We start from the raw sequence: 1,153,433 nt of genomic DNA on the forward strand, positions 1-1,153,433 counted from the left end.
GACATTTGACCAGAGAATGAGTATGGATCTAAACAAAACAAAGGCCTCATTGTAACATATGCATACAGCTCAAGACAGACTGTTCAATGAGTGTTTCAGAGATAGTAGGAACTGCAGATGCTGGAGGATCTGAGAGAACAAGGTGTAGAGCTGGATGAACACAGTAGGCCAAGCAGCATCAGAGGAGCAGGAAGGCTGATGTTTTGGGCCTAGACCCTGTTCTGAAGAAGGGTCTAGGCCCAAAACATCAGCCTTCCTGCTCCTCTGTTCAATAAGTGGAAGTTTCTTTACATTCTTATGAAATTTGTTGTTACCATTTGCCATTTGATTATAAACATTTTGACACACTTATACAATTGATGTCATATTAAAAATCTGCAACAGTCCCTGGTTGAGATAAATACTTTCCATTGTAAGGCTCATCAAAATTCTGTTGTGTTCACATCCAACAACCATGTCCATGGAAAATGTGAACATGTCCCTCCTTTCAGCAATTATTTCTTTGTCACCCATTAATAAATATCTTCTTCTACATACATCATCGCGTTTATATCTATTTCAGTAGCTAAATGACTCCCTCAATGGGTATGAGGATCTAAATTAGCTTAAATATGTTTTGTTTTAACTCTGAAAGCCTCAGGCAACCACCTAGCCCGCTAAATACCTGTATGCCCTTCTATATACCTCTATCTAGTCACCTTAGTAAATTCTGTACATATGGGCATCACAGGCAGCATGCTGTACAACTGTTAGTGACAGAGGAGTACTTTGTGTATTTATTTGGATGCATGAAGAAAAGCTTGGTCCCTGACGTGTATTTTTTATGTTTAGAGAGCACAGGTAGGACTGTTTGCTTTGAGCTTAATAACTTATTGCAATATGACTTTGGAAATTTCCCACCAAAATCCTGTGGTACATCCAAACACACATTATTTTTAACCAAAGGTATGCTGTATTCATAAAACTTGTAATAAAAAATACCAAAGCTTTTCAGAGGCTTTGCGATAATATTCAACTTGTCCCCATACAGAATGTTCCACTCAATATGCCTACAAAGTAATTCAAATTGGCTGTTGCAGGAAGTGCAAAAATAGTAACATTTTCCTCTATACTCCATGTTACACACTGATATACCTCAAAACATTTTCAATACTCTTGTTTTACAATGTCCCTGAGGGGTTTTCTGATTTCCAGCCCCTCTGTACACAATTACTAAACACCTTAGACAACAACCTTACACCACTGCATTTCTGCAGCAATTTCCCCAAGTTTTAGTCGATTTCTCAGCACTATTTTTTGACCTTGGATTGTGCCAATATAAACCATTCAGCTAAGGACAACTCCCTGCACAGGAAGATCAACTGGCTTCAGGCAAACCAAGAAGCATTTTTCACTTGGTTGATAGACATCCAAGAGCAGTTGATGTTTCCCTGAGTGTGCTTCCTTGGCAACAATCTTTCGGGCACAGAGTCCTGCAGGAACTGCTTGGGATAAATCTCAATAAAAACCACTGCAACTCTTACCAAACCTTCTTTGCAAAGGTAAATTTCACAAGGACGTGGACAACAGTCTTTTCTACACCACAACCACCTCACCAACAGCTTCCAAAGGGGCTGACACTCTGGAAAGGTTTTGACAGGAAGAGTCTTTCCCACCACCAGTCATTCTATATCTTGGTGCTTGTTCATAAGTTCTGGCAATGAGACATGCAGCAAATGACTTTGGTAGTCTGGTCAGGCAACCATTTGACAGGATCTACCATCTCCTTTTCTTGCAGGGCTGTGAGGGCATTACATTCTGGCCATTGCCAGATGGCCTTGTGGTCAAAGGTGATTTTCTGAATAAAGCTCTCCATGTGGGACAGGTGTTACGACATAGTCCAACTCATTGGAACTGTACGTCTAGACCAATCCTTTGTATCACCAGGTACAGGTAGAATCTCAGCATTTGATGATACTGGTTTGTAAACAGAGCTGCACACACAAAGTGGCCACCAGGAAGAGGGTGATGTTGGGTATGACTCCTTTCTCTTTATCTAGAGGTTTGTGTTTCACGTCTGGATCATTTTTGGCTTCCAGATAAAGCAGATGATGGCTAATTTAAACGCCACAATGCAAGAGAGAGGAAAGGGCCACATCTGCACTGTGTACTTCCATACTGAGATCCTGATAACCAGTTTCTTGCCTACAATGCACAGGGAGAGTCGCTCATACATGTCCAGTTTTTGTCTGACCTTCCCATTTTTAACGTGTACCCCAGTACATCCAAGCCAAATCCCCACCACCTTCAGGTAATCTGTCATGACTGTGAAGGAGACAATGAATTGGTCACTCTATTCCTAAAAAACATGGCACTGTGTTTGTTTTGATCTACTTTGGCACCTGAGACCAAGCCACATAGATTGCAGGTGTTAACCAGCCTGGGCACCAATAGTGGATTGAACAGAATACGGTAATGTCATCCATGCACAGCGGAGCTTTGACCTGTGTGCCTCTATTACTTGGGATAATACTCTCTTCTGCCTGCATCTTTCCAGGTAGTCATGGCAAAGCCTTCTATGCATCACATGAAGAGAACAGAGAAGAAAGGGCAGCCCTGAGTAACTCCAGATTTAATTGGAAAGATTTCTGTTTCCTTCCAAATGAAACTGTGTCAGTGATGTTTGTGTGGAGTAACTGGATCCAATTGTGGATTCTATCCCTAAACCCATTTTGGAGAATGCATCTTTCATTTAGGTGTGGACATTCTGTCAAATACCTTCTCATAGTCCAGACTGATGAGGTAGGTCCCTTGTCTCACACATAAGCGATCTTAACCCAAACTAGTGCAAATCTCTCTCAGATTTTCCTGCTGGGTACAGCACAGCTCTGGTCGGGGTGAATCACACAATTCCGGAGCTCCAATTAGTGACAGCCTCTAACAGAGTTTGAATTCCACTTGCAGCAGTGAGATAAGTCACTAATCCTAATTTCTCTCTTTTCCCCCTTCCACTAGGCAACAAAGATGATGATGCTTTCCTGGAGTCAGCACGTTTTGCTTTGTCCATCCCTCTCTTCTGAACAACTCTGAGGATGAAGGACCTCTTGACGTTTCCCTGATTGCTTTCCACAAGGATGTGAAGATTCGCAGAGGGACTTCATGGTTCTCTAAACTTTGCAAACCATTTTAAGATGGTCCATGTTCCCTGTGATCAGCAGACTCACATTCAATTTCCATCACTCCTACCACATCTCTGGTCTTCCTTTAAGTGACTTTCAGCCGGTAGAAGGCAATGGTCAGAGAAGAACGCCAGCCTGAAGTCAATGGGTCTAAGTGTGACAGCATGAGACACAAACAGGAAGTCTGAACAGGGACAGTTAGATCTGTCTGGCCATAACCAGGTGACTCTACATTGCGCTCTGACTGCAGAATTGTTGAAGAAGATGTGCAACTTGGAGTTTCTTATTGTTTCCATCAATATAGAATCATAGAATTCCTATAGTGCAGAAAAAGGCCATTTGGCCTGCACTAACACTTTAAAGTATATGCCACTGAGACCCTACCCTATTCCCACATTCCCACATTCCACCTAGCTTACACATCCCTGGACACTATCGGCAACTTAGCAAAGCCAATCCACCTTACCTGCACAACTTCGTACTGTGGGAGGAAACCCACACTGACATGAGAAGAACATGCAAGCTCTACACAGACAATCACCCAAGGCTGGAACTGAACCCAGGTCCCTGGTGCTGTAAAGCAGCAGGGTTAACCACTGAGCCACTACATCACCCACCACCAACCTTTGGGTTCACAGCCAAAAGGAAATTGTCTGTGACTTCCAGTTTGCTACACGACTTCAGACTGCCCAGCATATTCTAGGTAACCACAGTGCTGCCATAGCAAAGTGAGAATGAACATGAAGGATTCCTCCTTTACCATTCACTTCCAGAAATACCTTGCTATTATTATTGCTAAATACCTCTGCTATTAGCTGCTGCAGATCCTGAAAGCATCTCAATTTCGGCGCAATTCACAACAATGAACTACTCTGGTTGCTAGATGAAGTAATTTATATTACAATTAAGAACAGTTAAGATTGTTAATTAATACACCTCATTCGTATTTACCCCCTTTTGGGGCACAATTGGTTATAGCCAACGCTCTACTGAATACAATCTCTAAGGTAAGTAATACATGTCCTCTGAGCCAGGAGGTCTGGGTTCAAGTCCCACCTGTTCCAGAGGTGTACAATAACATTTCTGAGCAGAATGATTTAAAAAAAAATCTTTGCACACTGCTGTGGTTATGTAGGTAAAGACCAATTTCTAGTTGGTATTCTTACATATCTTGGCTTTATTATACTTGGAAATCAAAGTACCAAATTTGCTACTTAGTGCCACTTTCATTTCAATAATACAACACAGCACAGAAACAGGCCCTAAGGTCCATCAAGCCTGCACCAATTCCTATTCCTTATTTAGACCTGCTACTATTGCCCATATGTGGTTTCTATCCCTCTGTTCACCTCCCATTCACACATCCATCAAGATGCGCCTTAAATGTTGCTAACAGGCCTGTTTCCACCACCTCCACTAACAGTGTTTTCCAGGCACCCACCAACCTCTGTGTGAAAAATCTTCCCTGCACTTCTTCCTTAAACTTTACCCCTCTCACTTGAGCCTGTGCCGCCTTGTAGTTGACCTTTCCACCCTGGGAAAAAGCTTCTGACAATGCTACCTATCTATGTCTCTTAATTTTGTAGACCCCCTTCAACCTCTGTCTTTCCAGTGAAGACAATTCAGGTTTATCCAAACTCTCCTCATAACTCAAACCCCGTAGATCAGCAACATTCTTTCACGTCTTCTCTGCACCCTGTCCAAAGTATCCATGTCCTTCTGGTTGTGTGGTGACCAAGGCTGCTCACAATATTCCAAATGTGGCCAAAGTTCTATGCAGCTATAAGATAATTTGTCAATTTTTTTGTTTGTTACCCCAGTCAATGAAGGCAAGCATGCAGTATGCGTTCTTGTCCACCATCAGGGAAGTACAGTGATTCAATAGTTGGCATTGCTGCCTCATGGTGCCAGAGATCCATGATTGATTCCAGCCTTGGGTGACTGTCTCTGTGGAGTTTGCAAATTCCCAGTGTCTGTGTGGGCTCCCTCTGGGTGATCTAGTTTCCCCCCACAATCCAAAAAACTGCAGATTGGGTGGATTGGCCTTGTTAAATTTCCCATCATGTCTGGAAATGTGTAGGCTAGCTGGATTAGCCATGGGAAATAGAGGGCTGGGGGAGTTGGTCTAGGTGGGATGCTCTTCAGAGGGTCAGTGCATACCCAATAGGCCAAATGGCCTGCTTCTACACTGTAGGGATTCTACGAATATCCACCTGTGTTGGCATTTTCGGGAATCTGTTGATCTGTATGTAAATGCTCCTAAGGATTTTGCCTTTTTTTTGTTATAATTTACACCTGAATTTGATCATCCAAAATGCATCAATTTTCATATTACTGGAAACTTGAGACGCTTTCATGCTGATGTGAAATTGGTATTATAATTATACTCGTGGTCCCAGTCTCCACTGTAACAATTTCTATATCCATTGTCTTCTTGCACAGTTCGTGGTTAATAGATGAAGTAATTTACATTACAATTAAGGACAGTTTAAGTATCTTAATTAAGGCACCAAACGTCCATGTAAACGAGAGGCTGACAATCTGAACTTGAAATATGACGCCAATTTGCATAATATTAGCTTGTATTCTCTTGAGTATGGAAGATTGGGGATGATCTCAACTCATAAAGAGATTAGAAGATTTGATAGCTCAGATGAAGAAATATTATTTTCTCTGATGAGGGATACTGTACAAGAGAAGTTAGAAGGTGCGAGCAGAAATCTTGTATTATCTGCTCAACGGTGAATGCTGGGTTAATTAATATGTACAAGACCAGAAAATGTGTTTTAATCTGTTTGTATAGGATCAAGGATTATAGGAAAATGCAAGTGAATGGGATGAAGACACGCATTAAGAATAAATAAAGGTGAAACAGACTGAGAATGAATAACTTCCTCATATAACAACTATAAACAATTGTTCCAACAGTGATTAAAACATACTCCAGAGAGAAAAAAAAGAGGCAGGCTGAGATAACAGTGTCAAATTTTTAAAGTTTCTGTTTCATGTTTTCTAAAACCTATCCGCATGTCTGCGTTTTAATCTGTCGGAATAAGAGAACCACCAAACTTCAGGACAGGGCTGCGGATCGGAATGTTTTCAAATAAAAGCAAAACACTGCGGAGATAGTAGGAACAGCAGATGCTGGAGAATCTGAGATAACAAGGTGTAGAGCTGGATGAACACAGCAGGCCACGCAGCATCAGAAGAGCAGGAAAGTTTGAAGGGTCTCGACCCGAAACGTCAACCTTTCCTGCTCCTAAAACACTGCGGAGACAGGGCTCGAAACATTAACTGCTTCTCTCGCTATAGATGGTGCCGGACCTCCTGAATTTCTCCAACAAGTTTCTGTTTTTGTTTCAGATTTCCGGCATCCGCGGTTCTTTGTTGAGAGAACAGAGTTAAATAGTTGCAGAATACAGAGTAGGTTCCTACTTCCTCATCCACGGCGGGCAGCGGTCCCAGGGGCGTGGCCACGGGGGGGTGGGGAAAATCACACTTAGGGGTTGGGTCTGAGAGTGGTGATCTCACCATAAGGGGGCGGGGTCTCACTTGGGGGTGGAGTCTCTGAGGGGCGGCCCCGCGGAGGAGGGGCGAGGTTTCACTTGGTCGCCAGGGTCTCTGGGAAAAGGTTGCCTCGCCATAAAGAGGCGGGATTAGAGGGCGAGGGGCGGGGTCTCGATGCAAGGGGCGGGGCCCGCAGTGCTCATTTGCCTCTGATGTTCGGATTGGTGCGCGGTTGCCACGGTGGCCGCTGCCTTTATAAAGGCGGAGCAAGCGGCGGATAGTCGGCAGCAGTACGGGCGCTTTGGATTGTGTGGTGTTACTGATGTCTGTCCTTGAGAGACCACAAGCCGCTGAAACGCTTCCCCTGCATCAAGTCACCATAGCTATTCCACCCGTACGTCAAGTCCCAGGTAGTTGAAGAGTTTGCAAAGTAACAGAAAAGTTGGAGGCAAAGGCAAACCAATAAAGCGGCTCCACCATGTCTCTGGCTGTGAAGGAAAGAAGCCAGGTTCGCCTGGTCTTCCTCGGGGCGGCGGGGGTGGGGAAGACTTCTCTGATCCGGAGATTTTTGCTCGGCACCTTCGAGTCGAAGTACAAAAGGACAGTGGACGAGCTTCACAGCAAAGAGTACGACTTGGGATCCATGAAGGTCAGGATCGAAATCATGGACACCAGCGGCAGCTACTCATTCCCGGCTATGAGGAAGCTCTCCATCCAGAGCAGCGATGCTTTCGCCCTGGTGTATGCCGTCGACGACTCCGAGTCCTTCGAAGCGGTGAAAAGTCTCCGGGAGGAGATCCTCGACATCAAGGAAGACAAATACACGCCGATTGTAGTGATCGGCAACAAGGCGGACAACCTGAGCGACAGGCAAGTGTCCAGTGAGGAAATCATGTCCTTGGTGGAGCTGGAATGGAATAACCGCTACCTGGAATCCTCGGCCAAAGACAACGACAACGTACTGGAAGTTTTCCGAGAGCTCATGCGGCAGGCCAACTTACCGAGCCGCCTGAGCCCGGCCCTGAGGAGGAGGCGAGAAACTTTCCCCACGGAGAACCATGCCCGACCTCCCATGAACAAAACCAATAGCTGCAGCATCTCCTAAACACCTGGCATCCCAGTGGACGGACTTTTCATTTCGATTGATCCGATCAAAATTCCACCGTACACAGTACATCCATTTGTTCACCTTTACTGGAGTTTAAAACCAGATTCCAATCCGGGTTTGGAAATACGAGTCTCCAAACTGGAGAAAATTGTGCAACTGAACTTGTTACGGTGCTAAAAATACAACGGGAGCATTCGGCACCTATCTCAGAAAAAAATAATGTTACTATTGATTAAGCTGGATTTTGGTTTGGTTTTATTTTGAAGATGCTGATATTTATTCATTAAACTGAACAATTGATGCGTGCATTTGAGGCAAACTCATAACAGGTTAGATGTCAGCCTGTTGTGCAGTATCAGCATTGATCTAAGTTTCACATAGAGTTTGTAACATGCCGTGCGGCCTGGGGGCTTTGTTTACAGAGTTTAAACCACCACCGTTATTTGTTAATTAAGGAGTTGACATTTATTTGCACTTCTATGTTAGTAGATTTTGTCGTTATAATGTTACTGACAATACATACTGTTTTGTATATTTATTTTATAAAGTTGTTAATAAAGACTTTATCTCAAACAATTTGTTGATTTTTGTCGCCCACTTGCTTTGGACGCATCTTTTTTTTATATCTGTCCTCTCAGGAGTTCCCACAGTATATCCTGTGCTCATACATATTCAACCAACAAAATTGTTTCCTTATTCATTTTATGTTAGAAACAGAATTGAAAGGCTTTTACGAAAGCACATTCTCAGTAAAACTCAAAAGCAGAAGAGTCCCTGGAACAGCAATGAGGGAGCACTCGGAATTGCATGTCAACGACAATACAAGAGGTAACTAGGCCATGACTCTCGAGCACCGGGAATGCGGTCAATTCTACAGAAACCGACAGTAGCCTCGTAGGAGCTTGGGGTTTGTGGGTAGGCTAACGCCACTCCTATTTTATCCTGTTAAAAAATACTCAAAGAAATACACTTTAAATAAACATAGCTTTCATAAGCTGTACATCAGAACAAAGTTCGCAACCGCGAATTACACGGATGAAGACTGCAATCAGAGACCAAAGTGGAAGTTTCAGATTCACTGATAGCTCATTACTTTCGGAGATACATAAACTACATTGCTGATAGATTTTTTATACATTTAGCTGGACAATCCTTTAATCACAGTTTTTGACCAGGTTAATGTCACTGTTACTAGACAAGTACCCAGGATCTCCACCCCTTCGTCTTGCGAGGCAGCTGTGGCCCAAGTTTGGGAAGTTGCAGGACTCAGTTACGCTGACAGAATTTCCCTTCGCTCACCATTGTTTCGCTTTGACTGTTTTCTTGCTAGAGGGAAGATGTGTGCATATTGTTAACCACTGTCTGGGGAAAAATGCACACTATCTTCAGCCTTTCCCACAGATTATTGAAATCAAAGCGTGCTCTATCCCCTTGAGACTGCCCAGTTCAGTCTTTAACAAGGTCACCTCTCTACCACCTAGCGGAATATCACCGATTTACACAGAATATTTCTTATTCATATAGAATGATTGCGAATGTTTTCATAGCGCCCCCCTTTGGCTTTTTATCCAAACAAATCAATATACACTATTTTAGGCTCGCTATTTCTTTGCAGGCTATTCTCGTTTGGTGAGCAAATAACCGCCGAATCACTCGACTGCACCCTACCCTGCACGACTCGATGCACGCATTTTCCGGACTGTGCAGCGATTGGCGACTCTAAAACGATCTTACCGTGTGTAGCAGCGGTGCAGGGGTCCGGCCAGCTAGCCCGATCATTCAACATGATCACGGCTGATCTAATACTTAAGTGACTTTTACCCACCCCATCCCCATAACCCCGTAAGCCCCCGGTACTCAGAAATCTAACAAGCTCCATCTTAAACATGCTGAAAGACTGAGTATCCATTGGCCACGGTGATAGAGTCCTAAAGATTCACAACCCTCTCGGTAAAGGCAAAATCCTCTTAACTTCAGACTTGAGTGCCATCACCCTTCTGCTGAACTTTGCGTCTGGTTCTATTGTCCAACCAGGGAAACATCTTGTGATAATGGGAACTGCAGATGCTGGAGAATCCAAGATAACAAAGTGTGGAGCTGGATGAACACAGCAGGCCAAGCAGCATCTTAGGAGCACAAAAGCTGATGTTTCGGGCCTAGACCCTTCATCAGAGAGCTCTCTGATGAAGGGTCTAGGCCCGAAACATCAGCTTTTGTGCTCCTAAGATGCTGCTTGGCCTGCTGTGTTTATCCAGCTCCATACTTTGTTATCAGGGAAACATCTTACCAGCATCTACCCCATCTCTCCCTTCATGTATGTTGCACATTTCAATGAGATCACTTTTCGTTTTTCTGAAGCTGTAACGAATGCAGACCCAATGTGCCCGATCTCTCTGCCACCCTAGGGAATAATTTCTTGAACCTTGCACTCCAACATGGCAATAACCTTTCGTGAGATGAGAAGACCAAGACTGCACACAGTCTCACCAAGCTGGTATACATTTGAAGCAAGACTTCACTAGTCCTGTACTGAATCCTCTTATGATAAAAGTAAATATTCGTCACAGCCTATCTACTAGCTTGCTGCACCTGAATGTAAGCCTTCATCAGTGACTTATTGACAAGGACACACTTTACCATTTAAGTATTCTGCACATGTGATTCTCCTACAAATGTGGATAACCTTTCATTTTTCCCCATTATATTCCACCTGCCGCGTTCTTGCCCATTCAATACTGTTGTCCAAATCCTCTTGAAACAAAACTACTTTTACATTCTCCTCACAACACACATTCCCTTTCATCATCTTTCTATCATCTGCAAATTTGGAAATGTTATGTTTGGTCCCAAACTCCAAATCATTAATATATATTGTGTTTAGCTGGGACCCAAGCTCTGATCCTAGCAGTACCCTACTAGTCAGTTTGCCAATCTGAGAGTAACCCTTTTATTCCTACTCTCTAGATGCTCAGAAAACAATCACTAATCCACACCAGTACATTACCTCCTATCTTATGAGCTTTATCTTTTCCAACCAGCCTCCTGTGGGGGGAGGCTTCTGAAAATCACAATTACCATATTCATCAGCTCTCTTCAGTTTTGTTAGGAACAAAGAACATCGTACCGTTTGCAATTACACACAGTTCTATAATCTTCAAGCCCAAAAAGATTAATTTCCATCTGAAAATCTTCAATTTAACCTCCAAAAGGCTAGATTCAGACTTCAAAATAATTCCAGTAAAAGATCTAAGTCCTTGTCTATGTAAATGTTAAAGGAACAAGGAGCTTTCCCTGAACCACTATATGCCTCATCCAACTGTCTCATCTGAGTGAGAGAATGGGTGTGAACACCAACCTTAGCAGGTGTGGGATGCAATGCCCAGTGAATCCTATTCCTGGTCCAGGGTGGAGACAGTAAGAATTGCTGATGCTGAAGTCGGAGATAACAGAGTGTGGAGCTGGAGGAGCGCAGCAGGCCAGGCAGCATCAGAAGGGCTTCGCAGGGGGGCTATAACTCACTTTTCTGAAGAAGGGTCCTGACCAGAAACATCAACTTTCCTGCTCCTCTGATGCTGCCTGGCCTGTGATCATCCAGCTCCACACTGTTATCCCTGACCCAAGGTGGGGTGCATTATGGTGTGGGAGGAGTTCAGGGGAAGTGCATGGCAAGCCCCTCTCTAAATCTATGCTTGTTTCCTTTCAGCTACCAGGTTTCAGGTGCCAGTTAAGCAGTTTTATCGCTGAGGATTTCGGTTCACAAGAAATTGAATTGCAAATTTCCAAATTCATTCCAATGAAGCAGCTGAAGCCAGCAGATGAAGGGAAGATTCTCATTCTACCTGCATAGATTCAGTTCAGTTTCTACATATGAAAGGTTAATGTTCAAACCCATAAATCTCAGGAAGTAGCAAAGATTGAAAGTATGACTGTGGTCTATTGACTGACAAATATATATTAGGCAGATCATTTTCTCTCCTGTGTAAACTGTCAGGATTGTTTTTATATTAACAAAGAAATATGTTTCTTTAACACCAAACCATTGGAAAGAAAGTAAAGGATTTGCAAGTGATTTGTGTAGGAAGTGTTATTGAACAATACTGCGCTTTCTGAACTCAGATTACTGTCATCAACTTCAAAATGTGAATATGAGCTTTATTATAAGTATTTTTAAAAAGCTCACAGCCAGGTTTCAGTTTTTCTAACCATCGTTAGAGGCTTGACTAGCAGCACGGAAGCACAGCAAGCAGTTACTACACACACAATAAAACACTGAACAAGTGAGCAAACAAACAAGTCATTTTATTTTACTTTACTTGGAAAAGGTATATAATTACAGGATGATTACAGCAGTGAATCCACAGAGGAGGAAAACTACATTGTGATGGAATTTTGTACCCCAAGTGACAGTTAATAAAAATCCATAATTTGGTTACACGTTTCAAAGATAGATTCAAATAACAGCTTAAACGAACTGTGTATTTCAGCCTCTCACTCACAGTGCAGCTAGGAATCTTCAAGAAACGAATGGGCAAACTAATTTTTAAAAATATCTTCAAAGTACTACTCTTTTACTTTACTACTGCTCCTAAAAAATATCAAATGCCAGTTTCTTAAAAATAAACCGTTGCTTATTTAAAAGGAGAGGGGAAAAGAAAGAATGGCTCTCGGGCACAATTAATGCCACTCTTTTAACCAATACGTTTATATATATTGGGCAAAATTGTAACAATTGATTCTTTCAAATCATCTCCTTTGAACTGCAATTTTGGCATAATACGAGGAGAATTGCTGCAGAAACTCAGCAAGTCTGGCAGCATCTGTGGAAAGAGAAACACAGAGTCAACGTTTTGAGTCTGATGAGAGTCTTCTTCAGGGAGGAAACTTTTTCCTCACTCCACAGATGCTGCAGACCTGCTGAGTTTCTCCAGCACTTTCTCTTTTTCCCAGCATCTGCAATATTTTATTTTTATTTTTAAATTTATTATGCATGCCCTTGTGTTGTAAGTGTCCAATCATAGGGTTCTATCAGACAACTGATAACCTGCTACACTCTTAGGCTACATCTGTTACTAAACCCAGGAGTCAGTTACAATTTGTAAGTGGATCAGAAGTTATAGAAAACACATCTATCTTCTACTGTCAATAAGCTGTAAGCAACATCAATCTTCATGAAGTTAGAAATTTTATCAAACCAAAAAGGTTAAAACTACATTTACAAGAGGTTGATCAATTTTTATTATGCAGTAATTTGGAAGTATTTTTTAGGTCAGCTTTTGTTCCGCACAAGATTTGGTTGTGATCAAGTCCTGGTGAAATCATTTGTTTCCAGTATCCTTTTGGTTGTTTACTACACTTACTTTAAGCAAGTTTCCAAAGTCCTCAAAATGCCGGTAATCATAAGATGAAGTGAACTTCACTTGTAACATGAGGAGAAATAATTGCAATCAAAAATGATTTTTGTATCAGCAGCAGATTGGGATATATTACAATTTGTCCTCCACCAAGTTATCAATACAATAATAAATAATTGAGTGTCAAGTACTGATCCTTGTGGCACTCTTCTAGTTATGTCTTTCCAACCTGAAACAGACCTATTAATCCTGAATCTCTGATGATGCTGCTTGGCCTGCTGTGTTCATCCAGCTCCACACTTTGTTATCCTGGATTCTCCAGCATCAGCATTTCCCATTACATCTAATCCTGAATCTCTGTCTTTGTGTCAACTAATCCTTAATCCATACTATTATCCCAATATCATGAGCTCCTTTCTTGTGCAATAACTTTCTATGTGGCATTTCATTAAATGCCTTCTGGAAATCCAAATGTCATGTTATGGCACAGACAGACAGCCAGCCCAAATCAACCTTTCAAACTCTGTATTTGCAAGATAGTAAAATTAAAATGAAGACCCCCAATAGTCACTCCTGTGGTTCCTAACCATATATTTGAATAACCAAATACGTTGTGAATAATTCATTTCAGACATCAATTATGAATCTTCAAGACTTGACTATTTATTAAGTACACAATAACTTCAGCAAAGAGAATATTAAACAGCACAGTGACTCATTAATGCCCAAACTTTAAACCTGAAACATATGCTTACAGCACCCAGTCACACAAAAGACAGACAGACAAACAAATACAATTAAGGCATTAATGAAAGAAATTAACATAACTGGCCAGATTGCTTGAATGTCTGAAATGATGTGTTGTTCACAGGCAAAGATACATATTCCTTGGTTTCTCTTCTGAAAATATCAAGCAGGCTACCTTCTCAGTTCATTCAACCAAAGGCAACAATACTTCTAACCCAGCTTTCTACTCTCTGGCTACTAAGCGTTCATGTAGCAGATCAGGCAGCGAGCTTCCAAATCTCATGCTGTCTCATCAGCAGCCAAGCTCACCATCTCTGAAAAACACAGTTCAAGAAACTCTTCATTTCTGGTTCTGCCCTAATAAAATGAACTTCTTTCCTTCCCCTATTCCCAAATCCTCCGCCTCCGCCGCATCTGCTCCCACGATGAGGCATTCCACTCCCGCACATCCCAGATGTCCAAGTTCTTCAAGGACCGCAACTTTCCCCCCACAGTGGTCGAGAACGCCCTTGACCGCGTCTCCCGCATTTCCCGCAACACATCCCTCACACCCCGCCCCCGCCACAACCACCCAAAGAGGATCCCCCTCGTTCTCACACACCACCCCACCAACCTCCGGATACAACACATCATCCTCCAACACTTCCGCCATCTACAATCCAACCCCACCACCCAAGACATTTTTCCATCCCCACCCTTGTCTGCTTTCCGGAGAGACCACTGTCTCCGTGACTCCCTTGTTCACTCCACATGCCCTCCAACCCCACCACACCCGGCACCTTCCCCTGCAACCGCAGGAAATGCTACACTTGCCCCCACACCTCCTCCCTCACCCCTATCCCAGACCCCAAGATGACTTTCCATATTAAGCAGAGGTTCACCTGCATCGAAAAGGTAAAGTTGCAAAAGTTATTTTAATATTAGGACCAAATTATAAGTTTGAATCTCATGAGAAAACTGGACTTTGTTCATTCATATTTTAAGTATAATAAAATCATGTTTGATGGTTAATGATAGGCTTTGTTAGACTCAAGTCTTTATTCACCACTTATCAAAAATAAATTGCAAATCACCTTTGGCAGAATGCAAGAGAGGGAAATCAGTGATTGCAGTCAACTTGGCAGTATGTCTTACAGTGTTAGTTCCCAAGTTACATAATTGTTTAATGTTTCACATTCAATATGTCACTTTGCCTTCGATAGACATGCTCATGATATCATCGCTACATGGTAGCATGTGAGCAGAGAGTATAAAGATCTCACACTCCATCTTACCTCGAGTCAATTGAAGCATGATACTCTATTGTGAGCATGCTGCTCTTTTGTACATCACCAGCCTAATGATCCAGATACTGTCTACTTGACAAATGTAATTTAACTGTAAATGTCTTTAGAACTCTTTAAAAACAGAATATCTCTGTTTAGTTTCTTCTGTTACAGACAAAAACATAAACAATAGTATTTCTGAAGAAGGGTCCAGATCTGAAACATCAAGCTTTCCTCCACCTCTGATGCTGCTTGGACTGCTGTGTTCATCCAGCTTCACACCGCATTATCTCAGATTCTCCAGTATCGGCAGTTCCTATTATCTCCATAAGCAATAGTACATCAGTTAAAAACACCATGTTGGAGACAAACTCACACTCAATTCTTTAAATAGATAACGAGCAGTAAAAGGTATCTTGTCAGCCCCAGCAGCAGAAGCAACTACTTGCAAATATTCCAGCAGAATGCTGAGAGATATAATAACCGATTTAACCTTCTTCTTTGCACTGAGGTCTGCAGCACATTCAAAAAGTGAAATAAGAGAAAGGTACAATTGTAAAAGGTCAGAAAAATCATGTCAATGGAAAGACACAAATAAAACTTTTTTTTAAACCTTTGCAAGATTGTAATACAGTCAGTCAAGTGGAATTTGTCAAATTACATTCGCAGTAATTACCATTATTAAAATCTGCATTTGAATCGATGGAGAAAACCAGAAAGGACATGAATAAATCAAGTTATAATTACTAACCAACCAATATGTTAGCAATTTCCAGCAGCCAGCATTAATCAGGTGGCTAATTGGGACCCAGTAACTCTCATAATGTGCATCTAAGGTGCATACCTGCTTTTGGTCTCCTAAACAAAGATCAACAAGTTGGTTTATCAGTGAGGTCTATTTGCCCTAGGGTTCTGGTTGGGTCAACCATGCTTGGACGGGCCAGATCCACCGAGGGTCATCGTTCCAACGATCAGAGATGGGCAGGCAGTGTGAATATGGGAGCGCTCAGCATCCTGAAAGATGATGACATGAAGAGATTGTTCCTTCTCCAACTGAGGCTTCATGGCATTGCCCTGTCTCCTTGTGAGGAAGGGGCACCTGCAATACGTGCCTTGTTCCCCATTCCTCTTCAGGTCCGTGCATCTCTCCAGCAGATCCTGAGATTATTCGACCTTGCTCTCCCTGGCAGCTACTAATTTGCCCAAGGCGGCAGACAGTTGCGCGCGCGCACACACACTGCACAGTTGCAGCTTCTGGGCAATGAGGATCATCATGCCACATGCCCGTCTGCCACTCCAGCTCCTCCACTTGTATATGGACAAAATTCCGGATGGCAAACACTAGATGTCCTCCTTCCTGGGGCTGAGCAGGTGCCTGGTGTCGAGCAGTCTTCCAAGCAACAGTATCCTGGCAGGATGTAACCCTGCTAATGCCTCTCCAAGACTTCAGAACTCTCAACTGAGTATCTCTCAGCAGAGGGAGGCGATACCTGTAAAACACGAGATAGAAAGAGATGCTATGGTTAGAAGTGCTGTGCAGTGAGCAACAATGACAGAGGGATAAGTGTGAGAGTTGCAATGGAATGAAGAGTAGTACTTACTTGGTTAATGGGGTATGGCCTCCTCTGCTGGTCCTCCAGAAACATGGAAGACCTCCTTTGCACCGCCCTCTTAACCAAGATAACCAGGTTTCTGTCAGAGAATCGGAGTGACAACTTCTCATTGTCCAACACCTTCACAATCTGTCCTTGACAGAGTAGGGTAGCTTTAGAATGCCAGTGATTGTCCGAGAGCACAGCAGTCTTTTAAAAATGGCTTGTGTTTTAAGGATACCAGCATGTTGGCAAATATCTGATGAGTGCAGAGCTGTTCCGGGAATGGTGTATAGGAAGATGGGGCCGAAAGGGATGTGAGGGACACAATATGGGAAGGGTTGGCTGTTAAAGTGACGTTGGTAAGATATGGTGATTAGCTCTCCAATAAACCCAACTCATCTTGTACTTAGCCAAAAATGGAAGATTCAGCCCTAAGGATTATTGAAATGTTCTCTTTTAAAACAAAGAATAATTCATAAAAGCAGGTTTAAAGTTATTGCATGATATTTTGACATGTGTGGACAATTCTGGATCTATAAATCACAGTTTAAAAATCTATAAATTGTAACTTAGTGGTAGTCTTATTTTATCTAAAATAGAGTGTTTAATGAAAAGTTTGAACAATAATGTTACGGATGATTGCTGAAAGTTACAAGCTCAGGAATTAGCATTGGAATATTGGTGTCCAAACTCTCTATTCCTCGAAGAGTTAAAGCCCATTTGTGTGGACTCAACATAACTCATCAGAAAAGAGTCTAGGCCCGAAATCGTCAGCTTTCCTGCTTCTAAGATGTTGCTTGGCCTGCTGTGTTCATCCAGCTCTACACCTTGTTATCTCGGATTCTCCAGCATCTGCAGTTCCTATTATCTCTGATATAACTCAGCACTGAATAGGTTTTGTAAAACCTGTACAAAAAAATTTGTTTGGACAGTTGTTTTATAATGAGATGGTTGTTTAATTAAATGACCAACATCTATTTACATTCCTCTAATGAACACTTCCCAGAAGGGAGATTATCTTCATTACTTTTTGTGTTTCTGCATGTTTTAAAACTACTTTCTTTCATTGTATCACTATGCAATTTCATCCTCTTTTGACAGCAAAATGCTTTGTTTAAAAAAAATCCCTTGATAGTCACATCACTACGACTCATTAAATTGCATTTCAAATGTTCTGTATCTTGAATATTTAACTTTTAAATTACAGAGTGTGCTGAATTTATTGCAGAATAATCCTGTTAATTTGAATCTACTGATTCCCATGACAATGAGCTGTAATTCCAAAGATGCTTTACAAACTGAACAGTGAGAAAGGAAATAGCTTATGAATGAAATAGAAATCCCAGTAACCAATGACATCTGACCTAAGTGCATCATAGCTGATCAACAGATGCTATGATTTACAATGGTCACTTAGACAAGAATACTTAAAACCTGTTTTAATTGAATTGCTGTTTGTATATTCATTTACGTAGTGATAATATTCAATGAAAACAAACTGGTGAAACACTCTAATCTTCAGTTTACTGAGACTGTAAGTACATTGAAGCCCAGTGGCAACATTGGGGAAAGATTTGAAACAAATCTTAAGCCTCTTAAGAACTGAACATAAGAATGCATCAGTGTATTTTATTACAAAAAGGATCAATAATCAAAGCCTAAGAAAAGAAATAATGTAAATAGTAACAAATAAACCAAAATCCAAAAACTGGAACATGACTTACAGATTTACTGGTACTGAATGAACATCCATTGAACTTTATTCATACTTTGCTTTTTTAATACTGAGATAAGTGCAACCGCCTAACCTAAAATCATAACGGTTAGCTTTGTCTCCAGGTGTCCAGCTTATTGACAACGCATCTTCTTGCAAATAAGAGCAAAATGAAAAGTTTCACGAATGGCAACAAAACTGTGGGCAGCGGTTATCATGAAGTAACTCAGTTCACTATAGGCTTCTTCACCACATCCCCAGACAGAATGAATTGACCCTAGAGCTCTGAATTCATTTCTAGTTTTTTTTAAATTGGCATCACTGCAGAATGCTTTCATCACGTAGCATGACAAATTAATTTACAGCAACAGCAGATAATATATTTTAAAAGTTAGAAAGACAGCTTCTATTTTAATTCTTTCAAGCTAACATTTTTAAGATGACACCTGTACTTTGAAATTTCACAGATTCTTATTTAAAAAGACTGACTTCTCTATTCAAAATATATTTGCAATGTAAACCTATGCAGTATCTGATAGACTGATTACTGTGTTAATGATCCTGTGTGCTTTGCTTGACAGGAAACTTGGATCGTTTTCTCAGCTTTTACTTGGATAGATTAGGTGTGCTTATTTTAGTTCGGTCTTCATGAGGTAATAATCAAATGACTATTGTTTACTATTTAAATGCTTATTAGCTTTGTAAGATTATATTTGCAAATGTGACAACTTTATCTGTAAACGTGTAACATTTTGGGTTGTTTCTATTCTTTATGCTGACAGCATCCAATTACATTCCATTTAGTTGAGATTTATAATAGGCGTGTAAATGCATGATGTTAATCAAACATACAAAGTCAGATATTCACAGCCCACTTGTTTATAAATATTGCACGTGGAAATTAATATATAGTATTGATGCTCATCTTTAGTAACCATTAGACTGTTACATAGAATTAATGGATTTCCTGAAGCAGTACTACTGTTAAATTGGAGGACAGGTTTGTTTATAACACCATAGAATTTGATGGTACAGATGTTTTGCTTTCAAATGTCATTCATGAAAAAAATACATTGAGGAAATAATATCTATATGTATTTGGTTACCTGTAGCACATTCAAATTGCAGGTCATCAGCAATTGCTTATATTTACAAGAAACCTGACAAGATAAATGGTTAATTTAGAAGTTCAATTGATGCAGATGTTGAAAATGGAACTTTTAGCATAAGTACAGGCTTAAAGTTTGAGAAGATTTGTAGCTCAGGTTGTGGACAAGGTTAAAGAGTTGATTGCTGAGCCGGTGGGTTTGGCTGCAAACATTTCATCACCCTGCTTGGTAACATCATCAGTGCATCTCTGGTGAAGCATCGGTGCTCTGACCTGCTTGTTACTTACATGCTTCAGTTTGCTGGGGTGATTGGTATTACTTCCGGTTTTGTTTCTCAGTGGTTCATACACAGGGTCTAATTCAATGTTACAGAGATAGTAGGAACTGCCGATGCTGGAGAATCTGAGATAACATGGTGTGAAGCTGGATGAACCCAGCAGGCCAAGCAGCAGAGGAGCAGGGAAGTTTGACATTTTGGGTCGAGACCCTTCTTCAGATGATTTTCTGAAGTATGGTATTGCATGGTATTTTATGGCTGCCCATAGCTTTGCTTCCACTCATTTTGCAACATCTGAGAGAAATATTACATAGGCCAAACTGGAAGAAAACTGACAATACAGATACATGAACACCAACTAGCCACCAAGAGACACAACCGATTCTCACTTATCTCACTACACACGGACAAAGGAGGACACAAATTCGACTGGGACAACACATCCCTAATCGCACAAGCAAAACAGAAATTCACCAGGGAATTCCTGGAGGCCTGGTATTCCAAACGGAATCCATCAACAAACACAATAAACACTTACTCTGCCCAGTCCGAATGTAGTGGCAGCCATTTTTCCTTTCCATTGCACATTTGTGATTTTGGATGAGAATGTACAGACAGCGTTTTACAGGGTGAGCTGCAGACTCAGTCTTTCAATCCAGCCAACCTCCAAAACCTCATGCTCCTGTCTGCATTCCCTGTTGATCTCATGTTTGAGCTCTCTCTTTGTGTCGTCATTGTGTAGCTAAGGCTGAATCTGTCATTCACAATTCCAATATGCCTATGTGGGGCATATCAGAAAAGAGTAGCTCGTTGATAATGTGAGCAATCAACAGTCACAGAACTTAACCCTAACCTGAACCCTTTCACAGTCCTCAATATGGTGGGATATGGTGACCTCTGACAGGGAGTGCCATGGGATACCTATTCATTAATCTTTGACACAGTGGACCTGATTCAGACGTATATATCGCAAGCCATGTCATGCAAATACATCTGAAAATTCTAAGTGTGGTAGCATAACGAAACCTTGACAACCCACTCTCACATCACTGAATAAATGTAATATTGCATATAAGAATATGTTCTTCAAAGTGAGGGGAGAGCAGGCTTCATGAGGATGCAAAGCCATGAGAACCATGACTTTATGGATTACTTCTGTTTCACACAGGTTACTATGATTAATTCATAACAATCAAGGTCACATGTGGCCAGGCTTATTCTTCAATGTAGTTGGTCTTTGCATGAGGACGTCATGCAGAAATCTATGATCACAAGTGCCTGATTAATATAATTGCCCCTTCAAGGGTTTCATATCACGCTGTCTACGGGAAAATAAACACTTACTCTGCCCAGTCCAAACGTAGTGGCAGCCATTTTTCCTTTCCATTGCACATTTGTGATTTTGGATGAGGATGTACAGACAGCGTTTTACAGGGTGAGCTGCAGACCCAGTCTTTCAATCCAGCCAACCTCCAAAACCTCATGCTCCTGTCTGCATTCCCTGTTGATCTCATGTTTGCGGTCTCTCTTAACCCTGTAAGTGCCAAGCCTACAGCTTAGCCATGCCAAAAATTGCGAGATAGTTCTTTATCAACTTGTTCTGACTTATTATTCTTACTGGAATAGGTAGGGCTTGAATTCAGGCCTCCTGGCACAGAGGTATGGTAACTACGCAGTGCCACAATGGCCACCTTTAGAAATAACTTGTATTCATAGATATTTTTAAACAGCCTGTTAAGATGCGTTATGACACAGCTCTGGTGGGACTTGGACTCAGGCATTCTGGCTCTTTACAGGTAGGGACTCTACCATTACACCAAAAGAGGCCCTAAAGCCTACTTCACTTGAAATTCCCTGGCAATCTCACATGCATGAACTAATCATGCACAAGTCTGCCTAGTTTGCAAGATAAATGGGGTTAAGTGTTTTCAGGCGAGTATGGCTGAAGCCCAAATACTGTTATAAACCTTCCCCTTGGACTTCAGGGTAGTGGTGACAGTCAATGAATCCCCTGTTCCCCATTAACTGTACCTATATATCAATATTCAAATCTCTTTCACCCTGATGTGTTGCTGACTCCCTCATAATTATTGTCCTCTGTTCAACCCAGCATACTGTCTCCAATTCCTACAGCTTCTACACTACAGCAGTGGCCCCTGACAACACCACCTCAAACACCCAACTTTATTTTTGGTGAACAGATCCCAGTACTGACCATGTCCATCTCCCTTCCCTTCCAACCAACTTGGAACAATAGTCCTGACTGATAATTGACCAGATCCTTGACTGACGCACTGTTAATTTCTGGACTGGTTACACTGGACCTGCAGAAGTGACCCACCACATGGACTGTAAAAACACAGAACTTTTGACCCTGAACAGGCCATGTGATTGAATGGCTGACTCACTGACTCCAAGCCTCTGGGCCGGGATCAGATGATACCCTTGACGGACTGTGGCAAGAGCTCCTGTCTGATGGCAGCCCCCTTGACCGCCAATTGCTCCCCTTTGACTTTGAAACATGGCCTTTTCTTTGATGTTTACGTAGAGTGTTTGCTGTCTAAGCTGTTGGCACATGCTGCGGGTGTGACATTGGCGTGCCACCGTTGCCATAAAGCAATATACCCACCCCCTTGAATGGCCAGTGCTGGAAACATGACAGGCTGCCTGACTTTGTGTTTATACTAAAACAAGAATACTGAACTTGTAAGTTCTGAATGGGCATGAACATTAAAAGAGATAAGTCAATGAAGCTGTAGGCATCCAAACAAATGCAAAATAACATGCACTAAGAAAGCAAAATGAGCACAGAGATACCAGTTTCCAGTCTCTCCTAGAACAAAGGAGATTGTTTAAAACATTCAAGGGAAACCTCAGTGAAAGAATGCAGTTTATGAAACTTCCACCGGGTTGTTTGATTGATTATTCAAAGACTAAGGCAGTTTAAACTCAGCTGTGGGAGTATAAGGGAAAAGAAAGGCGGGAATGGAGAACCTGTTAAGTCAAATCCACAGATTTGATCAAGAATTGGAGAATTTCTCTAGTTTCTCAGTGACCGGTATTGAGGAAATGGAACTTTTTTTTGCCAGATGTTTAAATTATTTTTAAATTGTCTTACATGTAAAAAGCTTGGATTGTTTCCTTTCATTTGCATATAAAACTTGCTTTTTTGCTAAAAATAAATTGACCCTCACTTTCTCCTTCAAGGGTATTCTACAGCTAACTACTCACTATGTGAAAAAGTCTGTCTTAACTACACTTTTGCAAAACACTTTAAAACTGCGCCCCCTGGGTCTTGATTAAAAACATAGAAGATAGGGCTGAATAGCCTCCTCCTTCACCTTTGAGCCTGCTTTGCCATTCATCACAATCATGACTGATCATCCAATTCAATAGCCCAAGCCTGCTTTCTCCCCACGGCCTTTGACCCAAGTGCAATGTCTAGCTACCTCTTGAATACATTCAATGTTTTGGCATCAATTACTTCCTGTGGTAATGAATTCCACAGGCTCACCACTCTTTGGGCAGCGGGGTAGCTCAGTGGTTAGCACTGCAGCCTCACAGCACCAGGGACCCAGGTTCGATTCCAGCCTCGGGCAACTGTCTGTGCGGAGTTTGCACATTCTCCCCATGTCTGCGTGGGTTTCCTCCGGGTGATCCAGTTTCCTCCCACAGTCCAAAGATGTGCAGGCTAGGTGGATTGGCCATGGTGAATTGTCCATAATGTTCAGGGGTGTGTGGGTTACAGGGGAATGGGTCTGGGTGGGATGTTTCAAGGGGCGGTGTGGACTTGTTGGGCCGAAGGGCCTGTTTCCACACTGTAGGGAGTCTAATATCTAATATAAAATGTCTCATCTCCATCCAAAATAATCTACCATGAATCCTCAGACCATGGCCCCTGGTTCTGGACACACCCACCATTGGGAACATTCTCCGTGCATCTACCCTGTCTACTCCTGTTAGGATTTTATAAGTCTTTATGAAATTCCCCCTCATTCATCTGAACTCCAGTGAAAACAATCCTAACCTATTAATCAATCCACATATGTCAGTCCCGCCATCCGTGAAATCAGTCTGGTAAATCTTCGCTGCACTCCCTTGAAAGCAAGAGCGTCCTTCCTCAGAAAAGACCAAAACTGCACACAATATTCTACGTGTGGTCTCACCAAGGCCCTGTATAACTGCAACACATCCTTGCTCCTGTACTCAAAACATCTCACAATGAATGCCAACATACCATTCGCCTTCTTTACTGCCTGCTGTACTTGTGTGCTTACCGTCTGTGACAGGTGCACAAGGACACTCTGGTCCTGCTGCACACTCCCCTCTCCTAATTTACAGCCATTCGGGTAGTAACCTGCCTTGTTTTTGCTTCCAAAATGAATAACCTCACATTTATCCAAATTATACTGCATCTGCCATTGATTTACCCACTCAGTCAGCCTCTCTAGGTCATGCGGAAGGATCTCTGCATGCTCATCACAGTTCAACTTCCCACCCAACTTGGTATCATCTGCAAACTTCAAGATGTTGCATTTTGCTAACTCATCCAAAACATTAAAATATATTGTGAACAGTTGTGGTCCCAGCATCAATCCCTGTGGCACACCATTAGTTACTGCTTGCCAATTTGAAAAAGATCCATTAATTCAAAGAACAAAGAACAAAAGAAATCTACAGCACAGGAACAGGCCCTTTGGCCCTCCAAGCCTGCGCCGATCAAGATTCTGTCTAACCTGTCATCTATTTTCTAACGGTCTGTGTCCATTTGCTCCCTGCCCATCCATGTACCTGTCCAAATATATCTTAAAAGACGCTAACGTGTCTGCGTCTACCACCTCCACTGGCAACGCATTCCAGGCACCCACCACCCTCTGTGTAAAGAACTTTCCACACATATCTCCGTTAAACTTTTGTTCTCTCACTTTGAATTCCTACTGTTTCCTCTCTACCAACCAGTTTTCTAATCATCTCAATACACTTAACAAGGATTTATCAAATAAAATTTCATCCCGGAATCCAACTTGTTAATAGTTATATCAGTTGGAATCATAACAAGTGGGGGTGCTTTCTGGAATCTCATTTCATTAAGAAGGGATCAAGAAGAATCTGTCTTTCTTTTAAAGAAATGGGTAAATGGGGGTGTTAGACCATGCTGTGGTGAAATTTGTTGCATTGATCATGAAGGCAGTTTCAAATTCTGAGAAGAATTTGAAGTGGAATAGAGAACAGTGGATTATGTAAAGAAAGCAATTCGTTCTAGCTTTCTTTATTTTTGATTGTAGACCGAAGTGAGAAAAGGGTGCTGCTTTAAACCAAGGGAACAGTGACATAAGAATGCTGCAGCATTAGAACAAGTTATTGGAACTCAACGAGTTGTACTTAAATTGTTGCTTTGTCCAAGCACTTGGGGAGGTTTGCCAGTCAGAGCGATCCCCTTTTTAAATTGGGTAGAAAACAATCAGAAATGTGTGCATTGGACAGAAATCAACAGCATTTCAAAAATTCTCCAATCAGCTGCTTGCCAAGTGGGCTACCTTTATGTAAACAATACAGGAGCAGAAAACCTACCAGCTCAAAAAAAACACCACATTGTTACTCTCTGCAAGGATTTGGCACAGAATTGGAAGACAGTTAGCTATTCTCACACATCATTTGCCTATAAGCTGCTGTCTCTAACCAGTGATTAAATGACTGAAAATATTGGTGTGCCAACTATGTGACAACAGTACAAAATTGAAAGAACATGGGAAGAAGAAAAGAAGAGATCAGGACTTGGAAGAAGCAGGACAACTCAATTAATCCTCTGTTTGGTGCTAGTGAACTGTGTTATGCTGATTTTTCTTCTCCATCTACTACTTTTTTCGTTTGTCTGTGTCTGTTTGTACGCATGTGTGGGGAGTTTGGAGTTATAAGCTGATAATTCATATTTATTTTGCTAGAACTGATTTATTTGTAACAAATAGCAATTTCTTGATAAGCACAAACCTTGTCAATGTTTTCTATTAACTGCCATTAATGTGACAGGAAAATTGGGGCAACTTGATCAAGTCTTCAACATTTGTGGCCATCCTATAAGTAGTAATATCAGCTCACTTTACTAAGTGAAGGCAGCTAAACTTGGACAGCAGTTAAATTGATGGTCAAAGTAAAAGTAGGGTCTTAGAACAAAGATCCTTGCAATGATTATCCAGCATTTAGAATTAGAAGCTGATCTGAAATTGAGATGACACAGCTAAAGTTAGTTAGAATAGCTAGAAATGTAAACCAAAAAGAAGTGTTCGAAGAAAAAGAGAGACATTGAAGAAAAAGAGAGAAGAAAAACTGATTGATGGAAAAGGAAATAGAATTATATTAAAAAAAATCTCCAACTCCAAGGAGAAAGGGAAATAAACGCCATGAGTTTGGCCATAGAAAAAGCTTAGAGTAAGGAAAGAAGAGGTAGTAGCTCAGAGGATAATTTTAACTCAATGAGGGATTCCATTTGACTTTGAATGTATACCTAGTGCCTATATTTACTGAGAATGGAGTGCAAAGATATTTCAATTCATCTGAGAAGATAGCTGAATAGATAGAGTAGTCAAAAGATGCTTGGATTTTAATGTTACGAAGGGTTTTACACAAAGCTATGATTGTGCAAGGAGGTTTGCCAAAAGAAACATTGGTTGATGTGAGGCTGTTAAAAAAAGAACACCAAATGCTTAGAGATTGGCTCTGAAGCTTATCATTTAAACTTTAGGACTACATGAAAGAAGCTTAATTAGATATTTGTAGAAAAAGAAAATTTCTGGGCAATGAATGGTTTTAATCACTATAACTAGAGTAATTTTTTCTTACATTCATAAATATTATCATTATGAAAGAATTCAGAAAGTGCCTACCTACAAACCTAAAACAAAACTGATTTGTATACGCTTAAGGTATTAAAGATCAGAGAACCAGTGGTTCTGGCACATACCTATGATATCTTGCATATTTTCTAATGGGGAAATGGTTTTACAGGAATCCTTAAAGAAGTTGGTAGAACAGAAAATCTGCAGATGGACTAAGTAAATCTTGGAAAAGACACAGAAAGTCACTAAAGTAAGAAAAGAGAAAGGTTAGAAACAAAAAAAGTTATATAAAAGAAAATAACATTCTTCCATTGTAATAAGATTGGGCAGACCAAAACTAATAGTTGGAGATTAAAGTGGCAGACCAATTGCCAAAGCAGTAAAATCTAACTGATTCTCAGAAACAGAGAATTGGAAACGGAAATAAGTATAAAAACTGTAGCAGAAGTACAAACAGAATATGATTTCTTAGATTACACTAAGGGAGAAAAGACTATTCCTAGTTTACAGATCGGCATATGTAGGCTATGTAAAATCCCAGTAATCAATTAAACCTGTGCCTTAAAAAAAATTGAAAAACCACTTAGCAGTGTCTTAGTAGATTGTGTAGGATCCCTACCTAAAAGCTGGAATGGGAACCACCATCATTCAACCATTATGTTTCAACAGAAGTACGGCCTGTAGAAACAAAATTGCGAAAATGGTACTGGAAAAGTTCAATTTCTCACAAGATGTGAATTACCCAAAGAAATATGATCGGTTCAGTGTTAAAACTTCATATTTCAAATATTCAAAGAAAAGACTGTTTTGGAAAAAAATAATATATATTTTCTGCTTATCACATGCATCAGAAAGCTGGCATCAAACTTTGAAGACCATGGTTACGGCTTATCTGAATAATTGGGATAAAGGGGTTTCCTTTATACTGTTTATTATTGGCAACGCTCAGAATGATTCCACAGGATCCAGTCCTTTGGAACTGAAATATCAATATGGGGTGAGGGGATAATTTAAACTGATGAAAGAAAACCAATTGATTAATCTAAGCTCAGAGTCTATGTTGGCTTGCAATCTATATTTTGGATTCCAGAGGGAGACTTACCAAAGCATGAGAGTTGGTCAAGAAACATTTGAAGAGTGTTCAAAACACAGTGACAACTACAGCAGTTTAAAAGTCTAAAGTTAAAACACTTGTTGCTGGAGTAAAGGTGTTGGTGTTCTTACTTGTCCCTAGGGCAGGACTAACATCAAATCAAAAAGAAACTTGATAATTGTCTGCCGAGTCAGACAACACAAAGAGTCAGCGAGGTTATGCCATTGCATTAATGGGACATTATAACAGATGACAGACAGGAGAATAGTGTGTTTTCAGCAATGGAAAAATAGGGAATACCAAGTGTGGACTTGTTGGGCCGAAGGGCCAGTCCCCACACGAGAGGGAATCTAATCTAATTTAATCCAATCTTCTCCCATCCAAACAAATTGCAAGGGATGTTTTCTTGGTATCTTTCCTCTACACTCCCCCCCCCCCCCCACCCCCACCGCCCCCCACCAACAACAGTTTTTACAAAATAGGGAATACCAAAAAAAAATCAGGCCAATTGGAGAATGCACCAGAAATTTAAAATTCAGAAGTTCATGAATCAATCAATCAGGCCGGATAATGTGCATACACTTAAATTAGATACAAAAATGTTATATTCCAGAAAACTATCAAATGACTAACAAATGTTATTACAAAATGATGGCTGGATTTGTGTGAATATGCCAAGAGAAAAATCCTTGGCTGTTCATGTTGTGTTGTGTGTGTGTGTGTGTGTGTGTGTGTGTGTGTGTGTGTGTGTGTGTGTGTGTGTGTGTGTGTGTGTGTGTGTGTGTGTGTGTGTGTGTGTGTGTGTGTGTGTGGGGGGGGGGGGGGGGGGGGGGCGGCAGGAGGAAAGATACCAAGAAAACATTCCTTGCAATTTGTTTGGATGGGAGAAGATTGGATTAAATTAGATTAGATTCCCTACAGTGTGGGGACTGGCCCTTCGGCCCAACAAGTCCACACTGCCCCTTGAAGCATCCCACCCAGACCCATCCCCCTATACCTACACACTCCTGAACACTACGGGCAATTTAGCATGGCTAATCCACCTAGCCTGCACATCTTTGGACTGTGGGAGGAAACCGGAGCACCCGGGATGAAACCCACACAGACACGGGGAGAATGCGTAAACTCCACACAGACAGTCGCCCGAGGACTGGAATGGAACCCAGGTCCCTGGGGCTGTGAGGCTGCAGTGCTAATCACTGAGCCACCGTGCCACCCTAAAAGATTAAACTCGTTGTAGATATGACATCATTGAACCAAGTCAGAGTTGTTGGAGCCTACCAGTCCTGGTGATGGCACTAAATGGGTCAAAAAGATTCAATATTATCGCAAAGATAACACTGGAAAATAAAACTGGCTAAAACTTTGTAATCCATAATCGGAAGACCACATTGAAACAATTGGATATGCACAATTTGCAAAATTGACTTACTATATGGATACTAGCAAATTCCACTGACGGATGGAGCCAGAGAAATATATTTTATAACACCAGATGGCATTTTTTAAAAACAAAAACAAGCCATGCTATTTAGAATAAAAACATGCACCAGGACATATTTCAACACTTGACCAATAAAGTGACTGAAGCACAATAACTGTGGCTTGCATTGACAACATGGTTGTTGTCAGGGAAGTACATTTACACCATTTGACTGAACTGTTACAAAGAACAAGTTTAGTTATAAATCTAGCTAAAGTGAATTTGTCAAAGTGAAATGACTTATGCGGGCGGGCCCATATTCCTCCAAACATTTCTTATTCATACACTTATCTAAATATCTTTTAAATGTTATACTGTATCATATTCATTACTTCCTCAAAGTTCATTCCACACATGAATCACTTAAACAAAAATGGCTCTCCTGTTATTTTTAAATCTTTCTCTTCACCTTAAATATGTCCCCTAGTCTTGAAAGCCTCCACCTGAGAGAAAAGACACATGCCAATTCATCTTACCTATACCCCTCATGATTTTATAAAACTCCATTAGGACACCTCTTAAACACCTATGCTCTAGTGAAAAACGTTTCAGCCTATCAAACCTCTCCTTATAACTCAAACCCTCCATTTCCAGCAACTTTCTGGTAAATCTCTTCTGAACCTTCTCCAGCTTAATAATATCCTTCTGATAACAGGGAATCCAGAACTGCACACAGTACTCCAGAAGAGGCCTTACCAATGTTCTGTACAACCTCAACATAGTGTCCCATCTCCTATATTCAAAAGTCAGAGCAATGCAGGCAAGCACGCTCAATGCCTTCTTAAATCACCGTATCTATATAAGATGCAAACCTCAAAAGAATTATGCACCTAAACCAGTTTCCATGGTGTATATCCCTATGGCACTATAATAAACCCCTACGTCTCTCTGTTCTATCACACTGTCCAAGGCACTACTTTTAGTTATACAAGTCTTGCCTATGGTTGATGGACCAAAATGCAAAGCTTTGCATTTATCCAAACTAAACTCCATTTGCCTCGCATCAGCCCCTTGACTTATTGATCAAGATCTTTTTGTTTTAGGCTTTAGCATGCCATAACTCCTTTAAAAATCTATGAAGGAACATATAATGTTTGAATAGATGCAAGAATGTCAGAGCACTTTTACAACTTAAAAGCTTTGCTGACAACTGTACAGTACTGGTTTGCCAGATTATTAGGAACCATTCAAACTGTCTGATGTTGTCAGTGACATTAGTGTGGTGCATTTTTGCAAAGATAATTAAATAAGACTATTCGTCAAATGAGTAGAATTAGACCATTCAGCCTATCAAGTGCTCCATTCTACAATGAGATCTTGGTTAATCCAATAATCCTCAACTCCCCTGTACTGCCTTTGCTCTATGACCCTTGACTCCCTTATTGATTAAAAATCTCTGTCTCAACCTTTGATATGTTTAATGATGCAGCCTTGACCCCCATCAGTGGAGAAGAATTCCACAGATTCAATAACATATAAAAGAGATTTGTCCTCACCTCAGTCTTCAGCATGCAAGCCCTTATTCTGAGAATATGCTCTAACGTCCTGGACTCTCCCAGGAGGAACAACCTCTTTCCATTCACCCTATCAAGTCTTCTAAGCATCTTGATATTTCAATAAGGTTACTTCTCATTCTTTTAAATTCCAATGAGTACAGGCACAATCTATCTTCAGAAGACAGTTTTTCCATACCCATTAACAGCCTAACGAACTTTCTCTAAACTACCTGAATGCCAGTTTCTCTATCCTTAAGTAATAGGTCCAAAACTGCTCACAATATTCCAGTCATAGTCTGGCTCGTGACTTCAGTTTTTTTGACAAAGCTACTTTTATACCCCACTTCCTTTGAAGAGAAAAATTCCATTTGCCTTCCATCTTCTCTGTCAAACTTGGATATTCGATTTTTGTGATTCATGCATGAGGTTTCCGAAATCCTTCTGTTCTGTAACATTCTTCAGTCTTTCCCTATTTAAATAATATTCAACTCCTCCACTCTTCCTGCCAAATTGTATAAACTCATTTTTCCACACTATATTGCATTTGCCACGTTTTTGGCCACTTGCTTATCCTACCTACACCCCTCTGTAGACTTTATGCCATGCCTTCCCACCTATTTTTATGAGCCTGTTGTACATTCACTTTCCACATTCAAGTAGTTAATATATTATTATGTAAATAACTGTCACCCCAGCATTGATCTCTCTGGTACTCCACAATTTAGTGTGCCATGTTAAAGATGCCCTTCTTATCCCAATACTGTCTTCTATTTGTTAGTTAATCCTTTATCCATGCTAATATATTACGTCCAACATCACAGGCTCTTATTAAGTAGTCTAATGTGTGATACTTTACCAAATACCTTCTCAAAATCCATATATATTACACCTACAGATCTCCTTTTATCTATACTGCTTGCAACTTCTTCAAAGAATTCTAGTAAATTTGTCAGGCATGATTTTCCTTTCAGGAAGCTATGCTGATTCTGCTTGATCATATTGGGTATTTCTACGAGTTCTATGACATCCATTATAAGTGAGTCTAGGATTCTTCCAATAACATACATTGAGCTAACTGGCCTATAGTTACCTTTGTTTTATTTCCTTTTCTTAATATAAATGTGTTACACTAACGTTATATCTGAGTCCTCTGGGACTTTTTCAGAATCTTAATTCTTGGATGATTATGACCATTGAATTCACTATGTCTGTAGCTACTTCCTTTTATATCCAAGATTGCATCTAAATCAGCTCAAGGACAGTTTTCAGTCTTCAGCTCCATTAGCTTCCCTAGCACTTTTTCCTCCAATGATAGTTGTACTTATTTTCTCTTCTCCTTTGCCAATTGAATGTTTACTAACTTTGGAATGCTCTTCGCATTTTCCACCATGAAGGTTTATGCAAGGTATTTATTCAACTCCTCAGTCATTTCTTGGTTCCTCACTATCACTTTCTCAGCCTCATTCTCTATGGGGCCTTTATTCACTTTCAATATATAAAAAGGAAATGCAATATCAAAGAATTTCTTGCTGTCCATCTTGATATTACTTGTGCATGTACGTTCCAAGTTTGTATTCTCCTTCTATTAATTTTTGGTCACCTTTTGGCTTCTGAAAATTTTCCCAACCCTCTGGCTCACAACTAAATCTTTGCCACGTTGAATTTGTTTTCATTCAATTTGATGCTTTTCTTAACTTACCATGGTTGGCTCACCCCCTTGCTGGAATATTTATCTTTGCTGTGAACCATGAACTATTTTCTTAAACGTCTGCCTTTGGTCCTCAACCGTCATTGCAGCTAAACTCCTGTCCCAGTCCACTCATGCCAGTTTTTCCCTCATTCCTTCATAATTACCTTATTTTAGCTTACCAGGGCTATTTTCAACTCAAGTTTCTCCCTCTCAAACTGAAATGTTAAATTCTGACATGTTATGGTCGCTATTTCCGAGGGGCTCTTTTACTCTGATATAATTTATTAAACTTGCCTCATTACATATCAACAGATTCAAAATAGCTTGATGCCTGGCTAGATGCACAACATTTTGTTCTAGGAAGCTGTGCTGAATACGCACTATGATTTCTTCCTTGTAATTACCCACTTCCAATCTGACTGGCCCAGTCTGCAAGGCGAAAGTCACCCATGATTAAGTTACTGACTTTGTTATATGCCCTCATTATCTTCTAATTTACTTGCTGTTCCACCTAATTAAGATTACATCTACCTGCCTCCTTTCATGTGGATCCTACACTTTCCAATCAAATATCATTTTTTAACTAGTTATTGCTATTCCATCACATACCAATGTTTCTTTCCTGCCTGTCCTTTCAAAAATTCACATACCCCCAAACCTTTGGTGCCCAGCTTTGATGTTCTTTTAATCACATCTGGATTAAAAAAAGACAAAGACACTCAGATGAAACTGACTACTCCAACTGAAATAGTTAATAGCAGAGGGGATATGAGTCTCCTTGAGGTTTTACGCTATTTTGAAGGATACATCACCAATGTGAATTAAACTGCTGTTATTTAAATGGCCCTCAAACATTTGATTTTTTTTGAGGCAAGTAGTAAATTGTTTGAACAGGATTTAATCCTCCAGCAATTTAAAAATGATTCATCTGTCTGGAAAAGTAAATATTGGCAATTGAGTGCTGTTACAGAAACAGACTTGTGTGAACTATCAAGCACTGTGCTGGCAGCATTGAACATAATTTTTATGGGCATTGAAAGTTCTTTACAGATCTGGATGTGAGTTTGCTCGCTGAGCTAGAAGGTTCATCTTCAGATGTTTTGTCACCATTCTAGGTAACATCATCAGTGAGCCTCTGGTGAAGCGCTGACATATCCGACACAGGAAATGACATCACCAACCCAAGGAAACCTAAACAGATAAATAGAAAGCAGGACATAACACCAGCACTTCACCGGAGGCTCACTGATGATGTTACCTAGAATGGTGAAAAAACGTCTGAAAACGAACCTTCCAGCTCAGCGAGCAAACTCACATCCAGAACTTCAACCTGAGCTACAAATCTTGTCAAAATTCTTTAGATATATTTTCATTCTTCTTTGGGGAGGTATGATGAAATGTATGATTTATATGTAATTTTCTTTTAAATCTACAAATTTCATAGGAGATTCTGTTTTGCCATGTTTCAAAATTGTTTGAACCGTTATATATCGATGGTTTTGTTTTACTTTTATTTGTTTTATGTAATAAACTTGTTTTATTGTTAAAGTCAAATCTGCAGCCTTGTATTCTTATATTTCAGTGAAAGACTGTAATGTTGCATTAAAAAAATACAAATCGAGCGATCTGATTTGTCCAGTTTTAACCTAAGCTTGACTCTTAATAGTTCTTATTTCATCAATTTCTTCTGCATTCTCAAGCACCAGCTTTTCTTGGATTGTTTTACAAAGTATTTTAACACTAGCTGAATGTTTCACTATTCCATTGTAGCACACTGCTGTTTAATGGCCTGAACATTTGGGTCTTATTGATGACAAAGGCACTAGCATTCAGAGTTATCAGTTACTGTACACATAGGCAGAATAATGCAGCAATCCTAAAGTCACTGTCAGCGATTCTATATTTCTCTAGGGAATGCATTATTGAAGTACTCCCTGACTGCAGAAGAGAAAATCATATTATGACATTAGCTTTAATTATTTTTGCTGATATTTTTGTTGGGAACGCTCAAAAGAAAGTACACTCTGGTTTATGAGGTCTACCTGTAATTGAACAGCAAACTCTCTTTATTGTCACTGGCTCCAGGTAAGCTAATTTTATAATGGTGGGAGGTCAAATTTCTCCATAACCAATAAAATAGATTTACAAAATAGTGCAATTTTTAAGTTTATCTTTAGGTCAGTTCCTATCTTCATTCAATTACATTCATTTACTTTAATATCTGAATATATAGATTAAAAGGACATTATAATCCCAATTTTTGTTTTGGGTTCCGCGGGAGAAGCACATTGAACCTGAAATACAATTCACCAACACAGGAAGAGCTGAGGAGACTGTTGGATTCCTGCGCAGGCTGAGCAAAAATCCTGTCGCAGAATTCGAGCATTATCTCAAAAATTAAAACAGAAGAGTAAAATATAAAACGTCCCATCCTCACCCTACACACTCACCACTCCCTAACCATGTCAACCCCTGCTACCTAATACCTTCTTCCCCTTATGGGCCCTCAGATTTCCTGTTCTGTTTTGTCAACCCATAATTCCACCCACCACTCATTGAATGCCTAATATTGAATTGTACCCATGCAAACAGGTAATGAAACAAGTCCATATTAAAGTTCTATCTTATAGACCATATTCTATTAAGAACTCTCACTTTTACAAAATATATGACATCATCAGGTTTGAAAGCTCTAAAGGGTTTAGCCACAATCTGCTCTACTGCTAAGAATCTCAAAGCATAAGTGGCAAAACCTCTCCTTCTTCTCCAAGGATTTCTGACCGCCTTTCATTGTAAGTGACTCCCAAACTCCCCCATCCTACCACAAAAAAAAGTCTAAGGACCACTTCCAAAAGGGTACAGTGGCTGTCCAAACAAATCTACAAATAGACTTGCTTTCACTGGTTCAACACGCATATTGAGTTCCATGCAACAGTGATGCTGCAACTCCACTTCAGCGGAAACAGCCAGCGACTCATAAGGCTAGCTGCTTCCGTAAAACATACATGCACAAAACAACCAGGCCTGTTTCTGCCAGAGACAGTAAGAACTGCTGACGTTGGTGTCGGAGATAACACAGTGTGGGTCTGGAGGAACACAGCAGGCCAGACAGCATCGGAGGAGCAGGAAAGTTGACGTTTCAGATCCAGAACCAAAAGGTCAACTTTTCTGCTTCTCTAATGCTGCCTGGTCTGCTCTGTTCCTCCAGCTCCACACTGTGTTATCCAAAGCCTGATTCTGCCCCTGTGAGTGCCATGTTTGGCAGTGGAATGTGATTTCTGACTACCTACACTATTTGAGCTACAATGAAAAGTTCTTTGTCATGGCAAAAACATGGCCCCAAGCATTTTTAACTTCCAACTGGCAGGGTGAATATTTCAACATGGCTGGTTGCTAATTTGCTGACACCGTTGCAGCTATATCAAGACAGGCCTTTGTCTTGGCTCCCGAGTTAAACAGCTGTTGAGAAATGTGTAAAACAGTGATAGAGAACACAAGATCTTTGTGGGGAGTCTTCTTTGAGGACACATTATTCTGCCTATGTGGGAAGTCAATGTGATAATTCTGAATGCTGATGGCTTTGTCGAGAATAATACCCAAAAGTCCAGGCCATTAAATAAATGTGCACTACAATGAAGTAGTGAAACATTCACCCAGTGTTAAATTATTTGGCAAAACAGTTCAAGGAAAGCTGGTGCTTGGCTATTGACTGAAAAATTTAGTCTATCATCTACGTACTGGTATTATCACTGGGCTATTAATCCAGAGTTCTAGTAAGGTTCTGGGGAGCTGCTTTTGAAGCCTGTAATGGCAGATGATGGACACTTAATTCAATAGAAATCTGGAATCAATAGTCTAATGATGACCACAAAACTACTGTTGATTGCTGGAAAACCCCAACAGATTCACTAAAATCCTATAGGGAAGGAAACAACTGGCTTTACCTGGTCTAGCCTACGTGTGACTCCAGACTCTCATTCGTGTTGTTGACTTTTAACTGCCTTCTGGGCAATTAGAGATTGGCAATAAATGTTAGAAATTCACATCCCACAAATGAATAGAAAAAAAAAAATTGCACACTGAATCCAGATACTTTATCTCAATTCTACAGTTGCATAAACTCCTTGTCCTATTTTATTACCAAGACTAAGCAAAAATGCTTTGTTATTTTACATTTAATACAATTTTGATGAAAAGATAACATAACTGCAAATTCTCTTATCAGTACTACTTTATCAACCAGATCTGTATAAAATGAATTGTACACTGATATCCATCAAATTCTATTTAATAACAATAATCATGCTAAGCATTAACCTGCAGATTATAAATTATCATTCAAAACTGAACTCTGCATTCATCTGTAATCTTATTCATATGCACCTTGTTTGCTCTTGCCTGATTATTTCAAAACGATTAAAATACATTCAATTCTGAACAATGAGAACAGTACTTTTTAAATAAAAAAACCAATGGACCAGAGTATTTGACTAAATGGAGAGCAATTCAAAATTAATTCTGGTTTTGTATTATATACTTGAATGCAGCATTGTTTAGCATTTATTGATAACAATGAATCTCCAGTGCAAAACATCATTCCAGTTTCGTCTTCAAAAACAAAAATCCTGTTGAAATCCAATGCTTAACTTGTCGGAGTTAATAGCTCGTGTGTCAAGTAAAAGCATATAGCTTGAAGAGGTAAATGGAGGCATAATCTTTTATTCATTGTTGATTCAATAATACATACTCTACCAGCAAAAATGAAAAATATGTTTTAACATTACAAGGTGAAAACTTGATTTGGATGAATATTTGCTGCACAAAGTATGCACGCACTATGTTTGTCACAACTTTTCAATGCTCTGGCTTGTGTCAGTTCTGCTGCTTATTCTGTTACAAGGAAACATGCAAAGGGAGGGGTATCCATTAAAGTAAACAAATGGACCAAACTTGTTTACTTCCATGGGTAATTCCAAACCAAGCTTTAATTTCAAATGCATTTAAACACCCTAATGTTCCCACCTGAAAAATCCTTGTTTCTTTAAACTTTTGTTTTCATTTTTCATTTAATGAAGCTAATTGTGCTTTGTTATCTCAACAAAGTAAAGTTTGGACAGTTTGTTTAAAAACAAGTTCCACTTTTTAACAAAATCACAAATTCCGCTTAGTGCTGGAGGTGGCATTGACATTTGATATCTCACATCCACACTGAACACTTCCATTGGGCTCTGAAACTGCTTAAAAGTGAGTAACTAATTTCAAATTACAACAGTGCTTGTAACATGCTTGTACTGGAGTTTGAACCCTAGTAGATTATATACAAAAGCCTGTTATTTATACTATACAACAATCTAATTCTTCAATACAAATTTTGAGGTCAGCAAACCTCCATGAATCATTTGGCAGGTTAGGATAGTCAAATTTCACAATGTGTACTGAAACCCAAAACAAATGCCACCATATTTCCCTCACAGCACCCCCCCAAAAAAGGGAGGTGCAGACAAAATTCTTCATTAAGACTTTCAATAGCAACTTGGGATTATAAGTACAATTCCTCTTCAAATCAGACTACACCAATTTGGAATGCTGGTGTCACTTTGTAGTTACAGATTAAAATATTTCATTTAGTCACAGGGTTTTGTATAGGCTGCACCTGACAAGCAAGTGGGTGGATATAAACTGCCAACATATTATATATATATATATATATAATACATACATACATACACACACACACACACACACACACACACACACACACACACACACACTCACAAACACATTCACTGGTACCAGACCAGGGTGTGAAACTCATGGAATGGTTCACTGATTAGTTTAACTGGCAATTTTGTCAAAAGATTTTCAACATAGCACTATATACTTAGGGAAAAAAAACTTTTACAAGCTTTCCTAAATTATTTTAAAATTCTTGTTTTTGTTATTGTTTATTAAGTATTCACCATTTAATGTTTCAGAGCCACTTAGAGCACCATCTTTGTAGAGCTGATGGGGCAACCTTTTTAGTAAACTGAGTGTATCCAGTTAGTGCAATACATTGTGGTAATTGCTATCTCAGAGTAAACGAAGAATAGAACAGAAAGCAGCTTTACCACAACATACTGAACATTTGGGATCTGCTCAGTGTAAGTGAATAAAAATTATCCTTCATTTCCTAAAGATAATGCATTAATTGATCTTGTACAACTATAAGGGAATAAAACCTGTAAATGATAGTTCTCAAGAAGCCCAATACGTTCAAGAAAGCAATCTTCTGTGCATATGTTTTACAATCACATTCCGTGAGGAGAAAATGTTAAAAGCCACCAACTTTAAAAACAAAACCTGGATTATCAACATTTGCAATTCAAAGGTAAAAATGAAATAAACACAGACGTTCATACCCTTTTCTTCCCTCAAACCCCCTAAAACTTTAAAGTCAGGTTTTTTTTCTACTACTCAAGACTATTTTCGGCTTGGAATATACATAATGGCAATGAGATGTAAATACCTTCTGAGAAGAAACAAGTAAATACACTCTACTAAAATTCAGGAAAAACAAAGTCTTGAACCCATTTGTGCATAGTTCATGATCCTCTTTTAACCAGCTTTCCACTTCCATCAACAGCTCGACAAAACCAATAAAACCTATCCAAAGTTAATGCACAAGTTACCTGATCAAGGCAGGCTGGGACAAGGAGAGTTTATAAAGTAACATACCTTGCCGTATGTTAGTCCATTGTCTTTAACACAATCAAAAGCATTGATTTCTTTTTAAAACATAAAGCATTTCATAAAGCACTCTTCAAACATTGTTGTGTCCATTATTTGGTAAATAAGTAACTGCTACAGAATAAACAGGTATTTTCTTCTTTTCTTCAGTGCTAGAAGTTGGGTTAAAATACATGAAATGGCGTGGAGTAGCTCCCCAGAAAATTCAGGCCTTCCTGAGACATCATCCACTGTGTGCAAGAAAGTGAGCAAACATTTATGAAGGAAAAAATACACAACAATGGCCAAAAAAAACAACACTGTTCATTCCCAGAGTTCTGAAGTAGCACATCTTCATTCTGAAAATAGGTTTTGATGGAAGAGTAATTGTCCTTTTTTCATTTTATTTTTCCTTTCTCTAAGGTTCCAAAAAGTTTGTAAACAGGAGGATACCAGACATAGGCACCTCCAAATCAGTCACAAAAATATGCAGTCCAAGTGCTTCCCATTGCCTGCTTGCAGGCTGGGTCCACTCTATCGTGTAGCTATGGCCACAGTTCAACTAGAGCATTTTTATTTTTTTTTAAGTTTTATACTCTGAAAGAAAACTGGTGCAATACTCCTGTAATAATTCTCTTGCATTAGTCCACAAAAAAAGCCACTAAAGGTAGGTATACACATCATCTCCAGAGCACACACTGTTTAAGAGCGTCCTTGAGTAAACATTTACACATGAATTGCTGCTGGCCCCCTTTGTAAGATTAGCTGGAGGGGCTGCATACACTCAGTGCAAAGTTAGAAGCTAATAATTTGACCGACAAGCAAATAAAAGCATATACTGTATAAAGAAACAAAAACACACTGATTTCATATGCACTCACACATCTGAACCATTGTTCTATCTCTCTCTCTCTCTCTCTCTCTAACACACACACACACACGCACACATACACACAGACAGACAAACAAACCTTTTTTTGTTTGAGCCTATTTGTGATGACAACATCTTGGAAGTGTAAATTAGACGGTTTTCACATTTCATTATTGGCCTGCTTGATTCAAGTATTTGTGTTGATATGTTTTTGGGATCAACGAAATAATGAAAGCAAGGGTAATGTGCATACTAAACCCAGGCTCACAAAAGTAGACTTTCCATGCCCCTTCCCCTCCCTCCCATTTCCCTGCCCACCCTCCACACCCAACCAAAAAAAGGTTGTGGATCAAGGGTCAATATGATGCCCAAAATCGGGTTGTTTAGTGCTGATTGTTAGCTCCACAAGATCGTCGGTTTTCCCTACATGGATTCTCCACTGAGAAGATCACCAGGTAGCAAGGTGTTTATAGGCGTAGGGCTGCCAATTACTCTGGTATCATCACTGTTTGGGGGCCCCCATAGGCTGCTGGAGTATTGGGGGACACCACTCCATAGGAGGTCATTTGCTCCTTTCCCACTCAGGCTTGTAGTATTCCAGTGACCCAGATCATTGCGGACCAATCCGTGAGAGTTGGTGCTTGACCCAAGTCGGCTCTGATTGGTTCCTGTGTTAGACTGCCAGCTAGAGGTCTGTGTCAGTGTTTGACCTTGTGCAAAGAAACGGTTAACTTCCTCATCACTAGCAAATTCAGCGAGGATGGTAGTGTTTCCCAGAACGCACCTGGAAAGAAAGGAGGGTTGAACATTACAGACTAAGACATTAACTCAAACACTTTAAATGATAACTGGTATTAAAAATAACCTTTAAAGTGTAGAATTTACCAGGAATTGTTACATCTATTGCAAAATTTGAGCTTCAATTTTTAAACTGTGTGTACCAAACGTATGTATTTCAGTTTCTTCAATACTTCATAGCTAATTAGCAACTTGTTTTTCCGTGACAATTTAAATACTCACACATTAAGGAAATTGAGGTTTTTTTTAGCATTGTGACCTTTAAGAAAATGGCAGAGAAAGTTAAATCATTCTAATTCTGTTTCCTTGGGCTTTCAAACTACTGGTATGCAGGGGGCACAGAGCCAGCAGGTCATACCTGAACGAGAAGCAGATTGAGTGCAGGAGTGAACTTGGGGTAGATGGAAAAGAAGTACCTAAGAAAGGTTTATCCTATTTTTAAGAAGTGTATTAGGCATTAATTGAATTTTTCAGTACTAGGAAGGCTTTATTCAGATGGATAAAGTTTTTTTTAAATGAGTTAACCTTGTTGCGGCTTATAAATATAGGAACGGCAGGCTGCTTTAATCTCAAGAGTGCATATCTCCTGTGCTATGTGAAAACTCCAGGATGTTTCCAATATCCTGGATTACCATTTGTGCAGGAAATGTCATCAGTTGCAGCAGCTTGACCACTGGGTTTAAGAACTTAAGCAGCAGCTGGTACCACTACAGTGCATATGTGAGAGAGAGAGTGATGCGACTGGAAGTTTTTGGATATGATCATTCTGCAGCTTAACAGTATATAGGAAGAGAGGCACTGAATGGCCTCTAAGGCTAGGAACTGGGACGTGCTGTCTGAGAGTGGTAGAGGAAAGTCCAATCAAGCATTGAAAGAATTAGATGATTATTTGAAAAGAAACAATGTGCAGAATTATAGAGGAGGACTAGAAGTTAGCATTACAGCACTGGAGAAAGATGTTCCAGTAGGGCCAGGATAGTATCAACTTAGCAAGAGCTGAGGAATTTTAAGAAGTGTGATTATATTACTTAGTACATAATTTTGCTTAGCATAGAGGAATAAATTTGCAAAGATATAACAAAGAGGAGTGAAAACTGTCAAGTAGTTACAATAGGGACTTCAAATTGCCTGAATATAGACTGGGGTAGCAGTAGTTTAACAGGAAGGAGGAGGAAAAGTTCTTGCCATGAACTCATGACATGATCAGTTTGAAAATACAACTGAAGACCAGAGTGAATATAAAAGGGTTGGTGGGGGGGGGGAAGAGAACAGAAGCAATTTTAAAAATAGCAAAGATCAAGTAGAGAGAGAGACCGGCAACTAATGCAGAACTTCAAAACAACAATAATAAGAAGTTGGTGGAGTGGGGGGAACGGCTGGCAGATGAAGTTCAACGTGGCATATTTTGGTAGGAAGAAATGCAGGTGGTATGATGAAAATCATTTCCTTTGCAACATGTGGCTTGGATATGGGATGCACAATCTGAGTGGTGGAAGCAAGTTTGATTGAGGCAATTTAAATTAAAAAGAAGTATAACTCTAGATTGGATGCACGAGTAGAGGGACCTGAATGTACAGATGCTTAAATCATTAAAAGGTAGCAAGATAGGCTGAGAAACTGTAAACAAAATTTAATACAGTATCTCACACTTCACTGACAGTGGCGGAGAGTACTGACCAAGGAGGCTAATTTGAACTTGATAGGCACAGGTTGAGCCTTTGGATGGATGTGAAGGAATGAGTTGAAAGGGGTACAGAACAGGTTGATGAAAATGGTTACAGATATAAATAATTATAGAATTACAAAGATAGACTGCAGACACCTCAGACTTCTTTGCTTGTAGAGAAGCTAACTGGAGATTTGTGTGAAGTATGTACAATCATTAAGGCTCTGGACAGAAGAAACAGGACAAAATCTTCCTCCTCATGAAAGGATCAAGAGCAAGAGAGCACAGATGTAAACAAACGAGTAAAAGAAAAGGCAAGTGGTGCGAGGAAAAACATGTTCTGTAGCAAATTGCAAGGATTTGGGATGGACTATCTGACAGTGACAGAGGCAAGTTCAATCAAGGCATTCAAAAGGGAATTAAGATGGTTCTTTGAAAAGGAACAATGTGCAGAATTATAGGGACATGGCTGGAGAACGGCACGAAGTGAATTACTTATTTGGAGAGTACCTTAGGAACATTTTGCAAGTTTTTCCAGGCTGCATGTATAGGCTTTCATAAGCTGGAATAAACTTTCATTCAACACTGGTCATTAATTTGAAGAAAAATTCATAATTGAAATTTTTTCAGTCAGTTACTTTTCTGGCGGCTGCATAGGAATCAACAAATGTTGGTGGTGGAATTTTTAGATGTTGACTTCTCAACTGTTTAGTTTGGAGGTTTTTATTTTAAGTATAAGATCAGGCACTGTTCTACACACATTGCTTCCCTAGAGTGGGTAGAATAAGCCTGCAAAAAATCAATAAACTAACATCCAAGGTTCAGAGATAGTTGCACAGACAAATTTAGTAAATGAGTGGATAGATTGATGTAGGAAGTTAAATGAAAAGAAACAACTAAGGGGAAGGACAGGAAATGGAGACCTGATCACAAACCATAAAAGGTTGGCCCATTTGCACTGAGCTGTGGGATGGCCACCAACAGGTAGATGGCAAGCAAAGGATTTGCAAAAAAAAGGGGTGGGGAGAGTCAAAAGTAAATACATTAAATCAGGGCTAATGATAGGCTGAAGGAATAGTGTGAAAGGTTTCTTTTTACTTTTACCTGTCTTTTCCTAAACTTCAAAAGGGGCTTGTTTCTAATTTAAACCCAAGGAACATTAAATTATGGTAAAATCGAACACTAAAGTAATCAAAAAAACTTGCATGTGCAGAGACTTCTGGGCCTTAGCTGCTTCTTCCTTGGAACTGTAGCGAACCACAGCATTTCCTTGGGTCAGGTTCAGATGGAATGTTATCAATGGACCATGCTGCATGCATAAAGTCCGCAAGGTCGATCCATCGATCTGTAGCAAATAAGTGAGCCATCATCACTTGCATCAGTTTGAAACATTCACACGCGCAGTAACATCCACAACTTAATAAGTTTGCTTGGCACGTTACTGCAGAAGCAGGAAACCTCACAACATTCAAGTAATATTTAGATACAGTCTTGGAATTCCAAGTCATACAAGGCTACAGGCCAACTACTTGCAAATCAGATTAAAATAGTGTTCTTGAGCAATATAGATTTGATGAGCTGAAGAGCCTTTTTGCTGTGTTGCAGACTCCATGACTTTAAAACTAATTACTCACTTAAATTTAGTTGGAAAAATTATGGATGCTGGTAATCCAGAGCAAAAACAGAAATTGCTGAAGAAACTCAACAGGTCTGACAGCTTCTGTAGAGAGGAAGGGGAGTTAATGTTTCAGGGTCGAGTTTCAGGTCCCTCTGAGTTTCTCCGGCAATTTCCGCTTTTGTTAACTTACTTAAATAGCAGTCATCACTTGACAAACAAAGACATTTCAATATTTAACTAAATGGAAAGTAGCTAACTAAAATTACTAAATTACCAAATCCTATACCCTCCAGAATCTGAGTAGTTGGTTGAGTAACATTATGGAGATTAATCAAGTGAATTAAGATGACTATAAACTAACAAATCTGTAAATCCAGCTCAAAAAAAACAAAACACCCCTGGAAAAGGAAAATAAACCATGTAATGCAACTGTCTTCAGTTGTTCCACTAGGTAAATTGTCCCAAAGCTCTAGCAGTCTATGAAAGAGGAAAACTTTTAGCTGTGGAAAGGAGAGCAGAATGGAGAGGGAAAAAAAACAGCTGGCTCAATAGTTACATTCTGGGGTTTTACAGAAGCTAAGGATATCACGTGAAACAATGCTACTACATTTCTAAATTTCCTAGTATATAATTTTCTCAGAACAAACTGTGCAAGTCTAAACTCCAACATCTTTTCAGACAGTCACTCACAAAGGAGATTTTTGAGATTCTCCTCAAGGTTCTGCACTGGGGCTTGAACCCATAACCATCTGACTCAAAAATTATTGCTGTAAGTAGTGATGAATTTTTAAAATAACTGTATCATTGGACTTTTTTTCTATTGTTGTTCATGTAGCATTTTGATTGTTCAATATCGTCTAATACATGTTACCCAATAAAATCTATTTATTGCGTACTAATTCTGCAAAATTTCTAGCTGCGAAAGCTATCAGACATAATTGGCATCTCAGCCTAAACTTTATAAATACCATTTAAAATAGGCTTTGTAATAAACTTGGAAATCAGATGAGATTATAATAGGATTATAAATCTGTTATGGGGCACACACTGCAGGAATAGTTTGGCAGTTCATTGGATGATAATTAAATTCTATAAACGTAAATATGTACATTTTCTGTTCAGCTACACTGAATTTGAAAATTTTGGACGTACTGATTTTTGAGCTCAATTGTAACTAATGACATTTACAACAATGAAGTTATTTTCACATTACACTATTGAATTGTTACCTGGGGTGTGAGGTTTCGGAGAACCAGCCAGCTATTGTTTCTTCCAGAGCTGTCAGTACTCCAAGCAGAATCTAAAAAGGCAAAGGGCACATTACATACTATTGACTTTAATTCTGAGACTATCTTCTATGCATCAGAATGGAAAAAAAAACGATAACCCTTCTTTCGTGAAGACGGTGTCTAAATGGCACTCAGAGGAAATCTAATGGATTCATGGAGCAAAGTGGCACTTCATCTTAAGAATAGGAATGCGATTCTTTTCTCTGTTCTGAGTAAGTTAGCAAAGGTCATCAAATATGGAACTCAAGAAATACCACCCTGCTTTTGATGATTATTAATTTTCAGAATAATAAATTAGTAAAGGGTCCTGATAAGGAGCAATTTAATTTCATGGTAATGCAACACTTTTTATGCCATGATCAAGGGAAACCAGGTAAGTTTAAATTAATTTTCAAAGAAAGGCAAAATGCCAAAATAATCTCCTTGTTCCAGTTGGGAAATTCAGCACTAAAAACTAAATTCTCATGCTAAAGGGGATTTTAAAAAACTTCCTTTCTGCAAACTTAATTTACTTGCAAAAATCAGACAGCTCAAGTTATACACCTACAGAGCAGAGAGAATAAAGAAGTGCTTTAAAGATAGGAAATGCACTACCTGAGTATATAGTCATTTCCTGGTTCCCCTTAAAGAAGAATTCCTAACTTTGAGGTGAAGTGTCACCTTACTCCACATGTCTTCTGGTTCATTTACCAAATGTGTACTAGAAAAATGATCACAGACTAATATACGAGATTCTACAAACCATCAAATATTGGACATGGAATAGAGTATAGAAAAGTTTTCTGGTTCTGAATTGCCACTTCTTGAAAAATACCTAATACTTTAATATTTCATGATCTCAACCTGTTTCAAAATGTAACACAATTACACAAGATAATTAAGTCAACTGAAGCTTGAACACTATTTGTTATTATAAAAATCGTAACATCCAGTAACTTAAAAATCACAAAGCAGCAGAAATGTGGAAATTCAGACACTGCGCAAATTTCAAATGCCTTAGAGCACAAGGCATTGCAATAATTCAAAACTTACTGGAGGAATAAGAGCTTGGCCAGCTTGAGACAAGTCCAAGTGAACTGACACCCCAGGATGGCGATGGCTTGGTGTTTGTCAGGCCTGGTGGTGGCCGAGTGTTTTTGGATCCTAGCGGCACTTTCCATAATTCATGTGATAGTGACGGTTGAGTTTGAGCAATGGGTCCAGGTGACCAAGTGGACTTATCTGTCAGTTTAGCTGAAAAGCAAAAAGAATTCTCCTTTGGACAAAGTATATTTGGCTAATGAATGTATTAATTTCAATTCCAGGTACATAGCTCTTCAAAATATATAGATCTCTGCATTTATTTTAGAGCATGCTCCCATTTAGCCTTTGAACACTGAAAGTCCTTTTGAATCTCAAAATACAGAGCTCCCCTAGAACTTATAAAACTTCGGTCCACTTATTATATTTGAGATTATGAAACAATACAGATAAACACAGAACATATTCAAAAACACAACTCTGAATAGTAACGTAATTCAAAGTTTTAGAAAAGCAGTAACAACATTACTGTGACCTCTGTTGCTGACCATTTCAAAGATTCAAACTCTCAATATTATTACCTTGACGTGTACGGTCAAAGAAAAAGTGAAAATATTCAGAAGGTTCACAAGTCTACTAACACAATTTGTCTTCTGCAGAAAGTTGCTGGGAACATCTAAATGCGTACATAGTTTCACGCAGCAGGTTAAATTTCAGTAAGTTACAATATTTAAATCAGGGTTTTCAGATTTATTCAATTTTAACCTAAAAATACTCAAGAAAAAAAAACCTAGAACAACACTGGGTTGGAGACTTTGCTTGCCTGTGCCAATCCATCAGAAATATTTCGCCCAGCCTATGACAAAGGTCCCTGGAAAAGAGAATTTGTTATATATATTTCCCCAAATTGTTCTTTGCACGTATCCTGTCTTCAAATTAACTCAAGTCATTCAAATCCGAAACGGTGCAAAATCCAAATTTTCATGAACGATGGACCAAATCAAACTTCTCTGCTAATCTGCGTATGCAATTAGAAATTTTGGTAGCATGATTTCTATTTGTAAATCTCGCAGAAAAGTCAATGAAATACAATTCCAGCAATCTCACAACTCTACGAGACGACGACTGACTGTGGAATGTTGAGAAGTGATCCACTACTCAAAACCACATCTGAAAACACTGATTTTTACATAATCCAACACTCAATCAACAGCTTCATTAGCCACAAGTGCAGTTCAGGAACTCATACTCACCTTCTGTGAATGACAACTGATAGAAATAATGCAACCAAATCTCAAAAACTCATCACCAACCAAGAACACAACTTCATAAAGTTGGTCATCATGTCCCTTTCAAATTACAGCAAGGATTCTGGTGCATTTCAATGCTTTCCTTTCTCAAATCAAATTTGCTCTTATCAACTCTACACAACTTAACTTTCTGATGCAATGTTCCACAAATTCTATCCATGAAAAACAACTAAAATACAATGAAACACAAGTTAGGAAAGTAGTATTTGAGAGGCAAATATTTATCAAAGAAAGAGCTCAAGCCTGGAGGAAAACGGCAAGCATACAGACAGGAAATGAAAACAGATATTTATTAGGCTGAGGACAGAAAGAACGGGGCAAGAGTAGGTGGTGTAGGAAAGTACTAAAAGACAAGAATAGCTACAATCACAAAACTGCATGAACTTTCCAAAAGAAAATGCTTTTTTAGTTTGGCGTAACAGAAGAAAGGTTTGTTAATTATGCTAAACTTCAGACAGACAACAAACTCAGATGAAATACCTCATCTCACCTTTGCAACTATTTACTACACCGGGCTCAATCAACACAAAAAAAATCAGGCACAGAAAGCTCCTATTAAATAGTTACATGTTTTCCCATAAAATATATCTACTTTCTACATAGTAATTATGACATACTCACTGAGTCAAAATTATGGGACTTGATACTAAACTACAAAGCTTGAGTAAAATCTCAGATGACCACAAAGCTGCAAACAGCTGAAGAGATCAGCTGCAAATGTGTGGTCTTTCACTCACAGATATAGTGCTGAGTGACATTCAACAATCTTATGAAGGCATGAAAGATGAGTGAGAATATAAAGTGCCAATCCCCTTATTCTGACTTGACCAGTTTTCTCATACTCAGTACAACCCATTTCTCTCATGAACGACCTTCGCAAATCTCCACATGGACAGCTGTCATAGCATTAGGCTCATGCTGCTGCCATCCCACACCCATCTTCACATTCATTTTCCACAAATGCTGTCCCTTAATCCTTTCAATTGCAACCCACTTATCACAAAGCAGAGAGCAGATGTGTTGTTGCACAGAATAGCCAAGAGCTCTATGGAGAGGAAGAGAATGGAGAGCTGGTCCTTCAGTAACAGCACTCTGCTTGCTGCAGAAGATGCATTAGGAATGTAGAGATAGATACCCAGTGACAGAATCAGACACCACAGACACGTGGCCCACAACAATTACTGATTTTTATGGTTTGTCACCTGTAACTGAAACATCATCAGCTGCACAATGACTACTTTAAACCTTCCCTCCTTACCAGTTTTTAATTCACATCTTTTACCTCCCAGAGGGGGTCACTGATAAAAGAATTATTCCGAAATGACACACTTCAGGCATTATTTAAACATGCTTTAATTTACTAGAGGGGGAATGGAGGATTCTGTCTCTATGATTGTCATTATATTTTAGGCTTTGCATTGATGTGCCCACCTCCACTAGAAGAGTTGTCACCTAGATGGAACATCAGTCAACTGAGTATATGTTGGGCATCAGTGTCAGTTTGTCAGCTTATACAGGAAGGAGAAAAGTCTTGCCTTGGCTGTTCAACATCTCATTGAAATTCAAAAAAGATTTTTCACACTTTTGGTTGACAAAAAGTGCAGCTGGGCCACAAGTGGAACGATGGAGAAAGGAAACATGGAATTGAGGACGCTCCTCAAGATGCTTCCATATCTTCCAATGGAACCCACAGGCCGAGTCCTGATTCAATGACCGACTCTACTCCTGCATTGGGGGTCGATAGGACAATCTTTGGTTGAGTCCCTTGCGGGTTCTGAAATCCAGTGGACATCAGCCAGTAGCACCTCAGCAAAACAGTAACGGAACCAGCAGCTTGCCTGTAGTCCTGCTAAAATGACAAGGCCAAGCATATAAAGGAAAAGAATTTTATAGTTTCAATGAGGAAAATGAGTGATTGCAAAAATGTTAACATTATTTTAAGTGTTTATGAATTTTTAGGTTAAGTTCAAGTCTCCATCGGTCAGTCGTTTCCATTGCCCACATGTAGATACCAGCAATGAACTAAATAGTATGTTGAGAAGGTCTGAGACTCCGGGAAGACTATTGCATAGCCATGCCCAGAAAGATGAAGGAGACCAGCCATGACTATCAGTGAAATGCAAGGATTACTAACCATGAAAAAGCATTGCAGCATTGCAGTGGGGTGTTGGACCAAGTGGGTTTGACATTGGAAAGCACAATGGCTGCTGGCCTCAGGCTAACAGAACAGTGTCTCAATTGGGCCAGATGCCAGACATTTCTGATAGCAGGGTGTAGAACCGTTGGGCAAATGTGGTTACACCAGGTTCCACCTCCTGCAGAGTGGGCATCACCTTCTTCCTGCCCCTTCAGATCCTTCTGCTGGGCATGCTGTGCAGAGCACAGAACAGCATTACCACTTGGGAGGACATCCTTGGTGGTGTTCCCTGTAGGGGTCTCAGAATTCATCCAAAAACCAAAATTGCATCTTCAGTAGTCCTTGACCCTGCATCAATGGTTGGAACCATCTGCAGAATTTCCTTGAAGTTTGGAAGAACTGATTTTCACAGAATGAAGGCATCATAACTGATTCCAAAATAGCTTGCAAAGATGTGCATAATTATCTTCTGGAATTTCCATGCATACAAGAGGAACATTTAAGGAGTGGTTGCAAGTCCTAGGTGATCTGAGAACAGCGATTGATACATTACTCCCTAAACTTGCAAAATTTCAGCCTCTGCCATCCAAGGCTCTTTGCTGCCAAGTCCTAGCAATTGCCAAGAGGACGTAATAAAGGTGGCATTGCTCAATTGGGAGATACACTTGTCTGCAGCACTTTGTTAAACTTTACACTGGCCTCCAGCACATCACTGGAAGAAATTACAAGCAAAGAAATTCAGGTTCTGGTGACCTTGATAACCATTGGCAAAACAACTCTGGTTGGTCAAACACACAGCTGTTCGCTGGATGAATACAGATATCAGCAATGATGTGTTGAGAAGGCCTAAGGCTCCAGACAGACTGTTGCTTAGCCATGTCCAGAAAGACTATCCTCAATCTGAATATCCTCTGCTGAGAATATTTACCTTTGCATGTTCATCTTGCATGCAAATGTGGTTTCACTGTGACCTATAGAGAATCAACTGGCCAAGAAGAGAGCTGCTGTTACTACTCGCATCTCCCCCGTTCTCGTGAGCTTGCTCCCATCTGCTTATGTTTCTCATCAGAGGTCCAAGATCTTGAGTGAGACACAAGTGACTCTTGTGCTACTGTTAAGGCTGGCAGTTTGGAAATACGTATTATCATTTCTAAAAAAAATTCCTACATAGAACATAGAACAGTACAGCACAGAACAGGCCCTTCAGCCCACGATGTTGTGCCGACCATTGATCCTCATGTATGCACCCTCAAATTTCTGTGACCATATGCATGTCCAGCAGTCTCTTAAACGACCCCAATGACCTTGCTTCCACAACTGCTGCTGGCAACGCATTCCATGCTCTCACAACTCTCTGTGTAAAGAACCGCCTCTGACATCCCCTCTATACTTTCCTCCAACCAGCTTAAAACTATGACCCCACGTGTTAGCCATTTCTGCCCTGGGAAATAGTGTCTTGCTATCAACTCTATCTATGCCTCTCATTATCTTGTATACCTCAATTAGGTCCCCTCTCCTCCTCCTTTTCTCCAATGAAAAAAGTCCGAGCTCAGTCAACCTCTCTTCATAAGATAAGCCCTCCAGTCCAGGCAGCATCCTGGTAAACCTCGTCTGAACCCTCTCCAAAGCATCCACATCTTTCCTATAATAGGGCAACCAGAACTGGACGTAGTATTCCAAGTGCGGTCTAACCAAAGTTTTATAGAGCTGCAACAAGATCTCACGACTCAAACTCAATCCCCCTGTTAATGAAAGCCAAAACTAAAATTACCCCCAAAGCAATTAAGACATATTGTCACACTAAGTCCCATGAGTAAAAGCCCTCACTAAGGCAAAGAAGCGGCTTTCTTGTTTCAGTATTTAAAATCTTTTCAAACCCTATAGGTTTCCAACAGTACATGAAATGTGCAAGGTTAAATGTGGAAGTCACCAGATTCACACTTGCTGCCTGGCTTACCAGTGTTTTTACTGTCTTTTAACCAGTGTGTGCAAATGAATCCATGCTCTCTTTGTCCCAATCTCTTGGAGACATGAATTTGAATCCCACCATGGAAGATATCGAAATTGGAATTGAATAGCCGAATGATGACCGTGCAACCACTGTCGATTCTTGCAAAAACTGATCTAACTTTTAGGGAAGACAATCTACCATCTTACTTTGCCTGGCCTGTATGTGGCTCCAGACTCTCAACAATATTCTTCATTACCCGCTAGGCAATTAAAGGCAACAAAATTCTAGCTTAGACAGCGATGCCAACATTCCAAATAAACACAAATAATCACATACACTATAGCTCTTTCAACCCTAGCCTGGTAAATCTCAACTTCCTTCCTCTGCGTATTTTCCTCTCGACTTCAACAAACACACCACAATTCTCTGAGTTGAATAATCTCACCAACCTGTGGAAAGGAGTTGGTTCTAAACATTTTATTTGATTGGTTAGTAGCTATTTGATATGGTGGCCCCTTGCTTTGGATTGAACCACAAGAGGAAACAATTTTTCTAAATCTACCATATCGATACTTCATAGTATTGAAGGACTAATATCTTCACTATTCTACAGAAAGAGCTCCAGCCTACTCAAAATCCTAAATCTAAACCTCTTTTTTAAAAAAGTGTGTCAACAGATGAATGAAATTTTTCCAATATTTATCAACTCAAAAAAATTCTTGCCTTGAAATTCTACATACCTCCAACTTGAGTAGCAAACAGAAATATTTGCAACCTTTCTCCATATCAATAAATTCTGATTAAAAATGCCATGATGTCTCATCGTAGTATTTCTTTACCACAAATTTCTTACCAATCACGTGAAACCATATTTGCATGCAAGACACCAACAGTGGCCTAGCAAATAGCTTACACATATTTCGCATAAATTTTTCACTTTTGTATTGATTCCCTTTTTTGCAATTTCTTCCCGACATTCACCTTTAACAACATAACCAACATCATACCAAAAGATCTGTTTCTCGGCTTACTAATGATAGTAAACTCGTCTCACCATTTTCTTTTCAGGTGTGAAATGCTTGTGTATTTGCATTTGCATTTTCCTCATCTCCATCTCAGAAACAAATTACACCTACACCTTTCCTACTACTCAAGAGACATTCCATTAGATTTCTCTTGATTGTCAATAACTTGTCTTTTCATTGTCCCTCTTTACTGGTCCAGTAATTATTTTACACACATGGTCATTGTCAATAGCATTGAGTCAGTCTAATAATTTCTAACTTATAAGGAATTAGGCTGAGAGTACTCAGCACCATTTTAAATAGATATTAAACTTTCAACTCAGTAACACTGACTAGATTTGAACTGCGAGGTGAAAATACACAACATGGGTATTAATTCTCGATGACATTTCTCTTCTATTCTGTTAATATTCCTTGAATGACAACAAATCAGAAGTGTACGACAATACAAAGTATTAACCAAATCCGTATCAGTCGAAACAAGCAAAAGGACAGTTTTTTCAACATTTAACATCAAGATAGATGGCCATCATGGGCTAAACAAAAACCTTTGCGTGTCTAAATAAGGCAGGAGAGTACATTGGTTTGCCTTGGCCTCAGCCAGGTAAAAGAAAGCACAAACACAAGCGCTTTGCGCAGGGACAGCAAGAAAACCTGAGTATCAATGATCCAGTAAAATAAACAATGACTTAAAAATAATTCACTGACAACTCCATATTTTGGAAAGAGATAATGAAGTAGAACAAACCAATAGAAAAAGTAGCACATTTTGTGTTTCAATATATGACTTCAGTAGCACTTGCAGAGGTTACAAGTAGAAATCAAATATCTGAGCATGAGAACTTAGTGAACTTATATATTTTGGCTCTGTTTACAAGTGTTTCAAGATTGGCAGATCAAAACCGAAAAGGTTTCCAAGTGTGGAATGAAATTAAGATTCCTTTCAGGAATGTGTAAAATGGTAAAATGACATTTTTGTGTGATTAATGAATTGAGAAAAAGACTGCTTCAGAGTTTGGTAGCTATGATTGGTCTCTGTAAGAATCTGTTTACATTTTTGAATGCAAGCATATGGAATCAAAAATGTTTTCTAGTATAAACTGGAGTACCTATTTGCAATCCAATGTGTTGGTTCTTAGTATTTAGGTTTACAGGGAGATTGTATTTTAAATTTGTCCCTTCCATGCCATTTCACTTGAACGTTACTGTTTTTAGAACCAGAAATCCCACCGAGCATTGAGAGATTCGTACTAACATTACTCACAGTACTTTATCTAACCATACTGACAGCATTTTAGAGTGATTTCACCCTCTCAAACTTGAAATTGCTCCAAATCTTCCAACTTGAGGCCTCCCTCCATGCTGCAGCAGCTTGCCCCATCCACCACACCTTAGCTTGAGTAAAAAGTCAACCAGTCACAGCACACATTCAGGAGATTTCCATGGTACACAGGACAAGCCCAGGCCCAAAACAGCTGGCCTGTGGCCCGCACCAGTCAGTAATATCTTGGCAGCCCCTACACCCTGGCCCCAACTCAATAGCATCACCCCTTGTCCAAGTCAACAGGGAGCTAGCCACTTCCAACTACAACCGAATTCCCCCGGTCCCCACCTCTCACCTCATAATCCCCTTACCGGTCATCCCACTTCTCCTTCTTCTCCCTTCCTTCTACCCACTGGTGACAACCTGTTCCATACTAGGCAGTACCTTCCTGAAGACTGGGACTCTGTAGCAAAGTGCAGCCCACAGCTAACAGAATAACACAGGAAACACTTTGAAACCCATATGAGCAGCCTTCACATTAACTCAAATAAACTCACCAGTGCCCTTCTCATTTTCCCACCAGCAAGCCACAATACAACGCAGGAACCCTATGGTACTGGGCAGCACCCCAGACAGGGATGGGGTCAGGAACAAAATGACTGAGCTCCAGGCTGCCTGCTGAGGTAGAGGACAAAGAGTCCTCACTCCCAGCGCAGACCATGGCTCCACTCTCAAAGGGTCTGCAGCTACAGCAGACACTAAGTAGAGAGCTACATTTCAAATTATAAATGATCAAAGTATGTTATTTTAGCAGTTATTAATTTACCAACCAAAGAAGTAGGCATTTACTATATTTCAACTTACAGATATGTTTTAATTATTTTCTGCAAAGGAAGAACTACGGATCCTAACTCCAGTTTTAACTTAAGTTTAACTCCGATAGGAATTACTGCTTCACAGGGTCCTTTCACTTAAAATAATGATTTTCAGGAATGCAACTTTGCCTTTGGGTGATGACACTGTGGACACATGGAAAAGGGGTCACTTTCATGAAGATACCATCATTCTAGAATGGACAAGGAAAAATTATTATTGCATATCTAATGGGAGGTGAGAAATTCCTGAAAAAGTTTAACAAATGTCAAGGCATTAATGCTGAATTGAATCAAAGCAGTAATATAGAAGAATTTAGAGATGAATTTGAATTTCATGATGCTCTACACTCTATCCAATTACAAGTGAGGGTTATTTTTAATGAACCAGTTGTATGAATTCACAGAAAAGAAAATTATGTGCCTGATGTTATATTAAATTCCACTTTATGAGCTGACTTTCTATATGAAAGAGCACATCTATTTGTGCTTTTTAAACCCATATTAAGATTGCTGCAATCCTGCTCATTCCTTATGAAGTGGTTTAGAATGGTCAGCAATGGAAGCAAAAGAACCCTACCTGCAGTATTAGGTGCAGATGTAGAGCTGCTGAAGGAGCTAGTATAGCCAGAGGCACTGAAGGACCAGGCACTAGATGAAGGCAGCGTGGCGTTCTGAGATGATGTTGGGGATGACCCTGTATAAACAGCAAAAAAGCAACTAAGGAAATGGAAAATGATTTAAATTAAATCTCAAAATGATCACTGTATTTTGTAGTGAAAAACACGGGAAAATCAAAGGAATGGAGAAGGATGACTTTCAATGATAACATACTACTGTTTAAATTCAATTCACAAAATTCCTCAGTGTGGAAGCATTTCAAGATGCTTGGATTTTCTTTCATGTTTGTGAAAATAGCAGACTAGGTTAATAAATTCTCAATCCATTCTATTTGTCTAAATTCCAACTAAAAATTTGTTATGGACCTTGCCTGCCAGGTACAAAACTATGTAAAAATGGTTGAAGTGCTCCATTTTGTAGAAAATGCAAACCAGGCACTTCTTCATTCAGCTAATCAGAAGTACTAACAAGTCTTGCTCTTTGAAATTCTGCACAGTCCATGATACAGAAAATGCACAAAGAAAGGAACAGAGTGACAAAGTCCAACTCAAAACATTACTGTCACATGAAAACATTATAAAACTGAGCAACAATAAAAGCAGAACGGCGCAGAAATAGTGAAGATAGAAGGAATAACAATATTGCAGGAAGCAAGCACTATACTGTATAATCTTCAGAAATTAATTAGTATTACAAATGGATTTACATCTTTTAAGAAAAAGTTACTCATAGTGTGAGTAGATTAGGTTTTTAGGTCTATTTCAAGCACTTTTTGGAGTTTAAATTAACCAGCAACAGAGCAAGAAACATCACTCTACATCAGAACTCAGTTCAATTTCTGGGTGATGGTTAAAGTAATTTAGAATCCTTCTCAAATGAATCAAAGAATCCCTGTTGCGTAAAAGCAGGTCATTTGGTTCAGAGTCCCCACCAACTCTCCAAAGAGCATCCCACCCAGACCAAGCTCCCCACTACACTATCCCTGCATTTCCCATGGTTATTCCACATAACCTACATATCTCTGGGCAATTTAGCATGACCTATCCATTTAACCTGCTCATGTCTGGACTGTGGGAGGAAACTTGAGCACTTGGAAGAAATTCAAACAGGTACAGTGAGAATGTGCAAACTCCAAACAGACAGTCGTCCGAGGGTGGAATTGAAACTGGATACCTGGTGCTGTGAGGCAGCAGTGCTAACCACTGCACTGCTGTGAAAAATGCCATGGGCCCAGAGCTTGATTTCCCATATAACCAAGCTGAGGAAGGATGGCCAAACAACAGAGAGGGGGAGAGAGAGGGAGGGAGGGAGGCAGGCAGACAGAAAAAACCTTTCTGGAAGTCAGAGGCAAGTCTAACAAATCTTAACTGTATTTGAATATTTAAATAGTTTTCCTGCCAAGTCATATTTCTGAATGCAATTTATGAGCGTAAATGAAATGAGTGAAGAAGAGTTAAGTTTGACTTAGAAGTATCTGTGCTCATTATGTCTTTAATATCTTTAATGTAACTTGACTACTCTAGAGAGGGTGTAGCTGTTAGTATTTGTATTCTTTGACTTTACTGTAGTTTGTTTTTAAGCTGTCAACATATTGGCTTCATTCTTTTAGTAAGCACCTGTGCTTTTGGATTCTACAAGTAAAACAAACAAACAAACGTTACTGGATAGTACATTTAAAAAACTAAGAAAAGGAGAAAAATGATGGTCTGAGCTCTTGAGCTTGCTCTGTCATTAAATAAGATTACAGTTTACACTCTAGCTCAAGACCACTTTCTCATAATTCTCATAAATAAATCTGGAAAACTACAGCTTATAGTTAAGTAGTCATATGATTAAGAAACTGGCAAGTTGCTCTTTAGAACATTGTGTGCCATTTTTATAAAAGGGTCAAATCTAAAGTTTCAGGTTCTTCAGCATACTTGAAAGTTAGTGACATTCATTTTACAACATTAGCCTAACAACAGGTGTACATGGATTACTTCTGCACATTTGAGTTAACCTTCAAGTGCATTTATAAGGCATTTATTAAGCCATAAAGCATACTGTGTATTTTATAGATTTTTCCTTACAAATAAAACGTGTCTTAACATTTTCTCAAGGAATCTATAAAAAACCTCTGTGCAAATTACTTGAATTTGCATAGACTGTTTTGTGTGCCACACTTCAGTCCTATTCTGTCTTACCTCCACTCCTGTCCCTGAGCAGGTAACGATCCACATCCCGGATAGTAGTATTAATGGAAGGTCCACTGGGGACACTTCCAGGTGTAACATTAGGATCAGTCTCAGGGTCGATATTCTGTAGTCCTTTCCATGGCTCCCCAGGACGAAACTCTTTAGTAGTTAGGAAGTAGGCAGTAGAACAGTAAATCACTATTAATAGTTAAGTAGTCACATGAACTAGTAGTTTTAATATATTATTGATAGGTTTTATCTAATGTTTTAAAAATGAAATGCTACACTAAAAATTGATTTCACAATGTAGTATTTTGTATTTCTCTTTTTTTTAAAACTCCTCGCCTTTTTTGAGGGCATTGCCTCCTTGCTGGGATATAGTCCCATAGCTGCCAGTTGCCCTTCAACTCCTCAGTTATAAAATTCATATAAACCCTAACAGATCATTCAAATCTAAAAGGGCATCAGAGCCAAGTCTGACTCTGTCACTGCCAATGCCTATTAAATTAAAAATTGCTGGATAGTAATCAGCATAAAAATCATCAAGATTCTCCATTTCTCAAGCACTGAATTCAAATGTCAGTTCAGTGGAGATCAGCTAACTCAAAGGCTAGTAATTGAATTTGTGATTACCTTCCTCAAAATTACTCAACTCTTCAAAAGATTACTTAGTAAATTTATTCAGCTGAATGAGTACAATAATTTTGTTTTAAAATACAACATAACGTAATTCTGACTAGATATACAAAGAAAATAGTTCAGTGGCAATTTTTTTTTTTGAAAAAGGCTGCCAAAATATTTGCCCATAAATTTGAGGATGACAAAGAGATTAAAATGAAAGTTCTTATTTTCGGACTTGACCAACTGCCTTAAATAATATTTGAAATTACAGATGTTGGTCCATTTATCTGGTTTTATGGGCCCAAGGTTTCTGACAAGTACTGTTCTATCAATATGGCTGTGTGCAAGATCCTGGTGTAAACTTAAAATCAACATATTAAACTTTTCAATTTAGTTGCTGGAATGTATTACCAATATTTATTGTTATTGTATTTGGCAATGAAATGTCTCGTAATAAATAAATTGCGAAACAATCATATTCACTGCCAAAAAGGACAGCCACACATTACTAACTTGAGCTTTAAGACCATAATGTGTTCTCCAAACCCAGTTGTGCATGTAATTGAAATACCGCACAATCACAAAGAAGCTCTCACATTTACTCATATCAAAAAAATATAAACTTGAGAACATCTTTCAAATTAACAGCATGCATGCCATTGCTGGCACCCTATAATGATCTTTTATATGATCATCTTTGAAGCAATATTTAACTAATACAGTATTAACAATGCTAATAATTGTAGGTACATTCAACAGATGGCTTTGAAAATAAATTAGTCTTTTAACTATTATTGTGAGGACTAACCTAAACAATACTAGCATTTCAAAATGATTCTCAACCACAGTGGCCCTTTGAAGTAGCAACACAATCCTTATGTACACAATAGAACTGTTTTTAGGTAGTATAGTACCACATCACACTTCAAATATCAAGTTTATAACCTTACAGTTGTTAAACGTTTTTCATGGAAATGTTATTTTTAGACTCAGTTAAGAAAAACTTTATTATTAAATAAGGTAGCAAATTCCATGCTTAAGTTTGAAAAAGCTATATGTAAAGTACTGTTTCTTCGAAGTTAATCAGAAGAAAACTAATTAGGTCAAAACTAATCATAAATAATAAGGTATAATATCTTTATATCTGAAATAATAAGATGGGGCATTTATAGAATCCCTGCAGTGTGAAACAGGCCATTTGGCCCATCGAGTCCACACAGATCCTCTGAACATTATCCCACCCTTCCTCATATTTGACATAGCTAATCCACCTAGCCTGTACATCCCTGGACATCATTGTCAATTTTGCACGGCCAAGCCACCTAACCTGCGCGTCCTTGGAGTATGCTAAGAAACCCATGTAGACATTGGGAAAATGTGCAAACTCCACACAGACAGACACCCGACAGTGGAACTGAACCCGACTCCTGGCGTTGTGCAGCAGTAGTGCCGACCACTGAACCACGATGCCATCCCAGGCAAAGCATGATGCACATGATTACTCCACTCAAATGAAAAAAATTCCAAAGTTGATGCTAAATCTACCGAGCTAGTATGTCAAATAACCTGAACCCACACATGTTTTCCAGGCCATGCTTATATATACTTTGGTTCAGTTTCCTCAAACTATAATGTCACAATTTCCATGTCTCAACATGTGTAATAGCATATCAACTTGCTGAGAAAAATGAAACATCAAGTAGGCGCGTGGAAAGTACAATCTGGCTGTGGATATTATACCTAATTGTTCCTTGGGAAATATGCCCCAAATGCCTGGATTCATATCAGTAGGTAGAGACTTTTTTTTTTACAAAAGATATGTGATTATGCAATGATGTGATTGTCACAGTCGATTCCAAGCAAGATCATAATCTTGATCTGCTAAGAACAGAACCAAACTGTAAGGGTATCACTAAAACAACTCCTCTAATATAGCACAATTGCCTCCAGAAATTCTCAGTATGCATTTATAAGCTCCTATGGCGCAGATTAATTCTAAAGATTTTGTAGGGGTCCAAATGAATGAAATATTTCACTTACATTATTGAGTGATATATGCACTAAGTTAGCAAATCTCGTTTAACACAGTTGGCATATTTTTTCCAAGTTACTAATTTCTCTTTATGTGTAATAAATATACAGGTCTCAGTTAAACACAACATTCTTAACACCTATTTTCTTTTTGCCAGTCTTTGGGGTTTACCTGGTGGCCAGTTAATGTTGGAGCCATTTGAGATCTTATCGGCAGGGGATTTGGCACGTGTCCAGCTATCACTGACTGGTACCGGTGGACTGGCTGGTGACTCACTGCTGGTTATCAGATCATATGGACTGTAGGAGTCCTCAAGGGAGGGCTTGCTTGTTGGACCAATATTGAGACCTCCAGGGATAGCACCTGAATATGCGTCAAGTGGGATAGAAAGGCAAGGTCATGGATATAAAAACATTTTTCTATGGACCTGACTCTGAATCTCAACAGTAGCTAAATTAGACCCAGTTAGTTTTATTAAATGCTGATGTAATTCAGAATGAGACTTTGATGTTCTATTGCTTCCTTTATTACAGTATTAAATCTCTTCAGCACTAAACAAGTCTTGTAGGTAAAATAAAAGTAAAACAATTTATTACAGTTAACTTTGAAAATATCACAAATGAAAAAATGTTCTGTGGTCTACTGTCCAATCTGATATTTGTAGAGAAAATTCGGTACTCAAAGGGATAAAATACATCATTGCATGTTTTCAAGTTGTCCTCTGTTTTAGCTGGATGTGCAGGACAAGAAAACCAGCTGGCTGTGTTGATGCTGATAATGAATAGTCAGTTTGCCAAAACCAATGTTTTATTCATTTTTAGAAACGAATCACATAGCATGTTCTCAACATTTTAAATGTGTACACCGGAAGGTAAGCAAAGAGCAACAGAGCCTATTTATTTTCAGTTTGCAAAGTCAGTAATGGTCATTCAGTTACATTCTTGCATTTTCCAACAATTTATTGAGACTGTGCAAAAATTTAAAACCAATTGACAAATGGAGTATTTTGGCCTGCAAGTACTCTGCCCTTAAGGGCTCTTACCATGCTTGTTCTGGCTCTGGTCCAGTGGTAAAGAATTGCTGCTTAAATTTTCCATAGAGTTTGGGTGGGTCCACTGCCTCAATCGAGATTGGGCTTGAGCTGAATCCTTCATGGATAAACCACCACTCAGCTCCATGTTGCTTACATTCATATTCGGGATCAATCCAGCTGTAAGTAAAATGCATACTAAAGTGAAGTGTAGAAGCAGTTTGGATCATTCAGCCTACGAAAATGGTTCCCTCCATAGACCGTGCAGACTTTGCTTCATTGGATCAATCAACTGAGAAAGTCAGAGGCAAGTCTTTAAAATGTTGTGATTATGTTCTTTGTGTAAACTACATAATAGATTATTAATTAAACCTTAGAGCTCATTTTGTTAAAAAACACTGTTCCTTCCTTTGAAAAAGACACTGATCTAGGTTTAAGAAAAGCCAATAATGATGACTAGCTGGTAGCAGAAAGGTGACAGGTAGCTTGAACATCCAAAACAAAATCGTTTGAGCAGCATTAGGAAGAATGGAGTTTACAACTGTTGAAAAATGACACAAGGTTTAAATCAAAATGGAAACAGGAAGGAAGTGTTTTAATTTGTACAATGCCTTGCACACCTTTAAAACATCCCAATGTTGTATAGGGGAAGCATATTTGTTTCTCATTGTCAGCATGTGTGGTAACCAAGTCCCATTAACAGTAGATAACACAGTGTGAAGCTGGATGAACACAGCAGGCCAAGCAGCATCAGAGGAACAGGAAAGCTGACGTTTCGGGTCGAGACCCTTCTCTGTAACAATTTTAACCCCATTAACACTACATTAGTTCTGTTCACAGGAACAGAAGTGGGCCATTTAGCTTGTTGAGCCTGCTCTGCCATTTAATAGGATCATGGCTGTGCTACTGATAAATTGTTGCTGATCAAACACTGCTTTAAATACTCAAAGACTGAGCTCCACAGCTTCTTGGATGTGGAGAATTCCAAGCATATACAGGCATGAGTGTAATAAAAATTTCCCCTCATCTTGATCTTAAATCATTATTTGAAATTATGACCTCTGGTCCTCGCTTCCCCAACCAGAGGAAATATCACACTGTCTATCACTTTGAACATGTTGTAGGTTTCAATGAGATCACCTCTTGTTCTTTGCAACTTAGAGTATACAGGCCCAATTTGCCCAATCTCTTGTCAAAGAACAGTCCTGTCATCCCAGGAACAAATCTAGGGAATTTTTGTTGCAATGCATTTGCGGTAATAATATTTTTCCCAAGAAAAGCAGACCAAGACTGCATATTGTATTCCAGGTATAGTCTAAGCTCCTACACAACTGAAACAAGACCTCACTAGTCTTGTACCCATATTCTTTGGTGATAAAGGCAAACATTCCCAATAATATTGCCGATAGCTTGCTGCACTTGTACATTAGCCTTCAGTGACTTGTTGACAAAGGCACGCAAGTCTCTTTGCCTATCCATACCTTGTCTCCAATTGTCCAGCAGCTCCATGAGGCAGGACTCATTCCCAGAGCCTGACTGAAGTTCCAAATCACATTAATTAAAGGGCTCTCATTCAGCCGTGCTAAGACAGACTCGCCCCGAAATGTACAGTTGTGTGTGGAGCTAATATTCAGGTGCAGTGGATAATCACCAAGGCTAACAGAACATTGGCCCTTATTTCAAGGGGTTGGAGTACAAGAGTAGGGAAATCATACTAAAAGTGTACAAGTTGCTGGTGAGACCAACCTGGAGGACAGAGAGCAGTTTTCATCCCCTTAGTTAAGGAAAGTTATAATTGCATTTGAGGCAATTCAGAGAAGGCTCACTAGCATGATCTCTGGTATGGAGGGATTGTCTAATGAGCAAAGACTGAAGAAATTGGGATTCTACTGAATGGAATTTAGAACCATGAGAGGTGATTGCATTGAAACAAATGATGCTTAAGAGACTTGACAGGATAAATGCCAAGAGGGTGTTTTCACTCATGGGAGAGTCTAGGTCCGGATAGCATAGTCTCAGAATAAAAAGGTGTTAATTTAAGACTGAGGTGAGGAGGAATTTTTTCTCAAGGGTCTTTGTAACTCCTTGCCATAGCCTGCTGTGGGACAGAGTCTTCGTGTGTATTTAAAACTGAGATAATTAGATTCTTGATCAGTAGAGGAATTAAAGTTATGGGGAAAAGGCAGGAAGGTGAACATGAAGAATGTCAGATCAACTACGATGCCACTGAATGGCAGTCCAGGCTTAAGGGGCGAAATGGCCTACTCCTGTTCCTATTTCTTCTGGTCTTGTATTATTTTAGGAAACTATGCAAATATATTCTATGAATTCTTCCTCACTGCTTCCTCTGCCAATCTGACTAACCCAATCCAAAAGATTAACGTCATCCACGATTGCTTTTGTTACACGCCTTCATATTCTCCTGATGTATTTTTTGTCCCACTGTACAGGTGCTATTAGGGGACCTGGGTCAGTTCACCAATGTCTTCTTTCTCTTTTCTTACCTCCAAATGTAAAGATTCACATCTAAGTCAAAATCACTTCTTGCGATTGTACTTATTTTATCCCATACCAACAATGCCACATCACCAATCTTTCCTTCCTGTCTGCCTTTTTGAACAGTCACATATTCATGAATATTTACCTTTATATTATACCTTTGATCTCTCTGTAACTACTCTTCAGTAATGGTTATAAGGTCATACTCATTAATCTGTATTGGTGGTCACAACAGACAGTCTTCTTCTACGAAATGTAATGCTGATTGAAGTGTATTTTTACAACAGCAGCAAAGAGATTACACAGTTCTGTGCTTTTCAAAGAAAATAGAACTTTAATAATTTTAAAGTGCTAATTATTATTCTAGAAATGTACTTACCCAAGGAATATGCAGGGAAAGAATTGGGTGACGTTTGCTGCTCTTTGGTCTGCAGGTCTGAAAGGCTGGGAGATGGGTGATGACTCAGATTATCAATGGTTACTTTGCCTGCAGATGGGTGCAATGGTGGATGTGGAGGTTGCTGTTTCATAAGCAAGGCCTGGGTCAGCTGCCGCTGGTGTTGTTGGATCTGCTGCTGCATGTTGTTGATTGTACGTGCAACCTGGCAAGAAACAAAAAAAAAGATCTTCAGAAATACTGTGAATGCTAGGTTTATTTTTCCAGAAGACAAAATTCACTTCCAATCTACTTATAACACATTATTCGGTTTTAAGAATAGCTAAAATACCAACACCCCACATGGGATAGCCAACTTTATTAACGGCATGCGCATACTTTTGAATTATCATCTACAAGAAATGTGCTAAGTAGATCACACACCACTTAGCTATCTTGGCTGAAATACACTCACCACACCCAATGGTAGGGCTGGGGCTAGGAGAACTGGCAAGATTATAAATTAAGAAAAACTGCCTTCGTGGCAGATTTGCCCAACCTGCTACAATTTAACAGTAGGTGGAGGCAGCATTGGGTGAGCTGCTCTTCTGTAGCTCAATCAGTGCTCTCAGTTGGGCAGTTAATAACCAGTTGAAAAATGGCAGGTCATCACAGAGTGGATGAGATACCTACAACCGACAGAAAGCCTGGCAGATTTAACCCTGCTAGCAGCAGCTCAGGGCAAGACCCCTGTATCAATCAAAGGCCACACTACACTGGCTTGCATCCCAACATCTGAAAAACCCTCTTTCCAACATGCTACCACATCAGGGTATGCCAACCTATCCTAGGAGAGATTCCAAACTTACCAGAGTTTGGGGGAACCCATGATATCACATCCTCTCAGGCCTCCTGCAGCATCAGCTGTGATGACCACCTTGGTAAGCCATTGAGTTGCTGGTTTCCAATTGTCCAGCAGCTCCATGAGACATGACTCACTCTCAGAGACTGACTGAAGTCCCACTTCATATTAATTACTCTCACTCAGCCATGCGGAGACAAATCTGCCCCTCAAATGCACACTCGTGTATGGAGTGTACCTAATGTATAATCCTGCCAGATGACTGTTGATATAGAAACTATTGCAGTTGCATAGTTTTATCACATAACCATACCTATGCATGTAGCACTGTAAAAGCATCTGGACGGTATGTCACTCCATCCTAATTTCTCACAGGCAAAGCCGTTATGTTATGTAAAGCTATAATGAGGCTTTGGTACTTAGTTACAGTTCTCATTGCTGCTTTAAAAGTGGTTCAGAGAAAGCCCAGGATAGATCATTTGCCTTTCCGATACCAAGAACCCATAAACTTTTAGTTTCAACAACACTGGGGTGAAAACAAACTAACCAATGGCCACAGCCGGCACCATGCTGACCAGAAATCTTAATTCGAAGTGAAATGTGCTGGAAATGAAATAGCAATGGATATCAGATAAAAGCCAGAGATTAAGGTCAGGCCTGTCAGGCAGAGAGGGTGCTGGAGGGATAAAAGGCATTACAATCGTAAGAATGTTGTTAACTCCCCACAGACACAGGGGGTCTCACATTCATAGAATTTTCTTTGCTTAGAATTCCCATAGCATGCAAACAGGCTCTTCGGCCCAACAAGTCTACACCGACCCTCAGAGCATTCCAGCCAGACCCATTCCCCACAACCTACCTAATCTACACATCCCTGAACACTATGGGCAATTTAACATGGCCAATTGGCCTACCCTGCACATCTTTGGACTGTGGGAGGAAACCGGAGCACCCGGAGAAAACCAATGCAGACACGTGAAAAACGTGCAAACTCCACACACAGTCGCCCAAGGGTGGAATCAAACCCAGGTCCCTGGTGCTGAGAGGCAGCAGTGCTAACCACTGAGCCGCTGTCTCCTCGAAAAAGGGAGAACCCACCCAATTTCAGCTTGACAGCTGCTTGCCAAAGAAATATTGCCAATTTGTTTACCTTGCTTCTGTTTCCCCGGCATACTTAAGATTGTGGAGGAGTCAGAATGAAGCACTTAAGTGGTCATTAATTGGCTTAAAGAGTGCCAACAGGCCCAAGGGCTGCCAAGCTGATTGACATATTTCCCATCCAAAAATATTAAATATCAGAGACAGATGGAAGGTGGGTTGGCCACTGGTCTTACGTTGAGAGCCTCCTGCTTCCCCCCGCCCTTGCCACTTCAACTTCTGCAAACCTGGCCAGTCTTGAAATATGCAAGTGCAGATCTGTAAAATTGATGCCATTGAACTGTTGATCTTATAAACAAATAGTCTTTTAACAATTTGTGATCAGACGGGAAAACAGATCAAAATGTTTCAGATAAAAGCTTGTATGGAAAAGAAATCAACACATAAACAAATAACAAATGCTATTTTATTTCAAAAATCGAGTGGGCCAAAATATTTAAATACAATTGTAACATTTCTGTAGCATCTGATGTAGAAATGAACTAAACAAAAGTATGGAATATTTGAGATACTTCTAGAGTAGGTTTTATCGAAATGAAACTAAAAAGTAAAAGCTATGCCACAAGAAAAGCTTTCCACTAGTTATAAGACTGAAGAGACTGATTTGGTTAATACAGCAAGGGTTCTTTGCTAATTTGAGTTTTCATCTCTGTCAGCACCCTTATTTGGACTTGCTGCCGACACAAGATGACTGGCTGAATATCTTATTTGCTGTGCTTACAACGCTCAACAAAAGGAAAAAAAAAGGAAAATTAACTCCTTCATGATTATTTCAGCAAAATCAGCATTAGTATATCCATATGATAAACTTGGCAAACCTTGGGGCATGAAGTAGCTTTTTTGGGTTGAAAAGCAATACTACAGTGCAATCAGCAGGCCAAGCAGCATCAGAGGAGCAGAAAAGATTACCATTTGGGACATCTGGGATGTTTGGGAGCGGAATGCCTCATCTCGGGAGCAGATACGGTAGAGGCGAAGGAATTGGGAATGGGGGGGGGCATTTTTACAGGAAGGTGGGTGAGAGAGGGAATATTCTAAGTAGTTGAGAGAGTTGGTAGGCTTAAAATGGGTGTCAGTTTCCAGGTGGATGCCAGAGATGGAGACAGAGAGGTCCAGGAAGGAGACAGAGGTATCAGAGATGGTCCAGGAAAACTTAAAGGTTGGGATGGAAGGTGTTAGTGAAGTGGATGAACTGTTCCAGCTCCTCGTGAGAACAGTCATCAACGTAATGGAGGAAGAGATGGGGGATAGGGCCAGTGTAGCTATGGAAGAGAGATTATTTCACGTACCCTACAAAAAGGGCAGGCATAGCTTGGGCCCGTGCAGGTACCCATGGCCACCCCCTTGGTCTGTCGGAAGCGGGAGGAATTAAAAGGAGAAGTTGTTGAGGGGGACGATGAGTTTGGATAAGTGGATGAGGGTCTCATTGGAGGGGGACTGGTTAGGCCTGCGGGACAGGAAGAAGCGGAGGGCCTTTAGGCCATCTACATGGGGAATGCGGGTGAATGGGGACTGGATGTCAACAGTTAAAAAAAAAGTGTTGGGGACCGGGGAATTGGACGTTCTGGTCGAGGTGGGGAGCATGGGTGATGTCACGGATGTAAGTAGGGAGTTCCTGGACCAAGGGGAGAAAATGGAGTCCAGATATGTGGCGATAGTTTCGGTGGGGTAGGAGCAGGCAGAGACAATGGGTTGACCAGGGCAGTCAGGTTTGTGGATTTTAGGAAGGAGATAAAAGCAGGCAGTGCGGTTTTGGGTAACAATGAGGTTGGAGGCTGTGGGTGGGAGGTCACTCTAAGTGATGAGGTTGTGGATGGTTTGGGAGAAGACGGTTTGGTGCTCGGGGGTGGGGTCATGATCAAGGGGGTGATAGGAGGAGGGGTCAGAGAGCTGGCACCTGGCCTTGGCAATGTAGAGACTAGTGCACCATACTACTACTAAGCCAGCCCTGTCTACGGGTTTTATGGTAAAAAGAGGGGATTGGAGCGGATGGCTGCACGTTCTGCGGCGGTGTGGGGTTTAGAGTGGGTCGGGGTGGGGGGGGGGGGGGGGGGGGTGAAAAGAGGTTGAGGCACTCGATGTCTCGACAACAATCAGAGATGAAATGGTCGAGGGAGGGTATGAGGCCTTGCAGTGGTGTCCAGGAGGATGGGGTGTGTTGGAGATGGGTGAAGGGGTCAGTGAAGGGAGGGTTACGCTCACGGTTGGAGAAATAAGTGCAGGGGTGGAAAACCTGCTCAATGTCCAAACAAGAGTTGTGTTCAATGTGTGGGTGGAGGGGGACAAAGGTGAGTCCTTTGTTGAGGACTGACCGTTTGTCCTCAGTAACGGGGAGGTCGGGGTTGAAGGCTTGGCAGGGCTGGGTATCATTGTCTTGTCTAAAGATGCTGGCTGTGAAGGCGTGGGCGGAAAAACGTCAGTGGTGGGTGGAGCGCTGTCGGCCAGTAAATCGAGGATGTTGGCGGCAGCAGCGTCTTCGATGTCTGTATTGGCCTCGGAAATGGAGGTGGCAGCGTCAGCAGCAGCGTTGATGCTGTTGGTTGTATCGGAAGTGGCATAGCAGGTGACAGATGTGACGGCATCTGTGGAAACCGTTGGTGTTCCGAAGGCAGCCACACGTCTAATGGCGGTGGGCACATGATGGGGGAAGGTTCTGGGATGATAGCAAGCACCAGAACCGCCTACATTGCTCCACCCACTGCCTTCACAGCCAGCATCTCTTGACAAGACAATGATACCCAGCCCTGCCGAATCTTCACCTTCCCCTTACTGAAGGCGAACGGTCAGTCTTCAATAAAGGACTCACCTTTGACCCTCTCTACCCATACATCGACAAATACAACTCTCGTTTGGATATTGAGCAGTTTTTCCACCGCCACTGCCTCCGCGCTTATTTCTTTAACTGTGAGCCTAACCCTCCGTCTACTGACACTTCTCCCGCCTCCAATGCACCCCCTCCTGCTGGACACCATCCCAAGGCCGCCTACCCTCTTCATCTCTAATTGCTGTCGAGACATCGATCACCTCTACCTCTCCACCCCTCCTACCCACTCCAACCTCTCCCCTGCAGAACGTGCAGCCATCTGCTCCAATCCAGACCTCACCATAAAACCCGTAGACAAGGGAGGTGTAGTTGTAGTATGGTGCACTGACCTCTACATCGCTGAGGAAAGGTGCCAGCTCTCTGACCCCTCCTCCTATCACCCTCTTGATCATGATCCCAACCCTGAGCACCAAACCATCTTCTCCCAAACCATCCACAACCTCCAACCTCATTGTTCCCCAACCCTGCAGCGCCCGCCTCGATCTCCTTTCCAAAATCCACAAACCTGGCTGCCCTGGTCGACCCATTGTCTCTGCCTGATCCTGCCCCACCAAACTTATCGCCACCTATCTGGACTCCATTTTCTCCCCTTGGTCCAGGAACTCCCTACCTACATCCATGACACGACCCACGCTCCCCACCTCCTCCAGAACTTCCAATTCCCCGGTCCCGAACACCTCATTTTTACTATAGATGTCCAGTCCCTATACACCTGCATTCCCCATGCAGATGGCCTAAAGGCCCTCCGCTTCTTTCTGTCCAGCCGGCCCAACCAGGCCCCCTCCACTGACACCCTCATCCACTTATCCAACCTCATCCTCACCCTCAACAACTTCTCCTTTAATTCCTCCCACTTCCTACAGACCAAGGGGGTGGTCATGGGTACCCGCATGGGCCCAAGCTACGCCTACCTCTTTGTAAGGTACGTGAAACAATCCTCTTCCAAAGCTACACTGGCTCTAACCCCCAACTCTTCCTCCATTACATTGACTGCATCGGTGCCGCCTCGCGTTCCCACGACGAGCTCGAACAGTTCATCCACTTCACTTACACCTGCCATCCCAACCTTACGTTTACCTGGACCATCTCTGACACCTCTCTCTCCTTCCTGGATACCTGTCTCCATCTCTGGCATCCACCTGGAAACCGATATCCATTTTAAGCCTACCGAGTCCCACAACTACCTAGAATATTCCTCCACTCACCCACCTTGCTGTAAAACAGCCACCCCCTATTCCCAAATCCTTTGCCTCTGCAACATCTGCTCCCAAGATGAGGCATTCCACTCCTGAACATCTCGGATATCCTCTTTTTTCAAGAACCGCAACTTTCCCTCCCCAGTGATCAAAAATGCCCTTGACCGTGTCTCCCACATTTCCCGCAACTCATCCCTCACGCTCCCTATTCGCAATAATAACCAAAATAGAACCCCCTCATCCACAGGTACCACGCCACCAACCTCCAAATCCAACACATCATCCTCTGACATTTCTACCATCTGCAATCTGACCCCACTACCAAAGACCTTTTTTTCCTCCCCACCCTTTATGCGCTTTCTGGAGGGACCACTCTCTCCGTGAGTCCCATGTCCACTCCACACTCCCCTGCAGCCCCATAACCCCCTGGCACTTTTCCCTGCAACTGAAGCAAGTGCTACACCTGCCCCTAATCCTCACCGCCATCCCAGGCCCGAAGAAGGTTTGCCACATCAGTTAATGTGGCGTACTGTATCCCTTGTTCCTGTTGTGGCTTCCTCTACATCAGGGAAAACAAGTGGAGGCTTGGCGACTGCTTTGCGGAACACCCGCGCTCTGTTCACAACAACAACTACACCTCCCAGTCGCGAACCATTTCAACTACACCCACCGCCCCCTCCCAACCACTCCTCGGGCGACATGTCCATCCTGGGCCTCCTGCATTGCCACAATGACGCCACTTGAAGGCTGCAGGAACAGCATCTCCTATTTCGCTTGGGAACCCTGCAGCCCAAGGGTATCAATGTGGACTTCGCAAACTTCAACATCTCCCCTCCCCCAACCACATGCCAAAACCAGCCCGGCTAGTCCCCGCCTCCCTAACCATTCCTCCCACTCAAGCCCCACCCCCATCTCCTACCCACTAACCTCATCCTGCCTCCTTGACCTGTCAGTACTCCCTGGACCGACCTATCCCCTCCCTAACTCCCAATCTACATTCACCTTCACTGGCTCTAACCCCGCCTCTTTGACCTGTCTGTCTCCTCTCACCCTATCTTCTCCATTATCCATCTTCTATCTGCCTCCCCCTGTCTCCCTACTTATTTCAGAATTTTCTTCCCCTCCGTCATTTCTGAAGAAGGGTCTTCACCAGAAACGTAAAACTTTCCTGCTCCTCTGATGCTGCTTGGCCTGCTGTGTTCATCCAGCTTCACACCATGCTATCTCAGATTCTCCAGCATCGGCAGTTCCTACTATCTCTATATTGCAATCAATTCACAAATTAGCAAAAATGGATTCTATGCTTTCCAAGGATTTGCAAGATCATTTTTACACCAATGATATGTATAAAAATCTAAAATCTTTCATTTGTGTTTCAACTCATTTGATATGTAATAGAATCCTGCGTGCAACTGCGTATTTTGATATTTTATTTCTTACAGGTTGTGAATTTTTTTTTGATAAAACTGATTTCTTGTTGTGGTGCTACAGGAACACAGCAAACCAGGCAGCAGAGGAGTAGGAAAGTTGATGTTTTGGGTTGTGGCCTGAAGAAGGGCCCCAACCCGAAACTTCAACTTTCCTACTTCTTTGATGTGGCCTGGCCTGCTGTGCTCCTCCAGTTCCACACTGTTAACTGTGACTCCAGCATTGGCAGTTCTTACTATCGCAAATTTCTGAATGTGTTTTCTTCAGGGTGCAAAAAGGAAGGAATAAAATTTAGGTGCGGACTTATTTTTAACAGTCTTTTCTACATAATTTCACCAGTACGCATAAAAGATGCACTGAACTGTTTTGAACCAAGGGGATAATACAAAGACAAAAGTTCTATTATTCCTTGTCAACAGTACTACATCATCAGCTAGTTTAGCTAGTTGCTGACAGTGATCTCTGTTTAAATACCAAAACAATGAAGAGAAGCAGGCTGATCACTATATTCTCAAATCTATAAGAGGGCACAAACATGATGTTTATGAAGATAATTCAGTGATTTGAAAAATCGTTAGTTAGATAGGTCAATCATGTGCACATCTCAATTCGTAGAGGTTTATACCAGAAAAAACCTCTTACATGCACTACTGTCATCGGATTGCAAAATGTCTTGTAGTTGGGCTGCAAGTTTGTTATACCTACTTGCTGCTCTTGTTGTCGAATGGTTCCAGAAACATTACGTTGGGCCTGTAACATCTGCTGCTGGAACAGTAAACGCTGGTAGGCCTGCAAGTGCAAAATGAATGTGAATAATACCTCAAATTAAAGAGGCCAATGAATTTCTGGAAGTATTTCAAAAATATGATACAAATGTTCCAGGTTCATCTGGTAAAAGTGCATCCAACCCTTTCCGCTTAATTTCCTGTGGAAACTGCAGCTTTAGTTTACTTTCCTGAATTCTCACTGCATATCTGATTCACTAAAGTCAAACTCCAATTTATTTAGAATTAGCTGATTGAATTAACATTAAGCCCATTTCTTCACACCAATTTCCCTCGAGGAACCACACAATTTCTGTACTAACTTATTTACTTTAAGAATAGCATAATTTGTTTCTAAAATGCACTTTTAACACTGCCATATTATTGTCTAATAAATAACAAGGATTCAGCTACTACTACTTGAATATTAGTGTGGTATTTTCCAAGACGATTACTTCTTGCACACTCCGCTGACACTTCTACTAGCATATGGTACTGGGGAAGGGTTAGTTGATGTAGTTTTCAGTCACCAATCCTCCTTTGTCTTGGGCCCAACTGATGATTAATGGGAATAGGGTACACCTTTGAACAGCATATAGAGAAGAGGCACTGATGTTGAATAACATGACCGTTTATTGCACAAAAGCAAAAGTGGAATTACATTTGTTCAGACCAAACTACCAGAACCTTAGACAGCTAGTTCAGAGGTATCTGCTCATTATAAAAGCTAGAGTTGAACTCCTTGTCTCCATCCCCAGACAATTTGTGACATCACTGGAATGATAAACCCTTCAGAACAAATACCTCACATTATGCATCTCCCTAATAGCTTTTCTCCCCAACTTGAAACACAATCATAAGTATAACGATACTGTATTTACCTTGAACCCATCGCTCCACCAACCCAACTGTGACTTCACAAATACAAGTGGTTTTCATGTCTCACTTTTCTCAGAATGAATTCTCTTTGAGCTTGGACGAGGACGAATGGCAAGTCTATTATTGTCAGGATCTTAGGGTACAGGTATATCTACTCCCTCTCAAAGCTGGACTGGAATATCTTGTCCCTAACCATAGGGTATGAGAGACATCTGTACTATGGGCAGAGCCAATGCAACACTAGCATTAACCTCTTCAGAAATATTATCTTAGACAACAATTTGATTCCCTTGCTCACACTACTTCGATTGTTTCAAAATTGGGAGTGCTCCATCTCAGGGAAAAAAGGAAAAAGTTAGGGGATAAACGTCAAACAATTTAAGGTAACCATTAAAATGTGTGTCATTTTTTGCCAACAGGAATTATATTGACACAGGCTATGGGAATGTACGGAGTTCAGAATTTTTCACTTTTTGGGCTCAAGGGCAGCATGATGAGTATGGAAACTATGGAACAGAATACAAAGTGGTCCACAGAATCAAACCAGTAGAGCAGCTTCACTGTCAATACATCCATATTTTAAAAGCTGATTTGATCCTGCCGAATCCGAAATTAAAATATATGATTGTTGTTTCAATGAATTTTTGATTACCTTTCAGTTTTCCTACAGCCATACTAGTCTGAAAAGCATCCATTCCCATCAGAATTCAGAAGCTAAGCAGACTCAGGCCTGGTTAGAGGCTGTGTGGGCATACCAGGTGCAGTAAGCTAGGGATGGCACAGAGGTCAGTGGTTAGCGCTGCTGCCTCACAGCACCAGGGACCCAGGTTCAATTCCACCCTCAGGCGACTGACTGTACGGAGTTTGTATGTTCTCCTAGTATCTGCATGAGTTTCTGATGGATGCTCTGGTTTCCACCACAGTCCAAAGATGTGCAAGTTAGGTTGATTGACCATGCTAAATTGTCCACAGTGTGTCAGTTGGTGTGTTAGCCATGGGAAACTGAGGGTTATAGGGGAAGGGTGAGGGGGATGAATCTGGGTGGGATGCTCTTTGGTGGGCTGGTGTGGACTTGTGCTGAATGGCCTGTTTCCACACTGAATGGATTCTGTTCTAAGTTATCACTGTCTTAATGGTTCCAATCCACATAAATGACAACAGCAACATTACTTACCAGCTGCAGCTGATAGAGTTGGTTTAACATAGTCATATGCTGAGGATTAATTGGCGAGGCTAATAGTGCAGGGTTGAGACCCATGTTTTTTGCTGCAAACTGCAAGAGCTGTGCTTGAACCTTTAGTGAATACAGAAAAATGCGTAAGCATTTAGCAATCATCCAACCAACATTGTGTACTTTTAAAAAAGCCTTTCCTGAAAGTTGCTGATTCCTTAGGCATTTCAATTTCTGCACTTTTTAAAATAACGTTTGCATAGTTTTAAAATCTTGTTACAAATATCTTGGGGGGAAAATACTACACATCATATTTCAAATCCTTATCATAATCCAAACATGCCAATTTAATCAATTTGACAGAAAGGTATGATATTCAAATTTTATTGCAGATACTTCAATTGTGAGCCAATTGATATGCTTCACAGCTAGACTCATGCACTCACTATGAGAAATAAAACAAAAAAATATCAGCTAGAATGAGTTGTACACTGGTACTGGGAGGTATAAAATTGAGGTACATTGTGTGCTATATATCATTTTCCCCTGGCCTAAAAGAAGTAGCACGACAAAGGTCCTAAAGAATTCTGGAAATTTGGTAGATATGAATTGAACACATTAGCTGGCTGCTCATGGCGAGCAATTTTATGTACCTGAGGGGATAGAAACTGAGGCACTTGAGCACGAAGACTAGGCTGGGATGAGTTAAGAGGTTGCACTGGCGGCTGCGGTTGCTGCTGCATGGTCCTGGCTTGTGCTGCTCCACTATTGCCAAACATACCTAGATTGCCACTCTGCAATTACAGAAAAGAAAAATGACAGAGTATCAGACAACCCCAAACTGGAAACAACCGTACATCTTGGGTCCAATATGGATGTATCTGAAGCATTTTGGAGGAAGATTACCAAGGTAAAACAAAGGAGGCTGCAAAAAACATGTGTCATTCATTTCGTAGCTTCAAAAAGTATAGCCCAGTTCACAAACTGCAACCAACGAGAATCGTTTAAATTAACATTTAATTCAATACCACAAGCAGCAAACAGGTATACAAGAAACGCTAAAAAAAGCTAGCAACCTATATTTCTTAACCTTTTAAAAAAAATATATTGAAAAAGTCAGATGGATGACCATGAAGGAAACATGTCCAACACTTAGCACACTGAATTAAGGTAGGAATTAAATGTCAAACTCCACTTTTGAACAAAAATGAACACAGAAATGTTAGCTTTTCTCACTTTTAACCTTTTATTTTTAAATAAAGAGGTGGAAAAGATCTGAGAAAGACATTGAGATCTTCTCAACAGAAATTTTATATGGAAAGCCGTTTCAAAACAAAGTTTAAATAAAAGTTTACATGCACTGGGTGCAGTTACTGTATAGGTGATGCACAGCAAAACAGCACAAGTTCATTCCTTCAAGGGGATTCAATTCATGCTAGAATAACAGCTGTGCTTTCTTGTCAACCGCTGCCAGCACAACCATATGAGACAAGTATTGCTGAAGATAAATTATCTTCAATTATGACGGTTAAGTTGGTTGAGAATGTCAACCACATTGACATTTTGAGATAATGCACAGTTTGGATGGGATAATTTTTACCAGAATTGGCTTCAAATCAGCAGTCAGCCAGAATTATGCAAACATTCAACTCCAATTAATCTGAATGAATATGAACCATTGCAAATGTAGGAACACAAGTAAAAACGGATCTGGTGTTAGCCATTTGACCTGAGGGAGCTGTTCCATCATTCAGAAAAAGGTCATGGTTATCATCTTCCTCAACTCCATCTTTCTGCCTGAACCAGCATCCCATGAAAATCACAGACAGGTAAGAACAGGAGTATCCGACATCCTGTTCACTCAGAGCTGTCAAGGTCAAGGACTTTGCACGGGTAAATAAAGAGTGGCTTGCTGACAGGATATTGGCCTCTATACAGTTATTTCAGTGGCAACAACAGAAAAGCACAGTCATGAAGAAATTCATTTGCAACAGCTGCTTTTAAGTTGGGGTAAGCATTTCTGGCATCATACCGTTCCTTGGGAATCTTGACTTGTCCAATCCTGCTGTAAAAAACTATGCCCAGTATGTGGAAAGAATGCACTACTTTTTCCAGGCAAGTGACACTGGGGCAATTGAAAAGCAAGGAGTAATTGTCCTAGAGCTTGTGGGCCCACAGCTTTGTTTGGCTATTAGAAACCTAACTTTCCTTCAGGCACCAGACAGTAAAACCTTTCAAGAGTTTAGAGATTTAGTTGAGAAATATTACATTATGTCTCTGATCGTGTTTTTGGGATCCTTAAGGGGTAGGGAGAGCAGCCCCAGGTCGTGGTCCACATTGGCACCAACGACATAGGTAGGAAGAGAGACGGGGATTTAAGGCAGAAATTCAGGGAGCTAGGATGGAAGCTGAGAGCTGGGACGAACAGAGCTGTTGTCTCTGGTTTGTTGCCCATGCCACATGCTAGTGAGGCGAGGAATAGGGAGAGAGAGGAGTTGAACACGTGGCTACAGGGATGGTGCGGGAGGGAGGATTTTGGATTCTTGGATAATTGGGGCTCTTTCCGGGGTAGGTGGGACCTCTACAAGTAAGATGGTCTTCACCTGAACCAGAGGGGTACCGATATTCTGGGGGGGGGGGGGAATTTGCTAAGGCTATTCGGGTGGATTTAAACTAATTCAGCAGGGGGATGGGCACCAAAATTGTAGTTCGACCATGGAAAAGGTTGAGAGTAGGGTGGTCCGAAATAAAGTTTCAGGGAAGAAAGATGCCACCCCGCAAGCAAGAAGTTAGATTGAAGTGTGTCTACTTCAATGCCAGGAGCGTCCGGAATAAGGTGGGTGAACTTGCAGCATGGGTTAGTACCTGGGACTTCGATATTGTGGCCATTTTGGAGACATGGATAGAGCAGGGACAGGAATGGTTGTTGAAGGTTCCGGGATTTAGATGTTTCAGTAAGAACAGAGAAGATAGTAAAAGGGGCGGAGGTGTGGCATTGTTGGTCAAGGGCAGTATTACAGTTGCAGAAAGGATGTTTGGGAACTCGTCAACTGAGGTAGTATGGGCTGAGGTTAGAAACAGGAAAGGAGAGGTCACCTGTTGGGAGTTTTCTAAAGGCCTCCGAATAGTTCCAGAGATGTAGAGGAAAGGATAGCAAAGATGATTCTTGATAGGAGTGAGAGAGATAGGATAGTTGTCATGGGGGACTTCAACTTTCCAAATATTGACTGGGAACACTATAGTTAGAGTACTATAGATGGGTCAGTTTTTGTCCAGTGTGTGCAGGAGGGCTTCCTGACACAGTATGTAGATAGGCCAACAAGGGGCGAAGCCACATTAGATTTGGTACTGGGTAATGAGCCCGGCCAGGTGTTAGATTTGGAAGTGGGTGAGCACTTTGGTGATAGCGATCACAATTCTGTTATGTTTACTTTAGTGATGGAAAAGGAGAGGTGTATACCACTGGGCAAGAGTTATAGCTGGGGGAAAGGCAATTATGATGAGATTAGGCAAGATTTAGGGAGCATAGGATGGGGAAGGAAACTGCAGGGGATGGGCACATTAGAAATGTGGAGCATATTCAAGGAAATGCTCTTGAGTGTCCTAGATAAATATGTACCTGTCAGGCAGGGAGGAAGCTGTAGAGTGTGGGAGCCATTGTTTACGGAGGAGGTGGAATCTCTGGCCAAGAGGAAGAAGGCGGCTTATGTTAGGATGAGATGTGAAGGCTCAGTTAGGGCACTTGAGGGCTACGAGGTAGCCAGGAAAGACCTAAAGGGAGAGCTCAGAAGAGCCAGGAGGAGACATGAGAAGTTGTTGGCGGATAGGATCAGGGTAAACCCTAAGGATTTCTATCGGTATTTAAGGAATAAAAGAACGACGAAAGTAAGATTAGGCCCAATCAAGGATAGTAGTGGTAAGTTGTGTGTGGAGTCAGATGAGATAGGGAAAGCGCTAAATGAATATTTTTCAACAGTATTCACTCTAGAAAACAACAATGTTGTCGAGGAGAATACTGAAATACAGGCTACTAAACTAGGTGGGATTGAGGTTCACAAGGAGGTATTAAAAATCCTTCAGAGGGTGAAGATAGATTAGTCTCCTGGGCCGGATGGGATTTATCCTCGGATCCTCTAGGAAGCCAGGGAGGAGATTGCCGAGACTTTGGCATTGATCTTTAACTCGTCATTGCCTACAGGAATAGTGCCAGACGACTGGAGGATAGCAAATGTGGTTCCCCTGTTCAAGAAGGGGAGTAGAGACAACCCTGGGAATTATAGACCAGTGAGCCTTACCTCAGTTGTTGGTAAAGTGTTGGAAAAGGTTATAAGGGATAGGATTTATAATCATCTAGAAAAGAATAAATTGATTAGGGATAGTCAGCACGGTTTTGTGAAGGGAAGGTCGTGCCTCACAAACCTTATTGAGTTCTTTGAGAAGGTGACCAAACAGGTAGATGAGAGTAAACCGGTTGATGTGGTGTATATGGATTTCAGCAAGGCTTTCGATAAGGTTCCCCACAATAGGCTATTGTACAAAATGCGGAGGAATGGGATTGTGGGAGATATAGCAGTTTGGATCGGAAATTGGCTTGCTGAAAGAAGACAGAGGGTAGTAGTTGATGGGAAATGTTCATCCTGGAGAGCAGTTACTAGTGGTGTACCGCAAGGTTCAGTGTTGGGTCCACTGCTGTTTGTCATTTTTATAAATGACCTGGATGGGGGCGTAGAAGGATGGGTTAGTAAATTTGCAGACGACACTAAGGTTGGTGGAGTTGTGGATATTGACGAAGGATGCCGTAGGTTGCAGAGAGACATAGATAAGTTGCAGAGCTGGGCTGAGAGGTGGCAAATGGAGTTGAATGCAGACAAGTGTGAGGTGATGCACTTTGGTAGGAGTAACCGGAAGGCAAAGTACTGGGCTAATGGTAAGATTCTTAGTAGTGTAGATGAGCAGAGAGATCTCGGTGTCCATGTACACAGATCCTTGAAAGTTGCCACCCAGGTTGACAGGGCTGTTAAGAAGGCATACAGTGTTTTAGCTTTTATTAATTGAGGGATCCAGTTCCGGAACCAAGAGGTTATGGTGAAGCTGTACAAAACTCTGGTGCAGCAGCACTTGGAGTATTGTGTACAGTTCTGGTCACCGCATTATAAGAAGGATGTGGAAGCTTTGGAAGGGGTGCAGAGGAGATTTACTAGGATGTTGCCTGGTATGGAGGGAAGGTCTTACGAGGAAAGGCTGAAGGACTTGAGGCTGTTTTCGTTAGAGAGAAGAAGGTTGAGAGGTGACTTAATTGAAACATATAAAATAATCAGAGGGTTAGTTAGGGTGGATAGGGAGAGCCTTTTTCCTAGGATGGTGACGGCGAGCACGAGGGGGCATAGCTTTAAATTGAGGGGTGAAAGATATAGGACAGATGTCAGAGGTAGTTTCTTTACTCAGAGAGTAGTAAGGGAATGAAATGCTTTGCCTGCAACGGTAGTAGATTCGCCAACTTTAGGTACATTTAAGTCGTCATTGGATAAGCATATGGATGTACATGGAATAGTGTAGGTTAGATGGACTTGAGATCGGTATGACAGGCAGGTCGGCACAACATTGAGGGCCGAAGGGCCTGTACTGTGCTGTAATGTTCTATGTTCTAGCCCCCAGCCTCCTCTAATTCTAAGACACTATCAATTTTACTCAGCAATTTGAGAACCAAGGAAATCTGTATTGGGATTTTTGACTAAGTTAACACGATTGGCATAGGCATGTGACTTTGGTTTAATCCTTAATGAAATGCTGAGACACTGGTATGTGGGACAAATGGTACAATCATACAGAAGCACCTAACTGAAGCTCAACTGGACTTTGAACATTCACAACAATTGGCTTTATTATTGGAAAATGCGGCAAGTGAAGCACATGAGTTGCAGGGTATTTCGATCGAAGTGGACATCCTTACCAGTCTGATTGGGTTTATGGAGCACCACTTGAGTGAAGTCAATTATATAGCCTTACTCAGGCCAGATCCTGAACAGATGGACTCTCGGTCATTCCACAGCAAAACTCCAAAACAAAGCCAATTTCCAGCCAAGCAATTAAAATTTTCTTCTGCACAGGACAAACAAGCCATTATAGTTGCTGCTGGTATGCGCACTTGAGACACCAACAGAATTCACAAGCTAACAACCAGGACAGTGCATACCCTGGAAAGTCCACCCACATCTGGATTGGAACAGTTGATTTGTTTAGCAACATCCAAATCAAAACCAAATTAAAATAAATGTCTGATTAAATGATCACTTAGTTCTAATGGAGGTTGATACTGGCATGACTGTTACCGTGATTGCAGAACTCATCTTTAACAAAATTCACTCCGGACTCCAATCTTTAAGTTTGCACAAGACCTCAGCGAGACTGAGAACTGATATTGGTGAACGTTTACAGGTTAAGGCTATAACTTTGGTTCCAGTCTATTAGGAGAAGCAGCTGGTTCGGTTAGCACTGACTGTGATAAAAGCATTGGGCCCAAGCTCGATGGGGTGAAATTGGTCGAGAAAGATTCATCTAGATTGGTTCAACATTTTCAATTAGAAAATGGGTGCTTGTATGAAATCTTAATTGAAAATCCAGACTTTTTTTCAGGAAGGTCTAGGGACCATCAAAAGAGCCAAGGCCACCTTGCGGGTTGACCAGGAAACAATCTCACAATTCTGCAAGGCCCACCCAGTGCCATTTGCCTTACAGGCAAAAGTAGAGGCAGAAATCAGAATGCTGGGAAACGATGGAAGTTTGTGAAGTAGGCAGCACGATTGTACCAATTGTGAAGCCTGACGAATCAGTCTGCCTTGTAGGGGGTTTACACTGATAGCAAACTGTTTTTTGCCGCTGGGTAAATATCCAGTCCCTTGCATAGAGGATGTACATGCAAAGCTGGCGGTGATGGGCAAGAGGATTGTCCTTCATGAAACTGGACATGAGCTATTCGTACTTGCAATTGTGATTAGATGAAGATTCCAGACATATGCTACAATAAGCGCTTGTACCAATATATAAGACTGCCATTTGGGATATGGTCAGCTTGTTCAATTTTTCAGCAGACAACAGAGAACATTTTACAAGATCTACCCCAGGTTACTGTTTATTTAAATGATGCGCCAATATCAGGTAAGACCAATAAGGAGCACTGACAGAACTTGGACATCATTCTTAGATGTTCTTTCCAGGCAGGTGCATGCCTGTAGAAAGGAAAAACATGTTCCAGGAACCCCAAATGACCTAACTGGGCGACAGAGTCAAGAAGACTGGGCTACACCCGCTCGAAAATAAAGTGACAGCAATCAAAGATGCCCAGAACTTAGGTCTTTCCATGTGCTGGTAAATTATTACAGATAGTTCATACACAAGCTAGCTTCCATTCTGGCATCTTTGTATCAACTCTTGAAAAGACCAGCTTGGAAATTGTTGCAAAGCCAAGCCACAGACTTCAGGGAAGTGTAGAAACAGCCACCATCCTCTAAGGTGTTAGCACACCATGATGCCAAATTAGATCACAATCACAGAATCCCTACAGTGTGGAAACAGGCCCTTCAGCCCCACAAGTCTGCACCAACCCTTGGAGCATCCCACGCAGACCCATCTCCCTATAACCCGCACACCCTTGAACACAACGGGCAATTTTGCATGGCCAATCCACCTAACCTGCACTTCTCTGGCCTGTGGGAGGTAACTGGAGCACCCGGAAGAAACCCATGCAGACAGTCGTCCAAGGGTGGAATCGAACCCGGGTCCCTGGCACTGAGAGGCTGTAGTGCTAACCACTGTGGCACCGTGCCACCCCATGTGGTACCTCCTTGTACAGCATCAGAGTAGTATTATCTCATAGATGACCCAATGGAGAGGAATGCCCAATAGCGCATCCAGAACATTGGCTAAAGCATTAATAGAACCAGACCGAGAAGGAAGGTTTGGTGGTCATATTTGGAGTCAGGAAGTTCCACCAATACCTTTACGGATGTAAATTTGTATTAACAACGGACCACAAACCCATTATGTCTACCTGAAGAGGAGAAAGCAGTGCCACCCATACCTTGAGGCCAAATTTGGCAGTGGGTTCTAATACTAACTGCGTTGAATTACAAGTTGGAACACTGTCTGGAAAGCCAAATCGCAAACGTGGATGCATTGAGCTGCCACCTGCTGGCAGACACCGCCAGTGGTACCACCACTGGAACAGTCTATGATAGTTTTAAACTTCTTGGACACACTTCCAGTCACAGCTGACAATATTACACTTTGTATGCAGAAAGATTTCATCCTGGAAAAGTTCAAAAGCTGATGGTAATGTGGGAAACAAAAGGGCATTCATAACCAGAATTGAAACCTTTTTTTTGGACCTGGAGAAACAAGATCACAGTTGACCGCATATTATTATGGGTAGCAAGAGTGATTGTCCTGAAGAAATGTTACCTCCAGAGGCTGAACTCCATCGGGATCATCCAGGAGTTGCCAAAATGAAGATGTTGGCAAGAAGCCATGTCTGGTAGTCAGGATTAGATGCAGACATGGCCAAATCGGTGGGACAGTGCCCTCAAGGACAAAAGCTACTGCCAGCAGATTCTCCACATTTGTGGGAATGGCTGGGTAAACCCTGGACTTGGCTACACATTGACTATATCGGTCCTTTCATTGGTTCAATGTTCTTAGTCATTGCAGATGCCCACTCAAAGTGGTTGGGTCTGCATTCGTCAAACACGGGGGCAGCAGCAGAAAAATTGCTTGCATCTTTTGGGATTACATGGATTTTTCCCAGAAGTGTTAGTCACGGATAATGGGCCATCATTTACTGGCATGGAATTTGAATGAGTATTTCTAAAAGTCAAATAGCACTCAACATACAAGGACAGTTCCATACTTTCCATCTTCCGAAGCTCTGGCAGAAAGAGAAGTCCAAACTTTGAAGGCAGGCTTAAAGAAACAGCCTACAGCTTCAGTACACACCAAAATGTCCTGGTTCCCATTTGGCTACAGGACAACCCCTCATGCAACTACGGGGATAGTTTCAGCAGCATTGCTAAATGGAGGAATATTCCACACCAGGTTACACCTGATCTTCCTGGCCCTGATGCAGGGTGGGGTGTGACAGGAGGTCAGGTCCAGTGACGTATATGATTTGGGGAGGTGTGACATTCTGAACAAGCATGAGGACCCTTTGAAATTGCAAACTTGCCAAGGGTGTAGGAGCAAAAATGTACCTGGCTCCTTTGCAACCTTTCCAATTGTTCCAGAACCCATAGGTCCTCCCTCTTCATCAAGAGTTGAAGATATCTCAGAATCTGAGATGGACAAAGTGGATGTTGCCACTTCTACCACCTGAAGAGGAGAATGAATTTCTTCCGAGATGCTCCAGATGCAAGAGGTGAGCTACTGTGTGTTACATACTGCCCATCCAAGAGACAGAGCTAGAGGAACATGACTTGATGCTAAAACTCACCAGAAAGAGCTACGAAATAAAAGAGCCAGCCTACATCCTTGGACTCATTGGGGAAGGGATGTAGTAACTGTAGCAAAGTCAGCAAGGTTGACACCATAAAATGAGTTCCCTGATTGGACCAGATTAATAGCCCCAATCTAGAGGCCTTGACTGACAAATAAGAAGAGGTCTGTCAGACATCCTGTTTACTCAGAGTTGGCTCCGAGGGAGTTGGATCAGTATCAAAGAACAAGGCAACACAGGGACAGCTCTCCATGCCTGCGCCAACACATTTTGCCCTTCTTTCCTAAAACTGCCTTCACTTACAGGATCCGTATCCCTCTATTTGCTTCCTATTCACATATTCGTTCAGGTGCTTCTTGAATGCTGCTGTTGTGTCTGCTTCCACCACCTCCTATCATGGGCTCTCCACGTGTAAAGGAAGGGTGACATGGTGACAGGATACTGGCCTCTGGAATTATTCCAATACTCATTGGCAAAAAAAAATTACTGGCCTTGCAGGTTATAAAAGCTCAAAGATGGGAGTCAAGACTACAAGACCATAAGAAACAGGAACAGAAGGAGGCCATTTAGGCCCTCAAGCCTGTTCTGCTATTCAACAGGATTATGGCTGATGCAACATTTCTCATATCCACTTTCTTGCATCTTCCCCATAACCCTTGATTCTCTGACTATTTGAGAATTTATCTATGTCAGCCTTAGCATCCATAAGGATTCTGCCGCCAAACGCAGCAATTGCAACTGAGCTTCTTACATTATTTTGCACAATAAAGTATGATGTACGGTAAATGCAGTGATATGCATAATTCTACTTTATAAAGGGCTTTACACAGCTCCACAACTTCAAATACGAATTCAGATTTTGGAAATATTAGAAAGCCTTAAACTAGAAAAGTCTCAAACATTTTGAAACAACAGATCCTTTAAAATTAGCAAATAATATTGCAAAATTGTAATAATGATGGCTTTTATATTGGAGGAGTAATTTAGCCATCTTCTCTGCACGATCAAAAATCACAAGTTCAGCAAAACAAGAGAAATAATGAGCAAAATTGTAAACACTCAATTCCCTCAAACTTTACTGGTATTTAATTTTAAAACAGCTAATGCTTCAAAACAAAAAATGCATGAAACTTACATTCACAGAGATTCTTTATAAATTTATAAACAAATGAACTGAAACATTTTTATAAAACACCAAAGGAAATCTGAATAGCAAATTCTCAAGGCTAATGACATGTGTATACTAAAGAGTATCAATAAATGCAAATTTACTGATTTGACCTGAAGTAGTGCGCAACAACATATTCATTCTTCAAATAGAACAAATCGAAAGAAGGGATTCCTGACATGTATTTACCAAATACGCAAACTAATTTTATATACATATTTACTTTCTCCAGCTTGTTTTGGAGCTATTTTCCAAGTGAAAAGATTGTATATTAATAAAATCATGTTTACAAACAAAATAATTCGATGAGACAGCAGGAGGAAATTGGAAAAAGTGCTCGTTTCAGTTTGAGTTGGTCAAGGTGTATCATATTTGGAAGGGAACATGGGGGATGAAATGCATCTTTAAGATGAACAAATTACAAGCTTAATGCAAAATTAAACCAATTACATTTTTCAGGCAGAATAAAAAAAGCACATGTAATCACCACAAAATGGCATGTAGATTTCTTGATATCTGCTCAGAACAAAATATTTCTGCTTTCTCTAAGTTCAAGAAGCTTGCTGTTTTAACACGGAGTGGGTTAAAGCAATAATTCATGAATGGCCAAGGCTTACCTGTCTAGAAGAATTCAAGTTTTGCATGCCCAGCCCCGAGGCAATGGCACCAAGGGCCTGATTAGGGTGTGCACTGTTTGAAAGGGCAAGCTTCAGGCTTGGTGAAGGCAAAAATGGTGAAGTAGGGGGCTCTTCCACTAGGCCGCCATCCTGATTAGAGAAGGATAGGGTGAGCTGTGCAGTGCCAACCAAGGCACAGCATCATTAACAGGGAAGTGCAATGGATGTCACAAGCACATAAGAGGAATTTCATTGGTTTAAATAAATATTGGATTAAAAGGATGATGGAAGTGTGTGTTCCAAAGACAAAATGATGATGGGTTGGGAAGATAGACAGAAAGAAGGAGATAGAGAGAAGAAAACAAAAAAAAAACAGAGTTAAAGCGCATGACTAAAAAACCTTATGTATGCTAAAGATGTATGTGCAAAGATCAAAAGCAGCAACTGCTGTAACATTAAATGAACACGCTGCAGGCACAAAAGAACACCAGTGACAGGAAATTCACAACCTCTATTTCATAACATTTGCCTTACGCTGAAACTAACAAGTGTACGTGTCAATATCTGAGATTGTGGCATGCCATAATACTTGCAAAACTTTTGATTATATAATACCTCACCTCCATTTAAATAGAAACCAAATATGTATCATTGGAAATTTCTTTTGATGCAGGACTGTAACTATTCACTGGTCGATGTTAAATGTAGGTATAAAGATATTTTTCTGGCAAGTTAATGAACAGTTATAATTTTACATAAAATCCAATAAATGTATAACAAGCTATTACCAAAACAACCAAATGTGTTAAAGATCATGTTTTGCAATTAACATTAACAACAGAAAACTTTCAACATAGAAAAGATTGCCAACATTTTCAAGTAAAAGTGAAAAAATAAACACTAGTAGACAAGGGATCAAATGCTCATTAATGTAGGAAGCAATTAAGGGCTATAGCACATATGTTACATATCCAAATGTTATAGCATTAGGGCGGAGGTTGGCATATTAAATGTCAACAGAGGAACTAAAAAAGGTCATTTGTGCAACCAAGCAAACTTAATTAAAATCTTTTAGTGAGGAAATGTGACAAATAGACCATGACTACTAAGGGCTTAACATATAAAAGTTGTGTGATTCATTAACAAACAAATAACAGACGATCCAGAGTGTGATAGATTACTCTTCATTTGTCTGGATGGGTATAGTGCCAACATTTAATACATTCGGCATTATCCAAAACAGAGCAGCCCATTTGACTGGCATCCTGTCCATCATCAGCAACATTCAATCCTTTCACCACAGACATACAGTGACAGCAATATGCATCATCTACAAGATGCACTGCAGCAAGTCACCCAAGCTCCTTTCACAGCATCTTTCAAACCTGGATCTTTTACTATTTGGAAAGGTAAACACAGCAGATGCAATGGAACATCATGACCATGCTCTGTTCCAAGTGAGGATGGTATGTCACTTGGAACTATTTCACAGGTCCCTGATTAATATGTGGCCAAAGTCCTGGAAGTTCCTTCCCAATAGCACTGAAGGTGCACCTAAACCCAAGAACAGCAGCGGGCAGCGGTTCAAGACAATAGCTAACCATCTTTTTTGCCCAGGCAATTAGAGATGTACAATAAATGCTGGTCAATCCAGTGCCACATACTTTCTACGAATGTATAACAAAGAAACCTTCCCCAAAATATACTAAGAAGTAAAAATGAGAGATTTTTACTGATATCCCTGCATGCTCCAGATTCTTGAAAACAATAATTTTTTAAAAAGACGTCTCTTTGAAACATTACAGAAACACGTTCATATTGTGTTTAACTTCTAAATAATATCAGTCAAACTGTAATCTGATCACCATTCAATCATTTGTCTCCCCATTTTTCTGTATCCACAGCTGAAGGCACTAAACCTCAGTAAAAAAAAATGAGTCAATTTTATAACCATAGCTTTGACAAACCTAAAGTATTTTGTGAATCCTGGTAACATGAACAATCGCTATTACAAAACATTTAAGTCTCCTGGGGTCACTTGCAAATAAATATTTTAACTGTGGAAAGTGGTTATAACATGGCAAAATAGATCTCCTCTCAAAACAGGTTAATAATACATTTGACTTTCTATAGCAACATGTGAAACACAAAAAAAAATCTTGGTCAGTTCACAAACCAATGAAGTGAGAAATCCAGATTTTTAAAAACGGAGCCGAAGTATGTTGGTTCTCTTAACTAATTGAGATAATATGTGCTATAAATAGTTAAACACATTCTATTGACCATACTCCAAAAAGTACTACTTCAAAGAGAGTCTCATTTCACACCATCTTTGTCAGTACAGAACGTTTATGAAAATACAAAACCAAATACAGTAATTGGATTCTGTCCACTTTGCCAGATTACATTACAATTCCAATTTAAAACTTTACGTATTTACTTTTGAAAGGGAATTTTCCGTTCCTGCAGACCACCCTGTTAGGTCTCAGAGTTGCTTGAACTGCTATGAGGTGCAAGGATTTTCCAGTTTAGTTTTCTGCTCAGAGTACAAAACAATGCATAAATATTGTGTCATAACCCAGACAGCTGGTGATTTAAAAAAAAACAAAGCAGTTTTGTTCAGTTGTCTAAGGAACTTGACATCAGGACATAACTATTTTTGGTTCATTTTCTGTCATTTATTCATAACAAACCTTGTCAAAAAAGGTGGGCCGATCCATGGAAGACTCTTTGGGGATAGTAGGTGGTCGGCAGCCAAGTGGTTTAGAAACTATTCCATTGTAATCTGACATTCCCATTCCACGTTTATCCAACTCCACTTTTTTTTCTAAGAGTGTACCTGGAAAAGGGGAAAATCCATCTTAACATAAAACAAAAAGGAAAGAAAAGAGAAGACAAACATTAACTTCAACTAAAAATATCATTTGGTGACTGTCGGTAAAATAACAGTGTATACAAAAATGGGTTGAAGAGACTTGTTTTGTGCTGTAGACTTCTATATCTCTAAGAAGAACCTAACAGAGGTCATGTTGTAGGAAGCATTTTGAAGGTAGAAACTGGCATTATGTTCATAATTTACCACAGTAACATATGGCAGATCATCTGGTGAACTTTAAACATAGAAAGTCTCAGAAATTTCCATAGGGAAGATACTGAATAAGTATAACTAAAGATAAATATGGTAAAACAATTCATAGTTAAATTTGTGAAATTTTCAAGCACAAAAACCAGAAGGTCTAGTATGATATGCATTTCAAAACACTGCTGAAGTCTCACAGACACAAACCATAGTTTAAAAAAATCTTTGCAAACGGAATACTGCTACCGCCCTCAACCCGCAGGGCATGAAGATGACAAATTATTCTAGACACATTTAAGAAAGTAAAACTAGTAAACTGTAAACTTCAAAAGCAATCAATTTTATCAACAAACCAAGTCAAACTTCATGAAATTGCACAAAGGGTGGAAATTAACAATCACAAGAAGCAGGTAAAAATCAAAAACATTTTGATTTTATGAAGGAAAGATCATGTGAACAAATCAGAGTTTTGATGAAAAAAATGCAGCTGCTATTATAGACAGTCATAAAGCATGACGATACAAGACATGTTAGACACATTAAGGCTTGTATCACTGGTTCAAGATAATGATCAGATGAACAAAATGTACCTCATCACCTTTAAATACTGAGGAATGACCTTAGCTAATGTAATCCATGTTTCACAGCTTGTATCTTTTGGAGGTGGACCCTATAGAAAAGGAAAACAAAAAAGGGGAAACGGAAAACAGAACTTTCCAGTTTCCAGGGACTGAAACTGAGATCAGAAACAAAAACATCTGAAACAAATGAAACTGGCTGAAATCAAATAATAGGACATGTCTGACTTTAGATAATAGTCTCAACAATTTTTTTTCCCATTCACACATGGGATATTCGTGACGTTGCCAGAGCCTGTATTTATTGACCATCCCTAGTTGCCCTCAAGGTGGTGTTAGCAGTGAGCCACCTTCTCGAACCATTGTATTCCATGTGGTGTAGGTGTATCCACAATATGTTTGTGAAGTGAGTTTGAGTTTTGATTCAGTGGCACTAGAGAAAGAGTAATGTATTTCCAAGTCAGGATGGCGTCAGGTTTAAAGGGGAACTTGCAGGTGGAGGACCTCCCATATATTTAGGGCGGCACGATGGCTCAGTGGTTAGCACTGCTGCCTCTCAGCACCAGGGACCTGGATTTGATTCCAGACTCGGGCAACTGTCTGTGGGCAGTTTGCACATTCTCCCCATGCCTGCGTGGGTTTCCTCCAGTTTCCTCCCACAGTCCAAAGATTTGTAGGCTAGGTAGAATGGCATGCTAAATGGCCTGTAGTGTTCACGGATGTGTAGATTAGGTGGGTTTATAGGGGGATGGGTCTGGGTGAGATGCTCTGAGGGCTGATGTGGACTTGTTGGGCCAAAGAGCCTGTTTCCACAATACAGGGAGTCTATGATCTTACCCCTTGACTTCCTAGATAGCAGTGGTCATGGGTTAACATAGAACATTACTGCACAGTACAAGCCCTTCGGCCCTCGATGTTGTGCTGACCTGTCATACCGATCTCAAGCCTATCTAACCTACATCTTCTCAATATCAACCAAAGCAAGCCCTCTCAAAATCCTTTTGTATTTCAATAAGATCATCCCTCATTCTTCTAAATTCTGACAAATAAAGGCCTATTCTGTTTAGCCATTCTTGATTAGACAACATCTTCACCCTAGAAATCAGCCTAATGAATCTCTTTTGAACTACCTTCAATTCCAGCATATCCTTCCTTAAATACAGGGAGCAAATTAGTACGCAGTACTCCAAGTGAAGCCTCACCAACATCCTGTACAATTGTAACAATTCTTCCCGATTCTTAAACACAAATCCCCAACAATAATGGCAAAAATTCAACTAGCATTTTAATTACTTGCTGCAGCTACAAGTTAACACTTTATGTTTTGTGCATAAGAACACTCCGATCCCTCGGCGTGACATTTCTTTAAAGTCACTTTCCACTTAAATATTTATAAAGTGTTATTGAATTTCTGCATGTCTACAATGGCACATACTGTTATTACTGAGCATCTTGGGCTGCGGGGACTGAATATCTGTGAATGTGAAATAAATGATGGAGATGGACTGCCAGGAAACAGAAGACGGCTAAAGACCAGAAAGAAGGTTGCTGTGGTAGGAAACTTAAATGCAAAGGGGTTAGAACAAGAATGGTGACCAACAGAAAAAGGTAGAGATGGATGATCATTGTGGTGGCCCTAAGTAAAATGAGAAACACTGACATATCCCACGATATGCCAGAGAACAAATGGGGTTTCAGGATAAATACAAGTTCAATAGAGAGCTGTGACAATTGCACCACAGCAGCTGAGACAATCCACTATATTCTAAAAATAATGTAAATACCTTACAACATTCGTTTTAAAAACATAATTTCATCTTATCTCTCAATGCTAACAGATTCTTAAAAAAAAATCCAAAATGCAGATCTGAATTCACATCTTAGTCAAAAGCTAATTGGGTCTTCCTTGGGCCATAATCTATGTACAAAGTTTTGTTGACACCTGTCCACTAGTTTTTGAGCTATATTGATTGCAGCCAAACAGACTAACAACTGGAGCAAAAATGCTACCTCTACCCACCTTCAGGAATGGAGATTAAAAATGGAATGAAATAGTACAGGAGACAGAGATACAGATGAAGGAAAATAGGTGATAGTGATAATGGATCTATTGTCTGCAATCTTCTAAACATCCAAAATTGTGGAAATGCCAAGGAACATTGAAAAGTCACAAATGTTACGCCTCAAACACAAAAAAAAAGACAGAAATCAAGAAACTATACACCAGTTAGCCAAAAAGCTGCCACTGGTAAAACGCTTGAATACATTTAAGTAGTTGCAACCATAAATATGCAAAACAAATAATGTCAAACACAGTCAACATTGAATTATGGAATGGAAGTCACCTTTAATAAAATTTATTTCAAATTTTTGAGGATGTAACAAGCAGGGTTGAGAAAGAGGTACCTGCAGATGTGGTATATTTTGTTTTTCAAAATGCATTAGTTAAGATGTCACATATGAAAGTTACTGCACAAGAGAAGAGCTTATGGCATTTAAGGAGGACTCTAATTAACAGAAAACAGAAAATTAACAGAGTCATGGGGTCATTTTCAGGGTAATAAATTAACTAAAGGCTGTATCACATGGATTAGTATCAGGCCTCAACAAATCAAAATCTGCATTAATGACCTGGATAAAGAGGCTGAAGGCACTGCAGCCAAATATGTTAACAATACTAACCCAGGTGGGAATACAAGTTGTGAGGAAGGCACCAAGTTTACGAAATGGTTTCAAAAGTTAATCTACCAGATAAACTTGTGGTAAATGGAGTGGAATGACAAATAGAAGTCTCTCTATTTTGATAGGATGAATTGAAAGGCAACAAGTGATTTAAAAGAAGACAGGCAATAAAATGCTATAACTGAAAAACCTGACTGCCCTCAAATATATAACCAAATATAAGTATGCAGATCCAGGAGCTCGGACATTAAATATATGTTGGCTTCAATGTAAGGTAAATGGAGTATAAAAACAGAAAACTCTTTCTCCACACACAGATGGAGTTTGAGAGACTAAACCTATAATATGTCCTATTGTTCTGGTCTCCATGTATCTGAAGCAGTTCAGAGAAGATTCATCAAGTTGATTCCTAAAATCAGAGTGTCACCTTTTGTAAGAAGGTTGAACAGGTTAAGTCAACACACACTGGAGTTTAGGAGAGTTAAAAAAAAGGTGTTCTTCAGAACACTGGGACAGCACGGTGGCTCGCACTGCTGCCCCATAGCGCCAGGGATCAGGGTTTGATTCCACCCTCAGTCAACTGTCTGCGTGGGTTTGCTTCAGGTGTTCTGGTTTCCTCCCACAGTCTGGAGATGTGCAAGTTAATGGAATGGCCATGCTAAGTTGCCCATAGTGTTCAGGGATGTGTAGATTACGTGGGCTGTAGAGGAATGCGTTGTGGGTCAATGTGGACTTGATGGGTCGAAAGGCCTGTTTTCACACTGTAGGGATTCTATGAAAATTTCATGTAATATCACATTTTGAGGCAGTTTAAGAGAGGATCATTTCTGCATCACCCCTCGCCCACTTGGGGAGAATCTAGAACTAGGGGCATAGTTTCATAACGTCAGTTTACGTTATGAGGAAATATTTCCTTTTACAAAAAGGGACATGAATCTTTAGAATTCCCTACTCTGGAGAGTTGTAGAGGCTCAGTCACTGAATATATTCAATGTTTGGGTAGATAAATGTTTGAATGCCAAGGGAAGCAAGTGTCATAGGATATGGATGGGAAAAAGGAATTGTGGCTAAGATCAGCCATAACTGTTACTGATGTTGAAACAAGTCCAAGGGGTCATATGGTTCAGTTTAACTCAAAGACTGAAGTTCACATTGGGCATGCAGTGGGATGGAAACCATGTGACAGACAGGAACAAATTTCCAACAGCGCAAAACATTAATTATTCTATCATCTAAGCACAACTGGTCTGCTGGGATGAATTTTACAATAAATTTTGCAGGGCCACAGCAGATGGCTGAATATAGCAAGGTCACATTTTCTTTTTGTTTTTGAAATGCTGGCAAAAAGCAACTCCAGAAAAGATTCATCAATTCAACAATAAGCCCAAGGAAGGAATGGTTAACATTTTTGATTGGACCAGCTATAATCCATGATCAGATCAGAGACACAAATACACACAGGTAAGGAATCAGGCCACCTGAAAAAGCAATTTGTAAACCAAATCAATGGTCTTCTGTATGGAGAACAAATATGACCCCAGAAGGTTTTTTTTAAGGAAAGGTTGAGGGAAACATGGGTCGTAGTTAGCACCAGCTAAACACAGAAAAGACATCTGTCATTAAGCCTGAAGGCCAACTAAATCTACAAGATCTAAACGGAGAGCGCAAAAGTGGGCTTGTCTTTAGAACAAAGTACAGGATGGAGGATGACTTTTAAATACATAATTAGATGGCTACATAAGTTGCCCAGGTTCTTGTTTTCTCTAATTAACTAAACAGTCAGGTCACCTTATGCTAATGCAGTGAAAAGCCATTAAAGATCAAGGAACAGCCATTAATCACACATGCCTGTTGACTGGCCACAAGTAGATACCACTGACTACGCAGTGGGAAGCAGAACTCAAAGTGGCATGGTTTTTATTTATGGTTATAAGGATGCAATATCACTTTTAAAGCAATTGTCGTAGATTTCAATGAAACGTTTTACGTAGAGGAGATCAAGTCTGAATGCTATAACTAGTGAATTAATGAAACTGAGCAACTGAATGGGGGGTAGCACTCACGCCCATTATAATTGGGATTGAAAGTCTTAATTATATAATTTGTTTAATACATTGTGGGCCGTTTTCTTAAATTGGGATTGACAGGTCTGGCAAGGCGGCCTAAATCAGGCTTAAAAATGTTATTTGTAAGCTAGGAATTAAATGCCTAATGATTATGTTTATGTGTCAAAGTTTCTGTAAGAACAAGGTTCCACTTCAGCACTCTTCCTTCAAGACTTACCCATAGCTTGATCTAGATTCAGGTTATTACTTTTCAGAGCCTCTTCTGCTGGTTCCCTCTGTAAGATAAATACAAACAGTGGTACATTAGTTCATTACTGGCATCAGAAATTCAGCTAGATCACAGCAAAATAAATGAAAATATTTGGATACAGTTAGATTGGAAGACATGGTATCACAAGAATATCATTGATATAATCTAAATTTCTGTCAAAGTTTGATTTCTTCCTAAAAAGTTAACTTCAGTTACACACATTTGTCATGTAGGTAACCACAACAGATCTGAATCTAACCCTTGCAAAGGTTGCCGAAATTTGTCATTTTTGGTATCGTCTGACTCAGACAATAGGAGGCCGAAATTTTATCTGAAATTAACTGTGTAATTTCTGGTAAGTTTTATTGAAGGCTTCTCTGAGCCCTGGTGAGATTTCTCTCACTATTCTCCAAAACTTGCCTTGTTACTTATGTACATGCTGCTTCTGCACCCTGCTTATTTTATCTTCCCTCTGACCACAGGAGGAAACACTCTCCACTGCTAGGATCTTCTGGGATTTCCCAGTGTCAGTGACATTTTTAAATCAAGTTATGCCTCAGGTAGTGCTGCCAGCTGACAGTTGCTCTTCAGCATATACATAGTGGGAAGGGGGGGGGGGGAAAGGAAATGCTTAGGGCACACGTCGAATGGCTAATAATTCATTGAAAATACAAGTGCACATTCACAAATCTATTGCTATTTAAGAACCATCCTATACATGTTACTTGTAGCCTCATTAATCCTAGAATATTATCTAATCCCCAATACCCTTCTCTCCCCAGTCCAATCCCTGTCCACGAACATCCGTGATTCCTCTGATGCTTCAGTTGGTTTCAAAGCGTTCAGTTTGCAGGTTCCAGCTGCAGCCTCCGTACCACAGACCTGCAATCCTCTTACATGTCCTTTCCCCACCAGGAGGGTCGTCTTCTTCCTGGTGCAAAGGCTTGAACCATTCCTACCTACCACCACCTTCCTCCGCTCAACCAAACTCATCCTCACTCTCAACAGCTTCTCCGTTAACTTCTCTCCTTTTCTTCAGGAGAGGGGGTGGCCACGGATACCTGCATGGGCCAGAGTTATGCCTGACTCTTTGTGGAGTACGTGGAACATTCCTTGTTCCAGTCCTATGCCGGTCCACACCCACAAATCTTTCTCTGATGATATCAGCTCATTCTCTCTCTTATCTGGAATTGGAAAAGTTCATTGATTTCGCTCCAATTTCCATGCTGCCCTCACTTCCACCTCGTCTATCTCTGACTCCTCCCTTCCCTTCCCTTCTTCAACATCACTGTTTCTATTTCTGAGGACAGACTGGCCACTAATATCCACTATAAACTCACTGAATCCCACAGCTAGCTAGACTACACATCCTTGCAACCTCCTCCCTGTGGAGACTCCACTCCATTCTCTCAGTTCCACAATCTCTGTTGCATATGTTCAGATGAGGCCAACTTCAACAAGGGAGCCTCTGGAATGTCCACCTTCCTCCTCAACCAAGGATTCCCCACCACACTACTGACAGGGCCCTCAAACGGGCCTGACCCATCTCCCACACTTCCGCCCTCACCTCCTCTGTTCCCTCCTACAACAGCAATACGGTTCCCCTTGTCCTTACCTACCATCCCACCAGCATCCACATCTATAAGATCATCAGATGCCATTTCTGCCACCTCCAGACACATACTTCCCTCTCCTCCCTTATCCGCCTTCCACACAGACCATTCCTGGTCCCTCTTCCTTCAGCCCTGACAACACCCACAGCCCCACACCACATTCCCCTGCAACTGGGAAAGGTGCGACATCTGCCCATTTACCCCCTCCCTCCCCTTTATCCAACAGCTCAAATATACTTCAGCTGCATTTCCCAGAATCAAGTCTACTGCATTTGCTGCTCAATGTTTTCCCAATGTAGAGGAGACCACCAAGTGTAGACTGGATGTCCACTTCACAGAACATCACTGTTCTGCTCACAAAGAAGGCCTTGAGCTACTTGTTGTCTGCCACTTTAACACACCATCCTGTTCCCTGGCCAACATGTGTGTCTCTGGCTTGCTGCAGTGTTCAAGCAAAGCCCAACGCAAGCTGGAAGAACAGCCTCATTTTCCACTTGGGGACCCTGCAGCCCTCACGACTCTATATAGAGAGTTTAATAATTTTAGGGCCTAACTCTTCCACATCGCAGTCCCATATCCCACACATTAGGTCTTATTAACACATAGTCTGCCATTACACACTACCTCTTGTTAGTCCCTAACAGTCCCCATTAACAACTACTCACAATCCTAGCCAGATCGTTATCAACTCCTTTGTTTATCCATTGCTACTCTCTCTCTTTGGGCTCTATCCTATTCTTTACTCCCTACCCCATTCCCCTCCCTACTTTCTGCATATAAACTGACGTCTTCCCAGCTACCATCAGTTCTGAGAAAGCGACATGGATCCGAAATGTTAACTCTGAACTTTCCTCCACAGATGCTGCCAGATGTGCTCAGCTTTTCCAGCAACTTCTGTTTTTGTCCCCAGTGCCCATTATAACTTGTAGCTCTCTCTTAAAAGCTAGCATAGTGGTGATCAAGGATGTGCACTCCAGTAGTAACCCACTTCCTCCAAAGCTGTTCCTCCTCTTACAGGTTGGGCTTCCTCTCTTCACAACTATTCACCTCTATATATCCCAGCATACTACATATAATCCCAAGCTTGGAGTCCTCTAATTCCCCTATTACAGCAGTAACCCCTGATAACCCCTCAACTTTCATAAAGCTGACCTCTTGGACTAACAGGCCACCCTAACTGTCTTGGACAGATATCCCCAACTGATTAGTGATCAAACCCTTGACTAACTTGTGCACAGCTCCTTGGCTGATGTACCATGAATCCCAAGACTAGTTGTACTGGACCTGCAGGATGAATCATGGCCCACTTCCCAGAACGCATCTGGGGCATCTTCACACTGACTACTCAAATGGTCAACTCTTCATGCCCAAGTCCCCGGACTAGGCACAAATGCTGCTCTTGCCTCACTGTGCTGATACTACCTAGCTGATGATTATTTCTTTTGACTTGACTGAGGGCTAATCCTCACAGAGTTTGAGACATGGCCATTCAGTTGAACCACAGTATTTTGTGCGCACACTGCTGGCATATAGTACAGGAATGACATTGACATACCATTCATTGCTATTCAGGAACTGAACCAGGGTATATCTAAGGTTTCAGTGATAATGGGAACTGCAGATGCTGGAGAATCCAAGATAATAAAATGTGAGGCTGGATGAACACAGCAGGCACAGCAGCATCTCAGGAGCACAAAGCTGACGTTTCGGGCCTAGACCCTTCATCAGAGAGGGGGATGGGGTGAGGGTTCTGGAATAAATAGGGAGAGAGGGGGAGGCGGACCGAAGATGGAGAGAAAAGAAGATAGGTGGAGAGGAGAGTATAGGTGGGGAGGTGATAGGTCAGTCCAGGGAAGATGGACAGGTCAAGGAGGTGGGTACCTAACGTTTCTTGCTTGCTCTCTTAGTGCTCGCTCACTTTGCACCTACGTGGCTGCTCATGGCATCTTTTCCTTGCCTTTTTTGCTCCCTCAGCCGTAAGTTAAAGGCTCATGTATTTCTGCCTTACATTGCTACTTAGTGCAGACACAAACTCAGACAGTTTGTCATGGTTTTGAGCATTGATAAGTCAAATGGCAGACATAGATCTACAACACAGGAAAAGACCCTTTGGCATGTTGTGTCCCTACTATTGTCAGGGACAATTAACCAGCGATGCTCACATTCCATGGCTCAAAAAAAAAAGTATCCAACCCACTGATATTCATGGTGTATCCAGTTCCCTAAAACTTGGTGGTGTAAATAATTAAGTAGAAGGCACTGGATTTGATACAAAGCTTTGCAAAAGTCAAGACAGAAATAAGGTGATAATCTACAAGAATTTCCTTCCATGGATTCAATGAGGTCAGGATTTTCCGTTTTTTTTTAAGGAGTTTGGAAAAAGCCCAGAAAGTTTAAGCAGCTGGCAGAAGGACAAACACACCAGTTTTAGTTTTACAATAATTAAATCTACGTACTTATGGTCTGCACAATAGTCAACTTTGACACCTTTCAAATCATAACTTCCCAAATTTGACCTTCGCCCCTCCTGGGTTTTTAATGTTTCACCACAGTGAACAATCTGCATGTATCGTCTCAATCCTTCCTTAAAGTATCATTGGATAATCTCAAGTGCCTAATTGTAATTTGCATTTTTTAAACGGAGCAATCAGAATAGCTGCTCAACATGTTTCTCTAAAATAATCACTAGCTCTCCTTTTTTTGTTCAGTGTTTTGCATTACTGCTCCATTTAACACATACCTCTAGAAAGAGGTTTCCTACTAGCAAAATCAGTTAGATTAAGTGATTGCAAATTCAGCTGAGTCATAAGAAAATGCTATGGATGCAATCTTAAGCTTGTGTGAAGAGGCCCATTCTGTCTTCATGAAACTTTTTTTCCCCCCTCAAAATGTTGCTTCAAGTTTCTACAGTGGCTTCTGAGCTCAACCCAACATGTCAAGGTTTGTTAAATAGTCTTCTTGGGGAAGTTCCATGTCATTTTTATATTGCTATATGAAGCAGTTTTATCTTTACAAGGTCCATGACAGACAACAATGCCAGTCAAGGGTGCAAATTTCCTGAATCTGCCTTTATTACACTAATTTGGTATTATTCGCAAAATTCAAAACATTGCTCAAAAAATTTCCTTAATCAAATTCAGTGTTTGAGTGAAAACTCAGAGCTCAGGTGTGGACTGTAGATGTTGGGGTGTTTACCGAGCTGGGAGATTTGATGGCAGCTGTTTCCTCCCCTTACTAGGTGACATCCTCAGTGCTGTGGAGCCTCCTGTGAAGTGCAATTGTCTTGTGCTGGTTCAGATTTATATGGTCTGGTTTTTTGCTACTTCTGGTAGGTGCCGTTTTGGCTCTGCATTATAATGTTTGGTATGTTAGGTTTAATTCAATATATTTGTTGATGGAGATGGTGGACAGACTTTGGACAAATGGTGGAATCAATGGTGAGTTACCTGCTGCAGGATTCCTAGTCTTTGATCAACTTTTGTAGCCACTGTACTTCTATGGCTGATCCAGTTCAGTTTCAGGTCAATTGCATTCCCCAAGATGTTGATAGTTTTTTTTGGGGGGGGGGGGTGTCCAGTGATGGGACTGCCAACAAATGTCAAGCAGCATTCAAATAGATTGTCTCTTTTTGAAGACAGTCATTGCCTGGCATTCATGTGATGTGAGTGTTACTTGCCATTTGTCAACCCTAACCTGGGATTTTGGCCAGGCCTTGCTGCATTTTAGCAGTATCTGAGGAGTTGTGAACAGTGCCGAATACTGATATTCTGAGGAAAGGAAAGTTATTGAAAGAGTGGCTGAAGATGGTTAGACCTGGGGACACAACTCTGAGAGACTCCTGCAGAGATTTACTGGAGCTGAGGTGACGTGGCTCCAAAAATCAACTTCCTTTGTGGCAGGTATGACTCAAAGTTGAGAGATCTTCCCCGATTCGGACTGATTCCAGTTTTGGAAGGCTCCTTGATGGCACACTCAGTCAAATGCAGCCTTGATGTCTGGAACAGTCACTCATGCCTCACTTCTAGACTTCAGTTCTTATGTCCAAAATGTAATGAGATGAATGGCTCTGGCAGAATCAAAACTGGGCATCAGTGAGCAGATTATTGCTGGATTAGGTCCTGCGAGACAGCACTGTTGATGACCCTATTCAGCATTTTGTGATGCCTGACAGCAGACTAATGGGGTGGTTACTGGCTCAGAAGATGCCAAATGTACAGGAACAGCTAGGCTAGAGCAGCAGCACTGTTGCCGCAATGTTGTCAGGGTCCACAGACTTCAAGTATCCATGCCTCCAAGTGTTTCTTGATATCAAGCGGAATATATTGAATTTGCATTAGACTGGCACATATAATGCAGGGGACCTCTGGAGGAGGCAAGATACAGCACTTCTGGCTGAAGACTGCCTCACTCCCATCATTGAGGTTGGAGATTTCTGTGTAGACCCTTCCTCCAGTGAGTTGTCTGATTGTCCACCATCATTGATGCGATGGGCAGAACTGCAGAGTTTACACCTGATCCAGTGGTTGCAGGATAGCTTAGCCCTGTCTCGTGGATGTCAAAATTTGAGTTAGTAGATCTGTTCAAAGTCTATTCCATTTAGTTTGGTGATAATGCCACACAACACAATGTACGGTAGTCTCAATATGAAGGAGCAACTTTGTCTCCACAAAGGCTGTGCAGTGGTCACTCTTACTGATACTGTCATGGATAGATGCATCTGCAACAGGTAGACAGACAAGGATGAGGTCAAGTACTCTCCCCACTCTTGTTGGTTCTCTCACCGTTTGCTGCAGTCCCAGTCAAGCAGCTGTGTTCTTTCGGATTCAACCAGCGTGACCCGTAGTGCTGCTGGCAAAACTTTCTTTGTGGTGGATACCAAAATCCTCCACTTACCACCCTCAATGCTTTCTCCAAATATTATTCAACATGAAGGAGTTGCTGGCCCTGATTCCGTGAGCTAATTCTCAGGTTTGTTTATATGCATCTATATATGAATTTCATATTTAAAAGATTTCTGGAATTGGAGATGGAGGTTCAGACTCGTGTTCTCCACCTACAACTATGGATCAGGCCTAACTGGTCATACTCTAAGGTCTGCACACAAAGACTGTAAATCAGGCAAACTTTGGTGCAAGGAATCTGTCAAGGCCAAAAATGCTGAAGTGCTGGTATTGGCCAAGGACAAAAATCACAAAAGTTATAGTCAAACAGCTTTATCGGAAGGCACTTGAACGAGGGAGACTGCGAAAGCTTGTGTCTTCAAATAAACTTGCAAGGGCAAAGATACAGGGGCCTATTTGAAACTTCACCCCCTCCTCAAGATAACCTACCTTTGTTTGTTTCCAGGCCAATCCATAAAACTAGAGAAAAGCCAGTACATCATCATCAGCAGGAGGTCTTTTTGCCAGTGTTTGACCAGAAACATAATGGAATTCAATGCTTACGATTTCCAGGACAAGTACTCTCTTCCACTCAAAAGGTTGAATCTGTAGGTGGCTGCACAGACCGATGCAGCTTCTGCAGGATCTGTTGCACTTGGGGCAGGTGGAAGTTGTGGGAAGGGGTGGGTCAGGCATTGGTGTGGCAGCACGCTCCTTACGCCGTTTTTGCCTGGATTCCACTTTCTCCCCAGTGGCAAGTCTTGAGGTGCTCAAAACCTTCCCAAATGCTCCTCCTCCACTTTGGATGGTCTTGAGCCAGTGACTTCCAGTTGTCTGTGGAAATGCTGCACTTCACCACGAAGCCTTAAGGGTATCACTGAAGCACTTCCTCTGTCCACCTGCCGTTTTGGAGGTTGGAGGAGGGCATCTATTTGGGGACTCTCATGTCAGTCAAGCGGATGACCTGCCCAGCCCATCGCATCCGATCAAAGGTGGGCAGTGCCTCAATGCCAGGGGTGTTGGCCTGGTCAAGACGGTGGTGGTGTTGTTGTGTCTTTCTTCCTACCAAATTAGCAAGATCTTACGCAGGGAGTATTAGTGGTACTGCTCCATTACTTTGAGGTATCTGCTGTAGACAGTCTATGTCTTGGAGCCGTACAGGAGGGCAGGAATCACAACAGCTCTGTAATGCCTGAGCTTGGTATCAGATCTGATGCTGTTGTACTTGAATACCCTTTTCTTCAGGTGGCCGAAGGCTGTGCGAGCACATTGGAGTTGGTGCTGGGTCTCTTCATCAAATAGTTGCTTTGGCCGACAGGACATGAGATATTGGAAACAGTCAATGTTCTCTAATGGACCGTGATGATCAGGGTTTCACTTCCGAGTGAAAGGACAGGTAGATGGAGGACCTTTGTCTTATGGATGTTCAGGAGGAGACCCATGCTCTCGTAGGCCTCCGTAATGGCGCTGATGGTGGTCTGGAGTACATCCTCAGAATATTCTGACACAAGCATCATCTGCGTACTCTAGCTCAGTAACACTGGCTGCGGTGACTTTGGTCTTGGCTTGAAGACAGCAGAAACTGAATAATTTCTCACTGATTCTAGAAGTTAGCTTCGCTCCAGCAGGCAGCTTGTCAGTGAGGTGAAGTATCGCAGCGAGGTAGACAGAAAACAGTGTTGGAGAAATGACGCAGCCCTGCTTGACAATGGTCTGAACAGGGAATGGATCAGAAGTGGAGCCATTTGTCATTATCATTACTTCCACATCATCACAGAGCAGGTGATGGTTGGTGACAAACTTCATGGTGCAACCAAGTCAGAGACACTCCATAATGCTTCCCAATTGACAGCAAAGGTCTTTGTAAGATCAAAGGCGGCCATGTACATGGGTAGGTTCTTTTCTTTGCATTTCTCCCACCACACTGCACACTACTACACCGCCATCTGTAGGGGGGCTGTGCTGTTGGCACAGGACATATTCAGGGATATGAATGGTGGTGTCAGGGACATTGCAAAGTATGGGTCTGACTCTGTCAGGATGTTGCTTGAGAAGTTTGAGACAGCTCTCCCAATTTTGGCATGAGCCGCTGCATGTTTGGAAGGAAATCTTTGTTAATAGCGCGTTGCTCGCCATTGTCATTTGCAGTGCCTAAATCACAGCAGGTAGCCCAGTCAACTTCATTTTTTTTGGTACATTCTAGTGGTTGATACAACTGAGTGGCTTGCTACACTGTTTCAGATGGTGGTTAAGAATCAACTACATTGCTGAGGTCTGGAGTCATGTGCAGACCAGACCAGGTGAGAATGGTAATTTCCTTCCCGAAAGAATACTAGTGAAATAGATAGGCTTTTTTTTTGACATTCAACATGGTCATCGCTAGATTCTTACCTCCAAAAGTTTATCTGAATTCAAATTCTACCATCTGCTACGGTAAGATTCAAACACGAGTCCCCAAAACTTTACCTGCGTCTCTGGATTAATATACTAGTAATAATGCCACTAGGCAGCAGCACCCGATCATCAGTACTGTGACATTTTTTTCCACTAGTCACTCTTTAACTCAGCCATTATGAAACAGTTGTGAAAATAACTGTACTTGCTGATAAACAGAGAGAGGCTGACTAAGTCCAACAGTAATGTTTCGACTTTTGACTTGCACAGGAAAGATTCTGCAGCCTTCAAACGAGAAGCAATTGGAATTGCGTTAAAATATCCGAATTGTAAGACTTTTTGGTGTGTACCCACGCAAGAATTAAAAGATCTAATAAAAAGATACTTACAGGGAAGCCCATATCAGTCAACTGTTTTATCAGGCGGTTCATAAGCCAAGTCTCCTCTTGCTTATTTGATGCTTTCATGCCCTGAAAAATAGGCACCTTGTTCAGATTCTTTTTCTCCCCCCAACAGTAACATCAACAGCAGTCAAACTCATGACTTCCACCATTAGCACGAATGAAGTATTTCAGCAAATTTCCAAAATCAAAATAGCATAGAAGCAACCTTTTGATGCACTTTCTTGTTGGCATTGCCCCAGCCTGAGGAATTGCAGGAAGAGTTGCTCTCCTGAGAAGCCGCGTTATTCCACATTCCCATCTCCCCATCATCCTCTTCCCAGTTAGAATGATGGCTACTAGTCAGGCCGATTTCATCTCCACCGCTGACCCAACCTTCTTGCATAGATTTGGAGGCTGAATAATACAAGCAAAATCATTTACTTGTCACATAATCAAAACCATTTTAGGAAGATTAAGCTTATAACCAATTCCAGTTAAACATCCCTGCTCTGTTAAAGTCAAAGTATATCTTAATTTTGCAGTTTTTATCATTTCCACCAGTTTCCTAGTTAAGGCACATCAAAGATAAAATACAATCCAACACTATTTCACAAATAAAAAAAACTTTTGGAAGGATTTTGGGCTAGTGGGATTCTCAGCATGTTGTTGACCATGGTTGGGCAAGATAAGCAGGAGGGGAGTGGAAGTGGGGAGTGTGGTGTTGTTCGCGGAAAGATTGAAGGAAGGCAGCACCCTCAGGGTATGGCACCCACCCCTCCTCCTTTTCCCCCTCTCCTTCAGGCATGTACCATTGGTGACCACCAACTCACTTCTGGGTTTCTGGAGGCAAGATATAAGCTGAAAGAATTTTGTAAGGAGCCTCAAAGAATCTGCAAGAGCGGATGGAAACAGGAGGTTGTACTCTTTGGCAGGAAATATACAAGAACAGATTTACTTTTTAAATTGTAAGGTATACAGCATTCTTCAGGACAAGAAGGTATGAAGTTGCTATATGTGAATCACAAAATATTGTCAAGCAAGTGATTACGCAGGCAAAAATAATGTTGCCACTTCTCAAAGGATAAGCAGTATAAATGTAAGGAAGTCTTTCCTCAATTGTACGATGCATTGGTGAGACAGCACCTAGAGGGTCACAAGCAGTTTCCATCACCTTAAGGAGGGTCAAACAGTTCACAGAAGGTTCATTAGGCTGATCCCTGGGTTGAAAGATTAAACAGATTGGGTGCACATTCATCAGCATTTAGAGGAATGGGAGTTGAACTTACTGAATCACTAGCTTCTGAAGGGGCTTCACTGCATAGACGCTGAGATGATGTTTACTGACATGAAATCTACAAATAAGGGGGCAGATTTTAAAAATAACACTTTTCCTGTTTAAAATAGAGATGGTCAGTAATTTCTTCTGTCAGAGGTTATTATACTTGGAATTTTCTTCTTCAAAGAAGAGTGAAGTTTGGTATGTCGGACGTTTCAAAGGCAACACCAAGGCTTCAGTGGGGATTGTAGAGTTAAGGCCACAAATCTATCAGCTAGGATTTTATTCCAAGTAGTCTCAACACAAGTGATCTACTCCTGCTCCTCCTTAAAAAAAATCTTAATTCAATAGTTTGTAGGTCAGTACTGGGAAACAATCAGGAATATTATTAATAAGTTATTAAAAACCCAATTAGCACCCTAATGTTGTTCTTGATGAAAACCTGATGCAGCTATTCTAATTGGTAGTATGTTTGAGTCAATCCCACATGTCAGATTGTTAATATTTCCTTAAAGAAAAAAAAGCCAATTAACATTCAACGTGGCCTATCAACACTTTTCAAAAGGAAACTGCAAAAGAGAAATTATACAGCTTTCCCAGCAAACTACTCAAATCCAGAGGGGACCTTTTTAAAAATCCACTGCTGTGCACACATATCCAAATCTGACATTTTGCATGGTTAATTTTTGACTGGTTGTATTGGTTAGCATCAGATTTCTGTGTTGCCAGTAAGCTGGAAACTACTGCAGTCTTCCAAACCAGCCATAACATTTTTATATTTATTTGAAGTATTAATGGAGTCAAACTTTACTATGAGTGCAGTCAATCAATATCCTCTATTCTAATATAGGAAATTGTATTCTAAGCTCATTGTAGCTTGTCATACTTGTGCTCGAGTCCTCTACTCCTTCAAGCTCACAGTCCAATTAAACAAACCACTTGGACCTAAATTTGGCACTTCCAACACGTGGCTGGTGTATTTTATAAATGTGTTCTAACTTAGAAATAAATCCGGTTGTTCCTTGCTTTCCCTGAGCCGCACTTCCTTCCCTACGAAAAAATTCAAGAGTACACAGATATAATAGCCTTCAAAATGAGAGAAAATAGTATGTACCAAAATAAACAATTTTTGAGCATTGACTTTTTTGTGTTGTTTGCAAGTTAAACAGCTGCATTTTATCCTGATTGACGTTTTTTCCATCATTGAGTATTTGTATTGACTTTGTATTCTACAATTATATTTCAAATTATGAGTTACAATATCGTATTGCCCTAGTTATATTACAAATCAAAGCTCTGAGACAATCAGGTTCACCTGCTAAGACCTTAAATAGCTCTCATATGCCTTGGAATTCAACCTTTTAAAACAGCACAGCAACGCTGCAACATGTTACAACTCGAAGTATTTTTCTCTGATTGCACTTTCCACTGGTATTTTTAAATTAGTATCATTGCAAAAGAAACTCTTGATCATATAATTTTCAAATCTAATACACGAAGCAAAGTTGGTACGCTACAAATGTCATTCTCATTAATTATCACCGTACATAGAAAATCTTAATCTCTAATGCCTAGACAGCCAAGACAGACACAATTGACTGTATGGTGTCTTTGCTTAACGAATTTCTGATTCCATATATTAGTGCTAAATAATTACTACTGAAATTTTGCTTAATGAAGGACTTTATTCCCACGTATATTTTTAAACTTCCCACTTCGTTTCATTCATCGTGATGATAATCACATCCTGTCTCTCATATTGGGTTATGCATTATCAATGTCTGGGAATTGTGATTGACGACAGTATTATTATTCCCAAAACTTTTGCATTTAACATATTTCTCAATTAGAACAAAAAGGCTCTAAGAGCCATTTTAACTAATTAAAAATTTACCATATGCCAACTAAGGTTGACAGATACTGCGACTCAGGTGCTCTTAACAGATACTGAAGATTTTTCACAGAAAACTGTGGAATTAATCTCAAACTTCAAGCAAATAACGAAGTGTTCTACTATAAATGAAAACCCCGTAGGATTACAATGTATAATAAACTGACATACATGCAAAAACTGTACAAAGCACAAATGCTGTTCTCACCCACATCAGTCGGCAAACAGGAATAATGTATTATTCCAATAAAGTGAATCCATAGTCCTCACGGAGAAACACAGCAACCTGCTCTCAACAACTTTATTTGTGTAGAAGTGCCAACTGGTGTGGTCACTAAGCTCACCAAAATAAAGAAATACTCAAATTTTGTTACCTGGTTTGCACATTGTTGGGACAGTAGCAGAAGCATTCCCTCTACCAAAATTCCCCGTTGACTCTGCAGAATTATCTGCCCAACTTGAGCTGCCGTTGGGAGGTTTGCCCCATGCTGAAGTTCCATTATCGACCGTGGTAGATGGTAGTGGCGGCTCACCCCAAGAGTTGTCAGTCTTCGTAGGAACACTGAGTGTTTCTCCCCAGCCTGGGAAAACATTAAAGCCTACATCATATCAATCCAAATAGACGGCATATTATCCAAAGGTTCTCCCATTTGTCCGATCATGCAATCGGAGCCAATTGGTTTTCATTAATCCAACACACCCTTAACAATTAATTTAACATGATTTAGTTTAAATAATTGGTTATTCTGAAGGTTCAGTATCTTTAGTGAAGATAACCAAATACCAAAGTTGAAGACCTGATTTGGAACCACTTAATTTCAATACACAAGGGCAGCGTTGCATCCTTTTCTATTAAGATATTTTTGTACCAGTTTGCCCCCATTCACATCCTCTCAAATGTTCTCTACAACTTTCCAATAACAGGAATTGAAGTATATTCAATTCAAAAGAACTAATTTCTCTCCAGTTATCAACTTGTTGAATATTCTGAGAAAAAAAATCTTGGTTTGTACAAAGTAATTACCAATCTCCAGAGGATGGTTGCAATCGTCTGCATCAACTGATGATTTTGGAATTGGAAACAAAATATTCAGTTCCATGTGCTAAGGACTTCATGAAGGCCTGGTATTTATCACTGAAATGGTTATTTTACCAGCAAATTACGAATTCATTTTTTAAAGAAATGACCCCTTAACTCTGTCCATCAGTGAGACAGTTGGGGTTTATGATCAAAAATGATTGGACCTACGTCAAAGACCTGCCGCTTGTAAAATATGAATAAGTACAATTGAGCAAATTTGATGGTCGTTAAACATTCTAATTTTACTGCATTGCGAATTCAAGATAATGAAGCTGTTTTGATTTGGCTTGCTATGTTATCTCAGTTTATGAACATAAGGATTAGATCATTTAAATCATTGAGCCACTGAGTCATTCAATTGGATCACGTTTGATCTGTACCTAAACTTTATTTATCTAAGTTTGTTATCATTTGATACCCTTACCTAAATAAAAATCAAACCAATTTTGTTTTCAAAGTTACAGTTGTTCCAGGACCCAGAAATTTTGGCGGTGCTAAAGTCGGGTAAAATAATGCCTTATAACTCCTTTCCTAGAGGAATTTTGTGAGAAAACTAACATTGTGCATCTATATTTGGCTCTCCCAGCAAACAGTTTCACAAATTTTTTTTAACAATTTAAGCACACTGTGCATAGAAGATTGAGTGATAATCTGATCAATGAAATAAAAGCCAATTTTCTGCAAACTGTCCTTAGAAATAAACTTTACATTCAAATGAAATTTGATGCTACAAGGTTAAGTGTGAATTGGAGACTTTCATTGGATCCAAAAACCAAGTCTGTACGAAATACATAAATATCGCACTGCTCATTTTTAAGTTAGTGCTTTTGTCAATTATCCATCACAACTTGAACAAGAGTAAGTGATATGGAATCCTGTAACGATCCTTGGCTTTTAAAACTATTCTTTCCCAATTTCAGTTGACAATCAAAAATTCAGAAAAATAAAAAAGTTATGATCTTTTCAATATAATTATATATGTCTACATTAGCCCACTATGTTGTATAAACTTTCAGTCCAACATGACTGTTCTGATGTTTATGTTCTCTTTGAGCCTCCTGTCACTTTCTTATCTAAGGCAACGATAAGCGTATAGATTGTTACAGCTGACAACTCCACAGCAAATAAAAACATTACTTTCTTGAATTCCCACAGACATATACACTTGTCAAATATATTAATTATACATGAAACTTCTTTTACCCCAAAAAGTGATAAGAATGTGGAACTCAATACGACTGGTTAACCATAGTGAGACAGAGACAGAGAGCGAGGGCGAGGGCGAGCAAGAGGGAGCGCGAGCAAGCAAAAAGGATAGATGGTTATAATTGTTGACTTAGATAAGGTGGTGACAGGAAGCTCAAGGAGAACATAAACATCAGAAGTGTCATGCTGGATTGAAAGTTTATACGACATAGAAATGGGCTAATGTAGACGTATATAATTATATTGAAAAGATCATAGCTTTTTTTATTTTTCTGAATTTTTGATTGTCAACTGAGATGGGAAAAGAATAGTTTTAAAGGCCAAGGATTGTTTCAGGATTATATTTTGTACATTCATTTCAAGTACTGTTTACATAACTTTTTGAGAAAGCAGTAGGGAAAACCTAGTTACAGATAAGTTGGAGCCAGAGGCTGTGCATGAATAGAGAAGTGACTGGCAAGAAGTGGCCGATAAATAACTGGTCATCAGTCTACAGTCTAATGACAAAAGCCTCCTCCCTGCTCATAACTATTTGAAAGGCTCCCATGTAACTGAACAGCTTGGGATGTGAATGCTCATGGTAGGTGCCATCTGACCTCTCAAAGGGAAGGAGCTGCAGAAAAAGCATCTCAGTCTTGTAGGTGAGAGATAATGGGAACTGCAGATGCTGGAGAATCCAAGATAATAAAATGTGAGGCTGGATGAACACAGCAGGCCAAGCAGCATCTCAGGAGCACAAAAGCTGACGTTTCGGGCCTAGACCCTTCATCAGAGAGGGGGATGCGGTGAGGGTTCTGGAATAAATAGGGAGAGAGGGGGAGGCGGACCGAAGATGGAGAGAAAAGAAGATAGGTGGAGAGGTAGGGAGGGGATAGGTCAGTCCAGGGAAGACGGACAGGTCAAGGAGGTGGGATGAGGTTAGTAGGTAGATCGGGGTGCGGCTTGGAGTGGGAGGAAGGGATGGGTGAGAGGAAGAACAGGTTAGGGAGGCAGAGACAGGTTGGACTGGTTTTGGGTTGCAGTGGGTGGAGGGGAAGAGCTGGGCTGGTTGTGTGGTGCAGTGGGGGGAGGGGACGAACTGGGCTGGTTTAGGGATGCGGTTGGGGAAGGGGAGATTTTGAAGCTGGTGAAGTCCACATTGATACCATTAGGCTGCAGGGTTCCCAGGCGGAATATGATTTGCTGTTCCTGCAACCTTCGGGTGGCATCATTGTGGCACTGCAGGAGGCCCATGATGGACATGTCATCTAAAGAATGGGAGGGGGAGTGGAAATGGTTTGCGACTGGGAGGTGCAGTTGTTTGTTGCGAACTGAGCGGAGGTGTTCTGCAAAGCGGTCCCCAAGCATCCGCTTGGTTTCCCGAATGTAGAGGAGGCCACACCGGGTACAGTGGATGCAGTATACCACATTGGCAGATGTGCAGGTGAACCTCTGCTTAATGTGGAATGTCATCTTGGGGCCTGGGATAGGGGTGAGGGACGAGGTGTGGGGGCAAGTGTAGCATTTCCTGCGGTTGCAGGGGAAGGTGCCGGGTGTGGTGGGGTTGGAGGGGAGTGTGGAGCGAACAAGGGAGTCACGGAGAGAGTGGTCTCTCCGGAAAGCAGACAGGGGTGGGGATGGAAAAATGTCTTGGGTGGTGGGGTCGGATTGTAGATGGCGGGAGTGTCGGAGGATGATGCGTTGTATCCGGAGGTTGGTGGGGTGGTGTGTGAGAACGAGGGGGATCCTCTTTTGGCGGTTGTGGCGGGGGCGGGGTGTGAGGGATGTGTTGCAGGAAATACAGGTGACACGGTCAAGGGCGTTCTCGATCACTGTGGGGGGAAAGTTGCGGTCCTTGAAGAACTTGGACATCTGGCATGTGCGGGAGTGGAATGCCTCATCGTGGGAGCAGATGCGGCGGAGGCAGAGGAATTGGGAATAGGGGATGGAATTTTTGCAAGAAGGTGGGTGGGAGGAGGTGTATTCTAGTTAGCTGTGAGAGTCGGTGGGCTTGAAATGGACATCAGTTACAAGCTGGTTGCCTGAGATGGAGACTGAGAGGTCCAGGAAGGTGAGGGATGTGCTGGAGATGGCCCAGGTGAACTGAAGGTTGGGGTGGAAGGTGTTGGTGAAGTGGATGAACTGTTCGAGCTCCTCCGGGGAGCAAGAGGCGGTGCCGATACAGTCATCAATGTACCGGAGGAAGAGGTGGGGTTTGGGGCCTGTGTTGGTGCGGAAGAGGGACTGTTCCACGTAACCTACAAAGAGGCAGGCATAGCTGGAGCCCATGCGGGTGCCCATGGCCACCCCCTTGGTCTGTAGGGAGTGGGAGGAGTCAGAAGAGAAGCTGTTGAGGGTGAGGACGAGTTCGGCTAGGCGGATGAGGGTGTCGGTGGAGGGGGACTGGTCGGGCCTGCGGGACAGGAAGAAGCGGAGGGCCTTGAGGCCATCTGCATGCGGAATGTAGGTGTATAGGGACTGGGCGTCCATGGTGAAGATGAGCTGTTGGGGGCCAGGGGATTGGAAGTCCTGGAGGAGGTGGAGGGCGTGGGTGGTGTCACGGACATAGGTAGGGAGTTCTTGGACCAAAGGGGAGAAAATGGAGTCCAGATAGGTGGAGATGAGTTCGGTGGGGCAGGAGCAGGCTGAGACGATGGGTCGACCAGGGCAGACAGGTTTGTGGATTTTGGGAAGGAGATATAAACAGGCCGTGCGGGGTTGGGGAACAATGAGGTTGGAGGCTGTGGGTGGGAGGTGCCCTGAGGTGATGAGGTCATGAATGGTGTTGGAGATGATGGTTTGGTGCTCGGGTGTGGAGTCATGATCGAGGGGGCGGTAGGAGGTGGTGTCGGAGAGTTAGCGTCTGGCCTCGGCGATGTAGAGGTCAGTGCGCCATACTACCACTGCGCCACCCTTGTCTGCGGGTTTGATGGTGAGGTTGGGGTTGGAGCGGAGGGACGGAGGGCTGCCTGTCCTGCAGGGGAGAGGTTGGAGTGGGTGAGAGGGGTGGAGAGGTTGAGGCGGTTAATGTCTCGACGGCAGTTAGAAATGAAGAGGTCGAGGGAGGGTAGGAGGCCCATTCTTTACATGACATGTCCATCATGGGCCTCCTGCAGTGCCACAATGATGCCACCCGAACGTTGCAGGAACAGCAACTCATATTCCGCCTGGGAACCCTGCAGTCTAATGGTATCAATGTGGACTTCACCAGTTTCAAAATCTCCCCTTCCCCAACCGCATCCCTAAACCAGCCCAGTTAGTCCCCTCCCCCCACTGCACCACACAACCAGCCCAGCTCTTCCCCTCCACCCACTGCATCCCAAAACCAGTCCAACCTGTCTCTGCCTCCCTAACCTGTTCTTCCTCTCACCCATCCCTTCCTCCCCCCCCCAAGCCGCACCCCCATCTACCTACTAACCTCATCCCACCTCCTTGACCTGTCCATCTTCCCTGGACTGACCTATCCGCTCCCTACCTCCCCACCTATACTCTCTCCACCTATCTTCTTTTCTCTCCATCTTCGGTCCGCCTCCCCCTCTCTCCCTATTTATTCCAGAACCCTCACCCCATCCCCCTCTCTGATGAAGGGTCCAGGCCCGAAACGTCAGCTTTTGTGCTCCTGAGATGCTGCTTGGCCTGCTGTGTACATCCAGCCTCACATTTTATTATCTCAGTCTTGTAGGTAGCCAGTTTAGTTCCTTTCATCAGTTGCTGTAAGTTAGGACTTTGAATTAATAAAACTTATAAAAAGGTCTCTAGCTGGCGCTTCATCTAGTATGTCAATGGCTCATAATTGTTTACGAGGCATTAAAATCCATTTGCAACAAATAGTCATTCTTGTTCAGAACAGGAACCTGGACTGAGCTTTCTACCAACACAGATCTAAGGTAGGTACATCGGGGGATTTCTGTTACTCTTTAAAATCTTTACCTTTTGTGAGGACTCTCCGAATAGCAGACCTCGGATTTTCAGCATGCTACTCCAGTGAGATGTAACATTTATGCACATTAATTTACAATTTAAAATAATGTATTTTGCTATGATACAAATCTATAACATAATAATTGATACAAATAAGTTTCCAGTTGCAGAGTCGGATTTTAACAATGCATTAGTTCAGAAAAACATCAAAGTAGTTTTGTCCAACGTATTACAAAGGTGAGAACCCAAATTATCATTAACACCAGAAGACATGAAGAACATAGATGTCTACAAAATTTAACATTTCAAAAACTTAACGTCTGTACGGTTAAGGCGTTTTAAATTTTAACATACAACCGAGTGCAGTGCACTGAACACCACAAAATATGTATTCAGATTTGAAGACCAGGGGATTACGTTATCTTTTAAATACAGTGCCCATTCAATTGAAATTAGTTTTATTTTTGATTTCTTGAACTTGCAACATAGACATCATAATTAAACAAAATGAACATTTCACTATGGCATATTTAAAGAAGCACTGTTTAACCACCAGGGGGCAAAGATTTCTTGAAGCATGAATACCTCCATTTTCTTGTGTTTTGTTTTGTGCTTCTTTGCACTTATACCTAAATTAACAGACATGCTCAGCTAAGTCCAATTTTCTCAGTATTTACTTTATTGTAAATGAGTCATTAACACCATATTGTATTGACCATAGCATTTGCAGTTATTTTTTCCATTTTTGATGTATGCCAAACTAGCTTGCTGCATTTAGAACTGAACCATAAAAATGTTTAAAGTAACCATGCAAATATTTCAGGAGTTAATGGCTATCTAGCAATCATTCTAGATCCATTGAAGTAGCTTTCAAAAGAGTCATTTCTTAACAGTCGGTGCATTATTATGCCACTGCTGCTATTCAGGCAAACTCAGCCACTAAATAAATAATGTTGTATATTTTGCATCTTGCAGTTTCGCAGAAGTAAGTGTTTATGGGAGAGAAAGCTTTTTTCTATAGTGTTTAAAATGTTTGCTCCATGCTTCTAGATTTAGCTTCAAAATAAATACTATAGTTCTTTGCTTTGGCAATGTCTACAATTTATTTACTTTTCTCCACATACAGACTTAAATAAACTAAGCACAGGGAACATCAATAATTAACAGTCCCTCTTAATTAAACACAGAAAGATGGAATACCATAAAGAGCACCTAAACTTTATTCAAAAATACCTTGTAAATAAGTCAAAGAGAATTCATGTTCCTTAAGCCATTTTCTATAAATATGACCTTTTCACTTCGCACAAAATACATTAGTAAATGGAGGGAAATGTGCCCTTGAAATTTGGGATTCACTTTTAATTTGTGCTAGATTTTAAACAAGACCTTTATTTTTGGGATCAAGGAAGCACAATGTGCTTATGTAAAAGGTGAAGTCACTATCATTTTGCAAGACCACCGGGCTGCTCCTTCATTAGAGAGAGAAAACTGGTGGTGGTTTAACATGAGGGTCATAGGTTGAGAAAGAAAATACTTCATGGTAATCTCAGTCAGTGCAGGAACTGAACCCATACCATTTGCACTACTCTAAATCGCAAACCAGCCATCCAGCCAATTTAGCTAACTGGCACGCTGCTTATGTGAATACAGCATTAATAAACAAAGCTTTTTTTAATGCAAGAGAAAGTGCATGTCTCAGTGCAGCAGAATATTTAACACCTGTTGCTGAACCTTCTCTGCAGTGTTCAGGACTGCATATGAATTTCTGTAGTTTATGATTTGTCATTTGAAATAAGGTAACGGTTCTAATTTTTTGATTTTGTTGCAACTTTGAATGGTACCCACCATTCCAGAATATAGAAAGCACCTAATTATATAGTTTAGGCCTAGTAATATCCATATTCAAGAAAATGTTTTTATTCTGGAGGTATGTCAGAATAGGTTACATAACAACAGAAACATTTGTGACATTGCCTTTGCAACAGGTTCATTAACAGGGTGTATGTATATTTCACTGAACTTAAAAATTATGTTAACACCATTAAAATAGCTTCTTGGTAAATCTATTTTCAAAATACTTAATTGTTTAACTTTATTAATTCATGAAGAAAAATTTCACGGAATCATTGACTCCCTACAATGTGGGAAGAGGCCATTGGGCCCAGCAAGTCTGCACCAACCCACCAAAGAGTATCCCACTTGGAACACCAACCCCCACCCCTAACCCTGCATTTACTTTGGCTAATCCGTGTCTGTACATCCCTGGACACAACAGGGCAATTTTAACATGGGCAATCTACTTAGCCTGCACATCTTTGGTCTGTCGGACGAAACCAAAGTACCCAGTGGAAACCCACACAGAGGGAGAACTTGCAAACTCCACCCAAGGCTAGAAACAAACTGGGTCCCTGGCACTGAGAGGTAGCAGTGCTAGCCATTGTGCCACCATGCCACTCTTAAAAAATATTAGAGACATATTTCTTCATGGGTACATTAGATAGGCTGAACTCATTCAAGAAACATGTTCTGCCTCTTTTAATGCTCTCTTTAGAATTGGCACGTGCAGAAATCTGTTGCAGTAACTAAGCAAATAATCTGGACATACAAGTAGTGCGTTTAATATTCAGATAGTAACTGATAGAAAGCATTCAAAATTAGTCAAGAAAAGCATCTGTTACTGGAGTTACATTTTAGGAACGAAAGTATTTTCTAGAATGAAAGGTAAAAGAAAGCGCCTGACCAATTGATTAAATTATCAACTGTTTTCAAGGAAGCCAATTTAAGCGTAACAATATACTTAACCAAAATAACTTTAGGAGACTACAACATTTTGGAACACTTTATAACATATCATTTTCCATTAAGAATATATAAATATAACTTTCAAAAACAGCAGCACATATCTTCACATTTCTCCCATTAATGACGTGATCATTTAAAACTCTGCTACAATTTTACTTAAAAATTACATCTTTAATTATTACCTCTAGACCACACTTAAACTTTGAGTTCCATAAATGTTTTGAAATCTTTACTTGGATGAACGAAACAATTAAACGTCAATCATACAAAATTATTCTAGCAACCATATACACAAATATATGGAGGCTTAAATTAATAGCCTTGCTTCTAATCCTTTATTGTCCAATAAGAGCAAAAAACAAGTGCTTTAACTGCTGCAGAGGAGAGACCATGGTCAGGAAAGTGTCAGCTGTAACCAATGATGCCCCCAGGAAGTGGTTATGGTTTAAAAAAAAAAATCCTCTATGGATTGTATTTACTCATCAAGATGGCTCTATTTCAGATACGTTGATTTAAAGCATTGGACCTTCATTACCTGCAGGACTTGCCCAGTACCGGATCTTCATTATGACTTTCAAGAATGTTGCAGTTGTATGAAGCTTGTCAAGGTCTTTGAGGACTAGAAGCATCTGCCACAAGTGAAAATCCTCACGGCAGAGCCCTTACTTTGTCTGCAGTCTGAATGGGATTGAGTACAGAACCTGCAACTCTATAACTCACACTCCCATCTCAGACATACCGACATACCCAGCAAGGTAATGCTCACCAGGTTTGGAACTGCACTGGTGATTAACCCACTCACTAGCAAAACTCTGAACATCTCATAGGAATTAACTTGCAACATTAATTGATGCAGGGAAAAAAAAAGAGGGAAACTGAAATATATGGCTCATCAATATCGGCAGGACATAAAATGGCAATTGGAGGGTGTTCTGTGAACTTGAACTTTGCTGCTTAAATTAAGTGGAAACAAGTGGGTCTGGCAAAACATGGAATCTAAAGACTGCATTCCCCAATTACAACACTCTTCTTCCTCACAGATAAAGTGACATTTTTGCAGTATCCCAAAGCCGAGGTAGACTGGTGGGAGGGAGCAGTTCCAATGCTAAACTTAACTACTTTTGCAATGATTAGTTCAAGAGTGGCTGACCTGCAAAGAAAAATGCTACTCATGGTTTGAAATCTAGCAATCTAGACACAGGATACCAAATATGCAGTTTCGTTAATGAAACTGACGTTAAACTTTCTACAAACACAATATAAATACATTTTATATATTCACTGTCCTCTACATGTCCTACGACACAGACTTCAAATTATATGACACAGCATAGGAGACAACTTTGTCTATCATGCTCCAACAACTATCCAATTAATCCCATTTCTCTGTTATCATTCCCAGAACCTAGTAAACATTTTCCCTACGTGCACATATTCACTCTATTCCTTTCAGTAACTACTTATTGAAACTGCTTCCATCAATCATTCGGGTACAGTGCTGGACCACAAGTGCTTCTTTTAGCAAAAATCTTAAAATTTGACTCCTCTGGCTATGTTTCTTACCTGTTTTGTCAAAATACTATGACTTTGAACTTCTCTCTTAAATCTTCCCTTAATTATCTTCGCTCAATAGAAAATAGCAGCAATTTCTCCATTCTATTCATGAAAGACTCCATCACTGGTATTGGTGGTTTATCATCATCTTCTAAAAGGGCAGTTAGGGATGGACAATAAATGCTGGCTTATACAGCAGACCCACAATCAATGCTTGGCATGAAATTTTATCTGCCATGGGCCTACCCAAATCAACAATCTATTACGTTGTCCTGAAATCTTCCATTATCCGCATTGTTTACTACATTTCAGTTTCATGTTATGTCCAAACTTTAGAAATACACACTGCATACCAAAGTTCAGATAATTATTTTAATGGTTTCTGTTCAGTAACCAACTAAGCAGAACAAAATGAATGAATTTTTTTTTGTTTAAAAAAGATTGGTGATCACATAGCTACTCATTTCACATACAGAATATTGTGCACATACACCATTTTAGCACTTAGTCATCTAAGTATCCTACAATAAGTACAAGTTCAACAAAAATTGGATTCAGAGTACTTATACATTTTTACGCTCTGGTGTAACATTCTACTAGCTAGAAACTAAATTTAAAATTTTAGTTTAAAATTTCTCAAAATTTAAGAAGGATTATTGAATGAATGGAAGGTGCAAGTCCAGGACTGATTTATTGTCATAGCACTACAGGCAAATCCCTACCACGTAGAGGTCCTGGCTTGGGGGCTTGTTCTGTGTGGTGTAGGTTTGGTCAGCCAAAATGTAGAACTATTGTTGAGTGCATTATTTTGTTCAAAGTCTTTTGCAGGCCACTCACTATACCATTTATTCTTTTCCTGCGTGGCAGAGAGGGGAAAAAGCAGTAAGAAAAAGAACTGGGGTTCCATCTTTAAAGATGAGGCACGTTGAACTAGTATGCATCCTTTGCAGGTTTTACGGAAGGCAGCATATGGAATGATTGCCTTCATTACCCAAGACATAGAAAAAGGAGCAAGGAAGTCTTGCTACAACTTTAAAGGCATTGGTTAGGCCATAGATGGAATATTGTGTCCAGATTTAGTTTGCCACAATAATGGAAGAAATTATTGCCCTGGAGAGGGTGTGGTGGCAAATGTGTCTAAGACCAGAAGAGATAAGTTTAAAGTGTGGAGTAAGTGGCTTCAAGAAGATCTGAGAAATGTTTTTTCTCAGATAGAAATACGGAATGTACTGCCTGACAGGGTAGTGGAGGCAGGTATCCTCGCAACATATAAATAGTATCTGGAGGAATACTTAAAATGCCAGCACTTAGTGGGCTATAGACGAAACACAGGTAAAGGAGAGGAGTGTAGTTTAGTGTTTGTGGTCAGCACAGACAGGCCCAAAGATCTGTTTCTATGCTGTATGACTATTACTCCCAGCATCTAAAACTCCATGTTTAGAAAGCTAATCAGAAAATGGTTCCTATTACACTGTGTACATATATATTGACTGTGTGCCAGACACACAAAGAAGTCAATTTAACCTGCCCTAATACATGAGAGACTCATTAATTTCAGAACAGCAAGTGATTGTGACAAATCAACTGCCTTCCTTCTTTGCCAGATAGAAGAACAAAGCAGCAGACCTTGACAGGTATCAAGATGGGATAAAATTACTTTTAGCCTTCCATACCTAAACATAAGGATCGTAATTCAAACGACAGTGTGCATTCTGCAATTTTTCTTTCAGGAATCAATGTTAATCTCAGTTATGTTTCCAGAATTTCATAAAAATATCAAGATTCCATCACATAGATCAACTTAAATACATGTTTGTAAAAGAAAATTGAAATGGTAGTGAATCCTACCTGGGCCAAGTAGTGGGGATCGGTTTTGTGTGGCATTTGACTGATGGGGCTGAGGTGGTTGTTCAGCCACAGTGTTGCTACTATTTTGATTCACAGGATTGTTTCTATCCCACATGTTTACAGTCTTCTTATAGTTGGTTGGGTCTCCCCAAGCAGAGGTACCATCATCGATCTCTATTTTGCGGCGAATGGATGGTGGGGAAGGCTCTTCCCAGCCAGTGGGTTCGCTGTCCTTCTGTTTTGCAGGTAAAGGTCCACCAACCCAACCCGAATTAGACTGTTTCACAGAAGCAGCTCCTCCCCAGTTGCTAAGATTATTATCCTGAAGTTTATTTCCCCAGTTCTGTGGTGCACTTGATTTTGAAGGCTCTCCCCAGCCTGTATTTGAACTTGGTTTGCTGTTGGTACCATTACTCCATCCGCTAGCCTGTGATCTGGTTGTCTCATTCCAACTGGGTCCAGTATGGTTGTTTTCATTCTCCCAACTAGATCCATTTTTTTTTGCCTCACTTAAAGGTCCTGCAGCAGTATCAGTCCAATCTCCTCCTCCTCCACTCCCTGCTACTCCCACTCCTCCTGATGTCCAACCTTGATTGGTTTTCTGTCCTTCACCCCAATTTTGAGACTTGGGCTTTTGAGAGTCTGCCCAGGATGGTGGTTTCTCCTCCTGATTAGAAACCCCACCCCAGGCATGGCCACTTTTGGCAGCAGCAGAAGTAGAATTAGCAGAATCTCCCCATCCCCCCTGGCTATTAGATACTTTGTCACCCCAACCTGTGTTATCAGACATAACAGTTGGTGGAAGATTTCCCCAACCAGATACTAAAGAGGTATTCGTACTGCTCATGCTGGACCCATCACTTCTTGCCCCTGAGTTTGAAGACTGGGCAGCAGCAGAACCCCAGGCCTCAGTTCCATTGTCATTTTTTCGCTCAGACCTAGGGGATTCTTGAATTTCCCAGGAAATATTTTGCTTTACTGGTGTCTGTCCCCATCCAGAATTACACAAGACTCTAGGGTCATGATCTGGCTTTGACATAACACTCTGGACCAGCCCCTGCTGTTCATTCATCCCTTTATCGGCCTTTCGTCGGCTACTACCATGTCTTCCTCCACTTCTGCTGGTGCTTCCTTCATGATGGCTACCAGCACTCTCATTACTTCCCTCACTACCGGTGGCACCTAAATCAGAAGATTTGGCCAAAGAGTTAATTTGTTCATGACCTTGTTGCAAAGCAGGTGTTTGGTTGTTAACACAAAGACCTTCCCACCCTTTCCCATTTCCATTTGTTTCATTGCTGGAATGCTGGTTTGAGAGTTTTCCCCATTCTCCATTTACACCATTGCTAGTGTTCCTGTTAGATGGTGTGTTACCCCAAGCTGCAATGCTACTGGGACCAGAGTGCAAGCCCCCAATGGTACCAGCCCTTGTCCATGGCAGTACCCTAGGACTGGTAGGGGGACCAGAGTCCCAAGCATTGTTTCCAATATCCTTTTGCACAGCATTATTGGAATTGTTTGCTAATGTTTGTTTAGCACTTAAACTTAATGCAGAATTCACAGTGTCTCCATTCCCCTGACTAAATGCAGAGTTACTGTTGGTGGTTGTAGGATTAGTATGTGGCACTCCCCACACTGAGTTGCATGAAGGATTGTTCATTCCTTCGCCATTGCGCCCACTGAGTTGAGAAACTACAGATGACCCACTACCACCAGAAAGGTTTTGAAGATGAGATGGGTTTATTTTACCCATGCCTCCTGTCATTGCCCAGCCTCCTGGTACAGAAACGTTAGGCAGTCCATTTGCTTGCATTGCATTGATAGGATTTGGTGAAGAGTTTATGGGGTTAGTGTTATTTGGTCCATCAGTGTTAAGGTTCTGAGGTTGTATGCTGAAAGACACGTTCTGTGAAGTGGACGTTTGTGTATCTGTGCTCTCTTGCTGCAGCAAATTTCCCCAGGTATTCAAAGTACCTGCTGAACCATTATTAGGGTTACCATAATTCTGATCAATGGGATTACTTGGATTACAAATATTTGAAGTGCTTCCTCCTCCAACAGTTCCTTGAATTTCCTGACCAACTACCGGCCAAGCAGCTGGATTGGCGTTGGGATTAAGATTCAGGTTAATACCAGCAGTAGACGTAGAAGTGCTCCAACAATTTGGATTTACACTTACGATACTATCCATCTTTCCATTTCCACTGGGAGCAGAGCAGTGCCCTACACCAGGGGCAGATACTGGGGCAACAGCCCACACTCTGGATGAATTTCCATTTCCACCATTTGCTCCACCTCCAATGGCACTCTGGTTTGAACTGCTTTGGACAAGCGCTCCATTGCCACCATTATTGCAATTTTTGTTTTGTCCATTGAAATTGCCTGGTGCACTCCCTGTAGCCATGCTACTATTATCTGAGCCACAGTTTGAGGCAGAGTCAGTGTCTGTGCATTCTGAGGCAGTTTCAGTCTCGTTTCCAGAAATGGAAGGCCAAGCCTCTTTGTCACTTCCGTCTATTATCACTTTATCCCAGATGCTGTTTGGTTCACTCCTAAAGGGGGGCTGTCCCCAGTGGGAATTTTCATATTGCGTTGCCAGACCACTGTGGCTAAGATCTGGAAAAGACCAAAACAGAAAGGTAAGAAATATTCTGTATCTATTAAAACAAAAGAATCACATGATGCAACTGCAGACCAAGTTGTATTAAAAGCAAATTGTGATTGCATCTATTCATTTTGATAATGGCTCAGCTCACAAGCTAAACACTACAAACCTAGACAAAAGGGAGAGATAAAAAAAAGTAAATTTGAGAACAAAGCTACAATCAAACATTGGCTACACATTAACTGCTCATAATTCTAATATATTAACAAAGTATTGTAAAAATGATTGACAAAAACAGATGTCTTATATACATGGAAGCCTTTAAGACAAATTCTTCACAATTGTGAAATAAACTGGACTGCAAAACTATGATTCTGATTGGTGGTTTAATGTACGAGAATGACTTGAATGAACAGTCTCAGTTCTTCCCTTCGCCCATCTGAGAAAACATGTCGACATCCCTTGGTTACAAGCAAGACAGTGACGTGAAGGATTGCAAACCTAACCATTTTCATACATGCCTTTGCTCCCATGTTGTTGGTCAGTCCAGTTTTCTTCATTCAGGTATTAAAACCTACTGAAGCTGAATTCTATTACATTAGGATAAGGATTTCAAAAGTGAAGGTCAGAACGCCAAGTGGGGTCGTGAGCTCTGAAGAATGGTTGCTGTGGAAATCTGGCCAAGTTAAAACAACTGCATACTGCATGTAACAAACCCCTGCTTTTTCAGTAATACACTCTCTCAGTTCTCACTGATGGGTCTTGATCGTATTAAAGCCTTAAAATTGGGCCACAGTTCAAAAACATTTGGGAAGCACTGCTCCACTTCACCACCTCATTACTGTAAAACTACACGTACAAAATCTAATGACCTGATAATGGAGCAGTGCTCAAAAAGCTTGTGTTTTCAAATAAACCTTTTGGACTATAACCTGGTGTTGTGTGACTTCTGACTTTTGTCCACCCCAGTCCAAAATTAGCACCTCCACATCATGTACAAAATGTAGTATTCTGAGCTGCAATTAATTCAAATAGTCAGAAGACTAAAATAAAAGTTACATCTGCCTTCCCTGTTACACTCTGCACACCTTGGTGTCCTCCTTGAATCCAAATTGAGGCCTATGAAACCCACTAGAAGCTGATATATAATGGCAAATCTGCTTTTCTTGTTAAATCATCTACATCGCAAACACCCGCTGGTGTAACAGCACTGATCTCTAATCCTGCCTCAAACTTATTTTTTGCTGACACTCTCTTCCAAGCTTTTGCCACTTTAAGGCTTGATTAATAACTCCTGGCCAACCATCCTCCCTCTTAGTAAACTTCAGCTCCTCCAAACTCCTCTCGGTAGCCCACAGTGTACTAAGATTATCTCAACTATCATCTGCTTAAAATGTGCCAATTTTGCCCCTAAATGCTTCACTTTTCCCTATGTCTGTAACCTCCGACAGCTCATTAAAAATTCTGCATGCCTTTACCTCAAGCTTCTATGTAACTTCCCACTCCCTTCAGAGATAATGGGAACTGCTGGTGCTGGAGAATCCAAGATAATAAAGTGTGAAGCTGGATGAACACAGCAGGCCAAGCAGCATCTCAGGAGCACAAAAGCTGACGTTTCGGGCCTGGACCCTTCATCAGAGAGGGGGTCTAGGCCTGAAACGTCAATTTTTGAGCTCCTGAGATGCTGCTTGGCCTGCTGTGTTCATCCAGCTTCACACTTTATTATCCCACTCCTTTCAGTCTGCTTTTGACAGCTATGCCCTGAACTATTAAAAACCCAAGAACCCAACCTTTGGAATTCTTGTGCTCTGCCTCTTCGTCTCACGTTGCTTTTTTGTGACTCTCCTTAAAACATTAAATTTGACTTGGCTTTGGTTATCTCATTTAATAGCTCCTTTGGCTCAGTGTCAATTTTATCCAATTACAGTTCTAAAAAGGAATCATTGGGCTACTGAATGCATTAATGGAGTGTTTTTCATAAGCTTCACCCTGAACTCACAATTAGAATCGGAGAATCATAGAATCCCTACAGTGCAGAAAAGAGAGGTCATTTGGCTTATGAAGTCGACGCCAACCCTCTGAAGAGCATCCCACTCAGCCCGATACCCTTAATCCCACATTTACCAAGGCTAATCACCCTAGAATGTACATCCCCGGACAGTATGGGGCCCTTCATTATGGCTAATCAAACTGGCCCGCACATCTTTAGAGTGAGGAGGGGGGGGAAACCAGAGCACCCAGATGAATCCACACAGACACTGGGATTGAACCTGTGTCCCTGGCACTTTGAGGCAGTGGTGCTAACTGCAGAGCCACCATGTTGCACTGTGCAAATGAGATTCTAACTCTAGCATCTTTTAGTCATTACTTAGCATCTTGGTCCAGTAAGGTCTGCATTTGCACGAAGGTCATCCAGTTATTTTCTTCAGTATTCCCCCCCCAACTTGTATTTCATCTTTTAAATAAATTGCAACTTTGGCCCACTAAGTTGTACTCACCCACAGTAAGTGCACCTGACCTCAACTATACAGCTCTTTTCTCAAATTCTGTTGTCACTTCAACTTCATTCCTGCTCATAAAAGGTTTTTGTTTAACTGTAGATGAAACTATTAATCTCAGAATTCTCCACATTTAATTGGAGAAAAATAATCAAAACTCTTAAGTGTTTGTTAAAGCTGAAATCTTGTGAGCTATACATTACATAAAGCAGCAGCCTAAATAAAGATAGGCAGCTGCTAATTTCTTGCTAATGCACTATATGAATCAGTAGCTAATGTCCAGTAAGCTTACAGACGTCTTAGTCTTATACACCCATAACAGTCCAATTGAAAAGCAGCACAGAGAACATCCGGGAAGAAAATTATACGCAAGCTTTCTTGGTAACGTGACAGTGAAGCTAAATAAAGCTGACATTCCCTTCCATTTAGAGAGGGGAGGAAAGAGGATTACGGGAAATGTCTAATCTTTATATGTCACAGACATTAGATATCAATATACTCCTATCAAAGAAAACTGGAGGGGAGTTTTCTTTTCAAAGCTTGAAAACCTCAAGTGGGAGCCTTACACTTTTCTACTGGATCAGCTTCCCTTTCCGACTGCTGCTGCAACAAGTAGTTCAAGAGTAACCATACTAAATTACAGGGAGAAAGAAATTGAGAAAGTCCACTGACAGACCATATACAACTGAAAACTCTCAAACGAAAAGGGTCAGGGCAAAGCGCTGCTTTGTGAGCACAAATTGTATCTTAAAAATAGTATTGATTATTTAGAGATTCAAACACAAACTAAATTTCATATTTCTATGGATAAAGTATAAAAAATACAATTACTGAGGCATTGTATTAATGCAACAGCTCCTTAATAACAACACTACTGATTTACATGACTTTGAAGTTGTCTTAACTCCATTCTTCCATGTGAAAATGTATTACAGGATTTTGGTGTTTAGAACTTATAAATATTGAAATAAAAAAGGATTAAACTAAACAGATGTGACTGTTCAAGTATCCCAAGCTATCAAATACAACGTTCACTGAAGCAGCCCTCACCGGGGTCATTTCTTCAATGCCGTATTCCCAGAGGATAAGTGCAAGCTTTCTCCAAAACAAGACAGAACATTCCATGAGTGGAAAAAAAACAGCTGTTCCTCAAGAGAAACAGACATTGCACAACTCAGCAAACCATGTAATAACAGTACAGAAACCAAAATTAACCATTTTCACTGCTCTACCTGCTGTCTCATAACTATGTACTCAAGCAAAAGCAGACAGTTTACTAAACAGCTACCTCACTTGGGCAATGACGGAGGGTAATACAACGGTGGTCAAGGGATTTACACTATCACTTTATTACAACTGAAATATAGTGCAAGTAGATTACCTGGTTCGTGGCCAGAAGCAGCCCCAAGACATGATTCAAATAGTGACATCAGGTCAAGAATGCCAATGTAACTACAGGGTTCAAAAGGCCTATTTAGTTCTGGACTCATTAGCAACTTGAAATGGTGGTTAGTAACCAGCCAGAAGAGGCTCAGCTGAAACCATACAATACAGAAGCAGAATGAGGCTATTCGACCCATTGGGTTTATTCTGCCATTCAATCATGGCTGATATGTTTCTCAATCCTACTCTCCTGCCTTTTCCCCATCACCCTGGATCCCCTCGTTAATCAAGAATCACTGTCTTAAATGCATTTAATGACTTGGCCTTCAACAGATTCACCATCCTCTGGCTGAAAAAAAATTCTCGTCTTGGTTTTAAACGGTCATCCCTTCACTGTGAAGTTATGGACTCAGGTCCTAGAATCTCCTACTAGTGGAGGCATCTTCCCCAAATCGATTCTATCTAGGCCTCTGTGTTCTGTGAGTTCCGTGAAATAGGTAAGTATACATTAAAATTATGTTAAGGTTTTCAGTAGCAATAGATCCAAATGAGGAAATCTTGGGTTTTCCCATCCCTGGGATTTAATCTCCATTCCCCGGCCCTGGCCCTGGCCCTGGCCCGAGTGATCCAGACCCTTGCTTATTGTGCCTACCATTCCAGGTTTGAATTGAGACTAAATATTTGTATTCCTTCCCTTTCCTATTATTTCAATTTTTTTCTACTGTCTCATTTCCCTAAAGGCACATTTACATGCTGAAGCATTAATTCAAGCTTTCTCACAGTGCACACAAGACAGGCTATTCAAATACTGGGAAAATCACATTACATTTTAAACTGTTCTCTCCACACGTGCAAATACGCTCCAAAGCGATGCAGGGGAATAATGATCAGTGGGAATGTATACCTGTTTCTTTTACACCTCACCCAGGGAAACCCAACAAATTTTGTTATTAGAGATAATGGGAACTGCAGATGCTGGAGAATTCCAAGATAATAAAATGTGAGGCTAGATGAACACAGCAGGCCAAGCAGCATCTCAGGAGCACAAAAGCTGACGTTTCGGGCCTGGACCCTTATTCCCTTTGTAAATAGGATGTGGGCATTGATAGCTAGGCTAGCTTTTATTGTCTATCTGTAATTGCCCTGGAGGAAGTGGGGGTGAACTGCCTTCTTGAACAGTGATAGTCCTTGGGGACCTGGCACACTCAGTGAAGTTGAGGGAGTTCCAGAAGTGTGGTCCAGCAACATGAAGGTAAGCAATTTCTAATTTAAAAAAAGTAGTGTGGGGCTTGGAGGGGAACTTGAACATGGTGTTTCCATGCATCTTCTGCCCTTGTTCTGCCAGTTCATTGTTCATTTTAGTTCACAGGGAGGTTCACAGTACTGGAACAGCTTGGCTAGATTTGCAGCACATCTTCAGAACTACTGATGGAATGCTGTCAGAGGCCATAGCATTTGCAACATCTGGTGCCGTCAGCCAATTTTTGGTATCACATGGAGCAAATTGAATTGGTTGAAGACTGGCAACTGTACTACTAGAGACCTCAGGAGGCCAAGATAAATCACCAACTTGATGTTTCAGAGGTTGAAGCAAATATTTCAGCCTTGTCCTTCGCACTGATATCATTCAAGGTCAATGTTTGTGGACCCTCCTCCTCCTGTTCATTGTTTAATTGTCCATCATCATTCATGACCGGAACTTGCAGGACTGCAGGCCTTAGATATGATCCACTGGCTGTGGGATTACATAGCCCTGTCTGTTTCATGTTGCTTCCACTATTTGGCATGCAGGTAATCCTATGTTGCAGCCTCACCAGGGGCTGAGGCCTGGGCTGACCTGATGGCAAAGGCAGATTGGGGGAAACAGATTATGGTTGAATAGAATTGTGCTGTTGACTCCCCACAACACCGCATACATGTCCGGTTTTGAGTTGCTAGATATTTCAAAGACTGTTCCATTTAGCATGGTGGTAGTGCCACATGACACAATGAAGGCTATCCTCAGAGTGAAGAGGGGACTTCACTTCCACAAGGACTATGCAGGGGTCAATCCTACTGGCACGGTCATGGATTGTCACACTTGCGACAAGTAGATTGTTGAAACAAGGTCCATTAGATTTTTCCCTATTGTTGGCTCGCTCATCATTTCCCATAGATCCAGTTTGGTAGCTATGTCCTTTAGGATTTAGGTAACTCAATAATCACTAGCAAGCCACCCTTGATGATGGTGAAGTTCCACACCCAGAATGCATTCCAGGCCATTGCCATCTTTAAATGCTTCTTCCACGTGATGTTCAACGTGGGGAAGTAGTAATTCACGGGGGATCTGTGTATTTGTGTGCAATTCTGTGTTGTTTGTGAATGGGATTTGTGGAGTGTGTCTGTGTGGGCCCCCAATGGTAACCAACAGGTGATTCCCTTGCCCATGTTTGACCTGATTCTGAGATTGCATATGGTCCGGAGTTAATGTTGAGAACTCCCAGAGCAACTTCTTCCCATTGTGCCACTGCTTCTGATGGGTCTGTTTCATTAGCAGGACAGAATATACCCAGAATGGTAGCATCTGGCACACTATGGTATGATTTAATGAGAAGGACCATCTCAAGTAATTACCTGACTAATCTGTGGGGCAGCTCTCCCAACTTTGGCTCAGGCCCCCAGGAGTTTTGTGGAGCAGATGCTGTTGAAAATAGAAAATTTCCTTATCCGAAGAACTTATTGAATAAGATTGGTCTTTATGACTATGGACAGTGGTTACATGCTGCCATTATGCTTGCCTTTAATTTCAAATTTTGCTTAATTAATATTTCACCATCTGTCGCAGTGAGGACTAAACTCATATCCCCAGAACATTAGCTGGGTTCCTAGTTGAGTGATTTTATCATTAAGTCACCATCTCTCCATAACTGCAATGCTTTAGTAACAAGCGGCTAACCAAGCAGAAACCAGTAACTGTACCTGCAACTTCATTCTGTGATATGTATTAGTACCAAAGGCCATGCTATTCATTAAGAGAATAGAATAAGATACTGGATTTCATAACCAATTACAGGGAAAGTCGAGGAAACAATTTGAAGCACATTCTGAATTACATGTTGAAAAACTAACAATTACTTTACCTAATTAACCTTACTATTCATAATATTGTGCATAAGAACCCACAACTGCTACTCAGAATTATTTCAACTGGATGTTAAAATGTTATGCTAAAACTTGTGTTATTTTATTGAAAGCAATCACAACTAAACATCATTCATAGCAAAATTGAATGCCAATGACAATGTACACAAATGATTTTATATCTTCCAACTGTTTAAAGCACCACAATAACCTTCAGAGAATAACAATAAGTACCAAACCTGCAGTCCTTAGTTTAACTATTTTTAGAAAGATAGTGTTGGATAAGTCTAAAGGGACAGTATGATTGACTGATAAGTCTTTTATCGGAAATCAGTGACAACAAGATTTAATGAGGCAATAAGCAATTTTCAAAATGAGTAGTATCATCTAAGCAAAACATTTGTGAATAAACATTTTATTACTGTGTGAGTGCAAGATTCAATACATCACTTCCACAAATAACCAAGTGTTAGGACGCCATTTTCTCAGTTTTAACAGACAGCTACTTCAGACAGCACTCGGTGGCTTTCTAATTTAATGCAATATTGTCAGAGAACAAAGCAGCAATTAGTTGGTACTTTTCTGCTATACAGGGGACTGCTGCGAAAAATACCTGACTGAAGGTGACGCCCAACCATCCTAGGAAACGCTACATTTTGTGCAAAGTTGCCTTCATGTCTGCACCTACGCTCCTGTGCTCTGTTTCAATATGTCGTCTGTGTACTGTTTTAAGCCTCATCTTGTCCACATGCCAGAAAAACTACTCTTGTGTACTGTACGCTTCTGACAACCTACATTTGCTCAGCCCTCCCCACTTGGAAATGCCCTTCTGAGGTGGGACTCAATACTAAGATATCAGCGACAAAGAATCTAGCTTGATTATTTAATTACTGATGACATTAAACTTATCTTCCTTTCTTTAAATTCTTTAACTGTCACAAAACATTTTCTCCTGGCAAAGCAATTAACACTAGCCGGTTTCCTTGAAAGTCAGCCAAGAAAAAAACCGCATTCATTGGGTGGCTGCATGCAAATAAGCTCTGTTGTATGCCTTATAAAAACATAATCTGGCATACCACTACAGCTTTAGCGTTCAGTATGGAAACTAATACATAAATGGGCTTTATGCCAGTTGCTTGCTTTGTTTAATCTAGTCCACGCTGCAATTAAACATTAAAAATATCTATCATTAAATCTATCATTTGAAAAGGTTGTTTAGAAAAAATAGCCAGCAAGTCCACTGTAAAACATATTTTATTTGCTATCATTAGCATTTGCTAGAACACACCCACACGGACATTCTCAAGTCCCTGGATAGAAAGGCACGCTGCGTAGTTTAGTTACAGTTCATCAACATATGCCAACGTCCATGCAGGCTAGTATGAACAACAACTTGCAAACAAAATGCCTTTATTGCTTGTTTGACTGCAAGTTAAATCAGACTCTGCAAGAGAGAACCCGACAGAAAAATTAATCATGTTGTGAAAGTGCCAAGGTGACCTGAAAGTCATGGAAAGCTGCCTATCTTTAAAAGCATTGAGCACAGACTTGCAACGTGGTTGCTAGGTCACAACCCCTTCTTATCCAGATTGCAGCGTAGACTAAGCCTGAAGCTTAGGCACCATCAGGTTCTGCAAAATATGAGCAGCTCACAGCTGCTCCATCAATCAGCAGTGCAAAAGAAACTGAAAACAGTGTCTGCACTCAAGACACAAGCAACCACAGATGAAACAGAAAACAATGAGAAGTCTTTCTTCTACATGGTTTATTTTTTGTTGTTATGGAATTTGCAGAGTCAAATGTAGTACATTCGCTTAGCTGCAAGGGATCACCTCAATCATTTGCATATGGATACAAACAAAGATATTCCACTGAACAGCAACTTGCATTTGTGTAATATTTAACATAGCAATCTAGCAGAAACATTTCAAAATAGTGTAGTGTAATCAGACAAGTGACAGCAAACAAAGACTAAACACATAACTAAAAGCTTGTTCGTGGGTCTTAAGTCGTATCTTAAGGATGAGAGACAACTGGAAAAACAAAGCTTCGGGAAGGAATTCAAGTTTTACATGTCAAATAATTAATGGAGAGAAAGAACTGGAGGATACATAGCAGGCCAGTTTTGAACGAAGGGAGCTGGGAAAAATTCCAGATAAACACGCAAGACGATTAAGAGGGCAAACAATTTCCTTTTGAAATTTAGTCTGACTTGCAAACTCACCAGAGCGCTGTAAAATCACGGAATTTATTTGCTGTTAACAGCTGCAAATGGAAGCTGAACGAGAACAGGGTTTCTGGCTTCGTCTGTGAATTGTCAACTTTGTTACAGAGGTACCAAAGTCGGTGAAGGAATTTTTTTGTAAAAAGCAAATTGTTAAACAATCCACACAGAAAGCACTGGAAGTGGCAGGGAGGTAAGAGCAAACAGAGAAAGGTGGTGATTGTAGCACCATTCTCTTGACTAGGTCACCACAGACACCATTGGGTCTTAAATTTTTGACCTGCTTTTCAAATTTCCGCATGCCCCCACCATTCCTAGCCACAAGTTTTTTTTGAAGTTTTTCCACTTATTCACTGTTTATGACCCCTCACGTACTATTTTTTAAATTGTAGAAGACTTTCCTTCTATTGTGTTTTTTTTTCAATCAACTTACTCTACATTTTTAAACCTTTCCTTGTTCTTAGCACCCATATGTGGCAATCTTTAATGTAAAAAGCTCTCTCCTCACCATAACCCACAATTTTCCTGCCTTCAAGTGCTTATCCTGAGGACTTCTCTCTATCTCCGCTTAAAGTATATGTAGAATTTCAGATTGTCCATTGGTACTAATGTAGTGGCATAAGTATACCACAAGAACAACAGGGAAAGCTGATATCAAGTTTATGGGATATACAATTCAAAGGCATGGGGGAGGGGGGCGCAGGAACTGAGGGACCTGGGCGTATACGTATTCTGATCTTTGAAGAACAGTCACGATAGGTACAGACAGCACTAAGAAATGCATATAGCGTCTTTGGCTTCATTAGTAGGGGCACAGAGTATAAGAGCAAGAAAGTGATGTTGGACTTATATGAGACACTTCTCAGACCTCAAATGGAATACTGCTTACAGTTCAGAGTGCCACATTTTAAGCAGAATGTGAATGTATTGGATAGAGTGCAGAAGCAGTTTACAAGAATGGTTCCCAGGGATGAGGAACTACTGTTATGAGGATCAGTTCAAGAAATTGGGTCTGTTCTCTGTGGAGGGAAGATAGTTTAAATGAGATCTGATAGATGGTTTACAAAGCAATGAGCAAGTTGGATATAAGATCATAAGACATTAGGAGTGGGAGTAAGGCCATTCGGCCCATCAAGTCCACTCCGCCATTTAAATCATGGCTGATGGGCATTTCAACACCACTTCCCTGCGCTCCCCCCGTAGCCCTTGATTCCTTTTGAGATCAAGAGTTTGTCGATCTCTGCCTGAAGGCATCCAACGTCCCAGCCTCCACTGCACTCTGCGGCAATGAATTCCACAAGCCCACCACTCTCTGGCTGAAGAAATGTCGTCTCATTTCAGTTTTAAATTTACCCCCTCTAATTTTAAGGCTGTGCCCACGGGTCCTAGTCTCCCCGCCTAATGGAAACAACTTCTTAGCGTCCAATCCTTCTAAGCCATACATATATGCAAGGAGAAACTGTTCCTGCTTGTAAATGGAACAAGAACATGAGGACATGGATTTAATATAATGTACAAAGGAAGCAAGGGTGAAGGGAAGAATAACATGTTTATTCAACATTGATAATAGGAACTGCAGATCCTGGAGAATCCAAGATAACAAAGTGTGGAGCTGGATGAATACAGCAGGCCAAGCAGCATCTCAGGAGCACAAAAGCTGACATTTCAGGCCTAGACCCTTCATCAGAGAGGGGAATGGGGAGAGGGAACTGGAATAAATAGGGAGAGGGGGGAGGCGGACCGAAGATGGAGAGAAAACAAGATAGGTAGAGAGTATAGGTGAGGAGATGGGGAGTGGATAGGTCAGTCCAGGGAGGATGGACAGGTCAAGGAGGCGGGATGAGGTGATAGGTAGGAAATGGAGGTGCGGCTTGAGGTGGGAGGAAAGGATGGGTGAGAGGAAGAACAGGTTAGGGAAGCAGAGACAGGCTGGGCTGGTTTTGGGATGCAGTTGGGGGGAGGGGACGAGCTGGGCTGGCTTTGTGATGCAGTGGGGGGAGGGGAAGAACTGGGCTGGTTTCCCCTTCCCCCACTGCATCCCAAAACCAGCCCAGCCTGTCTCTGCCTCCCTAACCTGTTCTTCCTCTCACCCATCCCTTCCTCCCACCTCAAGCCACACCTCCATTTCCTACCTACCACCTCATCCCGCCTCCTTGACATGTCCATCTTCCCTGGGCTGACCTATCCCCTCCTACCTATCTTGTTTTCTCTCCATCTTCGGTCCGCCTCCCCCCTCTCCCTATTTATTCCAGTTCCCTCTCCCCATTCCCCTCTCTGATGAAGGGTCTAGGCCCGAAACGTCAGCTTTTGTGCTCCTGAGATGCTGCTTGGCCTGCTGTGTTCATCCAGCTCCACACGTTGTTTATTCAGCAAGTAGTTAGAGTATGGAACGCACTGCCTGGAAGAGTGGTGGAGGGAGGGTAGTTGTGGCACTCAAGGTATTGGATGATTATTCAGTTAAAAAATGTGCAAGGGTATCGGAAAAAAGCAGGAAATCAGCACTAGGTTTTGATGCTCATTTAACAAGCAAGTGCAGGCACAATGAGTGGAATGGCCTACTTCTGCATTATAACATTTCTGTGATTCTGTGTCTTCACTATTATTCTACACGACCATATCCAAATATAAAATTAAAATTATTTCAGTACATTTGCAAGTGAAAATAAAGATGAAATATATTGACTGCTAATTGCAAACATTTGATTTCATGCAGGAGTAGCATATAGTAATATACAGAGTATCCCATGGGACAGGCTGGGTTGAAGGTTTTTTTAAATCTCAGTTATTATTTACGCTTCTACAAACTTAACTGCCACATTCATATTCCAAATCACTCAAATTTTAATTCTTATCCTATTGTGCATGATACATGAAAATACATTGATGTTAGGACAGCCAAATTTCATGCTGGAATTACAGAACTGCTCGAACACAGGAGGTGGTAACACTGCCCATTGAGTCCATGTCAGCCATTTGCAAGAGCAATTCAGTTTGTTCCATTTCATGCTGTTTCCCTGTAGCCTTGCATTATTGTCCTCTCTTCGGGTGCTTATCCACCTTCCCTTTGAACGTCACAAATTAATTTGCCTCTATCCCCTGTCAGGTTCTAGATACTAATCACTGACTGCATTAAAAAGTCCCCACATCTTTGTCAAATCATAAATCAACCTTCCAATGTGAAGAATTTCTTTTTGCCTACTTTATCCATCCTCCTCATGATTCTGAACAACTTTAACTGAGCAATTAGCCTTATATCAGTCATCAGCAAAGTGTTGGAATGTAAGAAGAAGGCTCAACAATGTGCTTAGAGAAGAATAGTAAAATAACAAGTCGAGATGGTTTTATGATATTTAAAAAGTGTATGACAAACTTATTGAAGTTGTTTTCCATTCAGTATGTAAGTAGGATAATAAATTAAAGGGAACCAGTGAGTGTAGTATACTTGGATTTGCAAAACAAAAATTGAAAAAGATGCCAAATAAGCAGTTAATAGACAAGAAAACAGCCAAGATCTTCTCTGGATAGGTAAGAACCAAATATATCCTGCAAGATGTACATCAAGACCTCTCAAAGGTCCTGAGAATACTACAGCACTATGTGGTAATTGCCTGGTAAAACTAAGTTTACAATAATCTCGTGTCCGGAAGTTTCCAAAAAAGTCCTCAAAGTGGAGTTAGAAGCACAAACTTCAGCGAGTTTGATATAATTAACTTAATACTGAAACATGCAATATTAGAGAATTAAAATCAGCTCTAATACTTGGCTAACTAACAACTCTCACCACCTCCTCCCAAACCTCCCTTCATGGTATATGGGTGCAATGGTTATTAACTCGTAATTGCCCTTAAACTGAGTGATTTACAATGCCATTTCAGAGAGCTGGTGAGAGTCAGCCACATTCTTGTGGGTCTGAAGTCACATGTAGCCCCAACCAGGCAACAATGGCAGATTTCATCCCTGAAGGAACACTACTGAACCAGATAGACTTTTATGACAATCAATATTAGTTCCATCATGATAGCTGTAACACATTTCAAATTTAAGTGAATTTAAATGCCATTACAACATTTCAACCTACAACCCAACAGCATTAGTCAGAGGCTCTGGATTACTAGTCCAGAGACGTTACCATAATGTTACCACCTCTTCAGATGTCTGAGTGTACAACTGTGTGTCAGTTATTTTGGGAAAATATAGTTATCTTGCTAACTTATGCTTGTTATCTTGTGCCAATTTAAATACTGTAATATCCAGGAAATTAATGCTTTCCTTATTTGTTGTGGCTTTTGGTTTAATGGAGAGTTCGCAATTATTGAGGAAATTGACAAATTCATATGAATTTGTCAGAGTCAAAATACCGTGTATGGCAATGCAGAAACTGCTACTGCTACATCATTAAAAAGTGGAAGGGCAAGAGCATGCTCTGATGTGAAATACTCATTTAAGAAAAACATGGACAATATTACACCAGGCTAAAAAAACTTGAAAGGTTCCTTACAAATATTAGAAAACAATTCAAATTCAGACTATTTCTTTTATCTCCAGCAAGAATCTTACAAATACTCAAAATTTGAACAGTCCTCACTATCTTCACAGTAAAACTTATGCTCAGACAGCATGGCTGCAACTAGTTTCCTTTCACTGATTTCTGCACATTCCTGCCAGGCACCTAAAACAAACTGCAAACTAAACTCACGATTACTTTGATTTCAGAGTAACAATGAGTTCCCTAAGATTGGTTTCCAGCAGTTTGCCTACCAGACTTCTTATTAAGAAAAAGTGCTAAATACTTATATATTTCCTCATTTATTTTGTTAAGAAATCTTCAGTCTAACAAAAAGTTCTGACATAAATTTGGATCTGAGCAAACTGATTTCCCATGTGAAAATTTGAGGACAATGGTGCTTTCCATCATGTATTAACCTCAACACAGTAGCAGGATCACACATTCAGAATAGCAATGGGAACTCAGAATCCCTAATGCATATACATTCCACATCTCTGCAGTTCCTTTTATATATTTCTTCATAACTTTTCCAAGGACACGTTGGTTAGTGCTTATTGGAAATGGTTGTGGACAAACAATTTTCTTCCTTTCCCCATGACAGCTGACATGGTAAACAATTCTGTGAGTTGGGATACTGTTCTCTGCTTTTTAAACCTTTGTTGACACTCATCTGCAGGAAAGCCATCCTCCTCCTCTCTGCTATAACATCTCATCTTCCAAACCTCCTTTTCATTCGAATGTTCTTGGGATATATTGTTACTTCCCAGATTGATCCATCATTACTACGTGTTTTAGTTTGAATTTTTCCAAGCAAGTTACTGGCTGTGTCATACGAAGGACACAGTCCTCATCAAACTTTCAAATGACATTTCAAGTGACTGTAACTATGTTGCAACAGCACTGCAGCCTTTGCCACAGTCAAAACAATCTTCTTCTAGTGCCCTCCTTCTGTTGTTCTGCACAGTGGACCTACACTCACTTAGTTCGCTTACCTACAAAACTGCAACCAGAGCATTGGCAGGAAAAGATATATTTATTACCCCTACACCTTTAGGAATCTATCCTTGGCTCACTCCTCTGTCACTTTCTCGGTATCAACAGCAAGGTCATCAGGATCTTAAAATCAGTTCTGAAAACATCCAGTATAACCTATCAATTATGTCAACCTTGTACCACTTCTGTGTTGTCAGTTGACTGGACTTTCATTGTGATGAAGTTTATAAGGTAATGAACTATATCTTTTAAGGTAAAACAGATGAATTCACGGGTCCTCTAACCTTCTGAATTCTGCACAAAAACAAGCATTTGGATTGTTAGCTAGCTAGTGGGATTGTTAAGAGATTAGAGGCTAAAGTGGGAACCTAGATGTCTTACTAGCAAAAATATGCAAGCTACGCATACTTGTAGATGTATCCATTCATGATGGTATCAGTAAGAGAGACCACACAGGCATCATGGAGACCAAGTCCCACCTTCACACTGATAATACCTCACATCATGTTGTACGGCACAGTGACCGTGCTAAATGGTATAACAACAAGACTGAAATCCAAGAGATGCTGTATGCCATCAGCAGGAGCAGAATCTCCAACACAGTATGCAACCTCAGACTGTCAATTCCCCCATTCCACAATTCCCCATCAGGCCAGGGGATCAATCCTGATGCAACAAAGAATTCAGGAAGGCAGTTCAAACTTGGCATACTTAAAAAACGAGATGTCAACCTGGTGAAGCTACAAGACTACTTGCGCACAAAACAGCAAAAGCAAAATATAATAGACAAAGCTAAGCAATCCTACAGCCAATGGATCAGATCGAAGCTCTACAGTCCTGCCACATCCAGTCATAACTTGTGGCAGACAATCAAATAACTCAGGAAGCTCCATTAATATCCCCCATCCTCAATGATGGCAGAGCCCAGTATACCAGCGCAAAAGGTAAGATTGAAGCATTAGCACATCTGGCTGAAGATCGTTGCAGAGTGGATGATCTATCCACCTTCTCCAGAGGTCCCCAAAATCACAGATTTCAGTCTTCAGCCAATTTGATTCACTCCCTGTGATAACAAGACATATTTGGAGGCACTGGATACTGCAAAAGGCTACTAGTCTTGATAACATTCCAGTAAGAGTACTGTAACCTTGTGTCCAGAACTTGCCATGTCCCTGGCCAAGCTATTCTAGTACAGCTACAACTCTAGCATCTAACATAAAATCTCCCAGCTATGTCCTGTGCACAGGAAAAAAAAAGACAAATCCAAACCAGCAAAGTATGAAAATCATGGGGCAAACTTCCCCAGTGGTTGGAGTCATACCTGGAACATATGAACAGGGTTGTGGTGGTTGAAGGTCAGTCAATTAAGCTCCAGGACATCTCTGCAGGAGTTCCTGGGGTAATATCCTAGGCCCAACCACCTTCAGCCACTTCAGCAGTGACCTTTCCTCCATCAGAAGATCAGAAATGGGGAACTTTGCCAGTGGTTAGACAATGGTCAGCACCATTCACAACTCCTGAGGTCACGACACAGTCCATGACCAAATGCAACAAATCCTGTCTTTGGCTGACAATTAGCAAGTAACAATCATGCCACACGAATGCCAGACAATGACAATCACCCCCATGTCATTCAATGGCATTACTGTCACGGAATCCTTGACTAATCAACACCTTGAGGTTACCACTGACAAGAAACCGAAATGGACTCAACATATATGCAGCAAGTTACCTGCTGACTCCCCCAATCCCCAAAGCCTGTCCACCATTTTCAAGGCACAAGATGAAATACTTGCACTGGATGAGGGCAGCTACAACAACACTGAAGAAGTTGATCTGCATCCAGTACAGAATAATCTGTTTTGGTTGGTACCGTATCCACAAACATTCAGTCACTCCACTACTGACCCTCAGTAACAGCACAGCGTACAATCAGCAAGATGTACTGCAGGAATTTGCCAAAAATCCTTAAACATCACCATCCAAACCCGCAATCATTTCCTTCTAGAAGGACATGGACATCAGATACATGCAAACACAACCACCTGCAAATTCCCCTCCATGCCACTCACCACCCTAACTTGGACATATATTGTCACTGGGTCAAAATCTTGCAATTCACTCCCCAACAGCATTGTGGGTCGACCGACAGTAAATGGACTGCAATGGTTCCAGAAGGCAGCTCACCACAACTTTCTCAAGGGCAACAAGGGATAGACAATTAATAAGGATAACTGAACCAGCTGCCCATGTCACCTGAATGGGAGAGGGGTAGGTATGAGTAGATAGGTAAAGCTGATTAATTAATTCAGGGCAGCTGCATTAATGGTTATTAGAAGGTTAAGTCTCCAAATTGCAGGGAATGTCAGATTTTGTAAATGCTTATACTTTAAACTACCACTTAAGTTCAGGATAGAACGGATTTAGGAGATCTCAAGTACAGACAATCATACTTTGGCATGGAGACAGAAGGTTATAAAATCTTAGCTGCTATAGAGATGGGCCTTCAGAGGGGAAAGAGTACACAGCAAACCATCGGTGTCATGTTTTGTACCTGGCGATTATCTTCAGAAATTCCACAATTTTGGAACGATTTCTGCGGAGCTAACATTTCAGGTCGAGTGATCATTCTGAAAACATCAACTCTGCTTTCTCATCACAGCTGCTGCCAGACCTGCTGAGTTTCTCCAGCAATTTATTTTTGCTTAGATACTAATGATCTGATTGGGCAACATTAGCATCAGTATATGAATGGGGAAAAAAAAAAAGAGTGTTTCACAAACTTCTTGTGTTTCTTTTGAACATATTACTAACAAATTGATCAAGGGCAATCAATGGACTTAGTAAATGAATTTTCAAAAGGCTTTTAATAAAGTGCTCTACAGAAGGCCGATTAGAAAAATTAAGGCTTATGTGATACAAGATAATGTACAGGCATGGATCAATATTGGCTTACGTACAGAAAATACAGCAGGAATAAATGGGACATTCCAGCATTGGCAGGCTGTGACCGGTGGGATACTGTAATCATCAGTATTTGGGCCTCAGCTGTTCAGTATATATACATGATTTGGAATTGAGGGCCAAATGTAATATTTTTAAATTTGCAGCTGATACAAAACTAAATGGGAATGTGTACTGTAAGGAAGATGTAAAGCAGCTTCACAAGGATTTGGACCTGGTTAGTAAAATGGGCAAGAACATGACAGATGAAACATATTGTGGAAAATGTAAAGTTATACACTTTGTTAAGAGGAACAGATGTGCAGAATACCTCTTAAATGTTAAGAAGTTGTAAAGTGTAGATGTACAAAGGGACACAAGTGTCCTCGTCAATATGTCAATGAAGGTTAACGTACAGGGACAGTTAGCTGTTAGAAAGGCTACCGAGAATGTTAGCCTTTATTGCAAGCGGATTGACTATAGAAGCCGTAAGACCTTGCTTCACAATAATTGTATGGAATCATACAAATGTCACAGTACAGAAGGCCATCTGACCCATCATGACTGGATCAGCTCCTGAAAGAACTACCCAGCTAGTCCCACTTTCCATCTCTATCACAGCAACCCTCTTACTCCACCACTTGTGAATTTATCCAGCTCTCTTCTGAAACCTCTGATGGAATCCACCTCCACCACACTCCTAGGCCATGCATTCCATTTCTCATCTCACCCAGAGTTCTCTTGCTGACAGTCTTAAAATTGTGACCCCTAGTTACTGGTATACCAACAAGCGGAAACAGAATATCCTTCTGTTCTGTCAAAATTGTTCATAATTCTGAATACCTTAATAAAGGTAACTCAAGTCTACTCTGCTCCCAGGAGAATAAGCCCAATCCCCCTAAATTTCCCTTGTTTCTAAAATCCTTTATTCCCAGTATCATTATAGTAAATGCTCTTTGCACTCTCTCTGTGGCTTTAACATCCTTTGTTAAATAAGGCGCCCAGAACTGAACACAATACTCCAAATGTGGTCTGACCGATAAGTTATAGAGGTGCAGCATCACTTCCCTGCTTTTACATTTTATGCTTCTATTATAAATTCAAGGATCAAATCAGCCTTCTTAACAACTGTTTCAACTTGCTGGGCCACCTTCAGAGAGAATCATGCATGTAAATCCTGAGGTCCCTCTACTCTTGTACTCCCCTCAAAAGCTGTACCATTGAGCCTGTACTATATCTTCATATTTCTTCTACCTCACATTCCTCTACACTGAAGTTTATTTGCCAGGTGTGTGCTTAATTGACCAACTCGCCAATGTGCCTCTGAAGTTGCTCAGCATCATTCTCACAATTCACTATTCTCCTTAGCTTTGTTTCATCTAAAAATTTAGGGAATTTGCCCTCAAAACCCATCTCCAAATTGTTCATATAAATCTAAAAAAGCAAGGGTCCCAACAGTAACCCTGGGGGAACATCGCTTTCAATTTGTCTCCCAACTTGAGAGATACCTATCTATACCTAGCCTGTTTCCTGTCTTTCAGCAAAATTCTAATCCATGCTGCCATGCATGGACCAGTCCCAAACGTTTCGAATCTGGTAACCAATCTGCCACATGGCAGCATATCAAATGCTTTCCCAAAGTCTAAATATGCATGGGAATGCCACATGCTATCACGACTTGGAATGATATTGTAGTACCTTCATTATCACTGGGTTAAAATCCTGGACCTCTCTTCCTGATAGCACTGTTGGGTATCCCTATAACCAATGAAGTGCATTCGTATACCCCATTAAGCTTATTACCATGTCTTTTCGGGCAATTAGGAATAGGCAATGAATACTGGTTTTGTCTGTAATACTCAAATCCCATAAACAAACAAAGCATGTTTGAGACTGTTCAACAAATTTGAGATAATTGTAAAATTACATCAAATAATACACATTTTGTCTTGGGTTTACAAGGCAGGCTGATTTGAGAACACTACTCTGCCAATTACAAACAGCTTAAGGACTATGCTGTTAAAATCAATCAACCAATCATTGTGATGTACAACAGACACCTAGCAATGTGTATGAATTTGCGTCAACATGTTGTTCAAGTGTTCAAATGGCAAAGGTATTTTTGGACTTACAGTAGCACTCAGATAGTCATTGTATAATTGTAGCATCAAATGACTTGTTGAACGTGTTGTTCAAATTTTTAAACTAAGTTGCTTTTCCACAACAACTCAGGGCGGACTGGGAACTGTACAGGTCTGAAAATGGTGGTCTTTGGCCTATTTGCCAGTTCATACAATACACAGAACGACAATCTTATCAAGATAGCCTATATTCCAAAGGTTGACTTTGACGTGCTTTATTTCTGTGTCAAACTTGCAAGGTAGGCAGTGATAATGGGAACTGCAGATGCTGCAGAATCCAAGATAACAAAGTGTGAAGCTGGATGAACACAGCAGGCCAAGCAGCATCTCAGGAGCACAAAAGCTGATGTTTCGGGCCTAGACCCTTCATCAGAGAGCAGAGTTTGCAAGGTAGGCAAATGGCTAAGAGCTGTTATTACAAAATACTTGATGAAGCCAATTTAATAGCACGTAGCTTTATAAATCCCACTGGTGAAAGTAGTCTTGTGCTGGACTGTAAAGGACAGTCCATTTGTAAAAGGAAAGGCAGTCAGCTAGATCAGTATTATCAACTCTGAGGAGGAAAAATAAGGGCTGCTTAACCTGAGAAGCTGGAAGTAGCAGAGTTTGCTGATCAGACCCAAGGTGTGTGGTCGTGCTCATATTTGCAAATGGTATCCGTAACAGCAAAATTGCAAAAAACCTCATTTGAAAGAGTTTCCACATCGGCGGTTTTAAGTATTATATTCCGAATTGTAGATTATGTCATCTTTATTTGATAAGGGAAACTGAATTCCACCCCCCCCACCCGATGAATTTGACACCTTTTCATGAAAGAATATCAATTACTATTGAAACAAATTGCTTTATGTTAAAGTCTACATACACTGCCTCATTTGGAATAATTATTTGTCTGACAGAAACGATGGAATCTTCGAGATTTATTAGAGCTCCACTGCCATTCAATTTTTCAGTTCATAAGGCTTCAGACCCACGTTTGGGTACCAACAGTTCACAGAATCATGGATTTTACAGCACAGAATGAACCTGAGCCAAAACAGTGATCTGATTAATGCCAGATCATGCCCTTTCAAAAAGCCTGGCCACTATGTTCCTTTAAATATTTATCCATTTTTGACAGTCATCATTGAATGTGGTAACACCATTATTTCACACAATGGAATCCAAGTCACGTGAACTCCTGTGTCAAAACAAATACATCCTTTTATTTGTGGCTATTTTGTCATCTAACATAAATTCACATACTGTGCTTATTGACCCATCTGCTGTGGGACACTTCTTTTTCCTCCCCCCCGTATCGCTCTACTCAAAGTCAAAAAGAATTTTAATACATCTATTAAGTATCCTCCTAACTTTTTATTCTAAAGAGAACAACCTCAGCACCTATTGCTTCTTCAGGCAATTCATGTATGACACCCTCGGCACAATCCAAGTAAATCTCATCGGCATGTGATGTCAGGAACTGAACCCAGTGTTCTAGTCAAGGCCAATGTTCTATCATGTTTTACCATCACTTCTGTATGTGTGTGGTTCATGTGGCTATCATATCAAACTCAATTATTTCTATTTGGACTACTATTTCATCTATCTTGTTATGAGTGTTCCAATCATTTTGATAAAGTGCCTTTAATTTCAAACTTACTCCTCAACATTAATCAGATGTTTAACCTTCAGATTACACTATCCACAAATAAAAAAATTTCAAAATGTAAAAATCTTATTTGTCAACATTGCACAACTTGTTCTTTGCTTTGCCGAGTTAGTCAAAAGTTTCTTTTCCTACACAGCTTTCAATGATTACAAGAAAATGACTCATCAATTTGTGATCCTCCTCGTGGAGGCAAGAAATGGAGAGACAGGCAAAAGAATGCTGTTTAAAATAGCAACCAAAAGTAATCAGACCAAAATTTTCTGACTGACCAAAGGAGATTCTTCTGTGGAATGCTCAGAACTTTCTACCATCTTAAATGTCAAATATTTCAATACACTATAGCCAGAAACCTTGATACCTGTATTACATTAACAAGTGTAACTGAAAAACATCGTGCAGCTGAACGAGCTTGCCTTAAAATGTTCAAATCTTATTTTGACTCTCAAAACAGGAGGGAAGATGAAATGAGAACATAAAAAATTTGGAATTTTAACCACTATTTAAAATGCAATGCTGTACACACAACAAATCCAGAATTCAATGATACATTTCGAAATGTATGCTTAAAAACTACAAGTATCGCTATCACCCAAGCCCAATACCCAAAAGGTTCAGCTTGAATTTAACTCAGAAGTTATTTTTTAATTGATCGCTCATTTGTGCGGTTGGCCAAGCACTCTTACCTGTCTGTCCTTTGCCGGGATGCTGGAGTTGCTGTTGTCCACCTGATGCCTGTTGAACACTGTGCTGAGAAGAATTTGCTGCCACTTGCCCTGTACCTTGTGCTAAACTATTGCTGACGACAGTCCCAGGTGGCAGTGGCTGACCCCTTTTCAATAGCTGTTTCTGTTCTTGATGCCGGAAGCGTGGCGGCACTTCACGAGGTGGGTAGCGGGACAAGGCCTGTTGCTGACAATTGATAGAAGCTCGCTTGCCATTGCTTCCACTGCTGTTAGTAATGGTGGTCGTGGAAGTGCTGTTGCAGGAATTGGCAGGCTGTGGCTGGCTTTGACTGATCTTGGTAGGTTCTGGCACTGGAAAATAAAATTAAAACCACATATTGTGGTTTGAAAATTTGACTGGAAGAAAACTCACATTTTTCTGGACTCTTTCTAGAATTTCAAGTTAATGATTTGTTTTCACTTTAATATTCTAGCTTACACACACTAGATGTTGCTTTGGGCACATTACTGTATTTAAAAATACTACAGTTATATATCTCGCTGGAAACATCACAATTCAATTAATTAAGAAATCAAATATATGTAACGCAGAATTCTGTATTTTGCCCAAATGAATCAAAAACCATTATTTTTCATGTGCCCATTTAAAGGTTACACTTTATCTCAACAGAAAGCTTTGAGCAAGATGTCTTAAAAACCAGTCCATTAATTCCATGCAGAGACAAACAAGTTCCATTTAAAACTAACTGAGCAAAAACAAGAAGTATTTTATTTCTTGGTCCAAATCTGTTGTAAAAGTCATGGTTTTCACTCCGCACATTCAAGTCCTGAACTGTTTCCCATTGGACCTGCTAGTCAGTGATAAGCAGAGACTAGTCCAAGCAACAAGCCAGTGAACTAAGTAACTATTGTTTTTAAAATCCTGAGCAGATGAAAACATTATTGAACAACTGTTCATTGCAACTTTTCAACTCTGATGCCAATCTTGCACTTTGAATTATTCACCATCTTGCATTCAAATTTAATAGTCCCATAGTGCATCTATGTATTGTAGTGAAACTACTCAAAGTTGAATGGCAACAATATTTACAACAGTGTTCTCTTAAAACAAAACAGTCATGGAGAGGAAGTGAAGATATTAAACAAAACAGTTTTATCATAAAACCAAAAGGTCATCAAGGGACTAATTAAAAATCATTTAAGAATAAAGATCAAAATTACTTAAATCTAAAATCCTTTTCAATTGGATTGGTCGAAAGAATAACTCAAATTTCTGGGGTTTCTTTCGTCCAACAAGTAGCTACTATTTAAATAAGGTCAAAATAAATTTCTTAATGGTGGCCTCCTTAAAATTCTAAGGGTGAGGCGCCCCCATTTTTTCTTAAGTGTCAGGACAAGCATGCTTCTCACTACCTACTTATCAACTCAGAGACGAAAGCAGCACCGAAGAAAGTTTCTTGGCAAAGATCACTAGACAAGGCCTATTCTTAGGGGATCCAGGAGCAAGTCATTTTATCTTCTCTTTGGAGGCTAGATATCATGGTGAGAGGCGGGGTTCAAAAGGTTAGGGCAAGTAGGTACGTTTCAGAGGCTGCCACTTTGCCTGCTTTCCATGCCACTGAATAGCCCTCACTGAGACCAATGAAGGCCCCCACCAAAAAAAAACCTCAGACTGCAAGTCACTGTGGTATCCCAGCTGGAAACCTGCAATTTGCACCCACCGGGGAGGCAGGTGGTTAGGAACATGACGAGTTGAGGTTCTTGTATGGCCATTAATTGACCACTTAAGGGTCTTGATTGCTGGCGAGTTGAGAATGTCACGCATGAACCTTCTTATGCAGCACTGAATTGCAGAGGTAGCAAGACAGGAAGGCAAGTTTGTCTCCAGAGCAAACTCATCCAATTATTTCCTTCTCACTTCCTCCAGGGAGGAAAGAAACAGTCCAAAGATGTCCAGAGTAAGTAGACTGGCCATGCTAAATTGCTCATAGTGTTCAGGGTTATGTTGATTTGGTTGGTTATAGGTGAATGGGATGCTCTGTGGACTTGTTGGGCCAAAGGGCCTGTTTCCACACTGTAGGAATTCAATGATTCTATGAAATTGAAACAAAGTTCTTAACAGAGTTCAATACTCTCCGTATGTAAATTCAAAACCATGCTGAAAAGCACTCTGCACACTGTACCTATTCCAAGCTCCATTCATCAGTTGTATCTCATCAAATCCTAAATTCCATCCTGCAGATTCCTCCAATGTAATTCTGCCATTACTCCAGGCTAGCAGCAGGCAAGCTTTGCACCTCTCATGCTTAGAAAACAAGTGTGCTGCATATTCCCTCATTAGATTCGCCAACTTTAGGTACATATAAGTCATCATTGGACAAGCATATGGATGTACATGGAATAGTGTATGTTAGATGGACTTGAGATCGGTATGACAGGTCGGCACAACATCGAGGGCCGAAGGGCCTGTACTGTGCTGTAATGTTCTATGTTCTAATTAGTGAAAGCACAAAATCTATCTATCTTTTTCCCAGTTCAACTTTTCTTTGAACCCCTACAGGCTATCATGTTTGGTCTTATCACTATAAATCCTCTTAGGGCCAAACTCTTCAATCATGCCTTCAGCAATGGCCCCTAATCTTTCTTATTCCATCTCAGAAGTAACCGACTTAAGGACCCTGGTGTATTTTATTTCATTAAAATGGTAAAAAGGTGAATGCGACCTGAAGTCGTTCAGTGTAAATGTATAATGTGGATGGTAATATATTTGTTTTGAAAGTGTTAAAAGCACATTTTAACAATATGGAATAACGCAAGAGTCATATGAAACAGGTGGATATTTGGCACATTGAATTTCCCCATGGAGAGCTGGCATAGACCCAACCGTTCCTACCACTCCTACAAGACTGCAGATCCAATTTCCAATTTCCCCATGGAGAGCTGGCATAGACCCAACCGTTCCTACCACTCCTACAAGACTGCAGATCCAATTTCCAATTTCCCCATGGAGAGCTGGCATAGACCCAACCGTTCCTACCACTCCTACAAGACTGCAGATCCAATTTCCTCTTGAAATCATTAATCATCTCGGTTGCCATCACCCCTGTAGTCAGCAAATTCTAGATAATTTAGACTTACTGTGTTTAAATGAAAAGTCTTTTTTTTTATATTCAATGGTATCTCATTTCCAAGACCCTGAATCTGTATCCTTTGTTCTTTGTACCACCAGCTTACAGAAAACCCTCAACTGAACTCCATCAATTGAAATGCTTCAGATATGGCAGAGTGTACAAATTCATCAACATTTGCAAAAGGGAAGCCATGCACTTTTAATTAAACATTTTAGTTTTTAAAAAATATGCTTTTAAAATGCTTTGACCCACAAAGCACATGTATACAAACCATGAGTAGGGGGTAGAATACTGAAATTTCCAACTAATACCCTCTAACTTACTTATTAGTCAAGAATTCACTGACAACAACCTTGAAAATACTGAACAACACTGCCTCCATTTCTTCTGGGGAATAGAACTTCACAGACTTTCAATCCTCAGAAAAAAACAAACAAACATTCTCTCCTTTCTCTTAAAATGGGGAGATTTCCTATTTTTAAACCATGTCCCCAGTTCTAGTTTCTCCCACAAGGAAAAATATGCACATCCTGTCAAGTTCCCTCAGGATCTTGAGCGTCATAAAACCACCTCTCATTTTTCCAAACTCCACGTATCAGGTCAAATTTGACTAACTGCACCTTATAAAGAGAATCTCTGCATCCCAGGAATGAGCTGAGTGAAGCTTCTCCAAACTGATTTTAATGCAATTATATCCCTTTTTCAATAAAACAGACGAAAAACACAGTATTTCTGATGTAGATTCAGCTGTAAAACTTCCCAGCTCTTACACTTTATTCCCTTTACAAGAAGCATTTGCTTTACCTTCCTCATCATTTGCTGAATTTGCACAGTAATTTACTAGAACAGATTCCTCTCTTCCTCAATTCTACAAATCCAAATCAATTTAAATGATATGCTACTTTTCTATTCTTTCTGCCAAAATGGACAAGTTCACATTTTCCGACATTTTACTCTGGCTATCAAAATGTTGCCCATTCACTTAACCTATCCATATTGGTATGGATATCCTTATGCCCTTTTCACAACTAACTCACCAACTTATTTTGGTTTCACCTGAAAATTTAGCGACCATACATTCGATCCCTTATCCAAGTCTTTGATACATTATTCAGCATGCAATTTCAGTTGGCATATAAATTCAGCAGTAAGGCAAATGGAATGCTGGCCTTTATCTAAAAGGGGATGAAATACGGAACTTCTCCTTGGACATATAAAATTTTCTCCAAGTAAAAGGTGTAGCCAGTTATCCATAAGAGTCCCAATTATGCCCATCTCTTTGTGGGCTATGTGTAACATCTGATGTGCCAGTCCTGCTTGGGGATGTCACCCACTACTCTTTCGCTGATACATCACGCAGTCTTTGGTGCTGTTTCCTGCTCTCATCTAGAATTGGGAAAATTAATCAGTTTTGCTTTCAACTATCATCCTTTTCTCCCTTCATATAATCCCATCTCTGACTCACCCACGGCACCTCCTCAAGCAATCACACCTCCTCACTGTTCAAGGGCCCAAACATAGTTTACACTGGTGAGACCAAACACAGGATTGGGTGATTGCTTTGCAGAACATCATGCTCTGTTCATAGGAATGACCTTGATCTCCCAATTATTTGCCATTTTGATAAACCACCTCGCTCTCACACTAAAATTTTTGACCTGGGCCTGCAGCATTGTTCCAACAAAGCACAACGCAAGTTTGAGGAACAAATTTTATTTTGTACTTAGCCACCTTACTGCCTCAATATCTCAATACTGAATTCCATAACTTCAGAAAATGACCAAGCAAGAAGCTTTCTCCCCAGAGTGGGGGACTCAATTACTAGTAGTCATGAGTTCAAAGTGAGAGGAAGAAAGTTTATGGGAGATATGCGTGGAAGGTTCTTTACACAGAGGGTGGTGGGTGCCTGGAATGTATTGCCAGCGGAGGTGGTAAACGCAGACATGATAGTGTCTTTTAAGATGTACCTGGACAGGTACATGGATGGGCAGGGAGCAAAGGGATACAGACCCGTAGAAAACAGATGATAGATTTAGACAGAGGATCTCGATCGGCTCAGGCTTGGAGGGCCAAAGGGCCTGTTCCTGTGCTGTAATTTTCTTTGTTCTATGTTCTTCATTTTTCTTCCATTCTTTCCTCCATGTCCAGATTATTTTGCTCAAGTACACAGGAGGCATTATCTCCCTTCACATTTTTACACCCACTTCAAATCTCTTTCTCTTCTAACCATTAACAACCCTGGTTACCTTTACCGCTGGGCCTCTATACCATCCGTCGCCTTGCTGCTCCTCTAACTCAGTTCAAAAGTAATATTAAAAAAATTCCAAGATCTTTCAGTACTGAAGAAGTCATAACAGATTTCAGACTTTAACTCTGTTTCTCTCTCCACAGATACTGCCAGACCTGCCAAGTTCCTCCAGCCTCTGCATCTGTTTCAGATTTTTAGCATCTACATCAAAATGGAAAGTCTTGCTAAAACTATACAAGGCACTAGATATGACACTGTTAGAATACAGTGAACAGTTTTTGTCCCCTTATCTAAAGCGGTAAGCCACCACTGAAGGCAGTATAAGGAAGGTTTTATAGATTAATCTTGAGTATATAGGGAGTTTCTTGAGACGTTGAGAAGGTTGGGCTGTACTCATTGGAGATCAGAGATTGAGACCTTATTGAAACACAGCATTCTTAGGAGGTTTGACAGGGTAGATGCTGAGATCCTGTTACCCGTTGTGGAAGAGTTGAGAACTACAGGGCATATTCTCAAGTTGTCATCTAGTTCGGGCAGAGATGAGGAGGAATCTCTTCTCTTGGAGGGTCACAAATCTGTGGAATTCTTTACACAGAAGGGTGTCAACGCTACAGCATTATGTATGTTCAAAGATGAGATAGATAGGTCTTTAATCAGTAAAGGGAACCAAGGGTTGGAAGGGAAAAGATGAAGTGAAGTGGAGTTAAGGATTATGTTATCAGCCATGATCTCATTGAATGGCGCAGCACACTCGATGGCAATAATGTCCTACTTCTGTTTCTACATCTGGAGGTCTTGTTGGAAAACTGATGTCACTTTCCGAGTAATTAATTTCTCTCACTTACCTCATTTTCCACTTCTGTGAGTTTCACTAGGTTCTTTCTGCACAATTTATAGCATAGCATCTGGCAATTTAGTCACATCAGTTGATGCCAGGATTTATATTCCATACAAGCCTCCACTTGCTCTTGTTTTCTCATCTTACTTTGCCTCTCTTATCACCCACTCCTCTTTCCTCATTTTTGCATCAAGCTTAGTCTTAAGTGCATCAATTCTACACACTGCAACTATTCATCAGCAAGATACATACTTTTTACAAACTAATTTCTCCTAATTTCAATAAGTTAATTGTCACCATATGTTTAAACTCTTAGAGTACATTTGTCTTCATGCAGAAACAATTCTTTACAAATAACCTACTGGTCCCCTTCATAATCGCTTGGTAGTACAGAAATTAAACTTTGCTAAAATGCAACAAAAAAAATGAGGTTTTTTTTATCTTGCACTCATCAGAACTAGGATGCAAGATACAGATGTGAGAAACAGGACACCATTTTATGCAGCATGAGGTGATGGATCTGATTAATTGCTCAATCAGTGGCATGGAGATATAGCAAAAAAAGTTATGGTCAATCTTTGTTCTCAAACCACATCTGTCATATTTTGTTCTGGCATATAGATCTATTTAAATACCAAAGATCAGTGGATCAACATTCATAAGCACACGCTGCAAGAGAACAAGTCAGAAACACCAGACATGCTTTAGAAGGAGATGCCAAACTGATGACATTACAATACAAGATTATATGAATGCTAAACAGCAGATGAAGCATTTAAACATTTGAATTTCTTATTTTATCAAGTCCCCAGCAGGTGTCATGGTAAGCTTTAGGCACAAATCAGCACCCATGCCAATTAGCATTTCAAGTTTTAAAATATTCATTTTATGACTGCTGTTGCCTTATATATTTGGCTCTAATACACATGTGCACAAAATTATTTCACAAACAGCAACACTGATGAAACAACCACTGCCAGAGATATCAGCCAGTAGAAGACGAGTCAAGAATACTAACTCTTCTGCCTGTTAGTTTCCAAAAACTTGAAAAATCCAAATGCTAATATTTCTCAGTAAGTAAACACAAGTAAAATGACTAGGAAAAGTAGCTCACTGATAGCTACTTGGGCGGCACGGTGGCTCAGTGGTTAGCATTGCTGCTTCACAGCACCAGGGACCCGGATTCCATTCCACCCTCAGGCGACTGTCCATGTAGAGTGTGCACATTCCCCACGTGTCTGCAAGGGTTTCCTCCGGATGCACCAATTTCCTCCCACAGTCCAAAGATGTGCAGGCTAGGTGGATTGGCCATGCTAAATTGACCATGGTGTTCAGGGGTGTGGAGACTAGATGGGTCTGGGAGGGATGCTCTGAGAGGCAGTGTGGACTTGATGGGCTCAAGGGCTGTTTCCATACTGTAGGAATTCCACAGGAATATAAAGAAACACGGGGAGATATGACAGTCTCTCCAGCCCCTACTACAAGGCATATCTTTGGCTTCAACTCAACTTACCTGTCCATTCCCAATTTCTCTTAAATCCTTGAAAAACCAAAAATCTGTCTATTTCAGCCTTAAATATATTCAATGACAGAACATTCACAATTCATTTAAGTAAAGAATTCCAAAGATTCAGAACCATTGGAGCAAAAGCATTTCTCATCATGCTCCTAAATGATACGCCCTTTATCCTGATATTATACCTATGTTCAGCCTCTTCAAAATCACATAATGTAATGAGATCACCTCCCAGTCCTTCCAAATCCAGAGGTAATAGACTCAGTTTACTCAATCTCTTCATAAGGAATAACATGTTCATGCTAGGAAAAAATTCAGTAGACCTTTGCTGCATGGTCTCAAATAAGAATGTCATTCTTTAAATACTGAGCCATTTCAACAAACTCCTGGCTAATATTTCACATTCTACCCTTGGTTACTGGAGGTCATCCAAAATACCGCTGCCATGTCTTAAATTGTAAAAAGTCCCAGTCAACTACTGGCCCTGTGCTCACTGACCTACAATCAGCTCCCGTTAAGCAACATATTAATGTTAACGTTTATCATTGTTTTTAACTCCATTCCTGGCTTCCCGAGTATTCCTATTTATAACTGGTGAAGCACGGGCAGCTGTGCGTTAGTCGTGTAGGCTCCAAGCACAATTCCTCCCCACATTGCTGTCCTCTTATAAAACACTACTTAAATGGCACATCTTTGACAGTGGTCTAAATAATTTCTCTACCGTTCTTCCAGCATCCTTCCCATCTACCACCTTGTTTTCCACCACTCCCCTGTACAGCTTCCTCTTCATCCATTCTCACAGCCGCCTTCTTGTTGATCCTTTGGCAACTGCAACCCCCAATACCATACCCTTACACAACTCTACCTGACGCCTCATTTGCCTGCACCACAATCCAACCTTATTTACCATCATGCACACCATCCATCCCCTTTCATTCTTGTAGTGCGGTCCATCCCGAGGGACCTTCTCACGTTTTAGTCTTGCCTGCCCAGCCTGGTAAAACACTAACGTCTGGCCTGGCAAAAAATTCCCTACCAGCTCCAGCAAAAGCTCCAGCCATGATAAAACGATGTCTGGAACATACTTTCCTAACTGTTTATTGCTCCTCCTATCACACACTGACTGGTTAATGGACTAGTAGTCCGGTGGCCCAGGCTAATGCTCGGAGTTCAGGTCTCATATTGCAGTGGGTGGAATTTAAATTCATGTATAAATCTGGAATATAAACCTCATCTCAGTTTCCTGACAATCACCATCACTTACTACCATTGATTGCATAAAATCATTCTTGGTCAGGAGTGTCCTTCAGTGAACGAAATCTGCCATCCTTAATACCATGGCATACGTGCACCATTAGACCATGGCAATGTGGTTGAACTAGCCGAGCAAACTATTTTATTGAAGAGATGGGCAGGTATGGTCTCACAAAAGCCCTCTACAACAATAGCAAGATTTCTTTTTCTTGCATTCCAACGTCCTTGGAATATTGGGCAACCTGCTATTTGTTTTCCAAATTACTTGCTTTATCCGCATGTTAAATTTTCATTTTCATTTTCCTCATACAAGTGCATGCAAGTCTCTCCGAACCTCAACATCTATCAGGTTCACACCTTTTGAAAAGTATTCTGCTTTTCTGGTCTTACAATCAGAGTGAATAACAATTACACTTCATTTGCCACCTTGTTGCACACTTGCCTATATCTCTTTACATTCTCTTAAGTGTCTGTCTGACAGTTTACATTACTACCTTGCCTTGTTCAGTCAACAAACTTAGACATTGCTGTCTCGGTTTCCAACTCACTTAAATAGGCTGAAAGTAAGCCAGACTTCACTGATCTTCACAGCACTTCTTTAGTCACACCTTGCCAACACAAAGATGCTCCATTTATCCTGCCTCTTAATCTTGCAGTTATGCTAAATATTAACCAGCTGAAAGGCACAGTCTCCAATGATGAAGCAGTTAAAATTTAAAATGCCTAAGATGTCAAAATTGAAGGAACAAAAATATCTCAGAGCATTGTAGGACAGAAGAGATTACAGCCATAGGTAGAGGCAATAGCAGGGTGGAGAGCGGTTCAAAGCTGGTTACAGTGTTGCCTCAAGTGCCAAGGATTCTTGTGGCATAGCGGCAGTGCACCTGTCTCTGAGACAGAAGCCTTGGTTCAAGTCTCACCGGTCTCAGATATGTGTCACAACATCTCTGAACAGAATGATTAAAATTGCCTGTTGTAGCTACTTGTCCCTATGCACCTTTAATGGAGATTTATACACATTTATATTTATACACCCTTATATACAAGGTAATTACTGTTCTGATCAAGTAGCAACTAAGTTTCCAACAATGGCATGAGTTCAGAGTGAAAAAAAACCTAAAAGCACTGTCGTCCATTCACTTTAAACTTAATCAAACTTTGGATTTGAGGGCAAAGAGGTGAGCTAGATTTTAAGATTCATAGCCACTCCTGTTGAAGGTGTTAAGGTGGCTCCAGCTCAGTAGCAGATTTACAATGTCCAAATGGGACCTTTATCTTCAAAAATGGTCATACAGCAAACCAACACTTGACATGCAAGATGCAGAAAGCCATGACAAGTAGGGCAAGACATTTTAGTTCAGCATCATCACACAATGGATCTGATTGAATTGGCAAATCATCATTTTACATACATTGAAAGGGATCACTTTTTTTTGAGATGATATATTGAAAAAGGAGTTGGACTGCTACACAACAAGCACCAGGATAGTATTACAACTTGAAAGTCAAGTGCAGATTTTTCATCTGTTTAATTCAAGTTGATTTTTGAAGCAGTGAGGGGGAGAAATTGAAATTCAGTGGCACCAAGTGTCTTGAGTTAGGCAAGTCCTGTCTGATAGCAGCTCTCTGATTGGTGAAGCTGCAGAGAGTTAAAAGCTGGAGCAGCTAAAAGAGAAGTTTATCCAATCACTGTGAAATTGAAGAACAATCAACATCCGACACACAACAGGCTGCTACCATTGCTAAAATTCAAAAAGGACAGAGATGATTTAACCTATACTTGAAATCCAGACTTTTGATCTTCAGAGTTTTGTTTACCTTGTTCATGTTCTTGACCCATCTATAATATGTATCAAATTGTCAGCCTTTTGTCTATCTTAAATATAAATAAATGAATGTCTAACTATTAGGTTTTCTGAGGTTATATTCTAAGTTTCATAGTAGTGGATTAGAAAACCTCTCTCTTGTCTAATTATTGTTAGTTAAATGTGTTACAATAAACAGTTATTTTCTGATATGATAAAATTTGGTATGAACTGCTTTTGTCCTGATAGCAGTCAGGCAGGCATTTTGGTCATCTTGGTGGTCTCATTGGAATTTTATACATTTTGGTATGGCTCGTGAAAAATTGAGACTCCAAGTTTTGGTACTCTTTTCCCATTTAAGACCTAACAGTAAGACTGATAACTGTAAATCCAGGCGTTCCAAGACTCCCAACAAAATGTGTACCTTAGCAAAACAATTCATATGAATATAATTAACGGGAGTTCACTGCAAGAAGTAGAAGCGGTTTTTGCAACAGATTTGATTGAAATTTAATTTCAAAGTGCAGGTTTCACACCAGACTATATATCCTTTACCATCACTTTTGGTTAACATCACTACCTTATCTCTTCATCTCAACAAGATGGATGAACAATACAAAAACTTGTTATGTGAACCTCACATTATAGTGCAATGCTTCTGCATAAGCAAAACCTGCAGAGAAATAAGCCAAAAAATATTTCAAATCATTGTTGGTTTTCTGTTAGTTTTTTTCTCCCCCTTTAAATCATCAGCATTCTTGAACAACTGGCTCGTAAAGGCTGATCTGTCCCTCTCATTTAAGTGCTTATGTGAAAGTATGCATATTGGACGGATTTCAAACAGCGTTTCTGGTCACTTCCAAAGTCTCGTTCCATTTAACTTAGCCAAACTTCTAACATCAAATTGTGTAATTTATGAAACAGTTATAACTACATTTGATCTTTTATATCTGCTGTTTTGACAGCTTGTTCAGAGATATCAATTCAGCAAGGCTACAGTCTCCAAAGAAATTTCAAAAGAAAAGCAGCACAGCACCCACACAGGAAACAGAATTCTATAACCTCCCTCAGAAGGCCTCGTTAGAAAATGGATATAAGTATGTAAAAGTCGGTGTCATTTTACAGTCTGCCTTCAAGTGCTGTAGAACTAAAAACACTGACTGTTGCCCAATTCTTATGGTAAAAATAACAACTTTGTCAATCTTGGCGTGAAGAGGGAATGGAAATGACCAGAGACGATACAAGTGTGACAATTTAAATACTACAAGGACTCTCAGATGTAGAGTACACATTCCAGAAAGGACTGAAGATTTCTAGGCACTGTTACTTCAACTGTCAAACCAGCTTCAACACAAGATCTACTTCCCCTAATAAAATTACTCACAGCCTCAAACAGGTAATCTGAAACTTCTTTTAATATAGATTACTTTCTAAAGCAGCAATCAAAGCTAAAACAAAATTCTTGACATTTGTTTCTGCATTAGACATCCATACAAAAGTCACCTCTCCTCGCAGTAAGGCTTAGATCCCATTTGGCTCCAATTAATGTTCAGCAATCTAAAGTCATAGTTCAATGTTCACATAGTTCCCCAGTAAGTTTCTACCTTGAGGGCTGGGAGGAGCAGTGGAAACAAGATACAAGGATGAAAGTCAGTCAAAATCTTCAGTCCACGAAATTACACACAGATGTTGAAATTTACTCATGTTGTCCCATAATCCACAGATAGCAAAGTTCCCCAAAAATAACAAACTCCTCAATAAATCAGTTAAGTGCCTGAAGTACTTACCCTGTTCTATTTATATTTGAAAGCACTGAATAATGGAGTAAGTCATTAACTGACACTACACAAAATGTCAATTTTACAACTGTTCATGCAGCAGATGATTAAGAACATGAGAAATAAGAGATCACCATATGGCACTTGAGCTTGCTCAACCATTCGATATGATCATGGATGATCCTCAGGTTCAACACTACTTTCCTAACCACACCCTATATCATCTAAATCCCTGAAACCAAATATCTTACTGCTGTGGTCTCAAATATATTCTGCAATGCAGCATCTACAACCAACTAGAGTAGAAAATTCGAAAGACTCATAATCCTTCAAAAGAATGAATTATTTCAAATCTTCGTCCCAAATGATCTGCACCTTATCCTGAAAATGTGCCCTTGTCTCCTAACTTGGCAACCTGTGGTCCATCTTGTTGCTTGATTGCAAAGTCCTCCAATATTTCACTAATTAAAGGTTTCTGGTATATCAGCTAGGAGTAGGAATAGGCTATCCAACTGACAAGCTTGCACTACCATTAAATAAGATTACAACTGATGTGATCAATACACGTTCTCACCTACTTTTAATAAGCCATTCATCCCTTTGCTTAGCAAGAATCCATGAACTCAGTCTTAAAAATATTCAGACTCCGCTTCCACTGCCTTTGAGGAAGAGATTCACAATCTACCGAGAAAAGTAAACTCTAATTTTGATCTTGAATGTGCAACTCCTTATCTTTAAACAGCGACAACTCGTCTAGATTCCTCCACAAAAAAAAATTCTTTCCATATTTCAGATCTTCAAGAGAGCAGAAGGAATCCATGGTAAAATGAAAGTCAAAACCTTGGAGATTTCCAACAATTCAGAGAGGGTGATATTATTGTTGGCCTGACTGAATGCAAATCAACTATTTCAATGCTTCAATGCACTAGAAGAAATGCTGCTCCCAAAAATGGAAATCAGGGCAGCAGAAAATTAAAAGTAAATTAATGAGTTTTTACTTTTCAAGCTGATCAAGTTTATTGGATTATAATGTAACATGCAATAACACCCACAGTAATAAGCAGTGATTTCTTGGTCCTCCACACAGCTTAGATTTTCCACACTTATTTCAAGTTCATAAAACAAGATAATTGATCTTTTTATAGTTATTTGTCAGATATTTGGTGTACTATTGTGAAAATCTGGCAGCAGAAACTGGGTAAATATTGAATTAATTAACAACTATTGGCAAAAAAGAAATTATGTTTGCCAATCATAATTAATGACTTTCTTTGGACTTCAAGCAGGATAAATCCAGTGATATGTGGCATTACATGGTTTAGAACTCAATATAAAGAAAATAAGCCAGTTTCTTCCAATAGAAATGACAGCAACATTACTTGGGTAAAACTTACTCTGTCATTACTTCTAATCAAATAAATTTACTTGTCCCTCCAAATACATTCTAAGTAGCTCACAACAGTCTCTGGTCAAATAATGTTATCCAATGGCTATTTGTTAAGCTGATGAGTACAGTGAAACTCCTTAAAACGTAACTGCAGTCATTGACACTGCCAGTTATCATGAGTAACTCTTTTTGATCCTCATGTGGATTACTGTTTGTTTTATTTAGAATCTTTGGGCATCTCAATTACCATCATTCCCTTATGCAAGTATCAAGTGAACTTACCATCCATTCATCTTTATTAGCAAATACCCTTTTGCTATGTTTTGAGCAGTCGTGTGTATTTTTCATTCATAATAATAGTCATTCTCTGAATGCAAAACAAAATACTCCTTGGGACACAAAATTAAAGAATGTTAAAAATATGTTGCTCAAACTAAAATGCCATAAGGACAAGCTATGGTCTGACATTTTAAAATCTGAAAAAATACCCAGTAATGAAGAATATATATTTTACTTAAAATAAATAGACAACCATCTGGTCAAAAATCAATCAAAACCAAAACTAAAGTCATAATTTAGTGGAATATGTGGGATATTTTGTTTCGGCCCTCCCCAGATCTTATAACCTCTCTCTTTGTGCTATATTGATGACTGTATCAATACTTCTTTTACTCCTTCCTTGAAGTGAAAAATGTTATAACTTTACTTCAAAGATTGCACCCCTCCCTCACCTTCACATGGTCCATTTCAGTCACTCTTTTTTAAATTTCCTTGATGTCATCCTTTCTGGAGTCAAGGTGTCTACTACAAAGTGACCGATTCCCAGTTACACAACACACACTTTCATCAATCTCACATCTGATCAAGATGCGATTCCATTCTCCATCTCACCTGTTCTGACTGGATCACTTTCAAGGTAATCAATCAATCTGACATTTCCTTTTTCTTCAATCAAGAATTTCCCTACACTATGGTTGACAAGTCACATTAAACATCTTCTTGTTCCCACCACTTCCTCTCCTTCCTAGACTGGATGGAACTCGCTTCGTTGTCATCTTCTACTCAGTTTCACATCTCCCCTCCATGAGCATTGTGACGGGACTGCTCTATGACAGTCAGTTTTCCATCATCTCCAACACACATGCTTGTCTTGCCTTGCAAGGCTAGATACAATGAGTATCTCTTCACTTGCCAATAGATTTACTTCTTTCCAACTATTGAAAGGCCCAAACATTCTTCCCAGACAAAACAGTGATTTACCCTGTACTTTTCTATCCCTCACGCCCCCTAAACTCAATTTGGTACACTGTGCTCACTGCTCCCCACGAGATTCTCTTTGTGGAGAAGTCCAAGCCAGACTGGACAATCGCTCTGCTTAATGCGCCCATTCAATGCATAAAAATGTTCCTGTGTGTTCGGTCACTGGCCACTTTTATTCACTGGTTCACTCTTAATGTGGACTCTCTGCCTTCTACACTTTTACAACAAACAAAGATGAGAACTTATAAAACAAAAATTAGAACTTTTGCTTGGGTTCCTTACATCATTTGATCTCAACATTTTCATTCAAAATTTCAGACATATCATCTAAACTCTTTTTCCTAACAGATGTTGGCAATGATTCAACTGTTGCCATTCACAGCTCCTCTAGATCCTTATTTTGCTACTGCCCATTACCACTCCTTTAGTCTTGTAACAGCTTTTTTGCTGTTATTTCACCATGTCTACTACCTACATTATGATGACATTCCTATGTTTTAAGTCCTCTCTCCTTTCTCCCTTTTCTGTCTCTGAACTTGCTTAAAATCTGTTACTATTATAATATTTTCAAGTTTTGCTAAAAGATTGACCTGAAAAATTAACTGTTTCTCTCTCCACAGATATTGCCTAATTGTTGTGTATTTCCCTTTAGGTTTCAAACGTCTAGCGAGAGCAGAACTTTTCTGAAATGTGTCGGAATGGTTTATTTCTATAACCCAAGATGGTAAGTGGCATGAATACCAACATACCCACTACTAAAAACAGCAAGCAAGACACAAAGTTAACATTTTGAGTCGTGTATGACTTCTTCGGAACTGTTGTGAACTGAAGTGGCATGATATTGGACTCAAACTGTTTTTTCATTCTCTCTCCACATGTGCTGCCAGATATGGTGAGTTTCTTCAGCACTTTCCCTTTTCATTTTACGTTTCCAACATCTGCTTTTATGCAAGTCATTAACTTCTACATAAAATTCTTTATTGCGATCAATAGCACAAGTAATCAACACTGCTTTTCAGACTGAACCATTGATGTATTTAACCAAAAGGAGCACTACAGTCTATTTTATCTGAAATTATACATACAACCAGGGTGGTATTATGAAAAGTCAATGCTGTGTAAACACACCTTGTTAAGCCTCCTTCATATTTCAGCAAAGGTAAGCAATAGGAAAGGTTTTTGAGGTTAGGATTAAACACATTAATGGAATTCTAGTCTATTCTAGTCCGCAATAAGTTGTATAATGCCCAGTTTAACTACTGAAAAAAATTGGATGTAGAACGCAATAGTATTGCACTTCTGACATTCACAATCATTGCCTTAAGCTCACAAAAACTTGATTTTTCCATCAAGACCATCTCCAATTTCATTTCTTTTGATAAAAGAAATGTATACTTTGTAGCCTTTCTAGGCTATAATACATTGGAAGAAAGAGTCTTAAGGTCACAAGGCAGGCCATACATACGTCAATGACCAAATTTATTCTGTGCAGATTTTAAAAGACCAAAAATTGACAATGCATTTTCACACAAACTGTTAAATATTTCTACATTACGTGTACTCAAGCCTCAGATTTATATCTATACTGCCAAAAAGGCAAATGACTGGCAATATTCTATTTATGAAATCCGCATGTGTTGTTTTCACATCTGATGGTATACTTTCATGCAATGTACATACTTACTTCTTGGTCTTGGAAACAACTGTGTAAACAAAGTGATGCCAGTGCTGTCACAATGCCACAACATCTGGTGGCAGCAAATTTCATCCGAAGCACAAAACTGGTAAAGTTGCCACGGTCGCAAATGATCATAGAGCTGTTGTCTTACTAGAGATGACTAGGGGTGGTTTAACCAGACAGTCACCACCCGTCAGGTGAGGGTAGAGGCGGAGAAGGAGAGTCTTTCATTATAACCTCAGCCAGTGTGGAATTGAACCCATGCTGTTGGCAATACTGCAATGCAAACCAGCAAACCAGCCAACCCTCCCTTAAGCACAATGTACTAGAGAAAACAAATGTAAATGGAGGCCACTACAGCCCTTATATTGAGTTGACCATTTTTATATTAGGCCATTTGATAGGCTGAGAGCTCAACTTGGCTAAGTCGACAATGCACATTATTACTGGGGTCATGTACATTTGCTCACTAAACTTCAACTTCAAGTGAAATAGTTCAATGGTTAGCAGGTTTGCACCATACCAAGCGTTCTGAACTAATGTTTCCTGTTTCACACAATAGACTAGACCGGAAACAGAATTAAAGATGAGCAATATTTAACAAAGTGTGAGGCTGGATGAACACAGCAGGCCAAGCAGCATCTCAGGAGCACAAAAGCTGACGTTTCGGGCCTAGACCCTTCATCAGAGAGGGGGATGGGGGGAGGGAACTGGAATAAATAGGGAGAGAGGGGGAGGCGGACCGAAGATGGAGAGTAAAGAAGATAGGTGGAGAGGGTGTAGGTGGGGAGGTAGGGAGGGGATAGGTCAGTCCAGGGAAGACGGACAGGTCAAGGAGGTGGGATGAGGTTATTAGGTAGCTGGGGGTGCGGCTTGGGGTGGGAGGAAGGGAGGGGTGAGAGGAAGAACCGGTTAGGGAGGCAGAGACAGGTTGGACTGGTTTTGGGATGCAGTGGGTGGGGGGGAAGAGCTGGGCTGGTTGTGTGGTGCAGTGGGGGGAGGGGATGAACTGGGCTGGTTTAGGGATGCAGTAGGGGAAGGGGAGATTTTGAAACTGGTGAAGTCCACATTGATGCCATATGGCTGCAGGGTTCCCAGGCGGAATAGGAGTTGCTGTTCCTGCAACCTTCGGGTGGCATCATTGTGGCAGTGCAGGAGGCCCATGATGGACATGTCATCAAGAGAATGGGAGGGGGAGTGGAAATGGTTTGCGACTGGGAGGTGCAGTTGTTTGTTGCGAACTGAGCGGAGGTGTTCTGCAAAGCGGTCCCCAAGCCTCCGCTTGGTTTCCCCAATGTAGAGGAAGCCGCACCGGGTACAATGGATGCAGTATACCACATTGGCAGATGTGCAGGTGAACCTCTGCTTAATGTGGAATGTCATCTTGGGCCCTGGGATGGGGGTGAGGGAGGAGGTGTGGGGACAAGTGTAGCATTTCCTGCGGTTGCAGGGGAAGGTGCCGGGTGTGGTGGGGTTGGAGGGCAGTGTGGAGCGAACAAGGGAGTCACGGAGAGAGTGGTCTCTCCGGAAAGCAGACAGGGGAGGGGATGGAAAAATGTCTTGGGTGGTGGGGTCGGTTTGTAAATGGCGGAAGTGTCGGAGGATAATGCGTTTTATCCGGAGGTTGGTGGGGTGGTGTGTGAGAACGAGGGGGATCCTTTTGGGGCGGTTGTGGCGGGGGCGGGGTGTGAGGGATGTGTCGCGGGAAATGCGGGAGACGCGGTCAAGGGCGTTCTCGATCACCGTGGGGGGAAAGTTGCGGTCCTTAAAGAACTTGGACATCTGGGATGTGCGGGAGTGGAATGTCTTATCGTGGGAGCAGATGCGGCGGAGGCAGAGGAATTGGGAATAGGGGATGGAATTTTTGCAGGAGGGTGGGTGGGAGGAGGTGTATTCTAGGTAGCTGTGGGACTCGGTGGGCTTGAAATGGACATCAGTTACATGCTGGTTGCCTGAGATGGAGACTGAGAGGTCCAGGAAGGTGAGGGATGTGCTGGAGATGGCCCAGGTGAACTGAAGGTTGGGGTGGAAGGTGTTGGTGAAGTGGATGAACTGTTCGAGCTCCTCTGGGGAGCAAGAGGCGGCGCCGATACAGTCATCAATGTACCGGAGGAAGAGGTGGGGTTTGGGGCCTGTGTAGGTGCGGAAGAGGGACTGTTCCACGTAACCTACAAAGAGGCAGGCATAGCTGGGGCCCATGCGGGTGCCCATGGCCACCCCCTTGGTCTGTAGGAAGTGGGAGGAGTCAAAAGAGAAGTTGTTGAGTGTGAGGACGAGTTCAGCTAGGCGGATGAGAGTGTCGGTGGAGGGGGCCTGGTCGGGCCTGCGGGACAGGAAGAAGCGGAGGGCCTTGAGGCCATCGCCATGCGGAATGCAGGTGTACAGGGACTGGACGTCCATGGTGAATATGAGGTGTTGGGGGCCAGGGAATTGGAAGTCCTGGAGGAGGTGGAGGGCGTGGGTGGTGTCACGGACATAGGTGGGGAGTTCCTGGACCAAAGGGGAGAAAATGGAGTCCAGATAGGTGGAGATGAGTTCGGTGGGGCAGGAGCAGGCTGAGACGATGGGTCGACCAGGGCAGGCAGGTTTGTGGATTTTGGGAAGGAGATAGAAACGGGCCGTGCGGGGTTGGGGAACAATGAGGTTGGAGGCTGTGGGTGGGAGGTCCCCTGAGGTGATGAGGTCATGAATGGTGTTGGAGATGATGGTTTGGTGCTCGGGTGTGGGGTCATGATCGAGGAGGCGGTAGGAGGTGGTGTCGGAGAGTTGGCGTCTGGCCTCGGCGATGTAGAGGTCAGTGCGCCATACTACCACAGCGCCACCCTTGTCTGCGGGTTTGATGGTGAGGTTGGGGTTGGAGCGGAGGGAGCGGAGGGCTGCCCGTTCTGCGGGGGAGAGGTTGGAGTGGGTGAGAGGGTTGGAGAGGTTGAGGCGGTTGATGTCTCGACGGCAGTTGGAGATGAAGAGGTCGAGGGAGGGTAGGAGGCCTGGGGGTGGTGTCCAGGAGGAGGACTTGTGTTGGAAGCGGATGAAGGGGTCAGTGGAAGGAGGGTTGGGTTCCCGGTTGAAGAAGTAGGCATGCAGGCGAAGACGGCGGAAAAACTGCTCTATGTCCGACCGTGACTCTCCAGCATCTGCAGTTCCCATTATCTCTGATACTATTTTAACCTCACTGCGAAGCCTCTTCCAGGGATGCCTAACCTGAAGAAGTTACCCTCCTCCCTCCGGACCAACCTCAGGGAATCTCTCTCCCATTGCAACTCTCTTGTAATCTCTTCGGCCTTGAAACTGCTCGACCATGTCCTGAAGCAAACCAGGTACCACAGCCACATCACCTTTCTCAGCACCTGCCTACGGAACCAGATCATCCCCAAGGGACTACAGTCCACATTTCAGCCTTCCCAATTTGGCCCCAACCGTGACCACCTGTACACCCAGAACATTCAGACCCTTCAGAAGCGGTTCTCCCTGCGAGTCCTGAAACAGACACTTGCAGCTATGCGCCGGCACCTCCAGGCACTGCAATCCAGCCTGCCCCAGCTCAGAGCCTCCCTCTCCCAGACCTGCAAAGGACCCCTGCTGTTTTTTATCCTCCGCAGGATCCACAGACTAAACACCCAGTTCCACTCAGCTTTACTGGACACCAAAAATCGTAAGTACAACCAACTCACGGGCCCCTGCCACCCACAAGAGGATTCCTGCGCCTCCCAAATCCCGACTCTGTCCCTGTCCCTGCCCCTCCCCCACCATGCACCCGCCGCCATTGACCATGAGGACACGGCCGGAGACCCCACCGATGACGTCACATCCGCCCCCGCCGGCCACAGAACTTCCGGAACCGCTGCTGCAGTCACCACCTCCACGTCCAGGTACTACAGCCCACACACCACCCTCACCTCAGCTGCTGCCGCCCACCCCGATCCTCCCACCGCCGACGGAACCCCGCCCACGGTCGACGCCGACGGAACCCCGCCCACGGCCGACGGAACCCCGCCCACGGCCGACGGAACCCCGCCCACGGCCGACGGAACCCCGCCCACGGCCGACGGAACCCCGCCCACGGCCGACGGAACCCCGCCCACGGCCGACGGAACCCCGCCCACGGCCGACGACCTCATCGCTCCGCCCACAACCTCCACAGCCTGCAACCCCAGAGAAGACAGCCACACTGAGCCCTGCCGCATCTTCACCATCCCCCCAGACCTCCCACTGACTGAGGACGAACGGTCAGTCCTGAGCAAGGGGCTCACCTTTGTCCCCCTACAACCACACATCAACGAATACCAGTCACGGTCGGACATAGAGCAGTTTTTCCGCCGTCTTCGCCTGCATGCCTACTTCTTCAACCGGGAACCCAACCCTCCTTCCACTGACCCCTTCATCCGCTTCCAACACAAGTCCTCCTCCTGGACACCACCCCCAGGCCTCCTACCCTCCCTCGACTCTTCATCTCCAACTGCCGTCTAGACATCAACCGCCTCAACCTCTCCAACCCTCTCACCCACTCCAACCTCTCCCCCGCAGAACGGGCAGCCCTCCGCTCCAACCCCAACCTCACCATCAAACCCGCAGACAAGGGTGGCGCTGTGGTAGTATGGCGCACTGACCTCTACATCGCCGAGGCCAGACGCCAACTCTCCGACACCACCTCCTACCGCCTCCTCGATCATGACCCCACACCCGAGCACCAAACCATCATCTCCAACACCATTCATGACCTCATCACCTCAGGGGACCTCCCACCCACAGCCTCCAACCTCATTGTTCCCCAACCCCGCACGGCCCGTTTCTATCTCCTTCCCAAAATCCACAAACCTGCCTGCCCTGGTCGACCCATCGTCTCAGCCTGCTCCTGCCCCACCGAACTCATCTCCACCTATCTGGACTCCATTTTCTCCCCTTTGGTCCAGGAACTCCCCACCTATGTCCGTGACACCACCCACGCCCTCCACCTCCTCCAGGACTTCCAATTCCCTGGCCCCCAACACCTCATATTCACCATGGACGTCCAGTCCCTGTACACCTGCATTCCGCATGGCGATGGCCTCAAGGCCCTCCGCTTCTTCCTGTCCCGCAGGCCCGACCAGGCCCCCTCCACCGACACTCTCATCCGCCTAGCTGAACTCGTCCTCACACTCAACAACTTCTCTTTTGACTCCTCCCACTTCCTACAGACCAAGGGGGTGGCCATGGGCACCCGCATGGGCCCCAGCTATGCCTGCCTCTTTGTAGGTTACGTGGAACAGTCCCTCTTCCGCACCTACACAGGCCCCAAACCCCACCTCTTCCTCCGGTACATTGATGACTGTATTGGCGCCGCCTCTTGCTCCCCAGAGGAGCTCGAACAGTTCATCCACTTCACCAACACCTTCCACCCCAACCTTCAGTTCACCTGGGCCATCTCCAGCACATCCCTCACCTTCCTGGACCTCTCAGTCTCCATCTCAGGCAACCAGCTTGTAACTGATGTCCATTTCAAGCCCACCGACTCCCACAGCTACCTAGAATACACCTCCTCCCACCCACCCTCCTGCAAAAATTCCATCCCCTATTCCCAATTCCTCCGCCTCCGCCGCATCTGCTCCCACGATAAGACATTCCACTCCCGCACATCCCAGATGTCCAAGTTCTTTAAGGACCGCAACTTTCCCCCCACGGTGATCGAGAACGCCCTTGACCGCGTCTCCCGCATTTCCCGCGACACATCCCTCACACCCCGCCCCCGCCACAACCGCCCCAAAAGGATCCCCCTCGTTCTCACACACCACCCCACCAACCTCCGGATAAAACGCATTATCCTCCGACACTTCCGCCATTTACAAACCGACCCCACCACCCAAGACATTTTTCCATCCCCTCCCCTGTCTGCTTTCCGGAGAGACCACTCTCTCCGTGACTCCCTTGTTCGCTCCACACTGCCCTCCAACCCCACCACACCCGGCACCTTCCCCTGCAACCGCAGGAAATGCTACACTTGTCCCCACACCTCCTCCCTCACCCCCATCCCAGGGCCCAAGATGACATTCCACATTAAGCAGAGGTTCACCTGCACATCTGCCAATGTGGTATACTGCATCCATTGTACCCGGTGCGGCTTCCTCTACATTGGGGAAACCAAGCGGAGGCTTGGGGACCGCTTTGCAGAACACCTCCGCTCAGTTCGCAACAAACAACTGCACCTCCCAGTCGCAAACCATTTCCACTCCCCCTCCCATTCTCTTGATGACATGTCCATCATGGGCCTCCTGCACTGCCACAATGATGCCACCCGAAGGTTGCAGGAACAGCAACTCCTATTCCGCCTGGGAACCCTGCAGCCATATGGCATCAATGTGGACTTCACCAGTTTCAAAATCTCCCCTTCCCCTACTGCATCCCTAAACCAGCCCAGTTCATCCCCTCCCCCCACTGCACCACACAACCAGCCCAGCTCTTCCCCCCCACCCACTGCATCCCAAAACCAGTCCAACCTGTCTCTGCCTCCCTAACCGGTTCTTCCTCTCACCCATCCCTTCCTCCCACCCCAAGCCGCACCCCCAGCTACCTAATAACCTCATCCCACCTCCTTGACCTGTCCGTCTTCCCTGGACTGACCTATCCCCTCCCTACCTCCCCACCTACACCCTCTCCACCTATCTTCTTTACTCTCCATCTTCGGTCCGCCTCCCCCTCTCTCCCTATTTATTCCAGTTCCCTCCCCCCATCCCCCTCTCTGATGAAGGGTCTAGGCCCGAAACGTCAGCTTTTGTGCTCCTGAGATGCTGCTTGGCCTGCTGTGTTCATCCAGCCTCACATTTTATTATCTTGGAATCTCCAGCATCTGCAGTTCCCATTATCTCCAATATTTAACAAAGCCCTTTTATCATATTGCTCATTAATAAAAGTATTTATTTTAAATTGGACAAATTCTTATAACTAACACAAATATTTATAGTTCATCTCCTACTTACAGGAAATAACTGAGATAATGTTAAACTTCATGATTGAGTCATTTTCCCCATAATGTGATCAGAAAGAAGTTTACCTCTATGAAGAATTAGTAGCAAACAATAGCTAACCTTTGGTTTTATGTTCAGCAGCCTGAAAGAAAGAACAGAAAAAAAGAGAATTGGGTTCAAAATAGATTTTGTACTAAGTATAAGCAGATATGATTAATGCCAAATGCAGTACCTTTTTTTGAGCAGCTTCCTTCTTTTTCTTCTCTTCTTGCTTTTTCTTTTTCTTCTCTTCCATCAAACGGTCCTCTCCTTTAGTTTCTTGTTCTTTCTCACTATTTCATCAAACAAAAACATTGGAAAAATTGAGCAGAAGTCTAGAAGCAGATAAAAATCAAAAACTCATACTTTCAGAATTGTAGCAAATGAAATACTCAAAAAAAATTGATACAGTTAAATCACATTGGTGTTTCAAAGTTGGTCTTCCCCACAAAAAGTCTTGAACTGTTACTACATATTTCACTTTCTATAGCACTGCACTAAACATACTATGTTGCTTTCAAAATTATAACAGCTAGACATTTCCAGGAAATTTCAACAGTACATGTCCAGTTCAACACTTCAGTGATTTAATTCTCCTTTTAATTGATACTCAAAATTAATTATTATGATGTACCAAAGTTAAAAGTTTTTTTCTGAAAAACCACTGGAGGAATAAAATTCTGTTTTAGTCCAATATGCCAAATCGGTTTAATATAGGCATTAACAAATCAAAGTATAATTCAGGAGACACCTCCTTGGTCAGAATATGGAAGTCATCACCAAATAAAGCAAGTGAAATAAACAATGTAGATGCAAAGCGCAAGATGGAAAAGTACACAGGAGAGAAGTAGAAGTAGTAGTGCACAATATGTTGATTACCAGGGATGAAGAGAATAAAATTATTGAAGACTTCTAGGGAGTATAAACATTTGCTGGTATGCTGTAAATTCTATGCAACTAGATGATACAATGAGTCCAGCTTTGACACTAATTTTCATTTTCTACGACAGCTGATATCTTTGAGTGACTTGCTCTATATTACAAAATAATATTTGATCCAGCACCAAGCATCTGCAGTTTAATGTCTAATATTTTGTTTACTGTTAATTCTAAACATATTATTTCAATAAAATAGCTATGATCAGCTACATTCACGAATAAAATCTTCAGTGCACAAGTTACAGTCGTCAACCATCTTCTAATTCCATATTATTTAACAGATCTGCAATTCAAAAAAGACCGCAGTTTTTCCTCAGCCCATACAAAAAGACTTGCACTGCTTCTCAGTTTGATTACTGCTTGAGACTACAGAATTACAAAGCACTCTAAAATCTATATTTGGAGACTTGTACAAACTACTGCTTTACTCCCTTTGTCATCTTCTGCACAGGAAATTGGTCAACAGAAACATCAATCACAACTGACAGAACCTCTTGTGCCCCAATTCCAAACACCAAAAGATGAAATAAATTGTTCCAAGCTCACACTTGAGGTGGTGTCAGAGGATGCGGATGAGCAAACGATAAGTGAGCGAGAGCACTAATTTGATCCCTGCTGAGCTAACAGAAAAGGTTGACTGATGAGGATGTTAGAGTTGATCTTGTCTATATGAAATTCCAAATGTGTTTGATAAACTGCCTTGAAACAGGTTTACCAGAAAAGTTAAAGCCCATAGCATAAAATAGATAGTGAGAATATGGATTCAAATTTGAATAAGTGACAGAAAAAGAGCTTTGGTCAATTTTTATTTTGGACTGAAGCTAGTATAGCAGGATTCCCGAGGGGTCAGAATAAACACTGCAGTTGTTCTTGATCTGTGTTATTAAGGACAACTATGTTTTACAAGGCACCATTTCAAAATTTTCACATTACACAAAACTTGAAAGAATTCTGAAGGATGGGAGTGATCATGATGGAATTCAAGAGGACAGCATCAGGCTGGTAGAGCTCAGGTGCCCACAAGGGTGGTAGAAGCAGAAACAATTATTCCAAAAGGCAAATAATGGGTACATGAAGAAAATAAACTTGTATCAGGTCTTGGGGATTGGGGGAGGGGAAACATTTCAAAGACAAGTTAGCGAGAACTTAAAAGTGCTAAACGGCCTTGTTCTGTGTCCTAAATCACTGCTTCCACGTCACACTGCTTCCACGCAGGCACATTCAGACAAAAAAAGTCCAGATATATCCAATACATTCCTCTTGCAAACATTATACAGTTAAGTTGCAATGTAAAATATGTGAAGAAAAGTTGATTTCCATGAGTTGCACATGGAGTTTTACAATGACTTTAAATGGGAATGTACACTGTATTACATAATTGTTCCATAATATATGCTGAAATATACCAGTTTACGTATAACATCTTAAGAAATTGTGTACATAAAATTTCTGAAGTATATAAATCCAGATTACCATTCAATTTGATGCAATTATTAATAACAGCATGCTGTCATCTCGAGAGCCGCAAACAATCAATGTCATGTTTGCACACAGAAGAAGATCAAGCAACATTTAGAGAGTTATCATTTGAGAAAATTTAAATTGTTATCCAAAAAAACAGATATACACATGCATTATCAGTTAGATACAGGACGACTGAAAACAAAAATATGCAGCTTATTTGGAATGTTATTCAATGTCCTATTGAATTTAATAAATGTGGGTCAACGATTCAGCTCCTGCATATTTCGTCACCACCTCTCTCTACCCAACAGCTTTCAAAGAACTTGTAACTGCTGAACAATTATAGGGACCAAAATTCCTCAAGAGAGACCCCTTGTCCCCCCATTCACACTTCACTTCCTGGCTTTAACCACAGACCAAGTTTGCATTACTTAAAAGGAAGGATGTGACTGGCACCTGGAGCAAAAAAAAGTGTCCAGCTAACTTCTGTTATTGACCAGGTCAGACCCCCCCACAAAAAATTTTAAGAAGGTAGCCTAGATCCTAATTTTTTTCCCATTTTAAAAGTAGACGTGAAGTGGGTGTTCCAGGTATGATGCAACTGGCCAAATCACTTGGCTTTAAGCAAAACACTATTTATTTAAACACTACAGTTAAAACACAAACAAAAGAAAGTGGAATGTTTATTAACTGTTGGAAAACTTAACCGAAAACTCAATACAGTAACTTCAATAATCAACTGTTCCAACACAGTAACATCCCATAAACACACCTCTTGGCAAAAAGGTAAATTCAAACACAAAATCTTACAGGCAGGAGGGATCAAAATCCCGAGAGATTTCTGAACAAAAATCAGAGGAATCCTTTACTGGAGCTTGCAACATTTCTGGTACTCAAAACATCTTAGGGCTGCTCCAGCTAAAAACAACCAGAAAAAAACCTGGACTGGGAGAACTGGCCACTCCCTTTATATTGCTAATCTATTACCACCTAGACTCTTCTTCACCTTAGCCTTTACAACCTTTCTTCAAAAAAAAGTATTGGACAAAATAACCTTTTTAAAGTGACAGCATCATCACACGTTCCCCTGCTTGATGTGGTACAATGTCTGCAGCTTGGTCTTCTGGTCCTGAACTTGAATCTGACGTTGCTCAAACTGCAAATGTTTTCTACAGATGTGTTTGTTCTGGATCACTTTGTTGTGCTGTGTTCCTTTTCTGAATTAGTGTTGCTGTTCATTTTAGAATGCTGTAGATTATCTCAGCTTTTATGGTGCAACTGTTAAAATGGGAGCACAGTTTTCAGAGTAGATTGCTGGATACGGATCGGCCTAAAGTCTACTTTAATGAAAAGATTTTGTTTTTCAGTTTTGTAATGACTAAACATCAACTAAGCAGATTTAAATAAAAATTGAATAGCTGGGTAATTGTGATAACCCCAAGTTATTATAATGTGGAATGGAATATAGACTACACAAAATTGAAACACCCTTAATAGATGACAGTAGCAAATTGTAAGTGTTAATTTGAACGCTTCAAATCAGAGGTGTAGTAAAATGCAGGAATATGAGGAGGATGTGGTTTTTGTTTGAAACTGACTTGAACTGCAATGTTTAGTATGTCTATAAACGTGCAACTAAAAACACCACAAAAATGGGTAACTTGACAAACCAACACAATTTGAAAATGCTCATCACTTTCGTTTTGCTGTTCTTGCCCTACCCCCGAAAAAAAACTGACTATAAATGTTTAAAAGAAGTTTAATTTATATAAATGATTTGGGTGCAAACATAAGAGGTATGGTAAGCTGGCAGATGACATCAAAATTGGATGTGTACTGTACTGCAAAGAAGGTTACCTTACAGTATCACAGGATCTTGATCAGATAAGCCAATGGGCTTAGGGATGGCAGATGGACTTCAGTTTAGATAAATACCAGGTGCTGTTTTGGTTTGGAAAGGCAAATCAGGGAAGGATTTATACACTTAAATGGTAAGGTCCGAAGGACTGTTGCTGAACAGAGACCTGGGAGGGCAGGTTCAAAGTTCTTTGAAAGCAGAGTCGCAGGTAGATGGGACAGAGAAGGTGGTGTTTGATACACTTGCCTTTATTGGTCAGAGCACTGAATATTGGAGTTGGGAGCTCATATTGTGGCTGTTCAGGATACTGGTTAGGCCAATTTTGGAACACTGTGTGCAATTCTGGCTTCCCTGCTATAGGAAGGCTGTTGTGCAACTTTTAAATCTTTTCAGAAACCTTTCAAGCATGTTGCCGAATTGGAAGTTTGACTTATAGGGAGAGGCTGAATAAGCTGGAGTTATTCTTCCAGGAGTGTGGGATGTGGAGGGATGGCCTTATAGAGGTTTATACAATAATGAGGGGCACAGATAGGGTAAATACACAAGGCCTTTTCCCTGGGGTGGGAGAATCAAAAACTAGAGGGCATAAGTATAAAGTGAGGAAAGAAAAGATTTAAAAGGGACTTAAGGGGCAACTTTTTCACGCAGAGTATGGAGGAGATGAGTACAACAATTAAAAGGCATCTAGATGGGTGTATGAATTGGGAGGATTTAGAGGGATATGAGGCAAATGGGATGAGATTTATTTAGGATATCAGAAATGGCATGGATTAGTTGGTCCGAAGGGTCTGTTTCCATGCTGTACATCTCTACGACTCTATAATTAAATACGTTAACAGAAGACCAGATATGATCATATTGCTTGCTTGCAGTGCAAGGGTAATGAAATTACACTTAGACAAAATTAAATGAACACAAACGTGAAAGTAGTAAGCAGAAGGAAGGTCATTTGGACTCTTCCAGCCTCCACCATTCAAAAAAAAACAAGGTCGACCGGATTTTGATTTTTCACCAGTTTTCCACCTGTCGCCATTTTGTCTTTATTTGATCATGGAATCAGGGCATTGCTAGCTATTTCAGGATACAATCACTCACCCCTAATTGTCTTGAAGGCAGTTAAAAGTCAACCACATTGCTGTGGGCCTGGAGTCACATTTGGGGCAAACCAGGTAAGGATGGCAGATTTCCTTTCCAACAGGACAGTAGTGAACCAGATTTTTTTGTGGCAATCAATGCTGGTTAAATATATGTGTCACTACGCTAGTATTCCTTTCCAGATTTTATTAAATTCAAAATTTCACCATCTGCCATGGTGAGATTTGACACCATGTCCCAAAAATACTGGCTCAAGGTTCTGGATTGCTTGCCTAGTCACATGACTGTGATGTAACTGATTAATTTTCCACAGCATTCAAAATCAAGCATGGTATTTATGAATGCTGGCTTAGAAAGCAAGGGATAATTGGATAAAACCATGCAGATTTACTTCACACCCCAATGTAGATCCTTCCCAGTTGCTCCATTGAAGAAAGTTTTCAAGTCAACTTTAATTCTTTATCCCTCATTCTCGACCCTGGCATCAATGGAATAATTTCCTTCAACCTATCCAGATCTCCCATCATTTCTAGAAATCTATTTGCTAAACTTTCTCTCATCTGAGGAGAGCATCTCTGGTTTCTTCACCCTATCTGCAAAAATAAAAGTTCCCCATTCCTATAATCATTTAGTCAATCATGTCTGCACCCTCTCTAAGAGCACTTGCTTTGTCCAGAATTGCACATAGGAAGGTAGAAAATAGGAGCTGGAGTAGGTCATTCATCCCTCCAAGCTTGCTCCGCTATTCAATATGATGATGCTTGATCATCTGACACAGTACCCTGTTCCAGGTATTGTCCCATACCCTTTGATGCCTTTAGTCTCAAGAGCTGTATTTATCCCTTTTCTGAAAACATTCAATTGCTTTGGCCTTAACCACTTTCTGTAATAGAGAATTCCACAGGCTCACCACTCTCCAGGTCAAGAAACTTCTTCACATCTTGGACCTAAATGGCTTACCACACATCCTTAGACTCTGACCCCGGTTTTAAAATCCCTGATTATTGGGAACATTCTTCCAACATTTACCCTGTCGAGTTCTGTCAGAACATTCTGTGAGATCCCCTCGTTCTTCTAAATTCCAGTGAATACAGTTCAAATCGATAGTGTCTCTTCAAACCATCAGTCCTGCCATCCCAGGGATCAGTCTGGTAAACCTTTGCTGCACTCCCTCCATGGACAGAACATCCTTCATCAAACAAAAGTTGCCAAAAATTGCACACAATACTCCAGTTTGGTCTCACCAAGGCTCTGCACAATTGTAGCAAGACATTCCTGTTCCAATAGTCAAATCCTCTCACCACAGAGGCCAATGTATCATTTGCCTTCTTCACCATCTGCTGCACCTGCGAGCTGACCTCCAGCCATGAGTGGACAAGGACTCTTTGCACCTCCTCCTTTCTGAATCTAATGGCCATTCAGATGATAATCCACCTTCCTGTTTTTGCTTACAACCTCACACTTATCCACATTAAACTTCATTTGTCATGCAGATGAGACTCTAGTCATGGTGAATTCCACTTTTTATATTCCATACCTTTAGGAGTTTTACTATGGATCACATAGATGTTTGTAAAGCAAAGACAAACAGTGCTGCATATTAAACAAAAAGCTCACTTATTGAAGTGAACGGTGGCACTGAAATCAAAGGGATACAGAGTTCAAAAAAGCCCTAAAATAGAACAAGTCAACCCTTTGCAGCAATTGAGATGCGTGAAAAAATTAATTTTGCAAAGAGAAAAAGGTGGTCTGGATGCTTAGATCAGACAGCCAGTTCACTTGAAAGTTTTACTTTCATCAAGATAGTGCCCCCTTTCCCGCAGTCCAAAATCAAGGACAAGCCAAAATCTTAATTCAGAGGTGGCCCATGTTTCCTCAAGCATGTTAGCAAATCATGCATCAAGGAAAATGGAACTATTACAACTTAAATGCAACATGAGCAACTTTGAATACAGCCATAAATCCAGGAATTCATCATGGAAAAGGCTGAGTAGAGATACTTGTCTGCATTACATCGCCAATCTGATGTATGATGTCGTATGTGAAGATGTCAACTAATATGGCTCTCTGTTATCAATCTTTGAATCAACGTCATTTTTCCTCTACAAAATTTGACTGAAGATGTACATCTGCATCATGCAATGCCTTCAATAATTGAGATCAAACCACTCCAAAGTGGCTTTTTATCTCATCTGACACTAAAATTTAAGTTACATTCTTAGCTTTATTTTTGAGTGTCTGGTAGTCAAAGTAATTTGCTTACACCATGAAAATGTTGGCCAAATAGAAGAACTGAACTGTCTAGTACACGATTTAAATATCATAATTTCTTAAAATGAAATTTCAAGTTTCTCCTTACCATTACTGAAGCATACTCACTGTCAAGAGACATACCGGTTAAATGGCCTTTTACAATTATTGCTCCTACAGTCAGAAGCAACGTAAATTTCAACAAACAAAGCAACTTAATTAATTATGCTACTATACTTGCAATATTTATGGCCTCAAGTGTGAAAGTGGCTAAAGTTGCTTTTGCTTGCAGACACTGACAAGGCCCTATCGGAAATTGATCAAAACTGTTCAGAAGGCATCACATAAATCACATCACAGTGCATCATAAGGCTTGCATCAAAATTGTTTTTGACTTTTGCATTGTTTACCATTGGGTGGCACTCTCTGTTCCCATTTTCTGCTGTAGTTCATTGACCAAGGCCCACATAATCAGACAGTGTAGTTTACAAATACATAAAACGAGGAGCAAAACTACACAACAGCAATTTTTGAGATTTTATTGGAATATAAGGCAGTGCAGCCAAATATTCCCTTCTGAATAGTGCAGAACAAACTAATTTAAATTATTCACAATATATTAAGGATAATAACATTGCTGTGGACAGCTCACCTTTTTGCTGCGGCAAAAGTATTTCAATCATAAAATGAGTTACCAAGAACATAAGGATGACTTTCTAATTGAAAATTAGCTAAAAATATGATGTTTCTTTGGAATGTTATCAGTCCTGGAGAAAAGAAAAACCTACGTATATCAGATTGTGAACTGGACACTAACAATACAAAATTATCAACAATGCATTTTAGTCATCAGAATTGTAAATTTTAGAATCAAACTCTAGTTGTTTCCCATGGAGTTGATTGTCGGGGAAACAGGACAATGAAAAGGGCACCAGTCTTAAGTTATGAAAACACGTGATTGATGAATTTTATGTAATAAAAAGTGAGTCTGTTTATTGTAGGAGGGAAAATGAGGAATGGAAGAAAACAACTTAAATACATATATCTTAAAAATGAATCAAATAGGCTTCAGTGGCCAAATCTTTAACTTCTCAAATGTACAATTAAATAAAACCAGGCAATCAGTTTTTGGATAATAAAATGTGAGGCTGGATGAACACAGCAGGCCAAGCAGCATCTCAGGAGCACAAAAGCTGACGTTTCGGGCCTAGACCCTTCATCAGAGAGGGGGATGGGGAGAGGGAACTGGAATAAATAGGGAGAGAGGGGGAGGCGGACCGAAGATGGAGAGTAAAGAAGACAGGTGGAGAGAGTATAGGTGGGGAGGTAGGGAGGGGATAGGTCAGTCCAGGGAAGACGGACAGGTCAAGGAGGTGGGATGAGGTTAGTAGGTAGCTGGGGGTGCAGCTTGGGGTGGGAGGAAGGGATGGGTGAGAGGAAGAGCCGGCTAGGGAGGCAGAGACAGGTTGGACTGATTTTGGGATGCAGTGGGTGGCGGGGGGGAAGAGCTGGGCTGGTTGTGTGGTGCAGTGGGGGAAGGGGACGAACTAGGCTGGTTTAGGGATGCAGTAGGGGAAGGGGAGATTTTGAAACTGGTAAAGTCCACATTGATACCATATGGCTGCAGGGTTCCCAGGCGGAATATGAGTTGCTGTTCCTGCAACCTTCGGGTGGCATCATTGTGGCACTGCAGGAGGCCCATGATGGACATGTCATCTAGAGAATGGGAGGGGGAGTGGAAATGGTTTGCAACTGGGAGGTGCAGTTGTTTGTTGCGAACTGAGCGGAGGTGTTCTGCAAAGCGGTCCCCAAGCCTCCGCTTGGTTTCCCCAATGTAGAGGAAGCTGCACCGGGTACAGTGGATGCAGTATACCACATTGGCAGATGTGCAGGTGAACCTCTGCTTAATGTGGAATGTCATCTTGGGGCCTGGGATAGGGGTGAGGGAGGAGGTGTGGGGATAAGTGTAGCATTTCCTGCGGTTGCAGGGGAAGGTGCCGGGTGTGGTGGGGTTGGAGGGCAGTGTGGAGCGAACAAGGGAGTCACGGAGAGAGTTGTCTCTCCGGAAAGCAGACAGGGGAGGGGATGGAAAATGTCTTGGGTGGTGGGGTCGGATTGTAAATGGCGGAAGTGTCGGAGGATGATGCGTTGTATCCGGAGGTTGGTAGGGTGGTGTGTGAGAACGAGGGGGATCCTCTTAGGGCGGTTGGGGGTCAGGATACTGCCCATTCGTTAAAAACGCTCGAATTAAACGCCATAATAAGATCGCTGACCAGTTGCAGAAACACGTCAGTAAGTACGGCTGGACATCGTACGTGGAGCCCAGGCTATTCGACAAACAAGGCTCCCTATGGAAACCCGATCTCATATTTAAGAAAGACAAGAAGATCGCGGTCGTAGATGTCACAGTGCGGTACGAAAATGACAATAAAGCACTGGAAACAGCATGGCGAGAAAAAGTGGAAAAATATAAACATCTGAATGCCGAGATCACGGAATTGACAGGAGGCGCGGTGCCCAGCTACTTTGGCTTCGTGATGGGCGCACGAGGCAAGTGGTCGGAAATGAATAACCGCCTCATGACATTCCTCGGCATCGAGAGATATGACACGTTCGCCCAAAAGACCTCGAGACTCACTCTGTCACTGACACTCGAACTTCTGCAACTCTTCAGTGACAAGTGAGGAAAAACCCCCTCACACCCCGCCCCCGCCACAACCCCTCACACCCCGCCTCCACCACAAACGCCCTAAGAGGATCCCCCTCGTTCTCACACACCACCCTACCAACCTCCGGATACAACGCATCATCCTCCGACACTTCCGCCATTTACAATCCGACCCTACCACCCAAGACATTTTTCCATCCCCTCCCTTGTCTGCTATCCGGAGAGACAACTCTCTCCGTGACTCCCTTGTTCGCTCCACACTGCCCTCCAACCCCACCACACCCGGCACCTTCCCCTGCAACCGCAGGAAATGCTACACTTGTCCCCACACCTCCTCCCTCACCCCTATCCCAGGCCCCAAGATGACATTCCACATTAAGCAGAGGTTCACCTGCACATCTGCCAATGTGGTATACTGCATCCACTGTACCCGGTGCAGCTTCCTCTACATTGGGGAAACCAAGCGGAGGCTTGGGGACCGCTTTGCAGAACACCTCCGCTCAGTTCGCAACAAACAACTGCACCTCCCAGTTGCAAACCATTTCCACTCCCCCTCCCATTCTCTAGATGACATGTCCATCATGGGCCTCCTGCACTGCCACAATGATGCCACCCGAAGGTTGCAGGAACAGCAACTCATATTCCGCCTGGGAACCCTGCAGCCATATGGTATCAATGTGGACTTCACCAGTTTCAAAATCTCCCCTTCCCCTACTGCATCCCTAAACCAGCCTAGTTCGTCCCCTCCCCCCACTGCAGCACACAACCAGCCCAGCTCTTCCCCCCCCCATCCACTGCATCCCAAAATCAGTCCAACCTGTTTCTGCCTCCCTAGACGGCTCTTCCTCTCACTCATCCCTTCCACCCACCCCAAGCCGCACCCCCAGCTACCTACTAACCTCATCCCACCTCCTTGACCTGTCCGTCTTCCCTGGACTGACCTATCCCCTCCCTACCTCCCCACCTATACTCTCTCCACCTGTCTTCTTTACTCTCCATCTTCGGTCCGCCTCCCCCTCTCTCCCTATTTATTCCAGTTCCCTCTCCCCATCCCCCTCTCTGATGAAGGGTCTAGGCCCGAAACGTCAGCTTTTGTGCTCCTGAGATGCTGCTTGGCCTGCTGTGTTCATCCAGCCTCACATTTTATTATCTTGGAATTCTCCAGCATCTGCAGTTCCCATTATCTCTCAATCAGTTTTTGGATGTCACTTTAGACACTGAGCCTAAAAGTAAAATGTTTATAAGGCAAAGTTCAGACAGAGTCCACACATTCTGAGCACCTCATCACAAAGCAATTTAAATCAATTGCAGATCAGTCCTATTGCTTCTTTCAAGGGAAAAAAGTATTTGAAGTAGAACAGTCATATGTTCACCTACCCAAACTTATATGTGGAAACAATACTTAGAGACCCCAAGTTATGCACATGGCTACTGTTGAAGCTGAAATGCTAAAATTATACAGCCACCAGGTTTAATTCTGGTGATAAGAAAGAACCAATCAACCCAGTGAGGCATCAGTTTCCAACACTTTTTTTTAAAAAACAGAGCCTCCAAAAGACTAACCCTGCCCTTGTGGGCCTTCTCCACAGTGAAAAAATCTATTCCTTCAGAAAGCCAACAAGCTGACTGGTCAGAACCATCCCGAAGCACAGTGGATCTACTTGGATCAATGGCTGAGTTATAAAGTATTGATTCCAGCTACGTAACACGACTGGACAAGTCAGATTCCAGAATTAAATCTAGCTTGATAGATCATTTGAAAATTTTACTTATCACTAACCCAATCACACAAGACTGTACAGTTTAACAACATATTTCACAAGATAAAAACAAAAAACAAGTTAAAACATGGAACGGTCTTTTAACACACAGCAAATTAAAATGTGTGCACCCCTACTCCCCAACACTATGATTTCACAGAGATTCAAATCCAGAGAAATTACTCTTCTATTTCAAATCTTCAAGTCTGTACCAACTGATTCTCCCTAGTTTGGTCTGTGAATCTCCTATTTATGCCACTATTTCACCCACAGCAAGTGCTAGATGATTTGTATCCTAGGCTATTTTAAAAAAAAGCTAAGAGGAAATAGCAAATACTGAGGATCATTTTCCAATCCTTACTAAATGCAGGCAAGACACCAGAGGATCGAAGTCTGCAAATAATGTACCATTATTTCAAAAAAGGATGCGAAGGATAGGCCAAATAATTATGGGCTGGTCAATCTGACCTTGGTGGTGGACAAATTACTTTACTAATATTGAGTGATAAGATTGACTTACTCAAAGGCACAAATTAATCAGGAATAGTTAGCATCATTTTAAAGGTCATGTTTTACTAACAGACTTGAATTTTTTGAAGTAACAAGGTGGATTAATGAGAGTCTTACAGGGGATGTTGTCAATAAAGATTTTAGTAAGGCACTTGACTAGCCACTCATGGCAGAGTAGTCAGAAAAAGTAAAGTCTTGAGGCAGAAGGGAGTGTGCCTAGTTGGATCCAAAAATTGGCTTACTGACCGGAAATAAAATGAAATGGTCGATGATGGTTTTACAAATGGAAAGCAGGTGCCAGTGGTATTCCACAGGGCTTAGTTTTGGGTCATCTGGACTCAAAACGTTAGCTTCCCCTCTCCCGACAGATGTTGCCTGACCTGCTGCAACTTCCAGCACTTTTTCTGCTTCCAGTACAATTTCCAGCACCTGCAGTAATTTGCTCCTGCTTAGTTTTGGGTATATTAAACAATTTAAACTGAATATGCAGGTATGATAGGAGGTTTATAACTGACAAAAATTGGCTGGATAGTTCATAGTGAAAAGAATGCAAGTCAATTATTGGGAGATATCAGCAGTTTGATTCATTGGCAGAAAAGTGCCAAATACAATTCAACCTAGAAAAGTGCACGACTATGCATTTGAGGAGGATAAACAGATCAAGGCAATACACAATAAACAGGAAGGTGCTGTGAAGGGTAGAGGAAGTGAGATGTTAGGAGAACTGGAGTGCATGTCTGCATGACTGTGAAGGCAGCAAAGAATGTATACTGGTTGCCTTCCCTCATTGTACAAGATATTGAATACAAGAGCAGGCTCGTAATGCTTTAACTATAGAAGATATTAGTCAGACCACAACTGGAATCTTGCTGACAACTCTGGTCATCCCCATACAAGGGGAACAGAATTGCTATCAGGAGAGTCCAGAGAACACTGTCAAGAATGTTCTCAGAAAACTGTAGGCATAAAGAAAACAAAAAATGGAAATTATTGGAAATTGCTCAGCAGATTTAGCAGCATCTTTAGAGAGAAAGCAGAGTTAATGTTTCAGATCCAGTAACGCTTCTGTAGGTGAGGAAGGACTGGATAGGTTTGGATTGTTTTCCCCAGAACAGGAGGCCAATGGGAAAAATCAACAGACGTGTAAAAAGTAATGACGGGCTTGGATACAATAAACAGCAGAAACAGGTCTTCCAGTAGCAGACAGCTCAATTACGAGGGTGGGGTATTTCAGGTGACTGGTAGAAGAACGAGGGGACAGGAGAGAAAAACAAACTATCGTGAACTTGCTGCTCAGTTTGGTGGGTGACTCAAAATTTGAACTCATTTAAAAAGGAACCTGGATCTGAAGTGAAGAGCTGTCACCTGCAAGGCTACGGACCAGATTCTAGAAAAAGGAATTAGAATGGGTCACTAGTTTATTTAGCTGGAGCAGATCCAATGGGTTGAATGGCCCCTTTCGAAGCTGTAACTGTTCTATGGTATTTAAAACAGAGAGATTAAAGCTTCTCAGTTTTTAAATTATCTGCAGTTTTCTAGCCAAACAATGCTGGTCTGGAAGTTGCAAAACTAAACTTGGCTACTGAGACGACCCTTTCTCATATCTGCTCTAAGCAACCTTTTTCAAGGAATGAAACTGTAGTCTTCTGATCTGAATCTGGTCTCCTCTGAAGTGTCTTAACAAGTTTCAATCTCTGGGCTACCTAAACCAAATAAATCCTTCATTTTCTGAACTGAAGGCAAGCTAATGATCTTCAATGTTTACTCTATTTATAATAAACCAAACGTTAATTTTTTTTATTAACACTCTAGGGGTTCAGTTACCTGCTTCCTGACACATATTAGATTGGATTACATGTCTGGAAGGAGTGGCTGACGCAGTTTTCCTTTTTAAAAAAAGATAAAAATCTGTATGCCACAGTTTTAAATTCCAAACTCAAAACTACATATAGTAAAATGTTTAAAAATCCTTTCATGACACAAGTTATTGATCTCTAAAAGCTACCATGCAGTTCACAGCTTCAACCATCAGATTATCTCAGACCTCACGCAACTCAACGAGGATGAAAACTATCCAATGACTTAATGAATACCACGACTAAGAGCTCCACAAACAGCAGTGTTAAGTACACAACTTCACTCTGATGTGAAAGTGCATTTACACAAGCCCCCTCGCTACAGCAAGAAATGTATTATACCCAGGAACATTTGGCTTCATCACGTGGAGTAATAGAACACCAGTGTCATCTTCAGTGAACCCTTATTGCTCAAATCTCTGTTTTGAAACATAATGTAATGGTCACCTGCTTTCTACAATCCAGAGGATCTACATCAGTGCTCCCCAGATTTATTTCCATGATCATCCTATTTCAAGGCTTGAATATTTGCTCCATCATTAAGAATGGAGACGTGAGAAGGACACAGAAGGTCTCTGGATGCAAGAGATTGGGTGTGCAGAGCTCTGTAGTGGCTTATGATCCAAAAAGTCAAACTCAACTTCACGTGGACCCTGCCTCCCATTTTAGGAAACCCTGATCCACATACAGCAATTCTCATACTAACTGCCTTGGTATTCCAAATACCCAGGTCTAAGTCTAATATTGCAATCGGGGTTTAGTTATGCCATTAAATTATTGTCATAGAGATTAAACTGTGCTTCAAACCTAACAAAAAATAAGAAGTATGTCTATTGCTCAAAATCCTGACACTTCAATCAATGCAAGAGACATTTGTGCAGGTTCCAGGGTAGCACGAATCAGCTCACCAGAACTTTAAATTTGCCAGGCTAGTACATTGTGTGTGTACAGCCTGTCAGGACTTCTGAATGGTCTTAAAGTACAACATTGGCTGCTGTTTGCATCAGAAGATGTAGTCTATAAAATCTTACAGTACAGATGAGGTTCTTTGGGAGTCAAAACTACCAAACCTACACTAAATCTACAGTGATCCTACTTTCCTACACTTGACCCACAGCCTTGAATGTTATGACACTTCAACAGCTCCAGCTTCCTTCACTCAACCTGAAACATTAACTCTGATTCTCTCCTCAGATGCTGCCAGGCCAGCTGAGCTTTTCCAGCAATTTCTATTTTTGTCTCTACTCGTTGTAAGTGTTATGAGGTTTACCATCTCTACTCCTCTCCCAGGCAAGACATTCTAGACCCCACCACCTGCTGGATGAAAATAGTTTTTCTTCAACTCCCCTCTAAACCTCATGCCTTTAACCTTAAAACTGTGCCTCCTTGAATTGAGCCTTCAACTAATGGAAACAGCTAATTTCTACTTGCCAGGTCTTTGCCCCTCCATCAGCCTTCTTTGCAATAAAGAAAACAACCAAAGTTTATTCAGCCTCTCCATTTTATTAATTATTTCTTTCCCCACAGATATTGTTAGACATGTTGAGGACTTGAATATTTGGTTCTTTTCACTCATCTGTTCTCACAGACAGGCATAAAAACGCTACTCAAAAATAAAGAGAGTTCTGTTGGTGCAATGATACATATTTACCTTGAATAATATCGGAAAACAATGTAATTTATCAGTTATCTCTGCAGCTTATGATAACTTGTTGTGGGAAAACTTGCCCTCTACGATCACGACTGTGCTTCAAACATAATTGATTATAGTTGTTCAGCGGTCTGAAATGTTCTGAGACTGTGGAAGTTGCAAGATAAAAATCAAAAGTTCTTCCTTTCTTTTAAAGCAAACCGGAACAGCACAGTAACAGCATCCCAGGTTCCACTGATCAGCAAAGTTAACGGGTCAACAGTGCCCTGAAATACTTGGTATCTTAATCCACATACTGTGAAGGTGTAAATACATGGCTCATTAAAATGTAGGCAGAGAAAGCCATGTGTCAGGTACAAGACCCTACTTATGTATTGGGCATGTAAGTTGAAAGCAAGGTTGGTACTGAATTTATACAAGGCACAGTTTAGGGCCAAAGTTTTGACTTCTTACTCGCTCAATGTGTGCTCTACACTTTCCACATGCATTAATATTTAGTGGTTTTATCTTTACAATCGTAAGTACAAGGAGGCAGTAAGCTGATAATGGTGATGACAGAAGTCATAAAACTATAATTCTGAGAAATATAGACATTTCTAAAATTTGATTACTTACGTGGTTATCAAACAAGGAATACGAAGACACAGGAAAGGATCATAACTGCACAAAAAGCTTTATTACATAGAGGATATTTTAAAAAGGTAACAGGTTCAAATAAAGCAAGGATCATGGGAAAATGGGTAGAGGGGGAGAAGAACAGAGGAAAAAAAAAGCTCGAACAATAAATTAAAAGCAACAAGAAGCTAGAGACTGTGAGCTATTCCTGTTCTTACTTGGTACCACTTCCATACACTCAAGAGATGTAAGATCGGTGAAGTCAACAGTTTTAGTTAGATTTCTCCAACCACTTTATCAATAGGAACCAGGTACATACTTGACGGAAATCAAAAGGCAACAGAGCTTTCATAAATGTCTACATTTTGCAAAACTGTAGCAGTTTAACGACGTGCATTTTTCACCGTTCGCTACTATTGCATTCAATATCTCTGAGTAGTATTTCATTCTAAATATGTGGACAGATAGAATCAGCTGTTAAGGCAACAAGAGCAGAGGAATGATGCACATGTTCAAATAAAAAGTGCTGGAAGTGGAACAAAAATGACAAGTTACAGTGAAGATACATTTAAACCAACACATTCAGTAATAGAATGAAAAGAAAGATTGGTTTGTTGCTGAAAGCCTCCAAGAAATACAAATACGAATATGTCCCGCTACTGAATTTGAGTCAAGGGTCAAGCTAACCTACACAATCAGAGCAAGTTTAAGTGTTTTAAAGCAGCAGACAAAAAAAAAAGTTAAGGTGTTGCATTTTTGAATAACTGGATGTCAATGTTAGGAAAGTACAATAAAAGGGACTGGATAGAGTGTAGAAATTTCAACCCTGAATAGATAATTATTTAATCAAAGGAAGAATACTGCAGATATTGGAAATCTAACAAGAATAAAATGCTGGAAATAATTAGCAGGCCAGGAACTGTCCGTGGAGAAAAAAAGCAGAATTAACTTTACCACAACACAAGATCATGAATGTACGATGGTATGGCAAAGGAAAACTGGGGTTACATTAAAAGAAGTCCTGTAAAACTGCTTTCTTATCCAGTTTGAGCAAACAAGATCAGAAGCTATCTTTACCTAATCTTGGAAAATGAACAGATAAAATAAACAAGGCAAGCAGGGAGCATTCAGTAACTTTTTACAATCAACAAATTTGAAATGCAATTAAGAAGATCCTTGGATAGTGAAAAGAAAACAAACTTTAACCGACAATGACAAAGTTTTCGCATCCACTGGATGTCTCAAAAATGCTTTGAAACTAATGAAGAATTTTGAAATGCTGTCATTGTTGCAATATAGCAAATGTAGTAGCCAGTTTGCATACAACAAAATTCCACAAACAACAATGTGTTAATGAACAGATTTTTTGGTCATGTAGAGTAAACATTGGCCAGAGTATTGGAGACAACTCCCATACTATTCCTCAAAATAGTGCCATGGGTTCATTTATGTCCACCCGAGCATGCAGATGGGCCATTAGTTTAAAGTCTCATTTAAAAGAAGGCACCTCTGATAGTGCAGTTGTATTGGAACCTCATGACCCAAAAGCAAGCATACTGTAGACTGAGCTATGGTTAGCATTTAGTTTCAAGCAATTTAATTTCAATTCACCACAGTTAAAAACAAAAGGTTGCTTTTGCCATCAATTTTTCAAGAGGGCTGCGCAATCAGTGTATACAACGTCACTGCTAGCAACTCAACTGCTTATTTCAGTAACACTGCGATAGCCAAAACTATTGCAAATTGAATCGCCCTGATTAATCAGTGAGCAAATATGCCTTGCAGTGCAATGTTGTCATCAAGAATCTCCAACCAATGATAAAAAGAAAGAAACAGACACATCCATTTTCCCTATCCCGCTCTCAGCGCTGCAGTCAACCTTTTGGTCATGGCAGCAAGCAGGGCAGAGACTGGAGTGGTAACTTCAGTGCGGAGCACGTGGAAAATGGGACAGCAACTACAGCATCAAGCAAAGTGGTGACCATAATGTAAAAAGGAGAATAGAATACTATTGGGGTGGAATGGGTTCTGATTTCCAATTCTGGGTATTCATTGGTGATGTTAAATGGCACAAACTTGCTGTTCCAGGGTAGTGATAGGAGACACACTGTTTAAAAAAAAACAATGAAAGTCCAGATAAAAAAACAAATCTGACAAATTTAAGAATCTGCAGGAGAAGCTGCAATTATGTTTTGTTCCAACAAAGTCCAGGCAGCAAAAATGGAACTGAATCCAATGTGATTCAGCAAAGATGGAACTGCAGTGAAGAGAATTCAGAAATAAAGTGGTGAATTAAGAGGGGCCAACGTGTTTCAGTAATGCAATGCTGCCAATAACATGTCAGCATTTTGTTTGTGGAACACTTAACAGTGTGCAAAGGAAACACCGGTTATTTTTAGGAAAGTAAAGCAATGACAAGTGTGTATTCTAAACTTATTAGAAATAAACATTCAATATTTTAGAAGCGCAAAAAATCAGCGTCAACTCTATGCCTATGAATGCTGTTAAGTCAATGTTAAGGCATTACAATATCCTCAAAATATTTAATCACCAATGCAAAATGACACTGGCTCACTGCATATGTTTATTAGTAACTCAAAGCAGCGCACGTTAATTTAAACAGCACACTTATTAATTAGAAAAAACCTTGTTGAATTGTGTTTTCCGAAAAGCAGTGAAGGGAACCAAGACAGCATGATGATTAGACACTGCCTCTGGAATGAGTCTGGAAGTCTGTTCTGTTGGCTCCAGGAGTCCTATGCAAAATGAGTTCATCCTATATTGACAAGTTCCCATTTGGTACAAAAGATACCAATTTGGCAATAAGAGGCAGCTTCAGGCAGACAACTGCGTGTAGTGGGAGAAACTAGTTTGTACAGCTTCTTCCTGTAGGTGAGTTGTTATAGGTCATTCATGAACAATGTGCATAGCTCAGATCTGATCTGTTGGCTGTGGAATTGCTTAGCTCTATCTTACACTTGCTGCTTATGCTGTACAGCATGCAAGTCATCCTGTTTTGTAGCTTCACCAAGTTGATACTTCAATTTTACATATGCCTGGTGTTCCTGGCAAGTCCTTCTGCACTTTTCATTGAGCCACTGTCAACAGTAATGATAGTAGGGGGATCTGCCATGCCAATGAGGTCACAGATTGTGTTGGGGAAGATTCTGCTGCTTTTGGCCCACAGCGCCTCATGGAAACCCAGTCAAGTTGCTAGATCTGTTTGAAGTCTTTCCTATTTAGCCCTTTTACCTTCAATGGTCACTTTTCCTATCATGGACAGATACACCTGCAATATGCAGACTGGTGAGGATGAGGTCTAGTCTGTTTTTCTCCACTTGCTGGGTTCCTCACCATCTACTGCAGAACCAGCCCACTCGCTACGTCCTTTAGGGCTCAACCAACTTGATCAGTGGCACTGCTGCTGTCGAGCTACTCTTGGTAGTGCACACTGACATCCCCCACCTATGATACATTCGACACCATTGCCACCTTCAACGCTTCCTCCAAGTACAGTACAGAAATTTGTACTAATTCACTAGCTGAATGCAGTGTGTAGTAATCAGCAGGACGTCTCTGGGCCCATGTGTATCCTCATGTCATGGTGAGTTGGGAAACACCCAAGTGATGGTGATGTTTGGGATATCTGGGTCTGTAAGGTAGAATTCAATGAAAATGACAAATTTATGACACAGCTCTCTCTCAGATTTTAGTAAGGAGGACTTTGTAATGTCACCAGGGCTGTGTTTGCTGCAGTCAATACTGTCGAAAACTGCCAAGTAACAATTCTATTCAAAAAAGGGAGGCAAAAAGTAGCTAACTATAGGTCGATTAGCCCGACAACTATTGTTTTAAAAGTATTGGAACTATTAAGGAAGTGACAGCAGAACATTTGGAAAATTATAATCTAATTAAGCAGAGCCAGCATGGCTTCAACAAAAAGAAATCACATCTGACTAGAGTTTTGAGGAAGTCTCAACCAGAGTGGATAGGAGGGAAGCAGTAAATGTATTGTCATACAGTCGTAGATGTACAGCATGGAAACAGACCGTTTGGTCCAACTCATCCATGCCAACCAGATAGCCTAAACTAATCCAGTCCCATGTGTCAGAATTTGGCCAATATCCCTCTAAGCCCTTCCCATTCATATACCCATCCAGATGCTTTTTAAATGCTGTATTTCTACCAGCCTGATCACTTCCTCTATCATTTCATCCCATAGATTCACTACCCTCTGCATGAAAAATATGCTCCTCAGGTCCCTATTAAAACTTTCCTGTCTCACGTTAAAGCTATGCCCTCTCATGGGGACCTTGATTATTCATCCTATTCAGGCCCCTCACGATTTTCCAAACTTCTGTAAGGTCACCTCTCAGCCTCCAGCACTCCAGTATTTGGATTTCCAGGTGTACAACAAGGCACCTGACAGAGGTTAAGTCTTCAGGTAAAAGCTCACAGTGCGAGAGTTAATAGATTGGCATAGATAGAGAACTAGTCAATGGGCAGGAAACAGCAAGTTCTTTTTTCAGCTTGGTGACCTGTGAACAGTGGGGTGCCACAAATATTCAACACACTGACTTGGAGGAACGAAGTGAATATACTGCAGTCAAATTTGCAGACGACACAAAAATAGGTGGAAAGACAGGTTATGAGAGGGGTACAAACAACTGAGAGAGAGATATTGGTAGGTAAAAAGTGACTGGGTAAAAAAATGTCAAAAAGGAGTATAATGTGAGAAAACGTGAAATTGTTAATTTTGGAAGGGAGAACAGAACAACTGAATATTATTTAAATGCAGGAAAAAAAGTAAAAAAGGTACTTGTAGTACTTTTACACAAAACATAGAAAGCTAGTACATGGGTGCAGCAGATAATCAGTGAGGCTAATGGAAGATTGGTCCTTATTTCAAGAGGTCTGGGGTTTAAGGATAGGATAGTCTTACTGCACATATACCAGGTGCTACCGAGACCACATTTGGAATGTTATGAGAAGTTCTGGTCCCCTTGAGGAATTATATCATTTTATTGTGGCAATTCAGACAAGGTTTACAATGATCATCCTCAATATGAAGATATAAGCCTTTGCTCATCAGACAAAATAGGTTGGGGCTTTACTCACCGGAATTTAGAACAAGAGGTGATCTCAGTGAAACACACTGAATCTCACTGAAACTTAAGGGGTTTGACATGGTAAACGCTGAGAGGTTTCCCCACAAATGTTTAAGACCAGATGTCATAGACTCAGAATAAATGGGTGTCAATTTAAGACTGAGATGAGGAATAATATCTTCTCAGAGGACTGAGCATCTTTGGAACTCCTTGCCACAGAGCGGTGGGGCAGAGTCCCTGTATATGTTTAAGGCTAAGCAAGATAGGTTCTGAAGGAGGATCACTGGGCCCAAAACATTAATTTTGCTTTCTCTCCTCACAGACAAAGCCAGACCTGCTGAGTTTCTTTAGCAATTTCTGTTTTATAGCATCCACAGTATTTTCTTGTTTCATAGGCATAGACTGTTGATCAGTCAGGGAATCAAGGGTTATGGGGAAAATGTAGGAAAGTAGATGATACAAGGAATGTCAGATCAGCCATGATTCTATACCTTCTTACGGATGCCACATGATCCGTTCAGTTTCATTGTTTTGGTCTTTTAAAAAAAAGGACTCTCATGAGGGGTTACAATGGAGTGGCTTTCTGAGTAATTAACAGTGAACCACAGTGCAGTGGGTCTGGAATCACATGTATGCTAGGTAAGGACAAATTCCTTCACTAAATGATTTGTTAACAAAATGGGTTTTTTGCTTGGATAATCCGATAATCAATAAACTTTAAATTGCAGATTTTAATTAAATTCAAATTCGAACTTGGGTCCAACAACACTTCCTCGACTACACATCCCAACCAATATTTATCTTTTAAATCAATACTACGATTATTAGACTGCTGTTTGTGGGAGACTGCTGTGCACATATTGGCTGCCAATATTCCCAGGCTACAAGGATGACTGCATTTCACCTGCTGTAGCATAGTTTAGATGTTCTGAGGTCATGAAAGGCATTATTATAAGTGCAAGGATCTCTTTTCTTCTACATTTAAAAATTCTCAGACTCCAAACAAGAAACGAAAGGCATACTATACTTCAATTTTTAATCATTTTATAGAAGAGAATTGGAACATACACATGGGGTTAAACAAGACTTGCAAAATAATTCATGGAATGAGTTATAAAAATCCATCATTTAGAAAAAAAACATAATGGAAGACTTTGACATTGCACAGACATAAAAGTAACTCAAGAGCCAAGGTTGTTTTGCAGGAGTGAATATCACTTAAGTATATTGTTCAAAGCCCAATTACACCTCAATAAAACAAAACGTAACTTGCTCCAAACATTCTCAAAGTGACAGCAGTAGCTTTAAAAAAAAGTAGAAACTCCTGTCAAATCAAGTGATTTCTAAAATTTTGTCTTGTCTGTACTTTAACAGGGGATCACTGACAACATCAACTAGATTCTCATATTTCGCCACATTCACGCTAACACTAGAAAATGCTGTCAGTTTTCTGGTTACAATAATGATAGTGAGCATTAACAGATTTTTCCATCAACAAAACTGCCTAAAAAGGACAATACATTCAAAGTCAACCTTGCACATTTTTCACTAGCTTTCTAGTGACAAGACTGGCCATGTTCCTGGTTGCTCCTAATTAGGGGGCAACACAGATACATTGTGCAGTCAGCTCACAAACATCCTCTTCCAAGGTCTTTGATGAAAGCAACAGGTAAAATCAAACATATTACAACCTGAAACTGTCACAGACTAAAGCCTTATCAACTACTTTATAACGGAGACAAAAAAAGACAGTCTGAAATGAATAAGATAATAGCAATGTTGCTTCTTAACAGAAACCATAAACTAATTGTGTTCAAATTAGACAATAAGGCATACAGGAATAAGATAACAAAGTGTGAAGCTGGATGAACACAGCAGGCCAAACAGCATCTCAGGAGCACAAAAGCTGACGTTTCAGGCCTAGACCCTTCAATCAGAGCATACAGGAATTATGGGAGCCAACAAGACATCTATTTAAATATCAACAAGAGAATGAACAGAAATAAAAATGCTAACTTCAAATGTCTCATTTGACTGCCAATCAGATTCATATAGGTGCAACCAAAGAGGTTTAAGAGTTGGTACATTTAATGTCACACCACAAACTCGTTCAAAATCCCCTCATGGTAGACGCACAAATTGATGATGACTGTATTGAATTGCTGCAGCTAATTCTACAGCCCTCATTGAGTACAGAATCAAAGCAACAAGGAAAAAAAACTAAAAATGGCTGAGGACTGAGTACTGCCAGTTGATATTATGGGGATAAAGTGATATTTGTTTTCTTGACAGGTATCTTTGCTTACTACGAAACATTCCAGAAATTCAAACATACCACCCAAGATTGTCCAGACAGCACCAGAGGAGCAGGAAAGCTGACGTTTCAGGTCAGGACCCTTCTTCAGAAATGGGGGGAGGGGGGAAGGGAGCTCTGAAACAAATAGAGAGAGGAAAATGAGTGGGGCTGGGAAAAGTAGATGGGATGATGATAGGTGAGTGCAGGTAGGCAGTGGCGGGGGTTGGTCTGTGAGGTGGGAGGAGCGAATAGGTGGAAGAGAAGATGGACAGGTTGTGTCAGATCAAGTTGGCAGGGGTGGGAGAGAGGGCTGGTCATGGGATGAGGCCGGGGTTAGGGAGAATTTAAATTTCAGAGCTCCCTTTACCCTCCCCCATTTCTGAAGAAGGGTCCTGACCTGAAATGTCAGCATTCCTGCTGTGTTCCTCCAGCTCCACATTGTTATCTCTGGCTCCAACACTGACAGTTCTTACTACCGCCAAGATTGTCCATCTGTTTTATTGGTCAGAAAATATGCAGTGCATATCAAACTTCTAATGCACTTCTGGTAGGAATGCATTCCACTGGAGCAAAGGCTCAAAATTACTGTGTACTGTGAAATCTTGCACTGATAACTCCTTAAATATAGAAAATGTCCCAAGTACTTCATATAAAGATAATTGTTAAACTGAGTCAAGAAAGAGGAGAGAATAAAAACTTGGTCAAAAAAAAGGTTCTAAAACAAATCTGAAGAATGAAGAGAAAAGCAGGCAGGTTTTACATAGGAACTTTAGATGGCTGTTAACATTGCAGTCAATGCAGGAGTGGAGGATGTAGGGAATGCACAAGAGTTGGAGCAAAAAAAACAAAGTGCAGAAGGGTTGAAGTGGGCCATGGAGACACAACCATAAAAGGATGAGAACTTAGAACTTAAAGCATTTGTTGACTAGGAATCATGTATCGGGTGAGAAAAACTTGGTTTGATGGGAGAACTGCGTTAGTACCCGACTTATAGAATTCTTACTGCTCGATAAATAGATAGCCGTATTGTCCAGAAAGCATCCAGTGGTTAATGCATTAAATCTGACTATCAACTTGATCAATAAACTCTCTATATGGGATTCAGAAATGTTTTCTTGCAGGTTGAGCTAGCAGATCCATTCTTCAAGAAATCAGAATCAGTTTGGTTAATGTTGAGCTAGAGAAATAAAATCGGACTCATCCCAAATCATACACATCTCACAACTCCAAGAGAGGTTGGCAAGGATACAGCTAAAGTGCTCATCATAACTGCTAATAACAAGTGTGGATTGTACCAAAGGAATGGAAGACAACAAATTTAAAACATTTCATCCAAAAAAAAGGAAATTATTGATCAAATCAGAATCAATTGTTGACAAACTTCTAGTGTCCATAGTGCAGAACAAAATTATTTAATTATTGAAGAGATAGCAGGATTATCAAAAGCGGGTCGGATTTGACCATTTAGCTTCTGAACAACTGATATGCTGTACAATTGAAACCTTACTGATATTGTAAACACAGATTTCCAGACGACATCTGATAAAATGATTACGACATAACAAAGAATATTCTGGCAAACAGAGATAGCAAGAACTGCAGATGCTGGAGTCAGAGACAACACAGTATGGAGGTGCAGAAACACAGGCCAGGCAGCAGAGGAGCTGGAAAGTTGATGTTTCAGGACCCGACTCAAAACGTCAACTTTCCCGCTCTTCTGATGCTGCCTGGCCTGCTGTGTTCCTCCAGCTCCATACTATGTTGTAACTATTTGCCAAAATAGAGACATTTAAATGCCAGGTTTTAAAAGTCAATTCACACAACTTTTAACGAAAAAGAAGAGCCACAGCAAGGGTCCAGACCCGAAACGTCAGCTTTCCTGCTCCTCTGATGCTGCCTAGCTTGCTGAGTTAACACAAGCAATTCAGTACAGCAGCACAAATGCATACCAACCCGTGCTAAAAACTAACCAGAGCAGTGACCAGATTCTGAGATTGAAAACAGTTAGACTACTCAAATAGCAGTTATTTTTTTCCAAATTTGTTCAGAGCATGAGGACATCATGGGCTCAGCCAGAAATGATTGCCCTTTCTTAACTGGCCTGGAGAAGACAGTGGTGAACAGTGGAAGGGGAGGCAGTGTTAAGTTGAGTTGGGTAGGTATGACACAGTGCTGTTAGGACAGACTATCAGGATTTGATGCAGGGACAGCAAAGGAATGGTGAAAAGGTTCCAATTCAAGATAGCTTCCTTCCTAGCTGCAGGCTTTCAGGTGATGTTTCTGTCCATCTACTGTTTAATGTGATTCTAAGTAATGGCGGACACAGGTTGGGGGGTGCTGTTAAAATACCCTTGGTCAGTTGCTGCAGAGCATCTTGTAAATCTATAGTTTCCAATAGTTAGATCAGTGGCTGGTTGTTTGCAAAATTTCTAACAGGTAACCACTCGCATTCCTTGCCATGCTGTTGCATGGGATCTGCTTCCACATGTGTGGCAAGAGAAATTACATGCTTTTAACAGGCATTGTTACACTGCATTTCAGTTTGGTCCAGATGGACTATTATTGCAGGGTAAAGCAAGCTTTTTGGTGGCAATGCAAAGAAATACACTATGGTAACCAGTTCCTTGTATAATGGTGAGCGTGCTGGTTTCTGAGCTCCGGGATGCGAGTTCAAATCTAGGTGTAGCCTTCTTCCTGTTGAAATGAGCAACAAGCCAAGGAAAGTCTCGCTTAGTGTAGCGGGATGGCACAGTGGCAGAGTGGTTAGGACTGCTGCCTCACAGCGCCAGGGACCTGTGTTCTATCACAGCCTCAGGCGACTGTCTGTGTGGAGTCTGCACATTCTCCCCGTGTCCGTGTGGGTTTTCTCCAGGTGTTCCTGTTTCATCCCACAGTCCAAAGATGTGCAGGCTAGATGGTTTGGCCATGCTAAATTTTCCATAGTATTCACAGATGTGTAGATTAGGTGGGTTATAGAGGGATGGGTCTGGGTGGGACACACTGAGATGCAGACTTGTAGGGCTGAAGCATCTGTTTCCACACTGTAGAGCTTCTCTGAACTGTGAAACCAGTGTATTATAGCTCTAGAAACAAAAGAAGGTTATACAGTCAGTCAATCACGTGCAAGTGCAAGATCAGCTGAGCAAGGATCACATGTCTGCCCACAGGCCGCAACCTTTTTCTCCCCAGCTCCTAGGTCCATGCCGGATGAAGAAAGATTACAGGAAACGCTGTGCCACTCCATATCTAATATCTGATGGTCTCAAAGACAAGTCACAACCACAAAAGGTACCTCCCACAAAACCACTCTTGAAAGCAACCAGCAACGTTTTGGATGTTTGAGAGCTTCAGATCCAGAAGTCTAGCCGAAATATGACCAGCAGAACTACAAGATAAAATACTAATGACAAGTGATTAATCTGAACCACCTAAAAAGTAAACTAAAAATATAACTTTAATGAGGAATGATAAAATGAATTCCCATACACAACCATAAAAGATAAGTGTTTACCTTATATGTCACAAATGTAGATCTTTAAAGATCCATAGAGTAAATAGGAGAATTTAGAGTGATACCATACAATGCGCAGTAATTACAATGATTGTTGGCCAGCGTGCTTCAGACAAGTTGACATCTGACTAAAAACAAAAGTCACCTTCTTCTAATCCAGCAAAAAGCATAAGACCTGAACGAAAGCATCATTTCGTGTTTGCCATCTTCCGCCAAAACATGACATCACATCATTCACAGATGGCATAATAACTAAAGAACTAACAAATTTGGCCACTGATTCCTTTATTCAAACACTTCAGGACAAAGAAATAATAATGGCAAACCAGCACATATCACTTACTGCTTCCACAGTAACAAAACAAGTGTAATCTCAGTTTGAAGAAGAAATTATTCAGCAACTACACCAGGCCTGAATCAGCTGAACTGCAAACTGCAGAGAAGGGACAAGACTTAACACATACGATCAGTGTAATGAAAGCATTTCAAGGGGTCTGTGGTCATCCCAGTTTAAAAAAAAAACAAAAATTTCTGCCATATGTCAAGTTTGGAGAAAAATACTAAAAAAAAATGATAAACTAAAATGATTCGACCCAGAAAATGTCTGCAACGACCAGAGATCATGATTAGAGCAATTCAAGAGGCAATTTCAGAAATTAGACGTGACAGAACAAATTGTTGCAGTTGTCTCAAAACCATTCCTTCCAGTTGACACTTACGTGTTGGCTACCATATCCCACGAGTTATTTGATTCACAAAGCACTGGAGTCAATATGGAGATAGCAGCACTACAATATAATATTGAGCTAAAAGTCACATCAAGGGACAATGATTTTGAGACTCAAAAATACTCACTTTTATCATCCTGAGCTTTTCAAGTGCAAGTTAATTTTGGCTACACATACCTTTATGAGAGTGTTCTCCCAAATAAAGACAATTAAGTCTAAGTATCACACCTGCCTAACAAGACATTTGATGGACTGTATACAATCAGGAGGCTCAAACTTCAACCTAAAATTTCAAGTCACAAGCAGATGGATGGTAGTCACAGGTGTCACACAGATTTGGTGACCACATGACAAAGATCAAGTTATAAGCACTTGATTGGAGATTGATATAGCAGTAAAAAATAAACTGTTTCGTCTAGATGTTCTGCTGGCACATCCTGAGTGGCACTTAAATTCAAAAAGTGATTGTGTTTTGGAGACCACTGTTGTGCATGGCACATAATACTGTCACTATGCTGGACAGTTTGAATGTCAATGGGCTGTGTTGTCCTGAACGATGATGTGTTTCGAGTATTGTTGGAGGTGCACTCAGCCAGGGGAAGTGAAGTGGGTGGCAGTGTATCACACGCCTGACTGATATATTAAGGTGGTTGTTAGGTTTTGAGAGAGTAAAACTAAATTACTCACTGCAGAATTCCTAACCTCTGACCTGTTCTTGGAGCCATGGTATTTATATGGTTTCTCCAGTTCAATTTCTGGTCTGTAGAAGGATTCAGTGGTGGTAATGCATTGAATGTTACTAGGAGAGGATTCTAATATGTCTCGTTTGATCTGGTTATTTCCAGTCATTGGTATGTGTTATAAATGTTACTTGCCTCTCAGCACAAGCATGGATGTTTTTCATGTCTTCCTGCATTTGGATAGAAACTGCTTCTGTATTGGAGGAGTCATGGATAGAGCTGAATATTGCTTAGTGAACATCTTTTTTAACCCCTTGACGGAAGGACAGTCAATCATAAGTCAGCTGAATATAGTTAGGTCTGGGACAATACCCTGAAGCTTCAAGGGGTCTTGCGGTGCAGTGGAAGCATCCCTATCTCTGTGCCAAGAGACCTGGGTTCAAGTCACACTGCTTCAGGGGTGTATCATAACATATATGAACAGGTTGATTGAAATGATCCACCCTGAAACTTTAGGAGCTGTTACAGTACAGTGGCAATGCTTCCACTTTTGGGCCAGGAGACCCAACTTCAAGTGCCACCTACTCCAGATGTATAGTAACATCTCTGAACAACAGGTTAATTAGAAAATATCCACCCTGAAGCTTTCCTGTACATAGAACATAGAACATTACAGCACAGTACAGGCCCTTCGGCCCTCGATGTTGTGCCGACCTGTCATATCGATCTCAAGTCCATCTAACCTACACTATTCCATGTACGTCCATATGCTTGTCCAATGACAACTTAAATGTACCTAAAGTTGGCGAATCTACTACCTTTGCAGGCAAAGTGTTCCATTCCCTTACTACTCTCTCAGTAAAGAAACTACCTCTGACATCCGTCCTATATCTTTCACCCCTCAATTTAAAGCTATGTCCCCTCGTGCTCGCCGTCACCATCCAGGAAAAAGGCTCTCCCTATCCACCCTATCTAACCCTCTGATTATTTTATATGTTTCAAGGCCAAGATAGCTGACCATCAGTGACTGCAACTATTTTTCCTTTGTTCGAGCTTTGACTCCAACCAGTGGAGAGTTTTCCCTCAACTGCCATTAACTTAATTTGCTGGGGATCCTTGATGCCATACTCTATCAAATGTTAAACGGAGATCAAGGGTAGTTACACTTGCCTCACAGCTGGAATTCGGCTCTTTTCACCATGTCTAAACCAAGATCAGGAGCTCAGTAAGCCTGGTGCAAATACCATTCCCTCTAAACTGCTCGGCCACAAGCCACTTAGAGAGTCCATGCACATGCTGACCACTGTGTTAATAAACTCACTTCCAGTTCCAGAAGGCGCCTGCAAGCAGAGATCATGGAAGTCCATTCGGCAGGCGTGAAACAAAAGGGAAGAACATAGGGTGAAACCCAAGCTGAGTGTCAACACGCAAGTATCGCAGAGCATGTGCCAATTTTGACACTTTTGAGAACACCTTCCATCACTGTGCTGACGACAGAGTGGACTGATGGATAGTAGATGCGGGTGTTCCCATGCTATACCTTTACTGGACCAGATTGGCTATCATGCAGTTGGATCAGAAGCATACTTTCAGTAGTTTTGCCAAATAGGGAGAGTTTAATTTAATACGTCAGGGGGTGGGAACTTATGCAAGGACTCAGGAGGAGGGAGAAAAAACAAACAGAAAAGGGAATACGAAAAAAGTGATAGAGGAATCAAGGTCAAAATGGCAGCATGGTGGCTCAGTGGTTAACGCTGCTGCCTCACAGTGCCAGGGGCCTGGGTTCGATTCCCCCTCTGTCTGTGTGGAGTTTGCACGTTCTCCCCATGTCTGCGTGGGTTTCCTCTGGATGCTGCGGTTTCCTCCCAAAGATGCACAGGCTAGGTGGATTGGCCATGCTAAATTACCCATAGTGTTCAGGGATGTGTAGGTTTGGGGAATAGGTCTGGGTGGGATTTGTCGAGGGTCGGTTTGAACCTGTTGGGCCAAAAGGCTTGTTTCCACACTGCAGGGATTCAAAAAAATAGATAAAATTCTATCAGGGCTACTGAGAAAAACAGGAGCGAGACAAACAAGTGTTAAAAAGACGAAGCTTAAAGGCTTTTTGCCTTCATGCGCAGAACATTTAAAACAAAGTCGTTAAACTAATCGTATAAATAGATGTAAACAGGTACAATATTATTGGGATTATGGAGACATGGCTGCATGGTGACCAGAGATGGGAACTGAATGTCCAGGGTATTCAGTATTTAGGAAGGACAGGCTAAAAAGGAAAAAAGGTGGTGGAGTGGCATTGTTAGTTAAAGATATATTAACACAATAGTGAGAAAGGATATTCGCCACTATCAAGGTCCATTATCAAGGACTTCACAGCAAAGCATTTACAAAGCAGTGGCAGGATCAAACTGACTCAGCATGGATTTGTGAAGGGGAAATCATGTTTGACAAATCTGTGGTAATTCTATGAAGATGTAGAGGTGACAATGGGGAGCCAGTGTGGTATATATGGACTTTCAGAAAGCGTTTGACCAAGTCCCGCATAAGAGATTATTGCACAAGAGTAAAGCGCATGGCATTGGGGGAAGTGGATTGAGATGGTTAGAAAACTGGTTCACAGAGAAGAAACAGAGAGTAGGAATTAAGGGTCCTTTTCAATGCGGCAGGCAGCAACTAGTGGGTGCCACATGGATCAGTGCTAGGACCCTAGCTATTCACAACATACATTAATGATTTGGATGAAGGAATAAAATGCAAAGTCTAAAAGTTTGCACATGATACCAATTTGGGCGAGAGAGTGAACTGGGATGAGGATGCAGAGATCCTTCAGCATGATCTGGACAGGGTCGAGTGAGTGGGCAAGTCAATGGCTGATGCAGCATAATTTGGAAGGATGAGGTGATTCACTTTGGAAGCAAAAACAAGAAGGCAGATTACTACCCGAATGGCTGTAAATTGGGAGAGGGGTGTGTGCAGTAGGACCTGGGCTTCCTTGCACACCAGTCACTGAAGGAAAGCATTCAAGTGCAGCAGGCAGTAAAGAAGGTAAATGGTACACTGGTATATTCATTGCAAGAGGTTTTGAATACAAGAACAAGGATATGTTGTTGCAGTTATATAGGGCCTTGGTGAGGCCACACCTAGAATATTGCGTACAGTTTTGGTCTGCTTTTCTAAGGGAGGATGCTGTTGCTCTTGAGGGAGTGCAGTGAAGGTTTACCAAACTGATTCCAGGGATGGCGAGACTGACGTATAAAAGGAGAGATTGACTAGTTTGGGATTATTTCCTTAGAATTTCAGACAAATAGGGCTGTGAGGATCTCAGAGACTTATAAAATCCTAACTGAGTAGACAGGGTAGATGCAGGGAGGTTGTTCCTGATGGCGGGTGCATCCAGAACCAGGGGTCACAGTCTGAGAATTCAGGGTAGACCATTTAGAACAGAAATGAGGAGGCATTTCTTCACCCAAAGAGTAGACAGCCTGTGGAATTAATTACCACAGGAAATGGTTAATGCCAAAACTTTGAAAGTATTCAAGAGGTGGCTAGATTTCACACTTGGGGAAAATGGGATCTCATATTAGGCTACTGAGTTGGATGATCAGCCATGATCATGATGAATGGTGGAGCAGGCTCGGAGGGGCAAATGGCCTCCTCCTGCTCCCATCTTCTGTGTAGCTATGTTGTCAGGACCTTTACAGGATCCAGCACCTTAAGCTAATTCTTGATATCACATGGACCAAACTAAATGAGCTGAAAACTGGCATCTGTGTAGCTGGGGAGCCGTGGAAGAAGGCAGAGATGAAACATTTGATGCTTTCTGCTGACGGGGCCTCTTCAGCACTGATGTATTGGGATGTCACCTCATTGTGGATGGGAATATTTGTTCAGCCTCTTCCTCCTCCAGCAAGTTGTTAACAAACAAAACCATTTGTGTCTCAATGTAGCAAGACTGTAGAATTTAGATATCATCTGCTGATTGTGGCATTTCTCATCTCTGTTGTCTGGCACACAAATAGCCCTGGGGTATCACAATTTTGACACCTCCTTTTGAGCTATATCTAGCACAGACTGGGAGATATGCCAAGCCATGAGGTTACACTCTGAGATCAAATACAAGCTGCTGCTGCAGATGGCCACAACACCTTGTGTAAATTATGTCTTGAGTAACTCGATCTGTTCAAAATCAATGTATTCAGCATTGTGGTTGTTCCTCACAATATGACAAAGACATTACTTTCTCTCCACAAGGGCCATGCTGTGAATACATCTATCAATACCATCAATGGGGAGATGCGTCTGTAATAAGTCAATAGGTGAAGACAAAGAATAGCTTTGAATCGACAGTCTTTCACTGTGATTAACAATGTTAAGAGCTAATACAATCCTAATATATGGTGTGGCTGTGTTAAATCATTAGCACCAGCACGAGGAGCTCACTAAAAATCAGTTAAACATAGTTTCTGGAGGACTTTGAACTTTGGATGTGACCGAATGCACCTTTCACTCAAGGTTTCCCTTGCACTATCAAGATACAGGTATTTCTGCTATAATGCATGTTTCATTAACACAAATTGTCTGTAACATGATTGATGGCTATTGGACGCTGTTTGGATAATGTGAACTTTCTGCTGTACAGGTATAGTGATTTTCTATCGCGCAAGGTCATGCACGAATTCAACTGCTGCGGTGTAGGGAAAATACCCGTACTCACACTCAACTAAGGCTTTTACACAGAAACGTAGAAATTGGGAGCAGGAGTAGACCATTTGGCCCTTCGCACCTGCATCACCATTCAGTATGATCACGGCTGATACCCCTTGAACCCTTTAGCTGCAAAAGGCCATGTTCAGCTCCCTCTTGAATATGTATCTAATGGACTGGCCTCAATAGCTTCCTGTGGGAGAGAATTCCACAGATTCACAACTGAGCAGAGAAATTCCTCCTCATCTCAGTCTTGAATAGCTTTTGCTTTATTCTTAGACTGTGACCCCTAGTTCTAGACTTCCCCAACATCAGGAACATTCTTCCTGCAACTAGATTGTCCAGTTCCATTAGGGTTTTATACGTCTTTATGAGATCGCCCCTCATTCATCTAAATTCCAGTGAGTACAAGCCCAGTCAATCCAGACTTCCCTCATATGTCATTAGCTCTAACATAAATAACAAGTTCGAAATTCAGACATTCTACACTTAAAAAGTACCTTGCACTGGTATGTAGAGGTCTTACTTCTACTAGGAAAATGTTCTTAAAAGAATATTTCAGGAAATGAGTTACTCCTGGTTACTAAAGATAAATTGAAGGACAGCTACTTTCCTCAAAGTTAGTCCCCATATATCTGGTGATCTTTCCCTTGTCCCCTCAATGGTCCCTGATATAGAAGTGCTGGTCACCCGTAAATCTTACGAGCAGTCATTCTTACATATCTGCAACAATTCCGTTCCCAAGATCCCCACGATTGATGGGATTCATGAGTGCAGAGCTCGTTAAGAATAGATTTAATTAAAAATATTACAGATACACAATTTTTGCCCATGTATGTTGATTTCACAGATAGAGGATTTACTACATAACAAAGTAGCCCATAACTTTTAACCATTTACTTGGTAGCATTCAGTTCAGTAATGGAACTTCATGTTGCATGCACATCATCAGGAAGCATAAATCTCAAAAGCAACCCTTTGAAACAAATTTACAAAGTGCCATTTGGAAACAAGACATATAAAGATTAAGGAATCAGAAATTGATGCAGTTTCCCCAGAGGCCAGAAACAATAAACCATTAATTAATTTCCAGGATAAATCAGTAATCGTCTTTAGTTCCATTGTGTTGGGAAGACGTCAGTCCTATGTTTTCAAGTAGGTGTGGTCTAAAACAGGTCCTATCTTTTGTGAAAGAAGCACAAAAAATATGCTGGAAAAAAAATCAGCAGATCCAGGAACATCTGTAGACAAAGAAACAGATACAACTAGTCTTCAGAACTGAACGAAAGTTGTTATTGGATTCAAATTTAATCCTGTTTCTCTGTCCTGACCTGCTGAGTCCCTCCAGTATTTTGTGTTTGCTTCAGAATTCCAGCATCTGCAGTGTTTTGCTTGTATCCTTCGTGAACATATGAAAAGTGAAATAGAACAACATACTCTGATTCTACACCTTGTTATCTCAGATTTTCAAGCATCTGCCATTCTTACAATCTCCAAGATACTCTGACTTCAGTTTTTGACGGAGGAAGATTTTATCCAAATTCATAAGTTTAGAATAGAGTGTAGATTATAAATACTTTTAATTGAGCAAGACAACCCGCTGAGAGAAGTTGCGAGCATATTCACTATCTGTATTGTTGCACAGATAGTTTATATAAACTAAGGCTAATTATAACCATTGCTTCACATATTCACTTGCGTGCTAATGGAATGAAGAAAATTTAATGTTAAACTCATGCTATCTCAGATTTTTTAGCTTATACTCAAAGTCGCATAGGATGTTGGTACTTGTTAAAGACAATTAAAATTAGCCCTATGGTTACATCTCAATTACACAACTGTAGTTAAACACTGAGGCCAATATACAAGATGTCTTTTACAGGAGCAACGAGTATTACTGCATGTGCAGGACAAAAGACCATAAGCAATTTGTAACCATGTCAGATTGAAGACTCATTACAAGAGTCAGCATACATAGTTTAAAAGGGGAATGGAGTTGTCAGGATACAGACAATCCAGCAGACCCCTTCAAGGGTCTAGGCCCGAAATGTCAGCTTTTGTGCTCCTGAGATGCTGCTTGGCCTGCTGTGTTCATCCTGCTCCACACTTTGATCTCTGAGACTGTGCTTGGTTTCTTTGATGTAGAGGTGCTACACTTGCCCTTACACCTCCCCCTTCACATCCATTCCAGGCCCCAAGAAAACCTTCCACATTAAACAGATGTTCACCTGCACATCCACTAATGTGGTCTATTGTGTCCACTGTTCCCAATGTGGCCTCCTCTATTGGTGGGGGGGAGAGAGACTAAGTGGAATCTTGGAGACTGCTTTGTGGAGCACCAATGCTTGGTTCACGACAAACAACAACTTCTCTCAGTCATGAGCCACTTCAACTCTCCCTCCCATTCCCTGGACGATATGTCCATCCTGGGCCTCCTCCCGTGTCATAATGATGCCACCCAGAAACCAAAGGAACAGCACCTCACATTCCGCCTTGGAATCAGCCAACCCAATGGTCTTTACATGCTTCAACATCTCCCCACCCCTGACTAGCACCCCTCTCATCCCCCACCTCCTTGACCTGAACGTCTTCTTTCCCACCGATCCACTCCTCCCACCTCAGTGACCAACTCCCAACTACACTTCTTACCTACACTCACCTCTACCAGCTTCATCCCAGCCTCCTTGACCTGTCCATCTTCTCTCCACCTATCTGCTTCAGTATCCACCTTTTATCTCAGCCTCCTCCTCTCTATATTTATTTCAGAGCCCCCATCCCCTCCCCCATTTCTGAAGAAGGGTCCAGATCCAAAACATCAGCTTTCCTGCTCCTCTGATGCATCCTGCCCTGCTGTATTCTTCCAGCTCCACACCTTGTTATTAATTTCTACCATCAGCAATGGTAAGAGTTGAATCCAGGTCCAGAGGGTGCCCTGAGAGTTATTGGATTACTGGTCCAGTGATATTACACTGCACCACTGCCTCCCTAATCACAGGAGTTAGACCTTTGGATGGCAAGGGAATCAAAGGTTACAAGGGTCAGAAAAGAAAGTACAATTAAAGCCATGATCAAATCATCTATGATCTTATTGAATGGCAGAGCAGATGAGAGGTCAACTGGCGAACTTCTGCTCCTATTCATGCTCTTGAATGTACTTCATGCAACAAGTAGTAAATATTCCAATTTTATATTACTCCATTAGGGATTTCAACTAATAATCTCTATACCCGTAATTATTAGATATATACTTTGAACCCATATCACCCTGAAAATGAACCATAACAAAGGTTCTTTTTACTTATTACAGGTTCCAGAAAATCAAAAAGGTGGATCTTTGCTTGATGAGTTAAACCTGCAATTATCACATAAATAGTACTGACACCAATATAGTTCAATAAACAGTTGTCACAGGACTCATGATCTGCTGGGTATTGCTATCCACTCACCGAGTAGGTAAAAAGGTTTTGGTTTTAGAATAAATGTTTATATTTCAAAATAATATGCCACAGATATATATCACAGCACAATGAATTAATTACTTTTAATATAACATTTGTTAGACGTATAGAGGAAACAACACCTCACTAATAGCAACGAAAGGAAACTTGACAGTGTTAACTGAAAGCAATGTTTATTTACGCAGTCAATTATAGTTATTTTAGTCAACGTACTCAGGCATGCCACAATTCCAGGGCAGGGCTTACACAGTTAATGGTTAGGTTCTGGTGAGTGTTGCCGAACAAAGAGACCTTCACAGTTCCTTGAAAGTGGAGTAACAGATAGACAGGATGGCGAAGACAGCATTTGATACGCTTGTCTATATTGGTGAGTGCATTGAGCCTAGGAGTTGGGAGGTCATGTTGCAGCTAAACAGGACATTGGTTAGGCCACTTTTGGAATAACACATTCAATTCTGGTCTCCCTCCCTCAGGAAAGATGTTGTGAAACTTGAGAGTTCAGAAAAGATTTACAAGGATGTTGCCTTTCATTGCTATTAGTCAGATGTTGTTTCCTTTGTACACATAACTTTTGTTAGATGTTCAAAGTAATTAATTAATTGTGCTGTGATGTCTATCTGTGTCAAGTTCTTGGCATATTATTGTGAAATATAAAATTTTATTTTAAAACTGAAACTTTTTCTCTACTCAGTGAATGGATATTAACACCCAGCAGATCATGAGCTTTGTGACAACTGTTTACTGAACTATACCGGTGTTAGGTCTACTTATGTGATAATTGTAGGTTTAACTCTTCAAGCTAAGACCCAGCTTTTTGATTTTCTGGAACCTGCAATAAGTGAAAAGAACCTTTGTTATAGCTCATTTCAGGGCGATATGGGTTTAAAAGTATATATCCAATAATTATGGGAACAGGGATTATTAGTTGCAATCCGTAACGCAGCAGTATAAAATTGGAATACTTACTACTGGCTGCATGAAGTACATTCAAGTGTATAAATAGGAGCAGGAGTTAGCCATGGACCTCTCAACTGTCCTACCATTTAATAAGATCATAGCCGATTTGATTATGGCTTTAATGTTGCCAGAGTTGGAGAGTCTGAACTAGTGACAGAGGCTGAACAAGCTGGGCTATTTTTCCTGGAGCAGAGGCTGAGGGGTGACCTTATTCAAGTTTGTAAAATTCTGAGGGGCATAGACAGGCTGAACAGTCAAGGTCTTTGTTTCAGGGTAGGGGAATCCAAAACTACAGGGTGTATGTTTATGGTGAAAGGGGAAGGATTTAAAAGGGACCTAAACGAGAAACATTTTCACGCGGAGCGTGGTGCATGGATGGAATGACCTGCCAAGGAGGTAGAGGAGGCTGGCACAATTAAAACTTTTAAAAGCCACGAATAGGAAGGGTTTAGAAGGATAGTGGCCAAATGCTGGCAAATGGGATGAGAATCATTTAGGATATCTGGTCGGCATGGACAAGTTGGATCAAATGGTCTGTTTCCATGCTGAAAATCTCTATAACTCTATAAAACGAATACATTGCCACAAAGAGCATTGGTGCCAAGTCAAACTGCAAAACTACTCTGATTGTCATGGGAGTGGCATCATGACAAGGGCCAGAGGGCAGCCTTAGAATGAATAGAAATGGGCAAATGTAATTTTACCCACCTTATCAGTTGAACAAAAACAGGTGAAAACTGAAAACTAGGTCAATAGCTTCCATTTTTGTCCATTTATAATTAAAGCAAGGACTGTCAAAGCTCAAACTTGAACTAGGACTTGCACTGCATATGTTCAAGTGAATCTGACCCTGCTCACTCAACGCTTTTTGACTCAATTACCTCAGTCCTTATATTATGAACAAACCTTTCAGCCATCCTCAAAATTAGAATGCCTGCAATGCAGAAAAAATGTGCATAAAACCCTAAACTGTACTTTTGGTCATCTCTCCTTAACATCAGATTGTGGTATCAAGGAGATCCTGAAAAACCAGAGTCAATGGGAATTATGGTGAACACTCTTCACTAGCTGGAGTCGGCCTGGCACATAGGAAGATAGCTGTGGCTATAGAAAGGTCAGTCATCTCACGTATATGACATCTGTGCAAGAATTCCTCAGAGTAATGTCCTAGACCTATGCATCTTCAGCAGCTTGATCAATGATCTTTCCTCTATCACAAGGTCAGAAGTGGGGATATTCACATAATGTTCAGCATTATTGGCCACTCTTCAGACATGAAGCAGTACATGTCCAAATGCAGCAAGGTTTGGACAAAATCCAGGCTTGTGTTGAAAAGTGGCAAGTAACATTCATGCCACACGAACACCAGGCATTAACCATCTCCAATTAGAGAACAACCGAGCCACCACAGCTGAATATTCAATTGAGTTACCACCACTAATTTCCCTGACTATCAACATTCAGGAGGTTACAGCTGATTAGAAATTGGACTGGACTCACTGTATAAACTCAGAGGCTAGGAATGCTGCAGCAAGTAACTCAGCTTCTGACTCTCCATAGCCACATCAAAAGAGGCCAGTCAGCCACTTGTATCTGATTGGTAAACACATACATACGAAAAACTCTGTAGACTTGTATAAAATAAGATTTCAGCTCCAGGTCGAGCTAAAGTTGAAATGAGTTGGGGTTTTGTCTTCATCACCAATCCAGGTAGAAAATTTCAGACGCCCACCACTCTTCAGGTGAAAACGTTTCTCACATGTCCCCCCTCCTATTTCTACCACATCTGAGCCCTCTCCCTATTTAGAAAAACAGATTTTGTCCAGGCCCCTTTTTCTGATGAAGGGTCTAGGCCCGAAGCGTCAGTTTTTGTGCTCCTGAGGTGCTGCTTGACCTGCTGTGTTCATCCAGACCCACACTTTGTTATCTTGGATTCTCCAGCATTTGCAGTTCCCATTACCACTCATAACTTCATAATTTTATTCCCCTTTTATAAATCACAAATTCCCTTCCGATAAATTTAACTTGCACAATAAATGTGTGTTAACATTTGTAATTTTCTTGTCCAAACAGCAGTGGAGGCTGAGATCATTCATTGAATACATTTCAGGTTGAGCTAGACAGATTTTTGGTTCAGAAGGGAGTGAGAGTCGTTGGAGCAAGGGGGACGGTCAGGAAAGTGGATCTGTCTTGATCTTAATGATGGAATTGGCTCAAGAGGCTGATCAGTCTTGTGCTGTTCCTATTTCTTATGATCTTACGAGTTCACATCCTTAACTTTACCAAAACACAGATGTTTTCTTAAAAGATGAAATTCCATGAATACCAATGATATAATTCATTTGTCTATTACTATACAATTACTTCAGGATGAAGACTGGCCAAATAACCAGATGAACTTCCTACTCGTCTTCAAAATGTCACAAGACCGTTGCATCCTCGAGTTGGGAGTTTGGGTCTTAGTTTAAAAGTTTCATACAAAGATAGCATATTAGTAATGCAATGATGAATGCTCTATAACTTAGTTGTTCACAGCAAGAACAAAAATATTGGTATTCAATGGAGTGCGTCCCTCCATGTGACTGTGTTAACTCCACATTATTAGAATTACATAGCACTTCCTGAGACTTTTCCCTGCTCAGTTGATGTCCTATAATCTCAAAGCTGCAAAAATAAATTTGTTTATGGAAAGCTCCAATTCACATCCAACAATCTGCTCTGAAAACTCTATTCACATTTTTGACGGGTGACAAATCCCGTACAGCAGCTCAAACATTCCACAACATTTCAGATAAAACCAATAATACTGTAAAGATTAAATGCGATCAGAGATAATGGGAACTACAGATGCTGGAGAATCAAAGATAACAAAGTGCGGAGCTGGATGAACACAACAGGCCAAGCGGCATCTTAGGAGCACAAAAGCTGACGGTTCGGGCCTAGATGTGCCCTCTCTCCTACAAATGCCAGATCATTTTAAAAACAATTTCAGTATCAGGTTCCCTGGACAATACTTGTATCAATATTCATACAAATTTCTCCATTTAAGATATACTGTTTACTGACTAACAAAGCAGGAAAAAAAATTTACTCTCACCATGTTCTGTGACCAAGAATTATTTTTAATTCATCATTTCAGTCTGCGACATTGTAATTGTACATTAGCTTTGCAGAAATGGTCACAACTGGTAAATAACCCGATTAAAAAACAAATTAACTTAGACTTGGCTGTGGTACATCTGCTAAACAACTCAGCAAGTGTTGTAAGTAACAAAAAGAGAAACTCTGGAGAAACCAAAAACTTATTGCACCACAGGAGAATTTTGTTAAGTCAATGCCCTAATTGCCGTGACAATTAACTCCATCTGTTTCACAAAATGGATAGATATTGCACGGCAATGTTGTACTTGTTTAATTAAAAAAGAAGTATTAAGTTAATGGCATGTAGCTAAGATGAATGTGGTAACTTACAGGATCCTTAACTATGTACAGGGCTCCATAATTATCATAAAAATCAGCATCCCATCATTTAGTTGATATATTAATTTTTCTTTTTAAGTAATACAAAAAGGTATAAACATAAAGTAATGACAGATAGTAGGAATTGTCGATGTTGAAGAATCTGCGATAACAAGGTGTACAGCTGGACGAACTCAGCCGGCCAAGCAGCATCAGAGGAGCGGGAAAGCTGACGTTTTGGGTCTGGACCCTTCTTCAGAAATAGGAGAGAGGAAGGGGATTCTGAAATCAATAGGGAGAGAGGGGGAGGAGGATAGAAGATGCATAAAGGAGAAGATAGGTGGAAAGGAAACAGGCAGGTCAAAGAGGCAGGGCTGGAGCCAGTAAAAGTGAGTTTAGGTGGGGAGTTAGGGAGAGGATAGGTCGGTCCAGGGAGGGCGGTCAGGTCAAGGAGGCAGGATGAGGTTAGTAGGTAGGAGACAGGGGTGGGGCTTGAGGTGGGAGGAGGGGATAGGTGGGAGGAAGGACAAGTTAGGGAGGCGGGGTCGAGCTGTGTTGGTTTTGGGATGTGGTCAGGGAAGGGGAGATTTTGAAGCTTATGATGTCCACATTAATACCATTGGGCTGCAGGGTTCCCAGGTGAAATGTGAAATGCTGTTCCCGCAACCTTCGAATGGCATTGTTGTGGCACTGCAGGAGGCCCAGGATGGACATGTCGTGCAAGGAATGAGAGGGGGCAGGGGGAGTTGAAATGGTTCGTGACTGGGAGGTGCAGATGTTTGTCGAACACCTAAAGCTTGGTTGGCGACAAAGCGGTCCCCAAGCCTCCACTTGGTTTCCCCGACATAGAGGGGGCCACAGTGGCAACAGCAGATACAGTGTACCACATTATCAGATGTGCAGGTGAACATCTGTTCGATGTGGAAGATCTTCCTGGGGCCTGGGATGGGACAGGGGCTGGGGGGAGTTGGTGGATAGAAGCGGCGTAGCACTTCCTGCGATTGCAGGTAAAAGTACCAGGGGTGGTGGAGAGTGTGGAGCGGACAAGGGAGTCATGGAAAGAGTGGTCCCTCTGGAAAACAGACAGGGTGGGAGGGAAAAATGTCTTTGGTAGTGGGGTCAGATTACAGATGGCAGAAGTGTCGGAGGATGATGCATTGGATCTGGAGGTTGGTGAGGTGGTATGTGAGGATGAGGGGGATTCTGTTTTGTTTGTTACTGCGGGGAGGGGACATGAGGGATGAGTTGCAGGAAATGCGAGAGACACGGTCAAGGGCGTTTTCGACCAGTGGAGGGGAAGTTGCGGTCCTTGAAAAACGAGGTCATCTGGGATGTCTGGGAGTGGAATGCCTCATCTTGGGAGCAGAGGCAGTGGAGACAGGAATTGGGAATAGGTGATGGCATTTTTGCAGGAAGATGGGTGAGAGGAGGTGTATTCTAGGTAGCTGTGGGAGTCGGTAGGCTTGAAATGGATATCTCCTATCTGTCTCGCCCTCTCTCCCTATTTCTTTCAGGATCCACTTCCCCTCCCCCATTTCTGAAGAAGGGTCTCGACCAGAAACATCAGCTTTCCTGCTCCTCTGATGCTGCTTGGCCTGCTGTGTTCATCCAGTTCTATGCCTTATTATATCAGGCATAAACATAATCTTTGTTACAAGCTGCAAAATTATCACCTGGTATTATCTAGTGTATTCGCAACAACAGAAAGTAAATTAGCATGGTGAACACACTGGATTCAATTTAAATGAAACAAGACTGAAACAAATCAAAATAGAATTATTTGCTTCATTTGAAAGGAATATTAAAAGGATCATAATTTATACACAAAGACACTGAGTACTTATTTTTGGTGAAAACTTAATTGGCAGTAGTAATAGCCTGCATTACAACAACAGTAACTGTTACGTTGATGTTACAAGAAGTTCAGAGTAGCTAGGAGGTCAAATAGCACTCTTCCTCCATGCCAATTACAGTTTCCAGCTCAGGCCATTCCAAGAGGGTGTATTGACATATTTCCATCACCCTGGGGCTAGACAGACTGTACCACCAGCATAATGTCTGGATAATTCTGTTTTTTTTGTCTGTTGGCTTACAATATCTATTACAAATAAACAAAAACATACTTCACAACCACACTGTTTCATTTAAATAGTGACATGCATCAGACAAGAATGAACCAAAGATCCCCAATAAAGAAAAGTTGAAAACCAATTAAATGGAATATAAACAATGGACTTCAGAAGAACCATTTATACCGCGACTACTTCTGCATTTAAAACAGAGAATAAGATATAACCAAACTCCTCTTCCACTCCTCGCAAACACTGTCAAGACTTTCATTGTGAAAAGCCCTCAAAAACTTTAAAAAGGTATCACCTGCAATTGTGTATCAGTGACATTAGTTAACAAGTGTGACCCAATACAACTCCCAAGTTTCAATTTCATCTATCATTACTGTTCCCTATTAAAATAATTAAGTTATAAACTCATTGCTGGAGGCCTGAAAGCATTTATTGAAATTATTTGTTTATATAGCTCTTTGTAAATTCCTATTTAAATTTTTAACGTTTTTTGGGTTTTATTCAAACTGTGCATTGCATCTGCTCAGCCAGAATAGTATAGCATCAGATTGCTCCTTTTAGTTCTGCAGAATATTTGTCATTATTGCAGTGTGCTTTAATTATTTACCTTCAAGCAGTTATATTATTGAGAGCATGCAGAAGTTTTGTTATTAAAAGAATTCAAAATATTCACCAAAGATTCCTAGATAGCACCTTCCAAACCCAGAAGTAACAAGCTGTAGAGCTGGATGAACACAGCACACCTTCCAAACCCACACCACTTCTAACTAGAAGGTCAAGGGGCAGAAGATACATGGGTACACCACCACCTGCAAGTCCTGCCCCAAGCAACTCACCATGGTGACTTGAAAATATTGCGCTATTCCTTCATTGTCACTGGGTCAAAATCTTGAAATTTCATTCTGAAATAGTATTGCGGGATATCTATAGCACATGAACTGTGCAGTGCAAATAAAAAGCACCTCACCACCACCTTCTCAACAGCAACCAGAGGCAGGCAGTAAATGCTGGCCAGCCAGCAATGCCCACGTCTTGAATGAATTTTAAAAAAATGCTTCTGGAACAAATATAGTTAACCAGAAAATATTTAAATTCTGCTTCAGCATTTCCATTGCACTTTCTTCAATATTTGATTTTCATGATTTCCTGTCCAGAATTGATATCAGTTATAGACAATTTACTGGCATAAATTTTACATTAATTTTATTCAGGTCAGATTAGGACATTACCTTAGCAACTATCATCAATTAATTTTTGATCCCACAATGTATTTCCTTGCATTGGAAGCAGTCTAGCAAAGGTTTTAAGTTGATTCTGGGATGAAGGGGTTGTCTAAGAAGAACCTTTCAGCAGACTAGGCCTGTACTTGAGTGTTTGGAAAAATGAGAGATGATCTAATGGAAACATGGAAGGTATTGAGAAGGACTGACAGGCAAAGTGGAGAGGAATTTAGAAAAGGGAACAGTCCCAACATAAGAATTGGCTATTTAAACTAGAGGTGAGGTGGTATTTCTCTCTCAAAAGCTAGGGAAGCCAAGACATTCAAGAAATATAAGGATGAGCTAGATGTATCTTTTGGAATTATTGGGGGGTATGAGGAAAACGTGGAAAAGTGGAACTAAGGCAAAGATCACTGAGCTTGGGGGTTAACTGATCTACTCCTGCTCTGTTCTTTGTTTCTTTTGGTCCAAGATTAAAATTTAAGCCAGTCAATGGAAAGCAAAAGAGGATTTTCCTACCAGATACTAAATTTCCATTTGTTACCAAATACATAACACCAAAATGGGTCAAAGTCTTAAAATGACAGGAACAGAACTTGCACTAACAACAAAACAGTTGCAACACAAAAAACTTTTAAAGTCCAACATGTACTGCAGGAAGACTGTGGGCTGCAAAAGCAAAGGATCTTCAATGATCAAGATGTCACAACAAAATAGGGGAATTATTTTTGATAAGTGATTTGCTGTTAAAACAAACTCAAAAGTCAAACAGGAGAGAGAGAACCATTATATTTTTGGCTACCAGCTCCATCATGGAGCTTGGATTTTAATATGAAACCTGCATGTGTGGCCCAACTCAGCATAATTTTATATCAAATGGAAACAGAAAATGTTTAAATGCCCAACAGGTCTGACAGCATCTGTGGAGAGAAGAGTTAAAATTTTAAAATCAATAACTTTTTTCAGAATTTTGTTTAGGATTCCAAATAAAAGTCAATGATCTGAAATATGAACTATTTTTCTCTCCAAGAATGCTGAATATTTCCACTTTTTTCTGCTTTTTCGGATTCACAGCACCCACAGTATGCTTTCATTCAAAAAAAACCTTGCGTTTTACACATTAATCCAAATATGAGTCACTTTTAAATAGTAACCATTTACCGTCCTGGGTTTCATCCAATTGCTTGGTCATACCAAGCCTCAATACAGTGTTGAAAATCAATTTTCAGTCACATCTTCTAACTAATCCCAATCATCAAATCCTCACCCGCACGTGAGATGATTCAAGAGACGTGGTCAAATTTTCTTCTCGTAACTCAAGTGCGTTGAGGTACATTGTAGTAAACCAACTCAAGAAATCAACTTACTCAGTACATCAATGAGTACTAAAAAGTTAGACACTCCAAAACCTTATAGTTGCACTGCTCACTGATCCACTGGGGAAATATTTTACATCATTTTTATCCATACAAATCCTTGAATACTATAAAACAAAAGCACCCAATTTCCTTAAATAACTTTAGATTTCACAATAAATGTGACAAGTTTGCTCTGCTTTTTCTGAGTGCTGTGCGATATAGTATTTTATAGCAAATGTTATATTTGTGAATAGAAAACAATATATGATTTAAGAAAAATATTGACTATATTTTATGTAATTTTTAATACAAAGAAATCATTACTTTATTTGGATTTTTGTCAAATTATACAAGAAGCACACAATTCCAGTATAAAGTTCATTATTTTTAAAAATAGTTACAGAATCTAAAGCATGTACACTTGATGGTAGATTGTAGAACCCTGGGATGCATTAATTTCCTGAACAAAAAAATAGGGCAATACCTATGACGTAAAAATGATTGGTGCCAAGTACACATTACAGCCTAATATTATTTGCTGCAATGGTTCAGAAAAAGATCTTTTCACACACAAAAAAGTACACACACAAAATTCAAATTTGGATACTTTGTCATATTACACAAAACAAAGTCTTCCTGGAACACCTACAAAATATAGATATGTCCTACCCACGTATATATTGGCTCTTTTTTGTATTTGCAATTTGATGCGCCATTCATTACCTTAACAAGACAAACGTTTCAAAGACTTAAAAACCTGTCCATTCTCAAAATGAATCGAATTCCTCTGCATATTTTAAAAATTATTTAGTCTATCAAAAGGCACATTCCACATCCAAAGACATCTGGATGATAAAGTACAGTATGGAACTGCGCGCAGAGAGGGGGAGATAGACAACGTGGGCAACGATCCAAAAATGCCAGCACTTTGGCAAAACAACTGAAGCCAGTCAATACCAAAGCTCAACACCACGCAAAAGAACCGAAATGTTCCTTTGCGACTATTACTGCAATTTATTAAACGTTCTCTGCATTCTGTAGCAAAAAGAAATAGAAAGTATTTGCAACGTCAAACAAGTACGGCAGAAATGTCCTACTTCACGTTGCAGTGGTTCTACAATTTGCAAAAAAAGCTACGACATCTCTTTGAGATACTGCCGTCATTATATCCAACTTGCACAGTGATCGAAAAGCGTTTTTCCCCAGTCAGATTTCAAACCCCAATGCATCGCCTGAGCCAGCTTTATGAACGAAGAACGTTATAGTTCAACCTTCACTGTTCTGCCTTCTTTCTTTTTCACTGGCTCTTTGAAAACCAGTGCACAGCCTTTTGCTATTTCACGATCCCTACGTTGACAGTTGCTCAAAAGAAAAAAAAAGACATCTACGATTCAATCCATCCCTTATCATTTAAACCCGCCTTACAAGGCAGAAGGTGAGCTACTCGACGTTAAAATAAAAAAAAGGCAAAACTCAAATCATCTGTCTTACCTTTTAATTTCTTCCTGAGGCTCTTTGGCAGCTTTATACTCGGGGTCTCTGAAAGCGTCGGGGGCGGGATAAGGAGAAACAGGAGGAAAATAAAAGCCTTTTTTTAAAAAGACTCATAAATTTGGCAGATCTGAAAACACGTACGGCGGCTGACAGCTGCAGTCAGGATCGGTCAGGCGATCGACAGGGGGCTATTTGTACACAAACACACGGGGAAAGGAAGAAGCAGGTTGCAGCAACAACAGCAACGCAAGCCCGCCCTGCCTCCCTGTCTCTACCCCAACCCAACAGCAGCCTGTAGACGGCACAACACATACACAGACACCCCTAGCAACAGCCGACAGGTACAAACCTCATCAATTTAAAGTGCAAATAGAAGGGGGGGAGGAAATATCCAACAGTAGACAAAACAACGTCAGAGTAGGGTTGTCGGAGAGGGGAGGGGGCTGGGGAAAGGGAAAAGTTGAGCTAGTCGTTCTCGCCGTCAGTAAATTATCAGTAACGGTACTGCTGCAGCAGCCATTTTGTTGTAACTGACAAGAGAAGGGTAATCGTGCTAAGGAAACGACCTCTGACCCTGTCTGGTTGACATGTGATCATAACGAACGAGCTTTCCCTCTCTCCTCCTGCCCTAATCCCGCGGCTCGCGCCCAACCGTCCCGCCTCTTCGGGTTACCATGGCAACCCACTTCGGCCTATCTCTGCGGTTGCTATAATGTCACGTGACCCCCACTGCGACCGCAAACTTTCTTTATTTTCAGTGGGGCTGGGGGCAGGGGTGATTGTGGGGTTTTTTTGCATTTGGTCCGGGGTTTCAGACCAGTTCGTCAGACCTTCCTGCTGTCCTTAAACCGCCAAAACAGGGAAGAGAGAAATAAAGAGACAACAGGTAAACACCCGGTGATCGGAAAGGAAATTGATGATAATAATAATAATGATGATGACGATGCCATAAAACTTCCAAAAAACCAGATAGGGCCCGTCTAAACTGTCACTCCTGTTTGCCAAATCCAACCAATAGAGTAAAGGCGCTAACGGCACGTGACCGCGTCCCCGTGAACGCTGGTTGCTCCGGTAACGGGTCTGCCCCCAATCATCTCGAAAAGCCACCGCCAACTAGTCCGTCCTCAGCATATACAAACGACCCGGTAATTCTGAATTGTACACGATCTGATACAGCTCGACATCATCTACTTAATAGGTACAGAGCTTATTTAATTTGACCCAGTGAAATAACCCAATCAAAATTAAATATATTAAAACTGAATTGGCACTCCACTGTGCAGCAGCAGCAAAATACCATTCAGAGACGCAGCCTCCTCTAGTCCAGTTTCTTGGTCAGACCACTTGATAGCCTGGATTTGGAAAATAGATTGTAACTTTCTTTCAAAAATAATAAAGTAGTAAAACTTTTTTCTTTGAGTCAGTTTGCCTATGTTGAGTTTTTTATTGTCTAATGTGACAATCACAGTGAAACATTTGTGATCAAAGTGCCAGGAGGCAAAAATGGGATTTCTTGAGCCAAATATTCCAAGAACTTGAGCAACAAAAACCCAACAAAGTGGTCATAATAGTTCTTTGAATTTCAAAAGAATCATTAATTTTTTTAAAAGATGTAATGATTTTAAATTGAACCTGCTGCCCTGATCTTCTGCCATCCCTTCACCTGTCTAGAAGGCACTGGTTGTATAGCAGACTTGGATTTTGTAGGTCCATATCACATTCCAATATTTCACGCAAGTGATCATTGTACAAGTACGCCTAAGCAGTCAATGTAAGACAATTGCAGGAAGAGCCACAGCAAAGCGCCAGACTAAAACCATACCAGTCCACATTGCAGTCAAGACTGATGGTGGCAACTAGGGAAGAACATCCCAATTGTTCTTCATTCACAAATAAAGTAACTAACTGTGACAAAGTGTGAAGCTGGATGAACACAGCAGGCCAAGCAGCATCTCAGGAGCACAAAAGCTTGGCCTGCTGTGTTCATCCAGCCTCACACTTTGTTATCTTGGATTCTCCAGCATCTGCAGTTCCCATTATCTCTAACTAATTGTGACATTCTGATTAGAGATTTCGTAACTGAGCACATACCAGTGATTTGGGACTTTTCTGCTTTGTATGGTTCAGCTACTCCCAAAATAAATACATTGTGCCATTGTACAACCCTCACTAAAATGTTTGAAAATGAGGATTTTTAAAAATTTCACCCTTATCATTACTTGTTCCCTAACAGAGCACAAAACCTCCAAGGCTGTCAACAACAATTTTGAAAAAGATGCTGAATGGTGTATGAAAATAGGCTAAGATTACTTTCTCTGCAATTTTTTCTCTTTCTCATACCCCCTCACTACCAAACACAGATATGCCATGTGAGGGTCTCAGATGTGAACTGGTAGATCTGGTTTATGCTGTGCCATCAGGACAGCAAACAATCTTCTCATTGACTTTGGAATGAAGTTCCATGTAGCAGGGCATCCTCTCAAAGTATGTCTGTTCCTTACCATTGATTTGCACAAGAGTTTATTTGTAAAGAACTTGGGAATTTTTTTGACAATTTTTTTCCTGCTGAGACTTATCATATTTGTTGTAAAATCAAAAGTCTTTTGAGCAGTGTGAAAGTGGACAAGGAACACTAAATTCAATGCTGGTGTATGGACATAATTCCAGACAAATCCCTTGACTAATATCGGTGAAGTCCACCTGATTCACCACTTCTTAATTGAATGTCACTCAAGGGTGTAAAGAGGAGACCTACAGTTATTCAAAAATAAAGAAGACCCTTTAAATATAATAGACAGTATATAGAAGTAAGTGGTTTACATTTTCATGTCCTAAAATATATCTTATTAACTTTATAGCCATGAATTTTTGGTTGCTAAATGTCTTTCATGACTTTTTATGCTTTTTTAAAATTATGAAATAGTCTTTTAGAAACATGTTTTCCCAAAAGTTGTGTTTCATAAAAAAGCAGCTCTTTTATTTTAAGTTCAAGTAATTGACATTTTGAAGATGAACCTGTACTGTAGACAAAAATAGCTTATGAATGTGATTGTTTTATGAACAACAATGTAGGGACATCCTGTTAAATTTTACTGATAGTGAAAAATACTTCAGATGTCTATATTGAAAGGTAAGTCATTTAATTATGCATAAAATTACATGCTCATAGAGCCACAATCAGCATTGTGAATGGTTCCCATGGCAAGGTGCATCAATGTGCAGTATCTAAGAATGTGAATTTTAGAACCTAGACAATATTCTCTGAGAAATTTCCTGTAAATTCCTCTTGTTGCTGATGGAACACTGTCAGTTTAAGTTAAAGATGATTCATTGATGAAATATTGTTGGTGAATTAGGTCATTTAAAAAAGCCAATAAAACAAACAGATTTCCAAATAAGTTTGAATCAATTTGCATGTTCATTTCAAGATTCAAGTTTTTAATTAGTGTTTTCAATATGGAGTTAGATAATTATTTGCATCATAAAGTTTTTGACATGCACACACATTTTGTTTACTAAAATGTAAGCGATCATAGTTTTCTTATTAGCTAGCTTACTTATTAAATTTTTTTGGAAGATACCCAAAAAAGGAGCAAATTGAAAAGCAATAATTTAAGACAATCTTCTAAATTGTTGTTTTGAATATGGCAAAGAAAAGCAAACCTGAATAACACGCTTATGGTGCATCTTTAAAATGAGCTGCAACACTGGCATGGTGATATAATGCATTTCTGTTCAGCGTAACTATTCCATTGAAGTTCAGTTCCCACACAGCCGGTTTATGAATTTTGTTCTCAAAGTCACTGGAAAGAATCAAATATAGTGAAGAAAGGAAAGATGGAGTTTGACTGTTAGGTGTTTAAAGAGTGGCATGGTATACACTTAGTGAGAAGCCGCATGCCTTGTTCATCAAAATAATGCAAAACACATTAAGATCTTCAAAAAGGTAAGTTTTAAAAATTAACAATGGGAAAATTATAAGTAAAAGCCCATAATGGAATTGATCTGCATTAGTAGAAAAGGCAAACTCCAATCACCATAACACATTACCAGTAATATCGGATATCAGAAAGTATATACGTATATCCTTGTTCCAAATTGTTTTTGACTACATTTGAAAAGATTATGATTGAAGGGTGCAAATCTACAGATATAAGAATACATACTTAAAATAAACTGCAAGTTACTGCAAGTTACAAATTTTCAGTGTTTTGCCAGGATTTAAAAATCTTACATCAATATCAATGACTTTTTTTTAATCTAAAGAGAGTGAGGTAGAGAAAAATCAGCTGATTTGAAATTAATTTATCATTTTATTCTGACAATACACCAATTAACACTAGTGATTGAATTTGCACATCAGTTTCAACAAATTAAAGCAAAGGAATCTTGAGTTCTCTAGCTAAATAAGGTTAGATTTTACCTGGTTTCATATAATATTTCTAAATTAGGTAGACATGTAGCTTGCCTGAGCTAGATATTGTTTGTTGTGTTCAGTTGTACTGGGTGAATGCATTAGCTGAGCTGATTTATAATTCTTCCAAGGGCACTGCAGGGATTCCATAGAGACCAACACATTCATAAATAGCAAACAACTGTCTAGCAGAAATAAGGGGTGGCACATAGCAATGCCAGTGTAGTGTAGACAAACTGAGTACTGCCAGTTTGATAAGATAAAGCTCTCTAATGTTTCAACGATAGTCTACATATCTCACATGACTATCTCTTTCTAATATGGATTACCAATTCAGCTTCAGTTCCCTCAGCAACTAATGAACAAGCAGTAAAATCAATAACTGCAAAATGTGGATTTGTGTGCTTTCTTTGCAACAAACAGTAAATGTTATGCAGGCAGCAGGATGCTCAGGTGGGGGTGGGCTGCATGAACCCCCAGAGGCCAGTGTATTTGTCATTTGGCAAACCAAGATAGATGTAGAGCACAAATTCATCAAAGCTTTCTCCAAAAGAAACACAATTCTTGTGTTAGTGTTATACTCCATCTATCTAGAGTCTGAAAAATGAATAAATAATGAACTATTCATTTCACATCGCAGGGACAAGCAACATACAGTGGTACAAAATGAGAACTAGATAAAGAACACACAATAATCTTTTGTCATGAACAATAATCTTTTGTTAATATTTTCGTGAGTTTCTGAGCTGTCATAATGTTACATTTTGTCAAGATTCCAATTCTAAAATATTCAAATTCAATCACAAATAAAGAATTCAATAACATTTTTCAGTTTATGTTTTCACTACTGCCTTGAGCATGGTCCAAACGCTAACATTTCAGTATTCCGTACCAGCACAAATTGTATCTGACGTTGCAGATAAAATTATTTTAAGCGTATTATAGCTGTGAGGAATGGGAGCATAAATAAAGCATTTATTTATGCAGACGTAACATATAATTAATTACTTTCAACATTAAAGTTCAGTACTGAACTCAAAGGATGATTTTTTTTAAAAAAGAGATATCAGTTTTTTCGCACTGAGTGGCTCTGTCTACAAACAGCTCAACTTATCGAGGCAACGTCAACACTGCAGTGCCAGTTCCTTTGTTTCACCAGTGACAGAGCCAGGATCTAACATCTCATAAATTATATCAGTGATTGACAATGATGGCACTGTTTGTAAACATAGACAGGGATGCCAAGTATTGTAACCTATTAAAAATGAAGTAGCTTTACAACAAAATGACCTAGAAGCACAGCATTTAGAATGCAGATATTTTAATGTTTAACTATAAATAGACAAATAGTTAAAGTGCACAATAGCTGTCAGATATGTGAAGAAGCCAATATTTTAATACATTGGTCTGATTATTGTTGAACTATTGCTTTTCCTTTTTATCCATTTTGATAAAGAAATTGATCTGACTAGCAGTCCGTGATATAAATTGTCATCAGTTCGTCAATTAAATAAAACATGAAATGTAAAAGCTTTGCTGCATTAAAGGTATGAACTGTAGTTATTGGTTCAGTTAAAGCAATGGAGAAAGTTTACAAATAGCCCTCTTTATAAACATTGCATTAATTGTGTTTGTAAAATTGTATTTAAAGCATTTTTTTATTTCTGTTTAAACATTTCTACTCTTGATCATTTAAGCAAACAGCAGCTGTAATACTTTAACTGCTACTCATGGGAAAGAACTGAAATCGATTCCATGCACTACTCTGTCGGTGACAATGTTCCTGCATTATGAGCAATTGTTGTACAATCTCCTTTATCCTTTGTGGAAAACTGAACTTTGACGGGCATGAAATAGTTTTCTTTATGTTAAAAACACATACATCACTGAAGAGCTGCCTTATTTGATTTTATTGAGCACTTTTTTTATATTGAAACAATTCAGCTTTGTAATTGCTGAAAATTTAGATATGAACTGCATTTATTTGCAATGAATTATTTTCACCTTTATATTTCTGCATTGGGTCACTTCTGTTGTGTGTGAAATTCTTGTCATACTGTACTTCATATCTATGATTTTAAATTAATTTCTTAAAACGTCAGCTACTGTTTTAATAACCCTAAAACCTACTACAGAGGCTCAATCAAAGGCAACGTATTTGACTTCATCAAAACAAGTAAATTGCAATGAAACATAATCACAAACAGATTATGAACAAATCTGATATCCTTCCAGTGATGGCTGAGAAAAGGCATCATAGTAGAAAAATTTGTCTTTTAATGAAATCTAGTTTATCTGTAATGAACACGTCTGTGAAATATTGTACCACTTTCACTCTTTAATTGCTGAATTTATAGATCCTTATAGATTTTACAGAACTTATAGATTTTTAAGAGTGATATTTTGCTTTCCTTAGTTATTTCCTCCTCACATCACACCGCATTCACTGGTCAAAGAAGTGTTAAACAGTTTGCTCCCCAGCTCCTGCCAGTGTTCTTCCCTAATCAACTGTTAAGACAAGCACCAGAGTGCCGAGGGTTACTTGGCCTCTGACTTTGTTGCCTTCTCCTCTAGGGTAAGCTTTTGCATCTCACAAGCAGTTTTCCTTAAAGGTTCAAACTAAATTTAGAGATTGATTTTTGCCAGCGAGCACAGAATGATGGGTTCTGAAACTGGATGGTGCTGTTCTCTCTTCTCAGCCTGCTAAATGTATTTCTAACTGCACATTCGTTATGAACTGGAAGTGCATTAACTTAAGATGTTGACTTAAGCCACATCTGCATTATTGATAATTCTGAAAAGAACTAGTGCTGGGTTTGCAATGTTCATGAAACAAAGTTTAAATGCAGCCTATACTCAGTCCTTAAGTAGAAATAGGTGCATTCAGATACCTAACTATATCGAAGAGGAGTGCACATGACAAGATGGATTGTTCTTCCTAGGTTTTGAAATAAGTAGACGCTGCAGTGCCCTTCTTGGAGATTGTTTGTAAATGTCAGGAAGTTGACGAGGATAAGGTGTTGTTAGCCTAAACTGTGCAAAGTTCAGGCAAGAAAGGGAGGGTAGAGCAGAAGCTCAACAAGGCCGATAGGTTGTGCAGGAGCAGAGGCTGGACAAGCAAGCAAAAGTATTACAACCAGACCCTGAGCAAAGTTTCCCAATTTGTGGCAGTTCCAAATAGGATACCCCACGTACCCTTGGTAAGTAAGAATGAACTTGCTTCCCCTCTTTATGCAGGAAAAAGGGAGAGAACTATTATCTTCAGAAACCTGGTTGGGGAGGGCAACATCTCCTGGTCTGGAACTTCCAGTTTCATGGCAAAGAAGGTTGCGAGTAACTCAGCAAAAATAGCTTAATCTTGTTCAATGGTGACAACTGGAAGCTCAATAGTATATGAAGAAGGCGATACGGACATAACTTCTATTACCGAGGTCACTGCACTCTCCCTCTATGATCATGAATGTTTAAACAAAATGACAACAAAGCTCTCCAAGGTAACCTTCACCATATCGGTTGGGAGGAGTCCAGGGAGGATTACAAACCAGAAAATGAAGTTGGGCATCACTATAGACCTAAAAAAAACTAGAAAAATTTTCCAATTATAGAATCAAGTGAGATTGTGTGGTGTGCATTGTAACTACTCAAGATTATGGATGAAACATTCAGAGGCCTGAGTGACAACAGGTATGGCAAGATCTGTGACAGAGTTGTGCAGGAAATATCGTGAGGTCTATTTCAACATTGGGATCAACCCGCTGCACCTTTATGTGGCAGCAAGTTGCCAAATAAAGGAAATTATCGCATGTACATGCCCCAATAATGCCACAGTGCAGCACATTAACATTCCGCTCTTATCAAACGCACTGCACGACCTAAATGTGGAGAATTCTTCACACAGTAGTTAAAGAAAGTACCTGGTGACTTCAACTTGCCACATCGTCTGAGGGACCTCCAAGTGAACATTGGGCGCTCAAGGCATGATCCATGGGCAACAGACACGTGCATCCCAGATGAGAACTAGGTGCAGGAGTAGGCAATTCAGTCTTCAAGTCTGCTTCACCATTTGATACAATCATGGCTAATCTCATCTTACCTCAACTTCACTTTCCTGCCTGCTGTCCATAATCTTTCAACCTATTACTGATTAAAAATCTGTCTACCTCCTCCTTAATTATCCCAGTAATCCATCACGCTCTGAGGTAGTGAATTTCACAGAATCATGATCCTTTGAGAATAGTAATTTCTCCTCATCTCTGTTTTAAATCTGCTACTCTTTATCCTAAAACTGTGACCTTTTGTTCTAGATTGCTCCACGTAAGGAAACTTCCTTTTACATTGACTTTGTCAATCCCCTTTAGCATCTTACATGCCTCAATTTAGATCTCCCTACATTCTTCTCAACTCCAGAGACCATAGACCTAAACTGCTCAATTTGTTTTCATGAAATAAACCCCTCATCTCTGGAATCAATCTCGTCAATCCCCTCCACCTTCAAATCAACAATATCCCTCCTCACTCAAGGAGACCAAAATTCCACACAATACTCCAGTTATGGTCTCATTTATACATAATTCACACAACACTTACCTACTTTTTATTCTATTCCTTTTGTAAAAGATGCCGAAGTTTAATTTGCTTTCCTTATTACCTACTGTACTAGCATTCCAGTTTTCTGGAATTTATGCACAACGGTGCCCAGATTTCTCTACACCGAAACACTCTGAAACTTCTCTCCATTTAGTTAGAATCCTTCATTGTAACCTACTTTTCCACCTATTTTAGTGTCAGCTTCAAATTTGACCACAGCATAATCTATTTCTGGATGCAAGCCAACATGGACATTGGCTTCAGCCATGTACCAACCCCCAAGAAACCTCATAGTAAATCACTGATCCATTTATGGTGTTTGTTTGAACTTTAACGCTGTACCTCAGGGCTTTTCTGGCATCCTTGTAATACTGTTGCAAGACTGCTATGCATGCAGGGACATGGAGTGGATCAGGCTGCATCTCCAGCTGGTTTGCTTGCTGTCATTCATACTGAGCCTACCTGGAAAGGTGGCCTTATAAGCCTTGACCCTAAGCCAGCAATACCAGGCACACATTACTTCTGTTTTGCCTTGCTATTTAGTGCAGAAACAAAGCCAGGATTTGTGTCATGATCTTCAACAGACCTCAACCAACACATGGGACATTAGGTCGAGAGTCGTCCCCAACACCAATCCAGGAATTGGACCCAGTCATTCAGCAGCTCAAGGCAGCCAGAGTCAGGATGCTGACCTCATAAGGGGCGAGGAATAAAATTTTGCCAGCCTACCACCTACCTTGACTCTTTCTGCACTATTGTGGGTTGAAGAAGGTTTTCTAAAATTGCAAAGTGATCTTGATCAAATTGGTCAATGCACTGAAAAATAGCCAATGGAGTTTCTAGATAAATGTAATCAATTGCATTTTGGTAAAACAAAAAAGGGTAGGACTTATACAATTAATGGTTGGGGCTTAGGGAGTAGTATTATAAAACAGACAGACCTCGGGGTTCATATACATAATTCTTTGAACTTTGCATCTCATGAACGGGATGGTTGAAAAGATGTTTAGCACGCTTGCTTTCATTGCTCAGTCCTTTGAGTATAAGAGTTTGGAAGTCATGTGAGGTTATACAGGACATCGGTGAGGCCTCTTCTGGAATATAGCATCCAATTTGGGTCACCTAGTTATAGGAAGGATATCACTAAGCTGTGAAGGGTTCAGGAGAGAATTACCAGGATGTTGCCAGGTATGGAAAGTTTGAGTTATAAAGAAGAGCTGGATAGGCTGGGACTTCTTCCACCGGTGCATAGGAGGTCGAGAGGTGACTCTGTGGAAGTTTATAAAATAATGAAGAGTACAGATAGGATTATCGGTAGTTGTCTTTCCCTAGGATGGAGGATTTCAAAACTAGGGAACACATTTTTAAAGTGAGAGAAGAGAGATTTTAAAAAATTATGAGAGGCAATTTTTTTTTACACAGAAGGTTGTTCACTTGTGGAATGAACTTCCTGAGGAAGTGGTGGTTGTGGGTACAATTACAATATTTAAAAGGCGTTTGGATAAGTACATGAATAGGAAGGATTTGGAGGGATATGGGTCAGGAACAGGCAGGTGGGACTAAATTAGTTTGGAATTATGTTTAGCATGCACTGGTCAAACTGAAGGGTCTGTTTCCATGCTATATGACTCAGTTACCCTAAGAGAAGTAGGTATTACAGGAATTAAAAATGGATGGCACAGCTGTCACTTTTGGGGTAGATGGAGAGATGTTTCAGACGTGTAATTAGGGAAGATGTTGTAGACAATAGCGAAAGTGGTAGAACATGAGCCTTGGTTGAAGATGAGTACAGTACCAAAGATAGGATGAGTAATATATGAAACATACAGATAGTAAAGCTAAGACATATTCCTGAGAATGAAGAAGGATTTTCAGAAGAGGATAAAACAATTATGGTTAACCAGGGAAATTAAGGATGGAGATAATGGGAAGTGCAGATGCTGCAGAGTACGAGATAACAAAGTGTGGAGCTGTGGAGGTGTGCTTTGAAGCTGCTAAACTTGAAAGCAGTGTTTTGAGTTTTACACTCTCTAGTTTTAAGTTCAGTTAAAGAATTCTTGAGTGCTCTGAGTAAAGAATCCCAGTTGATAGGATATAATTTAATATACCTCAGAGTCTGCTGAAAGATGTTTGCTTTAACTGGTGACTTCGAAATTCAAGCAAGACACATGTGCTTGTAACACAACACACTACTCAAGTCTTCCATTACTACCTGGTACTCATCATTGAAATAGTTATTAAAGTGTCAAATTACAAGTCTTTTATTTTCTTTTTAATTTATCCCTTAACTGTGTCTGCCTATGTATGTATGCAGGAGTTTCGATCAAAGACGATTGGGTTCAAATCATTGACATTAATTAGATTGCCTTGTTGTTTAACTTTGTTCTACTGAAGTTACAGTTTTAATAATAAATTGTTAATTTCTGTATAAGTTAAAACTTGGTATCAGGTATCTGTTATTCTTAAAGTTTGGTTAAGAACAATTTCAAGGTTCTTTGAATCTTTTATTTCTACTGTGATGCAAAGTCAGTGATAGTGAGTCTGATTCGGTCTGGCTTGATATCTCTGTCATAACAAAGCATTACTTCTGTTTATGGGTAGAGGCATGTGAGAGACCAATAAACTGTAAAATGGAAATTGAACATTGCTAAGTAGGTAAAGATATCAGAAACGAAAATCAAGTGGGATTGTGTAAAGTATCTACACACGATTTTCACTCTTTGAATGTTCAGTTGGCTCATGAACACGTCAAACAACTGCTGCATGTTTGTGCCCATTATCTAAGGACCTGAAGTGATGCTTAAATTCCTCACCACTTCACGTATTACAAATCTCTGATATGAGGCATCAAATTCAGGACTGTTGAGAGATATAGGATACCTCAATAAGACCTAGCTGATTACACTAGTTGGGAAGCCCTAAAGTGCCACTCAGTAGAAGTATAATGCATGCACAAGGGCCACTACCGAGTAGGCAATGGCCTGCTAAAAATGATGTTCAGATGTTTGGATTGCAAAGGTAGATTTTTTTAATGTTACCCACAAGCCACGTCCCATATCATTGTACTATGCCATGCCCTGTGCAAAATCACTCAACAAGGTAGGATGTTTTTCCAGTGGAAGAGATGGAAACCCGAGGTGCTTGCACTGATGAAGATGGGGAAGGGATGACATGGGCCAAGATTTTGCGGTCAGGACATGAAGAAGCTATGGCAATCCTGAGATAAGGCAGACAGACCCATGAGAATCTAATACCTAACAGATTTCAGGTTGACTAAGTTACTGCTGACTTCCAAGGCAGTGGGTTCCTGTTTAGTGCAACTGTATTGTTCAGTTTAATTAACAATGTTTTTTATTGGCTTTAAAAAAGGCATATTGTTTTGTGTTAGCTCTTACAGGAGTTATGCAGTCTTGAAAGACATAGCCATGGATCCAATTGCATGCAGTGGTACTTGCATAACATTGTGTACTCCTGTGACCTTGGTCTCCTGAGGGAAAAATGGTTATGCACCGTGGCTCAAGTAGGCTCATATAGTTACTTCTATATATTGAAAACCATGTGCTGCTTTATTTTGGCTTGGATGCACTCATGTCACCCTGATACCTGTTCTAAATAGGGATAATGTGTTTCTGAGTGCTGTGTTAGCTGTAATAGCAACCTGCTGCAATATCCATCACCATTCCACCAGAGTGGATGCCCCCTCCTTTTCTGAGATGTTTTATTCTGCAGACAGATGGAAGTATTAAGCACAATCTTGATTCACATTTTATGAGCATTTATGCCAATGTCAATTATTCAAGGTTTCCTAATAAATGATTAGCACTTGCCTTGTCCTGCTACTGGCAGAACATTAACAGCATGAAATGGTCGCCGCATTTTCAGTGCACATGTTCCACAAAGTTTGCATACAGTTCTCCTCTCTGACATCTCTCTGCATTCACATAGTTACAGTGCCTGATTCCGCACTGAGTGTCACTTTTCGGTAACTGTATGGTGCCACCACTTACCACTGCAGAGTGCACTAGATCATTCATCCTTTGCTGGCACCAGAGGTGGGATCTTCTGTGGGCCTCACAGGAGGTAGGCTGCAACCTCTGTCCTGGCTGCCTTAATCTTCCTGTTGTTTTCCCAGAAAGCAGGTCCTCACGTCTTTGCCATATAGCCTGGAAGAGAACCTGCAGCACTGCTGAAACTGGAGCCACTCGCTATGATGGGTATGATATCTCTGGGTGAAGTGGGAAGAGGAGCATGGGATGGAGTCACTAACAGATGCTGATGGATGCTGCTGACTTTTATTGGACCATCTGACTAGTCTTAAATAGTGCACCAGGATTTTCGACACCAGAAGGTCCTTGGTAGGGTGAGAAACTTACTTTGCCCCACAAGATGTGCCAAACTCTTTGTACATGCATATGTACAACATTAGAATAAGTGATCGCAAAGAAAAGCCAATCTGCCTCCAAGCAGGAGTGACAAATGCTTCCACAGCCAAGGCCAAGTTTAGATTCCATAACAGAGGACTATGCCTATACTGCTGAATATTGCAACATTATGGATTCTCTTGAGAAAATCAGAAAGGTCAGATCAATACTTCAAAATTATTTTCAAATGCCTATTTTCCTATTCCATTGTCTTATCAATATCTCCTCACAGCTTATGATAGTTCTCCGAAAATTTATTTTGCCTCCCGCTTTGGCATAATTTGCACTTTTGGTCATCATTCCCTTCAGCCTGACTGGCCGATCATTGATATACACAATGAACAGTGGTGGACTCAGATTAGAACTTTATGGGTCATCATTACCCACTTCCAACCAACCAGGAAAAACTGCTCTCAACTCGTTATGGGCCTCTCCTTTTAAGTAATTGTTTAACTCTGATTGTTCCAGTAATTTCCAATAGTTTCCTGCATGGTACCTTGTCAAAAGCTCTCAGAAACTATATCCTAACTGCAGCATTTGCCCATTCCAAGTAGTCCATCACACTCAATCAATTTTGTCAAGCCTCATCTTCTTTTCAAAACCACTTGTCCACCCTATTTATTTTCTCTTCATCTAAATATTAGTAATTTTACCATTAACAGTAAAGAATAAATTACCGCCGTCATGTTTGTCCAAATTTATTCCATCAGTCTCTCAGATCCTTGGATGCATCCCATTAGATCCCTGAAACATGTCCCCTTATATTGTACCAACTTCTTTAATACTTTCCTTTTGACTAATTTATCTCTATTTAACAAATTAACATTCACCTTTCCTTGTATCTTTCTCTTTATTAAAAAATGGTGCAGAATACCTTTTGTGAATCCCTGTCAAATTTATTATGTTCTACGCAGTTATAGTCTCTATGTGAAGTAATGATTTGCCTGTTTATTTGACACAAAAGTTGCAGCTAAACTCATGGAATAAAGTAACATTTATGACGTTAGTAATAGTTGGAATTCTAATCCAGGTGAAAGTATGGCTCATTAATTTGTTGTTTGGCCTCGTGTATTAAAAAAATCCACCAGGAATTCTTTAAAACATGTAGGAATTTATCAGCTGTATTGGACACAACTATCATTGCCATAATGTATAGCATGATTCATAACACATTTCTTACTACAGTTACAAATTTAGAAATATTATTCATAACTGCAGGCAATGAATAACATTTTAGCAATATAAGTCAGAAGAATTTCATGAGAAACTAATAGGGAAATATTTTCATAAATCAGAGACATTACATAAAATAGGAGACCAAAGAACAGGTATGATGCAGAGTACATTTAGATTTTTTTTCCTTGTTACACTGGCCAAATAATATGTAGCTCTGAATATGTTAGATCTCTATTTATTACTAAAATCACTTTCATATGTAATAATAACATTGAACTAAGACTAAAGTCAGTCATACTGACCAATTTTGCAGAACTTGAGACCAATCCACAGTTTCTATCCTGCAACTTTTGACCCACTATTTCATGAGTTGCCCCTTAAGGTGCATATGCTGCTGTTGTTTTTCAGGCGTGATGCTCACCCTGTGTCAGCCTCACACATGCGCTTCAACTTGTCTGAAATCACTGTGATATCTATCATCTATGCTTTAAGTATGCTTGAGTCAACCCCCTTTTCAACTGCCTTTCACTTTGCCCTCTAGAGGAGATTGTTGTATCTTTTTCAGTTCTGATCAAATGGTCAAAATATTAACATTTCGCTTTCCATATGTTACTTTTCATAGTTTGCTTGCTCTTGCAATTTCAAGTATCTCTTCATTTGATTATAGTCTGCATTTGGAATATATAGCGTACTTTCTATTATCTTTTGCAGATATTTATGTATTGTCTAGGTTTCTGAGGCAATAGGGAATTGGAGAGGAATATAGCATCTTATGAATTATTTCTTTTACAAGCTCAAGTTTTATTGTTAACAAGTCCTTCATCTTCACAAAATTATTTCTGGCTATCTCTATCCTTCATCACATGTGCCATCTTTCCTGTTATCATCTGTCCTAAATAAACAAACATATTTATTTGTTCCAGTCTGACATCATCTATTTCAATCTTCGCTTCTAATCTGTTTCTTCTAACTACTATTTTTTGGGTCTTTTTAGTTTTCATATTCAACTCATAATCTAAATTTTTAGATTTTACTTGATCTACAATATTTTGTAGACCCTATTTGAATCAGCAAGTAAGAATGTGTCATCAGCATTCTGGAAGTTTGTCATGTTGTTCCTTTCAATTTTTACCCCAGAAATGTATCTACTTCACTGAATATTTGTTCAGTGTATAAATTGCATAATTTTGTTGCACTCCTCTTCACTAGAAACATTTATGACTATTCCTCTTCTAGCTTGATGCTTATTATTGGTCCCAATATGGGCACTGGATAAATCTCACACCTTTACTGCCTTTATCAGATTTCACCAACATTTCTATTGACTTCAGTCAAGAAATACTTTCAAACAATATTTGACAATTTCTGAAACCTATGTAAACATCCTTGTTTACTTCTAGATTTTAATGAAAATTGAGGAGCGTTCTGTAGCAAAAATATGGACAGAAAATGTAAATGAATTGTATGATGACCATGGTCAACAGAGGCCTCAAGATATTGAGGCAAATGATGCTTTGAAATTGATAAGTACAGGAAAAGCTGCAGTTGTAGCTGAAGTAACAACATATAAAACATCAAAAAACCCTTGTAGAAACAGCAATTTGTGATTAAATGTATGCTAAAGGGTGCATTTCAAGTGACTTAAAACATCCATTGTTTAAGTTATCTAAGAAAGCAATGAAGTGCAATTCTTAGAGCCATAAGCTCAAAGAGTCATCTCATTAAACTGATTTTGAAACTCATAATAGAAATAATAACACATTTAAAGCAGACATTTGTGAAACACTGTCTGAGTTTAGACTTGAATTCGGATCAAGAGACGGGTATTTAAATTAAGAACAATCTTTAATAGATACCTCAGAGTAAACAAGAACGATTACACATACTTCACAGACTATGAAAAAGTGTTCACTCTTGTTTATGACAAAACACGAATAGATGTGTTGCTGAAATGTGACATTGACTGTAAAGATTTAAGCTTAATTGCATGAGTCATAGCAAAATTTCAAGTACCTCCTGCTTAGAATTGTATTGACTCAATATCTACGCTGAAACTTTGCCTTTAGCTACTTCCACTGTGACATCTGCTAGCACTCCAATATTCTTGACAGTTACAGGGTAAGTGCTGAGAAACATGATATTCCCGTTGCCTGTACAGAATAGTTCAAAGTATTTACAGTACCGAACGAGGTCAGTTGGCCCCACAGGTTCATATAGTTATGTGTGTCCACATGAGGCATCTCCCACCTTTTTTCAAAAAACCCAACCAATATACTGTTCTATTTGTTTCTCCCTCATGAGCTTTAAAACCTTCCCTTGAATGCAACAATGCTATTTACCTCAACGGTTTTTTTTTTGTGGTCACATTTTCTACACTCCAGCAATTCTCTGATTAAGAAGATTTTCCTGAATTCCCAATTGTACTTATTATCTTATGTTCATGACCATAGTTGTGGTTACATTCTCAGGTGGAAATGACTCTGTCCAACCTATCAAATCCTTTCATAATTTAGGACATCACTATCAGTTCACACCTCAGTCTTCACTTGTCCAGAGAAATTAGCCTGTCTTTTAATTGTGTCCTGACAGATACAACTTTTCAGTTCCAGCACAATTCTAGTAAATCTATTTGTATGTTATTGCACTATTTCTATTTTTATGAGGCTCAATGGTTAGCACTGCAGCGTCACAGCACCAGGGACCCGGGTTCAATTCCGACCTTGGGCGACTGTCTGTGGGAATTTGCACATTCTCCCCGTGTCTGCGTGGGTTTCCTCCGGGTGCTCCGGTTTCTTCCCATAGTCCAAAGATGTGTGGGCTAGGTGGATCGACCATGCTAAATTGCCCGTAGTGTTCAGGGGTATGTGGGTTATAGGGGGATGGGTCTGGGTGGAATGCTTCAAAGGGCGGTGTGCACTTGTTGGGCCGAAGGGCCTGTTTCCACACTGTAGGGAATCTAGTCTAATCTAAATGCTCACAGTACTCCAAGCATGCTGTAATGAAGGTAGTGTGCTAGTTTAACATGAATGCACTGCTTATTAATTCTGCCCCTCTGGAAATGAACACTAAAGCTTTGTTTTTTTTTTGGCCCTATTAAGTTATGTCACTCCCAAATTCATCACCTCACACTTATCAGGGCTAAATTACATTTGCACTGTTCTCTTATCTATATCATCCTATAGTGTAAGGCATACCTTCGCACTATTTGCGACACCAACAATTTTCATGTCACCTGCAAACTTACTGATCAAACCTCCTACAGTGATATCTAGATCATTAATGTACACGACAAACAGCAACGGACCCAGCACTGAACACTGCAGTATGCCGCAGGACACAGGCATCCATGGAGTAAGGGCTTAGTTAGACTGCACCCTGAGTCCTCGTGCAGTTTTGGTTTCCTTATGTAAGCAAAGATATTGTTGCCATAGAATTAGTGCAATGAGGGTTCACCAGATTGTTCCCAGGATGGCAGGGCAGGCCCACGAAGATTGGGTAAACTGGGCCTGTATTCTTTTGTTTTGAACAATGAGACATGATCTCTTGAAACGTATGAAGTATTCAAAGGGATAGACAGAGAAGATGCAGTTAAGTTGGTTCACCTGATTGGGAAGTTTAGAACCAGACAGCACAATGTAAAAATTAGGGAATTGCCGTTTAGGTTTGAGATAGGGAGAAATTCTTTTTAATTGGAGTGTTGTGAACTTTTGGAATTCTCTACTGCAGAGGGATGTGAAAGGTCAGTCTTTGAATGTGCATAAGGTAGAGATTGATGATTTCTTATTGCAAATAGCATATGGGGTTAATAAAAAGAACGCAAGTGTTTGATCAGCAATGAACATGTTGACACGGCTTGATGGCCGATGGTGTAGAAGCAGGCCATTTGGCCCATACCAACCCTCCAAAGAGCAACCCATCCAGACCCACCCCCTACATTTCCTACCCTAGAAACCCTGGGAAATTTAGCATGGCCAGTCCACCTAACTTGCACATCTTTGGACTGTGAGAGGAAACCAGACCACCTGAAGGAAACCCACACACACACATGGGGAGAACGTGCAAACTCCACACAAACAATTGCCTGAGGTTGGAATCAAACCCAGGTCCCTGGTGCCATGAGGCAGCAATGCTAACCACTGGGCAACCATGTTACCCCATTCCTATTGTTCCTACATTCCTAAAACATGCATGTTGTACAGTTAAAACACCATGGCATTTAGATTAGAACAATATTCCGCCTCAAAAAAAATCAAGAAGTGTTATTTTCTAAGGAGTATTTGGCGTCCTTGTTATTCTTGCCAAAATGTAACATGTCATACTAATTATAGTGAAGCTCAATTACCAATTATACGCACATTCTGCAACCGTATATCTTCCATATTTTCTCATTTTCTACATTAGCTCCACCCCACAAATTTGCTGTCCCCTTCACATTTGGAATTAAGCTTCCAATTTTCATGCCCAAATCATTTATGAAGATGGTGAACATTGTCACCAGTAATCACAAACTTATCATTTGGAACATCACTTCTAACAATTTGCCAGATTAGAAACCATATTTGACCATTATTCCTAGTTTTTATTATTTAAAGGGAGGGCTTGCTATCCCTTTGCTCCTTGTCTCCTGACCTCATATGCTTTGACCCTATTCATAAATCTGCAATGTAGTTCTTTATCATTGTAACAATGAACTGCCAAAGGGGAGGTCGTCTTTTCATCTTTGTACTCTTGATCTTGCATTTTCCTCATCAATTGCTCGTAGGGGCTTTCTGTTTTCAAGTTCAAGTTATCCAACATCATTGTCCTCTTTTCCTCTCTTGATCCATATTCCTTTAATCTTCCTTATATTATTTTATAACTGCAATACCTGTCAGACCTGAACTTTATATAACCATGTTTCAATTATTCTTGCTATTTCTTGATTTCTCATTCCAGATTATTAACTTTAGTTTCTCTGTTATTTATTGGATGTCGTCTATGTTGTTTTCCAGCTATAGTCATTTCCTTTTTGCTTTATTTCATTGTCTTTTTATATTTTTATTGAAAGCTTTATTTGTTATTTATGTTACCTATCTGACCTTTAATCTTGTTTCCTATTACTTTTGTCCACAAATTTATGTTATTTCCACAAATTCCTTCCTTGCCTTACTTGTTGAAATAAGTCAAATTGAGACATACTGTTCTTTTCAAACAATTTGTGAGTGTACACTGCACGACCTATGTTGGTGAAATTATCAACTGCAGTGTGTATGAATATATTTAATGGGTAGTTTTCTACCATATACCTTTCCTTTTGTAAATGGGCTTATATCAAGAGACAGAATTTACATTAGCTCAAACTAAAAAAAGTTCTTGATTAAAAAGAATGCTTTCTTGTATTTATGTTTTTAGTGTTATTTTTACTCTTCTCTTTTAGGTCTCTTTGTATCATGTATACCTTTATCAAGCTGAAAGAATGAATAAGAAATCTACTGTCAAGCCTCAGTCAGTTGAGCATTTGGTGCTTTTGACATTGGGCCACTTACAATCTCACAAAAGTGCTTCATGACAATGTATGCTCCATTCCTTTCCCAGAGCAACTGTCATCTACTTGACACTACCACAGAAAATAGCAAATTTCATACGTGGGACTTTGCAGAACAAAATTAGAGTCTTCGCCTTTCTTGTTATTATTGTGAATTAATATTTTTTTCTTTGTAAGTTATCTCCAACATGTCCATTTGAAATAATTACATAAATGTTGTATTAAAATAGCAAACCTTGGAATAATGTATAAGGGCTTTAAGTTTTTGCTAATATTACCAAGAGTAACTTGTGAACTCTAAAGGAAAGGGAGCATATACAGCATTAGTCACAGTTAATTCATTCGTCTTATCATTCGGTTCAGCATCATGCATGTTTTTCTCACACATTAGAGGATGTGTCCTTTTCTCCAAAATAAACCCAAACTAACTCATCGTATCATATTTAGTCTCAGAGCTCAACAATTTTTTTGAGGCTTCAGTCCTTTGTTGTATAAAAAGAAATCAGTAAATGATGCCTGGTACTCCGTTTCATGATGTCAAAAGAAGGTAATGGTTTCTTGTAGGTCAAGTCAAACAATAGCAGCACTGAACTCTAGATTCAGTGGTTCCCAAAGTTTTGATGTTTTCAGGCCACTGTGGTAATAAGTAGGCAATCCTGGTCAAGTCCACTGAGCTCTGTCCAATAGGGAACCATCATTGTTTAGATTTATTGTCTCTAACCCTTTTTGCTGGTCTCAGTCTAAGTTCCACCGTGTGGAAAAGGATGCCCACATGAACTCTTCAATAGAAGGTAGAATCAATCTTAATGAACAATAAATAGGTTTATCACATATTACTCAGCAACTAGTTACATTTGGACTGAGTTTTATGAGTGCAAGCTCAGAGAATGCTGGAGGAAATCAGCAGTAAGGCAGTAGTTCTAACTTTATTGGCCACTACCTCTGTTTCCAGTCCCAATGGGCACTAAGTATCCCTCCCTTCATGTCTGGGCTGTGGTACACATTTCAGAAATAATTGGAAAACCAATTTTTAAACAGCCAAACTAAAGAAAGGAAATTTAATCATAATATACTTCGCATCATATCTAATTCCTTTGTTAAGTTTGGTATCATTGATTTATTCAGATATATTTTGAAAAAGTTTCTTCTGCTTCTCGAATTTCACAAATACATAGCTGTCAGTTGCTCGATATATCCAGTTTTAAGGGCTTTAGCAAGAAATACAAAATTAGGTTGACTCACTCATTACGCACTCGAAAAGAAAAGGGGGACAAGAATGGTCACAGGTATTAAATAGACATAACATTTTGAATAATAAAATTTGGCACTGAAGTCACTGGAGAATGTTTGCAAACAGTTTAATTTGTATGTCTGTAGAAAAGATACATGCAGAGAAGAGAATGATCAGATCACAGTTAAATATGGTACAACACATATATTGAGGCTGGTGACTTATTCAAAACTCTAAGAAAGATGCAAGGATGAAAAAACAGTTGGTTAAGAGATCATCTCCTCCTCAGGAAATTGCCAAATAGATTTTCCATTTGCCAAAAGTCCTTAGAGGACATGCAGTGAGTTTTTGATCTGATTGCTACACATTTGACAGTCTAACTATGAGTAGTGAAACCGTGGGAAATGCAACAAGTGGTGATATTGTGGAAGTTATAGTTGGGCTTTACCAGAGGATACTCATGATCTTATCAACATTGTTGCTTGGACATGTTCTGGTAAAAATAGGGGGCTGGTTGGGGTATACACCTCCTTACAATTGCATTCTGAAAATACAAGAGATCATGACTAAATGCTTCATTGAGTGTCTCTGGTTTCCCAGAATCCGACCTTTGACTTTTTTTATTATCAGAACGCAATGAGGTATAGCTGGTGTTATAAAGTTCTGTTGAGTACTTTTGGATTACAAGGCAGGATATTGGAATTTGGTATTTATCAAATGTTAATGTTTGTAAAATGCTATGGGGAATGCTGCGCATGGTCCGTATAAAAGATGGTGTGCTTTATGCCGAGAGATTCAAAAAGGGATATCTGTGGGTTTGCAGAATTGTAACCTTTGTATCAAAAGGCTGTACTATCAATCAGGTAAAGCAGAATTTTACAAAGATAACAGGTTTTCAAATTTAGCCAATTAATTTAAACCAGGCCTAAGATACCAAAAGCCTGTTAAATTTAAATACAGCATAGGACCAATCCTATCGTAAGAAATTAATACGTCATCAAGGGGCTAAAAGATGAGGGGAATTCACAGAAAATTGAGGGAGATCCAACCATCATCTGCTAAGAGAACAGCTCTCACCTCTTAGAGAAAGCATTATCTAAAATAAAAATACCGCAGTACTTTTAGCTGATATTCCAGACAGAAGAATTCACAAAAAAGGCATTCCTGACAAAAGAATTTGATGGAGAAGACGTTCTTGAGAGAAGATCAACAGAGAAGACACACAACGTTTCTGAAGATGCAACCTGGCTGTAATTTTGAGTGACTAAAATCTAATCTTTTTTATTTTATATAATTTGGACAAGTCCAAATTGAAATTGAAAATGTTAATGAACAGATTACCATTATAATCTTGCTTTAGTCAGAAATAGTTAGTAGTTAGAACAGATTTGTTTGGTTTGTTTATAGTTTAGTCAGTTTGTTCACTGTTAGAGTTTGATAAATAAATTGTTACTCATTGGTTATAAAGTGATTGTTGGGGTTTATTTTATTTAATTGTTTTATTTAACCTCCACTTTATAACAGACTAGGGGCTTGGGTCTGGGATTTGGCCAGCTCAGGTCCAGGATTTGGACAGGTTGGGACAGGTCAGGTCTGAGAATTGAATAGATTTGAATGGATTTGAACAGATCTGGATAGGTTTGGACAGATTTAAGATATGAAAAGCCCCAGCAGATTTAAACAGACTTGGGGACTTGACTCCTACATATTTGAATTAACCTTAGGTGAGAAGTGGAAAATCTGTTTAATTTTGGTTTCACTCTTGTAGGTTAAATCAAAAGTGAATTTACGGCTTTTTCAGTCACAAAGAGTTTTCTGGGGTGGAAAAAGTGACCTTAGGGGTTTTACAAAAGGTGCTTACAAGGAAAAGCTGCTGGAATTGGCAGACAAGCTGGAGTTGGGGTTGCCTTTATCTGTGAGCAAAGAAGAGATAATTATAGCAATAGCTCGATATTTAAATTTACTGGAAAGGCCATCAGAATCTTTGGAAATGGTTTGAAATCAGTTGCAGATGAAGCAGCTTGGATAGGTAAGAGAATTGTTTGAATTACAGTTACAAGCAGAGGGAAGCCAAAAAGAAAAAGAGAGAGAAGAAAGAGAGAAAAAGAGTTTGAACTATGGAAGTTACAAATTAGACAGGATAGCCAACTTAAAATTATGGTAATGAAGGTAGAAGATAGGCTCAGCAAGGAGGAGGGGGATGATGAGCAAACACATCGTAGCCAAAGACCTGGTAGGGCTGTATACAAATATGTCAAAACATTACCAAAATTTGATGAAAAAGATGTAGAAGCCTTTTTCATTTTCTTTGAGAAATTGGCTAAACAGATGAACTGGCCAGAGACTGTGTGGGTAATGTTAACTCAGACCAAGTTGGTAAGAGGGCTAGTGAGGTGTTTGCACCACTGCCAGAGGAGATGTCGGGAGAATATGAAGAAGTAAAACAGGCTGTTTTAAGCGTCTACAAATTGGCACCAGAAGCAGAGAAATAACGTTTCAGAAATATAAGAAAGGAACCAGGTCAGACTTATGTCGATTTTGAAAGAATGAAACAGAGCAACTTTGATAGATAGGTTTAAGATAGAAAAGACATATGAGGATCTTAGAGATGCTATTCTGCTGGAGATGTTTAAAAATGTACTTCCAGAAGTGTGAAGAACTCATGTTGAGGAACAGAAAGTTAAAATGGTGAGAAGAGTTGCAGAGATGGCAGATGAATATGTATTACTGCATAAATCAAATTTAGCTTCCAACAGCAATTTCATTCTGTGAGGGATACAAATTGGGAAAATGGAAGATCCTTCAATGAAAAACAAAAAGTAGGTCACACTGGGAACAGTTTACCACATGTGAAACAAGAAACCCAAGACGGTGGAAAAGAAGTGAAAAACATCAGGGGTTTTCATTGTAATAAGGTGAGACACACAAAGTCACAGTGCTAGTGGCTTAAGAGAGGCACTGGAAAAGGGATGTGGTAGAAAAGGTTAAACTAGTGGGATTAGTTGAGAAAGTGAAGAAAATCCCAAAAGAAGTTGAGGAGTCGCTGGAGAGTGCACAACCTAGTCATGGGCTGGCAAGTAATATAGTGTCGGATCTTTTCAAAACTTCACCTGTGTGGGTAAGGTTTACTCAGGTAGAACAGGGGGAGGAGGTAAAGAAGTTGACATATTTAGAGATACAGGAGTTGGTCAGTCTCTAATAATAAGAAATAAAAATATTTGATTCTGAAATATTGCCCGAGAGAGTCATATTCTGTGGAATAAATGAAGAGAGAATTAGTATTCCCCTGTGTAAGATAAGCCTAGAAAGTCCAATCAAGACCAGGGAAGTGATAGTGGGAGTGATTTAAAGAGTATCTATTCCAGGAATACAGTTTGTTCTTGGAAACAATATAGCCAGATGAAAGTTTGGAGAGATGCCAATTGTAGTGGAGAAACCAAAAAAACACAGGGAACAGAGGAGCTAAAAGGAAAATATCCTGGAAATTTGCAGACTGTGTGGTGACAAGATTCCACAGCCATAAGCTAAAACAAGAAGGGGAAACAAAAGAGAAAGATGAAGGAGTTCAGGTCTGTTTAGCTGACACCCTGTTTTATGAAAATGGTAAAGAGAAAACCTAAGCAGGTAGAGGATCCAGCAGAGATTTTTAGGTCTGAAAGGTTAATGGGTCTACAACAAAAAGATGAGATGGTAAAGGGATTTATATCATAAAGACTACTTGGAAAAGGAATCAGGAAGTATTCCAGAACGTTATTACCTTAAGTTTGTCAAAAATATTGAAATTAAACAAGGACATTATTTATATTCTGTAAGAATATTTCATTCCAAAGATGCAACCAGCCACTGGAGAACAAATTTCTCTTTTAAAGTTCTTGAAAATTGTCCAATCTACATCGGGATTAGACCAGAAAATAGATGAGGGCACGTACTATTTTACTAAATTAAAGGCACAAGTTATTGTTGTACTATTTCAGATAGGCTGGAGAATATTAGTTGAATTTTACTAGCCTTCAGGGTTGAGGCTGGGAGCTGGGAGGTGGAAAGTTTGGCAAAATGGCACAATAAAGGCCTTGTAGTTTAGAAAGGTTTGATGGCTTGCATGACACATTCCTGCCTCCATGCTTTTTTGCCTGTTCTCATCAGGAGTTTATGAACCACTTTTCAACTCTGGGCAGGGAGTTCCAGGGAGAGAACTCGTTTTTGGACACTACAAGAACATGTGCCCTGGTGGTAATAGCCACATCATTGCAATGATTTCCCCGATCTCAGTAATACTCACTTCCATAACCATCTCTCCTGTGCTTGTCTAACTGGACTTGGCATCCCTGATCCTACTTACCTGGTCAGAGGTTGCCCAGTCTTCAGTTTACCCTTATTCCCCACAAGTGCCCTGCGATGGGTAGCAGTGGTGTTACTGAGACGGCCATCACTTTAGGCTGGACTTGTATTTCTAGGTGTAGCCTCTTTGTTGATTGACACTGGCAAAATTATGTTTCAGAACAAAGATGGGTCTCTGGACTCAAAACATTAACACTGTTTTTCTCTCCACAGATGCTGCCAGACCTGCAGAGTTTTTCCAGCAATTTATTTTTATATCACATTGAACCCTCTAGAAAGTTTAGAACTTGTGTATAGTTCAGGATATGGAGTTCTCTAGACTTACTGTCATATAGATGTTGTTAATAAATGGTGCTTAAAAGAACCAGAAGTCTGACCTGAGTTTATACGAAGAATGGAAGAATCCATACATATCTGCAGTTCAGATACTATTCTAGAGTAGCTGATGGTTTTCTCAGAGGTATCTTAAGACCTGCAAGGTAAGACTAAACGATCACAAGGCAGTTACTGTGTGAAGAACCACACAGCAAAACTCCTGAGCATATTTCCTGAATACATCAACCTAAAGACTTACCCAATGTGAAATATCCAAGGTGGGAGCATGTTCACATCTGCCAAGTAGCACCTATCCTTCCCAAAACCCTTTGATGCCATTGAAAAACTGGTACAGGTATGTAGTTGGGATATTACAAGGCTCATTTCCACAGCTGCAGAACAACCCCAGGTCTGTATTTGTAGCAGCAACAGCTCCAAGTTAGTACATTCTGAGACTCGTTGGGCTCCTTTGCCAAAGACACCCTTATGTGGCAAGGTGTGAATGAAACCTCAGTGGTTTCCAGTCAATCCTAGCAGTTTTTGATGCTTATTTTTGTTCTGAAAACTTTGTTAATGAACATTCCTGATCCAACAGAGGTCCCTAAAACCAGCACTCAGTACACTCCATTGAGGACATACATAGCATGGGAAAATCATGCAATGATGCATCATCGAGGGATGAGCTTGTTTAAATTTTTAACAGCAGACTTCCTGGTTTATTGCAGTTTGAACAAGGTTTGATGTTAGAACAAGCAGTCAGTGTATGAGAAAAACTGAGAAAGGATCGGAAAATTAGGGTGTTTCAGCATGACTGCAAGTCTCAACCTGAGCTCACCAGATGACTAGGCCCAGGTTGTCCACCAAATCCACCAAGATGTCCATCAAGGTCAAGCAACAGGTTGGAACCAGTTTTTGGCATTCTGATGCAAGAAGGCATCATAAGCAACAGGATTATCCAACAGAGAGTTGTCTTGTGCTTTCATTGCGGCATGTGTGGCTATTTCACAACTTGCAATATAAGATCATATCTCAAAAATAAATTTGACTAATTATTTGATTTGATTTATTGTAGTCACATGTACCTAAGTACAATGAAAAGCTTTGTTTTGCGAGCAGTACAGGCAGGTCACAGCAAACAAAGACATACAGATCATAGGGTACTTAGACAGAGTGAGGCAGATAGGTTACACTGCACTGGCGGTGCACAAAGCAAGATCAACATTAGAAAAATCAACCTTATTTGAAGTTAGAGAGTCCATTAGTCAGTCTAATAGCATCAGGGAAGAAGCTGTTCTTGAACCTGTCAGTGCATGTGTCAAGCTTCTATATCTTCTGCCTGACAGAAGAGATTGTAGGACAGCATTACCAGAATGGGATGGGTCTTTGATGATGTTGGCAACAAGAAGTGTAAATGGTGTCCATGGATGGGAGGTTGGCTTCCGTGATGGTGTGGGCCAAGCACAAGACCAGGACCATAAGAAACTATAGAAGGTCATGTGTGCTTTCTATGGAGCATGTGGAGAAGTTGGTGAGGGTCCTTATGGACATGCCAGATTTCCTAAGCCACCTGAGGAAGAAGAGGCATTGTTGTGCCTTCTTGACTGTCACATTTACGTGGGAAGTTCGAGACAGGTTGTCGGTTATCATCATTCTTAGGAACTTGATGCTCTCAACCCACTCGACCTCTGCTCTGTTGGCAGTGTATTCTCCTCCTTGCTTCCTGAAATTAACGATCAGTTCTTATGATTTTCTGACATTGAGCGGAAGATTGTTATCACTGCACCTTGACACCAAGCCCTCTATCTCCTTTCTGTATTCTGATCCATCATTGATATCTATCCTACCATGGCGGTGTCATCTGCAAACTTGTAGATGACGTTCATTCAGAATTTGGGTGCACAGTTGTGGGTGTACAGTGAATACGGTAGAGAGCTGAGAATGCATCCTTGTGGGGGCTCTAGTGTTGAGGGCTATCATGGAGGAGGTGTAGTTGTCTATCTTTACTGACTGCAGTCTTTGGGTCAGGAAGCTGAGGATCCAGTTGCAGAGGGTGGATTTGAGACCAAGGTCTTGGAGTTTTGAGATTAATCTGGCGGGGATTACAGTGTCGAATGCAGAGCAGTAGTCAATGAGTAGTAGAACATAGAACATAGAAAAGTACAGCACAGTACAGGCCCTTCGGCCCACGATGTTGTGCTGTGGAATAATCCTAATCCAAAAGTAAAATAACCTAACCTACATTCCCCTCAATTCACTGCTGTCCATGTGCATGTCCAGCAGTCACTTAAATGCCACTAATGACTCTGCTTCCATGCAGGCAAGGAAGGAGCTCAAAAATGGTCTGAGGAGAGCCAGGAGGGGGCACGAGAAAGGCTTGGCAGAAGGAATCCGGGAAAACACAAAGGCATTTTACACTTACGTGAGGAATAAGAGAATGGTCAAAGAAAGAGTAGGGCCGATCAGGGATAGCATAGGGAACTTGTGTGTGGAGCCTGAGGAGGTAGGGGAAGCCCTAAATGAGTTTTTTGCTTCTGTCTTTACGAAAGAAACCAACTTTGTAGTGAATGAAACCTTTGAAGAGCAGGTGTGCATGCTGGAATGGATAGAGATAGAGGAAGCTGATGTGCTGAAAATTTTGTCAAACATTAAGATTGACAAGTCGCCAGGCCCGGATCAGATTTGTCCTCGGCTGCTTTGGGAAGCGAGAAATGCAATTGCTTCGCCACTTGCGAAGATCTTTGCATCCTCGCTCTCCACTGGAGTCGTACCTGAGGACTGGAGAGAGGCAAATGTAATTCCTCTCTTCAAGAAAGGAAATAGGGAAATCCCCGGCAATTATAGACCGGTAAGTCTCACGTCTGTCGTCTGCAAGGTGTTAGAAAGGATTCTGAGGGATAAGATTTATGACCATCTGGAAGAGCATGGCTTGATCAAATACAGTCAACACGGCTTTGTGAGGGGTAGGTCATGCCTTACAAACCTTATCGAGTTTTTTTGAGGATGTGACTAGAAAGGTTGATGAGGGTCGAGCTGTGGATGTGGTGTATATGGACTTCAGTAAGGCATTTGATAAGGTTCCCCATGGAAGGCTCATTCAGAAGGTCAGGAGGAATGGGATACAGGGGAACTTAGCTGCTTGGATACAGAATTGGCTGGCCAACAGAAGACAGCGAGTGGTAGTAGAAGGAAAATATTCTGCCTGGAAGTCAGTGGTGAGTGGGGTTCCACAGGGCTCTGTCCTTGGGCCTCTACTGTTTGTAATTTTTATTAATGACTTGGACGAGGGAATTGAAGGATGGGTCAGCAAGTTTGCAGACGACACAAAGGTCGGAGGTGTCGTTGACAGTGTAGAGGGCTGTTGTAGGCTGCAGCGGGACATTGACAGGATGCAGAGATGGGCTGAGAGGTGGCAGATGGAGTTCAACCTGGATAAATGCGAGGTGATGCATTTTGGAAGGTCGAATTTGAAAGCTGAGTACAGGATTAAGGATAGGATTCTTGGCAGCGTGGAGGAACAGAGGGATCTTGGTGTGCAGATACATAGATCCCTTAAAATGGCCACCCAAGTGGACAGGGTTGTTAAGAAAGCATATGGTGTTTTGGCTTTCATTAACAGGGGGATTGAGTTTAAGAGTCGTGAGATCTTGTTGCAGCTCTATAAAACTTTGGTTAGACCGCACTTGGAATACTGCGTCCAGTTCTGGGCGCCCTATTATAGGAAAGATGTGGATGCTTTGGAGAGGGTTCAGAGGAGGTTTACCAGGATGCTGCCTGGACTGGAGGGCTTATCTTATGAAGAGAGGTTGACTGAGCTCGGTCTCTTTTCATTGGAGAAAAGGAGGAGGAGAGGTGACCTAATTGAGGTATACAAGATAATGAGAGGCATGGATAGAGTTGATAGCCAGAGACTATTTCCCAGGGCAGAAATGGCTAGCACGAGGGGTCATAGTTTTAAGCTGGTTGGTGGAAAGTATAGAGGGGATGTCAGAGGCAGGTTCTTTACGCAGAGAGTTGTGAGAGCATGGAATGCGTTGCCAGCAGCAGTTGTGGAAGCAAGGTCATTGGGGTCATTTAAGAGACTGCTGGACATGCATATGGTCACAGAAATTTGAGGGTGCATACATGAGGATCAATGGTCGGCACAACATTGTGGGCTGAAGGGCCTGTTCTGTGCTGTACTGTTCTATGTTCTATGTTCTATGTTCTACTACCACTGGTAAACTATTCCATGCGCTCACAACTCTCTGGGTGAAGAACCTCCCTCTGACGTCTCCTCTATACCTTCCTCCTAACATCTTATCCTGCCCTGGGGAAAAGCCTCTGGCTATTGACTCTATCCATGCCTCTCATTACCTTGTACACCTCGATCAGGTCACCTCCTTTCCTCCTTCTCTCCAGAGAGAAAAGTCTGAGCTCAGTCAACTTCTCCTCATAAGACAAGCCCTCCTGTCCAGGCAGCTGTCCTGGTAAACATCCTTTGCACCCTCTCCAAAGCCTCCACATCTTTCGTATAATAGGGCAACAAGAACTGGACACAATATTCCAAGTGTGGTTTCACCAGGGTTTTGTAGAGCTGCAGCATAACCTCGCGGCTCTTAAACTCGATCCCCCTGTTAATGAAAGCCAAAACACCATATGCTTTCTTAACAAACTTATCCACCTGGATGGCAACTTTGAGGGAGCTATGCACTTGAACACCAAGATCCCGCTGTTCCTCCACACTGCCGAGAATCCTGCCTTTAATCCTATACTCAGCATTTAAATTCGACCTTCCAAAATGCATCACTTCGCATTTATCCAGGTTGAACTCCATCTGCCATTTCTCAGCCCAGCTCTGCATTCTGTCAATGTCTCGCTGAAGCCTGCAATAGCCCTCGATACTATCAACGGCACCTCCAACCTTTGTGTCATCAGCAAACATACTAGCCCACTCCTCAACCTCTTCATCCAAGTCATTTATAAAAACTACAAGGAGCAGAGGCCCAAGAACAGACCCCTGCGGGACCACTCAGCACTGACCTCCAGGCAGAATACTTACCATCCACAACCACTCTCTGCCTCCTGTCAGCCAACCAATTCTGAATCCAGACAGCCAAGTCACCCTGTATCTCTTACCTCCTGACTTTGTGAATGAGACTGCCATGGGGAACCTTATCAAATGCCTTGCTGAAGTCCATGTACACCATATCCACTGCTTGACCCTCATCAACCTGTCTCATGACTTCCTCAAAGAACTCAATAAGGTTTGTAAGGCATGACCTGCTCTTCACAAAGCCATGCTGACTCCCTTTAATCACGCTATGCTTTTCCAAATAGTCATAAATTCTATCCCTCAGAATTCTTTCCAAAACCTTGCTGACCACAGACGTAAGACTGACTGGTCTGTAATTTCCAGGGATTTCCCTATTCCCTTTGAAAAGAGGAACAACATTTGCCTCCCTCCAATCTTCCGGTACGACTCCCGTGGAGAATGAGGAAGCAAAGATCTTCGCCAGCGGCTTAGCAACTTCCTTTCTCGCTTCCCGGAGCAACCTAGGATAAATCTGGTCTGGCCCTGGGGACTTATCAATCTTAATGTTTGCCAAAATTTCCAGCACATCAACTTCCTCAATCTTGATCTGTTCAAGCCTGTTTCCCTGCTCCTCAAAGTTCTCATTCACAACTAGGTCCCCTTCCTCAGTGAAAACCGAAGCAAAAAACTCATTTAGGGCTTCCCCTATCTGCCCAGACTCCACGCACAAGTTCCCTACACTATCCCTGATCGGCTCTACCTTCTCCCTGGTCATTCTCTTATTCCTCACGTATGAGTAAAATGCCCTTGGGTTCTCCCTAATCCTTCCTGCCAAGCCTTTATTGTGCCCCCTCCTGGCCCTCCTCAGTCCACTAGTAGTCTGACATTGATGCCCTTGTTGCCCAGATGTTCCAGTGATGAGGGCAGGACTAGGGAAATGGAGTCCACTGTGGATCTGTTATGTTCGTAGGCAAATTACTGGGGATTGAGGCAGGCTGGGAGGCTAGAGTTGACACGGGCCATGATCAGCCTTTTGAAACACTTCATGATAATGCAAATCAGAGCCATTAGGCGGTAGTCATTAAGACATATTGCATGTGCTTTCTTAGGTACTGGGATGATGGTGGTCTTCTTGAAGCAGGTGGGGACTTTAGCTTGTAGGAGGAAGAAGTTGAAGATGTCAGTAAATACTCTGTCAGCTGTTCCACACAGAATCTAAATGCATGGCTGGGAACTCAATCCTGGCCCATTGCTTTCATTGAGTTGACTCTCAGGAAGGCCAATCTGATATCTGCAGTGGTGTTGAAGGAGAATCCAACAAATTGGACAATTGGAAGAAGAAAAAGTCATGGGTACTATTTTATAATAAGGGATTGCCCTTTTATGACCAAGATGAAAGAGATGCTTTTTCTGTAAGAGGGCTGTGCAGCTTCAGAGCCTACTGCCTCCAATGTGATAGTGCTGGTGTCTTTAAATGTTTTATTGTAGAGATAGATTTTTGCTAGGCATTAGAGTCAAAGGTTACCAGGAAGAAGATGGGAACAAAAAATTTGGAAAACAAACAGACCAGTCACAATCTTATTGAATGGTCAAGCAGGCTGAAAATGCTAAATGGCCTTCGTATGTTCTTATGCAAATTACACCTTCTTTATCAAGTGGATATTATTGGCCCCACAGCAGAAGATGTTGTCTGCCAAGATTATTGATCAGGAACTTTGACAGTTAAGAATTTTGATCCTAAATGTTTCCTTGATTTAGGAGAAACCATTATCATGTTGCATGACAATTTAAAATGGCTTTGCCCGCATGACTTTGGTAATCAACATGAAGATGTAGGGTTTAAGAAGTCACAACCATTCGGTTAAAGGACTTTTTCAACAATCACCTTCTACAATGGTAATGTGTTACAGAGTCTATTTACATCTTATAGAATCAGAACCAGTTCTTGTTCATTTAGCATGTGTATGTCCACCCGGGTCTTCTGCAGCATCTGGGATCATGGCTGTATCAGATTTTGTGAGGAATTACCTAAGTCTTTTCAGGAAATGAGCTTTCATCCAAGGAGAATTGAACCACATTTTAAGAAGATTTCCTGCAGTTTTTTTTCAGACTACTGAAGCTTTATTCTCAGAATACCGGATGATTTTATGGTGAAGTTGTGTTTTCATTTTTCCAAGTGTTTGATCAGCCTTATGATACTCTTTCAGAGATATTAGAAGATAAAGAGTCTCTTTCTTCAAAGATTACTAAACAGGAGACACACCCAGGGTATGAGCCTGATTGCATACTAATATCAGGCCTAGATTTCATCATTTTGGGATGAAAATCCTGTCGTACTTACCTCTTTATTCCTTGACGTGGGTCATCAGTTCCCTCAGACACTCTTCTAGATCAGATGAGCAGAATACCTTGCCTTCTATGGTAATGCCAATTTCATGGACCACAATGTTAATATAAAATAATGTCACGTGACTACTGAAAATGTGATAGAAGTTCAAGTACTTGCAGCTTTACAAAAGTGGTGACAATGACCTTTCAACTGATGACGAACAGAGCAGGTCTGATAAAATTGTACAGGATTGCAGAGAACAGCAAACTCTGCAAATGCAGGAAAGTGCTTCAGCAATACTTACAGATGAAAATGATGTTCTACTTTCGTATGACAGCCAAGAAAGTTCTTTATATATATTTACTGTCAACAATAAAAGGCAAAAGTGAATATTGCTGTACCTCTCATATCATCTTTTCATCTAAAATTGTTTGTAGTTATCACAAAGACTCAAGATTCTTGATTACAAAACTTTTAGTTGGAATGGCAGCTTCTGAAGAGATTTTTGTTAATCATTCACAAACCTTGTGCGAATCTTTCGAAGTGAATCTAAACTTCTCAATGTTTTGTCCACGCCTTACCCTAATTCTGAGAATACAGCGCAGAAACCTCAAGATGACTTTATACCCCTACTGAAGTTGAATGATGATACTTCTTAGCTCTCCTTCAATGGTGCAACTTCGCCATTCAGTTATCTTTCATTATCAGAGCATCTCTTCAACAAAGATATCCTGAAAGAGATAAGACTAATCACTGTCCAGTCAAGTGGAAGTGGTACCCTCTTGATGAGCAGCCATCCGTCTTCATCCTGATGCAACAGTCTACTGGCAATCAGCCCTGACAATAGTGAGATTTGGGATAACATCCCAAATCCTAATCTCCTTTTCTGTGCTGTTGAAAGTATAGCTCCAGTTCGTTCTTCAGGCTATCACCCTTCTTCATCATTTAGAATGACTAGAACAAGCAGATCTGTCAGATGTGACAGCACTTGAACCTGTGAAAAATGGACCTTTGGGGAAAATGGTTAAGTCAGAAGTACATTCAGTTGAATGGAATATTTTTAGTTCAATGTTTCAGACAATAATATTAAGAAAACAATTTTAATTAATAATGTTGGAAACTGAGAAAAAACTTGGTTTGGGGAGGTGAACGTGTGTTGAGTTAGGCGTTTAACACTTATACAAAAAACATATACTGTGATAAAGCTGAAGGCATGAGCTAGAACTTTGCTCATTGGTAGCAATTTGTACAGCTCAAAACATGCAATTCTGTATGAAGACTTATAATTATAATGCATAATTATGTATGTATTATGAATAAATGTTTTTAAAGGAAAGATATCTGGCCTCAGTACGTTTGGAGAATAAAAGAATTGAGTCTAAAATAGCTGCTTCTACTGCCACCTGCACAAAATTATTGAGCTCAATGTCATCATCACGTCTTGAGAATTTGAATTCAAGTTTAAAATCTGGAAAGAAAAAGCCGTTATCGGTAAAATTAACGATAAAACTTGTTGTAGAGCTGCAACTGGATAACTAATTTTCTTTAGGGAATGAATCTACTGTTGAAATCAGCCTGGTGTCTGACTTCCATCTCTTTACAGCATTGCTGACTGTTCCCTGCTCTCTGAGGTGATCTAGCCAGCCACTTAGTTGTAGTAACTAGATATGACCAATAAATGCTAACTTTACTGATGATCCCTATTATTTGTAAATTAATATATTACTTCTTTAAAAATTAAAAATACAAATGGGATGGCACAAGCGATGATGCCCTGATGTTGGTGCATAAAGTGGATGGCATGGGCTGTCAGGTTGGGAGGGATGGTGTCAAAGTCAAAAGTGAGAGAGTGATATTTGGGCTGTAAAGACATGTGGAGAATTTACTGCCTCAGGCCTGGTTCTTGCCATCTTCAATTGCCAGCCAGCAGTTATCTTAAATCAAATTGCTTGGAGGAAGTAGAGATAAAAACCCTGACATCCAACTATTCAAGATTGTGAGATTGTTATGTAAAGTTAATAGATTCCTGGGATGTCTGCGGGTAAAGAATCCACAACTCAAAGATTCTATTTGCCATCTGAAAATTGAGCAGAATTGGACATCATAAATAAACTTGTTTGGTTAAAATGAAAAACAATTATTCGGCACAAACTGAAATATATAGTTTCTTTGTATCTCTCAGAGCTGAAATAGTTTCCAAACTCTTTGTAATCATCATGTGGTCAGTATAATATGCCCAGCTGACAAGAGTTGACCAGATATTTACAAGTTGAACAGCCGTCAATTTATGCCAGCACAGAAAACCGATAAGGGCTACATTAAGCTCTAAGTTGTTTTTTTTCCAAGGTGGTAACATTATTACTGGACTATTTTGCAGCATTTAGTTCTGATGTATATCAAAGCATTCTAAAGAGCAGGAAAGGTATACTAATTTCATCCCTCTTAATCAGTCTCCAAAAAAATGGTGATGACATACTTGCCAGATTTGATCATTTTCTTCTCTCTTTTGTCTGCTTGTATATAAGACATATTAAAGTGATTACTTATATAAGGAGTCCCTGCTTATAAAATGGCATCACTATTAGCTAACTAATAATTATTTGGAAAGACAACTTTGCATTTCATGCTTTAGAAAAGATCAAACAACACAGAGCTTTGAGGATTGCATAATATATTAAAATTGAATTTAGCCCAAATTAATATATTGAAGTCACAGAATCTTGTAATCTGTAGGATATCTGATTGTTTAAATTCAAGATGAAAATGCCAATAAAACACGAAGTAAAACGAAATAATTTGCAAGTGAAACACAGTGTTGAAATGAACCAATCATTCCAAGAAACATTGTCACAACAGTAAATGTCAATATTATTTAGCTGTCACACCATGAAGCTATGGTAACCATTCATAAGGGTATGTAATTATTTGTATTTTACATATTCACCTACCATTCTTAACACTTTATTTATAATCACACAAGTTATTTATTATGAAGTGACTATGAAAAGCCCACATCATAATCACAAATACATAGGTGCAAAAGAAGCTTTGATTCTCAATTTTCATTCTGTGTACTTAAGTGTGAGCTTTCAATTAATTTAATTGTAGTGTAGATATGGAATAAATCTATATGAATTTACTCAAGGATTCCATTACAATGTTTTTCAAATGAGAAATCTAATTATACTGAGATTTTGGCTACTACAAAATAATAGCTGGTGCCTCTGGAAAAAATATTGCACAAATAAGACTTCTGAATATATTTTACAGACAAGATTTCAGCTTAATTTGGTGTAGTACTTTCAATGCATAAATTGAATACTATTTATTAATATGGTAATGTATTCCCCTTGTCCAGGACCCATCTAATTATCACGCAACAATACCAAAAAATACATTTTAGCAACCCAAGTAGTTGAGGGCTAATCATGTTTTGTCACTTGTACTGGACAGCAATATTGATTATCTGCTTGCTTCTTAAATTGACTACAATTGCAAGAAACTTTGAGGAAAATGTGCAAGATTAAACTGTAAGATTATAAATTCGCAGTTTGCCCAATATTAAAATCAGACTTCATTCTGTTTAATAATAAAGTGCATTTTGTGGTGGATGCTGAAGAGTTGGGAGAGTGTCAGCAGTCTTCTGGGGAGGAAGATGAACACATTGAACAGGAGGAGCATCTTCTTCAGCATAGTAGATCACTGAAGTGTCAGACATCAAGAGCCAGACAGGACTTACTTAATATTCTATTCCAATAAATGTGAGCTGGGCACAGTGATCATTCATTGACTGTAGTCATTGCTCAAGAGGCCTGCAGTCCCTATCTGTTCTTAGAAGCCAATGCAGCACTTTTTATTTCACTTTTCACTGTTGCTGAATAAAAGTATATCTTTTCGATCATCGAAAGGTTTCCAGTATGTGATGCTCCCACGTTGGACATTCAGATGGTGGTAGGCTACGCTGTGCAGTGGGGAAACAACAGCACTCCTTTAAGTATCTAACATGGTGTTGTGCTATGAGTGGTAACCTGTGTGTCTTGATTTTCACAGCTGCAGTTACCGTGACTGTTGATCAGACCGGTGATGATGTAGAATAGCAATACATTTATAAATGTTCCCCTGTGTATGCAATGAAATGTCACCCTTGCTATCTATGTGCCCTCAGAAGGTTTCCTTTATCATTCTCCTCCCACTAAAATCACCATGAGGAAAGCTCCTGGCTAGGCAGTGCATGGCAGAGCATTAAAAATGTGCCAGAGCTGGGAATCATGGGAGGTCTTGAAGAGGGATGTCAATGCCAGTCTGGCTGAATTTGTGGTAATGTAGGTGGAGTATAATAGAGACATGGTGCATACAAAATGAAGAGACCTGCGCAAAGTTGCATGAGGGAAAAGTGCTAGAGAGAAACCCTTCATGAATTTCCCCAAAATTGATACTTGGTCAGTTCTTGCTAAAAGTCTACCCAATGGAATGTACGAGTTGTCCTATACTAACAGTTGTTTGAACAGCAAAGCAGAAAAAGAAACAAGAAACATGAACTGATAATAACAAGTAACTGGAAGAAGCCTTTCCCTACTATCTCTGAAGTCAGTCCCTGTTGAAAAGTAACTTTGGACAGCAACCATTCATTGAAAATTTAGGGATATCTGTAACCTTTGATACTACAGAGGATACAAGGCAAAAACTAATTGTCTGATCTCAGATATAAAATTTAATACCCAAAACACTCTACTGACCCAAAAAACAACACTGCATTGCCTATTCTTGTCTGCAACTGTTTTAAAGCAGTGTGAATACATGTCTGACATCAAATTTTTGTTTTTTTCAAGTGAATAAGTAATAAAATTGGTCTTTCTTAATTAAAGCAAACCTTGAAAATTAGCTCCTTCACTTTGATCTAGTTTTTTGATTAGATTCCCCACAGTGTGGAAACAGGCCCTTTGGCCCAACAAATCCACACCACCCTTGAAGCATCCCACCCAGACCCATCCCCCTACAACCCACACACCCCTGAACACTATGGGCAATTTAGCATGGCCAATCCACCTAGCCTGCACATCTTTGGACTGTGAGAGGAAACCAGAGCACCCGGAGGAAACCCACGCAGACACGGGGAGAATGTGCAAATTCCACACAGTCAGCTGAGGCCGGAATCGAACCCTGGTCCCTGGCGCTGTGAGGCTGCAGTGCTAACCACTGAGCCACCGTGCCGCCCAAGTTATTTATATTTAATTGAATTATGATACTGCATGCTTACAAAAAGGAATTAAAAATATTTGTTGTGACCGTCCAAGAGGTGGGTTAAAGGAATTAACTTCCCATTTATCCTCCTCAAAATAACAGATAGTTTAAAATAATTGCCACGCAAAGATGTTAATCTAAGTGGAGTATTCACAAACCAAAATAATGTTATGATTCATAAATGATTCAATGAGTTAAAATTGTTGACAAAATGATTATGTTGTTGGCATGCACTATACCTCAATCCTCTGTAAAACCTTGAAGTAGTTTCTGCTGCATCAAAACCACTTTAATATTATTTGATGATGCAGTCAATTGTAAGAAACTGCCACAGTCCCTTCAAATCTGTGAGACATGAGCTGTCAGAACGTCCTATGACAGAGGTGCATCTTAGCCTTGCACCATTTGCTTGCTCAGAACACACCCCTTCCTGTCTCTAGTCTCTGGTCATTCTCCCATGGCCGCACACATTGCAGTTGTTCTTAGATGCTTTCCTCCTGCTATTTTCAATCTAATATGCAATATCTAGCATCTTGTTCACACCCTGTTCTTCACAAAAGAAAGTATTAAGCACAAATTGCTTGATCAATGAAGAAACATCTGAGAGAACTCAAATGGTAAGTGGAACATATAAAATAGAGAACAAGCACAAAGAAGAAGCAAACAGCCTTTTCAAAAGCCAGAGAAAAAGTACCAGAAGGTTTGAGGCCAAGTGAGATATAAATATAAGTTAGAGCATAAGGCAGATGAGATGTTAATTGGGATATTATGAAGGGTTTAAAAGATATTGGGCATAATTGTCCAGGCACGGAGGCAGTGAGTGAACTTAATTAGGTGAGGTGATAGCAAATCAAAACACATTCCTAACCTTGTCCAAATTAAGTTCTGTACAGGAAAGCCTTACCTCAACCTTTCCACCCAGCTGCCAACTGAGAACCATACATGATCAGTTAATGTTTATTCAGGGCATATTTCTGCTTGGGCTTTAGAAAGCCGTGATCCTCCCTTGTCTTAGTTTCTGACTCCCCCAAATGCAGGAACTCCCTCAAACAATATTTATCCTCCTCATTGATAATCCCACATCCTTGTAATCCAAGGCATGTAGTGTGTTGTCCTGGCAGCAGCTGAATTCTGGAACTGCTGGCCTACAATGGGCCAGCAAATTGTAATTCCAGCAAAAAAAATCCATCAGCCAATCAGCTGCCTGATTGCCAAAAAATCTGTCCAGCTATCTTATCGTAGACTGTAGGTTTCCTCTCCTGATAACTCTCCTACTTTCTGAATTGACCAAAAAAGGGAAGATTTTGGTCATTTAAATAGATATGTTTTGAATTGTCTTATAACAATCTTTTCAAGTTAAAAGCAAAAACTTTGTAGATTTCGTATGTGCAGGGTTTGAAAATTAAGCAAGGCAAATTATATATCACAGATGGTCTGAATTTGTTACCAAAAGTAAATTACCAGCATTAAAAAGGGTTTAGCACATAATGTAACGGCCCAAAGGACCGTTGCATTTATGGTGGTAGATCAAACTATTCTCTTGATCTTGCTTTGTTGTATTTCCTCTCTCTGTGGAAAATAGTATCAAGATCAATTTTATGTGATTGCAATACTTGAGTTCAGTGATCTAAAATTAAGCCCGCAACTTTAAAACCTTAAGATAACAAAGGAACAGAATAAGTTGATGGCAAAATGAGGAATTTTCCAGTTTGTCTGGTATGTAAATTGTAAGAATTTTTACACGTTTAACTCAGGTTGAATATAACCTCTAATCTCCTGACCACAGAGCTGTCAAAGGAATTGGACTTCAGACTATAGACAGTGGTTTCCCCCATTTATCAATGTTAACTTGATTACAAAGCAGAATTCTTCCGCTTCATATGTATTTCAAACCGTAACATTAGCTAATGTTATAAAATTCACAAAGCACTTCTATTTAGGTAAATTGTCAAAATTCCTATTTTGCTACATCCTGTTAAATAATGTCACTTGTGGCAAGATATAACTATCCTGCTAACATGCATCATCCCCATATGTTGCATTTTCAGTTGAATTATCTTCTGTCAAATTAACTTGATTTAATTTGACATGTTGGATAATCACCCCAGTAATAGGGAATCATGGGCATATATGCATTTTGTTATATTGTTGTATCACTCCAACCAGATAATTAGACATGGGAATCATTCAGTGACAGCATTTTAATTTGACTTCTCTGAAATCTATTTACGTAATTTTGTATGCTGTCACATTATGCCAAATAATGTCACATAATTTACAGACTTAGTTGCTTAATTTGTAAATAATAGTCATTGCAAGTACAATAAGATCCATAAATTAACTGACTTAAGATAAATTATCCGACTAATTCAATAATAGCAAGTGCTTATTTCCAAAGCATTTTATGTAAATAAGGGGCATGTTGCAAATTTAATTTCAGAGATCAGTAATAATCTATTGCTGTTATCCAACATTGGAAGGAAGAAAAATGATAGAATGTACAGTATCATATCGTCATGAGCTGGCAACTGAGTCAATCTAGGTAGCTGTGGCTTCCAAGGGCTAATGGACAGATTGGTCTGTACAGTGCAGTCAATTGCCTACATTTGCAGGTTTGCGTAAATTAGCAATTCTGTTCTGATTTTCGAGACTTTTCAATTATTACTAAACTATCCATTGGAGGATGATCAAGATACTTAGTGTACAAGTCAGATGGCAAAAACAAACAAAACCCAGAATCAATCCACAACAAGAAATTATTTACTCTGTGCTGTGATTAGGATCAGAGGCTGGTTTCCACTGGGGTCTACAGAAGGATGCAACTTCTGTCCAGCATGTACTAGCATCATGAGAGGGTGGTGCTAGTGGTATGAATTTTATTGTAGACTTCCAATGCCTCCAACCTCACTTTTGCACAGGGATCTGAATTTTGGGAACTAATCTATGCCGTGCTCATTGCTGGTTTAGTAATGAGTCTTCAAGTTAAGATCAAGACCTGGAAAATTTCCATGGTTGGCTGTCCCAATTCTTTTACCCAGCACATTTATCCCAACACCACTCAGGCACCATCCCTCACTTCTGTACTCTCAGCCATATTTGTGCATATTTCCTGTAAAAGTGATGAGGAGTGGAGGAGAAATAAAGAGTAGTTCATAGAACTTCAAGGTACACAAAACATCAATGTTAAAACAATCTGATGCTATGCTGTGTTCCACCTTCTAGAGTGGATAACTTGTAGTGCATGTCATTTATTCCATACAACCTGCCATGCAAGATACTGAGTTAAATGAGACATCTGCTAATCTTTTAATATCTTAATCCAATTTATAGAAAACAAAATAGTAGAACTTTCATATCAAATAAGAAAAAGGCCTGTGTTGTGAATGGAACTAAGGATCCTTTGAGCAAGATGAGTTAGTGAGTGGTAAAGAAGGCTGACTATTACCTGCAGATTAAACATGCTCTGCTTAGTCTAAACTGAAGTACAGCAACTGTGAATGTGTGCAGTGGAGTTTAGATAAAGTATAAGTGGGGAGTTAAAAATGGCATCAATGGAAAGACTGTCATGAATCTGTAACATACAGACTGACAATGAAGAAGGATAATAATGTAGATTTAAAAAAAGAAAATGAGTGTTTGCACACAGAAAGAGATGGAAACAAGTGCATGACAGCACAACTCAGTGCTGTGTGGTGTAGGCCATGAGTATTGAATTGACTGATGTCACGTCTTTCATCATCACTATCTTCTTGATGTTCCTCTCCTGCATGGTTGTTTATAGTTCTTGAGAACCTGAAAATAAACAGGTATAGGATAACATGGGGAATTGAGGAGAAATGTTTGGACTCTACCTCCTTCAACAGTTCTTGCCCTTTCTCTGAAAGCAGCCTCAGCAATCAGAGTCGCAATAATAGCCAGCATTGTTTAATTCGTAGGGTCAGAACATACAGACTACCGTCCTGTAAATATACTGAAATTACCTGTGCCTGCCACCAAACCCAGGCCTCTTCCACCCCCAATTCCTCAACTCTACCCAGGACCTCCCCCACAATGTGCAAGCCCCATTTCGGAAAGAGGGTCTCGACCCGAAATGTGAGATTTCCTGCTCCTCTGGTGCTGCCTGGCCTGCTGTGTTCATCCAGCTCCACCTGGTGTTGTCTCTGACTCCAGCATCTGCAGTTCTTACTATTTCTGAGTGAGTTACTTCCCCCTCCAGTTAGTTCTTTTGGTTGTGTCTCTTTATCCTGCAAAGGAGGGAAAAATGTGTCAGTGAGTGTAGTGGAATCTGTTCCAGTGGTATCTGGCTGAATAACAGTTGAAGAATGAAAATGCTTTAAATTGAGCCTGAATCTTGGAGCAGTGTTAAGTATTTTGTCGAGCTGTTAGCTTCCAGGAATGAGTTCTGATTGATGAACATTGCTGTTAGGAGAGTGATTGAGATGTGGTGACCCGGGGTTAGGAGATGGCCGAGTGGTATTATCACTGTAATATTAATCCAGAAACCCAACTAATGCTCTGGGGACCTGGGTTTGAATCCCACTGCAGCAGATGGTGAAGTTTGAATTTAATAATTTTTTTAAAAAGTCTGGTATTAAGAATCCACTGATCACCATGAAATCACTCCTGATTGTCAGAAAAACCTATCTGGTTCACAAACGTCCATCAGGGAAGGAAATCTACCACCCTTACCTGGTCTGGCCTACGTGTGACTCCAGACCCACAGCAATATGGTTGACTCTCAATTGCCCTCTGAAGTGGCCTAGCAAGCCACTCAGTTGGACCAATCCCTCAAAGAAATGAAACCAATGGATCACCTGGCAACAACTTAGGTGCTGGAACACACAATGGCAGAAACAGCCCTGTCAACCCTCCAAAGTCCTCCTCACTAACATCGGGGGAATAGCGCCAAAATTGGGAGAGCTGTCTCACAGACTAGTTAAGCAACAGCCTGAATACAGTCATACTCACAGAATCATACCTTACAATGTCCCAAACACCACCATCACTATCCCTGGGTATGTCCTGTCCCATCGGCAGGACGGGCCCAGCAGAGGTGGCGGCACAGTGGTATACATTTGGGAGGGTGTTGCTCTAGGAGTCATCAACATTGACTCTGGATGCCATGAAGTCTCATGGCTTCAGGTTAAACATGGGAAAGGAAACCGACTGCTGATTACCACATACTGTCCTCCCTTTGTTGATGAATCGGTACTCCTCCATGTTGAACAACACTTGGAGGAAGCACTGAAGATGGCAAGGGCACAAATATACTGTGGATTGGAGGTTTCAATGTCAACCACCAAGAATGGCTCTGCAGCAGTACTACTGATCAAGGTAATTGGATCTTAAAGAACATAATTGCTAGACTGGGTCTGCAGCAGGTGATGAGGGAACAAACAAGAGGGAAAAACATATTTGACTCATCCTTACCAATCTTCCAGCCACAGATGTATCTGCCCATGAGAGTATTGGTTGAAGCAACCATCACACAGTCCTTGTGGAGATGAAATTCTGCCTTTACATTGAAAATAACCTCCATCATGTTGTATGGCACTATCACCGTGCTAAATGGGACAGACTTCACACAGATCTAGCAACTGAAGACTGGGCATCCATGAGATACTATAGGCCATCAACAGCAGCAATATTGTATGCCAATGCAATCTGTAACCTCATGTCCCAGGATATCCCCCACTCAACCATCACTGTCAAGCCAGAGGATCAACCCTGGTTCAATGAAGAGTGTAGGAGGGCATGACAGGAGCAGCACCAGGCATACCTGATGATGAAGTACCAGCCTGGTGAAGCGACCAAACAGGACTACTTACACGCCAAACAGCGAAAACAGCAAGTGAAAGACAGAACTAAGCAATTCCACAACTAGTGGATCAGATCTAAGCTCTGCAGCCTTGCCACATCCATTTGTGAATGATAGTGGATAATTAAACAACTCTTTAGAGGAAGAGGCTCCACAAATATCCCCATCCTCAATGATGGAAAAACCCAGCACATCAATGCACAAGATAAGGCTGAAGCATTCGCAACAATCTTCAGCCAAAAGTGCTGAGTGGATGATCCATCTTGGCCTCCTCCAGTGGTCCCCAGCATTATAGATACCAGTCTTCAGCCAATTCAATTCACTTTATGCGACATGAAGAATTGGTTGGAGATCCTGGATACTGCAAAAGCTATGGGCCCTGATAACATTCCAGCAATAGTACTAAAGTCTTGTGCTCCAGAATTTGCTGCACTCCCCAGCCAAGCTGTTCCAGTTCAGTTACAACACTGGTATTTACCTGACAATGTGGAAATTTTCCCCAGTAGGTCCTGTACACAAAAATCAAGCCAAATCCAACCCCACCAATTCAAACCCGCCCCATCAGTCTCCTCTCAATCATCAGTAACGTGATGGAAGGTGCCATCAACAGTGCTATCAAGCAGCACCTGCTCAGCACTAACTTGTTCAGTGGTACCCAATTTGCTCCACCAGAGTCATTCAGCTCCTCACTTCATACAGCCTTGGTTCAAACATGGAAAAAGAGCTATATTTCCAGAGGTGAGGTGAGAATGACAGCAATTGACATCACCGTTGCATTTGACTGAGTGTGGCATCAAGGAGCCCTGGCAAAACTGGAATCGATGGGTATCAGGGGAAAACGCTCCAGTGGTTGGAGTCATACTTGACATATGGGAAGATGGTTGTTGTAGATCAATCATCTCAGCTCCAGAACATCTCTGCAGGAGTTCCTCAGGGTAGTGTCCCAGTCCCAACCATCTTCAGCTGCTTCATCAATGACCTTCCCTCCATCATAAGGTCAGAAGTGATATGTTCACAAATGATTGCACAATATTCAGTACCATTTGTGACGCCTCAGATCCTGAAGCAAGTAATGTTCAAAAGCAACAAGATCTTGACAATGTCCAGGCGTCAGCTGACAAGTGGCAAGTAACATTCGCGCCACACAAATGCCAAGCTATGATCATCACCAACAAGAGACAGTCTAAACACCACCTCTTGACATTCAGTGTTGTTACCATCACTGAATCCCCCACTGTCAACATCGTGGGGGATACCATTGACCAGAAGCTCAACTGGACTCACCACATAAACATAGTGGCTACACGAGCAGGTCAGAAGTTAGGGATACTGCAGCAAATAACTCACTTCCTGACTCCTCAAAGCCTCTCCACCTTCTATAAGGCACAAGTCAGAAATGTGATGGAATACCCCCCACTTGCCTGGATGAATGCAGCCCCAGCAACACTCAAGAAGCCTGACACCATCCAGGACAAAGCAGCCCACTTGATTGGCACTTCATCCATAAGCATTCATTCTCTCCACCACTGACACTCAATGGCAGGAGTGTGTACTATCTACACTGCAGAAAATCACCAAAGATCAGATAGCACCTTCCAAACCCATGACCACATCCATCTCGAAGGACACACAACAGACACATGGAAACACTACTACCTCCTAGTTCCTCTCCAAGTCACTCACCATCCTGACTTTGAAATATATCACTATTCCTTTACTGTCGCTGGGTCAAAATCTTGAAATTCCTTCCCTAATGGCACTGTGGATCAACCTACAGCTGGGAGATTGCAGTAGTTCAAGAATACAGCTTATCACCACCCTCTCAAGGGCAATGAGTGATGGGCAAGAAATGTTGACGAGCCAGCAACGCCCACTTCTCACAAATGCATAGAAAAAAAGTACAAGATCAGTTGTGCAGCTGATAGAATGTAGCATTTAAACTTTTATTCACTGGCCTTAATCACATAGAGTTATCGCATCATACAGCATCAAAACAGACCCTTTGATCCAACCAGTCAATGCCGAACATAATCCCTAACAAAACTAGTCCGGCTCCTCACCCATATGCCTCCAAACATTTCTTATCCATGTAGTTGTCCAAATGTCTTTTAAAAGTTGTAATTATACCCACATCCACTACTGCACCAGGAGATTCTTTCCACACAAGAAACTTGCCGCTCATGTCTTTTTAAAATCTTTCTCCTCTCACCTTAAAAATGTGTCCCCTAGTCTTGAAATCCCACATCCTTGGGAAAAGGCAACTATCATTGACTCTATCTCTACCCCTCTAGCCTCTCAGCCTCCTATGCTCCAGTGAAAAATGCCTGAGCCTATCCAGTCTTTCTTTATAGCTCAAACATTCCTTACCCACCAATATCCTTGTAAATCTCTTTTGAACCTTCTCCAGCTTAATAAAATCCTTCCTAGAACTGGGCAACTAGAACTGAACACAATATTCCAGAAGAGGCCTCACCAATCTCCTATACAACCTCAACATGACTTCCGAACTCCTACAGTCAAAAGACTGAGCAATGAAGTCAAGTGTGTCAAATGTCTTTTTAGCCATCCTGTCTATATGTGATGCAAGCTTCAAAGATTTATGTACCCCCACCCTAAAGTCCCTCTGTTCTACAACACTACCCAAGCTGCTACCATTAATTTTATAAGCCCTAGCCTTGTTTGTTGTACCAAAATGGAATACCTCACATTCATCCAGATTGAACTCCATCTGCCAACGTTCAGTCCATTGACCCCTTTGATCAAGATCCCATTATAATCTTAGAAAAGCTTCTTCACTGTCTACAATTTTGGTGTTGTCCACACACTTACTAATTATACCTTATATATTCTCATTCATATAAATGACAAACAAAAGAGGACCCAGAATTGATCCCTTTGGAACACTGCTGGTGATAGGCCTCCACTCTAAAAAGCAACCCTCCACCATCAGTCTGTTTCCTGCCATTAAGCCAATTACGTGTCAAATTGGCAAGCTCACCCTGAATCCCATGTGACCTCCTTCAGTAGTTTACCATGTGGAGCCTTGTTGAAGGCTTTACTAAAGCCTAAGTAAATGTTTACTGCTCTGGCCCCATCAATCTCTTTGGTAATTGCCTCAAAAAACTCAATCAAGTTTTTGAGAAACAATTTTTCTCACACAAAACCATGTCCACCATCCCTATGTGTCAATTTTTGCTTCTCTAGATGTCCATAAATCCTATTTTATATAATTACCTCCAACAATTTACCACAGTCAGACTCACAGGTCAATAGTTCCCTGGTTTCCCCTTACAAAGTTTCTTAAACGAAGGTACAACATTTGCCACCTGTAAGTCATCAGCCACCTCACATATAGTCATAGATAATGCAAGTATACCTGCAAGAGTTCTTGCAATTTCTTCCCTTACTTTCCACATAAGGTCATAGACTTCTTACAGCCCAAGGTCTCTTGGTTCAACTCTTGGTATTGACCTCCACAGCAAACTTCTCCTATAGATTTTTGACCATTAAAAAAAAAGCATTAATTGGATTTGGTCTCTGCTCGCTGCACCAGCTTTGTTGCCCATCCCTAGTTGCCCTTGAAAAGGTGGTGGTGAGCTGCTTTCTTGAACTACTACATTCCAGGTGCTGTAGTTAGACCTGCAATGTTGTTAAAGAGGGAATTCCAGGATTTTGACCAAATGCCTGATCTGTGCCAAATTGTCTCTTTCTGCATTGTAGGGATTCTAAGTTTCTATGCCGGGCAAGTCACATAGTCTGTGGATACATGACACATCTCTCATGTTCGACCAACTCCTTGAGAAACTCTATCTGGTACAGTGTTAAACACCTCCCAAGTGATTATCATTATTCAGAGTTTCACAAGTTAGGTCTACTTTATACCTTCTAACACATAGTGCATCACTTTAAAAAAGTGTTGGCTAGTTTTTAAGTAGTGCTGGTTAGTCTTAATTAGCCACTCATGTTATTGCCTGGATGCCTAAGTGGGAGACTAATTTAGGAAAGAAGGCAAGACAACGTTTTATGCTACCTGCTTTGAATAAATGGCAGCAGGTTAATCATGTGTTGTGGTTCCTGTGCCCACTTTTCAGGGCATTAAATTTTGCCCCATTGCCTTGAACACTCAATGTTTGGGAAACAATGAATATAAATAAACAAAATGAGATTTTACTCAAATGGTACTTGTGTAAATTAACAAGGAAAATATAATTCTGCATGTGATTGATATTTTTGAGCTTATACTTGTTAACATCTTGGGCAATGACCCAAAGTTAAGCTTTAGGAGTCCCAAACAGATTTGGGATATTTGCAGAAGCATATTTCAATTTTCCAGTGTGTGTTCTTCCAACATTGTTATTGCAAAGTAGAAGATTTAATCCCATGAGATCAGCTGTGATTTTAAAAAATGGCATAGGAGGCTCGAGGGGGCAAATGGCCTACTCCTATTCCTAACATGCCTTTTTACATGAATGTCTGCATGTTCATATGTGGCAAAACCTTTAACAGATGATAAAGAATTCAAAATCTTCTTCAGAAAGATTCTGAGAACATCTGTGGTACTACAATTGAGAAGCTCCTCAGATACTTTAGATGCATTTTCTAATTCATCACAGGCCTAACATTTCAGCTGAATTAAAATATTTCCATTCAATTGCATTATTTTTCTGGTTAGTTATTCACAGCTCTGTTACTATTGCAATGCTGTTTTATTTTGCATGAAAGTGGAGCAAAGTTAAGAAGAATAATTAAACTGTCAAATATAAATCCTTTTATGAGAAAATAATTCAAATGGTAATGTTGAAAAGAAAAATAAAATATTTAATGTAAGGTTAGCATTTATTGATGTAAGTAAAATTAGATTGCAAGTGATTCAGAAGAGAAGTGTAATACAAATATAATACTTCTAGTATCTTTTTTCTTCATTATTAATTTACATGTCTAACAATAGAATGACATCTAATGTATTATCTTTGTTTTTATTCCAATTCTCTTGATAGAATGGAAGATAAAATGGAAATCCCAGTGCAGAGGCATCTCCTAGCAACCTAGACACAGCAGTCCTCAAGTAGTTGAAGAGTATTTTTAGTAGTATTTGATTGCATAAACAAACATACTCAAAATTATATGTTTAATACTCCCAACTCTTTCCCTTTAGGGAGTTTATTTTGATTTAATATTTTCAATGGTATGTTCTGTTCTGTTTGCTGCCATCAAAATTATTATACAGGAATGAATTTCAACGAATTACACAATTGCATTCTAGTGAGTACAGACCAAAGTTTTAATGTTGTATTCCAGAGAGCTTTTAAGATTATTCTGAGTTATATTTCAGGATTCAGAAATTTATCAATTATGTTTTGATAGATAGAAAAGACTTTCTTTTTGAAGAAAAATGAACCCTTCCTTGATTCAATAAGGTAAAAAGAATGCTCTTTTTCTAGCAAACTAGAAATAATTTCCAGAAATGGTAAGAAATTTATTATTCAAGATAATCTTTTGGCTTTTGCATCACTTTGTTGCCAGGTAATAAATTAAACTGGTGGCAGAACTATAAAAAGTTGTTCATCCAATTTGATTTCCCAAGATTTGCATAGTCAATCAAATCATCTGAAGATAAATTATGGCCTGGACCTAACAGTAAAAATAATGGTGAAGCTCTCAATGTTCACTGTTATGATGGTGTAAATCAAAAAGCAACTTCCAGAGATTACACATTGCAGTTAAATACAGAAATCAGGAAGCTGCTATTTTCTACACTGGTATCTTGCCAAGACAATCACCATTAGAATGCATGGAACTGCATGAGGTTGTTATTCTCATCCATTACATATTCTCTTAACCCATCAGAAAAAGTTAAGACTCGTCCACTGCTGTGTAATGAAATTTCAAAGGTGTGATCAGTTATTATTATTGCCAACCACATTTAAAAGTATGAAGTCTTGATTACTTCAAGTTTTAATTTTGTTTGAGGTTTTAAAATCCCTAGTTTTTATGTATCTCTTTTATATCCATCTCAAAGATCCATCTTTCTTTCTTTTTGCATATTTTCATTTCTGTGCAGGTTTTGATTTTGAATTAACTACTTGAACTTAAGCTTCCTGGTTTAGCTTCTGCACATTGAAACTTATTTGGTCATGTTGATTAAGGAGATACAATTGCTTTCCCAGTTCAAAAAAATTCTAGACCCTCAGTTGTGGGAATTGAACTGAAATTAAATTGTAATCACTGGCTGAATTTTACCAGAAATTGGTTTGGAGTCAATTTTATCGAGTTTCATGGAGGGTTTTTCTCCGGATGCTCTCCCAGATTTTCTCACACTATGGTCCACAACTGGCCTCATTAGCTATGCACTATCCCTCTATGGTGCTCTGGTCACTTCCTTCTTACCAGATGTGGAAATAGTCACCACTGCTGGAACCTTCTATGATTCCTGGAGCTGGTGCCATTTTAAAGCCCAGTTGTGTATGATGCCAAGTGCAATCAGCCAGACTTTGCCCTTCAAAGTGCATATAATGAGAGAGGAACCAAATTAAAAACTTTTTGAGAACACATAATTGGCACGCTGATACTTCATTGCAAACACAAGTGCACATTTGTAAATGTATTGCTACTTAAGAACAAAATAACACAGGTTACCCATTCATTGTGCCATCCCATCTTAGAACAGTGTCTTAGGGATGCTGAACTTCCACTATAACCAGCATACCCAACATCTTCCCACTGTTTAATGTGGGGTCATTACATGCCAGGAAGCCTTCAAATTTTTGAAGAGGTTTGTTGTCATTCAGCCATACCAAAAGCTACATAAAAATAAACAAAATCTGCAATATCTTCTAAGGACAGACAAACACGATTTAAGTAGTAACAAATCTACAATTGCTGAGTGAACACTGCTCATATCCATCGGAACCAAGTGTCATTTAAGTCTTGACTGGCTTGTTGAGCTTGATGCTGCAGTGGTCTATCATGCTGAAGCTGATGTTCCTCCAGCTTATTATCCTCAGAAGATTTCTGCCATTCTCCTAGCTCTTCAGCATCCACCATACCCCCTCTTACCTTGCTCCAGATATGAAGAAAATCAAAGAATGTATATATACTCTCTCTGAATTGTACTGCAAGGCAGCTGCAGACCAACTGAAGTATCAGAACGTCACCTTCAGCGAAGCTGTTGTCTACAACACCATGGCCCATGAAGAAGAATGAGCACCTTATATCTTTATATCAGCCTCAGTGAAAGTGTTGTGTAATGGAGTCATCATCTATTTTGCAGGAAGTAGGCCTCAACTCCCAGTAAACATCCTTATAAGGTCCTTGATGATCTAGCATATTCTTCTCTTGAGTGGAACATGGAAGACTCTATAAAAAGAATGCCTCTACATCGATCTTTGATGTTGGGACCTTGTTGGACTAAATGCAGCATAAGCCAAAGACTGTAAGTGCTGTGTGATTATTGATACCTTGTCCTACCACCTCAAACATTCCCAAAAGAAAGGCAGAATTGCATGTTGGTGAATGCATATAGTTATAGTGGATTATCTTTGCAAATTGTGGCCTGTAGGTACCACTGTTAAGGTCATCTGTGATTACTTCTGCTTCTCAGAGATGACTAACTTCAGTCTGTAATGACCACTGACATAGTGAAGATTGCTTGTGACCAGGATTTGTATCCTACACAGATAGACATGGCAAATGTCTCACATGCAGTGTACTGAATTGTGTAAGTTTGTGATTAATGCAATTGGTCTTGAAGGAATGCACACCACTCACAAGCATATTCAGGTGGAAAATAAAATATACTTACTCTACCCGCTCCAAGTGTAGCTGCAGCCATTTTTCATTTCCAGTGCACATTTATGAATTGTGTAAGTATGGAAGGCAACACTGGTAATGCTTTGGTACTGAGAGTTGCAGGTGTAGCCTGTTAAGCAAGGGATTCCCTGAACTTCCACATTCTTGTGTTCCCTGGATTTCCTGTGCTACCCCTCCATACTGAGCTTTGACGTATTCCCATGCACCTCTTTGAATTATGACTTCATCTCCCAACATTACCCCCAAACGTCGGCTCTGCAGGTTAGACATGTCCATCATTGTGTGGAACCACCCTGTCCATACCCCTCCTTCCACTCCGTGTGGAGGTCAGGGTGTGTGTGACCATTGTTGACCTCCACTCCTGCAGTAACCCCATCTTCCATTGTACTATCATCTCACACACTTATATGTTGAGTTCCCACACCCCCCACACAGTTATTGTCCTTCTGCATTCCAGCATGCAGCCTCCAATCCCCACAACAGCCTTCCCCAACTTCGATGCCACAGCAGTGGCCACGAATAATGCCCTTGACCTTTATTGAGCTGACCTCTAGAATGAAGATTCCTCCCCCTCCAACCCTACCAAGCTGACTTGATTATGAGGTCCAACTTATTGGATTGACTGATCTCTGTCCACCTTCCTGACTGACTTCCTAACTGTCTCTGGACTGGTTGCACTTGTCCTGCAAGATCATGTCCCTTTCCCCAGACTGTATCGATATAGACCCCTGACCTTGACTGTCCCAAATGGCCTACTAATGGCATCCATGCCCATAAAACCATAAGACATAGGAGCAGAAATTACACCATTCAGCCCATCGAGTCTGCTCCACCATTCAATCATGGCTGATAAGTTTCTCAATCTCCTGCTTTGTCTCATAACTTCCCCTTGACAATCAAGAACCTATCTGTCTCCATCTTAAATCAAAGACCTGGCCTCCAGAGCCTTCTGTAGTAGTGAATTCCATAGATTCGCCACTCTCTGGCTGAAGAAGTTTCTTTTTATCTCCATTCTAAAAGATCTTCCCATTACTCTAAGGCTGTGTCTTTGGGTCCTACATTTTCCCAAATTCATCTCTGTCCAGGCCATTCAGTATTCTGTAAGTTTCAATTAGATCTTCGCTCATCCTTCTCAATTCCATCAAGTATAGACCCAGAATCCTAAAAGGTTCCTCATATGTTAAGCTTTTCATTCCTGGGACCATTCTTGTGAATCTCCTCTGAACCCGCTCCAGGGCCAGTACATCCTTCCTGAGATATGGGGTCCAAAACTGTGCACAATACTCCAAATGTGGCTTGACCAGACCCTTATAGAGTCTCAGAAGTACACCTGTTTTTATATTCAATTCCTCTCAAAATAGGTGCCAAAGCTGAATTAACCTTCCTAACTATTGACTCAACCTGCAAATTTACCCTGAGAGAATCCTGGACAAGAACTCCCAAGTCTCTTTGCACTTCAGACTTTTGAATTTTCTCCCCATTTAGAAAATAGCCCATACCTCTACTCTGCTTACCAAAGTGCATGGCCTCACCCTTTCCCACATTGTATTCCATCTTCCACTTCTTTGCCCACTCTCCAAACCTGTCCAAGTCCTTCTGTAGCCTCCTCATCTTCTCCATATTACCTTTCCCTTTACCTACCTTTATACCATCTGTAAATTTAGCCAGAATGCCCTCAGTTCCTTCATCTAGATAAAGTGAAAAGTTTTGTGGACCCAACACTACCTCTTGTGGAACACCACTTATCACTGGCTACCATCCTGCAAAAGACATTTTTATCCCCACTGTCTGCTTTCTGCCAGAGAGCCAATCTTCTATTCATGCTAGCACCCTTTCTCTAACACTGTGGGCCCTTATCTTACTCAGCAGCCTCCTGTGCAGTGCCTTATCAAAGGCTTTCTTGAAGCCCAGTTAGATAACTTCAATTGGCTCTCCTTGGTCTAACCTGCTTCTATTTCCTCACTAGTGCCCCTGCACTAATATCAGATGATGCCATTCTCTTACTGATTTAGCACCCCCTCACTGAAAGCTGTTCCTCCAGCTTGAATGGGGACTTTGAGACATAGCCATTTGGCTGAAGAACATGCAATATGTTTGTTATATAAGCTGCTGGCACATGGTGCAGGTGTGAGCTTGACATAGCATAGTGTTGTATAGCAAAGCACGCTTCCTTGACTGCTGACAGCCATAGCAAGGTGGCTGGCTTTGTACCTGTGTGAAAAGACAATGCAAGATGGAAATAATATGACCCTTTAAGCTGTGGCTGAGGGGGGAAAGCATAACAAAGCAAGGGAAAGCAGAGATGCTGTTGGCATCCAATTACTCACTAGGAAGAGACTTGAGCAGGCCTGAGATACATACTAGTCAAATCCTTGAGCTGGGTTCCTGTTCCCTGCATGCAAAATGCCTTGGCAGCAGCATTAAGTAGAGTGTTGTATTTTATGTGGGTCAGGGATGTGAATGAGGTACAGTGAGGCTGGTGCAAATCTAATGCCAATATTTGTGGACAGGAGGGGCAGGCAGTCATTGTCCATGGAATGTGTCCTCAGATATTGAAGGCGGCCTTACAGGTTGGAGGAGCAAGCGGCAAGCTGGAGTTGTCAGGTACTTGGTCTGACTTTCATGATGAAAATTGTCACTGCCTAGTTTCTATTGAGCCCACGGGAGATCAAAAATTTGCATATCAATGAGGTAGGGTTCGCTAATAATGAAATGCGAACACCTGTAAATAGGACTATTGCCACCTACTAGTGAGAATCTCATCTCACTGTTCAATCAGTGGAGAATCAGATTTCTTCTTCTCAATGTTGAGAATCTCATATTTGCCTGGTGATATTTTCCCAACTAACGTGCCAATGGTCATGTCGTTAAGGGGCTGGAAAGATTCTGTACCACAGGTTCCATTGCAGAAAAACCAGCAAAAATATGCAGGCAGTAAAATCCATTTGTTGTTGCCCATAAATCTAGGCATTGTGTTTGGATATTTTGAATGTAACAGCCACGTGAATCTGTCAGTTTGTGACTTATGAGCATACAGGAAAGACCTGACAGTGGGGGACCCTTTGATCCCCAGCCAAACTGTGTTTTGGTAATGGAAGCAGAAAATGCTGGACAAGCTCAACATGTCTGGCAGCATCTGTGGAGAGAGAAACAGAGTTAGTGTTTCAAGTCAGAAACTCTTCTTTGGAACTTAAAAGTGTTTTGGTGTTTGAAGGGAAATTCCATCAATTAGGCACACTTTTTTGATAGTCTGCTCTGGGAACCATTGACATGATTCACTTTCTTCTTTTCTGATGAGCGTTGAGGAAATTATATGTGGCTGCCAGAATACTGGGTGGAGTGCAACATACCAGCCTCACCAACAATCGAATTAGAGTGCACTCTAGAACCCACACCTGGGCTCTCAGCCGTACCATCCAGGTAGTTCTGCAACTCACGTCAGTATCAGTAAGAGAGCTCAAAGGCACTTCATGGCCTTACACTGGGACTGGGGCTACCAAGAAGAAAACAGCAGCTACCCAGAGAAGTATGATGGAAGCTCTCTAGTATGAGACTAAAAATTTTCCCTGCACAGAAGAAACTGTGCCCTGTCCAAATTAATAAGACTGATTATTATTCATATTAACACTGAGGGTTTGTAATAATCAACTGCATAGTACTGTAATTTCCAGGTTGAGATACATAGTTTGCAAAATATCTAACATCCAGATGCTCAACCACAGTGTAAATGAAATTAGAGCTATCTGTTCCATACCTGCCTTCCCCATTAGTACATTAGTAATCTTAACATTTATTTGGAGAATACAATATACACAATAGTGATTATGTAGACTGTGAATATCTATAATGAGAGGATGTAGATTTTTCCACAATTCCAGATCAAGTTTGCTTGCAGTGCGTTAATTAACAAAAATGCGCAGTGGAGAAATAATTGTGTCAAGCGTCAGTCCTACCTAAAATTGCTTGGTATATGTTTCTAGAACTAACACTCTTCCTCTATTGAACATTCAAAATGTGCTGATATTACTGTACAATTACCCTATGCAATGGTCTATAGTATCTGAAAATTACAATACGACTCCAAACTATTTCAGAAGTTTATTTTAAGTGATGCACTAAATATTATGGTTTTTTAATTCAATCTCTCAGAAAATCTTCAGGGAAAGAAAAAATCTAACATCTAATCCAGTGGATAGTAATTGTAGTTCTCAGTATACATAGTGGATGCTTAAACTGTAATAACTGTCTCAGCAATAACTCTTTCCTCTCCACCCAATGGTACAAATCACTGTCATCCTTCTAAGATTTCCAAAATTATGCATAACACTATGAACAGTCTCTTCAATACAGCTTTGCTAGTCAGTATATAGGACAGACAACAGGACTAAAAGGTGTAAGTTTTGAACATACATATTGTATGGACAAAAAATCAAAACAATTTTAATTTGTGTTACTCTATTTTAGGCTGGGAAGTAAATAAATAATAAACAATGATGAATATGCACTTCTTCAAAGACACACAGAGGTTATTTGGTACCTATTTTCAAAGCATGTAAAAGTTTGGGAAAACATGTTTGATATGATAGCAAAAACAAATCCAACTAAGGAATCTATTAGTTGAAGGACTACCAAAAGAAAATATTTAGAGAATGTAACTGTTCCTGTCAATTATTTAGCAAAACAAAAATGGAGTGAACATATATGTAGGATTACCAGTGCTATGAAGAAGCCAACTTATCTAGTAATGTTACTGACAGCAGAACATTCACACAACTGGGTACTTATTCAAATGAACAAATTATCATATTTTCAATGCAGATGGATTCACATATTCCAAAGCGGATTTTTTAAATTGTAAAATAAAAATACTTCTCTTGCGAGATTGATTTTCAAAATAAACACAGACTAAATGTCACAATGTGTATTGTGTTCAAGTGTTGTGTTTAAAGTAGATTGTGAATGATCATAGATGATGACTCAAGACTTTGACAGCAAAATTTTAAGATTCATATCACTAAACCCTCTTCTGTGACTACTATCAATTTTCCAGTAATCTTTATTATGTGATCTCCTCATCTCTTTTCATTATGATCATGATTCAAGATCATTAATTCAAGATGAGCCCTGAATGTGGTCCTAATTGTTAAATTGGCCCTTTTTCATTTTTTTCGTTTAACTTTCTCGGATCATTTTAAGTAGATGCGATCCTCAGGAAAATCAGTAGTTAGTTACCCATATTTTCCATTTTAACTTGTTTTAAAATAACCATAGCAGGTAAATTTACTGACATTATGGATAGCATGGTAATATTTCAATATGCTTCGCTACAAATTGTGTAGGGGAGAGGTTGCCTTGAGTTACAGCTGAGGTGTCAGCTGGAGAAAATACCAAGAAATCTACAGGCTCTTCAAAGTAAAAATAATTGGTCTATTTCATTTACCTGCTCCTTTCCAGCCTTTTGTCCAGGGAGAATATAAAAGATATAAAGGGTAAAGAGCCTTGCATTTTTATGGAAACTTCTTTTACAACAAAAGAACTACTTAAACTAAACAAGGAGCATTAAAAAAAACCTCTGTGATGGAATTAGTTCCGAATAGAGCTCATTATAATACCAAACTGTCTTTCTAACGGTCTCTGAATTAATCATTTAAGACAATTACAGGGGATTGTGTCATTTGTGAAAGATGACAAGATATAAAAATCTTGTGAACTTTTCTTTCAAAAGAGTTGAGGGGCTCAGTGCAAAATGTAACATCCCTCATCATTGTACTACCCAAGTTATTTTTCAAAGAATCAAGGCAGAAGGAAAAAAATTCTATTGAACTGAAATTACAACAGCTACGGATAGACCTGATTTTAGTTTTATTTAGCCACCTAGTTTGGAAGTTCATTTTTCACTGTAAACACTTAATTAGTTTTGAAGACTGTGGCAGCGATATATATTACATTTTGCAAATGAGGTTGCTACTACTAAAACACAGAACAGAGTTTTTTCCATTCCCTTGAGCCATCTGGGAAAATGTGAGAAAGTTGGGAAAATACACCAAGAATGCAAAGATTATAATCTTGTTGTGGACAAAGGATTTCCCTATTAATATTTCAATACAGCTTCAGAATATCACAATTAAGCAGCAATAACCTTATTTCCATGCATTTGCATCTCATTATTAGTCCATCTAATCTCAGTTGTATGCCATTTTCAGTTATCATCTCCATCTCCAAGATATTGAATATTGACAATTCCCAGCATGTAACTCAGAGCAGGTACTCGGCTGTTTGATTGTCCAGGCTATCATCCAACTCTGTATTCATCATTATGTCCCTGCATGTTTCAATGACATCATCCTTCTCCAACCTTTGTCCATGTATATTGCCAACATCAAACCAACAATCTCACCACATAATCATATCTGTTCTCAAACTAATTCTCATATCACTGCAGCCCTTCAGTAATTCACCGTGCCTCCTTACCATGTCAAATAAGCAAATATAATCAGAGACTAATTTAGAAATATCATTTGGATAGAACATTTCTGAAACATAAGCCAAAGCTAACATTGCAAGAAGATGCTTCAGAGCTGCCACGTTTGTATATTGAAATGTAAATGTGCAAAGGCATGATATGAGATGTTCAAGGGTACTGTTTTTGAGGGGATTGCTATCACAGATTGCTATTACTGCCAGAATACCATTTTCACACAGTGGCATTAATATTTTTGTTGTGCAACATATATTTTGATAAGGTGACATGCCTCGGAGCTCCTTATTGAAGCATGACATTGACTTTGTTTCAAAGCCTCCGTGGCACACTGTTTCAGTGCATTACATTATGCTTAGTTGTGATTGATGTGAGGACTCAGGAGTATTATTACTGAAATGGTGTTTTCTTTCTGACATTCTCCACAAATTGTCTTTTCATGCTCTGACATGGGCATAACCAAAGCTGGAAGAGAACAATGGGATCCCGCATCCATAGGCCTTGTTATCATCCTCTACCAGACAACAGCTGCTCATATCATTTCCAAGACATAAAGAGCCTAGTAGCTCAGGCATTGGGATTCTTCACCGTCTCAGGCTTCCGCCAAGTGCACAGCATGATAAATCATTCCCAGGTTGCTTTAAAGCACCCTATCAGAGTTCATCAACACAACTGGCTTCCATTCCATCAATGTTCAGGTTATGATAGGTGACCATTGATGTCGAATTTTGGAAGTCTTTGCTAGGTATCCTGTGAGCTACCATGGTGTGTACATAGCAGAGAGGTCATGGGCTCCTACCTCATTCCAAGGCCCTCAGGTCATACAGGGATGGTTGCTGGTAGACAATGAGTCCAGGAAACTACCCTTCCCAAAATGGTTCACAGCGCTGTTACAATACCCTTAGCTGATGCAGAATGAAGATTGCATTGCGTATATTTCGATCTGGGTATCTGACCACCTATTTGTATGCTTGGTACCTTCAGCTGATTCAACTTTCAAGTATTAACACAATACAGCACCAACTGACCATTAGCAAAAAAGCACCAGCCAGTGAAATTGGGCACAAATATCATTTGGTTCTGACACTTCAGTCAGCATGTGATATCCGATGATGCACACAAGGCTGAAAGGCAAGCTGAGCACTTTTGTTTGACACAGCCATCATTGGCTACTCTTCAATGTTTCAGGTTGTGCGTAGACTGTTAAATTGTCCTGAAATGCTTGAGCATCCTGTAGGACAGCACTTAACCTAGGAGAATCAGTGCTTTCTTCAGCTTTTCTCAGCAGATCAGTACGCTTTGAGGGAGAGTTGAGATGTACAATAGACAATTCACTCCTTCCAACTCTGAACAGCAGTGCACTTCTTTGGAAATCTGGTTGATAGGATGAACATTTCCTCTCCAGAGATGTGTGAAATTAATACTAATTCCATCCTCTCAATGTCGAGGTGGATGTAAGCACGGAAATGTGCAAGCCAGACCTTAGCTCAATTCCTCTACATTTACTTTAATGTGTTCCACATTAAAGTACAATGCCTAGGCAATAGTCATCAAACTCGCAACTCAAAGATCCATGATACCTGGAGGTAAATGCAGTCAAGGAGTCAGCTCCTTGTGAGAAATAAGTAATACTTGACCAGTACGACTTCTTTTATCCATGGGATGTGGGAAGTGATTATTCATCTCTCACATGCTTGCGACTTCACAGAATTACAGAATTTTTATGGTGCAGAAGGAGGCCATTCTGTCTATTGTAACTGCACCATTCTCTGAGCATTTTAACTTCATGTCAATCTCCTGTTTCTCTTTAAATATTCATCTGATGCCCTCTTGAATGCCTGCATTGAACCCGCCTCCACAACACTTTCAGGAAATGCCCTAATCAGGTCCAACAGTGACAAAAACACTAGAGCAGACGTTTTAAGATATCAGTGCATGTACATTTACAAAAGTGTAACATTATCCAGAACGTTGTGTTGCCTGTGCCGTTGTGTGCTCTGAGATTTTTCTTCTGTTTCCTCCCACTGCACCAAAGTGCAGTCCTGACTTCCACAGTTGGGGGCAAAGGAGCCTCTTTTATAGTTGCACTTCTTGGTCTCAAAGACTGGTGTTGTCATGTCTGGGGGCATTTGGATCTAAAGGGCACAGAGAGCATCTTGCCCAGATGCAGACTCCTCTCTCCCTGGCTTAACGTCTATAGGCTTTGGTATCAGAGGCATGGAGGAGGTGGAGGAGTCAGGACCTTTGGTACATGCTGATTGGAGGCTTCTGAGGATCGTGGATGTGCCCCACCTCCCCCACACAAAGCCCCCCACCCGAGCACCTGCTGGCACAGCCTTGACCCCAGAGAGGAAAGAGTACTTGGAGGGAGGTTGGGTTTCTTCTTTGCCCTAAATTTGAGCACCTATGGCTACAGATATTGAGTGCAGGTCTGTGCACAAAAATGGCAGACACTGAGCTAGCTGGACCCGGCTTTCCATTGCAGCCTCTAACCTCCATAATGACCAGCAGAATTATGTATCTCAGAGTCAGATAATACTAATGAAAGTTAGTGGAGTCCTTCATCTTTTGATCCAGTTTACCAACTGCCTCTGATAGATTTGCCTGCTGTTCCTTTGCGTTCCTGTGCAATTTTATAAACAGTAGCTGCCAGCATGGGAATTGTCTTCTGACTTTGACTGAGCTGGTGCCTGGTCTCCGACAGTTTTCTGACTGCCTTAGTTTACTAACAAGTGCTGGTAGATGGGTTGGTGGAGTATGGCTCGGTCTCCAATGCCAGTCTTCAGGATTTGGCACCGCCCTCCACTCCACCACACCACCTACCAGCACCTCCAGGATCCTGTCAGCAAACTGAGGAGCTAACATCTCTTTCCAGGCCATGTCCTGAATGTAGATGTTCAAGCACCACAGTGTGAAGGGCATTTCCTTGCTTGTAGTATCTGAAGTGCTGTGCAATTGGCTTTTAAATTTGCAGCTAATGACGTATATGCAGGTAAGTCCTGACAGTGCCAAGCCCCTGCTGCGTGATGCCATAAGATGGCCATTGTAGAGCCCTGATGCATAATTAATAAGGTGAGGAGTATAAATTTGCATGAGAAAAGTCACTGTGAGTCAGTGTCATCCAGACACCATGAATCTCACTTGAAAAATATTTTGCCTGAAACTAGGAAGATATAGCCAATGACACCAGCTTTCAACTAAATGAACTATTCTCAGGTAGTAAGCCCAGCATCACGCCTACAACAGAATTCCATCACATAAACTCAAGACATTGATATATTAAATTTAGCTCCTTGTAGGTCTCCTTTTAAAGGTATGGACAGCAGATGAGAAAAGATAAGGTCCTCACTTATAATGCTGTTTCAAGTGGGAATCTTCTGGAATGAAGAACAGGACACAAGGATAATCCATATTGAAGAAAGTAAAATTGTAATACAACTTAGATTTTGAAGCATGTTTGCTAATTGATGGTAACTTCAACAAAATAAATAGTGCTGCTATTTATAAATAGCCAAATCCTGTGAGAATAAGCTGGTGGGGGAAAATGTTTGAAAGAGAACTGTCATTCTGCAAACCACATTTATTGCTTCTCCTGGATTCCTGTGGAATTGGATTGCAAATGAAAAAAAAAACAGCGGTGCTTTTCAAAATACAGCAAGCACTAAAGCATTCCACATACATGAATTGTCTTGGGTGAGCCAAGAAATGAGGTACAGTGCATATTGTTTGAGCCTGAGGTGAATTTGACAAAGGCTGCTCACTATAGGTTGCAGGGCTATTAAACTTGATGTGAAATAAAGTGGTTGGAGAGACTGCAGCCCTTAGAGAATTGCAATTCCATCTTACAGCAAACCTAGTTATTACAGGAATTGTCACAAATAACCTGAAACTAATTAAAAACTGTAATGTGGGCCCATGATGCTATAAATGTATTTAACATTTTTACTTTATTATATTTATGAAATTGAACATTTATTTACAAGTGACTGTTCAGAATACCTCAGCCTGAAGATTAAATTACTGCAAAATCATTTAATTTTGTTGAGGTAAGTGTTAGTTAATTTGATATTTTTTGGTTAATTGTAGAAAGGGGACATTCTAATCTAACCAAATTAGACACTAAACCGAATATCTCAACAAATGTAGTTCACAGGAGCGGCTGAATGGGATGCCACATTTCAGACGAGAAAGCTTCCCATATTGATCCATCTTTATTTGAAGACATTTTGCAAACTTTGTCTGTTCATTGTTTTCTGTTACACTTTTGCTTTTTCACTATCTTAATGCAGTGTTGCAGCAATTGAGTGCATGTTTCCATGTGTTAAAAATAAAACATTAAATGCTACTGTTGGAACAAAACACTTACATTTATATAACAGAATTGAATGTTACATTACTTACTTCTGTTAAGGATAATAATCTTTAACCATTTTAACTTAACATTACTTATTCCACTATTCTAAGCCATCTAAAATAACATGTAAAATAGAACCATTCACTGTCAAATTGTAAAAATTAGCTTCCTGCACAGGAGCTATGAAGTAAATCTAGGTAAGACAAACTGAGCTTCAAGTGTTGGATTACACTACACATATAAGGACAGTTTAGGTTTCTTGCTTAGTGTCACTTTGATTAATGCTGCTTTCCTTCAGGTGACCTTGAGGTCACATAAATACTGAAAAGCCTATCTTACTCATCGTGACGTTAACATGAAAATCATTCTCTAATTTACTTTGTAAAAAGACTGGGGAAAATTCTGTTTGGGTCCATTGGTTAGACATTTAATCAAAATGGCATATGTTCTGCAGTAAATAGTGGAAGGACAAATGTATGAACTTGGAGTCTTTTTTTGGTATATATTGTAAACTTGCTGAGCATTGCTAAGACAAGATAATATTTTGTTGAATCAGATTGAAATTCTATGTAGGACATAAGCCATAATGTAGGGTTCAACAAAGTAAATCATAAAAACAATCTGACACAGCCTGCCATATTTTTGAATCAGTGCAAAATATTGTTTTAGTTTGTAAAGAATACTGTTTAGTTGCTTTGCAATTTTATGCAACATTTTATTATTTTAAATTCTGGCAGGGATAAATATCACATCAGGCCATTGTATGAAGCTGAATATTTTCCATTATTGTCAGCCAGTACTATTAGCATATAGTCTGTTAATGGTTATCAAGATCTGTATATCACAGTTTCAAACAAAAAAATCTCTAAGCATTTGTTGGGAAGTTGCACTGTTACCACCTCAGACTTCACAGAAAATGTGAACACAAGATTAAGTACGAAGTGCTGTGTTCTTTCCAGTCAACAAATGTCCTGCTATTTATATTCATTCATTTGTGTGTGCTATGCCTGAAGGCAGGTCCTTGACTCATTGTCTGCTAATGTTGCTTTATGATCAGTATTTTTGGCAGTTTTTTCTTTGTGGTTTGAGCCTTCCACTCTTCAGGGCAAGGTGAGGGAGCAGGACCCAAGTCTATCTCAGCCAGATGGGATTCAAACCCATATTGTTGGTTTTAATCTGATCCACATGCAAACCCGCCCCCCCCCCCACCCACACACACACACACACACACACACACACACACACACACACACACACACACACACACACACACACACACACACACACACTTGGAAGCATTTACTAGTTATTGTGAGGCTGCCTTCCTGGTGAATGCAGTGCGATGATGTTATATTTTGTCAATGGAACATTGTACTGCACACACTTTACAGATACATTATAAAAAAGAATACAATAAAACATGTAAGGAGAAATAGTCATTTACTTGGTCAAGTTCATTCCTACCATGAAGCATTATTTTAACTATCTGCCATACCTTGGATTCCGGCCACTTCATTTGATATCAAAAGAAAAATCTCTGTATAAATATTCCTTGGTCTGTGAATATAATCAAGTAAACTTCAGCCTATTTATCTCTTGCTACATCTATATAATTCAGCTCTGGCTTCTGCTTTTGGGAGATAACTTTCCCCTATCTTCCGAGCTATAGAAACACAAATCTATGATCTCAATCCATATATGTCATAGTTATCTTCTTTCATATTTCTATACAGGTACTTATCCACCTCTTTTTGGAGGAAATTACTCAACATTCTGTCTCATTTTTTATTGAGGTCCCAGTCTACATATTTACTACTCTATGCATTAAAAAAAATCTCATGTCATCTTATATTTCATATCCTGAATTTTACTGTGGCAATAATGGAAAAATTCTCAGTGTTCAACTATGCTACTGTTACTGAAACTGACAATAACTCTGGAAGAGTTTAAGTCTGCCTAATAGCAGGGAAGTCCAGAAGTTACTGTGAGTGATTCTATTCTTCTCCAGATGGTGCACTGTAGGATTATGCCAAGAGAACAAACTGTAAGCATTTAGTTAAATGTCAAATGTTTTAGATTTTTAAAGTTTGTTCATGAGCTTTTAGCATTTATCTTAATTTGATCAGAATAGGTTATATAATTACCTTAAACTTTAAATTAAAAGTCAAGGAAAATCAGAGCTTCCAACCTTCTGGTCTTCAACATTGTTGGCTGTATCATTACTGCTGGATACTGAGAAATCCCCATCACTTGGCATCAGATTTAAATTTCCTTTCAGAAAGGGGAATTCCACAGCATAGAGATTAGCAGATCTTTGTGAGCAGCTTTTTATGTCAATGGGGAGCACAGCTGCTTTGACGTTAACCACAAAATCCAGGCCATTGATTTTAAATTCATGTGCTCAAAATTCAGGTAAACTACCCCATCTTTTTGCATTAACTATGCTTTACATTTTAAGGACTAAAGTCCCTCATGACTCAATGGCCTTATTTTTGTCATCATCCATGGTGTTCTTTTCTAAAGTTTCTCCATTGCATTTTGAAGATATAACAACCAAAAATGTTCTCAGAAGTGACCTCACAGTGACGTGGTCAATATTAACACAGTTATTTATATATATCCTTGCTGTTCAGTTGGCCTTGTTCATACAGCTTCTACACTGATGTGAAACATTCAGTGAATAATCTGTACTCAGCCTCAAATCACTTTATTCCTTACCACTGGTTGACAACCAGCGCCAATCTTGATTCTGTTGAGCACAAGATTGATTTTAAAAGCAGCATTACATCGCATCATCGATGAATGCTCTACTAAGAGCACCAGTGATCTTTGTACCATACTTTAACCTGTTTGCCACCAATTTTCATGCACTTATCATTTGCTAATGTATAAACCCACCAGGGATGAAGGAAAACAATATTCATTCCAGTTGACAAGTTGTGTTTAAAATATTATTGGACATTACAGTTTATGCATATTATTGGACCTTTCAGCTTGTGCTATCTTTCTTGTGTACACAGCAAAACTGAAAACAGAATGATTTACTCAAATATTTAGTGATATTCTAAAAAGATGTGCAGAGTGATAACCATTGGTTCTTGAATTAAGCATTATTACACAATAAAATAAAAGTAACATTAATACCTTCACTTTAATAAAATTGCCACAGGGAAGAAATTTTTTCTGCATTTCATTGTCTTTAGTCTCCATGCATTAATAATAAACTATGGACTCTGACTATGTGAGACTTTCCAAAGGCAATTTTAAGAAGATTATGTTATTAGACTAAAGCAATGCTATATAAAAATACAAAACTGTGTACTGTGAATTAACTGCATAAAAGATTAACTCAGCCATAGATATTTGTTTCAGAGGTTAATTTTATTTAAAATGTAGTCTGGGTATACAGTTGCATGAAAACAATTACAGGCACTTTGCTTAGATTTGATTCATAAATTTCTTTGCCGATTCAGTTCTGGTTTGTTTCCTTTTTATGAAAATTAATTGGAGCTAATCAGTGAGTGTGACCTGCAGCGTTTCAAAGGAAGTTTGATTGTCTGACCAAAACAGAGGGTAAGAGATCACTACTTGTAGACGCCAAATAATACATTTAATTACAGTTTATTATGAATTTTATTCAGATTCTGTCAACTGTCAAATTTCAGAAGTAAATGCAACATAATGCTTTTTATAACAGGCCTCTCGTGAGCATCTTCTGAAAGTTGAAAATATTTTTATCATCAGCCTATAAGTTGTTGCAACAATGCAAGTAATCATCTATACATATGCAGACATGAATTGTGAGTGCAAGTGATTTCAGGAATCCCTGATTGTTTCCAGCTTAAATATGATAAAAGTGGTAAAAGATCACAGATTTGTTGTATCACTTTTCCTGTCCTAAAATCTGGTGTCTTAGACTTTAATGTCACATTTTGATGAATTCAAATGTCATATTTTTCTAACAGCATAACATTTGGGAGTGAATGTGTGAATCACAATTGAGCAAAATTAGATGTGCTCAAATAAATGAGGGTGAACCAAATATGAAGCACTGTATAAGTCTTCTCAGGTACATGTAAAAGACCACGTGGAACTTTTTGAAAGAAAGGAAGACTTTTGCCAAACACTTAGCCCTCAATAAATATCACTAAAAATCAATTATCAAGTCTTTATCAGAAAGCTGTGTATTGGAGCTTGTGTGCAAATAGGCTACTGTGCTTCTAGTGACAATAAATAAAAAATGCTTCATTCACTAAGGAAATGTTTGGGAAGTCCTGAGAACATATAGCTGCTATACAAATGCAAATCAACAAGCTGATTTTCCCAAAAATCATCAAAGTGACAATTTCGAAGAGCTTTGCAGGGGATTTCTCTCTGTAGTGTTCTTGCTCAATTCTCCACTGGTGTGTATGCACCATGCCCCTTTGGCACCACCATTGTGCTCTCTTGCATTCATCAATGGTAGAAGTACTTGCTGCTGCTAGAACTTTCTGCTAACCTATTTTCCCACTGTTAGCTCTTATTATCTCTTATACAGCTTTTCTTCTGCACTAGCCTGCTATCCATTATCTCCTTGTTTACCTATCCCTTTGATATCTCTCTCCCTCTCTCTCTCTCTCACACACACTCACTCTGGGCTCCCCCTACAACTTCGGCTAGCCGGACTCAAAATGTTGAACCTGCTTCATTCCCATAGATGCTGCCGGATCTATTAAGATTCTTTAGCATTTCCTGATTTTGTTTCAGATCTTCAGCCCTTTATTTTATTATATGAAGCCTACATGGCCTCTGTGTTACCTGTGACACCTCAAATCTGCATTAACAGCTATGCCAGGCACCTTTATTTCACTCAGTCCCTCTGTTTATCTCATGGCTAAAGAAAGCTGCCCACAATAGGTCTTCATGTCCCAGCAACCAATTAAGGTTCATTGTCAAGTGCTGTGTGGCCCTCCCATTAGCACCACTGTGAATGGATTTTTAAAATGCCGAAACTATTTGACAACTCATTATTTCTTTTGTGTCGTGCAGCATCCACATGGTCTCCACCTGCTCTCTGAGGGCACGACCTGCTCCTCCCCCGCAAGGCTGAAGACGCAGATCCCTCAGAAGAAGCATTAAGAAGACTGTCTCCTGCACCCTCCACCACATCAGATACTGACATTTTGGAGAGTATATTAGCTAGATCAGAGTCAGGAGTACATTAGTGAGTGTATATTCATGCAGCTGGCTGAGGAAAGAATGTCCCTGGCCACTGAACTCAGGACAGCTGGAGACCAAACATCTATAGGAGAGTATCCAATCAGGACTTCATTCAAGTGCACAAGCACACAAAAGAGCAGCAGGCCAGTTTGTCAGGGATACTCAGGAAACTGGATCGTAAGTTGGAAGAGTCACCAATATTTTCAGTATCACTCTGGCTCCAGCATGCCAGCATCTGCCGACTTCAATGGACAGGTTGACAAATGCCACGGCAATCTGCTGGATGAACACAGACACTGACACTGCACTGGTGCTCAGCATCAACGGAAAGGCAACCAGAGGCGAAGGACTAAGCTCTCACTTCAGATACACCTTCCTCACAAAGCGACAAGATGCAGCCAATAGGCACCCAGCAAAAGGAGGAACCACATACTCCCCCATCCCACCCTCCCATGCAGAAGTTTGTTCTCTGGACAGTCCAGAGATTCCCCAAGGCCTTCACCTCCATTCCGCAATGCCCAACCCTGTGAGATTCAAGCCAAGGAGGATGAGCCTGTATTTGCCAACCACCCTCTCAGCATGTTGGGGCTGTCAAGGCACAAAGGGCTACGGGGGTCACCAAAGTTCCAAGGCCACCAGGCTCCTCTGTAACAGTCCCTTCACCCCAGGTGCCAAACCTGGGAATGTACAAAGATGTAGTAGGAGTAGGAAGGAGAAGAAAATCTCCTGAGGGCACATAGATGGCAGGGGTGAAGGTTAGTTGTTAATGCATCATCACATTTTAAATATTTGCTCACTTTTCATTATCAGCTCTGTGAGTCACTATCATTGGAGTTGCAGCTACAAAAGTGAAGGTGGAGAGCTAACCATCCTTCATGCCATGTAATGCTCTAACCCTGTCTGAGTGATAGCTATCCTTTACACAGTGCCCAAACATTGTCAGAATTGATTGAGGATGTTGTGAAGGCTTTCATCATTTTGTAACCTTAACTTTGCCAAATGACAGGAAAAGCATCAAAAAAATTCATACCAGTTAGTAGCATTTGCAGTTGCTGTGAGTCAAGAGATGCTAGTCTGTGCAGCATCACAGCATTCACAGTCAGTGAAAGATGATTTCAATCAGCTCCAAAAATCCCTGGCTGCTTTTCTTTGACAACTGCTGCTGCACTGCAGCAGGCTGAAGGAACCATTCCGTCTGAAGAATGCCCTGTCTTCCTTATGTCCTCAACATTCATTTCAGAGCCTCATGGCAACCTGCAGATGCCCACAGTAAAAAATCTAAGCATAAAGTGGTGCCCTCTTTCAGTAGTGTACAGCAACGAACCCCAAGACAAGGCCTGTATGGGAACCTCATGTGGAGAACCTCATCTTATAGCCCTCGTTGGCTCTGGTAGAAGAATGTGTTGCATTGCAGATATGTCTTGGATGTCATAACATGGCAATCTGACCATCTCACCTAACACAGGGTATAGCACTACTGACCCTCTCTCATTTGCATGGAATTCCATGGTAGATGAACAACTGTAGCTCTCCTGCAACTTGGTCACACCACGAGGCCACCTTTATGGAAACTCCACAGGGAGCAGCTCCACATTTGCCGGCATTTGCTGTTCCTGGTGTACATGTTCCTCATCCATTTACGAGTGCCATCTTAGCGCGGTGGTGACAGAGACGACCACAGTTTGGCACGTTTGGCGGCATGGTGGCTCAGTGATTAGCACAGCAGCGTCACAGGGACCCAGCTTTGATTCTAGCCTCGGGCAATTGTCTTTGTGGAGTTTGCACATTCTCCCTATGTCTGCATGGGTTTCTTCTGGGCGCTCTGATTTCCTCCCACAGTCCAAAGGTGTGCAGGCTAGGTGGATTGGCAATGCTAAATTGCCCGTTGTGTTCAGGGGTGTGTGGGCTTTAGGGGGATGGGTCTGGGTGGGATACTCCAACGGGCGGCGTGGACTTGTTGGGTCGAAAAGCCTGTTTCCACACTGTTGGCATTCTATGATTCTATGATTCACAGCTCGTGTGTGTGGATTCACTAAGATGCTGCCTGTGAATGTTTGTGGGCAATATCAGGAGTGAAGCAGCTTCTCAGTAATGTGATAAGTAGTTGCAGCACACACAAATAACATTTAAACAGCATCTTCAGGACGATGGTGCATAGTACATGGAGTACAAGAAGGTCAGTGGGATGCTCTGCAACCTCCACCTGGTTGAATTGATTCAGGTGTTTAGTGCTCACATCTTTTGGTATACATAAAGTAAGAGATTGTACAAATGACAGCAATAATGAGGACTTCTCCCCCACCCCTCAGATTACCCAAGGAAGGCAGTATTGCGTAACAGATAATGATGTGGACTTTTAATAGTCCAAGTTGTGACTGTGAACTGTTACCAAATGTTATGTAAGCTATAGAACTTTAGAAGATGGTTGTGAGTTTTGGAGTGAACCCAATCTTCATAATTCATCAGACATTATTTGTGCTTCGCAGTCAAAAGTAGAATTAATTTGTAATTTTGAATGACAGTCTAGATTGCTTGTGGCCAGGATTTTCAGTTGAGACAGTTGGCATTTGCGGGAGATCGACATACAGAATTACATGTTAACAGATGTCTTTAAACTGAACTGCGTGAGTGTCTGACTCACATTACAGAAAAGTAGAGCCTGCTCCCAGAGAAATAAAAACTGACTCTATCCACTCTGAGTGTGGGTGGCAGCCATTTTCATTTTGATTGCCCACTTGTGAATTGGTTGAGGATGGAAGGGGACACAGCTAACAATGCATGAAGTGAGTTGTAGGCTCAGCCTTTCAATCTAGGTGACATCCCCAAACATTTACATTCCTTTCTGCTTTGCCCTCCCTGGCAACTTAACTGCTCATCTCCCCACTTCTCCTCTGAGTCCCAAGCAGATTGTTCAGTTACACTAAATCTTTTTAAACACTATAATGACACCAAAGCCAGTGTAGTGCTGATCATCAATGAACTCCCTCTTGCAGTACCCCTTTCCCACTCATGCTCTTTCATCTTCCACCCTTATATGTTGCATTGCCCACCTACACAGTTATTTATTCTTTCTGTATCCCAGCATGCTACCTCTAATCTCCATGATTGAATCCTCCAATTATCCCCTCCAAAGCAGCGGCCCCTGGTAAGCGTCCCCTTGACTTTCAGTGAACAATCTCCTAAGTTAATTGTGTGGTCCACATCCTGACCACTGTGGAAAGACAGCACTGAGTGATGACTGACCAAACCCTGATTAATCTCTGCACAGCTCCTCAGATATCTTAAAACCAGCTCTGAACTGCAAGATAGTTTGTGGCTTACTATCAGGACTACAGTGGCGAAGGCTCCTGAATCTGATTGTCCTAGTACCCAACTGACTGTGTTCAAGTCTTTGGACTGATATTGACAATATCATTGATAACTACACCAGTATTCTTTGATGACAGACCTCTGCCTTGAGGAAAACTCCCATTAAACATTGATACATGACTATTTAATTGAAGCACATGCAATACGCACAGTCACATGCTATAGGTGTGACATTGATATCACATGATGCTAGACAATATCATATCCATCCCTCTGACTGATTAATGCTGACAACAATGTTAAGCTGCCTGGCTTTGTGTATGCACTAACACACAAGGCAAGACATTGTATTGTGAGAATATAACTTCTGAATGAGGTGGAAAGGTGCAAAGAAAAAGGCAACACAAAGTAGAAATACTGTGAGCATTCAAATAGGTGCAAAGCAAGAAGGCACTAAAAGACCAAGTTAAGAGCCGTAAGATGCACACTGCCCTAATCCATAAATTGGGTTCCTATTTGTGCACATGCAACCTGGCCACAGTATTGAAGTGAACAACTGTATTCTAAGTGAGATAACACAGTGTGGAGCTGGAGGAACACAGCAGACCAGGTCGCATCAGAGGAGCAGGAAAGCTGACGTTTCGGGTAAGGACCCTTCTTCAAAAATGGGGGAGGGGAAGGGGGCTCTAAAATAAATAGAGAGAGGAGGAGCTGGGCTGGGGAAGGTATGTGGGTTGGTGATAATTGAGTGCAGGCAGGCAGTGATGGGGATTGGTCAGTGAGGGGGGAGAAGCAGATAGGTGGGAGAGAAGATGGACAGGTCAAGGTGGCGGGGATGAGAGGGAGAGTTAGTCATGGGATGAGGTTGGGGTTGGGGAGATTTTGAAGCTAGTAAAGTCCACATTGAGAATATTGGGTTATAGGCTGCCAAGGCAGAATATGAGGTGATGTTCCTCCAGTTTCTGGGTGGCGTCATTGTGACACTGAAGGTGGCCCTGGATGGACATGTCACCCAGGGAGTGGGAAGGGGAGTCGAAGTGGTTTGCGACTGGAAGGTGTTGTTGTTCGTCATGATTCAAGCGTAGGTGCTCTACAAAGCGGTCTCCGAGCCGCTGTTTGGTCTCACCGACGTTGGGGAGGCCACATCGGGGGCAGCGGATACAATAGACTACATTAGCAGATGTGAAAGTGAACATCTGTCTGATGTGGAAGTTTTTTTGGGTCCTGGGATGGAGGTGAGGGGAGAGATGTCGGGGCAGGTGTAGAACTTCCTGCGATTGCAGGGAAAGGTACCAGGTGTGGTGGGGTTAGTGAGGAGTGTGGAGCAGAGAAGGGAATCACAGAGAGAGCAGTCTCCACAGAACACAGATAGAAGTCAGGAGGGAAAGATATCCTTTGTTGTGCGGTAACATTGCAGGCGGCGGAAGTGGCAGGGAATAATGCATTAAATCCGTAGGTTAGTTGGGTGGTACATGTGGACAAGGGGGATTCTGTCTTTGTTTTTGTTGCAGGGAGGGGTTATGAAGGCAGAGGTATGGGAAACGCAAGAGATGCAGTCGAGGGCATTTTCGACCACTGAAGGGGGCATGTGTGGTCCTTGAAATACGAGGACATCTGGGATGTTCAAGAGTGGAATGTCTTATCTTGGGAGCAGATGTGGCGGAGGTGGAGGAATTGGGAGTAGGGGAAGTAGGGTGCACATAAACAGGAACCCATCTCGTGGATTAGGGCAGCATGCATCTTATGGCTCTTAACTTGGTCTTTTAGTGCCTCCTTGCTTTGTAACTACTTGAATGCTCACAGTATTTCTACTTTGTGTTGCCTTGTGTTTTTGCACCTTTCCACCTCATTAAGAATTTCCAGCCTCCAATACACTGTCTTGCCCTGTGTGTTAGTGCAGATACCTTCCCCCTCCCCCATTTCTGCAGAAGGGTCCCGACCCGAAACATCAGCTTTCCTGCTCCTCTGATACTGCCTGGCCTGCTGTGTTTCTCCAGCTCCACACTGTGTTATATCTGACTCCAGCGTTGGCAGTTCTTACTGCCTCTGTATTCTAAGTGAGCCTATGCTTCTCAAGTAGCTGCCAGTGGATCAGAGTAGCGTCATGCTGGCAGTGAGTTGTGTGCAAATGGTGGACGCTCACGTCCGTGGATGGGGAGTGTCTGTGATTGTGCCTGTGCGCCATGCCCTGAAATGCAGTTCAGGTGGAAGCAACACGGAGGTCCTTTCGAACAGCACAATAACAGACCCTTTGATCCAATTCATCCATGCTGAACAAATTTCCCAAACTAAACCAGCTCCATTTGCCTGCTTTTGGCTCATATGTCTAAATCTTTCCTATTCAGATACCTGATTTTTTCAACCTCTATCAGGTCACCCTCAACACCCTCCTATGCTCCAGTAGAAAAAGTCCCAGTCCGTCTAGCTTCTCCTTCTCACTCAAGCCCTCCAATCCTGGCAACATCCTTGTAAATCTTTTCTGAACCCTCTCCAATTTCATAATATCCTTCCTATAGCAGGGTGAACAGAACTGTGCACAGTAAGCCTGAAGTGGCCTCACCAGCATCCTTTACAACCACAACATGACGAGTTGAATCCACAAGGTATCCACTTGAGTTTTCTCAATGTCTAGCTTGTTGGGCACATTAGGTAAGATAGAAAGCTGAATATTAATGAGACAAATTGATCTGTTATCAAATATTTAGCAAGCAATAATTCCCCTCAACTTGCTGCTGTCCAGCAAGAAACTCACCTCACTGTCCAGCAAGAACATAAAGCACGGAGTGAGATTCTGTTGATGTCAAGATGGGCATCGCTGGACTCTCCGATTCTGCTGCAAGCCCTGCCATAGCTCAACTTACCTGTACCTCTATCAAATTCTGCCTGCTGCATCTTACGGCTCTAACTGGGTGTTCTTGCCATTCGCTCATTTTGCGGTTACTTGGAGGTTGTCAGCATCTGTCTAGCTCACATTATTTTTTACCAGACAAATTCTTCAGTGTTCAATTACAGGCTACCAGCCTCTGAGGCTTGCATTGCCTTTTGACACAGAGTGGGAGGCAAGCAGTTTGTCGTAGTGGGAAGAATTGTACAGTCATTGGGTGAACATGTTGCTATGTGACATTGTGCTGTGGCAACGCTACATCTGCAGCATACACCAGAAGCTTATACGGTGCACACACTGCATATGCTTCAATTGAGTCACCATGTATGAAAGACAATGTGGACCAGTCCCCAGTGGGGTCAAGAGGGAGCACAATCAGCCAGAGTTTGCCACTACAGTTAGTCAAGAGCTATTCTGATTCCAGTCTAGGGGTTGGCCATAGTCAGTTAGGCACTCGGTCCTACCAGAGTCCAAGAATCTGTGTCTTTGCAGTCCAGGGATTGGGCCATGATCAGTCCCTGCAGGTCAATCCAACCAGTCTAGGGATTGCAGGTCAGATTGCAGGAGGGGAGGCTGTGGAGACATCATTATGGGCTGGGTGGGGAGGGGGCAACTCTCTCTGTAACAAAGGAGGTGAGTGAGTACGATGGAGTTGGATGGAATGGCAGTAAATGGAGCTGCATGAACAGGAGAGCGGATAAAGTGTCTCTGTGAGTTGGAAGTAGATAGGGCTGGAAAGGTTGGTAATTTGGAAGAATAGGATGGGTAGAAGCTGCTGAGTTGACATACTGCATTTAGTAATAAGAATCGTTGGAAATGAGCATTTGTGGGATCTGTGACAGTTTAGATGAGTGGTATCCTTGTGAACATAAGATAGTGGGAGAAAATAGAGGCACTTAAATTAGCCTTTGAGCTTCTCTCTGCAGTGTGGCTGTTGCCACTTCACCCAGGCTCAGCACTGACCTGGGTTGCCTTCTGGGTCCAGTCTGGCTAGTTTTGGTGATGTGACTTTCTGCAGTGGTCAGACAGAGGAAGTACTGTTCTCCTTCAACACCCTCTCCGCTAGACTCCTGTCCAGGTAGTGGGATATAACATTCCTTTCATGTCATAATGATCCAGCACCACAATTTGAGGGCCAGTTCCTGCCTTGCAGTGTTGAAAATGCAATACAGCTGGGTTATAAATTTGGTGTCAGTGATGTAAATGCCAGAAGGTCCTGGCAATGATAAGCCCTTCTGCTTTATTAATTATGTGATTCTAGAAGAAAGGTGCAGACAGCACAGTTGCATAACTGATGAAGTAAAGAGTAGTAGGACTGTATATAAAAAGTCACCAGGAGCCAGGCACCATAAATCTCACTTAGCAAAACACAAACTGGAAATAGGAAAATTCAAATCAAAATTTCTTTAAATAAAAACAGCAAATTAAGAAATGGCAATAAGTAAATTCAACCGACAAAACCGCAGAAGAGGAATCAAAATGCTGGAAAAGTTGCAAAATTAATTTGAGATCAACGCTTGAATTTTAAAACATTAAACGAAATCAAGTGCTTGTGCCTGCTTATTAAATTACTTGAACATATTATTATTACTATAAACCACTAAAAATCATTTTCCCAGAAGCCCATTTACAGACTGTGATGGTGAGGCTCTAACTGAGACATTTCCTGGAGCCTGAATTATTAGGTTAAGGCATCTGCTAATCATCTTTTTAGAGATTTCTTAATTACTTTCATTGTCTGCTACCTTTGTCTTCATTATACCTTCAGTGAGGAGTTGAAGGATTCTTTCCTGCAGAATCCAAGGAACGATGAGAAGATGGAGACTTTCACATTTGTATGTCTCCACAACTGTCCAGTATCGTTGGAAAGTGCAGAAGGTTATCAGGTATGTGCAAATATGATGAACTGAATGGCAATCTTCTGCACGGTTACAAATCTGAAATATGTTTTTTTTAATGAAAGCCTCAAAACCGCATCAACCATTTACTGTTGTTAGAATCATGGAATCCTTACATCACAGAAAGAGTCCATCGAGCCTGTGTTGACCCTTGAAAGAGCATCTCACCCTAACCAACCCCAGGAATCCTGCATGGGGCTTTTAACCATGGCTAATCCATTTAACCTGTGCATCCATGGACACTATGAGCAATTTCACAAGGCCAGTACACCTTACCTGCACATCTTTGGGCAGTGGAGGGAAACCAGAGCACCAGACAGTAACTGACACCGACATGGGAAGAATGTACAGACTCCACACAGTCTGTCAGCCAAGGTTGGAATTGAATCCAGGTCCCTGGTGCTGTGAGGCAGCAGTGTTAACCACCGAGCTAGGAAGCTGCCTATAATTTTTTGGATCAGGTACAGTGTGAGGAACTGTGCTGAAAACTATATTGAAATGTATATTTGTTAAAACTACCTAATATGCATGTCCTAATCCAGAAACAGAAGTTTGAAGAAGGTAATCCATAATGGAAGGATGACTGACAGGCTCAGAATATAATGAAACTCTTTGGACTGATTTTGCTGCTTCTGCTGGTCAGCTGCTCAGAGATTTTGAGCAGAATAGTCTAGCTGGTCAAAGAGATTGAAAACTTTACGGCATCCAGGCTGATCAGGAATTCTAGAAGAAAGCTTCTGACAGCATATAGGGGTAAAATTGCAAAAGCTATGTGCCTGGAAAGGAGGAGAGACCAGAACTCTTCCAACCCCACGAAGAAAAGTTTTTTTTTAACTTTACAATAGCAGGTCTGAATGGGCAGCTAAAATGGACATCCCACCCAAGTGTGGATTAAATGTTCATTGGAGCAATCCTGCATTTGTAACAAGATTCTGGTCCTGTGACAAAAAAATGGTGTCAGGATTGCAAGTCAGTGACAATAATGTGAGAAATAGAGCATTTTCATTTTAACTGGATCAGCATTCCTTTCTCACTGTCAAAGAAAATTTAAAATCACACGAGACTCCCACTCCCCAGTGAATATCCTCAGCTTCTCTGAGAATGCTGCTTCATTACTCCTAATGTGTAAAAGTATGTGTAATACTTAATATATTAATAAAATGTACTGAGAGACCAGGGCTCATAATAATGCCATATTTTTAAGTGAAATCTTTGCTTCCTTATATATTCAAAATGGTTACGGCAACTATAACATTTTTGCATTGTATTTATACATCGTAATTCAAAATTATATTTTTCATATTAATACCTAATTTTGCTATGGATGTTTATTAGTCAACATTATTTGTTTCCAAGACCAATCAAAATACTGACCTTTTTTAAGAAGTCTTACAAAGTAATAATTTCTTGGTACACCTATTTTTAATTTTCTCATCCAGCATCCGTCCTTGCAACAAAAACCTTTAACTTAATGCATTCACGCCACAGAGACCTTCTAGCGCTAAATAAACAGTGGGACACGTCTCGATGGATTCATTGCAAATTAGTGCAAAGATGTTTCAATACGCCTTCTCTTGCTGTCAATTCTTATATTAAATGTGATAGTTACTTGCAATGGTACCACTTAAAATCCATTCTTTCTCTGATGCAACCTGTTTTTGAAGTACCTCATTAAAATTCAAGGAGACACTTAACAACCTGAACTAATTGGAGACACAAGGGGGTTGAGCTTTGAATTCAATGTATTCCCTTATGGTACAATGATTTTTGATTGATTAATTAAAATACAATATCCATTAATTAGCAAATATCCAGAAATACCCATTCTTTAAACATTGTAATGCCTAATTAGGAGATATTGTATAGGCATCAGGAGTAACCCTAAGCAGTTTGCTCTTTGACAATGCAGCATCTTTTAGAGAAGCTGTAATTTATGCATGACTTGTTCAGTACAATATTTCAACATTGGAAGACTTGTGGTCAGAAGCTTATGATGTAACTGTGGATTTACAAAAAATATATCACAACAATGATAAAGGCCTTTGAGTGAGAGTAGAAGATGAACAAAAGTGGCAAGATGGAAATGAATATTTAAATATAAAAAACGCTAAAATACCAATGACTGATAATCATATATTTTAATGCTTACATTGCCTGAGGTGCTAACATGTGTTTTGAGTGGTTAGCAAAATGTGCCATGTGATAACCATTGACAGCATATAAGGTACTATTCATAAAGATATTGGACCAAGCATATGAGTGTGTTAAACTACACTATCAGAGGTTCATCATGTTTTATTTGCCTTGGGCCATTCTTCACTAGCTGGTCTTTAGAATGACATGAAATTTATTAAACTTTACCAGAAACTGACAGGCACATTCTGGCCTTCTCTCTGAAAATGGATTCTGCCAATCTTGCATGATTTTTATCAGTAGACATAGGTAACTGCCTACAAGTATCAAAATGCTTAAATTACTTCCATTAACGTATCCTTTTTTAAAAGCAGTATTGCCCAATTATTGCCTTATCAGCTCTTTTACGCTATATATTAAAGATGACAAGTTCAGCATGTCGTTCAAGTAGCAGTTCTGTTTCTTCATTGTAGCTTCAAAATATTAACAAAACACGCACTATCAACATAAAAGATAAGGTTATAAACTGAGTAACATGTCATGCCGTAGTTCTTTATCTCCCCATGCCAGTCATAATTTATTTAATTTAACGTTTGTTTAGAGATATTTTGAGTGATAACTGACCTGGTATAATCGTGCTGACTAACAGGCCACCAATTCCACCTTCACACCCACCACCATCCCATCAACCAAGCTCAAACTCCCCCATCTTTAAAAGCAGCTATCCTTCTCCTATTTGCACAAATAGCGGAATCAGCCTTGGTTATTACACAGTGATTACACATGCTAACAATTTGGCCTCATGAATTTTTCAAAGAAAACCAGGCGATCATTCATGCATGCACCACAGGGCTATTGCTGACTGCCACTATCAGCAATGGGCTGATAAAATGAAAAAGAAAGCAGCAGCCTTTACAGTGACTGCCAAGTCCAAGGTTTTGAGAGGTTATTAATTAGGGCTCATTCATCTAATGTCAGCTAGTAAAAACAATGTGGCTGGCCACATGTCTCCTCTCATCATAAAGGCAAAAATAAGACTCAATAAACTATATACATTCATAGAATATTGCTAGATTTCATTCAAAAATTATCCATTAGTCATTCTGCTGCTAATATTTAAGAAAATCTTAAGTCAAAATTTTGCAGTAATACTGTTTCAATATTTTACATTGAAGAAATTAATAGTTTCCTTTTGTCAAATTGTTTTTGTGATTCCAAAGCCTAATTAAATCTGAATATTTGGAACTGGAATTTTGAAACTTTTGCTTAAACCTCTATATTTCTACATTTACCGAATGCCACTAGTTATCTCTCAAGAGCAGTGTCTAGTTTAATATAATATGGCTAGATCTGCAGTCTCTGTCTTTCTGGACTAGATAAACATATCAGAGTTTCACTCAGCTTCCATTTATCTCGAGCCTTGGAGTGTGTGCTGTGAAACACAATTAGCATCTGTTACTGGATGTCTTATATACTAAATGACACAGTCTGAGCTATCTTTTATTGCTGCTTCACCTCAACACTCAAGCAAAAGAAAGCATCGCATAAATGTGATTTCATTTCAAGATCACTTGAGCAATACAATGTTTCCAGGTCAAGATCTATATCTCAGCAAAAAGCTATATTTAAAACATACACTACAAAACCAAGCCAGCTCTTTGTAGTCTTTGCGCTCATATGCAGTAGTGCAGATCTCTCTGCATTTTTTTATTGTATTGTATGCCCCTGGGGGAAAGAAATAGGGCTGAGATGCCATTATTTCAACCTTCACATGGCAGGTGCTGTTCTGTGGTTCCCCTACCATCTATTAATAGTGATTTCTTGTCTCTTTGTGTGCAAGTACAGGAAATAATAAATGAAAGCACCAAGTTGAGAAGCTAAGACTATGGCATGCATTTTCTAAATGGAACAAGTAGGCCAATTTAAGAAAAAGCAAAGCAAATGACAAAATGAAAACTGAAGATCAAAAGTGTAAGCATTTGAGGTTTAAAACAGTAAAGGCCTTACAATTGACCTTTAAAGCATCACTAATGGAATGTTTTAACCCAAATGTTCTGAGTTCCTGTTTTTCAGCAAATTAGGTTTTTAAACATAATCCATGATTGATTCATGAAAAACAGCATGCCTGATTCAAGCTACAATTTTTTTGTGTTCCAAGTCTTTTTCCAATTTCTTTTCCTGTGTATGAAAGAAGAATTGTTAGGATCAAGCTACTTTTGCCAAAATATGACTTCTTTTGAATCAAGTAAATGTAATACTATTTGGGTAGATGACAAGCTGTCACTTCCTATTTGATAAATGTATTACAAAACATTAAATAACACCCTTTTAGAAGAAACTAATGAAATTCTTCTTTTTTTAATTTATTGATCGCTGTGAAGTAATATGTCTTTTTAAATATTTTGGAACAGTTTCAATAGAATTTTAGAAACTTGCTAGCAAAGCACTGCTACCATTTACTGTGAATTATAGTCTCCCATAATGAGAAAGCTTGGGAAGAGATTGCATTGGTCTTTAGACATAAAGTAATAATTATGAACATTTCAGTTTGTCAGAAATGAAGTTGATTACATAAAAAAAATGCCTAACTGAGGTTTGCCCGCATTTCTGAACACTGCGAGTAATTAGTTATTTGTTTGGATAAATTTGCTGTCTCTACTGGAATGAGGGACTCGAGTTTACAACTAAGGATTGAATTCTCCATTTACACTTTTGTAAGTATTCAGTTAGATCATAAGATCATGAAATATATGGACTATTCTTCCTTATACAGCATATATTAACTCTTTCTCTTCCTCCTTGAAGATGATTCAAAAATAATTAGACAGGAAATCAACATATTTAGTTTAGTAGTTAAATACTCAACCATACAATATAACCAAAGCTCTAAAGGTATTGGTAATAGGCAATCACTTCCTACATAAAAAAGACGCTGCTCACCAGCTGGTAGAGCAAATAATACTATTATATGTGTTAAAACCACAGGATATTTTTAGAATTAATTAAAGATGTAATACACTTAAGGAACACTGTCTTTGCTGAGATGAAAGTTTATAATATAATAGTTAGGAACTTGGACTCGAAAGTAGAGGTAAATGAATTTTTAATTTTCAGTATTCTGAAAGTGACTTTTGTCAAGGGGTCAGAAGCTCATTTTTTGGCAGTGGGTCGAAACTGCATTTCCAAGAAATCGTGTGATTTCAGCTAAATGGCTAGACAACCTACTTGGTGAAGTAATTGCTGAAGTATTTATTAAGTTGCGCTATTATGACCCAGAAAAAGTGAGGCCAGAGGCAAGTTAAGTTCAGGAGAAACAATCCATACCAACAGATGTGCTTTTTCATTGCCTCAAAGTAGTCATTGACCATCACATCTGGTCAACAGTTGCCAAGAGGAAACATTTGACCTTGTCATTTGAGTAAGAAGTTCAAGGCTATTTGATGGGAGTTATGTTTCACTGGGGTTGAGCATCGGTAAGAGATTGTTGGTGATAAAGCTTGAATCTTTCTTCTTGCTATTTATAGTATATATATTATAGTATATATATATTTATATATAATTTCCAAATTGTCACCTAATCTTGTTTTTCCTTTCATGCATAATAAGCTTTGACATGCATTTATTAAAAGTACACTGGTGGCCTCCAACACATACATTCAGTGACTGCCTATCATGTTTCCCAAAATACAAACGTAAAACTTACAGGGCACAATTTTCCTGTGTTATTTCTGGGAAGTGTCATGGTGTCTGTCCCACCGCGGCAGCGTTTCTCATGCTACATTCCACTTATCTCGTTAATGATGCATCTGGGCTCTTTGGCACCCTGCACATGCAACCACATGGCAGTAGACTTGGAAGTGGCATTGATAGGAATTTTGTGCTATTGATGCTGCTGATGCCATATTTACCCCTCCTGCAAGCCAGGGACTGGCTGTTTCTCTGTGGTACTTGACCATTATCACTAAGGACTTGCCCAAAAAGGAAAGCTAATATCCCACTTCACTGAGAGTGACCTGCAGCCACTTGTGGACGGGATGATGGAGAAGAGGGTCATGTTCTTTTCTACAATGGCAAAGGAGACCACACCACTAGACCCAACTTGTCTGGGCCTGGGTAGTGATCCTAGGTCAGTGCCACGTCGGTAGGTTCTCTTTTCAGATTAGATTCAGGAGCACAAGGTGAAGAGCACAACACTGCCATGTCTCTGTGGCTGACCATGAAGAAATGCTTTAAGTTGCTGGTAGAGGATGGCCAGAGATCATGTTCTTGCTTAGGTGCGAGGAGAAGATGATCCCATGTTGTTGGCAATTAATAACTTGTAGAAAATGGACCACACAGTCACAGGAATAGCAGGTAGGTTTGTCTGAGGCACAGAGTGAATTCGATCAGCAGAACGCTCAGTGACTGTCAAAAATGCCATGGTTGCAGCCATTGTTGCTCACTATGAACTGCAAGTTGAGAGATAGAGACGAGAGACCTTGACCACTCTGGCAGCCCCCTTCTGCTCAAGGAGATAGGGTGGTACCAGCAGGCAGATAGAGGAGAAACCATTCATGTTCTCCTCGAGCCCGCCCCGAAATCTCCTTGCTGGATACACCAGAGATGCCAGATCCCTCCATCTCCACTCTGCCTGAGATTCCCAACGCTGTGGAAATTGCACCCATGGAGGGTGAGCCTGCATCAGCCACAACATTTGGAGCAGGTTTGGGCTTTCTCACCACAAGCAAGGAACCATTCCTCATGCAACTCACTATTCCATTCTTTATACATGAAGTCCCACTCTTCTCTCTGCGTATGATGAATCCAGCCTGAGACTTGAACCTTTCTCATGACTTTATGGACTGCTCTGATAAGCTTTTGGACTGATCCCCTGGTCTTCGCTAACCATCCTATCAGGATCTGCATCCAAATGATCATCAGCCACCATTTCTGCCACCTTCAGCAAGATTCCCACCAAAGGCACATATTCCCCTTCCTTCCCTGGTCAGCATTCTGCAGGGACCATTCCGTCTATGAAACCCTGTTCCATTTCCCTTCCACTTCCAACACCTTCCCAAAGCCCCATGCCATTTCCCCATACAGTCACTGAAACCTACCTTTTTACTTCTTCCCTCCTCACTAGTCAAGGCCTTGGATGCACCTTCCAGGTAAAGCATCAACTTTCTTACACTTCACTCAATCTAGTCTATTGTACTCACTGCTCACAATGTAGTTTGCTCTACATGAGGGAGATAAAGTGCATGCTGGGCGATTGCTTTGTAGAACATCTCTGTTCTTCCTGTTGCCTGCCACTTGAACACACCACCATGTTCCCTGGTCAACATCTCTGTCTCAAGTTTGCTGCAGTGCTCCAGAGAAGCTCAGCAGCTCATTTTCTGCTTGGGAAGTCTACAGACTTCTGGATTCAATATTCAGTTAAATGCTTTTCGGGCCTAAACACTTTCTTCCATGCTGTGCAGCAACATGCCCATCCCATTGAATGTTCCATGCTGCCAATTATGTCAAGGTGCCTGTTTTTTGTTTGCTGTAAAAAGTATGCAATCCAGACAAAATAAGCATTTAATCTGGACAAATGCAAGGTCTAATGTAGGAGAGAAGTATTCAGTAAATGGCAGAACCTGAGAAGGATGAACATACAGAGGGAACTATGCACACTGGTCCACAGTTCCATGAAAATGGTAACACAAATGGACAAAGTGACTAAGAAGGCATATGGCATGTTTGCCTTCATTGCTCAGGGTGTAAAGTATAAAAATAGGCAAGTAATGTTGCAGTTATATAGAACATTATTTATGCCACATTTGCAAAATGGTACACAGTTCTGGTACCACATTACTAAAAAGATGTGGAGACTTTGGAGAGAATACAGAAATGTTTCACCAGGATGTTACCTGGTTTGGGAGATATTAGCTATGAGGAGGCTACTAACCCCGACACTCCCAGCACCTTTCCCTGCAACGGCTGCAAGTACTGCACCTGCCCTTACACTTCCCCACTCAGCTCCATTTAAGACACAAACAAACCTTTCATATCAGACAGGGGTTCAACTGCACATCCGTCAATTTGGTTTATTTTATTCACTGCTCCCAATGTGGCCTCGTCTACTTCAGTGTGACCAAGGAGAGACTCAGAGACCATTTTGTAGAGTGGCTGTCCTCTCTAAGTGACAATCTAGGCCCGAAACATCAGCTTTTGTGCTCCTGAGACGCTGCTTGGCCTGCTGTGTTCATCCAGCTCCGCACTTTGTTATCTTGGATTCTCCAGCATCTGCAGTTTCCATTTATCACATCACAAATGACAACACCTTCTGGTCGTCAAACATTTTAACTCCTCCTCTCACTCCCTGGTCGACATGTTGATCCTGGGCCTCCTCCAGTTGCACAAAGACATCGCCCGCAAACTGGAGGAGCAACGTCTCATATTCTGCCTTGGAACCTACAGCCTGATGGCCCAAACATGGACTTCACCAGTTTTAAAATCTCCCCACCCCTGTCCTCACCCAATGCCCAAGCCAACTTCTCATCCCCGCCTCTTTGACCTGACACAACCTGTCCACCTTCTCTCCCTACAACCACCCCACCCACCCTACTGACCTGTCCCCACCACTCACTACCGGCACTTACCTATGACCATCTCATCTGCCTTCCCCAGCCCCACTCCCCTCTCTCTATTCAGTTCCCAGCTCCCATCTCCCTCCCCATTTCTGAAGAAGTGTCCTGAACCCAAACGTCAGCTTGCCTACTCCTCCGATGCTGCCTGACCTGTTGTGTTCCTCCAGCTCCACACTGTGTTGTCTCTATTTTATTTTCACTTGAATGTTCGTGGCTGAGGAGCAACCTGATAGAAGTTTACAAAATTATGAGCGCCATGGATAGAATGGAAGTTGGCATCTTCCTCCTAGGGTAGAAATGTCAATTACAGGGGGCATAGGTATAAGGTAAATGGGGCACATTTAGAGATGCAAGAGGCAACTTTATACACAGAAGATGGGAAGTGTCTGCAATACGCTGCAGAACGTGATGGCAACAAATAATATTGCGATGTTTAAGAGACATTTTGATAGATGCATGAATAGGAATGGAATAGAGGGATATGGATCATGGAGATTTAGAAAGGTGTCATGTGTCAGTGCAGGCTTGGTGGGCCAAAGGGCCTTTATCTGTGTTTTTTTTGTTACGTAGGTGGGCAAAATGTTGGCATATGGAGTACCACAGAGTAAAATGTGAAGTTGTTAATTTTGGAAGGGAGGACAGAAGAACAGAGTATTATTGAGAAGGATAAAAACTTTTAAAAATTGCAACACAAAGGGATTGGGGGTACTTGTACATGAAGCACAGAAAGCTAGCATATAGGTACAGTAGGTAATCATGAAGGCTACTGGGATATTGGCCCTTATATCAAGGGTATTAGCATACAACAGTAGGGTAGTCTCACTGCAACAAGGTGCTGGTCAGACCACATCTGAAGTCCTGTGAGTAGTTTTAGGCTCCTTATTTAAAGAAAGACATTATTTCATTGGAGGGAGTTCAGAGAAGGCTCACTAGGATGATTGCTGGTACAGAGGGATTGCCTTATGAGCAAAGGCTAGATAAGTTGTGTCTCTACTTATTGAAGCTTAGAAGAAAGAGAGATGATTTCTTTAAAACATCTAGGATTCTTAAACAGCTTGACAGCGTAAGTACTGAGAGGATACATCTCCTAATGGGAGAGTTTAGGACCAGAGGGCACAGTCTCAGAATAAAGGGACACCAAGTTAAGATGGAGGTGAGGAGGATTTTTTTTTTCTCTCAGAGCATTGTGAGGTTTCAAAATTCCTTGCCGGAGAGCTGTGGAGGCAGAGTCCTTGTGTATGCTCAAGGCTGAGATAGATAGATCCTTGATCAATAGGGGAATCAAGGGTTTTGGGGAAAATAAAAGAAATTGACATGAGGAATGTCCATTGTCCATTGCTGATTGTTGGGAAAAAAACACCTGGTTCACTAATGTCCTTTAGGGAGGAAAACTGCCATCCTTACCTGGTCAGTTCTACATATGTCTCCAGACTCACAGCAATATGGTTCACTCCTAACTGCCCTCTGAGCAATTAGGGATGGACAATAAACGCTACTGAGTCAGTGATGCCCACATCCTGTGAATGAATAAAGGAATGTTGGATCAGCCACGATCCTGTTGAATGGTGGAGAAGATCTGGGGGGCCAAATGGCCTACTGCTGTTCCTATTTCTTAATGCCTTACTTGTAAAAGAGTGTCAAAACCTTGAGTGCTGTAACAGAACTGACAAATGACAGGTTTTCTCATAAGTTCATTAAGAAAAGATCCCTTTTTTCACAAATCAACACCTGAATGTATTTGCCAACATATATTCTCTCAGCTTATAGAGACACATGCACAAACTCAAGAGAGAATTGTGATTTAAAAAAACACAACAAACACATAGACCTTAAAAGTTTGAAAGTTCTCTGTCAAAGTTACTTTCCCTGAGATTACGTCTTGAAATGTTGTAGGCCTGTGATACATTATTGGTTGACTGAAGAATAGAGTCTGGAGATTGAACAAGATGAAAATACTAGCTTGTTGCTTTTGTTTCTACTCCAGCCAGGATACAGTCAGATCCTTGTCGTGACACTTTGATTCCTCAAAAAGAGAATAAAGGCTAATTCAGTTTCTCTGCCTGCTGATGCTTGCTTCTAAGGCTGGGTTCAATTTCCCATGTGGATATTTCTCCCTTTCTGCTTCAGAAATGTATCTTATTAAGGGTCTTTCAAAAGACTTATATCATCCTCCTTTTAATTTGTGTGAAGATAGGTGCCTTTGAGAGTAAGACAACCCTTTGCCATCACCAATAACAATGCCTGTTCAATCAAAAGCCATGGAAGTGGTCATTAGGCATGCTTCTCTGTCAGGGATAGTAGGAATTGCAGATGCTGGAGATTCTGAGATAACAAGATGTAGAGCTGGGTGAACACAGCAGCCCTGGCAGCATCAGAGGAGCAGGAAAGCTAACGTTTCGGGCTAGACCCATCAATGCCTGAAACGTCAGCTTTCCTGCTCCTATGATATTGTTTGGCCTGCTGTGTTCATCTAGCGCTACACCTTGTTATCTCATGCTTCTCTGTCAGTTGCTTCCTGATGCAGCAGTACCTAAAGCTGCTGGTTAAACAGAGATTATCAGAGGCTGTGGGCAGCAGTATTGCTTTACAGGCTCAGGCTGTGGTTGTTATTCCTGTACGGAAAATCAGGGACAATGGGAAAGTTTGCGGCTTCTTCAGGGACATCAGAGTTAGGGGAGAGGTGGAGTCGCAGGGAGGTGGGGTCACAGGGATGACAAACACAAGGGCAAGAGAATGGCTTCAGCGGCCAACCCCTGCCCCGCAGCTGTATTGCTGGTCACCCGAGACTGGGATAAATCGAGGATCTCCTAACTAGGCAGGCAGACTGCTGCATTTTAACAATGCACACATTTTACCAATTGGTAGTGGACTGTGAGGGCTGATCATGACTCTTCCTCCCCAGAATTTCATTTCTGAGATGGCAGGTATCATCTTTGCGAAATATTCCTGAGTATACAAAGAATTATGCTGACAATCAATTTAAGATTGTCAGTTGGGCTCACAGTGTGGTACAGTTGCAAGTACTGGAGATATCATACATTAATACACAAAGTCCTGCCTTGTTCAGACAGAAGAATCATGTAGACACACCAAGCCTGTTTCAATGCAACAGAGTAGATGACAATCTTTCACTGGTGCATTTTTCAAGGCAATGCCTTAATCTATGAAAGTCAAACAAAGTTTGACAGTTAACTGTCAGGTGTCATTAACAAGTGCAATCTCATGGAAACTTGTCTAATAATCAGAGTTTACTTGCTAAACCAAGCACTTGGCACTCTCATGAATGTTGTTTTCCCTTTCTTTAGTTTTCAAGTTGTTATGCTGATAAGTGCAAATTGAAAATTTTCAACAAAATGTGTCTTTTTCTCAGAAATATTTGGAGAAAGACAGCCATTAAACCAGGGAAGGCCTGATGCACTTTAATGGCTTTTCAAAGATATAGCTCAGAAGCTCATTTGCATTTTAATGACTTGAAAATTAGCTCAACAGCCTGGAGTTTTTTTCATCTATATTCAATAACTTCTCAATTCAATTCTGTTCAAAAATATCGATTCTCCAATTTCTTTTAAAGTGTCCAATTTGAATTTGCATTCCATGAATTCATAAATCCATCTTGCATGAGAATGACAGTGACAGAGCTTCCAATCTGCTAACATTTCAAAACCATTATTCACGTGGGCAAAGAATTAGTCGCACAAATTTTACAACTTAAGCCACAACTTAATACCACAGAAAGAAACCACAAAGACTTGAAGTCTGAAGATGTAATTCAAAGTTTGAAGTTACAAAATTGGTGGTACATGTTCCCTCAGGATTCAATATCCTGTCACAAAGATGTACCTCTTTTACAAATCATGTATTGATTGATGTTGGAAAAGTATACAGTCTCTGTCTAACCCCACTATTCCAGCAATCTAACATAAATTTAAATACTTTAACCAGTTACCAATAAAGCCAATTATATATGTAAGTAATGCTTAGATTGGAAAAAGACATCAGCCCGAATTCTTTAATAAACATAATTATTAAGTTATTATCAAACAGGATATTTTCAGCAATAATGTAAAGCTGACTAAGACGCACTGAGAAATGTTCATGTCTAAATATTGACCTTTCTACATAACATATACAAATCAGGTGACATATAACGTATATTTAACGAAAAAGGATTTTCATTGTGGACAGATGTCACTAAGTACAGACAGTTGTGATTGTGATCTTGAAATGCAATTTGCTCAGGGAATGCCAAAAATAACTCCAAGTGCCTTATTCGGAGAATAGATCTGTAGATCAGGTTTGAACCTCCTGAAGGATTTTTTTCTTGCAAGGTAGAAGATGAGCTAGGTAGCTTCTATCCACCTGCAGGCTGTGACCCAACTGAAGCCCAAACAACATCCAAAACAAAGCTCCCACATAATTCAGTAAATAAGTCTAAGCAACTAGCTTAAGCCAAACGACTTCCAGGAGCACCTTTTTTAAAAAAATGAATGTTCTTCTCATGAGACCTTTATAAAAGACAGTCAGCTATGTCTTCAGCTCTACAAATGGACCTCTTTCCACATCCCTTAACAGGCATCCTCAAAAATATAATAATGAAGCATCTTCATAACATTTGTTAGATTGTGTTGGCATCCCACATTGCTAGTTGCTCTTATTTCTTACTCTACGTGTTTTATCTTCTAAACTTTTAATATCTTTATGATTTAGGAATGGTTCTCTGCCCTGTTACCTAAGGATAATAAGTATGCCAATATCAGCACAGATAATAACCTTCAAATTTCAAAATATACCAAAATCAAGTGGTAAAACAAGATCTACAAGCCAACCTGAGACCATGCTGGGACTGGCAGTGCATTTTGTCCTGCTGTGGAGGGGACAGAATGAGAACAATTATCCAAGGATAGCTCAACCAGCAAGGGACAAGAGATGAGTTAGGAACTGCAAAAGAATCAGCTAGCAAGCAGTCAGCAAGAACCAATAGGACAGCAACAAGAATTTGTCAGTCGGAAAATGACAAGATGTAACCAGCAGGAAAATTACAGTGTAGAGCCAGCTAGGGAAACATAAGGTGTGACCAGTGAGAGAGCTGCAAGCTGTGACTAGTGGAAGAGAGAGACCATGACCATCAAAAGAGCAAAGAGAAAAATGAATATGATAGGAGTGACAATCATAAGCACATAATAGGAGAGATGCAGAGGGCATTAGATAACAGATATGGATTTAAATCCCCTTTCACCTCAGCCTTTTGAACCCAGGCAGGTGACCAAGGGTAATCTTTGTGGAAGGTGCAGTGACCTAATTGCTGGGTTAAATAAGCTGTCGCTCTACCAAACCTATTTTGGGCCTGTCATTGCCTGTTCTTGCTGATTTCAACAGCTTACAAATGATACAAATATGTCCCAAGTTGTTTTAAAAATATATTAAGTATTGTTGACTCCAAATTTAATGCAGAAGTAATAGGAATATATAAAAAAAACTACTTTACTTTTAAACATCATTGTCCACAGTTGGATTAGTCTGAGGAATTCCTATCAAGCCAGTGTTGGTGGAATATAGATATTTGCTCCAAGAAATGATAATCTTAGTGATATTGGACTCTGGTCATTTTTGCTTTGTTTTGTTTTGATATCTTTTCATTTATGCATAAAATGTGTCTCATGGGCATTTAGTATAATCCTGCAAACATAGTAGGGTCAAACAGAAACAGAAATCATCATGCGCTGTGCAGAAAATGGTGTGGAGAGTACTTTTCATTCTTTTTTTTCCTGTTATTTGTGGTAAAATTGAATTATTGTACACTTGATTAAATGACTGTGCTATTTGGTTTGCAAGTGGCTATTTTATTTGTTGAAATACTGATCCAAGCAGAATCCTTGCTAGATTAATCATGTGTGTATTAGGACAGAGACGTATTTAATTAAAAAGCATCTTTTCGATATCCAAGATAAATATGTTGGTTTCATGTCAGGCATTAGAGTTAGTGCATTGATTTTTTTCAAATTATTGATTTTACAGTGTGGAAGGCCATGGAAATATGTTTAGACTGCGATTTGATTAACGCACAAATATGATCTCCCATATATTAAATGGTTAAAATATAAGTGCAATGGTCGGTTTTATTGGATTGATCTACTATAGCATAAACCATAACACTTGCAAATTTTCTAGACTTTTAGGTGATATCTAAAAGTGAGGGAACACCCGGTTTAAATTGACAGCCACAGCTGAGTTTGGCTAACAGCATGTACTGCTGGTATGTATTAAATTCAGTAGTAGGACATCAATTCAAGTGAATTTCACCAGGATGCCCCTTTACAACTGGCAATGCACTTGTGGGGCATAACACCACTGCAGTGAGATTGACATTTAAAACCAGGCAATTTTTTGTGGCAATTTTCCAAATTACATTTATGCCATAATATTATAATTATAAATAAACAATGCTAAAAAGTAAAATGAGCAATAAACAGAACAGCATTCCTGCTGCTACTTTTTGTTGTCATTTTGTAGAGAGTTGGCTCAGCAAATTTTAGTTCCTCAGCAGTGAATTGTACTGTGATACCGCTTTGGCTGTATTGGAATAATAGAGCCAGGCCCAGCAGGCTGTCACCAGGAAAACAATGTGTACGCCCAGAGTAGATGAGATGCTGAAATGGAGTAGGATAGCTGAAACAAATTTCATTCCAGGCTGGAATGTAGACTTTTTTTGACATTTTATAGCTGAAACGCTGGCACTTTTTGTGTTAGTTATTGTAACAGTGATAGACATCTATTGTGTCAATTTATTATAAAATTATGTGATACCTTGGTACTTATTGCTTGCAGTTGGGGTAGAGTGCTGTCACCATTCATCCTTCCCAGGTTAGTCTAAATTGTCTGTGGCAGAGGACGGACCATGAATACTTCTCAGCTGGAGACTATTTTCACTCAGATAACAGGATGTAGTTTAGGTATATACATATCAACCGCTTCAGATTCATTATTAGAGACCTCTGGAGCAGAGCCCTGACAAGATCTCACAAATACTAAAGACTTGTACTCCAGAGCTTGCTATACCCCAAGTTAAGCTGTTTCAGTACAACTACAAATCTGGCACCTACTTGGCTACGTGGAAAATTGTCCAGGTATGTCCTTTACACAAAAGGCAGGACAAATCCAACTCATTCAATTAACTCCCGCTAGTAGCATCAATCCAATCTCCTCTCGATCATCAGTAAAGTGATGGAAGGTATCCTTAACAGTGCTGAGCCTGGGGCTTGTATGTTCCTGTCGGTTTTATTTCCCTTTTTCTTCTTATTTATGCTTTTGTTGTTTTTATTTTTTTTCTTTTTTCTCTTCATTTTCTTTTCTTTAATGCTTGGAAAGTGGTTGGTGAAGGAGGAGGTCTCTGGTGGCAGTAGCAAAAATGCCAGGATGAGCCAGACATAGTTCCACTGGAGCCAAGGGTCTCCTGTCGAGTGAAGACATGGTACTGGGATGACTCTCTGGTTCAGAAGAGCAGGATGGGCTGAGGGTCCAAGCCCACAGCTAGGCCTGAGCACCTGAAGCATTGGAAGAATTGGTGAAAGAGACAGATGGCAGATTGGCGGCAGTGTCTGGAAGAGCATGAGATGGGGAACAGGAGGTATCTCTGGGCCCAGTGATGAGGTGGCTCCCAGCAGCCTGGTGTGGCAGTCTCCACCTGGCACAGGGATCCTGGCCTGGCATGACGACCTCAGCCAGTCATGGCTGTCTTTGCCTGGTATCGTGGTCTTATCTCGGCATGGTAGTCTTGGCCTGGCATAGTGGTCTTGCCCCAGCTGGCATTCTTGTCCCAGAATGGTGGTCTCATGATTTAAACAATGTGAGTAAAACAGAAGCATAATGAGCAAAATAAATGCTGAATTAGACTGAGAACAAGAGTGGAATTCTTGCCAGAGAAAAAGAGTTGTTATTTTTCATTATTACGAGTCACACCTCCAATTTGACTCAATTTTGATGCTGTCAGTAGATGTATCTTAATCTTATAGTTATACAGTTGTAAAAGAAGAAACCATACCAGCACTGACACTGACTGTCTCTGAGATGGAAGTACCAAGATACAAAAAGATATCAGGTATCTATTTGGCTTGGTCCAGTGCATAGGTTTTCCATACTACACATGCCTGAATACACAGTAAATCTGCAGGAGCTGATGGAAGAAGGTTGCCCAGTATTGATGGCCAGAGTCCTGCTAAAGAAGTCTTAATAAACTCAAAGAAGAAGACAAGTTGGTAATTTGATGAAAAGAAACCCGTCACTCTTCAAAAAAGACGTGTCTCCAAAAGGCTTAGGAGATATCATCAGAGGGAAAGCTGACATCATTCACATCCAAAGCCCTGACATGATATGAGGCTCCCTCATGATATGAGGGAGAGGTTTTGACTGTGGTGTACAGATGTGAAGAATTCGATACCTACCTCAATGGGAGAATGTTCACTGTGGAGGGTGGTTGCTATCCACTAGAGGAGACTTTTACAAATGCAAAGTTTTATAAATTACGTTTCGACTATCATTTTAAATCATAATAACATGGGCTATCTTTGTGCTGGGAACAACAACATTTCAGGTCAGCTTCTGCTCTTCTTTTGTGATCATATCCAGCACACATCACAGAACAGGAATGTGTTGGTGAACGTTATATTCATGTGCCACTGCCAATGACTATTCAATTGTTCAGCATTACATAGGAACTGCATATCGAATGTAACAGGAATTGTCAGTATTATGGAACTACTATGGCAGTATGCTGTGCCTTGTTGTAACAAAAACCAAAAGCAATGACAAAGGAAAAGGGTAATGCAAGTCACGGAGACAGCATTAGAATAGCTCTACTCTTATTACTGTCATCTGTGTGATTGATTCAATTGCAGATTGATTGCAGGGAAGGTTGTTTTGCTTTATCTTACACTTCACTGAAAAAGAATAGCCTGTGATCAATGGTCTAACAGATCCCCTTGGGTTATGCTACATCAATGCATCTGCTTCACATCTGTAATAGAATTATACATTGTTGTAATTGATACCATATTAGAAATACACCATCATAACTAGGATCCATCATAGTAAATATTCACATTAAATGTAAATATGTAATTGCCTGGTTACCTAGTTTGACGATATGTATGGCTTACTGAGTTATTGATAGGAGGATGTAGGGTCACTAGTAATGTGTTTTTGTTACATAGTCATGCACTCTAAAATTAAAACTATTTCTGATGATTCATTAATGTCAGTACTCTTTGAGGTTTGTCACTATCTGCACGATTTTTGAGGTTTAAACATGCAAGCACAATTCCTTTGTACTCCTAATTGCAAACCTTGTTGACGAGTAATTTCGTCCTGTTTCTTCCATGGGTTATACCATTTCAGCCATGCTGCAAAAATGATATATTGTACAGAATTGTATATTTCTGTTATTGCTACTTAAATCACCTTCACAGACAGATATATACAAATACCATCTTGTACCAGAACCATGATGTGTCTAAGCCTGATGATCCTCCCATTGGTGCTATAGCTACTAATGGAGCTTTAAGGGACAGGATGGGTAGAACCATTATGTTAAAAGTTAGGAAAGACAGAGTTGTTAAATTGTTTTACACATCGACAAAAGACATGTATTCTTTGTGCTTGTCTTCACAAATGAAAATGGAGAATCAGTCACAAATCCAAACTTTTGATGCAAGAATGCAGAAGTTATGAAAATATAGCATTCATCAAACGATGGTGTCAATTTCTCATGCAGAACATAAATGTTGATATGAACCCAATGGGCTGATTGGCTTCTGTCTTGGTTGCAAATGCTATGTGATGCTTATTTACAGGATAGAATGGTTAACTTACCCATTACAAAGTTTATTACTGAGATGACATTACAAATTACCTCTGTAATCTTCATTGCCAGAAGAAAATGATGCATCGGTGAGCTATCATCAAGAACAAGACTGACCTTGGGGTTAGGATTCTAAATTATGAATAAGAATGTGTAGAGTAAAAACTACCTTTGCTGGAGACACGAGCATGTGCCAGGAACCACACTGTAACCATGCGCACAATCTGTTCCTCAACAAATTGTGAACCACCAACCAAACATCTTCTAATCTAACTTGACCGATCAATGTCTGCCTATGCTGATTCCTTCATTGTCTCTCACTTCCCATTTCTCCAGCCCCCTCGTTTCCTCCGGCTTGCCACTTTATTTTCCTGACTCTGTTCTTGATTCCCTGCTCACTACTTCATTTGTCACCCTTTTCCTGGGTGACAGGGATACCATGGAAGAAAGCTAGAGAGTCAGCAGAGGGAAACAGTGAATGGGAAGGAGATGGAAACAAGCGGAAGAAGACATTTCAAGCAGGAAAGAGGGATGACAGGAGAGGGAAACAATAGGCAGGAGGGAACAGTGGATCAGGAAAGAGAAGCAGCGAGCAGTGGGAACTGAAGTAGAAAAAGTAGTAAGCTATTATCGACTGTAAGTTAGAAAGAGGACTTTTGGACTAGTTTGATTCAAGATAATTCATTGGTTTTTGATGTAAACATTACAAGTTGGCAATGTAACCCACTCTTACATGTTTTCTTGTGGAAAAGAAATTTTCATTAAGCACGAATTTCTCTAGCATTTCATTTTTGGGAGCGTATTGAGATCCAAACGAGAGGTAGCAGATAGCTGGAGTAGATTTTTCTCTTGACTGCAAATATTCATATCAGTCTGTTACTGTGGTTTATGTAGCTTCTGCCATTTTAAATACTGATGTTAAGATAAATTGTTTTAAGTATGAGAAGAACATGAGCCATTTCCATTATATCGGAGACAATGGGAACTGCAGATGCTGGAGAATCCAAGATAACAAAGTGTGGAGTTGGATGAACACAGCAGGCCAAGCAGCATCTCAGGAGCACAAAAGCTGACGTTTTGGGCCTGCGTCTAGGCCCAAAACATCAGCTTTTGTGCTCCTGAGTTGCTGCTTGGCCTGCTGTGTTCATCCAGCTCCACACTTTGTTATCCATTTCCATTATAGTCAGTTTTGAATTTCCTCCTTAGAGCATGTTATGGGCATTTATGGTACTGGTGCATTTTGGCAGAAATAGGTTTTCACTCAATAGATTGCATTTGATTAAGGTACAGCTATGTAGCTCTGGTTGCAACAATGAGGTCAACGGTGTCCTGCTATGGTTCAAAGCATGAAATAGCTGTGAGATATTCATCTCCATTGTAGTACAATTGTCATAGTCTATTCTTACAGTTGGACTTCATTTTTTGTTTATTTTTGCTTTCTGGTTGCGCCTTACCTACATCATATCTATTTCATTATTGTTTCAGTTCTTTCTTCTGAACATCATGAATGTTAAGGGATGAGATAAACCAGCCAACATTTATCTTGTTACCACACAGCCTGCCACTACACACCCCTGTTGTTAGTCACTAACAATCCCCATTAATAACTATTCACCCTCCCAGCCTGATCGTTAGCAACTCCTTTGTCTGTCCAACTGTCTTTCTCTCTTTTTGGGCTCTATCCTATCATTTACTCCCTACCCCACCCACCTCCCTATTTTCTGCATATAAACTGACGTTTTCCCAGTCGCCATCAGTTCTGAGGAATGGTCACCAGACCCGAAACATTAACTCTGTTTTCTCCTGTACAGATGCTGCCAGACCTGTTGAGCTTTTCCAGCAACTTTGTTTTTGTTCCAATCAACATTTATGGTGGACAAATTACATAGGCACACAATGTCAGCTCTAAGTAGTAACATCTGTGAAACAGCACAGTTTGCTTATATTATTTTCAATTCCAAGCTCGTAATTTCAAGAACTTTATGCTAATTAAGTTATTTTATTTCTTGGTAAAGATAAACAGCCAATATTATATGGCTATGATGCTGAAACCTGCAACTTGTTGCCCTGTGTAATGATACGGTTGACTTGCTTTATGCTCCATAGACTTTGAGTGGCTCCAATTCCAACAAAAGGTGCATCATAAATGTTTTGCAGATCAAATACATAGGGAAAAGCATCCTAGAGACTTTATATGAGGGAACTTTTTGAATGCTCTGGACTGTTTTCCAGTGTTTAAAATATGAAAAGTATAACTGAGCAACTCGTTTTGTTACCTCACTGTGTTAATGATGCATTGCCCAGGACAGCAGCCATACATGATGTATGCCACATTGGAATGCCATTACCACCATACTAAAAGCTGCATCTCTTAAGGCGGCCATGCAATATAAGAGATAAGAGTTTTATAGATTATGTAAAGCACAATTGGCATAGTCTCTGCTACTATGTATGGGATTAAAACTCTGAATAAATTTTGCATTCTAGCTGTATTAGAATACTTCATTACTGGCATACACATCTGACAGTCTTTCAGCATATGTGGCAGAGGAAATACAACATCAATTCTTTTGTAAATCGAAAATAATATTTGCATTATATTTTGGTTGAAGTACTTGGGAACCTGATACAGTTTCCAAATCTCAGTATTTTGACTACCTTGTAATCCCTGAAAAGCTGAACAGTGGCCATTACTCAACGATGTACCACCTGACTTCTAACAGATATAAGCCTTGTTTGGAATCTCTTCCATAATTTTATGTCTGTCAGTAATCTGAGTTCATCAACTAGAGACTACATAATCTGTGAGAAATGATCAAATTATACCCTGGTTTTTCAGACCATTGTTCAGTATGAATGATTTTTCTTTTGCCCTTTCTAACATATCTCTGTAGAGCCTTTGTTGACTTCTGTGTTGTGTGAGTTTGTCTGCTTTGGGATTAAAAGGGGGCATACTTCTAATTCTAGAGGTAAATTAGATGCTAACCAAAATTGTCATTATTTTAAACAGTAACTTTTGTTTTATAAGGAATTTATATTTTGAGTTCATTTAGGGTAGCCTCCTGAAAGACTCTTTATTCTGGATAGCGATACAAAAGAGAAACAATTGGCCATTTTTGTGATTGAATTATAACGTTTAAACTAATGGAGTGTTTGATATTGATTACCAGTGAATTTCTCCAATCACAGCTGTAGTACCACTGGTCTGAAGAGGCAAAGAATCCTTCACACAAATGTCAAATGTACTGGAAGTTGCAGGAAGGCACCCATCCTCAATTATTCTGCTCTCCCTCAGCTGTCCAAGGAAGAGAGTCAATGAACAAATGGCTAGGTAGTGGTGGCTGTATCCCTGGTTATTACGGATGAATGATCACTCTAAAAGATACAGCTGTGGACCATAACAACAAGGCACCAGATTGGTCATTGATTGAGCTATGGAGGTCATAAAAGGGCTGATCGATTGCTTTCGTAGATCAGGAGGGTTTTGCAGATTAGGTATACTAAACACATCCTATGCAAAATGTTGGCTTTCAAAATGTCTGTGTTGCTGGCTGGAGAGCAAGAGATGAAATGTTTGGTAAAGTGAGTCCCATGGATGGATGCAGAAAAGGCCATAAAGATTGTTCTTGTTGAGTCCTAATGTTGTGATTTAACATCTGTTGATATATTTATTAGATTGAGGCATCTGGGGAGGAAGCCCTGGCTCTAAGAACAACTCATCAATCAAATGGCAGTCAACCCCAGCAGGAATTGATGTTGTATTTCCTCTGCCACACATGCTCAAAGACTGTCAGATGTGTATCCCAGCAGTGCTACTGTAGCAAATGGCCACTGCCAGGACTGCATGGAGGACAAGCTGGGTGGGTGAACGGGGCAACTGTGGGAGAACCGCAGGAGTGATTGTTTATGAGTCAGGTGCCTCCATTTGAAATGGGACTTGCAAAGGAGGCACCTTTTCACTTGCCCAGCCTGGCCTGGATAGTGTTATCTGCCAGGTTTTCAAACCTGTAACCAGCCTCATCCCAAATAGCAGTGGAGACAGGAAAGGTTCATTAATTATCCATCATTATAACTACTGCTAAAAGTCCAAATTTCCATCTTCAAATGAGAAACCTGTGGCAAACTCTTCAGTCCTGTACTCATCCTAGAACATGTAAGCATACCAGATTTCTTTGCTCAAATGACTATTCAAATCTTCATCAACAGACTGTAAAAGCAACACAAAATATGTACACCTCTTTCTCTATAATTGAAATTCATGAACAGCAGAGGGTCCAGGCTCATATCCTTTGCTACTCGGAAGCTAAACTAATCACGGATCAACCTAGCCTCTCGTCACATCAAAATCCTCTGCGATATTGTGATGTAAACTGTGACATTTATATGTATTTTTTTAAGTGCTGCAATCTTTGATTTCAAGGTTTGACATAGTAACTGTTGGTAGTTTCTGTATATCTACAGTTAATAATTAATTGATAAATATTTCCATAACCATGGTAATTTTGTTTATAGCCTTTGAAGCCTGGCTTTAGAGTGAATGGGTTCATGCATTAATAGACTTCTGTTTAGTTTAGAGTGATTGTAACCCAGCATAATAATTAATGGCACCTCAAAGGTCTGTTCTAGAATTCTGGAATCTGAAATTTCATCCAGAGTTTTAAGACATTCTTGGCAGAATGAGAGATACTTCTAGATTCATTTTGACTTCTTGTTGCGTTTTAGTCCTGCGAAAACCTTGCAACAGGATGGCTGTATACAGCAGATTAAAACAGCAAAATGTGGATGCTGGAAGTCTGAAAAAAAAACCTGAAATTGCTGGAGAAATTCAGCAAGTCTGGCATCATCAATAGAGAGAAAGCAAGTTAACATTTTGGGGTCAGTGGCCCTTCTTCAGATCAAGATAGTAGCTAGGAAAAGGTGATATATATGCTGAAGACACAGGGTGTAAGGAGCAATAAAGAAGTAAATGGTAGGTGAAGAGAAAGACGGTGAGGCAGATAAAGGGTCAGCAGAATAAGGATAATGGTAAATAGGGAGGTAGAACAGTTGATAATGGGGTCAATACGTAGGTGAAACTGGATTGTCTATGCTGAAACTAGCCCATGTCATGATACTGCTAGGATGTGGGGATGGGTAAAGGAATGGAAGAAGATGCTTAGCTCCTAAAACTATTGAACTTAATATTGGGCCCTGAAGGCTGCAGGGTCCCCGAATGGAAAATGAAATGCTGAAAAATTGAGAAGAGGAAGTGATACAAAGTAATGTCCTTAGAGTGAAGGCTTAGAGTTTGTTCCAGATCAGATAAAAACACAGAAGCGATGATTTAAGCTGAACGCAGCATTGCTCAAATGTACTACGAAGACACAATTCCAGTTTTAAAAACTGACATCCAAAGTGACTTGGAGTAACAAGGTTTTAGGTACAGGTGTAATAGTGAGTATGATCTGAATTGTATTTTGACTACAGTGCTAAGGAGGTGTGTTTTAAGCACTATACAAATTATTTTGTTTATTTTCAATTTATAAAGGAGTGGTTTAGTATTAATGGGATTATACTTTTATAATGTATTTAAAATCTTTGAATTTGTATTAAAGGCAGATAGTTTGTATAATTCTATTTTATTTTTGTTTCTATTGCAATAAACTTCTGTTTTGTTGTTAAAGCAAAATCCACGGCTTTGCCTGCTTATGGTTCAGTGAAAGGCCTCATTGTTAAACCAAACCAGAGGAAGTTATGATTTATTAGGCCAGGTTCCTGTCTGGAATCTGACTCATCTGGTAACAATACAGGCAGTGTTCATAATAGCGTCCAGATGTTCTGAAGAAGGGTCATTGGGCTTGAAATGTTAACTCTGTTCTTTCTCCTCTGCTGCTGCTAGATCGGCTAAGTTTGTCCAGCAAATTCTGTTTCCCATTCATAATACTGCCCCCAGATATAAACTGAGGTCCAATGCCATGAGAAATATCTGACTGAAGGATTCACTAGACTGTATTGTCCATTCTCTTGCAGCATCTAGTCCCTGGGAGGGAGCAATTACACTTTTATTTATCTGCAGCTTCATCCAGATGATCTGCATGTTGCCTCTTTGTGCTAGTTGCATGGTGCTCTGACAAAGGTAGGCTAGATGCTGAAAGAAACAGCACATCAGGCAGTACCCTAGTCATTTACCAAAAGATGTGTCCCTGTCCTAGTGAACGGTGGAGCTGGTGCAAAATGCTGACTGGCCTGCTCCTGCTCATAGTTTCTACGTTTCTTCATTAAAACACTCAATACTCTTTGCTTTTGGTGCCTATCCCCCATCGTGCACAACTCCCTGACTCTTCCCAATTTCTGTTTTTGTACTTATTTTGTAATTTAACAGTCAAAAGATGTTCCAATTCAACTCTGAATTTATACTGAAAAAGCACAGCCAATTTGGTCAATTCTTCCATTTAAAAAATGCAGTGTGAGTTTTAGAACATTGCAGATGCAGTTACATGCTATCATTTTTATTGATGATGATATTTTCAATGGAATTGTATATCCAAATTATTTCCAGATAGATTTTTGTTTAGTTGCTAAACTTGGTAAGAAAAATATGTGGAAGCTTGATTTTATCACATATCCAGGGGAGATTCTTTGGAAATCTTGTGACCTATTATCCCAACAAGTTACTAAAATATGACAAAGTGACTGACATCAAGTTTCTTAACTTAATCACAAGGGGGATAAATGGGTAGAGTACTGACAGAAACAGTGTTTAGTACAAATGGTGGCTGCATTTGCCAAGTTATGCCAGTAGTTGGAGAGGTTGAGTTACACAAAATTATCCAGTTCAGAGGCCCTTCCACTCCAGAGTGATATTCATGGATTTGTCAGATCTAAAGGTCACATGGCTGAACACACTTCATAAACAAAGAAATACTGCCTGGGGATTCTCAGTACTTATGCATAATGCATTTTATCACCACCTTTTAAACTTCATTTAGTGATGTGGCTGAACACTCCAGCTTGCAATGTTGAAATTTATCATCCAGATCCTTGCTGCTTGACTAAGTACCATAGGCAGCCAACAGTCCATAATCTACCCTAACTTCAGAATTAGGGACCCTACCATTAGGACTGAAAATAGGGGTGGGGGAGTTGGAGGAAAGCTCTACTTTGGTGATCAGCAGTACCCATATTTGTGGTGCCCAATTAATTATTGAGTCATAAAATCATACAGCTCAGAGTTTTCCAAACGAAACTAGTCCTACTTGCCTGCATTTGACACATGTCCCTCCAAATCTTTCCTAATCATGTACCTATCCAAATATCTTTTAAATATTGTAACTGTACCTGCATCCACAACCTCCTCATGCAGTCCATTTCACATTGAACCCACCCTCTATTTGTAAAAATGGTGTCCTTCAGGCCCCTTTTAAATCTTTCTCCTCTCACCTTAAAAATATGCCCTCCAGTTTTGAACACACCCACCCTAGGGAAAAGACCTTTGCTATTCATCTTCTCTACACCCATCATGTTTTAAAAACCTCTGTAAGGTCATCTCTCAGCCTCCAATACCCAGTGAACGTAATTCCAGCCTATCCTTATAACTTAAACCATTCAGTCCCAGATATAGCTGTGTAAATCTTTTCTGCACCTTTCCAATTTAATAGTAATCTTCCTATAGCAGGGCAACCAGAACTGTACACAGTACTCCAAAAGTGGCCTCACCAATGTCCTGGACAACTGCAACATGATGTCCCAACTCTTATGCTCACTAGTCTGAACAATGAAGCAGGCCAAAGATCATCTTTACTACCCTGTCTGCCTGTGCTTCAATTTTCAATGAACTATGTACCTGAACCCTGGGGTTTCTCTGTTCAAAAACACTCCCCAGAGCCTGGCCATTAACTGCAAAATTCCTGCTTTTGTTTGTCTTACCAAAATGCAATACCAAATCAGAGAGTTCTGTAAATTTGGGACTCTGTCTCATTAGATATTTTTAAGACAGAGCTGGGTAGATTCTAGTTAGGAAGGGCAATTGAGAGCTATTTGGGAGATGGGAATGTCAAATTTGAAACAAAAACTGATCACCCATGATCTTATTGAATGACAGGCCAGGCTCAAGTTGCCAACTGGTCTACACATGCCTCTATTTTGAATGTTCCTCTATGTAGGGAATGTGGTATAAGATAACAATATTCAGGTCCTGGACTGGTTAATGACCAGGAATGAAAAAGAAACTTACATTTGCAAGACACTCCACCACTTCTCTTCGGAATTTCTGAAGACACTCAACCCGAAATACCTCGATGTTTCATCACAGTCTTGCAAATGAAATTCAGCTGCTAAGTATTCATGCAGTAAGTTCCCATTATTAGCAATAAGATGAATGGTCAGTTAATTTACTTTTGTAAAACTGAAAGAATTAGTATCCTGTAAATCAGGAGCAAAAACAAAGTTGCTGGAAAAGCTCAGCAGTTCTGGCAGGATCAGTAAGTATGAGACTTTTTCTTCACAGACCTCTTGATCTTTTCCAGCCTCTTTGTTTTTGTTCTAAATTTACTTTTGTTACTTGAAGGAGGAATGTTTGGCAAAGAACAATGGCACCTCCAACTATGCATCACTACTTACTCCAGCAGTGCAATTTAAATTACATGCTTGAACCCTGCAGTCAAGAAATAACTTCTGGGTCAAAGTGAATGAAGCTAGCATAGAACTAATAGATACAGAATGATTTTTAGTTAGATATTTTATTGGTTTTGTCCATCTACTGTGGAAAAAGGAAAACTAATTTAATGACTGATGTTTATCTGGGTAGATTTAAATTTTCAGCTCTAGGTAAGCATAGGACCATCAAAATGCTCTGTATCAAGCCTGAATTCCTCATCTTGTCAGATTATTGAGGTACAAAGGTAACAGTTCAGTTTTGAATTAAGTAAGCAAAGGGCCACAAGGTAAATTCCTACAGTCACATAAATTAGTATGGAGCAAAATCTTGGATTATTTGACCCTGAAAATATTTGAATGAGAAAGTAAGTTAACCTTATGAGGATACATAGGGAGCAAATTGAAAACAAAAATTAATCTAAAACAAAAGAATAACTAAATAACAACTGCAGGATCAGGGGACATTTGTACAAACTGCTAAAATATGTATCCAGGATTTATAGGAGGCACTTCTTCATAGAAATAGTAATTAATATCTTGAATCATCTTCTTTTGTTGTGGAAACAAAACTTCAAAAGTTGTTCAAGTGGGAAGAGGGAATTGCAAATTTGTGTGGAAAGTTGGAAAGAATGCTCCTACCCATTGGAATTTATCTGCCAGCTTTAAATACTTAATTATTGGAAAGTAAATCTGATTTTCCTGAGTTATCATACTTAATGGTGTTTACATTTATTCTGAGCACTGGCAACCTGCTTTTCAAGAAGCAAGTTTTTTTTGTCATTCTGATAAAAAAAATTCTGAAACTCTTATTTTTAGCTCCTATGCTAAGATTTCATCTCTGCATTGTGAGAATGCTGATTAAAAGAGTTAGGCATTCTTTTATTGCACACAACCAACATCAGTCACTCACAATAGGAATGAATTTGATCTCTAATTACACTTCTAGGAAACCTGAACAAGCTGGAAAGACCAAAAACTACAAACTATTTACTGCACTAGAGGGGATGCAGAATGGAATTATTTTAGTGGGCAGCTTTAGCACTCTGTATTAACTTGCAGTGCAACTGAAGTATTTTATTTTATGTGAACACAGCAATGTATAGAATTTCAGAGCTGCTTTCTCAAGAGAAACATTTGTGGGAAGAGGGGATAAATCAAACAGAAAGCTAGAATGCCCCTGCGGAAAGTTTTCTGAACTGTTTGTGAAATAATCAATACTGCAAATCATGTTGTTAAAGAATAAACAGGACTGATTTAGAAAAGAAAACAACTTTATGAGACTTGGAAAAAAAGAGTAGACTTTGCAGCACTGCCAGCTTGTATATGAAGGGTCATCCTTTGTCTAATTTGTTGTGTGGAACAAATTGATGGCTGACATGTTTACTCTATGCAACTAAAAATGATTGTGTTTTAAGTTATTCAACCTCCTGCATCTTGCATTTTGCAATTGTTCCTGTGTCTTCCTAAATGCTGATTGTACCAACTGGTCAAAGGAATGGAAGAAAGGTCCACCAACCTAAGCTGGCAGAAGATTGACTCATTTAATGTATTTAATGTACCTGATAAGATGGGTAACATACAAGTCAAACATGGGCCAAGGAGAGGCAGATGGAATTTAATTTAGACAAATATAAGGTTTTATATTTTGATAAAGTAAACCAGAGCAGGGATTATACTGTTAATGGTAGGGCCATGGGGAGTGTTGCCAAGCCTATGGGTGCAAATCCTTGAAATGGGAGTCGCAGCTAGACAGGGTGGTGAAGAAGTTGTTTGGCATAGAACATAGAACAGAGAACATTACAGCACAGCACAGGCCCTTCGGCCCTCGATGTTGTGCCGACCTGTCATACCAATCTGAAGTCCATCTAACCTACACTATTCCATGTACATCCATATGCTTGTCCAAACTTACCTTCATTGGTCAGAACATTGAGTTTAGGAATTGGGACATCCTGTTGCGGCTCGACAGGTCATTGGTGAGGTTGCGTTTGGAATACTGCATGAAATTCTTGTTGCACCTCGACAGGAATGTTGTTGCTATATTTGAGAAACATTTACAAGGATGTTGCCTGGTCTGGAGGGGTTTGAGTTATAGGAAGAGGCTGAATAGGCTGGAGCAATTTTCCCCAGAATGTCAGAGGCTGAGAGGTGACCTTGTAGGCGTTTATAAAATCATGAGGGACATGGATAGGGTGTATAGCCAATGTCTTTTTCTGAGGGTGGGAATCTAAAACTAGAAGGCATAGGTTTAAAGTGAGAGGAGAAAGATTTAAAAAAGGGTCTGAGGGGTAACCTTTTCACATAAAGGGTGGTGTGTGTATGGAATGAACTGCCAGAGGAATTGGTGGAGGCTGGTAAAATTACAGCATTTAAAAGATATCTGTATGAATAAATTAATAGAAAGGGTTTAGAGGGATATGAGCTAAATGCTACCAAATAGGCCTAGGCCAGATTGGGATGTCTGATCAGCACGGACGAGTTGGACTGAAAGATTTGTTTCTGTCCTGTTTGATCCTCACTTACTTAATGCGAAAATTGTGTAAAAAAAAACCTGACAGTGTGAACACAATGAACAACAGACCAAGGAAAGTGCTGTAACTAAGAAATATGGCTGCAGAGAACAGCAACTAATGAAAATAATTTTTATGTTTTTGGAAAATCCTTTCAGTAGCCTACTTTATTTTCTCAGCAATGAGATACATAATATATGACATAACAGACAAAAGTGACATATTTCACAACTGTTCCTTAAAAGAATATTTTTCTGACTTTTGTACATAGGCTTTGCGATATCAACTAATATGTATTAAGATACTCCATTCATGAAACTATTCAGTCACACCTTAACATCAAATTTCTGTCTTATTTGGGCCAAGTTGGCTCAAAATTCCTAAGAAGTAATTAGTCCCAACTGAACACGCTTATGTACACTGGCAATGAAAGTTGACTTACCAACCCATCAGCACTATTTTCTCCTGTCATATAAATTGCCGTGATTATTTGAAATTTGTCATTCTTACATTTGCAGAAATGCGGCCAAGTCTGGGCATGATGAGCCTGTGACTTCCAAGAAATAGTTTTACAATGTGCCAATCAGCAAGCGGCAAACATGAATGAAAGCATTAAATGTACAAGCTAAGAAATGTTACAGAGATAGTAGGAACTGCCGATGCTGGAGAATCTGAGATAACATGGTGTGAAGCTGGATGAACACAGCAGGCCAGGCAGCATCAGAGGAGCAGGAAAGCTTGATGTTTTGAGTCGGGACCCTTCTTCACACTGTGTTATCTCAAGTTAACATAGAACACAGAACATAACAGCACAGTACACGCTCTTTGGCCCTCAATGTTGTGCCGACCTGCCATACCAATCTGAAGCCCATCTAACCTACACTATTCCATGTATGTTCATATGCTTGTCCAATGACGACTTAAATGTACTTAAAGTTGGCGAATCTACTACCGTTACTCTCTGAGTAAAGAAACTGCCTCTGACACCTGTCCTATATCTTTCACCCCTCAATTTAAAGCTATACCCCCTCGTGCTCGCTGTCACCGTCCTAGGAAAAAGGCTCTCCCTATCCACCCTATCTAACCCTCTGATTATTTTATATGTTTCAATTAAGTCACCTCTCAACCTTCTTCTCTCTAACGAAAACAACCCCAAGTCCCTCAGCCTTTCCTCGTGAGACCTTCCTTCCATACCAGGCAACATCCTAGTAAATCTCCTCTGCACCCTTTCCAAAGCTTCCACATCCTTCTTATAATGTGGTGACCAGAACTGTACGCAATACTCCAAGTGCGGCCGCACCAGAGTTTTGTACAGCTTTACCATAACCTCTTGGTTCCGGAACTGGATCCCTCTGTTAATAAAAGCTAAAACACTGTATACCTTCTTAACAGCCCTGTCAACCTGGATGGCAACTTTCAAGGATCTGTGTACATGGACACCAAGAACTCTCTGCTCATCTACACTACCAAGAATCTTACCATTAGCCCAGTACTTTGCATTCCGGTTACTGCTACCAAAGTGCACCACCTCACACTTGTCCGCATTAAACTCCATTTGCCACCTCTCAGCCCAGCTCTGCAGCTTATCTATGTCTCTCTACAACATCCTTCGTCACTATCCACAACTCCACTGACCTTAGTGTCATTTGCAAATTTACTAACCCATCCTTCTACGCCCTCATCCAGCTCGTCTATAAAAATGACAAACAGCAGTGGACCCAACACCGACCCTTGCGGTACACCAGTAGTAACTGGGCTCCAGGATGAACATTTCCCATCAACCACCACCCTCTGAATTCTTTCAGCAAGCCAATTTCCGATCCAAACTGCTATATCTCCCACAATCCCATTCCTCCGCATTTTGTACAATAGCCTACTGTGGGGAACCTTATCGAAAGCCTTGCTGAAATCCATATACACCACATCAACCAATTTACTCTCATCTACCTGTTTGGTCACCTTCTCAAAGAACTCAATAAAGTTTGTGAGGCACGACCTACCCTTCACAAAACCGTGCTGATTATCCCTAATCAATTTATTCTTTTCTAGATGATTATAAATCCTATCTCCTATAACCTTTTCCAACACTTTACCAACAACTGAAGTAAGGCTCACTGGTCTATAATTCCCAGGGTTGTCTCTACTCCCCTTCTTGAACAGGGGAATCACATTTGCTATCCCCCAGTCTTTTGGCACTATTCCTGTAGACAATGACGAGTTAAAGAACATTGTCAAAGGCTCAGCAATCTCTTCCCTGGCTTCCCAGAGGATCCTAGGAGAAATCCCATCCGGCCCGAGAGACTTATCTATTTTCACACTCTGTAGGATTTCTAATAACTCTTCCTTGAGAGATGACCTGTTTTGCAACAGTGACTGCTAGTAAAAGGAACGTTGACTAAGCAACTAATTAAACTTATCAATGCAACTCTTTTTCAGCCACCTGTTTGCTTCTCCTTCAAGTTGTACTCACAAATCTGAAAAAATGTTTTGTTATGTAGTAGCAAGATGAAAGAAGATTCTTTAAACAGCATTTTACATCCATACAAGGGTGCAGCATAGTCAATTAATTATAGTCATTGTTTTAACATAGAACATCTTGACAAGCAATGAAGTGGCGATATGCCTGCTCACACTGGGCTGAAACAGTGGGATGTGATCCTTTAGTCATCATTAAATGCCTACTTAAGGGGCTCAATTGGCAATTAGATGGGAAAGCCTTCAATGAGTGTTCCTGACCTGCACTTACTGATGTAGGAGGGAAGAAGGTGGTGCTGTACTGGCATATCATCCTTCTTCTGATTAAATGTCCTCCCTACCTCCCTCCAAATACGTTATGTGAGAGGGCATTGAATTCCATGTTGCATGAAACGTTTAGAGGGGAATGGGCCAAATGCAGCCTGCAGGGAATAATTTAGTTTGGGAAACTTGGTTGGCATGGTAGAGTTGGGTCAAAGGATCTCTGTGCTGTAAGACTCTTTGCCTCTGTGACTCGATGTACTGTGTCACCGATTTCTCCTTGGAACATCCAGACTAATGGATTCATTCAAAATAGATATTTAAATTCTGTTTGGCTGCCAGTTTACTTCTCCCTTAAGTTAAGGACTTAAATCCGAAAGAAAGCTTGTGATTTAATAGAGAGAGAAAATAGAGACATAAAAGAAATAACCTGAGCTTTAATTTAGGTTTGTTCTCATAGTTTAAAAGAAGTTAATGTTTCTAAATAAATTGTGGCAAGATTGTAGTCACTATTCATGTTTGGAGGGTACCTTGAATTTAATAAAAAATAAATGGTTATGTTGAGCTGCCACTGAGTGGGCCCTCCCACAATCTGAATATCATTGATCAGTCTCCCAGATTTGGGATATTGGTAGCTGCCAGTCCAGCCTGTTGCTGGACCTTTTGTTATTGTTGAAACTATTCACTGGTAAACCTTCCCATTTTACCATATGGCTTTAAAAGCACTTTCCTGCCAGGTTCCCTGAAGTCAGGGCACTCGAGAAAAGTTTATTCTTACAGGAATCTATGAATGGAAGAAAAACGAGAAAAAGTATTGAAAGAAAGGATTTTTATGCACCTTTTCTGTCTTATCCATAAGCAATCCTATTGAAACATTCTTCTTTTTTATAATTATAAGGATGAATAAGTTTTCTTCTAAGCAATGTTATTTAGCGCAAGGACTTTTTACTTATAATTCATAATCTTAATACATCTATTCCCAAATTCATGTGCAACAATTTACATGAGCTACTTTTACAACAAGCTGGTTACATATTGAAGAAGGATTCTACCTTAAAATTACCACATTAAGAAATGGTCTGATCATCTCATCACAGGCAACTTGCTGAGTGTGTGTTTAATTCATACAACTAGCATCTGTAGACAAAATGCAGTGTCAAAAGTGTTTATTAATCATGTATTTCATGTGTTAGATTATACAGCTATATGCATGCATTATCACTTTAATTCAGGTATTGTTCCTAAAAGATAAATCACCTTTAACCCATGAAGCTTTCAAGAAGCAATTTAGAATTGAGCAGCTTAATATGATAAGGTTGGATGTGGTGAGCATTTTCAGCTGAGACTGTATTAATTCAAGATCTTTTGCCTTTCCTTCTATTTCATTTTCATGAATATATTTTCACAATGAATGGTACCATGAGAATAATGCAACAGGCATATTAAAATGTTACCGTCCATCTCAAAAGGTTAATGTTTAAACACATGAACAGGGATGATGAACTCAGAATGTGTAAATAACAAGTGATGCACAATCCTATTACAATATAATTTGACTATTAAGTCTATGAACTCACTAAATTTTATTGAACCCAGCAGTGCACCAAATTGTGCACACATCTGGTGTTTCATCTAGTTTACACATTGAAGCAGAAATGTCACATGTACAGGGCAACAGAGAATCTTATTAATTCTTCTAATTTACATATAACAATGTACCAAAAAAGAAATATTTCAGTGTAGGGATTGATCAACCCAGATATTTCTGTTCCTCCCAGCAAAGCTGGATCTTGCAAATAATCTTAAAATCTAAAACCAAGCTTTGACAAAGCCTGTTAATGGGTTAACAGTATTTTTTTTGCATTCAAATACCAACAATAGATCTCTGCTCATTGATTGTTTTTGGTGATTTTTAAATAAAGTCTTAGTCTTCATTCTTCAGTTCTCTTCCAGGCAATTATGGGTCTCAGCCAAGTAATTTACAGCTCAAGCAATGCACAGTTAGTGCCTTCAATTTGCTCCTGAGCTCAAATCTCATGTGTTGTGCCATTTGACTTTGCAGTATTTGTCCTCTGTAAGACCTTCTCTGTCTATTTCTTTTCATATAACTTTGTCCTGCTGTAAAACAAAAGCTTAAGGCCTGTGCTCAAAGAATGAAAGCTATCCAGTTTCAAATTTTAAATCCAAAATTATCACAATGTACAATACCCAAAATAAAGAATGAGGCATCTGCAAATCATTTCATATTACACACAACTAAAGATTAATTAAAATGCTATAAATGCCCTTTCCTCTGATGCTGTTCTGTCTGTTTGAATATGTGGAAGAATTCATTTTCTGTTATTTTAAAGGTTAGCATATAAACACTTTTGCAGAAAATAGCATTTAATATTTTAAGTTGGAATTTTACAAGAAAGGAAGCTGGGAGATTTCACAGATCTGCAAGATCAGACGGTGGGGTATTGGGATTACAATAGCTTTTGTCAACATACGAACATTCCTGTAAGTATAGTGGGCCAGGTAATTTTCACATTGTTATGAAGACACTTCAGAAATCATTTCATTTGAAGGTTCAGATCCAGGAAGTCATATGAACCTGTCTATTTTAACAGGTTACTAAAAGGGCATTAGGACATTTTTTTCTTTGAAAGACACTTCTTGGAAGTTACCTTAAGCTAATTGCTTGGACTGGATTTGGATCTGGATTCAGAGGATGAAAATATTTCTTACTGTTCAGTCAGGGGTACCGCCTGCTGAGAGAAAGAAGCTACCCCACTTGTCTTCTGCCTTTCTGAGAAAACTCTGCTGGCTGCAGTGTTAGTCCTGGACAAACTGCATCTGCAAAGATTCCAGCGACGATGGCCTGTGTTAACGACAATATCTGTGTGTGTGAGGATGTTCACTGAAAGAACATTTCATATCTTGTCCATTTCCCTTCAAGAATCAATAACTATTGGCTTAAATTTCCTTTGAAAAACAATCTCTGAAGAGCATCTCTTTTCCTTCAATTGCTGTGTGTGTGTGTGTGTATTGGATTATTTACAAGGGTAAATATTGATACTTTTGTATTTCTAACAGCGTGTTAATCAGCTTTGCAAAATAAGTCCTGTTTTCATAATAAATCAATCATGTTGTTTAGTAAAGAAATCTGATTTTGAACATAATTGGGATAATGTTTATAATTGGCTCTAGTGGTAATGTGGGAAAGTTTTAAAATTTATGTTGTGACTAACATACTTGAGAGAGACAGCACATTCCTCTCATTTTCGTTGGGATATTTCTCCAGCGTTCCAAAAGGTATCGTTCAGCTATGCAGTGTAGAAGCAGCAATGCACTCAGATATTAGACAATTTGGCTGGTCAAACATTCTTTGTTCACACAAAAGCATAATGTCATTCTACTACCAGTATTTACTTGTCTGTACCTTTTCATGAGATGGCATTTATAAGAAAGATGTGGTGCTAACACCTTGTCTATAGCCAGTCAATTCTTGGCAATAGATAATTTTCTAGATTGTTACCATTGTCAGAACTTGGTCCATTGCTGTAGCTGCATACTTTGAATTGCTCTGATACTGTGAAATCAATGCAAGGAAGGAAATTTATCCTAAAGACATTGGTTTTAACCATCCCAGGGCAAGTTCTGGTCCATAAAGATCAATGAATAAATGGTCCCAAACATGGAACATATACCCTACCTGGGGAGCCACTTCTCATTTAAGTCTGACTTTGATGTGGAGATCCAACACCCCATCCAATCTGCGAGTGCTGCCTTCAGATGCCTAAGGATGACAGTCTGCATCAACTGCGACACCTGTGGTGAGACTGAAATCTTTCAGTAGAAGGCAGTCAGCTTTCTGACCCTTCTACGTGGCTGCAAACCTTGGACTACACCACCTCAAGACCCTGGGGAAATACCATGAGTGCTGTTTGAGATGGATTGTCTGCATCAGCAGGGAAGATAGCCATGCTAAGATCAGTGGCCTTCAAGCAGCATCAAGGCCATCGTCAAATGTAATCAATTCCACTGGGCTAGACACATGTTTAGTATGCCCGACTTTTGACTACCAAAATAAATCGTTTTTGCCCAGCTCAAGGAAGACACTCGAATGATAGAATGACAAAGGAAGCATCTCAAAGACTCCATGATGTCTTCTCTCAAGAAACACAACATAGACATCAATGCCACAGAGACCATCATTCAGAAGAAAAGAGCTTGGAGAAACCTCCTCTGTGAAGGGACATAATTCTTTCAGAACACTTGTTAGCAAAAGTTTAGAAGGTTGAGGGGAGATCTAATAGAAACTTACAAGATAATGTATGGTTTGGAAGGGGTGGATGCTAGGAAGTTGTTTCCGTTAGGTGGGGAGACTAGGATCCATTGGCACAGCCTTAAAATTAGAGGGGGTAAATTTTAAAACTGAAATGAGACAACATTTCTTCAGCCAGAGAGTGGTGGGCTTGTGGAATTCATTGCCATGGAGTGCAGTGGAGGCTGGGACGGTGGATGCCTTCAAGGCAGAGATCGACAAATTCTTGATCTCAGAAGGAATCAAGGGCTACGGTGAGAGTGCAGGGAAGTGGAGTTGAAATGCCCATCAGCCATGATTTAAATGGCGGAGTGGACTTGATGGGCCGAATGGCCTTACTTCCACTCCTATGTCTTATGGTCTAAGGGTCTAAGTACAGTAAAGGATCCAGAAAAAAAAACACTAATGATCTCAAGGCTAACGAATAATTCCACCTTCAGAAACACCTATCAAATCTGTGATTGGAGATAAAGCTCTAGGGGTGGGCTCACCAGCCACTCAAGGACCCACAGTGACAGAGAATTTCCAAGGCAAACAATTGTTAGCAAGTGCTTGCTAAAGATGACCAACTACAGTATGATAACAAAGTGTGGAGCTGGATGAACACAGCAGGCCAAGCAGCATCTCAGGAGCTTTTGTGCTCCTGAGATGCTGCTTGGCCTGCTATGTTCATCCAGCTCCATACTTTGTTATCTTGCATTCTCCAGCATCTGCAGTTCCCATTATCACAACTACAGTATGAGTCAAGCTGTGTTTTGAGAGTAGTTTAAAAAGGTGTGATCGTTCCTGGAAGGTAATGTCATTACAAATGGAGAAACCACTTATCTCTACATAAATAAAACTAGCTTTTCATTTCTTATTTTACCAGCTGGAGAAGGTTCAAGAGGAACCTTTAGCGACTGTTGGAGTAGCGTCATGTTAGCAATTACTCGTTCATGTGTATGATTGTCCTCCTAGGAAATTCCTCCGAGGTGTGATGGGATAGGTATCCCTCAGAGAAAGGTACTTATGGAGAACACAGGAAGCTGAATTTTAACGCTCCCAAATGTTTGACTCAGATCAGCTGTTAAAACTTTAAAAATTTGAAATTTGATTACATTAGAAATAAAGGTAAAATTGCAACAATGTTACCAGGCCATAGGGATGCTCTCTCATTTGAGAGAGACAACTAGTGATGGTTTGACCTAAGGTTCACCACGTTTCAGTTGAAAGGAGAAGTTGAGAAGAAGAATCCTTCATCGTAAATTCAGCCGATGCAGGAATTGAACTCATGTTGTTGGTATCACTTTGCATGGCAAACCAGCCTTCTGGCATTTGGTAGAAATGTGCTTTGAATAGACATAAATTTAGTAGGTCAGTGCTGTAGTATTAGTACACCCGAAACTGATTGAGATTGTGTTGCTCTGGAACCAAAGGTTACTGAATGACGAGGTGATGATAGCTGTAGCTGGCCTAAAAGAGGCCATGGTTAGGTCGGGCATCTGGAACAGCGAACATAGAACATAGAAGAGAACACACAGTACAGGCCCTTCGGCCCTCAATGCTGTGCCGAACTTTTACCCTAAACCTAAGGTCTATTTAACCTCCACCCCTACCTTATACTATCATCCATATGCCTATCTAATAGCCGCTTAAATGCCCCTAATGAGGCCGACTCCACCACCCTCTCCGGCAATGCGTTTCAAGCCCCAACCACTCTGAGTAAAGAACTTACCTCTGACGTCTCCCTAATATCGACCTCCACTCACTTTAAAATTATGTCCCCTTGTAAAAACTACCTCCATCGTAAGAAAAAGTCTCTGACTGTCTACTCTATCTATACTTCTGATCATTTTGTACACCTCTATCTAGTCACCTCTCATCCTTCGTCGTTTTAAAGACAAAAGCCTTAGCTCTCTCAAACTTTCCTCATAAGACCTTCCCTGCATTTCAGGCAACATCCTGGTAAATCTCCTCTGCACTTTTTCTAACGCTTCCACATCTTTCCTGTAATGAGGTGGCCAGAACTGGTCACAATACTCCAGATGTGGCCAAACCAGGCTTTTGTACAGCTGGAGCATAACTTCACGGCTCTTGAACTCAGTCCCTCTATTAATGAAAGCAAACATACCATACGCCTTCTTCACAACTCTAGCTACCTGGGTGGCAGCTCTCACGGAACTGTGAACATGAACCCCTCGATCCCTCTGCTCCTCCACACCAACAAGAATCTTTCTGTTAACCCTGTATTCTGCTTTCAAGTTTGTCTTTCCAAAATGAATCACCTCACACTTTTCAGGGTTAAATTCCATCTGCCACTTCTCAGCCCAGCTCTGCATCCTACCAATGTCCCTTTGTAATGTAGAACACCCCTCTACACTATCCACAATGTGACCCACCTTTGTATCATCCGCAAACTTGCCAATCCACCCTTCCACTCCTCCATACAAATCATTTACAAAAATCACAAATAGAAGAGGACCCAGAACAGATCCTTGTGGCACACCACTCGGAACTGAGCACCATGTTAAATAATTTCTGCCCACTACCACCCTTTGTCTTCTAAGGGTCAGCTAATTCTGAATCCAATCTGCACATTTCCCCTGTCCCATGCCTCCTTAACTTGTACATGAGCCTACCATGGGTAACCTTATCAAACACCTTACTTAAATCCATGTATACCACATCCACTGCTCTACCTTCATCCATGTGTTTGGTCACTTCTTCAAAGAATTCAATAAGGTTAGTGAGGCATGATCTATCCCTCACAAATCTAAGCTGACTATCAAAAATCAAACTGTGCCTCTCCAAGTGATCATAAATCCTATCTTTCAGACCCTTTCCAATAATTTGCCCACCACTGACGTAAGATTAATTGGCCTGTAATTTCTGGGGTTATCCCTTTCCCCTTTTTTAAATAAGGGAATGACGTTTGCCTCTTTCCAATCTTCCGGCACTGTACCTATGGACAGTGAGGACAAAGAGATCATCGCCAAAGGCCCTGCGATCTCGTCCCTAGCTTCCCACAGAATCCTTGGATAAATCCCATCAGGCCTGGCTGCCTTATCTATCTTCAACTTTCTCAGAATTCCTAGCACACCTTCTTTACTGACATCAACCTCCTCTTGCCTACCTGCCTATTTCACAACGACCTCCTCTACAACTAAATCCCTCTCATCTGTGAATACTGAGGAAAAGTATCATTAAGGACCTCTCCTATCTCTTTAGGCTCTGTGCACAAATTCCCTTTACAATTCTTGATCGGCCCTATTCTTTCTCTGGTCATTCTCTTGTTCTGCACATATGTGTAAAAAGCCTATCCGCCAACATTTTCTCACGCCCCCTTATGGCTCACCTAAGCCTTCGTCTCCTTCCGGGCTAACTTGTATCTCTCTAGAGCCTTTTCTGTTCCTCTTTTCCTAAACCTTACATGAGCCTCCTTCTTCTTCTTAACCAGTTGTTCCACCTCTCTTGAGAACGAAGGCTCCCTCACTTGACCGCATCTTCTCTGCCAGCTAGGGACAAACATGTCGAGCACATGCAGTATGCATTCCTTAAACAATCTCCACATTTCTGTAGCGCTCCTCCCTGACAACAGTGAGCTAGCAATTGGATACTTATTTAAAACAAATCTCCATAATCTAAAGAGACAGTAAAAACTGCTGATGCTGGAGTCAGAGATAGCACAGTGTGGAGCTGGAGGAACACAGAAGGCTGGGCAGCATCATTGGAGCAGGAAAGCTGACATTTCGGATTGGCACTCTTCCTCAGAAATGTGTTCTTCCAGCTCCACAGTGTGTTGTCTCCATAATCTAAAGCCGTGTTAGGATTTGTAACTAACCTGGCTTAATTAACTTGCTTTTTGAAATGTGTCAGTTGATTTGTGTATGGAAATAGAATAGAAGTTCCTTTAATGAGTGTGTTCATAGTTCAAATAACCAATAACCTGTCAAGGAATATCAACAATTGAACCAAATGTTCTTTATAAACAGTTGATAAAGAAGCCTTTCAAATAGTCTTGGGCATTAATAACTGACAGTGGACCAGGTGCAACTAATGCAACTTCTGAGAGTGAGTTTGCGAATAGAATGGAATGTTTCTGGGAAGATGGAAATAATCATGGAGAAGAGCACCAAATTAGTCAAGTGCAGAAGGTATGATTGATGTTCATAAAGTTAATGGCAGTGAGATAATATTAAAGTTTAGCTTTCACTCCCTGAATTAGGCAGAAACCTGAGAAATCTGCTAACTCATTAATTTTATTCCAAATGCTTCATGTATTCAGATACACAGCCTTTAACTTTGTTCTACTGTCAAATTTCCCTACTCTAGTATAACTCTTTGGTGCAATATGATGTTCATTCATCCTGGCCCTTTCTTTAATTTTCTGGTAACAATCAGTGTCATCACTAATCTGTGGCTCCTATGTGCTCCTTTAACTTTAATTTCTAATTTTTCAGTCAACCTAACCCCTCTCCGCCTAGACCCAACTATTTAGTTTAAAGCCCTATCCACAGACCTGGTTTGCCAGGATTCTGGTTTTATCATGATTCAGTTGGAGTCCATCTCATTGGAAAAGCTCCTTCCTTTGCTAGTATTGATGCTAATATTGTTATGGACCATAACAAACCTCCTCAAAATGTATTAAGAAGATAGTCTAGACCCTAAAGTTTTCTGATTTTAAAGATAAGTGTAAGGTGTGCTTCCAGATTCAATTTTGATTCGTCAAACTATCGTCTTTTAACAGAACGCACTTTATTTTTATACTTCATCTAAAATATAGACAAAATAAAAATAAAAGAAAAGAATTGGCTTAGTTGTAACTCTATCCAAATGCTTTAAAAATTATATATGAATACACATATATAAGCTACTACTAATTAACTGCTCCAATGGAGTGACATTTTATAAACATACCCATGGCAAACACTAATTCTGTAAAATAGATTGTTTCACATGCAATTATATCAGCAGGAACAGATTTTAGCTGTAATAGGGAGGAGTAAGAGATTCCACATCTCGCTTCAAGACCCCAGCAACCGCTGTAAGCTAAACTCTAAATCCTGGTTCTGTGGGACCTTGGCCCCACCCATTCAGGCTGTTTCTATTGTTCCAACATTTAAAAAAAACTCAAGGCTTCCATAAGCTTTTTACTTCATTGGCTTTGAGCACACTACTTGAAACCTCTGTCTCAACCTTTCTTGATTTAAAAAAAAGACAAAATACACCTCTTAAAGACACAGCATCGTTACAATATCCTATGAATTCAAACCTATTTTTCCCACACTAATCATTAACTCATATATGTTCCTCTTTAATTTTATTGGCCCTGTGCCAATTAGCTCATGGCTCAAGTAGTAATCCAGAGATTGTTACCTTTTCTGTTTCTGATTTTTGATTTTGCCTCATATTCCCTCAATACCTACATCATAGTGCATGGGTAGCACAATGTAATCTCCCTAGGTTTTATACAACAGCAATAGAAAATATTTTATGTTGTTTAGGGGGAAAAAATGATCGTCTCACCACCCACTGAAGGTGTCCATACCATAAGTTCTAGAACAAAGTACATTCTGCCATACAAAGGAAAATATTGTTATATGTGTAATCCTTTTAACTTGTGCCACAAGCTAGAAACCTCATCAAAGACACATCCGTTATTAAAACTTACTGAAATCATCATTCATTCTCAGACGAATGGATCTCTACCATGCTGAAGCCCATTAGCACTTGAAGGAAGATGTACAGGATGCATGAGTACCCTTCTCATAAAATAAGACCATAAGATGCAGGAGCAAAATTAGACCATTCAACCCATCGAGAATGGGATGCCTGCTTCTCTTCAGAAAACTGTGTTTCTGGAATTCCGTCAATTAATTTCTGAGGGAATGCACTTCTGGGCCAGAATCCATAAGAAATATTGTCATCTATAGCCCTGATTGGCAGTTGGTCTCATATTTCTATATTGCAGGTGAGCTACATCTTTAACAAGAATTTCCTTCTCCATGATAATCTTCTCCAAAATGAAAAGCAGGTTTTTATTCTCTCTGCCAAGAGTTTCAATTTCCCCTGTAAGGCCACCATTGTAGCAGGAGGCTTTCCCCAAATAATATGGTCCAGTGATCTTTAAGCCCTGAATATCTTGGGTTAATCAGCCCCACTGAGTTTTTTTGAAAAATCTTTTTGTTTTTCTCTCTCCAAGGTGTAATTGCATTGGATGAGTGCCATTGGTTGAGCTTCCAGTTCAGCAGTTTCTTGGAAGTAATTTGGACATCAGCAAATTTTGGTTACTTTTAACATTTTCAAACTCCTTCAATATTCTACATTTAGCTCTTCCAAACAGTCTTCTGCTCCAGAAACTCTTATTAGTACAGTTATTATCCAGGTTGCAGTCAACTTGCAGTTTTTTTTTATACACTCATGGGATGAGATTTGTCGCTGGCCAGGATTCCCTTATTGCCAGCAATCAAGAGTCAACCACATTGCTGTGGGTCACGTGTAGGCCAGACCAGGTAAGGATGGTAATTTTCTCCACTAAAGGACATTAGTGAACCAGATGGGATTTTTTTTTAACCATCGACAATGGTCTCTTACTTGGAGATATTTTTTCATTGAAATCAAATTCCGCCATCTGCCATGGCAGCATTTGAACCCAGGTAACCAGAACATTAGAGACAACAAGGTGTGATGCAGGGTCATGACCCTTCATGATGAAGGGTCTAGGCCCGAAACGTCAGCTTTCCTGCTCCTAAGATGCTGCTTGGACTATTGTATTCATCCAGCTCTAAACCTTGTTATCTTGGATTCTCTAGCATCTGCAGTTCCCATTATCTCTAACCAGAACATTACCTGAGTCTCTGGATTAACAGTCTAGTGATAATACCACTAGACTGTTACCTCCCCAAATAAGTTTGAATTGAATAGCTTTTTATCAGCTGCTTTAAATGTTGAATGTCTTCTTGATATGATATTTTCAGAGTTTAGAGTTTTTGTCTAATTATATCAAATTCATGTTGATTTTTCCTGTGCATGATTGTCAAGATCCATTGCTTATAAATGGATTCTGTACATGTCAGTAGGATGACCACCACCCTACTTGAATCTTCAATATTCATGGATCTATGCTGGAGCTGTGAGACCTCTTTCTTGCATTATTGATGATCTCTTTCTAAGATGACAATTCAAGACATCTCTGATATTGTGGGTGCCTTGGTAGCTGTAGAATTATTCAAAGCTTCACTTGTTTCCACAGAGGATTGAATTAGTGTAAGGATTTATTCTTGTTTCCATGTAGTGGTCTAATCTCTGCACGTGGGATTTTATTCATCTAAATAGTTGCAGTTGCTGCATCTTTATCGCTACTTCTTTCAAGAAAGGCTTTTTTTTTAAAGGTACAGGGGGACTAATGTCGCCCAAACAGGAAAGTCCAAAGTTCCAGCCTACACAAAATGAACAACCTGAATATTGGTGATGATATCCCCGAACAAAGGTCCAGAATGCCCCCGGTGGCTGGTGATTTCCTGCTTTGGCGCCATCCCCCCCACAACCGGCCATTTTTACCTCCTCTTTGGAGAAAAGATGGAGAGCCACCTGGACTTTCTGCAATGGAGAGTGATTTCTGGTGCACTGATTGATGTTAGAAATGCATCAGTTTGGGGCGGCACGCTGGCTCAGTGGTTAGCCCTGCAGCCTCACAGCACAACAGACCCGGGTTCGATTCCAGCCTCAGGCAACTGTCTGTGCGAAGTTTGCACATTCTCCCCGTGTCTGGGTGGGTTTCCTCCGGGTGCTCTGGTTTTCTCCTACAGTCCAAAGATGTGCAGGTTAGGTGGATCGGCCATGCTAAATTGCCCATAATGTTCAGGGGTGTGTGGGTTATAGGGGAATGGGTCTGGGTGGGATATATCAAGGGGCAGTGTGGGCTTGTTGGGCCAAAGGCCCTGTTTCCAGACTGTAGGTAATCTAATCTAATCATCAGCATCTGTTAAATGAAGAATATTTAATGCTAAATATGCAGCATGACTTAATAAAGAAACATAGTTTATTTTAGGAATCGCATACAGGAACTCCGTAATCTCTCTTTTACAATAGTAATGTCTACTATGCATCTCCCCCACTAGTCTGATTTTAGGTTCTCCAGTTTTCTGAAACCGACCAAAAGACAGTTCAAGAATTATTTCCTCAACTGTGGCATACCCTCTGAAAGAATCAATATATTTGGCCCTATATCTAACTTATCGTTGGTTTTCTTGCGATTTACTGTAATATCTGCATAATAGAATTTGCTCTGCGGATCTGTACAATTACAGGGTTGAAATGTTTTAGTGCTTCTGCCACATCCATTAGGAAGAATTCAGTCTGCTCTTGTGAATTCCTATTGCTGCGTACCAGCAGACTGCACTGGTTTTATTTAATTTTCTGAGCTGCTGTAACCACAATATAAAACCCTCAGTAAAATTGGTTGAGATTAGATTAGATTCGCTACAGTGTGGAAACAGGCCCTTCAACCTAACAAGTCCACACCACCCACCAGACCCGTCCCCCTATAACCCACACACCCCTGAACACTACAGGCAATTTAGCATGGCCAATCCACCTAGCCTGCACATCTTTAGACCGTGGGAGGAAACCGGAGCTCCCGGAGGAAACCCAAGCAGACACGGGGAGAATGTGCAAACTCCACACAGACAGTCGCCCGAGCTGGAATGGAACCCGGGTCCCCAGCACTGTGAGGCTGCAGTGCTAACCTCTGAGCTACCGTGCTGCCTTGGTTGGGTTGAGTCCCCGTCTGTGTGGATCCTTAATGTTGTGGCCTGCACCTTCCTTCTTCACATGCTGTCCACAGGTGAATGCCTTAACACTGCAAGAACATTTGATTTGCTGTAATGTTTCACTGACTCTTTAAATCCTGTCCATCATCTCCAATGCAAAAATCATGATGCGAGTGATGGCATTCTCTTCACTAGCCTGAATGAGTGCAGCTTTAACAACACACAAGAATCTTGATTCAATCTAGGACAAAGCAGCATGCTTGATTGACACCACATCCACCACTATAAATATTCTTTCCTTCCACCACTGGAACAGACAGGAAGAAATGTGTACCATCTACAAGTTGCAGTTGGAACCAGTGCAAATTGCCAAGGCTACCTGCCACAGTATATTTCAAGCCTGTGACGATACCACTTCAAAGAACAAAGCCAACAGATGCATGGGAATGCAACCACTTGCAATTTCCACCCAATGACACACCATTCTGACTTGGAACTATCTCACTTTCCTTCACTGTGGCTAGTTTAAAATCCTGGAAATCCCTTTCTGACAGCACTGTGGTTGAATCTGCACCATATGGGCTGCAACCGTTAAAGAAGATGGCTCACTACCCCTTCTCTAGGGCAATTAGGAATGGGAAACATGTGGTGGGTTGGCCAGTGATACCCCATGCGTAAATGAACAATGCAGTCCTTCCTGTTCCATTAATGCACATATTTAGGACAAACCTTTTTTTTAAGGTTTTCTCATTTGGGCATTATTCATATAAAGCATTTATTTCACATTAGCCACACCACGTGCTGTATTTTCAGAAGTAGGAACAGAACGCAAATTGATCACTAAGTCCTCAGAGCAGGTTGATGAGCAAATCAATGCCTGAAAACACTGAATTCATGCCAAATTATGCAATGGTATGGTTTTAATTGTATTTATATCGCTGTGTGAATTTTTAAAGACAAATTTTAAATGATCTGACAAAGCCCTTTGTTCATCAAGATGGTAATATTTCATTGCGATCAGCAAGGGATTCAGAATTTTGCAATTCTGCAAAATGAATGAACATATTTGATCATCATGGGAATAAAGCAGACAATGCAGAGGAATAGAAAGTGTTACAAAACTACATTTAGAATATGACTATGAATCCCTTCCTCAATCTGCAATTCTAATCATACACTTTCATCTATGCACGGCTATGAAAGATAATTCTTTCAGATGGAAACATTCATTTCATCATTTTCTATTCCTTCAAACCTAACAGTTGTGGAATATTATTGCATTTATTGCAAGACAAGAAGTTGCATTTTTACTCCAAAGCACTTAATGAACCAAGGAGATTTTAAAGCATTGTCACTGTTGTAATGTAGATAAATCTGGCAGCCAATTTGTGCACAAGTATCCATATATAGAGATTACATAAATGACTAGATTAAACCCATCTGTTTTAGTGATGAAGGGTTGAATGTTGGCCAGGCCACTTGGGAAAATAAATGCTCTTCTTTGAAATAATAGCATCTTTTCTTATGCATTTCAGTGGGCAAATTAGGCTTCAGTTTAACATTTCAGCTGGGAATTGCATATCTGGCAGTGCAGCACTCTTCCAGTGCAGCACTTGATGTGCTAGCAGACAATATGTACTCTTAGCTAATATGTTGTGTATTCAAGCCAGCCTTCCGAGGGAAGAGTTCTATATTGAGTGAAATCAGTTCCATTTTTTCTTTGTCCCACAGTGCCTTGAGGAAAGTAAAGAAACATCTGTTTGAAATGGGCTTAGTGATGTAGGCACTGTTCCAAGCTTTGGTTCAACATACAGTGCCTCAGATATAGCACTTAATTTCAATTCAATATTTGAGTCTGAATCGTCATCTAGTCTTCTTTGTGTCTGCCCTGTCTTTTTTTATATACAGAGCTTGTCGAAACTCATTGTTCTAAAATGCCTGCATGATCGAAGAAAAAGGAGCTCTACATTATTTAGTCAGCTTTTTGGCACAAATTGAAAGGCAAAGATTACATGTAGGAAGGCAGCATTACCAGAACTCCCTGACTGAGGCCCTGTGCTCATCTCCTAGGCAACCACAGGCAGGAACTCAGACCTGTTATATGGAAGATGTCAATTACATCTGCTATGCAGATACTACAGGGGCAGATCTAGCTAGAAAATGGGTCTAATGTTCAGAACCACTGACAAACAACATTAGTATTTAATACTGAATACCAGGTCAATAGGTGCTAGGTTGAATGAGATGTCATTTTCCAGCCAATCATCTATTTATCAAAGTTACCTTGCAAGCTCTCTACAATCTATTTGAAAATCAAAGATATGGGCACACATGAGTGCATCTCCCTTGAATCGGAATATCAGTCAGATATTTACATCTAGAGGTTGATTAATATCGAAGAAAAGAGTCGAGAAAACAGCTGAAAACTATTGCAGCGTTTTTTTCACCCTTTGAACGGCTGTAGATTTTTCAGTTTCTCTTGTTTTTGTTTGCTAATCTTAGCATTATTTATTCAGTATTTTATTTGCACCAATAGTGTGAAAAATTGACATAAAATAGTTGGTATTTTAATTCATTTGGACCTGGAGAAATAGTTCTGCAAAAGCCTGCCAAATCTCATGAATAAAATAATATTCGTAATCATGTGGATTTGTGAGTGAACGGTTGCTGTTTGCTTTATTGAAAGTCACCAGCTTGAGGGTTTAAAGTCATTGAATTCTGACAGAGCTAAATAACTCGGAACTCATCCAATTAAAATCCATATTGTCCTCCATGTCAAGTGTCACTAAACTCAAATGATATCAAATTTTTCTTCCAACTGCCCCAATTGACAATTAGCCTCACACATGAAGTAAGCCTGTGATGGCAATTATATCTCACTCAATAAAGCTAAAGAATTTTCTCATTATTTCTTAAAGTTCACCATCAGTCAATTATGTCAGTTTTTTTTTAACACAATGCCTACATGTGTAGGACTGTTGTTGCAGAACAGTGTTATTATATGTATTTGAAATCTTTGGCAGAACTATTTTATCATATGGGATTCATCAACTAAACATTCAAAGAATGGAAGGTGGATTTGCACAGAAAATTATTAACAGATGTTGAATTGGTAAATGAGTTATATTTATGACAAATTTTTAAACACATAGCCAGCTTTGTATACAGATAATGATGTCCTTGAGGAAGCAAGAGATGACTTATTTGACTTTGGAGCAAGATAATTCTTTCTACATTGAAACTTGCACATTTAGGTGAATATTTAAAATGATATCACACACTTACAAAGATTATTGTTAACACAAATGGTGAATTCATAAAAGTTGTCCTTTTATTCAGCATTAAATCATATAGTTGGTTAAAAACTGTGCTGAAAGAGACCAGGGCACAATATCATTGCAGGGTCATGAATAAAGTCCTGATGGTCACAGAATCCTAAGTACAACATAGTTGCTGCATTTCTCTCTTTTGGATAAGTAGCAATGGTGCAGAACTTCAGTCTGACTCTCTGACCCAACTATCACTTGCTGCATTTTCCTTGGTTAGTGTTAATTAGGCTGCATGTCACTTGCTACTGGTAATGATATAGAATGCTGTACAACACTCGAGGTCCAATTCCTCTTAATAGAATCTAATCCCAGTTATACATTACACTAACTTGTGAGCTGGAATACTTTGCAGCACCTACCTGCAATAAGCCCATTGCCGAATACTCCACAACAAAAAAGACAAAACTAATACATCATTGACATAGCTCGCTGTTAATGCAATGCTACCAAAACAATACCATATAAATCAGTAACAATGAAAGGTAATAACAAAGCATTGCATTTTTTTTTCTTTTATGTAATGATCAAATGACTGTGTACTTCAAACATTTTTTTAAAATCTTAAAGCATGAGGCCAGAAATTACAATTGGCAACAAAAGGGGATGGATGCTCATAAGGCATTTTTCTATTTAATCTGATTTTGCCATTCAGAATACTTGCCATCCTACATTAGCAGAAGATTCTCCTGTATTCAAAATAAAATAATTATTGACCAGAATCCCCCAAAAAAGTTAAACTTGCACAAAAACATGATTGCACATCGCAAGCTGAGTTTCGAACCTTGTTTTAGAATCCATCATGTTGTTAGTGATGGACATCACTCATATCTCCCATGGATGTTGACTGTTCTCACGTGAATAATCTGGGTTTTTCCCTGCTTACTCCACTGAAAATGCTTTAGTACTGAATATCAAAACCAACTCAAATTACAGCAGATTCTGGAAACTAGAAATAAAATCAGAAAATATTGGAAATACTCAACAAATGCAGAGAGAAACAGAATGAATTGTTTAGGTTATTATCTGGTCAGAAGTGACAAAAAAGTACATCTTTAAGAAGTTTTACATACAGAAGCAGGGAAAGGTTGGATAGGTTTAAAGAATAAAATGGCATGTCAGGAATTGTGTGCAAGATAGCAGCAAATATCATTCAATCAGTACTTTGGCCTTCATTAGGGCTAAACACATAATCACATTAGTAACAACAAGTTACAGGTTTGTGTTTAACTAGAGTAATCCAATTTGTTGATTTAGACAACCAGTTCCACTGGTTTTGGTTTTGCCATAATCTAGTAAAATTTTGCTAAACTGTTAGGTTTTCTGATACTAAAATGTGAGGCTGGATGAACACAGCAGGCCCAGCAGCATCTTAGGAGCACAAAAGCTGATGTTTCGGGCCTAGACCCTCTGATGAAGGGTCTAGGCCCGAAACGTCAGCTTTTGTGCTCCTGAGATGCTGCTTGGCCTGCTGTGTTCATCCAGCCTCACATTTTATTATCTTGGATTCTCCAGCATCTGCAGTTCCCATTATCACAGGTCTTCTGATACTGACAGCCATTCACCCAAGGGAGATGAATTGATCTTTCTTCCATACCAGAAATAGGCTGAGATGTAGATTAAAATTCTGACCATCAACTTAAAAGACTGACAGTTGGCAATTCTGATGCCATGTGAGATGAAATGTTACTAATGTTTTGAGATCATGGATGCAGCCAGCAGAAGTAAGATTGAAATAATATAAATTGTGCCAACACTCAAGCCAGAAGTACCTGACTGAGTGTTAAAATGGGAACAATGTTTTGTGAGATGTTTTGGCACTTTGGATTGACTAAAATGCCAAAGAGTGACTTCAGTGGATAGCATGCACTGTAGACACTGTTTCCATTTGCACCATAATTAAGATAGAATTAAGATCATTACTTAAGCAGAGGCGGAAGACTCTAAGCCACTGCATTCATTATAAGCTCCAAATTATTATTCAAATGGCTATCATGATTGTTTTCTATTTTAATTGCATAATTTCAAGTTGTGAAGGTAAGTCATAGAACCAAGGAGTCACAAAGCACAGAAACAGACCCTTCAATCCAACTCATCCACGCCAACCAATTTTCCTAAACTTAACTAGTCCTACTTACCTGTGTTTGGCCCATATCCATCTAAACATTCGCTATTCATCTACCTGTTCAAATGTGTTTTAAATGTTGCAACTGCACCTGCATCTACCACTTCTTCTGCAGTTTATTCCACATATGAACTAGCTGGTGTGTGAAAAAGTTGCCTCTAAATACTAGCTATTTTTCTTTCCACAGATCTTGCCTGACCTGCTAAGTTTCGCCAATGCTTTGTTTGTTTCAGATTTCCAGTATCCACAGTTGCCTCATCATCCAATTCATTGCCGCCCGCTACCTTGTCTTTCCATCTCCTCATTACCCCACCTTTATTCTTATTTATCAACTGTTAATTCTCCAAACTTATCTTAATGAATCTCATTCAACTGAAACTTTATTTTCTCTCTCCACAGATGCTGTTTGACTGAAGCAATTTCGGCATTTCCCATTTTAGTTCAAGTTTACAGTGTCTGCTGTACTTAATGTATCTTGTTACTTTCACCTGTTAACAGTTGATTTTCCTTATTCAGCAAAGTGCAGAAGGCAAAAGCTGAAAAGTCAGCGAAGGATTAAAAAAAATTCCCTTTGGATATGTAATAAGGGTTAATATGTAACCTATACTCTCCACAGAGATTAGCAACAAATCTGAGTGAAAACAACTGTTATAGTTTTGTAATTGTAGAAGATAGAGACTGGGATAACGATTTTGTTCTCTGACTGATATAGGATCAGACAAGCGATGACCTCAACTTATCACCTAAATATTGGATAAGACTTGAATAAAGCAATAGCCGGTTATATATCCAAATACTCCAATGACAATAAGTTAGAAGGTAAAGTAAGTTGCGTTGATGTGAGCGGGAAGTTTTGAATACACATTGAAACTCGGAGATCTGAGGAGATTGTGGTGCAGTGGCAGTGTCATTGGACTAGTAAAGCTGAGGTCTAGACTAATGCTCTGGATTCACAGGTTCAAATCTCACCACAGCAAGTGAAGGAATTTAAATTCAAACAATAAATCTGGAATATCTGTCCCAGTGCTGTTGCCAGTTAACTATCATTGATTGTCAATAATAAAAACCCATCTGATTCTCTTAAAGGCAGCACGGTGGCTCAGTGGTTAGCACTGCTACCTCACTGCACCAGGGACTCAGGTTCCATTCCAGCCTCAGGCAACTGTCTGTGTGGAGGTTGCACGTTCTCCCCATATCTGTGTGTCCTTGGGCAGGGTGCTCTGATTTCCTGCCACAATCTCAAAGATGTGCAGGTTAGGTGGATTGACCATTCTAAATTGTTCATTGTGTCCAGAGATGTATGGATTAGGTGGGTCAGCCATGGGTGATGCTGGGTCACAGGGATAGGGAAGGGTTGGGTCTGGGTGGTCTGCTATTCTGAGGGCTGGTGTGGACTCGATGGGCTGAAGGGCCTACTTCCACACTGAAGAGATTCTTCAATGTATATCAAATGGTGTATTTTTATATACATCAGTAGTGCCCCAGGGGGAAGGAAATCTACTGTCATCGCCTAGTCTGTCATACATGCAACTCCAGATCCATAGCAATCTGCTTGTGTCTTAACTTTCCTCTGAAATGGCCCAGGAATCCCCCCAGTTCAAGGGCATGTAAGGATGAGAATTAATTTGGCTTTATCAGAACGTCAACATCCTGTGAAAGAATAAAAGAAAAATCCAATGGTAGTTGGGGTTAAATGTAGGAAAGTACGATGATATCCACTTTTAACCAGAGAAATATAAAGCAGAACATTTTTCGTAATGGTGACAGATGAGGAGCAAAGTTGTTCAGAGTGTCTGTGTGCACGATATTAAGCACCATTATAAACTTTCAAAATGTAATGAAAAAATGCTCATGGAATATGAAAAGAAGAAACTGGATTAGGAGTAGATCTCTTTGCTCTTAGAGCATATGGCATAAAATCTCAGAATCATAGGCATCTGATAGCACTGGAGGAGGCCATTCAGTTTATCTTATCTGCTCTGGATCTTGGATGATCTTTCACTTCAACTTCATTTTCCCACATTTTTTCCATATTATTGGTTTCCCTGAATATTTAGAAATCACTTATTTCCTGTTTTGAATATACTCAACTACTGAGCATTTATGACTATCTGGCATGGAGATATCCAAGTGTTTATAACCATTGGGCTTGAAAAAATTCTATGCAACACAGTCCTAAGTGATTAATATCTTATTCAAATACCATGAACACTCGTTCCAGAATTGCCAGCTAAGGAAAATATCCTCCAGCCATTTATCTGGTAACACCCTTTAAGAATTCTGTATGTTTCAATGAGATCAGCTGTAATTCTTCTAAACTTTTACTGAAAGAAGCTAAATCTCATCAATGTATTAGAATAACAGCTTTTATCTCAAGGGGTATGGAACTCAGAAGTGTAACATCACTTGTGGAGGGAAAGGTGCCGTTCATCCTATTGGGTGCTTCTCTCAAAGAGATGATTAGTGGTGGTTTAACCTGAGGGTCACCACACTTCAGGCAAGGGGAGAGTTTGTGTAGGAGCAGTTTTAACACTGCAGGAATTGAACCCATGCTGTTGGTAACTCCATGCATTGTAATCCAGCCATCTAGCCAACTGAGCTAACTGACACCCAACTTTACTTGCACCGAACTTTGGGCTCCACGTTGTAAGGACTGCTGCATTCAGTTATGACAATCAAACCACAGCAAAGTTATAATGGCATTGGAGGAGTCAATTAAAGATTTAACAAAATGATGCCTATCTTAAAAAGGTCAAAACATGAACGCAATTTACATAAATATTGGCTTGTATTGCCTTGAGTTTAGAAATTTGACAATGGTCAACTGATTAAATCAAAATGTTAAAAGATTCAATAGAGTTTGTACAGAGAAATGATTTGTTTTGTTGAACAAACCCAGAACAATTATAATTTTAACATTTAAACTGCAGCAACTGTGAGTAAAATTGGTTTGCAGTTCTTTATACAAAAGGCAGTGGAAATTTAGAATTCACTTTCATATAGACTCCGGATACTGGGTCAATTGAAATATTCGAGGCAGATTGTCATGAAATCAGATTTTAAAAGCTTTAATGCATACACGTGCATTTCGAGACTATTTAAATGCATATTAAGCAAACATCTCTACAAAGGTCATTGCTATAATCAAGCAGTTGGACTCAGCAGTTGCTCCCCAGAAGCTTCCCAGAAGCCAAAAACAGTCAGACAATCAACACTTCAGGTACCATCTGATGGGTCTGAAATGCCAGCTATGATCTGCAACAGATCAAAGGGGTCTCTGAGGAAGAAAGACAACACAAGAAAATTGCAAGGCTCTGTTATTCTGTGTGTTGATGGCATTCTACTTAGCCTCTGAAACGGGCCATCGACAATTGGTTATGTGCAACACAGGGCTTTATCTCAATGCTAACTGCTATCACAGAACTCCCTGGCCAATGACCAAGGAGGTTTGGTTACGTAGCTCCTACAATACTGCTGCCTTTTTACCATACAGTTTTGAAATAGCATGAATATAGTTAGATAAGAGGACAATGGCATTAATCTTTCCTGTGTATAGCCGGAGAAAACTGTCGCTAGGATATTTGGCAACACAGCAGGGTAGAAATAAGGAATGAAATCTCGGCGTCATTGTCGTGGATGTGGAAGTTGATTCCAAAGTGCCAATACAACATCTATTGATAATATCAAAATAACAAACTGCACTATAAAGGGAAAACTTTTGTGCTCTCCACTAATTGCTTAGAACACTTTTCATGAGATTTTTAAGGAGAAGAAAAATCCTTTGGCCCCTGAGCTTTTGGATAGCCATTCAATCAATTGCAAGCTCAATTTAACTTTATCCTAAAAACAAGTATCTCCAGTTGCTTTGTACTTACATTGTTGCCAATTGAATCATCTCTGTATCTTTTTGATTTGATCTTTTCCTTTTATTTTTGTGTTATTAAAGTGATAATGAAATCTGGAAGATAATTATGTTGATTTTATTTGCCCCTTACCTCAGCCCCATCTCAGAACATTGAACCAGAACTAGGTTTATTTCCATGTTACAGCCCTGTTGCTGCATTCCTTACAAACTGAACGTTTATAAACAAGGTGAATGGGGGAAATCACCAGCCTCCTCCACTGTTTTTAAGGGTGAAAAATAAAAATTATAATCCGCTTATAGATAAGTGGCAAGGATGGGGAAAACTATTTGCTTTTTCAAAAGTAACTATTTGCCTGTAGTACAGAACAATATATTTCTATTCAATGAGGGTATCGATTAAGGGTTGTAGAAAAGGGGGGAGGGGGTGAAACGCAGGAGAGGTGAAAATTAGACATCACTTTGATTTGTGGAATGAGAACGAGATACTGAATGGTTTACTCTTGTCCATATGTTCCTAGAATCAAGTTATTTAAACAAGCAATTCTTTGCATGTTTGCAATCATTCAAAGGCATACAAAATGTATTTTAAGATCTATATTACGTCTCTTATGTTACATCTATACAGTGCTCTTTGGCAATATTGTCTACCCACTTTGAAATCAACGTTCATATCCACAATACTGACACCAAGGCTCCATTTCCTATTCCTACCCCACTGTGTTGCCGAATATCCTAGCCAGACTTTTCTTCAGTTATACATTGCGAAAATTAATGCTGTTGTCCTTATATCCTAATATGTTGATTGCACCTGTGCAATTATTTCCATTCCACTTTCACTAAGCTTCAGCTGGCAGGGTTAGCGACTCCAAAGTGGATAGAAGGTGTTTCTCTTTCAAGTTTCAATACAATATTTGGATGGCAGGTTAATCACTAACAATGCCAGAAGTTTTTCATACATGCCTGCCTCAAGTGTTGGGCTTCAGAGACCGATATCGAGAATTTACTTGGATCTGATGTTACATTGTCAGGCATGTCTTTTGTGACTCAAAGACATGCTGTTGACCTTATCTTTCATCAAGAAGGATCATCATGAATTGACAATTACACAACTGACAAGAATGGATTTCAACATTGCACTTGAATGGAAGCAGCTATGAAGAACGCCATAAGATATAACAAGTATGTCCAAATTGAGGGGTCATATAGCATAAAGGACCCATTTATCACCTAATTGACCTTCATTTCCTACAGTCCCAGTAGTGCCAGAGCTCCATAGTGGGCAATTCTGGAACTGCAAGAAAGATCACGAGGTAATCTCTCAAGACATTAAGATGTTTGCTCATACTCATGAAAAATGAATTCATCTTCTGATGCCTGGACAAGAACTAAAACTGAGGAAGTGAACATTATTGTATCATAAGTATCAATATCCCAACAGTAAATCAGGATCTTTTAAAATTCTAAAACTCTAAACTCTCTGCCTTCACATACAAATTTATGTGATACATTGATCTCCTTGGATATCAACGATATGAGACAATCAAGCTTCTCAAAAGACCCCGACAGAAAACCCGATGAACAAGATTTCACTTTTCAAAACTTGTAGCATAATAATTAAACACAGAATTAATATAAATATGAATGAGCAGGCAAATTGCATCAATTATAAAATGAATTATAGATTATCTAGGCAGATGCAACTGAGATAGATCTCACAGATTTAATTAGCAGTCCCCACAACACATCTGTCATCAACCTCAGTCCAAAAGTCTTTCAAAATATTGTTCTCATGAAACAGTTCAGCTCTTTTTTCCCCGGGGGCGAACCTGATCCCCAGCCAACAGTAACACCCCAACTAATGAATTTCATAAACAGGGCAATCAGAAAAATGGCACACATCTGTAGAACCTCCTCAGCTCTAAGTAGCTGAGTGTTTATCTGCTGCAACAGTTAGCCTCGGTAATCAAGATTTCTTTTTGAAAACTACTCTCCAGCTAGGCAATGATGAATTATTCACAAAAATGCATGAGTAATCGTATTTTGGAAGAGAAGAGGCAGGATACTTTCAAGCACATAAATTCTTTTTAAAAAATAAGCGTTAGAACTAATATACTTATTAGAAAATAAAATACAGCTTTAAGAATATCAGCAATGCTGCTTATACCAACATACTGTAAAAATAATATATTGTAAAGCTGAAGGACCACAGCAGGACAAGCAGAATCAGAATAGATGAAGAAGGGTCGCGATCCGAAACATCAGCTTTCCTGCTCCTCTGATGCTGCCTGGCCTGCTGTGTTCATCCAGCTCCACACCTTGTTCTCTCAGACTCCAACAGCAGCAGTTCCTACTATCTCAATTTAAGCACATAGGCTGCATTTTGAGGTGCAGTGATCAATTATTCAGTCTCACGCCCTCACAAGTGTGGAAGTAGCCTTTCCTTGTGTAAAAACACACTGTGGGTGGATAAAGTGGCTTTGCGTGCAACGGTCTGCCCCTCAGCAGGAAATGCTGACAGTCTAATTGACCTGCATTTCCTACAGTCCCGGCAGTGCCAGAGCTCCATAGTGGGCATTGCTGGAACTACAAGAAAGATCATGAGGAAAATCAGAGCTGCCACAGAAAAGGAAATCCCAGGGTATTAAGGCAGGGAGGGATTCGATAGAAAAGGAAAGAAGGAGATTGCAATGGAGGCCAGCGGGTATCAGAGAGTAAGTGATGTGGAATGATGGTGTGGTGACATTTTGGGGAATACTCCAGTGATATGTGTGTTCTCACTCACTGAATGAGTGTCTGCCCTTCATTCGTCCAGACCATAACAAACAGCTTGCCAACGCCAGGAACAGACAGTGTGCCATCTTGGTCAATAAGCTTCTTACCAAACCTAATTGACCTTCAATTATTTCTTCAAAATTATGGGCATGTTGCTGATATTGATGCCCATTGATCTAGAGTATTATGGGTGTTAGCTCGGGGTGGATGGCCATTTTGGAGGGGAGGGAACTTGCAAGCTACGACATAAGTTCTCCAGGACAACATGCATGTGGGGGTGACATTTAATTTCCAACCTCAGTTCCTTATGTCTTGAAGAATTCAATAGGTTGATGCATATAGACAGAACACTTTGCAATAGCAAAGTTTCATTTATGGAAAGGGAAAAAGCTGATGCAAGTTATCATCTTTGTCATCAGATATATAGTAATCGCTTTCTATTCAAAGACCATCGCAATGGGAGAGGAAACAGAGTCTGTCATCTTAATGTTCTACAGGCAGAAAGGATTTCAATAATCTGGTGAAGTTGAAAGTCATAATTGGCAGCATATAAAAATTCACTTGAATGTTATTGCTTTTTCAAGATTATTTTGTAACCACGTACTGATAAATCTTACTTTGGGTGAATTATAAAGGAAAGCAACATGAGAAGTGGAATATCACTGCTAGATGACTAATTCCACTTGTTGATGTGCATGAAATGCAAACAGACTTAATGCCAAGCTTTGAACTAACTGTGGACAGAAGAACAAACAGTAAATTTTAGGAAACAAAACATGCTCCCTGGTTATCTTTATTTTCTACTGTTCACAATAAATTAATGAAGTGCTTCAATTTATCCTGATTAAATTTACATTTCTATTAATTCACAGAGATGGCACCAGAATGTGGTGACTCTGTGCAAACTGTCTACAGCAGATCTTATTCTTACATATTTTATGATTGTTCTCTTTTTTAAAAAATCAGTCTGTCAATATTACTAATTGCAAGTTTGGTGATCTCTGATCAGTGAAGTCCGATTACAGACTCTGGAATCGAGGCCTAATCAGCACGGGATCAAGATCCGACCCCGTGGAGACTGGCATTGAGGATATTGGACATGACCGAATGCAAAACCATCCGGAACACTCAAGGGCGTGACTAGTGCCCAGGAACCCATCAGGAGAACTCACTTACCCTGTCAATGCTGGAACTACAAGCCCAGAGAGATCAAACACTTCTTGCAGGCCCGACCATGTTTAAACCTGGAACCTAGGCCCAACCGATGCGGGAACAAGACCTGACCCCAATGTGACACGACACTGAGGAAGCCTGACCAGACCGATTGCAAGGGTCTCCAGAGAGTTCAAAGCCATGACTAGTGCTCAAGACCCTGTCACGAGCACCCACTCACCTTTCAGAGCAGCAGATTTCCCTCACCCAGTACCCACTATCGACTAGTAGCAGCCACCTTCCCAGGAAATGTGGGAGATGGACTGGACAGCAGGTGAGATTAAAACTCTGAGGTTTCACGCACCCTCACTCCACTCCAGCTTACACCTGGCAAACATCCAAGCCATTGAGAACAAAATGGATGAACTTAAAACTTACAAAGAGAATAGAGGGATTGCTGTGAGCTCTGTTTCACAGAAACATGGCTCTACTCTGTTATTCCTGACTGCACCTTACAACCTGAGGGCTTCTCAGTTCATCGAATGGACTGCTTGGCATCCTTGAACAAGGCATAGGGTGATAGGGTTTGCCTCCTAATCAACACCGCCTGGTGCTGAGATGAGATGACCGTGATGAGTCACTGTTCCCTGGATATAGAATATTTAACAGTGAAATGCCATCATACTGCTTGCTGAGTGAGTTCACCTCCACTATTCTGACAGCGGTCTACATCCCACTCCTTGTAGAAGTGAAACGTGCACTTGATGAAGAATACAATGCTACAAACAGTCTTAGACAAAATAACCCAAAGCCTGGTTCATCATAATCTATGACTTCAACCACACCAACCTCAAGAATGTGCTACCAAAATACCACCAACACGTCTCTTGTCCCACTAGAGGTCTGAACATCCTTGACAAGCAAAAGATGCTTACTTTTGGAAAATCAGACCACAGTGCTGTGGTCCTCCTGGCTTAGAAGCAGAAATTGATGCGTGAGGACCCAGTACAGAAAATAATTCAGTGTTGATCTGGGGCATTGGAAGGGATTCTACAGGACTGCTTAGAGTTGGTTGACCAGTCTATATTCAAGAACTCGGCTGCCAAACTGAACGTGTATGCCACCATGTCACAGCCTTTATTAGTAAATGTATAGATGACTGCGTGCACAACGTTCCCCAACTGGAAACCATGGATAAACTGGGAGAAGCACTCGCTACACAAATCTAGTTCTGAGGCATTTAAGTTGGGTGACCCTGACCTTTACAGGAAGCCCAGATACGACCTACAGGCAATGAGGGATTCCAAGAGGCAATACAAAACTAAGCTAAAGGCACAGAGTAACCACACAGACACCTGATGTATGAGGCAAGGCTTATATGGCATAATGGGCTACAAAGTGAAGTCGAAGATAATTGCTGGCAACAGTACATCCCTAACTGATGATCTCAGTGCATTCTCTGCTGGCTTTGACCAGAAGGGCAGTAAAACAATGTCACCTGTCCCAGCACCCTAGGATGCACCTGTATCCATGGTCACCACAGCACATTGTTAGATCAGCCTTCTTCAGGGTGAACTCATGGAAAGTGACCAGCACAGGTGGAGTTCCTGGCCTTGCACTCAGGTCTTGTGCAGACCAACTGGTGGGAGTAGTCGCAGATATCTTCAACCTCTCCTTACTACGACCTGAAGTTTCCATTTGTTTCCCTGAGACCACCACCATCCTAGTATCAAAGAAAAATCATTCAATGCGCCTCAGTGACTACTCTGACATCCATAATAATGAAGTGCTTCGAATGATTGGTCATTGGTCACATCAGCTTCAGCCTCTCAAATTGCCGTGATCACTTGCAAATTGCTTACTGGCATAACAGGTCCACGGCCATATCCCCGGATCTACACTGCTCCCCGGAATGTCTGGATTACAACGATACTTACGTCAGGCTCTTACTTATTGACTACAGCTCCGCCTTCAATGCCATAATTCCAAACAAATCCATCTCCAAGCTTCGGGAAATAGATCTCTTGTCCCCACTCTGATACTGGATTCTCAACTTCTGGACCAACAGATTGCAGTCAGTAAGGATCGGTGACAACACCTTATCCACGATAATACTCAACACCAGTGCCCAAAGAGGCTGCGTATACAATCCCCTACTATACACATTATACACACATGTCAAATTCTGCACCAGCTCCATTTTCTAGTTTGCTTATGCCATGACCATTGTAGGTCGGATCTCAACCAATGTCAAGACAGAGCACAGAAAAGAGTCCGAGTGCTTAGTGGCATGGTGTAAAGACAATAATCTTTCCATCAACATCAAAAAAAAAGCAGCTGGTCATTGACTTCAAGAACTGGAGTGGAGGGCACACCCCTGTCTGCATCAATGGTGGAGATGATCAAGACCGTCAAGTTCCTGGGAGTGACGATCATCAATCTGTCTTGGTCCACTGACTTGGACACTATGGTCAAGAAAGCGCAACTACATCTCTACATCCTCAAGAGGCTAAAGAAATTCAGCATATCCACAAGGACTCTTACGAATTTTTATAGGTGAAATCATAGAAACCATTCTCTATGGATGCACCATAACGTGGTATTCCCAAGACAAGTATAGAGTTGGGAACACAGCACAGTTCATCACACAAACCATCCTCCCATCCATTGACTTCATCTATACTTCCTGCCACATCGGGAAAGCAATCAACATAGTCAAAGGCCCCTCTCACTCCAGTTACATTCTTTATTTTCCCCTTTACATCAACAGGATGAGGGTGTCGCTGGCTAAGACAGCATTTATTGCCTAACACCAATTGCCCAGAGGACAGTTCCGAGTCAACCACATTGCTGTGGGTCTGGAGTCACATGTAGGCCAGAACAGGTAAGGATGACAGTTTCCTTCCTTAAAGGACAATAGAGAACCAGATGGTTTTTTCCAACAATCAACATTAGATTCTTCATTCCAGATATTTTATTGAATTCAAATTCCACCATCAGCTATGGCAGGATTCAAACCCGGGCTCCCAGAATTTTTTCTGGGTCTCTGGGTTAACAGTTCAGTGATAATACCACTAGGCCATCACCTCCCCATTCTCTTTCATGCTCTTCTGTTGGGCAGAAGGTATAAAAGTTTGTATGAACAGATTTAAGAACAACTTCTTCCCTGCTGTTATCAGGCTTTTGAATGAACATCTTTAATGTTAATGTTGATCTCTCTTTGCACCTTCTTTGCAGCTGTAACTTTTTATCCTGCACCCTGTTCTCTTACCCTGATACTTTAGTATAGTACAATTTGCCTGTAAAGCATGTAAGACAACACTTTTCATTTTACCTCAGTACACAAAACAGTAATAAATCAAATCAATTCAGTGTATGATCCTGAACTAGTTATGACCTATTGTCATTTTGCAACATTTTAACCAATGAATGCATGATAAATCATTCTAAAATGATGACACATAATTTTGCTCATCTAGTGCTATAGATCTTAAGTTAAATCTTCAATAAAACTGTTTACAGGTCTCTGTGCTGTAATAATATAAATTATCTCAATATAAACAGCAAAGAGTTCTGGCAGTATGTGTGGTTCTTCAGATGTTGAACAGATGAGAGGCATCATCTGGTAGATGAGTAAGGCCTACAGTAAACAAATATTGATGATTGAATAGACAAGGTAAGTGATTTAATGCAAATATGCTTGTGACAGAACCACTAAAGCTACTATTTGTTTTTGTTTCCATCGGCTGGTGCTGAATTCTTTCTCCCCACCAGGGTAAATGTATTTGTTTATTTATTAATATATTTTTTCAATGTTGTTTTGAATATTACTACTGAAGTTGTTACCGCCATCCGGTCAGTTACTGCAATCCTGAAAATACCCATTCAGTGTGTAAAAAATTGCATCCTTATGTCACCTTTGTTTCTTTGTCCAATTACCTTAAATCTGCACTGTCTGGTTACTGAACCTTCTGCCATTGGAGACAATTTTAAAAAATTTACTCTATCGAAAAATTTCATGATGTCAAACACCCCCACCAAATCTCTTAACCACCTCTATTCTACAGAAAACAACACTAGCTTCTCCAATTTATTCATGCATCTGAAGTTGCTCATCCTTGTTACCATTCAAATAAATCTGATCTGCATCATATTCTCGCTAAGGTTGATTTCCTCCCTGAAATATTCCTTCCTGAGAATTGTACACCATTTCACAGTTCAAAGTGAGGGGAGGAAAGTTTATGGGAGATATGCGCAGAAAGATCTTTACACAGAGGGCGGTGGGTGCCTGGCACACATTGCCAGCGGAGGTGGTAGACGCAGACACGATAGTGTCTTTTAAGATGTATCTGGACAAGTACATGGATGGGCAGGGAGCAAAGGGATAGAGACCCTTAGAAAATAGGTTATAGGTTTAAACAGAGGATCTTGATCGGCACAGGCTTGGAGGGCCGAAGGGCCTGTTCCTGTGCTGTAATTTTCTTTGTTCTTTGTTCTTTGTTCATTGTATGTGAGTTTATCTCCAGCAGGATATATCTGATACAGCAACACTTATATTATTACTCTTCACATAAGAAACTAGATATAGGTATCATTGCATTAAAGAATGCAACGTCACAGTTATCAGCTATACACAAGCATGAGAGTACAACTAACTAGCACACTCCCAGTGGGATGTAGTGATGTATTGGTAGTGGATTTCTCTTAGTGACCTATGTTAACATTCTAGAGATATAGGTTTGAATTCCATCATGGTGAAATTTGAATTTAATAAATCAGGGACTAAAAGCTAGCATCATGATAATAAACATTGTTGAGTGTGGTTCAGAACCCTTGTTCATTAATGTACTTTATGGAAATAGAACTGCTGTTCCTATTGACTCTTAACCGCTCTCTGAAATGACCTAGAGGGCATCAGGTGTCAATGGCAACCAGGGATGGACAACAGATGCCAGTCTTGCCAGTGATACTTGCATCCCATACAAAAAGAAACGGATAAAGTCATGTGTCATCCTCAAGTGATTCCAGCATAAAATGGAACATAAAATCTTTATACCCTCAATCCTTTGAAGGTACAGTAATGGATCATCTATATCACAACACTATGCAACAAAACTAAGTACAGCTGTGATTGATAGATGCCTATCTAATGCTTTACAAAGGTTTAGCAGGAATTCCTTGCTTTTATACTCTAACCTTATTATTGTAAAGATAAAGATACCATAAACTTATCTTAAACAGATTTCTCAATTTCTACTGCAACCTTCAACAATTTTAATACATCAATAACTTGCAACCACTTTAAAATGACATAATTTTATTTGTATTGTCTATCTTTGTTATTCCTATCACAATGTATCACTTCATACTTCTGTGTCAAAATTCGTATGTTAAATATCTGCTCTCTTCACTCGTTACAAATCTCTGAAGTCTATTAAAATTGTTCTAATCGTTTACTACATTTCTGAATTTTATTTTGTTTTGAAGTTATGCACTCAGGTGATTGTTCATATACTTCAAAAAGAGCAGTGTATCTACTACTAAATTCTGAATAATACTGAAACATGCTGTAGAATTATTCAATGTTATAGCACCAAAGAAGGCCATGAATTTATCAATTTATCTATGTCACTTCCTTAGGCAGTGAATTTCTGATCCTTAATTATTCTCTGCATAATTTACTTTTCTAACGTCTAGTTTGGAGAAATAACTATTCACCTTTGTTTCCCACTTTCTGACCAACAGCTGATTTTGTATTCAGGCTACTAATGACTTTTTAATTCCAAGGATTTTAAGTTTGCCAACATAGGAACCTAGCCAAATATGCCCCTTTCATCCCAATGACTTTATTTAAAGCATCTAAATTTAAAGTTATGCACTTGACACAAATATGTTTCCTATGCTTGAAACTGTTTTCCACAAAGTAATATTTATAGCCAGTGAGGTCAAGGACATGTGCAGTTACAGAACATAAATCTTTACCTCTGTATTGAATCTGTGCTCGTGGTGTTCTCAAACCATTAGACCACCTACATTGCCGGCAAGCAAAAGGTGTGATCAAAATGTGAGAAACGAATGACGGTCAGTTTTTATCCTTCAAGATTCCTGCATAATTCTGTATTTCACAAAATAGCAGTTCATAAACCAAACTCAACTGAGGGACCTTAACTAGAATGATAAGCTTCATGAAGTGAGGTTGCTACTGTACGGACAACAGAGTGCTGTGATAATGGGAACTGCAGATGCTGGAGACTCCAAGATAACAAAGTGTGGAGCTGGATGAACACAGCAGGCTAAGCAGCATCTCAGGAGCACAAAAGCTGACGTTTCAGGCCTAGACCCTTCATCAGAGAGCCGTGTTGTGTCTGAAAGATGATAGATCAGTATAACTTTCAGAGACAGCCTTATGGCATTATCACTGTATCGTAGCATGTGACCAGGGGGTACAAAGGTCTCATATTTCATCTCAAATGGGAATCAATTTTCTTTATTCCTGTATGGGACATAAAGGTCACTGGTTAAAACAAATATTTGTTTGACCATCCATTGTTGCCTTTGAACTGATTAGTTTATGAGGTCATTTCAGAAGGCAATTAAGAATAACCTTGTTGCTGTGAACTTACAGTCAAATAGAGGTCAAACTGGGTAAGGATGGCAGATTTCTTTCTCTAATGGACACTAGTGAATTGGATTTTTCTTTGTTATGTTATAAGTGTTATGACAATGCTATATGCTTACCATGAGGCTATATTTTATTTCAGATGTGAATGAATTCCAATTTCACCAGCTGCTTTGGTGGGATTCAAGCCCATGTCCCTAGAACATTAACTTGAGTCATTTGGTTATGAGTTGAGTGACATAACAACAATGCTCATGTAGCTGTACCTAGAATACACCTCCTCCCACCCACCCTCCTGCAAAAATTCCATCCCCTATTCCCAATTCCTCCGCCTCCGCCGCATCTGCTCCCACGATAAGACATTCCACTCCCGCACATCCCAGATGTCCAAGTTCTTTAAGGACCGCCACTTTCCCCCCACAGTGATCGAGAACGCCCTTGACCACGTCTCCCGTATTTCCCGCAACACATCCCTCACACCCCGCCCCCGCCACAACCACCCCAAGAGGATCCCCGTCGTTCTCACACACCACCCTACCAACCTCTGGATACAACGCATTATCCTCCGACACTTCCACCATTTACAATCCGACCCCACCACCCAAGACATTTTTCCATCCCCTCCCCTGTCAGCTTTCCGGAGAGACCACTCTCTCCGTGACTCCCTTGTTCGCTCCACACTGCCCTCCAACCCCACCACACCCGGCACCTTCCCCTGCAACCGCAGGAAATGCTACACTTGTCCCCACACCTCCTCCCTCAGCCCCATCCCAGGCCCCAAGATGACATTCCACATTAAGCAGAGGTTCACCTGCACATCTGCCAATGTGGTATACTGCATCCACTGTACCCGGTGCGGCTTCCTCTACATTGGGGAAACCAAGCGGAGGCTTGGGGACCGCTTTGCAGAACACCTCCGCTCAGTTCGCAACAAACAACTGCACCTCCCAGTCGCAAACCATTTCCACGCCCCCTCCCATTCTCCAGATGACATGTCCATCATGGGCCTCCTGCAGTGCCACAATGATGCCACCCGAAGGTTGCAGGAACAGCAACTCATATTCCGCCTGGGAACCCTGCAGCCATATGGTATCAATGTGGACTTCACCAGTTTCAAAATCTCCCCTTCCCCTACTGCATCCCTAAACCAGCCCAGTTCGTCCCCTCCCCCCACTGCACCACACAACCAGCCCAGCTCTTCCCCCCCACCCACTGCATCCCAAAACCAGTCCAACCTGTCTCTGCCTCCCTAACCGGTTCTTCCTCTCACCCATCCCTTCCTCCCACCCCAAGCCGCACCCCCAGCTACCTACTAACCTCATCCCACCTCCTTGACCTGTCCGTCTTCCCTGGACTGACCTATCCCCTCCCTACCTCCCCACCTACACTCTCTCCACCTATCTTCTTTACTCTCCATCTTCGGTCCGCCTCCCCCTCTCTCCCTATTTATTCCAGTTCCCTCTCCCCATCCCCCTCTCTGATGAAGGGTCTAGGCCCGAAACGTCAGCTTTTGTGCTCCTGAGATGCTGCTTGGCCTGCTGTGTTCATCCAGCCTCACATTTTATTATCATACAATGAACATACTGTTCTTCAAAAGTAGTGCAGGATTACAATGACTTTATTCCATACAGTTTCTCAAAATATGGATGCATTGCATTCATTTGAGTACAATGTACAACTGTATCTTCAAGCCTCTGCTGTTGAATTAGTTGAGCAGTTAATTTGTAAAAATAATTACTGTACTAACCTATCCCAGCAATGGAATGCACAACTTTTGTTAGAAGTGATAAGTCCCAAACCGTAAAGAGAGGTTTACAGGTTAAGTCTCAGAATACATTACTACATGCTATACATGCCTGTGGTGTAGAGGAGCAAAGTCCTCAATGTTTATTGGATAAAGCATTAAACAGGTGAAATGACCTTGTTTCAAACAGGGTCAGGTAATACTGAAATGCAGGCTTGCAAAATTATCCTTAACGGGACAACACGCAGCTACAAACCTGGAGATAATGAACACATATCCAGTAGGAAGTGCCAAAATTGAAATGAACTTCTGTCAGCTGTGGATCATTTGGTAGCACACTCATCTTTGAGTCAGAAAGTTGTGAGTTCAAGCTCCATTCATGAATCATGAGGGCTAAAATCTATATATTCCAGAGCTGCAATGGTGGCATGTTGCATTTTTGGAGTCACAATGTTTGGATGAGATGTTATCTGGAGGCCTTTTCTGCACTCTCAATGCAAGTTAAAGATACTTTGGTCTGATATCTAAGAAGCGCATGGGACTTCTCCGTTGTATTTTAACCAATTTTAATCTTTGAATCAACGTTCCAAAGAAAATATTATCTGGTCATGCTTATATTGCTGCTAGTGGGAACCATCTATAGATCTTTGTGTTTCCTATATTACTTCAAAAGTGATTTGGGACCATGAGATTAGGAAAACGATTATGTAAATGCACTGTGTTCTAAGAGGCAAAGTCGAAGTTAAAGTGTGTGAATATAGCTGTCAACATAGGAATCTTGCTACATGTGACAGTGGCCACAGTTATCAATGTGTTTTACTGTTCATGTTTGTTTGAATGTCTGAGGGTTAACTGGGTGGAACAAAAACTAGAATGGTAAATAGGACGATACAATCTAGCACAAAATTAATAGGAATACCAAAAAGGATACTGAGAAAACAACGCTTACAATAGCTACTTATTTTCACAGCTGTCAATTTTCAAACTTTCCACAGACATGGTGTTTAATTAAATCATGTTGATGGTCATTTGTGCCCTAAAAGATACAGCCATAAAATATTTTCTCCTTCAATGCATACTTATCTCTTTATGGGAAAAGGCCATCTTTGACAGAAAGAATTGAAAACAGATATGTAGAGTACAGATGTGTAAAGAGGATTGGCCAAATGTCCTGTCTCAGAAGAATCCACCACAGGACTAAATAACTGCAAATGCGTATAGAGCATGGGTGTTACACTCCAAATTTGAATAAATGTAATCAGATCAATTCTCCATGCAATCAGCTTCAGCATAAATATTGACTGTGTTACACCATGGATAGTGCAATGTACTGTCTGCGCAGCAAACACCACATCCTTAACTATGTACACTGTGTGCTTTCCTTCTTGTTATAAAGGTGCCACAACCACAGTAGCAACTCTTTGGACACCCTCACTAATGAGCCACACTCCAGCACTCAAGGAATCACAATTTCAAATGTGCATCAGTCCAAAGAAACACACTCCAGGGAATTGTGATTTAAAAAAAACAAACTTGAACCATACTTCATGAGTATTGATAATGCTGAGGTGGTGACAGAAGATGGGCTGACAGTTCCTGAATTAAGATGTAACATTGCCAAGATATGCTGAATCGCATTGTGAACTGACTACTGACTACAAAGTGAAGAAAGTGAGTGATATTGTGTAGGTGGGTGCTCAGTCTCTGCAGACAACAGATGAACAGTGTGCAGCATTACTGGCCTTTGCAGGAAAAACCTGAGGCCTCATATGCACAGCTCTCAAGGACGCTTCCTCTGATGCTGGTGTCATACTGAGATCCATATCCAATTAATAATAAGTCAACTTCACTATGCTTAGAAGCAGAGGCTGAAAAACAGAATGAATGATTCACAGCCTCACTGTCATGCTGTCCTTTACCCAGTGTTATGACTCCAACTGATGTTAGCACTGGACAGACCTCAGAGAGAAACCTCTCCATAATTATTTGGCCTGAGGAGAATATCCCCCACCCCACCCTTCTTTAATCCCTTAATGTAACTTAAATCCCTGATACCACTCAAACAAATCTCCTACGAATACTCTCTAGGGTATTGACATTCTTCATAAGGTGTCCTGCTCTCAATTGAATGCAATAATCCAGCTGGAGGCTCAATAATAATGACATGAAGGTTTAATGTATTTTCCTTGCTTTTGTATAGTCTAGATGGAACTTTACACTCCCTCAGGAAGTCTGCTGTCAGTCAGGAGGGGATCGGGGCATATAATGGCACAGGGTAGAGGTCCCATCACCTCCTAATTTCTTTAGTTAAGTCAAAGTTGAGTAAGGTCATTGACATGCTGTGGCCTAGGGGATGCTGGGAAGGGCTGGGAGGTTCATTCTTTCTCACACATCCAGTGGCAAATGGAGGGGACTAACTGGTAACAAGGAACAGATTATGGGAACACACCCCTGTCCTTTAAAATAACCTCCCTTTCTCCTCGCCACACCAGTGTATCCACAACTGTTTGCAATAATTCTGCCCAACTCACTCATTCTGGGACACCAGTAAGGATCACCAGCCTTGGGTCTCCTGCAGTGCCGGCAGTGACCAATGCTCATGGTGCTGCTGCTGGTGTGGATCAGCTGCCAATCTGTGATGGCCTGACAATTATCCAAGATAAAATTTCATGCTTATGACAGAAATAGTGATGGGAAATTGAGTCAAGTAGTTGTTCCCTTCCAGGGAGGAAGTATAAATGCATGAAATCAAACAAAAATGGATTTCTCAACAGCTCAGTCAAACAGAGTAACGGCTTTCTTTGCATGTCAGAAATCCAGCCTTGGCCAAAACAAGGTCATTGGAGCAGAATATTTGTGATCCCGTGATCTGCCAAAACCAGTCAGTGCCAGACCTCATTACAGCCAAGGTCCAAATGTGGGTAAATGATCAGTGAGGCAAGATGAGAGATATCAGACAGTGTTTGACAAAGAACAAAATCGGGAACTTAGGAACATTGAATTCAATGGAAGTAAGAGAGAAAATCCCCCATCAATTGGTGCATAGAGGAAGTTGGTTCTGACTGATGGAAACCAATCAGCTCAGTTCCAGAATCTTGCTGCAGGTGTTCCTCTAAATAATGCCCTAGAACCAACCATGTCTTGCATCTTGATTGATAATATTGCATCCAACAAAAGTACAGGAGTGAGGTTGTTCCCAATGATCGGACAGTGTTCTGTTCCCTTTACAAATCATCTGACACTGGAGCAGCCTGTAGCAACAATACCTGGGCAACATTCTGAGTTGGGTTGCTGAATTATGAATATTATTTATGTTACACATTTGACAACTAATAATCACTTCCAACATGAGATCATTTAGCACCTCTTCCTGAGATTCAAATGCTTTATTGTCTTTAAAGTCCTCAACATCAACATTATGGGGATTGGCATTGACCAAAAACTTAACTGGATAATTACATAAATGCTGTGGCTGTAAGAGCAGAACAGATGATGGATATTTTGAATAAAATGATATATTTGTTTATTTCCAAAAGACTTTTGATTATCTACAACATGTTACTTAACACTTCGAGTAGTAGGAACTGCTGATGCTGGAGTCTGAGATAATGCAATGTAGAGCTGGATGAACACATCAGGCCAGGCAACATCGGAGGAACTGGAAAGCTGATTTTTCGGGTCGGGACCCTTCTTCAGAAATGGGGAAGGGGATGGGGCTCTGAAATAAAGAGAGGGGGAGTGGAGCTGGGGAAGGTAGGTGGGATGATGATAGGTGAGTGCAGGTAGGTAGTGGTGGAGATTGGTCAGTGAGGTAGGGGGGCAGATAGTTGGGAGAGAAGACGGACTGACCATGGAGGTGGGGATGAGAGGGAGGGTTGAACATGGGATGAGGCCGGAGTGGGGACATTTTGAGCTAGTAAAGTTAACATTGAGACCATTGGGTCTTCCGGCTGCGAACCACTTCAACTTCCCCTCCCACTCGCTGGATGACATGTCCATCCTGGGCCTCCTCCAGTGCCACAATGATGCCACCCGAAAACTAAAGGAGCAGCACCTCACATTCCGCCTTGGAACCCAACAATCCAATGGTCTCAATGTGGACTTTACTAGATTCATGATACTTTTGTAATTTGAAAGACCTCTATTATATCACCACTTAGCCTTTATTTGTTAAGAGGAAAGCAGTCCAGGCTGTCTATCTTTTCCTGTCATGTATTTCGATGCATTTCTGATATCATCCTGGTAAAAAATTTTCTGCATATTTTCTAATACCTCTGCCTCTGTTTTATAAAATGGTGATCAGAACTGTATGCAACATTTTTGGAGTAATTAAGTTTCAATGCAATTTTAGCCTTATTTTCCAAATAATACCATGAATATTATTTGCTTTTCCTACAACCTGGTTAACCTATGGGTGTAATGTTTTGTGACTGCTGCACATGTATTTGTAACCCAAGATTCATTTGTTACCTACCTCATCTAGATTTGTTCCTTTCAGGTAAGAAGTTATATTTTTACCCTTCTGACCGAAATGTACCATTTCACATTTATCTGTGTTGAACTTAATTTGCCAATTATTTCCCAATTTTGCAGGTTTATTAATATTTTTCTGTAAATTCTTGATGTCCTGCTCAGCATTAATTCTCTTTCCAATTTGGTATCATTTGCAAAATTATAAATCATGTCTTTGATTCTAAAGTCTAAATCACAAGATAAATTTTGAGCAGCAGTGGGCCAAAATGCTTATGGAATATCAATTTTCAGCTTTTGTGGCTTTGAATAACTAACAATTACTTCTACTCTTTGCTTTCTGTCATGAGGCCACCTTGCAATCTATTCTGCTACCTTTCCTCTGACTCTACACTCTCTGACCTTGTTAATTAATCCATTATGGAGTTACAAAGAACAGTATACATCACAGGAACAGGCCCTTCAGTCCAGCACGTTTTTGCCGACCATGAAACTATTCTAATCTACTACGATCTGCCTGCACATTGGTCTGTATCCCTCTATTTCCTACCTGTTCGTTTGACTGTCTGAATGCCTTTTAATCATTGCTATTGTATCTGCTTCTACCAAGTTTTATACAGCTGCAACATGACCTCCCACCTTATATACACAATGCTCCAACAACTGAAAGCAAGAATGCTGTGTACCTTCTTTACTATCTTATCCATTTGTGTTGCCACTTTGAGGAAGCTATGGTCTGACATTCCAAGTTACGTCTGATATCAATGCTCCAAAGGTTCCTGACATTAATTGTAAACTTTCCTTTTGCATTTTTCAAAACACATCACCTCATGCTCGACTGGATTAAGCTCCATCATTTCTCTGCCCAACCTTCCAACTGATCTATATCATTTGACAACCTTCCTCACGATCTACTATCCGTCAACTTTCATGTCATCTGCAAACTGAATAATCAAACTATCTATATTTTCATCCAAGATAATAAAATGTGAGGCTGGATGAACACAGCAGGCCCAGCAGCATCTCAGGAGCATCCAAATTATTTATATATATTCATATATTACAAACCACACAGGCCCCAGCATTGATCCTTGTGGAACATCACTGATTACAGACCTCCAGTCAGAAAAACACCCTCCTAAAACTAACCTACGTCTTCTATGGCCAACCCGATTTAGTATCCAACTTACCAACTCACTGTAGTTCTTTCAAAATTCCTAATTAAGAACATCAAATGCATGACTATTGTGTACTCACTGTGTTACAACGTCAAACAATTCAATAAAGATCATCAGCAAGTTTTCCACATAAATATACAAGTTCTTTATTCATTGCAATATTTGTCATTTATTCTCTTCACTCCTTTGGCAGAGGTTCCATTATTTTTCCAAACATTAATATTCAGCTGATTGGCTTATAATTCCTTAAACACATTTTGTCCCCTTACTTAACCATCTTCAATAGGCACTATATGCTTTTCTAAGAATTTTGTTTTAGATCTGTACAGTAGTAATGCTTCAGCTATTGCTTACTTAGTTAGTTTTGCAATGCTTGGATGCAATCCATCCAGACCAAAGGCTTTATTCCATTTGGAACGTGTTATTTCATCAAGCTATCCTCTTTTTTGCTATAAATGTACTTGTTGTATTTCCAATCTCATTACTCAATGTTATGTCAAACTGTTCCATCTCCCTGGTAAGTACTGCAGTAAAGTTGTTCCGTGTTGATCTTGCTCCTTTATTGAAGTGTTGGTTCTTGGAGACAACAGATTTCATCTATGCATGTGATGCTGCCCTTTCAGATGTTACTCCCCACTGAGGTCAACATAGCTCTAACCTGGTAGTAAGTATGCTGCCTGAGGTTTGTAGTAGGTGCTGGTGATTATCCTAAAATTACTTTTCTCTATTGATCATCCTTCTTTTGGTAGAAAACATGAGATTTTGTTGATGCGACTATGCTGCATAAGCTGAGTCATTATTTTAATTGTAGGCTATGTTGCTCTAAGGTTGAAATATGAAAAATAATTTGCCTTCATACAGTTCTGTTGAGGACCTTAGATCTTTACAACCAATGAAGAACTTTTGAAATATAGGGGTAACAAAATGTGGAGCTAGATGAACACAGCAGGCCAAGCAGCATCTTAGGAGCACAAAAGCTGACGTTTTGGGCCTAGACCCTTCACCAGAAAAGGGGGATGGGGAGAGGGTTCTGAAATAAATAGGGAGAGAGGGGGAGGCAGACCGACGGTGGATAGAGGATAAGTTAGGTGGAGAGGACAGTGTCGTGGGGAGGTAGGCAGGGGATATGTCAGTCCGGGGAGGACTGACAGGTCAAGGGGGAGGGATGAGGTTAGTAGGTAAGAATTCTCTCCCCATCCCCCTTTTCTGATGAAGAGTCTAGGCCCGAAACGTCAGCTTTTGTGCTCCTAAGATGCTGCTTGGCCTGCTGTGCTCATCCAGGTCCTCGCTTTGTCATCTCGGATTCTCCAGCATCTGCAGTCCCCATTATCTCTACTTTTGAAATATAGTCACGTTTGTAATCTAAGGAAACTTGACAGCCAATGCGTACTCAACAAATTTCCCACAAATAACAATGAGATGACCGGCTAGATTATCTGTTGGTGAGCGGACAGGAAAATCACTTTATTGTTAATTAGAAGACAAATCTCAGTTTAATGCCTTGTCCAAGAATCAATAATGTTAACAGTGCAGCAGTCCCCTGCCATTGCACAAGACTGCCAGCTTCAAGCACATGCTCAAATATTTTGGAGTGTACATTCAACTCATAACATTTTGACTTGAAGGCACCTCTGAACCGTGGCTGTCATCTAGCTAACTAAGTTTAAGGAATTTGGGTGTTCAAGCTTTGAAGCAGTGGTTCCTATAAGCAATGGGAATATTATGATGAGCTACTGAGAGAGAAAAGACACTCCAGCATATTGGTGAGTAATGGTGGAATCTGGTTTTGCTTCTGGATGATAAGAACAAGCTGTATTGAATTTTGCAAGAAACAGTGAGCGTTTTGGCAGCAATGTACATTCAGAAATGCTGGGTAAAGCAATGAATCCCTCTAGGATAGAAGGAGATTATGGTAAATTGTTGTGAGAGACTCAGACATTTTGAATGCCTTGAGAAATAAACAATGCAGTGAACTCCTCTGAGACAGGGGAATGCCACAACAAATCAAGCTAAACAAGGAACTTATAGGGAAATATTGAGGGAAATGAGTTAGAGTGAAGAACAATTCTGTTCAAATATTGGGTAAAATGTCAATGTGAGATAATATAATAATTGCAGTTGAGTAATCATTTATCATTATTTTATTGGATGAAATAAAGACTCAAAATCTGTAATAAATAACCCCGTAGTACATTGACAGCACTATAAATGTATTTGTGACAATTCACCGAAAAGTGATTTTAAAGTAATGATTTTCAGAATAATAACATATATCTACCTTTATATTTGGCAAATGTTTTGCTTATTTATATCCAAATAGGCAGATTGTGTAACTTTGGATTCACAGTTCCTCTATTTGGTATCAATTGACATTCTGAAAATCCCCTGTTGCAGTTGTTCATTGTCAAAAGACATCACCTCATTAATTAAGTCAACTTGCTCACTTATGAACACTACTCTTTTATGTTTGATAATTAGAGGGAAGGAAAATGAAAACTTATTACATCATATAAAATAATGCAATCCCAGGAAAATTACAGATACATGTATGGAGCCCCTACTTTTCTTTCATTAGTTGTGCTTACTAATTCAAAATTAATTTGAGATTGCAAATATAATCATAATTCTGTATGTTGCTCTCACCATATTTCTTAGCAAATTTGTACAATTGAACTAATTGTGTCTGAAACATTAAAAATTATAAAATAGCAGCCATGCCATGCATACACAGACACAACTTAATAAAACATTTTAAATCATTTTCTTTTCTTATAAGTGAGATTAAAAGATCATTTCCAGCTTTTATACCATTTATATCTTTTATTTCATTGGATATTATATCATTCACACTCATATTCTGTTACTACATTATTTTAGAACCAGAAAATATAAAGAAAAACATGGTCCTAAATCAATTTTACAATATCTTTGAACCTTATACAAATGGATACAGCAAATTTCCAAAGATTTAACAGCTTGGCTTATTCTAAGTAAACTTTCAGTGACCTTTTCATTATCTGGGATCGAACATTGGCCTATTAGCTTGATTACTTTGGACACTTCACCATCTACACCATTTCCTCATCCATTTTTGGAGAGAGAAGAGTTAACAAATAACTGTCAATCTTCCGCCTCCCCTCCCCCTTCACATACGTGTATTCAGATTTACATTGTAAAAGCTTCCCTTCGTTCTTTATTACACAAAATAAAGTTCTTGATTGAAAAGAGGCCCAGATAAAGGGGCAAAAAGCAAAGCCTATTGCTGGGTTGTGATGATAACACGTTAGTAAACATAATAAAGACAGTGACTTTTCCAATGTAGTGAAGAGATGAACCAGTGTCTCATTCTTTCAGATACAAAAGGCAGATTCCTACTTGAAGGAACAGTGCAGCCAAAATAACCTCTAGGGATTTTCATGGTTGAAGACAGAGGGTCAACTTTGATTCTGGCGAAATAAATTACCTATTATAGACATCTATTCACATTGAGGGGCTCATTTTTACTTCTCCATACACATCAATTCCTATTTCAAGGCAGCAGCTGGATAGACCTGTGAACAATATTCAGGATACAAATGTGTAAATCAGCAGATGCTTGAAAATGCATTGTCTTTCTGGTTTAATTTGAGGTGTTTTAATCTTTTTTGCATTTAAAACTTCACATCATCAATCAATTTATTCTGGCTTTCACAGCAGCCTGTTGTGTTGTATTTTCAGAATAATCCAATCACTGAGCTATATTTTTAAACAGTGCCTGGATAGCCACACATTTGCAAGGGAGATAGTACATTCAGTAATCTTTGGTAAACAAAAATCATGCCACTGTAGTCAATCAATGTGGAACTCTGTATGCTATAGTAGTGGGCAAATTATTTATAGGTTGAAAGTTCAAATATCAAGTCAACAAAGTGTAAATTAGAAAGATGCCATTCGTTGCAAAATGTCAACAGATTCAACTGTATGTGAGAATGGAAGGGAATCTGCCATCTTTTTTCCATGTTGGAAAACATCTGAACTCTTATCACCCAATTTGTGGTTGACTCTTAATGAGCTTTGAAGTGTTTTAGACTTGACATCCTAAAATGTTTTCAATACCCATTTGTTAAAGAACAACAGCTTAATATGTCACCAAGAATACTGCTTAACAGATATGTTAGCAATTCGAAGATATCAGATCAAAGTAAAGTTCCTCTTCTTCTCTTTTGGTTTTGGTGATATGGCAGCCCAACATCCTTATCCCTGCAACACTTTATTATGAATGTGATTCACAACGTGATAATGACATTGTGATAATGGCGGTAATATGTTTGAAATACTAGCACAAATTCTTTAATACGTCAGCTGGGTCATTGGTTTAAATTCTTATCCAAAAGAAGGGACCTCCAACAGTGTAGTGCTTCTACAGGGAAGATGATGGCCCCATTGTATTATTGGTGGACTGCTAATCCAGAGACCCAGATAATATTCTGGGGACACAGATCCAAATCCCACCACAGCAGACGGTAGAATTTGAATATAATAAAATATTGGACTTTGGAGTCTAATGTGATAACAAAACCACAATCAATTGTTGGAAAAACCCATCTGGTTCACTAATGCCCTTTAGAAAAGTAAATTGCCATCTCTACCTGGTTTGGCCTACATATGATTCCAGACCTGCAACAATGTGATTGACTCATAATTGCTCTCTAGGCAATTAGGGATGTTCAATAAATGCTGGCCTAGCCAGTGTCGCGACCTCCTGTGAATGAATGAAAAAAAACCTACATTGGAGCATTAGCCTCAGTTTTAATGTGCTCAGGTCCTGGAGCAGAACTTGATGTGATAGTTGAGATTGCGGCAAACTGAGCCACACAGAATTACAGTTCAGTATACATCCAACTGCAGAGGAATGGTGCTCAAAGTTGAATGTGTCCTATAGTAAAGACAAGCTGACGAATCCATATACACGAGTTACATTTTCAGTCAAATTCATACCTTTTTCTATTATCATTCCTGAGTATGTCTTGACTCACTCACAAGATAGACTCACAACAGATGGATGGTGGGAGGACAGTGCTCAGAGGTACTGCCAAGTCCAGAAAGTCTATGGTTTCAAGTTCAAAATAAATCTGACCCCCTCCAGGCTTTCCCTGGTACTCTGTGGTAGAATTCATGAACGGAACACTATTGATGTGCGTTGTTTCATTATTATTGTCACGTGTACGAAGATACAGTCAAAAGTACTGTTTTTTGTGCTTTTTGGGCAAATCATGCCTCACGTAAGTGCATCAGGATAATAGAACAGAATGCAGAATACCGGCATAATGGTGCAGAGAAATATCAATTTTATTATATAAGTACGATAATATTGGGGAAGAAGATGTTCTGAAATCTGTTGGTATGTGTTTTCAAACCTTTATATTTTCTGACTGATGAAAGAGGGTGGCAGAAAGCATGACTGGAGTGGGAGGGGTCTTTGATTATATTGACTGCTTTTCTGATGCAATGGAAGGAAGGCTGTTTTACATGATGGACTGGGCTGCATTCACAACTCTCTGTAATTCTCTGCGTGAGAGTGGCGACAAGCAATGAAGCAGATGGAAACGAGGTGAAAAGTATTCATGTGCCTGTGTGATAAAAATACCAAATTTAGGGCAGCACAGTTGCTCAGTGGCTAGCCTCACAGTGCCAGGGACCATGGTTCGATTCCACCTTCAGGCCACTGTCTGTATACAGTTTGCACGTTCTCCCCGTGTCTGTGTGGGTTTCCTCTGGGTGCTCCGGTTTCCTCCCACAGTCCAAAGATACGCAGGTTAGGTGGATTAACCGTGTTAAATTGCCCATAGTATCCAGGGATGTGTATGTTAAGTAGATTAGCCATGGGGAATGCAGGGGTACAGGAATAAGATAGGGCATGGGTGGGCCTGGGTGGGATGCTCTTTGGAGGATTGGTGTGGGCTCAATGTGCTGAATGACTTGTTTCCATACTGTACAGATCCTATGATTCTATGAATAAATCTACTTTGGATCCAAACTGAGATTCTGAAGTCTAGTCAATTCAGTACAGATCAGATTATAGCACAAAAGTGATTTGGTCTAATAAAGTTTTGTATTCTGCTAGTGATATAGTTGTAACAATGAAGACTTTGAGACTAGGACCAGCTGTTTCTGTGAAATTAGGTTGCTGCGATTTATTTGCTGAATTGATCTGAAAAAGTCTAATCTCGCCAATTATTGGCCTATTAGCCTTCTAAGGTTTATCAATACAGTAGTTTGCAGTCATCAATAGCTCCATTAAGTAACACAAACAACCTGCTGACCTCACTACAATTTTGGTCCATCTATAGACAAAAGCAGATATTATACCACATGAAGGCCAAGCAATGCATAAATCCATCTAGAAATGACCAAGTCCTTTCTTTGACCTTCAAAGTCACCAACTTTATTGAGCTTCCGCATTTGTCATCCCAGTGATTGCCTATTGAAGACAGTCTTATCAAAACCAAGCATCGCAATAGCATGGTTACAGAACAGTGCTCTGAATGCGCATTCTGTGATAAATAGATCACCTCGGCCCTTGATATCCTTCTGCTATTGACAACGTTCCAAGTCAAGAACATGATAGAACATTCACTATTTTTCCAGATGATATAGTTTTAAAAATACTCAACAGAATGTATTGTATGCTGTTTGCTTGCACCAGCACATTGTAGCTTCAGTCGGCACATCTTTAGCATATTTATCCACAGGAAACAGCCCAGCAACTTAGCAATATTTCTGAAGAAGGGTCTTGGCCTGAAACGTCAGCATTCCTGCTCCTCTGATGCTGCTTGGCCTGCTGTGTTCATCTAGCTCTACACCTTGTTCTGTCAGCAACTTAGCATGCTTATTTTGCTTGTGCCTCCCAGCTCTGTGACCTTTACTATCAAAGCACTGGATCATGGCAACATGATTGGCTACAAGTTGTCCTTGAAGTCTTAGATGATTGAATAGTCGCTCATCCTCACTGGGTCAAACTCCTGAATATCCTTATCCACTATCATCACTATAGATATAGATAGACTGGAGAGTTGGGCAGATAAATGGCAGATGGAGTTCAATACGGGCAAATGCGAGATGATGCATTCTGGACGATCAAATTCAAGGGCGAACTATGGAGTAAATGGAAATGTCCTAGGGAAAATTGATGAACAGAGAGATCTGGGTGTTCAGGTCCATTGTTCCCTGAAGGTGGCAATGCAGGTCAATAGGGTGGTCAAGAAGGCATATGGTATGCTTTCCTTCACTGGACGGGGTATTGAGTACAAGAGTTGGCAGGTCATGTTGCAGTTGTATAGGACTTTGGTTCGGCCACATTTGGAGTACTGTGTACAGTTCTGGTCACCACATTACCAAAAGGATGTGGATGCTTTGGAGAGGGTGCAGAGGAGGTTCACCAGGATGTTGCCTGGTATGGAGGCTGCTAGCTATGAAGAGAGGTTGAATAGATTAGGATTATTTTCATTAGAAAGACGGAGATTGAGAGGGGACCTGATTGAGGTCTACAAAATCATGAGGGGCATAGACAGGGTGGATAGCAAAAAGCTTTTTCCCAGAGTGGGGGACTCAATTACTAGGGGTCATGAGTTCAAAGTGAGAGGAGGAAAGTTTAAGGGAGATATGCGTGGAAAGTTCTTTACACAGAGGCTGGTGGGTGCCTGGGTCGCGTTGCCAGCGGAGGTGGTAGACGCAGATACGTTAGCGTCTTTTAAGATATATTTGGACAGGTACATGGATGGGCAGGGAGCAAATTGACACAGACCGTTAGAAAATAGATGACAGGTTAGACAGAGGATCTTGATCGGCGCAGGCTTGGAGGGCCGAAGGGCCTGTTCCTGTGCTGTAGGTTTCTTTGTTTTTTGTTCTTTGAAATGAAGCTGTTCAAGGAAGAGGTGCAATTTACCAGCATTATCCCACATTCTGAGAACAAACTAAGAAATGCGTATGAAAGTTTTGAGTTCATGTCAGACGAGATGCATACGTATTTCTGGATCAAATTGTTCCAGGTGTGTAAAATGAAATTTGCAATTTTTTTTACCTTTCTTTGTTCACTAACATATAAGTCAAAATGAATTTGCTTGTGTTTGACAAAAATGGTGTTCTTGTTTTACTGGTAATTCTATTTCCTCCTAAAGAAGTTGTTTACTGAAGTCTTTCATGAAGTCCACAACATTTAGCAATGTTCAAACATCAGGTAGAACTTGTGTCTGACAGTTTAGCAAAATGGATAAAGAAAAGGAAATTGTTTTTCATTGGAGGTTGTGCAATTTTGTAGCTCTATCTCAGAAGGAAGCGGAAGTGTGCTATTAAATATTTTTAAAGGAATTGTAAATTAACTCTTGTCAGGAGAATTGAAGGTCATCGGGGTAGTTGGGAATATGGAATTTGAAACACAATAGATCAGAAATAGTGAAGTAGTCTCAAGTGTCAAATGGTCCACTTCTGCTCTTATTTTGTATATTCATATGTCTGTGTCAGCATATATGTCTCAGTAACTTTGATTCACAGTATGAAGAGCAAAGTAGGGTTTTGAAAGGCTTTAAAAGTGAATTTTTTTGTTGCCGAATTCATTTTTGTAGAGGGAAATTTAATTTCACAATACATAAGGGCATGTATATTGCCCTTATTTTATTTTATAATATTTGATTATAGAAATGTATCCGTCTGGTTCATTGAAACATTTGTTAAATACAGCAAGGACATACTATTCCCAAGATACAAAGGACATCAGCATTAAAATAAGGTCAGGTGCATTCAAAGCAATGCCATTGCATATTAGTTTGTGATAAACACAGATGATTTACCTTGTTGCACTTTATCCAATGAATGACAGGATTCTCAGTACATCAATGGATCCATCTTGCTACATACGTGACTGCAGGGAAACCTAAGCTATCTTCCTTACATTTTCCTTCAGGCTGGAAAATGTCATTTTATTATCGGTGGAACAAGAGATTTGTTACAACCAGTTGTTCTGTTATTGTTCAAAGAAGTATGTTCACCGCAGGGAGTTTTTTTTAAAAGGTGTAGTATTCATGCAGCACATTTCTCCAATTTGAGGAAGAATAAAAATATCTGTAAACTGTGGTGGAATGGCTCATTACCCCAAAGCATTTAATGCAATTAAAGGAGTTTGGCTACATCAACCTGAGCTATTTATGAACCCTACCTATTTCACACCCAATGAAACATCAATAAACATTCTAAAAACATATTTCATGAATGCCTTAGTGGGTAGTTAAGACAATGACTGGCAGTTCTAACATCCTGTGCATTAGTAATTAGTGACAGATAAAGTTTAATGCTCTTGCCAGAATAGAGTGATGAAACTTCTGCTTTCAGTGTTTGTATTTTCTAAGGTGGATGGATCCTAACTAAAAACACAAACTATAAAAGGAAATACAAAAGGAAGCTAGGAAATGAGATTGATCCTCCAAATTTCTAAGGAACCAAAAATTGAAACTGAGATTTGGAATCAAGAACTTCTGAGTAGACCTGAAACTGGTTGAGACTGTGCAAAGAGATGCAAAGAGCTATCCAAGCTCAGCAGTGGTACTGAAATGAAAGTAATGCACATTCTTTTTCAAGTTGCAGTATTCCATGGATCACAACATAAATTTGATTTTTATGAGCCAATTCCTGATATGGCCACTAGTACATTATCACTACGTTAGACCCAGGTTGAGAGATCAACAAGGTTAAGATAAAAAAAAGCAAGATTCTTTAATAAACACAGAAGTGTTTGAAACAAACTAATTCAATGAAGGTACAAAACTGGTTAATACAGAGAAAGACGTTCACTAAAGAGATGCCCCAAAGCACACTAGCAATACTGACCCTTTAGAAATGTGGTATTCTTCAGATGATCCTGCAAACCCCAATGGGGACGCTAATGGGAGACACTACCACGTATCATTCTGCTTAACCATTGAGATTGATGCCCGTGGAATTTCAACAACAGCATCCATGTAACGTTCCAAAGTTTTGCTCCAGTAGCATTTTCTCTGCATCATCAGATTCCTCTAACTTCTCATGCTCTCTGAAACAAGCTCCCTTCTCCATGCTATTCCACTCCACACCCACTCACCCCTAAGCACAGTGCTCCCTCCTCCCAATGATACGACTCATGAGAAACAACCATTCTTGGAGGGTCTATCTATCTTCCTTATTGAAAATGTTCCTGTGTTACAAACTGACTTCTTTTTCACTAAATATTAATTGAAAGTGCTCTTCTTCCTTTCCACCCTGATGATTAGATAGCTCCTGGGCATTAAACCCCATTTCCTGAGTATTTCCCCAAGACATCATGTCGCCAGTTTTGATGAAGCCAGATCTTCTTCTCAATTTGGTTGAACTGACATCAAAATGTACAGTGTGGCAATGCTCCCCACTCACCCACCCACACAAACAACCTGGGTGAATGCTACTTCTGTCAATATCCTTCTGTAGATGATATGAGGTTTTCCTTGTCCTGTTTTCCTTCCCTCCACCTCTGTACATCCCTCCTTCCTTTGTCGTACTCAAATTTAGTTTTGGCTGTTTCCGCCTTTTCTTTCCTCTCCTTCTTGATATTCCTTCTGTGTCTCTGTCTCCACATCCTTTCTTTTAACACTCTTTTACACTCTTCCCTCTCCTGACCCTACATTGATGATGAAGTAGCAAGATATCTCAGCTAATTAATGGATGGACCAAAGAGCTGTTGTAGTGAGTTGAAAGATAACTTGATTTTGCTTGAATTGCAGAATTTCAACAGAATCCTCAAACTGAACCCTCCAGAACTATTAAGGCCAGTTCATCTCTGTACCCACTGGATGGCCCACTGTGGTCATGCCATATAATGTGGAATGCAGTCAAGATGTTTGCTGTTGAAATGTCTCCAGAAAAACAGTGTATTACAGTCATTGGCATTCCCTGTAAATCATCATGCATGTAGGAGACAGCATTATGGTCTCCATTCACAAGTTACAGATATTTAACTAATAGTTGCTCCTTCCTGGAAGCAAGGTTTGACATGATGTGGAGGTGTTGATGTTGGACTAGGGTGGACAAGGGCAAAAATCACGCACCAACAGGTTATAGAGCAACATGTTTATTTGAAATCACAAGTTTTCAGAATCACACTCCTCCTTCGTAAGTTAGTGAGAGAGGTGGCATCAGACAGAATTTATAAGCAAGAGGTTAAAAAAAATGACGTGGAGGCGGGTGTGTAACAGAAATGTCATATGATTTTAACCCCTTGGCTATTGTGGCAACCAACTTTTTTTTATTCATTCATGAGATGCGGGCATGACTGGCCAGGCCAGCATTTTATTGCCCATCTACGACTGCCCAGAGACCAATTAAGAGACATCCGCATTGCTGTGGTTCTGGAGTCAAATGTAAGCAACACTAGGTAAAAGTAATAGATGTTTTTATTACAAGACATTATTGAACTAGATGAGTTGATATGATCACCATTAAGATAGCTTTCAATTTCTGATTTTATTGTGTTAAAACTTTACCATCTTCAATGGGACTGGGATTCTGAATTACTAGTCCAGTGACACTATTACAAGACCTTGTACTCCCAGTGTCAGGTTAATGGGTTGGGAACATCTAAAGTCCTAGCCAATAATTCCAGGCTGACTAACGACTATCCTGTGTTTTCATTAGTGATGCGGCTTCTGTATTACCAGCCAACTTTTCATTGCTCCTAGATAATAAAATGTGAAGCTGGATGAACACTGCAGGCCAAACAGCATCTCAGGAGCACAAAAGCTGACGTTTCGGGCCTAGACCCTGCTCCTTCTGTTTTTCAAGTTAGGTCACCGTAAAGCCTTAAAGGCATCATATGCTATTGATAATAAAAACTGACAGAATTTGTAAAGGAACTTCCTGACTGATGATAAAGAAAAAGAGTACACTGTATTGGAATCTTTTATGTTGTTAAGCTGTTGAACATCTAGAATTCTGCAGGAAACATGTCCTAGAATGTCCTCCCATTTATGAACTGCATTTGTTTGTATACTGCCATTTCCATGATGATGCAAAACTGTTTTGTGTCAGCATTTATGTTAGGATAATTCAATTCTACAATATGTTTCCTAAATGTACAAGACAAAAAGGGGTGCAAGATCATTTCTTGCAGATACTGTCACACTAGCTTGCATTTGTAATGCATATAGTTTAACTGCAGTCCAAGACAAAACCATATTTTAAGCTGCATGGCAATTGTTCCCGACAATGTAATTGAATTTTAGGGAATGATTTTTGATGCCTCATTATGAGAAAAGCAGCATTCCTACCCATAAACTGGAACCATTAAAATTAATTGCTCTTGATTAACTCAGTGGAACTTGTAGCAAGAAGCAGCCAGCTATGTAAGATAATCTGCCACATGCACAACTTGCTGTGCAAAAAATAATCTGAAGCCAGTATTAGGTCAGAAAAGATAACGGAATCACGCATAATTGATAGCACGGTGGCTCAGTGGTTAGCACTGTTACCTCATAGCGCCAGAGACCTGAGTTCAAATTCCAGCCTTGGGTTACTGTCTGTGTGGAGTTTGCACGTTCTCTCTGTGTCTGTGCGTCCGGTTTCCTCCCACAGTCCATAGATATGCAGGTTGGATGGATTGGCCGTGGCCTATCTCCATTGAAGGGCAACCCAACAGACGAGACATCTTTCCTGCTTGAAACAACCCATCTACATGAACTTCAATCTGTCCACCTTCACCCCCCTGACCTCTCATATCAGGTGGCTATGATAAATGTAGTCATAGTCTGGTCTCCACCCTCCCACATACTCCAAGCACACACGCTGAGGCTAGGGTGCTCCAGGCCATGGATGAACTCCCCTCCTGTATGATCTAGTTCCCATCTATGATTTATCATGTCCTGCTTGGGCCCTACCCCACCATCTGTTATTAGTTTATGGACTGACTGCTATGGAGCCACAGGGCTGATGTGATTCATTCCCCAGACTGCAGAGGAAAAAGTCCTCTGACTGAGAACACTAACCAGCTTTCTGATTGTGGTCACTCCTCTGGACTGATATCAGAGGCTGCTCTTTATTTATGGACCAGGACTGGCAGTGCCTTCATGGGCTGCAGTGAGGATTACTCCCCTGAGAATTGGAGATGTGGTTGCTTGCATGCTGAGCAGGCTGTGTATTTGCTGAGGAAGATGTTGGTACATGGTGTACGTGTGAGGTTGATTTAGCGCAGTTCTGTACAGCGAGATTTGCAAACTTTTGACTACATTAAGAGGGAGGGTAAGACATGGAAATGCAAGGCATCTATGCTGCTTGCATGCAGGTAAGTGTTAAGTCAGCAAGCAAGCAGACCTGAGATGCAGCCTGGTCCCAGTGAGCTGTCCCTGCATACAAAGTATCCTTGCAGCAGCCTTTCAAATCGCACTGCTAGCACAGCCAGAAATGCAGTGACTACCATGTAAGCATCATGCAAGCAGATCAGAGAGGTGCCATGAGCATCCTGACAGGTTGGTAATTATTGGATGCTAAAATCCATGGACAAGGGATTTGTGTAGGTGGTGCCCATGGATTGCACCCTGAGTTGCTATTTCTTGGTGACCAACATGGAGGCTATTCATTGCCACCAGTGAACTGAGGTTGCCAGTTACCAACTACAACATCCATGTCAAGAATTCCCAGCATCTAATTTTCTCATTCCAAGGCCCTGTACAGTTGTAGTAATGCTTCATTGCTTCTGTACACATATCTTATTAGGACAATAGGATTTCATTTACCTTCCTAACTGCTTCTGTACCTGCACGCTTGATTTCAGTGACACTTGTACAAGGGCATGCAGTTTCCTTTGTACATCTAGATTTTCCAATCTATTACCATTGAATAATACTTTGCTACTCTGGCTTGCTTAACAAAGTGAACAACTTCACACGTGTCCACATCATACAGCATCTGTCGTGTATTTATTTAGTCACTTGCCTAATTTTCTTTGAAGAGTCAACACCATCCTCACCACTTACAATACCACCTGGCTTTATGGTACCTTGCAAATATTACACTCTTTTTCATCATCTGAATCCTTGAGATATATTGAGAATAGCTGGGCCATAAGCACAAAGCCCTCCTTGGAACTTTCTCACCAGTTTCTTCTCCAAAAAAGAGACATTTATTCCTCTGCTATTTCCTGTCTATTGATCAATTCTCAATCCATACAAATATCTTAAATGCAATTCCATTTGCTTCAATTTTGCACCATAATGTCATACGTGGGACTTCTTCAAAAGCTTTCTGAAAATTCAAATATACCATATTGACTGGCTTTCCCTTATCTCAAGTATTTGTTACATCATCAAAACACTGTAGTAATGTGATTTTCCTTTCATAAACCTATATTGATTTTGTCTAATCCCATTGATAATCATTGAATCCATTATTTTCTCTGTTTCCTCATTTTAAACCCTAAGGTGTTGCTTAACAACTTTCAGTCTGATGCTAATTTCCTTCAATTTCAAATTTTCACTGGACCCTTGCTTCCTTTGCGTTTCTGGGATGTTACTTGTGTTTCTTCCATGAAGACAGAAATAAAATAGTTGATTAATTGCTATGCAATTTCCATTTCTGTTTGATATGTCAATTGAAAACACCTATGATTACTATAACACCATTATTGCAAGCATCTCTAATTGCTTGTTTAATACAACTCCCTACTTCACAACTAGAGTTTGGATGCAAAAAGACACAATGATTTCCATCCTTTGTTGCTTCTTGGCTCCACCCAAACTGATTGTATGCCTAAATTTTCTGAATTTTCTCACTTTGTACTGATTTAACCCTGCACTAACAATACCAGTCCACCATTTTTTCTCTTGCTTATTGAACACTAAATGCCCTTGAATATTCGATTCCCAGCCTTGGAACCCTACAAACATTTCTCTATAATCATATCATAACATATCCATTTACAACTGTTTGCCCTGTTAATTTGCTACCTAATTGCAAATGTTCAGTTCATTGGATTACATTACCTTTGATTTGTGCTATTAACATTTTTATACATTTATTTTCTACTTTGGCCTGTTTTTGTGTTAACCTTTATTTCCTGTGCCTTCCACCTTTGCTTTAGATTTTTCAACCTTCTATTGCTATGTTTGTTTTGCTTCCTTGAGACTCCCTCGCAGGTTCCCATCTACCCTACCACTCTAGTTTGAATCCTCATCCACAGTACCAGCAAACGCTCCTGTGGGGGTATTAGTTGTAACCCTGTTGGAGTGAAAGCCATCTAGTTTGTAAAAAGGTCACATCTTTCTCAGAGTCAGCTCCAGTGCCTCAGGAATCTGAATCCCTGCCTCATACCTCAACTCTCCAGCCACACACTTATCCACATATTTGCTTATTTTTACTTTATTTTACTTATCCCACAAGCACATGAGACTGGGTTTAATGCTGAGATTACAACCCCTGAACTTTTAAATTTATTTCCTCGCACGCAGATTTCAGTTTGAAGGACCTTACCTCTCTTTTTACCTATGCTATCGGTGCTAACATAGACCACAACCTTTGGCTGTTCATCCTCCCCTTTTCAAAATTATCTGAAGCTGGTCAGTGACATTCTTGCCCTGATACCAAGGAGACAACACACAACCCTGATGTAATATCAATGGTCACAGAAAAGTATGTCTGATCCCCTTGTGATAGAAATTACTGGCACTATTGGTCAACCACCCTTTTATTCCTCCCCACCTCCACTGCCACAAATATGATTTGGCAACTTGTTGTAGCACAAAGTTGTCTTTTATTGTCTTCATTAAGAAGCATCAAAGGGAGATAGACAAAGGGGGAACTCTCGCATTAGCTGCCTTGTGCTTTTAGTCTGCCTGAGCATTCTTCATGTCAGGTGTGACCACCTAAACATGCACTCTACCTGTGAAGATCTCTGCCTTACAAATGCTCTATGGTAAGTCAAGCTGCTATCAAAGATCTGGAAAGTGGTTTTGGAGCAGCTACAGTTGGTGACATTTCTAGCATATGTCATTGCCCTGGAGCCTGGAAATGCCTCATGCTATCCAGGAGAAACATTCCATATGGCTGTACTGACCTACCATGTCTTACCTTTAAATTACTCCTGGTATGTTTACTACTTCTAGTCTAAAGGCTATTACCTTAATTCATTGTATTGGTTTTTATCCTTTAAACTCTACCCGATCTATGCAAAAATCCACAGCAGCTGCGCAACAATAAATCAACTCACAATATTCCTGTGATATCATGATTGGATTTCTTTCCCCTAAGCTCAGGACAGCTGCTGAGTAAGGTCCTGTTCTGCTCAGCACTTCTCTTCGCTGGTTACATGTTAAGTGAAGGTCCTAAACCTGAGTATCGACTTGTAGCCAACCTCTCTGTGCTCTTGTTATACCCAGGTCTGATTCTGTTCAACTGTTTCTCTCCCCAACAACAAAAACATTAGTGATGACCCCAAAGACAATCTGCAATGACCCCATGCTAGAAAAAATCAACAGTCACTGGCAGTGTGTTACCTATGATGAAGCTTAGATGTAGGTCAAGATGCAAAATGTAGCTTGACGAATTAATGACTTCAGTTGCAATTTGCAGTCTCCACAGCCATCACTACTTAGTCAAATGGAGATAACAGGCCTGGGTCTGTCTATCTGTGGGTGAGACATCCTTCTGTTTCCCCTTCTCTACTTGAACTATATTACTTGGAAGAAATTACAGTACCAATGGGAGGCTAATAATGGAGAGGAACATCACAAATGTGATGGAGAAAGGCAAAAATCAATGCGTCACAACAAAAAATGTTCACGATAAGGCAGCAATCACAAGTAAACAAAAAGCAAAACTGTTTCAAAAACAAGCAATTTTCAAAATGTTTTGATGGCTACGTGCTATTAATTCTGTCTTACCGAATTGTTGCACAATTTTGGAAATCTTTTAAAAATGCCTAACATTTTAAGGTGATAATTATGGGACATGAGGCAGCTGGTATAACTATGTAAGTAAAGTTTTATTTAGGTGCTTGGTTATCTTGTGAAAGCAACAACAGCATGTATCATAGATGTCAAAAGAAGTAAGATTTCAGCATGACAAGTCCCTGTCCCAGATTTTGTTTCCATTATGGTTATACTAGATCTGGTGTTACAATATTGGAAATTAGCCCTTTTATTCTATACATTATAACTACATTTCAAAAAAGCAATTTTCACTTAAGCTTTATGTTATAACCTTTAAAAAATTCACTCATGAGATGTGGGTGTTGCTTGCTGGACCAGCACTTAATGTCTATTCCTAGCTGCTGTTGACAAGATCATGATGAGCAGTATGCATTGTAGGTAAACCCAAAATGCTGTTGGGAAGGAGTTGTGAGATTTTGACCCAGCAATAATGAAGGAATGACAATATATTTCCAATTCAGGATTGTGTGTGGCTTGGAGGAGAATTCGCAGGTGGTGTTGTTCTCAGGTGTTTGCTGTGGTTATTGGTTTGGAAAGTACTGTCTAAGCAACCTTAGTAAATTTCTGCAGTACATCGTGTAGATAGTATACACTGCTGCTATTGAGTGTCAGTGGAGGAAGGACTTGCATATATGCGGATATGGTGTTAACCAAGTAGGCTACTATGTCCTGAATGGTTCAAGGTTCTTATGGGTTGTTGGAGCTGCACTTATCCAAGCAAGTGGGCAGTATTCCATCAAACTCTCTACTCATGCCTTGTAGATGGTGGACAGAACTTGGGAAGTTAAGAAGTTGAGTTACTTGCTGCAGGATTCCTAGCCTCTGATCTGCACTGTGCTTACAAGGCTGGTGCAGCTGACAACAACTAGCACAGAAGAAGTACATTCATTGTAGCAATACATTTGAAAGAATTTCAGAAGGAGTTAGTGGCAATCAGCAGGATTTGTTGGGTAAGGAGAGAAGGCAAAAGTCCTCGTTATAAAGAGACAATGGGATCTGCAGATGCTGGAGAATCCAAGATAATAAAGTGTGAAGCTAGATGAACACAACAGGCCAAGCAGCATCTCAGGAGCACAAAAGCTGACATCTCGGGCCTAGACCCTTCATCAGAGAGGGGGATGGGGTGAGGGTTCTGGAATAAATAGGGAGAGAGGGGGAGGCGGACCGAAGATGGAGAGAAAAGAAGATAGGTAGAGAGGAGAGTATAGGTGGGGAGGTAGGGAGGGGATAGATCAGTCCAGGGAAGACGGACAGGTCAAGGAGGTGGGATGAGGTGCTGAGTAGGAAATGGAGGTGCGGCTTGAGGTGGGAGGAAGGGATGGGTGAGAGGAAGAACAGGTTAGGGAGGCAGAGACAGGCTGGGCTGGTTTTGGGATGCAGTGGGTGGAGAGGAAGAGCTGGGCTGGTTGTGTGATGTAGTGGGGGGAGGGGACGAACTGGGCTGGTTTTGGGATGCGGTGGGGGAAGGGGAGATTTTGAAGCTGGTGAAGTCCACATTGATACCATTGGGTTGCAGGGTTCCCAAGCGGAAGATGAGTTGCTGTTCCTGCGAACTTCGGGTGGCATCATTGTGGCACTGCAGGAGGCCCATGATGGACATGTCATCTAAAGAATGGAAGGGGGAGTGGAAATGGTTCGCGACTGGGAGGTGCAGTTGCTTATTGCAAACCGAGTGGAGGTGTTCTGTAAAGCCATCCCCAAGCCTCCGCTTGGCTTCCCCAATGTAGAGGAAGCCACACCGGGTACCGTGGATGCAGTATACCACATTGGCAGATGTGCAGGTGAACCTCTGCTTGATATGGTATACTGTATCCATTGTATTGTCTTGAAATGTTTAGGAGCAGTCTGGCAAACTGCAAGGGCAAGGTAGCCGAACGTTTGTTGCCAGTGGTGCGGTTAGGGGGATGGTGGGTGGGTGGGTGGGGTGAGGTGGTGTTGTACATTATTCTGTTCAGCATTCCAAACTCTGACCATCTAAGAATTACAACATTTGGAAATGATAGGACTGAGATAGGTGGAGTAAGGTTTGAAGAAATTTACACATATGGTCAAGAATTTTGAAATCTTGCTGGGCCCTTGAGAAGGTGGTGGTGAACTGCCTTCTTGAACTACTGAGGTCTACTTGGTGAAGGTACCAACCCCTCTCCATGCCATTAGGGCTGGACTTCCAGGATTTTGACGCAAAGATGAGAAAGCAACAGCACAAAAGTCCAAATTAAGATGATGAGTGACTTGGGTGGGAACATTTAGCTCATTACATTCCCATGTGTCTCCTGCCCTTGTCTTTCCAGATGGCAGTGGTCATGGGTTTGGAAGGCGCTGCCTCAGCAACCTTGGTGAATTTTGGCAGTGCATTTTGTAGTTAGCTTTTGTGTGTCATAGTGAAGGGAGTGAATTTTGTCGGATGGGCTGTTTGTTGTGCAGAGTGTCAAGGGTGTTCTTGGAATTGAACGCATTTAGGTAAGTGAGGAGTATCCCATTATACTTTTGACTTGTGCCTTGTAGATAGTGAGGTCCTGGGGAGTCAGGAGGTGAGTTACTCGCTGCAGGATTCCTAACCTCTGGCATGCTGTTTGAAATACAATATTTTTACGATTGTTTCAGTTCAGTTTCTGGTCAATGGTAACTCCTAGAGTGTTGACAATGGGGGATTCAGCAATTGTAATGCCACTGAATGCCAAGAGGCAATGGCTAGATTCTATTTTGCTGGAGATGATCATTGACTGTTTTTGGCACCTGCCAGTCCAAAACTCGCTTTTGTTGAGGGCATGGCGCATTTAGGGAGTTGTGACTGGTCCTGAACATTGTGTAATCAATATTACATATCATTATTTCTGAACTTATGTACAAAGAAGCCCATTGATGAAGCAGCTGAAGAAGCTGGGCATAGGTGCTACCCTGACGAACTCCTGTAGATTTTGATTGATTGATTGCTGTCATGTACGGAGATACAGCATTAAGTGTTGTTTTGTGTACTATACAGGCAGATCGTACGCTGCAGCTGAAATGACACACTTCCAACAACCACAATAATTTTTCTAAGTGTGCCAGGTATACTGCAATCAGCAGAGAGTTTTCTGTCCGATTCCCATCGACTCCAGTTTCATTACAGTGTCTGATGCCACTCTCAGTCAAATGTGTCTGATGGGCCTGTCATTGACCCTGTTGAGTTTGTCCTTGTTTTTGTGCACAAGATATACCTAGAAGTCTTCCACATTGTCAGGTATATACCAGTGCTGTGATTGTAGTGGAACAGCTTGGCTAGGGGCACCATACGTTTTGCAGCCCTCGTTTTCAGTATTATTGCTGGTATATTGTCAGGGCCGGTCGCATTTGCAGTGTCCACTGCCTCCAACTATTTCTTAATATCACATGGATTGAATCCAACTGGCTGAAGAATGACATCTGTGATGTTGGGACATTCACAGGATGCTGACTGACAGTCAGGGTAGGTTAACAAGAGCAGAGGTGATGGGTGAATGAAATTTAGATTGGTATAAGGTGTTAGTCGCAAAAGCTTTGTTGAGGCAAAGTTGTGGGGGATAATAGCTTAGGAGGTTGGCAAAGATGAGTTGCTGAAGGTAAGAATGATAGTGATAAGGTAGATGTAATACCTGATAATGCTTCAGAGCTGAATCTGCTGAATATGATACAGTGATTGACCACACAGTTGAGGGTGGGATAGAATACAAATGTTTGTATATGATCACAATCAGTCAAGCCAGTGGCTGAAGAGGAGAATCCAACCACTGGCTAAAGCATGGAGTTTCTAATGACAGGCACTCAGGACAGATTAATCTTGTAAAATTTAGCTCTAAGAAGCTTTATCTCAAACTCCACATGACAAGCAGGAACGTGATCTGTAAATAACTTAACATGAAATTGCAAACACATTTACAATTATAAATAAACATATTTATAAAGTTAAGCTTCATGCCTGCTTATTCTATCCTATATTTTCAGTGTTTCTGAATTTAAACTACTGTGACCTACTTTACATAAAATACTGCTCACTGTTTTTGTCAATTGCTCATTCATACTTAAAATACTTGGGTAAATGATCTGTCCATAATTATAAATTGAAAACAGTTTTAAGTCAAGAGGAATGGTAACATTCAAGGTAATGAATGTGTGAGCTGGCGAACATGAATGTGAGCGATGTCAACTGAAATGACATTGCCAGCTGACCTGCGTGCAGTAAAATAATTTTACTATTAGCACAAAGGAGTGGGAAATAATTATAAGGTGTAAGACGTTTTGAAGTAAACCACTGATCATACTGATTGTGCCTGAAGGAATAAAGTGAATCCTTTTTTTGTGATGATAATGACCATGATTAATTTCACTTTACATTATCTGAGGTTAGTGTCATCTGCTTGCAATGCTCAGTAGATGACCTGTCTCTGTTGCATAGTAGGAATGTTTTGATCCAATCATGAAACCAATGGCAAATTTATTAGATACTACAGTAAGCAGCCTTGTGTTTTTCATACTCTGAGGCTTAGTGTAGTAGCAGAGGATAACAGAGAACACAACAGTTTTTATTAGTGTGATGTAAAAACTATAAAAGTTAATGACTGTTTAGGTGCACTAACAATAATGTGCTCATTAAACTGTCTCAGCAGTCTTCCACATACACTGTTTAATTCACAGATCTCCTGTGCCATTGCTCTTATTGAATTAGAAGGCGTGCTATTTTATAAAAATGGCACAAAAACACCATGCAATGTGTAAGAGATTATAGTACAATTTATATTGATCTAAATCTTGGCATGGAGCCTGCTACTTGCATTTTCATCTTCAGAAACTGGTCAGCATATTCCTTCTGTGTTCTTCTGCTTTCTATTTTCACAAAGGTATGTTCTGCCATGGGATACACAATAATAAAATTTACCTTAAAATCTCTGCTTTTGCTTTGATGCTCTAGTTCCCTGATGTTCAATGTTGTCCTTCTCCACTATAGTTGCCGAGTTGTTGTGATGACTGTCGTTCTTTCTGTCTTTTATCCTACTTTCTTTCTACTCTCTGTCTTCACTCTGTTCCTAAGATCCTGGTGTGCCACTTCCTTTATTGATGAACTGAGTATCTACATTTCATCTCTTTCAAGACTTAATAAGCAGGAAAATAAAATGGACTGGATTGGAGATGATAGTAAAAGAAAACCAAGCAGAGAGATAGCAAACCACTGAGAGAGGTGTCAGTAAAAGGGAGGCCATGAGTGATAGAATAGAAAATGACTATTGCTTATAGAAGTTGAAAGTTAGGATGGAATGCATGCATGAGGGGGAGATGCAGTGGTTGTCTAGGTAGTGATTATGTGGAAGGGTTTCAGAGAATGCTGGCTGTGAGGAACTGAAGGGCACAGGAACACAGAACTTAAAGAAACTGGACCAATGGAGGCTGAAGTGTGGCACCATGGGAGGAGGTGGGTAGGTTGGCATATGGGAGTAGCCAGGATAACTGAATGAGAGAGAAATCATATTAAGGAAATAGCGTACAAGAAACATGCAGTGAGATGGCGCATGGAAGGACTGAATATTTGAAACTGGAAGTTTGGAACTGGAAGCTGTCCAATCACACATCTGGGCATTGAGCTTGGGTAGTAGGTCAAAAGAATTCACACTTTATGAATGTTATGAAATGCAAATATTTTAACAGATGCAGGAAACAGGTGGCAGCTATTTTTATGCGTATGTGAATTGTTAATTATTAGGCTGACAGCAAGATATAGTTGCCATAGTTGTTAGTATGCATAAATCTTATGTTAGCAAGTGTGAGAAAAAGAAATGGTAGAGGATAATTTCAAGAAGTGGGAGAAGGTTTGAAACCCTGCAGCTGACATCACTAATAACATACCTGAGAGATAAATGTGAATGAATTTCCAAATTTGAATGGTTCAGATTTATAACATTGTTCCTTGACTGTTTTTGTTTGTCGCTCAATAATTAGCACTGATGCTTCCCAGCACCAGGGACCTGGGTTCAATTCTAGCCTCAGGTAATGTCTGTGTGGAGTTTCCAAATTCTCCCCATGTCTGCATGGGTTACTCCCAAGTGTTCTTGTTTCCTCCCATTGTACAAAGTTGTGCGAGTTAGGTGGATTAGCCATGCTAAATTTTCCATAGTGTTCAGGGATATGTAGGTTGGGTGGGTTAGCCATAAGAAAATGCAGGGTTATAGGGGAGTGGGTCTGGCTGGGATGCTCTTTGGAGGGTTGGTATGGCCTACTCACATGCTGTAGAGATTCTATGATTCTAATAAATTGTTGTGCACTGCAATGGGTAAAATTTACATTATTTTCTTACACCAGTTTCAAACCAATATATGTGTATTTTAATCCTTAGGCAACTTCTGGAAACAAATAGAAAGAAATCGGTGTCGGTGGATTTTGTTTTTAGGAACAAATTTACACTTAAGGGCTGGCTTTTGGCAAGCCTTTGGGAAGTTCAATTTGGAAACATTCTTGATACACTGCATACATCTTGGTGGAGTATGTCCTGAATTGTGGAATTTTCAGCCCAGATTGCAGGGTAGTGTCAGGCCTCCCAACCCCTGACGCGTGGCACAGGTTAATATGCGAGAGTGTAGATGATAGTTAGGCCTGCCTCAATTCTCTGGGAATTTGTCCAGGTTGTTTGGGACAGTGCTAGGCTTTCCATCCCTCACAACTTCACCCCTCACTTCCCACCACAATTCTTCACACCTACCACGTCAACAGAATGCCAACTCTTGCCCCCATCCACCCACAGTCCCTCATATCCTCCATACTACTTCCATAGTTCCTCACCCAGTATCCATCATTGGCACTCTTCAGAAGCAATGGAAAGATGAAAAGAGACAAACTTTAACAATCTAATCCAATCCTCACTCTTATGCACTCGATACTGAAAAACTACCATTTTTAAAATCTATTCAAAACCTGTAAATTTCAAGTTATTACCAACTTATAAAAACAAGCAAGTTTCTATTCAGACCCTATATCAAGGACAGTTAAAACCATTAATAACCTGTTAAAGCCTATTTATTGTCGTAAACTACAATATAAAAGTATTACATTCTTCACGCGCATAAGTGAATTGATAAAACTAAGTTGTTAGTTCCACGGAACAGCATACTTTCAGTAGAGTGTCATGCTTCAAGTGCTCAGGGATGCACTGGAATCATAAACCTTTACACCGTTGAGTCGCACGCTGTGAAACAGTGATAATACCATGAGCATAATAAAATGTGAGGCTGGACGAACACAGCAGGCCCAGCAGCATCTCAGGAGCACAAAAGCTGACGTTTCGGGCCTAGACCCTTCATCAGAGATGAAGGTTCTCGGCCCGAAACGTCAGCTTTTGTGCTCCTGAGATGCTGCTGGGCCTGCTGTGTTCATCCATCCTCACATTTTATTATCATGGATTCTCCAGCATTTGCAGTTCCCAGTATCACTAATATCATGAGCATGCCACTTAAAGGCATATTGACAAACACAACCATTATCTCTGCTAAGCTTTACTGTCTCCCCATGCTCCCTGAACTTCACTCATTTTAGCATGTGCTGGCAGAAAACTACATAGAAGCAAAGTTATCCATTCCAATAAATATTATCTTATAGGCATAGCAACTTAGCAGAGGGAGAAAATGGCCAATTGGTCTATCAAGTCGAGCATGATCTCTTCACATTATTAGTTATGTTAACTGGTTTCATTATGAAATGTGTTTTTAAGGCAAAAATTAGAGACTTCAGCTGATACAGTGAGGTGTTGTACAAACAATACATTACAGAAAAACAAGAAAATGCAATAAGTGAAAACAGTCAAACAAACTGATGTGAACATAGAATTATAATAACTTTCTACTTAGGATATTAAGTTACTTTGTTTGCTAATTGCATTCAGCACATTTTGTGAACGTACTCCAACATGGTCATTAAGTTTACCACAAGCAAATGTGGCAGAGCAGCACAGTTTTGAGTGACAAATTCGATTTCTTATTGGGAATATATAGTTGTTGTATACATTGCGTTGCTGCAAATACATAACGCTTGTAACTCATCTTAGGGGTTCCATATAAAGTCTTAAAATCTTCAATTAAATTTTCATGAATTAGAACATCAGAAAATCTTGATCAAATTATAAGCTAATAAGTTTTTATCAGTTATCCATTTTTGTTTCATTATTTTATACTTCTGAATAATTCTGGGCATTAATCCTGAGACCACTTTCATGTCCAAGGAACATTTGTTTCTCTTGGTTTCAATTTGCATGTCTTGATATTAAAAAAACTAATATCACAGAAATAATGTGCAAAATATATACAGTGCTTTCTTCCTTAGATATACAGAATGTTTCAGCAAGGTTTTCTGTAGAGTTAAATGACATTTTACAAACTCTATTTGCAAGAAGATATCAAAAAACACATTGCAAATGCTGATGTATAACAAAATTAGTAAATAACTTAGAAATAATAGTTAGAAGGAAAATAGCTAAGACCATACCTATGTGCCTATTTTCTGTGCAATGTCAATCCAAAAGTAAAACCAAATAATTTTCCCTCCTCAATCATCATCTCATAATTCAAATTTAGTCTAGAAACTTGAAAAATAATTTGAGTAAATTACTAAACAACTGGGTAATGAGATTATGAAACTCAGCATTGTTTGTGAAACACCGCACATCTAAAACCTTAATTTAACTCAAATTCTGAAATTATGACAATCAAAATTTAATTTTGCTAGTCCATAATCAGCGTACATATTGTCTTACTACAGAACGCTTAATGTTTCTATGGTAAATAATTATAAGTGAATTCCATGGTTATTGATAAAATATGTCTCAGTATCACATTTGATTTGAGAGTGTATGCTTCATGATTTAGTATGATAGCATACCACAACAGACTAAATTACATTGAATACTTGAATAAATGTTCAGTTTTATGTTATCATTCAAATTAAAACACACCACAACACATGCAGAAATTTATTCAAAACAATTCATTGTCTTTAACTCTGTGTTGATTATACTGTTAACCCTGCCAAAAAATAGATATTGTTTTCTTGGTATGTGACTGAAAAAATGGAGTTTGTCTGCGAACAAATTACACCCAGTTTAACTTATTTTTAGATAATTCCTGTATTTTTAGCTGAGTAAAAACCTCAAACTAAGCATTTTACTTTAAACCTTTGTTGTTAAATAAAAGCATGCTGAGCAAATCACACTCAACCAAACTATGAAATTCAAACAATATTTATAATCTGTAAGCCATACCTTATTCTTCTCTCTTCAAAGACAGCCTTTTGCCATGCATCACTTTGATATGCATTTAATTTCTGCTGTAACACAAAAGCATGGAATATGATTTTAACAAAAACCTAGCATGTTTGTCAAGGGTTATAAAGACAGAGAGCTAAGTTTAACAAAAACAAGTTACTGTGGAAGTTGGAAATCGCAAATAAAAAGTGAAAAGACTCAGCGGAACAGGTAGCATCTGTGGACGGAAAACCAAAGTTAACAATTGAGGCCAAAGGCCTTCCCTTGGAACTGCAAGATGTTGGACATAGGCAGCTTTTAAGCAAATCAGATTAAAATAATCAGAGGGTTAGATAGGGTGAATAGGGAGAGCCTTTTTCCTAGGATGGTGACGGCGACCACGAGGAGGCATAGCTTTAAATTGAGGGGTGAAAGATATAGGACAGATGTCAAAGGTAGTTTCTTTACTCAGAGAGTAGTAAGGGAATGGAGCGCTTTGCCTGCAACGGTAGTAGATTCGCCAACTTTAAGTACATTTAAGACATCATTGGACAAGCATATGGACGTACATGGAATAGTGTAGGTTAGATGGGCTTCAGATCGGTATGACAGGTCGGCACAACATCAAGGGCCGAAGGGCCTGTACTGCGCTGTAATGTTCTATGCTCTCTGTTCTAAAAAAAAAATCAGGGCAGGAAAAACTAATTATATATACCTCTTGTCTATTGAGCACTCCTTATAGAAGTAAAATGTTACACAAAACACAATGGAATAAATAGGTCAAATTTGTGGAATAAAAAAGTTCTTATGTGCGTGAAATATGGATTCATTTGCCAGAAGTGCTGAATTATCTTGATTTCCCAGTCATATATCCACATTAATATAAATCGCACAACAATACTATTTCTTGGAAAGAGAGATAAAATGTCCATAATCTGCAAACTCAAAAAAATGTACTACAGACCTCAGAATTTTAATAACTGCTCATAAATTGAAAGAATCAACAAAAGATAAACAAAAAAAAGAAGCAACAATAACTCTGTCTGGAATAAACTATTAAAGGAGAAGGATAACCGTATCCAGCAATTGAAATCAATTAGCCATTTCTGGGAATAGGAGGAGTGGAGACTTCATGAACAAAACTGCTTTGACACAGACTTGATAAACAGGATGCTTTATTGCCACAAAGAATGAGGATTGCCCTGCAGAAGAATTTAAGGAGTTAACTGCAGAAAAGCTGTGTCTTCAAACATCAAGTTAAGGCCAAACGTACACGGAAGCTACTTCCAATAGGAAGGCAAGCTGGAGTCTTGCAGTGATTGGATGAAAGGACTTTAAAAAAATCATTAATATAGGCCGTAGGACAAAAAATCTTATAAGAATTGGGCAGCAGAACTCCAGAGAACGTCTTTGTACAAGGATCTAACCCTGGACGCTTTAAGAGACAGACCACTGTTGGTGGGGTCGTGGCGAAGATTCCACTATTAATTGGGTAATAGCCAAGTTGGTTAACTTGCTTACTTGAGGGGGCCTTATTTTGGTTGCTACATATAATAAAGTTTAAGTCATTATTTCGTTTTTTGATTGTCTGTTATATTTCTTAACAAGTAGCTGTTTCAAAGGTAATTTCTGATGATTTACCCATAATGCAAGGATCATCACCGTTGATGGCTCTTCATGGACAATATTACGGCTTATGTAACAATGTATAATGAAAAACTGAAAAAAAAATCACTCATTATTCCCATTCAAAACATTTTGGAATTATATTGTTTTGATTTGATCAGAAATAGCTACGTAAAACAAAATCCTGAAATTCTGACATATACAAAGAATTTAGTGTTAATAAGTGACTACCAAATTACACATTTCCATTTACATTAATAGGCTAAACAAGATGCAATTTCATAAAGCTGAATATAAGCATATAAGTTCCATGTAAACATTTTCATTTACTCAGAACCAAACTCAATTAATGCAAAATGTATTTTTTTTTGTTTAGATTAGCCTAAAATATAACACCTCAGAAAATACAAATAATAAACTGCTGGAAGCTGCATACAACACTTGATATAGCAGATTTCTGTTTGAAATATTTATGACTTAGCTAAATTTACAATCCATTTCTCCCTTTTAAAGCGCATTTTATTTCAGGAGAAAGTTACAGGAAATTTGTATTTTATATTTTATGCATTTGAAATTCATGATTTATTCTCGTTTATCCTGAGGGAACACTTCCCATTATTGTTTTAATAAGCAATTATGTGTAGAAATGGATTGTGGAATATCAAGTAACCTAATTTAATCAACTGGGAAAATAAATTATGAAACAAATGTCCTTCACAAATAGTCTCAAATAATTATTTTATGATAGCAACAAGCTAAAATGCATTTACCACCTCTGAAACCATGACTTGTTTTGAGGCGATGTTTTGTCAAAACTGTCACTCATTAACTATTTTGTCACTGGCAAATCTCAACCTTCTTGGAGGATGCATTCCTCACCTAATTTTATTTCATGCTACAACTCAAACTTATATAAACAATGTTATTATATAGCTTAAATAAAAAAAGCTGAAGAGTCTACTCATGCCTGTGAGTGGACAGCGATTGATAAATTGCTGATTTTTTTTAACCAACTGTGAGGTAATTCTTTTATTGAGGGAAAAATTAGGTTTGAGCTGGTAGTGCAATGATACATGCATATTTGTCAATATTGAGGTAGCTATATTCTTCAAATTAAAATTACCCCTGAAATACACATGATCAAAACTTTTATCACATATATTAATGGGGTAAGCAGAATGAAAATGACATCTTCAATGATAATTCTGTTTTCATGGAGAAATATATGTTTTAACAAAAACTCAATAAAACTGCAAGATTAATAACTAATAAAACACAGATAATCATTAAAAATGTCATTTTCAACTGTACCTGCAGGTAACATTCCTAACGCCTGATTATGTGGTCTGCATACTTTGTTGGGTCCTACACTTCCTTCTCAGGCAGACCACAACCAGTAACCATAGAGGGGAGATTCATATAATACTTGACAGCCTAAGGAAATATTTTAAACTGCTTCCTCTCCAGTGCTATGTTTTTATGATGAACAACTGCTGCTCCAAATCAAAATGAATAATGTCATAATGTTTTACTGTGCACTCTACAAAATAACAATAATTGAAGCAATCTAGGAAAGGTGCTTGGGAAGCAATTTAACATAATCTATGATGATTCAGTTTCTCAGTGGTGTAAGTGGAATAGGGCTCCATGGTACAGTTGAATACTTTTGCCAGTCACAGCTCGAGTATATTAGAAATCATCTCAGAATTATACTGTTTTCAAAGCGATATCAACTTAAATGGCTAAAATGAAAATGCACCTCTTGTTTGGTCATATTTTATTTGCATGTTTCAGATTATTCCTGAAGTATTATCAGACAAGGGCCTATTCCCAGAACCAAACAAAAAATAGGAATATAATTTAATTTAGTCAAATATAATATATTAAAGGCAATGGAAACTTTTTATCTTAATAGAATCTAACGGAACAATTTAAAGTAAACCTTATTATTGTAAATGTTGACCTGTTAGTCGACTATTGATGCCTTGAAAAAGTACCTCCAAAAACAAGTGTCGTCTTATACAGTGAGTGTATAAGTGAACTGCTGGTGTGGTATCTGTTCAGTGTGGGCATGTCCTAAACTCCAGCTCTTCTTTGCAAGTCACCCTATACTACCTGGTTGATTCCTTGCATCAATGTGCAAAACTTCCATTTGTTTATTGAAAATTTGAAGTTGATTATTGATATAGATATAGTAAGTTGTGGCTGAATGGGAAATGCCAACTTATACACCAAGCATTTTTCTTAAATTCTTTCATGGGATATGGGTGTCACTGGCTAGCCACTGGCATTTATTGCCCATCCCCTAATTGTCCAGAAGGTAGTTAGGAATCAAAAATATTGTTATGGGTCTGGAGCCACATGCAGATCAGGTAACAACAGCAGATTTCTTTCTCAAATGGATATTAGTGAATCAGATGGGTTTTCCTGACAATTGACAGTGGTTGCATGGTCACCATTAGACTAGATTTTTTTGATAACTGAATCCAAATTTCACTACCTGCCATGGTACTATTTAAATCAATGAAGCCCAAAACATTGGCCGGGGGTTCAGATTACTAGTCCAGCAACACACCTCCCCACATATACAGACATTTTTTGGGGGGCCAAGCAAATTCAGTTATTTTCCACACCAAATGGATTTATATGCCCTAATCTAAATAAGCAGTTTAGTCAGAAATGAAGCTGTCATTTTGATAAGGTTGACAGTTTATTAAGATTAACACAATCAAGCACATTATTCTGTACATTGTTTAGTGGACAGTTGCTGCCACGCATTGTTAGTCCCACTTTTATTAATCTGACATTGTTGTCAGATTAATAATAGCATGGATAATAAAGTGTGACAATGGTTGTCCATTAAAAGTTCTCATATCCCTCTAAATGAAACTGCTGCATCTGTCATTTTTCGGTTTGCGTCATCACCATGAAAAGTTGGCCCACCAGAAGCTTTCTATATCTGTTACTATATCTTCTTGGATGAAAAATACATCATACCCATTTGGTGCCTTGTGTTCTGCTGGGATTTAACACTGCTGCTGCTCTCAGGCAGAATGTGCATTTGTTAAACCAACATGATGTACAAATTACTAATGCAGTAAATCAAAATGAAAGTAAGTATCATCCTCTTTCACCCTTTTGTTCCCTCATTAAAAATGAATGCAACTCATTCTAAACCACTACATTAGTTATTATTGTTTAAAAAATAATTTAATGAACTTAAAATATATACCCAGAATGTAACAATATTGGCCATTGAAAGGATATGATGATCTTTCTCATGATGTGACCGTTAGTGGAGAATAGTATGATTCCTGTCTTTTTACTCTGGTGCTAGTTGAAAACAAAGATAGTGTAATCAGTCCACTTGCAAACTATTACTGGCCATTGGCATGATTTTAATCAGAAAACTTTATACTGAAGGTGCTTCAGATTGCTGGAACAGGATTTTGCAACTTGGTGGAGTTTCTACACCTGGCAGGCTCCCTCCTCCAGCCACAGCAGTCAAATCTGTAGTGGGACAGTAAGAGGCCATTATTTGAGAGTCTCACTCAGTCCAAGGCAGGTGGGAAGTTCAAAGCATCACCTGCCATGTGTAAAATTGAGTTGGGGTGAGCGGGTAATGTGCCCATGGCACTATGTCTAATTTCAATCCTTTCTACCTGCCAGTCTCAATTTTGCTCATGAAGTGAAAGATCAATTTAGTTATTGTTTAGTGTCATCTTCTGCAGGAAAACAAAAGAAGGAGCATGCCCTTCAAAGGCATAACCAGACTTTTCTTCAAAAGAACAGAGATCTTACATCTTTCCAAATCATTAATTCCAACATACAGTCTGAAAATAAAGCACAATGGACAATCATTTGTCTGAAACACTCAAACAGAATTCACTGAAGATTGCTTGAAATGTTGGAGTACAGTGAATGAATATTAAGGTACATCACCCAATAGAATATGCTTTGCAATGCTGCACAAACATCAAGAATAACAATCAGCATTATGAATCAGACTCTCAGTTTGTAGAAAATAGGCAAATTATTTATGTGGTCATAATGTGATTGAGTTTCACATTCAGTTTGAGGGAGAGAAGAGCAGATGTAATACTAGCATTTTAAATTTTAATAAGGGCAATTATTAGGACATGAAGACAGAGTTGTCTAAATTGAACTGGGAAATTAGGTTAAGGGATAGGTTAGTGGAGATGCAATGGTAGACATGTAAGGAAATATTTCAGACTAATAAAATCTCCAAAAACAACTGACTACATGCAGGAATGAAATTGAACCATTTAAATTGTTCTCTTTTCACGACCTGGAAAATTGATTGACACTACACTAACAATTTTCATGCTGCACTTGTGATGTTGTACTTGTGTTCTTAATTACCTGACTGAACTTGATGCAATAATTTAATAGTCAATATGTGCATCTCCAACAATTTCTTAAAAATGACATGAATGTTAAGAGCAAGAAACTTGGTACATTAGTTAATCTTCTGCGTTTGCTGGCTGATTTGCATATTATTTTCCAAAATGATTAAATATTGTGAAAAAATATGAGTTGAACATTGATATCTACAAAATAGCAAGGAGTCATAGTTCACATGGAGATACAATTCTATTTACAAATTGGAAAGCATATTTTTATGAACTAACTAATATCCTTATTATTTTCATGATGTTAATGATGCAAATATGGGTAATATCACAATACAATGCAATTTATAATAAAATGTTGATTTGTAATTCCTTCAATCCTTTCTTTAGCCTAATAAATCATAATTTTCCAATTTGGCATGCTCTGGTTAGTGTTGGAATGATTTTGCTGCTTCACTCACAGTGGTGATGACCACCTATTGTTTATCCTGTAAAATTATCCATGCCAGTCCCTGTAAACTGATGAAGCATTTAGTGTACAACAGACATAGCCTACGAGTAACACAGGTGGAACACATCGTAACATATTCAAGAATTAATTAATGGAAATTGTCTCCCAGTGGGGGTATTTGGAATTTGACACCTTCACATCTTAATCAGTGACATGTTTTGAGGCTTTTGTTTGTCAAAACAGACATATCTAAACACATTACAATGCTATAACATATCAAAAGATTCATAATTGTCAGGAAGTATAATACAAATATCCTTAAGGAGCCCACATCCAGACATCAGCATATATTGTAGCCTTGAAGTACATCACTAATAGAGCGTCCAGTTAGTGTCCAGAGTTTTCTTTCATGATCTAGTTTATACAAGATGATTACTAACTGTTTTCTGAGAACTATTAGAAGTTTGCTTGCCTGTTGGAATGGTGAATGGAGGGTTTGAGGAAACTACACCCAACAGGAGAGGAATTAGTGCAAACAAACATTGACCTCACAGCAAAGCTGTAGGCTGATTAGCCGGTGAATATCTAAGATAAGCATGTTTGCAAAAAGCTAGATTCATTGAAGAATATTTTTTACTTTCTACATTATAGCTTGAAAGGAGCCTTAAGTCATGGCAGGACAGCATAGCTGTGTGGAATGTCTTTCCTTACCCCATGGAAAACCTTGGAAGCTTCCTGTGGCCTGGTTTACCACACATGCAGGAAGTACATTCAGGTACAAAAACATTAGCTCTGGGTTTTTGAACTTGATCAAAGGCTGGAGTCATGTTGGTGCATCAATTAAACTGAAAACCGCATAAATTATATGATTAACAGAGACGGCATACCACGGATTAAGACCATGCAGGCAGTGACAAAATGAATGACCACTAGGCAGTTTAAATTGATCAGTCAGGTGATGTAGGAATTATCAAAGTCTATTTCGCAAGCTAATCTATTTTTAGTTTTGGATAGCGGTTACAGCAGTTGTTAATTAGAGAATCTAGCAAGAGCCGGGTTTCTGACACCGCAACAGACTTGGCTCAGATAAAAGGCAAGCCATTTAGGACTAAGGTGAGGAAGAACATTTCCATTCAGTGGATGGTGAGTGTTTGGGATTCTCTGTCCCAGATACTATGGAATCTTAATAATGAAGTAAGTTGAAAATAGAGATTGTTAGATTTCTGTCTACAAATGGATGTGGGGCTAGCTTGGCAATATGACATCAAGATAGATGATCAGCCATATACAGATTGGTGGAGAAGGTTCAATGGGCTGAATAGCCCACTCTTGTTTTTGTGTTCCTGTGCTCCAATTTATGCGCAATACACACAGCATGGTAATCACCTAATTAAACGATATGTTTCTAAAATATAAAAATCTTGAAATCATATATTTGTAACTATACTATAAAAAAGGATGTGTGGGTTTTGGAGAGTGTTCACAAATGATCTGCAAGGATAATATCCAGAATAAGAGGATATACTAATGGTGAGCAGACAGGGGCACATTCTGAAACAACATTTCTGCTGAAGGGTGACTAATTTGAGGAAAATGTTTGATAGAATTGACAAAATGCCTTTGTGTAAGGATCTAAAGTTAGATAGCTCAAGTTTAAGATAAACACTAACAAAACCAACAGGGAATTCAGGGGAAATATTTTTATGCAAAGAATAATTCGGAGTAGAATGCACAAATACAAGGAGTAGTTGAAGCCAATAATGTAAATGTCTTTGAGGGGGGCTACATAAGGACATGCAGAAGACAGGAGTAGAAGGATGTAATGATATGTTTATGTGAAGTCACCCGGGAGAAGACACATATGGAGAGTAGATACTGACATACACTGGTTGGAACAAATGGCCTAGTTCTATCATATACACTTGACACAAATCAGACATTTGGCAGAAACAGATGGTTGAAATCACCCTGCTGACTCACCAAATTATTTCCGTGCATGATTGTTGTCAGTTCCACCAGCCCAAATAAGTTTTAAAGCCAGCTAGCAGCACTTCTGACAGACCAGAAACAGTGCCTTCCAGACCTCATGCTGTGATTTCTGTTATGATTTAGATTGATCTCTTAGATTGGAACAATGCTAACAGTTATATCCCGGCTGTGAAAAGAAGCTGGGTTCTATGAAATTGTAATTGAAATTGTAGATTATCCCCACTTCTGGGCTAGGAAATGGATCCTGAGTCCATGCCAGTTAACTACAGACCCTAGGAAGGGATTTTTCCAGTAGCATCCAATGAAGAGGACACCATTGGAACCGCTGACCAATTCAGGATGACATTGCACCTTTGTCAGTGACTCTGGAGCAAAGAAAGGGCTGGTGCCTCAAATTTCTGGCAGCACCATTGATCAAGGCGACCTTTTTGGAGGGAGAAGAAGAAATCCCCTCCATGCTGAAGTATCCTTGAAGGTAGGGAAAACCAGGGAGAGTGATCGGAGGGGCGAACCCTCCAGAACTAGTGTTGGAGATGTAGGCAGTAGCCATTGCAATTGGACTTCCCTCATGTTTCAAGAAGTGGCTAAAAAGGAAGGCTGTCCCCACTATGAGGCCAGCTTGACATAGGTGGTACCCTCTGTACATGGCAAGTCCTGTATTGAGGATAGTAAAATGTTGCTGGAAGTGCAAGGTGGGGGTGGTACATAGTAGGTGATGTTGCCATGATTGGCAGACTCTAGTTCCTGGACTTCTGGTAAACTCAGCATGGTCTTTAGTCAAGGATAATAGGATTAGAAATAAATACTTCACCTCCTGAGGGACACTCACAAAAATCAAATTTTCAAAGGCAACTTACAAAATTTATCTTAAAATACCCTTTAGTGGGTAATGATGCAACTCAGTCCCTGTGGTGCCCATCAGCCACAGAAAGCTTGAAGAGCAGGGATTACTAGGATGCACTAATAATGAATTTGAAGGACTTAAATACTGGGAAGCTACATCAAAAATAAATTAGCTGTATCGGGTGATGAAGCACAGCCAAGTAAGCACTGACCCATCAGTCTCATAACAACTATGAAATATAATGGAATTAGTTATCAGGTATTACCATGAAAATCGTATGCATCATCATAGGCAACCAATAAGCAACATTTTATTGTTTTAGGGGAGAGACATACCAAATAGACTCTGTACATGGTGCGTCATACAAAGGTCTTGGAAAAGCTTTAAACAACTTTACAGCCAAAAGAAAAGTATCAGTATAACTCGATGGGAGAGAGATCCAAGGCAAAACAGTAATTAAGAATTGACTGAAGCCTAGAACAAAAGTGGGTGTTAAAAAAATCCCCTTCCACACCCAAAGAAAAGTCACCCTGTTTCATCACAGAACATTTCTCTGTACCCTTGCAGTTCAGTATCGGGATGTAGCAGCTGTATAGCATTATCTGCTAGCTCTATCAATAGAATTGATTTTAGTACAAAAGCTCCCATCTCCTCTCATTGTGCGAGTATCTAGATGTTGCGAATTCCTGACATGATAATCAGAACAGGTACCTGGTGGCTGCAGCTTGTCACTTTCTTGTCCTGGCCATCCTCTAACTGTGTATGTGGCACAATGTCCTTGCATGTTCAGGTTGGAACTGAGCATGAACTTTGACTCGAGTATGATGATATCCCTTACTGACTCCTTCGCTGCTCCAGTTGACGTTCAGACTTGGCCATTTAGACATGGCACATGAAACATGTTTATTGTTTCAACTGTTGGCACATGCTGCAGGTGTGATGTCAACATAGTGTGCTCTCCATTATAATAAGCTGCTTGTTGGCGTTTTGCACTAAAAAGCAAATGCAATTTACAGAGACTGGTAGCCTCCAAGTAAGTGCGCTGTTAGCTAGGAATGCAAGCCAAAAGCCATAAGATGTTTCCTGTCTTGATGCATGAGAAGTGTGTATGTCTTGCACACAAAACAATCTGGTAGAAGCACACATCATCGCTGGCACTGAGCTGCAAAGATAAGTATTGAAAGTGACGTCATGAGGCTGGTGTTTTGCCAATATCAACTTGCTTGGATGAAGGTTGGAGGAGGACGGTGCCCTTGGAGCAGGCAGGGGCCTTGTGCTCAAGCAAGTGGTGAGTTGCAGCCACCAGGTACTTACTCTGCTTTCCAGGTCAGAAATTTGCAATATCTAGTTTCTCACTGAATGAAAGGAGACTTGGAAATGATGGAGAAATAGGGTGAGTTTCCATTAATCAGAAAAAAAATGCATGAGTTGAAGTTGTTGGAGCTCACTAATGAGATTTTGAACTAGCCATTTAAAACTTAAGGGAAATCACAAAACTTTTTCTTAACATTGCAATTCTTATTTTTTTGATCCTCATAACTATGTTGGCTTTGCCAACAGCAGTCGAGAGAGGGGGAAATTCCAGCCATAATTATGCAATGTAGCCAATAAACTTGGAGATATGTCACAGAACATTATGCTTTTAAACTACAGGATGCTTTATCAGTCAACAGCCACTGGGACACCAAGGAGACATTCAACAGTGGGAGATTTACAGATCTGAAGCCTAGCATCAAGCAAATGAGTTTTAATGTTGCTGGGAGAAATTTCAAATGAAGGAACTAGCTAAGAACTTAAAGATGGTATGTGAGATGCTGATTAGCAATGAAAGGTAAATATGGAGGGAATTTTGATTCCCAAGTGAATCTTGGTCAGAATGCAAAATTTAAACAATGTGTTCACTGAATGTTCCCTGTCCTGCAGCCTTCTGAATACAAAGCATCTACTTGGGTGATTCAGGCACCCAAGAACTTCTTGAATAAAAGTAAATCAGGCTGCAATGATGCAATTAGGAACTATAAAAAAACTTAAAGTGAAACTGTAAAACTTGGTGGACATACCCAATTGTCAATTTGAAACGAAACTTTGTGGGATCCAAACGGATAAGAGAGTTCATACAGACCACATAAGAGACAGTCTGGGACCTGCTACCTTAACCTCCCTGTTCCTTTCCACTCTCTTGAAGGCTACCACCACAATTAGCCTGACTGACAGATTTTAGGCCCCACAGATTTCAGGCCCAAAGCAGGTGAACTATCTGTTGATAATCACTTTGGGTGGGTAGCTAGTTGGTGGGACGTGAATGAGGCCAGGCACTTGACATAGGCTGAACTATTCCCTGCAACTCTGGGTTAACCATCTGGTCCTCATGTCCTACTGGCTTCCCACTCGGTGCCTCAGATTGTTCCCATAATAGTGACTGAAACAGTAATAATTCAGATGAGAGAAAGGCAAATTTAGGACTGATGTAAAGGAATTCTTTCAAAAAATGATCACTGTGGAATGGATCTCTGTGTAGAACAATGGAAGCAAAATATCTGGAACAGTATAAGAAGTAGTTTGATGTAATAACAGGGACAATAGTTTCTTTGTCTTGATGATTGTGTTCACTTTGGACAAATGGCCTTTCTCAGCTGTATCTATTATGAAAACATCAATGGTAATCTCTCCAGAGACAGTGAGACGGACTGAGTACAGACATCAGTGGAATTTGGAAGAATGGGCAGTTTGCATTGCAAAATCTGGATCAAATAGTGTTACTGCATTGTAAAAAACAATTATATTTAAAAACTGGTTCAATTAAATGGACCCCTGGAATAGCGTACCAGCTTTAGTGGACCATTGATAGTTTTGCACACCTATTGAGGTAATCAAACAAAGTTAATTATGAGCCTCAAGTAACCACTACTTGGACCTTTTGGCAGTGAAAAACAAGACTGAATTTAATCTGACCTAGAATGTTTGAGACATTATAAAATTTGCCAATGTGTAACCTGTGGAAAATAAAAACGCAGGGGAAAACAAATTAAATATAGTTTAAATACATAAAATGACTCCTTAAATAATCTGTGCATCTTTTAAGAAAATTACTATTTAAAATTTTCCTGTGGGAATTTTCTCAAATAGCAGCAGCCTTCAATCAACAATTAATCTTACCTGTTAATGTTTAAACTGTTGTTTGATACAGCCCTGTGCGCACATAATCAATTAGTAATCTTTGAATATTTATTCATCCAAATGAAGTCATTAAATATTCATTGTAACTATATACATATAATATATAAACTATATATATGTTATAGACTTTAGAAGTGCTCAATAGTTCGAGAAATAATTTCCTGTCACTTTTTAATGCAGGCTCAACATCTTATCATTGCCTGCTGCGACAATATAAAACCTCATTTAATCAAGATCCATTTAACACTGAATCAGGCTAACGGGATTAGTTATCCAAGGCTAATTCCACATTAGCTGAAGAGCTGTATCCACGGAGAATAATCTCCATCTAACTATAGTGGGTCCACAGGCAGGTTAGCTTAGGTTTGATTATCAGAGAAAAAAGACATGTCTGTATTTTCTGTGTTGTCAGCTCAAGTAGGATTGGCAGGAAAGATTTTCTCACACCTCTCGCATGAAAATCATCATTTGGTTTCCAAAACAAAATTGTATATCTGGCTGAAGAAAATATATGATTTTTAAATTTCAATGTAAATACACAGATTATAAGAAAGGAACAAACATTGTAATGTTGAAAGATAACAGGAGCTCAATGAAACTTGTGAAGTAATATCTCATCTTCCAGCTCAGTACTTTGCTGCAAATTCTACTCAACACTGGGCAGCTTTTACTGTACTGACACTAAGATGCAGGGACCACATCCCAGCTAACATCAGTCTTCTGTAACTCTTTTTAATGTTTAGCAGTGCCTTTATTATAGATTCATAGAGCTGTACAGCATAGAAACAAACCCTTCACTTCAACTTTCCATGCTAACAAGATATCCTACATAAATATACTCCTATTTTCCAGCATTTGGCCCATATCCAACTAAACCCTTCCTATTCAGATACCCATCCAGATGCCTTTTAAATGTTGTAATTCTACCAGCCTCCACCACTTCCTCGGCAGCTCATTCCATTCACGCACGACCCTCTGCATCAAAAAGTTGTTCCTTAAGTCTATGTTATATCTTTCTCCTCTCACCTTAAACCTATGCTCTCTAGTTTTGGACTCCCCCACCCTGTGGAAAAGACCTTGGTGAATCACCCTATCCATGTGGCTCATGATTTTGATGAGATCTGCTGCCATCCAGGAAGGAGGCTATACCTTAGAGAATTCATGACCACTCTGTGGTCTGAGTAGCATCAAGTTCAAGCAATGGCCACTGCTATGACTAGAGGCAGTCCTGAAAGAAGAAAAGATAATGGAGGCTAGTTTACAGCTAAGCCCAGGATATCAAAGAGTCAGGGCTGGGGGTGTGGGGCGTGGGGGTGAGGGGGGAAATCGGGTGGAGATAAATGCTGAAGGGGAGGTTTAAAGGGGGAATATGACTTTAGGGAGTGGTGCCTCTGGTACGTGCAAGAGACCCCTAAAAGAGGCTCTCACTGGCTTGATTGACACAATGTAGATGGAGAACAAAAGGAGATCCAAGAAGAAGAGAAGGCTAGAAGAAGATTTAACACATGTATCCAAAATCATGAGGTGTCTGTACAGAGAGCAGAGGGAGAAACTGCTCCCACTCATGAAGAGATTAAGAATGAGAGGGCACAGATTCAAAGTAAAACGTAAAAGAAACAAAGATGATGCAAGAATCTTTTTTCATGCAGCATATGTTAAGATCTGGACTGCGCCTTCTGAGGTTATGACGGAGACAAGTTCAACTTTAACTCAGAAAATGGAACTAGAAAGTTATCTGAAAAGTACCATTGTGCAAGGTCATGGGGAGAATACAGGAGAATGGAACTACATGAAATGTTCATTTGGTGAGCTGATGCACACATGATAGGCTGATGGGCCTCTGTGCTGTAAAAACTCTGTGATCCTGTGAATCCACAGAAGCTGCCAGGAGACCCCCCTGCCGTGGTCCTCCACTGGTGCCGGAAGACTTGTGCAGTGGATGGAATAAGGTGCTTTAGTCACTAACTTACCTTTAATTGACTCAATCGGCCTAAGTGTGGGTGGGCCATTCAAGCAGCCCTATAAGTGGAAGAAAGGATAGGGTAAAGCAAGCTAGTAGTGGGAGGCCATGCTCTAAATTCAGTGAGAACCTCAACCCCCACCCTCACTTTTAAACAAAACAATGGGGAAACCATCAATAATTTCATATCATAACCATTGATGCAATGTTTTTGAAAAAATGTTGTTGGCAATGGCAATGAAGCTGAAATTACCATTTATTATTCCTTTAACTTAACTTTTCCCATTAACGGCTCCTTTGCACATACCTCCCTTTTCATTCATTCTATTCCTCCTGACTTCTTTTGCTTTTTTACTTGCACAAGCACTGAAACATGGCCAGACAAACATGGCAGACTCCCGATTATGTAATAGGGGTGCAAAGCTTAATCCTCACATTTTCTATTGGGTTACAGATGTGGGCGCTGGCTGTTCGGTGAAGTTGTTGCCCCTCTATGATCAAGCTCCAGCAGCCATGACCTTTCTAATTGTTAATCTGCAGATTTTGAGGTACTGCATCTACCTCTTTCCCAGCATAAACCCTGAACGCCTCTGATGAAGGGGCTGCCGATGAGGCAATGCTGGAACTCCCAGTTTGGGTCTTTCAACTTTGAAATCCCACTTGCCACCTTCAGTCGAATGGGACTTACTCTGATTGGCTAATCTAGTCCTGATATAGTACATTTAGCATGAAGATGTGGTACTGATCCAAAACAGAAACTCCTGACCTTGGTTTCACCAGTTCACATAAATCAAAATATGCAATCCCATCCCAGATCAGACGGAGTGAGTCAGACCAGTAGGAATGTCAAGTTTTGGCTTAAGCAACTGCTAATCAAATTCAGCATGCTTACATTATTTTGCCCTACAATAGCCAAGTTGTAATGGTCTGTCAATATTGCTTAGGCTTGTGAAACACAAAGACCCTCACAGCAATAAGCAACAGGCACAGCAATGAGAAATTCATTTCATCATAATTCTAGGCTTTCAATAAGTGTCTTTTCATAATCTGCTTGTGTACTGTAAAAATGGCAATAAGACAAATTGGCAGATATTTGAAAATGTGGAGTAATTTCAACTTAATTCACTTGTCTGAACACTTTTACTAAACATAATGTTGCTTCTTAAACCAAATCAGTTTCACATTGTTGAGCACAGAGCTTCAAATCCTAATTCGTATTCTACCAGCAGTAGCTAATGGCTGTAGGATGATGCCAGCAAACCAAAAAATACCACAATATTTACTTATGTACAAAAGTTCTGCGTTGTTGACCCACTTTTTATGATAAATTTGTAATCCTTATTATAATCTCGATTTTACTCCATGGCCTATGATAACAGTACAAACAGTTATAGAAATACAGAAACATGACCTCTTCTGCAGGTTTAAAACATCGGCTGTAAACAGGTCCAGTCTGTGACTAATTCTAGCTGACAATATTCAACACTCAAAATGTACAAACCATTGGCTTTGCATATATTATTCGGCAGAAATTAAGTTGAAAGCAGGAGATTTCAGTTGTAAAGGGGGCCAATGTGGTCATTTTAATCCACATTACAATGGTTATAACAATATTCCAGTACAATGATGGATCGAGCTTCCTCATCTGTTATCACTATCAATGTTTAAATCAACACAACTCATCAATACAAGCAGCAATTTTTTAATATTGCTAAAGATCAGGTACAATTTCAGTCTCCATTCTTCAGAATGATTACGTTAACATAAAAGAGTAATTAAGGAACAGCACAGAGGCAACAATGCAAATTAATGTAAGAACAGTACGTTATTTTTAAAAGGGAAAACACAGTGCAAAAATAATCACTATTAAATTGTTACTGAAAATAATGATTATCTTTTTGAGCTCTTGCTACTAAATTGCATGTTTATTTATACATCTGGGAAATAGATGTGGATTTTAAATAAAATTATAAAGTGGAATAAAATAAACGCACAGTGTTTTTCTTCACAAGTGTGTTAACTCATGGGAAGATAATCAATTCATATTGAACAAAATCTGAGCTTCTCAGACTTTACTGGGAGCCAGGTGTTGTTTTTGTACATGTTGAAGCAGCATGATTTGTCTGCAATAGAGCCCATATCACATTGAAATACAATACATATCTTGCTATCACTGTATTATCATAGCAACGTATATCTTACTTTATATCAGGTTGGATATGTTATGATTCATCATAACTAATGACAGAACATTTTCCTACACTAATAGTCTGAAATTCTGCAAATCTGCTTAAATACATGAAGAAACACTCCTGTGGAAAAGATGTTGCTGAATGCAAAAGCTTCCCTTACCCTATGCTTCAGATCCAGATTCCACTTGTCAAGCGTTGGTCATGCAGCACCTAAGGAGGATTATCCTTTTTGCTGCCTGAGCAAGTAGTCAGGCCTTAAGTTTTACCTTAAAATACCTTTTCTGTTTTTGGTATATTGCAACCAAAGAACACAGTAAAGTTCTTGCTCCTCTACTCAACAATACATTTTAATTCCTACCTCAGAGAGCACCAGCGGATCAATACAACATTTCCAACTGCCAAACCAACGAGCTTGCATTTTCTTTGACTGAGATTGCCCATTGAGTACCAATTTAAAACCATAGCTGAAGCGATAAAAATACATCTCAACATTGTTTATTTTGAATGATAAACTCATCCATCATATGTCTAATTGCATTTTAAATTATTTTGAAGATTGCTTGACAGAATTAATTATTTTCAGAAAAGAACTTACAATGCAATTGTTTTCATAGGATGATGGAAACATGCAGCACAGGAAACCAATTGGACCATTGAGCTTGAACTGGTTCTTTGAAATACCGTGTTTATTTTTCACCAAAATTTTCAGGTGAACCTATAGTCCAAATATACTTTTGGTAATGTCGGGTCTACACATCAGTGAATGAACATTAAAAGGACTCGTTAAATATGATGCAGCAAACTAGAAAGATACCACAAGGCCAGAGCCACAACGTGTCCAGTGGAAGAAGTGTGTGCTGCAGGTATCCCAGATGAGTAAAGGCCCTCCAGTGTAAATCCTGGTTGGGCCCAGTCTTGCAGGGTCCACTTCAGAAGGTTCTGCACGTAAAATATTAAATTTAGAAATGCAAAGAAGAAAAGATGTTTTATTTTAATCGTCGTTTAATTTGCCAATGTGACATTTGATATACTATTTCAAGGAAGGTTCTGTCGAAGCTAACTCCAATTTTAACACTGATTCCTGTTGGCACAATGCCTCACTTAAGGCCTTTTCACTTAAAATTGCAATTTTTCAGGAATGCAACTGCACTTTAAATGACAACATCCTGTAGTAGTATCAAGTTTACGCACAGATGATTGAACATTGACAAGTTTTATTAAACATAACAACACAGTTCATGAGGGAGGGTAGCAGAGAGCTTGCCCATAACCTTACTTACTCAGGTCACCGTTCCATCTTATTCTAACACACTGATGACATCTGCCCTTGCACAATGCTCTGTATCTACTAAGAAAGATACTGCTTCTCCTTCAGACCAAAATAATGTAAGTTTATAGAAAAATTGATGATATTAAATCACTTTACATTCAATGATGTTCTTTACACTTTACAAAGTTGATCATCTCTCAAATTCAAGTTTAGGCTACTTGCTCCCGTTTGCACCATCACGTAATGGCAGTTTGTAGGACAGTGATGGAAACTAAACTTAGGATTTGACTGATAACTTTTCACAAATTGGAGGTGGACCTTTGTCCCTTTGCCTCTTCTCTGTAGAGATTCAAGTGCATAAGTTCATTTCACTTTAGACTGCGAGCATCCCTCCTGCAGCAAATGTTTAGAGTGATATTCAGTTTGTTCTGAAATAATAAAGTGTGAAGTTGGATGAACACAGCAGGCCAAGCAGCATCTCAGGAGCACCTGAGATGCTGCTTGGCCTGCTGTGTTCATCCAGCTTCACACTTTATTATCTTGGATTCTCCAGCATCTGCAGTTCCCATTATCTCTGATTCAGTTTGTTCTGAAACTGATTTGAGACTGTGTGAAATAGATGCCAGAGGTACTAAAGAGTTCCATTCCCTAAGTAAATTCTCAACTTGACAGTACAAAAAAAATGGTAGCACATACTCCTAGAGTGAGGGATACTAAATGATGGCCTGCAGGTGGCAGTTTTATGGTTTGAATTTTTAGAACTATATTTATCTCATAAAGTATGCAGTATGACTTCTTAAAGCAATTTATTCATGTTACGCACATTTTTAAAATATTAACAATTTAGGTGCTATAAATTGTAGGGTTGTGTTTAAAGACCTTATTTCACTGTGACAATATTCAAGTTGAGACCTTCTAAAACTTGGTTAGATCATTGTAAATAATGGGATTTTCCTTCTCAAATTGTAATCAGTTCCAGCTGAGTTCCTGATCAAACAATCTGCAAAGTGCTTGGAGCAGCACCTGGCAGAATTTGAAGAGAATAAAATGAAAGTTCAGCAATCAGCCAAACAAGAATTTCTTTTGGAAATCTGTTTCAGGTATAATTATGTTTAATTGATTGCATTGCAAAACTGATGTAATATACTTTATTTGCAGACTCAGGGGAAGATGCTCTACTTGACAATGTTTTTAAATGACAGTACATTAGGGGATTACATTCATGAAAGTTTTTTCAAATTTTTGAATTGTAGTCCATTTAACACCATGTGTCTAGGCTGTTGTTACCTGTGTTTTCTGCAGAACCCTGTTTCTTTCTGGGTCATTGATGTTGTTGTTGTTTAGAAGTTATGATGGGGAATTGCTGGAAGCTTCAATATTTTTAGGTCTCAAGACAGTTTGTCAGAAACATGGAGAGGCAAAGTTGAGGCATCAGAGAAAGTAAGCAAGCCTCCAAACATTTCATTTATTTAACTCTTCAAGGACCACCTTGACCTACCTTTTGCAGAGTGTGCAGATTAAGCATTGAAATTAGCAGCTAACTCAGAATCCATTTAACCAGACTGAATATAAGTAATCCTTGATCTCAAAAGTCTGCTGAAGAAAGATATTCCTTGACATTGTGCTGGAAATAATTTGTAACCAAAGTTTTTATGCAATTTTATGAATGTGACAGTCAATGGTAAAAATTACAAACTGAAATCAATCTTAATTCAACTCACTTGGCAGAATTTGTCAGAGGCACACAATTCCCAATGGCAGAACCATTTGTCCTGTTTCCCACATGAATACAAATCAAATTTAATGTGCTGGCAGTGTGCACAGTAACCATGCAATTCCACAATGGGGATTCTTTTCAGTTGTGTAACCCACCATCAGTCAACAATGCTGCAGTCATGGGGGTTGGGGGGTCACGATAGATGAGTCTCTTGGCCAAAAAGAGAGGCTCTTCATCAGGCCAAAATCTTCCACCCAACTCCATGCTGTTGACATAGGACTTGAGAACACAAATTTCACTTATAAATATTTCATGTAATGTTGATTTCACCTTATTCATGTATGCTTCATTGTTAACCATTGAGGCTAGTTTAGTAAGAAAGTTACGAGATATACTGGCAAGACTCATGGTTGGCGCATATTGATAGTTGCAGTGGAGTTAAAGACTCACCCACCGTTGGTACAAGCCCACTCTGAGCTGTCTCCTTGCAGGTCCAATGTTGCTTTGAATCCTAGACTACAGCTGACTCCCTGTCACAAGCTCCTCATCTTCCCTGTTTCTCCAGGTGGTGCTGATTGCTTGTCTCAAAGCCATTCCTCTTGAACTTGAAGGTTCATTGGCCTATCCTTCTATGTTTGTCATTGACATTGTCTGAGATCATTCTTAGCAATTGAAATGGTGTAGATGATCACAAAGCCCTGTAGCAATTTGTTGGCCAATGCTCTGAGATGGACCTACATCTGGACAATAGTGACCCTGCCTTTTAGGTCCCTCATTTCCTACTCTTATAGTTTATTCACAGAAATCCTACAGGGTGGAAGCAGGCCATTCAGCCCACTGAGTCCACACGAACCCTCTGAAGGGCATCCCACCCAGACCCACCGCCCCTGCCCTATCCCTGTAACCTTGCATTTCCTGAGGCTAATGCACATAGCCTGCACATCCCTGGATACTATGGGCAATTCAGCATGGCCAATCCACCTAACCTGCACATCTTTGTACTATGGGACGAAACCGGAGCAACCGATGCAAATTACGCAGACGCACTTTGCACACTCCACACAGACAGTCGCCTGAGGGTGGAAGTAAACCTGCGTCCCTAGCACTGTGAGGCAGCAGTGCTCACCACTGAGCCACCATGCCACGCCTCATCCTGTCTCCCCCATCACACCCAGAAATGCTACGTCCTTCCTACTTCACTGTTTGATGCTCCTGGCCCCACCTCTGTCCTCTCTTGGGTCTTTCTTCTACTCTTCCGTGCATTGAACACCAACCTTCCAACTAAGCCTCGACCTTCACTCACTTCTAACCTGCTCCTATCAGTCTGAGTCTCTATGCAAGATGTTATTCTTTTGCTCCCCTTCCATGTGTTGCAGAGTTCGATAGGGAAATTGCTGGCCTTATACATGACAGTACAAAGCTACCTGATGCACACCACCATTAAACAATAGGGAGTGAAGTGCCATGAGAATCACACATGCCATCGATTTTACCTTAACATGGGAACATTTTTTTAAAAAGTTACACACCGTGAATAATCATTAGCATAAAATATATTAAAATATGAATTGGTTGCTGGTTTGAGGCTCCACACACTGCAAATACATCACCAATTTATTCTCTATCTTAACTTGCTATTGGGGAAGTGAGATTTCAAATCCCACCAAATTGATCACTCCACATTTCATGCTCATCAAACTCATTCCACTGACTATATCTATAGGAGAAGCCTGCACAAAAGGTCCGGGCTACATTTTAGAATGGCATACAGGGAATTGCTCAGAAAGAAGAAAGGCCCACTACTTTGGTTTTCAGATGGGGCTGAGAATTACAAGTACAGATCACAAAGGCAGCTGATGTACAGATGCAAATTTCCACAATCTGTAAATGTCAAGAATCTTTCTTTTGCATTGCTAACAGCAGTGACCAGCAGAGCAAATCATGTTTCTAGTATCTTCTGAATTTGAAACCTTAGGGGTCTTTAACACCAAATAATTTGAAGATCTCTGCTCTGCTGTCTCAGAGTGCAACATTGCCATGATAGACTTCCTAATGACATGTTTGAATCAAATTGTCGAATGAGTGTCACTATTTTAAGCCTTTTTTTTCCACAAACAATGCAGCCCCAAGCATCTTTTGTCACTGACACATCTTATTTCCAAAAAGAATTCAAGTCTCGAAGATTAAAAAGCCATGTTTTAGCCCATTGGACTATTGTTATTCATTAGTATAACTGAAGCTCAGCATATCTACTTAACTGCATAATCATCAGGAGATTACCCTTAAATATAAATGACAAATAAAAATCCAAGCACCTGCTTCTCATTTTTTCCAAACGTTCGTAAAATCTTGATTTGTTTTCAATCCTGACGATTGATGAAGGGTTTCAGACCTGAGTTATTAAACTGTCTTTATCTTTCAAGCTTTTGACTGATGTTTCCATTGTTTGCAATTTTATTTCCCTTTTATTGATCATGGGGATCTTGATAAGTGGGTAAATGTGCAAATTTTGTATAGGTGACCAGGCTAAAAGCAATGGTGCTAAGTTATTGTACTGATTGTCAGCGACGTGGCCCTCATAGAATATAAGCTCCCTGATTGGAGCTGTTAAACTGGTCCAATCAGGGAGTCCTGGCTGACATATAAACAGGAGTATCAGAGGTTCTATATACAGCTGGCTTTGAGGAAGCTAGACCAGTGTCAAGTGCTGTGCACACATAAATAAAAGGGATACTGGCCTCTGTGGAGTTATTTTAGTGGTGATGAGAGAAAAAAATGCCCCCAAAGAAATTCGCTCACAACAACCTTTTTTGTGTTGGGGTAAGTATTTTTTGGATAAATGTTGTTATTTGAGAAGCTTGACTCATTGAGTTCATTTGATCCTGCTGTGGAAAACTGGGTCCAGTGTGTGGAAAGAATGGGTTTAAGAATGCATTGTGCCTCTGTTGATTGACGCCAGTTTAATAGGGATTCAGAAAACTAAAATTGTAGCAGAATTAACTAACTGTTTTCTGCCTGAAATAACTCCACAGAGGTCGCTATCCTGTTGTCAAGTCACCCTTTATCTGACACTTCTGTCCTTTATCTGTCCCTGATTGAGGCTGTTAATCTGGTACAATCAAAGAACTCATATTCTGAGATCCACCTGGCTGACCTCCTTATAATCTGTACATTCTTCCCCTTTTGAATCCAATGTTTGTTTTGTAGCTGCTCCTAGTGTGTTTTAGCACCAGATCAGGTCTTCCAATTCTATCTCTGATACAGGTAGTGTGTAACTTGCCATTGCTTGCTTCTTGTGCCCAGAGCATCAGGGAAGAAATTTATTCTCTTTTTCAGGCAGCAAAGGTATCAAGGCAGTGAAAACCAGTGTGCCTACCACAGATTTATCTCAATGCTTGACAGAACAGAAATACCCATGGATTCCAGAAGAGTCAGAAAGGCTGCCAAAGAAATGGGCAAGTTTTTGTTTCCACACTGTTTGAGAGTTTGCATCTTTCATATGGTCCACCTGCTTGTTCAGGACTATCTTGCTTTATATGTCACTGGGTCTTGCATCAACCATGCCTCTTACCCATGCTGGATCATTTTAATGGTTCTTAGACCAAACTTCACCCCCTGAAGTAAACTGTATCTCTTGTTTAATGGTGTCTTCTGTCTGGCATTGGCATTTCAGATGCCATATCACCTCCCCACCCAACTCCAGAGTCTGGGAAGATCAGATTTAATCTGGTTCAGAATTGTCTCACCATTTGCAACACTGCTGTAGCTACCCCCATAATTCTGTAAATGGGTTCCTATAGTCAAACAGGAACTGGGACAGATTGGTATCTAGTGAAGCTGTAGGTTGTTTCTTTAAGCCTGCCTTCAACACTTCCACTGCTCTTTCTGCCAGACCATTGGATAATGGATGGGACAGAGCTGTCCTTAAGTGTCAAATACTATTCAACTTTTGGAAATACTCAAATTCCCTGCTGGTGAAATATGGTCCATTATCTGTGACCAACAATTCCAGGATTCTATGTAATGCAAAAAATGCACACTATTTTTCTATCGTTGTTCCTGTGTTTGACAAATGCACTCTCTGCATGTTGACTCATTTAGAGTGGATATCCATAATGACTAAAGACATTGAGCCCATGAAAGTACCTGCGTAGTCAATGTGTAACTGAGTCCAAGGTTTACCTGACCTTTCTGAAAAATGTAGGGAACCTCCTGCCGGTAATTTTTGTCCTAGTTGGCACTCTGGGCACTGCTTCACCAACTTGGCTATGTCTGCATCCAATCCTGGCCACCGGACATATCATCTTTAATTTTGGATGATGCTGGTGGAGTTCAGCCAGTATTTGCCAGCAACCTTTGCTTGGGACAATTAGCCTTGCTGCCCATAATAATATGCTGTCCTCTACTGTGATCCAGTTTCTCCAGGTCCAACAAAGTTGCAGCTTTGGTTGTGAAGGCCCTTTTGATTCCACCCCCCCCCCAACCCCCGCATCGCCACCAACAGTTTGTTTTGGCGGGACCGGATTTTTGTGTCCAAAGTCTGATTATCAGCAGTGACTGGAAGTGTGCCCAGAAATGTGATACCATTATTGACTCTTCTAGTGGTGGATCTACCAGTGTGAGGCAGTCCAATGCACCCACACTCACTACTTGGTCTCCTGGATGGTGTTCAACTTATAATTTATATGCATTTAGTATCAGAACTGACCACTGAATTCAGCCTGAAGCTATGGGTGGAACTGTCTTGTCCTCTCTAAATAGGCCTGGCAGGGAATTGTGGTCCTTTATTATTATAAATTTACATGTTTAAAAGTGTTGGTGGAATTTTCTGACTCCAAATATGGCTGCCAAACCATCCTTCTTTATCTGGGCGTATTATACTCTGCATTAGCTAAACGCCTGACAACATACGCTATTGGGCATTCCTCTCCATTAGGCCACTGAGTTAATGCTATCGTGATGCTATTTGGGGAGGCATTACATGTCAACACCAGATCTCACTTGGACTCATAGTATGCCGATACCTTAGGGAATGATAGCTGTTTCTTCAATGCCCTGAAAGCTAGGGCAAGGCTACATGACCATTCCCAGGGCTGACCCTTTTAAGAGTTGGCGCAAAGGTGCCAGGATGGATGCCAGGTTGTGTATGAACTTTCCATAATAATTCACCAACCCATGGAAAGACCTAAGCTCCAATACTGACGTAGGACCCAGGGAGTGGGACCATTGATTGCCCTTACCTTAGCTTCCAACAGGTAAAATTCAATCTTGTTGACTCTGAGGCCCAAGTGGGTCAGTTGGGACGTCTGGAGCATACATTTTTCCTCCTCAGGCATGTACCCACCTTGGGGAAAAGCCTAAGGAATGTATCTACATTCTCTAAGTGATCATTATTGGTCTTCCCTGCTATAAGCACATTATTTAGATAAACGGCAACCCGTAAAATGTCCTCCATCGTCTGCTGAAAAATTGTACAGACTGACGATATTCCAACTGGCAGTATTGTGTATTGATACAAACTCCTATGGGTATTAATTGTAGCATACTTCTTGTACCTCATCTAACAACAATTGCTAGTACACATGGCTCATGTACAACTTTGTGTACAAATCTTCTTTGTCAAGGATTGGATATTAGTCCTGCTGTGAAAAGCGGTTTACTACTTGTTTAAAATTCCCAGAAAGGCAAACGGATACTTGAGGCTTCTCAATTAGTCCTGAAAAAGAGTAAATATTGACTGTGCCTTTTCTCCAGGTGCTGCCTGGCCTGCTGTGTTATTCCAGACTCCTGGTTGTCTAACCTGGGATTCCAGCATCTTCAGCCTTTTTTCCCTACACAATCAGTATGACTGCTGCCCAATCAACAAACAAGACTGGTTTGATGATTCCCTCACTTTCTAGCCTTCTGATTTCTGCGTCTACTTTTGCCTGTAAGGCAGATGGCACTGGGTGGGCCTTGCAGAATCACCGAATTACTTCCTGGTCAATGTGAAAATTGGCCTTAGACCTTCTTGAAAAATTTCCTGGTATTTAATTAGGTAACTGAGGCAGCCATTTTCTAATTGCAAAACGTTTAACCAATCTAGGTAAATCTTCCCCAAACAATTTTGCCCCATTAAGCTTTGACCCGGGCCTTTTACTACAATCAATGGTAAGTGAACCAGCTGTTTCTGATAAGAGATTGGAACTGACGTTGTACCCTTAATCTGTGAAGGCTCCCTGGTGTGCGTTCTCAGGCTAGCCACGGTCATGCGCAAACTTAAGGATTGGAGTCCAGTGTGAATTTTGTTAAAAGCTGCTTCTCCAATCACAAATGGCCTCACTAGTATTGACCTCCATTAGAATTGGGTGACCATTTAATTAGACATTTATTTTGACTAGTTCTGATTTGGATGTTGCTAAGTAATTAAAATTCTAAATCAGACGTAGGTGGACTTTCCAGGGTGTGCAATCTCCTGGATACCAGCTTATGAATTCTTCTACTCAGTTTAGGTCTAGTGGGACTATTGCTGTCTCAAGTCTGCATACTGACAGCGACTACAATGGCTTGCAGGCCCAGATGCCAATTAAAATTTTAACTCTTTGGTCAAGGCTTGGCTTTGTTTTGGGGTATTGCTGTGGGCTGACCTAAGGTCCCTCTGTTCAGGGTTTGTCCAGAGTGAGGTTATACAATTGCCTTCACTCATCTGGTGTTCCCCAAGCTCAGCCGGACTGGCGAGAGTGTCCACTTCCATCGAAATATCATGCACCTTATATACTCCACTTGCCTCATTTTTCTCGTGATAAAGCCAGTTGTACTGAATGTTTGAAGCACTATTGGGCTTCAGCTAGTTGGTGCTTTCACATGGTTACATCATTAATCCCACATACCAAATGGTCTCTGAGCATCTCATTAAGGGTTAAACCAAAGTCACATGTTTCCACCAATCTGCTAAATCTAGTCAAAAATCCTGATATGGATCCCCGGTACCCGAGTGAAACCAACAACGTCTCAGAATTAGATCCTTAGGGCTGTAATATTCTTTAGCTAAATCTGTCAACACTTGAAAGTTTTTAGCATCTGTTGCCTCAGTGAAAGTTAGACTCCTCACAACCAAAAAAGCTGCAGGCCAACAAGCTGTCAGGAGAATTATTCATTGCTTTTCACCTGCTCCAATATCATTTGCTTGGAAAAAAAAACAAGACATTCTTTCCACATATTGGGCTCAGTCTTTGATGGCAGGATTGAATGAGTCAAGCATAACAGTATGATTCCAGAAATGCTTACCCCAACTCAAAGATGACTGTTAGCAAATTTCTTCAGAAGCATGTTTTTCTATCATCACCATTGAAATAACTCCAGGAGCCAATATCCAGTCACCAAGTCATTCTTTATTTACACATACATAGTCCTTGACACTGGTCCAACTCCCTCAGAGGCAGCTGTCAGAGTGAACAAGGCATCTGACACTTCAGTTCATATCTGTCAGTCAGGGCTCCCTAATTGGACTAGATTAACAGCCCCAATTGGGGAACTCATGTTGTATGAAGTCCCCAGATGACCTGATTGTAGTCACAACATAGTCATGTTGAGTTTTATGAAATTTTATTGAAATCAAAGTTTAACATTTTTGATCTTTCACTGTAGAATAAAGCATTACAATAATGTATACTTCCACAGATCCGTAACTGTCATTATAATGAGTTTGTTTCCAGAGTACATTAGGTCCTTTTCATTTCAAAACACAAATGTAATGACTGACACATTTGTCTTGGAACAAATGCGTGACTGCTCTATAAACAGGGTAAATAAGTTCAAGACCACATTTTAATTTGATTTTATCTTCAAACCTGACAACCAATCAACTGAGCAAACAGGCTGTCTCATTATTGAGGTTAATAGGCGACCTGCCCTTGTGGATTATGGTCTGTGAACAGCAGCTGGAGCTTTCAGCACACAGTTAAATGACAGAGGGAAAACACACTGTGGGGGTGGGAGTGCTCCTGACATTATACATAATTTAGAATTCACATAATGTAGTGTTTCTCTTGTGATCAATTATTTTAATTAATGATTATGAGCAAATAACAATGATATTTTAAAACACTCCACACAGTTTTAACTTTCAACTGTTGAGTTTGTCATGAGCGCAGCTTTTATCTCAAAGTGTTTGGCAAATCTTTTCCTTTGTTTGTGAAACACTTGCATATGATTGTCCATTTATGCCAAATTGTTTTGTGCTGTGAAAGTGCCATTGTGTTGATTTACTTGTCTGGGACCACCATGGTAAAGAAACATATTGTTATTTTTCTTCAGGCAGTGTCTCTTTCAGTGAAGTGACAGTGTTGCCACAGATTCATTAAGCAGAAATACAGTCCCGAGAAGCTGTTCAAAGTTTTATTCTTAAATACGGCCGCGCTTCATTGTTAAATGGTTTACAAGATTGTATATGCAGCAAAATTTTTTTCTAATTTAATTCCAGAATCTCTAGTCATAAAGCTACTCTTAATCTACCCGTTAATTAATGAAAGTTTCTAATTGTTTTGGTTATAGTCATTTATTTCAAGGGGTTCTGTTCTGGTGCTGCTTTCCCAGGAAGAATTATGAAGAATTGATGTAATTAAGAACTCCTATCTCCAGTGTTGAGTTCAGCATTCTGTAACATTAGAAAATCAATCACCTGGGTGCTACAATGCTCAGAATTGAGAAAAGTGATTTTAAACTGACTTTGACAGAGGAAGCCAAAGGGTGCATCAAGAACTAATGGCCATGTTGAATGAATTAGTAAACACCAGTGAGTGTCTAGTTGACATGGTTCAAGCTAATGTAGTTCCCATGCTCATCACTGTCTCATTAATTTAAGCTAAATAATTGGAATCACTAATTGGAACCAAAATTGAAAGTACCTGTCTCAAAATAATTTATCAACTGCTATTCAACATCAACGTCTTCTCAACAACAAGTAGATTATATCAGTGCTGGTTTATGGAAAGGGTCGTTATAGGGTGTAATCTACCTAGAATACCAAAATCCTGTGATAAAATTCAGGAAAATACACATCTATACAGAGTAAAGTCAGAAAATGTGAATTCTGAGGAAGAGTCACTTGACCCAAAACATTAATTCTGATTTCTCTCCACAGATATTGCCAGACCTGCTGAGCTTTTACTGTTGTGTTTCAGAAAATATGAAGCTGGCTTGTAGATGGGATTTGTAATTGTCTAAATGGGGAAAAAAAATAGTGTAGAGGTAAGGTGAGCTGGGACAAAATAGAGGAGAAATATTTCTGTTGTAATTCAATCCTCTCCTCTGCACTCATGTTCAAATTGAAAAGGACATTCCTCGACAGAGCTCCAACTCCAAAGAAGCAAAACTTAACTTACTGCTTGAACATCTGACAATGTACTTTTTTGTCAGGTGAGACGTGGAACATTATTTATTGTCTATTTGCCACTCCTCGTCTCTACCGTAGTTGAAAAAACAGCATGCATAAAAACATGTAAATAAGGCTAAAGCCATTTGAATTTAACACATGGCAAAATTGGACAGAAATAAAAGTAAAGCAAATTTAAAACAGTGCAGTATTAAGCTAGCTCTCTTAACTGAAACGATTTTCTTAAACTGAAGTAAATAGCACATCATTTGAAATTTCTCACAGGCATTTAAGCTAAATCTTACAAGTTTTGTTTTGTTGAAGTGTACAGTTATGCCCATGCATTTAAGAGTTTGGTCTCTTCACTGCCATTTAGAACTATTATTGACCTGAGCAAATTTAGATAATCCACTCATTTCCTTTGTAAATGAAATTGCTTTTCTCTAAAATCCAAAATGTTATATAATTGAAATGAGAATTACATTCAGTGGACTAAGCTCTAAGCTTTCAAGTTAGAGTACAAAACACTGCGCTTTTTAAATATAATTTCTAGAAACTCAATTCATTCAGCAGTTGAGCATTGTGTTTGTCTTGTTTACTGCAGATTGTTGCTCAGCATTTGAAGCAACCCATTAACACCCATTTGGAGGTATTGGAGGTATTGTTACCAGAGTCATGCACAAGCATTAGAGAGGTTGATTTTACTTTTGCCAGCACTGAACTGAAAGCAAGTGACAATTGCAGTTTATCTGGGAAAGACTCGTTGGACACATGTTCAGGGTATAATAAAATGCAAGCCTAGAACAGATATCATTTGGTCCTTTTTCACAATATGGTCACAGGAAAGTGAAATGTGATGTCAGGAAGAGCTGTTGAGGACCTTGACGGTGGAGCTGTTTAAGAAAGTAGTAGATAGAATGAAAGACAGGGAACCTTTCTTATCTATTCACTCGTGGAATGTGGGCATCACTGGCTGGCCAGCATTTATTGACTGCCTGTCGTAGTCATTGAGCAGGTATCATCTTGAACTGCTGCAGCCCATGTGCTGTAGGTTGATCCACAATACCCTTTGGGAGGAATTCCAGGATTTTGACATGGAAGGAATAGCAATATCTTTCCAAGTGAGGATATTGACTGGCTTGGAGGATAACTTGCAGGTGGTAGCATTGCCACGTATCTACTGCCCCTGTTCTTCAAGGGTTTGGAAGTTGTTGTCTGCAGTTCTTTGATGACTTTCTGCAGTGCATCTTGTAGACAGTACGTGTTGCTGTTACTGAGCATCAGTGGGAGAAGAGAGTGAATGTTTATGGATGCGGTGCCAAGCAAGTGGGCTGCTTTGTCTTGGATGGTGTCAAGCTTCTTCAGCGTTGTTGGAGCCGTACCCATCCAGGCAAGTGAGGAGTATTCCATCATACTCCTGGCTTGTGCCTTGTAGATAGTGGACAGGCTCTAGGGAGTCAGAAGTGAGTTACTTGCTGCAGTATTCCTAGCCTCTGGATCTACTCTTATAACCACAGTGCTTATATGATGAGTCCAGTTAAGTTTCTGATCAATGACAACTCCAAAATATTCATAGTGGGGGTGGTTTCAAGAATGTTATACCATTGAATGTTTCTTATTGGAGATGGTCATTGCCTGGCATTTGTGTGGTGTGAATGTTACTTGTCACTAATCAGCCCAAGCCTGGATATTGTCCAGATCTGGTTACTTTTGAACATGCACTTCAGAATCTAAGGAGTTGGGAACGGTGCTGAACATTGTGTAATCATAAGCAAATATCCTCAATTTTGATCTTGAGAGGGGGAAAGTCATTGACGAAGGAGATGAAGATTGTTGGGCCTAGGATACTACTCTGGGAACTCCTGCAGAGATGTCCTGGAGCTGAGATGATTGATCCCCAATAACCGCAATCATCTTCCTATGTTTCAGCTATGACTTTAACGGAGGATTTGGCCCCTCATTCCCATTGATTCCAGTTTTGCTAGGGCTCCTTGATGCCACACTCAGTCAAATGCAGCCTTGATCTCAAGGGCTGTGACCCTCATCCCACCTCTGGAATTCAGCTCTGTTGTAAATGTTTGAACCTATGTTGGAAAGAGGTCAGGAACTGAGTGAACAGCCCTATTCTTTAACAGAGGGATTGAGTTCAAGAGCTGTGAAGTTATGATTCAGCTATACAAAAGCCTGGTTTGGCCACGTCTGGAGTATTGTGTTCAGTTCTGGTCACTTCATTACAGGAAAGATGTGGAGGCATTGGAAAAGGTGCAAAGAAGATTTACCAGGATGTTGTCTGGAATGGAGGGAAGGCTTATGAGGAAAGGTTGAGAGATTTAGGTCTTTTCTCTTTGGAGCATTGAAGAATGAAACGTGACTTGATAGAGGTGTACAAAATGATTAGAGGTATAGATTAGACAGCCAGAGCCTTTTTCCTAGGGTGGAGGTAGCTATTATGAGGGGGATAGTTTTAAAGTGAGTGGAGGTAGATATAGGGGAGATGTCAGAGGTAGGTTCTTTACTCAGAGAGTGATAGGGACGTGGAATACATTGCTGAAGAGGGTAGTACAGTTGGCCTTATCAGGGCCCTTTAAGTGGCTGTTAGGTAGGCATATGGATGATAGTATAAGGTAGGAGTGGAGGTTAGATAGACCTTAGGAATTGGGTAAACGTTCAGCACAACATCATGGGCCGAAGGACCTGTACTGTGTGCTATTCTATGTTCTAAATGGCTGGGTTGGATTTGTCCAGCTTTTTGTGGCTAGGACATTTCTAGGCAATTTTCACATTTTTGGAGTAGATGCTAGTGTTGTAGTTGTACTGGAACAGCCTGGCTGTGACATTTTAAATGAGGTTAAATAACTCCTGTATCTGAAACTCATGATCTTCTCAGAGAAATAACCAAGTTGAATGCTGAGATGGTTATTATTGCAAACTGATAATCAACAGTGCGTATTTTCTAAACATGAATGACCGTTTCCCATAATTGAGAGATCTGCTTGATATAATGCACAGGCCAGATAAGCAGGAAGAAATTTAAACAAAAAGACTTTAAACTTTTCCAGTTCACATCCTACTTTTGCTTAGAATGTGCAGCCTGGAATTTTATTTCCTCCGTTCTTTCCTGTTCACACTGGTAATAAACAGTGGAATTCCAATCAGATTGTGAGTGCCTGATTTCCCACTTATGCATGATATGCATTCCATTCTGGTCGAGGTGAAACATTTTAATGATGCACATTTATATTGTAATTCATAAATATATTAGGACAGGGCATATATTTAGGAGGAAGTAAAATGCCATTTTAGTGCCACTTTGCAATCTGGTCATAATTTACAGCCAACACTGGTGAGTGGTACATTGGATATACTGGAGGCAAGTGTGAAGAAATATATTTCTCAACCTCTTTTAAAACTGTTTTGAAAATCCACAGAGATTTACATTTGCAACATAATACTACTGTAACAATTCATACTGGAATAACAATTTAAGTGCAAATTGTGTATAATTAAATGAAGGGAAATGAATGTGTAATGAAATGGAAGGAATGACCTCACCACTGGGGTCTACTCTCCTGTACACTCTGCAGTGAATTGCTCTCTAATATACTGTTTATTCGTCTTTTTCTGATTTACTGCTTTTTTAATCCTGATAAACTTGTATTGATGATGATGTTACAGAATATGGAAACAAATTAACAGTCAGCACATAACACTGAGACAAAATGAAAATATACTACTTTAATAGAAATGGCACAATGATCACAAAAAGATGTGTAAAGTATGTGAATTGTATGGAATTCTGGAATTGTGAGGAAAAGCAGAATAAGTACAGATTTTGACTTTTCCAACTTGGATGGTGTTTTCAAAGCTTGTTTGCATACTGTGACAGTAAATTGTGGCATTAACTGTTATAGGTTTGACTCTAGGACTAGGAGCTGGGAAGCTGATAGAAAAGGAAAACCAAATTATTAGTAGCAATATCTAAGCCTGGTAACAGCGTTGAACAGTAAATGAAATAACTTTGAGGAAAGTCTCTTTTAGAACATACAACAGTACAGCACAGTACAGGCTCTTTAGCCCACGATGTTGTGCCACCTATTACCCTACTGAGATCAAAAGTACTTTAGGCATTGCAAAGTGGTTTGCATCTTTCATAGCATGGGCATTTTGCATTTGTGTGATTTTCACTATGTACAGAGGATTTTAAAACCAACATATCAATCTTGAACAGGGCTGTTGTAGTATACTGGTACTGTCCCTTACTATGGGCCAGAAGATCCAAGTTCAAGCAATCCCCCCTCCCGCGCCCCCCAATCCTAGAGGTATGTCATAACATGTTTGAGCAGATTGTCTAAAATAATGATAATTCCTAAAGATGCCTGAAGTCTTATACTTTCCAAACGCTGATGAACTGAGATACGCAATCTTATACATGTAGACATCTGATGCACATTTTTGGCAACTTCAACCAGCTGTTAGGACTGACAACAATGAAGACTTCAGGCTGATTCAATTTGACTGAATCTGCCTGAAGACCTCACTTTGCTTGGAATCAGCAGGGCTTCTAAATCGATAAGTACATGGCAAATGCTTATTGAACGGAAGAAAAACTTCATACACTTCATACAATTTTAGAGACATTTTTGTAATTGCAAAACCAATGATAAATATAAAAGATTGATGTGGGCAGCTGACCAGGATGGGCCATGGTGATCTAATAGATAGAGAAGCCCACTTCTACTCTCTCTTACATTAATGGGCTTTGCATGTAATTTATTCAATTGAAAACATGGGTAATTTACTGGTGGTGGTTATTAGATGGAGAGATGATACCACAGATGATTTGGTGATGGGAAAATGTTCAGTTGTACCTAAGAGCATTTCTGGATATAAAAAAGGATTGTTATAAATGGTTTTATAAGTACCAAACTTTGACTTGAGACTGGCCTGAAGGAACTGACAACCTCCTATCTCAGGAAAACATTGACTTAAGCTGGGCATGGTTGTACCTAACCAATTTACTGTTTATCAGTATTCCTGACTAGAAATGTTGCCTAAATAAAATTACTGATTATTCAAACATGTGCTGGTATCTCAGACTGCTGTCCCAACATTTCTTATGCGTAGATTTTCCTCTACTTAATGATTTTAGTGAATAAAGCAGATGTTAATCCAAGCAGTGATAATGGGAACTACAGATGCTGGAGAATCCAAGATAACAAAGTGTGGAGCTGGATGAAGACAGCAGGCCAAGCAGCATCTCGGGAGCATAAAAGCTGACATTTCGGGCCTAGACCCTTCATCAGAGAGGATGAAGGGCCTAGGCCCGAAACGTTAGCTTTTGTGCTCCTGAGATGCTTCTTGGCCTGCTGTGTTCATCCAGCTCCACACTTTGTTATTCTGTTAATCCAAGCAGGTATTTTCTGCGTGACACTCACATCTATAAGTTAGTGAAAAGACAAATAAATTAGTGATTTGAAACAAATATTTGGATTTTTTGGAAATATGTAATATATAAGATGTCAGTATTTGCAATTTAAACTGCTAATTGGGATCCTTCATTGGAATTAATCAGATTTTCTTTTTATTTCCTGGATATGAATGAGCTGCTGAGCATTTTTTTTTGTTTTATTGACATTTCCAACACACTTAGCTTTTCTCTTTTTTGATGCTAGGGAAATGAAATTTCTCTTTTAGAAATACAATTTGTGGCTTTTCTCCATAATTAAGTGCCCATCAATAAAATTGAACAAGTGGTGCTGACAACATGTGATTTCTGAGAACGGAATTTTGTTTAGTAGAGAGATTAAAAAGCTGTCACTTTCTTTTGTTAAATGAAGAAAGTTACCCCTGAAAGAATTTCCTCTCTGTAATCAATAACTCCAAGTCACTTGTTTGAAATACATCACAGATTTCATGTCATAACGTCATCTCCACTTGATCCAAACATACCCAGTATCTTTTGAGGCTCAGTGCACTTGTATAAATGATATCCTGAAGGTATATTCAATCACGCAGATAATAATATAGATACTGACTACAATCCAATGATTAAAGTCCTTTGCCTCTAGTAGAAAGTAGAAATGAAATAAAACTTTTGTAGTAATTGAAACCAGTATTTTTTAGCTGCCATATGAATACTCCACACTCCACATAATGATACAGTAGCTTTTATTATTAACCCTTATAGTACTGAAACAAATTTCAACCAATATGAAAGCATGACATCAAGAACAGTAAAAAGACAGGTACTTTGGAAGCAGTTTATCTCAAGAACTCAAATGGACAACTTTTCATGTCACTGGAGTATTTACACACCGATTTGTACAGTAACATTCAGGGGATAAAAGCTACATGTATCCTTCTATCTTTACAGTGACGGTAACACTCCACTGTCACCTTCCCATCCCAACCCTCTGCACCACTGTCTCTTACAAGTGGAATAGTACTGCACTGCACTAACTGGAGTTAAGGTCCTTCAAAACACATAGAGACCAGGATACACCCCAGTGTTACAGGTGCCCTCTTGAGCTAAATCCAGGGACCACCCGCCCATCTCTCATCCTTGGTGGTGTCAATGAGTGAGTGGGAACATCCCTGCATTTAAACTGGGATACATGCCTTGCAAGGCCTTGACCCTTTCTTTTGTGTGGGCATTTTAGAATTTTATTAATTGATTAAACTTCACTCAGTTTGCCTTCCATGTCACGACAATGACAACATTCTTTGCTCAAATTAAGATGTCAAAACAAGCTTTTCGGCATACATCCAATTTTGCCAAGTCACTTTTGAAAAGCGAGGGATTTTGGAACCATTTAGTGCTAACTTCCACTTACTGAATCAAATGCTGTATTAAACTCACATGCTGATTAGAACAGAATAGCGTGGGGTCTGGAATTAGAAAAAGATACAAGTCGTTTTAAGTGAACATTTAATTGCACACAATGTCCACTTGCAGCAGAAGGATTCCCTATGTTTATTTTTCCCAGTCGCATTGTTCATACTGGCTGCCATCCATGCTTGAATGCACAATCACATCTAATTTAAATTGCAAAGCATATTAATGTGCTTGCTCACAATGGTTGACCTGAAAATTATTTTTCTGCATGTAAGATGAATGCCAGGCTCATTTGACCACAGATGTGCAAATACAAGCATTTGCCTGCAGTGATGGCAATTAGTTTCCAAAGGTTTAATAGTAAGTGATAACTCACTAGCTTAGGCAGGTAATTGCAGTAATAAGCTTTAATAAATATTAGAATGAATGTGTAGCAAAAATAGACTGCAAGATCTGTAGCATGGCATGCATCTGAGTTAGATAGATTTTCACTTTTGTGGCTGTATTTTGTTCAGTATGGCTGTTATCCATTAATGAATGCAGACACAAAGTTTGCTCTGCCCAGGTTTCCCCTTCCAAACTGTTCAGCAAACAGTTTGGAATCAATTCATGGCTTTAGGTCAGTTCATCTGTGCAATTATTTCTCTTATTTTGTTTCTTTCCCAGGTTTTACTAAACCAAATCTCTCATCCACGAAGGGTCTCATTCAAAAGGGTCATCGGACCTGAAACGTTAACTCTGATTTCCCTGCACAAATGCTGCCAGACCGGTTGAGCTTTTCCAGCAACTTCTCTTTTTGTTTCTGATTTGCAGCATCTGTAGTCCTTTCGGTTTTTATTTGCATATGCTGAATATTTTGAATAAGAGCAGATAATGCTGGAAGCACACAGCAGATCTGGAAGCATCTGTGGAGAAAAAAAAAGTTAACCGTTCCTGTCTGTTTGTCTTTCCACAGATGTTGCCAGGCCTATTGTATACTACATGCATTTTCTGTTCTGATTACTGATCACTATTTCTTCTTTCGTGTCCTAACTTCAAAGTCTTAAACCACAAAATGAATACAAATTACCATTTGGAGATCTCAGCAAATGTTTCAAATGTAATTAACATGCTACCATTATTGACCATTGCCTGTAGTTTGTTCTCAACCAGTGGAAATAAACAATTTCCACAATCAAATTCTTGCTGCTGTTAAATCTGCAAACTGGCTGTTTTAATAAGAATCCTGTCTGCAATGATTGTCAGATTAAAACAGACTAGCAGCAATTTTTGCTGCTATCAATGTCCTGTCTTGACATGACCTGTAACCACACAATTAATGACAACCAGGGTGGGGTGGAATTTCTAATAAAGTGTAACTTCACTGACAGTTTTTTTCTTTCATTTGTAGGCTCTAACAGCTTTAATGTTGTGAGAAAAGTGTTTCTTTGAAGAGCAGAACAGCAAAAGTGTGTTTAACTAAGATGACATCTGGTACTACATGAGTGAATTTTGATGTTAGTTACATGAACCATAGGAGTTCACAACATGGGAAAGAGCCTGCGCCAACTCAGGACAGTTCAAAACTAATCACAATGTTCCCCCTTGACCTTGCAGCCCATTTTTTTGTAAATGATGCAATTGTCTCTGCTCGGTTACTTCCTCCAGCAAAGCATTCACCCTCCCAGCAACTTATAATACAAAGAAACATCTAAGTTTTTGTCTGGCTTTAATAAACATGAGAAAGAATATGTAGCACAAGTGGGCAGTAAGATCCAAAGCATGTCACATGTCTGAGTTAGATGAAATTTCTCAATAAATTTAAACTTCATAAGCATATTGCTTGTCCTATTAGACAAATAATCTGAGAGCCTGGACTAATGTTCAAGTCTGCTTGCAACAGCTGGAGAATTTAAATTTGACTGATTAAATAAATCTGGAACAAAAGCATGTGCCATTAGTGTTACCATAAAAATGCAGGGTTGCCATAAAAATCTAGCTGGTTAATTAATAACCTTTAGAGAAAAAAATTTGATGTCCTGAAATAGCCTAGATGATATATGACTCTAGACCACCAGTAATGTGCTTGATTCTGAAATGGTCTCCTGAAATGGCCTAGAAAGTCAGTCAATTGTGCCAAACCTCTTCAAGAAATTTGACAAGAAATAAAGCTAGAAGGACCAGCAGGCTTCAATCTAGGCATCAGAAATGTTAACTGTATACCCTGCCCAAATGACAGGCAACATTATCCTGAATAATATCTGAAACGTAAACAAAAATTGGAAGAAGTATTCTACGTGCCAGTAAAACAACAGCCTGATACAGTCATAATCATGTAATCATGCCTTTCAGCCAATATCCAAACTCCTCCAACACCATCCCTGGGTATGCTCTGTCACATCGCAGGGCCGACCTACCAGATGTGGATGCACCATGATATACAGTCAGATCATTCCTCCAATTCCTCAACTTCAACTCTGAATTCCATGAAGCCTCATCAAAGCTGGGCAAACATAGAAACCTCCTACCGATTACCATATATCATTCATTCTCAACTGAACACTACTAGAATAAAGAAGTGGTGCAATGAGCATATTCTAGCTAATGACTTCAATACTATCGACAAAGAGTCATTGTCTAGCATTAGAGCAAATTAGGCTGTTGTATCCTGAGAGACATATCTCCTAGACATGCCCATGACAGTTGACCAGAGAACCAACAAAAATGAAAATCCTACTTGACCTTGTCTTCCTATTACAGGTGCGCCTATGCCGTGAAGGTAGTAGTGGCCACTGCATGGTTCTTATGGAATTTAAGTTCTGTCTTCACAATGAAAACACTCTCCACCACATTATGCGCCACTAGCATCACGCTAAATGGAATGGATTCGGCTCAGAACAGATTTCAGAACTGAAAACGAGGTATCCAAGAAGCACTGTGGGCCATTCGCTTCACCACAATCAGTAATCTCATAGCCTTGCACATCCCTCATACTATCATCATCATGATGCCAGGAAACCAACTCTGATTCAACGAGTAATGTAAAAGAGCATATCGAAAGGAGCCTGGTGAAGCTGCAATATAGGAAAATACATACTAAACAATACAAGGAACATGCAATTTGATTTGATTTATTATTGTCACATGTACTGAGATACAGTGAAAATATTGGGCTGTGTTCACACCTCTTTGTAATTTCTTGCATTCTTTGGCAGAACAGTTGCCATACCAAGCTGTGATGCATCCAGGCCGAGTGCTTTCTATGGTGTATCTATAAAAATCGGTAAGAGTCATTGTGGATATGCCGAATTTCCTTAGCCATCTGACGATCTAGAAGATGCCTCAAGATTGCTCCTCCTCTGGCAATTGCTTCAAGGGGATTTGAATCCAATGCTCCGTGCCATCCAAAATTATTAGTCCAGCGACATTGTACTGTTGTACTTCTTTTCCATATCCAGAAGTGCACTTACAAGTGCCGCTATTGCATTATTAATTAAAGAAACATTAACAGTTGTGAGGACGGACGTTACATGAAATGAAGCCCACAGAATTCAGAAACAAAGAGAAAGGGGTGGCCACAGTGATAGGTGTGTACTATGGAAGACACATATTGCGAGTCAAGACAGAACCAAATATGTAGGCAAATTTCTGATTGCAAAAACAAAAGGGAAAAGTAGTAGGAACTTCAATTGACTAAATGTCATAGAACATAGAACAGTACAGCACAGTACGGGCCTCTCGGCCCATGATGTTCTGCTGAACTTTTACCCGATTCCTAAGGTCTATCTAACCTCCACCCCTACCTTATACTATCATCCATATGCCTATCTAACAGCTGATTAAATGTTCCTAATGAGGCCAACTCCTCTACCCTCTATGGCAATGCTTTCCACGCCCCTACCACTCTCTGAGTAAAGAACCTACCTCTGACATCTCCCCTATATCTACCTCCACTCACTTTAAAACTATGCCCCCTTGTTTAATAGCTACCTCCACCCGAGGAAAAAGTCTCTGGCTGTCTACTCTATCTATACCTCTGATCATTTTGTACACCTCTATCAAGCCACCTCTCATCCTTCGTCGTTCTAAAGAGAAAAGCCCTGGCTCTCTCAACCTTTCCTCATAAGACCTTCCCTCTATTCCAGGCAACATCCTGGTAAATCTCCTCTGCACCTTTTCCAAAGCCTCCACATCTTTCCTGTAATGAGGTGACCAGAACTGAACACAATACTCCAGATATGGCTGAACCAGGCCACTGGGATATATACAGTATGAAAGGCAGACTGGGCACTAAAGTCTTGAATTGCATTTAAGAGAAACTTTTTAGCCACTACAGAGCAGAGATGGTGTAATTTTAGCTTTTATCTTAGGAAATGAAGCTGAGGAGGTGAATGAAGCAGCAATTTGTGACCGTTTTGGGACAGTGGTCAGAACACCCAGTTAGATTGAGCATCATTCTGGAGATGATTTATAACACAAAGTAATTATTTTCTTCCTATTTGAATTTGTTCTTCTTATTCTTCCATCAAGTGTTCTTTTTCCATCTCAAAAACTTTCTCTCTCTTGCCTGTACTGTATCCTCCCTTCGTCTCAAACCCTTAATCTCACGCTCTTATTAAGCTCAGATTTCACTTCACCAATGTCCTTCATACAAGACTCTTAGCCTTGAGTTTTCATTAATTCTGACTTGCCAAAATCTTCACTCTCTGAATCCTGCCACTGCTCCATTCCAAATGCCCATCTCGCCTCATTCTTGCCAAATTACACGAGCGTATCACCTCCCCAACCTTATAGTTTGCGAGTGAATTTAAATGCTTCCTTTTACTTACAAATACATCCAATGTCTTATGGCATCCAATCATTGAAATTTCCTGTGTTATGTTCACTTCCATGCTCTTTGATCTGAATCTCACTACTCAAGCTCTTTTCTTTATTTCACTCTACGGTTGTTTATATTCATTTACATGATGAAGGCATCTCTAGCTGGGCCAGAATTTACTGCCCATCCCTAATTGCCTGGAGGGCAGTTAAGAGTCAACCACATTGCAGTGGGTCTGCTGCCACATGTAGGCCACAACTTGGTAGTTTCCTTCCCTAAAGGACAATAGTGAACCAGTGATTTTCTGCAGAAGGTCCAGACCCGAAATGCCAACTTTCCTGTTGCTCTGATGCTGCTTGGCCTGCTGCATTCATCCAGCTCTACACCTTGTTATCTCAGATTCTCCAGCATCAGCAGTTCCTACTATCGGTGAACCAGATGATTTTTTTTTCCAACAATCGACAATAGGTTCATGGTCAGTGTTTGGTGCCTTAACTGCAGTTTTTTAAAATTAAATTCAAATTTCATTACTGGCTGTGGTGGGATTTAAAATCCTATCCCCAGAAAATTTCTTTGGTCTCTGTGTTAGTGGTCCAGCGAGAATACCGTTAGGTCATTGCCTCCCCCGATGGCATTTAAGCGTCTCAGTTCTATTATCTGGACCTTTATCCATGAATACGGCTAACTGTCTACTTTTTCTCTACTGTTATTAAATAATCTTAAACTCTTTTTGCTTTGGTCACATTTGTTGACCATCTTCTGTAGGCTTGGTGTCAGTCATTTTTCTCACCATGAAACCTCTTGGAAGTAATTTTTTGTCTTAAAGATGTTAAACAATTGTAAGTTGTTGTCATAATTACCATATCTTCTTTCTTTGTTTTCTTGTAGGTTATATAAATGTTTAATCCTTGACATTTTCACTTCTCAGCCTCTGCTTAATTATTTTCCAATATCATGCCTTTTCTTTTCTTTTGCATCATTGTGCTTTATTTAAAAATAATCTGTTTACAATTTGGAGATTGAAATTGAAACTGTAATTACTTGAAGACAACTTCAGACAGGGGTCAGATCTAGTTAAAAAGAGAGCATTATTGAATTTTGTTCTGGAAAACCGTAAATGTATATCATGCAAACATAACGTAAACATAATCAACACTATGATAAAATAAATTCATGAGAAACAAAAATAATTCCTACATTCTTTTAGATTTTCTGTGTTATTGAGAATACATGCTGACAAAGAGAGTTCGTTTTTAAAAAGACTGCTGGTTCTACTGTCTTTCCTATTCTCACAGTGCCATAAGGCAAGCTTGAGGGGGAAGTACATAACCTCTGCAAACCTCTGCATTATTATAAGGCAACATGTCTGCCATTAACAAGCACTTATTTGACTGAAAATCTGCTTACTATTTTCTCTTAAAATGTATAAAGTACAATATCACTGGAAAAACATCATTGTAAAATGTATAATGCTTTGCTGAGATTATAAAATTAATCACAAAATCCAACATTTCATGGAGCACATTTTACCCAGTTCATTTCTGTGCTCTAGTCTACTCTTAATTATGTCTTCATATACTGAAAAAAGAATCAACAGAGCACTTAACCTGAAGGAATGACTTCCATTCATCTCATCTTCCTGGTTGCCAAACCTAACATGATAAAGATATTGCTCACTAAGTACCATTTTTATTCTTTTGGTCATAGAGTTTTAGAGTAATAGAGCATGGAAACAGACCCTTCTGCCCACCTTGTCCATGCCGACCGGACATCCCAATCTGACCTAGTTCCATTTGCCAGCACTTAGCTCATATCCCTCTAAGCTCTTCCAACCCATGTATCCATCCAGACGCCTTTTAAATGTCATAATTGTACCCACCTCCATCACTTCCTCGGGCAGATCATTCCATACACTCACCGCCCTCTGCCTGAAAAAAAGTTGTCCCTCAAATTCCTTTTAAACCTTTCCACTCCCACTTTAAACCTATGGCCCCTTGTTTTGGGCTCCACTACTCTGGGTAAAATACCTCAGCTACTCACCATATCCGTGACCCTCATGATTTTATAAACCTCTTTAAGGTCAACCCTTAGTCTCCGATGCTCCAGAGAAAATAGCCCCTGCATATTCAGCCTCTACCTAAAGCTCAAACCCTTCAATCCAGGAAACATCCTTGTAAATCTTTTCTGAACACTTTCAAGTTTAACAAAATGTTTCCTATAGCAGGGAGACCAGAACAGAATGGAATAATCTAAAAGTTGTCTCACCAATGCCCTATACAGCTGCAACATGACATCCCAATTCCTATACTCAATGCACTGACTAATGAAGGCAAGGGTGCCAAATGCCTTCTTCCCCAACCAGTCTTCCTGTGGCTCCACTTTCATGGAATTATACACCTGCACACCACATCTCTTCATTTGCCAACAGTCCCCAGGGCCTTACCTTTAACTGTAAGAGTCCTGCACTGATTTGCCCTACCAAAATATAGCGCCTCACATATATCTAAATTAACCTCATATCTGCCATCCTTCAGCCCATTGGCCCATCTGATCAAGGTCCTGTTGGACTCTAAGATAATCTTCTTCACAGCCCACTACAGCAATTTCCATCAATGGTGGCTATTAACGCAGAAAAATATCCATAGACCTAACTTTTTCCTGTTGTCTTAAAATATTCTGATGAGATGGCATTCTCTGGAATGTACAGAATGATTCTTTTGATAACAAGTGGGGTAACTGCAATCTCAATAGTAACAGATATACATATAATTCACTGCACCTCAAAAGGTTTGCTTTTTTAATACTAACCAATAGGTGCTGTCTGCATTACAGTCAATTGACCTTGAAAAGTAGTACACGCTAAAGATAGTATATGTTTATAACATATTTTCCTCACGAACCAGCAGCCATACTGATGGTTACCTAAGCCTTTTACATTAAGTTGAAAGAACACTGCTTAGACATCAGCTCATGCCTTTGGGAGAAATGTCACTGACCCATCTTGCAATTACAAAGACTAACAGCTTAACAATCACGTGATTACTCATCTGAATGACAGAAACGCATGCTCGTCTGCTTTAAACATGGATTAAATGAGCACATTCTGTTAATCTTTATGCAAAAATTCCTTTTTTTGTCAACCAACTCCAGTCCTACTAGGCATGTTTAGTGTCCTGAAAGTGCTGCTAGTCTCAAATCCATTTGATATCTGTTGTCATGGTAACCAATGCAGAATGACATGCTAATCAACTCAGATCCTACTGTTCACAAACAACCCTAAAAGACTAGCCACGCAAGCAACTACCGCCTTGAAATTTTCCACACAGCTCAGCACAGTCTCAGAGGAAGAGAGGTTAATATAATGGATTACTCTACACAGATCAGGAAAATCAAAACAAGCACTTAATGCAAATTTTATTTCAAAACAAAATCAGTCACAGATCAAATTCACGGTTATCTGAGAAAAAATACAGTTCAGGTCGGGATCAATTCAGCTGTGTTTTCTTTGTTCTATTACAGCTAACAATTGACTAAAGCATGCAATTGTTCGCAGGGTAATTTGTATAATCACCAACTTCACTTCATTTGTTTTGAGGGCACCAAGTACAATATATTTATTTTCTTCAAAGAATTAGAACATAGAACATAGAACAATACAGCGCAGAACAGGCCCATTTTAATTAAGAATGTTTGCACCAAATTGCCAATATTGCAATTCAATCAAGACTCTATTTAAAAGAAACCTTATTTTTCCGATCAATTTGGCCAGCAATGCATTCCACCCATTTTACCAAACTCATCATTTTAAATGTGGATCAGCCAGGCAAGTTGCAGTTTCTGAGATAATGGGAACTGCAGATGCTGGAGAATCCAAGATAATTAAATGTGAGGCTGGATGAACACAGCAGGCCAAGCAGCATCTCAGGAGCACAAAAGCTGACGTTTCGGGCCTCTGATGAAGGGTCTAGGCCCGAAACGTCAGCTTTTATGCTCCTGAGATGCTGCTTGGCCTGCTGTGTTCATCCAGCCTCACATTTTATTATCTTAGGTTGCAGTTTCTTATCTCTCTATTCAGCCATACCCTGGTCCCATTTCCAAGGCAACATATGGTACAGTGAAAAATGCTTTGTGATACCTATCATATGCATCATTTTAACTGATAGGCAGTGAGGTAGGACTGCTTGGATTAGGAAGGTTTGGTTGGACAAGCTATTAATTTGAAAAAAGTCACTGAAATAATTTTCAAGTTAACATCTAGAGGATGAGATCTCATTGTATTTTCATTTTAAAGAGTCAGAAAGGAGACCACTGATTTAATTATATGGATAATCATCAAAAAGAAATAGACTACAAATTTTTTCTAAGATTGTTAACTATTCAAAGTTTTGGCTTCAGAGGTATATTTCTGTTTAACCATTTAATTAGTTTTCTTATATTGGTTTAAAAGGTTCAATATTTTTCCTGTGAGATTTTTGAATCAGCTTTAGCTGATTAAGTAAAAATAATCTTGAAAAACATTAGTTATTTCTATAAAAAGCAGAAACATTGCTTTATTTTTGGTAAGGTGTAGTAAAGACAAAGCACGCATTTTCAGATTCATTCGCACAGTGCAATTATGACAAATAAAATTAAAACTGTCATATGCGTAGACACAGTGGCATAGATCTAAACAGGACAAGAGATAAAATGTGGGACAGACAAGTGATTGACCAAGACAAATACCCACGGAAGTTAAAAAATTTAAAAATATTTTATCCAATCTTGTTGTTTGTAGGCATTCTCGACTACCCGCTACTAACATTAAAACATTGCCACATTCACAGTTATCTGTATACATGTCAAAACATTTACAACATGTAACTGATGGGCAAATAGAACACAATGAGACCAAGCTCAAAAACAGACCCAGAGCAGACAGACATACAGCCAGATAGACATAAATGTGTATTGCCACCACAAGCTAAGGTCCAGGAAGCATTCAGATTGAATTCAAATACTGATTTGATAAATACTAGCATCAAGTTACACATTTTGGCTCTAGAGCAGATCTCGGTGTATGTAGAAACAAATGTTCTAATCTTAGAAGTAAGCACAAAAAATGTCATCATTCATCAAGATTAAGTAGATTTGATTTAAATTTTAAAAGTTCGAAGCATGTTCCAAGTATGAGTTACAAGCTATGTGACTTTAATCTGCTTTTGGCATATAGGGGTGTGGAAGGTCATCCAGCCTATTTTAGTTCATAAATCCTAAAACACACACCTCCCAGTTTTTGCATCAGATTGCTTATTAAATAATTGTTTTTTGCACCCATTCCTCTTTAGGAAATTTATTTCACGAGTTGATTATACTGAGTGATTAAATACTTCCTAATCACTGTACTAAAATTACTACTTAATAGTTCAAGCCTGCAACCCCTCTTTTAAACTGATTCACTCTCACTTAATAACGCAGAACTAATATTGAGTGTTGACCTGTGGATTCTCTTTGAACTGCTTTCAGATTTTGAAAGTCTTTCATTTTTCTTGACATTCAATATGGTAACTTACTGAAGTTGTAGTCTAACCAGAGCATTAAATTAATTGATCATTAATTCACTTTACACATAATCTACTCTCTCAGCTGTATGCTCAACATTTTATTTGTTTTGTTGATTGTTGCTCTTCATTGGTTTTGCCCACTCATCCTATTCATCCAACCAATCCCATTGACTAGGCTAATTGATGTGCCCACTCATCCTACTCCTCCCTCTGTGGTGAGAACATGATGTATTCACCCCCCTCGGCATATAAGGCCTAAATTCTAGATGGAGCATGTACTCAAATGTTTGCAAAAATTGAGTTGTTCTAATGTCATTATGTCTTTATGCCAGGGCATGAGGCTCCAGGTCCTGCTAAAGAAAGTAACACAGTTTAGTGCTGGTGGGCCTTCTCTAATGCTAAACCTGTTACAGAGACCAGCAACTTCAACCTAATTTTTGCCACTTATTATTATCCCTTTAACAACTGAATCAGTCTGATGCTACTCTGTATATGTAACCAGACTATGAGAACTGCCACTGCATCCTAAAATCTGTTCACTAGGTAAATTCATGTGTAAAATGATGAATGCTCTTAATAATTTAATATAAAATAACAGATAAATGCTCCAAAGGGAACACTTCAATTCACTGGAAAAAGAAATAAGCAGATTCGTGTCTCTGACAATAATTCAACGAAGAGGCCTAAAAGGGTCAATAAGTGACATTAGTTTAAAGACAATGAAGAAAATATGGGTCAAAATTTATCTGCCTAATTTAAAATCATATAGCTTCTCTTGTAATACATGCTGTCTTGCAGTCTCCTGTTCTACACAGTCACTTTTAGTGAATCAATTGATGATGTTCTTTAAATAAGAATCAAATAATTGATAGATGTAATTACTTCTAAAAATAACAAAGCTGTGCTTCCTTATTACAATAATTTAAGTAATTTAATTAGCAACAGGCTGCCATTGAATTCACACCGAGAACAAAACACAGGTATTGTCATTAACACTGCATTGCACTGCTATTATTCACAGCTCAGTGCAACCAATTTTATTTGGAATATGTGCTGCTGGGAATGAAAGAGGCAAGGCATGACTATTAGAGGTTTCTTTGATTATTCACTTTCTGACACTGACTTATAATATCTAAATTTAATCATATTAATTACATGCCAAAAAAACCCCAGGTGCCTTTACATAAAGCTATTTATTTGTATTCTTTATATTGGACAATATATGTGGAATGCAAAATGAGGCTTTGTATTGTAACTGAGCGTGCTATTCCTCTGGCTATGTCAGTGAAGCGGATGCGTGATGAAAAATGCATGCTAATTTTGTAGGTAGGGCATTGCATATATTTAACATGAAGCATGGTATTTTGTTGCTGCCAAACACATATATGCTTGATAGTGCATGTAATGTAGCCACTCTTATATGTCAGAGACACTGACTGAGTTGCCATGACTACAATGGCAGTAAGTAAGCTTCCTTTCTTTCTGTCATTTTCAACAAAATTGTTTTACAGCACAAAGGAACAGAAAGTGTCCACTTTAAATTCACGTACCTAGCATTGGCATATATGTTATATTTGGAGAGAGATATTGGACACGATTATCGTAAAAGAGCAAACAAAATTCAAATACCATTACAGAGTAATTCCCAGTCCCTTTCTTCACACATTGTGGAATAATTATTTTAAATGCAATCTAATACTATAAGCAAGCATTACTGAACACTTGCAAATGTTGTATACTGAATGCTAATGGTACAATATATATCCAGCATTATATCTGTTTTTGTTTGAGTTTTTTTTTCTGGAGTCCTATTTCCCTTCCTTAATACAATATTCCCTGTTGGCCATTTATGCCTGTGATGATTGATCTTGTTCCTTCTTTTGCTTTCCTTGCAGTCCTCAGGTAACATTTCAGCACCATACTACCACTGACAAAGCATAATTTTCTTCATCTCTGCTCATGCATATCTGATTTTAAAATTTAACATTTCACATGATTAACTATTCTTTCACGTTTAACAAATATACTAATTACTTTCACACATTTCTAAAACAGCCATGTTGTGAACTATTTACAAATGTTTTGCATAAAAACCAAGACTCTAGTCTCTAGTATGTAGATAATGGTTGCTGCTTTATTTTATACAATGAATTCATTTTGAGCATATGCTATGATAATTATTGTCCTAAGATATATACTAATGTCTGGAATAGTACTTTTAAAGGTAATAGTGCATCTGAGAACTTTAAAAAAGAATTCTATCTGTCGACCATTTAAATAAGGAAAAGCACTTAAAAGAAAAGAAACAGCAGGAAACAAAACTACAGGGTTTGCATGGTACATATGTGAATTTAAAAAAAAAGTACTGTTACAAATTGGATATCTCTGCAAACAGATTTACACAGTTCAAGACACTGAGCATGAGGTGATTAGTCTTGAAAGTAAAGCCCTGTCTCCAACGCTGGGTGAGAATGAAATTCAGTAATAGATTTACTTAAATTTGCAATTCCATCAGAATCCCAAGGAAGGGGTTCTATTGATGCCATAACCTGTTGGGGTGAAGATTAAGTGGATTGTTAGTTATCTTAACACCAATATTAAATTGCTGTCACACAACTGTTCAAAAACCATTTGGTGGTCAAATTTGCCTTGCTGCATTAAACAAAATTGTAGTGGAAATGCATCAGTTAAACAATATTGTAAATATTTTAATAATTTTGATTGAAATTATTTTGTTTGTTTGGCTAGGTACATCAGTTGAAGGGTGGGAGCTGGAGTTAGATATGATGTTGGTTAGCTCAGTTAACTAGATATTTGGTGTAAGGTTCAGATTGATGCCAACAAGCTAAAAGCCAATTTTCATCCAGAACCAGGATTATCTTTAGTTATGAGGAAAGTTTGGGGATGTTGGGACTGTTCTCCTCGGAAAAGAAGGTGATTTAATAAAAGTTTTCAAAATCGTGAGAAGGCAGGATAGTGCAGATAGAGAAAAACCTTTCCTGCTTGTTAAAGTATTGAGAACCAGAATGTACAGTTTTAAAATAACTTGAAAACGAAGCAATGTGATGACTCCTTTCAGTCTCAGATTTCCAAACCTGAATGAATAGACAGTGTCTATTGCTGAATGAAAGGTCCGCATTTTATATTTCTGATTTGTTTCTTGCCAAATAAAGGTATCAAGCTGGTGTCTGTGCTTTTCCATGGATTCCTGGTGTCCATATTTTTAGAATTTATTTCTGCATTATAGATAATCATTCCTTTTGAATTTATGCTGGATGTACACTGAATAGTATTGGTCTGTTTAAAAGCACACTGTGGTTCAATAATAAGAGAACAATCAAGTTTAATTGAATCTTGAAGAATATCTTCGTTTTTTGGAACAGCATATTCGTTGCATAGAGGGATATGGTCCCCAGAAGGTTAAGGGGTTTTAGTTGTGACAGGCAGCATGTCGGTACAGGCTTGAAGGGCCAAAGGGCTTGTTCCTGTGCTGCAATTTTCTTTGTTCTTTGCTCTTTACTAGTCAAGCAACAGCCTGACATAGTCATACTCACAGAATCATACCTGACAATGTCCTAGACACCACCATCACCATCCCTGGATATGTCCTGTTCCGCTGGAAGGACAGACCCAGCAGAGGTGGTGGCACAGTATTAATCAGCCAAGAGGCAGCTGCCCTGGGAGTCCTCAGCATTGACTCTGGACCCCATGAAGTCTCATGGCTTCAGACTAATCATAGGCAAGGAAACCTCCTGCTGATTACTACATACTGTCCTCCATCAACCAATGAATCAGTACTCCCCATGTTGAACCACACTTGAAGGAGCACTGAGGATGGTAAGGGCCCAGCATGTGCTCATGGTGGAATGTCAATGTCCACCATTAAGAGTGGCTCAGCAGGAACACTACTGTCTGAGCTGGTCAGATTCTAAAGAACTTAACTGTTCGAATGGGTCTGTGGCAGGTGGTGAGGAGAAAACATATTTGATCGCATCCTTACCAAGCTGCTGCCTGCAGATGCATCTTTCCATGATATCACCAGTGAGAGAGAACATCACACAGTCCTTTTGGAGATAGTCCCACCTTCAGATTGAGTGTAACTTCTATCACGTTGTAATGCACTAACATAATGCTAAAGAGACAGACTTTGAACACACCTAGCAATTCAAGACTAGACATCCATAAGGCACTGTGGGCCACCAACTGCAGCAGAATTGTCTCCAAACAATCTGCAACCTCATGGCCTGGCATATCCCCTACTCAACCATTACCAGCAAGCTAGGTGATCATAGAGTCATAGAGTCATGCAGCACAGAAACAGACCCTTTGGTCCAACTGTCCATGCTGACCAAGTTTACCAAGCTTAACCTTTCCCATTCACATACCTGTCCAAATATCTTTTAAATGTTGTAACTATACCTGCATCTATCACTTCATGTGGCAGTTCATTCCAAAAATGAACCACTATCTGTGTAAAAAGGTTACCCCTCAGGTCCTTTTCAAATCTTTCTCCTCTCGCCTTAAAATAAGCCCCCTAGTTTTGAACTCACCCATCTTAGGCAATGATATTTGCTGGAAGGCATGCCAGGAGCAGTCTTGAGCATACCTAAAAATGAAATGTCAACCCAGTGAAGCTATAAACAGGACTACATGTATGTCAACAGCATAGGCAGCAAGCGATAGACAGAGCTATGCGGTCCTACAACTAATGGATCAGATCTTAGCTCTGCAGTCCTGTTACATCCAGTCATGACTGGTGATGAACAATTAAACAACTCACTGAAGAAGGAAGCTCCACAAATATCCCCATCTTCAATAATGGGAGAGCACAGTACATTAGCACAAAAGATAAGGTTGAAGCATTTGCAGCAATTTCAGCCAGAAGTGCTGAATGGATGATCCATCTCAGCTTCCTTCAGTGGTTCCTAGCATCACAGATACTAGTCTTCAGCCAATTTGATTCACTGCATGTGATATCAAGAAACATAGAACATAGAACATAGAACAGTACAGCACAGAACAGGCCCTTCAGCCCACAATGTTGTGCCGACCATTGATCCTCATGTATGCACCCTCAAATTTCTGTGACCATATACATGTCCAGCAGTCTCTTAAATGACCCCAATGACCTTGCTTCCACAACTGCTGCTGGCAACGCATTCCATGCTCTCACAACTCTCTGCATAAAGAACCTGCCTCTGACATCCCCTCTATACTTTCCACCAACCAGCTTAAAACTATGACCCCTCGTGCTAGCCATTTCTGCCCTGGGAAATAGTCTCTGGCTATCAACTCTATCTATGCCTCTCATTATCTTGTATACCTCAATTAGGTCCCCTCTCCTCCTCCTTTTCTCCAATGAAAAGAGACCGAGCTCAGTCAACCTCTCTTCATAAGATAAGCCCTCTATTCCAGGCAGCATCCTGGTAAACCTCCTCTGAACCCTCTCCAAAGCATCCACATCTTTCCTATAATAGGGCGCCCAGAACTGGACGCAGTATTCCAAGTGCGGTCTAACCAAAGTTTTATAGAGCTGCAACAAGATCTCACGACTCTTAAACTCAATCCCCCTCTTAATGAAAGCCAAAACACCATATGCTTTCTTAACAACCCTGTCCACTTGGGTGGCCATTTTAAGGGATCTATGTATCTGCACACCTCTGCATGCCTCTGTGATTGTGCCTTAATGCTAATATTTAAATAAAATCTTCCCCAAATCAACCATCCAAACCAGTTGTTAACTGGAAACTCAGACAACCATCCTAGTTCAGCTGTTCCCAGTTTGCCAGTTGAGTTATTTCCAGCGTGACCAATAAGCCGTTTAAAGTTAATGTCCGAGCTACTTCCATGAGACTGTATGCAGGGTGAATAGCTTATGAAAAATGGCTATAAGTAATACTTTGATTGGACATATTGGATAATGCAAAGGTTAAGGGCTCTGACAACATTCTGACAATAGTACTGAAGACTTGTGCTCCAGAACTTGCTGCTCCTCTAGCCAAGCTCTTCCTGTACAGTTACACCACTGGTGTCTACTGACAATTTGAAACATTAGCCAGGTTTGTCCTGTACACACACACACAAAAACAGGATTAATCCAACCCTGTCAATTACTGCCCCATCAGTCTACTCTCAATCAAAAGTAAATTGGTGATAGGTATCGTTAACAGTTATATCAAGCAGTATCCGCTCAGCAACAACCTGCTCAGTGACGTTCTGTTTGAGTTGTGTCAGTCACTCAGCTCCTGACTTCATTACAGCCTTGGTTCATACATGGACAAAAGAACTGAACTCCAGAGGTGAGATAAGAGTGACCACCCTTGCCATCAAGGCCACATTTGATTGACTGTGACATCAAGGAGCCCTAACAAAACTGAAATCAGTGGGTATCAGTGTACTGATTCGAATCATACCTGACGCATAGGAAAGTGGCTGTGATTGGTGGAAGTCAGTCTTCTCTGTTAAAGGACGTCACTGCAAGAGTTCCTCAGTATAGTGCACTCGGCATAACCATCTTCAGCTGCTTCATCAACAATCTTCCCTCAATCATAAAGTCAGAAGTGGGGATATTCACCAATGATTGCTCAATGTTCAGCACCACTTGCAATTCATCAGATACTGAAGCAGCCCATACTCAAGAGCAACAAGATCCGGACAATATCCAGGCTTTGGTTAATAAGTGGTAAGTAACACTCACACCAAACAAATGCTGGACAATGACCATCTGCAATCTGAGATAATCTAATTTTGATATTCAATGGTGTTACCATCACTGAATTCCCCCACTAGCAATGCCCTGAGGTTACCATTGACCATAAATTTTACTGAGCTTACTGCATAAATACAGTGGTTTCAAAAGCAGCTCAGAGGCAATGAATATTTTGGCAAGTAACTCACCTCTTGACTCTCCAGAGCCTGTCCACCATCTACAAGGCACAAGTCAGGAGTGTGATGGAATACTCCCCACTTGCCTGGATTGGTGCAGCCTCAGCAACACTCAAGCTTGGTGCCAACTAGGATAAAGCAGCCCGCTTGATTGGAACCTCATCCACAAACATTCACTCCCGCTACCATTGACAGCCAGTAGCAACAATGGGTACTATCTGCAAGTTACACTGCAAAAATTTGCTAAAGATGCTTACACAGCACCCTCCAAGTGCACAACTCCTTTCATTTGGAAGGACAAGGGCAACGGATACATGAGAACATCACCACATTCGAGTTCTCTTTGAAACCATTCACCATCTTGACTTGAAATATATTGCTGTTCCTTCACTGTCACTCAGTCAAAATCCTGGAATTTCCTCCTTCAGGGCACTGTGACTCAACCAACAGCATGTGGATCACAATGGTTCAAGAAGGCAGGTCACCACCAGATTTTCAAGGGCAACTAGGGATGTGCAGTAAACGCTGGCCAGTCAGTGTGCCATGACTGAGTAAAAAAAAATTGAAATTCCTGGGCTCATTAGAAGTGCTGAATAAACGTTGGTAAATTTTAAAACCTGGCTTTGATAAGTTAAGATTGACGATCAAGTGGTCATGAAATGAAATGGCATGGATGATGTAATACTTCATAAAATATAAGGTCATAGCACTGGATAAAACAGATCTTTGCATCACTGAATTACATGAGTCCTTGGCATTCTCCATGCAACAAAATAACTTCAATATTGTTAAACATCATTTGTACACAGTTATTATTAATCTCAGTGGTTTATTAGGCAAATGTTTGCTGTATAAAATGCAGATATCCTTATGGATCAACAAACTTTCTCCTTCCCTTCATAATGATATTTTTAATTGCATTACAAATGTGTTTAATTATTAATATTCATTTTTAATTACTAGTCCTTGAATGCCTAAACTAAGTGAAAACACAGCAATTATCACGATATTTATTATTTCAAACAGCTACCAATGGAAATTTTGAAGTTCCATCAAGCCTTCAAAATTCTACATGAGTGAGAGTTTCTTTGTGATTGAAACAAAACATCACACAAATTCTTTCTTCAAACTTGTCACACAATATTTCTGACTAGCGGAACTTTTAAGAATATTAGCTTTTCAAAATAAAATTAAACAATCTGATCTTTAATTTCATAACAACCAATGTTGCAATTGTGTTGAACATATTCATAGACTACACTAAATAATTCAAAAATCTGTTCATTGACAGAACAATCTTTGTTTCCATGGATTTTGGTTTTTGCTCAAAGTCAAATCTGTGGCTAGCAGGGCTTGGAAATGAACTACTCCTTCTCAAACAGTATGCAACCCAGGCAGTACTAATTTATGAAAGTATAGTTATCACCTTACCAACTTTATGTGACCTATTCAAAAGGCTTTGCACAAAACCACGTACACCACGATTATAGTGAAATAATTCTATTCACCTCAAAAATGATATGCATTCTGGCATAGCTTACTATTTCCTCTTCCTAAGAATTGATGTCAATGGCATCTTTATCAATGCTTATTCTTGTCTTCAGTGCTCTCACTTGTGCTATTTCATCAGAATGTGAGAGCTATAAGACTCTGGAAATGCACACACATTTTAGCCTTTCTAGCTTTTGGCATTTTAGACAGTTGAAACATGAGGATACACTGAGTTGAATATTCCCAGCCCCTCAACAATGTTAACTATGGTGAGTCAGTTGGGAAAATGTAGCAAGATTGGAGAATTAGATTCATGACAGTGAGAAAATAAGTCTGATTTTCCATCCAAGGTTTGAACAGGGAAATAGCAATCTCACTAGTGTGTTGTGAGAGGCCTATTTGCATGCATTTACATCCCATCAATCTCTAATTTGTATGCAATTTTGTATTCTCCCACATGGTGGAGAGAATCTAAACAGTGACAATTCCCAATGTGAGGTTCAAAGCCAACACCTGATGGAATCACCTCGACACTTGCTTCTCCAAGCATCCATCCCCATCTGAGGAACTTAACATTGGATAGGCACCAGCCTCACCACATCATCATGGAGCATTAATGCATGGAATACACTCTACCACTTCAATGCTGCACTTTGGCGCTGACTGACGCCATTAGCAACAATGCTGCTGCAAGGCCACTTTGCACACAGAAACTGACATCCACCTCATGTATCAGTACATGGTGCATCTCAAGCTTTTAGCTTGCTTTCTTTGAGCTCTTGGATGCTTGTAGAATTTCTACCTTGCTTTGCCTTTTTGTGCGTCACCACAACATTCAGAACTTATAGACTTATAGTCAAATTGACAATAGTTTCAATTCTAACCCTTTTGTTTCGATTCAATTTTCTAATTATTGACACTCTTAAATGATTCAAGAAAGTAGATGTCACAATAATGCAACTTCCAAACACACAAATTCCAATTCACCAATTAATGCAAAAATCAACATTGTTAAAATGTGATGACAAAGTGTGAAGCTGGATGAACACAGCAGGCCAAGCAGCATCTCAGGAGCATTTCTGCTCTTGAGATGCTGCTTGGCCTGCTGTGTTCATCCAGCTTCACACTTTGTTATCTTGGATTCTCCAGCATCTGCAGTTCCCATTATCTCTGATCACAATTGTTAAAATATGAACTTTTTTATTTTCATGCATGTTCAGCCTCAAACATATTGCATACAACATTACTTACTGTGGGTATTGCATAGGATAACCTCATAAACATTATCCAGTGAAACTCAAGATAAACTGTTTGTTTATGAATGAAGATCAAACAAATATCAAGATGCAAACTGAGATAACAAAGCGTGGAGCTGGAATAACACAGCAGGCCAAGCAGCATCTTAGGAGCTCAAAAGCTGGCATTTTGGGCCCAGACTGTTCATCAGAAAAGGGGGACGGAGAGGGGGTGCTGAAATAAATAGGGAGAGAGGGGGAGGCTGATCAAAGGTGGATAGAGGAGAAGATAGGTGGAGAGGAGCAGACAAGTTAAAGAGGCGGGGATGGAGTCTGTAGAGGTGAGTATAGGTGGGGAGATAGGGAGGGGGTAGGTCAGTCCATACAGGTCAAGGGGGCGGGATGAAGTTAGGAGGTAGGGAATGGAGGTGCAACTTGAGGAGGGAGAAGGGGATAGGTGAGAGGAAGAAGAGGTTAGGGAGGTGGGGACGACCTGGACTGGTTTTGGGATGCAGTGGGGGAAGGGGAGATTTTGAAGCTTGTGAAATCCACATTGACGCCATTGGGCTGCAGGGTTCCTAAGTGGAAAATGAGTTGCTGTTCCTGGAACCTTCAGGTGGCATCATTGTGACACTACAGGAGGCCCAGGATGGACCAAGCAACCGACATCCATTTCAAGCCCACCAGCTCCCACAGCTACTTGGAATACTTCTCCTCCCACCTACATTCTTGCAAAAACCTGGACCATCTCCAACACACCCTTCTCCTTCCTGGACCTGTCTGTCTCCATCTCAGGTAACCACCTAGCAACCGATATCCATTTCAAGTCCACCGACTCCCACAGCTACTCCTCCCACCCACCTTCCTGCAAACTATTCCCAATTTTTGGCCTCCGCCGCATCTGCTCCCAGGATGAGGCATTCCACTCCCGTACATCCCAGATGTCCTCATTCTTCAAGGACCGCAACTTCCCCCTGCAGTGGTTGAGAATGCCCTCGACCTTGTCTCCCACATTTCCCGCAGCTCATCCCTCACACCCTGCCCTCGCAATAACCGCCAAAAGAGAATCCCCCTTGACCTCGCAATAACCGCCAAAAGAGAATCCCCCTTGACCTCACATCATCCCACCAACCTCTGGATACAACGCATCATCCTCTAACCCTTCCACCATCTACAATCCGACCCCACCACCAAAGACATTTTTCCATCCCCACCCTTGTCCGCCTTCCGGAAAGACCACTCACTCCGCGACTCCCTTGTCCGCTCCACAATCCCATCCAACCCCACCACACCTGGCACTTTCCCCTGCAACTCCAGGAATTGCAACACCTGCTCCCACACCTCATCCCTCACCCTCATCCCAGGCCCAAAGATGACTTACCACATCAAGCAGATGTTCACATGCACATCTGCCAATGTGGTATATTGCATCCGCTGTTTCCGTTGTGGCTTCCTCTATATTGGCAAAACCAAGTGGAGGCTTGGGGTCCGCTTTGCAGAACACCTACGCTCGGTTCACAACAAACAACTGCACCTCCCAGTCGCGAACCATTTCAACTCCCCCTCACATTCTTTAAACGCGTCCCCGCCTCCCTAACCTCTTCTTCCTCTCACCTATCCCCTCCTCCCTCCTCAAGCTGCACCTTCATTTCCTACCTCCTAACCTCATCCCGCCCCCTTGACCTGTCCGGACTGACCTACCCCCTCCCTATCTCCCCACCTATACTCACCTCTACCGGCTCCATCCTCACCCCTTTAACTTATCTGTCTCCTCCACCTATCTTCTCCTCTATCTACTTTCGATTGGCCTCCTGCTCTCTCGTTATTTATTTCAGCACCGTCTCCCCATCCCTCTTTTCTGACGAAGGGTCTGGGCCTAAAACATCAGCTTTTGTGCTCCTAAGATGCTGCTTGGCCTGCTGTGTTCATTCAGCTCCAAACTTTGTTATCTCGGATTCTCCAGCATCTGCAGTTCCCATTATCTCAAGATGTAAACTGATTTATTTTATGAGGAAGACAATAAGAGGAAAAAAGACATTTATGTGAGCATTTTTTGTTGTTAACTGCACATTACTTTAAATCCTATACTTATTTAAACCACAATATTACCTTTCAAAGACTTTTATCAGAAATTACCTGAATATATCACAAGATCAGCAAATATTTGCTTTTGTGCAGCAATACATATCAAACACTGTGATGTGTTATTAACTAGCTGACTTCCTGCAAGCCTCAGTATTCTGGGCCCATTCTGGGCTGCATACAATCTCAGCTACAGCCGATGGTTCCAACTTCCCTGGATTCAACGGCCTATTCTGAGGTTTGAATAGTCCACAACTCCACCTGTTTGCCTCTCAGTGGCCCCCCTCCCTGTTTCTTTGGTTCTCTGTGTCTACTCAGGCATCTTAATTGCCATTAGCTTCCTATCTGTTACATTACAGAAAACTAACTGGTAAGGCAGAAATGCATTCTTAAATGTTGCCTTTGCAGTGATTAATTCAGAAATTTCTGAAGGAAGTGCAATCACTGGTGACAAAAAGCTAATTTTCTTGTAGCTAGGAATTAATTTATTTTTGAAGTCTCTTCTGACTGAACCAGATGTTTTAAGATGAGCTGGTCAAGTTCTGAGAGCTCTCTTCCACTTTCATACAGAACCACAGATTGTTAGGATGAACATTGACAACAGCAAAATATCACTGTTCCAGTAAACCTGCAGTTTTCCCCTCCCTGGAGGGGAAGTAACAGGGCAGGTTGGCTCCAGAGAGAAACTCATTCCCTTCGAGCTCAGTAATGAAGTGCTAGATGAAGAAGGTAAACTTCAAATGTTTTCTAATCTACCTGTTATTATATATCTCTGCAGCAGGTGAGACTTGAACTCAGGTCTCCTGGTTTGAGAGGTAGGGACAGTCCCACTGTGCCACAACACTTTATTGATTATCAGCAGTGAAGGCCCTCACGTGATCTATTAATAGTCACTTGCAAGTTTCGTGTTGCCACTGCCTCCATCTCTTTCAGTCCGAACCTCTTTCTACCCCATGCACCTTCCTCCCTGATGGATACAAAACATGACAAGTTTCTGAACGCATGGTGACCTGCCTGCTGAGTTGGCGGCGTGTCTCCAGTTGCCTGAATCTAGGGCAATCAGAGGTCAGTATGATGTGCATTGTGGTGACCTCTGAAATACACTCCACTTCTTTTGCCACCCGTAAACCCACGCACCCCCCACACCCCGCAACCCCTCCAACCACACGACTTTCCTTGTAGTCCCAACCAGCAAAAAAGATAAAAATGAGTATGCCTTCTTGCTGCTGGAATAGGCCATGACAGTTGGACTTTAAGACCGAGGAGCTGCTGGTCCCTGATTTGCCTCTGCCTTCTCGCCTCCATCAGAATTAAGCTCTGGTTTGGTTGCGGCTTAGTCAACCTGACACCAACAGAAAGCCCTTAGGTGACCGAATTAATGACCACTTCAGGCCTCACCCCTCGGCTGCTGGTGTTAGCCCAGCTGAAGGTGGACCTGTCAATATGCACAGCAAATGTGCGGGCACTCTCTCATCTCTAGTGGGTGTCCGTGATCAAGAGACAAGCAAATTGGCCACAGCCTGTCAGATGTCAAAATGGAAAACTCCATAAATTTCGTTGAAAGTAATTTAATGACAAATCCATGCTTGTTGCCATAACAAGTGAAAAATAGAACACTATAATATTCTATTGATTTCCCCAAGGCTTCATTTAAGCTTTGCTTCCTTTTCTTTTTAAGTAGTAATGATATTTTTGGGAATCCACAAAATTATAGTAATTCAAGTAATCAAAATCTACAAACTCTTCCAAAGGTTTTGTACTGGCTCCAAATGTTTGCTTCACATCTATTGCTGAACTCCATTGTTCCATTCTTCCTCATTTCTGTGCCCAATTATGTACAGTTAGTAATCTCATAGAATCCACAAATATGATCCATATTGATATCCCCACATCAGTGTGAACAAGGGGATTAAGAATGATCAACAATTTTGCTTGTGTAAACACTATGTACTTTGGCCAAAATATTTATGCTTCTGATCTATTGCGAACAGCGATGTGGAATTGTTGTTTTCATGCACATGTCAAGTTGCCAACAACATGCTTTTGTACAACAGCATTACACTGAAATATTTCAGTTTCAAGTAACTACTTCATGACAACAATATTTCATATTGTTCACGGGAACTGTAATTATGGAAGTGGTATCTGACGTTTTATGAATTTATTTTTCCATTTAAGTGTTCAAGTTCTGAAACTTATTCCTAAGAATGTATGACTTATTTCTGCAGAAATTAAAGCAAATAACCTTTTAAGAGCCAGTATCGTTTTGGTGAAAGATTTCAGAGATAAATTGGCCTAAATCTGCATTACTTAAAGCATGAAATGAATGCTATGGCTCATGGCATTTTCACAAAGCAAGAATTTACATAACATTTTGTGTGGCTGCAATTCCATCAGTTTGGGAACTACAATTAGGTCTCAGTTGTATTTCTCCAGGGAAAGAAAGTGCGTAAAAACAAAATCGAATTGCAAAACATATCACATGCCAGAACACATTTAAAATTTTCTGTGAATTTAACAATGCTGTATCAGAAAATCTCATGTGGAATCATTCCCCAGCTACTTGCCAATCCATCTTGCAATTCTCTGATGTCAAGCTGACATTTTGCTTTAAGATGTGACAAGCTGCTACTTAAAAATAGGTGCTACTGATGTCACTAAGATACTGTAGTCATGATTACCGATCTTGGTGCTCAACTCCAGGAATAATACCATTGAGTTTTCCTTCATGTAAGCATATTAGAAATTTATAGGTATTGGCCAATGAAAATCTATGGGAATTCCACCTGATTCTGTTTGGAACTGGGGAAGAATTTCCAAAGAACTCACAAGAAATGACAGTGATCTGGTTGTTTTAAAGTATTTGCTACTTGTGGGCAGCTTTGTATTGGGCAACGCACACAGTCCAGTCTTATGAAACAAATTGGGTGGCTATGGGGACACAGCTGGTAACATGGGCTCTGTACACTCAAGATTCTGGCTACCTGGGGTCTTTTGGGACCCTTCTTCCTGGCCTGGTTTATTGCCATCCTTACCTTTGGGGCCGGTGTCGGAAGCAGGTGTGGTTGCCCCAAGCAGTCCTGACTAGCACTAAGCGATGCAGATGTCAGTCAGGAGGAATGGGATTCAGAGATTGCATACATGTCCATTCTTGTTCTCTTCGGGATCCTAAGGACATGTCCTCCAGCAGGGACCTGCAAAGCGAAGCAGTTTAGCACCCATTTGCCACCTTGTAAATGGCAATCCAAAGCCGCAGTGTGACACTGCATTCATGACTGTATTTGAACAACAAAGCAACAATCTACACTACATTGGAGAAACAAAACACAGACTGGGCGACCACTTTGCAGAACACCTTTGGTCTGTGCGCAAGCATGAACCTGACCTTTGCATAGCCGGTCATTTTTACACAGTGTCCTGCTTGCATGCCCGCTTGTTTCTCCTCAACATGCTGCAAAGTTCCAGTGAATCACAGCGCAAACTGGAAGAACAATGTCTCATCTTCAGACTAGGCCCTTTACAACCTTCTGGGCTTAAAATTAAATTCAACACCTTCAAATTGTGAACCATTTGTTCTCTTTCTTCTAGTGTATTATCATGGCCTCTCTCCCCTCCCTCCATCCCAGTGTCTGTGCTTTCAATTCTGACAGGAGACACGCCATTGTTCTGCCATTCTCACATTCCAATCACTTTATCTGAACTATCAGCAACTTTTCTCCACCAGCACCCTACATACTACTCTGACCCCACTCCCAAAACTATAGCGTAAATGCTGTCCCCTGCACACTTCACTTCAGCTCTGATGAGGAGTCATCTAGGCTCGAAATATTACCTTGCTCTCTCTCTCTCCAGGGATGCTGCTTGACCTGCTGTGATCTGCAGCATTTGTTGTTTTCAGGAAAGATCCAGCATCTGCAGTAATTTGCTCCTAACCTCCCATAACATCCTTTGGATATTCTTATTTTACAAGGCTGCTGATAATTTTACATTTTATAAACAGCATGGTCTCAGAACTTAGCATCAAGATGATACTTTTTTTCATTCATTCATGGGTTGAGGGCATTGTTGGCTAGGCAGCATTTATTGCCCATCCCTAATTGCCCAGAGGGCAGTTAAGAATCAACCACATTACTGTGGATCTGGAGTCACTTGTAGGTCAGACCAGGTAAGGATGGCAATATAGCAGGCCAGGAAGAAGGGTCCCAACCTGAAACGTCAGCTTTCCTGCTCCTCTGATGCTGCCAGGCCTGCTGTGTTCCTCCAGATCCATGTTGTGTTATCTCTGACTCCAGCATCTGCAGTTCTTACTAGCTCCATCTAAGGATGGCAGTTTCCTTTCCTGAAGGATATTACTGCTGAAGTTGAGGGGCTACACAAAGGAAGTCACACTGATTACTACCAAATAAAGCAATCCTGTTGAATCATCATGGGTTATCTCTCATTAAGCATTCATGCTGCCAACCTTGATTTGATATTCTAAATGGGCCTGTATAATGGGGAGGGGAAGCTGGAATGTCCAGTATTATTAGATGGCATAAAGAGAAATCATCAAAAATCAATGGTTTCCAAAATGACCATGGAAAATGGATTTTGAGAGCTAATGGGACAGCTCAAGATTTGTACCCATTATTTAATAGGTGGTCAAGATAAATGTTACACTTGCAATTACAGTGTAGCCTAGCTACATGTGTCAAGTGCTTTCTGTCAATTAGATTCACATTTACTTCTGGGCCAAGCAATGGTCTTCAGGTGGCTCCTAGGTCTTTCAGGCGGTGTATTCTTAATTTTCAGCTTGCAACTAAAATCATTGGAAAGTCTTTAATGGTCACAAATTACATCCTTACAGCATGATGTGTAGTTGCAGTCACTGACTGACACATAAAATCGGCCACTATTTAGGCATATCCGTGTTTGTAAGGGATGAATTATGAAGCCTGCAAGATAAAGTCAGCGATACATGAGAATCTCATGGCATGCAGTCCATGATTGTATTAGGGTGGTGCACAATTATTGACTTTGTAGGTGTGTGTAAGATCAACAGCTTTCCTGTTGAGCTCTGCTGTATGGGGGTCAAGAGTAGGAGAATGGTGGCTTGTAACAAGACTCCTGGTTAACAAGGGTAAGTCAGGGGTGTGTAGGTTGAGAGTGGAGTTGGAAGGTTTGGGTTTGGTAACATGGAGGATTGGAAGAGAGATCCAAGACTGGATAAAGGATGGGGTCAGGGACATTGAAAAGTAAAGAGGGAAGGGCCTGGTATGTTTTGTGTGGTGAAGTGGGGAGTGGTGGGAACAGTCAGTCGTAAGAAAATGAGGTGCATATAGGGCAGGATCAGTAATGTCCACCTCACGGCTGTGTTTATCTGAGTTCTTATAGGATTTTGAGCTCACTGCAACATTTCAATTATCCCTGCTAAGAGTGATCTCAGATGATGTCCTTCACGATGCACAGAAAAGAAAGTCTGTGCCTGGAAGTTCAGCTATCTCTCACAGAATAGTGAGTACAACACAAGACACTAATGCAAATACTCAATAAAGAATAAACAACAAAATAAATTCTTCTACCAGAAAAAAAATACTTCTAAACCCTCTCCCCATGCACTATACATCCTCACACCCAGCTTCCTGCAAAGACTCCATCTCATTCTCTCAGTTCCTCTGTCTCCATCACATATGTTCAGATGAGGCCAACTTTGACAAGGGAGCCCCTGAAATGCCCACCTTCATCCTGAACCGAGGATTCCCCAGCACCATTGTTGACAGGGCCCTTAATCGGGTTTGGCCCATCTCCTGTACTTTCACCCTCACCCCTTCTCTTTCATCCTGCAAAAGTGATAGGATTCCCCTTGTCCTAACCTAGCAGCCCACCAGCATCCACATCCAGAAGATCATCAGACACCATTTCAGTCACCTCCGGCAAGAAGCCATCACACAACACACATTCCCCTCCCCTCCCTTGTCTGCCTCCCGTAGGGACGTTCCCTCTGGTACACCTTGGTCCACACTTCCTTCACCCCCAACACCCCCCTACAGCCCCACAGCACCTTCCCCTGCAACTATCATAGGCGTAACACCTGCCCATTTACCTCTTCCCTCGCCAGTATCCATGGGTCCAAACATACCTTGCAGGTGAATCAACACCTCACCTGCACTTCCCAGAATCTAGTCTACTGCATTCACTGCATGCAGGGTGGTCTCCTCTACATTGGTGAAATGAAGCATAGACTGGTTGACCATTTCACAGAACATCGACATCCTGCCTGCAAAGAAGACCCTGAGCCCCCTGGATGAACACAGCAGGCCAAGCAGCATCTAGGAGCACAAAAGCTGATGTTTTGGGCCTAGACCCTTCATCAGATGGACGGTCTCTGATGAAGGGTCTAGGCCCGAAACATCAGCTTTTGTCCTCCTAAGATGCTGCTTGGCCTGCTGTGTTCATCCAGCTCCACACTGTGTTATCTCAGATTCTCCAGCATCTGCAGTTCCCATTATCCCTGAGCCACCTGTTGCCTGTCACTTTAACACATCACCCTGTTCCCTGGCCAACATCTCCATCTCTAGCTTGCTGCAGTGCTCCAGCGAAGGTCAACACAAGCTGGACGAACAACACTTCATTTTCCACTAGGGAACTTGCAGCCCTCTGGACTCAATATCAAGTTCATTAATTTTAGGGCCTAAACTCTCCCATGTCCTAGCCCCCTACCCCACACATCAGGCTTTTTTTCATATCACAAAGCCTGCCATTACACACTACTTATTGTTAGTCATTAACAGACCCCATTAACAGCTATTCACCCTCCCAGCCTGGTCATTATCAACTCCTTTGTCGATCCAACTGCACTCCTCTCTCTTTGGGCTCTATCCTTTCACTTTCTCTCTACCCTGCCCCATCCCTATTTTTGACAAATAAACCAACGTTTTCCCAGCTACCATCAGTTCTGAGGAAGGGTCGTCGGATCCGAAACATTAACTTTGATATTTTTCTTCACAGATGCTGCCAGACCTGCTGAGCTTTTCCAGCAACTTCTGTTTTTATTCTTCTCCCCTAACCATCATTGTATACTATCTATGAGACATGCCAATACATTTGGATGACTTACTCGACTGGACGTGCAACAATATGTGCACATGAATAAAATAAAACCAGCCCAATGTGAAATATCTACAAGCGAAATTCAAATTTGAAAACACTTTGTCACATTAACAGTAATGGAGTTGATGACCTAGTGGTATTATTGCTGGACTGTTAATCCAGAGACCTAGGTAACATTCTGGGGACCTGGGTTCAAATCTTGCCATGGCAGGTGGTGGAATTTGAATTCAATAAATTTTTGGAATTAAAAGTCTAATGATGATTGTGAATCCATTGTTAATTGTTGGAAAAACCCATCTTATACACTTATGTCCTTTAGGGAAGGAAACTGCCATCTTTACCTGGTCTGACCTACATGTGACTTCAGACCCACAGCAATGTGGTTGACTCTTAACTGCCTTCTGGGAAATAAATACTGCCTAGCCAGTGATGCCCTCATCCCGTGAATGAAAAAAGTAAAAAAAAGTTGGGCAGGAACATTTTGGCTACGCTGGAGATCAGGAGATTCTTTAGTAATAGCATTGCCAGTTGACAGCGTCTTCAGCATTAAAAGCCACCCTCAACTCACAAGTGTCTACATTGCACACTGCTGATCCTTCAAGTTTTAATTATGATTGCATAGCAAATGGGGAAGAAATAAAAGTGGAAATGATTCACATCTGGTTTTGCTATCATGAATAGTGTATCACTGATAAAATTTTGCTCAATATGCGTCATGCTGATCTCTTGTAAATATTTTCACTGACATTTTGATGACTTGCCCTACAATGTACAGTTATTTATGTTTAAATATATGTATGCTGACATCAGAATTGGTCTTGTAGAAGTCACCATTCCATTATACATGGAAATACTGCTTCAACTCATTTTATTTGGGTGAACTGAAAGTACAGTGAGGTCCAATGAGAAATATTCTACAAAGCATGGATTATGATAATCACTCACTTGTATATTTTGTGCATTAGCACTTAAAAACCAACCATTAATTCAAGCACATTGCAAACTGCATAAGGATCTTTTGGACTGCTACCCTGTTAGCTGCCTCTTATACACCCACTTTTTCGCTATCTGAATGAATCCACGCAGCCAGGAGATCTATTCTTATGTTTTATTCAAAAGCTATAAATAAAAGCATTAGTTTTAGACTATTATAAAGGCAAGTCCATGTGGATCTGTCCAATGCCTTTGTAAAAAGTTCACTTAATCCAAAGCTCCTCAATTTTTAGATTCATTAAAACATATAATTCAATATAGATGAAAAATATCTTTCTTTAACATTCCAAATAAAAATGATTTTGGCAATTAATCACAGCGATGAGTTAAATATTTCTCTGTCATAAACTTGAGAACAAATAAGCAATGAAAATAGAATTGATCCTGAATTGCTGTGTCCAAATGTCCTTTTCTGTTCAAATAGTTCATTCACGTTCCACAAATGTAAACCGTACAAATTACTTCCAATTTTTATTTATACCTGAACACCGAGTATAATGTTCCTCTCGAAAAGTATTTGATTAAAGGAATGATATTATAAAACTCATTCAGGTTGATAGTTCTCAAGAATTAAACTCAATAAATATTTTCCATGACCATGTCAGATCAACTTCTCAAGCCTTGTCAGACCTACTGAGTTTTGCCAACATTTTTTACTTTTAGCCGACTGCTGTTTTGCCTTTATCAATAAAAGTTTAGAAACTTTTTCACAATGTTCAATATACCTGTCCTGGAGATGGAACACTGAGTGATGGTTGAGTTTACCACCTTGTTAACTTAGTTTCAGCAGTGATGGAGTTCAATTGTTAATCAAGACAGTCATTTAAATTTGGACCATTGTTTTGAAGATCTCCAGTCTTGCAAGATTATTAACAAACTATTAACAAATGCTCGAAAATGGAACTAGGTCCGATTTGGATGTCTGGTCAGCGCAGATGAGTCGGAGTGAAGGGTCTGTTTCCATGCTGTATGGACCTATGACGCTAATTGATTGACCAGCTAGCGATGCTCATGTCCCATGACGATATAAAAAAGAAGGGAAATTCCAGTAGAAGAAGAACAGGTCAAATCTTCAACTCAAAAAACTCCTGCCATTTTTCAAGGGAGTAGCCCCTAAATCTCCAAGAAATTTATGGCAAATTACAATAAAGTAAACATGAGAATAATTATTAATCCAGGAAAGTGTTTAAAAGTGCTTCTGGCTTTTAGTTACTGCAACCATTCACTTACAGGGCCCCATGAACTCTCTAGCTTTAGTTTTTACAAAGCCAAGTTACAGTTAAAAGCTAAAGATAAAGTTGCCATAGACCCAGAGGAATATAGAGCTGCCCTCTCATTACAGACGGTCGACTGGTGGTAAAGTTAACCTGAGGGGTCACCACACCTCATGGGAGGGCAGAGGTGAGAAGACAGGACCTTCATGGTAACCTCAGCTCTTGTGGGAATGTTATGTTTGTGTTTAATATTGCTTACAGGACTTGAAAGATTCTTGAAAAAGGAATTCATTCCAAGTATTGTGGTCATACCTGGAGTAGTTTCTTTAAAAGGCATGGGAGGTTTTTTTAACAAAATTTCCCAAAAAATGACACAACTGTTGATACTTGTCCATAGATACTGCTGGTAGAACAAGGTGTAGAGCTGGATGAACACAGCATGCCAGGCAGCATCAGAGATCAGGGGATCCAGACCCAAAATGTTAGCTTTCCTATTCCTCAGACTCCAGCATTGGCAGTTCCTACTATCTCTGTAGATACTGCTGGGGCAGTTTTGAACAGTGAATAGTTTGAAGAAAGGTCGAACCAATTATTACATCTTTATTGAAAAACTTTGTTTTGATAATAAATGGAGAATTGTGTCAATTAAGAAACTTCTTTGATAGCTTAATTTGTTTCAAATCTGTGATGCAATAAATGGTCACCTTGGCGACTGCAAGGAGGATTTTTATTTAATGTTGCAGCTGATGAAGTTGTGGGGCTAGAGCAAATGTGAACTTCTCCAACTTCAGTCGTAACAGGTCATTTGCCCTTTTGAAATCTTATGGCCCAGTATAGCCAGCACTAAATCCACAACTCGTAAGAGTTTAAGTGAAGGGAATTTCATTCTACATCCTGCCTGCATGCTAATTTTATCTGCTCAAGCAAATAGCGTTTGCTTGTCCTAGTACATTCTCCCAATTTTCAAGAAAAATTTGCTAACAGTTTTTGTTTTCAGCTCTTATGGGAGAACACATGCAGCTATCTCATTCATACGCTTGGCTTTAAAATCTCCAATCCAGCACGGACTAGTGAATTGTCATTGCTGCAGCCATAACACTGCACTTGATTTGAAGAGAATAATTTTAATTCCCAAAATCACAAAGAAAAATGGGGAAAAAGCCAGATCTGGTGGTAGTGGAGAGGCGTACACGAGAAGGGATAGCAGCATTGTCCAAATGTTTTGTAGTGGTCTTGGCTGCTAGCTTTATTCTGGTCACGTGACCAGTTTCTTCCCAGGGCAACACAATAGCTCACATTAATAACCAGACAAGGCGAGGTACACTTGACAGATTTCAAGAGAAAGGGAAAAAAGTGTGCCACAGTAAGATGAAGAAAAACAATAAAAAGGCAGAAAAAGTCACACAACTAGAAAGACAATGGCGGTGGGGTGGGGTGGGGGGGATGGTATAAAATGGAAAGAATTACAAATAAAAGTCAATCAGATTTCCAAATACTGTGGCTCCTTTTGGATAGCATTTAGATAGTTTGGTTTTTCATTTCATAATGATTATTCAACATTTTTAGCAACCTTCATATTCTTTGTGTTGTTCCTCTGGTATCAGAAACTCTAAAAGCTTTTGGAAACTGTACAAATTCTTTACTCAGCATATGTGATAATGAAAGCAGAATGGCAATAATGACATTGTAAATAACCCATGTGAACATTTCTTGATTTAACATAGATGCACTGCAAAAGCCATCTTTTCGTTTTTGCTATTTTGATGAGATGATATATGCAGCTTCGATTTTCATGTGTTTAGATTTCATGAGGTAGAACCCATCTGCTCAACGCCACAGGCTGCTATCTAATAAATGAACTCTAATGTACTTATTTTTAAGTCATGGTTCTCCTCACTTCCGCCACATTTTACCACACAGAATTTAATCAGCTCCTAAGAATCAGTATATTATTTATGGAGCTCCACTACAAAGCTACATAGTAATAAAGTTACAGCAAAGGCTAATCTGCAGTTTTATGAGCTAGACCTTTCAGGATGGAAACCTGGGCAAATACTTAAATGTATTGGTTTCAAACTGATTAAATTTCTTGCATCCCTGAAGCCAACCAAAATAACTGAGCTTTGTGCAAAAATAACACAGTAACAAATTCCACTGCTTCATCCGCAACAGTAAATTAACCGACAAGAGGTTAAATGTGAAACAATAAAACGCTTTACAGCCAGTATGCAATGATCAAATCACCTTGGCTTTATTATGATATACACAAGACCCAGTTACACTGCCATTTTAATGTTAGCAGTTTAGGCGATACGTTTATGCAAAAGTGTCTTCCTAATATAATTCCTGTTCGGATAGAGGGTCTTGACCTGATAAATTAACTCTGCGTCTCTCTCAACAGATTCTACCAGACCTGCTGATGTTCCCGGCATTTTTCATTTTTATTTTGGATTGCCAACATTTGCAGTATTTTGCTTTTGGCATGATTTATTATGCAATCTTATTACTCTGGAATGCAAATTTTTCTTTATGCATTTATCGGTTGTGCGTGTTACTGGCTGGGCCAGTATTTATTGCAGAGGCTAATTGGCTTTGAGAAAGCAGTGGAGACCTGACTTCATTGAACCACTGCAGTCTTTGAGTTGTAGATACATCCCCTGTGCTATTAGGAAAGCAGTTCCAGAATTATGACTGATTGTCAAAGGTATGCAAAATAGTGCCCTGGATTGAATAGTTCAGGATGGTTTGGATGGTTACTTGCAAGTACAAAACTCTTCTCCTGGAATGATTCTTTAAAATCTTACCTCGTTACATTGTTCAACTCTGGAGACAGATTCAAATCTACAATCTCCTGATGACTCAGAAGCAAGAATGCGACTGAGCACCACTACCACATTTTTAAGTACAAATGACTAAAATTGCAAATTTTTGGTGTCAACAGCAATTCCACCTTTGATTGCATCTATTCTGAAGTGTGTTTTTTTTGGCCTAGAGTTTCAGCGTAAACTTACATGACATAAGATTTAAACATTCAGAAGGCCCAAAGATTATTAAGCAGACATCCTTTATTCCACTGTTATCAGGTCAATACAAATGTGGAAGGAAGTTGAGTTTAAACAAGGAGGCAGTCACATGGGACAAAATCTGTGATTTACATTGGTTTGAAGAATCGTCTGTCAGTCTGTTCTTTCTTCCCCCAAAGACAACCCTCTTTCCAGAGACATTTCTGTTTGACTGCTCCAGCTGGCCTCCCTCCACATTACCATGTGCAACTGGAAGTTCCACGACATATTTCCCTGTTTGAAACCTACCACCTGGCAACAAAACAGAGCACACAGTGACCATTTGGCTAACAGTTGTGTCACTAGCAGGTCATGTGCCAATAAGGCTAGAACATTCAAATCCACATTAGTGGCAGTGAAATCCCTGTCAAAATGAAATGGAACCCTGCCAAATGAAAAATGGACATTCACAGACAATTGAGAGATACCGAGGTTTTGACTTTAATTAACTCATTCATAGGATATGGCTGTTGCTGGCTAGGACAGCATTTATTACCAAAGCCTAATTGTCCTTGAGAAGGTGGTAGTGAGCAGTCTTCTTGAACCAGTGCAGTCCACATGCTGTAGGTGAACCCACAATGTCATGAGGGAGAAAGGACCAGGATTTTAACTCAATGAGACTGAAGGAACGACAATATATTTCCAAGTCAAGATGCCGTGTGGCTTGGAGGGGAGTTTGCATGTGATTTGTTTCCCATGTATCTGCTGCCTTTTCTTTCTCGGTGGAAGTGATCATGTGTTTCAAACGTGCTTTCTAAGGAGCATTACTAAATTTCTGCCTTGTAGATGGAACACATTGCTGCTAGAGAGCATCAGGGGAGGGAGGAAATGTTTACAAATGTGATGTTAATTGCCCCGGATGGTGTCAGAAATCTTGGTGTTATTGCAGCTGCACTCATCCAGGCAAGTGGAGTGCTTTGGAGATGGTGGACATGTTTTGGGAAGTCAGAAGGGGAATTACTTGCTGTACGATTTCTAGCCTCTTGTAGTCACAGTAGTTTTATGGCTAGTCCAGTTCAGCTTCTGATCAATGGCAATCTCCAGGATGTTGAGAGTGAGAAATTCAGTGATGATAATACCATTGAATGTAAAGGGGCAAAGGTTGGATTCTCTTTTGGAGAAGATCATTGCTAGGAACTTGTGCACATGAATATTACGCGTCACTTGTAAGCCCAAACCTGGATATTGTTGAGATCTTGCTGTATTTTGGCATGGACTGGTTCAGTGATTGAGGAGTTACTAATGATGTTAAATATTGTGCAATCATCAGCAACATCCCAAATTCTGATCTTTATGGTGGAGGGAAGATAAATGATGAAGCAACTGAAGACATTTGGGCCTTGGATATTACCCTAAAGAGCTCCCAGGGAGATGTCCTGAAGCTAAGATGACTGACTGTAAACAGCCACATACATTTTCCCTTGTGCCAGGTATGACTTCAACCAGTGGAGAATTTTCCCTCTACTTCCTAGGGCTAGGATCCTTGATGCTACACTCAGTTGAATGTAGACTTGATGTCATGGGCTTTTACTTTCACTCCACCTTATGGATGGTTATTAACTTCTGATGATCCATTTAATCAACTGATCAGATTTGCAGCATTTACGGGTAGGAAAATTTCCACGAAAATTTCTTTTAAAAATGAGGCATATGTTCTTGAAAATGCTAGCAGCCTGTCTCTGCCAAGCAAGCTAAATCTCAGAGCTGCAAGAATATTAAATTCTACCAGGCATTAAATATCCAGATAATGATGAGTAATCCTGCCAGATCAAAAACTCAGACCCTGTGAAAAGTCAATTATGGACACTCAATTGCATCTTAGCTGCTTTATGCAAGGTTGCACAATTAACCGTCACTATTGTCACCCTTCCTATGAACTCAAATCTAACAGTGAGCTAAGAGTTTGGAATGCACTTGTGAACAGTCCATCTCTTCACCATTAATTTAGAATGGAACATTTCTTAGAAGTCCGCAATATGTGATTTTTAGAAAATAGATAGTATCAGACAATCAAAATACTTTTCAGAGCAGATTGTTCATTTTATTTGCACATAGAAAAATATTTGCACAGAGCCTGTCATTACAATGTGGTGGGAGTAAAATTCCTGTTTACAGCATCTGAAAACAGTTGACTTCAACTGAAAACAAATTGATTGCAATATAAAATAGGCTGTTGATTTACTGTTAGCCAGCTTTGCTCTCGTGATGTTAACCAATTTCATCTTCAAAGTTTTATCCACAAGTAACTTTTGATGTGGAGAATTGCACATCTTTTAAGATTGCACATCTTTTAAAATTGAAATAGAGGCATTGGAAAATGCTGAAAAGACTATGGAAATAAGATTGATACCGCCAGGTGAGGAGCTGGTACAATCATGATGGGTTGAATTTCTTTCTTCTCTGCAGTAATTTCCACAAGAAACAAATTATATTAGACAAGGAAGATAAAAACACAATACACATTTGAAAGATCAGAAGGGCTAAATGGAAAACAATGATGTTCATTTGTGATTTACTTTACAATCATGAGGGAGGTGGTGCTAAAGAAACAAAAAGAGTTATGAGCAGATCCAAATGGGGCTTAGAAGAGGTTGCTAATGAGGTACAAGATTAGTTGGTGTTATTTTTCCAAAATTTCCTCGATTCAGGACAAGTTCCTCTGGACTAGAAAGTGACAAATACAACCATTCACAAGGGAGGGATGCAGAAAATAAGAAGCCATCAACCATTAAGTTTGAAATCTTTTGTGGGATATGTGATAGAAGAGATTATAGAGATTTTGGATGTACACTTAGCAAAAGATCAAGATAATTTGAAAGAGTCAACATGATTGCATTGAAGGAAAATCATGCTTAATTAATTCATTGGAGTTCTTCAATGGAGTAATATGCCATATGAACAAATGGACACCTGTGGATATACTATTCTTGGATTTCAGAAAGCATTTAGTAAATGGGTTACACAAAATGGTTACTGTAGAATGTAAATGTTCATGGTGTGGGGGTTAACATATCAACCTAGATAGAAGATTGGCTGGCTGACCAGCTGAGTGGCAGAAGACAGAAAGTATGTATAAATGGGTCTTTGATTGGCAGGCTGTGATGAGTGGAGTCCCCCAAGGATCTGGGTTTGTGCCTCAACATTATACAATTTACATCAATGACTTAGATGGGAGGAGTGAAGCCAGAATAGACAAATAGTTAGGGAAGTATATTGTGGAGAATACACAAGGAAGTTGTAGACTGATATAGATAAGTAGAGTTAGTATGCAAAAAAATCTGACAGACGAAGTATAATGGGGTAGAGTACAAAATTGTTCACATTGGCAGGAAGGATTTTTTTAAAAAGTAGTGAGTTACTTAACAAGAAAGACTGTAGAATTCTGGATTGTAGAGGGATTTATCCCCTCTCAAAAATAAATAGATGCTTTTTTTCTCCAATGAAAGTTGAACAGGGACTTTTGGTGATTTGAAGGTTTATAAAGCTAACTGCATAACCCATCATGGGATAGAAATTGTGCATTTTTGCACCCATTTTCCAAGAGAAAAAGGATGGCAACAACATTGACCAACTCAGTAGGCCAAGGACACCTATGAACAATATCCAGTGCTGTTTTGAATTTCCACAATTTGTAACCATCCCAATGAGAACGTTGTTTCAATATCACTTGGGTAATTGGGTTAGGCTGAGTACAATATGTACTAAGTTCACATCAAATTATTTGTACTTGTTGTGTGAAACAAATAAAGTTCTTAACAGAAATGTTGCATCTATTTTGTTACTAATACGTGCACTTATGAAAGCACAACAATTTTACAGTTACAATCTGTGTAGTGGGGTGAATTTTCATTAATTGACTAATAGGAGAGGGTCCTGTATTGGCTACATTCCTGAATCCCTGAAATACATTCCTGCCATGTGAAGCTCTTTGCTGGGAGTGTTAACAATGAAAATGTAATATGTCAACTATTGTTCAAAACATGACTTGTGTATGAAAACATCTGGTAGTTCCACATGCAAATTTACTTGAAATGTTTTGGCTCCTATTTAGAAGCTAAATTGACTCTGGACTTCTGATCAAGATATTGTCCAAATTTGCCTTGAAATACACACATAATGCATAACATTAAGATCCCTAACAAAGAAAGGCTTTGCTTTGATAGGTTGTTCTCTGAGTAGTTGTTTCAACTCATGTTCATCTTTACTGCTGTACTAAACCTGCATCAGAATTTCAAAATTGTTATTATTATTGGAACCTTCACACTCATACAGCCACTCTTTGTAAAGAAGTATCAAACAATTTGTAATAGTCCAGTTATTGCCCTTCCCTCCAAGTATTTACAATTGTCACTGTTGAGAATGTCAGAAGTTAATGTCATTAAATAAATGTTAAATACTAATCCTGCACTTTCTTTAAGAGCCAGATGTCAGAAACAACTGGACAGAAATAGTTCTTTATCCAATGTCTGCCTGCACAATAAAATAGCTCCCAAGTTTATATTTAGCACAAATAAGGTACATTTTCTGCAGTAGATTCTTCCACATGTTCATTTCTTGTTGATGTATAAATGTTTCAATTAGTTTGTTTCGAATTGGGGAAAGGCCAACTTTACTAAACAGATGTGAATTGGCAAAATGATCTGGAAACAGATGCTTGAAGATAAATTTGTGTCAAAGCAGGAATACGTATTCAAAGGGAAGAGAAGGAGGAATTAGATTAACATTCACAGAAACAAAAAGGACAGGTTCCCAAATGTAGATCCATTTGGGTGAAAAAGAATACGTTGTGTAGGAAAAGGCAATAAGAAAGGGAAGTTTATGTCAGAAACTGACAACAGAATGCTACAGAAAGCCTAAGTCATAAAATTATAAATTTATAAGAAAAACATTAGGATAGTAAAGACAGGTTGTGAAAAAATATTGGTTAAGCAGTTCCAAGGATGACGAAAGATGTTTAGTAATGCAAAAGAGCAAAATAATAACCAAGGAGACAATTGGGCTGGTTAGAGGTCAAGAAGCAGACTTGTGTGTGGGAGGTGGAAAAATGTGCTTGTGGTTTTTATTAAATACTTTCATGACTGTCTTCAAAACGAGGAGGTAAAGCATGCACTGCGGTTAAGATGAAGGAGTGTGAAATACTGGATAGGATAAACATAGTGAAATATGAAATGATAAGGCAAATGACACCTTTGAAAATCTACAAGGGCAGAAGAAATGTATCCCAAAGCGCATAAGGAAAACATTCAGCCCATTACATCAATGTGAGCTGAACCGTCCAGCCTCATTGCATTTTTCAGCTCTTTGTCTTTAGCCATGTAGGTTATGGCACCTCAAGTGCATGTGCGAGTATTATCCTCTGGTACCTCGCTGAACATCTTGGAAACTTTGAGCATCATTTTCCAATAACTGGCTACAGACATGGTATTGGAGGATTGGAAGAATATTAATGCTACCCTGATGTTTTCAAAATAGGAGTTAGCCCATGTAGTTATTGTTCAGTAACCCTAATCTTGGTTGTGAGCAAAGGAAAAAATAAATCTGAGGGCATCCCAGAAATTGTTATTTAGTGAGACACAGATTAACCAAGGACAGTCAGCAATTGAACTCTGAAGGTAGCAGGAATAGATACATATAGTGGTCAAGAAGATATTTGGGATCCATTATTTTATTACCTAATGCATTGAATATGAGAGCAAGGAGGTTTTGCTAGAACTGTATAAAACAACAGTTCTATCACTACTTGAGCCCTGCATATAACTCTGGTCACCACATTACAGGAAAGATATTTCATATCAGAAAGGATACAAAGGAAATGTTTGAATATGTTGGCTGGAGTAGAGACATGTAGCTATGAAGAACAATTTGAAAAGTGGGGAAAGTTGAAGGCAGTTTCAGTTAAACATATAAACTTTTACAGGTCCAGGAAGAGTGAATAGATAGGAACTATTGCCCTTAGCAGATCAGTCAATCAGCATGGAGACATAATGAAAGAAATTGGCAGGAGAAAGATGAACTGAAGAGGGTGGTGAGGTCTGGGACTTACAGGATGACAGTGTGGTAGGGGCAGAATCTCTCATTATATTAAAAATATATTTGAACAGGTACTTGAGGTGCCTTAACCTACACGGTAAAGAAAAGGTTTTGGAAAATGTGATGAGGCTGGATGCTTCCTTTTCCGCTAACACAGATGTAATGGGTTGAATGGTCTCTTTACATGTTTTAAGTTTGCTATATTGTCATGCAAAATATCCATTTTTCTCAACCCTGCTATGATATTTAAAACAATCCATGTCATGCGCACACACAACATGCTGCTTCATCAATTACATTTTTAAGATAAGAAAAATTAGGTCAGTGGGCTTTTCTCTCTCCTACCCTAAAAAACGCTTCTGGCAATCTTTTTTCAACATGTATCTACCTCCTACTCTATCTCCCTCTGCTCACCTTTCTGGCCATGTCTCTATTACTTTGAATAAATAAGATCCTGCCAGCAGTAGCTCACCATAGATACAATTATTAGATCAGTTCCCTGACAACAATGTGCATTGCTGAAAGATATTAAAATTTGCAGCCAATATTGGGCTAGATCTTTCTCGATAACAGCAGATTAAAAGAAAGTGTTGCACTCCATATCCAATGCAAAGCAATCTGGTCTCCAAGGTGAATTAGCCAAGTCTCATTTAAATGTAGCAACTCAATCGGTTGAAGCAAGAAGATTAAATCTGCCTTCTGAATCTTCGTCTCAGGAACAATATCAGTCCAAATAACACAAGAGCTCAGAATCCTAAAGCTCCAACTGACTAATCCACTCATTTACCCATTTCAGACAGATCTATGTGAAAAAATACAAACATCGCACTTATCTTCAAGGGTCAAAGTCAAACTAGTGTCACTCCTTTGTACTGAATGAATCAAATAACAGACATCATAATGGCAAACACTGGCCTACAGTTTTTGCATGGTTGTATGGTTTAATTTCGGCACATTTAACTTGAAATTGGATAACAATTTGCAGAATTTGTCTTGCAAATTACCTCAAAATTACCTCAATCACATATTGAGTTTCTGTAATCTCTCAGGCTAGTTTAAAAAAAATCATGCAAACCATGAGTCACATGTCCCGACAAGACAAACCTGCTGCTAAATTGAATCAATTTCTATTGAGAGCTTACGTTAATTGTGCTCATTCAAGAAGGCTCCATAAAATTAATTTGTCTGTTTTAAGCACAAAGCCCTAAAAATTAAACCGTTTTTTAAAAAAAGTGCGCATTCCATATATTACTTTCTTATTCATGATGAAACTTTTCACCCTGAATATAACTAGTAAATGACTCTGTATTTTACCTGTATATTAAAATCAGTAGCTGGATTTTACAGACCCATTCACAGGCAGGTTCGCAGATGGGTAGATGTGCCAAGACATTGGGTACTATGCCAAGAACACCATTACCAGCACATGTCTGCTTGCCCTTGCTACAAATATATCAGCAATGGGAATGGCATTGGGAGATCCTGCCTGAGTGCTAATTGCGGCCCAGGAATAGCCAATTCATGGCTGCTTAGCTGCCTTCACCAGCCATAACTGTGATTTCACCCATGGACAGAGTGGCCTCTCTAAGTATGCAACTCAGCAGTGTTTAATTTGAAGGTGAGCCAATTTGGGGAATGGGGCTATACTTCCTTTATGAGCCCACTGTATCCAAGGAAGACCCCTGCTCACAAGGTTTTCCAACAGCCATGTTGTTCATAACACCATCCTAACCACTCTAAGCCACCATCCTCACTACTGGTGCCCTCTAACCTGGCCTCAGAAAAATCCTAGACTTAGCTCAAAGTCCAGCTTCATCACTGAGCTCTCTTTTTGGGATTGACTGTAGTCCCAAAACTGGCCATCTTTCTTGGTGATGTTACTGGGACCAGAGAGCTAGGAGCCATTTGATCAGCCAGTAGTTCTCAGAGCTGGAATGTCCATCTTAGATGGAAGCATTTAATGGTGCCTTGCTTGCTCAATGGTTTCAGGTTGAGCCAGTCAATGGAAGTGGGCTGGTCCCTGCCTTTTACATGGGTGATGCAGCTTGCTTCAGGTTGTTTACAAGTGGTTGATTTACAAAATGATTAAAAAAGTGATACATCTATTTTTCAATACACATTTAAGTATGACAAGGAGCTACTTTTAAAGCAAAATATATGTTTGTGTGATTCATGACAGATTTAGCATTTGGCATTATGCATGCATTTGGGCAGAGACTTGCAAATTAAAAGAGATCTTAACATCAAAAAGCAATATTGGATGCAATTTGCACCTAGGTAACTGATTCTATCTGAAGCAGGAATGCTTCCTCAAGCCTCTCCAAATTAATTGTGACAAGGTAGTCCAGTTGAGTTTCTGGTCAATGGCAACCCCCAGGTGTTGATAGTGGGGGATTCAGTGATTGTAACACCATTGAATGTCAAAGGGTAGTGATTAGATTGTCTCTTATTGGTGATGGTCATAGCCTGGCACTTGTGTGGCGCTAAGAGAGTAGTAAGGGAATGGAACGCTTTGCCTGCAACGGTAGTAAATTCGTCAACTTTAAGTACATTTAAGTCATCATTGGACAAGCATATGGGCATACATGGAATAGTGTAGGTCAGATGGGCTTGAGATTGGAATGACAGGTCAGCACAACATCGAGGGCCGAAGGGCCTGTACTGTGCTGTAATGTTCTATGTTCTATGTAACCCACATGTTATGATTCAAGCTACTTTCTAAGACTTCTATTTTGTGTTCACCACAGTAAGGTGCTTTGCATGAGCAGATCAAACCTCCCCATGTACTTCAATCTGCAGATAGAAATTTCTCAGAAAAAGCCGTCAAGTTGAGCATGTGAAATTTTAATGTACTGTCACATTTTTAAATGTTTTGATACCTACTTAAAAATTCAGACAGAAGAACAATGACTTGCATTTATGTAGTCTTGTTTGCATTGAGATGTGACCAAATTAAATTTCACTCTGTGGTTTTTAAATCCACAGAACGGGGCATCTGGTGATGCAGACTACTTTTACACACTGCGGTGGCTTCAAGATACGGAGTTTGTAGGAGAGACCTGTCCACGTGTTTGTTCAGTGATGGCAGCCCTGGAGAGAGACTTTTCTTGTCTGCAACTTCTGTAGTCCAAAAAAAAATCAATGAGGTTAGATCTGTGGATGTTGTCCACTAGATTTTAATAAGGCTTTTGACTTGGTCCTTCATGTAAGGTTATCCAGAAAATAAGATGTATGGGATCCATGGTGACTTAGCCGTATAGTTTCAGAATTGGGTTACCCATAGAAGACAGAGGGTGGTGGTGAAAAGGTACTTTTCAGGCTGGAGATCTGGGACTAGTGGTATTCCACAGGTATTCCGTACTAGGACCTCTGCTGCTTGTGTTTTATATAAATGACTTGGATGAAAACATAGATAGGTGGGTTAGTAAATTTGCAGACAGTACAAAGATCAGTGGAGTTGCAGATAGAAGGTTGTCAAAGGATGTAGTGGGATTTAGATTAATTGTGGATATGGGTGGAGAAATGGCAGTTGGAGTTCAATCTGGGTAAGTGTCAGGTGCTGCAGTTTGGGAGATCAAATATTAAATGAAAAGTATACAGTTAATGGCAGGATCCTGAACATCATTGATGTACAGAGGGACCTTGGGGTTCAAGTCCACAACTCCCTGTAATTGGCCATGCAATTAAATAGGATGGTAAAGAAGGCATATAGCATGATTGCCACTATTGGTTGGGGAACTGAGTACAAGAGTTAGGATGTTATGTTGCAGCTTTATAAGACTTTGGTTAAGCCACACTTAGAGTATTGTGTTCAATTCTGGGTTCCACATTACAGGAAATATGTGGAGGTGCTGGATAGGATGCAGAAGAGGTTTACCAGGATCAGAGGGTATGAGCTACAAGGAAAGGCTAGAAAAATCTCGTGTTACTTTCTGTGGAATGGCAAAGGCTGAGAGGAGACTTGATAGAAGTCTATAAAATTATGAGATGCATAGATAGAGTTGAAGGTCAGAATCTTACTTCCTGAATTGAAAGGTCTAATATGAGGGGGTATGTATTTAAGTTGAGAGGGGAAAGTTCAAAGAAGGTGTGAGGGGCAACTTTTTTACACAGAGAGTAATAAGAGTCTGGAATGCGCTGCCAGGGGTGGTGGTGGAGGTAAATACGATCAGGGCATTTAAGGGACTTTTAGATAAGCACCTGATATGGAAGGGATGGAGTGATATGAAGCAAGGGCTGGCTGAAGGAATTAGTTTAATGTGGCATCATTTTCCGAACAGCATTGTGGGCTGAAGGGCCTGTTCCTGTGCTGCACTGTTCTATTTTCTAAAATACAATGTTTAAAAGGCATTTGGATAAGTACCTGAATAGGAAAGGTTTGGAGTGATATGGGCCAAATGCAGGCAAATGGGACTAGTTTGGTTTGGGACATGGTTAGCATAGTCTAGTTGGATCGAAGGATCTGTTTCCACGCTATATGACAATATTAATTTGTATGTAGGCCTTGTGGTAAATCTCTTCTTTAAATCCCAAAATACAAAAAAAAATCAGGGAGTAAAGAAAGAGCTTACATTTGTACAGCACCTTTCTAGACCTCACGGTCTCCAGAGCATTTTACAGCTAATTGCTCTCAGCTGTTGTCAAATGCACAGTCAACTTACATGTAGGATACCTCTGCTCATCTCTGAAATGGCCATTTCCAAAGCTGTGATGGCATTTAGAGCTTCGGTTTAATCTCTCATCTGGAAAATGGTTCTTCCAGCTGTGCAACACTCTTTCAATGCTTCAGCAGATTACGTCAGCCTGGAATTGGCTCTCAAATTGCAAGTGGGACTTACATACACAACTTTTTGAGTGTTGCTGCTGAACCATGACTGTCTCATAAATATTCTGAATTCTACTCGACCTATATAGTTTTTTGGGGTCTTGTCCAGGACATAACAACCTGGGGACATCAAGCACACCGCTTGGTGTCTAAAGAGATGAGTTATCCCTACTTTAGGTATTCTTGGTCCTCGAGCCTTCATGGGACTTGGTATAAGTTAAGAAGCCAGTATACTGAGTAAAATAAAATTTACTGGTGCAACAGGGCATTAAAGATTTGGCAGAAAATTATCAGGTGAGTTTTTTTGACATAGTGGAATGCTGGTGATAAGTCTCTGAAATTTGTTCAATCTTCTTCTTTGACGCAAGTCACCTTGCTTCCTAACTAATCAATTAGAAAATCTCCAACCCTGGAGCACTGGAATAGATCAGAAGACAAGCCTTTGGTTTCTTTTTCAGTTCCTACAGAAACATATGGGGCACCTTCCTGATTAATACTTTCTTAAATTGGTAGAAATCTAGAAAAAAATAAATTGTCAGATTAATGTTCAAGGAACAGACCATGACCAGCCCATGGTGGAAAGAAACCTGATAATCTGTGTAAATACTGAAGCTAAGTTATGGGGTAAGTTGAAAATGAGTTGGCTCTTTTGCGCTAAAGTCAAGCAGAACCGCATGTGGAGTTTATCATCTGTCGCTGCTGTAGCTGTACAGACAGTTTTGCTCAGTTCTGTCCGTCAAACCAATGTCGAATGCAATTGGCGCTGACAATATAAGAAAAATAATTGAAAGAGACAGCAAGGTGACATTATGTAGGGCACAGGAAAGGTTCACATAGCATGCTCTTTGAGGTCACAATTCTGGAAAGTTTCCCATGTAGGGTATGCAGGCTTCACAGCATTTTCTATCTTGTGTTGAGGTGAAGGAAATGTCTCATATGCACATTAATTTAATGATGCAGAATCTGCAAATGATTGTTGTCAATCAAACTGTGACATCATTTGAAGGCAACAATATCCAGGATCCTGTCATATTTTGGAAGGGCTTTTTGAATGCTTTCATGAGCAATGATGCACGTGTCATAGAATGTAAAGTAGCAGCTCATTTGATCGAAGAGTTCCTGATGCAAAGTCCTTTGAGAATAGCAAACAAAACCTCTTACTCCAACACATAAATTCTTTTCCAGCATCTAGAGAACTAAGGTTAGATCATTAGCCTGGGCAGAATGATACATTATATTGAACAATCTCTTGACAGCATTAATGGAGTGTCCAACCTGAATAAAACTGTTTGATCTGTTTGATTATTTTAGGAAGAGTCTCCAGGTGCAGATCAAGCAAGCGCCAATAGAAGAATGTGATGATAATTTAAAAGCATAGTCAGTCAATACTTAGGAGCATTGCTTGCGATTTTTCCCTTCTTGGGAATAAGAGCTATTGAATTTCTGTTTTCCAAGAGACTAGGATAGCTTTAGTTTTAATTAGATACTCAACTAAATTCACCCCAGTACACAGCCACCTCTGACGGACGCTTTTCTATAAAACTCCTCATGATGTTTTAAGGTAGCACACTGCCTCTAGCATAATTTTTGCAGAATTTTAAAACAAAAACAACTGATGTCTTGACTATCAAACAAGTAGGATAATTTTCTTCTAAATCAACTGATAACCAGCAAAGGCCAAATAATCAAGACTTTAATTATGACAAACTTTCTTCTCTATTGGCCTTTCTTGTAACAGCTCAGCGCCAAGTTTGCTAGAGAAAATTACCTTCTTGATGTCATCAGAATCAGCAATCCATAAACCTGCTGGATTTACCTCTGTACTTGCAATGCCTCGACAATGAATATTTTGGCTGCCTGCACTCTATTATCGCACAGACAGAGATGTTGAACACATCATAATCCAGAGTAGTCTACAATCTTGATACTCTATCTTCAGGTGATCTTCATTAATTTAGTATTCTGCATTTCATTGTTCAAATTTGTTCTGTAGGAATATTTCCTCCTTGTGTTCATTCCACAGGACATCAAATAATTCTGCTGGAAAACAATTATTTGCTAACAATGTGATTTATTATTTTCATAAGGTAGGAAGATTACCATCTTTACGATTTTTTGGATTAAACAAAGGCAGTAAGCTGGAATATGATCACACCTAAAAATGGTCACATAGCTGGTCATGGTCATGGCTTGCCATTCACATGGCTATTTTCTTGGCCCCAGTCAGCATGTGGAGTTGGTGCTTGTAATTTTTTTTTCTTGAGGTAGACCTACAATTTTTGATATCTTGCAGATCTATGAGAAGATTATATTCGTGGAAGAATGAATACGCCATATATTAATATGTCAGAAAATGTGATAACAGAAATGTAACTTCTAAAGAAGTTGAAAACAAAGGAAGAGAAAAGGTAACGGCAATAGCAAATGAAGAAGAACTGTAGGTTACAGGGATACCGACAAAATAAGAAAAGAAATGAAATGTACACAGGAAAGATTTAGCAAAATAAAGACATTTGCAGGTGAAAAAATGGTAAGTAGGGATGTGTACAAATTTCATGATTTGCATAATTCCAGGTTTAGACTGTCAAATATATTTTATCCCCTTTCTTAAACACTGGCAGTTGTTCAAATAAATAAAACTAAATTCATTAATATATTTTCGATGTAAAATAATACGTTCCAAATAAACTAACTTTAATTGTATTCCTTAATATTTACATATTTAGACATCAAAAAGCATTTGTTGAATTAATAATATTCAAAGTTTCATTTTTTATTAAATTCTATCAAGATGTTTATTTAAGGTGCCTTATTGTTCATATTGATTTTGCAGTAAGTCAAATACAACTAGTACACAATGCACATGCCATAAAATGAAAAATTCTTCTTTTGGATTTGGGATAGGTCAGCTTTGTTTAGTAAGACAATAAATATAATGTTCCCAATGTCCTTGAAATGAGTATGAAAGTGTCACACCCAGCACAGCACCATGACTTGAGCTGTAAATATTTTATACGGGCTATAAAACATTCAGTTCAATATACACAGCTCAGGTTTACATTTTATATGGGTGCCGAAGTAACAAGGAAATGGTTCACTGGATTCATCATCCAGTAATCCAATTCTCCAGCATCCACTGAAATAAACTGAACTTTGTGCTAAATATTTATTATCAGCCAGAAGACAGTGGGAATTATAGGGTTAATTTAATTTAATGGAAAAATCCAAATCTCAGCATTTCTATTCCTGGGGATGTAATTAAAGTCCTGGTAGAATGGATAGCCGAGTCTCCATTCAATTTATTGATTAACCATTCTCAGCACTTCATTGCCATCTAAAGCTTAGTAATTGGGAACCATTCTCCATGGTTTCTGAGCACAGACTGGCTTCACAATGATTAAACATCGTCACAACAGATCAGTCAATGTTTAGTGCTGCACCTAAGGTACAGGCAAAATAATACATCCATGCAAATTTCTGAGCCACCTTGTTTTAAGAACTAATAAATTTAGATAAAATAAATATTTTAATTTGGTATTACCTCTGTTTTCTTGAAACAGTTATTTTATGTTAGACTGATGTGTAATGTTTTAATTCAATGTTTTAAGCAGTCAAAGCTGAGTTTTTACTTCGTACCTGATCAAATATTTTGAGAGATCACCTGAAAGCAAATTTTATTTGAAAATGACACAAATAACGCTATTATTTAAGAAGTAGTCATGAATTTTTAAAATCTGCTTTCATACATCTATATGGCATCTAACACACATGTACATTATTCTCCTGTACTCGGTACATAATGTTCTAGTTTTATGCAAATGATGCATGAAAGGAATAAAGCAACATTCAAATCATTGTCAATACTTTATTTCCATATTGCAATGCAGCAGAAGGTGCTCAATCATTTCAGGTTATGTGACATTTCTAATTCTTTTATTGCTGATGTGATAATATTAAAAGTTTTACCATGCACAGAATTGTTTGATTACTCAAATCATGTGTAAATACTGTATTCAGCCTTTTTGAAGATACTAAGTTGGTTTATATCATTTTATAAATAATCACTGTATTTAATGTTCAGTGGTTTTCAGATATATAAAAGGGAACATTGGATACATACACCCATTTGACAGGTGTAAGATGCATGTAACGAAGGACAAGTTTGAGGACAAATATCCTGCACACCTTAAATATGTAAAGCTTGATCTTGATGCTTATTTTAGACCCCTCTTCTGAATGACATTGTGATGAGAAGTATAGGCCATGGCAAAATAGTGATTTTCATTAAAATGTCCGTTTTGAATCTTAAAATCAGACACAATCGGGGAGGTGATGGCCTATTGGTATTATCACTGGACTGTTAATCCAGAGACCAGATAATGTTCTGGGGACCTGGGTTCAAATCCCACCACGGGAAATAGTGGAATTCAAATTCAATAACATATCTATAATTAAAAATCTAATGATAACCATGAACCCATTGTCAATTGACAGAAAACCCATCTGGTTCACTAATGTCCTCTTAGTAAGGAAACTGCCATCTTTACCTGGTTTGGCTTACATGTGACTCCAGACCCACAACAATATGGGTGACTCTTAACTGCCCTCTGGACAATTAGGGATGGGCAATAAATTCTGGCTTAGCCAGCAATGCCCTCATCCTGCAAAAAAAAACAAATAAAGGGGAAAAACATAATCCTATGCAGACAAAAGGGATAGAAATATTCCCCTCAATCCACTGTACTTGTTACTTCTCCATCCCTGTATGTTTTGTTTTAAATACTAATTGGAATCACAGTTATGAGTTCCACCACAGAACAAATCACTGACTGGAATTTGTGACGATAGCGTGATAGCTGATTTGACAACATTAGGTGAGAAATATTGGGACAGCAACTTATGGTTGCTGATACTTATCAAGTGGCCAAAAGTCACGACAATGAAAAGTGAGGTTACTGGACGCACTGTACAAAAACCATAATGAGGTCTATGTAATCTATAATTCTAAAATGTATAACACATCACAATGTTAAGTAAAGATCAAACTGTTGCCTTGGTGAATATCCTGGATGTAGTGCTAGTGCAGTTCCTTCTTTGAAAGTTAAGGTCAGTACGTCCAACTATTTTCTTTGACTCATAGACTGTGAGACTTGAAAGATAGTTATAGCGCAGAATGTGGCCATTCTATCCATTAGAAGTGTGCTGGCTCTCTGATAGAACAATTCACCAAGTGCCACTCAAAATCAATTTTCTTCTAGCCCAACACATTTTTCTTTTTCAGGATAATGGGCTGAATTTGACCAGAAAATGTCAATTTTGGAGAGTCTCATGAAGGGTTTCTCTCGATTAATCTTGACAAGTTTTCTTGTGTTATTTTTCAAAATATGTCTCATTATCTCTGCACCACACTCTAATGTCACCTCGCATGTATTATCTTCCATCTGGTCAGAGGTGAAAGGACTCGACTGTGCCAGGATCTGCTGGAATTTCTGGTTTAAAACCCAACCATATACCAGGTTAAATATACTAGCCAAGAGTTGCCCTTCACACTGCATGCAGTGAGAAGAACCATAAGGAAATTGCTCTCATGGCAGGACAGACATTGCGTTATAAATATAAACATACATGTGTAAATCTTTTGCTATTTAGAACCAAGCTACACAGGTTATCCATATATTAGCATCATCCCATTTTAGAACCCTGTCAAAAGGGAGTAGTAGTCTTTCCCCAATGCCGAGACTAGTCCAACTTTTTCTCATTGTTCAATGTAGGAGCAGCACATACTGGAGAGCCTTCAAATGGTTTATTTAGCAATTGCAAAAGCGAAAAAAAAACAATCAAAAGTTGCATTTGTCTCTCGTAATAGATTGTGGACTATTTTCCTTTCAAGCAGCAACAAACTTACAGTCAACAAATGATCCCAACACCATCACATTGCATCTTTTAGAACAAGGTGTCAATTAACTCCTGTTTGGCTGGCTATGTCTGATGCTGCAATGCTTGAAAATGCTGAAGGTGATGTTCTTCTCAACGTCCTCATCTTCCTCCTCAGAAGACTGCAAGCACTTTCCTGGCTATTCAGTGTCCCAGGACATTCTCAGTCTGGGACGATGGCGTGCCTTGCTCATCTGGAAGAAATGGCATCAGGAACAATAGATCCTGGGCCTCCTGCGTATCTTGAGGGATCTTCAGTTGGACTGCTTCAGAAAGAAGCTGTTCAGCAGCTGGAGAAGGTTGCTGCTGATTCTAGGTTTGGTATTGTATTTGTTGTTCCTTAATCTCTCTATGCCTATGCACCACAGCAACAGTGACAATAACCCCTTGTAGTAGCTGGATCCATTGGTCTCTCTTCCAAAAAATCTTTTGCGGGGAAATGAAACAGGTTCTTAGTAATATGAGCAGACAACATTCACATCGCTCGCAGAGGATGGTTTAACATGGTCCTCCATAGGGTGTAGAGATGCTAGTATTGGACTGGAGTGGACAAAGTCAGAAGTCACATGACACCAGGTTATTGTTCAATGCGTATATTTGGAATCACAAGGTTTTGGAGCTCAGCCCCTTCGCCAGGTGAAATGAGGTCTGAAAACATGTGACTTCGAATAAACCTGTTGGATTATAACCTGGCATCGTGTGACTTCTGACAACCTCAATTGGGGGACATGGAGCATCCCAACAAGAAGTGCTACGGACTGTCCCTACATCGACCTTTAAAATATGTGATCTTATTCTTGTGAATGAGGAGATTATAAGTTCTGTATGATGACCTGATACTTTGCTTCCCCCCACTCCCACATTACTCAAGAAAGGCAGCATTGTACATTAGAGCATGGTGTTGATCAAGATGAGAAGTTATTATTTCCGTGCCATTATGCAACCTACGATATCTTCAATTGTCTTTGTAAATTGTGTCTGTAATGACCAATGACATAGTGCAGATTGCTTGTGACCAGGGTTTGTATCCCATTCAGTTTGATACTGCAAATATTTCACATGCAGGATACCATGATTACAAATGACACCAACTCAAATTGAGAAAATTGTGATTAATGCAATTGCCTTTGAATCATCTCATATCACTTAAAAGTACAGGCTGCATGCTCAGGCAGAAAAAAAACTTGCTTTGATCACTCCATGTGTGGTTGCAGCCATTTTGCATATTGCATGGAGGATTGAGGGTACCAGAGTTCACACTTGGCACAGGGACATGCAGGCTCAACCTGGTAATCAACAGGCTCCTCCAACCTCCACCGACACAATAACAGTCTTTTCTTCCATGTCATCCCTGTTCGGCCTATCATTACTAAGCTTCCAAATATTTCCATACAGCTCTTTCAATTATGAAATTATCTCCCATCATAACCCCGGTGTTATGGTCCTACGGCATAATTGTCCTAACAATCATGTTGCACCGAACCCTCCTCCCCTGCACTGTGAACATCAAAGTAAGTACAAAGTGGGGAGTGCTCAGAGAGCAAGCGTGGAGCCCTAACATGTAGCCTGGCCCCATCTGTGAGCTTGGCCCCAGCTCCTGTATGCACAGTGTTCTGCAGCAGCATGTCAATGACAGGTGCTAGGTATTTCAAAGTGCAGCATTGAATGCAGCAATGCCTTACCAATGTATATGCAGCCCATTCTATCTATCTATTGCCTTCACTTAATAAATTTCAAATCAATCAGGTGTCTGCAAAACCTCTATTTGCACCTCCTCTTCCAATATAATTTGTACTTGTTTTGGGTTCTAAATGTGGCAGAATCACCTGAGATTTAATTCAAGGTCTATCTCAATGTCAGAAATAACTTGTCCCATCTTTTAACCATTCTGGAAGTCAAGGTGGAATCCTTGTGATGCAGTGGTAAGTTTGTCTCTTATGGGGATTATGCTTATTAGCGGTACATCCTGCCTCATCGGTTTACAATGGATAAGAAGTTATCATTTCCGTGACCTATGCAACCTACGATATCTTCAATTATCTTTGCAAATTGTGTCTGCAATGACCAATGACACAGTGAGGATTTCTTGTGACTAGGATTTGTATCCCATACAGGTTGATACTGCAAACATTTCACCTGCACCTGTCATTGACATGCTGCTGCAGAACACTGTGCATACAGGAGCTGCGACCAAGCTCACAGATGGGGCCAGGCTACGTGTTAGGGCTCCACGCTTGCTCTCTGAGCACTCCCCACTTTGTACTTTCTTCAATGTTCATGGTGCAGGGGAGGAGGTCTCAGTGCAGCATGATTGTTAGGATAATTACTATTGTACTGTTTGCTGTGATCTGGGTGATTTCCTCTGGGTAATTGGGTTTCCTCCAAAAGTCCAAAGATGAGTTGGTCTGGTGCATTGGCCGTAATAAATTTCCTTGTAGAGTCCAGGGATGTGCAAGCTAGGTGGATTAGCCATGGGTAATACAGGAATAGGGTCAAGGACTAGGTCTGGATGGGGTGCCCTTTGAAGGTTCCAATGGATGGGCTGAATGGCATTTAGGAATTTTATGACCTGCGCTAAGACCCTTTAAAAACTCTCATTATACATCTCCAATCCACCTGCAATATGACTGCATTTTAATGCTGAGCGTTGGCACAGGCGGCATGGTGGCTCAGCAGTTAGCACTGCTGCCTCTCACAGCTGGGGACCCGCAATCGATTCCATCCTCGAGCAACTGTCTGTATGGAGTTTGCACAGTCTCCCTGTGTCTGCATGGGTTTTCTTCAGGTACTCAGGTTTCTTACCACAATGCAAAGACCTGCAGTGTAGGTGGATGTGCCATGATGATTTGCCCATAGTATTCAAGGATGTGTAGGTTGGGTGGGTTGTTGGGGGATGGGTCTGGGTGGGATTCTCCAAGGGTCTCTGTGGACTTATTGGGCCGAAGGGCCTGTTTCCACATTGTGGGGATTCTATCCTTATCATGGAATGTAAAGCTGCAGTAAACACACGTGCTCAGCCATGTGCACCAAGTTATATCCACAGGATAATGAAATGTGAGGCTGGATGAACACAGCAGGCCAAGCAGCATCTCAGGAGCACAAAAGCTGACGTTTCGGGCCTAGACCCTTCATCAGAGAGGGGGATGGGGTGAGGGCTCTGGAATAAATAGGGAGAGACGGGGAGGCGGACCGAAGATGGAGAGAAAAGAAGATAGGTGGAGAGGAGAGTATAGGTGGGGAGGTAGGGAGGGGATAGGTCAGTCTAGGGAAGACGGACAGGTCAAGGAGGTGGGATGAGGTTAGTAGGTAGGAGATGGAGGTGCGGCTTGGGGTGGGAGGAAGGGATGGGTGAGAGGAAGAACAGGTTAGGGAGGCAGAGACAGGTTGGACTGGTTTTGGGATGCAGTGGGTGGAGGGGAAGAGCTGGGCTGGTTGTGTGGTGCAGTGGGGGGAGGGGACGAACTGGGCTGGTTTTGGGATGCGGTGGGGGAAGGGGGGATTTTGAAGCTGGTGAAGTCCACATTGATACCATTGGGCTGCACGGTTCCCAAGCGGAATATGAGTTGCTGTTCCTGCAACCTTCGGGTGGCATCATTGTGGCACTGCAGGAGGCCCATGATGGACATGTCATCTAAAGAATGGGAGGGGGAGTGGAAATGGTTTGCAACTGGGAGGTGCAGTTGTTTATTGCGAACCGAGCGGAGGTGTTCTGCAAAGCGGTCCCCAAGCCTCCGCTTGGTTTCCCCAATGTAGAGGAAGCCACACCGGGTACAGTGGATGCAGTATACCACACTGGCAGATGTGCAGGTGAACATCTGCTTAATGTGAAAAGTCATCTTGGGGCCTGGGATAGAGGTGAGGGAGGAGGTGTGGGGGCAAGTGTAGCATTTCCTGCGGTTGCAGGGGAAGATGCCGGGTGTGGTGGGGTTGGAGGGGAGTGTGGAGCGAACAAGGGAGTCACGGAGAGAGTGGTCTCTCCGGAAAGCAGAAAGGTGGGGATGGAAAAATGTCTTGGGTGGTGGGGTCGGATTGTAGATGGCGGAAGTGTCGGAGGATGATGCGTTGTATCCGGAGGTTGGTGGGGTGGTGTGTGAGAACGAGGGGGATCCTCTTTGGGCGGTTGTGGCGGGGGCGGGGTGTGAGGGATGTGTTGCGGGAAATGCGGGAGACGCGGTCAAGGGCGTTCTCGATCACCGTGGGGGGAAAGTTGCGGTCCTTGAAGAACTTGGACATCTGGGATGTGCGGGAGTGGAATGCCTCATCGTGGGAACAAATGCGGCGGAGGCGGAGGAATTGGGAATAGGGGATGGAATTTTTGCAGGAGGGTGGGTGGGAAGAGGTGTATTCTAGGTAGCTGTGGGAGTTGGTGGGCTTGAAATGGACATCAGTTACAAGCTGGTTGCCTGAGATGGAGACTGAGAGATCCAGGAAGGTGAGGGATGTGCTGGAGATGGCCCAGGTGAACTGAAGGTTGGGGTGGAAGGCGTTGGTGAAGTGAATGAACTGTTCGAGCTCCTCTGGGGAGCAAGAGATGGCGCCGATACAGTCATCAATGTAACGGAGGAAGAGGTGGGGTTTGGGGCCTGTGTAGGTGCGGAAGAGGGACTGTTCCACGTAACCTACAAAGAGGCAGGCATAGCTGGGGCCCATGCGGGTACCCATGGCCACCCCCTCTCTCCCAATTTATTCCAGAGCCCTCACCCCATCCCCCTCTCTGATGAAGGGTCTAGGTCCGAAACGTCAGCTTTTGTGCTCCTGAGATGCTGCTTGGCCTGCTGTGTTCATCCAGCTTCACACTTTATTATCTTGGATTCTCCAGCATCTGCAGTTCCCATTATCTCTGATACAATATATCCACAGGATGTTTGCTTGATCTTTGAGATCACATTCACATTGGGCTTACCTGGATGCTCACAGAACCCCTGCCTTGCTTTTCCTTTTTGCTCTTTGCCCTGTCAATACTAGGCTCACTGTATTGATGCACTGCCTTGTCATTTAGAGTTGACATAAAATCATGGGCAGTAAAACAAGGAGGGCATCCATTACCTGTCCAGGGGTTTGGATACTGTCTGTCAGCCACTCAGAATGCTCTCCCCAAAGCATTAGAAACAGAATATTGGACAGCCCATCGATCATTTCCACACTATTGTGGCTATGTTCCTCCTCAAAAGAGAGCGGCAGGTATTATGGGAGATGAAAGTGGGTGAGACAGTTATTACCTGCGGTGCTGGTGGGGATGTTTGCTCAGTGAATAGGCAGCACAGAGAGGTGGCAGGATTAGTGGTGTCATGTTTCAGTGTGGGTGATGGTGAGTAGGGAAGGTGTTGCAGACATTCGTGAGTGTGGCAGAGCTGGAGGCTTGGATGGGAGGTTGATACAGTAGCAGGGATAGAGTAAGGTCATTGACCTTCTTCTTACAGTGCTGCGTACTCCTCGAGATGGCTGAAACCTGGATGGCAACCTCAGGCCAGGTTAGCATACTCTAATATTATGGCCTGGTCCTGAGGAAGGGATGTTCTATCTTTGCAACACACATTCTACAGCAATATCAAGGTCTCTGCCTGGGGTACCAAATTTCTAGCTTTGCCATGTCTGGGGCAAATATCAGGAAGTGTACATGGTAGCTCTGGTCTGATAGCGTTTGTTCAGTTGCGCAAAAGCTGTTTAAAATGGTGCCAGCATTAGGAATGCCTGTCCATGCTGGGATATCCTGGCAGTAGCAAGTTCTTCTAAGTATGGCAGTTGATGAAATGGAGCCAGGCTCAGACAAGAACATCCTCATAGGGACAGGGTAATTCAATGAGATGAGTTTGGTAAGATGTGGTGAGTAAGCCTGCTAGGTCTCTTGGGAGAAACCTTCTGCAAAACATGACAAAAGTAATCTTTAGTCAAACACGCACATAAGATTCAGCCCAATGTGCTTTAGTTTAGAGGTTTTGAAAGGTATCGGAGTGAGCAGGTTAGGAGACCAATAACGCATCATTCCCACTGCTGCAAAAAATAGTCCAATTGCCCACCAATCAGCTCACTAGAGCTGTCAGACAAACATCAATGAATTTCTCAGTAAATCACAGGCCTCAGTACGGGAGTCTTACATTACCAAAGCTGTTGGCCAATCAGAAGCCAGGATTTTCTGGAATCCAGAGTCTGCTGCTCAATGGGCTGAGCAGCGGGAGGTTAAGTAATTTTGTACTCTTGTTAAAGATAAGGTCATCAGCAGAGTGATTTGTGGGGACTGGAGAAGAGGGCAGGGGTTGGTCTTTCAGAGGCTTCTTGCCTTCCAACTGTGCCTCTAATTGCCTTGTATTGGGCCATTTTGAAGCCCTCTTTCAATCCAGTGGGCAGGCAGCCCTGGCTTCCTAGTCAGGAAACTAGGCACTTTTCAGGTGATCAGTGAAATGGCAAGTTGAGGCACTTAAATGGTCATTAATTGGCTACTAAAGGGCGCAAACTAGTGGCAAGCTGAAAAGGCCACCCATGGACTTCCATACCCAGAAATGAATCAATGAGATGACGAGAAGAAGCTACGTTTCATTCCAGAGACAACTCAGCCAATTGTTTACCGTCTCACCACCTCCATGGGGGAGAAGATTGCACCAGGATTCTTGTACTTAGTCAATTTTGGGCCAATTTGAATAATACTTCCAAAGGCTTACATTCTAAAGCTAGGAAAAAATGGATATTAACAATTCAACTAAACTCAGTGAACAGACTAACCTTTGTGGATCAGTACAAGCTCTGTACTTGAACAGATACAATAGATTCGAAAAAAGGATGACAAAATGAACAGTCCAAACAAACAGAATAGATATCAAGAGATATGAGAAAGCTGACCATCCTGTTACAATGCCTTACTGTGGCATTTCAGCGAAGCACATTTTCCTGATTTAAAGCAGCAAAAATTCAAAGGAGTGCCTCTGCAGATTTAACTTTTTCTTGTTTTGAATAACAATTTTGGTCAATTACCCTTGTGTCAATTTTTTTTTACCGTGTCAGTATGTTGCAAGTTATTTTCAGCTCACTGATTAATGACACGCAATGGTAAAGAAACACACACAAGGGAATTTTAATGCCCAGAAGTGTATTTAAAAACATTGTTCTTGAACCAAATTTCTGCTGATAGAAATTTATTTTCAGACTGAAATCCAGTATAGATCAGAATACTGCATTTCCTTTTGCCTTTATTGATAATACATTTGGGGTTAACAATGACCAGAAATGTTTCCATTGTTGCCAGATAACAGAAACTATATACCATTTACGATCAAGCTGAAACTGAGAAGTAACCTGATATGATTGTTTAATATTGTATTTTTAACATGTGTTTATTTCAATTAAAGAGCAAGATTAGTCCATGTATTATGACTGAAGCAAGCGTTTAGGACTTCAAGAATAACTGGTTCCACAACTAAGCATAATATCAAATGTTAATCTAATAATAGGTATTTTACTTGCTCTGATTTGTACAAGTAATGAACTGTTCCACTCATCAATTCTTCATCAATCTCACTAATCAGTCTGGATGTATGGTACTATTAGCAGTTTCCATTTACAGATACTGGCATGACAGTCCTTTTTCTCAATTATACAAATGCTTCTGTCTGAATATCTGTAGGACAAGATCAATGGTTTTGCAAAACTAAGACAAAATATCATTGACTCTCTTGTCACTGTGACTCTGAATTGAAGTGCTTATTTCTGTTAAAGACCTTTAAACTGACTAGGGAAATCATGAAAGTCATTAAACAAAAGGGGAAAATATCTTGTCTTCATTAATTTTACCCTAAAAAGTTGACATGGTTAAGAAAACAGTGGCAGAATAGTGAACAAAAAGCTTGAAATAGTAGTAGATAGAACTGAGATAACAAGGTGTAGAGCTGGATGAACACAGCAGGCCAAGCAGCATCAGAGGAGCAGGAAAGCTGACGTTTCGGGCCTAGGCCCTACTTCAGATTTTTCTTTCTGAAGAAGGGTCTAGGCCCGAAATGTCAGCCTGATGCTACTTGGCCTGCTGTGTTCATCCAGCTCTATACCTTGTTATCTCAGATTCTCCAGCATCTGCAGTTCCTACTATCTCTAGTAGATAAAACTGTAAGGAATTGGCAGTATAGGAACATGAGGATACTGATTTCATCCCAGCCATTAGGAACTACTGCTAGCCAATGATGATGTTGTGATATAAAACAATAAAAAAGATCAATACTCAGACTTTGATTAGGTTTTTAATGGGGGGGTTGGGAAATAGATATAGTGAATAGTTCTTGGTATTGACACTATGTCCTATTAGAGTTAGTTACATGACATGATTTTTCAATGTACAGCGCCTAAGTGACTCAGGGGTGCCTGCCCAAAAGTGCCAGGAGTGGCTTGGAGGGGCAGCATGGTGTCTCAGTGGTGAAGTTGCGGGGTGGGGGGGGGGGGGTGCACAATAATTGAGTAGTTAGCACTGTTACCTCACAGTGCCAGGGACCTGTGTTCAATTCCAGCCTTGAGTGACTATCTGTGTCGGGTTTGCACATTCTTCCTGCATCTGCGTGAGCTTTTTCCTGGTACTCCGGTTTTCTCTCATGTCCCAAAGATGTGCAGGCCAGTTGGATTGGTCATGCTAAATTGTCCATAGTGTCCAAGGATGTGTAGGTTAGATGGATTACCTGTGGGAAATGCAGGGTTACAGGGCTACGGCAGGGGGATGAGTCTGGGAGGGATGTTCTTTGAAGAGTCAGTATGGGCTTGTTGGGCTGAATGTCCTGTTTCCACACTGTAGCGATTCAACGAATGGATTCTATGAATGAACGTGGAGCATCGCAAAGTGAAAAGTGGCATCCAGTCATCAATGGCCTTTTGAAAAGGTAAGCAACTGCCAGGTGGTTTAATCTTGTTTCATTTCTTCATGGGATGTGGGCATTGCTCACTAGGATAACTTGCCCATCCCTAATTGCCCAGAGGGGAATTAAGAATCAACAACATTGTTGTGGGTCTGCAGTCAGCTGTAGCTCAGGCCAGGCAAGTATAGCAGATCTCCTTCCCTAAAGGACATTGTGAACGAGATGGGTTCTATGACAATCATTAGTGGTTTCATAGTTATCATGAAGCTAGTTTTTTTTATTCCACATTGATACTGAATACAAATTTCACCATCTGCCATGGAAAGGTTCAAAATTATGTCCCCAGAATATTAATCTGGGTTTCTGGATTACTAGTGAAGTAATTTGCCAGTTGATATTACCATTTACTATCCACCAAGAAAATGGCACAGATGAGTTTGCAGAGGCCCAGCAGTGGCATGGACAAGCATCAATGGGAAGCTCCAATGTTGCTTATGGCTCTCTTGATGTGCTAACCAACTCAGTTTATGAGAGGCAAGAGTTATTGCTCCTTGTGTCAGGTGGATAAAATCTGCCCAGAAACTCCAAAGGATATATTTGACTAGAGAGGTCAGGAGAAAAGTGGCCTGGAGAAAATGAGTCCAAATGTCATGAATGACTTGATAATGTTTCAACAGATGAGTGGTGCCCAGGTGGCAGGTCCTTAACTCTGTTGGCAGTCACATCCCCATGAGTTGAGGAGGTTGAATGGTCATACAGTCTCCTTTCGGCTATCACAGCACGTGGACAGTAGAATCATTGAGAAATCAGACAGCCTCACACAGTAGAAGAATTGACAAGAGGGCATCACTGAGGGCCACCACAGTTTATGGTCCCATTATCCAGAACTAGGTGAAGGAGGACAGATTCAAACATCATTGCCATCTCAACTTTTTGGAAAGGCTAACAAAACTCGCAAGATGTGTTGAATGATACTGCTGTGGTTGAACCAATCAACCTGTCACTATTTGGAGGAACAGCACTGGAAATAGTAGGCCTCATGTACACCTCAGGAGTGTCAGCACATACTGGTCATACAAGATACTTAACAACGGAAATGGCAATCCCATGTAACGCGGATGAATATTTTTCACAATTTCTCAAATATATCAACCAATGTGTCCCTCAGTCATTATAGCTCTCTGCTATATTCATGGTAGCTACATTTTCACGTATGCCAGATGCCATAGCCTGGTAATTCTTCCAAAGTCATGTAGTGAGAGTTGGGGAATTTTCCAGCTTTCACACCCTCTTTGGGAAAGTAACTCCGAGTGATGATATTGAGTGGAGGCTGGGTGTTTGTGGCTGGGGGTAGCAGGTGAAGGAGTGTGGGCATTGCACGCATGTGAAGGATGGAATCAGATCCACCACGTCTGCATGCAGGTGGACATTTGGACTGCTGAGGAATAGTGTGTACTATTTAAATGTCCATTCTTCCTGTAACATTCATCCCTCCCAATCCTTAACCCTACACCATGCCCATACATGCTATCTCACACTAACTCATAGTCCACATCCACTAATGGCCTCTCATGACCTCCATGCCAATACATACCAGTTACCCAATCCCCTCATGCCCCTGGTCCTTCCCTTACAGTTCATACTCCACCCATCCTCTAACTCAATTCTAACGTGGTGCCAACTCAGAAGAAGAGGAATCAGATTAAACTCAAAATGTTAACTCTGTTCTGCTCTCCACAGTCGCAGCGAGATCTGCTGAGTTTTTCAGCACTTTGTTTGTATTTCAGACCTCTAGCATCTGCAGTATTTTGCTTTTAATCAAGCTGTGAGCTTTCAAACCACCCAGCACCTACCCCTTCCCTCGATAATAATGGTTGTGTGTGGGAAAACAGCCAAATATTAATTATGTTATAACAATAGTAATAGAATTATGTCAAAAAACTGGTACTGAATTTGCCAGAACAGTATTCTTTTGACTCTCACGGACACCCTGGCATGCATATTTCCTCCATTTTTAGAGGGCTGACTATTTAAATAGCTTGACACTTCTACAGAATTATTTACCCTTCAAAAGCAGGATAATTTGCAAGAAATACTAAAACAAAGGGAAAACAACATGTGTACTGTATGAGAGGAGAGCACTGATTGGTTGGTAGTATTTTACCTTTGAAACTATACGGACGTCACTAGTTTTCTATTATGTGACTGAACACACATGCATATAAATATATTAACAAGGAAAAGTTTAATGTTTTGACTCTTTAAGCTGCAAAGAGTTTGGAAAAATTTACACTGGATGGGTGTTAAAACTTAACACATTATCACAGTTACATAACAATGTTTGAGACAGGTGAAGGCCACTGGTCTATCCAGCCAACTCTTTCGTCCATTGGTTTTAAGACCATAAGACATAGGAGTGGAAGTAAGGCTATTTGGCCCATCGAGACCACTCGCCATTTAATCAGGGCTGATGGGCATTTCAACACCACTTCCCTGCACTCTCCGCATAGCCCTTGATTCCTTGTGAGATCAAGAATTTATCGATCTCTGCCTTGAAGACATTTAGTCTCCCGGCCTCCACAGCGCTCTGTGGGAATGAATTCTCCGCGCCAATTCACAGTTTTCTTTACCATGACACAGCAGGAAATGGTGTGAGCCAGCCTCGATGGAAATTCATTCTGCCATTGCTTTCTGACCCATTGTCCCTACTGATTATCTGTTCTATAATTTTATTACTAACCTGCCAAAATATTCCATTGTATTTCCTTCTATTTTAATCTTACTTTGTATTCCTTTAATGGTGAGTCCAATGCCCATTAATGTCTTTTTGTGTATTCAAGTTCTCCAAATTAATAAAGATCTTAAAGGCTCTTGACCTTTCCTTCCTCATCCTTCTCTCTTCTGGAAACCAAAGGCCCAAGACAGTCGAAGTTTTGTTCTAATTCAGCTTTTGAAATTCAGGGACTAGGATGACAGTCCTTCCATGAAAAATATTCAAATTGACCACAACACTCCAGAAGCAAAAGGCTGAGTTTGTTCCTACTGGAGTTTAGAAGAGTGAGTAGTGACCTGAATGAATTATGTAAGAACCTGAATAGTCTTGACATGGTGAACACGGATGGGATGTTTCCATTTGTGGGTACAGACTAGGGCACAAATGTTTTAAAATTAGGGGTTGCCCTTTCAGCACAGTGATGTGGAAAATTTGTTTTCCCTCAGAGTGTTGAGCAACTTTGGAATTCTGCCTCTGGAGGCAGAGGGCGTGACATCATTGCAGGATACAGGTGGATAGATTTTTGTCAAGCAGGGAAATCAAGGGTTATTGAGGGTAGATGGGAATCTGGAATTCAAAACACAAACAGATCAGCCACAATTTTATTGAATAGCAGAGTAGGCTTGATGAATTAACTGGAATGCTGCTCCTATTTTGTAAGTTTGCATGTTGTATGTGCTCAGAATTATTAGGACCAAACATAACATTATAGCTATAATTAGTAGAATAAATGGAACTGATTTTAACTAGAACTAATTATTACACATCACAATATTTTATGCGCTTTCTCCACTGCCATTTGTTCTGCCTTCTTGTTCCTTCCTAATCTCATAAGTTTCCACATTGCATGTCTGGGTGCCTTGTAAGTAAGTTTGTTGTGTGGAAGATACCCACGATCTTCCTGAAGACTTGGTGGAAAATGCATAGTTATTGACCAAGTTGATCTACTAGAGCAAGGTGGTTAGACATTGTAGGAAAGAAAATAGGAAACTACAAACCAGTTCGCGTAACAGTGGTAGAAGAAAAATGTTGGAGGCTCTTATTAAAGAAGTTATAGCAGAACACTTTAAAAAGTTCAAGGTAATCAGGAAAGGTCAACATGCTTTTGTGAAAGGGAAGTTGTATTTGACTAATCTTTGAGGTAAAATGTCATGTAGATTAAAGGGACTGGTGGATGAACTTGCATTTCCAGAAGGCATTTGATAAGGTGTCACATCATAGGTTATTGTGGAAAATAAACTTCATGGCGTAGGGGTAACATATTGGCATGGGTAGAAGATCACCTCGCTAACTGCAAGCAGAGCATAGGTGTAAATGGGTCTTCTTTCAGGTTGTCACCATGTTACATTGTATTTCACATGGATTGGTGCCACTACCTAACTGTTTGCAATTTATATAAATGATATAGATGAAAGGGTGGAAGGTAACAGTTGCCAAATGTGCTGATCTCATGAAGATAGATAGTATGCAGGTATGGCAATTAATTGGGAAAGTTATTAGAATTCTCACAAGGAGAATTTAAAACAAAGGGAGGAAGGTTATGCTTCAGTTAGACAGGGTACTGTTAAAACTGCAACTGGAGTACTGTGCACAGCATTGGTCACCTTATTTCAGGAAAGATGTAAATGCAATGGTGATAATTCAGAGAAGATTTATTAGAATATATCAGAATACGGGGAGACTGGATGCTGAAAGGGATGGCAGTTGTCTTTCAAGGAAAGACTAGATGGTTGGGTTTGTTCTCTGCTGCAGTTTAAAAGAAAAGGACACAACTTGATTAAAAGATATAAGATCCTGAGATGATTTGTCAGCATAGATGTGAAGAGAATGTTACCTCTGATGGGAGAGTCTAGAACAGAGATGAGGCAAGATTTTTTTTCTCTCACAAGGTCATGAGTCTTTGCAACACTCTTCCTGAAAAGGTAGAGGTAGCAAAATATTTTTTAAGGCAGAGTTGGATGGATTTCTGTTAAGCAGGGCAGTGAAATGTTATCAGTGGGAATGAAGATTTGAGGTCATAGTCAAATCAACCATTGTCTCAATGAATGGTGGAGCAGGCTCAAGTGGCTGAATTACCAAATGCTGCTGCGAATTTGTATGTTTGTATATTTGCATGTTCCTTTTGAACTCATTTGACCATGTCCTGTTAAATTATCACATCCACTTTCTTTCATCCATGTCTTAGTCTTAGTTCAGCAAATAATGGTTACTACTTAAATTGAAACTTCTGCATTTATCAGTGACAGTTTTGAGGAAATATCATTGTTTATAATAGAATTCCACTTGTGCCAGACTTCATATTGTAAAGCTCAACTTCTGGTGGATCACAAAGATTTGAATACAGGTTTTGAGTTTTCACTTCAGCCACTCTCATTTTTCTGAGATCTTGCCAAATGACAATTTGCCAATTGTAATCTTGTTTTGGATGTACTGTCTTGCACATATTTTCTGGCATTCTGTATTTTGGACACTAGCAGACAATTGACCAAACACATGCAGTTTGTTGGTCCAAATTAATTTTGATTGGATGAGCAATGCAGACATCTGGAAGTAGTTCATAATGTGTTCAAACAATGTGCATTTGTAAGCATTAAAAATGAAGATTTGATAGCCCTGTTAAAACATTTCTTCAATAGATCCTTCATATTGTGAACCCGAAAGACAATTCACAACAGGTTGGGTAAATCTGTACATAAATGAAAATGTATCATTCAACCATGAACAATTACAATTACCAGACACCTTTGTAAGTGTCACTGCACTTTATCTGAACATAAGGACAACAATGACAGTTCAAGCCTAATGCAAATATAAAGTCATAGAGTCAAAAAGCATGGAGATAGGTCCTTTAGCCCAAACTGGTCCATACCAACCAAAATGTTCATCATGCTAACCCTATTTCCCTGCATTTGGCCCATACCCTTCTAAACCTTTCCTACCCATGTATTCATCCAAATGCCTTTTAAATGCTGTTAATGTATCCACCTCAACCAGTAACACTGGCAGCTCATTCCATATGCATACCACCCTCTATGGAAAAAAAGTTGCCCCTCTGGTTCCCATGTATTCTTTCCCCTCTTATCTTAAATTGATGCCCTCCTGACCTCGATTCCCCAACCCTGGGGAAAAGAATGAGTGCATTCACCCTATCCATGTCTCTCATGATCTTATTTAATTCAATAAGATCCCTCCTCATTCTTCTTCACTCTAAAGAAAAAAGCCCTAGCTTGTCCAACCTCTCCCTATAACTCAGTTCCTTGAGTCCTGGCAATATCATTGTAAATTTCTTCTGCACTCTTTCCAGTTTAATAATATCCTTCCTATAGCAAGGTGAACAAAACAATATTCCAAGTGTGGCCTCAACAATATCCTGTACAACAGCAACGTAACTTCCCAACATCTATACTCAGTGCCCTGACGGAGGAAGGCCAGTGTGTCAAAAACCTTCTTCACTGCCTTTTCTACCTGTGACTCCACTTTCAGAGAACTGTGCACCTGAACTCCAAGGTCTCTCTACTCCACTACACTCCTTAAGGGCCTACCATTCACCATTAAACTCCTACCTTGTTCTGACTTTCCAAAGTGCAACATCTCATACTTATCTTTATTAAACTCCATTTGCCATTTCTCAGCCCACGGCACCAGCTGATCAAGATCCTGCTGCAATTTCTGATAACCTTCCTCACTATCCACGCTACCGCCTCTTTTAGCGTCGTCCACAAATTTACTAACCATGTCTTGTATATTCTCAGATCAAATCATCAATATAGATAACAAACAGCAATTCGCCCAGAACCAACCCTTAAGACACATCACTAGTCACAGGCTACATCTGACAAGCATCCTTCCACTATTACTATCTGCTTCCTACCATCAAGCCAAATGTGTATCCAATTTGCCAACTTGCCCTGGATTCCATGCAATCTTATGTTTTAGAGCAGCCCTCCATGTGGAACCCTATCAAAGATCTCACTGAAATCCATATAGACTACGTCTACTACCCTGTCCTTATCAATCTTCCTTGTCACTCTACAAAAAACTCAAACAAATTTATGAGGCATGATCTCCCATGCACAAAGCCATACTGACATCTCCTAATCAAAACCTGTCTTTCCAACTATATGTATATCTTATCCCTCAGAGTCTTCTCAAGTAACTTACCTACCACCGATGTTAAGCTTACTGCTCTATAATTCCCTGGTTTTTCTTTGTATCCCTTCTTGAATAAGGACTCAATATTTGCTCCCTCCAGTCTTCTGGGGCTTTGCTTGTGGCTAATGATGATGCAAATATATCAGCCAGGGCCCCTGCAATTTCTTCTCTAGCCTTTTGTAGAGTTCTTGAATATATTTGATCAGGACCAGGAGATTTATCCATGTTCATACTTTCTAATACTTCCAACACCTCCTCTACTGTAATGTAGACTGTCCCCAAGATATCGTCACTAACTTACCCAGGTTCCCACGTCTTCATGTTCTCCACGGTAAACACAGAGGAGAAATATTCATTGAGGACCTTGCCCATCTCCTGTGATTCCACACATACATGTCCACTTTGGTGTTTGAGGGGACCTTTCGCTCTCAAGTTATTCTTTTTTCCTTTAGTGTACTTACAGAATCTCTTTGGGTTCACCCTAATCTTTTCAGCCAAAGGCATCTCATTCCCCCATTTCACCCCCGACTTCATTCTTCAGTAAACACCTTGTATCCCCTGTATACTTCCAGGGATTCCCTTGATCCAAGCTGCCTATTCCAGAGCCATGCCCCCTTTTTTCTGGTAAAAGCATCTATAATCCTTGTCATCCAGCCTTGACCTTCAACCCCAAAGGAATATATAGACCTTGAACTGTAGCTACCACACTTCTAAAGGCCTCCAACTGCCTTTATTTGAAAAAAAAACTATCTTGGATACTTGAGCTTACATTGCCATTTTTCATTGCTTTTCTTGACAGCTGCTTCAATCAAATTTTTCCCCACCCAAGGTCAGCAGATTTATAACTTGCTCAATGGCTTTGAGGAGTAACTTTGAATATGAAAATGTGCCTAGCTTTTATTTAGTCATGCTGCATAATGTTGTCAGTCATGTGGGTCATGCAAACTCTTCCTTTTCATTTAGAATGCATCATCATTATTCACAGGTTGGCCAAGCATGGAAAGTTAGCCTAGAGCAGATGGCAAAGCTGTTTCAAAATGTAACTTCAAAATGATAATGTGAGTCTTTTAGATAATATGCTGAAGGAAGAATCCTTTCGCATTCTGTAACAATGTGGAAATGGTCTATATTCAGTGAATTTATAATGAATCTTTTTGAACAGCCAGCATAATCACTGTTTACATTCTCATAATTAATAAGGTTCATGAAATAAACTAAAGAATTCAGCAAGTAACTCTCAAAAAAATATGCGTTTTGAAACATTCACATAAAATCAACTCATGTCATAGGGAACTCCTCAACAGTATTACTTTTCTATTGCATTACCTAAAAGAAAAGCTCCTAATAATGTGACACGCTACACTTGGGTGCCTTAATGTACATAATTCCTTGCTAATTATGCAGATTTCATCAAAAATTTGCATAATCACAAAATAAACTATAATAGAAACTTAAATGGGTTATATTAGTTAGTGTAGATGAAACAGGATACACACTCAATTACTCAACACAATGGTCCACAATATGTGTTAACTCTAATTTGATTCCAAGTTGTAAGAATATACACACAGTGTTGTCATTGTCCCTATTTTGAAGGAAATCTGCAAGATCTAGAGAAAGATTTGTTTATAAAATAAGAATTACACTGAACACAATTTGTGTTCATATAGATTTGAAAGAAATGTGAGGACCTTTCTTTAAAAGGAGCATCCACATTTACTTCAAAAGGCACCTTAAATGGTTTGTTTAGATGACCTTGTCCATTACTGTATGTACACTGTCCTGCTATTTCCTTTGCAAACAATAAAATTTTACATTTTAAAAGACAAAATTGTTTGTCAAACTTTAAATAAATCAAAAGATCATTAACTTAAATTATACTGAAACTTAAAACAGAGTAAAAACTTTGGCTGTGAGAATGTGCTGATCTGCAGCTTGTGTTTGTAAATTGGAGTTACACTTAAAAAAAAGTTGTTTTTCTCACTTAGGAAGCAGTGAAGTGAACTGCCCCTCTGAAGTGAGCTGTGATTCAAGAAAGGTATTTGTACATGGTGGGGCAATGCTTATGTTGTTGTTGCTTCTCTTTGTGGGATAGTTGAGGACCAGAGGGCTAATATAAAACAGAGATGAAGAAAAAGTTTTTTCTCTTGGAGGTTAGGGAATTAGTGGAATTCATTACCATTGAGAATTGTAGTGGTCATTAAGCCTATTCAAGGTTGAGACAGACAGTAAAGGAATCAAGGGTTAGCGGAAAAGGCAGGAACGTGGAGTTGAGTTATCGGGTCCGTTATAGTCTCAACAAATGGTACAGCAGACTTGATGGGCTGAATGGTCTACAATTGCTTCTAGATTTTATTGTCTAATAGTTCGTTCCTGTAACAGGATAACAAGATATGGGTGAAGGTTCAAAAGATGCTTTTTGCAGCTCTTGATATGTACAAATATTACAATCATAGACATTTCATTGTTTGGGCTAATATTATATTTTATGGTTTTAAGTTATAGTTTTAATCAGCATATCATGCTTCAAATAGCCTCAATTAAAATGGAGAGTGAGACCTTTATACCTTCAGGTCATGTGCTACTTTACAGCGATGCAATCAGGAACATACGTATTAAAGGTATCAGAGATAATGGGAACTGCAGATGCTGGAGAATCCGAGATGACAAAGTGTGGAGCTGGATGAACGCAGCAGGCCAAGCAGCATCTTAGGAGCAGGGGTATTAAAGGTACACTGCACGCCAGGAATTAACAAGGTGTCAAGTTTCATGGAGGGTTCCTTTCTGTATGTTAAGGCACCCAAGTGTAGTGCATCAGATAAATAGAAGCATTTCTTTTAGATAATGGAATAGAAGTGTAATACTTAGCAAAATTTGCTGTACTGTTTTCCAAAACTTGCCTCACTGGCTAGGCACCAAATGTTGGTAGGATGCTTTCATCCTACTTTTCTTCTGTTTAGAGGTAGAAATACTCGCTGTTGCCCTAACCTCCCAGAATTCCCATTTCTGGTGCCATTTTTAAAGCCCAGCAGTACATCAAGTTGTGAGTTGCCAGCTAAGAGTTGCTATTCACTGTGTACCAAAAGCAAACATTTCTCAGGGCACAGCAATGGTATGGCTGAAACTTCATTGCAAACACGAATGCATATTCATAAATATATTGCTATTTAGGACCAAACTGCACACGTTATCTATCTGTAGCCTCAAACTTTAGAACATTATTGAGATGAGTGCTACTATTCCCCAATGCCCAGTGTAGCTTACAGCATAATCATGACAACTGTAATGCTGCACTGTCCTCCCCCATCGAAGCCAAGGTCATTGTGACCATCAATGATTTGCACTCTCACACTTACCCAATGCACTATTGTCATTTCTCCCACTTTCATGTTGAGATGCCCACCTTCACAATTATTGTCCCCTCTGAATGCCTGTTTTCCACCTGCAATCCACAGAACTGCATTTGTGCCCCAACTTCCCTACTACAGTAGTGGCCCTCTGATAAACCACCCCTTGACTTTCATTGAGCTGACCTCCAGAGATTACGGTGGCCCACACTGCTTACTGTCCTTGATGGACAGCCCTGGCTGATCTGTTATGTAGCTTCTGAACCGACTTACAGATCACTCCCTAGACTGTTTGATTGAACCTGCATATACATAGAACATAGAACATTACAGCACAGTACAGGCCCTTCAGCCCTCGATGTTGTGCCGACCTGTCATACCGATCTCAAGCCCATCTAACCTATACTATTCCATGTACGTCCATATGCTTGTCCAATGACGACTTAAATGTACCTAAAGTTGGCGAATCTACTACTGTTGCAGGCAAAGCGTTCCATTCCCTTTCTACTCTCTGAGTAAAGAAACTACCTCTGACATCTCTCCTATATCTTTCACCCCTCAATTTAAAGCTATGGCCCCTTGTGCTCACCGTCACCATCCTAGGAAAAAGGCTCTCCCTATCCACCCTATCTAACCCTCTGATTATTTTATATGTTTCATGACGGACTGTTTCCCACTCCCCAGATGGTAGACATTATGTCTCCTGATCTAACCAGCTGACTGGCCATTTCAAAGCCCCTAAACTGATAGCAAATGAAGCTCTTGATTTGAGCCTTTGCCTGGACACCCTGTTTGAAGGCTGTCCCCTTGAGCCGCCTGTAGACTACTCCTCTTAGGCTTGGAGATGTGGCCATTTGTATGAAGCTTGTGCAGTATGTTTGCCACATAGGTTGTGGCACATACTGCAGATGTAAAACCAACATAGCATAGAAATAGGTTCATGACTTGACTGATCACTGCTGACATCCACAAAAGCTGAATGATTTTATGTCTGTGGTAATAGACAAGATAGAAGTGCTTTGAGCCCTTAAATTTTGGCTGAGGGTGAAAAGTGCAAAAAAGCAAGGCAAGAATTTTCTGGGCATCTAACCAGAATGAAAGCTATCGAGCGTTAAGAGATGAAGTGGAGAGTCTCAAGATGCACCCTCGTCCAATCCATGACATGAATGTTTATCATTGCATGTTGGGTGTCCTGGCAGCAGCATTCCAATAGTAGAAATCCAAAGTGCAACATTGAAGTACTGAATCGGATTGAAAGATAATTGGAATGTGCTGTGTAGATGCAATGAGACTCAGACATACCTGATGCCAGCATCCGTGGACAGGGGAGGGGTGGGCGTTCGCTGACCATGAATGTGAGATGAGACGTTGATGATTGCTGGCTGACGTGCGGGCCCAGATGAGCAAATGACAAGCTGGACTTGCCAATTTTTGTTCTGAGTTTCATGTCAGAAATTGTTACCTTCTACTTTCTCTCTAGTGTGTGGGAGAATGGGAAGCTATATATCATGGAGGCAAGATTAGATGAAAATAATATGCTAAAGTATTAAAATGGATGCAAACAGACCTCTTGTTGCTCTCTAGCATTCCCTAGTGTTCACAAGTTGTTTGGAGAATTGATCCTTTTCCCCTTGACATCGAGAATCAAATTTCAGTCGATCTCTCCCTATTTCCCAGTTGACTGGCCAATGCCTGTATCATTTGAGGGCTGGGAACACTCCAGCGATGGTGACCCCACTGGAATAAAATGTAAAACATGCTTTGCAATTTAGAAAAATCCTAAAAAAATGTGTGTCTGTTTATAGACCCTGCTTGTGAGAGAATTTAGTTGAGGAGACAGGCTCCTACACATTTGATGATGAGCTGGTGGATAGCCTGTGCCGTCGTTACTTATAACCTGCCAGCCTGAAAACAACTAATTTACTTGTGTTTTCATGAACCAATCTTTAATCCATGCTAATAAAGCTGATGATATATGGAAAGGAAGAATGTGCAGGGCTATGGTAAGATGCTGGCAGAGTGACAGGAGGTAAATTACTCCTATGGAGAACTAGCTCGGTCACAGTTGGAGGTCATAATTACAGATTTACTTGGTATGCATGGCATTATATACCCCTCTGTCAGCATTGGCTCAATTTTAACAAACTGTAAAAATTTTGTCCATAGTATTTCATAGCTAATGACGATATATATGAGATACATGGCCATCCCTTGTGAGCCTATCAGGCTCAACCTACGAGTAAATAGACTTTGATTTAGAAGAAAAATACATTAAAAAAAACCAGAAGCCCCTCCCAAGATAATTCTTTAGTATCCTGATGGAAGTAATTTATTGCATAGGGTCAGTTAACTCTTCCAGGTACTAAATATTTTATTCAAATGCGAGTTCTGTGCGTTTTCTTCTTGTTGCAATTTAAAAGGATATAAAAGGGAAAAACATGCTCTGCTCCTATCTTAGGATTACTTAGAAGTACCTTAGCATTTTTAAAATCAAATTCTGACTGCAGAAAATGTTTACTATTTACTGGCTTCTACATCTTCAAAAATACATGAATAATCACAATTTTATTTCTATGTTTCTTTGACTTAAAGTCATTCCAGCTGTTCTCAGGCTGATCACAGAGAGGCTGGAGCAGATATCGCTACTGCTGGCCTGAGCTGTGATGTTGAAAGTCACCAGAGAATTGTAGGACTGTAGGTTACTCATTTATTTGACAGAAAGTAACGACTGGTGGTCAGTTCAACCTGACGATCACCACACCTCAGGTGAGAAGTAAGGTTGAGAAGATTGGGCCTTCCTAATGACCTCAGCCGATTCAGAAATTGAACCCAAGCTGTTGTGGTCATACTGCAGTGCAATGCCACTGTCTAGCCAACTGAACTAGTTATATACTTCATAATAAACATCTGTAAATGGCTATTTCTCTTTGTAAGCCAAAAATCAATTGCAGAGGACCTTAAGGCACTCTGCCATCTAATTCTCCTATCATCAATGCAATGCCATGCAGTCCTGAAGGTACAGTAACCAAATTGAACTTGGTTACCTGATTTACCTGAGCAACAACAGTACAATCACCAAAACACCATGAATTAGGGAGGTTGAGAAAGATAAAGTCAGAGATGTTGCTCTGCTTCATCATGGAAGGACAGGCTTACAGATATTGCATAAAACCACAATAAATTTCAGGACACACTCACCACTTAAGGTCACCTATAAGCCATAGGTAATCATATGGTACTTGCACTTGTAACTGTGCAGCTACATCCAATTGCTTTCATTGATAAGGAATGACTGATAGGGGAGAAGACGAGCAAATACAACTTGACAGAAACATAGTACTTTATCATTCGGGGCTGAATGGGGAAAAGACAGAAATTGAGTCTGGCAGAACCACAATCTGCATTATATTGCTTTGACAATATTCAGTAATATGTTCCTAAGCAGTGATCATTAATATATCCCTTAAACACTGTGTAACATTCAAACATATAATCTTAGAAGCATTTCAAGTTTTTCTGTGTCACTGACTGTATGAATGGGAAACATAGAAACAAGCCCATCAAAGGCCTATATGAACCAATCACGGACAACCCTACAGTTGAAACAGGTACTCAAGGTCAAAACTTGGATCTGAATCCACTGTTTAAGCGTTTTTGAGGAATAGTTTAAGAAAATTATCGAAAAAATGCAAGAAAACTTTTTCAAATAAGCAGAAAAGGATAATAATAATGATTTTACGAAAGGGGCTGCTATTCCAAGTTTAACTGTCAATGCATGCAGTTCCCTTTCCTTGACAAATTTAACAGCGTGACAGCCCATTGTAGATTCTTGCCCTAAGATTTTAGAAAGGATGGCATTTGGTTAGTCTGACTGTACCAGTGATGCAGAATAAATCTTGGAAGTGGATAAGAAATTTGCTATAGAGGAAAACATAATCATTACTTATTTGAGGGGTAACATCAAAGAGCTAGGAGAATGCTTGAATGGAGAGACTCAGGGATTGTATTCAGCTTTACTTTTTCTAATTTATGTCAATGGTATACATTGGGAACTCAATTACATCATTAAACGTATTTAAGGATGACATCAACTTAGAAAGGACGGTGGAAGTGAAAGAGGTAGAATTTACAGAATGAGCTAGACAAAGTATGCAACTGGACAAAAATGACAGAAGAAAATTGATGCATATAAATGAAAAAGGAAGAAAAATGCAGTATATACATTATTAAAAGCATTGAAAGAACATGGAATCACTAGGATCTGCATAAAACTGAACATGTTCGACCAGAGTCACAGTCAATAGAAAGAATAAAACATTGAGCTATAAGCCTAAAAAGTCAGAGGACATTGTGATTAAACCATAAGTAACTCTGGTACTGGTCCTTTAGTGTTGGTTTTAGTTTGGCTCATCAAAAGACAAGGAAACATTCAAACACTGAAGACAAGCCAGAGTCAGACATAATGTTGATTTCCATAGAAAATGTCTAAATTATGAGGAAAAGCTGCAAAAGAATGGACTTTTCAACCTGGATATCATACATCAAGAGGTAAGCTCAAAAAATATATGAGGCTTTTCATGTAAAAGATAAAGCCAGACATTATTTTAAATCAAAATTGCTAAGTAGGAAAAGAAGGGCACAGAATCAATGTAAATATAAGACCAGTCTTAAGAAGTTCTTCACATGAAGAGTGATTGGCAAATTCATAATATCAGTCTATTGACTAAACAGTGTTAATTATATTCACTTGCTTACAGCATTAGGTACTTTTCTGATCAATCTCCAGTGTCATTACCTTTTCATTACTAAAAAGAACTGCTGCAGTATAGAATTGACACTAGTAAAAACTGCTTTGAACTCAGTCTCAAGCTACTTGAAAGCTATGCCTTCTTTTGAAGTATGAAATAAATCTTGTCCTAAATTTGCTCTTCATTTCATTAATAGGAGCATGTCAAGTAAATGCTATTTAGCTTGACAAATTTTTGTATGTACACCACTTAATCACCAATAACAATTAATGGTGAAAGTGAATGATCTAGATTATAAATTTAGAAATTTGAGCATGTGAAGTATGGTTGTTCAATAAGCCTTGAATGTATTGCCTCCCATCAAGGTCAAAACTTACCAAATGTTCAAGTTACCATCAGTAAAAATGATAGATGTGATTGTGGAAAGGGTGAATGTTGAATTTCTAGCGAACAATTCTAACATAGTATTTAATCCAATTATTTAAATTACATAAAATAATTTAGATTTCAGGAAGTGTGAATTCTTCTCTGCAGACTATTTCTCCACGGATCAACATGTCATCATGGATCTAGATGATCAAATGCTTTTGATAGCATGAGAAACACAAAGAGCATGTCATTAGGTCCTTTTTGCCTTGCCCACCTTTCAGCAAGACTATAACAGATCTTCTAGCTTAACTTCCAACTACCTCTGTCCCTTGATTCCTTTTGCATCCAAAGATCTAATGGCCTGAACCTTGAATAAACTCACATAACGTGTCATCAGAAAAGGGTCTGATGAAGGGTCTAGGCCTGAAATGTCAGCTTTTGTGCCCCTGGGATGCTGCTTGGCCTGCTGTGTTCATCCAGTTCCACACTTTGTTATCTCGGATTTTCCAGCATCTGCAGTTCCCATTAACTCTCTTGAATAAACTCATTCACTGAGCATCTACAGTCCTTTGAAGATGAAGAATTCTAAAGATGCACATAGTTTGATTGAAGATATTTCTCTTCATCTCTGTTCTTATGGCTGACACTTCATTCTGAGACTGAGACTCTATGTTCTGGATGTCCCAGCCAGAGCAAATATTTTCTCAACATCTACATTGTCAAATCCCTTCAGAATTTCATGAGTTTCAATTGGATCAAGCGTCATTTTTCAAAATTGTAGGCTCAGTCTACTGACCCTTAATAGCTATTCCACGCATTGCAGGAACCAACCCGGTAAACCTTCCTTGAACTCTGTCTGGGACAGCAAGTCCTTCCTTAGGTAGGGAGACCAAAGTAGCAAACAGTGCACCAGATATAATTGCTTGCTGTACCTGCATATTAACGTACTGTGATTCATGTATATGGACACCCAGGTCCCTTTGATTGCAAATATTTTCCAGTTACTCATCAGTAAACCAAGATTCTGCATTCTGTACCTCTCAAAATACATAACGTCACATTTCATACTGCATTCCATTTGCCATATTCTTGCCCAATCTACCAACCTATCTGTATCGCTCGGCAATCTCCACCTCCTTATTTACTTTCCTATCTAATTTTGTACCATCAGAAAATGTAGATAGTTTATAGTCAGTCCCCTTGCTGGTCATTAATGAAGATTGCATCATGAAGTTATAATTCATGGACTACTGATCATTCCATCAACTGAGTTAATATCTGGGAATTTTGTTTGGGAGAAAACACCATTAAATTACCCAGGATACTGTGTCTTAAAATGGCTGCAGAATCCACATTTTTACAAGCCAAGCTCCTCAGAGAATTACAAAATTGATGCCTCAATAACATTCCTAAGGATCTAATTTACATTATAGAATCATGGAGCTGTACAGCATGGAAACTGACGCTCCAGTCCAACTGGTCCATGCAGACCAGATATCCTAAATTAATCTCGTTTCATTTGCCAGAGTTTGGCCCACATCCCTCTAAACCCTTCCAATTCATATACCAATTGAGATGCCTTAAAATAGACAAAACTGACAAAAACACATCTGCACAAATGGCCAGAAGCAAAAGGAAACCTATAGAAACCCATTGTACAAAAATAGGCACAGAAGATGTCTCCATCTGTTTCAATGGCATCCTGATGGCTTTGACAATGGGTGACTAAAATTTCTTTGTTAAAATGCATTGCCTTTATTGTGTGCCCTCAGCCAGTTGTCATATGATCAAAAACCCACTTGGGAAGAGCTACCATTAAAGGTATTTTCTAATCACCCTATTCAGAATTGTGATTACATACTTCCTGAACCCAGGCTTCCTGACTGAGAGGTAGTGGTACTACCGCTGTGCTGCAAGAACTTTTCAGAAATATCAGTGTAAGAGTGTTTCTAACCAAAGGGGACTACTATCAAGGGATAGAACAGGCTAACAAAGTGTGGAGCTGGATGAACACAGCAGGCCAAGCAGCATCCCAGGAGCACAAAAGCTGACGTTTTGGGACTAGACCCTTCCTTGAGGGGGAGTTGAAATGGTTTGCGACTGGGAGGTGCAGTTGTTTGTTGTGAACCGAGCGGAGGTGTTCTGCAAAGCGGACCCAAACCTCCGCTTGGTTTCCCCAATGGAGAGGAAGCCACACCGGGTGCAATGGATACAATATACCACATTGGCAGATGTGCAGGTGAACATCTGCTTGATATGGAAGGTCATCTTGGGGCTTGGGATGGGGGTGAGGGAGGAGGTGTGGGGGCAAGTGTAGCACTTCCTGCGGTTGCAGGGGAAGGTGCCGGGTGTGGTGGGGTTGGAGGGGAGTGTGGAGCGGACAAGGGAGTCACGGAGAGAGTGGTCTCTCCGGAAGGCAGACAAGGGTGGGGATGGAAAAATGTCTTGGGTGGTGGGGTCGGATTGTAGATGGTGAAAGTGTCAGAGGATGATACGTTGTATCCGGAGGTTGGTGGGGTGGTGTGTGAGAACGAGGGGGATCCTCTTTGGGCGGTTGTGGCGGGGGCGGGATGTGAGGGATGTGTTGCGGGAAATGTGGGAGACGCGGTCAAAGGCGTTCTCGACCACTGGGGGGGGGAGTTGCGCTCCTTGAAGAACGTGGACATCTGGGATGTGCGGGAGTGGAATGCCTCATCCTGAGAGCAGATGCGGTGGAGGCGGAGGAATTGGGAATAGGGGATGGAATTTTTGAAGGAGGGTGGGTGGGAGGAGGTGTATTCTAGGTAGCTGTGGGAGTCAGTGGGCTTGAAATGGACATCAGTTACAAGCTGGTTACCTGAGATGGAGACTGAGAGGTCCAGGAAGGTGAGGGATGTGTCGGAGATGGCCCAGGTGAACTTGAGGTTGGGGTGGAAGGTGTTGGTGAAGTGGATGAACTGTTCAAGCTCCTCTGGGGAGCAAGAGGTGGCGCCGATACAGTCATCAATGTAACGGAGGAAGAGGTGGGGTTTGGGGCCTGTGTAGGTGCGGAAGAGGGGCTGTTCCGCGTAACCTACAAAGAGGCAGGCATAGCTGGGGACCATGCGGGTGCCCATGGCCACCCTCTTTGTCTGCAGAAAGTGGGAGGGTCGAGGCCCGAAACGTCAGCTTTTGTGCTCCTGAGATGCTGCTTGTCCTGCTGTGTTCATCCAGCTCCACACTTTGTTATCTTAGAGTCTCCAGCATCTGCAGTTCCCATTATCACTCAAAGTACAGGCTAGTACTTTTTCAATAGAGAATTTATAATAAAAAGAAACTTGAAGATGACAGCATCTACTCCAGAGAATGACTGATTGCAGTGTGTCCAGAAGAAACAAGTAGTAGATATTGGTTGTGTCATTACTGAGCATCAAACCAACTGAAGGGACTTCAGAGCATATAGTTCTTTATTCACTTGAATATTTTTCCAATTCCACTTTTTACTGTCCTCTAATTTGGTCTGTTTATGTGGATTAGTGTGTAGTATTGCAAAATTCAGGACGGGTTTTACTATTTAATAACATATACTTTTGAGTGAGTTATTTGGTTTTAAATTATACATCAACTTTTTACATGTTAGGCCAAAAAATCTGGCTGATGCATCTCTTCTTAACGTTATACATTGTCAAGTACATCTTGAACTGAGAAATTGCATACTTTTAAAAATTCAAACTCTCTTATATCAGCCTCAGGAATGAAAAGAAATAACCTTATTCACCCCTCCAAACTTGATGTTAACAAATATAAATAGCTGGGACACAAGTATTGACCCTTGTTGTACCCTACTAATTGAGAGCTGCCAACTGGGAGATGATTCGATTATTGTCGCTGTCCTTAACAACTCTTAATGTCAATATGTCTGAAATGCATCTTGTGTTATTTGAAAAGGATAAATATTCAGGGTTATAGGAGGAAGAAGATAGAGTGGCACTAAGTAAATTACCTCTGTTAGGAACTGACACAGTCTTGACTGCCTGAATGGCCTTCTTCTGTGCTTAACAATTCCGATTCTGTCATATTATCTTCAAAGCTTTAATCTTTATTTTGTGTAATAATCTGTATTGTCATCTTATAGAATGTTTCTTGAAAGTCCAAACACATTACAATGCTTCATTTTCCCTTAGCCATCCTAGCTGTTACAACCTGAAAAAAACATAACAGAGTAACTAAAAATGAGTTCTCTTTTGTAAGTCCATTTTTGCCTTTCTTTATTCTCACAATCAAATAATAAAAGATCAACCAGCAATTCAGCAACAAGAGTATCCATTCTTGCTGATATGTTTGCCTTGTGTAATATCTCGAAATTTCAGACCTCTTGCATGCTATTTCTAATTATTTTCTAATCTTCCTTGTTTTCTTCTTTTCTACAGGGCATCCAGATATCTTACCTAACTTCATCTTAATACTCTCCACATTAGAAATACTCAACAAATAAATATCTGATGGATTAAGGAAAAATATCATGAATCTGACCATGATCTTTACCTTTACCTTAATGTGATAGAGGTAAAAGTCAAGTGCAGCAGAACAATACATCTCATATCAGCTTCATTCCTGTGGAGCATATTATTTTTCCTTTGTAAACATCTCCTGCTATCCTCTCACAGATATTGTGCCAGTTACCTATCTTTAGCTTTTGCATGATAGGACAAGAAAGCTACAGAGTTTGACAAGTGTTCAATGCATTAATATGCTCTAGAAACTCTTATGTCAGAAGACACCTTGTAATTGTCTTTATATTCAGGAGAGAGCTTCAGCCTGTAAATTCATTATATGTATAAGTTCTAAGTGCTAACCTTCATTGATACTGTTAAGGCAAGTTTATGATTGGACAAATCAGACAATAGCTGCTACAATCTCTCCTGTGACAAAGATGTTTTGCTAAAGATATCACTTTTGATTTAACCATTTTGCTGACAATTAATTAACTCATTAGGATAAGACCCACTTATGTCGAAGGCAGTTAAAAATGCTCAAGCCTTTTCCAGTGACATTATTGTAATTTGCTCCTGTCTTTCACTATTGCTTTACAAAGACCCCTTTCTTAAAGTAACATTTTACTTATTTAGGACCAAATGATGTGAACCAATGATACTTTCACAACTTGTGCATTACTAGCTGGAATTTTCTCAGGCTATTTGATAGGTGGCTATGCAAGACTGCTGCCTATCCATATGATACCAATGGAAAACTACCAAAATATCCTGTGGTATTCTTAATTATGTATGAGGTTCACAGAGTTCAGAAGAAGAACAATTGTTATGCTGCTACAGCTTGTTAAAGGAGCATGGTTATGGGAAGCACACAGAAGGAAGGAAAGGTCAGTAGAAATGTCAGCATGAGACATAGCCTTAGGGAGATTGAGCAGCCAGAAGAGATTGCCTACTAGCAGAATTAATATTGAGAAGATTTTTTTTAAAGGTGATAGGGCAAGGAGGTTAATAAAAGAATTGTGCAGACACCAAGGAAGGAAATGGCTGAGGCAGTAGGCGCCACCTTCACCACACCTTGAAAAATCACATGCCATTGTAGATAGTTCAATGACCTAATGCGGTTGAACAATGGTCAATGAAGTCATTCATTCTGAAGCAGGAAAGAATGACAAATGTAAGCATCATCTTCATCCTTATTGTTCCCTCACATGCAAGTATTGAATAAATATGATGCTAATATTTTTAAAAAGTACTCAACAACATGCATAAAGATATCTTTATCAAAATACCACTGTAGGAGCATAAAACAGGGTGATCCTCTTGAATCTGTTCCAACTTTCAGTGACAGCGTGGCCAGTCAGCTACTTAACACCATGGAACCGCCTTTATTCCACATCCCTTAATATCTTGGGTGAGCAAAAACTAATCAATTCCAGATTTAAAATTTGCAATTGACCAAGCACGAATTGCTATTCACTGAACTGAGTCCTAGATGAAGACCACCACGTGTTTCCTAATTTCACTCTTGAAAGGTTTTGCTTAATTTTTAAAAATTCTAGACTCCATAAATAGCAGAAATATCTAGCCTTCAATGTACCCATATTGGTTTCCCTTATGGCCTTGAAAATCTGGATCAAGTTACCTTTCAACCTTCTAAATTCTGGGAATACAGCCATAGTTATATAATATGCATTTTCCCTGAGTGTGTAATAAATAGGTAAGCATCATAGGGTGGTTGATCAACACTATCCAGCAATGAAAGAAATAACACTATGATATGGATTCACAAACCTACATAAAATTAATTTCATGCAGAAATCATATCTATGCAACAGAAAGGTCACCCACAATGAGTTGCACAAAATAGCTAAGGGAGGAGAGGAACATCAAACCACTCATATGAGTAGGAAGGACTATATTTGGGAAAAAATGCAAAATAGTACCAATGTGTCTCCTGGCTTACAGTCTTGTGGCCAATTTTCAATAAAGTCACAGTCAACATGAAAATGTTGTTTTGAAAACAGACTTTAACCCCCTTAGGAGACACATGAAAGTGACCCTTGGAGATCAGGAATGAGAATGTAATTTACTAGGAGCTGGCTATAGTAAAGATAGTTTACAGTGGCAGTGTCCTTTCTGCTGGGCCAGAAGATGCGGGTTCAAGTGTCACCTGCCTTGGAGATGTGTAACAGCATGTCTAAACAATTAATTCATACATTACAGTGAGTAGCTATAATCTTGAGAGATACAAAGCTTTAATAATTAACATTATTAACTTAGAAATCATTAACACCAGACCCATAACACCTGGACAGCCCTGGCCTGATCTCCCTGAAAATGACCTTCCTCCGTTATCTGACCTAACACCCATCATGAGCTGATGACCTCCTGCTCCGCCCTACCCCTTCACCCACCTGCTGACATTATTCCCCTCAATGCACCCAACACCTACTCCCAGAACACTTGTCTGCCTTACCACTCCTTCACTGCTTTGCAGCATTCAACCTCATCCAACTGCCACTCTAACACTTCACCCAAGCACAGAGTTATAGGGTCCAAATCCTCCATGCTGCCCAGGTTTCCCAAATTAAACTAAGTTCCATTTGCCTGTGCTTGGCCTGTATCCCTCTAAACCTTTCCTGTTCATGAACCTGTCCAAATGCCTTTTAACTGTTGTAATTGCACCCACCTTTACTACTTCCTTTAGTTGTTCATTCCACATGCTTTCCTAAATCATTCCCCTCTCGCCTTAAATATATACCCTCTTGTTTTGGACTCATCTTTGGACCTTGGCTATTCACCTGACCTGTGCCCTTTATGATTTTATAAACCTCTATTAGGTTCCCCCTCAACCTTCTGCATTCCAGGAAAGAAAGTCCTAGTGTGTCCAGCCTCTCACCCACATACCTTATATCCTTATCACCTCTCTGTAGCTTGTCAACCATGAACTACTTCAGGAACAGCAGAAAAAGGAGAAAAGACTAGTCCCCTACTATGATCCTCTGCTGTGGTGGAAAGCTTCTGGATCAGATAAGCTCTGCATTTCACAAAAGGCCTGGTTTGAATATTTGGGCCAGAATGCAGAACTCCTGGACCAGGTAAGAAAAAACCAGGAGCAGAATGACAATCCAATAGTTATTGGAAACATTCAGAAGTTTTGACACAATAATTCATGAGGGACTTGCTGGGCTGTATTATGGGTAACCACTAAATTTGTCACCATCTTAAAACTATATTTCAATTTATTGTAGGCAGCTTAATAACAATGTTAATTATCCCAAAAGCCTAATTGTGCCTGTCACCCTCTCCTGTATTCAGGAACCTCAGAGTAGTCATTAACATTTTCAGCAGAGATTAACGATATTCCAATTCAACCACAATATATTTTACTTTGGCAATGGAAATAAAATTCATGGATGATATACTAAAGAGTCAAAAACAGCTCGCTGGAAGCAGATTTTAACATGCTGAATCATTGTTGCATATTCCTTAAATGAAAAATTAACAAAACTTCTGAAGAGTTTTCTTGATGTCGGGAAGTGCAAAGGTTTGATTGGTTTGTCAGAAATCACCTGAAGTTTCCTGGAATTAATCAGTGCCCAACAGAATCCAACAGCCACTGATAATCGTCTGATCCTTGTTGGTGTGGGCTGCAACCACTTTTCCAGCTGTTGGCATAATTGTAGTTGGTTGGCTTGCAGAGCTAGTTTATTGTTTTTCTGCAGATGTTTCATTACCATGCTGGGTAACATCATCAGTACAGCCTCCGATGAAGTGCCGTTGTGTTTTTCCGCCCGGTATTTAAACTCTGGAATCCACAAACCAAGCTACAAATCTACTGTTGGAATAATTCCCCGGCAGTCTCTGGTGTAAGAGTTTCTTCAATACAATTACAGTTGAGGAAAAAAAAACTATGATTTATAAGGTTAGTAAACACCACAATGGCTGATTGTTATTCCCTTCATGCTCTCTTTCCAATCCACATCAGCCTCTTCAAAACTAAATTGTGCTTTCAAAATATCCTAGCCCAAACTGTTCCATAATTGCTCCAATAGTGGCATCTACCTAAGGATGCATCAGCAATTGGCCGTTGCCCAAGCTTTGGTTAGGAGAAGAAGGCATTGGTTTGACTGAGAATGCGTCACTCGATCTGAACCATTAACTCTGATTTCTCTCCACAGATGCTGCCAGACCTGCTGAGATTTTCCAGCAATCTCTATTTTTGTTTCTGATTTACAGCATCTGGAGTGCTTTCATTTTTTATTAGTTTGACTGGTTTGAATTTAAACAAAATCCTGTCTGTCAGCAGATAGGTGAAGCATTCTCCATGGCAATATTTTTTCTGAACAGAATCCACTTTCCAATTAACCAACTGAAACATACAAAATTCTGAGCAGACTTGACTGGTTTGATGCTGAGACGATATTTCTGTTAGTGGGGGAATCTCAAACTTGGTGATGTATTTACAGATTAAGGGGATATTTATTTAAAACTGAGATGCAAAGGAATTTCTTCTCCCAGAGGGCTATGGATGTCTGGAATTCTCTACGCCAAAGAGGTGTGGGGACTAGTTCACTGGAAGTACTTAAAGCGGGGGTCAACAGAATTTTGAAATATCAGGGAGTTGATAACTATACTGAGCTGACATGGAAGAGTGTTTGAGGACTGGGCAGTACACCTAGGATGCTGTTAAATTGTAAGGCAGCATTGTGGGGCTGAATGGCCTAGACCTGCTTCTATTGCTTATGTTCATTCAGGGCCATATGATATAGGAGCATAAATAGGCTATTCAGCCCACTAAGTCTGCTCTGCAAGCCATTCAATCATAGCTGGCCTGTTTATGAACCCCATTCCCCTGCCTTCTCCCCATAAACTTTGATCCCCTGTCTAATCCAGAACCCTGCTCTCTCTCTCTGTCTTAAAATGCGTTCAATGACTTGGAGTCCACAGCATTCTGTGGCAATGAGTTCCACAGATTCATCATTCTATGGTTGAAGTAATTTCTCCTCATCTCAGTTCTTAAGTTCCTTCATTCTGAGGTTGTGCTTTCATGTCCTAGTTTCTCCCACAAGTGGAAACATCTTCTGCTACTCTATTCAGCCTTCTCAGTATCCTGTAAGTTCATGAGACCCCTCTTTATCCTTCTACACTCCATCAGGTAATAGACCCAGAGTCCTCAACCACTCCTCATATGACAAGGTCTTCAACCCCAACACCATTCTTGTAAAACTCCTCTGGGCTTGCTCCAAAGCAGTCCATCCTTCTGAGATACATGACTCAAAACTGCACACAATATTCTAAATGAAATCTGACTAAAGGCTTATACAGCCTCAGCAGTACATCTCTACTGTTATATTCCAATCCCCTTGAAATGAATGCTAACATTGTGTTTGACATCCTAATTGCCAACTGAACCTGCATGTTAACATTGAGAGAATCCTGAACTAGAATTTCTAAGTCCCTTTGTGCTTCAGATTTCTGAAACCTTTCTCCATTATGTTGTGTTCAGTCAGCACCCTATTCTCATGAAATATAAATTGTTGCTTCTATTGAGATTTGGTGTTCTTGAATTCTATCCTGATTAGTCCAAGGCAAAAAAAGAATTCAATGATATATCTCTTTATTCAGCAGTACTGAAGTTCTGGGTTACCCAGTGAACTATTGCAAAGTATTATGAAATATACAATGACAAAGTGAATTGTTCTATCGGATGATGGCTCTGAAGATGTTAATATTTGTGACTGATTGACACTACCCATATCCCTAATGTCACACACAATTGGTGAATCACACAAATGCTTTTCTACTCTATCGCCTGGAGGTAAAGATATGCCTGTACCAGTTCCCCAAGGTCCTAGCAATTATGCCTGACAACATATAGTTGTAATATTATACAATAGACCTTTTAATCTAAAAAAAATGCCTTTCCTATAGGTACCCTATGCTTTATCACTAGACACTAGGTAGACCAAAGAAAAAGCAAAGACGAGGGGAGATTAGTGGCAGTGTACTTCCTTAAACAAACCCTAATCAAGTAGCACCACATATTGCTAGATGTGGCGAATGGCACAGGTACCTGGAGTGGTCATTTGAGAAAATGCTACATATTTACAGATCTAAACTCATCACAAGGAAAAAGACATTCAGAAGATGCAAGAAAACAAATAAAAATCAATATGTCCATATACTCCCTGTAAGAAGATTACTGTCTAAAGAAAGCACTGACAGTCAGCAACTAAAACACGATTACAGGCAAAGAAAGACATCAGCAGCTGTTGGGGCAGCAAGGCAGGTGAGCTCAGCATTCCCAAGGTAAAACATCATTCAGCAGATGGTAGGAAGCACAGGGCCAAAAGTGTAAGCTCAGAAGATAGAGAAAAACGAGCCACATTTAGAAAATACGGAGGTCTCGGCCAAAAAGCCTCTCTCAAAAAGCAACTAAAAACTTCAGACAGTGAATTGACAGATTTTGAGGGATGCTTTTTAGGGGGTAAATGTAAACTTGATGGGCCAAATGTGCTCAAGATGGGCTTCCACACTGTTGGGATTTTATAATTCTACATGAATAATGTTATGAAAAATGATACTAAGACCTGAAAGGAAACACAAGGGTGTGTAAAAGACAGTTTTCTACTCTCACATTGAGCATTATAGCCATTGATATTAGGTTCCAAAAGGTTAAGCTGCAAGGAATAATTAATGAGCTTGAAAAAATGATGAATGTCAGAATTGAGAAGGCGGAATGTTTGTTTCTGTGGTTCCTGCCCTAAAAGGGCAATGGTGAGTGCAGGAGGACCAGAGCTGACAACAAACCCAGGTACAGCAGCAGGCTGCCATGGACGCCAAGGGGAGCTCAGGTCAAGGAGATGGTGCAGCCATAGGACCCTTCTTTTGCTTCTGCAGGAAGACCAGCGACTTTTGTTCCTGACGATATATATCGTGAGGATGAGCGAGGCACAATGTTAACACAGTCTCTGTTATACCCCAGGCCAGGTGCTGCTGTAAGATGTGAGGGCTGCAGAAGTTTTTTTGGTTATGAAGGTATTGCGATGCTGAACTTCTGTCCAACTGGCTTCGTCCAGAAAGCGATGAGTGACTGTGTGGGACCTCCAAATCATGCACCCGTAATACAGGGAGCTGTCCAGCGTCTCTGAGGACTATCTCTGCAGGTAGTATGACTGGTTGCAGCTTCTCACAGACCACATTGTTCAGTCAGAACAGCAGTTAGACACACTGAGGAACATACAGCGAGCAGAGAATGTGATAGACATTAGTTACAGGGATGTGATCACACCACAGGTTCAGTCACATAGATAGGTGACCACCAGGAGAGGCAAGCAGGTAGCACAGAGTCTCCTGTGGCTATTCCTCTTTCTAACAGGTACACTGTTTTCTAAGCTGCTGAGGGGGCTAGCCTCTCAGAGGAGGATAATAGCAGCAGCCAGGCCTGTGGCACCACAACTGGCTCTGCTGCAGAGCAGGGTGGGGCAAAGTTTAGGCAAGCGATAGGGTAGGAGGCTTGCTAGTTACGGGTACAAACAAGTGTTTCTGTGGCCATGTCTGAGAGCCTAGGATGATTTGTTGCCTCCCTGATGCGGGGATTAAAAATGTCTCTGAGTGGTTGAATGAAATTCTTAAGGAGAAGGGTGAGTAACCAATGGTCATTTACACATTGGTACCAATGATACAGTTAGAAAGAGGGATGAGGTCCTGTGGAATGACTACAGGGAGTTAGGAAAGAAGCTGAAAAGTAGGGCCTTGAGGGTAGTAATCTTGGGGTTACTACCAGTGCCAAGGAATAGAAAGATAGGACAGATGAATGTGATGCTCAGTAGGTGGTGCAGAGCTTCAGATTCTTGGATCATTGGGACCTCTTCTGGAGCAGGGATGACTTGTAGAAGAGGTTGCATCTAAACTGGAGGGGAACTAAGATCCTCGGAGGTCTCACTGGAGCTACTTGGGAAGATTTAAACTAGAATGGCAGGGGGCTGGGAACCAGCGCAGCAGGTCAGCAAGTGGAAAATTTGAGGGGAAGGTGGATGTTAGGACCAGAAAGGAAGGACAGGCAGAGGCGGGTAAATGTACATGATAGTACTGATGGGCTGATGTGTGTTTATTTCAATACAAGGAGTATTATAAGTAAGGCAGATGAGTCTAGTGCTTGGTTCAGTACATGGGACTATGATGTTGTTGCCATTACAAGGAGGGGGAGCCCTGCTCAACTTTCCAGGATCTCATTGTTTTCACAAGGTAGAGCAGCGGGAGAACGTCACATCTGCACTCAAAGAAGATATATTGGAGAACTCATTCACTGAGGCAATATGGATACAGCTCAAAAATAAGATGGGTGCAATCACTCTGATAGAATTATAATATATGCCCCCCAACAGCCCCAGAGACATTCAGAATCACATATGTATGCAGGTTATGGAAAGGTGCAATAACAACAGGGTTGTCATAGTGGGTGACTTTGACATCCCCGATATTGACTGGGACTCCCTTAGAGCAAGAGGTTTAGACAGGGCATAAATTGCTAAGTGCAGCCAAGGTGGTTTCTTGAAACTGTCTATGGAAAGTCCAATGAGAAGAGGGGCCATTTCGGACCTTGCATTGGCTAATGAGCCTGGCCAGGTGACTGACCTTTCAGTGGGAGAGCATTTTAGAAACAGTGATCACAACTCCTTAAGTTTTAAGATAACTATGAACGAGGATAAGTCAGAACTTTGTGGAAAGGTACTAAATTGGGAGAGGGCAGATTATTTCAGTATCTGGCAAGAGCTGGGGAGTGTTAATTGCAACTCCGTTCCCACAGAAGACACAGTCTGTCATTGTCCAGTAGTGGAACATCACTAACATAATTGCACTTGATGGACTGCTATCTTGAGCTGCTGCAATTTATGTGATGCAGGTACACCCTTGGTGCTTTTCATAAGCATGTAGAATTATACGCCAAGTCCTAACAAATGCCTCCTTGATAGTGGAAATGGCAAAGAGTCATGAATCGACAAGCTAATCCATGTCTCGACTGTAGTATTATATGCACATAGTTCCCCTCCTTCTGGCCTCATGTAAAATATTAAACTCAATTCCAAGTGAGTCTTTCCAAAGTTCCCAGTCGCTTTGATTCAAATACGCTCAGTAGTGTTGTGTATTTTCTTCTATCCAGTTCCCAGCCTGTTTCTAAGAGTTTTTAGAAATGCATGACTGGCAGTCTCATGGTTTAAAAAAAAATAGACTGTCATAACTGAACTAATTAAAAACTCCGTAAATATTGAAAATACTGTGATACGTTTCTACTCATTGGGGTTACCAGGGAAACAATTTGAAATATAATGAAACCGTCAGATCAGAGGCTGCACATGACTGGTTCAAATGTCAAGTATTGGTGCCAGATTTAAAGTGACAGTTACCAGACCAGAACAAGATAAAAGTGCTTCAGATTTGTCACAGTGACCTCTGTGTTTTAGACTAACAGACATTCATACAAATAAGATTAAAGGAAATTCTTCCACGTGTATGTTTAATCAGCCTTCACAAATCCATGTGAGCGTTCTGCACTTAAACAGCAGTGTTTGAAATTATCTACTGCTATATCTTTTAAGCTTTGATTTAAAACATGTGGGAGTCCTTCTCCATTTCCTATCCCAAAATTTCTTTGAGTGTGAACACAATTATTAGTGATCATGATCGTTATAATATTTCAATTTTAATTATCAATAGGACAGGCTGAATATTGTTTGATTTTACTTATAAATGCCTGTTTTTCAGTGAGAGGACATGGTAAGTAAATATTGTTTAGCATGCTTTAATTCTTTGCCACTCGTTGTTCAAGCCTTTCATGCTATAAGCCAGAGCACAGACTGATTTTTCTTCAAGGAAGAGATCAAATCATACTTGAAGATGATAAGCTAGTTTAGGGCAGTGTTACACAAATTGAGACTATAGTCACTGTTTAATTCAGAGATATTAAAAACCTATCATTTGACATCTCATTTTGAATGCTACACACAGAATTGTCACTGGGAGCATGGCTAAATTTGACACCGTGACATATAGTGTCAAACAGCTGCCATACTGGCAATGTTGTAACATAGGAAATAGCTGATGATGAAAGAGTTAAATCTACTGCTACAGCCTCATAAATTCAAAACTTTAATATCCTTTCTAAAATAATTCTGTTTTAGCCTTAAATCATGAAAAGCATGGTTTAGAATTCCAACTGTGCCCACAAAGGCACAAGAGAGGGTAGATGCTGGGGTGCATGCTATAATAATGTCGCAAACATGCAAAATTGGTGTGACTGGATTCTTATCATACAGGTGTACCATCTGTGCTACTCACTGATTGCTGGTCTCTAGGGATGTGGCAGACCTAGATATAGTGCCCTGAGTTTAGTGGAGCCTGTTGGAGCCAGGCCTGATGAGCTTCTCCCACATTCCCTGTGTTTGTTTCAGATTGAGCATCTGCTGTATTTTGCCTTTTAAACTCATCAAGGAATCACTTAGGGGTGGCAAAGACCTAATAGTACATAAGTGACACAGAACTCCCATCATTTCTTAAAATGAAGAAAGGATGTCACTGGAACTAAATTGGAACTCAGGGTTTCTCTGACAGTACTTAAAGGCAGCCAGAAGCTGGTAAAAGGAGAAATGCATTCCAGCTTCACATATCAGGGAACCTGTTCTGATTTTACAGCTTAAGTAACCAGTGATGGGGCACCAAATTTTAGTGATCCTGCACTGGAGATAATTGCCAGGAGGATGGACTTCCTCTTTAGCTCTGGGAGCAGGAGATCATCGAGACAGCTACTCTGCTGACAAAAGGAAGAGATTAGAGCTCACCTGTGCATAGAAAATGAACATCCATTCACCTAACCACTGCACCACTCATCAATAAACCTCCTTCTCAAACAAAATCAGAAACTGCTGGAAAAAACTCAGCAGGTCAGGTAGCATCTATGGAGAATAGGCAGAGTTAATGTTTTGGGTCCAGTGACCCATCCTCAGAAAAGAGGTTCTTTAGAATGTCTTTCTCACAAATTCACCACTATGACTGTCCTCACTGACCAACAGCACATGCTATTAGCTATTCACCATGAAGCCTACATTCCTGAAACACCTCTCAAGATTCTCATGAACATGCTCTCGGCTTGCTTGGTAGGTTGGTATGGACAGAGGAACAGCATGTCTACACACTCTCTCTCCCTTTAAGGATGGCAGCTCGCTATCCTGGCAGGGTAGCTTCAAGGCAGTGTTAACTGACAACACTGGTGGCAATGTCACGTGGGATATTTTCACTATTTATCCTTCAGATCTCACAGAGCTTTCTATCACCTCAAAATAAAGCTTTTGCATGAGCTCCAAAATCATTTTAAAAACCAAAAGAACTGTAGATACTGTTGTTTGAAAAACTCTGCAGATCTGGCAGCATCTGTGAAGGATAAAATAGAGTTAATGTTTTGGGCCCTTTCCTCAGAACTGAGGAAGGGTCACCGGACCCAAAATGTTAACTCTGTTTTCTCCCTCACATATGCTGCCAGACCTGCTGAGCTTTTCCAGCAACTTTGTTTTTGTCCACAATCATTTTCCCTCTTTGAAGAGTTGCAGAATCATATCGGGCTTGAAGCGTTAACTCTTTCACTTTCCATAGATGCTGCCAGGGCTGCTGAGCTTCTCCAGCACTTTCTGTTTTCATTTCATATTTCCAGCATCTGTCGTATGTTGCTTTTAGTCTTTCCCCTCTGTTCTCCTTATGCACCACAAGCAAACTCTTGTTTCTCTTTTTCATTTCAGCTGCAGGCTAAGTGGAAGCCCCTGAGTCAGTTGTCGAAAAACAGTGCAGCCTTCAAGATTGACTGTCACTCAATCTGGTTTCTCTTAAGTGGCAGTTCAGATATTGACTCCCTGTGGACTTTAGAGGCTAGATTACAGAATGTAGCTGACTGGGCTGAAGTGCAGAAATGCTAGGGCAGGGAGATAGGATGACATGCATGGCAGCTCACATGAGAATGAGGTCACATACTAAATGTGCTATTGAAGGCCAAGGCTACCAGATAAGAGAATTTTTTAAACCAGGAAATGAAATGTATTTTAAATGTCAGCGTGATGTCTGTTACAGATACCTGGAAGATACCCAGTCGGAGTCCTCCGAGGTTAAATGTAAAACCTGTTATAGCAGGGTCCCACAAAGGATGTATGTACTACTCACATCCCACACACAAAATCCTGCCAAATACCCTCCCCAGTAACTAGCATACAGCTTTCCAGTGACAGTAACCATTTCTGTGCCTTTCAAAACCAGCAAGCTGCCTGTGGACACTCTTTTGAAGTAGTTGGTAGATGTTGAAGATGGCTGACCAGTAAAGATGTCTGACCCTCTAACTGCAGTTCCTGGACAAATGTCTCAAGCCTCCTGTTGGGGAGCTAAATTCCCCTATCTAGTCTGGAGTTATAATAAAATATCTCAGATGTGTGAGAAATTCAGAATGTCCAATGGAAGGTAACTTCCTACTTGCTGGCATACTGAGTCGTTGAATTGAATAATTGACTTGAATAATGGTACAAAGGGAACACATTTATATGACTGGCACATTTCTGTGTCTCAATAAAGATCTAGTAAATTAATGCAAATCGAAGTGATGTGTTCCTTTCCGCTGTTTATAATATTTTGTTTCTTCTGCTAAATGGCTTTTGGTATAATTGTCATTTGTTAATAGAATCATAATGAAAATATTACATTATATGTCACCCATCCAGTGACGTAACATGAACAATTTGCACAACAGGGTCATTGTGCATGGGCTTGACAATAGAAATCAGATCAACCAGTTAAATATCTGAGCTACAGACAAAAATAATTTCCCATCCAGGCAGCCCTGAATTGAAACAATGGAAATTCATAGAGCGTGATTCCAAGAATCACAATTTTAAAAATGTACTTTGTTTGCTACAAATATTTAAGAATCAGTATCACTTTAATGATAAAGGTGACTGGCAATCTATACTTTAAAAATCTGTTTTGTATTTTGTCCCTTTCAAAGCATTGAAATTTTACTGTTAACTGATATGAAAAGTCTGTTTTTCAGAGATTAGTTAGTTATTTAAGCTTTGTGCTGCATTAAGCGCTTTTGTGAATTTCACTCAAAAAATGTTAACAAAGCATTGGCTTCTTGGTGAACAGCTGCCCTGTCTGAATTGAAAATGAGGTTCGTGATCACTTTGACCTGAAGTGAAATGGTATGAAGCACTTCAGCATGGTCAAGCTATTTTAGAAAGAGAGATCAGCGGGGTGGGGAATAAAACTGAATGGAGAAGACAGAAGGAATAACAGGCAAAAGGCCCAGGTTAATTTTACTCTATTGTTTGTCTCGATTTCAGACGTCTTGCTTGACAGTACCCAATGTCTACAACAATGCTGCATATTTACCAGTCAATCTCATTTTTAATTCAGTGCAAGGTGGCAGCTACAGCTGCAGATTAAGGCTGCAGTACAGTTAATCAATATGCATTGTCTGCAGCTAATGCTCTCTCGTAGGTTAGCTTGTTCAGTCCTGGTGACTAATTAGATGGAAATGTCAATATCTGCAACCAAGTACCTAAAGCAAAGGCCCTTAGCTGTAAAAATTAAGAACATTACAAGCACATTGAAAAATCTAATGCCCTGGATTTTGGTCTAGAAATGATGGAGCGATGCCAGTGCTTATCATTATTCTGGAGTAAATCGGACAGCAACATCTGATGCCTACAATGGATCACTGTGGAGGAGACCTTCATAGTTGAGCAGTTACCATACTCCATGATAATATTCTGCATACTACACAACCTCACTATTATTAAAAATCAGAACCCAGAACAACCTATCAAACAGGAAGCTGAGGATGAGGAAAGGCAACATGATCTGGAAGCAAGAGAGAAGTAAGGCTACTTCAGAGACAGTTTTTTGCTGCATATTTGGATATGGAAAAACATGAAAAATTTCAGCCTCAATTCTCCATTCACTAAAAGTCTCATTTATAGAAACATCGATGCAGCAGATGGCAGAAATCGGAAATAAAACAGAATGTGCTGAAAATATTCACTGGGTCTGGCTGGAACTGCAGGGAGTAAAAGAGATAGCATTTTGAGATAAATATGATTGTTCTTTCGATCTGAAAGCAAGTGGAAAGAGACGCATTTTATATCATTAAAAGAGGGTCAAGGAAAAAGAAGAACAAAAAGAAACATCCGATATAGCATTGAAGGCAGCAGAGATACTGTTAAACTAAAGCTAAAGAATTGTAGCAAAGAACGAGTGTAAATAGTTAAATAATGAGCAGCACTTCTGAAGGCAAAACTATGAAAGGCAAGATTCTTGCCTTCCCCTTTGAGATTTTCAATAGACTGTTCCCTTCACAAAACCTTGGTGCTTCCTCAAATATTGCCAACACTGTCCTTGCTTCCAAAGGCACTTTTCCATAGGTGTATTTCCTGCTTTTCCATCTCTTTTTTCTTGGCATTTAAAGCCCAAAGTTTCCTTCCAGATGTAGCAGTGATTTTAATTTACTTTGTTACATTCACTGCTCATAACATGGCCTCCTCTATATCAGTGAGGTTAGGTGATTGGATGTCCACTTTGCATATAATTCTGTTGGATACCCTATTAAAAAGAGACAACTAACATCTAATGAGCAAGATACTGCCAAGAAAAAAAGTGTCTGCTCTTGTAGGGATGATCTGCTCCATGAAAGAAATACATGACAGCAAATGTCCTCCATTTCAGAAAAGAACTTCAGAACTCACACGATCAGAAAGATAGCCTTAAACCCAGCAAATTTCCATTCTTCTACATCTGAAGAGAACACATTTGGGGAGAACAGAAAAACCTCCAGATCATCTGAATTCGTAAAGTCAAAATCCTGGGGAGATGAAATGTTTGTAAATGCAGGAATACAAACAAATGCACGACAATGACAGTTATCAGAAAGTGATGTTGCCTACGAGTCTTGCAGGTTTGAAATATTTACTCATTTTGATTAAGTGCAGTTAGCACTGCCCACTGTGATGATGTCATGAAGGCTTGGTGGGGGAGAAGTCTGGGATTTTGTGTAACACAGACAGAAGGCTAGGTCTCCCTAACAGTTTTACATTGGTTAAAGCCTACTCTTGCAAAAGTAAATAATTACAAAGAAGTAATAAACTATATCTTGTTGACAAGGTTCTTATACCAACATGTGGCTGCCCTCAATACACTGGTCTATATAAGCCACAAACCTTACAAGATACAAATGCTACAATAAATGGCACTAGGGAGTATTACTATTGGGCTTTATGCTGATGGTTGGATGATGGGGAATGCATGAGATGGGGAGAAATCATGTTGAACAAAAGGTAGCACAAGTTTACAGTACTGACTTCAACACAGTCTAGGTGCCTGCTTTAATCATATACTGTGATCACCAGACCCATATGTAGAGTTTAGCTAATTTCTTCTTCTTCATATTGCAGTTAGGACTGGTTGAGGAGATATGTTGCTGAATGCCCTGCCTACATGAATCTTAGAACTCTGCGAGAGTACCGTTCTGCTAGTGCGCTCCATTTAAAAATTTCTTTAAATTTATTTGTGGAAATCATTTTTTTTCAACAAATTTTAAAAGGATTTCCAAGCGTTTGCATCAATTTAATGGGATGAGTAATAATTCTCTTGGATGATAAGAGACATTGTTTCATGTGACCTGGGGCGGCATGATGGCTCAGTAGTTAGCACTGTACCTCATGGTGCCAGGGACCTAGTTTCAATTCCACCCTTGGGCAATTGTGTGGAGTTTGCACATTCTCCCCATATATGCGTGGGTTTCCTCTGGGTGCTCCGGTTTCCTCCCACAATCCAAAGATGTGCAGGTTTGGTGGATTGGCCAAGCTAAATTGTCCGTAGTTTTCAGGAATGTGTAGGTTAGGTGGCTTATAGGGTCTGGGCGGGATGCTCCAAGGGGTGGTGTGGACTTGTTGAGTTGAAGGACCTGTTTCCACACTGTAGAGATTCTACGATCTATGATGCCCTGGCAACCTGGAAATAGAGTAGCTAGGAGGTTAAGATGCACAAAGCTATGTGGCCAGATGCTGAAAAGGCAAACAATGAATCTATTTCTAGCAAAGAACAAAAGAGATCAGAGAAGGTATAGTTACAAGAGGGTGTGTATGTGTGTTTTTAATCAATTTAAACAAGGCAGGGATTGTAAATTGGACAATTTTATTGCTGTTGCTTCAAATTTGCCAGAGTTGAATTTAATGGGATTTAGTGATGGAGTGTTTGGTGATCTCTGATATCAGGTCCCTGTAAACTTACCTAAGGAGCATCTGCAGGAATGCGCCATTTGGGTGAGGAGCACCTCTGATGGACTTGGATGGAGTGGAGGTACCATTGCAAGCGAGTCAAGGAATAAATCCATGAAAGAGAAAGGTGAACGATCTTATATTCTTACTGTAGTGATTGTAATGAGGTCAGCGAGGTAGACTTCATGGAATATGAGTTCCTTGATTGGGGCTGTTAAACTGGCTGAATCAGAGAACCCTGGCTGACAGACAGAAACAGGCACATCAGAGGTTCTGCTCACTCTGAGATCTAGTTCTGAGGAAGCAGAGCCAGTGTCAAATTCAATATACGCATGAATGATGGGTGACTTTGTGATGTAGCAGCGGCCTTTGAAGAGTTATTTCACTTACATTCACAGTCCAGGCTGTGGACTAGATTTAGTACTGCCCCTAGTGTGTTTGAAGTGGACAGGCCTCATCAAATCCATGGATGTGGCCTTCTGACCAGCTTCCTGCCTGCACCCCTGACCTGACTTGTTTGAAATTTTACAGGTTCTGGAGGAGGTATTGGACAGCCTGCTTGCCTTGCTGTATTTAGTCATATAAGGGCTTCATCCTGCATCCAGCTCTGTTTTCCTCAAAACAAAGGGGAGCAGACACCAGGATATCTTGGTAGCTTTTTCTGCACTGGCTACTCTTGGACAAGGGGTAAACTTCTTTTCCTACCCTTCAGGGCCACTCCCTATCCAAAAATCATAGTTTCCCCTTTATATTGCTTCCAGCCTCTCATATCCCCTTGTGAGGACCTGCTCACTGACTCCAGTGAAATTCCCCTTCAATCACTTTGGTGCCTGGCTCCAGTGATTATTTTAATGGGCATCACATGTAGTTCCAGCGGTGACCCCTGCTCCCATTTGGTGCTGCAGTGACTATGGGGCAGTTTCCTCAGGCAGAACATACTATAACTGTTGGATAGAAATTCTACCTCTGGACCATTAATAGCCAAATGGTCCAGGGTGGCCATAAAATCCAGCCTGTGAGATTGCATGTGGGACCACATGTGTGCATTTTGATATGTGAATTTTTCTAGTTTCATGAAGTAATCTCTGCTGTTAACTGCAATTCCACATATAATTTATAATTCGTACAAACCATAACTTATCTGTTCATTAAAGTTTAATTTATATGGATTCTGGTTAGTGTTAAAACAAGGTACAATAAGTAGAATCTTGTTGGCTATTTCTACATTTTGGGAGACATTTGATAATTTTGATTATTTTTGTCTATAACTCCCCAGCAGTGACCACAATAATATTTCATAAGTTTCTGAACTTTGTTTACTAGATTATCGCATTTTAGTGATTCTGTCTGTATTTATGAAGAGAGGTTGTGATAGTTCAGAGGTGGACACTTAGAAGAGCTATTTACTCATCATCATCCAACTTCTCTGGTCCCCAGAGTTTAAAGCTGTGATCCATAAAGTGCTCATGTTCACATAAAAACAAATCTGGCATGGAAATAATGTATTCATATCCACTGCACACGGATTATGTAAAATAGCATAATGTGAGGCTGGAACTAATGGGGATGATTCATTCATAAAAACATGCAAATTACATCTGAAAATATTTGCTGCATGTGAGCAAATGAAACGTTCTCATTCGAATTAGAAAGCATTCTCTTTTATGTAAGTTTTTCATTTTCAATACCTGTGACAGATATTATAAGATAAATATGACTGTAGATATTAATTTGGAATTTGTGCTCATTTCTTCAGTAATTCAGGGGAAAAATGTCAAATTGAGTCAATATAAACAGCAACCAAATTTAAAAGTGTTTTACGTGTCACTTAATAACGACTTAAATGTCAAGGGTGTACTCATTTAAATGTTTTGACATTATGCTTTGATGTTTTTGACAGCTATTTTATTCCTGAACTTGTTTATTTCACCTATATATGTTCAGAGTTACGAATTGACATCACTGCCTAAGATGTTTGCAGACCTTTTTAACTGACAGATGTTAAGCCAAGGTGAAAATTCTAAGGAAAGAATTCAAAGAGCGGAAGTTTAATCTTCTTTAGCAGTGACATTGTTTACTGTGGGTTCAATACCACTAATATTGCACAAAATATAATTTTAATCGATCTTGCATCTTTAATATAATGGCGTCGCACTGAACCTATTCAGCATTTCATAAAAAATTTCCCCACTTTTTCACTTCTGTGATTCCAAATGTCAAAGGTGTTATCCGTATCTTCCCTTCCCCCACACCCTGTAGCTTCTTCCTCTTTTCAAGGCAATATAAATGGTTAAACTTAGACAACCCACTATCAGTGTGGATGAGTAATAGGAGATGATGTCAATGAAAACAGCAAAATTTAAGAAATATAACACAACAAATATCAAATGTATGCTTAAAATGAAAGATACCCATGATAATATATTCTGTAGCTTGGTAAAGCGAACAATGATTGTGGTTTAAATAAAAGATACATCTATACAACTGATTGCTTTGTACATACTGGTACGAAAACAAAATTAATCTTTTGGCTTAACGGACATTCTCTTGCATTTGTATGCTGAAGTTTTCTCAATGAAATTATGTAGATCTTCATTACGCTTTATCTAATCACCACTTTTCCCTGTTTTATCCCTTGTTATATTCACAGCTCACAGCTGCCTCATTCAAAACCATCTGTTTTAACATGTGTAATTTATTTCACCATTTAATTAATTGTTTTATATCGGCATCTTCTTGGAATTAACTTTTCAAATATGAGTTACTGCAGTTTTAATGTTGTCATAATGCCAACAGGGGAAAACTAGCACTATTTTGTTGATGTTTATAATGAATTCATTCAAAAGGTTCCACTGGGACATATTAAGTCATAATAATTAATCTAAATTACTAATGTGGGTTTGTTCTGATTTTTGATGAGAAAAATCATTTACAAAGAAGATTCAAAATGAGCAAGAAATCACAGGAGGTGCTACTTTAATTGAATTTAGAATTGGTAATCTCCTGCTAGTAACGTTTAATGCTATGCACTCGAACACATTGACAGTAGAAGGAAATTTCTTTCAGCTGTATATTAATAGAGAGAAATACATGTATTTCATTTAATAAAATAATTACATTGGCTTACAGTTAACCATATCATATGATGAGCATCATTTGTACTTATCATAGGTGTTTAGTGCATGCAAATTGAGTGCATGTCATGTTGACAGTTCCATTATGACATATCACTAATATTCACTTTACCTGGAAGCTTGTTAGGAGTCTTAAAATCATTGTCTCAATTATATAAACAAAAACAAATAAAGCTTACCCTTCTAAAATATTACCTCTCTCACCAATTCTCTCTCTTCCCTTGATTATGTTAGGTCCTCATTGGCCACAAGTCTATGAGCCTGGATTGTGTTCCAGTACTCAGTCATTATGGACCATGTAGGAGCTTCAATAGCAAAACCAGGCATGCTGCTGGATCAAGGAATCTCAAAAGCCCAGCCTTTCCTGACCTCACCATGTAGCACATATGTAATTTTAGCAAGGGTTATTGAATGGTAATCAAGAGGTGGGAATGTAAGTTTCCTCACCCAACACCAATTACAGTTATACAGCTTGAGATGAAATCAGTTCATGCAGCATGAGTCAGATGTGGGAACTGGAATTTCTGATTCTTATGGCTGATTTCTTGATTAAATAAGATCACTTGGCCACGAAAGGAGCAAAAACAAAACTGTTAAAATGAGTTATGGTATGAAAATGCATAGTTTTTGGTTTGATCTGTATTTATGGATATGAAATGCAAAAATTGTAGAATGAAAATAACACACTTTGGAGTAGTCTGGGAATTAGGGAGAAAGTTATCAAAACCACATACCCATTTTCTTATGAAAAGTCTGGATTATAAAAATTTATTTACTTTAAATGAACAGAGATTTCTGAATGAAATACAATAACTTGATTTATAACACAGGCCTGAGACACATATCAACATCATTTACTTGATCCACTTTACAATAGTGTTTTGTTGAAATTGTGTTCTTCTAGGAGACCTTTCGCATAAGGAATACATCCTGAGAATTTGCTTCACATGGCTTTCCATCCACTTTAGCTGATGGAAAACTGTGGAGATAATACAGTAAGTCCTGTCATGTGGTACTGGTAGGCAAGTCTTCTTGTGAAGGCTGTAAAATCAGTTCTTTAATGCAATCAGTGTTAAAAGACTATGAGAATTAAATGTTAGATGTTAAAAATCATGGTCATGCAAGGAAATGAAAGATAATGGCTTGATCTGTAAGAAACATCACTGCAAAGGAAACTGTTGATACAAAGAAAAAAATGAAACCAAAAGTAATTTGCAGGTTTTAACATAATAAAATGTGAGGCTGGATGAACACAGCAGGCCAAGCAGCATCTCAGGAGCACAAAAGCTGACGTTTCGGGCCTAGACCCTTCATCAGAGAGGGGGATGGGGGGAGGGAACTGGAATAAATAGGGAGAGAGGGGGAGGCGGACCGAAGATGGAGAGTAAAGAAGATAGGTGGAGAGAGTGTAGGTGGGGAGGTAGGGAGGGGATAGGTCAGTCCAGGGAAGACGGACAGGTCAAGGAGGTGGGATGAGGTTAGTAGGTAGCTGGGGGTGCGGCTTGGGGTGGGAGGAAGGGATGGGTGAGAGGAAGAACCGGTTAGGGAGGCAGAGACAGGTTGGACTGGCTTTGGGATGCAGTGGGTGTGGGGGAAGAGCTGGGCTGGTTGTGTGGTGCAGTGGGGGGAGGGGATGAACTGGGCTGGTTTAGGGATGCAGTAGGGGAAGGGGAGATTTTGAAACTGGTGAAGTCCACATTGATACCACATGGCTGCAGGGTTCCCAGGCGGAATATGAGTTGCTGTTCCTGCGACCTTCGGGTGGCATCATTGTGGCAGTGCAGGAGGCCCATGATGGACATGTCATCAAGAGAATGGGAGGGGGAGTGGAAATGGTTTGCGACTGGGACATGCAGTTGTTTGTTGCGAACTGAGCGGAGGTGTTCTGCAAAGCGGTCCCCAAGCCTCCGCTTGGTTTCCCCAATGTAGAGGGGTACAGTGGATGCAGTATACCACATTGGCAGATGTGCAGGTGAACCTCTGCTTAATGTGGAATGTCATCTTGGGGCCTGGGATGGGGGTGAGGGAGGAGGTGTGGGGACAAGTATAGCATTTCCTGCGGTTGCAGGGGAAGGTGCCGGGTGTGGTGGGGTTGGAGGGCAGTGTGGAGCGAACAAGGGAGTCACGGAGAGAGTGGTCTCTCCGGAAAGCAGACAGGGGAGGGGATGGAAAAATGTCTTGGGTGGTGGGGTCGGATTGTAAATGGCGGAGGATAATGCGTTGTATCCGGAGGTTGGTAGGGTGGTGTGTGAGAACGAGGGGGATCCTCTTTGGGCGGTTGTGGCGGGGGCGGGGTGTGAGGGATGTGTCGCGGGAAATGCGGGGGACGCGGTCAAGGGCGTTCTCGATCACCGTGGGGGGAAAGGTTTTAACATGTAGGTTGTTATAAGGCTACAATAGTATTAAAGGGATTAGAGTTGTTGTTGAATAGGGCAGGAAGTTTAAGGTGCTCTTGTGATGCAGTGGTAGTGTCCCTAATTCTGAACTAGGAGCCCTGGGTTCAAGTTGCACTTGCATCAGAGATTTCCAACAACATGTATGAGCAGGTTGATTTGAACATTGCTGCAATGAGATGTTAAAAGCATTAGAGAAAGAATAACATAATGAGCAGCTTATTAAAAGTAAATTGAAACTGGACTTACAAATGCTAAAGAAATTTTACCGGGATTTTTTTTCTCGATCTGATCCCACTAAGTGAGGGACAAATACCTTTCTAATGAATGAATTACAAGTTGGTTACAAAATGGAAAGCAGGGAGTGGGAACTCAAGGTACTCATACTGGCAAAAATACTAGTCTTCAGACAATTTAATTCACTTCACGTGATATCAAGAAATAGTTGGAGGCACTGGATGCTGCAAAGGCTATGGGCCCTGAAAACATTCCGGCAATAGTACTGAAGACTTGTGTTCCAGAATGTGCCACTCTACTTGCCAAAGTCTTCCAGTACAATTATAAGATGGGCATTTACCTAACACTGTAGAAAATTGCCCAGGTATATCCTGTACACAAAATCCAGGAAACATTCAACTTGGCCAATTACCTCTTCATCAGTCGACTCTTGTTCATCAGTAAAGTGATGGAATGTGTCATCAACAGCACTGTCAAGCAGCATCTGCTCAGCTATAACCTGCTCAGTGACACCCAATTTGGGTTCAGCCAGGGTTACTCAGCTCCTGACTTCATTATAGCTTTGGTTCAAACATGGGCAAAACAGCTGAATTCCAGGGGTGAGATGAGTGACAGGTTTTGATGCCAAGGCTGCATTTGACTGAATGTGGCATCAAGGAGCCCTGGTAAAACTGAAATCAGTGGGTATCAGAAGGCAAACTCTCTTCTGGTTGGAGCCATTCCTGACACTCAGGTAGATGGTAATTGTTATTGGAGGTCAGTCACCTCAGCTCGACGATATCTCTGCAGGAGCCCTTCGTGATGGCCTAACTAAACTAAAAAACAAACCTTCTGCCTCGTTTGGTCCATTTCCCACTATTCCCTCCCTATCCATGTAACCATCAAGAGGCCCTTTAAATGTCATCAATGTGCCTCCTTCCACCAGTGCATTCCAGGCTCCCACCACTCTCTGCATGTAACTCTTTCCTCACACATCTCCCTTAAACCTTCCCTCTCTTATCTTGAGCCTGTGTTCTCTTGTAATTGAAACTTCAACCCTGGGAAAAAAAACCTCTGACTATCCGCCCTATCTATGCCTTTCATAGTTTTGTAGACCTCTATCAGGTTTTTACCCTGCCACTGCCTTTCCAGTGAAAACAGTCCCAGTTCTTTTTTAACCTTTCCTCGTAGCCAATGTCCTCGATACCAGGCAACATCCCGGTGAACCTTCTCTGCACTCTCTCTAAATCTTCCACATCCTTCTGGTGGTGTGGTAATCAAAAGAGCACACAATACTCCAAATGCGGCCTAACAAGGGTTTTATCTAGCTGCAACATGGTTTGGCAACTCTTGTATCCTGTGCCCCCGCCACATGCCTTCTAAATCACTTTGGGCACCTGTGTTGCTACTTTTAGGGAACTGTGGACCTGCACGCCCAGATCCATCTGTATGTTAATGTTCCTAAGTATTCTTCCATTTACATATATAATTCACACCTAAATTTGATCCTCCAAAATGCATCACCTCACATTTGTCTGGATTAAACTCCATCTGCCATTTCTGTGCCCAAGTTACCAATCTATCTATACCCTATTGCATCCTTTCACAATCCTCAGCACTTTCAGCAACTCCACCAACCTTTATGTAATCTGCAATCTTACTGATCAGACCATCAACATTTTCCAAAAGATCATTTATATATACTACAAACAACGCGGGACCTAAGACTGATCCCTGTGAAACGCCTACTAGTTACCAGTCTCTATTCTGAAAAACACTCTTCCACTGCCACCTATATAGTCTTCTGTGACTAAGCCAGTTTTGTATCCATGCTAATCAATTTTCTTCCAAATTTGCATAACTTCTCCAAGAGCTTCCCCACCACAGGTGTCAGGCTCACTGGTTTTTAATTCTCTGGATTGTTCCTGCTTCCTCTCTTAAAGAAGTGAACAACATTGGCTAATCTCCAGTCCTATGGCAGTTCACCTGTTTAGAAAGGTATCTGCTAATGCCCTGCTATTTCTTCCCTTGCCTCTTGCACTGATATGAGATAGATCTGGCCCTGGGGTCTTGTCTACCTTAATGCAATTTAGGATACCCAAAACCTCATCCTTCAATATATTGACATTCTCTAAAGCATTCACACACTCATCCCTGATCTCAACATCAATCATGTCCTTTTCCTTGGTGAATACTTATACAAAGTACTCATTAAGGATCTCTCCCACTTCCTGTGGCTCCATACATAACTTTCCTCCTTTGTCCTTCAGTGGGCCTACTCTTTCCCTTGCTACCCTCTTTCTTCTAATATATGCACAAAAAGCCTTGGGATTCTCTTTGACCCTGTTTGCTGAAGATATCTCATGGCCCCTTTTAGCCTTCATAATTCCATGTTTAAGTGCCTTCCTAATTTCTCTATAATCCTGAAGGATTTCATTAGTTTGTAGCTGCCTAGACCTATCATATATTTCCTTTTTCCTTTTGACTAAGCTTACAATTTTCCTCATCATCCATGGTTCTTGAATCCTGCCATTCCTATCAATCAGTTTTGCAGGGACATGTATGTCCTGTACTTTAATCAACTGGTCTTTAAATACCTTCCACTTGCCAGACATAGATTTTCACTCAAATCCATGCTCCTAATCCACATTCCCTGGTTCCTGTCTAATTTCGATGTAATTTGCCCTTGCCCAATTAAGTACCCTCACCCAAGGGCCACTCTTGTCCTTGTCCATGTCTAGTCAAAATCTTATGGAGATCTGGTTACTAAACCCAAAATGCTCTCCTTATGAAACATCAATCACCCGCCCTGGCTTATTCCCTAGAACCAACTCTAATATGACCTCCTCTCTGGTTGAATTGTCAACAGACTGCCTTAATATGCCCTCTTGGGAATATCTAACAAATTCCTCTCAATCCGAGCCCTCGCTTCTAAGGCAGTCCAAGGCAAGTTAAAGTCACCCACCACAACCACCCTGTTTTATTCACACTTTTCCAGTATCTGACTACATATCTGCTCTTTTGTCTCCTGTGGTTGTTGCGAGGTCTATAGAAAACTAACAACATTATGACTGCACCCTTCCTGTTCATGAGCTCCATCTTAATGCCTTGTGGCAAGATCCCTCCAAAGTGTCCTCTCTCAACACAGCTGTGATGTGATCCCTAAACAGGAATGCAACAAACCCACCCCTTTTGTCTTCTTTTCCGTCTCATCTAAAACAGCAATATTCTGGAATGTTAAGCTGCCAGTCCTGTCCATCATTTAACCATGTCTCTGTAATGGCAATAACATCCTAATTCCATGCTTGTAGTTCATATGTCTTACCTTTTACACTTTTTGCATTGAAGTAAATACATTCCAGTCCTCCAGTTCTTCTGAGTTCCATGACTTTTCGCGGCCTGCTCTTACCCTGTATTATGCATACCTTATATAATAAAATGTGAGGCTGGATGAACACAGCAGGCCAAGCAGCATCTCAGGAGCACAAAAGCTGACGTTTCGGGCCTAGACCCTTCATCAGAGAGGGGGATGGGGAGAGGGAACTGGAATAAATAGGGAGAGAGGGGGAGGCGGACCGAAGATGGAGAGTAAAGAAGATAGGTGGAGAGGGTATAGGTGGGGAGGTAGGGAGGGGATAGGTCAGTCTTCCCTGGAATCTGGTATACATAAATATATTGAATATAGAAGGGCTGATTAGTAAGTGTGTAGTTATTATGAAAATTGGTGGGTTGGTAGACAGTCTTAAATTACAAGAGGACTTAGATGAGTTGGTCAAATGGGCTGATCAGTGGCAGATGGAATTCAGTCTGGATAAGTGTGAAGTGATGCACTTGGACAGGACAAACAAGGCAAGGGAATACATGATGAATGGTGGGATCCTGGGAAGCATCAAGGATTAGGAAGACTTTGGTAAGAATGTCCCCTAGTCCCTGAAGGTTTTGGGAGTGATCGATTAAGTGATTAAGAAGGCATATGAGATTCTCGTCTGTATTGCTGAAGTTGCAGAATTTAAGAGCAGGGGAGTAATGCTGGAGCGGTATAAGAAGTAGGTCAGGCCACAGCCAGAGTACTCTGGGTGGTTCTGAAATCCACATTATAGGAGCAAAGTAATTGCACTGGAGAGGAGATTTACCAAGATGCTGCTTGTGTGAGTGATAATGGGAACTGCAGATGCTGGAGAATTCAAGGTAACAAAGTGTGGAGCTGGATGAACACAGCAGGCCAAGCAGCATCTTAGGAGCACAAAAGCTGACGTTTCGGGCATAGACCCTTCATCAGAGAGGGGGATGGGGAGAGGGAACTGGAATAAATAGGGAGAGAGGGGGAGGCGGACCAAAGATGGAGAGAAAAGAAGATAGGTAGAGAGGAGAATATAGGTGAGGAGGTAGGGAGGGGATAGGTCAGTCCAGGGAAGACGGACAGGTCAAGGAGGCGGGATGAGGTGGTATGTAGGAAATGGAGGTGCGGCTTGAGGTGGGAGGAAGGGATGGGTGAGAGGAAGAACAGGTTCGGGAAGCAGAGACAGGCTGAGCTGGTTTTGGGATGCAGTGGGGGTTTGGTGCTCGGGGGTGGGGTCATGATCAAGGGGGCGGTAGAAGGAGGTGTCGGAGAGTTGGTGTTTGGCCTCGGCGAGGTCAGTGCGCCATACTACCACTGCGCCTCCGTTGCCTGCAGGTTTGATGGTGAGGTTGGGTTGGAGCAGAGTGAGCAGAGGGCTGCCTGTTCTGTGGGGGAGAGGTTAGAGTGGGTGAGAGGGGTGGAGAGGTTGAGGCGGTTGATGTCTCGACGGCAGTTGGAGATGAAGAGGTCAAGGGAGGGTAGGAGGCCCATCATCTCCAGGACCTCATCACCTCAGGGGACCTCCCACCCACAGCCTCCAACCTCATTGTTCCCCAACCCCACACGACCTGTTTCTATCTCTTTGCAAAAATTCACAAACTTGACTGCCCTGTCGACCCATTGTCTCAGCCTGTTCCTGCCCCACCGAATTCATCTCCACCTCTCTGGACTCCATTTTCTCCCCTTTGGCCCAGGAACTCCCGACCTACGTCCGTGACAACGTCTACACCCTCCACCTCCTCCAGGACTTCCAATTCCCTGGCCCCCAACACCTAATTTTCACCATGGTCACCCAGTCCCTATACAGCTGTATTCCTCATGCAGATGGCCTCAAGGCCCTCCACTTCTTCCTGTCCCGCAGGTCCGACCAATCCCCCTCCACCGACACCCTCATCCGCCTAGCCGAACTCGTCCTCACCCTCAACAACTTCTCTTTCGATTCCTCCCACTTCCTACAGACAACGTGGGTGGCCATGGGTACCCGCATGGGCCCAAGCTATGCCTGCCTCTTTGTAGGTTACGTGGAACAGTCCCTCTTCTGCACCTACACAGGCTCCAAACCCCACCTCTTCCTCCGTTACATTGATGAATGTATCGGCGCCGCCTCTTGCTCCCCAGAGGAGCTCAAACAGTTCATCCACTTCACTAACACCTTGCACCCCAACCTCAAGCTCACCTGGGCCATCTCCAACACATCCCTCACCTTCCTGGACCTCTCAGTCTCCATCTCAGGTAACCAGCTTGTAACTGATGTCCATTTCAAGCCCACTGACTCCCTCAGCTACCTAGAATACACCTCCTCCCACCCACCCTCCTGCAAAAATTCCATCCCCTATTCCTAATTCCTCTGCCTCCACCGCATCTGCTCCCAGGTTGAGGCACTCCATTCCCGCACATCCCAGATGTCCACGTTCTTCAAGGACCGCAACTTTCCCCCCGCACTGGTCGAGAACGCCATTGACCGCATCTCCCACAACACATCCCTCACACCCCGCCCCCGCCACAACCGTCCCCAGAGGATCCCCTTCGTCCTCACATACCACCCCACCAACCTCCGGATACAACGCATCATCCTCCGACACTTCCGCCATCTACAATCTGACCCCACCACCGAAGCTATTTTTCTATCCCACCCTTGTCTGCCTTCCGGAGGAACCACTGTCTCAGCGACTCCCTTGTCCGCTCCACACTTCCCTCCAACTCCACCACACCTGGCACCTTCCCAAAGTGCTACACTTGCCCCCACACCTCCTCACTCACCCCCACCCCAAGCCCCAAGATGACCTTCCATGTCAAGCAGATGTTCACCTGCACATCTGCCAAAGTGGTATATTGTATCCATTGCACCCGGTGTGGCTGCCTCTACATTGGGGAAACCAAGCAGAGGCTTGGGACCGCTTTGCAGAACACCTCCACTCGGTTCGCAACAAACAACTGCACCTCTCAGTCGCGAACCATTTTAACTCCCCCTCCCATTCCTCAGACGACGTGTCCATCATGGGCCTCCTGCAGTGCCACAATGATGCCACCCGAAGGTTGCAAGAACAGCAACTCATATTCCGCTTGGGAACCCTGCAGCCCAATGGTATCAATGGGGACTTCACCAGCTTAAAAATCTCCCCTTCCCCCACCGCATCCCAAAACCAGCCCAGTTCTTCCCCTGCCCCCACTGCATCCCAAAACCAGCCCAGTTTGTCCCCTCTTCCTACTGCATCACAATACCAGCCCAGCCTGTCTCCGCTTCCCTAACCTGTTCTTCCTCTCACCCACCCCTTCCTCCCACCCCAAGCCGCACCTCCATTTCCTACCTACCACCTCATCCCGCCTCCTTGATCTATCTGTCTTCCTTGGACTGACCTATCCCCTCCCTACCTCCTCACCTATACTCTCCTCTCTACCTATCTTCTTTTCTCTCCAACTTCGGTCCGCCTCCCCCTCTCTCCCTATTTATCCCAGAACCCTCTCCCCATCGCCCTCTCTGATGAAGGGTCTAGGCCCGAAACGTCAGCTTTTGTGCTTTTGAGATTCTGCTTGGCCTGCTGTGTTCATCCAGCTCCACATGATGCCGCTTGGGCTGTTTTTGTTATGAAGAAAGATTGGATAGATTGGGATCACAAGTTGTAGAGCTGGATGAACACAGCAGGCCAAGCAGCATCAGAGGAGCAGGAAAGCTGACTTCTCGGGTCTGGACAAGAAGGGTCTAGACCCGAAATGCCAACTTTCCTGTTCCTCTGATGCTGCTTGGCCTGCTGTGTTCATCCAGCTCTACACCTTGTTACATCAGTTTCTCCAGCATCAGCAGTTCCTACTATTTTTGGATAGGTTGGGGTTGTTTTCTTTGGAGCAGAGGAGAGGGAACATGGCATTTAATTATGAAGGGTTTAGACAGCTTAGATAGGAAGTCGGAGCGATCAATGAATGGGTTCATAGATTTAAGGTACGGGGCACAAAGTGTATAGGAGATATGAGGAAAAACATTTTCACCTAGAGGGCAGTGGGGTTCTGGAACTCACTTCCTGTATGGGCTATGGGCCAAGTGACAGAAAATAGGTCTGAAGAAGGGTCCAGACCCAAAACACCAGCTTTCCTGCTCCTTTGATGCTGCTAGGCCTGCTGTGTTTTTTGAACTCTACACCTTGTTACCTCAGATTCTCCAGCATTGGCAGTTCCTACTATCTCAGAATAGTTAGGTGCTTTATTTGTGGACTGCCACAGACTTGATGGGCTAAAGGGCCTTTTTCCATACTATAGACCTCTGTGACTGCATGAACCAAACATTGCACTGACATTCAATTCTCGAGGGACAGTATTGAAAAGCAAAATTCCTATACTATAACAACTTTTTCAGACCACTACTGTAGGCAATGAAGGTAGTGCAAAATAAGGTTACTAGACTAATACAGAATCTGGTAGCTTATAATGAAATGAAAAAATGGATCTGTCTGGGGTTGTGTTCTCTAGAAAAGAGAACATTGAAGTGTTACCTGACTACTCTCCTTAAATTAATGAAAAGAATTGACGAGATAGATATTAAGAGTGTGATCTCATGGTGTAGGAAGAAGCTTTGGTTTCATGTCCCACTTCAAGACTTGAGAGCTATGTATGGTGTGTTCATAATCAGTCTAAATTAATAATAATGCATCATTCATAATGTAAAACAAATGAAGTTTTTAGGATAAATCATTTTGGTGAACACTCTTAAACGTGTAGTACTGGAACATGGGTTCATAATTGAGTGTTTGCCGGGAAATATATTTGCAATTAGTTACAATTCTAAACTTGGCTATGATATCCAAAATTGAACTCAAAAGCTGGTAAGATAGTAAATACATTGGCAGTTATTGAGAAACTTACAAGAGAATGAAATCTTTCGACTGTCATTAACATTCCATCACCTGTTTCTAAGAGGAACGAGATTTAAATTATAAAGAAAATAATTCCTTCATAAGTAATGACAGAATTGACTAAATTTCCTTACCATATAAAATAATCATACAATCTTTGCAGACTGCAAAATACATGAAAATATGTACAAACCAACATTTCCCAGGGAAAATTCCTGGGTGCTGGAAAATATGTTTTATGCCTTTAGCATGCGTTACCTTCTTTAATTTTTTCCAGTACAGGTGAATAAAGTTGGGTTTACTCATAGCTCAAATTTCAAGCCAATGTCCCACCGTATTTTCATTATAAATATGTCATTCAAGGTCATTAAATTGTCAAGCTTGTTTAAACAGCTATTTTTGCTAGTTTCTCAATTTAATACGCATTACTCCTAATTTTCATATAGGCATGCATATTACTCTCTGTCAATAAAATGCCATAAAATAAAATATCTCCAAGACAATGACACGCTATGGTCATAAATGAAGTAAATGCCAGGTACAGGCCCAAAAAGCATATAGTGTTACAACTGGTAGTGAAGAAGTCGCTTACTCACAGATGAACTAAGTCAATGTCCAATGACAAAAATACTTGGAAATACATTCATTTCAGATTCAGAACCACATTTAAAGTGAGGAAAGCAAATTTTTTGAGAGTGCAAACTGACCAGCAACAGATTTTCTCCATGAACTTTCGTGAATAATTATTTTCTTAGTAATTATCCTAATGCATAGCAACATTGGCAGACATTTACAAGACCAATTTCAATCTTTAGTGTTGGAGAAATATTTTCTTACCACTTTTGTCTTCTCAATAGATTCCTTCTCTTCTTTGGCCTTTTTTCTTTGATCGTGTGAAATTTCTTCCATCTCCTGCACCAAATAATAAGACATAATCTAACCGAAAATGTTCATTAATAGGAGATATGTTACTAGTTTGTCTTTTTGCATGTTTTGTCATTAAAATGATACAAGACCATCTTTGGAATACTAAATACAACTCAATCAATTTGGAATGCATTGACTGTTGTCATCTGACATAATTTATCAGTTATTTGCAGATTTGAAACATTGTCATAATGTTGTAGGCAAAGAGCACAAAGAACTTTGGAGAAAAGATTGAGTTTGCACAGAGTTCATGCTGGAACTGAATGTCATAACAGTGTTAGGGACCGAAAGTTTACTCGAGTTCTCCAATAGTTGCATTATGCATCATAAAAACTGAAAGAACTGCAGATGCTGTAAATCATGAACCAAAGCAGAGTTGTTGGTAAAGCTCAGCAGGCCTGGTAGCATTTAAAAGAAAAGTCAGAGTCGACGTTTCAAGTCTGGTGACCTTTCCTTAGAATTATATATCACTTAAGGTCCTGTTCAGTCCATGGACAGAGTTTTTGATTAGGGGCCAAAGCCCTCACCTTGAGTTCAAATGCGGGACCTAACACTGCACTCTGTCAGGAATAGTTACCTGATAGTGATTTCTTTCGGTACTGAGGAGGCAATGACCTAGTGGTATTATCACTGGACTGTTAATCCAGAGACCCGGATAATTTTCGGGGTTTGAATCACATCATGCAGATGGTGGAATTTGAATTCAATAAGTATCTGGAATTAAGAATCTAATGATGACTGTGAATTCATTGCCAATTGCCAGAAAAAACCCATCCAATTCACTAACGTCCTTTAGGGAAGGAAACTGCTATCCTTACCTGATCTGGCCTACATGTGACTCCAGATCCACAGCAATGTGATTAACTTTTAACTTCCCTCTGGGCAATTAGGGATGGTCAATAAATGCTGTCTGGCCAGTGATGACCACATCCATGAATGAATAAAGGGAAAAAAAAGGCCAGATAATGTACTCGCTGTCCAATTAAGGAAGGTGGATAGCTGTTGAAGCTGGAGAGTCAATAAGAAGCTCTCTAGCACTGAAGGAGCAGTTGCCTGCAGTTTTAGGTAAAAGTGAGAAACTAGGGGTCCACCATTTCTCAGTCAGACCATGAGACAGGAACAAAAGTAGGCCATTCAACCCATGGAGCCTGATTTGCCATTCAATGAGGTCATGGTTGAAATGTTAACTTTCAACTCCACCCTCCTGCTTTTTCCCCATATCCCTTGCTAAGTAAAAATGTCGCTGTCAGTCTTGAATATATGAATGACCCAACCTTGTCAGTCCACTGTAGCAAAGAACTCCACAGATTCACAATCCTCAGAGTAGAAATTCCTCTTCATCTCTGCCTATAAAGTGCAACCCCTTAACCTCTGAGGTTATACTGTCTCGTCCTAGATTTTCCCACAAAGGGAAACAAATTCTCTGCATTTGTACTGTCAAGCTCCCCAAAAATCTTACAGAACTGAAAAAAAACAGAATGCTCCCAGCTGTAAGACCAGGTACATATGTCAGCTGCACATGTGGAAGTGCAGGGTTTGGTTTTGGTCAGCATTAATGTTGTCTTGGCATCTAGTCCTCTGGTCTGCCTCTGGGAGGCTGCTTCCAGGCGTCTGCCATACAACTAACACCGCAGAGGGTTCTCTGTAAAGGGGATTTATTAGCCAGCTTATTAAGTTAACAAGCTTTCCACCACTCACAGATAATGGCCTGGAGTTGGGAGCTGGCTGGGAACCAAAATACTGGCCACTGTCAGGAAATTCCATGCTTTCCACATCCGTTCCTGCCCTCGTGTACAGGCCCATATGTTTGAACTGCTGCACAAAGGGAAAACTCATAACAGATGAAACCATTCTACTATATAGGTGGATTACTGTATTCATTGTCATGCTTGATATACCCAGGGAAATTAAAATTAAGTATTTAATTTTCACATTATCATTAGAACATCTGGTTGCAAGGCACCAAAATTCTTTATTGTGGTTCAGATGTTTCAAATGATAAGTATTAGATTTGCCATGACCTTTAATTTACCCTAGAAATACCTACCCAGTCTGTTAACAGTTTAAATTCTGGATAGATTTCTTTTCATCCCTGAAAAAATATTGCCAAGCCATCTGACAATTTCTGGCAACAGTTTAAAGCCTAAATATATCTTAATCCATCAGAACCTTACTTTACCTACAGTTGGTCAGTAAAATTTACAAATATAAGAAGGTCTGCCATTTCAAGCAATACATTCCTATTAAACATCATATGGTTAAGCAGGGACAGTGAAAATATTTCTTTTGCATCAGCCTCTAGGTGGCATCAGTGTGCTACAATTCTTTGGAAAAAAAATGAAAACAATTAAAATATTAAATTCACATATTGCACAGAAAAAATTAAATTGGGCAGCTAATGGTGTATGGAAGACTCACTACTCAGAAAGACAGGCCAGTAACTCATGAATGGCACCAACGCAAATTAGTTACCACATCCAATGTCATTTAGTGTACATTTTCAACACCAGTTCTAGCCAGCTTGCATCCTTTACAATGAAATTCAAATCAAGAGAAGCTACAGAGGATTTAACAATGCCTACCTGCTGTTAAATATAATGAGATTATTTTTTGAACATGACTTTCCTACAGCAGGTTTTGGGCTCACATACAGTCTGGTGAATAAAGGATGCATCTTAAATAGCTTAAAGACATTGTACAGTAAACAGCACAATCTTCCACAGACACAAGCTTCCAGCTCACACCAACTCTCAACATATCCACTGTCAATCATTGAACACATTACATTACCAAACATGGAATGGATGCATGCACATGGAAAACCAGGCTTCAATCTGAATAGAAAACCCATTATTTCTGTTGCTGTGAGACCTGAGATGATATTACGTGATATATTAAAAACTGTTTGCTTTATAAATCAAAATGAATACCAGTTGCTTTAGTTTGACTGGATAGACAGCAGGTGATAAAGCCTTGCATTTTAACAACAGAATTTAAATTTGAAAGTGGGACTAGAAGCAATTTAATAATAGCTGCAGTCAGTCTTCAATAAACTCCATTCTGAGTTAAGTGTTTACCAGCTGACAGGAGCACTTGGCTATCACTTTGTACTTCAGTCAACTCTCCATTCGCTGGTTAAGAAAACACAAGAAGGTTCTATCAGCACATATAGCCCTGCTACTAATCCTGTGGGGATGATAGAAATATAACCCCTGAAATGTGACTTGTCAAGGTGAATAATCCAGGTGATGATAGATGAATACCCTGAAGCATAACACAATTTCTGCCACATGCATAAGAGACATTTTTATGGGTTTTTCCTTTCCTTTCTAGAAAGTTGAACCTGTAGTTATTTTCTGCCCTGATGAGAATTTGTCACAGTGAAAGCTTCACACAGTATATGTGGAAGCAAGAGTGAAAGGCTAAAAGTGCACCAGTAGTCCTAAGTGTATGGGAGCATTAATTTTTAAAGTTTTTATTTCTAATCAGCACACTGTAATTTTTTGAAATGTGGACATTGAATGAGAAGTCAATTATGATCTGTCAAATTTAGAACAGTTTTATAAAATAAGAATCATAAGTATAATTTCAGAAAATGGGTTATGGACAAATATAGAGAAGTGAATGAGAAATCGATAAAAAATGAATTCAAACTAAGAAAATTAATGGAAGGAACATTAAAATGTGAATCACAGACTGATTGATTTACATTTGTACAGACCGCATCATACCTCTCAAAAAGTCTCAACATGTTTCCATATACGATTAAACATTTCGAAAGCAATTATTGCATTTATGTACTGTTCTTCACAACCTTAGAGAGTCGTAAATGGACTTTCATCCAACAAAGTTTCTTTTTGATTTATAATAATTGTAATGCAAGAAACACAGCAGACAATTCACACTCAATAAGCTCCCATAAATAGTAATATAAATGATCAGATAATATATTTTAAAGATTGTAGTTGGGGGTTAAATATTGCAGATGAACACAACAGCAAGTGTGCAGAATATGAGTCTACCTAAACATTACAGGGACAAATGATTGCTTGATGTGTTTTTTGATTAACATAGGAATGGTGATCAGTTCATTTGTTTTGGGGATTTTTAATATCCTCATGAACTATTGCAAGAACAGTCAGTTTGATGTCTTCTCAATACCATCATCATAGCTTCAAATTGTCTGTAATTTCTGTATCACGCACCGGTTTCAATTCACTCATTCCATTTCCACTTGAGTCCAGATTCCTAACCTCACAAAGTCATTCCTACAATAATGGAAGGATTTCATGCACAGTAGATAGGTTTGTGGTTCTTATGAGTACAAAATTTCCACCGAGTACATAAAAACCAGAAACACAGCAATTGTATCCAGAGTGCTCAGGAGAGATGGCTAGTTCCAACCCATTAACTACTACACTCAGGTTATTGTGAAACAAAGAAATGGGAGGGTGGCAACTGCAGGGATCATTGAGTGTGGGAGGGAGTGGAGATGGTAGAGAATGACTAAATAGTTTATCAGGATGAGCAGCAGATAGCTGCAAATGCAAAAACCTGAAACAAGAGTTTCGACTTTAAATGGAAAAGGTAAGTGCATGTCCCATAGAGAGTGAGGTAGGGAGTTGATCATAGATTATGAGAAAATGGTGGTTGAAATTAACAGAGATAATGGGAACAGCAGATGCTGGAGAATCTGAGATAACAAATTGTGGAGCTGGATGAACACAGCAGGCCAAGCAGCATCTTAGGAGCACAAAAGCAATGTCTTTCTTCTGTCTTCACTATAGGGGATACAAAAATATTCCAGAATTGTTATAAATCAGAAAGTAAAAGGGTTGGGTAACTTACTGAAATTGCAATCCCCAGTAGGTGGTACTAAGCAAACTGATGAAATGATAGGTTGACAATATTCTGTGCCCAGAGGGGAGTGGAAGCGCGGAAACTGAATTAAATGATGGCACAAAAATTGGTAGGAAACTTTGTTGTGAAGATATATGGAGTTTGCAGCTGGATATCAATAGATTGAATCAGTGGGCAAAATTCAGTCAGCTCAATAAAGTTATTTATTAGTAGAAATGGTGCCAATTAAGATCTCATTCCTATTCCAGCTGGAATCTCCATTTGCCAATGTGGTCAGGCAACATTAGGTTGAACAACGTCTCGGTCAATGTGAATGGCTCAATGTCACAATAGGCTGGAAATCATTATGTATCACGAGAGAGCCAGTACTGGGAGCATTGAGGGGGAAAGGAGATTGCTGTAAAGTGCTAGGGAGCTGGTTAGACTGTAATTTAAATTATATGTATGTATTTTATGATATCATTGACATCACAATTCATTACTGAAATGCATTTAAAATCACATATTGGGTATACCATGTGACCCGTACATCTCAGAAAAGTCTATGTAGGTCTCTCTTGTACGCAGCTTAATAACATTTATCCATCATCCATTTCTTCTTCCAACATCTAAAATCTAACACAAATTGGATTTAAAATTCATTGCCATATTTCAGCCAATTTGCATTTTTTCCTATAGTTCCTCAGCTGCTCCCTTGAGTTTAGTATGATCTATGAGTTTGTATACTTACATTGCATATTTAAATCTCACCTCCAAAATGCCTACACACTCAATAAACTCCACTCCCATCATCTTTGTTACTCCTATGCCCAGAGGGGAGTGGAAGCACGGAAACTGAATTAATTGATGGCATTAATAGATGTTATCTAATAAACATGGCAGCAGTGATTTGTGAGGATGTCCCTCAGTCGTCATTGTACACAGACAGTATCGTGGATCTGTCTAGCAGAACTGAATAGAAGGATTGTTGGTAATATGTGAGACAGATGAGTTTGGGGTGAGGTCTGGGATCACATAGCACTAGTAAGAGGACTGGCTCAGTGGTGAGAACTATCCTGCATCAGGGATATCCTTTGGATGAAACATCATCATCAGTCAATCATATCCCCTTCATTGGCAATGTCATCCATCCACCCTACAGCTTCAGTCTATTTCAATAAACTGTCACAATTCTTCTGGTCAAGGTTAGGCAGAAGAGATTGACTCTCGAGGATATAACCCACAATTCAAACCGCCTCACTGTTGAAACACACCAAGGGTCTTATCTTATTGAGGATTGAATCAATGGTATTTGGAATTAATTAATTTACTTTGTGTAACATAATGGCCTTTAAAATCAACTTAAAATGAAAGGAAATACCAATGTTTCTTGTTCAAATGATTCTTAGTTTTCAGGTTATGTTTGAAGAAGTGGTACATAACTATTTCAGCTTCTGGATTTATGAGCAATGATCAGTGAGAGATTCATGCACAGACACCAGTGACTATTTTGCTGTGCGTTTCCCTACAGAAGCCCCACAAAAAGCTGCATCAAATGGGTACACAAAATATTTACGCTATTGGAGATGCAGGCATCAATACTTTATCCATTTATAGCCCCAGGTGCCTTGGCAACTGAACATCATTTTGTTTCCTCTCTCAGCTTCTGATTGACTTCACATCTATGGTGACTCCAATCTCTTTCTCAAGTCTACTTGTTCTCTCCTTCCTAATATTACTGTTATTTTTTCCTTCCTTAATCTCTCCTTTCATATGAACTCTCTTACCTACATGAATGACCACCTCTTCGATCATGATATACAGCTGCAATACCCCTACCATTAATGTTACTGGTGAGGCAATCTTGGATTCTTTTCTTGCATCACATTCCACTAATATTCCCCTTCCTCTCTCAAACCCACTTTCTTTCTGTATCTGCCCAGTGGGAAAGAAAAACTCTCCTTCAAGTCACTTACATCTGCACTCTGTCAACTTTCTTGGCCCAGTGATCATCATGAATAGGAAAGGTTTGGAGAGACATGGGCCAGGAGCAGGCAGATGGGACTAGTTTAGGTTGGGATTATTTTCAGCACAGACTGTTTGGACTAAAGTATCTGTTTTCATGCAGTATGACTCTTTAACTCTATGATACTTCTTCAGCTATTGATTTACTAAATAACTCCTATTCCACCATCTCTGGCACCCTTATTCCATTATTTCCTCTAATCCTTGTCATTTCCTCAGAATAAACTCCACTTATGTCCAAGGCAAAGAGATTTGCATGTCTTTGGTGGTCAACTGGTGTATTTATCTATAGCCAGATGTGATTTTGTCACATAGAGCATCATTGAGTTCTGCTGTTCATCGCTGAAGATGCACACCATTCAAAGATTATCTAGGAATACACATAGGCCATGACTTATTTTCACAATAAGCTAACTTTATAAACTCCCATTTCTTGTCGTCTAACCTGACTTCCATCAAGTGAAGGATGCTCGTAGCCTTCTGAGTCACAAAAATCAAGGCCATCTGCTCATCTATATCTGCCACTTCTTTCTCTTTCCCTAACTTACTGGCTAAATCTCATCCTAAAGTTTCCTCTATAGTCCTGGACTTGTACCTAAGCTTAGATTCTATTCCATCTACTGCCTTTTGCTCTTCAAGAAAAAAATAGTCCATTAGACTCATCTTCTGCTTGGTCAATCCTATTTCAACAAATCCCTCAACCTATTTGCTGATATTGTTAATAGTTCTCTGTCCTTGGCACTGGGCACCCATTTATCAAAATTTTCATCATCACCCTCCTTTTAAAAAAATCCTAGATTCCAATTGTATTTGCAAACCAATGCCAAGTCTACAAAATCTCTTTCCCCCCAAAAGTCCTCGAACTTTTTGTCACCTCTCAAATCCATTGTCATCTTTAGTAGAACTTGTTTGAGTTCCTCCAGTCAGATTTCTGCACTGACCTAGATACCACAGCGGCATATATCAAAGCCATTTATTGTAGATATAAAAGATAAACTATTACTCCTGATTCTTCTTGATCTACCTACAACTTTTGACATTGTTGAATGTTGTATTCTCCTCCAATGTATCGTGAATTAGTTAGCTCAGTAGTCTGGATGGTTGATTTGCAATACAGAGTAACACTAACAACATGGGTTCTGTGCCTTAGAGAGAGAGAGAAACATGGGTTCTATTCCCGTGCTGGTTGAGGTTACCACAAAGGGGTCTCCTTCTCAATTTCTACCCTTACCTGGGACCCACAAATTCAACTCCCACCAGTCACTTCTCTCTGATAAGGCAGCAGACCTCTGAGACTACAGCAATTTTATATCCTCCAGCATCAAACTGTGATTGATTGATTTCATTTTTACCTGCTGAATCATAGCCATTGATCATTTCCAATGGTTTTATTTGACTCTCCCATTCATTTTCATTTGGGTTCTCTTAAGGATCTATCTTTGCTCCCTCCCCCTATTTTTCATCTGGAGGCTGCTCCTTGGTGATATGACCCATTTTCCACATATACTGACAACACTCATGTTGACTTCATTACTACCTCCTGTAACCCCTTTGTCATCTGTAAATTATCAAATTGTTTGTTTACCATATATTCCTGAATAAGCAGAAATTTCCTCCATCTAAATATTGGAAAGAGAGACCATAAACACCATTTCCTAACCATTGGCCACCCCCTTCTCACTGGCTGCTGTCTCAGGCTCAGTCAGACTATTCCTGACATTGTTGACATATCTGACCTCAAGATAAGCTTCCAACCTTATATTTGTGCTGTGACAAAATCTACATATTTCCAATTTGATAGCATCTCTTATTCTCAGTCACCTTATCACTCTGATGCTGAAACCATCATCCATGTTGTCTGAAGGTTTAACTACTTCACTATACTCCTGGCTGGTCTCTAATATCCTACTGTCTGTATAGTTGAAGTCATCCAGAACTATGTTATTTATTTCAGTGCTATTTGTGCCACCATTCCTCCTTCCTTGATTGTGTCTAAGGCTCTATATAATTTACAACGGTAGAAAAGAAACCAATATTGAGTGTTAACAAGAAAAGAGTCTTGTCTTAGCAAGATATAGTTTATTGCATGGCGTCAATTAAGTACAAGTAACAATATTTTGTTAGACACAGTTACCAAAAAGATAAAACCACCTATGGATATAAGACTGCATTAAGACTGTTTGCTTAATTCCTACCCAGCTGGTATTACAATATCAGATTGGGTGAAGCTAAATGCAGGCTTCAACCTTAACCTTTCGGAATCATTACCTTTTAGAAGAATAACCATGTGGCGCCCAGCAATATCCCTGACCTCTCTGATCTATATTGGTTTCTGGTTAAGCAGTGCCTCAGTTTTGGAATTCTGATTCCTGTTTTGCAATCGATCCTTGGCCTCACTCCTTTCTGTCGCCTCCGTCCTTCGAGATAACTCTGCAGCTTTAATTCAAAACATTTGAGTACCCTCAAATTTAGCTGCTCTATTACTGTCACTGTTACTATACACTTAGCATCAAGGCTGGAAGCTCTGGAATTACCTTTTCCACACTTCTGCCTCATCATGTCTCATTCCTCCTTTAAAATTTTATTTTAAAAGACTGCCTCATTGACATCATCTGTCCTAACATTAACTTATGGACCTTTATACCAAATTTTATTTTGATAAGGCTCCTGTGAAGCTCTTTTCAACATTTTACTACATTAAAGGAATGGTTTAAACATAAGATTTTATTGTCATTGTGCTCAATAAAAATTTAGGTAAAATAATAACTACAAATGTTTACACTGGCATTAATTAGTTATAATAAAAGCTATACAATTTTGAAACTATGTCACATTTAGAAGTATAACATTTGTTCAAGTCTTCCTATGAATTGCTTGTGTTTTCTAAATAATATTAAAACACTTAGACACTTAAGCATTAAAAATTAGAGTATAATAATGTTATTGTTCAATTTTTGATGATTGATAAAATGTGAAGTATGCAATGAATAGTGTGACTTGGTCTGGGTCACAAAATTAACATGGTACAGAACGAGGCTGTTCAGCCCATCATGTCATCACCAACTCTCTGACTGAGCATTCTGACTTGGTGCCAGTCTCCTGAATTTTCCCAAAATTTCTGAATATTTTCTCTGTTTAAATAATAATCTAATACCCGCCTTGAATGAGTTTAATTGAACTCATTTCCATTACACTTGCATGCTGTGTGTTCCAGATCCTAACCACTTTCTAGGTGAAAAAGTTATTCTCATTTAACATTTGCTCATTTTGCAAATTAACTTATATTTATGCCTCCTGGTTCTTGATCATTATAAGAGGGAACAGTTTCTCCCAATTGTCTCAAACAGTCTCCTCATGATTTATTAATAGGATTCTATCAAATCTCACCTTAGCTTTCTTCTCCCCAAGTAACACAGTCCCAGCATCTCTGATCTAACTTCATAGCTGAAGTTTCTCATGGCTGAAACCCTTCTCATAAACCTCTTCTTCATTCTCTCCAATGCCTTCACATGCTTCCTAAAGTGTGGCATCTAGAACTGTACACAACTTTCCAGCCAATATTTGACTAATATCTTATACATGTTCAGCATAACCACTTAAAGTTTACTTAAACCACTTAAAGGCTACGTTAAGTTTTATTAGTTTATTACTCTACCTGTCCTATCACCGTAAGTGATTTAAAGGCTTATGCAGATATACCCAGGTCCCTCTGTTCCTGCATATCCTTTATAATATACCTTCATGTTCTTCCCACTAAAATATATCACCTCACATTTCCCTGCATTCATCTTACACTTGTCACAATCCCAATGGGGAAAGTAAGTTGGAAATCAAGTCTCACTATTCTATGAGTCATTCCAAATGTGAAAAATGATTAATTTAGTCTTTAGGATGAATCATAGATAAAAAAAAAACTCATGAGGTCTCATCAATGAGCAAGAAATGAAAACTTATGTCTCATAACAAAGATATCACGAATGTACAGTGAAAACAGATTATTTGCTATTAATATGCAAATTAAAATTAAACCCCATTCAAATGCAAACAACATACATCATTGATGGAAAATATAGCGAATGGGAGCAAAGTCTGAGGATCAGAGTTCAAACTACAGAGGGTAAAAAGTAACTTTCCTGCTGATCCTTTTTTGGTTTCTCTGATGGTATCATCATGGTTAATAATGGAGGTCCTCATTTTGATAGCTGGTCAGTTTCAATTGGGTCTCAGTTTCTGCATTTTGCAGAGCCTTTGAATGTTATTTCTTTCCACTTACACATTTCCATGTAATTAATTCTTATGAGGCAAACAATTAATGAATATGATTTTAATAACTTTGTGTTGTAGGCTGTACTTTCGAAAAGCAAGTTTTCCCTTGTAAATATAAGGCTGGGGATAACTCATTGTTATCATTTTCTATTGCTATTGTTCCAGTAGCCAGCACTAACTATATCAGATTAAGATAATATTGTGTGTCATAGAAATCATAACTTCCATTAACGCTGCCAATATACTTGCACAGATAACTGAAAAATTCTTATTATTGTGGCTAATTATTAACAACTTAATAGTTTATCGCACATTGAGTTTTTTATGAAATAAACATCAGTTGTCTCGTCACTACAATGTAGATAACAGGTATCTTATCAGAAGTAACATGTTTGTAAAATAGATGTATTTAACTTGATTAGTTTATTACAGAGAAGAAACAGAAGCTGCAAACTGTCAATTATTTAATAGTGCAATGCATCTTCCTGGATTTGCTGGGACAATTGCATGGAATAACACAGAAACAATTTTCATGTGTTGAGCAGAAACAACACTTTACCACTTTCCACCTATTTAGAGGGAAGATAATTACATCATTTTCATAAATTGATACTTGGTTGCCAAAATAAATAAACAATTTTACATCAAGCAAGTGTAGAATGGTGAAGCAATATTGCTTTGCTGCTAGTTTACAGCTAAGCTGGAATTTTCTATTTTTTGACATCATTATATTGTTAGATCAGAATGTTCAGAGACGTAGGTAAATAAACCTTGGGATAACAAGGTAAAAAATCAGATCAGAACTGTGGCAGACGGCTTGCGTTCTTATAAATGGAAAATCGTCAGATACAAAGCTTTGACACTCGGAACCTTTATTCAAACCTGCTTACTAACCTGCTCAATTCCTATTCCCTCCTCCCCAGCCAAGTTACTCAATCTCCTGTGGATTCACAAATTTACACATATAGGTTAACCATATGCTGTTGTATTAGGGGATTTAATAGAGACATACAAGATGATCAGAGGATTAGATAGGGTGGACAGTGAGAGTCCTTTTTCCGAGGATGATTACTTCAGCTTGTACAGGGGGGCATAGCTACAAATTGAGGGATGATAGATTTAAGGCAGATGTCAGAGGCAGGTTCTTTACTCAGAGTGGTAAGGGCGTGGAACACCCTGCCTGCCAATGTAGTTAACTCAGTCACATTAGGGGCATTTAAACGGTCCTTGGATAAGCATATGGATAATGATGGGATAGTGTAGGGGGAGGGGCTGAGATTAGTTCACAGGTCGGCGCAACATTGCGGGCCGAAGGGCCAGTTCTGCACTGTATTGTTCTTTGTTCTATGTTCTAAGTATTTCCGATCAATGTTGTTAGTAAAATAAAATTTTGAAAACCGTGTATATGTAAGAGATTCACCATATTTGAATTGTTCAGGTTATGGTGAAAAATAATTTTATATTTATGCCAACTGACAATATTTTATTTGTAATTCTGCGGAACGTGTGCTGGGGATCTTTATTTCTTTTCACAGCAAGGATTAATTTGAAATGAGTTTGAGGAAAGATTTTTATTAAACCAGAAAAAGAAAAAAATATCATTCAGTTTTTGCAAAAGATATTTTGGCAACACTCAATGACAATTTTAACAGAAATGGGCTTAGGTGGCAGGAGTGATCAAGAAAAGGGCTAATTCAGAAAACCTGCAATCTCCATGGAGTTGAACAGGGCAAACCTCTGATAATGATCTGTGTGTTGTTTTGGCAAGGGCCCTCACAAAACTCCCAGGAAAACGTCATGTAATATAGCTAATGATGTGAGTCACTTATACTATGGTTTGCTCTTTCATTTATACTTTGCAAATGGCCCTACAGAATTGTATAAATTCTAAAAAGACCAACGGCATCTGGATAATTCTCAGTCATTTGCGAAACCAGGTTACTTTGAATCCGTGTGGTGTAAAACAAAAGCAGAGCAATGAATCTCTCAGTGAGACTAGGAGCAACGTGACAAGCCTGGCAATAACAAGAGCCGGGAGGTAAATCTCAGCGAAACTATAACTCAGTATGAGAAACAAGAGCCTTGTGGTGAACCTCTGTATGGGAGTGTAATGTAGCAGGGAATGAAGGACAGGACCACTGTGAATATCACGATTAAATTAAGAAACTAGACTGTTGTGATGAATCCTGAATAGCATTTTGCCAAATTGGTGCGGAGCTGTGATTAGAGTCAACACCTGTGAGAAACTGGAAAGACAGGACAAATCACCGTAAGAAGTAAAAGTGGTTGTACGAAAATTGCTGTGAAAAGCAGGACACAATGACAATGCAGCAGTGCATCAATGTAAAGAAATGGCAGTGTTACAGAAGATTACTGTCAGACAGACAGCATTGTGACTTCAGCATCCAGCTCTGTGAGGAAAGAATACAATCAATGTCACAACAAATCCCCATGCTAAACAAGACCCCGACAGGGATCTTATGAAAGAAACAAATCTGTGGTACTGCAAGACCATCACACTAAATTGCTATGAAAAAGGGAAGTTAGTGCCAAAATCTTGTGAGAAGCATGAATGAACACCGTCCTGGGGCAGTTGAGAGACAACTACATTGCTGTGCATCTGGAGTCAGTTGTAAGGCAGGCCAGGTAAGGATGGCAGTTTCCTTCCCTAAAGGACATTAATGAACCAGATGGTTGTTTTATTCTGACAATCAGCAATGTATTCATGGTCTCATTAGACTCTTAATTCCAGATTTTTTTTTAACTGAATCCAAATTCCACCCTCAGCCATGACAGCATCCAAACCCAGATCCCAGGAACATATCCTGGGTTCCTGGATTAACAGTCGGCAATAATATCACCAAGCCATTGCCTCCTCTGTTAAGGGTGATCAAAGATTGTCCTACAACCTAAGAACTCTCCCTATCCAAATTGTTGGAGAAACCTTGTACAATCAGCTGCAACCCTGAGATCTCCACTGCATTATCCTCAAATGAAGTTGCAAACTGCAGGACTATCTTAGGAAAATACCAGTCAGGATAAATGGATGCAAATGACACAACTTCAAGAGCTTACAGCTTCTGAAATAAACTCCCAGTGTAGTCACTGTCGATGTAGAGAAACGCAAAGAAAGAGACATTAGCTGTGGTGCCGAAACGAAAATATATAGACTTATTTTCAAGTATTCCACATGACTTCCAAAGCCATAATAATGTTATTTTAATGACAGTATGCATGCCAAACCACCTTGCATATTTTCATAGTGAGCCCATTAAAACAACACTGATTATAAGCTGTTACACTCTTCCTAGTAATCACTAAGCACTTGGCACAATGACTATATGCTGATTCTTTCTTTCCTTTGATGTGTAGGGTTTAAGTGTGGGCAACGGTGGTCAGTAGGATACTGAATTTTCACAATGGTGCTTCCTGTGTGATGTCGCATGCTGAAACAGACAGTTCACTGTTTCATACGCACCTTTAAGTGAAGTCACTTTTAAGGATTTTGGGTGCTGTGTACATACAACGTTACGGCTCTGCCTGGCAGTTAGTCTCTTGTTGGTTTATAGCCAATACAGTCAGAAACTGCGAATCTGAATCTGTGCTCCTGAGATGCTGCTTGGCATGCTGTGTTCATCCAGCTTCACACTTTATTATCTTGGATTCTCCAGCATCTGCAGTTCCCATTATCACAGTCAGAAACTTGTTGGTTTACTGAAATATCTGTTTCATAACTTATAATGTGCTTTATTGCTTCATAGAAACTAACTCATAGATTAAATTAATCACTGATGAATGAGATTGTTCAAGCATTGTCATTAACATGTCATGGTAAACAATGGTGGAATGTGTTTTGCTGATGAGGCCTATCACCTTGAACAGTCAACAAGAAACTTAATCTACAGGTAGAATACATGATCAACAGTCTTAAATTGAGGTGAATAAAGTACCTTGAGATGATCCTCTATCCTTTTTTATGGCATTAGAGAGTGTTGAAAACACGACTGGCTGGTAAATGGACTAATTTGTATCAAGAGGCCATTTAACAAACTTGAGAAAGGTCAGTGATTATGGTATGTGCTGGAATGATTGCAAACAAGGGAGGGCCTTTTGCCCTGCTTCGGATGGAGGCCAATTGCGAAATCTCACTAATGTATCAGCTGAGATCATCGAAACGAACAAAGGGCCAGGACCAGTCCAGCAACTTTTCAAATCTGTGAGTGTCCTTTTCATTGCTCTAACATGCATATTTGCATCAACTCTAGGATTGGAATCCAATGGTGCCTGTCAGATAAACCATGAGCAAATCATGTAGCCCAGTGGAAGCTAAATATAAAAAATACATATGTTAGTAGCTCCACAAGGTAGGGAAAAGGCAAGTGATTAGGTTAGGTTTTTCTTGGCAAAATAATGATAAAAACATAAGATTATCTTTTTAGACTGATATTCGCAAAGAAACCAGTTTCCTTTCAGTTCCCCTATGGGGGTCTGATCTGGATCATAAGTCTTTTTGTTCCTCCCCAAATGATTGACAAAAGCATAATTTGCGTGGAACATGAACAGTTCTGACAGGTTCTATCCCTTGCTCCCTAGCAAAGCTAGATATTCATTTAAACATTCTGCTCAAAGCTCCCAGACGAAACTCATCAAAACTCACACTGATTGTGGTAAATGTCCTTCAGTGACAGGTGGCCCCTGGTCTCAAACTCGTGACCATCTAACCGCTTTAGGACCACGTTTATTTTCTTAACAACAACATACGTTAACTTGCAGTGTGGAGCTAAATTTTACGCATGCTACAGTTCCAATTTTCTCTTCTCATAATATTCAAATGACACATAAAAAAATGTTTATCAAGCCTCTCAATTTGACGGACCAAAATAGTATTGCAGTTGCCTAGCAACCAGTACTTATAAATTTGCAGTGATATGCAAAAAAAATCATCTCCTTCCAGGCGCAGCTTGCAAACATGAATGCATATGATGAAAAATGTTAACATTAACTTCATGGCACATTCATCCAACGTAAACTGGATGGGAAAATGAAACAAAAATTTCATGCAGCTGGGATTAGGTAACCATAAATACTAACAATTCCATACAGTGAGGCTTGTAGGAAAATGTCATCTCCTTCTCCCCCAGACATTTGCGACCATATAAAAATATTTTGGTTTCTTGAAATGTTCTGCTAGACGATCCTGTAATGAGATACTCGCATTTTTATATGGGTAGAAATTATGGTTATATCGTGTACAAAACATACGAGGTTCAAATAAAATCACACACTACTATATAAACCTGAAGTGAATTCCATGATCTGTAAAGAATTAGTGAACAGCAGCTGATGTTATTTGGAAGTGACATCAATATTTAATGCATCCTGTGATTTTAACTAGGGTCTGTAAAATTGTCAAACTTAGGAATGTTGATAATTTTATGACAATTTAGAACCAAAGTCATAGTGTAGTGGAATTTGTGATTAGTTATAAGGATTGGGCTCTGAATGAAAAGAGAGAGTTTCTAACCATCTTACACTTGATTAATTTGTCTCGAGTATCTGAATAGTGAATTCAAACTTTCTGTATCTTTGACTGTGCCTGTCCTTGCCTGGCAATTGAAGTAATGTCACTATGAAACAAAAGCCCCTTGCAAATCATTGATGCACAATGTCACCACCATGCAGTTCTGATATTGAAGATTTTAAAGAAAAAACTTCAAATGAACATTTCCACTTTAAAATTTGTTGCATGGGAAAAGAAAAAAAAAGCCCTAAATTACGTTTTTAAAAGTCATTTCAAGGTGTCACAGCACATAACCGTCTCTTACACTGGGCTGGTTCTTGATGCTTTATTCCAGCATTGATCACAAAGGGAGAGATTTAGAATTTGATTAACACTTGGACAACACAATAGGTTCTTCTGAAGGTTTGATAATTCAACGCTTCTGGGAGAACAGAAGACAGAAAATAATTTTAGTGTCATTATCTTCTTTGTCTAGTAGACAAATGACTCATTGAAAATTTTCAAAACAGCCATATTTCAATAAGATGCCCCCTCATTTTTCTAAACTTGAACAAATTTAGGCCCAACCTGCACAACCTTTCCTCAAAATGCAAATCACTCATTTCCTCATTAAATGTAGTGAGTACTGTCTGAATTTCTTTCAGTACAAATATATGCCTCCTTAAGTAGGATAAACAAGCCTCTACATAGTCCTCTAGGTTTGGCCTCAGTGGCCTGTAGCTAAAAATCCCTACTTTTATACTCCAACCCCTTACAATAAAAGCCACCATTGCATTTGCCTTCCTAATTATTTGCTGTATGTGTATGTTAACATTCTGTAATTTATGTACAAGGACATACCATGGATTTTAATTTCCAGTTCTATTGAGCTCTGATATGCTGTTTAGTGGTCAGAGATTCATTTTGAATAGTGGGTTCAAAACATCCTTTTCAGGAAGTCAATTCTTTTAACTAAATGACAATTAAGCCACCTCAGGGAATAACTGCTCTGGTGTTTTTTTTTGGATTCGAGAGATATGATTTGAGAGAATGGAAATGGTGTAGGTAGCAGAAGCAGGTTCATGCATAAAGAAGAGATCCATAACAAAGTGGTGCATTCAGGGCTTGGGGCAAGCCCTGAGTAACTTAGAATTCAGATGGTGTTAAAGTCCATCAGCAGAAGGTTATCAGAGAGAACGACATCCTACTAGGCTGTTTAAAGCATGTGATGAGGGAACGCGTGTTAAGTAATTGCGAACTGAGTTATCGACTTGCTTTAAAGGACTTACCCAAAGAACTACCTAAACTACTTGAAGAAAATAGAGTGTGGAAAGGTGAAGATGATTGCTGAAGGTTAATGGATCACAGCCATTTAACTTGGTGTAGACAGCAAGTAGCTTGGTGTGGAGATAAGGGTGGCTGTTCTCTGAGGTTTAAATGTCTATAAGGTAATTGTTGATATAAAAGGGAGTAATCATTCTTGCTGAGATCTGTAATGAGATTGTTTCATTAGTTCTTGAGTGGTGTGATACAAACTATAGTTTGTATTTTGCTTCAGTGTAATAAAATTTTATGTTCTTTGGTTAAAAATATATTGGCTGCCTCTGGCAAATACGTTCAATGATCAACCTCCATTGAAACAAAATCAAAAATAAAACTCATGATCTACCAAGCCATGTTTCACTTTGGGATAACTTGGCCAACATTACCATCAGTTGGGGCCATAACACATCGGCTAAGAACATGATTGGTGAGATGCTATTATGATGGAATACCCAAATGATTCAGAAAGCCCAGATACTCCTTAATCTATTCATATGAAAAAATGCTGAAATATTTCTTCAAATACAAATTCCTTCTTAAAGACCAATATTAATTGGTCAAGCTCAGCTAACATAATCGTCAATAACATGGAAACTCTCCCTAATCTCCTGTATCAAACAGGAAGACCACATCACTTTACTAAAGGCCATCCTTACACCTTAACAATCAACAGAACAGAAAATAGCATAGTCTTACTGTTCTGAAAATATTGCTCCAGGTTAGCTTAGTACTAACATTTTTATATTTTTAAAGTTTAATCAAGAGACAAATCTCTATAACAACTTGTAATGAGAAAACCTTCCTCTACTCACTATTGTGGATTTACAAAATAAAACCAATAAGGTTATACTTTAAAAAGACACTTAGCTGTTCCCCCGTTGTTAGCTCTCACACATAGGCTTCACCAAGGTCAGCTGTGAATTATGCTGGTGAATGGAGCACAACAAGTTTACGTTACAAATTTTCTATCATCAAGCTTTCAGTGAGTTTCCAATAATTTTTAATTAGTGCTTAAACTTATTGAGAAGTGATTGATCATTTTACAGAAGAAGACGTGAGTCTATAGAAATTTTGAATGAGCTCTGTGAATGTGCCAACTGTATCTAAGGGCACAAATTGTGCTCCAGTGGAAGTAAATAACTGAAAAAAATTGACAGCAGGCAGAAAAAAGGTAAATCATTAAACAATGGTGCTGCACTATTACCCTGCAGAATGTCTTCTGTAAGAAATAACATTTACACCTCTCCTTGCAATGATTCTTCCAGAAACTAATAAAAACCTAGCAATGAAAATTAGAAAATGCCTATAATAATTGAAATGATACCATAATGTTAAAGAAAACATTATTAAATATATAATATGTTTATTTGCTTCAGCATTCTGATATATTAAAAATAAATACTTTGGCTATTTGTTTCTCAATTTCCTACATTGAATATAAGCTACATTTACTCAGAACAACAAACAGCATCTAAATAGCTCTTTTAATAAAATGTTTCACATGAATGCTGTTGGGCAAAATTGACACATGCCACATGAAAAGAATTAGGATAGATGACAAAACACTTGGTAGTGAAGTTGAGCTTTAAGGAACATCATTAAAGAGGAAGGGAAACAAAGTCAGTGATTCTGCATAATCCAAGAAACAAGATGGGAGAAAATTGTGGCTGTAAGAGTTGTCCCTTTATTGAGATATTTTTATTGTGTGAGCTGATTTCCTCTAATGCTAGGAGCTGTGATTATTGTTTATAAGATGTTGATTTGTTTTGGAACATTCGGAAAAGAAAGAATCAAAATAATGGCACTTTGAAAAGATGGAAGATAGACCAAAATCAGTGACAATGTGGAAAGTGATTCAAATGAAGGAAGAAATTTACACTGCTGTCTGAGCCAACAGTGACATGCATAGCTACTGCCTTTGCTGTCTGGTTTCAAGTATCTCTCGACATTGAGTTCATTTGAAGAAAAATAAACAACTAGCAACATTCACAGCTGACCTTGGTGAAGCCTATGTGTAAGAGTCAACAACAGGGGAACAGCTAAGTGTCTTTTTAAAGTGTAATCTTACTGGTTTTACTTTGTAAATCTACAATAGTGAGTAGAGAAGGGTTTTCTCATTACAAGTTGTTATTGAGATTTGACTCTTGATTAAACTTTAAGAATATAAAAAGGTCAGTAGTAAGCTAACCTGGAGCAGTATTTTCAAAGCAGTAAGACTATGCTATTTTCTCTTCTGTTGATTGTTAAGGTGTAAGGATGGCCTTTAGTAAAGTGATGTGGTCTTCCTGTTTGATACAGGAGAATAGGGAGAGTTTCCCTGTTACTGATGATTATGCCTGCATGAAGTAGATTTGGTTGTGAATCCTATCAGATGCATGGATCGGTTAGAGCAGCAGTTGGAGACAATGAGGAATTTACAGGAGCTGGGAGTGTGATAGATGGCAGATGCTGGAAGGGAAATAAAACAAAGGTATAGTCAGGTATGGTAGGACCTGCAGATGCTGGAGAATCTGAGATAACAATGTGTAGAGCTGGATGAGCACAGCAGGCCAAGCAACATCAGAGAAGGATGGCTGATGTTTCGGGCTTAGACCCTTCTTCAGAAAAGTCAGGTGTAGTCAGTATAGTCGGGCAGATGGGTAATCTCCAGGAAAGGTTGCAGTGGGAGGCAGGTAGTGCAGCAGTCCCCTGTGGGTTATCCCCATCTTAAACAAGTGTGCCATTTCAGAAAATGCATCAGAAAGAAAAGAAGGATCGCCTAATTAGAATTGCACTATAGGCTCCCCAACAGTCAGCGGGAAATTGAGAAACAATTTTCTAAGGAGATCTTGATTATCTGTAAGAATAATAGGGTGTTTATGGTAGGGGATTTTAATGTTCCAAACAGAGATTGGGACTGCCATAGTGCTAAGGGCTTGGATGGAGAAGAATTTCTTCAGTGTGCACAAGAAAATTTCCTGATTCACTATGTGGATATATTTACTAGAGATGGCACAAAACGTGACCTACTCATGGGAAATGAGGCAGGGGAGGTGGTTGAGGTATCAGTGGGGGAGCATTTGGGACCAGTGACGATAATTCTGTTAATTTTACAATCGAGAAGGAAAAGGATAGACCAGATTTAAAAGTTAAGGTTCTAAATCGGTGGAGGCAATTTTGACAGTATTTTGAAAGAACTTTCAAAAGTTAATTGTGGGGCAGATGCCTGCAGGTAAAAGGATGGTTGGAAAATGGGAAGGATTCAAAAATGACATGATGAGAGTCCAGAGACAGTACGTTTCTGTTCAGGTGAAGGGCAAGGCTGGTAGGTGCAGGGAATGAAAAATGACTGGAGCAATTGAGGTCTTGGTTAAGAATAAGAAGGAAGCACAAATAGACAGCAGAAATTGAGTGATTCCTTAGAAAAGTATAAAAGCAGTAGAAGTATACTTAAGAGGCAAATCAGGAGGGGAAGAAAAGGGGCATGAGATAGCTTTGGCAAACAGGATTAAGGAGAATCCAAAGGGTTTCTACAAATACATTGAGGTCAAAGGGTTAACTAGGGAGAGAATAGACCTCCTTAAAGATCACCAAGGCTGCCTAAGTGTGGAACTGCAGGAGATGAGGGAGATACTAAACAAGTATTTTGCATCAGGGTTTTCTGTGGAGAGGGATATGAAAGATAATGTGGGAAAATAAATAGTGACATCTTGAAAAGTGTCCATATTAGAGAGGAGGAGGTGCTGGACATCTTAAAGTGTATAAAAATGGATAAATCACCGGGACTTGATCGGGTGTACCCTAGAACTCTATGGGAATCTAGGGAAGAGATTGCTGGGTCCATAACTGTTATATTTGTATCTTCAATAGCCACAGGCAAAGTGCCAGAAGACTGAAGGTCGGCTAACATGGTGCCACTATTTAAGGAAAGTGGTCAGAAAAAGCCACATGAGCCTGACATTGGTGATGGGCAAGTTGTTGGAGAGAATCCTGAGGGATAGGATTTGCATGTATTTAGAAAGGTAAGGACCAATTAGGGATAGTCAACGTGCCTTTTTGCATGGGAAATCATAACTCACAAACTTGATTTAGTTTTCTGAAGAAGTAACAAAGAGGATTTATGAGGGCAGAGCAGTAGACATGATCCAGATGGACGTCTGTGAGGCATTCAACAAGGTTTCACATGCTAAATTGTTTAGGAAGGTTAGATCACACAGAAGAGAGGCAGAACTGGCCATTTGGATGAAAAACTGGCTCAAAGAAAGAAGACACAGGGTGATGGTGGAGGGTTAATTTTCAGACTGGAGGCCTGTGACCAGTGGTGTACCAGCTTTTGGTCAATCATATAAATGATTTGGATGCCAAGATACGAGGTATGGTTAGTAGGTTTGCAGATAACATGAAAATTGGAAGCGTAGTGGACTGCGAAGAAGGTTACCTCAGAGTACAATGGGATCTTGAACATATGGATCAATGAGCCAAAATGTGGCAGATGAAGTTTAATTTAGATAATTGTGAGGTGCTGCATTTTGGAAAGGCAAATCACGGCAGACTTAAACACGTAAAGGTAAGGTCCTGGGGAGTGTTTCTGAACAGAGACCTTGGAGAGCGGGTTCATAGTTCCTTGAAAGTGGAATCACGTGTAGATAGGATAATGAAGAAGGTATTTGGTATGCTTGCCTTTATTGGTCAGTGCATTGAGTATAGGAGTTGAGAGGTCACATTGTGGCTGCACAGGACACTGGTTAGGCCACTATTGGAACACTGCATGTATTTCTGGTCTCCCTACTATAGGAAGGATGTTGTGAAACTTGAAAGGGCTCAGCAAAGATTCACAAGGATGTTGCAGGCTGGAGGCTTTGTGCATTAGGCAGAGGCTGAATAAGCTGGGGCTATTTTCTCTGGAGTGTCAGAGGTTAAGGAGTGATCTTATAGAAGTTTATAAAATCATGAGGGGCATGAAAAGGGTAAATAGACAAGATCTTTTGTCTGCGGTGTGGGAGTCCAAAACTAGAGTGAATAGGTTTTAGCTGAGGGACAAAGATTTAAAAGGGACCTAAGGAGCAACTATTTCACACAGAGGGTGGTGCATGTATGGAACAAGCTGCTGGAGGAAGTGGTGGAAGCTGGTGCAATAACAATATTTAAAAGGTATCTGAGTGGGTATATGAATAGGAAGGGTTTAGAGGGATATGGACCAAATGCTGGCAAATGGGACTAGATTTAATTAGGATATCTGGTCAGCATGGATGTATTGGCCCAAATGGTATATTTCCAAGCTGTATATTTCAATGACTCTATGAAGAGGTTTAGATAGGGATTTGAAAAGTTTGTGGCTCTTGGCAGCTGAAGGCATGGCTATTAATGGTGGAGTAATGGAGGGGGTGGGGGAAATTGTATGTGAAAGAGGCCAGAGTTCAGAGATCTAGGAGCTGAGTGGAGCTGGAGGAGGAAAAGCCATGGAGAGTGTTGATCATTTGAGAGATCGTTTTAAAGCGCTTTCTGGCCATGAATCAGTGTGGGGCATTGAGCACAGACATAATAGGTAAGTGACATTTGTTGCAAGTCTGAATCTAGTTAGCAGAGGTTTAGGTGAGGTGAAGTTCATCAACAATGAAGATGTAAGCATGGCCAGAACAACATCTCTGGAGATAACAAAGATTGAATGAAGATTTTGTCAACAGTTCAACTAAGATAGAGTTAGGCAACGTAACTTCCAATTTTACCTGCCTAACCTCACTCTGATTTCAGCTGCTTTGAGATTGGAAATACTTTGTTTTGCTCACAAGCTGAGGCCTCAATACTTTCCTGCAGCGGCAGAAGTGATTTTATTCAGAAAAATACATTTGAATTGATAAAGTAAACAAATAAAATTAAACCATATGTTAAAAAATGGTGAACTTTTTCAACAGGGCTGATCTGGACCCAGTTGGAGCAAGTCACATAATGTTTTGAAAATTCAACCAGCAATCAGCAAATATCACATTAAATGCATTTCATAGGGTAGCGTTAATTTTCAATGGCATCTGCATGTTGCTGCTGAAGTGTGGGTTACATTACAAAGACACAACTCTTCAGACAATGTTTTGTTAATAACAGCTGCAAGTATGTGTCATTTATTTTAAAATTTCATATATGATAAATTTTGTTAACCTGAACAATTTTTTTCTTTTTAATCACCATATCTAATGTATTTCTAGCAACGTAGAAAACTGACATATAGGACACCTGATCCAGCATATGCTCTAATTGCCTTAGTGATAAGGACCTGCTGCTACTTCACAAATCAGCAGCAGAATCCATGTCAAAGAGCACATGATTAAAATTAATGCATTGTCAGAGACCACAGATAAGAGCTAATCAAATCATAGCATTTAAAGTGTACTTATGCTAAATGGCATAATTTAAAATACTACAGTGTTACCTTCTTAGGCCTCTCTTTGTACTCCCACACACATTTTTTATTTGTTGGAAAGGATTTGTTTCTCTCTTGTTGGAAAGCTCAGAGACCAGAGATGTTCATAAAGAACCAAAAAAGTGTCACTTCCATGTGCAATTTGTAACAGATACAATCAAGTATTTACTTTCTTAATACAATCCAGAATACACTGGTTTTGAAGCAGCTTTCTTTCTTTGATTTCTGTTATTTTTGAGGAGAATCGTGAAGCTGTTTCATTGCATTTATTAAGCAAAATATTCTATCACACAACAATTAGTCTCTCTTCAGGACAAAACCACCAAATTGATAACATTTTGCAATTAGCCTGATTTATACCATACTGAAGTCCTTCAGGTCATATGTTTGACTAATATCCATTGCCATAGTGAGATATGGTGAGCATAGAGCCAGAAGGTTTAACTGATATTCACCAATTCATTGTTAGCGTTTCTTTGTTATTATCCTGAACTACTGAATGATGAATTCTGGAAGACATTCTGCAGCAATGGGGAGGCGATAACCTAATGTTATTACAAAACCAGCAAATGTTCTGGGGACCCAGGTTTGAATCCTGCTGTGCAGATGGCGGAATTTGAATTCAATAAAGAAAATCTGGAATTAAGAATCTACCGATGACCATGAAACCATTGTTGGAAAAACACACCTGGCTCACTAATGTCCATCAGGGAAGGAAATCTGCCATCCTCACCCAGTCTGACCTACATGTGACCCCAAACCTACGACTGCCCTCTGGAATGGCCTAGAAAGCCACTCAATTGTATCATTCACTATGGAGCCTGAATGAAGAAGTGAAAACAGGCAGACCACCTGGGAACAGAAAGACAACAGCTGAAATAGCCTTGTCAATCCTGCAAAGTCCTCCTTATTAACATCTGGGGACTAGTGCTTTCTCATAGATAAGTCCAGCAACAGCCTGACATAGCTATAGTCTCAGAATCATTCCTTACTAACAATGTTGCATCACTAAGAGTGGCTCAGCAGTAGTACTACTGATCAAGCTGGTTGGGTCTAACAGGTCATAGTTGCTAGACTGGGTCTGCAGCTGGTGGTGAGGGAACCAACCAGAGGAAAAAACACACTTGATTTCATCCTTACAATTTGCCGGGTGTAGATGTATTTGTCCATGGCTGTATCGGTAGGAGTGACTACCATACAGTCCTTGTGGAGACAAAGTCCCACCTTGGCCTGGAGAATATCCTCCATGGCGTTGTGTGGCACTATTACCGGGCTAGATGGGATGACTTTAAACAGATCTAATAACTCAAGACTGGGAATCTATGAGGTGCTGTGGACCATCAACAGTGACAGTATTGTACTCCAGCACAATCTGTAATCTCATGGCCTGGAAAATCCCCCACTCAACCATTACCATCAAACCAAGGAGCTCAACCCTGGTTCAATGGAGAGTGCAGGAGGTCATGCTAGGAGAAGCACCAGGCATACCTGAAGATGAGGTGTCAGCCTGGCACGCTTACCAAACAGGACTACTTGCATACTAAACAACATAAGCAGTAAGTGATAGACAAAGACAAGCAATCCTGCCACCAATGGATTGGATCCAAGCTCTGCAATCCTAGCACATCCAGTTGTAAATGATGGTGGATAATACAACAACTCACTATTTGTACACTATCCACAAATATCCCCATCCACAATAATAGAAGAGCCCAGCACATCAGTGCAAAAGATAAAGCTGATGCATTCGCAGAAATCTTAGGCCAGATATGCCCAGTGATTGATCCACCTCGGCCTTCTCCAGTAGTCCCCAGAATCTCAGATGCTGGTCTTCAGCCAATTCGATTCACTCCATGTGATATCAGGAGACAGTTAGGTCCTGATAACATTCCATCAATAGCACTGAATTTGTGTTCCCCTGGTCAAGCTCTTCCAGTACAGTCACAACACTAACATCTACTGGACAAAGTTGAAAATTATCCAGGTATATCCTGTACATAAAAAGCAGGACGAATCCAACCTGGCCAATTACTCTCGAACATCAGTAAAATGATGGAGTGTTTATCAATAATGCTATTAAACAACACCAGCTCAGTGATAACCTGCTCAGTGACACCCTGGTTCTGCCCAGGTTCGCTCTACTCCTGATGTCATTACAGCCTTGTTTCAAATGTGGACAAAAGAGCTGAATTCCAGAGGTTAAGTTTGTGACAGCCCTTGAAATCCAGGCCATTTTTGACCAAATGTGCCAAGAATGAGCCCTGGCAAAACTAGAATCAACGTGTATCAGGGTCTGGTTGGAGTCATACTTGATAGATTGGAAGAGGGTTGTGGTTTTTGGAGGTCAGTCATCTCAGCTCCAGGATATCTCTGCGGGAGTTCTTCAGAGTAGTGCAGTTGGCCCAAACGTCTTCAGCTGCTTCATAAATGACCTTCCCTCCATCATAAAGTCAGAAGTGGCAATGTTCGCCAATGATTGCACAATGTTCAGCACAATTTGTGTTTGCTCAGATATTGAAGCAGCCCATGTTCAAATGCAACAATATCTGGGGCTGACAAGTGGGAAGTAATATTCTGACCACACAAATGCTAGGCAATGATTATTTCCAATAAGAGACAATCTAACTAACATGACTTGGCATTCAATGGTGTTAACATCACTGAATCCTCCAATATCAACTTCCTGGGGTTTAAGCATGGAAGAAAAATCCACTGGACTCACCACATAACACAGTGGCTACAGAAGAAGGTTAGAGGCCAGGAATACTGTGGTGAGTAACTCACCTTCAGAAACCTCAAAGCCTGTCCACCATCTACAAGGCACAAGTCAGGAGTGTGATGGATTACATTTCATTTGTCTGGATGGATGCAGCTCCAACAACACTTAAGGAGCTTGACACCATCCAAGACATGGAACCCCATTTAATTGGCGCCACAGCACAAACATTCACTCTCTCCACCACTGATGCTCAGTAGCGGCAGTATGTACTATCAACAAGACGCATTGCAAAAATTCAGTAAATGTCCTCAGACAGCACCTTCCAAACTCACAACCACTTCCATCTAGAATGGAAAGACCATCAGGTACCTGGGAACAGCACTATCTGTACATTTCCTTCAAGCGACTCATCATTCTGGCTAGGAAACACATCACTGTTCCTTCACTGTTGTTGGGTCAAAATCCTAAAATTCCCTACCTAAAGGCCCCAGCACATGAACGGCAGCAGTTCATGAAGGCAGCTCATCATTACCTTCTTGAGGGCAACCAGAAAGGGCAATAAATGCTGGCCCAGCCAATGATGCCCCGTGTCCCATGAATGCCTACAATTATGTCTACTGTTAAAAACATAATTAGGAACATATCTAGGAATGCTTCAGAATTGAAACATTTGACTTGCAGTATTGTCTGAAACAATATTTGGTCTTTTCCTAACTGGCTCCAATGGTTAACTCAGTTAGTTGGATGACTGGTTTACAATGCAGAGTGATTCCAACAGGCTATACACTGTTCCCAGACTAGTTGAGGTTACAATGAAGAATTCTCCCCAAACTTGCCCTATGTCTGATGTTAAACCACCCCCAGTTGTCTCTCTGTAATAGGAGAGCAGTATTATAGTCTGATGGGACTATGGCAACTTCAGTTTTAGAATAGTACTTGTCTGAATCAGACAAAAATAAAGCAAACTGCAGAATAACCCCTATGTGGGTAGGTATAAAAAGCCTTTGGCTTGATTTCAAAGAGAATTTATCCCCAGTGCTATACAATATGTATAAAATATATATATGGTGTATAATATGGGAAAATATGAGCTTGTCCATTCTAGCAGGAAGAATAGAAAAGTAGCCTATTATTCAAATGGTTAGTGAAGAATTCTGTGATACAGAGGAACCCAGCAGCAGAATTATTCCAGTCTTTGAATGGTCTGGGTAGTGGCAAGAAATTCGGGAGAATGCAGCAAGGATGGAAAAATGTGATTTTTGACACACAGAAAAATGTCTGATTTTCATCTTAAAGTTTCAATCACTATATGAGAATCTTGTAATAACCCTATATGCATGCATTAACATCTGATTATTGGCTAGTCTCCCCCAATTTAAATGCAGTTTGCAATTCTCCCAGATACTGGTGAGAAACTAGATGGAGCCTTTCCCATTCACCTGGGGACCTGGTTACCTGATGAGTGCAGCTCACTACTGTCTTCTCTAAGCCTCCATGTTGGCCATCATTCTCTCTTGGTAAACCCTATGGATAGCAATTGCTTCCACTCTTCATCTACGGAAGTCAGTATTATAAAGCACCGGCTGCCTCACATTATCATGGTAGATCTTGAACTATCTCAGAGCACACCGTAGCATTTCAAAGCTGCATTTTGGAGCTCACTGACACCCTGTACTTCAATGGCCTGCTAAATTGCTTTCTGTACAGGAACACAACCGACCTCATGGACCCATTCCAAGGCTCTTAGCTTGCTTTCTCAGCACACAGTTGCAGTGTGCTTACTTGGCTGCTGACAACACGTCTCCTTTGCTTAATCTTTGAGCACATTGCTACTTTATTTAGAATTTGCAGCTTAACAGCATCCCTGTCTCGTCTTGCTTCCTGATGCAAGTAGTTAGGCATAAAGACAAAATACTGTGGACGTTGGAAATTATACAATCAGAGCTTAAGCCTGCTTTCCAATGAAAACAATGTAAGGAGCAGAGTTTGAATGTTATTATGATATTTGACATCATCTATCCTCTGCCCTCAACATCATCATGTCAGATTTTGCATTATTGTGCCACCTCATCTGCTGAGAATACAGTTAGAATGGAGTCGCCCTGGGAGGCCTCTAACATTGTCTTCAGATACCATGATATCTCATGACATCAGGTCAAACATGGGCTAGCAAACCATCTGCAGATTACGAAGTGACAGTGAATTTAGAGTAAGTATCAGGTAGTGGAAGGATGATGGCCACATTTACTCTTGCAAAACACAGAAGATCAACGATAATGGGAACTGCAGATGCTGGAGAAGCCAACATAACAAATAGGGAGCTGGATGAACACAGCAGGCCAAGCAGCATCTCAGGAGCACAAAAGCTGACATTTTGGGCCTAGGCCCTTCATCAGAGAGGATCTCTCACCTCTCTGATGAAGGGTCTAGGCCCAAAACATCAGCTTTTATGCTCCTGAGATGCTGCTTGGCCTGCTGTGTTCATCCAGCTCCACACTTTGTTATCACGGAAGATCAATGAGCTTCTTGTGACATAGCTGCACACTTCTTCCAATTATTGATAATGGCAATGAGCTAGGAGGCTATCTTTGACTGAGCAGGCAGAGTTTGATGCCATTACCTTCATTGGTGGGTCTGAGGGAGATGACAGCCTGTCTCTCCACCATTGCATTCACCCAGTCCCTGACCACACCAACTTCTCTTCCTTAGCCACCTTCTTTCAAAATGCAACAATGGAGATACAACTTGGAGTGGTCATTCTTGGCCTCTTGGTGTACAGCTGAGATTTCAACATGATGCCGAAAGCTTTTCTGCTGAAATAACCCAGTCCCAGTCAGCACTTACGTCTGTGCAACTGCGTAATTCAAAAGGAAGGGTGCAGCAGATCTTGGATGTATAATTAATAACAGTGAAAGATTGTGTGAGAAATGTTGCTATGGTTCACCAAGAAAAACTTTCTACAAAACTCACAAAGTTGACACTTAGCTGAAATAAGGATAGATTTAGGCCTGTGTCTTCCAGCATAGCAAACAAATTGTAAGAACTACCTTCATATGGAGGTGCAACAAGTGATCAGGAAGACATGCGAGATAGTGTTGTTTATTGCAAGGAGAGAGGAATATTAATTTTGGGAATTTTTGCTGCATTTGTACAATATGTTGGAAAGACCACATTTGGAGTACTGTGTTAAGCTTTTTGTTCTCCTTATTTATTAAACAATATAATTGCATTAGATGAAGTGCACAGAAAGTTTACGTGACTGATTTCTGCAATAAAGGATTTATCTCATGAGAAAAGACTTTTGACAAGTCAGACCTGTGGAACTGTACTTCCCAGATGGCAGTTGAGGCACTTGATACGTTTGAGGCAGAGTTGGATTCTTGATTGACAAGGTAATCAAAGGGTGCAGGGGATAGACAGGAAAGTGAAGTTTGCAATCAGAGAAACAATGGTCTTATGAAATGGTGGAGCAAACTCAAGGGTCAAATTTTCTTGCTATGCTTCTAATTTAAATGTTCATATGTTTCTTGGCTCAAAACCTGTTCGCTTACATAGAGTAGAAATTGGGCCAAAGCAGTTTGAGACCTACTTGTAGGAGGCAGCCTCATATTTTCCACATTTGGTAATGTGATTTAAACTCTGTAGGCCCACGCAAAACCTTAAGATTTCAGCCCTGTTTAGGCCAGAAGCATTTCACTTGGAGGCAGTGTGATAAATGAAGTTGGAACCAGTACTGCATTTACTTGTCTCAGCCTGGTGGCTGCAACATAAAAGGAAGGCAAAAAGCATCCAGCATTTAACAGCTTTTCAATTGACTTATTTCGCTATGAAGAAAGGACCAATCAAGGAAAATGCAAATTGCAATGAATCAGTTGACAGAGAACACTCAAACTCAGATAATTTTGAAGACATTAAACCTCTTGACTTAGTCTTCTATTGCCATTATACTCCTTGATCATTGGCATCATTCAGGGCATGTCTCGATTGTTTTCAAGTGTTAAGAGGAGAGCAATGTGGCTGTCTACTTCATTTAGAATTTGAATGATTTATTGTCACTTGCATTTTGCAGTGAATGATACAATAAAATTCAGGGAAAAGCTTCAACTGTCTTTCTTGTATTGTGTAAAGCCTGTCTCTTTTTCTCCATTTGTCGGCCCGTATATTAAGAATGTTTTGTTTTCAAAGTACTTCAAATGCACTGCTTTTAGTTCAAAACATCTAATAGCAGCCAATTTGGTTCTGGAGTACAGTTTGCCAGGTCTTACATAAATATCAAAACTCAGCCACTGTCAGCTTACAATGCTGATCTGTTTTTCTGACACCAGTTCAGACGAGCTATTGTAACATTTGATCTCTAAACAAAGGAAGCTGCATATGTTTCAAAGCTTCTTAGATCTCTCTTTCTTCTTGTGGTGCCCTGTTTTGGATAGTCCAGTTACTGCTTTGAGAAAATCTGATGACTTCTGCAAATAATGAAGGTGAATGCATAATGATTCCCGGTCGATGCACTTATTACAATAAAATCAAAATAGTATGCTGAAATCTTAACATTCTTAAGCATGCATGACACATACAATTTTGTCTTTAGATCATGCTCAATTTCTTTTTTTTTCTGTACTAATGTACTTGATTAGTACGAGTTTAGGGCATTCGCAGCTGGATGCAAAACTCTTGCAAACTGAAGTGAGTTTTGACTTATTATTACTCAGAAATTGTATCTATTCCAAATTCTGAGGTTATAATCCCAGACCTTTGACAGATGGTGAAAAGGATGCCAGGAGCTATTAATTGTCATGAAGGCAATTTTTGCCCAATAATGCCCTGCCAAATGAAACACCCCACAGAATCCATTTCATTTTTAATGTCTTAAATTTAAAAGAATATTAAGTTAGTGCCAAAACTATGGGAATTCAGCTAAGGAAAATATTTTGTTTAATTTAGCTACAGTAGTGATACCAGTTTAACACACTAACAACAAAACTAAATCCAGTAACTAAAATTCTGTTATGTCAACAATAGCTGTTCAGTTTAAGTACTCCAAAATGATCGAATTGTTAAGTCAGTAGAACTGGTACTTTCCACATGTTTCATAATCAGTCTGATTATGTTCATAGACCAAAAATGACACAGTCATTCTCAAGATTGCAAAGACTTCTTCAACCCTGACTATATTGACAGGCATCCTCCTTTATGAAGCGGACATAACCCAGACTGTGAGAGCCAACAGGCAGTTGTTCATATTGATAGTTGTAAACTGCTGCAGAAAACTGCTTCAGGGTGGCACGGTGGCACAGTGACACAGTGGTTAGCACTGCCTCACAACACCAGGGACCCAGGTTCAATTCTGGCCTTGGGTGTCTGTCTGTGTGGAGTTTGCACATTCTCCCCGTCTCTGCGTGGGTTTCCTCCCACAGTCCAAAGATGTGCGGGTTAGGTGGATTGGCCATGCTAAATTACCCATACTGTCAGGGGGTGTGTAACTTACATGGGTTCTAGGGGGAATGGGCCTGGGTGGGATGCACTGAGGTTTGATGTGGACTTGTTTGACCAAAGGGCCTGTTTCCACACTGTAGGGATTCTAATTCTAAAACTGAGACTGTCCTTAAAAAAAAGCACATAACTTGATAAGTAACCAGTTTTGCTTGCAACTCTTTGCCCTTCAGAGAAAGGATACACCTAGTTTTTTTTCACAATAAGGGCAATTTTATTTCATCTTTGAAATACAACATTACCATTTCATTTGAACATATTTGAATTTCAGATCCAGGCTGGTGCATGTGGGAATTCAGAGAAGACAAGGATTCAGGGTTTAAAGATTTGAAATTATGAAGCTCATTATGTGAATCTAGTTTATACTGGTGAGAAAAGTGGAGATGGCTAGCTCTTCAAAATGCTAAAAAGCATGCACGATAAAGATGTAAACAGGTAATTCATTATTCATTTCATCTCCTGACGGAAGAAGAGGGCACAACTATTATAAATCAACGGGCCTTAACAACTGGTCAAATTAGAATAATTCTGTTTTGCACTGATAGATATTTGGAACTGACACCCATCATAAGTAAGTAATTCTATTTTGGCTGTTTTATTTTTGTTTGAGAAATGGATTGAAAGCTGTAGTACAAAGACGTATCAATGATCAAGTAGTCTTCTTTAACAATAATGCTTCTATGCTGTTGAGGCCATGAAATTGACATTAATGATTGTCAAATTTCTATCATGTAAGTTGTGCTGTAAAGTAATATACCACAATCTGCCCAGGGAGAAACCCATTGGAATTTCATCAGCTTGAAAGATTTCCTTGTTTTATTTATTTCCCTTAGTCATACACATAAACAAGAAGAATGCAAGAAGTGCAGTTTGAGATGGGACTGAGTTTTCTCAGCCTCCAAATGACATGGGTGAAACAATTCAGAAAACACCAGCGAGATTGATTTTAAAAATGCCTTTGAGAAAACAAAACCCAATTTACCACATAAGGTTTCAGTGGCTGGTCAAGAATCTCTCTAGTGAGTGTGAAGGGTCTATTTGTATATAACTAACATCATATTATTAACCTTATCTTCATTTGTATCCAGCTTGCTATTTTCCCAGGTACCAGAGAGAAACTAGACAGCACCATTTTCCAACTTGAAGGTCAAAGTTAATGCCTGCAGCTCACTAGGGTCTTCTTCAGGCCTCCTTTAAGCCAATATTCTTCAACATCTCAGGGTATACTTTGTGGGTATCAACTGCCTGCTCCCTCTAACAACAGAGGTTGGCATCAGCAAAGTACCAGCTCTCTTAAATAATCATGACACATTCCAGATTAATGTAAAGGACAGCTCACCAGATGAATACTGCACTTTGGAGCTCACCCATGCCTTTCAATAAAATGCACTGTGAGGCTGCTTTGCATGCAGGGAGCGGCATCTATCTTATGCAGTGGAACAGAATGCGTTTTAGGGCACATAGTGCACTTAGCGCTCACTCACTTTGTGCTAACTTGGATGCTCACATCATTTCTACCTTGCTTGCCTTGCCACTTAACACAGAGAGAAAGCCAGCCATGGCTGTCATGTTTGCCCGCAATGAATTGTCAAGGGGTGGACGTGTTGGTGTAAGGCACCATACCATCAATGTCACACCTATAGCAGCTGCAGCAAACACAGCTGAAAGTGCCAACAGCTTAATAGCAATGGCCTGGGAATGCACTGCAATAAAATGGCCATATCATAAATCCTAAGGGGGAGAAGTCCTTGCTTCACTCAAAGGAAGCTATGGTCAGCCAAGGAGCAAGATTGTGCTCAGCCAGGAAAGGTGGTGAGCTGTCACAAGTGAGGATTACGGTGGGCAGGAAAGATTGGTAGTTTTGGGGGGATCATTGTGGGCAACAGCCATTGAGGGAAGATGCTGCACACAATATTGAAAGTGATAGAACACAAGGCTTGGTGGGATGACACAATGGCAGAGTTGGTGATTGTGGTATAGCAGAGGGAAGATAGTGACATTTACCCTTGCAAAATGTAGGTCTTTGACTTTCTTGCATTAATGCTACATGTTCCTCACATCATGGACACAACACTGACCTGAGTGGCAACTTCAAATCAGGCTGGCAGCATTCGGAAAGATGCTCAGCTGGGGTTTAAAACGGTACTGGCAGCTTGAGTACTATCAAGTCCTGAGTGCTAGATTGCAGAAGAGCAGCACCACGCAGGCATAGAGATATTTAATGGATGAGCAGTGTAAAACTGTTTGAAAAACGTTGCTAATGCTCTCAAAGGGAAACCCTCTATTACAAATCCCAAAACTGATAGTTATCCAAATTTTGAGAACATTCGACTCATGGTGTCCAAGAAGGAGTATTCCTGATTGATTGATTTCCTTCAAAAAAGACCCTAAGACAGAGATTATTCATTTTTCAGCCTGAATATAGAGGTAAATGTGTTCAATGGTGGCTAACTCTCCACCCCATCACCAAAACAGCTGGCTGAACTGAACTGCAATCAGCCTGTTCAGAATTGATCTGAGAGTTATGTGTTGTCACTGGAGATATCATCTTCAGAAGATCAAACAGTAAGAAGGTTAATAGAGTCATAGAGCTGTACATCACAGGAACAAATGTTTTGGTCAACACATCCATGCCAACCAGATATCCTAAATTAATCTAGCCCCATTGGCTAGCATTTAGTCAATATCCCTCTAAACCCTTCTTATTCAAGTACCTATCCAAATGCGTTTTCAATGTTGTAACTGTTCTAGCCACCAACACTTCTTCTGGCTGTTCATCCAATACATGCACCACCCTCTGCATGAAAAACATTGCCACTAAGGTCCCTTTTAAATCTTTCCCCTCCCACCTCAAACCTATGCACTCTAGCTTTGGACTCCCCTACCCTGGGAAAAAGACCTTGACTATTAATTGTATCCATGCCTGTTATGATTTTATACATCTCTGTAAGGTCACTTATCACCCTCTGAATCTCCAGGGAAAATAGCCCCAACCTGTTCAGCCTCTTCTTATAGCTCAAATCCTCCAAATCTGGCAAGGTCTAGTAAATCTTTTCTTCAACATTTCCAGTTTAACATTTTTCTTACAGGAAGGAAGACAGAACTGAATGAAGTATTCCAAAATTGGCCTCACCAATATCCCGTACGGAGCAAAATGACATCTCAACTTCTACACAAAATGCACTGAATTATAAAGGCAAGCATACCAAATGCCTTTTTCAATATCCTATCTGCCTGTGACTTCATCTTCAAGGAACTATGAACTTGTGCCTTAAGATGTCTTTGTTTGCCGACAGTCCCGAGGACCCTACCGTTACGTGCATTAGGCCTAATCTGCTTTGTCTTTCCAAAATGCAATGCCTTGCATTTATCTAAATTAAACTCCATCTGCCATTCCTTGGTCCATTAGTCCATCAGATCAAGATTCTGTTGTACTCTAAGATAACCTTCATTGTCCTCTACCCCACAATTTTGGTGTAATTTGCAAACTTACTAACCATTTATTCTACGTTCACATACAAATCATTTATATAAACGAGAAAAAGCAGCAGATCCAACACCAACACTGTGGCACACCACTGGTCTCAGGCCTCCAGCCAGAAAAAAACAATCCTCCATTACTACCCTTTGTCTCCTACCATCAAGTCAATTTTGTATCCAAATAGCTAGCTCTTCCTGTATTCTATGTAATTTAACCTTGTTAACCAGTCTCCTGTGTGGCACCTTATCGAACGTCTTGCTGAAGTCCATATAGACAATGTCCACATCCTGCCTTCATCAATCTTCTTTGTGACTTCTTTAAAAAACTCAGCCAAGTTAGTGAGACATGACCTCCCATGCACAAAGACATGTTGACCATCCCCAGTCAGCCCCTGCCCTTCCAAATACATGAAAATCCTGTCCTTCAGAATTCTCTCTAACAACTTACCCACCACTGACACCATGCTCACTGGTCTATAGTTCCCTGACTTTTCCTTACCACCTTTCTTAAATAATGACACCACATTAGCCAACCTCCAGTCTTCTGGCACCTCACTTGTGACTATCAATAATACAAATATCTCAGCCAGGGGTCCAGCAATCCCTTCCCTAGTTTCCAACAAAGTTCCACTGTACACCTGATCAAGTCCCAGGGGCTTTATCCACCTCTGTGCATTTTAAGACGTCTACCACCCCTTACTCTGAAATATGTAAATCATTTTGTTTCATTTCTCACAGTTTGTGCGGCAAGTGGAGAGGGTCAACAGATGTGTCAGCGAAATCCTGTCTGCTTCACCAATGTTCTTGAGGATGGAAACCGTTGGCTTCTTTCTGACTCCAGATCTACAGCAATATAGATGACTCTTAACTGCCCTCAACTACAGATGGACAATAAATATTGGCCTAGCCAGTGATGCCCCTATCCTGTGAATGATTTTTTTTTACAATGGCATGTAACTACTGGATTGCAATTAAAACAAAACCCATTAACATCCAAATGTGAAAAAAAACTTCCCTGGTCATTTTGTGAGTGTTGGCTGCTCTCTGAAATGTCTAACATAAATGACCACCTTTTACAAGTCAATTGACTTTTAGTGGCCACTCCTTGGCCTCCAATTGCTGCTTTGGATTGGCCTTAGATTTGAGCAATTGGAGGCCCCACCTAACCTAGGCTCAGCCACCATTACCTGTTGGAAAGCTGGTGGTACGGTGAGGCATAAAGTGACCATTAATTGACAAATTGAGGGCTTTAATTGCTGGCAAGCCGGGAGAGTCATAAATGATATTCTTCACCAAATACTTTATTGCTGAGGTGGTGAGAAGAGGCCAAGTAGCTCTCCAGAGCCAGCTCACCCAATTACTTCTCACAGTCGCCAGGAGGGGGACGATTGTGCCCTAAGTGTTTGGGGAATATTTTGGACCTTGCCCCCTACCCCCCACAAATTATAACAGATCCCATGTAGAAACCCAGAACTAAGAAAGACCCAGCTGGAGGTGATGAAAACTCTTCTCACCAGGTTTACTTTGAAAATCTGACTAAATTTAAATTATATCCTGACTTTACCGACTATTGTGGGATTGGAAATTATTGAATTCACTTCAAACATTGATGAGGATTATCCAATTTCTTTCTCCTCTCTAAGTGCTCCCTTCTTCAAACTCCTCTCTTTGATCAGGCCTGCTGACTATCCCTTTGATCTCTATCATGTTCCTTCTTTCACCATGCCCTAACCAGCTTTTGCTCTGGGCACAAACCTATGTCATAGATGAGATTTTTTGACATGGATGTGGAGGTGGATGCTATGGATGTTTGGTGACCAATTGACTTTGAGAAGGTGGTGATATATGCTAGACCATTTCAGAGAACAGCTAACAATCACATAAAGACCAAAGCCTTGCTATAGGGCCTTAATGGGTTTGTTTTTAATTGAAATCTAGTAATTACATGCTATTTTTTAAAAAGTAGTTCACAGGATATGGGCATTGCTGACTGGGCCAAAATTTGTTGCCCATTTACAGTTGCCCAGAGGGCAGTTAAGGGTCATCTGTGCTGTTGTGGATCTGGAGTCAAGAAAAAAGCCAGCAGTTTCCTTCTTCAAGAACATTGGTGAACCAGATACGTTTTTCCTGGCTATCGATTTATGGTCATCATTAATGTTAATTCCACATTTTTACAGAATTTAAATTCCACCATCTGCCATACAGGATTAAAACGTATGTCCTGAGTACATTACCTGAGTCTCTGGATTATATCACTGCCTCCTCACTGAACTTAAATTTAGTGGCTGCCATAAGAATATATATCTCTGAACCATTCAATCAGGTGCCTAGACCAGTAAAAATATCACAATGCCACTGTTGCCATCTGTGGTGACAGGAAAGGCAAACAACATGTTTTGAGGCTGACTTCATTTTGCTTAGAGATAGGGAGAAAACAAAATTTGGAAAATGCTACAAGCCGTGAAACAGCAAAAAAAAATGTCTGCAAGCAAAGTGGCCAGAAAAGAAATGTATGAAAGGAAATATTAAAACCATAAAGTTTGGCAGACACTGTACCTGGCAATTTGATGCAAACGACAGAAAAGTCAAGACTATAATCTTTCAGGTTTAAGAATTTTTAGTGACTAGAGCTTTTCAACTGAAAAGGGAGGAAGCACATTGCTCTCTTACTTTGAATAAGACTGCTGAAGTAAACTATATTTGCCAGCATTCTTCTCATGTTCCCCAAATAATTTAAACTACATTCATACAAAGTATTGGAGACACTGTTCAAAAGCCTTAGGCATTCTTGAAGTTGATGAATGGGACATCAACAGTTCCGACACCTGAATATTTTACCTTTAAAAGGGGACTTTTGATTAAAATCCTCTTTGAAAGCTAGTTAAAATTGGTTGGCTTTAGTGGTAATGGAACGCAAGTGGTGTCAACAAAGCAACCTGCTGTCAATGATGTGACAGGCTCCTGGAGCCTATTTCAATAGCTGTAAAAGGACAACAAAGAAAAATCAAAAGGAAAAAAAGTGTTATGTAATGGCAACTGCTGCGTTCCACAGGCATAAATTACTCTGCCAGTAAATTATTTTGATTTAAGCAAGCTGTTCATCTGAATAAATGAACTCTCACAGCTTCATAGTTCACACACAATAACAGAAGGGGGCAATGGAGAGCAGCAAAACTCAAAGACTCAATTGGTTGTGTTAAAATAAGAGCGAGCAGCCAGATTCTAATTTTCAATGTACATTTTCCCATGATGACACAGTTTAAAACACGTCAATCTAAGTGAAACCAAACATGCATCCTGTTGTTTTATTTCTATCCAGTTTTTGTATAAGAATAGATAACTGGAATAAGACGACTAGCGTTGCTTTGTTATTTTATCCCAAGCAACTGCCCTCTACTGTCCTCTCTGAATCCCTCTGGGTTGTGAAACAATTCATCATGAAAGCCTTGAAACTCTACCGTGAGCTTCATAAGATTGGGCTCCAGTAGAAATTGACTGTTTTATCCTCATGCAAGTCAGGCAGTTGTCATCATCAGGGTTTTCAGAAATCACCAAAGATACTGAAGAATTGAGGCAGGGTCAAAAACTGGAGGGCTGTTAAACTCACTTGTATATTTCCAGTTACACAATTTTCTGATGAAATTATATTTTTGAAGATATAAAAACTAGAAAACGCTTTGTTTCTTCAACTATATTCTACTACAATCAAGACTACCCCAGCTCAGAGGCTCCCAATCCCCGGACCTACAAAGGACCTCTCCTTTTTTTTATTCTTCATCCACAACACATCCCTCACACCCCCTCCCTGCAATAACAACAAAAACAGAATCCCCCTCACCCTCACGTACCACCCTATCAACCTCCAGATCCAACGCATCATCCTCCGACAATTCCGCCATCTGCAATCCGACCCCACCACCAAAGACACTTTTCCCTCCCCACCCTTATCTGCTTTCCAGAGGGACCACTCTCTCTGGGATTGCCTTGTCCGCTCCATACTCCCCTCCAGCCCCACCATAACCAACACTTTTCCCTGCAAACGCAGGAAGTGCTACACCTGCCCTTCACCTCCCCCCTCACCCCCATCCCAGGCTCCAAGAAGACTTGCCACATCAAGCAGACATTCACCTGCATGTCTGCTAATAAGGTATACTGCATCCACTGTACCCGTTGTGGCCTCCTCTACATCGGGGAAACCAAGTGGAGGCTTGGGGACCACTTTGCAGAACACCTACACCCAGTTCTCACTAAACAACTGCACCTCCCAGTCACAAACCATTTCAACTCCCCCTCCCATTCCTCAGGTGACATGTCCATCCTGGGCCTCCTGCAGTGTCACACCGATGCCACCTGAAGGTTGCAGGAAAAGCAACTCATATTCTGCTTGGGAACCCGGCAGCCCAAAGGTATCAATGTGGATTTCACAAGCTTCAAAATCTCCCCTCCCCCTACCGCATCCAAAACCATCCCAGCTCATCCCCGCCTCCCTAACCTGTCCTTCCTTCCACCTATCTGCTCCTCCCACCTCAAGCCACACCCCCATTTCCTACCTGCTAACCTCATCCCGCCCCTTGTCCTGCCCATCCTCCCTGGACTGACCTATCCTCTCCCTACCTCCCCACCTACACTCACCTCTACTGGCTCCATCCCTGCCTCTTTGACCTGTCTGTCTCCTCTCCACCTGTCTTCTTCTCTAGTCATTTTCGACCCGCCTTCCCTTCTCTCCCTATTTATTCCAGAGCCCCCTTCCCCTCCCCCATTTCTGAAGAAGGGTCTAGGCCCAAAATGTGAGCCTTCCTGCTCCTCTAATGCTGCTCGGCCTGCTGTGTTCATCCAGCTCCACACTTTTTTATCTCGGATTCTCCAGCTTCTGCAGTTCCTGCTAGCTCTTGTTTCTTCAACTGTTCCCTGTTGATTACCCAATGTTATCAGTGCTTCCCCCATCCTACTTGATGCTTCCGAATCCTGGACATTTTCACATTCTTGATTTTTATTATTATTGATGTAAAAAAGTATCCAGGCCTTATTTCAGTTTAGGGATTAGGTCAGAGATTGAGCAAAAGCTCTGCCTTCCAGGTATTGTTCCGTATTGTTCTCCCTTTCTCAGTGTGAGCAACATGACTGGAGAGAAATAGAGGTTTGTTTTAAAATAAAACAAAATAAACACAGAAACTATTTATGGGAAATAGTTACAAAGAAGGCAAATCTGAATAAAATACAGCTGGATTGTACAGTTTTAATTTAGAAAGACTCTTGATTTTGTTGATTTCTTGATAAACATCTAAAAGTTATATTTTACTGCTGCAAGAAGCTATCTGTATGTATTTGACATAATTGTTTCTGAAGTTGTTAATATTGCAATCCCACCAATCACCAATCATCAAAATAATAATTGAAAACAAACAACATTTTTGTCTAATTTCAAACTGGTAAGAACACAGCATAGCCATAATTTTGCATACAGACAGGCTCACTGAAATGCAAATGTATCCACCTTCTCTCGAACAATTTGATTGTGTCGCAAGCATTGTTTAGAACCTTAGGCTGACAGGTGGAATGCAAAGATTTAAAAGAAAATATGATCATCAATAACAAATTTTCCATTATGTACATTTTGATAATGCTTAAAAACTTCTTTTATGTAGTAACGTATAACATGACCAAACAAATGTCATTTGTGAAGGAAGAGATGGGTGTCACAAGATTTTACTCTCAATTAGCAAAATATCCAATATAAAAAAAATTGGAAATTTCATAGCCCAATATTTTTTATTTCACCAAAGTAATAGAAATTTTATTGATGAATTGACAGGCATGCAGATGCAATATTCAAAATGCTAAACAAAACTCATTATTCGGTGATGTGGAGAGAAAATAAATTATATTTTTCTCCTTCTGCTTCTTGTGGACCACAAAAAGAAAATCAATTTCACATTTCTTTGGCTATTTGCATTACTCCCAGCTCCATGCAGCATAGTTAACCAACCAAAGAACTGTAGCAGATACATAGATCCACTCCCATGCATATATAATAATGCTTATATATGAAGCTGCTACCTTTCAGATTTTTCTGCCAACTGTCTTGTATTCAGAGAATAATGAAATATAAATTGTAAACTTTATTTTTCATGTTTACTGAATGGATGGTTTGATGTGAAGAGCTGCATGGAATATTGGTGATATTTAAATGTTATACTTAAAACCTTGGGCAACACCCTTCACCTACAAATTGACAGATTGATCTATTCTGTCTTCTGTTGAAGTTTTCTAAATTGCCAATGGTGTCACTGTATAACACCCACCCTATTGATGAGCCGAGCTAATTTTCAATCATTTCAAATCATTTCCTTCAATTAATGTGCATCACTGAAAACAAACCTTTCAACCTGCTAGTGTCATAATGATCATACCTTGAGTGAATTTTTTCTTGAAGTGCAATGATAATCATTTCCATTGTTACGGAAACTCAAACTGATGTTGTATAAGAGATAGTAGGAAAAGAAAGATGCTGGAGAATCCGAGATAACAAGATGTAGAGCTGGGTGAACACAGCAGGCCAAGCAGCATCTTAGGTGCAGGAAAGCTGACATTTCAGGCCCAGACCCTTCTTCAGAAATGGGGGAGGGGAAAAGGGTTCTGGAATAAATAGGGAGAGACGGGGAACCAGATCGAAGATGGGTAGAGGAGAAGATAGGTGGAGAGGGGACAGACAAGTTATAGAGGCGGGGATGGAGCCAGTAAAGGTGAGTGTCGGTGTGGAGGTAGGGAGGAGATAGGTCAGTCCAGGGAGGATGGACAGGTCAAGGGGGCGGGATGAGGTTAGCAGGAAGGAAATGGGGGTGTGGCTTGAGGTGGGAGGAGCGGATAGGTGGAAGGAAGGACAGGTTAGGGCGGCGGGGTTGAGCTGGGCTGGTTTTGGATGCGGTAGGGGTAGGGGAGATTTTGAAGCTTGTGAAGTCCACATTGATACCATTGGGCTGCAGGATTCCCGAGTGGAAAATGAGTTGCTGTTCCTGCAACCTTCGGGTGGCATCATTGTGGCACTGCAGGAGGCCCAGGTTGGATGTGTCGTCTAAGGAATGGGAGGGGGAGTTGAAATGGTTTGCGACTGGGAGGTGCAGTTGTTCAGTGAGAATTGGGCGTAAGTGTTCTGCAAAGTGTTCCCCAAGCCTCCGCTTGGTTTCCCCGACGTACAGGAGCCCACAACGGGTACAGAGGATGCATTATACCACATTAGCAGATGTGCAGGTGAACATCTGCTAGATGTGGAATGTCTTCTTGGGGCGTGGGATGGGTGTGAGGGAGGAGGTGTGGGACAGGGATAGCACTTCCTGCAGTTGCAGGGAAATGTGCTGGGTGTGGTGGGGGTGGAGGGGAGTGTGGAGCAGACAAGGGAGTCACAGAGAGGGTGAACTCTCTGGAAAGCAGACAGGGGTGGGGAGGGAAAAGTGTCTTTGGTGGTGGGGTCGGATTGCAGATGGCGGAATTGTCAGAGGATGATGCGTTGGATCCGGAGTTTGGTGGGGTGGTATGTGAGGATGAGGGGAGTTCTTTTTTGGCTGTTATTGCGGAGACGGGGTGTGAGGGATGAGTTGCGGGAGACACGATCCAGTGCGTTCTCGACCACTGTGGGGTGATGTTGCGGTCCTTGAAAAATGAGGACATCTGAGAAGTGCTGGAGTGGAATGCCTCATCCTGGGAGCAGATTCGGCGAAGGCGAAGGAATTGGGAATAGGGGTTGGCATTTTTGCTGGAAGGTGGGTGGTATTCTAGGTAGCTGTGGGAGTCGGTGGGCTTGAAATGGATATCGGTTTCTAGCTGGTTGCCTGAGATGGAGACAGAGATGTCCAGGAAGGTGAGACATGGTCCAGTTGAACTTAAGGTTGGAATGTGTTGGTGAAGTGGATGAACTGTTTGAGCTCCTCGTGGGAGCACGAGGCGGCGCCGATACAGTCATCAATGTAACGGAGGAAGAGGTGGGGTTTAGGGCCTGTGTAGGCAAAAAGAGGAATTGTTCCACATAACCTACAAAGAGGCAGGCATAGCTTAGGCCCATGCGGGTACCCACGGCCACCCCCTTTGTCTATAGGAAGTGGGAGGAATTGAAAGGGAAATTGTTGAGGGTGAGGACGAGTTCGGCTAAGCTGATGAGGGTGTCAGTTGGGGGGATTGGTCAGGCCTTCAGGACAGAAGGAAGCGGAGGGTCTACAGGCCATCTACATTGGGAATGCAGGTGTATAGGAACTGGACGTCCATTGTAAAAATGAGGTGTTGGGGACCGGGAATTGGAAGTTCTGGAGGAGGTGGAGGGCATGGGTAGTGTCTGGACGTAGGTACGGAGTTCCTGGACGAGGGTGGAGATGCATTTGGTGGGGCAGGAGCAGGCGGAGTCAATGGGTTGATCAGGGCAGGCAGGTTTGTGTCTTTTGAGAAGGAGATAGAAGCGGGCCGTGCAGGGCTGGGGAACAATAATGTCGGAGGCTGTGGGTCGGAGGTCACTTGAAGTGATGTGGTTGTGGATGGTTTGGGAGATGATGGTTTGGTGTTCAGGGGTGGAGTCATGATCCAGGGGCTGGTAGGAGGAGGTGTCGGAGAGTTGGCACCTGGCCTCCGATATAGAGGTGAGTGCGCCATAATACAACTGCGCCTCCCTTGTCTGTGAATTTTCTGGTGAGGTTAGGATCAGAGCAGAGGGAGCGGAGGTAGCGGAGGGCTGCATGTTCTGCGGGGGAGAGTTTGGAGTGGGCGAGAGGGGTGGAGGGGTTGAGGCGATTGATGTCTCGACGGCAGTTGGGGATGAAGAGGTCGAGGGAGGGTAGGAGGCCTTGGGGTGGTGTCCAGGAGCAGGAGGTGCGTTGGAGTGGGAGAAGGGGCCAGTTGAGGTAGAGTTAGGCTCACGGTTAAAGAAATAAGCGTGGAGGCGAAGGCGGCAGAAAAATTGCGCAATGGCCAAACATGATGGGTATTCGTTGATGTGTGGGTGGAGGGGAACAAAGGTGAGCCCCTTACTGAGGACTGACCATTCGTCATCAGTAAAGGCGAGGTCTGGGGGGGTGGTGAAGATTCGGCAGGGCTCAGCGTTGCCGTCTCCTCTGCAGCTGCTGGCTGTGGAGGCTGTGGGCGGAGGTGTGTCGGCGGTGGTGGGTGGAAGTGCGTCAGCGTCAGCGTCAGCGTCAGCAGTGGATGGAGTTGTGTTGGCTTTGGTGGTGGGTGGAGTTGCATCTGCGTCTGTGATGGCTGGAGCGGTGTTGGCTGTGGGCGGAGCGGGGTAAGCAGCGGCAGTAGCGGTTATGGTTCTGTCTGTGATGTTGGTTTTGGAAATGGAGGTGGTGGCTACAGCAGCGATGGTCCTCGCTGTCCCGAGAGTGGTGTACCCGGCGGTGGCAGATGTGGCGTCATCTGTGGGCTCTCCGACAATGGCCTCATGGGCAATGGGGGCGGGTACTTAGTGGGAAGGGTCCTGGGTATGGCTGGGGATTTTGGAGGTGGAAGATGCCCGTTTTGGGTGGTAGGCACCATCCACATCTACCTCCTTCCCAAAATCCACAAACCTGACTGCCCTAATTGACCCATTGTCTCCGCCTGCTCCTGACCCACTGAACCTATCTCCACCTATCTCGACTCCATTTTCTCTCCCTTGGCCCAGGAACTCCCTACCTACAGCCATGACACCACACACGCCCTCCACCTCCTCCAGAAATTATAATTCCTCAGTCTCCAACACTTTATTTTTACTATAGATGTCCAGTCCCTATACACCTGCATTTCCCATGCAGATGGCCTAAAGGCCCTCCGCTTCTTCCTGTCCCGCTGGCCTGACCAATCCGCCTCACTGACACCCTCATCCGCTTAGCCGAACTCTCTCAACAACTCCCTCAACAACTTCTCTTTCAATTCCTCCCACTTCCTACAGACAAAGAGGGTGGCCATGGGGACCTGCATGGGCCAAAGCTATGCCTGCCTCTTTGTACGTTACATGGAACAGTCCCTCTTCCACACCTACACTGACCCTAAACCCCACCTCTACCTCTGTTACATTGATGACTGTATTGGCGCCACCTCGTGCTCCCATGAGGAGCTGGAACAGTTCATCCACTTCACCAACACCTTCCACCCCAACCTTAGGTTCATCTAAACCATCTCCAATGCCTCCCTCAACTTCTTGGACCTCTCTGTCTCCATCTCGGGCAACAACCTAGAAAGCGATATCCATTTCAAGCCCACCATAGCCACCCAGAATTCCACCCACCTTCCTATAAAAATGCCATTCCCCTATTCCTAATTCTTTCGTCTCCGCCGCATCTGCTCCCAGGATGAGGGATTCCACTCCCATGCATCTCAGATGTCCTCATTTTTCAAGGACTGGAACTTCCACCCTGCAGTGGTCGAGAACGCCCTCGACCATGTCTCCCGCAACTAATCCTTCACACCCCGTCCCTGCAATAACAACCAAAAAAGAATCCATCTCATCCTCTTGTACCGCACCATCAATCTTTGGATCCAACGCATCATCCTCCGACACTTCCGCCATCTGCAATCCGACCCCACCACCAAAGACATTTTTCCATCCCCACCCATGTCTGCTTTCCAGAGGGTCCACCCTGTCTGTGACTCCCTTGTTCGCTCCACGCTCCCCTCCAGCCCCATCACACCCGGCACTTTTCCCTGCAACGGCAGGAAGTGCTATCCCTGTCCCCACACCTTCTCCCTCACCGCCATCTCAGGCCCAAAGAAGACTTTCCACATCCAGCAGACATTCACCTGCACATCTGCTAATGTCGTATACTGCATCCGCTGTACCCGTTGTGGGTTCCTGTACATCGGGGAAACCAAGCGGAGGCTCGGGGACCGCTTTGCAGAACACCTAGGCTCGGTTTGCAATAAACAACTGCACCTCCCAGTCGCGAACCATTTCAACTCCCCCTTTCGTTCCTCAGATGACATGTCAATCCTGGGCCTTCTGCAGTGGCACAACAATGCCACCCGAAGGTTGCAGGAACAGCAATTCATATTCCGCTTGGGAACCCTGCAGCCCAATGGTATCAATGTGGATTTCACAAGCTTTAAAATCTCCCCTCCCACTACAGCATCCCAAAATCAGCCCAGCTCATCCCCGCCTCCCTAACCTGTCCTTCCTCTCACCTCCCACCTCCCACCTGGGGCGGCACGGTGGCTCAGTGGTTAGCACTGCAGCCTCACAGCGCTAGGGACCCGGGTTCAATTCCCGCCTCGGGCGACAGTCTGTGTGGAGTTTGCACATTCTCCCCATGTCTGCGTGGGTTTCCTCCGGGTGCTCCGGATTCCTCCCACAGTCCAAAGCTGTGTAGGCTAGGTGGATCAGCCATGCTAAATTGCCTGTAGTGTTCAGGGGTGTGTGGGTTATAAGGGAATGGGTCTGGGCGGGATGCTTCAAAGCGGCGGTTTCAACTTGTTGGGCCGATCGGCCTGTTTCCACACTGTAGGGAATCTAATCTAATCAAGCCTCATCCCCGTTTCCTACGTGCTAACCTCATCCTGCCCCCTTGACCTGTCCATCCTCCCTGGACTGACCTATCCCCTCCCTATCTCCCCACCGGCACTCACCTCTACTGGCTCTATCCCAGCCTCATTGACTTGTCTGCCTCCTCTATCCATCTTCGATCTGCTTCCCCCTCTCTCCCTATTTATTTCAGAACCTCCTTCCCCTCCCCATTTCTGAAGAAGGGTCTGGGCCTGAAATGTCAGCTTTCCTGATGCCAAGATGCTGCTTGGCCTGCTGTGTTCATCCACCTCTGCACCTTGTTATCTCTGATGTTGTATAATGTGGAATCTACACTCTAAAGAAATAAACAAATTATATATTTATGTAATGCCTTTCACAGCAGAATGACATCCCAAGTGGTTTGCAATCAATGAAATAATTTAAAGGTGTAGTCATCTTTAAAATGCAGGAAACGTGACAGTCAATTTCAAAATAACAAATCTACAAATAGGATAGATATTGCTAATATCACAATGCGCTATTGCCAAACAATATCTAGACAGTAAGAGTAACATCTGTCGTGCCAGGCTAAGCATTCTGACATATCATTAACGATCATTCGGATTGGCTAGTTGCCTTCAGAAAATCATATAATCACTTACAAGGTGTTGTAAAATGTTTGACCAAGTAGTGGTTATTCAATCATATATTGTGAACAAATCTTTCCCTTCAGTTACTGTCTCGCATGTCTTTAAATATATCATTATTACCTTGCTTGTCAAAAAATCTTGATCCCAATATCTTTGCAAACAAGTTTTCATTTCTAACCTCACTTGCACGTCCAAAGACCTCAAATGTGTTTCACCTCCATAAATGCTCTGGCCTTTCCTGAAACTAAGTCATGATTCTTCATCCTTCTTGATCCAACTGCATTTTTTGACACACTTGACCATATGGTGGTCATCTCCACTGTAATCCAGTTGAAAGGGAATGCTGTCATGTAGTTGAGTTCTTATCCCTAATTTTGGCCAGAATGTCACTTACAATGGGTTCTTTGTCACCTCTGGTGTCATCTTGGAGGTGGCTTTGTTTCCCCCTGTTGTTTATCCAAATACTGCCTTTTTTGACATCATCCAACAACAAAATGTTCATTTTCACAAATGTTGTAATCATCCCCCTCTATCCCCGACACCATTCTCTTTCTGTAAAAATTATAGACTGTTTATCCAACATCCAGTTCTGGATGAGCAGAAATTTGCTCCAATTAAATATGTGGAAGGCTAAAGCCAATATTTTCAGCCCTCATTACCAAATCCATTCCCTAGCTATTGATTCTGTTTCTCTTCACTCTGGGATTAATCAGTCTGTTTGCAAATTAAGTGTGTTATGTTCTTAGATGATGATACTACTGGGGAGGTCTGAGCCCAGAATGAAACCTGGCTCAACAGATCATATTCCTTTATGAATTAGTTGTGTAATATTGTGATTAATTGCCGAGACATATTCAAATGAGGCTGTGGACATTCTTTATTAACAGCACAGAAGCTTAAAATGCAAAAGAAAAAATGAAATAAAAAAGAACAAACTACCTCAATATCAAAGGCAGTAAACAAGATCTGACTGGTAGCATTACAGAATTTCAACCTATTTCTCAACACCATCCATTACAGATATACAAATCCAGAGAAATTATAGGCAATATCTGAACTCTAAACTTCTACTCAACTGACGCCTGACAATTTCCTCACTGTGGACTACTGAGACAATTTGATGAGTCCTTTCCAAATCTACCAATGTGAACTGTTCCACAATTCTGATAGGCTAAACATTTTCAGTTCCAACAATGTAGAAATGCAGATTTCTAGGAAATATCTGATTTGAAAATTTCATGAGCTGTAACTTCACTGAAGCAACTTATTCCCTGAATTACACTATCATCCTTCTAGGAAAGAACTTAAGATAACAAAGTGTGAAGCTGGATGAACACAGCAGGCCAAGCAGCATCTCAGGAGCTTTTGTGCTCCTGAGATGCTGCTTGGCCTGCTGTGTTCATTCAGCTTCACACTTGGTTATCTTGGATTCTCCAGCATCTGCAGTTCCCATTATCTCTAGGAAAGAACGTAAATTGTTTTCTAAACTAATCAATGGTTTTGACTAAATGGAGAAAAAACTACTTCTGAATTGAATTTCAACAAAAACCCATAGTTTCTTCTGAACCAAAATGAAAGAAAATGGCCTTATAAATGTTTACCCCACTTCTTTTAAATGTCATAGTATAAACATCTTCCCATTAACATTTCAATGTTCTGTGGTTAACTGCTCTCTGATAAATACAAGATTAAGTCACTCCTTCAGAACAACCTTCTCATCTTAATTTTTAAAGAACCCCTTCAAAGAAGCAACCAACGTCATTGTTTTGTAAACCAAATTCCAGAAATGATATTTATGTATGGAATTGTTATCACAATTAACATAATTGAACCTGAGAAGAGTTTCTATCCAAATATTCAAACCATCACAAAGAATGTATATTTCTATATTAGACTTACCCCCTGTATCAGCTTATCTGCTAATGAAACCCTCACTCATAATTTTGTTAACTCCAGGCTTGACCTTACCAGTGCACCTCAGGCTAGCTTCTCACGTTCTACCCTCAGTAAACAAGATCATTGAAAACCTTTTTTGTATCAGTGGTAATGGGAACTGCAGATGCTGGAGAATCCAAGATAATAAAGTGTGAAGCTGGATGAACACAGCAGGCCAAGCAGCATCTCAGGAGCACAAAAGCTGACTTTTCGGGCCTAGACCCTTCATCAGAGAGGGGGATGGGGAGAGGGAACTGGAATAAATAGGGAGAGAGGGGGAGGTGGACCGAAGATGGAGAGAAAAGAAGATAGGTGGAGAGGAGAGTATAAGTGGGGAGGTAGGGAGTGGATAGGTCAGTCCAGGGAAGTCCATTTATCCGAACTCTGCTTTTGTTAGTTAAGCAGTCTTCTATCCATGTTATTATGAGTTCTTAGCTTATATAGTAACCGTTTGTTACACCCTTATCAAATGACTTTGAAAAATCCAAATACATTACATCTACTGAATGTTCTTTGGCTACTATACTTGTTACTTCTACAAAGGACTCTAACAAATTTGCTAAACGCAGTTTTCCCTTTACTTAATAATGTTGGCTCTGCCTGATTGTGTTATGATTTTTCTAAATCTCCTGCTTAGCCTGCTTAAAAATCTATTTTTAGCATTTTCCCAATGACAGATGTAAAGCTTTCTACCCGCCAATTTAAGGCTTTCAGTCTCCCTCCTTTCTAAAATGGAGATTATTAAACGTCTTAATATTAATTGTCCTCCAATATCTTCAGACTGTTTAAAGTTTAAGCAAAGACCTGTAGCTCGGGTTATCAGTGAGGTTGTTCACCGAGCTGGCTGGTTTTTGTTCAGATATTTCATCACCTTGCTAGGTGACACCATCAATGGAGCCTCCAATGAAGTGATGTTATTTTATTCTGTTTGGAATTTGTATTGTCTAGTCCGTTATGGTGAGTAGTGTCATTTCTGGTTTTAATCTGTATGGGTTTGTATATGGGGTCCAATTCTATATATTTATTGATTGCATTATGGATGGAATGCCATGTCTCTAGGAATTCCCATGCATGTCTATGTTTGGCTTGGGCTACTATGGTTGCCTTGTCCTCAGTTAAACTGATGGCCTTCATTGTGTGGATGCATCTACCTTGTGGAAGGTTCATCCCCGTGCCGTTTTGCTGCTAGTTAATGCTCGTGTATTCTAATGGCTATTTTCCTTCCTGTCTGTCCAATGTAATGTTTGTGGCAGTTGTTGCATGATATTTTGTAAACCACTTTGGCTCTGCACTTTGTGCGAATGGGGTCCTTAATCCTTGTTGGTGTTTGTCGTAGAGTGGCTGTGGGCATCTGGGCTACCATGATTCCTCGTGGTCTTAGGAGTCTTGGTGTCAGTTGCAATATGTTCTTGATGTAGGGCGCTGTGGTCAGTGTGTTAGGGTGTACTGTGTCCTCCTGTTGTTGTCTTTAACAGGCCAGACAGTAGAAATTCCAAGTGGAGTAGAAAATCATCACTTCATTGGAAGCTCCATTGATGATGTCACCTGAGCATGGTGATGAAACGTCTGAATGAAAACAAGCCAGCTCAGCGAGCAAGTCAAAACCTCATGTTCAGACTTTTCCAGAGTCTAAGAATTTTTGAAAGATTACAACCGATTTGTCCATTATCTCTGCAGCCACTTCTTTGACAATCAGCTATAGGGTACTCGTCAGCCATTAGTATCATTAGTTTTCTCAGTATTACTTCTCTGATAATTATCACCTCTGATTATCAACTCTGAGGATGGGTCACTGGACCCAAAATGTTAACTCCTGATTTCTGTCCTCAGATACTGCCAGACCTGCTGAGGTTTTCCAGAAATTTCTGTTTTTGTTTCTCATTTCCAGCTTCCACAGTTCTTTTAGTTTCTATTCTCTAACAATAACGATTATTTTAAGTTCCTCCCTTCCTTTACACCTTGTATATCTACTATTTTTGAATCTTGTGCTGTGAATGTAGATACAAAACACTTACATAAGCCTTTACCATCTCCTGGCTTCCTATTATTAAATACCCAGTCTAATTCTCAAAGGTACCAAATTTATATTAAGCTATACTTTTCCTAATTGTGGACTTCTAAAAGCTTGTACTGTCTGACTTTAAATTTCTTGTAAAACTCCCCATATGTTTCCATTTTGTCTGGTAGGCATTCTTTGTGGATTTCTTAAATTTTCCCAATCTTTTTGCTAGCTATTGTGATTTGCTTTTGTTTTCATTTTTTTTTTCAAATTTGGTACCACTTCTATGTTTCTTGGTTAGCTATGGACAGTGGACTCTTTTTTCTTTCTCTTTTTAGACAGCTATGAATTATTTCCTTAAATTCTTGCCAGTTTTTCTCTCTCCTTATTGTCTTTGAATCAAGTTTCTCAGTCTATTTTAGCTAACTCTGTTTTTCACGCCTCATAATTGACTTTGTTTAAGTTTAAGGCACTAGTTCCAGATGCTCACTTCCCAACCTTAAAATGAAAGTGGAACTCAATCCTATTATAGTTATTATTATCTAAGGAATCTTCTGCTATCAAGTCATTAATAAATCTGCCTCATTGCAAATTACCCGGTATAAAGTTGCTTGCTCTCTAGTTGGTTCTTGAATAGATTGTTCTACTCAACTGTCATCAATAGACTCCACAAATTCATCCTCCATTGCCAATTTATTTCTCTAATGTATATGAAGATTGAAATCTCCCACAATTATTGGATTAGCTTTTTTACAAGCCACAATCATCTTTCATATACAGTCAGTATGACTGTAAAGCTATTATCAGGGATCTATTAGGGCCTTCTAGAGTGACTTCTTTGCTATTTTTTCTCTGTATCTAGTATGATTCTACATCTTGACTTTCTGAACAATGATACTTTTTTACTACTTATTGATTCATCATTAATTTACATGGCTTTGCCATCTCCCTTACTTCCTGTCCTTTCAAAAGGTTTTAAAAAGCCCTGATTATTCAGGTCCAGGACTTGGTCACCTTGCAACAATGTTGCAATGACTCTCCTATTGCACTCATTTATTGTCGTTGGTCCTATCGTTTCATCTATATTCACGTAAGTACTTTCCACTTACAGATTATTACAAAGTGTTTACTGGTTTATTTTTAACATTTTCCCCATTCTGGTTTTAGTTGATGGTGCATTCTTCTGTTTATATGTTTTGTATCCAATTACGCTTTTGTTATTATTACCTGTATTATTACTTTTGTCTTTCCTCACCTTATTCTTTAACCTTCCAAACCACTAAGAGATTATATGGATTCTCCTGTGAATAAGGCCCCTAAAACCTCCCCCTCTGACTAAGCTGTTGGTTATCTGATTTAATTTCTTCTGTGGTTTATTGTTATGTTCATTTATATTGTTCCTGCAAAGCAGCTTGGGATGTTTTATTACATTATGGCTGCTATGTAAGTATAATTTGCTATTGTTCCGGAAGTATTGTTTTTCTCAGTGCATAATGATTAGTCTGCGCTTTCAACAACTTGCCTTGCTATAACTTCAAAACCTAAAAATTCAAGTGAAAGTTATTTGCTGTGCCTCGGAAATATCTGACCTCTTTTGTGTGTCATCTTAATAGTTGCTAAATACACATTACTCTGTTATCCTGGGGCTGTGGAAGCAGTCGTGTACAGTGCATCAGCCATTGAGGGATCCAAGGAACACATAGTACAATGGCCAACTCTCAGGGGATTTCAAAAACAATGAAGCTGAGACATCTTATACAATGTGTGCATGGTGTCGGTTGTTGGAGGATGAAACTCTGGGGAGGAGGAAGGGAACAAGGAGAACTAGACAGATTTTTGTGAACCATTGAAATTAAGGGATATGAACAAAGGTGTGTACATGAATTCATGGAAAAGCTCAGTTCTGATGGCTTTGAATGGTGGAGCAAGCTTAAAAAACTGAATCCTAACAGGAAAACAGCCAAACAATTATAGACGGAGAGAGAAAAATATCAGAGAAAGAGAGGAAGTTCACACAGAACAAGGTAAAGGGGGCAAACCCTCAAGAATAATTAAATCACAACTCTGACTCTTACTACCTAAGGGTGGAAAGGGCACCCTGAAAACCTGTGGGACACCTATTAACCCAAGGATCTGTCCTTGAGTAACTGTGAAATGAAAATCTGCAATCAAGCGTTGAATCCAATTAACTTAAATAAACACTGCATATTTCTATCCCTGAAAAGTGTACAAGACCAATGCTGTAAATTACATTTGGATCAGGCTCCAATGCCAACAGACTTAAGGTAACACATTTCATTTCTCGCTTACGAAGACGTGCTAACGTTTTGCTCTAAAATGAATATTTATGCTCCACTGATGCATTAGTAGAAACCATGAAGCAATCTGTGCAAGGAATCTGTCTGGATTGCATCAAATAAATGCATCTTTCTGAGAAAAAGAGGTTGAATTCTGATGGGGAAATAATTTGTGTGTTGCAGTCAGGTGTGGAACTACCTTCATGTATATGCTAACGACAGTGTGCTCCAATTATCAACCACACTGACCTGCAATTTCTGCTTGATTGTGCATTTTTTTTCTTTCTGTCACAATTCACCTTATAACGGTCACAGAAGATTTCAGAATTTTAAGCTGAAGTTGCATTTAGTGGCCCATTGCACCAGCTTACTTTTGGGAAAAAGAATCACTCCAAAAGTGGGAATTGCCCACAACTGCTGGCGGAGGCTTGGGAACCGCTTTGCAGAACACCTCCACTCGGCTCACAATAAACAACTGCACCTCCCAGTCGCAAACCATTTCCACTCCCCCTCCCATTCTTTAGATGACATGTCCATCATGGGCCTCCTGCAGTGCCACAATGATGCCACCTGAAGGTTGCAGGAACAGCAACTCATATTCCGCTTGGGAACCCTGCAGCCCAATGGTATCAATGTGGACTTCACCAGCTTCTAAATCTCCCCTTCCCCCACCGCATCCCAAAACCAGCCCAGTTCGTCCCCTCCCCCCACTGCACCACACAACCAGCCCAGCTCTTCCCCTCCATCCACTGCATCCCAAAACCAGTCCAACCTGTCTCTGCCTCCCTAACCTGTTCTTCCTTTCACGCATCCCTTCCTCCCACCCCAAGCCGCACCTCCATCTCCTACCTATTAACCTCATCCCACCTCCTTGACCTGTCCGTCTTCCCTAGACTGACCTATCCCCTCCCTACCTCTCCACCTATACTCTCCTCTCCACCTATCTTCTTTTCTCTCCATCTTCGGTCCGCCTCCCCCTCTCTCCCTATTTATTCCAGAACCCTCACCCCATCCCCCTCTCTGATGAAGGGTCTAGGCCCGAAACGTCAGCTTTTGTGCTCCTGAGATGCTGCTTGGCCTGCTGTGTTCATCCAGCCTCACATTTTATTACATTGCCCACAACTTGGACCACATTCCCAAGCGTGAATTAATCACACAGGATATTTCCACTAATTAAAGGTATTTGCAGGACTAAGAAATTGTTCAGAAACTGTTCTGTGTTGTATCTTATGAAATGCATCTGTCTTTTCCTCTCACTGTGTTAAATTATCTTTTTCAATCTTAACAATCCAGATACAATGAAATCAGTTTGGAAAGTACAGAAGATATCTTCATTCATTGAGCTGGGACTAGCTATTCACAATGTTTTACTGACAATGCTTCAGATGGAAATGAAAACAAAGTGTGAAGCATTGGAAATTTATAGAGACTGAAGATTTTGCCTTGCAATATTTATTAAATATTGGTCACTATTATTGGCGAGCCAATTATAAGAGAGACATAACATAGAAACATAGAAGATAGGAACAAGAGTAGATCATTCAGCCCTTTGATCTGGCTTCTCCATTCATTACAATCATGTCTGATCATCCAGCTCAGTCGTCTGTTTCTACTTTTCCACCTTTTTCTTTGATCCCTTTAGTCCTAAGTACTATATCCAACTCCTTTTGAAATCATTCAATATTTTGGCTACAACTGCTTTTGTGTTAGCGGATTCCACAGTCTCACCAGTTTCTGGGTAAAGACATTTCTTTGCATCTCAGTCCTAAATTGATTACCCTCTATCCTTAGACTATGACCCCTGGTTCTAGACTCCCTGCCATTGGGAACGTCCTTCCTGCATGTACCCTGTTCTTGTCCTGTTAGAATCCTATAAACTTGATGAGCATTTTGACATTATTTCTGAAAATGGCAGTTTTTGGGCAAGGCAAAATCCTGAATTTTACAAATGCTCAAGCGTGTCTCCATCTTACACAAAAATATTATCAGTGTGGCAAATTTCCTAGATCATTTGAATCATCACAGTTTCCAAACTGTGCATACAGCAGCTTAAACTGACTCATCATACTTTCCAAGGTCTGCTTGAACTGATTTTGTAAAATAAATAATCAAAGAATGTGGTTTCTGAAGGTCAATGAATTTATACCTACATTGATACCTTTTTGCAATGGTGTTCTTAATATTTCATATTTTGCCACTTTATATTATTTCTACAGGATTATACAGAGGGTCACTAATAAAGGTATGAAGAGCTAAAAATGTTCAATAACTCAAACCTTGGGACAGATTCTAAAGAGAATTTGACGGAAGTTGCAATTTCTTAACTAAGCACAAGCTTGCAAGTTGTCATGTGTCTTATAGGAGGTGGTAAAGCCAAGATAAAATATTTTTAAAACTTGGTAAGCTACACCAAGTTCTCCAATCTGGGTAGCATTCCTCAGTTGGCCACAGATGGACATTACAGAGCTTTATTTGATATTTTCTCAGTTATAGTTTAGTCCCTGTAAATAGTCTACTTTCTAGATTATACCCAGTTGAAAAATAAATGATTTTCTTACCTTCAGATTAGATTACTTCCAGGAAATGTCCCCTTCTTTTTATAATTCTGTAAAAATAAAACATGATAGTTAAAATGCTAATTGTTAATACAGACTTTCAAGAAACAATGATTGGAAGATGAACAACACATTTTCATCAACTCTTTTGTATTTTTTTAACGCATAAACAACAGCACATAACATGTAAATGCACATAAGGACAGGCACAGTCATTCCAGATCTAAAAATAGTATTCAGGGGCTTCAAATTAACATATTTTAATGAATTTAAGAAAAGCCAAATTTTTACACAGTGACCATTCAACTAGTACTCCTGGCCATGACACTAGTTGCATGGCACATGTTAGTGGGATTGGAGAGACTTATAGTTTAAATTTCAACTGTTGTGTTATCATTAGCAATTAATGTGCAACAGTAAAGTTAAACAAAATCTGTTGATTACAATGGGAACAGTTTCAATGAAGCATGGAATTGACAATGGAAATCCAATCCACAATATTTTACTCAAGTGTAGCATTCTCCAAAGAAACAATCAGCGGCTTCTAAATTATCAGTGCAAAAGAAACACTTCATTTATCCATTGAAGCAAGCCATGTGGCCTTGATGGATGATCCTGATGAGGATGTCCTCTCTTTATGCAACTGCGATACGGTCCTTAATCAGTATGCACCATCCGAAACCCTTTGATGGCCCAAGATGGTCATGTTTTACCCTTGAAGGTAAGTCATCTTAGCTCCAGGAGATCTCTACAGAGTTCTTTATGATAGTGACCTATGCCTGACCATCTTCAGCTGCTTAATCAATTACTTTCTCACCATGATAATGACAGAACTAGGATGTTTGCTGATGATTGTACAATGTTAGAATTAGAATTACAATTAAAATTAGCTTTATTGTCACATGAGTACAGTGAAAAGTTTACAAGTCGCCACTTACAGTGCTGCCCTAGGTACAAAAGTACCTAGGCACAGATTCTTAAGTACAAATGTTTCAGAAAAAAAATTAGAGAAATAAAGAAATAAAAAAAGCCTAACATTTCAGACCTTTGTCAATCTGAAGCACAGAAGTAAAAATCATAGAAATAAATTAGAAAAATAAATAAATAAATATTTTGCAATATCGGTCCGCAACGGACCTTGCCTCCAGACTGCTGGGCTTCACCTCAAGGGTCTCGAGGCTGGGAATTTCGGGAGTCTGCTCTGGATTCATCTCTCAGCTGGGAGTCTGCGCTGAGGCTGGGAGTCTGTGCTGAGGCTGGGAGTCTGCGCTGAGGCTGGGAGTTCGCGCAGAGGCTGGGAGTCTGCACAGAGGCTGGGAGTCCGCACAGAGGCTGGGAGTCCGCGCAGAGGCTGGGAGTCCACGCAGAGGCTGGGAGTCCGCACAGAGGCTGGGAGTCCACACAGAGGCTGGGAGTCCACGCTGAGGCTGGGAGTCCACGCTGAGGCTGGGAGTCCGCGCTGAGGCTGGGAGGCTGTGCTGAGGCTGGGAGTCTGTGTTGAGGCTGGGAGTCCCCGCTGAGACTAGGAGTCTGTGCTAAGGCTAGGATTTTGTGCTGAGGCTGGGAGGCTGTGCTGAGACTGGGAGTCCGTGCTGAGACTGGGAGTCCGTGCTGAGACTGGGAGTCTGTGCTGAGACTGGGAGTCCACACAGAGGCTGGGAGTCCGCACAGAGGCTGGGAGTCCGCACAGAGGCTGGGAGGCTGTGCTGAGGCTGGGAGTCTGTGTTGAGGCTGGGAGTCCCCGCTGAGACTAGGAGTCTGTGCTAAGGCTGAGATTTTGTGCAGAGGCTGGGAGTTCGCACAGAGGCTGGGAGTCCGCACAGAGGCTGGGAGTCCACGCAGAGGCTGGGAGTCCGCACAGAGGCTGGGAGTCCACACAGAGGCTGGGAGTCCACGCAGAGGCTGGGAGTCCGCACAGAGGCTGGGAGTCCGCACAGAGGCTGGGAGTCTGCACAGAGGCTGGGAGTCCGCACAGAGGCTGGGAGTCCGCGCAGAGGCTGGGAGTCCACGCAGAGGCTGGGAGTCCGCACAGAGGCTGGGAGTCCACACAGAGGCTGGGAGTCCACGCTGAGGCTGGGAGTCCACGCTGAGGCTGGGAGTCCGCGCTGAGGCTGGGAGGCTGTGCTGAGGCTGGGAGTCTGTGTTGAGGCTGGGAGTCCCCGCTGAGACTAGGAGTCTGTGCTAAGGCTAGGATTTTGTGCTGAGGCTGGGAGGCTGTGCTGAGACTGGGAGTCCGTGCTGAGACTGGGAGTCCGTGCTGAGACTGGGAGTCTGTGCTGAGACTGGGAGTCCACACAGAGGCTGGGAGTCCGCACAGAGGCTGGGAGTCCGCACAGAGGCTGGGAGGCTGTGCTGAGGCTGGGAGTCTGTGTTGAGGCTGGGAGTCCCCGCTGAGACTAGGAGTCTGTGCTAAGGCTGGGATTTTGTGCTGAGGCTGGGAGTCCGTGCTGAGACTGGGAGTCCGTGCTGAGACTGGGAGTCCCCGCTGAGACTAGGAGTCTGTGCTAAGGCTGAGATTTTGTGCAGAGGCTGGGAGTTCGCACAGAGGCTGGGAGTCCGCACAGAGGCTGGGAGTCCACGCAGAGGCTGGGAGTCCGCACAGAGGCTGGGAGTCCACACAGAGGCTGGGAGTCCACACAGAGGCTGGGAGTCTGTGCTGAAGTTACGAGTCCGTGTTGAGGCTGGGAGTCCGCGCTGAGCCTGGGAGTCCCCGCTGAGACTAGGAGTCTGTGCTAAGGCTGGGATTTTGTGCTGAGGCTGGGAGTCTGTGCTGAGACTGGGAGTCCGCACTGAGGCTGGGAGTCTGCATTGAGTCAGAGAGTCCACACTGAGGCTGGGATTTCGTGCTGAGCCCAGGAGTTTGTGCTGAGCCCAGGAGTTTATGCTGAGCCCAGGAATATGCACTGAGGCTGAAATCCATGCTGGTTTCACCTTGAAGCTCTTGAAGCCAGGTGTCCGCACTGAGGACAGGATTCTGCATTGGCTTCACCTTTAGGCTCAAGGACTTAAGAAGACAGAAGGAAAAGAAAAAAGACTGACAATGGGGAAAAGAAGTGTCAAGAACCATTCAGTACTCATCAGATACTGCAGTGGTCTATGTCCAAATGCAGCAAGACCTGACCATTATCCAGGCTTGAGCCGGTAAGTGGCAAATAGCATTTGTGCCACAAAAGTGCCAGGCTAATACCATCTCCAGCAAGAATGAACCTAACTATCGTGCCCTGCCGTTCAATGGCATTACCAGCCATGAATTCTCACTACTAAAATCCAGGGAGGGAGTTGTTAGCATTGACCAGAAACTGAACAGGACGAGCCATATAAATACAGTGGCGACAAGTGCAGGTCAGACGCTGGGGATCCTGCAGCTGGTAACTCATCTCTGAACTCCCCAAAGCCTGTCCACCAACTATAAGGCACAAATCAAGAGTGAAATGGAATACTCTCCACTTGCCTGCATGGGTACAGCTCCAACAACATTCAAGAAACTTAATGCGGGATAAAGCACCCTGCCTGATTGGCATCACATCCACAAACAGCCGCTCCCTCCATCACTGATACACAGTAACCACAATGCATAACGTCTACAAGATACGTAGCAGAACTTCATCAAGCCACCTAATATAGCACCTTGCAAACCCAAGTTCACCACCATCAAGAAGGAACTGTATGGCAGGTACATAGGAACGGCATTATTTGCCAGCTTCCTGTCCAAACCACTCACCATCCTGACTTGTCATTCCTTCAGTGTTGTTGGGGTCCTCCCACTAGCATTTTGGGGGTACCTGCATCAAACAGAAACATAACAACTAAGAGCAGGTCATTCATCCCTTTAAGCTTGCTCTATCATTCAATGTGATTATGCCTGATTCATCATGTCAATTCTATATTCCAACTTTCTCCACATAATCCTTGATGGCTTTAGTATCGAAAAAAAACTCTCTCTTTCTTGAATATATTCAGTGACCTGGCCTTCATAGTATTCTCTGGCACCGAATTCTGCAGGCTCACTGCCCTTTGAGTGAAGGAATGTTTTCTCATCTCAATCCTAAATGGCCTACTCCATACACTGATTCTAAACTCCCAAACCAGGGTATACATTCTTCTAGTACCTAGTCTTTCCAGTCCTATTAGAATGGTATATATTTACATCAGATCTTCTCTCTTCCTTCTAAACTTTAGTGAACTCTGGCCGAGTTGAAGTAATCTCTCCTCACAGGACACTCCTGCCATCCCTAGTATCACCCTAGTGAACCTCTGCTGCACTTGTTCTATTGCAAATATAGTCTTTCTTAGGTAGGGAAGCTAAAACTGCATGCAATATTCCAGCTGCGGTCTCACCAAGGTCCTGAATAACTGCAGTAAGACATCCCTATTTTTGAACTCCAAATCTTCCTACAATGATGGCCTTGCATTTGCATTTCTAATTGCTTGCTGTGCCAGCTGCCTACGTTTATTGATTAGTGTACAAGGACACCAGATTCCTTTGTACGTTGACATTTTCAAGTGTATTGGTTTTCGAACAATATTCTGCCTTTCTGTTTTTCATAATGAGGTGAGTAACTTCATACTTAGCCATGTTTTACTGCATCTGCCTTGTGTTTTTGCATTCATTCAAAATATTTAAATCATCTTGAAGCTTCCTTACAACCTCCTCACAGCCCCAATCAGTTTTATACGATCTGCAAACTTGGAAATGTTGAATTTGGTTCCATTATCCAGGTTATTTACATGCAGAAGCCCAAGCACTGAGATGCTGGGCTGCAGTAGTTCAAGAAGGCAATTCACTACCACCTCTCAACAGCAGTTAGGGAAGGGCTAAAACAGTGACCCAGCCAACGAAGCCCATATCCCTTGGATGAATAAGAAATTGTCTCACCAGAACACCAGACTGCCTTGCTTGTTGTAAAGTCAGACACATGAGTTCAATATGATGTGCCAAGAATTTTTCATCCTCAAATAAGAGTGCAACCCTCTAAAGAAAAACATTTTCTAAGAAATTCTGGAACCAGAAAGTTAACACCTTTCTTAGAGAAATTAAGGAACTAAAACCAAATAATTGCATGCTAATATAGAGGTCAATGGAATAGCTAACAGTTTTAACTCAGACACAGGAGCAGCAGTATCAGTACTGTATGGAATGGTCATATCACATAACATTGCTACTTTCATCAATTAGGCTCTAAGGTCCATGAAGAAACAAACTGCAGATCAAAGGGCAACATTGCAAAGCTGAAGTACGAAGAGAGAAATTAAAGGAACTATACACAGATTGCTGGAACACATAGAAACTGATTGCTCTTTATTAAGTAGGAGTGCATGTAGGATCTAAACTAAATTTACAAAATTGATCAAAAGGGCCAAAATGATGAATTCATAATTAAATTTTCAATTTTTTTCAAAATGTTGGTCAAACTGGAAGCTGTGTACTATGTCACACATGGTGCAAAACTCATTTGTCTATTTACACCCAGTTAAGTCTTATACCCGTGAGGAAAATGAGAAATAAAATGCAGCAAATGTTTCAACAAGGGGTTGTTTTGTCAGTAACGAGATCCAGGCATCTGCTATGATAGCTGTTCCCAAACAAAATAGCTTATCAGAGTTTACGTTGGGCCTTATTGAATTGCAGGATGGTCTCAAGTGTGAAGTATACCCAATGGTGTCAGTACAAGAAAACTTAGCAAAAAACAAAAAAAGTACCATCTTCAGAAAAACTGACACAAACAGTGAATTCTGGCAGTTGACATGAGGTAAAGAGTCAAATCTTCCAACAACCTTCTTTTCGTCGTTTAGATATTATTTCATTGACCACCTATTCTTGGTATCGTTACAACACCAAAGATCATCCAGAGGATAATGTGAAATATGTTGGAAGGATTTGGAGACTTCATTTGTCTTAAGAATGGTATATTCATCTATGGTTGACAAAAACAGAGGATGACCTCAATAAGTCACAGAAAGTGTTCAAATCCCAACGTGACATGGCATTAACACTCAGCAGGCAATATGTTACTTATCTTCGGAAAAAGATGCTTCTTAAAAATTCTTATTTTTGGTGGTAAACACATTTTCATGAGGTACTTCAATGAATATCCTTCAAGTAAAATTAATAAACAATCTCTTTACAATTTGCTAGGTAATTGTTCTGCTTCAAGAAATACTTTTACGTATCTGATTATGCAAATGAGTTAAGTCAGAAACTTGAATCATAACTTTGTTCCAGAAATAAAACAGTGCAATTTCAAGGCCAATTTACGCTCAGATTACATCCATGTTTTTGCAAAATGATAATTGCAGCTTTTAGCCTGATGACCTGCATCTACCATTCTTTCAGCTGGAATTTCTTTTGGGACATTAAGGTCACATGGAGGATGTGCACCCTCTGTCAAGGAGGTGGACAGTTAAACACACCTCGAATAATTGATACCAATTCTTCAAGATCACCTGCTGTTTCTTCATTCGTGGGCAAATTGTTTTTACTTAAATGTGTAGCAGGCATCGTCTCTGCTTCATTTCATGATTACTCTAAATTACTCAAATTTATAGAATCTTGAAAACTTGCTCCTTCTAAGTAATTAATCATAAATTTTAAAATATTGCTATTCTGAGCTTTCTTTTCTGTCATATTGCTCAAAGTCTAAAGAACAGGACTAGTTGTAGTGTTCCAATCCTGTCAAAAATACTGAATGTTTAAAGAAGAGATTGAGGTAGCCAGCAATGAACTGACGGAACTGCACTGCGAGATTTCACATTTCTTTCAAATAACAACAAAATTTAAAGAAATATTAAACAAAAAAATTTAATAGATTATAAAACATTCTATAAACTTGTTTTCACTTTTTATTTCCTCTAAGAATTCTGTTATGGTAAGAAAACTTGAAGGTCCATTTGTGATGTCTTGGACCAACCTTAAAAGTCATGACATAACCCTATGAAATTGACTCTAATTCTCCTGAGGATTCCAGCTATTCCTCAAGACAGAAATGAAATGGGGTTAATTCAATTTGCTTCTGGCTAAATTAGCCTTCAGTTTTCCATGAAGATCTCACAACTGTGAATATGTTAGCTCCCTGTCCTGAATTGGACATGTTTGGACTGTCTCCATTTTGCATTCTGCTTCTACAGCTTCTGGATAACTTGTTGCAAGATAACAATTCAAGCTTACTGCTTTTCATCAAAAGCCTCTATGAGGACCAATGTGGATTTCTTCCTTTACTTTTAAATGAGGTAAATCTTCCAGCTAATCTTTGCCCTCATGATGTCCAATACGTAAAGTTAGATTTTTTTCTGCTTAAGTACATGATGGATTGACATTACAGTCTTTGCTACTCCACAGTCTCTTAGTTGCAGTCTACACTTGGATGAAAGTTGCAAGCATTTCTGTCAGTTCCCAGAATGAACCATTTGTTTCTATCAGAAAATACATACAGATAATATCAAATGAAGGATTCTTCCAATTAAGATATCACTCTGAAATATTGAGATAATAAGGTGCAGAGCTGAATGAACACAGCAGGCCAGACAGCATCAGAGGAGCAGGAAAGCTGACGTTTCGGATCTGGACTCTTCTTCAGGAATGTTCTCACCCTGAAATATTCGTTTCTATCGCAATGTGACTCTAAGTATAGACAACTTGACAGAGTCTGGAGTTGTGGCCTCCTCTGGATTGCCTCCTCCACACTATCCCATTCAAGAGGCCCTCCAGCTCCCTGCCCACAAAGTTCCCTTTATCTGTCATGTAAGGGACAAATGTCACAACCAGTGTTTCCTCTAATTTTCTTCCTGACTGTGCAGCCCTGTGAGGTCAAACTGCAGCAACGAACGCCAGAACTGGAAATCCATGCTGTGATCAGTGTGCTGATGCTGATATCCATGTGCGGAGCCTAATGGTGGCTGTGCAGCTCAGAGAAAATGTTGGTCACAAACCAGAGCAGTCTCCACACTGACAGTGCTTGATCAGATGGAGAAGATGGCACTGGCACCAGGATCCTAGTTAACCAGCTAGTGCCAAGTGCTTCTGGCTATGTTGAGTAGGAGATTCTGAATACCTTCAGATGAGAGGACCCCATAGAGACATGGTTGGTAGTTAATGAGGTAAGTTTAGGATGAAAGAACAAGAAGACTTGTGGAGAAAAACCTTCCATGAAACTTGACACAAATTACACATTGTCAAAATATGATAGATGAGATTCAGCCCATAAATTATGATCCAGAATATTGTAACACCTCAGCCCCCAGAAAAAAAATGCAGTTAAATGTGATGCATTTTTTATTTGTCCCATTGAAAATCTTACAACCAGCAATATGTTCTATAATTTAACAACTATATTGTTATGTGTACTGCATGAGACAATCGTCCCACATAAATCAATCTATTTAAAACATAAAATATCGCTTCTTGCAAAGTTTTTTTAGAAAGCTTTCTTCTTACAATAATTATCATTCAAAGTTAATCTGCGAAAGGAAATGTTTCATTGGTATTAATATGCAAAGTTGCAGGCATGCAGTTGAAACCAGTTTGTTCAGATTTCAGCTTCTGAATCGAAAGGTCCATGATACTGACAGCTTTTATGGTGACAAAATCCAAGTTGGTTGCATCAATCAACGCTACAGCTACATCGTCTTCTTCTGGTTCAATTGCAATTATATTTTAAAGTCCACTTAACAACGTATTTCTTCTCCAGACGAAGCAATTTCAAAACAACATCTTATGTTTTACAAGTGGTTAATCCTTTGATCACCTCTGCTAAAGCTATTAATCTAATCTTTGTTAACTCATGTAAAACATGCAGAGATAAATATTGGTTCTCAAGACAAGATTTAGTGACTATTGCAGCCATTCTGCTTCTCAATGAGTATAGCAAAAACTGACCATGAAGATTTGTCTTTGCTTCACTTTTCGCCAAAATCTCAATGTATTCAACACAGTCTGTGGCTTTGCAATCCTGCCATGAGACCCCCAATTTTCATCAGTTAATACTTTACTTACTCAAAATAAAATGTCATATTCTCAAATTTATAAACTATAAACCAGATTTTTCCAATCACAGGACAACCCCAAATGTGAAAATCGATCTTTGGAAGTGTTTGAAATGGAAAGTATGCTCATAAATAACTAGTTTATCTCCAATTGCACTGGTAAATAAGGGTAATCTGCATATTTCCACTGAAAGTGGGTGCTGGTTAGTGACAAAATAGAGGGTAATAACATCAGGCTGTACTGATGTTATTGAGATCCCATTTTTATGCCATTATGTTCTATCATAACTGTTTCCAACATATGGGTATCTCAGTAGGATGGGCTAAGAAGATGGATATGCAAAACTGAGCTTCTGTAGTGTTACCACCGCCCAGAGGATAGAATTATAGCATTGCAAGTTTCTATTCTAAATATGGACAACATAATTTATATAAAAACTACACCAACAAGTCAAGGTACATGTATGGTTTTTCAATATATATTCAATAATAATTGTGCAGAAAAAGAATTCATTAGGTGCGTTCTAATGTTTTTATCTCCACATAAGCCATGCCATACAATCCACTCTCTTGTTTGGTCCTCAGTCACTTTAATACTTTTCATTTTCAAGCAATTTTAATCCGCTATCTGTTTCTAAAAATTTATTGGCTGCACTTCTGTAAATGTTTATGACAGACAGCTTCCCATTTTAACCACTCTGTGTAAGGAAAGCCTTGGTTTTACCAGCCCATTAATTCTTTTAATGCATAATTTCAATACACTTGGTCTGCACTGCCTGTGTAGTTACGCTTATGAGCAAAGGACAGCATCGCTGTTGTCTAGAAGTAACAAAAACTTGGCCTGAGGGCATTCACAAGCAAAATATTGGTAAATTCAAAGGCTAGATAATCTTATTCTCTTCTGACTTTTGGAATGTAGTATTACAGTGGAGCACCTTATTATATGACACATATAGACACCAAGACATTTCTAGTGATCACACAAAATCATTAAGTACAGATGTATTTGATGTCTGCATACCTTCCAGTTCTTCTGATCATCTTACTTTTTAGCATTATTTGTTACTATGGTAACTTATAAGCCAATCATAGATTCTAGCTCCCTAAAACTACCTTATATTCACTGCTTTTCAATCTACTTACTTAAAGAGTAGCATTCAAAAATGGTGTTAACTTTTTATTTTGTGCATTTATGGATGCAACAAAACAACTTTCTCTTTGTTATGTTTTATGCTGGGCTTAATGCAGCAACCAAAATTATGCCATGGTTTCTGCAAAGGCTAGCAATAAATAAGTTGAACAATCAAGTCTCCATTCTAAAATCAGGTCACGTTTAAGGAATACACATTTTTTTAAGATTTAATCTTGATTACAGATTCTTCCCTGCTCACATAAACATTTTCTCTGTAGATGTGCAATAATCTTAAACCACCAGTTGTGAATTTTGAAACATCTCTTGTTGAGAAGATGCATTTCTTTCTCAGTCACGATGTGAACTAGCGACATAGTATTGATGAAATTTTAGCATTCTGTTTTCTTCAGCAGGCAAGAAAGATTAGCAGTCAGGGAAGAGGATGAGGCAGTTAATGCTAACAACAGTTGGACACAGTCAGCAGCTTTTAAAGTTTTCTTTTTGTAAAGTTGGAAAGAATGGCTGAAATTACATTTGGCTGAGGGCAGATGCTACACGTTAAAAAGCCCGTAGTGCAATAGAGCTGCAGATCCTTTGATAGTAGCTTCAGCCCAGAAGATGAAGAGAATGTACTGGATCAGTGATACTACAGAATGTGACATCCAGGTTAATCTTTTACTTGATTGCAGAGATAGACAAATATTTGCAAGTTTTTATTCAGTTCCCTCCTGCCAACTGGTCAGATGTTAATTTAATGCTGGTAAGATGTGTTCTGTCTCTCTGGTGTAGACTTTTTCTACCAGCAGCATATTTGTAACTGATGAAGCAATACTTGTTAGGTGCCGCACCATAAGAAGTAAAGATGGGTAAAATAGTATGGAAAGCTTCAATAGATATTTATTTCAACTCTTGATATAAACATAGATATTACAGACACAGATAATCCAAAGTCGAGACTGATACTAAGTTATTTGGTCAGAAATAGTAGCATCATGTTAGTATTCAAATGGCTCCAGTTAGTTTGGAGTCTGTGGCCTTTACATCCTCATATCATGGGCATGCCTCTTAAAAGCCGACTAATGGCACCATAAAAAATGTCTCTGAACATTCAAGAAAACATTTGAGGCAGCCCTGTGTTATTGAAACACTGCAACAAATCATGTATGGAATAGATTTTTCTCCGTTATTACCCAGATGTGGTGATAATACTACTGAAAACAGAAATTTGAAAGAGTACAAGGAAAGCACATTATTAGAAGCACAACAGTGGTGGGTCGAGATAAATTGCATAACTTCACAGCACTGTTAGACCTCTGACATAAAGTCACTTGCCTAGTTTTTCCAGTTCAAATACTACAAAATGGGATCCATTTACAAAACAAAGAAATGACTTGGAAAACAAAGTATTTTTTCAGTCATAATATTTCTCCCTTGGGCTTTCCTCATGTAAGTCAAGTTTGCTGTCCTTTTCTAGTGATTCATAGAATGTCTACAGTGTGGGTACAGGTCATTTGGCCCATCGAGTCCACACCGACCCTCCAAAGAGCATCCCACCCAGACCAAACCCCATTACCTTAGCCCTGCATTTCCCATGGTGGATCCACCTAGCCTGCACATGCCTGGCGCTATGGGCAATTTAGCATTGGCAATGTACCTAATCTGTATGAGGAAACCAGAGCGCACAGAGGAAACTCACACAGACATTGGGAGAATGTGCAAACTCCACACAGATAATTACCCAAAGCTGGAATTGAACCCTGGCCCCTGAAGGTGTAAGGCAGCGATGCTGATTACTAAGCCAATGTGTCACCCGTATAAATCCATGCTGTCACCAGTAGTGGTGATATTTTCCTCAACAGACATTTACGTGATATTTCTATTTTAGATTTTGTGATGGTCTCCTTCTGTTTCAACTAATAGCATTAGCAACTTGTGTCAAATTTGTGTTCCTTTAATATCGCATATTTTGTTTATGTGGAATTGACTTATTTTGAATTTAAAAAAAACTTAAAATTGATATACAGCCACTCATATGGTATTTTTTCAATCTCACTCTTCACAATGTCTTGTGAATCTATTCTCTCAACCACCCAGTGTAACATTTCTCAGAGTTGCTGTGAATTGGAACACAGGTTTTCTCTTCATAAGTCCTTGCAGTGTTCTAATTTCTCATAGGGATACATTAAGCTGTTTTGCTTCTCACAGGAGCTCACCAGAATAACATAGTTACTTGCAGTCCACAATTAGCATAACTTGCTTTTAGATGGATTCATTGACTGAATCTCATTTCCAACAATTCCCAGTTTTCATTCAGAGGTCTTTTAAACAAGGTTCAAATCTAGCGCAAGTTAATCAAAATGTACGTATTCTCATAGATCTATCACAATGTTCATTCTTTGTAGCTGACCCTTGTTTGTGACCAATTTCTCATTATGAAATAGGTTCTCAAACAGGAATCCCTTGTTTAGCAGGTATGGGAATGAATCAAAGAACTACATCACGTTTCTGTCATTGTGCCATTAGAGGTTCATCCATTTGTTTATACGTAATGAAAGTACAATACAAAGCTTAGGTAAATGCACAAGCTGGGTGTTCAGATCCAATAAGTACAACAGAGATTAGTAGAGATATTTTCCTGCTGTAAGTAGAGTTCCTTCTACCCTTGCCTGATAGTTTGTATCAGATGAAATAACTGGCACTTTAATGTTCCAATAAATATTCCCAAGTTTTAAAGAGTAACAAAGACAATGGTAGTAGGTCCTCATAGTTGTATTGGTATCTGGATTGAGTATTCAAAGATTATAGTGGAGATTTTTCTCGACATTGATTACTTTTGCAGAAAAGCTATCCTCAGCAAGAGTTCTATCAGTTTGTGATAATGCCAGCCTGCTTGGAATACTTGTTTTTATGTGGACATCGACATTCATCTCCAACTGTTATTGGTTTGAGACATCTATTTGGTTGGGACCTGAACCAATTTTTAAAATTTACTATGTTACTACTACTGATGGGATTTAACATCTTTTGCCTTTGCAGTTTTGCTCAGTCAGAGTTCTATTTTCTTCCTTGTTCTCTAGAGTTAACCTGTATGTGATTTGTTTTAATTACATTAGTAATTAATTCATTACATTTAGCAGCATGTAGACTTAGAACAAAGCAAAATCTTTCAGCATCCATTGTGTAATGGGATTTCATATTGACAGTGATTTGACTGCTGAAATACAAAAAAAAGCCAACTTTATTTTTAAACTTGACATGGGATGTGGATGTCAATGGCAAGGCTAGCATTTATTCTCCATCCGTAATTGCTGTTAAACTAATTGGCTCTCTAGGACATTTTAGAGGACAGTTAAGAACTGATTCCATTTCTGAGAGTCTGGAGCCATACATTGGCCTGTCCATCTAAAGGTAGCACATTTCCTTACCCGAAGGCCATTAGTGATCCAGATGTGTTTTTATGACAAACAACAATGGTAATTCAATAGCAATCTTGCAATCAATCTACTGCTTATTGATTTTTCACTATGTTTATTTGGTGATCACTGCTCATATGTTTGCTGATCCCAACTTGGATTGTAGCACGTATGAAGTTAACTATTGTGCTATGTCCTCTTGAGATTCTTGGATACCAATATGGCTATTTCTACAATGAAAGACAATGTCAAGGAAAACAGCCCTTTCAAAATCTAAGCAAGAATCAATGCTGGCATGACCCTGAAATAGTTTCAATAGTTGTTGAGATTCCTTCCAACAGAAAACTGCCCCGCTCACACTGACACTGAGTCAACCCAGCCCACAGCCAACGCCGACATTGCTCCGCCCATAGCCTCCACAGCCACCAGCTGCAGAGGAGACAGCAACACTGAGCCCTGTTGAGTCTTCACCATCCCCCCAGACCTCCCCCTTACTGAGGACCACCAGTCAGTCCTCAGCCAGGGGCTCACCTTTGTCGCCCTCCACCCACACATCAATGAATACCAGTCACGTTTGGACATTGTGCAGTTCTTCCGCCGCCTTCGCCTCCACGCTCACTTCTTTATCCGTAAGCCTAACCCTCCCTCTACTGATCCCTTCTCCCACCTCCAACACAAGCCGTCCTCCTGGACACCACCCCAAGGCCTCCTACCCTCACTCGACCTCTTCATCTCCAACTGCCGTTGAGACATCAATCGCTTCAACCTCTCCACCCCTCTCACCCACTCCAACCTCTCCCCCGCAGAACATGCAGCCCTTTGTTCCCTCGACTCCAATCTCCACCTCACCATAAAACCTGCGGACAAGGGAGGCATAGTTGTAGTATGGCGCACTGACCTCTACAAAGCTGAGGCCAGGTGACAACTCTCCGACACCTCCTCCTACCACCCACTGGATCATTACCCCACCCCCAAGCACCAAACCATCATCTCCAAAACCATCCACAACCTTATCACCTCTGGTCACCTCTCACCCACAGCCTCTAGCCTCATCGTTCCCCAACCTTGCACAGCCCGCTTCTATCTCCTTCTCAAAATCCAAAAACCTGCCTGACTTGGTCGACCCATTGTCTCCACCTGCTCCTGCCCCACTGAACTCACCTCCACTTATCTGGACTCCATTTTCTCCCCCTTGGTCCAGGAACTCCCTACCTATATCTGTGACACCACCCACACCCTCCACGTCCTCCAGAACTTCCAATTCCCCGATCCCCAACACCTCATTTTTACTATGGACGTCCAGTCCCTAAACACCTGCATTCCCCATGCAGATGGCCTAAAGGCCCTCCACTTCTTCCTGTCCTGCAAGCCTGTCCAGTCCCCTCCACTGACACCCTCATCCTTTCGCCAAACTCATCCTCACCCTCAACAACGTCTCTTTCAATTCCTCTCACTTCCTACAGACAAAGGGGGTGGCCATGGGTACACGCATGGGCCCAAGCTATGCCTGCTTCTCTGTAGGTTAAGTGGAACTGTCTCTCTTCCATACTGGCCCTAAAGCCCATCTCTTCCTCCGTTTCAGTGATGACTATATCGGCGCCACCTCGTGCTCCCACGAGGAGCTCGAACAGTTCATCCACTTCACCAACACCTTCCACCCCAACCTTATGTTCACCTGGACTATCTCTAACACCTCCCTTACCTTTCTGGACATCTCAGTCTCCATCTTGGGCAGCAACCTAGAAACTGACATCCATTTCAAGCCCACTGACTCCCATAGCTACCTAGAATGCACCTCCTCCCACCCACCTTCCCGCAAAAATGCCATCCCCTATTCCAAATTCCTTCGTTTCCACTGCATCTTTTCCCAGGATGAAGCAATCTACTCCCGTACATCTCAGATGTCCTCATTTTTCAAGGACTGTAACCTCCCCCCCGCAGTGGTCAAGAATGCTCTCGACCGTGTCTCCCACATTTCCTGCGACTCATCCCTCACACCCCGTCCCTGCAATAACCATGAAAACAGAATCCCCCTCGTCCTCATGTACCATTCCACCAACCTCCAGATACAACGCATCATCCTCCAACGCTTCCGCCATCTGCAATCTGACCCCACCATCAAAGACATTTTTCCCTCCCCTTGTCTGCTTTCCAGAGGGACCACCGTCTCCTTGTCGGCCCCACACTCCCCTCCAGCCCTATCACACCTGGCACTTTTCCCTCCAACCGCAGGAAGAGCTACACTCACCCCCATACCTCCTCCCTCACCCCCATCCCAGGCCCCAAGATGACTTTCCATATCTAGCAGATGTTCTCCTGCACATCTGCCAATGTGGTATACTGCATCTGTTGTGCCCGTTGTGGCCTCTTCTACATCAGGGAAACCAAGCGAAGGCTTGGGGACCACTTTGCAGAACACCTACGCTCAGTTTCCAATAAACAACTGCACCACCCAGTCACGAACCATTTCAACTCCCCTCCCATTCTTCAGATGACATGTCCATCCTGGGCCTCCTGCAGTGCCACAATGATGCCACCTGAAGACTGCAGGAACAGCAACTCGTATTCCGCTTGGGAATCCTGCAGCCCAATGGTATCAATGTGGATTTCACAAGCTTCAAAATCTCCCCTCCCCCTACTGCATCCCAAAACGAGCCCAACCCATCCCCGCCTCCCTAACCTGTTCTTCCTCTCACCTCTCCTCTCCTACCACCTCAAGCCACACCCCTATTTCCCACCTAACCTCATCCCACCCCCTTGACATGTCTGTCCTCCCTGAACTGACCTATCTGACATAGCTTTCCTGTTCCTAAGATGCTGGTTGGCCTGCTGTGTTCATCCAGCTCTACACCTTGTTATTACACTTTATGGCTCCAACTTCGACTCAAAAGAGTCACAATGACATATTATAAAACAATGGTTTTTGACAATAAATATCTACAAAATTTTCAATTGTTAAAGGATTTGGTTTTACAATTATTTTTCTGTCTGTACTTTGATGCTTTAACAGAATGTCCACATTCATGCATAAATTGTGACAATGTTATGGATCTCAGTGTTTCTGGATGTACTGTAATTCCTTACAATAATAAGTTTAACGCCCGCCTGTGTTAATTTCCCAGTGATAAACCAAGCAGTCTCTAATTTCTCCAAGGTACTCATTGAATTGCGTAGCTAAGTGTCATCAATGGGAACAGTGTCAGAGGATTGCAGCTCCCAGCACTGGCCCTTCTAGTTATTCACTCTAAAATCATTGTGCTCAATGAGATGGACTGTGTCATAAGTAACACTGGCCTCTCAGTTCACAGAAATTTGAAATGTATACCTAGAAAACATTTGAAAATTGTGCCATCCAATCTAGGAAACAATAGCTAGTTCGTACTCATTATCAAAATGTCCAGAATTGTGGGAAGCGCGTAGTGTGCAAAATGACCATTAATTCAGTGCATAAGGCCATTCAGTTCATTGTGTCTGGGCTAGCTGTCCAAATGAATATCTCACCTAATGTCATTCTCCTGCCTTCTCCCCATCACCTTACACGTTCTTCCTTTTGGAATAACCATTTAGTGCTGCAATTGAACCTGCCTCCATGAGACTCTTGGGGAGTGCATTCTAGGCCCTAACCACTTACAGTGTGAAAATGTTTCTGCTCATCATGTGTTTTGCTTCTTCTACCAATTCTTTTAATATAAACAAAAACAATTTATCACTGGCCCAATAGCAAAGATCTCTGGCTTTGACCTTCGTTAAAGATAATGGGCAGTGCTCAACCAAATCCAAATATGGAAGGTGCTGCCATTTGCTCATAAGTGGAAGCTTATGGATGACCCAATGTGTAATTGTGGCCTCAGACTATTAGACATATTACAAATGCTCGAGGCCGGCATGGTGGCTCAGTGGTTAACCCTGCTACCTCCCAGCACTAGGGACCCGGGTTTGATTCCAGCCTTGGGTGACTGTCTGTGCAGAGTTTGCAGTCTGTAATCCTCTGACACTCATAGTCTGTGTGGGTGTCTGCTGAGTGCTCTGGTTTTCTGCAACAGTCCAAAGATGTACAGGTTAGATGGTTTGACATTGTAAAATTGTCTGTAGTGTCTAGGAATGTGTAGGATAGGTGGTTTAGCTATGAGAAATGTGGGCTTATGAGAATAGGGTGGTACACCTGCATTTGAAAGACGGATGCTCTTTGTAGCGTCAGTGCAGACTTGATGGGCCAAATGGCCTCTTTCTACATTGTAGGATCTCCATGATTCTATCTCCTGTCCATTAGGACCTAATGAGCACTGCCAATTATCTTTAAGGAAGGTCAAAGCCAGAGATCTTTGCTATTGGGCCAGTGATAATTTGTTTTTGTTTATATTAAAGGATTTGGTAGAAGAAGCAAATGAGGCAGCTCATTTCTCCTTAGGGGATCTCAGGCGGTTATCAAATGAAGTGCCAAACTGGACATTTTTTCCCTATTGTAGTACTCATTTCAATGTGTGAAGCGTGCTAAAATTTACATTTCTCTGGGCTGATTTTGCTTGCTTATGAATCTGATGCACTGTTTTGCTTTCCTCAGCAATGCTGGTTAAAGTAAGGACATTCCAATTTAACATTATTAGTTAAAAAGTGTCACTGATTAGTTATGGCAATCTCTTTTTTGTAGAAGCTCTTTTTGTCAATATTTCTCCTCGAAGACATAGACATGCATCGATTCATTGTGATATGCCTGTGTAGCATAGTCGGAAAGTCAGGCGGATGTTATTATGCTGGGGATTAGAAGAGACAGTGAGCGAACAGAGAGTTCTCAATCATATCAATACATCTGTGAACTGGCTATGATGAAATTAGCTTACGAAATCAAAGCAATCAATCTCCAGTTCCTTAGCTCTGCATTAAATCCATGCGTCTGCAAACATTCTTGAACGAGTGTCATGCCAACTTGAATTAGATCTTAATTATGGTTCTCAGTGTATTGTGTTGCAACCTTCCTCGTTCATGCTGAATTGGGGACACCAATAACCTATTAAAGAGGAAAGGTAGATAATTCCGGTCCTTTGGTCACACTCTATGTGAAGAATATTTGGTTTCTTTGACAGCTTTTGCATGTCCCCACTCCCACGTTCACACATTAAGTTAGGTAGAGACAGAGGTACTACTGCGAGATGAGATAACCTAAAGATAGCTTTAATCACAATTTATTTCATGCTTCTTTCTTCCAGAAATCTCAGCATGTAGGCCACCACTGCCCTCTAGCTCATTAATCAAAATTGCCAAGTAGTCATTTTCAATGCTCTGTTACCATAGTTACCATCAAAACAGCTGATAAAAATGAGGCAAGAATGTGTTTTGGATGTTTCGTGATATTGGCTTGTTTAATTCTATTCTGGTAAAAAAAAGGAAGGGTTAAAACCAGATTCACTCATAGAAATCTTATTGTCACCTTTCTTAATACAAGTTAATAGATTTTAATCTGTGATCAATGTCCAAAAAAATTAATTCAGTTCAAGTACAACTATTTTTGGAATTTGTTAGCATATGAGCCTAACCATTGATTTTATATCTTTTATTAAAAATAAAAGTTCCTTACATATGCACTCATTTAGTTACAGCCTAAATCAACCTTTAGTGTATTTTGTCACCTTCAATAACACAAAGGGAATCGGATAAATGAAACCAAAACGGGAGATAGTCCTTCATTTGTTCCGGATATCCACTCCGAAATTTACCTCAATTGCCAAGCGATTATCTTCTTTCAGATAAAGGTTCCACCTGGAAGATCTGTCACCATTAGATTGGAGACAAAAGTGGAAGTTGTAAAGAAATTCTTCAGTAAAGAATAATAAAACAATGTTCAATGCCCAACAGCAAGGGTGTTGATGCTTTTAAGTGGCTTCAGAGAAGAGTAACAAAGATGGCTTCAAAACTTAGAGCACAACTAAATTGCTTTCCCTCAAAGAAAAGATGATTAAGGGAGGGATCTTCAACCCAACACATGTTTACTGGAATAATTTTTGCTCTGACTGAAATCAACTGTAAAAATTCTTTGTTTTCACTGGGGCAGCACCATTTCATTCATTATTCACAAGGATTTACTACAAGGGTTTCAGAATGCTTTCAGATAGTGATGCTTTGAGACTGTTCCCAAGAACTGCAATGGTTTTATTTCTCTCACAGATTCTCTCTCACAAAGAACACTAGAAGAGTAACAGTTTTTTGTATGTTGAATACCTCCATGAAATCTGGATGGTAATTATTTTGTATTCTGTTATATATAAACCAGAAATCGGCACAAGAGATACCAAACAATTCAAGCTCATCTGTGCAACTGAATATATCAATTTCCCACAGTATTTTTCCTGGAGAACTGTGTGCAATACTTGATGTATTATAAAATGTACTTTTTGTGTTCTAGTATTTCTCAGTTCTTTTCACCTATTCATCTCTATTAATTTAATAATGAGAAGAAAATATCTGCACTGTACAACAATTTTATATTCCGTTAACCTCGCAATGCACTTCTTGAAAGGGATTTTACGTATCTCAAGAATAATAAATTGAAACTGCTCGTGCCCAGAACAATAAGCCACAACTGAATGCTGAAACTCATGATTCTTTGTCCCTTTAGTACCAGAGATCTACTAATCAAAGAGAAGTTGTCACATGTTTAATTGCAACAAGAACACATCAGTCATATAGTTATTTTTCACGGATGAGAATCCAAAAACAATGATGTTATTAATTTAAACAGTAACTACGATTACTATTGGGCTATAACTTTGCTCAAATATTAAAACACATTTTCTTCCTGTGCTTACATAAATTACTCTTGCTGTTGTTATGTTCAGTTCATTCAGATATATGCAAACAAGAATACAATTGCATAGTTTAGGCTGTCATTTCTGTAAAAAAATAGTCTGGACCTCCATTCACTCTCTGGGATGATTGGACAATGGTTGTGATTATTACTTTGAGTTGGCAGAGACTCAAAGGCACATTTTTATCGTAATATATTTGTGCCTACTAAAAACTAGCTCAAGGCATTGATCTCTCTGTTGCAAAGTTTTCTGTGCCCCATCAGGAAGGATATAAGATAGGCCATTTGGGACTGAGCTGAGATGATATGAACTAGGTAATGCAAACGGTTTAATTAATATTTATTTAGCACTCACAAAAAAATCCTAGTGCATAAGAAATGTTTTGAAGCTATGCCATTGATGGTCACTTTAATCTCATTAAAGTTATTGTCACTCGTTTCACTGTCAAGTCTCATTTATTCTGCTACAAACTGATTTATGTTGTGTATTTGCGTAAGTTTGTTGGACTCTCACTTTAAGAGTGCAATTACGCGACACAACAATGATGTTTCCTACTATTTTGGAGCAATCCTGCTCAGAGTTGGCTGCTACCTTTCCACCCCATAATAAAAGCTCTTGTTTTAAACTCTGCAGCCTGTAGTTTTTTCTTGAAATGTAACAATTAAGCCATTTGATTCAAATTAACTATAAAAGCCTGTGAGCCTTGTTTTCTTATCTACCCCTCCTTTATCATTTGAAACAGTATTAGTTCAGGCCTTGTTTATGAAGAAAGAGAAATGGGCTGCATTTTACCAAATTCAGTTATTTGTCAATTTTGGAAAGTTTAATGGAGGGTTTCCTTCTGCGAGCTCACAAGTTTATTCACAAATTCTCTGCAGCTTACCTCAATTATGTATGCACCACAAATCTATGGCACCCAGCTTATACTAGACATTTTTTTTGAATCACCCTGTTCAAAGATGTTATGACACACCATGGGAGCAGGTGGGATTTGAACCAGGGCCTTCTGTCCCAGAGGTAGGGACACTACCATTGCACCTCAAGATTCCGTTCAGCTCGTGTTGCGAGTTCACTAAAAACTGGCAGCTGCTGCTATCATCCAGCATTTGTGCTACCGGTACTGTATTTTCAATCCCAGCTCTGCAGCACATCAAACGCCCGGTAACTGCCTTTCACAGTGTGCTCTAAAGTGCCTGGTTGAGAAAGGAAAGTTAGCACCCAGCTTCACCTGCCAGGTATCCTGGGATCCTTGAAGATATGTTCGTGGAGAAGAGGGCTGCCTCCTACCTTTAGGATCATCACAGGAGTCCACAGCACCTGATATGCCATCCTGGTAAAAAATAGCCACCCCGATCTGTGATATATCCAAGATCAGAAGAAATACCCAGCAACATCACAGCAAGGTTAATGCCCTCTGCATATCACCAGGGTAAGTACCACTATGCTTTCTCTGTTACCTTTCACACTAATTCTGGTCCTGCAACCACTTCCCGCCAAGATACCAGGTCTACTATAGCTGCAGTTGCACGCAGCATCTTCCCTCAACGATTCTCCCATACCCCACACACTTCTACCCAGCATGCCTCTCTGTGCTTCCCACTCACTCATTCAGGAAAACTCACCACTTTTTTTCCACCAAGACTAAGAGCTGTGCTAGCCACTTTCATCTCCCTCAATCTCTCTCCTTGTCTCATTCCAGAAGAAAACAGCCTACAAAAAGGCACAGACCTTCCAAGGCAGGTGTGGAGCACCCAATCTACTCTTCCTCACCCTATGTGCAGAGAATCTTTCCCCAAGTGGGAGAGGACAGAAACCATTCATCTGTTGATGCTGAGACTTCTGTGTTCTGGGAACAATGTAAGATTTGTTGTCAGATGCTATGTTCCTCTTCCAGGACTCTGAATGTATTTTTAACATGCAGGAAGTTCTACTGTTTCCTTTCTTTTTTCTCCTACAGGTTTTAGTGACATACATATGGTCTTCAACTTCAAAAGCCACTGACCCCTCAGGGCATCACCACTTCCTCCACCACTGAGGATGCATTACCAGGTTGTCTTCTTCAGATCCATGCATTCCTCATTCATGTGTGTAGCAACCTTAGTGCAACAGACATAGGGATAACCACAATACCTATTACTGGATTCAGTGGGATCAGTTCAAACAAACCTAAACAGTCAATATCTGAAACAAAATAGTTCTTCAGTAATGTGAACATATGGTACTTTTTGGTCCCCTTACACGATCAGATTGTATGTGACAGCATAGTGATGACCACTCCCCACCCCTAATGTCACGGTTCCCAAAAAAGACTGTGCCACACGTAGAATATTGGTGAACAGAGATATTGGGAACTGCAGACGCTGGAGAATCCGAGATATCAAAGTGTGGAGCTGGTTGAAACTCAGGCCAAGCAGCTCCTAAGACGCTGCTTGGCCTGCTGTGTTCATCCAGCTCCATACTTTGTTATCTAGAATATTGGTGAAGATGTTTTATGTTCCAAAGTGTGCTGTGAGTAGCTTGTGTGGGTTAAAGGATCTTGAAAGATGATTGCTTCTTTGGTAAAAAGGGTAAATTTTTCTAGTCCATGAAACATTATTTGTGCCTTGCAACCAATGTTAGGATTGATTCATAAGCTGGTATGATATGGATGGGAGCGCTTGGTGCCAGGATTTTTAGTTGGCACAGTGTAAGGTGGACATGCAGCATTTTGTAATCACAGATGTCTTTGACAAAAATGGACCACTCTTCCCTTAGAAAATGATACACTTACCCCGTTCACTCCAGGTGTGTTAACAGTCATTTCCAACTCTATTGCAATTTTGATGAGGACAGAAGGCAACAATGGTTACACTTCAAGAAGGGAGTCTTGGGCTCAGTCTCTCCCTTGAGGTGACCTCCTAAATCTTCGTATTCCCCTGTTCCTTGCCGTCCCTGTCAATATTATCAGATTTGATCTTTCTCATCCAACCCATTTATTTCACTGTTCATCTCCCTACTTCAACTCTCCGCACCAGGCATGCTGTGTAGTAATGCCAGGCATTGTAGTGCACTACCTGATCATCAAAGCTATGGTGGTTCTGATTGTCAATGAACTCACACCTCCCCCCATACCATATCACCCCTTCTCCACCTTTGCTCTTTCATCTCCTCCCTTTTATAGTGAATTGACTCCCTCTAGAATATTTAACCCCAGGGATCCCTATACACTGTGGCCAAACCTCATGAATATTATTCACCCCACCTCACTATCTTAATTCTCGTCCCTAATAATCCCTTTGAATTTCAGTGCACATGCCCTCGGGGGTGCCAAACCCTTAGGTGGAAATTTGGACGTTTATCCTCACATTTTAGAATCTTATTTTTCCAATCTTGTTATATTTCGTCAACTGACTCCTCAGTACCCACATTGTTCAGAAGCTGAAAAAAAATTCTGCTTTAGACGTCACCAATGACCACGTTGGATTTGGTTTAACATGACACTCGTTGAAGCCTGGCAACAGACTGCTTATCCACTCAGCTGTAGCAGGTAAACAAAGCCTTTGTTTCAGGCTTTAAAAGGGCAGAAAACCAAAACAGGTTTATCTTGCCGAAAAAGGAGGGGAAGTTCTTTTGTTAGATGTTGGAGATGATGATGAAGATGATATTCATTCCACAAATGAGGTGGGCTCTAATACATGAACCATAAAATTTTGCATCATTAAAACATTAGTTAACAAATGATTTATCACAGTATTACTTCCAAATATCAGGGGAAATTTGTTAGGAATGCCTATTTATCAAACAGCATAAATTTTACAAAAGAAAACCAAATGTACTTCTGTTCCTATGGCTAAACCTTTATATTCGTAAAATATGGTATGTTCACTAATAAGATATTGACTCACCAGATCTCAACAAGCAATCCTCAAGGATATTTTAACTCTTATTAAAACATGAACAATGTCAGTATTGTGTCAAGGTTAGGATCGTTGTCCCAAGTTGAAAATTTGCATGCTCAGGTCCCAATTCTAAATCTTGAACAAATAGTATAAGTTAAGACCAATATAAGAACAAAAAAATGTTGGAAGTCACAATCAGTCAGCATTTGTGGAGAGCGAGCAAGCTAATGTTTTAAGTTCAGATGACTCTTCATCAGAGCTCAGGCCTGTATAATATCGAGGGATGGCAACAATGTTGATGTTGCCACCTTTTAAACCTGAATTCACATCTGCTTTATCAGCTAGATTTAAAAGATTTTCTGCATCATTTGATGGACAGTGACCAGATCAACATTTATACTAAAGCAAAATATTGTAGATGCTGGAAATCTGAAATTAAACAAATATTGCAAAAACACTCAAGAAGTCACATAATGTTTGTAGAGATAAACAGAGGTAATGTTAACTGTTTCCAGCCACAGATGCTGCCCGACCCGCGAGGTAGTTTCATCAATATTTGCGATCAACATTTATCTCTCAATCTACACCACCAGCAAAAAAATTATGTCATTATCGTTTATGAGATCTTTTGGGTGTTGCAATTCCCTACATTCACAAATAAATAATTACGTGTGAACATGTTTTTATATCTGTCAACAGGTTGATTAGATAATATCTGTAACAAGAGCAATAAGAGCTATTGTGGCACTGTGCTAATGTGACTACCTCTGAGCCAAGGGGCTTGCGTTCAAGTCCCACCTGCTCCAGAGGTGTGCCATAACATGACTGAACAGGTTGATTAGAAAATATCTGTGACAAGGGCGAAAGGAAGACAGTTTGAGAAATAAGAAAAGTGATTGGCAGAGAATTCAGGAGCAAGAATCAATTAGCGTGACATAGCAAAATAATTGCAAATGAGATTAAGAATGTGAAAAGGACAAGCCTGAAGGCCTTGTGCCTTAATGGAGCATTCACTATAAAGTGGACAAAGAGTCATGCGAATGTATATAAGTGCATTTGATATAGATTACAGAGTGACCAGGGATGGGAAATAAATATCTAGAGGTACTCACCTTGAAGGAATGTCAGACAAAAAGGAAAAGAAGGTGAGGTAGCATTGCTGGTTAAACAGCTTTGCTTGTGAGTGAGGGAGGATATTACCACTGGTGGAAACTGTATGAGTAGAACTTCGAAATCTGAAGGGGCAGAATACTACAGTGAGGATTGTATATGTACTATATATACTGTGGTGGTTTATCTTTGAGGAAAGGTATTAAAAAGGAAATTAGACATGCATGCAATAAAGGTATAGATGTAATTAAACGTAACTTCATTCTACATATAGATTAGGCAAATCGAAGTAGTAATAATTAGTACAGAGGAGAAATTCCTGTAGAGTGTGTGGGACAGTTTTCTGGATCAATATGTTCCGAAACCAACTAGAGAACAGGTCATCCTAGTTTGGCAGTTACAGAATGAGAAAGGAATAATCCAGTTGTGTGAGGCCCATTGCAGAAGAGTAACAATAACACAATGAAATTCTTCATGAAGATTGAAGTGATAGGATTGATCCTAAGAGGTCACCCTGAATCTAAATAAAGCAAACTACGATGGTTTGAGGCATGAGCTGACTTTGATGAATTGGGGAACATTTCTTGGTGGGGGTGGGGGAAGGAAACATACAAATTAGCCAAACAAAGCAGCAGATCTGAGGATTGGGAGCAGTTTAGATTTCAGCAAAGGAGGAAAAGGGTTTGACTAAGAGGGAAAATTAAGTGTAAGGCTAAGCTTGCGGCAAATGTACAAACAGATTGTAAAAGGATGTGGGGAAGGCCACTAAGGGCTGAGCTGAGGAGAAATTTCATCACACACAAAGTGGTACGCCTTTGGAATTTTTTGACAGATAAAGCATTTGCGGCCATAATATTGGAAGTTTTCAAGAAGGATTCAGACATGGTTCTTAGATCTAAATTATTTAAAGGATATGAAGAGAAGGCTGAAACAGGGTACTGGGCTGAATGTTCAGCTATGATCATTTTGAATGATGCTGCAAGCTTAAGGAACTGAACGGCCAATTCCTGCTCCTATTTTCTATGTTTCTAACTTCACGAATGTTTCAACACCATTGAAATATTGGATTATGACAGTGATCTTGGAAGCCCAGCAGCCAATCCCAATCACTATCTTCAGCGACAAAATATGGAATATATCTGCAACAGTGCTCCTTCAAACTCCACATAGCAAACTGTCTCCCGCCCACCTACACCTCTCCTCCTTTAATTATCTGCTGCTGCATCTAGCATCATCATCAGCCCAGGATCCCTATTAGAACATTACGTTACAGCACAGTACAGGCCCTTCTGTCCTTGATGTTGTGCTGGCCTGTCATACCAATCTCAAGCCCGTCTAACCTACATTATTCCATGTACGTCCATATGCTTGTCCAATGATGACTTAAATGTACTTAAAGTTGGCGAATCTACTACCGTTGCAGGCAAAGCGTTCCATTCCCTTACTACTCTCTGAGTAAAGAAACTACCTTTGACATCTGTCCTATATCTTTCACCCCTCAATTTAAAGCTATGTCCCCTCGTTCTCGCCGTCACCATCCGAGGAAAAAGGCTCTCTCTATCCACCCTATCTAACCCTCTGATTATTTTATATGTCTCAATTAAGTCACCTCTCAACCTTCTTCTCTCTAATGAAAACTGCCTCAAGTCCCTCAACCTTACCTCGTAAGACCTTCCCTCCATACCAGGCAACATCCTAGTAAATCTCCTCTGCACCCTTTCCAAAGCTTCCACATCCTTCTTATAATGCGGTGACCAGAACTGAACGCAATACTCCAAGTGCGGCTGCATCAGAGTTTTGTACGGCTGCAGTATAACCTCTTGGTTCCGGAACTCGATCCCTCTATTAATAAAAGCTAAAACACTGCGTGCCCTCTTAACAGCCTTGTCAACCTGGGTGGCAACTTTCAAGAATCCGTGTACATGGATACTGAGATCTCTCTGCTCATCTACACTGCTAAGAATCTTACCATTAGCCCTGTACTTTGCATTCCGGTTACTATTCCATCAGAACTGGTGAGGTATCAGTAATATACAATTAAGTTCTGCAGCTGCTGACATTTCAGGCCCATGCAGAAGTTTCTGTTTCCAAATTTTTGGCCAAGATCTCTAACAGTCGGCAATGTGTGTTGTAAATAGCAAACCCAAATTGCTATACTGAAAAGCAAGTCTCTGGGTCAATCTAGATGGGCTGTGGTTATATTTTATGCAGAAGAACAAATGTAAAACTGCTGTATGAATTATATAATGAACATGAGTTCTGAATTCTCCAATCCCCCGGAAAGTGTTTTTTTAATATAAACGTACTCTTGACAGGTAATGGTTTCACATTTGTTATTGTCTCTCTATAATTTATATCCTACACGGTATTACTTCCATGAAATATGGATCATCTCACCCCACATTCCCGTTACTGGGACTACTTTTCCTTTGAAGATTCATCTGCAGAGAGAGCCATGCACCGATTACACATACCACACAGTGATAGTTTAATTAACACTGGTGCTCCTTTCAGTTACACTGAAACCAACTCACAAAGGACTACGATGCCTCTGTTAAACCTTGTTTTTTTTGACTCTTTACTAATTCATTTTTAAAGTAAGGCATAATGATGAAGATCTATAGGTGATGATTCATATCCCCACAGCTCCGTGTAATATATTCACTGCCTAGCTTGTAAATATTAACTACTCATGTTGAGGTTGCAGAAGATTGTTGGTGAGGCCTTTTGTGTCTATTATGTGCAGTTCTGATTGCCCTGTTATAGGAAGAATATTATTAAATTGAAGAGGGTTCAGAAAAGTTTAGCTGAATGTTGCTGGAAATGGAGGGATTGAGTTGTAAAAATAGGCTGGGACTTTTTTTTTCATTCGGGCATGGGAAATTAAAGAGTGACCTTAAAGAGGTTTATAAAATGATTAGGGGCATAGAAAAGGTAAACAGCAAGGGTCATTTCCCTAACGTGGGGGAGTTCAAAAGTAGTGGGCGTATTTTTAAGATGAGAGGAGTAAGTTTTAAAAAGAACACGTGTGGCAATATTCTTATACAGAGAGTGCTCATGTTTGGAATGAAATGCCAGAGGTAGTGGTAGATGCAAGTACAGTTACAACATATAAAAGACTTTCAGACAAGCACATGAATAGGAAAGGTTCGGGGGGATTTGGACTAAATGCAGGTGGGTGGGACTAGTTTGGTTTGGGAGCATGGTAGGCATGGACTTGTTCTACCGAAGGGACTGTTTCCATGTTGTACAACTCTATGAGGCTACTATCTTAGTAAATTCCATAGAGAAAAAGAAGATGGATTGAGCACCAATCCAACCAATAAATGAAAACAGGTGTATAACAGAACATCAAGGGCTTGCTACTCTGGACATAGAACATAGAACATTACAGCACAGTACAGGCCCTTCGGCCCTCGATGTTGTGCCGACCTGTCATACCGATCTCAAGCCCATCTAATCTACACCGTTCCATGTACATCCATATGCTTATCCAATGACGACTTAAATGTACATAAAGTTGGCAAATCTACTACCGTTGCAGGCAAAGCGTTCCATTCCCTTACTACTCTCTGAGTAAAGAAACTACCTCTGACATCTGTCCTATATCTTTCACCCCTCAATTTAAAGCTATGCCCCCTCGTGCTCGCCGTCACCATCCTAGGAAAAAGGCTCTCCCTATCCACCCTACCTAACCCTCTGATTATTTTATATGTTTCAATTAAGTCACCTCCCAACTTTCTTCTCTCTAATGAAAACAGCCTCAAGTCCCTCAGCCTTTCCTCATAAGACCTTCCCTCCATACCAGGCAACATCCTAGTAAATCTCCTCTGCACCCTTTCCAAATCTTCCACATCCTTCTTATAATGTGGTGACCAGAACTGTACACAATACTCCAAGTGTGGCCGCACCAGAGTTTTGTACAGCTGCAGCATAACCTCTTGGTTCCAGAACTCGATCCCTCTATTAATAAAAGCTAAAACACTGTATGCCTTCTTAACAGCCCTGTCAACCTGGGTGGCAACTTTCAAGGACCTGTGTACATGGACACCGAGATCTCTCTGCTCATCTACACTACTAAGAATCTTACCATTAGCCCAGTACTTTGCCTTCCGGTTACTCCTACCAACGTGCATCACCTCACACTTGTCTGCATTAACCTTCATTTGCCACCTCACAGCCCAGCTCTGCAGCCTAACTATGTCTCTCTGCAACCTACAGCATCCTTCGTCACTATCCACAACTCCACCGACCTTACTGTCGTCTGCAAATTTACTAACTCATTCTTCTACGTCCTCATCCAGGTCATTTATAAAAATGACAAACAGTAGTGGACCCAACACCGAACCTTGCGGTACACCACTAGTAATTGGTCTCCAGTTATGCTCTGATGAAGGGTCTAGGCCCAAAACATCAGCTTTTGTGCTCCTGAGATGCTGCTTGGTCTGCTGTGTTCATCTAGCTTCACACATTATCTTGGATTCTCCAGCATCTGTAGTTCCTATTATCTCTGGGGCAATCTAGATGCCGTGATTATATTCTATGCACAAGAACAAATGTAAAACTGCTATGTGAATTATATAATGAACATGAGATCTGAATTCTCCAATCCCCCAAGAAAGAGTGTGTTTTTTTTAAATATAGGTATTCTCTTGACAGGTAATGGTTTCACATTGGTTATTGTCTCTCTATAATTTATATTCTACACGGTATTACTTCCATGAAATATGGATCATCTCACCCAACATTCCAGTTACTGGAACTTTTTTCCCCTTGTTTTTACCATGACAATGCTTTGCCAGCTGCTTTTGTGCTGTTGTGTGGGTACAATGGAAGTATTTTATTTATGGAAAGAAGATAATTCTTGGATTAAGGGCTGCAGACAAATGTAGAATTGAAAATATAAAATCAATGCATTAAAACATAAGCTTCCCAATCCTCAAAATGTCACCAGGTTTGAATGTATTGCTATTTTGCTTTTATTTGAACATATTCCATTTGCTTGTGGAGAATGGTCCCTTGTCTATGTATGCATGCTTCTTCCAGAAGTGTAAGTGTTTTGTATTATGAGTTTGACTGATTATCTTTAACTTGTAACTGGTAGCACACTCAGGACTGTTCAGCAGACAGTGCCTAATCATGACATCACATCTAACAACATACATTTTGTTTGGGATTTCACAAACACAGCCTGGTAGACTATGATCCGCACTCTGCCTATTAAATATAATTCAAAGAACGTGTTTTTGATTCAGCCAATCACTGCGGCCAGCCTTTGGATTAGACTTGCACCAGCACTGAAAACCCAACACTACATTGCTCAGTTGTGTGGTAGGCAAAACATTGTCTTGGACTGAGAGCAACATTATATTTGTGGAAAATACCATCCATAGTAGCAATATGAAATGATATGTTTGTTTTGTTTGAGATACCATGTCTTTTCAGGGTAATTTGGTGTGGACTTGCAACTTGCAGATGTTAATGTGATAATTTTTGAGTTTGCATGACAAAGAGCAAATCTGAATATTTTATTAACAACTTAGGGAAGTCATTCATGCTACTCTAAGCAATGGTGACACATTGATATTTGTAGCACTGTCAGCATCTTTCAGCTCAAAAAAAATGTTCTGCCCATCATACAATTGGGCACTATCATGTATCATGTATCACTATTCATGTAGGAATTCCAGTGCTGGTGCAATGCCATGCACAGACTCCATACATCCTAATGATTGCCTAATCAAATCAAGAAGAATGTTCCCATGGACGTTTACAAGACAGAAAGCGCTCTCTGCATTTAACTCAAAACAAATTGTCGACTGTGATTCAAAGACTGGGCTACACTTGCTGAACAATCCCGACTGTTACAGTAACAACCAACATAAGGTAATCAGTTAAGCTCATAATGTGGTTCATTGACAGTTGATGGAAGTGATATGCCTTCATAGACAAAGACACTTTCTCTGCAAATTAAAGGAATAGGATTAAGCCTTGCACCTTTTAAGTTAGTATAATTCTCCATTGTTTCTACCACGAGAATGCTTTGCCAGTCAGAATCCACTTGCAAAGTACTATTCTTCTGTCGTATAAATTGTTGTAATCTTTCCAAATTTTGCATTCTCACATTTGTTTTGATGAAAACCAAAATGTTTCAGCAACTCACATACTTCTTTTGAGGAATATTCAAGTTTGTGCAATCAAGTAACTGAATTAATATTGATTAATATTGATAGATGCCACATAGTACAGAGAAAAAATTCCTTGAGATTCAGAAGAGCCCAAAACTCTGGACTGTTGATCATAATTCACACCCCCACCCCATTTGGAAATCCCACTCCAGTAAATAACGGGCCCTTGGTGCTTCACCATATATCTCCCTACTTGTAAAAATCTCTCTGATTGAAACTCAAGTCAAATATCAATTCTTCTCTTCAATCCCACCCCACCTAAATCAATTGTGCCCACTATTTATTTCAGTTTTATTTCAAAAAACCTTTTGACAGATTGCTGTATTAACTGAACTTTAAGGCACAATGGGTAGCTACACGAATGCTATTTTTCTACTAGGGTTTATTCCCAGATTCCTCTTACAGTCATAACGTCACAGAGTAATACAGCATGGAAACAGGCCCTTCAGCCCAAACTGGCTCATGCTGACCATGGTGCCCAACCAGCTGGTTCCAATTGCCTGCATTCCTCTAAACCCTTCCTAGCCATATACCACTGGTGTTAGGCTCGCTGGCCTGTAGTTCCCTGGCTCTTCTTTGAGACTTTTCTTATACAATGGAACAACATTAACCACCCTCCAGTCTTCGGGAACTTTACCAGTGGCCAAAGATGGAGCAAAAATTCTACAAGAGCCTATGCATTTTCCTTCCTAGCTTCCCACAACATCTGAGGATAGGCTTAATCAGGCCCAGGGGAATTATCTATCTTAATCTGCTTTAAAGCAGCAAACATCTCCTCTCTGGTAACATGTATGCATCCAAAACAATCCTTATTTCCCTATTTCCTTAGCATTCATGATTCTTTCCTCAGTAAACACGGAGGAGAAATATTCATTAAAAATCTCCCCCATCTCCTGCACTTTTTATAGTCATCTAGGGAATCACTTGAGCCTAATAGCTTAAACCTAACATATGTCTTTTTCATTTTCCTGACCAGAATGTCAATATCCCTCATCAGCCAGGGATCCCTAATCCTACCAGCTTTTCCCATCGCTCTCAGGGACATATTGTGCTTGGGCACTTGGTATCACACTTTTAAAAGCCTCTCATTTGCCAGTTGTTCCTTTTCCTTCAAATTGACTCATTCAATTGATCTTGGCTAGATCCTGCCTAAAGGCCCAGATTTGCCCCTCCACTTCAGCACCTTAACCTGTGCCCTGTCGTAGTTTTAACATAGCTTTGGGAAAAGATAAGAGAGTTACGGTTCACTGGACCCAAAGCGCTTTCTGACTGACACTTTATTCACTTCCCTGACCTCGTTTCCTAAGAGGAGGCCCAATATTGCACCTTCCTGAGTAGGGTCCTCTGTTTTAGGAAACTGGATTGATTTAGGAAACTTAAATGGACACATTTGGCAAATTCCATCTTGTCTATTAAAATCTCCAACCAATTCTATTATTCCTACAATTATCTGCAATCTCTCTACACATCTGATCCTCTAGTTCTGCTGGCTATTTGGGGGTCCATAATACAGTCTCAAAAGAGTGACTATCCCCTTCCTGTTTTTAAGTTCTAACCATATGGTCTCATTTGATGACCCTTTAGAATATTCTCTCTAAACACTGTTGGTATGTCCTCCCTTATCGAAAGGGCAAGTCCCCTCATCACTTACTTGTACTTCTGCCTGTAGCTTCTGTATCCTGGAACACTGAACTGCCAGTCCTGCCCTTCTCTCAGCCATGTTTCTGTTATGACTATGATAGCCCAGTCCGCAGAGCCAATCCATACTCTTACCTCATCTGCCTTACCAGAGAGGTTTTGCGCATTGAAATAAATACACATGCTTCATGGTTTTCTACCTTCCCGATAGCGAGTCAGGCACTTAAACTATTTGTTAACGTGATGTGGCGAGAATGTGATGGAAGGTGTGAGACGTGTTGTACAGATTTGCTGGCTCACTACACTGCATAAGCAACTACACATCATGAAGTTGCAGTCACCATCCTGCTTCAGTCTACTGTAGTCAAGAAAAATTACTTCCTGCTCTAACTAAAAGGGTATCTTGTAATGAGCAGGATCCAGACTTTTTATTTGAATATTAGCTACTAATTGCATATTACATTGATATGATAAACGTTGTTACAGAGACTTTGGGGATTAGAAGTTCGGTCTCATTCCATCCTATCCTAAGCTGGTCTCTCCACAAGTCCATATGACATCATCATATTAGAGAGTGCCTACAGTTCTTTTCAAATTAACCCTTTCAAACCCATGCGCAACCGCAAAGTATCAAAGATTACAGGGAAATCAATTTGACAAAATTCAATCCGGCCCTAATGTTAAATTCAGCACAGCTCACAGGACAGCCTTATTAGTGTACCAGCTCTTTGTCACTCAGACATCTCATCACATAAATAACAGCTAATGAGATTGGCAATATGACACATGGAACAGCATCACTACTAGAATCCGCCCAATAAATAAATTACTTACTAATCTCATACAACACTGTTCTTCATTCTTACTGTGAGAAAGTTGTCATATTTTCAATCTCACAATGAACTTCATAAATAGAAGCTGCACTCTAATAAACTTTAGAATATTCTTCATAGATTGACATTGTTACTATTGTGATGTCAAATCCTGTTTAATATTACAATAACTACCACTTCAGTGCTAAGTACATTCTAGTCTGGTAGTTGACAATGACCATATCAAAATAATGCAGGACAAATAGCTGGATTTTAATGGTACAGGTACAACAGCCAAAAGAAAAATACCAAATGTAGTCTTGTCTTTACTATGAGCCAGAGGGAACTGAACCAAATGAGTCTTTCTATGTGAGTATTCACAGCACAGCAAAACTAAACCATTGAAGGCCCCCCACCCCAAATAGACTCCATAATGGTTCCGAATGAGACTTTTGATTAACCAATCCCAGTCTTTGTAAATGATTAATTTCCACACAACAGATTTGTATTTTCAAAAAAAATATAATTATTTGATACATAATCACTTTGGCAAAGAGAAAATTAACCAACATGGTAAACTGATTAATGTCTGTGCTTTACACCCAAAACATTCATTTTCAGACCAATTCCCACAAAATATAGACAAACAAACAAACACAGTTAAGAGATAAGTTAAAGAAAATAATAAAACTGACCAGATTACTTAAATGACTTTCACGATGTATTGTTTCACAGGCATAAGTGTAGAATCTTTGGTCGTTTATCTGAAACATTGATCAGACTCACCTTCTCAATTCATCCAGGCAAAGACGGCACTGCTTCTACCTCAACTTTCTACACTTTGGGCTTCCAGAAGTTGATGAGGCAGGGAGCTTTCAATTGTTCATGCTTTCTCAGCTGCGGCACAGAACAAGCCCTCAGAAAACATAGTTCCAAAACACAACTTTAATTCATTTATCTGCCCAAATCAATTAACTAATTGTTCCTGAAGCCTCAAATACCATTTAACAACTACCATCATCTTGAACACAGGATCACTTCCAGACTTGCCAGAACCGATTCCAATCATCAACAGCTAATTTCTACTATCTGAACACAATGTTCTTCCTCAAGGTCTGTGTGTCAGTTTAAACATTTTTAGGTCAAGGCTCAGCCAGAAATTAGCCTCCAGGCCTGGACTCACAAACAAACAAAGCTTATTTGGTTGATTGTTTTCATTTTGCTGCAAGTTTTCCACAGCCTGCAAGCTATTTCCAGCTTACAATTCAAAATTGATAAAAGAATAAACGTTAAAATAATGTAAAATCAACTAGTGTTTTGACAATTTCTTTGTTAAATATCTCTGCCACTGTATTTGGTTTCAACCAAAGAAAATAAAGTACATAACATGTCTGCATTAGGGATATCTTATGACCAAGTACTGAATTTCAACAGCAACCACCCTAACACAGATAAACAAAGTTGCATAAGAACATTATTTAAATGGGCAACAACACACTGCAGCAGCACAAAGCTACACCAAGAAGAAGAGGAGTGCCGCTTCCAGGCATTCAAGCCAATGGATACGCAAGAAACTGGATTAGAAGATGCCTATCACAGGCACGACAACGGGAAGATACTACACAGTCCAACACACTCACCATGCTACCTACATCAGGAACACAGCTGAACTGACCACAAGGCTCCAATAACCACTGGGCATCAGAGTAGCACACAAACTCATGTCAACCCGACACCAACTGCTCACCTGGACCAAAGACCCACTACCCACTATGAACAGGAACAATGTCATATATGAGATTCCCTGCAAAGGCTGTAACAAACACTACATTGAACAAACAGGAAGGAAATCAACCGCAAGGGCACATGAACATCACTTGACAACCAATACTCACTCATCTCCATCCACATGGATAAGGAGAAACACCAATTCCATTGGGATAACACCAGGCTCCTGGGACAGGTGAAGCAGAGACAAGCATGGGAATTCCTAGAAGCCTCGTTCTCCACTAAGAAGGCTATCAATAAACACAAAGACCTAGACCCCACACACACTCCATGGTGAAGAAAAACTGGAAGTGAGGTAATCCAGCTCAATGGACACCAGAGTTCAAATAACAGGTGGGAAAACATATCAGCACTTCATTGGAAGCTGCACTGTTGGTGTTACCCAGCAGGGTAATGAAACATCTGTGGAACAACGAGCCAGCTCGGCGAGCCAGCTAATCTCAATATCCACAAAACGAGCTACAAGTCTACTCCAAAATCTTAGATATCTTATCTAGCATTCTTATCACCCAGCACAAATCCCCAGTCCCACAATCCTACCACCACAGAAATATAAGAACAGAAGTATGTCATTTAGGCTCGTGACCAGTTCAGTTAGCCACTATTCATCCAGATCACAGCTTGTCTAGACCACAAATCTATTTATGTCTAAGAGTCTTCTTCCTTTACCTTTAGCTAAGAAAGAAATTTGGTCATATCTGAACAACACTTGTGACCTTCCTGCTTGAAGTAAACTTTGTCCTGGTTCTGTCTTACGTACTCAAGAATAAAAGGGATTTAGGTACTTCTCAATCAGTCAGAATATTATGCACCAAAACTTTCCCTGAAAATAACAGCTTGGCTAAGAGAGTTCACTACTTTTTATACACGTAGACTATAAACACATCAGCTATGGCTGGTGCACAATCAAACTGCAAAACTCCAAAACTTGTTGTTCCAGATGTGTTGATCTGTTACTTTTCTTAGAAGCACATCTTGCTGTCTGACTCAAAATAGAATTGCATTGAATGGCAAGAATGTGCTGCATTTGTACAGTAGGTAGAAATTAAACTTGCAATAGAGTGTTAAGTCTGATACTGATGTTGAATAATTATAAATGTGGAGTCTCATTCCTTTAGGTTTTAAATGATTTTAAAGGCTTGTAAAAGTCTTTTTATTACTGTTTGTTCTACCGTTTTCTCTGGCTTTTAATTCTATCTTTCTTCCCATCTTCATTTCTCTATCTGTGCCCAATTTAACACTGAATTTACCTCCTTTGCACTCTTTCCTCTATCCTTCTGCTCTAAAGATTTCAATCTGCCAATCTGACTTATCATGGAATTTCTTAGCCCATTTAATCAGGCTCTCCTGTTGCATATTATCAGCTCACATCTTGAGTCATTTTCCATGAAAACATTTTGAAAATCTAAATGCACAAGGGCAAAACAACACTGAAAAATTTCTAGTGCGAAGTTGTACTGGTCATCCATGCTATAGTTACTCATCGTAATTTAGCATGTTAATGAAATATTGAAATTCTCTCAACTGTGACTGCATTAATCAGGACTATAAATAAATAAAATATTGGGAATGAAAATATCAACCAAAAATCAGTAAAATGGAACCAATTAGTTGATGAAAAATTACAACAGGTGTAGATGGAAAATTGTTGAAGATTTCTTATGTATTCTTACTTAGCCACTGATCCACTTGCTTTAAACCAGCAGAATAGTAATGTGTTATTTCTATTTGTTGAACAAAATTAACCTCTGAAATAGATTGGGGCTATTTATAAAAGGCAACATGAGACTATTTTGAATGACTTGTGTGACATGGATGAACTCTGACTGCCCCCAACATTACTTCCAGTTCCTAAAAAACAGCCATAGCAACTACTCAGATACCAAAGGAGAAAGGAATCCATCTGCTTCTGACAGCAGACTTTCTCAGAGGCAAACTGAATACAGTTTTCTCTTTGAATCTCCTGCTGAAATCCACAGCAAACATCAGCATCCTTAGAGATAACAGCTTCACTCAGAAACATTGACATGCTATTTCTCTATAGGGGAAAGAACTGAGGCCTAAAATAAAATACCGTATTTAGGGAGAGAAACTTAGATATTATGTAAATATAACTGCAATTTGCAACCTAATTCCCTGTGAATTTCTTTGCAGGGAGATGTTTTTAGGCAAATGAATCAAATTTCCAAGAGATGTGAAAAATGCATATTATGTAAGTCCTATAATTATGTTTATGCATTAATGATAAAAAGAAGTTAAATGTTACTGCAGCTTCTATTATTGCTAAATATGTAACTACTTGTTATATTAATTCCCCTTTGCATAGTAACTTTAAAATAATGTGTAATTCAGATTCCTCACAAAATTGAATTTTCTTTGGAAAAAAGCATTTCATTTTTGAAATAATTTCACAAAATGATACAATGCATATTAAAAATATTCGACTACATTCAAGAGATATTAACTTGTCTCTTGCAAACGATGTCAGTGCGAGGAAAGATGCGCAATGTTGAGCTCTTCGCTTCTTCCACTGTACAGTGACTGCATCATTAAAAACAAAGCTCCAAAATAGAGCATTGGGTCAATCATCTCATGATTGAGGAAAACATGACAATGCTTGTCACGAATGCCTAGCCAAAAAAATGTACCTACTGTGCAAAACTCCATTACTACACATCGGTCTGAAATTTTTAATAAATTCAGAAGTCAAGAAACTGGTTGAAAATGGAGAGAAATAGCTTGCTCGTTATTCATGTAACACTGAACTATCTTTCTCATTGATTACCTTGGCACTAATAGAATATCTCTCAGCTATCTTGGCTGATAATTTAGTGACAATTTTAAATTAATGATACCATGTCACTCAGTCCCCAACCAGAGAAAAATTGTTTTTCTAATTCATTTGATCAAAGTCTTTCAATAATTTCAGACATCCAAATTAAATCTATTCTTAACCTTTGGGGATCCAGTGGAAAAAGATCTTGCAGCTGAAATACCTTCAATGCATATTTAAAATCCCTAGTATCACTCTTGGTGGAATCTATACTAAATGTTCCTTATTGGTTAAATGGCCCAAATCTTATAGTCTGTGGGCTTTTGGAGACTGCTCAAAAGACTTAAATACATCAGGATCCTGCGGAAGTGCCATTGCATGGACTTACGTAAGAATTTCCCAGGAATGTTCAAATATCAATGGGCTATTCCCCAACTTCTTGGGAACCTTCATGACTATCTCTACCTTAGATTCAGAGACTTTGCACAGTTACCAATGCTCAATAGTTGCTTTGAAACGTTAGACTTAGATTAAAACCTGGGAAGCAACATCACTGACCTCCTCATCACCCCCACTCATTCACAACTAATCCCTTGAGCCCTCAACTAATCCCAAACATGGCTCAACTACCCCTCCCACTGCCTGCCCCTTTGACCACCTGACTACCCCATCAATGCGGTTACTCATTGGCCATCTGACTGATCTACCTCCTGGCTGGAGGACCCAATTACCTTTTTAATATCTCACCCACCTACCCATCTCAGCTCTTATCCATTTCCACTTTCTCAGCTTACTCCTTACACCTTACTGATCTTAACCACCTCACTTGCAACTCACTTACTTACCTCACCCATCTACCCATTTATTTCCCTCAACCTCACCCAGTGACCCATCCCAGTTCCTATTATATACCTGCCTTACCCCAATGCCTATCCACATACCCACCTCCCTCAGCTATCCATACCTACTCACCTACCACTTAATTCATTCACTCATATTATTAACACTTAAAGGCTAGACCATTAAACTTACCATTTGATGGTCAATGCCAGTGAAAGGTGTCTTATTCTGTCCTCCCTTTACATAATGCCACTTTGACAGAAGTTCCTAATGGATACTGTGCTGCACATTGCTGTGAAAGGCTGCTTTGGAAGTGTTGGGTAGAAATCTATAGGTAGTGCCGAGTCACAGCAATGTACAAATGAAATGGCAATCCAAGAATCATCGCCACTTCTTGTAAAATCTGGGTCAGTGTCTTTTGTCCTAAGTGGGTCCTTGACATCCTTTGTTGCTGATGACGTGTCTGATAATGTGCAGAGTACAGTAGCAATGGCTGAACCAAAGTTTTGCCCACAATTCTTATTATCATGCTGCCCACAGAATTATGCATAATAACTTCTAAATGATTCATCTGTGAACAGATTTTTATTATCGTTATTAACATTTTGGTTGTGCTCTGTCAGCTGCAGTGCTGGCATCTCAATGTTTCAGCACAGTTTCATGTTGAATTCCAAGCATGATTAAACACTGCCAGTGGGTTTGTCACTGAGCATCTGGGGCAAATATCTCCTCGTGACATTGTTGATTTTGAGATGGTGACTCAGCTCTTTTGCATTGAAAGGCCCTGCAGCAAATTCTAGGATGTAGAAAACAGTGAAGTTTACAGCATTCACAGTTATAAAAGGGTCATTTGAGTAGCAACTACTGCTATCTGCCAATGTACAGGTAACTTGCTCTTGCAGACACCCCATTCTTTCACAGGCTGTAGTGGTGCATTCTTGGATAATTGGCTCTGCACTGAACTAAATGTGATGGGTTACTTCCCACATTTTCCTCAAGAAAAATGGCAGAAAACATTTTGGCCAATACCTTCAGGAATAAGTGAGCTTTTAATACATGATATTTAGAAGAACATCTCTGGTATTGAAAATTTATATTTATCCACATAGGATCTCTTTTCACCAAGAAAAGTAATGGCTTTGGAGATTTAGATATTAATTCTTATCCCACCCATTTGTTTACCTCAACTCACCCACCTTCCTATTCCAGTTTCTACAATGTACCCACCTTACCTCCAATGCCTACCCATTTACCCACCTCACTCTGTTACCTTCTGGGTATTCTGTTTTGAATCTTTACTTTGATATACATACAATATTGATCTCAATGGATGTTTCCAAATGTATACTTCCTAATTTAACAACATTTATGTAGGTGTTCATTGTTGAGACAGGTAGCTTGAATTGGCAAACTTCTTACTTCAGGAGAAAGTGCCCTGAGTGGCATGATTGTCATTCTTAGGGGGTGGTCATGGGATAGATTGGGTTCTAGGCACCCTTGTAGAGATTGGCAAAGTGCCAATGTGGACTGGTTAAATACCCCGTCTTTTTTCTCTAGGTCTTTACCCTACCTGTTTCATTTAATAGTAGACCGGGCAGACCTCACCTACTGACCTTTCACATGGTCCCACCCCGCCCCCACTGTCACTGCAAAGATTTTGCAAAATTTGCTAGGTGATTGGTAACATTTTTCTATTATTGATTTCAAAATCTGGGCTAATATAATTAAAAATAGTAGATAGCAAATATTGTATTGTTCATGTTCAATATTTGTCCTTCCTCACCCTGTGTCAATCTAAGAACAACTTGCCATTCAGCAGATAGTGAATGAAAAATTGGCATCCCTTGTGTTTGTCCCAACATTTACAGTCATACAGCAGGGGAACAGGTCCTTTGGTTCAACTTGACTTCACCATCCAGACATCTCAATCCGACCTAGTCCCATTTGGCAGCATTTGGCCCATTTCCCTCTAAGCCCTTCCTGTTCATATATACATCCCAATGCATTTTAAACGTAATTGTACCAGCCTCCACCACTTACTCTGGCAGCTCGTTCCATATACGTATATCGTCAGCGTGAAAATGTTACCTCTCAAGATCCTTTTAAATCTTTCTCCTCTCACCTTAAACCTATTCCCTGAAGTTTTGGACTCTACCACCAAAGGAAAAAGACCTTGGTTATCCATCCTATCCATACCCTTCATAATTTTATAAACTTCTACAAGATCATCCCTCATTCTCCAACACTCCAGAGAAAAAAGCCCCGACCAAAACAGCATCCCCCTACAACTCAAACCCAGTCCTGACAATATCTTTGTAAAGTCAATGTTGCGTGGAACTGGAGGAACTTAGCAGGTCAGACAGCATCAGAGGAGCAGGAAAGTCCTGATGAAGGGTCCTGACCTGAAACATCAACTTAACTGCTCCTCTCGTGCTGTCTGGCATGTAGTGTTCTTCCAGCTCTACATTGTATTGACTTTGACTCCAGCATCTGCAGTGTTGCTTTCCCCAGAAATCCTTGTAAATATTTTCTGCACCCTCTCAGGTTTAACAACATGCTTCCTGTAGAATTTTATGTAGTTTTCAAAATGTGGCATCACAAATGTCTTGTACAGCCAAAACATGTCATGCCAACACCTGCACTTAATGTTCCTACAAAGAAAGCAAGTGTATCAAAAGCCATCTTAACCACCCTATCTATATAAGATTCCACTTTCAAGGAGCCATGCATTGACAGCCCTGGTCTCTTTGTTCAGCAATACTTCCCAGGGCCCTACCATTAACTGTACAGGTCCTGCCCTGGTTTACCTTGCTAAAGTGCAACATTTCACATTTATCTAAATTAAACTCCACCTTCCATTCCTCGGCCCATTGGCCTATCTGATAAAGATCCTTGTTTTGCCATTATTTGAGCACTGATATTCCAAACTGCCCTGACTGGTCAGGGGCAGAGTCTGAACATGTCAGGGAAGGAACAAATGGCACTGTGAATCTGTGACAGAGACCTGGAGGCTCTGGTGGAGGTTCCCCCTTCTTCAGAGACGGGCAGATGAGGACTCACCACCTGACCGTACCAACGTGGTCAGATTTTGATACCCATGTTGATGCCAACTCTGATATAGAGAGGAACAGCTGGAAGTGCAGAAAGAAGATGAATGACCTTCTCCACTTGTCAAGATAAGTGCCATGTTTTTCTATTCGGCACCTTGCACTCACTCTATCTCTGCTACAGCATCATTTCCCACAAAGGCTCATCCTCTGCCACTCTCATGATTGCCTGCTGTATCTTCCCTCATTTGTTCTAGTTCCACCCGAATCTCCCACATCACTGACCCTGCATGAACTCTGTGTCATCTCCTCTGTGCATCAACACATCTCACCGACTTTGCCCCATAGTCACCAGAATTAACAGCTGTACCCCACACAGTCATTGGCTCCTTTTGCTCATTACAGGAGAAGGCAGACCATAACAGGACAGAGAAAGCCAGTATACATGGAGAGTCCTTGACATCTGGATCCTCATTCTCTACAAGGAGAAATCCTGGCTCTCACGAGAGAAAACCAGGACCATTACTGCAGGGGAGTGGAAACATCATAGACGTATCATTCTTCATTCCAATGCAACCTTCACATTAACCTCATGGTTACTCTCAGTCTTTGCCCACCACTTCTAACAACTGGTTGCAACACATTCACTCTCTCTTTTGTCCTACAAGTTGCAGCAGCCTGCCCTTGAACTCTGTATAGAAATGATCATCTCCATCAGAAGCACCATTCTCAAATACTGGGAATGAGAACAAGCAGGTCTCTCCTCCTGCAGCTCCAACCAGTTCAGATACTGACACCTCAGGGACATACAGAAATGATGCACAAGGACAGCATGGTCAAACAGTCTGGTGAGCACCTCACCACCACGTCTCCACAGCTGGGCCAGGAAGAAAGGGCCCAGGTGGCTGTTATTCAGAAGATGGAGACTGCTGGAGACAAGGCATTTGCTTGGGGCAGATGGGTCAGGACACTGAGGTGTTGACAACAGGGGACTTAACACATCTCGCCAACCATTTTAGCCCTAAATGCCTCAGAGCAGCCTGTGTGGAGCCAATGGACTGACTCTGACCTATGCCTTGGAGTGATATCGGAGGCTGATCCTCACTTACAATGCCAGGACCCCTGAATGTTGGTTGCCTCCATGACCTTCAGTGAGGACTACTCCCCCAAGACTTTGAGACATGGCTACACAGTCACAATAAGATTGATGTAGCACATTGCTGTAGAGCAAAATATACATCCCCTAGAGAGAGATCTGCAAGGTGCTCATTTTTGTGATTGTGCTAATTGGCTCAGCAAGGCATGGCAAGGCAAAGGAGAGCAGGGCCGAGGAAGGATGTTTTGTGCATGCAGGTAGATGTCAAGAGAGTGAGTGCCAAGAAAGCAAGCAAGCATCCCTGAGATGCAGCCTAGTTGACCATCCCTGTGTGCAGTGTCCCAGCTACATACCTTGCTGGATGGCTCTGCTCTGTAATGCAAGTCTGTGCTTCCAGAGTGCATTTCCTGTTAATAATAGGAATTCTAGGATAGTTGTGATGGTTCGACTGACGCTGGATCCTAATGTCTGTGGAGCAGGGATGTATATGGCTGGTGCCTATTGATTACGCCGGTGGCTGTGATTTGCTTGTAATCAACAGGGAGGTTATTTGGAACAACGGGTGAGTAGAATACACCATGTAGACACCATGATAAGACAGAGTAGAACTGGAAGAACACAGCTGGCCAGGCAGCATCAGAGGAGCAGGAAAGTTGATGTTTCTGGTCAGGACCCTGCTTCAGACTACAGTTTGTTTGTCAAATCTAACTTGTTTGGTGAGTTTGCTAAAAGTGGAGGTTGAATATTAGTGAGGTGGGTTGTGATGTTAACAAGGCATTTATCAAGTGCTAAACTTGGTCAATCTACATCTTGATATTGCCAAGTGAGAATCTCTTACTGCCACCTATGAAAAGTATAAATGATGGAGCAAGACAGGCTCAATTTTGAGATAGGCCTCAGTGGACTTTTTCGTCCAATTCTGCCACTCCTCTCACCATAGCTTATCGCTCAGACCTCTACAGACTCCACCCACTGTTTATACATCATTTAGGTAAAAAATACCATGCATCGCAATTTGCTGGAGATTTCATAATCTTGCTACAAGTGTATTGGAACAGAAGTGAATGGACTTCTCTGCAGAGAGGTGGCATAGCCTCCATGGGTTTAATGGTGTCCTTATGTGCCATATTGACTCTTTGACATTTGGAAACAGTGGCATCATCTGTGTATCTTCTTCACTAAAAAGGATTAAAACCTTAAGAGAAATATTAAAGGAATAATGGAGAAAGGTGGTTTTCCAGCAGTTTGTTTGTAAATTGGTCAAATGAAGTACAGAAATGGAGTTAAAAAGAGAGAAAGAAAGGTTGCACTAAGAGACAGAGTAAGAAAGACAGAAAGGATAAATTAGAAACAAAATTAAAAATTAAAAGTTTAAAATTCTGTGGAAACTTGTTACTTGGAGGAATGGAACACAACAATTTAAATTAGTCCCTTTTTGAATCAGAGAGTTTGATTGGTATCACATGAGCAACAAGCATGCTGCTATCTGGATGTTTGTGCACTTAATTACTGGGCATATCACTCTCCATTGAATATATTAGAAACAAATGATAGAATGATAGAATCAACAAGCTCTAGGGAATTCAGAACTTATGGTCTGTCACTTAATCCCCTAAAATCCATCTGATTTGTACATCAATAACTGTGTACATCACTAATATGGAATTTTTTTTCAGAAGGACTTGGTTTAATATCAGTTGCATACCCTAATAGTGCACAGAGTCCCACACTTTACCAAAGGAAAGTGCAGAGTTCTACCACCAGAAAATTCGATCAGAATACACCTCCAAGACATTTTAATAGCCTTTTTTTAGTAATGTTGTACGTTAAATAAGTCACAGGCAGTGCTGCCTACTCATTGTCTAATTCATCAGTATTTAACTCAGTTGCCCCTGCTTTTTTCAAAGGAGCTTCGACAACAAGATAATGTTTTTACTCAGTCTAGAATATTCTATGATTGGAACCAAAGTTAATATTCTTGGGCAATGTGGGTGCTAATGATATATTGGTGCCTGCCAATCATAAATACTGCCAGGGCTGTAGTGCTCAGCTGCCACCATTAGCTTATAGCTTGTAGAAAGAACCAAACACCCTTAAATATGAGTCTGAATTCTAATTTCTGCATTTCTAAATTGCAATGTAAATTCCATAACAGTGCAGTTGGCTTAATAGATAGCACCAGTCATTATCTGTGACAACACCTGTCACTCTACTTACATGAAATTAGAAGACTCGGCATCCCAAGGCTGAATAGATCTGGGTTGAGAAAATTTGCATAAATACAAACCAATCTGCATCAATTCAGACTCAGAAACTCCTTCCGAGTTTATCCTTGGCAGCTTGCAAGATTTAAATGCCAGGCACAGTCTATGAAGTTACCACAATTTGTGCCACATATTATACTTATCTGAATGTCACTTCTTTAAATTCAATTATTCAAATAACTCATTTTTTTATCCTCCATGTTATGCGATGAAATTTGTTACAATTGCTCACAACTCACCTCAACTTTCAGTTGCTAAAGAATTCTACTAACAAACGTTTTTCAGTGTGTTGGTGCTTGGAGCAACTAAACTTAGAGAGTAATCACTTCTGAATAATTTAATGGCAAAATGTTTTGCCTCATATGTCATAAGTATGCATCACAAGCCTCATAATCAGTTGGCTTTAACTGAATGAATTTACTGGGTTCTTTTCTAGGCCAATACATATTATATGGTGGGGGGACAAGGTTTCAAATCTTCATCCCATAAAAGGGGCACATCACTGGTCTGAGAGACTTGGTGAAAAGGTACATCATGAATTTGCTTAGGGTTTTCACCTCATCAGCAGTTGCAAGTTTGGAAAATGATTAGCAGGCATCCCATGTAGAAGTATGAATAAGGATCTCACTGTAGTGACTGCAGTTGATGAGGAGAATCCTTAAAGCAATGGCCAATTATGAAATGACTTCTGTCAAATGTTACAAAAATCTGTAAATTCATAATGTCTGAATTAAGTCATTCCTGAATAGGTATACAATAGAATAGAATTACAAAAAAACTTGTTGTTGGATTAACTAGTGATCCATTAGTTAGGGAACTCAGTCATCTCTACATATAAACAAAAGCAAGATTGATTTTTGCATACAACTGAGAGCCTGCAATCTGTTGGGTTACCTATGGAAGAATAATAATGGCCAATTGTAAAATATTCTCCGTCTCATTTCTCTGTTATACAAAGACAATAAAGAATGAACACCAATGATAATATTGAATAAAGGGGCCAAGGAGAATATTATGAATCTGTAAAAAAAATTTGGTGACACTTGTGTCCACGTAAGTCTACTTATTGGAGATGCACTGCAAGGCAGCTGCAGTGTGTTATCTGCAGTACACAATGAGATTAACTGTTATAAACTGTTTAAGTTGCTTTGTAATAAATTTACTGCTCTTGCCTACGGCAATATAAACAACACAAATGTAGATGAAATACTCAGGTCCAAACACAGTTCTAGGCATATGTAAATTCTTACCAATCTCAGAATACTGGCTGAAAAATTCAGTTGGTTATTGAAAAATGATCTGTCTGGTTCCATTAGTAACCTAGATATATGTATAATTTACAATCACTGACATAACAACTGAAGAGTTTGAGTACTTTCAAGCTGAGATAAAACAGCTGATAGATTTGTATAAATCCCAAGGCAAAGAGGTAGAATGTAATAAAGATGAACAATGCAAAGACAATAGTTTATATCTCTTTTCTAAAATAATGTAAAATTAGAACTTGGTTGCTCCATTGTCTCCACAAACCCTATGAAAAGTTATGATGCGGAGGTGCCATTGTAGGACTGGGGTGGACAAAGTCAGAAGTCACACGACACTAAGTTATAATCCAACAGGTTTATTTGAAATCACAAGCTTTCGGAATGTTGTTCCTCTATCAGGTGAAGTGCCCCGACGAAGGAGCAATTCTCTGAAACCTTGTAATTTCAAATAAACCGGTTGGACTATAACTTAGTGTCATGTGATTTCTGCTGATGCAGTTACATCCCTCGAGTATATAGGTCTGTCTTCTTTAGACAGGATTACAAAAATAGTATCCGCAAGTTTATGCTTACCATTGATGACTGTACAAATGTATGGTTTTGGTAAAAGATTAAGGAATGTAATAAATTTTAGTGAAAGATTAGTTTTTCATGATCCAGCCGTGCAAAATTGAGGAAATCTAACGTTTTGAGTTTACAAGTAGGCATTTAAAGTACAGATCTTGAGTGTCACCAACAAAAGACACATTTTAGAGTGCATGAAAGCCATCCTACTGAATAATGACTAACGCAATCAGATCATTTCTTGACATATACCCTGCAGAATCAAGAATGGAGCCAAAGCCATCACATTTGGCCTTGAGAAGTGCCTAACCTACTTTAGACTATATCTCAGAGATTTGAGCCGCAGTAATTTAATGCTTCTAGCATGCAGTAGCACTATGAGTGGTGTTCACCACGAACTGGAAGCTGTCATCAAGTGAAAATATCCTTCTACCTCTCACACAATTAAAAAAATCCGGTGTATAAATTTCATTGCTGGTCTGCTAGGTATGTAGGCCTTATGTTCCAAATACTGGCAAGATTGTACAAATCAAGAGAATGTGTGAGTGATAATGGGAACTGCAGATGCTGGAGAATCCAAGATAATAAAATGTGAGGCTGGATGAACACAGCAGGCCCAGCAGCATCTCAGGAGCACAAAAGCTGACGTTTCATCAGAGAGGAGGATGGGGTGAGGGTTCTGGAATAAATAGGGAGAGAGGGGGAGGTGGACCGAAGATGGAGAGAAAAGAAGATAGGTGGAGAGGAGAGTATAGGTGGGGAGGTAGGGAGGGGATAGGTCAGTCCAGGGAAGACGGGCAGGTCAAGGAGGTGGGATGAGGTTAGTAGGTAGGAGATGGAGGTGCGGCTTGGGGTGGGAGGAAGGAATGGGTGAGAGGAAGAACAGGTTAGGGAGGCAGAGACAGGTTGGACTGGTTTTGGGATGCAGTGGGTGGAGGGGAAGAGCTGGGCTGGTTGTGTGGTGCAGTGGGGGGAGGGGACGAACTGGGCAGGTTTTGGGATGCGGTGGGGGAAGGGGAGATTTTGAAGCTGGTGAAGTCCACATTGATACCATTGGGCTGCAGGGTTCCCAAGCGGAATATGAGTTGCTGTTCCTGCAACCTTCGGGTGGCATTATTGTGGCAGTGCAGGAGGCCCATGATGGACATGTCGTCTGAGGAAGGGAGACGAGGACCCGTGGGCACAGCCTTAAAATTAGAGGGGGCAAATTTAAAACTGAAATGAGACGACATTTCTTCAGCCAGAGAGCGGTGGTCTTGTGGAATTCATTGCCATGGAGTGCAGTGGAGGCCGGGACGTTGGATGCCTTCAAGGCAGAGATCGACAAATTCTTGGTCTCAGAAGGAATCAAAGGCTACGGAGAGAGTGCAGGCAAGTGGAGTTGAAATGCCCATCAGCCATGATTTAAATGGCAGAGTGGACTTGATGTGCCGAATGGCCTTACTTCCACTCCTATATCTTGTGGTCTTATGGTTTAATCAAGATAAGCAAAGTACTAGCCACACCCAACCAGTTGGTGCTTGCAAAACTCCAAAATCAATGTCCAGCCTTAGATGTGATTCCAGAATTAGACAATATTTTCCACATATTCCTCAACATTCAACAATTATTTGGTTAAAATTTAGGTTGTTTTTTGGGATAATAGAATGGTGTACAAGCTGCACTGGAAGTTACATTTATGAATATACTGTGCAGTGAATATACTTTGCAGAAAGAACATATGCACGGACTATGAGATAATAAAGTGTGGAGCTGGATGAACACAGCAGGCCAACAGGTGAAGTCCACATTGATACCATTGGGCTGCAGGGTTCCCAAGCGGAATATGAGTTGCTGTTCCTGCAACTTTCAGGTGGCATCATTGTGGCACTGCAGGAGGCCCATGATGGACATGTCATCTAAAGAATGGGAGGGGGAGTGGAAATGGTTTGCGACTGGGAGGTGCAGTTGTTTATTGCGAACTGAGCGGAGGTGTTCTGCAAAGCGGTCCCCAAGCCTCCGCTTGGTTTCCCCAATGTAGAGGAAGCCGCACCGGGTACAGTGGATACAATATACCACATTGGCAGATAAGCAGGTGAACCTCTGTTTAATATGGAAGGTCATCTTGGGGCTTGGGATGGGGGTGAGGGAGGAGGTGTGGGGGCAAGTGTAGCACTTCCTGTGGTTTCAGTGGAAGGTGCCGGGTGCGGTGGGGTTGGAGGGGAGTGTGGAGCGAACAAGGGAGTCATGGAGAGAGTGGTCTCTCCGGAAGGCAGACAAAGGTGGGGATGGAAAAATATCTTGGGTGGTGGGGTCGGATTGTAGATGGCGGAAGTGTCGGAGGATGATGCGTTGTATCCGAAGGTTGGTGGGGTGGTATGAGAGAATGAGGGGGATCCACTTGGGGTAGTTGTGGCGGGGGCGGGGTGTGAGGGATGTGTTGCGGGAAATGCGGGAGACGCGGTCAGGGGCATTCTCGACCACTGCGGGGGGTAAGTTGCGGTCCTTGAAGAACGTGGACATCTGGGATGTGCGGGAGTAGAATGCCTCATCGTGGGAGCAGATGCGGCGGAGGCGGAGGAATTGGGAATAGGGGATGGAATTTTTGCAGGAGGGTGGGGGGGAGGAGGTGTATTCTAGGTAGCGGTGGGAGTCTGTGGGCTTGAAATGGACATCAGTTTCTAGCTGGTTACCTGAGATGGAGACTGAGAGGTCCAGGAAGGTGAGGGATGTGTTGGAGATGGCCCAGGTGAACTTGAGGTTGGGGTGGAAGGTGTTGGTGAAGTGGATGAACTGTTCGAGCTCCTCTGGGGAGCAAGAGGCAACGCCGATACAGTCATCAATGTAACGGAGGAAGAGGTGGGGTTTGAGGCCTGTGTAGGTGTGGAAGAGGGACTGTTCCATGTGACCTACAAAGAGGCAGGCATAGCTTGGGCCCATGCGGGTACCCATGGCCACCCACTTTGTCTGTAGGAAGTGGGAGGAATTGAAAGAGAAGTTGTTGAGGGTGAGGACGAGTTCGGCTGGGTGGATGAGGGTGTTGGTGGAAGGGGACTGGTCGGGCCTGCGGGACAGGAAGAAGCGGTGGGCCTTGAGGCCATCTGCATGAGGAATGCAAGTGTATAGGGACCGGACGTCCATGGTGAAAATGAGGTGTTGGGGGCCAGGGAATTGGAAGTTCTGGAGGAGGTGGAGGGCATGGGTGGTGTCACGGATGTAGGTAGGGAGTTCCTGGACCAAAGGGGAGAAAATGGAATCCAGATAGGTGGAGATGAGTTCAGTGGGGCAGGAACAGGCTGAGACAATAAGTCGACCAGGACAGGCAGGTTTGTGGATTTTGGGAAGGAGATAGAAACGGGCCAATGTGGTTGGGAAACAATAAGGTTGGAGACTGTGGGTGAGAGGTCCCCTGAGGTGATGAGGTCATGGATGGTATTGGAGATGATGGTTTGGTGCTCGGGGTAGGGGGGGGTCATGATCAAAGGGGCCGTAGTAGGAGGTGTCAGAGAGTTGGTGTTTGGCCTCGGCGATGTAGAGGTCAGTGCACCATCCTACCACTGCGTCTCCCTTGTCTGCGGGTTTGATGGTGAGGTTGGGTTTGGAGCGGAGGGCTGCCCATTCTGCTGGGGAGAGGTTCGAGTGGGTGAGAGGGGTGGAGAGGTTGAGGTGGTTAATGTCTCGACAGCAGTTGGAGATGAAGAGGTCGAGGGAGGGTAGGAGGCCCGGGGGTGGTGTCCAAGAAGAGGACGTGTGTTGGAGGTGGGTGAAGGGGTCAGTGGGAGGGAGGGTTAGGCTCCCGGTTAAAGTAGTAAGCGTAGAGGCAAAGCCGGCAGAGAAACTAACACAACAAAGTGACAGACTGCCATTTTCTTGTTAATTTTTCAAGACAATGCCTTGTGCAATCAGAATCAAGCTGCTTTGTTTCAATAAATAAAGTTTGGTGGTTAACTGTCAGTCATCAGGAACTAGTTCATGTCCCTTGGCAACAACTCTACCAAGCACAGTCCACTTGCCAACCAATCAGTACTGTCCTCTCATACAGTGCAAGTGTTACTTTCCTTTTAGTTAGGTATTTCTTGCAAATTGTCCTGATTAGTAAAAATGTTTTGACAAAATGTACCTTATTCCACCTGTATTCAGCTTTAAGTTTACCTTTGTATTTTATTTACAATTAGGCGTTCTGACCCTTTTTTAAATTAAAACCACACAAGAATCCTCCATTGTTTCTTGAAATCCCCAGAACAGCTTTTACAATGACACAAGGTTGTTTCTCTGTCAATAAAATAGCTGGTTCAGGATTTGATTTTGATAACCTGGGGCTATTTTAAGAGAAGATGGCATTTCAAACTAAACTATTCACATTGTGAAAGAAAATATACAACTTCAACTTGCCTGGTATTTTCTTGCATTGATCATAGCATAGAGATATTGAAGAATAATACAATCCAATGTTAACCAATAATGTTTGTAGATTTCATGAAGGTTAAATCAGCTAAGTTCAGTTCAATCCATTACTGATGAATAATGACCACTCATAATTCAACACTATTTGATCAGATATTATTTAATAGTGCTTAATTAGATATTTTTAAAGAAGATTATCTCCTTGGGTTTTAGGGTCACTTAAAGTAGGTGGAAGTTACTGTCATTATTAAATTAAACCTTGACTCCCAATTAAATAGGGGAAAGGTTTAAAAGGGACTAAGGGACAACATTTTCATGCAGAGGGTGGAATGTGCTGCCAAAGTAAATGGTGGAAGCTGGTATAATTACAAAATTAAAAAGGAATATTAAGTGCATTAACAGGTTTAGAAAGCTATACAAAGAAAACAATCCAGATTGATCAATATTCAAGGACATGGCTATAATAATTAATAGTAATCCATTGTTAAAATTAAATGTAACCTTTCACCACAATTTTACCAACTAATATCGTGGAATACAGATCAATTGCTCTGTCAAGCCTGATGGAAAACCAAAATATGAGCGTATATAACTTAATTTCACTGTTTTTTTCTATTTTCTTTGGAGATCTATTATATTGTTTGACATTTATGTGTGTTTATGTAATTATTTTAGACAAGATCATGCGATAATGTGGAAAGTCACTGATAGAAATAAGAGGTTGTTGGGGGCACCAATTGAGGGCCAGGACAAAAAAACATTTTATTACAATTCCTACATTTTTCCAATATGCCTCTGAATTGGTCCATTCTACTCTTTGAAAATGTGTATAAGACGTGCCTGCAATTTCTATCCTTCATAGCTGAGCCAGTTTTCTCCCTATTTCCTTGATTTTCAACACCTGCTTATTGCAAAAAGACCTCATTATTCTTCTTTTGACAGTACGTGTGTTAAGTTATTCATTGATTATATCCACTGGTGTTGGCCTATTTATTATTCCCATGTTACATTAACAGTTTTTGAATAGTACCAACACCATCTGTGCTGAGGAGCGAGCAAAGTGTCTAGTTATATTGCTATTTTCTTGGCAGTGATGGGGAGTTGCTGTCAAGTCTGCGTTACAGGTTTTCTGACTGAAGAAATAACAAATGGAAAATTACGGGATTTGTACAAAGGAGTTGCTGATCTGAAATTTTACATCTGAAGTTTTACACCTCGCTGGTAAGTTGAAAATCCATCTGAAAAATGTATGTGTCTCTGGAGGCAGTCAAGGCAGGTGAACAGTGAATTTGCTCAAGGTGTTTATGTGGAGCCTAAACAATAGACAAACATCCCAGCCCATGCGTAGATATTGACAGAACTTTTCACAAGAATTGCAAATCCACAATGTGGAATACATATGAACACACAAATTGAAGCAGACCAGTCACTGTATCAAACCATTTCATAATATCATGGCTGATCTGACTGTGACCTCAACTCCATAATAGCACCTGCCCCTATAAGAGAAATGGAAATCCTTAATTTTTGAATAAATATTGGGGGAGAAAAGGAGTTTTGGCAAAATGAGAATCAAAGAAGAGAAACCTAAAGCAAAACTTATTCCATCTAAAGTAATTTGCAAAACAAATAAAACATATATTGAATGCAACTGAGACATAAAAGGCTTTGGGAGGGAGAAAATAGGCTACTTGCAGCTCCAGTAAGTTTTGTAAAGTGGGGTTAAACTAAAATCTAAATAATATATCTGTGATGCCTGTATTTACACACTTACTTTATTTTGTTGATTACAGACTATCAGACAGTTCCTTTAAGCTTACATCATAGAAAACCCAAACTAGAAGAAAAGTTTTCAAAAAAGACTCCTTGATCACACATGAGTATAAAGTTGAACATTTGTTTCAAGCATGAAGACTGCAAGTTGATTCTTCTTAACCATTTGGCTAGTAGTACAGGTAGTTCTGCCTCGTAGTTAATATGTAATTCCTGCCTGCCGTGTTGGAAGCTGAGAAGATCATTTGGCACCTGGAAAGGAAGGACTCTATGCACAAATTACAAAAGCAGTCTTTTTGGTAACAAACATGAATAAAGTGAATTAAAAAGAAGATACAATGATACCATCTTCATGATGAAGTAGCCAGCACAAAAACTAGCAAAATACATTTTGCCAAGATACATAATACATTTGGGTGGCACATTGGCTCAGTGGTTAACACTGCTACCTCACAGCACCAGGGACCCGGGTTCAATTCCAGCTTTGGGCGACTATCTGTGTGGAGTTTGCACATTCTCCTAGTGCCTATGTGGGTTTCCTCTGGGTGTTCTGGTTTCCTCTCACAGTGCAAAGATGCACAGGGTAGATGGGATTGGCCTTGCTAAATTGCCCATAGTGCTCAGGGATGTTAAGATTAGGTGGGGTATACAAGGGAAATGCAGGGTAGGGGAATGGGTCTGGGTGGGACTCCCTTCGGAGGGGGGTGTAGACTTGATGGGCTGAATGCCCTGTTTCCACACTCTAGGGATTCAATGATAATAGCTCTTTGATATGCAAAAAGAGAAATGAGATGGGATACTGCTGATAATAAGGAATGGGTCAGTGAATTTCTGCTAGATGGTCTTCAGTTGAAACTACAGGATATAGAATATGTTTGGGTGGAGCTAAGAAACAGCAAAGGGCAGAAAACATTTTGGTGAGTGATAATGGGAACTGCAGATGCTGGAGAATCCAAGATAATGAAATGTGAGGCTGGATGAACACAGCAGGCCCAGCAGCATCTCAGGAGCACAAAAGCTGACGTTTCGGGGAAGGGTCTAGGCCCGAAACGTCAGTTTTTGTGCTCCTGAGATGCTGCGGAAAACATTTTGGGATAGGTTTATAGGTTGCTAAACAGAGGTACAGTAGGACATGTTATAAATCAAGAAATTAGACATGGGTATAGTGAGTGGAATGCAGTAATCATAGGTGACTTCAGTCTAGGCTGGGTAATTCAAGGAGTACCAATGCTGTGGAGGAAAATAAATTTGGAATGCCTTTGAGATAGATTTCTGGAGTGATATATTGAGGAACTAACAATGGCATTAAGCAATGATAAAGGGCTAATTAATAATTTTGTTGTAAAATGACCTTTAATGAATAGTGACTATAAAATGATAGAATTTTCCATTAAGTTTGACAAAGATGCAGTTCACTTTGAAAGTGGCACATAAAGCTAAACAAGGGTAATTAACAAGGTATAAGGAAGAAATTTTCTGTGGTGGACTGAAAAAAAAACATTAAAAGTTTTCGTTGTAGACAGGTAAAGGTTAGTTTAAAATAATTAATACTTTGCTTTCAGAGAGCTTAAATCATTTGAGGCCAAAGTAATCAACAGGAAAATCCAGAGAGCCATGACTCTGAAGGGAAGTTAAAGATACTATTAGATTAAAGGAAGATACTTGTGATGTTGCCAAAAGAAATATATGCTTGGGTATTGGGAAGATTACGGAATTTAGCAAAGGAGAACAAAGAAATTGATCAAGAAAGAGAATAGAATATGAATGCAAAATAGTAATAAACATGAAAAACACTTTGTAAAGTTTTCGCAGGTATGTAAAAAGGAAAAGATTAGTAGACAAATGTGGATCCATTGCAAGTGGAGACAAGAATTTATATGAAATAAAGGAACAGTAGAGGATTTAAATATGTATTTTGCGTCTGTCTTTACAAAGGAAGGCATAAGACGTTTTGCTGAAATAAAGAAGATCCAAGGGCCTAGTGAAAGTGTGGAACTGAAAGTTGATGTGATTACTTGATATTTAGAAAATAACTGTCTTAATGGATAGAGTTAAGAATCAATTGATGAACAAAAAGTCACATTTTACAAACCTGCAGGATTTTTTGGAGGCTGTTACTGGCAGACACAAAGGGTATGCATGTGGTACATTTAGATTTTCATTTGGCTTTAGGTAAAGGCACAGACAAGAGATTAATAATAAAAGTAAAGCATATGGAATTGGGGCAACACACCAGCATGGATTGAGCTTTGTTAACAGGAACAAACAAAGACTCAGGATAAATATGTCATTCTCAGGCTGTGAGGCTGTGACCAGTGATGTATTCTAAGGAATAGTGATTGGGCCTCATGTTACATGTCTCTATCAAAGATTTGGATGGGGGTTGCGGTGCAATTTTAATGTTTCTAAATTTGCAGGTGATACTAAATTTAGTGGGAATGTGAATTATGAAGAGGACACAAAGAGGGGACTAAGGACAGGGTAAGTGAGTGGCCAAGAACATGGTATATGGAATACAATATGGGCAATTGTGTGCTTATCCACTTTGGTAGGAAGAACTGAAGAACAGAGTATTTCTTAAATAGTATGAGATTGGAAAGTGATGTTGTTCAACAGGACCAAGGTGTTCTTGTTCAAAAGTCACTGAAAGTTTGCATGCTGATATAACATGTTTGGTAGGCAAACGCCCTGTTAGCCTTTAGTCTGGAGCAACTAAGTTGACATATTTCACTTGAACTACTCGCTTTTTGAAATGTTCTTACTTCAGCAGAGTGTGTATTTGTTAAGAATCACAAATTCTTGTTTTTTACATGTATAGTGGTTCCAAAAACTGTACTCTTCCGCTCAACTAAGTCTTACTTCAGAGATAATGGGAACTGCAGATGCTGGAGAATTCCAAGATAATAAAATGTGAGGCTGGATGAACACAGCAGGCCAAGCAGCATCTCAGGAGCACAAAAGCACTCTGATGAAGGGTCTAGGCCCGAAACGTCAGCTTTTGTGCTCCTGAGATGCTGCTTGGCCTGCTGTGTTCATCCAGCCTCACATTTTATTATCTAAGTCTTACTTCAGTTTTATAGAACACTGGTGAAACAGCACTTGGGGTATTGTGAGTAGTTCTGGCCCCCTAGCCTAAGGCACTGAGGAAGTACAGCAGAGGCTTGCCACACTGATTCATGGGATGGTGAGACTGCCTATGGTGAGAGATTCAGGAAGTGGTGAATCTTTGGGATTCTCTACCCCAGAGGGCTGTGGCAGATCAGACATTACATAAGTTCCAGGCAGAGACTGAAATATTTCTGACCGCTGATGATAAAATGAATATAGATACGGCATGGGAACATATGAAGAGACTAAATGTTCTACTTTGCTCTATAATATTGCAAGCAAAACATTGATGTTACAATCATGATTAAAGTCCAACTTCCAACATTTGGCTTCAATATGTGGAAATTCCATGGAATAAAAATGGGTTTACAAAACAGAAATGCTGATTTTAAAAAGTCTGCTGTGATCACCTAACTAGATTCAGCTAAACTCACGAAAACCATTGGTAAACAAGGATTGGTCTGAGCTAAAATTAGCATAGTTATAAAAGGGCACGGAATCTCAGATTTCCATCTCCTGATTCAGCCACACATTTCTGGAATCAGCACAGTGAGCTGGCAAATTGTTTTCCAAAGCTGAATACTCCACAGGCAGTAAGCAGTCTCAGGAATTATATAAATGGACCTTTGTTAATAGTTTCGCCTGAGAAATAGAACAGAGAACAATGAAAAATGGATTTGTAAGTAAGTAGGAAATAGAAATCACTTTCTCTGCTAGTATCTCTCTCCATCAATCTCAATCGTAGAAAACAGTGCCTGGATGAAAATCATCTTGAAACAACGACAATTTATTGAGAACTTCAAGATATTTACAGCTCTACCATTATGGATGAAACAAGACAGTGGCTAAAAAGCTGGACTTTGTGTCGTTCCATTCTATCCACACTGCCTGTATTAGACTCCCTTCTCTTGAACCTGTTTCTTTTCAAAATGTCTTACCTGGGCAGAGTGTGTATTTGTTAAGGATCACAAATTCTCATTTTTTACATGTATAGTAGTTAACAAAACTACACCCTTCGACTCAAAAAATAATCACAGCAATGACTCGCCTTTGTTTTTGATCCAGTTAATTAATTTGAATCAAAGTGAGACTAATGTGAGTAAAAAGAAAATAAGCTGTCAGAGCTGACTGAAAGAGGGTTAACTAAAAGGGTAGCAGTGATGCCTGCTCACCAGTGATGCCATGTTCTTCTTGCAGGAGAACTGAACTGCAGGTAACACCTTAATGAGAGAAAGCAGATCTTTTTGGGAATGGTGAGATTTAGCAGAGGGGATAGTGAAAAATGAGAGGGACCTTATTGAAAGACTAGCAGCAGAGAAGAAGATTCTTGACAGTCCAGGAGGAGCTTTGATGCATCCTTGCCCCACACAATTCATTGATAGCTATGTGTTCATCCTGACTTTAGGCTGGTCAATTCCTCTTGGGGACGGCTGCTTAGATCACTCTATGTCTGGAGTACTACTGTTTCACCCATTATTCTAACAATATTGTGTTGGAGCTCCAGAAACGGTGGAGCATCCAGATCAAAATATCTAGGTTGAGACTTTTAGCTGGAAATCTGACTGTCCATTTTGATGCTGCTCAGTAACTAGGTCAGTGAGTTAATGGGATTTAAAAAATAATTTGTGCCTCTGTCCTAAATTTCAGGATAAGTGAGATGGTAAGCAGACGAACATTGTCTTAAATCTTTACGTCCTTAGTTAAGGTTTAATCTATCAAAATGAAAATAATTGTAAACATTCTCTAAGAGGAGGATCAGCATTACAAAGACTACCTTCACTATGATTCTCACCTCGATGTTGACCACAAGTTCATTTTTTCCCTTTCTGTCTGTTTGTTCTCATTTGTCAGCCCCTCCCAGTCCCAACAGCCCCATTGCTGAGTTGATTCTCTTTCTGGTAATTGCTCCTCTGGGACTGAATTCAGATAAGTGTTTCACCAATGATATCACTCATGTGCAGGGCAACATCATTTCTCTTACTTTTAACGGAGTGCCTCTTACTGAAGCACACATGTAAGGGATCATAAATCCTTATCCTATACCAGACGCAAGCAAAATAAACCTATTTGTCTGATTTTATTTTTGTTTCACATAAAGGGACAGAGTTACTTTATGTCAAACGAATAATTTCCAAAGGGAAGATAGCCCAAGGGGTCACATAACCTATGGTGGAGAAAAATTAGCATACTGTGTGTTATAGTGAAGCAAGATTTTTCTCCTTTTTTTGTGAAATAATTCAAATGAAACAAATCTGGTTTATCTGACATTTAGATTTTAATTAGACGCCATGCTGGTCATTAGATTTATGAATATAACTACAAATTCATTAAATGCCTTGGGGCTTAAGAAAAAAGACATTATATAATAAGTTGATATATCTGCAACATTTGGCACAGGACTATGCTCCATATCATGGACAATATCAATATCAATATCAAATCAGCTCCATAAAATAGGAAACACTCCTTGCTAGAAATGTAAGGCCTGGCAAAAGAGAAAGATTAAGCTGCTAATCTCCAGATATCTGCCTGAAATTGGTAACTGAATCAACGTACGTCATATGTTAAGAATGGGTCACGACCAAAAATATTGCTGGCAGTCATCGGGCCAAAACTTTACCTTAAGGGACAGAGGATATGAAAATTTAGGGGCCAAGGATATAGAGATAAGGTTATATGCAAGACTGGCTACATGTTGAAGGCCATATTTATATCACTATGTTTAAAAGTTTCCTGCTTCATCATCAATAAACAGTGTTAGCAAGCTGTGACACGAGTGTTGTTTAGTAATGAGGGATAGGTTGTACTATATCACTGCTTCAGCACCAAGTCAGACAGATCAGATGGTCTCATTGTTGGTGATAATAAGGTGTGAAGCTGGATAAACATGTCAGGCCGAGCAGCATCTTAGGAGGAGGAAAGCTGATGTTTCAGGCCTTGACCCTTCCGAAACGTCAGCTTTCCTGCTCCTAAGATGCTCCTTGGCCTGCTATGTTCATCCAGCTCCACACCTTGTTATCTCGGATTCTCCAGCATCTGCAGTTCCTATTATCACTTACGTCTCATTGTTAGTTCAGTTAACAACTTAGAATCTATGTTTAGCCACAGTATTCCAGTTGGGGGTAATTTTAGAAATGGCCAGTCTTGCGAGAAATGATGAGCTGGTTTATCATCCTAGAGACAGGGAATGGGAGCTGGGAAATTTCCTGGCTTACCTCAAGAGGAAAATCTTGGAGGCAGGAGTTTTGTTTTGAACGAGGCATTGGAGGTGTCAGAAATCAAGTCCATCACTCTCAGAAATATTTTGAAGGCAGTGACAAGAGCTGCTGAAAAAGCTGATAAAAAGGTAATTCTTCCTTAAAAGTACCTTCGTTAACTACAACCTTTCAAAATGTCAATCATTCAATATTAAAAGCAGGAACAACAAACACGTGAACTAATTTTACCTTGTGTAACTGAATGTTTTGCAGTTGACGTAACTGATCACAGAGCAACAGCAGCCAATCAAGCAATATTTTCTTCAAGTGGTAACTGAAGTGCAGAGGCATCCTCTAAGTGGATCAGAAGTGAGCCACGAGGGTTGTCAGAGGCTGGTACATGACAGGTTTATGGGCATGGGTGTGTGTGGCAGTATTCATGGAGCATGCCCTGAGATGTCGGTGCCCAGTTCCCAAAATGGAGATTGTTCAAAGCAATTGGCTGGCCGTGCAGGGCAGCTCGGGACTGAAAGCGCTTGTTTGGATGTAGAACTATGTTTTAAAGACTTTGTGGGAGCAAGAGATACCATTGAATTCCGAGATATTTGCTGAGTAGTTCTGGGAATGGTGAATGGGAAGGTGGCGTGGGAATCGGATGGGAAAGATATCATAAGTGCAGAATAGGCCTTTAATAAGGCGAATTTGGTAAGATAGGGCTTGAAAACTAGCTAGGCCTCATGGCAATAAACCCTCCAAACAAATTGATGCAACCCAGAATTAGTCAAAAAGAATGGAAGATCCAGCTTGAATTGTCTGAAGCAATACCATTGAGAGACACAATTTTAAATGATTAAAAATGAATTTTAAAACCACACTGTTCCATTTATTTGGTACTTTGGGCTACAGAAATAAATCTCTAAGTAAATTTGAATTATATTCAATAACTTTTTAAATAAACTTGCAGTCAGAAGAACCAGTTTCATTTAAGGGATTCCTAGGGGTCCGGATACAAACACAGACAGGAAATTCCCGATGGTGAGTTCAGACCAGATTTGTCGGTTTGTCTGCTTTCTTGTATGATAACTTTTAAACTAAGCAAGTAAACATGGAAACTAAATTTACCTCATACTTTCAAAACCTTTTGTGCTGATTTGACCAATTACAGGGGAATTCCATTGAAATACAATTGAGGTGAAATTCCATGGCCTCTGTCACCTGATTTGTCAAACAGTCCTATTAGGTCCGAGCTACAGTTATGGAAGCACATACTTCCCCTCTTGGATACCTGGACATGGACAAGACAACAAGATGGAGCCAGGGCCATGCTCTCCAGGTAACAAAGACCTGCAAGCACATGTAGAATAACAAAATGTGGAGCTGGGTGAACACAGCAGGCCAAGCAGCATCTCAGGAGCACAAAAGCTGACGTTTCGGGCCTAGACCCTTCATCAGAGAGGGGGATCTAATGAAGGGTCTAGGCCTGAAACGTCAGCTTTTGTGCTCCTGCGATGCTGCTTGGCCTTCTGTGTTCATCCAGCCTCACATTTTATTATCTTGGATTCTCCAGCATCTGCAGTTCCCATTATCTCTGAGCACATGTAGAACTGTTCCTTTCAGAAGAGTAGGGCTAAAATGTGCAGCAGACAATGTTCTTTCTGTTATACAATTCTTCATAATCCATGACTGAATGAAAGGTATGTTTAATGTGGCTTAAAAGAAACAACTGTCTCACAACAGTGCCCAGTCGCAAGTGGTCTGCTGGGATAATGAGCATCCAAATCTTTTTATGAAGACAGAAATAATAAAAAGAGACACAGACAATGTAAATTAACTGACCTGATTGCGACAAGTTCTATCTGGATAAAAAAAAACAGAGCCTTAAATTACAGCTGTTCTAGAACCTAAACCAATTTAGACCAGCAGTCCATTTATGAATTTTCCTTGATACTCATGCAATTTTCAGACATCTTTCATCAGTTACATGGTTTATTCATGCTAATGAATTTTAATTTTCAAATTAAATCTTCTCCATTAAAACTTAAACAGTATTATCAGTAAATCTGCTAGGAGCCAGCTGGCACATCTGCAAACAAGTGCAGCTTTTACTGCCTGTCCACAATACATATGTACAGCATCAACTAATCATTACCAAGGTTAACAATAAATTTGAGATCAACAGCTACAAAACTGTATTTTTTTTCTCTGTGATTAGCATTGCAAACAAACTAGACTAAAGCCAGTCCAGTGTGAAATTCAAAACCTGCAGCACAGCTGCATTATTGCATTATCATGTTCTCTCCCCGTTGTCTCATATTTTTTATGCATCTAAACTGAATCATGAACTCAAAGTGCAGCCCCACCTGCTACTGCATATCCTTCAAATTTAATAAACTCCAGTTCATCTTCAATGACAAATATATTACATCACACACCAGATCTTGCTTAATCCTGTCCTCACTGTGCCCCATCTGCTCCAAGTTCATGGAAACCACAAATGTTACATTCCTAGCATTGGATTGAAGTTTCTGTATTCTATAACATCAAATCTTACAACCCCAACATAGTGCCCAATCTCAAAATAAAACTCTTTTCCTCTTGTGAATCTCTGGTGGAAGTGACATAAATTGTTTTTTAGAAATGCACAAGCAGCCTCAGGAAGAGTGACATATATTGGCAACGCACAATAACCATTAAAATGAAGCTGAGTCATAGTTTCAGATCAGCTGCAGGCCTGATAGATCGTGTAAACTGATGGCAGTACCCCTGAACATTGGCCTGACCAACTTTTGTGGCCACATGGTCTTCTTACCGCATTGCTTCTGACAAACTAGCTACAATGTGATTTAGCATTCTCAGAATTGGAAGTCATTACACAAACTAGTCCAAACAATTCTTTTGCACTTTAACATGTTAGCAACTGAACCAAACATTGACACAAATAATTATTGCCGTTATGCTAGACCTTAAATTTGCAACTTTGCCAACCAATCAAATTATACCAAATCATGGCAAACAGTCCTGGGAATGTTGGAGCCAGAGTATGATGTCTATTCACGGATTGAGGAATATTTTAGTATGTCAACCTAAATACACCTCTTACAGCGTTTTTGCAAGATGCTTGACATCTCAAGATGAGGAGTTTTTTTTAAGATGAGAGGAGAGATGTTTAAAGAAGACATGAGGGACAAATCTTTTACATGGAGGGTGGTTTAAGTGTGAAATGAACTTCCTTAGAAAGTGGTGAATGTGGGTACAATTACAATGTTTAAAAGGCATTTGGTTAAGTACATGAATAGGAAAGGCTTGGAGGGACATGGACCAGGAGCAGGCAGGTGGGATTAGTTTAGTTTGGGATCAGGTTCGGCAAAGACCAGTTGGACCAAAGGCTCTGTTTCCATGCTGTATGAATGTATGAGTTTATGAGTGAAAGTCAGGAATTGTTGTACTTTTACTGGTATTCTGAGGCAAACAATAAAAATGGTAAAGATTTTTATTTTCACAACATGACATAATTTTGTCAACGGTTGTCAATATTCCAAATCCATGTCATTGATTTTCAATACTTATACGCAGCATATTTAAAGTAATATCATTAACTATTTCAACAACAGTAAACTTGCACCTATATTTTCCTTTTAGTAAAGAAGGTCATTGTATCCTTTACTTCATATCCTTAGGTAAATCATTTCATCCCGACATAATTTTCCTTAAAGTAATGAGGGAGCTATGTTCTATATTGACAAAAGGATCTTGACTTGACACTAACTCTATTTCTCCCTCCAAAATGCTACCCAGACAACTATTTCCCTACATTTTGTGTCTTTAATATCAGATTTCAAGCATCTTCAAAATTTTGTTTTTTTTAATAAACACTAACTTTTCATTTAAGCGGAAGGTTTATAATAAATTCTGGGAATGTAAGCCTGCTTAGCTTCCAAAAAATAGTTGTCAAGTCGAAGTACAGTCACAAAGTGAACCTTACGGTTTGCCTTGGGAATAACACCTATGCAGATTAAGTTTTGTCTTTCCGATGCTAGATTGGTAGGTTTTGTGCCATTATTAAACCATAAAATGGGCTCAATGCATGCCAATATCCCACCTCATAATTACAGACAGAGATCAGCCCTGAACATTCAAAAAGATTTGAATAATTTGTTCTTATCTTAGACCCCCAATTCTGTTAACATTCTGCAATTTGTATTCCAGGCTTAATCCATCCAGCATGGCAAACAGGACCTCACATTGCACAAGGTCAAAAGATATTTCAGTATCTAAGGAGACCACCAAAGCTCTTAATCCATCAATCTCACGATGCTGAATTTCTTGACGAATTCACACATCATTTTGAAAAATATAAATCCTGTTTGATCAGATTTAATCAATGTGGGACGTATTCCCTCAAGACTAGTTGCTAATATCTTTGCAAATGCTTAAAGTCAACATTTAATGAGAATATATATACATCTATATAAGGAAGGACTAAGGGGATCCCTCTCTATCACATGAATTAATGAGGCTGTTAGGAGTCTTTCAGGTCAGGTGAGACAGCAAGCAGAAATAAAGGTGTTCTCACACGTTTGTAACTTCAAACAAGCTGAGACAGGCCTTTTTTTTATTATGAATTGCAAATTGTCTAGGCCCGGAGCATTTGAGCTCTGAATAGAAATGTCTTTCTTTTAAAGTTGCTCAACCAAAAGTGCTTCTCATTACCCTCAAGAACCTCTTGTAGGGCATCAATTGTTAAAGGAACTCTAAAGTTGCATCAATGAGAATTCTCAAGTGTAGAAGAGTTTCCTAATGAGGATGGAAAGTTTGGTTAATTTTAATCGAATCTTTTAATCCTTTAGAAAGTCACATTGGTATATGAATTTTTGTTGCATTGTTCTATCATCCAACATGAAATGTCAATAAACGTTCTGCAATAAACAACTGTCACATACCAACAGTGTTTAATGGCTGTGAAGCTGTTCCCCATCTACTCAAACAAAATACTGGTGGTTTATGTGATAATGGGAACTGCAGATGCTGGAGAATCCAAGATAATAAAATGTGAGGCTGGATGAACACAGCAGGCCCAGCAGCATCTCAGGAGCACAAAAGCTGACGTTTCGGGCCTAGACCCTTCATCAGAGAGGGGGATGGGGTGAGGGTTCTGGAATAAATAGGGAGAGAGGGGGAGGCGGACCGAAGATGGAGAGAAAAGAAGATAGGTGGAGAGGAGAGTATAGGTGGGGAGGTAGGGAGGGGATAGGTCAGTCCAGGGAAGACGGACAGGTCAAGGAGGTGGGATGAGGTTAGTAGATAGGAAATGGAGGTGCAGCTTGGGGTGGGAGGAAGGGATGGGTGAGAGGAAGAACAGGTTAGGGAGGCAGAGACAGGTTGGACTGGTTTTGGGATGCAGTGGGTGGAGGGGAAGAGCTGGGCTGGTTGTGTGGTGCAGTGGGGGGAGGGGGCAAACTGGGCTGGTTTTGGGATGAAGTGGGGGATGGGGAGATTTTGAAGCTGGTGAAGTCCATATTGATACCATTGGGCTGCAGGGTTCCCAAGCGGAATATGAGTTGCTGTTCCTGCAACCTTCGGGTGGCATCATTGTGGCACTGCAGGAGGCCCATGATGGACATGTCATCTAAAGACTGGGAGGGGGAGTGGAAATGGTTTGCGACTGGGAGGTGCAGTTGTTCATTGCGAACCGAGCGGAGGTGTTCTGCAAAGCGGTCCCCAAGCCTCCGCTTGGTTTCCCCAATGTAGAGGAAGCCACACTGGGTACAGTGGATGCAGTTTATGTGTTTACAAAGAAGAATTAACGATCAGGAACTTTGAATTTCCATTTCATATAATTCCAGAGCTGTTCTCATAAATTTCTATCCGAAATTATGGATGTCATAGGGTGGAGTTTTTTCTGAAGAAGGGTCAAGGCCTGAAACGTCAGCCTTCCTGCCCCTCTGATGCTCTGGCCCACTGTGTCCATCCAGCTCAACACTGCGTTAAGACAGGTTAGTGTACTGGTTTGTTATTACTGCAGAAAATGTGTATGTGCAATGTAAACTAGCATTGTTTTACAGTAAAAAAAGGTATAATCATCAATACTGGACATATAATGTTTTCAAATCTGAACTACTAACTTTGCAGAGGGTATCAAGTTAATTTTCCAGTCTGTCCAGTTGTATGTTCACTGGAAAATATAAATAAAAATACCATTCTGGAAGGTGTGTGATATACAGTTTAAGGCTTGCATGCAGTCAGTGATGTTATTAGCTTTGCATTGGATTTGATCAGGCAGCTGAACATGGGATAGTAATTTGTAAAAAGATAAAAGCAAATTATTAGCAAATATACTTGCCATTTACCTACTGCTGGATTTATAAAAAAGAATAAAAGATTTGACTGATTCTATTAAATTTTAATTTGTCACATGCCTCCTTCCTTAAAATATGTTTCTTGCTGGAGAAAGAACTTTGAGTTTTTTGGAGCTCTTTCCCCCATTTTATGGATTAGTCTAACCATATAATATTATATATTGCCAGATATGTAATTAAATCATACATTTTCAAGAATGAACAGTTTGTATTCAGATAACAAGACCAACAGGTTTTTCTTATAAAACCAGGGAATTACCAGTCAATGTGAGATCTCACCCAAGGGGAACTGCAGTGGGTTTTGTATCAATTTTTTTTTCTCTCTAGTTTGTTACATTTTCATTCTCAATGCGCATAGGTACTTGTGTGGGTGGGAGAGAATCTATTTCCTATGCATAACTTACTCAGCAAAGAACAAGTGTTGAGGCCCCCAACATGCTCATTAATCCAAATACACAGTGACAATTCAGTGACTAACCCATCCCTATGCTTCAATAAACTGCAACTAACAAACTCCAGAGATGCTAGAAAAGGAACTGAAACAAACATCATCACTAATGTGGCTATTAGTAGCACACAAACATTTCAAATGTTAACAATACAATCTTTATAATAATTTGACATGAACTACAAACAATATATGTATTAAATGGCAGAAAGATGAGCTACTATGAGGATAGACAGCCAAATATTCTTTCACAATAACAGTTCACTTAGCTCATTTCACAGCTTCTATAGGAAAACAATATTATGAAATCCAAACTGTCACAACTGATAGAAACCTCCTTCTCAAAGGAGGGCTGCAGCCTAAAAACACGTTGGCAAATAATCAGTGTACTGGAATGGATAGGCAAGTAAGCCATCATTTAATGCAACTCTGGCATCAGTTGCACCAAAGCTCTGCCTCCTATGGGAATTATCAGGGAGCTTACCAGAAAGGAGCATGTGAATTTGGAGCTGTTACATCACCTGTAAGCATAGAAATGTAGCAATTAGGAGAGGAGTAGGCCATCAGGTTCTTTGACTCTCGTTCACCATTCAATATGATCATGGTTGATCATCCAACTCGGGATCTTGTTCCCACATTTTCCCTATGCCGTTTACACTCTTTAACCATTAGCACCATATCTAAGATAACAAGGTGTGGAGCTGGATGAACACAGTAGGCCAAGCAGCATATTAGGAGCAGGAAAGCTGACGTTTCGGGTCTAGACCCTTCACCATATCTAACACCATTTTGAAAACATTCAATGTTTAGTTTCAGCCACTTTGGTTGGTAGAAAATTCCACAGGCTCACTACTCTCTGGGGGGAGGAATTGTTTCCTCATTTGAGGTCTACCTCATATCCTTAGATTGTGACCCCTGGTTCTGGACTCACCAGTCATCAGGAACGTCCTTCCTGCATTACCCTGTCTAGTCATAGAGTCATACTGATATACAACAGGGAAACCGACCCTTCGGTCCAATTCATACATGTCAACTAGATATCCTAAATAATTCTAGTCCCATTTGCCAGCATTTGGCTCATATTCCTCCAGACCTTTCCTATTCATGTACTCACCCAGGTGCCTTTTAAATATTGTAATTGTGCCAGCCTCCAGCACTTGTCCTGGCAGTTCATTCCATAAAAAGATCACTCTTGAGTCCCTTTTAAATCTTTCCCTTCTCATCTTAAACCTATGCCCTCTAGTTCTGAGCACTCCACGCTAGGGAAAAAGACCTTGTCTATTTACCCAATCAATCTCCCTCATGATTTTATAAACCTCTAAAAGGTCACCCCTCAGCCTTCAATGCTCCAGGAAAAATAACCCTTGTCTATACAGACTCTGCCTATAGCTCAAACTCTCCAGCCCTGGCAAGATCCTTGCAAATCTTTTCTGAACCCTTTCAAGCTTCACAACATCCTTGGTATAGCAGGCATACCAGAAGTGCACACAGATTTCCCTTCGTGGTCTAACCAATGTCCTGTACAGCTGCAACATTACCTCCCAACACCAATATTCAATGCACTATCTAATAAAGGCAAGCACACTAAACACCAGTTTCATTATCTTGTCTACGTGCGTTTACTCCATCAACAAACTATGAGCCCTCACCGCGAGATCTGTTTGATCAATAACACTCTCCCAATCTATCACCAATCCACATTCCTACTTCTGCTAGCAAAGTGGATAATCTCGTGTATCTATATTATACTCCATTTGTCATACATTTTCCTACTCACTCACCTTGTCCAAATCACACCAAAGCATCTCTGCATTCTCCTCACAGCTCACCCTCCCACCCAGCTTTGTGCCATCTGCAAACTTGGAGATATTATATTTAATTCACTCATCTAAATCTGTTAGTTCTTACAACAAAGCGAGCAGGTGATTGGGAGAAGAGGGCAAAAGGAAGAGGAATTGATAAGGATGGGAAAATCCTGGAAGGTGGAGATCTTGCAGCGAGTGAGTAACAGGGAGGAGGAATGTGGCAGCTATCAGAAAGGTGGATGGGACAATCATATTTAGTTGTCCATGTATCTTTAATTCAGTAACATTTTTCTTTACCTTTTTGGTCATGGCATTTAGAAGATCTTTTAATAACTAGTGGTTAGGCTATATGTTGACCCAGATCTGATGTGGTCCTTGGAAGTCCCTTTAGATTCACATGGCTGCTTTAAATTCCTTTTGAAGTACAGTCAGTGCTGTATAAATAAATTTTAAACTTCACATTGGGCCAGTGAGGTGAAGGATCAATTGTTCAGTTCTTTGAACCTCTGAAGAGGTATGTAATGTCGTCATGAAAATTCATTTCTCTTCTTCAAATTGTACCACTGATCTTCATTAGGCAGGCTGGGTGAAAATGGAGTGGAGCAATTGAAAGACAGCATAACCGACAATATAGCTTTGCCATGGTATTCTGCTGAAACCCCAGTTTAGGTTAAGTGTTTAAGTCCTAGAATGGGACTGGAACTGACAGTCTTCTGACTTGGGGACTGAAAACGGAGCAAGCTGACCCCGCTGGTAACATGTCCAGATTGACCAATACTCTGAACTGCTGCTCAGTTGACAAAGAATAAATCTTAGGATATTGTACCATCCTAGCAGTTAGCTTCTGCAAAGGTTACATCTCCAGAATCTCCATGTTCCCTTCATTTCCACTTCCATTTACTGTTGTTGTCCTGATAGATGACAACATTAGTATTGCGGTGCATTGCCAAATTACGAAGGATACAACATCCAACTCAAGCATTGAAAATTCTACTGTGTTACATTATGATATTCCCTCCCCCACATGAAAATGCAAATGCCTGAATATCATTTTTCAACTGTCAAACATGTACTCGGAGTCTTCTCATTATCTGTCTCTTCTGCATAATTTGGGAATTATACTCGAGTTATCAGCTGTGACTTTAGACCTTATCTCACTCACCTAGGAGAATGACTTCACATTAAAATAAAACTGACAGGACACACACCGACAAATAGATTAATATTTTATCTTGCAATTTATACACCCCCATCATCTGTCCTTGCAGAAAATTCCTGTCGAGTTTCAAACTGGCAAGAGTACATGAGTCACTGCAATCAGATAGATTGTATGAGTATCCGTGGTGACGGTTTTGGTTTCATAGATTACATATATAATTCTAGAATAGAAACATTTCCAGCAATTTTACTAAATATGTATAAATGGTTGTGTGGAGCCATGCTAAGAAATCCCACTTTTCACACGTTAGTGGTAAATCAGATGCTTTTTCACATTGGATTCTGAATATAAACATTACAAACTACTGTTTATTGTCATCTGTGGGGCTAGTAAATTTAAGCATGAACCCATTGATCATATTCTTTTGTTGGATGTATTTGATTCCATTTTAGATTCTAATAGCTAAAAAAAAGTTAATTTCTATGAAACCATTATAATAGTGACTCATGCATCATGATTAAAGTGGATGTGCCATGTTAATACTACAAGGGAGGCTTTCTTTTCATCAATTCTTCATTTTTAAGACTTCATTTTTAAGAAATATCCAGAATTCCTTGTGTATCAACAAATAACCCTGAATCAATAGGCATTTTACACTTTATCTTATGATTTACTCCGTGAATGGAGAGTAAAATTCAGGCAGCATATTGAAGCACTTTCTTTGTCTGTTTCGAATTTACAACAAGAATATTGTATTTTCAGATATGGTTTGCAAGATGGTGGATCTGATGCAAACATCTTTCCAGCCACAAACAATGGGCAAGAAAATTGGTCCCTCTCCTAAACCAGGAGCCAGGAAAATGAGGCAGCTTCAGTGCAGACTGCAGAGCTAGCAATCCACAAAGTTTTAAGTATTGCCTGCCACTCTCAAATGAATACTGTTGTCATTTTTATTTTTAAAATGTATTCGATGTGTTGAGCTAGCACCTCCATTGGCAGGCTTCAAATCTAAGTGTTGAAATGCTTCCTATTGGGCCATCAGCATTGGAAGCCTGGCTATACTCCTGAAGTGGATGGCGATCACACTTAAGTCATTCCAAGGGAAATTGTGTGTGATAATTAAACTCAGCAGGGTGTGGGCTCGGAATCGGATTTGATTCCAATATCAGGGTCATGTTCACTAAAGGAAAATCCTACTTTGTGTCAGAACTAGATGGTGCCACTGAAATGAGCTGATAAGAATTTTATTCATGGAAGTTCCACTCTATAAATAAACAAATAAGGATGTGTCCTTTGGGATTGGAATATATACTCAAATGAAGAGAGATGATACTTTAAAAAGTATTCATTAAAATGTTAGTTAAGTGGGAAGAGTTGGTTTAGATGGAAAATTATACGTAGTTGTAGACCAGGAAAAGACCAACTTACAAAACTAGAAAGCATGATATAATTTTCTACAGCAGACTAATACAAGGCAATTTCTCTTTTCACTTACTAAAAATGATAGAATATAATACATTGGGCTGCTTTTCATCATCAAGGAACAAATGGCATCATCTGTACTTGCACTTGCCTGTCGATGTTACATCAACTTTTGCGACAGATATTCTTTTCAACCAACCATCAGAAAAAACTCAGTGTTTTTCACAGGTATCTTGGACATATGTGACCAAGTAAGAAACTTGTGTTAGAAAACAAAGAACAGCATACGCTAGAGATCTGAAACAAAAACAGAAAATCCTGGAGAAACTCAGCAGGTCTGGCAGCATCTGTGGAGGGAAGAACAACTAATGTTTCTGATGTTATGTAACTGTTCTGATGAAGGGTCATTGGACTTGAAATGTGAACTCTTGTTGTTTTCTCCACAAATGTTGTCAGACCTTAACCAATCAGAATTGATCATTGGCAGTACAGTGTCTGTCAGAGGAAATGATTGTTAACATATTTAATTCAGTCAAGTCAGGTACAGAAAGCAAAATAAAGACAGGAAAAGAAAGGCATGATTAAGATAGAGATAAAAGAAGCAAAGAAAAAGTACTTTAAAATTATACTATTTAACAGTGTCTTTTTCAGGGTTTCTAACAGTATAAGTAAAATTTGAAGGAACCCAACTTTACACAATGTTAATTTTCAGTTCTAGAATGGTTCTCGACAGTCATCAAGACTTAGCACAGAACAAACAGGCTCTTACAAGTCCCAATTCTTTTTTGGAAATGTTTGTTTGATATCTGTCACTTAAAGACAGCAACTTTACACAGTTTCATATATATTGATGTCGAATTTTTCAACGTGATGCCATTCTCCTATTCAGGTGCAGCTTCTGGAAGAGCAGGTTGTCTTACACAGCAATCAAATCAAATTGTGTGTATGTAGTCACCAAAAATTGCTGTTCAATTTACATCATAATATCAGCAAATCTCTGTTGGCCTCATCATTTTATCCCACCACAAAGCCTAGACCATTGTCTGCCTGTATGCAATTAGCTGATAAAGATTACGTGTGTTAGCAGAATGGATAGAATGTGAATAGTTGCAGTATTTTGTCAAGTTTCCTACTTTCCACTGTTTTTAAAAGGTAATAAGGAAGGTAGCATTTAACTCTCAAGGGGAGAAAATACTTAACTTTTGATTTGCTTAACTGTTTTGAAAACAATGGAAGCAGAAGTTTCTCAAGTTTGTAGAGTATCTAGACTTCTTCAGTAGCAGGAGATCACAAATTTTGTGTATGATCCCTAATTTAATAATAATAATAACAGAGATGTTTCGGCTGCTTGACTCAGCTGAGAAGATTAGGGTGAATCAAAAGAGATTCTCTATTAAAAGAAAAAGAACCAACTAGAGAGGGAATAGGACCCCTCAAGGACAAAGTGGACATGAATACGTGAAACCACAGTGGATGGGTGAGACCCTCAATGGATATTTCTCCCCTGTGTTTACCTTGGAGAGAGACACTTGGTGAAGTTAGTGGCAATAATTTGGGAACAGTCCATATCACAGTAGAGGAGTGTTAAAAGTATTAGAATGTATGAAGGTGGATAAATCTCCTGGTCCTGACCAGACATATCCAAGAACCCTACAAGGGGCTAGATAAGAAATTACCGGTGCATTTGCTGATGTACTTGCATCACCATTAGCCATGGGTGAGGTATCGGAAGGTAGTGAATGTTGTGCCCTTATTCAAGAAGGGCTGCAAAGAAAGACCTGGGAAGTGTAGAGCAGTAAGCTTAACATCTGTGGTAGATCCGTTAATTGAGAAGATTCTGAGGAATAATATATACATCCATTTGGAAAAACAGGGTTTGATTAGAAGTAGTTAGTGTGGCTTTGTGAATGGGAGATCATGCCTCACAAATTTGTTAGAGTTCTTTGATAAAATGACCAGGAAGGTTGATGATGCCAGGTCAGTAGACATAGTCTATATAGATTTCAGTAAGGGCTTTGATAAGGTTCCACATGGTAGGCTGCACTGGAAGGTTAGATCGCATGGAATCCAGGGAGAGCTGACAGATTGGACAGAGAATTGGCTTGATGGTAGGAAGTACAGAGTGGAAGGATGCTTGTTGAATTGGAGGCCTGTGGCGAGTGGTGTGCCTCAGGGGTCGGTGCTGGGTGCTGTTTGTTATTTATGTCAGTGACTTTGATGAGAATGCACAAGGCATGTTTAGCAAGTTTGTGAATGGCAATAAAATAGGTGGTATTGTGAACAGTGAGGAAGGTTATTAGAAATTGCAGCAGGATCTTGATCAGCTGGGGAAGTGGGCTGAGAAATGGCAAATATATTTTAATATAGTTAAGTGTGAGGTGCTGTAGTATGGAAAGTCAAATCAAGGTAGGAGTTTCATGATGAATGGTAGGACCTTAAGGAGTATAGTGGAATAGAGGGACCTTGGAGTTCAGGTGCATGGTTCTCTGAAACTGGAGTCACAGGTGGAAAGGGCAATGAAGAAGGTTTTTGTCACACTGGTTTTCATCAGTCAGGGCACTGCGTATAGAAGTTGGGAAGTTGTGTTACACTTGTACAGAACATTAGCGAGGCCGCATTTGGAATATTACGTTCAGTTTTAGCCACCTTGCTATGGGAAGGATGTTATTAAACTGGAAAGAGAGCAGAAGAAATTTACAGAGATGTTTCCAAGGCTCAAGGGGCTAAGTTATAAGGAGAGGTTGGACAAGCTTGGACTTTTTTCTTTACAGTGTAGGAGGAAGGGGGGATCTTATAGAAGTGCATAAGATCATGAGAGGCATGGATAGGGTGAATGCACTCAATCTTTTTCCCAGGCTGGGGAATCGAGGACTAGAGGGCATCAGTTTAAGGTAAGAGGGGAAAGAACATATGGGAACCTGAAGGGCAACTTTTTTCCATAGAGGGTGGTACACATATGGAATAAGGTATCAGCAGAAGTGGATGAGGTGGGTGCATTAACAACATTTAAAAGGCACTTGGCAAATGCATGGAAAGAAAAGGTAGAGTATGGGCCAAGTGGAGGGAAATGAGGTTTTGGTCAACAAGGACCAACTTGGGCTGAAGGGCCTGTTTCCATGCTGCAGGACTTTATGAATCGATATGAGTGTTCTATCACAAGGCAGCCTTATGGTTTGTTTCAGGCTATCTCATTGAGCTGATCCTTTTTATTCTTTTGAGTGGATCATTTCATTACATTTTAAAAATGATTAATTTGAACAATTTGTGGAATAGTTCCAAAATGTAACCTTAAAAGCTGTTGGACTGTCATAAAATCCAATTGGCTCATTATTGTTGTTTTATCAATCTGTGGAATAGATCTTCCAGTTTGGCACAAGCCTGCAAGTATGGTGAGGAAAATCGACTAGGTCTGACTTTAATTTTTTCCAATAGATCTGTGCAGTTTTGCTTTTTTTTAAAGCCCCCAGTTCGCAACACACTGGTGAGTAAAGTGGACATGAAGTGAGTCATTTATGTCACACTATTTCTCTGACTTTGCATAACATTCAGTACTGATAGTTGGGTTCTTCTTGAGTTCTCTGAAGTCTACGTAGCACTGAATATTATCACAGGCTTGCACTGAGTTCTGTGTTTTCTCATGTTACTGCACATTTTACACATAACTAACTGACTGTACTGACTCCATTACACAGACTGATAGAAGGCATGGTGCTACCTTTAGCTAGAACATCACATACAGATATTTCTGCTGCAATGTGTGTTTCATTAATGCGAATTGGCTGGAACACGATTGATAAATAATGGAAGTTGTGTGGATAATGCAAATTTTCTACTGTACAGTATAGCGATTTTGTATAGGATTTCCCTATAACACGGTTTTATATGCAATTGTCTACAGCATGAGGTCACACAAGGGTGCAACTGTTGCATTATAGGAGAAATACCTGTTGTGTGATGTCAAAAGGTATAAAGGTATAGTGCTTGTCAGGACTGAAATCTGTGCCATAACTCAAGATGGAACCTCAAGTCCATACTGTGGATTGAAGCTGTGGACATGCCAGATGAAATGGCTTGACAGTTTCCCTTGTCTGAAAAATAATACAGGTATTTCTCCTATAATGCAACAGTTGCATTCTTGTGTGACCTCATGCTGTAGAAAATTGCATATAAAACCGTGTTATAGGGAAATCCTATACAAAATCGCTATACTGTACAGTAGAAAATTTGCATTATCCACACAACTTCCATTATTTATCAATCGTGTTCCAGCCAATTCGCATTAATGAAACACACATTGCAGCAGAAATATCTGAATGTGATGTTCTAGCTAAAGGTAGCACCATGCCTTCTATCAGTCTGTGTAATGGAGTCAGTACAGTCAGTTAGTTATGTGTAAAATGTACAGTAACATGAGAAAACACAGGACTCAGACAGTGTGCAAACCTGTGATAATATTCAGTGCTACGTAGACTTCAGAGAACTCAAGAAGAACCAAACTATCAGTACTGAATGTTATGCAAAGTCAGAGAAATAGTGTGACATAAATGACTCACTTCATGTCCACATTACTCACCAGTGTGTTGCGAACTGGGGACTTAAAGAGAAAGCAAAACTGCACAGATCTATTGGCATTAATCGACTTCCCTCACCATATTTGCAGGCTTGTGCCAAATTGGAAGATCTATTCCACAGATTGACTGTCTCAAATTGTTGTTTGATTAAACTCACAAAACTGTATAAGTGATTAACTACAGCTAAAGACCAAAAGCTGTAGACTCAAGTAGAGCTAAACTGTCATCCAACAAATTGTTCAGAGCAAAGCTATTCTGCTTTAGTACAACCAGTCAAGGGTTTCAGTGTTCAAGCAGTTAACTAACTGGAGAGGAACCTCTACGGCCATGCACTTTATCAATCGTCGTAGAGCTCAACATGCGAGGGCAAGAGATAAAATCTAAATACTTGCATGCCTTTTCAACCAAAATGCTAAGTGGATGATGCTCATTGGCCAGTTGCCAAGCGTGCACTCAAAGAAAACAGCTTATAATTATACAGCACCTTTAACTGAACAAAATTTCCTAAGGCACTTCAGATGTCGATTATAAAACAACATGTGACACTGAGCCATGTAGAGAAATATTAGTATCAGATGACTGAAAGTGGTCAAGGAGATAGGATTTAAGTTGGAGAAAGATGGCAAGATCAACAACGATGTTGAGAAGGACCTGGAGGAAACGCTTACCTCTACTTAGCTTCAGTTCTCTTGACAGACGAGTCTGTGGGTATTAATGTCATAGCTGCATTGTTGGAGACCTGAGCACTAGAGCTTAGCCACTCTTGTCTAGTAAAGCAATGAATCAAACATTTACTTAACAATATGGAAAATTGACCAGAATTGTCCTAACTACAAAAGCCCAATAATTTCTTAACCTATCAGTACTTTATTTTATCCTTCCATGAAAAGTGTTTCACTGGATATTGTAGCATTTATTGCCCATCCCGAACTGCCCTTGCAAGATGGTGACCTGCCTTCTTCAGCTACTGTAGTCCTGCTTGCATTGGGATGCTCACAGTGCTGTTTGGAAGGGAGTTCCAGGATGTGAGCCAGTGACAGTGAAGGAATTGTGATATTGTTCCAAGTTTCATGTTGGGTTACTTAAAGGGAAACTTGTAGTTGATAATGTTCCACTGCAACTTCTGCTCTTGTTTGCCTAAGTTGCGAAGATTGTGGGCCAGGGAGGCATTCTTGGAGGAGATTCGATGAATTGATGGAATACATCTTGTATGCAGCACATGATGTTGCCATGGTGGAGGGAGTAAGTGTTTAGGTTGATAGATTGGTGCTGTTCAAGTGGCCTGCCTTGACTTGAATGGTGATAAGTTTCTTGAGTGTTATTAGAGCCACAGTTATCTGGGAAAAGAGAGCATTCCATCACACCCATAATCTGCGCCTTGGATTTGATGGATGGGCTTTGAGTGGTTGGGTAGTGAGTGACTAATTGTAGAATTACCAGTTTCTGACAAACGCTCACTGCCACAGAATTTATATGTCAGTCCAGTTCCATTTCTAGTTAGTAGCAATCCCAGAATGTTGATATTGGGGCATTTCAGCATGATAATACCCTTAATTATCAAGAAGAGATGATTTGATTGTCCCTTGTTTGAAATGGTCTTGCCTAGACTTGTGTGGTATGAAATTGGCTTGAGAATAATTAGCTTCATTTTGAATGTTGCCTAAATCTTGCTACATATGGACACAGACTGCTTCAATATCTAATTCACCCAAAAATTGATAATTTGAAGGAAGGCATTCTCAGTTGTAAAAATTGTTGTGTACTTTATATACTTGATTTAACTCACATCAAAGCAGAAACCAGTTCAGACTCTTTACTTACAATAGTTTTAAACTATTTTGACAATTGCAAAACATTTGTACTCATGATTAAATGGGATCTATCTTCTAGTAGCTTCTGTAGTGTTCATTTACTTCAGTTTTCTGAATCCACACCTGGAATCAAATTATCAGGCATGGCAGGCATTGATCTGTTAGCAGATATCAGTTTTCATGATTGTACATATCAATTAAACTATTAGCGACTACACCAACAAATGATATCTGCTCGGTAGTAATCTGTTGACTGATATTGAATAAGAAATCAGCCAATAATATTCAGGTCTGATCACATGCTGAAGACAGATGTAGATAACTACCACTGGGCAGTGAGAGGAGCTCTCTTGACCCCAGGCTAACTTTGATCAAGTATGGCACTAAGAAACACGCATAAATCTGAAGTCAGTGACTGGAGAGAAAAGAAACTTCTCCAGAGGTTATAGTCATACCTCTGACAAAGGAGCAATCATTGCAGGGGTTTGCTATATGAAACATCTTGTCTGACCCATTCTCAACTACTTCACTCATGATCTTTCCTCTGCTATAGGATAGAAGTAGATCTGTTTGCTCATTCCAGGGTGTATATCTGCTCAAAAGTTTCTAACCAAAAGCTGATAGCAGGAGTCAAATTACATCCAGCTTGGTGCTTGCATTCACACACATCAGATGAAAAGCATCTTTTCACTGTTGACCGGAAGTAAAACTGGACCAGACATATATTCATCAAGCGTATAGATAGGTACAGCTGCATCACTCAAGAATCTTGACATTGTCCATGCTATAACTTTATGGATGAACCTCAATGTCATTGGAATCAGTTTGCAAACCACTGGAACCAGGGCAGAATGGCTACTGTGCATCGCGGTTATATCACTAAAAGTACTTCAAAGTCACCCTGTATTCTTTACCATCTAAAAATGCAATGATTTTGTGATAATATTAACACTTACATGTTTCTCTCCAATTAACTTACCAGCCTCAACTGGATATGCATCAATGTTCTTTCATTGACACCAAATTAATTATCTGGAATTTTTTGATTTGATATCATCATTGGAACATTATTGTAACTTGCACTGATATTGTTAAGAAAAAATGCCCAACAATACAATTAAAAAGGCAATTTTCAGCATTGTACGCATCCCAAGAAAGGAAGGGAAACAAAAACATATGAATCTGGAACAGCATATTAACTTGTATTAAATCAACCTCATTATCTGGAGTGAAAGGAGGTTCAGTGGGCATCGTACATACTCTCCAGCGAATGATGTGCTGGGAGTGGGGTTAATTAAGCTACAACCGCAAGTACAGAGAAAACACACTCAGTTTCAATACATAGGAGCCTCGTCCTTACTTATAGAAAATAAAATCAAGCTAAAAAAGGTCTTAAGGAAAAGCAGCAGTAAAGAATGCTTTCTGTAACTATACCAGTACATTTGATCATCTGTAATAAATAAATTGAATACAAAGTTATCCGCTTATTTGCAATAGAATCATTAATTGGGAAACAGTACCTAATTGGCACTGACACAAAATAAATGCATCAATGCCCAGAAAAAATTCAAATTTGCTATAAAATGCAAAATGCCTCAGGGTATGCTGTTACAGAATTTACCCACACTGACATTTGCATTGAATTTTCACCAGCTGAGTTCAGATATAAAGGTTAGAATTATAGAATTAAACTTTAAAGACTCCCACACACAGAACTTGAAGATTAAGTAGCTACTTCAGTGTTTTGCTATATTTGATTCTCTAACCCTGTTTTTAACACAAAAGGTCAAGGCAAGAAAAATAAAATACTAATTTTATTGACTTTCCTAGAATTGGGCTATTTACAATTCTGACACAAGTAAATACTTGCTTTTCTGTGGACCAGTGAAGCATAGTCTGCAGGTCAATGATCATACTTTCAAGAAGGAGGGGTATATATCGAAAGCTCTGCAAGGTTTTCACCAGTTTCATTAAGGCATTCTTACTTCTGTCAATAGTAGCCTTATCAGAATCTGAAAAGGACGAAAGAACTGTTTTAGATTGCTGTCAGGGATGACTCAAGAGGACCTGAACCGCAGTGGCATTGGATAGGTGTTCTAGTGGCCACCTAAATTAAGTCTTGAACTCCTGTTCCCATCCAGAAATGAAACACAATGAGATGCAAATTTTCTCTGAAAAAAACCTTGATCTTGTTTGTTTCTCCACAGTCTCATTAACAAGGAGTCATAAAAAACATGAGTGCACTGTTCACCATTTCTTGAAATTTGCTTTGTGAATTTGTAATAGCAGTCCCAGAAGTTAGAAACCAAACTGGAAATGTTTCCAAAGTCAAATCTATTCTTTTTTTTCTGAGTACAAAGGCAGCACTGTGTAAATGCTATCTGCAGTGATGCTTATTAATTAATGCATCTGATTTCATCAGCCAGCTTCTCCTCACAATCAGCACCTGTCAGGTCATAGGAATCATAGCTGGTCTTCAGTGGAGCTAATTAATTTTTCTTTTAAAAATATTCACATCAAACAAGGTAACAAATAGAAAAGGGACTATCATACTTCCTGAGCAGCATAACAGAATTTAACATCACTCTGTTAAAAGAGCCAACTTATATTACGAGCTACATTAAATGAACTTTCTGCTTACCATAAAACAATCATACTGATTGATGAATGTATGTATTATACATTCATTCAATTTATTCCAACTGTTTTCTTTTAAAATGTGATTGGGAAATTGTACATAAAACATATGATTGGAGAACATGCATCAAGTCAGATTCGCTAATTTTACTTTTGCAAATATTTAACCTGGCATATATTGAATATTACAATTCTATTATATCAATTTTGAAGACAAAGGGACTAGGGTGGGTCTCTAGAGATGCCATTTCCGAAATATACAATGGCTAACTCGAAAGAAACATGATTCCTTTGCTACATAAGGTCAAACTTAACTAGTAGTGAGAAAGATCAAATTAAGGTTTATTCACTGTAATTATATTTCAAGGAAGTTGCTAGCAACCCTGTGCCTTTTGCAGTCAGAAAACTTGTGACCTGTAGAGGTTGGCTTTGCATCAGCTATGACAAATGATACTTCTTTGAAAAACTGCAGGATAAACCTTATGTGTATTCCTGCACACACAACTTAATTAGCACAACATTGAAACAATTGGCTCCATATCAGGTACGCAAACTATTGAAAACTTTCAAGACTAATGCGCTTTTATAAAAAAAGTGCTATTAGATCAGGCTGATATACTTTCATATTTACACATTGGAAGTAAACTAATTAGCTTGCCAAATTCTACACACCAAGATGATGGAGCATGACTGTCCATTTTGCTGGGCCCCAAACAACTGAACAGAGCCCCACTGACTGACATAGCAAAAACAAATGCTTTATTCACGCTTGTTCCCTCCTACAATAGTGATTTATTATTGCCACTGTATACAACCAGAATGGATAAACTCTGCATTTTAAATAAATAATATAAATATTGAATGAGGTATTCTGAGAATGTCTGTTGTATTTTCTCACAACACATCACTACAGCATCATGTGTTTGAAAACTGCTTAAAAATTATCTTTAATTTTGTTTAGCCATGGGAAATTATCAAAATCTACAAACTGAGTTCAGTTGTCAGTGTTAACAATCACTATTTAATGCATAGTTTCTTAGAAAAAGTTCCTCAGATTATATAGAAGACCAAGCCATTCTACCAAGTTCACACACCTCCAGATACTGTAGTGGTATCCCAATCCTGTGCTGGGCTCTAAAACAATCTAATCATGTAAGCCAGGTTAAAAGAAGGTTTGAGTGTTTTTATTCCTGCTCTTTAATTGCTGCCTATAAAAAGAATAAAACAAATTTGTCAATGCATGGAACAGCATCAGAACATCTACATTAAATTAACTCAAGTGCATTATTTATGCCAGCTTTATCATTCAAAATCATCAACATTTCTTCAGCTGGCAGTTTCTATTCTAATCTTCCTTTCCGCTTTATAATTGTCTGAAGCTACACTCTTCCCTGCTGGAAGATTAATTAGCCAGTTCCCCGTGCACAATATACCATACCTCTGAATGCTGTGGAATCTGGAATGATGCCAACTCTCTTATTACAATTCAGCTGGCTGCTGCTGTGAGAGGCTCAGTGCTCCCCTAACAACAGTTGCTGTGCCAACTTAACCCCAGCACTGGCTAACTTTCAAAAATCACAGGCCAGACAAACTTTGATTGGCATAATTACTCACAGTCATTAAGCGCAGTCGCATTACACATGCAAAACAGGCGAGTGGAGTGCACGCCGGCAGCTCGCATCAGTAAGACGAGCAGTTGTTCAACAGTGTACTGTAATGGAGAAGGCACTCGGCTCCTACCTAATGGATCTCAAATACTAAAGCGACAAAAAGCTTCAGCGCAGAATCTACTTAAAGAGCAGCATTGAGATCATCTGAGGAGGGTAACCTTGTCAGCCATGTTGGATGCAAGGCTTATGGCAAACACAGTAGGATACGTTAACCAGACAACGATTTTCCCACGGTCTTATTCTAAGTAATCAGTAATCAGCTCTTGAACATTTTTTTTCTACAGCTGCCATTAATGAAGACAAGACAAATCTGCATATTGCCATTCTTCATTGTGCTAACTTGGCAATGAGCCTACTGCTCGACTGAATAGCCAAACATAGGGCCTTGAGGTGAAAATGTGGAAACAGCTGAACGCTGCAAAACTGGTTCACTCAAAACGATGAAACAATTAACAACGGGTGGGAAAATTAGAAGCGAAAGCACGCGTAGACTGTTGAAACTCTCACTTTTGCTTTCTTTCTATATCTTCGACTTGGTCTCCGTGCGGGAAGGAATTTAGTAATCACAAACTGAGGTACAGATACAAAAATACTGTACAAAAAAAGTGGACTAAACAAAAACAAAAAAAAATGAGGCCAGGCTGAAATTCCTGCGCACTCTGCAACCATCACTAATTAATTAGCGCTAAATTACCTCACAGATCGGCCAGGCATCAGCTTCGTGAAGTTTATTCAGCTCAAGGCGACAAAATCGAAACAAAGCGAATAAAGAATATCCAGCAAGACCCAGGATTCAGCTGCTGGATATGAATCAGAATTTATGGGAGAATCTGCTGCATGTGAAAGCAGGTCATAAGCTCTGCAATACAGGCTGCAACAGCCAACTGCAAAATGAATACATCACACTCAAACAGGCTGACGCAGCCACAGCACACATCCTTACTTCACACCATCAAAATATTCGATGAAACACACTTGCGAAAATACTAATGATGTTGGCCATTTTATCACACTTTTAATTTTATGTACCATCGGGAAGCCCTTGCCTCCTTAAGCTTTTTGTTACCAACGCGACTATTTTCAAGGAAATCTAGTGACCCGCTATGAGTTGGAAATTTGCCTAACTTTGCTCCGAAACAATTGTACACTTGCAAATTAGCAATTACCATAGTTATGTCCAGGATTTGATTACTCCCAGCAGTGTCAAATTGTGCTTCTGTGAAAAAATGTTTTGTGCGTAATCCGCTCTGTACTGCAGCATATTTGTATACCTGTAGTATGCCAGCCTTGTACTGTGCTGAACGGTACGTTAATTAATCATGTGAAGCTACAAAGCACCACTTTGTAAATGAACGAGAGGGGACTCTTTTGTTTCTCCCACTGGAAGTTACAGTACAAACCTGGCAAATCTATGTGGCTAACCTAAAGGCAAGCAGATACTGTTAATGATTGTGCACAGAGCAAAATGAGACGTGATGCCATATGTCTCATTTTGTCAAGCCAGAAATGAGGAGAGATGCAGCAGCCATTTTATAAACAGAATAACACTAAACAATAAAGGGCTCTTAATGCAAACAATGCAAATTTAATTTTAAAAATCATATTTCAATGGTGATGTGCATGTTAGGACTTCTACAATTTTCTTAACAGCATCACTATTGGAAGGTGGTAAACAAATATAAATAGCAGTGATCTTCAAGCTGCTAAAAAAGGAAGCAATTTTGATTCACATCTCAATTATGTGGAATGAATTAAAAAATTAAATACTTACAAAAACACCCTGAATGGAATACAGTCATGCTGTTCTTATTCCAGTATTATGTTGTGACTTTAAATATTAGGAGCTTTTATATGGGAGAATATTAAAGGAAAATTTCATTGGTAAGGCACATACTAAATCTAAAATGTAGAAATTCAACATATAACTAAAAGAAATGAAATAATTTGTATTTAGCCATTTACTTCTAATTTGTCGTTTGGTCAATTTATTTAGTGCATTCAAACAACTTATTTAAATTTGATATATCTCAGAACATGCACTATTTCTAAATTTTCACACCACCTGATGTGTGCAAACCTGAAAAATCTAACTCATGCTTACCACAAATAAAATGAGCCAGTAGCTCACTCACTAATTCTTTATACTTCCTTTATTCTCTTGAACATTAAAAAATGACCATTTTCTGTTGACAAACCTCTACGATTAGCACTGATTAATTCTCAGAATCTGACAGGTTTCTTGTTCCTGCTGTTTAAATAACAAACCACCTTATGCCACTTCATTCCAAAAATCATTGAGGCAGTTGAGATCAGCTACATCCCTGCACAAAAGCAATGGATTCATTTTTTTCCCTAGGATTGGGAATTAGTTCATATTTCATGGATTGAAACATAGAAATGAATAGTTTGCTTGGGCATCTGTTAAGGAAACAAAACACTTCCCATTAGATGTTTATGCACTTTGAGCTTGTGATTTTGTCAAATTGGCGCACATACTAACACACACACACAAACACACACACACACACACACACACACACACACACACACACACACACACACACACACACACACACACACACAGGTATAATTTTGAACTTATATTGTGTCTCATCTGTGGTTTTTACATTTCCCCTTACACAAGACATAATATCCACACAGCCATCATTATCAATTATTCTGCCAGCACACATTAAAGATCTTACAAATTAATCTAGTTCATATTTTTCACAAACGCTCAAACAACCTGTCATTCTTTTTCAGTAAAGTACCAAAAGATATACTGTTACACCTTTATTTTGCTTATTTATCAGGGGCTTTTTCTTTTCAGATAATGTTAAAATTGAAAAATATACAGCTTCTGTTATGTTGGTCAGTCAACATCAGAAGCCATGCATTTACGGGAAAAAAAACTTACCAATGAAGTAGACTGAGTTTCCTCAGGCCTTTGGGGGCAGGTTGGATTGTTGGGAAAGTTTCAGAAATTGACTTTGCGATGGGATATGGATGTGACACCATCCTGCTCTGACTTTCCCTTGCTCACAATAATGGAGAGCAAGGGACACCCTTGAATCGGATGGGGAAGTAATTAAGAAATTTTAGAGAAATTGTAGAATAACCAATTATAAGGATCTTAAGCCTTGAATCTTGGATTTCCAACTGTAAAATCTGTGTTTTTTTTTTAAACTGTCAGCAACTCAGCAGGGTCAGCAAGATGAGCGCATAGCCTAAAGGCCTCCTTCAGTAAAACTGACAAGCTGGAAAGCCTTTGATTAGTTACTCTGAAGACCTCCAGCACTGGCCACTGAGAGACTGCTCAGTACTTCTTCAGGTCACTTATTCTCTGAGAGTGTGATTATTGCTTGATAGGTGATTGCCAACTGCATGGAGAGAGAGAAAAGAGAGAGTCAGTAGCACAAGCAGAGATGATGGGAACCAAGAGTAGTGGGAAGGAAATTAATTAAACCAGTCTTGGGAACTTTTACTTACTTGCAGAGGAAGCCAGAAGCTAAAAGAAACATACTCGAGTTTATAAACATGCAATAACAATATCAAATTGAGACATCATAAGAAAGCTGTGAGTTAATTGACTGGTGAATATTGCATCTATTGTTTGTCAGAAACTGGTCTTCCACTGGTAAAAGTATATGTCCAGTCACTGTTTACTTCTCCAAGGCTGAGCAGCAAAAGGCTATTTAAATTCTACCCAATCCAAGCCAGCAATAGATCAGGACCAAATTCATGTGAACTCAAGATGTTGATTTTGATCTGTATCTGCTGTATGCTTTTGAGTTTGTACTGAAGTGGGCCTCTCTGATTGTCACAATTGCACATGCACCGGAAGTCCTGGTGTTAATGACTGGGAGATTCCAAAAGCAGATCAGGTAAGATAGTGTCATGGACCAAATTATAGATTAGAAGTGAAAATGTTTTTGCATTATAAGAGTATTTTGCATCGCCCCAGCTTACAAAGCATTCTGTGCACTGACTTGTGCAGGTAGCTAGCGTGGCTTAACTTGGTCATCATCAGGCTGATCCTCAAATTCTCATTCAATGATGAGGTTCACTCCGCTCCTCACTCTGAGGGAGCATCAGGTTGTGCAAGACACACGATACCACAACAACAAGTGAGGCTCAAGCAGGAGAACATTATCGAACACCATCTGACTTGTCCAAACATCAATATCTCATTTTCAGTACACTCTATGTATTTAAAACTTTTATTAGGCTCAGTACCGGAGTCATGTACCATCTCTTCAGGGGATCTCCCTTGTTACCCATATGCCACCAAAGGTTCAGAACAAATAAGGTCCCTGGCACCTGGGAGCATCTCAGCATGTTAGCACGACATCTTCTAAGATATCGAGTGCACACCTTTTGACCATGATCACATCCAAGATGCTCATAAATGGAATGGTAGCATTTTCTGCTCAGGACTGTCCCTAGCTTTCCCAAAGGAGTTTTATTTGTCACCTATGTGCAATCTATGACTCCTTGTACTTTTGGATACCATACAATGTTAGCAAAGCCTCTGGTACCATCTGCTTGACTTGTGTTGTCAGTGCTAAATGAAATAAACTCATGGAGGCACGTGAACGCTGTATCTATGAAAAGCTTCATGTGATAATGAGTAGCTAGCTGCAGGATCCGAGAAAGGTCTCCAGGTAAAGACTTGAAGGAACTCAACATCAAAAAATTCAGGACTATTGTGACCTTCCACACCACAAGTACAGACAGTCCACGAACACAATTTGAGTCAATCTCCACAGCCAACATGCCACACAGAGATGTGACTGTTTCACTTCAAGGAGTCTCCTCTGCCATTGGCATTCTGACATTTTTAGGAGTATGTCACACATTGCTGGTACACTCTGTTGGTAGAATAGAGCCTTCTCCTCCCTCTGTCCTCCTGCTGCTGATGATGATTTTTTCCACAGGATCGTAATCAACTGTCAGTTCATTCCTCCTGAACCACAGTGTGAATCAGGCCCTGGCCTGTTCTCCCACTCATCTCCTCTGGACTGCAAGAGGAACCTCCTCCAGAATAGATAGTACTCTGAAGAACAACTGTATCCAGGTCCAGTACTGAGGTGCAGGAAATTCCCTTGACACCTCTCTTGATGCCTTTCCACAACAGTATGTCCTAGGTAAGGTTCAAAACAATTATTAAAATAACTTGCGACACTAGCAAATCCTTCCCACCTTCTCTGTAAGAGTCTTGTACTAAAGTCAGCCAAAATCCTGCTTGTAAACTTTCAAATGTCCTTGCAATGCCTCCTCATACTGGCACAACTCCTTTGTAATGTTTTGTCCATGCGCTAACTGAAAATGTTGAGGGCAACATTAAATTTGCATTTCACAAGGGTGATGCCAAACTGTAATGGTTGGAGTAATCCATACATTTCCTTTTGTGATCAAAGGGCTTGAAATTAAGCAGCAAGTGTGACCCTTTACAGGTAAGGTCCCAGAAGCTGCTGTCTGTGTGAATCTGCACGAAGCATTTGTCTCCACCTTTGGAGTGAGTGCATAAAGGAAAATAACATGTAAGTTTGTTGGATATTTGCATTGCTGATTTATATACAGAGCGCCCCCAATTTATGAACACTTGACTTACGAACACTTCGGCTTATGGATGCAATTTCAGTCAGGGATGTAGTTTTAAAGACCTGGAATAAGAATGTTTCTTCATACTATTGAACTATTATTTTGTATTGTCCTGCATTGTGTTCTCACATTTGTACAAGTTGATTTGTGAATTGTCTCCAGAATGGAATGTATTCACAACTCAGGGATGAATATCAGTTTTTATTTCATAGTTGGAGGAATAGCTATGCTCGTGAAAGAGCTCTGACCAGAAGGAAGAGTCTATCATCCAAATTTTAGTCTTGAAATGAACTAAAGTGAACAAAGGTAACACCGGTATAACATAGCAATAATGATTCTACATAAAGAAACAAAGGAAATTGTTAATAACTGGATCCATATGCCATAGGACTCATTACAGTAATAAGAGTACTGACATTTAATCTTCAAAACAGCTTCTGGAAGACAGGCTGCAGTTCTGTTATTTATGTAGACTCCAAAGGCCTATATGCAAATTAATAAGTGCTTTAATAGATTTTCTTCCTACTCAATTGATTCTACGTTGAACTTTGACGACATTCACTTTTTGTACAAATGGTTGCCTGGTGATTGTATAGGTCAAACAAGGTTGTTTTGACTTGGAGTTACTCAGGAGATCACACAAGAGGTTTCAATGCTCAGACATATTATAAGCACATTATAAATATGAGCTGTCTTGTGGGGAAAAATATAGTGAAGGTCTAATATTTGAAACTCATGTGTCTTACATTCATTACAAAAAGTTACTTTTGGAAAACAGTGATATTTACCTCATGCCTTACATACATAATATAAATTTTCAGAATATCTTTTCCATTGTGCCCTTTACCTCAACAATCCAGAAGATTTTGATGCAACTTGTTAATTTTGCAAGAATTAATAGAGCTTTAGTTAAGCAAATTCTAGACTCGCAGAATTGTTCCAGCATAGCAATTGATAATTCAATCCCTTTGTGTCTGAGCTGGTTCTCCACAGGAATAACTTTCCAATTGCTGATCAACAGCCTTTTCCCCAAGGGCTTGTACATTCTTTTCAATAGCTGTCTAATTCCCTCTTGAACTCATCGAATGAAGCTGCCTTCACCAAATTCTCAAGGTGGTCCATTCCTGATCCTAACTACTCTCCGCTCAAATATGTTGTTTTTTACATTGCCATTGATTACCATCAACCTCTGCCCTCTCATTCTCAATTCTTCCACCAGTGGGAACAGTTTCTCAAAATCTAATCTATGCATATCCCTATGATTGCAAAATTCTCAATCAAATCTCCACTCAACTTTCTCTTCACCGAGGAAAATGGTGTCAACTTCTCTAATTTTCTACTTAAGTTAAGTTCCACATCCCAGCACCAGTTCTGTGAATATTTTCTGCACTTCTCTCAATTCTTGACATTTTTCTGAAAGTGTGGCACCGACAACTGTGTAGAACTATTGTCTGTACAAATTTAACATAGCCTCCTTGCTTGAATGAGCTATCCCCCCCATTAATAAAGCTTTGTATACTGTTATCTTTATTAGCTATTGTCTGAAACTGTCTTGCCCCTTTCAATGCCTTATGCACATGTATATCCAGATCGCTCTCCATTCCTTCATGTTTGGAACCGTACCCAGCATTTTATATAGTCTCTCTATATTTTTCTTCTCCCAGGTTGAATCACTTCTTAATTCTCTGTGTTGAATTTCATCAGCCACCTGGCCATCAATTCTACCAAGCTGTCTAGGTCCACCCTATCCTCCACGCAGTGGACAACATTTGTATCATCTACAAATTTTAATATTGTGATCCATATATCCAGGTCTATGTCATTAATGTACCTCAAGAAAAATCAACACTGAACTATGGTGGACTCTAACATAAAAATCCTTGCTCCAATCTGAAAAGTTTCTGATGAAGGGTCTAGGCCCGAAACGTCAGCTTTTGTGTTCCTAAGATGCTGCTTGGCCTTCTGTGTTCATCCAGCTCCACACTTTGTTATCATTAATCACTACTTGCTGTTTCCAGTCTCTAGGCAAGTTTTGTACCCATATTGCTACTGTACCTTTTATTCCATGAGCCATGTTGTTACTCAAGTGTTCATAACAGCCACTTGCCTTCTTTAAGTCAATATACACCACATCAGCAGCATTACAATCATCAACCCTCTTTGCTACCTCATCAAAAACTTCAGCAAGTTAGTTAAACACAATTTTCCCAAATAAGTCCACACTGGATTGTCTTAATAAAAACACATCTATCTAAATTAGTATTAATTTGGTCTCACGTTATCATTTCTAGAAGCATTTCCACCACTGAGTTTTAACTGATTTGACCTATGTTCTGGACTTCCCTTCACAGCTTCTTTTGAATTAGGGTGTGATATTTGTAAACCTTTAGTCTGACAATATTCACCCACACCCATGACCAGTAACTCCACAATTTCCGGTCTCAGTCACCTCAGTATGCTTAAAAACATGCCAACTGGCTTTGATGCCTTATCAAATTTAAGTGCAGACAATCTACTCAATATTTCATCCTTGTCAATTCTGAACCCTTCAAGTGTTTGAATTACCTTCTTTTCCATCATGCACAGTATCCTCTTTTACGGTAAAGCAGGAAGCTCTGGATTTATTTGCCCTGCCTTTCCACTCCTTGAGAATATACATAGTCTATACACAAACTGTCTTTTGTGGAAATACAAAGGAGAAGCCATCATCTTACAGAATTGAACGGACTACTACAAGGAGGTGTACCGACAAATGAACAAGCAGGAAAATGACAGACAACTACCTGCCAATCTGACCAAACAACATACCCGTCAACTGAACAGGCTGCTCAAGGCTTTTGATCTAGTCCTTCAGAGAACTCTACGCACTCACATCCTGCGTATTTACTATATAGAGGACTTCTACTGCCTTCCAAAGACACACAAAGCAAAGATACCTAGACGTCCCAACGTATTAGATATTGGGACCCAGTGTGAGAACCTCTTCAGCTAAGTCTTGAAACCCATTGTACAGGAACCCTCAGCTTTTGTTGCAAAACTACAGATTTCTCACAGAAACTCAGCACCCACAGACCATTCGAACCAGGAACGTTCCAAATCACAACAGACATTTTGGCACTCCACACCAGCATCCCCCACAATGATGGCATAGCTGTAGCTGCCTGACTACTCAATACCAACAACTACCAATTTCCAGATGCCATCCTACAATTCATCCGCTTCATTCTCGGCCACAATGTCTTCACCTTTGGAAACTAGTTCTTCATCCGGATATATCGGACAGCCACGGGGACCAGATTTGAAACTTAATATGCCAACATTTTCATGCACAGGTTCAAACAAGACTTCTTTGTTGCACAAAACCCTTGACCAACGCTTTACACCGATACATTAGTGACATTTTCTTCCTTTCGACTCATGGCAAGAAATAACTGAAACAACTAAATAGTGAAATTCCCACCATCAGACTGACCATGGACTACTCATTACAGTCAGTTTAATTCTTGGACACATGCATTTCCGTCAAGGACAGACATCTCAATGCCTCACTCTGTCATAAGTCTACAGATAACCTTATGAAGCTGCATTTCTCTAGCTTCTACATGAAACATATTAAAATAGCCACCCCCTAAGTTCAAGCCCTACACTTACACAGGATCTGCTTGGATGACGACGAACGCAACGGACCCCTGAAGGTGTTGAAGGGCACCCTCTTAGGAACGGGATACGATGCTCAACTCATCAATCACCAGATCTGACATACCACAGCAAAAAACTGCAATGGCCTCCTCAGAAGACAGACACGGGGTACAATTGATAGGGCACTCTTCATCATCCAGTACTTCCCAGAGCGGAAAAATGATGCCATGTTCTTTGCAGACTTCAGCACATTATCGATGATGATGAGTATCTTGCCAAGACCTTTTCCACCCCTCCACTTCTCACTTTCAAACAACCGCCCAACTTTAACTAGACCATTGTTCACAGGAAATTACCCAGCCTTCAAGACAACATTGACCAGAACACTATACAACACTGCCATGGCAACCTCTGCAAGACATATCTGATCTTCGACATGGATACCATCATCACACATGGGAACACCACCAACCACGTGCACCACAGATACTCATGTGATTCTACCTCATATGCTGGAGGCAAGGATGCCCTGAGGCTTAGTACTTTGGTGAAACTGTGCAACATCTATGACAAAGGATGAATGGACTCCACAAAAATTGCCCTCCTAGTGGGGGAACACTTTGGAGCTCAAGGACATTTGGTCTTGGATCTTCGGGTAAACACCCTCCTAGGGGACTTTGAATTACACAACAACGCAGAGTTGCCAAGCAGACACTGATAATCAAGTTCAATACCCATGAGGATGGCTTCAATCAGGATGTTAGGTTCATGTCGCACTACAGGTGACCCCACCACACTATACACGCTCACTCAATCTCTCTCTCTCACACTCACACACACACACACACACACACACACACACAAATTTATGGGTTGAATTTGTATTTGCAGATACATTTTATGTTGTTCAAAAAGCACACAATTTATAGACAGTCAGTCAATGTGGCATTTTATAAATTCATACTTTAGAAATAAAACCAGTCTGACTCCAAACCAAAACACAAACTATCCCTAAATTTGATCTACTTTGCTCACCATGATCCCAAGAACCAAGTATATTAGTGCCTCCTTTCTCATCAGATTGGATACTTGTAGCTATGGAACATTTTCCTGAATACTGCCTAGGAACTTTTGCCCTGCCTGCCTTTATCTCTGTTATATTCCCATTAACAGCAATACAGAACAAGGCAGACTCCAGCCTTCTTGATGGAGGGCAATGTTTTTTGGCAATTTATGAACCGCAGAACTCAGTCAATTCGCATATGAACCTCATAAATTAAGCTGTTAATGTTCTTTTAAAAAATAATTGAAAGCTTATTATACAAAAGAAAAACAATGAACTATTTTGTTCTTTACAAGAATTATTTGATAAAAATGTATCATTACTATTATCAGATATAAAGATTCAATGCTTTTACACCCAATAAAACCTTACAGGTAGTCAAATCTCGTTGAAGAGTCACCCTCATTCTATTTTAAAGTTTTTTGTTCACTGGGCACAGCTATCATTGATTTCCTTCCAGCAAATGTCTGTAGGAAGTTAATGCTAATTCTTTAGTTAATATTTCATCCTAAGACTCTTGGAAAAATGTAGCTTTGATATTACATAATATAACTTCTTTAAACTTTCCTGTCAGAGCCCTCTGTTATTGAGCTTTTCTCTTAGTGATATTAAGCCACTCCGGGCATTATTTCTTCAGCTCTGACTATTTTGGAGACAGCTAACTTGCACTGATTATGTTACAGGGCTTTTCCCTCACTGATTGACCTTCTTTCTTTGAAAGAAGCCTGCACTTCATTGACCTCTGGATGGATCTGTCTTTCTAAAACAAATCTCTAGTTTCCTGTGCGATAGACACTTTGCTGCGGGGAACACTCCAACTTTTTCCTCCCTCTCTTATCCTTGCTTCTAAGACACTGAACTATTTCTGAAGAAGGGTCTAGGCCTGAAATGTCAGCTTTCCTGCTCCTCTGATGCTGTTTGGCCGGCTGTGTTCACCCAGCTCTACATCTTGTTATCTCAGATTCTCCAGCATCTGCAGTTTTTACTATCTCTGAACTATTCACCATAAGGTTTTCACGACCCTTATTTAAATGCATGTAAGCAAGTTTCCGAATGACCTGTCATCACTCTCAGAACTCAGAAATGAAACTAAAGCTACGTTCTTCTCTTCTTGACACATAATATGGAAACACAAATCAAACTTAGAGCTACATATGATTCTGTCCAGTTTAGAATCCAAGTTTCCAAATAACGGCAACAACGTACATCATAAATCTCATTGCAAATATCACTATTGCAAACTGTCTTTGAATAATTAAGAAGAACTCCCAGTATAATGATTCTGTTTCTTCATTGTTCTGAAATGTTTCTGTAAATTGGTTCCTCATTTCATTTTCCATTTTCTCTTTTTTTGATGGCCTATAGGCTACATCAAACAATATAATTGTACATTTTTTGTTTCTTAACGCAAGACAAATTTTGTCTTTGATCTTTCTGTACAGTCTTTCTAACACTGCAGTTTTATCCTTACTGACCAATTGACTCTTCTCTTCTAGACCTTTGATTCCTCTCTTACCTAAATAATATTGAACAGAAAGCTTGAGCTTGAGCTCAGTCCTCATTGTAGCCGTATCAAATTTCTAATTGATAATCTGTGCCAGTGACTTACCAAATTTATTTACCACACCCTGGAAATTCATAAACATGCGCAGTAAACCTGATTTAGATTTTATTCCTTGCTGTCATATTGCTATTTCTACTTAGACTGTTCCTATTTAATGAGGAAATATTCCATTCTCAAATGCTGCCTAGAATTCAAAATGTCGACACTTCATCCGTTCTTTCTGCTTCTCTTTATGTACTTGCGCCAAACACCCGTGAATTTAGTTTAAACCTTTCCCAAACACAATAGTAAAGCTCCCCCAAGGACATTGATCGCATTCAAGTTGAGATGCAATTATCTGTCTTTTGGCCCAGAACAAGTCCCAGATGACCAAGAACTTCAGGTCTTCTCTTGCATTATGCTTTAAGTCACATTTTGACATTTGCTACCATTCAACTTTGACCTGCGCTAGTGTGTGGCACTAGGAGAAATCTAGAGATTACAATCTTTTGAACTCCTAATATTTTTAACTTCCTCCTTAGCCCCTGAAAATCTGACCTCAGGACCTTAATATCTGCTCTCTCTATGTCATGGTACCAATGTATACTACAACATCTGGTTCATTCCCCTACCCCAGCAGAATATTCGGAACCATCTCCATGATATCCTTTATTCTAGGACTTGGAAGATAGCACACAATGCAAGTTTCATGATGACAGTTACAGAAATTCTCCCCCGATTATGGAATTTTGAACACCACATTTCTCCACTTCACTCTTCCCAACTGTACAGTCCCTTAGCCAATGCAGTCAAGCTTTGGGCTGCACTCTTTCCATTGCGTTGTCAGTAGCAGCAGTTTATAATACTGAGCACCTCTTTAGGAATGGCTTTTGTACTTCCTGGCTTTTCCTAGTAGCCACCCACCTGCTATCCTGAAATCTTACTGCCTATGTGATGGAACGTTCTGGAATTAAGACACTTTATACAGAAGTTAATTATAGAGTAGTTGAAGAAACAGCTACCAATGGTAAAGCTGTTAGGATCTGTCACTCCCTATATGCTGGACATTTCTCTTAATGTTCACTGTTGCCATTTTGTTTTAATATTACCCATACCAATTAATTTGAGTGCATTGGGCATATACGTCTTCATTTGCACAGTAGCTACTCGCCTCGCAGCAACAGCGATGCTGATGTTCCCAGCTACCTTCCCTCTTTTTTACTTTTTTGGCCAACTTGACTTTTTATTAATTGTTCCTGGCATAGGGGTATGACAGGCAAAACTATTGCCCATGTCTTATTGCCTTTAAGCAGGTGCTGGTAAGATGCATTCTTAAATTATTGGAGCCCATGTGTTGTACGTACATCTACAGTGTTGTTGGAGAGATAACTCCAGGATTTTGTCCAAGCAACAGTGAAAGAACAATGATGTAATTCCAAATCATGATGGAATACGCCTTGGAGGGTAGCTATCAGATGGTGATGTTCACACAAGTTTGCCCCTGGCTTTCTAGGCAGTAAAGGCAGCACGTTTGGTAAGTGCTGTCATGGGGCCATGGCATGGTGCTGCAGTGTATCTTGTAGAGGATGCACATTGGTGCCAGTGTGTACTGGTAATGGGGGGACTGAATGTTTACAGTGGGTGAATGAGATGCCAGTCAAGTTGGCTGCTTTTTCCTGGAAGGCGTAGCATTTCTTGAGGGTTGTTGGAGCTGCATTCATCCGGGCAAGTGGAAGATATTTGATCACATTACTGACTTGTGCCTAATATATGGTGGAGAGACCCTGGGGAATTTTATCACCGTAGTTACACACCACAGAATTTCCAGCCTCAGACATCTATGTGTGTGAGACTCCCTTCCATGGGATCAAAACACAACAATGTGAGATTGCACCTTTCAAAAGAGAAATTGCTTAACAGCAACACCAAATTGTGATGTAAATACAGCCTTATAATATTTGCAGCATATGCATAAAATATGAATTATAATTATGTTTACTGATAAAAACAGAATATTAAGTATGAATCATGGTGTAATATAAAAATACTTATAGTACAAACACAGTCTTTAGAGTCTGAATAAGATGTTAAAAACTAATGCAAAAATGTGCAAGAGTTTTCTTGTTTGTTGTTGAACATTGCTGCAACTATAATAAAAAGTGAAATAAAAGCAAAATACGGAAAATGATACTGGAAATCTGAAACAGAAACAAAAATCACTTGAGATACTTGGCAGGTCTGGTGCATCTGTAGAAAGAGAAACAGAATTAATATTTCAAATCTGCTATGACTCTGTTTTGGAACCAACTTACCCAGACTCAAAACGTTAACTTTGTTTCCCTTTCTGCAATTGTTGCCAGACCGACTGAGCTTCTCCATCATTTTACATATAATAAAAAGTGAATGTGTGGTTAATTTTCTCACCCTAGCCATTTCTTTGCTAGGGTGAGTGATGTCTTGAATTTAGTGTAAATAATGACCAGAATTAATCACTGGAAACAGTACCTACTGTAGTGGAAAAGCAGGAACTGCAGATGCCTGGAGTTAGAGATGATGCAGTGTGGAGCTGGGGGAACACAGCAGGCCAAGCAGCATCAGAGGAGCAGGAAAGTTGACATTTCAGTCAGAAGGATTCTGACCCGAAAGGTCAACTTTCCTGCTCCTCTGATGCTACCTGGCCGGTTGTGTTCTTCCAGTTCCACATTGCTTTGTCACCTACTGTAATGAGTCCTTTTGGCAATGTTTAACCTACTACAATGGGTGTTTGATAGGACTTGGATAATGTTTGATTCTCCCAGTGATTCCAGATGGGTATTACCTTTGGGAAGTGCACCCAAAGTGGAAAACATAGCTTATGTAGTGTGTATGGTGTGTGGTTTACTTGAAAATTTGTGTTGAAGAGCTTCTAGCCCTCTGCTGCAAAAATCAATCTGAAGAGAGGAGGGGTTGGTGGGTGGGTGGTAGTGTTGTATGGTCAACAAAAAAAGACAAGCACTTCCAGGTCTTCCACTCACAAAAAATCCCCATTCAAACCCAGGAGACTCCTCCTCGAGTTTTGTGCTGACTTTTGTTCATAGGGTCATTGGACATAAAACATTGACTCTATTTTCTCTCCACTTAGGCTGCCAGACCTGCCGAGTTTCTCCAACAATTTCTGTTTCGTTTCAGATTTCCAGCATCTGCGGCTCCAGGTTTCATCTTAGGCAAAAACAGAAATTGCTAGAGAAATTCAAAAGGTCTGGCAGCATCTCTGGAGAGAAAACGGTGTCAACATTTTGAGCCAGTGATCCTTCTTCAGGACAACAGGCCACTGTATCAACATACCCTATTAATATATCTTATAGTTTTTACTTCCGGTCCTTTCCAGAACACGATTCCAAGTCTTTGATCATTTTTCATTTATAAAGAATCTTCTTAAAGTTTTAACAAGAGCTCCTTGTTCTGCAGCCGATATTGTGATCCAAAGATAACAACCACAGTGCCTGATCGACTCGTTAAACTAACCTCATGGAGTTTCAGAAGCATAGCACAAGACATGGTGCAAGGAATTTACTAGTCCCACTGTTAGCTTAATTTTTCAATGTTACCTTTACAGGACAATGTAACTGAGCAAGTTTTGTTGGAACAGTCTGCAATAATAACAACACAGTTCAATAGTCTGTACCTTGCTTCACCTGGAAGTTGATAAACATCGAACATGCTGCCAACAAAAGGCACTTGCTTGCTATTTACCTCCACACTCCATTCACATGAAGACTGACAAACATTTATGCTGTTGTTTATTTTAAAATGGAATCATATAATGATACAGAAGGCAGCCATTTAGCTCAACATGATTTTGTTGAAACTATCCAATTAATCCCACTTTTTTACAAGTGATATAAATATTTTCCCCATCAAGTATTCAGCCAATTCTCTTTTGATTGATGCTCGTGAATCCACTTCCGCACTTTCAGTCATTGGATTTCAGATAACAATAACTCATTGTAAAAAGCATATGTTTTCTTGTCGCCTCTGGTTCTTTCAATAGTTATGTAAAATCTATGCACTGTACTTGTGGCCTTGCCTTTGAAGGGGTGTCCTTTTGCTACCTGTCTGCCTGAGATATGATCATGTGATCAAAACAAGCACTTTGTAGACAGGAGGCATGTTACTTAGACAGCAATCTTCAACTCTTTACACACAGAAGACTCTCTGAGATGCTATGTGTGACACAATAGCAGAAATGGGAGAGGCGATCTCAAAAATCTTCCCTGAACTTTGCTTGGCAGTTTCTATGCTATTATTGTACAAATAAACATCAGTTTTCTGTTGATAATCAGTTCAAGTGTCTTGGTTAAAAATTAACACAACTAAATCTGTCTGGATCTATATGTTTTGTCAACTTCTTTCGAATGTGGATATGTTATTAACAAGTTCTCAGCCAACTGGATCGGTCAAATGTTCAGTCAGATCTGTAGTGATTATCATCGACATACATACCTCTGTTAAAGCTCCTGTCTGAACTCCAGGGTAAATATGATCTACTCCTGGGTTTATTGTTTAGAGGACCTTTGAATTAGTCTAGCACTTGCATCTCAATTATGTCAGTCATTAACTTTGTTTTGAGTTATTCCTGTTTGGAACAGGTATGTTACTAGTTGGTACTGATGACCCAGAATATTTACTATCTTAGGCTCATCCTTAAGTAGATTTATATATTATCTGACTCTCATTTTCTCTTCTACTGCTTAAAATAATGAATTAATGTTTCCGATTATATTTGACCTGTGTGGATGTGGACTTTTGTTCCAAGCCTCTTTGCCCTCGAACATATTTTGCCCTGTTTACATTTTCCTGCTTGTTACTATATTCATCACAGTGAATCCTCTTCCCCTTTATCTTTCCAAAGTCACAATTTCAAATTAAATTTCACACATGTTATAACTGATATCACTTAGGTATTGACACGAAGAATTCACCACCAAAAAAGAGGATTCTCCACTCCTCTATTGCTGAAAGGATAAAGAAAAAGATAATCTAAGTTGATGGGAAGGAAAGCAGCCTGAAAGGACAGCAAATAAAATCAGCAAAAGCTATCTGTACTATAGAGATGAATACATGTATTAAATATATTTTCAAATCTAACCATTTTACTTTCCAATTATTTTCAAAGTATTCATCACTAGAACTGATTATAAATAACATAAAATCTTTAATGATTAAGAGAAAAGATCTTTTCTCCTTTTTGTTCCTTTAGTTCCTTTTTGATTAAACACCAGTTGAAATATCCCATCACCCTTCCTAAGTTATTTTAAAATCAATAATGTTATTATGGTCTATAAAACAAACGTTACATTATTTTCTTTTGTAAAGGACAACAATTTAAAAAGCAGGAGAATGAAAATGAGCAAAAATTCTCTCTGAAATGAGAAAAGGCCTTCATCACCCAGCCCCCTGAAGAGGATCCCACTATTAATATGCTTTACAACAGCTTACTGCAACCAGTGATCAAACCTTCTGATAATTTACAGACAAATGGCTGGAAGAGATGCAAGCGGGAGGATGCAACTTAGTGGAGGCAGTCAGTTTGCAACAGCAGATGATAGAAACAGGGCAGTTGATTTTGAAAATAGAGTTAGAAATTAACAAAGATAAAGTGAATTCTGAACTTTGGCTGTGCTGATGGGGGAGGCTTTACCTACGTGAGAAGTGTGGTGGACAAAGGACAGGTTGCAGACAGTACAATTCCTGTGGCACAACATGATACAATAGGAAGTTGCACACCATATGAAAAGGCTAACGTTTAAGTTTTCAAATTTGCAATAGAATGAAAATAACATGATCCTGATGTGGTGGCAACTATTGATTATGCTCAATAACCAGTCACCTGATTCTTTCTGAGATAGTAGGAACTGTCAACGCGGGAGAATCTGAGATAACACTGTGTAGAGGTGGATGAACACAGCAGGCCAAGCAGCATCAGAGGAGCAGGGAAGCTGACGTTTCAAGTTGAGACCCTTCTTCAGAAATGGGGAAGGGGAAGGGGTTTCTGAAATAAATAGGGAGACAGGGGGAGGCAGATAGAAAGTGGATAAAAGAAAAGATAGGTGGAGAGGAGACAGACAGGTCAAAGAGGCAGGGTTGGACCCAGTAAAGGTGAATGTAGGTGGGGAGTTAGGGAGGGGGTACATTGGTCCCAGGAGGACAGACAGGTCAAGGAGGTGGCATGAATTTAGTAGGTAGGAGATGGGGGTGGGGCTTGAGGTGGGAGTAATGGTTAGAGAGGTGGATATGAGCTGGGTTGGTTTTGGGATGCAGTTGGGGAGGGGAGATTTTGAAGCTTGTGAAGTCTTGTTACCCTTGGGCTGCAGGATTCCCAAGCGAAATATGAGATGCTGTTCCTGCAGCTTTCAGGTGGCATCATTGTGGCACTGCAGGAGGCCCATGATGGACATGTCATCAAGAGAATGGGAGGGGGAGTGGAAATGGTTTGCGACTGGGAGGTGCAGTTTTTTGTTGCGAACTGAGTGTTGGTTTTCCGCAAAGCGGTCCCCAAGCCTCCATATTGTTTCCCTGATGTAGGGGAGGCCATAATGGGAACAGCGGATACAGTGTACCACATTAGCAGATATGCAGGCGAACATCTGTTTGATGTGGAAGGTCTTCTTAGGTTCTGGGATGGAGGTGAGGGAGGAGGTGTGGGGACAGGGATAGCACTTCCTGCAGTTGCAGGGAAAAGTGCCGGGTGTGGTGGGGCTGGAGGGGAGTGTGGAACAGACAAGGGAGTCACGGAGAGAGTGGTCCCTCCGGAAAGCAGATAAGGGTCGGGAGGGAGAAATGCCTGGTGGTGGGGTCAGATTGCAGATGTCGGAAGTGTCGGAGGATGATGCATTGAATTGATTCATTCTCCTACTCAGGAAGTATTCTGGAGGAGGATTTTGCCACTTGGCACTTTAACCAAAGGAAAGCACTGAAACAAAACACTCCATATGTGCTGAATGTTAGAGTGAAACACTGCCATCTCCAAATTGTCTACTGTGGTTGGGGATGTGGTGGAAGTGCAGTTGGATAAATATAGCACAAGGACAGCAACAGGTCAAGAAAACTGTTCAATCTCATCTTCATAATTATGAATGGGCAATAAATAATTGCTTGATTGATTGATTTTATTTTGTCACATGTGCCAAAATACAGTGAAAAGCTTCGCTTATGAATGGTACAGGCAGATCACAGCAAGCAAAGGATCTACAGATCAAAAAGACTTAGAGGCGTACAGGTTATATTGCAGGTTACACTATTTGAGGCTGGAGTCCATTCAATAGTCTGATAACAGCTGGAAAGAAGCTGTTTCTGAACCAGCTCTTGCGTGCTTCCAGGCTTCTTTACCTTCGGTCTGACGGAAGATGTTGTGGGTGGTCATTACCAGGGCGCAATGGGCCTTTGATGTTGGCTACATTTCTGCGGCAGCAATTAGTGTAAATGGAGTTTATGGATAGTAGGTTGGCTTCCATGATGGTCTGGGCTGTGCACACCAGCTTCTTACGGTCCTGGGCAGCGCAGTTGCCATTCCAGGCCATTATACACCCGGACAGTATACTTTCAATGGTGCATGTGTAGAAGTTGGTGAGGGATCTTATGGACATGCCAAATTTCCTGAGCTGCCTGAGGAAGAAGAAGCATTGTTGTGCCTTCTTGACTTTCACATCTATGTGGGTTGCCCAGGACAAGTCGTTGGTATTATCACTCAGACGGATTTGATGCTCTTCACTCTCTTGACCTCAGTTCCGTTGATGTAGATGGGGGCGTGTTCGGCACCTTTCTTACTAAAGCCGATGATCAGTTCTTTAGTTTTGCTGATGTTGAGAGACAGCTTGTTTTCCATGCACCACGTCACCAAGCCCTCTATCTCGACTTGGCATTTTTAGATATCTGCCCCACGACGGTGGTGTCATCAGTGAACTAGTAGATGCTGACCTTGCCTATGATGCTCACACTTCTTGAATTAATAAATTAAAATCACAACTTAGGTGAAAAGTTACTTTAATATGTTTCAAATGCATCTGAAAAAAAAAACCAGAACATGACTCTTATGGACAAATCTTGTAGCATTGGCGTACTACTGTGGTCAATGAAAATGATACATTAGTTAGTAGGGGTATTGGAAGGTTGTATTTGTCTACTATGCATCGAGTATTTCCTACATCAAGTGAATACACTGTCTTTGAGTTTTTACGAGTAGGTTCAATGCTGTTAGTTCATAATTGTTAATTTGTAGCTCGAGTCCATTTATTTGTAAGAAATAATCATTCTTGTTTAGGGACAGTAACCTGAACAGTGGTTTCTGTTAATCTGTGTCTGAAAGTCAGGTGAAACTGGAAATTCAGCTTGTTTTTAAATCTTCCAGTATGAGCATGAGGTTAGCAGGGCTTGGTTTTTAGCATCAGAGATAATGGGAACTGCAGATGCTGGAGGATCCAAGATAATAAAATGTGAAGCTGGATGAACACAGCAGGCCAAGCAGCATCTCAGGAGCACAAAAGCTGACGTTTCGGGCCTAGATCCTTCATCAGAGAGGGGGATGGGGTGAGGGAACTGGAATAAATAGGAAGAGAGGGGGAGGCAGACCAAAGATGGAGAGAAAAGAAGATAGGTGGAGAGGAGAGTATAGGTGGGGAGGTAGGGAGGGGATAGGTCAGTCCAGGGAAGACGGACAGGTCAAGGAGGTGGGATGAGGTTAGTAGGTAGGAAGTGGAGGTGCGGCTTGGGGTGGGAGGAAGGGATGGGTGAGGGGAAGAACAGGTTAGGGAGGCAGAGACAGGCTGGGCTGGTTTTGGGATGCAGTGGGGGGAGGGGAAGAGCTGGGCTGGTTGTGTGATGCAGTGGGGGAAGGGGTGAACTGGGCTGGTTTTGGGATGCGGTGAGGGAAGGGGAGATTTTGAAGCTGGTGAAGTTCACATGGATACCATTGGGCTGCAGGGTTCCCAAGCAGAATATGAGTTGCTGTTCCTGCAACCTTCGGGTGGCATCATTGTGGCACTGCAGGAGGCCCATGATGGACATGTCATCTAAAGAATGGGAGGGGGAGTGGAAAGGTTTCGTGACTGGGAGGTGCAGTTGTTTATTGCGAACCGAGCGGAGGTGTTATGCAAAGCGGTCCCCAAGCCTCTAGTTGGTTTCCCGAATGTAGAGGAAGCCACACCGGGTACAGTGGATGCAGTATACCACACTGGCAGATGTGCAGGTGAACATCTGCTTAATATGGAAAGTCATCTTGGGGCCTGGGATAGGGGTGAGGGAGGAGGTGTGGGGGCAAGTGTAGCACTTCCTGCGGTTGCAGGGGAAGGTGCCGGGTGTGGTGGGGTTGGAGGGCAGTGTGGAGTGAACAAGGGAGTCACGGAGAGAGTGGTCTCTCCGGAAGGCAGACAAGGGTGGGGATAGAAAAATGTCTTGGGTGGTGGGGTCGGATTGTAGATGGCAGAAGTGTCGGAGGATGAGCTTTTGTGCTCCTGAGATGCTGCTTGGCCTGCTGTGTTCATCCAGCTTCACACTTTATTATCTTGGTTTTTAGCATGTTGCCCTAGTGAAGTGCTTACTGGCATGTGGCCTGTGATCTTTGCAATGACAAATTCTGGAGGAAAAGAATTACACAGAAACAAGTGATCTATGCTTGTTACCAGTCCTGAATGAGAATTTTTTTTTAGTAAATATAATGTGAACATATTCCTATGCTGACCCTGACATCACACAAGTTTATTGGATCTGTACAGGCCAGCATTTATTGCCCAGCTCTAATTGCACTGGAAAAGGTTTTAGTGAGATATCTTCTTGAACTATACCGTGAAGTATAGGGGCATCCACAGTGCTGTTAGAAAGGGAATCCAGAACTTTGACCCAATGCAATGAAGGAGCAGTAACATAGTTCCAGGTCAGGATGGCATGTGACTTGGAGTAGAGCTTGCATTTCGAATGAGAACTTGAATGTGAGCTGGCATTCTCATGCGTGTGCTGCCCTTGTCCTTCTATCGAGAATGTGTGGATTTGGAAGGTGCTGTTAATGAAGATTTGGTGAGTTACTACAGTTCATTCTGAAGATGGTGCACACTGCTGTGTTGTTGGAAGGTAGATTGTTGAAGGCAGTCAGTAAAATGTAAATCGAGAAGGCCAATTTGCCGTAGCTGGTGTCAATCTTCTTGAATGTTGTTAGAGCTACACTTAACTCGGCGATTGGAGAGTATTCTGTCACAATGTTGACTTGTGGACTTGGTAGATGCTGGACAGGCACGAGGGAGACAGGAGGTCTCCCAGCCCCTGACCTGCTCTTATAGACACAATATTTATATGGCTGGTCCATTTCAGTTTCTGGTCAATGCTAACCCCAAAGATGTTGACAGGGGAAGCTTCGGTGATTGTAATGTCATTGCACATGAAGATGCAATAGTCTTATTCTCTCTTATTGGAGGTGTTCATTGGTTGACAGTTGTGTGGCCCAAATGTTACGATGAAGATAAATGCAAGTAATGTTAAAAAAAATTGAAAGAACTGCGGACGCTGTAATTGTTGGGAAATTGCGGGGAAAGCTCAACAGGTCTGGCAGCACTTGTGAAGGAAAAAACAGAGTTTATGTTTCAGGTCCAGTGACCCTTCCTCAGAAATGTATGCAAGTATGCAAACTGTATGTAACTATTTGTATGCAAGTAACGTAACTAATTATTAAATTACATGCAATAAACCTTTGTACTGCTTATCAAAATTCAACCTAAATTCTGTGTAATTCTCTGTCTCTTCTCTTCTATCTCTGAATGGTATCAGTAATCTAGATTATGATTCGCAAGAAGGATAGGTGGCAGAGAATCTACCAATACATTTCAGATTATTCCAGCAGAAAACAATATAGCTATGATGGTAACAGTAGTGGGCATCTTATGATTTGATTTAGCTGTACTGTGCAAGACAGCAGCAGCAGTTGGCACCATTATCTCATAAAATATGCTAGCAGTGGTGATAGCCTGAAGAAATCTTCACCTCTCCAAAAATCACAGCCACCTACGAAGAAGAAAGAAGAAAAGAATATTCAATCAGAAAACTGAGAGTGCATCTTTAAATATTGAAGAGTTTAAAATACACACAGAATCTACTGAATTCTACGAAAGCCATTGCCAACAGTAAAAAGGCAACAGGTAGAATTAGATCTTTCTGTTAAAAATACTCAAATCAGCTAGAATAAGTAAAAAGATTAACATTCAATGCTGTTACCACTGCTGAATCCCCTACTATAAACATTCTGGCAGTTACCATCGATCAGAGGCTCAACCAGACTCACTACATAAACACAGCCGCAACAAAAGCAGGCCAGAAGTTAGGAATACTGCACCAAGTAATTCACCTCCTGACTCCCCAGAGCCTGTCCACCATCTATAAGGCACAAGTCAAGAATGTGATAGAATATGCCCCATTTTCCCGAATGAGTGCAGCACCAACTCTTAAGAATCTTTACACCATAAAGGACAATGCAGCCAGATTGATTGGCACTACATCGACAAGCATCTGGTCCCTCCACCACCAATACTCGGTGGTAGCAGTGTGTACTATCTACGAGATGCACTGCAGAAATTCACCAAAATCAGACAGCACCTCCCAAACCCATGACCACTTCCATCTAAAAGGACATGGGCAGCAAATGTATAGGAACATCACCACCTTCAAGTTCCCCTCCAAGTCACTCACCATCTTGACTTGGAAATATATCACCATTCCTTCACTGTCACTGGGTCAAAATCCTGGAATTCCCTCATTAATGGCACTGTAGGTCAACCCACTGCAGCGGTTCAAGAAGGCAGCTCACCACCACCTCCTGAAGGGCAACTAGGAAGGAGAACTAAACGCTGGCCAGCCGGAATTGCCCACATTCCACAAAATGAATTTTGAAAAATTGCACAAGGAGGTTCCACACTACAACTAGAAAGAAAACAAAGAATACTGCAATATATCTGTATTTGAAGCATAATTAGAAGGTGGTAGGTCAACTTCTCTTAGGGGTAGTAGATGAATCATCTTGACAGATCATGCACAAATCATACAAGTTAGCGGACATGCAACTAATTTCAAACTTGTCATTGGGGCAAGTGATATTATTTGATCGAACAAAAAAAAATGAGTAAGTGAAACTACGACCAAATGGTGCAGATGGAATACCACTCAAGTGCAAAGAAATGCTGAACATATTCCTAAAACATAGAAACCAATACAATATGGAACAGATATACATAATCAGAAACCAATACTTCTTTCTTTTGAACAGTAAAGCATGCTTTACTCTTAAAATTCCATTATACATTTAAGAACGTCAGCCAGCTCAGACTTCAAATGCCAAGTAATCAGTGTAACTCTACTCAACAAGAGGATACAAACTCATGAAACAGGAGAAGTAGATTATTTGATCCTTTGAGCTTGTTCCAACACTCAATAAGACCACTGCTGATATGGTTATGTTTTGAATTCCATATTCCCATTTACCTCTGACAACCTTCAATTTCTTTGCCTTACAAGAATCTATCTACGTCTGTCTTAGAAAAATATCTAATGCACTGCCTCTACTGCCTTCTAAGCATCACAGTTGCACATCCCACAGATAAAAGAATTCTCTTGCCTCTATCTTGAAAGGGTGACCTCTAATTTTAAAGCAGCCCCCTCTGAATTGACCCACAACAGGAAATGTTTGTAACATACACCTTGTCAAGTCTAATCAGGATTTGATAATAATCACAAACCCCCTCTCTTCTAAAATCCAATGGAGATGTCAGTTTGTCTAACCTAGCCTCAGCAGACAAATCCTCAGGCGGCACGGTGGCACAGTGGCTAGCACTGCTTCCTCACAGCACCAGCGACCTGAGTTCAACTCCAGCCTTGGGTGACTGTGTGTGTGGAATTTGCATGTTCTCTCTGTGTCTGTGTAGGTTTCTGACATGGGCTCTTGTTTCTTCACACTGTACAAAGATTGGCAGGTTAGATAGGTTGGCCATTATAAATTATCCGTAGTGTTCACAGATGTGCAGATTAGGTGAATTAGCCATGGGAAATAAAGGGCTACATGGATAGGACTGGTTGAGTCTGGGTTGGATGGTCTTCAGAGAGCCAATGCAGGCTTAATGGGCTGAATGGCTCCTTTCTGCATTTTGAGATTTTATGATTCATTCCTGGCATCATTAGAACATAGAAAAGTACAACACAGAACAGGCCCTTCGGCCCACGATGTTGTGCTATGGAATAATCCTAATCCAAAAATAAAATAACCTAACCTACATTCCCCTCAATTCACTTCTGTCCATGTGCACGTCCAGCAGTCACTTAAATGCCACTAGTGACTCTGCTTCCACGACTACCACTGGCAAACTATTCCATGCACTCACAACTGTCTGGGTGAAGAACCTCCCTCTGACGTCTCCTCTATACCTTTCTCCTAACACCTTAAAACTATGACCCCTCCTGCACTGGGGAAAAGTCTCTGGCTATCGACTCTATACATGCCTCTCATTACCTTGTACACCTTGATCAAGTCACCTCTCTTCCTCCTTCTCTCCAGAGAGAAAAGTTCAAGCTCAGTCAACCTCTCCTCGTAAGACAAGCCCTCCAGTCCAGGCAGCATCCTGGTAAACCTCCTTTGCACCCTCTCCAAGCCTCCACATCTTTCCTATAATAGGGCGACCAGAACTGGACACAATATTCCAAGTGTGGTCTCAACAGGGTTTTGTAGAGCTGCAGCATAACCTCGCGGCTCTTAAACTCGATCCCCCTGTTAATGAAAGCCAAAACACCATATGCTTTCTTAACAACCTTTTCCACCTGGGTGGCAACTTTGAGGGAGCTATGCACTTGAACACCAAGATCCCGCTGTTCCTCCACACTGCTGAGATTCCTGCCTTTAATCCTATATTCAGCATTTAAGTTCGACCTTCCAAAATGCATCTCTTCACATTTAGTGATAATGGGAACTGCAGATGCTGGAGAATCCAAGATAATAAAGTGTGATGCTGGATGAACACAGCAGGCCAAGCAGCATCTCAGGAGCACAAAAGCTGACGTTTTGGGCCTAGACCCTTCATTTCTGATGATGATGAAGGGTCTAGGCCCGAAACATCAGCTTTTGTGCTCCTGAGATGCTGCTTGGCCTGCTGTGTTCATCCAGCTTCACACTTTATTATCACTTCACATTTATCCAGGTTGAACTCCATCTGCCATTTGTCAGCCCAGCTCTGCATACTGTCAATGTTTCACTGAAGCCTACAATAGCCCTCGATACTATCAACCGCACCTCCAACCTTTGTCATCAGCAAACATACTAACCCACCCCTCAACCTCCTCATCCAAGTCATTTATAAAAACTACAAAGAGCAGAGGCCCAAGAACAGAGCCCTGCGGGACACCACTCAGCACCGACCTCCAGGCAGAATACTTACCATCTACAACCACTCTCCGCTTCCTGTCAGCCAACCAATTCTGAATCCAGACTGCCGAATCACCCTGTATCCCATACCTCCTGACTTAATGGATGAGCCTGCCATGGGGAACCTTATCAAATGCCTTGCTGAAGTCCACGTACACCACATCCACATTCTAGTGAATCTCCTCAGAACTGCTTCCAATGCACTTCCATCCTTCTCAGAACATTGTCCACTGAATCAGAGAAGGGAATCACAATCACCTGACATTAACTACACTTCTGTCCCACGGTCTTCACAGAAAAAGACCAGAAGATACTACTGGTTTCATGGATTCTGAGGAATTATGCAAATGAGTATAGCTTTAAGAATGTTCAAAAAGCTTGATACCAATTAGGATAAAGTAGCAAGCTCGATTGGCACCATATTTACAAATGTTCACTCCTTCCACTCTCAGAATCAGCAAATGTACTGACAAAATTATCCGAAGTTCTTCAGACTGAATTTTCTAAACCCACAACCATCTAGAACAGCAGTAGATACATATGAACACCTGCAAGTTCTCCTCCAAGCCACTCATCATCCTAATTTGGAAACATATCACTGTTTCTTCGGTGTGTCTGGGTCAAAATCCTGAAATTCCTTCCCTTTGGGCATTGTGGGTATACCTATACCAAATGGATTGGAGAGGTTCAAGAAAACAGCTCACCACTACCTTCGTAAGGGCAACTGGGGATGGACAATAAATGCTGGCTCAGCCAGTGATATGGCACATGAATGAATAAAAACAAAAATAATTTAACTGAAGACGAAAATACCTTCAACTGTGATTTTGGCCTCAGAAGGTATCATTAGCAAAGAGTATGTGTGAAACAAAAGTCCAACAAAGGAGCCATTAGGGCAAGGAACAGTACTTGAATATATTGTTCTCAGCTACAGACTTTCAACTCAACCAAGTTGTCAGTTATGTATGAGAGACTTGCGGGATCGGGGTGGGGGGGGGAGAGCGGTGGTGGTGAAGATAGGGTAATGACAAACCTACTTTACTTTTTTGAAATAATTATATGAAATCGTGTGGGTGGAGCTGTTGTGTAAGGCAGGATGGTGCAATGCGGCCTGCCTGTTAGGTTTTAAGGGAATATACTATGAGAGGCTGGCCAGTTCTCTGGATAATTATTAGTGTTCTATGCTTGTTCCCAATACTGTGAGAATGCTTTATGGATTGTAAGGTGATTTTATGCTTAACCGGAGCCTGATGTCTTTCATATTCAATGTAACTTGTGATGAAGTAATACGCAATAAACCTACTTACTGCTCAAAAAGGTTGAGCCTATCTTCTGCCGAGACACTGTGTGGGCTTCCCTACAGTGGCTTAGACTAATGTCAGCAAGAAGGATTGGTAGAAAATCTACCCAAGACATCCCAGATGGTTCCAGCAGAAGCTAAAATTTATAAGAGACCTCCAAACTAGACCATGCTGTGCCTGGTACTTAGCATCAACATCACTTTATTGGCAAGAAAACCCTCTAGCTAAAAGTTTATCAAATGTGAAAGCCAGACACACATGACATAAAAAGTTATTTGAATAGGAGCTGAGGAGGCTATTTAGTCATCATTTAATATCAGTTAATAGCCACAAAAATTAACATTGAATGATAGCTTCTAGAAATCTAGAATGCAGCTACAGTCCAGAAATATTCTGAGAAAGGGTCACTGGGCCCAAAACGTTAACTCTGTTTTCTCCCTTCGCAGATGCTGCCAGACCTGCTGAGCTTTTCCAGCAACTTTGTTTTTGTTCCCGATTGACAGCATCCACAGTTCTTTCTGTTTTTATTTACAATCCAGAAATATGTTGGGTGAGCAGTTTTATAAAGTAAGTCTTCCATACATTGAAATTTTTGAAATCTAGTCAAGAAACAACATTGTTAAAATTTCTTTCACAGGATGTTGAGGGAGTATAATTCGAAAGGAAGTGCAGGAGCAGAGGAACTGGAGTATCTACGTGTACAGATCATTGAGGGTGGTAGTGCAGGAGGGGAGAGCAATTAATAAAACATGCAGTGTTCTGGATTTTATTAATAGGGCTTAGAGCAAAGAGGCGATGATGAACACGTATGAGATTTGTTAGGCCTCAGCTGGAGTAGTGTGTACAGTTGTGGGCAACACATTGTTGCAAAGGTTTGAACGCATTGGAGACAGTGCAGAGGTGATTCATTACAATGGCTCCAGGAAAGAGAAACTTCAGCGTTGAGGATAAATTGAAGATCTTGAGACTGTTCTCCTTGGAGAGAAGAAGGTTGAGAGGACATTTAATAGAGCTTACAAGATTATGAACAGGCTGAATATAGTAGATATGGAGAAGCTGTTCCCACTCAAAAGATAAAAGAATGAGATGGCATTGATTTAAAGTGACGTATAAATGAAGCAAGGATGATGTGAGTTTTTTTTCCCCCCCAGCATTTGGTAATTTTATGAGATGCCCGGTCTGGAAATGTAGTGGAGACAACTTGAATTGGAACATTCAAGAGGGCATTGGATGATTATTTGGGTAAAAATATTGTGCAGGGATACGGAGAAAAGGCAGGAAAATTTGACACTCTGTAATGTAGCTGGTGCAGGCACAATGGGCTGAATGGTCTCCTTCTGCACCACAACAATTCTGTGGTTCTTGATATGGTCACGTCATCCATCCATGGTTGCCCTCATGAACTTAGTGGTGAGCTGGTAGAAACACCAGAACAAAATACCCTGCCTGGTATAAGTTGCAATGAAGTTATCATCTCATCACAGTAGCTGTCAATAGTCCTGTTAGAAATAAGCATAGTCTGCAGCAGAGAAGTAGAATTGATAAAGACACTTATATGGTTAAAATTAATGCTGTCACTCATTTTACATTAGCATAGAGACTGGGAGATATGCACTTCATAATTTACTAAGCTCAAAGGCCCTTTTCCAGTTCGTAATGTGCTGAACCATTTATTTCAGTAAGTAATAGAAGCAATAGTTTTTCAACACTGTTTCTCTTCTAACTTATGGCGAATCAAGTACTATTTAGGCAAATAATTCCATTCACTGTGTCCTTTTATTGTAATAGATTTGAGTAAAGGAATGTTTGTGATTTCATTTAAAGGTAAATGTTGTGAGTGCATTCACATTTAATTTTTTTTTAAGTTTTAGTTAGCATATATGTAACAGATTTGGTCATTGTTTAACAAAGAAATTAATTTAACTGAAAATTTATTGTCTTATAGTTAAGCAATTAAGGTTTTTAAGCAAAAAATATATAATAAATTGATTTATTTAAATAACACTGCTGTTATTTTAAAATCACAAATTGGAATGCAATACTTTTGTAAGACTACCCAAATGTGGTTTACAGTGCCCTGGCATAATTTTTCATGATCTATTTATAGCAGAATATATTAAAAGCATTTAATGTTTATTTTTCCATGTGTATTTATTACATTTAGAATAAAATAATGTTAGTACTTTGGACTAAACATAACGCCTATACAAATGAACTCTTTTTGAATTCATTTAGATAAGCCATCTTTGCACTCACCACAGCCCAGTCTCCTTTCATTATGAAATACAGCAAAAAGGTTAAAAGAAGTAAGCAGAATGACCAGTACTTTTATTATTGCGTGCTGTCTTAGTTTAAGCTTTAACACAGTCACCCTAAAGCATAAAATTTACAACCTTTTGGACTTGGGTTGGGAATATGCTGGGGGCTGGCATGTAACCTTAAATGCATTGTGCTATTATTAACGGGTAATTAATTTTGTGCCACATATTCAGTCTCAGAGTATTTGTTTGTAGGGTTTTTTTTAGGTTTATTCATTGGAATTGCTTTTCTGCTATAAGCGTAAATTGAAGTGCTGAGAAATATCAAGAAAAATATCACTGCTAAGAGAAAAAATATACTACTTACAATTCATAGATCTGTTCCTTAAAACTTGAGGGGCTATTTGATATCATACGCTTTCTATTGTGAAAGTATCCGGGGATGTAAAGCACCTTTGCTTGCTTGGGCTAGCACCCTTCCCAGCATGAAGAGCTCACAGTTGCCCTGGAAACTCTGCATGTAGCATTTTGATTGTTGCTGGCATTCTCAGCACTGACTGTCATGCCACTATTGAGGAAAACCTTGCTGGCAGAATGCCACAAAACTTCCAAATTATTATTGTTCATTGTTAAAACATACTGTAATGATATGACAAAAGTCGGTGCTGTTGAATTGAAAGCATAACACATTAATTGCATAGAATGCCTCACTGCTGTATCCAAAGTAATAATAACTGCTGATTTAAGAATAGATAGAATAAGATTTCTGCATTAAAATGAAATAAATGATAAATTAAGAAAAATATATCATGAAGCGATTTCAATTTTGTGATCAAATCCCTTTTAAGTAATACTGTTGTCATCACTCCCAGATATCATTCTCTAGTTAATCAATTGTTTTCAACTCTAACACATTTAATTGGTCTCAATATTAATAGTGTTCAACATATAATACAATTATTCAAATATTTAAAATTCAGAAATAAATTTCTTTTAGATTAAGGGTTCATTTCAGTAAATTGATGCCCTAACTGGGTTTTTATTAAATTGAATAAAATCCTGGTGATTATGATAATTGATGATATATCAAATTAAAATAATTCTATAAATTAATTTTTGAGGTTATTCGGAAAATTCATTTTTCATTTTAATATTAATGAGTACTCACAAAGTAAATAAACACCTGTCTGATAGCTAAAGTTAAAATAATTTTCTGCAATTGTTAATATAATGTAATCTCTGCCTCTTTAATTATTGCCAGGTGACAGAGTGCATGGCAATGTAAGTTCTGGAAATACTTCAATGATTTGATACTGACTACATATAATGACAAGACACACTTTAGACAAAGGAGAGCAACCAGCTTGCAAAAAGATTACTAAATTTCAGATTCAATTTTTGCAACATTTTTTCCTTTTGAGACAATTTATTTTAACACTAATATAATACTATCTACCCAATGACAAACTACTGTATCAACTCTGCATTGACGCAAAGCAAGCAAACAATACTGTAACAGTACTAGTGATTAAAAAAAGCACAAAGAAACCAAATTAAAGTATCCATCTAGTCTACATATATTTTCATGAAAGAATTGAACTGGAAATGGTTTCAAACAATTATCTTATTTTGATATTACTAAAGATGTCACCTATTGGAAAGTTTGATCAAATTACAATTTTATAATCTTTCCTAAGTACTCATCATTCTCAGGTTAAATAAAAATAAATCCAAGGCATCCATGGATGACTAAAAGAAATGTATTATCCCCTACCCCACAAATCTATTCATTTGATAGTAAAGAAAGGTAATTATTCTCTTTTTGTTAAATCTTCATTAAGACACTCAACAAATTGCTTATGTAAATAAGAAACAAATGCATGTTCCATCACCATTAGCTTTTCCTGCATTAATTTAACAAGAATGAAACTATAACATTGTCATAGGAGTCTGAACAGGTTTGTATTTTTAATTCATTCACCATATGAACATCACTGGCAAAGCCAGCATTTATTGTCCATTCCCAATTGTCATTGAGAAGGTGATGGTGAACCACTTTAACAGAACATAACTACTTCTTTTGTAGGCCATTTCAGAGGGCAGTTAATAGCCAACGCCATTACTGTGATTTAGGAATCATATATAAATCAGATTGGGTAGGACTGCAGATTTCCCTCCCTGAAGGAAATTAGTTTTGTGATAGGAGCAAATTACTATAGATGCTGGAGTCTGAACTGAAAACAAAAAATACTTGCGATCACAGTAGATCAGGCAGTGCTCCTGAGATGCTGCTTGGCCTGCTGTGTTCATCCAGCCTCACATTTTATTATCTTGGAATCTCCAGCATCTGCAGTTCCCATTATCTCTCTCTCTCTCCTGAGATGCTGCTTGGCCTGCTGTGTTCATCCAGCTCCACACTTTATTATCTTGGATTCTCCAGCATCTGCAATTCCCATTATCCCTGAGAAAGTAAGCTGATATTTCAAGTCTAGGTGACTCTTTATCAGAGCTGAAGTAAAAAGTGTGCGGGGGCAGCATTTATGCAATAGTGAGAGGGGGGGTGGGGATGGCTGGAGTGCTGGGATAAAGGGTATTGATAGTTCACATTAAGTAATTGGAAGGTGAAAATGGCAGAACAATGGTGTGTCTGACTCCAAACTGGAAAGAACAGACAGTCCCACTGGAGTGGGGGAAGGGGAGCAAGGTTGTTAGAAAATGTAACAAGCAAAGCAAAAAGAAAGGGAAGGAATGGATTCACAATTTGAAGGTGTTGAATTCAATATTGAGCCCAAAAAATTCTAAAATGCCAAGTTTGAAGATGAAGTAGACAAACAGGAGACTCGATGTACACAGCAGGCCAGGCAGCATCTGGAGGAAAGGAGCAGTCAACATTTTGGATGTAACCCTTCTTCAGGACTAGATGTGGCGGTGAAATGGTGTTATCGGTGGACATCAGTAGTAGGTATGATCTGATTGGTCATGTAAGTACCACCAGTGTCCACCTATCAACAACATTCCACTTTCCCCCATACCCCCACATCTATTCCTGAAGAAGGGTTATACTGAAATGTTAACTGCTCCTTTCCTCCAGATACTGCCTCACCTACTCTGTACTTTTAGTATCCTGTTTGCCTACCTTGGATTCCAACTTCTGCAGTTTCTTTTGTCTCTAACCTAGTTTGAAGATGAGATGTTGTTCCTTCAGTTTGCACTGTGATTCGCTGGAGCATTGCAGCATGCCAAGGACCGACACATGGACATGTGAGCAGGATGCATTGTTAAAATGACCAGCTAAAGGAAGGTCAGGGTCATGCTTGCACATGGTCCAGCGGTGTTCTGTAAAGCAGTCACCCAGTTAATATTTAGTTTCTCCAGTGCAGAGTAGGCCACATCAGGTGCAGTGAATAAAATAGACCAGATTGGAGGAAGTACAGGTAAAATACTGCATCACCTGGAAAGACTGTTTAGGCTGTTGTATGGTGAGCAGGGAGGAGGTGAAGGGGCAAGAGTTGTACCTTCTGCAGTTACATGGGAAGGTGCCAAGAGAAGAGGGTGGATGGTGTTAGTGGCCAATAAATACGCTAGAGTGTCCCAGAGAGAATGAACCCTGTGAAATCCAGACAGGGGTGTGAGATGAATTTTGTGGTGACATTCTACTGGAGTTGTCTGAAATGGCAGAGAATGATCCTTTGAATGCAGAGGCTGGTGGGATGAAAAGTGAGAACGTGAGGAACCCAATCGTGCTGTTGAGAGTGATGGGAAGAGGCAGGGTGGAAGCACATGTAATAGGTCAGATATGATTGAGGGCCTTTTCAACGACAGTGGGCAAGAAACCTCGGTTACAGAAGAAAGAAGCCATGTCAGTTGTTTCAGAGGAGACATCTTTTGAACAGATATGCTGTAGGAAAAAGAACAGGGAGAATGCAAGTTACTCCTTGCAGGACGTGGGGTGGGAAGAGCTGTAGTGAAGGTCGTTATGGGCAGTCTGATGGTAGTCTTATGATAGTCTGACAATTCTATGATCATCATTACTGATCTGAGCACTTTTATGCTACATTTATGAATTAACTGAATTTAAGTTGCACAACAGTTGTGACAGGATTTGAATTCACGTTCCCAAGACTCTGAATTAAAAGCTCTTAACATAACCATTGTGCTACCATAGATAATGGGAACTGCAGATACTGGAGAATCCAAGATAATAAAATGTGAGGTTGGATGAACACAGCAGGCCAAGCAGCATCTCAGGAGCACAAAAGCTGCCGTTTCGTGCCTAGACCCTTAGGCCCGAAACGTCAGCTTTTGTGCTCCTGAGATGCTGCTTGGCCTGCTGTGTTCATCCAGCCTCACATTTTATTATCTTGTGCTACTATATTGGGTGAAGAGAATGTTTTTAATCATTTATAGTCATGCCATGTAACAGTTACTTAGGTGTTCACCTCTGCCAGTTCTACACTTACAGTGCACATAATTGAATTCATTTTGGTTATTCACTCGTCAACACTCTAAGACTCTGCTCATATCTCCTCCTAACCTGCCCCACAATCATAACAAATGCAATTGTTGAACACTTATCGTTACTTGGAGTCTCATTGTATCATCCTTGAGTTTACATTCCAAATTTATTCCACAATGAGGTTACTTTTTGAAGGTAGATCACTCTTTGTTCTGGGATGTGGAACTACCAGTCACATATGCTTGGGAATGTCAACCTTTCTCACAGTTATACGATTGTCAGCTCATTACAAAAGCTTCTGTGAGGAGCACAATGGATTTCTATGGCAAATGGGTAACCACTGTTATGTGGATAAAAATCCCTGGTCCATATTTCAACATTATTTGCAAAAGCATTCAGGCCAGGAGCATCACTTGGGACACATTCTGACTCTTCTTCAGTCAACCTGACTCTCGGCTCCAGACACACAGACTGTTGGTAAGACGGACTTCTACCCTTGGCCAGCCTCCTTGCCCCATGTCCATTACACTCCAGCCTTCCTTTTTCCTTCAGTCATCTTCTGTTCCCTGTGTAACTTAGAATATCACCACCTGATCTTAAATATAGCACAAAATAAATAAAAGTTACCCAATGAGGGAAAAGCAGTATCTCCAACATCTAAAGTCCAGTAACTACAGTTTCTAATCTGTTGCATAATTCTTGTGTGCAGTCAGATATCAAGATATAGGCATTGTTCTCTTGTGAACTGCAGACCATTGTCAGATACAATTTGATGAGATATACCAAACATCATTATGATGGTGGTCAACAAGCCAACAGCCATTGCATTTTTTTCTGAGTTTTTTGAATACAAAGCAATTTGTCAAATCATCATTCTCCAGCAAGTACTTGTGCCCTTGGACATCGAAAATATCAGTCACAATCTTGTATGTTGACTCAGAAGGAATCTCAAATGAAGGTAGAAGTTCTTTCAATTGTTGAGTTTGGTAGAATTGACATGTTTCACATAACTTGAATAGGTGATCAATATCCTTACTAATGCCCGGCCAAAAAATTGATTGATGTACCAATCTCCTGTTTTACGCAATTGGTTGCTTCCAAGGATCCAGGAGAGACTCAAGGAATCTCACAACCCTGAATCTGCAAATGTAGTAAGGCTGTTACCAATGTGCCATACCATACCTCTCCATTTCATTTCTCCATGATGACGTCAGTGCTGCTGCCCAGGGCAGTAGGATTTGCCAGCACAGCTGGATTATAGCACTGCAACATAGGCCATAAGCACATCACATTAGGAGCACCAAACCTTAACACAGCAGAGGGCATTAACAGAAGAGATTTTCATTCCCTCAATGAACAAGTCACCTGCGATCGTCAGTAACACGTTAGAAGTCTGCACCAGGCATCCCGACATCTGCCATGACACCTATATCCTTGAGAACCATCATATTTCTGCTTCATTTCAAGAGCTGGATACCTTAGATGGATATTGACTAGGACACCGCTCCCTAAAACCATAGATGACGACTCTGTTACAGAACTTCTTGACAAATGCTGCCTATTCCTCAAACAAGATGCATCTGGATCAGATGTTAGCATGATGATGTTTGGACCAGTCTAGGATGGGCCTTGATGTGCATTCAGACAGAGGATTCCCTGTTCTGCTGGAGCAGACAAAGAGGGGTTATGATGAATTTTTAAGAGCAGCAAGAGCATCAGGTGATCTTCCAACATGGAGGACAAGGACATCAAGAAGGTACATCATTTTCAACATGATGCAGCAACAGATACAACACTCCAGACAGGACTTGATTGCCTCTGCTTTCAAAAGATGTGAGCTGTGTGCAGTGATCATTCATTGACTGCAAATGTATTATTGCTTGAGAGGCAAGTGGTATCTTTTTATTCACAGAAACAAATGCAGCTATTTTTAATTGTTTTTCCTATGTTTTTGCTGGTATTAGATAAAAGTTAGTGTTTTCAACTATGAGAAAGCTTTCCAGAATGTGATTCTCCTACATTGAGCAGTGAGAAGATGTTATGCTGGGTTTTAGGGAAAAGGTACTGCTCCCTTAGACAGGATTTCAAGATGATATGGGCTCGTGCAGCTTAATTCTTGTGGTTGTAGTGACAAAGACAATTGATCAGTCAGGAGAAGACATAAAATAGGAATACAGTTACAAATATGAACTTACATTTGCGATGAAGTATCTCCAGCTCCAGGTGTCCCCCTTAGAATCATATCTTTTTTGTTCCTTTCTTACTACGTGCATTGTGAAGGACACCTGGTTGTTGCAGTGCTTGTTCTGGCAGACATCTGGGCTTTAAAAATGGTGTCAGGAATCCTGGGCAGTCCCAACAGTGTCAAGTACCTCCGCCATTGCTGAGAATACAAAAGCGTGAGTGGAAATCTACTATAGGTGGGACAGGAGAAGAGGAACACCAAGCGGGAGAGGGAGAGAGAAACTGGATAAGGTGGGTGAGGATCTCAACCTGGTGGAACCATTCCGCAGAGGATGGGAAAAATAAGGGGCTGTAAAAGGGAGAAAACAGTTTTAAACTTTTCAATGATCCAATACAGTGAAAAAAACTAAACTAATGTCCCAGTATCCTTGTAAATTAATGTGGAGTCTTCAGATTAAAGCTGCAGGATTTTGGAGCTATATTTATACAGGAAAATATACAAGACGCTTTTGTAATAAATGCTGCCTCAAGAGTAGAATGTTGAAGAGTTTCAACTCAAACATTTGCACGTGTATGCAATCATGTCACGAAGTGTCTTACATACTATGAATTATTTGAGGTACAATGGCTATGTTAGAGACAATTTTTTTCAACAGTTTCACTGTAGCCTCATCTGTCCATGGAGTGTGTGTTTAGGGTGATAGCTTTCCATGTACAGAAATGTGCCAGTTATTATATTGTCCGATACTGGAAACTAATGCTGCTCATGCATGTTGTAGCTTTAAGCATGATGAAGCAGTCATGGTTATTGGCAATATTGATGAATTAAACTAATTTTGCTTCAGAGAGAGTCCAAATCCCTCATATATCAAAACAAGTACGGAAGGTAATGTCCATAAGTAACTGCACCTTCTAATGAAGAAGTTAGTGCAACTGAAAAAGGAGCCTGTGAAGACGAAAAAAAAACAAAATCAAGAAGTAATACCTAAGAAAAAAATTGGCGCCCTGATCTGTATTGCACTTCTGGAGGCTAACAATCTAGATGAGAAATTTACCTATGCTTCATTGGTGAAAACTCACCTCAACTTTAAATCATTTCCTCACTCTGCAGGATACGTTATCACTTAAAGGACCTCAACATACCTTAGAAATAATTTAGCAATGCTCTTGCAACCACCTGTATTTAACTGTGATCCTTCTTCTGAAATACTTTATTTGCTTCTAATACTATTTAATATCACCAACATGCAAGCAACTATACAACAAACAAATACAGGAAGCCAGTCAAGAAATAAAAACAAATGATTCCCTTTTGATCAGTAAAGGGCCTAGAATATGCATTACCTAATTTAACTTGCATGAAAACTGCAACTTTCTGCTGTGTTTCTTAAATGGTGGTGAATTTAATACATGAAAATGCACGAATTAAGTAGTCATCTTTCACGTCTTAAAAAACAAAGCTTGATTCGGGAAGCAACAATGATGTGCAAATATATTTGAGTTACTACAAAGTAAAAGTTAATAGATTCTACCTAGATTACAAAAAAAAGCATAGGAAACATGAATTTGCCAGTATATTTTTCCTGGGTTTCCTTCCTGCTGTCAGAGACTTCAAAATATTATTAATTTCAATCTGCTTTATCTATGCTGACAGTGTATTTGGCAAGCAAGATGCAATGTAAGAAGTTCTAATGCTAGCATTCATGACTTGGAGTAGGTCATTATTTTTTGACATAAAGAAGAAAGGTTAGGAGGATTGAAAACATTTTTAAACCTCTATGCTGAATGTAGTGTACATAATTCTAATTGAATTACACTGTAGAATTTATCATATGCTATTCGCTTGATACCCTATAATTTATTAATATTGTCATTACCAATGAGGTTTGACAAAATATAATTTTATTACGGAAAGTACTATGCACTTCACTGTGCATTTATACCTGAAAAACAGGCACAACATCTGCCAAATAGATACAGTAGTGAGCAAGTTGCTTATTGGTTTAATCAAAATTTATATCATTTCATGAAAACACGCAGACAGAAAACAAAGCCCTTTATGAACGAGAAGTTTGGGCACCTGTTAAAGATGTCCATTAGAGGCAACGGAATTTGCAGAAGGAATTCCAGTTGAACGAAGGCAACTGTAAGTGTCCCAGTATTAAGTGTGAAGCTAAGCACTGGGAGAACCACAAGAGATGAGAATCAGAACTGGTGTCATTGGTAGTAGAAGGGATTTCCGAGCGCAGTTGGGGCAAGGCCATGGTGCTAATTAGAGATATGAACAAGAATTTTAATTTGGATTTAGACTGATGTCTAATTATTAAGAATACATCAGCGTGAGTCTGCCAGTTTCCATGTCTGTACCTAGTCATAGTCAACCCCCATGTTTATCAAACATCTTTATTGCTAGAAATTAATGATGCAAAATATATAAACAGCTAATTCCATTTTGCATTTTGACTATTGCTGCCACCTGCTCCAAGATAACTAAAGGAGAAGAACATTGTTGAGATTGCTGGCAGAAGGATATCCTTCAAGCAAAGCTTCATAATACCAGCTTTTTTTTTTAAGTAAATCCCCGTGACAGAAGAACGAACACGGCTGATGGTACATCGGCACTCAAGTAACGTTGATCTCATCATCAATGTCATATCAGAACTTGAAGCTTTCCCAGTCTGTGTTATACTCATTTGAGGATGTTGTGAGAGTATATTGCAAAGACAAGGCAGCTGCATATACAACAAGCAAATGCCTGTGTTCCAAAGAAGAGTCCTGGATAGAGTGAATGAGAAGGTGATTTCCATTAGAGGCAGAAGCACAGATGCGAGGGCACAGCCTCAGATTGAAGGGATGATCCTAAAGAAGTAAGATGAGGAGGAATGTATTCAGCCAAGGTCAGTGAATCTGTGAAAACCATTGCCACAAAAGGCTGTGAAGACCAAGTCATTGAGTGTCTTTAAGACAAACATTGTTGTAAACCCCAATTGTTCACGAACCAACTTTAAGGAAGGAAATCGTTCATCCTTACTCAGGCTGGCCTGAACATAATTCCAGACTTTTAGCAAATAGCCCTCTGACATGGCCTCGCAAGCCACTCAAACGTAACAAATTGTTACAGAAAAGAAGAATAGAATGAGATAGATTAGATTCCCTACAGTGTGGAAACAGGCCCTTCGGCCCAACAAATCTACACTGCCCCTAGATATATGCCACCCAGACCCATCCCCCTATGACCTTCACACCCCTGAATACTACGGGCAATTTAGCATGGCCAATCCACCTAACTTGCACATTTTTGGACTGTGGAAGGAAACCGGAGCACCCGAAGGAAACCCATGCAGACACGGGGAGAATGTGCAAACTCCACACATGCAGTCGCCCGAGGGTGGATTTGAACCCAGGTCCCTGGCGCTGTGAGGCTGCAGTGCTAACCACTGAGCCACTGTGCTGCCCATAGTGTGGAACGTCCAGCATCAAACTGGGCTGCAGAAGTGACAAAGGCAGGCCCTCCAAAATCTCCTCAATAACATCAAAGGAATTTACTAAATTCATTGGATTCACTGATCCAGAGACTAGCAATAGCTGAATAAAGACAATCTCACTCAGTCATATCAATATTCACCAGACCTCCATCACCTTTCCCTGGCAGGCTCAACCCACCAGAGATGGGCATAAAATGCAATACTATGGAGATGGATTGGTCTTAGGTTTAATCAAACCTAACATTAGGTCCCAAGATGTCTCATGGCATTAAGTCAAACACAGGCAGGGAACCCTCCTGTTGAACACTGTGTACCTTCCTCCCCTAGATGAAGGATCAGCATTCCTTCATGTTGAAGACAACTTGGAAGAAGTACCAATGGTGGCAAAAGGCACAGAATGTACTTTTGTTGGGGGCCATCAATGCTCAAGTCGAAAAATGACTTGGTAGGTGTAGTGACTGTAATGTCATTTTTGGTGATGAGCATTGATTGTAATGAAGTCAGCCAGGTGGACCTCATAGAATATGAGTTCCCTGGTTGAGGCTGTTAATCTGGTCCAAACAGGGAGCCCTGGCTGACAGATAAGAGCAGGAATGTCAGGCATCCTGTTAAATCTGAAAGCTAGCCCTGAGGGAGCTGGATCAGTGTCAAGGGCTTTCCACTCAAATAAAGGGTGACTTGGTAATGGAATACTGGCCTCTGCGGTGTTTCTTCAGTAGCAGCTGTACTGACTGAACTAGCTAATTCCTGAAGGACGGATCTGCACGCAGGGCGTGTTTCAAGCGGAAAATAACTAAAATGATTTTTTCATCAAATATTGGTACGAGTGACTGCTACAGTTCTGTTACTATGCCCTACCTTCACACAGAAGACAGTTTTCATTGTGTTGCTTGACATTATCGTGGTAACGTGGGTAGATGAGAAATGGTCTAGCAGTTGAAACCTGGGGATTCATGAGATATTGTGGACTATCAACAGCAGAATTCAATGACAATCTATAACTTCATGGCCTAGAATATCCGTCACTCTACCCTTACAGTGAAACCAGTAGATTAATCTCAATTCAATGAATTACACGAGGTGCAGTACCAAGCATACCTCTTAATTAAGATGAGAAGAAATTCCTTTCTTTGTGGGGTTGTAAATCTTTGGAACTCTTACCAAAATAAGGCTGTAGATGCCCCATTGTTAAACTCTGGGATAAACAAACTTTTGGGCTGTTGGAAAACTGAGGGATATGGAGCAGATGGGAAAAGGGATTTAAAGTCCAAAGGCAGACTCAATTGGCCAAGTAGCCTTCCTCTGCTTTAATCTCTTTTGATCGTGTACAACTAAATATCAGGCTGCTGAAATCGAACACTGTGGTACATGTATATTAAAAGAATGGTAGAACTAAGGGACCTCTTAAAGACAGACAATATCAATCCTCAAAAATCTTGCACCTTTCAGTTGTGAATGGTGGTAGATAATTAACTAACTGGAGATGGAGGATCAACATACTACCCAATATACAATAATGTGGGAGCACAGCAAATCGAATAAATTAATGATTTTATTATCACATGTATTTTACAGTAATACAAAAATCTTTCATCTGTTGCCATGGTTCAGCACCATTTTGAATAATTTAAGAATAAAGATAGAAGAAACATATAACTTAAAGACATTCCACCAGTGGTGATCCAGTTTTTCACCATCAATGATGCCTGCGCTGCTATTCTTCCTCTTCCACATCACCACCATCTACACTGGACCGAACCAATGATGAAGTCGCCAGTACTCAGGTACCAAGATAATAAAATGTGAGGCTGGATGAACACAGCAGGCCAAGCAGCATCTCAGGAGCACAAAAGCTTTTGTGCTCCTGAGGTGCTGCTTGGCCTGCTGTGTTCATCCAGCCTCACATTTTATTATCTTGGAATCTCCAGCATCTGCAGTTCCCATTATCTCTAATACTCAGGTACCATCTTTGCTGCTGGGCGGATACTCTTCCACCACAACCTTGCAGCTGCCTACGCCAGTTCAAGCAATGTTGGAGTTACACTTCTCGCTGCAGGGCCAGCCTTGTTAACATTGCCATAATGTCCTTCCACCGCTGCTTTGCTACTGCCAGCATCAGGCCTAACCAATGACTAAGTCACTGATTCTCAGGCGCTACCTTTTGATGCTGGGCTGCCTCCGCTGCAGTAGCAGCCTCCAATTCTGATGCCAGGTCGTCTGCTCCCTGTGGAGGAGTAAGGAATGGCTGGCTCGAGGTCTGTGCTGAGTTCACTCTCCTCCACACTGGGCCCACTCAAGGTCCTCGTGCTGCACCCATTCAACGTCTATGGTGGGCTGTTGTCACTGCTGATGCTGTCAGAGCTCCTGACAAGTGGTGAGTAAAGATGTAGAGAGAGAACAATATAAAGAGAGGAAAAACGGAAAAACAAAAAGAAAAGCAAAGCAGTCAGAGCAGACAAGCTCAAGCTTGAGAGTTCTAATATGACATCATCTTGTTCTGTAATGCACCAAAGGACAAGGTTAAAGCATTTATGACCATCTTCAACCAATTCTATTGGGCAGATGATGTACCTCAACTTCCTCCTGATATGCTCAATATCCAAAACTTTGTCCAAACTGATTCACTTCGTGATATCATAAACAACCAAAGACATTAGAAACTACATTTGCTGTATGTCAGCTGGTATACTGAAGACTGGTATTCCAGTGCTGGCTGCAGCTATAGCGAAACTGTTCCAGTACAGCTGCAATGCTGACATCTATCCAGCAATATGGAAAATTGCCCCAAAGTGTCCTGTGCTCAAGCAACAGGATTAATCCAGACCAGCCAAAAATAGTCCCATCAGTCTACTCTCGTTCTTCAACAAAATGATGGAAGGGATTGTTAACAGGGATAGGCATGAATGTGACATCATGTTACCTTCAGATTGGCTATGATCTTATTAAATGGTAAAGCAGGCTGAAAGGAGTAAATAGCCTACTCCTGCTCTAAATCTTTCTGTTCAAATGTTCATATGTCTTGTCATAGCCCAAAACACAGTCACCAATGGGAATTACTATGCAATTCAATCACAGAATAAGACATTGGTTCTGACCTCCATAATTATGAAGTGCTTTGAGATCTCAGATGTGGCTTACGTCAACTCCAGTCTATGAAATTGCCTTGCTCCTTTGGAATTCATTACTGGAGCAACAGGCCCACAGTAAACGTCATCTCCCTGGCCCTACACTCATCCTTGAAACATTTAGAGTTGTAGAGATGTACAGCATGGAAAAAGACACTTGGGTCCAACTCACCCATGCTGATCAGATACCCTAAATAAATCTAGTCCCATTTGCCAGCATTTAATCTGTATCCCTCTAAACCCTTCCTATGCATATCCATTTCTAGATGCCTTTTAAATGTTATGATTGCACCAGGTTCCATCACTTCCTCTGGCAGCTTATTACATACAATCACCTCTGCGTGAAAAAGTTACCTCTTAGGTCCCTTCTAAATCTTTCGTCTCTTCCTTTAAACCAATGCTGCCTGGTCTTAGACTCACCCACCCCAGGGAAAAGATCTTGTCTATTTACTCTATCCATGTCCCTCACGATTTTATGGACATCTAAGATCATCTTCAGCCTCTGACACTCCAGGGAAAATAGCTCCAGCCTATTCAGCCTCTCCCTATAGCTCAAACCCCCAAACCCTGGGAACATCTGTGTAAATCTTTTCTGTACCCTTTCAAGTTTAACAACATCTTTCCTGTTGCAGGGAGATCAGAATTGCACGCTGTATTTCATAAGTGGCCTTATCAATAACCTGTGCAACTGCAACATGACCTCCCAACTCCTATACTCAATCCATTGACCAAAAAAGGCAAGCATACCAAACAAATTCTTTACTTTCCGATCTACTTGCGGCTCCATTTTCAAGGATCTATGAGCCTGCACTCCAAGGTCTCTGTTCAGCAACACTTCTCAGGACCTTACCATTAAGCAAAATGCAAAATTTAAGTAACAGGGATATCTATGTCAGGCTCCCACTTATTGATAGTTCTGCCTTCAACAACATAATTCCAAACAAACTCATCTCCAAACTCTGAGACATGGATTTGGCTCCCAACTCTGTAATTGGACCCTTGACTTCCTTACCCATAGACTGTAATCAGTAAGAATAGGCAACAACACCGGTCACACACACGCTGCATACTCAGCCCCTCTACTTCTACTCTGTATACACTCAATACTATTTGGTCAAATTCCACCCCAACACCATTTATAAGTTTGCTGATAACACCATCATTGTAGGTCAGATCTCAAACAACAATGAGACAGAATACAGGAAAGGGATTGAGTACTTAGTGGCCTCGTATAAAGGCACAATCTTTCCATTAGTGTCAACAAACCTAAGGAGCCGTCATTGACTTCAGGAGACAGAGGAAAGGGCACACCCTTGTCTGTATCACTGGCGCTGAGGTGGAAAGTGTAAATTTCCTTGGAGTGATAACAACCAACAGTCTGTACTGGTCCACCTACGTTGACGTGATGGTCAAGAAAGCATAACAATGTCTCTACTTCCTCAGGAGGCTAAGGAAATTAGTTACGTCCGCAAGGACCAATTTTTATCAATGTATCATTCCAGCATGATATGGACATTGCTCTTCCCAAGACTGCAAGAAATACAGAGTTGTGAACACAGCCCAGTCCATCATGTAAGCCAGCCTTCTTTCCATTGATTCCATCTATACTTCCCACTAGCTTGGGAAAGCCACCAACATAATCAAAGACCCCTCCCACCCTGGTTAAACTCTCTTCCACCCTCTTTCATCAGGCTGAAGACATAAAAGTTTGAACACATGGATTTTAAACAGATTGCTGAAGTAGAAATGTGTTGCATGGATAGAATTAGTTTTGTAAAACACTTCCATAATTTTCTTTTTGGAGATAATAGGAACTGCAGATGCTGGAGAATCTGAGATAACAAGGTATAGGACTGGATGAACACAGCAGGCCAAGCAGCATCTTAGGAGCAGGAAAGCAGATGTTGCGGGCTTAGACCCTTCATTAGAAATGATGTCGAGGCCCGAAACGTCAGCTTTCCTGCTCCTAAGATGCTGCTTGGCCTGCTGTGTTCATCCAGCTCTACACCTCGTTATCTCGGATTCTCCAGCATCTGCAGTTCCTATTATCTCTGACATATTCTTTTGCCTGCATGCCCCACAGGAAGATCAGAGTTTTCAGAAAGGAAGCACAAGGATCTTAACTAGGAATTATTGAGGAAATACTACAACAAAACTTCTCTAATCATTGTGAAGATTATGAGATCACAGCTTTGGACAATTTCATGTGGCTGAATTGGGCACATAGTAATGACCCCTTAAACCTTTTGAGTCAGAGTTCATCAACACTGCAGAGCAAAACTGTGGTGCAATTTAAACCTAACCCTGGGAACTGGAATATTTGGGAATGGGTGGCAGCATGTGGCATTTCCTTGCATAATGAAAGAAATTTACTGGACTGCAACATAAACTTTGCTCAGTTCAGAATTTAAAAGGGCATCAAGCCAACGCCTGCACAATGGATTAATAAGGCAAACCTTGAACGTGGAAGAGTTCTGAAGAAGAGCAGATCTGATTCAAAAGATTAACTCAGTTTCTCTCTACATGGATGCTGCCAGACCTGGGGAGTTCCTCCAGCATTCTCTGTGTTTCATTCAAATCGAATTCCGAGAGTCAGAGCTGCAGCTATTGATGTTCTTTTCAGCACTCTACTCACGAAAAGAGGATTAATGGCAAGGAGGAGGTGACAGCTCTCTGAATGTCAATGATGCCAAACAGCACACACAGAACCATAATACACATATTAAAAAATACCCAGTTCAGAGAAGTAGAAAATGTTGGCAATTCTGTTCACAGAGAACAGTTAGAATACAGAATTTTTTGACACAAAACATTGACACAAAGTCCATAAATTCTGAGTACAATGGAGAAATGTAGCGCCATTAAGCTAACAGCAAAGGATTAATGGCCTGTTTCTGAGAGGTAAGATTCAATGAGATGTGAAAAGCCTGAAAGCAAGGTTACTTGGCTAATATTGGATGTGTTCAGTCTGCTTCTCCTTCAGTGCATCCCCTGTGCCCTCAATTGTTTACCCTGTTTCTTCACTTTCAATGTCTCAAGCACAGTACAATTTTTTATATCGTGGCAATCAAAACTGCTTCACCATCCTTCAAGAAATAATCTTCCATTCCAATCTTGAATCATTTGACCATTGTATATTGATAGTCTTAGGGCCTTTGATGCTGATTAAAGCTTTGCTTTAAACTCATTATTTTTACATTGGTGTGTTGTTGTGTTGCATGTCCAATCAGCCAAACCTTTTGCGCTGGTATTTCAGCTCGAGTAGACTCATCCCACCCTTCATCATCAAACTCAGTTACTGTTAATCTTCGATTTTATCCTCCCGTATATACACATTTTCGTTTACCTCAGTTACGATTCATCTAACTGATCCATGTGGTAGAGAGTTCAATACTCTCACATGGAGCCAGATATTCCAAAGGCCAGATGATCATTTCTGAAACAGTTGGAGCTGCATGACCGAACCTGCTGGATACAGCAAAAGAGTGTCTTTTTTGTGCTACTTTTAACCTAGTGTTCGCTGCTCATGTTGTGGTCTCCCGTTTTGTTGGAGGTCAATGCACATTTGAAACCTTTTTAAGAACACTTCCATTCAATCCACAATCATGATTCTGACCTCCTGCCACTAATCATTTCAGTTTTCCACCTTGCTCCCACTCTCACTTGCCTGTGGCCTGCAACAGTGTTCTAGTGAAGTTCAACACAAGCTGAAGGAACTGCACCTTATCTTCGACTTTGACTTGGCATCCCACAGCCTTCTGAACTCATTATTGAGCTCAGAAATGCCCAACCTTACCCAATTGGTCCCATGTAATTGTGCGTTATTTTGCTGGTTTGGATTTTCTCTAATTTCTATCTCAATCCCTTTTGCTTTCATTCAGATGGCTATCATGCCATTCACACCCCATGTACTTCTTTCATTTTTTTTTGCTGGTCCCTTTGGTTTTGAACCATGAAACCTTTTAAAATTTAAAATATTCTGTTCACCAACATGTTACAGACTGTCCTTTTTCATAGAGTTATACAGCTTAGAAACAAACCTTTTGGTCCAACTTGTCCATGCTTACCAGACATTATAAACTGGTCCAGTCCCATTTACCAGCATTTGGCCCATATCCCTCTAAACCTTCATAATCATATACTCAGCCTTTTAAGTGTTGTAATTGTACCAGCCTCCACCACCTCCTCTAGCAGCTTGTTCTACACACGCATTAAATCTTTCTCCTCTCACCATAAACCTATGCCCTCTAGTTTTGGAATCCCCTATTTTTGGGAAAAGGCATTTGCTATTCATCTTATCAATGCCTATCATGATTTTATAAACCCGTGTAAGGTCACCCACAATATCAGATCCTCTATGGAGAAATTCCCCAGCCTATTCCGTCTCTCCTTATATTTCAAACCCCCCAATCTGTTGGTTAGTCCTTCTGAACCCTTTCAAGTCTAACAACAACTTTCCCATAGCAGGAAAACAAAAATTTTAAGTAACATTCCAACAGTGGCCTCACCATTGTCCTGTACAGCCATAGCAGTGATCTCTTTGATCTTATTCCCACCATCCTTTTTGGTTATCTCACTATCTAATTTTCATCAATTCTGTTTTTTTAATTCTATTAGCATCAGTTTGCTATGTAAGTGGAATGACCACGTACGTTACATTGGATTGAGGAAGTCCTTCATCTGTCACCACTTCTTTCACAACAATATTTTTGCCGTGAAAGACATTCTATTTTCCAGCGAGAGTTCATTCAACCACTCCAGATGCACCCCGCCCCGCCATTGTCAACACATCTGGGTGGAGATCCTGGAGAACTGCTCAATTCTCTTGCTCAATGGCCACCATCACTGACACTAACTGCTGTTGGAGTCCCATTATGTATTCATATACTTCTCAAAACTACATCTTGTGGAGGTCAGTTGAAAGGTAGAAGAAAAAAAAGAGAGAGAAAATCACCCACATCTCTCTCAATCCATAACAATGGATTAAAGACCCAACATTTCCATCTGGTCTATTCTATCACAATATTTAATATTTTTGATGGAAATGTTGGGTCTTTAATCCATTGTTATGGATTGGGAGAGATGTGGGTGATTTTCTCTCCTTTTTTTTCTTCTACCTTTCAACTGACCTCTGTTATGTCACCAAGAATCTTTTCCTTTTAAAAGAGGAGAGAGACAACTTGTCCATCCACTCCTGCTCTGTATAGTCTCTCAGTTCTAGCATCACACTTGTAATTTATTTTATGAAACTCGTTTATAATGTGATAACTTTGCAGTAAGCTTCAAATGAGAAGGGAGAAGGGAGAAGGAAGAGGAGAAAAAAAACAAACATTCACTTTCCAATGCCATTCTGAACTCACATCTGGAAGAATTTTTATATTTCCTTACTACAAGACTCAATTCCTCTCAACAAAGAACATTTTTATGACACCTTCAGACAAAAAAAACAAAGAACACAATTTCATTAGGTGTACTTTTTAATTTTAAATATTTGTTCAAGCATTCTCCCAATTTTTTTATGCAACACACGAATTACGCAACCTACTACAGCCAGGACTATGGACGTTCTGAGCAGTTTTGACTTATTTACCGTTGTCACCACAAGCATGATACGATCTGCCACTGGGAGATATTCAACTTCAATAATCCATGACCTTACTACTCTCAGTAATTACATGAAGCCTAACTTGCAGAAGACATATATCCAGCTTGTAACATTACAGGTCCTTGTAAAAAGAAATGAAACTAAACAAGCAAAAAGGCATTGAAATAAACATGGCCTTAAAGTTTAAAAAGATACAGGGTATGAATAAATGTGCTAGAAGTACAAACAATGATTGTGAAATAAATAAGAATGACATGCTCTGCAGTATTTCTGGCTATGTTAAGTAACTCCTTCAGCATCGATCCCTACCATGTCCAAAGCAGCCCGAGGCTGCTGTCAGAATCAGTCTACATCACATTCTTTCTATTTGAAGAAACTATCCACCAAAGCCTGCTTATGCAGTTGCAACCTATCCAAGTCTGAATTAGCAGCCCATTATCTAACATATAGAAAATACACTTGGCACCACACACTTCAGCAAATGACCACTTTGTTACGGACAAAGTGAATAACTAATAAAACTGCCTGGTCTGGCAATTTATGCTGCTTCACCTCGACATAAATAGTTGAATAAAATCCATATTACCCACTAAAAAATGTTTCTGCTGAAATTGGCTCAGATAACAAATTTGAAATAGTGACACCTGTTGATTTGTAGGCATTCCCATCCTTCAGTTCAAAGTTAAATGTATGGCAACATGTACACAATGAGAAGTATTGTTCTTGTAATATTGAGCTGCAAAATATGCGGAAAATTCTCTTCAAGTAGCTTGCTACATATGATCAGGAGTAGAACATTCAGCTGAATTCCACTCATCCATTCAATTGTATCATAGATGATCTATAAAAACACCATTTTCCTACCTTAAATCCATAACCCTGACAATCTCCACCAAAACTCTGAAGTACTTTTGTGGTTGGATGCTCAAGCACAAAATTGGTGGAACCAAAAATTATCAAGTATGACAAACCTAAAGGACACGCTGCTCATGGTCAGTCATTGGACATGTTTACATTGCTGCTAAACAAAAAGACAACCAATGTACCCCCAAAAATTTGTGCTCATGCTGAACAATTTTATCTTTCTTAAGATGCTACTATTCAGCTATAATCTATAATGCTGCAAACATTTAATGTACAAGGATACTCTGTACACTGAATTATTCAGGTTGTGTGATAAGGAATAGTTGCTGTATCATTCCGGTCCAAACTTATTAAAAGGCAACATATTATAAAACTAAAACAACAGTTTCATTCAGCCTAGACATTCCCATAGCCTCAGGAGAACTTGTTTGCTTTTCTAATCTTAAATCTTATTTCCTGCTTGAGGGAAACTAAAGTGCACTTTCTGGGATGAGGGACATTACCTCAACTTCTTTGACCAGGATTGACTTTTTTTTGTTCGCAAACATTGGGAAATTGAGTAATCTGTCATTTGAAAATGTCAATTTAAGGTGAGGCTGCCAGCAAAATGTGCCTTAATACATTTAGACAGGTGAAGCATGTTGCAAGTCTGCACATAAAATTGCATGTTGCACTGTAGGAAAATAAATGTAAAAATTGAATGAAGAGGACACTCCAAAATGCAATTAGAGTTCCTGCCTGAGCAGTGCTACTTTGTCACAGCATTCTTTAGAGATACTACAGAGATACTTTATTAAGTGAATCTAAAACTCTCTCCCTCACTTTTGCATCTGCTACTTCTGTCTCAACTTCATGTCCCCATTCTATGTGATGAGTGCACCTTTCATTATGAGAAGTGCTGCTCTTGCTCTCATATCTGGCCTCTATATGTTAAGAATAATGTAAATTAATGTATAACCAATAATGTAAAAGTCAGTTGTTCCTGCCCCAGAGTAGAGAATTTCGGAGTAAGGCAAGCTTCAATGGTGCTGTGTTGGAGCAGTTTTATACCTCCCTCTCTGTTTTATACTTTTTTCTTCAACCAGCTACTGCTTCCTTAACGTAAGTGTTTTGAGGCAATTTCCAGGAGAGAGGCAATATCATAGAATATCAATTGTTATCCAGGAGCTTTGAGATATTTGCTGTGAAATATCCTTCGTGACTATGGCTTTATTGTGGCCTGTTACTGTAACATTTCATAAACACAGCCTTGACAAAGGAAAATTCAGTAAAATAGGTTGGCTCAGAAGCAATCCTAGCAACAGGAAGAGAACCCCAGCTTTTAGCTACAACAGAAAGAAGAATAGAAGCTTCCACATCAGCTTCAGGATCTCAGCAAATGCTGCTAAGTCTAAAACTTTATTTTAAAAAAAATCCTGATTCTATGGGAGCTTGACTCCACCCTTTCAGGCTGCTTCTATTGCTCCAACGTTTTAAAAAAGCCCCAAAGACTCTCAAACTGGTTACTGCATTGGCTATGGCGCAGACTGCTCATCACTCTGTCTCAACCCTTCTTCATAAAAAAGAAAAACAAGTCAAAATGCACCTCTCATTGTTACCTATTGATTCCATTCCTGTCCGTTTCAGAGTGCCAGAACTTACCAGTTTTACATGGCAATGTCATAAATAACCAAGACTTCTTTGTTTCCTCCTGCCTCTGGTCATGCTCCGCAGCAGATAGGATTCCATGTTGATAATAACTAACACCAACGCTTTACTAGCATCCTGACTCACTAATCACCTGTATTATTAGCTCTGCAAGATTTCATGAGTGGACAAAGAGCCTTCTTCAATGTAACATCAGCAAGACAAAACTACTTGGCTATCACAGAAACTAATGAATTGTGCTCCTGAGATGCTGCTGGGCCTGCTGTGTTCATCCAGCTTCACACTTTGTTATCTTGGATTCTCCAGCACCTGCAGTTCCCATTATCACAGAAACTAATGATATCAACTCAAAACTTATCTCCAGGTACCTTGTGATGCAAAACCCAATGTACACTTCAACAGTGGCATTTTGACTCTGTTTCAATGCCATATCTCTTATCAATCACTACGATTACAGGATTCCAGATACCTCTTGGGAAACTCATAATGCTTGAACCCTGCCACAGCTTAGCTGCCTCACAAAATTAAGAGTGATAATGGGAACTGCAGATGCTGGAGAATCCAAGATAATAAAATGTGAGGCTGGATGAACACAGCAGGCCCAGCAGCATCTCAGGAGCATGAAAGCTGACGTTTCGGGCCTACACCCTTCATCAGAGAGCTTCGGGCTCTCATAAGATATTTGTGCAAGATACAATGAGTCCTATTTATTAGCCTACTGCTTTCCTGAATCTAGTTATATTTGAAAGGTTCTCAACTGTGCATGGATATCTTACAGGTGGTCTGTATGCATGTCCAAAATACAAGTCACTCTTGGACAACACCACAATCAAGACCTTACAAAAGAACAATAGATTTAGCCCAGCAATCAAGCAACATCAGAATCTAAATAGCTCCCATAGTTGTTACATGAATTATCATAAAACTATACTGCTGCATGAGTTTATCACAAGATTTATTGACTGTTAATTTTGTTTGATTAATATAGGTGTAGCATGATTAATAGTTACTCAAAATGTTGTAAAGATTTATCAACACGAGGATCTTTCAGATAGATGTGTTCTCCAGTAATATTAATGTACATAAATAGGAAAATCAATGTACTTTTGCAGCTGATGCCACAATAATTTGCATGTGATTTTTTAAATGAACACACAGAATTTATAACAATTAATTATAACTAATATTTTACAGTTTCAATAAACTCCTTTTAATTCCAAAGAGATTCTTCTGCAGTGATTTTTGCTCCACTAAGTTATAATGTATTAAAACCCTTGAAATTATTATTGTTCAGTTTCAGTTGACTGATACATTTGCAAAGTTGCTTAGCTTGAAATCTATTTTGAATATTGATAATTTTTTTAGTTATCGCTTTAGTTTGGTCTCTTTTGTTGACATTTTTCATTCAGATTATCTGATCCTCCCCATATGCTGCTGGATTGCCATATTGCACAATGAAAACATGAATAAATTGTGTGTAGTTTGATTTGCCTGCTTTTCTCCTAAAATTTGAGTACAATGTAGTTCTATAGTGATATCTTGTTAACGTCATGAACAGTTTTGGTTGATTGTGAACATTTTTCTAGCTCTGATTCTCAGCAAATAGATGAGATAACTAGTGAAGTTCATGCTCTGAATCCAATTTGGAGACAGTTGTTTGCCTATGTTCTATTTAGTCATTGCTAATGCTTTGCTACAAAGAGAAAAGCCAAAGTAGAACACACACACAACGTGAGGTGTGATTTACTAACCTAATACATCACTCATCTTAAGTATTACTTAACAACTTGCTCCTTCAGCAAAATGAAAAATACATGAAATTTAGATGCTACTGATATAACACTATAAAGTAGCCATGTCTTAGCAGTTCTAACTTTACTCCTCCAAGTGGAAAGCTAATGAAAGCACGCATCTTGCTATATTGCCATGTGACCAACTTTTTTTCATGCCAAGTAGCACTCGAGGCAGCCTATTTCTTCCGTTGCTTTATTACTCCAGGAGCTCATTCTCTTGTTTCTGGAATAGAGATTTCTTTTTATGTGGGCAGGTCAATAGTCAAAAAGGGGGACTTGTCAAACACAAGGCTACAGTGTTATGTTCTGGTTAGGGACCATCAAGGTTGAAAGAAAAATCCAAACACCATTTTAACTAAGGTCACCTCTCACCTTTTTTGCTTAAAATAAACAAGCTTGTGTTGATTATTCCAGTGGTGCATGTAAATTTTGTAAACTACATGGTTTGTAACTGCCTATGTTATGCACTCTACTATACTTACTTTCATTTAGAATGCTCATATAAATATTCTGATCTCAGCTAATGGTCATACTGGAGTCAGCATTCTCCCACAGGAATGTTCTCAGTCTTCTCTAGCTGGGCTCAAGGATCCTTTCCTGAGGGGGGTGAAGGTCCGTCTATTCATCCAAGTCCTTTCAACCCTACTGTAAGCCATTTTCTCCTGAAATTAAAGAAAGGGATTGACTGTGCAGAAAGTGGATGTCACAGCTGGTGGTATTCTTCCTCATGGGTTGGAGCAATTCAGCTTTTGATGGTCTCCCTATTAGTCATAAACCCTCACAAAAAAGCCTCACAAAAATAAGCTCTTCCATTACACATCGAGGGCCAGTTAGCAAAGTTGGCAACTTGACATTCCTACTCTCTGCCAACTCCATGAAAGTTGGCAGTTCTAGTAATGAATGTGGCCGCTACAATATGTGGATCTACTGTGCCATGTTTTTTGGTTGCCTGACTCTGAGCTGACTGTCTCGTGCACAAATTTCCAGCCTCTTAGGAAAGAATGCTTTTCATTCCCAGGAAATGTGTCCTGACCTCAGGATCTGACCATCAAAACTTAGAATTTCCCCACTTTCTGTGTTGGAGGTGGGGTTGCAGTTGAGGGTGTGATTGGGGGGTGAAGGGTGGTGTGCTGGGAGTTTGGGGGTTTTGTATGCGAGCAGGCTTATTCAGAAGTTGGTGTGGTAACATAAGAATGCTGGAAACCTAGAGGTCATTGTATGGAAAGCTCGCCTTTGGGTTCCAGAACTGTATCCAAAATTTAAAAATAAAGATTTATTCAAAACATCTCTCAAAACATGCCCCCATCTTTCATCCCTCAACCTATTCATCACCCCTACACTCCCCATTCATTTTATTCACCTGCACATGAGGCTTTAGGTTGTCTATGGCGGGAATTAGGTAAGTTCACTTGGTGACTGAAACATGGATAGGGGCTGGGGTTAACATGAATTCACAATAAGTTGATGGAGGAGCTATAAAGAGTTGGGCTGTGTGTAGAAGGGCATATATTGACAAAGTATAGGACCTTTGAGTGCAAGGATGGATGCATGGCATACATTGGCATGAGAGTACCATAGGAGTGGGTGGAGGCCAGAAGTTTCCATTGCTTAGTATGAGTAGAGAGAAAAATAAAGTTCCACTGAAGTGTTTTGAAGACTTCACTACATTGAGAAAAATGTTCAAACATTAAAACAAACTCACTAATTTTTAATTCCTTCAATTTAAGACACAAAAAATAATGAATCAAGTACAACATACATTAGATTTCATAGGCCCACGTTAAAGCTATCAAACTATGAACTGGAAGGTACCCTTCTGTAAAAGTGAATCCTCAAATAATCTGTCAACTTGGACAAATGCAGCAGTGGAAATGTGAAACAGAAAACATTCATTTTCAAACTGGTTAGAGTTCATTAAAAGGGTTTGCATTTTATGTGCTTTAAAAGTCTTGATAGTTCCCTTGGCAGTTCTTCATCAGCCTGACAGTTCCAATGAGTTTATGCACATGCATTTCTATTTTTAACAATTGCAAAAGGCACCTGACTTCCCCCAAGGTGTGCCTCATCTCCCCCAAATGTATCTCAGGACAAGAGTCAAAGGTCTACCTATCTTTCCACCATGGTATTCTGGTAATGCAAATTAATCCTCACGGTTCAGACCTGCTCTTACCTTGTCTAATCTGTACATTGCAGCTTTAAGAGCCACCTATCTCACCAAAACCATGCAGGATTGGAGGTGGCTGATGATTTAAATTGCCAACTAACGAAGTAAACCACATATACATAAACATTAAGCCAATCCATCCTTGTCCCTACAAAAATGGGAAATGTCATTTTCAGACCCACAAATTGCAAACTCTGGCCACTTCCACAAGGATGGGAAGATACCCTGTCCAGGAGAAAACTTGGACCAGAGTTTTTGATAATGTTAAAGATACAAAGGGTGAAAGATTGAAAGGTCAAACAGAAAAGCTAGGATAGACACATCAATGTTGTTCTGTGTTGAGCAGTCAGTAAGTGATATTGACATGGCTGAAAGGAATGGAAGCACTTACAATGTCATGGTCAGGAAGGGGATTTAGCTGGCCAAAGATTTTGTGAAAATGTCGTCAAGGGAACAGAAAGTGAATCTCATGAAAGGGATGAGAACAGTCAAGGCCTGCACATAGATAGGAGACAGCACAGATAAGATACAGAACCCGAACAAGGGCGGCCAAGTGCATTGGGGAGATAACAGTAGCAGAGGAAGTGAATTACATTGCCACAGTCTTAGTGCAAAGGAATGGCCCACATCTCATCTTGGAGGGGAGGTAGGGAAGGTAAAGGATAAAGGATGAAGATGATAATTAGTAGTGGGCAAAATACATCTGGGATCATCTTTGCTGTCCTAAATGATCTACAGAATTGAATGGTTTTGTCAGAAGCAAGTGTAGTCTGATACATCCTGACATGATTGAGGCAGATCTGGTGTTGGATGGCTAAAGTGGTAGTCTATCAGGTCAGTTCAATGCTGCAAGCCTTGGAGAAAACAGAACAAAGATGGTGAGATTCATCCCACCCCAGTTGGAGGTTAGAAATTGTTAGAGAGAATCAAAGAGCCACAGAAGCATTAAAGCATATGGGAGATCAAAGTTTAGGAGTTTAAAAGAGTAATTCAAAGTGACTTGGAGATTATTTTTTGTAGGATGACACAGAATGAAGTGAAGTTAAAAGGAGGTGGGAAATGACAGTAGAGAGGGAATAAAGAAAACGGTCATGGATGCTTTGTCCATGATTGACCCTGGTGGAGAAGAGGGGCTATAGGAGATGGTAAACAGTTTTGACAGAGGAGAATTAAGGTAAAAAGATAAAAATGCTGTCACTGTGAGGACACAAGAAATAAGAGTAGACCTTGTGGCCTGTTGAATCTGCTCCACTATTCAATATAAATCGAATTGCCTGCAGTAATATCAAATCACAGGCCAACAAATTACAATATGATGATGGTGGGGAATTTTTTGTTTAATTTTTAATTTTTTTAAGGTCTTGTAACGTTGAAATAATACACTTATGCGTCAAAATCAGGCAAAATGTAAAAAGGTGTTAGGAAAAAGATTGGTTCACCGACTCTCAATGTGCATAATTCATGTTGAGTGTGAATACAAGTTCCTTTCTGTGTCGAGTTTTAATAAATGCAACCTGATTCTTTACAGAAAAACCTCTCGCAATATTTGTAGTATTAAACAATTAGTTCCTCAAATATTTACAACTTTTAAATTCATCATTGTTTCTATAAAGCTTTTCCCTTAACAAAGCCATGTGGACAGGTAATTAGTGTAAGAAAGATTGATGGAATTCAAAAGGTTGCAGACTAATTAAATGGATAGACAAAAGAATGGCAGATGGGTTTCAGGGCAGATTAATCAAAGTTAATGCACTTTGGAGAGGAGACACAAAACACGGGTACACAATGGCTAGATAGTGATGTGAATTGTAGCTAAAGTGACAAAGAATATGGATAAGACTGTCAACCAAAGAAAAGAAAATCCAGTGAATGAGAAACTGTTATCAACAAAATTAATCAAGCAGTGGATTGCATTTCAATACAATTGGAAACAGATTTCTTTAACACAGTATAACTCACATTTGGAATGCTGACCTGACCTTCAAGAGATTATTGAGACTAAAGATTCCACGATTTAGATTTCTGCTTCATGAAACAAGACACAGAACTAAGCCTGCATTTATTTGCAAAAAGATTACCAATAGACATTTTAAAGGATGGAAAGTGTGTATAACGGAACATTGAGAATGAACCTAGATATCAAAGATAGTAATACAAAATTAGCATTCCAGACTGGAGATTGGAAGTTTTTTTAAAATCTCTACTTGGTAGTGAAACTTTGAGTATGCTCCAACAATACAATTCATCAGCTGCATTGATTCTTTAAATAAATAACTGATTAAGAACCACCGCTAGTTCTTAAAGGTGAAAGATTGATACAGTTCAGCAATTATTTTGCAGATGATATTGTAGAATATTATTGCAGAACATCATGGACTGAAATAGCAAACCAAATCTATTGGCCTATATGGTTGATGTGATGGCTATAGTTATTAATGTGTTTTTGGTTACCAAGACCATCCCGACATTGTTGAAAATCTATTTTTGAAAGAGACCTGATTAATCAATTTTGCTTTTGGAGGCCAATATGAATTAAGTTAATGTGATGAACGGTGTTACTTGCTTTCCCTGGACTCAGCCATCCTAAATGAGCACCCAACGTCTACAGTAATAGTCTTCAGGCCTTGTTCAGTTACAACACAGGATTTTATCCCGATTTAACTAAAATTGAGGCGCTATGTTAGCTTTCCCTCAAATGCTCCTTCTGATTTTTTTTAAAAAAAATCAACCTATACTAGTTTCTGTAATCTGCCCATTCTTCTGACAGTATTGTATGCTTCATCATTCAATCTGATACTATCTTTAACTTCCCAACTGAGCTATCCGTCTCAAAGCTTATCCTTCTCATTGGGATATCTCTGCTGAGTTATGCAGTATCTCTCTCTTTAAATGTCTGTCATTAATTCTCTCATATGTTTAAACCTATTTTCCAAGTTTCCTTTCAACCTTGTGCCTTTAATTCTGTTTATTACACTAGTCTCAGATTCATACTTGCAACCTACTTTAACAACACAATTGCACCTGAGCAACTGTCTGTGCATTTACAACTTCAACACATGCACTGACAACACAACATGCATCTGTAGGAATGCTAACATCCATGATGCGGATTGTGTAAATTCTGGTACCCAGAACCATTCTGAATCCATGATTCCAGCTCTGTCTGGTTATTGTGCATTCAATCATTTAACAATCTTAGATCATCCAGCATTTGCTGGTAAAACATTTATAAAATATAAAATATTAGAGAACATTAACTGTCTACATATTACATAATTGCATTCATTTAATATCATTTCAGCAATGGCATGAGCTGGCAGTTTAAACTTAAATTTTCCTTCTGGTAATGAATCTGATTTTGAGAGAAATTAGGGGAAAAGTATGTTCAAAAATAGGCAAAATGAATTCGTTAAGAAGTGCATTATGTAAAAAGAGGAGATTGGTTCTGAATCTGATGAAGATATACCTTTACATTTTTCTTGACAGAGTAATGTGTAAACTCTAATTTCAGTCAGTGAAGCTCTTCTGGTATCATTCTGCATAATTGTTCTCTCAAATAAGGAAGAGTGGAAAACTTCCCTTAAGAGATACAGGGATTTCTATTTAACTAAAGCACTAGGGGAATAACTAGCTTGAGGCAAGGTCTTTTGCCTCAAACTAATTCTTAACTGCATTATTCACTAGCACTTTGCCCCAGTTTACTGGGTCTCTCAATCTCACCAGTCCCTTGATAGCAATACAATGTTAATCAGAATATTTAAAATAGGTTTCAGCTTCAGGGTAAAATTCTCTTAGGAGTTTAACTTTACGTTTGATTCACTGTGAAACAAGCAAGGTTTCAAAGACACAGTTTGAATACACTGTTGCTTGCTAAACCATGTAGGATAGAATCAATACTCTCAGTGTCTCCAGTTCATTTCAAACCACAGTCACACAGATCAATAACCTCCACTTTTGTTTTTAATTGCAAGCCATTTTTACTTTCGATTTGAAAATAAACATTATTTCCTTGTAAACAACAAATCACGTTCTACATATTCTAGGACAGTTTACAAGATGAATCAAGCCACTAAAACAAGTGTCTGTACAGGAAGCTAAGATAACAAAGTGTAGAGCTGGATGAACACAGCAGGCCAACCAGCAGCGGAACAGGAAGGCTGGCGTTTTAGGCCCAGACCCTTCCCGAAACGTCAGCCTTCCTGCTCCTCTGATGCTGCTTGGCCTACTGTGTCCATCCAGCTCTACACCTTGTTATCTCAGATTCTCCAGCATCTGCAGTTCCGAATATCTCTGTACAGGAAGCTGTTGTGGATCTGGTTAACTTCTACTTATTTACATCATTTACAGGGAGCTGGAAGTGTGTGCGCTGTTTATAATCTTTGTTTTGTTATTCCAACAAACGTGAGGGCTTGTGCTCACTCCATTGCAAACAAAAAACTCTTTTTGAAATTGGATACCTCAACCACCACTCTGTCACATCTGATCACCATTTCAGCGTTGCCTGCCATCCAAGCCATCCATGTCGCTCAAAGCAATTAAAGAGATATCTCATTCTCATCCCTTACAGAATAAGAGAAGTTTGCATTTATCATTGATAGATAGAATCCCTACAGAGTAGAAACAGGCCATTCTGCCCATTAAGTGCACACCTACCCTCCAAAGAGCATCCTACACAGAGTTTCCCAACTACCCTATCTCTGCATTTCCCATGACCAATCCACCTAACTTGCACATCTTTGGTCTGAAGAAGGAAACCAAAGCACCCCAAGGAAAATAATGCAGACATAGGGAGAAAATGCAAACTCCACACAGACAATTGCCCAAGGCTGGAATCAAACCCGGGTTCCCAGCATTATGAGGAAACAGTGTTGAACACTGAGCCACCATGCTGCCAAGATGTTTATTATATTAACTCACATCTGAATTGGATAACCTGTAAAGAATGTTGAGCTCAATGAAATTCTAATCGTAAAGGGGTAAGCTCATTGATTTGCAGCATGGGAAAAAAAGCTGGAATGCCTAGAAGCAAAACTAAAGTGAGAATGTTTATACAAAAAGTGTAAGAAGGTTTTTAAAATTATATTTCAACAAAACATCTCACCACTCCACATTCAATGAATGATATCGATACAGGTAAGGTAGCATATTTCAAGGTAATTCAAATACTGTGCTTCCAGTGATTGGCAATCTAGGAAATACTTTGAAATAACATCATTGTGTTAAATAAATAGTTATTGTTATTCAGCACTAAATTACTATTTTTAATTTTCTATTAAATTATAGTCATTTATTACACTTTTGTGGCAACGCATTTTTACCATGATCACATCTCAAAAACATATGTCTGTTGGACAGAAACAATCCATTGTTAACTATAGTAATTGATTTAAATAGCTCATTAGCTGCTACATCTCTGTACTACACTTCAGTCCTTCACTGGCTGGGACAAGATGCTACGTTACTGCAAGTTCTTTATTTGTTCCTTCTTCCTTAATGATAAATTACAAAACAATCAAAATAGAATGAGCTCAATCGGACCAGTAAGAAATTTACAACAATCAAAATCCATTAAAGCATCCACACAAATTACTCAATATCTTTTCCAAAGATGGGAATCTAGGTGCAGCAATTCAAACAAAAGAAACCAAATTGCTTTTTAGTTTCTTCACGTTACTTTCCATCCTATTTTTCCTTTTTACACAGGTTAGTGCTTACACCAAAAAAAAGTGCAGCACTTCTGTACTTGTAAATTCAGCTATGTATTTCAGAGAGAAAAAAAAACATTTTACTCATATACTTGTAGTTAATCTGGGGATACCTCCAAGGCTTTCCTCCTTGCAGACAAACTGCTCCATTTGACACATTCATAACTGAGCTTTCACCCACGCCTTGTCTTCTCCTTGAAGGTAGGGGTGTAGGTGTGTGTGTGTGTATGTGTAGGTGTAGGTGTGTGTGTGTGTAGGTGTGTGTGTGTGTGTGTGTGTGTGTAGGTGTAGGTGTGTGTCCGTCCGTCCGTCCAATTTGGGGAGCGGTGTGATGTGAGGCAGAAATAGTCAACAAGTGTTGCCACGCCCCTTTTTTTTGTATTTTCCCCCAGGGGTGGAGTGAGATTCTCACAACACAATTGAGAGATACCAACTTCAGTCATTATTTTTTCATAAAATGTCTAGTTAACACAATTACTTGCCACTTTAATATTCAGTTTCACACCTTGCCCAACTCATCAAACAAACTAGGCATCAGAAAGACTTGACAAGGAACCCAGAGCATGTATGTGGAAGATACAGCTTGCCACTCACTCAAAACATCACCACGTTGGATGCTGGGTGACAAAATCTCAGAGCACGATTGATGGGAACAAGCCATACTCACGCTCCTCCATAGTCATTGGCAACCAGAACCAGCCAACCCATCATGACGTCTTGGCATTTTTTCTGTGCCTTGGCAGTGTACTGTGGAAGTACAGACTTGCATTGCAGGGCACACCAGCAAATAGCATTGAAGGAAAAGCAAAATACTGCAGATCCTGCAAATCAGAAACAAAATGAAGTGCTGGAGAAACTCTGCAGGTCTGTCTGCATTTGAGGTGAGAGAAACAGAGTTAATGTTTCAGGTCCAGTGTAACCTTTCTTTAAAGCCCTGCTGTGGAGTCTGTTGGTCTTAGAGATTTGGTCTGATTACCTTCCCAGGAGCTTATTTAGATGGGTCAAACATGCCGAGGATCTTCTTGCAAAAGGCAAGATGACGATCCTCACTTTCAACGTCCAAGAGTTAGAGGGGAGGATCCAGCTACCTCTGCAATGTCATGAGTGGAATTACCAAGGATTCTGTGTATGTTTCTCCTCTGCCGAGCGCCTCCTGGCACCAACATGTCTCATTGTGATGAAGGATACCTGGACTAGGGTCAGGCACTCCATTCCTTCGTCGTCCTGTTTTCAGATATGGGCAGTAGACTGCAGGTATGTGAGGGAGCTGGACCTGGCTCTCTGGGGAAGCCAATATGTCCATGGAGGCAGCCAGATGGTTGCAGGATTTTCTACACTACTGCAGCTTCTGGGCAATGAGGCCATTGTGTCTGAGATGCCTGCTGCTCTTCCTTCTGCATTTGGATGACATCCATGATCACCAGCAGCACAGGATCATTTTCTACCTGGGAAGCATCAGGTACCTGGACACCAACAGTCCTCTGGGAGCCACCAGCCTAGGTCATATCTCCCTCACTCTCTATGGTTCCTGCTAAGGTGTCTGTATTTGATCAGGTTGGGGCTTGCAGGATGCAGGCTTGCTGATGCTTCCTCAGTAATCTTTAACTTCAGGGTCGAGGAAGGCCCTTCTTCCTCAGTCAGCCACTCTTTGCAAACACCATTGGAGAGCTGGCAGAGACTGAAAGACAAAGAAAGAGAAGTTATCGCGGCCAGTGGTTTGAAGTGGTGTTCAGTGATTAGGAATAACGTTGCAGTTAATGGGAACGTGGCAATGGAATGAAGAGTTGTACCTACTCAGTTAGCAGGACCAAGAAGTCTCAGCATCCCGACAGGCGCAGGTGTGGCCTTCTCCAGGGAGGGTCAGGATTATCTCCTCTAAGAGAGTGAGAACCCTGATGTCAGGCACTCCTCAACCAAGATGGGAGCTCTCCACCCTACTCTGTGCTCTTTTCCCCTGTAATGAGAGAGAGAAGGAAAAATGAATGAAATGACAGTGGGTAGCATAGTTCTTAGCTCTGCTACATGTTGGGGAAAGGTGGCGAGGTGTTCTGAAAGACAGGAGGTGCAAACACAGATGGTTAGTGGCGTAGTATGCTGAGGGGGGGAGAAGTGGGGAGGGAATGTGTTGCACGATCAATTGCAATGGCGGGGCATGAGCCGTGGCGAGAGTTGTGTGTAGTGGCACCATTGAGTGTGAGATAATGGAGACAAGAATGAGACACTTACCTTGGTGGAGGGGAGAGGAGGTCGTCAGTGGCTTTCTTCCTACATTGCTGGCTGTTCTTCCACATCCTGGAGATGGCAAGGAACTGGATGGTGACATAAGACCTGACTGGTGGCATGTGGCGGCCTGGCCTCTACGGGCAATCCTCCAGGAAGCGGACTCCCTTCATTGCATCACCTCCACCCACCACCTGCCTGTCAGAGAAAAGACGTTTTGCCTTGTGCTGAAATGTTTGCATTCTGTCAGTGTGTAGACCCAGCTTTAGAATACTTTTGCTAGGCCAGTGACTTTTTAAAAATTGCATGGGTGCCAAGGATACCGGCATGTTCATTGATATCTGCCGAGCAGTGAGTTGTTGGGTAATGGTACTTGGCAGGATGGGACAGAAATCAGATGTGAGAGATGCCACTGAGACATATTTGCTAAATAATGAGGGAAATTTGGTGAGAGAGGGCAAGAAAACCTGCCAGACTTTGTATTCAGAAACCCTCTGAAAAAAAAAATTCAAACAACTCAGACTTGGCGAAAACAAGGGCTGTATGGATGGATGGACATTTGGATGTATATATGTAGGTGGAAGGGTGTGTGGGTTTAGGAGTGCCTGTCTAGCTGTGTCCTATGATCAGTCAGTGCAATGTCTCCAGTTTGCCCAATCACAGACTGTGTCTATCGAACGTAGCTAGATCTGGAGAGAGTGAACTCATGATTGGTGGAACTGGAGCATCAGCCTTAGGAACAGAATCTGTGGTAGGAGGAACTGTTCTGTTTCTACCATCTTTAAGGCTGATGTTTGTGTGATTGATCAGCCTCCAGTTGACTTTTCACAGGTGTTTTAGAGCTTTAAAAGCAGAGAATTCACCCACTGGCCTCATGTATGTTGAGTGTCAAACTGCTGCTTCTGTAGGCTGGCACATCTGCACATTGTCCTTCACAAGCTATCATTTTAAGTCACGACGACATAACCAATAGCATCAGAGAGCTAAATTCTATGAGCATAGTCATTGTTTCCACATCTACAGTATTTTTAGAACTATCAATGAAATATTGACAGAGAATGTAAAACAAAAAAGGTAATTCTCCCATGAATTTTCACTTGAGTTATCAAAGCAGTGCCCTGGCGATTAATTTTTATTCTTGAAGATGCCAAGATAATCCTTGAGGTTTGTCCATGCTTACCCCAAAACTCACGTTATTTGTCAGATCCATTTTTTCACACTGCACAGATTCGAGTGGAGTTGTCAGACATTATACTAGCTGCAACTTCAACCACTTGTATGATAGTTGCCAAGTGTCAGAATACATTTAACTGAACCTTTGATCCATACTGCTAGCTTGCTACCCTATTTTGTTACATGTCAGAAAGCTACAATGAAATATTCTAACATATTTTGTTCTACAGAACTGTGCACCCATCCACATTTATAGTCCAACTTCTTTTCTTGCTGGCCTATGCAATGTTTCTCATTGAAATTGCTGAAGAATGCCAAGTGGACTGCCATAGATATTATCAAGGGCAACATGTGCCCCTAATGGATTGGTGGGATCTGCACAATATAGATGAAAGGGCACCCCTGGAATTAAATTCTGTCCTTCAGAAAATATTCATTTAACATCTTGCCTCATCTTAAAAGTTAAAATTTCTTCCTGTGTATTTAAATACAAAGCACAGGTGGGTCTCTGAATTACAAACATCTGACTTACCAGATAGTTATGAAATCTGTCTTGCACAGGAGTAAATTTTAAAGACCTAACATACAAATATTTCCTAAACTTATGAATGGCTGTTTGATATTGTCCTGCATGGTGTTCCAATTTGTGCAAAAATTGGCTTGTGAAACTACTCAGGAATGGAATCCGTTTACATTCCTGGGGGCTGCCTGTATACTGTTTCGTTATGGTATACTGTTAAATGAGGCAATTGATGGATAGACAGTAGTCTTTCCCTAAAGGTTGAATAAATCAACAATTTTGATTGGGAGTGGGCTTTCCGGATTTTTGCTTGGTTGGGGGGATATGGAACCAAGGTGATGCAGTGGTTTTGAGATGCAGAACAATTAAGTGATGGTGTATTCCTCTTCTTTATGCACCACAAAAACTTGGGTTCGAATGCATGCAAACCAACATAAAACTTAGATAAAGGCAATAAAAACAAAACGGAAGGCCTCGGAATGAATTTTTTAGTCAAGATTTAGTATAATTTCACTTTGATCAATCTGAGTGAGCTGAGGAACATTGAGATAGTCAGTGTTAAAGATATCTCGATATTAACAAAAGACATCAAGGGTGCTTTCAAAGCTTACTTTTACAATATGGAGAGGAAGTACCAACTATTTCAAGGCTCTGTTACAGAATCAGATCGTACAATAACAAAATGTAGAAATAACTTTTGTAAGGAATGGAATCAAATATCCTTCAAGTTCAAGCAAGAAATGTGAGCAAAATCAGAAATCTAATTGTCTTCACCTTCCACTTAATATAAGCAAAATAATACACACAGATTACTCCTTGCTCTTGGGTGTCAGATCTGTTCCCAGATCAGATTCAGGCATAATTGGAGAGGGAATTTAGGAGAGTAGAAATGGTGTAAACACTCTGGAACTCTAACCAATTAATTTGAGCTAGGGACGTGCTGTGTCAGCAAATACCAGGTGAATAGATCACTGACTTTTATCATGTGTTAAAGATATATAAAAAAAACTGCTTATGAGAATATGACAAACTTTTTTTTTTAAAATGGTGAAGCGTCTGGCCATCACAGCGGCCTGAAAGTGGAAAAGATTAACTGGATGTATGACATGGAAATAGGTCATTCAGTCCAACAGGCACATGCTGGTATTTACATGCCACACAAGCTGCTGAGTCCTCAAGTTCAGTGCTGAGATGATTTTACTTGTATAGACAATTTTAAAATAAACCATGAAAGCTAGTTACACTCTTTGAATATTAAAATAAAAAATCACAGGCAGATCTGATGTTTTGATTGGATAATGTTCAAAATGGTGTTTTTGTTTTCTATTATTATGGTGACTCCATTCAATGGAAAGGAACAGTTCTGCATGAAAGATTTGGTGGTAATCTCAGATTGGTAGATCTACATCGTAGACCGTGTAAGTAAATAAGAAATTAGCTGAAGAATAGAAAACTGCAAAGTATTTGTTCGAAGAGCTATGTCAGGGTGTGTTTAGGTTGAGTCCTTTTGAAGGAGGGGGAGAGAGGGAGTGATCAGAGCTTTAGGGAGGAAGAGTGCATCCTCAATAGTTCGGGTTGGGAACGGATCGAGGCTTTGTGGAGCGACATTGGGGAGTAATGGAGAGGAAAGTCAGGGGCCTGGACTTCTCCCTCCTGCTCAGCAACCCTGTATTGAGGAAAACCAATGGAAGTTGTGAGGGGACTGTAAGGTTAAAATTATGAGCACATTCCCAACACTCACTATTTCCACAGATCAGGAAATGTGAAAGCTGATACTCTAATCACACATTTTGTGATGTCAGAATAACTATTCAAATGTTTGTTACAAAATTTTTCTCTAACATTGCTATGTTTGTTTAGAGACTGGATACTGGAAGACTGTACAGACCATGCCAGATAAAGTCAAGTTTATAAGCCTTAGTAGAAACTTGATGTGGAGCTGGGAAAATGTTAATTCTACTGCACAACCTTATCAACAAAACTGGGTGAACAGATGGCCAAGTACCTGTTTTGCCAGATGCCCTCGCTTATGAATGTCTGGCTAATTTCCAAAACTCACTGCTAAATTTAACCCTTTTGAATAGCTGGCTGAACAGGGAATGGCTAGCTTTATTCTATTGCCAGGTGAAATAACTCTACAGAGGCTGGCATCCCGTTACCAAGTCACCTTTTATTTACACGTGGAGAGTCTTTGACACTGATCCAGCTCCTAGAGTGAACAGAATGTCTGGCACTCTTGTTCCTATCTGTCAGCCAGGGCTCCCTGCATGGACAAGATTAACAGCCCGAATCAGAGAACTCAGATTCCATAAGGTTCACCTGGCTGCCCTCATTACGATCACTACATCAGGTTTATGAGCTTAACTTCCTTTGGAGTCCTTTATTAAGCCCAGTTTATTTGGACAAGGGTAGGAGATGCCAAGATGATTCAGGCTTTCATTAATTGGACTATAAATGGCTCTGTTTGTTCGACAGCTTTGTGAGCGGATACAAAGATAACATTTCAAAATCCCCTTGGAAGTTAAATTTTTTTTAAAAAATTGCATGAGTATATCAAATACTGACCAGAATTATTATATTGTGGGTACTGGAAGTGGCATGGGGCATGGAAGGGATGAACAGTGAGGACTAAGGGGCCTAACATTCAGGAGAGGAACTGGCAGATATCCTGGAGGTTTGATGTGGGGCTTTAAATCTAGCCAGCCTCCCATCTGCCTTGGATGAGCCTCAGAAAGCAATGGCTCTGACTTCAGACCACCCTCCTCACCTCACGGTGAAGTCGGAAATGGGACTTTGGGAAACATCCCTGCTCACGGTTTCCAATTCCAAGTGGAGAATCTGGTTCTGATTATTGTAGGAGAAGCGATGTGTAGTGCCTCAATTAGATCTACACTCAAGTAGTTTGTGCTAAATGGGAATGACTGAATAGGTACAATTATAAAGGGGTATAAATGTAAAGCAAACTGCACTCAGGGAGCAGCCTTTCTTGAGCTGTATCGCCAGTATGCATACCTGTAGGTGATAAAATCTTTGTTTAGTTTAAAACTTCAATAATCTCCAAGTTGGGTTTCACTTGAAAGCTGCAAATAGTTTGTAAACCATGGCGTAGAGCTCAGTATTCCGGGATCTTGGGGTCTGTCAGTGGCCGCATTCAGTAATCTGATTTTGGTATATAAAACTTTTCTATATACAGCATAGTTTTAAGGTTGATTAACTCAAACCAATCTGGTGTTGCAGTAGGAACAAGTTGGCATAGCCAAAGGAAGCCTCTAGTTTGTCCTTGAATAATTTAGGGCACATTTTTCAAGGCTGAGTACTGTAAATGTATGATAAGCAGGTGCAAATCAGCCCAATTTGACCACAAATGATAACCGGTTTTCAAAATGAAGGGATTTAGAATATTTTCAGAATGTTACACCAGTGTGGATGTCTGGTCCTGGTATCATTAATTAAATATAGTCCTACCATCTGTTACGAAGAAATCACATTTTAATTTGTCTCAAACTGTTCTTAGTCTATTTTTAGTTTAAATTCCAACCCCATCTCAAACAAACTTTGAATTCCTTCCACTATGAAAAATGAGCTTTCAGCTAGCTACCATACAAATGTTCTAACAGGAAGTACTAACCGACGTTTGAATATTAAAACTAGCTGCTTATTCGAATAGTTGAAGCTGTCCTTTTTAATAATAACAATGTTACATGGGTTAGAAATATGCCCCATGGAAACACGCTTAAGAAAAAGGTTGTGTTCAAATCTACGATTTTAAAAGGTACTGTGTTTATCTGGTGTACATCTTAAACATACTGTTAACACTTTTTACCTTACTTCTTGCTTTGTACTTGGTGAGAATCTGCAGTGACACTAAAGGTTGTAGGTAAAACCAAGGGTTATAGGATTGTTCATGAGTCCTGTTGGGAAGACCAAATATTCTTTGTACATTGTACATAATAGAACTGGGTTGATGTCCCAGAGATCAGAGATGAACCTTCTTACCTCTGCCCATCTCCTTGCCTGGTATGGAGGGAAGATGTTACGAGGAAAGGCTGAGGGACTTGAGGCTGTTTTCATTAGAGAGAAGGTGGTTGAGAGGTGACTTAATTGAGACATATAAAATAATCAGAGGGTTCGATAGGGTGGACAGGGACAGCCTTTTTCCTAGGATGGTGACAGCAAGCACGAGGGGGCATAGCTTTAAATTGAGGGGTGAAAGATATAGGACAGATGTCAGAGGTAGATTCTTTACTCAGAGAGTAGTAAGGGAATGGAATGCTTTGCCTGCAACAGTAGTAGATTCACCAACTTTAAGTACATTTAAGTCATCATTGGACAAGCATATGGACGTACATGGAATAGTGTAGGTTAGATGGGCTTGAGATCGGTATGACAGCTCGGCACAACATCTAGGGCTGAAGGGCCTGTACTGTGCTGTAATGTTCTATGTTCTATGGCAGTGACAGGCCATCAGCAAGAGATGAGATTCCCAGCTCAAGCTCAGCCTCCCCATCTCAGGATGAAATGCAATATGAATAGGTTATATTTCAGAATCTGGGAATAATCTCAGGAAATGCCGCAAATCATGGCCCCAATTATAGAGGGAGACAGTGGTGGGGCTGTTCTTGGGGGTGCGGGGGGGGAAAAAAAATCGCTTAAAAATAACAGAACCCAAAGCTAAGGTCAAAACAACCACTTGATCGGCATTCTATTCACATTCACTCTCTTCATCAGCAATGCAGTAGCAGTAGGGTTTATCTATATGTTGTGTTGCAACTAGTCATCCAGACCCTTTTGACAGTACCTTCAAAACCCATAGCTCGTCCTGCTCCGCGTTTTAGCTCATACAGCACATGCCATGTTCTTACTGGGGCTGATATTCCTCAAGGTTTATGAGCAATGTTATTTGTATTGCTGTATCAAAGACTCATATGTAGCTTGGATTCTGTGCTTACAGATATTACTATACATGTACTACATAGAATTAGCTGATAATCTGAGTTTACTACAATCAATTTCAATGTTCTGAGAGGTGACTGAAGTTGAAATGGTTATCTTTATATTTACATGCCACATGCTGTGATATCATGTCACTGTCCTAAAGGTGGAATCTATGCAATAACCCAACACATTTATCTTCGCCATTGCAAATTTAATTTTAGCTACATAACTGGCCTCTTGAAAACATGACCCAAAACTATGTTAGGTTCCAAAGGGATACTCAGGACATTCATCTCTACCATCATCTCTATCTCAACTCCACAATAGCAACTAAATTATTTGATGCCTTGCTCAACATCCTTCTTTGGTCGAGTAGAAAATTCCTCCAACTAAATATGGGGAAGAGTCAAACCATAGGTTTTAATGCCTGCCAAAAGAAGACCACTTCTCTGCTTTTAGCTTTTTTTTCCCTCTAACTAGTTATCATCAGAAGCTGCACCAAATTGCTTGCAGTCAAGATGTAACTCCAAGATGATCTCCTGACCACAACATCACTGTGACTACCTACTTCTACCTCTGAAGCATCAACAGAATCCACTCTGCTCCTGCCTTAGCCTACCTGCTACTGAAACTCATCTATTCCCTTGTTACTTCTAGCTTAATGCACTGACACCCAGCCTTCCATCTTCCATAAACTACAGATGTAAGTATTGCTGCCTCTAACCTAACTCAATTCGAACTCCCATGTTTGCTACATTGCTGGAGAAACTCTGTGTGCGCAGCATCTGTGGAGAGAATGCAGAATTAACTTTGACCTCAGTAGCATTTCTTCAGAACTGATAGGAGAGAGGGGGAGGAATCTGCAGATAGGTAGAGATAGAGCACAAAGAGAGAGAGGGCATGATAGTTAGGCAGACTCATTCCCCCACCACTATACATCACCTTTTCCAAGAAAGTGACATAGTTGTGAGTTAGTTGGGAATACCAGATTTACAATGCAAGATAGTGTCAATAGTTTTCTTTTAAGAACATTTTCTTCACAATTCTGCTGCACACAGAATCTTCACGAGTACAGCAAATAAAAATTTGGCACCGGCACTGAGAATCATAACTGTGCAAGTCTCATCGGTCTTCTTTTATTTTTCATAATTAAACTCTATGGTCTGTGCTGCCTCTCAATGAATTACTTGTGCTATTGCACTTCTTCATAGTCGGAAACCAAATCTTCATAGACAGAGTGTTCACTCAGAAGCAAGATGACAAATATCAAAGGTCAAATATTAAAACATTTGAAAATTCTATTGAACTTTTTAAACTTGTGTTTCATAAATTTCTTCCTCTGTCCACTTCATGGCTCTGGCATTAGTCCAGCCGCTAAGATTCTGCCTCTATCACCTTCAAACAGATCATAGTATTTGAGTGAGACTCTGCAGCATAATGTACTGGCACCACAACCTCAATTACAAGATGTTCTCAGTTTCATTTTCTCTTTAGTTCGATGGACCAGATTCTACATGAACCTATATGGAAGTCAGGATGCTTTTAGTCAGAGTCATATTGCATGGAAGAAGACCCTTTATGTCCATGCTGACCACGATTCCCAAATTAAACTAATCTCATTTGCCTGCATTTGGTCCATATCCCTCTAAACCCTTCCACATAGCTGTCCAAAGGTCTTTTAAATGCTATAGTTGCACTCGCCTTCGCCACTTCCTTTTAAATCTTTCCCCCTCTCATCTTACACTTATGCCTTCCTGTTTTGGAATACTCTACATTTGTGAAAAAGACCTTTGCTCTTCACCCTATCCATGTCCCTTATCATTTTGTAAACCTCTACAAGGTCACCCCTCTGCCTCCAACCCTCCAGGGACAAGATTTCAGCCTATCCGGCTTCTCCTTATTAGTACAAACTATCCAGCCTCAGCAGCGTCCTGATGAATATTTTCTGCACCTTTTCTAGTTTAACAACATCCTTAATTCAGCAGGGCATCCAGGCTTATGATACAAAGATTAATACATTTGACTTTTAATCTATCATGGAAGCGTTTATTGATGTATTAACTGAAAGGGTTTTAATAGCAATTAAGTTGAGCCAGTTTTAACTTCATTTCAAGTGGGCAAGGTACTTCATCATAAAATTAAAGGCAATTTGACAATCTTATTGGAGAAGCGGCAGGGATGACAAATGAAAACCATAATTTAGGGAGTTGTGGTGTAGTATTCTGGGGAGGGGGATTAGTTGAGTAGTTATGGTATACCATTGTGGTCCAACAAAGCAAGTTTTACATTGAAGATATACTTGACTTCCACACCTTTGATGCTACTATTGGTGCATGAAATGGCAAAGACATGTACTACCATTTTGTCTGTAACTAGTTTGCTGCAAATCACATGAACTTTGATTTGTCAGGTGCATGAAGAGGAGGAGGAATTTAGAGCACATGAAAGTATAGGGTACATGGCAAGAGTAATAAAAACAAAGCTGTTTTAGTAGCCAAGCAAAACGTTAGGCCTGAAGTATGATCAATTATTATCTGATGTACATTCACAATGATCAGATTCGTGGCAGTGATTTATACTTGTCTGATACCATCAGAAGTAGCACAGTCAAGTACAACATATTGCACTATTCACAGAATTTTATTGACATCCAATATCATTCTTTAAATTAAGAGGAGGGCGAGAAATTTTGAAGCTAACCAAACATCACAAGCGTAATGAACCACACAGTGCAAACATTTTTCACTTGAAGCGAACCACTAAAAGATATGATGAGGCTAATTAAACAGAAAGATAACAGTAGAGGAACCATTCTTGGTGTTGATTATATAGGACAAATATGATCTAGGTGCATTGACGGAGTGTAGGTGACTTCAGGTTTTAATGTGCAGTCTTTTGTGCTGATCTTCACTTAAAAGACATGTTATACTCTGTATAAACATTGTGGCATTGTAGAAGAATTGAAACAGCACCAAAATACAGTATTGATATTTAAAAAAGGAGAAAGCATTTCCTTTCTGTAACTCAGCGAATTAAACGTGCGACAACTCGATTGCAACGTAAGAATTTTGATGTTGCAGCATTCATATTGCAAGTGTGGTGCACATCCTGGGTTTAAATTTGAACTGGCGCTGAAGGGAAAACCTTCAACACTTGCACTTTGCTTCCTTCCCTCTATCACCAAAGTATTATATTGTTTTGCACCTACACATGGCACTTCATTGTGTGAAGACTTGTATTTAGTCACGTGTTAAGTAAACAATGCAGCAACTTAAAATAGGTCAAATATGTAAATAATACAATCCAATACAGAAGTGAACACATGAATAACATGCTACAAAGAAAAGTTACAATCAATGGTCACTGATCACATCTTGTTCAGTTGTTCCTGTGATGCATAAATAAATCGACAAATATTCCATTCATTCTAAAATTTACGCAATGAAAACTAAACAGTGGAGCAAGTATGAAAAAAATCCATTTTAATAAATTGGTGATGAATACTCATTGTTAATATGCAATGAATTGAAAGTGTGACAAAAGTAGTATACCCAAGGAATTGGTACAAATGACATTATAAATTATAAGTATGAGGTACAAATGATTTCCACTTGACAGCAGGGCTGAACTTAATTTCTCTCTATTCCTTTTTATAAGAGTAATGACATTTTTTAATTAGCAAAATTCAGTTGAAATACGTGTTGCCAAAAAGGGCTTTGCTTGTTTGTGACATCTTCAGAACCCAATTTCCTGGGTCAGAAGTCATGATGTGTGCAAGGTGATTTCGTAGCAGCTCCTTGCAAAGGGGCATTCTAGCACTTCTCAATGGTACTATAATCCTCAAAGTGAAGTATAAAAAGGCATACTCGAAAATAAAATTTTTTACATAGTTAGCTCTTTTACCATGGCTATGTTATTATTCTCTTATAACAAGTCCAGATATAATGCATAACACAAATTATCTGGCATTATTTAAAAACAGTGTTGACTGCTGATATTTGTAGTTATGGAGTTACTTACGTAACCCAGCTCAATAGCAGAAACAGACAGCACATTTAAATTAATTGGTGCTTCACATGTCTAGTGGCCAATGGCCAGGATATTCTGCAAAGTACAATCCTAATTGTGTAATTGTTCATCTTTGTCTGGCCTCCAAGTGTTCTCTCCCACCCCAGTCAAACAAGGAACAATAGTACAATAGATTTTATAGGAATACAGCTTTTACTAGATAAACTATTTTTTATGCTTAACCGTGCAAAAGGACAGGATTATATTCGCCATGATTTACACAATTGAACACCAGTGCTGTCCCTGTAGCTAATAGTTTAGGAATAGTTTTGCAAAGAGCTCAGTCAAAAAAAAACTAAAATAAATGTAATTCAGTTGTTTATTAAAATCAGAATTTTCAACTAGGTATACAATGATCTGATGAAAGGTATCAACCTAGTTCTGTTACTCTCCATGGCCTGGCCTGCTGAGCATGTCTAGCACTTCTTTTGAAGTTCAGATTTCACGCATTAATATTGTTGCATAATACTGACACATGGTCATACACAAATTACATCCATCGTAAAAATTAAGAATTTGCTTAAACATTTAACTATTTTGCTACTCAAAAGGTGTAAAACAAATCCATTACATAAGCTTGGATTATGTTCTGGATCAGGTATTGTACAGCTAAATTGCAGACTAGTGTTTCCACTGTGTTGCTATAATCAGTTAAAAATCACCTGTCAGATGCATGAGTACAATGATTTATTTTTGCTGGAAAGTAGGAGATTTAAAATAGTACAAACCAATTTCACCACAAAAAAAAACAAAATGATCAATTTGGGCTGAGCAAGTGTTGCAAGAGTTTTGACCTTGAATAGTATAAAAGAAGGTTTGATCCCAAGTTCATGCAAGGTTAAAATCTGGTCCGTGCCTAAAGTTGAAGTCAAACAGAGGGGATAGAGAGGAGCAAAGTCTTCTTTAACCTAATGCATATGAGCCATGTTGGTTATCTCATCTGAGATACACTAATTTCAGCTCAGGGTAATGTTTTCTAAGGACTCAGTTCGAATGGAGAAAACATGTAGTAAAAAAGGGAGGTAGTACTAGGCAGTTTTATTTATGGATAAACTGGTAAATCAGTATATTAAGGAAAGGTTCAGGGGAACAGATTCTCCTGTGATTTCAAAGTAACAAGACAGAAAGAAAGCTTGTGTTAGACCATTAGTAAGTCCCAAGTAAGGTTGCACAAAGGAGACCTTGCTCAGAATTGACAGTTTATAGCTGGATGATTTTCACAGCTAGAGGCCAATGAGAAAGATAGTAATGTTTACAAGCAATACCGAATATGTCCTGCTGGATAAGGCAGCATGGAGTTTGATGCCACAGGAAAGCAGGAAAGTAGGATGTCTGGAAATATTATGCTGCTCAGTCATGCGTTCTACAAAATAAACCAGCATCTTGATATTACCCTGGCTTGATATTAGAATGTTTATCAGTTCTAGCTATTGGACGATTAAGGAAGTCACAAGGTCACATATGAAAGACGCAAGTAAAAACTCCTACATCAAGGAGGAAAGTGTTTTGTTTCTCAGATTATACAACTCCACGCCTGTACTAGTGAACAATGCATATTAACAACAGAAAAATCAAAACCTGACAGAGCTACAAAAATTGAAAAGAAATAAGAGATAGCTTTAAACCCAAATTTTAAAAAACGCTCATTTAGACTCATGTCACTAATTAAAATAAATCACTGCTTTTAAAAAAACTGAAAATGGCAGCATATATTTGGATAAAGAAAAGCAAATGTTAAGTGGAAACAAAATTATATTGTTCAGTAGCAATTCAGTGATTTTTAACATTATCCTCCGTTCATGCTCCTTCAAAACCATATGAGATACCACGTCTAGCGATATAATAAATTATAAAAACTTATTGCTGTCACGGCCAGTGTCACTGAATTATCGAGGAAATTTTGCTCTTTAAATATCTAGTGGTGTCATGTGACAAGAAATGGAAGTAAATATCTTCTGAAGAAGCAATGGCAGCAGTGGAACACAGACTGAGATATGGTAGAGAGATAATGGGAACTGCAGATGCTGGAGAATTCCAAGATAATAAAATGTGAGGCTGGATGAACACAGCAGGCCAAGCAGCATCTCAGGTCAGCTTTTGTGCTCCTGAGATGCTGCTTGGCCTGCTGTGTTCATCCAGCCTCACATTTTATTATCTTGAGATATGGTAGAGCTATGTTCAATGAGGCTTCTATGAATGTGAACAATTGTTTTGAAGGGGGTTGTGGCTCAGTGCAATAAGTTCTGAGGCCTGATTGCTGACAGCAAGAGGGACAGCAAATTGGTCAGGCATCTAATTTTTCTTTGTCTCTCATGTTTAAGGTTTGTATCATCTCTTCCTTTGTCTAAGTTATTCCCCAATGCCACTTCTTCCGAATTTAACAGCTTTTCCTACTTCTACCCTCCAATTTCACTTTGATCACAAATTAATGTGAGGCTTTAAAATGAGGTCAGTGGATAAAAGCTTGGGAAGCTGTGTTCTAATATTCCTATGCTCCAGTATGCTTGGCATTTCTGATATCATTTGAGCATCAACGATAATCCATTTATTTTAATTGACTATTGAGCATTAAAATACCTGACTAATAAACATAAGTCAGAGAAGTGTTATGCACAAAACTAAACATATTCTTTTTTTAAATGCCTGTGTCTGATCCTAAAAAAATCCTTGGGGAAAGGCAGCTTTTGAAAGAATTTAAAAAAAGATTTCCTTTATGGAAAGGTGTTGTTCCATTTGTAGGACAAGTGATTTAGACAATATTTTGCAAAAGTTCTGATAGTTTTCAAGCTGACTGTGTAGGATGATTTGTTGTCCAAATTCTATCACTTTGCATGGAATCAAACCACATAAATAAATGAGGGCTGCATAAGAAATTCATAAAATTAAACCAAAAATTGAATATTGTCCGTATTGTTGGATTAGGTGCATGCAACCTGGAAGGCAAGTCATAAAATTTTGGATTTAAAACTGGATACTAAAATGATTAGAACAACCTTTAGGATTAGACTAACTTTTCCAGTAATTTGACCTTTATCCCACCACACTGCATTTCCACACTTGCCCTTTATCCACCTTATTCGCCAGAAGAATTCCCATTCATTTAATTTTCATGGCATGTAAAGAAATCACAGCATAACTGGCCCATTGTACATCATGGTTTGAATCCATAAATTGCACTTTAGTTCTATTCTATGCAATAATACAAAAATGAGTTGTAGTTTGTGTTTGCATTGATCCATTTTCATAATAATAAATGGTTCCATTCTACCAGTGCGCCAGGTCATGTGACAATTCAAAAGCAGACATCTGGAAATTACTTGCTGCCATCATTTGCCTATAACAATGGCCTCTCGAGATATTTGTAACCTCAGGAACAAAGTAGAAGCAACGTTTTGTCAAAGTTATCTTTCAGCAAGAGAAAAATTAATTATGTAGAGGGACAAAATATTCAACAATGGCTTGAAAATATTATTTAATCAGTGGATTTCAGCTAAAGGAACTATATTGTAATTTCTGACATGCACAAACGGCTGGGAGGTGGGCAGTTCTAACTATTGTAAATTCTAATGGCGTAATAAGCTTAATTTCTTTTTCTGAAGTTAATTCATTTTCTTCTGTTTTTGGACTCTGTTTAAACAACAAGTCTATTCAGGGGATCTATAGCCCACATTAGAGACTTGATTCAAGAATAAAAACTCCTTATAAGACTAAGAGGAGGGCTTTGATTTTGTTACAGTGGTCATTATCAAGAGGATTGGCCTCTCCAGAAGGTAGAAATGCTGGGTCACCGAATCTATTCAAGGCACTTGTAGGTAAATTTTTGATAGACAAAGGAGCAAAGGGTTACGGGAAAATTACAGGGAAGTGGCATTCAGACCAAATGCAGATTCAACCATAATGCTATTGAATGGCAGAGCAGACTCGCAGGCCCAAATGGTTTAATCCTGTTCCCAAGTCCGACATTACTATAACTCGAATCTTTAAACTGTATATTCCATTAAAGTTCTTAATAATATTCCCTAAACAAATTGCTAATTTATTGGTATAGCTATCTTTCACATAAGCTTTCAGGTTATTAATTATGTGCCCTTGCCTGAGCACTTTTTACTGAGTATCAGAAACCTCAGAGGATGTTTTAAATCCCAGCAGTTTGGGCTGACTTCAAACTCAAGTTATAATGAAAGCGCATGTTTCCATAAAATAATGCTGACGCCTGTGTAATATAGATAAAAGCACTTTGAAATCTCAGCTTTCTCTCTGGCCCCACAGCAGCTGAACTTTGTGGGAAGTGGAACAGGATCAAATAGGCAGTGGCTTTCTGAAAGTTAACAGAGGCACGCAGAGGTAAAACAAAATGGGCTTTGTTCTGCACCTGACCATTACATATCGAGCTCTTTGTACCAATAACGGTTAAAAATAGTAAGTGATTATGTTTTCAGAAAATAAGAAATAGAAAGTTAAAAGTTTGAGAAAGGGGCATTTTCAAATTCAGTGCAATGTTTGAAATTCTAGCAGTTTACACTTCACCAAACCTGTGAATAGTTAATATACATTTACATTCTTTCGAAATCAAGATTTTAAAAGATTGAATGAAATCAATTAGAATCAATCTTTATATAGCCTGTTCAGCACTGACAGAAAAAAAAGCTTGCTTACTCACTGTTAGCAATCTAGTTTGATGTGACTCTCCACTGCTCTGATATTCTTTAATCTTGTTTATTCATTGTTCAACAAAAACATTTTGCACAGTAACTTTAATGCAATAAAATGTCTCAATATGCTTAACAGAAACATTGTTTAAAAAAAAAATCAACATATCCTTGTCCGGATACCTGGATCATGAAGATGTCTCTTTCATAAAAGTGATCATGAGGTATCAGATTGTTGGTAGCTGATTCTTTACAGGAAGAACTTGATCATTACTCTGTCTGAAATCACTTGAGTTATCTTAAACAATACAGATTGTAATGGTTTACAAAGCAGTCAACTACCATCTTCTCAGGACAACCAGGGTTAGACAATAAATTTTGACTAAGCTATGAAGACTTTAAAATCAAGTGAACAAAGAAATAGTCTCGACCCAACTGAACTAATTTATCATTTTTTTCTTCAATATGGCTGCATTGTAAAGGTAACACATAAATGATTAAGGCAATCAAAATAACAAAACGCAGTTAAAAACATTAAATTTGCGACGTTTATTTTAGGAAATATATATCAAACACATTTTTATTTTATATAAAAAGTCTAAATTTGAAAATGAATGTAAACCCCAGAAAAATGCACATATAAATGTCATACAATGAAAGACAAAAGATAAGCTTCAATTTTCATTATAATTACAGTTTCAAAATACTGAGTGACTAACGTGACATTCCTTTTACACTTTGCTTCATGAAAACTAACTATCTTTTCAGTCAGCAATACATAATTTGGCAAAGAAGCAGTCTTTTACTCACTGTTGAACATTGTTTACATCATTAAAGAGTTTGTCTTTTTTTACACCCTCACTACCAACTTATTTCACAAAATACAAATGTTTCCATTATGTGTTGTCTTTCACCTCTCTAATTAAAGCCACCAAGGAACAAAGAGATCTTTGGGATTATCTTGAATGCCTCAATTGGCCGTGTTTTGATATACTGAAACATGCTAGTAATATATTGGAAATAAATATAGTAATAACTGAGCCAATTACATTCTGTTCTTGTTGTCCTGTAGAACACATTTAGTTTTAGCACTGCCATAGTATTAAAAGCAATTTTTAATCCACCAAAACATTCTGTTCACAAATTAACACAATTTTGTTTTAAGCTCCTCCCTGAACAATTTATTCTTAAATCACAAAAAAGCCTGACCACAAAAATCAATTCCGTGGTTTTCTGCAAAACATTTCTCTACCCTTTTCGTGTCATGCAAGTCTGAAGGATAATCAATAAAAGCCAGACAATACAAAAATATGGCAAATGTGCACCACTTAATTTTATGATGTGTAATAGTCATTTTTTGTGAACAGAATAGCATAATGTGGAATAAATTATCTTAAGACAAGCAGTGCTGATACACTACCACAAACATTTTATCTAAATTATTAGCTGGTCAGATAAGTTCAGCAGCCTGAAGGAAAAGCCATATACAGTTTACATGTTGCTGTTCATATCCTTTTCTGCTATTCCATTGGAAAACTCATTTCCCTCACTCAGCCGTTGAACTCTGTATGCTTCATAGTGAATGGAGCTGGTCACATCTTTGAGATTCTGCATGTGAGTCCTGAGGGATATTTAGTACAATGAGAATATGAAATGTAATATACTGAACCAATTTAAACTGTTCCACTCATTCATCATTACCCTGTCTGAAATCACTTGCATTATCTTAAGCGATACAGTCCCACATTAGACCAGAATCTGCTTTCAAAATAATGGCGATACTAATGGCACATGCTGTTATTTACATGGAAATCGTGCAACAATTTCAGGCAAAGAGTAGCGTGCAGCTAAATTTGAATTATTCAAAAGACAAACTTTCCCCAAATAATTTGTTTCACCACTACTTTGCGATAATGGCACTTTCCTCTCTGAACATCAGCAACCTGAATTGAACTTCATGGTGAGTTTGCACAAACCAAAATCACATCAGCTGTTTATGGCCAAAAATTGGTGGCACCTTAGTTGAATGTTCAACCTCTTTCAAACTAGAAACTAGCTTTTACAAGCGTGGATGCTCATTCCTGCTATTTTCAAGGGGAATTTACAAAGTCAATTCTTTTTCTCAATTTTCCTTTGTCTTATTTTTCCCTCTCTCAATCTGATCTTCTTTGTTTTTAGTTTTCTTGCACTTGCTTTGAGATTGAACTCATTCCCTTTAAATTCACTCTACTGTACAATCATTCCATTGTTTATTTGCCAATTCTTAAATGTTATTGTTAAGGAGATATCCTGGTGGCTGCCTTCAACACTTCTATTCTCAAAGTCCATTCTTCTCACTGTACCATCATCAGCTCCGCTTCCAGAAACTTTTAAAATTGACATTTTCTTGAACTGATGGGAGCAGGGTTAACAAATTATGCGAATAGACAAGGTCAGAAGCTCAGAGATAGCAAAATTAGGCCTATTATTTCAATTTAGATGCTCCACTTCATAGTAAAATTCATGGATAACAGTGTACATTGACACTTTAGGGATGAGACAAATTACTGTATGACTCTGAATTGCTTTTTAAAAACAAAATATATATACATGATATATCACACCAGCAACATTTACAAAAGGTAAATAAGTTCGATGACCATGCAAAAGACCCCTCCCTAACTGACCTTATCAGTAGATCACGCAAATAGGCAAATTCGCAGTGAGACATATTTTCCACTGAAAGAGATAAAAGATGTAGAATTTATTGTACTTTGTTTTAATGGCTATCCTTTATCATCCACTTTATAGCTCAAAACAGAATTTCATTGTATGGTACAACTAATTTACATTCATGTTATCTTCGTTCTTGAACAGGTCACCTCATTGCAGCTTGTAAATGCATGAGAGAGAATCATGCTGGTAACAATGAAAATTCAATAGAAACTTCAGTACACAAGTACTGAATGCATTATTTAACTGAAATTGCTCAAAGAGCGCGCTGTGTCATGGTAATACTGCCTATATGTTTGTCTGTAAATGGATATCAGTGCACCATGCAAAAATATGACTTTCATCACAATCTAATTTAAGCTTTCAGGGTTACACTACCATATTATTTCCGACCTCCGAGTTAGCAAAACATATATAGAGAGATAGGGAGCTGAGTGTATCCAATGTGTGCCACCACGACAAATAGGCTATGTAATTATGATACTCATAAGCAAGAATACATCTTAAATCATCTTCAGTAAAGCTTGTTCCAGAAGTCCTGAAATGTAAGTTGTAACATTTCTGCTTCAAGTAAGGCTCATACCAGCTCTCCTGGAATGGAGAATTCAAATATCCTTTCCAGAACAAATGCACACTGGATACTGGGGTAAATATTCAAATTCATACAGTATTTATGCTTTTGTCATTTTTAGTGATTTGACAATAGTGACATAACAAAATTATTCTCAACAACCACTAAAAATTTTGGAACTGTTAATGTAATGTTTTGTGCATTGAGAAAGGGATAAAACAAGATTAAAAGGCAATCTCAACAAGAGCAGGATCACTTTTGCTTCGTTAACATCAGCAGCGAAGGAGAATGAAAGAACATTTGAGAGACTGTGACAATATCAAAACACTAGAGTCACTGTTATGTGTACCAGTGATTTTTGTTAATGGACATAGTACAATTTTTAAAAACGACACTTCTGTACCATCCTCTGAGCTTTACTCATCCATCTTTACACCTCCTCCTGTCATTCAGTGCCCATTTTTATCAAGCAGCATAATTTACATCTTCTGTAAGCTAATAGATAAGCACAAATCATTCCATTTATCCACTGGAAAAGTAAAACAAAACTATAATCTTCTATACACTTTCATCTCAAGTAGCCACAAGAGGGCAGAAGAAAATGCAACATTATGACAGTAGATTCAACTGGAAAAAGAAGAGCTGGTTTTAGTAAGACAGCACTACCTCATTTCCAGGCACACAACCGCACAAAAGAGAATTGTCATACAGTGTCAGTGTCCCTATTTCACGTTCAGAAGGACCAGGGTCAAGTACCATCTGGCCCAGAGAGTCATCATACTATCTGGGCAGGTTGGTTTAAAAATTATATATAAATCAGGCAAAATGTGCGTCTGATTATGTATCTGATTACATAGAAGTTCTCAGCTCATGTGTTGAATACAGATATGGTTCTTAGCTATTTAACAGACAGATGGTTAGCCACACTCACATGTGCACACACTCAGAGGCATCTGATGAATAAGATAATTAAAAAACTTAACAAAACTTGCATTTACATGACCTCAGCCTGTCCCAAAACATTGTACAGCCAACAAGTTGTCACTGTTGCATGTTGCAAAACTGTTCACAGTAATGTCTCATCAACAGCAAAGCAACAAACGTACTGAAAAATCACCTTTTCTCGTACAGTTGGCAGAAATAATGAATGATAATCAAGACTCTGGAACAATAATCCAGTTTTATCTAAGGACAATACATAAGAATTCCTATCCAAGGGGTCTTTGACTTAATGTTCCAACTGAAGGCTGCATTGCAGTCTCAGCCTTCATACTCATTCTAAGTATTTGCACTCAGCCAAATCCATTTTAAACAGTGGGTGAATCTTATGGTGTTTTAGTGTTATAGTTGCAGCCTAAGATGCTCCGAGTGGATCGGAGGTGTGCCACAAAGATCCTTAATAATTTGGGCCATCAACAGGCATTTAATGAACATTAATTCTCCTTATTTGCAACTCGCCACTGCTCCTAACCACATCAAATTGGGCTGCACTAGACCTCTCAGATTTTTATCACAGATCTCACTGTAGCCCACATCACCAAAACCCCTATAAGATTCTGCCCCATATTTCCATTATGGGAAAATATGCGTTTTTTTGTCTAACGCAGGGAAAACAATTCAAAGGGTACAACTTTATGGAATATAATAAGAAAGAACATCCTGTGAAATGCCTATCCTTTATAGTTTGCCACTAACCGTACTGATAGCTGCCACTGGGTGTGTTCATCATGCAGGTCATGCTGCACAGAAACTAATAAACAGCCTCCTCTTTCCCTACACAAAGAGCTGAGATAGAAGTCACTCAGAGAACAGACCAGGAGAATCACTCTTCCCTTTTCTTGTAACTAGAAATGCAAAGTGCAACAAACTTCAGACCATAAAAAATGTTTTGCTTTTGGGCAATAATGATTTAAAGTTGCAAATTTCTTTTCTTGCTATCATTAATTTAATAAAGCTAATGAGCCAAACCATATGCAAATGAAAAAATATTAGCAATGTATTTCAGAATTATTACAATCAAAACCTGTCAAGCAACCTCTTTATGAAGGAGCGGAATTCCAGCTGGAATTTCCAGTTGGCTGTGCTGGTTTTGCCCCCACAAAATTCTCCCAAAAGTAGCAATTTAAAACGAAAAGCATTTCTGACTGCAAACTGTATCCAAAACAATCTGATTTTATGCCATCTACCAGGCAGCTGTAAAAACGTAGACAGCCCACAAAATCAGCCACGTCCCCAGATCAAATCAATTATCATGGTAAATTTCAGTCAATTGCACCTGTTTGAGAAATCTCAAAAATCTCTTAATCATAAAGACACTGGTGTGCAATACTTAAAACATTAATAGAAATGGAGTTTACCATGGAACAGGCTATTTTACACCAATGAGATCAGTAAAGGTCCTGTACAGTATTTCAAAGACAGCAATTTGAAATTGGGTACAGGTTAAATATAGCTATCAGTCTTTATTATGAATCTAATTTTATCTGATTCAATAAAATCACATACCAAATACATGATTTTTTAATGCAAATTTGAAAAAAGAAACACTCTGCAATCAGAACTGGACATTTTGTTTGCAATCTGGAAACAAATTCAAGCAGAAACTTGGGCATAATTATCAAACTTGATAAACCAGTGCAATTTTTAAATTCAACGTTCTGCCACAATACCAAATGCAACCAAAGTAGAATGTGCATCATACCTCTCTAAACGTATAGTGGAAAATAATAATTGAGTTCATTTCATACTTGATTTTCCCTGCATTTAAGATATTCTCTTTTAATCTGATGTTGGACATCCACTTTATTTTAACAAAGTTAAGCATTGGCCAGGACAAGGGTTTTGATGAGAAAGGTGGTACTAATCTTCTTTTTATTCCTTTTGGTTGAAAACTAGGCTGTCAAACAGGAAGCAATTCTCCTCCACAGTGTTAGGTTCTGCCATATAAGGCAGATCATGCATGATGAGTGGTGTCTAAAGTTTGGCACCTCAGAGTCACAAAGTTGCATTTCAGTTCCCACAGCTAAGTCTTTAATCACAAAAATCTAAACCAACTCTTCGAAAAAAGCACTGACTTTAGGTGCCAATGAACATGAGAATTTGAAAATGATCCATTACAATATTTACTTCAGCTTCTGTTGCCTTACTTGACACTCTGATCAACTGCTGCACCATAAAGGGAAACATATTTTAAATTCAAACATTTTCATGTAACAGCAGAAAGCAGATCATGAATAGTTTCCAGACTTCAGCATGACTGATATTCAGAATCCAAATTAAACCAGTTGTTTCATTGCAATTTTGATTGTTAAATTGAGTTTTGCTCCTGTAACAACTATCAAAAGGTCTAAAAAGAGGAACGTACCAAATCTGAACTAGTAGGATGAGGCATTAAGTTAAAGCCTAATTGCCAGATCAGCTGGATATAGAAGTTGCATGGTTATACAGTTTTACACTGGTACTACACAAGGATATAAGGAGGATGTGGAAGCTTTGGAAAGGGTGCAGAGGAGATTTATTAGGATGTTGCCTGGTACGGAGGGAAGGTCTTACGAGGAAAGGCTGAGGGACTTGAGGCTGTTTTCATTAGAGAGAAGAAGGTTGAGAGGTTCTTAATTGAAACATATAAAATAATCAGAGGGTTAGATAGGGTGGATAGGGAGAGTCCTTTTCCTAGGATGGTGATGGCAACCATGAGGGGGCATAGCTTTAAATTGAGGGGTGAAGGATATAGGACAGATGTCAAAGGTAGTTTCTTTACTCAGAGAGTAGTAAGGGAATGGAACGCTTTGCCTGCAACGGTAGTAGATTCGCCAACTTTAGGTACATTCAAGTCGTCCTTGGATAAGCATATGGACGTACATGGAATAGTGTAGGTTAGATGGGCTTGAGATCAGTATGACAGGTCGGCACAACATCTAGGGCCGAAGGGCCTGTACTGTGCTGTAATGTTCTATGAAGTCCCATGGTCCTGTAAGATAATTTAAAATGCAAGTATTTTTCTAGGTAAACTATTGTATTCAGACAGTTTCCTGATCAAACATACATCTTCAAACAACACTCAAGACGGGGTTATTTGTTCTTTATTATAGTTCCTTGCTATACATAATTTGGCTTCTGCTTTTCTTTCATTCAAGCATATTCATTGCTGCAATGTAACAAAGTATTAATTGCCTGTGAATTGGTGTGAAAAGCACTATATGAACATTGGCCAGTCTTCACTATGATTTTCACCTGTTCTACCATGAACAACCCAATTGTAGGCAAATAAAACTGAGTAGTTTGATTTAACTGTGCGCCACCCTGAAGCGTGATAAGTTGTTGGTTGGTAATGCCCGAAGTTTGGGTGGAAGCCCAAAAGAACAAATAATAGCATTTCAGGTATGAAACAGCAGCAGAGCTGGGGCTTAAATTGTATATAAGGCTGATTTAGATGGATTCTTGATCAACAAGGGGGTCTTAGATTATAGCAGAGACAGCAAAAAGTTAGCTCACAATCAGATGAGTGATGATTTTATCAAATGGCAGAGCATATTCAAGAGGCTGAATGATCCACTCCCATCCCTAAATCAGACATACCTGTATTCTTCTAAGGCATTTTGATGATGGTAGTTATAATAGAAACTATCTGACTAAACTATCAACATTGCAATGAATTAATTGGTTAAACTCAGATTCCAAATAGCAATCATGATGAAATTTGCAAAGTGTCCATCTGCTGTTACAAGGAAATTTTTAAAAGTTATTTTCGCCTATACGGTTTAGTAGTGGATGTGCCAATTAAGAAAACAAAAGCTGAGGAATACAAAGTAAATATTGTAATGAATCATTTTCAAATTTCATCTCTTCTTTCTTTACCAGTAACTGTGCAGAAAATAGGAAGAATAAACAATGGTTTGATGTGTAATTAAAAACTGGGAAGGAGTAATTTGATTTTATATATTATTTGGGAATAACCATTGAAATACTACCAACTTTAAACAGGTAGAGAATGTGGAAAAGAAGACAAATGAACTTGAAATATTGCAATAAAATTTTAGCTAGACGTACTGTGTTTGTGACATTTGCAGAACACAGAAGATGAATAAATATAGAACATCAAAATATTAAGTTGACAAATTTGCAGAATTAATAATGTTACAATAAATTTGTAGAGCAACAGATAATCCTAGCTGTAAAAATTGGCTTGCAAATAAAGGCATCTGACTGAAGGAGGGCAGCCTAAAAACAAAAAAAACACGTGTGTAGCAGAGAAATTGAATCATCCAGGCAATAAAGAACAAAAAGGGATTAAGGAGCAGTCAAATGCAAAATCAGAAATGATAACCTTCAAGGCAAAAAGGTAGAAAACGCAGAGCGTGATTTCACTAGATGCCCTTGGCAGTGCTTCCATTCTGGAAGTACATTACAAAACAATCCATATGATATATAAGCACATCAACAGCAGTGTCACATCAATGGGTGACTTAATGATATGCAGCATGGCAAAAAGAGCATAGGTGGTGGATAGAAAACAGAAATCTCTAGAAGACTCTAACAAACGTAAAGAAAACTGTGTTTGGAGTCCCAACTGGACATCTCTGGTGAAGACAATGAGGCTGACATAAACATATCATCTAGGGTTCTCAGGGCAAATAAATCTGTTTAGCTTGGTTAGTTATTTCTGCAAAGTTCTTCAAGAACAAAGAACATATACGAGAAAACTGTTAATACCACTAAATGAAGTTGCAGTACTAGTCAACATGGAAAACTGGGAAAAAGTAGTGATAATGGAAGAATAGGCTCTAAGATTCTACAATACAAAGACAATAATATTGCAATTAACCAAAGGAACCATTGCATGCAGGGTTATGCGCTGAATTGCAAAAAAATTAGGATCTGTGGCAACATAATACTTGTGTTACCAGGCTCAGTGTTTGACGTGGGGGCCAAATATATGCAGCTGGAGGAGTTTCTTACAAGGACTGCCTTTGGCTTTGAAGGGGTTAGATTGGTTTATGTACAGGTGTACCATTAAAACAATTAAAAGCTTCTACTTTATTTTTTAAATCCTTAAATCGAGTTCCCTTGCTACTACAAATAATAGTGATCAAGGGTAAGACCTACGGAGCTCCGCATATCTGGACATTTTACATGTATCACTACTACACTATTAAGTAGTGCAAAGTAGGAAGCACACCTAGAAAAAATATTGTTGGGAATTGGAAATGTTAGACTAAATGGAATTAACAGTATTGCGTTGAAAAGTCAACAAAGGCTGCAAAACACAATGTTATATGAAACAGGGCAACAAAACAGGCATAACCAAATATGTACTGACACACAAAAAGTCAGAATTAGCAAATTCTTTAGCCTACTCAAAATATTGGTCCAAATTTGTTGAAAAGCAGCATCCAAATAGTGCATCATCCTCACCGTCGTGATCACGCAATACTCAGTGAACTGCGTTTGCCATCAGTTGGATTGACAGCGGTTCAGAAATTCAGTCCTGTGTAGGGTATGTTCCATGTGATTGAATGACTAGTTCTGAAACTCCCTGAATATTAGACTCAGGCATCATTACAATGGAACCAATGTGGCAATACAGCCTGCTGACAAAGAGAAAGAAGAGGTCGCCTTTTAATCTCCAGCCAGTGCTAATCTCATTGTTGAACTGATATCAAACTCAGTATGTTCACCTTTTCGCTATATCCTTTCACATCCTTTGGCTAACAAAAATCTCTTGGCCTTAGGTTTGAAATTAACAACTGAAGCCATCTCTACATCTCTCTGCTCCCTCATTATCTGCAGATTTTCAAATTAAATTTTAATTATGAACTATAGTGAGGCGCAGATGATATTGAATTGGCAGTTTATTTTCAATCACATAATTATAATTTCAATTGGCTTCATTTGAAATGAAAATTTGGTGGGTTGCTTAGAGTCCAATTGCAGTGTCTAGTCTGCACTACCAGAACAAGGCATGTCAGTAACCATTCGAGGAAATCAATGGAAGTTAAATGCCTTTTTGTAGATGCAAAAACTACCTCATCTGACAGCATAAGGGAGGAAATAGAAGGCTAAGTTTATCAGTAAATTAGATTTCTGCATTAAGATCTGATGTTGGAGGTATTAAAAAAAAATGATAGAGAACTGTTACAAATTGCATGACACAAATGTATACAGTTAAGTATCAGGATTTGGTGTTGCCAAATAGTTATGTTTCACTGCAACGGTATGAAGTGTACAAAAGAGAGAACAAGGGACAAGTGGAGTGCGAAATAAGTTAGTTCACTGTTGAAACTTTATTGGTGCTCTTTGAATCTCACAAAGGTGTTGTATCACTATTGTAGTTAAGTGAACGCAGATTCAGAATGGAGAGGTTGGGTGGTATACAGCATGGGGTTTACTATCACACACAGCAAGTTACCACTTCATCACTAGAGACAGGATTTAGAATTAAAAGGCAGAACAAAGTCACCAATTTTACCTCAATTGCTGAGAAGTTTTAGTGTTAGGCATTAGCTTGTTGATTGCTGCTGTACTCTGTGGACCCAAGTGACTAGAAACAAAAACGGGCTTCTTTCCCTTTTCATCACAGTTTGACAGGGCTCCAAATTAATGTGAAAAGTGAATGTTTGTAGCATAGTGTGAGGGAAGCTATTTCATAGAGTATTGTGATTATTTAATATCTTGTCACCTCATGGAATATATAGTTCTTCTTGGACCATCATTAAACAAAGCAGAAATGGAAAAATAATTACTTAGTATTCTGTGTGCTAAAAAGAACCTTGATACAATGCACATTATTTATTTGATTCCTGCATCAAATGTTCTACAATTTTCATACAGCATATAGCTGTTTGACTTTTTCTTCCTTCATATCAGATCTACATTTGAATTTCTTTTTCTCAAGCCATTCTTTAAAGTTCTTATTAAAATGCTCTGTTAAATTGCAGAAAACAGCTATGGGTGTCGGTTCTGGGACCTGTTTTGTTTGTCATTTTTATAAATGATTTGGATGACAGTATAGATGGCATGGTTAGTAAATTTGTGGGCAAAACCAAAATTGGTGGCATAGTAGATAGTGAAGGAGGTCTTCTCAGTTTACAAAAGAATCTTGACCAAATGGTTCATTGGGCTGAAAAATGGCAGATGAAGTTCAATCTGGATAAATGTGAGGTATTGCATTTTGGTACAACAAAGATTAAGTTTTATACAAATAACGGTAGGGCTTTGGGTAGTTTTGTAGAACAGAGGGACCCAGGGTTTCAGGTCCATAATTCTTTGAAGTTTGTGTCACATACGGACAGGGTGGTTAAAAAGGTGTTTGGAACGCATGCCTTCATTGCTCAGTTGTTTCAGTACAGGAGTTGAGAAGTCACACTGAAGTTGTACAGGACAGAGGTGAGGCCTCTGCTTAATATGAAAAGTCATCTTGGGGCCTGGGATAGGGGTGAGGGAGGAGGTGTGGGGGCAAGTGTAGCATTTCCTGCGGTTGCAGGGGAAGGTGCCGGGTGTGGTGGGGTTGGAGGGGAGTGTGGAGCGAACAAGGGAGTCACGGAGGGAGTGGTCTCTCCAGAAAGCAGACAGGGGTGGGGATGGAAAAATGTCTTGGGTGGTGGGGTCGGATTGTAGATGGCGGAAGTTTCGGTGGATGCTCCGTTGTATCTGCAGGTTGGTGGGGTGGTGTGTGAGAACGACGGGGATCCTCTTTGGGTGGTTGTGGCGGGGGCCCCATACCTCCTCCCTCACCCCTATCCCAGGCCCCAAGATGACTTTCCATATTAAGCAGAGGTTCACCTGCACATCTGCCAATGTGGAACACTGTATCCATGTACCCAGTGTGGGTTCCTCTACATTGGGGAATCCAAGCGGAGGCTTGGGGACCGCTTTGCAGAACACCTCCACTCGGTTCGCAATAAACAACTGCACCTCCCAGTCGCAAACCATTTCCACTCCCCCTCCCATTCTTCAGATGACATGTCCATCATGGGCCTCCTGCAGTACCACAATGATGCCACCCGAAGGTTGCAGGAACAGCAACTCATATTCCGCTTGGGTACCCTGCAGCCCAATGGTATCAATGTGGACTTCACCAGCTTCAAAATCTCCCCTTCCCCCACCGCATCTCAAAACCAGCCCAGCTCTTCCCCTCCCCCCACTGCATCCCAAAACCAGCCCAGCCTGTCTCTGCCTCCTTAACCTATTTTTCCTCTCACCCATCCCATCGTCCCACCCCAAGCCGCACCTCCATTTCCTACCTACTAACCTCATCCCACCTCCTTGACCTGTCTGTCTTCCCTGGACTGACCTATCCCCTCCCTACCTCCCCACCTATACTCTCTCCACCTATCTTCTTTACTCTCCATCTTTGGTCCGCCTCCCCCTCTCTCCCTATTTATTCCAGTTCCCTCTCCCCATCCCCCTCTCTGATGAAGGGTCTAGGCCCGAAACGTCAGCTTTTGTGCTCCTGAGATGCTGCTGGGCCTGCTGTGTTCATCCAGCCTCACATTTTATTATCTTATTTCAGAAGTATCCTGGTTTGCTAGTTTCAACAGACATCAAATCAATTCTAATGATACTAGGATATGTGTTTGTATCAAAATATTTTTAATACATTGACTAAATAAAACATTAATTTGATTTTCTTTCGCAGACTGAAGTCATATTCTACTATCTTGAAATCACAGTCAAATTTAGCTGCACATTCTCATCACCGCACCTTCTACAAGTGTCTGTAAAGCCTTGCCACAGGTGTGATTACTTTGAAGTTACATGAAGCGAGCCACTGATAATACTGATGTTAAAATACTGGCCCGGGTCCAGTCATATACTGTTCTATCAGTATTTTATTTTGAGTTCACAAACAAGCTCCAACATCACTACTTCTTACCTATATACACACACACACACACACACACACACACACACACGTGTACAGGCTCAGTCATTCAATTATTTCTTGATTAATGTAAAACTATCACTGTTTCCCTTGTTTTATTTGGCCTCGAGCACTCCAACCAAAACCTACTAGATAATAACAGCCATTAACAAAACACCATGATAATCACCTGAATATTCAAGTGGGTGGGGTCAATACATTAGATAAAGCTGTTTGGATAACGGGCCTCTGGCTACAGATTGAATGTGCGTAAATGTATTCCAATCATGTAAACCAGACAAATTGAATCCACTCACCCTGACTGCATTTTTGCCACGGGACAGTTGGAGAGAGGGCTGTGAGATGAGCCAGCTAAGCCTCTGTGCTTAAGCAACTGTTTTTACTGTAAGCCACACAACAGAAAATAGAAACAATGAAAAACTAAAATCTTCTTTCTCTTTCTCCTATCAACTTGCAAGTTTCGAACCCTGTCTGTTTAAAATATCTGTATCAACAGGCAACAGCAAAGTATCAATCTACAGCTGTTGCCTGTAGATGCAGAGATAAATTGACTGTCAATGCCTTCAGTTTAATACCAAACCCAGAAGACCACAGAGTTCAGCCTAATGGCCAGCCAAGTTGTCAGCCTTTCAAGATCTATGTACCTATGTGTGCATGTGTGAAACTTGATTGTTCACATGAGAAGTTAGAAGATTTTCAAAAACTTATGTACAATAAATCACTCAATACAATACAGCACAGGAACAGACCCTTCAGCCCACTAATCCTGCACTGATTCCTACTCCTTATTTAGATCTGCTACTTATTGCCCATATGCGGTTTCTTTCCCTCTGTTCACCTCCCATTTATGAGTCTATCAAGCTACATCTCAAACCTTGCTAATGTGCCTGTTTTCCACCGCCTCCACTGGCAATGCATTCCAAGCATTCACCACCCTGTGTTAAAAGTTTTCCCCACACTTCTCCCTGAACCTTACCCTTGCTCAGATTGAACCTATGCACCTTGCAGTTGACCTTCCCACCCTAGGAAAAAGCCTCTGAATATCCACCCTATCTAAGCCTTTCATAATTTTGTAGACCTCTATCAGATCACCCCTTAGCTTCCACCTTTCCAGTGAAAACAATCAGCGTTTAACCTACTTCTCCTCATAAGTAAAACACTCCAGATCAGGCAACACCCTGGTAAACCTGGTGTAGAATTGGATGAACACAGTAGGCCAAGCAGCATCAGAGGAGCCGGAAGGCTGACATTTCGGGTCTGAGCCCTTCTTCAGAAAATTTTCTGGAGAAGCGTCTCGGCCTGAAACATCAGCCTTCCGGCTCCTCTGATGCTGCTTGGCCTGCTGTGTTCATCCAATTCTACACCTCGTTATCTCAGATTCTCCAGCATCTGCAGTTCCTACTAACCCCGGTAAACCTTCTCTGGGCCTTCTCCAAAGCATCCGTGTCCTTCTGGTAGTGTGGCCACCAGAGATGCATGCAATATTCCAAATATGGCCGAAAGGGTTCTGCCATTTATTGTATAATTTGCACCTGAATTTGATCTTCGAAAGTGCATCACCTCACATTTGCCTGGCTTGAAAGCACATTTGCCTTGCCATTTTTCTGCCCAAATCTGCAATCTATCTACATCCTGTTGCATCCTTTGACTAGTCTCTGCTCTCTCTCTAACTCTGTCAATTTTGGTCTCATCTCTTTTTATTCAAACAGCTCAAGGATACCAGATTTCTGTGCGTGTCTTTAACAGTCACAGCACATTAGCAATTAAACATTAATTGAATTGAACAAACATTTCATTTACTTATAAATCTATTTGGCTTAGAAGAAACAGAGCAAAAAGGGAAGCCATGCAACCCCTCCTCACTTTGTTGTGACACTGACCTACTGTGGCTCCCAAGGAAACAATGCCTTGATTTTAAAATTCTCATACTTTTTTTCAAATCTCTCATGGTTGTGTCCCTTCCCAGCTCCGTTACTCCTCCAGTCTTTCAAACCTTCATGACATGTGCACTCTTCCATTCATATTCTTTTCTGATTTTATGCATTCTACCACTGGTGGAAGTGCCTTTAAAGCTCCAAGGACCAGGTTTCCTTTCTAATCCTCTACATTTCCCAATCTTCCTTTAAAACATACCCAGAACCTTTATTTTGGACTCAATCTGTCCTAGCTGTTCACTCAGTCTCAGATTTGTTTGATAACATTCCTGTTAAGTGCCTTGGGACATGATGCTACCTTAAAAGGTACCTTACAAATGCAAATTGCTGCTGCATTTGTGAAGATTCATCACAACGGAATCTAGACTAGTGTGCATATTGGTAAGGAAGGACATTGCAAAACAGTAAAGGAAATCAATCAGGGAGAGTGGAAGAAAGAATCGGGACAAACATCATGGTAATACATCAAACTAGAAACCAGCTTTTCCTTTTAAATTCGGAGAAGAAATTCCATTATTTGAATTTCAGCCCATTTAGCTTGAACGGAGAACAGAGGAGTCTAATTTTGCGAAAGATGACATTTACGATCATTCTCACAGCAGTTTTTGCTTTCAGGAAACCATAAGAGAGAATCAATTTTTTTAAAGCTGTGGATGTGGTTAGAAGAACTAACTGTAAATAATGTAGTTAGCGTGGATAGAAATAACAAGCACATTTGTATTCTAAATTCTATGCTGCTTTTCTGTATAAAAGAATAGTCAGCTCAATGAATACAACTAACAAAATTAATACATTTAAACAGTGGTTAGCACTGCTGCCTCACAGTGCCAGGAGCCCGGGTTCGATTCCGACCTCAGGCAACCGTCTGTGCAACCTCCACACATTCTCCGTGTCTGCATGGGTTTCCTCCGGGTGCTCCGGTTTCCTCCCACATTCCTAAGATGTGCAGGCTAGGTGAGCTGGCAATGCTAAACAGCCCGTCGTGTTCACCTGTAGATCAGGTGGGTTATAGAGGGATGATTCTGGGTGCGGTGCTCTGAAGGTCAGTGTGGACTTGTTGGGCCGAAGGGCCCGTTTCCACACTGTAGGGATACTCAAACATTTTGTTGCCAGAACTAAGAGATAGCTATTCAATAATTGCAGAAGTATGACTTGCAGCAAGTAGCTAAATACAACATTTTGACTCGTTATTGGAAACTGGTGTTTAATCTGTATGAGGAGTAAACAGTATGCAGTAAAGGCGTTTGTAGGACAATCATCTCTAGGTTGGTAGCTTAACATTACCAAGTGTGGGGAGGAAAGAAAAAGATAGCCTTCAGTAGACAGCGAACAGGTGAATATTCAGCCCGCAGGACTAAGAAATCAAGGAAATGCTTTCGGGTTTAAAGCCCTCTATAACAGATCAATTAATTTATACCTCCAATGTGCATAGGGACAGCAACTGGAGTGTTTGTGACTTAACACCTATCACAATACCATGGAGCAAAATTGAAAGTAGAATACATAATGAAATTTACCATTCACAGAAAATTGAACTTAAAATAAATATTCCAGTGAAGAGATATCAGGAGCTGACAATTTACATCCTAGTATCCTGTGGAAATTCCAGAAAAATAATGGTGACTCTGGTGATAATTTTCTAATTTTCTTTGGGGGAACAAAGCTGAATTAGAGACCTGGAGAAAGGCAAATAGGGCAAAAGTTATTATAGATTAGTTTATCTTCTTTTAACAGTTAGAAATAATCCTCAGCAATAAACCCAAACAAACAGACAAAACGGGCTCAGAAACCATAACCACTCTCCCCTACATCAAAGACATTTCCGAAATGACTGCCAGACTACTCGGACCTCTTGGCATCAGGGTAGCCCACAAACCCACCAACACACTAAAACAGCAGCTAATGAACTTAAAAGACCCTACACAGACAACAAATAAAACGAACGCCATCTACAAAATACCTTGCAAGAACTGTGACAAACACTACATTGGACAAACAGGCAGAAAGCTAGTCACCAGAATACATGAACATCAACTAGCAACAAAACGACATGACCCACTATCACTCATATCCTTACATACAGATGAGGAAGGGCACCACTTCGATTGGGACAACACATCCATCCTAGAACAAGCCAAACAGAGACATGCACGAGAATTCCTAGAAGCATGGCATTCCAACCGGAACTCCATCAACAAACACATTGGCTCCAAATCAATCTACCATCCCCTGAGAAAAAGAACAGTAAACGACATCACCAATGCAGAAAATGACATCACCAACCCAAGGAAACTTAACCAGATAAATAGAAAGCGGGACATAACACTAGCGCTTCGTCGGAGGCTCACTGATGATGTTACCTAGAATGGTGACGAAACGTCTGAGAACTAACCTTCCAGCTCACATCCAGAATAGTTAGAAATGTCAGTAAAATCAATGCTACATATCATGAAATGGAATTTGACTCCACTATAGGGATATAGTTATTGAGACAGCCTGGAAGCTTCAATTGGAAACACCTTGTGAATCATGTTCAACGTGCAATCTAACAGGGCTGGTATTAAAGCAGACTACATGAATATTTTCAACGTGGGATTTGAGGAAATCACATTGGAACTTGATGCTGAGAACAACTTGTGTGCAAAGCAAATTGTGACAAGAATTAGTCAAGCGAAGTTACTTAGGTTAGCAGAGAGTGTAAAACAAGCTGAAAGGTGGACGGTGCAGATTGATATTAAGAATTCAGGCGAATCATTCACTTATTCAAGCATGTAACACAACTTAGCAAAATGTTAAGCAGGCAAAGCTATTAAGATATTGAAGTTAGGGCCATGGAATTGAAGGCAAATTGGTAATCTGAAACTTACCATAAAGCCTAATTTAGACCACAGTTAAAGTAATGAGTATATTATAAAAGGGATTACGAAAGTAAAAGAAAAAGAGACAGATTTACTAGAGTATTACCAGGTCAATAGGTTACAATTGCATTAACAAAAGGAGATACACGTTAGATTTAGGTTTTTTCAGAACCATTAAAAAAGCAAATGTTAAGTGGTTCGTTGGAGCTCTTACAGCTATCAAAATGTAGGTAATTTAGTATAATCACAAGAACAGGGAAGGTTATAAAAAAAAATTTTTCTAAGATATGATCAGCATTCAGAATACATCGCCGCAAATTTATTGAATCAGAATGCGTAAATGACTTAAAAAGGGATCTAGATTTTTGCTTAAAATGATGGAATATTAAAAGACATGGATAGACAGCAGTGCAGATAACTTAATCCCTTGAATGGGGAAACAGAAACTGGCAGAGAGTTGATGATTTTGATTGACCATTTCTATATTATAACATTTTATAACAACTTAATTCTGCAATTAGAGTTTAATGATTACAATTATTCTTTCAATTACCTTCAATAGTTCCCCACTTGGTTTTTCGCCCAAGAATTCTCCTTCCATTTACCTGGTACTCGAGGTTACTTCCAACCACCGCAAAAGGCACCATTTCCTAAACAGCAGGGAAACAAAAAACAAATCATGTGATGTTGAACGTGGCTTCTGAGTAAATGAAGGGTCTAGACCAGAAACGTCAGCTTTCCTGCTCGGCCTGCTGTGTTCATCCAGCTCTACACCTTGTTGTCTCTGCTTGAGTAAATGTTGCTTGTTTTTTATTAATACGGCTTGATTCCTCAAATATCTACAACGTTATGTCAAATTTTGCCTCTGCATTGATTCCCTTTTTTGTCTCTCTTGGTTTCCAACTTAAATGTGGAGTTTTTTTAAAAAATTGAGCAATTACAATTATTGCATGATTCATCATCAGCTAAGTCTCACACCACAGATTACACAGCCACAGCATCAACCTGGTGGAAACAGGGGCAACTAAATAAACATCAGGTTGCACAGGGAGGGTGCCTGCTCAAATCATCCTAAACTACTTTCCACAAGCAATCCTTCAATTGGCACTAGGTTCCCCAGTTTAACGGTGGTTCAGGATACCTCCACAAATGTAGCAGTCCATCAAATTCTTCTCCCACAGCTACATTTCATAGCTAGACAGAATGAATGACAATCTATACCCCAGAGCCCTTCGCATTCAAGTGCAATCCATACCCTGGTAAGCAAAAGAAAGGAACATCAGAAACCAGAATTGTGCAGAATAAGGAAAGGCCTCTAGACCTTCAAAAATTGCAAACCATGTCTAGGAGTCCCGTCCCATACTCGTGACAAGGTAAAAGGACCAGGAATGTGATTCACACAGACAAGGAACTCAAAAATCAGCAGGACCAGTTGACCTCAGTGCTAATTTTGACCTAATCCCATTTTTGCTGTTGCAATGTAGCAGTCAAATAAAAGATGGAGTAGATGTAAATGCCCTTTGTGGAAAGATAAGGTCCATTAGACCATAACAAAAAGGAGCTGAAGTTGGCCATTTGACCCATCAAATCTGCTCTGATAATCAATGAGATCATGGCTGATCTGATAATCCTCTACCCCACCTTCTTAGCTTTTCCCCATAACACAATATTCCCTCACTGACTAAAATTCAATCTATCTCAGGCTTAAATATTCTTATCAATCCAGCCTTTACAAGGAAGAATTCCACAGATTAAACTACCCTCAGATGAAGTTCCTTACTATCTTAAATGGGCAACTTCTTTATTCCAAACTGTGCCCTCTGTTCCTATATTCTCCCACAAAGGGAAACAACCTCTCTGTATCTACCGTCAAACCCCCAAAAGTCTTGTATGTTTCAATACGTTTTCCCCTCATTGTTCTAAATTCCAATGATAATAAGTCCAAATTACTCAACAACTCAAGAAATCCCTCCATATTTGGAATCAACCTAATAGAGCTTCTCTGGACTGCCTCCACTGCCAGTATATGTTTCCATATACAAAGGGACCAGAATGTTCAAAGTATTGAAGATATTAGGGATGTGATGGCCGAGTGGTATTGTCAATAGTCCAGTGACCCAAAAGGTCAGCTTTTGTGCTCCTAAGATGCTGCTTGGCCTGCTGTGTTCATCCAGCTCTACACTTCGTTATCTCGACGTCCTTGGGGACCGGGTTTCAAATCCCGCCACTGTCTACTTGAATTAAATAAATACTTGGGATTAATGAACGATAATGAATCCATTGTCAATTGTCAGAAAAAACAATCTGGTTCACTAATTTCCTTTAGAGTATGATACTGTCATCATTCTACATGTGGTTCCAGACCCAAGACCATATGGTTTATTCTTAACTGCCCTCTGGGAAAAAAAATGGTGGACTTAGCCAGTGATGCCCTCAGCCCGGTGAGTGGAAAAAAAAAGAAAAAAACTTATACGCGAGCTTTTTGTGATACAGGCATTAAGGCTCGCAAATCCCTCTGTGCTTCAGCTTTCTGCTGCCCTTCCCCATTTTCATCATAGTCAGCTCCTCTATGCTTCTTGCCAATGTGCATAGCCTGAGATTCTCTCACATTAGGTTCCATCAGCCAAGTACCTGCCCACTCACTCAACCTGACTGTATTGCTCTGTAGAATCTGTCAGCCTCACTGCTTGCCTTCCCACGTATTTTTGTCATCCACAAACTTGGCAATAATATATTCACTTGCCTCATCCAAATCATTCATATGTATTGTTCACAAGGCAATTATGCCAGTTTCCTCCCACAGTCCAAAGATATGCAGTTTAGGTGGACTGGCCATGCTGAACTGCCCATAGTGTCCAAAGATGTGCAAGTTAGGTGAATTACCCATGGTTAATGCAGGGTTACAGGGAAAGGGTAGGTGGGTCTGGGCGGGATGATCTTTGGAGGTCAGTGTGGACTTGATTGGCTGAATGGTCTGCTTCCACATTGTAGGGATTCTATAAAAAGATAAGCTGGTTTTAGTGGGAGATTTGGAAGTATTTCTTTTTAGAATGGCTAACCGCTTGAGATTTAAAAGCTTTGAATGGATTTTATGGATGGTAGATATTTGTTTATTGGTCAAGTTTGTAGCATTGCATTGGTATTAGTTGGTCAGAACTTGTTCAGAGGGATGCAGGATGAAGTTGAACCCATTGATCCTGGGAACAGAGTACTGTGGCAACACAGACTGGGCAAGCTGGCTAGAAAGACCATGTTGATTCTCTGGGACTTAGTCCCAGTTGTTTTAGAAGTTGTTAGGCCCTCTAGCCCACAAAGCTTCCACTCTCTCCACCAACACCCTATTTACCCCACTATGTTGTAACTCAGGTCTCTCCATAGCTACCTACCCACAGTTCGTGATGAACCAACTCCAGGAGCCATGGAGAGAATAAAAACGCCAAAGCAAAAGTCATGTGATGTGGGTTGCTGTTTACTTGGTGCAGCAACTGGGAAATCTCAACGGAGATTCTGGATTGGATACTGTTTCAGTCGCATAAAACTGGGCCACAGTGTTTAATGTGGTGTAAGAACGACTGCTATGTTTTCAAACGTAACAAAGTAACCAGACTCTCTCAAAATCTGGTCCAATTATCAGAAGTGACTATAAAGAAGAGTGACAATAGATTTTACTCAAATCAAAATGGATGCTATTAAGCTTGGAGCTTAATATAAGTGTGTTTATATTTTGCAGTCTAACACTGCAGCACTTGGAACAAATTCTCAGCTCAACAGCAACACCGGATAATGATAAACTCAATGATAACGCAGCTATGGTCTTAAACCTGTCACACCACATCAGACAAATATCTAAATGATACCCAATTACGATTGATCACAGCTAGTGGCATATATGAGATAGGTCACCATAAAATTATTTTTATTCGGCTGTTTCTAAACAGTTGCACATGTTAATGTGAGGTGAATGTCAATTTGAGCATGATTTTGAAAACAAAACATGCGGTTCTGAGCATAGAGTCAGGGATTTGTAGGTTAAATACAGACATACACTGTTCTCAGTTTTATTACTTGGGGCATAGGATACTACAGCAAGGAGGTGATGTTGAAATTGTATAAAAAACTGGTTAGACCTCAATTGGAGCATTGTTTACAGCTCTGAATGCTACTTCACAGGAAAGATGTGAATGCACTGGAGAGAATGAAAAGGTAATTTAGAAGAACAATTCTAGCAATGAGAAACTTTGATGATGAGGATGATTGAAGGATTTGAGACTGTTCTCCTTAGACAGGAGGTGGCTAAAGAGAGGTTTAAGTGAGGTTTTCAAAGTCACGAGTGGGCAGAAATTAGTAGATGGGAAGAAGCTGTTCTTGGTCACGAAAGGAACAAGAACAAGAGGACATAGACTTAAAGTGACATGCAAAAGAAACAAGGGTGAGGAATGGTACCAATGTGGGCTTTACAAGCTTCAAAATTTCCCCTCCCCCACCGCATCCCAAAACCAGCCCAGTTCGTCTCTGCCTCCCTAACCTGTCCTTCCTCCCACCTATCCCCTCCTCCCACCCCAAGCCCACCCCCATCTCCTACCTACTAGCCTCATCCCCTCCCTTGACTTGTCCGTCCACCCTGGGCTGACCTAACTCCCCACCTACAGTGGCTGCATCCCCGCCTCTCTGACCTGTCTGTTACCTCTCCACCTATCTTCTCCTCTATCCATCTTCTATCTGCCGCCCCCCCCCCCCACCCCGTCTCTATTTATTTCAGAAACTCCATCCCCTCCCCCATTTCTGCAGAAGGGTCTAGGCCCGGAATGTCAGCCTTCCTGCTCCTCTGATGCTGCTTGGCCTGTTCATCCAGCTCTACACCTTGTTATCTAAGGGGGAGGAAAAGCTGTTTCACAGAGAGTAGCTAGGATCTGGAAAAGAAAGCCTGCAAAAGACGACAGATCCAGGTTCATTTGTGGCAGTCAAGATGGCATGGGATAGTTACTTCAACAGAAATAGCATCCAATGATCTAGGGGGAAAAAGCAGGAGATTGGCACTAGGTAGTGAAGAATCATTTGAAGTGCTGGTGCAGGAACAATTGGCTGAATGGCCTCCTCTTGCACTTTAATCATTTCATGATTCTACGATATGCATTTGGACAAAAAGCAAATTTGACTTACTCTAATTTTGTCATTGATTATTTGATCCTCTGCATCTTCGTCAAATTGCCTTTGAGGATACACATCAATGTCGTGCTCCTGAAGGTCATTTCTGATCTGTTAAAAAAAACGAATGATGTGCTTCAAAACAGTCAGTGTACAAATTACTTCCAAATCCTGGTGTCTGGTGTTTACATTTCAGGAAGTCCATTTTTATTTTGCCTAATGCTCAAATCATTTTCAATGCCAATTTTCAGATGGATTCTGCCATTTTTGCTGCATTATAAAGTTCAGGTATTAGTCACAATTCTTGCTGTGTTCCTGTGGAAACATTAGTTCTAGAGTTGACGTGGGCAGAACCTATTCATCCCTTCATTTAGCCATTTCCGTACTTCCTTTTGTCATATTTTTAACGCCAGCATGTCACAATCTTTCCATTAGATACCTCCATGTCCTTACGCAGAATAAACTTTTATAAACTTGTTTTGCAGTAACTAAACTCTTCTGGTATTGTTGACACTGCAGAACACATTGTGGTACAGAGTTGCTTGGCGGATATCAGTTCCAAAGCCTGTCTAGTTTTTATTCTATTTATTTCAAAATGGTTCTACATTAGTGGATATTCTATAGTGCTAAGTCTCTACTTCGAGTAGTGAGCACAATATCACATCAGATTTACTTGGAATAATATACAATACTAATACTTTGTTTCGTTTTTAAAAAAAAGACAGAATGATAGGTTTCCACAAGGGTGACTGAATTGCCACGATGCATCCTGCCCCCGGTATCTCCCCTCTAATGCCTCAACAGGGCATTTCATCTTGACGGCCTAATTACAGCAGCATCACAATCTACTGGATAGATCAAAATTCATTGTGATATTATGCAGCATTATCTACAGAGAGGGAGGAGTTGGCCATTTTGTTATTTGAAGGGAAGAACTAATTATTTTTATTCCCAAAAGTTTTCTTTAAGCAATCCAAAATCTGAAAGCATTGCCCACAGTAAATAATTATAACGGGGGGCAGCTGCTGTTGCCAAAAAAAAATGAAACTCGTACAGCCATTTGGTCCTACCAGTGCTCCACAATTAACAATGCGGAAATCAACAACATCCAATCTAATGAAATAGTTATTCATGCTTCCAAGGTCCACTTTTAAGCTTAAATATAATAGGTATCATATTACTTGGACTTCAACAATACCAGTAGTAATGTTTGTCATGGCAAGCTGGCATATGCATTTTTTGATGCATTTAATTAGCAGTATCAATGTCTTCTAAATAAGATTTAGGACACTTAACAATTACTGAACTTACAAACATTGATCATGGATTCTGGTAATGAATGTGAGACAACATGCACATGTGCGTGTGCATGTACACACACACACACACACAAACAACACAACACTGACGGTACTGATTAGTATGACGGAAAGTACAACAATTGAACGTGAACAAATCATTTCTGTTCATTAACAGCCAATAAGCAAGACACTCTATAGCTAATGTGATGCAATTATTAAAACAAAATGCTTTCTTAGCTCACCAACTGCCCACACAGGCAATCATGCGGAAAACGGCAATCCCTAAGGAAGTACTAGAAAGAGACATTAATCCTGCCAATCCTTTTAGAATTTTCAACAGGAACTTGATGACTGACCGGTTTTATTTTCTGATTGGTACAAAGTAACCTTTGTTTTGTAAACGTGTTTCTCTGGAGAGAAATCTGTGTTTATTGATCCATAACTTAATCTTGGAGTTGTGGGAGCTCATCATAAATGTTGCTTAAGAAGTTTTCTGAATAGCATTTTACAGTACGTAAGTGCCAAACGAAGAGAAAATCACATCATAAAAAGTTAGAAAGAGACAGTCACAATAAGTAAACAATGAGACAAAAAAATGCACAATAAATGAACATCAGAATTTTCACAATGGTGACAAATGAATAGTCAAAGCCCTTCTTAAATTAGTTATAACACGTGACTAATTACGAGTGAATGTCTTAAGGTAACATAATGGGGCCTCGGCATGTTCAAGCAGCACTACAACACCTACGCACTACCAGACATCCTAAACTGTGACAACTACAACTGGATGGATTATACTGGCTGTTACATAACCAGAGTGGCATAAGCATTCAACATAATTTGCCTGCATTTGAACTCAATACCTCTATTTATGAAGCCCACGTCCACATTTGCTTAAAATAGACAAAAATCTGTGGGCTCTCTAAACCTGAAACAAAAACAGAAATTTCTGGGCAAACTCAGCAGGTTTGGCAGTATCTGTGAAGAGGAAACTGAGTTAACATTCTGAGTCCTTTGACTCTTCTTCAGAGCCACATATGCTTTGCTAATCACTCTCTCAACATGATCCGCCATGTTCAAAGATCAAGGTATATGCATTACCAGTGCCTTCTGTTCCTGGGCACGTTTCAGAACTATCTTAGAATTTTATCTGCCGTTTGTCTATCCATTCTCCTCTCCTGTGTTTTACTGCAGACTACTCTCTGACATCCTCTAGTCTGTAAAATGACCAACTACAACTCATTAAATTTCTGTCTGTAAACTCATTTTTCTTATCCAAGCTGACACTGGCCCTCCTATTCCAAGGGTCTCAATGTTGATAAACAATCTTTTATGTGGTGCATTGGCAAAGATTTTCTAAAAATCAGTGTAGATAACAGTCATTCACTTCTCTTCATCATTGCTCTTTGGAATTTCAACAAAATAACTATTAGATCAGTCAAGCATGATCTGCTTTTTACAAATCTGTACTGAATAAACCTTGATAAACTCAAACCTTTCCAGCTGCTTGTGACTTTTATCTTTGATTGTTGTTGACAAAACTTCACCCAGCATTGATGTGAGAATAACTGACTTGCAGGTCCTATGGCAGTCCTTGGGCTTCTTCTTGGATAAAGGATGTTATATGTGGCACCATCCAATTCTCTGGCACTTCCTCTTGAATCCAAGGATAATTGGAAGATAATAGAAAGCTCTTTCACGATGTCCAACCCACTCTCTTTCACAACTTGGCATACAAGTTAGCCAGCCAAGTGAGCTATCTACTCCAAGTATACACAGGCTTTCCAGGGCCTCCTCCATCACATCCATTATCTTTGCCAATCCATTGATATTTTGTCAGCTTCCTCTTGCTTAGTAAATATTGATGCAAAGCTTTGCCCTAGATCCCTAAGCATATAGTTACCTTCTTTTGGGCTCTTATGGTGCAGCGGTAGTGTCACTACATCTGGTCCTGAAGGCGTAAGCTTAATTTATACCTGTCCCAAAAGTCATAATGTGTCTGAACAGCTTGACAAAAATATTTAACATCACCCTCTTTGTCCCCAGTAGGGTCCATACTACCTCTTCTTACCCACTTACTGTGTACTTTGCTATTTCCTTTTTGCAAAAGAAAATAATTGCAAATTCCACCCATGATCATTCCTGTCCACAAAGCAGCAAGGGATCTGTTTTGTGAGCTGCAGAAACCCACAGGCCAACTGGATCAAGCTTCTGTTTGAATACTCATGCTCCAATCGATCATTCTATACAGGATTTATGGTTTTTTGAAAATTTTTAAAAAAACATGAATTACACTAAAAATGCTCAATTTTTTGTTTCTAAAGTACTTAGAGAGCAACATTATTGATTATGTGTCCACAATTCATGCCATCTGTTCCCACAAACGTCGCTGGGGATACATAAAAAAACGGTCATGTTTCCCAACTCAAATTTCTCGCAAGGTAACATATGGCTTTGCAGTCTTGTTCAACAGCAAGATAAAATACCTGAGCAAACAACAAAACCCTGAAGTGAATGTCAAATACAATTCTGTAGTCATGAAAATTGGAGCTTTACTGAAAGTTCCTACCAAATTTGGCTCCTTTTAACCTTAGAAACCAATATGTTCCAAATAGCTTCTTGGTGATCATTTTAAAATTACTGAATACTGGCATATCTTCTGCTGCAGTTGGACAATTAAAAACAAACGTACTGATCACCAACCTGATGAAATGCATGGCTGAGCTTTTGTAGACTTACTTAGTGAAAGCCCGTGTCTGTATACACAATTAAACCCATGGTGCAACTAAATACTGCCAAGTCACAACACACCATCACGAATGAGGGGACACAGAGTACTGACTAACACACCATGCACGCTAAATGCAGTTGATGATTTTTGTGCAGTCCTATTTCCAAGTATCTTTCATGGATTTAATTGTGATATCCTTTGTACATATTTACTCTGGTGCAATTCAAGCATTGGAATTTTGTCATCCTGAAGGGAGATAAACTTCTTTCACTTCTTTTAAAAGAAAAGTAAAATTGGCTACATGGTTAAGCGCTTACTTCTATCATACAACACAAACCAGGCTAAACCTTTTTCTATTCAAATCCAAAATGCTCAGTCCAGTTTAATATCTACCCACAGCATCAGTGAAAATGTTCCTGTTGGCTTACCAGAAAGTCTTGAAGCCCCCAACAAACTCTTTGTATTTCACTTCCAGCAGTGGTACCAAATGTTTTATAAAGCTGTCACTGCAGCCCAATATTGGGAGTAAAGATTGCACAAAAATTTGATTTTATTTACTGTGTGCGCCTAGTATTCAACTACTTTAACAAAAATAAATAAGAAATTTAGTGGGACAATAAACAGTTACCAATTTCTATTGGCTTACCTCAAATAAATCCAATATTAGTTCAAAGTCACAACTCAAGTACCGCAGGCAGTTGTATAAACAAAATTCTACACTAAACCACATAAGAGAAATTTTATGATGGATCAAAAGCTTGATTATAAATACTAGGGAACACTTTATGGGCGAGGGAGCGAGGGAGTGAGATTTAATGACATTTAGTCGTTTTGAATAAACCAGCAAGAATGTAATTTTACAAATGCACATTTTTAAATGTTAGTTTGCAAACATTATATTCCATAAAAGTGCAACTTTTAAATTAAAATTATGTTTGTTAAAAATGTAACATTTTAAGGTTACGTGTTGTCTTAAATTTGCAACTCTCCTCATCACAATCTAATAATAAGTGAATGATTTCAATTCATCTACAGTTTTTAGTGGTGTCACCAATGACATTTTAGAATGTTTGGCACTGAGGGTTGTTGCCGAGTTCATTTTCTCAGGCAATGAAGCAGACTATGCTCACATATAACAACTTTCTAGCTTGGCATGATTTGTACTGGGCAATGACTATCTGCAAGACTTCTAAGTAAGTATTCAATTGAATTAATAACACCAGATTACGCATCACCAATATCCCTGGGTTCATCATTAACTTAACTAAATTAGCCATAAAAAGTACTGAACTTAGCTAAAAAAAGGTCAGAGGTTGGCAACGTTACAGTGAATGACCCACCTCTCAATTGATGTTGACAAGGAAGATGTCAAGATGTGATGAAGTGCTCTTCAGTTATCTAGCTGAGTGCTATTCCAACACCACTCAAGAAGCCTTACACCATAATGACAAAGCAGTTGCATGAGTAGCACCCCTTGTTTAGTACCTTAGATTTTCACCCACTCTGCTATTGGCACACTTTGGCTGCATTGTTTACAACATGCAAGATGGAAGCAGCAATGTGGCAAGATTTCCTCAACAGTACCTTCCAAACTAATGGCCTGCAGATGGACAAGGGTAGCAAAGGCACAGGAATGCTAATACCAGTAAATTTCCAAGATGCATGCTACCTGTTCTTGGAAAGCTCGCACCAATCCTACAGAGTTGATGGGTCAAGTAATGGAACCCTTCCATTACAGAGTTGTGGGAGCACCTACACAACACAGATCACAGGACTTGAGGAAAACAGTCCACTGCTACCATTAAAGGGATAAGGGGTGAGTTTTGAATTTTTTGAAACAAATTTAGTGTAATTTTTATACTTAAATTTTTATGCAGTGCAATGCTTGTAAGATAACATTTAACAAGGAGAGTTTGTAAAATTTATTCTTGCTGACTTATTCAAAACTAAGTGACATTAAACAGGCTTTAGAACTCTATCAATCCTCCGTAGAGGTATTTCTAAAATCTAGCTCTATAGACAGGTTTTTGATCAACTCCCCTAAAATCACCTTAATTATGAAACAGTTTTACACCATACGTTTCTGCAAAATAATTCAGAATATTTTACCATTTACATGAGAAGTGTGCTATGCAAACACAAGTTGTGCCTCATCAGGGACAGGTAGTAGATGTTGGCCTTCTTGGTGACACCCATAGTACATGAAGGAATCTTTAAAAACAATCTTATTTGAATAACCTAGAGTCTACTGCAGAGTTGAACATAAAGTAAAAAACGTGTAGATTTTGAGTAGAGTACAAAAAAAGCAAACATTTCTGCATGTAATGTATCCCACCTGGTTAAACACTGCTCATTTTCTCCATTTAGGTTCACAAGTGTCAGCGTATAAGCACAGTTTGTACTCTACAGCTGGACATAGCGGAGGTTGCTCAGAATAACAATTCTGTGACTGCCAAAAAAAGTCCCAGGATTCCATTTAAGCTCCCTGCCTACCTATATGATTCCAAAAAAAACAATGAATGCTGTTTGGTTTTTAACACTCTTCCTTCAGGCAACAGATATCACCTTAGCAGGAAATGGGAAGAAAATGAAAATGGCAGTGTGCCACGTAAATAGCAAATAGATCACTTCAAGTTACTGCACTTACCTTTTTCTTAAATGAGTCTCTCTCTTCCAGTGTTAGCGTGTCTGCTTTTGCGATGACAGGAACAATGTTTACCACCTTACTCAGGCGTCTCATAAATTCGATATCTAAAGGTCGAAGACTGGGGTGGGAGAAAATATCAATACATTGAAAGCTTTGACACTGTGCATGTTCAAAACGCACTTAAAAGTCAAAAAGAATTTTCATTATGTCAGTGACTAATATGCTCATTATTTTTTCTCTCAACTTCTTTATTTCAGCTTCCAAGCTTTTACTTGGAACTTCAATTATGAGAGGTCCTCCCAATTTCAAAATGACAGATTTCTAGAACATAAAGAACTAACTGTGTATCTTTTGAACATGGACTTCAAAGACCACTCTAGTACTAGATGAGTGCCAATTTCCTGGTATCTGGTCAGAGCAACTTTGATAAGTACCTCGAATAGTGGTTGATTTCAATAAAATTGTATTGAGAGAAGGAATACAAGCTTTTAACACCTTCGGGCTACATTTAGAGCTCAGTTAGACAGACGTTTAAAAAATTCTTTTGCACCCTAATTGTAGATGCCCAAACTACTGTTGGATGTACTATACTCTAGTATTAGCTGACTACTTTAAAACAGAGAAAGTATATTTTCATCACCATGGGTTAAGTCATCTAACAAGGTTGCAGTATCACTGGAAATGGTTTCCCCTCACTGATCATCACAGGAAACTTGGATTAAGAAAGGCAAGAAAAATGATATTTTAAACTGCACAGTCATGTCCTCTTTCTGTTAATTCCCAAAAAAAGTTGGCAACCTTTTTTCATGTGGATATTTTGCAATTCCACAAGAAAATTGGTTAATTTTTACTTAAATATAATTGAACTCCAAAATGATCCAACTAAAGGATGAAACTTGAAATTTGATATTTGGTGGATCCAATGGCTAGTTTCAATCTTGTAAGCATCAATGGCGCCAGAAACCTGTGAGACAACAGTCCAAGAGTCTGATGAAAGGGACTCCCTCAAAGTTGATGGCGATTGTTTGGATTCGAGTGCAGTATATGATCAGAGATGGTTTCTAGCCTATGCACTTAAATGAAATGAGGGGTATGTATGAGAAAATTTTACCTAGGTAAAAAGTGAATGTGTTAAGGTAATTTCTAATTAGTAAAATAAGCAATAGGTTGTTTCCATTTTTTCATGGAGGAACAAGTGTTTTATTTTAATTACTGAGATGGAGGGAAAATGAATATTCCTGGAACGTAGAAAATCCTTTTCTGTGGTCTTGTGCACAAAAGTCGACCATATCATGGTGGAGAATGGGACAAATTAACACTTGGATAATAAGCATATTTGAAAATGGATTTGAAAATGGGAAATCATACTCTGGTGAAACTGGAGTTCATTTCAGGATGGCACTAACCAAACTGATAGAGGATACAGTATACTTGAATTTTCAGAAAGCGTTTGATAAGGTTTCACACAGGAGGTTGGTTAGCAAAAGTAAAGCTCATGCTACAGGAGGTAATGTACTGGCAAGATTTAAGGATTGGCTAATAGGCAGAAAACAGTAGGAATGAATTGGTAATTCTCATATTGGAAGACTGGGACTAGTGGGATACTGCAAAGATCAGATGAGTTCTTAAGAAGGATCACATGACCAAAAACGTTCATTATGTTTTCTCTGCACAGATGTCACCAGATCTGCTGAGTTTCTCCAGCAATTTCTGTATTTGTTACAAGGCTCTGTAGTTGGGCTCTAGCTGTTCAGAATATATATCTATGATTTAGATATTGGGACCAAATACACTACTTCCAAATTTTGGTGTATAAAGCTAAGTGAAAATGTGTGTTGTAAGGAAGATGTGTGTAGGAGCAATGAAATCTTGCTTTGATTGTACAAAAGCCTGGTTAGGCTGCACCTGGAGTACTGTGCGCAATTTTTGTCTCCTTATCTCAGATAAGGGTTAATGTCAATAGAGAGAAATGCAAGGTTCAGTAGACTTGCTCCTGGGCTGGCAGAAATGACTAATGAAAAGTTTAGATAAATCAGGCCTCTATTCTGTAGAGTTTGCAGAATGAGAAGTAGTGTCATTGAAACCTACAAAACAGCGAAATGGATCGACGGATTAACACAAGCAAGCTATTTCCCTGGCTGGGGAGTCTAGAGCCAGGAAGCATGACTTAAATATAAGGGTTTAATCCAGGACTCTGACAATTTTTTTAAACTCAGGGAGTGGTGAATCTTTTGAATTTTCTACCCCAAGGAGCTCTGGAAGCTCAGTCTTTGAATACATTTAAAGTACAGGTTGATAGATATCCAATTGCTAGTGGTGTAGAGGGTTAAAGGGTAGTCTTAGTAAAAGGCATTGAAGTATTCAATCGGCCACGATTGTAATAAATGGCGGAGCAGGCTTGAATAGCCTACTCTGGTTCCCTTGTTCACCAAGGAAAAAAGAGTTGGTCAGGCTTAAAAAGCATCCATTGCAATGCAAACCAGGTAGTCGTGTCCTCGGAGGCAAAGTGTTACAAGTGCATGCTAGACATAAACAAAGTTACCATGTATGAAAAAACAGCCTGAATTTGTAATAGCTATTAGATTAATTGCTTGGGTGATGAAATCAAGCTATGTCACAAAACTGCGGTATCACTTACCCAGAAACTGGGAATACATTTGAATCATACTAGTTAGGATGTGGCACATAACTGCCATATCCTGGGAGAAGGTGGTTAGAACAAACAGATGGTAATCCTGCTCTCACCTGTAGAGGATTGTACCTATTCTATATTGATTTAGCCAAATGCAGTCCTGCTGAATAGACCACCAACAGACCCAAAAATGTAAATGCAACAACTACCTGTGGGATTCCCTTTGATGAGCAATAGAAATTATTCCAAGCTTGGATGATTTATTTGTGAGGGTGTACTTGAAGAGCAAAAGTCAATACTGGAGGAACACAGCAGGCCAGGCAGCAGCAGAGGAGCAGGACTGTTAATGTTTCAGGCGTAGACCCTTTATCAGGACTCAGAACTTCAGAGTTCTGATGAAGGGTCCCAACCCGAAATGTCAACTTTCCGGCTCCTCTGATGCTGCCTGGCCTGCTGTGTTCCTCCAGCTTCACTCTGACTCCAGCATCTGCGGTTCTTGCTATTTCCTTTGAAGGACAGAAGATGGGTGTTGGGTGGGACAGTACTTCAGACTGAATCAATTACCCCTTTTCACCCAACATATGTAGGAGGGGGAAAAAAATCAATTAATTTAAAGGGGTAAAAAGATTTGAAATCAAAATTTTAAAAAAGTGAGAAACACATTAAATGATTACAGTAATTGCATACAGTGGTCAACAGAGGGCAGTATGCATGTTAAGATCATTTATCCTGCTATTTTCAGTTAAGATTTTAACACTCTGGCATTGCTAGCATACCACTGCAGGAATCACATACAACTCTCCTCTCCTCTTCTCCTCCCCCAAAAGAAATCTCAGGGCAGCAGTTAGAAAAGATCTGCCGTCCGGCCCACTGCTTCTGAACTTCCTGTGCGTAATATGTGCAACCCAAAGGGAAAGAGTTGCTGAAACGCTTAAACAATAGACTTCCGACATTTGGAACAAAGCGCAGCATTAACCAGTTTAAAGAGGAAAAGTGAATGCCTTATATTAACCTCTGGGTAGAGCAGTATGCCACAAAATATGCTGCAAGTAGAACTACACTTGGAATCTTTAATACAACACTACCCTTGGGGATTTGAAAGGTTGATTTAATGAATCATATTCTATTTGATGGAAGTCTTACTCCCTTGGCTTTTATACCATTATTCATCCTCTTCAGGCTGAACAAGGGTCAATAGACAGCTGTCCAGTTTTGACTCCCAGTCCAAAAAATGTCATTAATAACAATGACTTTATGTACAGTTTTATTCAGATACATGTGGGTTATTTCATGACAAGCCTAATTAGATCCAGTTGCAATGTTTAATCTCATTTTGAACCTCTTTTTAAACAAGCAGATAATCCACAAAGATCAAAAAAAGATTTGATTGAAGTTTTAATTATTTATGGAAAATGACAATATTTCACAAAATGCTCACCTACCTCCGTACATGCCTCACCATTTGATTTCAACACAGCTTTGCACAATACTGTTAGGGTTCATGCAGAATATAAAATAGACAATATTTACTCCAATACTTAAAGTATTTTAATAAGTCAAAAGGACCTCGCAGTTTAAGATCTCAACACTCAAACAATCCCGAAGAATAGTCAGACTCAAAAAGCTAATCAAACATTAGCTCTACAAGAACAGTGATGTTATAGGAGTCCCTTAGCTGTTGGAGGGGTGGAAATCACAATGAGAGGTTGAATCAAGTGTCTTAGAGGGCTGAGTCACGGGTGGGGGTGGGGAGAAAGATTATGGGTTTTACAGCCTTCAAGGGAGCCCCCGAGGAAATTATTTTACAGGTGTAATCGTTAAGTGATATGCGGATGATATGCAGAAGACAGTAACACTAGAAGTTTGGGACTTGGAAAAAGGGGCACTGTAGTGTATAAACTGAAAACTGAAACCAGGGAGCCTTTCTTCACAAAATAAGCAAAGCAAGAAGTGAATCCTAGATGAAGTAAATGAAAAATATCTATCATTGAACTGGATGCTACATTAAGGCAACCTTTGGATGAATGATCCAAGATTAGTTAGCATTCTGTGTTCACAATTACCCCAGATTCTGAAACATGAAATTTTGACTTGGCATTTAATAGTTTTATTCTAATTCTGCAAGATTATTCTACTTGTGGAATGTGACATTTTGGCTTTCAAGAATTTCTGTTAAATGTTGTGAATTAATTAAAGGGCTTGAACTGCTGAATTTGTACCTCTTGGGGAGAGAGAATCTAGGAGATTAGTTTGCTGTATGGTCCTAATGGTCCTGTCACAGGGCTTTAGACTCACACAGCAACAGTAGTTCACAAAGGAAAATAAGATCAGGATAAGTAATTTAATCTATTTTTGGAGGAGAAAATGAAGTGGCTTTTAGAATTCAAATTGAGGAGACTGAAATCTTTCATCAGTAGTCTCATGTAATAATAGGTTTTCATTAATTAATTCATGGACTGTGGGCATAGTCAGTTAGGGTTCATTTATATTGCCTATCTCTCATGGACACACTAGTTTAGGTGCATGCATTGTTATTTACAAACACTTCCTGCTAATGTTTCTAAAAATATCACACCTTGTTCTTATCCTTGCTGCTGACCAATAATATATTTACAAAAAGGTTTTGCACATCAATTCTATATACTTCCCAGCAGGTGTTGATTTTTTTTAATACTTGTATTCTATTGCACAAGGCATGGTAATAATGGCTATAACACAAATATTTTCTCAATTAGAGAGCTCTTCGATTTCCATAATACTCTACCAATGATAACCATTAGACATGTGTAAAATGAATATTGTTTAAAAGTCATTGGCTGGAAGCAGTTCCCATTCCATAAGTATTACTAAGTTGCAGAGAGCCTTAGTATCAGTAGGGATTCAAGGCCCACCTGCCCCAGGCTCTCAGATCAGAAAGAGAAGGCGCAAAAATATTGAGGGTACATAAAGCAAGAATGGGAACCACCATATCATTGATCAGCTTCTGTATTTTATAACTGTGGAATGCAACATGATCCTCAAACAACACTGTGGCTAAGTTAAGATGTCATCACCAATGCTAAAATATAGAATTCATTAAAAAAAACACACACAAAATACAACCTAGTTTGCAAATACAGTCCCTTGTGAATCCTTAACCCGTTTTCCTCTTTCAGATATGGACTGGTCTCCTGGGTGTCTCCAGTGATTTGGAGCAGTGAGACAAGGATTTTTCTGTGCCTATGTATCCCCAGTGATATTTGATGTGAACAGGCAGAAATTTGTGGGTGTACAAGGTTTGCAGGGAAAATGTTTTCCTCAGTGTGGACTCTTGTAAGTTTAAGAAAAGGCACTCGGATCAATTATCCGACCATAATGTGGCATGATCTGGGCATGGGAGAGTGCAGAAGCTATATGAAACTGATAACAATACAAAGAACACGTAATCTATACCATTTAATAATAGGCAGAATTTAGAGCAAATTCGATAGGGTTCCAAATAATAATTGTTGATAAATACCATAAACAATTGTTCATAATATTAGATGTGAAAGAGGTATTAAAATTCCAGATAGAATGAACTGGTGACAGCTCACTCCTGTATTTCTGCATTCATTTTTAAAAAATATATAAAGAAAAATCTGCATTTTATTTCAATGGTTTGCAAAATGCTTGTTTTAAACTGGAGCCTTACTATGTGGTTTCTCGGTGCTCAGATTCTCATTCTTGTTCTAGCCCACAATAGTCTCTTCTCAAGCTGGACTGTCAAAAAATAGTAAAACCTACTCTTCATGTCCCCAAATCATGTTGGCTTGTAAAACCACAAACATAAACATAAACCTGTGTTTTTACCTCCATTTACCCTTCTTCACTATTTCACACACATCCAATTAGTGAGGTTTTCTTCTGTAAGCAGCTTGCATAAAGTAAAAACCCGTACCATTACATAGCAAGGCAAAAAAATGCTAGTAACAAAATAGAATACTTAAATAGAACACCAAAAAGTATGGAGGCCTTAAGGATTCAATCCCGGTCATCAATAATTAATTAATAACTCCCCTCAGAGTTAGTTAATATGGACAGGATTCTGTACTATCACCAACAAACACAGGTTTATCGCTTCTGGACCAATTTTGTGCCATTGGACATCTAATACAATTGGGGAACTCTTGTTCCTACTACAAAGATCAGCCAAACATTTCAGAAATTTCTAACCTGGAGGCCATTTACTGATGATTTGGAACCTTGCTCACATAGACAAAAGACCAGTGACTATACAGGAAAATTATTCTCTGTAAATAATGTGTAGTCTGCACTCCAGAGAAAGCCGATTATGGAGCTTTGTCAAATATGTATTTGATGCTAAATGTATTGAAATGAATCAGCATCACCAAAACTACCATTACTGTATTCCCGTTAGTAGTGCGAGAAATGCTAGAAACATATTGTCAAGTTAGCCCGCTTTCAGCAATCAACATTAAACCTCTTCAAAGCCTCCACAGCAATTGCTCATAACATGCTCAAAAGATTTATTCCCATTTTAAGCTGCAACTTTTTGACTGTTACTCAACAGTAACAATAACTTGCATATTCTTAGACCACTTTCATCATAACAAACACTCCAAGGCAGCTCACAGCAACACTTAATGAAAACATGACAGGCACCCAGCCACCTAAGGGGGTAGGAGGGTTGATGACTTAAAGCTTGTTCAGAGAAATTAACTTTGACAAAGTGTCCAGAAAGGATGAAAAAGGCCTAACATTGTGAACTATTAGCCAAGAAATTCTGAAGTTTACGGTCTTGGTAGGTGAAAGCACCACTGGCAACAGTGGAGGAATTGAAAGTGGGATATTCAGTTGGTTAGAATTGAAGCATTGTAAGTACTAAGGGCTTTTGGATGTCTCAGGGATACTGCGAAGTGAACCCAAGGAGAGATTTCAAAACAAAAACAAAAATCTTTTGGAAATTGAGACTCTTGATTAAGAGGGGACCAATGTAGCTCAGTAAGTACAAGTCTAATGTATTGGGATAAAAATTGGCAGAGTTTTGAATGAAAACAAGTCAAGAAGTTGTGATGTGAGCAAATTAGTCAGGAGGGCATTTGAATAATTAAGTTTTGGAGGTAGTAAAAACTCAGATGAGGATTTCAGCAGATAAGCTAAGGTAGGAGCACAATCAGGCAACATTACAAAGATCAAAATAGGTGTTCTTAGTGAAAGCACAGATATATAATTAGAAATTCATCTTGGGGTTAAAAATGACACGTACATTATCAACAAATTGACTCTGCATCAGCTGACAGGCAGAGGAGTGGAGGGTGGAACCAGCATTCAGGATTACAATTGTGGCAGGAACCAAATACAATGAAATAAAAGCAAAATACTGCAGATGCAAGAAATCTTAAATAAAAGCAGAATGTGGCAGAAGTCTCAGCAGTTCTGGCAGCATGTCTTGAGAAGAACAGAGTTAATGTTTTGAGCCATTCCCAAGAAGAGTCATCAGACTTCAAACATTAATTTGGTCTCTCTCTCTTCACAGATGTTGCCAGAACTGCTGAGTTTCTCCAGCACTTTCTGTTTTTATTTCAAAGACAATCTGTTCAAGTCTTGCCAAATATTTAACTGGAGGAAACTTCTTCTCATCCAGTACTGATTTCAGGCAAGCCATCTGGCAATTTAAAGATAGGAGTCAACAAAAACATTTGCTTTCAACATCCACGTTTTCAATTTAGCCAGTTCCCACACTCCTTGGAAAAATTACCAGTTGATGTTTTATGAATTTGTATCTGAACTAAAAGACTGTATTTTTGTAGTGTTTTTCAGGACTGGCAAAACATTTCAGTCAATGGAGTCATTTTTAACAGTAGTCACCATTATAAAATAGGAAATGTAATTTCTACACAGCACGCTCCCACAAACAGCAATGGGGTAATGTCCAGATAATATGTCAAGTTAATGGAGGGATAATTATTGTCCACACAGCACCAGCCATAATTCCTTTGTTAGCATTTAAAAATGGTCCCATTGGAGCTTGTACATCAATTTCACAGAGCAGATGTGGCTTTTGATATCTCATCCAAAAGACTAAACCTCAGAGTGTAGCACTCCCTCAATACTGCACTGGAATGCTAGCTCTAGTTTTTTCCTCCCACCCCCAACCAATTCCATTTATTACTTTATCCAACTGGTCAACTCTGGAATTTTTAAAGTTGATTTTATTCGTCCAGTACATCATCATGTCTGCATATTGTGTTCCCCTAAATCCAGACCCTGTTTAAAACTACAGTATTTATAAGAGGATAGGCTTCACTACTATTGTGCCTGAATTTATAATGTACCAGCTTAAATGTTGTGTTTAAATTCTGCTTGTTACAGCAGTCTAATGTGAAAACCAAAGAACTTCATACTGAAGAACACAATGGAACAATACACGCTTAGTAATTTGCAACTATTTCAGGCAGGTGAAAATCACTAGTCGATTTGACTTACGGATCCACAAGATCCTTTTGGTACATTTCAAAATGAAAACATTATTTCCACATCAATGCATTGTAATACTTCTGGTTTGCTGGCTTGCTGGTTTGCTAAATTCAGCTCAAAATTGATTAAAATCTCCAAAGTGGTCAAGTGTTAACGGATATCGTTAAGATCAAATTTACAAATTAAAATAAAAGTTCCACAACTCTGTAAACTCCCATACCCAATAAGTTGGAAAAAGATAGAGTGCATTTCTCAACCTCAGAATTGCCTTATGTAATTTGCAAAGTTAACACTGTATCATAGCTGTAACATTGTCACTGTTGTAGGAACCATGCAAACCAATTTGGCCATAGAAAGCTTCCACAAGCAATGTTAGAATGACCAGTCAACATTTTTTTTTGACATACAATGAAGGATGCAGATTGGTTTAGATACTGGGGACAATCCACACAATGGCTCTTGAAATAGGACATGGGATGTTTTAATGACCAGCTGAAGATGTTAAAAGGAATCTTCAACATTAGAAAATTGACACCACCAATAGTGCAATTACCCTCCAGTACAGGATTGGTCGCCTAGATTTTTGTACTTCTGTCTCTACAGCAGGACCTCAACCAACAATCTTTCAATTCAATCGGCGTGAGTGTTGCCCACAGTTGACGACATGAATAAAATAGCCTATTCATTTGGATACACAGTTTTCAGATTTATTTACCGTGCTAAATTGCTAGCCCCGTGAATTATCTCGGACCATAGAAAGAGGGAGCAGGACAATCCAGCGGTCTAACAAAAATCACATTGTCAGTCAGATTGAAAGATCAGGAAAGGGGTACAAGGAAAAGTGGGAATTCTGACTTTTATAGTAGTACTGACTCACATCAATAAAGCCCTATTCCGTTAAATTGGTTAGGATCCAGGAACTTCCCGCCACAGTGTTAATCAATGGGTTACTGATCATGCACCACATCCTGCTAGTTTTAGTCCTTTAATTCTTGTAAGGAAACTAGGAACTAATTTTTACCCCACAATATAGCGTGAAGCGGACTCTATTTAATCTTCTGAAACACAAATGAGAAATTACTCCCAAGGCAGAATCTCCTAATTTGCTAACTGGGACAGCATTCTTCAGCTGTGAAGTGACTGACGCATCTCAGTTGAACTTGCATGCAAAATATGTTTTGTATTTAATAGACACATCCATTGATGTAAAACAGAAGAAGGTGAAAGTTCTCTGCAGGTCTGGTAGCATACACGTGGAGAAGGAAGCTGCACATTTGCCACCAGACTTTCTTTTTGCTTTCAGATTTCTAGAAGCTGTAGCATTTGCCTTTGTGACAATCAGGGATACGCTCACTAACTACAAGAAGTTCATCAGCATCCAGGTAAAACGAGGGCAAGTAGTTTACTTGCTTTGACGGGGGCAATATTTCCTTAGGTTTAACGAACAACAAAATGAACTGGGAGCCAAGAGGTACATACGAGTGCCCAGTCGGAGCAATGAAGTATATACAACAATGCACTCTGGTGTCCTGGATCCGCTTCTTCCTGTTGACATTCAGTTCTTCTTTCAGATATGTTTCATACTGATCATTAATAAATTCTGTGATTGGCTGCCAGCTAAAATGGAAAATTGGAAATAGAAAATATAATTAAACTGACCAAGCAGAAATATAACTACAGCAGACTTATCAAAGCAACTAATAAACCGGATGATTTAGAATTAAATTAAAAACAAGTTCAGATTTGCCTTGAACTTCCAAAGGGTCACATTCTTTGATGTGGTTATTTTATAGCTGTAATTTTATTTTCCACTTAAGGAGGAAAGTCAAGTTGTCAACTGTGAGAATTTCTAGAATTTCATTTCTATACATGGTGGTCAACTACTTTCAAGTGAAATGTTAAAATTCTGATCAGAAACATCACATTTGGAGGTACACCGTTGTGACAAGCCAAAACCAGACCAACATATCATCTGCCCTCTTGCAGAATTAACAAGTTTTGAAACATTTATTTAAGTTTGCACTTTAAGGTCAGTTGGAATTTAATGAAGAGCTTGCTGTGTGCCAAATGTTTCTCATTGGGACGTTACATTTAACATATCTGGATGGACATGATAAGAAAGATGAATTGGAATTTGTTGCAATAAAAAACAGTGCAGGAGTAGTATAATATATCAGAAAAGAGAAAGGGTAATTACATGAGTGTGATGGGCTTTGCTTATTCTGAGAGGTGAAGGATTTTCATCTGAAAATATAACACGGAACTGAAATCCACCTCAATAATGGGCATAGAGCACATTCACTTCACTGACATGTTGTGATTGCTCTGCATTCAGCGTACTTTGATGAAGTGCAAGCTAGCAAGCAGACAAAATTACATCTTCCTGAAGTAATCAAAGCACTTAAAATACTACTCTGAAAAGGAATAGTGATGCTTGCTGTTTTGATTCATACAAACCATGTCCCATTTTAATGTGGAGATGACTGGTACTCACCAATTCTCATTGTTTATCTGATCACCAAATCCTGGGGTGTCAATTACTGTCAGTTTCATACGCACTCCCTTTTCCTCAATATCTGCAACAAATTAATTGGTCTTGAATAGATCAAGCCCATCAACTAATGACTGGACATTCACTTTCAAAATAAGGCAATGTTCTGTTTCAGACTGAAGCACTAGCAGTATTTTCCATGTATTTATTCAGCTATACTGCCGTACCCCAATTATTAGTTGATAAAATTATTTCAAAGCTTCTACTTCGGCACTTTGAAAGGAATATCTGGATCTGCAGATGCTACAGTCCGGGCCAGGAATCACCACATTTATGTTGCAAAAAGGGTTGAGTGATGGTGCACAGAAATTATGTCTGACCCAGAGAAGGAATTCTTCCAGTTGGGGCTTCATCTTATCACTGCATGGAAATGATGCCCGACACTATATGTTTATAGCTTACATGAATGTGCCAACCATCGCCTCTTCATCCTGGGCCTGCACATCCATCCACCAAGATGGTTTGAGGGTTTTCTCCTTCTTACTTGACAGAACACATGAACTGCCCCCATCCTACATCACCCTCCTTCACCTGCCTGGGCTTGTCCTCACTTTGAACAACTTCTCCTTTAACTCCTCTCATTTTCTTCAGATCCAAGCGTGTGGCCATGGGTACCCACATGAGCCTCAGATAGGCCTGTCTCATGGTGGGTTATGTGGAACATTCATTGTTCCACTCATACTTGGGTCCCTCCCAACAACTTTCTCCAGTACATCAACATACCATCAGTGCTGCTTCCCCTTCTTGTCTAGAATTGGGAAAATTTATCAACATTTCCCCCCAACCCAGTTTCTACGCTGTTCTCACCTTCACCTGGTCTGTTGCTGATTCCTCCCTTCCTCAAACATCTGTTCTTATTTCTGGGGATAGGCTAGCCACTGATATCCAACACAAACTCACTAACTCCCACAGTAACTTTGGCTGTACATTTTCACATCCTATTGCCTGTAAAAGAACAACACTCCATACTCCTAGTTTCTCTGTCTTCATTGCATCTGTTCTGATGATGCTACCATCCACAGGGAGGTCTCTGTAGTGTTCCCTTTCTCCTCAAATTCAGGATTTCCCACCACTGGTTCAGAGAGAGCCCTTGGCCCTGTCTGACCCGTCTCTTGCACTTTTCCCTTAATTCTTCCCTCCCCTTCTACAACAATAATTGGGTTCCCCAGTCTCACTTTCCACATAACTAGCATCTGCATCTATAGAGTAATTGGCCACTTCTGCTATCTTCAGCGAGATACCACCACTAGACATTGTCATCTTGTCTCCCTTGTCAACCTTCCGATGAGATAATTTTCCCTCGGTCTACTTTTCCTTTATTCCTGACATCTCCCAGCACCCCATGTGACTGCACAAGGTGAACACCTGCCAGTTTATTTCCTCCCTCCTCACCATCCAAGGCCCCAGGCACATTTTCCAAGGGAAGCCATGATTTACCTGCATTTCACTCCACTGTATTCAAAGCTCACGTCTCCTCTACATTGGGGAGTCGAAGCACAGACTGGGTGCCTGCTTTGCAAAACACCTAAGTTCAGTCTATAGAAACAACCCTCTCTTATTTCCCTGACACTTTGACATAACACCATTTTCCTGTGCCAACATTTCTGCCTCAAGCTTGTAGCACTGGTCCAGTGCAGTTCAAGAAAAGCTGGAGGAACAAAACCTCATCTTCCAACTAGGAACCTTACTGCCTTCAGAACTCATCATGGCATTACATAACTTCAGAACTTGAACACCCTCCTCATTGTTATCCTGCCCCCAGTCCCTCAGTTCTTTATTGTATGGGTGGTTCACAGAACAGCCAACCTATTTTCAACCATATTCACTTCTCACTAGCACCCAACCCAGCATTTGTCTCTCTCTCAGCTTACCAGTAATCTCCGTTTGCCTATTCATTTTTCTCTTTCTCCCTGTACTTCCTGTCTCGATGTTCTCTATATAATCCACCTTCCCAACCTCCTCCCAACACATACATACACCTAGTCACTAGAACAATCATTTTCCCACCTATTTTTAGTTCTGAAGGGTCATTGGACTTGAAATGTTAACTGTTCTTCTCTCTACAAAAGCTGCCAGATCAACTAAGTTTCTGCAGCACTTTGTTTCAGATCTCTAGTTCTTTGCTTTTACTTACAACTAATTGTCGGGAGGACCTCCATAACATCACACCGTTCCACTGCTACCTCACAGCTCATCTGCTGCTGAGACTCTTAGATGTTATCAGAGATAATGGGAACTGCAGATGCTGGAGAATTCCAAGATAATAAAACGTGAGGCTGGATGAACACAGCAGGCCAAGCAGCATCTCAGGAGCACAAAAGCTGACGTTTCGGGCCTAGACCCTTCATCAGAGAGGGGGATAGGGTGAGGGAACTGGAATAAATAGGGAGAGAGGGGGAGGCGGACCGAAGATGGAGAGTAAAGAAGATAGGTGGAGAGAGTATAGGTGGGGAGGTAGGGAGGGGATAGGTCAGTCCAGGGAAGACGGACAGGTCAAGGAGGTGGGATGTGGTTAGTAGGTAGATGGGGGTGCGGCTTGGGGTGGGAGGAAGGGATGGGTGAGAGGAAGAACCGGTTAGGGAGGCAGAGACAGGTTGGACTGGTTTTGGGATGCAGTGGGGGGGGGGGGAGGGGGGGGGGGGGGAGAGAGCTGGGCTGGTTGTGTGGTACAGTGGGGGGAGGGGACGAACTGGTCTGGTTTAGGGATGCAGTAGGGGAAGGGGAGGTTTTGAAACTGGTGAAGTCCACATTGATACCATTAGGCTGCAGGGTTCCCAGGCGGAATATGAGTTGCTGTTCCTGCAACCTTCGGGTGGCATCATTGTGGCAGTGCAGGAGGCCCATGATGGACATGTCATCTAGATGGGAACCCTGCAGCCTAATGGTATCAATGTGGACTTCACCAGTTTCAAAATCTCCCCTTCCCCTACTGCATCCCTAAACCAGCCCAGCTCTTCCCCCCCCACCCACTGCATCCCAAAACCAGTCCAACCTGTCTCTGCCTCCCTAACCGGTTCTTCCTCTTACCCATCCCTTCCTCCCACCCCAAGCCGCACCCCCAGCTACCTACTAACCTCATCCCACCTCCTTGACCTGTCCATCTTCCCTGGACTGACCTATCCTCTCCCTATCTCCCCACCTAAACTCTCTCCACCTATCGTCTTTACTCTCCATCTTCGGTCCGCCTCCCCCTCTCTCCCTATTTATTCCAGTTCCCTCTCCCCATTCCCCTCTCTGATGAAGGGTCTAGGCCCGAAACGTCAGCTTTTGTGCTCCTGAGATGCTGCTTGGCCTGCTGTGTTCATCCAGCCTCTTTGATGTTATCTCTAGATTTGACTGTTCTAACGTACTCAAAAGGTGGCCTTCCATTTTAGTATATCAAGATCATACAAAACTCGGCTGCCTGTACCCTGACTTATATCAAACCATGCTCATACATTACCCCCATTCTCTTTAATACCACAAGGTATAAGGCGATGATGTTTTAGGCTCTTTCCTTTAGTACAAAGTAAAATGGAGCACGCAACTTCCCATGAGTTCTGCACACCATTGGGAATGAGGGACCAGTTCAAGTTTTATTGAGAGCCAAGTACCAGATTTAACACCTGAACACAAAACGGATGCATGTGAATAAATGCAAAATACTGTGGATGCTGAAAATCTGAAATAAAAACAGAAAGCGACAGAAAAAATTTAGGAGTAGCAGCATCTACGGAGAGAAAAACAGCTGATGCTCTCAAGTACAATTACTCATTCTTCAGTACTGCTCCAAAGAGGAGTAACTGGACCCAAAATGTTAACTCTTTCTCTTCAGAGATGCTGCCAGCCCGACTTAGTTTCTCTATCACTTCCTGTTTTTGTTTCAGAAGTCACTGACTTAGATTTGAAGGGACCTAATGACGTTTAGATTTACTGACTAAGAATCCACAAAACCCCACGGCCAGCCCTGGAATGTGGATTAGGATCCATTAGCAGCAGTTGTTGAGTATTTAGTTGTTTACTCTTAGCCACCAGCAATAAGCATGGGACAGCCCATTGTCTGATCAAAGAGATAGAACCTGAAAACACGAAGATTTCACCGGCTAGACTGGGAGAAAAAAAGTCACTACAGAGGGCTTTATTGTTGGCAGTCATTTCAAAAATTCTCAGAAGACAGAGAAAATGACTTCTTACAGACACTGGAAGTTACAACTTAGCAAAACAGGGAAAACAAGCTCATGTGATGTTTGAAGTAACTTTAGATGGGTTCCTGTAAAGTCTACTTTTCAGGAGAGGGTGTGGCAGGATGTATAAATATGCAGCACAAGGGGATCAGCTGTGTTAAGAAACTAACAAGGAAATCAGTCAGCAAATAAAATATTAAAATCATGAAGTAACTTTTAATTGACTTTTTATTTTAGTTTGTTAGAGTAGAATTGTAAAACATGAAATTCTGCTGGATGATCCTGAGTCAGTCATGCAGGATTCAAATTTCTTTTTATAGTTATCGCTATGGAGACTGGAACAGCTCGTTGAGCTAAACTGGTTGCTATTTGAGCAATGCCTCGACTTTGAAACTCTCATTCTCATTTTCAAATCCTTTCATACCCCTGTACTGTCTTTTCTCTATAACTCTTCTCACCCTAATGCCGTCCAAAGATGACTGAATCCGTCTAATTATGAGCTCTTGAGCATTCACAATTTTAATTGTGCTCCTATTGACGGCTGTGCTGCTTAAGCTCTGAAATTCTTTCCTAAACCTCTGTACCTCTATTTCATTTAGGATGCTCCCTTAAAATTTAACTCTTCAGCCAAAGCTTTAGTCACAAGCTCTGTTGTGTGGCTTGTTTCAAAAAAATTCCTTTAAACTACTTTGGAATGTTTTACTACACCAATGGAGCTATATAAATGCACATTGTTGGTCATCCGTGCACTTGATGCTTATGGTTCTCGAAATAAAAGTTTCTCTATCTGCTCCTAGGCAGCGGTTGGTTTCAGAACATTGACATTTCCAAGATCTGTTCACACAATGAAACAGTTTCTCTAGTTGAAGGGTTAGGGGAGCTCTATGATTGGGGCTGGGAGCCAGGATTATGATTTATGAACCTTGAATGCCAACCTATGCATGGAGATGTTTCTGGTATGATCAGAAACACTGGATGGGCACCTCTATGGCTCTATTTAGAATTCCTTGCTGCTTTTCATTTATTGCTTGACAAATTATCTTGGCAATTCAAACTATATTTTGGTCAAGAGCTTCAAGCTAATAAACAATTATATTTTTCCCACGCAGTAGATACTTCAGATATACATCGGGTCCAAAACCAACAATCACATTTTAACTGGAGCTGGGCAGATTAACGCTGTGGTCTCAATCAAAGACAGGGTCCATAAAGTACAAACATCACATAGAAACACAGGATCAGTCATACATTAGAGTATTGTAACACAATTTGCTTTATGTAGTGTGCAAAACCTTTATGGATTTATTTCTTAATGCATTTAAAGAAACATTGGTTTTGAATGGATTGTGCAACCAGGCAGACGTGGCCACGTGAATGCACAAGAATCACACAAGTGTTATTGTTCACATTCGTTCATCTCGATGCATGAGCTCTCTAGTTTAAAACAGTTGTAAAACTTAATATGCAATTACGGAGAAATACATTTCTTTCCAAATTCCTTTTGATTTTATGTGTAAACTCCAAAAGAGAGACTGCACGTTGCCATCAGAAACCTTAATAAAACCAAAAGAACTGTGGATGCTGAAAATCAAACAGAAATTGCAGGAAAAGCTGCTGTAGCAGTATCTGTGGAGAGAAAGCAGAGTTAATGTTTCAGGGCCAGTGACCCTTCCAGTTAGCAAGAGTCACTGGAGCAGAAATGTTAACAGATTCCTCTCCACAGATGCTGCCAGACCTCCTGAGCTTTTCCAGCAATTTCTGTTTTGTATCAGAAATCTTAAATTAGATAAAGAACTGTAACAGTGCCATTCCATAAATACATTTACAAACCAATTCCATTGATGGACTCACCATGGCTGATTGATTTCATTTCAACTGTCTGGGGAATTCGTTCCTCAGTTCCTTCAACAGATTTACGGCTAACCTTGGATTTGAACAGGGTGTTTATTAGTGTAGATTTCCCCAAACCACTCTGACCTGTGGGTGTAAGAAATGCTGAGTCATATCACAAACCTACACAGGTAAGCAGCATCTCTAATAAACATTACAATATTGGTTATTAGTTACCCTTTAACTCAATCTCTTTCAAAGATAAAATAAAGCAACTAGAGACAGTGAGAACTGCAGATGCTGGAGTTGGAGATAACACAGTGTGGAGCTGCAGGAACACAGCAGGCCAGGCAGCATCAGAGCAGCAGGAAAGTTGACATTTTGGGTTGGGAGAAGGATCCCAACCCGAAGCATTAACCCTTTCTGCTTCCCTGATGCTGCCTGGCCTGCTGTGTTCCCCCAGCTCTATACAGTGTTATCTTTAAACAATTATATGCATTTCTTAGTGGCAAACTAATAATTTAACTACAAACAAGTTAACAGAGATTAATAATATTTAATAACATCAAATTTTCTATTTAGTTAACATATCAGCCAAGGTAAAAGGACAGTGATAATGGGAACTGCAGATGCTGGAGAATCCAAGATAACAAAGTGTGGAGCTGGATGAACACAGCAGGCCAAGCAGCATCTCAGGAGCACAAAAGCTGATGTTTTGGGCCTACGTCCTTCAGCAGAGGCTCTGAAGAAGGGCCTAGGCCCGAAACGTCAGCTTTTGTGCTCCTGAGATGCTGCTTGGCCTGCTGTGTTCATCCAGCTCCACACTTTGTTATTAAGGTAAAAAGACACATGTAGTTAAGTGGTAGTGTCCCTATCTCTGGGCCAAAAGGTCTGGGCTCTCATCACACCCACCCTGGAGGTGTGTTATAGTATGTATGAACATCTTGATTAAAGTATCTACTAGCAAAGCTAAAGTACTTAAAAACATGACAGAATAAGATGGTCATTCAAACTACCAATTGCATTCGTTCTACTGATTGTGTACAGAAACAGAACAAAAGTCATTCAGTTCCTTGAGCCTGCTTCGCCATTCAATAAATAGGATCATGGCTGATCCAACATTCTTCCCATTCACTTTTATGCCTTTTCCCTCGAATTCCCTACTGAGTACAAATCCATCTCAACCTTAAATATACACAGGGGTCTGTCCCCATAGCTCACTGTAGCAAGGAGTTCCAAAGAAACTCAACCTTCAAAAGAAGGAGTTTTTCCTCATCTGAGTGTTAAACTGGTATTTCTTTCCTCCGAGAGAATGCCCTCTGGTCCTAAGCTCTCCCACGAGGGGAACATCCTCACAGCATTTACACTGTCAGAAGGAGACAATGACCTGGTGGTATTATCACTGGACAGTTAACCCAGAAAATGTTCTGGGCACCCAGGTTCAAATCCCACCACAGCAGATAGTGGAATTTAATTTCAATAAACATCTGGAATTAAGAACATAACTGTGAATCCATTGTCGATGGTTAGAAAAAAACCATCTGGTTCACTAAGATAACAATGTGTGGAGTTGGATGAACACAGCAGGCCAAGCAGCATCTTAGGACCAGGAAAGCTGCCGTTTTGGGCCTAGATCCTTCATCAGAAAATTTTCTGCTTCTAAGATGCTACTTGACCTGCTGTGTTCATTCAGCTCTACACCTTGGTATCTCGAATTCTCCAGCATCTGCATATTATATCTGGTTCACTACTGTCCTTTAGGGAAGGAAACTGACATCCTGACTGGGACTGGTCTATATGTGACTTCAGACCCACAGCAATGTGGCTGATTCTTATCTGCCCTCTGGGCAATTGGGGATAGGCAATACATGCTGCCAAGCCAACAACACCATCATCCTGTGAATGAAATAAAAAATCCTCAAGAATCTTACATGAGATTACTGCTCATCCTTTTAAACTCCAGTGAATAGAATTCCAGCCTTTGCTCATGAGAGAATCCCTCAATCCCATTTGGTTGAGACAAAATTCTTTTACCCACAAATTACTCCAGAAGATTATTCCATTCACATATTTCCATTGCTCAGGTATAGTTGGTTATTTTCAACTAATAATAATGAACTACTGGTTTTAGTTTAGTTGAAGTATAACTATCTTTCACCATACCTGTGATGGTGACTGTAAGTTAATTAAATAACTGAGCAGAGTCAGGAGCTTTAAATGACTGAGAGAATAGAGAGGAGGCTTAGGTATCACTGGCTGTCTGACAATACACCAAACAGGAAAAGGTGTTGAGAGATAATGGGAACTGCAGATGCTGGAGAATTCCAAGATAATAGGTGTTGAGTTCTATTTTGCCTGCAAGGTTTTAGCTCAACCATATTATGATACTAAGTCTCACCTTGGAGACCAGAGCAAATTTGTTACATTGACATTTTCTCGCAGACAGGAAATCCTTTGGCACTATTCAGAAAACCATTCCTCAGCATTTATCCAACAATTACCCGTATCACTGTAAACAAATTAATTAGTCACCAACTCTGCTGCTGGTGTGCACAGTTAGCTATCGCATTTGCTATATTTCAGCACGGACTGCACTTCTAAAGGAAAGTTTGTAATTGACTGTGATGCATGTTCACATGCCCTGAGGTCATGTAATGAAAAGCTAAATTACATCTGGGATAACAAGGTGTCGAGTTGGATGAACACAGCAGGCCAAGCAGCATCATAGGAGCAGTAAGTCTGACGTTTTGGGCCTAGACCCTTCTTCAGAAATGAAGGCTAAATTTCAAGTGACTGGTCTCTCCGGTGCCCAAATTAAAGGTCAAGATTTTCCCAATTGAAATAAAGGCAGCTAATGGTATTTCCAGTCTGGGAGACGAGTCCCAGAAGCAAGATGTGGACTGGAGCCCAGAGCAGGAAGCAACCTGAGCCCAGGCCGAGTTGGAGGCAAGTCTGGGCCAGAGACCAGCACATGGAGGCAGCGAGGCGTCATGTTCTGAAGCCCGGACTGCACGGACTCTGTGGAAAGAACTATAATTTGAGTACTTTTTAAAACTTTATATTCCTATGCTAAACTATTTCTTTTACTCAAAGGTATGTGTACCTAGGCACCCAGAACTTAGGATGGTGCCAAAGAGGTGACATTACAAACTTTTCGCTGCACTCATTCGACTGCACGTGATAAATAAAGGCTATTCTATTCTAAAAATATTTGAATGTTTAAACTAGCTTTTCCTTACCTCCACAAACCCTCCAACCTCTGTCACATTGGTTTCACTCACAGGAGTTGCCCCACAGTTTAGGCGGGGATAGAAAACTAGGATTTCAGTGGTAGTGGAGAGTGTGATGACACCATATAGGTTTACATAGAGAGGGCATAAACGCAAGGTCAATACAACAACAAAACTATTACTGTGTGCTCCTCAAAGAGTTAGTTACATTTCACCACCACTCAAATGCACAAGTTGCATTACTACTGTATTTGCTTGTTATATTTACTGTCTAACAAATTTGTTTAGCAATTAATAAAATGAAAGCCATCTTGCATAGGCTAGTAGTAGTAAGAGCTCATGAGATAAAGTCAACAGCTAACAAATACTGATTTGGGTTCAATCCCTGGTCACGCTCCAAAATTCATCTAAAAATCAATGGGCCTAGAAAGCCCAGGTCCCAAGAGAAAAGTTTTAAATTTAGAAGTCAACAACAAAATACATGGAATAAAATCAGTAATGAGAGCTAAAAATGTGACAAGCATTCATTATGTTACTGAAAATGCTTTAAATTACTTGGTGGAGGCAAAATTGTTTTCCTCATCAACAGTGTCACTTGGGATTAGTCATTCTCGAGACCCCAAATATATCGTTCACTCCTAGTCACTGCTTATATTTTGCAGCATTCTATTATGACGATCTAAATTTGTTTCTTTAAAACCATTTCTCCAATGAAAATAACAAACTCCAAATGTCTCTACAAAGTTTAAAGCCTCAAATGATACAATCACCCTTAATACTCTTCTGTCTCTTATTTGGCCTAACCAAGTCAGAGCAGTACTGAAAATTAATCATTGTAAGTAAAGAGAAAACTCAGAGCCAATTATCTTTTTAAAATGGTCCATTCCAAAATAGCCACAAACTTCAGACATCAAAACAAAATAATTGAACAATATGCTCTGTAGCATAGGAGACACTGTGCAGTCGTGCATTGCAAATACACACATATAATTCCCTTTTTTAAAAAACCATTATTAACAACATCACAGGACTTTGTTAAATTAGACTTCTTTAACCCCAAGATTTTAAATCTGGAAAGAAATATTGCTCAGAAGGCAATGGAACTCATTTCTAGCTCAGCTCCACATTTCTAAGCACTCCATACAATATTCTTCAGGTCACCATAAAAGGCAAAACATCAAATGAAAAGTCTAAATCAGTTGGCTGATGCAGATTACATGAATCATTCTATCTGAACCATGTGAGCTTTGTTTAAATGCAATGTTTTGATTGCAAGCAATAGATTATATTTCAAGTCATCATCGTCAAACACTGAACTCCTGGATCTCTTCCAGGGATAATGCTGTGGTGGTAAGCTTCTTAACCTTTTAATAACCGAGATCATTAATAATCTGCAAACAATATTAACACATTCACACTGAAATTTACACTTAAAGGTTACTAAAAATATATTATGAGACCTTGGAATACTGCTTCACAGTTCCTTGAAAGTAGATTTGCAGGTAGACTGAACAGTGAAATAGGTGTTTGGTATACTTGCCTTTATTGGTCAGTGCATTGAGTATTAGAGTTGGACTGTCATGTTGCAGCTGCAGAGGACATTGGTTAGGCCACTTTTGGAATACTGCATTCAATTCTGGTCTCCCTGCTGTTGGAAGGGTGTTGTGAAACTAGAAAGGGTTTGGAAAAGATTTACATGGATGTTGCCAGGATTGGAGGGTTTGAACTGTAGGAGGAAGCAGAATAGACTAGGATTATTTTCCCTGGAATGTCGAAGGCTGAGGGTATCCTGGTAGAGGTTTATAAAACATGAGGGGCATGAAAGAGGGTGAATAGCCAATGTCTTTTCCCCAGCGTAAGGCAGTCTAAAACTAGATGGCACAGACTTAAGGTGAGATTTAAAAAGGACCTAAGGGGCAACTTTTTCATGCAGTGGGTGGTGCATGTATGGGATGAGCTGCCAGAAGTAGTGTGGAGGATGGTACAATTGCTACATTTAAAAGGCATCTGGATGGGTACATGAATAGGGAGGGTTCAGAGGGAACAAGGGCCAAAAGCTGCCAAATGGAACCAATTAATTTAGGATATCTGGTCAGCATGGACAAGTTGGACTGAAGGGCCTGCTTCTGTGTTGTATATCTCTATGACTGTGTGACTTCAAATGAAAAGTAAAGGAGCTTTAATTTTGAAAGCAGAGTCCATGGTAGCAATTGTACTGTGAAATATGAACTAATTTCTCAGAAACCACATTGTGGGATCTTCAATACTGTGGTATACCTTTTGGATGACTTTTAAAATCAATTGTCTCATGGTCTTTGCACCAACATAAAACTTCAAAAGATAATGCAAACTGCTTCAGCTTTCTTCCTTCTTTAAAACATACACTGATTACATGGTTTAAAAATATGTTCCAGGCAGCACAACAAGTTATCATGTAGTAGTGAATAAATTGGCAAATCTTCTGTTTTCCAGTTTTATTGCTCAGGAGAACTGAGAGAATACAGGCCACTGGAAAATTATTTCTTTCCTCAAGGAGGGCACATTCTAAGTGTCTTGTATTTAGGAACAATCTAGGTTGGGGAGGTCATATCGTGATAAGGATAATTGAAACAACTAGTGGCCTATCTCGTAAGTGAACTAAGCAGCTGATTGGATGTAGGAAGTCATGGGAAGAACCCATTTTTATTCCTTTATGTTTGGAACACTTTCAGCCATACAAGTTATGCTGAGGCTGGAACAAAGGGTGCAAGTCATCAAGACTTGGGCTATACACTGCAAGTGCACACCAGTGGAAGCCTAGATGAGTGATTCATTCAGTAAATAAAATTGTTGCAGTATCACCAACATGAAGGAGGCAGTCAAAAACAAAATCCAAGTATTTTTAATGCACCTCAGGAGATAAAGCTTTTGATCCTCTCCAAACCACTTACTCGACTATTCAATGTGATCATGTAGATCTGACTATTCCACATTCCCACCTCCTGCTGATAACCTTTCACCCCTTTGCTCTTCAAGAACCTACCCACTTCGGAGGAAAGAATTTGCTTCCTCTGCCTTTTAAGAGATAGCCTTCCAAAGACTCACTACTCTCAAAAGAAAACATTGTCATCCCTGCCTTACATATGTGATCCTTTATTTTAAACAGTAACTCCTTGTTCTCAGGTAACAAAGTGTGGAGCTGGATGAACACAGCAGGCCAAGCAGCATCTCAGGCGCACAAACTCCTTGTTCTAATATGCTTCTCAGTCCAAGATGGCAGTGGAGTCTCAATGCAGCATGAGGGCGCCTGCCCGGAGCTTATTTTCTCTGTTCACTTTTATTTCTTTCACTGAGTTATTTTTTCTAACTTTAAACTATTTATCTTCTGTGGAGAGTCAACTTGTGCAGCACGGAGGAGAGCGAGCACAGCATGTGGGAGATCGAGCCCAACAAGGTGGTGAGAGAAGTCCCCAAACATCGGTGCGGGACAGGTCAAAATATGCCTTTTTTAGAGAGCTTGTTGTAGCTCAGAGCACAGCAGCAGCTGGGGGCATGGATCGGGACTTTGATGGTTGGGGATCAAGTCTAATGTGGGAACAGGGAGACCAACATGGTGGTGGTGAGAAAGGTCCCCTGGCATCTGCCACCACAGGGACAGCAGGCAGCCTCAGGTCTACCGTACAGCGACCAAAGCATAAGTGAGCAGGCTAAAACAGAGGGCAGGAGGCCCTTGTAGGGAATGCGAGCTCAGCATGGTTAAGCACAAAGAGGACTGTTTAACTTTCAACTTCATTTCTTTATTTTTCTGCTTTGTACCAAATATCTTATACCTCGGCACATTTGTACCTACCATGGCGCAGGAAATGGCGGCATTGTATACTTTTCACTGTACTCACGTACTTCTGTACTCAACAATACAACGTAATTTAATTTTAAAATTTCACACAAGAGGCAACATTCTCTCCATATACACCCTGTTCAAGTCCCAAGAGTAGAATTTCAAATAATCCACTTTTCCAATCCAAATGCTGGCCCAAACTGGTTTGGCTGGAGATTGATAGATTTCTGATAACCAAAGGCGTAAAGTTTTGGGGAGTAGTGTAGATAAGAGGCATTGAAGTGGTCCGTCATGATTGTCTTAAAAGGGCAGAGCGGCTTAATGAGCTGAATGGCCTAATTCTTTTCCTATGTCTCCAGGGGCATTTTGATATCAAGGGTGTTTCTAGATTGCTTATTTCAAACAAACAAGTTTCAATTCTGTTGTGTATTAAAAGTGGATTAAACAAACTGATTTATGCCCATGATTCAAATAGTCTCTTGCATAAGTATCCAACACTGTGTAAGCATCTGTATATCCCTTAAATGAAAGGCCTATCCAACATCTATTGTGTTAAAATCAAAGCATTTGTTCAGATTAAAGTAAACTTTTGTTCTTTGACAACTTACCTACAACCATTATATTGAATTCAAACCCTTGTTTCATAGCTTTTCTTCTCATCTGCTCAAGAATGGAATCAATGCCAACATATCCAAAATTTTCAAATCCTGACTTCTCACTTTGCATGGACTGCTTTACTCCCCCGTCTCGAGAAGGTTCCGACATTATGCTGGTTTTGATTGCACTATTTTCTGCACCTACCAGTATGAAGAAAAGAAAAAGCAATTCATATATATTTATATATATATATACACACACACACACACATTAAATTATTGTGACAAAATCATTGCAATGTTATATATTCAAATAAGTTAACCCCTAAGAGAGAGATGAGCGAAAACTAATGAACTAGCAGCAGGTAAGGGGTGCACAGAAACTAGTTTTAGAATGCCAAGACAAATATCCAAGGTTGAAATACACACATGTAAACACCACTCAAAATGACCTGTTGGGGCTCTTTCTGTGCTCAGTGACTGTATTTCCCATAGGCTCAGCACTGAATACAAGACCATTACTAATTAATACCAAGAATATACATACCTATGCAGAATGTAACAAAGGATATTCTGCCACAGAGCACAAATTGATTGAAGCAAACAAAATTTCTTAAAACAAGTAATCAACAAATAAAACAGATAACACAGTGTGGAGCTGGAGGAATACAACAGGTCAGGCAGCATCCGAGGAGAATGGTCCCAACCTGAAACGTCAGCTTTCCTGCTCCTCTGATGCTGCCTGATCTGCTGCTTTCCTCCAGCTCCACACTGTTATCTCAGACTCCAGCATCAGCAATTCTTATTATTGCTCAATGAATAAAACACACCCTTAATTCTGAAAGCAGCTATCTTTAATGGATGACATTATTTTCTATCTGCAGAGAAATACCAGGGAACCAGACTTCCCACATGAAGTTGATACAACCTTGTAGTCAATCTCATTGTTGGTTATTGGTCTCATGATTTCTTTTTAACAATTAGATTTTGCATAGAAAGCCATTTTTGACACAACATCTTCTAAAGACATCAAGGTCTTTTCCGAAAACAGCAAACAATTATGCTTCTTATCAAACAGTGTGAAGGATTTTTATTTTGGTATGCACAATGTCTGAGCCAGGTTAGCCAATTAGAATAACTAGTCCAATACCAATTCAGGAACAGAAAGAAAAATAAATTTACAGACATTTAAAAACAACATAACCCAAGATTCTGAGATCTCCAACAATTACTGAAACCTAAAGAAATGAGGCATCATAATATGGGAGTTAATTTTCAGTGCCAAGGAGATAGCTTGGCAGAATTTAAGATGTATCACACTTTTTTTTCCCGCTTGTCCATTCCAACTTTCTGAATATAATTAAAATCCTATCCATTAGGCAAATCCATCAATTTTGCCTTGTTCCACATGTCTCAATGGTGAGATTTTTTTGCAAGATACTGACAATCTCTGGAGCAACAGGGCAATACAGACAGTAACTGCCTGATTTTGATATTTAAAACGCTCACTGTGCAATGGCTAACAGTTATTTTCCAATTAACATTTCCACTGTTTTGATTACCAATTGCCCCTATTATTCTTTGTGGAAAATCCAGACTAAATGTGGCAATTACAGTAATACTGCTATGTTACCAAACAATTTCACAATAGATCTTGGTTATTAAAAATACATAATTTAATAAATTCTAGACTGACTTTAATATTCTTTATACATCTCGAAAAACAACACGTTTATTTGAACCATTATGTATCAGAAAGAAAGGAAGTGGATTGTAAAACATTAATGTGCAACACTGCTTAGACTTCTTGGAAAACATAAGTTATACAGTCTTGCAAAATTGCACAGGAACTAAAGGCCATCAATATGCAATCTTGGAAATTCTCAGAATTCTTTAAGCTGCATCTTTATAGACAGCTAGCAAAGTAGTAATGTTGAATGGTTTTGACATGTTTCTTACAAGTACTTACGCACAGTTCAAACTGACTATAATTTTGAATTCATTTATAGTTTCATAGAGAACCGAGTTTGGCAACCAATTTAAAAGGTAAAGTGCTATGACAGGTAGAAAAGAAAAATCAGAGATGGATTACGGAACATTGTTGATTGCACAGAAAATAATACTGCTCATTCGTCATAAGTTAAACACCTCATTTATTGGAGCCCCTGAAAATGACAATAATGGCAGCAAAAAAACAATAAATATCACACACTTTGAAGAGAAACTACATTTTAGGAAATCTGGTTTTAGTTCACTCAAATGGTTATATTTCCAGTTCAATATCTCTCTAAGTTGATTTTCTTTAGATTACCTATCTGTAGTGACACAATGCAGGAAATGGAGGGGTATAACTAGCCATATTAAAGATCGTTGACAGCACACATCCTGTAAAATTCAATTTTGTTTAAAGTTTAGGCTGCTGGATCCATTAAAATTTTCAAGATTCCAGTCAATTGATTTTTTTGTTAGGGTAAACAGGCATGGAGCAAATAAAGACAAACTGATTTGGGATACTTGATCAGCTGATATACTATGTATTTGAATAGCAGCATAGGCTTAGTGGGGGGGGGGGGGGGGGAGGTGCAGAGTGTATCTAAAAAGCAACATGGGGAAAAAAAAACTCCTCTGATGCTCTCGGCCTGCTGTGTTCATCCAGCTCTACACCTTGTTATCTCAGATTCTCCAGCATCTGCTGTTCCTACTATCTCATGGGAAAAAAATACAGTTACGACTTCCTGAATGTAACATAAGGATATTCGATTGTAAAAGTGGTCTCGGGAAGAACAGGCATTAAATACTGCCAATTTCAATCGTATCCAGAGAAGGAAACATTTTAAAATCTGAGAAGCTGGATGATGGTTTTTTTACTGAAGGAATATTCAAGTTTTATATATACACTTTTATACCATAACTAAAGTCTTTGGTAAACATTTAGAGGATTCACACAAAAGTAATTCATAGAAAGCCATCCAGTGTGCAAACCGGCCATTTGGCCCAAGCAGTCCACACCAACTCTCTTAAGAGCATCCCACCCAGACTCTTCCCCCCAACCCGAGCCCTGTAACCCTGCATTTCTCATGGCTAATTCACTTAATCTGCAATCCCTGCAACTATGGGCAATTTAGCATGGCCAATCCACCTAACTCACACATCTTTGGCCTCTAGGAGGAAACCAGACCACCCCCACGCAGACATTGGGAGAATATGCAAAGTCCACACAGACAGTCTCCCGAGGCTGGAATTGAACCACTGTAGCACTGTGAGAACCTAAACATATCCAAATGCATATAACCATAAAACAAAAAATCCTGTCTTGATTATACATGAGCCAATAAGACTGGGATTTATTGTAAACATATTTAAATCCCTCTGAGTAAGTGATCAAAAGAAGACGACAGTTTCACAGACAGATTTTTCAGCCTTCATAAATGAACGCTAACCCTTTGGAAGTATTTATAGCAATAAGCCTCGACAAAACTAAAGTCAATGGGAATTAAGGAGAAAACTCTTCACTGACTGATGTCATGTGTGACAGAAGAACGTGATAGTGGTTATTGGATGTCAACGATTTCAGCTCCAGGATGTCACTGCAGGAGTTCTCAAAATCCTAAGTTTGAATATCTACAGTTGCTTCATCAACAACCCCTGGCTCTCCAAATCCAGTCTGTCTATCATCTACAAGGCACAGGCCAGGAGTCTTATAGGATTCTCCCTACTTGCCTGGGTGAGTACAGCTCCAACAGTACTCAAGCAGCTTGGAACTATTCAAGTCAAGGTCAGTCCAATAGCACTTTCCAAACCCATGATTTCCACCACCCAGACAGAGGAGGGCAGCAATTATATGGGAACATCACAATTTGCAAGCCATACACCATTCCTTCACTTTTGCTGGGTCAAAATCTTGGAACTCTCTTCATAACAACCATAGGGATGCCTTTATACTCCAAGGATTACAGCGGTCCAAGGAGTTGGCTCAATACTCCCTTTTCCAGAGCAATTAGGAATAGATAATAAATTCTTGCAAAGTCAGTGATGTTCACATTCCACAAATGAACAAAAAATGCTTTTTCTTGTTCTGAAGCATATCCCCAATATCAAACATCTCTACATCAATGCAGACACAGGTCAGTTTTTGTTCTCCCTCCCAAGATTTCAGCAACATCCAAATTTGAACTCATTAGGAAGATCTCAAATATTAACTCTGGGTTCCAAAGCTGTATAGTCCATCACAAACATCTAACTACTCTGGCTGCTGTTCGTGACAATGTATTATAGATAGTAACATAGCAAATTAAATTCACCCATTTGAAAGTAATTGAGAAGACACAGAATTGGTTGGGAAAGGGTATATAGAAATAAATTAACAAAAACATTAATTTTATGCAGTGTTTCAAATGGCAACTAACACTCATGTCTAGAATAAAGTTTAAAACCATAGGCATACATTATTTATGCTTTCAAGCACACAGTCCAAACATTGGAGGAAGATAATGGCACTGAGTTGAAATGCTCTTCAGAATACCTCTGTACCATTGACAATGCAACCTCATTCTGCACCATAGCAATCCTGTCATCGCGTTGTGTTTTGAAAGTTGTATTGATGTTCGAATATTTACATCCAGGTCAGTTCCAAAACAATAAATTTGATCTCTTATTGCTAATCCAGCACCAATAGTTAAGTGCATACAATTGGTGATTGGCAAGTCCATCTTTCAAATTTTATGGAAACTTATTACAGTCAGAAGGAAAAACAGGAAAGCGGTTCAATCCCTCACCTGTTCACTGCACTTTTCATTAAAAATAATGCACAATTTACTAATATAATCACAGACACCCCTTCTTTCAGCAGAAGAGAAGTTAATTTAAAGAACAAACTTACACAGATAACTTGTGAATGTACTCTGTGTCTATGCACCTGTTGTTTTTCCCTGCTTTTCATCAAGCTCGAAGATCCTTGATTATCTTCATTACCTCAGGGACATCAATGTTGCCACGCCAAAGCAGATGTCTAATCTGTTACCTACGTTCAGTGTTTTCTCTTTTACGTGTATAAAAAATCTTAACTTTTTTTAAAGAAATGAACCCAGGCAAAGAGTGGACAAACAACTTTGAGAAATTTAGTTCCTATTTCAGTTGCAAAGTACGGTACCCATAGAACAAGTTCATCTAAACAATTTGGATGAGAATACAGTTGGCATGGTTAGCAAGTTGCAGATGACACCAAAATTGGTGGGACAGTGGACACTGAAGACAGTCATCTAAGATTACAAAGAGATCTTAATCAACTGGATTAATGGGCTGTGGGGTAGCAGATGGAGTTTAATTTAGAAAAATGCGAGGTATTGCATTTTGGTGAAACCAAAAAGGGCACAACTTACACAATTAATGGTACAGCCCTGGGTAGTGCTGTAGGACAGACAGCTCAGCGTTCAGGTACATAATTCTTTGAAATTTGCATCACAGGTAGACAGGGTTAAGAAGGCATTCAGCATGCTTGCCTTCATTGCTCAGCCTTTGAAAACATGAGTTGGGACGTTACTTTGAGTTTGTACAGGATGTTGGTGAGATCTCTTCTGGAGTACTGTGTCCAGTTTCCCCTGCCCTGTTATAGGAAGGGTATTATTAAATTTGAGAAGGTTCAGAAAAGATTTAGCAGGATGTTGCCAGGAATGGAAGTTTTGAGTTTTACAAGGAGAGGATAAATAGGCTGAGACTGTTTTGTTAACTGGAGTGTGGGAGGTTGAGGGGTGACCTTATAGAAATGTATAAAATCACGAAGGGCAATAATCAGGTAAATAGCAAAGGTCCTTTCCCCATGGTAGGACAGTGAAAAACTAGGCGCGAGATTTTTTTTAGGTGAGAAGAAAGATTTAAAATGGACTTGAGCAGCAACTTTATTTTTAAACACAGAGGATGGTTCGTATGTGGGATGAACAGCCAGAGGAAGTGGTAGCTGCAGGTACAGTTGTAACATTTAAAAAGATATATCCAAATAAGTACATTACCAGGAAAGTTTAAGGGATATGGGCCAAGCACAGGCAGGTGGGACTAGTTTAGTTTGGGAACATGGTCAGCGTGGACTAGTTGAACTGAACAGTCAGTGTCCAAGCTGTATGGCTCCATGACTTTTTTTACATATTGTGTAAAAGCCAGTGTCACCATTCTTCTGAATAAGCGCCTATTTTAGTAGCTTGCACTAATTTATTTTGGTCACTAGATGGGGTGAGGAGGTACACCCTGAGTTTTGATCAAGTTATAAACAATTCAGGAATCAATGATTTATTGTTAGCTTCATATTATGCTTTATGTTTTAAGTCTATAATAAAATTCAAAGTATGATTTGGCTCTTCATAAATATTATCTAGTTTTACTGCAATTATTGCAGAGTGGAAGTCATTAGGAAGTAGGCATTAGGCAACCATTCGTAAAATAAAATGTTATTGTTGGTTACAGATCAATAATATTGCAATAAGTTCTAAATAAGATTACCAATTTTAAAATTCATGCACTCTTTGGAAGAAAACTAACCCACAGGGAGATGATATAGTTTGAAAATATTGGTACATTTCTAGGATATAATGCTTGTGTTATGATGTTTAGAAATAAGCTTGTGCTATTGGATGAGGGTTTCAAGTTTCAAAAACTGAGGAGTTTTAAATGTGTTGAGATCAGTCAAGTATAGAACAAGAATCCCATATTCAAATGTCTATTCTTTGCCCAGTCAATTGGGATGGGAACTGAACTCAGCCAAGCCCATCTATGTTCATGCTAATTATACATCTTCCATATCTTTCACAGCAAATCAAATGGCACATATTCAACAATATCCTTGTTATAAAGTATTGTTGATAAAGCTTACTCCAAACTAAAGTGCAACATGAAGGAAGTGTGCACTCTATGTGTTAGTAAGTAGTCTGGCATTTATGGGAAGGGCAAATTGCTAAGTGCCAACTTGCACATCATTCTGATGTGGGTATACATCACTGCATCCCAGCTTTCCCTACCACACATCTGAAATGATAATGGTCTGCAATCCCAACCAAACTGTTACTTTGGATGAGTAACAAGAATGTAGACTTTCTACATTGCTCACACTTTGAGACCCAATGGAGACAAGACCCAAATAACCACCCTCTTCAAAGGCAATTAAGAATGGACAATAAACACCCAACAACCTCATCCCACCAATGAATTTAAAAACAAAGCAAAGCAATCTCTTACTTATGAGACTTTTAGTAAGATAATGCACGTAGAATAAGTATTCAATTTAAAAGGTCATAGTCTAAGCTCTGCAGGCTCTTGCCTCACTGGTGCATTCTCCTCCCAGCCACACCATCTCCTCTCAGGTCGCATCTCAGCCAGGCGTTGTGGCTTAATGCACCCATTTAAAAAGATTTAAAACAATTATTTTACTTCTTTTTGCCACAGAGCATGGTAGAAATTTAGAATCAAATAATCTTCCAACTTGTAGTGTATTAGGAGAACTTAATCTTCAGAAGCTGTGTAGCTATCAAATATCTGCTGTTCCTGCTGAGAGTGAATAAAATGCATTCTTGCATTTGTTATTTATCTGCCAGCTGTTCTCAAGATAAAAATAAACTGCTCTCTGCACAAAGATGACACTGGCAAGGCCATATTTTAGTGCTTCACTGCTATGGGATTGATCAAGGCAGAGTGTGGGATAGATAGACTTAACATAGATACATAACCAATTGCAGGTATCTTCTAAGATGAATCGTCATAACAGCTGATCATATTGTAGGAACTCTGATAGATTTGTTGCCATCATTCCCTTTCCTGATAGGGATCTTGAGGGTCTGCTTGGTCGACTGTGGTGGAGAAACGCCACTTGATGGCTTCATGAGAAAAGGTCCTAGTATTAAACAAGATCCAGTTTATTGCAGAATCAAGGTACAACTGTCAATAGACAGTGATGGAGACTGTTAGGAAGACTTTGATACATCTTACTTCTTCCAGTTCCTAAGCTGTTCTCCGACCCAGTCTGTCTGACATCACCACATTGCTCAAGCCACTCTTCAGCATTGACCCTTTCAACCCTCATAACATTACACAAAGCAGAGCAAGGTACGTGACCGATGTAAAAGATCAGAGGTATGCAGGCATTTTCATCAACGAACATGGTTTTCCTACACATTGGTTGCAACTTACATTCACATCTGAAAGTTGCAATCCTTAAATTTCAGGTGGTGTTCTTATTTATCTAAAGCTTACAGTGAATGCATCCCTTCCCACAGAAGCAGGGGAAAGGGTACCAATGAAAACAGAATTCTAGACAATGAATAAACGAGCAAGAACAAAAAGCTGCCATTAACCATGAAAGTAGCCCAAACAGTCAATGCACTAGGCATCTGCTGTGCACAGCTGTCCTGAAACAATGATGGAAAAGGTGCAGCAACTGAGGTGCACGTCACAAGAGTGAATTCAGAGAAGAAATTTATTCTTTTGCGTTTTTTGTTTCAGTTTGTAAATTGATACTGACTACATTTCTGAAAAGGTGTCACCCAAATCCATGGAAAAAAAACTTGCCTATGCAAGAATAATTTAAATAAGCTACTTTCAAGAAAAATTCAGCTGTAAAGCAATACTTTGACTTCGTACTTCCCACTGCCTTTGTGCATTGTTACACAGATGTAAAATGTTGAAAAACTACCAGAAGTTCTGAGTAGTTTGCAACTAACCTGCAGTCACTAAAACATTATGGATAACTAAACAATGCATTCAGGAATTATTTCAAATCTAGTTGTTCTGTTAAAGGAATAATAAAATCCACTAAATATATCACTTTTTAGTCTCCTGCCTCTTTTAAGCCAGAGTCCATGTATCACAGAGATACTTGTAAAATAAAACATGAAGCAGATTAGTCTAGACTTACCAAACCCTGATCGCTAAGTTCTTCAACTTTGGCATACAGTAGAAAACCCACCTACTTGTTCCAAGTCATGTGTAGATTTCCAAGGAATGAACAAAGGGACATTAATGTAGGAGTAATCATTACCCACTTTACAATGCAAATCATCAATCAAGAGAGTGTGCGTTTTAAGGCTGCTGTTACAGAAAAAAATCAGAATTCAGAGTGGGCAAGCTCTGTTGTTAAACTAGTAAAATCTCTAAAATTTCATATCCATTAGGAGTTGGCAATTTCCGGACAAGTTTGGTTTCCTAAAAGCTAGGAGGAATTCCTAACATTCTAACTCAAAGCTACTGGAAACACTGGATAAAAATTATTATTCAGGCTGCCCTGCAAAACGTATCAAATATCTGTTCAGCATAGAAGAAATGTTGTGATCCCTCCACAAATTACAGATGAAACACAAAACTTTATTTTTAATGGTGCCCTTAAAGCCAATTACCATGGATAAAATTTGACTGCTCCTTTTACTTCCTGTGATTAACATATTGGTATGCAAAAAGGTAGGTGGTGTTTTTTTGTCCTCAGGAGTGAACATCCTAATTAAATAATTCCAGCAGCAAACTTTAAAATCAATGTATCACACACTTGCCCCAGGTTTAAAGAAAAATATATCTTGCTCACAAGGAGTGGATATAGATTAATTTAAAGCAAAATTGTTGAAAATTATTCCAGAGTCTGGTGTGAAAGGCCTATAGTTCTTCTATGTATTAAAAGTTGAAGTTTCTTATAGTTGACTTTCTAGGAGGTAGTCTCTTAGGTGAATTTAAAGATGGAAGAGGCTGGTGTGTCATTCTCCCAGTTTTAGAGTATTGCTATTTATTAATTTGACTGTTTGGATTGTTTGTAGCATGTTCAGTGCCTTTCTGTGGCATACACTGTTTGCAAGCAGCTTCTTTTGCTTTTTAAAAAGAAGCAGAAAACCCAACTGGTTTCCCAAACCATGTGTCTTCCATGAGTTCAGAGTGCTTTGGTGATGCCTGTTTATTCCAATCAGGTGTTGTTCAACACCTTGAGAGTCTGAGTCAGCCAATACCCTTCTGTATGAATGAGCCATTTCATTTTGAAATTACCCATTCAGAATAGATTCAGGAAAGACATTGATTCTCAGTCCTTTTTGTTCCCTATTCAGATAACTGGGCAATTTCAATCCATAAAACAAAGTCAGGTGACCCACAGGTAGCCATCATTTGCAGTTTTTTTTGTTCTATTTTTAAAAGAAATAAGCTATTGACTGGAAACCCATAACATAATGGAACACAATACCAAACAGTTTTAAATCTGAATCATCAAGCCAATACAGGCACAGATGTGGTTACATTTTCTGAGTTAGGTGGCAGTGCTCTTTTCAGTCCCACAGCAGGATTGAGCATATCCAAAACTGATAATCCAGCACATTGAGAGAGAAAATATTCCATTACTGGGGAAGAAGCTCCTCGCCATGAGACTTTAAACTGAGGTTCCATCTTCTTCTTTCAATAGATATTAAAAAAACCCACACTGTCATTACAAGAGAAACAGAGGCTCTTTTTAGTGGGTTGATCATCCTGACTAAATCCTGGCAGTTTCCTTCACAGTGAAAAAGTCACTGGATTGGTAGTCCAGAGCCCAAGCTAATGGCAGATAGTAAAATTTGAATTCAATAACATTTGGAATTAAAAACTCTTATGTCCTTTCTGGAAAGAAAATTGGCTATCATTACCTGGTCTAGCCTGCTTCCAACCTCAAATGCACAGCAACGCAATAGACTCTAATCTGCTCTTAGGCTCTGTAGGTCATTTCAATCTGTTTAAGGGCATTTAGGGACCGGCAACAAATGCCAGCCTTGCCACAAATTCCAGCACCCCATGCAGGAATAAGAAAAGTACTCTCCCCCCACCACCACCCCCCCCCCCAATTCTGTGATGCTGTACGAGACCATCTAAAGGATATAAAAGGCTGCTAGATCATCTTTCTCTGCTTATCATCCAACCTATTCTGTGCAAGCATCAATGTTTAAAAACAGCATTTTGTCTCGATTAAGTTAAAATTGCTTTCCAATGTCAACCACAAATGAGAGATAAAGGGGGGAAAAAATTTAATTTAATTTTGAACCTGAGGAGGAAATAGCTGGAAACAATTTGTCACTTTTTCATGGTACATATCTTCTCTACTTATGAAAACGGGGGAGGAGAAGATCAATCTCTTGGAAATTCCACCTTGAACCCGTGTAACAAGAGTCCTGTCTATTACCACAGCCTCAATTTGTGCAATCACTTCATCTTTCTGGCCACAGTCCTATGGGTGCCTACTGATCAGCTGGAATTTAATACGCTACGAAGGAGCCTTTCTGACATGTTCCACCCATTAGCTACCCAAGGATGATGAAGATTCCATGACTGCACAGAGCAGTAGTTGCATTTTTGCAGTTGTATGCTGAAAAAAAAAGGCAAACCTAACTTTTCCTACATCTCAAAAATATTTTACAGCCGTTGCGTTTGGTTATCTTCTAGACTCTCATCTTCTTGCAAGATATCAAAGCAAAAAACTATTGGGTGTCTACTTGGTCAGAAAATTAAACATGAATGCACTTCAAATCACCTCCGTGTTTGTGAACCTGTCCAGACTGTTCTTTGGTTTAATCGACTTCTTCCGCTCCCCACCCCCCCAAAAGATATCATGTCACAGTCTAATAACACAAGGCTAAAACATTAACCTGCATTTAGGCTTTTTCAGTGTGATTAATATTAGCTCTCATGGGAGGTGGCAGCTGAGGTGTCTATATGAGAAACTTACCTTTCTGCACAGTTTTAGTTTTGATCTATGCTTATTGATTTTTTCAAATGACCTAGATAACAAGGGTAACAGGGGCAGTCAGGAAATTAGAAGCCACAGTCAGAGCAGCCATGATGCTTTCAAATGGTGGAGAAACCTCAAGGGGCTGGCTGATTAGTCTGTTCCTGCTCCCAACTCTCACATTTACAAGAATTGTAAACTTCCTTTCAAGGAAAGCAGTGGACATGAATCTGTATTCTGCTATACAGTGCATGAATGTTGCTGCACCAATGAGTTGTCTGAATACCTGATTTATTACATTCCTGGTTTTAAAATCAAATTTACAAAATTTTCACTTCATATGGCAGAACCATTGGAGACAATGAATGTAGAGATGGAAACCTCATACAGAGTTTCCAGGTCATTGAGTATGGAAGAAAAATTTCATGACTAACAGCCAAGAAGGGTGAAATGGTTGCTCAAATACAGTCTGTATTACTAATCCAGAAATTACTGAACAATAGCATTGCTTTTGCCAATTAATCACAATTATGAACATTCTGCTACAAATCAGTTTCGACTCAAATTTGTTTGCATGCCAAATTATTTTCAAGTCAATTTGACCGTATCCATATGACAGTTCTCATAAAAGGACAATGTGGATCACAATCATTTTAAATAACTTGTTCGAATTTTATTGAGAAACACTGGCAGCATTGCTGTATCAGTCATAGATTGATTTGGGGGGGGGGGGTGTGTTGGGAAGGGTCTTTATTTTAAAATACTTCTTACAATCCCGTAGTTTTATAGCTAGACTTCAGTTGGGGCTTAGCCTGCACTAAATGATGCAACAGTCTTCTATCTCCATTTCAAACCATCTCGGGATGATAACGTAAATCTTTTCTTTCAAATCACTAAAGCTGAATATACACTGACCTTAGAAAAAGTCCTTGTCAAAACTTAAACTACAGTGTAAATCTCAATAAAACTCAAAGAACTTATTAAAACGGTGAAGTGATTCTCACTGCCAGTTTATGTAAAACTGTCACATGTATATGGTCAAATTGACCTTTAAAAATAATTTCACATGCAAACAAACTTTAGTTAAAACTGTTTATGGCAGAAAGTAATACACTAATCTGGTAGTGGTGACATTTTTTATAAAAAAACATAATAAATGCAACAACAGTCTCACTGTATATTCACTTTAGTTGTTGCAGGTAATACCATGCACCAGTGTAAACGCACCTTAAATGAAAGAAAGTTAAACAGATCCTAGCTTGCTTTGAATCAAGGATACATGCACATTAAACAGGCACATATTCTAGTATTCAAATAGAATGACAGGACTGCAAGCAGGATCCTTTGTATTCAGTTCCTGCAGAAACAGCAGAACCAATTATGGGCCAGATAACCAATCTTTGAAATGAACCTATTTAATTTTGGCCCTGTAACCTAACCAAGGCATTGGCACCCCAACTCCGAGAGAGATTATCTATTTGTGCTTTGCCAGAACAGATAACGAAAATGACTGTGGTGACAATTCACCAGCTCTTGGATTCTTAGATGTTTCCCCAACCATAGAAAAGTAGAGAAAGTTGGAAAGCTCAATGCCTGCGTCTGTGACCCCACCCAAGTGTCTTGTTGAGAGCTCGGAAAGGGCTGCAATTGAGGAAGAGGTTAGACCCGCCGATTAAGCATGTAGACAGCAGCTGAAGGGGTCAGCAGCAGCATTGTTGTCCCTCTCACCTGGACAGGTTGCAGTAAGAGGATGTGACAAATGAGGTAGAATAACTCTTTCAATTCAAGCTCATGACTGATTTTTCCAGCATTCTTTAAGCCAAAACAATCTGTAACTCATTCATTTTTTTCTACCTCACTTTCCAATCTGAGTTGCTAACACTTTTAATCAGCCTAGTACCCACTAGCAATGATGCATCACCTGCACAAATATTACCTTTTCCACACCTGCAGAGGCAGGTTTGACCACCCACCTTTGTAGAAGTGTGGGTGGTGGCCCCTACAGCAACCACGTAGCTCAATGCTCTCTGGTAATGTGTGTCCACACGCTCCACTGGGAAGGAGGTCTTCAGAGATAATGGGAACTGCAGATGCTGGAGAATCCGGAGATAACAAAGTGTGGAGCTGGATGAACACAGCAGGCCAAGCAGCATCTTAGGAGCACTAAAGCTGATGTTTTGGGCCTAGACCCTTCTTATACTGCAGGGGTCAGCAGTGAGCTGACATGAGAACACAAGCCTTCTGAAACATTAGTTCTTGGATGTCCTGATCCTCTGTCAATACCTTCTCTTAGTTGGTTCACTGAGTTCATCCCTTTGCCCTTTCGAGAGACATGTGGATCACCTTGTCAGCTAATCAAAACAATGACAGCACTCTCACAGACAGACTTTGAACAGCAGTCTGTCAAAGACTGGGGCTCTTCAAATAATTGATCAAGGCCTTGTCCAATTATCAGGTTCACTTAGGAAGCCCTCCCCAACACACAGCCTCAATGATCCTGGCAAGTAGCCGATAGGGTGGGAAATCAGGTTCCCTGTCCTAGAAGCCAAGAAATGGGGTTAAAACAACTTCTTAAGATTATTATGTTAATTAAAAAGCCAGTCAGACAAGTCCAAGAGAGGATCTCCACTACCTTCAATTTCCAAGCACACAAATCTGAACCATGATTGGATCCTGGCTGTATTTCCATTGAAGAGAGTGGATTTCACATACTCATATCATGATACCTCCCCTTACCAGAGAAAGGATGCACCCCCAAACCCCTTTCCACCCCATAAGGCCAGATTGTTTGAAACAAGATGACTATTTTCCAAATGAAGTGCTGGAGAAACTCAGCAGGTCTGGCTGCATTTGTGGAGAGAGAAACAGGAGGTAACTTCTTTCTTAAATTCATTTTTGGGCCATGGCATTGCTGGCTGGCATATATTGTATCCCCCTAGGTGCTCAAGGAGGTGATCGTGAGATACCTTCTTCAACTGCTACAGGTTAACCCACAATGGTCTTTGAGAGAGGCAATCGAGGGTGTTGACCCAACAGCAGTGAAGGAACAGTGATATATTTCCAAGCAAAAATGGTGAGTGGCTTGGTGAAGAACTTGTAGCTACTGGTGTTCCCATATATCTGCTGCCCTCGTCCTTTAAGTAAAAGTGATTAAGTCCAGCTTGATTCTTTGAAACTCAAGTCTGTTGTCACAACCGATATCCTGTCCTGGCTATTAGGTGATCTCAACAAGGGTAAATTTAAGCAGACTAGATTCTGAGCAGCAAAATAACCTGTTTGGATTTGTTCCCAATAGTTATCCTATAAAACTTCATTTCTGTAGTTCCCATTTAGAAGACTCTTATTGTCAAAAGTAGAGACCTGCAATTATGGAGCTTGACCTCTGGGCATGTCAAAGCACTTCACATCCAAGAAAATTTCTGATGTGATTAATTCTCATAGCCTTGCTTCATTGCTGGAGAAACAATAGCCAATTTGTGCCCAAAAGAGGTCTTGCTAATAGCACAGGATAAACAAATTTAATTTTTTTTCCCTGACAAGAGGTCATTAACCTAAAATTTCTTTTCAACATAAATGCTTCCTGACCTGCTGAATATTTTTCTTTTCATATCAGACCTTTTAATTTTAAAAACAGCCATAATGCCTGAAGGGCACCTATACAATTGTGCAAGATGTTTTCCACCATCTTTATAAAGCAGTCTGGCACTCAGCCTAACATCTAATCTGACAGATGCTAACTCCAATAGTACAGCTCGATATAATCAGGCATCTACCCATTCTACATACACGAATCTCATAAGTAGGACTTAAAACTACAATTCTATGATGATATTACGCTATTAGCTGATTCTAGGCAGATAAATATCATCGGATCATGTTATTGTGCTTTTGCAAAGCTCACATTTATAATGGCATTGTGCGTTGTCACAAACGACAGAAATTGAAGATCATGGGTGAATCTCGCACTAAATTTGCAATAATGCCCAAACTGAAGAGTCCCTCCCACTCTGAAATCTACAGGCCATCGCAGAAACTTCATTCAGCCAGCCAACACAGACAGGATGACCCAAATGATCTCTTTCTGACTTGTTAAAATTCCATGAGCCATCTGTATAAGTTGTTGTCAGAGTCAAATTCACTTCAAAACCTCAGGTATTGTGAGCTGCAGTCCATTGTGTATTTTTTTCCATTTCAGGAATAACCCATATTTCTGCTGCACCTTTAATACTCAAAAAATGATTTACAAAAACATGTAGGAAAGAAATGGACACTAAATTAAGAATTACAGATGAGGAGACATAACTGACAACCTGATCATAGAAGTAGGTTCAAAGGATTATCTTAAAAACGAGTTGGGCGGCATAGGTACGGTACACAGAGAAATTCTGTTTGGCCTGGTCAGCTGAAGGCCAGCTGCATACAATGAATCGATGTAAAAAGAAGCAATATCTAGTTATCCATAAATTATCTATAGTTTTGGAATTAGATTTACAAGAAAACTGGTCTGTACAGACTTTGCAGAAAATACTGTTGAATTTTGACATTCCACATTACAGCTCCAATCGAATTGTGAAAAAAAAGGAAATTTTCTAATCATGGAAGAAAACTATTCACATTCCATTAAGGCAAACGAGAGGTCTCCAATCTTAACAGACCTTTGTTATATTTTGGCAAAAATACCGCAGTCTTGCCCCTCTGCACCTTGGGAGCAGGTGCCCCAAGTTTTCCAGCATCCCTCAGCATGTAGTCCTGGATGTTGGAATGTGCCAGTCTGCACTACTCAGTCAAGGTCTATTCTTTTCACTGGAAGAGCGAATGATTTTGTGCAGTTTCAGGGACAGTCAATGTGTGTCTCTGAGAGTGTCCCAGGGACCACAGAACACTGAGTCATGGAGCTGCTCGGGATGATCCTCAACAAAACTCACTGTATCTGTCTCCAGACTTTCTTTGCAAAGGCACATTCCAGAAAGTGACACAGTCTCTTCCCCAGTGCAGCTGCTCGAAGGGCTGCATGCAGTGGCACACAGAGACTTGGGGTACATGAAGATCTGATGTGTAGTGTCCTTCTCATCACCAGCCAAGCTATGTCTTGGTGCTTGTTGCAAAGTTCTGGTCATAGACATTCTGTCAAATAAATTGACAGTCTGGCCAGGGAACAACTTGACAGGACGACCAGCCAAAAGCTAGGGGATGTGAATTCAGGGTCTTAGACAGCTTTATAGAATGGAAGGCAATTAAAGAAATGGGGAGAGAGAAAGCAAACATGGTGGGAAGGTTGACCCATGAACCTTGATAGTTTCATCACAGAGTATATCACCAATGCACATGAGTGATGTCAAAACACAGCATGATCTTACATGCAGTGATTCTGCACCGGAGGGACATGGGTGGGAGAAAAGAGTATTAAAACCAGAATACAATTCTGCTTTTTGGGTTCTAATTGCATAGAGGCTGCTGCAGGTGGAGAAAGGAAAGAGCACAGGCTCCTGCTGGCGCTTTACTCATCTAAATGGGTCATCATAATGGGTGTAAAGCCATCTCAGACTGAACAATGACCAGATCAGCTAAACCTCTAACTGTCAGGCACAAAGCCAGACAGCTATCCACTCTATATAAAAGGATCTTCTGCTTTGTTGGTAGTATTACAGACTAACATCCATATTTTGCCCAACAAATCTTTCTATTACACATATGGTGTAAGAAGTGATAGTGAGCAGATCTTCTGTTTTAATGAAGTTGATCAAAGGATAGTTATTTGGCGGGAACCCAAGGATAACTCGCCTGGGTCTTCTCCAACATAATGCCATGTGATCTGTCTACATCCACTGGCAAACAGGGCCTCAGTTTAAAATCTCATCCAAAAGACTCCCCTTCAACAGTGTAATTTTCCTTCGTACAAATGCAGATCAAGAAGATTAAGTAGAGCCAAGCTCTGAACAACAATCCAAAATTCAAGGAAATAAACAACACTCATACACTGAAATATGACAAACTATACCACGTACATCATACACAGTAAACATGCATAAATCTAAATCACAAAGCTCGTAATTTTCATCATGCCACACTTGTCTTCCCAATCTCCCTGCAATGTTAGCTGCCAATGCAAAATTAAATGCAACAAGTGTGGAGTGCGAGAACAGCATTCACAGCAAAAAAATGAGAGAGACGTGGTTATATCTGCAGCCAGTCAACAAATGTAATCTCATTTCCATCCACACCATCTGGTTTGGACGCTAACAAAAACACCTAGCAGTTTAAAATTTAAAGCTAGCTTGTACAGAGTAAGATTAAAAGGACTGTGTTATAATCAACACACCTTCTCTAATTTCTTTTTATTTGTATATTTTTGTACAAGTTGAATAACTTCTGCTTCCACATTGGGTTGGAAAGAACAGTAATTCTATCACTATGTTCACATGGTACATAATCACGTACTGCTTTTATTAGTCACGCGAACATAAACATCAAAAACAATTAGATCAAATGCATGTTCTTTCTTCCATGTGAACTATTCCTCAATCTACCCACATCTACAGCTATCTTTGCACTGCACATGACCATTCTCAATTAACCAAAACAAGAAAACTGAAATTTTGCCCAAATTAGCTTGCCTGATGTCTTAAAAAGCAGAACAGTCCTTTTGAACATGGAAATCCATAAATTCTGCAAAAGCTGATGTCAACACTCACTGTTTAGGCCCACGCATGTAGAAATGCCACTTGCACTTGGGAGAAAGACAGCACTGCTGTTTGCATTCACGGAATAGTATCCAGCAAGTGAGAGTACCTTCGGGGCGAGGAACAAACAGAGGTGGAGTGGGGGAAGACAGTTGTGCTTTCACACAGAACAAACAGGATTTAATCCTTGGGTTAGCAACCATACTATAATATGACAATTCAGCACAGATTGCAGCAGTAATTTATTGAATTAAGACACTGAGCCTTTGTTTGGTCAAATAGCCCATTATTTGGCAAATGAGGAAAAGGCTTCAGTAAATGGAAGGTAGACAACTTCTGAACTTGTGAACTCAAGCAGGCCATTTTGTTAAATGATCTATGTAATTTTGCCCTTGTTGACTTCAACAAATTCACTTTGTATTTGCGGGCGTGCATCCAATCATCATTGCTCTTACAAACATATGTTGACAATCAAAGTCACCCACCTCAGTTATCAAAAAGCTTAAACATTCACATTCTGTTATTGGTCCAAGATATCCAGTCATTATTGATGCTCAATTACCACTGACTGCATAGGAATGATTTGTGCTTTGGCCATATTCAGGACGACAAACTCGCTCTTTCAAATCAAGAGAAAGTTACTGAGCTTTGAATTCATCTCCATATGAACTCCTCCATTCCCTTCAACGATTCAACTCTCTTGCACAATTCCTGAACTAGAAGGGGAGGCTAACCTAGTCTGTCAATTGTACATATACTCATTAAAATGTACAAAGCACAGAATACAAAATCTCTGGATTTTACTGTTGCTAAAACAGGTTCAACTAGAATTGAGGAATACCACTGTGAAACAGATGCTGAAAAAATTGGCTCAGAAATTTAATGAGCATGCAAATTGATAGGGTCTGCATTTCATGCATGCGTTCACTTTGCAGACATTAGAATGGAGTGCTGGAACCTCTGTGTAATTTGTCACTATATCGCCAACATGTCCCATCTTCTTTTTCATTGCGTCGCTATTTGAAGAGGAGAATTTTCTGCTGTCAGAGGGCAATGAATCTACAAAGTTCTTGACCATAAAGAGTTTGAGATGCTGGGTCTTTAAAAATCAGTATAGAGTACACTTAATCAGTAAAGGAATCAAGTGTTATGGGGATAAGACAGGAAAGTGGATTTGAAAAGAAAGATCACATATCTTTGATGCTACGTTAGGGTATTCAGCTGCTTGCAAAACAGTAGGTGAACTGTGGAGATAGCAGGAACTCCACTACACCACACTTCACACTTTCCACTTCTCCGTAATCAGCGAGACTGCGATTTTCATACACCCACATATGACAACTTGTCTACTACATTCAAACAGTAACACGTTGTTAACAGGCACACTCTCACAACCTATCACAAAGCTGCTCTTACCGATCTGCTTTCTCTCTTACAGGAGAACAAAACACAAGGCAGGAGTGATTTAAAGAAAGAACAAGCCAACTTCACAGACTTCCCCCAAAGAAGGGCCTCTGTGTGGGCTTTGCAAACATGGTGCATGATGTGATGAAGTAAAAGGCAAGAGAAGTATGAATTTATGCACTTGGTAAGGAAGTATAAAGAAGCTGAAATGTACATGGCTGCAGAAAACTAACAGAAAGGGATTTGGGAGTCTTTGTGCATGTAACAAAAAACCGGCAAATAAATTCAGCAGATTAATTGGGAAGGCAAATGGAATGTTGGTCTTTACTTCAAAGGGAATGACATATAATAGAAGGGAGGTCTTGCTCAAATATTACAAGGCATTAGTCAGACCACTGCTGGAATACTGTGAACAGATTTGGTGCCCTTACCTAAAGGGACAAAGTCATACGACACCAGATTATAGTCCAACAGGTTTATTTGAAATCACAAGCTTTTGAAGCTTCATCTGACAAAGGAGCAGGGCTCTGACAGTTTGTAATTTCAAATAATACCAGATCATAATCAAACAGATTTGTGATTTCTGACTTTGTCCACTCAAGTCCAGCACTGGCACCTCCACATTATTATCTAAAGGAGATATATAGTGGTGCTGGAGGGACTCCAGAGAATGTTCACTGGGTTGATCCTAGTATCGAGGGGTCTCCTCTTCCAAAAAGGTCAAGTAGATTGGACTGAATTCAATGCAGTCTGGAAAAATGAAAAGCTATTTAAGATAATAATGTTTCCAGTGCTTGACAGGGGAGATGCAGGGAGGTTGTTCCCCTTGTGGGAGAATCTAGCACCAGAGAGCACAATCTCAGAGTAAGAGATGGCCCATTTTAGACAGAGATGAGGAGGATTTTCTTCTCTCAGAGGCCAGTGAATCAATGAAATTCTTTACTGCAAAGAGTTCAAGATGCTAGGTCTTTAAGAGCATTCTAGACTGATTTTTTAATCAGTAAGGGAACCAACAGTTATGGGGAATTGACAGCAAAGTGGATTTAAGGATTGTCAGGTCAGCCATAATCTCACTGCATGGCAGAAGACACCCACTAGACCAAATTAACTAGGTCTGTTCATATGTCTCATGGGAGTAGTAATGCCTGTGACAAGAAATCCAGACCTGGTTGCTTACTCAAAGTGGTTGAGAAGGATGGAAAACAGAGGAAATCCTTCCTGAAGGTGCGTTACTCTAACGACTAGCAGAAATGCCTCAAAAGGGTGTGAGAGATAGATACTTACATACTAAATCAGACCCAGTGTATAACCAATGGAAGAGTAACAGAATGGCATGGTTTCTAATTTGTTGCAGTATACAGTGCGACAGCAGATCCAAATGCTGACTTTCAGGCTACTGATGCAGATTGAATGGCATACACCAATAAGAGTCAAGTACTACACACACACACACACACACAGTCAGAGAGCTCATGCAAAATAGCTCAGAATAAGGAGGAGTGTTGAGGTTTCACAGAGCATACAGACCAATGCAACTATCATTCAATGAGTGTTTATTTCCAGGAATAATGATGACGTGGCTGACGATTGTGCCTTTGGAGACAGACGTAATAGCTTCCAAGTTAGCCCACACTTCAACTCTGTTATAAGAATGACTTGCTCATCTATTTAGGTAAACCTCTGCTTTCAGTGGTAGTGAGGAACCTTGTGAGAAAGACTAAAACAAAGAATAAATAGTCAGCCAAGCATTATTTAAAACAAGAATGGAAGGAAACAACTGAATAAAGCCAAATTGAAGGAGAGCAAAGACAAACATTAAATTTGAAGGAAGAAAGCTAACCAAGAAAAACTAGCATGTTTTTGGACCAGTGCCTCGTGTAAAAGAGTGTGCTTATACTTGTGTATTTAGGAAAGTATGCAAGTTAACCAAGCCAAACCAGAAACAATACATAAACTCATATATGATGGAAAAATCAGATCACAATAGAGGAGCTTAGAGCAAAGATTGCTGTTTATCTGTAAGTATAACAATATTCAATTGGAAAATATACTAGTCAGTAGGATATCTATTTGCCAGATCATTAAATAGAATTAATGATAGAATAGAAAATAGTCCAGATACTAAACAAATGAATGAAGTACTTATGGCATGAACTACCCCAAACAAACAGAGTATACATCCCTCCCCTTGTTGGACATGACAAAAAGGGAAATAATTGGTTAAGTTGGCACTACAGAGATACTCAGCCGATCCTGCCACTTGACTAGTTAAGTGCCACATGTAAAGGTCTATTATGAATTTTCTTGAATTATCACCAATTAGCACCCTGACATGGTCAGCAACTTCAGGACCTCAGCTCACCTTCTCCAATTTCACCACCTGCTATGAAGGCAGTAAAAGAAATGCTGGCCTCCTGATCTGGTAATTAGGGTGACCTGTCTGCTGGGTTAGGGAAGATCTACATTCATCCCAGTCTATAGGCAGCTGAAGGCATGGATTGAGAGAATGGAGGAAATGGGTGTTTGAAACCCACTCCCTTCCCTTGCCTCTGACAGTTCTGTTGGAGATAGTCAGTCTCTACACTTATGCTGGAAAAGGGTAAACTGTAGCCAGAAGGGACAATTTTCCCCTCATCTACAAACTGTTATTGCTTTTGCAAGTAAAGCTTTCTTCAATAATGCTTTTATCCCTGATTCTGGGAGATTTCTCTGGGAGAATCATCTTGTCATGTTCAGCTGACTCCCAGAACTATCGCCCACCAGCGAGGGAAATGATAATTCCAGGGTGCAAAGACCTGTTAGTAATGTTAGCAAAAGTGGGGTAGCCAAAGTAATTTAGAATATAGGAAATATAAATCATGCACTGCACACCTTTGGGGACAATAAAATGATGAGCAATGATCATCCCATTGTACATACCATTGTGTATGTACAGCAGAGTGCACAGCATTCCTAGCATTTGGTCATGATCAGAGTCATTGACAAAACGTTTGTAAATGACAAACTTTAGTAATTTTCACCTAATTACAGTATATTATCCTACACTTTGGAGTGGATACAGTGGATGCCTAAACTACTTAAGGCAGGAATTGCAGGAAGTTGCAATGTGGTTGAGATTCCATGGGAACACCTCCCAGTTCAATTCCTTCCCCGGCTCACTGGAGTCACATTAGTGTCAGCTCAAAATCATGGAATGGCCACCCCAAAGTCTGCAAAAGAATCATGTTCACAGATCTAGCTTTCAAGTGACTTCTGAATAACACTGCTAATGTTCAATGTTTAGTCACCCCACCCACTGAATTTTTCACTCAGCTGTTTGCTAAATTTAGAACCCAGTGCATTTATCAATCAAGACAACTGCAACTAAATTCTCAATCAAATTCTAAAATGTGCTGCAATTACTAGTGAAATGCGAGTAAGGTGCACATTAAACACCATAAGATTGGGGATTGTTATTCGCAACGGATCAGGAATTTACATTTGTGTTATACTTGGACCTAATGACTGCGATAGAAATGAAAAGTGGTTTAGTGTATTGGGATTCTTACTGCATTCAGACATGCTGATTTTTGACTGCAATTCAATTCAGTTTCTTCACAAATACATGAATTGATAGATCTATTTCAGGTTTAGTTGCAATTGTCCATGTTTCTCCTGTGACCTCAAATAACAGTTACCAGAGACATCAGAATATAAGTTGGCCTTTAAAAACAGGAATCAACATCTACACAGTGGAACATGGGAACTATTAGCGTTTGTGGTCACTGTATTGACAAGTGATTTGAAAAAAAAAGCAATTTGTAGCAATAACCTTTTAACTACAATAAAAACTTTTCTTAAAAATTTGCAAAATTCATCGTCTTCAGCATGTGGTCACAGAGTTCACAAATTCATTCTGAGACACTTACGCTAAGGCATCAGCATAAGAATTCTACTTTGGATCAACAGTGGTGTCTTCACTTTCAGACTCTGCCCTTGACCAACAAGTAATTTTCTTCTCTACACACCAAATTAGACATTCCACACTTATTCAATAATCTGATGTCACTTGGTGCTAACACTATCCAACAATTTGATAATGAAAGTATTAAAAAAACCATCATAAAGAAGCAGCAGGTATACTTCTACATTGGAAAAGGTTTCTTTTCCTCCTCCCTCAATCAATCAACCATCCACTTATTCAATTCAGTGCCAAATTCACCTTGAATGGCTTGAGACAGACATCCAATGGTTGAATTAGGCATGGTAGACCCTTTGGTACAACTTCAATGTGGGTATTATTTCTTTGCAGCCATCTCTCTGAACACATCCCACAAAAGAAGCTGTGTACTTTCTTTTTTATGTAGGCCACCAAGACACCTACTCCACACATTACTAATTCATTTGTGCATCCAACCATTGTCAGGGACAGGCCCAAACTCTCCAGCCTTGATGATCAGCATAGTTTTATCTCTGGAAGTTTACAAGGCTTTAAAGTTTGTCCTGTCACCATACAATTATCATAGTGAACTTTATCTCTTCATATCCTGTTGTCATTTTAAACGGAACTGTGTCTGAACCTTTCCACTCCAATTTCAATGTCAGGCAAGTCAAAATTCATGGGTATTTTACCATTAAGTCACACCAACAATATGGATGCTTTGTTATTGTTTGTCTGTTGGAGGCTACACTGTGGGATGGAGATCTTTGGTAACCACGTAATGATCTTTATCCCCTGCTACTACACTAGACTGCTTCACTTCATAAAAAGTGACTCCACCAGCTAGTTGTTTTGCCGAAATCTTGGGTTTGATTTGGCCCATGCAAGGGCAGGTATTCACCTAGCATTTCTAGTATTAATGCTGATATTATTGTGAATCCATTCTGATACGTGCTTTTCACAATTGTGTCAGTGGCTGATCCATGTTCAGATGCCATGTTTTGACTTGGGCTCCTTCTTTCAAATTGCTTGTGCGACTTTTGTACCAGTTTTCCACTAATATTAAATTCACACACTGCTGCACAGTAATTTGATGAGGTTGCAAACTTTGAGTTTTAGCTCGAAATGAGATCTGCACTTCCTTTGTTTTACTGGATAAGCCATTTTTATTTACCACTAACTAGGCCATACACATTCTGTGCATGGCTTTAACCACATCTTCATTGCATAGCCCATGCTGTGTGCTTGATGTAACGTCACAACGTAGCACACAGTCAGTAAAACATGCATTCTGGCATATAAAATTAAGACAGCTTAAGCGCTCAATGCTGTGCATTGCATTTTATGGTTAAAATGGGGACAACTTCTGTGCTGCATATATGCAAAAACAGGAATGTTGGCCCCATTTTTCGCTACCATCTTAAATACTGCAATCTACAGTTGTGCTGAATTTATATTAAAGCACTAGTTTCAGCAGAAATTCTCATCCACATAACCATTCAAGCTATTGATGAATGCATTATTGTCAATTACGGGAAGCATAGTCAAAAGTTCTACATAAAATTCTCAATTTCACATTCAAAAAACAATTCGAGTTTTCCCCACCCTGGCCTAATTGTCCTCTAAAAGAGTAGAGAAAGCTGAACCATTTCACGTATGTGAAGTGAAAGCACTGTGTTGATGCAGAGAAGTTCCAGAATTCAATCCAGTGCAGTTGTTATGTTGTTAAAAACACATCAGAACCACATCACATCTACAAACATGTGATTCGCTTTACGGCATTGAAAGTAGATCAAGTTGTTCTTTTTATGTTACTGGCTTATTTTTTCAAATCAAAGCCCATAAAAATAAGGTCTTTGTTTAATAAATAAAGCCAGATGGATAAACAATTCATTTAAGTGTTATCACATGTACAAAATGCAAATAGAATCAATGAGTTCTTCTATTCGAGAATGTATGCCAAACAAATTCCACTGTTTACTCTTGGGCAAGATGTGTTGGGTTTCAGTGGCCATTTCACCATGTCAGTTCCTGCAGCTCAGCATTCTCCATTGAGACACTGTAGTGTAATTCTTCCTGTAAAAAGGAGGCATTCCAGCTGGAGATTTGCTATACCACTCCAAGTTTTGATGGCATGGGTAGGTTACGAAGGTAAGGTCACAAGTTGTCTGTTTTTCTTTTCCCTATGGTTCCCAGAGGTTAGTCTTTTCCTCCTCACTTATGCTGTCTTTTTAGGATGTTTTTTCTAAATCTTTTGTTTGGGTTTTTGGTTTTTTTTGGCTAGTTTGAAGTATACCAGTGAATTCTTGTCACAATCTCACCAAATCCAGAATTGGCCTCAAGAGAGCAGCGAAGTAGTATCACCGATGGGAACGGATGTTCCCAGAATGCAATGACAGAGAAGTACATGGATTAGCTTCAGTATCTTTTAGCAATCCAGTGGTCCAGATGGTTAAAGGTTGTGAAGAGCCAAGTTTTATGGGAACTGGGAGGTAACATTGGGTCTCTTCTCAGCCTGTGCTGGTTTAATTGATATCAAACTGTTGGACCGGTCAAACTTAGCATCTCCAGGTCAGATAGGAGACATCTTGCATTAAGTTTATTCACCCAGTTGGTATACACATCATTCCTCCTAAAAAGGTGCATACACAAATGTTGGATGAACACAGCAGGCCAGGCAGCCTCAGAGGAGCAGGCAAGGGGATGTTTCGGGTCTGGGCCCCTCTTCAGAAAAGTTTCTGAAGGAGGGTCGAGACCCGAAACATCAGCTTTCCTGCTCCTGTGATGCTGCTTGGCCTGCTGTGTTCACCCAGCTCCACACCTTGTTATCTCAGACTCCAGCATCAGCAGTTCCTACAATCTCTGAAACGCACACGTTGACTGTTTTAAAGACCTTACTTTTAAAGACCTTACATAAAAAAACGGATGCTTGGATGTGCTACGAATTGCCTGCTTAGAAGGCAACAACCCTCTAACTCCTACTTGTCTTTGAATTACCTTGCCATTTATTTCTCCAAATTTTTAAAATAATGGGGCAGTGCCACATTGGAGAAGTAGAAATAAAACTTTGAGTGACAAAGGAACAGTACATGCAAGCGATGATAAATTATCTACTCCCACCTTCCACCAACTGAGTCGTAATTATCAGGAAACACACTGTTCTCAGCAGCAGGTAATCAGAAATGCTAATGGAATAGAACAAAGAACAAAGAAAATTACAGCACAGGAACAGGCCCTTTGACACTCCAAGCCTGCGCCAATCCAGATCCTCTATTTAAACCTGTTGCCTATTTTCTAAGGATCTGTATTCCTCTGCTCCCTACATATCTGTCTAGATCTTTCTTGAATGACGCTATCGTGCCCGTCTCTACCACCTCCGCTGGCAATGAGTTCCAGGCACCCACTACCCTCTGTGTAAAGAACTTTCTGCACATGTCTCCTTAAATGTTTCCTCTCTCACCTTGATATCATGATCCCTAATTATTGAGTCCCCCTTTCTGGGAAAAAGCTTCTTGCTATCCACCCTGTCTACACCTCTTTTGATTTTGTCGACCCCCTCAACCTCCTCCTTTCTAATGCAAATAATCCTAATCTACTCAAACCTCTCTTCATAGTTAGCACCGTCCATACCAGGCAATGTCCTGGTGAACCTCCTCTGCACCCTAATCAAATCATCCACATCCTTTAGGTAATGTGGTGGCCAGAACAGTTTGCAGTATTCCAAATGTGGTCAAACCAAGGTCCTGTACAACTGTAACATGACCTGCCAACTCTCGTACTCAATACCCTGTCCAATGAATGAAAGCACGCCATATGCCTTCTTGACTACTCTATCGACCTGCGTTGCCACCTTCAGGGTACAATGGACCTGTACACCCAGATCCCTCTGTGCAATATAATAAAATGTGAGGCTGGATGAACACAGCAGGCCCAGCAGCATCTCAGGAGCACAAAAGGTGACGTTTCGGGCCTAGACCTCTGATGAAGGGTCTAGGCCCGAAACGTCAGCTTTTGTGCTCCTGAGATGCTGCTGGGCCTGCTGTGTTCATCCAGCCTCACATTTTATTATCTTGGATTCTCCAGCATCTGCAGTTCCCATTATCACCCACACTCTCTCTGTGCAATGTCAGTTCTTATTTCAAGGGGTTTGAAGTATAAGGGTAAAGAAGTCTTACATCAAAAATTCATCAGAAGTCAGACATAGGATGTGACCAGTAGGGTACCCTTTGTCATCTAGTACTTACCCTGAGTGCAGAAACTACACCATGTTCTCCACAGCCTTCAACGTTATCAATGATGCCGAACATCTTGCCAAGGTCATCCTTATGCTTTCACCTCTCGCCTTCAAACAACCGCCAAACCTTAAACCAACCATAGTTTGCAGCAAACTACATAACCTTCAGAACAACATCAACCACAAACACCATACAACCCAGCCACAGCAACATCTGCAAGAGATGTCAGATCATTGACATGGATACTATCTTCACAATAGGGAACACCACACACCATGGACATGACAGGTATTCATGTGACTCAGCCAACATTGTACAGGTAAGGATGCTCCGTGGCATGGTATGTTGATGCTATGACTACAGGTGAATGCAACAATTGTCAGACAGGAATGTTTCCTCCCAGTGGGGGGGCGGTCACTTCTGTGGTCAAATGACATTTAGTGTCCGATCTTCGGATAAGCATCCTCCAAGGTGGCCTTGGAGATACACAATGCAGAATCACTGAGCAGAAACAGATAGCCAAGTTCCACACCCATGAAGACTGTCTCATCTGAGATCTTGGGTTCATGTGTTACATGTAGCCTCACCATATTGTTCTGTATTTGTAAAGTCTTCCTTACTGTCTTGTTTTGACACCATCACCTTGATAACTTGTTATGGTCTCTCCATCTTAGTTTGTACTGTTTTGGATTATTTGATACTTTGGTTAGACCGTCAGCATGCAAAAAACTTATACTATTATGTCAGTCCAGCCAGTTGGTTTGTCTCCAGCACCATCTTATTTTTAATTTTTTGTAATTATCTCTCTACCTCTATTAATTGCAAGACATGTCAGATCATTGACATGGATACTATCACTGGACGGGGTACACCAAACACCATGTACACAGCAGGTGTTCATGTGCCTAGGACCAGGCAGCAAAGTCTCAGAGCAAACGGGTGTCAAATTAAGACCGGAGATGATGGGAAAATGCAGGAAAGTGAACATGAGAAATGTCAGATCAGCCGTGTTTCAATTCAATGGTGGAACAGGTTCTGCGGCCAAATGGCCGACTCCTGTTTTCTATGGTCTTATGGTTTCAGTCAATATAATGTAAATATTACTGCCAGCAAGCACAGTTCTTACATTAACCAGTACACTATTTCAGATATCAATCAAAATTGCACAATGATCTACTTACTTTGCAAAAAAATAGTTTAATGCGCTCAATACACTACTTTAACCAAACTGTGTGTCTCAAAATTAGCAATTGGTAAAGCAATTCAAACCTCCTGCAGATAGTGGTCTGCAGTAAGTCTCCATATGGTAGGAATTATTGCAATTACAATCTACTTTCTGTTTGGTCTTTACATGAAATTTTACTGTAAAATAAAAGTTGACAATGAATTCCAGATATTAATTGGTTAAACTAAACATCCTTGCCAGTTATGGCTCTCTCAGGAAATAAAATGTTGGTCTAATGCAGCCCATTACTTTAGCAGTTAATCTCTCTGAACTCTCATTAAGACGGATGGCCAGCTATCTCAGCACAGCTCATCCAGTGCAGAATATGAAAACACCATCTCCACTTATATGAACTCTATTTAAAAACCTTGTTAAAAAGATAATTTCAACTTCTGTTATTTACAATCACGTTATCTTTGCATTTACAATGCCCAGAAAGACTGTACAACGGGGAAAGCCAAATAACTTAATTCATGCAAGATTTACACAGCATGTACAGCACATACACAGGCTATCTGAATCACTTGTCAAATGTTACTCCCAGCTTCCTCCCACACTCCCATTGTGCACCTTCTTTTCTCCTTTATGTACTTATTGAACTTTCCCAGAAATGCATCAGTGGTATTCATTATTGTAATTCAATTTACTAGCAAGCATCGCATTTTAATCACTTTTTGGAGAAAACTGTTTTTCCTCTATTCCTATTGAAAAACATTTTATATTTTCATTATATTTATATTATATTTACATTATATTTTTGGTCCAACATTTGGACACCTCCAGAAATACAATCCCTTTTCTATCACACTTACTCCTTCCCACCCCCAGGGAGAGATCAGTCCCAGTCTGTTCAATCTTTCTTTCAGTATAGCCTTTCCATTCTATATCAGTATTCAACCTTGGTGCACCATCTGCATTGTCTCAATATTTTTTTTGAGACAGCCCAGAATTGCACATATTACTGCTAACTGTGGTCTAACCATGGTCTGTACAATTTAATAGCGTTTCAAAAGTATCCTACAAGAAATGAATCACCATATATTGCTTGCTTCCTTATGGCCTGTTTAATCTGCAGTGCTTCCTTGTGATTTCTGTACTTATCTCCCTCAATACTTTGGTTCAATTTGGACTCTTCTTTTTCAAGGAGTATGTAGATTTCTTACTCTTTCTACTGCAAAACAGCACCTCACAATTACTTATAGCAAAATTCATTTGCCACTTGCATTTCAATTATGGATACCTATTAATACCTACCTATACACCCAAATTTAGAAGTATTTGCATGTTGTGTATGACTGTAACTTTAGATTCTTATTTGAAATGTCTACACCCCACAATTTTTATAGCAAACAGGATTATGAATTTATCAACAGTAACTATAAAATGTGTAGCTTCTTCAGATCCTTTATTGAACTATTCGCATATCTGCACAGGCACCATCTTCTTTCTTTCAAAAATGTCAAAAGCCAGATATAATAGTTCTATCAATGCAAAAAGTTGTAACATTTATCCTGCCCTCAAGCTGTACGTGGCAAGTTTAAAAAGGCCATAGGCAGAAGGAAATGCAAAAGAAGCCAAGGTTAGAATAATTGTCAAATTGCCAATAAATCTTCTGTTTGAAGAGTGAAAGAATGTACCTTTGTGCCACAGAGCAGGAATTCAGGCTGTGATGACAGCAGTGATGAGAAGCCTAACTTTCATTCAATGAAAAATCTAAAGTCAGTGATAAAAGCCTAAGTCAATAATAAAAAGTATCAATTCAGCCAGCTTCCCTCATGTCCTATATCAGTTAAAAGAAAACAAAAAGAATATATAGATTGCGGTAACTACAGAGTGGATAGAAACAATCTATACCCATCAGCAGAATGGTCAATAATCAAAAGTGCAAGGGGACAGAGATTTAAAGCATTTGGCAGACAGATTAGAGGAGATTGGAGGAAAAGCCATTTTCACCCAGAGCATGGTGAGAATTTGAAACACATTGCTAACAAGGTAGAAGCCATCATTGCATTTCAAAAACACTTGAATTGGCTTCAACGGGGGACCAAGCTGATTATCTCTGTTTGACCATAACAGATAATGATGGACCAAATGGCCTCTTGCTGTGCTGTAACTGGTTGCAGAATTCAATCAGTCAGTCTGCAACCAGTGGTAACAAAGCTGAGTTTTCATATTTTGTAACGAAGGCCCAATTTCAAACACTTTTTTTCCACGCAATATGCAAAAACACAGGCTTTATTAAGTAGCACAATGAAATGTACAAGGCAAATTTTTTCTTATCAAATGCAATTTCCGAGGGCACATGGGGTTTACAGCAACAGGAGAAAAGTAATTGGGTTATTAGTGCACTGGAAGCTGCAATTACATTTAAAGATAACATCTGACTACCCTTGGGGAGAAAAGGACAATCCACAATATTTATAGACGGCTCAAAGCACCAATTAGCGTACAACAGTTAATTAACAAAAGGAAGGAAACTATTTCAGGACTTGATAACAAATGTTTACATTATATTTTTCTATATTCAAATATAGCTTCAGATGTGGGACACATTTATTATCTGTAAAGTGCAAGACACAAGCTATGTCCAAATTGAAGGCAAACGTACAAACATACAGATATCATCAACAAAAGCGACACAACTTACAGCTGATAAACAATTTGATATAAAACAGGAATTCAATATTTGACAGAATATTTGAGGTGCTTTTATTTTTAAACAAATCAATGATTCAATTTCACCACTATGAAAGAGTTATCAATATCCTCACTGTACTTTGTTTCGCAGCTGTAACTGCTGTAACAATGCAACAATTTCAGTAGCATTGGTGAAGAAAAATCCACCTTTTGCACACAGTTAATCAGCTGATAAGAGATCAGCTTGTCTCCCTGTGGAAGCTCTCAGTATGGAACAGATCATTTGCCAGAGCAATCTTATTCCAAGACCGAAAAAAAGCAACACTCAACAGGAAGCTGTCATTTGCCCTCTCCTCTTGATGAGCAAAGTAGCTGAATATTAATACAAAAAACACCAGAGGCATAGGTTTGGTCAACAAAGTGCAGATCAATCATGCCTAAATGGTTTCTGGTTCAGACATAGGGAGCAAACGATCAGTAATTCAGCATTTATATATTTTCATTGACTATAACTCCATGACGATTCTTTCTGCTCCTTTTCAAACAACAGTAATTTGTTTCACAAAGATGCTAAACAGCTAATGAAATCAATATACTTTTAAATAGGGCTCCTCCTCTAAGCTTAAAAGAAAACTGCACAGAATCAGTTAAGGGACAGTTTATCATGTTTTGTTAATGCCTCATGCAGCACTGCCTCCCTGTAAAATGACATATCTACACGCTTTGTTGCAATCCTTCTGCTCATGCTGATGAGGTGATTCAGAATCCACACTGCACAGGCTTAATAAAAGTTTCTGAAAGCTGGTAAACTTAAAATAAAAGCTGGCTGACAGCTATGGTAAGTGAGCTGTCAATGCAGTCTTGTACTTTGAACGGAAATCATCAGATTTCTTTATCAATTCAACATCACAGCTACATACCATATCCTTTACCAACTGACAGCAGTAAAAGGGCAGTAATTGAGCTGCATTTGTGCTTTGCAATGAAGGATTTAGAATCACAAAAGTTCTCAAACTGCCAATAAGCAAAAGTATTACAATGATGTATGCAGCGAGGCTGCAGATACTATTAAAAATATCGCAGTTAACATGTTTACCTAATCTAGATCAAAAATAAAGTCACCGCGCCTGGGAAATGAAGAAAAGCAAAATTGTGACAGACATATGGGAACTCAGAGGATGAAGATCTCACACAAGCCAAAGCAAACTTTAAGACTGAATATCAGAGATACAGCACCATGTGCCACGTGTACAAATCCTGAAGGGCAAGTCAACCAGCTGCTGCTTGAGGTTTCATAAAAGCAGGGTTTAAGAAAATGAGTTCTTAGCAATGAAAGAAAGTCTAACTTACTACAGAAAGCAGGACTAATTATATACTTTGAAATGAAATGAAAGTAAGAAACAACAAAACAAAACTGCTGCTAAGCTTAAGGATCTTGGCCACATCAACACTGTGCTTTGTTCAGTGAATCAATGGAGTTTGAACCTCAATTCCAGTTAGGAATTTATAATACGCAGTAAAATCCATCTGTGGTTTCCTGCTAGAAGAAGCTGACAATAGCAATGTGGGCAGCTGGGAGATGGTAACATTATACCATAACATGTTATTAATTATTAGGTTAAAGAATCACATTAACATGCACCCTTCTCGAGATCAGGATCTCCTTACTTGCTTGATAGAAGATTTACCAGAGTCAACTGTAAACTGATTATTGTTTTTAATTCTTCATAAGCAAGCACAGCAGGACGACAGTTTGCTTATAATAAAGTGGCTTGGTATCATGAGTGTAGGAGTTGGGTATTACTTTAAACAAGCAGAGACTTGAACAGCCACATGGAATACAAGTTTGAGGTCAAGCAGGGGATCTTTACGTAAAGCGTAGGCAAGGATTCTGTAGACCGAACTACAACCCAGCTAGTTGAAAATATAGATGAGACTAAAAATAATTTACAAGGCCATGAAATTAATCTTCCCTAGTTAAAATTCCATGTTAAACCTGAGTTGTGGCTTGCACCAGCACAGAACACAGTTCCCCCAATGCAAACTTTAAGGGGGTTACTGCAGGGGATGAAATTTTTTTTTCTGCGTCATTCTACAGCTGTCAACTGGGAACGACCAGAACAGCTGGGGGAGTATTCAAATCCTGCAGTGCTGCTTCAGGCTGATTTATGAACAGAAGGCCTTTCTGCCATCCGAGTTTGCCCAAAGGAGGAAATATCTTCCCAGTTGCTACGTTAAGTAATATTCTGAAGGAACTGCTCTTTCATTCAGAAAGATCATGGCTGACCTAGCTGTGGTGTCAACTCTACTTTCCTGCTTGTTCACCATTGCTCTAGACTCCTTTATCAAAAATCTAACTTGGTTTTGAATAAATTCCATGATCCACCCTCACTCCATTTTTAGGGAAAATAACTCTAAGAATAGGAGAAAAGAAATCTCAACTCAGTCTTAAATACACTGCTTATTCTTATTGTGTCTTTCCGAATGGTTCTCACCTCCACAAGAAGATACATTTTCTTGAGTCTACCCTATCAATTTCCCTCAGTATTTTATAATGTTTCAATAAGGTCACCTCTCATTCTTATTAAATCCAAAGTATATATGCTAAACCTGTTCAACACTTAAGATAAGCCCTCCACCACAGTAAAAAGAAGTTAAGTGAATCTTCTCTGAACTGCTTTGACAGCAAACACATTTTTGAAACAACATTTTTAAGAAAAACTATGCTCTAGATATGGTCTTGCAAACAAAAAAGTCCTATAATGTTGCAGTAAAAATAAAACTTCTGCTTTGATAGTCCACTTCACATGGATTAAATTCCAAATTACCTTCCTAATCACTTGCTGAACCACTATACCAACCTCCTGTAATTCATGTATCAAACACCCAGATCCATGACACTTTGTATCTCTCGGTCCTACCATCTTTCGCCTCTTAAAAATCATATGTTGTTTTCCTATTCTTGTGAATAGTATATTCTTATTCGCTGAAGTAGCGAACTTTATTTTTACACATTATACTCCATCCCCCAATATTACCCTCCCCTACTCACTTAACCTATCTTCCATTATGGACTCTGCCTCTTGACAGCTTACTTTCCTACTCACCTCAGTTAATTTACTGTGAGGCAAATTTAGCTACCAAACATTAAGGGACAAATTGCTATAGATTATAAATAATTGGAGGATCTAGCACTGATCCCTGTGGTACTATTCAAGTTACAGCCTGCCAACTCAAATAAAGAATCATTTTACCTTCTCTGCTTCTGGTAAGCAACCAAATCTTTCATCCTTGCTAACAGGCTACTCACTACAGTACCTCATTCTCAGGCCACTAAACACTTAATTTCAGCAAATTTTTGAATTATACTATCAAATTTTCCAGGATAGCATTCGTTACATCTGTGGCAATCATTGAAAAATCACAAACCCAAGTGTTATTACAGTGATAAAATGTCAGCTATGGCTCTAACTAGCACTGAAAAACAGCTTGTTTCACAGAGAGACTAAAATTACAGTTTAATTTTGATACCTCCGAAGTGAAGCAGTTGGAAAACCAGTGGACCAGCTAATCAGACATCAAGTTTTAACTTTGACATCACAAACTACAATTCCAACAGAAAGTCAAACCTGATTACATGCTAAATTGCCTCAGTGCTTCTTAGTAGTTTGTTACTTACAAAGAGAAGCAGGACAGTCCTACCCATAAGATATTTAGGTTGAAACAGTGGTAAGTTGAGCTCTGCATATGTAAGCATCCTTGCAGAGAGCTGATTCTTGAAATTGAAAATTACATTTGCAGCCAGCCAGTATTAAAGTGACAGCACCCAGCTGCAACCAATAAGAATAAGCATGTACTTTTAGTGAACAACACAGGGGATAACATACCACATGTCTCCTCAATTGAGAGAGGAAATTAGGCACTCATTGACCATTATTTTCTATCTAGCAACATTCAGAAATGAAAATGTGAAGTGATTTTTGGCAGAAATTCATTCCCTGGCAGTTGGGTGAACTATGAAAATCTATCAACCATTCTTGTGAATTGACTGACAAGAGATCTGTATTTTGTGGCATTGTGTCAATAATGCAAAACGCTAGTGCGGCCTCATTTGGAATATTGCGTGTTGTTCTGGTTGCCCCATTACAGGAAGGATATGGAAGCATTGGAAAAGGTGCAGAGGAGATTTACCAGGATGTTGCCTGGTCTGGAGTACAGGCCCTATGAAGAAAGGCTGAGGGACTTGGGTCTGTTCTCATTGGAGAGAAGAAGGAGGCTGACAGGGGACTTAGAGACATACAAGATGATCAGAGGATTAGACAGGATGGACAGGGAGAATCTTTTTCCGAGGATGATGACTTCAGCTTGTACAAGGGGGCATAGCTACAAATTGAGGGGTGATAGATTTAAGACAGATGTCAGAGGCAGGTTCTTTGCTCAGAGAGTGGTAAGGGCGTGGAACGCCCTGCCTGCCAATGTAGTGAACTCAGCCACATTAGGGGCATTTAAACAGTCCTTGGATGAGCATATGGATAATGATGGGATAGTGTAGGGGGAGGGGCTTAGATTAGTTCACAGGTCGCCGCAACATCGAGGGCCAAAGGGCCTGTTCTGCGCTGTATTGTTCTATGTTCTATGTTCTATGTTCTATGCAGCTTACAGGACAATGGTCATTGCATTGCTTATCTATATCGGAGAAAGCTGACATTCCGAACTTTTAATTTTACAGAAGTCTGAACGCATTTTTCACTCCCCAATCAATAATGCACGTAACACCAAAACAAATCTATTGCTGCAACACTAATTATGTTATCATCCATCACGGGCTTGTTAAGTAGAAGTTACACAATTCATCTTCCCTCAAACATTGGCTTCCAGTTAAACTGATTGCTAAGTCTTTTGGTAAGCATGGCTGAATTTATATTTTGGTAGCAAGTGGTAATTTACTGTATAAAACTATTTGATCTGAAAGACTCTAAAAACATGGCATGTAAAATTTATATTACTGTGGTGCTCTTGTGTTGTCTGTCATGGTATGCAGAACATATGATGTCAGTTTTGCTTCAGTTGGCAGCACGTGCCTCTGGGTCATGAGGCTGGGAGCTCAACTTGCACTCCAGAACAGGAATCCAAAAGTCACAGCTGATATGCCAGTGCAATACCTAGTGAATTTAGCAACACTGGATGTGCCATCTTTTGGAAAAGACACCAAAACAAGGCCCTGTTGACTATCTAGTGCTACATAACAGTTGCCCATTGAAGACAGATGGGGAGACATTTTCTCAGACGGTTCAGTGCCTTTGGAAGTCCTTCCTGAAAAATGGTGGAAGCAGACTTTTGTAATTTTGAACACCAAAGGTAGATAGATTTGTTATAAGCCAGGGGTTGAAATGTTGGTTATCAAGGGCAGCTGAGGAAGTGGAGTAATAAAGGTCAGACCGAGCCTTCTTGAAAGGGTGACCTTATAGAGTTTTATAAAATCATAAGTGACTTAAGTTAAGATGAATAGCAAAGGTCTTTTGTCTAGTGTTGGGAAGTTCAAAACTAGAGGGCATAATTTTAAGCCCAGACAAAAAAATTTAAAAGGGACCCAAAGGCCAACTCGTTCATAAGTGGAATGAACTGCTGGAGAATGTGGTATATGCAGGCACAGACAATTGGACAGGCACATGAATAGGAAAGATTTACATGGATATGGGCTAAATACAGGCAAATGGGGCTAGACTAGTTTGGGATTATGTCCGGCATGGACTGTTTGGACTGAAGGGTCTGTTTCTGTGCTGTTTGACTCAATGGCTGAGCAGATTCTCGGGGCCAACTAGTCTACTTCTGCTCCTAATTTTTATGTTCTGTTGCAAATGATCCCAAAGGACTACTGTGAACAATAGCAGTGGAACTATCCTCAACTCCCTGGCCAATATTTATTCTTCCATCAATATCTCAAAAAATAGATTATTTGATCTTTATCACATTGCTTTTGGGAGTTTACTCTGTACCGATTAATTATCCCCCTGCCATGTGTCCGAAACTCTGAACGTGACAACAGTTCAAAAGGTACATAATTACTTGTAAAGCGCTTCAAAACATTTATTGGAATATATAACGTGGTGGGTCGAGAGTGATATAAGACATATTTTGACTGTTGTGGATTGTTCTTTGTTCTTAATTCAATATACCAAAAACAATGCAGCATAGAAACAGGACCTTCGGCACTGCAAGCCTACACATCACATTTTGCCCTTCTGTACTAAAACAGAATTCACTTACAAATTTGTAATCCTCTATTCCCTTCCTGTTCATGTATTTGTCCAGACTCTTCTTGAATGAAGCTACTGTGTCTGCTCCCACCACATCCTCGAGTAACACATTTCAGGCACTCACCACCCTTTTTGTGAAAAAAAAAACTTACCTCATCTCTTCTAAACTACCCCTCCTCCACCCAATTGAACCTGTGTACCCTAGTAATTGACCCCTACACGAGGGGAAAATGCCCCATACTTTCCAGTCTATGTCATTCACAATCTTATGAACTTCTGCCAGGTAGTCCCTCAACGTCTGCTCTGCATATTTCCTCTGTGCTGCAGTGTGTCATGGCTCATTGGAATAATGTTCTAATGCAGCTTCGTTTGCACCATCCCAACACCCACAAACGAAGCTGCATTAGAACATTATTCCAACGAGCCACCACACACTGCAGCACAGAGGAAAATCACCTATACAGCGTATTCAAAAAGAATGGGTACCCTATGAACACAGTCCGCCAATTCCTCAGCAATAAACCCAAACAAACAGACAAAACGGGCTCAGAAACCATAACCACTCTCCCCTACATCAAAGACGTTTCCAAAATGACTGCCAGACTACTCGGACCTCTTGGCATCAGGGTAGCCCACAAACCCACCGACACACTAAAATAGCAGCTAATGAACTTAGAAGACCCTATACAGACAACAAATGAAACGAACGTCATCTACAAAATACCTTGCAAGAACTGTGACAAACACTACATTGGACAAACAGGCAGAAAGCTAGCCACCAGGATACATGAACATCAACTAGCTACAAAACGACATGACCCACTATCACTAGTATCCTTATGTACAGATAAGGAAGGACACCACTTTGATTGGGACAACACATCCATCCTAAGACAAGCAAAACAGAGACATGCACGAGAATTCCTAGAAGCATGGCATTCCACCCAGAATTCCATCAACAAACACACTGGCTCCAAATCAATCTACCATCCCTGAGAAAAATAACAGGAAATGACATCACCAACCCAAGGAAACCTAACCAGATAAATAGAAAGCGGGACATAACACCAGCACTTCGTCGGAGGCTCACTGATGTTACCTAGAATGGTGATGAAACGTTTGAAAAGGAACCTTCCAGCTCAGCGAGCAAACTTACATCCAGAGCTTACACATCTATCTGGTAATGCAGTGGCCAGAACTGTATGCAATATTCCTATGTGTCCTAACTAAAGTTTTATAAAACTGCATCATAACTTGTCTACCCTTATACTCCATACCCTTTCCAATAAAGGCAAACATGCCTTATCCTTATCCACCTGCGCTGCCACCTTCAGTGATCTGTGGACTTGTGCACCCAGATCCCTCTGCATATCAATACTCTTAAAGATTCTGCCTTTCATTGTATCATTACAATCAGTACTTGACCTTCCAAAATGCATCACCTGCCATATGTCCGGATTAAATGCCATCTGCCATTTTTCTACTTATGCCTCCAACTGATCTATATCCTGCTGCACCTTCCTCACCATCCGCAACTCCACTAATCTTGAAAAGTCTGCAAGCCTACTCATTAAACATGCCATGTTTTCCTCCAAATCATTAACGTTGATCACGAACAGGAAAGGTGCCATCACTGATCGCTGTGAAACACCACTAGTCAAAACCACCCACGCTAAAAAGCATCCTTCTCCCACTACCCTCTGTCTCCTACAATTAGGCCAGTTCTGTATCCATCTTGACAGCTCACTCCTGATATGGAGGCTGGCAGTATGGGTTTTTTGAGAAGAAGTTGGAAGTAATTGATTCAATACATTATGATGTGGAATATATTGAGACAGAGCACACAGGGTTGGAAAAGAGAACATTCGTAGACTTGGAGCAGTCTGGAAATTAATAAAAGAAATAGGCTCAAGTGGACAGAGAGAAATAAATGCAGGGGGAAAAAAAAACTATGAAAGAAAGAACATGACTATCTTATCTTGTTTGTTGATAAGAAAGTCTGAAAAAACAGTATGAGCCAAATCAGCTGCATGAAAATGGCCTAAATATCTACATGTAAATTAAATGCAACACAGCAACTTGACACAGGAAGTTTGACGAAATAATGCATCAGATATACCAATATTTTAAAAAGAGGTCAAAGATATATTGATAAAGTTTTCAGGAGAAAGAGAAGGGGAAATGTACCAATCACAAAGGGGTGCTATGTTCTTAATCTACATAATTCTGAGCATTGCAATTAAAAATGTATTTTAAAACTGCTAAATACTACAGTACAATAAGTCTACATCTTGGGAAACAAAAACAGGATTTTCCGAAAATAAACTGAATCCGCTCAGTAGAGAAATACAATATCAAGTGATAAGCTGACGGGTGTGAAACCACAAGCTGGGGAGCGGATTGAATTGTAGTCATGTGGCATACCAATACCTGAGTTATGTCAAGATCATTCTTCCATAAAGTTCAAACAAAATAACAAAGGTGTCAAAACCCTCTATCGCAAGCAACTGGATTAGGGTTATATTTGAGCATTCCTCTGGCATTTATGTCACATTCTCTCATGAGGAATTCTATTTATTTAGGCACATAACAAGAAATAGTTCCTCAAAACTCCTGACAAATAATAAAACAAAATGGAAAGAGTTAGAGAATTTTAATTATAGCTGCAGAATTAAACCAGTAGCATAAACTGAAGAATGTTGCTCACATATTAGTGCAAAATTAAATCTATAGCTAGGTTTCTAATTGTGTAAAGGAAGTATTTTCAATTATTTTCAGGGTTTAATGCATCATTTCTTATCTACTTAGGTCACAGCCTCTTATAGTCATCCCAGCTGCCTGTTCTGCACAAGCATTTTCTCTCAGTGTGACTGCATATGACTAATTTGTGCCTTCCCACTCAGGTCTGAAGAGAAGGATTCATTCGTAATAAACCATCAGCATACACATCTAAGCATTCAACAGGGGAAAGTAAACAATTAAATGATGGCTTATTGATATCCATTTCTGAAGCCCTTGCTAAATAAAAACAAAAACATTGAAATGAAACATGTACACAGTGTAATGCTCTTTTCGGATTTGTTGCTTTTTAAAAGTGGCTCTCCCTTATGATGTGAAATCACCAATACTGTACTTGCATTCTTAAAATGTACAAGTGTTAACTCACTCATATGTATATTATATTCAAATGTGAGATACTGGAAGTGTTACCCCGTTATGTATCACCTGCTCAAAGCAGGTAGCTGAAGGGAATTGTTGTCGCATTTCCTGTCATGTCACCTCATTAAAAGTGTTAGAATCCTAGAATCCTCAGAGTGCAGAAAGAGGCCGTTCACCCCACCTTGTCTGAACCAACCTCCCAAAGAGCATTCCACCCAAATGCAGTCCCCTATCCTATACCCAAAATCCCTCACTTCCCATGGCTAATCAGCTAGCCTGCAGATCCCCGGACACAACAGAGTTTAGCATGGTCAATCCACATACCATGCACAGCTTTGGACTGTGAGGGGAAACCAGAGCAACTGACAGAAACCTACACTGGCTCAGGAAGAATGTCTGTGTGGAGTTTGCACAGTTGCCCAAGGCTGGAATCAAACACAGGTCCATGGCGCTGTGAGGCAGCAGTGAGTGATTGCCACTCAGCCACCTCATTCACGTGTTAACTCCAGAATCAGGTCCTGATGCATTCAGGTTATCGTAGCATTTGATGTCACATTCCGGCACACCATATTTGTAATTTAAAAAAAACCTTGCTGCTTTTCGAAAGAAAGCCGATCTTGTTGTGAGGAAATTCAAATAGTAACCAACACAGCAATGTTTGCCAAGCAAAATACACTGCAACATAAATGCACATTTAGCCATAGTTTGTAGTAATGACTGTTTAGAATATCTAAACTTAAAAAAACAAATCTTCAATGACAGAGCAAAAAAAGCTATTAAGTCGTAATAGAGGAGCATACTTCCAAAAGAATGACATGCTTGAAATGATTTAAATTATGATTGAGTATTAAATAGAGTCATAGAATTATACTGTCATAAAGCTTCAGTTCAACACATCCATGCCGACTAAGTTTCCTTAAATGAAACTAGTCCCTGCATTTAGTTCCTATCCATTTAAACCTTTCATATTCATGTACTCATCCAAACATCTTTTAAGTAAACGTTGTAACTGTGCCTACATCTACCACTTCCTGTGGCAGTTCATTCCACATCCAAGCCACGCTCTGTTAGAAAAAGTTGCCCCTCGGGTCCCTTCCAAATCTTTTTTGTCTCTCCTTAAAATTATGTCCCATAGTTTTGAAGTTTCCTACCCTAAGCGGGGTACCTTTGCTATTCATCTTATCTATGCCCCTCAAGATTTTACAAGCCTCTATAAAGGTCAACCCTCCACCATCTATGGTCCAGTGAAAAAGCAAAGTCCTAGACTATCTAGCCTCTCCTTGTAAAACTTAAAACCTTCAGTCCACACAACATTCTTGTAAATATTTTTCTAAACCATCTCTCATGAAAGAACAGCCTTCCTATACAAGGGTGAACAGAACTGTACACAATACTCCAATGTAGCCTCACCAACGTCCTGTAAAACCTCAACATGTCCCGACTCCCGTGCTCAATGGTCTGAGCAATGTAGGCAGACGTGCAAAACATTTTCTTAACCATCCTATCCACCTGTGATGCAATTTTCAAGTAACTTTGTAGCTGACCTTAGGTCTCTTCATTCTAAAACAATACCCAGGGCCCTACCATTTATTGTACAAGTCCTGCCCTTGTTTGTTTTACCAAAATGCAATACTTCATTTATCCAAATTAAACTCCATCTGCCACTCCTCAGCCCGTTGGTCTAATTAATCAACATGTCTTCAATCTTATATAATCTTCTTCACATGGTGTCATCTGCAAGCTTACTAACCCTGCTTCCTAAAATCTCATCCAAATTGTTTCTACAAATGACAACAATAAAGTGGACCCAGCACCAATCCTGGAGACTTGACAGAAATTTTCCCTGCAAATACTTTGGCACAGCATCTCAGTGTAGGATGAAGCAGCTTTAGGGATGATCTATCACTATGTGCCCAAAGTGGTGCTTTAAAACTCAAGTCAAAAAAAGTAGAAAATTACTGCAGATGATGGAATCTGCACTGAAAACAACAAATGCTGGGGATCACAGTGGATCAGGCAGCAGTCAGTCATCCAGTCTTGAAACGTTAGCTTGCTCTCTCTTCATAGATGCTGTCTGACCGGTTGTGATCTCCAGCATTTGTTCTTTTCAGTATCAGTCAAGAAAACATGGATATTGTAAATTTGATTCAGAATTAAAGATTATTCCAAAATTTCAAAACCGCAATCTGGTAGAAATACAGATTTTGTAATCCTTTGTCAGACTTTGGATTGATATCTGTTACATCCCAAATCCAGTGGAAATTACATTTTGCTGTTCTCATTAATTGACAAAGTGCTATTCTATACACAACAGGATTTGATCCCAGTTCATGCTTATATTTTCGCCTTTCTGCATCTGGATAGTTTATTCAATGGCCCAAGAACAAGGTTGAGCAATTTGTTTAACCCCAAAGTTCCTCTTTGTCCTCCCAATAAGTAATGAAGCAAAATTCCAGTATGTATACCATTCATAGTTAATACAAGAAAAAGCTCAGAATGAACTTCACTTGGAAACATACATAGGACTATCTTCAAAGACATTATATTACACAAGAATGAGGAGCAGGTAATTCAGTCCCTCAAGCCTGCTCTGCCATTTAATACAATCACAGCTAGTCTACTGCAATGTGGGGTGGGGGAATTCAATCAAAATTTTAATTTTGAAAGTCCACAGCATACAGTAAAATGATTGTTAATGCTTTGGGTTCTATTACTGATTACTACATTACTGACAATAACTGCAGCCAAATTCTAAGCACATGTGCTAGAAGGCAACAATTGTTACAGAGATAGTAGGAACTGCCGATATAGGCGAATCTGAGATAACACGGTGGGAAGCTAGATGAACACAGCAGGCCAAGCAGCAGAGGAGCAGGAAAGTTTGACATTTCAGGTGGAAAAGGGTCTTGACTCGAAATGTCAAGCTTTCCTACTCCTCTGATGCTGCGTGGCCTGCTGTGTTCATCCAGCTTCACACCGTGTTATCTGAGTTTCAACAACTGTTCCAGTACATGTCAGAGCACTGTAATGATCAATACTTACCTCAGAAAAATCTGAGATGCTCAAGCAAGATGAATTTAAAGACAAAGCCATATATTCCAAATTTCTTGCTGGAATAAATTTGTATTGCAGGATCTTCAGATGGTGGCGAAATTAACCAACACAGTTAGAGACTATTTTGATGGGGAAACTAATATGGTGATAGGAAACATTTTATCATTTCATGCTGTACATTTCCCCAAGTACCTGTATCCTCTCCTTCCTCAGTAGGTGAAGGCATGTCCTTAAAGCTTTGACATTAGTTGTAGAGAGAAAATTTGAGAAAAAAAGCAATTTATCACAGCAGTTTTAAATTTATGTGGTATAAATAATTCAAGTACCATACACCTGCTTTTGAAAGAATAAAAAGTGTTTGGATTTTAATTTTGTATCTCACTCCCATTTGCCTTTCCATCTACAATAAACCATTTGGAAATTAGAATTCATTTCAAATTGAACTTCACCACTTGCTAGTTATAAAACTGGTAATTTCCCCTAAAAGCATAACCACAAATCATTCCAGTGATTTCAAGTTATTCTCAGATTTGATCAATGAAATACACTCAACGTCACTCACGGAAATCAGTACAAATAACTCCTTCACAACAAAAGCACACCAGTCCTCCTCTAAACAGAGGAAGTCAACTTTTAACTATCAAGCCATCAAGCCAGTAAACATAATTGCAGAAACCCTGCATTCAAGACTCTAACTAGCAGTTCAGCAGAAAGATGCAGTCAGACTGAGAGGCCTGTAAGTGAGCGTACAAAGACATTGGAATATACTACACTTGTGCATGTAACTCATTTCTGCCCCACATCTTACAAACCATTTATACCTCTAATGTGATACGTGCCCTGGTCACAAGTATAAGAAGGGATAATTAAGCAGCAGTTTCCAAGGTAATACTACATTTATATCAAGTGTACATTTGGCCTTTTTAAAGTTAGTCAATTATTCTATCAATTGTTTACATTCTCCCCAAAATGCAGCTGAGTACAACTTTCAGAGAAATTGAAAACTCACAAAAGACCAGCGAATGTTTCAGAGAGGCCAGAAACATGTTTTTAATTTTCCACAATCATTGAGGTGGTTGTATCCTGAGAATCAGTTGAAAACAAAGGGTCTGTGAGTAATTGTAGATCAGAGCAAACATGAACAAACTTTCCATGGTATTTTATCTTGCAGAGTGCATCTATGACACGTTATCTATTGATTTTCTGTGTTTAAGGTTTTAGCTTGGTTTCTGTAAGGCTGGGTGGGAGTAGGGGGAGGGGACATAGCTATGTTGATGATTAGTTACAGATCAGCACCAGTGAAGCATGAGAACATTTGTTGCTCTCACACACATTCAGTCTGAACTTATTCTGTGGCTTCGGGTGAGTGGTGCTCAAAAATTTGATATGATTGAAAGTGCCAGGCTTCAAATTAATTGCCAAAATTAACAGGAAGCTGCACCAAGTCACATCCACTAAAAATTACATACAAATTATTATTGATCTAGGTCGTCGAAAATTGATGGCACCTTTATATTCAAAAACTTGCTAGATTTGAATTTTCATACAAGAACATCTCAAATGATACAAAATCTAGTTCAAAGTGCAGTCTAAGCTATACAAGTTGTACATGTGTATAACTGGCAAATACACTAAGTGCTTATACTTAATCCGTACAACATGAAGATTTAGAATTGGAAAATCTGACATTTAAAATAGTTAAGGATATTCTCAAAACAATAAAGGGCACTTTCAGCAGAGTTAGGAAAGGTATTATCTCACAATGGCAAGAATGAGAAACCTTATCAGCATCAGTGAGTTAAAGGACAGGATGACCTACCTCCTGCTATTGGACAGAATCGATTTGGAAGAATCTGCCTCTGTGTAAACATACAAAACAAATGAGGAGGAGTGTTCAGGATTATTTTTAAAGGCAGGGAGGGAAATAGCAAGATTAAATACTTTGGGGAGCAGAGTCTACAGGATAGGGTTTTAAAAGGACCAGATCATTGGCCTCTGATGAGAGAGCAAAGGAGCTGCAATCTAGCTTCAGAGGAGTGAAGATTTTAGGCCAGGGTTTCTGTTCAAGAAAACCACTCAGTTATGCACAGTAAAATATGCCAGAGTTTTAAAACTAAAGCGTGTTCACAACTGCAAGATCTCCCATGGCGCTGCTTGTAATTAAATGTTATATTTACTGTAGCGTAACTAATAAAGAACCAAAAACAGTCCAACTTTCCTTAGCTCACTACAGAGTCAAATAGACAAGGCCATTTTAATTGATAATCAAACACAGCTTATCTGCAAACAGAGGCTGGTAAGACAGATGTATTTTATCATCCCCCTAGAAGTCAAAGTTTCTTTACAGCCTAATGAAGGCAAAAGTTCAGCCAAAGTTTATTTAAACACACAATATCTCCAAACAATCAAGCCCAAAGCATAGACAATGCATGAGCTAGTTAAATGTTTAACAATCAGTGACAAAATTTCAGATTTTTGTAGCTATCATTTACTTTAGCTAAACTAACTGATCCTCGAAGAAACAAGTAGTCTGTTAAAAATTTTCTTCTGTGTCTTATTACACAGTAAATTTACATGTCACTTCTTGCAAGATCAATTGTAGATGTACAGAAGTCTTCCAGAGATACGAAATAGACCATAATTTCAATCTGCGGGCTACAAATAAGGCTTGTTATAATCGATTTGCTATGAAGCTGCCTTGGAAATGGAGGGGTCCATAAACATTCATAATTCACAATCAATCTCAGAGATGTGCTCCATAGTAAACTATGGATGCAAGTGACTGAGGGACCTTCTATTAAGGCTTTCACAGAGCTGCACTAGGTCTCCGAAATGAGCATTGACTTAGTGCCATCTTCCTGCCTTTTTCCCAATCACCTTGCACATCATTTTTATTCAAATAATCATCTAATTCCTTCTTGGATGCCACAATCGAACCCGCCTCTACTACATTTTCAGATGATTTTTCTTTAAAAACTATGACATCACAACCTGTACTTGAACAACTGATGGGAATTAAAGAATGTTACAAGGATGATTTCCACTTAGGAAAAAAGTTTTTTTTTGACTTTCTTGAAATGATTAAATGTATTAATTCATCAAACATTGACAAGAATGGTCCTGACTGGATTGCTCTACAGAGATCCTGCACAGACTTGGTGGGCTGAAGGGTCTCCACTGCATCTCTACGATCCAATATGATTAATGATGCACTGGACAGTCTACAATAGCACCAGTTGGGTTTAAGTTTGGCTGAAGTATGAGAAAAGGCCTGAGCAAAAACAGCACCTTGATTTCCTGGTCACTAATATCACTATTTGGAGAACACTGAATCTAAAATCACAAAGTCGACAGATACATTGATCTAGTTATTTCTAGGGTTGCTTCTCCGCACCATGCCTAACTTGTCGGTTACTTGCTCCCAATGATGTGCTAGCAGGATGGTCATCCATTTCAATTTACCCTTTATGAGAAAGAAGGTGGAAAGTCAAGTCTATAGGAAACCAAGACCAAAAATAATCAAAAGACGAAGATAATTCTAATTAATTATACTTGTATAACTGAAACCTAAAAAGGCAACTAAGAACAGTAGGCATCAGCTATCTAACCTGTTACGTCCAAGTGCAGTGAAGATCACATAACAATGAAGAACTGAGTGTGCAGGTAACAAACAGGCCAAACACAACTATTGATCCCTTTAAGATATGGGAAATCTTAAGAGATCCCAAAGTATAAACAGACCACACACAAAGAGAATTAGAGGGAATGTTGACTGTACAACCTACTCCTGCTCCAATTTAAGTTTTAGTTATAGTTAGATCTTTATTCCAACCTCCGTGTCATGTACAGTCAGCTCGGAAATAAAAACAGCCTATATTTCCTGTGAACTGCAACCAATGTCCATGTAGGAGGTTTACATGATGCAGTGTAACAGTGGAAGGTAAAAGCAATGTTTAAAACTTAAATGGGACTTTTCCCAAAACGTCATAAATACAACATTGTCAAGCCTTAGCATTCAGGATAAAGCCAACAGGTAGATTTATAAGTATAATAATAGATAAAATTTAAAAAAACCTAATAGAGTGTAATAGTATAAAATCTTCCATGTTTTTCAGAAAGGGGTTCATTTTTCCATTATTTAGACAGGAAATTGCCTGCAACGGTAGTAGATTCGCCAACTTTAGGTACATTTAAGTCGTCATTGGACAAGCATATGGACGTACATGGAATAGTGTAGGTTAGATGGGCTTGAGATCGGTATGACAGGTCGGCACAACATCGAGGGCCGAAGGGCCTGTACTGTGCTGTAATGTTCTATGTAATGGAGTAACAATTTTTGCATCAATCACCTGCAATGAGATGCTCATTGGACAAAGTTCCTATTCACTGTATCAAAATCAATGACATTGAAATGAAATTGTGGTCATGAGAATAATCTCCTGTACTTACTGCAAGCCAAAAGATTTATAAAGGCAGGCGATCATGAATCACAAAATTTGAGACAGAAATTGTTGTGATCCACAGAAGCATTTGATGAGCAGACATTCATTTATAATCTAATTTTTATAGATGCATTAATGATTTTACAGAATTATTTGTTTTGCATTTAGGATAAAGCTTCCTTATCCTGGCTAATGTGCAGATCATCCAGAACTGACTTGGTCCCATTGCCAAATCATCACTATCCCTCCACTTGAAGTGTGCATGACAGGAGAAGGAAACGTCAATTTCTTAAACACTCTGGTACATTTCTCTGCCGAGAGAGATGGCAAAGAGGAATGGTTGGCCAATGTGAAAATGTTATCCTTTAATCATACGGCTTCCATTGGTAGTGCACGACGATGGAGACCGGGAACTACCAGAAATTCTCTTACGACTAACCAGCAATATAAGACCCCATTTCTCTCAAATAGACTCCACCTCCAAAAAAAATCACTTTTTTTTTGTATTTATTGAATCCCCATTTCAGCCATGGTCTAATTTGCTGGCATTAAGAGCCCAAATCAATTCTGCTCCCACAACTGTATTTTACGTACTGGTGCCGTATAACTGGGCACAAGGAATCCAATTAACAATCCAGGCTGCGTGAGAGTTTAACACACACCCACTTGTGCACAAGATACAGGTAACATTAAAATAATGACTGCTGACACTGACATTTCACCTTTACATTCTGCATAATGATTGACAACCATTTTGAGAGGATTTTTTCCTAAGATTGCAAAAGGTCAGCCTATATGCTGAAAACTTCAGTAATTTTAGTTACCTGTCACCTCTTTAATAAAATGAACTATGATTTTTCATAAAATATTATCTCCAAACATGTTGAAACTTCAAAAGGAGTTTTAAGTCTATGATACTAGATTTCCCCACCTCCCCCACCCCTACCACCCCGGAAAACAGTTCTATAGAACAACTTTCTCCAGGGTCATAAAGTCATTCAATCTCTCACCCTGATTAAGTTGAACTTAGTTATACACTTTGTGAGGCAGGTAACTGAAAAAAATACCCAGGTATTTTCTTCTGTATCATTATCTTTTTGATCCAGAACAAAATGGCGAGAAAAGTAATCATTATAGATGAGCTCAAACAGTACAAGTCAATTGGCTTGAACACTAACAGAAGTGTTTTATATTTCTTTCAACACCTGCTGATGATTTACATCTTGCTACAGATTTGATTAAAGCCAAAACCATTTGGCTTTTACATGCCAATTCTTTGTGCATAAGCCTAGATAATGACCACTATCTGATTGTTCAATCACGGAAAGCATCACAATTAATTCTTTACCTGTTTTGTCTACTTGAATCAACCAGTTCAGAGTTGCGGAGCAGGTTGGATTTAAACATCTACCTCCTGGAACAGATGTAGGGGCATTACCAAAATTCTACAAGATCCTTTATTCTGTTTTAAAGAGAGATCCACATAAGTGGATACTTCAATATTAAAACACAAGCACAAAAAACCGTGGCTTCATTTTTCAGCTTCTCTAATTTGGGCCATTAGGCCAACTGGAGTAATCACACTACAGCACAGGTCAAAAATATTCGCGTCAACTTTTACCAAGGGTTTAACTGGCAATTTTTTCATCTATATGGTGGAATAACTGGAATGAAAAAGAAAGATGGGTTTTAACCAAATGAGGTGGAGCGAGCGAGTCAAAATCTCGACCACATTTTCAGCTTTAACTGAAATCAGAAAGTAGGTTGGCAACAAACTCAATTCCAGGCTTTAAGCCTCAGTGGCATCCAACTTTCAAGCTGCAAGTACTATCAAACAAACTTCCTGAGATTTCAGGAACACTGCAGCTTTCACAAACCAAAGTCAAAGTCAAAGCTAAATCAGCAAGCCAATTGAAGTGATTGCCAGAAAATTATACCAAAATAGAATTAATGTGGAATATCCTGAAAAATGAATACTGTTGTCTCATTTGGAAGTGCAGACATAACCCATCTCAGTTTCATATATACCACGCCCAGCACTGTTCCCTGCAACCGCAGGAAGTGCTACACCTGCCCCTATACCACCCCCTTCACCCCCATCCCAGGCCCCAAGATGACTTTCCACATCAATCAGATGTTCACCTGCACATCTGCCAATGTGGTATACTGCATCCACTGTTCCCATTGTGGCCTCCTCTACATTGGGGAAACCAAGCAGAGGTTTGGGAACTGCTTTGCAGAACACCTACACTTCATTCGCACTAAACAACCGCACCTCCCAGTCACGAGCATTTCAAATATCCCTCCCATTCCTCAGACGACATGCCCATCCTGGGCCTCCTGCAGTGCCACAACGATGTCACCCAAAGGTTGCAGGAACAACAACTCATATTCCACTTGGAAACCCCACAGCCCAATAGTATCAATGTGGACTTCACAAGCTTCAAAATATCTCCTCCCGCTACCGCATCCCAAAACCAGCCCAGCTGGTCCCCACCTCCCTAACCTGTCCTTCCTCCCGCCTATCCCCTCCTTCCACCTCAAGCTCCACCCTCATTTCCTACTTACTAATCTCATCGCACCCCTTGGCCTATCCGTCCTTCCTGGAGTGACCCATCCCCTCCGTAACTCCCCATCCACACTCACATTTACTGGCTCCATCCTTGCTTCTTTGACCTATCTTGTCTCCCCTCCACTTATCTTCTCTTCTATCCGCCTCCCACACCCTCCCTATTTATTTCAGAACCCCCTTCCCCCCCTCCTATTCTGAAGAAGGGTCCAGGCCTCAAACGCCAGCCTTCCTGCTCGGCCTGCTGTGTTCATCCAGCTTTACACCACATTATCTCAGTTTCATATAGTTCTGTTCATACTATTTTTTTTGCCCACTTGTAATCCAAAAAAAGATGGCTGCATTACACGTGAAATCAGTAAAGAGCTAAAGGCATATTCACGAACATGTAACAGGGTACTAAACCTGATTATTTTCTATTGGAAAGAAGAAAGTCATGAAAATGTTCTGAACATGTCATTTAATTTGTTAGGCTGCACTTCATTCTGGTCACCATATTACAGGAAGGATCTGTAGGTTTTGGAAGGGTGCCGAAGAGGGTTACCGGAAAGGTGCAGAAGAGGTTTACCAGGAAGCTGCCAGGATTAGAGGGTATGATCTAAAAAGAGAGGCTAGAAAAAAACTAGGGTTCTTTTCTTTGGCGCATTGTAGACTGAGGGGAGACTTGATACAAGTCTATGAAATTATGAGATGCATAGTGGTAAAGTCTAATATTAGAGCACATGAATTTAAGATAAAGAGGGAGAAAATTTCAAAAGGAGATGTGAGGGGCAATATTTTATTTAAAGACACAGAGTGGTAGGAGTCTGGAATGTGTTGCTGGAGTGCTGGTGGAAGCAGATACGGAAGGAGGATTTAAGGGGCTTTTAGATAAGCACACAAATAAGCAAAGAATGGAGGGATAGGGACCAGTGGCAAGCAGAAGGAATTAGTTCACCTTGGCATCATGTTCTGCACAAGACTATGGGCCCGTTCCTGTCTGTATTGCTCTATGCTTGATGTTCTGATTCCAAATGTGTATTACTCAGTGCTAGTAAAATTAATCGTTGATATCCTGACGCACTAGTTGATGAGCACATGCATTCAGCTTTCTTGGCAACATTGCAACAGTAATAGCAAAGATCCTTGAGCCTTACTAATCATCATACATATTTCATCTGAAGGATTATTGTGTTGAATTAAAAGTGATAAGCATGCTAACACAATATACTGTTTTACTCAAAAAGTATACAGTTTTATTTGGAGATAATAGAAAAAAAAAGTTTCCCGATCACATTTATAGAAAGCCCTTGAGCTGGGGGGTGGGTGGTGGGGGACCTCATGAGGATTCTCTTGGGAAAAGTATGACTTGGCTCTAAAGTTAAGTTTATTCTTGTGAAATCTTTATCATATACCAAAAAAGGAAGTTTCTTTGGCAAGTAAATTAAAAACAAACAAGTAGTTATTTCTCACACCCACATTGTTGTATATTTATGAGGGCAGGTCACATGCATTTGAAATTCATGCAATAACTCCAACAACTCACTAGGAAAATCATTAAAGTTTGACCAGTGCCTTTAACCTGCAATCTCCTCCCCCATAATAAAGTTTCAACACTGTATAAAATGTTAATTGCATTGGCATTAACCTTAGTTCCAGAGAACCACTTAATTGTGAGGTTTGCTCAGTTCATAGCACACTCACTCCTGGGTCAGAGCATTTTAAAATGCTGACCCCACTTTCCTCCCACCATTCTGAGGAAGACTCACTGGACCCAAAAATGTTAACTGTTTTTTTCCCCCCTTCACAGTTGCTGCCAGACCTGTTGAGAAAGCAGAGTTAACATTTTGGGTTCAGTCACTGGCCCTGAAATGTGAACTTTGATTTCTCTCCAGTGATGCTGCCAGACCTGCTGTGCTTTTCCTACCATTTCCGATTTACATCATCCACAGTTCTGTGTTTGTATTTAACCAAAAAGAGATTGACTGCTCTCTCATGTCTGCTGTTTTTGAAAAAAAATTCCTTGCAAATTTGCACAGCTATGTATGGCAAGCATGCATCAGGAAATTCAGGACCAGATTCCAAAATGGTTCATTCATTTCCAAATTCTAGGCATAGAATCCCAGTGATCAATGATTCCTACCAGGATCAGGACACAAAATGACCTAATAAATCCATAGCCCTGTGGCCTTTTTAGAATGTTTTTCTGTTTTCAAAACAGCCTTAGAATTACTTGTTAGCTGTGATTGATTGGAGGATAATATTGAAGTTTAATAAAATGTTTGCAAACATATCAATATCAGATCTAACTGAAAAGCTCTTCAAACATTTCCTCCACGGTTACATTTGTATTTTCGCTTTGCATTACAAAATACATTTTTAAATGTGAGTAAAAAGGTAGAAACAGATGGAAAAAAAAACTTACTGTCCTCTTTCAATGATTATAATCACATAGCACAATTATAATTATCAATATCTTTGAGAGCCACTGATGGAAGGCATTGGCCAAACGGTCTTAAAATTTCAACTCTTTAACCTTGGTCCTGGTCTGTCTTAACAATCAAGCAGTACCTAGAGGGACCAGAATATTTTCAAAACAATGTACAAACTTAAGCTAAACTTCATTGTGCAACTCTATCATGAAGTGGCTATTGATAATTAGAATTGCTACAAACTGCCAAACTTTAAAAAATGCTGATACTTGCTCCAGGTAATCGACACATGGTATATGAACAATATCTCTTACTGTACTCTTGAAAAATGAAGTCTGAGGAGTCCCCATTTTTGTCAACTCAAAAACTTGTCCTACCACAGATAAGCACATCTCTGCAATATACCATTATTCGATATTTCAATCTTCATACTTAAAAGATTGATTCAATTTAAAGAAAAAAAGAAAACATCTGCAAATTCTGTAGCCCTCAAGACTGATGCAGACAGGATTTCTCTTTCTGATGAGTTATTTATGTGGGGAAGCTGGATAGAAGTGAAAACCCATTCTGTCCATATGCGTGTGTCTGTGTGCATTTTCTGCATGAATGTTTTTAATTCCTATATGAAATTTCAACTTATTTCAAAGAGCATTCCACTTCTGGACATTTTCAAGAATGATCCAAGAAAGTTTTACGATTTTTATAATAAAAGCAAACTTCAACAGCCTTCTCCTCTAATTGTTTGCCAACGCTGCTGGCCCCAGACATATTTGATTTGACAGTAAAAATAAGCATTCCCTCAGCATCGCCATTATCTACGGGAGTCTTCAACTAAAGGCATTTCCTCACACAGTTAAGAAAGCCCTGCTTGGAAAATTGTACCTAAGAAACTTTTATGACTGATCTTCATAATGCATCAGCATTTGACCCTGGTTTTGATGCATATTAATCCATGTAAATTACATGGATTTACAGTAAGTAAATGTTTAAAGCTACCCTATTTAATGTTGTTTCACTTTAATATCAGTAATTAAACAGGACCTGTAATTTTGTAGAGTGCTGAGATTATTTTTTAAATTGTTTCCAGCACAAGCTGACTGGTGCCTGCTGCACTCTGGGTTGCAGCCTCCTGAGGCTCCCCAACACAAGCAGACCCTGCTCCCCTCTGCTGAGCTAGTGCTCCTATTCAAGATCCAGGTTCAGTCCACAAGCAGATATCAGATGATTTGGAAGGAATGCTGATGTTTCAGATTGCTGGGGCTTGTACAAATCATGTTTTTCTCAAGTAACCTTAAATGCTTCTCCATCCTGGCTCACTACAAAAGGTTCAGGAGAGGGAACCAGTGGGACAATTTTAATGGGACATGGATTATAAAGGCCCCATTCTCAGCACCTTTGAGCCATTGGGACTTGACTTTTCATGATGTCGGAGCTCAAGCTTCGAACTGGGTTTGGATCTTGGAATGGAATTGAATGGAATTTGAACGGAAACAGAAGTCTAAGAGAAAGAAGCAATGAAAGGGTGGATCAGACATGACAGACAGACAATAGTTCAAAAGGTTAAGGAGCAGAGAAGGTCTGCAGCAACCAGGAGGATCCTGGAGCAGGGGTTTCAGGAAGCAGGGTCACTCTGAAGACGCGATACTATAAAGCAGCCAGTTACATTTTTCTTTCATACTTTTAAAATTAATTTTAAAATAAACCATTTAATTTAGTAGTGTGTGTATTTGGAGAATGTGTGTTTGTTTTCTCATGATCAGGAAGGTCCTACAGAATCCATCTACACAGTTCTGGATGGTAACCAAGGTCACACTTAACTTTGTTCGTTTAAAAGTAAGGATGTGCGGGAATACAATCCCAACTATAAAGTGAGGGCTAATTGCTGCAATGCTGGCTTGGCAAGCACCTGTGCAACAACAGGAAGTGCCCTCAAAGATTAACTGCACTAGAAAATGAGTTTTTTTTAAAAAACAGAGTCAGCAAGAAATGATGATGCAACTAAGTTTACTCTAAATAGACTTTCCAGCATAAAGCATGACATTAAAATGGACATATCAACGAAAATGTTAGTTCAATACAAAGTATCAAACTTACTTAATACATTTAATTTCCTGAGGAATTGTTCTTCAAGCAACCTTATCATCCTCAAAATAGATCAACACAATAGACATCTGATTGCACAGTTTCAGTGTCTTTTTAAAAGACTTATATAACTCTTTGCATTTACCAAAGCAACCCTTGAACTTTACAAAGAATCAGTCAACACAAAGTAGGGTTAACTGAAAGTAGGGTTAAGATACATTACTGAAGGTTCAGACAACTAAAAACAATGATATGACTTCAAAAATGAGTGGAGAAGTCACACGATTGTAGCCTGAAATTCCTTTGACAACCCTGAATAATACTGTAAATGAACACATTGCCATTTTTAGCAGTGATGAAAAATTGGGTGATTGGGTCATGTGATAGAGAAACAGAATCCCTACAGTGTGGAAACAGGCCATTCGGCCCAACACATCCACACTGACCCTCTGAAAAGCATCCCACTGAGACAGACACTCCCACCACCAACCCCCAACTTATCCCTGTAACCCTGTATTTCCATGGCTAATCCACTTAACCTATACATCCCTGGGAAACTTAGCATAGCCAATCCACCTAGCCTGCACGTCTTTGGACTGTGGGACCCGAGGAAAGCTATGCAGACACAGGGTGAATGTGCAAACTCCACATAGACAGTCACCCAAAGCTGGAATCAAACCCGGGTCCCTGGTGCTGGGAGGCAGCAGGGCTAACCATTGAGCCACTATGCTGACCGCAAGGCAGAAAAGATAAAATGCACACTGGTGCAGTAGAAAAGTTTCACAGAGATGAGGATAGGCTTTTAGAAGCAGGACAGATAATGGAGTCTACTTCACAACACTGTATAAGTCAGCCATTAAGGTGACAAAGTTAGAGATGTGAATTGTAATGTTGCTACAGTATTAGAAAAGCAGCAGGCAGGTATTATGGTAGATTTGACCTGTATCAGTTCAAGTGAAAACTGAAAAGGGTTTGCAGGCGAGGGGAATTAAAGATGCAGCATGTCTGACGAAAGAAGCTTAACTTGTAGCTGTAGAAATTTCTGCCTCACAAGTCACAATTAATAGAGAGTGGCATCAGGGAGGGAATAACACATTATCAGTCCAGAGAAGGAAACTTCTTGTTAATTAAATCAAGGAGCAATGTGTTTGGATGAGGAGAAATGGAATTGGGAGGAGGAGGAACAATGATCCATATTAAAGTCAAGGGGATGCAACCACAATTTCTTTCAGTTGCAAAGTATATTATAGGTCATTTATGAGCCCATTCATACATGTCTCAAGTGCAGAATAAGTAGCATCTTGTTTACAGTACCTGTATTTTAACTTCTCTTTTTTAAAAAAATTACAATAAAAAGACAACATTGCTATGCAATATACTGGAGAAATAAAACAGCAAAAGAAAGATGCTGAAACAGACAAACATGATCATTCAAACAAGAAAATAATCAGCAAAATGCTACTTTCACTCTAAACAATATCTCATTGAACTGCTATTTAAATCTTTACATTCCAATTTACTGAAATATACATGATAGTAATAATACAAAGCTCACACAAACATACATGGTAAGGTAGAAAGCTAATAGTTTATAGCTGGAAGACATCGTAAGAACGTGTTTATAATGTTTAAAGAAAACATTACAAGTTGTGCACAGAGCCCTACTCCTTGACACTAACAAATTTCTAATTGTAGGAAATCAAAAATATTGCAGAACTGCATGCATATTACCCATAAAACATATGACAATAATTCTGCACCACCCCTTCAGGTCTCAGCATACCAGTATCAATGCCAAGTGCTGGAATGGATGCAGTCACTTTTCACCAGTATAGATCAACTGGAAATACCTGGTCACAGTTTCTGGTATCGAACAGTCAGGACACACAACAGGCTGCCTGTGCAGACGTCTGTGTAGCAAATGCTCAAAGATAATACAACAATAGTACATTTTCTTAGCATGATAAAAAAGAGCAAACATAATTTCCTTATCAAAGAAGGATCTTCAAGTTTCTAAGTAAACAAAACTTGTACAGTCTTAGTGCGGCTTACTCCAAGTACTGAGGAGATGAAGTCCATGGTGTAGGACATATTTTCAGTTCCAATTTACTAAACTCAGAACAATTTTTTTTTCTTCAAAAATCCACAGCGTTTGAAACACCGAGATCAAAAGGTGTACGATTGCTCGTACGTGAAGATTGAAGCATTGTGATAAATACTTCTGCCCTGATGGCTTTAATACAATTCTCAAACTGTAGTAAAGCTCCAAAAATGGAGACTGTAAATTCAAAATGTTTTCTGTTGGCGATTTTCAATTGCGCATTGGATAACGCAAGACTTGATCCTAGGGCAAACATCCAATTCCACAAGAACAAGTCTCTACCATGTTTCATAAACACACTTTCAGGTTTGCTCTAAAAACATGCCGAAGTGTCAGTAAGGTAATGCTTGCTTTGTAACTATCAATTGCCATTAGAGAGTCAAGTCACTCAAGAAGGTATGAAGAAAGGTTGGAGTTGACCGATACTAAACTGCACCATCTGAATTGGAAATCAGATTAACAGCATACAAATGAGGTATCACAGCATCAGTTAGAAACACATCTCCTAACACATCAGATATAAAGAAAAATACAGCTCGACCTACTTAGCATAATTCTTTGCCAGTCCGTGATGTCTGTAAAACGAGAAGAGTGCTAGAATAGCTTTACAAGTATGTTTAACTGTTTAAATATCACTCACATATGATAATACCTACTGACATCTAGTCAGAGTTTACTAGTATTGTTCAACCAGCTTTTGAAACGAAAAGCAGAGTATTTAAGAAAAAATGGTTTTCCTACAAGATGATGTTTAAGCTTCCAAAAATCTAAAACTTCTGTCCTTTGTGAATTAGATCATTTTTGAATCCTGAATCCTTGCCCTTTTGGCTTTTTGTTCCTCTCCCTTTATGGCATTCAGCAGTAAATGCTTTTAAATTGGACACAAACATTTTCCAAACCCATGCTGAAAATGTCGTATTTCATTTCAAAATTGCTTTCTCTGTTAATATGGTTGGACAATCCAGCTGGCAACTGCAGCTTTACTATCAGCCGTTTGCTAGAGTCATCAAGCTTTCAAGTTGCTGTGGCAAAAAAAACAATTGGAGTGGCTTCGGGGAATGACACAAATGCATCTTAAGGGAGACTGTTGGATTTCCAAAAATCTATCTTGTGATTTTCTCCTTCTTTTAGTTATGTCATGGAAAGAAGGAATTTGTTCAATAAAAAAAAGTTACTTCATCAGCTACTTACATGCTAGTTTACAAAGTATGCTTGGAGATTGACAATACAGTAGCCCTTAAAATCCTTCTCTGTTAATGAACTAAATCAAAAACAAAAGGAGAATAAATAATAATGTTTAATAATGCCTTTTACATCTTAGTGATAGAATATTAAATGAGAATTTCAATACATAGAGGAATCTGTTCTACATATTGATGGCTACAGGCTTCTGGGGAAAATCATGTGACACAAGAAAACTCAACTCACAGAGAAGCATTATTTTGGCTATTTTTTGAGATCCATAATAATAAACTGAGTGCTGCTTGGTATTACAGAGCCTGAAAACTTGAACATTATGAGAAACAAGACTATTGTTCCTCAGGGTGAATGTCAGAATGCCAGAATGCCAGAAGTGGCATTTTACAACTTCTAGAGACCCTTTTCTCCTGTTGTATAAATTGGTATCATTTCAAGTTTGACGTCATTGCATTTGGCCTGATAAGCGCAAGATAAAAGGCTTCAATAGCAATTCTCTCTTTTCAGCAATTAATAGTGATTTCACTCGAACTTGTAAAATTTACAAGTGTAGACTGTAGATGTCAGTGATCTGCATTTAAGCCACACAGAATCAATGTTCCCTCCAGGATGTTGGATCATCTGCCAACCTGAAAGCTCCCATGCAAACGCATGGATTAGTCTTCAAGTTGCTGCACATTAAAACAAAGACAAAAGTTGAGCAGATTACCCACACGTTACAAAATTGGATGCTTTGATATTAATATAACAGGTAGCTAAGCAGGTGATTTGAGGTTCATTATATCTAACCAACTAAATAATCACAGGAGGATAGGTGTGCTTAATGTGTGAAAGGAGCTGTAAGACTGAGTAGATAATAAACACAAAGGTGTTCTGGTTCCTGTCTCAGATTCAAGCCAATTGATAAATTGATGCTGGTAGTAGAGGATGGCTGTGTAAAAAAGATTAGGAATCAAGAGCTCTTTTCAGACAGAAAATTACAATTACAATTACAGACATTTCAAAGAAAAATGTTTGAAACCAAACATAAATTCTTGGAGGATGAATGTTTAATGTTTCCCCAAAGCTGAAATAATTAAATGGAAAATTGATCTGGTTACGTGAATGCGGGTCATGTCTTTACCAAGATCAAAAAAGACATGGGCTTGGCTATGTTACTTCCTAATAAAAGTGGAATTAGGTACAAAGTATTCTCAGAGCTGGAATCGCAACAACTGGATACTGAGGAAGACTTGAAAATTCTATTAATGTTTATGGACAAGTTTTAGAAGAAAGATTACTTGTTAAATGTACTGGGGTATGGCCAAACCTTTATAAATTTAGAAAGCAGTACGGGTATTCTATTAAAGAATATATAGAGGTATTTAAAAAATGATATGCAAGATTGCAGAAATTCTGTTTGAAGATTCCCGATTCTGTGTTTTCCTTCCAGTTGTTGGACAATGGCAGGTGTCAAACTTGGACAGAATCCTAGGATTAGAGATAATAGGAACTGCAGATGCTGGAGAATCCAAGGTAACAAGGTGTGGAGCTGGATGAACACATAAGGCCCAGCAGCATCTTAGGAGCAGGAAAGCTGACGTTTCAGGCCTAGACCCTTCATCAGAGAGGGGGAGGGGAAGAGGGTTCTGAAATAAATAGGGAGGGGAGGGGAGGCGGATCAAAGCTGGATAGAGGAGAAGATAGGTGGAGAAGAGACAGACAAGTTAAAGAGGTGGGGATGGAGTCAGCAAAGGTGAGTGTAGGTGGGGAGGGGATAGGTCAGTCCGGGGAGGATGGACAAGTCAAGGGGGTGGAATGAGGTTAGTAGGTGGGAAATGGGAGTGTGGCTTGAGGTGGGAGGAGGGGATAGAGGAGAGGAAGAACAGGTTAGGGAGGCAGGGACGAGCTGGGCTGGTTTTGGGATGCGGTGGGGGAAGGGGAGATTTTGAAGCTGGTGAAACCCACATTGATACCATTGGGCTGCAGGGTTCCCTAGCAGAATAGGAGTTGCTGTTCCTGCATTAGTATGGCACTGCAGGAGGCCCATGATGGACATGTCGTCTGAGGAATGGGAGCGGGAGTTCAAATGGTCATGACTGGAAGGTGCAGCTGTTTACTGCGAACTGAGCGTAGGTGTTCTGCAAAGTGGTCCCCAAACCTCTGCTTGGTTTCCCCAATGTAGAGGAAGCCACACTGTGTACAGCGGATGCAGCATACCACATTGAAGGGATGCAGGTCAACATCTGCTTGAAGTGGAAAGTCATCTTGGGACCTGGGATGTGGGTGAGGGAAGTGGTGTGGGGGCAGGTGTAGCACCACCTGGGGTTGGAGGGAAAAGTGCCGGGTTGGTGGGGTTGGAGGGGAGAGTGGAACGGACAAGGGAGTCATGGAGAGAGTGGTCCCTCCGGAAGGCAGACAAGGGTGGGGAGGGAAAAAAACGTCTTTGGTGGTGGGGTCTGATTGTAGATGGCGGAAGTGTCGGAGGATGATGCGTGGGATCCGGAAGTTGGTGGGGTGGTATGTGAGGACGAGGGGGGTTCTGTTTTGGTTGTTATTGCGGGGATAGGGTGCGAGGGATGAGTTGTGGGAAATGCGGGAGACGTGGTTGAAGGTGGTTTTGACCACTGCGGAAGTGAAGTTGTGGTCCTTGAAAGACGAGGACATCTGAGATGTACGGGTATTAACTGGAGTTAGTTTTTCAAGGGGAAAAACACTTTTAAATCTGATATCAGAAGTCTTTAAAATATTCTGGGAAAATGTTTATCCCCAGAGGCCTGGGACATTCAGCAGCAATACAAAAAACAGAGTATTCAATGTTAATGATGACATGAGACCATCTAGATACAGGCCAAAATGAAAAAAAAAAGAGAGAATCATGAAACTTAAAATGCAGCAATGATAGACAGGCTTGGAGAGGACGTTTCTTCTTAGGGGCCAGTCCAGAACTATGAGCACTGTTTTAAAATTTGGGGTCATGCTTTTAAGACAAATCAACAGAAAAATAATCCTCATAATGGGTTATACAACTTTAAATCAGTGAATATTTCAAATGAAAAGTTAGATTAACTTTCGTGCCTAACTAGAAGCAGAAATTATAATAAAATTACAATACGTAAGTCAAAAATGATCAGCCACGATCATATTGAACGGCGGAACAGGTTTGAGAGGCAATATGTTTCTATTTCGTATGTTTGTAACAGCTAGCAGGAATTGGAGAACTATAAACAGAACGATAAATCCCAAGAAAGCTTGGGCTATGACCATTGTTTTAGGTGCCACTTGAAATAGTAGCATACGATGAACTGACCTAAAAGGAAATAACAAGACTTTAAAAATTATGCTCAACATGGAAATTTTAAGTGGTGAAAATAGTGATACTGATCAGGCAGAGAGAATTGCAATAGTTACAAGAAGTTTCAGCCCAGCTATGTTATGCTGCAGACTCACTAATTGTGCTGTTTTGGACAGTGGATGCATGTCTAAGAGTGTGTGGATGGATTGGTTAACATGTTACTTAGATTCTTTAAATTAAAGAAAAAGACCGAAGTTAGGGAAATTGCGAGGTCTCACCATTTTAAGATGACAATATGCAAATCACTAACAATAGTAATGATTCCCTTTAACACAGCTGGGGTAAACCACTTGTCAATGCAGATACTGTATCAAGTGAAATATGCTTATTAGTGAGTAGGCTGTCTACGAAAAAGTTTTGAATGAGACATCAATCCATTGTCACTTGTTGGAAAACCCCATCTGGTTTACTAATGTCTTTACCTGGCCTGGCCTACATGTGACTCCAGACCTACACGTTGACTTTAAACAGCCCTCTAGGCAATTAGGAATGGGCAATAAGTGCTGCCCAGCCAGAGACTCCCTCATCCGATTAATGAATCGACAAAAAAGAAGGATACGAAACATGAAAAGGCAATAGTTTTTAGGAAGTCCTCAGTCCACATTTTAGTGTATACCTTGTTGCAATGCTTCACATGCTAATCTTCCAGATGCCCGAGTATGACAGGGTTCATCATGTTCTTGGTAGGAAAGTACAGTGAATAATTTCCATTGCCTTGGGAAGCCAAGGAATTTAAAAAAGCAGTTAATAGCACCTTAACTGCTGAAACATTGATGCTAGTGGAAGTTATGATAGACGTACATTTGCCTAATATTCCAAAGAAACTCTTATACAAAACACAAGAAATGATTGCCCGTTGAATGTTGTGTGAATAACTACAGTATTTGTGATAACGTACATTCAATGTAGGATGTAGCTGGGAATAAAGGTTGAATGCTGACCTTGCTAAAATCAAAAAGGAAATGTTGGAAACAAAATTTTTCCAAAATAAAGTGGGTTGAAGCAAACACCAGTCATTATCTTACTTCACACAAAAAAGTGTTTAAATACAAACATATGAATAGGAGCAAGAGTTGGCCATTCGTTCCCCAAAGCAGCTCTGCCATTCAACAAAATCATAGCGGATCTGATTGCAACCTCAATTCTGCATTCTTGCCTACCTAGACAACTTTTCACCCCCTTCCTTAAAGTTCTTACTCAAATAAATTATTAGAGATATTTGGAGAGGGATGTTTCTTCTGTGAGGAATTAAGAAGAAACAAAAATAATCAACGTGTTTGGGTCACTTTGCAATCAACTTTTTTTTGTTCAAAGCAAGTTAAGTATGGAAGGCTGATTGCATTGGATGGAATATTAACAAGTACACACTTTTGTTCCCAATCATCCAAGTTGAAGATACAGAATATCAAAAAATAAACAATTATTTTGTATTAGCATTGCTCAAAAAATTATAAATGGATTTAAACATGTGGAAACAAAGATGAAGGGAATCTTCATATTTCAAGTAATTAAGTAGGTGATTTTCAAATTGATTAACCAAAGCAAGAACACGCAGAACTGGTGTGCGGAGGAGCTGCATGGCTGTATAGTTGATAAACTTTACCCACGGTGAGAGTGTCTTGCTTCCTGCCTTACTGAATGGCATGGATCCAACTTGATAATTGAAACTCACCCTACTATATTTAGAAAACAAATAAGCTATCACAAGATTGACACTTAATACAACGTTCATCATCAACTCCTTCAATCTCATTTCCCTATCATATGTACACAGCCATCTTATTATAGTATTCAAACACTTCCTGAGAGTCCTAGCACGTTCCCCTTGCCAAACTTTCTTTCATAATGCAGATAGGACATTTGCCAGAAGGTAAAATTTACCCCCAGAACTCAAGTTTGGGCCTTCCTGTTCTGCTGCCCAAAGTAGCTACCTTCAATCTAGTTAATTTATTTAGTTCTGTCTACAAGAGGTCCCTTCATGAACCGACTACGATTGAAAAGTCCTGGTTGATGAACTCATTACTCATAGCTCCTTCTTCCCAGAGTCTTTTCTCCATTAAATAAATTCAATGCTAATATATTTTCAGAGATCCTGTTATACAAGTAAAACAAAAGAAATGTTTTAGCTTTCAATACTATCCGTTATCACTTTTGTCACCATTACATGTACTTGAGCAAAAGAAAATGTTTATTAAAATTTGATTGCAACCAGTCTTTAAACAGCCTTTAAATCTACAGAGAGTAAAAGTATGCAGTTTAGCAGCCAAGGGAAAGATGAAGTTCATTATTTCTACATTTGTTGGGCAGAGATTTGGATGATAAGTTACTTACTGCAGCCAAAGCTCAAGGTGCGTGCTATGTGGATTCCTAAAACATAAAGCATAAGGATATTAAACCTTTTTAATTGTATTCACAGACCAAGAAATCAGCACTTTACACACCTTTGAAGAAAGTATTTAATTGAAAAGACGCAAAATACTAAAACCAATTAACTACAACTCTAAATTATAAACAAATGCAGTAAATTGCAAGGAGGAAATGTTCGAGTAGATCGAGGTTTGTGGTGATTGAACAAGTTAGTTTGGCTGCCTGGCAACAAAACCAAACTTAGCCTGAACAGTGCGTTCATTCCATCGATAAAGATGTGCAGTAAAACAGCACGATTAACTTATTTTCCAACAGAGTTTACAAAAGATGTGATTTTGAGCAAAATGTAGTTTGGCTCAGGCCTTCTAAAGCAAAGCAAAATGAAAATTTAACTGCATCACAATGTAGCATTCAATAAACTTCAATATGGTGTGTATAAGGGTATTTAAGTGATTGAACCACTTGAGTCCAACACAATGTACAAACTAGAAAGGGTAGGTTATTGGGCATGCTAAGCCTGTTCCATCATTCAATAAGATAATGATTGAACTGTGGTCTCAACTCCACTTTCCTGCCTACCCCTCGTTAACCACAGATCTTGACCAACAAGTGACTCAATCTACCTCTGTCTTAAAAATATTCCATCAGTCCAGCAAAACTTGACCTTCGCTTGGGAAATAAGACAGGACAAGTGACTGAGGCATTAGTAGGGGAGCACTTTGGAGCCAGTGATTAAACTGGATTAGTTTTAAAATAGCAATGGAAAAGGATGGACCTGATCTAAAAGTTAAAAAGGTCTAAATTGGAGGAACGCCGATGTTGACGGTATTAGGCAAGAACTTTCAAAAGTTGACTGGGGGTGGGTATTCACAGCTAAAACTACACAGCTAGAAAGTGGAAAGCCTTCAAACAAAAAAAACAGATATTAAAGAGACCTGAGATGGTATGTTTCTGTAATGGCAAAGAGCAAAGTTTATAGGTGTAAGGAATGCTTTACGACTAGATAAATTGGCAGCAGAGATCAAGTGATGCCCTCGAAGGATGTAAGAGCAGTAGGAGTACACTTACGAGGAAACTCAGGAGGGCAGAAGGGGGACATGAGATAGCTTTGGCAAATAAGGTTAAGGATAATCCAAAAGGATTCTACAAATACACTAAGGACAAAAGAGTAACTAGGGAGAGAATAGGCCACCTATATGTGGAAACGTAGGAGATGGGTGAAATACTAAACAAGTATTTTGCACCAGTGTTTATTGTGGCAAAGGATATAGAAGCTCGAGGACTTGGGGAAATAAATAACAATGTCTTGAAAACTGTCCTTATTACTGGTGGTGGTGATACAAGACCAAGGTGGATAAATCCCTGGGGCTAGGTCAGGCATACCTAGAACTTTTTGGGAAGCTAGCAAAGTGATTCCTGGGCCTCCTGCGAAGATATTTGTACCCCATTGATTGACACAGGTGAGGTCTTGGAAGGCTGGTGATTGGTTAACACAGTAAGTTTTTTTTTAAAAAGAATAGTAGTAAGGAAATGCCTGGGAACTACAGAATGGTGAGCCTGACATCAGTTGCCAAGAAGTTGTTGGAGGGGATTCTGAGGGATAGGACTTAAATGTATTTGGAAAGGCTAGGATTGATTAGGGATAGTCAACATTGATATGTGCATGGGAAATCAGGTCTCATTAACTTGCTTGAGTTTTTTGAAGATGAAGAGGATTGATGAAGGCAGAGCGGTGCACATTGTCTATATCAACTTCAGTAAGGCATTCAACAAGATTCCAAATAGTAGACTGATTAACAAAGATTAGATCTCATGGGATGCTGGAAGAACTAGCCAACTCGATATAAAATTGCCTCCAAGGTAGGAGAAAGAGGGTGTTGATGGAGGGCTGCTTTTCAGACTGGAGGCCCATGGCCAGTGGTGTGCCATAAAGATTGGTGCTGGGTCTATCTGATGTGAATATAGGAAATATAGTTAGTAAGTTTGCAGATGGCATCAAAATTGGTGGCGAAGTGGACATTGAAGGAGGTTACTTCAAAAGTACAACAGTACCTTGATCAGATGGGGCCATGAGCCAAAGAGTGGCAGATGGACTTTAATCTAGATAAACACGAGCTGCAGCAGTTTGGCAGGGCAAATCAGGGCAGGGCTTATACAATTAATGCTAAGATCCTGAGTGGTTTAGATGAACAAAGAAACCTTGGAGTGCGGGATAATAGATCCTTGAAAGTGGAGTCACAGATAAACAGGGTGGTGAAGACAACATTTGGTATCCCTACCTTTATTGGTCAGTGTTGTGGCTGTACAGGACAGTGGTTGGGCCACATTTGGAATACTGCATTCTATTCTGGTGTCCCTGCCATAGGAAGGAATGTTGTGAAACTTGAAAGGGTGCAGAAATGATTTACAAAGACGTTGTCGGGGTTCGAGCATATGAGCTACACGGAGAGGTTGAAGAGGCTGGGGCTGTTTTCCCTGGAGTGGAGACTGCGGGGTGACCTTTTACAGGTTACAAAATCATAAGAACATGGACAGGGTGAATAGACAACACCTTTTTCCCAGGGTAAGGGAGTTTAAAAACTAGAGGGCTTAGGTTTAAGATGAGAGGAGAAAGATTTAAAAGCGACACAAGGGGCAACATTTTCCACAAAGACCATGGTGCATATATGGAATGAGCTGCCAGAGTAGATGGTGGAGGCTGTTATAATTATGAAATTTAAAAGGCGTCTGGATGGGTATATGAAGAGGGAAGGGCTTAGCAGAATATGGGCCAAATGGGACAAGATTAATTGAGGATATCTAGTCGGCATGGACGTGTTGGGCCAAAGGGTCTATTTCCATATTGTACAGCTCTATGACTCTAAGAATCATTCAGCCTTCATCGTTCTCTGCAGAAGCAAGATCCACAGATCATGGCCCTCCAAAAAGAAAACATTTCTTATCTTGCTCCTAATTTGAAATCCCCTTTTTCAACTGCGCTCCTTAATTCTAGTCTCCACCACAACAGGAAACATCCTTTCAGAATCCACCCTCTGATAATGTGTTTCAATAGGATCACCTGTCATCTTTCTAAATACCAGTGAACACAGGTCCAATCTATCCCAACTTTCCTAATAGAGTATCCTCATAGCCTATAAATGAGTCACATGAACATTCTCTGAATTTTCTCAAATGCAATCACGTTGTTTCTTAAATAAGGAATCCAAAACTGTACTCAATATTGTAGATGTCTCACTAATACAACTAGAGCAAAACATCTTGCTGTCCCCACATGCTAACTTGTTGGTGATCCACATACCAGGATACCCAATGCTCTCTGAACCACAGGGTTCTACAATCTCTCCTCATTTTGTAGAGGAAAAAAAGAACACCTTTACTCTGGCTATAATAGTTGAGCATGTGCAAAAGGAATTATTTCATAGCAATGTCGAATCACAAAATTGAAGCCATGCAGTGTAGGACTCCAAGATAGATATTCTCCCTGATCATCATATGTATATTATGTTCAATAAGATGCTGGTCACCAAGGCTACAAATCTCATCATATCATACATTTAAACAATATGACTCCTTTTCATTGTCTCTACCAAAAATTGACAAGTTCTCATTTGCATACAGTAGACTGTACCTGCCAAGTTTTTGCCCACTCAATCTATTTATATCCCTTCACAGACTCCCTTTATATATACTTGTAAGTCCACAGCAAGTATTATTTATACACCACTTCCTAACCATGAGTATGGATACATCCAGACTAATTAATGACCTGTCAGTCACTGTGCATGCTTATTAATGTGACAGAGGTGCCTAGCCTGAATGGTTGGACAGCCTTTGTTCAAGCTTTGGAGAGAAGCATTTAGCTTTTGTCTAGCATTAGTCACATACAAATGAGCAAAGGCCACATGGCAACTTCTATGCCTGAGCCGTTTTACGCTTCGCTGCAACACAGTAAACCAAAAAAATGAACGTCTCTTACACACTTGCAAATTGAACTCTTCACATGTAAATTAACACTTTTTAAAAAATTTAGCAAAACCACACATTTCAGCATTTCTCCCTCAGTAATGGCCCTTCTCTACATTACATACAAATTATCTCACCGCAGACACTAAGAGCTGATAAGTTAGTAAATTTTTGAATGTTTTTCTTCTTTCATTTTGTTTAAGCCGTATTAATTTTAAACACAAAATGACAGTTGAAGGAGAGATATAGTTCATCTGATTACTTCATAGGACGACTGTTATTGTGGGTGTTGTGGTTTTGTGAAGTGAGACAGAATACTTGTAACCACTTACTTTGCCTTAAATTGGCATTTATGAACTGAATTGCACAATACTCAGTCTTGTATGACTGTCAACACCAAAAAAAAATTTGTTCAATCAAGAAATGTTTCACATATTGAAATTATACTCCAAGATGGATTACAGAAGATTGATTAAATTGATGCAACAACTCTCATTACAGCCACCACAGTGCCTGTCAACATAATGCATGCAGTTTATGGATTTAGCAATGGAACAATGAAACACAACAAATGCGATTTGTAATTATATAGCATCCTTATGTAATATATTCCAAGATGCCCCACAGGAGCATTATAAAAGAGAATTACATTCCAAGTCACTTAAGACAACACTAGGACTCACTGCCAAAAGCTGAGCGTAAGAACTAGGTTTTAACAGATCTGATAGGAAAACAAAAGAAGGTACAAAATCAGAGGGGTTTAGGAAGGGAATTCTAGAGCTTTAGGGCTGAGACTGCCAAAGCCCAGCCAATAACAGCCAAGTGATTGAAAATTGGAATGTCCAAGAGGTCAGGTTTAGATGAGAGCAGAGAGAGATTTGTGGAGCTAGAGGAGATCACAGAGGTCGGGAAGAGCAAGATCATGGAGGTATTTGATGCTTAACCATTTTCTGAACTGTAATCTGCAAACTTAAATAAACTGCTTCAAAAGACGGATCTACACAAAGTCTAAAAAACAAATCCTATCATTGATTGCTCAAGGCGACATGAATTCTCGAAGAATATTATTGTAGAAAAGGTTTGCATCACATGGACAGAATCAGAGTCGACATTTCATCCACATTAATCTGCCACCAAAGGATAATGGCTTTTCACACTATTCTAGCAGCTCTGCCAAAATGTTATTTCACAACCCAAAACTACCTTATAAAAACATCAAATGACATTATCTTTTCTCTTTAAAAGCTTGGAAAGGAGAACGTTGAGCAAATATTGCCACTGCTAATATGGAAATATTCAAACGCCGTCAACTCAATCACTAATGCCACAGACACGTTTATCTGATCATACAGTAGCAATGTTAAGCATAGCTTAAAATCCAAGTTATTCAAGTTTACTCAAACAATTAACTAGTAATAAACTTTTTATAGGAAACATTGGAAATTCATGAGCAATAGAATACGATAAAAACTTTTACTCACTGCTCTGAATCTTCACTTTGGTCTCAGTAACTGCTCTCTCTAGCTGCACTTCCTGCTTCTGCTGGTAGTTAATGTGGGGAGAGACTGAATTTTCCACCGGTTTCGCTGGTGTTTCTTGATGCTTTGGTGTTTGAATCTCCACCTTTTTCGGAGATATCTCATTCAGGGATGGTCCAGAACTTTCTGTTCTTCTTGGAATGGATTCAGTAAGCTTGGATCCTGTGGTTTCCAATCTCCTTGAGGAAATCTCCTGAAGTTTTGTTCCAGGAACTTCTGTTCTCCTAGGCACCATTTCTGGAGGCTTGTGGCCTAGCAATTCAGCTCTTTTAAGACCAATCTTTGGTGCACCATGACTTGCAGCATCTACCTGTTTTGAAGACAGATCAATAGAAATTTCTGCTCTTCGAGAAACAGGCTCTGGGTGCTTAGGTCCTGTAATCTCAATTCTTTTGATGGATGACTTTGGAGATTTAGCATTAGGCGCTTCTCCTGGTTTTGAACTTGGATCTGTAAACCTTGACCCCAAATCTTGATATCGGTGTCCAGATGTTGGCGTTGATCTTAGAGGAGTTGGGCCTCGTCTACTGGGAACAGAAGAATTTGGTGTCTGTTCAACTTCCTCAACTTCAAATGATCTCTTCAAAGCTAAAAGAGAGAGAGAAAAAAAATACACCAATTGACTAAACTATTTTTCAGCATACACCGTAGAATTATGATTATTTGGTATCATGTGCAGTCCTGCCAATGTCACTGTAGCTTACAAACTCCAACCAACAGCTGCACCAGGTTCCCGGACAATTGAGGACAAGTAGAATGCATAGTCACCACTCATTTGGAATGGGTGCAATGTTAACCTTTTCAAAGTCCACCCACTTGTGTAGAATTAAAAATTGGAGTGAATGTTGCCAGTTTGGTGACAATTAATACGAAGTTTTAGATTGGGAATTCACACCTATAAAGAAAACAGGTGCATATTAAGGCCATTTCACATAGACTTCCTTCAGCCTTTTGGGAAATGGGATATTCATCACATTCCTCTGGTTGAAAACAAACTCCAAAAAAGTTTCAGGGCTGAAGAGACAAATATGTCAACCTGTTAATGCCTGAATATTTTCTTCTAAATGTGCATTCAAATTCAGCTCAAAGTCTCATGACCGCAAATGCATATTGTTAGTTTCACATCAATATGCCTGTCTGAAGGCGAGGACATTTCCAAAACATGACCCATCACTGTAAGTGAATTAGATTTTGCTGTTTTCACAAAAAAAAGTGCAATAGCACGACTTATTCTGACGTATGGAGAGACTTGTACCAAATGCAAACAGAAGTGGGCCAAAATTTATGATCCTTTTACAGCCCTTCAACTGGGCTACAGATTAGTTACCACTTCCAAACACTCATTACGCTACACAGACAAATGCTTATTATGTCATCACATTTGCAAACTTTTGAAGGTCATGAATTACTATCACTAGAGAAATTAGTGTTGATACATCAATATTTATTCTCCATTACGTTTCTAGTTAAAGTTGAAGGTGTTGGCAGCTACTTCTTACATAAATATATTTCCTTCCTAAGGTTTTCAATACGAATAATGTTTCTAATAGTCTGCTCCAAATATTCAAATTGACTATTTGGAAAAGAAAGCAAAATTACACTTATTGCAGAAAGGAACAGAAAATAATTTTTTTTAAAATGTGAAATCTTCTAATTTGGTGGACATTTTTTCCCCAAGGTTACAGGCCCCAAAAGCCTTAAAACACAGCAAAAAATTCTATGACACCCAGAAGCATGGCAAAGATCAAGTTTCACCAGATTCCTTTCTTTATCAAGAGTTCCCTGGTTATTGTAGCAGGGGCAGAACATCTGTTGGGCCTTAACAAAGCTAACGGCAGCCAGAACACTAGAACATCCTCTGCTGGGTATTCCTACACCCCGTAGGTTCAGTTCAGATTGTTACTTCTGTAGAAACTCAGACAGTCAAATGGTAATCTCTGCAGAATGGACAGCATTTCCATGAGCATTCCCCAGTCTGACATATGAAAACCAGAAATAAAAGAGCTGGCCTGATGGAGACCATGTCATCCGTGTTGGTTGTTGTAACAACCCATCTGGTTAACTTGTTATTTACTGAAGGATAATTACAACGCTTACCTGGTCTGGCCTATGTGACTCCACTCACATAATAATGTGGTCGACTCTTACCTCCCCTCTGGGTAGTGGTAAGGGATGGATAATAAATGCTTGCCTAACCAGTGACACTCACATCTACACACTATTCTCTTTATTAAAAAAAAAACTCTTTTTTAAAACAAAGAAATTTTGAACAGATCAGCCTCTTTACACAGGTGCCGTGAGACTGCAGCCAAAGGAATTGAAAGTGGGTCATCATTTCTCAGGGAAAAAGGGGAAGTCAGTAACCTGGTAGACCAAAGGCCTCCACAGAAAGTGGCACTTTTACAGCTTACCTCTCATCCCCTGTAAGCTCCAGTGCTGAAGGATCCCTCAAATAAACACCGAATAAAAGTTTCAGCTTCAGAACATAAAGTAGAAAAAAAGGTGCAAGTTTTCAAATGGCCATGTCAATGTCATTTGGCTTATTCAAATGGAACTTTCAAGGGAACCCTGAGCTCAAAATTATATCTATACTTCCAGGTGACATCACATATTGCAAAATTCCAAGGGTGTTATCAGCAATAACTTCACATATGGTCATCTCTGCATGAGCATTCATGTGCAGACTGCAATTCCACCAAATTACTACATTTCAAAGTTAACAATTATGCTGGCACTGGAGCGGTAGGGATAGGGGGTTCAAAATCAGTAAAGGTCAAATTAAACTGCATGATAACCTTGAAATAAGGGTTGTAGCTGTGCTCAATTTCTAACTGACATGGTGGAATATTTGATTAAAGAAAACGTTTAGGTCAGTTAGTTCAGTAACAATAACAACCTGTATAAACATATGTGATAGTTACACAGAGCAAAGAAATAAAGAACAAAGTGAAGTTATGGAAATTTATTTGACATACCCAACACACTTTGGTAAAGTGGCTAAATACAGGCAAACTAAGATCAACATCAGATAGAAGTTCCACATAAGAAGCTGTTTTGATTCCCAAAAACAGACCTGTAAAAATTGTATGGGATGAGAGAATCAAACCTGCAAAGGTGACCACGTCAAACAGAGAAGTCAATCACTGCAAAATTCTGGTTGAAGACAAGGCTGTGGAATAAGGACATTCACTTGGAAGGGAAAGTGGAGGAAATTTTGTGGAGTTCTAGAAGATTTGTCAGCACATCGAGTATAGGAGTTGGGAGTTAATATAGCGACTGTACAGGACACTGGTGAGGCTATTTTTGGAATACTGCATTCCATTCTGGTCTCCCTGCTATAGCAAAGACATTGTGAAACTTGAAAAGGATTCAGAAAAGATTTTCAAGGACGTTGCCAGGGTTGAAGTATTTGATCCATCTGGAGAGGCTGAATAGACTGGGGCTGTTTTCCCCGGAGTGTCGGAGGATGCGGAGTGATCATATGGAAGTTTATAACATCATGGAGGAACATGGATAAAGCAGACATCCAAGGTCTTTTTCCCCCCCAAGGTAGGGAGTCCAAAACTAGAAGGCACGGGTTTAAGGTGACAGCAGAAAGGTTTAAGAGGCAAATTCTTCATGCAGAGGGTGGTGCCTGTATGGAATTAGCTGGTAGAGGAAATGGTAGAGGCTAGAACAACATTTAAAAGGAATCTGGATGGATACATGCATAGGGAGAGTTTGAGAGAGATATGGACAAATGCTGGCAAATTAGACGAGAATAACTTAGGATATTTGGTTGGCATGGAGAAGTTGGGCCAAAGGGTTTGTTTCTGTGTCATACTTCTCTACGACTCTGTAGATTTTTAAAGAGCCCAAGGCTGGTTTGTTGTACTAAAAGTGCATTTACAAAGAGTCAAACAGTGATGTCTGGGTGAGGGTGAGAAGAGAAAATTCCGTGAAATTACCAAGGAACAGTCATGGAGACATTATAAATGGTCTGACAGAAAAAAAGTTAATATTTATACTAACACAGTCAGTAAGCCTACAAGATCACCGTGGGTTAATACATGTTAGCATGGATGAGAAGGAGGCTATAAACCAGGGAGGTTGTCGCAGTAAACATGAGGAGGTAGTTTGATCATTGGTGGAAGTAGCACTTCTCCCAGATGAGGTGGTAGTTGTCCGCATGAACATCATAAAAATATCAGTCTGAATCGAGGACAGTGCATCTAACTATTAAAGATGGGAGCTTTTTGTCTTCAAGTGAGAACATTTTACTAAATTGCAGCATTATATTATTTGCTCCAGTAATACCCTGAAATCCATCAATAATTATTCTGCCATTATATGATCAGTCAGTCCAAACATCCCCAATGCAATGATACTATCAAACAGATAGGACAAGATTTCTGAATAAAACATTGAAATGTGACAACAATCATATCTTTTACTCGCAGATCACTGAACCTTTTCTTGCTGGGGACTTTGTTCATTTAAGCAGAATCGTTGCTAGTAGCACCATATACAGGCTGGCCCATATAACGCTGGAATGGGTCTTAAGTGCTTAAAAAGAAGCTTAAAAGAATGAAAACAGTCAGTCATCAAGTAATCATGAGGGTTAGGGTCTTGGTGAACCAAATAACAAGACCCACAGTTAGGAGGACTCAGCCAGTAATTGAGCCAAAACAGCAAGAATGCAGTATAACTGGTGGGAGAAGGGAGGGTGGGAGCAGCCACTGCATTTATCACAGTACTGTTGAGGAGTCTCCCAATAGGTCAGCAGAGATTGATGGTATCCTCGGTAGTCCAGATGGTAATTCTGGCTGATGAAGGATACATCTTGACATCCACTGCAAGCAAAGCACCCCTCCCAGGGAACATGAGTATTGGAAGCATTATGGAATGTTCATAAATATAATGAGATGAGGAGTCTGGGCCCAGCCTAGATTAAGGCTTTTTGAGAAGCTCTTAAACTTTAAATTACAAGATCCAATGCCCATTGAACCAAAGCAGAACATTTGGCGAGTAGAGGATCTCAGGAACTTCTCTCTTGGGTCAGGCTGCATCTGACCAGGGGTCCAAATAGAAGTACCAAAACAAGGGTGGCAGTGTTAGTGTCAATTGAGTTTTAAGATATTGCACTTATATTCAGCTTTGTTCATGGAATGATGGGGTAACTTGATTTTAAAAGTAGATTTTGGGAATGTTATTGTAACTGTAATAGCCTAACCATATCATTCATTGCTCCAAACAGCAAAAGGAGACAAGGCAGCAGCCGGACAGGTGGGTTGTGTCACCATGGAAACTAGCAGATCCAAGGCTGAAGTTTAAGATAACAGGGGCTTGAATGAAGTTTAGAACAAGAAAATGCGTGCTACAAAGCCCACTATTGAGAAGTTCTTTAGGTATCAGAGATCTTCTCTCTTGTATACGCTTAAAGAAAAGCTTTGTTTCCTTGATTCAGCCAGATTTAACTGGCCATTTTTCACCAGAACAGTGGCTTCCAGAGAAAAAGAATTCAAATAAAACGAAATCACAACACTTTCTAAAAGTATTTTTTTGGAATACATTTCTGCAGATTGAGCTTAACTCACAAATATTTCAACTGAAGCATTTAATTTAATTCATGCTATGCACTCACTGCATCATTACTGAAGCTCACTCACATTTTGTGTGTATTTCATCGACATTGAAAATTCAGTCTGCTTCCAATCACACCAATGTAAAAGGTTGCCTTGGATGCTCAATGTAAATAAGCTCCAAATATCTTTTCTGTTTCTCATGAATTTTTAAACACTTTCCTTTACTAATTGTCATCCTTTCACTTGAAGTGCAGACCAGTGGGATTCTGAAGGAATTAATTCACAACCCTGCTACTAAATACATCCTCTAATCGAGCCAATGCCCTTGAACTTATTTTTGTTTCACCGGAAAATTTACTAACATCACAGGAGGTGAATCAAATGCATTTTAATAATGGCTCGAGTGTGGAGCAGATTTCTCTCACATCTCCCAAAGGATGAGGGTGGCTATAACACCATTCTACAAATAAAACTCCAGAATCTTAGACAGAAAGGTTATTTTAGGCCATTATGCCTGTTCCAGTTACCTTGGCAGACAGTTTGCCCTACTCAACAAACTGAGGAGAAACAAGTCAAATTAAACCATTTCTTGGGATTCCGAGGGTCACAGCAGTCGTGATATCAGTAAAAGATTTTTCTCAAGGGAACAGAAAGCATAATGACCAGTCGCAACCAAAAAAGTATACAATTTACTTTATTCTCAAAATATGTTCAATGTTCAATTTCTTTAAGTAATGTGCCTTTAAAAGTAAGCATATCATTTTATAAAATGTTGGAAATCTGACTTTTTTAAAAAAGCAGAAAATGAAGAGGTGCCAGACAAATCTTCCCTTTCTCAATCCCTAAAATTGAAGACAGCGAAGAACCCTGTTCCATTTTAATCAATGAAGAACATGAGGAAAGGACCCACTTATTTTCCACTGATCATGTTAAACCCATCCTCTGTGAAGAAAGAATCTTCCCTCCAGCAATTATTTTCTTCAAATTGTTTAAGCTTCCAAAATATCTGACTATTTATTCATCCAACATCTTGAACTTCAATGATGTCTGACTGTCTTCCATGGCGTATTTAATTATTATCTCTCTCTACAACCTTGGTGTCCAAAATGATACTTATCTATTCTCAGGGCACTAAAACAAGTGATACAACTAATAATCCAGTTCAATACAACTCATGCCATTGTATGATGTGTTTGTAAAATGAATAAACAGGAATGTCAAACTTCTGATTTACATAAGGTCCAAATTTCAACGCAAAGGCTTGTTTTTAAGCTAGCGACTTGACCACGTAGACAGCTGGGACTAGCAAGAACTCTAGAAGTCTCAAAATATTTGGGAGAAAAGAATTTGAAAATATGATTCTTAAAATTTGAACTAGCTGAATAAGTAAAGTTTGGACTTAAAAGCATGTAAACATTTATGATTATTTTTTCTTCTCTTCTGCCTAAGAAGGATAAAAGGACAGGCTTACAAACAACCCAGGATGTCAACTTCATATTCTATGGTTAGATAAACCGTATGAAAAATAAAATTTCTGCATATTACTATCAGACCACCCGAAAAGGGTTTCCACTTCGTCTAGTCTTTCTCCTTCCTTTACTTTCCTTCGTTGTTGCTGCAAGTTTGACCAGAGATTTGAAGGGCAGATAAATTAGAAGGAGAAATTAATGCAGACTAAGTGAGTGGAGATGCAAGATAGTTGACAGATGGTACATAACAACAGCACACATATGGGTCGTGAAGCTGATTTATTTCGGTTCACTCTAAGTATCCACTGACTAACCTGAAATGAATAGGAAGTAACATGCTTTGTTTGTGCAGCACGTCACATTCCGGCCTGGCTTAGATCTGCATAAATTGAATAGTTATATAGATTCACAAAAGGAACTGATTAAAATCACATTCTTCAGTTCCTGGTTCCTTTATTCAAAATTGTTCAATTTTCCTCCAAACTTGAGATTTGCTATTCCTACTCCTTAGAGTCCTATCAGTTCCCTCATCTTTCCCCAGACAACTAGAGAGAGGTACAAATTCAGATCTCTCCTGATGTTAATTAACCAATAACAGATATGCAAAATCTCTAACTGTTCTTCCTGATTTATGTTCCTTGTTCACTTTGTATGTATATCAATACCTTAGCCAAGATCAGAACCTCAGCAAGGTGTCATGGATCATAAATTAGATCCTTGGAAAGTAAAATTAGAAATAGGGCAAGAGAATTTGGGACCGCAATAAGCCCAAAATGGAAAGAGCAAACATTACCAAATGGGAGTACTGCAATACACAAATCAAAGAGTGAACAGACTGGGATGGAATGAACAATATTTCATGTGAAAAATGATGCAAGAGAGAATCAGTACACAGTATACAGCGTGTCCACATCTTCAAATCTCCAAGACTCATCAGATAGCAAAAAGTATGTTAATTACAAGGAAGGCCTGCATTTCCTTTTGAGGTAAATGTTGCAGAGAGCTGCCATTTTAAGCTGTTTTTAAATTGAATGCAGAAGAGTTATGAAAAGAAATTAAGTGTTGAAGGAAAATTATGATTGGACAAACATTACCCAAACTAAAAAATAACTGACCTACCACACAAAATTCCACCACCCACATACTCTTTCCATGTTTATAATTTAAATGCAACATGTCTGCTCTGTTACAACATTACAACCAGTAGTTCTTCAGACCAAACCCAGGCTTAGTTTGACTGCTAAACCATGAATATCTGTGTCCTGCCATTTGTAATAACATGGAAGTGATGTGGTAAGTAACAGATGTGCAAGAAAGATACGTTGAGATACACTATGTTGAGCATGCAACTGCATTTATTAAGTGAGTTCCTGTTTATAATAATCAGCTTGCATAACATCGCTAGTTTTATACCATTTTTTGTAAACTGATGGTGACGCATAAAATAACCACTCAGTAATTAACAACTGAGGTAAACTGAATGAATTCTTGTACATTTCACCTCATTGTCATATATAAAATTGGACTAAATTACAAACTGGATTCCACGACACTAAAAAGAACTAAGTTGCAAAAGAGCTGTAACTGAATTCAATCTGATTTTGCACATAATTTGGATTAAACAGGACCATCACTTCGAGGAATTCCTAGCTGGGTACTTTGAAGAATAGATGCCATACATTTCTGTCCCCGTATATATTCCTCCTCGAGACCAAAGCCAAACACAGCATTACAACAGTACAGGTAGCTTTCTTAAAAATTCATATTCTTCTTCAGTTAAAGCAGAAGAATGTCTAAAACAAAGACCAGAAAATACAAGCAGGAAATAACCTATTACGCTGGCTATTCATTGATCAAGATTACAGCTGGAAACTGGGGCGGGGGGGGGGCCTAGTAGCATCATAGTGCAGAAACATAAATTACCTTAATTAAATGTTAATTTAGCAAGGATGCATTAAAGTCGAAACAGCTTTAACAAAAATTTGTGCTTAGATATTCATTTTGAAAACTTAATCTTCCCATGTCCTTCAGCAAAGCTTCTGTCCCAGTTTACACTTTCAAATAAGATTTGCTTTAGCAAATTGAATCATGATTTTGCACATCTTGTTGCAGAACCATCAGCTTCCTTGAGGGCCTTTTAGGAGTTAGGATTTGAGCAGAAATTTAGTCTCAAACAGATGAAGGAGGTTTTGCAAATCGACGTGTCACAACAAACAACATGGTTGGTCAATCTGAAAATTATCCCGCAACCTCTGTCAGATAGCACTCATTGCACTGATATCTTTGTTCCCATCCTATTCTTCTTAAGAGCTGCTTCAAAGCTTGGCATAGCTTTCACATTTTTGAAGTTAACTTTGCTGTCACAGACTGGAACATTCCAGTAAATATCTAAGACACAGTTTAAAAGCAAAGTAGTAAAAGATACAGAGATAATGGGAACTGCAGATGCTGGAGAATCCGAGATAAAGTGTGGAGCTGGATGAACACAGCAGGCCAAGCAGCATATTAGGAGCAGGAAAGCTGATGTTTTGGGCCTAGACCCTCTCCCCCTCCCCCTTTTCTGACGAAGGGTCTAGGCCTGAAACGTCAGCTTTTGTGCACCTAATATGCTGCTTGGCCTGCTGTGTTCATCCAGCTCCACACTTTGTTATCAGGTAAAAGATGCAATTAGCTTGAAATGTTCTGATGTTGAAGGTGAAGAATTTTACAGAACTAGCTTTACTTTGGGGAGAAAATGAAAGAGAGGAGAAAATGCTGGAAGTGCTGAACATGTCTGGCAGCATGTGTGTGTACGTACAAGGTGGTGGGGGGGAAAAAAGATAAAGACAGACAGAACCTGTAACGTCTCATCAGAAATTTACAGGTCTGAAACATTAACTTGTGTCTCTCTCCAACATTGCCACCAGGCCTGCTGAGTATCTTCATTTCATAAAACACAGATTCTGTGTTTTAGTCAGTTACCATAGACGGCATCATGATGCAAGAATATTGCTATCATTTTAGTTTTTAAAAGGGGGAGAAAAATGTGACCACTTTTGAGAATGTTGACACTTTTTGCTGACAGGTAGAAAGGGTTCCACAGTTTCTGTTCTGTTTGGCACAAAATGAAAATATAGTGGTCGATCTTAACCAAAATATTTAACTTTAGCTTCTCCTTTATAAATTTAGCAAACAAACAGACAGGTGTAAAATATTTGCAGTGCTTAGGTATCAAATTTGCCAGCAGGCCAACTCCAAGAATATCTCCTTTGATACTTGCAACTCCCAACGTCCAAAACATGTGTCCAAATAGTCAATGAAGCATTGACAGCTGTTCTATAATCAAATGCCATTGGAATAATTTATATAGAAATTGAAATCTGTAATGTAAACTGTGTTGCATCAAGACTTGCACATGGCGCCAAGCATTCGTGGCTCTGAACCAAAGGTTTTGAATTTGACATTTTCATCGATTGTTTTCTACATCTGAAAGCTCTCTTCCAAATTACCCAACAGTTACAAAAAGTATGAGATAACAAGCTGTTGAGCTGGGTGAACACAGCAGGCCAAGCAATGTCAGAGGAGCAGGAAGGCTGATATTTTGGGCCTAGACTCTGTTCTGAAGAAGGGTCTAGGCCCGAAACATCAGCCTTCCTGTTCCTCTGACGCTGCTTGGCCTGCTGTGTTCATCCAGCTCTACACCTTGTTATCGCAGATTCTCCAGCATCTGCAGTTCCTGCTATCTCAGTAACGAAACGTATCTTTAGTTTTCCTTTTGATCACAGTGCAAAAGCGTATGGAGAAATGTGCAACTGCATCGCCTTCCCCACAAAGGCCCCTTGGTAGTTGCTTCCATCTTTGTTCAGTGACAAAAGAAACTAAATTTAAAGCTCAGTTTCAACACTTGAAATTACTCTGCATGGTGCTTTTTTCAAGTCGCAGGATCAGCTTTCAGCAATTCCTCATGGTGGCACATTTGCAGAGGAAACGTAGGTTAGGAGGAAGGAGTTGAATTTTTGTATGAATGTAATGGTTACAGATTTGAGAGGCCTCCTTTATTTCTTGAGCTAGGGGATGGGCAAACAATATAATTATCTATGGCTAAACTAAAGTTCAAATTGACTATGGGAAGCTTTTGAATATGTCTTCCATTGTCACATTTAGCCTTCTTGATGATAGTAGAAGCTGCATCAGTAGCTCCATATTGTCATGTCATGAGAGAGGTCTGTTTTCAGGCATGTTGCCAGGGCTTTCAATGTTATTTGGTAATTAGTTCTAGGAGATGTACATCAGGGTTCCTTGCGTGGACGCAGGTTTTTTTGCGGATAGGAGGCAGCAGAAATAAACTAACTCACTTCTTATTTGACTCTTCACTTGATTCACTAACCTGAACATTGAGAAACTGATAGAGAAGTCGTGGGCAAAAGCCTCAGCTGCCTCAGTGTATCCAGCAGCTAGTTAAAAATCGCATGAGCTTTTCAGGTTGCAAAGTTAATGAAATTTTAATTCTGATGAAGAATCAGAACACGAAACCATAACATAGGAGGGGAAAGAAACAGGGTCTCTTGTCTCACTGGAATGGTGAGATTTGCTTTTGAGGGCATTTGGATATTTTATCATCTTTTGTGAGGTAACAGGATTCTGACCACCACCATGTAAAACAAAAGGCAAGCAAAACATATCATGAATAGTATAAGCATTCTGGCTTCATTCTCTTTAGGGGAAGGGATGGTGATATTGTTGCTGCCTGTTAATCCACAGAGCCAGGTATTGCTCCGGGGACAAAAATATAAGTTGCTGGAAAAGCTCAACACGTGTGGTGGAATCTGTGATCAGAAATCAGAGTTAATGTTTCAAAGTGCGGTGACCCTTCCTCAGAACTGGACCCGAAATGTTAGCTCTGATTTCTGATCACAGATGCTCCCAGCCAAACATGCTGAGCTTTTCCAGCAAACTTCTGCTTATGTTTCTGCTTCACAGCAGCCACAGTTTTTTTGGTTTTTATTGAGTTATGCTCTAGGAAACTGGGTTCAAATCCCATCCATGGTAAATGGTGGAATTTAAATTCAATAAAAATCTGGAATTAAGCATCTAATGACGATCATGAAACCATCGTTGATTGTTGGAAAATAAAATCAAAATCAAAAATCAATCAATCTGGCTCACTAATACCTTGGGAAGGAAACTCCCATACTTCCCTGGTTTGGCCTGCATGAGACTCCAGACCCTCAGCAACATAGTTGACTGTCAACTGTCCTCTGGACAATTAGGGATGGGCAATTAATGCTAGCCTCACTAGCAATGCCCTCAAAATTTAAAAAAAAACTTCAAGTATGGACAACATTTGAATTTTGGGTGTTACTAATATGGCTGTCATTTATTTTCATCTTCAGTTGCTCCGAGAATGTGATGTCCTCAGGAACTACGTAGTTTCTTGATTCAATCAAATGGCTCGATGAAGATATTTCAGGGGTAGTTACATCCACGTACAACTGAAGTCGCATACAAACAACAGGGAAAGACATGAGCTATCCTTCCCAAATGTGCCGTATACCAGTTTCAGTGGAAAACAGGAAGATGTATACAAAAAGGCATCTGACTTACAGCCCTGATGTTATAGTCCAATGATAGATTAAAAGAAAACTTACCCAGAGTCCTCCTTAAAATTTCATCTCTCTTCCAATTCTTTGACGGTAGTCCAATCAAGGTGCACATTCTCAGAATTAGTTGATCTAACCAAATATGTTGTGCTTGCAAACGAGCCCAGATCCACTCAGTTCTGTTCTTTAGAACAGCCCAGATCACCCAAACATTTAAAGTGCAGCAATGTCAGAGGTGCAGGCCAGCAGTTGAAATATTAAACCAGGACTGAACCTGCCTGATGCAATGCATGGCAATTTAAAGTTCATTGTACATTGTAACAATGTAACTAAGAACATACAATTGTACACATGTACGCACATAGACTTAGATATCAAGTGTCAAAACTATCTAATCACTCAAGTTGCTAAGTGGCAATTGGCAAGTTTCATTTTGAAGGCATACAGCCAACAAACGTTGTCCCTTCCACTACGCCAAGGCCATCAATAGTGAAGTACAGTAACTTGTTAAATCTTCCAGTTGTTACTTTTATTGAAGTATAAAGTACAGATTCTGCCCTCAGCCTCTGTATCCTGGCTAAGTTCCTGCTTTGTTACTGTATCAGTGTCTCCTCAAAAGGTCAATGATGACGTATGATCGTTTAAAGTACCACAGAAGACTAGTTTATACGTCTCCTACAATAGAATTAATGTGCTAAGGGAGCACAATCCATCAACAACGCGGCTATTTCACCCACCCTTACTTGATCTAATGATTTAATAAGTTTCCAGCTCGAGTTGATTCCCTGAAGCTTTTACATTGGATTACACGATCGCAAAGACTCGCAACATGTTTATACCGTTTTGACAAAGTTCGGCTACTTTCAAGTTTAGTTAAATAAACAAGGTTTGAATCGTAGTGAGCTGGAGGATTCCCTATCCTTATTTGCTGAAGGAAACGCAGCACTTTCAGAGTCGGATTACTTCCCTCAAATCTTGAGCTTTCAACTAATTTTGATCTGTACGTTATAAAGAAAGGAACCAAAAGGCCACGTACAACAATGACACGTTAACTTAGTATCCTGCGGGGAAGCTGGTGTTTGGACGAAAAATGTCAGAGCAAGAACAGAATACTAAGGCATGACAGACAAGAATGCTGCTCGGAGGATTAAATGGCATTAGCCTTTTCGTTTGATGCATTTTGCAGAAACCTCAAGCTGAGCCTCCAGTTCTAAACACACTGAGTTCATAATTTAAATAAGAGATCTACAATTATCCATCGTATTTAACACTGCACACAAAATGAATAAGTCTGATTTTATAATTAAATTCCGATCGTTATTCTACTTAGAACTAAACAAGCTACATAAATTGCCAGTCAACAATTACACTTATAAGAGAATTAAACAAAGCACAAAGACATTACATGCCTTATACTGCCTTGCAAATCACATTTGCTTTCCTTATGTTCAATGTATAACTCACAAGATAAAGCAGCTATCAATTAGAATAGAATCACAAACCTTCAAAATCTGATATAATTCCCTCCAATTGGTCATTAACTGATATGTCAGACATCTTCCCAAAATACTTTCCGACCCTGACTTAGTCTCACTCCAGATACAAATCCCAGAAACAAACTGCAATGTAATCCCAGCAGCTTTTTTTTTTCTTTTGAGCTGAGATAATGTTTTGTCTCCAGTACTTACTAAAATAACTTTTTGGACTTTAGTGGGGATTGCCTGCACTGAACTACGCAAAGGCAAAAGCATAAAGGATGAATGGATAGGACCCACCCTCCTCACAGATGCGAGCAGAAAGCTGGTCAGGAATGTAACTGGCTAACTGAGACGCCTATCAAAAGGCTGCGAATTGTGGTACATTCACTGAAGCGGAAAGCATCAACAGCAGCTTGGGGGCAGCACTGTGTTGCAGCAAGAAACTAGATGATTTTTGCCTTCTCCAGATGCATTAAATGAGTTTCCAGGTCTCATTTACAACTACCGAGTAGAAGTTAAAGCTTTAAAAAAAATTTGCTTCGTAGCGAAGTCGTAGAGTTCAGCAATTTCTAACTGTTAAATATTTATGTCTCCCATTTAAATATTACTTGACTATACCTGAACATCACAGCCATGATTCGGCTGCAAAGCCTTCTGTCGTCGTAGTTAAAGCTGTAATTTATATTTATCCACATTAGTCATATCTTATTGACCTCAAATCATTACCCTTGATCAATGACAAACAAGAGTGCATCTGTTCTTTCAGCTTTACTTAGGTATGTATAACAACCACTTCAAAAGGAAGACAGAAACAAACTCTATCTGCATTATAAGACTGCATTGCTGGGATGAATTTTGAATTTGACTGAACCTATGAACTAGTGGAGCAGTCTGTTCCTACAAATTGAACACATGCCACAAACAATTATGAAAATTTGCATAAAATACAATAGACTGATTATTGTGCATACTGCAGTTTAATCCTATTAATTTAGTAATGGCTTGCTAATATCTGAAATGTTAGTGCTTTGTTGCCAATCCTATTAATTCACATATTTCAATTATGAATCACAAGTTAATTCAAAAATTACCTTTATAATTATAAATAGGCATATTTTTCAGCATTCAATATTACTCAAGAATCAGTTTCAATAGAAATATAGCTTAATGATTTGTGGATATGGTCCTCCAGAGACAATTCCTGTTTTGGCCTGTTACATATAACTAATCATAACGTCTGAACCAATAACATCTTGCCTTTCGAGCTGATAAGAACTCATTTTGATGATCAAACAAAAAAAGCAAAAGACATTTGGCAAGAGGCATGGAAAACAAAGCAAGCCACGCCAAGCTTTTTCTTCCTGAGGAGCCCTGCTTAATTTTGTGTAAATATTATGCAGCTGTCGAGGTAGACCAAAAGTTGGATATGTATCTTTTAGCTGAAGTACCTTTTCAGTAGGCTGTATTTGTTGTATATGCAACTGAAAGCTTTTTTTTGTTGTGCATTCTTTTCACTTTACATGTTTTTATTTTTAATCAATCTTTTGTCTACCTTTTACTTTAAGCTTTCCTGTTGGGGGAAAAAGTTTTCTGGGTTGCTAAAGGGTGATTTCTAGTTGTAGGATATTTTTTCTTGACTTTTCTGCCTATTGCTCAGTTTTTCCTGAATAACTCAGTTGTCTCTATTACCCTAGAGATGTACCTAAATCAACATTTCATGAACTAACAAGCTTTATTTAAACAATTCTGAAGACTTTCCAAACTCTTTGAAGAAATGTATTTTTTTATATTGATTTCCACCGGAAGCTACTTAAAATATGCTGTCAATTCTACAGAGAGGAAACTTTCACCCAGTAAGTACATCTAGATCCTTCTTAATGTCTTCAGTTCCTGCTTCTCCATTCAAGATATTGGTGTTCCTTTTCTGAAATTGCACTGCAGATTGCACATTTTGGGAATTTGGAATCACAGTGAGCCTACAGTGCAGAAAGATGCCATTTGGTGCATCGATCTGCACTAACCCTCCGATAAGCATCACATTAGACTTCCTGAACCCCACCCAACTTGACCTGACCCTATCCCCATAACCCTGTAATTTAATTATTCTTCAAGTTCCTTCATCTCCTTTGCACATGTTCCAATAATGCCAACTTTGAAATGTCCACCTTCTTCCTCAACTGAGGATTTCCTGACACCCGTTTTTGACAGAGCCCTCAAACGGGCCCAACACAACTCTCTTACTTCAGCTGTTACCCCCTGTCTTCCCTCCTGCAGCAGCAATAGGGTTTTCCCTCGTCCTTACCATTCCACCAGCATTCACATCCAGAAAATCATGAACAACCATTACCACCACCTCCAGCAAAATGCCACCAGCAGCCACATTCCCCTCCCATCACATCCCTTATCTGCCTTCTGCAAGGACAGTTGCCTCTGGGACATCCTGGTTCACTCTCCGTTCACTCCCAGCAATTCCCTCCATAGCCCCATGGCACTTACCCCTGTAATTGCCAAAGGTTTAATACCTGCCCATTTACTTCCTCCCATCTCAGTATCCAAAGGCCCAAACATACCTTCCAGGTGAAACAGCACTTCACCTGCACTTCCCACAATCTAGTCTGCTGCATTCGCTGCACGCAGGGTGGTCTTTTCTATGTTGGGGAAACAAAAGTGTAGACTGGATGACCTTCTCACAGAACACCAATGCTCTGCTCACAAAAGTGACCCTGACCTTCCAGTTTCTGTCACTTCAACACCCCGTTCCCTGGCCAACCTCTGAAGAAGGGTCTAGGACCAAAACGTCAGCTTTTGTGCTCCTGAGATGCTGCTTGGCCTGCTGTGTTCATCCAGCTCCACACTTTGTTATCTGTATCTCAGGTTGGCTGCAGTGCTCCAGTGAAACTTAGCCTTAGCTGAATGAACAACATTTCTTTTCTACTTGGGCATGCTGCAGCTTTCTAGACTCAATAACTTTAGGGCTTGAATTCTCCTATGTTCTAGTCCCCATATCCCACACACAAGCCTTGTTAGCACATAGTCTGCTATTACACACAACAACATGTTGCTAATGGAGATTATTTGTAGCTAACAGCTATTTGCCCTCCTAGCCAGATTGTTATCCACTCCTTTGTCTGTCCAACTGTTCTTCCCCCCTCTTTGGGCTCTATCCCCACCTATTGTTTACTCCTTACCATCTCCCCCCAGCATTATGTTCTGTATTAAAACAGACATTTTCCTAGCTACCATCAGTTCGGAGGAAGGGTCACTGGGCCGAAAATTGAACTTTGATTTTTCATTACAGATGCTGACGGATCTGCTGAGCTTTTCCAGCTTTTCCTGCTTTTGTTTTTGTTTTACAGCATCTGCAGTTCTTTCAATTTTTACCCTGTAATTTCTGTTTTGTTATCATGGGTACTGGAAAGTGTGTCACAGTAACTTGAACGCACTTCACAAGAGAAAACTGCCAAAGACAGCCATTTAGTGAATGAATGTTTTCTCTCTTTACAGGGCATTTGTTTCACTTGCTGGAGGAATTTAGGTTGTCACTATACCTAACAGACATAATTACTAGAGAAAGTGGACCCTAATGTAGAAATCTAATTGCAAAATCACGGGTGGTAAAAAGTGGATCTTGATGAAAGGCTGTATTTTAGGAAAAAGTCCAAAAATTCTTTGAATAAACAAAGTCTTTCACAACCTCAGGACATTTCAAAAAGATGTTTCAATTTTATTCATACTTTTGGAGTGATGAGAGAAAAAAAAACAACAGCCAATTTGCTGAGTCTCACTGCTGCCCCGAAATGTCAGTGTTAATTCGAGTTTGGGTCTCTGGACTGAGGCTGGAATGTGTTTCCTCAGAAGGAAAGTACGCCACTACTGCTGGGGCAAAGCAAACATAAGCAACGTGTCCTGCTCAGTGAGCCGAAGTTTACCTTTCTCAGTTAGTGTCTTGTTGAGTGAGATGCCAGTACGCCAGAGCTCGAAGTAACTTTTTACATGTTGTTTCCCACACTTTGCTTCACGAATGATGCTCCTAGGCTCTTGGGTACCTTTCTTAGAGAATTACATAGCCAGAGTGGCAGAAGTGTTGCCACTGTTGGGGGCTTTCCTGCATTCACATTATGGCATCATGTTTATAGCCGAACTGCACAACTTCAGATGCTGCAAGCCCAGAAATGGCCTACACATTGCTGTGTGAACATTTAACACAGGAGGAAAGGAAAACCCTCTCCTGATTTTGCTGACAGGGATGTGGAAGCTGGTAGACAATATAATGGAGAAAAAGGTGCTCCTTTTTCCAGCTGTCTACCATAGAAGGCCATGCCACCAGTTCAAGGCAGCCAAACTGCAACCTCGGGCAGTGCAGCATCCCATGTGAAGCTGGGCTTTTGGCATTGAAGAAAGTAGTAAATTACCTTCTGCCCTCCCCAAGGATAAGTGTCACCATCCTGTCTCTGATCTAACACTTAGAGGGAACCACTACTCAAACTCTGCTACTGCATACACAATTTATCATGGCTGATAGACTACAACTCTCAGTATTATATGCAACATGGCTTAACAGCTCTCATCCATATCAACCTCGAAAACTACTGAACCTACCTACCATCTTCATTTTCTACTCAGTCATCAGAGACACCTCACCACCACCTCCTGCTTGTGCATGTCCTTTATTGGCTCTTCTATCCACTTCTACCTAACTTAACAGTCACTTTCTCACATTACAGTTTAAAACCAGCCCAATTCCTGCATTGATGTCTTCTTCGCACCCTGACAGACCTGTCTGTAATCCCTGGACTTCTTCCACTTGACTTGTAGATTTGACTGTGATCCAAACTGCAAATACACGGATTCTAGAACTCTGGCAGGACCAAGGACCTGACTGACCACAGTCAACCCCTTGACTGACTGTGGCAATACCTCCGAACTGACTACAATCTCCACTCACCAAGTTAGGTATTTCTACCCATTGACTTTCACATGTGGTTATTTGCTCCAAGAACATGTAGTGTGTTTGTCATGTAAACTGCTGTCACATGCTTCTTCAAGTGTGAGATTGCAATAGCATGGAGCCACACATCAATGTGTCTATCCTCTTGGACTGTTCTGTGCACCCCATCATGACAAGCTTTCTGCCTCTGCTCTCAGCTAAAACAGAGAGAGTCACAGCTCTAATGGCACTCAGTCAGAACTGCAGGTGCTGGAGTCAGACATAACACAGTCGGCCAGACCGCATCAGAGGAGCAAGAAAGTTGATGTTCTGGTTCAGGACCCCTCTTCTGACCCAAAACATCAACTGTCCTGCTCCTCTGGTGCCTGGCCTGCTTTGTTCCTCCAGTTCCACACTCTTATCTCTAGTTACATTCCCCCTTTGTTATGTGCTGATTAGTGATCCGTGTTCTCTTGAGGTCAGCCCCAGAATCTACTATTTTTCCTTTTGACCCATCCGGTCTGATTGTGCAGTCCCTTGCAGAGGATAGGAAAGTTACATTGGAGCAAATTTTCACTTTTTTGTTAGCCGCAGGATGTCTGAGCCTCTATTGTCAATGGATAACAATGATATGGCATGTAGTAACAGGTGTTCAAGCCAGTATTCCACTGAGACAGAAATGCATATCCAATGAAGTGCAAATACCTTCCTATTTAACATTATTCATATACTTCATTGGTCAACATGTAGAACATTATCTTCTCAGCTAAAAGCAATAAATGCTGCTTATTAAAATAAAAAGTTGATCAAGTGCAATCTCCAGAATATTAAATTTCACACTCAGTGCCTGATAATTAAATATTATAGCACTCTCAATGTTTTACAATTCTTTTCTACTTTACTATCAATAGACTAACCTAACCCTGCAGCATTTGAACACATACCTCTATTAATTGTTCTTCTTTCACAATTTTAACAAGATCAAGGATATAATTTGGTATCCTAATTAAATTTATTTTGTATTGCCCAGCTGCAAATCAGCATGATCACAATGTAAATAAATGATTTTTATTATTTCAGTGAGCTAATGAAATACTTCCCCACTTTTAGCAACCATTGTCACAACTAAGCAAATCGCACACAGGAATTGCTTCTGTCAGGAAGGAGCTTTTTTTTATTCTACAATAAACAAAACATCTTAGCCTTGAACTTCAAATTAGCAGTTCCCAATTCACTCTGACACTGGACAATACTGCCTTCTGAGTGACGCTACCATGAATGTAATTTAATTGGTAGTAAAAATTGGGATGAATTTGTCCAAATTCATTTTATGCACAGGAATTGAGCATAGTTATTAGAAAAGTATCAGACGAGGATCAATATAATGTGACATTTGTTCCTGAAGTTTGATTAGATCCAAATTCTGTGCATTTAAGTCATTGTACTAGTTTGCTTCCTGTTGTGTGACCTTGAGGTGGGGCTTTTGTAAGTTTGTGGCCCCATTCTGAGATAGCTAATGTGCATTTTCGTGGACAACTATAATTTCTACCTAGGATTTAGCCTCCAGATAAATGCATTCTCAGGTTTGATGTTGGATGGACTATACCTTTGCACAAGAGTGAATGCATCTGCGATTAACAGTGAGAACTAGGCCAGTCTATTCAGCATAAGAGGAGTTGCTAGATATCCTAAATAACAAAGTGTAGAGCTGGATGAACACAGCAGGCCAAGCAGCATCAGAGGAGCGCAAAAGCTGATGTTTCAGGCCTAGACTCAGAGAGGGGGATGGGGAGTGGGTTCTGAAATAGATGGGGAGAGAGGGGGAGGCAGATTGAAGATGGTTAGAGGAGGAGAAGATAGGTGGAGGGGAGACAGACAAGTTAAAGAGGCAGGGGTGGAGCCAGTAGAGGTGAGTGTAGGTGGGGAGGTAGGCAAGTGATGTCAGCCCGGGGAGGACGGACAGGTCAAGGTGGGGGCAGATGAGATTACTGGAAGGAAATGGGGATGCGGCTTGAGGTGGGAGGAAGGGATAGTTGAGAGGAAGAACAGGTTAGGGAGGCAGGGACGAGCTGGGCTGGTATCCTGTTAGATCAATGCTGATGTCTGCTACTTCATTTATACACTTTCAGTGAAAATCTCTTTCTGTACCCAACAAAAGCCTAATCCATCAATTTCAGTTCTGGAAAATTAAATCCAATTGAAATGATAATTTTTGGAGTAAAAACACACCTGATGCTTACTCTTAAGTGATCAAATTCTGATTTTATAAAGCATTTTTATGAATCCTCCCACTCGAGTAAATAGTTTCTTTGTAATCAAATTCATTCATCATTTTAATATATTGAACTCAACTCAATAGATGGGGAATACTTCCAAACTGGAATGAATAGAGTTTTAAGCAGCCTAACTCAAAATCTCAGGTTCTGAAGGTTCACCGGATCCAAAATGTTAACTCTGTTTTATCCTTCACAGATGCTGCTAGACCTGCTGAGCTTTTCCAGAAATTTTTTATTTGTTGTGACAACTCAAAAATCTCACCATGTAAGCCCCAATGTCAATGGATGAACCTGCATTAAACATTCCAACAGATATATTCCTCCTGAGGTTTTGTGCCCAGAAAGTTAAGCAATACTTCAAATGAGGCCTAATAAAGGACCTAGGCAACTAAAGCAGAATGCCAATATTCCAGAGATAATAGGAACTACAGATGCTGGAGAATCCGAGATAACAATGTGTAGAGCTGGATGAAAACAGCACGCGAAGCAGCATCGGAGGAGCAGGAAGGCTGACGTTTCTGGCCTAGACCCTTCCCCAAAACATCAGCCTTCCTGCTCCTATGATGCTGCTTGGCCTGCTGTGTTCATCCAGCTCTACACCTTGTTATGTCAATATTCCATGAGCTTGTGGGTGTTGAATCAGCTATCAAATTGGTTATCGAATAGATGTAGATATGCATGCATTTAAGACACTTATTGTTGTCAGTGGCTCTCCGCAATAACTAAAGCAGGGCTTGGTGCTGCTCATGCGTAACAATGCAGCTTTCTGGCTGCAGTCTCTTCGGAGAATTTCAAGTACAAAACTCAAGAATATTTCCACAATTATGATTCCTCCAAAAGAATTGAAAAAAGTGATATGATGATTTTCACCAAGATTCTGTTCTTTCATTATAAGAGTTATTACCATATTCTTGATGGACACACATTAGTACAAAGTGCATGACAATTCTGGAGCAGTGAATACTGTAGGATAAATTGAAAACAATGAGTGAACTGCTGCTTCAGCTGGAAGGGGTGTTTGGGGCCTTGGACAGTGAGAAAGGAGAAGGTAAATGGCAAACATTACCCCTACTGCAATTACACAGGAAGATGCCTAAGGGAAGAGGAAGTTTTAAGAATGATGGAGTAGTGGACTGGGATGTTGTGGAGGTAAGTCTGCTTGAGATTGCAACATTGGGCCAGATTTTCTGAGGAATGGGCAAACGTCAGTAGCTTTTGAATATTCTGCGAACTGATGTTTTGATCAGATTATTTTATACATCAGTATCAAGGTATGGCAGACAACATTGTCAATTCAGATTTTTTGTAAACGTTGAAGATGTGTTTGGTGATGACATTCTGCTGGATAAGGCAGTAATGGTAGAGAATGCCCTTTTTGAATGTAGAGACTGCTGGGGTTGAAAGTGAGGACAAGGGGAACCACTTCATTGTTCTGGCAAGGAAAGAAAAAAGCAAGTACAGAAATGTATGAAATGAATCAGACATAGCTGAGGGCCTGGTCACTCAGTGAGGGGAATTCCTTGGGTGAGGAGAAAGATGTTGGAGGCACTCCAGTAAAATGATTGCACCAGAACAAATGTAATGCAGTTCCCAGCTTTCTCCATCCCAGAAGATACTATTGCTTTGTTTTTCTTATCTGAGATCCTTCCTAACTATTGTGCTGATCCCATCTCTTATAAGCAGAGTAACATCACCTTTTCCTTTCTGCCTATCTTTCCTAAAAGATGAATATCTTGAACATTTAATTCTAAGTCTTGGTCACCCTGCAGCCATGTTTCTGTAATGGCAAATTGTTCATAGCCATTTACATCTTTGTGCAGATAATCTTTTTGGCACACACTTTGATAAAGAGTCTTAATTTTGTTCTCAAGTAATGCCCGTGCATAGGCAATATTTCTTCTCTGCGGGTTATTTTACAGGAAGAAATTACAGAATGAAATAAATGTGAGTAAACCCCAAGGACGTTGAAAACGTTGACATTTTAGAAACAGTGAGTGAGCTATCCCATGATACAAAGTATCAATTTACAGTGAACTGCAGGGCTGTACTTCCATTCTGCTGAGTTCCTCACAGTGCAGAATAGTCAGGAGAAATCAAATTGTAACCCAGTTTTCATAGTAGTTAGTCGCTGTCTTCTGAAATGTAGAGGTCTGGGATTACAGGTAGCCACTTTTGCAACTGCTGTCAAACAGTAAAGTACATAAGGCAAGTACGAGATTGGCATACTAGGAGGATAGGGGGACAGGTAGATAGGGATAGGGTGCCCAATGAATTGGGTACCAGGATACAACAGGGTCAGGTAAGTGAAGAGTTTGGGTGAGGTCCAGCGTTGGGTCTCAGGGTGAGGGGTGGGGGCAGTGGGAGGGATGTGTCAGATTAGGAGCTGGGGACTATAAGCACTATGGGACAGGCCTGGTTGGGTGTGTGTGTGTGAAGTAAGTTGGGATGGAGCAATTTAATAATTACTTGGGAGTTTTGACATTGTATTTAAAAGACTAAAAAATTTTCTGAGTGACTATTTACTTCGGCAGAAAACTCATTCTCCATTTAAATTTGAGAATTTGGACGGGTCTAAGCACAGGGGAATTGCTCAGTGGAATTTTCAATTTCCCAAGCAATTCCTTCAGAGTGTGCTGCAATGGGAATTTCATTGGGTCCGCCAGTGCAATTCTCATCTATACTGTAACAATGATTACCTACCCATTAGAAAATCTGGGCCAGTGCTTCTTAAAATAGCCTTAATGTGCTCAAGAAATTCTGGGGCCTTGGCAGTTTCAATGTTCTGAAGAAAGAGATATCATATACAACACAGCTCTATCAATTGCATAACCATTTTTTAAAAAAAATGTTTCAATCTTCGAAAAAGAGTTTATTTTTAAAAAGTTAGTACCGAATGGACAACTAAAGCACATCTTTAACAAGAAAATCAACTAAACATCTAATTTACTGGTTTAATCATAGACAGTGCTCTACCTTTAACTTCAGCCATCAGGTCGGCCAAAAAAAAACACACCCACACAGTATACGAAGATGAAAAGTTAATTGAACTGGCAACACAACGTCCACTAATGTAATTTTCGAAGATAATATCTTCAGGCGCAATTGTGTGGGTCAACTGCATGCAGGGATAAAAAGAGGAAGGCTAGGAAGAAACAAAGATTTATATTGATCCTGAAGCAGGGAGGGATCTTCAGCTCAACTCTTTCATTTCCATCACACTCTTATCACTTATCTTTACCTTCGAAGTTCACTCCAGATGTTTAAATAATGTGGCTCTTCTCTCATTAAATCATGCTTCTACCTTCTGTCCATCAGTTTTGCTTCTGAGGATTGAAGATGCTAGATTAACAAAAGGAGCTCATAAAAGGGCAAACAAAGTGTCCAACCTGTGACCCCATTGAAGCATAACTGACATTTAATTTTTTTTACTGGTATTTATGTGATGATACTTTGTATGGGGTTGGTTAGCTCAATTGTCTGGATGGCTGGTTGTCAATGCATAATGATGCCAAGTATGGGTGCAATGCCCACACCAGCTGAGGTCACTACGAAGGTTTTACCTTCTCCACCTTGTCCCTCATCTGACTTGTGTTGACCCTCAGTTTAAACCACCATTAGTCATTGGTTTCTAATTTGGGGGGGGATGGGTGTGTGGCATAATGGCTCAGTGGTCAGCACTCCTGCCTCACAGTGCCAGGGACCTGGTTGGTCCCAGCATAGAGCGATTGTCTGTGTGGAGTTTGCACATTCTCCCTGTGTCTGTGTGGGTTTCCTCCAAGTGCTCCAATTGCCTGCCTCAGTCTAAAGATAGGCAAGTTAGGTGGATTGGCCATGCTAAATTGCCCATAGTGTCCAGAGATGTGCAGGCTGGGCGGATTAGTCATGGAAAATGCAGGGTTAGTGTGATAAGGTAGGTGGTGGGTCTGGAGGGGATGCTATTTGGAGGGTCAGCGGGGCCACGATGGGCCAAATGGCCTGATTCCAAACTGGGGATTCTACGATTCTATTTATACTACACAAGAAAATGGTCCTGGATTTTTAACTAGGTTACAGATATGAAGGTAAAACAATGAAAGAAGTGAAAGGTTGTTTCCAAAGAGTTTACTTGTCTGAAAGTCAAGATCCAAGATAATGAGAGACAACATTTTGTAGTGTTTTGCCAACTTACTTGGTAAAGAGAAATGCTGTTATGTTCCTTTTGGAGGATTTTCTCATGCTAGCATGTTCTCAGTCACTTAGTTCCAAATCATTTCTATTATTTTCTACTGCATTCACAGAGAGCAACCTGTCTCTTCATCTGAAAGACTAACACCACAGCCATATCTATGACATAGCACAAATGATGTCAATTACCTTGCAACTAACAGTAAGTATTAAATTTAGGGTGTTTTAAGGAGCAATTCCTTCTTGTATGATGCAGTGAAACCATCCCATGTTGGCCCAGCATCACCTATTAGCCAGAAACTATGGTTTTCTCCATGTACTCCAAACTGAATTTAAATTTTTGACTAACAAATTAAATTTAATTTACCTACAAATCCCCGGAAGGTACATATGGAACACAAATCTCCTCCAGCAGAATACCTGTACAAGTACATAATTAAATCTTAATTTAGATATAACACTTATTCCACAGCAATATCCTGGCATCACCAATGACCCCAGAAACGTCGCAATGTGGGCACAAGAACAGCCCAAAGCTGGGTACTGTGCCTTGAATGGTTCACCTCCCTGTCTGTCAAATCCTTTCCATCATTTAAGAGACAAATTAAGAGAGTGATGGAATCTCAACAATATCCAAGATAAGGCAAGATAAAGTGTGAAGCTGGATGAACACAGCAGGCCAAGCAGCATCACGAGCACAAAAGCTGACGTTTCGTGCCTAGACCCTTCATCAGAGAGCCGACCAGGGCAGGCAGGTTTGTGAATTTTGGGAAAGAGATAGAAACGGGCCGTGTGGGGTTGGGAAACAATAAGGTTGGAGGCTGTGGGTGGGAGGTCCCCTGAGGTGATGAGGTCATGGATGGTATTGGAGATGATGGTTTGGTGCTCGGGGGTGCTCTCTGATGAAGGGTCTAGGCCCGAAGCGTCAGCTTGTGTGCTCCCGAGATGCTGCTTGGCCTGCTTTATTCATCCAGCTTCACACTTTGTTATCTTGGATTCTCCAGTATCTGCAGTTCCCATTATTTCCAAGACAAGGCAGTCTGCTTTGTTGACACCTAATGCTGAATTTGGTATTCACCCTCCTGGTCTTGTGTACAGTGGGTAGCATCCCTGCCTCTAAACCAGGAACTCTGGTTTAAGGTCCTACAGGATTTGATAACAAAGGAAAGTGTGTTCATAACCTAGCCAAAATGGACTGAGCTCCAATCTGGAGATCTTTCCAGCATCTACCAATTACACAAGGTAACAGTAGGAGAGATTCCTAGTCAGCCATATGATGGAATGGGAATTGGAGCTGCCACCATCACAATCCATTAGCCTGGACCTCAACTTGTGTGTGATAGTGTATGTTGGCACAGCATTCGGATTCAGTGGGAGTGTGGTTGGCTCAGTTAGCCAGACAGCTCATGTGGATCAGATTTGTGCCAACAGCAGGGGTTCGATCCCTGGTTCCGTTGATGGTAGGATTTAGAATTTGTCTCCTTGCCCAACTTGTGGAGGAGACTCTGGTCCTGTGGGCTGGATCTGCCTTCTTTCAGAGAACTAAATGTCTCAGGGGCAACTTGGGATGGGCAAGAAATGCTGGCCAGCCAGTAACGCCCAAATCCCACAAGTGAATAGAAAAAAAAATTCCACCTTCTAGCTTTACTGTATCGTGTCTCATGTGTGTGTCATATATGGGATGTATAACAGCAACTTGCTACATTTACTTTTGGCACCTTCTGATCATATGACCTCCATAAATAAGAGGGGCAAGAGCAGCTATGACACAGAAGTATCACCAGGGTTAAATTGGTCTTCAAGTCTCGCCATCCTAACTTAAATAAATTGTGTTGTTTCTTTCATTGTCACTTCGTCAAAAGCCTGGAATTCTCTGCATAACACTCACTGTGGGAGATCCATTAGAACAAGCATTGCCGTTGTTTTAAGGAGAAAGCCCACCATCTCTCACTCTGTGCAGCTAGAGACTGGTAACAAATATGATCTTGGTAGTGTTGCCTACTGTTTGAGGAAAAAACAAAGTTGTTGTGTCTTTACATATCTATGATGGTATAGATATTGTTTTCATTAAAAGGGTATGTCTGACTGATATTATTCCATTTGGTTAGAGATTTCCAGACACAGCCTGCCTGTAACAAACAGCAAAGGCAAACGAATACAGTATTAATTTAAGTAGCTTCCACAGGCCTTATTAAAAACTGCAGCCACACAAAAGTTCTACCTACGTAATGAGTTTACATTCAAAGGATTAATACACTCCAGGGCATGCCATAAACATGTCACTAGGCACAAAACCCGGACAAGCAAATGCAGCCATTTGTTTACAACTCAGACATGTCATAAACGTAGTCATCATCCAAACATTAATATGGGGGGTGGGGGGTGGGGAGTGTTTAAAGTCCACCACATCTCACCAGTTAAGCCGTCTTCAGTTGAGTTGTTGCCTGTAGCAACCAAGACTGTATATCAAACAAACAAACAAAGTCTCTTTTTGTTTCATTTTGCTAGTTGGATTTTCTTTTAAATAGTGGTATTTCACAGACAGAAGCAACTGTATGCTTACCAGCAAAACCCAAAGGATTACAGATAGGAAATGTGACTTGCGTTGAATATTTGGATTATTGCTACAAAAGCTTCATTTTAGACCAAAAGCCCATCTGCATCTCTTGCCAAAAGGCCTTGCATACACCATTGCAAATACTAAGCTCGTCGGGCCTCAATACTTCTGGTAATAACATATCCAGAGGTATCACGTCTTTGCCAAACAGTTCATGGTCAATAAAACATTCTTCCTGCTTGACTGTTTACACCATTAGACCTCTGCTAAGCATCTTAAATCTTAGAGAATTGTTCTGTTCCTGTCATGGCATAAGGCAGCACTGTCTTGGAGATAAATTTCTTAATGTCAGATTAGAAAAGCCAGATGCACTGCTTTGACTTCCACCAGGGCTAAAAAAATGCAAAATGAGAAAATAACTCTATTCAAAGATTACTTTACTTATTGCTGTTATTACAAACAAATGGATATTAACTTATGATATTCATTTCATCATCTGAGTTTAACTGAGGTTTTGTGCCAGTCAAAATAAAATGGGTTAATGCTTTCATATTCCAAGTTTCCTCATGTCCAAAACATTTTCCGACAATTGTCCTGTTGTTGCTTATTATCTAATAGTATAAATTGGGCTGTAAGAATAGGATACTCTTGTGATCAGAAGTGAATTGCATCCTCCCCATTTTTTTTTCCAACCTTTCAGCGTGAAGACTGAAAATCACTTCAGATGATTTTCAGTTTGATCCAAATTATTAAGGTTGCTTCAACATACAGAAAGTGACCACACTGCTGTTCAGTGAACAAAGTAAACATGCACCTTTTAAAAGAAAGCCAAAAAATAATGTCCTCCCCTTCCACTGGTTTTAGCCTTACCTTTCTCTGCAGTTCTAATTGCAAACACTGTCTTCCTTTGTCTCGATTTCCAACTGTAAAGCACCACAGTGTTTCTGATATGAACCCGACTGACTTGCCATGTGTTCCAATGTCTTTCTAGCTATTATAACAAAGTGTGTAGCTGGATGAACACAGCAGGCTAAGCAGCATCTCAGGAGCACAAAAGCTGACGTTTTGGGCCTAGACCCTTCATCAGAGGGTGATGGGGAGAGGGAACTGGAATAAATAGGGAGACGGGGGAGGCGGACCGAAGATGGAGAGAAAAGATGATAGGTAGAGAGGAGAGTATAGGTGAGGAGGTAGGGAGGGGATGGGTCAGTCCTGGGAAGACAGACAAGTCAAGGAGGCGGGATGAGGTGGTAGGTAGGAAATGGAGGTGTGGCTTGAGGTGGGAGGAAGGGATGGGTGAGAGGAAGAACAGGCTAGGGAAGCAGAGATAGGCTGGGCTGGTTTTGGGATGCAGTGGGGGGAGGGGAAATTTTGAAGCTTGTGAAGTCCACATTGATACCATTGGGCTGCAGGGTTCCCAAGTGGAATATGAGTTGCTGTTCTTGCAACCTTCGGGTGGCATCATTGTGGCACTGCAGGAGGCCCATGATGGACATGTCGTCTGAGGAATGGGAACACCATTTCAACTCACCCTCCCATTCCTCACACCATTTCAACCCCCCCTCCCATTCCTCAGACGACATGTCCATCATGGGCCTCCTGCAGTGCATTATGATGCCACCCGAAGGTTGCAAGAAGAGCAACTCATATTCTGCTTGGGAACCCTGCAGCCCAATGGTATCAACTTGGACTTGACAAGCTTCAAAATCTCCCCTTCCCCCACCGCATCCCGAACCCATCCCAGCTCGTCCCCTTCCCCCACTGCATCCCAAAACCAGCCCAGCCTGTCTCTGCTTCCCTAACCTGTTCTTCCTCTCACCCATCCCTTCCTCCCACCTCAAGCCACAGCTCCATTTCCTACCTACCACCTCATCCCGCCTCCTTGACCTGTCCATCTTCCCTGGACTGACCTATCCCCTCCCTACCTCCTCACCTATACTCTCCTCTCTACCTATCATCTTTTCTCTCCATCTTCGGTCCGCCTCCCCCGTCTCCCTATTTATTCCAGTTCCCTCTCCCCAACCCCCTCTCTGATGAAGGGTCTAGGCCCGAAACGTCAGCTTTTGTGCTCCTGAGATGCTGCTTGGCCTGCTGTGTTCATCCAGCTCCACATTTTATTATCTTGGATTCTCCAGCATCTGCAGTTCCCATTATCACTCTTTCTAGCTATTACTTCTTTTATTCTTTAGTGGGATGAGGGCATCACTGGCCAGGTCAGCTTTTATTGCCCATCTCTAATTGCCTAAAAGGCATTTAAGAGCCAGTCACATTGCTGGGGGTATGGAGTTACAGAGTTGAATGTAAGCCTAACCGGCTAATGGATGTTAGGTTTCCTTTCTAGTAGTGAGCCCAATGCCCTATTACAATTGACAGTGGTTACATGAATCAGAAGTGTCATGATGTAGGAGGGGGCCAGTTGAGCCAGTGTCCCCGCACTCGTTCTCCAAGTGAATAATGTGACTTAGTTATTTTCTCCTGCCTTTACTTGATACCTTTAAACATTGGGTGATTGCTTAATTAGAAACAATGCCCTCTTGAATGTGTCAATTGAACCTGCCTTTTCTGCATTTTCAAACAATGCATTTCAAACCCACCTTCTCACCAACTCTAAAAAGGTATTTTCTTCCTGTACAAATCATTTTAAATACTCTCCTTATCAATTGGTTTTTAAAAGTGAGAAAGGTTTCTCCATTACCTGCTGTGTCTGGACCTCTCAATTTTGTCAACTTCCATCAAATCTCCTCTTTGCTCTTTCTTCTTAAAGGAAAATAGTCATAACTGTGCAATCAAACTCCATAACTGAAGTTTCTCAGCCTGGAATCGTTCTCGTAAACCACAAGTATTTTCTACCTGATGTGTGTTAATAAACTCACTTTTATTTTTTACCTTCATTTGCAGCTCCCTCGTCATCCAATGAGATCTAGATTGGTTTGTCTTACCTTTCTCTTTCGAGGTAATGTAATCTGAATGCACCTGAACTATTTCCTCTTTAAAGATTAGCCTATTGGTCAGTTACAGTCCTTCCCATCAATCTTCCCTTCCAGTCTATCCTGCCAGCTCCCTTCTTGCCCCATTGTAGTCACTGTCCAACAATTAGCTTTGCTTAGTCTGGATAGAAACCAGTCAGTCATTCTCCATGTCGTCCTGAATCTTACAATATAGTGATCACTTCTCCCAGATGTTCTCTCATTGACACTTTATGCACTCAGCTCACCTCATTTCAAAGAATCTGGTCCAGCAGTGCACTTTTTTGCTGAACTGGACACGTACTGCTGGAGGAAATTCGCTTGAACACAATCTAGGAGCACTTGCTCATTGCTATCCCTTAAACTACCAGTATACAATGTTTATGTTTGGATAATTAAAGTCATCCATTATAAGTAGTCTATAATCTTTGCATCTCTGTAATTTCCCTGCAGATTTTCTCCTCTAATCCCTCCCACTAGTTGGTGGTCTATATGCTATACCAAGCAATACAATCGCACATTTAGAATTAATTTGGCTAGAGATAATCATCCAATCTTTGAACCCTCTTTCTCCAGCACTGCAAAGCTCCCTTTAACCAATACTGCCTCTCCTCTTCCTTTTCTACATTTCTGAAAATCTTGTGCCCAGGAATATTTAACACTCAGGTCCCTTAGTCACAATATTCTATTTACACATGGTAATGGCACCTGTAATTTGGCACTCTGATCTACTATACTGTGCATTTCCAGTAATCCTGATGTAGACTTCATTATTCTCACCCATAATCTGACCTCACATATCATCTTTGTATTCTCTATGCTCCTGCTATCTTCCTCTTAAAAAATATTTTGTGAACTCTGGTGTACTTGTCTAATGTTCTGTCTTCATTCCCTCACCACTGCTAATTTAGTTTAAAGCTCTCCCAACAGCAAAATCAAAATAGTCAACAAATAAGTCATTCCTGGTTCTCTTTAGGTGCAACCCATCCAATTTGTACAGGTGCCGTTTTCCACAGTGCCAGTGCCAGAAATTCAAATTCCCCCTTTCTCTCACAACCTTTTTTAGCCAGGTATTCATCTGCATTATCCATCTATTTCTGAATGCACTTATACATGATACGTGGATCTAGAGATTATTGCATTTCAGGTTCTGCAATTCAGATTGCAGCACCCCATCTCCTCTCCTACCAAAGAGATTGGTACCAAAATAGACGATGATCTCTGGCTCTTCACCTCCTTCTTGAAGGATGTCCTGCAGCTGTTATGTGACAACCTTGACCTTAGCACCAAGGAGATAACATACCACTGAAGTTTTGATTTGATTTGTGTATTGTTATTGTCACATGTTCTGAGATGTGTCTGTCTGTTTCCCTAAATAACCAATTCATTATCATTATTGTGCTTTCTTTCTTTTTCCCACCCTCCTATACAGCTGGGTCACAGAGTGCACCTCTGACTGCCCCACCACCTCCATTGGTATTTGCTCTCAAGGAGTAGGGCATAAACTATGACTTCTTCCTGATTCACTGGCCTGACCAGAGGTAAGGCAAACTACTGCCCTTCCGTAGTTGGGTGAATCTGCTGAGACCAATTTTTTTTTGTTATTTTCAAGATTGAATAAGGTCAATTCTAGCTCAGTAAGTTCAAAAAGAGCAAACTCTGGTATGAGCTTAGAGCAGCACCCCTTGATTGGTGCAAAATTCAAATTTTTCCACCACTGACATGCAGTAGCAGGGACATGTCCCACCCACAAGATGCACTGCAGAAATTTACCAAGACTCCTTCCCCAAACCTTCCAAATCCTCAAACACCAACAATCGAGAAGGTCAAGACAAGCAGATACATAGGAGGGTCTAGGCCCGAAACGTCAGCTTTTGTGCTCCTGAGATGCTGCTTGGCCTGCTGTGTTCATCCAGCCTCACATTTTATTATCTCAGATACATAGGAACATCGCCACCTTTAAGTTTCCCTCCAACCCGCTCAGCATCCCAACTTAATTGAACTGTGATGTACTATATTCCACAAACTGTATCTAACTCAATGTGACATCTCTTTAATAACTGCACCGTGAGTACATCCCTCAGTTTGGTTTTGAAGCCAGTGAAATTGCACTTTGGTTTATATCACTGTATACTTGAACTCCTGCGGAGAGAGACAGACTGTACACAAAGTCAAACACTACAGAAAATTGCCAAAATATGTGAAAGATATATTGGCATGTAAAAATAAACAGAAAGTGATGACCGAAGAAAAAGAATGAAAATAAGAGACACACAGTTAAGAAGCTCTTCCAGAATTTTTCTTTCTATTTTGTGTCCATGAGTGCAGACATCAGGTATCAACATCATTAAGTCAACCGATTGTGGCACAGCAAAATTTTCCACGACATCTGATCAACTTTAAATTCTTCACCAAAGTCCCAATTACAGGATATATGTCAATCATCAACATTTCCAAAGGAGTATTAACACAAGTGAGCATTTTAAAAAGTAGCACGTTTTAAAATACCCATGTGAGTCTCTCTCATAGCCTTCTGAACTCTGAAGGAAGTTCCTAGCTGATCACGAGCAGCTGGACATACAATCAGTAAGTACTTTGCTCACTGGCTGTTTATAATTCATGTTTGGATTAAAGTGCCAATAACTATTGCGTGAGCAGTTATTACAGTAACCAGGAGCATGGCTCCTTCACTTAGAGTCAGGTTAAGATAAAGAGAGGACACTACTGCTTTAGACAAGTGTTTAAAGTACTTATTCAGATCGAAGGAAACACGAGTCTCAGAAAGTTGCACTTTAAATTAGTATATCATAGGGTATCAAATCTTAGCAAATTATTTGCTTAATACTTAACATGGTTCATAGTTGCGTAAATTTGATTGTAAACATTACTGGAAAGTGACATTTATGGGGAGGAACCTGATATTTTGATGCAACAGAAGCAAGATGGAGTTAGATTGCAAAAAGGTTGAAAGTGGAAGAAAGGTAATTTTGTGACATTTTCTTTTGACCCAATCTCAAGAATCTGTGAATACTTTACAAACTTCACACAACTCTAGCTGACAGGTGTTAATCTGGAATTGTCCTTATTGGTTGGCTTAATTACAAAAATTAAACTTTTGACCTAGTAGCAACAAGCCTGATAAACATAATGCAATAGTGTCTCAATGGTATTCACCTTAAACCATGTGAAGTAATATTTTGTTTCATCGTTTCTTTGATTATAAAAAGGTACAATTTGAGTTACCATGACAGCACTAGAACTCTCACCACATATTTGGGAATTTTCTTAAAATTGTTACATGTTCTTAGTGATTGTTTATTTAAACCTCATTCTTAAAGTTGATAAAATCATGAACAATTTACCTGTTATCGTTTCTTATTTCTTTATGTAATTTGAGCATCACTGGTAAAATAACTATTTATTACCAAGCCTTAATTGTCCCTGAAAAAGGTGACAGTGAGATGCTTTACTGAAATACTACAGTCCATGTCATGCAGACGTGACCACAATACTTTGACGGACGGAATTCCACGTTTTGGAACTAGTGACAATGAAACAACAACAATAAATTTGCAACGCAAAATGGTGCTCAGGTTGCATGGATACTTGCTTGTGATGGTGTTCCATGCATTTGCTGTCTTTGTCCTTCTAGATAGTAGGCACCATAGGTTTGAAAGGTGCTGCCAAACAAGGCTTAGCATGTTGCTGCAGTACAACTTGTAAATGCTGCTGTGGGGCGTTAAGGGGTAATTGTTGGAGCAACTGGATTTGTCCTAGATGATGTCAAGTCTCTTGAGTGTTGTTGCAGGTGCACTCATCTACAAATGTGGACACCATTCCCTAATACTCTAGCTTTGGGCCATGTCTATGATGGGCAGGCTTTGGGGAGTCCGGTAGTAAGATATACATGACAGAATTTCTAGTGTCTGATCCACCCTTAATATCTGAATGCTATGGTGAGAAGTCCAGTTCATCTTCTGGTTGATAGTAATTGACAGGATGTACTACATCTTCAGTTTCATTTTAGATATTGCACTAGTTAATTCTATCAACTCCGAACATGACAGCACACTCAAATATGGAAATCACACTGCATTATTCCTATCTCCCATTATATTCATAACACATTTAATTCAAGAATAGCCCACTCACTACTGTAATTTTATTCTCCACATAGTTTTACCAATTGATGGAAAACTAAGTGCTCCGAACAAAATTAGGAATAAACTTAGTGTAATGACTAAAAAAAAAATTAATGCAAGCAAATTGAATAAAAATGAATAAAATGTTGTGTAAATACCGTTGGATAGTGAATTTCAAACTTGGTGCATAATTCACTAATGTGACAAATGTTCCTTTTCTCGGTGAACGTGGGAGGGGAAGTCTCACCTGCCAGAAGCTTCTTCGACGTGGTTAGGAATGCAGCAGGAAAAGTCAAATGCTCCATCACCCTGAATTAGCCTTGCAGACAATGGAATGGTTCTTAATGTTTAGGGGCCTGTAATTTCTGTAGTTTAACTGAGTAAAGGGGGAACCAGGCAAGCAAACAAGGGAAAAAAGGAGAAGAAAGAAGAGACGTAAAACAGATTAAAGTTTAAAAAAGAGCCATGAATAGATAACTAGATCATGACCATGAATATTAGCTAATCATAAAGGCATTCCATTGGAGTAGTTAGGAGGTAGAGATGACTGGGTTTCAAAGATAGATTTTTGAGTTAGTTTTTATGAAGCACAGACACACTGATAAGCAACTTTAGGAAGGAAATACAAGAGCTGGAACATCACAGCTAAAAATTGACGGGAAATTTGATTTCTTATTTCTATTGCAGTGGCACCTGGGGTGTTGGGGTGAAGGATGTCTGACTGGGTACCTGACAGGGCAGTATTAGTGTAAGTGAGGCACGGTCAGAAAATGAGCAGGTGCAAACTGAAGTGTATGCTTGGAGGTGGTTACGTTTAGAGAGTTTTCTTACCATTGCAAACTTTCACAAGTTAGGAGAACATGTTCCTTGTTACAATCATGGGAAATGCAGACTATCGACTTTTAAATTCTGTCATCTGATTGTTATACCCGAGACTTTTCATGGCCAAAAACAGCTTTTAAAAAGGAAGAAATATGGACCCAAAATGCTTGCAGTTGTCACCTGACCACAGATTGAGGCAAGCCTCATGAGACTCATGTTGTATAATCTAAGCCAGGGTCTGCACTATAGAAACACAAACGGAGTCAGCATCAAAACATTTGCATCTCCTGTTTTAGTTCACAAGTGTGATAATATCACATACTGGGAGAGAGAGAGACAAACTAAGACTTTTGTGTATTCAGAGAATCCATTGGTGCAGAAAGGTGGAGTCAGGGTAAAAGATCAGCCATGGTTACAGTGAATCATGGAGCACATCCAAGGGCCAGTTGTCCCACTACTGCTCCTTTTTCTTTTGTTTGATTACCTCCACCCATGAAGTAATGGCCCTTTCCCTGATCTGCCATTTTCAGGTAGCAGAGTTTGAGGGGAATGTCCATATTCCCCAAAGTCAGGATACTTCATATTACTGCATTATTCTCTGCATCACTGAATGCTCTGACTAAAGTGATGGCCCTCCCCTTGCCTTATTTTCTATTTCACATCAGTTTCTCCCAGGTTCTGAGCATGGTCTGGGCATAACCCGAGGATTAGGGCCTCCGTTGAGGAGAGTTATTAGGCAGCACTCCGAAACACATACAGATAGGGTGGTAGATGTTTGGAACTCTCTTCCACAAAGGAAGCAATTCTGGATGAATTATTAATTTTAAATCTGATTATAGATTTTTGTTAAGCAAATGTATTTTGGGCCAATGCCAGTATGTGGAATTAGGTCATAGATCGGCCATGATCTCATTGGATGCTGGAACAAGTTTGAAGGGCTGAATGGCCTACTCCTGTTCCTGTATTCTTAGTTGTGCATATTTAAGGAATAGCAGTTGCTTCACAATCTGCTGTTATGGGTCTGTAAATGGAGGGTTGAATCAGTAAAATTTCAGCTAGCGATTCACTGACAATTGATATACAATAGCATTCTCCATCTGGATATCGGAATCTTCACAATTTATGTGAAAGTCAAGAATGAAGAATGACATCACAAGAAAGAAATTCTTGAAAATGAAGAGAAAGTATCAAACAACACATTGCTATTGTATTAAAGCTGAAGAAAAAACACACACTTAGACACTAAGATTCCCTACAGTGTGGAAAACAGGCCCTTCGGCCCAACAAGTCCACACCGCCCCTTGCAGCATCCCACCTAGACCCATCTCCCTATAAGCCACACACCCCTGAACACTACGGAAAATTTAACATGGCCAATCCACCTAGCCTGCACATCTTTGGACTGTGGGAGGAAACTGGAGCACCCGGAGGAAACCCACGCAACACGGGGAGAATGTGCAAACTCCACACAGGCAGTCGCCTGAGGCTGGAATTGAACCCAGATCCCTGGCACTGTGAGGCTGCAGTGCTATCCACTGAGCCACCGTGCTGCCCCACTTGTAGGTTTACAGCTTGAATATTGTGCTATGATTATTCATTGAAACATATTTTGATTTTTAATTTGCATGAAACATCAGCCACATTCACCTAGCTGGTGATAAATATATAACAAGATTTTTTTCCAAGTAAGCTTTAATATATAGAATAGCCAGATAAATTCCAATTGACTCAAGAACTAAATTTTCAAGCTATTTTATTCTATAGCAAATCAATTTCACAAATTGCTGAGCTGATTGTTGATTTACTTTTTACATCCTACATCAGAGTATTTTCAAACCAAGGAAGTTCCAAAACAGATGAATAACATTCTCAAATGGGTAGGACTTTACTGGGGGATTTGGGGAACAAGTGGTTCTAAGTGTGTGTTTGAGTGCCAGACTGGATCAACAATATTGCAGGAAGTAACCTATGAGATTGCAGCCCAGGTGGGATGTGAATGCTGCAGACTTAATCGTCAGCCTTAAGGTGCAAAGTGGATGCTGCTGAGGCGGCTCAGAGTGCAACAGCACCTCAAACTCGAGATGTCCCAAGGGTGAACAGTATAATTTTAAAACTGATCAGATAGCTGAGAGTTGAAGGGCCTGCAGAATGGAGGTGGAAGTTCTACCAGGAAGATTGTTTGGGGCTGGAGGGAGTGCCAACTATCTGATAAAGTTTCCAATATCTGAGCGAGCTGGGTGTAGTTAGGCAGAAACTGTTCCCAGCCTTGAAAGGAATAAGAGGACCTAGAGTTACAGCGACTTGCACAAGAAGCAAGGGCGAAGTGAGGAAAGCACTATCACTGCGAGATTGGCTAGGATATGGAATGCACTGCATAGAAGTGTGGTGGAAGCAGGTACAACTAAAGGCATTCAAGAGCCATTGCATGATTTACTGTATAGAAATAGTATGAAATGGAAGGGGCAGAGAAGCCAAAGGTTGGAACTAGGTAATGATGCTTGGCTAATAAGTGAGTATAGCATAATGGGTAGAATGGTCTCTTTCTGTGCCAAAACACTTCTGTGATTCTGTGACCTACAATTCAGATTTCAGTCGCCTCAAACTGCCACAGAGAGCTTGCCCTGACAAAGCCAGTGACCTCTATGCAGGACAGGGATTCAAAAACTGCAAAACGCCAGTAGCCCTCTCAATTGCCCCAATTATTTATTTATTTAAATTATTGGCCTAATCTATTTGGCAAGCACCTAATCTACATCCAGTTTCATGATGGTTCTTGTGACATGGAGGTAATTTCCTTCCTCTGAGCTAGGAGGCCCAGGTTCAAGTAACACCTGCTCCAAAGATCACAACCTACCCGACCAGCTTGATTAAAAATGTTTATATCCAGTCTCACCACTGGGAAACATCTGCAGTGCCACAAATTTAATGGAAAACCATCCTTGAGCAGCAGTCTATATTGGCTGAGTCCTCCACCTCCAGCAAGTCAAAGGAGGCCAGAAAAGCCCAAATCAGTATCGCCATACGAGGAGTCCTGACCTCAGCATATATATTTCAGTTCTTTCATCATTCCTCTATTACAATCCTAGAATATCCCACCTAAAAAGTATTGTTGGAGTATTGTAACCTTGTAGAGTGCAGCAGTTCAAGATGTCAATCAGCAAACTTTCCCACTTCTGGCTAATAATGGAGGGGAGGTCAGTGAAGCAGCTGAAGATGGTTGGGCCTAGGACATTACACTGAGACTGAGATGACTGAGCTCCAACAGCCACACCCTTTGTGTAAAACATGATCCCAACTATCACAGTTGTATGCCAATTTATCGCCTCGTCTTTTATTCATGTTTGGATGAAGATTGTAATGAGGCTAGGAACAGAGTAGGTCTGGCAGAACCTAAGCTCATCATCAGTAAGGTTATTGCTGCCTAAGGCACATGATAGCACTGTCAACAATTCACAGAATCTCTGCAGTGTGGAGAGAGGGCATTCAGCCCATTGAGTCGACACCGATCTTCTGAAGAGCATCCCACCCAAACCCAGACCCAGCCTCCATGTCCTATTCCCTAAACTCCGCATTTACCATGGCTAACCACCTGATCTGTACATCCCTCGACACTATTGCATGGCCATTGGAAGGAAACCAGACATATTGAGAACATGCAAACACACTCACCTTAGCCTGGAATTGAACTCAGATGCCTGGCGCTGTAAGACAACAGAGTTAACCACTAGGCTATTGTGCCACAACATCACTCCTTCCATCTGCTGAACCTACCCAGAAAAGCCAGTGAATAAAATCACACTGAGCAAATTCACCTACAAATAGATGATAATAGTGCATTGACTAAATTATTTAAATGGCAGATAATTGCACACTAAGTAGGAAGAGAAAATTACTGAATTATTGACCAGTCTTGAATGCTAACACCCTCAGATTTCTGCTCGAGATATTTTTAGCCAACTTATTCAGAGTTATTATGACACACCTCTTGGGCTTGAACTCAGGCCTCCTAGCTCAGAGGTAGGGGAACTACTAAGCTGACATAAATGAATAAAATGCCTTGCCAGTATTTTGCAGCATTAGAAGGTACTGTATAAATACTGTTGCCCCTAACACAACTTATCAATTACACATTGATAAACAGTAACAAATGTTTGTCTGGATATTTCTTGGTGAACAATGGACTAGGTATGGGTTTGCAGGAGAGCTCTGTGTACGTGCTGTCAGGAAGCAACACTGTTATAATTACTTCACCACGTGCTGCCTTACACCATCTTTTCTGAAGGGTCCCGACCCGAAATGTCAACCTTCCGGCTCATTTGATGCTGCCTGGCCAGTTGTGCTCCTCCAGCTCCATAGTTATCTGACTCCAGTATCGGCAGTTCTTACTATCCCAAAACAGTAATATTGGTGTTTTCAGAAATGTAATTGTATGGAGTTTACTGCGCGGCTTATTGTAATCATGTGACTGTTACCTTTGCTACAAGTGCCTTTTTTTAAAAGGCAGTCTGTGGCAGCCGTTGCACGCGCGCGCACACACACACGAAACAGCCTGAAGCAGAGTGTCAGGAACGGCACACCTGAAAATATGTAGATTTTCAGCGTGACTTTGAATCACTGGATGAATTCAAGTGGATATGCATTTTCCACCCCCAGATGCTATGGGAACAAAAGGAAAGATGAGACTGAATTGGGCTTTCTTTTCATCCCACTTACAGTCGCAAAACAATGAAATAGCTACAGAACTGATTTTTTAAAAAAGTCAATGAAAATTAGAGTAGAACATTGCTGTCAGTACTGAGAAAGCGCTATATTGCAGTCTAAAGTTTCAATGAAGGGCGAAACAGCCAAACAGGAGAGATTTTGCAGGTTTCGAACATGCACACTTTAAATTCCATACTAATGTTACTTAGGAATGATATTTCTTCAACCTCACAGGCCAGGGACAGAGAAAGACTATTGATCAGTATGAGAGTACACTGACACTGAATTAGCTGAATTCTCACAGTTTGGACAACTGAAGAACGATCTTCTTAGATTTTCTTAGTTGTAAGATATCCTGCTGTGAGACAACAGCATCTGCTGAAAGATGAGAAACTGACTCTCAAAAAGTAATCAACAAGTAGAAGTTTTGAGACTGTTAAATCAGCTAGAGTTGCATTATGCTAACCAGATGTTCCAGGCCCCAAATTAAATTACCATATTAGAAAATTGAAGAGGTATTTACAGAAAAGCCTGCAAAGTGTCCAAGGCTAAAGAGCAGGATGTACCTATTGCAGAGGACATCACAAAAACAAAGTAAAGCATGTCCAATATGGGAAAAGACTGCAAGAAGCTGTATCACTTTGTTAAAAAATGCCTTGAGCCTGAAAGAAACAAAGGAAGCTTATAAGGATAACAAGGTGTAGAGCTGGATGAACACAGCAGGCCAAGCAGCATCTTAGGAGCAGAAGAGCTGATGTTTCGGGCCTAGACCCTAGGCCCGAAACATCAGTTTTCCTGTTCCTCTGATGCTGCTTGGCCTGCTGTGTTCATCCAGCTTCACACCTTGTTGTCTCGGATTCTCCAGCATCAGCAGTTCCTATTATCTCTGATACAAGCTTACAAGGATGGCCAGAGAGGCTGATGAACTACTCTACACTATACAAAGGTTGTTGCTATTAGGTCTATAGGTGATAGTTTGAGATTGTTAGAATGATGATTGCAGAAGGAGAGAGAGTGTGAAATATCAGATTGACCCAGGACTTCACGCAACATCATGAATGTTGCAGATTTTGTGAAGCGGAGAAGCCCTTCCTCGTCTAAATAGAACATGCTTCTGAGTTAAACAATATGCAATTCATTGCAAGTTGCAAGATACCTTGCTATGGTAGATATTGAGACAAAGAACTTGAGAAGGACCTAGATATTAGGTTTAACACAATCGAGATTCTGAATTGCGCTGTCCACAAGCCCATTTGACATTATCATCGTGGGCAATGCTTATGGCACTCTGTATTAACACTTTCAGACCCATGTACAACAAAGACACAATGCTAAACTGGAAATTAATTACATTTCCATAGCTACATGTTTTATTTAAAAAGAAATTAATCCCTTTCAACTAGGGAACAGGATTCACATAAATCCTAAATGTGCTTTTTCTACAGTAAAAGAAATGAGGTAACGAGAGAAAAAAAATGGTCTTGTTGGAAATCTTAAATCTATCTGGAAAAAGCAGTTTTCCAGTGATTTACTTGGCCTAGGTAGTAGAGGGAAGACCGAGATGCAGTGGTGTTTCCATTTGATTAACATATCCAGCCTCATGGTTTGGCACCACGGATTCAAATCTCACCATGGCAGAAACTAAAATTTGAATTCAATTACTATATCTGGAATTAAAAGTTATTCTAATGGTTAATCACCATGATTGCAATTGACAACAGTTATGTTCTTGATCGCAGATTCCAAAATCAAGTTAATAAACCAGTGTTTCATAACAGTATTGTTAGAACACAATTAACTGGTAAAGTGGTGTCTTGATGCTAAATGTCTCCACATCATTACATCATTTGATTATTAACCATTATCAATGATAAAAACTCATCTAGTTCACTAACAGACTGTGAAGAAGGAAGATCCAGTAACCTTACCTGAGGTTCAGCCAATCCAGATCCAGTGTGGCTTTGTCTTTAGTAACCTAACAAGACATTAAATTGTATCAAACTGGTACAAAGTCTGGTGAAAGAATTGGAATAGTATGGATGACTGGGATTGGAAAATGTAGTGGCAATGAAAATAGCACACACAACCCTGTCAATCTTGTAGATTTCTCTCTACTTACATCTAGGGAATTGTGGGAACTGTGTGAACTGGATAAACTATTAAAATTGAGCTGTTTCACTGAGCAGTCGAGCAACAGCCTGACCTAGCCATCCTTATGAAATCATACATTATAGACAATGATGTAGATACTACCATCACCAACCCTGGGTGTTACCTGTTTCACTGACAGGAAGGGCTTACCACAGGTGGGGGCACAATGGCATACAGTTGGAAATGAGTTGCCCAGGAAATCCTTATAATTGATTCTAGAACATCAAGTTAAACTTTTGGTTGTCGTCTGCTGCCCTTCCCACAGCTGGGAATTTATTCCTCCATGTTGAACACCACTTGGAAGAAGCATCAAGAGATACAAAGTACAGGATGTGCCCTAGGTGAGATCTTCAAGGGTCTTCACCAAGAACGGCTCAGTGTCACCATTACTGACAAAGACAGCGAAGTCCTGAAAAGCACATCTGCTAAACTGGGCTTGTGACATGTGGTGAATGTACCACCAAGAGGGGAGAAAAACATTTGGACTTATCCTCACCTAATCTCGTTCCAAGAATGACATTATTGGTAGGAGTGACCACCATACAGTCCTTGTAGGAACAAAGTCCGCCCTTCAAATTGAGAATACACTCTATCACTGTGTGTGACCAGTGATGAATGGGATAAATTTTGAACAGCTCTAGCAACTGAAGAATGTGCATCCATGAGGTGTTATCAGTCAGCATCATCAGAACTGTATTCAAGCACAAACTCATTGCCCGTCATATGCTCCACTCTACCATTATCATTAAGCAAGGGCAAAAGTCTTGGTTCAATGAAGGGAGTGGAGTGACAATGCCAGGCAGACCTAAATGCAATGATGGGGGAGCCAAGCACAGAAGAACAAGTGACAAGGATGAAGCATTGCAAACATCTTCAGCCAGATGTGCCGAGCCGACAATCCATCTCGGCCTTTTCCAGAGGAACTCAGCATCACAGATGTCAGTCTTCGACAAAAGCAATTCACTTCACGTGATAGAGAAACTGCTGAAGGTGCTGAATATTGGAAAGCGCTGACAACATTCTAGAAATCACATTGAAACATTGTGCTCCAGAATTAGCTGTGCCCCGACAGAGCTGTCCCAGTTCAACTACAACCCTGGGCTCTACCTGACAATGTGCAACATGTCCTGCTTTTTGTGGACAGGGCATACCAGGCAAAATCCAACCCAAACAATTACCACTACGTCAATCTATTATTGCTATTATCAATATTATTGCTAGAATACTAATCCAGAGTAATGTTCTGGGGACCCAGGTTTGAACCCTGCCATGGTAAATGGTGGAATTTGAATTCAATTTTTTAAAAAAATGGAATTAGGAGTCGAATGGTGATCAAGAAGCCATTGTCAATTGTCAGAACAATCTATTTAGCTCTTTAATTATTTTTATGAAAGGAAATTACCATCTGGCCTACATATGACTCCAGACTCTCAGGAATGTGCTACCTTCTGGGCAATTAGGCATAGGCAAGAAAATGCTGGCACGGCTAGTGATGCCCACATCCTGTGACTGAATAATAAAAAAAATTACTCTCAATCTTCAGCAAAGTAATAGAAGGTGTCATAGCAGGGATGTTAAGCTGCATATTCACAATAATAATCTGCTCACTTATTCACTGACTTTCAAATTGAGTTCCACCAGATTTCTGAACTCATCGTAACCTTTGTTTAGCACTTCTGTAGTGCAATCACCACCTCCCAGAGAGAATCCAACCATTGTCTTTTTGACATTACCATTGTTGACCACCTATTAGCAACATTCCGAGTGTGACCATTCACCAGAAGTAGAACTGCACCAGCCAGATAAGTTCGGTGGCCACAGGAACAAGTGAGAATATACACAGAGATAGTAGGAACTGTACATACTGGAGAATCTGAGACAACTGGATATAAAGCTTGAAGAACATAGCAGGCCAAGCAGCAGAGGAGCAGGAAGGCTGACGTTTCAGGCCGACGTTTCAGGCCATTTCTGAAGAAGGTTCTAGACCCTAAACGTCAGCCTTCCTGCACCTCTGATGCTGCTTGGCCTGCTGTGTTCATCCAGCTCTACACCTTGGTATCTGAGAATATACGTATAGAGGTTACACCTCAGTTATAGACAAAGCGCTGGTGAGGCTGTGTCTGCAGCACTGTATATAACATCTGGTCTCTTTATTGAAAGCAGCATGCCAATACAGTGGACTGAGTTCAGCAAAGTTTTTTTCACTAGACTAATACCTGGAATGGTAGATTTTCCTATGAGAAAAAGTTGGACAGGCCAGGCCTCCATAATCTTGGAAATTAGAAAAGTAAGATGCAACTTTGAAACATATAGCATCATGAAGGAACTTAAAGTATGTATGGAAAGAATTTCTGAAGGGTCCCAACCCGAAACGTCAACTTTCCTGCTTCTCTGATGCTGCCTGACTTGCCATGTTCCTCCAGCTCCACACCGTGTTCTGACTCCAGCATCCGCCATTCTTGCTATCTCTATGGAAAGGAAATGTCCTGTTTTGGGAGAGGCTAGAACTAGAAGCCACCTTTTTTTAATATAAAAAAAACAAACAGTCTGATCCATTTAAGGCAGACATGAGAAGCTTTTTTTTCTTGCAAAGGGTTGCGTATATTTGAACTCTGTCAAATGGCAGTGGAAGCAGAGATAAATAGACTTTTAAATAAGGAAATGAAAGGCTATCAAAAGGTGCATGGGAATGTGGAGTTAAGGTATCAATCAGGACAGCCATGTTTTATTAAAATGGTGGACAGCACTTGAGGGGCTAAATGGCCTGCTTCTGTTTCGAACTTGAACACTTATATGCGCACTTAGAGGCTGGTAATTCTCCTGATTCCTTAAAATTTGTCCACCATCTAGAATGCACAAGTCAGCAGAGTGATAGAATACTCTTTGCTTGCTTGGAGGAGTATAGCTCCAACACCACCCAAGAGGCTCAGCGCCATTCTGGCAAAGCAACCCACTTGATTGGAACTTTATCCATCACCTACAATGTTCATGATCTTCACCCATAATCGACAGTGCTGGTAATGTGTGCCATATATAAGATGCAATGCATTAACTTACCAAGGCACCTTTGATTGCTCCTTTCATACATATCCAGAAGGAGATGGTAGCAGATACATGGGAAAACCACCCACATACAAAAAAAAAGTGTCCCTGGAAGTAACGTACCATTCTGACTTGGAACTAAATCACTGTTCCTTCACGATCATTCACTGGGTCAAAATCCTGGAACTGTCTTCAGCATTGTGTCAGTACCCAAATCATAGAGAATGCAACATTTCAAGAAGGCAGTTCAGTCACCTTTTCGATTGCAATAAGGAATAGGCAATAAATGCTGACATGATATCCACTTCCCATGCATAAGTGATAAGAAAATAATTCCAGGACCAACTACTGGTTTTCAAATGAAATATGTTCTTGGGAACTTGGAAAAAAATCACCTGTAAAACCAAAAAAAAACTTGTCTCAAGTTAACATTGAAACCAGGCAGATTATTGCAAATTTAATTTGCGCACTATACACTCAGCTTCTTCATGCTCTCCTTGATAAGGATCAGTAATATATTCCTGCTTGGGATGATATTAAACAATAGGGCACTATAACTTTAAGGCTCTTTGTTGTAGTTACTGGATATTGTGATTTTCTCTGCACCTCATGTATTCCCTTATCTCTGAAAAGGTGCCTTTCCATACAATCTGAAGTGAAGAAATGTGAAAATGCATATGGAAATTCAAGTGACCTGCATCCAAACTCAGTCTAGATGTTTCAATTGGTAGTTGTGTGGCTCTATCTTTAAAAAGGTAGCTTTGCCTTTTGAGATCTTGACTTGAAAGTCAAGTATGCTTACAAGTTCTGTATAGAGAAAGATTTAATCAAAAATTTAATCTCCTCACCACCTCCATATTTGTGCAGAAGGTCATGCCACCAAGCTGTCAATTATGCCTCTACCTCAATTACATAAGCTGTTCAGTGAAAGCCATGCTTTGCTAAATAAGTAGAAATCATTTTAACCTCAATCATGCAGTCAATACCCATTATCCCAAATGTAACTGTATGGAAAATATAATTAAGAGATGGTTAGTGCTTCATGGAATGTAATTAAGGGTAAAATAGTTGATGCTTGTGTTTCTGGGAACTGACACTTTGCAAGCGGAATACACCTTTATGGTAGTGTCAAATAAAATTAACTCCAAGAGATGGGTTTCAACAATTACAAGGATTCCACAACCATTAACAAAATTGCTGGATGAGATCCGACTGTGAAATTACCAACCAGATTCCAGGCACACTCAATTTTTGGCATGTGGATAGCAATCCTAGAATGTTCTTGGGGTGCAGTGGCAGCATCACCGTCTCTGAGCCAGGAGGCCCGAGTTCAAATTCCACTTTGTCTCAGTTGTGTGTAATAAACCACACTGAGCAGATTGCTTAGGAAAATATCTAATCCTTGGGAGGTTCTTGTGCTGCAGTGGTAGTGTCCCTCAATTTAAGTCAGGGACCTGGATTCAAGTCTTACCTGCTCCAGAGATGTGTGATAACATCTTTAAATAGGGTGACCAGAAAATATCTATGACTGGACCAAAGAGACTCCACACCACCTTTGTATTTAGTGAAGCCTCTTGCTACACTCACATTGTTGTCTCATGCAAAAGCACCTTAGATAAGGCACTTGAACAGGCACCTGTGAATTAGAACCAAGGTAGTCTGACATCTGTAAATGCTGGAGGAGAGAATCCTGGCCCTCACGGGAGATCAGGTCTACTTTTGCAGGAGTATAGAAATGTTGTAATGAAGCTACCAATGTAAGGAGATGGTGGGGGGTTTGGGAGGGGGGTTGGGAGGACATAATCTACTTGTTGCTAACAGCAAAGTGCTTTGAATGAAAAAATAGAAGAGCTTTCATAAAAATGAATTGTTCAGATTAATACAAGTATCAGAGTAGCAATCTTGGGAGGACTGCTGTGTTGCAGTGGCAGTGTCCCTACCTTCGAGCCAGGAATCCTGGTTTCAAGTCCCACCTCCTCCGAGCTACATAATGACATCTTTGAACAGGTTGATTAGAAAAAAATCTAGCAGGCATGCACCTTGCACAATCAATTTAGAGATTCCAGGTTAGACATTTGATGAACCCGCCTCATCCTGCCTGCCCCAATACTTCTATCGATTTGAGATAGCTTCTCTGATTCGTGGTTTCTCAGAGTCATCATGAATAATGGTCTGGATTCAAGAACCTTTAGAAAGGGCTCATTTAAAAAGGTCATATTCATGCTCCCATCATGAACATTTATTCCCTCAAACTACCCCCAGTGGCCCTTCATGGGGTCCATGCCAACAAATGGTACTTCCATGCTTTTTTACCATACTCACAGAATACACTATGTACAAAACAAGTGGGGCCTAAAAATACCTGCTATTACTACAACCTTAAAGAGGTATCAACCAAGTATCAATGTTTAAAGTATTAATAATAAACTTTAAAACCACTTAGCTGCTCTTTGCTTTCATCAATTAAACATTGGGCCATTGACAACAGAGAGCATATAAAATATAACAAGACTAAGCAGCGAAACATTGCTGCAGGTTCTCAAAAAAATTCGTCTCACATTCCATTTGTGGCAGTCTGGGGACTCACCCATGACTCGTTAAAAATATTACAATAAAGAACATTGAGAAAACAAGAAACACGAGTAAGCCATTCAGCCCTTCTAGAATACTTCACCATTTAAAAAGTTTATGGTAGTTTTGCCCCTTGCCTCAACTTCTTACTTTTTGTGACAGTTTTTGATTTCTCAATATTTCAAAAATCTGCCTCCTCTTCAAACACACTCAGTGATCTACCCTCCTCAACTCTCTGGGAAGAGAATTCCAGACATTCATTACCCTATACAGGATGAAATTCCTTCCCAATTTTGTTTTGGATGATTGCCTCTTATTCTGTAACTATATCTCTTAGATAAAAATTCCCCCAATAGTATAAATATCATATTCATATCTCGCTTGTCAAACACTTATAAATCTTGTACGTTTCAGTAAGATCACTCCTCATTCTTCTCAAGTTTAAATGAATAAAGGCCAAAACTGATTTAAGATTCTCGACTTGTCAACCCCTTCATCCCAAGAATCAGCCTAGTGAATCTCTTTTAAAATGCCTTCCATGCAATACACTATTTCTTGAATAATGGGACAAAAACGCTATATAGTATTCTGTATAGATGTGACATCACCAGCACATCATACAGTTGCAGAAAAGCTTCCCAATTATAGAACTCCAAAGCTGTAGCAATAAAGCCCAAGATATTCTTTGTCTTCTTAATTAACTGCTGCCTCAGCATGTTAATTTGTATCACGCACAAGAACACTCAAGTTCCTCTGCATTGCATTTGCTTGAAGCCTCTCTCATTTAAATAATAGCCTGCCTTTTGATTCTTCCTACCAAAATTAATGACCTCACGTTTCCAAAATTAAATTCCATCTGTTTTTATCCACTCATTTGTTCAACCTATCTATACCCCTGCAGATTTCTTATGACTTCATCACAACATGTCTTCCCATCTATTTTTGTATCATCAGTAAACTTGGAGTGATTACACTGTCTTAGCCTCCAAGTCAACAACATAGAAAATAACTAAAACCCAAGAATGATCAGTGTGGCACTTCATGAGTTTATATCTTTCCAATCTAAAAATTACCCATTAAATCTTGACTCTTTTCTTTTTCTTGTGCGTTAACTAATTGTCAGTCCCTGCTGATACATTACCACCAATACCATGATTTCATATCTTGTTACACTTTATTGAATACTTTCTGGAAACTGAAATACCTTTTTTCCCCCATAAGTCCATCAAGAAAACTCTACTTATAATGTTCATAAAGAACACAGAAAATTTACCTAATATGATTTCCCTTTCACAAAACCACAGTTGATTTGCATTAAGCCTCAAAATATCTTGCTATTTTTACTTTAATAATGGACTCTAGCATTTTCTGAACAAACAATGGCAGAAGTTAGGCTAACTGCTTATACTTTTCCACACTCTACCTTCCTTCTTTTGTACACAGGGACATATCAGTTTTTCAATTCATTGGAACTCTTCCTGTATCCAGTAAATTCTGGAATATTTCAGTTAGTGTTTCGATTTTCTGTGCAGCTGCTTGAGTCATTAAGTGGCTTGTAGACCAGTGAGTTCTGGTGACTTGTCTGCCTTTAGTCCCATTTGTTTGTAAAGCACTTTCTTCCTCACCATAGGGACAGTTAGGAGATCTTTCTTCCCATTAGTACCTTGGTTATCTGTTATCTTTGGAGTATGTATAATGCCTTTTACTGAAGTCTGATGCAAAATATTGATCAAAATTGTGTGTCATTTACTGTCCCTCAGTATTAACTCCTCAGTTGTATCCTCCAAAAATTGCACACTTTACACATTCTCTTTCTCTTGATATGTCCAGAAAATCTCTTCCCTGTTTGTAACTATATTTCTTGCAAATTTACTTTCATTAGCAATTTTCTTCCTTTTTATTCACGTTTTAATCAACCACTGTTAGCTCCCAAAAATACCCTTTCTTCAGGCCTGCTATTGGTTTTGCCACATTCTGTGCTTACAGTTTATTTTGTTTGGATACCATCTTTCTGGATACCATCTTTGTTACCCATGTTAGTTGATTCTTCTTAGACCAGAACAAACGTTTGCTCAATGTTATGAAATATCTGCTTAAATGTCTGCCGCTGTATATCTGTCAACTTTCCATTTTGTCTATCTCCCCAGACTGCTTTAGACAAATTTTTCTTGATACCTCTGTAATCATTCTTATTTAAAAGGTGCGTACACTAGCTTGAGACCCAAGTTGGCATCCATGAATCTGATTTTGAAATTCCACCACGTTGTGATCACTGCTCCTAAGAGGATCCTTACTAATGAGATCTTTTATTAATCTTACCTCATTATTCTGACAATGCTATAGCTTGAGGTATACGCTTTCCTTATTTTTGAAATGAAGGGGTTGAGACAGAGGTGCCCAGTTGTCGATAAAATACACAGCTTGTGAGGTCTGGAGTGTGTGTATTTTTTTTTTAAAGTTGAAACAATAGAAGCAGCCTGGCTGGGTGAGGTCAAGCTCCTTCACCACCAGGATTTTACTTTTAGCTTTCAGTAATTGTTGGTGGGGTCTTGATGCTGGACCTGGAAGCTGTTTTTCCTCTCTCTCTTTGCTACTGCTAGAAGCTTGGGTTCACTTCCTGCTGCTGGAATTGTATGTGAGAAAATCTGTTACTCAGTTTGCCTTTGCCAAGTGTGTGCTTATGGGATGGTACTGCATTGAAGAGTTAATGAGTAGTTTATTACTTTAATTATTTTGTGGAATTACAGTTAAGCTAATTTTTATAATATTTTATCTTGTCCGTACTTTAACTAAGGCACATGAGTAAAGTGTGTTTTGCTTCAAGTTTGATAGTTTGATCAATCTAATTGCATCTGAATGCAACGCCTGGCCCTTGCATTAAAATTAGATAGATTTAGGGCCTAAATCGATCTCCCTACATATTTTGTGGAGATTTGGTCTGCTCTGTAACTAGATCTAAAATAGCATGTTCCTGGATAAGTTCTGCAATGTACTGTGGAAAACAATCCCTGATGGACTTTACAAATTCATTTTCAGTACTCCCCTTGCATATCTGATTTGCCCACTCAATATGCAGATTAAAATCACCGACTAAAATTGTAATGCCCTTCAATTTGGACTTTTCTTATAGTAAGGCAACTCTTTGGGATTTCATAGGTATAACATTATAGAAATAAAGCCTCACAATTCTCAGAAATATCACAAAAGATCTGGAAAAAGAGAGGAAATTGCTGATGAAACTCAGCAGGACTGGCAGAATCTGTGGGAATAAAGCAGAGTTAACATATTAAATCTGGTGACTCTTCATTACACTGAACTCAAAACGCTTTCTTTAGATAGGTGCCGTCAGATCTGCTGAGTTTTTCCAGTAATTTGTGTTTTTGAATAACAGGACATTGATGTGGTTTAAATTAAAATTATTGTCTCTTCCTACCTTTTCAGCAGACTTCATTGTTGACATTTCTCAAGAGCTATTATGAATTCTTGGCTGACTTGCAAAATCATTTATCTCAGGAAGAAGAGGAAATTCAGATGTTGATTGACAGTTTAATCAGACGATTAAAGAGTAGTTGTTTTTAACCGTGTTAAAATGAATAAACTTTTACTTCTAATAACAGTTTGCCCACTTGATGGGATGTAAAATCTTTGAACGGGTTTCGCGAATGGGAGTTTTTTTTCTGTATCAAGTCTATATCAAATGAGAGCTCAGTTAGATTGTTGAAAAGCCAACATTTTCTGGTCACCCAGCCATAAGAAGTGTATTATTAAATTGAAAAAGGGTGCAGAAAAGGTTTACAAGGATGTTACTGGGTCTGGAAAGTTTAACTTATGACCAGAGCCTCAATAGGCTGGGACTTTTCTCCCTGGAGCATAGAAAGATTAGGGGTGACCTTATAGGGGTTTATAAAATCATGAGGCATAAACAAGGTAGAATAGCAAACGTGTTTTCCCCAGGTAATGACAAAGGGTTACTGGACCTGAAACATTAACTCTGATTTTGCTCCACAGATACTGCCACACCTGCTGAGCATTTCTAGCAATTTCTGTTTTTGTTTCTGATTTATAGCATCCATAGTTTTATCGTCAGTTTTCACTTCCCTCGTGTAGGGGAGTTCAAAACCAGAGGGCATAATTTTAAAGGTGAGGGGGAAAGATTTAGAAGAGACCCAAGGGACTCACAAACAATGTTGCATGAATGAAATGACCTGCCAGAGGAAGTAGCAAATGCTGTACAGTTGCAACATTTGAGAGACATTTGGACAGGTATATGTACAGGAAAGGTTTAGAAGGATGTGGGCCATACACAGGCAAATGGAACTAGTTTAGTTTGGGATAGCTGATCAGCATGGACGAGTTGGGCCAAACTGTCTGTTTCCATGCTGTATGACTTTATGATTCTACAGGTCATGAGTTCGGTCCTTGGTGGTAAAGGTTGATTGGCTTTGGAGCTGGCTTGGAAATACGGGTGGCATGGAATGGTGTTTTGGCTGGAGTATTGAGAGTGAGAACATATTGGAACTATTTGCCCTGCTTCCCTGCACACCACCATTACCAACCTGAATGAAAATTGCATGAGACAAAGACCCTTTAGACAATGTGGCTATGGTTGAATTGGAAAGTGCCCTATCATACCCAAGCAAACACAGAAGAGGGGAAATCTTAATGTTTCCAAACATTATTTGTATTGATCATTGATTTATACTGCACAAAAGATCAGAGCCTGAACTGCTTACCCTCCTAATGGACCCTGTAACTTTTTAAAGGTTTTAATTTGATGTATTCTTAATGCAATTTCTGGTCTGAACCAATGTTAGAATATTATAAATCTACATTGGGGAAACGCAGATTAAAGATTAACACAATTTATCACATTTCTTGAAACCACGGTGTCTTTAAATTCTGATTACATTTGCCATTAAAAATAAACAACTGACTAATAGCCATCATGTACAGTGATACTGGCTAACGCGGGTGATTTTCTGTGCCAAAAGGTGTGGTTATGAACCACCCAGTGCTGCAGTTTCCTGAAGTACAAAACTATTTTTGAACTCTTGCTTTGTTAGAAACAAATTTTCTGTTATGGGAATTGGAATGAACCATGGTCATAAGAAAAGAAAATCATTATGTTTTACTTTCCCCTCCCCTTCAGCTAAAACAAATGAGTGGGGAGAGCCTGTCAGTAATTACACTGAAATCCATCAAAACAAGCTTCTCAAAAGTTGCTGTGACCGGTCATCTATTATTGTAAAGCACAGATCCAGTCAGAATTTAAACTTCCCTCATGCAAAACATCTGTTGTCCAAATGTAGGGGGAGAAAAAAAGAACCATTTCAGGCTGCACTTCCCCTCAGGGAAGTGGGGAATAAGCAAGAGTTAGTCAACTCAAACTGCTTTTATTTCTCTCCTGGAGGTCAAAAACAGATCAATAATGGACGAGGCCCAGGAACAGGGCTCAGGTTAAGTATCTTTACTTAATTACATTAGGATGGAGCTAAGACGGACATGTGGAGGGATAGATCATGGTTGATTTGCATCTTATCCTTACTAAAATGGTTTGATTCTATATTATTTTATACCATGCCTGCACAAAGTCATTCAAATCTTCCACACAAAATTAGTTTAGTTCACATCCACTTCTTCTCAAGGGCAAACTGAGCCTTTATTATTTACGGTTTCCTTGAATAAGAATTGGTGATCAATTGAAACCTACAACGTTCTTTAATGGATAAACAGAGTAGATCCAGGTGAGAAGTTCTCTTTGGTATGGAGTCCAAAACCTGCAGGCACAATTTAAAAATAAGGGGACAACATTGAGGCCTGAGACAAGGAGAAAATAATCTACTCAGATGGTGGTCAATCTTTAGAATTCTTTACCACAAAGGGGTGTGGAAGCTTAGTCTTGAAGCACATTTAAAATTGAGGTTGATAAATATATCACTGGTAATCAGGAATCTAAATGGATAATATGGGTAAATGACATTGAAATCAACTACAAGTGGAGGAACAGGCTTAATGGGCTGAATGGTGTACTCCTGTTTCTATCTTCCAATGTTCTGACATTCTTCATTCCATACAGTTACACTTTGTGTGAAGAATTACATCCGAAATTCCCTCATTAATGGTCTGGCTGTAATTTTAGGCTTTTGCTTTCCGTGTTCTGGACTCCCGAGTGTGAGGGAAGGAAATTTGGGAGTGGGGATCAGAGTGAAATTGCACTGGGGTGTAGGTAGTTATGGGCAGGAAAGAGGGCAAGGAGAGTGAATTAAAAACAAACATGAGCATAAGGTGAGAAAGGAAAGGGGTGGAAGTGAACAGAGGAAGAGGAAATATTTTAATAAGTAAAAAAGTAAGTGTGAAAGCAGAAACCTTCATGGGAGAGATATACAGAAAGGAACTGCTTATTGATGAATTGAAGGAGGTCCCAAAAGGGATGAGATGGAGAAGTGGATAAGCTTATGGAAAGAGGCCCAGACAATGGATTCAAGTAGCATACAGGCAGAGAGCGAGAGCGAGAATTATACGGATATTGTCAAATTTACTTCTGGCATTCAATTCCATAATTTTAAATGGTTTTGAAGTAAGATTAATGGGATAATTTTCATAGAATCATTCAAGACAGAAGAGGCCCTTTGGCCCCACTGACTCTGCACTGACAAAAGATGACTCACAGCAGTCCCACATTTTAGCAATTGGCTCATTGCCTTGAACATTATGACATTTCAAGTGCTCAAGTACCTTTCACACCTCAACTACCCTCCCTGGTGGTGACCCCACCACCATCTGGGTGATTCTTCTTTACAATAAAATCCTCTCTAAACCTTCTGCCTTTCACATTTAAAATTATGCCTCCTTGTTATAGGCCCTAATATTATGGGAGAACAGCTGCTTCCTATCCACCCTGTCTCTACCCTTCATAATCCCATACATCTCAACCAGGACCCCTTTAATCCTCTCTGATCTAAATAAAACAACCTGAGCTCTCTTCATAGCTAAATTGCTCCATCACAGGTACCATCCCTTTGTGAATCGCCCCTGCTCTTTCTCCATTGTGATCACATCCTTATTATTGTGCAGTGACTAGAACTGCACACAATAGTTCAACTGTGTCTTTATAAAAGTCTTGCCTAGCTCCAGCATAATCTCCCTGCTCTTATCACCTATTCTGCCAATGATAAAGGCAAATATCCTGCAAGTTTTCTTAACTATCCAATTAACCTGTCCTTCTGCCATTAGGAATCTGTGAACAAATGCCTAAGATCTCTCTGTTCCTCCTAGCTTCCTAATGTCTTGCTATTCACCGAGTACTCCCTTGTACTGTTACATCTTCCTAAGGGCATTACGTCCCATTTATCGGTGCTACATCCCAACTACCAATCAGACAATCCATCTATACATAGGATCTTTTTACTCACTATCAACTACCAGGCTAATCTTTGTGTCATCTGCAAACTTACTTATCATCCCCAATCACATTTTCTTCTATATCGTCATTTTTACATATTTTGTATCTATCACAGAAACAACTAGGGACCCAACAGCAATCCCTATGGTATGCCACCGGGCACCACCTCATAGTCTGTAAATAACTCAAACACTGTGTGGCATCATACCACACAATAAAAGACCACTCATCCATTGACTGACCTGGACTGTAGAAACTTATCCAAGCATTACAGTTGCTAACAGCTGTATAAACAGGGACGTGCTCGGACTTTGTCCTTTTTTGTGCCTGATTGTCGTCCCCCTGATGTCAGAACACCAAGCTAAGAAATAAAAAGAATTTAGTCACAAATCTCCCAGCCAGTGTCAATGCATGTAGCATCTACACTGATTGGAAGATCTGGGCCATTGGCATTTCAGGGCCTTCCTACCTTGCAATGGCGAGTACATGTGAAAAGGTACTTCATGGACTGTAAAGGATGCCTCTAGAAGGTGCATATATGAAATCAACCTTTTTTCCTGTGCTAGTTCATGTATCTATTCCAGATCAGCTGATCCACTCATTTCTTTTTTCCGCAACTCACAATTGTGTTCCACAGTGAAAGATCACATCCAAGCTATTCAAATTAGTTTAAACCACAAATCAGCTTGTAAAATAAGGCACCATAAAAGGAACAAACAGAACAGTTTGGATTCTGTTCGACTTGGTGATGATGGCAACAGAACCTTATATGGAAGTTTTCAGGTCAAAAACAATATCCCAGATTTTGAAAATAGATCTCCATATAAAATAAGATGATCCTTTTGTCATTCAGCAGTGTTTGTGAAAGATAAACAGACAGTGAGAATGTAAGTTTTGAACTTAGTTATTGATTAAGTAGCCAAAACATTCTCAAAATATTTATGAGAATGTTGCACAAAGATTAAAACATTAGAAAAGCACCAATCATTCCTTGAGAAATTAGAATTTAAAAAAAATATGGAATATTGCTGCAGATCTGGTTCCAAGCTGTTCAAGATTTTGCACACTTCTAAGATGTCTGCATCATGTAACTTAAGAGATTGCGATTGCCAAAAATCTACAAGAGCATAAAAACTTAATTCAATTTCTCAGGACCCATGTAAAAGGTTTGGTACGCAAATGAATATTTTGAGATCCAATGTTGTAAGCATGTATACAAATTATCCTTGAACTGGTGTGCATATTCCCACATTATTTTCTTCTGGTAATTTTTCTTACAATGTATTAGGAATCAAATGTCATATCAAAAATCCCTGGTACCTGACCTCAAGAGTTAAACGGATGTGTTATTATGGAATGTGGTACCAACTAGATCAAAACATGTCCTACAGAGTGAAAGTTTTACTTTAAATGTATTTTTTAAGTCCGCATGTACTTGTTGGGCCAGAATTTATTGCCCATTCTCAGTTACCCTTCGGAAGTGGAGACAAAGGCCTGGTGAAATTATTGCTGAAGTGTTAATCCGGAGACCCAGGAAATGTCTTGGGGACCTGGGCTCAAGTCCTGCCATGGCAAATGGTCAAATTCATATTCAATAAAAATCTGGAATTTAGAGAGTCTAATTGTGACAATTGTTGACTGTTGCAAAAGAAACATCTGTCCTATAGGGAATGACACTCCCAACCTTACCTGGCATGGCCTACATGTGACTCCAGACTCTCAGCTGGTTGACTCTCAACTGCACTGTGGGCAATAAATACTGGTCTAGCCAGTAATGCCCTGGTCCTGTGAATGAATAAAAAAAACAAGTGGTTGTTGTCTGCCTTCTTGAACTATTGCTGTCCTTGGGTGTAGGTACATGCACAATGTTGTTAGGAAGGGAGTTCCAGGATCTTAACCAGTAACAGTGAAAGAACTGTGATGTGTTTCCAAGTCAGGATGGCATGTAGCTTGGAGGAAAACTTGAGGGTGGTGGCTTTCCCATATATCTATTGCCCTTGTCATTCTAGGCAGACAAGTCATAGGTTTGTAAGATGCCAAAAGAAGCCTTGATAACTTGCACAGGATGTAATGCAACATACTGTTACCACTATCTTGAAGGGTGTGGAAGTTCTAAATGGTGCTTTAGATGTCACTCAAGCTTCTTGAGCATTGTTTCAGCCACACCCAAGAAAATGGAGAATATTCTATCACAATCCAGACTTGAACTCTGTAGATAATGAATCAGTTCTAGGGAGACAAGAGAGGAGTTGTTCACCATAGGATTTGGAGCCTCTTCTGATCTTGTGGCCACAGTATTCATGTGGCTGGTCCATTTCAGTATATGGGCAATGGTAATCCCCAGGAAATTCAGAGATAGTGGATGCCATTGAATGTCATGTCCAACCATTTGCACTTTTTCTTATTTGAGATGGTCATTGCTTGGCACTTGAATGCCAAGTTACATTTATGCCACACGAGTTCATGCCTGGATGATGTTCAAGACCTGCTGCATGTACACGAACTGCTTCAGGATCTGAGGTGTCGTGAATGGTGCTGAACGTTGTACAACCATCAGCAAACATCCCAATTTAAGCATGTGACTGACAGAAGGCCATTGGTGAACCAGTTGAAGATGTTTGGTCCTTAGGTACCACCATGACAATTCCTGCAGTGGTGTGCTGGGACTGAGATAATTGGCCTCCAATAAACAAAGCCATCTTCCTTTCTGATATATAGACATCACAAACACAGATCATATGTTTGCTTTCCTACTTTTCTTCCCAGAAAACACTTTCAGAATACGATTCCCAAAACACTACCAGTGCAACATTGGTGTGACAGCCCTTCTTTATGAATGAATCAGTACAACAGGCAATTAACAAATGTCAGAGATATCAGTACCAACTTTAAGGATCATTATTGGTATCTCAATTATTGGAGCATCATTTTGGTGGGATAGATCACATTTTAACACCAGGACCGAAATTATTTTTTAAAAAATCCAGGACTGGGGCATCCTGGCTGAGTAAGGCAAGAACCTGGGCACACAGTCTCTGAATAAAAGGGACATGTAACTTAGGACTGAGGAGGAGGAGGAACACCTTCAATAAGAGGGCAGCAGGTCTTTGGGATTCTCTTCTCTAGACCATTGTGGAAACCAGGGTATTGCAATGCATCGTCCTGAAAATGTGACACATGAACCATAATTCAAAACTTCCTCACTTGTAGCATTAGGCCAAGCTGCTGCTGCAGCTTCTCAGACAGAGTCCCTCTCCATTCTGAATGTTACTAATTGTCACCCATGCTTATCTGATAAGATTTGCTCCCTCTGCATTGTTCATGTGCATCCCAAAAAATGGCACTTGGAGAATCCCACCCAGACCCATCCTGCTATAACCCACCTAAGCTACACTTTCCTGAACACTATGGACAATTTAACATGGCCAATCCATCTAGCCTGCACATCTTTGGAAACCAGAGCGCCCAGAGGAAACCCATGCAGACACAGGGAGAATGCACAAACTCCATTCAGACAGACAGTCACCCAAGGGTGGAATCAAACCCGGGTTCCTGGCACTGAGGCAGCATTTCTAACCACTGAGCCACCGTGCTGCCCACTGCTCATTTCTGAAAGGTGAGCAGACTTCCTATTTCACACCCCTCCCTCCTTCTGTGTTAACGCTAATGGCCATGATGATTCAGGTTTCCAACCTGATGTCACGACTTCCAGTTTTGTGGGAGGGGAAACTGCCCAATCTATCACCATAAATTCCAACGCCAAATCCCATTCCCACATGAGAATAATATCTAACCTGCCATACTGAGCACCTGTGGCATTCTTATCATATGAAAGTCTGCATGTTATGAAGAGACCTGTTGATTTCAATCGATGGCGTTGAAGTAGCATGACTTTTTCATCACCACAGTATTTTACAAGATGTTGAAGCTCTTTGTCTTGCGCTCACCACAATGAATAGAAGAATACCAAATTCCGAAGTGAACAACAGTTTATACTGTATGAGCTAAAAAAAAGCTGATTTTTTGTCAGGGGAATTTGGATTGGTCAAGACAAAGAGGATACACTAAGTAACATTTAGTCTAATGGAGGATTCCCACTCACCCACCCAGCTACAGAAGATAGCACTCAAAAAGTGAGGTCAGTATTGTGTAAACATTATTCTGCAAAAGGCTGAATGTTCAGCATTCTTCCCAATGCAGTGTGTGCATGTGCTGTCCATTTTCTTTGACCCTTGCTGCACCATCTGATCACTAAAGTTTCATCCTCTTCCTCTCCCACCACCACAGATATCACCCGAATCAAATCAGGGACCACCAAGCAAAGGATAGTGCAGAACTGCAAGAAAGGGTCAAGTCGTTTTCTTCCCAAAATGAGGGGAGTTCAATCCCTTAATTTTTTATTGGTGAGAAATCATGTGTCGCTGAGAAAAATGAGCTGAAACACTAGATTTTTTGCTTTAAATTTTTATGGTCACAAAATTACAAGATGTTGCAAAACAGACGGCAGTTACTCACAAACAATGATTCTATCTGCTTATTCATCATATGATTTTTATTTTAAAGTTGGCAAAGGCTGCAATCCCACAAAATAAATTGTTACCATATGCTTGAGGAAGTGCTGTTTTCCAGCCTAAGAAATCCTCGAGGGCTTCACATTTCAGCCTATTTACAGATTTCGCAGTTTGAAACCCTCTAAATGATCAATTTTGTTAAAAGTTCAGTATCAGAGGGAACTTGACAAGCACAAAATGATTGCAACTTTATCAAACTATTTGACTTCCAAAGTGTTTAAGTTTCGACTTTATAGACTGACCCACTAAATATCAAACAGAATATTAGTTGATCTTCATGTCAAACATTTAATTAAATTACATGCAATTTATACAAGACAGATTTATAGCAGCAATACAAAATTGGCACACAGTCATTTTAAATGCTATTTTGAATGAAGTTAGAAATTAATGACTTTCAAAGAAATTAATAAGTCTTTTTCTAGCAAACTAGCCCTTAGACTGATGTTACAACTTCCAGTAAAATAGAGGCAATGCTGAAAGTTTTGTTTGTGAAAATTAATATTTTCATTTACGGGTCAGTTTGAGAAGTTAAACATTTAAATCTCTTTTTGGGTTCAGATTCTTGTAAGGTGCACATATTTTTCAGACAATTTGTTTTACTGGGAATATTTTGATTTGTCAGACTTCAAAATTGCTTTCCATCTCCTTTGAAGAACCTCTCAGCTGGAAAGTCCATTTAACTAGAGCTGGTGACTGAAACAGCTGATTTCACATGCCATCTAGTGGATATTAAAATAATGTCCTTTTTTGATAGTTGGCAGTGTCAACCCAGTTTAATTTTAATATTATATATCAAACATTCAAATTGAATGTTACATGCACACAAGGTCAGGCTCGTTGATACAAACTTTTCAACAATACAAGTTAGAATCTTTTACAGCCTTTACTTATAGTAGACCATATGTCCTCTTGAAAACTAACTATTTTTTTTTGTTCCTTCGAAGAGAAGCAGAAAACAAAATTAGAAGCAATTCAACTCACCAAGATAATAAAATGTGAGGCTGGATGAACACAGCAGGCCAAGCAGCATCTCAGGAGCACAAAAGCTGACGTTTCGGGCCTAGACCCTTCATCAGAGATGCTGCTTGGCCTGCTGTGTTCATCCAGCCTCACATTTTATTATCTTGGAATCTCCAGCATCTGCAGTTCCCATTATCTCTGATACTATTTCAACTCACCAAGAGTTCTTTAATAGCAGTTTCTAAAAACTAGCAACCTCTAGCACCAAAGTGATTAAAAGGACAGGTTCATGAGAACGTCACTGCCTGCAAGTTCAGCTGAAAGCCACAAATCATCTAACTCAGAAGTTCATTGCCATGTCCTCATTGTCATTCACTCAAAATCCTGAAAACAACACCCTCCCTAAGATCGGTGTGGTAGTACACATCCACCTAGATCATAGTGATTCCAAGCAACAGCACACCTTGAAGTTGGGAAATGTATATATTTGTCTTGCAAGCACATGCTCATGCAAAGAATACATTAAAAATAAATAAAAGAGAAACTAAAAGAAAATGTTGAAAATTGTCTAAATGAAAAATGATGTTCATATAGATATTTTGCAGTTACCCTTAAAAATATTGAGCAAGTTTATATCAATTTCAGTGTGACATACAGTCCAGAAATACCTGCTCAAACTCAACAGTCTAGACACCACAAGTAGATCCTTTCACCAACACAGCTCCTGAGTAGAAACAACTTGCATGTTGCAACTGTTCATTTCAAAAACGACTGAGCCACTTGTTAATACACCTCTGCAACTGTGAGAAAGTTGGAACTTCAAGTACTCCATGAAAATAAATGCCCAAATGATGACTGACATTGTTGTGCCATGGCACTGTAGTATTGGTAATGTCTTACCATCTGCAAAGTTAATTCTGAAGGTTATAAAAAGGTGATTTCTGGACATTTTCATGGTTTTAGCAAGAGGTGCGTCTGCAGCCTTCAAAAAGGATTAAAAGCAAACAGTCAGGTTTTCAGACTATTAGGCAGTGAGTTTCTTTTGCTCACAATTTAAGCTGTCTGGCACATCAGAAGCATCCAAAGTACTGATGGAAATAGGTTATCAGTGAATCACAATTCACATGCACTCAACTTGCCACAGTAGGTAAAATTTTTCTCCCGTAGCTATTTGTACTGAAATTCCAAAATCTGTTTATGTATGCATTTTGATTTCATTACAAATGGCAAATACAGAAAATATTCATGCGTAGTTGTAGATATATCAGCCTGTGGTGGCCCTTACTGGGGGCTGGCTATTGGTTAGAAAGAGGAGAAATTTTTCTCCCGTAGCTATTTGTACTGAAATTCCAAAATCTGTTTATGTATGCATTTTGATTTCATTACAAATGGCAAATACAGAAAATATTCATGCGTAGTTGTAGATATATCAGCCTGTGGTGGCCCTTACTGGGGGCTGGCTATTGGTTAGAAAGAGGAGAAATGTGTAGATCATTCCTATGAGCTGTTCTTGCACATTTTGCTAGGCAACACAACACCCACAAAGATCACAAGCATGTTGGTGCTGGCTTCTTTATTGAGATAGGTTGTATCATGTGAAAAACAATAAATAAAAGAGAAACTAAAAGAAAATAACTTGCTAAGATCAACTGTTTGACTGCTCCATGAATTTCTGGCGAAATTGCTTCAACTCAGTCGTAATGAAAGAGACATTTATAAAAGTAAAAGGAAGGAAAAAAGAAGTTACTACAGTCATGGAGTAAGACATCCATCTACCGGGCATAATTGTTTCTTCTAGAAAAGGGAAAAGTCCCTCTTGCTTAGCATTGTACCCTTATTTTTTTACCAAAACCTACGCAGGCCATCATTCATTTAATATTTTTGTTTGGTTCATACATGGGATCTGGATTTCACTGGCAAGGTCAGCAATTTTCCCCATCTCTACTTGTACTGGAGAAAGTATTACTGTTGAGCTGCCTTCTTAATCAATGAGAGATGACGTGGTGTACACATACCCCAGTGCTATTAAGACTATTGCTCTGGATGTATGGCTCAGTGACAGTGAAAGTACAACAGCACAGTTAACAGTCAGTCAATTTGTGTGAGACTTGGAGGGGAACTTGCTGGTGGTGGTGTCTGGATACTATCCTTGGTGATAATGATCATGGATTTAGAAAGCACCTTGGGTGAGTTGCTGCAGCCAAAAAGGGATTCCACTCCCAAACAATATAATGAAACGTGAGGCTGGATGAACACAGCAGGCCAAGCAGCATCTCAGGAGCACAAAAGCTGACGTTTCGGGCCTAGACCCTTCATCAGAGAGGGGGATGGGGTGAGGGTTCTGGAATAAATAGGGAGAGAGGGGGAGGCGGACCGAAGATGGACAGAAAAGAAGATAGGTGGAGAGAGTATAGGTGGGGAGGTAGGGAGGGGATAGGTCAGTCCAGGGAAGACGGACAGGTCAAGGAGGTGGGATGAGGTTAGTAGGTAGGAAATGGAGGTGCAGCTTGGGGTGGGAGGAAGGGATGGGTGAGAGGAAGAACAGGTTAGGGAGGCAGAGGCAGGTTGGACTGGTTTTGGGATGCAGTGGGGGAAGGGGAAATTTTGAAAGTGGTGAAGTCCACATTGATACCATTGGGCTGCAGGGTTCCCAAGCGGAATATGAGTTGCTGTTCCTGCAACCTTTGGGTGGCATCATTGTGGCACTGCAGGAGGCCCATGATGGACATGTCATCTAAAGAATGGGAGGGGGAGTGGAAATGGTTTGCGACTGGGAGGTGCAGTTGTTTATTACTAACCGAGCGGAGGTGTTCTGCAAAGCGGTCCCCAAGCCTCTGCTTGGTTTCCCCAATGTAGAGGAAGCCACACCGGGTACAGTGGATGCAGTATACCACATTGGCAGATGTGCAGGTGAACCTCTGCTTAATGTGGAAAGTCATCTTGGGGCCTGGGATAGGGGTGAGGGAGGTGGTGTGGGGGCAAGTGTAGCATTTCCTGCAGCACTCCCAAACAGTCCAGTGGATGTGTGACTGTACACGTGTAAAATGAATGGTAATTTGGCATCACTCTGCTTTGCCAACTGGATTTGAGATGACATAACACACCAAGGTTGTTGGTTATTGGATGATGAAGAGCATGTTCTGACAAGATAGTTAAAAACTTTGGCAGGCAACCAATAAATTTATAGCATACATACAATCACAGTTCTACATCCACACTTAAATGATAGAAGAGATCACTGGAATGCAGAAGCCCAACATACTCTCTTGTCACAGGCCCTACCTGGTGGTTGATGTTATGTTCAAATAGACAGTATTTTGGTTGTTCCAATTTACCATGTGGGAGTCATGAATTCCTGGAGTAGATGACAACACTTCTGAAGGGTGGAGAAGGTCTGCTCAGTGTCATGATCTGAAGTTTTTTTAAACTTTTCTAGCTCTTTCAACATAAAGGCTTAGGCAAATCAGTAAAAATTAACATAAAATTTGCTAGACAGCTGTATTTCCTCAACTACCTATTCCATAATTTCCTAAGGGCTGGTGTTAGGTCACTATAAATGCATGGCTGAATTGCAAAAATCAATAATTATTTCAGAAGAGGATTCAACATTCACAATATGATGGATAGTCTAAGGAGGTTATTAGCTGCCTTTGATTTGCAGAGTGAACATACACATATTTGAATTGTTAACTTGTTCGAAAACAAATAGATTTTACAACAACTGGGAGAATCTTTCACTATATTTTATGCTTGAGTAAAAACTCTATTAGATTGTGTCAAGTTTCCACATAACTCGTGGTTTCTGGTGAGTAGTTATGGAGGTGGGATGGGGACATAAATTGGTATTGAGCTGACATTGGCATATGATGTATGAGGGCTATGGGGCCTAACAGCTTGTAAATCAAGAACAAAGTCCCAGAAAACCAAGGTGGAGTTTTTATCAGCCCACATTTACATTTGCCCACCTCCATGGTGACATTCCCTCTCATTTTTCCTGACACCGTAATGTTTGCGTGCAGTAGCCACTTCTGGAACAGGAGGTCAATACATCCAAAACCGTGATCAGTGGGTGTGGACCATTAGAGTGGCTGTACAGCCATGTGGCTAGAGATAATGCGGATTGCAGATGCTGGAGAATCCAAGATAACAAAAGTGTGAAGCTGGACAAACACAGCAGGCCAAGCAGCATCTCAGGAGCACCAAAGCTGACGTTTCGGGCCTAGACCCTTCATCAGAGAGCATGTGGTTACACAGCTTAAAAAGAGAACATTGCTGTCTACCTGGCTGTAGTTAGTTTCCAGGATCAATGGGCTTTGTCCTATCCTGAGCAAATACTGTTCTAGTGAGGGCCTTCAAACTGATGAAATGGGGTGGCTAAAATCGAGGGTGTTCCCAAACAGAGTTACCCCCGCCAAATACTGAAAATCCAACCTCAAATCAGAGGGAAGCATGATACTTCAATAAATTAATCAGCTATTAGTCATTTCTGAATAGCAACATTCTATTACATCCACATAAAGGGCCACTTTAGTCTTTGTAAAATGATTCAGCTCTTAGTGGCTAGAAATGCTGCTTTGGAATGTATTTCCCCAGCCAACAATATTGCATCATTTTAATTTTCAGCATAGACACTTTTCACATTAACTGTTTGATGTTAAAGGCAGCCTGTGTTAATATTTCATTTGCTGTGTTTCTTTAAACTCCATGTTCATTGCTATATTTTAAACTGACTATGCAGAAGTAAATAGTGAGAAGCACAAAAAGTTTATATCAGTGAAGAAAGCATGAGTTATGAGATATCGGGCCCTATTGTAGTAATTACAACTGGATGTAAACTGAGTCTTGAGTCAGCACTAATGTTAAAGGGAATGTTATCAAATTATATACAACATAATGAACAGTTGGCCTCACAATACAGGATAAAAATAAAATCTATTCTTATCTTAAATTGGGTGTATAAACCCTCAAAAGTAACATATGAAAAGTTGATGACAAATCCAATGATGTGAACATAAGTCAATATTTTGAACCCAGCCCATTCTTCATGGCTGTAGGTTTACTTGTTGGGGTGTATTTTTCCAAAGGCTATGGTAACAAGGCTCAACATTTCCTTCAAAAATGCTGAAGTGTGATACCTTTTTAAAAAAAACACTCAACATTATCACTTCTTGGGATGTGTATGCAGAGGGGCAATAGTGCCTTTGGATCAGGCAGAAGTATAAATGCAAGTGACTAAAGGATCGGCAATTCTAAAAGTAGGACTTTCACTCTGTTTGGATTCATTGTATGTGACAGAAATCCCATCCACTATCCAGGGGAAAGCCAACATTTGTGGAAGAGATAACAAGGTATAGAGCTGGACGAACACAGCAGGATCAGAAGAGCAGGAAAGCTGACATCTCGGGTCTGAGCCCTTCTTCATTTCTGAAGAAGGGTCTAGACCCAAAACGTCAGCTTTCCTGCTTGGCCTGCTGTGTTCGTCCAGCTCTATACCTTGTTACGTCAGATTCTCCAGCATCGGCAGTTCTTACTATCTCTGAAATAATTTGTGGAAGAGGCCTTACATCTCAGAGTTATTTTTTCAAAAGAAAGAAGATTCTTTGCTGTCTCATGTACTCCAGTACAGAAGTACAGGAGGATAGTGAAAAGTTTTTACAATAGCTGCATCTAATGGCACTATCTATCTTAGGTACAAATCTTGAATATGGAAGAGGAATAAAAGGAAAAGCGGTAGCATTACTTAGAGTGTCTAAAAATAAGTTTGAAGTAAGATTGTTATAACAAAGTTAAAGGATTGACATTACAGTCCAGGAAAGAATTTCAGATCGACATTACTTGGATCAGCTTCGTGAGCACGTGGTCTGGATCACCCACGCTAGGCTCCAGTTCAACAACAATCCTATTCCATTCCAAGCATCCAATCAGCTGCACTAATGTCATTTCCCCGTGACATGCTTTTCCCCTGGTGCTGCTCAGGCGGCTGCTTGCCAAACATTGCTCCAGGAGTGCTAAAATGAGAGAAAAAGAACAGACAGAGCAGAAGAGCTCTGGGTGGAGCGTTTTAAGCTAACACTGTTGTGCTAGAAGGTTCTGGGCTTTTTGGGGTCTTCAAGATGAGAATTCCACGACTAAGGCTCATCAGTCAATTACAGCACTGACGGCTCCTGAGACCCAATAGTGCCACTGGGAGAAAATGGTCATTGCTGGAATTACAGGATGCCCAGGATAAGGAACAGTAATGTGAGGAGGAAGAATCCCCTTGGCTCTAAAGCCAATTCTGTTTCTCTCTCTCCATAGTTGCTGCTGAATTTGATGCTTAGCTTTATTTTCGAAGTATTTCAGGATTTCACAATTGGTCTCATTCTCAACAAAAAAAAACTTACTGATCCCTGACCGGATCCTAACAAAATTGCAGGTCACATCGGTGATGCTAACAATGGATTAGCATGGCAACTGCAGACCATTCAGCCCAACATCAGCAATGTTGAAATAATTGAGAGACAAAATCAATGAGCTTTTAAACAAAAGGTCAAAAAATGAAAGTCAGAGACTTAAAGGTTGACTTGATTGAGTTATTTGATAAAAGTAAAAGTAATAGTATAATTTTTTTGATGTTGTCTATATTGGTTTAAGAGGCAAATTGACAAAGTAATGTATAACAGACTAGATGGTAAGATTAAAAACCATGAGATTAAAAATGGATATTGGCAGCATCATTGTAAATTTAGCTCAGGAAAAGCAAGCAGAGATACACTGAGCCCTGCCGAATCTTCACCATTCCCCCAGACCTCCCACTGACTGAGAACTAACGGTCAGTCCGAAGCAAGGGGCTCACCTTTGCCCCCTACAACCACACATCAATGAATACCAGTCACGTTTGGACATAGAGCAGTTTTTCCGCCGCCTTCACCTCCATGCTTACTTCTTCAACCGGGAACCTAACACCCCCTCCACTGACCCCCTTCACCCGCTTCCAACACAAGTCTTCCTCCTGGTCACCACCCCCAGGCCTCCTACCCTCCCTCGACCTCTTCATCTCCAACTGCCGTCGAGACATCAACCGTCTCAACCTCTCCACCCCTCTCACCCATTCCAACCTCTCCCCTGCAGAACGGGCAGCCCTCCGTTCCAACCCCAACCTCACCATCAAACCCGCAGACAAGGGTTGCGCAGTGGTAGTATGGCGCACTGACCTCTACATTGCCGAGGCCAAACGCCAACTCTCCGACACCTCCTCCTACCACCCCCTTGATCATGACTCCACCCCTGAGCACCAAACCATCATCTCCAACACCATTAATGACCTCATCACCTCAGGGGACCTCCCACTCACAGCCTCCAACCTTATTATTCCCCAACCCCACACGGCCCGTTTCTATCTCCTTCCCAAAATCCACAAACCTGCCTGCCCCGGTCGACCCATTGTCTCAGCCTGTTCCTGCCCCACCGAACTCATCTCCACCTATCTGGACTCCATTTTCTCCCCTTTGGTCCAGGCACTCCCCACCTACGTCTGTGACACCACCCACGCCCTCCACCTCCTCCAGAACTTCCAATTCCCTGGCCCCCAACACCTCACTTTCACTATGGACGGCCAGTCCCTATACACCTGTATTCCGCATCAGACGGCCTCAAGGCCCTCTGCTTCTTCCTGCCCCACAGGCCCGACCAGTCCCCCTCCACCGACACCCTCATCCGCCTAACCGAACTTGTCCTCACCCTCAACTTTTCTTTTGATTCCTCCCACTTCCTACAGACAAAAGGGGTGGCCATGGGCACTTGCGTGGGCCCCAGCTATGCCTACCTCTTTGTAGGTTACGTGGAACTGTCCCTCTTCCACACCTATACAGGCCCCAAACCCCACCTCTTCCTCCGTTACATTGATGACTGTATCGGCACCGCCTCTTGCTCCCCAGAGGATCTCGAACAGTACATCCACTTCAACATCTTCCACCCCAACCTTCAGTTCACCTGGGCCATCTCCAGCACACCCCTCACCTTCTTGGACACCTCAGTCTCCATCTCAGGCAACCAGCTTGTAACTGATGTCCATTTCAAGCCCACCGACTCCCAGCTACCTAGAATACACCTCCTCCCACCCACCCTCCTGCAAAAATTCCATCCCCTATTCCCAATTCCTCCACCTCCACTGCATCTGATCCCACGATGAGGCATTCCACTCCCACACATCCCAGATGTCCAAGTTCTTCAAGGACCGCAACTTTCTCCCCGACAGTGGTTGACCGCGTCTCCCGCATCTCCCGCATTTCCCGCAACACATCCCTCACACCCCGCCCCCGCCACCACCGCCCAAAGAGGATCCCCCTCGTTCTCACACACCACCCCACCAACCTCCGGATACAACGTATCATCCTCCGACACTTCCGCCATCTACAATCCGACACCACCACCCAACACATTTTTCCATCCCCACCGTTGTCTGCTTTCTGGAGAGACCAGTCTCTCCGTGACTCCCTTGTTCGCTCCACACTGCCCTCCAACCCCACCACACCCGGCACCTTCCCTTGCCCCCACACATCCTCCCTCACCCCTATCCCAGGCCCCAAGGTGACTTTCCATATTAAGCAGAGGTTCACCTGCACATCTGCCAATGTGGTATACTGTGTCCATTGTACCCGGCGTGGCTTCCTCTACATTGGGGAAACCAAGCAGAGCTTTGCAGAACACCTCCGCTCGGTTTGCAATAAACAACTGCACCTCCCAGTCGCAAACCATTTCCACTCCCCCTCCCATTCTTTAGATGACATGTCCATCATGGGCCTCCTGCAGTGCCACAATGATGCCACCCGAAGGTTGCAGGAACAGCAACTCATATTCCGCTTGGGAACCCTGCAGCCCAATGGTATCAATGTGGACTTCACCAGCTTTAAAATCTCCCCTTCCCCCACCGCATCCCAAAACCAGCCCAGTTCGTCCCCTCCCCCCACTGCACTATACAACTAGCTCAGAGCTTCCCCTCCCCCCCATTGCATCCCAAAAGCAACCCAGCCTGTCTCTGCCTCCCTAACCTGTTCTTCCTCTCACCCATCCCTTCCTCCCACCCCAAGCTGCACCTCCATTTCCTATCTACTAACCTCATCCCACCTCCTTGACCTGTCAGTCTTCCCTGGACTGACCTATCCCCTCCCTACCTCCCCACCTATACTCTCCTCTCCACCTATCTTCTTTTTCTCACCATCTTCTGTCCGCCTCCCCCTCTTTCCTTATTTATTCCAGAACCCTCACCCCATCCCCCTCTCTGATGAAGGGTCTAGGCCCGAAACGTCAGCTTTTGTTCTCCTGAGATGCTACTTGGCCTGCTGTGTTCATCCAGCTTCACACTTTATCATCTATAGAGAATAGTGGCCAGCAGTTTTCTTAATTTTCAGATTGAGCTCACAAAGACTACTCCCTCTGCCAATTTCCACCCTTCCACTTTCCTTCTGGTATGAGCCTTAAGCTTGAGCCTTTTTCTCTCCTTCTCCCTCTCAATCTGGATCAAGATGGTGGCAGAGTAGGGCTCCCCTGCCAGCTTTCATGCAATTTGACTGCTTTTCCAACACCACCCCCCCACCAACTCTGCATTTCTGAAATTACTTACCTCTTCCCAAGCTTGGATGGTATCTGCAACCATGAGAGCAGATCCAGTGCATGGATTTCAAGTGGTCTCGAGCTGAGCTGAGGGCACTGACTTCGAACAGGCCTACCGCAGACCCAGAGCTGGGCCCAGCACAGGGGGGGGGTGCCCCCACTTACTTTTGCCAGATCAAGCACAGGACCTTGAATCAGCAGCTGCTACATTGGCAGGAGGAAACATTGGTGAAGTAGGCCCGGTGACAAAAGATGGTGCCTGAGGATAGGCAACTTCACTGTTGGTCAGGTCCGGTGCTGGCAGCGGTGAAGCCTTGGTGGAAGGGCATCATGGCAACATCAATGAGGTGGGCACAGTGGCAAGAGACATGACTCTGACGTTGGTTGGTTCAGCACAGGCAGCGGCAAGGCAGTAGCAGAGGAATGTCGGCCCAATGGCAAAGATGGTGCCAGAGGACTGGCAACTTCAATGTTGTTTGGGTTTAGTTTAGACAACAGCCAATCAGTGGAGGAGGGATGGTTGTGCGGGTGTTGTTGATAGTGACAAGATGGCTTAGGAATGATGAATTTTCTTCAAGCTATTTTTTTCTCCCTTCTCCTAATTCTTAAATTATTCAAAATGGCGCTGTTTCAAGGTGACAGTTGAAAGATTTTCACTGTGTTTTATTGTATACTTACTGAAAATATAAGTGACACAAAATCAAAAATCAAATCAACCCCTCTCCAAGCTCACCTTGTCCAAAAGATCAACCCTTCAGTCTGTACGCCTTATTCCAACTAAACTACTGGTCACACAACTTCCATTTCAGGCTCCATGGGAGTTGACATTGTTAACACTTTTCTTGTTCAAATCTTCTACCTACATTCCTCCCCCCAAAAGTAAAAACTTTGGACCTTCCATTTTTGCAAACTGCGCCATCATCTCTAATCATCCTTTGTTCTCCAAAGTCTTTTAAAAAGTGATGTCACTTTCCAAATCCATGTCCCTTCTCAACTGCCATCTAGATTTGAATTCTTCCAAAAAGGTTTCCATCTCTGCCACACTGTTGAAACAGATTCCAAAAAGTAACATAACAATCGATGTGAATGTGACAAAGTTAATCAGTTTGTTTGGGCAGCATGGTGGCTCAGTGGTTAGCACTGCAGCCTCACAGCGCCAGGGACCTGCGTTCAATTCCAGCCTCGGGCAACTGTCTGTGTGGAGTTTGCACATTCTCCCCGTGTCTGCGTGGGTTTCCTCTGGGTGCTCCAGGTTCCTCCCTCAGACCAAAGATGTGCAGGCTAGGTGGATTGGCCATGCTAAATTGCCCTTAGTGTTCAGGGGAGTGTGGGTTATAGGGGGATGGATCTGAGTGGGATGGTCCAAGGAGTGGTATGGACTTTTTGGGCTGAAGGGCCTGTTTCCACACTGTAGGGAATCTAATTTCTTTCTTTTTGGGCTTGTCTGCACCCACATCTGCGTCCTTCCAGCCCTTTCCACTCCTGTCCAGATGGGTGTGACTATATCAGCCTGGTCCCCTCTGATCAATCCAAACACAGCTGGATAATGTTTCATGGTGGCTTTCTTTCCTGGTCCCCAACAATTACCCCTGGTGACCCCAAACAATAGATCCCTGGCCTTCCAGGTCTCTTCTCGATGTTGAAATTAATTGAAAACTAAATTATTTCCACATTTATACTGGCACCCTTAAGACAGTCCACTGTCTCCACTTGTTAAGCTGTTTATCTGTCATTTATGAATGAACGAACAGCGATTTCTTCCAATAAAGATAGGAACAACTTTAGATACCACCACAAATTCTGTTCTCTAGCTACCTATTCCATTCCGCTTTCTTTTAGTTGGCTGAGGCTGAAAGCAACTGTTTCCAACCTTGGCATCATATTTGACCACATATTTATACCATTACTAATTTTATTTCAACAGCTGCTGAAACCCTAATTTATGCACTTGTTGCTGTTGGATTGGGTTATTCCAGTGTACTGTTGACTGGCCGCTCATCTTCAACCTTCTGGTAACTTGGGGTCATCCAAAACACTGCCTCAGATGTTCTTTTCAACACCCAGTTCCATGCACCCATCACCCTGTTCTGAACCCTGGTGACCTAGACATTTCATAAAAGAAGGCATCAATTTGTGACGTCCTCCAGCCCATTGACTTCAGGTTTCTGTGCTACTCAAATTCTGGCATCTTCAGCATCTTGATTTTAACATTTCTCTTTTGGTGCCTGTGTGTTCAGCTAGCCTAAGACACAGACATAAGCTCTGGAATTTCTTCCTAAATCTATTTCCTTTATACCTGCCCCTTTTAAAACCTATATGTCATTATCAGGTGGAAGGTGTATATAGTGGTATTCTACAATGGTCAGTATTAAGACTACAAGTCTTTTTGATAGATATAGTGATGACATTTAGATATTCAGAAGAAATTTCTTTATACAGAGGGTGGCTCATTGCCTCAGGAAAGTGGTTGAGGTATCTAAGATACATTTAAGGGGAATGTGAGGAATTTTTCACATTCAGAATTCCAAGTGGTTGACACAGAATGCTTAAAATTTAATAAGACAAAGTCCATCTAGTCAGTTTACTAGAGTATCATGTAAACATACCAGTGTGCAATACTCTTATATTCCTTACTATAGACAAATCTTTTGATTATTGCAACATTGTAACCGATAATTTAATCATTAAAAAAAACTTGGGCTTGCTAGTGTATTGGCTTCTGGTAGTATCTTCTCGTCAACACACAGCCTCCAGGATGAGCATGTGGTTGATGATGGTTATAACATTTTATGAAAAAAGCTATTTAGCCCACAATTGTGTTTGGTCTTGAAAGAGTGGATTTGCTTAAGTACATACCACAGTTATTTTTACTCCAAGCTCTGCAAATTAATCCAAGTAAGTGTTTCAACCATTATCAGGTATTCATCACATGAATGGATTATCATCATCTCTGACCATCATGAATGCAACAAGGCATTGAAATTGCAAACCAACACATCTGGCGGTAACTATTACTTAGCAGTATCAATTGCCAGTAAATAGAACCACACAGGTCCTTTTAACTGCAAAGTACATTAATTAAAATAAAAGGATTTTGCATCTGATAATGTACATTCATGCTGCAAACCTTGACTCAGGCATTGTTTAGCCACAGAATGAATTTGTTTAATATTAGGTACTGCATTGCCAAAATATATCAGTACAAGATAATTATAGTTAAATGGTTGCAAGCCTTTTCATTTATTTTTAGTATGTGGCCAATCTTAATAAACAATAAAATATGTTTTGAGTATATGTTTTAAAACCTTTGCATGCTGAATTGACAATATTTTGCAAGAATAGTCATCACTTGAAATGGAACTGTTGAATCAACTACATTTGGATAAAAACAACTCTCAATTCCATGGAAAGCACTACAAATGCGTGTAAACAAATCCACGTTCAATTGTACTACCTGTCTCTGTTACAGATCAAAGCACATATATTCTCCAATTCAAATTCATATCACATATGATCGAGGACAATTAAAAGAAGCAGATTCAGAGACAAATCCTGTTTTTGGTCTCAAAGCAGATCATGTCAAAAATTAGTGGCAAAAGATTCTGGGCTAGATTTTATGCTTCTTTTGCCTCAGTGCAAATTTTGTCAAGTCTTTTTGGAGGGTTTCTTGCAATGTGGCTAAGCAAGATCTCTTGCCATATCTTAGCAAACTTACCTCATTAATTACCTACATGCCTCTATAACATCTCTCACGCCTGAATTTTGGCCCATCTTATCATGTGCCATTCCACCATCTTTCCAATGACAGACAGACAGTTTCTGCAACAAAACTCCCATCAAAGCTCATGCTCTACCTTTCCCACTATTGCCTGCTACTTCTTCCCCATTCACTATCACCCACAGAAGCCCCAACACCACTGACCCTGCACATCCTACTCATTTGCTATCCTCACAACCTGCACCAACCAGGATAGCTGTGTCACCCATTTTCATCTCCCATGTCCCATACCACCTGCCTCTGTTTTCCTCATGGAATAAAAGACTCCAGTAGGGCAGAGAGAATCAAGGTAGGGAATAGGCTGCTGTACTTTATTCAGTTCCTCATCCATTCTGAGGAACGGATTCTGGCTCCGACTGCCCTGACCATAGCCTTGATGGGTATCAAAGGCAGCCTTTGACTTAAATGTGCCAGGAACCCCTGAACAAAAGCTATTCTCCTTGACTTCACTGACACCTGCTGACAACTGTGAGTAGGGTTCTGGCTTTTGGTCTGTGCTGGGTGACACAGCAAGACAGCATTGATATGAATCTGGCATCCCTTGCTGAAGTGGCAAAGTGCAAAGTTCACTGCAAGACAGGGATGCTGTGAAAATCCAGGTCATATCAGATTGAGTGAGTGAGTGCCATGAAAGCATGCAAAGGGCCTGGAGATGCAGCCTGATCAGCCCTTGAGCTGGTCACTGTCCCTGAATGCACACAGTATCCTAGCTGCAGAATTAAAATGCTATTTGCTATGCAGGCCAGTGTGTAGACTGTACTGTAAGTGAACAAGATAAGTGCCAGCAATGTATTTAAAAGTCTGGCACATGCCAGATGCCAGTGTCCATGGATATTGGGTACATGTGGGCCTGTGCCCATGGAGTATGTCCTGACATGCTGGTACCTGGTGTCTCACTTTGGAATGTTTCTAAACAAGCAGCAAGCTGAATCCAGCAGGTGCACACTCTGGATTCCTTATCAAGGTCTTCTGGCTTTCAGTTTCTTGGGTGAGTTCAGAAAATTGCGAGGCTGAATATTACTGAAATAAGTTGCTGTCAACAAGACATTTAACAAGCAATAATGACCATCTGTTAGCACCCATTATGGGTAGGTGACGGCCTGGTAGTTTTATCTCAAGACTATTACCTGGGTCTCTGGATTAATGCTCTGGGAACCTGTGTTCAAATCCTGCCATGGCAGCTGGTGAAATTTGAATTCAATAAATATCTGAAATTAACAATCTAATGATAACCTGAAACCACTGCTGATTGTCAGGAAAAATCCATCTGGTTCACTAATGTCCATTCAAGGATGGAAATTTGCCATCCTTACCTGTTCTGGCCTCCGTATGACTCCAGATGCACAGCAATGTGGTTGACTCTTAACTGCCCTCTGGGCAATTAGGGATGGGCAATAAATGTTGGGGTGTAGGCGTCACTGACTAGACCATGAATGAATAAGAAACAAACCTCCGTACTGCCTAGCGAGAAACTTACCACACCATCCGTGAAAAGCATGAAAGATGGCACAAGTTGCTCTAAAATGGGCCTTGCTGCATTTGTGCAGCACCCATTTCTGCCACATATCTTGCCCATAGCCCACATCAGCCACATGAAAATTGCAATTTGTTAGGCTTGGATTTCTCAGTACCTTCACAAGATATGTACTGGCATCAGAATCTATAACAGAAAACATTACAGGTTGATTTAAATACATTGAGAGAATAGGTTTATAGCTGGCTGATTATACTAAATTTATAGGTATTTGGCCTGGAATTCAACCGTGCCAGACCAATCAATCAGTAAGCAACATTGGCTTTTGAAACAAGTTGAGAACAGAAGAGACCTGTATTTTAAGAGAGTGCAACGTTTTTAAAGGATGGCAATGTCAACTGTATTTATGCAGCAACTTTAATGTAATAGTGTATGCCAAGCAGATTCACAGGAACATTATCAAGCAAAGTATGACACAGACAGATGGGGGCATTTTAGGTCAGATGACCACAAACTTGCTCAAGGAGGTAGGTTTTTAGAAATTAAGTAAACAAAGGTAAGGCAAGAATTTTGGGGATGGTTGGGGGAGGGTATTCTTGAAAATTGAAGATGTAGCAGGCAATGATTTGGGAATTTATATATAAAACAAATTGGGGATTTTTATGAGGCTACAATTTAAGATGTGCCGATACCTCGAGAACTGTGGGTCGCAGGAGATTGCAAAAGTAGGAAGAGCATGGATTTGAAAGCAAGCGTGACTTTTTTTAAAAAAAAGTTACTTAACAGTGCTTCGGAGCTATGCTGGAATCAAATTAAGCATCCAAAACAGAGCACTGTGTGATCCACCTACAAGAATATGGTGAAACTGCTTCTAAAATACCACCTTGGTGTCCAACTCTGCTACCCTGACATATTGAGACAGTGTGTTCTGGAAAACATTTGGTGGGCTAGAGGGGAGCAACAAGATTAACACAGCATTGATAAATCCTTCGTTGTCATAATAGGCTCGAGGAGTAATCCTGCTCTCACAATAAAGTATTTGAGACTTGAATAAAGTAATTAAATTGAAAATTTAAATGGACAGGATATTTGGATTCCATGAATTAGGAAGAATAAAAGGAGTCTAACACACACGTCAAATAAGCACATAATTAGGTAAGTGATCAGAAATGTTTTTCCCAGAGCATCATTGACCTTCAAAATAAATTGTTCTGCAGTGGGTGTAATTTCACTGCAAACATTCAAAAGTTTCTGGAAGACGTAGCTGCATGTGGGAGTTTGGCAATGCATCACATGATCACTGTTTTCTTCTGATATCAGTTTTGAGAAATCAGGGGTCAAAGTCTAATTTTGCAAAATTATTTTTCTCAGAGTTGACCTTGGATTTGATTATTTTAATTATGCTGCTCCAAGATAATTACGGAGCAGTTATTGAGCAAAACGCTTTGGAGTCACATTACCCTAGTTGCAGCAAAGCTGAATAGGACATATCGATGGACTTTGATCTTTGTATCATTTCTGACATCAGCTTTGCTGGTGACCATGAACAATATTAAAAAATATTAATGTTGACTTAGTTGTCATTTTCGTCACTGACATTTGTAACCGTTAAATTGAGATTGTTTAAGTTACTCATTTGGGCCTCAGACGTTAGAGAAAAGGAATAGTTACAAACGATCATCCCAGTTCCAAGCTAACATATTTGTTTCCAAATCAGATTTTGTTTTTGTGAAACATTAAATGGCAAACCTGGAAGAAGATTTGTTAATCGTTATTGAATAAACACGGCTTTCGGAGAGTAATGCATGCCCATATTTCAATAACTAAAATTAAAGAATTTCAGCCCTTACAGCTGCAATATGGTAATGGATCAGTTGCTGACTTCTCAAAAAACTTAAATGGAAATGGTTTTTAAAAGGGTTAATGTTGGAGAATGCATTAGGATTCAACACAATCTCTGGCTGCTGATGGTCAGTATAATTATAAAAACCGAAAAGAACTGTGGATGCTGTAAATCAGGAACTAAAACAAAGTTGCTGGAAAAGCTCAGCAGGTCTGGCAGCACCTGTGAAGGAAAAAAGCAGTTAACATTTCGGATCCAATGACCCTTCCTCAGTTCGGAAGAAGGGTCACTGGACCCAAAAAGGTTAACTGCTCTTTCTTTCACAAATGCTGCCAGACCTGCTGAGCTTTTCCAGCAACTTCTGTTTTTGTCATTGTAATTATGCCTAACTAGCCAACGTATTGCTATTATGAAAAAAATTACATCTCCTTAGAGACAGTAAAGATTGCAGATATTCGAAGCTGGCTTCAATAAAAGTGTGGAGCTGGAAAAGCACAGCAGGTCAAAAAGTATCCGAGGAGCAGGGAAGTCACCATTTCAGGATGAAACCCTTCACCAGGACAGGGGTGGGGGAGGGGGAGGGGGAGGGGGAGGGGAGCCCACAGATAAGTAGAAGGAGGATGTGAGATGGAGTTAGGTGGATGCAGGTAGGGAGTTATTATGGTTTGTCTGTGGGAATAACAGAGTGGATAAGTGAGTATGAAGATGGACGGGTTGGGAATGGAGAGATTTCAAAGCTGGTGATCCAGGTTGGGGGTAATTGTGTTGGTCGCTGCCTGTTCTTGCCCCACTGAGTTCATTCCCTTCTACCTCAACTTTGTTCTTTCTCTTTTGGTCCAGTCACTCCATACCTACATTTGGGACACAACCCATACCCTTCAACTTTCAATTCCCCATCTCCCAATGCCTTATCTTTACCATGGATGTTCAGTCCCTGTACACCTGTATCCCCCAGGAGGGTGGCCTAAAAGCCCTGCACCTCTTCCTCACCCATAGGCCCAACCAGCCCACTACACTGGCACACTCATTCACTTTGTGGAACTGGTCCTCAACTTCAACAATTTTTTCTTTGATTCCTCTCACTTCTGACAAACCAAAAGGGCGGCCATGGGCACCTGCGTGGGCCTGAGCTCTGCCTGTCTCTTTGTAGGATACATGGAACAGTCCCTCTTTTACAACCATGTCAGCACTATCCTTTACCTCTACCAACACTACATTGATGACTGCATCAGTGCTGTCTTGTGCTCCTGTGAGGAGCTCAAACAGATCATCAACTTCACTAACACCTTCCACCATGCTGTCAAATTCACCTGGACCATTTCTGACACCTGCCTCTCATTCCTGGATTTCTCCATGTCCTGTAACCGACTCACCAATGACATCCATTTCAAACCCACTGACTCTCACAATGACCTTGACTACACCTCATCTCATCTACCCTCCTGCAAAAATGCTATCCCATATTCTCAATTCCTCCACCACTGCCACATCTGCTCCCAGGATGACGTATTCAAGTCAAGGACTTACCAGATATTCTCCTACTTTAGGAACTGTAGTTTCCCTCCTGTTATTGAAGGATGCCCTCAGCCACATCTCCCCTATTTCCTGTGCGTCTGTCCTCAAACCCTGTCTCCCCAATAAGAATAGGATCTCCCTCAGTCCTCACATACCACTCCACCAATCTCAGAAATACAATGCATCATCCTCTGACATTTCTGCTATGTACAATTAGATCCCACCACCAAAAAGATATTTCCCTCTCCACCAGTCTGGTTCCACTTTCCACAGGGACTATTCACTCCACGACTCCCTCATCAGCTCCACACTCCCTATCAACCCCTCCAACCACTCGTGATACACCCCTGCAGTTGCAGGAAAAGGTTACACCTGCCCCTACACCTCCACCCTCACCTCCATCCAAGGCTCCAAACAATCCTTCCCAATCCAGAGATTCACCTGCACTTTATCTAAACTCACGTACTGTATCGGTTGTTCCCGATGTGGTCACCTCTATACTGGAGAAACCAAATGCAGACTCAGGGACCAACCACCCCGAACTTCCTGTTGCCACCCACTAACTCCCCCTCCCACTCCGCTGGTGACATGTCCATCCTCAGTCTCCTCAATTGTCAGAGTGTGGCCAAATGTAAACTGGAGGAACAACACCTCATATTTTGCCTTGAGCTGCCAGTCCAATGGCCTGAATATTGTCTTCACCGCTTCAAGACTTCCCTGCTCCCAACCCGTCCATCTTCCTACTCACCTATCCAGCCCACCCTTCCGACTGATCAACCACAATAACTCACTACCTGCATCCACCTATCTCCATCCCATCTACCCACCCCCCAGCCTCACACCACCCCCCTTTATTTATTTGTGGGCTGCCTCATCCTCCCCAGTCCCGATGAAGGGTTTCAGCCTGAAATACTGACTTCTTTGCTCCTCGGATGCTGTCTGACCTGCTGTGCTTTTTAAGCTACATCTTTGTTAAGACTTGTCTCTTCCTGTTAAGACTTACAAGTGGTTCATCTTGATCCCTTCACCTCTCACCTCCCTCCCACACCTCTTTTCCTGTGAACCCTGCTCTCTCAAGACCCTTGTGGTGCAGTAGTATTGCTGCTGTCTCTGGACCAGGAGGCCCATGTTCAGGTTTCATCTGCTCTAGAAGTGTATAATAACAGCCCTGAATAGGTTGGTTAGAAAATATGTAAAAAGGAGGATTCAATCCAGAACTCCAGGCTAATGTGTGTCTGAGTTCCAAAGTGGCAGATAATAACGTTTGATTGAATAAAATCTGGATTAATAAACTAGCCTACTGGCAACCTTATTACACCTGGTAATTATCATAATTTACTGTCTGCTTCACTAATGTCCTTTTAAAAAGGAAAATAGGCACTTGTGATACAGTGATAGTTTCCCTGCCTCTGGGCTAGAGGATCCAGATTCAATCTCATCTGCACCAGATCATTGTGCACTTGAACTGGTCGATTAATAACCTTTTTGTGAAATATTAGCCAGTTAACTGCCATTCATAATGTTTGAATATTCAAAGCATGCTGCCCTCATGCAGCTTTACTCGCACTCAAGTTCCTGATTTACAGCTCCTGTGGCACAGGGGTAGCATCCCTGCTTCTGAGTCTGAGATCCAGGTTCAAGTCCCACCTATTTCTACAGGCATGTCATAACATGACTGAACAGGTTGGTTAAAAATATCTGGAAAGGACAACTGGTTGGTAGCATTCTTCTTCAACACAGGTATCTAACAACTATTACCAATTATGTTGAAATTAATATTCAATAGCAATATTTTGAACCACTATTTGGGCTAGTAGGAAATCAACAACAATTACAAGTTTAACATATTACCAAAGCTTTGAACTAATGGCCCAGTAATTACTTCAATGATGAAACTGGAAAACAAATAGTTTTATAAAAAGAAAATATTTAACTGGTCATAGATTTCAACTGTGACATCTTAAAAGGATTGCCAAAACTCTGTGAAACCTTTATAATGTTGAATATGTCTTCCTGAAAGACATGTACATTGAAACCAGTACAGATGTGGACCAAAATGCATCATCTTGTCAACATTTAAGAATGGATAAAATAAATGCCGGTCGATGATTGGAGGAAAATGGGATAAAAGAGGGACTGGGTGGATTCATATTACATGATAACTACTGCCCAGGTCAAACCATACGTATTCAACCTGCCTGTTTGTGATTGTCATTGCTGAGAATTACCCTTACATGGAAATAACTGTAGCAGTTTTCAGTTCCGTTGAAAGATTTGCACTCAGAATATTAGAACCTGCAACTTCTCTTTAATTTTAGGCCATATCTGTTCTAGTTTTCTTATTCAACACAACCAATAAACAATCAACTCTTCGTTTTACTATTTTATCACCTGACTGTATTTCATAAGTCATGGCCTCTAGCAGAATCACTCAACATTTGAAAAGATTTCAAAAATGTATACATTATTGCCATTGCCCAGACATGTATTTAGTGAACTATTGCAACAGAGAAGTTGCTGGATCAGTAGGATAAGCTTTTATTGGCACTTCACCTGCAACTTGCATTGACTTGGGTGGAACCTTCAGGCAGAATTCAGAGAATAAAGGAGCAGTCAGTCCTTTTTGTGGCAATCTGTTTCCCTTTGGAAATTAATCATAAAATCTCACACACAGAATTTACATCAAATTGAGTCATGCAGTACACAGTAAAGAGGATGAATTCATCCTCTTGGTCAATTAATTGCACCAGGAATTAAATATTTCAAAGAGCCAGAGAACTGGTACTTTAGACACAAACGTGGATATTTGTTCACTAATTAATATCCAATAATATAATTCAAAACATATGAAAATTTGAACACTCCAACTACAGTTGTCTAGGAATTATTGTTTCTTTCCCAGCTCAAACTTTCAGGCATGAAAAGCTTCAATTTTACTCAACATAAATGGCCAGGAATTGTTACACTAGAAGACAGTCACAGAGAGAAGTCACTTATCAAAATGAATGAACGGCTCATTTGACTGCAAGGCAAAGATCATGTGAAAAAAGTACAAGAGCAACAGGCTCTTCAGTGTAATCTTTAATAAAATACAATAAGCCAGACCCAATATGGCACAAAGAACACTCCTCACAGAAGGACCAGTGTCTAATAAATCAATTACTAACACACATTTTCAGCAACAATCATTTTAAATGTAAACACTCCTACAGTATAGTGCTTAAGTGGCTAAAAAGTGTAACAGTCAACGTCAGCACAAAGAATACATCCAAAACTGTGTATAATAAATTTCCCTGCATGCCTTTGTTGCTAGGGTGATCTTTAGTTTTATAGAAAAAAATATAAAGTGCTCTTTGTCAAAGTCTTCAGGTCACAGAAATGACCCCTGATACTATGCATTCTGGTTGGGTGCAGCAGTTTCAGATCTTTATGAACGCACTGATGGGAAGAGTGGAAAAGATATAAAAAAAAAACTTTTTATTTTGGCTAGAATTATCAAAATGATTAATATGCCAAATGTAATAAGTCAAGAATTAATTTTTAAAATGCTATTAAAATAGCAATGACACAAAACCACGAGTAAACAATTCATTTATATTTCTGTACATATTTTCTGTACTTCTGACTGCACCATTTATCTTTCAGAGAGGTGCTCTGACCAGCTACTCCATGGACCTTATAAGTATCAGTTCTGCTTCCAAGTTTGATTTTCCACAGAAATTTGTGGTTGGACTTTTTTTGGATTACCTTGCTACATTACTGGATTATATAAGAAAGTAACCGACGTGTCTATGGGGAGCCGGACATAACAGATTGAAATTCAAACAGGAATCTGCAAGTTTGGGGCCTGGTGAAGCTCCTTCAAAACATATATGCACCAAATAACAAGACTTTTCAAGCCTTTTGCAAGCATAGAGAAGCTTTAACAGCGGTAAAAATTCGTTTATAAAATGCGACACTATCATATCACAGTATTTTATAGACACAAAAAGGCAAAAAAAAAACACGCACACACGTGCACACGCCTGAAAACAAAATATATTCCATTTCAGTTTCAGCAGATATTTAACAAGTATTGTGAGATGCATTTAACTATCTTAAAACTTAAGCATACATTTTTGTGTTTTAAAATTAAACATGTTATAATCGACTAACTTTATTTTAGTTAATGGCTTAGATTTTTTTTGGATTTTCTCCTATGCTCCACACAATTTGGAAGGGCTTACCACCAAACCCTGGGGCATTGTACTTGGTACTTTGCCTGCCTGACATTTCTCCCCTTACGTACAGTCATTATTTACCTTGAATTCCCACTGTATCCACTTTCAACAGCAGCCTTTTGTGAAGCATTTTATCAAAGGCTTTTGGAAATCTATGTACACCCTCTCATATAGTTTATCACTGTCAGCTTGGAATGTCTGTCCCTCAGCAGTATTGAAAGGATGTTAAATTAGACAGAATCTTTTCTTGCAACACTAAGTTAGCTATTATTTGCTTAATTATTTTCATATTACTTGTCATAGAATTTGCCTCTGATAAACAAGTGTATTATTTTGCAATACATTGAGGTAATTTAATGTGCAATAGGTTAGAGAGTTGCCAACCTCTGCCACTCTAATCCTTAATCTAATTTGATGATGCCCAAACTTATGTAATCTTTTAGGATGATTTCTAAAACTTTAGCACAACAAACATAGAATGAGACCAACTAGGTGGCTCTTTTGGGAGCTAGTTCAAATGGCTTCCTCCTGCATTGTGGAATTCTATGATTCCATGAATCTACAGGCACTTTGAGGTATATTCATTCATTTATAGTTGCTTAGAGAATATTGCTTTTTTAATATCCAGAAAACTTCTTAAAGTAGTTTGGTAGAATGGGTATAAAGCAGTAAAATTACATGTCATTATTTCATCACCACATCACTCAATTTTTATTTGCTTATGAACATGACGTTGTTGCTGTAGTAACATTGGATTCCATTATTCTATTGACTATACATGACAAGGCTCCGCAAATACTTATCCTAATGCCTTGTCAGCACAGAATCGTGATCTATATGTACACTTTGATAGCAATTGAAACAGCACACATGGAGTGAAGCATTTGTGCTGCTTTCGTGATTTCCACTTGGCAAATAGCCCTTGGAACTAACAACTTTGTTGTTCATTCTTAGCAATTGATGTATCGACTAACCGTTACTGATCCCCGTATCAACATTTGCATTCATCCTCAAATTTTCCAAGTTTTCAAATGACACTATTCCTCAATTTGATTCAACATATAATGAACAGCATTTGAATGCCAGGAATTAGTGCGTTATCTCTTACTGGTTCTTGTGGTACTGTAATAGTTGCCCTACTGCTGTATCAAAAGGAACAAGCTCAAGTCCCACCTGCTCTAGAGCTGCGTTAAAACATATCCAACTACATAGATATTTTCAATGATGAATAATATGTTGACCTATTTGGTTCATTAAACGTCATTTAGGGAAGGAAACTGCCAGCCTTGCCTGGCTAGACTACATGTGAGTCGATGCATAACAAATATAGTTGACGTTAACTGCAATTCAGGGTGAGCAATAAACACCAGCCCACCAGCGATACCCACATCCCGGTGATTAATTTCCTTGGTTGTAATGAAAGCTATTTGTGACTTGAAATAAAGATTGATAAGAGAATAATGGTGTTTCAGAAGAGTACAGCAGGAACTAACTTCATTCAAAGGGTTTAGGTCGTATTAAAAAGGAAAAAAATAAGCTGGAGTGCTTTCCATTACTATAATTCTTCAATTACATCGATAGCTAGAAATCATACTATTTTCTATATCCATTAAGTAGTGTACAGCATATGCATTTCATTTTCCCTACACTTCATCCAGGACATTCTACAGGTGTGAATATTGGTGACATTTGCAGTAGACTGAGCAACAACTGACAGTAACCACTCTCCCCTGTTGAATGACACGGCCGGTCAGAACATTGTAAATGATGTTGTGAACCTCACTAGTGTAGACATTTGCAGAAAAAAATTCTTCCTTCCTGTCACAAGACCACATCCCTGTCTATCATATAAAGTGTACCATATGACCTGAAAATAGTAACAGATTCAACATGCATAACGATATATTGGCAGAAGGAACTGATTGGTTGTTGTTTATGTACAGGGAAAGAGAAGAAAATGAAAATATAATACCAGCTCACAGGGAGCAGCAGTTTGGGAATATTTAACAGACGAGATCATACCTAGTAGAAGAATAGTGCTTTCTCATCAATACAGAGCCTAATCAACATTTCCTCCTTCAGTTACTGCCATTATAGAATTCCCAGGTTCATGTTATGACCTTATAAACAAAAATCGTTGGCACACACATTTCAGTATAAAATGTTAAAATAAATGCTCTCATTCATTCCAAAGGGTTATCGAATTTCTTGGCAAAGTACATCACAAGACCAGACATCATTTCCAACCACATAGAAGCAGGATTTTTATTGCACAGCCAAGTAATTGCATTTGTAAAACAACTTTAAACTTTAGTTAAGTTGAACTCAATACTAATATGACAAAAAGGTTGTCCTCCCACTGTTGAACTCAAGAAATTTAATATTATATGACTGCCTTTTCCTGCAGTGACATATTACCCATTAATAAAGTAACAAAAAAAGTTAATATTTTAGTAAGAGAATGTTCACTGAAGAAAGGGAAAAAATAAATAGTAAAAATGAACGACATTACTTTTATGGAAAAACTTGCAAAGAATAGTCAGAAATGCAGACAGCTACAGCCACTGTCAGCTGTCAGCGTTGTCTCACTCCTCTCCTTATTTGGAACACCATTCTATTCACATGAAGAACTATATATCTAAGTTTTTGTAAACTTATCATCAGTCAGACAATACAGAAAAAGACACACTTCATGCCTATGCCTTTTTAAAGAAACAAGTAAACATATTGAAGTTTACAAACTGCAGTGCTATGCCTGTGGCAGGATTATGAGCAGCACATTCCTCTCTGCCTCCAGCACATATCGTTGATGTTTAGGCATTGAGATTAATTTAGAAAGTTTAATTTGTTGTTGATAAAGCTTATAAATGATCTGCTGATATGAGAAACAAGACACGTATGAGAAATCTTCATGATTCTAACAAACAGCATGCCACTTTTGAAAGCTCCAAAAGTCTCAATCATTCCAGTAGGAAGCATAAATGAAAGACAAACACTGTCTGCTCAGAAAAGGGAATCGTGGCCAGAAAAATACAAACTTCAAAAATCGAGCAATTGCTACGGTTCACACTAAGTACTTAAAACTCAAAAATAAAGATTTCAGTAACCTACCTGAAATTCTGACTCTGTCCATCACTACAAACAGCATTTACAGTAGTATCCACAGCAATTTCTTTTATATCTTATCAAGAGTTGGCTTTGTGCAACTGTCTGCCTGATACAATTTCTTCAATCTGTGCGATCATGAATGCACCATATTACCACATTACCATGTGCTGATCATATGTTTGTACCACACACTGAAGCAGCATTGTCAGCTTGTGGCTTAAAAACTGAGCACGTGACTACATTCATAAGCTTAAAATAACCTACCAGAAGGAGGCAACTGCACATCCTAAATATACATCTGCACAATAATTCTACTGATAATCATTTTTAAAAATAAAATAGTTGAAGTGCTCAGATTCAATTACCAAGTAGACGGGAGTTAAGAAATTATAATATGAAGTGTAATACAAATGCAGCATTTACCTTGGAAGAAAGATTTATTTCATATACGTCCATGAAATTGTTTCAGAGTGGAATGACAGTTATATTAACAAAAACAAGTGGGAGCATGATCCTGAGCTCCAAGTGACCAGCAGAAATTCTAGTGACGTTCTAAACCAGGAAAAACTCAAAACAATTAATAAATGCTTCAGGAAATGTGATGCATTACAGCCTGCAACACAATCTCACAAGTTTTACTTTGTTAAATGAAGTGTTCTGCACTTATATTTTAACTCAGCTTTATTCACTTGCAGTATAGCAGGGTGAAGCCATTGGAATAGTAGTATTAGAAATACTGCCCATACAAATCAGGTAGGATAGGAAGTGGGTACTCACTTAAGAATGCTCACTGGCTCGAGTGATACAGAGACTGAAAGGGCCCACTCTCCAATCTCAGTTGCAGCACTTTCTGAAGAGCTACCTCTTTGCCTCACTCAATGACTGTTCCTCTGGCCAAAAGCCACTTTTAAAAAAAAATCACTTGTGGGATGTGGTCATCATTGGCTGGCCAGCAGATATTGCTCATCCATCGTTATCATTGAGAAGGTGGTGGTGAGCTGCCTTCTTGAACTGCTGCAGTCCATGTACTGTAGGTTGACTCTCAATGTTCTTAAGAAGGGAATTCCAAGATTTTGACCCAGCGATACAGAAAGAACAGTGATATATTTCCAAGTCAGAACAGGAAGTGATTTGGAGGTGGAGGTGGTAGTGTTCCATGTATCTGTTGTCCGCGTCCTTCTAGATGGAAGTTGTTGTGGGTTTAGAAGGTGCTGTCTAAGAAACTTTGATCAATTTCTGTGGTGCATCTCATAGCTAGCATACACTGCTGTTACTGAGCATCAGTGGAGGAAGAAGTGGATGCGGTGCCAATCAAGCGGGCTGCTTCGTTAAGGATGGTGTCAAACTTCTTAAGTGTTGTTGGGCCTGCACCCATCCAGGCAGGTGGGGAGTATTCCACACTCCTGACTTGTGCCCTGTAAATGGTGGACAGGCCCTGGGAGTCAAGGGATGAGCTACTTGCCACAGTATTCCTAGCCTCTGACCTGCTCCTGTAACCAATGTGTTTATGCAGTGAGTAAAGTTGAGTTCCTAGTCAATGGAAACTCCAAAGATGTTGATCATGGGGCAGTGATGAAAACACCATTGAATGTCAAAGGGTGGTGATTAGATCATCTCTTATTGGAGATGGTTATAGCCTGGCATTTTGTGTGGTGCAAGTGTTGCTTGATTCTCTGTGACAGTCAGAAAACAGTACGGTGCCTTATGGCGATGACAAACTACCTGACAAACCACATGGTGGGATGTAAATTGTAAACACTGTTGCTAGTAATGAAGCAAAATAATGTATTCTTGTATTTATGCATTATAAAGAAAACATAGAGGACATTTGTAACATGCTCCAAGGCAACACATGATCAAATGCAAGATTAAAAAGATTAACTATGAAACCAGAGATAACAAGGTGTAGAGCTGGATGAACACAGCAATGCCAAACAGTAGAGCAGCAGGAAAGCTAAAGTTTTGGGTCCAGACCCTCTTTCAGAAGTGGAGAAGGGAAGGGGATTCTGAAATAAATAGGGAGGGGGGGGGGAAGAGGCGACTAGAAGCCGGATAGAAGAGAAGATAGGTGGAGAGGAGACAGACAGATCAGAGAGGAAGGGTTGGAGCCAGTAAAGATGAGTGTAGGGGGAGTTAGGGAGGGGATAGGTCGGTCCAGGGAGGACGGACATGTCAAGGAGGCGGATTGAGGCTAGTAGGTAGGAGATGGGGATGGGGCTTGAGGTGGGAGGAAAACAGGTTAGCGAGATGGAGATGAGCCAGGCTGGTTTTGGGGATGTGGTCAGGGTAGGGGAGATTTTGAAGCTTGTGAAGTCCACATTAATACCATTGGGCTGCAGAGTTCCCAAGTGGAATATGAGGTGCTGTTTCTGTGGGTGGTAACATTGTGGCACTGCAGGAGGCCCAGGATGGACATACCATCCAAGGAGTGGGGGAGGGGGGGGGGGGGGGGGGGAAAGAGTTGAAATGGCTTGCGAAACTTCCACCATCTGCAATCTGACCACACTATCAAATACATTTTCCCCTCCTTACCCTTATTTGCTTTCCAGAGGGACCGCTCTCTCTGGGACTCCCTTGTCTGCTCCACACTCCCCTCCACTCTCACCACCCCAGGCACTTTTCCCTACAACCGCAGGAAGTGCTACACCTGCCCCTACACCTCCATCCCAGGCCCTAAGAACACATTCCACATCAAACAGATGTTCACCTGCACATCTGACAATGTGGTGTACTGTATCAGTTATTCCCATTGTGGCCTCCTCTACATCGGGGCTTGGGGACCGCCTCGTGGAATGCCTATGCTCGGTTCACAAACAACTGCACCTCCCAGTCGCGAACCATTTCAACACCCCCTCCCACTCCTTGGACGACATGTCCAGCCTGGGCCTCTTGCAGTGCCACAATGATGCCACCTGAAAGTTGCAGGATCATCATCTCATATTCTGCTTGGGAACCCTGCAGCCCAATGGTATCTATGTGGACTTCACAAGCTTCAAAATCTCCCCTCCCCCTACCGCATCCCAAAATCAGCCAGCTCATCCCTGCCTTCCTAACTTGTCCTCCCACCTATCCAATTCTCCCATCTCAAGCCCCACCCCCACCTCCTACCTACCAACCTCAATCCGCCTCCTTGACCTGACCGTCCTCCGTGGACCGACCTATCCCCTCCCTAAATTCCCCACCTCCACTCACCTTCACTGGCTCCAACACCGCCTCTTTGACCTGTCTGTCTCCTCTCCATCCATCTTCTCTTTTATCCATCTTCTATCCACCTTCCCCTCTCTCCCTATTTATTTCAGAAACCCCTTCCCCTCCCCCATTTCTGAAGAAGGGTCTCAACCTGAAACATCAGCTTTCCTGTTCCTGTGATCCTGCTTGGCCTGCTGTGTTCATCCAGCTCTACACCTTGTTATCTCAGATTCTCCAGCATCGGTGGTTCCTACTATCTCAAACTATTAAACCATTTGTCTTGGTGCTTGAAAATTCCACAACTGTATTCTAACTTTTAATGCATCTGCACATAAAATCATTAGCAACTTCCAAACAAAAATATTTTCAGAGTCTCTTCACAGTAAGAATCTACATCCTCCAAGTTTTACCATTATTGCCAAATTTATCTGTCCAACTTGTTACCTTGTGACAGGAAATATGGGCGTTTTACAGCCTGTTGACAGAGGGCCAAGGTTGCAGTCACACATTATTCCGATCAATGGGAGTGGGTGACAGGATGAATCAACATTACTGAGAAATAATCGAGATTATGCTGAGAATTACTGCATTTTGCTCTACTGCAGATAATGTAATGCAATCGTATTACAAGGGTGGAAATGCTCAAATAATTGAACAATGAAAATGATAAAGGAGAATATCTTTAAAACCAAGTTCCAAGTTCCAACAATGGAGTCTGTTACAGGCCCAGAAGTACAACTATTTATAATACATTTAGCAAATAATAAATGAAATTTACCATGTTTTGAGTTTTTATCTCCTTCTTTTCCTGCTATTTCTGTCCTCCTTCTCTCTCCTCCAGTATTGTTGACACTAACAATCTGAATTAGATTGCTTGTTCAAAGCTGGATGTTTTCTCTTTTAGAGAATACTATGATGGAGCTTTCATTAGTATATGGTACCATAGAACATGAGTGAATGGGCTTGCCTGTTGAAGAGTGGCACCAATTAAAAGAAGGAACATTTCTCCAGAATAAAGGGAAAACTCAAAACCAGATCAGGTTTGGATGAAGGGTCTAGGCCTGAAACGTCAGCTTTCGTGCGCCTGAGATGCTGTTTGGCCTGCTGTGTACATCCAGCCTTACACTTTGTTACCCTTACATACATCCTGGCTCCATAGATTTAGTATTAGAGCAGATTTAGTTCAATTCTGTAAGATGTCAATCCATCTAATCTAGGTGCCCAAGGTGGTGGCAGAGTAGCAGGGCTGAGCTCAGGGCTCATTCACACTGGCCTGGAACACAGTTCCACCCCTACCCATGGTCTCCCATGGAGTAAGCTCATACTTCCATGCTGAGTCAAGGCTCCAGGTCCACAGCCAGGCCTGGGCACCTGACGCAACAGGAGCATTGGCGAACAGGTTGGTGGATGAGGCTAACGACCAATAACCAGCAGCAGTTTCTGGAGGAACATTGGATGGGGAACCAGAGGTACTGAGTCCGCACACCCCCAGCCCCATGGCTACAGCTCAGGGATGCAGTAAGTTGCAATTGTGGCAACAGCAAAAGGCCCATAACCAAGACTCCAGAGGCTGTTTCAGAGACTCTGGCTGATGCCTAGTAATGATTGGAGGAGCAGCAGACGAGGAAAATAGAAGACAAAAAGATGAACTCTTTTACAGTAACGTCTCGCAATATACTCAGTGTTTCAAAATGGCGCTGGAGTGTGGCAACACTGTTTAACATGTGAAAAGAAACTTTTCTCTGTTGTTTTACGTAAGTGACAATATATCTAAATCTATGGTTACTCTGTAGAATAGTCCATAGATTTGTATGACACAAAATGTAAGGAAATAAGAGCAAAGATCAGGCAGATATTAGGAAGTTAAATCAAGGAATGGCAATCGACAAAAATTAATGTCTTTTTTAGCTCCACGAGTGGGATTTGCTGCTAGTGAGATGGAAGTGTTCCAGAAACTGACGTAGATCTGATCAGTAAATCTCTGTCAACACGTGACATTAGGAAACTGATCATATGTTATCACCATTGATCCAAACAAGGCAATAGGACATGAGGACACAAAATCATTGTTGTGAAGCCGATGCTTATAATAGATAACAGGAAATCTTTGTATTTACAGATGGTGATCAGTAGCCGCACAATGTCTGGAAGATGGATTGAAGTCAGAAGCCTGGATTCATTTAAGAAACACAGAGTGGAATTAATTGAGCTGCTTTTGCAGAGAACTAGCATCAACATGACAGATTGAATGGCCTTCTTTGGTGCTGTAACCATATTATGATTCTATTCTATGACGTAAAGAGATAAAATGGGACTGATATTTATTGGATTTCCATGACGCACCATTGTGACTGATCTCCCTTATATGTTGGCTCTGAGCTATGCCATTCTTTTTCAGCATACCTATGCTGACATGCTAAATAAGAGCACGGAGAAATATTGAATTCACATATGAATTTTTTCAAACATTCTGCAGTCCAGACTCTTTTAGACTTAGATTTCAACAAAGATGCTCATACCTGCTTTCAGCAAGAGATGAATTGTGTGATAAAGATGGCAATTTATTGCACAAGGGCCTCAGCAGCAAACACAGCCAGGCAGCAAACAGTGTAAAACAGATTCTGTGACCAATCAACTGCTGATTAACCATTTAGATGAAAATGAATAGTCAGCTGATTAAAGCAAACAAACACCTTTGAAACATGATTATAAACAAGAAATATTTAGATAAATGTGTTTAAATTGTATTATATGATATCAATGCTAGCTTATCAGGACTTCAAGTTAAGAAAGGACTTACATTGCAGAATATCAATATGTAGGAGATGTAATGCTTTTAACAATGCAATTTGTTCCTGCCACACCTAACAGACATTTTTCAGACTTTTGAAAGTACACACTTTCAGAAATTGGTTCTGCAAAACCTTCCCCACTGTGACACCATTGCCAACTAGGTTTAATGATTTGAAAGGCATTTATATCTGAAAAAAGCAGCGCACTGATATTCAAAAAAAAATTGTTCGAAGAGAAAGTTTTCTTAAAGCAGCTGGTTTGGTTAAAACATTATGCTCTCACTTACCAAATCAACTACTGAATTAACCCTGAAAAGCAGGATAACCATCTGCTGGCTGCTCAGTATTTGATGTTCAGACCAAACCAAACCAATTCAGATCTGTTTAAAGAAGTTGGATATTTTGTTTATCTAAAACTTACGAGATTGGTGCATTTTGCCTTACCAAGTAGCTTATAGTTTCACATTCCAGTCTCTTACATCAAGTTCTGGCAAATGTTGTGGTGCTGTAGTTTCAGAGGTGAATAAATCGGCCTATAACAATTTCCTGGCACATGGCCATTAGCACAAGGTGGTGGGTTCAGTCAGTCAATGCAGCAGTACCATAATGTGCATTAGATTTTTTAGGTACTACCATTTTAACAATTACATTTAAGTTGTTGCCTCAGCACTGTCCCACTTGCCTTCGTAAAATAAAGGCTGAAAATGTGAAATGGTAAATAATATAAAATGTAACTCCATTACACACTGTTCCAAATATAACTATTAATGTTACTTTCCCATTTACCAAGAGATTTCCACCCTTTTTGTTTTAAAATGTATCAGTGAAGTCAGGCACTTTATGGGAACATAGGAATTAAGATCAGTCGATCCTTTGAGGCTGCTCTGCCATTCAACAGGCTCTTGAATGTCAAACTGTTTTGTTCTTCTGTGCTTACACATGTTGAACTCATCAATGAATTGCCTAATTTAACATTCTTTCTGTTGTATGAGCCAGTGAATAAAAATTCCCATCTCAAGAAAAAAAAAGTAAATTGAAGATATCCAAGCACCAGCATCCATTGCTACTTATGACATGTGTAATGGTTAGATTAAACAGAACTAAATTAGTAATGATTTAGTGTGTCCACAATTATGGGGTTGTTGTCCAACAATGTCATTCATCATTCTTACAAGCTTGGTCACAGTGGTTCAAATTACAATATTCTGACTGGATGAATGTTTGTACTTGGCAGAGTGCATTCAAATTTCAGTGCATTATTTTGACTCAAAATCTGTTTTCCATGTCCAAAACTTCAGAATCCAGGTCTTTGACCTTGCACCACAAATGCCTGATCCTTGGTTAAGTTTAGAAGTTATGATCTCAGTGAATTACAATAATGGCTCCAGGGATGAGAAGAGACTGAAGAGCTTAACACTTTGCTCGTTGGAGAGAACCAGGCTATGGGAAGATCTGATTGAGGTTTTCAAAATCATGAGGAGGCTGGCTATAGTAGATAGGGAAAAACTGTAAAAAGGAACAGGAGCAAGAGAGGGCATAGATTGAAACTGATAAGCAAAAGATGCAAGAGTGAAGTGAGGAAATAACCTTTTCACTCAGCAAGTAGTTAGGGTATGGAATGTAATATCTGGAAGTGGGGAGGCCACAGGTTCAACTAAAGCATCCAGCAGGGCATTGGATGATTATTTAAATTAAACTAACACCCAAGGGTAGTGGGGAAAAGGGAGGAGATTAACACCAAGTAGTAATACTCATTTGGCAAACTGCTGGAGCCTGATGGGCTGAATGGCCTTCTTCTGCACCATAACACTGCTGTGTTTCTATGATTCCTGAAGGATATTTTCATATCCCTCATTCTGTTGTGGTTAATAAGTAAACAGGCACTTGGAGGTTAAGACCTAAGTGCTAAATAAGAAATTATTTAAGGAACAAAACAAAAAGGGTGTCTGAAAAGGACAAGGACAGTTGATGCTTGGAAAGACTACCTGTAAGTATTCCTTCAGGCCATAAAGCATTCTGACTCGGAACAATGTTGCCGTTCCTTCACTATCACTGGGTTAAAATCCTGGAATGCTCTCCTCAAGCACTGTCGGTTTACCTACACAACCCGGACTGCACTGGCTCACCACCCCTTTCTCACCACCCCTTTCTCTAGGGGGATTGAAAATAGACATCGAGTGCTGGCTTTGTCAGCAATGCACATATGCCATGAAAGAGTACGTAAAAATAGTTGTATATTCAGTACAGTAGGTCAAACTATGAGCTACTGGATGGCTTAAAAACTGTAAAGAGGCGACCAGGTAACAAGGTGTAGAGCTGGATGAACACAGCAGGCCAAGCAGCATCACAGGAGCAGGAAGGCTGACGTTTTGAGCCTAGACCCTTCTTCAGAAAATGATCTTTCATTTACATAACTAGGATAAAGAGTGCTCAAAACATTGTTGTAAATAGCTAAATGATGTACTTCAGGCCACAGAAAGAAAATTCACAGTGATGGCACAGAAGGTGTCATTCCAAGCAGTTCTAATGTAATCAGTCTCCAATCAATGAATTCTGTGTAAGCAGGATGAAGCAAACGTCAAATCAAAGTCCAAGTTTTTACAGATCCAAACAACAATATGTACAAACAGTCTTCAGAAGGCAGTGGAAAGTCTAACCTCTTGGTAACAAGAGTGTAAAACCACATCCCTTGGGGACTACAATGCGATAGGATGCACATGCCAAAGGTTATCAATGCAGGTTTTTCCCCAAATAAAGTGATATCCTAAGAGGGATTACTCAAAAACCATTCCAGACGTCAAGTCAGGTACACATCAGGCAAAGGAATGAGAGCAGGCCGCATGCGTGTCCTTAAAACTGGAATTGATGTTTGACATGTTACAATTGTGAGCAATATATTATTGCTCATAATACATGCTGATAAAGATGCACGATGCAAGTTTGGTACAATTTGAAGTAAGAGCTTTAACGAGGAAGTCAGAAGCTGATTTTTCCACTCAATGGAGTCAGGTTTGATGGCAGAATAGATGTGTCTGAAACTTTCAGTTGAGTCCAGAAGGAGCTATATTGCTCTAGGGATCCACAGGAAAACTGAGGCCTGTGTGTCCCTGGACTCATTTCCTTCCTGTCTCACTTCCTCACAGAAGACCAGTTTGAAACACATTCCCTGTCAGCTGGAGATGGCTAATTGGATTGCCTGTTAGCAGACACTCATTTCCACTTCTCCCTTCAAATGGCAAAGTCATGCGTAATTTGGGGTTTGGTCCCAATCAGACCTAAAATTCTGAACATGTCAAATTAGTTTTGCACTGATCTCTCCCACTTACCGAAAACATACACTGGGATAAAGCCTTCTGTTTTTGAACTCAGACTAACTAAGCTGTTCAAAAAGATTTTGTAACTCCTTAGAATCTTGGGAATAGTTTAGATCTGTGCCTCAACCTATTTACTTTGTGTGCAGAGAGGAAAAATAAAGTGGTCCACTCATTAGTCCTGGTATTGTAAAGTGGGTGATAGCTAACTGAATCCATAGAAAAGTAAATTTAGTGAATATTACTGTACATTTGATACTTCTAGCCAACATATATCAATACAAGATTCTTTAAAACTACCACAAATCTGTAATATTTCCTGCTCTTCAACACAAATTGTTTAAATAGTTTAAGTGGTTGCATGTTCGTCTTTGTTGAACAATGCTTGAAAGTATTTTTTCCTGTTTTTCTCTTTTTGTTTTCTACAAGTACTTAATAGAATTAAATTGCTCTTTTTTCTGTGGCGATAGTACACTCATTGACCTCATTGAAGAAGCAATTGTTTTTAAAACAATATTACCAACTCAGTTCCAAAAGAAGAAAGGAAACTAGATTAAATGCTGTGAGAAAATCCAACAGCAATGAATGGCTTTCACAAAGCCCCCATATCAAACCACATGACAAAGGCATCATCATATAATTGGCATGGGATCCAGAGATCACACTTTACAAATACTTCTTTAGCTGTAAAACACTTGAGAAGTCCAATAGCTTTGAAAGTGACCATACAAATGCCAGTATGTGTGTTTTCGGTTAAACGCATACCAGACTATGGTAGTGGGAAGGTTGAGTTTTGGGACCACTGGTCTTCACAAGTTAGATTTTGGAACCAAAGTTACAGTTTGTAAATTTGCAAATGATGGGTGGGGTTGGGAAATAATACCAGAGGAAGAATTCAGTATGTTCCAAGAGAACAATAAACTTGCAGAATGGCCAAATGGTTGGCAATGAGTTTCAATACAAAGTAAATGTGAGGTATTCCGTTTTTGGCAAGAAATGTATATTATTTATCACATATTTTGGAAATTAGGGATTTAAATAGGATGGAGGAGTAAAGGGATCCGAGAGCTCAATAGGAACTCAAGTTACAATTACACAAGTCATTAAAAAAGGAAGCAACACAGTTTAATGTGGCCAAGAAAGAGGCAAGTCAAGCATGGTGGCTAATTTCTAGAGTTGAAACTTGAAGCGTTTGGAATTTTTTCCCAGACAAATGGTGGAAGTGGGATCATTGTTTACTTTTAAGGCAGAGGTAGTTACATTCTTGATGAACAAGGGAGTCAAGAGTTAGGGAAGCAGATAGCAGTCAAGGAGTTGAGGCCATAATTAGATCAGCCATGAGTTTGTTGATAGCAGAGCAGTCTCAAGGAGTTGAATGGCCTACTCTTGATCTATATTCATACTTGTGTGCACAAAAAAATCTACACTAGATTTCTGTGTACAGTTCTGGTTGTGATGCCACAATAAAAAGAAAGGAGGCTTTTTCTAGAAACAGCAAAAAAAGGTATCAAATGAATAGCAGAATTACAAGATTATATGTATCATGATGAATAGATCAATTCTCTTGAAAATGGCTGAGGGGTGACTTAATTAGTGCACACAAATACATAGGATATCATGAATGTATGCAAATATGTTCCAGTGGAATTGACAGTGTGTTTTCCTCGGAAGGGTGGAAATAAATGCTTTCAATAGGAGCTTGACACCAAGAAATCAAATTGTAAGCTCCGAAGAAATTTCTTTATCTCAAAAGTGGGGACAACATTGAACTCAATTCATTAAAAAAGGTAGTTGAAATGAATAATTGAGATTCAAAATCAGTGAACCTTAGGAGGGAGAAGAAAGTAGACAAGGAAGCGTGGGAGTAGACCATGGAGATAGAGGGGAGTGCATAAATGAAGAAATAGACTGGTTGATCAAATGTTGTGCTGTACATATTTTATGTAATCCTCCATAAAATATGACAAGTTACTGATTTTCCAAACACTAATGTTAATTAGGTAATTACTTACTTGGACTTGTGATGTCAGAGGTTCTTCTCAATTTTCCACTTGCTGTTCTTGTAATTCCTAAAAGCAACAAGAACAATTTTGACATCAAGTTGATGTACTAATCCAAGGTTTCTTTCTCCTATTTTCACAATTATTCCACTTTTATTCATTGAGTGAGTAACACAGACCCTCAGTGCTTGAAAGATCTTTTCACTTCAATTGCATATACGGTGGTGTCAAAGTGACAACTTAAATTTAGCTTCAAAGTAGGTACCAACAAGAATGAGTGCAAATTCTAGCAAATTATGATGCCTATGTTGCTGTCCAAGTTTATATCTGAAAATGGCACTGGAAGGGCAGCAGCACATGCTTTTATCACTTTATAGAAACTTTGAAACGTTAAGGCAAACCATCTGGTTAAAAAAAAAAGGGTGGGATAGGGCAAGGGTGGTGGGATTCCTACAATTATATGTTCTCTTCATTTTCTCTTTATATATTATTTAAAAAGTGGAAATGCTGAAGAAAGGAAAAAGAGTCAAAAGAAAAGAAGGACAGCTTCTGAAACATATCTGGCCAAAAAAGTACAATATAGGCACACAGAAAATCAGGAGTAGGGATAAGCTATTCAGTTCTTTGAGCATGCTCTGCTGTTCTTGATCATCCGTCTCAGTGCCGAGGTTCCCTTTTTCTCCCCCCAATAAATTTGATCCCTTTGGACCAATGAACTCAGTTGTTAGCACTGCTCCAGGGAGCAGGTTCAATTCCAGTCTTGGATGACATGTTTCTAATTTCTGGGTAGGTTTCCTTCAGATGCTCCAGTTTCTTCCCACAGTCCAAAGACATGTAGGTTAGGTGGATTGGCCATGCAAAAATTGTGCCAGTGTCCCAGGATTTGTAGGCTATGTAGATTAATGGTATAGGTTCAAGGGCTAGTTCTGGGTGGTTTACTCTAAGGGTCCTGCAGACTTGATGGTTTGAGTGGCCACTTTCCACATTGCATGGATTCTGTGATTCCAAATATATCTAACTCTTTCTTGAAAACATCTAACATTTTGGCCATGACTGCTTTCTGTGGCAAAGAATTCCACAGGCTTATTACTCTCTAGGAGAAGAAATTGCTCCATAGGTTCATTCCTAAGAGGCCTACCTCATATCCTTAGATGGTGATTCATTTTGTACCCTCAGTCGTTGGAAACATCTTTCCTGCATTTACCCTGTTTGGTCTTTTTAGAAACTCAGAAGTTTCTCTGTGAGATCCCTCCTCATTCTTTGAAACTCCACTGCATGTAGTCCTAACCAATCTGGACTCTCAATCTGCCTGTCCTGCCATCTTAAGAATCAATCAACATTAATATTGTTTTTACTGATCAGTGATAAATTGAAAAAAAGTGGATTACTTCTTCAATGGAGTGGTGTACAGGCTGATCTCATCAGCATTTATAAATCACACCCATGGCAAGTGGATGGTGAAGAGGCATATTAGCCTTGAAAGCCAGTATGTATCAAGTACTACATGGGGGAAACATAGAATTTAACAACAGGAATACACAAAAGTCAGATCTGTGGTTGGAAATAGGATTCCTGAATGGTATGCCGCCTTTTTGTTTTGCCAGGATTACGGGAGATGCAACAAAGACAGTTGTAAACTTCAGGGAAAAGAAAGCCTTGCTTTAAAAAATGGTCACAAAGGAGCCAATGGCATAGCAAAGAACAAATGTGATGAGCTTGCAACAGGAGCTAAGTTTTGAATTGAAGTCCAAGATTTTAAAGTAGCCACAGGCTTATTTCTGATGCTGTCCTATAAACCACTTAAGCGTGACAAGGTAGATAAATTGTTCAAGAGATGAAATATAAAAAGGTTCAAGATTCTTAGGACATTAAGACATGTTCAGAGAAAGCTGAAAGTATTCAGGATGCAAGGGTTTCAACCAACACATGGTAATGAAGAATCCACAGACAGACATCGAGGACAATTAATTATATACACATGTATTAAACTCACTGGTATATTGGTGTCTGGGCTATCATTAAGATATTACCAAAAATCACACGACACCAGGTTATAGTCCAGAGATAATGGGAACTGCAGATGCTGGAGAATCCATGATAACAAAGTGTGGAGCAGGATGAACACAGCAGGCCAAGCAACATCTCAGCAGCACAAAAGCTGCCATTTTGGCCTAGACCCTTCATCAGAAAAGTCTAGGCCCGAAACGTCAGCTTTCATCCTCCGAAAATGCTGCTTGGCCTGCTGTGTTCATCCAGCTCCACACTTTGTTATCTATACTCCAGCAGGTTTATTTGAAAACACAAACTTTCAGAGCCTCACTTCTTCTTTTACAGCATGTGTGCTTCAAGTGATCACAGCTAAGAGGAGTATGAAACCTTTATAGCCTCAGTTCATATACTATGATACAGCCCAATTCCTTGAGCATGTCTTTCAAAAAAGGTGTGTAAACATACTGACCATGAGCTATAAAATAGCAATTGCTAACCAGGGGCTTTTGAGGCTAGGCAATTCAAACCAGTAAAAGGCAGAAGTGGAGATAAATAAAACAGATCAAGAAGCTAACCAAGAGCTAAGTAGTACAAACGCGATGCAGAAGTCTGGAAAGATGTCTTCATCTAATGACACCTTATCTGATTTGCCTTCCATTAATTGGCTGTTATATTTCTGTGGAGTTCATTGGGATTTTTAAAAACCTTTTTTAAACGTAGTCATCATGTTGGCGAATCACTTTGATTTCTACCCATAGGTAGACTGTAAACATTAGTATGTTGTTAAAGATGCAAATATTGTTTCATAGTATGAGCACTGGGTCAAAGACAGTTGCTATTTGAACATCAAAATGTTACAGCAGTCGAGTGGTCTTCCAATTTGGATGAAACCAATGACGGCTTTCTTCTTAAAATAAAGCATTGAAATTGCGTGCTTGCTTCACACAACAGGAATATCAAGATGTCCTTCTAAGCTGATTACCTCACAATCACTTCAAAGCAGCCCAATGATAGAACAACTTCATTCTGTTTTTAATGATGTGCTGCAACTGACAGAATGATCTTTGAGCTCTTGTCCTTTCTGGAATTCATCCATGGCGTGATGCAAGTTGAGCACCTTGATAGGCTTTTGAAGAGATCAGCAGGTGAGGACAGATTTATTTCAAACATACTGAATAGATCAGGGTAACATGACACATTTCTTTTGTCTTTGAATTAGTGAAAGATCTTCATTTCAAATTGGACTGGTGTAAGAAATCTTTTCAAACGCTTGTTCTTTTCAAAAAGAAATAGGTGAATGGCTGAAAAGTGAAGTAACAATTACCACATGAATATTAAATCTTGGTAGCCTGCTAGTTTTAACCTCCAACCGTTTTTGCTTGTAAAAGAGCAGTAGCAACAAGTCTTTCCGGCCCATGTTTTTTTTTGGCCAGTGGAGTGAGGGAAAGGAAAGAGGAATATGACAAGATGACCACTTTTATCCCAAAAAGGAGAAGAGGAGCAGATGCATAGGGACACCACCTACTGTAAACACCCTGCCCAAGCCACTCACAATCCTGGCCCTGACTTGGAAACCTATTGCCATTCCTTCACTATTGCTGGGTCAAAATCCTTGCATTCCCTCCCTCACAACATCATGCGTCCATGTGTAGCATATGGACCGTTCAAGGCAGCTCAGCAACACCTTTGAGAGTAACTAGGGACAGATAGTAAATGCTAGCCTAGCCAACAATACCCATATCCTACAAACAAAGTAAAGAACAAACAAAAATATTTACTTTATTTCTAGATGGAAGGAAGGGAAAGTTATATCTATTTAAAAGAAAATGCATGGGAGCCACTGCAGAATGCAAGTTGAAATGAAAGAAAGTTAAGAATTAAATCTTTTAACTATGACCACTTCATGTTAAGAGAACCTACAAACAGACATTTGATGTCTGGGGCTGCAATCTAAATGCAGTGTCAGTCTGCCAAAGCCTGCAGTCAAATACTGATCTGCTAAAAGACTTGAACAGCTTTAGCGTCTTCTTTTCTTCTCCATCTGGGCTGCTGTTTCATTATTAATACAGTCATCCCCATTTTTTGTTTTCTCTACAAATAAAGAACTTCTATTTGATTAAAAACAAAGAGAGAACAAAGAAAAAAGAAGCATTGGCAAGGTCATACATGGTTTGCAAGGAAAGTTTGCTTGACAGGATTGGCAGGCCAGTTGGAAAAATGTGTTTCATTTTTAAAAACTCTTAGTCGAGTCCATATGGATTAAAAAGTATTTAATTTGCCACCGAATGGAGACCGCAGAATTCAAAGGGAATACATTTTAACCAAAACCAAGATTGTTCGTCTAATAAATCTCTTCTGTTTCAAAAACGTGGCAGGACTGTCAGTGAGTCACCATGAGTGACTCAACTTCAGCTGGGCTCACTTCTAAAAAAAATTCAACTGAATAGAACAAAGGGAGGCCATTTATAAGAATCCTTTCATTTAGTTTGTTAAAATTTTAATTGCAGGCCATTCAAAATAATATTCTAAATTCTTTTTTCATTCATTTGTGGGACACCACTGGCTAGTCAGCATTTATTGCTTGTCCCTAATTACCCTCAAGAAGGTGCTGATGGGCTGCCTTCTGAAACAGCTGTAGTTTGACCCACAAAGCCCGGAGGGAGGAAATTCCATGATTTTAACCCAGTAACAGTCGAGGAATGGCAGTATATTTCCAAGTCGGTACAGTGAGTGGCTTGGAGGGGAACTTGCAGATGGTGGTGTGCCCATGTGTATCTGCTGTCCTTGTCTTTCAAGATGGAGGTGGCATCCATTTGGAAGTTGGTGTCAAAGGAATTTTGTTGAATTTCTGCAATGCTCTTGTAGGTACTACCTGCTGGTTAGCGGTGGGACAAGTGGATGCTTGTGGAGGAAATGGAAATCAGGTCAGCTGCTTTTAAGCTGAACAGTGCCAAGCTTCGAGTGCTGGAGCTGCACCGATTCAGGAAAGTCAGGAGTATTCCATTACACTCCTGACTTGTGCCTTGTAGATTGTAGACAGACTTTGGGGAGTCAGGAGGTAAATTACTCACCACAGTATTCCTAGTCTCTGACCTGCTCTTGTAGACACTGTATTTAAGCCATGAGTTCAGATGAGTTTCTAGTTAACCCCCAGGATGTTGAAAGTGGGTGTTTCAGTGAAGGCAACACCATTGAATATCAAAGAGCATACTTAGAATGTCTTCTGATGGGAATGGTCATTGCCAAGAATTGTGCACTTTGAATATTACTTGCTTCTCACCCTACCTCTTCCCTGCCGTACAGCGACAGGGTCTGCTTTGACCAGAGACTTTCCATCCCACCAGCATCCACATCTAGATGATTAGTTGTCATTTTTCACCACCACCAGTCGGATGCCATAATCAGACACACATTCCCCTTCCTTATCAGCCTTCTGCAAGGACAATTGTCTCTGGGACATCCTGGTCTACTCCTCTTTCACTCCTAAAATCCCCAAGCCCCAAGGCACCTTCCTTTGCAATTGCAGAAGGTGTAACACCTACCCATTTCCTTCCTCCCTCCACAGCAGCCAAGAGTCCAAACATACGTTCCAGGTGAAGCAGTGCTTTACTTGCACTTCACAGAATCCAGTCTACAGTGAGCAGAGAATGCAATATGGTTTCCTCTACATTGGGAAAACCAAGTGTAGACCAGGTGACAACTGCACAGAACACCCACATGCAGTCTGCAAAAAAGACCGAGCTTCTAGCCTTTGAGACTCAATATCAAGTGCAACAATTTTTAGGCTTGAGGCATCGTCTCCCATGTCTGTACCTCAACTCCCAACACACCAGGCCTTGATATTGCATGATCTGCTATTACACACAACCCATTGTTAGACATTTATAGTTCCCAGGAGTAACTATTCATTCTCCTAAACTGACAGTCACCCACTCCTTTGGCTGTCTGACACTTCCTTTCTTTCTTTGGGCTCTATTACCCTCTCCCCTACTCTTTCTTTTGCATAAGATAACATCTGTTTTCTAGCTACCATCAGCTCTGTGGAAGGGTCACTGCACCCAAAACGCTAACTCAGGTTGATCTCCACAAACGATTCCAGACTTGCTAAGTGTCTCCAGCAATTTTTCTTTTGGGTTCTGATTTCCGGCATCTACAGTCCTTTTGGTTTTTAAAACCACAAGGTTGTATTCTTTTCTTCTGCTGCCTCATTTGCCAGGTCAGACCAGGCACTAAGGGAACTGTATTGATGATCCTTGTGCTTTTTACCAGTATGATGGTCATATTTTTTATTATAATCCAGTTATTATTAGTTCAACTGAAAACACAAGCAGGAAGAGAGAAATTAAAAACAAAAAATGTCCTGGAGTAAATTTCAAGATGCTCAGTTGCAGAATTACTTTTTAATCTTTTATTAGAGTTAAACCTTCAGCCTTTTCAAAGCAGGTAGAAGAAATTGTTCCACTGATTCAACATTTTACTTTCAACAGTAAGGATAAGTACTGAGAACTGAAGGCGGGTGAAATTTTATGTACCACTTCTCACCTCAGGATTGAGCTGGTGGCTGTGGGTGTGGGAAGGGAAGGAAAGGAAAAGGGGAAAAGATTTATAAAGTCAGGTGGCATGGCAGGGAAGCAACATCTGTCATCTGCAAGATATAGTGCACGTATTAGCCAGCCTTTATATTCTTAGATAATTGAAGTCCTGAACTGGCCATCCTGAACTGATAATTAATGGCCACTGTTATTTCACTCATGGCAAAGGAGTACTTATGAAACATAAGAGTTGGTCAGATAAACTAGGCTCTGTTGGAAGGTATGGATTCCTTCCTGTTTCAGTGCTCTGTGCCTGATGGAAAGGTTTGCAAATGGAACTGTTTGTAAATGGTGAATACCACTCCTACTGGTCTCTCTGCCCCCACCCCTGCACTGAAACACTTGCCTCATAAATGCTTATGCCTCTCAAACTGGAGCTTGCCTGCGTGGACCCGTTGAAACCAGCCAACACACCCTGCAATGCAGCCTCCAAGCTGCTCCTTCTCAGAGAGACTGGTTGCAGTTCCAGCAGTATCCACTGCTGCCTATTCTGCTGGCATTAATTAGCAGCTTTGGGAAGCAGGACATTCACCCAGAATGGGGTGGAAGATGTAACCTGAGCCACCTAACAGACAGATGACAAAAATAAATCAGATTGTGCCTTCAAGGTTGGGCTTGATTCAGACTTCTCATTTTGAGCTTGCAGATAGGGCAAAGACGCTGTTAAGGCCTGGAACTATTTGAGCCTTTTTATAAATGGTGACATGGGAGAAGAGGGATGCAGTGGTAAGACCATAAGACATAGGAGTAGAAGTAAGGCCATTCAGCCCATCGAGTCCACTCCGCCATTTGATTGTGGCTGATGGGTATTTCAACTACATTTACCTGCACTCTCCGTAGCCCTTAATTCCTTGCGAGATCAAGAAATTATCAATCTCTGCCTTGAAGGCTTTTAACGTCCCTGCCTCCACTGTGCTCTGTGGCAATGAATTCACAGGCCCACTACTCTCTGGCTGAAGAAATATCGTCTCATTTCAGTTTTAAATTTACTCCCTCTAATTTTAAGGCTGTGCCCACGGGTCCTACTCTCCCCACCTAACGGAAACAACTTCCTAGCATCCACCCCTTCTAAGGCATACATTGTCTTGTAAGTTTCTATTAGATCTCCCATCAACCTTCTAAACTCTAATGAATACAATCCCAGGATCCTCAGCCGTTCATCATATGTTAAACCTACCATTCCAGGGATCATCCGTATGAATCTCCGCTGGACACGCTCCAGGGACAGTATGTCCTTCCTGAGGTGTAGGGCCCAAGATTGGACACAGTATTCTAAGTGGGGTCTAACTAGAGCTTTATAAAAAGGGAAGCAAGGGCCTATGAACTGTGACAATGAAATCTTTGAAAATGTTCATCCTTAACATTTCAGGTTCATGATGACCCCCCATCAGAATTGAGATGCTTGAAACGGTTTGATAATAAGATGTGCTTGTTTATAGAATGACATTTGTAGATTGAAAGGTTGCATAATTTTAATCCAGAACCATTGGCCTAAAAAACTAGGAAGAGGCAAAATGCAAGAAAACTGTTATAAAGAAAATTAATCTCTGAATATTCACCTGATCTCCCATTATTACTTACGCGATTTATACTGTATCTCTGCAGTTTCCATTGAACAGTTACCCAATTTCTCAGTGGCATTCACTGAAGTAAAGATTAAAAACAAAGGAGAAACTCCGTGAAAATTATGATAACCTATTTAGTGTTGAGGAAAGCAAAAATGTTGTTATTTAATGATTGAGGTGTTAAATCTTAAGTACTTTTAATTTTAAAGCTTTACTTTTTCTGGAGACCTCAGCATCATTGGTCAATAAGCAATTTGCATGGCCCACATAATATAGCGAACCTGGCAAATCTACGAAGGAACAAACCTGAATTAATATATACAGTAAAAAAGGATGCATGAATTGAATACACAGCGTGGAGCTGGAGGAACAGAGCAGGCCACTCAGCATCAGAAGAGCAGGAAAGCTGACGCTTTGGGTCAGGAACGCGAAACATCACCTTTTCTGCTCCTCTGATGATGCCTGGCCTGCTGTGTTCCTCCAGCTCCATAATTATCTCCAATTCCAGCATCTGCAGCTCTTACTATCTCTGTATGAATTAATTCCAAGTCATTAGTTTTTTTTTCCTAAAACTTACATATATTCCGCATGGACTCTGGAATTGATAGTGGTATTTATGTTGAACAAAGCTATTTGACTATTCCACTAATAATTATTTTTTCCTTCATTCATGGGATGAGGATGTTGCTGGCTAAGCAGCATTTGTTGTCCATCCCTAATTGCCCTAAGGACATTTAAGAGTCAACTACATTACTCCAGACCCACAGCAACGCATAGCCCAGATCAGGTAAGGATTGCAATTTCTTTCCCTCAAGGACATTAGTGAACCAGATGTATTTTTCCAGCAATGGATTTGCAGTCATTATTAGATTCCAGGTACTTATCAAATTCAAATTCCACTATCTGCTGTGGTGGGATAAGAACCCAGGCCCCCAGAACATTGTCTGGGTCTCTGGGTTAACAGTCCAGCGATAATATCACCAGGCCATCGCTTCCCCCCGCACCACCCCTACATTTTAGTAAAGTGCTCTGTGCAGTGAGCAGCCTTCAGGGAAGTACAGGATGATTCAGTTGGCATCTGTCACATTTTCCGGTGAGTAATATGCCACAACTGCAAGTTAATTGCTAAACCTAGATATGTTCATTCATGCGGTACATTCAAGGGCATAGTTTAGGCCATAGGAGATTTCACATCTTTATAAATCCCCTCTCCTTTACCATAAACACCAAAACAAGTTATGGGAGAAGATCACATTTCAAATGGTAAATATGCTATTAAAATTAAAAGCATGTATTCAAACAACTTTTACTCAAACTCAACCTTCTTAGAGTTACATTACAGAAAATATAGGACCAAATATTTGACTGTTTGTGCTTTGCTTTGTTGGAGAAGAAGTATTGTTTCCCTGATGTTTGCACCAATAAAGCAGTACTCCGTAATGCTAATGGCCTCTCACCATAGAATTCCAGCATTAACTTGGTACTGATCGTGTAAATTTTCTGATGATATATTAGGAGTTAAGTGCCTGTTTAACCTGCAGTACTGTAAAATGTTTCAGCACTGTTTTGGTGAACGCATTAGCTTGCTTGTCTGAAATGGAAGCTCATGGGAGGAGCCATACCATTCAAATCAAGCACAATTGTGTATATGAGATAATGGGAACTGCAGATGCTGGAGATTCCAAGATAATAAAATGTGAGGCTGGATGAACACAGCAGGCCAAGCAGCACCTCAGGAGCACAAAAGCTGACGTTTCGGGCCTGGACCCTCCGAAACGTCAGCTTTTGTGCTCCTGAGATGCTGCTTGGCCTGCTGTGTTCATCCAGCCTCACATTTTATTATCTTACAATTGTGTATATGATGTGTTTAACCATTTGCTTGACAGGCATTCCCTTTCTTGAAAGTTTTATGATCCAGTATCTGTCCTGAAGCAATAGCAGTCAGACTTTTTCGGAGTGACAAGCTTGTTTATGAACGTCTGAAGAAACCTAGTTAAACCAGATACCTAATATAATTGGTAAGAACAGAAGGTCCATGGGAAGGTTTTTATTGTATGGAAATTAATGACAGTGTCTGGAGTTACATACTCCCTTCTATCAATGAAACAAAACTAAAAAATTTAACTGTATACATCTGTTTGGCACTTGAGTCTAACAAAATCTTATGTTGTGACTGTGTTGCCTTGAACGGCAAGAAAGATCCCATGCAGTTTAAGCATACAACCACTGGCTGAGGCTATATGAATAGGTGTCTGCCTTCCAGCTACCAACATTCCCTGAGCCTGTAGTTAGGGCTTGTCAATAATAATAGCTAAAGCATAGAGACTAGGATTTTAAAAAACAAATGTGTTTGCAAAATAGGAATAAATAGATAATCCAGACTTGTGAAATACACATGTGCGCTGCTATTTTCTGACACACAATTGCTATGCCTGTCGTTGGATTTATTTTCAGCCTGATTATTTTAGTACCAAGATCTTGGGCCAATGCTCCATAAAAATTTCCATCTTGTTGTTTAACACATGAATTCTGTTTGTCCAGGCAAAGCTTATTTGTTTATGCTATCTTAAAATATTCACTGTTCTTGAATTAGTGCCCCATTGTACCAGCCATTCAGTAATGCATTGGGATAGCAGATACAACTTAAATGCGATTTCCTCAAAGACACTCCCTGACTTGTCATAGCGCCCAGTTAGTATAGCAAAGGCTGAGAGAGCTGGAAAATATGACTAACTTTCTTGTACTCCACATTATACTATGTTAGCTATGCAACTAGCCTCCCTGCTGCCTGTGTCCTGGAAGAGTGCACAGGAGAAGGAAAACGTTCTCACTGCTTTTCGGACTTTGTGACATTCACTGTTGACAACATACTCAATTATTTTAAATAATATTTAATCTGGAAGTAGTGGGTAGCAGTAATCCAAAGAATTGGACTAGTGTTCTAGGTTTCAAATCCCACTATGACAGTTGGAGAAATTTGAATTCAGTTCAGGTTGGAATTAGAACTTGATCTAGTGGTAACCAACTAAATCGCTGTTGATGTTGTGAAAACCCATTTGGTTCACAAATGACGTTTTAAAAGGAAGGAAATGTGCTGCCTTTACTTGGTTGGCCTACTTGTGACTTCAGACCCACAGAAATTAACGGCTAACCTACAGTAGCCTACAGGATTAAATCTGTTCAAGGCCAATGAGGAGAGAGCGACAAATGCTGGACTCGAAAGGAATGCCCACATCCCAGGAAACAAAAATGAAAAATGAAAGCCAAACACACAACATTTCAGATGGGACAAGGCAGGAATGTCATCCTGAATGGTTGCCCCCAAGGAAATAGCCCAGAAAGGCACATTAGCTCCTCTGTTCACCCACAGGTGCCCAGAGGGACAGTGGAAAGGAGTTGAGCGTTTTCCTGCTAACTGATGAAAACGATATCACATCAGCAGACTCTGGTGGCACGGACTGAGAGAGCAAACAGTGTTAGTGCATTGTCCCAGGGAAATACAATGCACAGCAAGGTGCCACTCTGCAAAACTGCCCACCCCATTGACCACAGGTGCTCTGAAGTCTGACAAAGCACAGACAGAGAGAAATGTGGCAAGAAGACAAATGTAAATCACAGATTGGCAGCCTCCAAATATGCACACAAAGTGAGAGAGAGCTTGGAAAGTAAGTAAAGAGCAATTGGATATATCAAGTGTAGATGTGGAGATGCATGGTGTCTCTGTGTGCATAGTGACTTGGCAGAAACATAGGAGCACAAAGTGTCCCTGTTCTCTAAAATGAGCTCCTGGAAGGCTGAAAGTGAGAGAACTGGTCCGAAAAAAGTAACCAGGGTGATTTGGTGATGCTGGTGCTTAGGAGATGCCAGCGTGCATAATGAACAGTAAAGGAGGATGGTGACCGTGGACGATGGTGGCAACATTATTGTAAAGACAAAGTTGAATAAAAGGTCTGGAGAAGCAAGTGCTAAGCTGTTAAAAATTGACAGTATATATTTATAACCACTTTAAGAATTGGATGATTTTAAATTCAACTGCCTAGGTTAAACCCTTACAAATCTGCAGTAACTTCATATATCTTAAAGGAAAACAATGTTTAGGGTTTTGCTTTGAAAAGATTTTGTAAAGGTTATTTACAAAAAAAAATCCCGAAAAATTGGGCCATTGTTGGTAATAAAGCTTATTATGCTTTCAGCACAAAGATTTACAGGACATGGTAAAAGGGTATTTTCTCTCAAACTCTTTGCATCTAATGGCCTATTGTCTGGACAATGGTTTATACAGGACCTTGTGATGATCAAAAAAAGGCTCGTCTGAATATCTTTTAAAAAATGCTATTTATAGGGTAAGTTGGCAGCTCTCATTACCTTAATCCATTTTGAATAAGTAACTCAATCTTTCTTTAAATGTGAGACATCCGAAAATGTTTGGATTCAAGGACAAACTCAGCTTGGCAGATGATTTTCTTCATCTTCAACTTGAAGAAAATGGAGAATTTATGGTCTCTGTTCTGACAGGGTTGGCTGTCAATCCCTGAATTAGTGCTAATAAAACACAAATGGGTTAATATTGTAATGCAGAGTCCAGAATCTGTAGCCAAGGTTGACACTCCACTGTACTATACCAAGAGAATAGTGAGTGTAAAAGGCCCAATGGCACTGTTTTGATAAGAGCAAAATATATTCTAGGAGTCCTATTGATCAACATCTGTGAGAGAAATTGTGATCACTTTTAGAAATACTGAAATGAGCTTTAAAAAGCTTTGGGACACCTTGGAAGTTGTGACAAGTGCCACATGAATGGAAATTCTTTGTTTTAGCTGTGTATTGGAAGCTATAAAGAAGCATTAACGCTAATGTTTTAATAAAACTAAAATAAAAGACCAACACTCAAGAAAAATTCATTTCAATATAATTGGGGGAAAAAAAATCAGTGAGATGGTAAAATTTTTTTTCCAATACCTCAGTGTACAAAAATTCCACATTTTTCATATTTATTCATAAGTGCTCATATATGGCTTCATGCCGTATTCAAAATGTTTTTCTTGATTTCGTCGGAAATATGGGGTCTGGCTGTGTGCTTATAAAAATCATTCGAGCTCATAATAAAAACTTTTAGCAGTTTCTGCTGTTTCCCCAACAGTAGGTTTTAGTAATGAACCCAGTTTATTTTATCAGCTTAGATTCATGTTAGAAATATTGCCACTGAGATTTTTTTTGGCATCAAGGAAGAATGGTTTTATTACCTAACTCTTCTGGATCCAGGAGCAGTCCTCTTGCCATAGGTGTTTGGCACCAGACAAGTATGACTAAGAATAAAATTGTTGTCTACTTTGTTAAGAAAGTGAGCCATCTTTAGAGATGGGTCAGACAACATACACAGACTCAGGGTGTTCTATGCACATTTGATTCAAACATACAAGGATGTATGGATGTTATTGAACGTTTGATCCTTTGATCTAAAGAATAGTTTCAACAGTCAAGAAAATGTGTGTCCCATGTACAGCATAATCAAGTAAATAGCCCTGTGGATTTTAATTCATGATCTTTTGTTGAAAATGAATTTAGTACTGAGAAATTATCATTGGATCATTTTCAAGCAGTGGTTCGGTTAACAGTAAGTTTGTAGCGTGCGATGTCATCTTGCTTGTCTATTATCCTGTTCTTCCACTCTCTTTGCTCCTTTTTCTCATCTTGGATGTGGCGATAAAAAAAAAACTGGGCCAGAGATGGCATTTTTTTGTGTTTGTTGGCAACAGAAAAGCAAATATTTAAAATGTCAACTCATTTGTGACCCTCCTGGGAGATGGGGTTTGATTTTTAAAAAAAATGGGCAGACCAAATTAGAGTTTCTGCACACTAAGGTTTTATTTAAACATTGTGACATGTCCACATTTGGATGATGTTTTAAAATGTCCTTAACTTTATACACAAATACATTCTGGAATTAAGGAACTGATGTTTCAGATCCTGCTGAATGCATCTATAAGTTTTAACAAGGGCAGTTGAGCTGAATCTAGGGCCTGATGTTGACGTGGACGTGGACGTGGACGTGGACGTGGACGTGGACGTGGACGTGGACGTGGACGTGGACGTGGACGTGGACGTGGACGTGGACGTGGACGTGGACGTGGACGTGGACGTGGACGTGGACGTGGACGTGGACGTGGACGTGGACGTGGACGTGGACATGTAGCAGATATCCAGGCACTACCACTTCAGGGTCCAATGAGAGGGTGAATGGTGCAGAGGGAGGCTTACTCCATCCGGAGACATGTACCATCAGATCAGTGATAATGGGAACTGCGGATGCTGGAGAATCCAAGATAACAAAGTGTGGAGCTGGATGAACACAGCAGGCCAAGCAGCATCTCAGGTCTCTGAAGAAGGGTCTAGGCCCAAAACGTCAGCTTTTGTGCTCCTGAGATGCTGCTTGGCCAGCTGTGTTCATCCAGCTCCACACTTTGTTATCTACCATTAGATCAGTACGGGTTTTCAAGTAAGCAGCAAGAATCTGGGTCATTCAGGGTGTTGTCACCCATCTGACCTAATGGGGGCATAAAGGAAAGGGCAAGTACAATTTGGAGTCCAACACAAACACAAGAGAAGGTAGCAGGTGGCATGAGGAGAGCCCTGTTTGATTGGGGTTCCAGTAGAACTGAGGCACAGCACTTGCAGGTGAAGAGCTGAGCCCCATGAATCACAAACATGGGAGTGAAACAGGAGGACAAATGAAGGCCTTACCCTCAGCACAGGGTTTATTGGTAGAAACAGTAAAAGGACCAAGAGCCAGTGTTACAAAATACAGTGAATCTCCAGGTACCTCCTCTCAGAGTTCTGGGCCCTCATTGAAGACTTTGCATGAGCAACAGTACTTGCAATGTAGCTGCCAAAAGGACACTGTACATAGTATTTGTTCAGTGCTCAGTTCCAGATCGGCTACAAACTTTGGCATCTAACAATGACCATGTACCACTGCATTGCACAACTCACCGCTGACCCAGCTGGACAGTACTTTCCATTCCAGAGAGATATAGGTTTGCAGGTACAGAAGACAATAGGGTTCTTATGCATTAACCTCTCCAGCTGCGTGGCATTATTGACTGCATTCATGAGGCCAAAGTGTCCAACGAGCGGCAAGGAAGGTTCATCAACAGAAAAAGGCCTTGTTGTCATATGGGCTACTTTCATCACAGTCAACCCATTTTCGCCCACTAAATAGTCCCCATTAGCAACTTCTTTTACCCCCGGCTCACCATTATCCACTGCTTTGTCTGCTCTACGATATATTCTTTGCACACACACATGCGTTCTGCATATAAACACCAAGGTTTCCTTTTTCCAATCAGTTCTGAAGAATAGTGACGGCACCCAAATGTTAACTCTGCTTTCTCCCTTTAGATGTCTCCAAACCGGTCAAGTTTCTGCAACAATTTCTGTTTTTCTTTCCTAATCAACTCAATCTCTCCTCATATGTCAGTCCTGCCATTCCATTAATAATTCGGTAAACCTTTGCTATAGAGGGAGTGCAGCAAGAACATGCTTTCTCACAATGTGACCAAAACTTCACACAATATTCTCGGTGTGGCGGCGACAATGCCTTGTGTAATTGCAGTAAGGCATCCTTGAATCCTCTTAGCACAATTTGCCTTCTTTACTGCCTGCTGCACCTGCCCAATTACCCTCGGTGTCTGGTATAAAGGGACACCCAGGACTTGAACATTTCTCTCTCTCAATTTACAGCCAATGAATAATCTGCCTTTCTATTTTTCTACCAAAGTGAATAACCTTCCTTTTATCCCATTATATTGCAATTGCTAAACATTTGCCTACCCACTCAGACTGTCCCAATCACACTGCAACATCTCTGCATCCTCCTCACAGCTCACCCTTCCCCCACCCCCGACAATGCTGCAAATCGATCTTTTATACTTAGTCCCCTCAACTAAATCATTAACATAATCATGTGTGTAGTTGGGGTCCTAGTGCAGATCTCTACTCATCTGGTCATTGCCTGTGATTCAGAAAAAGATCTATTTATTCCTACTTTTTGTTTCCTATCTGTTAACCAATTTACTGTCTATTTCAATACACTACCTACAATCCCACACACTTTGAGTTTACACATTAATCTCATGGGAATTTGTTGAAAACACTTCTCAAAGTCCAAATAAACCAAGTCCACTTGCTCCCCCCATCAACTCTACCAGTTACATCCTTGAAGAATTCCAATCGATTTGTCAAGCACAAGTTTTCCTTTAAAGTATGTATGATTCTATCTCCATACTCTTCATGCCACACTATGCATAATTCATGCCTCCCTGTTTACCTACACACCCAGAATCTATGGTGAAGAAGGTATCTTTAAAAATAAAATTCAAAATAATAAATCTCCAACAGTCTAAAAACTATGAAAGACACTTCTTACTAACAAAAATTATTCATAAATACTATTCAAGAAACGTAAATTCCCTCAAGTGTTTTTATTTGCTGCATCAACGATAGATAACCCTTAAATAACGATAAAATGGTCACAAAAATGTGAAACAGTCCTTTGCTTCAACAAATGGCTCTGAAGCTTGAGAAACTCAACCAGGCATTTCTGATTGTGGCAGCTACAACAAATTCTGGTGAATGCAAACAATAGACTCTACTGAACAACAAGGCGGCTTAATTGGTTGCTGGGTCTGAAGGCAGGGTGTGTGAAGATAGTCCATATTGATGCTTATGACAGAGCAATAAATAACATTTGCAAATTCAGCCTTTCTGCATTAAATCTGTATTTGCATTCAATTCTGTAACTGCGCACATGAAAAGAAACAATGGAGAATGTTGATGAATGCTGACAGCTCACTGTCAAAAACCCTGGAAATGCCAGACCATTATATATTGTGTGTTAGTGATAATGGGAACTGCAGATGCTGGAGAATCCAAGATAATAAAATGTGAGGCTGGATGAACACAGCAGGCCAAGCAGCATCCCAGGAGCACAAAAGCTGACATTTCGAGCCTACACCCTTCATCAGACCCTCTGATGAAGGGTCTAGGCCCGAAACGTTAGCTTTTGTGCTCCTGGGATGCTGCTTGGCCTGCTGTGTTCATCCAGCCTCACATTTTAATATATTGTGTGTTTTGGCTTTAACATTGGAATATCAAAAAGAAGCCACATTTGTTGAGTTAAATAGTTCCTTTAACTTGTATAAGGTGCCAGCATGCAAAGTGAAATATGTACCATTGTACCAAAGCATAGTTCATCATCACAGCTTTAAAGTAATTACACGAGTTGCAGTTAAATAAACTAGATGGGATTTTAAGTCTAGAACGCCAGATTGCACAACATAAAAATCCAAATATTTTTAAATCAAAATCTTGCTTGTTTAGGCTTTTTTGAATTGCTTATAGTCACATGTCCCTTTCATTTTGGTCCACAACTGCAAGAATTAATTCAGAATTCAACAGCCTCTGGAAATCCAGGACATGCATGCACACAAATATGCTAACTGGATGTTCTACACACTTCAGATTGCCTTATCATGTGCGGCAAATGTTCTAGTGCTTAAAAGAAACATATTGTCATTCTGTCAGAGTCACTGGAACAAAATCTTGGAATGCCCTCCCTAACAGCATTCTGGGGCACCTGCACCAAATGAATAATAGTAGTTCACCACCACTTTCTCAAAGACAACTAGGGATGGGCAATAAATGCTGACCCAACCAGTGACATCCACATAATGAGTGAGTGAATTAGAAATAAAACAGTAGAGATAGGGAATAAGTATGGAATACAGGGTTACACGCTGAACTGAATTACTGTCTTGACAGTTGAGTTACACTATTGCTGTTGCAATGCATTGCAACAAAGCTTTTTAATGATGCATCTTATCTTGTTCTGTTCCACATTCTGGTGATAAAGGAAGAAGTGTCACATTAACTTACATTGATCAATGTGAACAATTGGGTGAATAGCTCTTCTGAATGATTTCATTTGAAAATTTCCAAGCAATCGTTCTCAATGTCTGGATATTGTAGAAAACTGGCTGGAGAAAATTCTGCAGTGTCCTATGATTGACATAACTGACTCAAAATAACTAAAATTATCTTCTTTTTGTGACTGGCATGACTCCAACCAGTGTGTTTTCCTTGATCCTCATTGCTGATTTGAAGCTTGCCAGGGTTTCTTGACGCCAATTTCAGTCAAATCTTACCTTAAGTAGTCAGAATTAAAGGGCAATTACTCACCGATGCTCCTCACTTCTGGAATTCAACTGTTCTATCAATGGATCAACCAAGTCAGTATTGAGGTCTGGGGCTATGCATGTACTCCTGGAAGAATGCAAACTCACCACTGGTGAGTAGGTTCTTGCTGAGTAAGTGCCAAGTGGCTCTGTCAATAACACCTACCGTCATTTTACTGATGATTGAAATTTGATTGCTGGGGTGGCAATTGGCTACAACCTATCTGTACTATTTTATTTTGGGGAGAGGCCATACCTGGGCAATTTTTCATTCTGTTGAGTTGACAATGTCACAGCTCTGCTGGAGTAACTTGATGAGGCATTTGGTCAGCTGAGGAACACATGTGATCAGTACCATTAGAGTGTTGCCAAAGTTAAGGAGAGAGGCAGAATTATCCAGGAGTTCATAGAATCTATAGTCATTTGTTGTTTTCTCCATGGCTACTCCTGGGCCAGTTAGAACTGTTTTGCTGACTTACCAATTGGCATCCTTTTTTCCTGTAGTCAAAGATTGTTGCAAACATGACGAGAACCCTCCTCTTTTCAGCAAAAATTGACGATCAGACCATATAATGTTTCAATTTATCCATTATCTGTGTGTGGAACAATCACATCACCACATATCCAGACTTGTACACCTACAACCAATGGAATTTCTGTGCAGCAGCATGTCTGCACTATAATAAACAAGATCAGTTTTTGTTCTGGTTACAGTTTGCTGAAGATTTTCATTTTCTGTCTCCACTATGAAGTCACCTGATTATTTGGTGCATTTCCCCTACCCTGCTCCAGTGATGGCTTGAGCCCCTAAACAAGTCCACCTATCTCGCAATGTCAGCAGTAAGAAAACACATGCCTTGGACAAGTCACTTGACCTTAATGCTGTCTTGAATGCCCAACAATTTTGTAATGATCCGGTTGTGCACTAACTGCAATGTGGAGAGCTAAGGAATGCAGTTGGGTTTGGGATGTAGTTTCTGACACATCACAGAATAAAGCTTTCCAACAGAGAATGTTTTTCAGGCTTTGCAAGACCTAAAACAGAGCAAAGTCACCACAACTAAATAACTATCAGAGTAGAATTCAAAAACCTAAATTGTGCTACTTACTGGAATTGCGTCTTTTACTTGAAAAGTTGGAAGAATAACTCATTTTTGCATCCTAAAAATTGAAAAGAGAAAGCCTGGCTACTAGGCAACTGGAGATTATTCAAAATTGGTTTCTGTCCATATTCAAAATGACCTGAATGCCGCATTGCCACAAATCCCTTTCAAGGGTTACAAGATTGAGAGAAAACTCATCATTCATTTACATGAACCTTCTCTGCAAAGAGAGTTTGGCCAGCAGCGTGCGGAGTTTTCTTGGTCATTCCAGCTGCCGGTGCCCAGCAGCTTCTCACACTAAAAACGTTTCCACTCCCATCATTTTCTTTGAATACCAAGTCCAACACATCAGTAGTAGATGCTAGAATAGTACCATATCAGGTTTGCTGGGATGTGATCTCATGGGTCAAGAAGCCTTTACAAAATTGTCCTGAAATGTCCATGCAGAAACTACCCAAAATAAAATCCTGCAACAGTGACACCTCAAAATGATGATACATGGAGGATTACAACTTTGCCATCATTGTGTCAAATTCCAAACATTTGAAAAATTTCATCTAAAATGTATCAACTTTTGAAGAAAACTACTTTAACCGGAAATCAAGAAATCTTATTACATTAGCCTACAAAATTAACAAGTCACCCAGCAATTCGTGTCTCAATTTTTGTGTAACAGATCTTCGCTCAGGCTTGCCTTTATGGTTAGAACTCCCTGTGCTTAAAGACAGCGCAGTATTTCAAAGCAAAAACATTAAACAGGTTTGTAAAAATCGGTTCACAATAGGAAATTCCTGCCACAATCATCCCCACTTCGTTTGAAGTTAAGAGTTTGATTTAGAATTACAGGTATTTCTGGCTGCTAAACAGCATGCATATACATTCGAGTTCTTCTATATGCATGAGCTGGATCAGAAATGTGCTTACCGTTGTCCTATTGTGATACCTTAAACACACTTTTCTACGTATGAAACTGGTTGTGCAAGTGTAATCAAATGTCACAAAATACTCATACATGGCGTGAACAACTGTTGTTATCAAGCCCAAGGAGAGAACAAGAGACAAGAAAGAGAGAGAAGTTAAAAGAGAAAGTTTCAGAACTTTGCGGTTAGACAGTGTAACTTAATATGTAGTGGACAACTGGAATTCCAGGCAGAGAACACATGCTTCCTACCACAACACCCTCCAAGTGAAATGCCTTCCTCACAGGCTGTTCAATATCTGCCTCAAATTTTGAAAATATTTGGCTTTCATTCACATGCCCCTGAGAAACCGGAGATGTTTTTCTGAAAACACATTCTGTTCTTACGTGGTTTAAAAATGCTATTTTTTTCCTGTAACCATGGAGAATATGCAACTAGCAGCCAGTGATGATTAATATACTTTGTGATATTGTACTATACATCAGTCACAGTAAAAATCATGAGACTGAAGTTCAATAAAAGAAAACACAAAAGTCTACAGTTGGATCTACCCAGAATAATTGTAGGAAAATCAATGTACAAAATAGGCAGGGACACAGCTTTTCTCCAAGTGCATGAGAATATTGCTATCCCTATATTGTACCTTCGTATATTAGCTATAGGCATTAAGTGCAGTTACACTGGAAGACATATTTTCCATTGTGGAATGAAATGATTTGGGAGGAGTGGGTGGTCAGGCTGCAGAAATGGCTTCAGTAATGAATTCGGGTAACTGTTAGAGATGCATCCTGAATCCTTGAAGATTTCAACATGTATTACCATACATACTCATGTAAAGTCAAAATTTTTAGACTGTTTTCAAAAGGTTAAATTTATGGGGTTGACTATTACATGGATCTACTCTTGAGGGGCTGAAATTCATGCTGCAGTCCAAAGTACCATATCATAGGCAGAAGCTCAATTGATCTCTAAATGAATAAAGAAAAAAGAACAATGAATTACAGTAATTACCAGACAAAGACAAGAGAAACAAAAATAAATTAGGAAGATTTTATTTATATATACAAGAACAGCGAAGTAGAGCTATAATATGGTTTTAAATTAGTTACCTAGAACATCTTAAATTAAAACATGACAAATACAAAAGTTCATTAAATTCCTGCCAAATCACACTGTTGAACAGCTTCAGCGTCGAATAAAGCTTCATAGTCATCAGGATGAACATAGAACATAGAACATAGAACAGTACAGCACAGAACAGGCCCTTCAGCCCACAATGTTGTGCCGACATTGTATGGATCCTCTTCACCTTTGTTGTCTGTAGTTAGAGATTCACAATTCGATTTTTTTGGCATGTTGAAAGTAACAGATATTTGATCCATGTTTTCGATGCACGATAGCTTGTAGCCTACCTTCTGCTGACTTCTGATTACGAACTGGTGAAACTGCAATATCTTATCTTCAAGTTCAGCAGGCGGTTTTTGTGCAATCTTAGTACTTCAGCAGAGAACTAAATCATGACTCCTCATGAACCTTGTGCATGATCCAGCAATTGCCTTAAAATCCAAAATTCAATCCGTCTTTGATTTGTTTCACGCATGGATTTGGATGCTTTGCAGCTAACATTTTCCATTTTGATCATTTTCAATTACCCACTCAGCAACTTTTTTCTCCAGTTGTGGGCATTTGTTAGGTTTACCTATGTTGACACACATTAGTTTTGATAGTCGCTGAAGTTGGTTTGATATATCTTTCTCCCAAGTTTCTCCAAAACACAAAATTCTCTTGCTGCTGCAGTTATTTTTCTTCACTGAAACTTCAATAACATTCAGTTTAAACACTGCTGCACATGTTTTGCTTTTTCTGGAGGCATTTTTACACAAAAATGATGAAGAAATTGCAAAATTTAAACTAGACATATGACTGTATTCCATGAGGGATGTGTCTTAAATATCCGCACCAAATTCTTCTTTTTCCCATGCGTTTTCTTTTGTCTACATTTGTTGTTTTTTCCAAACTAATATTTTAGCATTTTTTTTAAAATCAGACATTTAACTCATACAGTCTCACCAAATATTTCCTCTTGTAACATTTATGTACAGAATAATAACTTAACTCACAAGTGTTAACCATGAAAACAAGGGTTGATTTTTACACAAAACATATGGAAAATTCCACACCTTTTGGCCAAAAATAGGGGGTCGACTTTTACACGAGATCGACTTTTACTTGAGTATATATATTGTAACTTAAACGTTGTAGTGCTCATGGTAGATAACACACTTTATTTCAAGTTAAGAAATCCCAAATTTTTACTTCCACGCTGATCCTGCCCATTGGTAAAACTTGTACAACAGTATCATTTTACTTTTAAACATGACATTATTAAATTTAATCCAACAAATTGCAAGAAAATATTGTGTTTGGAAAATATCACTGAACTAAATTAAACATTTACTTCAGTTTATGTACGTGAAAAAATCCAATTTTCCCTTTATGTGTGAACAAAGAATGAAGAATATTTGCTTCAGGAGATATCAAATGAAGTGTACAACAATCAAGAGTGAGCCATATGAAAAGATAGCAAATCTCAAACTTCCAGGTGATTCACCAAAAAATCTTGTGGTGCACTTTAGCCATTTAAGTAGAATATTTCATAAAAGGAACCCAAAATAATCTATTATAATGTGTCCAAGAGGCAACTGATCTTAAAAACTTGTAACAGTTTAGATAATGTTATGGACCAGGCCAAGCCCTGTCAAAACATATTGAGGAGATAGCCTACACACTAACCTTTTTTTCTTATTTTAAAGTCAAGTTCTGGATGCAGTTCGATTGTTCATACCATCAGGCTTGAAGCAAAGCACACTTTATTCATATACTATCATTAAAATACAGACTAAATTTTTTTTAAAAAGAAAAAAAATGGTAGCTTAACTGAAACTATTGGAATGCTGAACAAAATTATATACAAACTAATTAATTGTTCCAATATAGTAATATAGCACAAGTACCCCCTTGACATAGGATAATTCAGTAAAATAGATTCTCTCACATGCAATTCTAGGTGCATGAAGGGAACCCAAGCTTGTAGCTGTAGGGGAGGGAGGGAGAGATGTAATAGCTTTTAGAACCCCAACAGATACTGAAAGTTAAACTAACAAATCCTGGTTCTATAAAAGCTTGTCCCTACCCATTCAGGCTGCTTATATTGTGCCAAAATTTAAAAAAAATCCCAAGGCCTCACAAGCTGTTTACTTCATTGACTTGAAACAGCCCTCTGTCTCAAATTTCTTCATTAAATTAAGGACAAAATGCACATCCTAAAGCCATAGTATCACCATAATAAAAATACTCTTCATATGCAGGATGGCACAATGACATTTACAAAGATGCTGCCTTTTTGCTCACCATTAATTTGCCAGAGAAACAGGAACAGGATAAGAACCATGCCAGGCAGGGAACGAAGGAGGGAAGGGACTGAGACAAAAAGATAAAAGGATTGAACTTTGTATGTGAATGTCCTCAAATAAATTTAGCAAATTGGATCTGGAGATTTCTGTCTTTTTAAGAAGCCACCATAATACCCAATTGTAGACCCAATTACATTTTCAAAGTAAATTTTACAGTTATTAATTATCCTACATTGATACTATTCTTCCAATACAATAATTAAAATGGGTCAAGTAAATTAGTTGTGGTTCAAAACACACATATTGCAACTGAAGATTCAAATAAAACACAATACTGGAGCTTTATCTGACACTAACAAGCCCTTCTAGGCTAGGTACATTGCTATGTTCAGTTGGAATACAAGAAACACTCAGAACGAGTGAACACAAGTTCTGCAACCACATAAAATTAAAAAGATTGGTGATGTCCCTCCCAACAATTTGCAATATTAAAATTTCATGGCATCAGTAGTTTTCCTGTGAGATTCTAATCCTAAAACACAACAGCAGTTATCACAAAGCCAGCAGTTTTGTACAAGTAGCACAGACTATTTGATGTTGACAAAAAGAAAAGAAAAAAAGTTAAAAGACAAATAAATCAGAGATAAAAGGAGGTAAGACACTGAAGGTATTCCTATAGAGCCAAGAGAGATGATTCACGAAGGAAGTATTCGCTGGAGATAATGAATGGTTTAATCAGTGAGGTTTATTGCTGAGATTCTATACTGATAAACTCAAAAAGAACTGGAGCATGCAGAATGGAGGACAAATAGAAAGATCATCAATGCCATCAATCTCCTCAGTTATCTCCTTCAGAATCCTGGAGCATAGTCAATCTGATCTGGGTGGTTTATTCACATCGAGGCTTTTCTTCATTTCCCCAGCACATTCTCTTTAATGATGGCCACTACACTTACCTCAGCCCTTAACTCACTCGAAATTCTACTATGCTACTGGTGCTTTCCACTGTGAAGACTAATGTAGAGTACCTATAGGTAGGTTTATGATGAGAAGGGGAAAGATTAAAAGGAGACGTACAAGGCAAGTTTTTTTTGATAGAGTGTGTGGGAGGTGCATGGAATGTGCTGCTGGGTAAGGTGCCAGAAACAGATACAGTAGCAACATTTAAGGGGCATTTACCCAAGTACATGAACAGACAGGGAACAGAGGGATATAGAACAATACAGCACAGTACAGGCCCTTCAGCCCATGATGTGCCAACCTATTATCCTACTCCAGGATCAAAACTAACCTGCATAGCCTACATTTTTCCTATCATCCATTGAAGCATTAAATGCCCCTATGTATCTAACTCTACTGGCAGTGCATTCCATGCACCTACGACTCTCTATGTAAAGAACCTACCTCTGATATCTCCCCATACTTTCCTCCAATTGCCTTAAAATTATGTCCCCTCGTAATAGTCATTTCTGCCCTGAGAAAAAGTCTAACTATTCACTCTATTTATGCTTCTCATCATCTTGTAAACCTCTATCAAGTCACCTCTCATCCTTCTTTGCTCCAATAAAAGAGAATCCCTAGCTCCCTCAGCCTTTCCTCACAAGACCTGCCCTCTAGTCCAGGCAACATCCTGGTAAATCTCCTCTGCACCCTCTCTAAAGCTTCCACATCCTATGTATAATGAGGTGACTAGAACTGAGCACAATATTCCAAATGTGGTCTAACCAGGGTTTTATAGATCTGCAGCATAACCTCACGGCTCTTAGACTCAATTCCCCTGCCAATGAAAGCCAACACAATACTCCTTCTTGACAATCCTACCAACTTGGGTGGCAACTTTGAGAGATCTATGGACATGGACCCAAAGATCTCTCTGTTCCTCCACACTGCCAAGAATCCTGCCATTAATCCTGTATTCAAATTTGTCCTTCCAAAATGAATCACTTCACACATTTCTGGGTTGAATTCCATCTGCCACTTCTTTGCCCAGCTCTGCATCCTGTCAATGTCATGTTGCAACCTACAACAGCCCTCCTCACTGTCCACAACTCCACCAACCTTTGTGTCATTGGCAAACTTACTAACCCCTTCCACTTCCTCATCCAAGTCTTTATAAAAGATCACAAAGAGCAGAGGTCCCAGAACAGATCCCTGTGGAACAACCTGGAGCTCAGTGACCAGTGGTGAATACTTTCCATCTACTACCACCCTCTGTCTTCTATTAGACAGCCAAATTTCAACAAATACCATGCCTCCTTACTTTCAGAAAGAAAGTATGGGGAACCTTATCAAATGCCTTTTTAAAATCCATATACACCATATCCATTGCTCTACCTTCATCATGGACCATGATAAGGCAGTGGGATTATTTTAGAATGGTATCATGGATGCCATGGGCATAGTGGGCCAAAGGGCCTATATTGCTCAATGTTCTATTCAGATCATCCACCATTTATTTGTTCCCTAGTACTACTTATCCAGCCTCATTTTCTAATGGTCCAATGTCCACCATTGCCCCTCTCTTACCTTTAATGTATGTAAAAAGGTAAACATGCAATCTTCTTTTATATTATTAGCTAGCTTACCCTCATATTTCACTTCTCCCCATTTATTGTTAATTTTAGTTGTCATCTGTTAGTCTTTAAAAGTCTTCCCAATTCTCTAGCTTCACACTAATTTTCACCATGTTGTAAGCTTTCTCTTTTGCTTTAATGCTGTCCCAAACGTCCCTCGTGAGCCATGGTTGTCTCATCCCAACCTTCCAGCCTCTGTATTAATTCTTCTTTCCAAGGATGAATTTCTGTTGTGCCTCCCAAACTACCCCCCAGAAACTCCTGCCATAGTTGCTCCACCATCTTCCCTGCTAGGCTCCCCTTCTAATCAACTCTGGCCAGCCCCTCCCTCATGTCTTTGAGGTTCCTTTAATCAATTATAATACCACTCCATCTGATTCCAGCTCAAACTACAGGGTGAATTCTAGTCCTTGAATTTCTGGATTGTGGAGATTGAAGATATTACTCCAATGCTGTCTGGCTTGATGGCAGGGCATTGCGTGCATGTGGATCTGAATGGCCTACTATTTTAATTAACACTTTTGGGACTGATTCATTTTGGCTGCCTCATAAATAAAATGAGGATTTAACTCAAAATAAATTGGTACATTTTAACAGCTATGCAATTTACTAAAATGTTTTGACTTCAGATCAACTTGCTATTTAATGGATGTTATAGATTTTTTGGAAGACATTTCAATTATTTGAAATCAGATTTTTTTTAAAAAAGTCATTAATGTAGTGGGAGTGCGATGATCTGCCTTCTTGACTTACTGCAAGCCCACTCAAGCATAGGTCCAGATGGAGTTACAGTCCTTCGACTAGTAACAGGAGAAGAGTTATATTTCCATATCAGGTTGGTGAATAGTTTGATGCAGATCTTGCAACTGCTGAAGTTTCCATGTACCTGTTGCCCTTGGCCTTCTAAATAATAGAAGTTGTGAATTTGTTGAATGAGGAGTCTTGATGGATTTCTGCTGCACACCTTATTTTTAAACACTGTAAAAGTAATGCAACTACTTTTTATTCCTCTTATGTATCCAAGATGTATGCCTAGGTGCTTGTACCCAGGATGGTACTGCAAGAGGCAGATGTTGTGAAAAGCTTTTCACTGTACTTCTACAATGCAGTACATGTGACAATAAAAGGATATTCTGATTCAGTGAACATTCCCACTCTGAACTCATGAAGTAGCTGAAGATATTCTGGCTGAGGATATTATCCTAACAATCTCTTGCAAAGACAGACTGAAACGGAGATGATTAATCTCCAACAAATGCAATCATCTTCCTTTGTGTGAAGCATGACTTCAGTCAACAGAGAGTCTCCCTCTCAAACTGCAGGTCGAATTCTGGTCCTTAGCCTGGTTCCAATTCATTCCAGTTTTGCTAGGGCCTCCTGATTTCACACTAAGTCACACATGACCTTGCCATCAAGGGCTGTCACTCTCATGTCATCCTACAGAGTTTGTGCTAGATATTATTCAAAAAAGTATTCATATCATAAATCCATTTCCAGCTGTGTAAGCAAAACTGCACAAGGCTCTAGCCAAAAGAATGTAAGAAGAAGCATTATGAACATAGAAGGTAGAACAAGCAAATAAACAAAATTTCATTTTACATCAGTTACTAAAAATTGTGCTGGTTCAATGTAGGTTAAGGATTAGAAGTTTATCTCCTATTTAATTACTTCTAGCTTTTGGGTGCAAGGAGTTGGGAGGGCCTGGAGGGCATGAATCATGACTTCTTTCTCTCTCTATGGTTCAAATGAGGTAGGTAGCTAATCCATTTGGCATACCTACCTTATCAATAGAATATGATCAAGCTGGTCCCAAGCTATTTCCTACATCAGCATACTGATGGTAGTGTCTGCTCTCACCATGAGGGAGAGATCGTCTTTGTTCAGATACCAACTGCTGAAATTGACCCACAAATTCTTAAAGGCATCTTGCACTTTTAAAAAGGCACCTGCATTAAATTCTAATGTAATTTAGAAGATGAAAAACTAAACTGCAGTGCAGAGGCAGATCCTAAATGTGATGGATTTGGCACTTGTGGTATTAATGGTGGAGCTTTGCAGGGGTTCTGGGGGTAGGGCGTGGGCTCAAGGCTCATTCTCCGAAGTGAATAGCAGCATGTGGTCAGGAAAGTCACTCACCACAATCTATTCCAAAGGGCCCAGGAACAGTGCCACAAAAGCTCTAATGACCTCATGTAGATGATCAACATCTCTTACACTGTCATCATTCACAAATTAATCATCCCTGGATCTCAGGGCTCACGTTATACTGAAAAACTTTATTTCACAATCAGAACTACCAATTCCATAAGGCTTATATTTACTTCTCATTGCTTTAATGCATTGCCATAGCTGAAAACCTGAATGTATCAAAGCACAATGCAACAATGACAACAATTTTGTCCTTCTGTGAGGCAGGATTGTACATGTTGGGTGACAGCAGAACAAAACTGGCAGGGACCAAGGACCCTCACATCTCTGAGGATCCATGGAATTAGAAGTTCTCAGCATCACAGGTTTAACTGTACAGCCTATGCCATGAAGGCTTGCTGAGGATGAGGACTTGGTTATCCCTTGTGCCCTTTCTCACCTCTCAGTTCACCATCAGTCTATTATCTGGCATGGTGATCAAGCTGAGTGCATATAACTGAAGGAATGTCAGGTAACAAAAGTTATTCTTCTTTTGGGCACTGAAGTTTTAAAAAGTGTGAAGTTCACTTTAGGAAAAATGACTTTCAAAATAAACCAGCTTAAAGTTAAGGTTAATTTCAGGGTACACAGGCTCAAGTTGAGGCCATATCGTCCGGTACGAGGTGCAATGATTGGCACATTCACAGGCAGATGTCTACACAGATGTACACAATGTGATTTCACCAAAGCTAACTTAAATGAAGGGTTATGGGAACAATCGTTGACTCCACACCTTTCTGTACAAACAACAATGACACCATTGGTGGATAACTCAAAGAACGAAGAAAGTTCAATACAGTAGCAGCAGGCTAGCAATTGATGGTCTCTGGTGCAACTATTACAGCAGTCAATAATATGAAGTGTGGGTTTTCTCACTGACCAAGACAGCGTGCAGTATTTTATGAAATACACGAGCTATCTTCTACAAGACATTGCATTACCTATACATTATAGCCCAATCACCTAGAGTTGGGGTCTCCAACCTTTTTAAGGTGTTAAAGGTGTTTTAAGGTATGTTAAACCTTTTTAAAGACACAAGTTCACTTTCTGAATTCATGTCCAACTCAGGATCCACTCCAAAGTAAATCTAGAACAAAGTTTATTTTTAGTGCTGTATAAATCTAAAACCAAGCACATATTATTATTGAGCTTGTCGTCGACTCACCCTGTCTCAGTGTGACATCTATGACTACACATTACCTACCTGTGCCTTGAAAGCATGTTGTAGCTTAAGCCTGCTAGTCACATACAGCGATAACAGGCATATTCAAGGCCTGTGGGATGGGTATGATATTTGGAGATCATTGCGTTCATCTGGTGGATGAATGTCTCACAAGTATGTGAAGTCAAAACCAAAAGCTTTCACTTCAAAAGGACAGATACCTGAAAATTTGGACAGAAAGTGTTGTTTTCCTTGGAGCACAGGAGATTGAGGGAGGGCAGGATTGAGATGTATAAAATTATGAGGCCAATAGACATTGTAGAGGAATCAATGATCAGGAGGCTTGGAGTAAAGTAAAGGCAAGAGCTTTAGAAGGGATGTCAGAAATATTTTTTCCACACCCCGGGGGTGTGGACAATCTGGAACTCACCGTCTAGAAGAGTCGTAGAGGCAGAAACCATCGTAACAGTTCGGTAGTATTTAAGATGTGCACATGATGCTGAGTGCTGAAAATTAGGATTTGAAAAGGTAAGTGCAGGTGGTTCTCCTATAAACGTGATAATTGTGCTCATGTGACCTTACGCTACAGAAAAGCGCAATATAGGGAAATTGACCTGCACTGGAGAATGTTTGCATTATCCAAATGGTGTCTGGTATTCAATCATGTTACAACTAATTCACATTAATGAAACATGTTATAGCAGAATTACCTCTGGCTGTTTTTGACAGGCACACATGCAATGGGCTAAAAGTTTTTTTTGTGTCAATGGCGTCTCCAACTTAATGATATTGGCAGATATTTTTCCCATGTTTACAACTTCCCCCCCCGCCCCAAAATAAAATCAATTCCATGATCTGACGTTCAGCTCAATATAAACATTGCATAGTAATTATCTGTATTATCGAGTCCACTGCTTTGCAAGTCAAATACCTTATGGGATTTGGTAATCAACCCCCTAACGTACACAGGAAAGAATAGATTCAAGACAAACAATGATTTGTTTCATCATGCTGAATTCTTGAATTGTCCTGCTAACTTCCTCAGGTGTGCACTGGACATTTTCTGAGTGGAACAGTTTTTCTTGGTCTTTGACACTTCTCTAGTATTTTTCCAGACTCCAGGAAATGATGCAGCACTTTCTTAGAAAAAAATTGAGGACCACAGACATTCACAGCACTGATCACAGGTATCAAGTCCCTGTCCTATCCTTGCAGTTCACAGTTCAGCTTGACGTTATTTTAGTGAGAAATCCAAATCAAGCAACACTCGTTGTTGGATTGTTCACTGCATATTTCACTTCTTAATTTAAGAAAAAAGTGACAATTTTAGGCATCACATCTAAAAATATTTGCCGCACCTTCCCTCAACTTAGCAACTTCACATTCACTTGGAGGATTATGCCAGTCAACAACAATATACATCCATGATGACAGACTGCACACTGCAGAATGAATTTACACCAAATCCATGATAACTGTGTAAAGCTAAATCTGGCCATGTTGCACATTCACTAAGGCATTATTTGAATGTACATAGATAGTATCCACATACATTCCTGGACACATTTAAGGGAAAAGGTTTTATTTAGAGAGAGAAGAAACTGGACAGAGTATCCTGCATGGATTCTAGACCAGAAAGGTATGTACCTTCAATACAGTTACATTACATCATTGAATATAAAAGGCATCCACCTGACCTTCAGTCACACTGCATTTTCAGTGGAGCCAGTGCAGTATGTTGGTCAGAGCAGGTTTGGGAGGGGTGGTGGGGAGAAAAGGATGCTGAGTTGCCTCCTCCTGCTCCTAGCACTTATGTCTATGAAATGTACAGTAACATTAGTAACAGGATGGAGACCATGTGTCTTAGTGTGTTATAATGAAGTGGTGTAAATTGTTTGTGTTTGTTAATAAACTTAAAAGACAACTTTTTCAACAAGAACCTGAATCACTGTGATGTGTTATGTGGATCAACATCAATGAAAAGGCAATCTACATTAGCAGTGATCTGCTTCCTTGAATCATGGCAGTCCATATGGTGAAGGTAGCCTTGCAGTACTATTAGATAGTATATTCCAGGAATTTTACCCAACAATAAAGGAGCAATAATATATATCCATGTTAACTTAGTGTGTGACTTGGATGTCATGTTATTTCCACTCATTCACAACTGTTTCCTCAGTCCTGCCATGTGACAAAACATTTTGATTTTGGAAAGTGCTAATTGAACTTTGCATTGCATCAAATGGTAAATCCTGCAGTGACAGTGCCCCATGATGGGGTAAGATCATGGGGAGCCAATCAAGTTGAGACCTTTGTTTCAAATGCTGTTGAGTGTCTAGACTTGTTTGAGATGCTCTCTTCCCAGTTAACGAAGAACACATTCCTTTCTGGCAACGCTGTTAAACTTTGAGGGGAGACCCGAGAAGAGTCAAAGGCCACAGAGTTCCCGGCCTGTGACCTGCTCCTGTAGCAATTATGTAGATATTCAGACATTGTTGGAATTAAAAAACGTTTGATACGAATGGACTTTGTTTGATGATGCTTGATTTCCAATTGAAGTAAAACATATATTCGTATGGTATTTTTATTAAGATGAAGAATTTTAGGCTCCTGTTTTATTATCGTGCACAAAAAGGGAAATGAAACAATGAGCTAAATTTCAATATTGAAATCAATGGATGGTGTGCCTATTAAACATCCATTTCAATTTTTTTTAAAAAATAAAGACAGTGAAGTAGTAGACAGGAAACATACTTTCAACGCATGATTACTAAAAAGTCTTGCTCCTTAAATTTTCTTTTGCCATGAAAGCAATTCCTCTTCCCTGGGAAGAGTGCTATGATGCCAGAAATCACCCTCAACTCACTGTAGTGTCATTCTTTTACGGGAGTGATTAGCAACAAGCTCTTCAACTATGGATGAGATCACAGCTCAGAGATTTACTTTCCAGTTTGAGATAGAGGTAGATAACAAATCAGAAATGGGAAGTGTGGTACTCTGAGCCACCCCTGTATTTTCCTAGCTGAGGAACGCTGGTGCCAAATGTGAGGTTTACTATTTTCAGTTCATAGAACAGCTGGATTACATAAAAGTTGGGTTTAAGATTAACTTGACACATATCCAAGCCGTATATGCAATGGAAAGACATACCATGGTTTTTCATACATCAATGATTAAATTCTGTAAGTGCTTGTTGAATAATAGGAAGACCCTTTCAATTGTATCCTGAATTCCTGGGATAGGTTTAAACAGATAAAGAAATATTGCATCAAGTCTAACTCACATGTAGGTAAAACTCTTTAGGGGAAACTATTTATGGGATAAAAGAGGACTTGTCTGATCAAGTTCATCTCAACAGCTTGTTGTGTTAAAAGACAGCAGATAATTCAGAGTGTGTACGATTAGGAGTCTGCAATAGTCAATGAGTTTGGAAAATGTCAAACTATAGGTATTAATAGTGTCTGGTCTCAAGAGACTTCATTTTAGCCTTGTTGAAGGCTCCACATTTTGACATGCAATATCTTAAGCACAATTATAAATTATTGAGATAATTATTTCAAATAGGTGGAAACGTGAGGTCCTTTTTGTAACAGAAATGCAACTTTGTCACAACAGCCTGTTGAATGCTGCCAGTACATATATCATACATTTTTCATCCTATACTCCGTAAAACTGGAAACCAGACAAGATGAGGAATTTTGGTGTATGGGATAAAACCTTCTGGCCTTATATTTGTAGCTGGCTGCCAAAGAAATCATAATTGCCTGATGTCTTTCTGGCAAACAATTAAGAATATCAGAGCCAATAGGTTTCTTGGAATACCTTTAAAGTTACACTGGGAAAATAAGTTTGACATGCTGCAAAATAACTTTTAATTTGATATACTCGAGTGGAACAAAAATCTTTATTTATAGATACAAATGTCCCTGTGTGATTTTAAGGTACATGGTTTGTGACAGAACCTAAAAATAGTGCAAGGTGACAAAATTTACATTAAGAAAATAGTGACCTTGAAGTTTTACTGAAAAATTTAACAAGATATCTATTAAAAATCAGGACTTTGATTCACTCAATTGCAAAAATGCAGGAAGGTTTCTTTATGGAGGGTGGGGGGAGGGGTTGCAGGGGAGATGGTAGAGAGTGCCTAAAACAGTAATGCATTGGAACAACATAAACCAAAGGAGACTCAAAAGAAAACTCTCTCTCAATTGATGATAATACCTTGGGAATATCCAATTGAATATATCTAAAAGGTGAAGCAGCATGCACAATAAATTTAGATAATTATCAAACTGACGTTACCGAGCCAAGAAATCCAGACATGCTTCAGATTTATGTTGCAAGTGTACAGAATGTGCTAAATAAAAAAAAACACAGCATCTAAAAAAGTTGTATAGGTAGTGCCCACTTGAAGTGTTTTTAAAAGAAAAATGTAGTAACTTTTACCAGAGACAGATGCGTAGTCAGTCAGCCTTATTCCAAAGAGCTGATTAAAATAAGAGAAACAGAAAGTGGGGAATGTGTTTCATGTTATGTACGCATATCCAGAAACACTGTCTGGAATGCATTAAATGTTTATATTAAGAGAAAAACCTGATGTTACTGCACAAGCAGGGTACAGCTCCGATCCTGTCTGAGCAACTAGAAAAAAAAACAAAGTTGACAGAAAAGCAGAAAATGCACTGCCTTAAGAAAGCAAAGTAGAACAAATCTGTCAAACTCTACCAATGAGAGCTTTTTGCTAATAATACCAAAATGACATCTTGCTTCCTTTATTTACTTAACAAAACAAATTTACAACCATGGAAATATACATTTTGGCTCAGATCAATGTCCTGCTATACAGCTGCTGCATAGTTGTTTAAAAAAGCTTCTTGCTCAAACTGGAATGGGCATGGTAATGTTGACAGACTTTACAATTAGTCATCAAACACCAAACGGAAAACTGATATGAATGTTTAGTCATTACCTATTTTAGTTAACATTTTACAGAGCTTTTTGTCTATTCATTGCATATTGTAGAAATAAATTACTTTTAAACTTACGTTTATGGATCCCACAATAATGAGCTCACTTTTTAATTATTTTCAAAGTTACAAACCAAGAAGAAACTTCCTGTTACTCATTTATATTTCCAGAAAAACTGACCAAAGCTCACATGATGGTTTTAAAGTAGATCATCTCCCCTATCAAAATATCCAGTACATGAAGATCAAAGATTTTTGGAAAGACTCACCTGCAAAAGATGATTTCTTCATGACTAGCTCTTACTTGCATAGAAAGAGCACTCTGTAGGAGCAGGTTAGTTTTCAATAGTCCACAGTTTTCAATAATTGAAAAATATCTAATGGTTCAGAGAGCTGCCCTGGTTTCACAGACTTTCATTCAAAGAGCCAGTGACTTGAGCTTCCTTGCACACACAGTCCAACTGCTCATGAAACACTCCCATTAATTAGTACACACCTTTCCTAATCAGATGAACTTAGACATCTTTGGCTTTGCCCAACCAAGCAAAATAAAACAGGGAAATCACAGAATTGATTTGTTCGTCAGCATGAATTTCTTTTAACTCTTAGTAGTTGTTAGAAATTTAACAACACAAGTTGAAAGATCTATATGTTTATTTCCACATCATTTTAAGCACTTCAAAAAGAAATTCAACATTTAATTGTGTGTAAAAAAAATCACCCTCCCTTGTCTGCCCACATGGTGCAGCTCATTGAGTATAGTTAAATAGACTATAGAAAAAATTCACTGTTCAAAGTTCACTTCAGCTCCCATTTGAAGCTTCAAACCAATAATATAAACTATTTCACATTCAAATGCCAAGTATTTGGAAAATAGAGGTCAGTTAACTAGACAGTTGGTTTACAACAGAGGGTAATACCAACAGCATGCATTCATTCCCACATTGGCTGAGTTACTGTGAAGATCTCTCTTTCTCAATCTTCCCCATTTGCCTGAAGTGTGGTGACCCTCAGGTTAAACCACCACCAGTTATCACTCCCCTTAGAAGGCAGGCATCTGGGCCAGTGATAACTTTGTCTATCTGTTATTGGAAAATATTCCACTCAAAGTTTGCACTACATGTTTCTCATTAATCAATATAAGACGCTCACTCTTCAGGTCAATCTAAATTTTAGGAGAAATGATATCTGAAATCTCCTATTTGTGACATTATGTAATGTTACTTTAGCATCAGAACAGGAAGAGGCCATTCAGCCACTCAAGCCTGCTCTATCAGCCAATAATGGCTGATATATGGCCCTAACTCCATTAGTCTGCCTTGGGCTCATATCCCATAAGGCCATAAGACATGGGAGTGGAAGTAAGGCCATTCGGCCAATCAAGTCCACTCTGCCATTTAAATCATGGCTGATGGGCATTTCAACACCACTTCCCTGCATTCTCCTCATAGCCCTTGATTCCTTTTGTGATCAAGAATTTGTCGATCTCTGCCTTGAAGGCATCCAACTTCCCGGCCTCCACTGCACTCTGAGGCAATGAATTCCACAAGCCCACCACTCTCTGGCTGAAGAAATATCGTCTCATTTCAGTTTTAAATTTACCCCCTCTAATTTTAAGGCTGTGCCCACGGGTCCGGGTCTCCCTGCCCAACGGAAACAACTTCCTAGCATCCACCCCTTCTAAACCATACATTCTCTTGTAAGTTTCTATTAGATCTCCCCTCAACCTTCTAAACTCTGATGAGTACAATCCCAGGATCCTCAGCCGTTCATCATACGTTAAACCTTCGATTCCAAGGATCATCCATGTGAATCTCTGCTGGACACTCTCCAGGGCTAGTATGTCCTTCCTGAGGTGTGGGGCCCAAAATTGGACACAATTCCCTTGCTTGAGAAAAGTTTGTCTCAGATTTAGGTTTAACAATTGCATTAACATCAACCACTATTTGGATGAAGAGAGTTCCAAACCTTCACCACTTTGTGAGTGGAAATCCTTTCTAATATTTCCCTTGAACAACCTTATCCTAATTCTTAGACTAGGCCACTAGCTCCAGAATCTTCAATCAGTGGAAATAGTTCAGCTTAATCTACACTGTCTTTCTCTGTTATTATCTTGAAGATCTTGATTAGATCATGCTTAACCTTTTAAATTCTAGGGAATGAAGGCCTAATTTGTCTAATTTCTCCTTATAACTTAAATCATGAAGACCAGGTAGTAAACTTGTAAACCTGTGTTAAATTCCCTCCAGAGCCAAAACAGCCTTCCTAAGATCTGGTGCCAAGATTGGCTCACAGTACACTAAATTGGATCTACCACAAGTTCTGTATAACTACAGCGCAACATCTCATCACTGTACCCTTTAGATATGGAGAGCTGCATTCCATTAGATTTCTTGATTATTTTCTGCGTCTGTTCATGGCATTTTAAAGAACTATACACCTGAACACCATCCCCCAAATCTTGTTAAACATCTATTGTAATTAACTTTGTGCATTCTAAAAAATACCCCAATCTATCCTTATTTGGTCCAAAATGGATAACTTCACACTTGCTTGTATTAAAATCCGTCTGCCAAAGCATTACCCATTCACCTAATCTGTCATATCCTTTAATTACTCAATTAATTTCTTTTATATTAATCATAATAGTTAAACTCAGATCTTTTCCACACAATACAAGCTGATACAAACAAACATTGTATTTCTGCTGTGCCCAGGCCTTTTACAATAGACCAGAAGCAGGTGTTCAAACATACATATTTTTCCTTTGTCAATAGCTAAAACCATCCTGTTTTCACTGAGTCTATGCATTGCATAGTAATAGAAACAGAACCATATGTTTTCCTGCCAAGTCACGTCAAAGTGTTTTCACCTATATATGTCACTAGCTTTCTGGATTAATTTGCTAGGAATAAAGAGCACTGGGAGTATTTTCTTGATTCACTGATTTGAGGGAAAACAACTTTCAAGTTAGGTCTGGGAAAGTGCATTTTCATATTTTCCCATTTTAGAAGGAACAGCCCAATGTCATTTTAGATTTTTAGAAGTTTTCCCAGCATTGAATGATTTCAAGTATTTCAACTTTACAATTTCATCACCGCTCTCACCATTATTGTTTTGTTGTTCCTATCAATATATGTTACATACCCAAGGCTTTTTGGGCTGTCGAGATTTCTGCTGCTTCTATTTCTCGGATAATCATTCAAATAATGTCCTAACCGTAACAGTGAATTGCAGTAGAGTTCCATTCACTTTGTTGCTCCTCACAAAGTTGTTATGAAGCCTGCTCCCAAATTCTGCAGTTCAAATTAGTCTAAAGATTACATAATGTGTTTTTCCTTTTGAATAATGACTTTTTTTCAATCATTTCTGGTCTCTTACTGATAGTAAGAGGATGGGTGTCCCTAGATTGAACTCAGGAAGTGATAGGAGCGATAACCTGAATTAAGCTAGGGAGCTTATCAGACTCTACCAGAACAAACTTCCAATCATGATTTCTATGTTGCTCATTTGGAACCTCCCACATCTCTGCGCATAATAGGCCCAAATGACTCTCAAACTTTACTTGGCCAGACTTGATTGTCAAGCCCAAGTAATATTTGCAGCTGTGATTACTTTCTGGAGGTTTCTTATGCATTTGATATGCAGTAGAATATTTATTTCAATCTATTTCAGTCATATGTATAGTCTCAACAAATAGGCAAATGTCACTTTCCAGCCGTTTTTTATTTCAATGGGAGAGACTAAATAGTAATGGCTGTTGATGCCTGAGCTTCCATTCCCAGTGTGTCATTAATCTCTCCTTTGAATCAGTGAGTAAAGTTCCGATTGGGTTCCAAGCCTTCCAAGGGGATGAAATGTGAAGTTGTGATTCTCAACATGATAACATTTAACTGGTAGAGAGAAGTCTCTTGTGGCCAGTGGTGGTATCGCTAGCGCTGAACGAAGAAGCATGGTACAAATCTTCGCTGCTCTGGAGGGGTGAGATAGTGTCTCTAAACAGGTTGATTAGCAAATTTGTAGTCAGACTCTTGAATCAGATCGGAGTAATATTTGTGTTAACATGATGCAATCTTTTGTTGTTACTACTCAGTCAGAAAGACCTTTCATCCTCACGGTGGCTTCATTAGAACTGCTCCCTCTTCTGAAATCAAAACAAACCCTTCACATGTGCATTATCCATTTTTCTCATCCAAGTGTAGTTGCTAACCCATGAAGAGACATCCCTATTATAAGCTTTTAATTAGAATTTGCAAATATTTGAAGTGGTCTAATCTGGAAAAGATATGAATTTCATGCATTTGTTCAAATGACCACAGTTCCATCTGAAGGTGTATTCTTTCAGGCTAATCAAAACTGTTCACTGCAAAGACGCACCTTGGAGATCATCTCATCCACCAGCATCTCAGTTCATTCATGAGCACAGCAGGGATTTTGCAACTGGTGATGAATGAACTGTGTTCCTCATGCATCTCATTGGTGGCCAAAGACTTTCTGTTGACTTATTTTTTTAACGGAACTTGCAGTAATTAACAAGTCAAAATGGCTTGTCAAGCATACAGCTCTTGCTTTCCTCGCATCCCCACAGGAGAAGCATATCCTTATGCCTTGAGAGGTGTAGAACTGGATGTACACAGCAGGCCAAGCAGCATCAGAAGCGCAGGAAAGCTGATGTTTCGGGCTTGGACCCTTGTTCAGAAGTGCTGACATTCAGGTCTTATGCCTTATGCCTTGGTTCTTTTAGATCCACAAGAACTGCAAGCAGCCTAAGCAGTGTTGGAAGAACAAGAGGTGGAAATTCGAGAATGATAAGTTATCAGCTCTAATATGGATAACACAAAGGATAGAGGACAGGAGAGATTTGATGTGGGGTTTGCATGTAGTGAGATCTGGGCATGAGTGAGCTACAACCAGTGGAAAAGAGTTGACACTGTTGCCAAATCCCCAGATGAGTTCTGTTCTAGAACCAGATAAGGACATTGATAAAACAGCTGACAGAAAAGATGCTGAAAGACCTGGTCAAAAGCAAAGTGGAGTATGACATCAACTAAGTACAGGGATTGAGCTTGAAGCCCATCCTTACCAGTGTGAAAGTGATTTTGTTCACACACTTTTGGAACCAACCTTGATGCTGCATTTCCTGGAAAGAGTATCAGTTTCATTAAAAAAAAGAAGGCAGTCAATGCCTGGATCAACACTGCTGCAGAAAGTCAGACTGGGACTTTGCAAGATCAGCTTGCTGTTATTGTGACTGTGGGCACCATGGCCCAAAGGGAAATGCAAGGTGTCACTTCATTCCAGGGGTATATCCTCCAACAGAACACAAGGACTGCAGTAGGCACCACCCCAGAAATGACAGTGACAGAGAAACACAATACTGCTGTTCTCCTTGAGAAGGCTGCACTTGACCACCCATCTCTATCATTCTATTTGTGTTGTTGTGGTTGCCCAACAGTTATACCGGCTGACATCATATCAGCATTACACCAGAAGTGTGCACTTATGTCCCTGATGCTATTTGGGAGGTAAAATGCTAGTTTGTTTTGTCAGAGAAACTAGGCTTTGGGCCATGGTTTGCAGCTATAGAGTTTGGGTCAGGCATTGCAATAGCTACGACGGATTGCAATGTATAAATATCCTTTTGAAAGTTCAAAAAATAGACAATAGACAATAGACAATAGGTGCTGGAGTAGGCCATTTGGCCCTTCGAGCCAGCACCAGCATTCATTATGATCATGGCTGATCATCCACAATCAGTATCCTGTTCCTGCCTTATCCCCATAACCCTTGATTCCACTATTTTTAAGAGCTCTGTCTATTTCTTTCTTGAAAGCATCCAGAGAGTTGGCCTCCACTGCCTTCTGGGGCAGAGCATTCCATATATCCACCACTCTCTGGGTTTTTAAGATTTTCCTCAACTTTGTTCTAAATGGCCTACCCCTTATTTTTAAACTGTGTCCTCTGGTCCTGGACTCACCCATCAGCGGAAACATGCTTCCTGCCTCCAGAGTGCCCAATCCCTTAATAATCTTAAACGTCTCAATCAGATCCCCTCTCATCCTTCTAAACTCAAGAGTATACAAGCCCAAATACTTTCAAGAATAGGGATCCAGTTATTGCCAAGCACAAAATGTCAACTGCAGGTGTTGGGGAAGGTAGTTACCATTTTTAAAAGTGGAAAGAAACACAACACGAGTAATTCAAATTAAACTAATATGTGACGCTTTATTTCACCAAGTTATTCTAAATGGATAGGTTGAACCAAAACACAAACATTAAAAAAAAATCCATAGTTTTCAGCACCCAATGCAAATTAAACCATCAAATTCATCCTGAGTTATTTTGGCAATGACGTCATTGTAAGGACCACACTCTGGACCAGATGTAACACAATGTGGAGTTGGAGGAACACAACAGGCCGGGCAGCATCAGAGGAGCAGGAAAGTTGACATTTCAGGTCAGGATTCTTCCATCTCTGAAGAAGGGTCCCGACCTGAAATGTCAACTTTCCTGCTCCTCTGATCCTGTCCGGCCTGCTGTGTTCCTCCAGCTCCACACTGTGTGATCTCTGACTCCAGCATCGCACTCCTCACTATCTCTAGACCAGAGATGATATTTTTGGTTTCATTATCATTCTTCCACAACAAATCATCTTCTCTCTCCATTAAATTGGACATTCAGGAGCTATTGAATGATTTGAAGACAGTCTGCACCATTTGTGTTCTACGGTTTGATGATAAAACCTCACAGAGCATCGAGCAAGGTAGCTCAAGCATTTCTGCACTTTGTGAATATTCTTTTCTCCATTAGCCTCACAGCATCGGGGACCTTGGTTCGATTCTATCCTCAGGCAACTGTCTGTGTGGAGTTTGCGCGTTCTTGCTGTGTCAGCATGGGTTTCCTCTGAGTCGTCCAGTTTCCTCCCACAGCCCAAAGATGTGCAGGCTAGGATTAGTTATGGTAAATGCAGAGTGACAAGGATAGGGTAGATGGAGTGGGTCTGGGTCTGGGTGGGATGCTGTTCAGAGGATCGGTGTGAGCTAAATGGGCCAAATGGCCTGCTACTGCATCGTAGGGATTCTATAGTTAAGCATTCACACATTCCAATCAATGCAAACATGATTCTTGAATGGCTTGTGGATGCATACATCCAAAGGTTGAACAATGGAATTTAGGTCCCCTGGTATAACTGCAGGCACCTCCTGGTCTCGCCAGCTTTATGGGTTATGAACATATCCCACACTACTGAGTTTCTTCTTAGGCAACGTGGTCCAATGTCACTTAATTGATCTTATGAGCTGACTTATAAGGTGGGTATAACCTTAAATTATTATTTTTGATGTTGAAAATTAAGGCCAACTCATAGCGCAAGGATAGCCTTAAAAATGCAAATGGAATGAGTTCAACTTATAATTGAACTGACTTGTAAGCTATATTCTATGGTAACTGAATGTCGGATCATATTCAGAAAGCAAAATAAAGTGAGAGAAAGAGAGATTTCATTAAGAAGGAGATAAAAGAGGCAGAAAGAAAAAGGTAAAAGATGATGATTCAACTTTTAAAAAAAAATCTTTTCATCTCCAATAATAATAATAATAAAAAAACGTATGATAAGAATGTGATTCCACAATTACAAAAATACATTGTCAGAGCCAGAGATATTGGTTGGAAGTGTTTAAGGATTATCACAAAATTAAAAATTAATTTACACTTGAATGGACAAACCATAACTTTTTCTTTCATGTTTAATGGCTATCCCATGGGTAAGTACCCCAACTAATCACTATTCATACTTTTAAGTACCGAATGTCTAAGCAAAATACTAAGAAAGCAGAGATCCTGGGGAGCAGGGTAATTCAGGCAGCAATTTCCTGATTTCCACATTTCACTAAGCATGTGTGGGCCACTACAGCTGCTGTATAATTTACTTGCAAAGGAGCAGTAAAGGCTTCACTGTAATTTCTAATGCAACATCTAGCCATGAAAATTTCTTTTAATGTGAGGCTTTGGTGGATTGTATCATAATTGGAAAGTCACCCAGGACAAGTCCATGTTTTGAAAGCTTCTGCAAACTGCCTCTACACTGATAAAGTTGTAAATCTGTGCTGATCAACTTCCCATTGTTACTTCAGTTAATATTTATTCAGTTCAGAACAAGTCCAACTTCCCCTCCATTAAAATTTTACTACGTTTTATTGAAAGTTCTGGAAGCAACTTATATGGCATGGTAATGAACAACAGATGAAAGTAGAGGTGACACAGATCATTCACATTAATTACTATCGTTTTATCATAAAAAGCCTTTCTTCTAACCCAGATTAAATCAAACTCACAAAACACTCATTGACAGCTACATAGCAAAGACTTGATATCCCTTTCTTAATCTCAGATTTATTTTGCTAGAATAGGGAGGTATTTGAAGATATTTTCTTCCCTCTGCCTAAAATTAATCTTTGAGTCAAACACCAGGGGCTGAATCTTATCATTTTTAAGATAAATACCAGTCACGACAAGTTTGGTGGAGTGATTGTCACCACGAGGCCCAGTGAGTTTTCTTTTTGTTTGTTGCTAAACTTGTTTCTTTAATTGCAGTTTGAGTCCTTGAAGTGAGAACCTTACTACACGCTGATCACAGAGGAATTTGTCAGTCAGCAGCAGCAGCCAATCTTGAACATTTGCCCAGCCTCTGAGAAACCCTCAATGCCCACATCTCTGACCCACTTACAGGAGACTTCTGAACTTCAATGATGCATCTTGGGCTGCACCAACAATTATCATTGTAAAGCTGCTGCAATGGCGCTGTGCTCATGGACTGGACCTGGCTGCATCTCTGGGCTCTTTGCTTGCTACTTTCATACACATTCACTCTGAGTTTGACTGGATGCTCACAGCATCCCTGTTTTGCCATGTCTTTTTGCACTTTTCCCACTCAACTAGAGATACCAGACTCACAGTGCTGCGGGATTGCCATGCCATTTAACACAGACACAAACTATCATTTGGTAAAATTAGACATGAGAGACACCATAGCGGTGGGCAGGTAATTAATGACATGGGTTCAATCAGATATAGTGAACAACTTATCTAGGCCTCATGATTAGTAACTCTCTTAAAAAAAAACGCAATGTAACTTGGATTTCCTCCCAAAAATACACAAGATTCAGCCCTTTGTTTCTGAAGAATCAGAGCCTCAATTGGGAAAATTAATCAGTTTCTTGCTGTTTTACAACTATGGATCATAATAATGCATTGTATTAAAAAATGTTAGCATTTCACTATCAGATTTTGCTTAACTTTCCTAAAAATGAAGGGACACTACCTGACCAAGTATCCTTTAATAGTAAGTATTTCAAAATACACCTGCCCACTTAGAGTACTTTCGATCTACATTGATTCACTCCCTAGGATTTAAATTGTTACCTTTTTGTCAAAACTTTTTGAAAGTAAATGAAAACTTTGTTTTGCATGGGATCCACTCTCCATCATTCCATTAATAATTTAATTCTTCACATACTTTGAATAAGACTAGCAATCAAGGCCAACTCATCAGTGATGGCTATCTCCTTAGCTGTTAGAAGTAGGAAGGATTCCAGTCAATTCTGGTCTCCCATTAGTACATCAACAGGAAAGTTTCCTTCATGCCAGAAATGCTTCTTCACTAATAACTTTTGTCGCATGTAATGCCAACCACTGCCAACTCTGGTTGAGTAAATAGCTGTTATATTTCTGCTTTTCTAAATGGGTCTACAAATTCAACTTGGCCTAAAGTAACAGAAGAAAACTACTAGATAACTCATGAGACTCTGCTCATTAGACTAACCAAGATATAGTTTGTTGCATGACAGTAATCAGTTGTAAGTCACATCAGTAAGATTGACTTTGTTACTAAGGGTACCCTTATGACATCATCAGATACAGTGGAGCTTGGTACAGGCTTCAGTGTTGACCTTTCAGAACCATGACCTTACACACAGCCTTTATGCAAGAACTTTGGTTATTCAATTAGTTAGCTTGGCTTATGGCATTGTCTTTGTATGTATAAAGCACAAGGCAACTTGCATAAAACAAAGGAGGTTCTTGTGGTACTTTAAAACATCCTGAAGGCAGGTATCCATTATATAGTTATTAACGAAGCTCTAAAATGACAGCCAGTTAATGAGTTCACTTAATAGATGGGATGCATGTTGGAGTGTATGTTCATGAATGTTTGCATATATTGCGTGTGTGTGTGTGTGTGTGTGTGTGTGTATGTACAAGTGTGTGTGCACATCTGTGTGTTTCTGTGGCATAGTGGGGACATTGTATATTTTCCCCAGTTTGATCACCTGCAAAAATAGCTAGGGCTGATACTCAAAAAATAGTGTGAGAAGGTACTTCTCACAAAAAGCCCCAAGGCCTAAATAATTAGAAGGTTAATTTTATTTGACATTTTTATTTGAAGAATATTGAATCTTGTAGATTGGGCCTCAGGAGGTGACAGAATTTCCCCTAGAACCTTCTGCTTTCTTGAGAAAATAAAGGAGAATCGGGCAGGCAACTGCCAGACTAAACGGATGCTGTGAGCTCTTCCCCTCATATTCACACCAATACAGATCCACAGACAGTCATTTTATCACAGCAACTCAGCACTGACTCAGAAGGCTGAGCCTAACTAATGAAGAAGGAACTGAAATGTACCACATGCTAGACAGCTGTATGCAGGCTTCATAATGGAAGCTTTCAGCTGCCTGAGTTCTGAGCTCACTGCCAGATGAATCCTGCTATTGTGGTTTCCTTTGGAACTTAATGCAATTTGATTGTCTGCTGATGTGTGACTCTTATACAAAACTACCAATGCTCAATTTTGGAAATCATTGTACTGATCCTTCGTGCAGAAATTACCCTGCATTTGTTTCAAATAATCTGGTATAATTATGTTATAAAGAAAAAGAACTCAGTGAAAACAAGTCTGACAAATTCTTGGGATAATGGGAACTGCAGATACTGGAGAATCCGAGATAACAAAGTGTGGAGCTGGATGAACACAGCAGGCCAAGCAGCATCTTAGGAGCGCAAAAGCTGAATTTTTGGGCCTAGACACTTCATCGGAAAATGGGGATGGGGAGAGGGTTCTGAAATAAATAGGGAGAGAGGGGGAGGCGGACCGAAGATGGATGGAGGAGAAGATTGGTGGAGAGGAGAGTATAGGTGGGGACGTAGGGAAGGGATAGGTCAGTCTGGGGAGGGTGAACGGGTCAAGGAGGCGGGACAAGGATAGTAGATGGGAAATGGATGTGCGGAGTGAGGTGGGAGGAGGCAATGGGTGAGAGGAAAAACAGGTTCGGGAGTGGGGACGAGCTGGGCTGGTTTTTGGATGCAGTGGGGAAAGGGGAGATTTTGAAGCTTGTGAAGTCCACATTGATACCACTGGGCTGCAGGTTTCCCAAGCGGAATATGAGTTGCTGTTGCTGAAACCTTTGGGTGGCATCATTATGGCACTGCAGGAGGCTTAGGCTTAGTTCGCAACAAACAACTGCACCTCCCAGTTGCGAACCATTTTAACTCCCCCTCCCATTCTTTAGACGACATGTCCATCCTAGGCCTCCTGCAGTGCCATAATGATGCCACCCAAAGGTTGCTGGAACAGAAACTCATATTCCACTTGGGAACCCTGCAGCCCAATGGTATCAATGTGGGCTTCACAAGCTTCAAAATCTCCCCTTCCCCACTTCATCCCAAAACCAGCCCAGCTCATCCCTCCCCCCACGGCATCCCAAAACCAACCCAGCTTGCCCCCGCCTCCCTAACCTGTTCTTCCTCTCACCGGTCCACTCCTCCCACCTAAAGCCGCACATCCATTTCCTACCTACTAACCTCATCCTGCCTCCTTGACCTGTCCGTCCTCCCGGGCTGACCTATCCCCTCCCTACCTCCCTACCTATACTCTCCTCTCCACCTATCTTCTCCTCTATCCATCTTTGGTCCTCCTCCCCCTTTCTCCCTATTTATTCCAGAACCCTCTCCCCACCCCCTTTTCTGATGAAGGATCTAGGCCCGAAACGTCAGCTTTTGTGCTCCTAAGTTGCTGCTGGCCTGCTGTGTTCATCCAGCTCCACACTTTGTTATCTCTGACAAATTCTTGCTGCCTAAGGTTATGCGTTTCCCCGTAATGCTTGTTGTTGTTTCCCTTTTGTAATGTCACTCTTCTTTGACAAAAGGAGGATGTTTCGAGATAGTTGGGTGAATAACCTTAAAAGGTTAAGGTGGCATTTCAGACATAGTAACAACTGCCGACGCTGAAGTCAGAGATAACACAGTGTGGAGCTGGAGGAACTCAGCAGGCCACGCCGCATCTGAGGAGCAGGAAAGTTGTCGTTTTGGGTTTGGACCCTTCTTCAGAAATTTCCTTGGTATTTCCTTGTCCTTAGTTGTGGGCTATATTACTTTTAGAGAGCCACGTTTCAGGAGACCTTCCTTAAATGGAGGCAAGAAAAGGTTCTGGCATCAAATAAACAGTGTGAGTCTTCCGCTGCATCCCTACAAGGTCAGCTGTGCAGGAGAAGAAGGGGACAGTGAGTAACCATTGGAGGATTGGAGGATTTCATACAAATTTCAGATGGTGTTCAATGCCAGGTAGAGGAGGCTGCTGCACTGGGTCAAGTTGTTAATTACAATTGCTTTGTTACAGTTTCGTGTACTTTTTTGAGGAGATAGATAATCTCATTCTGGTATTGAGATGGGTCTGGAGATGCTACTAATTTTATCTCCTTTACCCAAACCCTCGTCATGCTGTCTCATGTAGGCCAAAAAACTGAAGTTCTCAATTACTGGATTGCTGACAGCGAACATTATGACTGAAATTTGTGAACTCAATACACTGATAAAGAACCAACCTCAGACATTGGCACCAAATCACATTTTTCTTTCTATTCATTTGTGGGATGTGGGTGTCGCTGGCTGGCCAGCATTTCTTGCCTGTCCCTAGGTGCCCTTGAGAAGGTGGTGATGAGTTGCCTTCTTAAACCACTGCAGTGCTCCTGCTCTGGGTTGACATATAATGCTATTATACAGGGAATTCTAAGGTTTTGATTACTTTGATTTTGATTAGTTTGATTATTTGACACACAATTAGGTGCTTTGGCCCTTTCAGTTGCTGTGACAGTATTGAATTTCTCTCTTCACCATCCCCCTCCCCGAAAGGTTGACACACTGTTGTGGAAGCTAATAATTCTAGAAACCCAGGGATGAAGATATGCCGAGGAAAATTGGACTGATTGACACACTTGATTGACGGTGATGTCACACTTGATTGAATAGCCCCTCCTGGCTCCACAATATTCTCTAAGAAAGTAACGAACAGTAAACTAATCCATCATCTTCAAAGTGACCCACTATCCTGACACAGACGTAAAATAATAATTTTTAACTTTTGTTTTGCTGCCATCCATGCACTTCCTAGCACCTAATACCATTGTAAGGGAATCAACATGCTGCAGTGATTCAAGAACAAGAAACTCAGTGTTATATCAAGTAATGTTTCAGGAAGAATTAAGGTTAAAGATTCATTAACTCCACCTTAGTTTATTTCCTATTAATTTCAAGCTTAATAAGTTGCAAAGATGAGACTACATGTTTCTTGGTGGAAGAGTTCCCAAGATTAAAGGTATGATACAAGCATCATTGCAACACAAACAGTGATCAGAAATTTTGGTTCATAACTAGCACCACTTTCACCTATTTTTCTAATCATCTGTTCAGAGATGTTATTATGTACCACAGGAGCAGCTGGGATTTTAACCTGGGCCTCCCATTCCAGGGGTAGGGACACTACCACTGCACTACAAGGGAGCTGATCCTGCACATGTTGCGGCCTCAACACCCTGATGTAAGGACAAAGAGTTCAACCAGCTTCCCAAGAACAACTGCTTCAGAAGTAGACCATTGTCAACTAACTGGTCAAAGAGCAGCCAGTGGGAGGTTTTATTTGTCTTTTTAGACTGGTAATGAAACCCAAACAGAAGGAATTATCCATTGAAATTATCTATATTGGTATTAAAGAATTATTTCATATCATTAACAGGATGGAAGTCATAAATTTTACATAACTGGTGGAAATATTTTCTATTCTTATCATCGCTGAAGGACATCACAACTCATTGTCTCTGAAAGCAGATTACCAATGCTAGTGACAGACATGGTACAGATTGAGCAGCAATTTTAGGGTATCGTGGTTGAAAATGTGCAGCCATCTAGTTCGCCAGAAAGGCATTTATAAACAAAAACAAAGATCTTTGGAATCAAAGAGTCGTAGACTCTTATAGCATGGAAAGAGACATATATCATCCTATATCCATATCATCCATGCCTACCCAAACTAAATTAATCCTACTTGCTTATATGTGGCCTATATCCATCTAAACCTTGCTTATTCATCTACATAATCAAATATCTTTTAAATGTTGTTAACTGTACCTGCATCTATCACATCCTCTGGTAACTCATTCCACATACGAACCACACTCTTGAAAAAGTTGCTCCTCAAGACCCTTTTAAATCTTTCTCCTCTCACCTTAAAAATATGCCCATTAGTTTTTAACTCCCCCATGCTAGGGAAAAAACCTTTGCCAGTAACCTTATCTATGCCACTCACAATCTTATGAATTCCTAAGAAATCACCCCTCAACCTTTTATGCTTCAGTGAAAAAAAATCCCAGCCTATCGAGCCTCTCCCTATAACACAAACCCTCCAATCCCAGTAACATCCTGGTAAATTTTTTCTTCACACTCTGCAATTTAATAATATCCTTCCTATTCAAGGGCTACCAGAACTGTACACTACTTCAAAAAGGTACTTTTCACTACTTCACCAATGTCCAGTACAACTTCACCACAATGTCTCAACTCCTATAGTCAATGGTCTGAACAATGAAGGCAAGTGTGCCAAATGCCTTCTGAACCACCCTGTCTACCTGTGATGCAATTTCAAAGAACTATGTACCTGAACCCCTAGATCTCACTGTTCAACAACACTGCCCAGGATCCTACCATTAACTGCATAACATCTGCTCTTGTTTGCTTTACCAAAACGCAATACCTCATATTTATCCAAACTTAACAGCATCTGGCACTCCTCAGCCCATTGGCCCAATTGATCAAGATTTCTTTGTAACCTTAGATAGCCTTATACCACCAATTTTGCAAACTTACTAACCATGCCTCCTAAATTCTCATCCAAGTTGTTTCTATAAATGACAAACAGAAGTGGACCCCACCTCAATCCCCATGAGGTCACATGCCTCCATTCTTAAAAATAACACTCCACTCTCACCTTCCGTCTCCTGCTATCAAGCCAAATTTGTATCCAATTGACATACCCTTCCTGAATCCCATGTAATCTTACTTTACTAATCAGTCTTCCATGCGGAACCTTGTCAAAGGCTTTACGAACGACCATATGAGCAGAATCTACCCTGATCAAGTGTTATCTCCTGCAAAAAATTTAGTCAAGTTTGTGAGACATAATTTCCCACATGCAAAGCCATGCTGACAATCCCTGACCAGTTTCTGCCTCTCCAAATGCTTGCAAATCCTATCTCTCAGAACTCCCTCCAATAACTTACCCATCACTGATGTCAGCATCACTGGCCTATCATTCTCAGGCTTCTCCTTACTGCTTTTCTTAAATGAAGATACAATATTAGCCATGCTCCAGACATTTGGCACCTCACCTATGGTTGTAGTTGACAAAAGAATTTCTATTAGGGGCCCTGCAATTTTTTTTTTGACTTCCTAGAACTTCTGGGATATCCCTAAACAAGTCTCAGAGGTTTATCTACCTTCATTTTTTTTAAGACCTCCAACACTTCCTTTTCTGTAATATCAACTTTTTTCAAGAAATCAATATTTATTTCCACAAGTTTGCTAGCTTCCATGTCTTTGCTTGCAATAAAAACAACACAAAATATTTGTTTAGTTACTCTTCCATCTGTTGTGGTTCTGCGCATAGACAATATTGTTTACCTTTAAGGGGCCCTATTGTCTCCTTGGTTGATCTTTTGGCTTTACTGTTCTTGGAGAGTCTCTTTGGATTAGTCTTAATATTACCTGCCAGGGCTGTCTCATATCCCTGTCTTGGCTTTCCCTCTTAAGTATTCCCTTACACCCGTGCTATGCTTTAAGAGATTCACTTGATCCCAGTTGTCAATAAATCTCATTCTTATTCTTGACCAGAACCTCAATGTCTTTATTCATTCATTGTTCCTTCTCTCACCAGCCTTACCCTTCACTCTAACAGAATATAATGCCTCTGAACACTCGTTATTTGAATTTTAAAAACCTCCCACTTGCCAGTTGTCTCTTTACATGTGAACAGATTACCCCAATCATTTTTTGAATCATGTCTAATCTAATCAACAAGCTAACATTAAGAGCTGACATTGTTCAGCTCAGATATAACAGTAGATTGCGATTAAAGATTTGCTTGAACAAAATCAAGATGAGCTGCAAATGGCTCTGTGGAAGTCATGCAAATATCTATAGGTTCAGGGTATGAAATAAAGTAATTGCCTGGTCTGCACATCAAAGATACTGCAAAAAAAAGCTTTTCAAATCAAAAGACAATTCCAGGTTGAGATACTGTAAGGAAGAAAGTATTCATAATGCGGCCACCTTCTATGAAATACGTTCACAAGGTTATAGGTCTTTCAGATACTGTGATGGAGAAACTACCTCAAATGTCATGAAATAGTTCATCGGTGAAGGGAATTCAGGAGATTAAGAGTCTTCCTGGGAGGTAACAGTTCTGATGACCAACTGTTGAAATTGCCTTAGACCTACCTAATTTGAAGAAACACATTTTTTTTCCTGGAGTTTTGGGCATTCTTATACAAGATGCCGATAAAGACAAATATATCATCTCTGGCTCTTGATCATTGTAATTATGCCAAACTAGTTAATGTTAATTCTGCTATTAGCTTTCATGCAATAAAGTGTAACGCATTCTGTAGGACATGTGTCTCTTCTTGTTAAGTGGTTTATCCAATCACACTAAGAATTAGACAGTTCCTTCAACTCAGCATAGCAAAGAAAATTGTAGGGCTGTTGTGGCGGGGTTTGAGAATCACCTGTTCTGAAAGGCCTCATACATCCCTGGACAAGGTTGAATAAAAATAGCTAGGAAGGAAAATTATCAGATTTATGGCATAGTGGTAGAGTCCCTCTGCACCATGAGGCTCAGTTGAAGTTCCACCTAGCCCTGAGGTGTATCACAACATGTCTAAACTGGATGATTAATAATACCTAGAAAAGAGAATTGGTGTTAGCTAACTACCCCAATAACAAGTCACCAATGGTTGGTACGCAGAGCCCAATACGATATTCAGTAACCTTTCTAAGTGCAATAGAGATAGGGAAAACATATTAAGCCTTCAGAACAAAAAAGCGCTGTTGGCAGTCATAACTCACTCAGAGATAGTAAGAACTGCCGATGCTGGAGTCAGCGGTAACACAGTGTGGAGCTGGAGGATCATTGCAGGCCACACAGCATCAGAGGAGCAGGAAAGTTGACATTTTGGGTCGGGGCACTTCTTCAGAAATTTTGTCCAGCGTTACCTTACAATTGGCAGTTGTAGTGTTTGAAATCTGGTGGATCTTGTTGACTACAAGAGCCTTTATTCAGTTTGTTAACCTAGGCCAATCAGGAATCCTGGGCTGACCAATGTAAACAGGAGATTCCTCCTCTAAATAGAGGTCTACTTTAGCCTTGCTGAGAAATCCTGGCAGAGGCTGGAGGCCTATGTCTTGGTTTGCCAAGGCCGCTTGTCAGGATTGCTCTGAGTGCTATCTTACAGAAGTTGAGTGCTGGTCATAAACCAACTAGTGGTCCCCATGTTGTGGAACCTTTGGTCCCTCCACCTAGTTTTGTCGCTGACATCCAGAGAATTTTGGTTCATTTCTTCTGGGACAAAAAGACACACTGGGTCATGGCACAGGTTCAGAGTTTCCCTATTGAGGAGGGTGATCAATCGCTGGTGTGTATCGGCACCCAAGAGGCAAATTTCCAGCTTCAGACGTTGCTGTGAGACCTTTGCATTGAGCTTCCTCCAAGGCGGTGCCCCCTGGTGACATACTTTTTTTCTGCCAGGTGCATAACCGCAATGTCAACACACAGCTCCTGTTCATTAAGTGTGAGGGTTGGCAGGTCGCACTGAGGATGCCACATGACTATTACCAGGACATAATCTTTGTTGGAGACATGGTCTACCCAAACCAGGCCCACACACCACCAGGAGTTCCAGCTATTGTCAAGGAGCCATTGCTCAGGAATCTGCACCTCTACAACAGTGGGTTTGAGTGGAAGGCAGGGCCATGACCAGATTCAGGGATGTGCTGGGTGGTGTGGAACTGCTCTGGGTACCACCACAGGATTTGGCACACAGGGCAGCGGTAGGCATCCAGCTTGTGACCCTCGCCATCCAACATATTAAAACAGCAGTGCTTGGACCCAAAGTCATGCACCAACTGGAGGATGCTCAGGTTTGTAATGGAATCCAATCTGTGTGTATCCCTGTCTGAGCAGAATTTCACATTGGCTCCAGGATTCAATATTTCCCCCTGGCGCTTGTGCCCCACAACCTGAGCTGCCTCTGAAATATATGTTGTATGTCCTTTAGGGAAGCCAAACAATGGGCCCTGTAGAGACTGCTCACCATCCACTTCTTCTCATATTTCCCGTGCCCGGACACACCGTTTACCACCGGGCAGTAGACATCCCCGGGGAGGGGCCTCTATGTAGGAGTCCTCCCTCCTTCTCTCGGGGATATGGTGGGGGAGGGTGCTGCATGCAGCAGTCCCTTTCAACTGAAGATAGCGGTGGTTCATGGAGTCTTAGCCCAGCTGTTTGTTTTGCGGTGCTGTGGAGTCAATGGACCATAGCTATGCTGGTTGTGGGCATTTGCACTCCCTTTTTTTAGTTATCTAAAAGGCCTTCTAAAAATGTTTTTGGTTGCACTTCAGCCTCCCGCTCCTGATCTTCAGGCACCCGGTATGGAAGGGAGCAAGCAGGTCGGAGGATCTCCTTGTGGGTCTGCTGCTGGGCCTGGCCAACATGGCTATTTGCAGGTCCAGGCAGGCGGGTTGTGGAGGGGGTCATTTCTGCTGACTGCTTGCCCCTCTCCCTTGGTTATATTGGGCTTGGGTGTCTTTGGAGATGGAGCACACTGTGTCAAACAATACCGATGATGCCTTTAGGGAGAGTTGGGCACTGCGGCGGTAGAGAGATTTATTTCCTCGTCCAATGCTATTCTGATTTGATTACCACCCTCCCCCTCACTATTTCTTTCACACAAGCATTGCCCCTTACTGGGGTTTGCTTGACTGGTTACCTGGCCACATGGGTGTTTTTCCTGGGGGTGGTATTTTAAATAAAGGTATTTACACGACCGACCAAGTAGCATCAAAGGAGCAGGAAAGTCTCGACCCGAAACGTCAAACTTTCCTACTCCTCTGATGCTGCTTGGCCTGCTGTGTTCATCCAGCTTCACACCATGTTATCTCAAATTCTCCAGCATCGGCAGTTCCTACTATCTCTATTTACACAACTGGTGCTTTTATTGAGTCCTGCACTTGCACACACACAAGTTCTGTAGGTTAAAATAAGCAGTATAAGGGTATTTAAAAGAGTAACAAAAATAAAACAGAGCATTTAGAATCTCCTCAGTTCGGGGGACTTGCTCCGAACTGGATGGTCACAGCCAGTGTACTGTGCACAAGTAAATAAAAGATGACTTGGTGATGGGATACCAGCCTCTGTACAGTTAGTTCAGCAGTAAATCCACTGTTGAGGAGAATCTAACTGACAATGATGTTCGCTCCAAGCCTGAAACTTTGCTTCGAAGCATTTGGTTTTGTCAGTCATTGTGCACTGGAAATAAAACCTGAAATCATCATATTGCCATTCAGAATTGTTTTATCCTTCTCCTGAAATATGATTTTTACCAATTGATATGCACCTTTGTTTCCTCTGATAACTTTAATGTTGCACCCTCATGTGGTTTATTTTGAAATTAACTGAAGCTAGACTCTTAAGGTGATTCACAAAGAGAATGGATCCCGATCCCTTGAAAATGTTCGCAGTCCACATGTGCAAAGGATTTATGTGCAATATTGCTGCCAGCACTGCCAGTGACTTCACTCTGCCCAGTTTGCTTATATTTTTGTGCTTATTTGGGTGTTGCCTTGTTTTTTTACTGTAAAGCGTTTCACAAAGTGCACATGCACAGAACTTACCATATGTGTAATGCAAGCCCTTTGAGGGTATCAGGAGACCGAACCATCCGCAAAGCACATAATTGTCAATTTATTTTATTTCTAAGTAAGCTTAGGTAATTTATTTAAGTAATGTATTCACAGATTGATTACAGTTGAAGCCAGATAAGCCCATTTTGCTTTTATATGGGTATACAATTATGGACAATTTATAATTTAATGAAAGCATTTACTTTGTCAAATTCATGTATCAAAAGTGAATTACGAATATTAATTGACTCAAGATTATATTACAGTGTTTTAATCAATAATGTATAACAATTTAAATAAAGATGCTGATTAATTAAGCAGTTTACTTGTCTGATTCTCTTCACTTATAAGCTAATGCATTGCAGATTTTTTGTCAGCAAACATCTGCTTTTAAAATACACTTTTCATGTGTTAAGATTCTTCTACCATTGAATAAAGGTGCAACTTGATAATAATGATGACGACAGTGAACAAGTGTGAATATTTATTTTTGATCATGTGCACATTGTATATGACTTTCTACTAAGTTTGCTTGAGTGAGTAAAGCATGTTAAACAATGCCGCTTCTCTGACTATACCAACTATACACTGGCCACCTAATATTATTGTAAAACACAATTATTATTGCACATAAAAAGAATGTAGAGCAATCTGCAACATCAGTACAAGCAATGTGAGAACTTACCCTAACTTGCAATCCTGGGCAGCACAGTGGATCAGTGCCAAACTCATGTTTGATTAGATTCGATTAGATTCCCTACAGTATGGAAACAGGCCCTTTGGCCCAACAAGGCCACACTGCCCCTTGGAGCATCCCACCCAGACCCATCCCCCTATAACCCACACAAACCTGAACACTACGGGCAATTTAGCATGGCCAATCCACCTAGCTCGCACATCTTTGGACTGTGGGAGGAAACTGGAGCACCCAGAGGAAACCCACACAGACACGAGGAGAATGTGCAAACTCCACACAGACAGTCACCTGAGGCTGGAATCGAACCCGGGCCCCTGGCGCTGTGAGGCTGCAGTGCTAACCACTGAGCCACCGTGCCGCCCCATGTTTGTTGTGCTGAAATGCAAAATCAGTTCTGGATCCTCTCTGTTTGTCATCTAGATAAATGATTTGGATGGGCATATAGAAGGCATGGTTAGTAAGTTTGTGGATGACACCAAAGTTGATGGCATTGTAGACAGTGGAGAAGGTTTGTAAGATTGCAAAGGGATATTTATCAAATTGGTTAATGGGCTAAAAAATGGCAGATGGCGTTCAATCTGGATAAATGCAAGGTATTTCATTTTGTTACAACAAACAATGGTGGGGCTTCTACAATCCATGGTAAGGCCTTGAGTAGTGTTGTGGAACAGAGGGGCCTAGGGATGCAGGTACATTATTCTTTAAAGTTTATGTCACATGTAGACTGGATGGTTAAAAAGGCATTTGACATGCTTGCTTTCATTGCTCAGTCCTCTGAGTATATGTGTTAGAATGTTATGTTGAGGATGTACAGGACATTGGTGAGGCTTCTTCCAGAATACTGTGTCCAGATCTGGTTGCCCAGTTATAGGAAGGATATCATCAAGTTGGAGAGAGTTCAGAAGAGATGTACCAGGATGTTGCTGGGTATAGAATGTTCGATTTATAAGGAAAGGCTTGATAGGCTGAGACTTTTTTCACTGCAGCGTAAGAGGTTCAGCAGTTACCTCATAGAAGTTTATAAAATAAGTAGAAGTATAGATAGAGTTGATGGTCGTTGTCTTTTTTCCCTGAGGTGGGAAAATTCAAGATGAGGGGATACGTTTTTACAGTGAGAGGAGAGAGATTTTAAAAAGACATGAGGTAATTTTTTTACACAGAGGGTTGTTCGTGTGTGGAATGAAATTCCTGATGAATTGGTGGATGTGGGTATAGCTACAACATTTGGATAGATATATGAATGGGAAAGGCTTGGAAGGGTATGGGCCAGGAGCAGGTGGGTGGGGCTAGAATAGTTTGGGATTATGTTTGACATGGACTGGTTGGACCAAAGGGTCTGTTTCTGTGCTGTATGACTATATGACTCTATAATTTTCAGATTGCTTTCTATTGTTATTGCTGAACAACTGTACAATTGTTCTCAGAAACTGGATAAGATTTTCCCCAGGGTCCTTGAGGAAGTAAGGAAAAATTTGCAAGAATCTTTTCACAGATCCAAATATCGCTGTATATTTGAGAGGTGCCTGCGCATTGAGAAAGGACATTTTCACCAACTTTATTCAAAATAATATTCAATAAAATTGAATAATGTTGAAAAAATACAGAATCCTATTCTGGTCAGATACCTGTACCTTTTTATGATCTGTATGGATTTCTGTAATATTTCATTACTAACACACAAGAGTTACCTCTCACTGACTGCCCTCAATTTATGCTGCGGGGCACGGCTGATCAATATTCATTCATATTTAATTGCTTCAAAGTTACAAATGTTGGTTTAGAGCATCTATGATCTAACAAATCAATACATGAGCAGCTGACGTGAATTTGATGGAGAACCTGGACAGTTCAACAAAAACACATGTGCACTGTTGGCCTGAATGTGTGCGCTGAGATGTTAGCCCACTGTGACCATAACTAAAACAACAAAAGACATTTAGTTACTGCCTTTGTACTTTGTACTCCACCACCAACAGCCTACTCCGAAATGGGCGCTGTCCAGTTCATTGCAGAGTTGTACAGATCAAATGTTCTTGGGTTAGCTTTTCAATCCGCTCTTATGAACTGGCCTCACTGAGTCTGCTTTGGAACAGAAAAATTCCACCTGTGTTTTGGGCTGATGAAGAATCATAATTAGACTTTCTGCTCCTGAATACAATCCGGTGATGTCTAATAAAAAGTGCTTGTGTGACTTATAGGTGAAAAATAATTAGATTTGGATTTCTTGGTTTGTACGTCAAGAGCGCCCTAGCTCGATTACACACACTAACAGATCTAAAACCCCAAAAATCCCAAAAGGGATGGGCACTCTAGGGAAGAAAAACCTAGTGTATATATAAATAGTGAAGGAAAAGGGAAATTATTTCAGCAAAACCATGAGTTTTGAAAGACTCCACTTGTTAAATGGAAATGTTTCCATGAATGCAAAAGGACGAATAAGTGAAATCGTCATCTAAGATTTTGATATCTCTTTTGCTACTTTCGCATTTCAGAGACCAATTTGTGTTACAGTCATACAATGGGCAACATATCTTTTCAAAAATAATGGTTTGCCAATTAAACTTGACTTCTTTAATGGATTCAAGGGATGTAAGCAACTGATGAGAAACTAAGATTTACCGCCTATTGTTAATTTTCCCTGAGAAGGTAATGGCCAATTGCTGCAGTCCATGTAGCATAGGTAAACCCACAATGCTATTAGGCAGGTACAGGCAGAGTAATGATGATCCCTGGTACTTGTCCCATTTCTGGGTCCCTTGTCATCTGTCCAAACCTCTTTCATAGCACAATCCTCCCCATCACATCAAATGCCCAGAATTGGGAACCATGGTCACAGTGGGATTGAACTGTTTTCTTGTGGTTCAGCAAAACTCTTTGGCTTTTGCTTTCCATGCCTTTACTTACAAACCCATGGAAAGCTCAGATTTTGATATACTTTACTACCACAGCTTTGACAGACAGTTACTCACAATTTGGTCTTTCATATTATACAACCAGTTCTGCTATGTTGAACATAATTCTATGCAATATCTGGGTATTATAATTATCTGAAAGGCTTGAATATTACAATAAAATCTACAAATAACAATCCCATGAGCAAATGAAATCATTTTAGACCAACAGTGACATAATTTCTTGCTGCACAACCTCTGGCTTTACGTTCAAGTCTATAAATGACCAAAAACATTTCAGTAAATTAGTACCAACCTACTTATCTGTAGTAATGTGCTACTTATTTCCACATAAGTGAACTTGTATATGGATAAAAGTGTACTTCATAACTGACTGATAAATATTTCCTCACTTAAAATTAAAATTAACAACACTTAAAACTGTTCAGCTTGGAGCAAATATTATAAAGGAAAAACTCAGATGCTGTAAGTAGGGATCAAAGTATTTCTTTGAGGGGTCTACTTTTTGGTTTTCAAGGTCTCCTGCTTCATTCACATTTAACTCATTTATTAGGTGGTATGGTCTCATCATAATATTATCTTATCAATTTGCATTGTTATATGGAGCATTTAATACACAGAGAAGCAGAATTGGAATAATTCAACAATATCCTTAATTAGCATCACCCTTACATCAAAAATAAAGCCACAAGAAAATCATTAATTTAACATTATAACATGTAAATTGATACACGGATGATAGTCAACAGTTAGCAGTCAAAGTTTGTTTTCCCGAAATAGCCGATACACAAATCTAAACACAAAAAAAGCCATAATGCTGAATATTCCTTCCATTTGACAAAGTCTCACATGACAGATCGGCCAAAAAGGTAAAAGCCCATGGAATATAGGGAGCATGTTGAATTGCATCCAAAGTTGGCTTAATAACAGGAAACAAAGGATAATGGTCAATGTCCTTGCAAATGGAAAGCTGTTTCAAGTGATGCTCCATGTAGCTCAGTGTTGGGATCCCTGCTGTTTGCTTTATACATTAACAATTTGGACTTGAACGTGGGGAGTGGGAGCATAATTGGGAGATACATAGATGATGCAAAAATTGACCATGTAGTGGGTAGTGTAGAGGATAAATGTCAGCTCCAAACCGATATAAATGGGTTGGTGGAGTGAGCAGGCAAGTGGCAGATGTTGTTCAGCTCTGATAAGTGGGAGATGATGCATTTGGGGAGATAAAACAGTAAAATAGAATACGCAGTAGATGGGAATATACTGAGAATGAATTGTGAAGAGATCTTGGTGTGCAAGTGCAGAAGTCCCTAAGGGTAGTAGTACAGGAAGACAAGCTTGTAAATAAGGCATATGGAATTTTCTCCTTCGTTGAGAGAGGTGTAGAAAACAAAAGTAGGAATATAATGTGAAATTATATTAGACGTAGGTCAGGCCACAATTGGAGTATAGTGGGCAGTTCTGGTCATCACATTAGAGGAAGGATGAAATCGCGCTGGAGAGAGTGCAGAGAAGATTCACTAGAATGTTGCCAGGGCTGGAGAATTGTCACAATGAGGAGAGATTGGAGAGGTTGGGGTTGTTTTCCTTGGAACAGAAAAAGCTGAGGGGTGACATGATTGAGGTAAACACAATTGTGAGAGGTAGCGGTAGACTAGACACAAGGAACCCGGTGCCTTGGCAGACAGTTCAAAAACCAGGAATCATAGATTCAGGTGTAAGTGGTAGAAGGATTAGGGGGGATGTGAGGAAAACATTTATTTACATAGAAGGTGGTGGGTGTCTGTTATACGCTACCTAAGTTGGTGGCAGAGGCAAAGACTCAAAACTCTTTTAAAAAATGCCTGGGTCTACACCTCAGGTACTGTAAGCCGTAGGGCTATGGGCTGTGTGCAGGAGAATGGGATTAGAAGGTGCATCTAGGTGTCTTTGGTTTGGCATGGACAAGATGGGTAAAATAGACCCCATGCAGTGCTGTATCATTGCTATGGTTCTTTGATTCTATAGGCTGGTGAAGTCACAGGTGAGCATTTCCATTTGTATGCATAAAGCTGAAACTTTTAACCAGGAAGATACAACTCTTTTTATTCCATCTTAGATTTCAATTGCTCCAGATTTAGCAATTGTCACAATGTTCGTTATAATAGCTTGCACTGCACTTTCTTCAGGTAGCAGTTTCTGAATGTATTCCACCTTAAGATCAAGATTCCATGCTGATTTACAAGCAGTTCATTAATTCTGTGATTTCAGGCGTACCTGTTTCTTACTTAGCTGAATGTCTCTTTTGTTGACTGGTTTAAAAGTGTTCTCTGTTCTTTACAGTACCATTTCCTCACCAGCCTTCCCACTAATTTGCAGCCTTCCTCCAACACCCTACCAGCCCCCTTGTGGCTTTCCTGCCTCCTCATTTAGTGGCTTCCCTGTCCACACACTCCAGCCTTCCTGTGCTCACCCCCCAGGCATCCTTGCAACTTTTACGGTCTTCACTCCATCCCCCTAGCAATGACCTGGCCTTTGTCACCATACCCCTTGAGGACTCCCTGCATACAACCCGTTTTGTCCTTGCATTCCTCTTGCAGTCTGTTTTTTTTCCCCAAATGCCTCTTGCAAGCTCCTACTACATCCCAATCCCTTCTCACCAACCCCTCTTGCAGCCTCATTCTTGTTGCATGTTGCTGCACTAACCATTGACAGTTTGTGGCTGTGAAACAGTGTTACCTTCAATCCTACTTTCTATCCCAAGTCTATGGGCCTATTAAGCAACGATAGAGGATAAACCACTAGTGAGTCTTAACAAGAAGGGTCCTTAATAAGAAGATATATTTCACTCCATTATAACAATAGTTACAAGTTACATTTACTAGTTGGCATCATCATCAAGACTAACAGGAGCTAGAGATGACACATCTCACTTCTTAGGAATCTAGAGGTAGACCCCTTCATTTTCCACCCAATACCGTGCGGCAATGTCAGAATAAATGGATCCTTATGCACTCTTCAACATTAACTTTATCAGATCCATTGATTTATATAACATCTACCCACAAGGTTTCTTCTTATGGTTAAGTTTACACATTCAGGCATACAACTAATTTTACATTTACTTCCACCCCATCTTCTCAGTCTTTGACTTCACAAACTAATGCAGTTTGGAAGTCACACAACTCTTCCAGAACACATTCTCTTGAGCCTCGTAAAATGGCAGGTTTCTGGTTGGAGAACTGTTAAGTTTGATCTAGTTTTGAGCTCGGTTGGTCTATGAATGATTGCCATAGTTCCTCATTGGATTCATCCTAGTTAAACATTAGTGAATAATTGTTCTGCAATGAAACAGGACTCGTATGATTCCTCTGTTCAATTCCCTCAGCTGTTCAGAAAATTGCTCCTGGTCTGCTGACTCTCAGGCAACCGTACCAGTCCTGTTGAGGTCCCTTACCTATACAGGGTCCCTTGACCCAACTGTAGCAATTGCCATACCCAGTGACTCACATCATAGTGAGTAGGCTGCTACTGCTCCCAAAAGACTGCTCCTTGTTATAAGCATTATGTCCAAAAACAAAAATAAGTGTGGGTAGTGGCCTTGATTGCTCAGCTGAAAGCACCTTCCAGAATCCAATGTGAGCATCAGGTTTGGTTAAAATCTCAATTTCAAACATTTGGCTAAGTTCTTGTTGACTGTAGGCATAGAGCAGATTTTACTTGCTATTGCCTTCTTCAGTTGTATTGGATCAACATATATTTTGATCAACCATAGGGTTTGGGTACAGTAACCACACCTGAACACCAGTCAGTTTGTCTGGTCATCAATTTTGAGCATTTTTTCATGTTGCTCCTGAACTTAATTCATTAAGGATTGCAGAAATTTTCTGCATATGAAACTATGTTGAAGTTTAGCATTTTTCCTTAATGTGATGCATTCAATAATGAATTTGCCTAATCCTGAGATTAATTTAGGACATTCTATATCTAAGATGCTTTTCCCGTTATGTTGTTCCAATTCCTTGATCTTTTCAGAATATTTCATGCCTGATTTGATTGTTGTGGTAGTGGGGAACAATCCAGACCATGAACTTTAGAGATTATGGTTGAATGCATAATTCTTCTGTGGATGACCCATGCGGATGCCTTGTTTTGAGTTACTAGATCTGTTCTGAATCTATCCAATTTAGCAAAATGGCAGTGCCACATAACACAATGAGCATTCTGAATATGATGATTGGACTTCACCTCCACGGGGACTCTCCTGTGGTCACTCCCACCACTCTTGCATCTGCAATAGGTAGATTAGTGATGCTGAGGTCAAATATGTTTGCCCCTCTTGTTGGTTCTCTCTCCACCTGCTACATGCCCAAGATGGCAGATGTGTCCTTCAGGATTCTGTCAGGTAAATCAATAGTGATGCTATCCAGCTTTGAGCACTGAAATTCTAAACCCAGAATATATTTTGTAGCCTTTCTACAGTACTTCTTCTTCAAATAGGAGTCAAACATAGAGATGCACTGGTACATAACATTACTATCATGCAAAATGGGAGAGATTCAGAACAGAACCTTTAGCTCTAAACTGTATATCTATGAGATGAATGCGCATCTAGGCGACAGCAGAATTCAATGTAATCGCAACATAAAACCTCACAATCTGGCTTATTCCTTACTATGCTGTTATTATTAATTGGACAGTGGTCACTAGATGATAATCAGGAAGATGCTTCTTGCCCGTGTTTGATCTGATGCCATTTGACTTCATTGAACCCAAAGACAATATTGAGGTCTTTCGGGGCTGCTCACTCTCAGCTGTTAACCTCTATGCTGTCCATCTTGTGGTCATTCTACTAGTGGGACACAGCACATCCACTATCATTAGCCATGTGATGCTTGGAAGAGACCAAGGAACCAGAGGAAATAAACTCTAGATAGATTCACAAGGGAGAATCTGGGGAGGTGCTCTCCAATTTCCAAAGAAAATTGAAACAAATTCCTTAAGATCACTGTGACCATAAGATACATTTTCCAGTAACATATTTCTGTCTGGCTTGAAAACAGACTGCTTCTCAGAAAATAATTTAAATGAGCAATTCCATTAACAGAGAGGGCAAAGAACTAAATGATAGTCAAAACTAACAAGCATAGCTGTTGCTAAATGATACATCATAAAGTGGAATGTATCTACCGACTTAAATAATTCACACATTTAAAATAATTGCATTTTTACTATTAATTCTATTCAGGGATAAAAAGCTCCAAAGGCCAACCATATTAGTTTGATTAGTTATGATTGAATTGGAACTAAGATGAATCACAAATACATTTTCATTTTCACTGTTTTGCAACATGCAATCAGCCAGCTTACAAAAAAAGCACAAAAAATAATCAGTCAGCACAAAAAAAATACTTAATCTGCAGTAGACCATTTCTGGAAATCTGATCGAAGATCCCAGTGTGACACAACTGCTGTTGCTGTGGGTTTCAGAGAAAGAAACAGTTTAGCCAACTCAGCGTCTCATGGTCTGAACAGCATTTTATAATTCTTTTTCAAGTACCAGATTATCGTAACATGGCTTGGCCAACTTTCTGGGACCACTGCAAAGAGCAATCCTGCCAATAGTCAGACTTCGCATGAGGAAGAGGTCTGTGCATTTCTGGTCACGTTCAATTTGCTCGCAGAAGATAACAGCTGCTCAGACACACTGCTCAATGTACTGAATACTGTTCCAGTACTGAAGCCACTGAATGAAAACAGTGCTACTACTGTAATTATCTCCTTAATAACAAGTAGAGCAGCATATTGTAGGGGGAACTCAAATCAATGCTACATTCAAAAACTTCTCAGGCATTGATGTCACTTGCTACAACTATCCAACAGAAAATATGCAATGAAGAGTCATTGACGATAGTACTGACCTATATCAGCAACATCAATTTTCCTTCAGTAGGATACATGCCTTCTCAATCAGAACACGGAGTCTTTTTACAACAAACTCAGCTATGCTATCTTATGATGAACTAAGTTAGAATAAAATGAAGCTTAAAGCATCTCAGTTAGTTGCCTTTATTCACATACTTTCTAACTTAAAACTCTTAAATGATGTTTTGAAATTATAGATGTCATTTGTAATATTCAAGTTCACAATCTGTCATGTTCTCAGTGAAAGATATTTAGATTAAATATTAAAAGCTAAATTGTTAATTGAACAAAATTGTTTAGAAATTTACGGAAGCTCTCCTGAAAGAAGCTGGCTAGTTATCAATTATCAACCACAATCCAGAAAAAAAAGCAATAGTTACTGAGGTTAGTAGGGCAGCATTGATGCAAAATGCCTGTTATTTTTGCTGAGGTGACAGATGCAACTACATTTCAAAAATAATTAATTCTTCAAAAGACTTAGTAATTTCTGTAAACGAAGGAGCACTATAAATGAAAGCATGTCAGGCTAGTTTGGCGATTTAGCACAATGACTCTGCCCAGTTATATTTCTATTAATTAACTGAGCTTCATGACAAAGGAAAATGTGTGTATGGCAGACACATAAAAACAGGTAGGTGACATGCCTATTGACACTTGATAGGAATCTATGTACTTTTCATTTTAACTTGCAGTTCTGAGCAGATGACAAGGATGGCCATTTGAAGCTTCATCCTTTAGATATGACAAGCAATGTCCAACAATGCCATCAGACCACAACTGTGATTTTAATAGCTGCTTTAGTGAAGAAACAGCCTTTCCACCAGATAAAGACTGAAGAAGCCCAAATATAACGTATTAAAGTAATTGTTGCTACCTTCTTTCTAGGGCAAAGAGGAATAGAAGGTCTCCCCTCTTCAAAACATTTCTCTGCCTCCCTCCTACTAAATCTTTCTCAAAGGCCCCTGCCTGCGATTTATCTTTTTCTCTGCCAATGTTCCTGTGGTCTTTGCTTGTGGTTTCCTGCCATCTCGACTACTGCTCCTGCCCTCTGGTTAACTACTACTACCACTCATTTCATCTGGGCATCTGACCAAAGAATATGCATATCAGATTTGAGAGTTAAAATCACCAATGCCTTTGAGGTGCTGAAGAGGTAATGAGGAGAGAGTTATTTTGGCTTAATTCTTACCTTCCCAACTAATTGCTGCTCCAGTATAAGATCTTAAAAAAGAGATACATAGATAGTTATTCAAATAGTTGTAGAGAGATTCCTCGTCGAAATAAAGCTCCTTGTATTAAGTGACATTCACCTTCTGAATGTTGGTGCTTATTCTGGAGTAATAAATAATGTTACTACATTTGAAAAATCTTGAGAAAGTAATTTTAATCACAATACATTTCATCAAACTTCAAATCTTATGCAATTAAACGAGGAAGAGAAAAAGGCCCGAAACATCAGCTTTTGTGTTCCTAAGATGCTGCTTGGCCTGCTGTGTTCATCCAGCCCCACATTTTGTTAGTGATAATGGGAACTGCAGATGCTAGAGAATCCAAGATAACAAAGTGTGGAGCTGGATGAACACAGCAGGCCAAGCAGCACCTCAGGAGCACAAAAGCTGATGTTTCGGGCCTAGACCCTTCATCAGAGAGCTATCTTGGATTCTCCAGCATCTGCAGTTCCCATTATCTCTGAAGAGAAATTCTTGATGAAAAGTTATTTTTTATCTGAGGAATGGTAAATTATATAAACATGAAAATATATGTTTCATTAATAACTGTTTTGCATGAGGCAAAATTAAGAGCAAAAGTAATTGTTGGCTAGGTAATATTTTGAAGCTATACCACATATCCTGCAATTCATTATTATCACTAACTGACTGTGTTGTTACAACTATGTTTTATTATTTATTTAATAAGCATCTGCACTTGAAGCTAACGAGATTTTTTACTAAATGCAAGAATAGGAGATGGGCAGTGGGAATGACTGTAATTATTTTCATGTCCTGAAAGTGTCCGTCTAAGTCTATAAAGTAACTTCTCTGTACAGTCAATTGCGCAGGACACAAATAATGCTTACAACGACTTTCTTTTATTTGTTAAAAATCCATTTCACCAGTTGGTCCAGAATTTTGCATGCAAGAAATGCAATGGCAATCCAAAGGAAACGTATTCAGACATTAACAACATGAAGGAGAACTGTTTGGAGACATAATTTATGTGACACAAGCTTAATATTGGGTTTGAATCTTTCATGGTGTGTGGACTTTACAAAAATGGCAGTCTTTTAGGATTTGTGAGTTAATTACTATATTATGTTTCCACACATAAACTTTATTATACTTTTCTTCATTGAAACAACTTTAATTTATGGTTGCAATAAGTTAAAAAAGAACTTTCTTATTCTTCAAAGGGTGATAAGAGCAGTACCGCATTTTATCATATGGTGTAGCTTAATGATATGATCCAACTCGTCAAATAGTTCAATTAGAGGTTGTGTCTCTCACCACAACATCATTTTTTCACTCTTCTTGGCACCATCACATGAATTATGTAAACTGTTCACTGAAGCTCATTAAACAATTCAGAGATGGTGGGTAAATATTCAGATTTATTGAGATATAGTGGCTGCGAGCAATCATCTTTTATTTATTGATAAAGAACTCAGTTTCACAACAGTCTTCTGGGTTCTATTCCTTCTCTATAAGCTTTTGGATATAATTGTGTGGGATTTTTAAAGATTCAGCAATTGTTGCCCATCTTAAATCACCCATGAGCGTAAGGAGAGAATTTAAACTGCTGAAGTCCGTGTAGTGAACCTATGTCCTCAGTCCTGTTTGACAGGGATTTTGAGGATTTTTTTTCCCCAGTGATGGTGAATAAATGCTAATGTATCTTCAAATCACTATGGTGTGACATGGGCATAGCAATTTTCACATGTGCCAAGGATATTTGTTTATCTAGGCCACAGAAGCTGAAGAATCCTTCATGCATTTAGCCAATGGTACTCCTTACTGACAAAGTTCAAAACTTCAGTTCCGATTACGTACACTGTTTTGTCCTGGACACTACTAACTTTCCTGAATGGTGTTGGATCTGCCCCTATCTGCTTCCTGAGTTATTTCCTGTAGGTTGTGTGAACACTTTGGTGAATTAGGAAAGGACATTCACCACTGCCGATAACTAGCCCCTGATCTTCTCTCGTAATGACATTATTTATGGTGTTGTCTCAGCTCAATGATGACTCAGCATTCTGACATTGGGAGATTCAGTAATGATAATGTCATTGAACATCAAACACAAAATCTACCTTGTTGGAGCAACCATTATCTGGCACTTGCTTAGCATACTTGCTGACTTCCTGCTTCGCACCCTACACTTGGATATTACCCAGGTGATGCTGGTCAAGACTGTTTAATTGAAAGTTTCACGTGTCATTTTAATTCTTTGAAATACATTTTAGGGAAAAAAAAAGTTAACAGGGAATTTTAGAAAATTTACATAAACTGATATTCACACTGCTTCTCTCATTTCCATTTAAGTTACTGCAGGGCACCAATGTTTAATCTGCTTCTTGTGCAAATTTTTCTGGTGTTGATACAAGCAGAGGCTAGACTTCATTGTAGCTATTAATGTAAGTTTATTGTGACACTGTGTATAATGTTAAAGCTACAAAGGAGGAAGTCTTGTTATTTACAAGGTCAGGTGTCTTTCTAGAGCTCAAACACATGACCACTGAGCTCACAGTGATATCATTGTCAAACCCGTTGCCCATGCAGTAGATACTTTGACCATGCTGTGCATTAAAAATACTTTGCTCAAGTGTTCTTGTTGGTAATGCAGACATAGAACTCAGTTTACAGTTCAACCCAATTTTATTTTTTAAAAAATCCTTCTTAAAACTGTATGAGCGTTCACTAAATTCTTTCAATATTTATTCTCCGTCCAGCTCCATTGTCTGAGATTATTACTCTCAATATCCACGTGTTTGAGCTGGGCCTTTGGAATTTCCTTCCACTCTGAAGTAGGGCCGGCTGCCTTCCATGAAGGTGAGTCTAGCAAGTCAAAGTGGATCTTCTTCTGGCTCTTCTTGGGTTGCCACATGATCCTCTGCCTTGAACCTTGCTGTAAGCCTTCCCTGTGAGTCTTTGCTGAGTCTTTACTGAGTTTTCAGCTTGCTTCAAACATTCCACAATGTATGTGACTTTTGGTCAATGGGGTCATGAACTGGCGTCAAGTTATCCAATAAGAGCATGCCGGCACCCTTCATTGTTGCCAATGCCAGGAGATGTAAAAAGTACAAAATCATGCAGTCAAATGCCAGAATGTCTGATAGACACTTATCCAATTAACAATCCTTAGGCTCATTGTAAGTGATTTCCCTTCAACCTTTATAACCTGTTTGATCTTGGTTTCTATTGTTCTCTTCAGCCAATAATTGCTGGGTGCTGTTGAATTTAGTTTGGCTAACTTTTTGTCAAGACCTGATTTCTGCAGCAATTAGTCAATTCAGAATGTCCAATTTTGTCTCCATGATCATTTGACTGCAAACCCTATTACTGCAATCAGGAGAATTCTAATGGATTATGATTTATCACTTCAGAGTAACAATAAAAGAACAAAAAGAATGTTGAGCTGCATAATGAGAACACAAAGTATGTACAAGAGGAAGTCATGATTGAACTGCACACTGCACTGGACAAACCAACCTTGAGTACTCTTGCAGATTCAGTCTCTGAAGTAGAAAGAAGATGTTCAAGTACTGGCATCTGTACTGAAAATATCATAATGTTACTTACAAATATTTCAGGAATGAGTTGTCGCTTTAATTTTTCAAAAAAAGTGGCTGGGATTGTAATTTGTGATAAAAGCCAGGAATGAAAAGGGAAGTTGGAATGTGGCTTTAAATTCTGAGAATATCAATAAAAGGCTAAGATTCAAACTGGAGAGATATACTTGTAGTACTGATTTGTCAGAAAGATGTTAAGAGAACGAACTATTGAAACATTGAATGGACATATTCAAATAGTGGATGCAAGACCTCAGAAATTGTAACAATTACAACAAATGGATAAAAGCTTGTTCTTCTGGATGGAAGAAGTGGGACCAAATGGTCTCCTTATATTTTCATTATCTTACCTGCTTTGTAGAAGAAATTTAGCAACAATCAGTTCTTTCAATGGATGAGAAACGGACTGCAAAATTTAAGGTTGAAAATTTAATATATAGAACTGGTTTTGAAATATAGCTACATTTTAAACTAACATCTTGGGCTCCTAAGATGCTGCTTGGCCTGCTGTGTTCATCCAGCCCCACATTTTGTTATCTTGGATTCTCCAAAATCTGCAGTTCCCATTATCTCTGAAGAGAAATCAGTTTTGACCAGAAGTTATTTTTTATTTGAGGAAAGATAAATTATATACATATGAAAATATATGTTTAATTAATCAGTGACTGTTTAGCATGAGGCAAAATTAAGAGCAAAAGTAATTGTTGGCTAAGTAATATTTTGAAGCTATACCACATATCCTGCAAATTTGAATGAGTTCCACATGTTATAATAATCGATTGTTATTTTGTCCTGCTAACTGGACGCTAATGGGTCTAATTTATCAGTAAGGCCAAAAATAAAGTTGTGGCTGACCATTGTGCAGTTACATCTTTTGGTCTTCATTACAAACAGATTAAAAACTTATTTGGAAAAAATGTTGGAATTTGAAGCGAGATAGCAAGAACTGCAGATACTGCAGAATGTTTCAGCTCCTCTGATGCTGCCTGGCCTGCTGTGTTCCTCCAGCTCCATACTGTTTATTTCTTGGAATTTGAGAACATTGGCACCATAATTAGGACATATTTTATATTACCCTTAAAACAGGCTGGAATTTCCAGTGCCAAGTCATCTAGCATCCTACCTTCAGCAAGCCCCCACAGTGAAACCACCCCTGACAAAAATAGTTCTCTATTCGTGAGCTTTTTTTCCCCAACATATGTAAGGAATGCATTAATTTCATTTCACCACTATTCTCTCATCCTCCCCAATCCACATTACCCTACATTGTTAATGGGGGGATTCGTATATGTACCAATTTGTATATTCCTTTCAAAATTCAGGTGTTGAATCTTTGATCCTCAACCACATTTTTGTCCGTTAAATTCCCTATGTACTTGCAGAAATTAACAACATCAGTTTTATCTGATGTTAAAATACTGCATATGTCAAGATAATGGATGCTAAACTTATCATTTTGTTTTTCCTGATGTTTTGGTATAAGACTACTTAGTGTCACAGGAACAGGTACTATGTAGCATCATTTCAACTGGAAGAATCAATTGCCTTTGATAACCTTGCAAGATTTGATAAGTTACTTTTCAAGAAAAGGTGCCTTCAAAGATTTCTCTTGTGAATGCAACTTTACAGTTTGTTAAAACCAAATCTCCTTTGTTTACTTGTATAGTGGTAGAAAATTGCCAAATAATAGCTGAAAAAGATTGAAAGTAGAAATGTCTTGCTGGGTGTAGTTTTCATCCATCAAGTATTTTATTTGTTGGAGAAGTCATTTTATGTGACTGTGACAAAGGTAACTCAGATTGGAGAACTAGGATTGTTCTGCTTTAAGCAGAGAAAACAAAGGAAAGGTAACATAGTTTTTAAATACCATGGAGAGTTAAGCAATTGAATAAATGAAGGTGATAGCTATATGCAGACTGGTTAAAAAAAAAGCTTTTGAAAAAAGAAACACATTGAGAAAGGTTTTTGCATTAAATTCATCAAAATAAATACAAAAAGTGCCAAATTTTGAACAATCACAACAATTTATACCTTGGAAAAAAAGATGCTGGTTGGTTGGCAAGTTATTTTTGATTGACAGAGATCTTTGCCATGGAGAAAACAATGGTGAATTATTGGTTCATTAAGCTACTACTTAATTTCAAAAATGCACAAGGATTGAACATGTTCCTTTTATTTGTAAAGAATGAATGTGCCTATGAATGTCTTTCATTTTTACCAAGAATACACAAGCCACATTACTAGCTTGATTCATTATCTTAAATTGGTTGTTTATTTATTGATTGATGTAGTCAGGATTTCTCAGCAGGTGCTGTCCAATTGCAGAATCATATGGTAATGTAGTTGCCAGCGATTGCAATTTTTTTTTCTCACTGTGCCCCACACTATTACTGCTTGTGTATTGAAGTTCTATCCCCTCTTATTTCTGATCGATGTGCAGTGTCAATTTTCACAGGCAGATTGGCAATAGCTGGCACTTCATCATCATCACCTCTGACTCCTTTATTGTTAAAAAGGATCAGGCTGCTTACACAACATTTAGTATTGGTAAGCTAAAATTTCTTCCTATTGTGTATTGAGAAGATGAAAGCTAATGACTTTGGATCCCACTATAAATTCTGTTCTCAGTGATGAATTATATCCATCTTCCTCTCAACCAAGAGAATCTAAAATATTAGTATTATACTAGACCTGGCACGAGTTCCTGAACACGTATTCACTATAACTATCTAATTCAACCTTCACAACTGCACCTGATATTTCCAACCCAAGCTCATCATCTGCTGAAACTCTCACCCATGCCTTTGTTCTCTCCAAATTGGACTATTACAACATACTTATCAAGATTTGAGCCATAGAGATGTACAGCACAGAGACAGACCCTATGGTCCAACTTGCCAATGCCAACCAAATATCCTAAATAAATCTAGTTCCAGTTGCCAGCATTTAAACCATATTACTCTAAACCCTACCTGTTTGTGTAACCGTCCAGATGCCTTTTAAATGTTCTAATTGTACTAGCCTCCATCACTTCCTCTCGCACCATCCTCTGCATGAAAAGATGCCTCTTAAGTTCCCTTTAAATCTTTCAGCTCTCACCTTAAACCTGTGCCCTCTAGTTTTTGACTCATCCACTGTGGGGAAAAGTCCTTGTCTATTTACCATGTCCATGCCCCTCATGACTTTATAAACCTCTACAAGATCATCTCTCAGCCTCCAATGCTCCACAGAAAATAAACCCAGCCTATTCAGCATCTCCCTATAGCTCAAAACCCTCCAACCCTGGCAACATGCTTATAAATCTTTTCTGAACCGTTTCAAGTTTTACAACATTCTTCCTTAAAGCAGGGAGATCAGAATTGCAAGCAGTATTCCAGTCTTCCTAAAATGCTTAAAAATGTCCTTGCTCATGTCAATTCTTGTTCCTGTGCTCATGGGCCTGCACTGTTTTCAATGTTAAAATTCTCATCTTCAATTGAAAATCCCTTCAGGACTTTACTTCCTCTTGTCTCTGACATCTCCTCCAATTCCACTACCTTCCAAGGTATCAGTACTCATTTAATTCTGGCTTTTATCATCACCAATTTTCTTGATTCCATCACTGGTAGCCATACCACAGCTACCTGGGCCTGGAATTGCCTCCCAGAAGTATTTTTGTTTCTCCTTTAATATTTTCCTTATTAGCTAACTGATTAGTTTTTAAGCATGCGGCCCAATACCACCTGAGATAGTAAGAACTGCCAATGCTAGAGTTAGAGATAACACAGTGTGGAGCTGGAGGAACACAGCAGGCCAGGCAGCATCAGAGGAGTAGGAAAGCTGACATTTCAGGTCAGGACCCTTCTTGACAAATGGGGGAGGGGGATGGGAGCTCTGAAATAAATAGAGGGAGGAGGGGTGGGGCTGGGGAATGTAGGTGGGATATTGATAGGTGAGTGCAGGTGGTAGGTATTAGTCAGTGAAGTGGGAGAAATGGATAGGCTGCAGAGAAGATGAACAGGTCAAGGAGGCAGGAATGAGGGGGACATAGGAGGGAAAGAAGAAAGACAGACCAAGGAAGCGGGCATGAGAGGGGCTGGGGAAGGTAGGTAGGATGGCGATCGGTAAATGGAGGTAGGCATTGGTGGGGATTGGTCAGTGAGATGAGAGGATTGGATAGGTGGGAGTGAAGATGGACGGGCCAAGGAGGTGGGGATGAGGGGGAGGATGGGACAATTAGATGAGGCCAATGGTCTCAATGTGGACTTTACTAGTTTCAAAATCTCCCCACCCCCTTGACCAATCCATCTTCTCTCCCACCTCCCACCTCTCTGATGAAGGGTCTATGCCCGAAACGTCAGATTTTGTGCTCCTGAGATGCTGCTTGGCCTGCTGTGTTCATCCAGCTCCACACTTTGTTATCTTGGATTCTCCAGCATCTGCAGTTCCCATTATCTCTTCTCTCCCACCTATCCGCTTTTCCTACTTCACTGACCAATCCTCACCACTGCCAACCTGTACTCACCTATTACCATCCCACCCATCTTTCTCAGCCTCACACATCCTCCATTCATTTCAGAGTTTCTTTCCCCCTCCTCTATTTCGGAAGAAGGGTCCCAACCCAAAAGCTCATCCTCCTGCTCCTCTGATGCTGCCTGGTCTGCTATGTTCCTCCAGCTTCACACTGTGTCATCTCTGTTAGTAATATCACCTGATGTGTTTTGGTGTCAAATTTGATTTCTAACATTCCTGTGAAACAACTTTGGCTGTTTTATGAAATGAAAAGTACTACATAAATGCAAGTTCTTGTAGCTCCACTGATAGTGTAACATCTGTGGTCAGAATGTTCTCGGCTTGCGCATTGAACAGCAGTTTTACCTTATAAATCCCTGCTGGCATTCTCATGCACCTTGTGGGAGATAGAATCACTTGGATGTTGTTCAGTCTGATTTAGTCATTTGTGTGATTAAAGATCCTAAGTAACTTCTTGGAGAAGAACATGATGTTCTTCCAACGTGCTGCTTGGAACTATTGATGACAGGGCCTGGCCATTTGTTCAACCACTTAGTGGAATTTTGCTGGTGCGGAATAGTTTCTTATCTCCATAATTATCTATGATGTACTCATCACAGTTATATAGAATGCCTAAGTGCAGTGCTTTTGCGATTGTTTTAATGTTAACAGTATGTAGCTAATGTAATAATATGAAACACCAAGCCAAGAACTACAGATACCGGAAATCAGAAACAAAAACAAAAAAGCTTGTTTTCTCTCTGCAGATGCTGCTAGACATAATAAGATCTTTTGCAATTTCTGTTTTGGTAGTTGTTGGTAGCAGATTGAGCCTGATGTCTCACGAAAATTAATCATGTATTTCAGTTGTAATTTGTAGTTTTTAAGTAATATAAAATCAAAATTTACTGTTTAATCAAGACTGAGTTTACCTTCTTTCAAAGACATTGTATAAGCATCCTTCCCATAAAGTCCCAGAAGTCTAGATTAAAGCAACGTCAGTAAGAACAATTGGCAACGATAAATCTACCACATATTGCTTGTGGATTGGAAACTAATGTCATTCATGAGATAATGCTTTCGGTGCACGTAAATTTTAATAGACGGGCGGTTGTGACACTGTGGTGGTGTCCCTATCTTTGAGCCATGAGGTCTGGATGCAATTCCCATCTGCTCCAGAAGTGCGTAAAATATTAAGAACATAGAATGTAGAACATAGAACAGTACAGCACATTACAGGCCCTTCAGCCCACGATGTAGTGCCAAACGTTTACCCTAATCCTAAGGTCTATCTAACATTCACCCCTACCTTATACTATCATTCATATGCCTAACTAATAACTGCTTAAATGCCACCAATGAGGCTGGTTCCTCTACCCTCTCTGGCAATGCATTCCACGCCCCTACCACTCTCTGAGTAAAGAACTTACCTCTGACGTCTCCCCATATCTATCTCGACTCACTTTAAAACCATGCCTCCTCGCAATAGCTACCTCCACCTTCGGAAAAAGTCTCTGGCTGTCTACTCTATCTATATCTCTGATCATTTTGAACACCTCTATCAAGTCATTTGTTGAAATGTAAATGGAAAGTAATGGTCCAAAAATTAATATTTTTAACTTAACGTACATGATAGACACATCCTTCTGTTTGTATAGTGGCAAATGCTGTAACGGCATTTCAGACAATCACATTAGTCAGAGCAGAAGGCCAGGCATTTGGAACCAATCAAATTTGAAAATCACACTGAAGGATGCTTGAACCAGTTGAAATGCAGTGAGTGATCGTGGAGGCTGTTTAATCCAATCAAAGGGCAGGGCTGTCAGGTATAGTCACAATGGCTGGATAGTGGGGCTGACGGTCACCAAGAGAAATCAGTGAACTATTTTCCAGCATTGATTACAGCTGAAATTCTGCTCCCAGTTTTTAGCAGCTTTCTGACGGTGTAGATTGCTCATTTTGTATTTGTTCAGCAAGAAGTTATAGTAATGAATAAAACGTAGGCAATACTTTTTTCAAACATTTCTTTTCAGACTATCTATCATTTTCCCAGCTGTTGTTTCATGGAGGTTGCTGAACAAAGAGAACTTGGAGTGAAGGTTCATAGTACCTTGAAAGTGGAGGGACACAGGATAGTGAAGAAGACATTTGGTGCGTTTGCCTTTATTGGTCAGTGCATTGAGAAAAGGATGTCATGTTGCAACTGTACCGGATGTTGGTGAGGTCACTTTTAGAATACTGCACACTTTTGTGGCTGCCATTCTATAGGAAAGATGTTGTTAAACTTGACAGGGTGCAGGAATGATTTAGAAGCATGTTGCCGGAACTAGAGCATTTGAGTTATAGAGAGGCTTAATAGGCTGGGCCCAGTTCCCTGGTCTATTAGAGGCTGAGGGGTGGCCTTATAGAGGTTTATAAAATCATGAGGGGCATGGATAGGGTTAATGGCCCAGATCCTGAGGAATGTTGCTGAACAAAGAAACCGTGGACTGCAAGTTCATGGTTCATTAAAGTAGTCGCAAGGAGACAAGATAGTGAAGAGGGCATTTGGTATGTTTGCCTTTACTGATCAGTATATTTAGTATAGGAGTTGGGAGGTCATATTGAGGCTGTACAGTGCATTGGTTCGGCCACTTTTGAAATATTGCATTCAATTCTAGTCTCCCCGTTATAGCAAGGATGTTGTGGAAGGATTCAGAAAGATTTACAAGGATGTTGCCAGGGTTAGAGGGTTTCAAATATGGGGACAGGGTAAATAGCCTTGGATTTTTTTTTCCTGGAGTATCAGAGGCTAAGTAGTGACGACCTTATAGAGGTTTACAAAATAACGAGGAGCATGGATAGGGTGAATAGCTAAAGTCTTTTTTTCCAAGAGTAGGGTAGTCCAAAACTGGAGAGCATTAGTTTAAGGTGAGAGGGGAAAGATTTAAAAGGGACTTGAGAGGCATCTTTTTCATGCAGATGTTGGTGAGTGTGTGGAATGAGCTGCCAGAGGAAGTGGTGGAGGCTGGTACATTTATACCATTTAAAAGGCATCTGGATGGGTATATGAATAGGAATAATTTAGAGGGATATGGGCCAAATGCTGACAACTGGGATGATATTAATTTAGAATATCTGGTTGGCATGGGCAAGTTAGACCAAGGGGTCTGTTTCCTTGCTGTACAGCTCTATGACTCTGTATGTAAAGGTGTATTTTCTTCAAGAATAATTGCAAAGGGTGACTTTATTTGAGATTTACCATTGCTGCATTTGTTGAATTGTCATTGCTTGGAATTAACATCAAGTGTCGCTGGAGATAAATGAACATTTTTAACAAATGTAAGATATAGGCACCCACGTTGCCAATAGTCGGTGAAGTATTCAAGAGTAGGTTGGTTCAGTTAACTGAATGGTTGGTTTGTGATATGGTAACACCAACACTGTGGGTTCAATTCCCCTACCTGTTGAGGTTGCCATGAAGCTACTGCCTTCTCAGCCTTGCCCCTCACAGGAGGTGTGGTGACCTCCAGGTTAAACTCACCATCAGTCATCTCTTTCTAATGAACAACACAGCCCTCTGACATTATGGTGACTTCACTTACTAAAACTAACAAAAATCAGCATTTTCTGAGATGTGAGGGTTGACCTAAATCCACAAAACAAAACTTAATCTTTTATCATTTCCAATTGTCTCCAAATATTTCTCTTGAATTTACTCCAACTTCAAATTCTGTCTCTATGTACCACAACAGACAGAGTTATAAGCATTTTTTTGTCTCTGGCACACTCTGGTGGTTGAAAGATATCTTCACCGTTGACTTAAACTTTCAAATTTGATTTGATTCGTTTAATTCAGCATTGTGATTGGGAGATTGAGGACTGAATATTTGCCAAATAAAATAAAATATAAAAAGTCAGGAATTGATTTTTAAAATTAAAAAGCTGAGTCTATCGATATTTACTGATCTGAATCCAACTGTTCAGTAAAGAGCAAAAGGATCTGGGTCACAAGCAGTAACTTATTTTAGGATCAAACAGACTTTTCCACGTAAATGCATCCATGCTGCACTCCTGCATTAAAAGTACAAAAACCCATTAGCCAGAAGTAAAATCAATGGGTACATTTTTCATTTAATGTCTATAATTCATATTATTTAACATCTATTCTTGCTAAAATTATTTTCTTTGAAAAAAGGCAAATAACATTTCTAATGAGATCTTAACAAAGATCTCTAATGAGATTCAAACAAAAGAGAATGACAACAATAGCAGAGTTTTTTCTTTTCGGATATTGAAAAATGCAGGCTATTTTTCTGCTAGTTTAATTTTGTATTCATTCAGGGAATATGAGTGTTACTGGTGAGTCTTTCTTGTCCATTTTCCATTGTATTTGAGTAGGCGCTGTTGAACTGTCTTCTTGGATATAGCTGAGCGACAATATGGTGGTCAGGTGACCCATGATCTCGAGGATCATTTCAGGAATATTGATATATTTTCATGAGCATGTTTAAAAACTCAAAACATGAAAACCAAGTTTAAATTCAGCTGGAATCTGCAATTTAGAAACTGCAGACCTGGGCAGAGGGTATTCATATAGCCAGGCCTTGAATAGTCAACTTCTCATCGAAAACATACAGGCCTAGAACTGCCAGGCCAGGTGCACACGGCCAGAGTGTTTCAGAACAATGACAAGGACAAGGCCAGCACTTGACAGTTGAAGATTGAAAACAATGTTCTATAACTTTGAAATATGGAAAGCAGTCACTCATTGGATCTTCCCGGCCCCACTCAATGCTTATATTTGACCCAGGCCACAGAATCTTCAAGAAACTCCATGAGCAGGGAGGTAAAAAGGGCAACTTATAGCCCTACTTTGCACTGTTTCTTTGCATTATCTTCAAAAGAGCATCCAGAAGACCACCCTGGTGAGATGACCCGAAGACCAGAACTAGCCCTAGATGACAGGGGAAGCCCAAATTGATGACTGCAGATCCTGAAACATCAGCCAACCCTCAATTTTTGAGGACGAGCCTGTCCCAGCCTTGTTGAACAGGCATTATCAGTCATAATCGTACAGCATGGGAACAGGATCTGTTGTCCAACCAATCCACACCAATCACGTTCACAAAAAAACTGGTCCCAACTGCTTGCACTCAGCCCATATCCCTCCAAACCTCTCCTATATATGAATTTATCCAAATTTCTTTTCAAAATTGGAACTCTATCTGCATCTACCACTTCCTTTGGCAGTTAATTGAACACATGAGCCACTCTCTATGCAAAAGGTTGCCCTTCCTGCCCTTTTCAAATCTTTCTCCTCTCACCTTAAAAATATGACCCTAGTTTTGAACTCACCCACCCTGTGGGAAAGATCCTTGCCACTCACCTTATCTGTGCCCCTTGTGATTTTATAAACCTCAATAAGGTCACCCCTCAACCTCCTATGCCTCAGTAAGCAAGTCCCAGCCTCTCCAGCCTACTTTTTTTATCTCAAACTTTCCATTCCCAGCAACATCTTGGTAAATCTATCCTGAACTGCCTCCAGACAAACAATTCAAATACAGATGGGGATCTGTCGAGAGGATGAAGCAAGTTGTTGGAAACTGGTGTCAAAAGTAACTTGCTAATGTAGAATTGAGATGCTGTACCTAGAGATTTAAGACTGTGTATTGAAGAATCCTGTGAAAAAATTGATAGAGTTTGATGAAAGTTTAATTAAAGTACGATAGTAGAGTCTGATAAATATTGATTTCCTTGCTAAAGTGTTCAATAAAGTTACTTCTTGACTCTTATCCCCTTTGTCTAGCTCTCTATGTAATGCGGTAGAGTTGAAAAGTGTTCCTGCTAGCTGGTCAAGGTTGGTCAAGCTACATTTACCCAACCTTACACTTTACACCAGCATTCCCTTTCATTTTCTTACTGAGGCCTGTTCACTGAACCAGACATCAATACTGCAATCAGCGTGTCGACACTGATCACATGACGTGGAAACTCACAGCAGCTGTGGTCATGCACAGCATAGAGGGAACATTGCTGAGAGACATGCCACCTCTTTCAAAGGGAGGTAATGGTCAACCTTCTTGCTGTGGGCCTGAGGTCACATATACTGATGGCACATTTGCTTCCCTAAAGGTCATTAATGAATGGAATTTTTTAGAATGACAACACAGTCACTTTATGGTTACAAAAACAAAGTTGCTGGAAAAGCTCATTAGGTCTGACAGCATCTGTGAAGTAAAAAAACAGAATTAACATCCCGGGTCCGGTGACCCTCCCTCAAAACTCTTCTGAGGAAGGGTCACCAGATCCAAAATGTTAACTCTGTTTTTTCCTTCACAGATGCTGCCAGACCTACTGAGCTTTTCCAGCAAATTTGTTTTTGATCCTGATTTATAGCATCTGCAGTTCTTTCAGTTTTCATTTTATGGCTGCCTTTAGTGACACTAACTTTTTTTAAATTTCAGATCTATTTCATTATTTTATTCAGTACCTCCTGCTCTTTTGATGGAAACTGAACATATTTCTAGATCGCAAAGTGTGGAGCTAGATGGACACAGCAGGCCAAGAAGCATCTCAGGAGCACAAAAGCTGATGTTTCGGGCCTAGACCCTTCATCAGAGAGGGGGATGGGGAGAGGGAACTGGAATAAATAGGGAGAGAGGGGGAGGCGGACCGAAGATGGAGATCTTCGGTCCGCCTCCCCCTCTCTCCCTATTTATCCCAGTTCCCTCTCCCCATCCCCCTCTCTGATGAAGGGTCTAGGCCCGAACCGTCAGCTTTTGTGCTCCTGAGATGCTGCTTGGCCTGCGGTGTTCTTCCAGCTCTACACTTTGTTATCTTGGATTCTCCAGCATCTGCAGTTCCCATTATCACTCATATTTCTAGATCGCTTGCTCAGGCCTGTGGATTACCAGTACAGTAACTATTTCAATATTTCACTACATCCACAAACCTTTAACATTCCAGGTTTCAAAAATTTGCAAGTAATTTTTCATGTTTTAACTGCATAAGGCCCTGATTGAATAGTTATGTAAGGTGCTTCAAAGCAGAATGTTGGCTACTAATGTAAGTAAAATACTGAACGAACGTGATTTCTTGGCTTCTTTGCTGGAAGTCAGTTATTGCATTATGGTTCCTTCCCATGTTGATGACAGTAAATTCCAGGGTGTGCACTGGCACTTGTTCCAAATGGAACAACCCCTAAATATTTAAAGCTAATGCACATTAACTTCTGTTTCAAATTTTTGTCTTGCTGAAACAGTAGCATACCCAACAATGCATTGTGGTTATTTGTGCAAAAAACCACTCCTACTAATCCCTACTGCTCCAGTAATCATTGGCTAAATTATTGATACTAGATGGGAACAAGTATCTAATGTCTACACTTGATAATACCATTCAAATTTTAGTATGTCATCCCCAATGCACTCTATAGAAATGATGCAATTTTGAATATTCAACTCCTTATGCAGCGCTTGCAATATTTAGTTTTTACTGAATGCATGAACAAAACTCTTGAAGCTTACAAAGGTAGCCCTGCAACCAAGACCAGAAAGGACACAAGCAGCAAAGACTACAGCAATGCTGTAATGCGAAGTAACAGGCTAGCTGTCTGGTTTAATTTCCAACCAAGGCAGTGGTTTGAATTTAAACAAAATTAAGTTTTAAAAATGGAATTAAATGTTAGCTCCATGAGCACTTACTAAAGAAAAATCTGCCATTTGTTCTTTCCCTGGTTGGTGTACATGTGACTTCAGACCAATATTCTTAACTGCTTTGTGGGTGGCTAAGCAGGGAGGCAGTTTGGGATAGCTTTTCCAGCAATGCTCACATTACTAAGAAACGATGCAAGAAAATGCAAGAATTCCAATATTTTTAACTTTGTCTCTTATTCATAAATTAATCTGGTTTGGGTGCATAAAGTTGTCCATCGTTATCACTGCAACAGGACTCTGAAGCTCCCAGTTTAAGTCCATATACACGTCACCACTAAAGCCATTTGAATAATTCAAGGTTTAGTAGTGTGAGACTCAACTGAGCAACAGGGATTGGATGATGTTCGCTTCCACAATATTATGTAGAATGTGCAACAAAAAGACAGCTAATCATTTGCTCACCTAACCTACTGATGACATGAGCCTTCTCCAATCCTACTTCATCTTACCCTATCACAATTGTGTCAAAGAATAAGTGTTTACAAGCTCTCTCTGTCCCCACATCCACCAACCCTCCCCATTCAGGAGGCAGCATTTGGCTTGGACTAGTTCCTCATCTTCACTACATAATTCATTCTCTCTTACTCCATTAAAATTTTTTAACGATACTCCTCCAACTCACCCCTATTACTGGTTCTGGCTTTTGACATTTTTGTAGGAAGGGAAATCTAATCAATCTATGGAAATATGGGGATGAAACGTGGTGCTAAATTAGACAGAGTAAGAGATGAAACTTGGACCATGACCAAGAGAATCAGGGCAAGAATCTTTAGAGACATGTCATTTGTGTATATTTTTAGTCAACGAGGTTTGCGGTGCTGGTTTGTGGCATTAGACTGGAAGTAGAGTTTGGTGAAACAGGGAGCCTCAAGGTAAATTTTAAGAAATAATCCAAATTAAGCGTTAATTTCAACATAAAATCTAGCCTGGTCTTTAATTTAGCAAATAAGTAGTAGTTGTTTCATTCATCAGGTGCCGTTTAATTGCAGCTTTAAAACCAGAATTGATAGGTTCTCACTGAAGTTTGTTAATTAAGTAACTCATTTAATCTAGTTCCAGATACCTTTGAAATAGATGTTATAAAAAGAGACCATCTTCAATGCTGCCTTGTCTGCACTCGTTGACTTTTTTGTTGTAATAAGGTGTAACCGGAGTTAGATGAACAGTCCCTCCTCTTTTTTTAGTCCTCATTGATGAGTACTTCTGCTGTTTACTATCCAAGCAAGGTCTTAGGGAGTTTGGGGTACACGGGGAAAGAGAAGCCAATGGAGGAGGAAACTGAAACTGAGCAGGAAATAATAATCAAGGCAAGACACTTACCTGGGAGGCCAGAGAGAGAGAAGAGCCAATGGGATAAAGGCCGAGAGATCAAAAATAACAGGATAGGAGAAAAATGATATATTTTTTCTGTATTCATTCACTGGATTTGGACATTGCTGGCCAGGTTGAATTTATTGCCCATCCCTAATTTCCAAAAGGGCAGTTAGAAGTCAACCACATTGCTGGAGTCACCTGTAGGCCAGACTGGTGAACCAGATGGGATTTTCCTGACAATCAACAATGGATTCATGGTCATATTTGGACTCTTAAGTCCAGATATTAGTTGAATTCAAATTCCACTGTCTGTCATGACAGGTTTCAAATCCGAGTCCCCAGAACATTATCTAGGTCTCTGGGTTAATAGTCCAGCGATAATAGCACTAGGTCATCGGCTCCCCGACTGTGGGGTTCTGGCATAAGGATTGGAATGGTAGGAACTCTACTATTAGGATGGGGTCCACTTGAACCCAGCTGGGACCAGACATGGAAAATAAGGAGCAAACTATGAAAAGGGGGCTGCAGTCAATGCAGGGCTGAGGGTGTTGGGCATAAAAGCACTCGAAACAAGGCAACTGTGTTTGTAGTGCAGATTGAAAATGGTGAGTGCTATCTTGTGGGCATCGCTGACCGAGATGGAATGGAAACCAGGGCTGAGAAGTAAATATCCAAGGATATAAAATCTGTTGAAAAGACAGACGGAAGAGTAGGGTGGGTGTCTAGTTCTTAAGAGACTACGTTAAATTGGTAGCAATAAAGTGATACAGGGTCAGAAGTTATGGAATTTGTGGGTATAGTTGAAGAACTGCAAAGAAGGAAAAACCACCATAGGAGTTATGAGCAGGATCTCTAGCAGTGCTCAAGGTGTGGGGCAAAAAATAAATCAGGGGAAAGAAAAGACGCTACTACAATAATCATGCAGACTTCAATATGCAAGTGGATTATGAAAAGTTTGTTTGTGGATCCCAAAATAGAACTTGTATGAGCTGAACTTTAGATCAGCTTGTGGTAGAACTAACAGGGAACAGGTAATTCTGGATTTGATGATGGACAATAATTCAAGCAGACTTGATTTGGGAGCTTGCGGTGAAGGAATCTCCAGGGGGCAGTAGCTACAATGAAAGAATTCACCATGTTGTTTGAGAGGGAGAAGCTGTAATCTGATGTAACAGTATCAGAACTGAGTAAAAGTCGGTACAAAAGCATGCAGGAGGAGTTGATAGGAAGGGGAGCCTAGCAGGGAAGACAATGGAGCAGCAATGGCAGGAGTTTCTGGGGGTAGTTCGGAAGGCACAACAGAAATTCATCTCAAGGAGAAAGAAACTTACTAAAGGAAGGATGAAGAAACTATGGCTGTCAAGAGAGGTCAGGAAAGTAAAAGAAAAGGCATACAATATGGTGAGGATTAGTGGGAAGCCTTTTAAAAACCAACAGAAGGACTGAAAGCAACAAAAGGGCAAAGGTGAAGTGATGACCTAGTTAGCAATAGAGAAGGAAGATTGCAAGAGACCTTTTTAAATATAAGGTAAGAGAGGCAACTGTGGACATTGACCTGCTGGAGAATGAAGCGGGGAAGTAGCAATGGGAGCTAAAGAAATGACGGAGGAAAGAATCAGTGCATTGTATCAGTTTTCCATGGAAGGCACCAGCAGCTTACTGCACTTCGAGTCAGGAGACAGAGGTGTGTTTGGCGGCCATCACTAAACTGAAGGTGCTGAGAAAGCTGATGTTTCTGAAAGCGGATAAAATACCCAGACTGGATGGACTACACTTCAGGGCTCTGAAGGAAATAACTGAGGAAATTGTGTCAGCATTGATGGAGATCTTTCAAGAATCACTACAGTCAGGGAGAGTCCTAGAAGATGAAGAATGGCTATTATGGCACCCCATTTAAGAAGGAATGGAGGCAGAACGCAATAAATTATACATTGGTTAGCCTGACCACAGTCATTGGTAAGATTTTGGAATCCACTGCAAATAATAAGATTGCAGCATACTTGGAAGCGCATAGCCAAACAGCTGAGTCAAATGTCTTGATAATAATTACTACATTTTTATTTTATAATTATATCTGGGATGAACACTGTGCCATCATTTTGGAGATGTCTGAACCCTTCATTGACAAGGTGAGGAAGAGGAGAATTTGATCATTTTACTGAAGACACCAATGACACATGCCAACCATTGCAAGATGACAATAAAACCACTCAGAAAAAGGGGCCCTTAACTCTAAACAGCATCAATTCAGGGATTCTTAACCTACAAAATAAACACAAATTTACAGTCTTATCATGATCTCTGCAATGTCTGACTGTCAGCTGAGGATGTGATTGAGAAGGTTCTGCCAGTAAGTATTTAAGGCAAAATTGTATTATTACTTTCATGATTTATGTTGTAAATAAAGTAAAACTGTGATGAGTATACCCCCTACATTACATTTCTTTTGCTTAGTGTGTGTTTAAAATGATTATGAGGACCTTTAGTTCAATTAAAATATTTGGTCAACTGGCACACTCCTGGTCCAAGAGACGCTGGTTAATAAATGACTTATATTAATATCCTTCATCATCAGTTTAGGTTGGTTTTTGAGTTAATAATTGTTCATTTTCTGAGTTGAATCTTGGTTTAGCTAGCTTTAACCTGGGTGGCAACCTGGGATTAGACTGGCATAGTTTGGTTATTTGAGCCTGGGTGTGGAGGGAGACCTGTGTGAACACCACCCCATCCAGCAAGACCCCCAGGACCCTGATCATAAAGTGGGGCACAATTTTCCCCTGTAATCCTTGTCCAGGGCATAGGCAGGGGCTGGTATTACTTGCCTGCACCCACAGCAGATTTTTAAAGATGGCATGGGTGCAAGGAATATCAGTGAACTCCAGAATATCTGCTGAGTGGCAAGACATTAATTAACATAGCCACTCCCCCACCTTTTTCCAGCTGCTTGGCCTTCTTAAAAATATTCAGCTTCCAATCCAAGTTATTTTGTAACACTGCCTCTGTATTGGGTACAAAATCGTAATTATTAATTTCTCTTTGCAGCCTCAGCACATCTGTTCTGTTTATATGGTACATGCGCTCAGATACAGATTCTTTCACATGTTTTTTACTTTTTATAACCTCTAGTCTTATGCGTAGAATCATTCTTAGATTTGTACTCTCTATCGATTCCTGTCACGACCTGTTTATCAGTTCCCATGTTAAAATCTTTCATTTTGCCTTGTTGACCAGACCTCAGCATGAGAGAGAAATGGAAGAAGGTAGAAAGTTTGTGCATACCAACAATCAGATTGTAATAGGCACATGTTTTTGATGCATGACTTATAATGTCATATGCTGCCTTAAGCTTGTATTAAAACTTAATGTTTTACACTATTGGTTGCAATCGAATTCTAACCAGTTGAGTACAGAATAGCGATAACTCTCTTGTGTGTACCATCTATAAGATGCACTACAGACATTCACCTAGGGTCCTTGGACAGCACCTTCCAAATCCATGATGACTGCCATCTAGAAGGACAAGCACATCATCTGCAATTTCCTTGCCAAATCATTCACCACCCTGACTTAGAAATATCTCATTGTTCCTCCTCTGTCACTTGGGTAATTCTGGAACTTCCTTCCTAATAGTACTATAGATATACTTACACCAAATGAACTGGAGTGGTTTAAGAAAGCCACTTAACACCCCATAGACTACTGACTGAATAACAAAATAACTTGCTGAGTTCCACTTCTATTCTAATCAAGAATAAAAAAAGTCTGACAATACTTCAATTAGAGTAAACACAAGCACAAGGACATTATAATCAATCTCTTTTATTGTAGTATCTTACAGCTGATGATAAACAAAAAATATTCATATCATTTACCAGAACAAAGTTAATCGTGAAGAGAAGACATATCAATCCAATCACTCAGAATACTTTTGTCAGTGTTTCCAACAAACGATATTTTGGCACCAGCAATCAAGTAAGAAAAAGTAGAATTTACCCAATGTTTGGAAACAAGATTGATGTTTGAGACCAAAGAATGCAAATTACACACATTAAGCACCCTGTATGTCTTGAAGTTAAGAATTCACAAAGAAAATCATGACAGGCAAAAGAATGAGGTGATTTAAATAGTATTTCACCCATTGAATCTGATTGTTTATTTATTACTTCTACTATATGACAAAATCATTAATTCACCATTCTGGAATAAGTACAGAGAGAATGGCTTGAAGAGTGACATTTAGATAATAACAACAGGACTGGATAGAAAATTTTATTTGAAATCTTGATTAAACAGTGTGTGCTGCCAAGGGCACCATGGCTCTGAGGAGTAAGAGGGCCAGATGTCTCTTTCGCTCTTCACCTTTCAATCTCTCTGATTAACCATAAAATATGTCTTGGGTCCTTGATTCATATGTGAGGCATTGAATGCTGATCTTAAGAGGTTGCTGTGAATTCCTGAAATATGGCCTGATCCAATCTGCTTTCCAGATGTTCTTGTGCTATAGGATGGTGGTTTCTGAAATTGTGCCTAACTTTACCTACGCAACATCTTTAGGTTAAATAGAACAAGACCCATTTTCCATCGAGTCATTTTTCCTGTACAAAAGATCCCAATTCACTGGGTCTCTCGATATCTATGAGCCTTGAGATTGTATATCTAGCTATCTTATTCTGGATTGTCTCTTGGACCTTATTATCTCCCTTGTTAGGTGACAAAAACTGAACACTGCATTCTGCATTCTGTAGAAGGCTCTCGACCCAAAATGTCAGCTTTCCTGCTCCTTTGATGCTGCTTGGCATGCTGTGTTCATCCCGCTCTACCCCTTGTTATCACTCTATTTGAGGTATAACTATATTGTATCTTCTATGTCTTGTAATTTATTTCTCATTTGGTTTGTAACCATCAGGAGTGTGATGAAATACTCCAGCTTGCCTGGATTTGTGGAAATCCACCAACAGTCATTTAGCTCAACACCATCCAGGACAAAGCAGTTGCTTGATTGGCCCCACTTTCACAAACATTCTCTCCCTCCACCACTGATGCTCCATAGTTGTAGTGGTATATAAGGGAGGAAGGCAATATGAGCCTCATTGTATTATTGATGGACACTCAAGCCAGGAACCCAGGTAATGTTCTGAAGACTGTGGCTTGAATCCTGCCATGCCAATAGTGTAATTTGAATTTATTGAAAAATGTCTGGAATTAATATTCTAATGATGGCCATGAACCTGTGTTCAATTGTTGGAAAAAACCTGCTAGTTCATGAATGTCCCATAGGGAAGGAAGTTGAAATGCTTACCTGGCCTGGCCTATAAGTGACTCCAGACCCATAGCAATATGGTTAACTATTAACTGCCCTCTGGGCAATTAGGGATGGGTAATAAATGCTGGCCTAGCCAGCCATGCCCTCATCCCATGAATGAATAAAATCAATATGTCATCAGCAAGGTGCACGACAGAAATTCGCCCATAACCCTTAGACAACATCTTCTAAGAACACGATCATATAGTAGGCCATGTGTAAAAGATGCATGGGAACATTACTACCTGCAAGTCTCCCTCCAACCCATTCACCATCCCGACTTGGAACTATATCACTCTTCCTTCAGCATCGTGTGCTTCAAATCTTGGAACTCTGTCTCAACAGCACTGTTAGTGTACCTGCACCAAATGGACCGAAGTGTTGCAGAAGTCAGCTCACCACTATCTTCTCGATGTCAATTAGGAATGAAGAATAAATGCCAGCTGAATTAGCAAAGGACATTGTCCCATGAATGAATTAGAAAAGAGACCAGTGCTGGATTTTACAAGTTTGTTGCCAGCAACTGTGTCTACAGAGCAATGTGAATTCCAGGCCCTTGTATTAAAATTTAGTGATATGCTTGGCCACTTTAATTTCCATGTAAATTTTCTGCAAGAATTTGTGACGCATTATCTTGCACTTTGGCTGTGTTATTGCTGTTGAACCAACTGGCCATTTCCTGCTTCAAGTTTCCAAGAAATGATGAGTTTATGCATGTGTGAACGGGTGGTCCACCCTGCTAAATGACAATAAAGAGTGCTTATGCACACAATAATATCATCACTGGTGGCAATGTTAATCACACAATGTAGAACTGTGGTTTCACCCAGTCAGCAATCAGTGGACATATTGCCATTCTTATAATTTGACCATTGCTATATCTAAAAGATCTGTGACTCATTATTCCACACACACACTGTGACACATTATTAGCCACCTTACACCATCACATAAATTTGTACATCGTACAGTTACATTAATGGTCTTTAAGTAATACATTAGTTAACAAGAAGTTCAATTTCATTTTGTAGTTATTTGAAATGTACTATTTAAAACAATATATGTTTTTAAGGATTGCTCACTGGGGGCAAACACCTGACTCATATAGTCTGCATGAGATGTTGCATTTTAGCCTTGACCACAATACTATTGATGTGGGCCTCAACTGACTCTGTGGTTTATGTAAGATAGATTTGTCGTATTTGAGTTTGTAAACAGCAGTTGCAGAGCATGAAATATCTCACGCCGCAGAAGACATGCAGACCAGAGACATGAGAGATGATCGTTTTGAGAGTGCTATGATTAAATCTTTACATAGTTTTGTGGAACACTAATATTTTGTGTAACACTTGGAGCAGAAATACCAACACATGCAAACCAAATTACAAAATGTAGTCACTGAACTTCATTCCATTTTCCTTGATTGTGTGAAAAAGTTTGAAAAATTTTTAGATGAGAACTTTTGTACTTTTCTACTTGATGTAACATTACTTTTATCATTTTAGGAAACAGATATTTGATGTTGAGGTCCTGCTTTTGACTGCCTAAGCTCAAATTCACTGTTTTGGGGCTCCGCTATTAAAATTAGTGCTGTTTGACTGAACAGGCACAACAGTGAATGTTTTTAGACATCATTAAGCACTCAATTAAACTCAGAGCCACAATCAGTTTCTTTGCTGCCTACAAAATTGTGTTTTTAAAGTGTAGTATGTAATGAGCTATCAATGTCCCATGGAACGACATTTCCCTTTGAATATGTCTCCAATATCCTGGCCAAAGAAAGGGGTTTAGGAACATCACAAGGACAAGAAAGAGGCAAAGAAGCATAAACTTTTAGGGAGCAAACTTCAGAAATTAAAGTGAAGACATGGCTCGCAATTGTGGAGTGATTAGAGTCAGGGATTCGCAAGAGAGGACATTCGGGGTAATATCAGAAAGCATACCTGTTTGGTGGATGGTGGTTGAGGGGTGGGCAAATGCATTGGAAAGATATTTTGAACCTGTATATTCAGTCTGATAGAAGTCTACCAATGTTAACATGCTAGTTATGGTTTAATTACCAAGAAAAGCTGAAATTACTGTACTACAGTTCAAGCTGTGCATCCTTTATCTGTGAAACACATTTGCATATTTGTTTTGGACACGGTTCTAACTTTGAAGGAACTGTGAAGAATGCTGTAAGACTGTTCAACTTTATTGTCATCAGCAAAATCAACTTCTTTATTATATAAACTATACTTAATGGAAAAACCTGTGAGCAATCAAAAGACTGCACCATTATTCGTTATTGTGAATAATTCAACCAATGTGACTAAAGAATCAATGCGCAATTGCTAGACACAGGAACACATGGACAGCTTTTTATTTCTATAATTAGGATTTTATAACCATGCTATTACCCACCCTGTCATTGAGTAGTAGAGTCATAGAGTAATACAGCATGGAAACAAGCCTTTTGATCCATGCTGACCGTGGTGCCCACTCAGCCAGTTCCAATTGCCCGCATTTGGCCCATATCCTTCCAATCCTTCTCAACCAAGCACCTATCCAAATGTTTTATAAATGTTGCTATTGTTTCTGCCTCAAACACTTTCTCTGGCAGCATGTTCTATAAATGCACCACTCTCTGTGTGAAGAAGTTGCCCCTCAGGTCCTTCTTAAATCTATCACGTCTCACCTTAAACCTATGCCCTCGAGTTTTCAATTCCCCATCCCTGGGAAAAAGGCTGTAGTATGCATTAATCCTATGCATTAATCCTAAAATCCATGATTTTATACACCTCAGTAAGGTCACTCCTCATTCTCCTATGTTCCAAGGAATAAAATCCTGTCATGACCAACCTCTCCCTATAACTCAGGCCTACTAGTCCTAGCAACATCTTAGTAAATCTTTGCACACTTTCCATTTTAACTATGTCTTTCAGACAGCAGGATAACCAAAATTGAACACAATACTCCAAGTCCAGCCTCACCACGTCTCAAAGCTATACTCAATGCCTTGACTGATGAAGGCCATCGTGCTAAATACTTTCTTCATCACCTGTCTACCTTTGACATTGCTTTCAATGAACTAGGTACTTACACTCTTCGGTCCCTCTGCACCGCAATAGGGCCTTACCATTTACTGTATAAGCCCTACCTTGGTATGACTTTCCAAAGTACAACACCTGACATTTATGTGTATTGAATTGCATTTGCCAATCCTCAGCCCACTTCCCCATCTGAGCAAAATCCCTCTATAATTTTTGATAGCCTTCCTCGCTATCGATGATATTTCCTAATTTTGTATTATCCTTAAACTTACAAATCACACCTTGAATGCTCACATCCAGATCATTTATGTAAATAACAAATAACAAAGATCCCAGCACTGACCCTTGTGGCACACCGCTAGTCAAAGGCCTCCAGTCTGAGAAAGAACCTTCAACAATCATCCTCCGCTTCCTGCCATCAAGCCAATTTTAAATCCAATTAGCTAGCGCTCCCTGGATCTCATGTGACTTAACCTTTATAACTAGCCTGCCATTCAAGACCTTGTCAAAAGTCTTACTAAAGCCCATATAAACAACATACATTACCCTACCCTTATCTATGATCAGATGGGGAAATGGGCTGAGGACTGGCAAATGCAATTCAATAAAGATAAATGCAAGGTGTTGCACTTTGAAAAACTCCAAAGATTTCTCAGACTTGACTTCCTATGCACTAATCCACTCTGACTATGCCTAATCAGGCTTTGACTATCCAAATGCCGGGTGACCCTGTCCCTCAGTATCGCTTTCAATAACCTGCCTACCACTAATGTCAGGCTCACTGGCCAAGAGTTCCCTGGCTTGTCTTTGCTACCTTTCCTAAACAATGGAACAACATTAGTTTCTCTCCAGTCTTCCAGTACTTCGCCAGTGGTTAAAGATGAAGCAAAAATCTCTGCAAGGGCCTCTACAATTTCTTCCCTAGTTTCCCATAACGTCTGAGGATGGGCTTGATAAGGACCAGAGAATTGATTCACCTTCACACACATTAAGGCTGCAACCCCTCCTCTTTGGTAATGTATATGTGGTCCAAAACATCCCGACTTTTCTCCCTTCTGGCAAATGCCATTTCCCTAGCTCTGCACTCATCCCTGGAACATCTGGACAACAAGGACACCTATGTCAGATTTCTGCTCATTGACTACAGCTCTGCCTTCAACAACATTATCCCCTACAGAATGATCTCAAAACTGTGTGACCTTAGTCTCAGCTCTACCCTCTGCAACTGGAACCTCTGTTTTCTGAACCATAGGCCACAATCAGTGAGGATAGGTAACTGCACCTCCTCCACAATAACATTCAACACTGAAACCTCCCAACAATGCATCTTCAGCCTCCTCCTGTACTCCCTGTATTGCGAAGACTATTTTGCCAAATTCCGAACAAACGCCATCTACAAGCTCTCTGACTACACCAGTGTAGTAATATCTAACTATGACAAATCAAAACACAGAAGGGAGATAGAGAGCTGGGTGAAGTGGTGCAATGTAAACAATCTGTCTCTCAGCATCAGCAAAACTAAAAAACTGATCATCAACTTCAGAAAGAAATGAGGAGAACACACCCCCATCTACAGCTATGGAACTGAGGATGAGAGAGTGAAGAGCATCAGGTTGCTCGGAGTGATGATAACTGATGACCTGTCCTAGACTTCCCATGTAAATGTGATGGCCAAGAAGGCACAACAATGTCTCTTCTTCCTCAAGCAGCCAGGAAATTTGGCATTTCCATAAGGTCCCTCACCAACTTCTGCACAAGCACCTTTGAAAGTATACTGTCGGGGTGCATAATGGCCTGGTAAGGCAACTGTTCTGCCCAGGACTGTAAGTAACTACAGAAGGTGGCGTGCGCAGCCCAGACCATCACAGAAGCCAACCTTCTATCGATGGACGGTATGTACATGGCTTGCTGCAGTGGGAAGGTGGCCAACATCATTAAAGACCCCTTGTACCCTGATAATGACCTACTATAACCTCTTCCATCAGGCAGGAGATACAGAAGCCTGAACACCAGCAGGTTCAGGGACAGCTTCTTTCTGGCCGTTATCAGATTGCTGGATGGACTCGAGCCTCAAATAATGTAACCTGTAATATAACCTGTATGCTTCTAAGTCCTTTTGATCTGTGCATCCTTTGCTTGCTGTGATCTGCCTGTACTGCTCATAAATAAAACTTTTCACTGTATTTCAGTGTACATGACAATAAAATCAAAATCAAAATCATTGAAACACCTCAGCTTGCTTTTAGTTCAAAGCTCCAGGAGCTTTTTATTTTGCTGCTCATCAAAATGCTTGCAAAGTTTTGGGGTTCAGTTCACAGGGGTTCTGATGGAAGTCAGTTGCATGAAGGAGTTTCTTCTGAATAAAAGGAGATATTGTAGAATTATTAGAAAATAGGTTTTGTTTTTATTCATTTGTGGGATGTGAGTGTTGCCGGCCACCCAACATTTCTTGCCCATCCCTAGTTCTCCTTGAGAAGGTGGTGGTGAGCTGTCTTTTTGAACCGCTGCAGCCCTCCTGCGGTGGGTTGACCCACAATGCCACTAGACAGGGAATTCCAGGATTTTGACCAAGCGGCAGTGAAGAAGCGGTAATATATTTCCAAGTCAGGAGGGTGAGTGGCTTGGAGGCGAACTTGATGGTGGTGTCCCCATATGTCTGATACCCTTGCCCTTCTAGATGTAAGTGATCATGTGTTTGGGAGATGCTGTTGAGGATCTTTGGTGAATTCCTGCAGTGCGTCTTGTAAATAGTACACACTGCTGCTACTGGACATTGCTTGTGGATGTAGTGCCAATCAAGCGGGCTGCTTTGTCCTGGATGGTGCCAAGCTTCTTGAATGTTGTTGGTCTGCACTCATCCAGGCAAGTGGAGAGTATTCCATCACACTCCTGACTTGCGCCTTGTTGATGGTGGACAGGCTCTGAGGAGTCAGGAGGTGAGTTATTCGCCACAGTATTCCTAACTTTTGACCTGCTCTTGTAGCCACTGTGTTGATGTGATGAGTCCAGTTGAGATTCTGGTCAATGGTAACACCCAGGATGTTAACAGAGGGGGATTCAGTGGTGGTAACAATAATGAATGTCATGGGGCAGTAGTTAGATTGTTTCTTATTAGTGATGGTCATGGCATGGCATTTGTGTGGCATGAATGTCACTTGCCACTTGTCAGCTGAAGCCTGGATATTGTCCTGTTCATGTTGCATGTGAGTATGGACTGCTTCAGTGTCTGAGGAGCCATGAATGTTGCTGAACATTATGCAATCGTTGGCAAACATCCTCAATTTTGACCTTATAATAGAGAGAAGGTCATTGATGAAACAGCTGAAGATGGTTGGACCTAGAACACTACACTGAGGAACTCCCACAGAGATGTCCTGGAACAGGGAAGATTGACCTCCCACAACCATGACCATCTTCCTATGTGCCAGGATTAACTCCAACCACCAGAGCGTTTGCCCCTTGATATCCATTGATTCCAGTTTTCCCAGGCTCCTGATGCCACACTTGGTCGAATGCAGCCTTGATATCAAGGACTGTCACTCTCACCTCATTTCTGGAATTCAGCTCTTTTGTCCATGCTTGAACCAAAGTTGTAATGAGGTCAAGAGCTGAGTGGCGCTGGTGGAACCCAAACTGGGCATCACTGAGCAGGTTAATTCTGAGCTGATGCTGCTTGATAGCACTGTTAATACACCTTCCATCACTTTACTGATGATCGAGAGGAGACAGATGGAGCTGTAATTGGACGGGTTGAATTTGCCCTGCTTTTTGTGTTCAGGACATGCTTGGGCAATTTTCCGCATTGTTGAGTAGATACCAGTGTTGTAACTGTACTGGAACAGCTTGGCTAGGGGGTCAGCATGTTTCAGAGCACAAGTCTTCAGTACTACTGTCGAAATGTTATCAGGGCCATAGCCTTTACAGTATCCAGTGCCTCCAACCGTTTCTTGATATCACGTGGTATGAATCAAATTGGCTGAAGACTGGTATTTATAAAGCTGGGGACCTCTGGAGGAGGCTGAGAAGGATCTTCCACTTGGCATTTCTGGCTGAAGTTTGCTGTGAATACTTCAGCCTTATCTTTTGCACTGATGTGCTGGACTCTTCCATCGTTGAGGATGGGGATATTTGTGGAGCATCCTCCTCCAGTGGGTTGTTTAATTATCCACTACCATTCACAAATGGATGTGGCAGGCCTGCAGAGCTTAGATCTAATCCTTTGATTGTGGGATCACTTAACTCTGTCTATCACTTGCTGCTTCCATTGTTTGGTGTGCAAGTAGTCCTGTTTGGTGGCTTGACCAGGTTGATACCTTATCTTCAGGTGTTCCCCCTCACTACCTATTTATTCCAGTTCTCTCTCTCCATTCCCCTTTCTGATGAAGGGTCCGAAACATCAGCTTTTGTGCTCCTGAGATGCTGCTTGGCCTGCTGTGTTCATCCAGCTCCATACTTTGTTATCTATCAAACCAGGTTTTAGTCCTGTATCTGATGTGATAATCAGTGAGCTGGTGATTTGACATCATTATGGCTAGTTATTGGTGTGAAATTTGTTATTTAAAATTGTCTGCTGGAAAAGTGTTATTCATTGGTTTCCCACACACTGGAATTGTAGCTTGTACTGTGAGTTCTGGTGCAGGCCTCAGCTGATATTTGAATTTTGAGCAGGAGTTGCAGTGCATGAAATATCTCACTCCACATAGTATGTGAAAACCAGTGCTGCATGAGCTGATAACTTTGTAGGTATTATTGTTAATTCTTGGCATCATTTTGAGTAATTCTAAAGCACATACTTAGTAAAGGACTGCAAAAACATGCAAGTTGCATTTCAAGATTTTCATTATTTGTTCACTGGATGAGGGCATTGCTGGCTAGGCAGCATTTATTGCCAACCCCTAACTGCCCAGAGTGCAGATGGAGTCAACCGCATTGCTGTGGGTCTAGAGTCACATGTAGGCCAGTCCAGGTAAGGATGACAGTTTCCTTCCTTGAAGGACATTAGTGAAGTGAACCAGATGAATTTTTCTAACAGTTCGGAATGGATTCACCGATATCATTAGATTGTTGATTCCAGATATTTATTGAATTCAAATGCCACCATCTGCCATGGCAGGATTAGACCGCAAGTCCCTAGAACATTATCCGGGTCTCTGGATTAACAGCCCAGCAATAATATCACCAGGACATTGCCTCCCCTTGATGAAGACGAAGACATTTCATTTTTCTGTTTGACTTAGAACACTTTTAATTATGATTAGAGACTTGCACATAGTCTGTGTTTCTGCATGTGGTGGCCCTACCTGGAGTCCTTTGTGATCCTTTATCGGTGTCCATTTTTCATAATTAATAGTGTTCTGCTGGACAGGCAGATGCAGTGACGTGGATCTAAGTTTTGAAGACATTATTAAACATCAGGTTACAACCAACGTGTTTACTATTTTTGCATTTTAGCACATTACATATGATAATGTTTCTGATCATATTTCATAGTGTTAAACTGTGTGTGAAGAACAATAAATCTTGCTTAGGAACATTTCCCACAATGTTGTAGAGGATGTGGCACAACAAATGGCACACAAGACTCATATTAAGATAAGTGACACAAAGCTTGGTCAAAGATATAGGTTTAAGTAGCATTGTAAAGACAGGGGGGCAACCAATGAGATGGAAAGGTTTCGGGAGACAATCTTAGAGCTTAAGACAACAAGACAACCAAAGGGATAGTAAGAACTGCTGATGCTAGAGTCAGAGATAATACAGCATGGAGCTGAAGGAACACAGCAGGCCGGGCAGCACCAGAGGAGGAGGAAAGCTGACGTTTCGGGTCGGGACCCTTCTTCAGAAATGGTGCTATTCCTGAAGAACGGTCCTCACCCGAAGCGTTAGCTTTCCTGTTCCTCTGATGCTGCCTGGCCTGCTGTCTTCCTCCAGTTCCATGCCATGTTAAGATAACCAAAGGCTTGGCTTTCAATTGCGTACTGATGGAAGCCAAAGGTTCTCACAAGGCTGTTCAGGGTGATTTGAGAAAGCACATTTTAACAAAAAATCTCTATTTTTCCAAGTTTTTTTTGTGTTATCTATAAAGCTGGACTTTTTATTTCCTATTAAAAATACATTTTCCCTAAGAGTTTATACTCAAGAATCGGTACCAAGGTAGCTTTGTATCTAAAATGGTGCCATAAGTGGTGACTTATAAACTTTTCATTGCACTCCTTTGAGTACATGTGGCAATAAACTTTACTCTATTCTATTCTATTCATGCAAAGGTATGGCAGACTACTGGGATTATCTCAACACAAAAAAAAAAGCTGTTGAGAATAGATCAATTAAAAGTGTCAAAACTGAGCTTTCTACTTTGGGGTTTCATGACCAAAGCATGTTTTTTTCTTTATTCTTTCATAGGATATGCATGTTGTTTCCCTTTTATTACACTTTGGTCTAATAACTTGCCTAGTATTTTGGAGAGCAGTTAAGAGTCAAAATCAACGGGTCAAAGATATTTTTCAATGCCAATAGTGAACCAGATGGTTTTTCATAACTATCATTTATTTAAATCTATGTTCCCCAGGGCTCCAGACAATCAGCCCACTGATATTACCACCATGAGCTGGCAGTAGATAATGCCAAAGATAAACCGTAATCAATTTGAATAAGGGATTGGATTACAGTAAAGACTTCAGGACCTTCTTTCTGCTGATTTAGACCAAGGGTCCAAATTTCAATGGTTTTAATGCTGGTCATTTGACATGAGGTTAAAAATCTCCGACAGACAAAAATATTTATCAGTTGTTATCTCTTACCTGTTCAAAATACTGATATATAGACATGGTGCAAGCATGTGTGAGTGAATTATGGGTTAGATTTGAACTCTGTTCAAGGCAACTGCTTTAAAACAGTCTTTTGATTTTTTTTATTTGTCTGTGAATTCTATCCAAATAACGGCCACTGAAGTTGTCAGAGTTTCTTTGAGCCTGGTTCTGACATTGCAGCAACTCTGCGATATAATCTGTGACTGGCTAACTTTGAAGTTTGTCCAACAGATTTCTTTTTCATGTATCTTTCCATATTTATTATATCAAACAGTGGGCAACCTCAAGTCTACAGGATTATTGATGATTGACAATGATTTGATTTATTGTCAAGTGTACCGAGGTATAGTGAAAAGCTTTGTTGTGAGCAATGCAGGCAGATGATTGTAAGCAAGGATATACGGATCGTAGGGTGCTTAGACAGAGTGAAGCATATAAGTTACACTGCACAGGAGATGTGCAAAGCAAGATTAGCATTAACAAAATCAACATTATTTGAAGTTAGAGAATCCATTCGTCAGTTTAATAACAGCAGGGATGAAGCTGTTCTTGAACCTGTTGGTGCGTGTGTTCAAGCTTCTGTATCTTCTGCCTGATGGAAGAGGTTGTAGGACAGCATTACCAGGGTGGGACAGGTCTTTGATGATGCTGGCAGCCTTTCCGCGGCAGCAAGATAGTTCCTGGTATTGAAAAAAACACTTGAAACTGATAATTGGAACAACCTTTGCAACTGTTAAATATTTGTAGACATTTATGAAGAAAGTGTCAATACCGGATAATAATGTTCAGCCACACTATTCATTAAAGGGCTGATTTGAAGTTGGCTTGAAAGATAATCAAATATATTTCCCATCCAGGAATTTCATTAAAAAATCTTGTGAATTATGCGCTAAATTTAAAATATCTTACTGAACATCATGATGAAAATAACATGAGGACAGGAGGTGGCAAAGTATTAATGTCACCAGATTGGTAATCCAAAACCCTGAGGGCATATGCTTGACTCCTGCCTTGACAGGCAGTGAAATTTGAATCCAAACTCAAAAAAGATCAATACTAAAAGGCTAGTTTACTAGCCTTGATTGTTGTAAAAACCCATCTAGTTCATTAATATCATTTAGGAAAGGAGCCATTAAAAAATTGGGGACCTCACCCAAGGAGTGTTTGTAACAATAGACAGAGATCACGTAAACAACTATAAAGATAGAATTAGTAAAAGGTGGATTCTGGTGTGAAGCAGAAGGTTCCACTTTTTCTCTTGCAGTATAAAATAACATCTTTAAGTGTTAAACCACATGTTTTGCATTCCAATTGTTATATGTCAAGGTAAATATCATGTATTGAACTTTTGTTCCCAAAGCAGTTATTATTCATTTCATTTGTTAGTAAAGTAGCTCACTTTAAATGATGAACGCCTCTGGTGGCTAACTCGATCCAGATAAAGAGTTAGTGCAAATTTTGTGGAAATTGAAATGGCAAAAGCTGCAAGTTTTACTTTTGCTTCTTCTTATAAAAATGAACAACCATATTCTGAACACTGCATTCTTTTTTAATATAAATCCTGAGGTGGGATAAAGTTCGTTGTGGAATTGCTCAGAGAAGTATTTTTGACACCTACCCAAATAATATTTTGGAAGCAATTAAGAAATTAAAAGATAAAATGTTGCTGCTTTGAAAATTCATTAATACAGCAGTGGAAACTTGGTTGTGCCTATAAAGCTGTGCGCAGGCGGAAGGATGTGTTCTTGACAAAGATCACATGAATGAAGAGTCACACTGGACCAAAATGTTGCTGTTGTTTCTTTTTCCACCGGTGCTCCAGGAACTGTTCAGTTTCTTCAACACATTTTGTTTTTATTTCAGATGCCCAACATCCATAGTGCTTTGCTTTTATGAAAGGAGCTGTAGCTGTTTAATTTTTATGAGTTAGATACATAACTAAGATCTACTCTAATTTTCTGCATGTTTGTTGGTGGAGAGTGGACACTGGGGCTTGACTGACACTAGTTAGGATGAGTATTTACAAAGGTATAAAATGAGAGGAGAAGAGGGCATCCAGCTTTAGAGGTTCTGGTTCAGCAGGAGGAAGGGATCTGATAGAACAGTGGAGATAAAAATAAGTGTGGAGCTGGATGAACACAGCAGGCCAAGCAGTATCTCAGGAGCACAAAAGGGGAGATGCTGCTGGGCCTGCTGTGTTCATCCAGCTCTACACTTTGTTATCTTGGATTTTCCAGCATCTGCAGTTCCCATTATTCCCAAAAATAACAGAACTGGTACAATGGAAATGGTGAAAATGGTGCTCCTGAAACACTCGTGCTCGATTGCTAATTTGATGCTCATGAACTTCCTCTTCTCTGTGCTGTTGCTACTGTGTTTTCTTACACCCCTTGATTTCTTGTTGCCATCAGGAAGAATGTGCCATTTATTTTCTTTTCATAGAATGTGGCTGAATCATTTCATGCGCCTGATATTCTTTGTGGTTTCTAAATGCCAATCTACACGACATATAGAACGTAGAACATTACAGCACAGTACAGGCCCTTTGGCCCTCGATGTTGTGCCGACCTGTCATACCGATCTCAAGCCCATCTAACCTACACTATTCCATGTATGTCCATATGCTTATCCAATGACGACTTACATGTACTTAAAGTTGGCGAATCTACTACTGTTGCAGGCAAAGCGTTCCATTCCCATACTACTCTCTGAGTAAAGAAACTACCTCTGACATCTGTCCTATATCTTTCACCCCTCAATTTAAAGCTATGCCCCCTCGTGCTTGCCGTTACCATCCTAGGAAAAAGGCTCTCCTTATCCACCCTATCTAACCCTCTGATTATTTTATATGTTTCTATTAAGTCACCTCTCAACCTTCTTCTCTCTAATTAAAACAGCCTCAAGTCCCTCAGCCTTTCCTCATAAGACCTTCCCTCCATACCAGGCAACATCCTAGTAAATCTCCTCTGCACCCTTTCCAAAGCTTCCAAATCCTTCTTATAATGCAGTGACCAGAACTGTACGCAATACTCCAAGTGCGGCCACACCAGAGTTTTGTACAGCTTCACTATAACCTCTTGGTTCCGGAACTCGATCCTTCTATTAATAAAAGCTAAAACACTGTGTGCCTTCTTAACAGCCCTGTCAACCTGGGTGGCAACTTTCAAGGATCTGTGTACATGGACACCGAGATCTCTCTGCTCGTCTACATGCATTAAACTCCATTTGCCACCTCTCAGCCCAGCTCTGCAGCTTATCTATGTCTCTCTGCAACCTACGGCATCCTTCGTCACTATCCACAACTCCACCGACCTTAGTGTCGTTTGCAAATTTACTAACCCATCCTTCTACGCCCTCATCCAGGTCATTTATAAAAATGACAAACAGCAGTGAACCCAACACCGACCCTTGCGGTACACCACTGGTAACTGGTCTCCAGGATGAACATTTCCCATCAACTACCATCCTCTGTCTTCTTTCAGCCAGCCAATTTCTGATCCAAACTGCTATATCCCCCATAATTCCATTCCTCCGGATTTTGTACAATAGCCTATTGTGGGGAACCTTATCGAACGCCTTGCTGAAATCCATATACACCACATCAACCGGTTTACTCTCATCTACCTGTTTGGTCACCTTCTCAAGGAACTCAATAAGGTTTGTGAGGCACGACCTTCCCTTCACAAAACCATGCTGACTATCCCTAATCAATTTATTCTTTTCTAGATGATTATAAATCCTATCCCTTATAACCTTTTCCAACACTTTACCAACAACTGAGGTAAGGCTCACTGGCCTATAATTACCAGGGTTGTCTCTACTCCCCTTCTTGAACAGGGGAACCACATTTGCTATCCTCCAGTCGTCTGGCACTATTCCTGTAGACAATGACGAGTTAAAGATCAATGCCAAAGGCTCGGCAATCTCCTCCCTGGCTCCCCAGAGGATCCGAGAATAAATCCCATCCGGCCCAGGGGACTTATCTATCTTCACCCTCTGAAGGATTTCTAATGCCTCTTCCTTGTGAATCTCAATCCCACCTAGACTAATAGCCTGTATCTCAGTATTCTCCTCAACAACATTGTCATTTTCTAGAGTGAATATTGTTGAAAAATATTCATTTAGCACTTCCCCTATCTCATCTGACTCCACACACAACTTCCCACTACTATCCTTGATTGGGCCTAATCTTACTTTCATCATTCTTTTATTCCTTAAATACCTATAGAAAGCCTTAGGGTTTACCCTGATCCTATCTGCCAACAACTTCTCATGTCTCCTCCTGGCTCTTCTGAGCTCTCTCTTTAGGTCTTTCCTGGCTACCTCATAGCCCTCAAGTGCCCTAACTGAGCCTTCACATCTCATCCTAACATAAGCCTTCTTCTTCCTCTTGACCAGAGATTCCATCTCCTTCGTAAACCATGGCTCCCGCACTCTACAGCTTCCTCCCTGCCTGACAGGTACATACTTATGACACAGAGTCAGTTCTTTGTTGATACAGAGGTTTATTAACAAGATGAACTATTTACATGTCTAAAAATCTCAGACTTCCTCATGTCATTGCTGATATCACTGCATGTTACATATGCATGACGGATTGATTGGACACACTACAATGAAATCATTGCACAGAGTGACCAAAATGTGACATGTTGTGGTGTTATGTAACTATCTTAAAGTCCTATCAAGTCTGGAATTTTTTGCCAAAATATAACAATGCCCTTGAATTTATTTTGCTCAGCAATGCATGTGATAGCATGAAGGAGTTGACTTGTACACAGCTATTGTGCAGACTTCTGGCTTGTTACTTGGCTGCCCAGTTTGGAGGGCACATTAACCATGGCAGCAATAAAACTTTTTCAAAGGCAGATCAAAGCAGCCCAGCAAACCATGGTTGCAAAAGAAAGAATGGAAAGCATGGAACAAAAATGTCCTCGAGCTAGATAGCAGCCTCATAAATAACATTGACTAACTCATATGGAGTGAATCACCCCTCTACAGAGCATTCAACAGGCTCATTATTTCTTGGCAGTGATTTGCTGAGTGAGTTTGTCACATATCAAATCAAAATCTGGGACAGGGTAGTTTCACAAATGAATTCTGTAACAAATGCATTGGTTTATTTCTTTTAAAATGAAAGGTTACTTTTCTTTGGTGTGATTGATATTGCAGGTTAAACTTAGTAGCATTGAAAATGACTCAAGAAATAGTTACACATCTTTAAAAAATGTTTTGCTGAATATTATGAAGTGAACAGGAAAACTACATTGAATATTGAAATCATACTAAGGCCTTTGGCAGGTAGATATCAAACATGCAGAAGCAAAAACAATGATTAACATTAAACATTGACCTAATTGACTCCAAATTTCCTAACTGTGTAAGTGTACATGATTTAACAGTAAATATTCATAACAGCATTGTTATCTCTCTGAGATGGAAAAAAAATGACTGTTCAGTGTGATGCTTACTGGAATTAAGATAATAAATATTGACACTGAAGAAAGTTTTATTTTTCCCATCGGATATAGCAATTTCTGTGAAATAGTATTTTGCTTAATTTCAGACGCCTACAGTCTTTAGGGCACAGCATCTGAAAGGACAATTTTCAAAAATGGAACATATGTACTTACATCACAGGCATTTCTATTTAGGGTTTTTAAAACAAATGGGCCCATAAGCTAAGAGTCTTGCGATACATACTGATGATTCACACACCGAATAGTCTGCAATCTCTAAACATTCAAACTAGTCCTACTAATAAGTTAAGATTTGTGTGAACATTCCCCAGTACAATGATGAAAGTTAGTCTTGAAGTATGAATCCATCGCAAACTCTCACCTGAATTCTAATGTCCTATCATTATATGAATTCTCTGCTACGATCATACCAAGCACATCAATTCATGAAGTCCAGTTCCTGTTGCCCAAGCCTCTGTCAAACACCTGTCATTATCTGTGTCCTACAGAATCCAGCAGTGTCAATGGTTCAATTTGTTTCAGCAACATCTGTTTCTCCTTCATAACAACTCCAATCTTGTTGCCTCTTCTGAAAGAACTCACCTTTAATCTCTTTGTACTGTTCCAACAGCAATCACTTTAACAACTTTTCCCAAGGAATTAAATGTGGCATCATGGTTCCAAGTTTGCATCTCACATAATTCCCTGTTCAGCACACGTATTTGGAAATGTTAGGAATGGGCAATAAATGCTGGTCTAGCCAGCAATATCACCAATCTGTGAAAGAAAAAAAAAGATTATTTATCCAGATTCTATTCAGTTCTCACCATTGGAAGAACTGCCTAAAGTTATCACAAGTCTCCTTGGTAACCACAATCACATGCTTTTCCTTCTTAACCTCTCTGTGGTCAATCATTACCAGCATCCAATACTGCACTGTTATCTATCTCAATTTGCTTGTTCACCTCCACAGCTGATGCAAGATCAATTGACTCAAGATCACAGGAATTCTATTTTCTACGCAGAAATGCCTTACACAGAACTCTCATGAAAGTGAATATGTAAATAAAAGTAGATGAAGCTCAAGACATTGGAGTTCAAAATGCAAATTGGTCCAAGATGAGAAGGACGACCCCTTTCTGAAGACGCACAAACTCAAAAAATCCCAATTTTTTTTCCATGGTCTTCCACTACCTGGTTTATCCTGCGTCCTTCAGACCTACAACTCTGTCATTTTTTTTTGCTTCTTTCTCTCAGACCTTGTCAGTGTTCAGTGGCAAGCTTTTTTAGCTCTTCAGTCTTACTCTCTGGGACATCCTCCCTAAATGACTACAACACAATGTAAAAGTCTTCACAGTCTGACCCTTTCAACTGTACCATTGTCACCTCTGCCACCTCTTTTATGGTGCAGATTTTTCCCTTATTGCATCGGTGATATGTTCTCATTTCAAATATAAGATGCTGTCACTGGGAACTTTGTGGCACTTTCTGATATTTACATTTGAAGTCATGCTCATATTTTCCTTTTTGGTAGAAAGTAGATTCTGTAGATTAACTTTAACTGTTGGTTTCAGTAGAGCCTGCGGTTAAAATGTAAAAAAAAATCTGTAACAGAGACTGAAGCTGTTCATTCGAGAGATGTAGCTTGGTCAGTAAAATATAATAATGTAAGTATGTATTTTCATTTTCGGAACATTCAAATTATAAACTTATAAGAAAAATGTCACTACTGCACCTTTTACTGGTTTAGAGGGGCATTCTCCAGGTTTAATCATAGAATCCCTAGAGTGTTGAAGCAATCTGACATTTAAGTTCACACAGACCCTCTGAAAGCATTCTATCCAGACACCTATCCTATCCCAGTAACTCTGCATTTCCCATGACTAATCCACGTAGCATGCACATCCTTAGACACTATGAGCAAATTAACATGATCAATCCACCCAACCTGCATGTTTTTGAACAATGAGAGCAAACTGGAGCATCTGGAGAAACCCACGCAGACACAGGGAGAACATGCCTTCTCCACACAGGCAGCCATCCAAGGCTGGAATTGGACCTAAGTCCCTGGCACTGTGATGCAGCAGTGCTGCTCCACAGGTTAAGAAGTAAAATTCCTTCTCTCACCACCATGTCCAAGCACTTACTATATCTCACACTCACTAAGACACCTATCTGCTTTTGCTGGGATAACAAGGTGTAGAGCAGGATGAACACAGCAGGCCAAGCAGCATCAGAGGTGCAGGAAAGCTGATGTTTCGGGCCTAGACTCTTCTTTCTGAACATGAATGTGCCCAATTTATCCCTAGAATCCATGGCTTTGCCAACTGCCATGCCAAGTTGGTCATGCACTCTCCCATTTCAGGATCAGAGTGACAGTCACCTGTTAACTCCTCCATTGCCAGAGCTCTCTGTCCCCCCTTGCTCTATGAGATCTCCCCCCATATCTGAAATTTCCCCTTTCACTCTAATCATTCCCTTAGTGACCCATTCCAATGAACTCCAAAGCCAGAATTGAACTGCCTGCTTTCCCCAGGACTCCATGAAATTGACTCTGACTATTAATAGGCAAACTATAATCTATAACTAAAGCCCTAATTATAATCATTGAGTATTTGCTTGATGCAGGACACCTCCATCTGGATTGGAAAATTGCACAAGCTACTTTGCTTTTTAAGAAAGGCAAAAGAGGAAAATCAAGCAATTACAGACCAGCCGGCCTCTGAAAGGGTAACTGAACACTTTGAAAATTTTCAGTCAGGGCAGCATGGATTCATGACAGTCGATCATCCCTGTCAAACCTCACTGTATTTTTTGAAAAAGTGATTAAAGTAGTGGATAGGGGAATGTCTTTGGATATCGATATGGACTACCAGAGGCACTTGATAAAGCCCCACATATTTAAGTGGTAACTAGTTAGAAGGCTATTGATTGAGGACAATTTATTAACATGGCTGGGAAATTGGTTAATGGAAGATTTCAGAAAGTAGGTATATAAATATGACCAGTGGTGTTCCATAAGGATATGTGTTAGGCCATCGATTATTCATTATTTATTAAATGGAAAGTCATCGATCCAAATTTGTTGATGACATAACCTTAGGTGACATTGTAGACAGAGTAGCTGGTAGCATAAAATTACAAAGGGATATTCATTGATTAAATGAATTGGCAAAGCAGAGCCAGATGGAATCCGAAATAAGCAAATGTGAGGTTATCCGTTTTGGATCAGAAAAAGGAGAGTTTAGGATACTTTTTTTGATGGTATGATGTAAAATACAGTGGATGTCCAAAGAGACATGGGGGTTCAGGTTCAGTTTAGGTGTTCTGAACTGTGACAAGTTACCTACTTCTCCCTCTGTGCTAAAATGTAATGTAAGCACTAAGTGAGTGAGTCCCAAGAAATGAAGCTAGGAGCCAGAAGGTGCACCCTGCTTAGATGTAAAAGATGTCTGTGTGTCCCTGTCAGTAGGTGATTCTGGAGAAGTACATAAGTCATGGATGCCCCTGAGCTCCAGTGTCAAGTGCTGAAGGGATGAAATGATGTGACAGATGGCCAAGAGGAGGCATGATGATGTGGTGAGGATGATCGTTTGCAGATATCTCCTTGTGTAAATGAAGGATGGCGGGTCCATGGAGCATACAGGTACCATAAGACTGTAAGACCATATAGCATCAGAGCAGAAGTAGGCCAGTCAGTCCATTTAGTCTGCTCCGCCATTCAGTGAGATCATGACTGATCTGAAAGCCCTCAACTCTACTTTCCTGCTATTCCCCATAACCTTTGTTTTCTCTGAGGCACAATACTATTTCGCAGCATGACAGGCACCTTCAATCCTCACAAATGGACCTTCCTGGCCTGTAGTTTATTTTAAAAGGTTCTCATACACAAATCTCTCTGTTGTCACAGTGCACCTGATGTCAGCAATTCATTTTCAAAATTATTTTTTAGATTTCTCAATGAAAACATTGAGGAAGGGGATCTCGTTTGATTGCTCTATTTCAATGGTAAATTTGAGTGCAGATTGGATTTATTAAACTGCATAAAGAAATTTTTTAATGTGGCTGTAGATTGAAATGTCACAAGTATGTTCCACAGTGTTTATGCAGCAGATCTGTTAGTCGTGATGAGGACAGATTTGAATAAAGGTTGGGACAGACATTCAGTGAGCTGCAGCCACCAGGCGTCTGATTTGATTTTCATGTCAGGAATTGAGATTGTTTAGCTTCTTACATGGGGAGTGGAGAATTGGATGTGATTTAGAACAGAGGTGAATGGAGCCAGATGCAAATGCATGGAAAGAAGGTAGTCACAGTTCGTTAGAGAGATCCTAAAGTTACTATTTTAAGTTTATGGAGACATATGAGTATTTTTTCTTGATGTTGGGATTATATTTTCTTTCATTTTTGCCGTATCTTTCCAACTTCCTCATCACTGCCCGTACTTGTCCAGGGAAGGGAACAGTTCTAGCTATTATGTTCTTTGTGTCTCAATAATAACATTGACAAGAGAACTGAGCAGGCACTGGTCATGAAATTTAACAAAAGTCTCAAAGAAGTTATGTAAAAACAAAAGTAGCATTATTTAATTTTTATAAATATAGCAAAGTCATTCAAACTCCATGTAAGATGCAAAATTCTTTTTGTGACCTCTTTCACAAGCCAAGAAACTAGAACGAGATATGAACGAGCCCAAACCTGTCTAAGTTAAATGAAGTTGATTTTTATCTTTAGATGGTGATGATAACATAAATGATAACTGTATGTAATCCAATGAACTTTTATGTGTGAAATCAAAAAATAACTTTGCTATTTGCATAATCACATGATTCTGCCAGATTGCATAACTCCTGCAAAACGGTCTCTTCAGAAACCTCTCATTTTTTGTTTTCAGAAACCCATTTTCTATCTTGCACCATTAGTCAGTGTTCAGCTTTACTAAAAAAACAATATTTTGACTTCTGTTTTATTATTATGTTTTATTATGTTCAATGAACTTGACAGAGCAAGATGTTGTTATAAATGCAAATAAATTTACACAAATTTAGATTTCGACCAGTGTTAAAACTGAAAGCAACACTGTGCGAGCAAAAGAAGGTCACCTTAATAAGGCTTGACAGGAAAAGGAAACCACAGCGATGAACGTTTGTTTTCACCATTTCAACAGTGAACCTTGAATACGCTTTTGCAAAAAGAAAGCCCATGCAACACTGAAGATTCAATTTTTACCAGTTACATTTGTTGCCTCAGTATGAAAATTAACAAAATTAAATCAATCAATGTTCCATGTTGACAAAACACAACTAATTGTTCCCTACCAAAGAACAAAGATTTCCCATTTTGAACACTCATATTTTTGATGAGTACTTAGACGAAGCAAGTAAATGCCGACTTGTTTTTTGATTTGAATTGGAAAATGTGGTAAAATAACCAATTTCCAAATGCATAGCAAGTTCTCATTTGACTTTTTAAAAAATTCATTCACAGGCTGGTCCAACATTTATTGACCATCCCTAACAGTCTATAGGTTTGTTAAGAGTCATTCACAGTGCTATGGGGCTGGAGCAACTTATAGGTCACATCCAGTAAGGATGAGACATTTCCTTCCGTGAAGTGCATTAGTGATCCGGATTGGTTTTCCCCAACAATGATTCATGGTAACCTTAAATCCTTGATCGCAGATTTTTATTGAATTCACCACCTACCAGAATGGGATTCAAACCCAAGATCCCAGAACATTACAGGCCCACTGGATTAATAGTCTAACAATAATACAACTAGGCCACTTGCAGTCAGTTCACTCTGTTTGGTATAAAGATATCAATAGTATATCAAAGAATCATTCTATTGAAGAGCAGTTGGAAGCACATTTGCCATTGTTATTCAAAAAGTGGGTGTAGGGTCCTTAGTGAGCTATCTAGGAGAGGCACTGAGTGAATGAAAAACAGTTTCCAATATGATGGGAGAAAAGTCAGACAAAACAGGCAAGTCAGATCACACACTCCCTCTTTCTGGTGCGGTGGAACAGTTGGAGAGAGAAACTGTAGATCATTTAATTGTTGGGAACTGTATGTGGAATTGGCACAAAAAGTTGTTCACTGAGCTGACTTGTTTTTATTCAGACGTTTCAACGCCAGGCTAGATGATATCATCAGTGGAGCCTCCGATGAAGTGATATTGTACTACTCCGCTTGGAATGTATATTGTCTGGTCCGTTATGGTGACTAGTGTCATTTCCAGTTTTGATCTGTATGGATTTGTATATGGGGTCCAATTCTATATGTTTGTTGATTGCACTATGGGTGGAGAACCACGTCTCTTGGAATTCCCGTGTGTGTCTATGTTTGGCTTGGACCATTATGGCGCCTGAACAAAAACAAGTCAGCTCGCCAAGCAAGTCAACAACCTCACCCACAACCCGAGCCACAGGTCTTCACTAAAACTTTAATTGGAGGATAAGTATATCATTTGATAGAAAAACACTGAACAAACATATTTACATTTGTTATCATCACAATGTTTAAATATGATGATTCTAAATTAAATAGGTTAGATTGAATGTAATTTAAAACGCCATTTAAACTCTAACATGATTAATATGAAAAGATAATTACAAATGATCATGGAAATGTACTGATGCTGACACTAATAGCGCATTCTAGATACTGTAAGCTAAACTAAAGGAAATTATATAGCACATTAACTAAGAAACAAAACTGAGACAATACACTAGAGCTGACATTTAGTGGTTAGTTCAAACGTCATATTGAGGTGTTAAGACTGAGTTCAAAATTTCCTGAATTTGTTTTCAACAGCACATCTGCAGAATTCTTTGACTTATAACTGCAGGTGGCTAAATTTCCCCCAAGATAATCAAGATTTTATTTCATAATTCAGTTTTAACGCTTTCTCAGATGTTCAGAACATAATAATTTACTTTAGGCTTATACAGCACTGTAAAAGGTGTGAAAAAGCACTTTCTGAGGTCAAGAATCTATTTCTGTAACACAGTAGATGTGTGGCATTGATGGAGTCTAAAAACAGTACCATGTGCTTTTCTTGACTGAAGACAAAATAATGCTAGAAATCACAATGGGCCAGGCAGCATCCATGGAGAGAGAGAGCAAGCTAAATTTGAGTCGAGATGATTCTTCATCAGAGTCCCAGTTCAGCTTCTGCAATAATTTGCTTCTACATGCATCTTATTTTCATTTTCTTGCATATGAAACAGCATGAAAACACTGAAGGCAATTAACAGGAGACGAGAAGAGAGAAAAATAATATTTTAATGATAAAATACAAATAACACTAACCTTCAGCAACCCCATCCCAAGCAAATAGTGCACTTTTCCATCAATAAATGGACAATTAGTATATTCTACAAAGCAGACAAAAGGTGAAACAAACAAGGTACTTTATCAAACCTTGTGTTTTTCAAGAAAGAGTGTGAAAATGTACAATATTATTATCGCACATAATCATATTATCAAATAATAAAAGAAGACTGGCCACATTCCAGGTTAATATGACCTGCTGTGAAGTCAACACATTTCATCTGATAATTAACGTCTCACGCTTTGAGTTCGCACTAGGTTCATGTCTTCATATACTGAGTTTGGAGCTCTCCCATGTCTTGGCTTCTCAGGTTGGCATTTTTTCCTTGCCTAAAAACAAAATCACTTTTTAGAAATTGTATTCCTCTGCTTTCTCATTTAGATTTCTAAGTGGAGGACTCTACAGCTTGCAGATCAGGCTGATTCCATATCTGCTGTTCATTCAGAATTAACTTTCTATATATCATTACTAATTGTTAATCAATTCTCCTTAATTAATAGCACCTCAACATTTTCTATTTCAGAAATTAGTAATAACGAGACGCTAAAAATCTGACCACATTCAGAGAGTGTCTCCAAGATTGATAATATTTGAGAATCTCTCAGTTACATGAATGCATGGAAAATAAATGACACTTGAAACAGAATACGCATTTTTCTGTGACTGGTAAAACTGCCCTAGTTTGTACTCTTTCCTCTGTGGGCTTGTGTAATTATTTTTAGTCAACCTACTCAGAGATCTTATGACATGCTCAAAATGCGTATGACAGCTGGAAGTGAACCCAGGCTTCTTTGCTTAGAAGCAAGAGCCAGACCCCTCTGTTGCCTACAGTAAGCTTCTGAGGAGAGGGGAAATTCTATAGTTATGCTCCCAGACTATGAACTGTTCATCCAGTATCCCAGAAGCCCAGATTTGTTTCTGTGCAAAAGTAAGCCATTTGATCCATTATTCCTGCACTAGTTCTCTTACCAAGTGCCAATCTTTTGCCTTTTCCCCAATATCCAATACATCATTTCTGTCCAAATTATCATTCAATGCCCCCATGGATGTCTTATGTGAACCCAGCTCCATCATGCTTCCAGACACTGCAATGCATGCCCAATCTACTCATGATGTAAAAAAGTTATTTCTCACATCGTTGCTTCCTTTGCACATCACCTTTTGTCTAAGCCCTCACATTTCTCAGAGATAGTAAGAACTGCTGATGCTGGAGTCTGAGATAATGCAGTGTAAAGCTGGAGGGACACAGTAGGCCAGGCAGCATCAGAGGGGCAGGAAAGCTGACCCTTCTTCAGAAAGAAGGATCCTGGCCCGAAATGTCAGCTCTCCTGCCGCTCTGATGTTCCCTGGCCTGCTGTGTTCCTCCAGCTGCACACAGTCTTTCCCCATGTTTCTTTGTAATTTATGAGCAAGAACAGTTTCTCCCTAACTATTCCATCCAACCTACTCATGACTTCATAAAACCTCTCTGCAATCTCCACTCAGCCTTCTTCTCTCCATAAAACCATAAGACCATAAGACATAGGAGTGGAAGTAAGGCCATTCAGCCCATCAAGTCCACTCCGCCATTTAAATCATGGCTGATGGGCATTTCAACACCACTTCCCTGCATTCTCCCCCTAGCCCTTGATTCCTTCTGAGATCAAGAATTTGTCAATCGCTGCCTTGAAGGCATCCAATGCCTCGGCCTCCACTGCACTCTGCGGCAATGAATTCCACAAGCCCACCACTCCCAAGGAGAACAATCCCAACTTCTTCAAACTATCCTCATCACTGAAGTTTCTCATTGCTGGAACCATTCTTGTAAAACACTTTGGTACTCTCTCCAGTGCATTCATATTTTTACTAACGACTGTACAAAATATTCCATATTTATTTATTTCATATTTCAGAGAAGGCACTTTCTCAGGTTCCCTTTTCAGCCAGAAAAATTACATATAAAATATCAGAAATATTTGTTACAAAGAAATTAGAAACTTACATGCCAAAGTATCATAATCAGTGCACAAATGATAGCAACTATTGCAGTGATAATCACACCAATCATGATTGGATCCTTATGTAAAAGTTCTGTACAATTTGTGGCATCTGCACAATCGGTTTTACAGTCTTTCAAATTGGACTCTGAAAAGATACAAAATGTATCATTGTTTTCTGAAAAGAATTCCATACATACCATCTCCATATTGTCATTGTATTATTTTCATTTTTGTAATTTTTTTGCATCCTATACAGAAGGGAAAAATAAGTTCTGCATCTGTTAGAGCACTTTAAATTTTGCTTGTTATTTATTCATGGAATATGAGCATCACTGGCAAACGCAATACTTTTGTGCATCCATTATTGCCCATGAGAAAGCTGCGGTGAGCTGACATCTTAAAACCCTGCAGTCCATGTCATATAATCATACAGTCACAGAATTGTACAGTATGGCAACAGACCCTTCTGTCCAACTCAGCCATGCTGACCAGATATCCTAAATTAATCTAGTCCCATTTGCCAGAATTTAGCCCATATCCCTCTGAACCCTTCTTAGTCATGTACCCATCCAGGTGCCTTTTAAACATTGCAATTGTACCAGCCTCCTTCACTTCCTCTGGCAGCTCATTCCATACATGCACTGCACTCTGTGTGAAAAAGTTGCCCCTTAGGTCCCTTGTTCATATTTCCTCTCTCAGCTTAAATTATTACCCTCCAGTTTTTGACTCTACTACCTTGGGGAAAAAACCTTGGCTATTCACCATGCTGCTCATGATTTTATCAACATCTGTCAGGTCACCTCTCAGCCTCTGATGCTCCAAGGAAAATAACCCCAGACTATTCAGCCTGTCTTCATAACTCAAACCTTCCAACCCTGGCAACATTCTTATAAATCCTTTCTGAATCCATTCAAGTTTCACAACATCTCTGGTAAGGCTTGGAGACTACAATAGAATGCAGTATTCCAAAAATGGCCAAACCAATTTCCTGTACAGCTGCAACATGATCTCCCAATTCCTATACTCAATGCACTGACCAATAATGGCAAACATACCAAATGCCTTCTTCACTATCCAGTCTACCTGCAATTCTACTCTAAGGAACTATGAACATGCACTCCATGGTCTCTTTGTTCAATAACACTCCCTGTGCAACAATCCTCCAGGATCGTATCATTAAGTGTATAAGTCCTGCCCTGATTTGCCTTTCAAAAGTGTAGCATCTCAGATTTATCTAAATTAAACTCCATCTGCCACTCCTTGGTCCACCAGCCCATCTAATCAAGGTCCTGTTGCACTCGGAGAGAACCCATGTGATCTAAGGATACCTGCATTACTGTTATGGAGGGAGATCCAGAATTTTGACCCAGCATGAATGAAGGGACAGTGATATAGTTCCAAGTCAGGATAGTGTGTGGTTTGAAGGGAAACATGCAGGTGTTGGCGTACCCATGTGTCCACTAGACCACCTTCTAGGTGGTAGAGGTTATGAGTTTTGAAGATTCTATCAAAAGAGACTTGGTGAACTGCTGCCTAGCACTTTTAGGTGGTCCTGCTGCTGAATCGTAACTGGAGCGATTGAATGTTTAAGGTGATGGATGGAGTGCAACTCAAATGGACTGCTGTATCCTGGATAGTGCTTTGATTCAAGGGTGCCCATGGAAAGGTGTTCTGCATCATGGTTCTGTACTTTTTGTTTTAGTTTGTCTCATTCTCCTTAGCGTAATACCATTCCGTAATTCCTATCTGCTATACTTTACCAGTAATGTGAACATAAGCATAGTAACATAATTTCAACTCCTTATTCTCACTATATACATGACTACAGTCCAATTATTTCACTCTCAGTCTCTTTCTCAGACTCTCAATATTAATTAATAATATTAATAGTAATTTATTGTCACTTTTATTTTTACAAATGTTCCACTTATCAAATGGTTACATCAATAGTCATGAGGTAATAGTAACTGGTATTGTCAATGGATTATTAATTTCATCACAGCAGATGGAAGAAAAAGTCTAATGATGATCATGAATCCATTGTTGATTATCATAACAACACATCTGATTCACTAAAGCCCTTGAGTGAAAGAAAGCTTGGTCTGGCATACTCCAGACAACAGCAATGTAGTTGACTCTTAATTGCTCTCTGAAATGGCATCATTGGTATTTAGAAATCTGTCAATCACTCCTTAAAAATACTCTTTGACTATCTTCCGCAACCTTCTCGGGGTAAAGAAATTCAAAGATTCACAATTATGAGAGTAAAAATAATCTGTTTATTTTGAGCCTAAGTGGCTTCTGACTTATTTAAAAATTGCTCACTATCGTTCGGTGCTCTCCAACTACAGAACATATTTCCTGCATCTATAATTGCCTTCTAAAAATTTAAAGTTTTAAAGGTTAAAGTTTTACTTATAAATTCTGTGTCTGATACCATCTCACTAACACTTGAAAAACAAGCGAGGCTCGAAAAGCTTGTGCTTTCAATAAATCTGTTGGACTATAATCTGGTGTGATGTGATTTCTGACCTTGTGGTAAATTGTAAATTTATAGGGCTTAATGAGATGACCTTTCATTCTTTGAAACTATAGAGAATACAGGTCCAGTTTCCCCAATCTCTCTTCAGAAAAAAAAGCCCTTCTATCTGGGAACCAAATCTGGTAAACCATTTTTGCACTCCCTCTATATAAATAATACTCTTCCTAAAGGTGAAGGGCACCAAACACAGCACTTCAGATGGAATCTGATACTCTGTATAATTGATGGAAATTTTCACTAAAATCCTTTCAAAATAAAGGCTAACCTACCATTAGACTTTTAAATGCTTGCTGCTCCTGCATAATAGCATTCAGTACTTACTGACAAAAATGCCCAGGTCCCTTTGTACACCTACACTTTCTAATCACAAGCCATTTGTGAAATACTCTGCACTTCCATTCCTTCTACCAAAGTGGGTAACCTTACATTTTTCCTCATTATATTCTATTTGCTATTCAAAAGTCTGTCCAAATGTTCTTGAAGCCATATTGCACTTCTCTCAGCATACATTCCCATCTAGGTTTATGTCACCTGTGAACGAGGACCTTAATACTGTTGGTCCCCATGTCCAAAGCATTGGTATATTGCAAGTGGCAGGGGTGTAAGTATTGAACCTTGCAGTGCTCCCCTCATGCAAGAATGGCTTGTTTGTTCATGTTCTGTTTTCTATCTGTTAGCCAATATTTGGTCCTTGTCAGTATATTCCATTTTATCCCATGTTAACCAGCTTCCAAGGAAAGACATTATCAAAAACCTTCTGAAATTTCAAATATGCTACATTTACCAACTCCTCTTTATCAATTCCATCAGCACCATCCTTAAAAAAATTTCCAACAGCTCAGTCAAAAACGATTCCATATTGACAAATTTATGCTGTCTGAAGGCAGCCAGTCATGATCTGCTAGGTCTATTCCGAACCTATCATCTTTAGCCTGGTGGAAACTCCACACAACCCAGTGGTGGGCATGAAGACAGGACTTCATCTCTACTAGGACTGTCTGGTGATGATTGATCCCAATACTGTTAGGTATACACGCATCTATGACAGGTAAGTTTTGGATGAAATCAAGTAGATTTCTTGACCTCATTGGTTCTCTTATAATTTACCACAAGGTCAGAAATCACATGACACCAGGTTATAGTCCAACAGGTTGATTGAAAATACAAGCTTTTTGAGCCTCACTTGTTTTTCAGGTGTTAGTAAGATGGCATCAGACACAGAATTTATAAGTAAAATATCAAAGGGTCACACCACTGATGAGGATGTATTAAATAACCTAAGATGCTGTTAAATCTTTTATCAGTTAGAAGGTTTTAATTGAATAAAATGTATATGTAAACCCTGAATTCCTTTCAAGCCACTGCCCTGAGATAACTGAAGGTTTTAATCAGTGTAAAGAAGTGGTGGCATTTTAGGGGTGTGTGTGTGTGTGTGTGTGTGTGTGTGTGTGTGTGTGTGTGTGTGTGTGTGTGTGTGTGTGTGTGTGTGTGTGTGTGTGTGTGTGTGTGTGTGTGTGTGTGTGTCTGTGTGTGTGTGAGAGAGAGAGAGAATCTTTGGGATTTAGATATACATATTAATCAATTAAAGCCTTCTGAGTAAAGATTTAACAGCGCCTAAGGTTTATTTAATACATCCTTATCAGTGGTATGACCCTTTGATTTTTACATATAAATTCCGTGTTTGTTACAACCTCACCAACACCTGGAGAATGAGTGAGGCTCCCAAAGCTTGTGTTCAAATAAACCTTTTGGACTATAATCTGGTGTTGTGTGATTTCTGACCTTGACCGTCCCAGTCCAACACCAGTGCCTCCACACCAATCTGCTACATGCCCAGCCTGACAACTGTGTCTTTCAGGACTCAGCCAGCTTGGCTATTAGTGGTAATACTGAGCCATTCTTCGTGAGGGATTTTGAAATCCCTTCGTCAGCAAGCGTTCTGTGCCCTTGCCACTCCGAATGGTTCCTTTAAGCACTTTTCAACATGGAGGAGCTCTGATTCATTTGCTAATATGAGGAAGCAGATAACAAGGTTCAAAACACCCCCCTGACTGATGGCCTGTCATCTATGCTGTCAATAAGACTGAGGAAGGGTCACCAAACCTGAAATGTTAACTCTGACTTTTTCTTCACAGATGCTGCCAGACCTGCTGAGCTTTTCCAGCAACTTTTGTTTTTGTCACTGGATGTACCCACTGTTGCAGACAGAGGAATCTCAGTCATTGATTGCAATCATACCTAAGTAACCCAGAAAGTAGCAGGCACATTGGTTTGTGAGGCAAATCTCAAACTTTTTGCATGAGTCTGCAGATATTTGTGAAGGGGTCTTGATAGGATTGACTGTGCTGTGTGAGGATTTGTTATTTTATGTTTTTGCCCTGGGAGGAAGTACAACTTAAGTCTACAAGAATGATATCTGGACTTCAAGGGTTAATTATGAATATGCATTACACAATTAGAGATAAGGAGAGATTACACAAACTGGGCCTGTTTACTGTCAAATTTATTAGGTATTCTGTTAGAAATTTCCAAAACATTAACAGGGAAAAACAGAGTATATGAAGATAAAGTATTTCCATTGGTTGGGGATTCCATAACTCAGTGGTAAACCATTCAGAAGAGATGTTACGAAGCACTGCTGTGCACAAAATGTGGTAGATTTTTGAACTGAAAGCATCAAATGCTGGAGATCACAGTGAATCAGGCAGCATTCATGGTGAGGAGGCAAGCTAGCATTTCAATCTAGATGACTCTTCATCAGATCAAGCTCTCCTTCACAAATGGCAGTGGATGCTGGATCAGTTGCTAATTTTAAATCTGAAAGTGATAAAGTTTTGTCAGCAAAGTTATTAAGGGGCGAAAAGCAAGTATATGGAATTAGGCCACAGATCAGTCGTGATCTATTTGAATGTTGGAATAGGCCCAAGGAGCTGAATGGCCTACTGCTGTTCCCATGTCCCAATGAGCCTGGGTTGATGCTGCATGGTACATTTAGTTGTATCTTTATACCATATCACATTTGGTATTTAACTTTGTGAGTACAGTCCTCTGCTCATCATCCCAGAAGATCTGCAACAAGATATGCTGTAAATGTTTGACACGGTGATTTTTTGGGGGGTGGAAGGCAGTGGTAGTAATGGCCTGGTGGTATTATTGCTAGTCCAATAATCCAGAAACTCAGCTAGTGCTCTGTGGGCCCAGGTTCAAATCCTACCATTTTGGATGATGGAATATGAATTCAATAAATAATTAAGAATCTACTAATGGCTATGAAACCATTGTCCGTTGTTGGAAAAGCCCATCTAATTCACTAATGTCCTGTTGGGGAGGTGATAGTCTATTATATTGTCAGTCAGCTAGTAATCCAGGGACCTAAGCTAATGTTTTAATGACATAGGCTCAAATCAAATTAAAGCAGATGATAATTATTTTTCTCAGCTGTGTAGCACACTGATGAGGCCACTCCTGGAAATATTGCCAACAGTTTTGTTCTCCTTGCTTGAGAAAGGATGTACTGGCACTGGATGGGGTGCAGGCAAAGTTCAAAAGGATGATTCCGGAGTTGAGAGGGTTAGTTTATGAGTAGAGATTGAGTAGCCTGGGACTATACTCATTGGAATTTAGAAGAATAAGAGAAGCATCTAATAGAAACACATAAAATTATGAAGGGAATAGATGAGATAAAAGCAGGGAGGTTGTTTCCACTGGCTGGTGAAACTGGAACTAGGGGGCATATCCTCAAAGTAAAGGGGAGCAGATTTAGGACTTCTTTATCCAATGTTTTTGAATCCATGAAATTCCCTGCCCAGCAAAGCAGATGAGACTACCTTGTTGAATGTTTTTAAGGTACAAATAGATAGGTTTTTGAACAGTAAAGGAATTAAGGGTTATGGCAAGCGGCTGGGTTAGTGGAACGGAGTCCACGAAGAGATCAGACATGATGTTATTGAATGACGGAGCAGGTTTGATGGATCAGGAGGCCCACTCCTGCTCCTATTTCTTATGATCTCCTGTAAAAGCAACTTCATGCTGTTTAGACCCAATGTTTGATACGTGTATGTAAAACTGGAACAAAAAACCTGTTTACTTTAGCAACAAATCACTGTTCTGTGATTATTTTTCAAAGAGAGCCAAGCCCAATTTATCAGATTGAAATACTTTTAACAAAGGAATATCTTTCAGTTGGCTTGGCAACAAAATTCCACAATGCTCGAATATGTTTTTTTTCCGAGATTCCTTATTGTCTTTGCTGAGGGAATTTTGAATCCTATCACTGTTATGTTTTTAAAAAATTAACATTGGTACATGTACCAACAGATCAAAAAATAGAAACAAGTGACTTTGTTCTTTAGAAAAGAGGCCTGGGCAAAGTTATGGCCTTTACATTTATTGATAGGGAAATATTGGAAATGTTGATGACTGACAACGTAAGGGATCATCTGGAAGGATAGTTATGTCAAAGAGTGTCAGACTGGACTTGTAGGAGACAGATAATGCCTGACCAATTCTCTGAAACCATTTGAGAGTTATATTTGTGTATAAGGGTTGAGGCAATGAATTTTAATGAATTTGGATTTTGGGAAGTAATTTGACACTATTGCACAAACAGATTGATCCACAAGGTTCATCATGCATATGACAAAAAATTAGGCTAGCTTTATCCTTGGTTCAGAAATAAACAGCAAAGTATGGATTATGATAAAGTTGGTAGCATCTCACAGGAGTTCGTTTTGGGTTTCTTTTTTGTTAACTGATGTAAGATTCAAATTGGGACTAGGCCAATGATGCTGCAAATTGATGCAACAACTCAAAGAAATCTGAGCAGATTTGATAAATGAGTAACAAGGTACCAGAACATGACAACATTCAAGCAATGAAGCAGAATATACAAGGTTCTTAATGTACTCAAAGTAACATGGCAGGAAAGAAGTTATTGAAATTTAGGAGATAGATTGTTAAAGCTGTCATTCTATGCTGCGAGACAATGAACAGTCTGATTGATCATTTAATAACAACTGAGAGGTGATCTGAGTTTCTAACATGTCTTGCACTCATATGTACATAATAGTATTAAGTTTAGGTCTCCCACCACTTGGCAACAGTAGCAAGACTGATTCCTGAACCCTGAAGGCCAGATCAATCAAAAGGAAAAGTTATGTACCCGAGAACTTTACTTTCCATTGGGAAAATGGATCAAGGAAGAATTGAAAGGATTCTTTCATACCTTCCTGAAAATTTTGTATGTGTGTATTCTTCTGTCAGGCCCACAATTTAAGAACTGGGGGTACAACTTAAAATTAAGGATGCCAAAAGAAACGACGATATTTAAGTATTTTTTCCAATAAAAGGGTAATAATGTTCTGGAACAGATTTTCAGCAGGAATGGTGGAAGAGAAAATCAAGTTTTACAAGACAAGATGAACTTCTACCATAAAAGGGAAAACATTTACTTATTCCACTCAGATGGGGCATTTAGTATTAGAGAAACATTAAAGGACACAGATGGAACTTCAGGATATGCTACATCATTTTACAGACAATGAAGTAATTTTGAAGTATCATCAACTTTCTAAGGTATGAAATGTGATCACTAGTTTGCACATAAACTTGCAAAATATATGTATCAATCAAATGCATGACTAGATAAGCATTATGTTTCCTGCTGTAGGTTTGGGGATTAAATATTGACAAGAAGACCATGAAAACTCTTAGGTTCTTCTTCCAATAGTGCTATGGGGTCTTTTGCATCTTGCAGGAAGGCAAATTGTACAGACTTCCAAATTTTACTGTAAACCTTAGAAGATGAGAACTCATAAGGGATAGGTTTTTCTCATTCACTTGGAAATGTTTGAAACTAGGCCACAACATTGTGAAATAATTCCAGTGGAAGTACAGTCTGCTGAGTTAGAGGGCACTGGCTTTCACTTTAGTTCACTGCATCATCCCAAACTCAACAATGACCATTGTTGAAGTTACTGAAACCTGTATAATTTCAGCAGAACCCTGTCTGAATAGAGGGTGAGAAAGGGCAATTTTGATTCCCAAACTAACTTGCCATCTTTTACATTAGCATCATTGTGTCATCAATGTCAAGGAGATCTCAACAACATTTTGAGATTCACAGCGTGACAGAGAAGTTGGTTGTTTTGATAAGTTTCAAGGGGTTAATATCTTATGAACTCTAAACAGTGGAGTTCATACCCGAAATTCAAGAATTTATAACCACTTGAAGCTAGCAATCAAATAGTGAAATTGCAGGCACCATACTCGTCTAATAGAATGTTCTGAAGTTGGTCATACAGAATGAATGCAGTGATGACAATTCTCAAGCTGATATCAACAGAAAAACTGAAATAGCAAGCAATTGTTTTTACATTCTGGTTTATCTCAGACATTTAAAGGTTGAGGTTTTACATGTGTCGCTTGACAGTTGTTTTTGAAACTTTTCACAGTTGCTTTTTCCATTCCATTTTATACCTTTGACAATTTAATTTGAAAGTATGTTTTGGAATTTTGTAACAATTTCTTTTGATAGCTCAGTTAACGGTACCAATAAGCTCCTCTGTTTAAATTCATTTATGCACTGACAAATTCACAATGGCCAGCACCACTTCAGCAATTTATCAGGAAGAAAGTTTTAAAAAATGTTGAACATTTAAAGAGATGGAGTCTTTCAGGGGCAAACAGTCAGAAAAGAAAATTGTTTCGATTTTGTGTAAAACAACGTAAATGAAAACAACAAATGACATGCACACTAACATTTCCAAATTTTCAGTATATTTGCTGTTCTTTTGAATTAGCCTTGCTTCTATAATCTATGTCAGATGAAGATTTGAAACATAAAGCATACCTGATAGTAATACTGTCTCTTGTCCAATGCTATCTTTAATGTATGTTTTATTTCGTATTCCAAAAACACAATAGTAAATGCCTATGTCACTTTCCTGAATGTTGTTGATGGTTACCGTGAAGTTTTTCACATCTCCTTTATACTCAAGACGTGTTTCATAGGACTTGTGTTTTGTAATCTGTTTTGGGTGGACATAGATCAAATCAATGGGATTGGAAAAACTTCTTCTGATGTAGGTGCCCACAATGGTCCCTTGGGATGATGAATATTCACAATTTATTGAAAATGAAGCTCCATTTTTCATTCGTTTGATGAACGGAGCTGGGGAAATGTGACCATCTGTAGAATACATAATGAAAAATATCATCAGTGCAATTAGAAAACGCTGAAAAGGATTAATTATCAAACAAACCTTTCCTTTGTGTAAGCATTATCATAATAATCTAGTTTTCTGATTCATATTAATACTTTCGGATTGTTATCATTTTGGGAAGATAACCTCTGTGAGTGTCTGATAATTAAATACTGAACTTTAGAAATTGCCGGGCCTGACTTTCTACGAGTCATGGCAGGTGACTGTGGAAACAGTGCAGAGGTGAGATGGACAAAAGGTCTGCTTGGAATGCTTGCTCTTTCTTCAAGATTATCAAAAGAGAAGAAAGCATAAGACAGCCATTTGGTCCCGCCCACTCACACTATCTCACCCCACACACTTTCAATACCTCAGCCCTGCCATCTCATGTCCAACTTACATGGCCCCTCATAGCCTCTGTACAAATCTGTGCACTCCTAACTACGCCAAAGTACCCTTTATAGCCCCTGACTTAACTTAGTGTCAACACAGGCCAACCACACAGGGCTCCTCCATCAACCCTCTTTGCCCTTAAACCTCCATGTCAACTTATCCACTATTCACCATAAACAGAGCACAGCACTCATGATGAGATAAAACAAAGAACATTTTAGATGTCTGTTGGAAAATTTTATCTTTCATAAAAAAATTGATTCATAAAAAAACTGCAATAACATTCCTTCAACAGCATTGTCTCCAATAAGAACAAATCCCTCATTCAACTGCTCCTTTATGAACTCTAAACAGTGGAGTTCATACCCGAAATTCAAGAATTTATAACCACTTGAAGCTAGCAATCAAATAGTGAAATTGCAGGCACCATACTCGTCTAATGGAATGTTCTGAAGTTGGTCATACAGAATGAATGCAGTGATGACAATTCTCAAGCTGATATCAACAGAAAAACTGAAATAGCAAGCAATTGTTTTTACATTCTGGGTTTATCTCAGACATTTAAAGGTTGAGGTTTTACATGTGTCGCTTGACAGTTGTTTTTGAAACTTTTCACAGTTGCTTTTTCCGTTCCATTTTATACCTTTGACAATTTAATTTGAAAGTATGTTTTGGAATTTTGTAACAATTTCTTTTGATAGCTCAGTTAACGGTACCAATAAGCTTCTCTGTTTAAATTCATTTATGCACTGACAAACCCACATATCTGTCCACCTTAAATAATTACAAAGGCCACTATGCATTTTCCAAAGGGCATGTGCCCTCAGTTAAATGTCTCTTGGGGCCACATCACAAAGGGATTCCTTCCCAGTCTGAAAGATTCCCAAAGTTCAAGCCTGCTCCTAATGGGAATGATCTGTACAGGGTTAAAATTGTATCAGAAATAATGGGAACTGCAGATGCTGGAAAATCCAAGATAACAAAGTGTGGAGCTGGATGGACACAGCAGGCCAAGCAGCATCTCAGGAGCACACAAGCTGATGTTTCGGGCCTAGACCCTTCATCAGAGAGGGGGATGGGGAGTGGGAACTGGAATAAATAGGGAGAGAGGGGGAGGCGGACCGAAGATGGAGAGAAAAGAAGTTGGTGGAGAGGAGAGTATAGGTGGGGACGTAGGGAGGGGATAGGTCAGTCCGGTGAAGATGGACAGTTCAAGGATGTGGGATGAGGCTCGTAGGTAGGAAATGGAGGTGCGGCTTGAGGTGGGAGGAAGGGATGGGTGAGAGGAAGAACAGGTTAGGGAGGCAGAGACAGGCTGGGCTGGTTTTGGGATGCAGTGGGGGAAGGGCATGAGCTGGGCAGGTTGTGTGATGCAATGGGGGGAGGGGACAAACTGGGCTGGTTTTGGGATGCAGTGGGGGCAGGGGAGATTTTGAAGCTGGTGAAGTCCACATTGATACCATTGGGCTGCAGGGTTCCCAGGCGGAATATGAGTTGCTGTTCCTGCAACCTTTGGGTGGCATCCTTGTGGCACTGCAGGAGGCCCATGATGGACATGTCATCTGAAGAATGGGAGGGGGAGTTAAAATGGCTTGCGACTGGGAGGTGCAGTTGTTTATTGCGAACCGAGCGGAGGTGTTCTGCAAAGTGGTCCCCAAGCCTCCGCTTAGTTTCCCCAATGTAGAGGAAGCCACACCGGGTACAATGGATACAGTATACCACTTTGTTTATTGCGAACCGAGCGGAGGTGTTCTGCAAAGCGGTCCCCAAGCCTCCACTTGGTTTCCCCAATGTAGAGGAAGCCACACCGGGTACAATGGATACAGTATACCACATTGGCAGATGTGCAGGTGAACCTCTGATTAATGTGGAAAGTCATCTCGGGGCCTGGGATGGGGGTGAGGGAGGAGATGTGGGGGCAAGAATAGCACTTCCTGCGGTTGCAGGGGAAGGTGCTGGGTGTGGTGGGGTTGGAGGGCAGTGTGGAGCGAACACGGGAGTCATGGAGAGAGTGGTCTCTCCAGAAGGCAGACAAGGGTGGGGATGGAAAAATGTTTTGGGTGGTGGGGTCGGATTGTAGATGGCGGATGTGTCGGAGGATGATGCGTTGTATCCAGAGGTTGGTGGGGTGGTGTGTGAGAATGAGGGGGATCCTCTTAGGGCGGTTGTGGTGGGGGTGGGGTGTGAGGGATGTGTTGCGGGAAATGTGGGAGATGCGGTCAAGGGCTTTCTCGACCACTGTGGGGGGAAAGTTGCGGTCCTTGAAGAACTTGGACATCTGGGATGTGCAGGAGTGGAATGCCTCATCGTGTGAGCAGATGCGGCGGAGGCGGAGGAATTGGGAATAGGGGATGGAATTTTTGCAGGAGGGTGGGTGGGAGGAGGTGTATTCTAGGTAGCTGTGGGAGCCGGTGGGCTTGAAATGGACATCAGTTACAAGCTGGTTGCCTGAGATGGAGACTGAGAGGTCCAGGAAGGTGAGGGATGTGTTGGAGATGGCCCAGGTGAACTTGAGGTTGGGGTGGAAGATGTTGGCGAAGTGGATGAACTGTTCGAGTTCCTCTGGGGAGCAAGAGGCGGTGCCGATACAGTCATCAATGTAACGGAGGAAGAGGTGGGGTATGGGGCTACACTTGCCCCCACACCTCCTCCCTCACCCTCATCACAGGCCCCAAGATGACTTTCCACATTAAACAGAGGTTCACCTGCACATCTGCCAATGTTGTATACTGTATCCATTGTACCTGGTATGGCTTCCTCTGCATTGGGGAAACCAAGCGGAGGCTTGGGGACCACTTTGCAGAACACCTCCGCTCGGTTCACAATAAATAACTGCACCTCCCAGTCGCAAACCATTTTAACTCCCCCTCCCATTCTTCAGATGACATGTCCATCATGGGCCTCCTGCAGTGCCACAAGGATGCCACCCGAAGGTTGCAGGAACAGCAACTCATATTCCACCTGGGAACCCTGCAGCCCAATGGCATTAATGTGGACTTCACCAGCTTCAAAACCTCCCCTTCCCCCACCGCATCCCAAAACCAGCCCAGTTTGTCCCCTCCCCCCACTGCATCACACAACCTGCCCAGCTCATGCCCTTCCCCCACTGCATCCCAAAACCAGCCCAGCCTGTCACTGCCTCCCTAACCTGTTTTTCCTCTCATCCATCCCTTCCTCCCACCTCAAGCCGCACCTCCATTTCCTACCTACAAACCGCATCCCACCTCCTTAACCTGTCCGTCTTTCCTGGACTGACCTATCCCCTCCCGACGTCCCCACCTATACTCTCCTTTCCACCTATCTTCTTTACTCTCCATCTTCGGTCCGCCTCCCCCTCTCTCCCTATTTATTCCAGTTCCCTCTCCCCATCCCCCTCTCTGACGAAGGGTCTAGGCCCAAAACGTCAGCTTTTGCGCTCCTGAGATGCTGCTTGGCCTGCTGTGTTCATCCAGCTCCACACTTTGTTATCTGTACATGGTTCTTGTGTCAGTCTATGAAAAAAAAATTACGAGAGGCAATTGGAGTCTTATATATGCAGCTGAATCTGGAAACCATTGATATACATTTCGGAATATACTCACCCCCACCCCACCACTAAAATGGTGGAATTAGCACTGGGGTGGGACAGTTATAATTTTGAGAATACTATCACTTTTTAAAAAACCATCAAAAGACTTATTGCAAAATCTTATTGTCTTAATATCTGCCTAATTGCAAAAAAAAAATCCGGCCAGACAGTCTTCTAACACCTAGAAAGATGCAGAGACGTTATTAGAAATTAGAGAAATTTCTGAGTTGGGGTTACTAGACTCCAAAGCAAAGATGTGGAGTCATATACATTGAAGTTCACTCTTGAGTTGGAATGTTCACAATTATGAGGTGCTTACGTTAGTGAGATGGCCCCAGGAAAGCACATACCTTGAAAGATAGTAGGAGCCTTGAGGAAAACTGAAGATAACTTCTGAGAGTTGTAGCACTTTATTTTATTGCCAGGAAGTGAAGGTATTTTCAAAAGCCTAATAGGTACCCATTGGATTTTTTGGGGTGGGTGGGGCACAGTGATTGTGGAATTCAATGTTGAAAGGGTAATGTTCAGCTGGAAGTGTAACTAATTTTAGTAATTGATTTTTTTTTCTGTGAGGATACTCATTATGGAGCCATTCTCTCATTAGAGACAGTTGGTGTTAAACTTCACTTGAGGGTAAACACACCACAGGCAAGGTACTTAAAGTTAATCGAGGTGAAATTAAGCCCTTCAGCAGGTACAGGATATGAACTTGCACTTTAACATCATTCTGCATTGCAAACTCGCCACCTAAGGTACTAACTCTACCCTTCTTCTGTCATATAGGTGTGATAGTTGATGGCATTTTGCTAGTACTATTTGCTGTATTTGTTTCTCGTATGATAAACTAATTTCTTTAAAACGTGGTATCTTGGCTTTAATTCTTTCAGGAAATCAGTAATACATTGGCATAAATAGAGGGTTAGCTTACTAATAGAAAATAGAGGATTAAGATAAGGGGGTATTTTCAAAATGGCAACTTGTAACTAAAGGAGTGTCAAAGGGAGCAGTACTGAGGCCAAAATTATTTACAATGCCTATTAATCACATAGATTAGGCATGTAAATATACTATAGCCAAGGTGGGAAATACGTGGGAAAGCAAATTGTGAGGATGACACAACAATGGGTATAGTAAAGACACCATAGTCCCAGAGAACTGCTCCCTCAGAGAGAGAGGTAGAGAGAGAGAGAGAGAGATAACTGCTGGTGGATTTACCCTGAGAGTAGCTACACATTAGGGAAGAGGCAATGTTGAGAAGGTGGGGCCTGCCTGCTGACCCTAGGTGGTGTGAGATTTGAGACCATAATGTAAGCATTCCTCTGCATTGTGAAGCAGCCATCCAGCCAAATGAGCTGACAGATACCGGAGGGATACAGCCAGCTTAAATGAGTGGGCTAAAACTTATTCGATGGAATGTAGTGTGGGGAAGTGTGAGGATATGCACTGTGATAGGAAAAATAGAGGAACTCAATATCATTTAAATGGAGAAACACAGCAGAAAGCTACAGAACATAGCTACAGGTTTTGGGAGTCCTCATACTTGAATCATAAAAATGCTAGCACCAACGTTCAATGGGTAACAAGGAAGGCAAGTGGATAATTAGCCTTTATTCCAAACAAAATAGAATACAAAAATAGAGAGGATTTCAGAGAACTTGTCAGGTAAATGCAGAAAGATGGTTTCCCCTTGTGGGGGAGTCGAGGAGAGCTAATCTCAGAATAAACAGTTACATATTTAAAACAGAGATAAGGAGGAATTTCTTAACTCAGAGAGTAGTGAATCTGTAGAATTCTTTACCACAGAGTATTGTTGAGGCCACTATAAATATATTTCCAATATATTTTTATCCTTTAAATAATGACAGCGAAGCTGTTAAGTGTATTTCAGATGTGACTTCATCTATGCTCTATACAACAGTAACAAAACATCCCTAATTTATCATCTTTTACTCATAAGTCAATGATAGTATTTCATTTGCCTACTTAATAATGCGCTTGCCCTGCATTCTAGCTTTATATGATTTATGTGCCAGGACACAGTTTTTACCTCACAGTCCTGCATATTCTGTCAATTTAAATAATACGCTGTTTTACTATTCCTCCTGTCGACTTTGTTATTGTTGATTTCAAATTTAACCTTAAAAACAAGAGACATAATAAGAAGAGATTGTGCACCCTCTAACATAAGATGTCACAGGAAAAAGACAGGTATTCTTGCAACTGCTGAGAGTCTGGGGGCTAAGCATTTGATTAGCACTATTTGCAGACAGAGGAATCTCAGCATGCAAGTGCCCCATGTCTAGCCAAGGGTCCACAGGCAGGAAAAATGTAATGCTGCCTGATCACCTCAATGATAGTGCTATACAAACCAGTGCAGAATGCATTGCTACTTGATGCAGTTTTAACAGAGTGCCGAAGTGCACTTAAGAACCAGCAAAGCTTACAGCTAGCTTGCAATTTTTAAAGACTATGTGGTCCTCTTAAAGGGAAGCAAAAAGAGAAATTTCTGGAAAAACTCAGCAGGTCTGGCAGCATCTGTGGAGAGAAATCACAGTAAATGTTTTGGATTGAATTACCCCTGCCCAGACCTTACCTCTTAAAAGAGAAACATATTCATCCTACAGTAGATGCCACGAATATTTCTAAAAGCCTTTGAAGGAAGGACGAAGACGGAAGGAAGAAGGTAGATGCCAGGACTATTTATAAAAGCCTTTGAAGGATCACCAGGCCAGAGACAGGGATCCCGAGGTCAAGAGGAGAGATTGCTATTAGATTCTGCACACAGAGTATATTCAGGGTTTGGGATCACTTGCCTTGGATGTGAATTCCAGGAATCATTCCTTAAGGACCAGGCTGCCTTGCAATAAAAATATTATCCTCCTCAAGTTGTTAAGGTCAGTAGTACATCTTCCAGTGATGTCTTCAACCAATGCATCATCAACATATCATGCTGATCAATGCATTTCAGCTCAATGGCCAATAGTAAGTAGTTTGGGGTTATGCCGAAAACTGAAATGCATTACCACAATCTCATACAGTTACCACTGCATCATGCCTCACATCCATGCTTCATTACTTGCAGGATGCCTTCAGCTAGTCGCCTATGGCAGATATATCATCCAAATACATTGCAGCAAACTTATTGACAGTTCTTTTTTTCTCTCTTTTATGGGTCGTGATATCCAGAAAGAGTAGCAGAGAAGGGTACAGAAAAGATGCCTTTTGAAGAGACAAGGCCCTGTTTCAAAGAAAGGGGAAAGAGTTTACTTCCAACATGACACAGGGAAGCAACAAAGAGATGCTCAATAATAATCTCTTCTCAATTTATTTCCTAGCTCATAAATCATAGAGTCCCTACAGTGGGGAAACAGGCCCTTTGGCCCAACAAATCCACGCTGACCCTCACAGCATCCCACCCAGTGCCTCAATAGTTCTTGAAACAACATGGGCTTCATATTTGAAAATATGTCAGGCCACAAATATGTTTAAGTTTTTCTAAACTGTGGTTCAATGGAAAGATTGAAAACAGCCCTAATTCTCCACATTTACTTTTGAGGCAGTTTGATAAGGGGGGCATATTCAGATGGCAACCTGCACAGAGATCAGCACTGGAGACACGATTATTTACAATATATATTAATGACATAGATGAGAAAAATGAATGTACAATAGCCAAGTTGCAGATGACACAAAAATAGATGGGAAAGCAAGTGGTGAGGGGACACAAAATGCTTGCAGAGATATATCAACAATTTAGTGAATAGGCAAAAACTTGACATATGGAGTATAAAGTGGGAAAGTGTAAGGTTATGCATTTCAGCAGGAAGAAAAGAGGATCTGAATGATACTTCAATGGAGACAGATTGCAGAAACTACAGAGCAGAGTGATTTTGGAGTCCTCGCCTAGGAATCACTGAGAGTCAGGTAATAGGAAAGGAAAATGTAATGTTGGCCATTATTTCAAAGGACTGGAGTATGACAACAGGGAGGTTTTGCTAAAACTATACAAGGCACTTGACAGACTACAGCCAAAATACTGTGAACAGTTTTGGGCCCATTATCTAAGGAGAGATAGATCAGCAGCCCAGAGAAGGTTCAAAAGGCTGATATTGGTGTGTTGGGGTATTGGGGTATTTATTGTATTGTATGATACTGATCTGTATTGGACTCTGTCTTATGAGATGACGTTGAGTAGATTGGGTCTGTACTTGCTGGAATTTAGAAGAATGAGAGATGACTGTATTGAAATGTACAAGTTTCTTAGAGGACTTTGCAGGGTTGATGCGAAAAGGCTGTTTGCCCTTGTGATAGAATTTAGGACCAGACGGTGTAATCTCAGAACAAGAGGTCACACATTTAAAACACAGATGAGGAGGAAATTTTTCATTCAGAGGGTCATAAATTCATGGAATTCTTTACCACAGTGGGCTGTTACCACTGAGAGTCATGAAGTTTATTCAAAACTGAGATGGGTTTTTAATCAAAAAGAGAATTAAGATTTATAGATGAAAGGCAGGAAAACACAGTTAAGAATGATCAGAACAGCCATGATCACACTGAACATCAGAGAAAATTGAATGGGCTGAGTGGCCTACTGCTGTTCCAATATCTCATGGGTATGATTGTTGGCTTGTTATAAATAACAGCTTTGTATGTGAGAGATCCTGAGTTCAAATCTTAGACAACCTCTCATGTGTTCCTGTTTTTGTGGGTGACAGAAAAACTGTGTGCCAAAACAGCAAAAATAATATGGGGCTAATGAATGAGGTTTTGATTTTTTAACTCACATTTGAATGAAGTTTCAGTCATCAGATACAGAGAAACACAAATACATGGTTCAACATAAAAGTTTCGTCACATTTGGAATTGTGTCTTTAAAAAAATGACTCCCTCTTCCGTACCTACACTGGCCCGAAACCCCACCTCTTCCTCCGTTACATTGATAACTATATCAGCTCCACCTCATGCTCCCATGAGGAGCTTGAACAGTCCATCCACTTCACCAACACCTTTCATCCCAACCTTAAGTTCATCTGGACCATCTCTAATACCTCTCTCTCCTTCCTGGAACCCTCTGTTTCCAACTGCAGCAAACACCTAGAAACCGATATCCATTCCAAGACCACCAGCTTCCACAGCTACCTAGAATACACCTCCTCCCACCCACCTTCGTGCAAAAATGCCATCCCCTATTCCCAATTCCTTCGCCTCAACTGCATCTACTCCAAGGATGAGGCATTCCACTCCCATACATCTCCAATGTCTTCTTTTTTCAAAGACCGCAACATCCCCCTTCAGTAGTCAAGAACACCCTCGACCACATCTCCCGCATTTCCCACAACTCATCCCTCACACTCCCTACCCGCAATAAAAAAAACAAAATAGAATCTTTCTCGTCCGCAGGTGCCACCCCACCAACCTCTGGATATAACGTATCATCCTCCGCCACTTCTGCCACCTGCGATCCGACCCCAGCACCAAAGACATTTTCCCCTCCCCACCCTTATCTGCCCTACGGAGGGACCAGTCTCTCTCTGTGACTCCCTTGTCCGCTCCAAACTCTCCTCCAGCTTCACCACACCCAGCATCTTTCCCTGGAACCGCAGGAAGTGCTACACCTGCCCCTACGCCTCCCCCCTCACTCCCATCCCAGGTCCCAAGAAGACTTTCCACATCAAGCAGATGTTCACCTGCATCCACTGTCCCCATTGTGGCACCACTACATTGGGGAAACCAAGTGGAGGCTTGGAGGTCACTTTACAGAACACCTACGCTCAGTTCACAGTAAACAACTGCACCTCCCAGTCGTGAACCATTTCAACCCCCCTCCCATTCCTTAGACGAGATGTCCATCCTGGGCCTCCTGCAGTGCCACAATGATGACACCCAAAGGTTGCAGGAACAGCAGCTCATAACCTGCTTGGGAACACTGCAGCCTAATGGTAGCAATATGGACTTCACAAGCTTCAAAATCTCCCCTCCCCCCACCGCATTCCAAAACCAGCCCTGCTTGTCCCTGCCTCCTCAACCCGTCCTCCACCTAGCCCCTCCCCCCACTTCAAGCCCCACCCCCATCTTCTACCTATTAACCTCATCCCGCCCCCTTGACCTGTCCGCCCTAGCAGGGCTGACCTATCTCCTCCCTACCTGCCCACCTATACTCACCTTTATTGGCTCCATCCTCTCTCTTTACCAGTCTGTCTCCTCTCCACCTATCTTCTCCTCTATTCATCTTCTATCCACCTCTCCCTCTCTCTCTATTTATTTCAGAACCTCCTTACCCTCCCCCATTTCTGAAGAAGGATCTAGGCCCAAAAGGCCAGCCTTCCTGCTCCTACAATGCTGCTTGGCCTGCTGTGTTCATCCAGCTGTACACCTTGGTATCTCTACTTAATGAACCCTTATAGTTTTTCACATTATGCACAGCTTTTACTATAATCTGCACTCAGAGTTTGGGCTGAACTGACATTAGGCAAGGAGGATGTAATTGAGATCTAGGATTAGCATAAAAATACACAGATTTTCATACAATACTGTTGTGTGCGTCCCATATATTTATTCAAATTTCTGAAGCATTCAGATGATGAACGAAATGTCAAGCAACTGACAACTTCTGAAAGTTATATAGTACAGTGGGTTGACTATTTGGCGTATAGTCAGACATATTGAGTACATTAGGATTTATATTCATGATGTCAAAGAAGACCTGTGAAGCTACTTGTATTTTGAAGCGATGCAGCAATCATTTTTAGGAATACACACCACATTCATGTGTACTTTCTAAAAATTATAAACAAGATTCAAATACTTTGTAACATCGTTATGAAGTTAAATATTGAAAACATTTTAATTCACAAATGCCTGATTGAGATCAAATGATTGTGAGTATTAGATGATCAGTTTAGTTTCACTTGAAACAATTCATAATGATTGCACATAATTTCAGTAAATCATCAATTGCAGTTTGAAATAGAGTCAGAGCGTTTCAAAAGCTCTTCTCTGAACCATGGCTGATTAATGCATGCTGAATTCAATGCTGTTCAATGATGTCCTAGCAAGTTCTGTAATTTATTACATATTTTGGATGTAAATAATTATTATAATGTTGAAATTTTTCTTAATTAATCATTCAAAGCTTTAATCGTGTTTAAGTTATCACTTAACTGCATACTAGAAGAATTCCTCACTTTTCCATGAACTGCTTTTAACCTAGAAACATGTCCCAAAGCACTTCTGAGAGGGGTGAAGGCATTTCAATATCATATCAAAGAGCAAAGCATCAGAAAAATAATCAAGAACTTAGCTAAAGAGATATCTTAAGGAAAATTTGAAAACTGAAGTGAGAAGTGGCAGCGAGAGATTTAGGAAAAGACTTTAAAATCAGTGAACACATCAAATTATTTGACCCTGATATACTTCATAAAAGAGCTCTCGAACATTCTTACGTATTGAAGAAACATTAACATTTGAATTGATGTATGGCTGTGAGGAAGATTTCGCAGAAAATCCTGAAGAAAAGTTTTCCTACCTGTCTTTACTCCTGAAATCATTGAAAATAGAAGAATGTGAAGAAGCGAGACTTTTTGTGTAGCCATTCTTAATGCTTGTAACTCTGTTAATACATTTCAAAAGCACAGTTAGCTAAATTTCCGCTCTAAATATCGGCTAAACCCACGTAGCATAAACCACAGGCAATCTTGATATAAGGTACTTTTTAGTATTCCCCAAACTCTTGGCAACAATGTTTATACATAAATTAGTCCTTTGAAACCAATCTACAGCAAAATAATTGAACTGAAAACTGTGAAGCTTAACACAATGTATGAGTTAAATTTCTAGTATGTACTTACCATACAAACAAGGACCTAGGCCAAGCAAGTCAACTCTTTGAGCCTTCTCCAAATTTCAATAAGATCACAGCTGATCTAAATTTAACCACAACTCTACATTCCTACATACCCATGACAATCTTTCATCCCCTTGGCAACTAACATCAGTCTCTGCCTTAAAATATATTTAAAGATTCAGCATTCACTGACTTTTGAGGAAAGCAATTCCAACGAGAACTGTTTCTGTCTCCCTTCGTTCCTGTCCTAAATGGATGATCTCTGGTCCTAGATTCTCCCACAAGAGAAAATATCCTTCCCACATCCACCATGTCAAATCCTTTCAAGATCTTATATGTTTCAAAGAAGTCATCTCTCACTCTGCTAAACTTCAAAGGATACAGGCCTAACTGTCTAGCCTTTTGCCATAAGACCATCTGCTCATTCCAGGCATTAGTCCAGTAAACCTTCCCTGAACTGCTTGCAATGTATCAAAATTGTTCTGTAAGTAAGATGACCAGTTCTGTACACAGAGGTCCAGATATACTTTCCCAAATGCCTTGCAAAACCTCCCTACTCTTGCACTCAGTTTCCATCACAATAACTCACATCATTCTGCAGCTTTCCTGTCTACTTGCTGTACCTGCATACTAACCTTCAGGTGGGAGGTGGGATAGCCATGAGAGTGCATGAGGCAGGAATCTTCAAATCAGAAACCATCTAAGAACTTTAAAGCTGCTGAAAATGAAGGGGAAGGAATATAGCAAAATCTTATTTTCAAACAAATAGGTGAACACAGCCTCGTCTTTCTCAAAAGACTTAATGATGCTACAAAACTACAGGTCAGGGCATTAGCAGCTTCCAATCGAACCGATGACAGCTGAGCACCCAACAAACAGTAAGCACCAAAACCAAGGTTTAAAATAAACCCAGAAATCAACTAAGCTACCACTGTGAATATACAGAGCTTTATTATTGATCCAAGACCATTAATCATTACAGAAACAGGATTAAATAGTGTACTTACTTTTGTTGTCATAAAACTACAGCAACAAAACTGTCATTGGAAGCAAAAGATTCCTTGCAGACATGAGTTAACATTTAATCTTGCTAAAACATCACTGCATTGTCACAATCCCCGAAATGCTTCTCTCTTATATCTCTTTCACCTTCCTGGCAGATTTACAAGTGCAGAATATTGTGAAACATTATTTCTTAGTTTGTCAGTATTGTCAAGGGAAACTCTGTGCGTTCTATCTGACCAGTTCCTGTTTTATAAAATGATTGAGCTGATGTAACATTATGATGCCAATAGATTCTTTCGTTGGGATCATAATGTCACATCAATGTTAATTGTAGGTTTTAATGTTCCGAATAGTTATATTCCTGAAACAAGTCCTTAAGCTGCATGATTTAACTCACTTGCTTTACTCATGTGGCTGCTGCGGAAATTTCAAGTGCTAAAAATGTAACTCACTTTGTTTACAGCTAGATTCAGTGGAAAGCCTTGACTGTGAAAGTGCTCAATCAGCCTTCTGTACACTAGCCAGAAGCAAGCCAAAGTGGGAACGTTTGACATCAAATGGCACCTAAGGCTCCTTTGATTCCCAATCTGCTACTTTGGGTCTTGTGGATGGTATTTAAAGTCCTCACCATGGGACTTTCAAAAAAGATAATTTTGACACTTGTTTTTGCCACTGCAGTGAGCAGAAGTACTGTTTTGAATGTTTCTGGAGGTGTTTGCAAAGATTTTCAGATTCACAAGGCAGAGGTGTTGAAATTGAACAAGCAAGTTACAGCAATCGAAAGGCTGATCAGGAAGAAGAAAATAATGTGGGAAAGCTCTGCAGTTTCTGGCAGAATCTAGTTAGAGAAAAACAGACTTGACATTTTGAGTCCAATATGACTCCTCTTTACAAATGAAGAAGGTGGAAATTGAAATTTAAGAAAAATCCTAGGGTAATGAGAAAGTGGGGAGGGCCAGTTGAAACAAAAAGGAAGGTCTGGGATAATTTTGAGGATGGGGAGTTAAAAATCAAAACTCTCATGTAATGAGACAAGAGACTGTCTGTTTCAATAATGAATGTTATAGGTACAGTCATTCTTGGGTTAATAGCACAATGAGGATCAGATCTGATTGGCAGTAATCACCATTAAAGATTGCCCACTTACCTGTCAGCAAATTATACAGTCAGATCTCAAACTCTGACCTGTCCTGAATGCCTTCTTCATAGGAAACTGGTGAGGAATTCACAGGATTTACATCAGGGACAAAGACGTACCCCTTTTTTATAACAATACAGTTATAGATGTATACAGCACTGAAATATAACATTTGGTCCACCTTGCCCATGCCGACCAGGTATCCCAATCTGGCTTACTCTCATTTGCCAGAATTTGGTCTGTAGCCCTTTAAACCCTTCCTATTCATATAACCATTTAGATGCTTTGTAATTGTACCTCCTTCCATTACTTCCTCTGGCAGCTCATTCCATACATAAGAACATAAGAATATAAGCACTAGGAGCAGGAGTAGGCCATTGAGCCCCTCGAGCCTGCCCTGCCATTTAATAAGATCATGGCTGATCTTTTGGAGACTCAGCTCCACTTAACTGCCCACTCACCATAACCCTTAATTCCTTTACTGTTCAAAAAATTATCTCGTCATGCCTTAAAAACATTCAGCGAGGTAACTTCAACCGCTTCACTGTGCAGGGAATTTCGCAGATTCTCAACCCTTTCAGTGGAGAAGCTCCTCCTGAACTCAGTCCTACATCTACTTCTTTTTATTTTGAGGCAATGCCCCCTAGTCCTAGTTTCACCTGCTAGTGGAAACAACCTCCTTGCCTCCACCTTATCTATTCCCTTCATAATCTTATATGTTTCTATAAGATCACCCCTCATTCTTCTGAATTCCAATGATTATATTCCCAGCCCACTCAGTCTCTCTTTATAATCCAACCCTCTCAACTCTGGAATCAATCAAGAGAATCTCCTCTGCGTCCCCTCCAGTGCTAATATATCTCTGCTCAAGTAAGGAGACCAAAACCGCACACAGTACTCCAGGTGTGGCCTCACTAGGGCCCTATACAGCTGCAGCATAGCCTCCCTGTTTTTAAACTCCTTTCCTCTAGCAATGGCAGACAAAATTCCATTTGCCTTTTCAATTACCTGCTGCACCTGCAATCCTACTTTTAGCGATTCTCGCACAACGACACCCAAGTCTCTATGCACAGCGTGCTGCATTTTTTTACCATTTAAAACATAGTCCCTTTTGCTGTTATTCCTACCAAAATGGATGGCCTCACACTTTTCAACATTGTATTTCATCTGGTAGACCTTTGCCCACTCACTTTGACTATTTATATCCCTCTGCAGACTTTCAGTGTCTTCTGCACACTTTGCTCTACCACTCATCTTAGTGCCATCCGCAAATTTTGATATACCACATTTAGTCCCCAACTCCAAATCATCTGTGTAAATTGTAAACAATTGCAGTTCCAACACTGGTCCCTGAGGCACACCATACATGCACCACACTCTGTGAGAAAAAGATCCTCCTCAGGTCCTTTTTAAACCTTTCCCCTCTCACCTTAAACCAATGCCCTCTAATTTTGGACTCCCCACCCTCAGAAAAAGACTTTGGCTATTCACCCTATCCATGCCCATCATGATTTTATAAACCTCAATAAGGTCACCGCTCAGCCTCCCATGCACCAGGGAAAATGCCTCAGCCTATTCAGCCTCTCTACAACTCAAACCCTCCAGTTCTGGCAGCATCCTTGTAAATCTTTTCTACACCCTCTCAGATTTATCAAGATCTTTCCTATAGAATAGCAACCAGAATTGTATGCAGTATTCTAAAAGTAGCCTCACCAATAATCTGTACAGCCGCAACATGACGTCCCATACTCAAATGCCTTCTTCACCACCCTGTCTACCTGCAAATATACTTTCAAGGAATTGTGCTCCTGCACCCCTGGGTCTTTTTGTCCAGCAACACTCCCCAGGGCTCTACCATTTACTGGTTAAGTACTGCCTTACCAAAACACAGCACATCAAATTTATCTAAATTAACCTCCTTCTGTCTTGGCACTTGGCCCACCTGATCAAGGTCCTGTTGTACTCTGAAATAATCTTCACTGTCCATGACACCATCTATTTTGGTATCATCTGCAAACCTATTAACCATACTCAGCTGCTGTATTCCATTAACTACATTGTTTGAAGGTCCCAAAGCCACTTTGACAGCTACTGAGAGAAGAATAGTGTGAAAGGTAATTGGATGAGGAGCTGTCCTTTGGGAGGGTGGCAGCTGGGTGAGAAGGTAGGGTATTAGGTGAAGGGAATAGGGTACCAATTGGTCAAAGGGTAGAATGCCAGGTGGGTGAGTGTGCAGGCTGCCAAAAGGGTGAAGGGGGAAGACTACCAGTGAGTAAAGGAAGATGGTTCTAGGAGAACATGGAGTTGCATTTTCAGGTAGGTCACAGGGTACAGGTAGCAGGTAAGTTGGTGAGAAGGTAAGGGCAGTTGATTGGGGCTTGGTGTCAGGCATGCAAGACTGTCAGTTAGGTATATGTTGGGGAATTGTCTTGGGGGAGGCATTTTGTTGAAGGTCTGTATGAGCGTTTAGGGGGTAGTCAGTGCATCAGCTGAAGGTGTCAGTTTTTATCATTAGCCGGGAGTCAGAGCAGCTTTTAATCCAACAATTCCTGACTATTAAAATAAGCAAGTCAAAACCCTCCAAAATCTTTGAGTCTTAATTCAGATTTGGAGACTTTTCCAACAGTTCCAGATACCAGGTGATTGTCCATGTTTCAACATCTGGGGTATTACTACATAGTCAGTTTGTCTTGTTGTTCCAGGCCTGCATAGCCCTGGATTAATATTAGCAGTGGTGGACTAACGTCTTTAAGTAGTTACTAATAGGTCACTTAAGAGCTTCTGTTGGCAGCTGATTAGGGTATCAAGCCATTGTCTTCACTCCCTGGACTTGTTTTGAGGAGGTGGGGAGGTGGAATGCTTGCAAACAACCCTCCTCCCTAATTAAATATCTCTCCATCCCCAAATGTACCACAACTGCAGACATAGACCAGTTTTATCTAGCTTTATTTTGTAAAGATTTCAATCTATCTGTTTTACATTTCCTGCAGGGAATTTAACCAGTTCTAAGGTATAATGTTGAGCACTATTCCCAAAGTCTCTTGCTTTCACCCAATCAGTTCACAAGGAATTAGCAATTAGTCTGCAATGAGATTTCATAAAATTATTTTTCCATACATAGACACTAGAGCAGCTCTGTTCTGTACAGTAGCATATGGAGAAACATTGGAGTTTGACTCTATCCAACAAAACAGGACATTTATTACTTATACAAGACTATATATACTTATATTTGAGGTATCAGGAGAGTCTAATAACTGAGCTGAGCCTCATTTAACTTTAGCAGAAAAACCTTAGAAGGTGGTCTACCCCCACTTTGCCTTGGTGGCAGCTGCCCACGCTTTGGTGTGTCCCTCAGCACATAGTCCTGGACCTCAGAATGTGTCAGTCTGCAATACTTGGTGGAGGTCAGCTCCTTGGTCTGGAATACTAACGAGTATTGGGCATACTGAAGAGCGACCTTCACCGAGCATGTTTTACCATGTGGCTCTTGCCTTCCTTGTGGACAATGTGAGTTTCAATTCATCCACTATCTGCTCTATGTCACCAAATTCTTAATTGGAGCAAGGCAAATTCATAATGTATGAGACACAAACTTTCAAAAATTGATTACAGTAGACTGTTCACAGGTAGAGGAATGACTGTCAAGTGGGAGACTTTCAAAAGTGTGATAATGAAAGTTCAGAGGCATTATGTTCCTTTTCAAGTGAAGGGTAAGATTGGTAACAGCAGAGAACAATGGATGAATGAAAATGTTGACATTCTGGTCAGAATAAGAAAGAATTATGGTTTAGATAGAGAAACTGGGATCAAATGAATCTCTTGAAGAGTATAAAGAATGTAGGGCCATTCTTAGAAGGGAAATCAGGAGGGCAAAGAGGGGATATGAGATAACCTTGACAAGTAAGGTTGAGGATAACCCAAAGAGATTCTACAAATACATTAAGAGCAAAGAGCAACTAGAGAGAGAATAAGGCCCCTTAACGATCAAAGAGGTCATCTATGTGCTGAACGTTAGGAGATGGGAGAGACAGTGAATGAAAACTTTGCATGAGCTTTTACTGTGGAGAAAGAAATGGAGGCTAGAGAATGCAGGGAAATAAATATTGATGTTTTGAAAACAGTTCACATTACAGAAGAGGAAGTGTTGGAAGTCTGAAAAAATATGAAGGTGGATAAATCTCCGGTACCTGATCAAGTGTATTCCTAGATGTTGTGGGAAGTTAAAGAAGATATTGTGGGTCTCCTAGCAGAAATATTTGTATCATCATGGGTGAGGTGCTGGAGGACCAGAAGTTGGTTAATGTTTATTTAAGAAAGGCTGTAAGGACCAATCCTGGAAACTATCAACCTGTGAACCTGACATTGGTGGTGGGTAAGTTGTTGGAGGTGATTCTGGAAGATAGGATCTACATGTATTTGGAGAGGCAAGGACTGATCAGGGATCGTCAGTATGTGAGGGAAATCATGCCTCACATAATTCATTGAGTTTTTTGAGGAGGCAAACACAGAAATTGATGAGGGCAGAGCAGTAGACATTGTTTATTTGGACTTTAGTGAAGTTTTTGATGAGGTCCCACATGGTAGACAAATTAGCAAAGTTAGATCACATAGAATTCAGGGTAAGCTTGCCAACTGAATACAAAATTGGCATGAGGGTAGGAGACAGAGGGTGGTGATGGAGGGTTGTTTGTCGGACTGGAGGCCTGTGACTAGCAGTGGTGCACAGGGATCAGTACTGGGTCCACTTTTTGTTTATCATTTATATAAATGATTTGGATGAGACATTGGGAAACATAGTGAGTAAGTTTGCAGATGACACAAAAATTGGTGATACATATGTCCGTGAAGAAGGTTGTGTACGATTACAAAGAAATCTTGATCAGTTATGCCAACAGACTGAGAAGTGACAGATGGAGTTTATTTGGATAAATGTGAGGTATTGCATTTTGGTAAAACAAACAAGGGCAAGATTATACAATGAGTGGTAGGTCCCTAAGTAGTGTTGTGGAATGGAGAGACTTAGGGGTAGGGGTATATAATTCTTTGAAATTTGTATCACAGGTAGACAAGGTGGTTAAAATGGTGTTTAGCATGCTCGCCTTCATCGTTCAGACCTTTGAATACAGGAGTTGGGATGACATGCTGAAACTGTACAGGATGGTGGTGAGGCATCTTCTGGAGTACTGTGTACAGTTCTGGTCTCCCTGTTATAGGAAGGATATCATTAAACTGGAGAGTGTTCAGAAAAGATTTACCAGGCCGTTGCATGAAATGGAGGGTTTGAGATATAAAAATAGGCTGGATAGCCTGGGACTTTTGTCATTGGAGCGTAGGAGTTTGTGGGATGACATTATAGAGATTTGTAAAACAATGAGAGGAATAGGTAAGGTGAATAGCAAGGGTCTTTTCTCTAGGGTGGAGGAGTTCAAAACTAGGGGATATTTTTAAGGTGAGTGGAGTAAGATTTAAAAGGGGCATAAGGATGAACATTTTCTACACAGAGAGTGGTTCCTGTGCGGAATGAACTGCGAGAGAAAATGTTACAATGTTTAAAAGGCATTTGGATAAGTACATTAATAGGAGAAGTTCAGAGGGATATGGGCCAAATGCAGGGAAGATAGACTAGTTTAGTTCGGGAACATGGTTGTCATGGATTATTTGGGCTGAAGGTTTTGTTTCCATGTTGTCTGGCACAATAACGCTCAGGCACCTTTCAACCTCATCTGCCATTACTTAATGCTGCAGTCCTGCCACCTATGTCAAAAATGTAACATGAGACTTCAGCCCATGAACAGTCTAAAGATCATAAAGCTAGGATTCTTTATTCTACTGATATCAGTTAATTACAAACAAGGAAGAAGGTTATGAATAATAAAGGAAGGCATGATATTTACATGAACTTAAACTTGTGGTTTATATCTGTTTGAGGAAATACTGATCCTTCTCCCCAGGAGACCCCTTTTTCCCAAAGAAGCCCTTTCCCCCAGAGAGAGTCCATTCGACTTGTCCAGCTGCCCTGCTTGGTATTGCCCTTCACAATCGCCATCTGAAACTGGAGTTGCCATTACATCAGCAATTGGCAAAATGCTGGTATCTAATAGTCTAAAATTCTTGACAATGTAGTTAGAAAAGTAAGTTATGAATAAAACTTTACAACATGGTTATATAAAAGGTAAAGATTTTCTGACAAATTTCTTGGCACTTTGTTAAGTGTGTAGCTGGTAGGGTAGATGGAGGGGAATCAGCAGATGAAACCTACAAGGGTTTCAAAAGATAAATTGATAAGATGCTACAAAAAAATTAAATAGGCAAGATACAGACACAAAGAGATGATGGTGACAATAAATCATCATGGATGGAGAATTTTTTAATGGGCAAGGGAATAACTGGGGCATTTTCAAGTTGGCAAATTTTACAGCCGAGTGCTGCAGGATTAGTGCTGAGTTTCAGCTGTTTACAATCTAACTTAAAGACATAAATGAAGGGCCATCAATTTATCTACAATTGCTCATCTTTTAAAGCTAAATAGAAGGTATGGAGAAAACTCATGCTGCGAGGAGATAAACAGATGTAGTAAAATGAATGGTCAACAGAACAGCAGATGCGGTGCTCTGAAGTTATTCCCTCTGATTGTAAGAATTGTAAACTGATATTCAAATAGACATTGCAACACAAAGTACTCAGAACTTTAGCTTGCATCTTCAGAAAACAATTAAAAAGGCAACGGCATGTGAGCCTTTATCACAAGGGGTTTGGAGTGTGGAATAAAGAAGTGTTGCAGCAGTTGTAAAGAGTTTTAGAGAGAGTACATCCAGAGTCCTGTGTGAAACTTTGATCTCCATATTTAGGGAAGGAATCTAAGCCAATCAATTTGAAATCAAGTCTACATTTTTAGTGAAATAAACTTGTATTCTTAATTCATTGAGTCAGCAAAATTATATCAGATGGAATTTAAGGAGGGCAAATGCATGCTCTTCTATGTACCCTCAAATGAATATCTTTAGCTTCAAAGCAAACAATTACAACATTTTGAGAGGCAGAGATTTGGATGTACAGGTGCATAAATTGGTTTAAAGTTATCAGGTACATAAAATAATCAGCATGCTAATGGAATTAGCCTTATTCACAAAGGATTGATTATATTGCAGAGGAAATAATGCTTTGGTTGTATATAGCTAGTTTGATTCATATAGGTTTCTGTATTCAGTATTTTGCAATGTACCTGAGGAAGCATAAGCTAACTTTGAAGGAACTGAGCACAAATTTGCTAAAATTTTAGCAGAACATTGTGGTTGAATTTTGAGTTCAAATTGAATAAAGTTGCTTTGTATTTACTGCAGTAAAGATATGGGGCCATTGATAGTGAGGTGCTTAAATTGGTAAAGAGGTATAATAAGGAAGATACAGGGCAATTGTTTCATCCACATGGGGAATCAGGAACAAGAGGACATAATTATATACACAGAGCCCTGTCAATTATGAGGGAAGTACATATCTGCAATAAGTGTCATCAAAGTCTGGAATTCTTACCTACATGAAAACTTGAAAGTGGGGAAAACTGGAGCTTTCAAGACAGAGATTTATTTGGTTTTATTTGGACAGGTTTTATTTGGTAAAGGTGTTGAGGGGTATTGAATACCTGGGATAGGCTACAGATTAGCCATGATTCCAATTGAATGGCAGAGCAGAATTGAATGGTTTAATAGACTACACTTATGACATAAACTGCTCCTCAATACATTAGTAACTGACTAGTGTTTGCAATTAGTTCATTCATGTGCATTGGTTCAAACGGAGCACCGTTTCCATATACTTCAATCTATTAACTACTGGGCGTAATAACTATTTGTTATGAAGTGTTGGAAAAAGCGCCGACGTCATTTTGATGCTTTTTTTTCTGTACATTCTTTCCAGGAAATTATTCTGCTTCAAAATACCCCAAAACCCCACAGTAAAATCCCTTCAAATTAACTTATCACAAATGGAGGCATAATAATGGTCAGTATTTATTCAATGTTATTGTTGAAGAAAACATTTCACCTGGTTAATATTTAGTGCCATAAAAATACAATTGTAGCATACAAATTGTTAGGCTGTTCATAATCCTGATGTTACCAAAAGTGGAATCTATTTCCTCAGGCTGAGTGGGAGCTGGTGTTTTGGGACAGAGTGCATTAAATTTTAATTTTAAATTTTAAATATCTAAATTTTGCAATATTTGTTTTAACTCATTCGATTAAATTGTCATGAAATTAATGCAGATTATAAAATTCAGTTCTCTGATGCTGGTACCTTTGGTTTTATAATTGCTGCCTTACATGAAAATAGGTGAGAAGTTAACACAGACATTGGGCTCATCAATCGCTGAAGCCAAAGTTCACGGTGATCTTGTATGTCAGGAAAAGAAAACTTAAGTCTTTCTAAACAGGGAGAAGCAGAAGATGTGTGGATATAACTTTGCTTGGTTAACAGCTTTCACATGGCGGTGGATGTCATTGACTGCACAGTTGTAGATTTGTAGGTGCCAAATTTAAATACTCTGAATCAAACTCATAAAAGATAACTTTTACCTAATTTGCAATGGTGTGCGACTATGTCCACAGTGATGAATAGTTGTTATTCTGAAAATGGGCATGATCCATTAGTGCTGTGCCAATCTGCTATTTCAGGAATATTTTTAAGCACCTATGCCAGTGACTATCTAATGGCAACTCAATACCTTCCTGATGACTCATCTCTGCAACCTCACCAGAAAAACAGATACAAGTTTTGTAGAAATAGAGAGGAGACTAGAACATAATTTTGATTATAGGTTCTCTTTAAGGTGAGTAAGGAAGTGAAGAGAATCTGTTGAATGTAAGAGGAGGGAAAAGAACAGATGTACAATCCTATCAGAGATAATAGGAACTGCCAATGCTGGAGAATCCGAGATGACAAGGTGTGGAGCTGGATGAACACAGCCGCCAAGCAGCTTCAGAGGAGCAGGAAAGCTGAGGTTTTGGCCTAGATCCTTCATCTGCTTGGCCTACTGTGTTCATCCAGTTCCACACTTCGGTATCTTAGATCAACAATCCTGTTATTTATATGTGGTGGGATAATGGTGGAATGAAGAGGGTATTAGCCTCTGGCCTCTGATGGAATTGGTTTGATCTACCATTGGTTAGAAAGTCCAGCTTATAAAATGGCCATCTCCAACATATCATGAACAAAGTGATTGGAAATCTAATCATACATATGAATATACATATGGGAGTGTTATTTCCCATTACAGTGTAATGTAAGTAGGTTTGTAGTCAATACCTTGAATGATGAGATTATAATCATCAAATACTGAACCTTACCTACTCCAGACATCTTCTGCACCACATTTTAATTGGCTAGTGAACATTCATAGATCTGATGTAATGACCCCCAGTGGTTGACAACATGCACAGGGATTCCAAGTAAAATAGGCTGATTTTGTAAGAATTAATCCTGCATGGTTGAAATTGGTGCCAAAACTAGAAGTTTATCTCAAGTTTCACAAGCAGATTTTTAAAAATATTTTTCAATTTTCCCCTTCTGAAAGCTGGTAATCTTCCACATATAGTCAAGCCTCCCAGTCCCAGAGGACCAGAGGGCTACTCTCCCATTGAAGAGAAATGACTGGTGGGGGAATTTAACCAGAGGGTTATCACATCTCAGGCAACAGGTGAAGTTGAGAAGGCAGATCCTTCTTGTTAACCTGTGCTGGAGCAAGAATTGAACCCATACTGTTAGCATCATCTCTGCATCTCAAACTAGACTGAGATAACTAATCTAACAGACATAGAACATAGAACATAGAACAGTACAGCACAGAACAGGCCCTTCAGCCCACAATGTTGTGCCGACCATTGATCCTCATGGATGCACCCTCAAATTTCTGTGACCATATGCATGTCCAGCAGTCTCTTAAATGACCCCAATGACCTTGCTTCCACAACTGCTGCTGGCAACGCATTCCATGCTCTCACAACTCTCTGCGTAAAGAACCTGCCTCTGACATCCCCTCTATACTTTCCACCAACCAGCTTAAAACTATGACCCCTCGTGCTAGCCATTTCTGCCCTGGGAAATAGTCTCTGGCTATCGACTCTATCTATGCCTCTCATTATCTTGTATACCTCAATTAGGTCCCCTCTCCTCCTCCTTTTCTCCAATGAAAAGAGACCGAGCTCAGTCAACCTCTCTTCATAAGATAAGCCCTCCAGTCCAGGCAGCATCCTGGTAAACCTCCTCTGAACCCTCTCCAAAGCATCCACATCTTTCCTATACTACATGAACTAACCCAAGTAGCTATTTCTGCGCACAACAAAGTTGGAAGACCATTTGTCATAGAAATTGTCACCTGATATTCATATACATGCACATTTTACCACGGCTCAGTCAATAAACTTTTGGAGTTAGGTGGGATAGACAAAAGTAACCAGTGATAACACTTTCACCAAAAGATTAATCAGCATAGATCTCACAGAGGATTGAGTTCTAGACTTTGCTCATTCACATGCTTAACATCATATCGCACAATGCTCCAGCTATGTGGTGGTGTTCCAGTTCGTTTAAGGAGGCTGAATTGTTTTAGCAGCATTACTTTCATGTACTTATTGTTGTCTGGAGCTGGGGATAGTGAAAGTGGAAACTCTAACTTTATTTTTTTCATTTCATTGACCAAGAATCTGCCCCATTCTTAATTGCTTTCTAGTGGTGAAGATGTTGCAGTATGGTACTCCAACTAATACAAAAGCAACACACTGGAGATTTTGAAAATTTGAAATTAAAAAAAAAGGAATGTGCTGTTTAGCGCTGTTGTCAACATACCTTCCTTGGCCATTGAGTGTTGGGGTGGGATTCAAACATGGAGCTTTTGGCTCAGAAACACTACCCACTGTAATACAAGATCTCCTTTATTTTGAGAGCTATAAGCCACTTTAATTTCACTTTTGTAGTTGATTATGTCTTCTGAACTGGTGAGTTTACAACATTCTGTCACTGTTGTCATTATAGAATTGCAGAATCTCCACAGCAATGAAGGAGGCTCCTCAGCCCATAAGTCCATACTGTTCCTCTGAAAACCAACCCATTCAGACTCAGCGTCTACCATATCCTGTAACTCTGCTTTTCCCATGACTAATCCACTAAGTCTGCACATCCCTGGATGTACTACGAGTAATTTAGCATGGCCAATCCACCTAACGTGCTTACCTTTGTACTGTGGAAGTAGACTGGAGCATCCGGAGGAAACCCATGAAGACACTGGGTGAATGTGCAAACTCCACACAGACAGTTAGCCGAGGGTTGAATCAAACCTGGTCCCCAACACTGTGAGGCAGCAGCGCTAACCACCGAGCTACCACACTACCTGAGTAATTAAGGAGGCCAGTACCTTCAGTTCTAAATTGTAGACATCCTCCACAATAATTTACAACAAAATTATAGACAGAATATTCCATCGTAAGCAATCTTTGTGCCGCCTGCAACACAATGTACAGAGTTTCACAATTTTTTCATAAGGAAATGACTCAAGTTGAAAATTGAGGAAAACATTGTGGTGCACAGTCATTACATTCGTGAGAGGGTTCATGTGGAAATTTATCAAACATTCTAATTTGGAAACAATACATGAAACACATATTAAAATTTAAGTTAAAGATTTAATGCAAACAAGGAGATAACAAACTCCTCGGCTAGACTAAAGTACAGCAATAAGTCAAATAAACTTTAACTTCCTGCGATAGCAAGAACTGCAGATGTTGGAGAACCTGAGATCACAAGGTGTAGTGCCAAATGAACACAGCAGGCCAAGCAGCATCAGAGGAGCAGGAAGGCTGACGTTCCGGGCCTAGATCCTGTTCTGTGTTTTACAATAGAGCACTTTTATTTGTTAAAATCTGATAAAGGTTTACCACATCTTGGTTGGTGGGGGAGCATGTGCTAAATGAAGCAGCTTCTTTTACTAATACTTTTTGCATTGAAGATGCTGTGGCACAATGTTTCAGAATGTCAATATGTACTTAAAGTCATGAAGCAATTTAGGTGCAAACAATTCTCCTGTATGCCACGTGACCTAACTTTACAAATTAGTTTACTATGAGAACCTTATCAAAGGCTTTATTAAAGTCCAAGTAAACAGGGTCTACTGCCCTCATCAATTTCTTTGGCAAACTTCCTCAAAAATGCAATCAAGTTAGTAGAATGCATTTTTCCTTGCACAAAACTAACACAAGGATTCCAAGTAAAATAGACTGATTTTGTAAGAATGTACAATGTGTGAATAAAATTCCTACTGCAGTGACCGTATTCAAAGATCTTTAAATCTTTGTCAGCCCCTTAATAAGTTGAATGTGTGTAACTTAACAGTAGGGACATGGGTATCTTCAGGCAATGGCAAGGGAAATATTATAATTTTAACTTGGAAATGTCTGAACAATGAAAAATTTTTGGGCATTGATATTGTGCCTTTCAGAATCTCATGTTGCTCCAAAGCAATTAATAGACATTTCATTACTTCTGAAGCAAAATACGATCATTTTGAAAGCAAATGTGGTAATCAATTTTCACACAAAAATGCCAGTCTAGGTGGTTTGTTTTACTGATGCAGTATTTAATATCCTCACGTCATCACCAAGCTACACAACACAGGCTGGGAAAGCAAAACTATAATTCAACAGTTGAATTTCAATTACTGTATTAAATTAAAAATCTGATGTTATTGACTTTAAATCTGGTAGCTGCTTATTATTGCAGAAAACAATGTTCAAAATATGCAAGTAAATTACGTGGAGAGAATTTAAGAGGGGTGTTGAAAATCCTAATGCGATATGATAGAGTGAAGTGAAACGAGAAATAATTTCACAGTGAAAACTGGAATGTACAGACTGAAAGGATGATGGAAACAGATTCGGTAGCAACTTTCAAAAGGTATCAGATAAATACTCAACAGATATCAGATTAATACCTTATAAAGGAATAACCTAGACGGTGATGGTTAAAACGTAATGGAGGAGTTATAGGGGCCTGGGTCAGTTGATATCTCTTTCAGATAGACAGCATGAAAACCATTGATCAAGCCTCTTTCTATACCGGTCACAAAAGCAGAAGTTGCTGGAAAAGCTTAGCAAGTCTGGCAGCATGTGCGAAGAAAAAAGTGTTAACATTTTGGCTCCAGTGATCCTTCCTCAGTTCTGTTTCTACATTGTATGCTCTAATTCCCTAATGCAACCTGCATTAATTAGTGAAGATTTTATTCTGCTGTAAATTTGAAAAATTGTGTATAAAATACAAATAAGATGATGACTAACAGATGTGTTCTGTCTTGTAACATTGTGAAACACATTGATGTACAATTAGTTCACTGGCAACATCACTAGAGGCAGAATCCCTCCAGGTCCTGAATGACATGAGTTATGGTAAGAAATTTGGCAGATTCATGGCAAAAGTGGAGCGAGCATTTCTTGATGTCAAGGTCAACGAGCCACATTTTCTAACTACATTCTGAACGGTGAGATCCAATTTTGATTACTGAGCAGCATGAAGTGTACATATAGGGATCATCACTCATTATTATGCTTATTATTTTAAAATATCATTCTCTTATTCTACTAACCACGAGATAGAACTTAGATGCTGAAAATTCCCAAAATTACGGTCTGAGCAAATCCCTGGTGACACGAACACCCAGCGTCTTAGCACAGGCCATCTCACCTCTGATTCTTTTGCCAATTAGCTCACATCTATGTCCTCTGTCGACTGACCCAGCTGCCAGTGGAAATGTTTCACTTCACTCTATCGTATCCCATTAGGATTTTCAACACCTCTCATAAATTCTCACCCCACATACACAGGCGCTGGCATCTGACATAAACTATACTCACCTACCCTCATGGCACACTCTAGCCCACTGACAGTATATTTCTGCATTTTAATGTTGCACACTCTGGGTGCACAGTCACCTATCATTGTTGTTACAATGACATTATGTGTATGGACAGGCACTTGGCTCATTAATAAATCAAAGTGTATCTCAGAGCAGCTTGTTCTCTCTTTCACTGCATACTCACTTTGAGCCGACCTGCTTTGTCTTGCCATTTTATGCTTTGTCCCCTTAGCCAGAATTACAGGCATACAGCACTTGTGTCTTGTCTTGCCTTTTAGTACAACTGCAAAGCCAAACAGCTTGCCATTGTAGTGAGCAGTGATCAGTCAATGAGGTAAAAATGCAGTGGCCTCTGAGATCAGTCCCCAGACAAGGCCACAGCCAGGGTCATCACTATCAAGATCATCTCCACGAAGGTGGTGAAGAGTTGCTTATCTTGGCTCTATCTGCCCTATTATGGGCTGGATTATTCTGGACTGAAAGTAAGGGAGGATTGAGTGAGATGAAAGTGGCTGGCATAGCTGTTGGTGCTAGTGTAGGTGGGGAAAAGAAGGTGAGATGTTCCAAGTACGTAGGTGTTGTGAGGGCTTTGGGATAGGTGACAGCAAGTGAGGAGAGATTGTATGTGATGATACTAAGGGCTTTGAATGGTGTATTTTGTCATTTTTTAATGAAGAAAGATTAAGACACAGGTGCCAAGCAGTCTATTTCAAGCCAATAAAGTGAACAACTTCTGATACCTCAGTGTTTTTTTTTTAATTGGAACATTTAAATTGAAAGCAGCCAAAATGGTTGGGGTCAAGCTCCCAAAGAACCAGGATTTTAGTTCAACTTTCAGCAGTTGCTGGGCTGTTGAAGCTGGATGTGGAAGGTGTTATTACACTCTCTTTTACAGATAAAAGCTGGGCTTCTCTTCCTGCTGCTACAGTTACATGTGAGGCAATTTATTTTACTGAAGTTGCCTTTGCCGAGGGCGTGTTTATTAGAAGTTATTATATTAGAACAGTTGCTGTTTCATAGTTAAATTATCCATTATTCTGTTAAGTTTTCCAATTGCATTAAATTGTTCTAATTTTTCATTCATTTGTTTGTATTTTACCTATATGGTAGGAATAACCATATTTTGTTTCAAGTTGGCTAGTTTGACCAATCAAATTGCATCTGGAACACAATGCCTCATACTTGCCATTAAAATTAAGAAAAAAATTGGGGTCTAGTGAAGCAAAGTTGGTCGCGGTACTTGTGGTTTGGAAGGCAGGATGTTAGAATTTGGTGAAATTTGGTGAAATTTGTATCAAACAGGAAATTTGCACCAAACCTTCATAGCGTAAAGGCACCATTAACAGACTTGTTTAAAAACAACAGAAAATTTCAGTGGACAGAAGAATGAAGCATTTGAAAATTTAAAAGCACTGTTAACCATTGCACTAGTTTTAGCCATGCCAAATTTCTTGAACCTTTTCGAATTCACCATAAATGGAGGTGATATATATATTGGAGCTGTGTTGCTACTGGAGGATGATTACAGAATTGAAAGGCCAATCGATTATTTTTCAAAAAAAACTAATATCTACAAGAAAATAATATTCAACCATTGAAAAAGAACCATTGGGTTTGGTAATGGCCTTACAACATTTTAATGTTAATGTTCCAAACAATGCGTCAGAGAAGATTGTGTATACTGATCACAATCCTTCCATATTTCTGGAAAGATTTAGGGACAAAAAGACAAGATTATTTCATTGGTGTCTTATGTTATAAGCATTTAATTTACAGATTGTACATGTTGTAAGTTGTGAAAATATTATCACAAATACTTTAACTTATATAAACATCTTTCTTTTAAAGCCATGATAGAGACAGTAGTGTTCACTGTTATATACAGATAGAATTAGTATGAAATGTGTAACTCTAGAGTAATGAGAAATGGGCCTAGTTATATTGGGGAGTTAAGGTTTGAAAAAAGAAAATTTTTCATAGTGATGCTTTTTTAAGGGGAGAGGTGTTGCAAAGTTGGGTACAGTATTTGTGGATTGGAAGGCAGTAAGTTAGAATTTAGTGTTTGTAAAATGCTGGGGGTGAAGCAGTGTGTGGACCCCTTTAAAAGATGATGTGCTTTTTCTATGCTTAAAGATTTAAACAAAACATCTGTGGGTAGTAGCTTATGGATTTGCAAGTACCCAGAGAGCCCTCAAATTAAAACAGTTATGTCAAAAAGCCATAGAGTTAGCAGGCTAAAGAGCAGTTTTGTTTTGTTATCAAGACAACAAATCAATTGGAATCAAGCACTTTCGTACCAAAAAACCAATTAAATTTAAATCTGATGATGTTGACAACATGAGGCCAATTCTATTTTAAGAAATTGCTCTGTTAGCAAGGGTATAAAAGCAGAGGACAGTTGGAAAAATCAGGAGAATTAACTGCCATCTGCCATAGTTAATAGCTCTCAGCTCTCAAGAGAACATCACGAGATCTCACAGATTCCTCTTAGTCTTAAGAAAGCAATATTTAAATCAAAGGTACCTACGGCACAACTCATTAATATTCTTGACAGAAAAGGTGTTCTTGACAGAACATTTGATGAAGAAGGCACAGAATATTCCAGAAGCTACGTAACCTGGCCGTAATTTCAAGAGATCAAACTCTGCGGTTTTATTTTATTTGGATAAGTGGGACTTACATTTACTGGAACAGAATACTGTTAGAATTTTGTTTTATTCGGGGATAGTTAGTAATATCGGTTTGTTTATTATTTAGCTAATTTGTTCACTGTTAAAGAGTCATATAAATAAATTGTTACTTATTGATTGTAAAATGAATGCCGGGGCTTTATTTTGTTTAACCATTGGAAGTCGCTGAAAAGCAGATTACACCACTTTTCACACTCTTTTTACAGATTATAGGGTGAGGTGCTCTAGCATGGTGGGGGTCAACCTCTACTTTGTAACAGATTGAGACACTCAAGGCCAGGATCTAGCCAGCTCATGTTAGGGATTTGAATGGATTTGGATGGATTTAAAGGATCTGAATGATCTGAACGGACCAGGATGGATTGGGACAAATTTCATCAGACTTAGGGTATGAAAGGTCCCAGCAGATTTAAGAACCGACCTGGGGACTAACGTCCTAGATCTTTAAAAAAAAACTCAAGTGAGAAGTGGAAAATTTGTTTAATTTTGGTGGTTTGTTTTTGGTTAAATCAAAAGTGGGAAAATGGCTCTTAACATTGCTAAAGAGATTCTGAGGGTCGAAGATGCTTCCCAAATTTGCCAAGAAAGTTTAGAAAGGCAGAAAAAGGAGACACTTTTAGAAATAGCAGACAGGCTAGAATTGGATTTAACGAGGTATAAGAAGAAAGCTAAAATTGTAACAGAGTTAGCTAAGCATTTACGTATATCAGGGAAACAGTTAAGAGCAGTGGACTTCAGAAAAAAATAATTGCAAATTAGACAATTGAAGTTAGAAGATAATGAAAAGAAAGGAAAAGCCAGGACAGAGCAGAAAGAAAGGGGACTGAAACAGTTTGAATTATGGTTACAAGAAGAGGAAAGACAAAAAGAAAGAGAAAAGAAAGGGAAAAAGACAATGAGGATGAACTTCAGAAGTTGTCATTTAGACAGGATACCCGACTTAAAATGAAGTAGGAGGTAGACTTTGTGAGGAGGAGGGTGATGACAAACAAACACATCGTAGCCAAAGACCTGGTAGGGCTGTATACAAATATGCCAAAACATTACCAAAATTTGATGAAAATGATGTAGAAGCCTTTTTCGTTTCCTTTGAGAAAGTAGCCAAACAGATGAACTGGCCAGAGACTGTGTGGCTAATGTTAATTCAGACCAAGTTGGTAGGCAGGGCTAGCAAGATGTTTGCACCACTGCCAGAGGAGATGTCAGGAGAATATAAAGGAGTAAAATAAGCTATTTTGCGTGCCTACAAATTGGTACTAAAAGCATATGGACAACGGTTCAGAAATGCACGGAAGAAACCAAGTTAGATTTATATTGAATTGAAAGAAGTAAAGACAGCAACTTCGATGGATGAATTAGCACATTAAAGATAGAAAAGACGCAAGTGCATCCTAGAGATGTTATAAAAACATAGAAGGTAGTAACAGAAAGTGGCCATTTAGCCCTTCAAGCCTGCCCTGCCATTCCTCCTGATCATGGCTGATTGTCCAACTCAGTAGCCTAATCCTGCTTTCTCCACATAACCTCTGACCCCATTTTCCCCAAGTACTATATCTAGCTGCGTCTGCAGTTATTCTGCCGAGGGAGATTAAAAACTCACTTTCAGAAGTGATAAGAACTCGTGTTGAGGAACAAAAAGTTAAAACGGTGAGAACAGCTACAGAGGTGAAGGATGAACATGCATTAATGTATAAATCAAAACTTAGCTTCCAACAGCAATTTCACTTTGTCAGGGATAGAAATTGAAAAAGAGGGAGATCCTTCAAAGACAAACAAAAAGTAGGTCACACTGGGACCAGTTTGCCACATGCGTAAAAAGAAACCCAAGAGGATGGAAGAGAAGTGAAAAACATCAGGGGTTTTCACTGCAATAAGGTGGGTCACACAAAGTCACAGTGTTGGTGGTTTAAGAGAGGCACTGGAAAAGGGATGTGGTAAAAAAGGCTAAACTAGTGGGATTATTTACGGTAGTGAAGGAAATTCCAGGAGAAGTCAAGGAACTGCAGGAGAGTGCACACCCTAGTCACGGGCTGGATAGTAAGATTGTGCCCAATCTTTACAAAGGCTTCACCTATGTGGATAAAGTTTACTCAGACAGAATAGGACAGTAGGTGAAGAAATTAAAATATTGAGAGAAACGGGAGTTAGTTAGTCTCTAATAGTAAGAGATGGCAACATTTGCACTCCTAACGTATTGCCTGAGAGAGTGATAATCTGTGGAATAAATGGAGAGAGAATTAGTGTTCCCTTGTGAAAGGTAAAACTGGAAAATCCAATCCAGATTGGGGAAGTGATAGTGGGGGTGACTAAAAAAGTGTCAATTCCAGGATTACAGTTTCTTGCAGGAAATGATTTGGCTGGATCATAGGTGGGAGTCGTGTCCATTGTCATGGAGAAGCCGAAAGAAAATAAAGGTAACTGAGGAGTTAAAAGGAAAATACCCTGGAAATTTTGCTGGACTGTGTGGTGACAAGATAACACAGCTATAAGTTTAAACGAGGGAGAACAAATGAGAAAGGTGAAGGAGTTGAGGTCCAGTTAGCTGACACCCTGTTTGATGAAAATTCAACAGAGAAAGCACAAAACATTCTGGAAGACATGTATAACCTGGCTGTAATTTTGGAGAGACTAATGTCTGTTTCTTTGTTTTACTTTTATACTTGGGACTTGTATTTACTGGAACATCATATGATTAGAATCTTGTTTTATTTTGGAATAGTTAGTAGCTAGTAAGGATTTATGTGGTTTGTCAATAATTTAGTTAATTCATTCACTATCAGAGTTAGTTAAATAAATTATTACTTATTGTTTGTAAAATAAACATCAGGGTTTATTTTATTTAACCATGAGAAGTTGCTGAAAAGCAGGTTGCACCACTTTTCACATTGCTTTTACAGATTATCGGATGAGCTGCTCTTGAGGTTGGGGGGGAACCAGTCAACCTCTACTTTTGAACACTAGGCTATCTTCTTAATATGTTTGTAAGGATTTAGTCTGGTCCATAACATCTGCATGCAATAGTGAGAGTAGTGAAGCATGTGTCATAGTGGGAGATGTGATTTGTAGCACAGATAAGGTGAATGTGAGGTAGCAGAGAGTTGATGGCGGCCATTACCTTGACAGAGCAGAGAAAGTTATTGAACTTCCTACTGAAGTCTGGGTCTGAGAGTTTCAAGTTGAGTAACACTGGCCGATACAGGAAAGCTAGGTATGATCTTCACTAAGCTATCAGGGATACAAAGAGACAACACGAGACTAAACTAGGCTCCCAGACGAATCACATGAACATGCATCGACTGTGGCAAGTCTTATATGATATAATGAGCTAAAAAGTGAACTCGAGTAGAATTGCTGACAACATTGTATCCCCCCTCTATGAGCTCAATGCATTCTGTGCTCATTTTGAATAGAAGGTCAGTGAGGGGATGTCACTTGCCCTGACATCTTTGGATGCACCTGTACCCGCAGACGCTGCCACAGGCATCAGATCAGCCTTCTTGTGAGTGAACCCACAGTCAGTGACTGGCCCAGATGGTGTCCTCAAATGTGCATTCAAATCCCGCGCTGACCAGCTAGCAGGACTATTCATGACATCATCAACCTCTCCTTCATGCAATATGAAGTCAACACCTGCCTCAAGAAGACCACGAACATCCCAGTGCCAAAGAAAATTCAGACAATATGCCTTAATGCCAAGTGGCTCTGACATCCATCCATCTTCAAGAAATTAGTAATAGCTCACATCATCTCCAGCCTCCCAGATTGCCTTGATCTGCTGAAATTTGCCTCCCTTTGCAAGTAGTCCACGGCAGGCTCCATTTCTCTGATCTTGTGCTAATCCCTGCAGTGTTTGGATAACAAGGACACCTACATCAGACTATCTATTGGCTTTAGCTCCACCTTCAACACCAGAATTCAAACGAAGCTCATCCCTAAACTCTGTGACATAGGGTTCTGATCCTCCCTCTGCAACTGGATCCTTAACTTCCTGACCCACAGACCACAATCAATAAGGATAGGCAACAACACCTCCTCCACAATAATCCTCAATGCTGATGCCCCACAAGGCTGTGTGCTCAACCCCTTACTATACTCCTTGTACACTCATGACTGTGTGACCCAATTCAGCTCTAACTGCATTTAGAAATTTACTGATGACACCACCATAGTGAGTCAGATCTTAAACAATGATAAGAAAAGCACACCAATGTCTTCTTCCTCAGAAGGCTAAGGAAATTTGGCATGTCCACAGTGACTCTTAATTTTTTATTGATGCACCATAGAAAGGATCCCATTTGGATGCATCACAGCTTGGTTTGGCAACTGCTCTGCCCAAGACTGCAAGGCCCAAAAGTTGTGAATGCAGCCCAGTCCAAAATGAAAGCCAGTCTTCCTTCTATTGACTCGCTCTGCACTTCCTGCTGCCTTGGGAAAGCAGCCAAGGCAAATAGCAAAGCTATTTTTCCCTAAGGTGGGGGAGTTCAAAGCTAGTGGGTATATTTTCAAGGTGATAGGAGAGAGATTTAACAGTGACATGAGGGGCAACTTTATTTACACAGAGAGTGGTTAGTGCATGGAATGAACTGCCAGAGGAAATGCTGGATGCAAATACAGTTAGAGGAAAGGCTTGAAGGGATATGGGCTAAACATGGGTAGGTGAGACCAGTTTAGTTTGGGAACACAGTCACCAAGGACTAGTTGGACTGAAAGGCCTGTTTCCATGTGGTATAGCTCTCTGACTTTATGGTTCTATAACATAATCAAAGACCCCACCACCCTGGTTATATTCTCTTCCAAACTCTTCCATTGGGCGTAAGATACAAAAGTTTGAAAACACATGCCAACAGATTTAAGAATAGCTACTTCCCTGCAGTTATCAGACTTAGGAACTGACCTCTCCCACATGAGAATCCCTACAATGTGGAAACAGGCCCTTCGGCTCAACAAGTCCACACTAAACCTCAGAGCATCCCACCCAGACCCATAGTTTGGAATGATTGCACAAAAAAACCTCATTATTCCTCGTGGTGGGAAACCCTCCATAACATTTGATGAAAATGACACTTTGCCAATATGAGGTACAATTGCGCCTTAGCGTTTTGACAGAGCTCCTTAGATTGATGTGAAATATCTCAGCTTTTAATACAGAAGAAAGGTGATTACTGAACAGATAAGCATATACCTGGGGCATCAGGGCATCAATTAATTCCTTTATAAATAATGTAATAACCTAAATTAATTACATAACATAGGAGAAAAATGGATCAGGGTCCAGTTTAAAGTTGTATTCCAGTCTCTATTGTTGGTGCAGGGTGATAATTAAGCAGTATTATATAAGAGTCAGAGTGGGGCGAGCTGGGAAGCATTGGTCATAGACACATGGTCATATTGTATCAAATTCCATCACAGAATTATTATAGAATTGTGACTGAATACTTTCTATGAACCATTGAAATGTGAAACATATAGCTTATTTTTAAAAGTCAAATATTGAGAAGTCAGAAATGAAGAGTTGATTTTGGAAATATATGGTTGGTTGTCTAGTATATGAAAGTGCATGAATGTTTTCACCAGGAACTGGCCAGTTATGTTAAAAACATTTCCATTAAGTGGCCAATGTTCCTCCTTAACAGGCTAGCTGGAAATTTGGAGTGAAGATTTCAAATTAAAAATCATTCAAGATTGTGGTTATATTTGGAAATTAGGAGTCTGGGATTCAAACCAGAACACTTTTGAATTTGTGAAGCAAATCATTGCAAATTGAGATAAAGAAGAGCTGTTCAATAAGTGTGTCTAATGTCAGTGCAACTCTCAATCAGCTTGGAACATTTTGTTTTGTGTGTTCATTCTAATACATTATTCAAATAGTGAATTGTTTGTGTTGTGGGTCATTTATCTTCAAAATATTGCATTTAAACCATTTTGCCATTGGGAGTAAAAGTAGCTATTCACCTTTTTGAAAGCTGCTAAGTGCCCTGTATGTTTATGAATGAAGATTTCTTACTGCAAACATCCTGTGCTGTATGTGAATGCAATCGACAAATTACATTAGTATGTATGGAACCCCAAGACAATATACTCTAGAGGTAGGGACAAACAGAAACAAAACATTAAAAACTTAGGAGGACCTCCTTACATTAAAGCATCATCCAAAATTGGATCAATGTTCTTAGTCATAATATTGGATACTGAATTTTATTCATTCAGGGGAAGTGGACTTTACTGGCTGGACTAGCGTTTATTGACAATACTTAATGACCTTTGAGATGATGGTGGTGAACTGCCTTCTTGAGCCGTTGCTGTCTGTTTGATATAGGTAAAGCCACAATGTTGCTTGCAAAGTGGTCCCATGTTTCTGAACCATCGAAGGAGCAGTGGTATATTTCCAAGTCAGTATAGTGCGTGTTTAAAAGGGGTGGTGGAGACGTGGTGAAAACCTTTTTATGTATTCCATGGTGAATCCATATGGAAAAAAAGATAGATTTTCTGTTTTCCAAATGATTTAGCTAAGTAGTTGTCTTTATTTGTACCTTTCTGGGGGGTTCGAGCACTAAGGAACTTTGGTGTATCTGTCTCCCTCTTGTGCTTGTTTACTTGGAACAACAGACATTTCATAGAACTGCTGCCCTCTGCCTGCAGCATACGCCATTGCAGCCATCTCAAAACGCAGTACTGAGATTTGATTGATTTGCAAGCTTTTGCTGGTTAGTTGTGCTCATGTTAGGTAATGCACAAAGGCATAAAAGTTTTTAACAAGTCAGTTTTTTTTTCATTGATGCAAGTCAAATTTTGTTCCAGGAACACACCTTGTAATAAGACAGTTGTTCACTCATACTTCAAACAGAGACAACATTGATGACGGGGGTGAGCGAGACAAGGGCCAGAGGGTGGCATAAAGCAAGCAATGAGGCCTGAAACATTCAGGAAGCTGGACACAAAACTAGGAGGTGAGAAGTAAATGAGGGGCTGAGATACAGCCATTCATTCATTCTCTGGCGGTCCCCCGCAAGCAAGGATGACTGTCTTCCATTCTCAGGGTAAGTGGATAGGTGGCTGTGCAGATGAATGCTGCTTCCACAAGCTCTGTTACTCTTGGGGTTGAATGTGGTCATGGAAAGGGATTAGTGGAGCATTGGCATGGCAGCGCACTCCTTATGCTATTTTCACTTGACTTCCTCTTTTTCCGATAGCAATTCTTGAGGTAGTTGATACCTTCCAAAGCACCTCCTGCACTTTGGATAGTGTTGGCCCAGTAATTCCCAACTGTTTGTGGGAATGCCACACTTTGCCAGTGAGACTTTGAGGGTATCATGGGAACATTTCTTCTGTCCACCTGGGACTTGTCTGCTCTTTCGAAGCTGGGAGTAAAGCACCTGGTTAGGGAGTTTCATGTAGGTCAGGCAGATGATGTGCCCAACTCATTGTAGTTGATCCAGCATGGTCAGTGCCTTGATGCTTGGGATTTTGGCCTAGTCAAGGATGCTGGCATTGGTGCATCTTTCTTCCCAATGAATTAGCAGGATCTTGTGCAGACTGCATTGGTGGTACTGCTCCAGTGCCTGAAGGTGTCTGCTATAGACAGTCCACACTTCAGAGTTATATAGGAGGGGAGGAATCTCCACAGCTTTGTTATCCTTGATCTTGGTGTCAGACCTGATGTTGTCCTCGAACACCCTTTCCTGAGTAGGCCAAAGGCTGTGCTAGCAAACTGGAGGCGGTGCCGGATCTCTTCATCAATAGCTGCTTTGCCTATTCCTTTATTCAACATTGTTCATTTTTCCCCCAAATTTGAGATTTTCTATTCCTATTCCTCTCTAAGTCATACTAGCTCCATCATGCCCACTAGACAACAAGAGGCAGTTAACTCAACCTCTGATCCCTTCTGATGTTAATTAACCAATAGCAGATATGCAAAATTTCTAAGTTCCTTGTTCACTTTGTATGTGTATCAATACCTTAGCCAAGATCAGAACCTCAGCAAGGTGTCATGGATCATAAGTTAGATTTTTGGAAGGTAAATTTAGAAATAGAGCAAGAGAAGCTTGGACTGCAATAAGCCACAAATAGGAAGAGGAAATATTATCATTTACAAATCAAACAAACTGAGAGGGAAGCGAGAATCAAACCACAGTAAACTGTTTGTCTACATCTTCAAATCTCCGAGAGACATCAGATAGCATAAAGTATGTTAATTACAAAGAATGCCTGCATTTCCTTTTGAGGTAAATGTTGCAGACAGCTATCATTTTAAACTCTTCTGCATTCAATTTAAAGTTAAATGGGAAAAGAAATTTCAAGTGTTGATGGCAACTTAAGATTGGATGAACATTATGAATCTTTTAGCCAAACTAACGAAAACTAACCTGCCACACAAAAAATACTACCACCAACATACACTCTCCACGTTTGTTACTGAAACACAACATGTCTGATCCTTTATAACTTTACAACATTATAACCAGCTGTTCTTCAGGCCAAACCCAGGCTTAGTTTTGACTGCTAAACCATGAATATCTGTGTCCTGCCATTTGTAATAACATGGATGTGATGAGGTGAGTAAAAGAAAGATACGTTGAGATAAATTATGTTGACACAAGCAACTGCGTTTATTAAGCTTCAGTTCCTGGTTGACATAATCAGCATGCATAAACTTGCTCGTTTCATGCCATTATATCTAAAATGATGGTGATTCATAAAATAACCACTCACTAAATAATAACTGAGGTAAACTGAATGAATTCTTGTACATTTCATCCACCTTGCCATATATATACAAACAGACTCCATGACACTAAACTAAAACTAAGTTGCAAAACAGCTGTAGTTGAATTCAATCTTAATTTGCACATAACTTGGACTAAACATGACTATTAATTTGAGGAATTCTTAGTTGGATGCTTTGATGGATAGAATCATAGAACTCCTACAGTGTGGTAACAGGCCCTTCGGCCCAACAAGTCCACACCGACACTGTGAGCATCCAATGCAGACCCATCCCCCTATAACCCACCTAATCTAAACTTCCCTGAACTCTATGGGGCAATTTACCATGGCCAGCCACCTAGCCTGCACATTTTTGGACTGTGGAAGGAAATCGGAGCACCCACACAGACACAGGGAGAATGTGCAAACACCACACAGACAGTCACCCAAGTGTGGAATCGAACCTGGGTCCCTGGCGCTGTGAGGCAGCGCTGCTAACCACTGAGTCACCGTACTGCCCAAAAATAAGAAATTTGGGCTCGTCCAGGAGTCAAACCCGGGACCTCTCGCATGCCAACTCTATACTATACCCTAAGCAAGAAACAAATCTCTGCACCAATGAGCTGTGCCCTTTTAGAATTCTCACTGACAATTTATCACGGAGAATGATCATTGGGGTTAAAACCAATGAAGCTCATCATCTCTGGGTGGGCTCAAACCACCAACAGTTAATAATAACAGTTAACAGCCAAATATGGTAACTGATTGCACCACAGAGGCAGATACCTTACCATGGATACCATTCATTTTTGTCCACCCATATATTCCTTCATGAGAGCTAAGCCAAACACAGGATTATGACAGTATAGACAATTTTTCTTAAAAGTTCGTATTCTTATGCATTTAAAGGCAGAAGAATGTCCAAAACATAGGCCAGAAAATACAAGCAGGAAATAACTTGTTCATCACAGCTGGAAATGGGAGGCCTAGTAGCATCATAGTCCAGAAACATAAATTAACTTAATTAAATGTTAATTTAGCAAGGATGCATTAAAGTTTAAGGGCTCGAACAAAAAATTGTGCTTCAGTATTCTTTTTCAAAACTTAATCTTCCCATGCCCTTTAGCGAAGCTTTTTCCCAGTTTATACTTTCAAATAAGATTTGATTTAAAAAATTGAATCATTATTTTGTACATCTTGTTGCAGAACCATTAGCTTCCTTTCATTATTTTGTGCATCTTGTTGCAGGACCACTAGCTTCCTTGAGGGCCTTTTAGGAGTTAGGATTTGAGCAGAAATTTAGTCTCAAACAGATGAAGGAGGTTTTGCAAATCGACGTGTCACAACAAACAACATGGTTGGTCAATCTGAAAATTATCCCGCAACCTCTGTCAGATAGCACTCATTGCACTGATATCTTTGTTCCCATCCTATTCTTCTTAAGAGCTGCTTCAAAGCTTGGCATAGCTTTCACATTTTTGAAGTTAACTTTGCTGTCACAGACTGGAACATTCTAATAAATATCTAAGACACAGTTTAAAAGCAAAGTAGTAATAGATACAGAGATAATGGGAACTGCAGATGCTGGAGAATCCGAGATAACAAAGTGTGGAGCTGGATGAACACAGCAGGCCAAGCAGTATATTAGGAGCATGAAAGCTGATGTTTTGGGCCTAGACCCTCTCCCCCTCCCCCTTTTCTGACGAAGGGTCTAGGCCTGAAACATCAGCTTTTGTGCAGCTAATATGCTGCTTGGCCTGCTGTGTTCATCCAGTTTCATACTTTGTTATCTGGTAAAAGATGCAATTAGCTTGAAATGTTCTGATGTTGAAGGTGAAGAATTTTACAGAACTAGCTTTACTTTGGGATAAAATGAAAGAGAGGAGAAAATGCTGGAAGTGCTGAACATGTCTGGCAGCATGTGTGTGTACGTACAAGGTGGTGGGGGGAAAAAAAGATAAAGACAGACAGAACCTGTAACGTCTCATCAGAAATTTACAGGTCTGAAACATTAACTTGTGTCTCTCTCCAACATTGCCACCAGGCCTGCTGAGTATCTTCACTGTTGTGTCTTCATTTCATAAAACACAGATTCTGTGTTTTAGTCAGTTACCATAGACGGCATCATGATGCAAGAATATTGCTATCATTTTAGTTTTTAAAAGGGGGGGAAAAATGTGACCACTTTTGAGAATGTTGACACTTTTTGCTGACAGGTAGAAAGGGTTCCACAGTTTCTGTTCTGTTTGGCACAAAATGAAAATATAGTGGTCGATCTTAACCAAAATATTTAACTTTAGCTTCTCCTTTATAAATTTAGCAAACAGTCAGGTGTAAAATATTTGCAGTGCTTAGGCATCAGATTTGCCAGCAGGCCAACTCCAAGAATATCTCCTTTGACACTTGCAACTCCCAGCGTCCAAAACGTGTCCAAATAGTCAACGAAGCATTGACAGCTGTTCTATAATCAAATGCCATTGGAATAATTTATATAGAAATTGAAATCTGTAATGTAAACTGTGTTGCATCAAGACTTGCACATGGCGCCAAGCATTCGTGGCTCTGAACCAAAGGTTTTGAATTTGACATTTTCATCGATTGTTTTCTACATCTGAAAGCTCTCTTCCAAATTACCCAACAGTTACAAAAAGTATGAGATAACAAGCTGTTGAGCTGGGTGAACACAGCAGGCCAAGCAGCATCAGAGGAGCAGGAAGGCTGATATTTTGGGCCTAGACTCTGTTCTGAAGAAGGGTCTAGGCCCGAAACATCAGCCTTCCTGTTCCTCTGATGCTGCTTGGCCTGCTGTGTTCATCCAGCTCTACACTTTGTTATCTCAGATTCTCCAGCATCTGCAGTTCCTGCTATCTCAGTTACGAAATGTATCTTTTGTTTTCCTTTTGATCACAGTGCAAAAGCATATGGAGAAATGTGCAACTGCATCGCCTTCCCCACAAAGGCCCCTTGGTAGTTGCTTCCATCTTTGTTCAGTGACAAAAGAAGTTAAATTTAAAGCTCAGTTTCAACACTTGAAGTTACCCTGCATGGTGCTTTTTTCAATTCGCAGGATCAGCTTTCAGCAATTCCTCATGGTAGCACATTTGCAGAGGAAATGTAGGTTAGGAGGAAGGAGTTGAATTTTTGTATGAATGTAATGGTTACAGATTTGAGAGGCCTCCTTTATTTCTTGAGCTAGGGGATGGGCAAACAATATAATTATCTGTGGCTAAAGTTCAAATTGACTATGGGAAGCTTTTGAATATGTCTTCTATTGTCACATTTAGCCTTCTTGACGATAGTAGAAGCTGCATCAGTAGCTCCATATTGTCATGTCATGAGAGAGGTCCATTCTCAGACCTGTTGCCAGGGCTCTCAATGCTATTTGGTAATTAGTTCGAGGAGATGTACAGCAGGGGTCCATGAGCAGACGTAGGTTTTTCTTGTGGGGAGGAGACCGAAAGGGAGGCAGCAGAAATAAATTAATTAATTTTTTGTTTGACCCTTCTATTGATTCAATAAGCTGAGTTTCAGAAACTGACGGGGAAGTTGTGGACAAAAGTCTAGGCTGTTTCACAGTGTATCCAGTAGCTAGTTAAAATCACACAAGCTTTTCAGGTTGCCAAGTTAATGACTTGTCAATGAACATTTAATTCTGATGAAGAATATGAGCATGAGACAACAACATAGAGTGGCGACATGCGCTATTCATGTCACATTTGGCATTTGGGTATTTTATCATCTTTACTGAAATAACATGATTCTGACCATCACAATTAAAAAAGGCAAATAAAATATACTGCTAATAGTATAAGCAATCTGGCTTCATTCTCTTTAGGGGAGGTGATGGCCTGGTGACAGTATCACTGGGCTGTTAATCCACAGAGCCAGGTAATGTTCTGGGCACAGAAGCAGAAGTTACTCGAAAAGCTCAGAAATCAGGGTTAATGTTTTGGGTCCGGTGACGTTTCCTCAGAGCCGGGCCTGAAATGTTCACTCTGATTTCTCTTCACATGTGCAGCCAGACCTGCTGTGCTGTTACAGCAACTTCTGTTTTCGTTTCTGATTCACAGCATCCATAGTTCTTTTGGTTTTTATTTTGTGGCATTCTGGAGACCTGGGTTTAAATCCCATCCATGGCAAATTGTGGAATTTAAATTCAATAAGCATCTGGAGTTAAGAGTCTCATTATCGATTGTTGAAAAAACCCCTTCTGGTTCACTAATAAGCAATGGAAGGAAACTGCCATTCTTAGTTGGGTTGGCCTGCATGTGACTCCTGACCCACAGCGACATGGTTGACTCTCAATTGCTCTCCGGGTAATTAGGGATGGCAATTAATACCAAACTAGCCAGCGACGCCCTCGAAATTAAAAAAAAAGGGTATGGACAACATTTGAATTTTGGATGTTACTGATGTGGCTGGCATTTAGTTTCACCTCCAGTTGCTCTGAGAATGTGATGTCCTCAGGAACTAAATAGTTTCTCGATACAATCGAATGGCTCGATAAGATATTTCGGGGGCAGTTAAGTTCATTTGCAACTAGAGTCACATATAAGCCCAAAAGGCAAAGAGATGAGCTATCCTTCCCTAACGTGCAGTACACCAGTTTCAGTGGAAAACAGGATGATCTATACAAAAAGATATCTGACCTACAACCCTGATGTTACACTCCATTGATAGATTTTTAAAAAAGCTTCCTCGGAGTCCTCAATAAAGTTTCATCACATTTCCTCATCCTCGATGGTAGTCCACTTAAGGTGCACATTCTCTGAATCAGTGATCTAACCAAATGTTCTTCTCACAAAAAATAAGCCTAGATCCGCTCAGCTCTGTCCTTTAGAACAGCCCAGATCACCCAGACTTTAAAATAGACTACAGAGCAAGATGTGTTAGTTTAGAACATAGAACGTAAAATATAGAACATAGAAACTAGAACAGTACAGCATTGGACAGGCCCTTCAATGTATAAAACACAAGATAAAGCAGCTATCAATTAGAATGGAATCACAAACCTTCAAAATCTGATACACTTCCCTCCAACTGGTCATTAACTAATTAACAGACATCTTTCCAAAATACTTTGCAACCCTAATTTAGTCTCACTCCACATACAGATCCCAGAAACAAATTACAATACAATCCCAGTAGCTTTTTGAGCTGAGATAATGTTTTGTCTTCAGTACTTACTAAAACAGCTTTTTGGAATTTATTTGGGATTTCCTGCACTGAACTACACAAAGGCAAAAGCATGCCAGATGAATGGATAGGACCCACCCTCCTCACAGATGCAAGCAGAAAGCTGGTCAGGAATGTAACTGGCTAGCATTTCTTCTTCCAGAAGGTGAACAAGGATAGCTCTCTGCTCAGTAGCCTGAAGAAATAAGATAGCTGCGGATCAGCAAATCTCTTTATGCCAGACTGTATGTGCCAAAGCGGTGACATTACAAATTTCTCACTGCACTCATTCAATTGTATATGACAGTAAAGGCTATTCTATTCTATTAATCAAATGAAAAAAATGTCCAATTGACAAAATTTTGCAAAATACTTCTGTGATCAATCCACAAATATATTTTCAGAGTAACAGAGATCTTCTTGACAACAGGAGCCTGGATAGGAGGTCAAGGTGTTTAGCAGGTATGTATTGGTGTGGGAATGCAGTGTTTGACCAATGGTGTTCACAGACAACTAATATGTGACATTATTTCTTTTCTCTGTAAAGAATAGTGAAGAGCTCAGCCCAATGCCATCAGTTAGTGTAGTGTATTATGCTGGATAAGAACTGTTAAAAATATTTGCAGTAACGACTGTAGAAGAAGTAACAATCTGTTAAATAATCCATGTGGTCTAACTTCAGCTTCAATCATTCACATGATAGGACATAGTTGATACAGGATGTCATAACCTGTTGTAAACAGGTGTAAGTTAAAAATAAGATTTATTCACTGCAATCATTACTAAACATTGGTCTTAAATTCTGAAGAAGGTTCATTCGGCTCAAAGCATTCATCTGCTTTCTCTCCATTGATGCTGCCAGACACATTGAAATTCTCCAGCAATTTCTGCTTTGGTTTTAGATTTCCAGCATCCATCGTCCCATATTTTATTAACATTAGTCCTGTGGTCACCTGACACCTATTAAAAGAAGAAAACCTGTCAAAGACTGAGACAAGGCTTTCAAAAGTATGCAGATATTTGAAATCACACTTGTCAGAGAGACATTGCACTTCGTGGGGAATAGAGCAGTGATGTATTCCTGACCCCACAGGCAAAGCTCCTCAGGGGACCTCAGAATTCAAACTGTGACACGGGGTGGGAGGAAGCAGCTGACTTGGTGAATAATCTCAGGTTACTATTATAGTAATTTTGCTAACATTTTATTGCTTATTGTATGTAAGGTCGTTAGTTCATTATTTTGATGTTATAGTTTGTAAGGACAATAATGCACAGGTCCAGAGAGAAAGGGCTCCTGTGTATTTAATATTAAATTATTTTAAGGACAATCTGAGTGTTTCTTTTAGAGTAAGTGATAGCAGGAGAGCTCATGGTTTTGATGTTTCCCTCCTGCTCTGCGAGAAGTCAAGCACAGTTGGATTGCCTGAGAACAGAATGTTAGCAGCAAGCGTTTTTACCTGTAGCTTGTGGAAGCCCAAGTTTTGGATCTGGAGCAGTAGCTGGGAGCACTGCAGCACTTTCATGAGGCTGACAGAGTCATGGAAAGCATGTACAGAGAGGTGGTCATTCGGCTGGTGGCATATCCGCAGGTGAGAGGGAATGGATGGGCACCCAGACAAAGTAAGAGCAGGGAGTGAAGGAATGATCTCTGCCTATTCCCCTGAAAAACAAACATACTGGTTTGGATATTGCAGGAGGTTATGGCCTCCCACAGAAAAGTAGCAACAACAAAATTTGTTGGACAACTGTTGGCTCTGCTGCATGGACGAGGAAGTGTAAGTGTGGGAAGGCTGTGGTGAGAAGGGACTTGCTTGTTACAGGGTACAGATAGACATTTCTGTGGCCACTAACAAAACTCCAGGATGATATGTTGCATCCTGGGTGCTGGGGTCAACATCTTGGAACGGCTGCAGGTCATTCCGGCGAGAGGCTGAACAACCAGTGGTCACGTTGGTCCCAATAATGTGGGTTAAAAAAATTTTGTTGTTGTCCTAAAAGTCAAATATAGGGAGTTGGGAAGCATGTTTAAAAAGTAGGAAATCAAAAATAAGGATCTCAGGGTTGCTACCAGCATCATGTGCTCATCAAAGTTGGAACTGCAGAATATGTCAGATAGTAATGTTGCTGGAGTGATGGTGCCAAAGGAAGATGCCCTGGGCACTGGATTTGCTTCTGGTATGGTGGGGCTGGAACCTGGACTGCACCTGGGCAGGATTGGGTTTGATGTCCTAGGGGAGTATTTGTGAGTGCAGGTGGGGAGGATTTAAACTAAAATAGTGGGAGTATGGGAACCTGTAAGTGAATTCAGGGCAAAAACAAAAGACAGAATGGAAGATAAGAAAACTGATAGGCAGAGAATTCAAGTTACAGTGCAAAGTAATATGAACAGAACTAAAAATGTCTAAGAAGACAAGATTTACAGCCTTGTGTTCTGATGCGTGAAGCATTTGCAATGAAGTAGATTAATCAACAAATTGACATAAATGGATATGATACACTTAGGATCACAGTGGCATGGCTGCATGGTGACCACTGATGAGAACAGAACATCCAGGAGCATTTAGATTTTAGAAAGAGAAAAAAAGAAGAGAAGAGAACATTGCTAGTTAAAGAGAGAACAACAAAATAGTGAGGAAGGATATTAGCTCCACTGAAGTGGAATCTGTGTGGTCGAGCTTTGGAAAATGGTAGTAGCAATTGTATAAAGACCTCATACTATAATGTTAATGCTGGAAAAGGTATTAAAAAGGAAGTTAGAGATCAAGGCAATAAAAGATATGGCTGTAATTATGAGCAGCTTTATATATGGATTGGGCAAATTGAATCAATAACATCATTGTAGAGGAGAAACACCAGGAACCTGTATGAAATGTTTTTTTTGGACTGATGAGTTGAAGAACTAACCAGGAACAGACCACCCTATGCTGGGTGCTGTATAATGGAAAGGGAATAATTAGCAATTCAGTTGTGCGAGGTTCCTTAGGAAAGAGTGACCATAATATAAGAGAATTCTTCATTAAGATGGGGAGTGACATAATTGATTCTGAGACTTGGCCCTAAATCTATATAAGGAAAACTATGATCATATGATGCAAAGTTGTCTATGATAAATTGTGGAAATACTTAAGAGGTATGGCAGTGGATAGGCAAAAATTTAAACAGTGGTGTCACATTAATGATTTTCCAGTCCTCTGGGATCCTCCCCAACTCTAGCGATTCCTGAAATATCACCACTAACGCTTCCACTATTTCTTCAGCTATCTCCTTTAGAACTTTGGGGTGTATTCAATCTGGTCCTGGTTATTTATCCTCCATCAGACAATTCATTTTTCTTAGCAACTTCTCCTTGGTGATGGCCACCATACTCAGCTCTGCCCCCTGACTCTCTGGAATTTTTGGGATATTACTCATGTCTTCCACTGTCAAGACTGATGCAAAGTAATCAGTTTCTCAGCCATTTCCTTGTTCACCAATGCCATCTCGCCAGCATCATTTTCCAGCAGTCCAATGTCCACTTTTGTATCTCTTTTGCCCTTTATATATCTAAAGAAACTCTTACAGTCCTCTTTTATATTACTGATTAGATTATCCTCATATTTAATCTTCTCCCTCCTTATTTCTTTTTTGTTGCCCTTTGTAAGCTTCCCAATCCTCTATTTCCTACTGCCCTTCACAACATTATATGCTTTCTCTTTTGCTTTTATGCTAGCCCTGACTTCCCTGGTCAGTCATGGTTGCCCTATCCTCCTGGTACCATGTTTCTTTTTCCAGGTTCAGAGCAATGTGGTTGACTATCAATTGTCCTTTGAAATGGCCAAGCAAACTATTCAGTTGTGTCAATGACTTTGAAGTAAATAAAAAGTACTAGGAAGCAAATAAATGGCACGGATTGCAGTGGTTCAAGAAGGCAGGCAGCTCGCAACTGTCTTCGCAAGGGCATTTAGGGACGGCAAATATATGCTGACCCAGCCACTGACTCCCACATCCCCGAGTGAATGATAAAACAAAACGCTTCGGGTGAGGAGATGAGATTGAGATGGTAGATCCTTCATGGTGACCTGAGCCAGCGTGGGAATTGTATTCGTATCATTGGCTTTCCACCGCGTTCCACAGAAGTTCTGTCTATCCGACAATGCAAACCAAGCGACATTACACCCACAGCACTCACACGCTTTACACAGCTGTCAGCAAAAAAAATCTATATTTTCTGAATGTCAGACTGTCCTCTTGATGCAAGCAATATGTGCAGATCCAACCAGCTCAGCGCTAAATCGAGGTTCAAACTGATCTTAGAAATGTCGATACTAAAGCAGCTCAACTGATCCCAGGAACAAGTACAGCTCAGGGCTCAATCCACTGCCGAATCTGGGAAAGATCGCAACTCCTGTTGTCTTGTGTGAGAGCTAAGTCAAATTAACTATCCTTCGTACATTACAACTTCTCAAATCAAAGTGTGCAAGCAGCCGGGTCTTCCGTTGTTTCTTCTTCCGTGGTTTTCAACTTTTAGTTTCAATATTGTGATTGAATTAATGACATCGACGAGCTTCTATCTGGTGAACTGAAAAAACGTTTGTAGTACAGTAGGCCAGAATTTAGTGTTAGGATCTTTCTGCTATCTGTTAATAATTTAGATCTTAGGGTACAGGGCATCATTTCCAAATTTGTGAGCAATAGGAAACTTGTGAATGGCGAGTAGGATTGTGGTGACAATCAAAAGCAGATTGGCAAATTGTGAAATAGGCAGTCAAGAATCAAATAAAATTTCGAGCAGAGAAGGGTGAAGTGGTGAATTTTGGTCGGTGAAGTTGCCAAGGTCACACCAAACCATAAGTCTTCTCTCTCATTAAATAGAGGTGACCGGTGCTGGTTTAACCAGAGGGTCATCATGCCTAAGGTCAACAAATTAAAGGATACAATTCTAAAGAGGATGCAGGAGCAGAAGGATCTCGGGATATTTACGCATGAATTTTTGATTTTAAATTTATTCACGGGATGTGGGCAATTCTAACCGGGCCAGCATTTAGTGCCCATCCCAAATTGGCCAGAGGGCACTTTAGAATCAACCACATTTCTGTGTGTCTGAAGTCACATGTTGGCCAGGTAAGGGCACCAGATTTCTCTCTTTAAAATACATTAGTGGGCCAGGGCAGTAACATGCCTCAGTGGTTAGCATTGCTGCCTCATAGCACCAGAAACCCAGGTTTGATTGATTGATTGATTGATTTTTTTTGTCATGTGCACCAGAATACAGTGAAAAGCTTTGTTTACGAGAGGCATAGGCCGATCATGGTAATGGATGTAGAGATCAAAAAGACTTAGACAGATGCATAGAGGTTGATTCTACCCTCAGGCAACTGCCTGTGTAGAGTTCACACATTTTACCTGGTTTTCTCTGAGTGCTCTGGTTTCCTCCCCAGTCCAAAGAGGTGCAGGTTAGGTGGATGGCCATGGGAAATATATGATTACGTGGATGGGATGGGTCTGGGTGGGTGCTGTTCAGAGATTTGGTGTGGACTCAATGGACTGAATGGCCAACTTCCACACTGTAGGGATTCTATGAATTTTTTTGCACAATGATCAACTGTAATGACATGGTCAGCATTAGATCAACTTTCTGAAAGAAAATTGAATTCAAATTTCACCGCCTACCATGATGGGCATAGAATGCAGGGACGCCAGAACATTAGCATGAGCTTGTAGATTACTGGTCTAGTGATATTAATACTCAGCCACCATCCCTCCATAATGAGCTAGAACAAATATAAAAAGCTTTTAGCATATTAGATCTACAGTTCATAACAGGAACATAGGGAACAAAGGTAAGATGTTCTGATAAATGTGCATAAGACACTAATTCAACTGTAATTCAAATATTGTGTCGAGGACACCGCATATTTGGGAAGATAGAAAGCAGTAGAGGTAAGATTCACGGCGATGTTACTGGGGTTGAAGATTTCAGTTTCACTAATAGATCGGAGAGTTTGGAAGTGTTCTCCTTGGAGAAGAGAAGCCTGAGAGTTGATTTGATCAAGGTACTCACAAACATGAGGTTTGGATGGAGCAGACAGGAGAAGTTTAATCCCACTGGCAGGAGGATTGTGAACCAGAGGACATGGATTCAAGGTGATTGGCTAAAAAAAAAATGGCAACCTGAGGAAATAATTCATGCAAGGAAGTCCAAAGCTTGAGGGCATAATTTTAAGATGAGAGTGGCAAGATTCAAAAGGGACCTCAGGGGAAGCTTTTTCATTTAGAGGGTGGTGTGTACATGGAACGAGCTGCTAGAGGAAATGGTGGACGCTGACACAACTATAATATTTAAAAGGCATCTGGATGGGTACATGAATAGGAAGGATTTAGAGAGATCTGGACCAAATGCTGGCAAATGGGCCTAGGTGAACTTAAGATATCTAGCCGGCATGGACAAGTTAGAGCAAAGGGTCTGTTTCTGTGATTGACATCTCTAAGTGTCTATAATCTGGGATGTACTGCTTGAGAGGTTTGTCTAGAGACAAACACTGAGAATGTTGGAAAATCTGAATAGAACTGGCAACATTTGTTGTGAGAGAAGCAGAGTTAATGTTTTGACATTGTTTGACACTAATGTTTTTTACACTGATGGCTGAGTGATATTATTGCTAGATTGTTAATCCAGAGGCCCAGATCATGTTCTGAGGACCTGGGTTCGAATCCCACCATGGCAAATGGTGGAATTTGAATTCAGTTAAAAAAAATCTGGAATTAAGAGTCTAACGATGACCATGAATACAGTGCCGATTGTTGGAATCAGATGTTTCATCTGGTTCATCAGTGTCCTGAAGGGAAGGAAACTGCCATCCTTGAAAACAAGGTGTAGAGCTAGACAAACCCAGCAGGCAAAGCAGCAGCATAGGAGCAGGAAGGCTGATGTTTCGGGCCTAGACCCTTCTCCAGAAATGGATGAGGGGAAGGGGGTTCTGAAGTAAAGTAGGGGAGATGGATAGAAGATGAATAGAGGAGAAGATAGGTAGAGCGGAATCAGACGGGTCAAAGAGGCAGGGATGGAGCCAGTAAAGGTGAGTGTAGGTGTGGAGTTAGGGAGGGGATAGGTCAGTCCAGGGAGGACAGACAGGTCAAGGGGGCGGGATGACGCTAGTAGGTAGGAGATGGGGTGGGGCTTCAGGTGGGAGGTGGGCTAGGTGCAAGGAAGGACAGGTTAAGGAGGTGGGGTTAAACTAGGCTGGTTTTGGGATGTGGTAGGGGGAGGGAAGTCTTTGAAGCTTATGAAGTCCACATTGATACCATTGGGCTGCAGGGTACCCAAGTAGAATATGAGGTGCTGTTCCTACAACCTTCAGGTGACCCCCTTCCCCTCCCCCATTTCTGAAGAAGGGCCTAGGCCCAAAATGTCAGCTTTCCTACTCCTCTGATGCTGCTTGGCCTGCTGTGTCCATCCAGCTCTACACCTCGTTATCTCAGATTCTCCAGCAGCTGCAGTTCCTACTATCTCTGAAACTGCCATCCTTACCTGGTCTGGCCTACATGTGACTCCAGATCCACAGCAAGGTGGTTGACTCTTAACTGCCCTCTGGGCAATTAGGGATGGGCAATAAATGCTGCTTAGGTAGTGACACCCTCTTCCTGTAAATGAATAAAGAAAAAGAAAACACTGGTCTGATCCTTCTTCAGAGCTGCAGCTGGATAGAACTGTGCTGAACTATATCGATCCTGTGATTCTATGAAAGAAAGTAGCTGAGTTTAAATAAGTCAGATTCATCCCATAGCCACAGATAGAAGAATAATGTGCCACAGTCACTAACAGTGACAGGGAATGTTCTCTAAGACTTTGGGGAAGTTTACTTTTTTTCACGAGGGTTGGATGAAATAATTCAAACAAAGAGTTATAGAATTAACAGCCACAGACTCGAGGCTGATGATGGCATTCGAAGACCTTGAGGAAATATAAAGATGGAGTTGATGGACAGTTAGAGAGCACGGGCTGTGTCGGGGATGAATAATTTGAGAA

At 40.2% G+C, this 1,153,433-nt stretch overlaps 4 protein-coding genes across 26 annotated transcripts; 1 reads left to right on the top strand and 3 right to left on the bottom strand.

Moving 5' to 3' along the window:
• The first annotated feature begins 6,940 nt into the window (after positions 1 to 6,940).
• Positions 6,941 to 8,349, top strand: rasd4 (rasd family member 4). Its single transcript, XM_048555290.1, has one exon. The coding sequence runs from the start codon at positions 7,144 to 7,146 to the stop codon at positions 7,768 to 7,770; it is 627 nt and encodes a 208-aa protein (XP_048411247.1). The 5' UTR covers positions 6,941 to 7,143; the 3' UTR covers positions 7,771 to 8,349.
• A 31,978-nt stretch (positions 8,350 to 40,327) lies between these two features.
• Positions 40,328 to 677,584, bottom strand: tnrc6c1 (trinucleotide repeat containing adaptor 6C1). 15 transcript variants are annotated; one of them, XM_059653753.1, is made up of 27 exons: positions 677,337 to 677,584; positions 674,206 to 674,347; positions 594,719 to 594,765; positions 537,693 to 537,767; positions 391,011 to 391,075; positions 168,156 to 168,255; positions 168,044 to 168,065; positions 144,091 to 144,441; positions 119,343 to 121,958; positions 107,326 to 107,550; positions 104,011 to 104,198; positions 103,791 to 103,871; positions 94,482 to 94,539; positions 88,553 to 88,719; positions 85,860 to 86,033; positions 75,244 to 75,384; positions 74,594 to 74,713; positions 72,482 to 72,565; positions 64,312 to 64,534; positions 61,446 to 61,613; positions 60,575 to 60,766; positions 57,760 to 57,909; positions 55,536 to 55,652; positions 46,409 to 46,609; positions 45,317 to 45,387; positions 43,675 to 43,814; positions 40,328 to 40,789 (listed from the first exon to the last, which is right to left on the bottom strand). In XM_059653753.1, exons 4-27 carry the CDS (start codon positions 537,762 to 537,764, stop codon positions 40,429 to 40,431), a joined length of 6,087 nt encoding a protein of 2,028 aa, XP_059509736.1. In that variant the 5' UTR covers positions 537,765 to 537,767; positions 594,719 to 594,765; positions 674,206 to 674,347; positions 677,337 to 677,584; the 3' UTR covers positions 40,328 to 40,428. The 15 variants fall into 15 exon arrangements, with proteins under 15 accessions (XP_059509736.1, XP_059509738.1, XP_048410680.1 ...); XM_059653755.1 differs by lacking the exons at positions 391,011 to 391,075; positions 537,693 to 537,767; positions 594,719 to 594,765; positions 674,206 to 674,347; positions 677,337 to 677,584 and adding exons at positions 215,677 to 215,724; positions 216,029 to 216,261; XM_048554723.2 differs by lacking the exons at positions 537,693 to 537,767; positions 594,719 to 594,765; positions 674,206 to 674,347; positions 677,337 to 677,584 and having other exon boundaries at positions 88,553 to 88,698; positions 107,326 to 107,532.
• A 78,006-nt stretch (positions 677,585 to 755,590) lies between these two features.
• On the bottom strand, positions 755,591 to 1,013,755 carry LOC125463594 (septin-9-like). Of its 9 annotated transcripts, none has more exons than XM_048555035.2 (13): positions 1,013,545 to 1,013,755; positions 978,585 to 978,641; positions 880,350 to 880,994; positions 874,870 to 874,905; positions 810,141 to 810,329; positions 802,507 to 802,632; positions 796,436 to 796,517; positions 795,421 to 795,558; positions 784,851 to 784,968; positions 778,184 to 778,279; positions 773,577 to 773,673; positions 757,732 to 757,783; positions 755,591 to 756,686 (listed from the first exon to the last, which is right to left on the bottom strand). In XM_048555035.2, the coding sequence occupies exons 1-13, from the start codon at positions 1,013,564 to 1,013,566 to the stop codon at positions 756,557 to 756,559; spliced, it is 1,788 nt and encodes a 595-aa protein (XP_048410992.1). In that variant the 5' UTR covers positions 1,013,567 to 1,013,755; the 3' UTR covers positions 755,591 to 756,556. The 9 variants fall into 9 exon arrangements, with proteins under 9 accessions (XP_048410992.1, XP_048410991.1, XP_048410995.1 ...); XM_048555034.2 differs by lacking the exon at positions 1,013,545 to 1,013,755 and adding an exon at positions 1,008,739 to 1,008,793; XM_048555038.2 differs by lacking the exons at positions 874,870 to 874,905; positions 1,013,545 to 1,013,755 and adding an exon at positions 1,008,739 to 1,008,787.
• A 75,468-nt stretch (positions 1,013,756 to 1,089,223) lies between these two features.
• LOC125463798 (uncharacterized) lies at positions 1,089,224 to 1,112,868 on the bottom strand. Its single transcript, XM_048555511.1, has 5 exons — positions 1,112,825 to 1,112,868; positions 1,112,503 to 1,112,586; positions 1,100,662 to 1,101,000; positions 1,091,272 to 1,091,414; positions 1,089,224 to 1,089,619 (listed from the first exon to the last, which is right to left on the bottom strand). Exons 2-5 carry the CDS (start codon positions 1,112,567 to 1,112,569, stop codon positions 1,089,518 to 1,089,520), a joined length of 651 nt encoding a protein of 216 aa, XP_048411468.1. The 5' UTR covers positions 1,112,570 to 1,112,586; positions 1,112,825 to 1,112,868; the 3' UTR covers positions 1,089,224 to 1,089,517.
• Between the last annotated feature and the right edge of the window lie 40,565 nt (positions 1,112,869 to 1,153,433).

The sequence above is a fragment of the Stegostoma tigrinum genome, chromosome 22 (assembly GCF_030684315.1).
Source record: "Stegostoma tigrinum isolate sSteTig4 chromosome 22, sSteTig4.hap1, whole genome shotgun sequence".
Classification (NCBI taxonomy): Eukaryota; Metazoa; Chordata; class Chondrichthyes; order Orectolobiformes; family Stegostomatidae; genus Stegostoma; species Stegostoma tigrinum.

Coding starts and splice junctions, on each gene's coding strand:
- rasd4 (XM_048555290.1), top strand. CDS start 7,144: ATGTCTCTGGCTGTGAAGGAAAGAAGCCAGGTTCGCCTGGTCTTCCTC.
- tnrc6c1 (XM_059653753.1), bottom strand. CDS start 537,764: ATGGAAGAAATTTCACACGATCAAAGAAAAAAGGCCAAAGAAGAGAAG. Junction 104,199..107,325: donor CCCAACAATGTGCAAACCAG/GTAACAAAATTT, acceptor TGTATTATTCAG/CCTCCAAATCTATGCAAGAA. Junction 60,767..61,445: donor CCAGAGCCAGAACAAGCATG/GTAAGAGCCCTT, acceptor ACGCATATTCAG/GTGCTATCCCTGGAGGTCTC.
- LOC125463594 (XM_048555034.2), bottom strand. CDS start 1,008,769: ATGGTTTCTGCCTCTACGACTCTTCTAGACG. Junction 810,330..874,869: donor CACCTTGAGCTTTGGCTGCA/GTAAGTAACTTA, acceptor TCATACTGGTAG/GTGCAGAAAATAGTGCAATC. Junction 757,784..773,576: donor CAAGTGGGGAACTATTGAAG/GTAATTGAAAGA, acceptor TATCTCTTTCAG/TGGAAAATATGTCTCACTGC.
- LOC125463798 (XM_048555511.1), bottom strand. CDS start 1,112,569: ATGGCTACACAAAAAGTCTCGCTTCTTCACATTCTTCTATTTTCAATG. Junction 1,091,415..1,100,661: donor AGAGACAGTATTACTATCAG/GTATGCTTTATG, acceptor GTATCTTTTCAG/AGTCCAATTTGAAAGACTGT. Junction 1,089,620..1,091,271: donor TGATTATGATACTTTGGCAT/GTAAGTTTCTAA, acceptor TTTTGTTTTTAG/GCAAGGAAAAAATGCCAACC.